The sequence below is a fragment of the Rhinolophus ferrumequinum genome, chromosome 23 (assembly GCF_004115265.2).
Source record: "Rhinolophus ferrumequinum isolate MPI-CBG mRhiFer1 chromosome 23, mRhiFer1_v1.p, whole genome shotgun sequence".
Classification (NCBI taxonomy): domain Eukaryota; kingdom Metazoa; phylum Chordata; class Mammalia; order Chiroptera; family Rhinolophidae; genus Rhinolophus; species Rhinolophus ferrumequinum.
In genome coordinates, this window is record NC_046306.1 from 13949539 (window position 1) to 15102971 (window position 1153433).

The window sequence follows — 1153433 nt, forward strand, 5'->3', positions numbered from 1 at the left end:
AAGCCAGTGGACCAAGGTCACAGCGCTGTATCCTGTGTGCTGGAAACGGGATTCAAACCGTTGTTGTTTCATACTGTAAATGCGCCTGGCAAATGATTCACTGGTTGTAGCAAATATTACTGGTGAAACTACTACTGCAGAAGCTCTGTTATTAACTCCTCTCTGCTCCTCCCCAAACATAACAAATGTGCATGCGTAATACACTTCAGGAGTGCGGTTATTGTTCAGCCAATACTCACTTCCCACACACCTTCCTGGGAGCTGTGCAGCTCTTTGCCTTGGTGACGCTGAGCTTGGCCATGTGGGCTGAGTGGTGTGTGGAAAATAAGCAGGACTTGAAGCCAACGGAGGCTGGAATGCCATGCATTCAGAGGGGGGCTGCTTCCTGCTGAGGAGCGTCAAATGAGCACTGTCTGGGGAGTCCACAGGCCAGGAAGCAGTGTAGCATCAGGCCCCAGACCATGGGTTCTGGAACTGGCTGTCTGGATCCCGTCCCAGCTTGTCAGCTCTGTGACCTTGAGGACGTTCTTTCATTTTGCTGAGGCTCAACTATACAGTGGGCAAAATGACGGTATCTACCTCATTTGGCTGGTGAGACAATCCATGAAAGGTGCTGTAGCAGCTGTACGAGGGTCCGTATGCTATTCTCTGGATCGTTTTGTCACGTGCAGTTTTGCCGGTGGTTCCCGTACCCGCCCATGACCTCCTTCCTGCCTCGAACACCTGCCATTCCCTCTGCCCAGGAGCTTCTCTGGGCACAGGAGGGTGCACAGGCCCCATTCCGCCGGGAGTTAAGGTCAGGAGTGAGGGTGGAGTTGGTGGAGAAACCTCACAGTCAGTGGAATCAGTCTTAAGTGTGTAACATAGAGTTTCCCAAAGTGTCCCCAGTAAGGAATGAGTCCCCGTTGCCTTCAGAGGTGTCAGAGGTGAACTACTTATTAATGCATGTTTCACTGGCTTTCCTCCCTTCTGGGTCTCTTTTCCTCACTCTCTTACCCCGCTTCCTGGGATCACCTCCCAAATAAACTACCTGCACCCAAGTCCTTGACTCAGGGTCTGCTTTGGGGGAGCCCAACCGAGACAGGGACTTAGTGCAAAGCCTGGCTAAATTTCGCAAGTGCTCAGCAAGCAGACCTTCCTCTTGGGCTATTACTTCTACTGCCGCCCTGGCTCTGCGGCATCCCTGTGACGTCCAGGGGATGTCCTGTCCCCTCTCTTCTCTGGGCCCAGCTTTGGAGAGCAGGAGCTCTGGCTATGAGCTGGAGGGTAGCTGGCCAAGAGCAGCACCCCCTTCCCTGTTTGGCTTCAGCGTCTGCTCACCAAATAGTTCCCGAAATCTCAGGGAGCTCAGCCAGCATTGGCAAGAGTGAGTCTCTCCTGCTGGGCACAGCTCAGGCCTGGGAGTAAGAGAATCTTCTAGCTGGGAAGGTGGCTAAGCCTCAGTTTCCATCTCTGTACAATAGGGTTGTGTCTTACTCTGTTTGGGCTACTGTAACAAAATACCATGGACTGGGTGGCTTAGGAACAACAGATATTTCTTTCTCACAGTTCTGGAGGCTGAAAGTCCAAGGTTAGGGTGCCTGCATGGTCTGGGTTCTGTGACCTTCTGGGTCACAGACTGCCAACTTCTTGCTGTGTCCTGACCTGGTGGAAGGGGGTGGTAATGGATCTCTGTGGGGTCTCCTAAGAGCACTGCTCCAATTCATGAGGGTTCCACCCCCATGATCTAACACCTCCCAAAGGCTGCACCTCCTAATCCCTTCACAAGTGGGGATTAGGCTTCAACATATGAATTTGGGGGGTTGCAGAAAACATTCAGACAATAGCAGTTGTGGAGATGATTAAAGGAGGCAATGCCTATGAAGTGTTTAGTGCAGTGCCTGGCACAGAGGGAAGACCCCAAAAATGGTGGCCAGAGATTTTTCTCTAGACCAATTTCTCACTGCACACCTGAAAAACCGAGGCTCAGAGAGGGATTCATCAGAGCTTTTGAACATACAGTCCCACCTGCCAGGGGCTGTAGGTGGGTGCAGTGGAAGGGTCTGGGTAGGCCCCTAATGACAGCAAGCCTCCTTGTGAAATTTCTGGCAGTGGCAGCCTCTATTCATCAAATATTTATCAGACCCATCAGTGTGCCCACATCAGTGTGCAAAGGGAGAAACGACGCACATCTGGACCGGAGGAAGCGCATGGCCAAACACTGGCCAGGTAAGCAAGTGATCCTGCACCACAGAGTATGTGCCGTGTGAAGGATGTTTCAGGACGGTGGGGGAAGCCGATTGGGGACTCTTCAAATTAAAAGTCTCTGCCCCCTCTTTTTGATAGCGAAATAATCCTATTAACCATCTACAGTGCTTGATGCTCACTCTGAGGCAGGTGCAATTTTAAACAGTTTACACGAACTTACTCAGTTGATCCTGTATTGGTATGGACCCTGTAAGCATAAACTATTATTATTATTATCCCCATTTTACAGATAAGAAACGGAGTCCCAGAGAGGTCATGGAGCTTGCCCAGCGTCGCACAGTTAGTAAGTGGTTGGACTAGGATTTGAACCTGGACAGAGGCCTGGCTTTTAATTACACCGTGCCCCACCCCACACTCACAGTGACACGGGGGACCTGTCCTTCCAGGGGTCCCTCTGGGGAATTTTTGTGCAACTTTAGTTAGTGATGCTGAGGTTCATTGTAGCCTTGTGGCTCCCTCTTGTGCTCTGATAAGTTGCAAGTTCTGGGTTTGGGTTGAATTCACTGGGAAACTTGAGTCAGCTGGATGTGCAAGCACAACTGGACAGAGCTCAGTCTTGGCTTCCCCGGGACTCCATCCTCGCTCCTCAATGTGAGAATTTATCGTGGACAATTTCCCGGGACATTACTGACCACCCAGCCATTTCCATCCTACAGATGGAGGGCTTTGAACGTTTGCAGGGTCACAGATTGTGGTAGACACTGCTTTGGTGGCCTGCCAAGGTTCCTTTACTTACTCATCTCCCAGCTGCTGTGAGCGTTGGTTGCTAATGCCTCACAGCTGCCGCCTTCTTGGGGTGGGTGTATTTAGCAAATAAAAACATTTTATTTTATCTGGCAACTCCACCTCTTCTCAAAGGACTGCCTTTGATTGACAGGAGCAGCCTACAGCCATTGTCGGACAGATATGGGGCTCCAAAAGCTGACCCTATGCCATAGAATGGGGACAACTCTGTGGCACAGTTTATGGTCCAGAGTCCCCCCACATGGATCAGGCCAGGGCTATGCATGACCCGAGATCCCATCTTTGTTGGGCCCTTTCCCTTCTCTCTCCTTACGAGTTTACCCTGGGAGCTCTTGCTCGATCCTGAATCCTTGTCTCAGGCTCTTTGCTAGGGAACCCCGATTCCCCTGAGAACATGACAGAAGCTCTCCCTGAAAGAAGCACAGAGGCACCTACACACCAACACTGGCAGTGATTTTTTTTTTGTTTAAAGATTTTATTGGGGAAGGGGAACAGGATTTTATTGGGGAACAGTGTGTACTTCCAGGACTTTTTTCCAAGTCAAGTTGTTGTCCTTTCAGTCTTAGTTGTGGAGGACGCAGCTCAGCTCCAGGTCCACTTGCTGTTGCTAGTTGCAGGGGGCGCAGCCCACAATCCCTTGCGAGACTAGAGGAGTTGAACCGGCAACCTTGTGGTTGAGAGCCCATTGGCCCATGTGGGAATCGAACCGGCAGCCTTCGGAGTTAGGAGCACGGAGCTCTAATCGCCTGAGCCACTGGGCCGGCCCTGGCAGTGATTTTTGAGATTAACCTTGAAGGGAGCCCCTCATTTCACCCTGTGTTTCCCAGACCTTGTTTGTCTCACCTTCTCAGAGCTGATAGCCAGTGACTGGCAGCCACTGGGATGGGATGAGGGTTAGCAGGAAGTCAGCACTGTAAATTACGAGCAGTTTTTTTTTTTTAGCCCATGTAATTTCCGTTATTTGCCGAAAGGCTATGTGGAAATCAAAACACGCCAGTGAGAGGTGGTTGTCAGCTGAATCTCCTGATAAGAAATAATAGTTGAAAGGACATGAAAGAAACACAAGTTTGATCGAGTCATCTCCCTCTTTAAAACCATTCAAAGGCTTTCTACTGCCCTCCTGATAAAGACCAAAGTTCTTGACAATGTCTCAAGGCCCTCCATGGATGGGTCTCAAGCCCCCAACCATGCCAGTTTCATTAAAAATTACTCTCGCATTTGATCTCCATGCTGCAGCCACACTCATCTCTTTCAGTATTTCCCACTAATTATATTCCTTCCTGCCCCAGGGTCTTTGCACGTATCACTTCCTTTCCCTGGGTTATTCTTCCTAGACTTTTTGTTCCTCTATTAGTCAATTGCTTGTTTAGAGACGTTCTTCCTGACTTCCCCAGATTATATCAATGCATTCTACTCCACATCATATAAATCTTGTATTTCTCCTTCATGTTTGTACCTATTACTGTGTAATACATTACCCCAAATTTAGCAGCATAAAACAACAAACATTTGCTATCTCACAGTGTTTTTGGGCCGGGCCTATGGGAACGGCTCGGCTGTGTGGTTTTGGCTCAGGGGTCTCTCATGAGGTTGTTCGTCAGGCTATTGACCAAGGCTGCAGTCATCTGAAGGCTCGATTGGAGATGGAGCCTCTGCTTCCAAGATCACTCCCGTGGTTTCTGGAAGGCTTCAGTTTTTTACTAAATGGTATCCCCCAATCCCATCGGCTTCCTGAGCACCCTCACAGCATGGCAATTGGCTTCCATCAGAGCAGTGATGAGAGAGAGAGAGGCAGAGAGAGAGAGAGAGAGAGACAGAGAGAGAGAGAATGAACCTAAAATGGGGGCCCCAGTCTTTGTGTAATCTAGTATTAGAAATGACATCCCATCACTTCCGTTCCCTAGAAGTGAGTCACTAAGTCCAGCCCACATGCAAAGGAAGGGGAAGTAAATTGCACCTTTTAAAAACATCACAGAATTTGTGGACATATCTTTAAAACCTCCCCAGTCACTTCTCCCAGCTGCAGTTTTACCTTTTTTGTGTGTGATTACTTGATTAATATCCATCTAGGCTGCACGAGTCAAAAAAGAGTCTCTTTCCCCCCTTTTTCTCACCATTGTATCCCAATACCCAACATATAGTTGGCACTGAATAAATATTTAGGTAATAAATGAATGAGCTTATTTATTATATTTTTGTCAGTAGAGTTTAAGAGAAATCTTTGGCAAAGAAGTCATGACCGATTTTTAGTAGAACATCATCGAACCTTTGGTATACACATGAAAATTCTGGCAGCTGGCCTTTCAATTTCTGTTTGAGGGTGAGGCATAGAGTATAGAGTCCATGTGTTTTTCTTCACTTTGCAAACATTCACTGAGCACTTACTATGTGCTAGAAAGAGTTCCCAGTACTGAGGTTGCAGAGATTAATGGTGTTATAAATTAAGACATCCCTGTGTTAAAGCAGCACAAAGGCTTCTGAATAATCTTCAAACACAAAGACAATAGGCATCTGTATTAGAAACGGATCCCTTGATACTGAGTTTGCAGAAGCTGTTTTATCAGCCTAGCATGTCGCCCAAGCAAAGTGCAGTATTTACATTTAATTCCAAAGTGGTTGTGCCAACATCTGTCCTCTGGTTTTCCTACTTTTGGTCACTGTTTGCAAATAAACGTATAAACGGTTTTGTCTAAGGAGCTGGAGGAAGACGGAAAGAGAGTGGCATTATATGTGACCAGTGGGGATCTCAGACTCTTTAATCCTCAGAAACAGTCAGCTAAGGTCGCAGGGGCATTCATGGAGAGCGAGGATAATGTGAAGAAATGGAATTGGGAAAAATGGAATAGCAGCAAAAATAGGCTTAGGCTGAAATGAGTACAGTGTGGGAACCAGCCTGGCGGCTCAGGAGACTTCAGTGCCACTCCTGCTCTGCGACAGGGCGCCCTACGCTCCTTTTCCTGGGCCTCTGTGTCCTTGCTTAGAAAACACGTGCATTGGATCAAGCCAGAGGTTTTCATACCTGTTTTCTGTTAGCATCTCTCTATACTATAACCCAACACCCAGGTATGTAGAACAGGTAAGATGCAAATGTCTCTTAGAGGATAAAGAGGAGGGGCTATAGCCCGTGCTGTGGGTGCCTCCATTTTCCCTTGCTCTTAAAATTTCAGTTCCATTCCACTGAATTCCAATTGCTACCACATGCTTTTTTGCTCTTTCTTTTTTGCCCGAAGGTTTGCTCTGGCTTCCAGAATCCATTTTGCCACCTACCTGCAGACTGGAGGTACTGGGGAATTAACAGCCCCACAAGCAGCCCTCAACCAATGGCTGATGGGAGCTCGGGTACTGACACCTCAGTTCCCTTGCGCCTTGGGTGGGCTATCCCCAGGCATGTGATCTAGGCTGACTCCCAGAGTTCCCCGGGTGCCCACAGTGGTAACTGCACTGCGAACTCACCCTTTATTAGCTGCCTCTCCTTCCCTTTCTCACTTAGTCCTCACTCCCCGATGGGTGATCCCTGGAATTACCTCCTAAATACTACAGGACTTGCGCTTAAATCTTTGTCTCAGAATCAACTTCTGGAGGGGGAACCAAACTAAGAGAGGAGCTCAGAGCAGGAAAAAACTCTCCCTCCTCCCTTCCTTACCTCCTGGGACGCCTCTGCTGAGCTCCTACGCCCCAGAGCCGTTTGCAAACCACTGGACTTGAAAAAAATAAATCTCTGTTTCTCTGTTTCTTATGGCTGTGATATTAAAAAACGTGTACACATTTTTGCTTTAGCAGAAAGTGGTGTATTAAAAGCAACTTCAGCGTTTTAAGTGACAAGAACCAGGAAGTTCTTTATAACCCCAAAGTCAAATTATGCTTCGACTTTGTGGAAGGATTGCTATGAGGTGGCTTTCTCCTTTGCTCACTGGCTTTATGGAGTGAGGAAATGACTCTGTGCCAATTGGCAGACACACTGGCCCCAAATAGGTTAAGGACAATGAAACTTGAATGGTTGCTGGATTGATATCGGCACCCCCACTCCGTTTTGATTGGTCATTCCCTTTCTGACTGTTTTTTCATCCTTCATGTGGAGGAGAAAGGAAGAAAATCAGAGCTTTAGTGGTACTTCTCCTCCACAGCTGGGGCGGGAGAACAACAAGCACCAAGTACAGTGCTCACTGTGGCATCCCGCTCAAGTCCTCTTGTCCTTACCACTTCCAGGAACGGCGGCCTGACCTCCAGCTGTCTGCACTTGTATTTCATTGCCTGCTGGCACTCTGGCCCCTTCCAGGGACATCACACTCCTGGAGCAGCCTTCAAGCACAGATTGATGGGTGTTGGGGTACAAATACCCCAGCTCCCTTGTCCCTGCGGTAGGAAAACTCAGGTGTATGTGCTACGCCATTTGCCAGGGGTCCCCTGGAATCAGGCTTCCGTCGCGCACAGGGGTAACGTGTTTGGTAACACATCCTGCGTGAGCTGCCTTCCCTCCCCTGCCTCCCTTCTCCACTCCTCTACAGGTATTCTCCCGGACCTCCCAAGTAAGTTCCAGCTGCGCAAATCTTGTCTCACAGAGTTTGCTTCTGAAATAACTCAAACTGAAAGAAAAGTCTCCCAGACAAGCGCCGGGCAGTGTCTGGTTACCCCTTATTTGTCCCCCAGAGCCTATTCTGTAGGTCACGGTATCAGCTGGTGAGAGGAAGTTCATGGGCGCTGTTGAGGGTCTTTGGGGTAGGGCCCAGGCTGGGTGAGAGCTGCCCCGAGAGATTTGGGGTACAGGTTAAAGACCATGTGTCTTTGCTCCTTGCCTACCTCTTCCTGGGTCAGACCGGCACCTGCTGCTTAAATCCTACCCCTTAGGTGGCTCCCGTGGCCCTCAGGTCATCTGTGGTCTCTGCCACCACTTCTATTCTTCCTTTTATGCTGCAGCAATAAAAAGCTACTTGGAGACCCCCACGCCTCGTTTCCTCAGTCCTTTCGTGCCTGCTGACTTTGGTTTACTGCTCCCGCTGCCTATACTGCCATTCCATACCTTTTCCTTAGCAAAATCTTCAAAACCTTATTCATCCTTTAAGATCCAGTCGAAAGGTTACCTCCTCCAGGAAGCCTTGAAAATCCAGGCAGTGTCTTATTCAAAGGGCCTGGCCCATGGCATTTGCTGGATGTAGGCTGGATTCCCCAGAAGCGGATCCTGAGATGGCGATTTGTTTGCAAGTGATTTATTCAGGAACTGCTCGCAGGAAGACACCAGTAAGGTGGCGGGGAACCAGTGCCAGGGAGATATCAACGCCGGCATATGTGTGCACACACGGAAATGGCTCCAGGAGCCCAAAGCCAGTTTTCCAGAGGGTCGCAGATACGGCTGCCAGAGGCAAAGGCTAGAGGAAGATCCTGGAAACAGGACTGAGAGGATCAAGCTGACCACCAAGAGCGTCCACTAGAGGGCTCCCCACATGCCTGATGAGTGAACTGAACTGTGGCAGGGCGGGCATCCCCTTGCGTGGCTCCTGAAACCCAGCAAATCTCAGACCCAGCTCATCCTGTGGCCCATAAGCCACTCCCTCCCCACTCCCATTCTTCCTGTGATCTCTGGGTGCTGGGCTCCAATATATCCTCTTCCTCTAGGGTCACCTTTGGCCTTAGATCCCACCCTCTTAGGCCACCCTTCATAAGTTCACCCAATTCTTTAAATTTTCTTTTCAAAATCTTTTTCAAAGTCATTCCCTTCATTCCATTCTCATTAGCTCGCTACTCCATCCTTAGAGCCTAGTACAGCCCTTGGATATATTTATTGAATGAATGAATGAATGAAAGATGGACCAATGTGCAAAAGGAAGTCCAACCTCCCAAGCCTAGTGTGCAAATGTTCCAGGAGCTCACCTCACCCTCTGTCTTAGATCTTAGGAACTCCTAAATACACATTCTGCTTATGGCAAAACAAACCACTCATTCTACTGCGACAGAATTCACGTGTTCTGACTCTCTTACCTTTGCTCTGCTCTTCTTCACACCTAAAAATCCCAATTTCTCATGTCTACCTGCAAAAATCCTGCTCATTTTCTAAGGCTCAGCTCCCCAGATTTCTTTGAACTGGTGACATTTAGTTTGCTCCTCTCCTAAAAAATTTTTTCTGGCGTTGACATCTTTAAAAGGTGGTGGACTCCTCCATGTCAAGAATTGTATGTGTGGTTGCCATTAGCTACTCACAGAATATTTTGGGTTTCTCCCTGTTGTGGGCATATAGTACGACTGTGTTTTCCTTTGTTCTCTATGCCTCTAACATTTTACTCCCTCCTTCCCTCTTCTCTCTCTTTCTTGAAACTTAGTTCTATCTATTGGTTAAGCAAGAAAAGCTTGTATGAGAAGCAGGAAGAAACCAGCCACATGATTTTTAACTTCTTTAAGGTATGGATAAAGAACAGAAAACCTTGCCCTAAGAAAAACAAATTTGTATTTTGAAAACATTAATCTTCCAGCCAGCAGAGGCAGTTTTGATCAGATCTTCTATTCTTCAATTTCTCACCTTCTATATCTCAAATATCACCCCCAAAGCAAAAGGGATAAGCTTTTCTAATGACAAAATAAATCTAATATTAAATATTTGCGTCTTGCTTGTCTCGCTTTCTGGGGTTATTTCCTACTATAAATGGTCCAGGATCTTTGAAATGTCTTTAAGAAAAAAAAATTTTTTTCCATCCGTGCCCGCAACGAATGAATCATACAGACAATTTGCTACAATGGACTTTTCTTTTTGTGCGAAGGCAAGAAATCCTGAGTGAGGAAGCTCAGACTTCACCAACCTCCTGGTTCTGAAATTACTCATCCAGACATGAAACAAAATTGAAAAATCAGAGAGATCTACTTTGAAAGAAAAAGAACGGTGGATGGCCAGGAAACCAAGTAAGTACTCATCTTGCTTTTGTGCTATTGGATGAAGATGCTTGGATCAAAAGAGGACTTGGAAATGTCAAGGAATTGACAGGCAGGGCTAAAAGATGCTGGCAAAGTGTTTATCAAAAAAAAAAAAAAAAAGAAAAGAAACAAAAGCGTCCGTCTGGGTGTCAGCCCCAGCACTCAGCCCGGGGGCCTCACGTAGCCCCTCTTGCCATAACAAACTCATTGACAGGAGCTGTCATCGACTCTGCCTTATCTGCCGTGTGCTACTAAGAGGGTGCCTTCCAAGTGCATCCCACGTAAATTGAGGTTTGCTTCCTGACCTGGGAGATCAATTCTCTGTCAAAGAGAGCTGGCTGATGGATCACCATGTGGCTGCCCCTGCATTGAAAATCACATCAAATACCTTCCCAAACACACTTCTGTGTTACGCTGGATCTCCAAAGACGAGGGTCTAGATGAATCCATAGAGCTCACCAAGCAGCGTGCCGCACGAAGCCGATTAATTGAGGCTGGTGCTCCGCGCAGAAGAAGACACGGTTAAGGCTTGCCGGTAACGCAGGTTTTGGAGCCCAGGGGCTGGGTTCGAGCCAGGAGCTTCCGCTTACCAGCTCTGGGACTTCGGGAGAGTTATTCAACCTCTCTGTTTCAGTTTTCTCTGCTGCCAAATAAGGATGGCGACACGGTACCGCCCACCTCCCAGGGCTGTATCCTATTCTGTGTCCCTCAGGAGCAGACCCTGACACATGGATTTAAGAGGAAGAAATGAATTGGGAGGTGGAGGTAGAGGAAGGGTAAAGGGAGACTGGAAAGAGAACGGCCAATCAACAGTGAGTTACTGAGCATGTCACCACTGTCAGTGACGCACTGAACCCCTCCGGGGAGCCTGGGAAACTGGGACCATGCACCACAGAGACAAAAAACGCACCCGAGGGATGAAGGAGTTGGTGTATTCATTCACCAACCCCTGTCTGTCCTTTGCTGAGGGCATCTCTTGTGTGGGAGCGTGTGTGTGTGTGTGTGTGTGTGTGTGTGTGCGCGTGTGCAGGAGGGGTGTTGATTCCCTGACACTGCTGGCTGGCCCTGCTAGCTGGAAAGTGGGTTTTGTCCGGAAGAGAACACCCTCCGGTGAGGCAGTGCACGCGCTGGCAGCCAGAAGTCAGACCGTGCACACTGAAGAAGCGAGGGTGCAGGGGTGCATGCAGGGTGACGACCGACTATTTTGAAGAGTAAACGAGTTAATTATTGTGACACACTTAGCAAAATCTGCAGCACAGAGTAAGCACTCCTCAAAGAGCTTGATTAGTGCAGAAGCTAGACTGCTGCTCTTTTGGATGACTTCTTATCCTAGGATGGATTTCCTGTATTTTTGTTTTTCGTTTTTCCCTTTGGGGACAATAAACCATCACGCGGAGCTTGGTTATAACAGTGGCCGAAGGCAGTGCAGGTTTTCCTGGGGATGACCACATACACGTGAAGTGGGTTTACAGAGGGAGCTGTCTCAATCGGATGGAATAGCATTATGTTCTGGTGACATGTGTGTGACAAACACCTGCCTATCCGTGAGAGGAGCCGGTGTGTGACCAGCACCACGTTCAATACTGGAGGTCACAACCTAGCTCTGCCACGCTGCACTGAAAAATATGCCCGGAATCTGTGATTTACCAGGAATTAACACCCGTCTAATCTCTTTCCTCCAGCGGGTGGGCGGGCACTGTGAACTCATTGCAGACAGACGCTGGGCTGGATTTTCGTCACCACTGTATTCATAGCACCTAGTACAGGACACAGTGCAAAGAGGGGACGATCAATGGATGAATGAACAAATCAACAAATGGATCCCATAATGATGTTTGCAGATTGACCTTCATTGGAAATACTGGCTTCCTCTCTTGCCCTTGTACTCAGCTCCTTGAAGCTTTTCTTGCTCTCCTGTGTCTGAAATAATTGCGGGGTATTGGCGGCACCTCCAAAAGAACAAATTGAAAGCTCATTGTCAACTCTCCCAAGATGGATGGAAAATTTACCATGAGAGAAACATTATGGGATTGCCAACACTTACTGGACTGAAAGTCGGGGTGAGTGTTGACAGCTGTCCTGGAGGAGAGGCAATGACTCCCTGAGGAAAGCCAACAGGCCCACATAAGGCTTGTGCTTGGGGAGATGGTCCCAACACTGTGTCTGCAAAGAGGGCATATACAGAGGCGTGGGGCATGAGTGACCATGTCAGTAAAAGTGGACAATATCTCTGCTTCTAGAATATTCTGACGTTATCATCCAAACAGACCCATTAGTGGGCTCCCGTTTAAGCAACACATCCTTGCCCTAGCAAATCCTTGAAGGCAGATCCTGTGTCTCCAGAGTTCCTCCGCCAGGGCCACAGGTATATGTGAGGTGCTCAAAGAATGCGCAGTGAGTGGGGGTGACTTTTTCCAGCCGAAAGCAGGTATTTATTTAGGGACACACCCATCTTCTTGACATGTCTTTCCTTACACGAATCTACCCCACACAGGTGTCCGACTGTTTTCCCAGCCCCAAATCTGATCAAAGCCCTTCCATACTCATAAACTTTCCCTGGGTTTTCAGTGTACCCCCCACCAAAATTTCAGTGGTATCTATACTTAAAAAAAAGTTCCATATTGTTATAGAATGTCAGCACTTGACAGAGGCCCCAAGACTCTATTGCTTTCCCCCCACTCATTTTACAGAGTTCTGATAAGGGGGAGGGCAGTAGCCAAGGATGCATTGGTCGGGGTGGCAGCAGGCATAGAACCCAGGTCTCATAAGGCCCAGTCCAGGGGTCTGACCTCTGAGCACTGCAGAGCCCCAAAAATGCAACTACAAAGTCACAGAGAGCAGCCTTCTGTTTGAAGGCAGCTGGATTCTCCCCTCCCCTTGTCATGGTAACCATTTCCATACTCCTTTATCCCTCTTTGGCCTCTGATCCATGGGTTAGATAATTAATCAGGCTTTTGAATAATTAAAATGATTAAAAAACGCCTTTGTGCGAAAATTGCTCCAGTAATTAACTGACTTATCGCGAGACTGATTCGGCAGACTGGAATACTTTTCCAACAGATAAGAGGTATTTTCACTTGTGGCTTCTGGATTCGGATGTTGAGGAAGGAGTGTTTGTTGTGTTAGCCCGTCCCTTTGAAGAATAGCACCAATCGATTCCACAATCTCCACAGAACCTCCTCTCATTCGTAGAGGGAGATTTCCTAATGCGATACCGCGTATTCGTTCTTTGCTTTCAGAGCCTGCTGCAAATATGATCATTAATTAAAATATTGGACTGATTATTCAAACCAGATTCTGCACTTGGTCCTTGCTGAGGCTCATTTCCAAATTTGACCGACACCCACTTTTCAGTAAAAAGCTCGCTGGGAACAAAGTGAGTGGCAGCTTTTGCTTTTCTCGCCTGGTCCTTCCTGAGCCAGTCAACACCTGGTGCTGAGCCCTAAGATGTCACCTTCTGACCTGGAGCCCCACCACTTCTTGGTCATACTTCCCAATGGGTGTTTTGAAACCCAGATCCAGGATGCTCAAGACTGACAACTTCCTGCTGGATTTAGAGAAATCCGCTTTAAAGAAATCCGGTGGACATTTCCAGGAAGTCCAATGCAACAGAGGGACCCACTCCCCAATGGGGCCCCTGAAACCCCTCATGACCAGGGACAGAGCTCATCACAATACTCCGGGGAGGGAATCGTAATGCAGGTGTCATGAAGTGGGGGTGAAGTTCATTGGATTGTGTAAGGGAGACATTATTTTATAGTGCTCTGAACTCAGACAAGCTCCAAGTTGTTTGCCCAGACTCCTCTTTCTACTGGCTTCCAGCTAGATTTGGCCAAACAGGAGGAATAGACTAGAGGCTGCTGGTTGGGGGCGGGGAAGGGGACGCAAGGAATTTCTTCTCCTCTCTCTGCTTTGGGTGATTTCTCCAGCAGCCCTCCTCAACGTCTCAGCTACCCCTGGACACCTCTGTCCTACTTCCAGCTTCCAGGCATTACCCCATGCCTATGCGGCACCCCTCCTTTTTTATTTATTTATTTATTTAATTTTAAGAGAAGTAAGCCTTTATTTCTTTGTTTCACAAATAAAGCTGTCTGTGCTTGTCTTTGTCCCTCCCTCTTAAGGCTGGAAGTAGCTTCTTGCTCTGATGTATTTCTGAGTTCCCTTCTGATCCCTTTTTGGGCTGTCAGCTCCCTCATTGCTTGTATAGCCAATTTCCTGAACTCAATTCCCTCGGTGGTAAATACTTGCAGCAGTTTCTGTGTTTCTGGTTAAATGTTGACTGACTAACCAGTGTTTCATAGGTAAGCCAATGCCTGTCCTCTTTGCCTTAAGGGAACTGTCCCTTACAACGTAGCGATTCTGGACTCATGCAGGAGTCAACAGGGAAGAAAAGTAGTTACCAGCTCCTGAGATTTTACTGTATGCCCGGCACTGAGCTCGGCGCTTTGTTTTTGTTATAGAATCCATGAGGTAGAAATGATGAGCTCCATTTTGCAGATGAGAAAGTGGAGACACAAACAACTGAAGTAATTTTATCCCACTAAGGTCTATTTTCTTTACATGGACATTCACATTCATTCAAAACCAGCTGCTGCTTTACATAAGAAAGGGACCCCTACGGGGTAAACGGAGACTCAGGGTTAGGAGGACCAGAAAGGAGATGAGGAATGACAAAAGGCACATCTATATGCTATTTGGTGACATGGTCCAGAAGCTTAACCTGCTGTTCCCAGTTAGGAGTGTAAAAATGACTAAAGAGTGTGCCCTGTACATGAGGTACAGAGATTGCTGGTGACAGTGATTCAAGTCAAGTTCTTAGTGCTAATTGCACACACGTTCTGCTAAAGGTAGTAAATAGGAATCATTCACGTATCCTTAGAGACCACGGCACAATTCAGTATTCATAGCAAATATATCACTGAGCTTCATAAGAGAATCATTTTAAAACAAAGCTTGGTCAGCTGTTTAATAATTTACTGATAGTGACAGCAGGGAGAATATCTAATAACCAGTGAGACTGGCTTTCAAATGGAAAATAAATTCATGTTAGAAGAGTTATAGGAGGAGAAAAAAGGGAAGGAGGGGAAAGCATTATTAGCCGTGAGGAAATACTTAACATTTGCCAATTCCTGATTTTTTTTTTGACTCCTATCAGAATGGAGAAACCTGATTATTGGGTGGTTGCAAAATTCCACGCGTTTATATTTTTAAACATTCATGAGGCCTTAATGTTCTTCTCACAGGAAACAATTATACAGAGGTCCAGGATCTGAAAGCAGGGCCTCTAACCCCAAATGAGCACTGGGGTACACCCACCTTTGTTAATCTGGGGAATTTTGGGGGGCTACATGGTCTCTGTTATCATCTCTCTGTTTTTCCTGGCGTAGGTAAGGCCTGAGAAATTTGGAAAGCAAAGCCTCAAAGAAGCAAAACCAACCCAAACTGTAACTGCATATTCTCCTGCTCTGGGGAGACCTAGCCCAGAACTTATTACAGGGATCTGGCTTCCGGGTAAACGGAAGTTATTTATTTTTGTTTACTAGCAAAGCTCTATTGAAATGTCTATAAACTGGAAAGGGTTTCGAGGTGGTCAGCCTTGAAGTTTCCTGCTAATTCTAATATTCTTGGTGTGTGGCTGGGGAGCCCCTATTACAGGAGATATTGAGAGGAAAGCAAAACCTGAAACCACTGTCAATCACCAAACCTCCTTGTGCCTCAGTTTCCTCACCTGTACAGGGGGGGATAATAAGAGAATTGTAAGGTGGATCATATGTCTGAAGCTCTTTGCTGCATGTCTAGCTCACAGTAAACTCAGGTTCAAACGTGTCAGAAAGGCAGAGGCAAAACCAAAGGGAAAAACCTCCTAGATGATCCATCTTTAAGCTTCCGACGCAGACAGTGATGAACAGTGTTTTTGGGTAAAGCAGCATCTCGGCCTCCCTGCCATTCAGTCCCCTCCCCAGAACACAGGGCCCACTCTGTCCTCTAACCAATCCCTACATTTGCCACTCTGGTGACAGCCTTCCAGATAAGACAGATGATGTCTGTGTTCCCAGGTGGTATTTTCTATGGTTTTACATTCCGAGATCGTACTCTCCATTCTTCACGTTCATTTCAACAAACCCACTCTCATCCTGCCTTGAGGTATTAGCATTTTTTTTTTTAGCTTGTAGAAATAATGATTTATCAACGTTTTCGTTGATGTGAGAATGGCTTGGATAAACGTGTGCAGTCTGGCCTGTCACGTCTGTGAACACTCTCTGTGTGTTCGGGCGTCCTCTGCCGCCATCCTGCTTGGTTCCAGGAGGGGTGAAGGAGATTCTGGGGGCTGAAGTTTGCTGCCATCACGTCGGGTGAAATGTCTTTCTGTGCAGTAGAGTGAAATATTTTTAAAACAGATGTCGTTCTCTGAAATTGAATTAGTATTTATTTCACTGGATTGGCTAAGGATTAGCTGGCTGGTTGAGAACGTGTTTTGGGATAACACTCATAGTTTGGTACAGAGGAAGGGGAGGCTGTGTAAAAATCAGAGGGTCTGCGTGGGTGTGATTGGATGGGCTGTTGGATGAGACGGGGAGTAGGGAAGTAGAGGGCAGACCCTAGGTAAGTGGTTAGATCTGTAGATCATGTATTAAAGGGGTGTATGAACATTTTGATTCAAAAGTGAGGTGTTACCTGACTGCCCGAGATACTTTGGAAAAATACTCCTTCCCCACTCCACGTGTTCTTTAACAGGGCTGTCCGTTATGTGGCCATCTCCAATACGGAGGGGTGGACAAATGACTAAGGCTGGCCAATTCATGTACCGCTCCCCCCACCACCTCCCTGGCCAAACTGATTGTTTCAGGACATGGAATGTGACCCTAATCAGCCAATCAGTGTCTCTTCACTAAAGTTTGGCAAGGGTGTCGCAGAAGGCCTCATTTTTTTTTTTTTTTAACTGAGGGTACTATCAGCTATGAGACCTATAGACGCAGCTGTCATTATTCAATTTCCCTGACGACCGACTAAGAGAAGCACAACTGAGATATGGAGAGAGGGAGAGACAGAACGAATGGCAATTGAGTACCTGGATCTAGCTTTGCCTGAAGGTACGCATGAAATGCTCAGCTAAATAAGCCACTGGATTCCTCTTTTCACTTCAGTTTGTTTGAGTTGGATGTCTGTCATTGGTAAGAAAAAGAGTCTTGCCTAAAATACAATGTGTGTACATGTTCCAGGCTCAGTGTTTATCTCTAAGCCCTTACAGGTGTCAGAGACACAACAACGGTCAGGATGCAGACCTGATCTCAGTAGGCTCAGAGTTGTCCCTGGAGGCTCTCAATTTCCCTTGTTCCTGACATCGGCCACTCACAACCTTGCATATGCCTAAGAATCACCTGTGTGCAAGTGAAAAAATCAGACTCCTGAGCCTCAGTATCTAGAGATTCTGATTCAGTTGCATGCAAAATGAACGAACACCCTGAATGATTCTGGAGTGGCTGAGTCCCATGGATCCATGTTGAGAATACTGTCCACGTGTCCTGTTGGAATGTTCAGACTCCATCACATCTCTGAGCACTTCCCTAGCTGTTCCAGCTACCTGGAATGCCCTTCTTTCCTTCTCTACTTGGAGAGGACTCTTAGAAAGGCAGGTGGGACCCAGCCAGTGAGGAGAGTCTTGTTGGCCACGTTAAGAGTTTTGGAATTTATTCTGAGGGCACCAGGGCATTTGTGAAGGGTTTTTAAGCAGGCCAGTGACAAGGCTGCCACATGATGGTCTTCCCGAACACGACTTCTGGCTGTTGTGTGTAGGGCGGGGTTGGGAGTAATAAGACTGAAGGCAGAGAGGAGCTGAAGTTTGAGCTGAGCTCACTGCAGGAGGATGTGGAAAGCAACAGGTTCACCCTATGTCAGATTGGTGAGTCCACCTTTTGCCTGAGACCCTCCTGCATCTGGGTCCAGAGTTAGGGACAAGGAGAGTGGCTGAGAATCCTGGGGGAACTTCATGCTCAGAAAAAGCCCATGTCCAACTCCAGGACACCGGGCTGCCATGAGAACAGTGGCTTTTCTCCTGCTTCATTAGAGAACCACTTTGCTGGAAGCAAAAAGTAAAGGCTGGGGCCATATCTCAAAATCAGGTTTGATGATCATTATTCAAACCCTGACACTAACACCAGCCTGTCGCTGGTGTGCTCGTGACCCTTCAGTGTGGGCTGACGGGGCTCCTGTGGATGGGGTCACGTTATCCCCACTGCTCAGCATGACGCTGGGTACCAGTTAGAGACACAAACATCCATGGAGGGTGCTTGGCACGTATCACTTAGTTGTGTGTGTGTGTGTGTGTGTGTGTGTGCATAATTAAAAGAAACAGCTGTTTGGCAGAGCCCACTTAGGCAGGGCAAGATGCTGGCCGTCTCAGGCACCGAGGTCTGCTTGCCAATAGTCTGGGACATGTGCTGGGGTTCTGGGCCCACGGACGAAGCAGCTGGCTTGCCATGCCGTGTTGTGGTCCAGGTGTCTCTGATGGCTGGCCTGCAGTCAGGATGGGGTGGGGTGGTGGTAATGTCAGGAATCTAAGGCTTGAACGTAGAAAAGAAAGGAAAGGACCTCTGGAGTGGGCCAGGCCTTGCTCTAGTAGGTGTTCTCACATCCATTAACTCACTTAATTCCCGCTCAGCTCAATGAAGTAGGAATAATCACCCCCAGTTCACAGACGGGGAAACATTTGGAGAGGGAGAGTAACGTGTTCATGGTCACCTGGGTGGTCAATGGAAGTGGGGGGAATACGGGTAGGTGCAAAGCCTCACCCGGAAGAGGGGTTGCCAAAATGTAGCATGTTTTAGAAGAGGACAGAGGTTGGGGGTCTGAAAATCACACAAGAAGAGGCCAGGGAAGGGTGTGAGGAACAGAGAACGCCTACCAACAGCCACACCAGTCACCTGGAAGTGTGTCCGGGCTCTGTCTTCGTGTCCCCAGAGACAGGCGCCAACTTTGACGGGAGGAAATTACAGAGTGGCAGCAATGGTCCAGCACCAGGGAAGTCTTTCTAACCCCAAGGGCCTCAACCTGAAAACAATTCCTTCATCAAGTCCCACTTATGGACAAAGCAATATCATTGAATAATGCATGTTTTTACAGAACAAAATGGTTGGCTCATGAGGTTACACTTGAAAAATACTTGTGGTTTCTAAGTTGCATTTGGGTTATTTATAATCATGTGTCTTGACAGACAGCATTAATGCATATTAATATTCTTGCCATAAAAACATTATTCAAGCCAGAACGACCGGCTCCGAACGAGACCAGGGTGTGTGCAGAAGCCACTCTGCTAATGAAAGGTTAACTTGTATTTTTGAATTATTGATGGTTGCTTGTTACTAATTTTTTTTCTCCCTCAGAAAGGAGGAAATAATTAATGAAGAGATCATTGCCAATGTGTCTGACATCTATTAATGGTTTCATCTTGCAACCAGATTAAAAGAGACAGCTGGTCCCTGAATTTATGTGTGGAGACAGCTCCAAATGTGCTGACAACTCCGTGGGAGGGCGGGGCTGCCAGGCAGGGGGGCTGGGCATGGGCACAGGCGGCTGGTGAGAGGTCCTCTCCCGGCTGGCACGGCCTCCTCCAAGGGCTCTCAAAGGCTTTGCTGCAGAGGAGCCAGGCAACGAATAGGCTATCAGTCTCCTGACATCTTTCCAAACTCTCCTGTTCCCACGGGAGCCCATTAGCACCTTCACTGTGCCAGCCACTCGTTGGCAGTGCCTCCGTAGGTGTTTTAGATCAGTGGTTTTCAACTTGAACCTGTGTCAGAATCCCCTGGGAGGCTGGTGAAAACACAAATTCCTGGGTCCCACCTCCAGCATTTCTGATTCAGCAGGTCAGGGGTGGAGCCTGCTCATTTGCATTTCTAACATGTTCCCAGGTGATGCTGATGCGGCTTGTCCAAGGTCCACACTTGGGGAATCAGTTTTAGGCCAGTGATTGTCAGACTGAGAGACAGTCTCTAAAGGAGGGGCCAAGCAAACCTGTTCTGTCAAGGGCAGGACAGGAAATATTTTCAGCATTGTGGGCCAGATGGACTGTGTCACAATAACTCACCTCTCTCTGCCTGTGTAGTGCAGAGAGCAGCCACAGGCAATATGTGAACAAATATGCAGAATGTGTTCCAATAAAACTTTATGAAAACAGGAGGTGGTCGTTTGCTGACCTCTGCGTCAGAGCCGCATTGTCTACTGGAAAAATCAGCCATAGGCAGTCTTGAGCAGCGCCATCTGATAGAATTTTCTGTGATGTTGCAAATGTCCTATATCTGGTCCCTAGCTGTGCTGCCCAATATGGCAGCCACGAGCCACACGTGGCTACTGAACACTTGACATGTGGTTAGTGTGACTAAAAATGGAATTTCTAAATTTTGAATTTAAATGGCTAGTGGCGCCCTGCCTTGCCCCATTGGAAGGCTGACTATCCCCGGGGGCAGGGGAGGGGCTGGGGAGATGGAGGCCATCTCTGCATCCCTTGGTCCTTTTCCTCCCTTCTCTTTGTCCACTCTTCCCCACCAGATTGTAAGCTCCATGAGGTCAAAGACTACATCTATTGTCAAGCTGCCATCCCTGGCACATGGCAGACAGCCAGCTCGCTTGTTGAAAGGATGCTCCAAGTTTCAGGCTTCCCCCAAAACTGTGCTTGAATTAAGAAATCTGCAACTGAAATATCTGAACACTCCTGTCTTGGCCCCCCCCAGAGCTGGAAGGGGAGCCACTGTGCAGACAGGGAAACTGAGGCCCAGAGAGGTCTTGCCAAAGGTCCCACGGGGTTAAGAGCAGTCATCCTCAGAACAAGAGGCCGCCTTCTTGAGCAGAATTAAAAGGGGCTATGCCATCCTGCCCAGCCATCACAAAGCTCAAACCAGGCCCCAGCCCCCTTGCTCCAGTACTGACCTTGAGCCCAGTCCTGAGCCAGGGACGAACATGTAGGCAAGTGCCCCCAGCCCTCCAGGCTGATGTGGGGCAGACGGGAAAGCAGTTCTTTTCTAGTCAGCACTGGGCTCTCGTGAAGGAGGGTGGGAGATGCTGCTGTCACTCTCCCCTCCCCTGAGACACCAGTTCAGAGGGGGCCTGGCTTGAGGCATCTGTGGCCTGAGCCAGCCCTCTCGCTCCTGTGTTAAGTGCCCAAGTGCCCTCTGAGAACTCAGGCTTGTGGAACAGACCAAAGAGAGAAACCACATCCCTACAGTGTGAAAAACATCACCACAGCAGCCAGCCCAGGGGGCCTTGGCAACAGGCCTTGGACAGGAAATGCCTCTCAGCCAGTTTGAGGACCAGTGTCAGTTTACCAGGGAGATGATGCAGGGAAGGACATTCCAGGCAGAGGGAACAGCAGGTGCTAAAGCTCAGTGGTGTGACTGTGTGCCAGAGCACTGTTGGACAGCAGGTGAGAGCATGTGCTCCTGAAGAAATAGCGGGAGCCAGTTCCTGGGTATGGAGAGCAGCTGGGAAAGTGTAGAGGGCCAAGGTTCACCCTGGGCAGGTACAGCCTGGTGCTGAGGTCTGGCACTGGTCCTGCTCCCCCAGCTCGGTTACCTTTGACACGGAGCCTTTTGTCAGGGCCACATGAATCCCAATCAGACCTGGGAGCTTTGCGGGCAGTGATATAACATATAGTATAATGAGAAGGCACAGGAGGCTGCACTTCATCTGAAGTTGTGATGAAAACTGCTATTTTATACTTTTTCAGAAAGCTCGAGTCAGGCAATGAATAGGAGCCAAAGGGAGCCGGACAAGTTAGAAGTGTGACACCAGCTCCTTAGTGGCTTAGAAACCTCCAGCTCCCCTGGGTTGGCCCCTGGGATCGGCCATGCCTAGGGTCACAGGTCATCGGCCTAGGTCAAGCCTTGGGTGAGGGTTAGGGAACAGCCCGCAGTTTACCTCTGAGCAGAAGGGATTTCCCCATTCCAAATGTCCCAAGGGCCATTCATCTCTGCCTCCCCAGAGACTAGCACAGAGTACGGCACAGGGTTGAGTGCTCTGTAAATATCTGTAGAATTATTAAGAATCTCTGAGGCAGCGTGTGCAAGGTCCCACTCGCAGCCCCCACCACCCCACCTGTGGAATCCCACTCTCCCCAGGCAGGGGTCTGGGAAGCAGGACTTTGAGAAAACTCCCTGTTCTTTTGTGTGGGACACACTGTTTAGTCCAACAGGCTAGCCCAAGTCCTTCATCTTTTGAAATCGGTGGTGGCGGTGGTGTTGGGGAGCCAGATAGGGGTGGAAGCATGTGCCTAGGATTACAAGTGCACGGTGGGGGCAATTAATGGGTCTCCATTTAAGGGAACTGTTCCACTCCACCTAGTGGGAACTGGGGGACAGAGGCCCTGTGTTCTCTGCCATAGCAACTCCACCCAGAGCCTGAGGCTCCCCACTGCTGGAAACCTTGGCCATGCCTGACTTTCCTATTTCTCCCCCAAAGTCCGTCCAATCCAATCCTTGGAATCCCAACAAGGGTGGGGGTGGGGAGGCCCTGTGCTGAAACAGAAGGAGCGGGGCTTTGGCCAGGTTCACAAGTGTGGATCCCTTGGGCACTGCCCCCAGCCAGAACCCAAGTGGCACCGGGTCTCCTCCAGGAGATTTCTGCTCCCAGGAGAGCAGAGTTCCAGCCTGTGGGCAGCAAGGGAGAGCTCTGACTCTGATCTACGGTTTTTCAACCCCAACCAGGTCTTTGTTCAGACCGGGAAGAAAAGGGAGAAAGCTACACGGTTCTGTCTCCCGAGAAAGGGAAGAGGGGAAGGCAGCAAGAGAAAGGAGGATGCCTCTTGCTGTCTTTGCCCTTCCAGAGTGGGGGTGGGGACAAGGGAAAGATGTAGGTGACTAAGAGGGGTGCCTGGGCGGCTGATGAGGTGTGTTGGGGGGATGAGAGCAGCGTGGTCAGCTATGCGCCCAGAAGAGTGTGTGTGAGCACGCGCTCGCGCGCGCGCGGGCGCGCGCGTGGTGTGTGTGTGTGTGTGTGTGGTGGTGGGGGTGTCGACTCTTAGACGAAATTCTCATCTCCGGACATGCCTGAGACCCTCTCCCGCAGACGCCTGCCCCAGTTTTGTACCGACGCCCCTCCCCTTCCCCCATTCACCGGCCCCCACCCCGCCCCATCCCTAGTTAAGACAGCTGTCCCTCTCTCACTCCCCCCACTCACCTGTTCTCCCACTCGAGTTCAAACGGTTGCTCCCTCTCTCCCTCCTCCCCCACCTCCCCTGGTACCTGCGCCCAAGCTGGGCAGACGATGCTTAGCTGCGTGGCGCGGCGCGAAGACGCGAGGACCCTGTGGGGCTTGTGGGTGCGGGGGGGATGTGTGTAGGCGCGTGACTGTGCGAGCGGCCCCGAGCCGGCCAGTCCCGCTGAGGGTGCGCGGGGGAGCCCGCGGGTGGCAGCCGCGGGCGTGTGCCAGGCGCGGGCGTGCGCTCGAGGGTGTGTGTGCTGCCAAGGCGGAGCGCCCCGGCGGGCGACGGCAGCGGCGGCGGCGGCGTTAGGACTCCGGGGACACCGCCCTCCGCCCCCTCGTCCCGCCCCCGCCCAGCCTCGCTTCTCAGTTCGCGCGGCGCCTCGGCTTCGAGCGCAGCTGCGCCGGCTCCAGGAGCCCAGCGGAGCCAGCCCGGCGCCCGGGGCGCGCACAGCCCGCGGCGGCGCCGGCGATGCGGGGCCGTCCCGCGCCCGCCCCAGTCCCCGCCCGGGCCCCCACGGGAAGGGGCTGAGCCGCCTGCCGCCGCCCGGATGGCGAGCCTTGCCGCGCTCGCCCTCACCCTGCTCCTGAGGCTTCAGCTGCCGCTGCTGCCCGGCGCTCGGGCGCAGAGCGCCGCAGGTGAGTGCGCCCGCCGGCTCCCCGCTCCTTCTTGGGGCGCTCGGGCACCCGCCGCGGGGCCGTCGGAGGAGAAAGTTGTGCGGGCTCGCGGGCTCGCGGGTCCCGGTGGCCGGAGCCCGGGTCGCTGCCTCCAGACGCCTGCAGCTGCGTCCAGGCGCGCCCGGGCCACCACCGTGCCCGGCCCCTCGCGTCCCGCGACAGCCCGCGTTTGCCGAAGTTCTCTCCGCTCTACTTTCCCGCCGCCCCCCGGGCTGGAGTAACTTTCCGCGGTTGTTGCGAATATTTTTACTTGCTGCCTCCCACTTGTCGGAATCTGTCACTTGAGTGTTTGGGGCGGCGAGATGAGAAGAGAAGCGGCAGCGACGCCCGGGCTGGAGCGTTCGCGCCGGCTGCTTCTCCGGCAGCGCGCGCTTTTCCTGGTCGCCAGCAGGCCGAGGCTGCCAGGGCAGTGGCTTTTCTTTTCTCTCGGGAGATACAGGAAGCTCCAGACTTGCGCTAACCACGCTGCGCCCCTAAGCTTGACCTTAAGCAAGCTGCTGATAGCCCCCGTGGGGGGGTGTTTGTGTTAACGAGTGAGACAGCAATACCTCCTCCCTACCCCGTGGTTTTCATCCGGAGCAAACAGGCACCTCTGTTAAGGCCCTTCACGTGGAGTGGCTTTGACCTGTGAGGATGTCTGCTCTTGAAAAGTTTGGGGGACTCATATTTGGGGTTGACCATGGGGAGGAAGTGAGCAGGGGCAGTTTCCAGTATGTGGGCTATGTTGCTGATGGTAAGATGGTATGCACAAGAAACTCCCAAATTCGAGGGCTTACACATCACCAAACTCCACCGCAGGCAGCTTCCAGTAGCAAAACCCCCAAAAGCAGTGGAGGGAAGGAGAGAAGGAAGGAAGGAAGGAAGTGGTGCAGGTATGCTTCCAAATTCAAAATCACCTTGAAGTTTCTTAGCACCAGTTGGCTTTGGTGTGACCACACTGAGCAGAGGATGCTGGGATCACAGGGTCAGGCTGCGATAAACAAGTGGAACTTAGGAAAGGCTCCTTTTGGGTTGTTGAGTACCAGCGTTGTCCATATATTGAGAGAGAGAGAGAGAGAGAGAGAGAGAGAGAGAGAGAGAGAGAGAGAGAGAGAGAGAGAGAGAGAGAAAGGAGGAAAGGAAAGGAGCTTTGGGGGAGTGTAACCTCTTTAAACAGGCTGCTTCTGAGGTTAAGGACCGCTGGAGTGGCATTATATTGGAAATGCACTGGGGTCTCCCTTGCTCCAACCCAAAATAGGAACTGAATATGGGACTTCTGTGAAGGGACAGCCTGTTCCCGTGGCTGAGAAGTTAGGCGACTAGGACACTTCTTTTGAGGTGTGTGAAGCTGAAAGGTCGGATTAGCAAGGGAGAGTAGAGGGACAACCACGACACCCTTCTAAATATGGAGTAGAAGTCTTGTTTTCCCCGTTTAGCATCTATATTAGGTGTGCTAGGGAGGGGACAGAAGGAGGATGTTCTGGCAGTCCCGGGGACCCTGGCATAATTCGTGACTTAATTTTACTATCTTCCAACGCCTGGCAGACCTGCCACACACGTTAATAGTACTCGTGTTCCCGCGACAAAAACGGTATAAAAATATTCCGCCACGGGTCTCAAACCGTTCTTGGGTAGCATGCGGTAAAACCGTACCGACTTGGGAACCTGTCTGATGCTAAAAGCACGCTAGTTCAGGATGCTCCCGCCAGGTGGCGGTCTCTCACAACTGTTAAAATGCAAATCTAGTTGCTTTCATCTCAGGAATAGAACTTTTCAATTTTTAAATGAGTAATGTGTTTATTCAGCAGCCTTTTGTTAAAACATTTAGAGAAGTGTGAGGAGCACGCACCTTTTCTTTGTTTGCTCTTTGGAACACATAGGGAAGAAAAGCAATCCTGGAGTACAGTTTGGGAAGAAATCTACTGTTAAGTCTCCATATGTTTCTTTTGGTTCCACCTGAGCTGAGAGGCTTTTGCAAACCTACTACTTGCTATATACTCAGCAAGTGACTGCGTTTGTTCCACGGGCTCCTTAAACGAGGGGAATTAGCTTGTGTTGGAGATTTGGTGCACCCTAAGCCTCACTCATTTGTAAAAATGGGGATTTTATGTATATACCTATTCTCGCCTTTCTGGTTTAATGCTAACTAGACCATTTAAGTTAGTTTATGTTTTTCGGAATTCCTTCATGGACATCTGCATTTGTAGGTGCAGGCATGCTGCAAATGTTGACTTTAAAATGGACTTATCTTCTTAGTTTTTTCCTAAATGTAGAAATTGTTGGAATTCAAATCTAGTATAAGTATGACAATAGCTCGATTTCCTTTGAAGTGTCTTATTTAAAACTTTTGGCAAGTTTGGGTAAATAATACCTTTTAAAATTCAGTGATGTGCTCTCCATTTACTTGTAATCAGATGATTCCCAGTCTGGAAAGCAATTTCAAATTCGTAAGCTTACATCTAGTACACAGTTAGGGTGATATGTTTTGCTGTAACATGTTGGTTCCGATGTTCAGAAGTCAGTGGTGTAAGCTTGTTATCAAAAGGCAATTTCCTTTTCCTTAGTCTGAGATGTGTTTTCATGAGCCAGATGATTTTTGTAAGGAATGATAGTAAAAAAGCATTTAAAATCAGCCTGTTAAGAGTATGGCAAAATATGATTTGGGATTGGGGAAGCAGGGGGACAGCTAAACAAATGGATAAGGGGACATTGGTCCATTTCCTAGTGGGTTTTAGCATCTGTACATTGAGAGCAAAAATGGATCTTAAAGGGGGCTGCCTTGAGATTGCAATTGTTAGTGATGTAGTTATTTAGCTTGCTAATCATTGCCAGATACCTCTGTGGAACTGTCAGCAGTACAGTCAAATTTTACTTTCTGTCCTGGATGGTTTGATTTGTCTCCTAAAAAAAGAACAATTATTGTGTAAATCTGGCTTGGATTCTGTTTCAGCAATGATTGCAAACACCTTCAGAGTGAAAGCAGACCATCTTCTCAGGTTACAACCAATCTTTCTCCCCCACTTAATTTCTTCTTGCTTACCCCCTGCCCAGCTCCTGCAGGCTCCACGCTGCCAGTTGAGAGGAGGCATCCGCTGTAGTAGTGTAACTGTCACCTTTCAGAGCCATGATCACAGGGTATTACAGCATTGTTCTTTTAAGCACAGGATACTCCCATGACTCTCTGACAGTGTGTTGCTGTGGAAACAAGAGCAATGCCACGTAGGCGGTGGGCCCTTGATAAATATTTATTGATGATGATGATGAAGAGATCGCAGAGCTGCGTGGCAACCATGGTGAGAGACAGGGGAGTTTAACTCGGGAGGCAGCGTGATTTAGAGAAATGAGGAGGAGCTTTGGAGTCTGAAGTTCTCAATTTGAATCCCGCCACTGCCTCTTTCTAGCTATGCCAGCTTGGGCAAGTCTTTTCCCTTCTTGGATCCCCATCTGTAAAGAGAGGATAATTATAGCTTCCACACTGGGTTTTGTGAAGACTAAATTAGGTGATAGATGCAGAGTGAGTAGGAGACTGGTACGGAGCAGGACTTTATCCGACAGGGAGCCTGTCCACTACTTACCTTGACATTGGTGTTTGTACCCAGGCCATGGGTACATGGATGCTGAACTCAGTGATGAATTGCCAATTAGATGGCTGGATTTGGGTGATGATAATTTAGTTTTTCTTTTTTCTTTTTTGGAAGCTTGATTCTGTGCAGTCACTTTTAGAAAGAGATTTAAAATGAAATTTTCTAACAGGTGACGCCAATACATGTGGCCACTTGAGGGTTAAGGAAGGAGATGTTTTGTTTTAAGTACATTTTACCTTTCTACATGGGAACTGAGAAAAAAAACCCAAATGGTTACACATTGTAACGGGAAAGTATTTGGGTGTATTCTCTCTCTCCTCCTACCACCCTTGCTTGCCTCAGGGCTCGGTCCACTGCTTCATTTCCTCCCTTACCTAGATATCAAGTGCGTGGCCCTCTGTGACAGTCAGGGGAAAGATGCTTTGTGTACTTGATAAACCAGCCCAGTATAAGTAAACGTATAGAGGGTTGTGGCGTTCCAATAAGTAAAGAAAAAAGCAAGGAGATTATTGAAAATAAACCGTGTCCGACACGTGTAATAACATTTGCAAGCACATTACAGAATTGGGGCTAGGAGGCAACACCATGTGGATATTAGAAAGCAGTCAGAGTGTCTCACGAAATCTTATAAGATGGAGTCTAATGAGTTTGGAAAGGAAAAAAAGCTATGGATTTTTTTATGGCTTAATAACATTCAGGCACAATCAAAGGGGCAGTGGTCATCACTAGTATTGTATCCAGGTGGGCCCGGGTGACCCGTTGGGGTCATTGATTCAGAATTCGGTGTGGGCTTTCTGTGGACACTTTCATTTGCCTGGAAAAGGGAGAAATGAACATGATAATGCCATTTATTTATTATCTATTCGTAAGAGTTCCAGGTGCTAAGGAAGATACAGAGGGACCCAGTGAGGATTCTAGGAATAGATCCCAAGGGGCCTATAAGAAGTCAACTGTGAAAAATGACAATGTGTCAGAAAGGCAGAGTGGTGAAAGAGTAAAGATCCATTGAGAAATGGTGATCATTTGGCCTGTTTTATCCCAAAATGTCAGCGTTATTTCACTTGGCCCATCCTGGGTATTTACACAGACAATGAGTGCTCAGAAGCCTCATCAGGCTGGTGGGTAACTAATAAATTGACATGAGTCCACAGTGTTATAGACTTTGTTTTTCCCCACACTGGAGTCAGACTGCTGTCTGACACATACACTTTCACTGGTGCATGAGTGGCATAGATATAAAGTCTTTCCAATCTCTTGCACATTCAGCTTAAAATTTTTATTTGATGCTGGAGGGAATGAAAAAATGGTGATGTCACTTTGGTAAGCAGTTTGGCAGTTTCTTTAAAAAGGTAAACGTATACGTGCCCTAGGATGCAGCAGTTTCACTTCTAGGAAGGTACCCAACAGAAATTAAAAACATATGTGTCCACACAAACACACATGCGTGAAATGTTCAAAGCAGCCATTATTCATTATAGCCGCCCCAAACTGGAAACAGTCCAAGTGATCTTCAACTGGTGAATCCATCCAATGGACACGACTAGCAATAAAAAGGAATGAACTCTTCATATATGCTACACCATGGATGAACTTCAAAAAACATTATGCTAAGCAAAAGAAGCCAGATGCAGAAGGCTACATATTATATGGAATATTCAGAAAAGGCCAAGCTATAGAGATAGAAAGCAGAGCAGTGGTTGCCTGGGGCTGGGCATGGGAGCAGAGATTGAGAGAGAAAATATTTTGGAGCAATGGAATGATTGGAAAACTGGAAAGTGGGGATGGCTGTGTAACTAAATAAATCCTAGCTCGCAGCTTGTGTGTCCTTGGTTTGTTACTTCACTGTTCTGAAACCCTATTTCTGCATCTGTAAAGTGGGCGCACCAATGCTAAGGTATTTGTGAGAGCCAGAGAGAACTCCCGTAAGTTGTGCACCTTGCTTCCTGGAACAAAACAGGCACCCAGTAAATGGCATTACTGTAATATTATGTATCGCTTGCCCGTTTCCAAGATAGTTTGTTGCATGAGTTATTTGCAAGGCATTATTTTTAGTTGTTTCTTTCCCCTCTCTTTCTTTTAGGCTCTTTAGTCTGTGAATTAAATCAATGAGCTAACATTTCATCCCACTCATCAGTTTGGCAAAAATGAAAAAAAGTAAGACTATTAAGTTTTGACAAGGATCTGAGCAATTAGCTGGCTTTGTTCATTTTTTTTAATTTTTAGGATTTTTATTAAAATATAGCTAACATATAGTATTATATTAGTTTGAGGGGTATACCATAGTTATTCCACATTTATATACCTAAAGAAGTGACCACCATAAGTCCAGCAACCATCTAATACCGTACCAGGCTATCACTATTTTATTGACTATATTCCCTGCGCTATATGTTACATCTCCATGATTCATTTGTTTTATACCTCGAAATTTGGGCCTCTTATTCCCCTTCACCTTTGTAAATTTTTGAATTACAGTTTACATTCAGTATTATTTTATGTTAATTTCAGGTATATGGAATAGTGGTTAGACATTCATATAATTTAAGAAGTGATCCCCCTGACTAGTACCCACCTGGCACTATATATAGTTATTACAATATTATTAACTATATTTCCTATGCTTTAGTTTATATTCCCGTGACTATTTTGTAATGATTAGTTTGTACTTCTTAATCCCTTCACCTTTTTCATCCTGCCCCCAATCCCCCTACCATCTATTACCCCAACAAATCTAGTACCCATCTGATACCACACGTAGTTATTACAGTATTACTGACTACATTCCTTATGCTGTACCCTGCCCCCCAGGACTGCTGTGTGACAGCTGATTGGTACTTATTATTCCCTTCCTCCTTTTCAGCTACCCCAACCCCCCTCCAAATCTGGCAACCATCAAAATGTTCTCTGTATCTATGAGTTTGTTTCTGTTTCATTTGTTTGTTTATTTTGTTCTTTAGATTCCACTTATAAGTGAAATCGTATGACATTTGTCTTTCACTGTCTGACTTACTCTACTCAGCACAGTACCCTGTAGGCCCATCCATGTGGTTGCAGAGGGCAAGGTTTCATTCTTTTTTATGGCCGAGTACTATTCCATTGTCTACATGTACCATCTCCTCTTTATCCATTCAGGGCTACCCGGGCTGCCTTCATATCTTGGCCATTGTAAATAATACTGCAGTGGACATATGGATGCACAGGTCCCCTCAAAGTAGCGTTTTGGATTTCTTTGGATAAATACCCAGAAGTGGGGATTACTGTGTCCTTCTTTGTCTCTTGTTCATCTTCTTTGTTTTAAAGTCTATTTTGTCTGTTATAAGTATGGCTAACACAGCTTTTTCTTTGCTTGTTTGTTTCCATTTTCATGAAATATCTTTTCCCTTCTCTTTACTTTCAGTCTGTGTGTGTCTTTTAATCTGAAATGAGTCTCTTGGAGGCAGCATATGTATAGGTCTTGTTTTCTTATCCATTCAACCACCCTATCTTTTGATTGGAGTATTTAATCCATTGACATTGAAAGTGATTGTTGACAGATATTAGGTTGGTGCAAAAGTAATTACAGTTTAAAAGGTTAAAAATAATTGCAAAAACTGCAGTTACTTTTGCACCAACCTAATATATAGTCATTGACATTTTATTTTTCATATTTTTGATCTTTTTTTTTTTTTCCATCTTAAAGAAGTCCCTCTAAGATTTCTTGTAATGCTGGTTTGGTGGTGATTAACTCCCTTAGCGTTTTCTTGTCTTTATCTGTCCTTCAATTCTAAATGATAGCTTTGCTGGGCAGAATAATCTTGGTTGTAGGTCCTTACTTTTCATCACTTTGTATATTTCATGCCAATTTCTCTGGCCTGCAAAGTTTTTGTTGAGAAATCCGCTGATTGTCTTATGGGAGCTCCCTTGTAGGTAACTAACTGCTTTTCTCTTGCTGCTTTTAAGAGTCTTTCTTTGTCTTTAACTTTCGGCATTTTAACTATGATGTGTCTGGGTGTGGGCCTCTTTGGGTTCATCTTGTTTGGGACTCTCTGTGCTTCCTGGGCTTGAATATCCATTTTCTTCTCGAGGTTAGGGAAGTTTTCCATCATTATTTCTTCAAATAGGTTTTCAATTCCTTCCTTTCTCTCTTCTCCTTCTGGTACCCCTATGATGCGAATGTTTGTATGCTTGATGTCCCAGAGGCTCCTTAAACTGTCCTCATTTTTTTCGATTCTTTTTTCTTTTTGCTGTTCTGTTTGGGTGTTTTCTGCTACCTTATCTTCTAAATCGGTCGTTCATTACTCTGCTTCATCTAATCTACTGTTGATTCCCTGTAATGTATTCTTCATTTTCATTATTGTATTCTTTATTTCTGACTGGTTCTTTATTATGTTTTCTATCTCCAATTTTGTTTCCTATCTCTTTGTTGAAGTTCTCCCGGAGATCACTGAGGATCCTTATAACCAGTGTTTGGAGCTCTGCCTGGTAGATTGCTTGTCTCCATAGTTTTTAGTTGTTTTTCTGGAGCTTTGTTCTTTCATTTGGGACATGTTTCTTTGTTTCCCCATTTTGGCTGCCTCTTTGTGTTTGTTTCTCTGTGTTAGGTAGGGCTGCTTTGTCTCCTGGTCTTTAGTAGAGTGACTTTATGTAGTGGGTGTCCTATGGTGCCTAGTAGTACAGTCTCCCTGGTCACCTGAGTTGGGTAATCCAGGTGTGTCTCTTGTGTGGGTTGTGTGTGCCCTCCTATTGTAGGTGAGCCTTAGTTCCTGTTTGTACATCAATGGGAGGGATTGATCCTTGGGCTGATTGGTTGTGAGGACTGGCTGTGACTACATGGAGGTGTTGTTGTGCAGGAGCTGACCCCATGGAATAGGATTTGTTTTAGCAGGGCTCTGGTGCCTGCCCCATCTGCCCTTTGGGTGTGTCATCCTTAGAGGTGGCTGGGTGATGCTCCGGCTCAATCCTAACCTGGGCACTGGGTGTGCCAGCCCCAGAGCCTCCTGGAAGGGAACCGTCTGAAGGCCAAGTTCAGCTGTAGTCTTTGCCCTGCCTGGGGTCACCTGGCATGAGCCATAAAGTAATCCAGCGATGGCCGCCATCCATGCTGTGCTTGGAGGTGTCTTGAGAGGCCAAGCTGCAAACCAAGGCCAGCTGTCACTGGTGCTGGGCTTAGGGCGGCTCAGCCAGAGGTACAGGACACACCGAAGCTGCTTATTTGGATTTTGTGAACCTTTGAGAGATTTTAGGAAAATTCGTAGCATGGGCCAAGATAGGACATTTATACAGAAAAGCCACTGGAAGCAGCTTGGGTGGGCCCAAATGTTTGGTGGGGTGGGATCTCAGGGAATCAGGGCTAATGAACAGTGTTATCCAGGTTGATGGAGACTCAGATATGGCGTCTGCCTGAGTTCACATGCCAGGATGGGGGAGGGCTCAACAAAGAAACAGTGGCTTCCACCCACTCCTCCGTCTGGGAGAAAGTTGCCCCTCGAACCCTTCTTCTGAAGCCAGAAAATTCAGTTCCTTCTTGTATGTCCCTGGTGCCTTGCGAGCTGCTGCCCCAGTCCTAGAGGTCAGAGCAAGTGAATCTGTCAGCAAGTAAGTTTGTGTGTGGTCTGTTTAAGCGGAGCACCTAGGACTGCAGCTGCCCTCCATCTCATTCAGCCATAATTTCCGCTGGTTTTCACAGCCAGAAGTTATGGGAACTTTTCTTCCTGGCACTGAAACCTTGGGTTGGGTGCCTAGTATGGGGCTGGAACCCCTTGCTCCTTATGGAGGGGAGCCCTCCACAGCTGAGATATCTCTCCCGCTATTTAATGGTCACACACAGGGACCAGCCTGTTCTGCATCTCTGCCCCTCCTACTAGTCTTGACGTGGTTTCTTCTGTATGTCCTTAGTTGTAGGACTTCTGTTCAGCTAGACTTCAGGTGACTGTCAATGATGGTTGTTCTGTAGTTTAGTTGTAATTTTGGTGTGGTTATGAGAGGAGGTAAGTACAGTGTTTACCTGTTCTGCCATCCTGACTGGAAATCTCTGTTCATTGTTGAATGGTAGATATTGAAGCAGCTATTTTTGAATGCTAAAATGGCAGTGTCTATTAAAATTGAGGACATGAATACCTTACGCCTGGTGTGTTTCAGTAGGGTATGGGTTGGTGGGCGGAGAGACTAGACCATTCATTCATTTTCTTTCTCATTAAGCCACGCATGTAAACATTTAGCAGAAGAGAAGAAGCTCCCCAGCTCAGGAGCAGATGCAACATGTTTATGGCCCCTTAGTTTACAAGTAGGATGAATAGCTGCCAGAGGTGAGAAAAGAACACTCCCTACCTGGGTTTTTTCTACCTTTATGGGGGGTTTCCATCCACAACACAGAAGAACTTCACAATGGTAATCCATGTGCTGTTTTTAATAAGATGTTTCCTAACCTCAAGCTTTCTCAGCATGATGAGGCTTATCTCATCCAACTGAGGACAGTGCTGTCACCCACATTCCCAGCTCCAGCTTCCGAGGACCCTGGAAAGCCTGTGTCCTTTCAAATCACTCCAACTTTGCTTTACTCCCCTTTTATCCCAGTGGTTCTGAAACCAACCATGAGATCAGAGACCCATTTTTCTTGGTCCTCCCATGACTCATGGGGGGTGTTTATATATTCATCCTTATATGTTTGTCCTGCACTTGTCTCTGTGGAACCAAGCATGAAGTAATGGGTTCACGTCAGCAAGGAGAACTTTTTAAAGAGCATTTAATGTTTGATCATCATAAACGAGTGGCCTTGGAAGGTCTGGACTTGCTTTAACTGACTATAATTATGGCTTATTTTTGCTGCTCAAATGATCACAGGTTGGTGAAGCCAGCTCCTTTTTTTTAACCACTATCAGACATCTTTGAGAGTGTCCTTATTTTTCTGTGACAACAATGATCTTCAGGCTCACCTCTAGTTTTTTTTCCTCCCAAACATGTAGTCAGTTACTTTCTTTTTTTTTTTAAAGAGCCCTGATCCCTTTTTGTGGAGAGATCAGAATCTGAGATGCACATTATGGTGTTTTATTTGAACACTGAACGAGAACAGAATAAAACAGGGACTGCTGGTAATGTCAGTGACAGAAAAAGAAAGATAATTTAAACAGAATGCATTTATGACCATTTATCTCTGATTTTTTAAAGTTGATCTGAGCATGAGAACTTATTCATCTGATTAAAAATAATTTTGACATTGTCATACTTATGTGCTTAAATTGGAGTATAGCCTAGAAGTTGGTGTCACTATTTCTTTTTTCCCAAAGCATCTTGGAATTGGCCCCTAAGTGCATGGGTCCAGATGAGTCTCATCTGTCAGTGTTTCTTGGGCACCAACTTTCTGAAAAGAAAAAAGAAACAAAATCCTAGTCTCACTCTAAGAGAGCTGTGTTAGTTGTCTATTACTAGGTAACAAGTTCTCTCCCACAAATGTAGTGGCTTTGTTTTCTCACCATTTCTCTGGGTCAGGAATCTGGGGTGTGGCAGTAGCTGTGTTTTCTGGCTATGAATGGCTCACAGGAGACAATCAAGGTGTCAGCTGAGGCTGTGGCTGACTCCACTTGAATGGGGAAGGGTCTGCTTCCAAGGTCACTCACATGGCTGTTGGGAGGATTCATGAGCTGTTGGCTAGAGGTTGCCCTGGGTTCCTTGTCACATGGGCCCCTCCATCACAACGTGGTAGCTGGCTGCATCAGAGTGAGCAGCTGAAAGGGCAGGAGAGAGTGGGAGAAAGACAGAAGTCAGTCTTTCGTAACTAAAGTGTGGAAGTGACATCCCCTCCTGTTTGCCATATTCTATTTGTCAGAAGGAAGTCACTAGGTCCAGCCACACTCAATGGGAGGGAATCATACAAGGGGTTGAATACCAGGAAGGAGGGATCTCTGGGAACCATTTCAGGAGCTGCCTACCACAGGAACCTCAAATAATAGACAAGCAGAGGAAACATTGTATCTTGGAGAAAAATGCCAATGTAACTTTTAAAGTGTGTTCAAATCTTTTAATTCTTTTTATTATTTTGGGTACGAGTGTCAATACAGTGTCAAGTTTTCACTCTTTAAAGGCCTTTGAAAAGAGAGATGTATTGTCTCAGAATTGACTTGGTCCAAATCTTAAAGTTAATTAGGAGTGTCAGAAAGGAAAGATGAATTAAGAGAAAGACCCATCAGAAAACTTTTTAAACTTTATTCTAAAATTTGAAGGACTCTAGTAGTTTTATAAGACGGTAAAACTTTCACACTAGTACCTAGTTTCCACAAGAACCGATTTATAAAAAACACCAATAGGGGTGGTCGGATGGCTCAGTTGGTTAGAGCGTGAGCTCTGAGCAACACGGTTGCCAGTTCGATTCCCACATTGGCCAGTGAGCTGCGCCCTCCACAACTAGTAGATTGAAGACAATGAGCTGCTGCTGAGCTTCCGGAGGGGTGGCTGGATGGCTCAGTTGGTTAGAGCAGAGCGTGAGCTCTCAACAAGGTTGCTGGTTCAATTCCCTCCATGGGATGGTGGGCTGCGCCCCCTGCAACTAAAGATTGAAAACGGCGACTGGATTTGGAGCTGAGCTGTACCCTCCACAACTAGATTAAAGGACAACAACTTGGAGCTGATGGGCCCTGGAGAAACACACTGTCTCACAATATTCCCCAATCAAAATTTTTAAAAAAGCCAAAAAAAAAAAAATCCAAACCAAACAAAAACACCAATAGATTAGGGCTATAATTTAATTTAGCTGGCATTTAATATTTTCATTACATTTAGACATCCCAGTTTTAAAAATTAATACTTATTTTAGACCTTTGTTGACCAATTTCCAGAGGGTGCTTAATTGTCACATAAAACTAAGATTGAGGATTTAATAAGTTACAGTGATTAGAAGTTTTAATGTAAATATACAGATTATTATATGGATCAAAATATGTCCTGCCTGTACTCTTAGTTTCAATTGCTGTCACAATAGTACAGTCATTTACAGTTTTTTTTTTCAGGGTGGGGCCCACGAGATCTGCCAGTAAAGGATGGTTTTGTCAAAATCCAAATGGGTGGACCAGACATTGGACTTCCTGGTGGGGACCCACTTCAGAAATTGACCTGTTTTCACGGATTACCTATTTGCTCTGGGGGTGTGATGGTCGTCATGATGGTGCCCAAAGTCCCCAGTTGTGCTTACCTAGGCATTATCTGAATTTAGGACCTATTTATGATGGTCCCAACCCTAGGCCCTTTTGGAGTCATTTCCATGAGGTGACACTGGGGAAGGAGGAGCCAAGACACCTTGAGCTGGCCCTTCATCTGCCCTGGGGAAGTGTTGGTTTGGTCTCCACTTTTAGGGGCGTGGATTTTTGAGCAGTTTCTTATTTATTAACTGTCATCTTCAGTCCTGCTGGGTCAGACTGTGCAAGGTTGGGTGCCAGGCACGGGGGGGGGGCATTATTTCCTAGATCAGGGCTGCTGTAGGTGGTTGTGTGGAAACTGCACGCATAGGACTGGGTCAAGGACCTCAGCCCGCTCTGCTGCACCTGATTGAATTCAAAGCCATTTCCTTGTCCAGTCCCTCGCCTACTTCTAGATCCTGAGCTCCTGATCTTTTCACTATTGTTTTTTTTTTCTTTTATTCAGTGAATCTTTCCTCTGCTGAATATTATCCATTTACCATCACTTCATCTTTTGCATTATTTTTTCACCTTTTGTTAAAGCACATGTGTATTGGGGCTGTGGGGCGGGGGGAGTGGTTTTCGGCTCAGAAACCAAGTTTCTAAGCTGAGATTCTAACCTGTCCCAAAGCAGGGGTGGGGTGGGGGCGGGATGGGAGGAGTGGTCAGCTGTTTTCAGAAGCCTCTTCCCTGTGCCTCAGCTGCCCCAGTTTACGATGGTTATCTTGCTCTAAACAAAATTGTCTGGAACAAAGCAGAGGCCCGCTGTCTGACAGTTTGGGTTGCATTATCTTGAGACCATTTACATTAGGTCTTTTGAAGAACTATGGAACCTCCTGGAAAAGAGGAAGGTTATAGTTGTCAATGATTATGATGCTCAGCTGAAACATGCAGACTCTTGAGTTTAACCCAAGTACTATACCGCCCCTGCTTCAAACAGAAGTTTACAAAACGTTTTTTGGGGGTATATTTATCAATGCAAGAGTGTGTGTGTTCCAAGTAAAACGTTTCTGGGACTTGACCTTCTGAACACCATTTTTGGTGGAGGAGTGCAATTAATCTGAACAAATCCCAGAGTTGGAAGGTCACTATTGTCTGTAAAAGATGTACACATATGTTAAAACAGAATGTCTTAGTTTAATTTGGGACCCTTTTCCTTATTGGTCCTTCTTTGGTGAAGATCGAAGAAAGTCAGAGCTTTCTTGCTTTTATAATCTTGACCTCTTTTGACATAAAAAAACATGTGGCATACATTTCAACTCATTTGTGTGCAAAAGCATATTGTTATTATTTTTACCTGAGAAGTGGCTCAGCGAGCACTGAAGCATTTCTTAGTTCCATTCTCATTTCCTGTCATCTCCAAAACCTCAGCAGCTATCATTTGTCCCTGGACGCTTGCTGACCACCTGTTCCACCTGGAGCTCTAGGGGCCCTTGGTACCTCCCCCATTCCAGGTTATCCTTTCAGATGTCTAATTTGGGGGCATCCTTTTGTGACGCATAGATTTTGAGTCAAACCTCAGACATTTCCTTCTTTTGGGGTTTCAACCTTCTTTGGAGAGACTTAGTCCGAGCCACTGTTTTGGCTCATGTAGAAGATCCCGGGAGTTATGTTATGGGCTCCTTGCCCTTGGATCAGCCGTCTTTTATTATATGTTAGGTCCAAATGGTTGGAAGGAGAAGAGCAGCAGATGAATTCCACTGGACTCAGCTCCCCCCACAAAAATCCTCATGGTTCAGGCACGTTTTACTCATGCATTTGATCCCTGATGAAAGTCTGGCCATGATGGGGAGCTCTTCCTGCCTCTCCCACTTATGGCACCAGCGGCAGAGTTTCTCATGGGCTACAGATGATCTGGCAGAGACCTCGTATGTGCTCCCAAACTTCCATGAATGCCTGGTTTATTTAGCTACAGATGCGGGACATCATGGAAGTCAGGTGATCACACACAGAACAAGCATATGTGGTACGTCTTGGCCTGATCCGTTGTGGTTTCTTGTTCCCTAATGGGGTGCATAGTTGCTAGTGTTATCTTCAACACTGGCAGAATCCTGCTTGTACGCAGAGGTAGTCCACATTTTTGCTATGCCTCTGCCCTTGTGTGTCAGCATCTTGGAAGATCTTATACTAAAAATTTGAGCATCGATTAAGGAATATTTATAAATGTTAGGCTCTTCTGGTTCATGAACCAAAAATAGCATCTGCGAGACCACGTCTTCTGTAGGAAGCAAAAAGAGTCGATTTTATGCATATAACAATCAAATATGTATTAATAATCAAACCGCGTATGTTTGTTAGTATAAAAAGCAGAATGGAAGTCTACACACCTTAGAAAAGGTTTGGGGAGACGTGGGACTGGGATGGTAGATAAAGGACTATTTTATTTTACCCGTAATAGTCTATTTCATTTGAAAAGGGGAACGTACTTGAAGAAAATTTGTTAAAATTAGTTGATAATTCTTGATAGAGAAGAATACAGTTGTTAATTACACTTCTCTTTGTAATATATCTGCATTTAAGTTATTTCCTTAAAAAGGAAAATTCTTGGAGTTTAAGGTTTGTTAGTAAAGTACAAATGATAGAGATTTTAAACATATGTACTGTTTTCTTCAGTCATTCTTTTGAAACAAATTTAGGTCTTATTCTCTATAGGAAAATCTTCTTTCAAAGTCTGTAATGATGATTTCTATGGGGGATTCTAAGATCCCTGCATCTGGTTCGAAGGAGAGAAGTAGAGAATTATGTCACAGGTGCAGGGACGCATTTGAGCCTGAGTGATTGGGGCCCTGAGGGAGGGGGCCTTATTAGCCAGTTTTCATCCCCTTCTTACATCCCCTTCTCTCTCCCGGGGCCTCCCTGGAGAAATTGCAGAGATTCCATGATGGGACAGCGTTTGGCTCTGGGTTTTCTTGAGGCCCCCAAAAGGCACATTTCAGACAGGGAAATAATGTTGCGCAATCTTTTCAATGTTTGGAGATTCTGTGAACCTGGGGAAAGTTTTCCCACCCGTGAAATGACTTCTGTGCTTCTTAAGGACTGGAGTTCTAGTCTCTGACTTTAGGACTTGATTTTTTTTTCCTCCCTGAAAATCAAATCATTTGAGATCTTTGATGAGGTTGAATATATTAAAAACCTACCCTTTTCTGATTAATTAGTTTTGTTATTTGACACCGTCCATAGTTTGCTTGTTCAAAAGGCAGACGTTGTGAAATTCCCGGGTCTAGGAGATGAAACAAATAGAATCTGTTTCCAGGATTGTTCCTTTCAAACAGTGGCTCTGTGTAGCACTGTCCAGGTTAGACTATGCCAGGAAGACTTTTCATACTCCTGGGATGAAGATTTCTAAACCCCAAAGAGTGTACTGAGGAGGAGATGTGGCTCCTGTTGGAATGGAAAGCAGAAAACACAGGGTGACAAGTCATTTGGCGAAATGATGGATGAGAGGGGAATCATAATAGGGAACCAGATTCAAAAGTTATGAACATCACAGGTGCTCCTGGGTATATCTGCAGAACATGAAGGATGCAGACTGAACACCAGGGGAATAAATACTGGAGAGAAAATGACTACCAAACAGCAAACATTAACACTATTGTGTACTTTACATACTTGTCATGAGCCAGACATGTTTCAAAGCTAATGGTCACTTTGCTAATGGTCACTTATAGAGTCTTCACCACAGTCCTGTGATTTGGGTACACTTATCAAAAACGAGGACCGGAGTGGTTAAGTAGCAAGTGGCTAGGGAGTGGTAGAGCCAAGCAATTGAGGCTGGAACCTGTTCTTAGCCACAACTTTCTGCTCTCTCTGTAGCTTACCTTGTGCCGGGTATTGTGCTAAATTCATCCTTAGGGGAAACATTGAGGTCCCCTAATGTTTGAAATTCCTGGGTTGAAAGCCTTCCTTCAGAATTTTCAATGAGCATTCCTTTGGGGGAGTTGTAAGACTTCATTGAATCCTCATAATGATCCTGTAAAACAGGCGTGACAATCGCATATACGAGATGAGAGAATTGGTTTTATGGAGGTGCAAGGTCTTGGTCACAGCCACACTTGTAACTCTCTCATGTCCGAGTCCAGGTTCTAAACCACCATGTGATGTGGAATGTTAGGAGGTGTGAGAGAGAGAGGGGCTCTTTTCTTAGAAAATGCCCCATCGCCCTCCCAAATAAGTCTTAGCAATCGATCCCAGTCTTATAAGAGGGCGGTTCCTACTGGAGGACCATCACTGGTCCTGGAACGCAAGTGGAGCCTCTAGATGTCGCAGTCACTGATTCCATCTTGGGGGCCCGGCAGCGGAAAGTGCTCTGAGGAACTCAGATGGGAAGAGGGGATTCATCTCAGACTGCGATCTTTGGAGCTCTGGGGCTCCAGAAAACACAGCATTGTAAGAAGCCACCTTTTTGTCTGGACACATTGAGTTCATTTAACCCGCAGGATATCCCCCCTGTGTGTTTAAGAGAGGTGGTTATTATTCCAGTTTTACAAAGGAGAGCCTGAAGCCTAAGCCTGTACGTAGGACTGCCTTTGAATGTGTAGGTTGCATCAGGCATTGACCATCACAGATTTTGCTGCAAATATGGGGCCCTGTGTAATTTTATCTCTGATCTTCCAGAGGCACCAAATGCCTGCCCATGGACTTTTTCATTGTGTGCCCTGCAATAAAGAATGTGTAAATCCCCTCTTCAGTTTCTGCTCTCATGACTGCAGGTTTTTGAGCTTGGTCCCTGATATGACCTTTGGTAGTCCCTGGCTGTTTGTCTCGTGCACTCAGGTCTGGGGCAGCTGGACCTAGTATCTGCTCTGTCATGAAGGAAACCACAGTGGTTAAAAGTACAGGCTCTCCTCTCAGACTGTGTGTGTTCAAGTCAGTGCTGCGCTCTTTATAACGTGTTACCTTGAGCAAGTTATTTGAGTCATCTGAGCCTCGATTTTTATCATCTATGAAATGAGGCTAATAATAGTAACTTGCCTGTAGGGGGGTTGTGAGAAATCAATGAGGTGATGTATGTGAACTGCTTAGCCTGGGGCCAGGCTCATGGAAAGTGTCCGATAAATGCTAGTCTTCTTGGTGGTGGTGCTGTTGCTGGAGTTGTATTGCCTGAGCTCAGTGAAGTGCAAGAGATCATGGCTAGGGTGAGCAGTTGTCCGGTTTGTCTAGGACGGAGGTGTTTTCCAGGATGTGGTAGCTTTAGTGCTACAACCAGGAGTGTACCAGGCAAATCAGGTCACTCTAATTCCCATCACAGGCCACGAAGCTCTTTCAGAATGTTCTCATTGCATATGCTGTGCAGGTTCCTGCAAGCTGCATATATAATTCATATTCATGTAGCAAAAAAGATTATCTGATATTTGATTTGCATTTTATAGATGTTACTATAGGAAGAAATAGACAGCGTTTGTCAAATTTCTGAAAATATCACCACTAGAGGAGCTGTCTGGACTCTGATGGTGTTTCTCTCTGGAGAGAAAACAGAATTCAACTCTTTTAAATGTGTTAAGAGACTTTAGAAGGGACTGTTTCTGGGGTGGGGTTGGGTTAAGGGAACCCACTAGGGATGCTGAGACACCTAGAGACTAGGAAAAGTGGGAGGCCATTAGCACCCTTTATTTTGCAAAGGTGGAAAGGGAGGGGATTGTTTTCATGGAGCCTTTCTGTACTGCTCTGAATTCAAGGAAGCTTGACTCCTTTGCCTTCAGGTTTCTGATTATGTTCCGCAGAAGGGAAGCCCTGGCAGGAGATTATAAGGCAGGAGGAGAGGGGTTGGGTATTTATCCTCCTCTCTTCCTACCTCACTGCTGTTTGGTATGGCTTCCTCCATGGCAACTGTTCTCAAATTGAGGTCCCTGGACCGGCTCATCAGCATCACTTGGGAACTTTCTACAAGCAAATTCTCGGAACCCACCCTAGACCTACTGACTCATAAGCTCTGGGGGTGGGGCCCAGCAATCTGTGCTCTTGACAAGCCCTCCGGGTGACTTGGAAGCATGTGAAAATTTGAGAACCGTTGGTCTCGAGAGCAAAGATACACCATTAATCCCATGAGGGGCCTTGGGCCAGGGAAGTCCATTCTCTGGCTCGGAGGTCAGCTTCAATCTTTGCCAAACGAGAGGGAGCTTTGCTATCTCTATGCATAACACGCGATCCTCTTACGTAGCCTCTTTCTTTATTTATGTGTTTATTTTCGGACTCTTTTCTACTAGAATTTAAGCTCTATGGTGGCCCGGGACTTTGCTCTATTCTCTGATTTCGTGGGCCCAACACAATTCCTACACATAGTACTCACTTAATGTTGGCGAATGAATGCATAGTAAGTGATTTCTGCGATCATTTCCAGCAATGTTAGTCTTGATTTGAAGAGTCTGTGTTCTCTTATATAATAATGGCTGGTTTACCTTAAATCGGTCCATCTGAAATCGCAACACACAATTCTATTTTTTTTTTCTTTTTTTTTAAAGGAAAATAATAATTGGTGAGTTAGGAAAGAATACCGAAAGCCACCCCTCATGTGTCAGGGACCAAGGCGCATGCAGTGTGTCACATGTCATCCCACTTCATCTTCATAAAGTCTCTGTGAAATTGGATCATTGTAAAGAAATGCAATCTTAGTGAGGTTACGCGGTGACATACCCAAAGTCACACAGCTATTAACTGGCCAAACCCAGGTTTCAGTCAAGCTGTGTTCACTTCCAGGACAGTATTGGTTCGGTTTCAAAGCTATGCAAGATTCGGAAGAATCTACTGAATTGCGAAGATTGAGTATATCGTAAAAAGAATAGTTTGCCTTGAGATATATTTTATTTTGAGTCATTCAACATGTTGGGAAGAGAATAGGCATTGAAGTCAGAGAGGTCCGACTTGAAATCCACACTTTTGCCACTTACTAGCTGTGTGTCCTTTCTGAGCCTAGATTGCCCATCTGTCCATGGGGAAAATTCTGCCAGGGGGTGGGGAGGTGGGAGGGGAAGGCTTGTGACCTTTTGAGATGATGCATCTAAAATACCTGTCAAATGATAATAGCAGTGATGGTTTCTGAGGATTTTTGGAGCATTGATGATTCATATATGAATCACATTCCATCCCAATTCAGTGTGTGGATTTTAGAGTTTGTCGCTCTTCTTTAGGAAAAACTGATAATGCGGCTTGAACTCACAACAGCCCCAGGAGATATTTTCATTCCCATTAGGACTAGCTATGGGGTCAGACTGGCTGGGATCCCTAATCATCCTGCGCGCTCCCTGTATGTCTTTGGGCAAATTACTTAATGTCTCTGAGGCTCAAACTTCTTTATTAGAAAATAGGGGATGATAGTGCCCGGCTCGTGGACGGTTATGAGCGTCACGTGAGATAACACATGTCAAGCGGTGAATAAATAGTGTGGAGATTATTACCATCGTTCCATGGGAATTTCCTCGCGTATCAAAGACGTCCGTGGCCTCTTTGCTGTTGCATATTTCATACGCAGGCACACATCTATGCATATGGGTGCGGTCCTACGTAGAAACAGTAAATTGGTACTATACACCAAACATTGTGTAAAAACTCCTTTTTTCCCTCCCGAATCCTACTAGTTCAAAGGCTTGCCTTCTAGTGTGCTGTAAAGAACCTGGAAAGACGCTAAAGAGCCTCTGGGCTACCAATTGCATGTGAACCCACACAAAGCTCTCGTCCTCTCTCCAAGGGAGCGCCCCCAGACTCTCATCCGGTGGCCTGTAGCTCTTACTTGACATGCACTTTTCACAAGTTTGTATTTGATTTCTAAACTCAGATGGTTTAGAAGGAAGGAGGCTGGCTGCTCCAGGATGGTTTGTGTGCAGTGGTGGTAAATAGAGGGTGTGATTCTAGAAAAGAGAACAAGAAGAAGCAGCCGTGAGAGCTCAATAAACTCAGGAGCCAGAGCTGCACACTCCTCGGTCGGCTTCACTGAAGATGTGATGGCAGACAGGACGATTATGATTTTTTTTTTCTTCAGGAGGAAAAAAGAGGTGTGGGTTCTCAGGATAACAACTGATCTTTTTACAGATAATCTTGAGTTATAAAAAAAGTCTAAATTGTTTTCTTTCATCCCAATGATTCTGTTTTTATAATGCTTTATACAGTATTTTCAGACATATCATTCCATTTTAATCCTTGCTCTTAATAAGTGCTACCATCCTTTTGCAGATAGACAGGAAGCTGAATCTTAGATGTATGAAAGGACCAACCCAAGGCCACACAGGTACGCAGGGTGAGGGCGAGGCCTGAAACCCACTTTTTAGATTTTGCACCTGGGGTGTGCACTGTGGCCCCATTCGATCACGTAAGAGGGAGAGGAAGTTTGTGGAACATTTTTAAAGGCTTTGTAGACACAACTCTTCAAGTGTCAGCTATGGTGTTTAGCATGATGCTTTCAGCCTAATGAACCCTGGATTTAAGTATTTGGAGTAGGTAGTAAATGGAATTAAAGAGCAAACCGTAGCTATCTGGAAAGCTCTGTGATCATAAAGGCAAGTTGTCTTAGGAGCAGCTTGAATGAAGGCAGAGTGAAGGGGGATGTACAGGCAGGAGGAAATGCACAAAGGGGGCTATAGTTACAAAAGGGGAGACAGCAGAGAGCCTGGAATGGCATTTAGAGGACAGTCGTGAGACAGGACACTTGGCGTTTCCTTGGAGGAGTATGCTTCTTTTCTCCTTTCTGTGACTCCTTTGATGTTTCTTCACCTAACTCTTCTGGGGGAGCAGGTTTACAGCCTAAGGCTCTTTGTTAAAAATAACTTTTATTTGCCAAGAGAAATTCAGATTAGCATGGGAAAAAGATTGCTATGGAGTAGAGACTTTGATAACAAATAATGACACAATAACCACTGAAGGATACCCGGCCTCTGGCATCCTCAGGTGCCAGGCCTCTCCAGACGGTCTGGGGTGGCCGTGGCTCAGAGCCGTGTAACTGCAGTCCTGGTGTGAGGCAGGCCAGGCTGGCCGCTGTGACCCCTTCCTCCTAGGTGCAGAGATGGCTGTGCCATGGTTTGATTTTCTCCTTTGTCCCGTGTATCAAAGAGGAAGATTTGGCAAATGACATCCCTTATTGAGATGGGTTTAATGTAGTGTGTCTTTGAAGGAAATCAATGTCTAATCTTTTCTTTTACATTTGTGAAAGCTTAGCATAATGCAGTTAGAGGTGTGCAGAGAGCTGACCGCATATGGCTTTCGGATTAGGACGACTTGAGAAATTCAAATTGAAGTGGACCCCATGTTAGTTAACCATTGCTGCCTAAAACACTACCACAAAGTTAGCCATTTAAAAAACACCGACTAAACCACTTAAGCCAATGAAGACAGTGTTAGTTATCTCACAGTTTCTGTGGGTCTGGCATCTGGGCACAGCTGAGCTGGGTCCTTTGGCTCAGGGTCTCAGGCAGTGTCGGCCAGGGCGGGGGTCGCATCTGAAGGCTTGACTGGGGAAGGGTCTGTTTCCAAGCTCACGTGACTGCTGTCTGCATTCAGTTTCTTGCAGGCAGCTGGACTTACTTCCTAGTGGCTTTCGTCCAAAGGCCACTCTCAGTGTCTTGTCACATGGGCCTTTCCAACACAGTGTCTTGCTGCATCTCCCCAGCAAGGGAGAGAGTCTGCTAGCAAGACAGAAGCCACAGTCTTACTTATCTAATCACTGAAATGACATTACAACTAAAGACACTCACGAAAGAGGACTTCCAGAACTGCTTCAGAAAGTGGCAAAAATGGTGGGATAAGTCTGTTCAAAGCGAGGCGGGGAGTATTTTGAGGGGGACTAACGGCAATGTGTCTTTTACTGTAATAAATTTTTAAAAATTTAAACATTCACCATATTTTATGATCACACCTCATAGAATTTAGTATATTCTTTAGTATATATACTTTAGTATATTCTGGTTGGTTACAAGCTAGCCACTAGTCTAGCCTACACTCAAGGGGAGGCAATTACATAGGGGCAAGAGTACTGAGAAGGTGAGGGTTGTTGGGGCGATCGCGGAGTCTGCCTGCCACAGACCCACGTCTCAAAATCCTCCCTCGTTTTGTATTCTTCAGAGCCACGTCACAAAGGCTTTTTGCTTCTATGAGTATGGGAGAGGTTGAGATTTAACTAAGAGACTGAAAGAGAGGGGTGGAAAATTCTGGTTGGATTTGACCTGGTTACCTGTTTACCTGGATTGACCTATCAGGCGTCTTACAGAGGGCTTGCAATATGCGATTTCCTTTCACCCTCGCTATAACCCTGAGAAGTAAGCAGATGAGGGAGCCAAGATTTAGAAACAAACTTGAATCTTGTCGGAGCTCACAAGGATCCAGAGCCCTTGAATTTTTAAGAGGTCAGAAGGCTTCAAGAATAAAGGCTTTGTTGGGGCTGACAGACATGGGGGCCCTTCCACTCTGTGGGGGCCAGAGTTCGCTGGAGCTGGGTCGCTGGGCCAAGCCGAATGTCAAAATGCCAAATACGGTCTATGAGCAGATATGAAGGTCAGGCTAGGCGCCAGAGGGGAAGTCAGGATTTGGAAAGGGTGGCCAGAGAAACGCGACAAAGCCTAAAAGGACCAAGTCTCTGGACAACTTTTCCTTTCATATAAGCTAGAATGCCACCCTCCCAACCCCCCCGTGTTGAATTTGGACTTCATGAAACCATTGAAGCCACTGTACTCTGATATCTGCCAACTACGAGGCCAGTTTTTCTCTCCTGCCCCCTTTGTCTGCACAGCCATGCTTGAATTTTTTTCCCACTTTTCTCCTATATTATAAAAACGAGCGGCAAATGGAAATATGAAAATGCCAATACTCAGGGCGATACCTTTGAGGCAACGATGGAGCCTGATAAATGTACAGACAGTGTTGACTCTTTTAGCTTCAACTTGTTCCTGGTCACATGATTTCAATTGTGACAGGAAATAAAATGAAAGAACCTGCATAAACTGCTGGAAATGTTCCCTCAAACATTGTGTCTCAAAGGCCATGTTCGGTGATGGAGGAAAATGGGGAAATCTTTAAAACTATGGATTGAGAATCAAATTACAGAGAAAAAAAAAAAACCACCATCAGTGATTCTAATACAGAGAGAAATGAACAGATCCATAGAGCTTTCGGGCGGGAGATGGTTTGCTCCAGACTCTTTAATTACAAACAGGATGATGCTCAGCTTCCTATTGACACATTTTGTTCACGAAAGTTGATGACACCATCAGAATTGCTCCACAACTGCCAAAGTAACTTTTTAAAAACATAAATCAGACCGTGTCCCTTTTCTCTTTCAAATCGCTCCACTTGCACTTAGAATAAATAAAGCCCCAATCCAGACTACTGCTTCTTGCCTGTAAGATCCAGCTGCTGATCATGTCTTGCATTCCCTCTCCCACCGTACTCCCGCCATTCCTTGACCGAGTGTACCCCAGGGTCCGCAGACCTCCTCTCGCTGGCCAAAGCTGGCCTGCCGCCTGTTTTTGTGTGGCCCACGAATGCAGAGTGGTTTTTACATCTTTAAATGGTTGATAACAAATCTGAAGCAGAATCATCTTTTCTAAGACATGAAGATTGTATGACACTCAAGTTTCAGTGTCCATAAAAAAGTTATTTTGGAGCACAGCCTTTGTCCATCGTTCATTTGCCTGTTTTCAATGGCAGCTTTCACACCGCCATGACCGAGTTGATTGCAGTAGTTCCCCCTTATCCGAGGTTTTGTTTTCCACGGGTTTTAGTTGCCTGCGGTGAACCGCCGTCTGAAACTATGAAAAGGAAAATTCTAGAAATAAACAATTTATGAGTTGTAAGTTGCGTGCCGTTCTGAGTAGTTCCGATGAGATCTCGTGCCATCCTGCTCCTTCCCACTGTGGATGTGACTCATCCCTTTGTCTAGCGTGTCATACCCAGGCTGTAGACGTTCCCTGTCTGTTAGTCACTTAGTCGCCGTCTCCATTAGCAGATCAGCTCTCATGGTATCGCGGTGCTTGTGTTCAAGGCACCCTTATTTTACTGAATGGCCCTAAAGCCCTTCATATAACCTTTATTACAGTATATTGTTATAATTGCTGTACTTAATTATTATCGTTGTTAATCTCTTACTGTGCCTAATTTATCAATTAAACTTGATCACAGGTATGTGTAAGAAAAAACAGTATATATAGGGTTCGGTACTTCCCAAGGTTTCAGGTACCCACGGGGGTCTTGGACCATCTCCCCTGCATTTGCAATGGAAACTCTATGCCCTGCAAGGGCTAAACTAAGTGCTCTTTGGCCCTTTACAGAAAAGGTTTGCTGACTCCTGCTCTAGCCACATTGGCTGCCTTTTCCCTTCTCGAGCAGTGAAAACCTGCGTCTACCTCAGGGCCTTTGCACTTGCTGTTCTTTCTAGTTGGGATGCTTCTTGTTTTCAACCTCTGCTCAAATATCAGTCCTTCACTTTCTGTCCACATTAGCTGGACTATGTTGCTATATTAAGAGCATCAACTATTTCAAAGCATTTATTTATTGACTTACTAGTTTGTTTTTCCCACTTGAGTGTAAGCTCTTGGAGGGAGCAATTCCATCTTGGTCACCCCCTCGGAAGCGCCTGGCACATCCCGGGTGCTCTATCCATGTTTGACGACAGACTGCATGAATGAATGGAAAGCAGTGCTGAATCTCCAGCTCCATCCTCTGCCACGTCTGTGCCAATACGTCCTTCGTACAAAATGTCATTTGCAGTAAGCTGAGATAATTGGAATTTAAGATAAGACATCCCAAAATTTAATTTCTTGTTTGTAATTTGATTTATTTTGTAATATTTCAAATGATTATGAATAATCAGGTGTACATTGTATCACACTGAAGGAGTACGGAAATGGAACATTTACACCATAATTAAGATTTCATCATTTTTAAACTCTCTTCCCACAGACGCCCTCCTCTGTTTCACTATTAAAGCATGTAAAGGATCTATATATTCCCAGTTTCAAACTTTCAACTTGCGACTAATTTTGAGGAACACGTTTTCTAAAACAGAAGCTGTAGAATGGATGGGTTTCTCTCTCCTTCTTCTCTCCCCCTCTTTACACACACACACAGGATGTACAGGTGAGATAGCTATGCTCTGGGTGGACATCCTCCATGGCTCCCCGCCCCCACTCCCTCCACAGGACACCAGGCCAGTGCAGGAGCCACAGAACCATCCAAATAACATGTAAGAACTAGCTACTGCCTTACACATCCAGCTTGTTCTTCGTCTCCTGCTGACAAAGCATGGAGCATGCAAAAAGCAAACATTTTGCTGAAGGATGAGCGTGATTAGTGTTGTAGAGGTGAATGTCAAGAAGCTATCACTCCGTCCATCTCAGGGTTGACCATAGATGTTTATTTTGGAAACTGAAAAGCTGCTCAGAGGCTGCGAAGCTGCTTATTTCATGGTAAATCTTAGTAGGCACAGCTGCAGTTTCTGGCACGGCATGCATGCTGCTGGTGAAGGTGGGTCCCTGCTCTCCCGAGCCAGTTCTCTGGTCCTGCAGTGTTGGCCGAGGTCCCTCTCTGGGTCACACACTGAAACTAACACCAGCAGGGTAGACACGAAGGACCATTCCTGTCCTCAAGGAGCTCACTCTCTGATTTGGGGAAACAGATGGGCGTGTTGGCAGTTGCCATACAGGGACAGGAGATGTAAGACACGGCTGCAAGGGACAGCCTAGGAGACAGCTCACTTGGCTGGAGCCAGGGATGGTTTCTGGCAGACAATGATACCTGGCTATAGAGTAATGAGCCAGGAGAGGGAACAACCGAGCTGCCTGGGTTGAGCCAGTGCCCAGCAGGTCATGGTGAAAAGCCAAGCCCTTTGGTGTGTAGGAGCTGCGGGGGGGCCGAGCTGGTGTGGTGTGAGGGGAGGAGAGGAGGTAGAAGCAGCCCTACGACCTGATCTGAAGGCTTGACTCCTTGTTGTCTCCGTAAGCAAGGACCATGGAGACCTCTGTCTGCAGGGAGGTGATGTTTTATTTGCCTGAGATCACTGACATTGTCTGGGCATTACTACTCTGGTGACCCAGAGTAGGGCGACAGCACAGAATTCCTTTGCTTCTGCAGAAAGCTGTGACTCTTCTTGCTTTTTGTGTATTTGGTAGGAGAGCGAGGGCTTAAGAGTCAGACACTGGCTTTGGCACTACAGTGTTTCTGACCCTGGGAAGTTACTTAGTCTAGCTCTGCCTCAGTTACATTATCTGTTAAAAGGGCATAATTATAAAACCCACCTCATCGGGTTGTTCTGAGAATCAAGTCAGTTAACACATCTAGGTAGAAAGCACCTAGTAAGCACCCACTCAGTGCTACCTATTATGATTAGTGTTATTTAATTTATTGCTGTCTCAATCCAGCAAATGATATGTTGTGAAAAGTTTAAGTGTTGCCATCAAGTGTCAGTTATACAATAAAGCTGAGTAACAGGTAGCAGTTTCAGGTGTGGTTTTGGTTTGTTTTATTGAATAAGCCCCAGTACGTGTACCCTGCTTGTTTCATTACATCTCCCAGCTTCCTGCCCTCCCGTTTCGAATGCAGGAATCACCGTATTAAGCATAGTAATGGAGCAGTAATAATCCACCAAGTCTATGTAAATAAGGAACAGCTGTGCAATATTTATGACCCATAAAACACAGTTATACTCTGAAATGTTGTTCTAATCCCAAGTAGGTCATTGTGATGGAGCCATGATAAGAAGGTTCTCCTGGGGCCCTCTGCTCTGTTGGCTGAGGTCTGTGCCAGCCAGCCCAGATGGGAACGGGCAGTGCCACATGGCGAAAATTAGGCCCCTGAGGGTTTTTTGCCCATCAGAGCAAAAAAAATGAGTTGTCTTTTTGCAGGAAAAATGGGGTAAAGGTTTTTTTTTTCCCTTTTCTTTCTTTTTTCTTTTTCTTTTTTCTTTTTCTTTTTTCTTTTTCTTTCTTTCTTTCTTTTTCTTTTTCTTTTTTTTTTTTTAAGAACAGTCAGGTTTTAGTTGTATGCATGGGTTTGGACACTCCCTGGACTGTGCCGGGGAAATTTGAAGTCCCAGCTTGGTTTCCCGACAGTTGTGTTGCATGTGTTACCAGTATTGCTTGGGTGTCCAGGAAACTCTGAGTCAAATTTGCAGTCCCATCAATTTTAGTCATTATCTAAGATGTCACAATGGGTGATTTTTCCCTTTGGTCTTGATTATCTTCCATTTATTCTGGTTGCCTTGCTTATATTCTCGTTGGATGGTATGCGTTTTTATAAGCTAACATTTAAATGCTTTAATGAACACGTCAGGGTAACATTAGGTCTTTCTCCTTTTTGTCATTTGAGATGTTCTTATAGTCTGCAAACTCATTTAGGTGATTGGATAAGAAAAAGGCAAGCAGAGAGAGAGATCTACTGTGTGCCCAAGTCAAGTTCCGTTTTTTGCATACAGTGTATACAGGGCCCTGCGGATTTTTTCTAAAAAAGGTCAAACGAGCGGGGGCAATATGTAAATGAATGGATGTGGCTGTAAATAAAACTTTATTTACAAAAACAGGCAGCTGGCCCACAGGCTGTGATTTTCTGATCCCTGCACTAGTATAACATACATCTGAAAATTACGTTCTCAAACTTGTTGCAACTATGTGGCTAACCTTTTTTGATACCAGAGGGATTATTCATTATGAATTTGTACCTACTGGACACACAGTTAACCAAGTTTACTATTTGGAAGTGCTGAAAAGGCTGCATGAAAAAGTTAGAAAACCTGAACTTTTCGCCAACAATTGATTCATGGCTCTTGCATCACGACAATGCACCAGCTCACACGGCACTGTCTGTGAGGGAGCTTTTAGCCAGTAAACAAATCACTGTATTGGAGCACCCTCCCTACTCATCGGATCTGGCCCCCAATGACTAGTCCACCCCGAAGATAAAGGAAATATTGAAAGGAAGACATTTTGATGACATTCAGGACATCAAGGGTAATACGACGACAGCTCTGATGGCCATTCCAGAAAAAGAGTTCCAAAATTGCTTTGAAGGGTGGACTAGGCGCTGGCATTGGTGCATAGCTTCCCAAGGGGAGGACTTTGAAGGTGACCGTAGTGATATTCAGCCATGAGGTTTGCAGCACTTTTTCTAGGATGAGTTTGCGAACTTAATTGTCAGACCCCGTGAGTGTGTGTGTGTGTGTGTGTGTGTGTGTGTGTGTGTATAGAAAATTCACTGGTCACTAAGTGCCCATCTTGACAAACTGTCATCACAAGATGATGCTCCCAGGAGACTACCCTGGAGGCTAGGAAGGAGAACAGGACCAGGGTCTTAAAGTTCCCACATACCACTTACCATGTATTACCTCTCCTTCTGTCTGGAGTTAACCAGTGGCTTCCAAACACAGTGAATGCATTCTGTAGTACATTAAATCCTGCATATGAAAACACCATAGATTTAAAAAAAATTATTCTCAAGAGGCTGACTTGATACCTGAGTAAGCATGGGCTTATTATACCCAGCTTTCCTGTTGACGGGCTTTGTCACCATGATCAAATTATGGATGTGCCCTTTGAGTTTCAGTTTTTACCTGTAAAATGGGGGTATTAATGCATGTGTCATGCGCTGTATGAAAAATCAATCAGATGCTATACTCAAGGTCCTTTGTACAGTTCTGTGTACAGAACCCACCTAATTTTACGTTTTCCATCATTGAATTGCTTTATCCGTGTTGGCAAGCGCGTCACTGGGTGCAGCAGGGTACCACTCTTTGGGACTGTTGTTCACTGAAAATAGAGAGCAATTATCCATCAACTGGACTTATTTTTGTGTCGGTAACCAACTCTGGTCAGCCTCAAGTGTGGTTAACTTCTTTCAGATGTATTCTGGCTGTTGGATGCCTCCGTGAGGCCTCCGTGGGCGTTTGGTTTTCCCAGAACGCTGAACAAATAGCCGTTGTGGGGGTTTCCTGGCACAGAGACCTCCCTGCTCGTTTGTATGCTGGTGGCTTCTCGCTCACACATGAGCACTTGTGTCCAGGGCCCAAGTCTGGCTCTGCTATATGGGCTGGCGGGTTGCACGGGGCAGGCCTGCTTCCTGCAGGGCCCTTTAAAGATTGGGCTCTCTTGGGGGAGGGGTGGGCACAGGGGTTGTCTACTTTTTGGGTCAACTTGCCAATGTCTGTCAGCATCACAGCAGCCTCCACACCACATGGCTGAATGCCATCAGGTTACCAATGAGCCCTCTTCACCAGTGTGCTTTGGCGATGGGGTGCGGCCACAACCGAAGTTACACACACCTCGGGGCCATGAATCGCCCTCGTTACTCTCAAAGCACCTCCACTTCCTCCATCCAGAAAGGAATATTTAGGGAGAACATTATCAAGTACGTTACGGGGAGAGAGAGCTCTCATCCAGAGAGCAATGCCATAAAACCAAAAATGCCCTTTCCGGAAGGGCCTGCGCGGCCAGCGAGGAAGCCGGCTTTTCCCTTTATGTGCAAAAGGTATAATGGGGAGGAAAAGAAAGAAAGGAAACTGAAATTCGACATGCCAGGCATCGTGCCAGGGGCACTTACAAACATTATCTTCTGAAATCCTCAAGCCAACTCCGAGGGGTATCGCTCCCCCCATTTTATAGATGAAAAACTGAGGCTCAGACCAAGCCAAGTTGGGTGGCTTGGTCCAGTGGCTGGTGGCAAAGCCGTATAATGCTAATGGTGTGGCAGATGCCAGTGTGTGCCCCGCCCACATATTTGGGCCTTCCCACTGTGTGACTGGCCCTCTTCACACATGTGGAAGCCTGAGGGTCCAGGCTGCTGATTTCTGAAGAGTGAGAAATCAATTTACATTTCAAAGGGAGTTAAGCAGTTTTGAGAAATACCTCTCCTGCGGGAGAGTATTAATGGCTTCAGCGCTTTGGTGTTTCCTTCCCCCCAAAACCTGAGAGTGTAGAAGGTGATATCTTCTCACCTGGAAGGAACTTGCTGCACTTCTCTTCCAGGGGGAGAGATACGTAGAGCGATCTCCAGAAGTTTCTCCACAAGCCACCTAATTTTGAAAGGCTTACATCACTCCCTCATCTCTGTGGGAGTGAGGTGGGTTAGGGCATCTGGGTCTTGAAGTAGGAATAGGAGTTGGCCATTGTGAAGGGCAGGGGAATCAGAGGTGTGTGAACTAAGCCAAGATGCAGAATTCTGAGTCAGCACGGCAGATTCGGGGAGCACTCTAAGCCGGTGAGGCTGGCAAGAGGATGGCAAGGGAGTGTGGTGAGAAAAGAGGCGGGGCCTCCTTGTCCAGCCCTATGCTAGCAGGTGACACCAGGTGACACCGAGGACAACGGGGAGCCACTGACTGGTTCTGAGTAGGAGAGTGACGTAGTTCAATGTGCTTCTTAAAACAGTTATTGTCACACTTGTTAAAAGGGTGAATGAAAAAGGACAAGCCCAGAATCAGGGATATAAATGAGGAGAGTCTGGACTCGTTTCAGATTGAGGCTTGTAGATTTGAGGTAAAAGCTGCTCTGTGTGTGTGCATGTGTGTGTGTTAGTGGGCGCACGCATGCACGTGCGTATTATGATAATTGATAAGAAAATGGATGTGATGTTACTTCATGACTGAGCAGGTCAGGAGGGAAAGGTACAGTGTAGGATACCTCCCAACGATCCTTAATGCAGGATGTAGATGTTAGCGGGAGCCCTTTCTGTTGATGCCTGTTCAGCAATACTTCTCTCTCTCCTCCTAATTGTATCTAGGTTTTTATTCTCTTTTCCTAGGAATGGATCTCTCTCCCAACAACCCTATTCCCACCCCCAATCTGTGGGCTGGTCTTAGCCAGTCTTGGTTAATCCAACTTTCCTAGCCACAGTGATTGGCCTAGGCGTGGGCTCTTGGACCAGTTAGCTCAGGCATTTCCTCAGGCACAGCAATTGGTGCATCAGCGGGCATGTGACCCTATCTGGGCCAATGAGGCGACCAAGCGGAAGCCGGCCCTCCCTCTGCCTTCAGATGTAATGTTTACTGTGGTTCTGCGAAGTTAAGGGCTTTCATTTAGATGCCCTAAGGCTAAATTTCAGGCCATTTGATTCTGCTGTTGCTTCTCAATGCATTATTTGTCTATACGTGTTTGTTTTTAACAGTTTTAACCTGAAGGCAAAGAATTAATCTTTATACAGTCACACACAGTTGTATACTTTTTTATTTGGGGAAAAAACAGGTAAAATACAAAAATGCAATTCATCCATAATTCTGTTTATCTGAATTATGTAAAATCAGAAGGTGGAAGTTTCTATCTCCTTAACCCCACTGGCTTTTCCACTTTAGCACATGCTGGGGTAATTATTATTTTTTATTTGATGTATATCCTTTCTGACTTTTTCCTCTGGCGTACAAATACATCTATATACAAACACACACGTACTTTCTAAACAATGTTTCAGTCGTGCTATATAACACATTGGTCTCCAATCTCAAGATACTTAGTTTCAATCTCAAAATACTTAGCTTCATGGCGAGGAATGGTCCAGAAGGATGATTTTCTCTGTGTCTTCAACATGCCTTTGCTACAGGGTTTCTTCTGTCATATCTGATGGCAGCTGGCTTCTCCATATACTCTGAGCGTGTTCACGTATTTGCCACCCAGTAAATGCTCCTTGTCTTAGAACAATGAAGTATCTGGATTTAAACAATTCTGAGCCCTCCCCTAAGTTCTCTTGGCCAGTACCTAACAGCGTTCGAGGGAAAGAAGTTGCCGACAAGAACTGGAGGAAGGGTAAAAATGCAAAACGATTTTTTTTTTTTAGCAAGAAATCAGGGAAGTGTTTGAGTAGTACAATCTCCATTTCAAGTTTTGGAATTGAATGCCAAGTGTAGAATGTTAAATGGGACATTTCCAGAGCTTGGGAGAAGTTTGATATATAGTATGTAATTAAGAGGCTGAGCAGACTGCCATTTTTTTATATCCTCTCTTTGTCAGTTGTGCAGATTTGATTTCAAATATGATTTTTGAGGTTACAAGGGTAATTGATTGTATGGTCGCTTCCGGGAAATATCATTCACCTGAGTGACATTCTCTAAATTGACAGACCCAGAGAAAGAGTGGGTAAAGGGGATAGACAAGACACTATAAAATTATTCACTTAACAAATACTTGTGAGGCACCTACTATGTGCTACGGACCTTGCTGCTCGGATTGGGGGGTACAGTGGGGATGGCAGGGCATTGGAAGGACCTTGCCTAGTCTAGCAGGAGACAGAGAGGGCAAAAGTATAGGCTAAGCTACGTTGGGGGTCAGATCAGGACCAGATACCCGACTCGGCTCCCTCACTTGAGTGGGATTGACTCATATATTTTATTTTTCTTGTCCAGGTATAGATTACTTGAAACAAGTAAGACTAACTCACTTAAGAAAACAAAGCTACTAGAGATAAAAGGAGAAGCAAAATGGTGTCTCTCTGTGATCCTTCCACATAGAATCAGCACTTTAATATTCTGGTAAATTTCCTTTCAGTCGTGTGTGTGTGTGTGTGTGTGTGTGTGTGTGTGTGTGTGTGTGTGTTTTACTCTTAAAATGTAAACTTAGTCTTTGAGCCTGTGGTTAAACTCGAACATGGCATAGAGGCTTTTCCTGAACAGTTCCTGAATTTGATGGAACTGTTCTTTCCATGATGAGGGAGGTATCCAGAATGAGATGTTGAAAGCTTCATCCAGATGTCACTGTAAAAAGCAGCGTCAACTCCTTTATACTGTTGCTGACTCGAAAACGTGTCTGGCTCCCTCAGGTGGGTTTGCTGAGTTTGTCCTCCATCTTCAGGTGAGTTGGGAGCGGTGTCTCTTCCTCTCACTTCTCTTCTAGTTCTTGATTCCTTAATGCTCATGCACCTATGGATTGGATGGAGTGTATACAGTTGGCCCTTGAGCAATGCAGAATTGGGGGTGTTGACCCCCCCATGCAGTTAAAATTCTGCATATGACCTTGGACTCCCCCAAAACTTAACTAATAGCTGACTGTTGATGGGAGCCATTACTGGTAATAGAAGTAGTCGGTTGACACGTATTTGTGTGTTATATGTATTATAGACTGGATTTTTGTGATAAAGTAAGCTACAAAAAAGAAAATGTTCAGACAAATTGTAGGAGAAAACACATTCACCATATTTATTGAAAAAATTAATGTATAAGTGAACTCGCGCTGTTCAAGGGTCAACTATATTTAAGGAATTAGACAAGTAAGAGTACGCGGGTGTGGTACGTTTTCAGATCTGGAGTCAGAGTGGCTGGATTCAGTTCCGTGGTCTCAGAGTTACTAAAACGTTCTGAGACTCAGTTTTCTCATCAGCAGAGTTTTCTTTCTTGCATTCTTTATTAGTTCTCCTCGTTAGACGCCTTCTGTTCCTATGCCATGGATAAGAGGCTGTGCCATTTTTTACCCCACTGGGGCTAAAAGATTAGGCACACATTCATGGATGTTTAGCTGGATCATCTTCAGGACATCTCAGACCAGCTATGGTCTGTCCAAGTCCCTTCTCACACATGAGGTTCAACATAGAGGCAGACCATGCCTGCCTTCATCTCTAAGAAGGCAGAATATTCCACCGTAATCATTTTCTTCTAGAGTTCCTTCTCTCCCTGGGGCTGAGTGAGCTGCAGGCAGTTGAAGACCATTCGTGGGGGTCAGGACAGCACTTGTGAATATGGCTTCTGGGAAGAGCAATGCCGGCCCCACACGTAGGAGGCTCCAGCAGATACAGCATAGCATTCGCTGGGGATGTAGACGACAATCCTTTACTGGCTACTTTTGTGTTATCTGGAAATCCACTTGAGAGTCTCCAAGTTTTTGTGTCCCAGTGGGTACCTTAGCTTATGCAAATAATGACCCCCGTGGAGGTCAGCTGACAGGGTGATGTCGACTGGAGGGCAACAGCCCTGGGATCCAGCCAGCCGTTGCTGTGGAGCATCTTGGGCTCAGTCTTGCCCATGCTTCCATTTTCAAGAGAATGTCTAAGTCCAACCTTTTTGTGAAAAATCTCCTGATTTTAAATGTTGGCTCCTTTTTAAACAGAAGATACTTTATTGGGTGAATCCAGCAGAGCCTAAGTGTGGGTTCATTAGTTGGATTAGGATAACCTAGAAATTCCCTTCCAGTCTTTACAGTTGAGAATCCTACACTCGCCCCCCACGTCTTCTGCCTCTACATTGCCAGGGGGTTCACACAGTCCTCCCCTGGACCTTTCGCATTTCTCCCCCTACGTTGAATGAGTCCAGGTTGTTGTCATTTTACTTCCAAAGATGTGAGGCCAAGTGAACCCAGGGTTATAGATGCTGTGCAGTGTTCTTGCAAATTAAAATACAACGGCTGTGGCAGGAGGGTTATGATGCTGTCACAGCAAGAACCCCCTACCTACGCTCGAGGCATGTCCTGACATGAACTCATTGAATCTTCTCATTTCACAGGGCGCAAGGTCGGATGACCTCCTCTTTACCTGAAACTCGGTGAGGTTTGATCATTTGTTCAAGGATGCACAGCTGGTAGGGTACAGAGCCGGCTTTCCTGTCCATCTTTAGCACTCTGGAGTGGGTTGTCATTTCCCTCGGCCTCAGGCCATCCCAAGTACCTCCCTGGGCCATGCTGTGCACATAGTAGGCCCTTTACAATCGCCTTTCTTGGTAATGATCGTGTTGGGCTGGCTTTTCGCCAATGGGTAGGCTTAGCCTAGTAGAAGCAGTTTTTCAAGGCATATAATGAGCCTTTTTAAATCTGAATTTTCATGACCAAGTTTATTTTGTTGAAATATAAAAGAAAGGCAAATATTTACTAATTTTTACTTCATTAAAGTGTAATGCACAGAGGCATATTTTTAGAAATGATAAATCACTTCCTTCACAGGGGGTTCTTGGGGAGAAAGAAATGTACCTCATTTAAAAATTATATACTATTCTATAATTGCACAAATCAAATATGTGTATTATTTGTAATTACGTTGGTAATAGATGTAATTACATGAGAAAACAATTAAAGCCAACTGCATTTCAGGCAAACATGAATCAGTACTTTTTTCCCCTTCCCCCAGTTACTCTGCAGCATTAATATGTCTCGCAGAAGTAAGGATATCACACAGACATTAAAAAAAAAAGAAAGAAAAATCCCTGACCTACCTCAGGCACTTTAAAGATTTCTTGAGCAGACGAAACTGATGTTTTGCAATCTCTTAGGTAAGAGTGACACCCATCTTATCTCCTCACTTCTGCTGCCTGATTTTTGGCCGTATGAAAAGTAGCAGGCAGCACATTTTGGAGGCACGCTAACGCCATCCCACTGCTGCACCTGAGCCTCCAGGGGTTCTGCTGTGGGTAATTTCTTCCTGAAAAAAAAACAAAAAAAACAACTTGCACATTGTTTAGTCCTTCTACAAAAAGTAGCCGGGTTGGTTGTGATCCATTGTTTGGGAATGCACATTGTTTTAAGAACCCCAGGAACACAATTTAAGTCTCTGATCTCACGTAGCATTCATTACTCATTGAACCATTCATGCATCCGACAATTATAAAGTGCCTACTGTGTGTATCAGTTGCCGTGTTCGACGCTGGGGTTACGGAGATGAAATATCCAATTTCTGTTCCACGTAGATATAGTTTGGTCTGGTGGGTGGAAGACACATAAACAAGTGCGACAGGGTGTGGAACATGCTGAGAGCCCCATAACAAGAATCAAGGGACTCTGGGGAAGAGGTGTCTAGAGGTTCACACAGGGTGCTGATGGGTTTGGAAGGAACCGAGAAACTGTTGGGAGGGATACCTCTTGCCCCAGGAATGGGGTGGTGAGAAGAATGCCTTCTAGGCAGGGGTGATCACGGATGTGCTAGGGTAGTGAGGTGTGAAAGGTCAAGATACCTTCGAAGAACTGCCAGTTCTGTAGAGGTGAGAGTGTAGGTCAGCTGTGAGGCTGTGATGGGAGATGAGGTTAAACTTGGAGGCAGGTCACACTTCTCAGCCTGGAGGTATGCAAATGTCAGTGATCTGCCTGTAGGTCCCATTCATGTACTTTTTGTCAGACCTTCTCTGCAGCTACCACAGACAGAGCCCTTGCTTTGCTCAAGGAAATCTTCTCTGGAATTAAACTCTTGGGTTACGGAGTTATTCATGGTGTCTAATCCATGGGAGCGACCCAGACGGGCTGAATGGTGCTTGTGCTTACTGCCAAGGGTGAGTGCTGAGTCCTGAGGTCTGGCTTTGGCTTTGATTCTGCTTTCATCTGAAGGTCCGTTGGAGGTCTGGTCACAAAGAGAAGTAGAGGGATGCTGCTGCTCTTGCAGATGTGTTTTGTAGACAGGGTAGCAGCTTTGGGCTCTGCAGCTGCTTAGTGGAGAAGGGAGACTCTTAGGAATATACAGAGAAACATAATGCAAAGTGGTCTTGCTCCCTGCTCGTCCTGTCTTCCTTCACTTTTTCATCAAATTCTCCTCTATAGACTTCAAATGTTAGCAAACAAGAGCCCTTGGAGTGCGTTATTGTATCCTGCCTCGGTTGGACAGGATGTAAATATCACTTAATTCCTTCGTGTGTCCAGCAGACATTTATGGAGCACCAAGCTCTGTGCACGGCTTCCATCTTTGCCCTTAAGAAGTCCCGGTCTCATGGGATGGTCAAATCCATTGTCGAGGGATTTCTGACTGAGGGTAAGAGGGTATGATGCCAATGATGCCGATGATGGTGGCTGGCACTTACTGAATTTCTATTTTGCAGCAAGGTTTATCCTTATGTCTGTTCTGTGAGGGGGCTACTAATGGCTCCCATTTTGCTGGTGAGGAAACGGAGGCATGGGGGTTTCTGGTAAGTGGAGTGACCAGAGTTCACACCCAGGGTGGTTACTGAGCTTCTAGCTGGTGGGCACAGAGGAGGATGTGGTCAGTTTTATCTAGGGGCACCAGGAAAGGTTTCTCAGAGCTGGTGCCCCTTCACTGGGTCCTGAAGGTGGAGAAATGTCCAGAGGGGTGACATGGGCAGAGTGTGCTTAGCTCGAGTAAAACTGGGACGAGTGTTTCCGGTGGAAGACGGTGGGGAATGAGATTGGAGTCAGAGAGGTTCTGCTGGGCTGCTCTGGGAGGAGCCTGGGTGCTGGCCAAGGATGCTGTGTCTTCCTGTTAGAGGATTTCGGGTGACTTGTGAACCCAATTTATTCCTACTGACAGCGGAGGGCATCTCTGAGTCCTGTATCGAATCATTTGTGAAGCAGGTTCAGTAGGGCAGGTCCAGGGGGCTTTGTAGAAGCATACACAATTTGGGGGTTTCTCTTTAAGAAAAAGAATACAGCATTTTAAATACAAAATCAGGTACAGGGCCTTGAAAGGGATGTATGCAAGCGAGGGGCCTTATTAGTGTCGTGTTAAATCTACCTGTGGACAGTCATTCATTGACATTGTGGTTATTTCTGCACCAGTGCGGAAAAACAGTGGTTCATGGGTTTTTTTTTTTTTTTTTTTCATCTGTCCAGATCACCTGAGGAATCTTTATTTTGTTATGATGACCCTCAAGTTTGGAGGATGGCCTAACCATCCTTTCCAAGATGTCTCCTGGGATTGGCCAATGGTGTCTCCTCTGAACACAGGTTCATCATATGCATTCACCTATGGCCTCCTTGTACATCTATTTTTTTCACTGCACAAGGTCTAGAGATGGTAGATATTTGGGACATAATTCCCAGAGTGTTCCTGCCTTGCTAAATTTCAGTTTGTGTGTCTTCCGTCAAATATTTGGCTTCGCTGGGGCTGGTTGGCATATTGTGTTAGCTCACAGTGATTTATTGTCTCAGTGTCATCCATTCAATACAGAGAGGTAATATTTAGTGTGTCAGTGGGGATTATGTTGTAATCTCAAGAAAAATAGAGCAAGCTGGGTGGAGGAAAAAAATCCAGGGAGAAGAACCACGCAGTTATTAAAATAGACTTTTCTAATATATGTTCTTTTGCTGCGAGTTACATCTACAACTTCATTTCTCATCAAAAAGTCTCAAAGAACCAATTGCCAGAAGTTCTTATCCCTCCTTGCAGCTGAATATTTGGGGGTATTTTAAAGTGATGTCATAAAATAGATTGAAAATGAGGTCCTATAAATGATCTTTAATCAACAGGCTCTGTTGCTTTATGGAAGAGAAAACAGTGAACAAAAGACTATGATTTTAATTCAAGGAAAGAGAGCTATTTATTTTAAGTATTTCTGCAGAGTGGCAAAAGTAATTTATTCAGTTATAATTAGACACATTGTAAAATGAACGATTGTGAAGAGAGTGATTCTTGCTGGCTTCTGCGAGCTGGGGAAGGCTCTTCTGTGCGATTCTCTGCTATCTGGCCAGAGATCCTGGTGCCAGAAACTAATCTGTGAACCAGGGCAGAACCAGAGAAAAATGGAAGCTGAAGTGGATCCTATTCCCTTTTTCATCCTGAAAATCGGTTTTCCTTCCTTCTGTCTTGATAAGTAACTTCTGCAGCAAGTAATTAAATTGGGGAATTGCTTGTGTATGAGATGGAGGAGACCTGGTTTGACCGTAGGCTAATGGAAAAAAATCTTGAGGTGAGAAAATCTCAAGGGGAAATTATATGTGCATCTATAGTGAACTGTGGCAACTTAGAAAAACACTATGTTATTTGGGCTGCATTAATAGAAGAATAGGGAACAGACCACTGGAGGTGATTCATAGGTGGAAATTCTTGCTTTTTTTCCCAGCAGGTGTTTCTAGAGGGTTTCTTATGTGTCAGGGCCAGGGAGACATTGGTGAACAACACAGACATGTTTCCTTGGAAATCAGAGACTATATGGAAGGAGGAGGATAAATGGCCAGTGAATTATAAGGCAGCAAGAGAAAGCACGAGAGGAGAAGGCTAGCACAATGTGTAGAAGCCGGGGTTAGGGTTAAGGCAGAGGACACAGTCTTTGCATTGGTTCAGAGGGGAGCCAGCATGGCCCTTTGGGGGAACAAAATATTCAGTGTGGTTGGAGCACAGAGTTGGAAGATGCTATAGAATAAAGGTGAGAGCAAAGAGGTGAACAGGCAAACCCTTCAGAGAAACGCAGGTCATGGGGGCAAATTATGACTGTCTCCCTAGGTGAAAGGGAGCCATGAATGACTTTGAAGTGGTGATGTGTTGTGACCAACTTTGCTTTTTAAAAACATCACTTTCACTTCTATGCCAGTAAAATGGATGGAGAGGGCAAGATGGCAGGAGGGAGATGAGTTAGGAAACATCTTTGAGAAAGATGCTGGTGGCCGTAACTGGAGTCATGGCAGTGAGGATGGAGGGGATTAGGTGGATGGACTTGAGAACCAGTTAAGAGAGAGGCTCGACAGACAGGTGAGTGTCTGGATGTTTGAGGAAGGAGTCAGGGTTGATGCCCTGTTGGGAACTGGTTAGAATCCATCTTCCAGTGTAGAGTGTTTGGGTGTGTGGGGACAAGATCAGAAGCTCCGATTTGTGTGCATTACGAGTGTGAGTGCCCGTGGGGTATTGCAGTGGGGGTGTCTGGTAAGCAGTTGAGTATTTGAATGTGAAGTTTGGAGAGAGGCTGGAATTTTAGATCTTGGAATCATTGGCACATAGATGGTCCTTGAATCCTTGGAGTGATGGACACCTGTGCAGTGAGGGAAGCCGAGGGCTGCAACACCACATGGGTGCATTGGAGATATGGTTCCCCATCCTGGATCCTTGCTCTGTGTAGCTGTGGATGGCAGAACTACAGCCCCAAAGTTCCAGCAGGCAGATTATCACTTGACAGTAGGTATTTAATCATTTAAATATGATTATAAATGCCTAATATGCATGGGTTCCTTGTAAAGTGGTGAGTTTCCTGCTGTCAGATGTATTCAAGCAAAACTCCATGACCACTTGCCCACGATCCTATAGAAGGAATTCCTGCATTAGGTGGGATTGTTGCGTAAGTGACTTCTAGATACCACCCTGGTCTGATTGCTCCAGTCAGCCAAATTGCCATTTTGGATGGAGGTGCCTATATCCAGATCCTTACGTACAGTTTGCAGTTTGTCTGCCACCTTTTGTGATCACTTCCTTCTCAAGTCTTCGTGGTTTCCATAGTCATCACATCTGCCATTCTCTGTCCTGGAACCCCTATTCCTTTCCCCTCAGTCTCTCCATGGAGCCTGACACCTGGACAAATTCAGCTCTTTTTCTTCTCTCCCTTTTATCAGGTGGTTGGATGCTGCTGGAGGAAAATTGCTCAAATTTTAAAAACGTGGCCCCTATAAATATATGGTACCCATCTGGGCCTGCAGGTTGGCTTTGTAGCTTTTCCCTGTCCCTGGTCAGCTTTCCTCTGTTCTCCTCAGTAGCCTGCTACGTCTTTGTCCAGGCCAGGCAGACTTCCCCTGTGTATCTTTTCCCTGGGCTGATTTGCTTTGTATTCTTTCACTGTATCTTTTCACTTCATAGTTGTGAAAGATGACTACATGCAGATTTCTGTGAGTCTTCTGCCAAACCACTGAACCCAGAGGTGGTTTTGGGGTACCCTGAGACACCTTCCCACCAGCGTGTATACCAGGTCTGACAATTAAGTTCGCAAAATTGTTGCACCGATGTTACTAACCTTTTTTTGATATCAGGGATTATTCACTATAAATTTTTACCAACTGGACAAACAGTTAACCAAGTTTACTATTTGGAAGTGCTGAAAAGGCTGCGTGAAAAAGTTAGACGACCTGAACTTTTCACCAACAATTCATGGCTCTTGCATCACGACAATGCACCAGCTCACACAGCACTGTCTGTGAGGGAGTTTTTAGCCAGTAAACAAATAACTGTATTGGAACACCTTCCCTCCTCACCTGAGCTGGCCCCCAGTGACTTCTTTCTTTACCCAAAGATAAAGGAAATATTGAAAGGAAGACATTTTCATGCCATTCAGGACATCAAGGGTAATATGACGACAGCTGTGATGGCCATTCCAGAAAAAGAGTTCCAAAAGTGCTTTGAAAGGTGGACTAGGCGCGGGAGTCGGTGCATAGCTTCTCAGGAGGAGTTCTTAGAAGGTGACCATAGTGATATTCAGCAGTGAGGTAGGTAGCACGTTTTCTAGGATGAGTTCGCAAACTTAATTGTCCCACCATATATATGCTCAGCTAATTCACGTGTCTCCTTTGACCCCAGGTCTTCCCCAGCCCCTGTCCTGCAGCCTTTAATGACGCTGACCAGTGGCTCCTTTTCCTCCGGCTTCTTTCACACGGGGGACTCAGGCAGCTCCTTTCCAGCTTTCTCTGTGGGCTTGTTCTCTCCATTGAAGTCGACTGGGGTTCTGTCCTAGGTTAGCTTCTACCTCTCTGCTCTGAACTGCCCGTGGTTCTCAGTGGGCTGAGATGGCAACATTGTACGGGGAACCTGTACAAGTTGTAAGTGCCCGGTTCCTGCCCTGGGAGGCAGAGCAGACTTTCTAGGGAGAGGAGCCTGCCCAAAGCTTCCCAAGGTGTCTGGGCCAGATTTCACCCCTCAGTTGAGAGCTGTCACTCTCTGGGACCTCAGCCACACACAACTCATTGACATGACAGGACCCCCCCAAATCTGTATCTCCAGCCGAGTCTCCTCTTTTGGTAGTTGGGCCCAAGCCAGAACAGGCCCTGCCAGCTTTTCTCCATCCCCATCACTGCCACCTGTGACCAGGCTAGCATCTCTTGGACCACCCCACTAGCACCCCGTTCTCTTACAGTGGCCACAGCGACCTTTGTACAGCAGTGTACTCATGTCACCGCTGTGTAAAGCTCTTGAACGTCTCCTTGGTGCTCTCACACTGGGCCTGGCATTTGGTGGGCACTTGGCAGGTTTTCGTTGAATGAATGAGTGGATGCCTGAATGTGTAAGTGTTAGATTTTATTCAAGAGCCGAATTAGCAACCCTGGGAGCCTTTTAGGCAGATAAAGAGCCAGAGCTGAGATTTAGAGCCAGTGAGCTGTGTTGAATTTATATTTGATCAATTTGCTGGAGACTCAGGAAAGTCGGAAGGAGGAGGGCGCGGGGTAGCAGAAGGGGCACCACCGCCTTTGTCTAAGAGTCTTAGGAAGAGCAAGGGCAGGGCATGGTTGCAAATAACGCACAGTGAGTGGAAGGGGTCTTCAGATCCCACTGGAACCCTGTGGTACCCCACAAGACCCCCTTTTGATTGGGAGAAGAGGAGCTATTGCTAAGGCAGGGTCTCCCCGAAGGTGCGGTGATCCTCCCTGGTTGGAATCCAGCTCTGCTGCGTGCTGGCTCCTGGACAAGTGCTCTGTGCCTCAGTTTACTTATTTGTAAAGTGAAGCTCCTGAGGCCCATCTCCAGGGGGCAATCATGGGGGTTATTGAGAAAATGTGTGTAATCATTCATAAAAGCTAGGGGCAAAATGGTGGTGGTGCGGTGGAAGCAGCAACGGTCGCATCGGCCATTGTGATCAACCCTAAGGCCCCAGCGGGCAGGCACCGTACCTGCCACATGTCAACCCTGCTCCTCCCGCCCCTCATGGAGACCCTGGCACACACTAGGTACGCAGTGAAAGTCACGGAGTGCACATTTAGGGTCTGAAAGCTGATTATTTAATGTAGGTCGGTTGACTGGCAATATCTGCGACATGCTTGATGTTCAACAAATTGTGGCTATTGCTCTTGTTACCTACGTGGAAATATAAAAGTGGTTGTGATGGGGGGATGGGGGATTTCCTTTTATAGTGAGCAAGCAGCGTGATTCCTTCAGGCCTGTAGTGGAACCACCTATATTCTCGGGCCTTTCTTTCATTGGGTAGGGCTGTTTTCCTGACAAGGGCTTGCCTGGGGACTCACTGTCCTTTGGAAAGAGGGAATGTTTAGTGCAGGGCCAAGACCACTTCCAGGGAGAGCAACCAGTTCTGCCCTCTTCACAATGTCACGTCCTGACTGGGGTGCCGCCCTGTGCTCTGTGGCCAAACACTTGTCCCGTGTCCCTTGAAGGCCAGCTGACAGCCTTGGCCTTCCTTCAATCCCTCTGCTCACATCTGTCGTTTTTATTTGAGTACTCAAGTCCTTTTCGAAATTCGGACTTGATTCACTGTTTTAAGGTCTTCTCTATGCAACACTGGGCACTTCAGGTGCCTGGGCCACAGGCACAAGGTTGTTTCATTTGAATCCTCCCAGCAATTCTTTACATTGTTTCTGCCATCCCTCTTGGGGATGGGGAAGGAAGAGAGGGCATGTGGAACTGAAATAACCTGCTTTGGGAGCCAAGGGGAAGCTGGAGTTTTCTGTACCCCATGTCCAGTGTTCTTTCTTCTTAGCCATGGTCACCTTGAGGAAAGCCCTTCAGAGAACTGGCACCTCTGGATCAAGGGTACCTGCGTGCTAACTTGTAGGATAACTTGGGGTGGCTAAATGGATACCTAACTGTTGACATTGGAGGTCTCTTCGGGGGTTGCCTTACGTGGATCTTGTTTCAAGAAACTGTTCTAGGAATAAAGTCAGTGTAGGTGAAAGCAGCTTTACATTGTTAAGCGTTATACTAGTAGCATTTCAACTTGATGAGTTTATAAGCCGTTGATGTGGTCAGTTGTAAAAATGGCTGTCAATTCCCTCCCCTCCCTGCATTTGTGCCCTTTCAGTGAGACATTGTGGCTCCTCTCCACCTTCTGAATCTGGGCTTGGTCATATGACTCGTTTTGACCAATGGGACAGTAGTAAATGTGACATGGGCTGAGAGTTGAAAAGTCCTTGTGTGTGTTCTCTTGGGCTCCTGGGGTCCCTGCTGCTGTCTCTATGTGAGGAAGGCCATTCTGGCCTGCTGGATGATGACACATACGTGACCCATTTGTCCCCATCACCCCAGCAGATAACCAACTAATCCTACAAGCAGAGCCCCCAAGCTGAGCAACAGCAGATCAGAAGTGCATGATTGAATCTAGCTTAGATCAGCAGAACTGCGTAGCTGCCGCTAGATCAAAGTACTCGCCCATGGATTCATGAGGTAAATAAATGGTGGTTTTTTTGAAGCCACTAAATTTTGGAGGTAGTTTCGACACAAGAAAATCTCACTGATAGAGTTGAATTTAAATAGCTAGTGAATTCTTTTTATTAACCAAAGGATTTAAGAAACTGGATTTATTTCTTAAATTACAAACAGATTTATTACCAGATTTCTTAAGAGTTAACTCTTCATCGGGGCTTATCAACCTGGCATTTGTACTAAGATTTTCCAGAACACATGTGGCTCATGAGTGTGGCTTTCCAGGTTTGAAGAGAGTCTTTGGCTTGAACGTGAGTCCGAATATGTGGCCTCACCAGATACCAGGATTAGTAGTGTCTGAGAATTCATGATCCAGGAAGGAAGAAATTTAGCCAGAAATGTTATCCTGAGCACAGCTCCGGCAGTGGGGAGTAATTGACTGAAAACTATAAACTGCTTGGATTCAGCATTGTAAAAGATAATTTCACACACGGTGGCTCTGTAAGGGTATTAAGCCTCAAAAAGTAAACTGGATTAAGAAGGCCTACTGAATATGAAACGTTGAATAAGGGCATTAATAACCAAAAGGTGGATGAAATTGAGGAACGACAGACTCAGAGAAAAACAGATGAAGTGGAATAGGATGAGTTCCAATTTAGCTCTAATATTAATAGTCTGCAATCAGAAGATCTCATCCCATGGTGTTAAAAAAAAATCCCAACAAATCTTCACACACACACACACCAGTGAAGACTTGCTAACTCTTGTCCATTTAAAAGGAATTCCACTTCTAAGAATTCTACCTGATGCAGTGTGTGTGAGTGTGTGTGTATGTGTGTGTGAAGTGTGATGTGTGGGAAATGTGTGGACTAGGATATTTATTGCAGCTTTCCTTATGCTTGCAAAAGATGGACATGATGTAAGTATTCATCCTGTGAAGTACTATTAAAGAGAAAGAACATGATTTCTAAGCACTAATATGGAAGGGTATCTAAGATTTACCAATTGAATAAAGCAAAGTATAGAACTTTGTCTAGTGGCTTTTCAGTTTGTAACAACAGGGTACACACAAAGCGCACACACACATATATTTGTACACACATAGATGTATGATGCCAGAAGGAAATACAAGTGCGCTAATGGCCTAGGAGAGGGAGCTGGCTGGCCCATCGTCATGGGTAGGAGGGAGATTTTATTAGACACTCTTCTATATTTACTTTTCAGTATTTCTGGGTTATCTTTACAAAAGGTTCTACAATGTGTTTAAAATACAGTAGTCCCCCCTTCTCCATGGAGGATGTGTTCCAAGACCCCCAGTGGATGCCTGAAACTGTGGATAGTACCAAACCCTATATATACATATATATATATATATATATATATATATATATACACACACACACTATGTTTTTCCTATACATACATACTTATGATAGACTTTAATTTATAAATTAGGCACAGTAAGAGATTAACAACAATAAATAACAAGATAGAACAATTATAGCAGTATACTGTAATAAAAGTTGTGTCAATGATAACCTATCTGATAACCAAGACGGTGAGTAAGTGGGGTCACGTACACAGCGTGGAGATGCTAGACGTTCAGATGATTCACGTCCTGGGCAGGACAGGGGTGGATGGAGCAGGGTGTCGCGAGATTTCATCACGCTACTCAGGACGGCGTCAATTTAAACCATATGAATTGTTTATTTCTGGAATTTTCCATTTAACATTTTCAGACTGGGGTCTGAGTGCGGGGAACTGAAATGGGGGAAAAGCGAAACCACGGGTGAGGGAGGGCTACCATGTTGTTTCTGTTCCATGTTAAGCCCGTTGGAGGCTTTCGTGTCCTCATCCTGCTATGAGGTGATGGTCCTGATTCCCAGAGAAGGAGGAGGAAATACCCGCGTGGCAGAAGAGTTGGCAGCACCTGCTTTGGAATTGTGTCTGGGTTCTAGGCCTGGTGTCTCCACTTTCCAACTTGGCCACCTTGGAGGCTTTGCACATGGTTTCCTCATCAGTGAGCCCGGAGAGGGAGACTGTGGACCTCCCTCCTGGGAACCGTCAAGGAATGAAGCACATAGCTCTATATGTCTGGTTTGGTTCCAGGGCTCCGCTCTCTGCTGCCTCCTGTCACCACGTGGAAACCGAGTGGGCTGCCACGGGGGCAGGGCGGGGTGGTAGTGGAGAGGGGCTGGGAATTCTTCTGGAATGATTCCAGAGCTTCTCAACAGTGCCTTGACTCAGCACTCACTACGGCAGGCATCGTGCTTGGAACTCGCCGTGCATTGCGTCATTGAATCCTCCCAACTGTTAGCCACCTTTATTTTATTGTGGAGGAGCCATAGGCTCAGAGAAATTCAATAACTCCAGGTCACTCAGCTGGTGAAGGCTGTAGATAGACTTGATGCAGTCAGCCTGACCTCAGAAACCATGCTTTTTCTTATGAATTAGAAAAACTCTCACTTTCGGCATGTCTCATGGCTCTTGGTCTTTCCCATGCTGTGGAGTTGAGAGGCTCTCTTTTGTGATAGCCTGAGTTTAATATCCCAGAACTACTCTATGGAGGCCATAATACACGTGAAACTCAGTGTGTGTGTGTGTGTGTATGTGTGTAGTACTGGGGTGGGTGGGTCTGTATTACCATCTTCATTAATCCACCTGAAGTGAGGGTGAGCAGTATGTTAATGGAATTGGAGACTGCTGATAATTCAGGCCATTTGGTAGTCCAAGAAAGAATACCGTATTTTGCTGTGTATAATGTGTACCCATGTTTTTGGCCCAAGGGGAAAAAAAAATCTTTCGTTTTAAGTTTTTAATTCAAAATTTTATTTGTTTACATTTAGGTACTTGTTTTTTTGTATTATGAAGGAATTTAGCATTTATTTTTAAACATATTATGGTACAAGTAATTTTATGTAACAAATAATTACAAAACACAAGAACAGATACAACGGTACAAGAAATTTTATGTACTGGTAACACATTTACTATATTTAGGCATCATAGAAAGCCAAGAACTCTTCATTGTTGCAAGTTCATTGTAAGTTCCACAAAACTGGTGATCGTATTCCAGGGTAGTATTTTGCATACGATATCATTCTTGATTTCTAGAGTTACACATCAGCATAAATAAAAGAATTAGAAACATTTATATAGATATGGAATTAGTACTACTACCCATGTATAATGCGCCTCCTTATTTTTCCCTCACAAATTTGGGCAAAAAAGTGAGCATTATACACTGCAAAATATGGTCGATGTTTTCAGAAGGCCAGAAATAGGGAAAAGGGAGGGCAACACGATCGAATCATTTTCTTCAACAATTATTTATTGAGCACTTACTATGTACCAGGCCTTCTTCTAGGCACTCGGGATACAGTGTTGAAGGCAGTCTTTGTCTTTCTGGGCTTCTCCTTACAGGGGGAGGGAGTGTCTGTGCAGGTGGAGGTGATTGTGGGAAGGTTGAAGATAGAAAAGGAACTGAAATTTAGGCCAGATACTGCAGAAGGAATCATCACATTGGGAGCTCTGGCACACTGTTGATTATTTGTACTGAAGTCAGGCTGCCACCACTCAGGTGAGCCGAAGCAACAGGTGATTAAATAGCAAATAATTTATATTTGGCATTGAATAGCAGAAGAGCAAAACCTTTGCTACCCAAAACCTTTGGGGCAGGAGTCTAGCTTAATAGCTGGGTTTTCCACTTGGATATGGATTTAACCAACCTGATTATTTAAAAAAACTTTAGTTTAAATATTTGCTTGGCAGGGAAAATAGCATTGTCTGTTTAGAGAGAAACCTTTCTGAAATTTATTCCATGTGACTCGGTCTTCTGAAACAGGGGAAATCAAGCAGAATTCAGATGACCAAGGTCAGTATCAGGACACACACACACACACACACACACACACACACACTCTCACACTCACACACCTGTGAACTTGATTTAATGGGATTGTGAGGTATCTTTGCCCCTCTACTCAATGGCTCCCTGATTTTTGTAATTTTTGCGATTTTGTGTTTGCTTTGAATAGTCTTTTTATTTCTTTTCTTGCCCGTATTATGTCTTTCCATTGTAATCCTTTTATTCTTTATTAGTGTTTGTTTGTTTACATTGAATAATATGTGTATGTTCATGTGGATAGCTTTAAAAACTTGGGAGATAGGAAAGAAGAGAATTATTACCTGCCCTTCCACCATTTAGAGACCATTAATGTAAATATTTTGACTCACATCCTCTCTGAGTATCTCTGTGTCTTTGTTTTATATCATAGTGCAGCCACACAGTGTACATAATACCTGGTGATCTGGTTTTCTTTTTCCACCTAATATCATGAATATTGGTCAAAATTGTGTTTCTGCAGTATTACTTTATGTGTACATGTGTTTTTGTAAAACAACTTTTCATCAGAAATGTTCCAACATATTAAGTAATACCATGTACTTACTAATCAGCTTCAACAGTTGTCACCATTTTGCCATTCCAATGACACCTCATCCCACTCCCCATAGTTTATTTAAAAACAAAAACCCCAGACCTATCACTTCACTTGCAAATTCTTTGGAAGATATATCTAACACAGTAGTTCTAAACTGGGCGCAATTTTGCCCTACAGGGGACATGTGTCAGTGTCTGGAGACAGTTTTGGTTGTCACAGCTGCGGGTGGTGGTGGTCGCTATTGGCATGTAGCAGAGAGGCCAGGGGTGCTGCTACGTATCCTATAATGCACAGGACAGAATTATCTGGCCCCAAATTTCAACAGTGCTGAGGCTAAGAAACCCCAGTCTAACCGATCGGGACGTCAAAAATTATAAAAGCAAAATTCTATTAACACTGATGATCTAATAACACTGATGACAATTCTTTAATATCACAAAAATTTCTTTCACTTCTCAATTTTGAAAAATAGGTAGCTAGTTTGAATCAGTACCCTGAAAGGTCTTTTAATTTCTTTCAATCCATGATTGTTCCCCTTCGCTTTTCTTCATGGCATTTACTTGTTGAAGACTCTGGGTCATTTTTTTTCTCTTTTGTTTTGATTTTCCCATAGACTGGATTTGGCTGACTGCACCTTTATGGTGTTTTGTATCTTGTTCCTCTATTCCCCCATTTCCTATAAATTGAAGTTCAGATTGATCAGTCAGTTTAGGTGGTGTCAGCCCGATTTATCCATGATGAATTTCCCCATCAATCTTTTGCCTAACACGTTGGTTTTCAAACTGTGGTCCCTTAACTGGCAGCACCATCATCACCTGGGAACCTGTGAGAAATGCGAATTCTTATGTCCCATTCCACATCTAATGGATCAGAAACTCTGGGGATAGGACCTAACAATTTGTATTTTTCCAAGCTCTCCAGGAGTATTAGGGTTCTCCAGAGAAATGGAACACATACATATATTTATCTATATCTATCTCTGTATCTATTTATCTATCTATATGAGATATGGATTGATTGATTTGTGATAAGGGCTTGGCTTATGCGATTAGGGAGCTGGCAAGTCCAAAATCTGCAGAGTAGGCTGACAGGCTTGAGACCCAGAGAGAGCTGATGCCACAGTCCTACTCCAAGAGCTGGTGTTGCAGATGAAGCCCAAAGACAGTTTGCTATAGAACCAGGAAGAGCAGATACTAAGAATTCCTCTTGCTCGGGGGAGGGGGGCAGGTCAGTCTTTCCTTCTATGCAGGCCTTCAGCGGATTGGAGGAGGCCCTGCCACATCATGGAGTCAGTCTGCTTAACTCCGCCTACGGCTGTGTAACGTTAACCTCATCCAAAAACACCCTTTGAGGAATCCCCCGAATAATGTTTGATCAACTGTCTGAGCACCCTGTGGCCAATAGTTGATACAGAAAATTCACCATCCCACCAAGTGATTCTGACGCCTACTAGAGTTTGAGAACCACTGCCCTAATGCTTTTAACAGCCATTGATGGACATCGTCTAGAGCAGGGCTGTCCAAACTTTTTTCAACGGTTTTCACCAAGGGCCATATGTGGTAAAACACACAAACAGCCGGGCCACTCACTCGAGGTGAAGTACGTGTTGCCTCACCTGGTTTATTTAAGTAAACTAAAAATCTTTTTGGAATTTGCTGCGGGCCAATTAAAAACGGCTTGCGGGCCGCAGTTGGCTCGCGGGCCGCAGTTTGGACACCCCTGGTCTAGATCACTTATTTCATTAGTTATTGCAAAATGGTGAATTTCTACTTCTTTTGTTCCTTTTGCATTTATTAACTGTAACTTTTGTATGAAGAATTCTTCCTCATTAAGTCTTTGCTTACCCCGAAATATAGTCTCTACAGGAAAGACAGGATAAATGCTTGATTTATTCCCTTTATTATTTCTTTTTCTTATTGAGGCATAACTTACACCTGCTAACATGCACAAATCTTCACTGTACAGCTCAGTGAATGTTACATATGCGTGCACCCATGCAGCCACCATTCAGACCGAGATATAAAACATTTCCAGAATTACCTCTTGCCCCCCTGCCAGTTGATGCCCATTCCTCCTTTTCCAGGGTAAACAGTTGTATGTAAACCATATTTATGCCATCTCTTTTGCACAGTTTGTTTTTTATGTAATCAAAATAGTAATTTGGTTTATTCACAGTTTCTGGACTTGGTTTCATGTTAAAAACTATATTTTCAAGGTGATAAAATACCTTTTCCTCTAGCTTTTAGTATACTGGGGGTGCCAAAAAAATGTATACAAGTGGACACTTTGGTCAGTGTTGCTCAAGCAGTAGTTCCCTGTAATCAGAAGTGTCTGGATGCTGATGGTAACCACTGTGAGTACCTCTTGTAATTGCAGAAGTCAAACGTGACTTGTATTCATCTTTTGTTATCGGTATATATTAAGTATTATAACTTTAATACAGTTTTCCTTTCTTAAAATGTGCATACATTTTTTTGGCACCCTCTGTATGTATTCTTTTGATCTAAGTTTTTTAAATGACTAGCCAGTTGTCCTAACATCATTTATTGAATCCTTCCTATATTCCCTTTACTGACTTGAAATGTCTCTTTTATCTTATATTAAATTTCCATATAAACTTGCATCGATGTCTGGATATTCTGTTCTATTTCTTTGTCTCTTCCTGCACTAAAGCATTATAATATATTTTACTATTTGGCAGGCCAAGTCACCTCAAATTCTTAAAGTAATTACATTTTTAGACTTTTTTCCTCCTTATTCTTGCAGAGTTCATTCTTCCAGATGAATTTTGGAGTCATGTTGTTAAGGTTCATAAATTGGGATTTTTGATTGGAATTACCTCTACAATATCACAAAATTGGATATTACAATGTATCTGAGAACAACACATTCAGTGGATTCAGTAGTTCTTTTTGTCCTCCAGTAAAACCCTCCAGGGTTTTGTAAGTTTTTGTAAAATTCATTCCTACTATTTGTTTTATTTTATTTTTTTGAGAAGTATCTTTTTTTTCATTTTTATATAGTTATTCTTGGTGTAAAAAACTATTGATTTTCTTAGTGTTTTTAAATTCAGTCCTCTTACTGATATCTCTTCTTTTTTTGTTTGCTTTTCAATTGATTCTTTTGGATTTTTCAAGTATACAGTTAGCTACAAATAAAGATGATTTTACTGTCTCTTTTCCAATTTATATTATTTATTTTGTTCTTTTCTACTTGCATCGAGTAGCCCTTCGAGTACTAAGTAGCAGTTAAGTAGCAGTGGTGATAATGGACATCCTTGTTTTTCCCTTTCTCTGATGGGAACAGTTCCAGGGTTTTTTCTTAAGTACTCTGCTGATTATTTTGTGCTGTGATGGTGGTGGTGGTGGTTGTGTGTGTATGTGTGTGTATGAATTTTTCATTGAGTTAAGCAAGAATTCTGTTTTAATTTATAAAGGTTCTTTATTTTCTTATTAATTCAGGCATAAGCGAGGCATTTGATTAAACACTTTTTTGGTGTCTATTGAGTTAACCACAAGATGTTTGCTTTTTAATGTATTAACATGGTGATTATTTTTAATAGGCTCTGTTCTTGGGATGAACTCTATTAGGACATAGTGTGTTATTTTCAAAAATGCTTTTCTAGTTTATGTTTGCTAAGTACTTAATTAGGATTTTTGTTTATGTTCATAAGTTAGATTGATTTCAAGTCCTTTTTTCTGGTCTTTGCCAAATTCTGTTATTAGTATTATGCTAGCTTTATTTAAAAAAATAAAAGGTTGTCTAAATAAATTACTTCTGTGTCCATCTAGGCCTAAATGAATGTTTTTTTGAGGGATAATTCTTTGACAAGAGAGAGGGTATTTTTATTTACAAAAATGAATCATTTTTTTAAAAAACTTTAATTTGGTTAAGAGAAGTGGTTTTAATTTCCTGTCAAGTTAGTTTAAAAAATTATTATAGAAACAATGCATAATCATTACGGAACAATTTGAAAATTCCAAAAAGTTAAAAGAATATAAAAGTCATTGTAGTAATGTCTGTAACATACTGGTGAAAAGCAGGGCTACCTGGGAATAAGCATAATAAATGGAAGTGGGGATAGAAGTGTTATTTCCAATTCTGGCCTGAACAAGAAGGTAAAGCATGATGAACAGATTTCTGAAATTTTCTTTTGGATCCTCCAGTAGATTATTTTCAGAAGTGGGTATCTCCAAGTTCTCTTCATGCTGTTCTCTCTCTCTCTCTCTCTCTCTCTCTCTCTCTCTCTCTCTCTCTGCAATGTGTGAAAAGTTCTGTGTTTTGCTTTGTTCTCTTTGCTCTTTTGTGAACAGGATGTGATATGTTCAGACAGAAGTCGTGTTTATTGGGAAACAGGAAGGGGCAGCTGTATTATCCAGGTGTGTGGTAGTTAAATATTTTCTTCCATCTTGTGGCTATCAGATAGGGCCATAGGTTTGACTTTTAAAAATTCCTTTTGCATTGGTTCCAGGCTTTTAAAAAATTTCTGCCCCTACCTGATGTTTTTTATTCTAGGTGTGGAGGATGGGGTCAGGGGGAGGACACTATATTCTAGTGTTTTCCACCTTCCCCCCAATAGCTGTATAGTTTTCTGGGCTTCCCATTTTCTCTGGATCAATGAAATAAAACTCTTAGGATCCTGTAAACCCATGTGGTTCAGTTTCTGAAGGGCATCGTGTTCTAGGAATACAAAGATAATTTAAAGGGCATTTAATTACTTACATCTATTAAAGACTATTAATGAGAATCCAAATACATATTTTACAACTTTCTTTTCTCTTTTTTCTCCTGCCCTCGTCTCACTTGTGAAATGTTTGTAACAGATCATTTTAACTTTTTGGCCTACATTCTTTTCTTGTGTCTCCTGCCTATTTCTCTTTTTCGGTGATCTCGATTCTGTGTCACGGAATCCCTAAAAATGAACTCTTTGGAGTGAGTAAGGGGAAGTGGAGGTAGAGGAGAAGCTAAGCAGCTGAAGGTAGCTCACTGTGGGTAAGAAGGAGAAGGGAGGAAGTTGACAAAGAATCAGTCCCTTTTGTCCCATCAGAGTAGAAAAATTATGGGGTTAGAAACGGCACATGAGGCGGGGCTCAGCTAGCTCACATTAGAAGAAGGTGTAGCCCCTTGTGGCGAAGTGTGTGGAGAGAGGGGGATTTCAGGCCCCTTGCGCCTTGGCAAAGCACGCTATGGAGAATCACGAGGAGCGACCCTGACCGAGGACTCGTACTCTACAGTACCTCCTCACACAGGGAGGGTTAGATAGAGCCTGTTGGAGAGGCTGGCGAAGCCAGCACCTTCCACCACTGTCCCTTGGCTAGAGTCAGGGTCTAACTCTAGGTTCAAACATTTCCTGAACTAACTTATGAATGATGTGGTAGGCTCAGGGCGAGGTGGGAGTGAATAAAACAAGTAAACAAGCAGGGTCTTCATGGAGACCCTTGTGGAGCTTATAGCTTTGTAGGGCTGATGCTCAGAAAGCATAATGCTGTGTTTGCCTGAAAATAAGACCTAACCGGACAATCAGCACTAATGCGGCTTTTGGAGAAAAAATTAGTGTAAGACCTGGTCTTATATTATGTTAGATAAGACCGGGTCTTATGTTATAGTAAAATAAGACCCGGTCTTATATTATATTATGTTAGATAAGACCGGGTCTTATAGTAAAATAAGGCCGGGTCTTATATTAATTTTTGCTCCAAAAGACGCATTAGAGCTGATTGTCCAGCTAGGTCTTATTTTCGGGGAAACACGGTACTATATATGCACACACATATGAGATCTGACAATTAAGTTTGCAAACTCATCCTAGAAAAAGTGCTACATACCTCATTGCTGGATATCACTACAGTCACCTTCCAAGTACTCCCCTTGGTAAGCTGTGCACTGATGCCAGCTCCTAGTCCACCCTGCAAAGCAATTTTGGAAATCTTTTTCTGGAATGGCCATCAGAGCTCTAGTTGTATTACCCTTGATATCCTGAATGTCACCAAGATATCTTCCTTTCAATATTTCCTTTATCTTTGGGTAAAGAAAGTCATTGGGGGCCGGATCAGGTGAGTAGGGAGGGTGTTCCAATCCAGTTATTTGTTTACTGGCTCTAAACTCCCTCACAGACAGTGCCGTGTGAGCTGGTGCATTGTCGTGATACAAGAGCCATGAATTGTTGGCGAAAAGGAAAACCCTTCCTACTATTGTTCCATGGCAGTTGTCAGCATGAAACATTTAGCAATACCTTGAAGTATCCTGGTTTGCAGCTGTGGGAAAATCAGTCAATCCAAGTGAGACTCATGGAAACCAAGTGAGAGGTGGAGGTTAGCTCAATTCTGGCATGCAAAGAACGGCCTTCACCTGCCATCAGAAACAGAGCAAGGCCCCAGGCTCTCTCTTAGCTCAGACAGGAGACCGACCATGGGGATATTCTCTATGGAATGCCAAGCTGGTGGATGTGTCCATGAACCCCCGGCTTGGATGCTTTAACCTGTTTCCAGACCTAGGTTGACCACAGGAAGCTACATCTACATTGGCTTGCGCCGCAGTGTCATGGCCTGGCCTGTCTGCTGCATCACCCCTTCTGGCTGCAGTAGCATGGCTAGGGGATGACCAAGGAGCAGGGTAGGAGCGACATGCCCTCCAGGCTTTTTTGACTTTTCCTCGTGCCAGCAAGTACATCAGAGTGTCCTGGCTATATTTTGTGATTCGCCTTTTTTGAGATTGCCATGTTTTTTTCATCTAGGGTTAAGGAGGGAGAAATAGGCCATATCCGTAAGTAATTCTGCCCCATAGGTATTTCACCTTTGCCATATTTCATTTCTTATTATGTTGAGAAGGAAGAATGAAAATCATCATCATAGGTCATTTCTTGTTCGTGCAGAATCCAATATAGACGTTGCTGGTTGGGTGGCTCTCCTGGGCAGCCCTCCTTTAAGTGGTGATACTGGGGCCTGGCTCAGAAGCTGCATTCCGTGAATGGCTCCTCCCACTAGTAAGCACCACTGCTGTGTGTCGTATTCCTACTCTTCCTGCTACTACTATTACTGTTTCAAGAGGGCTCCGTCTCCTATTGAGAGTGAAGGAGATATTGGGGATGGCTGGAGGGGTTGTCATTCTCAGAACAAAAATTTATTGTTCAGTGTTTAAATAATATAGTGATTCTAAAATCTGTGCTCTGACTTTTGTAACATTTTTCCATAGTGCCTGGAAGTGTTGGCACCTCTGTTGAAAAGGCATAGCCTGAGGAAAGGACAGCATTCAGGTGAAATCTTTTCCTTTCTTGCGTGAACTCTTCCCCTGAAGGTAATCAAGAGAGAGCAACATAGGGATGGTTAAGTCATACATGACTACACCGGTGGGCAAGCTCGTTTTACAAACATAACAACATTTCCTTGTCTTCATATTTGGTCAGATTTGACCAAATCTTTAGCTACTTTCTTTTCATCTTCAAGGAACACATACATAGTGACTAGGTACACAGTTTTCTGTTGTTTACATTCCTTTGACAAACCTTTTCCCAAATGCCTTTCATTTTTAAAATCAATTACTTTATCCAGAATGCTTCCCTAACCTAGTTCATTAAATTACCATCTTTCTTTGGCTTTCCTTTTCAACAACATAATTTGCTTTTAATAATTAATACAAAGGAATTCCAAATGTAATCACTGAGCTCACTTAAAAAGCTCTCTAATCAATTACCAGAATCGGGGGGTTTGCGACAGAGGTCTCTTCGAAGGTTTCAGAATTCCCTTTACCAAGCTTTGTTCCAACAGAAGCCCAATTTATAATGCATTCTCTTATAGTTGGCCAGGCCTATGAAGACAAAGAATGGCTTTCAGACGAACAGTGATCCACACAATTGCCTTAAGATTCTTTCAGAGTAAAAAGAATGCTAATGTTTAGTGCATAGAAATTAAAATGGACATTTTGCGCAAGCCCAGTCTAGAGTCAATCATGGTGGATGCCGACGGTAGGCACTGTGTCCCGTCCAGTTGCAGAGCGTTCTGTTCATCTTCGCCATATTTTCTGACTTAGAGCATCTCTTATAGACATGGTGGAAGGAGGCACTTAGTAAGAAGGATTTCTGTTCTCAGTGCTAAATGAGGCCAGCATTGCTGTGTAAGTTTGGCCATTCATCCACCCGTTCCATGTGGGAGGTAGAAGAGGGCAGAATTGGCATCAGGTATTTCTGAATTCGAATCCCAAATCTAACTTAGTTTCTGATTTTGAGCAAGTTAACTTCTCTTTGAACCCTTCTTTATCATTTCCTTATACATAAAATTAGGGTAATAACTTAGCTTATACATTTGTTTCTCTTCGTAGCATTTATGACCTTCTAACGCACGGTGTTGGCTCATGAATTTCAAATCTTTATCTCTAAGAGTCAATTGATGTGGAGTCCAGTTTAATTTGCTTACTGATGTTGATTATTATTTATTGTTCATTGCACCTTATCCTTACTCTCCAGGATGGCAGGTATCTTTAGTTCTTTCCATGATGTACAATGGTGCCTGGCACACAGTAGGCACTCAATCATTAAATGTTGGATAGGTGCATGCATCAATGATTGTCTCTATTACCCACACATTGTGCAACATTTCTTTGAGTTGGGTTTTTTGAGGTTTTCTTTCCAGGTGATTTATCTTCTGCATTATGTTTTGTGTGATTGCTCATTATGTCTAATCTCAACACAGCCTGACTGATGAGTGCACCGGGGTCCAAATGCATGGCCAGGGGAAGCCAGCCTGGGATTAATCCCTGGCCTCTGTTACTCCTTGGAAGATACAAAGCCTGCGTGGAGATGGTGCCAGATTGTTGTGTGTGCAGAATCTAATTTATAGTCGTCCAGGGTCTCCTGAGAAGAATGTGCGTTTATATCATTACTAAAACAGTAATTGATTATAAAGCTCGGTTGTGAAATTTACCATTATTGAATTACTCGATGTTAGCTCATAAATTTCAAATCTTTATTTCCAAAAGTCAATTGATATTCAGCCCAATAAATATTTAATTTAGATATAATAATGGTGTTAGAGCAAAATTAAATTCTCATTTGGAAAATAAAGAATGACCTGGATGGGATCGGGAAAGGTGACTTGGCAGGATCAGCAGAGAAAACTATTGGTCTGATTCAGTTCCTTCTCCTTAATTAGCAGAGACTTTTCATACATGGCTTTCTTCTATTTCATTTTCTCTGAAACAGTTCTCTTATTTGGAGGAAATAGAAGTCTTTGATGTATGTGTAGGACTTTATAGTTCATAAAGCATATCTGAACTAATAATATTTGTACCTCACAAAAGCCTTTGAAGCAATTATGTCACATGTTTTTCTTTCTATTTGACAGATAGGGAAACTGAGGTAGAGAGAACTGAAGTGACTTGCTTAGGACATACTTTGAGAGAGGATGGGAAAACTGAGTCCAGTGGTCATTCAACTGGCTCATAGTGCCTATAACATCTGTGTACTACCATGTTTCCCCGAAAATAATACTCAGTGCAACCATCAGCTTTAATGCGTCTTTTGGAGCAAAAATTAATGTAAGACCTGGTATTATATTATATTGTATTATACCCGGTATTATATTATACCCAGTATTATATTATATTATATTATATTATATTATATTATATTATATTATATTATATTATATTATGTTATATTCCTGGTATTATATTATATTATATCATACCTGGTATTATATTAAATTACATTATATAAGACCCGATCTTATATTAAAATAAGACCTAGTCTTATATTAATTTTTGCTCGAAAAGACGCATTAGAGCTGATGGTCTGGCTAGGTCCTATTTTTGGGGAAACATGTTAGTCAAGATTAAATTCAGCTGCATAAAAGGGAAGCCTCAAAATAACTGTGGCTTAAGTAACACCAAAGTTGTTTTCCCCTTCTTGTAAAAGCTGTGTCAGAGGAGGTGATCTAACTGGTCTAGTGGAACTACAAAGTTGGAAGGGGTCTAGGCTCCTTCCAATTTACCCTTCTACCATTCACGTGATTTGTGGCCCCGAACCTCCTGGTCCAAGGTGGCTGCTTGGGTTCCAGCCATTGCATGTGAAATAGCAGGATGGAGGAAGGGATAGAAAAGAGCATATTCCCTCTCTTTTAGGAATACTCCCTGGAAGGTCTTTTTGCTTGTATCTTATTGTTCAGAACTTAATCATATGGTTATGGCACAATGCAAGGGAGGTTGAAAAATAGTCTTTCGTCTGTGCAACATAGTGCTTGGTTAAAAACTGGGGTGCTGTTACTGAAGTAGAAAGGGAAGAATAGATTTGAGGGGACCACTGACAGTTTGTACCACAGCATGCATTCTAAAAGACCTAGCACAAAAAAAAAAATAAATAAAAAAAAATAAAAGACCTAGCACAGAGAGTGCACCACGCAGGGACATGAGCGTGTTTGCCTGAATACAGTCAGTCAGGACTGTCCAGCGACCAGCTCCATCCTGGGTCCTGGAGGCCCTGGATATGCAATGGCTTCATCGCCTGGGAGCAATGTGCAACCAGGAAACAGTTTCACTCTTTCCTTGTGTTGATTTCTCTGTATTGATTAAAAGAAGGTGGGGGAATCTGTGAAGTCGTTTGCTCCCTCCGTGTCTGTGGACAGATGTTTCTAGAACAGAGCACTTTGTTACCCTTCTCTTGGCCCTCATCCGGTCAGACGGATCACAGGGTTCACTCATGTTAGCCTGCAGCAGCCTGCGAGCCATGGCTTTCTGTGCCAGCACGGAGGGCCAAGCGGGAATGGGAACCTTTCAATACTCATTTACATGTCTGTTGTCTGCCAGGCACTGGGCCAAGGTCTGTGGATACGGAGAAAAGAAAGACACATTGCCACTTCTAGAACAGTGGTTCTCAAAGTGTGACACCACTGGCGTCACCTGGGAACTTGTTAGAAATGCAAAACTTCAGGCCCTCCCCCAAACCTACTGAATTCGGAACTCTGAGGGGGTGACCCAGCAGTCTGTTTTCATCAGCTTCCAGGGGATTCTGAGACCGGCTGTTTGAAAACTATCAGAATCTTACAATGATGAGAACTAGCTTGATGATCAAGAGCACAGTTTTTGGAGCCCCCAGTCTGGGTTTGAATTATGGTTCAATCACTTAGTAGCTGTGTAGTGTTAGGCAAGTTAGTCACCCTCTCTGAACCTCAGTTTCTGTATCTGTAAAAGGGGGTTGTAGCACGGTCGTCATGGAATATGTGAAGGATTTATTTGAGATGACAAAGTACTTAGCACATAGTAAGTGCTTGGTAAATGACAGCTCTCTTTATTTTTCTAGCTTCTCTATGGATGCCGTTATTAGTATGAAATCAAAGAGTTCAAGGAAATTCATATTTAAGTACCAGAGTAAAAAATGAAATTGAAAGTCAAATTTAAATGTTTTTTTCCTAAACGTCTACCAGTTTTAATTTTCCCTGCCCCCCCCTTCCTGCTTGGCATGGATAAATCATGAATTACTTCTAAAAAATAAAGCAATGTGGTTAAGAGTCTTGAAGAGGTATTTTACCAGAGAGGATATAGACACCCAGCATATGCTAAGATGCCGAGTCTCTTTAGTCATCCAGAAATGCAAATAAAACTACAATAAAATCTCACCACACGCTCACCAGACTCATTAAATGATAAAGACGTCCTGCCAGATTTGGTGAGGATGTCAAGCAACTGGAATTCTCATACCATGCTACTGGAAGTAAAACTGTGGTAGATCCAATAAAGCTAAATATATGCATAATTTATGAGGCACCGTTTCACTTTTAGATGTATACCTGACTGAAATGGGTAAACATATTTACTCTTAGACATGTACGTGAATGGTCTCACCATCATTGTTTGCGAGAACCAAGGAAGACTGGAAAAAAACCAAACGCCCTTAGCATAGATAAATTGTGATACATGTATGCAAAGGAATACTATCCAGCAAAGATAATGAACTACTTCATGCCACAGAGTGAATGAATCTCAGTCAACTTTGTGTCAGAGAAGCCAGATACAGGTGATAAAACAGTGTATGATCTAATTAAAGTATTTCAGGAACAGGCAAAAATTAATCTATGGTGTTAGAAGTCAAGACAGTAATCGTTAGCGGGCGAGGGGGTTTTGGCTGGGAAGAGGCAGGAAGGGTGCTTCTGGGAGGTTGGTAATATTTTATTGCTTGATCTGGATGGCAGTTATCTAAGGGTGTTTGTGAAAATTTATTAAGCAGTCTACCTATGATGTGTATACTTTTTGGATGTATGTTTACGTCAATACAAAAATTTACTTACAATATCTACACAAAATGTTTATAGTAAAACAAAAAGCATGATTAAGGCAGGTGATAGGACTGGCACGAGTTAGAAGAATGTCAACCATTTTCACATATCTTTGACTCCCATTTCTGTACAACTGAATAAAACAAGGATAACCAACACACACACACACACACACACACACACACACACACACACACACACACAATATCTTCCTCTAGTATAGAAGGAGGTAATCAATTTACAAGAAACCTGTTTTTAAAATCTGGATCTGAAAGCGGTAGGTGAAGGAAACATCCCCTTGTCATCGTGGCAAGAATATTCTTTAGATATTGAATGTGTTTGTGATGTTCATTATTTTCTCAGTATGACTCCTGTGGTGGGTGTTGAAAGCGTCGTTACTATTCCTAGTTTAAGAATGAGGCTACTGAGCCGAAGAGAGTTTAAGTGACTTGTCCTGGGTCATTCAGCTCCTAAGTGGCCTTGCTGGGGACTCAAGCCTGGTCTGGTACCTGATTTCCGGATGTTGTTATTAAATGGCGTCTCTTCTTAAGTACTTGGGAAAAACTCCTCACTCACGGCTTACCTCTCAGGCAATGTGGAAAACCACACAGAACCCATTTGACGCATTGCAAATGGCACTGGGATAGCATGCATAATATTAGGGGTAAGGTGTTTTTTGTTTGTTTTAACCAATAACCCTAGAAAGGGTGAATGTTGAAACAAGAAGGTTTCTTTTTGTTCAGCAGAACTGGATTCATGTATATCCGTGCTCTTGGAGGGTAGTTTCGAACATTCGAAGGACCACTGCGTCAGCCTTTTAAAGATTAGAGATATAAACCAGGGTAAATGTTGCAGCTTGTTGTTAAGGACTGTGCATTGTAGTCCCCTGGAATTCAGAGGATGGAATGGTTGCTTTTTTAGATTTTCATTTACGTATGACTTACCCATAAGAAAAGACATAAAACAGAACAATGGAAGAGAGAATAGAAAATAATTAGGGATACATTTCTTTTAAAAACCACATTCATCTGATTATGAGTCAAACATCAGAAAAAGGAGAGAATCATACGATTTCACTGATGTGGTATATAAACCAAAAACAACAAAAGAACAAGACAAACAAATGAGAAACAAAAATTCATAGACACAGACAATAGTTTGGTGGTTACCAGAGGGTAAAGGGGGTGGGGGTGGGAGATGAGGGTAAAGGGGATCAAATATATGGTGATGGAAGGAGAACTGACTCCGGGTGGTGAACACACAATGGGATTTATAGATGATGTAATACAGATTGTACACCTGAAATCTATGTAATTTTACTAACAACTGTCACCCCAATAAATTAAAAAAACAAACAACAATTACAAAAAAATAAATATAAATTTAGCTTACTGAAAAAAAAAGTCAGATATATATCTTGAATAAAGATTGGCAAAACCAAAAACGGTCAACGAATAGAAGAAAATGACCTGCTATCCTCAAACCAGGGAGAGCCAAATGATCATAAACAGTTTCAATGTTTCTTTTCAGAGATCTTATATGTCTAATATACATGCTAAAACAATAAAGCGTTAGCCACCTTGTTGCTTTCTAGTTATTTTTTCACTTAGCATTATTGTGAACATTTTCCAACATTGTTACATATTCTTATAAACATTATTTTCAATAGCTGCATCATAATTTGTTCAACCTTCCCTTTCATATTAGACAGTTAGATTGTTTCCAATTTTGAAGTATTGTAAAAAGGGCTTTAATGAACACCTTACTCATAAATTTGTGTTCATCACTGATGATTTCCCGAGAATAAAAGTGGCATTTTCTGATCATTCTTTATAACCATTTAGTCTCAGGATGCATAATAGCAGCACCTATTGTGATGCTGGAAAAATCACTGAAACAGAATTAACAGAAATTGGTTGGAATCCCGGCTTTACCACATACTAGCTGTGTAATCTTGGCTGGGTCACAAAGCTCAGTGAAATGGGAATACGGTTTTCCATCTTATCAACCTATAAGGAGGATTAAATGAGTATGTAGGTTGTTTGGGAGCTTTGCTTAAGTCAGACTCTGCCAAAGAATGACCTAAATTGTCTTTGTCTTTTTGGAGATATTGACCAATTTGGTAGAATTTTAGCCAAATATGTTCTCATGCTTTTAGATCAGGGACCAACAAAGTATGATGCATGAGCCAAAGGCATTTCACTTCCAGTTTTTGTGAATAAAGTTTTATTGGAACGCAGCCCTGCTCATTCATGTATGTATAGTCTGGAGGCTTTCACGCTACAGTGGCAGAGCTAAAAATATTTATTATCTGGCCCTTTACAGAAAAACTTTACTGAATTCTGACCAACCACAAAATATTTCTGAAGTCATGAAAGATAAGTGCATTGTACTTCTAAAATCAACATTTTTTTTCTGTGATAAAGGATAGACCCAAGCTATTCTGTTTCCCCGAAAATAAGACCTAGCCAGACCATCAGCTCTAATGCATCTTTTGGAGCAAAAATTAATATAAGACCCGGTATTATATTATGTTATGTTATATTGTATTATAGACCTGGTCTTATAGTAAAATAAGACTGGGTTTTATATTAATTTTTGCTCCAAAAGATGCATTAGAGCTGATGGTCCGGGTAGGTCTTATTTTCGGGGAAACATGGTAGGTATGGCTGAGCTGACTCTGTGAATGTAAGTGCTACATTGTTACAAAAGGAACAAGAAGATTTGGGCCTCTAACTTTGATGACACACACATCTTTTAAACTTTCCTGGGAAAAAGCCAGGGTACCCTCAGATGAGACTGGGGTGATTTTTATCAATGTAGCCTGTGTTTTAGAGCAAAACCTGGCACTGCCCAACTTGAAGCTTTATCGGGAATATTTTGGAAGCATTCTTCATAAGAGCGCAGGATGGACCCTGTGCTCTTGCCACTAAAATGACCTCTTTTTTTGAATTGGTCCTGGGTCGGAATGCCTTGGACTCGGCTCACAGAATGTCCGAGAGTTTCTGTCTCCCTGTCCCTTTGGTGTGTGGATGGGGTTTGAGCTTGGCAACGTGGCTCGGTTCGTGGGACTGGCCCTCGGCTGTTTTTCCCACCTTCTATTCAGAATCCTTTTGACTGTGTCATACTGCTTCCAAAATATTTCAAAAATGAAGTTTGATTCATTTGATTGGAATATGAAATATGATGGGAGCAAGGCTTCAGAGATCCTGTTGTCTATCTAGACTTGGATTTGTCGGGAGGCAGCAAAGTGTGGTGAGTTTTGGTGTTAGGCAGACTTTGGTTTGTGTATGTTATTACTCCTCTCTGGTTGTGTGACCTTGTGCCAATGAAAAACCAGTATCAGCACAGTGCCAGATACTGTTATGGAATAATGCCGGCATTAACTCCTGATGGTGGGAGTTTGGGATAAACAGTCCATAAATACACATGACTCTAGAGGTATGTAAGAACAGCCCTCTCCTTTCCATGTAAGAGTTCACATGCTAGACTGGATTTTTTTCATCCCTCCCTCTATCCATAGGACTTTGTACTTCCTCCCAGTAGGGATCTAGCTCCTTCCCACCTGCTGAGGTTGGCATCATCCATATGACTTCCTTAAGCCTATAAAGTACAGGTGGAAATGTCTGTGCCCAAGCCCCAAGAAGCACCCCATATTTCTGTTTGCCTCATTTGTGTTCAGTCATTGCCATCAGAAGGACATGGGTGGCTGGTCCAAAGAGGGTGAGAGTCATATGGAACAGACCTAGACTTAACCAGAAGCCCCCCTGAGCCACACCCAGGCCCTCAGACAGGCTACAGACGTGTGAGAACAGAGGAATGGTTTATGCTTTAAGCCACTGAGTTTGGGGCCAATATTTTGGTGGCAAGAGCTATCTGATACGGCCATGTTTCAGCTCACAAGGAAGCCACAGTTGGTGGCTAATCAACAGTGGCATATATTAGTTCCATGCCACCTGTTGGAAACATAGACCCAAACAAAAATATATGTGCTACCCTTAGGAGCCCACAAACTTGAGTGGAAAAAGAAAGAGATAATTATGGTAAAGCTGGAAAGCAGTTGTGATGGGAGTAAGTAGTGAGCCCAATGAACTACCAGGACACAGAGGGGTAATTTGACCTAGGTTGAGGGCTCATCAGGTAGGGCTTCCTGGAGGAGATCACATGGGAGCTAAAAAGCATTAAGTAGACATTACGTGAGTAAATAAGGCAGGTGGTGCAAACATGATTTATTATCACCCAGGCAAGTCTGGTAAATAACTGCTAGGCTTTGGGACAGTCCTATTAGGTCATCAATTTTACAATATTAATATTAACAACATTTAATGAACATGGTCTAATGCAAAGCCTCGAGTGTTTTGCTAGCCTCATCTCATTTAATCCCCCACCACCTGTGTGTTCTGGCTCATAATCATTAGTGATTGGCCCCGTGGGTGTCTGGGAGCCACTGGTTCTGTAGGGGTGTTGGAACTCATGGTGCTAGAGGGTTGATGCTGTAATTGACGCGCTTTGATTGCGTTGAGTCAGCTGCTGAATGTTGTTAAATGGAAAAGCTGTTTTTTGTACCTTCGTTTGGACAACTTGGTAGATTCTTATGGGATGCTGATAAGGCCAAAGTCATGAGTTCAGTCCCCTGCAAGGATCAATTAGATTCACCGTTTGGAACTCATTACTCAAAGGTAAGGTTTCCAACTAGTACCCAGGGTTGGTAGGGACAGAAGATGGATTGCAGGATTTCGTGGAGGGTACACCCCTGATGACGACAGCTGCAGTTTGCTGAGTTTGCAGGGCTCTGCTAGGGGATTTTCAAAAGACTGTTAGGCTCCTGTTTTGTAGATGAGCAAAAATGATTGTCGCGTGCCCAAGGCTATTTGACTGCTTGTAATAGAGCAACGGCTGAGCCTGTCGGGACCCAAAGGCTGTGTGCTGTTTGTGAGTCACTCAAGGGAAGAGTTTCTCATCCTTGGCTTACCTTGGAAATTGAATTGACATTTTGGGCCGGGCAGTCGTTTGTTACGAGGGGCTATCTTATGCTTCGTGGGATCCCTGACTTCTACCCACTAGATTATAGTAGGAGCTCTTCCTTCCCCAGTTATGACAACCCAGCGTCCCCTTGGGGACAGAAACGCCCGTAATTGAGACTCATGCTCTATGGATCGTGGGAAGACCTTGGCCTCTAGTTTCAGGGCTACACCAGGTTTCATCCATCTGCTTGTACCCTCTGTTTTCTGGGCGTTTCTCAACTCCTGCTTGGTCTTCTAGGGCAGGGATATTGGAATTGGGCATCTCTTCCCAAGAAGTGTCCAACCATCCTGCTCTGGACTCTGGCTGCAGGGGTGAATAATTGGGGAAAGCAGATATAAGAGAGCGAGTAATCCTGAGAGGAGAGGACTACCAATTTGCCAGCTTTGCACACATCTATACATGCAATGAGACGGTGCCGACAACCTGCTGAGCATAGCGCCTGGCATGTGGGTCGTGCTTAATGAATGCTGGCTATCATTACTGCTATTACTAATACTCCTTATAATTATGACTCTTTTTTTCTGGTAAAATAAATAAATAAATAACTAGTTTCCAGAACACACTCCCCCAGGCTTCCCGCTCCATTAATATTCAACTTACTTATTTAAATTTAATTTTTTCAAGGTCCCATGTTTAATTTTTTAAAAACCTAGTGAATTATTAGCATTTTAATGAATAATGACATTTAATAAATGATAACACTAGTGAGGACTCAAAATGTAAGCCATTTAACACCCCACCTATGTTTTCTCAAAAAAAAAAACCCCAAAATAACAACAACAACAAAACAGAACAAAAAAATAGCTACAAGAAATTCTGCACTGTGGCCAAATGTTCTCTGTAATTTGAGCTTCTGGCTTTTTAAAAAAATTGCTGTTGTCAGTGGAATAATGGCCTTCAGTGTACCCAAATCTATATATTTTATAGAGAGAAGTGCCCAGCGAGAGTTAATTTTACTTAGAAATAGCATCATGTACTGTGTACCAGGAATTGTTCTGAGGGCTTTAGAAGTATTAGTTCATTTAATCCTCATAACAACCCTATGAAATAGGTACTATTATTGTGCCCATTTTCTTGCATGAGTAAACTGAGGCACAGAGAGGGTCAATGACTTGCCCAAAGGCACGTCTCTAGTACCATGTTTCCCCGAAAATAAGACCTAGCCAGGTCATCAGCTCTAATATGTCTTTCGGAGCAAAAATTAATATAAGACTCGGTATTATATTATATTATATTATATTGTAAGACCCAGCGTTATATTAAAATAAGACCGGCTCTTATATTAATTTTTGCTCCAAAAGATGCATTAGAGCTGATGGTCTGGCTAGGCCTTATTTTTGGGGAAACATGGTAAGTACAGAGCTGGGGTTCAAAGCCAGGCAGTTTGGCTCTAGAATCCATTTTCTTAACCATTATGTGTATTGCATCTTCATATACTAAGGAGGAGAGATGGGAGTGATGTCGGAAATGAGGTTTTTAGATATTAGGGGAAGCTAATGAATCTGCCGCTTCCTCCCTCAGCTGTTTCTCTAGGTATTTCTCAACAGTGATACTAACGGCAAAACAGGTTGACCTCACATTGGGTCTTGGAGAAGTAGAGAGAGTGGCACACTGACAATAATCTAATCCCTTATATTTTATAGGAAAGAATAAAAATGCCTCTGTATAAACACATTTCTTTTATGTGGAGGGTGTGTGTTTGTGTGTGTGTGTGTGTGTGTGTGTGTGTGTGATGTATAGCTTGGCGTGTATAGGCCTTTACGTTAATATGTGCATGTAAACTTCTGATGTACCAGTGGTACAAAAAATGTATACACATGACTTGTGTTCATCTTTTGTTATTGGTATATATTGAGTATTACAATTGTATTAGGTTGGTGCAAAAGTAATTGTGCTTTAAAAGGTTAAAAATAATTGCAAAAACCGCAATTACTTTTGGCACCAACCTAATAGTTTTTCTTTTTCTTAAAATGTGTATACATTTTTTTTGGCACCCTCATATAGAAATACAGATCATAAAGAACATGCATGCAAAATATCATTGGATATTTTTATATTTTACTGTAGTGGTTATAGGAACACGGCTATACAGACATGAAATGTGATCACACGTGTGTTGTTTCTTAAGCAAGAAGTTCCGGAATGCTGTGTGTTGCATCAGTTATGAAAATTCCATTCCTATAGGTGTCTCCCTCCCTCCCCTATCCAACCCCACCAGGAACTCCAAGACGTCAGTCTTTCCACTGGATGCTTTAAGTCCGCACGTGAGTTTTGTCTCTTCTTTGAGAACGACAGCAGAAGGACAGAGTTCTTTCAAAGACAGAAGGGTTAACCATCTTGGCCAAAGAGCTGACCCAGGATACCATTTCTGGGCTTTCCGATGGTGACAGTTTTAAATGCTGTCACACAGAGATGGGGAAAGAGTGGAACATTTAATCAAAATGTTATCAAATTAGAAACCAAGCAGGATCCAATGTGAACTCTGCTATAAATAACTTATGAAAACTGAAAAGATGTTTCTGTTAGCAAATTTAAAATAATCATTAGAACCCTTCAACAGATTGCTGCTAATTAGGTTGAGAATTAAACGGCTTTGTATGAGTGTGGAGTTAATTAATAGGTCATTACTTTTTTAATAAGCCAGATTCGTTTGGAAACAGAAGAGAGACAGCAAAGTTTATCATGGAGGAGATGTTAGATTGGGATTATTTCTCCTTCCCTTGATGAGAGAAGGAGTTTAATTAAAGGAGGAGACACATTTGTATCATGAATGACTTGCATCCAGTACCCCAACATAAGGACAGCAGCAACTGTCCTTATTTTCAAAGCCTCCCTGGGCCACATGGGGTTAATAAAAGTTGTGCCTGAATCTCCCTACTCAACTTGTGAATTTCAATTCACTTACGAAATAATCCTTTTTGAAGCTGTACAGATTTATTGAAACTAGTAGAACTTCCTCCTACTCCGTATTGATTTTACTTTCATTCGAGATGCTCTAGGATCTTACTTGGAAAGCAATCCCCCACTTTCCTGCCTGCCTTCCTTTCGTTTCACTCCTATCCTTTTTTCCCCCTGCACATCCTCAGATTTCATTATTTCTTCATCTCGTTTTCTGACCTTTAGATGCCCTTTATATTACATAACATGGAACAGGATGGAGTGGAAAGAAAGGAACAGTTTCTGATTGTTAAGGCAGGTACATTCTCATTATCCCATATGGAAATTTTCTGTCCCCCGGTTTGCAAGCATAGAGGAGCCCCATTTCTACATTGCAGTCTCCCGTCAATGGTTCTCGGCACCTTTGGGAGCTGGGTAGATTGAATTTGTCTTTCAGGGTGAGTACGTGTTTGTTAAAGTGTAGCTTACACTTGTTCCCACCATTTTGCCTTCGAGCCAATCAAATAAAAATCACCCTCAGATTTGAAAGAGATGTTCAATGTCACCTGGTCATATGCTACGAGAACGCTCGGTCCTCTGTTATCTGGGTGGGTCTAGTTTTTGCTAAATCAGTCGATATGATTTGGGTTCCTTTGTTGCATCTTCATCTACTACATATGAGGCCATGTTTCCATTCATGTAGGTTGGAGACTTCCCACCTGGAGTGGGAGAGGGGACAGAAGAGAATATCTTTTTCAGGGCCATGTTAAATGTCTTGCCTGGGATGACACGATGTCCCTCTTGGCACTGGGCTGTGGCATGCGAATGGGTTTTCATTTTTTAAACAGGTGCTGTGGCTGACTACGCAGCATGCAAGTCTGATAACTAGGAGCTCATTTTAAGAGCTGTTGGCCCACTCCAGGAATAATTAGCCGACCTGCTTCTCCAAAGGTGATTAATTCTCAGAGTAATCCATTGTACACATTTTTCTCGAGATCAGTTTGTTCCTTTCCTTTCCAGATGAGGACGTGAGCTCTCCAGCTCTCTGCTTTTGAGGTCTCACTCCTCACTGGATTATTGTCTCTTCTTTAAACAGTTCTGTTCTTGCAAACAGATCACAGAGTCCAGATCTAGCTAGGAGAGAACTAAAAGAGGTGGATATATAGATCTCTAGCAAAGAACTAAGGAAGTCCCATTGTGGGAGTCAAACAGTATTATTGTGAACAGGGACTCACTCCTCTGCACCCAGACGACACGGAGGGTCTGTTGCCTGCTAGCTTCTGGTCCCCACCTGCCTCACCGGCTGCTTTTCTACCCCTCACCATTGACTCACTCCATCTGATCTATGACTCGTGCTTCCCAGCCCTTCTCAGCCTCCCTTTCTTTTCTTCTAGCTGTTCCCAACATCATAGGTTCGTCATCAATATTTGATGGGTTTGTTGTTGTTGGGTAAGTGTGGGTGTCTCCTGTGTTACCTGAATGTCTTCCCTCCCACTCGTATTGGACTTGATTTGGGTGACCCTACCCAGTCGATGGGGTGGGGCTTGAGTGTCTGGGGTCAGTGCAGGATTGGTGCACCTTTCCTGGATGCCAGGGGGTGTGGGGTCAGGAAAGAGGCCCGCTGTCACTGTAGGCAGGTGTCTCTGGCTCGCCGCTCCGTTCGTCTTCCTCTCCACTGCTCCCAGCACCACCCAAAGCACTCTCAGCTCTCACCCCCAGGTGTCTACACAGGTTTCCTATTTTACCTCCTTCCCTCTTTTCTTGCTGCTTCAAAAATCCATTTCCTGAGAGAGGCCAGAGTAATTTTTAGTAAATGTTTTATTAAAATATGCCATAGATACAGAAAGGGACGTGTACCATGAATGTGTACCTTGATGAATTCTCATAAAGGCAGCCAGCCATATAAACAGCACCCTGATGAAGAAGTAGGATATTATCAACACTCTCTGTGCTCCAGTCTATCCCTTCCCTGTCCCTATTCCCCTCAAAGGTAACCACTGTCCTAACTCAGGGGCAATTTTTAGAATCATCAACCAGATTTCATCACTTTCCTACTTAAAACTCTCCAATAGCTTCCCATTGCTCCTGAACTAAAAGTTAAACGTTTTACTGTTTTGTATTAAACCCTTGCACTCATTTCCAACTCATCTCCCTCCTCTCCCCTCGCCTTCTCTATTATCCAGACCCACTGGTCACCCTTTAACTGCTTAGAACATGCCAAGTTCCTTTGCAATCGCAGGACCTTTGCACATGCTGAACTCTCTGCCTGGAACGCTGTTTCTCCAAATCCCTTTCCCCCTTCATGTCTTAGCTTAAAATGCCACCACCTCAGTGAGGTCTTCCTTGGCCACCAGACCCCAACTGGCCTTTCTCATCGAGTACCCCTCTGTCATGTCTCCTGTTTTTTCCTATATTGGCTAATCGCCACCTATAATAAATTGTTTTTTTATTTTTTTGCTTGTTACTTGTCTTTTCCACTTGAACATCTGCTCAAGTGAATAGAGGGACCATGTCTGCCATATCTTCTGCTCCTCGTACAGTAGGTGCTAAATAAATATTGGATGAAAAAATGAACACAAAGTAGACGGAGTAGGAATGTCCAACCTTGAGGGACCGAAGGCAGGGAGTGAAGTCCTGTCCCACCGCGAAGAGCTCAGAGGTGAGATCACGCTGATTGCCTGGGCCTGGTGGCACGCGTGGTTCCTGAGCCCCGGAAGTATTTGAGACCTTTGTGTCTGGCGAGTTTTGAATGGCACTTTCCAACTGAGTAACCAGCAAGAGGACTGGGCCCCAAAACCACTTTGTTGGGTGGCCCCAGTCTGCTGTGTCTCCTCCTCTTCTCTACATGAAGTCTGGTCCCTTCCCCATGCTGTCCTGGTGTTGTCATTCATCTGACCACAGCCCCTGCATCGTGACATGGTTTCCTCCCCATTGCTGCATGGTGTGCTGGAGAGTAAGAAAAACAGCAGAGAAAGGGAAAGAGAAAGAAAATAGGATAACTCAGGAAGGTCTTAATTTCTTCGCCAGCCTCTCAGGTATGGCCATCCAATCAGTGTGGGGGCAGTGGGGGGCTGGTCCAGGAGTTTAAGTGACTTTATCCTAGATCAGTGCCAGAGGCGATGCATTTGGCTAATGCATTTTTTATTACTCTAAAATAGAGACTTAAAGAAGATAAGGTTATTTGCATTTTTTTTAAAGGCTTTTTAAATTTCAGACCTTAAAAATTCTGTTTGATTGTCCTGTTGCATGGCTCAGAGCGGTGATTCTAGCAGCCTTAAAATGGTGTGTCTGGTAAGATGTTTATTTTGTTTTTCACATTGTTGGCTTCAAGAACATTTTTTCCCCCTCTCCCTCTGCAATGCTGTGGAATTTGTAGTGCAGGTTTTTGAAGAGGGCCTCATAAGCAGATAAGGGCGAATCTGATAGAAGACACTTTGAGAGGGCAGATTATTTATCTGTCCTCAAGCCCCTACCCTAAATCTGTCTCTCAAGTCACATGTTTTGGTTATTGCTGTATAACAAACAAATCCTCCCAAATTTAGTGAGTTAATAGCAGTGTAGTATTATTTCTCACGGTGCTGTGGGTTGCCTGGATTCAGCGGGGAGTTTCCTTGTTCAGGTCTTTTATGAGACTGGGGACAGATGACGTCGGGACTGGAGTCATGCAAAGGCTCACCTGGGCTGGATGTCCAAGATGGCTCCCTCACGTGATTGGCAGTTCATGCTGGACATCAGTTGTGAACTCAGCTTGAGACTCTCAATGACCTGCAAGTAGCTTCTCTGTGTGGCTCCAATGTGGTGACTGAGACACTAGTGTCCCCAGAGGTAGGAAACACAAGATGCTAGGCAAGTAAAGAGCTACGCCTGGAGCCAGCACAACATGATTTCTGCCATATTTTATTGGTCAAAGTCCCCTGCCCTGCCAGGATTCAAGGGGTGGACATACAGATGCTCGCTCCTGGTGGGGCAGTGTCGAGGTCACATTGCAAAAGAACACGAGGCATGGGAGATATTGTTGCAGCAGCCATCTTTGGAGAAACAGTCTGCCACACTTTCTCTCCCATTTTTTCAGCGTTCCCAGCCTGTAGTTATTCCAAAAGGCAGTGTGCTTCTGGGAATGATCCCATGGATGGAGCAATTGCCCAACATTAATTACTACTGACCTCTGGCCTGTCGAAGGTATCATGTAAACAAATATAAAAGATGTCAGAGTAAGATGCCATTTCTTTTCATACTATGTTCAGAGCCTTCAATTGTTTTTCTGAAGTCCTGTAACCAACGTGTAGGAACCGAGTTCCTGAAGATCCTTCCTATACTTCTTGCATTTAATAACCCTCGTGAATAAACCTGTTTTAATTTCTGCTGGCGTCGTGTAATTGCGATATTGATCCTTTGAGTTGAGAACAAAATACCTGTTAATGCAGCTGACTCCATCTTCCTGTCGAGACATTAACCAGGAAACCTGAACTTGGTGTTAAATGACTGTTGCCTTTTTTTTTTTTTCCTGGTACATCATTTATTCCAACTTTTGAAAAACCCTAATGGAAGATGGTGTCTTGTCTTTTATTTTATTCTTTTAAACGGAGGACATGAAATTCTTCAAGTTGTATTGCCATGTTAGTTTTCAGGAGAGATTAGTCAAGCGAATTGGTAAATGCATATTTCCTTTTCTTCTTTCCTTGGCCGCCTTTTCTTTTAGCAAACTTTTCTAAAGGTGATGAATGGCTAGGAAGACGAACTGTCCACCCCCTGCAGACGAGCTGTCTCCCACACACCCCTGGCTGCATAACAATCTGAGACTATTTTTCCCCCTCACTTGACTCTGGTCGAAGGTTTTGAGTCCGTTTTCCTTGACAATTCTTTAAACCAGTCTGCCCCCTTTCCCCCTTGTATGTGGAAACAGAAATCGAAAAGTTAAAATAAAATTTAAGAAAATATATTTTTGAATTTAATTTTAATTTTCACTTTCCTCACACATGTACCTTTCTACACTGGGGTGGAGGAATGTTCTCCCTTTATCTTCTTTTTTGATGTTTTCTGAACTTTTGGACTCAGAAGCATGGAGCTAGAAGGGATCTTGGGAGAACCTTGACGTTATTGATGAGACCCAGAGAGAGTCAGTGGTTTGCTCAGGGCAGCCCAGCAGTTTGGCGGCTGTCAGGCTTGGCCTGGTGCCCCAGACAGCTATTGTGAGATGTTACCTTGTCTCTTGTCTGTGCTGGGGCCGTTTGCTTATCCAGGCCCGTTCTGTCTGAAGCAGCCTCTCCAGGGACCTGCCTCCTCTCCCTGGGCCTGTCACATCCTTGTGAATGAGGGGCCTTAGTGTGTCCAGTCCAGTGCACTGGATGTTGGAAACTACCATCTGGCATGTGGAAGAATGACTTCGTTTGAGGCTTGACCTTCTCAGCCACCCAAGAGTGGAACACTTTCCACCAAAGGTCAGAGGAGAAGGGAACAGCTGTCATTGAAATCCTGCCATGAGCCACGGTTATACGCTATCTTCTTAAATATTTATTTTCACATTCCCCCTTTGCATTACTGAAGGGATGCAAACATGGAGAATTGGGTGTAACAAAGTCCATAAGAAAGGGCAGAGAAGAGAAAGAACTACTGATGGAGTCAGTTAAATTATTGGCCCTCTTAACAGGGGTGGGGTGGGTGGGGGGGTGGAGTGGGGGAGGGGTGGGAGGGAGGGAGATGAAACTGGAAGCATCCGACTCCATCTATGTAGACAAATGGCATTAACGTCCTGTTTGTCCGAGTCAGAGGAGGGCTTGTGAAAGCTCGGATTGTTGGGCCCTCCACCCAGGGTTCTTGATTCAATAGGCTTGAGATGACCCAGCATTTGCATTACTGACCTCAAGCCCCCTTACCTCTGGCTGTGACCAGACAGACCCTCGCTTCCTCTGGTCAGCCGGCCATGTTTTCAGACCTCAGCCAGCTGGACGAGAGCTACGTTTCTTTTGTAATGCTGATTTTATTTATTGTTAGAGGGCCTTGGAAATAAGGGTCCCCTTTGGTATTTTGCACTTCGGAATGGCCAGGTACTTGAAAATAGTATTCCACGTGAGAAACAATTACAGGATGATTTGAAATAGGATATAATTAAGAGCACAGCAGCCACCACACTTTATTGGCCATCTGCTGTGTGCATTACGTGCATTATCTATTTAATACCCAGGACAACCTTGCAAGGTAGCTGTTGTGATGTTACCCACGTTTTACAGATGAGGAAATGAATTCTGCGAAGAGTCTGCCTTGGTGAGTTATGGAGCGGAGATGAGACTCTGTCCGTCTTCTGCCGGGTTATGCTTTTCAGTGACAATATGCAACCGTTTTAGAAATGCAGAAAGTAAGGACATCCCCAGTGTAGATGGCAGCAGCAACAATAGCAGGTCCCATCTAGTGAGTGCCTGCTCTCTGTCCAAAACTGTGCTACCCATTTTGCAGAGCTCACCATGTTTAAGCCATGTCACTCACTCCCCCTGCGAGGAGGGTACCTATTATTTCTGTTTTGCAGAGGGACATGGTAGCTAAGGGAGGTTAAATAGCTGGCCTGAAGTTATAGTTGCTAAGTGGCAGAGTCAGGGTGGGGTGTAGCAGGTTTCATAGCCTGGCATCTTAGCTGTTCTGTTGACTAGCTGGATCACGCATATGCCAAGATTTTTGCCCGCCACCTCAGGGAGTGGTGGTATAGCTGGTGGCCCCGGGGGTTTGGGAAGCAGAATAAGTTTGGGGGCAGAGATGAGTTCCACTGACATGGTGAGGAAACTTAAGGAAATTCACCAAAGTCTTGAGGAAGACCCTCCTGTGTCCAGGGCCGGGAGCTGTGTTCAAGGTGATGGCGGAAAGGGGCAAGAGTCCTAATGCTGGCATTTTAAGAGCTTTATTCTGTGACCCAGGACGAGCCATTGAAACAGTAGGTCTTAGAAGTGACTTCAAAATGACCATCATCTTTCTTTATTTCTGTTACCTCACTACAGAGCAGCGGAGATGAAGATAACCTTTGGAATTTATGAAAAGTGCCTGGAAAGTCATGGAGTGCAATTACATGCAACACATGCGCTGTTTAAAGCCTCGGCGCTCCATGTCTTGCTCTGTGATGTTTGTTTTCCACAGATGGGAGATGAGAGATAGAAGTTAAATTCTTATTGTGGTGGACCTTACTTCCTAAGAGGAGTTGAAAATGAATCCAGAATAGGCTTTTCATCATCATATCGATGTTTCTCAAGCTTTTTCCCCCATTATCACTCTTCTAAAGAGCCTTTTTAGTGTTTTTCTTTTTTTTTTTTTCCTACTAATCCCTCCTCTTCATGAAATTACATGCAATAAGATTCTGTCAGGTAGGGTTGAGCTCGGGAGGGCCATAAACCCTTGTAAAATATCAAAGATTATTTGGCTCCGAACAATTTTGGCTCTTTTGGGTGTGATGCTGCCCCCATTGAGGGTTCAGGGTTTATGTAAAGTTTTGTAAAGTCAAAGAATGGAGTGTCTGAGTTGGGGTCTCTGGCGGGGGTGGAAATCCTGCTTTCCCAGGGCTGTATTTAGCCCTTTGCTTTCCTCTCAAAAGGCTCTCAGCAAGGTCTCTAAAATTTGCCTCTTGCAGCAGCACATGTTTTGGGGAAAGAGATTTGTCCCAACCAGGGTGTCTTTATCAAGAGTGTAGGTTGCTGCTGTACCTATACACCTGGGGTGTTTAACCTCACAGGACCTGCTGTCCGACCTAAAGTTTCCACCAGTGGTTTTGGAGGAAAGTGGGGCCTGGTGGGGGAGAGCCATGGGACCAGATGCTGCTCTCTGCATTGGCTGGTGGGCCCCGTGACAGGAGACCAGTGTTGATCACCATGAGTAGGGACAGGGAATGGGCGAGGCTTTGGGGGGGATGCATGAAGTTATGGAGTTGACGGTTTGCCAAACTGGCACCGGTGGGCTAGGGATGGTAGTACATACGGGCCACTTGGTGGTGGAAACTGGCATTTTTATCTCTGGTCTTTTCCTTCTCCCAGTCACTCCTCAGCTTCTCTCCTCCTTCCCTCTAGATTTGCCTTCCCATCGGTTCTGTTCTTCCTCTGCCTTCATTCCTTCTTTCTGTATTATTTTCCTAGTTTTCTCTCTGTGTCTCAGTTTAGGGTCTCCCCAAAGCGTACCTCGAGACAAGGATGTGAGTGCAAGTGGTTTATTCTAGAAATGATCCCAGGAAGCACCCGGTAGAGAGCGGGGTTGTGAGACGGGGAAGTGTGGAAAGCCCACAAAGAGTGGGTTCACGAGTGGGTTCCTGCTGTGGGCAACTGGAGTGCAGTCCTGCTGGGGACCCTCTGAGAGACGGTGTGAGACACCCCATAACGACCCCCCAGGGACGTGGAAGCTGGGCTGTTTCTCTACCAACTGTCACTTCTGGCCTGCTCTGCCCCCATGGCCAGAAAATGCCCTCACGCCAAGATGCAGGCTGCCACTGGTGTAGACAGGAGGTGTCTGCAGGCAGTGACTTTTGGGGAGCATCAAAGAGATGTGGGAGCATCAAAGGAACTGACACTGTCTTTTCTCTCTCTGACTCTATACATCTTAACATTAAAATGAAGTAAATATTTTGTTGGATTTATTGAAAATGCACTTACATCTGCTATTCCCAATGTAAAAATTAGGTCAGCTGAATATTTCATTTCCCAACATTAGATATACACATTTAAAAAATTATCTGGAGCGTGTGTGTGTGTGTCAGTGACCTCCAATGAAAAGCTAGTCTCCTTCCAAATTGAAGTACATTAGTTATATAATTGGAGACGTCCAGCCCACAACGTAGATTCCTTTTCCTTTCCTGAGAATTGCCCCTATTGTTTTGTCCTCGTCTACTTGTGTGTCTCTCTTCCCCATCAGGTTGTGACCTCTGCCACGGCAGAGCCTGGGATAAGATAAGAACCCTGCCCATCTCTGACCTTCACTGAGGGCCAGGGATGAAAGAGACATTTGTGATGGCTTTGGGATGAAAACTGGGGCTATGCAGCCCTGAGGCTGGGGAGAAGCTTCAGGTTTTATTTCAAGGGCTGTTTTGATGATGCTTGAACTTGCCTCTTTTTAATTCATGGACAGATTCGGGTGTTGCCGTACACTGACCCAGTGCAGTGGTTTTACATTCTGTCCATATTCTTCAGTTTCTAAAGGGGGCTTGTCCTTGCACAGGTAAGCCTCTCTCTGTGTAATACACATAGTCCTACCTTCCAGGATCAATACAACTCACGTGTAGATGGTGATTGCATCCCTACTGTGTGTGGGGCCTGTGGGAGCTTCCAGAGAAGACACACTGTGGGTTTTGCACTCAAGGTGCCCCCAAGGCTTGCAGAAGGGAAGTCCTAAGACCGGAAGTAATGACCCGGTGAGGAAAAATTAAGTGCGGTGGGGACACCGAGATAGGGGGCATCTCCCGTGGCTGCTGCTGGCTGGCAGAGAGGGTCTTGATGAAGAACTGTTTGAGTTGGGCCAGGTAGGATTGGATGTGCAAACATGAGAATGAGACTTTCAGACAAAAGCAGAGGCCCAGAGGTGCTGGGGCCAGGGTGGGACTGGGAAACACCATTTGTGAAGGGGAAAGTTGGGAGTCAGGGATGGAAAACTAGGTTTGGGCAAAGTGTGGATGGCTTGGATGGGGTGGAGATAGCTGGGGATGCAAGTTGTCCTATCACCCAACCTTCAGGAAACAAGCCCAGGGCAGGGAGGAAAAGGCCACGAGGAACATCAGACTAGGGCAGGCAGACAAATATGTGGGTCCATCCCTTCTCCCAGCTTGCTGTGTGTCCTTCATAAAATTGCTTCCCCTCTCTGACCCATCATATCTCCTTCATCTGTGGCTAACAGGACACCTTTCCTGACCTACTGGCCACACTGGGTGTCGTGACATTCAAAGCAGATGGTGGGTCTGGCATTATCTGGTGAGCTGTAAGATTCCACATACAGGAAGTCATTACTATTTTTTTGGATCTGGGGTATAGAGGATCGATTTAATTATATGCCCCTGCTCATGCTGTAAAGATTTATCATTATTATTATGGAGAAATGGCCAAGTAGCAAGACTGCTGTCTTCCTGCCTTCACCGAGGACAGACAGACATCGCATGAAAGAGAGGTTTGTGCTGTCTGATTTGGGACCTTTTGCAAGGCTGGTATAAATCCTGCATGTGCCAGAGTCCAGCCCAGCTGGGGACACTGCAGGGCTGACTACTAGTGGGTGGTAAGAGAAATATATCTGTCGGATGCATATAGCCAGTTCACACGACAGGCAGGCCACGGGCAGGTGAGGGGAGTCAAAATCTGAAACCATTTAAAAGTTTCTGAAAGCCGCATGTGCAATTACAGTGTCTAATGTGCTCTAAAGCCAGGGGCCCAGAGTGCGAGTACTTAAAACATGGCCTCTGTGGGCCATTGCTGTGCTTGGCATTTATCCTAGAAGTCTTTTTTTCCCTTAAACATATAATTTGGTTTGCTTCAAGCTAAGGAATCAACTTCCAGCTCTATTGAGTCTATTCTTTATCCTTGTAAGGACTCATCATTCCATAAAGTTAGGGACAAATGCTGAGGCTTCAGGTCAGTCTTTGAAGACCCTCACCCCACAGGATAGAAGAGCCCTAAAAATGGGGGAAAGTCACCTTTTTTGAAGAGTGGCCTGACAGACCATGGAGAGCTTCTATTTAACAAATCCTTATGGAGTACCTATGAAGCGGGGAAATAGTCTAGGGAATCTATTCGTACGAATTTGTGTGACCTTTAAATGATCCTATGAAGTAGGTGCATTTATCCCCATTTTACAGATGAGGAAACTGAGGCAGAGTGGTTGACTAATGCGGCCAAGGTTTTCCACAGGAGACTAGAACCGAGGGAGTTTGGCTCCAGGGTCTTTGTTGTTACTCATTATGCTGTACTGCCTCTCTGTGGCTTTCAGCAAAGGGAGTCTTAACGGCAAATAAAATATTTGATTTTGGTAACCATGGGTCTGTGATAAAGTTCCAAATCTCAGTGTCCTCAGGCCCCCTGGGGCTTCTTTCCATCATCAGGGGTGAGTGGCCTGGTTGACTGGCACCCTGCCCAGGATTCAGGAAGGACCTTGGCCTTCCTCACGGGGCTGGCCGGGGTAGGGGTCGCAGATGGAGGACCTTGGGGGTCATCCTCAGGAGCTTTCTGGCTCACCTTGCACACACAGCCTGGGCAGCACTGTCTCTGCGTCTTACATGTGTATTAACATGAGCTGGTTTTCATGTAAGAAGAGAAATTTGGGGGCTGTCAAAGCCACACAGAAGACACTTAGGGTCACAGACAGTCCCGTGCGTTTTGCTCTAAGGAGCTGTGACTGGGGTTCGGCCATCTTGTCACTGTCTGTTGGTGTCCCTGAGCGATCATTCCCTTGCCTTCTGGGCTTAGGTGTCACCCTCTTCGAAATGAATGTGGGAAAAAGAATCCTTGTGTCCCTTCTGACTCTCAAATTCCGAGAGTCAGGAGAGTGAAGTGTTTACCATTCCAGGGAGCCCAGCTGCCTGGGTTTAAATCCCGTCACCATCCGTGACCAACTGTGTACATTGGGCAAGTTATTCAGTCTCTCTGTGGTTCCACTTCCCCTACTGCAAATGGAACCGTCATGGCATCTTGTCATAGAATTGCCACAAGGATGGAAAGAGTGAACAGTGCCTGGCGAAGAGTGGGTGACTTGCGTTAGCTCTTTTTAGTGTCGTGGCCGTTAATTTTGCTTTCCTACACCATCAGCTTTGTAGTCTTCATGGCTGCCTCAGTGACTCTGCAAGGTCCATGTGACTGTACCCCATTTTCTGAGCCAGGAAAGACAGCTTAGGTGACCTGCCTGAGGTTGCACAGCCCGTAAGCCGCAGAACTGGGATAGGAGCCGGCCTTTCTCTGACCCCACAGCCCAGGCCCTCTTCGCTGCCTCCGGCTTCCCTTTCAGTTGTGCCCCTTCGTGGCTCCCTTACAAGGACTTGCTCGGAACCAGGGCGCCGAGGCCCGTGTGTGGCAGAAGCACGTCCTCGCAGAGACCAGTGCTCGTCAGTAACTTGGAGGAAGCTGGTTTGTCCGCTGTTCTGAGCGCTCCTCTGCAGATGGGTTTATGGTTGCCAAGGCCTCCTGGTGCTTGGGCCAACGGCTTTGGCTTTCCAATTTAATCTCCTTCAAAGGTACCTGGGCCTTCATTCTGGCCAACGCCTGCCTGTGTGCTGGGTGGAGGGGAGCTGTGAACCCACACCGGCTGATTTACGCCATCTGGAAGGAGAGCCCGGGGCCTCCGGTCTCTGCAGACAGCAGCCTCCTGCCCTTGTCCCTGCCCTGGGAATGGGGGCCTCCTCTGGTCCTCACATACAAGCAGAGCCTTGACGAGCTGGCCTGCGCTGCTGATGCACCGGATTCCAGCCCTGTCCAGTGGCCCCTGGGGGCTGTGAGGGATTGTCTGGCGTTCTCTGTCCATCTGCAAGGGCCCTTGTTAGTATTCCGGGCAAGCAGAGCTGTGAATGGGAGAGCCGGCTAGGCTGAGAGCTGGCCAGGAGTGGAGGAGGCTCTTCTGTCTGGAGTCCCGGGGGGAGGGATCGGGAGCAGGCCTCCTGCCTGAGGACTGGGCCCCAGTTATCCTGAGGCTCTTCCCCGGGAGCCCACTCCTCGGGGACGTTTCTGTGCTGTCACAGCCCTTCCTCACCTAAGGAAGGAGTGGCCTGGATCACCTAAGGAAGGAGTTTACAAACCTTGCAGTCCTGATAGTGGCAAGAAGAGAAAGCACGTGATCTGATCCCCTGTCTGCAGTCAAGTGGTGGGGAGACGGGAGGGGAGAGAGAGGGACAGAGAGTGACAGCTGGAGGCTGGGAGGGTATTTGGGGGTGGGGGTGGGGGTGGAGGCGGCCCACGGACACATTCAGACCCCACAGGGCCTCCTGGCCTTTGTGCCCAGGAACGGGAAGGCTGGGGGCCTTGGGCCTTGTGTGACCACAGGTACTGAATTCTAATCCCGTGCAGCTATGAGCTCTGACAGTGACTTAACCTCTGCTCTTCTCCGTTCTCAGCTGTAAAGCTGAAAAGTAGCAACGGTGACTTCCCTTTCAGTGCTGGTGGGAGAGATTACTCATGGCAGGGTAGAAGTACGAGGTGTCACTGGGTGTAAGACAGCTCGATCACAGGCCAGCCGGCCAGTGGGCATGGGACTGGAGCCTCAGGTGTGGCGGCCACTCCCCTGTTGGAATGGGCTCTGTGCCTCCCGAGGAGAGGCAGCTGGTGTGAACACTCTCCCCAGGACCCCCAGTGGGAGTGGGACGTAATCTCCAAATGCAGAGAGGTATCTGGGCCTGTCAGCACTGTACCCTGAGCTCCAGGGACCCCACGCTGCTGGCCGTGCTCCCACCCCGCATCCCTTTCTGGTAACACCTTCCATCCTTAACTCCTGACCATCCCTCAAAGTGTGGCTTCAGCAGCTTCCCCTTCTAGAAGGTTCCCCTATGATCTGCTCTCATCCTCCTCCATGCTTGGTGCACACTTCTGTTATCCCTTTCTTTCACAGCTGGGCACACTGCCTGTCTGTCATATTCATTTGACAAACATGTGTTAAGCGCTTATTATGTGCAGATACTGTTCTAAATGCTGGAGAGGCAACCATGAACTGGGCGAAGACCTCAGGCAATAAATGGATAAATATGCAAAAGAAACAGGGTTGTGGTGATTCTCTGAAGGAGAGGAACTGGATGAGGGAGAATGAGGGCGACAGGGATCATTTTGGATGTGGTGTTTGGGGAAGGCTTCCCTGAGGAAATGGTATTTAGTCTGAATCCTGAAGGAAGAGAAGGAGGAAGCCTCGCAAAGAGCCCAGAGAACAGCATGCCAGGAATGGGGAACAGCAAGCACAGAGGCCCTGGGGTGGGAGGATAGCTTGGTGTGTTCACAGAACAGAGGGAAAGATCATCATGACTGGTGCGTAATGGCATCAGCAGAGAGTGGGATGGGGACCAGATCACCTGGCCCTCGCAGACCATGGCCAGGAGTTTAGATTTCGTTCCTTAAGTGCCATGGGAAGCCATAGGCGTGTTGAAGCAGGGAAGTTATATGTGCTGATGTAACTTCCTAAGGACCAGCTGGCTGCTCTCTGGAAAATAGATGAGAGGGACATGAGTGAAATTGGGTGACCGGTCCCAAACTGATTTAAAATACTGACCTGTCATGTGTGTGCATGTTTGTGTGTGTGGGGGTGTGAGTGTGCCTGTGTGCATGCCCCTGTCTTCATCTTGTTGAATTCTGCTAACTGGATTTTCTAAGATTCTTTTCTCTTTGGTGAAAAATAATCTCTATTAGGGAAATCTCTACAAGTTATTGGGAGATTTGGAAGTAGTGGGTAGAAACAGCCCAGGGTACCTGAAAACTTTATTGAATGTTAGAAGACTTTCAAAAATATGCAAACTGTAAAGCTGAAGTACACTTTTGAGCATTTAGGACCCACCTGCCCTGATATCTGAACAGAGATTTGCATATTTTGTGAGTTGGAGTTTAGTCTTTATAATAAGCATAAAGCAAAAGGGTCCTGCCCACCAAACTCTCTTCATAGATATTGCACTTTCCTTCACTTGGGTTTTCTTTTAATGTTTGTTGTGTTTGTGTTTTATAAGTAACACAGGCTCATGATGTAAAAATTAAAAAGAGAGGACGTAAGAATGTTCCTTGGATTTCTGTCAACTGAGCACAAACACTATTAGCACTTGCTGTGTTGCTATCCCTTCTTTTCTTGTGTATAGGCTTATGTTTTATGTACAGTATAATCACTGTGTGTGTGTGTGTGTAAAATTTTGTAAGCTGGTTACAAAACATTGTAAAGTATTGACTCATTGTATTAGTCAGGTTGGGTTAGGTTCGGCTGCAGTAACAAGTGCTCCCCAAGTCTCAGTGGCTTTAAACAACAGAAGTTTATTTCTCTTTCACTCTCACGTCTGTTAAGGTGGATTGGAGCCTCTGTGCTGGGTCCTCTTTACTTGGCAACTCTTCAGAAATGGAACAAGGGTTATCTGCAATGTTATTGTTCTCTATAGCAGGTGGAAAGAACGCTCTGGAGTACCTCAAATCAGCATTTAAATGTCCGGAATGGAAGTGGGATATCACTTTCACTTCAGTTCATCGGCCAGAACTAACCACATGGTCCCACTCCACCACAAAGCGGCCAAAGAGTGCGATTCCATTGTATGTTGTGAAAGCCAAGAACCAAAAATATTTCATGAGCAGTGCTAATGTCTATATACTGTTTGTGTCTCTCATTGACACAGTCGTTATTACAAAATATTACACGCACATGGAAAATATGGTTCTAAATAATACACTGTGGATTTCTCCTTTTCTGCTGCCATGTCTGGCAAGCCTCCTGCTCAGTCATTCCGATGTATATACACACCTGGACCTGCCAGGCCTCTGGGGCAGCCCTTGACTCATGGGGGATGCATTGACTCATGGGGGATGGAAGCCAGTGGGTACACATTCCCGTCTTCCTTCCCCAGGCAGATAATTCTCAGAGGGTCCCTAGTGGGGTGGAGTCTGGGTTGTTCCAGCTGTGATCAGCTCTATACTATACCTTTGGATTGACCTTCCCTCCTCTGTTCCACTCTTTCCAGTTCTCCATAGCTGTCACCCCGGATGACTTCCCAAAAGAAACTACCTCCTCACATGCCTGTCTTATGCTTTGTGTTTTTGGAAAACCTCGGTAAGGGAGGCATGCATGGAACTGTAGCTCCAGGCACCAAGGTCGGGTGAATTTGTGATTGCTAGCATCGTGGCATGTCACATTTTGACTATGTTGGAATCTGACTTTCTTGTACAGATTTTTGTTTGCTAATTGTCCTTCATTTTTCTTGGGGGAGGAGGAAGCAGATGCCTTCTTCACTGCAACACTAATACATCCCCGCTAGTCATACTCTGGGAAGTGCTCTAATCCATTGTGCTCTGCCTTCCTCGGGGGCCTGCCGCTCTGCCACCTTCTGGGTTTTTCTTTCTTGCTCTCCCAGAATTCTCGATCTTCTTTTTTCTCATTTCCTTTTAATTTTGTTTTACTATATTTCCAATTAGCTTTTTGTAAGTGGATAGCTATGTGGAAAACTTTTTGTTCTTTAGGGCCGAAAACAATTTTTTTTTTAACCTTCATACTGAGAGAGGTGTGTGTATGTGTGACTCTAGAAATTTAGAGTCAAAATAATTTTCTCCTTGACATTTTAAAGCATGTTCAGTTGTCCTCTACTATTCAGCATTGCTAATTAGCTCAATACATGAAATTCTCATTCCTTTATGGGTAGTCTGTTTTGTTTTGTTCACATACCGTCTTTCCTGACATACATGCTCCCGGAAGATTTTAGAATGTTTTCTTTATGATCTTTTTCATTAATCCTATTTGGCCATTTTAATCTTATTTCTTTCTTCAATTCTGTAAAATGAATTTTTAATTTTTTTGTGGCTTATTCTCTTCTCTTCTTATTTTCTTTATTATTTCTCTAGGAATTCCTAGTCGACGGATATCTACTTCATGGAATGGACTTTCATGTTTCTTACTTTGTCCTTCATTTTCCAAATATTTATCTCTTTGCTTTAATTTCTGAGAGAATTTCTTACATTTTTCTTTCAGTTTTTCTATTAATTTTTTTTGGTTTGTTTTAGTAGGTATGTCCTTAATTTTCATAAACTCATTTCCTTTGGTTCTTTTTTTTTTTTAAATAGCCACCTGTTTTTTCTTGTTTAATGTGTATATATTTTTCGATATCTTGAAACATATTATTAGGGCTTCTTTGAAAGTTTTTGTCTGTTTCTGGGGTATATATATTTCGCTTGGAGTGAATTTTGTTGGTTCAGCTCACTCCTTTCGTTGTTATTGCTTTTCTCCCCCAAGTGTTTGATGACTTGGGTGGTTCATTCTAGAACTGCAGGACTGGGGTGATTGATACAGATAGCTGCAGTGTTGTCGGTTATCTGCTACCAAGTACTTGGGCAGCTGAGTTGATTGGCAGGCTTCCCTTGGACATCTGGGGAAGAAAAGCAGACAAGTTGTACCACCCTGTTCCCCTCATGCTTAGCCAAAGAGGAACATCTTCTGGGCTTATAATACACACACTAGATGCGTATGCACCTTCTTGGAAGATTGTTAAGTGTCCTTAGAGATTATATCTCCTGTTTCAGCCTGGAAAAACTCATTTGCTGTTCGTGGGGGAAGAGTGAAGGGTGATACGTGGGTAGATCGGTGGAGGCCCACATAGGCAGCCTTCCTGCAGACAGTTTTCCCCCGTTCTTCCCTTGGCTCCCACTCCTGGTATCCGTGTCTACGCGTACTGGGGCTTCCATGATGGAAACAGCCTCTCCCTCCTTATTATTCTAGCTCCTTCTTCCCCCGCCATGACCCCCAGTTCTGCTATCAGCACTGTCACCCTGTCTTCTCTTTTTCATAAATTCACCACAAGTTCACGGTGCTTTTATGGCAACCTTCTATTTGTACTTATTTGCTGTAATATCGTGGGTTTTGGGGAGAGGTGAGGAGGTGAACACGTATCTTCAGCTGGCCTTCGCTGTAATGATTGAAAACCCTGCAGATTTATGTTAGTAATGCCTGGTTGTTGGCTGTGTAACTTTTTTCTGATTTTCTCCTCTCAAACCTTGAGGATCGTCTTTATGTATGACACTTTGAAACGACTTGTGATTATTTTGGGGGGACTGATTGCCAGAAATGGAATAAGGTTAAATGTTCTGCTAAAGAGAATAGTTCACATTCTCACTGTACCACCTACTAGTGGTGGTTTTGAGCAAGTTGCTCGGCATCTCTGAGCTTTATTTCTTCATTTATTAGTTGGGGATAATAATATTCTTATCTCCTAGGATTGGGTGCATGGATTAAAATCAGTAATTAAAGTAATGCATATTTTATGGTATTTATTCCTTAATGTGCTTTCAATTAATAGCACCTATTATTATGATTACAATTATCCACTATTTAATCCTCATAATGGGGGTCGTTATTAACTCTATTTTATGGATGAGAAAAACCAGACTTAGGGAATTTGTCACTTTCTCAAACCGTACTCTCATTGTCCTGCCCACCTACTTGCATATGAGGGAGAGAAAGGATTATTTTAGAATCTAGACCAATTCCGAGTGAGATATTCTTTCTCTAGGTTATTATTCAGAGATGAAAGTTTTGTCAGGTGTGATGTTTGGCAAATCCTCGAAACCCACTGGGACCAAGCTAGATGCCTGGACCTTGGGCATGGGCGTAGCCATGTGTGCCCAAAAGGGGTGGGCAGAGTACATGCCTGATTTGAACACCTTGGGCATCAAGCTGTGTCTGGGTGATCCTGCTCGCGAGTCTTTATAAGGTGGTAAGGCCAGGGCTAGAGGGCCAAAAGGAGGAATTGAAACTCGGCACCATGTCGACTCAGAGTCTGTGCTTTCTGGCTGAAGCATTCCTTGCGATGAGCCTGGTGTAGTCACCAGAGGGCACTCAGCAAATATGCAGGTGCAGGGGTGAGTGTGCGATGATGGAAATGACGACTCCAGAATCAGACATTCTGTTGTTTCGGTGGAAGGGAAGCTTCTGGCTGCCTGGACCGGGAACCTCAGCCCTTCTCTCTGGTAACCTGGGAAGGACACACCAAGGAACCATCTGAACAAGCTCCTCCCGGCTGTCATTTATCAGAGGACACATTTCCCTTCCAGAGTTACCTGGGGTTCCTGATCAATCATTCAAAAAAAAAAAAAAAAAAAAGGAAAAAAAAATGCTGCCTTGTCCACAGCATTTTTGGAAGTTCCACTTTTGGAAATGTTTTCAAGACTAGTTGTACACACACACTCACACACACACACACACACACACCAAGACAAAGTAAAATAATGTGTCATTTCTTGGGAAATTTGCCTGGTGGGATTGTCTTATTTTTGAACTAGAATGGTATTATCCAGGTTGACTGCTGATCGTATTGCAGTTCAGGTGAGTTTAACTACTAGAATTTTTGTCCCTCCTGTGCTGGAGTCACCAAGTTCCATAGGCCAGAGTTTGTGTTCTGGAGTGAAAGCTCATGGGTTAGAGTTTGCTTTTTGAAAACATGGCCCTGCTGTCAAACAGTGAAGGTTTTTCCCACCTTTAATATACGAAGAAGAAGGTTGCTCAGGAGACCCCCTGAAAAGGAGTTTCAGACTTGTGAACAATGACAAAGAGCCTGGCCTGAGGCCACCAGCCCACATTTGGATGGCCCAGTTCTACTTTAGTTAAAAAAAAACCCCAAAATCAATGCAACAACATAGATACCTCTGAAAGATTATACTACCGTGTTTCCCCGAAAATAACACCTAGCCGGACAATCAGCTTTAATGTGTCTTTTGGAGCAAAAATTAATATAAGACCCGGTATTATATTATATTATATTAGACTTGGTCCTATATTTTATTAAAATAAAACCTGGTCTTACATTAATTTTTGCTCCAAAAGACACATTAGAGCTCATTGTCCGGCTAGTTCTTATTTTTTGGGAAACACGGTACGTAAAAGAAGTCAGACTCAAAAGCTATGTACTGTATGATTCCATTTATATGACATTCTGGAAAAGACAAAACTATTGGAACAGAAATTAGATGCATTTCTAATCTAATTTCTAATTGCCAGGGACTGGGGGCAGGGGCAGGGGCTCACTATAAAGGGGCATGAAGGAATTTTAGGGGGATGACGAAAATATTCTATCTTGTGGTAGTGGTACGTACACCTTTGCATAAGTTTGTCAAAACTCACACAACTATACATCTATAAAGGGTGAATTTTGCTATATGCAATAAACATGGAATAAATTCAAATAGAACCACTGACATTCCTTAATAGGCACATCTATACCTAGTTCTGGCGGCATTTACCTACATTTACTGTTAGAGGAGCAATTCTTTTTAGCTTCGAACAGAAGGATTAGTAAGCTCTAAGCCTGCTGGGTTTTATTGAATAACTTTGTATGGATGTGACAACCTGGAGTCATGGTTCTTATTCAGCAATTTAAAATGTTTCCAGGCTTTCTGAATCCTCAAAGGAAGATTATGTTTAGAATGGTTTTAAGGTTTGAATGTACTTTATTATTATTATCATTATTTTTTTTGGTCTTTTGAAAATTAGCAACTCATGGTTAGTGGCTTGGATGACTCCTATTACTGAGTGCAAATTATTCTTCAGGCCAAAAACACGGTCCCCTCTAGTTGAAGGTTTTACTTTGGCTCTTGATGTTGAAGTCAGTTCTGGAATTATTCAATAAAGTATGAGCTTTAGCATCAAATGGTGGCAATATGATGGGCAGTTAAATGATTCTTTTGTCAAATGCTATATTCCCAAAAGGATATAGGGACTTGTAAGTGCCATGTCACGGTGTAGAATAAACATGGCACTGGTGATATTTTTAGGGGAGAGGGTGTGGTGAGCTTCTTGTTTTGGACAAGTTGAATTAGAGTTCCCTTGCCTGGCTGTGTTTGGACTTACGGTTGCCTAAGGCATCCATGGAAAGCAGGGTAGCTGGTATGGGTGTTTGGAGGGAAGCAAGAAATTTGATGGTGATCAGGAATGAAGAGCAGGGGAAAAGCATTTGAGAGTAAAACTGGGTGTAGGGAAGGGGAGCTCTTCCGTTGGTCTAGTCCCTTCGATACTTGTCTCAGGGCATCTTGTCATTCTGGGACCTCTGGGTTCCATAATCAACTGACACCCCAAACCCACAGGTGGTGATTATTTCCTAGAAATGTCTTTCATCTCACAGCTAGAAAAATAAGGTTCCTTTTCCAAATTCCTACAGACCCTCTGTGTTTGTCCCTTAGAATTTTTAGTGCTTTCATGTACTTTGAAAAGTACATGTTTATTATTAGATGGTAAATTCAAGGGGAGGTAGCAAGGTGCCTTACGCATCGTTGGTGCTCAGTTACTATTTGTTGGATGAATGACTTCAGCAAGATTTCTAGTTTATATGTTAGCCAAGTGACATTTACAATTATGTATGATGTGGTGGCCTTTGGGATCAGTAGTGAACACAAAACTACTTGAATACCACATGTCCTGTAGAGTTTGGGGTAAGAGCCAACGGTGGATGGGGAGAGCCGGGTCAATCACAGGATGGCTGTAAAGGAATGAGATGTTTGAGTAGCCAAGGTCCGAGTGTCCTGGTGCTGATGCAGAAAGCACTATGTGGTGGGTGGCGACAACACTGTGCCTCCAGGCCTCCTGGCGACTGGAGAGAGGGCCATGGAAGCTCTGCAGTTCTCCGGACATGAATACAAACAACAGCGACTGGAACTCACTCTGGAGACAAGAGGCAGAATTCAACATCTAACTGTCATGGTTCGGGAACGTTAAGGTAGAAAACATAAGGTTACAGTAGCTCTGTAAAACACCTCAGGTAACTTAATATTTTATAAAAATTAAATTTTTTTTACGATAAAAGTAAAGACCTGTCCTTTATTAAAAAGAAAGCTACAGGAAGGTAGAAAGAAGAAACACTCATAATCTTATCATCTGAAGGTAGCCATATTTACTATTTTGGTACTTCTTTCCCATATTTTTTTGCTCTTCCCCTCCCCCCCGCTTAACTTTTGTTAGGACATAGGACATAGACACAATTTTCATGTATTCATATAAGTGTCTATTTTTTCTGATTATGAAAACAATAAATGTACCTACTCCCATAAGTATTTAAAAAGACATATGTGTACTAGGAAGTGTTGGAAAGGGTGTGGAGAAACTGGAACCCTCATACTTGGCTGGTGGGTATGTAAAATGGTAGGGCCACTTTACAGTCCAGCAGTTTCTTAGAAAAGGTAAACATAAATTTATCATATGGCTGATCAATTCCACTCCTAGGTACCTATCCAAGAGAAAAAAAAAAAAAACTCTGTCCACAGAAAGACTTGTATGAAGATGTTCATGAGAACATTGCTCAGAATTGGAAAAACAACAAAAAAAAGAAAGAATTCAAATGTCCAGAAACTGGGAAATGGATGAAGCAAATGTGGCACATCCTTATAATACAATACAGCTCAGCAATAAAATGAAGGGCTGATACATGCAACGGCATGGATGAACCACAGACATTATGCTAAGTGTAAAAGCCAGACAGAAAAGACCACATGTCAAATGATTACATTCATATGAAATGGTCAGAAAACAGCAAATGAGTGGAGGCAGCCAGTAGATAAATGGTTATTTGGGGCTGCAATTGGGAACAGGGTTTTACTGGAAAGAGGCATGAGGGATATTTTGGGGGAAATATTTAAAACTGTAGTGTGGTGATGGTAGCGTAACTCTGTAAACATCATACTCATTGAATCATACACTTAAAACAGGTGAATTTCATGGCATATAAATTATACCTCAATAAAGCTGTTAAATAAGAATATTCATAGAAGCGCTGTTTGTAACTGCCCTACCAAAATTAATAATAAACAATGAGAAGAATTCTGGTTCTAGTTAATGTGATAAACAAAGCACGGTGTGCTCATGGTACTGGATATGCCAGAAGAAAACAGCGGCAGGGATTCCATAACCAAACTGGAATGAAATCTCCAGACACTGCCAACACAAGAAATGAAGTGTGTGTGAGTATGTGTGAAAGAGCAGAGGGAGGGGAAAGCAGTACTGTGGGCAGGACACAATCGTGGGTAATCTTTAGATATTAAGAGGCAAAAAACAAGTGTAAATATGGGTCTTGTTTCATAAGTTAGGGACAACCAAGAAAATAATAAAAATATATTGTATAACTTTCAAACTAGCAGTAGGAAAAAAATAGAGAAAACTGGATTGATTCAGCAAGAGATGGGAAACTGGAAAGAAAACAGCACAGTAAATAGAAAACACAACATAGGATGAAGAAATCAATCCTACAATATCAGTGATTGCAGTGTAAATGGGTTAATCTCACTGGTTAAGACACAGGAACTCTTAGACTGATTTACAAAAAATATCCAGCAATATGTAGTTTTAAGGGAGTCACATAAACAAAAGCACAGAGCAAGGTTGAAAATACAGGGATAAAAATGGCCTTCCAAGAAAATGACCAAAATAACAACAGGCTAGCAATTTCAGTATCAGATGAAGTAGAATTTAAGGTGAACAACATGAAAAGAGATGAAATTTAAGGTGAACAACATGAAAAGAGATGAAAAGTGATGATTTATTCTGGAAATGCCTCAATCCCACAATATTCCAAGAAGACATAATCATCATGAACAAATATAACCAACAGCCTCAAACTATATAAAGAAATAATTGGCAGAATTATAGTAATACAATAGCTAAATCTATCATTGCAGATAGGAATTTTAATATACTTTTCTTGGAAACAGATCAAACAGACAAAAATAAACAAGACTATAAAAGATTTGGACAACATGATTAATAAGCTTGGACCCAGAAAACACTAAATGCATGTTATTTTGAGAACACGTGGAATTTTCACAAACATGGATCATACTATAGACCAGAAAGTCAGGATGAGATTTCTAAGAATTGACGTCATTCAGACCATATTCTCTGACCCAATGAAGCCAGAAAGATTAAAATAACAAAGTAAGGTAAAATTCAATAAAAGAGAGATTGAAAAAAATAGCGACGATTCTAAAAACCAAATATTAGTTCTTTGGAAAGATTAGGAATATGGACAAGTTTCTCGTGAGACTCGTCAAGGATTAAAAGACAGAAGGTACTTGTAAAATAACTACAGATATAGAAGCAACTTAGATATCAAAAGTGAATGGAATGAACAACTGTACACAAATAAATGTGAAATGCTCTATGAAATGAATAGGTTCATGGGAAAAATATGAGATTACAAAGTTGGCCAGTTGATAAATGGAAAACTAGAATAGGACAATTACTGTTGAAGAAATTGAAATAGTGGTGAATAGTGTCTCCTCCCCAAACCGTAGGCTCACACAGTTTTGTATGGATAGATAGTCCCTGCCTTGTACATGTTCCAGAGACTTCTAAAAAGGGGGCAGCTGCTCTTGTTGCTTTCTGAAGCTTAATACCAAATTTATATCTTCAATATCAAAAGTGAATGAAGATAGCATCAGAAAAGAGAAATTACAAGTCAGTTTCAGTTAAAATCTGAGATAAAATGTTAACATTCAAAATCCAGCATCATATTAGAAAATCATATGTGGTTGGATTTATCTCTGGAAGTGCAAGGATATTGTATCAGGATAACATTAGCTGCTCTAACAAATAAATTCCTTTATCCATAGAGGTTTATTTCTTGCTCACCAAGTGGTACAGTGGTTGGCAGGTGGCTCATGTGGAGATTCAAGGAGGCAGAGTCCCAAGAGAGACTGTGGAGAATCCCTTTGTAAGAGCTCTGGGCCTGTAAGTGATACATAGCATTTCTGCTCATGTTCTATTGATGAGAACTAGTCCCATGGCCACACCTACATACTGGTAAGTGTAGTTCCAGGCTGGGCAGCCATCTCCCAGTGACAAAGTCCCACTGTAGAAGGAGAAGTACTAATTTTTTTTTTTTATTTTGATGGGACAGATAATGTCTGCTACAGATTTAACCTCAGAAAACTTATCAATATAAATCATTACATTAACAGATCAAAAGAGAATAACAGCGTGTTGATCTCAAACGATGTAGAAAAGACAGCTGTTGATGATAAAAGCCCAGAGAAAAATAGGGATAGATGGTATAGCCATCAACTTTTGCTAGATTATGCTGCAGTAACAAACAACCCCAAAATGTCAGTGGCGTATAACAACAAAGGTTGATTTCCGGTTCAGATTATATATTGGCTGTGCATTGGTTATATCTTTGCTCTCTGTATTCTTCATTCTGGAACACCAGCTGGGGGAGCAGCCGCTATGTGGGATGTGGTGATCCAGTAACAGAGGGAAAGCTGTGGAAGCACCACATGATGGTTCCAAGTGTCACCAGGAATGTGGCATATGTCACCTCCTTTCACAATCCTTTGGCCAAAGAAAGTCACATGGCCAAGCCTAATGTCAATGTGATGAGATCTATAGTTTGTCCAAAGGAAGAGGCCTTGTGGAGATGGGCCTGGTAGAGAGAGGCAGCAAAGAATTGGGAATAACAATACAATCAGTATATAGAAAGGAAAGCCCTTAACCTGATAAAGGCTTTCCTCCCAAAGCCTATTGCAAACATTAAACTTAATAGATAAATTTTAGAAGCATTCTTTTTCAAGATTAGGAAAAAGTAAGGATACCCATGATTATTGCTACTACATACTAAACAGGGTTTTGGGTAATGCAGTAAAAACAGATAAAAAGAAAGACATAAGAATTGGAAGGAAAGACAAATTATCATTATTTGCATATATAATAATATCATCTACTTCAAGAAAAAAAATAATTAGCAGTCCAGCCACCAAGAGGAGTGAGTTCAGTAAGTTTGTTAGATAATATAAACATACAAATGTCAGTAGTTTTCCTCTGTACCACAATAATAAATTCAGAAAATATGATAGAAGATCACATTCACAAAAGCAACAACAACTATAGTGTATCTAAGAATTAATCTGCTTAAAGAGCATGAGATTTACCTGGAGAAACTCTAACGGGAATGAAAAAAAGCCTCAATAAGTGGAGAGATATACTGTGTTTATTGATGGAAGGAAACTTAATATTGTGAAGATGTCATTCATTTCAAGTTAATTTATAAACTTAATGTCGATAGAGTAACATCACAGCATTTCCAGAAGCGGTTGATCAAACAGATCTTCCCATTTGTCTGGAAGGAAAAATACTCCTTATAGCTAACTAAAGGGAAAGAACAGAAAATGGGAGGATTTGTCCTCCTATCTCAAATGTGAGTGTAGCATCTGAGAGCTGGTTTTTTGGACATTCTAGTGAATGATTCCAAGTGACATTCTAGTTCTCTGATTTCCAAGTCTGCTTCACTTCTGAGAAATTTATCTTGCACAGTGAATGATACCCTACTCTCTAAGCATGAATTGAATGTTTACTTTGGGCCAGGCATTGGGAAATAAAGAGGAGTAAGGTTTGGACTCTGCACGCCAGGAATTCACAGTTCAGGAGGCAAGATGGAGCTCACGTGCTACTTAGCACAATTGGTTCTAGACCGCTGATGAGATGGGAGGGAGAGGACGGGGAGAGAAGGAAGCCGTGAGCAAGAAGCTAGAGATGGCAGTATACTTAAGGAGAGACGCTTAATTTCTAAGTGTACAGAAATAACACAAAGTGGAAAATGGGCCCAGAGCAGAACCTCACAACACTCTGCAATGATGGAAATAGGATGTGGGGGAAGCAAAGTGGCGTGTGTATTTATGTGTGTCTGGTACTCTCAGCAGGACGGTGAGAGAGCTACCAGTGAGAAGAGCAGCTTTCTTTCGATCGTTTGGAAGCATAGTTTATTTCCCAGTTGTTGGCTCTGCCTTTTCTCTGCCACTCAAACTTTATTGGGAAATGGATTCTCTTGCCAAAAGAGTGTGATTAATATTGCAACTGGCTGTGGGCTTAACAACAGATTGATGGTTATATTTTTAAAGGGGCAGCCTACTTACAGTTTATGTCGCCGTGGTGTGTTGCGTTTATCATTCCTAAGTGGAAGGGGCCTGTTTAAGTTAGGTTTTCATTCTTTTTCACATGGCATTTGTTGTTCACTGCCCACTCCCCCGCCACCTAGCATTTGTTCTTTGATTTTAGAGAGCGAATGTGCGTGCAACAGGAGCCATCAGACCACATTTTATGTGTGGGTAGCAGTGTCTGCAAGTAATGCGGTGAACTGTTCACGGTTTCCTCGGTGCTAGAGATGAGATGGGAATATATTAGAGACAAAGGCCGCACCAAGATCTACGTCCATTTCCTCATCTTCATAGGCCCCCACACTCATTAGTCAGGGCCTTCCCAGGGGAAAGTTTCAGGCAAATTGGCTCCCTGACCCAGTCCACAGACTGGGGAGCGCTAAAACCAGATGCTGAACCTGTTAATTCATGATGACATATATAACTGTGAGGAAGACTACACATCTCATTCATTCATTCATTCATTCGTTCATTCAACAAAGATTATTGAGCATTTACTACATGCTTCAGGTAAGCTAAGAAGACACAGTGAGCAGTAATTAAGCAAAAGGATAGGGCTTGTGAGTGGGGAGGAGCAGTCCAGGAAGAGAGAACAGTGTGGGTAAAGGCCCTGAGGTCCGCTCCACTGCCTTTTACCTACATTCTCACTTCCTCGGGTTTCTCAACACCAACAGCTAACATGGGCAAGAATGGTGGTTGGTGAGTGTGGACCCATCAAAAGGAATACTGGCAGGTGGAATCCTTCAGTATGTTTGTTTCTCTTCTGCATCAGCTCAGGGATGATTGGGAAAGGTAATCGGAGTGGGTGAGTTTGAGATCACATGCGTGGATTGGGCCTGGCCTCCTCCACTTTAGTTGGAGCTCAGACTTCCTGATGTCTTCCGGACTTTCTCAAAGCTGAACTCTTAGTTTCAGCAAGAGGCACATTTCGTCTCATTCTCCTTGACTTTAAATGCAAGCCAAAAGAAAGAAACAAACAAAAAACACTTTTAGTTTCAGCAAGGGGCACGTTTAGGGAGTTGAGCTGAAATGAATATCATGAGCAGTCTTGGGTGGGTATTTACAATGAAATTTTGATCCACACCATCAGATTCAGGTCGCCTGGACCATCAGCATACACATCGTATGGCAAACGGTGTGGGAAGGACTTGGGCTCTGTCATCTCTGCTGGGGTTGAACTTCTGTCTGAATCATTTCATGAGCCATGTAGCCATTCTCCTGCCTGACAAGTGGGGTAAATGATAACACATGCCTTCTTGTTGAGAAGATTAAATGAGATAATGCATATAAAGCCTTTGGAACTACTCCCCAGAATAAGCATTTTGTGGTGTTCCATGTGATTACTATTACTATTTCTCACGCCTTTTCTTCATTCAGAAAAGTTTCACTGAACCTTACCATTCATTGAGTGGAGATGGTATCAAAAGGTGGGCTGGAACTGGATCTCGCTGGCCCTGGTAGGCATGCTCTGCATTCTGAACCTCATCCGCAGGCAGTGGGAATCCAGCCCATGTTTTCCAAGTAGCAGTCGGTGGGATCCCATTTGTGGGGACTCAGGAAGGAGGACTGAAGTCCCTCTGGGAGGCTGGTTGGAAATCCAGCAGATGCACATAAAGGGCCTGAGTGAAGGCTGTGGCTTGAGGAGGAAAGGAGAGGAAAGGATGGTGTTTAGAATTGCTTAGAAGGTATGGTCTTTGGAGACTCACCTGAAGTTGTGGGAGGCAAAGGAAAGAGAGGAGTCAAAGCTGTCCCCAGGGCTTGTATCTCAGGTGACCAGGTTGGCGATGTCCTGGAGTGAAAGGAGGAGAGTGTGTGGAGGCGGTGGTGAGGGGCGCTGTGGGGTTTTGCCTGCTCTTTGTCTCAGCTAGCAGGTAACTCCAGCGGTCTGCGGTTGGAACGTATCCCGTGGGATCTTTTTGGGGGGACCTGAAAGACTTTTGAGAATGTACTCTCTCTCCTCCAATTAAGGCTCACAAAGCCTATCTACAGTAAAAGGTCAACTGAAGACCCCATCAAAGTAAAAAGCAGGCTCATTAGTGTTCTTCTTCTATTCTGAGAGTGTTTTTTTTTTGTGTGTGTGTTTCATTTGGCTTGCATTTAAAATCAAGGAGACTGAGATGAAATCCTATTAAACATCGCATGGTACCATTTTATTTTAATTTCCTGTTGTGCATAGTTAAGACTTATGCTATCCCAGATGAATCAGAGAATGTAATGACAGACTCCAGGAATCTTAGAACTGGACCCTGGGAATTGTGAGGAAACTGAAAAGGTAGGGGTTTTCTTGGGAAAAATGAAAGGAAAAGACATGCACAGAAGAAAAAGGCATTGTCTGCCCACCCAACAGGAGAAAGAATTTAGTTACACTGTTGTCACTGGTGGGTTAACAATAAACACCCTCAGCTATTGGCTTTTCCCAGTTATAATAGTGGAAATGATTTTTAAATAGGGGATTTAAGATCCCTAACAGACATGGATGTTTAGAAAACTTGCTGAGATGAAATGAAGCCTCTGGCCAGAGGTTCTTCAACTCTGTAATAAAACATGGGATTCGGGAGTTCTGATGAGTGTCAAGGGGGTTTCAACTTTCTGAGTCCCGGGGACTCACATTTCTTGCTTTTCAAGTGAGCATAAAGCTCTCATTGCTGCCTGATGCAAAGGCTTGCGAAGTTCTATCAGTATGCACACCGGGTCTCTGCAAGCAGTTTAGATTCTGTATTTATTTTTCTTCCACATTTGATGACATGCTTCCATCTCAGGTTTTAATTTACTGTCAGGTCTTCCTTGGGTCTATGCAGATTTTGCCCGCAGTGTGGTTGTAGGTTAGTCAGAGGAATGGCCCACGTGGCCTGGCCACAGTCAGGGAGGATTTATTCTGATTTCACCTTTAAATTGAGAAGTTCAGGTAAGACGAGAATGATTTCCAGTTGGGCAGCATGTTTCGCTTGGAAGGCTGTTGGGCACATCTGCCCGGGGATCCCAGCTTTATCATAGAGGTGCAGCAACCTGTGGGATGAAAATGTTTATGAGAGCATAGCCTGACAGCATAATGAATTGCAGTACAGTGGTACCTGGGTTTTCAAACATCTCCGTTGATGAACATTTCAGTTTACGAACGCCATAAATTTTATGGATCTATGGTATCGTTAGATAGTAAAATTCATGCTAAATTTGCAGTTTTAGGGGTTGATTTTAAAGGTCTGGAATGGGTTAATCCATTTTGTGTTACTTTCTGTGGGGAAACCATACCTCGGTTTTCGAATGTTTCCGAACTCGAACGATCTTCCGGAACGGATTATGTTTGAAAACCGAGGTACCACTGTAGAAGAAATGCAACCAGACGTCCTGCCTTTGCGATTGTACCTATGCTGCCTTCCGGTCCTCTGCTGAGCTCCCGACACGTCTGGTTGTGTGTCTCCACAGAAGAGCACTCTTCCTGGTGCCAGACAGATCAGGAATGACAGAGCGGGCCTAAATGTACTGGAAACGTGCCATCCAAGGGTACTTTCTAAAATATGTGTGTTCTTTCAGCTTAGAGATGCTCATACTTTGGTGAAGTGTCCCAGGAGGGCTTGTAGTTCTTAAAGCTTTCTTTTAATTAGACAGTGGTCTTATGATGCTGATACATCGCTGCTGTTTAGTGCTTAAAAAGCAGGACAATGGCTGGGAGAAAAACAAAAGAACTGTTCATTAAGGGTTGCGTGTTTACCGCCTGTATCCATGCGAAGCTTTCTCAAGAGGCTCAGTGCCGGGAATGAGACTGAGAGAAAGCTCTGGGAAGAAGGGTTCAGAGTGAGATGTGCGTGCTTTCAAAGTTGAAGCCGGCACATCCTTTCTGGAAAGCTCTGGCTCTGTGGGCAGAACCTTGAGAGTGAGGGCATATTGCCTCCAAAATGTGGCTGGAGAGTAGAAGGAAGAATGCTGTTTTGCCATTTTCTTTTTTTGTTTCTGACAGCCTGGTGTTTGACCCATGCACCCAAACACTTAGCTACTTGCTTATGTGGAAGCCTAGCATTGCAAATCCTCCTTAGAATCCTCGTCCAACCCTCTCACTTTACAAATGGAGAAACTAAGCTCTAGAAAGTTCTGAGAGTGACTTCACTCAGGTTCTGTGGGATTGTGGGAAGACGACTGACTTTCGGGCCAGACAGGGGCTCTCTGCCTCGGAATAAACGTGTGACTTTGAGCAAGAACCTAAACACAAGTTTGAATGCATTCACGAACTTTATGAGGCTCTGCTGAGGATTACAGCAGGCTCGTTCCATGTTATTTTCTTTCCTGCAGAGTGGAGTTAAATGATGGACGTGTGGCACTTGGGAGGTCCAGTATGTGGACTGCCAACTAGTAGATCAGTTTCCTTTTCCCTGCGTTAATGACTCAGATGGCTGGGGGATCCAAACCGTAGGGAAATGTTATGTTTTACATTGGAAAACAACATATGGTCATTAATAGACCTTATTAAATTTTGTTTAGTTTTTGCTTTTATTTAGCCGTCTAATATCAAGCAATTCTTTAAGGGTGTGTTGGCAGGGTTTTATTAAAAGGATTGGCTAAGTCAATTATATTATAGTCATCTATCTACTGCAGAGTTTCTAAACCTTTTTTTCATGACTCTCCCCTTCAGGAATCTTTTAGACATTTTCCCCCTAATTGCCACTCCTCCATAAAATTTTAATGCCACAGACACACTATATGTTTATATCTGTTCTTTATGCATAAAAATAATAAGATATTTTTGCCACCCCTCCCCCATTTGAGAATGCATGAAACAGGGCAACAGTCCAGAATAGTCCGCAGGCAACGTTACCAAGTTCTTATTCTCACTGGAATAAAGAAGAGACACATGCAAACAGTTTTGAATAATATAAGAAAATGTTATACTAAGCGGGAGTAAATGAGAAAAATGGACACAAAGTATGATCTACAACATAATATATCCATTGTATAGTCAACATTAAAACAATGGAAATCTATGTTGAGTAGGTATCCTTAGGTAGCTGATTTTATTTTCTCCTTCACTATGCTATTCTGCATTTCCCCCTGGTATTTCTACGTGAAGCATGGATTCCCTTTACAATAAGACAACTATTATCCTGCAAAGTAAGCAAGTGCTATTTGTTCATGCCCTTTTTGTGGACCTGAAAGGACCTTAGCTGATGGCAAAAAGGCTGCCTGGCGTCTAAGGCCTGGTGTCTTTTTGAACACACAGATGGTCTTTTATTCCTCTTGACTTCTTCAAATCTGTTCTGCCTTGATCTTATGGCAAGGGACCACACCTGGACCATTTTTTGAGCTTGGTGGAAACTTAAAAGGATGTGGGCTTAAGAAGATACAAATTCCAGAATGAAGTACTAATTAAGTTCTTGGACACAAATCACTTCACACACTCCACTTAGAGGATTTGTTTAATTGACTGAAGAAATAGTTTGAAGGGGAAGAGCATTTCTTTTCATTAGTGTTCAAATGAAGTGCAAATTATAGAACTTGGGCTCCATATTTCCTAAAGATAGAAGCTTTAGAGAAAGGACGGAAAATTAGGAACGGAACTTAGTTTAAAATCAGAAACAAATGCAGTTTGGGTAGGAAAGTTCGGGCAATTTTCTACATGGGTAATTTGAGAGCAGCCAGCTAGTGCTGGGGTGGAATTGACTATTTTTTTTCCCCCCAGAGCTCAGGTTTGCAGCTGGATTTTAGTTTCTGTTGTTTTATTTCATATTCAGCTTGATTCTTTAATAAAAACTGTCTCTGGCTTAGGACACAAGGTGAATGTGTGGACCATGTGTCAGAGGCCTACAAACCTACTTTGAGGAATTGGATGTTAAGTGAGTAAAGATGGCACCTGCAATTACATGGACTGGGGTAAAATTACAAGGGTTATTGATCGGCAGGCTTCGGAGCTTAGAATGCCTCCCCGGTGAATCAGCAACTGATTTCTCCAGCATATGACATCCTTGCACGGTGATGGCCAATGCATCGCTATCATGTCTATAAGGTCATTATATTTGTTGCAGGCATTATTTCTTGGGTTTTTAATTGCCTGAATTTTGCCTCTGAGTCTCGGAAATGTTGGCGAGTTTCAACAGTCAGGTTTGGTTCTGTTCACCTTAGTTCAATAGGAATAGACGAGTGCCAGCTCTGTGCCAGGCTGTGAGGAGACAGAGGTGAGAAAGGCAAGCCCTGATCTCAAGGAGCCTATGACAGTCCAGAGAGCTAGATCAGCTGTCCAGACTGGCCCTCACAGACCAGGCCAGTGTGCAAGCGATAGGCCAGGTGTAAACCAATGGAGATCCATGGCGACCGTTTCAATGGGTCAGCAGCCCTTCCGGGACAAGCTATTTGCTTCCCCATAGGAAAGAAGCAATTTTCAAGAGGAGCAGGAAAGAACAATTTTTTTTTTTTTTAAATGTGAACTTTTCTATTCTAGGCGGGTTCCCTGGAAGCAGAAACTGAGATGGGGGCCCATGTGAGAGTAATTTAATTGAGGGTATCCTCTGAGGCTATGGTTCTCAAGCTCTAGCACACATAAGATCACCAGGATGGCTTGCTTACACACAAATTCCTGGGCCCCATCCTCAGGGTTTCTGATTCATAAAGTCTCCAGGGAGCTTGAGATCTGCATATCGAACAAGTTCTCAAGAGATGCTGATTTGTGGTCAGGGGACCATGCTTTGAGATTCACTGCTCTAAGGGGAATGGAGGTCAAGGAAGAGGACCGGGAGGAGTAGGAGCTAAGTAAAGATGTCACCTTGGCTGATGTCCCCAGCTTCAGTCTGACCCCACAGAGGGGGGTATCCTCAGCATGAACTGCACCAAACTTGGTCCCACCTTGAGACAAGGTTGGCAGGCCTTTTGTCTCCCTACAGCTTTCTGTTCGTTCGTCATTGGCCACTGCTCCGTGGTGGAAGTGGATGGCCCCTGTTTGGGTGAGGGCAATTCTTTAGAGAAGGGGAACCTGGGAGACATTCCCATCTGGGGAAGGGTCACCTCTTGGTGAAGAAGATCTGGAAAGTTCAGCAGCAGTATCCATTGCCTCTCTCAAGTGTGAAGCTTTGTGAACAGATTCTGATGTCGAGAACAACACAACACAAAACAAAACACCAAAGAAACTAGGCAGGGCCATGAAAACATGCCTGTATGTCATATTTGGCTCACCAACTGATGTTGGTCACTTCTGGGCGAAAAGTTTTTCTAAAACCTTTTCTAAGAAGGCATGTGCTGGGGTTGGTGGATTTCTTCCGAACAACTACGTGAAGTTAGCTTGAAGTGTGTGCCTTAGCAGACCACAATGAGCTTGGTTCTATAGAACATTTTCCCTGGCAAAAGAGGATGCTTTTCCAACTGATATTGTACAAGTCACAGGAAGGCTGTCCAAAGTCTCCCAAACTGGAGGAACCATTATGCAGGCTGTCATACATGACTAACCCATTATTACGGCCCCAGAGAAGCTGAGGGACTCCCACGTCATTTCTGGGGAGCCCATTTCATACCTGAATAGCTCTTATTTAAAAAAGTCAGCCGGATGGTCATTACAAACTTGCCTTTGCTAAAAGACACCTCAGTGCTTCGCCTTAAGCTCCTCCCCCCGCCCCAATAAAGGCCCTTCCCTGTCATACCAGAAATAATTCTTCCTCCTCCATGGTGCTTACCCTCTTTAGTTAATATTATAAAGGAGAGATCAAGGGTGAATAAATAGAATGCTTATATTATTTATTATAGCCCTTTTTGGATTCCCACTTATGGTAATAATAGCAAGTAAAATTCATTCTGTTTCTAAGGAATCAATTTGCTATAATTTGCTGCACGCCAAATGTCATCATTTTGAAGTTAATGTAATATTGTAGAGGATTTGTTGCTGCAGATAGAAGCAGTTATAACACTGTCCAGTTGGCAGCCACTGATGCCAGAAGGCCCTGGGTAGCGGTAACATCAATATAAAGTATACCAGCTGGACTGGCGTGTTCCCCGAGGGGTCCTGGGGTACCGTTGTTAGAGACAGCCTATGCGTGGGAGTGAGCTCCGCCGTGGACCTGGCGCCATCGTTGGGACCAAGTATGTGTTGGGGGCTGACTTTGCCATCCGTCCACATATAAGACTGAGGGTCAGGGGAGGGCAGAGCTCGCCGCTTTGGACAATGTATCTGTACTTCCTTCCTTGTTAGGACGGAGTAATATGCCATTGTGTGTATAGACCACCATTTGTTTATCCAGTCATCCTTTGATGGACATTTCAGCTATTTCCACTTTCTGGCTGTTGTGACTAGTTCTACTATGAGCCTGTGTGCACATGTATTTGTTTCAGGATAGATTGACAATGTATTTCTGTGGAACTCAATTTTATGACTTAAAATATTTCTGTGAAGGATCAGATAGTAAATATTTTAGGTTTTTATGGGCCATAGGGTCGCGGTCACAACTATTCAACTCTGCGGTTACAGCACAAAAGTAGCCATAGACAATATGTAAACAAATGGGCTTGGCTGTGGGCCAATACAACTTTATTTATAAAGAGAGAGGGGCCAGAATATGGCTCAGGGGTTGCGATTTTTTCTGACATCTGGTGTAGAACAAAATGAAGCCCCTCTCCCTACAATTCAAACCATTCCTGATTGTGCAAAGAGTTCCTAACTTTGCACCACTCTTTGTTATGTCCCATAGTTCAGAGGAAACAGGGTAGGTGTGACCATAGCGATGCAGGGTGGAAAATGGGGCAGGTTGGTTGGAGAAGAGATAAGTGTCATTTGGTTGGAATACAAAGGAGAACCCCTAGAAATAACCCTGGGGACCAAACTCTTGTCTCACAGCCCGTGAGGGCTTGAATGTCAGGGTGCTAAATTCTTATGAATTGTGTGTGTCTGCTGTTCTTCAGGCAAAACGTGGGCTTCCGAGCTCTCTCCGCTTTAGAAAATGGTATGGAGCTATTCTCACGCCAATGTCAGAGAAACGCTTATCCTTGGAAGCGTTTCCTGGAGCCTCTGCAGGGTTCTTGAGTTAATCTCATTTTACAAGATGGAAGGAAAGAAGTTCATCGTCTGGAACGTACCCTTTAAAAGAGTTGTAATTCACAGAGCTTGTGGAGAAGCGCTCCTGCAGGTGACAGGAAGGACTCCGGGGAAAAATAAAGAAACATTTATGGAAGAAGACTGAGCTGAGTCCTTCTTGCATGAGCGGGAAGCCATCTGGGTTACACAGACTGTAGTGGGTGTGTGTCTCGTCATCCTTGTGCCTCATACAAGTACCTGCCACGGGTACAGTTGATGTAATTTTGGGAGGGGAGACTTAGGAAGAGCAAACGCCAGGGTGGGAAACATGGTTTCCAGAAGCCTTTTGTCTGAGAGAATACTGCGGCTAGGAGCTGTTTTCTTTAAGGCCCAGACGTGGGCCGCCATAGGGGTCTACACAGGGCTGACATGGTAGACGGGGAGTGATAGAATCAGGGGGCAGAGACCCGGTCCTGGATTTCTTGCTGGCTCTATGTGCAACTTGCAGATTGTTTTATCTCTCTGGACAGCTCCATTTCCCCATTTGTAAAGTGAGAGGTCCCCTACTCTGAGCCCTTTGGGTGTCTGTGAAACTATGAGTCTGCTTGTCCCAAGCAGCATGAATCCATGAGGCAACACAAGCCTGGTTTCCTCGTAGGACCTTCCTGGCCCAGGTTATGCACACAGGAATGCTCCTATCTTGTGTGAAGTCCCACCGCCATCAGCCTCAGGTTGCAGACATCATCCTGGGTGCTTGTGCAAAGGTAACATTTCTCCATTGCATAGCTCTGGGAAATTTCATTTTTCTGTCAACAGATCTTTGGATCAGGTCCTTGCAAGCTGGCTAATTTGCCTTCTGGGAGACATTTTCTTCCCCCACCGGATCATATACAACTATGTGATTACTAAAATCCATTTTTCCTTTCCTTTTTTGCCAAGAATACATTCCTAGACCACCTCGTTGTCAGATGTGGGCCTGTATTGAGTTCTGGCCAGTGGAATGGGAGTGGCTAAGGTGATGTGTGGATACCGCTTTTGGGCCTGGCCCATAAATCCCTACCACAAGGGATTTTTGTTCTCTTCCCTTGTCTGCAGAAGACTAAGGCTGTCGGGTTTGGTGGAACTACGGGAACCTGGGTCCATGAATCCATGCGGGACAGTTGCATGAAGTGCCAAGAAAACGTTCATTGTTTTAAGCTACCAAAATGTGGAGGTTCTTTGGTGCAGCAGCCGGCCTGTGCTGACGAGGGCACCTACTGTGTGCTTGGGGCTGGGGATGCATACGCAAAGGAGGTGGTTCCTTCCTTTGGAGATGCCTCCAGTCTAGAACATGGCTCTTCAGGAGCGTGGCTTGGAGGAAGTTTTGGTCATGGGTACAAGGACCATCTTTAGCAATGAGGACAAACCATGTCAGTACGACAGCAAAGGGCCAGTGTGAAGACAGAAGAGGGCCAGGATAATAGATGCTGGTTTCCAGAACCATGACTGAGTCTAGAAATAACCTATTGTATTTTCTCAACCGAGCACCAGGCTTTTCCTGCCTATTGGATCCTGACACTTCCCCATTAACCTTTTCTTTGGGAGACAGTGGAAAAAGCTGTGCTGAGAGCCTCATGATAGGGAGGTGGTGTGTAATTGAAGTGTTACCGGAGGCAGCCGGAGACATGTGGGCTTCCTGTTTGGCACCGGCCAGCTCCTGTCAACTCTTGACTTCTTCCGGAAGACTCACTTGAGCTTGAGGAAAGGATGAGATGCCTGTAGACACTCCAGAGCTTGAAGCAGCAGCTCTCAGGATGACTTATGGAGGGAGGTGATCAAGAAACATTTGTCCTGGAGAAGCTTGATGTTGGATCCTTTTGTTGACGTATTTCAATTTGAAATCATTTAATGGAGGTTTTGAGGGGATAACTATACTGGAGATGGGTGTGTTAGTCAGGACAGTCTAACTCTTGTAACAAACAACTTCAACATTTCATTGTCTTAAATATAATAAAAATTTGTTTCATTCACAACATCCAGTGTGGATCGACAGAGGAGCTGTGTTCCACACAGTCATTCAGGGCTCAAGATGTTTCCATCCTGTGGCTTTGCCATCCTCTAGGTCCACTGAATTCTTTCTATTCTAGTGGTGGATGGGAAATGAGAGTGTGTAGAATGTTGTGGGAGGTTTTTACGGGCCAAGCCTCAGAATTGCCATTCTTATTTTTATCTATATTCCACTAGCCAGAATTCGGTTACATGGCTGCATTTAAGTGCCTAACTTCAAGGGATCCTGGGAAATGTGGTCTCACTATGTTCCCAGGAAGAAGAGGAAATGGGGTAGAATGAACAGGTAGAAGTCTCTGCCATAGGAGGGAAGTCATTTTTAAGAAAAGTTGTTTGGACCTCTTGAAAAGCTTTTTTTTTTTTTTTTTTTTTTAAAGTTTATTGGGGTGACAATTGTTAGTAAAATTACATAGATTTCAGGTGAACAATTCTGTAATACATCATCTATAAATCCCACTGTGTGTTCACCACCCAGAGTCAGTTCTCCTTCCATCACCATATATTTGATCCCCTTTACCCTCATCTCCCACCCCCCACCCCCCTTACCCCCTGGTAATCACTAAACTATTGTCTGTGTCTATGAGTTCTTGTTTCTCATTTGTTTGTCTTGTTCTTTTGTTGTTTTTGGTTTGTATACCACATATCAGTGAAATCATATGGTTCTCTGCTTTTTCTGTCTGACTTATTTCGCTGAGCATTATATTCTCAAGATCCGTCCGTGTTGTCACAAATGGTCCTATTTCATCTTTTCTTACCGCCGAAATAAGTCAGATAGTATTCCATTGTGTATATATACCACAACTTCTTTATCCACTCATCTATTGAAGGACATTTTGGTTGTTTCCATGTCTTGGCTACCGTATACAAAGCTGCAATGAACATTGGAGCACACATGTCTTTATGGATAAATGTTTTCAGATGAAAAGCTGTTTTTCACGGATAAATGCAAGGAAAGCCAAATCATAAAACAAAACTATCACACTGTTAGCCAAGTTTATTTCCTGAAGAGTCCAAGTAGAACTGAGCTAGTGAGTCTTTATTCCCTGGGGCTCTCGTACTGTTCGGACCTGATGCAGGCTGAGGATGGAGTGTAATGCCTGAGAACTTACTTGCAAAGCTTCCTCTTGGGTTAAAGGTTCTATTTCAGTAGTTCTTGTCTAGGTCATAACTGCTTCCTTCTTTCTCTGGAGCCTTCCATAGGTCGTTAGAAGGCCTTGCGTTCCCCAGCTTTCGTTATGAAATAGTAGCATGAAGGGCTTTCTGAACAAAGGGAGACAGCTCCTAACCTTGACTGGATCTGTCTTAAGACTGAGAGCACGCTGGGGATGAAATCAGCATAGCATTTAGCAATAGAAGTTGGCTCTTGGGTTGGCTAAAAGTGAGATGAGGATGTTCCCCATTTAAAGGATGGCTAGAAGCATTTACTGAAAGATGGGTTGACTGACACCTTTCCAACTTTGAGCCCTTTGCTGCATGATGTCTTTCATTCACTTCACATCGAATCACCCTTCACTGCTAAGTCTTCTACAACCTCACACTGAGATTTTCACTTCTAACAAGAATCTGGAAACTTTCTAAGTCACCGTTGCTCCAGCTCCAGAGAAATTATTTGTAAACCTAAATAGAACTGAACATTTTTGTGCGAGGTGATTTTCTAACTGTGGAAGGAGGTGGCCAAAAAACAAGGAGGTGTGCTCACAGATTTCACCTTTAAAAACCACCCAAACTGGATGCTATCCATTTGAAATTTGCCATGCTGTGATGTCTTATCCCTAGAGAAAGACACTCAGGAAAAAACTAATACAAAGGGATTATAGAGTCCAGAATTCCTTTTTTTTTTTTCCCTAATAACCTTATTAGAGAAATTGTACCCTGGATAACAATATAGTCGGAAACTCCCCATGGAGTTCCTTAGACTGAAAACCTGATTCCTTGGAAAGAAAATGGTAACTATCAGCAGCGGTGAGGTTTGAATTAATCTAAGATGCCATGGCCCATATTCATATGTAAACATGAATTCTTTAATCTACATATATTTGGTATTCGTTCTTGATTATCTCTCCCAGTGTAACATTCAAATGATTGCACACCATGAAAGAGTGTGTGTTGGTTTTCAGTGAGAGCTAATGGCAAGGAACATTTAGCAGTTTGAGATCAACCCAGCAAAGTAGAGAGTGGAAGCTGTTATTCAGATGATTATTTCTCATTATTATTAATTAACAGTAATAATGGAAGGTCCTGTTTATTGAAGGCCTACTTTTCCCCCAGGTGTTTGGCATGCATTGTCTCTAACCTGGACAACAGCCTGAAAACGAGGCTCAGTTCTATTAGGTTGCTTGCCCGAGGTCACCAGCCAGGAAGAGACACAGTGAGATTCAAAGCAAGGGCTATTCCAAAGGCTTTCCTTTGTTTGTGCATAAAAAGACATCAGCTTTAGTCACATTTCCATGCCAATCCAATGCACACTTTTTAAGTGTGCAGTTCGAATTTTGGCAAATGTACAGACCCGTGTAACCACCGCTTGGCTCAAGGTGTAGAGATTTTCATCATCTAGAAATTTCCTTCATGTCCCTTGGCAATCCCACCTCTCACCTGCAGCCCCAGGCAACCAATGACCTGATTCGGGTCACTATAGATTAGATTCGTCTTTTCTAGAACTTCATAGAAATGGAATCCTACAGTATCAATTCTTTTATGTTCTCCTCCTTTTGTTTATAGTAACATTTTAAAGCTGCACTCATGTCATGTTGTGTATCAGCCATTTGTTCATCCAAGGCTCCCCTGCCAAGCTTTCCGTCCAGCTCCTGTTCTGTATGTATTGGGCAAGAGTTGTTCTTCCTGAGATGTGGCTGTTCCTTTACGGTGAAGGGTGGGACAGAGATGCGGAGATCAGCTTTGTAGAGGGGATTGTGTGGGATCTGAAAAGATGGGGGTGAACGGTACCTTGAAGTCCAGCTAGCTCATCTGTAAAATGGGGATGATGGTAGAATCCTTTATGGATTTATTGTGAGAGCTAAAGGAATGAAAGCATGTGGCATCGAGAGCAGTGCTGGCCATATAGTAACTGCTCAATAGATTTAGCACTTGCTGTGTTCCAAAGAGACGGCGTGAGCTCAAGACGGCAGGTGGCACTTCACAGCAGCAGAACTGCCCAGAGCCCGTTAGTTGAGTTGGAGCATCCAGGACACATCCCCAGCAGATGCCATCTGGCGGCCCACTTGGGCTCATGGTCCAAGGAGATTTTGAAGAGCTGCATGTGACTAGTACAGTGAAGGACTTAAAGATGCTCAACTGTAGACAGAGAAAGTTTGATGGTTAAGACTTCTGAGCTCTGTCATGAGAAAGAAGTGGGCAGAGGTCATCCACCTGGCCCCTTGGGTGGGAGTGTCAGGGACCAGGATTCAGGAATGGAGAAAGAATGTCATTCTACAGTTCGGTGGGTGGTCCCTGGAGGAGAAAGAATGGGAATGTTCATTTTGATCTCAGAATTCCATGAACGTATATGGATTCCGTAGTGTAAGCACGTGCTGTGTTAGGTTCTTTCACTGACTTACTCTCTCTCTCTCTCTCTCTCTCTCTCTCTCTCTCTCTCTCTCCTCTCTCGCTCGCTCGCTCTCACTCTCTTTATAGTTGTCTAACTATTAAGCAATGTAGCTGTTATCTAGATATTTATATCTTATAATTAAAAAACCGTTGAGGTATGATTTACATATTCTGTAAAATACATAGATCTTAAGTGCATGGTTTAGAAGGTTTTGACCGTTGCATACACTTCTATAAAACCTACAACCTCACCAAGGGACAGAATATTGCATCACCACAGAGAGTTCCCTGGTGCCCTTTTGCACTCAGCAGCCCCCATCCCAAGCCATAATTAATGTGATTTCTCTCAGATACGTGTTGTCCGTCTAGAACCTCAGATGAGTGGAATCATACAGTGTGCACTGTTTTGTGTTTGGCTTCTCAGGAGAAGATAGAAGTTCTTGTTAAGAGCTGGATGCATGCTGGGCACTGTGCTGGCGGCATGTGTATTGATTGTTTCATTGGACCTTCACAGTAACCTTGCAAAATATGTGTTATTGCTCCAGTCTTGCAGATGAGGATGCTGACGTTCAGAGAAATTAAATAACTTGCCCACGGTCACATAGATGAAAAGTGGCAGAGCCCAAATTCAAATGTGGATGTGTTGGCTACACAAGCTTTGTGGTTTCTGTAATATGACCTAGTTTTTCTCAGTCTGGTGTATTGCGTTGTACATTATATTATGTTGTATTGCAAACTGCAGCACCTTCTTTCTCAAAAGATAAAAAGAATCACTGATCACAGTCTGATAATTGGAGCATGGCGAGCTGTGGAGCACGATTTCTCTTGGTTATTTCTAACGTACATCTCTTCGCTGACCATTGTGTTGTTTTCCGTGAGCTATTTATCACTTAATGATTGTTCACATTACAATGCCATTCCTGAGCAAAGACCTGGGTCTATGGAGTCGTCTTGTTCGTATCTGGAATCTGTTTTTTCAACATCACTCTCTGTGTTGGGGCAGATTTTCTTTCTTCCTCCATTCTCCCTTCCCTCCCGTCTCCTCCCCTTCTCCTTTCCCCACCTCTCTCTTTTTTACCCTCCTTCCCTCTCTGCCTCTCTCCATCCTTCTCTCTCTCTGTCTCCTTCTTCCTCTCTCTCTGTTCCTTGCTCTGCCTCGGTCGACCTCTCTGTCACCGTCTCTTTCTCCTGCCCTTGCTCTTACTCTGCCACTTTGCTTCATGCTTTTGCTCTTTCCCCCCCCGCCCCCTCTCTCGTACACTATTTCCTAAGATAAAGCAACTACCAGAAAGCTGAGCTGTTGAGAGACATAGGGAGCCATGGAAAGGCCGTCGCGCCCCCCAGAAGCCCTGATGTTTTTGCTCCCACCTCGCCACCCTTCTGTACCTTGTGCTCTCTGCACACCATTGCTTCGCTGCAAAACATGGGGACTCATTTCTTTCTTGCCTGTTGCTTCATTCATTTGTTCACACAACAGACATTTACTGAGTGTTTTCTTTGCAGCGGATGCTGGGTTAGGCATTCAGTAGGGAATAAGACAGATGTGATCTCTGACATTTATATTCTAGGCGGGAGACAGAGACGAAACAGATAATCATCCAATTAATTGTGAGAGTCCTATAACTAACGAACTAGCTCCTAAATTCTCTCCAGTTATCACACTCACGTTGTCACAAGGCCGATTTCCTGACTCAGAACTTCGTGGGTCAGGGCCTACGCTATCACTTAAAAAAAAAAAAAAAGTTAACGCTTTACTTGGAAACAGTTCAAGATGTGCAAGAAGTTGCAAAAATAGTATAGAGAGTTCCCTGTACCCTTTATCCAGGTTTCCCCCAAAGTAGTTGTCCAAACCAGGAAACTCGCTGTTAACTCATGGATAGACTTCATTCAGACTTTACCAGTTTTGACATGCATTTTCTCCTCCTCCTTTTCTTTGGGTGTAGAGTTCTGTAAAATTTTGTCGTGTGTAGACTCACGTGACCATTCCTACAAGCAGGAAGCAGAACTATTTCATCGCCACAGAGAAGTTCCCTTGTGGTACTTACATCTTAAATAGTCACACTATTCCCCCTCCCCTAACCCATGGCAACTACTAATGTCATTATACGTTTGTATTTTAACAGTGTCATAGAAATGGAATCAGACAATACGTAACCTTTGAGATTGGATTTTTCCTGCAACATAATAGAGAGCCATCAAAGTTGGTGCGTGTATCAATAGTTGGTTTTGTCATCACTTTTAAGATAAAAGGAATCAGGTGTAGGATACTCGAGGAAGAAATTCCTTTGTGAAATTTCTTTGTTTTCAAGGCTAACCTCTATTAAGGTTCCCCACCCCCCTTTCAGAGATCTGGAGAAATTAATCTATTTGAGTCTGAGTAGAAAGTTGGCAACCTGATAGATTATTATTTTTAATTATTTGATTTGTAAATGTGTTGCCAGTGTTGTAAAAAAGATATATATTTTTTTATGGGCCCTAGGTTTTCCTTTGGGCTTTATGTATTTGAGAAGCTCCCTTCCACTATAAAATGTTTCTTTTATTTGTTAGGTTAAAGCTGGTGCTATGACAAGCAAACCCCAAACATTTAGTAGCTTCACACTGTAACATTTTATATCTCACTCCAACCACAGCGCATGCGTGTATGCCTCATCTTTAAGAGACTTTGTTCCATAAGGTAATTTAGAGACCTAGGTCTCTTCTATTCGGTAGCTCTGCTATCTCCTAGGCCCTTAATGTCCCCTGGATCCAGCCGTAAGATCGAGGCAGAGCATGGAGGAGCACCAGATTGCAGGTTTGCATAGTTCACGCCTGGAAATGGCATCGTACGTGGCTTCCATACCTATTTCATTGGCTAGAATGCATTTCTATGGCTGGACTCAGCTGGGAGGGGGTGGAATGTGAGGGGGTGGACGCCCAGGAGGATGCAGTTCCTGGGGGCAGCCACATGCCAGAGGCACCAGTATCCTGCGGAAGAGGGAAACAAGAGTTCTTTGGTGGATGGCTGCCTCTGCCTCCGTCCCGCTTAACAACCACATTTCAGGTAAACAGGATCGATGGCAGCTTACCGGATGGGGCTCCAAGAGTTCAAGTTCTAGATTTGACTCTTCTCCTGTGACCAAGGCAAATCATCTGCCCTCTCTGCATGTCAGTTTCCATATCTACCAATAGTGGGTTCAGAGAGATAATACCCAACATTCCTCTCTAACATTTAATGGTTTTCTATTGTGCTCGATGTATTGATCTCTGACACATTGAAAAAAAATCTCTCTGAGATCTCTGCTGAAAGTAGGATCAGTAAATCTGGGCTGCTCTGTTAAACCAACCCCACATTTATCGTTACCCATTCATCTTTAACCTGGAGGCTGAGGGAAACATCAGAAACCCTGGGACCACACAGCACAGCTGCTGTGGAAACGGGAGGGTTTTGACAGGTTAGTCAGGAGAGCCATAAATTCAGCTCCTGATAAATAATTTACTTCGAGGACTGGGAACCTGGTCTCACTATTCTTGCCCAGCTTGCTGCCTGAGAAATACAAGCAGTTCTGGTCATGCCAGGAAGGAAAGGAAAGTAAAATTTATCCTCTTTGGTGCGTGACTGCCTGTCCTTGGTGCTCCCACCACCATTTCAGAGGAAGCCACGGATTTCTGTTTGCTAGAGCAGTGAGCACCTCACACTTCTGGTTCGCCTGCCTCTGCTCAACCCACAATCATCAGTGGCGCTGCCAGAGTCCTAAGAAAGACTTGATATTAGTGAGCATTGTGCTGATTGCTACTGTATGTACATTGGGTGAAAGCGGAGGAAGAGATAAAGCAAAAATGCCTCCTCAACAATTCTCTTCTCCCTTAATTGATAAGACCTGAGGGAGGTCTGGCCAAACTGGTGTGTTTCCAAGTCAGATTTCATTTTGGGCTTTACGTTTCTTTTCTTTCATGTCTCTGAAGTTGCTTGTCTACATGCCTGGGGAACAGCCACTCGGCAACACATTTAGTTCTCTGTTGTCTGGGTTTTCAGGGGTCCATGAAATGTGGATGTTCATTAAGATTACTGAGCCTCATCATTTTTAATGTTAGGCCCAGGGTAATATTTAATGAGGCTGAAAAGTATATTAATAAAATTGCTTGTAGTAATTAGCAGGAAATTATAATGGTAGGGTGATGGGGGAGATTTTAGAAATCAGTTAGGAGTGATCAAGACCAATCTGGAATGTCAGTACTTATTATTTTTTGCTTTCAATCATCGTGAACTACACCTTTGCATTTTTATCTTGGAAAAGAAAGTCTTTGATTGGGCTCATGCATATTGCTGTTATTTCATGTTGTTTTATTCTCTACTGAGTGTCGTAGAGTTAGAGCGAGCTGGGTCTTTGGAATGATTTGTGTACCATTGTGTCGCCCCCTAGAGACAAATGGGATCCCTATTATTTCTGCCTTTATGGCATCTTACCTGGAGAGGGGGACCCACACGTCAGAGTCCAGATGGGTTTCTCCAAACATGAGATGAGAACAGGAGACATCAGTGGGGCTCACCAACCCAGAAAATATAAATAAAGGCAAAAAGCCAAAAGCTCAGAGATGTGGGAGGTACGTTAAGCTCAAGGTCCTAACACCTTTGTAACGTCTCCAGATTTGACTCCTGTACTAACCCTCCTCCATCAGGGCCGATTTTGTTTAACAAATGGGTTTGGAGGCAAAACTTCTAAGATGAACAAGATTTTAGGAAGGAAGGACTTCCCTGGTTAGGGCTTGAGCTGGGGTAGGTTGAGGGTTTCCTTGCTGCTATTAACTATGGTCTTTTATTTTATTCCTACTGAGACTGGGGGAATCTGGGAAACTCACCTAAAGAGGAGAGGAAAACCCGTATCTGAGACAACGTTATTTGTCGATAAATAAAATAGGTGCCTAAATTATTGACATTATGTATTAATTCCCTCTTTCTCCCTTCTTCCTCTCTTCCTGCAACACATTTTCATTGAGAACCTCCTATATACAAAGCAGGCTGGGTGTTAGTTCCTGGGACTATATAGCAGTGCGTAGATACCACTGTTGTCTTTCAGAGGTTCGTCCAGCTTTGGCCAACGAATAGTCCTCTAATGTGGGGACATAAAGGTTGTGAGGACATTGGATAGCTCAGTGTCTGAGGAGGAGTGGGAAGATGGACTGATATTTCTGGGCAACTCTCGGAAAGGCAGGGGCAGGCATTCCAGGTAGCGGGGAACGCGCAGAGGCGGGACCAGAAATGTGTGAGAGTGCAGGACCCAGGGAACCTCGCACAGCCGGGTAATGATGGGTCCTCGGGTGTCTGCTGTGTGAATGGTGGGTGATGGGCCTGGGAGTTTGTTTGTGATGCCGCGAGGGTTGCTTTCATCTGATTGGTGGTGGAAATGTGGCTGATGGGTTTTGATTTGTGTTCAGAGAGACTGCTCTGTCTGGCAGCTGGGGCCTGGGATGGGTCGGAGGGGAAACCCCAGGGTCCAGGACCAAGGAGGAGGCTGTGACCGTAATCCAGGATGGTGACGGCATCAAGAGCTGTGTCCCTGCGCTGGAATGGAGGGGTGGGTGTGGAACATTGAGGATGGGTGAACGCTGGAGTTGACGGAGAAGGGACACAGGAAGATAACTTCCAGGCCGAAAGGAAATAGATAGAAATGGAATCATATAATATGTGGTCTTTTGTGACTCGTTCCTTTCCCTTACCGGAATGTTTTCAAGGTTCATCCATGTTGTGGCGTGTATCATTCCTTTTTATGGCCGAATAATGTTCCATCATATGGATAAATCACATTTTGTTTATCCATTCATCCGCTGATGGACCTTTGGGTTGTTTCCACCTTTAGACTATTGCAAATGGTGGTGGTATGAGCATTTCACATACAAGTTTTTGTTTGAACACCTGTTTTCAATTTGGGGCTGTATACACCTAGGAGTGGAACTGATGGGTTATATGGTAATTCTATGTTTAACTTATTGAGGAACCACCAGAATAGGCAAATCTATAGCAAGAAAGTATATTAGTGGTTGCTTAGGATTGGGGGAATTGGGGGGAGTTGGAGGGTGATAGCTAAAGGGAGTACAGGGTTTCTCTCTGTGGTGATGAAAATGTTGTCAAATTAACTAAAATGATGATTGCCCATATCTGCAAATACACTAAAAGCCGTTGAATGGTACACTTTACATTGGTGAATGAGATGGTATGTGAATTATATCTTCATACATCTGTTTTTCTAAAAAAGGAACTAGATAGAATGACCTCACCCTATTTGAAATTCCCCACAGGGCATTAATGAACTTGTAGGTGCCCACTGCAGTTCAAAATTATGCATTTATTTGTACATGTGTTTGTGGTACAGCAGATTGAATGCTCCAGGAAGGCAGGGCACACCTAGCTTTGTGCCCTGTCTCCAGCCACTTGCATGGTGCTCGACACCCACTAAATATCTAGTGAACATCTGTGACGTCAATGAATGAACTGAGTGTGTAGTCCAGGGTTCTGGTTTATTATACACAGCACATGATGACGGTGGGCAGGTTCCCTGGGATTTGGTAACGTGTTCCTTTGTTCATTTATGCTGCGTTTTGAATCATTACCCCTGCTGTGTTTCTGTGTTTCCTGCCAAGTCGATCACTATAAAGCTGGTGGCACTACCGTGTGCCAGTAAGGGAGTCTGGGCTGCCAAAGCCTGGGCTGTCCATCAGGACATTGGGGGGCCCCTGATGGGGACCCAGGACTCTGCTATCACGTGTGCTCCGTTCAGTTCACCTCTTATTATTTTGTTTACGTGAGACCACCAGTCCAAGTATCAAAAGTAGTTCCAGTTCCAAAAGTGGTCATTCATTCATATTTATTCTTTAAAACCAAAAATCAAAATTACTTTTAAATGTTTAGTTTTTACAAAAAGTTTGTTACATTTTCAAGTCCAATGTTTTTGGATAGCTTTTTGTTCTCCTGGAGGCACATAGTTCCAACTTGATGAAAAAAAGCCATTAGTGAATTAAGATAGGTAGGTAGATAGACAGATGATATATTTTATTTATATATGTCTATATAAATGTATGTCTCTATCAATATATATCTTTATCAATATATACATTTTTCTTTAGTTCTTTTAAAGTTTTATGAATTTTAAAGTAAAATATTATCTTTGATAAATTTTTTTCCTAGAGAGATATGACAGCCGTTTAATCAGATTTGCTTGAAAAATTGCATTTGAAACGCAGACACTTGATTTATAAAAAAACATTTTTGTAGATATTTTTTTCTTTGATAGTTTTAGAGTGGTTGGAAGAAGCACAGTGATCAAGATGTGGGACAACTTTCTGGAAGAGGTGGATTCAAGCAGAATTTTGAGAAACTAAGAGAGATGATTTGGCTAAATATTTTTGTCTTACTCTTACAACTGAGTGATTTAGTTAGTCTATTAAGAATATCTTGGGACGGCCGGATGGCTCAGTTGGTTAGAGTGCGAGCTCTGAACAACAGGTTTGCCAGTTCGATTACCACATGGGCCCATGAACTGCGTCCTCCACAACTAGACTGAAGACAACGAGCTGCCCCTGAGCTTTTGGAGGGGCGGCCGGATGGCTCAGTTGGTTAGAGCGCGAGCTCTCAAAAACAAGGTTGCCTGTTCGATTCCTATGTGGGATGGTGGGCTGCGGCCCCTGCAACTAGTCATTGAAAATGGTGACTGGACTGGGAGCCGAGTTCTGTGCCCTCCACAACTAGATTGAAGGACAACGACTTGGAGCTGATGGGCCCTGGAGAAACACCCTGTTCCCCAATATTCCCCAATAAAATTTATTTTTAAAATAATCTTGATGGCAGTTTAGGCTTCTACATATATTTTGTAGTTATTACTGATTCTCAAATGCCATCCATATCTCCCTAGACAAGAGACCTGCAAGTCAAGGAAGGGAAGGAGAATTCATTGAAGTGCACAGTGTGCAATGCTTTGCCACTTAATTGGATCTCATTTAACCCTTGTAGCAAACTTGCTGACCATGCTTTCGACAGGACTCTATTGCAAATGTCACACACTCAATTCAAATTGGAGTTAAGAAAGGTAATATTGTTGGTTTGTCTATCGAGGAAGACTAGATCCAGGAACTTAAGGACCATCACTAGGACATGCAGACATTTTTTCCGCCTCTCTCCACTTCTTCATGTCTTCATTCTATTATACTTTTCCTTTCTCTCTGTTGAGATCTTTCTCTAGAAGTTTCCATACATGCTGTGTCACTTGTACAGTTTGTCATCCCAGAGAAGAGGGCTACTCTTTCCTGAGAGTTTCATAAAAGTGCCCTGAGAGGATTCAGATTGAGAGAAGTTGGGTCATTTTCTTACCACTGAAGCTCTTAATGCAGCGAGGGGATGGGATGTGCTTTGATTGGCCAAGCCTGAGGCCTGTGCTCCTGCCAGTGATTGGAACAGAGGGAAGGACTTAGGCCCATCTCTATCATATGCGATGAGTTCTCCATAGGAGACAGGGATTCTGTTACCAGAAGGAGTGAATGCAGAGTTTGCTATGCAGACCAACATTTTGGTTATAAGAGTCCTGTGATTCCCATGTTACAGGTGAGGCTCAGAGAAGCGGAGTGGCCAGCCCAAGGTTACTCAGCTGTGAAGATCTAGACCTAGGGTCAATGCTTAAGCCTATCGGTGTCAAAGGTCAAGCACCTCACCATTACTCGTTTTCGGTAATGGGTTTGGACCCAGTGATATGAGCAGAAATCTGCTGGCACTGGGCTGGACCTGTCAGTGGGCAGACGTGCAGTGAACAAGGGGACCATTTACATATGGCCCAGGAATGCCCTGCCAGGGTGACTGTGACCTCGCTCAGCCCTGGCTGGTGAGCCAGACCTTCGTGCCCACAGTTCCCTCTTCCTGAGACTCCTTTCCCATCTTCTTCTCCAGTTGAAAGTCTACCTAAACTTTGCCATGTGACTCAGTACCATTCTTGCCCGTGGTCTTTCTTATTACCGTCGTGTCCCTTGAAGGCAGAGCCTGTGCTCCTTTCCTTCCCCTGTTCTGGATGGGGCGATGCAATGCCTGCCACGGCGGAAGGACTGAAGGACCCAGCCCTGCCAGGAGCTGCTTGTAACTGGGCGTGGTGCTTTGCAACTCAGGGGCTGCACTGAGGACGCTTGGGCTCAGCTTTCCTGCTCTCCCCCTCACCAGCCTCTCTTTCCTCACCTGTCTGTACAGTGGGCATCATAAAAGCTGGAGAGGATGGGTGGACATGACCCATGGAAAAAGCTCAGCAGAAAGCCAGGGGCACATCAGTAACTCAGTAAATATTAGTGATCGTTGTTTTTCCCAGCCGCTGGCTCAGGGAGATTCCATGGCTAGTCTAAACTCATACAACCAGCGGCAAAGCAGGTCCTTGAACCCAGCCTCTCTAGCTCTTGTCTCATTCGGGAGAAAGGAGTGCGAGTTCACAGGCCTTATGATGCTACCTAAGGCATATTCAGACCCAAAGGAAGGTGCCAGTTTCCTCCAGGAGAGCAAGGCTTACTTGTCAGAGAGATTTTTCCCTGAAACACAGGTAGGAATACGTAGGATGTGAGAATGAAAAGCCTCGTGTCAGAGGTATAATTTAGAGTTTCAACACAGAGCTAGTCTGGCCTTGATTGCTTGTGACCCTGACGGCTCTAGAGGGAATTCGCTGGTACGTGAGGCGCTTGCTGTGCAAAGCTTTAGGTTTTTCCAGTGTCTGAGATATTTGGATGCATGGTGAGCATCAGGCTACAAAGTTTACACTACTGTTTATACTCCTGTTACCAACCTCGTACCTCTTGGGAAATACGTACACTGAAAAGAGTTTTTTAGACATTGAAATAGAGAGATGGGTTTGTGTTTTGAAGTTTTAAGGTATTTGTGTGTGTGTGTGTGTGTGTGTATGTATATATGAGGTCTGCACTTAAGTTCCAAACTCATCCTAGATTAAGTGCTACATACGTCATTGCTGAATATCAGTACGGTCACCTTCGAAGTCCTCCCCTTGGGAAGCTATGCACCGACACCAGCGCCTAGTCCACTCTTCAAAGCAATTTTGGAACTCTTTTTCTGGAATAGCCATCAGAGCTGTTGTTGTATTACCCTTGATGTCCTGAATGTCATCAAACTGTCTTCCTTTCAATATTTCCTTTATCTTCAGGTAAAGAAAAAAGTCACTGGGGGCCAGTTCACGTGAGTAGAGAGGGTTTTACAATACAGTTATTTGTTTACTGGCTAAAACTCCCTCACAGACAGTGCCATAGGAGCTGGTGCATTGCTGTGATGCAAGAGCCATGAATTGTTGGCGAAAAGTTCAGGTCATCTAACTGTTTTACGCAGCCTTTTCAGCACTTTCAAATAGTCAACTTTGTTAACTGTCCAGTTGGTACAAATTCATAATGAATAATCCCTCTGGTGTCAAAAAAGGTTAGCAACATCAAGTTCATGAATTTAATTGTCATACCTCCTATGTACGTATGTATGTAAGTTTCTCTACTTTTGCCAGGCCTTCAATGAATCCAAGAGATCATAAATTAGATATATTAATTGACTCTTCTTTTTCCAAAGAATATTAATCTCTTTTCATTGTAAGACTGACAGGATGCTGCAACTCTGAGTATTTTGGATGTTAATCCCCACACTCTGCTCTGGAACCGTGTGGCTCTCGATCTGGGATGGTGGGTGCTGAGAGGTGACTGGTTGTCTTTTCTCATGTTCCTGGGCTCAAGGGGATGACAGGAAGCGCACAGGGTGACAGCCTCCGAAGCAGAGCTGGCTGTTGAATATTTAAGCCTGTTCCATTCTCGTGTTTCGCCATCACATATCAGTGTTGACGGCCGCCTCTGACACTCCCGTTGCTGTCTGGAGTCAGCCTGGTGTCACCGGAGAGCAGCAAGGGGCAGGTGTGTTACTTATGATGGGAGGATGGTGGCCGGGCAGAGGTGAGCAGGTACCTTAGTGAGGGTCACTTTCAGAAAGACTGCTGGTGGTCAACACCTCTGTCCCCTCCGGTGTCACAGATGGCACAGGGCATCTCGGCATGTCACCAACTTTGTCATTTTGTTGATTATCTTTGCCTCTCAGTTGTGGAGCAGATGGCCAAAATACATTAGGAATTCACCATCACCAGGCGAATAAAAGGAGAAACATTTTTTCTGGGAGATATTTGAAAAACGATGGCTAATATTCCTGGATGCCCCTATGGACATGGGCAATACCTGTTATTTCCACCTTTTTAGCATCTCTCAAATGTTTGCTGTACCTTCCATGGCCATCGCGTGGGGTTGAGCCATCATCCTCTTAGACCTGCCCAGACACCTGTCAAACTGCCTTGCAGGTGGGCTCCCTGCGTCCTCGCTCTGCGTCCAAATCCCAGCTGAGCTGCCATAAAAAAGGCTGTCTCAAAGATTCCACCACTGGCTGTGCCACTTTGGTGCTCAAACCCTTGCCTGGCTGTCCATGACCCACCTTTAGCCTGCACGAACGTGTTTTCGTGATTGATTGATTGGCTCCTGCCAGCTGGGGCTCCTGGATCATCCGCCCACCTGCTGCTGGCCCAGCCTCTTCTGCACACGTACGCTTCCCTAGCAGGACCCATTCTCTCAGGCTATCCCCTCCCCACGTTGTTCCCGCTGTCTGAGGTCTCCTCTCTCTCTGACCCCAGCCCATCTGGCTAGCAACTCCTAGGCGTTCTTTACCTCCTTCTGGGATTGCATCCTCTCATCTCCTTTGCTTCCAGGCCGAGCCCCGTACCTGCCTGTGTCTCTTTCATGTTGCTTTTTGCAAACCAGAGTCTCTTTCACGTTGCCTTTTGCAAACAATTCGTGCAGCTGATTCTTTGTCTGTTTTGCCCACTACACACAGTGAGTTCCCAGCAGGGAGGGGCTGTGCCTCATTCATCTTTCACCCCTGAGACAAGGAAGCAGTGTGTCATGAAGGTAATGAGACAGTTGTGGGATCCAGTTCCACTTAATCTGTGTGCTTTGGGTCATTTGTATCTTTTCTCAGCGGTTCTGTAGTGGAGACCAAACAGTCACTTGTTTATGGAGTAACTGTGGGGATTAATTGACATAATTGTGGAACTGTCTTGGCACAGAATAAGTGAGCTAAATAAATGTCAGATGGTGTCGTCATCATCATCATCATCGTGATTATTATTAGGTTCTGGAAAAATCCAAATACTCCATAAGCTCTTGAGGAATAGAAGGACTAAATGGCGTTAACAAATGAACATTAGTTTTCTCATGTCTCTTTTTCTCTCTGAACTTTATTTTCCTTTCCCCCAAGAGTGACTGTTTCTCAGACGTTAGTAAAACACTTTACTTGCTTAAGCGACTGAAGAACACTTAGAATAGAGCCATTTTGCCAAGAAGCTAATAGCTAAAGTCAGGATTCACCTCCCTGCTGGTTGAGTGACACCCCATTTTCCCCTCTAAAAGAACTAAATGGCTTATATTTCTTTTTTTAAATTAAAGTGAATGAAAATGAATTTCACAACTCCCTTGGAGATGCCTGGAGACACACTGGGATGTCAAATAAAAAAAGTTGGGAATTGCTGAGCTCAAGCACAGCACTCGTGGGTTCCCAAGAAAAATGAAACACGAGAAGCATCCAGTGGAGGAAGGAAAACAGCTAAATTGTGGGGCACAGATATGGGGGAGGAGGGAGGAGAAGAGAAGGGAAGGGACGGCTGTATTGGAAAGAAACTGTTGAGTGACTAATCTTTAACTTCCATGCAAAGGAGCAGTTAGAGACGCGCTGAATAATTGCCCAAGAATTATTCCTGGCCGCCCTATAAATGATTCCTCACTATGCAAAAATATTGAGAGCAGAAGGGAAATGATTGTTTTGAGCTCAGAGATTTCTCAGTTCTCTGACTTTGCTAACGAGATTTGAGCCCATTATCCCGTCTCACTGTGAGCCTTTGTCAATAGCAGAACTTGTATCTCCTGAGGGATTGTCTACTGAGTTCATTTCAGTTTAACAAGTGTTTATTGAAATCCCAGGATGTGTCTAGGGCGGAGACGGAACCATGCGGCATGCCGGGGTTTGCGATGACTGGTTCCTTGGACCCCAGGGGCTTCCTGGTGAGATGAGGGGAAACCATTGGAGAATCACATGTTGCTAGACCCCCACCCCAGCCCCACCTCAGCCCTGGTGCCCGAGCCGTGCCCTCCCAGGGATCAGTAGCCTTTTTAGGCCTTCTGGTGGGATGGACGAAGCAGGTCAACCGGCCTGGGCCCCTGAATGCTGCTCCCTGTGTTCTCACCACCCCAGCCTTTCTTGTTGCCAACTCAGTGATCGTCTTACATCATAAAACAGAATGTGTCATACTGTTGGGTCTACATTGCACCTGGCTTCCTTTTGCCTCTGGAATAAAATCCCAACTCATTAGTGTGGTCCCAGAGTCGCTCCATGACTTGGTCCCTGCCAACCTCTCACTCTTGTTCTCCCCCATTTCTGGGTCTTTGCACGCACTCTTTCCTCTCTTTGGAATACCATGAACTCTGCATGGTGTGATCCCTCTGAGCTCCCAGGGTTTGGCTTATATGACATCTCTTAGCCATAGACTCTAGTCACAACCCCCCCCTCCACTCCCCTCCTGAACCCAGTCTCTCTTTGTCACCTGTAATTGTTATTGTAATTATTTTCTTACTCTTGTCTTTCTTCACCTATGAGATTGTGAGCCTAAGAGGGAAGGACGCTTCTTTGTCTTATTCGCTTCTTGCTCCCAGTACCTGGCACACAGTAGGTGCTCAATAAACTGTACCGGACCTGCCTACTCTGGCTGAGTCAGTAGCAAATAGCACTAATGAAATAAAAAGAAGGAGACAATTTTAGGGGCAAGAGGTATTATGGAAGGAGTGCTGCCTCAGGAGACCGGGGCCAAATCCTCTGGCCCCTTGGGACCCTGTCTCTAAAAGAAATTAAGCTTAAGGAGCCTCCCTCTTGGCTCTCAAAATTCACCAAGTGTAAAAGTTCCGAGACAGAACAATTTATGGATTGACAGCTCGTTGGCCCGAGCCTGCCCCAGAAATGTTTCCATGAAGACACACTGCTTACCACCTGCCTGTCTCACATGGACGTTTTCAGGCTTAATTCGAGGCTGTTACCCCTTCTTAAGTAGTCACACACCAGACACGCCAAATAACCTTAGCACTGAGTACTGGGGTAGGAGAGTGGAATAGCAATTTGATTTCAGGTCGTGAAATGCCGAAGGCCTCTTCCCCACAGTTGTTCACTTCTTTGTTTTAACAAGGGAAGTGAGCTCTGTATGAGGTTTCAGTAATGTTTTATTGAGTCGTCTACACTGGCTTGGAAGCTGTGGGAAGTACTGTTGACAAAGGCTCCCCACCACTTAGAGCGATTGTTAAGAATACCAGGCCGAACATTTTACACACCCTGCTGCACTGAATCCTTGCAACCACTCTGCGGGGTACATTCCATCGTCATCTGAGTTTTACAAGTGGCGAAGCCCAGATTTGCAGAGGCTTCCTCCGTTGCAAGGCCACCCATGGGGAGGTGGCAGGATTCGCATCTGGGTCTGTGATTCCAGTGCTGACCACTTTTGGAAGAAGGAATTGTTGGATGGGTGTCTGCTCCTGAGGCATTTATGACATACTGATCACAGTAGGAGTGACCCGCTGGAAAGAATTAGCGGCTCTGCAGCCCACTCTCTGCACTGCTCACGTCTTCCTCTCTGGAGTGGAAGACCACAGCCTTCCCAGGCCCGTTGCCTTGATCTGCACTGCTACCTCCAGCCTGCAAGGGCCACCCTACCTCCAAAGTCTGCAGGTGTCACTCTGGACAACGGCTCTCCAGTCTGCCCTGCCTTCTTTCCTCTCTCAGCCCCTGCCTACCTGCGTTGGGCTCCCTGGATGGATTTGCTTTTTGGTCTGCCAGGACCAGAGGCTGTGCTGGGCCCCAAATTCTGCTTCTCCCTTATAACACTCTGGCTCTGGGGGCTCCTGCTGCTTCCCGGGGTCCTGCTTCAACCCCCTTGCACCACTTGAGCCACAGTGGTGCCATCTCTTAGGCATTTCTGTTGGGCACCCATTGAAACGGCCCCCTGAGATCTCCTTACCCAGCATCAAAAGAAGCTAGACTTGAGCACATGAGCCATTCTCAGCCCTGGAATTAGGGGAGGAAGGAAGAGGGAAGAAGTGCTAGTCCTAAAACTTGAGAAGCTCTGAGCCTGACCCATCTTACCCACTTCCCAGCTCTGTGATGTGAAAGTGCTTTATAAAAATCACATTCTTTGTGTCATTCGGGCCACTAACTCACTGGGTGCCTCTGGGAAGGTCATGTTTCTGCCTCGACCTCAGTTTACCCATTGTTAAGTGGGAAGGCTGGACTAGATTAATTTCACAAGTCTGTGGCCTGGGATCTCAGTGACTGTTCCTTGGCCTGTCCTTGAACTTTCACACACTCTCATGTAAAGGAACCTAGTGGTAAAAATAAACAAACAAATCAATTCAGTTCAAGTTAATTAAAAAAAAATAAATAAAGGAACCTAGAGGTTAGGGTCATGGACTTTTCAGGCAGGGAGACTTGAGACGGGGTTGGCTGCCCGTAGGCTGTGTGACCTTGGGCAAGCCAGTTAACGTTGCTGAACCTTCATTTCTCCATTTGTAAAATAGGGTCAACACTAGACCTTTCCTCAAAGGGGCCATTTGTTAGGATTGAATAGAACAATGCAGGCAATGTAGTTAGTCTGTGTCTAAGACACAATAAAACCTGAGTAAATATTGACCATTATTCCTTCTTTTTTCTTCTTGCCCTAATTCCTGACCCTCTCCCCATTTCTTTCTCTGGACATAGAGCCCTTCACTCTTCCATCTGTGGCCTTGTGGATTGCAAGTAATCAACTCATCAAACAAGTGTGCCAGTGCCTCTCGAGGCCCAAAGGCCGGTGACTATTGCTGGCCTCTCGGACCTCTGGCAGACACCGTGACCTTGGAATCGGCACCAATCCCAATTAATAGCTGGCAGGCCTGGCTGTGGCTGGAGAAGGCTCCCCTGTCATTGGGACCAGAGTCCTAGAGGTTAGAGGTACATGGGTTGATCTCATCTAGCACTTACAGGATGGTCGTGCCCCTTCCACGTGATTCTGATGGGCCACATGGGACCAAGTGCCACTGCCCGGTAGACTTGGCTTCAGAATACTTGGCACTGATGGTTATGTTAGTTTGCTGAGGTTGCTGTAAGAGGCCACACTGAGTGGCATAAATGACAGAAATGTATTGTCTCACAGTTCTGGAGTCTAGCAGCCCACCATTAGGGCGTTCGTTGGCGGAGCTTTGTTCCTTCGGAAGGGCTCTCTCCTAGCTTTCTGGTTGTTTGCTGGTAATCTTTGGTATTCCTTGCCTTGTAGAAGTATCACTCGATCTCTGCCTTCCTGCTCACGTGGTGTTCTCCCTGTGTGTGTAGGTCTCTGTGACCGCCTGTCCCTTTTTAGAAGGATATCAGTTACATTGGATTACGACCCACCGTCATTGCCTCATTTTACCTGATGTCTCTGTAAAGACCCTATCTCCAAATAAGGCCCCTTCCTAAGGTACTGGGGGATAGGACTCCCGCATGTCTTTTTTGTGGGTGACACATTCAACCCATAACAATGATCAGTCGTTCCACATATGGGTAGTAACATCTTTGGGATACAGACAAAATAGAGGGAGAGCCCAGCAAAGGCAGGGCATAAAACTCCCCATTTAGATGCTCTGATAGGACAGCAGCTCAGATCGGAAGGAGGAAGGGAGAGGCTGGGGGAAGGGAGAGGCTGGGGGAAGGGTTCCACTGGGGCTTGGAACACGTGACACAGTGCAGGTGTGGGCGGCCGGTAGGGTGGCTGGCTGGGTGGGTGAGAGAACTCCCTCCCCACGGCCTTGGCCTGTGGCAGTGTTCCTTGTGTGGTCATTCTTGTACTTGACTGAGAAAACAGGCAGATTTGGTTCTCTGTTCTGAGATGGCTGGGGGTTCTCAAACTTCTGTTTGTGAAAGATTCTAAGATCACCAACTGCGTCTCTTCCTGAGGCGGAGATTTGCCGGGATGGAGACCTTTCAACTTAGGCCACTTTCTTTTTCCCTCCTGCAGCCTGGGATCTGCTGTCCCCGGGAGCCCATTTTTCATTTCCAGGGCCGAGCTAACTGTGGGCCCTGGGCAGGACAGGTTTGGCTTTAGGAGCTGATGTGTCGTATCTAAGTGTGCTGCCTGGTTAATAAATTCCCCCCCTGATTACTGGATGACGAGACATTTTAAACCACAGCCTAATGGGCTGTGTGGTACCTCTGCATTCTGAATTTGCTGTGGGAGTTGACCTTGAATGCACAATGTGCCTACAACCACCCTCCTGGCCGCCCACACCTGCATTGTGTCACTTGTTCCAAGCCCCAGTGGTCCAAGCCTCTCCCTTCCTCCTTCCGATCTGAGCTGCTGTCCTATCAGAGCATCTAAATGGGGAGTTTTATGCCTAGCCTTTGCTGGGCTCTCCCTCTATTTTGTCTGTTGAGGAATGTCTCTACAAAGAGGGGAAAGGAGGGGAAACTAGCCCTTAATGAGCACCTACTGTGCGCCAGGCTTCTAACATGTTTTGTCTCATTTATTTACTCCTTACCACAGTTCTATGGAACAATTATTGTACAAATGAGGAGAATGAGGCAACTGAGGCACTGGGAGGTTAAAGGACTTGCTGGAGGTAAGACTCTGGTACGTAACAGAGCTAGAATTTGAACTTAGGCATGACTGACTGCAAAAATCTGTTTTTCTTTTTCTAGTGAATAACAAACATTTGGACAAGGGGTTGGCAGTCATTTTCCATAAAGGGCCAGGTAGTAAACATTTTAGGCTTTGTGGGATATGTGGTTTCTGTCAGCATGAAAACAGCCATTAATAATGCACAAACACATACGAGGTCTGACAGTTAAGTTTGTGAACTTGTTGCAGTGATGTTGCTAAACTTTTTTGATATCAGAGGGATTATTCATTATGAATTTGTACCAACTGGACAAACAGTTAACCAAGTTGACTATTTGGAAGTGCTGACAGGCTGCGTGACAAAGTTAGACGACCTGAACTTTTCGCCAATTCATGGCTCTTGCATCACGACAATGCACCAGCTCACACGGCACTGTCTGTGAGGGAGTTTTTAGCCAGTAAACAAATAACTGTATTGGAACACCCTCCCTACTCACCTGACCTGGCCTCCAATGACTTCTTTCTTTACCTGAAGAGAAAGGAAATATTGAAAAGAAGACATTTTGATGCCATTCAGGACATCAAGTGTAATATGACGACAGCTCTGGTGGCCATTCCAGAAAAAGAGTTCCAAAATTACTTTGAAGGGTGGACTAGGTGCTGGCATCGGTGCATAGCTTCCCAAAGGTGACCATAGTGATATTCAGCAATGAGGTATGTAGCACTTTTTCTAGGATGAATTCGTGAACTTGTCAGACCTCATAAGCCTAGCTCTGTTCCAACAAAGCTTTATTTGTAAAAACAGCCAGTGGGCCATAGTTAGCCTTTGGGCTGCACTATGCTGATCCTTGCTGTGGAATAGCTGGGATGACAGTAAATACTGCCTTGGCCCAAGTAACCATGAGACAGCCAGCTTTACTTTCCAGAATGAAAACGATTTTCTTAGAAGAGGTAAGTCTTGTGCAAAGATCTAAGGAGGCCAAAGGAGACAGGTGACACATTGCTGTCATCCCTCCAGGGTGACTACATGTTGCTCCCTTTGGGGAAACAGAGACGACTTGTCCCTGTGGTCTAAACAGGAGGCTGATGGTATAGGTGGAGTTAAACAGAAAGAGCAATATTAGCATAACTTTCCGCTCTGTTGTCACCTTCATAAATTTTGAAAAGTCAATTATAAAGCTAATCATAGCAACATTTAAGAACATTATATTTTAAAAGAAACCTTGTAGTCACTGAATTAATATCACACAGGCAACACACAAGGAGACAGCAGAGTGCAGTGCGTAAGACTATGGCTTTGTAACCCGAAAGATCTGGGTTCAAATCCTAGACTGGCAACACAGTACTAGCTGCCTGCTCCTGAGCGGGTCATTTAAGCCGTGAGTCTGGGTTTCCTCAAGTGTAAAGGAGTTAGAGTGAGGTTCTCATGCTCTCACACACATTAGAATCACCTGGAGGGCTTGTGAAAGCAACGACGGCTGGGTGTGATGCCCAGAGCTTCTGATTCAGTAGGTCTGAGCTGGAGCCAAGAAGTCGCATTTCTATGTCAGCCATCTTGTGATTAGGACGTACATTTGACTAAGGCCATGAGGCAGTTGGTTACCTGGTATTTATATGTGTGGACAGGTAAATGTACACGTGTGGGCGTGGGCACTTATCTATAAGGCTGTGAGCTTCTTAAGAACATGGCCGAGGTGTTACACATTTTTTTCCTCCTGCAGGATCTAGCATAGTGTCTGACGCTTAGAAGATACCACCTCAATGTCTTTGAATGAATCAATAAATAGAAATTCTACTTACAACATTTATTACAATCATATATTAGTGTATAACATATCATCTTATTAAAATTTTAACAGACAAGAAAAAAACTACACAAGAATTTGCATTTCTAACAAGGTCCCAGGTGATGCTGATGCTGCTGCCCCAGGACCAGACTTTGAGAACCGCTGGGTAAGAGGATGCGAAGTGTTGCAGGTTGTTTCCCAAAAGATGGAAGTTGTGGGATGAAGATAAGTGGAATCGGGAAGCAGGTAATTCCCACAAGTAGCGGGCATGGAGACTCCTTCAGCTTTTGAGGTAAAGTGAAACCACACATGGCTACCTGGAGGTGGCCCTGGCCAGGTTTTGCTCCTAATAGTTTGATGACAGAAGCTTCTGGGAGAGGGAGAGGGAGAAGCTTCAGAGGGAGAGGACATGTGAGTATGAGAATCCTTCTTTAGGACCACAGTCAGTAAGGGAGATATTTTACTCCCTGCAGAACTAGCCTCATGGGTTGAGGTAGCGTGCCAGTAATATAGGTTTAAAGTTCTTTGTAGAACGCGGCTGGCATATGGTAGGCATCCAAGAAGTATTACTGATTGTTATTTTGTGTATTGTAAAAAAATATATTGGGGCCAGCCTGATGGTTCAGGCGGTTAGAGCTCCATGCTCCTAACTCCGAAGGCTGCCGGTTCGATTCCCACATGGGCCAGTGGGCTCTCAACCACAAGGTTGCCAGTTCAACTCCTTGAGTCCCGCAAGGGATGGTGGGCTCTGTCCCCTGCAACTAAGATTGAACATGGCACCTTGAGCTGAGCTGCCTCCCGGATGGCTCAGTTGGTTGGAGAACGGGCTCTCAACCACAAGGTTGCCAGTTCAATTTATTGAGTCCCGCAAGGGATGGTGGGCTGCGCCCCCTGCAACTAGCAATGGCAACTGGACCTGGAGCTGAGCTGCACCCTCCACAACTAAGACTGAAAGGACAACAACTTGAAGCTGAACGGCACCCTCCACAAGTAAGATTGAAAGGACAACAACCTGACTTGGAAAAAAGGCCTGGAAGTACACACTGTTCCCCAATAAAGTCCTGTTACCCCCAAAAAAGGCCTGGACGTACACACTGTTCCCCAATAAAGTCCTGTTCCCCTTCCCCAATAAAATCTTTAAAAAAAAAATAAAAAAATATATATATGGTTTCAGACGTGTACATAGTGAAAGGTCCTCTCTTTTTTCTCCCCAGTTCTGTTCTCTGTTGGTAACTACCATTGACCGTTTGGGTGTATCTTTCTGGCATTTTCTGTATTGGTACTGATCATACATAATTCTAAATAATGACAAACAGCCAGCTAAAAGAGTCAGCATTTTAATGCTCCCTTCCCAGCACTGTTTATCATCAGTCTTTTTGACCTTTTTATTGCATAGATGAAAAAAATACTTTTAATTAGCATTCATTTAGTTATTAGTGAGGCAGAAAAATATTTTAAAATGTTTATTTATTTTCTCTTCCTGTGACTTAGCTGGTTATACCCTTCACACATTTTTTCTTTCAGGGGGTTTTCTTCTTTTTCATTTTGTAAGTGATCTATGGCTATCAGAAATAGTCGTTCTTTATCATCTATGCAACATTATTTGTTCCCTCAGATGGTTGTTTTGTTTTTACTTGGTAATGGATTTTTATACTCTTTTTGTCACACAGAGGTTTTTTTATTGTTTGTTTTCTTAATTTTTATGTGGTGAAATTTATCAGTATTTTGTCGCTTTTTGGTTTCATGTCACCATCGGAGAGGCTTTCCTTGCTCTCATAAAAGAGATTTTTTTTCCTGGTACCCTTGTTGTTTCTTCTTCCTTTCCTCTCTTCTTTATTTTGTCATTTCAGTCTCTAATATATCAGGCACTTATTGTGATGTAAGGGGTGAGGGAGAGAGCTTGCTTTATTGTTATTTTATTCTGAGATGACTGCTAGTTGTCTCAATATCCTTTATTGAATAATCTATGTATTTCCTACTTATAGGAAATGCAACCTGAATATTATTTCCATGCATTTTTGGGTCTAATTAGCTTCTATTTATTTGTCTTTCTATTTATACAATGGTACCATCGTGCTGTATTACTGTAGCTAGGATATGTTTTAATATCAGAGAGGATTATTCTCCCTTGACTCTAAAATTTCAAGTTTCCCAGGCATTTTTGCATGTTTATTCCTCTGGAAAATTTTTAGAAGGATTTTGTCAAATGCTCTCTAAAAGATCCTGCTTGGAGTTTGGTTTGCTCTGCACTGGATTTATAGATTAATTTAGAGACCACAGACATTTTTACAACATTCAGTCCGCTTATCTAAGTGCAAGTTTTGCTATTTACTCAAATCCTTTGTGTTACGTGCCTCAGTAGGGTTTTACAGTTACATTTTTTAGGTCTTGCACATTTCTTGTTTATTCCTACATCTTTCTTTCTTTGTATATGGGATAAATGTTTCTGTTATGTTTTCTGATTGGTTATTGCTGGTATAAATATATTTATAGCCATATACTTTATATCTGGCTTCCATACTAAAAATCTCTTCTCAGTCCTAATAATTTTCAGTTATACCCTTGGGTTTTAGGGTAGACAATAATATCATCTACAAATAATGGTACTTCTATCTACTCCCTTTTAAAGCTTATTAACTCTTGCTTATAATTTTTGTTTGCTTGTGCTAGAAATTCCAGAATGAGGTTAGATAATAGTGATAATAGCAGATACCCTTTTTCTTTTTCCTGATTCAGTTACAACACTTCTAGAGTTTTATTAAATATGATTACTGTTTTTCAAGATACATGTTCTTTGTCATTTTAAGGAACCAGCATTCCATTACTAAGAGTAGTTGTTGTTGTTGTTGTTTACTACCAGTAATAAATATTGGGATCATCTGTGGTTTTTACCCCACTGACCTATTATTTTTACAAATTGTATGACTGCACTTCCAAATAGGAAATCATTATTGTAATTAACTTTAATTGGTTATGGTTTATTATTCCTTTAATATAGTACTGGATTTGATTTGATAGCATTTTATACAGCTTCATAATCCCTGATCTGAAACCCTTTGGGTGAAATGTATTTCATATTTTATTAGATTTTAAGAAGGTAATATGATGCATATACTGTAAGTGTTATGTAATAACCCCAGTGGAGTCTGGGGAAGTACCCCTTAATCAGGCACATTAATATTTATGCAGCCAAATATCTGAATGCAAGGCTAAGTCAGATAAATAAATGATAGAAATAGTCTCAAGTGAGGTGTGGCTGCAAAAGAAGTTTAGGTCAATTTTCTTCTGTCTTAGGACGGTACCATGTTTCCCCGAAAATAAGACCTAGCCAGACCATCAGCTCTAATGCATCTTTTGGAGCAAACATTAATATAAGACCCAGTATTATATTATGTTATGTTATGTTATATTATATTATATTATATTATATTATATTATATTATATTATATTATATTATACCTGGTATTATATTATATTATGCCCAGTCTTATATTAAAATAAGACCGGGTCTTAGATATTACTTTTTGCTCCAAAAGATGTATTAGAGCTGATGGTCCGGCTAAGTCTTATCTTCGGGGAAACACGGTACTAGCCGACCCTGAGACAAGGGTTCATGTAAGGGGGATTGAATAGAAAGTGTTTCCAGGAAAAACGGATTGACCAATGCATAATATGTGAGCAGGAAGGGAAAGAAGGAAACCAGCAAAATCCCAGGGAGGATGACTGGCTTCTTTGGAACAAGGGAGCTGGAGTGTTTATGCCCTTGTACTCCTCAGCCTTCGGTGTGCCTATGAATGGATGAGGGTTCTGAGGGAGGGCAGGGGGCTTTGACAGCACAGGTCACTGCCACCAAATGAGGAAAAAACACCTCCACACAAAACAGGTGTCAGAGCCTTTTCACTTTCAGAATTCTGGATGAGAGGTTGTGGAGGTGTGTCTGATTTTGGCCTTACGATCCCAACATGAAACTGTTTTGTCACTTCCTTTGTCACTCCAGTCAAGGTTGGTAGCAGGGTTTTACTCGCTGCTTAAATTGCACAGGGAGCCTTTCTTCCTTGTTCTGGACTGTGGTGGAGTTTATAAAGCACCACAATCATCAGTCCTCTGAAGGTTTTCCAGAACCAGCCTGTAAAAGCCACCTATCCCAGCACACAGTTTTTGAAGGCAATTTGAGTTTTAAAATAAGGGTCATTGATTTAATCAAACTAGTTCTTGACTTTATATTTTCCTGAATAATAGTGCCTTTCATTGAGATGTAGTTTTCTTGCACAGCTTCAGAGTCGTCGCTCGTAAAATTTGTGTGTGTTTCATAACACACCATAAATGCAATCACTTATCTGTTCTCCTTTACCATGAGTTAAGGTAAAGCAAAGATTTTGTCTAGTTCATTGTTGTATGACCAATTCTTGACACTTAATACGTGCTCAATGAATATTTGCTGAATGAATCAATGAATGTGGCATATTCACTTTCTCAATTGTTAATTTTGTATATTTATCTTTTTCCTTCTTGCTAAAGCTTCATCTATATTCTAGTCTTTTGAAAAGAACCAGATATTACATTTATCAATCGTATCATTAAATATTTTTTCTAATTCATTTAATGCTTCTTTTAGCTTATTAATTCGTCTGTCTTTTTTTATGCTTATAAGTTGATTGTTCAGTTCATTTATTTTCATTCTTACTTCATAGGAAAATTCAAGATATGCATTTTCATTTGAATATAGCTTTGGGTTCATCCTGAAATGATAGTTATTTCTTTTCTGTTTTTCTAATTAGTCTGTAATTATATTTTACTTCCTCTTTAATATAATGGTTTGGCATATATTAAAGTTTTTGAGTGGTTGAGTTTTAAAATATTTTATCTCATAACTAACTTCAAATTTTGTTTCATTATCATCATAGACTATGACCTCTATGATTTAATCTTTGGAATTTATTTTTATGTTTAGTTTTTGTAAATTCTTACAAACAAAATTGATTCTTGTCTTCTATCCCTGCCACACACCCACAAAACTTTAGGAGAAATTTGAGAAGAGTTATTCCTCCCACCAAAATTGAATACTGTGGATTAGGTTGCATTTATTTAATTATTATGTGTGGGTCCTTTTTGCAAATTTTGTTTTCTGGAGGCGGCAATGTAAAAATGAAGTCCCATGTGATCCGCTTAGCCAGCTCATTCAATTTTATAATACAAGTTATAGCGTAACATATAATAATGTTATTTTTCCTTTGCTAACTTTGGAGGAATCATTTCAGGAGGAGTTTTCTTTTCAGGTTCCATTTGCCTTTGTTCTTGGGGTTAAGCCCGTCAGTGGATGTTGGAGCAGACTCACTGGAACCCAGAGAAAAGGGAATTACTGGCGTTTAATTGCTGGTCCAGGGGTAGTGCCCAGCGTACATTTACGGTGCTGAGCAGACCTTTTCCATCCTCAGCGTTCAGACATGAGCATGGAGATTACTTCTTTAAGTTATGGTGATGCTATGTAAATTTTCAATAAATATGCCTTATCTGTAATTTCCCTCGCCTAGGCGACCCGCTGTGAGTGTGGAACAGAGAGATTTGACACAGGAGAGCAATTAACCTTGTTCAGTGGACTCCCAATTCAGTTTTCTTAAATTGTTATGAGGTTCTTTGTGCTTAATCATTGGGCTTCAACATCCAGGCACACCTAAGGATGTATCAGCCTCAGCAGTGAACTTTAATTATCTAGTTTTTGAACACAAAGTTCTCTCCTTCCTTCCACAAAGTGTCATGGAACACCTACAAAGTTCAGAGGCAAAAAGGATGAATCAGACAGAAGCTTTTCCCTCTAAGACAGGGGCCAGGAAATTACAGCGTCGTGGCCACATCCATCCCTGTAGCCATATCCTGCTTATCACCTGCTTTTGTAAATAAAGTTTTATTAGAACAAAGCCACACCCATTCTTTTGCGTATTGTCTCTCTTTTGTGCTACAGTGACAGAGTTGAGCAATTGCTAGAGACCAGATGGCCTACAAATTCTAAAATATTTACTGTCTGGTCCTTTACAGAAACAGTTTGCTGACCCCTGATGTAGGCAGTGAGATAACAAACCCCCAGACATGCTATTATTCCTTGACACTCCACGTGGTGTGGGCTGGACCATTTCTTGGGTGGTTTTGAGGCAGGAGGTATTCTTGTTGCCTCTGGAATTCTGCTCACAGGGTGGTACACTGGAACAGCCTGCTTTGGTCTGGACAGCAGAGGGGCAGGGTCACGCTGGGGGGGCCTGGTCCCACTTCCCACGTGCCTCAGGGCTGGACTTGGGTGCCCAATTTCAGCCAACCACAGAATGATACTTTGCTTTCTTTAGTCTCTGTTAATATTTGCAAAATGCTTAGAAGAGTGCTTGGCACAAAGAAAATGCTATGTCAGTGTTTGTAAATAGTGAAAGCCTTTGAGGCCCATGGGGTGTGTGGTAGAAACCAGTGGCAGCTTCGTGTGCCCCGGGTTTGGCCAGACTTGTGGGATCTCTTCCAGCAAACCCGGCCTGTACCAGCCGACTTAGCCTCCTTTGGTGGCAAGTGAGGTTTGGTGAGATGATGAGCTACCAGCCCTCCCTCCTCTTCCTCCTAACCCTCTCTTTCAGCTATGGGGCTGGGTCTGCATGCCTCTTATAGCTGGATGACCTTGAACAATAACACTGGTAACGGTCACAATAACAACAGGAATAATGAGTGTCGTTATTACGAGTAGCTGTCGTTCATTGAGACGTGGTGTGTGTTACTCTGCCTACATCAGAGGCTGGCGTGCAGGCAAAATCCCACCCATTGCCTGTTTTTGTATATAATGTTTTATTGGAGCACAGCCATGTGTTGCCTATGGTGCTTTTGTGCTGTCCGGGCAGAGCTGAGTAGTTTGGACAGAGACCATATAGCATGCGAAGACTGCAGTAGTTACTATGAGGCTCTTTCCAGGGAAAGTTTATCAACCTCTGGCCTCTCTTATCTCATGTAATCCACCTGTCCCCCTCTGTGAGGTGGTATTGCCCGTGTTACAGATAGGAGTAGGTGGTGCAGAGGTCACATGGCTTGCCCACAGAGCAGAAATCAGCGTCCTCATCCCTAAGATGGGGATAAGAGTTACTTCTCCTTTCCAGGTTGCTCAGAATTGTGAGTATGGAGGCATTCTTGGAGTGGAGTGGCACAGGCAGAAGGGAGGGACGTGGGGGATCAGAAGTGTGGAGATACCCGGCCCCTGTTTAGCCATTGTCTCATGCTGTGACTTTTGTCCATGTTGGCACAGTGAGTGGGCCAGATTGGGGCACCTGTCAGGCCCTTCCAGTTCTGATGGGCTGGAGTTCCAAGCTGGGGTACCAGGGCCAGGGGATGCCTGTGCTCTGGAAAGAGGTTCAGCAAAGCAGAGGCAGATCTAACGACGGTGTGGGGGGGTGCCTTATGCGGTCTGTGGTGTGGGGGGCACACTCATAGGCCTTGCCTAGAATCTCAGCTTTCTTCTAGCCCGTGAGGCTGGGGATCTGCTCCCGACCTCCTGTGAACCTCAGTTTCATTCTTCGTAAAACAGAGAAGAAAATATGAAAGCCATCTTTCCTTTCGGTGACATTCTGCAGGTACCGGGCGAGGTTAACCCTTCATACAAGGAGGGTGCCCTGAAAGCTCTCTGCTGACTCATAGGGAGGTGGTACTGAGGTGTCGAGTGGGTGGGGCTGAAGGCGCAGTGGCCCGGTGGTGAGTCTGTGGGGCTACCCTCAAGTCCTGCTCAGGGGGCCTGCAGGCCAGGTGGTGGCCTCTATGTTCTTGCTCCAACACCTGGATCTCAGCCACCAGGGAAAACTTCTGGAGCCCAGGAGGGGAATGGAGACGCCCTCCCTGTGCCTTCTCTTCTTTTGTCTGCTGCATCTGCCGAGCTCTGCGTAGACATGGTGGTAAAATTACCTTATTAATCTTTTGTAAATACGACCATGAAAGAAGGGGATTTTGCATTCACTCATCTTTTCATTATTATGGTAATAGCTTTCAATTTATAACTAATTAATGTTGCTCCTTCCTCACCTGGCCTTTATTATGAGAGGCCTGGGAGGAATCCGGGAGTGGATGCATGGCAGGTGGGAGCCTGTGTGCAGATGCTGGAGCAGCTCCCTGTGGAAGCTTCTGGGTGTGATCCCCCAATGGCTTCCTTTATGGGTCCTGATGGTGTAGAGGCCTGTTCCCGTCCACCTGAAGGCCGGGGCTCAGGCTTGGCTGTTCAGCTCTCAGGAGGAGATTGGCACCCGGAGGGAGGAGGCAGCCAGGACATGGAAGCATCTGGAAGGTACCCCTTGAGAGAACCAGGAGAAAGTCCTGGAGACATTTCAAAGGGAAAAGGGAAAGCTCAAGGAGTCATAACTCTTGTCTTCAAAATGTCTGTCACATGGACCTGGTACTGGTTCTATGAGTCCCCAGTGAGAGACCCAAGAAAACCACAGAGGGCCGTGGTTACAAAGAGGCAAATTTGGACACACTGTGTGAAATGTGCCCACTGTTGTGACATTCATAGGTAGTATCAGAAAATAGAGCTGTATTCCTTGGGAGGTCTCAGGTGCCGCCCTACACATCCACGCACACACTCTATTAGAGACATTTAAGTGAATTCAGGTTTAAAGACACAAAAGGCTTAGCATGAATATTATAGATGGAAACTTAGGCCAGAGAACCTCCAAGGTCCTGGGATTCTGTACCACACATCACACGTTTGTGTTTGGGAGAAAGTGACTAGAAAAGGAGTCGGCCATCTGGCTGCAGCTATTTTACTATTATTGTGGAATAAAGACCTCAGTCTTTACTGGCACTCAGTCTCCTCAAGTGTGAGAAGGCTTGAAAGCATAGGAGGAAAGGGGAGAAAATTCGGTAATGACATGCACAGATCCTCTTTGATCTCAGGCGCGATTCAGAGCACAGGCCCTCCAGCTCTGCAGGGAGCTCAGATAAGAGATTACAATTTCCCTGTGGACTTTTCTGGAACTACAGAGTCATTAGCTTTCCCTGTTTATCAAGTCACAATAAATAGGTACAAAAATGGTTTCCCTTTTCCCTTCTGGATTAATTATATACACCCCCTCATCCCCCACCCCTGACCCTGGAGTCATTAGATTTATTTGCCATATATATATATATATATATATATATATATTTTAATGAAAAGATTTGGGACAGTGGGTGAGGGGCATGGAGACAATTTAGAACATCCTTGGGGCAGTGTTGATTACTCCAAAGCCCCTTTTCAACACAATTCAATAGAGTGTTCTGCAATGGTGGAAATGTTCTATATCTGACCTACCCAGTGTGGTACCGCTTTGGCCACTGAGCACTTAATGTGTGAACAGTGCAACTGAGGAACTGAATTTTCAGTTTTATTTAATGCTGCATTGACGGGGATCCAGGAGAAAAGAACAAGACTCTGGTTTGGCTCCATACAGGTCATGTGATCTCAGGCGAGGCTCTACTTTCGGAGCCTTAGTTTTCTCAAGTGTAAAGTGGGAGTAATAATAGTTGTGACGCATGTCATAGGGCCTGGCACATGGTCAGTATCCATGCCCATAGTCTGTTCTCATGCACACAGTCAGTATTCATGTGGTAGTGATGTATGTCATAGGGCTTGGGACATAGTCAGTACTCATGCATATAGTCAGTACGCCTGCACATAGTCAGTACTCATGCACATAGTCAGTACTCATGCACATAGTCTGTTCTCATGCACAGTCAGTACTCAGGCATTAGTGTTGTATGTCATAGGGCCTGGCACATAGTCAGTACTCATGCACATAGTCTGTTCTCATGCACAGTCAGTACTCAGGCATTAGTGTTGTATGTCATAGGGCCTGGCATATAGTTAGTACTCATACATGGTGCCTGTGATTATTACTGATTATTGCTCCCTACATCTCAGGCCACCTGTTGTCCACTCTTCACTGAGCCGAGTTTTGCTCCCCTCCAAGCCAAACTCAGCCTTGGTGAGGGCAGAGAAGAGGACCTTGGTGGTTGGGGAGTGGCGTTGCCTGGTGCAGAGACTGACTGGATTTCAGAGTCCTGCAGCTCAGACCCCAGGTTTGAGAAGCCATGACAAGCACTAGAGGCCTTCCCCAGACAGATTCCCATGGATCATCCCTTTGATCGATCTGCCCTGCCTTTGTACTGATATGTTCAGGTCCTTGCAAGATAAACACCAATGTGTGTGGGGAGAATGTAGACAGCTGAGGCTGACACAGCTGAAGTTGCACTTCAGTCTAATTTTGCGGTCCTTGGACAGATAACGTTACCTCTCTGACCTTCAACTTTCTTGTTTATAATAATAGAACCTACTACAAAGAGTTGTGTGAGGATTAAATGATATAATGCAAGTACATCATTTAGCACAATGCCTGGCCCACAGTAAGTGCTCAGTGAAGGTTATTTGTTGTTGTCCTCTGTGATGGTGTATAGTGGATGCTGGCCTCTGCCCCCCAATTGCCTCTTCAGGACCCAGGCACTCGCTCCCCCGCTGCTGAGAGCATTTGCCGCTGATAGCTCATAGCGAGTCCCTTCCCCATAATGGCGCTCTGTGGAAGGGAGGTACCTTCCCAAGATCACACCCCTTTCCTGTGACGGCCCTTATGCAATTTGTATCTATAGGACTGCTTGATGTGAGCGTACAAGGGTCTGATACCCTTACCTTCACTCAGGACAACCCTCATGGGCCCTCCCCCTGGATGATGAGCTGCGGACTCTGTTGTGACTGCATAGCAGACTTTTCCCTCTGCCCCGTCCTGCTTCCTTTATTTATTCCTTTAGGGTGATGGTCTCAAGAGCACTCCCCATTAGACCTCCAGCGTGCAAGTTGCTTCTGAGTCTGTTTCCCAGGGAAGCTGATCTAAGATGGAGTATGTGTTCCCTCTTCCTCCGTTTAAGATTTGTGGTTCTAAATGTTCTAGTCTCATTTTGCCCAGAGGGAACTCCTCCATTCTTTCTGACTCCAAAACCCAACCACACCCCCTGCTGAACACTGCCTCCAAGGGCTGGAAGACTGCTTCACTTCCCTGCTTGAAATGCTCCATTTGTTCCTCCATCACTCCAAGGTTAAGTCCTCCTTGGACTTAACCTCCTTGGATCTCCTTGGCGTGGTCTTCCAGGTTCTTTCCAACCTAACTCAGTGGATCTTTCTAGAATCATTTTATCTAACTCCTCATCTTTCCATCCTAAGCGCCATCCTCACTGAATGACAGAGGTATGTTCATGTTGTTATGTACATGTGCCATTTTCTCTGCCTAAAATGTCCTTTCCCCATTTTCTGTTATTGGAATGCCGCTTCCTGTCTTCTTTGCCAGGAAAACCCCCAGTCTTCCTCTCAAATTCAGCTCCTATGTCAAGGTCATTTAGTTAACCTTGTTCATTTATGGAGCCTTATGTAAGCTCAGTGTCTTTATAAAGTGCTCCGTCTCCCCAGGTAGACTAGGTAGAGATCGAAGCCTCCTCCCCAAGCTCCTGATGCGTCTTGTTACAACACTTGCCACCGTGTATCAATATATATTTGTGTAGCATCACGGGCTCCCGTCACGTATGTCTCTTATTTGCATTTCCTGTCCAACCCAGTGCCTGCCACATAGTAGGTGCTCAATTCACAAAAAGTCCTCAATTCATAGTAGGTGCTTGATAAATAGTAGGGGAGGAAAAAAAGAGAAAAGGGAAGAAGGCATTTTAGTTAGGATATGCTAGGTTTCGGTTCGGTAATAAATAATCCCCAATAATAAAAGACCCCCAAATCTCAGTAAACTGCCGCACAACAGTTCCTTTTCCTCCGTGCTGCATAGCCATCAAGGGCTGGCTATGGTTCTACACTCCGTGGCCTTTAATCTGCTATTCAGGCCAGGGGAACAGCTTCTACCTGGGAAATAGGTGATCTGTGTCACACAGAAAAGTCTGCCATGGATAACCGTGAGCTGGGTCTTAAGCTTTACCTGGAAATGACATGTGGCTGTCCACATGTAATGGGCCAAAGCAAGTCACATCACCGTTCCTGAGTGCAGTAGGATGAGGGTGTATCATGTATTAGGAAAGATGCCAGAAACCAAATGGCCAGGCCTCCTCCCACTGGGGCAGGGCTGTCTAATCTTTCTCCGGGAGAAGCACCCCAAGTCACTTGGACAGGCCTAACATCACTGGGGTGGCATGAGGTAAACCTGAAGCAGTAAGTATTTTGAGCAATAATATGAAATATAATAGGTGGAAAAGGAGAACACAGGGTATGCCAAACTCATTGCCCAAAGTTCTTTCGGAGTCGGTTTGCAGAATGCCTGGCCATTGAAGGTAGGAGAATGAAGTGCTTACGTGGTGCATCTGATTCGTTTCTGGAAGCTGTCATTCTTGGGTATGATGCCAGTCTCTCCGGCTGACGCTCGTGATGAAAGCTGAAGCACTTCCAGTAGTGGCTGCCAGTGGGGGTCTGTATGCATGACTTAACGGTATCTCAGCAGCAGCTGGTGGACCATGGAGACATTGATGGATGGCTGCTCCATGTAATTTCCGGGCCTGCGACTTCTTTGGAGCTGTCTGGGCCCAACAGCATGACTACTGTACCATCATGGTTCGGAAAAATGCCTTTTAAAAGACTTGTTTCAGTCCGTCACAGGATGGAATAAATTGTGAGAGGAGCTGAGAATCCTGGCAAGACAGACCTCATGGTTTGAAGATGGAAATCAAAGCTTGCATCTCTCCGGGCAGCTGAGAAGAGGAGGCACTGATGGATGACTGCCCCACTTTATTTTGTCCTGCTCTAACCTGAAGATGCATGGCTTTGTTGGGGGGGGTGGTGGGGAGAATCAAAGGTTCATGTGCAGAGAAATGCCTATGAAAAGCCTGCTGTCACGTGTTCCTCACTCTCGGGACCCGCTCGTACCATCCACTGCCTCCCTCTTGTTCCATTTCACTTGTTCCCACTGGCCTGGCCCCGACTGCAGTTCTCATCTTGCTCTCAGATTTGGCATTTACCAGAGATTTTCTCAGGCTTAGCCCTTGCTGCTTGTAAGGCATTTAGATCAGATCTGATTCACTCTGCCATCAGCCCTTAGGGATCTGGACCTCGCCTGAGGCTCTAGGATGCTCAGGCTGAAGGAGGTGGCACTCAGCTCCTCCTTTGGTGGCCCAGGACCTCTCGCTGGCACTTTAGCCTTAGGGATACTTCATGACCCCAGCTTGTCTCCCCTGAAATATTAGACCTCTGGAGGGTAGGGCCTTGGTGCTAATATCATTTGAAAAAGGGATTGATTTTTATAACATTCAACTTCTTTTAGGATTAAGATAAACCGTGAATGTGGACAATGCAAGATGGTAGAGGCTTCTAGAGCTACATTGAATAAGAGGGTATTTGCTTATTACAGTTTAGGGAAGTTTTTTTTTTTTCCCCAGAGAAATAATTGCTGTGCATCAAATTCAAAGGGCAAAGCAAAGGCAAATGGGGAAATACAAGAAGAAGTGGCTGTGTCCTACGGCATCTGAAAGGACCTGAGGTCAGTTGTGTGGAGAAAGGACAGTGGCTCATGCCTAAATTCATGCATGGTGGCCATAGGGCATGACCTCTGTTAGGTTTCATGGGTGTTGCAGGAACAGGTATGATCATTGTTTAAGGACATAAGCGATGACTCTTGGTGCTTCAGGATTCGATTCTTGCTTCCTTTTTATGGTCTTCATTCGGAAAATTCTGGCCTGTGTCAGGAAAGGGCCTGGCACTCGCCTTTGAACGGGGACATCACTGTTTCTTAAAGAGATGGGCACTATTGGGATGGAACTGATGATGGGCCTGAGAGCCATTGTTTGGAAGTTCAGGAAGGGAGCAGACCTGGGCTCTGAGATTTATTCCGGAAAGTATCTTCTCCCTCACCTCTTGACTAGAGAAATTGGCAACCTGAATGCTATTAGGGCTGTGCAGACAATATAAATGTTATGGATGTAGTTAGTGTATTACTTTGCTAAGGCTGCCAGAACAAAATACCGCAGACTGGATGGCTTGACTTAAACAACAAGTTTATTATATTTCTAATAGTTCTGGAGGATTGAAGTCTAAGATCAACATATGGCAGCTTTGGTGTCTTCGGACGCCTCTGTCCTTGGCTTGCAGACGGACACCATCTTCCTGCTGTGTCTTCACGTGGTCTTTCCTCTGTTCACACACTCCTGGTGTCTCTTCTTGTATCCAAATTTCCTCTCTTTGTAAGAAGACCAGTCAGATTGGATTGGGGACCACCCTAATGACCTTATTTTTAACATAGTCTCCTCTTTAAAGGCCCTTTCTCCAAATACGGTCACACTCAGAAGTCCTGGGGAGTTCGGGGCTCAACGTGTGAATGTTGAGGGGCACAGTTCAGCCCATAACAGTTAGGCAGTGCAGACCTGTACTCTGGAGGACTGAAACACCCAACTGGAGTGATACTCGTTCTCCTGGGTAGGCACCTGCTGTGTACAGCTTTCTTTCCATTGTTGGCATCCCTCCCAGAAGGGCAGCAGAGAGCCCTTCCAAGGAGGGTGCCCAGCATGGTGAGAGGACTGGGATCCAAGCCAAAGGAGGGGATGGTGAAGTGCTGGGGGTGGGTCACCTTGAGGAGAGAAGACAGGAGAGGACTTGGTAGTTGCCAGAAGAATTTTGACAGGCTGTCGTGAGAAAGTTCTGTGCGTTCTTGAAAGATATTCTGGAGCTGATAGGTGAAAGTCCTGGAAAGCAAATCTCAACTCAACATAAGAAGTGACCCTTTGAATGGTCAGACAGCTCTAACAGTTTGATGGAATGTTCCAGAAGAGAGGAAGCTCTTGGGCACAGGATGTATTTAGGCAAGAGGCTGGAGGAACCCATAGTGGGGTTTTGCATAACGGATTCCTGTCTTACCTGAGGAATGAGGCCAGATGTTGTGAAGGTGTTTCCCAACCCTGGGATCCTATCCATTTCCAAGTGCTTTGTAACAGTTAAGTACCATGCAAGCCAAAAGTGTTGCTATGATTTCACCATCAGTGTACAAGGATGTGCTACTTTCTGAGAATTAAGTTGCCTGGCTTACGGATACAATAGTTGTATTTTCTGGTTTACAAATTGCATTCAAATAGTCATTAGGAGGCTGTGGGTGGGCGCGCATATGCGAGCCAAATGAGATTTATCTCTATCACTTCTTACTCTCACTCAGCAAATGTGAATAAAGTATCTCATACGTGTCAGGCGTGGGGAGTTACGGATGTACTCCACTGGGCACCCACTGTCTGGTGGGAGAACAGGTCCGCCCGTAAGTGAGGTGTCTGTGGATACAGGGCCCAAGACAGGTTCTGGGGTCACAGAAAGTTCTGGCCTGTGTTTGTGGCAGTCAGGGAAGGTGTTGGAGAGGTGGTGTTTGAGTCGTATTTTAAAGAGTTGTTAAACTGTCACGCTGGAAAGGAAGAGCATGAGAACAGCATGCATAAAGGGTCAGAGACGAGGAGGCCTGTGTAAAGTTCTGGGTACCCGGGGCAGCCCGGTGAGGCTGCAGAGTGGGTCCTCCTGGGGCAGGGCTGGGAACGGAAGCTGGAGCCGTCGTCAGGTGTGGGTTGTGACGAGCCTTGGAGGTGCTGGCCTGAGAATCGGCAGATTTTCCGAGAAGGGCGTCATTCCCAGCTTTGGGATCTGACCCTGGACACCGGGCAGGACGGCATTTCTATGAATATCCACCCTTTGATTATTAATGCCACTCCACTTACGCATTTGCAGGTGCACATTTGATTCACATGGGAATGTTTTGGAGGCCTTGTTTACCACCTCTACTCATAATACTAAATAGTAACGGTGCTGTGATGGGGTACCAAGCCCCGCTGTAAACATTATCCATCTATGAACATACTATCTCATCGCGCCCTCATGACAACCCTGTAAGGTCAGCACTAATATTGCCCTATCGTGCAGAGAGTGACGTGCCCACGTTCGCCTGTGGCAGAGCCCAGCTTTATTCCCAAGGACTGAGGTCTGTGTCATAACCATCATGCACACTCTCCCTGCACCATGATGCGGGAAAGACTGTGGCTTGGAGGACTTGCTGGTTCCTTGGAGCTGCATCCGCTGACAGGGAGCAGAGCCAAGGTGCCAAGTGATCCAGGGGCGTCAAGCATCCCTGGGAGCAAAATGTGAAGCAAAACCACCTGAATTTACCAGAATGTTTGTCTCTTGGGGGAAGCTCTGCAAGGCGGGAAGGGACACTTTGATAAGACATATGGGGTAGAGAGTGAGGCCAGGGGGTGATCTCAAAGAAGAAAAAAATCAGCCTTTAAGGCTACCTTTTAAGGAGAAGGGTCGGGACATCCGCAGGCTCTGCTGCAGAGTGAGGGATGTGGGTTGGGCTGGAGCTGAAGAGCACTGGAGAGGAGGGGAAGGGAAGGGAGGGCAGGGGAGGGCACCTGTGGCCACTAGGTCATTGCTCAGGCAATTCTCTGTCTCTCCTCTAAATACATGTTGACAACTATTCAAGGAAAGTTGGTATGAAGGGGTGCCAAGCAACTAGCGGACTGTGGTGCACACGTGTCAGTTCCTCTCAGGAAGGCAGGCAATGCTACTGGGAAGTAAAATGGACTTTCTGGGGCTGCTGTGAGCAGGAGAGCAGGCCAGTGTAGGCAGCCTCTTTGGCCCCCAGAGGGGACGGGCACTTGGCTTTCCTCCACGTGGCTAGGCTGTAGACCTGGAGCCTCCTCCCTGCAGGAAGCAGCTTGGGCTGTGTGCTGCACCCTTGCTGGGCCCATGGCATGTCTCCATCTGGTGCATGCAGCCAACTGGGAACCTTGCTGCAGGTCATCAAGGGCGTGATGCAAAATCGCTCAGTTACTCGAGTAACCGAAGCTGAGAAGCTGACCCTGTTTGGGCTGCCTGCTCACTTCGGAGATGTAGGGAAATCTTCCGACAGGGCGGGGACTGGTCCTGCAGACTCAGGGTTGTGGCGAGCTCAGTCTTCATCAGGCACAGAAGTGGCTCAGGATGAGGCTGTGGCCGCCAAGGTCAAAGTGTCACTTCTCCTTTCAGAGGGGACAGGCTGCGAGGTTGCTGGGACCCACCCTTTGCTGGGAGGTGCCATCTTGCCTTGGCTGGGCATCCTTAGTACCCTTGGGCGTTACATTTAAGTAATACCCACATGGGTCCAGTGTAGCCACGCTGCCAACTGTTCGAGAGCAGGCCTCAGCGAGGCTGAAGTCAGGCTCTGGAACTGCGCACCCCCGGCTTCTCTGGCCTGTTCTTGCTCCTTCTCACCCAGCTCTGATATCCACCCCATTGGGGTTTGATGCCATGTGACACTTTGGGGAGACCATAGAAGGCAATAACTACAAGGCTTATGTGCCTTCCTTGTATTGGAGGACTCTTGTGAAAATCTCCCTTCCATGCAAATATTAGGTCCATTGCTGCCAAATGCAAAACTTTCCAAGCTCATATGCCACTCACTCCATCATTAAGGCATGGTAGAATTCACAAAGTTTATTCCCCAAAATTATCTCACAAGATAGACTCTGCTAGTTGCTTACCCAATATCTGTTCTTCCCCGATTCCTCACTAAAAAATCCAGAATTTGTTGGATAATGTGTCGAGCTTAAAAGGTACATTCCCAGCTATCTTTGCAGAATCAGTGACCATATGACACAGCTCTGGCCAACAAGATGGAAGAAGAAGCTGCTGGCTGAGGCTTCCAAGAGAGATGCCTAAAAGGGCAGCCATGTCAGCCCGTTTACCCGCCCTCTGTTCTTTGCTGTGCTCCTTCCTGCTGATGGGGACAGGGGCACCTTCCTGGAGGTGGAGCGGTCACCTGTGACAAAGAAGAAACCATGAGGATAAGAGCATTGCAGAGATCTCAGCCCCACAACCTTAAGCCTTTGAGTCAAACCAGCAGCTGTTTTTTATTTTTCTATACCTCTTTATTATGTGAGAAAAACAAAACCCTGATTATTTCAGCCACGTTATTTGGTTTCTCTTACAGCTGAGTGCAGTTGGTAAGGTGTATACCTAGGAGCACTGCTTCTCATGTCTGAATCCCTGAATTGTCTGTGTTTTCTCTGTTAGGCAGCGTGTGGGGACAGAGTCCCAGAGAGCAGTTTCCAGGCTCTCGGCTTCACGTGGAAAGGTGCTGGCTTGGGTAGTAGATGGCCATCAGCTGTGACTAGTTGGCCATCAGCTGTAACCAGTTAGCCATTAGCTGCTAATAGAACTGCCGTGGCTACACTAGCAAGCGCGGATTGCAGTTAGCAAGGGGGGTTGGTTGTCAGAGAAGCGGACGCAGAGTGCGGATCGTGTGGCTTCTGCTTCCTGTGTCTCCAACCCAGCCGCCAGCGAGACGATAGTGGTATGACGCCCCTACCTATGGCTCCGTGGGTGTTCCTTTTTGGCCTCACCATGTCCTGCGTTCTTGTGTGGGGAGCGGGACCAGAGACCCCGCATGACACAGAGGTTTGAAAGGACTCTGGTCGGGATCAGCTAGAACCCCTAAGACCCCTTCTGCCCCTCAACATGTCCTTCTTACATCCAGGAGGGCCAAAGTCAAACAGACCAGGGAGACTGATCACCTGGCCCTGGTCCCCTACCCTACTGGGAGTAGGACCTACTCCATTAGACAGAATCCAAATCCATTCTTGGATTTCAAGTGCTGGGTGGCCTCTGACGTGAGCGTTAGGCAAAATGAGCAGGTTCTGGCCTTTGAGAGAGGGACCTGAACCTGAGAGAAAAGTGCAGAACTTGCGTGACAGTGGCAGCTCCTCCAACAAACTGAGCTAAGGTATATTTAAGGAGGCCCCTCCTTAGGCCCTCTCCTTGCAGCCTCTCAGATCTGGACTTGGCAAAGACGAGGTGTGTCTGAGAGGAGTGTTTCCTCTCTGTTGGCGTATGTCATCAAGATCTCATCATTTCCTCTGAAGAGATATTTACTGTGTGTTCTTGATTTAAATAGTACTCCCGGTAATCAGTAGTACTCTGGTTGCTGCGCAGGATCCTGGAATTTGGTTTGGTCAGTGACCTCGGTCATGGCCAGTGTTGGAATGAGCATGGGCTGGACTGCCCAACGGACCTGGGTTCAAATCCCGCCTCTGTCACTTAACCTTGAGGGGGTACCTAAGGTTCTTCAGAAAGTAGACATAGTCATGTTTAATAGGACCTTTATGACGATGGGAGAGATGGAGGCTTAAAAGCACAAATCACGAAGTCAGCATTCGATACATAAATAGCAGATCATTCTAGCTTTGGTTCTCAAAATGTGCCATGGGTCCTTGAAAAATCATAAAACATAATGAGGTGTCATTTAATGACAAGTAAGTGTGTGCCACCTGGCTCCCCTATGAGAGAACAGTGTCTCACACTCTCAGCACACGTAGGGCAGGCTGCTGTCAGTGATGAGGGGTTTGGCGGGCATGGAGGCGTTCAGAGGGGACATCGTGCTGTCTGTGTTCACAACTGCCCTATTTCAAATCACGGTTGCTGACTGCTGTTTTGTGATAGAAATGTCTTCTGTTAATATAGAAATAATAGGCACTCATTGTACAAATGTAAATAGTACGATGATGCCCGAAGGGAATAGTAAGTTCTGTAATTCCTCCCGCCCCCGTGCAGGTTTATCTCTGTACTTCCAGTCCTCTTCCTGTGCATATAAATACACACCCATTCACACATAAACAGACATGCATATTCTTATAAGAAGTCATCCTATCTACAGTGTCTTACATTTTTTTCTTTTGAATACCTTTCCCCAATAGTTCATATTGATCTGTCTCATTGTTTTATGGGCTGTGTTGTGCTCCGTTGCCGGGATGTAGTGTAATTTACACTGTACCCAGGTGTAAGACATTTAGAATGTTCTCATTTTTTATTTGCTCTTTCAAACAGTGTGGTGATGGATAACCTGGTACCCATTATCTATGTATTTCGGTAGGATAAATTCCCGAGTCGAAATAACCGGTCAAAAATAATGTGCGTTTGGAAATTTGATAAATGTTGGCAAATTTCTCAACAGGGGGTTGTAGCAATGTCCATTCTCACCAATTCTGTAGGGGTTCCCAGCTTTTAAAACTTGGTAACAATGGGTATTTAATCTTTGCAAATCCGATGATTGATACATGATTTCTCATAGTTTTAATGGAAATTTTGAATACTCGTGAGGTGTCCCCCCCCCACTTTTCTTGTTTATTTGCCTTGTGTAAGTACTTTTCTGTAAATTGCTTTGTCAAGTCCTTCATTCAGATTTTCTTTGGGGTTAATAGACTTCTTTGTTGATTGACAGGTACTCTTCACATTTTAAGGATATTAAGCTTTTGTCAGATAGATTGCAGATGTTTCCTCCATTTTCCGTTTGTTTTTCAATCTAGTTTATGGTATCTTTTTCAATATAAAACCCTTTCCTTCCTTCCTTTATGAAATCAGTTAGCCTTTCCCTGTGTGAGTCTCAAGTCACAACACACTCTAAGTGGTCTTCCCATCCTTCAGATCAGAGATGCACTCCTGTGTTTTCCCCCAGACATTTTTTGTTTACATTTTTTTGCATTAAATTTTTTAATCCATTTGTAACTTATTCTGAGTGTGGTGTGGTCTGAGGATCTCATTTTATTTTTTCCAAATCATTCCGCTACTTGGGAATGTTGTTTTCTGAAGAAGAGTGATCATGGAACCACTGGGCTGCCTTTACTTCTTAGTCCAAGAGGTGTGTGAGAGGAATCTGTCCCTTTAAATTGACACGATGGTAGAAGGAGAGGTTGCTGGACTGAGAGTTTGGTGTCCTAAGTTTGAATCAGGCTGTGAGCCCTCGGACAAGTGACTCAACCTCTCTGAACTGCCGTTGCAAAAATAATGATACTGGGGGTGGAGCGTAGGATTAAACACAGAACAGGACAGCTCCTGGCACATCCAGAGATGTTGGGCCAATCCTCTCTGCTTCGCTTTTTTAATTGCTGTCCTGAGAGAGCCATGTGGAGACTGAATTGCCCTGTCCTGGGGAATCTGGGTCCTCCCCAGTCTCAGTGCCTCCATTCCTGCCAACAGGCTTCCTCTGCTAGGCTTTGCCCGCCCCCCCCGGCCCCCCACCATGCTCCTGTCCTCTCTCCATGCTGTGGGACTCTGGTGTCAGCCAGCTGTCTGCTCAGCTTCCTCTGGGACATGAGGCATTTATTGCTCACGATGGGTCTGGTAGGAGTCCTGGCAGATGGCAGTGGATCTGGGGGTCTGAGGCAGGAAGGATGGAGTTTGGAGCTTTTCCCTCCTCGTCCTGCTTTCCTGCCAGGAGGAATCCTGTCTGTCCTTCCTTTGTACTCTTGGCAGTGCTCAGGCTTGATGGGTTGGCCACAGATGCAGGCCAGATGAGGAGAGACTCAAAGGGTGACAAGAAAGGGAGAGAGAGAGAAACTCAGAGCCCCAAGGAAAAAAGGAGACTCAGAGAGATCCAGGGAAGAAAGGCTGACTCACAGGTCCAAATACATGTCAGAGGAGGGAGAAAGCCAGTCAGAGACAGAGACAGGCTAAGGTGGGCAAAAGGAGGAGAGGAAGGAAGAGGGAGGGGAGAGGGGTACACACAGGGGAAAAGAGAGAGGGAGAGCCGGAAAGAGAAATGCAGAACAGGACCCTAGAAAGGGGACAGCATCCGAACAGAAGCATTCCTCTCCAGTGTAAAATTTAATGGGATACCAAAAAAGTCAGTAAACAGCATAAATAATATTTTAATGCACTATTTGTAAAAAGTCAAAGTGGCAAACTCTAGCCCTCAGGCCCACCACCAGTTCTTGGAAATAAAGTTTTGGAGAAGGGGTGGGTTAGGGTGACGTGAGGGCGTGGTGGGACAAGTGCAGGGTCCGATCCCATCTTTATGTAATTTTTTGATTCTTTGTCCCTCTTGGGATTTGTTTTTGCCTCAACTTTGATTTTTAAAAATATTAACATGGAAATGATATTTATTTTGATTACTGAGTTTATTGGCATCGCCTTAAATTTGTGCGTGATGACCTCACCCTCGTCTCAGCCCTGAAAGGAAGAAATGAAGAAAGGAAAATACATTGGGTGAAGGGGGAAAGAGTGTGAGAGCCTGATGGAAAGAGAGAAAAAGAGAAATATAAGAGGAGATAGGTGCAGAGAGATCTCAAGTGGGAAGAGAAAAATAGGAGACAGAGAATGAAAGAGGAGGGAGGGAGAAGCAGTAAGAGAAGTGAGAGAACTGGGGGAGGAGCCAGGCGGGGCAGCTGATTTAGGCAGAGGGAAAGGGAAGGAGAGGCCACCAATCCAGAGAGAAAAGGAGGGAGGCAGGTGGGAGACAGAGGGAGTTGAAAGAAGGAGAGGGTGTGAGGGCCCAGGAGCAAGGTGGGAAGAGGCTGGGGAGAGACAGTGAGAACCTGTCTCAAGGCAGAGGCTGATGGCAGAGCAAGAAAAGTCCTCCTGGGCAGCGAAACCTGCCAGCCTGTGGCTCACAGTGCCGGAGGTTTCAGAGGGAGAAAGGAAAGCTGTGAGTACAGCTGTCCCAATGTTGGGCCAGGCGAGCCCTCTTCCCCATCCCTTGGACACTTAGCTGATCTGCGGACCCCCTTGGACAGGAGCTAAACGTGAAGGAGGCAGGGGGCTGTCGGGTCTGAAGATCATCAGAAACAACAGGGACACTTTGAACTTGGAGCTGGGCTCGAGCTGTCAGATTCCGGAAGACGGGATGTCTCCCAGTGCTCGTGCGGGATGACTTCTTTTTGAGGGGAGTATTTAGTGTACATTGATTTATTCTGTGAATCTTTCTGATTTGAATATAATTCCCTACGCCTGTTCCTGTGTCCTATATTTATGTCTCCGAAGAAATCTACCGATAGGTGACTTACAGGAGTTGCAAAGCTGGGGGAGTTAATACAATGATTGTCCCGTTACAGGTGAGAAAAGTAACCCCTGGAAGAAGTGACATGACTTGCACAGAGTCACTTGAAAGTGGCAGAGCCTGGAGTCCAGCCCAGGAAGTCTGATCCCAAAGCCTCTCAGTCAATTCTTATTCAGGGTTGGAGGTCTGCCAGGCTGTAGCATGTGCCATATGCCAAGGAAAGCAAGCCAGAGAGGACTTCAGTTCAGGAGACTCAAGATTATGGCCGTCCCCATCCCAATCTCCATCTCTGTCCTTACATGCCCCCTTTGAGATCTTTTTGATTTGTATCTTTGCCTTCCTGCAGACCTCGACCATAGGAAATTGGCTACTGGTTATTCACTGAGTTATAGCGTTCATACAATACTGTTTGCCCCTCCCTGATTTATTTCTGCTCCAAGGAAACGCAAAGAGAATAGAGGTAACACCGTTGAACACGTACTCAGTTCAGCTACATAAATTTGATGTAAAAGATAGAAATTATCAGTCTATTTTGCAGATGTAGAAAGTGAGGCTAGAAGAGTGTAATTTGCAGTCAGTGAGAGGGTGAGAGGCAGGGTGGGGATTTGAACTCAGGTCTGTGTGGTTCTGCATCCGGGGTTGACTTCCCTCTACCTGTTTGTCTCCAAAGAACCAAGCTCTACTGGGCCTTCATGTACACGTTCCAAGGTCATGCTCCGTGTGGCATCCAGTGCTCCTGTGGTAGTATCAGAGTGGGATCAGCTGAGGACAAGTTATACAGGTTATAAAAGAAGAAGAGTGTGGTCCCATCATCGTTCCCTCACTGAGTAGGACGGAGTCGACTGCAGAGATTTTTGAACCATCAAAGTCTCAGAACATGGAACGTGATCCTTTTCCTTTCCAAGACCTTATGGCCCATAATTTGTGAGCAAATGCTTTAAAATGCCTAGCGAGGCCCCTACTTCCGTATCCCCTGTACTATTTGACATGCAAAGTGTCATATTCAAAAGCAAATTAGTCTGAAACGAATCCGTTTTCTTGCCCCTTTTTATTTCCAAAATCCAGATTTAGAATTTAGGTTCATGAATATGCACAAACTGCTCAGTTAAGCCGTTTGGATTTCTCTGTAAACAGGGGTTACAAAGACGTTTTGAATTTTCATGGCAGATTTGGAGTAGTGTATACATTCGGGCCATTATCACATAATACATAAATAAGCCCCTGAAACTCAGTGTTGATGATGCCCGGAATGTTGATTTTTCACTCTCCTCATCTCATCCTGTGGGTACGTGGCTTTGGTTTCAGAAGTCACAGGAGGCCTGACGGTGGCGGAAAAAGAATGCTTTGCCCGTTGGTGTCCATTTGGTGGGCATATGCCAGCATTAACCCCGAGGGGACTGAAACCTCAGCTTGGCTTGTGAAGCTGGACTTGGAAAAACAGCCCGTTTATTAAATCTTCCACTAAACGGTGACAGTTGTAGGCATCCGTGGCTCAGAGTGTCTGCCAAATGAGCTGGAAGTGTGGGCTTATCTTGTTATATGCAGATAACAGAGCAACAGAACTTGTAGAGGAAGCTTCCAGACGTCAGAGTGAGCGGCCGGGAGGAGTGAGGACAAGGAAGTGCCACACAGAAACTGGGTCCTCAGGGAAAAGTCCTTTTCCCAAAACGAGGGACACAATGCATTTTTCCCATGAGGCCCTGTGGCACTAGGCTTTGAAAATGATCCCTTCATCGGGTTGTGGAGGGACGGAAATGTGTCCAGCTCGTCACAAAAGAAACAACACTAAGTAGTCTGTATGGAGCATTTTCTGTAGTAGCCTTATGTTCATTATCTTATTTAATCCCCGCAACAATTCCTGGAGATAGTTGCTGTTTTTAGTCTCCTGTCCCAGCTAAGGACAATGAGTGCTTAAGGAACTTGCCCGAGATCACAAAGCCATGGAGAACTCGAACTCAGATCCCACATCTCAAGCACCTTCTTCTTGCCTCTCCGTCTACCCCAGGGCTAGCGCAGTGCAGGGCATTTGAGTAGGTGCTTAGAAATGGTGGTTCAGTGCCTGAACCAGGGAGTGAAAGCCACACACCACCCCCGTCTCCGCTCCAGGCCCTGCTTACTCTGTGATATCTCACTGCATTGATGTGTGTCTTCCCAGAGAGGCTACAGCTCCAAAAGGGAAGGGCCTGTGAGCAGGCTGGCCCCCTCCCAGATATGTATGTACCCTCACCCTGCTCTACGCTTTCTCTTAGCTCTTACAGCGCCTGCTTATTTGTTTACTCTTCACCTGCATGCAGATTCAAGATTCTGACTTATTCATTGTTTTATGTATCTCCAGGGTCTAGCATAGCTTCTGGGCACGCAGGAGGTAGCAGATTTTATATTTTCTTGCACTAGCTGGTTTGGGGGTTGCTTGTTGTGAATAAAATGCATTAATGGTAGCAGAAATCATTTCAAAGCATTCTTTGTTTTGGGGGAGAATTCCATTATTTCATGCATAGATCTCTTATGCGTAGCCATACTGTGTTAGGTCAGATTCTCTAGAACATGCAGTCTCAAGGGGGGGTGATAGCACCTCTACGAGGGCAAAATGGTTTATTGGAGAGAGAAATGCTTTTCATCTTTTCATGTAAAAAACACAAATATACATATAGTACATAAACAGATATGCTACCGGTATATCTGCAGTATTGAAATGTCTTGGGGGTGATTAGGGAAAGCATGTCTAAAAAGGCTCCTGGGGGTGTAGTAATGGAAGAAGGTTGGGAAACAGTGTTCTCTCTACATACAGAGTCCTAGATGGATTCACGTGAAAGTCATTTATTGAGGGAACACTCAGGAGAAGAATGAAGGGAACGGGACAGGGCAGGGGAAGAAAGTGAAGCCAGGAGCTGCTCTTAGCTGGAGACCAGCCTCAGCCTGATCCCACGGGTCCGGAGCATGAATTGTTTCCACCTTGAGGCAAGTGGCCTTGTGTATCCCCGGTCATTCAGCCATTGGCCACTGGCTGTGAGTAACCTCCCAGATAGCCACGGTTGGCCAAGGAGCATTTTCTGGAGAAACTGCAGCTGTGAGCCTTGTGGAGCCAACCTCACAGTGGCTGGGGGGCTGGAGTCCACCAGCTCAGTCAAGGGGATCTGGGCGACGGCACCCGCGTCCTCTACAGCACAAAACCTTTCTCCAGCGGCTTTGGAGAAGTTCTCTGATTTCCTCTAACTTTTTCTTTTTTTTGTGGTAAACCATACATGACAAAATTCACCATTTTGTCCATTTTTACATCGCAATTCCGTGGCACTCACACTGTGGTGTAACCATCACCACCATCCATCTCCAGAACTGTTCTTATCACCTCAACCTGCAATGTTGTACCCACTGAACAGCTCCCCGTGGCTTCCTCCTCCAGCCCCTGGCAACCACCATTCTACTGTCTGTGTCTGTGAGTCTGACGACTCTAGGTACCTCACGTAAATGGAATCACACAGTAGTTGTCCTTTTGTGACTGGCTTGCCTGAGTACCGTAGTGTGTTTAAGGTTCATTCATGCTGTACCTTGTGTCAGAATTTTCTCTCTGTCGAAGGCTACGTGATATTCCATTGCATGGATAGACCACATTTTGTTTGTCCACTCATCTATCCATGGGCACTTGGGTTGCTCCCGCCTTTGCTTTTGTGAATGTGCTGCTGTGAACATGGGTGTGCAAATATCTGTTTGCTGTCTCTGATTTTATGCTCAGATGCCTGGGTGTCTTGGGGAGGGTACAATGGGAGGCTCTAGTTTAGCGCTGCAGCCTCGCCCCAGGCATAGACCTCAACCTCTCGTTGGTGTCTTCGGTGGTGGAGCCCAGTGGCTTCAGCAGAGGTGGGGGGGCCGTCTTGTATTTGGACGGGAAAGAGTCTTCTGTTTTGGAGGATTAGCATCTTTGGGAAGTATTTGTAGAAAGGGAGTAGATGTTTAAATTCCATTTTATAAAAAATTACAAGAGGAGAAAACTCAAAGGGGTGATGTTTTGGAAGCATTTTACCTTTTTATTCAGCAGACAGGACAGACCCTGGCCATTTGGGGTGTGGCTTGGGGGTGTTTTCTCAGGAGGCTGCGCTTGACTCTCCAGCCCCTTTCATTCTCCATTGATGACAACAGAGTGTGTGGGAACATAGGCTCATCAGAACGTTTTGATGAATGAATAAGTGAATTAATGAATCCAAGAGTATATGGGAAGTGAGTCTGTCCTGGATTTGAGCCAACAGCCTTGCAGCATACTCATTTGCTTTCTGAGTAAGAAAAGGACATCTGCCTAAGGGATAAGCAGAAGGGTGATCCGTGTTTCTTTAATTCCCTAAGCCTGGGGAGAGGGCAGCCTCCAGCTCTAGGGACGCCTGCCTTGCTTTTTGGCTTCTGTCCTGACACACCTGAGGACAATGGAACAGTATGCTTACCTGTTGCCTCTCTCTCAGGGGACTTACGAGTATGAAGCCAAGTACAATAAGGTCTTCCTAGCTCTTTAATCTCTTAGGAAGGAAGGAATTTTATGGGGTCATCATATGCTGTCCTTGATACGTGAAAAACCTGCTTGGTACTCATGGTTAGTGGGGGCATTAATTTTGAAGAGTGTGTTTTGTTCTTTTTTTTCTTCCTTACAATCAGTGAATGTTTGCAACTCCGTGTTCCTAACTGATGCAAGATATTTGAAAATAAAGTTTGATGATGATGATGGCGATTGTTGATAATGACATTGTCAGTCAACATACATTGAGTGTTACTAAGTGTGCGACTGTGCGAAATGAAACCCAACCGTCCTGACACTGTAAGGCCGGTACAATAGTTGTACCAATTGCATAGATGGGAAAACTGAGGTCCAAAGAGGTTATAATTTGCTCGACGTCACACAGCTGGTGAGGGGTAGAGGTTTATAGACATGGGTGCAATGAAGCTCCCAGTAAGAACACCCTAATGGTGAACCTAACCAATCGTAAAGGAAGGGAGTAGATTTCCGAGGGCTTGTGATGAAGAAAGACCTTTTTATAGGGTGCCATCTGAGTGAGCCTTGAAGGTGTAGAAGGATTTTAGGGGGTGGGAATATAGAGAAGGGCCTTCTAGTACAGGTGTTGAGGTGAGATACGGAGGGTCTATTTGGGATTCAGACGTGGCTGGACGTTTAGCTTATGTTAGTACGGGGGGGATGGTTGGCAGGGGTGGGGGTTCGCAATCGTGGGTGGTATGAAGATGATAAATATAGAAAGTGTGATTGGGGTTAAATGATGGAGAGTTTGAATGCTGTGTATCTTCCTCCACTGGGACCACAGGCAGGTATTTTAGAAATGGTGTCTGGAATTAGGAGGGTAAGCCTGTGGTCATGAAGTGAGACAATGACTACCTTTGATGGAGGTTAACCAAACCCTCTCATGGGCCCTCACTTGCAAGAGGAAGAAATCAGCAAGCTCATCAGTCACCAATTAGTAGTTTAAGGTGACCGAACTTGTACTGGTGGCCTTTGGAGTGAAGAGCCCTAGAAACCAAGCACTGATAAGACATGGCAGAGTTTTTGTCAGTGGAACGGGAGAGGACCATGGCCTCTTGCAGGAGGATGAGGGGTTTGAGCCGGGCCTTTGCAGAAGGTCTCATTGGAATGCCAGAGGGACGAGCCCTGAGCATTCCAGGTGTGACACAGGGCACCGTGCGTTGGTTTCCTAGGGCTGCCTTAACAAACTACCACATAATGGGTGACTTACAGCAACAGAAAAGTGTATGCTGTCACAGTTCTGGAGGCTGGAAGTCTGAAATCAAGGTGTTGGTAGACTAGGTCCCTTCTGGAAGCTCTGAGGAAGAATCTGTTTCATACCTCTCTTAACTTCAAACAGTTGCTGGCAATCCCTGGCGTATCTTGGCATTCCTTGGCTTTTAGACACATGGCTCCAATCTGTGCTTCTGTGGTCACATGGCTGTCTTTTCCATGTGTGTCTTTGTCTCTCTTTTCCTTTCTTAAAAGGATACCCGTCACTGGATTAGGGCCCACTTTAATCCAGTATGATCTCATCTTAACTAGTTATATCTTCAAAGACCTTACTTCCAAATAAAGTCACATTCCGAGGTTTGGGGGGACAGTCATTCCTGGAGGACACTGTTCAACCCATGAGCAGAAGCCAGAGTAGGATGTACAGTGTGGTTTGGGCGATTCATTCAACAGGAGCACTCAACAAGGCGAGAAAGGAGATTCTGCTGGAATAAAATAACAAGGGACCCGACTCCCTTGGGTCTGAATGTCTCACCAATGATTATCAGCTGTACACAAGCTGGGAGCTTGGCGTCTGCGAGCTTCGGCAGGGAGGGACTTGAGCATGGAAGATGGGCTGACGAGGGGGACAACTTGTGGCAGAGAACCCGGGTGGGTCAGCGTGGAAAGAGTGCATGAGCAAGATCACTTCAGTCTGAACGAGGCTGGAGGTCGTGGGCTGTGAAGGAAGCAAGGATGTGTGGACGTTTTTGAAGGAAGACACACCAGGCTTTGGTGACGGGTGGAGTGTGGCAAGGAATGAGAAGGAGCTTTTCACCTGGGGTGGCTAGAATACGAACTAGGAAGAGCTGTTGTGGTGGGAAAGATGACGAGTTTGGCCTTGGAGGTGTTGAGTTAGTGCTCCCTCTGGGGGGGCAGATCGGAGATACCTCTGGGGCAGCTGAAAATCTGGTCTGCAGCTGGGAGGTGCTTTTCCTCTTGGCTCCGCTTGAGTAAACTTTAAGTAAAGGATGCTGACGGGTGAGGAGCCCCTGCTCTCACAGGGGGTCAGATGATCAGAATTTATGTAAATGCAGCCACCGTCACAAATGCCAGTGAATGGAATGAGTCAAGGGTGCCTGAGAGACAAAGATGGCCAAAGGATCTTTCTAAAACACCAATCTGAGCATGTCACTTCCTTGCCTCCCTTCGAGGGGATGGTCCCCTTGTGCTCTCAGGTTAACGTCTAACTCCTTCGCTTATGCGCGAGGTTCCTTGAGGCCTGGACCGCATTTTATAGCATCTTCTCATCCCTTCCTCAGGAACTGCCTCTCGGAACCTGTACAGTTTGAAGAACACATGATGTCCCCCTCACTCTGGATTCTGTACCTGCAGAATCCTCTTTCCTGGAACCTACTCTCTGACCCTCTCTCTGCTGTCCTTCGACAGCCTAGGTCAGCATCATGGCCTGGAACACTCTGGGCTAAACGTGTCTCTTGACGGGCTCTTTCCCCAACAACCTGTAGGTTCCTCAAGGACAAGGGCTACTTCTTGGGCACCTCTGTGTCCCCAGCTTCTCTCACAGGGCAGGGCACAGGGTATGCAAGGATCAGTGAGTGAGTGAATGAATGGCTAGATAGAGAGATGAAATGCTATGTTTAGTACGTTTTCGGGGGCAGCTCTTCTCAAGTTTTTTGGGATTTTTTTTGAGGAAACATTGGAGATGCTGGAGAAGAAGATATTCAGTGACCTTGAGGTCGTCTCCACCCTCCCCTTTGCCTCTTGCTCTGCCTGGCCATTAGCTGCCCACAGCTCCTGCCATTTCTCACCAAGACTCTCTTCAGAGTCATTAGCTCAACCACAAGATGCTCCTGGGCCACCATGTGCTGGTGAAACATGAGGACGACCAGAATGTTCTTAGCAGGAAGCTCTTGACGTGCGACCTCAGGTGGAAGGCCCCAGACTGTCACCTGACAGGTGCCTGAGTGACCAGAGTAGCTTTGTGTTCATTCTCACAGAGCACTGGGGGTGGGCAGGGATGGGTGGCACGGACGGTCAAGAGAGACCTCAGTCTTTGCGTCTTTGTTTGAATTTAGCCACATGTTGACCCCCTGATTTCACAGAGACTGTGGTGGCCATCTCTCAGTCTATAAGAAGAGTGATTCCTTAAGTCTTAAGACTTTGACAAAGCTCTTACCTCAGCATTCTATCTAAGGAACAAAAATCTACTAATGTTGGTTGAGCACTTACCATGTGCCAGGCACTGGACTACGTCAGCACTTTTACTTGGATCATCTTATTTTATACTTGTGGCAGGTTCTATTTCTTTACCCATTTTACAGTCAAGGAAACTGAGGCAAAGAGAGTTATAACTTGGCCAAGGTGACACAGCTGGTAAGTACAGATAATGCCCGAAGTATCAACTACTGTGCTGAATACTTTTCTAAGCCTAAAGACTCAGAACTTTTCAAATTGGGCCGAGGTATGATTCTGACTGCTTTTTAAACAGAAAATTTGATCGTGGTTTTAAAATTACTGGATGTGCCATGATGACAAAATAGGAAGCACTTACAGGAACTCTTGGGTTCGTGGGCTTGGATTTGAAGTGGTCTCAAGGTCCACAGAGTTCTGTCCAGGCATTTTCCCTCCTTGGTTTAAATTGGGCCATTCTGTTGGATTCAGTTGGAAAAGCAAAATCCATAATGAGAAATATTAGTGTTTCTAGATCTTTATCTAAGTCATAACATTTGGTATAGTGGCTTTAATTTACATATCAAAGTTATGAACGTGAAATGATAAATAACTCATGAAGCCAAAAAATGGCCGAAGATGGAAGCATAATAAGATCTGATGCTGCATGTATTTAAAGCCGGAAGCCAATATTTCCATTCTGAGAACCGTTAAAATCAAATATGTGTTTTTATTTCCAAGTGAAAAGTCGGAACCAAAAAATACTTCTTGAGGTTTTCTTGTTCCCTCTGAACCCTTTAAATTGTCAAAGGAAGAACAGAACTGCTTAGTTGACAGACAGCTTTCACTTGCACTCTGCTGGGCACTTTATTTTCTACTTAAGTGATAATGTTTCACATCTTGTTTAACCTTTTGATTAACTCTGTGATCTCTCCCAGAACTGCAATCTGCTCTTTTTGGACTTCTCTTGACGCTGCTCTTGATTTCATATTATTCCGATTGCTATGATTGTTCCGGGAAAGGCTCATCTGGGTTCAATTCATGCTGATGTAGGAAGGATTTGTCCCCCTGAATCAGAATGAGATACTATTTTTATGACCTCTTAGGAGCTTCACACGTACTGTGGTCTACAGGTTTCTGGGCAGACTCGGACTTGCCGAACCACACCTTGCCTCACAGCTTTGCTTAGAAGCTCAATTTTAATCAGCTTATCGTCAGTGTCTGCTTCTGTGCCGACTGCTAGACATCTCAGCAAAGGCACGTCTCTCTCCCCGGGGGGGGGGCCTCTTGTGAGGGGTGCTGGTGGATTACTTAAAGTCAGTGACCTCCAGAAACAAAAATAATTTAATTTAGTTCATTTTGAGAGACATGTAAACTGATGATTTCACTCATCTGATTTTATTATATTAATGGAAGGAAACAAAAACTGTTTAATAAATGCTCCTCATTATTTTCATATTATGGCTAATAAAGGAGAAAAAGGCAGCCCTGGGGAGGATAAGGGTGACGAAGATGTCAAGTTCAAAGGAAAGCTGAGCATGAAACATATAAGCAAGGAGAGCTACAGATGGAGAAACCAGAGCACGGCGAAGGGATAGTCCAGAGCAGATAGTAAAAGGTGCAGGCAGACACAGGACTCAGAATTGGAGAATGTTGTGCCTTTCCATAATATTTGAGGTGAAAGAGCCCGTATTAATGATTTTTTCCTTGGGTTTTGGGAATCAGAATAAATTATCAAATGCTATTACCATGCTTTCCAGGCTGATAGAATCTCATACAAGTTTAACTAGAGCAATCTTCTTTGATTGGGTAAGCCATTCTGCTTTATTGTTAAATATATTTGAAAATAAAAGCTTCCTTTCCCATGAGGCCTAAAGGTGAATTTCAGGGAGGAGTGACCTTTTTCACAATTTTTTAAAAATAATGTTTGCTTTGTGTTTCTGTTTTAAAAATCTTCTTGCTCAGTGTCAAAAATTAGAAATACGTAGAATTGGAAAAATGTAAGAAACACGGAAGAAAATAAAATCATGACTCGTATTTTGGACTATTTCCTTCCTCTGTTTTATGTATAGAATTGTATGCTCTGTTTTCATAAATTTAGGGTTCAGTGGTGCATTAAGTGTCTTACTCTAACCTTTTTAAAATTCACCACATTACTTTATACTTTATAGTTGACTATTCCATTTCACATATTAACTTATTAAAATATTTGCCTCTTGTTGGGCATGTAGGTTGTTTCCAACTTCTGCTATTAGAAAAATGTTATAATGAAAATCTTTGGATATCAATCTTTATGTACTTCTGCATATTTCTGATTGAGTCCCAGAAATAGGAAAAGAGAATCAAAAATATTTCTTTTAAACGCGTTTAAGGTTCTTGGCTGCAATTTTCAAAATTGTGTTCACATTCATTTATTCATTTAACAGCATTTGAATGCTCTCAGCCTGGGAGGTTCTGAGCTAGGTTGCTGGGAATTCAGTGAGGAGCAAAATAGACACAGAGTTTGCTTTCTGGCACATGCATTCCAATAGAGGAAGCACATAGTTAATAAGTAAATCAATAATTAATTTTAAAAATTACAGCCGATTTCATTTTTCCAAACAAAACAAAACAAAACCAAACCCCAAACTGTGGTAAGTGTAAAGAGACAGGCAGGGAGTTGTAATATCTAATAACAGGAGGGCTGATTAGTGGATACTGAATGAGGAGATGATATTTAAGTGGAGAGCTAAAGAGTGAGAAAAACCTGCTCTGTAAAGCACGGGGAAAGGAACATTCCAGGTGGTGGAAAACATCGCATGTACCGGCTCTGAAGGGGAATAGACCTCAGAATGTTCTGGGAGTTGTTAGAAGGTGTGTGTGACCAGAGCCTAAGATGTGAGAGGAAGGATGAACGACATGGGGTTGGAGAGTGGGCGGTGGGTCTCCATCACACGGGGCTCTGCAGGCCATTATTGTCAGGAGTTTGCATTTTTTTGGGAAGAGCACTGAGAAGCCCGCGATGGGATAGCTGGGATTTCACTAACATTGAAAATAAAAGAGCCTGGCTGCGGTGTGACTGGATGGATGCCCAACAGGCGACGTGAGTGTCACAGGACCCATGAAGAAGGCTCTGTGTGTGTCAGTGTTGTTCTGAGGACTGTTGGACTCAGCTCCACAGCCTTGGACATCACTTTCGGAGAGCTGTGAGTGACATTTTATCCCTAAACCTGTGTCTGTTGTACATACAGGACCGAACCCTCACATACGAGTAAGTTATTTCATTGTTATTTAAAATGTATTAAGGTTCCGATTGCCTCTGAGTCTTAGCTTTGGATCTGAAATGCTGCAAAATAAATGAAATAACTCAAAACTACAGTTCATTCTATTGATAGGATAAAAGAAATACATGTTTCTATATATAAACATAGAATGAGATCAAGAAATGTTATTTGACATTTTTATTCCGTTTTTCTGTTGGTGGACATTTAGGTTGTTCTCACCATTGTAAACAAGGCTTCATACGTGTAGGTCTATTTTCTGTGGATATATTCTGTTAAAAAGGATGCCTTTAAAACATTATTTAACCAGATTAAATGCCAGCACAATTGTGTACCAGTTTAAACTCCATCAGTGATGTATAGAGGTATCCATTTGCTGACATTCTTGTCAATCCAGAATATTAATGTCTTTTTAATCTATGCCCGTGGGTTAGTTGGGTGAATATGTTAATGGGTACTTTTTTGATAATTTATTAGTTAGATCATCTCTACTTATAGGAAGTTACTTTGTTTTGTTCACTGAACCTAGAACAGAACTTGGAGCAGTGCCTGGAGAAGAGTGGATGCTCATTTAATGCTTGTGGGTTGAATGAAATAGACATGGACCTATTTATTGGCCATTTGGCTTTCTTTTGTGAATTGGTTAATATCCTTCTTCCATTGTTTGTTGGAGCGGTTGTCTTTTTCTGGTAAGCTGTAGTCGCTTTTTATGCATTATAGGTAATAACCCATTGTCAGACACTTCAAATACATTTTCTGAGTTAGTCGTTTCTCTTTAAATGTGGTTTGTAATTTTAGTGAGTTTTGCAATGAGTTTTAAAACTTTTATGAAGTATTTTAACCATTGCCTTGATCGTTTCTGACTTGGAAACCCTGCTCAGAAAAGCTTTTCCTAGCCTAGAATTATATTTTTTAAATATAAATTCACTCATATTTTTCTTTTCTGTGACTAGATTTAGTAATAAATCATTGTCCCATTTCTGGAATAAACTTCACTTGTTTGTTGTATTAATTTCGGCGTTTTTCAATTTTTTAATGAATTGATTTCTGCTTTTATCTTGATTATGCCATTTTTCCTCCTTCCCTCAACTTTTTATTTTCTAGCTTCTTGAGTTGATTTCCTAAGTAACTAATTGATTTTATTTCTTGTTCAGTTATTAAAGTATTTAAGGCTATGAAATTTACTTTTAGTTCACTTTGGCCACTTTCCATGCATTTTGATATGTGTTGGTTTTATTATTGCTAGTCTCTAAAATTCTGTAATTGCTATTTTGGTTTTATTTTTGACCCAGAAATTATTTCCGAGCTGTTGGAATAATTATTTTGTTCTACTTTTGAAATTAATTTCTAGTTTATTATAGTGTGAGTGGAGAATACAATCTATTATTAATTTCATTCTCGGCATTTAATAGGATTTTCTTGGTTGTTTAATATTGGTTGATTTTATAACTATTTAGTGGGCATGAGAAAAGGCACTGAATTCTTTTATTTGCAGTATACAAAGTATGAATAAAGCTTTTACATTGACTTAATAATGTTAATCAAATCCCCTACTTAATGCTTAGCTTCCTGATTAGCTGGTGTTACTTTCTTTCGTCCCCCACTTTGTATTTTTGACAGTTTTTTTCTTTATAATGTTTGGAGCTAGGTTATTCAGACCATGAATATTTTGACAGTTATATTTTTTATTGTGGATTATGCCATTTGTCAATTTTAAAATGACCTTTTTTGGTCAAAGTTAATACTAGTTCCCTCACTGAATTCAACCTAATCATCTGTAAATACAGTAATCTCTGCTTTCACTTTCTCTGAATTTTTTTCTAGCATATTTTTGTCTTTATGTTTTTTGTATGGCATATTTTCCATCTTTGAGTTGCTACTTTAGTCTTCGCCATGCCAAACATCATACATTTGTGTTTATTGGTTTTTGGATTCATTTTTAGGATCTCTTACTGGTGGATTCACCCCATCTGTACTTCTGGTTTTAAGTGATAGCTTTGCCTTTAAATCTGTTTCCTGTTTGTTATGAGTTTTCATCTTTGCCACAAGTAAGATGTATAACTTCTGGTTTCTAACTACAGGTCACATTACCACAATTATTTAGACGAAACTCTATTTTTGAATTTCATCAAGAATTTAAAATACTTTCGTATCCCTCCTTGCTCATTTTTGAGATCTATATTTTGATGGGCTTTTGGTTATTGAGAGCGTGGCTTCGAGTTGTGTTTTTCAGCAGTGGTGCATTAGCATCAGCCTTCTTGAGTCCTTGTATATTTGAGACTGTCATGATCTTCATCTTCGTCTCTGCGTTTTCTGCTTTCCCCTCCTTCTCATTTCTACGTTGTGACTTTTCTCCGTTTTTTCCTCCTTCATTCTCTCCCTTCTCCATTCTCACGCGAATTAGTGGTCGGCTGGGTGTAAAAGAACACCTTCTCCCTCTTATCTCTGTGGATAACGCTCCGTTGTCGCCTGGCATCTAGCATGCTAAGGAAAAGGCTTCCTTTTGTTCCTTTGTGTGGCACTGACTTTGGTCTACATGCTTGTGCAATTCTGTCTTCATCCTCGATATGCTAGGATTTAACCGAGATATGTTTCCATGCTGGTCATTTTTCAATAAGTTTTTTCCTGATATCTGTGAGTTCTGCAATAGTCATAGTCAGATTTTAATATCATGAATTTTTCTTCAGTCATATCACTGCATATAGTTTCTATTTTGCGTGCTCGGTTTTCTTTTGGGTGCCCCCGTTGTTCTAGATGCCTGGTGTTTATCTTTCCCATCTGTCTTGTTTCCCTGATTGCTTTTATGGATCTACCAAGTACTTCTGCACGTTACATCCTTGATGATCTCAGGCTTGTGGTTTTCCTTGTTGACTTGGTTCTTTATGCTGTTTTGAATTCTACGGTGGATTTAATTGTTTCTTTGACTTGTTTTCTTAGCTCTGTCACGCCACCTGATTGTCTTATGATTTCACATTTGAGATTTGGATTTCTTATTTCCATAATTTTTCAATATCTTTGAGAGTTCAAACCATCACTTTTACATATTTTTCTGTCTTCTGGAGTAAATGTTCATAAGAAATATGCTTTTAGAGATGGATACTTAGAAGTCATTGAAAAATTTCATCTACTTATTTTTTTTGTTTCACTGTGAAAGGGTTGCATGAGTTTCTCCCCCACCTTTTCCTACCTTTTATACACATTTTGAATCCGGAGTATGTATTTTCAGGTTTCCTATTTACCCCCAATTGGTCTGGTTGATTTTCCTTTGATATGCAGCTTGCTTCCTAGGCACCATCTAGGGAGGAGGATTCTGTCTGAGGTTTATATTCTGTTTTGAGTTGTTTAGCTCTTTGTGAGACTAGGTGAATAGAAGGAGCTGGGTCTGTGGTTTACGACCACTGAGGAGTTTTGCCTTTGCCGGCCTTAAGGAATATTTCCTTTGTTTACCCTCTCACCTCCCCTTTCTTCCCTCCTGTCATTATTTTATCACATCTTGAAGCCACTGATTTGAGGACACGTCCTGTCTCACTGTGGGATGAGATTCCAAATTGCTCTCTGTCCCACAACTCCTCAGAATTTAGCCATATTGTTAAGTAATTCCCTTGAAAAACAAACAAACAGAGGAACAAACAAAAAAACACTGAAATAGTTATGGCTTCTATGCGATGTAGGCTCAGAAGCCTTTTACGCCCTACCCTCACCCCGCCACAATTTGCCCCACGACAAATTGAATTTTACAAATAAAAATTCAATTACAAAAGTAATGCATTCTCACTGTATAAATCTCTGCAAGTCTTTGAAAATACCCAAAGAGGAAAACAAAAACTCTTTATGATCTCATCATATGGTTTACATTTTGACACATACTTTTAATCTTCTTATCTATGTGTCTATATTAATATAATATAGACGATCTACATGCTGTATGAAAATCTTTTTTTACTTAGCAATGTATTGTGGAAATTTTCCCATGTGCCTAAGTATTCTTTTTCATCATTGATTTTAATTGCTGTATAGTACTTTTATTTTCCTCAGGCATATCTGTATTTCTTAGTTGACTATAAAGAGATGGGATGTATAGTAAGTAAACCAAGGTAAACATGGGGGGGGCGGTACAAAATGTATTCAGGTATAAACTTGAAATACGTTTAGAATTGATTTATTATTGGAAATGGTTGGGGAAATAGTGGATAGCTGTAATATCTCTCCCTGCACACACTCACACTCATGTAGACACAAATATGCCCATCAGTGGGGTGTGGAGGTGGATTATACCCCAGGTGTCAGGACCCCCAAGATGAGTCTAGGCTCCTCTCATCCCAGCCATGTGACTAGGGGCAAGTCACTTGTCCTCTTAGCTTTATTTCCTGAACTGGAAAATGGGGGGTGGTAAGACCTGCCCTTGCCTACTTTACAGAGCTATTTTATGCCTAAATAAAATCGAAATGAGGAAATGTGCATTGCTTATTGAATGAATAATTCCATATGCTGCAGAGGGACAGTCTTGGTGGCAAAAGTCCATTTGATCCCACTAACATTTAGAAAGCCTACTATGTTCAGAGGCCAGTACAGGTATTCAATAGAAGAGGCACCATCCTATGCTGAAATGGCCTTGTTATGAATGTTTCATTTTTCTCCAGTCAGTGGTCTTCTGCGTGACAGCTCCAGCTTCTTCTCGTCACTTCAATATGATTAATTCATTCATCATGTTAGACTGATTTAATTATTATGTTGTTTTTGTTTACTTAATTTGCATATCCATTGCCATGGTGCTGCATATCTCAGCTTACCACAATATTATATAAGACCCGGTCTTATTTTACTATAAGCCCGGGTCTTATATTAATGTTTGCTCCAAAAGACGCATTAGAGCTGATTGTCCGGCTAGGTCTTATTTTCGGGGAAACACGGTAAGAAAGATTGTGATGCTGGTGCACGTTCCAGTGGTTTCCCTGGGACAAAAACTTTCTGGTAATTGAATACTTAGGTGCTGGATGCAAAGCTAGAATGATTTTTTTTCCTGACCCGAAGTTCAACCTATTCCTTCCTGTTTTAGTCCAGGGAGACAGCTAGTAGTGAATTATGTATTCTCATCTATCTTCTGGTCAGTGTTTGCATATTTCACTTTTCCATAGAGAGGACAGATGTTCCCTCAAGAAACCGTCTCTCAAACTCTTAGTGGTTGACTTAAAGGAAAAGAAAGAAGGCTAATCGCTGTTCCCTTACCTGTTGTCTTCTGATTCTCTTTTTGCAATCCACACTCTAGTGCAGAGGCCCCAAAGAGGCATTGCCCATTATTCCAGTAAATCCTTGGACACTGGATTTCCTTACCTTCCTGATCATCAGTGTAACATGAAGTGAGACTGAGGGCTTCATTCCTGGTCAGGATCCTTACTATCTTGACTGTAGCCTCATGAACAATCCTACAGTGGAACCAGCTCATTAAGCTGCTTCTGAATTCCTGACCAAAAGAAACTATAACATGGTGAATGTTCATTGCCTCAAGCTGCTGAGATTTGAGGTGCCTTGTTCCGCGGCCATCAATAACCAGTACGACATGCAGTTCTCATTGGCCAGTAACCTTTGTAGGCTCTAACCTCTTCCCGTGTCTCTGTGTCCCCTTTCTCAGCCCTTTTTGTCCATTTGTCCTTTAAGGACACTTCTCAAAACATTACTGGGCACTCCAAAATTCCCATCATTGATCACAAGTTTACTTCTTTAAAAAAGTTTAAATTTCTCTCTCATGTTGGCTTTGTCAAGATAGGCCTCATCTTTTATAAACACATTCAAACGTTTCACTACACAAAGGCTATAGCTTCTCTATGAGAAATTCTGCTGTTCTTCTAGGCCAGCTGGCCCAAATGGTAACCGATGTAAACAGTACCAGTGGTCCCCGCATTGCAGCCTCTGAGGCTTAGAGAACGGGAGTGATTCAGTCAGTCATTCAGTTAGGAAGTAACAGAACGGGGTTTCATCTGGCTCCAGAAACTGTCTCTACCGAATGCTTCCGAATCCTCTCATACATTTGCATTGAAGTTTTTCTAACAGCCGGAGTGTATGTGGGCTCCTTCGGGAGCCTGGGGCATGGCCCCCGTAGCCTGCCTCAAGCAGTACATTTCTTTCAAGTTTCATGTTTTAACTTAAAAAATTCATGTGAATTTTTAATTCTCATGAATATATTCATGTTGGTTTTAACTTAATATTATGTTAGTCAGGCCAGTCTCAGTCCTACTGCAATAACAAATAAACTCCAAGATCTCAGTAGCTTTCTTGGTTGGGGAAAATACCCAGCATCCAGTAGTCTTTCCAAGTATGAGACAGCCTATGTACCCAACAGTTGTATTGTCCCACATTCCAATAGCCCACGTTTTGGATTCCTTAATTTGTCTCTTAATTTTGGGACAGGAAAGGAAAGAAAAAATCTTAGTGGCTTAATATGGATACACACAAAGGTGATTTCTCATTCAAATCACATTTCAGGTGTGGGTTCTATGGCTCCTCCAAGTGGCGACTCTGAGGTCCTTTTTTACCTTGTGACAATGACTCATGGCCCCTGCCTGAGGTGAGCATGGAAAGAGAAGAAAGTGTGGAGCAGTATTTGGCTGTTTTAAGGCCAGGCTTGGAAGTGGTCTACAACCCATTCAGCTGACTGGAAGCCAGTCTCATGGTCCTGATGGAACTGTAAGAGAGGAAGGGATTGAGGAAGTCATGTATGCCCAGGTAGAGTTCATTTAAACAGGATGTGACAAATATCTCGCATTGCTGCTGCTACACATATTTAAAATTACTATCAAAAGAATAACATCAAAAAACTTTTCTACTATTGCCATTACTTAATGGGTGAGACCGTGTTGCTTTGAAACTGTCACTTGGAAAATTATGTTGAGCAAGAAAGCTGACAGTGCGTTTGTGTTCTGTGTTCAGGCAATTTCTCTTCTATTTGTGTCACACGATCTCAACAGGCCTTAGTTATATAAATTGGTTATTTCACTGTGTTACAAGTGGTGTCAGGGCAATCACCAAACAGACAGTTTCCGAATGCTGCCAAGCAAGCAGGTGGTGCGATGCAATGTTTTAAACTCATGTTGGTAGGTTTTAGTGAAGACAAATCAGGTCGCTAACATCAAATCGTTTTGTTTACCGTCTCAGGGAAAGGCTAGTCAAAGGAGTTTGCGAGAAATGAAAGAGAACCAAGAATATTTTCTTTATTACTAGTAAGTTTAATTTTATCCGTATGTAAACAAATGAAAAGTCACACAAGTGACCTCAAAGCCAGAAATAGCCCAGCCAAGCTATTCCCAAATTCTTGATCCATAGAGACCATGAGATAATAAATGATTATTGGGTTTTAAACCACTAATTTTGAGATGATATGTTACACTGCAACAGCTAATTGGAATAATTAGTTCCCTCTAATCAACTCTTAACCATCCAGTGCTCCAACTTCCTGTTTTTGGCTCAGCCGTATTGCGACTTGTCATTAAAACACTAAAACACTTTGTCTTGATTGCTGGACAAAGACGGTAAGATTCTTTTCTGCTCCCTATCGTCCTGGGTGGCAGGACGAGAAGGGTGTACAGGGCAGCTGGCTTCCTCAGATCCTAGTTTGGTTTTCAGTCTGGGTTTCCTGCTTTCCCCCATCTTTCCAGGGAGGGGCACTGATGAGTGGATCCAGGCTACAGGGATGTCACGTATCTTCAGCCAGCAACTTGTCTGACATCATTGGCGGAGGAGCTCTTTATGTGTGGGCTGAATGTAATCCTCTTGTGCAGACCTAAAATTCTTTCCTTCATGACCTCATGCTTGATGGGTCACACAAACTTGCTCGGGACGGTTCTCCAAAGGTTTACTAGTGCAGGGGATGGCAAACTATGACCTGGAGACCAAATAGGACACACATTTTTTTGTTGTTTTTATTATCACTGATTTATGTTTATCTCTTAAACACTCATGATAAATGTTCAATAAATTTTAAGCGAAACTGTGCCACATATGTTCCTTTAAGTAAATAGAAAACCAGGAAAGAAGTTGTTGGTTATTCTCATCCCAACATGAAAAAAATATGTCCTAGGATTGATTACAAGTTTCTTGGCCCATATTTGGACAAGAGTTTAAGATGCTAGCACTCCTAAGAACTTGTTGTGGGCTGGGATTATTTGAATCTGGTTGTAAAGCCTTCCCGTGGGACTTTTCACTCTCTTAAATGAAACGTATCGCTGGGATCCCGATGTTGAGACAAATAGGTTTGCAACAAGGAAATCAGATATATGTGTATATATTTACATACATAAATGTATATGTACTTAAATGTATTTAAATTGTTTTATCCTGGTAAGATATACATAACATAAATTTACAAACTTAACCATTTTTAAGTATGTAATACAGTGGCATTAAGTAACCATTACCACTTACTATTCATTTCCAGAATTTTTTCATCATCCTGAAAGAAACTCTATACCCATTTAAACACCAACTCTCCATTTCATTCTCCCTCTAGCCCCTGGGACCACCATTCTACTTTCTGTCTCTATGAATTTGCCTATTTTAGGTACTTGCATAAGTAGAATCACCCAGTATTTCAGATAGCCTATTTTTTTTTTTTTAAGTAAAGAACATTTTAGTGGAACACAGCCATGTGTATTCGTTTGTGTATTGTCATGGCTGCTTTTGCACTTCAACAGCAGGGGTAAGAAGTTGTCATAGATACTATATGGTTGGCAAAGCCCCAGACATGTATTATCTAAGTGCTTTGCAGAAAAAGTTTGCAGACTCCTGAACTCCATCGAGGGTGGCTGACCTCTATGATTATTTCATTAGCCTGGGAACGGAACCTCTTTTCCAGCCCAGTGAGGGTGGATTTTTACAGCGTAAAAGTACCTAAGACCTTTAACTCTGCGTGATCAAATTCCTACTCTGTTTTCAACCTCCCTCGTGTTTGTTAAAAGACTGCAAACCGTGTCAGAGTTCTGCCTGGTTTCTCTCCTGCGTGTGTTTCTCTCCACAAGGTCTCAATGACCTGGAAAGTTCTTCTGCCACCCCTGAATTTACTAATTTAATACCCTTTGTTTCTGCTAGATCATCTTTATTCTTTTCCCTTCTATATAGCAGAAACCCGTTCTGATCAATATTGCCCAGTACACAGTTGTTTCGTAGTTATGAAACAATATCGGTTGAAACAAATTTTCCTGTGTGAGCTCCCTTTTTCATGAAGGTGAGTAATGGATTAGTTCTCCTCATTTAGATTTTGACCTTTCTTGGTGTTACCATTTTATCCCCTCTATAAAGAAAAACAATACTTGGACCTAAAGATCTAAAACTCTGACAGTATCTGTGTTTTCAAAGTCATTTCTCATTTGACTATGCATTTGTTCAAAACGGCAATTCAGATGACCATCCGCTTTATTGTTCTAAGATGTAATATCTTACCATCCTGTTGAACATACTTGTTGTTGAGAGGTGGTGTCTGTGAATGAAGCAGAAATTTCTAGAACACCAGGTTTATTGGGGCTTTGAGTAACCCTATAGCTCTGTGCTGTTTTGTTATTGATTTGGGCCCATTTGTGTGTAAGTTCACACATTAAAAAAAAAAAATCAATCAGTTTGCCTTCCTCAAACAAAACAAACCCAAATCCCATGTACCAGGTGATTTTTCTATCACTCATTTATCAATTAACGTCTTTATAAATATCAACACTATAAATATACTGAACAAAACCTCAGTGAGCTATCTCATGTCTCAGTCAGCGGTTGGCAAACCTTTCTCTGAAGGGCCAGCGAGTAAATATATTTCCCAATAAAACTTTATTTACAAAAACAGACACAGGTCATAGTTTGTCAACCCGTGTTCTAAATGTCTTCTAAAGGTGCGTATTGTTTTTAAGACCTCTTTAAAGAAGTGCTGGCTTCATAGGTGTTAGGTGCTTTGTGCATAAGTATCACAACACTTGGGCACCGTTTTCGTTTCTCTAATAGCCCATAAGAACCAATCCATAATGTCCAAGTGTCTTAAGTGCATCCCACGCTTTGTCCTGTGACCTCTGCTGCTTCTGTTCATTCAACAGCCCCCTGAGGCCTCATGTTGTGGGAAGCCCAAGGGTCCACATGGTTGTAGCATGACTTTCTATGCTGTGAAGTTTTGCTGTGCATCTCGTTAATATCCAAATTTTCAGTGGTTTCAAGTTCACATCTTACAGTTTCCATTCTCAGTCACCAATTTTTCCAATCGAAAAGATACTTAAGGGAAGTACAGTGTTTCCCCGAAAATAAGACTTAACTGGACAATCAGATCTAATGCTTCTTTTGGAGCAAAAATTAATATTAAGACTTGGTATTATATTATATTATACCTGGTCTTATAGTAAAATAAGACCGAGTCTTGTATTAATTTTTGCTCCAAAAGATGCATTAAAGCTGATTGTCTGGCTAGGTCTTATTTTCGGGAAACATGGTAAATGAAGAGTGAGAGCGAAATGACAAAATACAGAAATGGTGCACTCTTCTGTTAAGGACGTCAGGTACGGAGGAGGGAGTGACTGGGGAAGAGGAATCAAGTGTTTGTGAATGAAAATGTCAAGTGGTAAGAATTTGAGCAGATATGCGGGAGCCAGTGGAGTTTTGTGTTGGAAGAAACCAGTCCTTGTTTCTAGGGGCGGCACCCCCCCTGCCCCAGTTCCAGCTGATGGTTCGTCCGTCTCACTGGGAAAGCTGACTCCCAGCTCACCCGTTCTGATTCGGAAGGGCGCTGACCATGTGAGGCCTGAGCACTCTGAAAAAAGACTGAGTGGACACCCCTGGGTCCCCCCGAACCACACCAATGCCAAGTTTTTTCATCTTTTACTGCCCACACATGTTTCTGGATTTGTGTGTTTTCATGAAGAATCATACTAGTGCAAGGAAATTGGTGGAATTCTGCTAATTGTGTTTGCACACTTGTGCAAACTATTTCAGAGTTGGGTATAATATGAAAAGGGTCTCTGACTTGGCATCAGACTGTTGAAAGTTCAAACCCGGCTCTCCTCTATGCAACCCACGTGACTCTGAGCAACTATACAGACCTATCTTTTCTATTCTGTAAAATGGGGACAATAATGTCCATCTCAGGGCATCCGCCCAGCCTTTCACTAATTCATTTACACAGTGGGTGTTGAGTACCTACTGTGTGTCAGACATTGTGTGATGGTATCCTGAGGCCATATGACATGCTACGGGCATGGACTTACTGTCTAGTAGATGTTACAAGGATGAGGGATGAAGTATGTTATGTCCCTCGGATGCCGTAGGTACTTCGTCTGGGGTAGCTGTTACTATTCCATCATCATGCTCACTGCCATTGGCAATCTCAGGTCACAGGGTACACCGTTCCTTTGCAGGTGGTTGCCCTCATGCCTAGCATGTCCCACCCATTGACCCTTTGGCCCTGTGTCATGACTCAGTTCTCATCGCTGCTCCGGTGTTTGACCCGATCACAGGCTCTACCAGGAGGCTCTTATTTCTCTGCAGCCACTGCCTCTCCCAGTTTATTGCCTGGGCAAAGCATCTAATAAAAAGTCAATGGCTCTGCTGGTCCTTCGTGAGTGTGTGCTTCCCTGCTGCTGGGGACATATAATTTCATTGACCGTCGTGAACCTCTCGGTCCCTGTGTGACATGAGGCAGAACTGCTTGCGGAACATGGCGGCTGGGAAGCCTGGACTTGACCCAAGTCAGAGTGTGGGAAGCCTCGACCGTCTCTCCCACTCAAGACCCTGTCCCTGAGAGAGCAGCCCCGTGGACCACAGAGCCACATCCCTTTATTTGCGTGTCACCAATTTCACTAAGAGCAACAGAAGCATAGAGCCTGTGCCGTGAAAATGGCCCGAAATATATTGTGGATGGGAAGGCGGACTCAATGTTTTCAGGCCTCACTCCTTGGTTTTATAGATGAGGTGAGAGAAGGACCCTCAACCATTTTTTTCTTTTGATAATATTTATGGAGCATTTATCCCGAGCCCAGCACTCTGGGGACACAGTGGCAAGCAGGACAGACAGGCTATGGTAGCCAGTCTCCAAGATGGCCTGCAAGTACCCCTGCCTCCTGGTCTTCACACCCTTGTGTAGTCCCCTCCTGAACTGTACTTGGCCTGGTGTGACGGATGGAATTTGGCAGAAGTGATGATGTGTCACTTCCAAGATTAGCTGATAGTAAAAGATACTGCAGCTTGCATGTTGGTCTCCTGCCATGTTGTGGGCAGTTCTGTGACAACGTCCTGTGACCTATAGCCAACAGCCACGTGAGTGAGCGTGGAAAAGCAGTTCCCGCCCTAGTCGAGCTTTCAGATGATTGCTGCCTTCAGCTGTTACAGACTTAATAAGTGCCATGAAAGGCAAGATGGGCAACAATGAGAGATTAGAAGTACTGCTGTGGCGTTTGTGTGTCTATATAGGTGTGTGCATGTGTTCATGTATACAGAGGGTGTCAAGAAAAATGTCTACACATTTTAAGATAGGAAAAAACTGTCTTAAAATTACGCTGATGGTCACCACTTTGAGCACCTCTTGTAACTGCGGAAGTCAAACGCGACTTGTATTCATCTTTTGTTATCGGTATGTATTGAGTATTACACTTTCAGTAGAGTTTTTTCGTTTCTTAAAATGTGTATGCCTTTTTTTGGCACCCTCTGTGTGTGTGTGTGTGTGTGTGTGTGTGTATTTAGGGAGTGTCAGGAAGATGCCTTTGATGAAGTGCAGTTTACGGTGACTCCTGAAGGATATGGTGGAGTTCGCCTGAGGAAATAGTAGGGGCAGACCCCACCGTAGGTATGTTCGAGGAACTGAAGAAAGGGCAGGGAGCTGGAGCATGACAGATGTGGCAGAGTATTTCGCCGGAGGAGGCTGGAGAGGTGAGCAGCGGCCAAGCTCCACTGGCGTTGGAGGCCAGGGTGAGGAGTTGGGATTTTGACACCTAGGCCAGTTCTGTCCAATAGAACTTTCTGTGGGAAGGCAGTATTTTACATCTCTGTAGTCCAGGAGGGTAGCTACTCACCACACTCAGAAGTTACCACTTTGCACTTGAAATGTGGCCAGTGCAACTGAGGCACTGAATGTTTCCCTTTATTTAATGTCATTGGATTTAAATTTAAATAGGCACATGTGGCAGGTGGCAGCGATATGTGTAGAAAGTGTAGACGGACTCCGGGGAAAGTTTCCGGTGGGGTAGTGACCCAAGTTGATAGGAGTCTGTAGGAAGATCCTACTGGCTGCTGTGGGGAGAATGGCTCAAAGGTGGACAGGGGGAGGCAGGGAGGAGGATTATGCAATGGTCCAGGTGAGAGATGGTAGCTGCCCCACCAGCGACGCTCGGTTCTGTGGTCTCTTGTGCCCTCTCGTGGCCCCAGAATCACGAGAGGTTTGGAGACACTAAAGCTGGGGTGTCAGTGCAGGATCGTTCCCACCTGGTCCAGCCTGATGCAGGGGCTTGGTGTCCAAGACAACCATTTCTTAGATGGCGGCAGAGGACGGGTGTGTCCCCAGCTCCTGGCTGTCACACAAGTCCATATTGCACAGTTCCCTTTCCAAGGCTCAAGAATAGCTATGTATCTGCACAGTCCTACGGCGCAGGTTATTGACTGCCTGTGCTTTAGTTTCTTCATCTGCAAAATGGGATATTAATATTATCTACTTTTAGGGCTCTCCTGAGCTTCAAAGGAGAGAGATCTGTTTAAACCACTTACCGCAATGAGTGGTACATGATAGATTGATAACTATTTGCTGTTGTTTGCTTTCTCATCATCAACATCGTCTCTGAGCTAGGACTGTGTAGCTCCCTCTGCTAAGTGCACCTGACCTCACGTGAGCCTTAAGTCTAGATGGGACCTGATCCAGAAACCGTCTCTTGACCTGTTACTAAGGGGAATCCGGGACTGGATTCCTTCGGCTATTGCAGAGGGGAACCAGTGCCCCCGCATGAGCTCAGGTGGACGGAGGCACCAGAACATTCTGGTGCACTTTCATTACATGCTGGTTGTTGTCCTGAAATGGCAGGTAGAAGTCCCAGGAAGCTGTTGGGCTTTGGGAACAGCGGGTAATCCTTAGTGACTCCCAGAAAAGCCAGGAATATTCCCCAGGTCTGTGCCCTCATAGCCCGTGGCACTCTGGAAGTACTTCTGCCAGACAAGGAAATCTGGCTCGAGTGTCCTCTTGTCTCCTGTGGCCTCAGGAAAGCTGCATGTGTACCATGAACTCGTAGTTTCAGATAGTGTCAGATCTTCATGGTCATGTCAAGTATTGGTTGACTATCATATTAATACAGTATCTTTTTTCCTTTCTATTCAGTTCATGGGAGTGAATGGTTTCCACAGATGAATGAAATAATCACCAGGAAGCTCAGCCTTGCTGTACTATTGTATTACTTTGATTTCTCTGTTATCTCGCCTTTCGAGGCACCTGTAGTTCACAGAGGTATGTTTAGACCTTGGGTCCTACTTCTCTCACCCTCATTCACATGGCTTTAGTCTCGCTGGCCACGTGGCTGTTTCTTGAGTGAGGAGACGTGCCCAGCCTTGGGGCTTTTGCACTGGCTGTTCTGGATACTTACAGCACCCTTCACATCCTTCCCCCAGAGATCTGCGGGGCTCACCCTCTCACCTCCTTCTTTGTTCAATGTCAGCTTCTCAATGAGGCCAATTCTGACCACTCTGTTTTCAATGATGGCCTCCCTTTACCTTGATCCACTTCACTCTCTTCCTCGTAGTGTTCACCACCTTTGTTCTCTGTCATTTACTTTGGAAAATCATAGTATTTATTTTTAATTTAAGTATAGTTGATGTACAGTATTATATTAGTTTCATGTGTACGACATGGTGATTCAACACTTATATCTTACCATGGGATCACGACAATAAGTCTAGGGACCATCTGTCACTGTACAGAGTTGTTCGGATATTACGGACTATATTCCTTAGGTTACACACTACATCCTCGTGACTTCTATTTATTTTATAACTGGAAGGTTGTGCTTCTTATTCCCCTTCACCATTTTCCCCCATTTCCCCCATTTTTATTTCCTCTCTGTATCTATTAGTTTGTTTGTCGTATCTATGAGTCTATTTCTGTTTTGTTTCTTAGATTCCACATATAAGTGAAATCATATGGTATTTGTCTTTCTCTTTCTGACTTATTTCACTTAGCATAATGCCGGCTAGGTCCATCCCTGTTGTTGCAAATGACAAAATTTCATTATTTTGTATTTGAGTAGTATTCCATCAGGTACGTATATACCACATATTCTTTATCCATTCATCTATCAATAGATACCTAGGTTGCTTTCATACCTTGGCTATTGTAAATAATGCTGCAATGTAGGGGTGCATATATCCTTTTGCATTAGTGTTTTAATTTTTTTTAAAACTAAGTACTCAGAAGTGAGATTGCTGGATGATATTGTAGTTCTAATTTTAATGTTTTGAGAAACTTCCATGTTGTTTTCCATAGTGGCTGCACCAGTTTACAATCCTACCAACAGTGCATGAGGGCCCCTTTTCTTTACATCCTCGCCGACACTTGTTGTTTTGAATATTTGTTGTTTTTGATCCGTCTCTCCCCACGAAAAGGTAAGTTCTACAAAGGTAGGGATCTTGGTTCTATTTTGTTCACTGCTGTATCCCCATTTTCTAAGCCAGTGAGTGCTTGGCATGCATAGAGTGGTTCAGCCATTAAAATGTTGAATAAAGAAGCTTCCAGGCTCTGTAGCCCCATTCAGTATCAACTTTCATTCCAGTCTTTCAAGATTCAATCTGCTCTGGCTCCCCATTGGATCATTCACTTGACCTTCATGTCGTTACGTCCTTCATTCCTCCTTCCTAAATTCCCCACTGTCTTACTCTTCTCTTTCCCACCCAACTAATACACCGGTGGGTGCTGCAGGCCCCCCAAGGCGCCTGAAGCCTCCTGCCAACCTCTCATTCGCACTTGTTGCTCCTGGCCTTGTACTGTTCACTCCTTCAACTACTGACGATTCTTAGCTCTTGAGTCCTTCTTGAATGCTTCATGCTTACGCGTGGTATCGCGCAAGGAGAAAGGACTTTAGTGTCAGACAAACTGATTCTGCTTCACTACTTATGGAGTAGATCAAGTTTAAAAAAACATCTATTTGCTTATCTCTAAAAAATGAATAATGATACCTACCTAGGAAGTTATTGTGAGAACTAAATAAGATAACGTGCATGAAAGCACTTAGTAGGTGCTCAGGAAAATTTGTTGAGTGACTTTTGAGTGAGCTTGGCATCATGGGGTGGGGGTAGGTAACTGCACTGTTAACTAAAAATATTTGATTCCAGTGTGCTGATTTTGGAGTGAGAGACTTTTTGTTCCACATTAGAATAATGAGAAAGCTCTTCTATTTATTGGAATCCTTCTACCAAAAAAGGTGAGCTGTATGTGTCAGGGATGGGGTCTTTTTACAAGCTGCTGTGTGATAGACAAGAGTAGGGGCCTTTCAACTGGTGTGTTCAGAGCTTTTTCTGTCTCTCTTTACATAGCCTGTCAGTTCCAGTCTTTTCTTGGCTTCTGGATGACTTTCGTGGCATTTGAGTAGTCACTTCTTTGTGAATTGAGAAGGGGTGTGTGTGGAGTTGCACATTATACACACACACACTTGTACACAGGTGTTGCACGCAAATGTATCCATGCCTGCTTGTACACGGGGAGCTGTGTGTGTTTGTGCGTGTGTAGATAAATACGTTTGTTCACATACATGCATACGGTATGGGTGAGTACATGTATCTTTATTTGCATGTACGGGGTTGTGGGGGAACTTGGTGCTTTCCTGCAGACAAAACAGAGATGAGTGTGGCAGAGCCCAGGCAGAGCCAGTCCTGGGGACTGAGATCAAAGTGGAGTTGTCTGAGTGGGAGAATGGGGAGATGGGGTTGAGGAGAGCAGAGTGCGTATAGCTTGGAGAAGTCTCTCTGACAGCGGAGCAGGCAGCCTGGGGGAGCTTCACCTTGGTGGTGCCTGGACTCCCACTGTGGCTCTGCCCTTCGTTGCTCTGTGAACTTGGGAAGTTGCTCAACCTCCTGGGGTTGATAAAGGGATTAAACAACACGAAGATGTAAATAGAGTGCTTAGGGCAGAGGAAAATCACTCAGACAACACCAGGTCTTCTTTCTCAACTCACCTTTATTGCTCTTTCCAACCCTGAGACTCCATGGCTTTTGGTACCCAGCATGGCTCTGATGGGCGACAAAGTGGCCTGAATTTAACCTAATGAAACATAAGAGCCTCCTTTTGGGCTCCATGAAATAAACAACACAGTATGCAGAGGACCAGAGAACTTGAAATATGCAAGAAAAGAAGAGACAACGCCTCTGGAGCTAAGTGACCTCAACACCAAGGAGTCATCAGAGACACCTGGAGCCCGAGCCTGTGAAAACAAGTTGGGTTCAGCTCAGCACTGACCGCTGCGGGACTACTCTGGCTGGCTGGGTGTGTGACCTTGGGCAGGCCACCTCACGCTTCTGGGGCATGTGGGGTAGGGATTGTATCTTCCTCATGGGTTATGGGAAGTTAGAAAGTAAATCCACACAGTGCCTGGCACAAAGGAAGTAGTACCTCTGGTCATCAGGTCCCTGACCTCTGACCTCCACAACTCAGAGCAATGATGACAACGTGCAGCATGTCCTCGGGAGGGTGGGTGTGAGAGAGGTTGGAAGGGATGGAGGTTGTTCATGCCGCGGAAGCCAAGCAGGGAAGATGGCCTTACCTCTGTAGCTCCCACCATTCTTCCCCTGGTCATTAGGCTCCATCTACACTGGCTGCTGTCTGACTTCCCAAAGGCTCTTGCTGCCTCAGGGCCTTTTCACAGGTCTTTTTGCCTGAAACGTTTTTTTTTTTTTTCCAGTTTGTGAACGTCTGGCTTCTTTGCACCCCTAGATCTTATTTCAGAGAGGCCTTCCCTGATCGTCCAGGCTAGGTGGGTGCTCATGGTCCCCGACTCAGAGATCCTTTGCCAAGCAAGCATTGTGCTTGTTTCCTTCATAACATTTATCACCTGATGTAATCATGTTGCTTACTTGCTTACTCCCTTATACTCTACCTCCCACACCAGACTGTGAGCTCTGTGAAGACAGTCGGATAGCTTTTCAGTTACTGCTGTCTCTCCATCACCGAGCCCTGTGCCTGCCTCATATTGATGCTGAGGTGATACGAATATTTGGATGCTGATTGTCCAAGGGTAGGAACTCCAGGGTGGCCTCTCTGGGTCAGTCTAAGGACAGTGTTTCGGTTCTGCGAAGACTGAGCGTCTCTTCACTGAGGTGTTGGAGCCTGAAGCAGGGCATCCACATACGGCTGCTGCTAGATAAGGTCGTTAGGAAATCTACATCTCCCTGCAGAAGAGTTTAGGGCCTTGGTGACATCTGCCTCCTGGAGCTGCTTCTTGTGAGTCTAATTCTGTCCTCTGGAGCTGCAGGGAATTGTAAGAACACCAGTGGCAGATGGCACTGCCCTGTCTGACTGGGCAGGTGACTCCTAACTACTGCCAAAAGCCATCCATAAGAAAAGGGAAAAAGAATCAAATGAATACAAATTTAATATCTGATAGTATCAGTTAGTCTTTGCTGTGTAACAAATGATCCCGTAATTTAGTGGCTTAAAACAAGAGCTGTATTATTTAGTTTATGATTCTGTGGGTCAGGTAGGCGGTTGTTGTGGTCTGGACTGCTTGTTTGGTCTCTGCCGAGCTCTCTCATGTGTCTGAAATGGCCCACTTCTTGTTTCTCCTCCCTGTAGATTTCTCGGGCAGAATAGCTTTGGTTCATTCTTATGATGCTCACAGGGTTCCCACTGCAACAAGAAGGCAAGCCGCAATGCACAGGTACCTTTAAAAGCTTTTGTTGGCAACAAAGCAATTCAAATGGCCAAGTCCACAGTCATAGTGGGAGGGGATGACCCAAGGGTATGGTTACAGTGAGGTAAATCCTGCAAACAGTTTCCCATTCTGCTTTCTGGCAGGTAGTCACACACATGATTTGATTCATTCCTGGAAGGATCTCATTCCTCGTTAAAATAAAGAATTTTATTGTTTTTCAGGGATAGGAACTCCCAGGGAAGTAGAAGGAGGTGCATTGCCACAGTTGGAACCAAGTGAAAATTGCACTAGACAAAGTTAAATAGACAAGGGAGACATTGTTCAAGATTATTGCAAGAGGGACGACTGAACTTGACTCTATTGAGCAAAGGGTGGGATTATCTTTAAGAGCTGCAGTAGGGGAGTTCTTGGGCTCTCTGTGTTTGCTAATTGGTCTCACCAAAGGAAAGTCAGCTTTCTCATGTCTTCTCGATGGGAGGGAGTTTTATAATGTGGAGCAAGGTGCCTCCGGAAGTTAGGCTCCTCCCCTCCCACAGAGACTGGGAGGCAGGGACACTTTCTTCCTTAAAGGTTACATTTCCAGATGGTTCCTAGGTCCTGGAGAATGACATTTTGTTTCTTGGGTTGCAAAACTGGTAAGAGGCTGGCAGAAGATTTACACACATTTCAAAGAGGCAGAGAAAGAATTTGCAATTAAGAGTTTTCTCAAGTACATGCTCTTAAGAAAAGGGAGGTGAGGTCTCTATAGTCAGGGAGAAACCTGCACAAAGTTTAGTGAAATCCGAGGTAAGGTTAGGACCACCTGGGTCAAAACCGAGATTTGAACTTGGGACCATCCGATTCCACGCAATTCAAAAAGTGACCACGCAGAATCCAGGCTGCAGTTTAGAAGGTAAATCCATCCTTTAGAGGCAGCGTGGGCAGCTTTTGAAGACGTTTTCTTCTTATTTGAATAAGAGAATACACTTAACACATCGATGGCTCCTATAAAATTGCGGGAGCAGCATATAGAGAAACTCAATCTTAAAATAAGCTGTCAAATTCAAATCTACAATGTCAGAGCCCAAAGGGCTTGTGAATACAAGGTAATTTATTCCCCTGGCTGCACAGGTGGGAGGCGAGGTCTCTCCCGAGGTCACAGAGTGTACACGAGGGTCAGACTGGAGACTGTAGCCAGGGCGCTGGACTTCCAATTCCCAACGCTAAGTTCTTTGGTGCCCCATCTTCTAAGGCTTTGCACTAGCAGCTTCTTCTGTTTTTTTTTTTTTTTTTTTTTTAACTTTTCTTTTTAAAGGCTCACTGGCAGCTACTGCTCCAAGGCAGAAAATGTATTCATTTAAATGACTTCGTTTGGAAATAGAAGCTTGAATAATGATGTTACCATTTATAATTGCTCTGATTAACCACACCACGTTTTGCAGTTTAGAATAAAAAAAGCCTCATTCCTTTTGTGATGTGAATTTTAATTGGTTTCTCTCAGGAAGACCCCTCCAGGCACACTTGTCTGTTCCCCAGCTCCTGGAACCTCAGAAAGACCACTCTAGGGCCTACCTGTGTGCCCCCTGGGTTCTCTGGGGGAGATTTGGGGCTGGGTACAGGACAGGTATTCAGGGAATGCCTGGCTGGTTTGAGATTTGGGGACAGAAGCAACCTGCTTCCACAATGGACCGAAGTTTCATCTTTTGGGGGTAGATCACACACAGCATTAGGGGCCCTGCAAGGCCCAGACTGAAGACCTGGAATAAGGGAGGTTTCTAAGGGTGTTTGATGCTCACTGTAGTTGTCATCCCTGAGATTACAAAGGGGGCAGGGTCATCCATAATTTATCTGCCAGTGAATGTATCTTTTTAGATGGATTTTTTTTTTTTTTACCTGAAGGATATTTTCAGTTATTTTTCTATTCTTGTTTGACATTTTACCCACATGAGATAAGAATCAGCAGAGTGCAGTGGAAAAGGCAAGAGTTTAAAAGGAAGTATAGATGAATAGTTATTTATTCAAGAGGAGCAAGGGCTTCCCAAGAAACAAGCTATAAGGGAAAAGAATGATCAATTTGGTTACATCAAAATCACAAACATTTATAGGTAAAAATAAAATGACAAAAAACGTAGAAGACAGATTACCTGGGGAAATATTTACAACATATGCGATTCACAATGGTCAGATCTCCTTAATATGTAAAGAACATTATTAATCAACAAAAGTTCAGTGTTTTGGTCGGAAAAGAAGAAAAGGATGTGAATACACAATTCATGGATAAAAAATTTCCACAGTCCTTAAAAGTCTGAAAAAGAATCAGCTTCATTTGTAGTTACTGAAAGATAAATTAATAAAGAATGGAGTTACCATTTTTCTCTATTTCCATTGACAATATTTTTTTTTAATTAAAATTTATTGGGGTGACAATAATAAGTAAAATTACATAGGTTTCAAGTGTACAATTCTATAATACCTCATCTGTATATCACACTGTGTGTTCACCACCCAGTCAGTTCTCCTTCTACCAACCCCTATGTTTGACCCCATTTATCCTCATCTACCACCCCCTTCTCCCCTTACCCTCTGGTAACCACTAAACTAGTGTCTGTGTCCATGAGTTTTTGTTTCTTTATTTGTTTGTCTTGTTCCTTTGTTGCTTACAGTTTTATATCCCACATATCACTGAAATCATATGGTTCTTGACTTTTTCTGCATTGACAACAATTTAAACAATGATATTGGTGAGGATGAGGTGGTGTGGTTGTCAAAAGAGTATAAATTTGTGCAATCTTTCTGTAAAACAATTGGATATATGGTTTGAGAACCTTAAACTATACATATAGTTTAGTTTATGTATATGCATCTTTAACCTTATAATTCCATACCCAGGAATTTGTTATTTTTAGAGAAATAATTAGAGATGTACTTAAAAGATAATGTAAAGGGGTTTTTATTGGCACATTATTTGGGATGGAGAAAACTGAGGAAAACAAATTTAAATGTCCAGTAACAGAGTAGCTAAAATGATTATGTAGCTTTCATGTGATGGAATTATCTGCAGTCATAAAAAAACAATAGTTTCAAGTACTATTGAATACCATGTGGAAAGTCTCACAGTCTCACACGATGTTTAGTTTAAAAAGGAGTAAACTAACCTTTATATACAATCTATTAGTGATTTTATTTAAATTATATAGAAACATACATAAAATGAACCAAAGTGTTGGCAAGTCTTATCTTTGAGTGGTAGATTATGTGTAATTCTTAATTTCTTCTTTAAATGAACTTCCAAACTATTTTTTTATATTTGGTAGACAAGTGTTTCTTTTTATTTTTTAATTTTTTAAATTTTTTTGTTAGTTTCAGGTGTACAAAGCGACATTAACCACCCTCACCAAGTGATAACCCCTCTTCCCCAAGCTACTACCCCTCTGACATCTTATATAGCTGTTACAGTTCCACTGACTATCTTCCTTATGCCATACTCCACCTCCCGTGACCATGTATATATATCTTTTAAAAATGTAAGAACCTAATAAATGATATGAACACAAAACACTAAAATAAAAACAGAATGAGAAAGAATCAAGAAGTTTGGGATAGATGAGACTGGGTTTAAATCTGAGCTTTGTATTAATATTTTGTAGCTGATTGACTTTGTCAATGTTTTTGAAACTTTTTCCCTATCTGTAAAATGAAGGTAAATGTCGCTCTGTACAAGGTTGTTCTAAGGGCTAATTCAGTATACAAGCAAAGATTGTGGCACTGAATAGACTCTGAGTACATGTGAATTAGTGTCTTCCGTTCTCTCTGTTGATCTGCCTGGCATTTTGGATTTGGAACCCAGGGTTTGGATTGGTTTTTGAATACTTTGTGTTTGTTTCGAGTGTTTTCTAATTATTTCCCCACAGCCACTTGTTCCATTTTCCCAAAAGAGGATGAAATCAGAATGGTTATCTAAGTCTTGACATTGCTGTGATTGAAAATTTCAACCGGCATGTTCCGATTGTAGCATGCTGGGTGATGGACTCTTAGATTTCTTCCCTCTTTCTCTTGTTAGTTCAACGGAGTATCCTAAAATTGTAATTCCCAGGGGTGGCAAAGGTGTGACGAAATAGTTATTTGCATACCATGTTCATGGACACAGAAACTCATGAATTCTGGAAAAATATATCAAAAGCTTTTGAGCATCTTCATATCTTTTGATTCAGTAATCCCATGTTTAGGAAATATTATCTTAAGATAATGAACAGATACATACCATAATTTATCTACAATTCAGTCCAGCCCTGTGTCCTTTTTAGGATCAAAGGGCATGAGGTATAAAGATGCTCGCTTGTGTTCATGAAACCCAGGGAGTAAGGACTCCTTTGCAGGAGGCCCCAGGCAGGTCTGCCTAGATGATGACGATGTGCAAGGCTCCCAATACCAGGCACAGTTCTCTCGATCCTTGTAGTCTGCATGAAAGAGGCCATGTGGGGAAATGCAAAGAGTCTGATAACTGGCATCAGCAAATAGAGATTTGCATCGCTACATTGATAGGTGACTGACTTGTGACATGGAGCAAGGTGCCTTCTCTCTCTGTGTCTATTTCATCCTCTGTAAAATGGGTATGCTAATGTTAGTCTTGTAGGGGTTTCACGTGCAAGGGAGGAGAGACTACATGCAATGTAGGGCAGGAAAGACGAAGTGCTTTATGATCCTGTCTAAGCCATTTCACTTTTTTGGTGAATTGGACTGATAATTGTGGGTATATTAGTTAGCCTTCTGCGTTGATTCTCTTCGGCTCCCTGGGTAACAGCTAGGCTGCCAGATTCCTGACCCTTTGTAGTCCCCAGAAGCAGTGTTGGCTAGATCTTTGGCCAGCTCCCCTCGAAACTGGGGGTGGGTATGGGGATGGGGGCAATTCTGTCTTGTTTCCTTAAACATCCTAATGCCAGGAAGGCACTTTAGGACAGATGCTTTTGCAGAAAATGTTTTTACAAAATAAGTTTACAAATACTAGACAAATTGAATTTTAAAATAAAAATTTGCTGAATGAGAAGGTTTTGTTAAAGAATAATATGTACTACTATACAGAGTTTGGAAAATATAGAAAAGTAGAAACACTAGGAAAACAAGGTTGCAGATGGTTTCTGACCACCCCGAGATAACCGTTGTTAGTATTTCCATGTATTTCCTTTTAGGATTGTCGGTGCAATTTCATATAATTGAAATCATGCTAAATATATGGTTTTGCATCTTCCCTTTTTTCCATTTGGCCATATGATGTGCACTTTCCTCCTGTTATTAAACACGCTTTCTAAAAAAAGGCTTCAAATACCTGGATGTTATTCCATTCAGTGGATGTTAGATAGACAGTTATTCATTTCATTTATTTTCCAATCAGTGGAAAACAACATTGTTTTCCATATCTGATATGTTCTGTCTCTTATCTTTTATGTCTATATCAGATATTCCTCAAATTATTTCCTTGTTCAGAATGTCTAGGTTCAGGGCTGGCAGAATCACACCTTCTTCCAAAGTCTGTAATGACTCATGGTTAAATCCTTAATGCATTCTTGCTACTTTTTAACTGTTATGTTGTCTATAATTTCCATTGGAAATCAAGATGTTGCCGCCGCTCTGAGGAGGAATCGTGCTTCAGAAAGTGAAGAGAATGGTTACATTTCTGATTTGGAGTGAATGCTGATGGCAAATAGAAAATGGCCATGTGGAGCAGTGCTGGGAATAGCTTTTGCTTTAATTTTTGTTAAGAACGGAGAATAATGAAAAAAATGAGGGGCGTGTTCCATGTTGTGGATAATGTGAATGCATTCGAAATTGAACAGATTTTTCTCTTCTCTGTCTCTAGCCTTAGTGGAACTTGTACTAATTTTCTGGAGTTGTTCACCCAGCGCTTGCGATTGCTTTTAGCGGAAACGATCTCATTTCGGGAGCCTGTGAAGAGGAAAAGGAAATGTGTTCTCGTGACTGAGAGTCAGTATAGAGTGAAAGAAGCTGCAGAGAGCTCCGTGAATGTCTGTGGGTGTGGAATTGTGTATGTGAGAGAGTGTGTGTCAGGGTGCAGTGCGTTTACAGAGAGAATTAAGTCTGAGAGGGGAGGAGAAGGTGGGAAATAACGACAGAGCCGTGTGCAACTCCTGCTTGAGTAAATGTAAAGATGTGTCCTGGGGCTCACAAGTTTTGGGGTATGACATGGTTTTTTTACCTGTCGTTGGTTAGAAAATAGCTAGAGGTCTTGGTTGACGGGGAGTGCAGGGTGACCTGATGTATGCAGGGCAGAGGGTTGGGAAGTGGAGACCAGAGATGTTAGTTGACTTTGTCAAGGCTGCACAGTGCAGTTCAGATCAATATCTGCTTCACTGCAAAGCTTCTCATCATTGCACCCCACCCCGTGGCACCGGTTCAGCTGGGCTACAATCTGCTGCTCGTTGGAGGCACATAGGTTGCTAGTGGTGAGGTGCTGCTGCTATCGAAGGGCAGACAGCCCTCAAGGGTGCTCTGTGCTCGCAACTGCAGCCCAGGATGGATGTGGTTTTTGTTTTCCACATCCGCCACCCTCTCCCCAAAAAACTCTCGGAGAGAAATGGGACTGCAGAGCTGGGAATCACGTCCTGATTAGCACTTCACTCTTGCACCTGTCAGGTGAGGTGGATCATTACCTGGAAATTATACGCAGTTTTCTGTTTCAAAAAAAAAAAAAAATTCTGGTAAATAACCCCAAACAGAATTTATCCATTTATACCTGGGACAGATGTAGGAGCACACTTTGTTTTCTTGTTGTACAAATTCAGAACTGGAAACCTACCCTTTGCGGCTTCAAGCCTGTTTTTTGGTTTGTTGTTTTGCAAGATAAAGATGTTTATCCCTGTTTCTTTAGTTAATTCAACACATTTTGAAGTACCTGCTATTTACAGTTACCATTCCAGGCAAGTGTGTGTGTGTGTGTGTGTGTGTGTGTGTGTGTGTAGGACCCTGTAGGAAGAGAGTATACAGTTTAGAGAAGAGGGAGGCAATGCATTAGTGATTAGATAATTGCAGATAATAAGTGCAGGGAAGAACACAACAGGGCAATATGAGAGAGAGTGATGAGGAGGTGGGGCAGGTATTGTGCCCAGTCTCTGAGGAGGTGATATTTGAGCTGACATTTGAGGCCGAAATGTCAAGAGTAACCTGCCACATGATGAGCTTGGAGAATCGAGTTTTTTGTTAAGTTTTTGTTTTTTTCCCCAAAACTTGTTTCGTCTTTGTCTTCCCCATATCAAGATGGTGCCACTGTCCACTCAGGTGCTCAAATGGAAAAATCTAGGCGTTATCTCCGATTCCTCATGTCCTTTTCTCCCCCTCACTCTCTTATCTCCACCCCTGAAAGATATTTCCAGCTTGCCACTTCTCTGCCTCCAGTTCTCCTCATCTCTGGACCACTATAATAGCTTCCGGACTAATCTTCCTGCGTCCACTCTTAACCTCTTCCTGTACCTTGTAATTATTCCCCACCCAGCAGTTCAGGTGTGAGGACCAATGCAGTAGCTACCAGCCATGCGTAGGTGTTTAAATGTAAATTATTAAAATAGAATAAAATTAAAAATTCAGTTTCCCAGTCACACCAGCCACATTTCAGGTGCTCAATAGCCAGTGGCTGTTGCATTTGCCCATCTAGGAAGTTCTTTTGGATAAGCCCAAGTTGGAGTAATCTTTCCAAAAGGGACACCAGATCACGACACGCCCTTCTTGAAAGCTCAAATGGTTTCATGAATCATCGGGCATAAAATCCAACCTCTTTATTCTGACTTACAGAGTCCCATATGGTCTGACCCCATCCTACCTGTCCAACCTCAGCTCACTCTTCTCCCCTCTTTGATCACCATTTTGAGCCGTACCCAGACTTCCTATTTTGATAATAGAACAAAAAGGGCCTGTTCAGTCTTTGGGGCCTGTACAAGAGTTCCCTCAGCATGGAATGCCCTGCCTTCCCTCCCACAACCCAAACAAATTCTTTGTATCAGTGGCTCCTTCTTGCTATTTAGATCTCAAAATAAATATCATCCTGTCCAGAGGCTTTCCTTGACTCTCCAATCTGAAGAAGCCGTCCAGTTACTGTCATATAACCAAGTTAAATTGTCTTGGTACTGCCTGATGTTTTGCTCACTCATTTATTGCTGAATCATCCATTGCATGTCTCAGCCTACTATGTAGTGTGTGAGCTCCCAAATGGCAAAGGGCTTGTCTGTCTGGTTCAAGGCACTATTCCCAGTGCCTAGAACAATGCCTGACTTATAGTAGATGCTCAACTAATGTTTGTTTTAGGAATGAATAAATGAATGCATCATCATCACAGAGAAGCGGGACTGCTGCTAGCCTGTATGGCTCTTCCGTATGAATGAGAAAAAGGTGCCTTTGGTCTGTCTGGCCTTGTATAGTGAATATCCTACATGACTGAGCCTGGGAGCCCTGGGAAGGGGGTGATCCTTCCAGACAAGGGGACTAGCAAATGCAGAGAAGCTGAGGCAGGACTATGTTTGATGTGTCTGAGAAAAAAGAAAGAGAAAAAGGACTATCGTTTGCAAAAGGAAGCATAGAATGAAAAAAGTCGGGAGAGATGGGTAGGGGGCAGGTCACAGGGGGTACAGAAAGGTGTGATGAGGAAATTATATTTCATTCCAAGCACAGTAGGAAGCCGCTGGAGAACTTTATGCAGGGGAGAGGCATCAGATTTACGATTTATTTATTCTTCAGGTTTTATGTCTTTGCCTTTATGGATAAATCTGTTTTTAATATTTTTCTCAGGTATATGATTTGGGGAAACTTGCAGTTTCGACACTAAGTTCTTCCAGGGGGTGGGGACTTGCTTCTCTGAAGACTGAGAAATCCTCAGTGTTTTCAGATGCAGCAATTAGGTTCCAAACACACCTTGAGTCTTCTTTGGCATGCTTTCTGGCAGGCACTGCTGCTAATTTTGAAGGATCAAATCTTTAGCTTCTTCCTAAAGGTGACAGAGAGAGGCACAGAGTAAAACTAATTAGGAAAAATCCCTAGTAGTTGATTGTGGCTATTTGTTAGAGTTTTGAAATGCAAATAATTTGCACAGCTCTTCCTTTGAAGTGGGAACACCTATCCAGCCTGGTGTTTGGTCTTAGAATTAATCTGCCTGCGAACAGGAAACTGTGACCTCCATGCAGACACACGTGAGCACAGCTTGAAGGTATAACTTGCTCTTGTCTCAATTTCTTCTCTCGAGAACAAAGGAAAAATGCATCCAGTTCTTCCAAACGTATTATTTACCATATTCTCTCAATTCTAAGATGCTATAAAGAAAAAGACATTGGACTTTCTGGGAACAGAAACATAAACATTATATTAAAAGTATACATAAATGACAAGAAGGACTCCGATTTCAAAGAAATTAAAATGTGAAGCAATGTCTCTCTCTCTCTCTCTCTCTCTCTCTCTCTCTCTCTCTCTCTCTCTCTCTCTCTCTCTCTCTCTCTCTCAAGTCTTGTTATATTCTAATCACTTTACAGACTCACTTAATTCTCATGGCAACTCTCGAGGTAGGCACTATTATTATCCCCATGTTCCAGATAAAGAAACTGAGAAAAAGAGACGTTAAGTAACTTGTCCAAGGTCACACAGCCATAAGGTAGCTGAGCCAGAATTTGAACACAGCAGTCTGGCTCCAGGATCTGACTTAATCTCTGTAGTATGAGAAAATGTGATCATTTGGTACGGGCTGACCATCAGCAAATCGATAGGTGTCTTTCTTTCTTTGATCCTCAAGTATGGATCCTGACCTTCCACAGGTACTCATAGTTACCCATCTATGACTGATGCTGTCATTCCACTTGACTCTGGATTTGAAACACAGGTCTCTATCCAAGATTTGTTTTAAGAAAGCCTTTTAATTATGGTCCTGCTTCTCTGGGAATTGTCTCGCACCTCAAATGTCTGAGAAGGCAAATCCTGTGTTCTTGTTTAAGAGCAAGCAGGGAGTGGACTGCTGGGCTGAGAGCCTCTGGAAAAGGCGTCTATGGAAGGTGACAGAGCCCAGTGGTTAACCACGCCAGCTCTGGAGCGAGATTGCCGGGTCCAAACTCACCTTTGCTGCTTCTGGGCTGTGTTAACCTACCCGAGCCTGTTTCTCATCCCTAAAATGGGTTGAACAAGTTCTCAATCCCTTATCTGCAGCCTTTGGGGCCAAAAGTGTTTCTGAATTCCGATTTACTTTTTAGGAAGGCAATGTAGTACATATGCTGTAGAACAGATTATACCCTCCCCCCCACCGCAGGGTCTGAGGCAGCACCCCCAAATCAAGCATGTTGATATTTTTGCCGCAAAAAGTATGGTTATTAACCCTAAGAAGGAGGTGTAAAGACTACAAATAAGTCCACATCAGTTTAACTCAGGTCTCAGCACCAGATGCATTTGCACCAAACTTATGAAAACATCTTTTGGTTTCCAAAGCTTTTGAGAATTCAGAATTCGGAGATCCACATTTGTGGGTCTGTACCTGCTTCATAAGGTGATTGATTGTAAGGTGGACATGACAGTAAAGTGCTTAACTCAGCACATTGCATACTCCACAATGAAGTGTTCAATAATATTATCTGTTACTGTGTATATTTTCAGTCACCCGTTGTTGGGTAAGGTGAGCCCAGCCTGGCCGAGAGCCTGGTGGTCCTGGCTGGCTTCGGAACACCTTATAGCTGGGCCTCTGCTGGATCGTGAGGTTCTGGTCCAGAGACCAGCAGATCCAGAGACCTCTGATCTTAGAAGCCAGGTCCATCCTCTGACTTACACCAGCATTTCAGCGGGCTTCTGGTTGTTCCGCTCAAGAAAGAAGGAAATAAATCAGAGGGATGTCCTCCCAGTCCACCCCTAGGTAGAGTCATCCTTCTGCTGACTCTTTTCTTTCTTTCTTTTTTTTTATGGCTGTAAGATGAGGGGGAAATTGAGAACAACAACAACCCAAAGAGCGTTTTCCTTTAGGCAAGCATACGTGTGACACTCCATTAACGATAAGTGACATCTTCTTCCATCTAGCGGGAATCAACACAATATTCACATTAACCAGTCGTCGACGGCGCCAGAAGCGGATGATGACTTGTCAGTTTCCATCCTATCAGTCATTTTCAGGCAAATAGTGTGTGTCTCTGGGTACCACCCGGACTCAGGCAAATGTTCACAGCACCACTCATTTGTCTGTAAGTGCTTGTGGGGGAATCTGTGGCTTAGAGCAGACACAGGTAGGTCCCAGGCAGAAAGAGCACAGGCTGGATAGATGGACAGACCTAGGTGCCTGGATTCTGACCTGCCACTCACTGGCTGTGAGGCGTCGGCTCATGTCCAGAAGCCCTGTGAGCCTCGGCTTCCTTCCTTGTGAATAGAGATAATAGTATTCCTTTACCAGGTCATTGAGAGGAGTAAATGGCTTGGAGCGTATGAAAATGATTTATAAACTGGAAAGCTCCAGGAAATGCCAGTCCTGTTATGATATATTTATCTTCAATCAATTTTTGATTGGCTGCCTAGAGTTCATCTGTGAAACTCTCAGCTATCTGTCTTGTGTCCCAGCACTCCTCTTTCAACAAGTTGTCCATTTGCTAGTTCATTTGGTACTTTGCCAGTTCATGCATTCAGATGCACTCCCATGTGTGCCGGGTACTAAGATAGGCTCCAGACACTGAGGACATGAGGTGAGAGAGCTCGTTTCAGGTGGGGATAGCAGTTAAGGTGGAGGGAAGGGCTAAATGACGTTCTCATAAAGGAGATGACATTTGAGCAGAGTCTAAAAGGTATTACCCTGTCACGCAGCGTAAATAGCATGTGACAGTCTCCCCTGTTCAGGGGACTGGATGCAGGGGTCATTCCTGGATGGAGAAGAGACTGTTCAGGGCGTTTGTCATGGCAGATAGAAAGTGCAAGAGGCGAGGTGGGGCCAGATGATGCGAATCCTCACACATCATACTGAGCGTCCTCTTTTCCCAGTGTCCACGACTGGGTTGCCAGCCATGGACTGAACATGTGAGTTTGAGGTAGGAGAGTGTCAGTGTTTGGTGTGAGTTGTTGGAAGTTCTTCCTGACATCTGACAGAGGTGAGGGTTGGTGTGGAGAGGGCAAGGCTGAAGGCAGGGAGACGAGTGAGGAGACTGCTGCAGTGGTCTGCATGACAGTCTAGGGGGGCAGGGAATAGCATGGAGCCCTTGGGAATACCTCGCAGAGGCTGCGAGGGTCTTCAGGTGCCAGTGAACTGGATTGGTCATTGTCTGGATTCCTAGGGCTGCTGTCACAAGTGTGGGATCAAAGCAATGGAACTTTATTGTCTTACAGTTCTGGAGGCCAGCATCTGACCACAAGATGTCACCGGGGCTGCACTCCCTATGAAGGCTGTAGAGGACAATCTGTCCCTTGTCTGGTTGCTTCTGGCAGCTCTTGGCCTTCATCGTGGCAGGAGCACAGCAGCCTCTGCCTCGTCTCCACCTGGTCGTCTTTTCCTCTTCGGTTTCTTATAAAGACATTCGTCCTCTGAGTTAGGGCCCACCTGGGTAATTCAGGACAATCTCCTCTCATGATCCTTAAATTAATCACATCTACATATGTACATATAATTAATTAATTTGAGCTTACTTTCCACATGAGGTCACATTCACAGTTTTGGGGGCCACCATTCTACCCACTACAGCTACTGAATGGATGGGGACGCTTCTGCGCTTGGGGTCCTCTTAAATTGTTGTGGAAGGGCCAGGCTTTTGCACAATGTTCCAGCCAACTTGTACAAATGCGTAGTCTGCGGAGTGTCGTGTCATCTCCTCACAGTGCCGTTCCAGTATCTGAGGAGTAGATCACGCCAGACCAACTGCCTCTCTGAAAGGAGGCATCGTAAAGACACAACAGCAAACAGAAGTTAAAGCAGGGGGACCTTCAGAAATAAAGTAGAAATTCAAGTGACTCTTACCAGCGGAGAGTCTCATTTTCTCTGACAGTTCCACAGATGCATTGGAACAGCCTCTCGCGCAAAATGTGTTTTCTGAAGGCAATCCTCCCCGAATTTTATAAACTTTTCTCCGCCTGATGAGCATGTACAGCGGAATGAGCGATCGCCTCGCTCTGTTTTTGGTTTTTCTCCTTGTTTGCGCCCAGTTGCTGTTAATAATGTTGGCAGAACGGTGTCTCGGGGAAATCAGTGCCATTTGTATGTGGTTCAGATGTGGCCACTGCTGACGCCCAAGTGAAGGAGCACCCATGCTCCCAAACCCGCTGTCCTGTTCATTTGGCAAATGCTCCCAGAACATGTGCTATATATTGGGCAGTGCTTCCTGTGGCAGATACGGGGATAAACTAGACGCAGTCCCTGCTCCTGCTTGCAGTCTTACACGAAAAATGGATACACGCACGGCCATGAAACGGTGTATGCGCTGTGATAAGACAGCCCAAGAGAATGAGGGAGCACAGAGGACAGATGGCGTTCCACAAAAGGAGAACTAGAAGGATCCAATAAGTATCCGAAATATTACCAGCCTCATTAGGTTTCGGGCATGCTACTTAAGATGAGGTGGCCTTTTCATCTGCCGAACTAGGCAAGATAAAATAAAAGTGGCATACTACTCAGTGTTGGCAAGCCATGTTAGGAAATTCGTGGTCTCGTACCCTAGAGGTGGAAATGTGAACTGGTACAAGCTTTCTGGCAAGCAATTGCATGGAAGATTCAAAAGATCCAAAAAGGCAAATCTGTTCAGATGTCCCTTGTTTTCTGTGACATTCCCAGTCTCCGTAGTTCCCCCATCCTCTTGGCTATTTCCATCATGGCACTTGCCACATAGGATTGAAATGACCTGTTTGGATTTCTTTCTACATCACTGGACTGAGACCAGGGCTTCTGTTTCTCCAGTGCTTAGTTAGTAACATGCTTTTCTGAACATTAGCCTTGTAATATCTCTACCATCAAGTGCCTTCTAAATTTTAAAATTGTAGAATTTTCCTAGATATTCTTGCGTATTTATTTTTATAGACCAATTTGAGGATTTTTGTCAGCACCCCCACCACTCCCCTTCTCCAAATTAAATTGGCATGTTGTTTGAGATCTCGTAAATGTATGAATTTAAAGACTCAACATCTTTCCTATATTGAGTTTTTCCATCTACGAGCATGATGTGGTTCTATTTGTTCAAGTTTTATTTAAGTTCAGTAGTATTTTTACGAATATTGAGTCGTTCTGGTTAAAATTAAGTGGTTTTTTTAAACAGTGGTATGCTGATTATTAAATTTTTAGAACTTCTGTGAGGTGGTAGCTAAACATAGGCGTTCTTTAGACTTAAATTATATAAACTGATGACTATAAATTGTATTAAGAAAGGTAAAAATACTCAAAACTCATGGTGTCCTAAATATTTTACTGTGTTTTATTATTAATTATCTGTGCTCTTGGAATTATTTCTGTCTGTTGTGGATCTGTAAGGCAGAAATAGTGTATATGGTATCCCAGTGCACGTCTCTTACCAGTCCTATGTTCAGTGGTACCACGTTGGTCATTTGACCTTGGTCATGGTGGGGATATTTAAACCACAGAAATCAGCAGATGCTATCAATCGGGGCTTTCCCCTCTGGAGAACCAGTTGTTAAACACTTACAAGAACACAATAGGCGAGTGCTTATTTATATCATTATGTATGTTATATGTGTGTGTGTGTGTATGTGTGTGCGCATGCGTGTGTATTTTTATATGCGTATGTGTAGTGAATGGGATGTCTTCTTCCCCAGCTTTCTAGTTTCTTGTTGGCTGATGATGTTCTACGATAAAGCTACGAGTGTATTCATTTACTTACATGCTGAATATCTTACTGAATTTTAGTGTGAGATACAGTAATTTTCCTGTTGATTACCTTGGCTTTCCTAAGTAGATAATCACTTTCAAATAATGCTAATTAAACTATTTTACTAAGAATTTAAATCAAGGAAGGATATTTATTCTAATCAAATATCTTTTAGCATCTATTGATGTATTCATATGATTTTTAATTTAAAATATATTTCTCCTTGGATTAAATATATTAATTGATTTATTAATGCTGAAATATCCTTGTATTTCTGGAATGAAATTTACTTGGTCATGGGATGTTACTTTTTTCATATATGATAAGATTTGGTTTCTTTTTTTAAATTTTTATTTATACATATGATGTTAGTTTATAGTTTTATAACTTTTGCGATTTGGGTCAGATTTTGGTCTGATTATGACAGAAGTGTTTGTAAAATGAATAATGGTGTGTTCCATATTTTTCTTTGCTTTATTTAAATGTCAGTAGTTAAATATTGCTTAGCCTTTGATCTCATGATCAGGTAACACAGCTTATAAAATATTTAAAAATGATATGTTGACGTTATTTTGTGGCATTATTTTGTTATTTTTAAAATCATTTTAAAATACTCAAAACAGTGAAAATAATTCTCAGGAAGAAAAGTTATATATGAGGTCAGACAATTAAGTTCGTGAACTTTGTTGCAACGATGTTGCTAACCTTTTTTGATATCAGAGGCATTATTCATTATGAATTTGTACCAACTGGACAAACAGTTAACCAAGTTTACTATTTGGAAGTGCTGAAAAGGCTGCGTGTAAAAGTTAGACGACCTGAACTTTTCGCCAACAATTCATGGCTCTTGCATCACGACAATGCACCAGCTCACACGGCACTGTCTGTGAGGGAGTTTTTAGCCAGTAAACAAATCACTGTATTGGAACACCCTCCCTACTCACCTGATCTGGCCCCCAATGACTTCTTTCTTTACCTTAAGATAAAGGAAATATTGAAAGGAAGACATTTTGATGACATTCAGGACATCAAGGGTAATATGATGACAGTTCTGATGGTCATTCTAGGAAAGGAGTTCCAAAATTGCTTTGAAGGGTGGACTAGGTGCTGGCATCGGTGCATAGCTTCCCAAGGGGAGTACTTGGATGGTGACCGTAGTGATATTCAGCAGTGAGGTATGTAGCACTTTTTCTAGGATGAGTTTGTGAACTTAATTGTCAGACCTCATATGTCTTTTAAATCAACGTTATTAATTACATTAGTTTATGGCTTCTTCATTTTTCTTTAAATTTTCCCTTTTTGATTGGCCAGACTCAGGGAGGTATATTAAATTGCCTTACTATCATGTTTCTGTTGATTTCTTGATTTCTGACAGTTTGCTTTAATATATTTCAGTGCACTGTTACTTGCTGCAGAAAAATGTCATGATAGTTAATATTTCTTTGTGAATTATACCTTCTATCAATATAAAATGATTTTCTTTGTACTATTTAATGCCTTCTCTCTGAATTCCGCTTTGATATAGATAAAGTACACTTGCAATTTTTTTCCATTGACAGTTGCCTACTAAGCCTACCTAGTTTTTCACCTTTAATCTTTTTAAAAAATCTAATTGCTTAAGACTGTATCATATGGAAGATATTTGGTTATACTTGATTTTTGACTCAGTCTGTGAGTCAGTGTCTTTTACTAGGGAAGTTGAGGCCATTTATACTGAATGTCATAACTGCTATATTTTTTCCCCTGAATTTCATCATCTATACTTAATGCTTTCTATATCTTCTGTTTGTTTTTAGATTTTTCTTGCTCCCTACCTCCCTTTCTTTTTAACCCTAATACAGCACACAGGCTAAGAATGGCTTTTACATTTTTAAATGGTTGCAAAATGAAACAAAACAATGGAGTATGTGACAATAACTGTATATGGTTCCGAAGCCTAAAATACTATTTGGTCCTTACACGAAGAGTTTGCCAATTCCTCACGTAATTACTAGGGATTTGTATTACATCCTGCTTTTAGTTTTGCTATTGGATTCGTGTAGCTGTGTTAAACACATATCTAAATTTAACTTTTCCTAAAACTTATTTTTAATGACCTTCAAATTACAAGATATTTTATTGTCTTCCCCTGTGTAGGATAGGGCAAAGGGTGCAGTTTTATAAATCCTTGCTAAACCTCAATTCATTTTCTCAGTTGTTGAGGGTGTAGTATGGGATTTTTATCCATGTTTCTAATGCAATCATTGTTATTTAAAATCATGTGTCTGTACATATTTCTTAGAACTCTTAATGACATTTATATTGTTTATAAATGTATTTATATCAGTTTTAAGGAAAATCCCCTATTTAGTTTGTTTTGGTGCTCACGGCCGGGACTTTAAAAATCTCACGACCCCATTCTTCATTGAAAAAAATTACCCTCGCTTCATTTGGGTATTTCTGTTAGAATATTCCTGAGGAGTTAGTTGGCAGATGGAGGGGGTGGATGGTGGTGTCCCTTCATGTACTTTCTGCATCCTTTTACATTTGTAAATATCTTTCTGCATCTTCCACACAAGAACAAAGAGTGCTTTAAACTCTTATACTTAATCATTAGCTTTTGCAGTCTAGTATTGTAGAGGAGAAGTCTGAGATCATTTAATTATATATACACATACATATATATATATATTTATATATATAAGTTTTTCTTCTTTGATGCTTGAAAATTTATATTTCAGGATGTTTAGGACATTCAGACAGCTCGTTTTTTTTTTAAAATATGATCTGACCTGTTTTTAAGGAATTCTCATTATCCATATACCTCTCATGTCTTTCATTTCTAATTTTCTTTCTGGTCATTTTATTATTGAGACATTTCTGTGTGTACAGGTACCTATACTAACAGGTTTACCCCAAATGTCTAAGTTTCAGTACCCTTTGAGCTTTTTCTTATGGTGATTCTACATTCATTGTCACATTCTGCATTAGTACTTCAGCTAATGGTAGGGAGTACCAACATTGGCAGTTATCACTGTGTTTTCCCAAAAATAAGACCCAGCCAGACCATCAGCTCTCATGTGTCTTTTGGAACAAAAATGGATATAAGACCTGGTCTTATTTTACTATAATATAAGATCGGATCTTTAATAATAATAATATAATATAATATAATGTGATATAATATAATATAAAATGTAATGTAATGTAATATAATACAATATAATGCTGGGTCTTATTTTACTATAAGACCCGGTCTTATATAACATAATATAATATAATATAAGACCGGGTCATATATTAATTTTTCTTCCAAAAGACACATTAGAGCTGATTGGCTAGGTCTTATTTTTGGGGAAACATGGTATAGGTATAAGATCTAGAAGCGGAGAGTTAATTCTGCACCTCTGTTTCTCTTTTCAGCAAAGCACCTGTGTTAGTTTTTTATTGCGGCTGTAACCTATTCCCACAGACATAGTAACTTAAAATAGCACCAATTTATTATCTTACAGCTTGGAAGTCCTAAAGTCAAGGTGTCGGCAGGGCTGGTTCCTTCTGGAGGCTCCAGGGGAGAATTCATTTCCTTCCCTTTTCAGCTTCTAGAGACCCCCTGCGTCCTTGGCTCCTGGCCCCGCATCATTCCAACCTGGGCTTCTGTCATCTCCTTTCCTTCTCTGACTCTCCTGCCTCTCTCTCCTACTTCTAAGGGCCCTTGTGATTGCGTGGAACCCAACAGATAATCCAAGAGAATCCCCCATCTCAAGATCCTTAACTTAATTATATCTACACAGTCCCTTTTGCCATGTAAGATAATATATACAGGTTCCAAGCATTAGGATGTGGACGTTTTGGGGGGCCCTTATTGAGCCCACTGCAGTACCCTTTCCTGAGGCAGGCAGGGCCCCCTTCTCTTAGGTTTCCGTTAGAAGGCACTTGAATGGCTAGTTTTTCTCTCCTGTGTCCCATCCCACTTTAGATCTTTGCTCATTTCTAGGAAGGGTGGATGCATGCTGTGCTCTTTCGTTTTTATTCCAGGACACCCATTCTACTTCCTGTAGCCAAAGGTAACTATAACCTTTCTTGTTAGGCATTTACTTCTTTCTTTTCCTCATTCAGCCGGCACCCGATTGTACACAGTAACTGAAACATTCATCATTTCTGAGCAAGGATACCGTAATATGGAGGTTTGCTGTCAACCGGGGATAAAATCAGGTTTTATGTTCCTATAGAACCAACACACACCGTAACGATCTTCATCACCTACTTCTTCTCTGTTTCTGGAAAGTTTTATTCTGCATCTTACTGCTTCAGGATTGCGTGGCCTTGGCGCTGCTCTTTAAACCTTGTACATACGTTCGAATTCGGTTGTCAACTATTGAATTTCAAAACATTATTTAATTACGTATTTAGTTTTTTCTAATCTTTTAACTAGATCCCTTTTTATGTGTTTATCTCATTTAAAACAAAAAAAACCCTGCTGTTTTCAGAGAAACTAGGTTTTCTTGAATTTATGGAGAACAGAAAGCAGATAGTCTGAAATTTAATTGCATTTCACGCAATAAATCATTTTACAACATTTTTTTCCCTGCATACTTTATTCTTTCTGGTTTAATTTACAAAATATATTGCTAGGCCCATATTGGTTATATTTTTGTTTTGTACTCATTTGTAAATGGGGACAGTTCTACCTGTCCTGGTGCGTTCTTCAAAAATAGGGAACCGAATTATTTGAGGCGCTGTTAGCTGTCTGCTCAGATGCCATTGGAGACATTGTGTTACCCTGGCAGCTGCTGCTTGTGTCATTGTATCCCCTACTGCTTGTTTAAAGGATTGTGTGTGTGTGTGCGCAAGCACACATTAGTGCGGGAAAGAGGGGGATTGGTGACAGGTACAGTCTGATGACATACCTGCCTGCAGAGGCGATACTTCTATTGACGAATTGAGATATTTTACTAACCTCTAGCAAAATATACATGTGACCTGATTGGTGACTATCTGAGTATATTCTGGTAGGTCATAAGTGGGCTGGGTGGCCCAGGTGCAGAGGTGCTCTTTGTCACCTGGGGAGAGGCACTCTTTATTAGAGGAGGGTGGGAGGGACTCAGTGCTGGGGATTGGGCCAGCCCTTTGAGGTGAGAGTGGCGCTATCCCAGGTGTCAGGGCACGGAATGGGACAGGCTGGAGAGGTCCCAGAGTGAGCTCTCCATGGAAGATCGAGTACTGTTCATTGTCAGCTACTCCAATTTTCTGTATCGTGTGCTTGTTCCATTTTGGATTCCCTCTCAGGACTCAGGAAATCTTTCTGAAAGTTCCAGCCAGTGTCAGCCAGTCACGGAGCCAATGAGTCTGGGCTTTGCAGGGAGAGCAGGGCCCTCTGGATGGAGGTGTTCATGGATACTAGAAATGAGGAGGGTCCAAGCAAATGGTGAAAGTCAGCCTGACACTCAAGTTCTTTGGTTTTTTTTCTTTGAGGGGGTTTGTTTGTTTTTTCCAGTTGTCCCATTTGGGCTCAGTTCTTAGGGGATTTGGTTTTGTAACATGGTACAGGCCAATCACTGTGTCTCTCTGTTTCCTCATCTGTACAATGGAGATAATAACAACTCCTACTTCCCTGGGGTGTTGTGTGGATTAAATGAGATGATTCTTTTCTGTGCTCAACCAAATCTTTTTATTTTTCTCGAATGAGAGATACTCTGCTTAATTTAGTATTATCACTTAGTTCAGTGTTATTTCTTTTGGTCATCACTGCTACTATAACTTTATTATGATAATTATTACTATTATTACTAAAATTTAGCAAGGACTTACATAGCATTTTCTATGAACCAGGTATATATCAACTCATCTAATCCTCACGAGAACCCAGTGAAGTTGGCACTATTTCATCCCCATTTTACAGATTAGAAAACTGTGGCATAGTTTAAGAAACCTGCTCAAAGATACCTCACAAATAAGTTCAAACCCAGGTAGTCTGACTTCAGTTCTCTCTTAATCATGAGGTTTACCATGAAGTTAGGGTGTTGGGTGCAATTCAGTCACATACGGTAAAATAATAGTTGGGGAATGGTAAAAGATACAAGATGGAAAAAGATACTGGGTGAACTAAGAAATCTCATTTAAGACAAAAAGTGGGATAGCTTTGCATTTCTGTGATGATTGATGACCTCGAGCATCTTTTCATGTACCTGTTGGCCATTTGTATATCTTCTTTGGAGAAATGTCTATTCAAGTGTTTTGCCCATTTTTTTTTTTATCAGATTGTTTGGTCTTTTGCTATTAAATTGTAGGAGTTCTTTATATATTTTAGATATTAGTATCTTATCAAATATATCGTTTGCAAATATTCTCTCCCATCCTGTGGGTTGCTTTTTCAGAACTCTGTTAATTGTTTTCTTTCACATGCAGAAGATTTTAGTTTGATGTGGTCTCACTTATCTTATTTTGCTTTTTGTTGTTTGTGCTTTTGGTGTGATGTCCAAGAAATCATCACAATCCCTAATGTCATGGAGCTTTTTCCCTATGTTGTCTTCTAGGAGTTTTACATTCTAAGTCTTAGGTTTAAATCTTCAAATCTGATTTTTGCATATTACATAAGACAAGGATCCAATTTCATTCTTTGGCCCGTGGATATCCAGTTTTCCCAGCACCATTTGTTGAAGAGACTATCCTTTCCCCATTTAGATACCACCTCACACCCATTAGGATGGCAATTATCAAAAAAAAGATGAGTGTTGACAGGATGTAGAGAAATTGGAATCTTTGCACACTGTTGGAGGGAATAGAAAATGGTTAAGCTGCTAGGGAAAACAATATGATGGTTCCTCAAAAAATTAAAAATAGAATTACCATCTGATCCAGCAATCCCACTTCTGGGTATTTAACCAAAAGAATTGAAATCAGGCTTTCAAAGAGATACAGTCATGCCCATGTTCACCGCAGCAGTATTCACAATAGCCACGGTATGAAAACAACCAAAATATCCACTGATAGATAAATGGATAAAGAAAAGGTGGTGTATACATACAGTGGAATACTATTCAGCCTTAAAGAGAAGGAAATCCTACCATATGCGACATGGTTGAACACAGAAGACATTATGCAAAATGGAATAAACCAATCGGAGGAAGACAAATTCTGTATGATTACACTGTGTGAAATACCTAAAATAGTCAAATTTACAGAAAAAGAGATCAGACTGGTGGTTGCGGGGGGTGGGGGTGGGGGGGGCCTGAGGGGTAGGGAGAATAAGGAGTTGCTATTCAACAGATACAATGTTTCAATTACAGGAGATGAGTGAGTTCTAGAGATCTGCGGTCACACGCTGCCCGATAGTTTGCAACACTGTATCGTACAGTTAGATTTTGTTAAGAGGGTAGGTGTCATGGTAAGTGCTCTTCACCCCCTCGCCCCGCCCCGCCCCCCCCAGTAGGAATAGTAAGAGAATTCAGGAGGTGGAGATTATATCATATTATTATCGTTAATCAATGTATATTGATTTTCCAGGCAAATACTGGCTGATATTAAGGTTGCAGAGGCAGAGTTGCCACCTTGAAGAAGTGTTTCTTTCTCGGGAGGAGGTTTACAAGCTAACTGCCAGGGGAAGACAGCTTGCATGGGGGTGATGGGTGACAGTATCCCAGTGTGCTTAGAACAGCCCTGCTTTGTGTCTATTGTTCCCCAGCATAATTATTAGTAACAGTCGTTTTCTCTCTCAAAAGGTACAGATGATAAATTATATATTCACCGTAGTAATGGGGTGGGGGAGGTGCAGGGAACAATGTGGAAGTGAGAAAAATGTTTTCGTCAGATGTTCGGAGAGGTTGGTGAGGCCACTTCCTTTTTCTTTTTTTTAACTAAAGTTTATTGGGGTGACAATGGTTAGTAAAGTTACATAGGTTTCAGGTGTACAATTCTGTAGTACATCATCTATCTACCACATTGTGTGTTCACCGCCCAGTCAGTTCTCCTTCCATCACCATGTATTTGACCCCGTTTACCCTCATCTACGACCACCCCTCCGCCTTACCCTCTGGTAACCACTGAACTATTGTCTGTGTCTATGAGTTTTTGTTTCTTTGTCTTGTTGCTTTGTTGCTTTCAGTTTTATATCCCACATATCAGTGAAATCATATGGTTCTTGACTTTTTCTGTGTGATTTATTTTGCTTAGCATAATAATCTCAAGATCCATCCACGTTGTTGCAAATGGAACTATTTCATCTTTTCTTATGGCAGAATAATATTCCATTGTGTATATATACCACATCGTCTTTATCCAATGATCTATCGAAGGACACTTTGGTTGTTTCCATGTCTTGGATCCTGAATAGCAAAAGCAATCCTAAGAAAAAAGAATAATGCTGGAGGTATCATACTCCCTGACTTTAGCTTGTACTACAGGGCAACAATAATCAAAACAGCGTAGTATTGGCAGAAAAACAGACACAAACCAGTGGAATAGAACTGAAAGCCCAGAAATAAACCCACATAAATATGGACAGGTAATTTTTGACAAAGGAACCAAAAATATACAATGGAGAAAAGGCAGCCTCTTCGATAAATGATGGTGGGAGAATTGGAAAGCCACGTGCAAAAGAATGAAACTAGACTGTTATCTCTCTCCATGTACCAAAATTAACTGAAAAATGGATCAAAGACCTAAACATAAGACCTGAAGCAATAAACTGCATAGAAGAAAGCATCAGTACTAAACTTATGGACCTTGGGTTCAAAGAAGATTTTATGAAGTTGACCTCAAAGGCAAGGGAAGTAAAAGCTGAAATAAATGAATGGGACTATATCAAACTAAAAATCTTCTGCACAATAAAAGAAACCATCGACAAAATACAGAAGCAACCAACCGAATGGGAGAAGACAGAGGCCACTTCCTTTCCTGGGCATCAGGTTCCTGTCTGCAAATGAGTTGGTTCAACCAACCATTGTCTGTGTTTCTTTCTGTCTTTTTATTCCCAGCTTGCCTAGATTCACACAACAAACATTTTGGGGGGACACACACCCCTGAAAGGGTGATGTATAATTTGCTGGTATACAGCCTGTCTGTAGTACCAGCTCTTTCTGCTGAACTCTTTCTGGGTCCCCTTGCTTGACGGATTACCTTCAATGAGGTGTCATTTAAGAGCAGGTGATGTGGAGGTGGCAAGTATTGGGCCAAAAGTACAAAATATTAACTGATAAAAAAATAATTAATTAAAGCCAAATTAAAGCAGACAGCCTGGGCAAGGCACTCCTGGAATACTGGGACAGTCTCAATTACCAGCTTTCCTCCAGGCTTATTATGGGTAATTGGGAGGTATTAGCCTCCAATGGATGAGATGAATACAAAAATTAATTAATGGAAAAGGAAATTAAATGTGAGTGTGTTAAAATTTCCCAGAGATGGGTACATTACCCCAGAACTGTCAGTGCTAGAAAGTTTATTAATGAAAAATCTTCACAAGTGACAACGTCTTACATGCTCAACTGACATTCGAGACTCCCTTTCCATGCCCAACCTTACCTGGCATCATTTGTCTCCATTAGGTAGCATCTGATGTCAGCTCAGGCTGCGAGAACCAAGGGAAAGTCTTAGCGGGGAAGAATCAGAAGTTTTCATTATTCCCTAGGAGAAAAAGTGCATTCTGGCCTCCCTCCCCTGCAGCTTCGCTCAGACAGAAAAGGGTAAACAAAGACTGAGTCTTTCTGGTCGCTACAAAAGAAGTAGAATATCAAATGGACGTGGAGCCTGATATTAAAAACAAATTTACTTTTCCTACAGCTGTGTGAAAAATTAACTTCCTTTCACATCCAGGAGGCCTGTTTTTATAAATGTGTCTGAGCAAGTGACGTTGGCGGGGGCCCCTGATTCTGTCGGCTCGCCCCGCGCCCCTCGCTCTGCCTCCCCTGTGCTTCTGGGAACAGCAACCTGTCCTTTGCGTGATTCATTGTTCTGTTCTATTGATCTGTAGTTAATCACTTCTGGGTTTCGATTTTTCTCCCTTGAAATGAGCCGGGGTGTGTAGGCATGCTCAGGGGGGTTCAGGACTCTGCTCTAGATGCTTCCGGAAGTGTAGTTTGCACCAAAGTCACTTAGGAGCTTAAGGTATGTGGATTCCACGGTCACATCCCCAAAGGAGGTTGCTCGTTTAGCTCTGGGGTGTGGTCCAGGACTCTCCGTTTTCAGTGGGTGGTTTAGAGACAGGTGTCTTGGGCACTGGGATTTTTGGTGAGTCGAATGCTTTTGCCCCTTTTAATTCAAAGACACTGTCGACTGAATGTTTGCGTCTGCCCCCGCCCCGCCGTCCAAACCTATGTTGAATCCTCACGTTCAATGTGATGGTGTTTGGAGGAGGGACCTTGGGGAAATGATTTGGTCACCGTTGTGAATGAGAGCAGTCCCCTTATAAAGGAGGCCCCAGAGAAATCATGTGGTTTGGATTTGCTTTCTTTCCCTCCGCTGCTGGGCTCTTTGGGGTTGACTTGGTCTAGTTTCCTTTGTAGATTCTGCAGAGGATGAAGTAGAATTGAAAAGAGGGAAGCTGGTAGAGTAGCGACCCGTTTCCGTCATGCGCTGGAAGGGCATGGAAATGTCTACAGAGGCACTACTTATTCAACCCAAGATTTCTATAAAGTACACATGGGAACCCACCCGCTCATTAGGGGCCTGCAGTGAGTACTCTTGTATCCATTTTACTATGAGAAAGGAGAGCCTCAGAGAGGTTCACTGCCTACCCAAGGTCACACAGCGAAGTGCTGGCAGATCTGTTTCCCAACCCTTTCTTCTACATGACTTCTACATGACTCTCAGGATAGTCATGTAGCCCAAATGGAATAGCACATGTAAGAACGTAATGAGGCAGCTGGGGTGCGTTTTGTTGTTTTTCTTCTCTACCTGCGCTGTGGCTACACAAAGAGACAAAAAGGTTTTGATGGAGCGTGGCACGCGTGAATTGACTTGGCTTCTGCTGCCTCATGACTCTGGCTGCGTGGAAGTTCCAGTTTAGTGGTGGTTCCAAGTGGGATAGATGGGCCCAGGCTCCTGGAAAGGTTTCACTGGTCAAGGAGGGTGATGTGATGTGTGGCCTCAGCTGCCTGTGGCGCAGGCTTGTGGCAGGCAGCTGGCTGAAGCCTTGGGAGAGGAGAGGTGTAGGTTGGACATCGAGTGACTGGTGACCCAGCTCTGCCATGACTTTGAGTCCTCTGTCTTCACCTTCTGCCTGCTCTTTAACCCTGACAGCTTCTGGTGGTCCCCGTGGCTCAGAGCCTGGGGGCTGGAATCTAAAATGGAGGTTTGGGGTCTTCAAAACCATTTTCTTGGCCAGGCTCTATATCTGGCCCTTTCACGTACTTCATCTCATTTATTCCTCACAACAACTCTAGGCGGTAGGTGTGAGTATCCGCAATGTACAGCTGAGGAAATTGAACCTCACGTGGCATGTCAGTGGGCGAACTGAGGTTTAGACTCAGGGCTATGGGACTCAGTCAGTCATCACAGCCTGCTGATACCTCTTGAATGTACTCCTGCCTCCCTGTACCCACTGCATTATCCTAGGCTAAGCTACCATCCACTGGCCCCTGGACCATGGTAACACACTATGCACTCCTCTCCCTGAATGGCACTCCATTTCCTACTCCAAAGATATTGAAACCTTAGCTCCTCAAGGAGTGAGACTTTCTCTCAAACATCCACTGCTGAGTCACCAGGGCTTAGCATCGTGCCTGGCACATGGCAGGTGCTCACAAATGTTGGGAATGAATAAATAGATGGATGGCTAGATCTGTATTTTAGAAAAATTATCCTGGTGGGTGGGATTTGCCCATCCATCCATCCATCCATCCATCCATCCATCTATCCTTCCATCCATCACTCATCTATCATCATCCATCCATCCATCCACCCATCTATCCTTCCAGCCATCACTCGCTATCATCATCCAGCATCCAGCCATCCCCCATCCATCCATCCATCCATCCATCCATCCATCATCCATCCATCCATCCATCCATCCATCCATCCATCCATCCATCCCCCATCCATCCATCCATCATCTATCCATTCCATCCATCCATCCATTCCATCCATCCATCCATCCCCCATCCATCCATCCATCCATCCATCCATCCATCCATCCGTCCATCACTCATCTATCATCATCCATCCATCCATCCATCCATCCTTCCATCCATCCATCCATCACTCATCTATTATCATCCATCCATCCATCCATTCCATCCATCCATCCATCCTTTATCCCCTCATTTACCTATCTCTTTATTCCTGTCTACCTAATCAGTCATTTATCAGTGCAGGAAAAAGGCAAACACATTTAGTGCTGTTAGGTCGACTCAAATAGGTATTATGCAGGGCTCTTTGATGAAGAAAACATATTTCTTTTTAAAGAGTGAATCAAGATAAAAGAAGGCACTTTTCATGAGTTAATATGTGTCTCAAAATTTGGACCTTCATCTGAAATATTAAACTACAACCTGTGCCATTTCTAATTTTCTTCATAGATGATCACAGACAGCCTGAGTAATTTAAATACAAACTAGGTTCTAATTCCTTGCCTGTTAGAAAGCCACTTGCATTTCGAGGTGCCAAATAGAGATTGCAGACATATTAATATTTAAGAGCTTGGAGCCTACGCTAAGTTATAGGCATGTAAAACAAGTACCCACCTACAGAGCAGATTTTTATAACGTCCAGCTATGGGGCTGTAGAGTCTCATCTACAGGTCCCCTGGCCACCATCCCGGGTGCCCCCTGGAATACCAGGGAACCCAGTTCTGCCTCTGAAGTTGGGGTTTGGAGCTATTGGCACTGCCAAGCGATGCTGGGTCTCCCACGCTGCTTCCACAGACTTCTGCCTGTGGTCATAGCTAACAAAGGCAGCTAGGCGAGGAGGGACGAGATTACCAGTGCCGGAGACTCATAAATATGAGATGAGACGGCTGGGATGGAAATGAAAGTTGAGATGCTCAAAAATAAAGCGTGAAAGAGTCCTGGCCCTGTATAAGAACAGGATTGATCTCTGTACGCTGACAGAATGTACGATTTGCCTTCGCTTTACTACAGTGCTTCTGTTTCTATAGAAACCACCAATTTTATAGACAGCTCGGCTCTGTGAGAAGGCGCGGGGAGTTCAGTTTGAAGCCAAGTACCGTCAAGGCACCGCACTCCCAACCCTGGGGAGAGGGGCTTTCTTCCTTGCTAGCTAACTAGCTCTCCTGGGGATAGTTAATGATTATCAGGCATGGAACCTGTCGCTATTATTATAATAACCCTTGCAGTACTTCTTGCCTTCCATGGAGCCCCCCAAAAGCATGGCTCGGCTAGTGCTATGGCTCGTAGAGCCTTCTCATGGAGGGCAGTGGGGCACAGCCTTGTTCCTTTCTTCCATTCGTCTGTTCGTCAGATACATACTGATGTCTTAGTGCCGAGCCCCAGAGGAGTCCATGCTACGGTACGGGAGACAGATGGGCAAATCGATCACTTCATTTCCGTTCTATGAGAGAGGTTTTTCTGGCCAGGGTTCCCTCCGTGAGAAGGGCCTGGAGTTGGGTGGATCGCAGGGATGGTTTAGCAAAGAGAAGCAATACCTGAATGGTTCAGTTATGTTTGCTGCATAACAAGCTACCCCCAAACCTAGTAGTATCAAGCAACAACTGTTTTATATGACTGTGATCCTGTGGGTAGGAAATTAGGGCAGTGGAAAAATTTATCTCTGCTCCATAATGGCTGGGGCCGCCACTATGATGGCTCAGAGGCTCAGGATGGCTGGGGGGCTCAGAAGCATTCCTGTATTTTGAGTATTGGTTCTTCTCCAGATGGTCTCTGCTGGGGCTGGAATAATGTCCAAGAGTGGCTCTTCTACGCACATGTGTAGCACCTGGCTGGGATCGCTCGGACCACTAGGGGCGAGTTGGCATCACGCTCTCTCTGCAGTAGCTTGGGCTTCCTGATAGCATGGAATTTTCAGGGTTGATCAACTTCTTTTATGGCAGTGGATGCCGCAAGGCTTATTATGACCCAGCCTCAGCAGTTCCAAAGCATCACTCCCACTGCTTCCATTGGGCAAAACCAATCACCAAGGCTAGAGCAGATGTAAGGGGCGGGGAGGAACCTGTCCTACCTCTCAGTGGGGGAATGGCAGGCATGTTGGGGGGGGAAGGAATTGAGGGCAGATGCCTCGGAGATGAGCTTCCCCCCCCAAAGCTTCCTGGGTCTGTTTTCAGGATTGGGGTGGGGCCCTAATGGACAGGAAGTCAGTGTTGTAACGGGGTTGGGTTCTTCAAGCACAGCTGGATCAAGGGTCTCACACGAGGTCATTAGTTCCTGGTCTCTCTCTCTCATCTTTTCACTTTGCTTTTTTTTTTTTTTTTTTTAATGAATTGGCGGAACTCCTTTCTAGGCGTGATTTCCTCTTAAAGAGATGAGATGGCCACATCCTTACAACTCAAAACTTCGTGGGAAAAGAGAACTGTCCATCACCAACCTTTCAAAGCCTCAGCCAGCCTTGCACTGGCTCGTGTTGGGTCACATGACCATCCCTGATCCATTCAGTTTGGCCGGGGGCACGTGGGATTCTCATTGGCTGAACCTGACTTAAGTGCCCACACCTGTACCACCTGTACCAGGGTGGGTCGGGGAGGGGGCGCTCTTCAGAAGATGATTCAGACGTTGGAGACAAACGATGAATAGATAGGGGGCAGCCGGAACAGTGCTGCCCACTCCAGGTGGTGATTGAGGTCTAGGGAATAAAGGAGGTGGTCCAGGAAGAGAGTGTTAATGAATGAGAATGGGGCCTAGGACAGGGCTCCTAGGAGCATCTGAGGGTTGGGCTAAGAAAGGAGACACTATAAAGAAGGCGGAGATGGAGTCCCTGGGGAGGTGGGGGTGGGGGGAAACAACAGTACGTAGCTTTCTAGAAACCACAGGAAGGATGCATTTCAGGATGAAGGGATTGGTCAGCATCGGGAATACCTTGCAGAAATCAAGTGAGAGTCACTTATTCATTCAACAGACATATACTGAGCACCTACTGTGTGCCAGGCACTATGCCAGGACTGGGGATACAAAAGCCAACAAAACAGACAAAATTCTCTGCCCTCAAGGGTCTTACATCAAGGACCACCCAGATAAGAAGGAAGGGTGGTCACTAGATTCAGTGACACGGTGGACACTTGCTGGTGACCTTGGTGAGAACAGTTTCGATGGAGCTCTGAGGTGAAAGAGCAGAATGTGCTGGGTTGAAGAGTGAGCAGAAGGCGAGATGATGAGAAAGGTAAGTGAAGATGACTCTTGCAATAAGCTTGTCATCAAGGGAAGTGCAGAAAAGGATCGAGGGCTGCAGTGAATGGGACATTGGGCAACGTTTTTAGTTTATTTATTTGTAATATGAGAGAGTGGTTCTCCCTTTCTGTGCATATGTTACTTATTCTTCTGCATTCAAATATTGTAATATTGTGTGTGGTCTGGTCCCCTGGAGAAGACCTCTCTGCTTGTCTGTTTGCCTGAAGGAGATGCCGGTCGGCCCTTGGAGGGAGACAGGTAATACTAGAATTTTCCCTGCCCCAATGAGAAGGGCAGGGGCGTCCTGCCATTCTGAGAGAAGAGGAAGACACCCCCGTGCCACCTCCCTCTCGTCCCACCTCCCTTGAGTGCCTCTGCTGCCAGGCAGTGGGGCAGCACTACAGCCCCCACAGGGAGGATGTGTTTTAACAAGCTCGAGTCTCTCCATCCTAAACAAAACCCAGTAAATAATCTGACCTCCCTGTGAGTGAGTCTGCATTCTTGATTCTAAATTGCTTCTTCTCCCCCATGGTGACAGCAGCTTGTGAATGGTGAATTTGTCAGACCCCAGGTCGTGTGGGGGCGGGGGCCGGGATAATGTGGATAATTGGCCCCTGGATAATTGAGAGTTGATTGTAATTAACCTAATTTCGGAAGCACGGTACAAGATCCCATACCTATAATTCTCAGGCAACCCAGTCAGAAACCTCTTTATAGCTGCTCTCTTTTCACCTGACTTGAAATCAGTGGTTCTCAACCAAGGTCCAGTTTGCTCCCCAGGTGACATTTGACAAAGTCTGGAGGCACTTTTGGCTGTCATGACTGGGGCGGGGCGCTACTGGTACCTGGTGGGTCGAGGCCAGGATGCTGTTTAACATCCTGCAACGCACAGGGCTGTCCGCCAGGGCAACGACGACCTGCTCGAAATGTCAGCAGTGCCTGGACTGAGAAACCCTGCTGCCTTTTGTGTCGGGGGGATATGGCCATGATACTGGGTGATGAAAGAAAGGACGACATGGTGCAAGAACTATATAAATATGCGCTGCACATGATTCTGAGACTTCTGCTTGAAGGCAATGGATGGTCAGGACAGGGGCCAGTTTTGGCCAGAGAATTCAATGGTTACATTTACAGTCACAACTCAGGGCCCTTGTCTGAGGAACGGATAATGTTGTGACCCTGGGTCGTGGGTGTGACATTCTCCGCTGATGCCCCAGTTGGGTCAGATCACAGTCTGTCCTCCTCGCAGCTAAAATACAGCAAAATTGGAACTCTCAGGGTTGCTTAGTTGGCGGATTGCTGGGTTTTGTTGTCTTCAGCAAAAGCATAAAGGCACATACATATTAACATTTTCCATTCTCTTTATGAGCACCGGACCTCCCAGGGCCAGGCAGGGCTGGACTCTGTTGTCCCTAAGTGATCTGGCCCTGCCACCTGCTGTGGCACTCCCCTGGGTGATATGTTGGGTGGGATGTGTTTTCCCCGACAGGGCTCCTGCAGAAGGAGAAGGTTTTGCAGGTGAATGTGACTCTGGTTCTCCCACTTCTTAGCGGGTCTGGGGTCTGGGTAGCCTGAGAGACCAGTTGTCAGCTCTGTATTCTCTGTCAGTGCCCCTCCCCCAAGGCTGTGATCTCTCTAACTGGCAAGTGGTAAAACCCCCGTGGAAATACTGACCCACGCTACAGGTGTGCATGGATCTCCAGAACATTATGCTAAGTGAAAGAAGCCGGACACAACGGTCACATATTCTTTGATTCCGTGTATGTGAAATAGCCAGAAAAGGCAAATCCATAAAGACAGAAAGCGGATTAGTGGTTGCCAGGGAGGAGTAGGGAATGGGGAGTGAGTGCACATGGGTAGAGCGTTCTTCTCTGGGGGGGATGAAATGGTTTGGAACTAGATGGAGGTGGTCATTGCACAACATTGTGAATGTACTAAAAAATGCCATTCTCTAATGCGTCATCTACACTTGAAACTGATGCAATTTCGCTAACCATTGTCACCCCAATACATTTTAACTAAAAAAAAAAAAAAGGCCACTGAATTGTACATTTTTAAATGATTAATTTTATGTTACGTGAATTTCTCCTCAATTACAGGAAAAAATGACCTGATGGATAGAGAGGTTCAGCTGGCCCATCTCCAGATCGCAGAGCCCTGGGCCCAACACGGGGTGTGGGGACCAGATGGACACCAGGGGAGAGGCCCTCCATCAGGCAGCCGGCCCTTAGGAGGCCCTGATGGGAGAGGCCCTGCCCCGTTGGACACGGGAAGCAGCGAGCATCTGTCAGGGTTTCGTGTCTCTCGTGTTCCCTTGGAAGTGATAAATGAAGCTTTGCATCTGCTTCACGGCAGATTAGTTCTGGGAGAGGCAGCAGACGCTCTGGCAGACACATTTAAGTTCTCCTTGGTAGCAGCTTCTCCTGGAGGATACAAAATAGAGCTCAAAGGGGAGCAATCTGCCAGCGGCCACTACAGGCCAAGGTGGCCAGCAGATGTGGGGGTGCAGAAAACAGACCTTTCTACTTACCCCCTGCTCCCTCGTGCTGCCCTGGGAGGGTTGGGGGGAAGGTGTATGACACTTACGCTTAGTCCCAGATCCAAGGTAAACTATCTACTAATGGTGGTTAGTGGTAACAAAAGTCAAACGGCTATCATTTATTTGCTGTGTGACCTTAGACAGATTATTTAACCTCTCTGTGCTCCAGTTTCCTTATCTGCAAAATGGTGATGATAATGCCTATCCCACAGGAACCTGTGAGGCTTAGATGAGCATGTATAAATATATGTACCTATATTTATATATAGTACATACTGTGTTTCCCCGAAAATAAGACCTCGCCGGACTGTCAGCTCTAATGCATCTTTTGGAGCAAAAATTAATATAAAACCCAGCCTTATATTATATTATACCTGGTATTATATTATATTATACTCAATCTTTTATTAAAATAAGACTGAGTCTTATATTAATTTTGCTCCAAAAGAGGCATTAGAACTGATGGTCCAGCTAGGTCTTATTTTTGGGGAAGCACTGTAGTTAACATATAAATAATTTAACAATACATTTATAATGTTATAATAATCATGATATAAATATCAAAATAACAAAATCTGTAGTTGTATATAATATAAATACTATATATAATATGTAATGTCTATTATATGTAATATGATACAGAGACGCATAGCTTCTTCTACACCATGTGGCCCGCAAGTGATGCTAGTGAATATTCATTTCATCTGTAAAATGGTGGAGTAGGTTCATTCATTCATTCCTCCTGGAGTTTATTGAACTCCGATTGTGTGCCAGGCACGGACTAAGCAGTGACTCAGATTAGCAAATCCTCCGCCTTCATGAAGCTCATCTGCCAGCAGAGAGATAAAATAAGACATCAAAGACAAACATAACTGCAAATTATAGTAAATACTGTGACTGAAAACAAGCGAGTAAGTGTTTAAGGTGGAAGATAGCTGAATGCGCACTTTCTATATGGTCGTTGGGAAAGGCTTCTCTAAGGAGATGCTATTAAACTGAGACCTGGCCGAAGAGAAAGCGCTGGTCATGTGGAAAGTGGGGAGCTTTCCAGGTGGAGGGCACAGCAGGTGCAAAGGCTCTGAGGTGGGAGAGAGCGTGGCCTGTTCAAGGAGCTGGACGGAGACTAGTGCAGCCCAGGGTGGCGTGCAAAGCAGGGGCTCCAGAAAAGTTTGGAGAAGCGGATGGACGTGATCTGCGCTTAGGGCCTTGTACGTCTTTTCCAGGCACGTAGATTCTATTCTAAGTTTAAAGTGAATCCAATACAGGGCAGTAGAGTGGCTGGATTTCTGTCTTAGGAAGGTCACTTTGCTGTTGTGAGGGAGATTGGTTGGGGGAGCTTTGTGAGAGGAGAAGGAAGAGCAGCTTGCAAGTTCTTGCATTTGTCCTCATGTGAGAATCAACACTTGCTTTTGTTGTCTGCTTGGGAAGACAGAACATTCTGGCAGAAGCTCCTATGGCTTCTCCAGCTCCAGGATCTTAAACTGGTATCGTCTCTGCTCTCCCATTTTTGCTTTTTAGAAATCTTCATGACTCAATAGGGGGAAAGTGGGCGCAGGGGTGCGGAAGGTGGTTTTGGAGGTGGACGGGACCCACATCCTCCCCGGGCTCCTTATTTCGACTGCTGTCTTCACCCATAAGTTCACTTTAATGAATGATGTTTAAACTCATGACCAGACTCTCCCGGAGTCGTGGGGGCTTAAATAATTTCAGGGAGGTTTTGTTGTGTTAGAAATACGTCACGAGGTTAGTTGGGTGGCTTCCGGTCCTTTATGGAGGAGGAAGGGAATGGAGCGGATGCAGCAGCAAGGAAAGTGGGAGATTCTGGCCAGGGTGGAGGTTGTGCTTTCTATTTTGTTGGCCTGATTTGCATCAGTCCAGAGAACTGAAGCCACGGGGCAGCAGTAGGGGGGCCGTGCAGAGTGTTGCTGTCCCTGGCCCCTGGGAGAGGACGAGTAAGTCAGCTGCTGGGTGTTCAGTGGGTAGCACTTCTCATTAGGCCAGGCTGCTCCATGCCTGCTGAGCTCCACGTATTGGGCAAAAGTTTTTTATCTGCAGGCTGTGCCTGTCCAGCCACAAACAGGTCCCCAAAAAGGGCCGGCGTTAGAGCAGTGGGGTCAGTTCCAGCAGCTGATGATTTCTGGTCTCACTGCTCTGGGCTGATATCCACTGGGTGTCTGGGGACTTCTTGGGACCCTTTCTACACTGACATTTTCCTAACCTCAATCTTTTTGGCAGTGGCCACCACTGGGCTTGTGCCTGCTTGTCCTTGTAATGGGGCCTTGGCTGAGCCGTGAAGCCCTGTTGAAAGACCTCTTTCTCCCTCAAGTCCTATCGAGTTTTGGTCTAAATAAATGGATGATTGACATCGATGCCCCAGAAAAACTTCAAATGACAATAAGTCACAAGCCATTTTCATGAAGCGTGGAAGTGCTAAATATTAAAATCTGTGGATGCCAAGGCCAGTTGGTAGAGTTGAATATGCAATTAATGTAAGCCTTTCCAGGACTTGATGGACGCCTGACCACCGTAAGAAAGTAATAATAGGCTTTTTCTAAGCATGTCTTCTATGCCAATGAGTACCAAAATGTTACGTGCATGTTATCTCTTGGAATACTCTGTGAACTGCATGAGGATGGTATCTTTAATATCCTTTTTGGGGATAAAATAACTGAGACTTAGAAGAGTTGGCCACTGGCTACAGGTAATTTAGCCACCGCTAGGGGTGGTACTACCTACAAAGATGCAAGAGAGAACCAGAAAGGGCCCCTGCTCTCCTTTCATCCTCAGTCTAGTGCAAAGAGGCAGACTTTAGACAAATACCCAGACGTCTACAAAAATGATAAAGGTAATGAAAGTGAAGTCCAGTAAGAGGGCGAGGTGGGGTTCCTAGCCAATTTGTGTTTTGGATGTCATTGGTCATGGGAGACTTCCATAGGGAAAAGTCGTTTAAGCCTAAGTACATCCCCCATTCGGAAATACCGTACTTGGATTCTGCCATCAGTTTGCACATGTTCTTCTCTGGGAGCTACAACTGGAGTGGGTGGATAGATGACCTGTCTTCTTGCGTGCTGGACGTCCCATCCTCCTCTTGCCTATTTTGTCCCTCTTGTTCCTTGCCGGCCAGAGTGGACGTGTCACGCCCATTTCTATTTGCAGAATGTCTTTGGGCTGAGTATCTGCAAATGCTTCATGATACCTTTGGGATCAGGTCTCGATCAGTTGACTTCTCTCAGGACAGTGGCTTCTCTTGGAGTGAAAGGGTGGTCTGCCTTTCACTCCAATCACAGCCACCGTTTTGTTTCTGGAGCCTGAGTGTTCTTCCCCCTGGGCTCAGCCTTTTACTCCTGCCCCCATGCCTTGGAGAGTGTTGTGTTTTGCTATTTTTGGTGTGAAGAATGACTTCTCAGTTGCAATGTGCAATGTATGGCCTCTTCCATGACACTCCCTGGGTTGTGCCTCTTAATGTTCCAAGTACAGGGGCCACTGAAGGCAAGGCTATCTGAGCATGTCATGTCCAATATCATAGAGCCTCCCCTTTATAATAACTGTATGGGTTTTCTGACTTCAGCATAATTTTCTGCTTGGAGAATGTTCCCAGTTTATTAACAGTTCCTTTCCTAACCTCAGAAGTTCATGGCCAAGCAGGTTATGTGACAGTAGCCTGTGAATTTTAAGCCCCATATCTCTCTTTCTAGTCTCTCAGGGAGTGACATCATCAAAGGATGTTTTCGGAAGATTGATATGGGGCTCAGAGGACTGGAGGGCACAGACGTGAAGCGTGGAGACTGGTTCAGAAGCCACAGCAGTCAAACTAGGTCAGGAGTTGTGGGAATGAAAGGACGGATTGGATGTGAATGACACCGAGTGGGAAATTTGGCAGGACTTCAGGACTCATGGAATCTATGTATCGAAAAGTATGTAAGGAAGAGGCAAGATGATTGCAGTGTTTTGCTACTATTAGGTGGGTGCAAAAGTGATTGTGGTTTTTGCGATTATTTTTAACCTTTTAAACTGCAATTCCTTTTGCACCAACCTAATTCCAAGTACCTTTCATAGAAAAGGAGAGTCTCTGGTAGGGGTGAGCCACCATGCAAAGTCCTTGGCAGGATGACATCATTCAGATTGACAGTGACTTTTGAATTTTTTGAATCATCGTCTTATTTTCCCCACGAGAAAACTGAGGCTCTGCAAGGTTAAGCTGTACCCATCTAAGCGGGCTCTGCATCACTTTTCTGAACGTTTATTTTGGTGAGGGCCAGGCTTACCTAGAAATACTGATAACGTTTGTGGGATTTAAAGAAGCCAAACTAGAACCCATCAACAGAAATTCTATTTTTGTGGTGAAGTGTACCCATCTTCAGTAGGAAATACAAGCATAGGGTGGAGTCTTCATTTTCTGAGCATCCCTGTAGCCCTCTGGACTCTTCCCTAGGGGATGCACATCAGGTTCTGGTACCTTGGTGTGTGAGCTAAGCATGTGCTTGTCCTTTTACCTGAGGGCAGGCATCGTATGTTTTCCCGTATCTTACATGCCTCACACACTGGAGGTGCTCAGACGGATGTGTGAACAGTCTTCCTTTCCCCCTTGAACTTCATCTCTGATTTCCATATCTATCCCATGTTTATGGACTTGTTTTGCTCACTCATCTTGCTTTCCTGGTCATTCCAGCCCATCACTTTTTCGCTGTCTCTTCATGTCCTCTTGCCTTGATTATGGCTCTGAATATATCCCATTTCCCCAGTAAGCTTGTGATCTCGTGGATAAGGTTAAAGGCTTCCGTCTGACCATTGTGCATGGTAACCGGCAGGATACCTTGGGTCCAAAGCTGGTACAATCTAACCCACAAAGCACGCATTTTAGAGGTAGAGGAACCTAGATTCAAATTTGGCTCCACTATTTCGTCAACAGGTGATCGTGGGCAAGATACTTTAATGACTTTGAACTCACTGGTAGACCTTAAGGAATAATAAGAACTGTCTCCTGGAAAGACGATATTTTTAAGAGTAAGTCAAATAATTATATTTTAAAGTCCTGGCACTGTGACGGACTCACAGTAGACACTTACTAACTAAATGCTAGTATATTCTTACGCATTACCTTTTAGAAAGTGACAGAGACGTGGTGTTGAGAAGGGAGATAATATACTTCACGTTCATGTCTCTGTCCAAGTGCTCTCTGAATGGATAAGAAAATAGGCTTGAGTTTTTGTTGGCAGATAGATTAAGGCAAGATGAATTTCCCCCTGCCCAACACTCTGTCAGACTACCACTCTACCCTGCCTTTTTTCTTCAGAGCCCTTATTCCTACAGAAATGTTATTATTTATTAATGATGCTATTTATTCGCTTATTTATTACCTTTCTCTCTTGCTAGAACATAAGCCTTTTGAAAGCCAGAACCTTGCCCAAGTCACTGTCATGGCCCGGCCTGTTAGCTTGGAATACAGCTCAGAGTAGGTGGCAAGTGAATATTTGATGAGTGAATAAAAGGATTCTGTTCAGTTTGATTAAACAAACACTGTTGCAGCACCAACTTTGGGCCAGGTACTGAGGCAGACATTGGATACAGAGATTAAATAGGTACACTCCATCGCTTGGATATACCGTAAGCTGAAGGCTCCATCTTTTCCGGCTTCTGAGCCAGTGTTGGTAGAATCATGGGCTGAAAGAGCAACACCTGGAATGAAAGTCTTTTGTATTCAGAGTCACAGTCTAGTTTGGAATTGTCTCCCCACCCTCACCCGGGGTTAGCCTAGGCCACTGTGCCTGGCAGGAGAAATAGACAGCCCATGGAAATTGACAAGACGTTTAATCATTTGCCACCAGAGTGCTCTTAGCATTGCCAGTTGGGGAAAATCACTTCATAACAGGCCTGACCCATGCAAATGTATGAGAGCTGGATGGTACATCTCCTCTTTCTATGGGTTATACAGAAACCAGCGACGGTGAAGGGGGCAAGTGAGTTGATAAAAGCATCTCTGGAGAACAAGTACTAAATGGCTTCTTTATTGCTCACCTCTCAAGGAACCTTCTGTTTAAGCTGCTGGCAGTAAGTGCAGGTTAGATCTGCAAAGTTATTATAAATGCCGTTCTGAAGACGAAGAACTTTATTTTTTAATTGGTTTCTTTTCTTTCTCTCCCCCCCCGACCCCAAACTACTAATGCAATAGGAAGAATGAAAATTTGTAATTTTTTAAGACACAGGAACTATTGAGAGAGAGAACAAAGAGGCTATTGAAACACTATAGACTTTCGATAAAACCCCAAACATGCAGAACCCCCTTACCTCCTTTCATTGCACAGTGGAGCCCTCTCTATGGAGCATGGGGGGAGGGGAGTCAGGCAGGAAATAAATACCCCGCACAACATGTTATTGACTGAGAAATGGGCTGTGGGAAAGAGAAAGGGAAGGGCTGTTCCTGACATGGGAAAATGCAGAGAGCCTGAGAGTTCCTGCTGAACTCTTTTTCTTCCCCAGACCCTTTCTCTGATCCTTCTCTCATATGCTGCGAATTTAAGGCCTAACCACTTTATGATTGGGGCTTAAAAAAAGTCAGTTAATGTTTTATACAGCTTTTCTTAGAGGGGACTGTGATGGAGTGGAAAGAATCATGAAGAACCAAGTTCAGATTCTAGCTGTGCTAGGGTAAGGAGGAGATTTGTGCTTCAATGGAGAACTTTGATTGTCTAGACTCTAGGGGACACCCCTCTGGGTTACCCGATTTTGCTTTTGAGGAACCTATTTTATAATCTGTGAGTTGTAGATAACAGATAGTGCACATTCTTTCAAGTTCCACTGACCCATGAGAGCATTTTATATCTGTACGAGAGTCATGATTTTACCATTGTTTGAAAATTATGTTTTAACACGCGTAACGGAGATGTACTCTCAGAGTGGCTGAACCTCTTTGAGCCTCGATGTCCTGATCTACAGAATGGGAATAACGATAAAGAGTGAAAACATCACAGATCTTACCAAGGGCTCTCCCATTCTTTGTCCCATGTAGTTCTGATAGCTGAATAATATTTAGCAATTACTTTTTAGCTATTAGGCATGGTGAGTGGGATAATGTGTACGAAATCACCTTTATCAAGTGTGATTCATAAAGTGTGATCCAGATTGGAGCTGCTGCTGATTCCATCGGCATCAAAGGAAAATTGAAGAGTTGCGCTGAAAGCTTGCAATTTGAATGGGAGAGGAAATTCTCTCTGGCGGCTGCAGAAGGCAGACTGGGGTCAATGGATAAACCTGTGGGATACAATTCTGGCTGATAATAACGGGGTGGGGGGTGGATTTCTAATGACTTGTTAGGATGACGCTAACAAGGACCCTGGGCTACCTCCTAGGGTCCGGAGGTTTCTACCACTGGAAGCACACAGGCGAACACTGGGTTGCTCATGGTAATTGCAGTACTAAAGAGAGTCCCAAGCTTGGCCCCCGTTTCTGAGATGCTGAATGTAGAGAAATGCAGACACACGTGGGAAACACGAGTGCAGCCCCCTGCTGGGGAACCTGAGAGCCACAGCCTGACCCTCCTTAGAGCCCTGTAAGCCCATGCCTGGGCATACGTGTGGATAACATGAGCAGGGCTTGGGATAGCACCTGGCACACAATAAAGGCGCGTCGAATGCTAGCTGTAAGTAATCTGTCTTTTTGGAGGAGTTTTCTCATTTACTGACCCAGGAAGACATTAGGATTTTCTGTGGCAACATGATTGATCTGCATACATGATAGGAAAAGCCGGCCATCTCACCATGCAGGTTCAGGTTGCTGGCTACCGCGTGTGGCTTCTGAGGGGTTGGCTGGCTATTTGCAGGTCAAGTGAGGAAACCGAGGCCAAGTATACTACAAGGTCTGACAATTAAGTTCACGAACTTGTTGCAACACTGTTGCTAAACTTTTTTGGTATCAGAGTGATTATTCATTGTGAATTTGTACCAACTGGACAAACAGTTCACCAGGTTTACTATTTGGTGGAGGTGCTGAAAAGGCTGCATGGAAAAAGTAGACGACCTGAACGTTTTGCCAACAATTCATGGCTCTTGCGTCACGACAATGCACCAGCTCACAGGGCACTGTCTATGAGGGAGTTTTGAGCCAGTAAACAAATAACTGTATCGGAACACCCTCCCTACTCACATGATCTGGCCCCCAGTGACTTCTTTCTTTACCCAAAGATAAAGGAAATACTGAAAGGAAGACATTTTGATGACATTCAGGACATCAAGGGTAATACAATGACAGCTCTGATGGCCATTCCAGAAAAAGAGTTCCACAATTGCTTTGAAGGGTGGACTAGGCGCTGGCGTCAGTGCATAGCTTCCCAAGGGGAGTACTTGGAAGGTGACCATAGTGATATTCAGCAATGAGGTATGGAGCACGTTTTGTAGGATGAGTTCGCGAACTTAGTTGTCTGACCTCGTATGTGAACCCTTCCGGATTGCCCATACTGAGCTGAGACTCACTCTCAGGGGCTCTGCCTCTAAGTCCTGGGGTCTTCTTGGTTTCCTGTCACATCCAGCACTGAGCTCCTGACCTTCACTTCTAAACTCGCTCTTTCCTCCAGCTTCGACTCCATACTTTATGGGGTCAAAACCTTGACGCTGTCGCTGATTTCTTTTCTGTCACACCCTACAGTCAGCACATCAGCAAATCCTCGGCTGTGCCTTCAAAATCTATTTGGAGTCCAACCTAGTCATCATCTGCTCTCTTCTGGGTTAGAGCGGCAGCTCCCTAATGGACCTTTCTGCCCTCGCCCCCTACTAACATTTGGTTCCACCCACTCGTCAGAGGAGACCTGTTAAGCTGTGAGACATTTTGTGTCACGCCTCTGTCTCAAGCCCCCCATCTCATTCAGCATGAAAGCCAAGTTCTTACAAATGCCACGCAGCTGTACATGCTCTGCCCTTCACGCTTCTCTTCCCTCATTCCTACTGCTCTCTCTTAACCTCTTTCACTTCTGGCCCTGGAGCTCCTCTGACTTTTATACTCTGCCTCACCACCTTTGCACCTGCAGTTTCGGTCTGGAACGCTCTTCTCCAGGTGGCTTGCTCCCTGATCTTCTTCAGGATTTCGCTCCAGTGTCCCCCTCTCATTGGGGCCTCTCCTATGTGGTGCTTATTTCAACCTGTGCCTCTCACCCGTTCTCCAGCACCCCGTTCCCTGCTTTATTTTCTCCATAGCAGTTAGCACCATCCAACACATTCGTTACCTCGTTTACTGTCTTTCTCCTTCCATTAGAACATGTGTTCCACGAGGGCAGGGATTGTTGTGTGTTTGTTCACTTACTGTTTGGAACCGTGCTTGGCACTCATGAAATATTTTTTGAAAAATTAATGAGTGAGTTTCCCAAAGGCTCTTATGTGCCAGGCCTTACACAAGAGGCTCTGATGATACGTTCCTAGGGTTTCCTCGGGCGTTTCTATGGCAGGTAGTTTTTGACATGATTCGCAATAATTCCCATCTCTTACTTGTGCTCATACCCTTGTGTGATCTCTTCTCTTTAAGTGTGGGCTGGACCTAGAGACTTGCTTCTGAAGAATAAAATATGGCAAACATGGAATGCCACTTCTTAGATTGGGTTACAAAAGACTGTAACTTCCATCTTTATAGCACTCTCTTTTTGCTGGCACTTTCTCCTGCCCTTTCACTTACTCCAACGAAGCAAACTGACACGTTGTGAGGTACTTTATAGAGAGGCCCACAAGGTAAGGGACAGAGCACCCTCCAGACAATGGCTTGTAAATAATAGAGCCTGCCGTCTGACAGCCCATGAGAGACTGAATCCTGCTAGCAACCACGTAACTGAGCTTAGAAGCAGGCCCTTCCCAGGTCAGCCTTCAGATGAGATCACAGCCTGAGCCAACATCTGACTGCAGCCTGATGAGATGCTGAAACCAAGGACGCAGCTAAGCTGTGCCCTGGATTCCAGATCCACCGAACTGTGAGATAGGAAATGGGTATTATTTTGCACTGCTGAGTTTTAGGATAATTTGTTACATGGCAGTGGATAGCTGATACACTTATGTTGTTTTGTTTGCCCACTTCCAACACTGGCATCTGACACACCTTCCGGAACAGCAAACTGTCTGAGACCCTATTAGCGATGCCCTAATAAGATGAGTAAGTTCTCAGTACCTTTGGACACTGCCCAGGGCTTGTTCGATAACACTGAGGTGTGTCATTGCCCGGAAGGCCGTCTGGTATTTATAGGAAGCTGAAAGGTAGGCACGGGGGAAAAATGAGTTCCAGACGGTTGCCCTTATTTTCAGCTAGAATCATATTCTCTGAAAGATTGTGCAGGATATTAAGCTCATAGGGAATTCGCCGTGCTTGCATGGCTCACTGGGCTTGTATTGTGGTGGAGAAAAATCTTGTCGGGTTGGAAAGACGACAGTCACATCTCCTCAGCTGGTTGGTGATAGAGGCTCGAGGACAGGCCGAAGACAAAGCGGCATTCTTCTTCTCACTTGAAGCCAATGAGTTACATTTTAAAGGAAATCGACAGAAAGAGGTACATTCACAGAAACATTGTGAGGCTTATCTCATTGGCGGCCCAAGCTGCTAGACGAAACTGAACACTTTGAGATAAGCATTTGGAAACTCAAAGAGCCATCTTGTCTGTCATTTGTAATGGCTAAAAACTTGGAGGAAAATAGAGTCTCACATGAAAAGGTTTGGGGGCGGTAAGTTTAATCTGTCAATCAGTCAGTCGACCAACAGGTACTGCATGTCTGTTTTGTGGCTGGAACCATGCTCAATGATGGAAAAATACAGTTAAATAAGACACCATCCCTGTTATAGGGAGTTCATGGAATAGTGGTGTGCAATACAGGTGAACATGGAAAAATCACAATGCAGTGAAATGAGGGGTCGGTCTCTGTGGGAGGCCAAAGAGAGAGCAATTGGTCCAACCCACCGGCAACAGGAAAGGAAAAAGAAAGGTTTTTCTGAGCAGGCAGATAAATTGGGTTGCTAAGTGACTATCTACTGGAGCAGAGGACATTCTAGGTTGAAGGACCAGCCTGTGCAAAGGCCCAGAGGTATGAGTCAGCTCGGCTGGTGGGTGAATGGAAAAGTTTATCCAGATGTATGTGTGCGAGGCAGGAGTAAGGCTGCAGGGATGGGTGAAGCTGCTCTGGGAAGGCCTTGAGGGTCAGGCCAAAGCTCAGAGTCTGTTCTGAATGCAACGTGAGCCCAGGTAGGGTCCCAAAAGGGGAGACCTAGTCAGATTTGGGGTTTGGAAGGGCTACTCTGAGGTCCCATTTGGTGGGGAGGTTGGAAGAGGTGAGCACGGGGTGAGATAGATCAGTGAGAGCAGAGATGAGGACACCTGTTAATATGTCACTCGGAACCAGGCTGACTGTTCCCCGTTCTGGTGTTTCCTCCTTTGGGATTAACTGCAGCCATGTCCAGGTGGCAGCTGACGCTGACAGGGAGGAAAGGCAGGCGAAGGTGTCATTTCAGGAATCACCTAGGTGTCTAGGGCAGACACAGGTTTTCAAGGTCCTTCTCAAAGAGCAGACTGAAGGCTCAGCTGGAGCCTGGGCTGACGCTGGGCTGACCGACTGTTCTGGTTTGCCAGAATGTGGGACTTTTCGTGCTAACACCAGGAGTGTCCTGGGCAACGCGGGAGGCGTTGGTCACCTGAGTCAGCAAGGTGACGCTGACCAGACTGTCCAAGGTGGGCAGCATAGCTTCCCTCCCTTTTTGGCCCCTCACCTCCCTTCTCACCCCGACCTTGATACCACCCCTTTCTAAATTCTTTGTGTTCCGTCTCCGTCTCCTGACCGCTTGGCTGCAGATGTGCACTGGATACCTTCTAAAGGCCCTGGACCTTCACCTCAGCTGCAGCCGGGCCCCGAGCTACGTGTCCAGACCAGGCACACGCCCCACTGGGAGGTGCTGGCTGCTTTATTGGAGCTGCCCCTAGACCAGGACTCTCACGTGGGGAGCCCAGATCTCCCCCAGGCTTGGTTCGAGCCCTGGGCGTGGGTTCCAGCCTCCATCTTTGGCACCTCGGGAAGTGGGCCTTGCCCTTCTGCAGCCCCAGGTGCCTTCAAGGCCATGGGTTCTCAGAGCCACCCGTGGTAGTGGTTGCCTCTCTGCCTTGGGTTTCTCGGTGTCTGAGAGGATGGACCTGGTAAGACTTGTGCCCAAGCCAGACCTGTGAGTACCAATGACGGGAGCAGGAGGCGGCTGTGGTCTTACACAGTCCTTCCCAGGCCGCATGTGAGAACTGGGATGAATGCAGTCAGGGAAAATGTCGACAGGATGAGTTTTTAGTGCCGTACAGCTAAAAGGCAAACCATGGATGAGACCTTCGCCCCTTGTGTTGCAAGGCCAGGGCTCACCCGTACAGCGTGTTGTGTGCCCCCTGCTCAATAGCTGTGCTCCTGCCATGTCCATGTCCGTCTTCCAGGTCTAAGTTAAACACGTCGGTCCTTCCACAAATATTTATGGAGCGTCTACGCTGTGTTCTCCCAGCTCATGCCCTCCTGGTGTGGGAGGTCTCCTCGCCCGGCACTTATCAGTGAGGCTGCTCCCTCCCCGTCTCCAGGAACCTGTGCACTGCCTGTTCTGCCCCTTCTGTAGGAAGGTTCTCCACCGTTCTGAGCAGGGCAGTCTCCTTGCACTCTCTCCACACAGGTTCCCCCGCTTTCTTGAGGTAGCTTGATCATCCCTCAACTTTTAGGAAGCAGCGACTCTCACCTCTTGGAATGTGCATGTCTTAGTCACCTCAGGTGCCATAACAAAATGCCAGACTGGGGGTGGGGGTCATGGGGGGGGTGGGGCTTAGACAACAGACAATTATTTTCTCACAGTTCTGGAAGCTGGAAGTCCCAGATCGAGGTCAGACAGGGTGGATTTCTGGTGAGGGCTCTCTTCCTGACTTGCAGACGGCCACCTTCTCTCTGTGTCCTCACATGGCAGAGTGGGGTGTGTGTGTGTATGTGTGTGTGTTGGGGGTGGCGATTGCGTACTCTTTGATGTCCCTTTTTATAAGGACATTAATCCTATTGGGTGAGGACCCCACAGCACTGTCCACTGCTGGTTGGAGAGCTTGGCACCCTGAGTGAACACACTACCAGGGTTGTTGATGGTAGGCTAAGGTGGTGGGGGGTGAAGTAGGCTGGTCCAAACAGCATAAAGATGAGGACATTGAAAAAAGAGCTGCTATATTCTAGATACCAAGCACAACTGTTATCATAAGCTCAGCTCATCTATTTGGCAGCTATATACCATGCACCTTCCTCGAAGGTACATTTTGTGGTCACAGTGCAAACTTTGTTTCCTAGTAGAGAAGACAAGTCTTAGGAATTGTCTATGAGGGTGGAGGAATTGGGGCAGACAGCCAAGGACTGTCCTGGAACCCATCATGTTGTTGGTGCTCTCAGGGGAGTTTGTGGAATGAATGATGTGTGGCTGAATGCCCAGGGGCACATTGCTCGTTCTTCTAGGATAAACCGATTGTTGGCAGATGGGCAGGCTTCTGGCTTCTTGGGGAAGACTTCATAAAATGACAGAAGAATTGGGCTCGTGTCTTCTAGAATGCAGACCTGCAGTGCTGGTGATCTGGCCCCTCCCAGCCGATGATGAAGTTGGTCCCAGGAGGCAGCCCTGGGAAGGCAGCGGGGGTTTTCCATTGCAGTGAGGCGGAAGGCTGGTGTCGCTGGTGGTGGGTGCTCCAAAGGCAGAGCTCATCTTCCTCACCTCATCGAGGATCATACCAGCCTTTTTCCTGATTCATCAGAAACACATCGGGAGAGGTTATGCTTAAACTTTTCCCAGGTGACTGCTTTCTGGAGTGGGTACCAAGCAGGCCCATGGCAGAAGCCTAAAGCCAGGCTCCCTAATTTGGGGGCCGTCTGCAGTCAGATCGGGCACTGATACGGGGACACAGAACAGGGCGTGAGTTACATGGCCATCCCAATGCCCATTTACTAATCAGTAGTGGAGGAGACATTCCAAGTACTTAACGAATTGTTTGCTAACCCTTTGCCATGGCAACCGTGCATCCTTGAGCGGGCATGCAGAAAGGGGTTCTTGAGGTACTTTCTCTGACACATGCTGGCTGGGCCTGAGAACACTTGTATTCCTAACATCAGACCAAATGTTCTCTTGCGGACCTGACTTAAGCAGGAAAATTGTCCCTGTCATCTTGGCTCTGTGAGAATCCTTTGGGAAATGTTTGCCCGACGCAGGATTTGGGCCCAGTCAAGTCTAAGCTGAGTTTCTCCTACCCTAACCTCTCTAGCTCCTTTTAATAGTTTTTAAATTTTTGATTGAAAAAAACGTTAAGCTTATATGCAGTGCATATTTTCTGGAGGGAATATAGAGAAAAATGAAAACGCACACAGAAGAAGTAAAACTCATCCATAAGAACAAAGGTGATTAATGTTCTATTTGGTGCCCTTTCTTCCTGTCTCTTTTTAGTATTCATATTTATGCGTTTGTATATTGTAAACACAATTGGAATAATTATGTGTGTGACAGTTTATTTCATGTCCTGTTTTATTACCTAACGTTTCCTCATAAAAGCGTCCCCGCACTTTGGGTTATTTGGAACTCTAAGTTATTGATAACGGCATACGCTTCAACTGCATGAGTTTACAAGTTATTTAACTTTGTTTCTGAACACTTCTGAATTCCCCTGCATTTGTATAAATAACACTTTAGTGTGTATCCTTGCCTGCAAGTCATAAAATATCTTCCTAGGAGAGAATTACTCTATCTAGATCTAAAGATGTTAAAAATGACACATGTGCCCAAACTTCCTTCTGGAAATGTTGTAGCAACTGAGACGCCCACCAGCAGTAACTCTTTCGCTGCCATCTTGCCAAATGGATGGGCAAAGCTAAAACGAGGACAGTGATACATTCTGTTCTCTTGGCTGTTTTGTTATGCGAGTATTTCCAGCTTGGCGTTATCCAGTCACTGGCAGGGATGGTGTTAGATAGGAGAAGAATTAAAGATATGACTGAGAAGGTCAGTCCGTGGGGGAGGAACGTCTGTTTGTTGTGTGTTGAAGCGACCAGGGATGGATTTTTGTGTTGAGTGGCAGTACGTGCCCTGGATAGTTGTGCAATGGGCGATGTTTCTCACTTGGAGAAGAGAAGGTGGTAGGGATGGGTGGAGGCCCCAATACCTGAAACATAGGCGTTACTGCCCGAGAGGAAGCCTCGAAGCCACTGTCTCTTAGCTGTCTCTTATCTGGCTGACGGCCATTGCTCTGACACCGGCTTCCTGTCCAGCCAACCTCTTCTTGGCCCCCCTGGGCAGCTGTCCCCACATCCCTGCCCTACCCACACCCCTACCCACTAGAAACACTATGGCAGGACATCTCCACAGCCTCTGCTATGACCATCCATGTTGTCACTTTCCCAGGACCTATGCCAGACACACACATTCTGTGGTATGAGGACAGGTGCCCCCCTGAGATTCCCTCCTCCCCTTGCCTGAGCCTTTTAGTGCACCCCACAGCTCACAGCTGCAGGTGTCGGGGCTCCCCAGACAGCTGCAGTCATCTGTGTCGTGTCGGGCTGTGTCCCCCCTTCCCCTTGCTCTGCCCCTCTCTGGGCATCTCTGAGGGCCGCCTTGCCGGGAGCAGCTGTTGGTTCAGATTTTCATCAGGACTTTCATAATTAAAACTCGAAGCTCTTCAGACATTTGCGTTCCATTACATTGAAGGAGCAGCTGTTTACATTTGGGGCAGGGAACCAGAGCCTTGTGTAGTGAGCTGGTGTTTAGATTAATCAGGTCTGTAGATTCACTCATGATCCAGATAGAGTCTTTGGGAAAGCCACCCCCCGACCGCCCTCTGTGTCACCCCCAATCCCGTGTATGTGATCAACTTCTGTGTGCTGTGCTGCTTATGGCGAATAGTGTGTGAGTTGGAGCCAGATGGATGGGTTCAGAACCCAGCTCTGCCCTTTATCAGTTGTGTGACCTTGAGCAGGTTACTTAACCTCTCTGTAGAAAGTGAGAATTGCTGGCATTTGTCATAGATGGTTTGAGGATCCAGTGAAATAACGTGCAGAGTCCTGAGCACAGCATACGTGCCTAATTAGTGCTTTTTTTATATTATTAGAATTTTATTTAAAGTCCCTGACAGCTCCGTCCACCATATCTTACCCCATTTACAGAAGAGGAACTTGAGGCTTGTGGGGTACTGGGCTTTGGTGTGCCTGACTGAAGACACGTGTCCATCACGTCACGTGCCTGGCTCCCTCTCCCTCTTCTTCCCATGCCACCTTTGTACCTTTTGTTCCTTGCCTCAATTCAGGAGGCGGTGGCTTCAGCTCTGGGACTTGCCAAACCCTCGCCCATTCTTGGGGGCAAGGAAGAAGCCCGGGATGAGTACCGTTTCTTCCTTCTTTGTTGACCTCAGGGTTTCCTACCCTCTCTCCCTGCAGACATGCAGGCATTTCAACAGCAACCTTTAAACACCATTAAACACCCATGTTTTACCTTCCCGGGCCATTGGGACCTTGAATGAGTGTGTGTATGCGCGCGCGCACACACACACACACACACACACACACACACACACACACACACACACACACACACACACCAGGGAAACATCCCTTCCCTGGGATTCACAGTCTATGGCCTGGAGCAGGAATTAAAATAACACCCACCTCGACTGGTTGTTGCATCAGTAATAATAGTGTAGCGTTGCCGGCATCTGCCATCCTTTCCTGAGAGCACGTTGTAAGCCTGGCTGCCACCCTGCGGGGGCTTGACATACATTATTTAACTCCATTCCCACAACAGTCCTGCAGGTAAGTATGATTTTCTCTGTATTGCAGATGAAGAAATGAGACATGAAGGGGTTAGAAACAGGCCCCGGGACACATGGGGAGCAAGATTGAGGCTGGAGTTTTAGCTTGGCTATAGAGACCCCAGAGCCTATGCTCCTTGCACGGGTTCTGACGCACCTGGTGAATTCTCCCTCAGGGATGTCATCCCGTTGGGGTGTACAGCCAGAGAGTCCAGACCCAAGTTTCTCTGCAAAGTGCTTCCAGGGGGACATTTCTATCCTGCATGAAACATGTTTTATTTGGTCCCTTCTTGGATGCTGTGAGCTCCTTAAAACCGCCAGGCGCAGTGGGGTGAATTGCAGTAAGAGTTGCTTTGAAACAATATTTGTTCTTTGCTACCTGAACCTGATGGTTCCGGAGAGGAGCCAGGAGTCGAATCCAGCTGCCACAGCCCATTGCTGGCAGCGGTGACCTGAGGAAGAGCAGCACCCATGGATCCAGGCACATCCAGAAAGTGAGGAGAGAAGGCGTAGGGGGAACCTGGGGGCCGTGAGTCATCACCAGGGAACATGGCTCAGGCTTGGTCAGGGAGGGAAGGCAGGCCAGAAGTGGTCCCTCGGGTGGGTATGGACTCCAAATCACAGATACCACAGAGTCTGAAGGATGCACATGACCTTCTGGAGGTCAGGCTCACAGGCTGGCCCGGTCCGCTGGGCAGCCCGAGGGATCACTGGGTGATACGCTTGGCCAGACTTCCTGACCCTCAACCCTACACGTTACCATGAGAGGAGACAGCCCCTCGAAAAGACCTTGGGGGTGGGGCCTAGCCACTCTGAGATGCCTCTGGAGGAATCTTGGGGCCAAGTGACTGAAGGCCTGACACAGAGCTGAGGCTTCGGGATACCAGGATGTCTGATGTTGGGAATCTATAAAGGGACTCTAGAAATGACGAGCACCTGGTCCTCACATGCAGTTGACAGCCCCTCACAGATATTTGGGAGTCTTGGGAGTTAGGCTTCCTTTCCTTAACTGCTCTGTTTTCCTAAGGCCGGTGGTCCTTAAAGTGGGGCCCCTGGAGCAGTGGCAGCTGCACCTGAGAGCTTGTTAGAAATGCTCATTCTCAGGCCCCACCCCAAACCTACTGAATCAGAAACCAAAGCAATCTGTGTGATTCTCCAGGGGATTCTGAATCACCCTCGAGTCTGCAAACCACTGCCTTAGGCCAGTGACCCGCCACAACATGGCATGTTACCGTGGGTCTTCATGACATTTTATGGGTGGTGTATGGACAGGGCACTGAAGAGCATTGAAGTACCTCGAGTAAACTCTTTTACTAGCCCTCCTCTGCGAGCAGAACCTCTCAGTTTTGGGGTGCCTGTAATGCTCTGCCCTTCTAACACTCATGCCAGTTTTTATCTAGGAGGAAGCAGGTCTCAGGGGCAGAACCCCAGGTAAGCAACAGTATCTAGCCAATATTTATTTCCTTTTTTTTGGTTGTTATTTGGGCTTTTAGCTTCATGATGTGTTTATGGCAAATGATAATGGGTTTTCCTTTTTTGGTAGTGATAGGGAGTTTCTTTTTAAGAAAATTTAAGTCGAGAAAAAGTGAGTTATTTAACAAAATGTTAACTTAATAGTCGTGCAGTTAGTACTAGGATGTGTCAAAGCTTGTGCCGGAGGCATGGGAGTTTTTAAGAGGAATTCCTAGAAGCCAACACTGCTGCAGAGAGTGGGTTTGTGGACCCGGGAATGCCCTCTGGGGTTGAACCTAATCATCTGTTGCATTTCTCCATGTCAGAGGGTGCTTTTCTTTTCTGAAAGGCAGTGCCATGTGGCTGCAGTGATTCTGCAGTATTAGGGACAAGGGACCATCTGTATTGGATTCACCATAGAGGGTCTTTTACAATATGGGTGCTGGGTCCCATCCCTGAGCTACTGAGTAAGAATCCTGGAGCACAACCCGGGGATCTGCATTTAGTAAACTCCCAGGACATACATGTGACCAACAGAGTTTGCAAACCACAGGTGAGGTTATAAAAGCATAATCCTGCAACTTGTGTTCAAGTCTCCACTCAGACTCGCCAACTCACCGAATCTCTTGGACCCCATTTCCTTATCTGTAAAGTGAGGTTAGCAGCAATCATTTCTTTGGAATTGTGGTGCAGCTCAGGCTGTTTACCAGCTGTCATGTTCCCCGTCCATGTTAGACTTTTTGTGTGAGCTCAGCTTTCTTCACCTTGAGGATGAAATTCAAAGCTATTTCATTTACACTTAAACCATTATGACAAAGAGATAGAAATAGGGTTTAGCACCAGGATTAGGGCCCTGGTCCAGGTTTGTATGGTGTTTAGGGCAACTTTGGGCTCCTCTCACCAATTTTGCTCCTTATAAAAAGGTCAGGCAATTAAGTTTGCAAACACATTGCAATGGTGTTGCTAACCTTTTTTGATATCAGAGGGATTATTCATTATGAATTTGTACCAACTGGACAAACAGTTAACCAAGTTTACTATTTGGAAGTGCTGAAAAGGCTGCGTGAGAAAGTTAGACGACCTGAACTTTTCGCCATCAATTCATGGCTCTTGCATCACGACAATGCACCAGCTCACACAGCACTGTCTGTGAGGGAGTTTTTAGCCAGGAAACAAATAACTGTATTGGAACACCCTCCCTACTCACCTGATCTGGCCCCCAGTGACTTCTTTCTTTACCCAAAGATAAAAGAAATATTGAAAGGAAGACATTTTGATGACATTTAGGACATCAAGGGTAATACGACGGCAGCTCTGATGGCCATTCCAGAAAAAGAGTTCCAACATTGCTTTGAAGAGTGGACTAGGCACTGGCATCGGTGCAGAGCTTCCCAAGGGGAGGACTTAGATGGTGACCGTAGTGATATTCAGCAATGAGGTATGTAGCACTTCTTCTGGGATGAGTTCGTGAACTTAATTGTCCGACCTTGTAGGTGCATTTTAGAACATCAAGTATTTTTTGCTCCTGAGTGTGGCCTCAGGTGCTGGTATACGCTGCTAATTAGACCGTGGCTGCTTCCATTACCAGAATGGAAGGCTGTTTTACATGCATATGCCACGGCCTTCCTCCGCTAGCTGTGTGCTGTTTTAACCCCAGAGATCTTCCAGGGCTTTGCAGCACAGGCTGTAATTAAAAAAAAAAAAAAAAAAAAAGGAAGGGTAATTTCCATTACGTGTTGTTAATGGAAATTCTTGTGCGAGTCTATAGCATGCATCTGACTGTACCTTCCAGCTTGAAATGGGCCGGGTATTGATGACATTGGGAACTGCCAGCCCAAGGAAATCTGGGTGTCCCTCAGCCTGTGAAGTGTCCTCTGGCCCAGCAGTGCAAACGGGGTCTGGGGGACGGGTGCTTGGTACCAGGGCTTCTGGCTCTTTACGTCCTCATTATGTGAACTTGTTACATCATCTATCCTCTCCAGGCTGCAGTTTTCTCAAAGACAAAATGGGGATAATTATGAACTTGCCTTCTAGGGCAATTATGAAGATGGACTGAGAAGAGACATGTGAAAAGTGTGTTGTCACCTAGACGGTGATGTGCGGGTGTTGTCTGCCCATCTGTCACTTGGAAAGTTACGTGCAGGCATTTTCTGTCTGTCAGGAAGACTTAATTCAGTTTAATCACCATGGTCTTGCACATTTAGGGACTTTGCATGTCATTTTGCTTGAGGATGACAAATTCATGGACTATAAGCCCAGCCTGATTTACAGGCATGAATTCTCCTGAGTACATGGTGTTCTGTGAACATTGCTTTGGCATGCCTTTAGACAGGGTCTGTGTTCTTTGGTTTGTTGAACTTTCTGCCCCTCTGGGTTGCCCCACCTGTGGCTTTGCTCATTTATAGTAGCTGGGGACCCAGAGATCCCTGGACGTGACCTTTAAGTTCTTGATTTCCAGGGATGGTTCCCAGGTGTAGTGGAAGAACAAGCTGTCTGTATGACTGGCCATGCTGCAGCCATGATTGGGTACCATTTGAGTGGTGATGAAGCGAGGGAGGAGTATTATTGAATGTCGCCTGTATACCAGCATCAGATGTAGGGACCTTCCCAAAATAGCCATGAGTAAGGTGTTGGGAACCAGGGGGTGGGACACCAACACAGGTGGAGGTAGGAGGGGTGGTCAGGAACGGTTTTCCCTGAGGAAGCCTTGATACTTGAAAGACATTTCCAAGGGTGAGGAGACAGCAGGGAAGGGTGGTCCAGGCTTCCACTGTCTGCCAAGATAAAGACATGAAGGCTTTAAATGGTGCCGTGTGTTTGAGTGACTCTGTTAAGTGAGGCTGAGATGTCAATCATGACGTGGGAGGTGGGGGCAGGAGAGGGGACTGTCCTCTCCAAGGCTGTCATCCTGGACGTAGCAGTTGGTGTTCCTGCAGGAAAACAGAATTCTACTCACAAGTGTGTAACTGAAGAGAATTTCATGAAGCTGCTTCCGGAGGTGCAGACAAGGCTGAGGGAAACCACAAAGGGGTGCTGAGGACCAGGGGGAGGCTCACAGGAACAGGTTTGGAGGCAGGTGGTCACGTAGGCTTGACATGTCCATTGGGTATCTGTGTGGCTATGTCAGTTAGGCACTGAGATACCCAAGTGTAAGACTCCAGGGGCCATCTCTGGAATAAAGATGGAAAATGGGGGTAGTCTGTGTGTAGATGCTATTTGAAGTCAGAGGCTTGGGTTGAGATACTTGAGGAAGTAGAGGGAAGAGAAGAAATGTAAGGACTGAGCCCTGAGCACTCAACACCTGGAGGTGAAGAAGAGGGGGCGAGTCCAGCCTAGAGGCTGAGAAACAGTGAGGGGGGTGGGGGACGATAACCAGAGAGAAAGGCACCTGGAATCCTAACTGCTGATAGGGCCAGTGGAATGAGGTCTGAGACGTGACCTTCCGATTCAGCGACATGGAGGCCAAGGGTGGCCTTCGGGAGTGTGGTTTCACGGTCCTGGTGGCAGCAAGAGCCTGGCTGGAGTGGGTGCCTGATACAATGGCTAGAGATCAGACCCAGTGACTGCAGAGGGCACTTTGCAGTTTGTCTTGTTCTAAAGGGATGCAAAGAGACAGTGCACATGTACACCTTTACACGCCTCCTATAGTTTTTTTTATTTTGAAAGGAAGAAAGTAATCAAGAAAATTTGGAAAATGGAGAAGAGGAAATTAATACCCTAGACCCACCTTTCTTGTACCATCACTGATAGACTGTTTTAATTTTCAGACCCCAACCCTCACCATATTTATAATTTTTTTAGCCACTTGTAATGTCAGTGCCGGATCATTTTGATCTTGCTTTTCTCGCTTAACATTTCATCACCCGCGTTTTTCCATGCTGTCTCTTTGCCACAGTAACCTCTGTAGTTAAAATTTGCGTGATCTCATTAGGGCCCGTTCCCAACCTCCATATTTCCTGCGGAGTCTGAAACTAATGCAGGGGATGAAGAAAATGTCTGTAAATATTTTGTTGTTGCGCAAACACAAGCACTCTTAAATCCAGTTTAATGATTGCTCAGTATAATTAAACACTCTTGGTCTTACTTGTTACCCACTTCTCCGCACTGATTACTGCCCTGATAGGAAAGGAAAGATTCAAATGTGCCTTGCAGGTTCTTTTTTCTTTCTTTCCCTTCTTCTTTCACAGCTGTGAGAGGAGACATCCGAAGGAAAGAATCTGATTCGCCTTTGTGTGTTTTTAATAGTCTTTTGCTTGGGATAACGTTCTCTAATCTTTTCGTGTGTGTGTGTGTGTGTGTGTGTGTGTGTGTGTGTGTGAGAGAGAGAGACAGAGACAGAGAGACAGAGACAGAGAGACAGAGAGACCATGACTTCCTTCTCCCCCTTTTAAAAGAAAGCATTGAGATATTACTTTCAGACTATAAAACTTAAGTGTGCAGTGTAGTGCAATTTGGTCACTGTACACAGTCATGTAGCCGTCCTCCCATCAGGATACAGAATCATTCCCCCACCCTCAAGAGTCTCCTCCTCCCTCTTTGCTTCCTGTCTTCTCACCCCCCACACCCTTTCGCCCCAACTCCTGACCTCAGGTAACCACTTATCTGCTTTTTGGTTCTAAGAGTTTTTTTACTTCTACAATTTTACATAAAAGGAATCATATGGTATACAGTCTTTTGTACACAGTCTTTTACAGTTGACTTTTTCACTTAGTCCCCTGTTTGTGAGATCCATCCATCTTGGTGCGTGTATTAATATTTCATGCTGAGCCGTCTTCCACAGTAAGGCTCTCCCATGCTGTGTGAAGCCATTCACTTCCTTTCTGTTCCCTGTCTGGCTCACTCACTTTATTCACCCTTAAATTGCGAGGGACAGGAACAACCGGCGCTTCCTTTAATATGTTTTTGATCACCGAGGATAATGAGAAAGCTGAGGGCCCACCTGTGCCTGTACTCGTTGCCACACTCACGTTCTGTGATGACCATAAATTGTAGCACAGCACACTGGAATCCTAGGTGGGCACTGGGTTCTGAAGTCAACACATAAATCGGGAATTGCAGATGTCACAGTCACCCTTGGAAAAATCCCTGAAGGCACCTGTGATAAAGAATGTTTGGTTGAGTAATTCTTATGCACACTGCAGTTTAAGATCCTTTGAACTAGACTAAAGGGAAGAACAGAAAGAAAATAACTATGCAGATGACGGGAGCAAGGGGGGACGCAGTCTGCTTTAGTGGGTGGGCCTTCTGAGGTCTTCCTGCTCTATTGTCCTATCGTCTCTTTTGTAACTTTAATTCAAAGGATTTTTTTAATGTATTCATTTTTTTTCTTTTTCTTTTTTGGTAATTGGGATTTAATGAGATCATATTTGCAAAAACAATTAGCCCAGGGTTGGGCATATAGAGTATGCCACAAAATATTTCATGGATTTGAATCTACCTCTTGCCAGATCTGAATCTCATATGACCCCTTGTTTTTGGAAAAGTTGTTCAGAACTGGGCCACCTGATTTTAGTCTTGTCCAGCTGCCAACTCTGTACCTGCCCGCAGACCAGCCATTCCTCTTGTGCCATGGAGTGTTGGTCCCTTAATCCTATTATCCTATGTGTGTATTCAGTGTTCAGTCCTCAGACGTCCAGGCTCTGTGAGTCACTGAAGGGGACAAAAGCACATTTGCTCTCCTGCTGCCCAAAGCCCCCAGCAGTTGTGTTTCTTAAGTCACGTGCTGTGTAAATTCCCAGCTGCTTGGCACATCAGAAGGTGTCGCTTAATGTCTTCTTTGGGAGGCGGGGTAGCACTGAAGGGGCCACAGAGACAGTGGGTGCCCCTGCAGCTTACAGAGAACACTTCTCCAGAAGTGTTTTGCGTTTTATACGTAGGAGAGGAACCAGCTTTCCTTTGCGTGCTTTGTCTCCTGGTGTCAGCTCTCAATCCCTGAGATACGGGAGCAGCTGCCTTGTGAACTTGGCTTTAGATTTTAGGGAGTTGTAGGAGTTGTGCCACGTGAGCGAAGAGGGCCTCTCCTGGTGTTCAGGAGTGGCAAGAAAAAGCAGAAGAGGGAGACAGTTGAGACGTTGAGGGCACCAACCTTCTCCTTGCCCTTTTCCCCTGGAAGTCTGACGGAGGGAGTACACACACACAACCTGGAAGCAAGGAGCAGCCCTTTTAGTCCCAGCAGCCATTTTAACCCCTGATCGGAGCATGTCTGATACACTGCATTTAAGTCTCACGGGAAAGTTAGGTTTCATCTTCCTCCCTCCTGAAAATTGCAAGTGGGACAGTCGTATGGAAAGAGTTTATCAAGGGGACGGGGGCGGTCGGGGTAGAGAACTATTGTGGTGGGAGAGCTGGTTGTGGTGGGTGGGGAGCACGTGGCCTGATCCATTAACTGCGGAGGCAATGTGTTTCTCTGTGGTCAGCCAATCCTGGGAAGGGGCCTGTGGGCAGGAGAGAAGCCTAACGTTGCTTAAGTCAAGTTAGTGGGGGATTTTGTCCAGATTTGGTAACGGTGACAAACACTTCAGCGGATCATTTCTGAGACATAGAATGTGCATTTTGGCGGTGGGGGTGGGGGTGGGGTGGGGAGAATCTGTGTCTGGCCTGGTCACAGGTAAACAGAATGGGCACCCCAAATCTTGTCTAAGCCATATGGGGAAGGGTGGCCACAGAGCGTGGGGGTTTCTTAATCCTCGTTCTTTTCCAGGAACACAGGGCTCAATAAAGTTCAGCATTGTCACCAGCAAGCTCTGTCCTGAGTCGCCACTCACCTTGTTACCAAGCAAGGGCTCACTGCCTGACGTGTGTCAAAGCCAATATATGGCACTGGCTTTTGAGAAAAGACAAAGCTTTACTGCAAAGTTGACCGGCAAGGAGACAGGAGACAAGGCTGAAATCTGTCTCCCAGATTGAGGGTTTGGGTGGAATTAAAGCAGTTTCAGCAGTGGATCTTCCTAGACAACAGACCCTTCACTTCTGAAAGGGTTCCAGCGTTCAGGTTCCGGTCGTGCCCCAGTCCTTTGGTTCCATGGAGCAGGGGAGGAACTTTGGTTCCGGTTGCGATTTGCAACATTTTCTCCTCTGAACATGCTTTGGCTGCATGATTTGCAGTTTTGTTCTGTTGTTTCTGAGGAACAACCCAGTGTCTTGTAAGACACAGGAGAGGGCCAGCTGGAGCTGGTTCTGCAGTTACAACCCTGTTGCATGCATGCGTGGGCTGGCTTACTTCTCATTACTGGTCTCCTGGGTAAAGAGAATGGTACTGGACCCTGCCCAAGTGGACTTACTGTACCTGAGCCTGGAAGTGGGAGGTGAAAGAGCAGGTCCAAGGACTTGGCAGCTGAGCTCAGGTGGGCAAAGAGGTTGTGGAAGCAGAGAGATGCACCTCTGAGACACCGTGACTCTGCCCACTGGTAGAATGTAGAATGTAGCCCGAGGAATGGCAGTCTTTACCAATCAAATGAGCAGTTCCTCCACCCTTAGGGTGGAAAATGTTCTCTAGGAAGATGGAGGATGACGGAGGTAACCATTCCCACCAACCCCCTCCAACCAGCTTCAAACACAGCTCCATTCTTCACTAGCTGCATGACTTCTGCAGGCAGTTTCCTTTTCAATAAAATGGGAATAACGGCACCTACCTCACCTCGCAAGCTCCTATAAGCACATGGGAGTTTCCTTCCATTCTGGATTGAAGGGAAGGCAGGGAGCAAAGTGACTTCACTGGCTCATTGTTTAACTTTTCAAAGATCTTCCTTTGGTAACAAGTCAGCCCTAGGAGGGAAATGGCCTTGAAAAACAACAGCAATTTGTCTTCTGCAGTAAGCTGCAGACACAGAAGGACACAGAAGGAGTATTCCTAAGTCAGCTGCCTCCACTGCTGAAACATTGTGGCGATTCACGAACACATCAACACCTCGGCACTGCTTGGAGCAAACAGCCCCGGTGAATCCGGCCCCCAGCCTGCGGATGCACCCATGTCACCTCGCTGGGCAGCCTGCCTGGTCCAGGGAGTAGCAAGCAGCCAGCCCTCAGACGCCAGCCCTTGTGCAGGTGAAAGGCAGCTTGCAGAGAGCCTTCACACTCAGAGGTGTGCAGTCGGGGAAGAGACCAGCCAGTCTTCCCTGCAGCTGGGCCAGGCCTGAGATCTGAGTTCTGGTTCCCAGAGGCTGAGCATGTCCTGCTGTGGAGCGGCCTCTCCGCGGTGCCATCAACTTTTTAATAGAAGCTCAGAATTCGAAGCACATTGTACATTGCAGTTGAACTCTCAGAGAGGCTCTAAAATGGCAAAGGCTGTCATCCTGGGAGCGATTTCCTCTTTGCTCTGACTACAAGACATTAAGGAAGACATTAGCATAACCATTCCAGTTGGATGGGCCAAAGTTTGGGCTGCCTCTGTTTCCTTAATTGCATCTCTCTTTTTTCCTCTTTATCTCTTGGTTTATTAAGTCATTGGATACACATTCATGAAATAGGCCACCTAGAGAGGGCTAGGGTTTGGATAATTGGAGTCGGAAAGGGTGCCCTAAAGCCATATTTTCCAGGCCCCTGCCTCACACAAATTTGGTGCTGTGTTTGTTTTATTAACTGTATGTTTTGTACGGCCTCAAACATGTACCAAAGGGGTACACAGAATAGCATAATGGACCCTCATCACCTGGCATCAACAATTACCACGTCACAGCCAATTTAGTCTCACCCCATAACTTATCCACTTACGCCTCATGTATTACTAATATATGTCTTCATTATTACCCAATTCCCTCATGCTGCCCTTTGTTGTCAAACCCTTCCTTCACCTTCAACTGCTGGTAACCACTGACCTGTCTGTGCTTCCTATGGTTTTGACTTTTCCAGAATGTCAGAAAAATGGAACCATGTATTATGTAGCTTTATGAATCTAGCTTCTTTCAGTTAACATAAAACCTGTGATACTTGTATGTGCTGTTGCGTGTATCAGTAGTTTGTTCTTTTTTATTGCTAAGTAGTATTTCATGTTTGGTTTTTGAACTGGATTCTAAGGATTTAAAGACCCGTGGGACACAGCTAGCATTGTCTTTATGGGTGATGCATCCAAGTTGTGTGCAGAGGGCCCGGCTTTGAGGAAGAGGGGATCTGAACTCAGGTGGCTGATCACCCCCAGCCTTCCCTGAAATGAACTGATGTGACAAAAGATTGTGCCAGTCTGGGAACTGGAAAGGTGCCATTCCTTTTGCCCCCCACTCAGCGTCGTTTCTAGGAGACACAGTGATGGGATTAGATTGAAGAGGTTCATCCAGGGATGATCCACAAATCCCTTTCCTGAGAAAGCAAAAACAATCCTGGTTGTGAAATTTGTCAAGGGAGAATATAGGACGTTTTCACAAATGAAGATGGATGCAAACCATCCAAACAAAACAACAAAACAAACACAAATCTACTCCAGTGGTATGTTAAGGGGATAATAATATAGCATTATACAACACAGTTTATCCTAGAAATGTAGGGAAAATACAACATTAGGAAATTTAATAACATATGTCACATTGATAAATTAAACTAGAACAACCATATGATAAGTTCAATAGTCTCAAAAAGACCTGTGATAAAATCCAACACCTGTTCTGGTTTAAAAGTTAACAAGGAACCCAACACACCAAATGTTTTAGTCAGCTAGCAATTGAGAGAAGAGTCCTGATAATTCTAAAAACAAAAACAAAACTAAAAAAACCCCGCAAAACCCTGTTCTAAATATAAGGCTACTGTCTTCATGTGCTATGAAAAATTAGAAACATTGACATTAAAGCCGATATTAAGACTAAATTGTCTGATACCCTCATCATTTGACATGAAAAGGGTAAACAATGGCCGGTGTAGGTTGAATTGTGTTTTCCAACAGAACACATGTTGAAGTCCTAACCCGCAGTACCTGGGAATGCTACCTTATTTGAAAACAGGATCTTTGAAGATTTAACCTAAGGACGATGAGGTCATTAGGGTGGACCCTAATCCATTATGGCTGGTGTCCGTATAAAAAGGGGAAATTTCAACATAGAAATAGACATGCTCAGAGAGAAGAGAATATGAAGAGACAGAGGGAGAACGCTGTGTGAAGCTGAAGGCAAAGATTGGAGTAATGTGTCTACAAGCCAAAAGATTTCTAGCAAAACACCGGAAGTTGGAGAGAGGCATGGAAGGCGTTCTTTCTCTGAGCCCTCAGAAGGAACCAAGCCTCCCGCCCCGTTGATTCCTGACTTCCAGCCCCCAGAACTGTGACACAATACATTTCTGTTGTTTAAGCCACCCAGTTGTGCTACTTTGTTATAGCAGCCCTAGGGAAAACACTTGAGTGCTCACCTGATGTATCAGGCATTGGTCTCAGCACCTTATATCTATGAACTCATTTTAATTTTCACAACAATTTTATGAGGAAGAGATTATTTTTATCGATGTTTTATCAATGAAGAAACCAAGGCACAGAGACATCAGCAAACTTTCCCAAAGTCGTCTAGCTAGTAAGCGATTGGGCAGTGATTTCAAACTCAATCTGCTTCCTGAACAAATCCCTAACATTACCACTAATTGTGCCATATTCAGATTCATAATAATCACAGCATGTTGGTACTGATATATTTAGGTACATAGATCAATGGAACAGATAGAAAGCTCAGAAATAAGCCATGCATATGTGAGCATTTAACATATGGTGGTTATCAAGGAATAATGGATTATTCAATGGTGCTGGAACAATCATGGAAGTATTTTAAAAAGTAAAATAGAGTTATATTTATATGTCACATCATACATTAAAATTATTTCTACATGAATTAAAGATTTAAATCTATTCATAATTTAACAAGAGAATCAAAAGCCAGTGGAGGTGAATATTTATTTCTTCGACAGTATCAAATACCAGAGTATCAGATATTCTCTGTTGGCAATTCTGCCAGACTGGGAAATGATTTACAGATTTTATTTTATACTCAACAAGGTCCATTGGGCAAAAATAATTCAGAGGTTAAAATACACCAAAAAACTGTTTATAACTAAAAATATTGAAAATGAGCTAATGTCCTGAACATATTAAGAGCACTTACAGGTTAGTGTGGATAAACAGCCTGATCATTAAATGAGTGAAGGGTGTGAACAGTTTACAAATGAAGAAATGCTAATGGCCCGCTGAACTTACGAAAAAAGATTCAACCTCACCTAGTATTCAAATAACTTTCAGTTGAAACAGTGGGCCTCTGCATTTTACCAATTAAATTGACAATATTAAAAACAGTGAGACTTAGCCCTGGTAAGGATGCAAAGCAAGGAGCAACCCTTCATGTTTCACATAATGTTGCTTGGAACACCTTTCAGGAAGTCAGTTTGACTATATGTGTCTATAAAATTACGCATGCCCTTTGACTCTGGAAATTCAACTTTCAGAAAATTATCCTAAGGAAAGAAATGTACATATGGCCTAAGGTTGAACTCCTTGCTTTATAAATAGTAAATTATGAAACCCAGAAAAGGGATTTGGTTTAGTAAATTATGGGCATAGAGAATGGCCATCATGAAGATTAGGTTTTAAAAGAACGTTTAGGGACAGAATATGCCTGATATAGTATTACACTGTAAAAGCAGGTTGCAAAGTATTATAGTTCACTCTGGTTCCAGTTTTTTTAAAGAAAATAAATGTATGTGTCTATCCATGGGAAAAGAAAAATCTCAAAATCCATAGATCACAATAGGAAGAATAGTGACTCTTGGAGAGGTAAGATTAGAGGAGATTGTGTTCTTTTTCCAAATTATTTGCAGTCCAAGTATACTATTTTTTTGCAATTAGAATAAAACTACGTAATAAACCTGATTAGACTTATGTATAACTCTATGCAGGGTGCTCCAATAACCTTTCAGAGGTTAATTACACTCCAAAAATGCCATGTTGTCAAATGCATTGGTGCTAGTGAGAATTGTAAATATTTGTGACTTTAGGGTAACCAGAATAGGTACTAGTTAATATGAATCAACAGTGATAATTAGTTAAAATGTGTGTTGTTAAATTATGAATGCATTTTATAGGTACTATACTAATAACAATAATAGCTAATAGATATTTAGCTCTTAGAATGTGCCAAACTTTTCTCTAGATTCTACATGTTGATTGTTTTATTCAATTCCCCTAAGAAATTCTTTGAGGATGTGTGTGTGTGTGTGTGTGTGTGTGTGTGTGTGTGTGTCTGTGTGTGTATACCAAGATTCACAAATACGTAAGATAAATATGTTAGATTAGATTTTTATTCTTTTTGGACAGGTACCATAATTTAAGGAAATGCTTTTTTCTGAGTAATTTCACTGAAGATGTTGTGTCCTGTTATCCGCTCCACCTCAACTCCATCCTTATTTTGTGTGGCAGCCTCTTAGGATGCTCTCATGGGTACCAAGGCTCTATGGAGTGAACAGAGTTCTCCTGAGCTCCAGGGAGCAGACTGGGCATGTTGCTCTCGGCGATCTGCCGGGTTTGATCCTGGAGCAAATTGTAGACTCCCTGGGGAGTAGATGGAATGAATTCCCTTTAAGCCCAGACTCCACCAATGTCATTTCTCCTAAGTTTTCAAAAAGAACTAGGCAACAGAGGTTCCCTGTCGTACATAACTTTTTATTATTTCCAAAATAACTAGGAAATGATAAAAAGAGACTATGAAAAGGGCCATGAACTCTGCCATCAAACATATTGCCGCTTCCCAACAAATTCCTGGTGCACGGATGTTGCCAGCCAGGGACATAGCGCTCTGTGTCTTAAGGCCTGGAGGAGCCTCCCTGGGCCGTTGGGAAACTGCTGAGCGAAATCTCTGGGAAAGCTCATAGGAGGAGATCAGGGTAATTCTAGTGAATCTGAATCAAAACCGTTTCAGACTCCCACGTGTGCAGCGGGAGCCTAGGTGGTTCTTGGAGATGGTGGGCTGGGATGTGCCCGTGATGTGGCCTGGGGCTTCTTGTGAAAAATAAGTTCAGCTGAACAACCTGCAGGAATTGAAGGGGGTAAGGCAACCAGATTTATAGTATCGGCTTAAAGGTGCAAAGTGTGATTTGAGGTGTGGAGGGAGCTGCAAGGGAGAAAAGGAGAGAAGAAGAATGGGAAAATTAACGAGAGTCTGTAATAACGATTGGCTCCAGCATGTTTTAGCAAACCGGGCAAATGTCTGAATTATAGTATTTTGCTAGAGCTGGCAACGATAGCAATGTTTTCTAGCACAGTTGTTGAATGTTTTTCTCCCCAAGGTAAAATCCAAAATGTTTGTGTGAAAGTAACGGAATGTTCCGAATGTTCCTGCGTGTTATCTTGCCCCCCAAGGTCCAGCCAGTTTCCTGCCTGAGGTTCTGGTGTTAAGTTAGGGAGGTGAGTCGTGCAGCTGTTCAGGGGCTGCGCAGGTTTGTAAATGATTGGCAGGTGTCAGACGCCTCCATCAGAAGTGTGGCAGGGCTGCACGTAAGGATATTATTGATCACTCCTGGAGCCAGGTACTGTGCCACGCCCCTCCCAGCGTCCTGTGAGGGAGTTTCAGGGCCCTTCACCTGCGAAGCTACTGCAGGGTCTCTCACTGTCCCATCACCCTTCCAAGGCCCTGGCAAAATGTTCCTGTAGTCATATAGTTTATAAAATTGTCAAACGTAAGACAATTTTAACCACAGTTAATTAAGACTGCTGTATGATTCTCGTCAAGCTTTCCCTTCATCATAGATTAGTTATTGTTTGGACGGGGAGAGATTGGAGGTGCGGCTTTTGATGCAGACATGGGTATTTTAGGGATCTAGATTATGTGGAAGTTGAAATTTAGCTTGGGTTAATGGGATTATACATATGTGTTTTATATGTAGTATATATGTGATGTATACTACATATAATGTATAAATACTATGTATACTATGCATACATGTACTATAGTATATCTATATACATGCAAACATCGTATATACGAGTATACACATATAGAATTATTTCATATATATTTTTTTCTTGTATATAGTTAAACCATGATTAACTGCCCCGGTGCAGAAATGACTTACAGAAACACAAATAATGTCATTAAATCCAAGATTATTTAGGAAGACTTGGTACACAAACACATTTATAATGCCCTGAACTAGTACAGACTACACATGAAAGAAATTTGATAGTGGTTTCCCCAAATTTGACCACAATCCCAAAGTTTACATGACACTGTATAAATAATGACTTGTGAACTTGGAAGAAACTGAAAAAAATTATTAATAATAAATACATTTCAGTCAACGTCATGGAGGGGATATTGGAGTTTCTAGTCGCCATAAAAAATGAGAACTGCAAAATTATTGCCATGAAGAGGTAATCAAGAACATGCAGCCAGGAAGGGAGGGGAAAATATTATCAGAAAGATAATACAAGTTCTTTTTCTGGATTACGCAATGTTTGTGGTACTTGTAGGATGTTTGAAATCTGTCATTTGTAGTGATTTTGGTTTTTGTTTCAAATAGTCTTCTTTCTAAGTTGGCAGTCTTTTCCCTAATAAATATCCCCTCCCCAAACTGTTTAAGCTCCAAGCCCCACAACACTGAGAACTGCTCCTGGGGGTGATATTGTTATCTTCCTACAGATGAGGAAATTGAAACTCCAGAGGTTAAGTGGCTTGCCCAAGGTCATGTGGTCATGGGCTGGGCTCCCAGATGCGCGTCACCCATAGGTTGTGCTGCCTTCCCAGTGGGTTGTGGGTGGGATGCATTTTTGCTTCTCTTTGCATTAGTGGAGTTGCAGCTGCCCAAGACCAAAGCCCTGGAAGATGCGAGAGGGCCCTCTGCTGCCAGCTCTTCGCAGGCTTTTAGGGGAAGTGTTCCTACTTTTGCTGGTAGTACGTGAGAACTTCTCTTTCACCTGGATTCAGGTGAGTCAGCTCTTGGAGGAAAGTGGGACAATCCTCACAACTGCTTTTGGTTTGGTGGCTGCTGTTGGTCCTCCCCTGAAAAATCAGGTTGCCATTTCTCACTCCTTTCACTCTGCCTCCAGCTCTTACCTGGGGGTCATTTTGGAGGCCTACCAGATGAGAGAAGATCCTAGGGGAGAATGGGTTAGAGGAGAAACAACAACAAACCAATATGGCCTCAAAATGCTGTTGATGGAAGGGGCAAAAGGGAACCCCAGTCAGGCATCCTTCATCTTTCCATAGCTCTCCCCTCCCACAACCCCTGACGTGCCAACTGGCAGATGCCACTTGGATTTCCCAGAATTTCATCCACTTCCTTTCACACTGTGCAGCTCTCTCAAGAACGAGTTGTGTGGTATATAATTCCTGACTTTTTGGGTGGGCCCAAGCTGTCTTGTATACTCTAAGTCAATGAGGAAAAAAAAAGTGGCACTCTAGTTTAAATGTTTATGGTTTCTTCGCTACTCTTTCTTCCTTTTGTTCGTCTCTGTCATTATTGAGGTCAGAGGGTTTGATAAATCTACATTTATGCCACCGTCTTTCTCACTAATGCTGGTTTTGATTCTGATTTTTTGCGTTTGACTTTCCCTGAAATCTTTTATTAACCCATAGATCTGTCATCCAGTTCTGTTGTCTTTGCATCTTGTATTGGCTTTTATTTGTAGCTTTCACATGTCACATAAGGCTGGGTGTCTTTGCAACCGAATGAGGATGCTGAATGTTTTGTAAACCATTCTTCAGGTTCTTGTAGTAGATCATTTTAAGAGGTCTTCTCTTTAAGAATTTTTGCAATGATTACTTTTGCTTTTACCTTTGTAGTCGTATTTTTAGTCATAATAATTTTTATTTTCTTTTCCTAAAGATTTTGTTTTCTGACTACAGATACGAGATGTCAAGGATGAGAGACTCTGAGTGCCTAAAACACGTCTTATTCATTAGAGGGCCAATGACATGCTTTTCTACTTGAGACACTATGTATTTCTGAATTGGGGGATTGACAGTGTGGAAAGAATACCGGGTCTACCTAGTTAATTCCAGGCAAATGCAGCTCACCATGTTTGCCCCACATTACAAGGGTGTCACCAGGGTGGTCTGCCACTTGCATTTTTAAATCCATTGCAGTTTCTTCCAGATGCTGGTGATAGTTTCATTGTGAGTTCTTGTTTTCATTGCCATTGGAAACGTTCACCTTGTCCAGTGTTTTCATAGGCATGGCAGTGAGATTCTGAGACAGGCTGTCGGGAGCTTTCAGCCAGTTGCATTGCAGACAGAACGTGACTTGGCCAAGGTCACGCAGCCAGCTGGTGGCTGAGCCAAGTCTATAATGCAGGGCTCCTTTCTCCCAGGCAAATCCTCAATCTTCAAGACCACCTGCTGCTCTTGTCCTGTCAGGGCTGAGCTATGATGTGATTTAGCAAGTGGTGGCTTTGTTAGAAGTTCATTTCTGTTCCAAAGAGTTGTAGCCTGAGGTAGCGTCGTGCTGGCAGGGGTTGCACTCACAGGATCTTATACGTTGGGCCTTTGCAGATCAAAAAAAAAAAAAAAAAAAAAAAGTGCATGGAGCTGGAAGTTGCTGAGTGCTTGTTCCAAAGATGAAAAACATGTTTATGTGTCCTGGCCCTGAATTAATTCCCAGCATTGGAGAGTGGGAGGGAGGTGAGAGCTCTTAGAGGTCCTAGGTCTGCTTTTGTGCTTAGAAATCTTAGTGACTCCTCTGCTATCTCTTTTTGAAATGTCTATCCAAGGCCACTTCCTTCCTTATTAGGACAGTGCCCACTTTCCATTTGTGGGACCTCCTTCTTGGTGAGGTTTACCCCTCCAGGGAACCAGTGTCAGCACTTGAGAGGAAGAGCAGATAGGCTAAATGATTTAACAGGGTGACCTGCTAGCAGAGCTCTCATTGCAGCTACCCAAGTCACCACCACTGTCCCTGAGACTTGAAAACCCGCTGAATCCACTGCTCCTTTGGGGTCGACCCAGTCCTGGCATCCAGGTGATTTGAGCGTTAGCTGAGTTGAGGCTCCTTTATGTTCTGTCCTTAAAAACCCTGCATTCCACATTTAATGCGCATTTAACAGGCCACGGTCAGTGAAGCCCAGCTGGTGACCACAGACAGACTTGCCAAAGCTTAAGTGTTTTGAGGAAGCTTCTTAATGTCAATTATACTTATGACAATACTCAAATCTCAGGTAATATTTTATCTACACAGTTACGAGTTTGGTGACTTATATAGCACTGGATGTCATTATTGAGTTTAATTGACTCAATGCTAGTTTTTACTTTGTGTAATTAAACGTTAATATATTTAGAAACACTGAGTACATCAACCAGTACCTGTCCCCTAGTCCTAAAAGATTCTCAGGCTTCTGTGTGCACGGCATTGTGTGACAGAGAGATGATGGCCTTTGGGGAAAGGAAACAGAGTCATAATCCAATCCCCACAGCTGGGGAATTTGGACTGCATCTTTGTCTCGTTGGAGTCTCAGTTCTTCATCTTTCAAAGGAGAATGAGGGATTCGTGGATCGTAAGTGGTGGTTACGATTAAGCGGAATGGCTGAGCTGACGCCTGGCAAAGATTAACTGCTCAATAAGGGTCACTTTTTATATGCACCTCAGGGATTTGTTTATCAAATGCCTACCACAAGTCATTTGAGTCCTTAGGGTGTGTGACGAGCCCAGGTGGGCACCTTACCTGCTTTAGTTCTCTCCATGTTTTCGTTGTCAGGCCCCCAGAGTAGATCGTGAGCTCCATGGTGGAGGGGGACATAGCTGTTAATCTCTGCTTTATCTCAGGTAACTAGAATAATGTCTGACTCACAGTACATACTCATATAGGATTAATGAACGACATTTAAGCATCGGTTGAATTGATTCAAAGATGATAATTAGGCAGAGTGAGAATTGCCAAACTGGAGGAGTTTATTGGTTTCTCATGCAACAGACATTATGATACAGTTGACAGGGCTTGTGCTTTGGGGTCAAATAGAAAGTAGTTCTATTCCTGACTCTGCCCTTTACCTGCTGTGTCACCTTGAGGAACTTATTTAACCCTTCCGAGCCTTAGGTTCCAACCTTGCAAAATCGTGCATTGAATCCAAAAGAACAAGTCTCAGGGCTGCTCTGAGGGGAAATAAGGTCGTGCTTGTAAAGTGCCTGGCACTGAAATGTCCAGTTGTAGAGTGGGTGCCGAAGGCTGATTTTTCCCACGGTGGAACTCCGGAAAGCTTTAAATGGCCTCAAGGTGTTCTCTCCAAGGGATTTTTGATGATTCCAAAGTGATAATTACAAAAGTCGCTTCTCGCTGGGCCAGGCGGAAGCAGATAGCTATGGTCTCTCCTGAGGTTCTCTAAAGCCAGGTCACTAATGGAGCCGAGGTCTGGAGTGGGGTCAGAGGGAGCCACATGTGGACCACGTGACTGCACATGACCTTGAACCACCAAGGACAGTGAGTGGAGACCCAGGAAGATGACCTTGCTGGCGAGGCCTGTCGACCGAGGCTCAGGAGGTGTGAATGCTTCGATGTTTCTCTGAAAAAATTATATGTTAAAAATGATTCATTTAAAAAAAAAAAATGATTCACTTTTGGTCGAAGAGGTTTTTAGAAAGCCAGCTTTTCCTATAGCAGTAGCAACATCACTGGTCATGTAGAGGGTATGGCCTAGTGACTGAGAATGTGGTGTTTGGAGTAGGAGCGATTTGGTTCAAATCCCAACCCAGCCAATTCCTAGCTGTGAGATTTGGGGCAAGTTATTTAACCAATTCTCACTTTTGTCACACATAAAGAGTGGATAGTAATAGTACCCATCCCCTGGGGCTTTTTGAGGAATAAATGAGAAAATCCATGGACATGGCTTAGCACAGTGCACAGCACGTCTTAAGCACTCAATAAATGCTAGCTGCTGTCATCATTGTTCCCATTTTACAGATGAGGAAATGGATGCCCAGAGATTTCTCTGATCCAACTGAGGCCACAATGAACGTGCCAGAACCAAGATGTGCATCATCTTCTGATGCCACATCTTGCCCTCCTGACACTTGACCACACTCCACTTCATTCATTCATTCATTCATTCATTCATTCATTCATTCATTCATTCATTCATGGGACATTGAGTTTCCTTCCAGCTCTCAGGCATCAAAGTGCCAGGCTCTTTGTTAAGTCCTGATGCTTCAGTGTCAGAGAAAATGGACACCCACTTCCTGTCCTGGGGGACTCAGGCTGGTGGGGGGAAGACTGAAAATAAATATGAGTAAATAAACATGAGTAAAAAATGAGTAAATAAACAATTTCAGAGTTACTAACGTGTGTGAGCAACGAGCTCCTTTGAGCAGAGAAGCAAGGGGGTGCGACAGAGAATTGGAGAAAGGAAGAGGCTTTTTCCCAGGGACTGTTCAGAGAGGCTTCTCTGAGAAGGCGGCCTGGGTTTTTGGTGTGGAAGTTGCCCAGCCACGTGACACCACATGAAACACTAGTGCAAGAACATTCCAGGCACTGGGAACAGCAAAGACCCTGAGGCCATCAAGAGCTTGCCTTGGGCTTCGGAGGCCTTCGGAAGATGATACAAGTCTTGCCAGAAGTCTGTGTAAAGCCCATTTTTCTGCATAGAGGAAACCTCTGCTCACCTTTTCCCAATAGATCTAAAATTTCTCTGAGATGGGTTATGACCTGTGGCCATCTCTTTCTTTCATTGTTTCCTCAAAAAAAAAAAGAAAAAAGAAAAAAGAAAAAAGACATTGCCGTTGTCTGAGAAAAGATGAAAGATGCTATTCTGGCTTCTGAGTGGGCAGAGCTCTGGCTGGCGTCCAGGAGAGCTGGGTCGTGTCCCAGCTCTGCACCCCTTTCTTTGCAGCCTTGTGCTTTTTATGCCTGTATCCCCCACCTACAAAATTAGGAGCGGGGCCAGATGATGCCTTCCCTCTGTAAATGTGGGGGAGCAGTGGAATCCCTGAATCTGCTCCTGGACTGTTTTTGCGAAATGAAGACTTTCTGGGTCGGGTGGGGCTGCTTTTCAGGCCGGGAGCCTCTCCAGCTGGACTCCAAATTGAGCCATCTCCACTTCTAACTGAAGGTGACAGCTCTCTCCCCTACCCCCCATCCTCTCCTTGGCGTGATGAAGCTGAGGGCTGACCCTACACAAGGCTTCCTCCTTTGCTTTTTCCTTCTGGTCACAGAGCTTGGCAGCATCTGTGTGTTGCCTAGGGCAGAGATGCCTGCTGTATTCCACGCTTGCTCTCTCGGGTCTGCATGCCAAACGGTGCCTGGGAGGGCTGGGACAGGTGACAAGACAGAAATCTGCCAGCAACACCCCACTGTGTCCTCTTCTTGTACGACGTCCAGACTGAGGACCATGGCAGACCACGTGGAGAAGCTGGTCTCCACAGAGCTTCTATTTCCAGAGGACACCTGACCCTCCTTTATCCCAGCAAATGTAGCCAGGTAACATGGTGACGGACACAGTTACTGTCTCATTGGGTGTTAGAAATAGAAGTGCCCTTCAAGGTTTAACGTATTGCCCTCTGGTATTGGCCTGAGAGGTTAGGTGAGTTGCCCAAGGTCACAGCAGTAAGTGGTGAATGAAGCTGGGATTTGTAGTGCAGATCCATAGCTTATCACAGTAACCACTGCTGGTCCACAGAGGCTATGATGGACCAACTCAGTTCCTTTAAAGTCTTTGGTTTGTTTTTGACATAATGCAATTCAACACATATAATATCTTTAATATCATATAAAATAATATAATATAAAAAAGATTTAATATCATATAAATCTTTCCCATTTCTGATTCATATCTTGGGATGAAATAGTAACTTAACAAATACTTATTTGGCATCTACTATGTGCCAGGCAGTGTTCTAAATCTTTACAAATATAAAATTTGCCCAATCTTCATAACAACCCCAAGAGATGGGCACTATTATTATCCTTGTTTTACGGATATGAAAATTGAGGCGCGCAGAGGTTGAATCACGGCCAAACTCACACAGTTAAAAAACATTGGAGCCGGGTTGCTGGTTCGACAAAGTCTAAACTTTTAACCCCTGTGGATGCTAGTCTCGCTGGCCAAAGAGCATATCTGTCACCCTCTCTGGGCATGCCCAAGGGCCACTCATCTCGTTGAACTTTCTAGGTTGCAGATGGAAAACCCGGAGCCTGGGAAGGGCCTGAGCGTGTTGGATCAGGTTCCAGCATGTCGCCGTTTGCCGTCCCCGTCCCCGTTAGCGCTGTCTTTCCCCGTTTCCCCCCGCGCTGCCTTGGAAGTCGGAACACGTCTCTGGTCTGGAAGACGCCCAGGAGCAAGTTCATTATTCTCCCTTGAAGTCTCGTCGCTAACTTCCACCTTTGTTGTTGTTCATTCCTGGATTTATTATAATGGACCAAATTAACCCGAGTTGCCTCACAGAGTCTCTGGGAGAAAGAACCAAGAGAACAGATCAGACACTGTTTCTCTGGTCCTTGGGGGATGCCCAAGCCGTCAGAGAGACATCACCTTCCTTATAATAAATTCACTGTTCAAAGAGCTTTAAAACATTTCTCCCCCCCCTATTAGGACTATTGTTTCTATCTGTTGAGTCCATGAGTGTTTGACATTGGATGACTTTATAAAACATTCGACTAATTGGATTTCTTAAAGCAAATAAATCAAACACTAATTGGTACGTGCCCCGCCATTATTTTTGCTTACTGAAGTAGATATAATGGTGTGAAGGCCTTCTTATCATATTTGTGCTCTTATTTAAATACCCCCCCTGGCATACACTTCTGCAAATTCAATTAGATGTTCAAAAAAGGAATTCAATTTATGCAGGACTGGTTTACATTCATTCCGGGGGCTACATTCGCCTGCCTGCCTATGATAGGCTGCTCACGCTGGATAAGCCCCACCCACATGTGGCCCTGCCTTCAAAGCATTCGTAGGCGTGAGGGTGGAATCGCGAGGATTTGGGGGTGGGAGTACTTTCTCATTAGAATGTGTGTCCACAGAGCACGGCTGGCTTCACGGGCATGTGACTTGGGCAGCCACACAGGGCCTGGCAATTGGAAAGGTCCCAGGCTCTGCTAAGAGGTCATCTTGCAATTCTTACTGTTTTTTTTTTTTTTTTTTTTTTAAGCCAGAGGCTCTGCATTGTAGTTTTTCACTGGGCCCCACAAATTTCGTAGCTGAAATCGGACCTGGTTCTCAGATCTTCCGGCTCTGCCCCTGACTGATGTGTGGTGTTGGTTCTGTCATCGCACTCCGGCCTTGGCGTCTCCATCAGTGAATTGGGAGTCCTACGCCTTAGCCAGGAAGAACACAGGCTGTGATGCAGGGGAAGTGGTTATTGAAATCCAGGGAGCTGTTTGGCTTCCCGCAATCCCTTACCCTGTGGGTCAGGAGTGGGAGACATGGTCCCCCTCCATTTCCCAAAGGAAGGAAAGAACGTACTACAACTGGGAAATGCGAAGGAGGGCTCGAAAGCACAGGACGGCCAACACTCACATGGCGAAACAAGGTACTTTTCTGGAGCTGTGTTAATATTGGACATTTTTACGGCGTCAAAGCAAAGAGCAGCAGCCTGCAGCCTGCGGGTCAATTCTGGACATTCATTGGTTTTTACTCAGCGCGTAAAGGAAGAATGGTTTTTACATCTTTAAATGGTTAGACAAATCAAAAGAAGAATACAGTTTTATGACATGTGAACCTCCTATGCAATTCCGAGTGCAGTGTCAGTAAAGCAGGCTTTACTAGAACACAAGTCTGCCCATATCTCCTGTGCTACCCTGGCGTGGCTGCATTGTAGTGACCAGACTAAGGGGTCCACTGGTGTGGGCAGATTCTCACTTGGTCCCCCAAGATTCCTAACCCCCCGTGTTTACATCCTGCGTAATCCCCATCTCTTGGGGGGGTGGGACTGTGAATACGATAGCTTTCACTCTCAGCGTTTACGTTTAGCACAGTGACAAAGGGGACGGAATTTTGCAGATATAATTAAGATCCCAAATCAGTTGACTTTAGTTAATTAAAAAGCAGATAGATGGTCTTGGATGGGCCTGACTGAAACAGATAAGCCCGTACAAAGGACTGCACCCTGCCCAAAGGAAGAGGTTTGAGACAGGAGAAGGCCGATGGCAAGAGCTGTGGTGGCTGCTGGGAGCTGAGAGTGGCGCCTGGATGACAGCCAGCTAGGGAGCAGGGACGTCACTCCTATATATATGAGGGACTGAATTCCGCCAAACACTGTGTGAGCTCGAAAGAGAACCCATGCTCCAGAAAGAAATGCAGTTCCCCAAAACCTTGACTTAGGCTGTGTGAGGCCCTGAGAACCCAACCCAGCCTTGTCTGGACCTCTGACCTGCAGCGACTATGAGATTATATATGGGTGTTGTCATAAGCCCCGACATTTGTCGTAATTTATTGAGTAGCAATAGAAAACCAGGATACCTGCAAGGTAAAAATATTTACTCCCTGACCCCTTATGGAAAATGTTTGCCAAAAAAACACTACAAACCACTTCTAGCACATCACTTTTCCCTCTAACCATTTTTTAGTCCTGGTATGTCTTGAGTCTGTGTGAATAGCTCCCAGGTGTGAGCTCCCTACACATCGGGGATGACTATGTAAGGTCTGACTCCCCCCATTCCATGCACCTCCCCGCCTTCCTGCCCAACGGGGAGCCCCCACCTCCATTTCCTCTCTTCCCCACCAAGGGACTGAGCCTATCCCCCTACCTTGACCTCTAGGACTGCAGACAGGTATTTTGGACCCAGTCAGTGATTTGGGGGCAGAGGGCGCACAGGCTGGCTCGATGCCATTCTCAAGGGTTTAGGGGAGGGGCTACACGGCCAACCATGTCACTTAACCAGAACTTCCCTTCAAGGTCAAGGTTGCCTTCCCAGTTCTTTGCCATGGTGGAACGAGTTAGAATGTAGACTGAGTTATGTTGGTTTAAAGTCTCACTTTGCCACTTGTGATTTGTGTGATCTTACACTAATTCTTTAACCTTTTTATGCCTCAGTTTCTTTACCTCTAAAATGGGGGAATAATGGTCGTACCGATCTCATGGGACGATTGTGATAATTAAATGAGCTAATATCGGGAAACGCTCAGCATGGTGCTGACATATAGTTCGTCCCCTGGCATCGAGAGCTGGCTATCACTGTTCCGTCACTTAGCTCTAGCTGGGACTTGTGTCTGCTCAATAGCTTTCTGTCTCCGTCTCTTTGACCTTGCACCGTGATTATCTGACCCCACCGGCATCCCTGCTCAAGCCCTGCTCACAGGTTAATCCTGAGTCGTCAATGTGGCCAATACTCGGATTTGTCCTCTAATGGCTCTTTGACTTGCACGTGTCTCACCTCATTTTTCTCTTTCCTTGGTGGCCAGATGGTTTCTCCTTGGTTCATCATTTAATTTCCCTTCACTCTTGGGGTCCAGACTTTCCATCTGTACTGGGCCTTTGCAGGATCACCATAAATACTCTTAAAAGGTCCAGCCTGAGCCCTGAGCCGCAGATTCTCATCCTGCCACAAGGCCTCCACCGGCTTCAACCCAACCCCCGAGCAGAGCCCAATGGAAGGTAGACGAGAGCCCCCTCTGTGGGCTCCAGCCTGGCTCCTGTACATGATACAGGAGCATTTTCAATGTCTTCAGCCCTTCAGTGAAGAGGAAAGGACAAGCACCTACTATGGGCTAGACTCTGTGTAGAGAGATGAGTGTGGCACCTCTTTTCTTTCATGGAGCTTTGGAGCTTAGAGGTGGAGGACACAGTCCTGTGGGCTCACCCCCCTCCCTCCAGGCCCCCAGTGCTAGGGGCACCATCAGACACCATGAGGAGGAGACTGAGGGGTACCAGGGCTTTCAGTGCCAACTATAGATGCCGGGGACGGGGTGTCCCTATGAATCCTCATCATGGAAGATCACCTTGGCTTTGGGTCATGGTGGTCAAAATTAGGAGATCTGCCAGACTGGTACTGGCCCTGTGGAGCGACTGAAGGCAGATTTCCACATTTTGGGGGGATATTTTGTCCCGTTTTTTTTCTCTTCACTTTGCCCCAACGCTGGATATTACAGGCACAGCTTTTTTCTCTGGAAGTAGCAAGATGAGACTCGAGTCTGTGAACGTACTGTGTTCTAAGAGGGGCAGGGTTGGAGCGATGGAAAGTGGGCAGGCTTTGGTACCACACAGCCTGGGGGTACTGTCTTGGCTCTGCTGCTTCCTGATGGTTAGTTTACCTCTCGGAGCTCATGATACTGTGTCTGTAAAATGGGTACAGTCAAAATGGCAGGGCCTGTGGTGAGAGTTACATGTTCAGCTGTTGATAAAAGGAGGTGCCATTATTATATTTTAAAATGAAGTTTATTGGGGTGATATTAGTTAGTGACATTCTATAAGTCCAGGTGTGCAGTTCTATAATACATCATCTATATATAACATTGTGTGATGATCACCCAAAGTCTAGTCTCCTGTCACTATGCATTTGACCCCCTTCACCCTCTACGTCCTCCCTCCACCCCCTTCCCCTCTGCTAACCACCCTACTGTTGTTTGTGTATATGAGTTTGTTTTTTGTTTGATTTGCTTGTTGCTTTTTGTTTCATATCCCACATGTGTGAAATCATACGGTTCTTATCTTTTTCTGTCTATTTCACTTAGCATATTCTTAAGATCCATCCATGTTGTTGCAAATGGCAATATTTCATCTTTTTTTTTTATGGCTGAGAGGTGTCACTATTTGTATTGCTGCCTGTGATGTCATTCTATGTCCCCCGAGATCTCTAGCTGGGCATGTCCCTTATAGCTCTGATGACAAGTTTCCATGTGTAAAATGGGCAGAGCAATGCTTCTCTCTCAGAGCAGGGGTTGGCAAACTGTAGCCCCTGGGTAAAATCTAGCCCGCTGACTGTTTTTATAAATAAAGTTTTATTGACACACAGCCACATCAATTTGTTTGCCGGTTATCTATGACGGCTTTTATGCTGCAATGGCAGAGTTGAGTTGTTGTGACAGAAACTGTGTGGCTGCAAGGCTGAAAATATGTATCATCAGGCCCTTTGCAGGAAAAGTATGTTGACCCCTGTTTTGGAGAGTGGTGGTGTTAGAACTTCACATACATGTATAAATACATACTCACCTCGCTCAAGTATGGTGCCTGGCATATAGCAGAAGCCCAACAAATCTTTAGTTCCTCTTCTGTACTTAATTCTGTTCAAGAATACCCAGGATAATATCAGAAATCCAGAGGCAGACACATTTATATTTTTATTGAATTCTCTTCCTCTCTCATTTTCAAAAGAAGAGCTCATGTTGGAAAAAAATTCTGATTGGCACTATAAACTTTATTTATGCTTTAATGTATCCTAAAGTATGTATCCTGCACTATTTTTACTTCCCTTACAGATGCTGATATGCTATATACATTACCAAACCCAAATGGATTTTCAAAATCCAATTTCCTTGCTACAATTTTCCATTTCTCTGTTGACTTTTTATGCTTGACTCGCATCACAGCATCTGGGGCCTTTGGCACATTTTGACTTCAGCCTGTCCAGGGAAACAGCTCCTCTGTCCGGATGCAGGGAGGGAGTGCTGTGTCCTTGGCCTGGCCACACTGCCCTCTCTTCCCTCAATTGTGTGGGTCTTCCCCAAACCAGAACCTGGGCTCTGGAGGCTGAGCCCAATTCCTGCAGTGGGGGAAGGTTTAGGGGAGGGTTTTGATTGTGGTGGGGATGATGTCAGTTCAGTAGGACTGCTTACTCTTTAGAAGCGAGTGAAGTGAGCAACCAAACAGAGTCTTGGGGATCTCTCCCACCGTAAGTCTTCTGCAAGCAGCCTGCCACAGGCACCTACAGAGATGGCCAGGAGCCTCTTCTGTCAGATGTTATGGCCCCAAAGAATTGCACCAAGGCAGATAAACATAATTTTTGAAAAAGCAAAAAGAACTATAGTGAGACTCAGATTCATGGGTTTGAACTATGCTCTGAGTCCAGGGACAGCTGGTCTTTTCTTTCTTCTCGTCCCTTCTGTGACTCAGTCATTGGTGCTTGGGCTCGTGGCATGGCTCTGTGTCTCTGTGGCTCCTGACAGTTACCAGTGCTTTCTGAGTCTCTGCGGTCCTTAACTCTACCTGTGGAAGGTTCCTTAGTGATACCTTGTCCAGTGTCTCGCCTTGTACACCGGAAAATGAAGGCCCAGAATGAGGAAAGGATGTGAGCGAGAGGTGCTGTACCCAGCTGGCAGTGCAGGTTGCTCTCAGCGCGTGTCATCTTTGGTTCCTAGTCACTCTCTTTCAGCCTGTTGGTTGAAAAGAAGAAATTTCAGGGGGGATTACTTAAAAAATCCTTATTGACTATATGTTCTCTCCTGAATAGTCTTTAAAGCTTCTCTGCGGGTCAAGCCAGACCAACAGGGAGCCGACCCCCAGGCTGCATCATCTCGGTCCCCACTGAATTGCTTTCCCATTGAGTTGTATATTTGGGTGATACTCTCAATTTATATTGAGAATGATTGTGAGAAATGGTCTCATGAAATTGAGACTTGTATGGATGTTGTGTCAGATATTGTTCATTATGGGATTTATTTCCCAGTACCCCTGTAGAGAAGTTCTTGTGTGATCCAAGCACCTGGAATGGTTGTAGTTTTCCTGAGCAGTTGGGCTTTTATTGTGTGAACATAGAGTGTCCGGTATCCGGACAGATTTTCTTTTATCTCTTGGCCAGCAGAAGCTCGGAGCCAAACGTGTCACCACCTTTTAGCAGGTGGACATGTAGGGAATCGCAGCACAGACGTGCAGCTCTCCGCTTTTGTCCTGGTTTTCTTTTTTTCTCCTGTTCTCAATTTGCTTTTCGCCATCGTGCTGTATTTCCGGCTTCTATGGTTTTTGGGCCCCTGTGGCTAGACTGGAGATGATCGTGGGTAGGTGGGTGACCATTTCCTCAGCGTCCTCGGAATGGAGTCGGTGTTAGTCATCAACCCAGAGCAGAGGGATGCTTCAGTGACCACTTAAAGCTACCTCGCTTTGCCGGGAGCCCAGGAGCTCCGTGGAAAAAATCATGACCCATGTGTGACCCCTGGGGTTTGGACATATATATGTGACACAGTACAGGGTGGGAGCCTGTTTCTAGAAACTCTTCTGTAGGGAGGGTCACTGAGGTCCCCCTAAGGGATGGCAAATTCTGGAAGAGTTTCTATCCTTTGGACCTGACTGTCCCCCCCAAATTAGCTCAAAATAGAGTGTGAAGCTGCTTTTGACTTCCCTCTAAGCCAGCTTCTCAAAGAGGGAAAGAGAGAACTGTGGTCTGAAAGTAAGAACTGGGTCCCTGGAGCCCCAGACCTGCAGCTCTGGGAGGGAGCAGCAGGGCTCTGCAGGTGGAGGCCGCAAGATGCCCAGGGAGTGACTGAAGAGGAGCTGGGTCCCTACCCCTCAGAGCGCTGGGACCTGGCAGCTGTCCCCTCAGGGGTCGCTGAGCAGGCTGCCCACCACTGGCCTGAGGCAGGGAGGTGAGGCGTGGACGGCTCACCCAGGAGACTGGGGCAAATTGTTAATGTGATTTATAAGCTGAGCCGCCCGGAGGTGTAACTGGGAGCCCTCCTACATCTTGTCTAGAAGAAGGTAGGGGACTGGTTTAGTTAGACGATTAACTAAAATTTATCAATATTTTCTTCTTTGAGCTTCAACACATCTGTATGAAAGTGTTTTGTTTTGTTGTTGCAACATGCATTAGTGTATTGTTGTGTGGCTGCCTTTCCTTATCCTCTGCAAACTTTACGAGGGTCAGAATCAGATCTGTCAATTCCGTGCCCCTGCACAGAGCCTGTAAACAAGATATTTGTTCAATATTCCGAGAATAAGCAAGGGAATGGATTCATTCAAACAGGAGAGACTGAACCACCGTGGGCTCTATCTTTCTGACCCCCTCTTACGACCTTATAAACGAAAGGTTGGTCCTGGGTTTGGGGGAGTGCAGTCTCTTTCTGGCCTGTTCGAAAAAGTGTGTGATCTGTGGTGAGGTTGCGATGGATTTAAGCCTGGCTCCAACACCTCCTTTTGTGTGGTGACCTGAACAGGTCACCTAACTCCTCAATACATCGCTTACCTGATATTTAAAGTAGGGATAAAAATCTGCCTCACAAAAATGTGAGAATTAAGTGAGAGCCAATGAGATGGATTATGTAGCCAGTACCTAGTGTATTGCCTGAAAGGGAGCAGATGCTCAAGAGAGCACGTTTGTTGTATTAGTCAGAATGCGTCAGCTCTGCTGTGGTAACAACTAGCCCCTACGACGTCAGTGGTGTAAAACAGGAAACGGTGTTTTGCTCCTGAAAAGTTGAATGCCGATCGATATTCCCGATGAGGTGATTCTCAGGGTGGCTGTTCTCCAATGAGTGTCTCAGGGATCTAGACATCACTCTTCCCTCGATGCCACCACTTTCAACTACAGCTCTGAAGGTCCTCACAGCCTGGGCAGGTGAGAAGGGTTGCTTGTAAGGGATTATTTTTATGGGTTAGTCCTGCAAGGGGTGGGTATCGCTTCGTTACATATTTCCAGGGATGATCACGTGGTCTTCCCCGATACAGGGTAGCCTGGACACATGGTGTTCTTGTGTGCACTGGAGAAAAGACCCAAACAGTTGGCGGTCCACATAGCATTGTCTGGGCCACACGGTCACTAGCCCTGGAGGCTGGTGATCTCAGCTTAGGATTGTCAGTCAGCTCTTCCAACGAACTCTTGAGATATGCGGGCTCTCCTTGCTTATCACTTCCAGCACATTAGAATCTGTTGTCAATGCCGTTGACCTCATTCATTTGTTTCCCACAGCCTGGGCTCCAGTGAGGTGATGGCACTTTTGGAAAACGAGGTTGGCCCTCTGAGAGCCCCAGAAGTGCTGCTGCTACTGGTTTCTAAATTTCAAATGTAGTGTTTCATGTTTTTACATCTGGGGCATTCACTCTGCTGTTCTGGTGAAAGGAGGGTTATAAAGTGATTTGGGGTGTGTCGTCGGGAATTTGTCAGACAGGCAATGTGGGGAAGGAGCTTTCTTTCTAGGTGGAAGTGACAAGTACGAGACGTGAAAGAGCAGGTTGAGGTGTGGGAGTGGTATGGGCTCAAGGTTGCTTGAGTAGAGCTTGGCTGTGTCAGGCATTCCCTTAACATTTATTGGTGCATTCGTTCAACAGATATTTATTAGGTCACTACTGTGTGCCAGAACTTGTCCCACTTTCCTGTCTAATGGAAGCTGGTTGATTGTCTCCCTCTTTGCCTTTCAAAGGTCATCCTTCTCCGTTACATCTGGGACGGTCTCCTCTGTCACCTGCTCCTGACATTTCACCTTGTCTCCTGGGCCTTCCATCCTCGTCTGTTGACCTGTGTCAATCCACAGTGCTCATGGCCCTTCTTCCCTCAGTTCCCCAAAGCACCAGCGACACATGGCTGTCGCGTGTAGCCAGCTGTCACGGAGGAGTGGGGTGTAGTGGGGGGACATTACAGCATAGGACAGGGAACCGTTTCCAATTCATGGTCAGAAAGACTTTCTGGCCCATTCCAACTTAGAAGGCCTCTTACCTACCCCAGCTGCAGCCTTCAGAGTACATAATGCTGTGTGCTATTGAAAGCATAATTCCTTAGTAATTTACTTGCTGACTGTCTGTGTGTCTGACTGACGAGCGATATCGTGCCTCTTTGGGAAACCACCATATAGCTAAGGCCTAGTACTCTGCCAAGTGCCCAATTAAATAGTTGTTGGATTATTGAATGAATAAACAAGAACAAACAGGTATTGTAGTTCCTACCCATGCATCAACCACTTTGCACCACAGGAAATTTCTCACCAGCCGTTACTTACTGTAGGTGTCTGCTTTTCATGGGGTTTCTCAGACCTCTCTCTCACTCTCTGCCTTCTCTCTCAAGCTGTCTACATAAAACACCCCACATTTCTGTTTCTTTTAGTGCCAAGAAATGTAATAGTCAACTCACTTCCCAACCCCGGTAGTACCAAAAAAAGTCCATCTCTCCTTCTCCCAGTCCGAGAATCACTGAGGTACTAACACACCAACTCTTCTGGGTTCCCATACACAGCAGGAGAGGACGGTGGAGAAAGCTTTCACATCACAGGTTTTCTTCAGTGGTGCTGTGACCATATTCTGTATCGAATCTGTCAACAGGACTTCTACCCCCACTATACAGCAGAAATCCCGGTGTGGCGTGCAGAGAAGGAATTTGTCCTCCGCTGCTGATGGAAATGATGGTTATGTTACATGAGACTAGTGGGGACTGGTTTCTGTACATTGAGCAGAACCATCTTTGGACGTGTGAGGGGGACCCAATGGGTGTTTATAGGAGGGCGATGGTGATGTGATGAGATCTGAACATCCAGGAGATAAGAAAGAGACAGTGGAAAAGATGGACCGGGGTGTGAAACTGGGGTCTGGGAGACCAGTCAGGAGGCTGCTGCATAGCGCAGCTCAGGTGTGGCCTCCTGCATCTGTGCATCCTGCCAGTTCACCTGGAATGCCCTTCGCCCTGCTCTGTGCCCATGGAGACGCTCGCATCCTTTGCAGCCATGGTCACTTCTCCCCCTCCAGGAGATCATGGGCTCCTGTTTGTAAGGAGCATTTCCAATGACCCAGAGGGGCTTACAGCCCACAGCGTATGGTCAGTAAGTTCTTGGCAAAATTGAATTGACGCAGCTCCTTGTAAAATGGTGGGTGGCTTGGACTTTAAAGGGAGAAGCTTTAAACACTATCAGCATTGACTTTATTACCTGCCAGGTGCACGATTGCCTAGGTCTTCACATATTTGATTTTTACTTTAGGAAAATGATTTTTCAAAAATTGCTCTGATGGGGAAGGAGGTGGCTATTGAGAACCTGTTCTACGCCAGTTACTTTTCATATGTTATTCCATTTAGTCCCCGTGACATTTCTGGCAGGTGGGTCTTTCCCTCCACCTAACAGGTGAAGAAAGTGGTGTGCACACGACACAGATGGCTGATGCCTCTGGCCCCAGCTGACACAGCTTTGCAAAGCTGAGATCTGTGTCTCGTTTTGCTGGACTCCGAAGCTGGTGTTCCCTGCAGCCTGAGGGCATCTCTCCCTGTTGCAGGAAGCATTTACAGAAGCATGCCCTGGCATTCATTTTTCCTGCTTAGAATGAGACGCTGCTGTTTACTTTCTCAGGAAGGAAGATTGAAATCAATGTAACTAGCCTTATTAACTTTTTTAAATAGGGGGGCCCGCAGATGCCAGCGCCTTTCCAGAGAGCACCAAAGCAAATATAAAAATCCAATTTGCTTGCTTTTTTTTTTTTTTTTTTTTTTTAATCTTCTTCAGAGTTTAAAATTCAAAGCTGTAAATGAAGAGCCGATGAGACAGGGGTAACGAACCAAGCCCCAGACACGAGGTTGTATTTACCCATATCTCTTTTGTCTGCAGGCGGCTGTTCCTTTGATGAGCACTACAGCAACTGTGGTTATAGTGTGGCCCTGGGGACCAATGGGTTCACCTGGGAGCAGATTAACACATGGGAGAAACCAATGCTGGACCCAGCGGTGCCCACAGGTAGGTGACCCACTGTGCTTGGGGCTGGGATGGGGATGGCATCTCTTATGAGGACTCATGGGAAGAACTTTCTTGTCGGTGGAGCTGTTTGAGAGGGCAATCAATAACTTTGTTGGTAGTAAGTTCCCCATCCCTGGAGGCATGCAAGCCACAACTGAATGAACTCTTAAGAATGTGGTAGAAGTCAGATGTCTCCTCAATTCAGGAACCTTTAGGATTTCTTTTAGCATTGAAATTCTAAAGTTTAGCTACAAGTAGGGCATCGATGAATTTTGCTTGGGAACCTGATAATAGTGGAATTTTAGGGGAAGAAAGAGCTGACTAATTTGAGGTTATTTAGTTTCTTTTTAGGCCACATAGACACAGACACACAGACGCAGCTTGTATATTTGCAGGGAGACTTCCACAGTCAGAATATTCCTCATAAAGTTAATGTCCAGACATCCTGAATGCCAGGCTGAAGCTTCACCAATGGGGCTGAAGGCATACTGTGTACTCTTGCTGGATACCTGCATGAGACAGGCACTATGAAAGTCACATCTGATGTACTATTGTAGGGGAGGTACACCTGGAAGAGGTATATTCAGGCAGAACACATTTAAGGTGGGGTACGCCTGGGTAAGTTGAGTCTTGAAGAGGCTAGCTGAAGCCATGAGCCAGGAAGAGTTGCAATTCTGGGGATAGTAAGATCACCTCTTTGGATAATATGATCCCTGGTACAGTCGTCAGGACAATTGGCTGTCGGAGAAGGGAGAACATCCTCTATGTTTCCTTCCCAACCGAGCGCTCTCTCTAACCCACACACTGTCCTGGGTTTTTACTAACCCCTTCTTGTACTCAGGCTCCTTTGTCAGCTCATTCTGGCCGTTGGAGTTCTTCAGGCTCTTCTATACTCTTTCCATGTGTCTTACGGTAGTTAGGGTTCTCCAGAGGAGCAGAACCAATAGGATATGCACGTACATGTAGGAGGACACTTATAGGATTTGGCTCCCACGGTTATGGAGAAGCCCCAGGATCTGACCAAGCTGGCGGACCAGGAGAGCTGGTGATGTAATTCAGTCTGAGACTGAAGGCCTGAGAATTGGGGGGCCTGTTGGCGTGAGCCCTGATCTGAGTCTGAAAGCCGGAGAACCAGGGCAGCCGGAGAAGCCAGTGTCAGAGGGCAGAAGACGTCCTAGCTCAAGAACAGAGAGAATTTGCACTTCCTTTGCCTTTTTGTTCGATCTGGGCCCTCAAGGAACTGGATGATGCGCACGCACCCTGGGGAAGGCTACCAGCTTTACTGAGTTCACCAGTTCAATGCTAATCTCTTCTGGAAACACTCTCACAGATACACCCAGAATTAAGGTTTTGCCAGCTGTTCGGGCGTCCCTTTGCCCAGTCAAGTTGACACATAAAATCAGCCATCACACCATGGACAACGCAACCACTCCGATGGCTTCAGTTGCCATCAGATATCTCTTATGAACTCTAGACCTACACGGCCCACTGTGCCATGTCTTCTCAGCTGATTCCGGGGAGAGGGATTTTCCAGGATGTCGCTAAGCCGAAGACGTTCAGAGGATGTTCAGAGCCGTCCAGGGGAGGTCATGGTCTTTGTGGCCTCGTTGGCTTTAAGTTTGGCTCCAAAGCAGAAGGCTACTGGAACCTTTTCCTCTACCCAATTCTCCTGTATTTTGGGCTTTGCATCTCAGCTTAAACATCACTTCCTCAGGGTAGTACTCCCGAGATACCCCAGCCTGGGTCACTTCTCTCTGTAAATGTTTCCCGTCGTGCCCTGCACTTTTCCTCAGTGACACATACCACAGCTGTCGCTACTGGTTCAATGTATGTCTGACCCCCAGGTGAGAAGCCCCATGTGACTGGGGACCGTGGCGATCTTGTTCACAGCTTTTATCTTCAGTGCTCAATATAAGACCGTACACAGTATGGACTAAACAACGTTTGGTTAGATGGATGCATGGATGGATGGATTTTTCACATATTTTCTTAAAGAAGAAATGAATGATAAACATTATTAAATGCCTTTGGGCCCTCTATTGACTGATCACACATTTCTGAGTCTTCGTTGCCATCCTTCCATTTTACAGATCGGAAAAACCAAGGTTCCAAGGAGCTGATTGACATTGCTGCGTTTCCCACCATGCGACTCTCTCTCCCCCCAAAGGGACAACTCTGGCTTCTAATCTTAATTTTCTCAGCCCCTCATAACAGCAGAGTGTCATTTCACAAATATTGGACTGTGCTAATACAATCTTCTGAGCTTTTCTAAATAGAGGCATTTGATAATGATCACTGAAATTATTCTGTCATGATGTGCTTGTGGATTTCGGCGGCTCTGCGTGCTTCTTAGGCAGAGAGGCTTGAATGTGAATTTGGATTAGGCGAAATTGTTTGTTTTTCTCATAGGCAAAGCCTGAAATCTTACTTTGCTTTCTCTAAAAGCAGCCTTTTGAAAATCCTTTTGAAAATCCTACTTTGAGTCTGTTTATTCAGATGTTCCACAACCTTTTACCGATCTCCTTCTGTGTGGCACGCTCTGTGTTAGACTCTGGGAAAATCAGACCATGTTATTTTGGCATTTAATCCTTCTGGGGGCTTCTCCTGACACATAAGATGAAATGTGAATTCCTTGCCATGGACTATAAGGTCCTGTATGATCTAGTATCTTCTTGAATCCTTTTTTTTTTTCTCTCCCCAAATACTCCAGACACACTGGTTATTTTTTTTAGTTCCTTAGACATGTCAGATTCCTTCCTGCCACAGGACCTTTGCACCTGCTGTTCCCTTTCACTGGAAGATTTCTCCACTCTTCACTTGGCCAATTTCTTCAGGTCTCAGCTCAAACAACTCTTCCTCAGGAAATTGCTCCTCATTGGTCTACGAGTATCTAGAGAAAGACTCCCTTATTGTTCTTCGTCATATCATCCTGTTCTTTGCTTTCAAAGTCTTCATCGTGGACATGTTCACAGGCCAGCTTATTCTAAACCTGTGCCATGGCCGAGTGACTCTGAGGTCTTAATCCCTCTGCGTCAGTTTTCTCATCTTTAACGTGGGAACCAGTTAAATGTGATGATGGCTGTGTGAGTGTGGAAGTACCTACACATAACAGGGCTCAATCAGGGCTGGTTCCCCGAAGTTCTTTTCTGGTTCTGACACTCTGAGTCTTTCTTAGAACTTTGCCCCCTCCTTCAAAGTCACCTGACGCCAGATGCTGCTTTACACAGGGGAACCTTCCAGCAGGAGGTCTGCCATGCGTCCCTGACAAGCCCAGAGAAGCTTTTCAATACCCAGCGTACCTTCCACCCCGTGGGCTGAACACTTCCTCACTCTTGGCTCTGTCAGTTCACCTCTTCACACAGCGATTGTCTCACTCTTTTCCTCGTCCGTCTCTGTGGGAAATGGGCCTGGGCTTCAGATCTGGTTTCCTCCACCTCATTTTTTGTTACAGAGAAACGTGGTTATGACACCCATAGGCCTGCCCTCCAGACCTCTATCTTGTCCGTGGAACTAACTGCAGCTATCCCTCGTTCCCAGCTCTGCCTTCCTCAGCCTCAGCATGAGTTTTTACATGTCCACTCAGGAGGGCCCACCCAGGAGGGTCTCTGGGGACTGAAGGGTGGTAAACGAAAGTGCTGTAAGTGCCCTTTTAAAAAGGCTGAAGTCAGAGGCAATAGGGCACGGGAGGTTTCCTTCTAATGCTTGTAGGACATTAGTATTTTAAGTGTCGAAATGAAGTCGGGTTGAACCTCAGGCTGAAAACCCAGGCGCACAATAAATATTGCATTTACGTCAATTTGAATCTGACCCTGAGTGTCCAGATATTGAATTTTAGTCATTATGGGGGCTCCCCCTTCCCTAAGGGGTCTACAAATGTCCTGGGGACTTTCGCACGCCATTGTGGTCTCCTCTGAGAAGCCCGCTGTCACATTCCTTGAGGTCCTTTTGAATCTAATCATTCTGCTGCCTCTTTCCGAGGTTTGGAGCCCCTGTCTCAGGTCCCGCCAGCCCAGGTGCATCACCCAGCATCCCTCTGGGGCCTGCCCCCTCCCTAAGTGCTGCCACCGAGCAGGATGGGACCAGGAGACCCATCTCTTTCCCTCCCAGTGTAGGGGAACTTCTCCACTCACCTTCTTAGCCCTCAAAGACACATGTGTCTGATCCCAGCCCCTCTGGGACCCGCCACATAATCTTGTCACTTAGAAAAAAAAAGGGGTAGCTTCTTTCCATCCTGGACACATTTCTAGAGCAGAGAAAGACAATCTTAGTTACTGGATTGGAAGGAGCAGGTATTGGGGAGAATCTAGGAACAATAGACCCACAGGCATACACAGATACAGACAGGAGTATTTCAACCCACCCGGCTGCCGTGGAAGCAGACAGTCTCCAGGCACGTCCTGGGCTCTCTCTTCATGCCACTGAGCCCTTGGCTGTGTGTTCCTGCTGTGCTCAATTGCTGATCCTCGGAGAGCTGGGGTCTGTTACGGATTGAATTGTGCTCTGCAAGAAGATACGTTGAAGCCCTAATCCCGGCTCCTGTGAATATGACCTTATGTGGAAACAGGGTGTTTACAGATGTCGTCGAGTTAAGATGATGTCCTGTTGGTCACCCTGGGCCCTCCACCTGATATGACTGATGGAAGAGAAGAGATACACAGACACACAGAGTAGGTCATGGAAAGACATAGGCAGAGGTTGGCACAAGGCGTCTTCAAGCCAAGGAAGGCCAAGGATCGCCAGCAAACACCAGAAGCTGGAAGAGGCAAGGGAGAATTGTTCCTAGAGCATTGGAAGGGAATGTGTCCCTGTCAACAGCTGGATTTCAGACTCTAGACTCCACACTCTGAAAGGATGAGGTTCCCTTGTGGTAAGCCACCCAGTTAGTGGTAATTTGTTACGGCAGCCCTAGGAAACTATCACTGTGTCGATCACACGTCGGTCCTCTGCCTGTGTCACCTTTTCTATGTTAGAACACACTCAAGAGCACTATAAGTACCGGAGCCATTGCTTTCTTTTAGGAGAACTGGCATGTACTGCGTGTTCATTCTCACCAAGAATTGGGGTAGGCATTTTCCTATGCATTTCATCCTGTGATTTCAGAGACGGTGTGTCCTCTTTGTTTTTGAGAAAACCAAACCCCAGAGAGGTAAACTTACTGGTCCACAGTCATGTAAGTTATATACGAAAGAGGAACCAGGCTTCAACTCCAGGATAGAGAAATAAATATATATTGTATACATGGTACCACCATCAACTAAACGTCTTTTAAAACTATTTCCATTTATGTTCATAATTTATGATAGCAAAAAGAATGCACATTTATTGTAGAGAGGATGAACAGTACAGACAGTTATAAAAAAAAACAAAATAAAAGTCACGTGTGCACACAAACTTAGATAAATATCTATTTTTCCACTTAACACTATTTGTAAGCATTTCTCCATGTCATTAAATGTTCCTCAAAAGCATGCTTTCTAAAGGTTTCATAGTTTTCCATTACAATGACTATTCCACAATTTATTTAACTACCCGTATTGTTGTATATTTAAATTCCTTCCAGTTACTCCTAAATCACATTGTAGCGAGTGTTATTGTACATATATCTCTGTGTTCATCTCCAATAGAAGTGATAAAATTTGTTTTCATATATATACATATGTATTTCTGCACTCCCTTGTGTACCCAATGCAGAATGGTTATGTATTATTTTGGAGATCTGGAGAAAAGAATATCATCCTCATGTCAAATGTGGAATCCAGGAAATCTGCCCATGAGTTGATGTTGGGAAAATGCTTTGTGAATTCTGAGGCCTAAAACAGGTTGGGCACCGGTGATAGCCCCGAGTGTGCCACACTCTAGTTCTCTGCATGCTGGATGGAGACCTGGGGATCGGCAAGAATTATGTTCAGGATAGCAATCAACCAGAGCTGTCCACGCACTGACCAATCAAGGTGGACGTCACTGTAAAGAGCAGAATGGGCTTTGCCGAGCGGACTGGTGGCACAACAAGGCTCTTCCTGGTTTGTGTACTGAACTATTAATAGTTTCGGTTTTCCTTGTAGGCAGGAACACCATTTTATTTACATCTGTAATCCTAGTCCCTGGACTTAGAAGGTAGCAATGAATGTTCGTTAAATGAAATGCCCTTATTCATAATTGAACTTTCTCATGCTACGGCCCCAGCATCCGTCTCCAGCCTCAGCTCCCTCTTCTGTTCTCTTTCCTACCCCCTTCTATGGAATCATGCAAGAGACGCCTTTGTGCTTTTGTTTTGGGAGTCCAGCCTCCAACCCTGCTTCCTGATTTCTGGAATCTCCCATTATGTGGAATCTTGGTGGAATGAGGAGCTCTCTGGAAGGAGAAGGGGCCAGAAATTCAGCACTCCCTGCAGTCTGGGTGTGGCTGGCCGTGGACCTGGGTGAAGCCAGTTGGACCTTCCTGCCCAGGACTTGCCACCTGGGAAGCATGAGCCAGCAGCCAGAGGCTGTGTCACAGCGTGTCCAGTGGTGGGGCTGATGCCTGGGCCACAAGAGCTTGTACTAAACGAGGTTGCTTACTGTGTGCTTCTTAGTTCCCTACACGTGACAGAGTTTTTGCTTGATTTTTAAGCCCGGTCCTCCTACTTCCTGTTCATGATGAGCCTTCCGATATTCTTCCATTGACAAGTTGGTCATGGTTGATTTCTTTTGTTTTCAGCCCTAACCCCTGAAGGCCACACTGTCATGCTTTGCACTAGGCTGACCCCTCTGGCTAAAAGGCACCTCCTGTCCACTTTCTCCTATGTTCAAGTTCTGCACAGATGTCACCTCCTCAGCAGGCCTTCCCGGACTCTTTCCCACAGCATCCGCCTTTCCTCTCTGCTTCTGTGGCTGAGTTTATGACAACGTTTTCTCTGCTTCCACGCTGGGGCTGTGAGGTACTCAAGGCCACACATGGGCTGCCGCTCACTGCTGAATTCCCTGTACCCTGCATGTGGCTTGGAACAGGGCAGGTCGTCCATCGATGGATGAAATTATCATTAGGGCGATGAGTGTTGGGGACGTCAGGAGAAAAGTGATGTCAAGAAAATGTGGGGAGAACCCTGGAGAGGCCGCTGCTTTCTTGGGCATTTTCACTGTGCCGGGGACATGGGTGGCTTTCATACGTCCAGCGCCACATCTCAGCTCGATGAGACTGTGGTCAGGAGAGGCCATTTGGTCCAGGGCTTGGCTGGTCCGGGCTCCTCTGCTCTAGAGTTGATCCTTAGGGCAAATACAAGGACAGCGGGGATTACTTCTGCCTTTTTCCTGGGGCCTGGCACATCCTCACACATGTGTAGATCTGCTTGTGAGCTACGTAAGAGGCTCCCCCTGGGGAAAACGCGTCGCATCCCAAAACTGACCTCCTGTTTCTGCAATGGGATGCTTGCTTTAAAGTGATCTGGAAGTATGGGCCTGTGAGCACACTTCGTCACTCCTGATATTATTATTGATTGGCTGAAAGCTATAATTTCTTATGTTTCCCTTTAGCTCCTGTTGAGTCAGTGATAAAATGGTAACATTTTTCTTCCCTCTTGAATGATAAAATGTTATATATTCATTCTGAAAGAGTCTGTGCATGCAAGTTAACTCTCTCCGGCCCCATCAGACTGATGTGTGTGGGGGAGAGAGAGAGAGAGGGAGAAGGAGAGAAGAAGGAGGAGAGGGGACAGAGAGAGAATATATGTGTGTGGTAATAGTAACAATAATAGTAAGGACGGATATTTATGTGGTGCTTCTTATATGGCAGTATTCTCCTAAATGCTTTAAATACATGTATATTATTTAATCCTTACAACAGTAGTCCTCTGATACAGATATAAGTATCCGCCTGTTACACATTGGGGAACAATTGGACGACTTGCCTGAGGTCAGGGTTGTCCTATGGTGGAGCCAGGACTTGGCTGCAGGAAGTCTGGGGCCAGACTCTGTGCCTTTGGCCACCTCCCTCTCGTGCCTCCTAAGAATGCAGATGATGGACAGGGTCGTTGTGCCCGGACTTGTGTCACTGGTCTCTCTTCACACCACTGTTCAGATTTAGTGTTCAGCTTCCAGGGCTGCACGGTACTCTACTGGGGGGAGGTGCCGTGGTTTATTTAGCGCACACCCAAGCAATGGCAGTGGGGGAAGAAAAGAGAAAAGGCAAAATGTACCCCATGGGCCTAAGCAAAAGGCAAGATTTTTGTCTCCAAACAGCTCTCGGAAATGTTCTTACAAAGCCTCGCAGATAATGGGAGATGGTCTTTCTCGTGTACTTTGAACTCCAAAATTAATCGGGGAAAATACATTAGCCTGCAGTGACCCCAATCAGTGCTCGTTTGGGATGTTTACAACGATAACAGAATTGATAGGGGGAAAAAGACGAGGAAATTGAAGACAAGCTTAGTATTATTCTGGAGGATATGACCAAATAATGGTGAGCGATACAGGTGGCTTGGAAAAGCAACAGAGGATCTTTGCGGTCAGATCAGAACATGCACGTGTCAGATAAATGGGAAAACGTGTCCGTTCTAATACCCACACGTCTGTTGTCTTGAAGTTCAGTTTGCTGTGACATGAAACCTGGATTTAAAAAGTATTTTATACAAATGGTGTAATTGGGATAATGGTGAGGCGGCGTCGGCCCCCCGTTGGGGGTGGGGAGGGAGACTTCTCTGAATGCTTGTCTCAGCTCTGCCACTAACCTGAGACGTTGAGTAGGTGAGCCACCGTTCTCTGTGCTTCCTGCTGCACCCTTGTCTGTGAAATGGGTCTAAAAGGAAGGGGCCCCGGGTTCCAGGCCTACCTTCGCTATGAACATACTCTGTGATCTCGGGCCGAGTGCCACCCTTCCCCGGGCCTCACTTACATGCTGTATGACTCAGCATTCTTTGCTTTGTAATGTGTGATGTAAGAAGAAAAGGATACATTTTCAAAGGTAGGAGTTAAGTCACCTTCACCCAATAAAACATCTCCGAAAATTCCTGTGGTCTCAGCCCCTCATCTCTGTCTGTCTGTCAGTCATGGCAGCTGCTTCTGATTCCCCGACAGGGGAATTTGTCTTCACAAGTGTGTGGGAAGGGGGCGCAGGGTCCCGGGATGCCAGGAGAGATCCCCAGCATAGGGGAGCACCTGTGACTCAAATCTGAGGTTTTACATGGTCTCCCCTACCCAACTCAGATTCTTTCGGGCAAAACCACCTCTCGGTGTTACTCTTTCCATGAGGGTCTTGCCACTGACCCATCTACTGCTTTTATCTTACTTACGAAATGAGTTTAACAAATCTGTGAGCTTTTAGGGCTGGGCCCTGCCGACCCGTTAGAACATCGCTCGTTACTTCATGAGTGTTGTAACCGAAAGTCTAGACATCGCTGTGGGCTTAGCTTCTGTTTTCAAGGGGACGTAAACTTTGCACAGAGTGATCCCCGAACACAGGGCTAGGCCACGCTGCTCCACTCTCGTTTCTAGCTCATCACAGAGCTGTACTTGGATGTACCCTTCTACAAGGGTGTGAACCTGAAAATCAGCGTCCTGCAGTGTAGACTCAAGGAAGTAGGTCTCCTCAGGAGTCCCAGCTGCAGTAAGCGCTTTGCATTTACAAACTTTTAAGATCGTGCTGAGTTCTTTTCTGACAACACCACTGCAGGACCTCGGACTTTGCCAGAGTTCAAGCACTGCCACATGGCACCATGGGCAAAGCTCAGGGTTTCCTGTCACATGTGTCCAGGTTTGAGCCCTGACTTTGACGTTCACTGACCTGTCACCATGTATGACTGAGGACCACTCTGACCCTCAGTCTCTTCTTCTGTGAAGTGGGAATAGGAGTGCATGTCTGCCTCACCCTGTTCCTGTAAAAAGCTGTCTCGATAGTGGAGGTGAATGTGATTTGGGAGCTCAGTGTCTCTGTATGGGTTAGCTGTTGCCACTATTATTCTGACCTTGATGAGTAGCTGGGCCCAAGCTTCCTGTTGCAAAGAAATGTGTTGCTCTCAACTAAAAAGGCCACCCCCTACTTACTCACCCAGCCCCTCTGAGGGCAGATTAGAACTGTTGTGGCTGTAAACCCAGCCGATATAGGCTGTAATATAGTAAATGATCACTTGTTTTGCAGTCTTGACGAGAAAAATAAATGCAATTATGCTCATGAATGTTGAAAAATGAAGCAGAGCCATGCGGATCGGCATATTTGAGGTGCTTTTCCAAATGAAAAGCTGTGTACAATGAATGCTAATGGCCTCCCTCCTTCACACTCCCTGGCATATGGTGTGATGTGATCATTCTGAATTAAGGGAGCAGCTGGGCCAAGTGCCCCAGACACAGGAGAGGTGGCTTTGAAGGGCCCCCACAGTAGGAGACCCAACATGCAGACCCCAATTTCTTCTTTTGGCTGAGGACGCAGAAGAGACCCAGTTTCCTACAGCAGGAACCTGAGTGAGCTCAGTGATGCTTCTCTGCTCATGAACCCTGCCGTGCATTCCCCAGGCCTCCTGTTATTCTGCCCCGCAAACATTCCCTGAGCACCTACTGTGTGCAGGCATGATGCTGGTAGCGGTAGAGATGAATCTCGTGTGCCCTGCCCTTCTCAGTCACTCTCCACTGTCACCGAGGCCTGACCTTGTCCTGTGCCTGCCAACACAGTGGCCACCAGTCACACGGTGCTCTGGAGCCCTTGAAATGAGGCCAGTCCAAATGGAGATGTGCTTTAAACGTAAAATGTACACCACATCTCAAAAACGTATGAGTGTGTGTATATATATAATCTTATTAATTTTTATATTATTTAATGTGGAAAATGTAGTCTTTTAGATAAATTGGATTAAATAAAATACGTGGAAATAAATTTCACTGATTTCTATGTACATTTTTAAATATGGCTACTGGAACATGTAAAACTACAAACATGTGGCTTGCACCAGTATTTCTATTGGACATCACTGATCCAGCCGCTGCCAACCCCACCTCGCTGGTGGTCCTTCTGTCAGGTCTCCAACTGCACCAGGCGTTTTCATACTTTAGGGCCTTTGTATTACTTGTTATTCTCCTTTTCCAGAAGGCTCTTCCCCAGCTCTTTTTTAATGTAAATGTCACCTATTGTGAGAAATATTATTCTCCGACCGTCCTATTTAAATACACCCCTCACCCCCATTATTCTTCAACAAAACACTCTTTCCTAGTCACTGTTGTAATCTTTAGGTATTTTATTTGTTTATGTATCTGTTTCTTCTAAGAGAACATTAGGGCAGAGAGCTTGCCTGTTTTGTTTTTATTTTCTGTTCTAATCTTCGTGCCTACCACAGCAGCTGACACAAAGTAGGTACTCAATGTTTTTTTTGTTTTTTTTTTGTTTTTTTTTTATCGTAACTGAATGTATAAAGGTTTAAATGTCACAAGGGAGAAAAATATTTTGAGCATTTTGAGATGTTGAAAAGACATTTGAAAATAGTCGTGGGTCCTAATTTATCAGTCAGTTAAGGAAGGTCTAGGTGAGACACATATGACACATACAGGGTTTCAATGGAGAGAGTTTGATGAAATAGAGGTGGGATCAAGATTAAGGGAATTAATACGGGACAGCGAAGCACCCAGAGGCTGGCAACAGTGCTGAGCTGTTACTGCCCCAACAACTGCAGGGCAATGGGAGGGAATGGTGTTACAAGACCGCCTGACAGACTACGGGGAGCACGGCACTGCCAAACCTTATTCCTTTCACCCTTTGGTATTCTGCCGGTATCTGCCATCGGTACACTCAGAGCAGAGGGCACGGGAGGCTGGAAGGTGCCGACCACAGAGGTCAGACTCTCAGAGAACAGAGCAGGGAGGGAATGGGTGTGGATTGGGTATGGTGAGCACAGAGAGTAACTGTCAACCTGCGAAGGCACGGAAAACTATTTTCTCAATGTGCTAGAATGTGTCCATTTCAAACCAACATCCAGTATCTTAAAAATATGATACTCATGATCGCTAAAATTAATTGACATTCATTTAGGGATTTCTAGTAACAGAATCGGAAATTTAATTATGGGAAAGGAAGAGGTAAAGTTATTTGCAGAGGCTATTGTTATCTACCAAAACTCCAAAGAAATGAATGAAAAACTATTTGAAGACATTAATAGAGTCCATAAGGTGATTAGTTAGGGAATAAATATACAAAATCAACGATTTCCTAAATCCCAGCAATAACCAGTTAGAAATGTAATATAAAAGGATTCATTTTATCAAAGAAACAGAAATATAAAAGGCTGAGGAATTAACTCAAGAGGTGATATGAAGGACCTTTCGAAGGGAGCTATAAAGCAAAACTAAGAAAATAAATAAGTAAGTGGATCTGATTTCCAGATGGGAAGACTGGATATTTTTAAAGCCTGTCAATTTAATTTAAAATATACACATATGATGCAAATTACAATAGATGTTTATAAACAATGTTACAAAATCATTTTAAAGTTTACCTGGAAAAATAAATGGGCACAGATCATGAAGCAGATATTGAAAGAGAATAATGGAGGAAGACTTCTAAGTTTTAGAAATATATCTTGGAATTCAAAGAGTCCAAACAGCATACATGGGAATTCAAGAAGAGATAAATAGATCAATAGAACAAAATATGTCTCTAAAAGAGGTGTGTGTGTGTGTGTGTGTGTGTGTGTGTGTGTGTGTGTGTTTTAGATAAATTTAACATTTCCAATTGGTGAGATAAGTCAAGATGAAATTGCAATGATAACCCACCAGGGAAAGGTGTAGGCCAGTTGAGGCCTACTTACTTCACACTTATTCCAAAACATATTTCAGGTAAATGTAGTAACTTCCAGTTAAATGTAAAAATCTGAAAGCATCTAAGGCATGTAATGCATACAAAAATATTTAAATTATCTTTGGGAGTAGGACAGTTTTCCGATGTTACCATTCAAGGTAGAAGCAATAAAGAAAAAAAAATTTATATATTTGTCCATAAATACCATAAACAAGATGCAAAGATTCACAGCGAACTGAACTCTGATATTTGCTATAACAAATGATTACTATCATGAATAACAAAAGAGCTCTTACAAATCAATAACAGAAAGACAAATGATCTAGTAGACGTTCAGTGTGGGTGAGACTTCTGAGAAGCAGGCATTGGTGCATTGCTGGAATGAGTGTAAGTTGGTACGGTATTTAGGGAAGACAATTTAATATCTGTCAGAGACATAAAGTGTGCATATCTTTCATCAGGAATTTTATTTTTGGAGCTATTCGGAGGAAATAATTAGAGATAAGTGGAATGTGAAAAATTCTGGGTGTGTGGCCGATGATGTGACACTCGCTCTCCCGAAGTATCCATTCATAGTACATGAAGATAAATCAATGTCACAGGGTAGCTTTGAGAGTTACTGGGATGACTGGTCTGGGAAAGCCTTGGAGCTATGGACCTTTAGGGAAACGGTGTATATTTGTGATTAATTTGGGTCTGTCTCATTTTGCTGCCTTCCTCTCCTACTGCAAACCCCTTGGGTACCATCTACTGGGGCAGCTTCTCCCACCATTTCACCTCAAGAAGGAACAGGGAAGAGAAAGCCCTGAATCATTGCTGAAGTGAAGCAGGGTCACTCTGAGGCTAGCTGCCCAGTTTGGCTCCGCCAGCATTTAGTCAGCGCCAACCAAGGACAGGACAGGATTGTGCCCAAAGTTAGGGTAACACAGGCTCACACCCACACCAAACATCAGTTCGGTAGGGTCCTCTGATCTCTCTTCTTGACTAGGCCTTGCCCTTGCCCCTGTATCTTCAAACTCCTGTCCTCATCCTGTCTTTGGCCTGCCTCGCCCTGTTTTAGCAAGAATCCTGCCAAGTGAGAACAGCTAGAATCCCCCTAGAATCTGGTCATCCTGGCTTGCCTTCAGCAAGAATTCGGTTAAGACAGTTCAGCAAGATTCCCCCCTATTGTTGATGCTCCCTCTTAATAATTTTCTATCCACTGACACCCTTACTCCACTCCTTGGCTATAAATCTCCAGTTGTCTTTTCTGTATTCAGAGTTGAACCTAATCTCTCTCCCCGTTGCAGTACCTCTATTGCAATAGTGTTGAGTAAATTCTTCCTTACCGTTGTAACAAGTGTCCAAGTAATTTTTTCTTTAACAGTGGTTACCGTGGCGAGTGACTCTCAGTGTGGCCAAAGGGAGCTTTAGGTTAAATGGGTAGACAGAGAGGCAAAGGCGTGATCAGCTGTATGGTAGAGGAGCATTAATTCAACAAATATGTATTGAGAACCTGTATTATATCAGACTTTGGGGGTTACAACCGTGTACAAGCTACTCCAGCTCCTGCCTTTATGAAGTCTGGTGAGACAGGCAGAAGATAACAACAAACATAAACAGAAAAAGCATAGAAGGACCAGGTTCCTCATCCCTGGGATTGTGGAGGAAATGGGGAGTTTCCAGGTGAATAGAAAAGCTTCCTGCAGGAGATGACATCTAAGCCGGGTCTCCAGTGAGTTGAACTATTGCTTGTGGGTTGCAGGTGTCTGCACGTTCAGAGCCTTGTAAGCACATTTGTGAATAAGGATGGTGTTGAGTGAATGAGGAGGTGGCCCACAGTGTGTGTGGACAGTGGGAAGGAAGATGGCTGAGGTTTCCAGAGGCAGCCCAGCTGAGAAGAGACACAGACGGGGCGATTATCCTAACAGGATTTCACAAAGACCACTTAACAGTCGCTGAGCCCAGGGAAAAAAAAATAGTTATGAGCTGAGGGTGGAGAAATAGCCAAGAATCTCGCAACTCTGCAAAAGCTTGGAGAGAAAAGCTGACAGCCAACAGACAGAACAAGATGAGGCTTGCAAAAAAAGGTTAAAAGAATAGACAGGGGGAGAAAAGTACACTAAGAGATATGGACGGAAGTGGAAGCACATTAATATAACTTGGGAACGTGCATTAAGATAATTCCGGCCCTAAAGAGGATTAGAACCAGGACTCATTCATGACAGCACTTCACATTGTTGGGGAACTGTTAGAATGAGGTGTGGGCAGTGGAAGGTCAGAATTAGCTTGAAAGAAAGCATGTGTGAATGTAAAACGCCAGCGGCAGAAATGGGACCGCTAGTCCTCACCCCTCCTCTTTAGAGATGGGGCAACCGAGATCCAGAGAAACAAAGTGACTTATCCAAAGTCACTCAACATAGAAAGTGCTAGAGCTAAGAAATTGGAACCTCGTCAGTTGCTAGGGGGAATGCACAGTGGTGCAGCTGCTGTTGAAAACAGTTTAGTTGTGCCTCAAAAAATTGATCGTCAAGTTACTACGTGACCCAGCAATTCCACTTCTAGGCATATGCCCCAAAAATATGAAAACAGGTAATCAGATGTGATCCACGGTGGGTCTTCTGGCTATTAATCCAATGCTCTTTTTATCGTCTCCCAGCTGCTGCTTCCATCTTCCATTCTCTCTTCCTCTCCTCCCCATTCCTTCCCTCCCTCCCTCTTCTTTCGTACTTATATATACAGGAGAGAGTTAAGTTTTAAGTTGTAGTAGCTCTTCCACTTACTAAATATATGTCCTTGGTTTCCCTGTCTGGTCATTGATTGGGACTAGATGATGGTCCTTCCAGCCTGATAGTATGTGCATTTCCCCACATTTTGCCAGCACATCCTCAGCAACTGCGGAGCTGGTATTGATGAGGGAGGGGCAGTCCTCTCTGAAATGTGGAAACCTGGGAGGCTGTCCTGAAGCTGATGCAGTCCAGACTGGAAACAATCGTCCTGTCCTCTCACCTTTTAATTACTTGTCTCAGAGAGTTCATAGTCTCTTTCATTTCCCGAGGATTACAAAGCAGTTGTCTCTTTATGTTTTCTAGAGCAACTCTTCTTCGAGAGTGAGGTGTTTTTTGTTTTGTTTTTTAAACTATAATATCTTTACACATCAAAACTACCTGGGAATAGAGGTGGCGACTTATTCATTTAAGTTTTATGCTGTTTCTTTTTTTATTTGATGACATATATATATGTGTGTGTGTGTGTGTGTGTGTGTGTGTGTGTGTGTATACACACACACACACACATATATATGTTATATATATATATATATATATATATATATATATATATATATATATATAGTCGATTACATGATGGTGTTATTTGATCCAAATTGTGAATTTTCTTTTGCTACTGTCCCTGTTTATTTGGGCACGGTTTGACTCCTCCCCTGATGGGACAGGAAATCAGTGGGGACTTGCAAAACGTCATTGGGAGTCTTGTCTCTAGTCTCTAAGTTTATCCAAAGCCTTACACTACGTCCATTTCGGCCAAGTTAGTAATGGATCCTGTTTCTGCAGGGGGATTCCCCTAAAGCTTCTATTTGCTTATGAGTCAACCTTTCATGAGAGGTCTTTGTGTTTCATGGACTTTGTTTTTGGTTTTTTCTAGGCTCATTCATTGTCTTTCTTTGCCCATTTGAGCCCTTGTATGAGACTAACTGGCTTCTGCCCAACAGGCAAGTCTTGGGAGGGCATTAGGGAAGGATGTAAATCTATAGTGTGGGAAACAAACTCCAGTCCAATGGGATGGTTTACAGCTGTTCTGTGGTTTGGCAATGTTTTCCAGTTCCCTCCCTTCAAATTGGGAGCTGTCAATTGAGCTTTTCTGTCTACCCAAAAGTTTTTTCCTTCCACCAATATTACTCCATTTAGAAGTGGAAGATGGGCATGGATTTTTTTCCCTTTCATTTTGATCCTAGGTGATACTTAAAATCCATGGTGTGACGTTAGAGCTCTTTCTGTGTTTCAGTATTACTAGTACATTATTTTATTTTATTTTTTATTTTTTCACTTTTTTTTTTTTTTCATTTCAGTCAACTTTGGAGATAGAGGGTCTGTGAAATGGTAGTCAAACCACCATATTTTCTGGAAGACCTGGCATTCTCACCATTCTACCATGCTGTGTGATTGTAAATATATTCTTGCACAGCCAGTATAACAGAGTTTTATTGGAAAAGGTCTTCAATGACCATATTCACTGAAATGGCCTATTTATATGTCAAGTACATTATTGGATGTGTGTTGCTGAAAGAATAGAACAGCAACAAACAAAAGTCCCATTTCCGCGCTGCTCGAAGATACTGCAGCACCTCCCCTGGTCCCTACTCCAAGTGTTTATGTCACAGAAGGTCTCAGTGGTGAGTGCCTTTTAACCAGGCAGTGGGATTCGGTTTTCAGAAGGTAATTTCCTTGTTTTCATTTCAAGATCCCAATTTTATTGAAGGTGCTGCTGCGGTTGCTCATACTGAAATAACTGATTTAATTTAATTTAATTTGCTTTCTTGCAAAGAAGGCGCTCTCTGGCCCAGCTGCTGCTCTGGGCAGAGAGGGAGCAAGCAGGCTTGGAGATAAGCTCTGAACTTTATCAGCTCTCTCCAAAGTTTATGCTAATGAGCAATGCTTAGAGATTTCAGAAACTTTTTCCCAGTGATTGCTTTAATTGCCGTGCTACTTCCTAAGCAAGATGAGTCTCTCGCTGAGGCACTGTGAGGAAGGAGAGGGTTGGAGTGGATGTGGGATCATTTCTTCTGGCTGGTCTGTTTCCTTGCTTCAAGGTGCCATGCCTGTGATGGGTACAAGACACGCTTTGGGTGGTAGCATTAGGAAGGGTCTCGTCCATCCATGCTGTCACTGTACCTAAGGAAGCTTTGGGGTGTGAATTCTGAAGGGTCAGGCACGGAAGGGTTAGGTGATCCCCAGTTAAACCCTGGTTGTACCTAACTAGTTTGTTTCCTTAGTTGAGTTGTTCACGCTTGCTGAGTCTTGGCTTTCTTATGCCATTTGTGAGACAGTAAGTGCCTCAAGGATAGAATGTGCATCAGTCTTGTCTGTATTCTTAGTACCGAGCAGGGTACCTGCCAGTGGGTAGGCTTGATCGTATTTACCAAATGAATGAATACTTCAATGTATGATTGAATGAAAGGAAACAAATGGATACTTAGGGAAGGAAAGGTGGAATACCACCATTGTGTCTCCAGACACAGACTCACTCTCCAGACAAACACTAGGTGTAAGGGGATTCAAAATCATGCTGTGACAAAGGGATTGTGAGCAGTGACGGGGTAGCACACCTCCCCAGTTCTACTCCCTATGGTTTGATTTGGGAGGTTAGAAAGGATTTGCTGTCACTTATCTATACATGTACATGATTGAGAAAAGGAGGGACAGAATCATCCTGTTTTTCTACTTAGTCCTGCCCAGATTTACTCAGCCACAGGTTCAGTCTACTCAGATCTATGACTCAGCTTAGCTATGTTTTAGGAAACTGTCCCTCAAGATGGTGGGAATTGATGTCAGCCTGCTGGTCCAATCCTGGCTTGCAGTCATTCTGGGGAAAGCCTGAACTATAATCTCCCTTAATATGAAACTGTTTTACTCGGTTTTTATATGAGGCTTTGGCTTTGGTATCCTTGACTAATTATAAGTCTGTGGTTCCTGGATAGGACCAAAGACTCACAGCCAAGCCACATGAGTCAGGAGACACTGTTAATGCTGAACTCACCTTGATAGACCAAAGGATGCTTGAGATTTAAATTTCTTTGCTCTTACCCTGAAATGCAGCAAAGCTGTTGCTGGTTCCCCCATCTTCCGGGATCTGGCTCTTAGCATCCCCGTTTCCTTGTACCTTGACTCGAACATCTATGCTGTCCAGTTCTACTACCAGCTTTAGCTCCTCACATGTCCTGGCAGCCTGCGTGGAACCTGCATGTGTCATATTCCCTTGGTCAGTCAGATTGGACTTGTTTCCATTGCCTGGGGAGAGTCCATCTTCCCAACGGACTTCCCCAGTGCTACCAGCTTCCTAGTATTTCTTCCCCACTTAGTCATGTTGAACTATTCATCTGAGCCTCATGAACTAGAAGACTATAGATGCTAGGACACATGTTGACAGGTCAGGTGAGAGGTTATGTGACGTGGAGGAGGCATCTGAAAGGCCCTGGTGGGACAGGGACCCTGGGTGAAGGATATACGTCCAGAATAAGACAATGGAGAAAAATCCTCAAACCAATGGAAAACTGCTGTGGCTCGAAAATCAAAGGATAGAACCCTCTGAACAAGCGTGATTAGTATTCTGAAGAATGTAATCAAAAGCATCCAAGAAAAAAAATCCACTGGCATTAGCACGAGGCGTCAGGAGACAGACACAAAATAAATTTCAAAAAAAAATTATCTTTTTCCTATGAGCAATTTTTGAGTTGTAATATATAGAACAAAGAAAACCCCAATCATAATAGGACAGAATATTTTTAAAAGCTTTGGACTCAGGATGAGGATAAAAAATGCAGGACCTACCTGAAGGCGTTAAAACATGGAGGCACATCAAAGAAGACTTGATTGTTTGCAAAAGTACCATGTTTCTGAATGGAGAAATTTAATCATGGAAATATGTCACTTCTCCCCCAAAGTGATTTTACATTTATGTTTTTTCAATCAAAATCCTTAAGGAATTGCTGTTTAGTACTTGACAAAAATTATTCTAAGGTTTATATAGAAGCTTACACCCATAAGAATAGCAAAAAAAAAATAATGTTTTAAAGATAAAAGGGAGATTTACAACACAACAAGTTATAAAGGGTTGTAAAAATAATTTAACACCACAAACAATTTAGTTTAGGGGCTGGTGAAATAAGTATAATTGGAAGAGAACAGAAAGTAAAATAATAAGATTTGAGTATATGTAGATATTTATTACATGATAATAGTGGATTTCAGATCAGCGGGGGAAAGAATAGATTATGTAATTAATGCTGCTAGGAAAATTGGCTATTTAGGGGGAAAGTTAGATCATTAACTCAGTTCATATAAAAATAAAAATAGATTGCTAGTGTGGTAAATGAAGAAAAGAAAACAGTGTGGTTGAATTTTATATGGTGTTTGAGTGAGAATGATATTTCAAAGGCCAAAATCAAGAATAGAAATTATAATGAGTGGTTGATATTACATATACCAGTATACATTGATATTATATATGAGACAATGAATGTTAAAGGTATCACAATGAAAATAAAATACCCCATTTTTCTATTTCCCGGTTCCGCAAAGCTCCTCCAGAGAACTCTCATCCTCACTGCGTCCGATTTGTCTCTGCTCAGTCTCTGCTGGAGTCATTCACTCCAAGCCCCTGACGTCACTCCACTCCTTTCCCCCCAAAGTCCAGCAGAACCGTTCTAGTCAATGTCTCCGGTGGTCGCCATATTGCTAAATACTGTGGTTCTCCTGGGCTCAACCTGTCAGCAGCATTCAGTCCAGTCAGTCGCTCTTTTTTCCTTGAAACTTGTTCATCGTTCGGCTTCTACACTACTACACTCTCTTCATGGTCCTCCTATGGCATTGGTTTCTCTTATTCTCCTTTGCTGGTGTCGGGTCCTTTTACAGCGGAGTGACCCTTGGACATTCTCTCTTCTCTAGCTACACAGACTCCTTCGGTGCTCTCATCCAGCTCTGTGGCTTCAAGACCACCTGTAGGCTGATGACTCCTAATTTTTTATCTCCAGCTCAGGCCTTTCCCAAGTTCTAGCGTGGTATATGCAGCTGCCAACAAGATAGGTTCATCTGGTTGTCTGGTTGGCTTCTCCAATTAGGCAAGAACCCCAACCCATGCCTCCCATGGTCTCCATAAAGTGTGGGGGGGAACTATCAATATCAGTATCAAATAATACAAGTACAAATACAAATGAAATACCATGGCGGACCAGGCAAATCTGGTTCGCAGGCTGTTTGTATCAATAAAGTTTATTGAAACATAGCCACACCCATTGATTTACATATTGTCTGCTTTTTTCGCTAGAGTGGTAGAGTTCAGTAGTTGTAGCAGTGACAGTATGATCTACAAAGCTGATAATATTTTCTATCAGGTTCTTTACAGAAAACATTTGCTGACTCCTGCTTTGTTGTGTGGACAGCAAGAACTTGAGTGGAAACAATGTCAGATAAACAGAAAGCATCTTGTTCTCAGTGGTTGAGTGGCCATAGATATTGTCCCAACTGGGACACTTCTGAGAGTGAAAGGGATACCCCAGGCAGACAGGGAGGTATTGTAAGTATAATTACCTATAATGGATCTTTGAGAATTAGATTGGAAAAGGAGAAATGCAAGACAGTTCTAATTAGAGTAAGATTAGTTAATAAAATTAGGTAAGAATAATAGAAATCAGCACAAAGTCCTCTGACAGCAGGGGGAGCATTATGACCCTTAATATATCCTTAGATACTTTAGCCAATCAAGTAATTATTTTCAATCCCAGACAGAATGCTATTTATTATGCAACATAATGGCAGAGACAAAAACTCGAGTACTTCTTAAGCTGTGCAAGGGACAGAATAGAAGATGTAAGACAAGAACAAAATGCTCCACTCTAATGAGTGAATACGAAGAACATTAGAAGACTAGTAACTTAGATGTTTGAAATCATGGAGCATGGCCGGCAGGAAGGAACAGCTATAATTAAGAGCGCATCTAAGGAAGTGGCAGAAAACTGTGTTTTGTTAGTTCGACTTAGCAACAAATCAGCTACTGAGGGCTCTAATGATGACCAAACAGTGCAAGTGCTTGAGGGGAATGAGATTCAGTAATGAGCTTATTTTTTCCATCTGTGAGCTTCACATGTGATGGCAGAAAGGGCGTTGGGAGGTAGGTGGGTCCCTGGGATGCTCTGTGAGGACATCTGATCCTGCATCACTTCTGCATGGTCAGTCCAGTCAGGGATGCTCCGAGGTGAGCTCCTGGAGAACAGATAAGTCCATGGGCATCCTCCTTGCCATATGGGGAATAAGGACCAGGCCGCAGGCTACGTGTTACACCCATAGCTAGCCTCATGAAAGAACATGTAGGTGCCTTCATGGGTGACACCGCAGGGCAGTGCGTATGTAGCAATTGAACATAAAGGGCTTTGCGTTCCCACTGCCAGGGAGAGGCTGAAAGGTTTGCCTGGGGAAGAGAAATCGTAACACTAGATGGTGGCACTCCGCCTCCTAAACAGAAGCACAATCCGCCATGCCTGTGGGTCCAGACCTTGCCAGATGAGCCACAGGCTATCTCATGGTAGCGAATGCCTTTTCAGCTTGGGCCTGACCATCCTTGGTTATTCCAGGGAGGATCTTAGAATGACGGAGTTGGGGAGTTTCTTAGGAATCCACTGGTCCAGTGTGTTTCGACTTGAGGATCTGGGAACCTGGGAAGGAGAAGTGATACTCCTGGAATCGGTTTTCGTATCTCAAGATGCTTGTGTGGCAATGTGTGCCTAAGCTATGCAGGTTCCAAGAAATCTCAAGTACTTTGGGTTAGGGTTCAAATAGACCCGACCCAGTGAGTAAGGCTGGTGATTTCATGTTGCTCAGGAACCCTGCGGGGGACAAGGGACAGTTATGTGTTGCTTTGGTTAAGAGAAAATGGAGGAGGACGTCATTTTTACTTCAGAAATTCCGTTTATACAGTAAACAAGTCTTTCAAAACATGGGGTCCAGGGAGAAGTACACTCAGAGGGAAGGTTGAGAACCACTTGTCCAGTCCATTGTATCGCCTGCATCCCTGTTTTTAGTTGATGATAAAACTTAGACCCAGAAAGAAGGGAGACAGGTCACATAGCCCAAGTTGCCGGAAGCAGAAACAGCAGGATTTGTCAGCTCCGTCTGAAATGTCAAGGGAAGACATGGGAAACGCTAACTCAGGCACCTGGAGGCCTGGAGCTGCATGTAGGACTGAAGAGCTAACATTCATTGAGGACCTACTGTGTGTGAGGTGCTGTTTTAGGAGATTCACACACATCGTCTCATTTAATCCTCAGAGCGATCCTGTGAGAGAGGGATCAGATGAGGAAAACCGCGCTCAGGGAGTCTAAGTGAGTTGCCCAAGGTGATATAGGAAGTAAACAATGGAGCTGGGGGTCAGTGGCCCCACAGCCGACGTTCTGCCCACTGCTCTGTCTTACCTGGGAGCATGTGCCTCTCGCCGTTTGGGCTGACCCAGGGGCGTGTGAGGCAAAGGTCCGAGAGGTGCTCTGCAGGAGAAGCCACTGACGTGCCGCAGAGGCGTCTGGTCTGTGTCAGCGCTCCCCAGAAGCAGCAAGTGCCCGACTCTCCATAAATATTGGATTCATTGATTTGATTTATTGGATTGTCACCCCAAGGAGCCCTTTTGCGGCAGAGAGAGAGTCGATGTTCTGTGGAACTCTGAACTCAGATTTATAGAGCAAGTGGCGGAGGCTTGGAAGGGACCTGGTTGTGATTTAAGAGAAGGTACGACTCTGTTAATTAGAGGCATGGACTTCTCTCGTTCACTTAACAAGTTCCACTGACCCAGGAAAAGGCAAGAGCTGGTTTGGCTGTCAGAAGGACCCCTGCCTCTTGCCCCAAGCCATGTGTCTAAACCCTAGGCATTCTGAAGGGGAACTTGGTAGGTCAACTTGGCATTCAAGGGAGGGCCTGGGAGAGCTGTGCCACCCAGAGGTGGCCTGCCCATTGTCAAGAAGGTCACCCAATAGTGCAGCTACAAGCCTGTGAGAGACATTGATGACTATGGCATCTGGTTGTAAGTCCCCATTTAGTCTTCCGGTGACTAGGGCTGGACCTGCGTATCCTAGGCGATGGTAATGACATGGTAGAACAACATGTCATGTGTACTGAGTGCTTACTCCCTGAGCACTTATGTGCTGTGCTGGCGTCCTCCATGTGACCTTCTCATCCATTCTCTGCCCTCCTCCACCCTGCTCACTGCCCTGGGATGCTGACCTCTAGGGAGCACATCAATGCCCTTTGGCTTTCGTGTGGCCAGAGACTGGAAGGAGGGACAGAAGACGGTGTGGTCTGGGTACTTACTCCCTGATGCCTCCCTGTGCAGTCAACCAAGGACAGCCATGTCCCTTGGCTGAAGGTCCCTGCTTCTCTCCAGGAGGCCTACTCCCCACTGTTCTCTTTTGTTGAATTCCAGTATCTATGCCCTCCCCTCATCCCTCTGATCCCCAAGGGTGATGACAGTTGTCCTGCTCTTGCGCTGCCTTTACTGTAAATAATCCCTTTATTATCTTCTGTATTCTCCTCATTTGAAGATGCCAGGTATGACCCTGGTTGATACCTATGCAATATCTAATTTGATCTTTATCAAAACTGGGAGAGAAAGAGACTATTTTTATCGTCACCCCTGTTTTTAAACGAGAAAACTCAGGCAAGGAATGGTCCTGTCATTTTCTCCAGAGTCACATTATTTGTAAGGGGTGGAGACAGAATTTGAATCCTGGCCGTCCAAATTTTTCCCCACTACACGAGGGTACCTAGTTCCATTGCCTCTCTGCTAAGAAGACCTAAGACACAGGAGAAAAAAGGAAACAAAAAAATAAAAGAAGCAGGTTGTGGAGCTCTATAGGAACCTGTCACCCAATCCATATCCTTATTTTGACTCTCAGGGCTCAAAGAGGATAGGAATGAATGATCGAGCCCCATGGGGGCTCAGAGCTACTGAGGGACATGCCAAAAGAGCCCGAAAGAGGCAATTTCCCAGAGTCCTGAGCTTTTTTAACCCCTTTGGTAAAACTAAAATTTTATCCCTGGTGCGTTTGAGGCTCAGCAAATGTCTGTAGCCTTCACCCTGGCTTCATACTAAGCGAGAGTGGTGCCTCTTACGCCCCCTAGAGGCCAAGAGATGTGAGGCGCTTGCTGTGGTTATCTTGACTGTGAAAGGAGAGGAGCCCCAGCCTCCCAGACTTGGGGAACATCTGGTGAGGACACGCCCAGCCCCAGTCCCTCCCTGCATAGCTTTGTGTTTTGGAAGCATTTGCCCCAAGCCTGACATCTGCTTCTGTGATGCATTTTGCTGTGCTCTCCTCGGAGGGGGCGGTCACCACAAGGTGTTTCATTAGGTGTCTTAATAAGCCTTGTAACTGCAGCCTGGCCCGCCTCTCCCCTGTGGAGCTGCTTTCTATATGAGGCAGGGAAGGGTGGATGGTTCAGACATAATTTGCATTGGCAGCAGGAGTATTATTTTTGCATTATAAAGCACAGTGGGTGACCTTATCAGCAACGGGAGAAGGGAGCAGGAGGCAGGCAAGTCATGATTCTGGGTGACATACAGAGGCTGGTGTGCCTGGGGGTGATGGGAAAGTGTTAACTTCAGGTGCTCAGCTCCCCTGTAGACCCCAAAGAGGTCTGTCTTTATAGAGAGACACACCTGGATGCAGCATAAGCAGGTAAGGTTATGTCATGACGGAGGGCAAGGATTGTGTGTGCTGTTTGGGGGCACCCCTGGTTTGAACCCTGAACTCTGGTCCAGCTGGAGGTTTGATTCGTCTCCTGCCCGGTTCTTCCCCATCCTTGTTTCCTCAGACATTTGGGGCTGTCCCTGATTTCGTGAGGTGTTCTGGGATAATCTAGCTCACCCTTGAGCATGTACGTCATGCTTGTCTATTTCCCTAGACCAGACTGCAGAGTTACGTGCATACAAGTACTTGCCTTGGATTCCCACATCCAGTCCGTATCCTGGAAGCATCCTGACACACCCTTCACCAGACTTTGGTCCATGTCATGCAGTAAATGGGTCATGCGGCCTGTGAAGATGCACCTGCCTCCCACACCCTGTGCAGAGGCTGTTTGTTCTCGACAAGGAGAGTCTGGGCTAACAAACTTCATAAAGCGGCTTAGTAGGTATTTGGCAGGGACCCCGAGTCAGATTTTTCGCAGGCCACGTTGAGACACACACGCATAGACACATACACACTCACACTTCAGTTTATGATCGGATGGGAAATAGACTTATATAAAATCATAAACCATCAGACATGGAGAGGACAACCTTGGACGATGAACCAGCACAGTCCTCCCATTTTACAGATGATGCAGCTGAGATCCAGAGGGGAAATGACTTGTCCAGTGCCACACAATTAGTTAGTCCTTTGCACTTTCCCCAGGCTGGGCCCCTTCCTACTAAAGTGATCACGGGACTAAAAAAAAAAAAAAAAAAAAAAAAAAAATCCCAGACAGAAACAATATGCGCCTTGGAGTAAGGCACTTACTTGACAGCTATGATGACCTTGCAGATACTCACGTGCTCAGGCAGCGGAGGGGCTCCTTGTTGAGCAGGGTCTGGGTCCTTTGTCCTCAGGCAGTACCTCGCCCTCACCAGGGGCCTTTCATCCTCCCCTGCATATTAACAGGGAATTGGAAGTGAATGTGATGCTCCAAGGTCAAGCACAGCACCTCTTCACAGAGGGCTGGATGTCAGAGACCCCACACTGAACACTTTATTCACACACCAGCAGAAAGTACTGGGAGAAAGTGCCTGGATGGGGAGGCTAAGAGGGGAGTCATGGATAGGCAGGCAGGGACCCTGGGGACCTCCACAGTGACAACTTGTCAAATCCCAATACTCCTATCACCTAGCATGGGGTCTGACCAAAAGAAGGGCTCAGACTGATGAATGAATGAATGAATGAATGAATGAATGCTAGAGCAGTATTAAGCTGGCTCTTGTTGGCGGTACCAAAGGACTGTATTTTGGTGAATTGGGAGAGGGCACAGGGGGTAGGAAGGGAAGTAGTAGCAGCCCTACATAGCCTGTTTTCAAAGGAGGGAGGGAGTGGTCAGATAGATCCCCTCCAGGAGTCCCAATCAGGGCACCTGCAGGTAACAAGTTGGTATTCTGACAAAGAGTGTTCTGGACCAGAAGGAAAAAGTGAATCACTGGCATTTCTGAAATCCTTGGTCCTGGGAACATGTGTATACCCAGAAGTCATCTTGTAGAAAGGACCTCTTAATTCAAATGGTAAAGTGGGCCACTGTGGTGGCAGGAGCATTGCCATCAGGCTTGTCTCTGAAGATCAGCTAGTAAGAGTTCTCATTTTCCCCTTTTTGAATTTTACAGACTTCCTGAACCTATGTATTTTTTTCATTGAAGATTTTTTAAAAATACTATTACTGTTACTATTATGACTGCTACATAACTGCCAAAGCTACTTCCTGTGTTTCTTGTGAAAATGAAGTGAAAAAATGAATTTGAAGTGCGTAGCCCAGTGCCTGGTCCGCAGCTGGCCCTTGGGAAAAGGGCGTCCCCTCCCTCAGGCTCATTTGGATAAGTGTTGTTCCCAGCATGTATATTTCACTTGACTGTTCTGTTTTGAAATTCAATGTTTTTCCTCATTATCTTCTATCGTTCTGACACATTTGATGCAGGTTATTGATCTTGCCGTTTTCTTGGCTGAGTTTCTGAGGTTTTACACACAGAGACACTCGCACACATGATTTGTTCCTTTCTAGTTACAGAGTTTTCTTCCTAAGGAAGGAGCTGTCCTCTCTGAAGTCACCATAGTGTGATGATAGAAGGCCAGGTCTTCACCCATTATTTCACTCTGAAAAGAAGGTGACGTCCAGGCTGAAGCACAGAGATGGCTTTGGTCCAATTCAGGAGCCCAGCAGGCTCACTCCCCTCCTGAGAACCAAAGCTGCTGCGTGGGCACGTCCCTTTCTCTGTACACCTCAGGGAGCGCTCTGCCCCCCAGTCCATTCCCTCTCCTCCTCAAGGACCCGTTACAGCTGCCACATCCTTTACATTTCTCGTCTTTGGATTCAGGCCACCAGAGGTTGTCACCCTTGCCAGCTTGCTTTGGAGAAATGACAACTTGAGATGCTACCATCTGCCACATTTACCTGAATTCCCTCCAATTCTGGAGTCTCTGCTTCCAAAAAGAAGTAATTCCTTCGGCTGATTTCTGACAGGTCCCTGGTTGTGGCAGCTGCTGCAGCAGAGGCCATGGTGGGAGCGGCCAAGCCATGGGGCTACGAGGCCCCGAGTCCCTGGGGTTGCTGCAGAGCTGTACTGATCTTGTGATTCGTCAGCACACGGAGGCAGCGTGCCGGGCGCAATGTGCACTCTGTAATTGCTTATTTACCTCCCGCCTGTGGTTGTCTATCGGAAGCTATCAATAGCTGCAGTTTATTTTCCAAATCTCCTTAGGGAACCAAAGTTTATCTGACGCGGGAAGAATCCTTTAATCGCGGAGGAGATTTTAAGCCCGAAGCTCCTTTGGAGGGAATGTAATCCACATGCTTAGCAGGTGGAGAATTTGAGATCGAGGAAGTGAATTCACTTATCCAAGGTCACACTAGGTCAGACTAGATGGGGTTCTCCTAACCCTGGCCCTGTAGGGCTCAACTCTCTTATAGGAGTGGCTCGTGTTTTTGCAGACACTGGGCTCTTTTCCCATTTGTATGTCTTCTGGAGTTTGGGAAATGTTCTCAGTGCGACCCCCAGGGAAGCCACTTTCACCTGAAGAGGGAGACCTGCAAATCCATGCATGGCTGCTTTTTGTGAGACCCGGATGCTGTTGGAGAATACGGGAGTTTTTCCGATTCTGAGGATTTGTCTGAATCAGTCTTGTTGTAACTGTGATTGGTGCCAAATCCTAGGAGATGTGGAATGAAGCTAATTTAACACAATCACTGTGATGATTAGAGTGAACGTGGCTTCTGTACATGCTGAGACCTTGGCTTGGGGCTGATGAAGTGGGGAGCAGGGGATGCCGGGACACGCAGCCACTTATCATGCGGAAGTCCAGGCCTTCAGGCCAAATTACTGTGTTAAGGAGGGTGGCAAACTTTGGCCTGAGCTGGATTAAAGCCTTTTTTTCTTTCTCAGATTCACAAGTATTTAATACTCTGAAGCTGCCATTCTGCAAGGTAGCTGCGCAGATATTCTCTCTTATAATATTCAACAAGCGCTCGTGAACTAGATTCAAGTCCAGTTCTTTTATGCATCGCCTAGAAACCCAAGAAACTATGCAAATGGAAAGTGTTTTTTAAGTTTACCCCTAAATTCATTTGGCTGCCAAATCTGACCCAAACGGATGTGAGACTACTTATGGTCTTTATTTATCTCACATTGTATGCGTTTTCATATGCTTCCTTGTGGAAATATTTATGTGTGTGGGCACAAATGATCGCCCCAGGTCCCACTGGGGATGTTATGTGTGCCTACATTATCTTTCGAAAAGCCTGAACCATTTTGAATGCTGATGTGGTTCTTGTCCTGAAGGTATGGATCAGGGATGAGGGCATAGGTGGCAATCTGCATTTTAAAATTAAGGAGACAGAGCCTCCGAGAGGTTAAGTGATTTGCCCAAGGACACTTCGCTCATGAATAGCACAGCTCTAGGTCCAAACAATGCAGATTGTGAAGGGGCTTTGACTCATTAGTGGGTGAGGTTTCCCCTCTGAGCCACGATGCTCCCCGATGTTGAGCAGGTGCAGGCCAGCTGATGATGGGATGTCTGCTTTGGGGTCAGGCCCCAGCTAGCAGTGGGGTTTGTGGGAGTGGGTACAGCCTACCTTTCATGGAGAGAGGCCACAGGGAGCTTAGCGGGTGGTCGGTAGCCTCTCCAAGCAGCCTGGGGGTTGGGGGCCCAGAGGCCAAGGTCAAACGGACCCAGGGAAAAAGGCTTTGATCAAAGAGCACAGATGCCTCTATGGCCATTAAGGAGAAAGTCAGAAGCTCTGTGGACAGGAAGGCCACTGGGGAGCCCCCAAATATGTGAAATACTGGGACTCTGATTAGCAACCCCTGCTGTGAGCATGGAGTTCAGACAGGCAGAGACCACATGGCAGAACTGAGGGGGCCATAGGAGCCTGAACAGATACTCATTGTTAAGGGTTGAATTATGTCTCCTGCTTCCCATAAAAAGAAATATGTTAAAGTCCTGGCCCCCAGTAATCAGAATGTGACCTTGTTTGGAAGGAGGGTGCTTGCAGATATAATTAATTGAGTCCTACTTATGGAGGTGAGCTCCAATATGACCGATGTCCTAATTAGAAAGTGACCAGGAGAAGACACAGACACACAGGGAGAACAGCATGTGACCATGAAGGCAGAGAGTAGTGTGATGCAGCCGGCAGCCAAAGAACACCAAGGATTGCCGGCAAAGCACCGGAAGCTGGGAAGAGGCAAGGAAGGATCCTTCCGTACAGGTTTCAGAGGGAGCCTGGCCCTGCCCACACCTTGATTTTGGACTTCTACTTCCCAGAACTGTGAGAGAGTACATCTCTGTCATTCTAAGTCACCCAGTTTGTGGTACTTTGTGATGGCCACCCTCTCAAACCCGTAAACCCATGTGCTTCACTAGGCAATGGTTCTCAGCTTTGGCTGACATTTGCACCTTCTGGGGCTCTTTTGCAAAGTCCCGATGCCCAGGCTGCACCCCAGTCCAATTTCATTAGAATTGCTGGGGGTGGGACCTGGGATTTTAGAGCTCCGCAGGTGATTTCAAAATGTATCCACATTTGAGAACCACAGCCCAGAGTACCTGCTCCTTCAGGATCCTGTCCAGTTCCTGTAATAACTGAGCACGGGGGAGTCTGAATTTGGCTTCCATCTGACGCTCAGGACCATGTCACACCTGTCACAGGATTTCCTGGGCCACTCTCCTTAATCTGCCTTTTTCTTTTCACTCCTCAGCTTCCAGTCAGCAGGGTTCAGGGAAATAGCTGCTTCTCACTATGTGTAATACATGTAGAACAGTTTCTGGCACACAGTGAGTGCTTTCTACGAGGTTGTTGGTAGGATTTCTCCCTCCACCTTTATAAAAACCCTTTCTTAATCCTCAATTCCTGGAAGGTGATCCCAGAGTGGTAAGATTTTATTGTCCTGGCTCAGAGGACCACGTTTCTCGTTATGTTTTACTTTCTTTTAATGAAAGCTTTTTTTTATTTTTTTCCAATTTGCCTGAGAGCTAGATCATATGAAGGATGTGAAGGGCACCCTTTTTTCTTTCTTTTTTTTTTTTTTTTGAGAATGATCCCAGAGTAAGTGCAGTTGAGCTTCAGAGTGACATTGAGTTGGCTTATCACTCCAAGATTAAACATACCCCGGGATTAGAATCCTGCCTGAGGTGGGAAGGGCCCATGGGGATCAGGGAGGCTGCGTGGAATGCAAGCCCCAAGGAGGCATGCAGGAGACCGCCTCCCAGCATCTACCCAGCAGGTGCCCCCCAAGTTTTAGGCCTGGAGGGCATAGGGAGGAATCAAGCTTAGGCCTGGCCTCCAGGAGGCTCAGTACCGGGTTGGGGCACGGAGACAGACATTTATATTAGCCAGTGCTGTGCAGTGTGACACAGGATACACGAGGCCCATGCCCTGGACCAATCTGGAGACCAGAGATATGGGAGCTGCAAGTGCCGTTGGTCCAGCCCAAAGCATGTGGCAATCCTACACCCCCCAAGCGGGCTCCCCAGAGGTGCCTAGAAGAATGAGGGATGATGAATGCCAGGTAGGTAGCTGACACTGGGTACTGCACCGGGCACTGGTGAAAAAGTGGGAAAAGAAGGTTGGCACCCAATTGTGTGGGACCTCGAATTCCCTGCTGAGGAGGTCCATGCCCTCCCAGAGCAATGGACAGCCAGCGCAGGTTCAAAATCAGAGAAAAAGTGTGATTGATTTTTGCATTCCATCCGTCTGATTCTCTCCCCCGTGACTGCTCACTGGTCAAAGCCACTGGCCCATTAGTTTGAGCCCAGCTGTTCCCATGATAATGACGGCCATGGAGCTTCACGGTCGTCATCTAGCCCCTTTGATGTAGGCCCATGCAAGGAAGGGAGCCATTTCTGGTCCTCTGGTCTTCAATGTGTCACTGACTGAGGGACGATGTCTCCACTTTTGTCCCTAGCTTTGCAGACCCCAGCTGCAGTCTGCTAGTGCAGTCTGAGCTCCTGATGAAAAGGGCACAGAGAGGGGCAAGGACTCATACTGTGGTGTCACCTTGGGCAGCACACTGGCGTTTTATTTGTAGTCTCATTTCATCTAACCATTTAAACGAGAGCCTGCTACTCCCAAGTTGCCATCCTGATTGGAAAATGTATTTAGTTGTCCTTTCGCTTCCCTGGGAGGACAGATGTACCATCTATCCAGGTAACAAATGAGACCAAGAGTCACCTCTTACTCCTCCCTTCCCTCAGTCCCCAGTCCTGTCCAATTTTCCTCCTCAGTATCCTTTAGTTCTGTTCTCCTCTCTCCTTTGCCACCAGCATGCCATCATCTCTCTTTCAGGCTTTTTTTTACTCTATTCTATATGAGATGTGATCAACAGATACAGTGAACGTTTAAGTTAAAAAAAATTATTACAGTAAAAGACACATTGCCATTAATCCCTCTCAAAATACTCTCCCTCGCTTTGAACAAACTTACCCCATCATTCCTGCCACTTTCTGAAGCAGTTTTGAAAGTCCTCTTTCCTGAGGGTCTTTACTTCATCCTCCATCATGAAAACGCTCCGTGTCACACATCACTTCTGGTATGGCAATTTTTGTCAAATAAAAACATTATGGTGTGTCCTCATCCACCTTATTCACCGGATCTGGCACCATGTGACTTCTAGCTCTTCCCCAAAGTCAAAATGAAAGGAAAACATTTTGAATCAATTCATGACATTGAGGCAGCCACGACAGCGCAACTAAAGACTCACAAAAGAGGACTTCCAGAACTGCTTCAGAAAGTAGCAAGAATGATGGGATAAGTGTGTTCAAAGCAAGGGGGAGTATTTTGAGGGGGATTAATGGCAATGTGTCTTTTACTGTAATACATTTTTATTTAAACGTTCACCGTATTGTTTGATCATACCTCATACATAGCAGCTGGAGAGAGCTTAAAACCCAACTCTGACCATATCACTTCTGTGCCTAACAGCCTTCATGGCTTTCCATTGCTCTAGAATAAAATCCAGATTTCTCAACATGCATCAGAGCCCTGGGTCACCTAGAGCCTCTCCCCTCCACTCCCCCACCCCCCGTCCCTCCCGCCAATTCATCCTCACCTGGACATACTCATTCTCCAGCTCCAGTGACCTCTTTCAGTGCCTTGAATGTGCGGCATGTTCTGCCCTGCCCCAGGACTTTTGCACATGCTGCTTCCTCAACTGGGAACATTCTTTCTCCTCCTTCTGCCTGGAACTCTCCCACCTCTGTCCCATTCTTTAGCCCTCAACTCAAATGTTAACCTCTGGGGTCGGGCCCCAAGGATGACAGGCTCTGTCAAGTGATCTTTTTCCTTTGTGGCATATACCCCACTTTGCAACTGTAAGTATATATATATTGGAATGGTTATTAATGAAGATTTATCTCCTGTCCTTTCCCCTCTGCTGAATCATTTTCCTGACTCTTATATTCCAGTGCCTGGCACACAGTGGGAACTGAATAAATATCTGTTGAATGGATTAATGGCTGGTGAATGACTGTGAAAAACTGAGACTCGGTGATATTAAATAACTTGCCCCAACTCATGCAGCTAGCATGTGGCAAAGCTGGGACTAACATCCAGCCCTTTCAACTTTATGTTTTTTCTGTTACCCCACCTGGTGGTAACTTCTGAGGGTCTTCAGTCCCAGGCTCTCACCTGGACAGAAGGGATTTCATGTCATCTTCTGCAGAAGCTTGGGGGCTGTCCAGTCATAATCACTGTTGCATGGGTGGCGACTTAGAGGCTTCTCCATGGAACATCCTGATTCTGCTCTATCCTAACCTCTTACCTGCTAGAGATTGTCTTGGAGGATTTGCTGATTTATTGACAAGGATGTCGGTGTAAAGAGTCACATCACTCCATCTCCTTTAGAAAGTGGTTTTTAAAAGACAGGAGACTTGGGCAATCCCAGGAAAAAAGAAAAAAGTCCTCCAGCAAAAACAATTATGCTGTCGTGTTCTGAACTGGATTTGCCTTCTTGAGGCAACATCCTAGAAAGTCAAGAGACATGAGAGGGAGTCACCAGTCTCTCCAGGTGGGGATGAAGGGTGGAACCTCACAGTTTATTCTGACGCTTAACAAATATTAATTGAATTCCTATTTGTGGCCAGGCATGGCAATAAGTTCTGAGCATCCAGCTCTGGATGACTTCATATCCCTGCATCAATAAACGATGTACATTGAGTTAGTGGCCATGCTGTGAGGGAGATAAATCAGTTGCCATGGGAAGCGTGGTAAGTCTGCCTACAGGGGGCCTGCTGGAGCCAGGGCTCTGGGATGTGTCAGTCCCTGACCCTTGGTGGCAGGCATGTGCAGTGCCCTTGGTCAGCATGAAGAGGAGTGTGAGAGCTTAAGACAGGTAGACAATGACAGGTGTCACCCTGCATAGGATGGCAAGCCCTCAAGGTGTGGCTGAGGTTGGTGGGTCCCAGACACTTGCTTTCCCAGCTGACGATAAATGTGCATATGAGAACCAAGTGGGAGAATGTCCAGGCGCAGAGGCTGTGGGCAGTTCCAGACAGCGGGGTGCTGGGCATAGTCTCAGTGGGTCTGGGGGTCCTCTGGATGTGTCTTTGTGAGTTCCACTCTCTGGTGGCATCATGAATGGGAGCTGACTGCTGGCTCTCCCCAGCCCCTCTATGACTGTGGGACACCCATGTCCTTGCTTTGGGCCTTGGTTTCCCCATCTGTCATGTGGCCAGGAGGAGAGAGAGCACTGGTGACCATTCACCCTCAGGATGTGCATGTCTCTGAGGCAGCTGCCAGGGTGACCTCACACTGCCTGGGTCCGAGTCCCAGCTTTCGTGCTTCTATGCTGAATGACATGGGACAAGTTGCTTAGTTTTTCTGTGCTTCGGTTTCTTTATTTTTAATATGGGGAGGTAATACTTCTGAACACGTAATTTGTGAGGATTAAATGAAAATAAACTTAAAATGCCTGGCACAGTGCCACAGACATAGCAAGTGCTAAATAAACTTTAGCTATTGTTGTATAATTCTGTGCTAGCCATTTTGCATATGAAGTGGGCCTTTTAAAAGTTAAATTTAAAAATTCAACTGACAATAACATTGTCCTAGTTTTATAGATGAGAAATCTGCCAACAGGTATCTAAATGAGTGCCAGAAAGTAAGTGGTTGATGAGGGATTCAAACCTGGATTGTTTTGTTCCACCGTCTGGCTCATCTCCTCCTGTTTCCTTGCTTTTCCTGACTCCAGGGTTCTAGAAACCAGATGTTGGCCCATTTCCAGATCTTACAGTTCACAAACTTGAGTATCTCTCAAGACTTCATCTTTCTTTTTCATATTTAAATGCTCTCCTTGGCTCTGAATCGCTAAGCTTGCAAAGAGTCCTGGGGATCAGACTGATCTGGGAGGGCTTTGCAGGAAATAGGCATGTCGGGGTTTGCTGTTTATTTAACAGCTGGGAGTGCACAAACCCGGAAGAGACACTGAAGTCCCAGCAGCCATTTATAATTGATTTGGGGAACCTGTCTCCTGGGAGGTGGGCAATTGAAAGGAGATGTAAAACTTCCAGGAACATATGGCGGAGCATGGAATGTCTGGTGTGCAAACATGCCTGGCCCTGAATTGACTGGGCAGAAGAGTGTTCCTTGCCTCCAGTTTGAGCAGTGGGAGGCTTTGGGTGACTTGTTCCTGGCAGGTCCCTTGGTTATATAGCTTCTTAGAGTCAAATTCTGGAGCTAGAGAGAGTTGGCTGATTCCAAGCCTTCATAGTAGACTATAGATGGGAAAACAAACCTGGGGGGCCAAGTGGAGAGGTTCATGCAGTCTGAACCCTGCTGTGTGCCAGGTACCCTGAAAACCACTTCCCAACATGCTAACTCAGAAACGTTTATTCTGTACCCTGAAATTCCCAGTTTTTAAAATGTAGAATTACTTCTTAATAAGACCTAGATTTTTATTATGTTTCACCTGATTAAGGAAGAAGTATTTTTTGCTCTTGAGCCCATTTTCTCTTTCTCTCTGTCTCTCTTGTTTCCCTGTCTGTCTGTCTGTCTCTGTTTCTCTCTCTTGTCTCTTTCAGTGACTTCTTCTGATTATTGAGATAGAAATTTCAGGAAATTCAGGGAATCGTGAAGAACAAAATGATAATTACCTATGAACCCAATAATCAGAGATGATCATTATTAATATTCTGCTATCATTCCTTCTAGTTATCTGTTCTTTTTCTTTTTTAAATGAAAAACTATGTTCTTGTTTAGAACAGTTTTAAAAATAATACATTCTACAAGGCTTACAGCGAAAAGCAGCAGCCCCTCCCCCCTGATTTTCTGTTCCCTAAGGGAACCAGCTTCACCTCTTTTAGCTGCTGTGTTCCCCCTTGTTTTCAACACTGCATTTCTAAGTAACATGCAAATTCCGCTATTTCTTATTTATTTCATTGGCTTATTATCTATTGACTTGTCTGGAAGCTTTCTTAAACTTCCTTTCCACCACACATGTTCACACATCCCAGCAAGCTTCTCTTTTCCATGTTCCAAATATCATCGTATGGAAGGAACTCAGTTTTCAGGCTTGGTCTTATTTTAACTTTATTGATATTATTTGTGCCTGGGAGATGTAGTATGTTGTGATTACATTCTTTTTCTCATTTCTCCTGTTAGAGTTTACAGTTGATTATTTGGTTTTCTTTTAATCACTAAGTTTTTCTAACTCTTCTCCCAGAAGAGTTGATTTCATCTCGTTATGTTGAAACTCATCAGGTTATCTATTGGTTTCATTCTTTTCTCCCCTTGTTAGCATGTCTGGAGCCCTCTAACTTCCTGGTTTTATCTGGCTTGCTTATTCTCTAGACCCTAGGCACAGCCCAGGTCAATCCTGGGACTTCCTGCTATCTCTCTCTTTTTTCTAGGTCCCACGAGTTCTTCTTTTTGTGTTTTATGTCCTCATTCTGTTAGAGAACATATCTAGGATTCTGAGAAAGGCCTCAGGAAAGCAAAAATTTTTTAAATATCTTGCATGGCTGACAATCATTTTATTCTATCTTGACATTTGATTGATAGTTTGGCTGGGTATAGAATTCTAGTAGGATATAATTTTTCCTGAGAATTAATTTTTTTTAATTGACATGCAGTAAAATTCACTCTTTTTGAAATATAGTTCTCTTGGTTTTGACAAATGCATAGAATCATGTATCCATTACCTTCGTACATACAGAACACATCCATCCCTCCAAAAATCTTATCTCATATTGACCCTTTGTACTCAACCTTTTCCTTTTCTTCTCCCTGACTCTGGCAACCACTGGTACGTTTTCTGTCATCATGGTTGTTCCTCGTTCAAAATGCTAATAAGTGGAATCCTATAGTATATAGCTTTTTGAGTCTGACTTCTTTCACTTAGCATTAAGCATCTGAGAGTCATCCATATTGTGATGTGTATCACTAGTTCATTCTTTTATCTCTGAATAGCATTCCATTGCAGAAATTTATGACAGTTGTGTATCTATTTGACACTTGAATGTATTTGCATTGTTTCCAGTTTTTGGTGATCATGAATAAAACCGTTACAAATATTGGCACATAGATATTTGTATCAATGTACATTTTTATTTCTTTTTGGTAAATACTAGGAGTGGGATTTCTGTATTATATGATGTTTTTATTTAACTTTATAGGAAACTGTCAATCTGTTTTCCAAAATGACTGTGTCATTTGCATACTCAAGAGCAATGTGTGAGGGTTCAATTTGCCCCACATCCTCACCAGGACTAGGTATTACCTGTTTTTTTTTTTTAAATTAATTTTAGCCATTTTAATGAGTGTGTAGTGATATCCTATTGTGGTTTTAATTTTCATTCTCTTTTAAAACCACGTGATCTTGAGCACCTTTTCATATGCTTATTTGTTTTCTGTATATCTTCTTTTGTGAGGTGTTTATTCAAATCTTTTGCCCATTAAAAAAAAATTGGGTTGTTTGGCATTTTAATATTGATCTTTGAGAGTTTTATGTATATTCTGAACATAATCATTTTGTCAGATATGTGATTTTTAAATATTTTTTTCTGGCTTATGACTTGTCTTAGCATGCTCTTATCAATATCTTTTACAGAGCAAAAGTTTTTAATTTTGATGAAGTACAAATTATCAAAATTTTATTTTATGCGCGTTGTTTTGGTGTCACGTCTAAGAATTCTTAGCCTAACTCAAGGTCATGAAGATTTTTTTCCTGATTTAGGGTTTTACATTTAAGTTTATGCTCCATTTTGAGTTAACTTTTGTATCTGGTGAGAGGTATGGGCTACACTTCTTTTTTGCGTATGAATGTCTAATCATTCCATCACTGTTTGTCAAAAACACTCCCTTTTCTCTATTAAACACTTAATTATCTTTGTACTTTGTCAGCCCCTCAGATTTTTTTTTTCTCTATATAGATCTTAGAGTCTTTTTAAACCCCAGTGTTTTGAGGATTTCATAATGCTTTGGAGTAGATATTTTTTATTCATACCACAGGGCTACTGGGTTGCCATTCCAATCTACAACATTATTATCTTCAGTTCTAGGGATTTTTCTGATACGATTTCTTGAATAGTATACTCTCAGTTTTCTTTTGTGCTTTTGTTGTTTTCTTTTTGACAAATCCTATTCGCCAGCTTTTGGATCTCGTAGGCTAATCCTCTAATTTTCTTATCCTTTTGCTTCTCTTTCTTTTGTTTTGTTCTACTTCCTGAACAATTTTTCTCAGCTTCATCTTCTAAACCATCTTTTATAATTTCTATCTCAGTTTTCATATTTTTAACATCTGAGAGTTTGCTTTCAGTTGTCTGAATACTCCTTTTTTATGGCCTTCTATTCTTGGATGAAATATCTTCTCTGTAAGTTTCTTAAAATGGTTTTTGAATTGTCTTTTGTTTTCTGTCTGTCTTTTCTCCTCATGTTTTAGTCCTTTTGTTCATGTTAGAAGTTTCCTTGAATGCTGGCAATTGTTGGCTGGCTGTGCATATTTAAGAGTGGGGAACTGAAATCTTGAGTGTGTGTATTAGGTAGGAGGGGGTTTGTTTCCCAATGTTGACTGTACAGAGGAAAGACAGTAAACTGGCTTTTTCGTTGGTGACCATTGGAATATTGACCCTTAAGTTCATTTCTTCTTCATTTGGTCAGTTTCCTCAAAGATAAATCCTCTGATCTTCTGAAAGGATGGGTGATGCATGTAAAGCTGACTGCTAGTGTTTGCAGAGCTAAGTGCGGGATGCTTTCTCCACTCAGCGCGTTGGTTTCCCTGGATACCCTTGGTTTTGTATGGCACATTACCCATCATCAGCAGGTCATGAAATTCTAAAATCCAGATCCTCTGTGCTTCATCAATTACCATTTGTCCAACCATTTTTCTTCTTCCATAATGTTGTTGACATCTCTCAATTGCTGTAATTTCCTTTCCCATTCTCTTGGCACTTGTGGTTTTATGTCTTTTTAATTCCTACAATGTCATTTTGGTGAGAATTAGGAAGAAAAGGGAAGTTAATGCACGTATTTAATCTATTATGTTAAACACAAGTTCACCTCAAGTCTTTTTTTTCTATAAATAGAGATTAGTACACACACACACACACACAAGCACACACATTTGCTAAATATATAAATTTTATTTTACAAAATTTGGAAACAAGCTATAAGTATTATTAGATAGCTTTTTTTATCATTTAAAATTATATCATTGGCATTTTTCTGTTAATTGAATATTTGTAATGACTGAACTTTTATATCAACTAAATTATATCGTATTACTGTATTATTATTTATTTAATCATGTCCTTACTATTGGGTGTGAAGTTGCTTCCAATTTTTCACTATTACAAATAGCACTGTTGTGACATTTTTCATGTAAATCTTAGAATTTCTAGTTATTTCTTCTAGATTGGAATTGTCTATTTGGTGATGTGGACCTTTGAATGTGATATATGATTCATATTGTGGCATGTGATGCACAATGAGATACTGTGATACATATTGTAAAATTGCCCTTCTGAAAATCTTTGTGCCAACTTTAATCCAAGCACTGAGTGATGATTCACTAAACCTTTGCTAATATTAGAATTATCACTGTTTTTAAATCTTTATTAATTTGATAAGAGGAAATGACCCTGCACATATTGATTAGGATTTTCTTTATTCTGCAGTTGAACATATTTTATATGTTTTGTCCTTTGTGAATTACCTGCTCACGAACAATTTTATATTTTTCATACATGTTTATAGGATATTTTATGGAATAAGTTTACCTGCTATTTATATTAAAATACATTTTCCAGTTTTTATTTGCTTTCAGAACTTTTGATGTCTCTTAAGAATAAGTTTACTTTTTATTTGTCAATTATAGAAAACTTCAATCATCTTTTGCTTTGGGGCTTCAAAAGTTATATCCCCATTCCCCAAATGCAATAATTATTCTCGTATATTTTTTTCTAGATCTTGAATGATTTGATTTTTTAAATTTTTTCCATATTCACCTCTTTATTGTTTATATTTATGTTTAATTAATTAACTACTTAATTCATTAATTTTTGATTTATTGTGTGGATAGGACTCTAAGCCTGTAGTTTTCTAAATAGTTAACCAGTGTTTCAGGACCATGAATTTAGAGTCTAAACTTTCTCCACTGATTTGAAGTAGAAACTTTCTCATCAAACACAGTCTCTTGTAGAGTCTATTGTTTGTGTCATTAGTTTACCTGTTTTTATGTCAGGAAAACACTCTTAATTATTATAGCTTTATCAGGTATTTAATAGTTGATGGGACATCCCCTTCTCTTTACAATTTACTAAAAGAAGAATGTGGCTCTTTGTATTTCCTTTTAGATGACCTCTAGAATTACTTAATCGAATTCCAAAATACTCTTGGGTTTTATTAGAATTGAAAATATTGTGCAAATTATTTTTTTGTGAGAATTTTCATTTTGGCTTTATTGAGGTTTCAGATTTGGAATCATTACATGTGTCTTCACTTTTTCATGATTCTTTTATATCCCCAGTAAAATTTTATGGCTTTCTTCATCTGGGCCTCACACATTTCAGTTTAAGTTGATTCCTAGGTATTTGCTACTATTGTGATTTAATTTATTTCCTCTTAGAGATTCCAAGTGGTTTTTGCTGCTACATAGGAAAGCTGTTGTGTTTTATCTAGTTTTTTAACCACTCACCTTACTAAATTCTTAATTAGTCCTGCAGATTTTTGAGTTGACACTTTGGGTTTTCTAGGTATTCAATCATCTCATCAGGCAAATAATAGTAATTTTATCTCTTACTTTTTATCATATATTCCTTTCTTCTTCCTTCACTTCCTCCTTCTCTCCCTCCCTTTTAAATTTCATTTCTTAGAACTTGCAAATGAGTGTTGAATAATATTGGTATAACCTTGTTTCATTCCTAAATTTATTGGAAATAACTTCAATGTTTTAATCTTACATGTAATGTTGTCTTTTAGTTTCAGACAGGCACTCTGTTATTTAAAGGAAGCATTCTTCCATGTATAGAATACTGACTTTTTAAAAGCCAAAAATGTTGAAAAGATTTCACCCAAAGCCTCTTCAGCAACAATAAAGATTGTTTTTTTCACGTTCATCCTGCTAGAATGATAACATATAAATGTATGTCACATTTTGAAACAATCTTTCCATTCCTGGAATAAGCATATTGCCCTTGAACATACACATATTTCTTTTTCCTATAGTGATTAAGTATGATTAATTCAGGGAGCAATATTTGTGTACATATTTATAGGTGAGATTGTTCTTTTGTGTTTTTTTTTTAATTTAATTTTCAAAACATTTTAAAAGGTTTGTTAAGCCAAAAATAAACATGGTTTAGATATCAAGTAGCTCGGAAGGGCTCATATTGAAAAGCCACCATATGGTGTTTGGTTCTTCTGCCTCCCAGATCTCACTCTCACGGGCGTCCATTTCTATTTTTATTTCTTCTAGTAGTTATGTCTACATGTGTAAAGACTTTGCTTAAAGTACTTTTCTTGACTTATTAACTTAAGGCATTATCTACTGGTTTTCTGTTAAGTAAAATAAGGGCTTGCCCTTTTAAATCATTCTCTGCCTACCATTATAGATTTTAGTTTTCATGCCTTCTCCTGGTAATCTTTGTCAATTCAGAAAACATGCTTAAACTTCCATGTCTTGTTCTGGCTTCATCAGTAAGATGTGGGGTAAGATGTGGGGGCCATTGGTGCTGTCCCCTTTTCCCATCTTGGCTCCCTCTTTTCCATCTCTTAGCCTTGTTTTTACTCTTTTGTGGCCAAGGTTGGTAATTTTTAGATTTTTTTCTATAACTGTTCTTGCCTTTCATGATTGTCAGTTGCATGATTACAAACGTTAAACGCCCATAAATAGCACTTATATTATGTCAACCATGTACGTTGTTTCACTGCAAAGTCAAGCAGTATGCTGGGGTCATATTTTGCTAGACTTGGGCACATCTTCTGTATCTCTCAAAGGAGAATGCTCCTAGCTTCAAGGTTGAATGGATTCTCTTTTGTTTATATTCCACTATTAACCCTTCCTCTTCTAAGAGCAACCTTACTCACTTCCACAACCACCTATCCTACTGTTCAAATCGTTGCTAGATGCTCCTTATGACGATTATCTGAGATGTCCTCTCACAATTAGTATCAATGGCTTCAGCCTAACAGGGAATGTTTTGTTTTGTTTTGTTTTGTTTTCACCAGCACCGAGCCTGGAAGTTTATTTGCTTCTAGACACATTTTAAGAGGTTCACATAAGTCTGGTATTAAAATGAAGTGGAAGACAGCACAAAAATTTAATACATATTTCCGGTCAAAACAGGACTACATTCTCATATGACTTCCTAAGAAAGAGTATATGGGAAATGAAATTTTTGAGGCCCTACATGACTCAAATATCTGGGTCAGATTTCACTGATAGTTTTGCTGGGTATACAATTTTTAGAGGAAAGCCGTTTTTTCCTTTGAAATTTGAGATTATGGTGACATTTCTTTCTGGGTTCCAAAGTGGTTGATAAGAAATCCTGTCAACTGAGGGCGCTGCTTGTTCTTGTTGCTTTTAAATGTAAACATTTTTAAAAATCATGTATAATTTCAAAGGGGCCCTAGGAGGTAACCTAGGAGGTAACCTAGGTGTCAATGGTTAGTTTACTATTTTGGACTGCAAATATTTATTAAATTTTGTACTGTTTCATTTGGTCTTCATATCAAGCACATGAAAACCTCCTAGAAAGTGTTTACAAGACAAGAACTTATAGTTTTGGGTCTATCAGAAAAATTATTTCTCATTAGGCTGAAGCGAATGGTACAAAGTTAATTTGCTACCTGGTTTTCTCTGCCATATATATCAAAGTCTCTCTGTTTTCCATCATGGTTTTTGGCCTTTGCTTCCTCCCTTGGTGTTGGCAATCCCTTTAACATCAGGTTAAAACTCATCTCTCCACTCAGCCATCTGACCAACCCTAAACCCCTCCAGGCCAGTGCTTTACTCTGACTCTGCCCTTTGCCCCAGGGCTGTGTTTGAACACAGGAAGACAAAACAGTGGGCCCAACATTCTTTAGCTTCTGTAAATGGATGTTGTGTGTCTGCTTGTTCTTTACTCAGATATAAATGCATTCATGAGTGCCCCTTCCAAAGAGCCTATTACAAAAACATCGGTGAGTAGTATAGATTTTATAAATATTCCGTGTGTGAGATGAAGTGTACACTTCAGAGGAAACAACAGAAAATTAGTATTGAACTGTGTATTTTTCAATGTCCATTCTCATCTGTACTTCTACTGATTTTATTTACTCTTCCAAATAAGTAAAAAACATTTCTTCTCACATGTAAGGGTTATTCTCAAGAAGAATTCTTTGAATAACGTGCTTTCCATCAGATGACAGATAATAGAATCCTTGTGCCGCTCCTGATGAAGCATGGTATTAAAGATGATAGCATGGTATTTGTTTCCATATGTATTAAATCATGGGCTACGTGATTCCTAGGATTCCTTTAAGTGCTAACATTTTATAATCCTGTGAATGAGATAACTAAACTCATTTCCATAGAGTGATAATAGCTCATTCATTCACAAATACATTTATTGAAAACTTACTCTTCATATAATATTTGAGAGCTTACAAAGCAATTTGCGTATTTTATCTAATTTAGTACTCCTAAAAAATCCATGAGTTCAGTATCATAAGTATTTCAACTTACATATGGAAAATGTGACTCAGATGTTCAGGTTAAGATCACTGACAGGAATTGTATTACAGAATTCCTCTTGCCTGATACCTGCTGAAATGAGGAAACAAAAATACAAAAAAATAACAATAAATAAAATTCACTCCAACGTCTATACAAAGTAAAGGGAATAATCAAATGCAATAAACTTTAAAAGCTGGTAAATTAGGAAAGAAACAGAAAATGCTGTTGTGATGTAGAGATAGAGCTGGACTTCTCTTTCCCCACCCACCAGAAAGCATACCCTGGGATTTCTCACTAATATTGAAACATCTGGAGGAAGACAAATTGAATGGGTAATATTACCCTTTCCTTGTGGGACTAAGGAATAAGAAAAATGGCCTGGATTGAGGGGTGGGAGTAGAGACAAGTGAAAGGAGAAAGGTTGTAGAGGTGGTTAACCTTCTCTGATGGTGGCAAAAGCTTCAGGACTACACACTGGATTGGAGAAGTCATATAAAAGAGAATACTTCTTCATAGGAAGAGACAATACCTGCAAAGAGGTGCAGAGAATCTGGTTATAGGATATTTCTCAAAATCTAGGAAGAAGAAATAAATCTCCAGTATTCTAACCGTGACTAAACGTCACCTTAGCTGAGCTCTCTCCTTCCTGCCACTGTTCCATTAGGTAACAGAAACCTAACAGAACAAAGAATACTCAATCTTCAAACTTCAGCTTCAAGGGGAAAACAAACTGTTCCCTGCTATGGTGGGAAGAGAGTCAGGTGTCACCTATGCTATATATCACAGCAAATAGAATGTCAAGGCAGAGCCACCCAAGCAGAGCAAGGAGAGAAATGGCATGGCAACATCAGAGCATACCAAAAAAAAAAAAAAAAAAAAAAAAAAAAAAAAGAAGAAGAAAGCAAGCAAACAAGTAGGTGGCTATAGCTTGCAACAGCAATACTTCCAACAAAGAAAGAAGTATTAAGGAGCAGAACTATATCATTCACAATTGCTTTACTCAAGAGAATAACGTGATATGAACGTGAAGTCAATAAGGTAAGAAACAGTTCAAAGATGAGGTGATAAATTAATAGAATGAAATGAGTAGTAACAAAAGGAAGTAAGTTGAGGCCCAAAATAGCATTCATGGGATAAAAGAGCCCACAGGACACAGCTGAAACAAACAGACAAACAAAGCCCACAGGTAGACTAGGAACGGCAAAAATGAAACAAAACAAAGGCAACATAGAATATATACTGATGGGAACAAGAAAAGAGTCTTGATGAGCTCATTAATGCAGATGAAAGAGAGAGATGAAAGTCAAGGAAAGATTAATATAAAGATAGCTAAAAGGGAAAAGAAGATTTATTCAAAGATAGATATAGATATGTAGACATGTATATATATGACATGATTTATTCAACTGTATAACATAATATAGCTTAGTTTAATATAATAAAAAGAACAAATCCTTTTCGAGTTGGCTATGCATGAGGCAGTGTTTTAATAGGTTTACATGTAATTAATTTTTCACAACAAGAGTATGAGGTCAATGCTAGTAGTATTTCCAGTTTATAGATGAGGCAATTAAGGCACAGTTAGTAACTTGCCCAGCTTCACACCCTTAGTATATATAGCAGAGCTGTGACTCAAAAGATCAGAATTATGCTATTCTGCCTCTGAAAAGAAAAAATTCCTGAAGTGAATAAAGAACTAAATTTGCAGTTCAAAATACAATGTATTGTAAGCAGGGGTACCATTTACCTTCCACCAGCAATGCATAAGGGTTCCAATTTTTCCACATCTCCCTAACACTTATTATTATCTGTTTTTTTATTATTATTATAGTATTTCACTAATGATATAGATCTATAGTGGGCAACTTTCTAGAGACAAAAAGTAGGTTAGAGGACTAGCGGTTACCAGATTGGGAGAAGAGAGAATGGGATGTTAATGCTTAGCGATGACAGAATTTCTCTTTAGGGTGATGAAAAAGTTTTGGAAATGGATAGTGGTGATGGTTGCACAATATTGTGAGTATAATTAATGCCACTGAACTATACACTTAAAATGGTTAAAATGCCAAATTTTATAGTATATATCTTGCCACAATAAAATAATAATAAACGAGGTAATATGTTCCAGGAAAATTTGGTACAGAATGCTGAACACCAAGACCTATCCTAGTTAAGCTATTCCCTTCAGATAAAGAAAGAAATTATGTAGATTTCCAGACACAAGAACATCCTTTACAAGGAAAAGAATAAATATCAGGCTGCTTTCCAACTTATGTATAGCAACATTTGGTTGTGGAACACCATGGAATACTGTCCAATAGACTTAATGGAAAGAAAGCCTAGCTCAAGAATATCACAGATATAAAGCTAACAAGCATAAACGTACTCCGAATAAATATAACTTCAATGAGATCTTGAAAAAATATTGAATCACAAAATCCAACTCATTAAGCGTGAATAAAAATAAAAGATTCACGAATACAGAACTCAGGGTATAAGGATTGAGGATGAGTAGTGACTCCATATAAATACAGAACTAACAGTAAACAACTCGGGCAATTACAGTTATAGATCAGGATGTGAAGATTGTAAACCAGGGCAGCATAACAGCAGCCGCCAACAATTAAAGCTGGGAAATCCGGAGCTAGGGAGAGGGGAAGTGGAGAGGAAGTGTGAGAGTACCAGTGCCATCTCTTACAGCATGGAGTCATTAAAGAGTGTTGCAAATTAAATAGTTAAAAAGACAACATAATTACTCCAAATTCTTTATGTTTTCTTTACAATCTGTATTCTTAACCTCAAAGGGATCTTTCGGCAAATCTCTGATGGTGAGGAAACATCTGAAGGCTTAGATTTCCTACAATTTTCTTTTTTCTTCTGTTAAATACAAGTACAAATAAAGATAGTATGTAAAAATGTTAAAATAGCATATAATATTTTATCGCACATGTGATAGTATTTATTTCTACCTGTTCTCCTGTCCATCCAACTACCTGTCATCCATCCTGTTGTCTCTGTGTGTGAAAATATTTACAGTGACGTTTGCCATGTGTTAACGACAGCTGTTTCTGGGTGGTGAGACTTGGGATGCTTGTTAACTGGGATCTCTGTATTCTTTTCATTTCTTGAATTCTTCAAAATGAATGTCATTTTCACAATAACAATAAAGTGATCTTTCTTTAAAAATGAAAAGGCAGAGCAAATATGTCATAATGTTAACAGTGGGTAAACCTGGGTAGTGGAGCTAGAGGTGTTTGTTATTTTATTCTTTGTAAGTTTCTCTATTTTCTGATACTTTTAACTTATTAAAATTTAGAAAGCATAAAAGAAAAAAAAATAAGGTGTAGAGGAGCTTGTCCTAAGTTACATAGCTAGAAAGTGGCGGAGCCATCAGTCTAGCCTTCATGCTAGAGCACAGGGAATTATGGGACAGGATGGGTCTGACGTGGGCAGGAGCAGGAAACAACCTTTAAAAACCTCTGTGGATAGAAGTGATCCTTGCGGAATCTGATTTTCGCCTTGTGGGTGGTGGGCACTATTTCGGTCAGGTGCTATTTCAGTTGTTGAGTTGGTTACTTGTCATAAATCTAATGCCCAACCTTTTCTAGAAATTCTAAAACCACAGGCTATGAGAGCTTGAAGGTTTCTGGAAGTCATTCCATCCACCCTGTACATTTAAGAGATGAGGGGCTGTAGGCACCAGACGCTATTTCTTGCAACCATCGGTTTTAGAACTGCAAAATACGTTTGAGGCAGTCTGGTGCCATCCTGAATGTGAACTGGGATTCATGCTTTGTGTTAACTCTGCAGGAAGTAAGTCATACATTCTGACCAGTCCCAGGAGACCCCTCTGTGGCCACGGGGTGGGTACCTGATTCAGACTCAACAGATATTTAATTCATACTTTCCCTGTGCCCGTAATTGTGACAGTGAGAGATCTGGGAGGCAGAAGAGCTGGGAAAGCCCCAAGTCTCCAGCAGCTGAGAGCATGTGTACGGATGTCGGCAGCCGGCAGACATAGGTTCGTGCCTGTTTGTTGAGCACCCGCTTTGGGACCTTAGGCAGCCAAAACTATGGGCACTAACTTTCCTGTGATCTCCATACCTAGGGATTTCTTAAAGAGGACTTCCCTGATTACCATTCCCCAGCCTTCCAATGGTTGTCCAAAAAGGTCTTAGTCATATGAAAGCTCTACCTGATTGAAATATCCAGAGTGGATTCAGTTTTTCTGATGGAGCCTTGTTAGAGAACATTGATCTTTGTGAAATTAATAGTCTATCACGGCTCGGTTCTTCTTAAAAACATGGATGACGAACGCCTTAGCCTGACCATCCAGGACTTGACTTGGTCCTTCACCCTGGCCCACAGGTCCCCAGACACCAGTCAGACCCGGTAGTTAAGGATTCTGGAACGCAACTGTGCCACATCTGCTGGTCTTTCCTCACTCTGTGCCATCTGCCCAAGATGACGGTTCTCTTTCTCCACCTGGAATGTTCCTACGTGACATTTTAAGAACCAACACAAATATTCTTTCCGAGCCTCCCAGACAGAGTGATTTGCTCCTCCTTTGTATCCCCAGACCCATTGTTGCCGTGGCGTTCTCTGGAAAGCAGAATCAGAGACAGAGTTTGTTAGGATGTTTATTAGGAAGTGTCCCTGGGACTAGCAACGGGGGTAGGAGGAGCGGGCAGAGCGAGAAACTGAGCCGCAGACCTGATGACATCCCGGCCACGCCCACTGGGATGGGGCTCCAGGGCTGAAATGGCCCATCCCAGGCTGCAGGGGGCAGGAACAGCTGCACCTTTACCCTCCTGCCTCCATCAGTCATGGGACGCTTGGCACCCTGGCGGGGCAGGCCTTGGGTGAGGATTTCTCTGCAGCTGAGACAGTTCCTGCAGGGGCTGACGTCTGAAGGCTGTGTGTCGAAGTATCCTAGCCGCTGGAGCAACAAGACCGTCCTTACCGAGAATCCGGGCAGAGGATCTGCCACGGAGTCCGCTCAACTCATCTGGACCATGAGGTCCTCGAGGGAACATCATGTTTATTATTCAGCTCTGTCTCCCTGGTACTCTGTACATCGTGCTTGCTCAGGGCATGTCTGATGGATCCAGGAAGGCGTAAACGGAACAGTGGATGAATGGACGGTGATGGAGAGGATTGAAGCCCAAGCAAAGAGAAATTCTGTAAAGGAGTTAAGAAGTTTAGCCCATATCTGTCATCTGTGCTTTTGTCTCTGGGTCCTGACATATCATTTTTGATCGAGATGGAAAAAGCAGGGCATGACGGGCGTGCGTAGGTGGTGAAGGACAAACTCAGACAATCCCGAGAAGTGGATAAAGAATTGGGTCCCGTGGTGTAGATGCTTGACCATGGCACTGGACACCTGAAGCTGAAGCTGAATAATATTGTATGTCAACTATCATTTAAAATATATATAGTCACGGGATATGGAGTACAGCATAGGGAACAGAATCAATGGAATTGTAAGAGATCTGTACGATGTCAGAGGAGCAATAGATTGGGGCGGGGGATTATCACTTTGTGAGGGGTGAAATGTCTAACCATCGCATTGTTTTGTACACCCAAAACTAATAAAATAAAATGAAAAAGAATTGGGTCCCGGCATTTGGAGTGAGATGGTTTGCACCACAGAGAGGATGGAGCTCCGCAACTCTCTGCAGATACTGAAGGTCCAGGAAGGAAATAAACCTGAACATCCTTTGGGAAGCCAGCCTCCTGCAGCTTCCATAAAAATTCTCATGAGGACAGCTCCCAAGGCCAAGGCCACAGAAAGGAAGACAGGCACCCCTTTGACAGGATCTAGGAGAAATGTCTGCCAACTCTAAAACTAATTGGAATGGGTAGGAAGAATGTTAAGTCGGCCACCTCTGCTATGCCCCCAACGAAAGTGAGACGTGGCTTTCATCCTTTCCTGTCCCTCGAGCAGAATACCAAGGTCAGTGCCAACTTGACATGGGACAGACATCCCTTTACAGCAAGAATAGGACTTTGCGAAGCACTTACTTCGATTGTTCTCCTCCCACCCTTTCTTTTCACATCTCCCGGGAGGCTGAAACTCATAAATGCAACAAGGCAAAAAATAGCAGGGAAATTGCGGTGGCACATTGCGTCTCGGAAGGGGTAGTTTTCACAAGTACGAGGGCTGTCGGTGGGCTGGGAGGAAAGTTTCTGTGAATGGTGGTTTTCCATCTTTTCACAGTGTCAGAACCAGACCGTTAGCGTAAGAGATGATCCAAACACCATCCTCCTGAATCTAATCATAGTTAATGATTAGAATAGCTAACATCTATTGACAGCCTAGTATTTGCTGGTACTCTTCTAAGTCAGGGGTCTGTGAACTACAGCCCGTGCACTGCCTTGGCCACCTGTTTTTTGTAAAGTTTTATTGGGACACAGCCTCATTCATTCGTTTACCTACAATCTATGGCTGCTGCTGCGCTCCAGCATTAGAGTTGAATAATTGCGACAAAGACCATAGAGCCTACACAGCCTAAAATACTGATGAAAGGACCCTGTTCTGAGCCATTACAGGTTTTAGCTCTGTTCATCCCCATGACGATCCTATGAGGATGATATTCTTATCATCCACATTTTTCGGATTGGGAAACAAAGACATGTGGAGTCTAAGTGATTTGCTCAACGATGCACTGTAGGACATGGCAGAGCTGGGGTTTGACGTCGGGCAGTCTGACTCTAGAGCTTGCATCTTCATTCTATGCTGCGGTCTCAAGTACGAATGCACAGGATAAAATAATCTTGGGTTTGTGAGGAATTAGGGCATGAAGTGTGCCTGTCTACCTGCTTCCCAGGTGTGTATCCAAGAAGAGGATCTGACAGACAAGGGACCAGCCTGCTGTCCGTGTTCTATTAGCAAAGTGTGAGAAGCACGGGGCAATGGTATTTAGAAGGGAATAGGCTGAGACTCAAGAAATTTAGTTGCACCCTCATGATCCGTACGATAAAACTGGTGCAGTATTAGAAATGCACGGGCTCAGAAAATATACCATTCATAGCATCTTCTTGGGGAAATAATCACCGGAAAGGTACTTGGGAGCATCAAATGATGAGCTGAAAAATCAAGAACTCAAAATGAGGACATCCTGGGGTAAAAGGGCTAGTGACCATCCCTGGGAGGGTGGAGGGACATCTATAGAAGCACTATTCAACTTGTTACAAAGCTCTCACGGAGAAGTTTCGTCTCAGCAAACTGTCTCTGATTAAGTATCTTGACTGTTTTGATCCCAGCTGTATTCCCGGGGCTGACGACAGTGCCTGGTGAATAACAAGTACGCAAGGTACGTGTGTTGTAGAACAAGCTGGTGGCAGCAGTGAGCCGGTAGCCCCTGGAAGGGATGTTCGCGTCTTCCCCAACGGCACCTGGTGTAGCTTCAGTGCAAACAAGTCCACTATAAACCGTAAGCCCTCATTAAGCCTCTCCTTCAAGAAGAGTTCCCCCACCACAGTCGCAAGACCAATTAAAGCCCACAGCTCCGGCGAAAGCACTAACACATGCCGGGGAATGTGGCCCCAAGGAGACACCTTACGATGTTCCTGGGGTTGTCTTTCTACGGTGGGGGATTTTCTCCCCTCCCTCCCACTCTTCTGTTTTTCCCCAGGTATCACTTTACAATGAAAACCGATTCATACTACATGACATCTCCAGATTTGATGTTTAGTCATCTCTCTAGAAATTCTCCTGAGTGACTGCCTTAGACACTTCCTTCGAGGAACGAACACAGAAGGGCTCTAGGAAGCTTGTTATGGTTTGAGTTGTATCTGCCATCAAATCCGTAGGATAAAGTCCTGACCCCCAGTCCCTTTGACTGTGACCTTGTTTGGGAATAGGGCTATTGCAGATGTAATCGGTTAAGATAAGGAAGGCCATCCTGGAGTCGGTGGGGGCCCTCATCCAAGATGGCTGGTGTCTTTCTACAAAGGAGAAATTTGGAGACAGACACATGTGCCGGGAGAATGCCATGTGAATTTAAAAGCAGAGATCGGGGTGATACATATACAAACCAAGGAATGCGAAAGATGGCTAGCAAACCACCAGACGCTCAGGGAGAGGCATGGAACAGATTGTCCCCTACAGTCCTCAGAAGGAACCATTTCTCCTGACACCTTGATCTTGAGCTCAGACTTGTAGCTTTCAGGACAGGGAGACAATTACTTTCTGTTGTCTGAGCACTCAGTTTGTAGAACTGTGTTCCACCAGCCCTAGCACATGAATACAAACCTCACTGCCTGCTTAGCAGCTTTGGGGCCATAGCTCCCGTCACGTGATTGTTTCATCTCATTCTGCTTTGTCTTTCCATCTGTGTCCAGGTCCCACCGTGGAGCTCAGGTGGAGCTGACAGGGTCATTCTCTTTGGTGGCGTGGAGTGTAGAATCCATTGGGCTGAATGGGGCTGGACAGCAGCAGAAGGAAGGGTGACCATGGGGAGAGGCATGGCATTTGCATGGTGGTCAAGGTGTCCAAAGTCCAAAGTGGATTTTGGTAGAAAAAGTGGGACAGGGAAGGAGACTGGGGCTGAGTATTGAGAGAAATGTAAGACTGAAATAGAAAATTGTATATGCAGTAGACAGGATTAGAAACAGGTTGAGAAGCGAAAGATGAGAGGGAAGAGTAAGCAGATTGGGATGAAGGCCATGAAGAAGGCTGGGGCTGGGGGGAGGGGGGTTCAGGGACTTGATTTCCAGAGGCCCCGCCTGACAGCCATGGGTCATCCTGGTGGCTTCAAGTACTCAAGTACTCTATGTCTATTTCTGTGAGTCAACGTTTCTCTCTGAGTGTCCTCCTCTTCCTGCTTCTGACATGCACAGGCAGCTGTGGTCACCTCCCAGGGCAGTGCATGCCGCTGCCAAGCTGGCTCACAAGGGGTGGTGCTCCGGAAGTGGGAGTAGGAAGGCAGTTTCCTGCGAGGTGGTGTAGGGCAGTGTTCAAGAGCATAGGCTCTGGACCCGTGTTGCAGTGTTGTGACCCCAGGTGACCTGTCCCTTCTCAGAGAATGTGGGGAGCGTCCAGTGGACAAGAGCTGGCATATTTTCCCTAGGATATCATGGTCCCCCCAAGTGGTCTGAGGCCCTGGGAACCTGTTTGTGAGGAAAATGGTTCTCCAACTTGAGTGTGCGTTAGCACCCCCTGGAGGGCTTGTGGAAGCACAGTGGCTGGACCCCACCCCAGAGTTTCTGATTCAGTAGAATTTGGTTTTCGATCAGGGGCTCAGGTGATGCTATGCAAGTGGCCTGGGGACCACATTTGGAGGACCCCTGGCAAAGAGAGATGTTGCTTGGGGTAAATTGTGGAGAACCATGGCTTCCTGATACCTCCCGGGGTCATTGCATGTGTGGGAGGTGACACTGGGACCTGCTTTTGCCTGCTGGCTTGTTGGGCTGACTATCTCACTATGATAGTCAGAAACGCACAAGAGAGTTCAGGGCTGCTGCTGCCACTGCCATGTCCATAGATGTTACGATGTTCCAGGCACTATGCTAAGCCCTTACCACATACAAACATATTTAGTTCTCAGAACAAACCCACGAGGCAGGTACTACTATAACCATCATCACTCTCATTTTACAGATGAAGACACTGTGGCTCAGAGAGGTTAAGTAACTTATCTAAGGTCACACAGCTGGTAGCTACCCGAGCTGGGATTTGATCTGGCAATCTAAATCCAGAGTCTCTGTTCTTATCCTACATCATTCCGCTGAGCCTTCAGGAGAAAGGAGGCAAGAAATGACCCTGGTGATGTCGGCCAAGTTATTTGGCCTCTCTTTGCTCTCTTCTCAACTCAGAAAAAGGAAATAGCTTTCCCTATCTTAGATGAAAGAGATACCTTTATGTTAAAAAAAAAAAAAGTGCTGTCAGGATTAATTGGATAACAGCTGTCAAATTCTTGTAGCTCCTTAGAGGATGGTTAAAAGAGGAGGAATAATTATTGTGCTATCTTCTATGCAGACCCTAGTACATTTCAGGGAGTCAATAAGTGTCTAATGATATTCTTGGTAATTGGCAATGATTGAAGGAGGACTGCTCACGTCAGAGGAGAGGCCCTTGTTGAGGTTGGGCAGCAGAGAGCTGCCCATTTGGTGGTCAGTGGCTATCCTGCCCCTGGGAAACTTCCCCTGTGGGTTAGTTAGCGTCCTTACTGTCCCTGGCCGGAGAGAGGGGGCAGCACCGCTTGTTGATCAGCCCGCGCTTAGGGACCCTGGCCTATCTGTGTTGGCAATGAGACACCAGCTAGTCCAGTGATTCTCAAAGTGTAGCCCATGGATCAGCTGCATCAGTTTCATTTAGAAACTTGTTAGAAGTGCAAATTCTCAGACCCCACCCCAGACCTATCAGGGATGGGATCCAGCAGTCTTTCAAAAAGCTTTTTAAGTGATTCTGATGCGTGCTACAATTTGGGAACCACTGTGTTAGAGGGAACTAGCACTCACCTTAGAGTTGGACACACCTCAGTGTGAAACCTGGCATGGCCACCATCTGGCTGTGTGACTCAGGGCAAGTTGCTATACCTCTCTGTGTATCAAGTTCCTCATCTATAAAACAAAGCGGGGAGGTTAGAGAGGTGGTCTGTGAGGTATTTCTTCAATTCCTCCACATGCCAGTGCCTGTCTTCTTGGCTTTGAAATAGGCTGTTTCATCCGCTAGGAACATTTTCTCAGCTTCCTCTTTACCTGGCTGACACCTGTATAACCCAAGGCCTCAGTGTAGACTTTCTTTGCTCCAGCAAGTTATTTTTTTTTCTTTCTTTCTTTTTATTCTTCCTCCCCCAAATCCAGTCTGGGTTACATACCTCTCCATTTACACGCCCTGTCATAGAATGTCTCATATCCTGGTAACTGCCTTTTACTTGTTTGTACTCTCCACAAGGGCAAACACTCTGCCGTGCGGACTGCTGTTTCTCTAGAGTGTTGGGCACATAGTAGGTGTGCAAGTAATACTTGAGGTTAGACTCGATTTCATTCAGTTTATACAATGCTTGGTTCTAGCGGATTTTGTGAGCAAACCGGTAGAGGTCTGAGCTTTCATGCTTGGAGCCACATGGGGAAACTGAGGCATGGAGGTGCTGACTATTCTGGGGAGGCAGTGGGAAGGAGAACAAGTGGAGAAAGTGAGTCCTGGTGGCTGAGGATTTGAGGGGAGAAGGCTGTGGAATTGAGGTACGGACCATGTTTAGCACATCTCTACAGAGGGGCCCATCTGATATCGGCATTAGACAGGGTGATACCCTCACCTCCAACAACCACAATATAGGCTGCTGATGACGAATGAAATAATGTCATGGCATCTCAGCAGCACTCACCTAAGAGGGCTATCCTAGCATCACCAGGCACCAGGGCAGGCATTTCTCAAAGCTTAGTGTAGCTTTCCATAGTGTAGCTCTCACCATATATATATATGCTGCCAAAACAATTATACACATTTTAAGAAAGGAGATAACTATTAAAATTGTAATACTCAATATATACCGATAACAAAAGATGAATACAAGTCACGTTTGACTTCTGCAGTTACAAGAGGTGCTCAGAGTGGTGACCATCAACGTCCAGACACTTCTGATTATGGCGAACTACTGCTTGAGCAACGTTGATCAAAGTGTCTACTTATATACATTTTTTTGGCATCCCCCGGTATATATAATATTTATTCATTTACTATGAACAGGGTTAAGGGCCCTTTTGAGAAATACATGGACACCCCCTCCAGGAAAAAAGCACAACACAAATCTGTCCCACTGTTGACCTCTTCACTCAGTGGGTACATGGTTGGGTTACTTGCAGAGTTAAGACCCAGTTGTTATGGGGAAGATAAAGGTGTCAGGTGAAGGGAAGGTAGATTTTAATACCTCCAAGCCCTGGTATTTTAAAGCTTGGGGAATAATAGCAGTGACCCAATTTAGTGATGTGAAGGCAAGACAGCACTATTTTAACAGGCTTAGTCATCTCTTTGTTTTGCCTTCCCCCCCCACCCCCAATTCCAAGTGTGTCTTTTCCCATTGCAAATATATGAGGGAATAATCCAGTATTTTTCATGAAGCAGAGCAAACATGCTATATATAAGACACAGTTGAACATTCTGTGAGTGTAATTGGAGCATAAGTGTAACTAATCAAAATATTATCATGCCAACGGATGTGTGAAGAGTTTGGAGATTCAAAAAAAAAAATGTATATATGTATATATATTTTAGTTCCATGTCATTTCAATTTAGAGATTTAGAGCTACAGAAGCAAAGGGCTCAGCCCAATGAATGTCAAGAACAATTTGGGGTCTGAAAATGTTCCTGGCAAGCCTTGTTATTCTCTTTACTCTTAATATGGCAGCAGCTTGATGATTGATTTCATTTATGTTCTTTCCTCCCACTGTTTGTCTCTTTTCCTAACTGCACCAGTTCCCCAGGGCCAGGCCAGCCCAACCCAGGGAGTGTGTGATCATGCCTTGCCGCCAAATACAATATGCCTACTTGTGATGGGGAGCCTCAGAGCGAAATGATGATTAGAATCTTCTGGGTTTGAATTTTGGCTCTGTTCCTAGCTGTGTGGCCTTGGGAAAGTTACCTAACCTCTCTGTGCCTCCGTTTTCTCATTTGTAAGAGAAGAATGATAATAGCGACTACCTCACAGGGTTAAAATTAGAATGAAATGAATGAATATGGGTCAAATGTGACAGTATGTGTTTGCTGTGTTGCTGTTATCAACGAGCAGGTGTGACTAATGAGGGAAAGGAACACTACGGACACACAAAAATTACTGTGTTTCTCCAGGAACAAGACCCCAAGAAAAAGGTCTCTCCTCCTTCACCCTTTCTCCAGAAGGAGCCTAGGTAGAAAATTCAAGCCAATCCTGGCATCTCACTCACCACTAACTGTGACTATGAAGTCTGGGAACCATAGACGTCTCCAGCTGGAGGAACTGTAGAAGCTCTACCTGTCCAGCGATTTTACAGGTGAAGAAACAGAGGATTCCTTACTCCCAAGGCACCACATGATTACACCTGGTGCACATGACCTGCCCTTCAGTTCTGTCTTGAGCTTGCCAAAATTGTTTTGATCTTTCCCACGTCAAACAGCAGTGGGAACACGGCCTTCCGTTTCACTCCTTATGCAGCAGAATTCTCATTGCATTGTGTTGGGCTCCATTGTTTTTCATTCAATACGGTGTTTCCCCCAAAATAAGACTGGGACTTATACTGTATTTCCCGGAAAATAAGACGGAGTCTTATATTAATTTTTGCTCCAAAAGATGTATTAGGGATCATGTTCAGGGCATGTCTTATTTTCTCATGTACAACAATCTACATTTATTCGAATACAGTCATGTCATCTTCGGAAACATCGTCATAACATACCAAATGCGTCTGTCTGGCTGACGATCTTAACTGGGGCTTATTTTGGGGGTAGGTCTTATTTTCGGGGAAACATGGTAGCATTTATTTTTTTCCTCCTGGGATGTTGAGATATTACACGGAGATGTTGGGGGAAGTGAGTTATGAAGTTATAAACGGGGAGAACACAGGTCCCACTGTGCCCTACAACGTTTTACCTGGGTCTGTTTTTATCTCGAGATTATTGTGAGGGTGAAAAGGAGGAGAATGTCTTGTGAAATTTTTTGATTTTGCTTGGGGAGTGAAGGCGATGAGAAGTGGCTAAGGGGTTGTACATGGTTTAGATTTTATTCTGCTTGTCTCTGTCATCTCTTCCCTCTCCTCTCCTTCCTCTCTGCTCAGTGTTCCTTTCCTCGCCTGTATTTCATTTCTCAGGCTTCACCTGCTCCCTTTTCCTGTCTTCTTTCCTCGCCTCCTTCTATCTTCTCTCCCTTGGTCCCTCCTCTCCTCATCTTCCTTTGTGTCTATTCTTTTGCTTTCTCTTTCTTTCCTTCCTTCTTCCTCCCTTCCTTCTCTTTTCTCTCTCCGTCTTTCTCTCTTCCTTTTTCTTTTCCTCTTTTCAGGCATCGGGAAGGACTGTAGGCAGCCCAGGAACCTGGCCGGCCCAGGGAGAATAGGCCCACGCATAGAGCCTCTTCCAGCACCACCTTCCAATCCAATCACCTGGGTTTAATTCTACTTTTAAAACGACATTATCCACACCCACATGGATGATCAGATAGCTGTTTATGGGAGAATCGCCTTAACACATTTGCATATGGAATACTTCAACCCCAACTTATTGGTCTGAATGAATGATTACAGAAATAGTTACTTATTATTCACACAGACTGACTCGGACAGAATGTTCACTGTGTTTAGTTCCTTTGAAACTTCAGGATGTATTTTCCTTGTTTTAAATAGCTATTATGTATCCATTAAACTGTAATTAATCCCTCCCGCCCGCCCCATTTTCTGGTTTATTAGAGAAGGAACAAATTTCTTTGCTTTTTCGTGACACCTGATAATTAGATCGCTTTTATTGATAACATGGCTAATGTTGAATGATATGTTTGCTAGTCTGGCTATTGGTAAATTGTTATATTTATATGATTAACTGAATGGTTATTAGTTTTCATGATACTGGTAAACCTCTGTGCCTCTCTTCCACATATATTTTCTTACTTTATGGTGCATTGTGTCTTTTGACATTTTTATGCCCCCTGCCCTTTTATTGTGACTGGACAGCTAAACATTATCTTTCTGGACTTTAAAATTAGGCCTTGTCCAGAATAGCTATAACAGAGGTATGTATATGGTCAGCGATGCAGAAATAACTGTTCTGTGGGTATTAGTGAAAGTCACCAAGAGTAACTGGTGTTTAACTAGTCTAGCGAAGGACCACACCTGGCCTGGGCAGTGTGGGTTTCATCACCTGAGAAAAACGCAGAAGTGCGAGAGTCTGGAGTGTGTATTAGTTTCCTATTGCTGCTGTAACACATTATCACAAACTTAGTGGCTGAAAATAGCACACATTTTTTTAGTCTTACAGTTCTGGAGGTCAGAAGTCCTAAATAGGTCACACAGGGCCAAAGTCAAGGTTTCAGGAGGGCTGTGGTCCTTTCTGCAGCTCTAGGGGAGACTCTGTTTTCTTGCCTTTTCTAGCTTTTAGAGGCCTCCTGAATTTCTTGGTTCATGGCTCCCGTCTCTCTCTCCGAAGCCAGCAGCGTAGCATCTTCAAATCCCTCTCTGATTCTGCTTCTCTTGTCCAGAATCATCTCCCCGTCTCATCTGATTATCAACCATAATTCCATCTGCAACCTTAATCCCCTCTGCCCTGTAGGTGACATATTCACAGGTTCCACAGGTTAGGTTGGGGACATCTTCAAGCCATTATTCTGCTTACCATGGAGTGAATAAGGACTGTGTAGGCAGAAGACGTTCCCTCTCTCTTCTTCAGCGTTCCTTGACTTAAAACAGGAATAGCCCGGTACCACCTCACTGGGATGCTAAAATACGGTACTGAGTTCTCAGTAAACATTAACAACATTACATCTGTTGTGAATTGCGTCAGGCCCACTGTCATCTGTAGCTGGCTCTTTATTATGAAATTAACATTTATTGAATCAAGTCCAGTGTTTCATTTAATATTCAGTGAAAACAGGCAAACAACAACAACAAAAAACCCTGATGTGTAGCTTTCATTAACCCATTTTATAGATGAGCACATTAAGGGCACAGAGCGTTTTACTGACTTGTTCAAAGTCACACAACTAAGAAATAACAGAAATAGGACTGAAACCCAGTTTTCTTGATTGCAAACCAAGCCTTATTCTATGCCACTACAGCTGCCTTGGCTTCAGGCAGCTTTTGGGTCCCTGCTGCCATCTACTCCCTTCACGTAGGTCCTGGCACTGGAAGTTGGCGGGGCCACCTGTCTGCAGGGACGGCTCTGAGCTCTAGGAGCTCCGGGCGCTCAGCTGCCAGGCGCCGGAGCACCCTCATGTAATCTTAATGAACAATGTGCAAAGCCATTAAAAACTCAATTTGGGCTTTCTTTTTACTGCCAATGTGAGGAAGTGCAGTCGTGAGGTGCTCATGTGTAAACACAATAGCTGCCATCTGCTACGGAGAAGCGGTTTGCCTCCAAAAAGGGGATCTGGGTTGCAGACACATCAATAATGGGGCGCTTATCAAGGCATTATTATGCACGAAGGGGGAAAAATGCAAAATTTATGGCCAGCCAGAGAGTACTTCCTGGTTTAATTCAACAGTTTTCAGTGCTATGTATAATAACTATGAGAAACTAATGCTGTTTTATGTTCCTTATCACGTCAGTGGATTTGGGAGGGGGGGAAATGTATTTACAGTCTTCCTCTTTCTTGTTTCTGACTGATCTTGGCGTAATGACTGGCTCATTTTTGATCTCCAGGAAACTGACAGACCCAGGGTGATATTAATTAAGCTAACCTGTTGATCAAAGAGGGCCCCACAGAGTTGCTGATATACGAGGGCTTCACTCCTGAACAATCTCTAAAGCGACAGACCTATGCTCAACCCAGAGATATGGCTTCTTCCTGTCTGGAGGCCATGGTTAGATCTCTGGGGGCTGGGCTAGATGGGGAAGGGGTCACAGGTGGCTGGGTCCCCCCCTCCTATGCGACGCTACACTTGCTGGATGCTACGGCTTCCTGCCGTTGTGCCTTTACACATGCTGTTTCTTCTATTGGAAATGCCCTCCCAAATTACCACCAGGCACACACACAAGCAGGGGATCCCAACGGGGAGAGGGCAGAGGCTCACCCATTCTGATGTGTGGAGTTCAGCTATGGAGCCCCTCGTGTCTATTTGTATCTGCTGATGTATACCAACCTGACGTGGCTGAGGATGTTCCTGGGGAAAGAAGTGTTGGGAGAGACAGAAGTGAGCCCTGTGCCGCAGGACACAACAATAGACAGGTGTGTCCTGCACACTGGCGGTGGGGTGGGTGGAGGTGTTGCCGGGAGTGACTGCAAGGCCATGGATGGGGGAGAACATCCATCACAAAGGATGATGCCAAGTAGAATTCAGCGCTGAAAGGTAGGGGGTCAGCTGCTGAGTATGCCCCCTTGATGGAGGAGGAAGAAACACCATGGGAGTTTGCACACAGAGCTGGCTTTTGAACCTTGTTGACTTTGGGGTCAAAGCAGTTCTGTCGTATGTCCCCCGAGTGTGTCCCAGAGCAGACAGACACTCACAAGGACGTGCCCAATCATTGGGACACCATCGCTGAGGTCAAGGGCATATGAGGGATCTGTGCCTGCAAGTGCAGTGGGAGCAATGGCGTTGCCATCTTTAATTACTCGTAAGGTGCCCTGGGACTTTGGAGGATACACAGGCAGTATTGCTGGGAGCTGGAGTTCCTGCAGGTGCAGGTGGGGGCTTAGAGCTGCTCAGATCCCACTGTCAGGGATCATAAAATGCTCATTGGCTCGTGAGGTTTCACTTCTATTCATTATTCAAATTCTGTCTCCGCTTAGCCCAATCCTGGAAGATGTCCGTCTACCCTGGTTGAGTGCACCGCCCCTGCCCCGTGTCTTGTATTCGTGGCCGTGTGCCACTCCAGTGAGGCCACATTTGCTGCTCGGTCCACTGATGGCTGCATTTGCATCTTGGAGACACCTTCCTCCACAGCTGCTGCCCCCCTCTACACAGTCCGTGATTCACTGAGCCCTGGTTCATTTAGTTACTAGCTTCCGGTTCAGAAGTTGTGGTTGGGGGCACCTGCATGGTGGAGCCCAGGTGGTGTGGCTGAGTCTCAGCTGCAGAGGTGGCCGGGAAAGAGGGCATCTGGCCTTTTCCATTTCCATAGAGGAAGATGGGCTGTGCTTCAAAAATTGGGGAGTTCCCCAAGCACAGGAAGGGGATTCACATATTGAGTGGCCAAACCATGGTGCAAATGCCTACTCTAGGTCATTACTCTGATTAACTTGGAGGGTGGCCTGAGAGCGAGCAGCCGCCATGGTTGGTGGGATTTGAGGAGTAATGTGTGACCGTGATGGTTACATTGGCCAGCAGTCCTGATACGTTTCCACCGCTGAAAGGTGGACCTGCCCCAGGCCTGGCCCCAAATCTTCTTTTTTTCTGTCCAGATTGGGAGTCAAATAATCTGACCCCACATTTTGCTTTTTAAACCATGCTCTCCTTTGAACACTCAGGTGAGTGTACCCTTTCTTCCTTTGGGGGTAGGCTGGGTGGTCAGCCATCAATTAAAAAAATATATATATATATTTTTTTCAGTTATCTGGTCTGCCTGTCTGAACCTTGCACCAAAACACATACCTTTCTGTCTAGTCTAAGGGCCCGAGTGTGCATATTAAGTTTCACAAATTGACATGAGGCGCCAGTGTGGTGGTGGTGTGACCATCTTCTGTGACCTTGACCCATCCCAACTCTGGCCCACTTAGGACACAGATTTTCTTTAGGAAGGTCCAAGATGTTCCTTTTTTCCTCCTCCAGGACTCATTCTTAAGAGTCCATTCTTTTTATCCTCTCCTGTTTTTCTGCTTCTTTTTACCCAGGGTCACTGCTCTTAACGATGTCGCTATTTGGAGCGTCCTACAGCTTTGCTTGGTCACTACCATTACTCACCTCCCTAAATAAAGGAACGTGTAGGAAGTAGGGGCTCTATGGGGGCGCCAAAACAGTAACGACAATCCTACGTGCGGAAATAAACGTCTGAATTTGAATGGCTTAATAACCCCGTGACAGGTTATTCCTTGTTTACTAAAGGTCTGAAATGAGTGTTCCTAGTAGGTGGGTGACCTTTCTCATGGTCGTGGTTGTTGAGGGAATCGAGCTCCTTTTGTTGAGGCTCTGCTGTCACGTAGGCTCTTGGAAGCCTGTGCTTGCAGCTGGTGGGTGGGAAGGCAGTGGAGTGGTGATCCTCACACCTCAATGTGCATACGTCATCCCACCCGAGGATCTTGATAAAAAGTAGATTCTGTTTCATTAGGTCTGGGGTGGGACCTGAGGTTCTGCATTTCTTATAGGCTCCCAGGTGGTGCTGAGGCTGCTGGTCCAAGGACCATCTTTTGAGAGAGACGATAAAGGAAGATAGACAGTGGGGGTCGGGGACGGGGAGGGTGGAGAGAGGCAGCTTTTATGGACCGTGCCTGGAAGTGGCACATTTCGTACTTAGGCCCCAGTGGCTAGAACCCAGGTGCATGTCCCCCACACCATAAAAGGAAGTTGGGGAACGTAGTCCAGCTATGTGCTCAGAATAAAGAGGACAGCTGTTGATCAGCCAGAAGCTTCGGCTCCGTGGAGAGTCGATGGAGGGCCAAGCACTCCAACCAGCTCTGCCATCAGGGAAAGGCAGCACCCTCTGTCAACAGTCATGGGGTCGACACAATGGATAGTATGTCTGGATTGAAGGGAGTGGATGGATGGTACATGGTGCCACCTCCTCAGTGAGCCTTGCCTCACCACTGAAGCTAGGATGTACAGAAGGGGGAACCTGAGCTGGTAGCTCGACTCTCTGTGATGTGGACTCGTACACAGCCTGGTGTGAACGGGCAGGAGGACAGGAACCAAAATGTCCATGGGGCATCATGGATTCTGGGTGGAGAGAGCCAGGCACTGCTTGCTTCTCAGGCTGCCTTCCCTACCTGTAGGTGTGCCAGTCCTCTGTGGCAGGGGCAGGCACCTGAGCTCTGTGGGGCTCGTGGGTCATCACTCATCTGTCCCAGGGGAACCTCCTGGAACCCTGTGAGATGTAGGCCAGCAGGCAGATATCGGTATGGATGCTAGCTCAGCCTTCACTCTGTGCCTCAGTTTCCCACTGCAGTGGTTTCTTCCTTGCTGCCTCACTGGGAGGCTGTGATGACTAGTGATAACAGCCAACAAGGGACATCTGCCCACTGACGCTGTGTTACTGCCAAGCCATAAACTAGGAAATGTTACTCTCTTGGAAACAAGATGGGGGAAGATGTCACCTTTACTCCGCTTTCAAGTGACTCCCACTCCAGGAGGTGGGTGAGTTTTCTGATTGGTGGGATGGCGGAAGTCTGATAGCCACTGGTCCAAGTTGCTGTCCTTGTCACCTTGCTTCTTGGTGGCATATTTTGGGGATGAGCCCACCCAATCGCCCTAAGTGGTCTTCCCTTAAAGATAGCTCTGGCCGTAGGGGTCTGGGTGGAGACAGAAGGAGGGAGTCCGTGACCATGCAGCTGCTCTGCGTGCTGGTTCAGGGAAGAAAATGCAGGAAACCTAATTTGGCCTCAAGTCCAAGTTACTTTCTCGAATCCAGCTTTGGGAATAATAGAGTGGAGCTTTTGAACGCTACCTCTCTCCTGTGCCTATTTTTAAATTCATTCGGATCTCAGAGGAGATGGGCTTTGAATGACGAGTACCTTCTAGAAGCCCAACAAGATACAGATTTCTCAGCAAGTGTTAGCTGGCAGCTGCTAGGCTTTTTGGTACCAAAGGTGAAAGAATGAGGCAACTTACAGCTATCGTGGCTCGTCTTGGTGGAGGGTAAATCGTCTTAAGGTTTCATTCTGAATTGAAGATATTAGTGGGTAAAATTAGATTTCAAAGCAACAGTGGTTTTGTAGGTGGGAATATTCCTTCCAGAATCATCTGAGTTTATCGACTATGTTTTATGATGCAATTTATTTCATAGAATCAGAGGACTTTCAGTCACAGAGCGCAGCCCTCACAGCCGGTCATGACATTTTCCTAGACGTCTCAATTTGTCCAGGCTCTGTTTAGCCACCTGCAGTGATAGGGGACTCACTTAGTCTCCGGCAGTCAATCCCATTTTGCATCAGCTCGACTTGTCAAGGGTTTTTAGAGCTGAAGTGTGCCTTTTGGTGGTTTCTTTCACAAGTCTGCCCTCTCGGTCACCTTTATCAATGTAGCTATTGCCACAATAATGCTGCCTCACAAAGCAGGAGGAAACTCAGGGGTGAACAACACTAAGTGTTTTTCGCACGCTCACGATCTGAGCATCGAGTGTGGTTCTACTGATGTAGGTTGGGCGTGGGGGCCGCTTGGCTGTGCTCCTAGCTGCGTGGGTGGCATAGCGTGGTGCTTCACTGCTCAGTTCTCTTCCACGTGGGTCTGCTCTGGATCCCACGCTGAAAGGGGCAGCAGCTACCTGGGGTGTAGCCTTCTCACGAAAGGTGGCAGTAGTACAAGAGGGCAAGCCCAGGGAGGCTCGCCGGCTTCAAGCCTCTGCTTGAATCTTTCTGTTAGCATCCTGTTGACCAAAGCAACTGCAGTCCAAAGTCACAGGATGGGGACACCACAAAGCCAGAGGCCAAGGGCATAGATCCAGGGCGTCGCGAAGAATTAGAAACAGCCATTTAACCGGTCAGAGCAACTCCAGGAGGCTCACTTCCTTCCTAGGAGACAGCCTCGCTAAGCCTTGAGAAGAGTAGTCATGTTTTCTGCAAATAGTAACAACAGCGTCAACTTTGAGGTCGGAGAGAATCTGGGTATCATCCCTCCCTGTCTGAGTGGCCCAGGGCAAGTCCCTCAATCTTTACATAAAATGAAAATTCTCTGTCTCCCAGAGTCACTCTGCAGATCGCATGGAATAAGGTATAAATAAGACGCTGGCATCACACTGGCGTTCCTTAAGTGCTTAGTCTTACCCACCATTTCGGGCTGAATATCTTCCAGTGGCTTCTCACATTTTTTCAGGGTCTTCCTTGCTTACTTGAATCTATTCTACTTTTTCTCTGCCCTCCTCTGATATATTCCCTGCACCGAATGCAAGGCTCCAGGTGGAATGTACTGGGACGATGACATCTCCCGTATTGTTGAGGTTCTCTTTTCCCTGAGACGGCCCACGCTTGCGTGAGGTTATAGTTCCCCTCATTTCACCCATGGAGGTTGCAGCTTAATTAAATTCCTGGGTTTTTGTTCAATGCTTCCTTCAGGAACTGTCGGACGTCATGTTCCTTCTGTAAATGTTTGTAGCCTGTCTGCTTTGTAGAAATACATCGTACGTGTTACCATCTCTTCGTTCTTAAAACTGCCTTGTTGAATAGGTATTTTTTTGTTTATCCCCCACTATTCTCTACTTAGTTGCAGAAGAGGGTACTCAGGTGGAGAGAGGAGATGGGCTTTCCACAGGATCACACAGACCCTCCCGGAGTGACTTGATTTCTAGCCACCGTGTGTATGGGTATGACTGATTTTCAGCAGGATTTTCCTTTCTCTCTCCTTGTCCACTCCCCGCCCCCTTTGTGGATCGCCAGGATCCTTCATGATGGTGAACAGCTCCGGCAGGGCCTCTGGCCAGAAGGCCCACCTTCTCCTGCCCACCCTGAAGGAGAATGACACCCACTGCATCGATTTCCATTACTACTTCTCCAGCCGCGACAGGTCCAGCCCCGGAGCCTTGAATGTCTATGTGAAGGTGAATGGCGGGCCCCAAGGGAACCCCGTCTGGAATGTGTCTGGGGTCGTCACCGAGGGCTGGGTGAAGGCAGAGCTTGCCATCAGCACCTTCTGGCCACATTTCTACCAGGTATGATGTTTTACCATGGTTTGATGTTTTTTTTTTTAAATCTATATACCTCTTGTCTGCCTAGAGTTGTTGAGAAAGGACTTCATTTACTCACTCACTCACTCATTCAGGTCGTGTTTTCTGAGCTTCTCCTCCTAGCCAGGCCCTGGGGATAAGGGACCATCCAGCCAGCCCCCGCCTCCCTGGAACTCAGGATCTGGAGGAGGAGACGGATATATAAATAAACAATTACTGTATAGCGGGGTGCATGTGGGCTCCCCAGGATGCCGGAGGGACACAGACCTGAAGCCTTTTATAAAATAATTCAAGAGGGAGATACTATCATCTGAAGAGGAAGATTCACCCGTTTTACAGGTGAAAAAGTTGAGGTTCAGAGAGAGGAGATGACTCGTCAAAGATCACCCCTTTGAAGAGGTATTTGGGGGAAAGGCAACCAGCGTGGCTTCTAAGAGGAGATGACAGATAGCCTGAGTCTCGAAGGGTGAATAAATAATTACTGAAAAGGGAAGACAGAGGCATTTGAGTTGGCAGGGATACGGCAGGCCAGGCTGAAGGAGTGACGGAGAGATTTAGGCAAAGTTTGGAATCTCTAAGTCAATTAGGGGTAGGTTGCAAAAGGAGCTAAGAATGTAGGGGCATGTAGATCCTGGGGGCTTTCAATGGAGGCTAAGGAGATTCCATTTATTCTCTAGTCTAGAGCAGTGCTACTCAAACTGTGGTGACAGACAGGTTCCCCCCGCGACTCACTGTGGACTGATACTTCTATAAATGGCAATAAAAGTGTCAAAGCAATGCCACATTGCTGTAGCAGTTTCTAGACACCTCTCTCACTTTCCCTACGTATCTCATTGTGGACTGCTGACATCCAGGCACAGGCTGGCACCAGCCCACTGAGAGTGCTTGGAAGACACAACTCTGGTTCATCTTGGCCTGGGGCTGTTGAAAGTTGTTTTTTAAAAAACAACATTATTAAGGTACAATCTACATATCATCAAATCCACTTATTTTAAGTGTGAGATCCAATGATCTTTTAGTAAAGCTACTGATTTGTGCAATCATCATCATAAACCAATTTTAGCATATTTTCATCACCCCAGTAAAATTCCTTTGTGGTTAATCCCCATGCCCACTGTTGAAAAACTGTAAGTAAGAAGGTGCCGTAGTCAGATCTGCACTTTGGAGAAATTTCTTTGGAGTCTGGAGCAGAAGACAGACCTGAGGGTGGCAAGGTTAGTGGCCGGGAGCTTCTTACACATCCTTCCGTTCAACATCCATGGTATATATGGTCCTTTGAGATGCATCAGGAAAGCAGCCACAGACAATATGTAAATGAATGGATGTAGCTGTGTTCCAATAAAACTTTATGGACAGAAACAAGGGGCGGGCCAGAGTTGAGCTCCAGGCCATAGCTTGCCGAACTCTGATATAGGTGATAGAGATGAGTTCCAGAGATGGACAATGAAGTCCAAAAGCACACAGCAAGTCACTGGCAAAGCTGGGACCAGAACCAGACGCCCCCATCCCAAGACTCTCCCGCTGTATGGCTGAGAGTCTCCCCCTGTATGGCTATAAATGCCAAGTGTCTCTATAACCATGGATACCTCCAGGAAGGCCTTTGGATTCCAATTAGAAATCCCTTCCCGAGGGCCTGATGCAAATGGGAACAGGATGAGACCACAGATACAAGTATAAGGCAGGGTAAGTGATCCAAGAGAGGGACAGTCCTGCTGTTGGCCATACACTTTGATGGGGAGTAGGGAGACAAATGCTATTTCTTGGACATTCCCAGGTCCCAGCTCTTTGGTGAGCATGCTGCCTCTTGTTTATCTGTATAGTAACCACTGTGTGGGGTTTCTACAGGTCCTGTGTTCCAGAGGAGGGGATATTATTGGTACATTGAGGTCTAGGTCCTCTGGCTCCAAGTTCAGTTTCCCACCTGTACGGAAAATAGCTTGTTCTGAGAACCTTCTGCTCATTACCTGTGAAATGTTCTCGTCGTTTTGAATCCCAGTTCTCTCATTCATAAAGAGCAGGGGGCAGTGGGTCCAAGGAAGGTTCGTCTGTGGGTTCAATGCGATGGCATATACCAGGGGTGCCAAAAGAATGCATACACATGACTTGTATTCATTGTTCATTCTTTGTATACAGGGCGTATTACAATTTTAATACAGTTTTTTTCCTTTCTTAAAATGTGTATACGTTTTTTGGGGGGCACCTTCTGTATATGACACCATGTCAGGCTGTCAGCGGGCCTCAGTAATTGTTGGGAGGAAGGAAGAAGAGAGGGAAGAACAGAAAATGAGGAAGGAGGAAGGAGGCCTTTGTGTTTTTGTTTTTTTTTTTTTTTTTTTTTTTAAGGAATACCCCGTGTGGTCGAGTTGTCCTCAGTGAGCTCAGAGCAGGCCCTGAGCCTCATCTGGGGGAATTTTCTGATTTCCAACTTATTCGCGACTACAGCACCATTATTACATGACATTACATTTCCTCTGCTCTGAGCTTTGTGGTGACAAAGCCAAGAGTGCGCTGAGAGCAGCAGCTTTAAAGAGATGTGTGTCACACACACACACGCACACACACACACACACACACACACACGTTTGGGGGAGAGAAGAAGGGACATATCAGGAGATTCAAGGACACTCGCGAAATGGATTTTAAATTTCACCAGACCCCAGGCTCTGGTCCTGCATGTATGAATCCGTGGACTAAATACAATTTTGGTCTTCAGCGGAGCTGGTCTTTGGGTCCTGGTGGCTTATGTATTCATTTATTAAAGTCATATTTCACAGTCCTAAAATTGACTTTTAGCTCCATAATAAACAGGGAAATTTTATCTTTCTTATTAGGGGCTTCCTGGTACCAGGCTTTCAGCAGGGCCTGGGATGAGAATGTCCCTCTGCCTCCCCCACCGGCCATCTCGCAGGAGAGCAGGGGCTTATCAAATGCCGCTACGGCGGCTGCCTCTTTCCAGGCGATGGTCATTCTGTTTCATGTTTTTCATGATTCTGAACTTTTCCATCCCAAGATTTTAAAAAATAAGAGGGCTCTGAAATGAGTTTTGCAGCCACTCGCTCACTGTTTTCTATCACCTGCCTACGTGAAATTACCTTTGCTTCAGCACTTGTAATTGCGCTGTAGACCCTTGCCATTGGGGACTCCCCTGACTTTGATTCAACTGGACTTGCAGTCCTTTCTCAGGAATTCCTCTGGCATTGAGCATTCTGTAGGGTTGGTAACGCCATGCACAATGCAGGAGGGCACAGGACAGGGAGAAGGTCATTCTCCCACCCTTCAAACTCCACCCCGTGTCCTGTCCCGTCCGCCCACCCCTCTCTGCTGCTCAGCACCAAACCCTCCACCTTGTCTTCTGCAGGCCTCCTGGGCTGGTGTGGGACAGTGTCTCTCCTGATTTCACCCTAAGCAGTCCCTCCCCATGAAAATATATAGGGTCCTCTTCTTAAGAGGAGTTCTGGTGAGCCCACATTTTTCTATCTCTTCTCTTTGGAGAAAATATTTGTAGCCCTCTGAAATTTTTGCCCTACCAATTCTCTGTTGAAGGACTACAAAAGGTAAGGCTCACATGCCAGGTCCCTGACATAGCCACACCCTCCCCCCAAACACACAGACAACGAGGGTGACGCATCTCTGAGCCTCTCTTGAGAAATTACTTCCTGGCTTTGCCCAGCAGCTCACGCTCAGGAAGATGTTTGTGTCTTTCCATGCAAGGTCCCTCCCTCCAACTCCAGGATGCCCCCCGGTTCCATGCACTGGAACAAGTGCAGTTGGCAGTAGGTCTACATGGCGGCCTTGGGGTTGAAGAATGTCCTGCCAAGAAGTTGGGATTCCCAGCTGAGGCCTTCTGTTCCAGTCCCTGAACCCCGGGGCCCCAGCTCCATACACTGGCACAGGGAATCACTGGCATGAAGGCCTGCTTCCTGCCTGCCCTGTTCCCTGTGAACAGGCAGCGTTAGAGGAGCCTCCGCAATTCTTTACTCGCTCCTCTGCCTCTTCTCCCAGCCCTGGCTGATTCCTCAAGGGCCTTGTTTTGAGTTTCCTTGTGAGGATGCTTGGTTTGCAAATGACCATTCTCCCTCTCTTTAGAACACCTGAACAGGTCCCTCGATCGTAGAGAGTCCTGGTATCACTTTGTCCCCTGTGGCATCTGTCCTCAGGACCTGGAGCTGGCTAGGTACTGGGGCGGGGTCTTCCTGGCCAAAGACCCCATGCCAGCAGCACGTTGATGGGGTGATCCCTCCACCTGAGGCTGCAGGTGTCTTCTGGGGAACCTTCCGACCTGAACATGGGATCTGATGATCCATATTCCTCAGAATTTTGTTGGCTGAGAACCTGGCCCAAGGGGTTGAGCTGCAGCTGTTTCATATAAGAACCATATGAGAACCTGAACCATATGAGACGGAGCTCTATTTTGCTTTTCTGTTTGCATGGTCTCCCTTCTTTCACATCAGCGGTGAGAATTTGGGGGGACCCTCCCATCTCTCCTGGTGACTGAACATCTCTGGTAATGTTGCTTCTCTGTGAGCTGCCCCTGCAGTGTCTTTCTGCCACCAAACCTGATTTCTTTGATTGTGTCCCATGCCACTCTGCCCCGTGGCTTCTTACAAAAGCTTCTCAAGGCCTGACTTGCATTTGAAGGTCCTATCACATGGTCAGAAACTTGAACCACGAACCCTAGTAATGATTTGTATTGCAAGATTTCTATTCAGGGTTTTAAGTATGCAATGTAGCTAAGGGGGTGTTTGGAGCTTTGGGGCTCTATGTGATTTCTAGAGGGTGACCCTGCCAACTTTCCCCTGGTACCCATTGCTTCTCTGTGACAGGCCTGCCATCTCCTAATTCAGTGGCACATTCTAGCCACCATTTGAGATCTCCCTTTCTGGTGCCTGGTGTTGGGGTCCCCAGGGTTGGCCCTTGTTTCTGGAAACAGGCAGCTGGCCCAGGAATTTGGATGTGGGCCTGAGTATTGACCCCATTGCATGAGTTCAGTGTTCAGGGAACCTGCCTCAGCTGGTGAGTCCAGGTAGGCCCTTGAAGATCAAAGGCCATCCATGGTGGACCTTCGTTCTTTTTATTTCCTTTTTGAAGAAGAATAGTGTACTCCCTGGCTCTCCTTCTGATACACCCAGCCTCGTGTCTGCATTATTGACCTTCCACTCATCAGGCATTGACGGGCCTATTTCATGGCAGCTGGCATGACTTTTTGTTTTAAATCTGATTCTGGCGTGGCATGCCAAGGACTGGACCCTCTTGGCTCCTGCACATTGTATGAGCGTTCTGCTCTGAGCAATCTGGTGGTGATGAGAGGATCTTCCCAGTTCTGCTTTATTCTCAGCTGCATCCAGAGCCTGCCCGTTGGTGGAAACATACTGTAGACCCTACTTCCAGTGTCCTGTGAGACTGGAGCCTTCATCAAGCGTTCTGTGGGCTGTCATGGTTTCTTCTCTACGCTTCCATACTCTCTCTGCACCACCTTCTCCACCTGCCTTGGCTCCTGCAACCACATGTGCCTCTGTTTCCATGTCACTCCACGTGGACCCAAAGCCCAGCCTCTACCCATTTCTACCAGTCATGACTCACAAGAAAGAGTCTGTTGAGTGTAGGAACTTCAGTGGAAACTTGGGGAAGACGTTCCAGGGGATGGTCACATGAACATTCCATTGTTTCTCCCTCTCCCCAGATCTGCCTCCATTCCCTGCATTTTCCCTCCCTCTCCCTAGAGAAAGAGCAATAGTACTAGTAACACGTCAGTATCTTAAACATGTGTATTGTAAACACTTTCGAATTATTAACTCATTTAATGGGAAACCAGAACATTCTTCCCTTTGTTTCTTACTCTCCCATGTTTGAGAAAACTGTCTCACCTACCCCGTGCTTTACAAAAACATTCCCCGAATTCTGACAAATGAAAGCTACTCTGTCTCATTATAGAGTTCTTATTTCTGCAAAGGAAAGGAGAGAGAACAGTGAACAAATGTATGTTCCACTGTCACGCATCCATTCTCCCATGATGAGCCTTGTGTTCATTCATGGAATATTTATGAGTAATTATGATATAGATTGGATACTGGGTGGTGATGTGAGAAACAGTCAAAGTGTTAGAAGAATTTCATTAAGTTAAACTTTGATTAACTGGGAAACAAGTCAGAATTCTGCTTACCCAGGTGTTTTGGTTAAATGAGAGTTGGGATGCTTTTCATCCAAGTTCAGTACTGGGCATGGCCGTGAACCAGGAGACCGGGGCCTCAGGCATCAGTGCACGTCTCACTCCCTTTCTGGTGTTTTTTCTTTTCTTTTTTTTTTTTTGAATATGTACAATAGACTTTTTTTTAACTCGTTAATTAATGAAGAAACCAGTAAGATGATAAAATCAGCTCAAAGGAAGGTTTCAAAGAGCACACACATATGTTAGCCATGAAAAATACTCAAATAAATTTTCGAACAGGCACAAAACGGGTTGTTATCCATAGACAATAATCAACTGCATCTTTATTTTTCTTAAAACTATGGAATGCTTCATAAATTTGCGTGTCATCCTTGTTCAGGGGCCATGCTAATCTTCTCTGTATTGTTCTATTTTTAGTCTACGTGCTGCCGAAGCGAGCACCTTTCTGAGATTTTTTGTAATTCAGCTGGTCCCACCTCTTATGGCTGTTGAGAGGCTAGATCAAGGTGACATGATAAATGGTCACTATTGTGGTCCACTTTATGATTGTGGTCCTGTTTGTCTTTATTATTTTTATCATGATGCAATTTTAGTTGATGAGGTGTCCCTCCTGGTCAACATCAGTCCTTCTACTGGTGTCCCAGTTGTCTCCTGCCCACTTTAGAATCTTGTTTCATCAGTTCTCACCCCTTATATTTTGTGCTATTTCCCTGATTCATTCCCCTCTACTTAAAATCATATTTTAATTTCTACCGTTAAAAAAAAAACCCCGAAAAAACAAAAAAACCCAACCTCTATTGAGCTTTTAGAGCCTTGGGCCCTAGCCCTCTTCTCTGAACTATCTACTTTGTCTTCCAAGGTGACCTCGTCTGGTTCTGTAGCTTTAAATGACATTTCGATGCTGAAGCGACCACGTTTTCAACTCTGGTTCCTAAATCACCCATGAGCTCCAGAAACATAATGCCAGCTTCCCACTCAGCATATCCATTAAGATGTTTAATTGCCGTCTCAAACTTGACATGGCCAAAAGGAACCTGGACAGAGCCCGTGTGCTCCCCCTGCCCCTTCCCCCTGACACGCTCTCTCTGTCATATTCCCTCTGTCAGTAAAGGACTCAGCCCAGAAGCTCAAGCCCCAAACTGGAGAGTCTTCCCTGAGACTTCTCTTGCCTCTACTCTTCCCCTATTAATCCAACAGCAATTCTTTTCATCTCTACCTTTGGAAGATCTCTCATACCATCAACATCTTTATTCTCCGTAGCCACCCCCCTCATCAAAGCCGTCCTCAGCTTTTGATTGGTTGACTGCAGTCGCCAGCTGCTAGGTCTATTTTTCATTCTTGCTCAGCTGCCCACCTCCCAGTCATTTTCCACAGAACAGCCAGAACAGTCTTTTTAGGATATATGATGAGATTAAGTCACTTCCCTGCTTTTAATCTTTCAGTGTCTTAGAAGAAAATTCAAGCTCCCTACTATGCTTTCTAAGGCCCCATGTCACCTGACTGCCCAACACTCCAGCCTTGCACTGTGCCTCTCTCGCTCAGTCACTATTTCCCAGCCTCCTTCTTGTGTTCCCAGATTATCTCTGAGCTCTTTCCTGCCTCATGGCCTTTGCACTCGCCTCCACCTCTTCTTAGACTGGCCAATTTCATCCTTCTGGTCTCATCTTAATCATGACCTCCGTAAAGTTCTCTCCAGATCACTCTAAGTAAAATAGACCCTCTTCATAGTTACTCTTAATCACAACATCCTATTTATTTCCTTCATTATGCCAATCACAAAATGAGTTTAATTTTACATATTTATTTGTTTAATTTCCATTTCCGTTCACTAGAAGGTGAAGTTCATCAGAGCTAGGACCTTAATCGTCTTTTTCACTTTTATTGCCCTAGCACGTGTCTCAATTTTGATACAGAGGAGGGTCTCTTTAAATGCTGAATGAACAAATGAGTGAATGAATGTATGAATGAATGAATGAATGAATACACTGTTCCTGTTCCCAATGGGTTCAGAGTTTAGGGAATAAAATGACTCATGAAGAAGCTATTGCTGTATGGTGTGATAGGTGCTATAGTGGCACTAATTATGCAGTGGGACATGATATAGTGATAACATAACATAAAGGGAGATATCAATATGTATGTACCATAAAGCATTTAGTTTTTATTGTAAGTATAAAATAGCTTATTTTTACTCCAGAAAATTTGGAAAATCCAGAAAAGTATAAAGAAGAAAATACTTATCTACCATACCCTGATGTCATTTAAAAAAATTGCATTCATAAATTATTACCACTCCTACTTCATCTGTTGTGAAATGCCTGTTGAGGTCACTTGCCAGTTTTTCTTTTGGGTAGTTTATTTATTTTGTTACGTCTCAAGAATTCTTTATGCAAAACAGGTTGTTTACGTTTTCACTGATATACGTATTAGCAGATATTGTTCTCAACTTGCCATTTGACTTTTAATTTTGTTTCAGACTTTTGTTAACATACAAAACATACTTTGACATTATAGTTATTAAGAAGGTATTGTATATTTGAGAAATACATAATATTTCAATTTTAAGAAATTGACTTTTAAGCTTTTGCCGTTCATTTCTAGCTTTACTGAATTTGGTTAGAAAATGTACAGATCTAAACCCATACAGGTTTTCCTCTATGAGGAATTTATTGAAGTTACACTTTAGCCTATTATATGATCTTTGTGTAAATAATGCATGAGCATTTGAACAGAAATTCCATTCCTGATATTCATTAACATATGTTTAATAATTGCATTATTATTTAATTTATATATATACTTGATAGATGTATTTTTTTTTCTGTTTGGTCAGAATCTAAAACATGGGTTAGATAAATATAAACCGGTTTTATTTAAAATATAACTATTGTTTGTTTTTTCCCATCATTTTCTCCTTTTAAATCTATCAACTCCTGCATTTTTTTTAAATGACCATTTTAGTCCAGTTAATGGTTTCTGTTTTCCTTTTGGCTTAAATTCTACTTTGATGCTTTAACATTATTTTTATAACAACCGTTTTCTTTTTATTTGCATGTCCCTATTATTTCCCTTTGTTCAAGTTCTTATTCTTAAGGTTACTGAGTCATTCTGTTGTAGGTGTTTATTTTATAGCATACAATTAGACTTTTTCTATTGAAACAGTCTGAGAGCGTTCCCTATTTTAACCTATTTATATTTATTGTAACAAGTATTTTTTCTTACTTTTGTCATTTTCATTACACAATTGGAATGCTTTTATGCTATTTATTTTAAAATGTGTTTTCTTCCCCCTCCCCTATGGACTTTGCTTTTGGTTTCCTTTGAATTATTAAAAATATAATTAGATCTGTGATTCTTTATAGAAAGGTCTTCTGTTGACTGTCTCCTTTGCAGGATCAGGCAGCTATCACACTTTTATTTCTACACAATTTTGTTTGTTAACTCTCTCTCTGAAAGACCCTGTTATCTTATTAAACCCCTCTTCCGAAGTGGTGGTCATGCTGGTGTCAGCTGCATTATGTTTGGTGTAACTGTCATCCCCAAGTCACTTTACATAATTCCCAGGCAGCCATATGTTGTCTTAGAGACAGATCTTACCACCCGAGGAAGCTGTCTCTTCAAAGCCATCACCGCCCTCTCCACCAGTCCCCTGCTCACTTGTTATGACTGTTAGAGCTCCGGGCTCCGCTGAGACCACTGACCTCTGAATCCACTAATCTGGAGTGACCACGTCGGTCACCAAGATTCCGCACAGAGGTTTTCCTGTTGGTCTCATCACCCACCTTACATTCCATCTACAGGCTTGAACTAAGGAATAAAAGACAGGAGGGAGAGGGTCCATGTTGTAGGCTGTCCAGGTGCTAAAGATGAAAAGCAGTAGCGATTTGCACCAGGGCAGTGGCTCTGAGATTCATCTGGTTTGAGCCTACAAAACGGCTGCTCCACATGGTTCAACCTAATAGCCGAGTTTGAAAGACATGGGCAGATTTGAGAAATACTAAGACAGAATCAGAATCAAAAGGAAAATAAATGTGAGGAGCAAGGCAGCAGGAGAAGCCCAGACAGATGCCCAAATCCCGATCTCCAATGACTTGGTGGGTCAGAGTGCAACTCACCGAGGTCCGTGTTTTAGGAAGGATGGCCCACTGGGCACTGAGGGAGACAGTTTTGAAAGGGAAGCCACTCAGATCCGTCACATACAGAGTACGTTGGGGAATCTAGGTGATATCTAGGTGGAAAATTCAGAACTGTGAGCTGGATAAGTGAGGCTGGTGTTCAGATGAAAGGTCTAGAGGAGTGGAGAGCTGGGTTTGCGGATTATCAGGGAATTGGCAGCCACGTAAGGAAGAAGGTGTGCAAAGAAACCAAAAGAAGACAAATGGGTAGAGGAGGCCCACATTTGAAGGCTGCATGTAGGAGAAGATGCACTTACAAAGAAGAATGGTAGAATAGTCCCAGATTTATGAAAAAAGTCATGAGAATGAAGTATCACCTGAGTCTAAATAGAAGATAGACCCATAAGGGGAGACGCATCAACAGGGATAATTGTAAAAAAAAAAAAGTCAAGTATTAATAATTATTATAGCACAATAAACATGTATTGAGATCCTACCACGAGCCCCACATTGTTCTAAGTAGTGTATTCACTCTTTAATCTGAAAAGTGACCGAATGAGGTAGCCACTATGATCACAGATGAGGAAACCAAGGCACAGAGCAGTAAGGTAGCTTGCCCAACGTCACACACTAGTTTGTTAGTGGTACAGGCAGGACTGGAACCCAGGCATTCTGATCCAGAGCCCAAAGTACACTAACTTCCTTTTTAAAGCAAGATACAAATGAAATATGTCTATTGGGTTTAACAATTAAGAGGTTATTGGTGTCTGCCATGAGAGCAGTTTGAAGGAGGGGTGGTGTTGGGGGCAGAGTCCAGATTACGGTGGGTTGAAGTTTTGCAATGGGAAGTAAGGAAGCGTTGAGAGTGAGTGTAAATAAAACTGCTGAGAATTGTAAATGTAATTGAAACAATTGTACTGTAGTAGAGAAGACCCTGCTGTCCAAGTGTAGCTTTTAAAGAGTAAGTGAAGCCCAAGCATTTACGTAGGTCAAAGTCAGGGATCAAAGGAAGGCTTTGGAGATGCACCATAAAGAGAGAGAGTTGAGATGAACCAAGCGGCTGGAAAATGCAGTCAAGGTAGGGGTCAACAGTGCCAGTATGTCTCGTACAGAGGAGGCGATGATTTGTGTGTAGTGATTGAATCTATGTGGATCAGGTTGATGGGTAAGAGTTAGAAATCAGTCCTTCTCTTGTCCTCTTGCCTCTTGAAGATGTGATGTGGGTATCTGCTGGGCTCGGGTAGGTGATGTGGAAAAGGAAACATTTGCCTGGGTTACAGGAGTGGAGAAGGCCGTGTTGCAGTAGGCTTGCCAACGTTAAAATGAGTGTGCAGAAGAATTTGGGCTTTCGGTGAGAATGGTGTGGGCGATTAGTCAAGGTGCAGGGGCTACCCCAGCTTTGTTGAGAATACAGGAAGGTCCAGGCAGATGTAGAGATCCCAGAAAAGTGGAGGTCCAGGGTACATAAGAGCCTGAGGAGCAGCTTTAAGAGGAGTGGATTGGGAGACGAATGTGGGGTTGGAGGCTGTGCCAAAATATAGGAAGATGGAATTTCCAGTTTCTGGCGTGGAGAAGGACAAGTATGAGTCTGTGGTTGAAGCTGAGAGGAAGATAAGGCCATTCGAATTAGGGAGGTCAAGCGGTGGATCATGTCCACCGAGATAGTCACATCTCCTAGATGGAGGTAGAGGTTGGGTGACAAAGAAAGCTGTTAACTGAGTCATCAAATCTTTACTGAAATAGCAGTTTGGGTGGGAGTCAGAATAGAGAATTAAAAAAATTTGTTGCCCTTGGATTCCCAGATACCGATAGTGGTGCATGGGGCTTATTTTCAAGAGGTGTTATTAAGAAATTAAATATTCCTTAGGGATGTAGAATCAAATCAGGATAAACCCTCTTTGGCTTATGGTAGCTTCCAAGGTAAGCTTCTCCTGCACGCTTCACAAGAAAGTTGGAATATTAGGAAGTTATTCCACTCCGTGCTTCACTTGAAAAAATGAGAACGGTACATATTAGGGTCTCCAGGCCATGTTTGGGTTGTTTTCCCCGCATCCAAGCGTTATTTCTGAAATCCATTAAAAATGTTCCGTGTGGCTGATTCTCCCTTTTGCTAGTCACTGGAGTGTGACCTTTCTACCTTGTTTTGAAAATCCAAGTCGATTGCCAGGATAGCATCCTCGCCTAACAGAAGGCCTTTTTGGGTGGTTCTGAGGGGAAGCAGAAGCATAAAGGGAACATAAAGGGTTTTGGAGCTGGGCAGGTTCCTATGATGAGTGCCTACAACCACTTCTGTGACATTGACTCCCACCCTGTGTGTTGCAGGTGATATTTGAATCCGTCTCTTTGAAAGGTCACCCCGGCTACATCGCTGTGGACGAGGTCCGGGTCCTCGCTCATCCATGCAGTAAGTCCGTCCCCTTCTCCTCACACAGCCTCGCTCCATGCCAGACTGGGTAGCTTGGAGGCTGCAACCCCCCCTGTTCATTCAGCTCACACACCTCTCTCACTCTCTTGGTGTTTTAAATCCTTGGAAAGTGCTTACATGCTCGGTGCCATCAGTCCTGAATAAATCCATAATTTTGCCAGCCCGATCAACAGGCAGCACCTACAGGAATTTGCGGAGAGTGGCAAAACATCTTCTTTTGAATCTCTGTCCGTTATTAAGGGAGTCTAAAGTCCTGATTGTTTATTAGTGGGATTCAGACCACTAAAGTGGAAGAATTAGAGGGCTTTGGGTAGAATCTCGGGCAATTGTCTTAAAAAAGAACACCACCAAAACACTGAGCAAATTAGCACACTGTTCACTCACCGGGAAAACTACCCCAAAGCTATTAATTTTTTAAAAGTAATTTTAAATACCCTCATCAGCGCCATGTAGGCATAGGGAGTGATGTCTCACAGTGGTTAGTGTTTAGGGTGCAGTGTCAAGAGTCCTCAACAGCATACCACCCCTCCGTGCCCGTCCAATTTCCCCTTGAACTTCTCTCTTTGCTGTGGTTTGTCTAAGATATTTGAGCAAGGAGCTGTGGTTCCCAGGTTCACCAAATCTCAGATGGGGCAAGTCCTGGGTGCAGGTTGTGGAGGTGGCATCATATCTAGGGACATTTGGTGGGGGAACTAGTCAAAGGGATGTGCATGGCGATTATGATACCCCTAGGAGGGCTAGTTAGGATGCCAGCCCCCTTAGTCTGTTAGTGTTCTGCGGACTGGAGATTCTAATTAGTTTCTTGGCAGCCACCTGGTGCCGGGCAAGTCCTACCAGGGCTCTCTCTACTCCCTCCTTTTAGCCATGAGTCATGCTATTGGCTGTCGTGCAGTTTGCTGTCCCTCAAGAGAGGGCGTGTGCTCTGTCCTCATATGCCTTTCCATCTTCCCATTTGGGGGCTATTCTCATTTCCGTCCAATCCATGTTGCTTTAATTGAAATGACTCTTCCCACTTCTGCGGCAATGAGTTTGTCAGAGGCTTGAACATCACTTCCTTCCCCTGGCACTAGAAAGCCACAGTGGGACTCATTGTCTTAGAGCACCTTCTCTGGAGGAAATTGGGACACGTTCTAAGGGGTTTTGGCAAGACGGTATTTGAGATAAGTGTGTTTGGTGTCTGTGCGAGAGAACCCTCCTTTCCAGAAATCAGCCAGCATCTCAGGAATGAGATTCTGCTAGACCCTCCTGTACTCTTTGTGGCTTAAGTTCCCTGCCCTCTGAATTACTGCCCAAGTCTGTGGGATTTTCTCAAATGGGTCTGTCCATTCAATTATGTCTGGCACATGTCTCTGCTGAACCAGACCTCATGTGACGAGGGTCCAGAAATGCCCCCTGACCCCTATTGAGGGTTTGGGTAGTAGATCTGCAGGCACCCGATTCCTCCTCACCAGGATTAGGGCTTCTCCGCCCTCAGTTCCTAGGAATCACCATCAGCTGCCCATTAGAGAATGACCTTTGACCTCAGACTGGGCAGCAGTGTTGGGACATGTTTGTTCTCCCTGTTGTCCACTTACCCCCACACACTGTACCCTGCCCAGCCCTCGGTGTTGAGGCCGTCTCTCTGAAACAAGTCTTAGTCTTCCCTTCCCCCAGCTCTACACACATCCTGCCCTCAGAAAGGACGCTCATCTTTGCTGCGTGCAGCCACGTTCCTGCGTCTTAGCCTGAGCTTGATGCTTGCACTTGCTCGTTCTAGTGGGTGATGTTGGCCTTTTCCCAGGAGAGTCTGGCTTGGCTCGCTCTCCCAAGACCCCAGAACTCTGTGCTCCAATGAGAAGTTTTACTTCTACCATGAGGCTCAACCTCGCACTTGCCTCTTGTCCCAGCCGCAACCACCTTCAAGGTAAAAGCTCTGCCTTGACTCCACGCACTGTCCGTGGTTTGCCGTTGCAGCCACGTGCTTCCTTCTCTAGAAATCTCCTGGGGAGAGGGTCCTCTAGAGGGCATGGGGATGCCTTCCCACCCTCAGAGTCCCACGGGTCCTTTTGGAACCTTCTCCCAAGCCCTGCACGCCTCCCGCTGAGGACTGTGCATCACGTGGTTGTGGAATTGCTGCGAGCCAGTTACCCAGCAAATGGGCCATGGGATGTAACGCAGGAATGTGTGACCTGGCTGTGTTCCTGCATAATGTGCTTCGGCTGAGTTCAACCTCGATGCTTAGGCGGCTTAAGCTTAAACTTCCCAGAAATCAAAATGTGAGGACCCTGTGACAGTGGCTGGAATTGGAGAACTTCCATTTAGCTGTATGTGTAGATCCTGGCAGTGCATACACTCCTCAGAGACCTGGCTGCAGCTCATGAGTTGTGTGGAGTTGGGCAGGGCCTAACAAAGGCTCCTTCCAAGGACCTGGCTCAGTCCGTGTCCCGTCGTGGTGTTTATCCATCCTTTCTCTCAACAAGGGAACTTTTGAGGATCGGCTACGTATCAAGAATTCCTGCTGGACACAGGGCAGGTTAGGTCCTTGTTTCCATGGTGTGTACTTAGCCGAGGGACAGAGGGAGGAAAGACAGTAACTAAGTAATATTAACTAAGTCACTAATGTAAACTAGTGATAAGTGCTATGAATATAATAAATGTGAGTGACTGGCATATAGGAAGTCTCCTTAGCGTGGTCAGGGGACATGTCTTTGGAGATGTCATCTGAGCTGAGCCTGAGTCCTGGGAAGGAGTTCACTGCACAGTGATTTGGGGGAGGGAGGGGGCATCCTAGGCAGAGGAGACAGCAAGTGCAGAGGGTTTGCAGTGGGAGTCAGCCTGATAGTGAGAGAGTATCCTGGGCACCAGGGGTGCGGGGGGAATGGTCTGAGCGAACACCGAGTGGGGAGGGAAGCCGGGGCCTGTCCGAGCCAGGGCCCTGAGAGCCATCCTGAGCTCCTGAGCAGTTTAGATTTTAATCTAAGTGTGTGCGGGGGACGGGCCCTGGAGGGATTTATGCTGGGGATTGATATGATCTCATTTAATTTAATTGATCTCATTTAATTGGCTGCTCTGTGGAGAATGAGTTGAAAGGGAATAGAGAAGAAGTCAGAAGATCTATTAAGAAGAGAGTTCTGGAGTCATGGAAGACTGTGGACCAGGACCTGGCCCAGGGTGGTGGACAGACATCCATTCATCATTCAACCAGTCTTCACTGAGCAGGATCTCTGTACCAGGCACTGTTCTGGGCTTATGGGGGTACAGAGTCCTTCTCAGCTCTCATGGGCCTCCACTGCAGTGAAAGAGACTGAAAATGAAGCAGATGGTCAGGTACTTCTGTGGTCTGTAACAGATGGGATATTAGGTTGCTAAGGCTGCCATAACAAAATAGCACAGTCTGGGGGGCTTACACAGCAATGTGTTTCCTCAGAGTTCTGGAGGCCGGAAGTCCAAGATGAAGATGACAGGTTTGCTTTCTTCCATGGCCTCTCTCCTTTGCTTGTGGGTGGCTGTGCTTCTCTCTTTGTCATCACACGGTCTTTCCTGTGTGCACGCGTGACCCTGATGTATCTTTGTGCTTCCAAATTTTCTCTTCTCATGAGGACACCAGTCAGATTGGACTAGAGCCCATCTGAACGGCCTGGTTTTAACTTCATTACTTCCTTTGAAGGCCCTATCACATGTAATCACAGTCTGAGGTAGCAAGCGTTACGGCTTCAACAGGGGACTTTTAAGGTTACACGTGACAAATGGTGAGCAGTGCTATGAAAAAACACGTAGCAGAGAGAGAGGTGGTCAGATGAGAGATAAATGTAGGAGGTAGAGTCAACTGGTTCTGTGTGACAGGTTAGATTGGGAGCAAGAGGCATCAAGCATGGTGCACTCCCAGGTTTCTGGCTTAAGCCACTGGGCGTGTAAGCGGAGGCGATACGAATGTGGGGAGAGGTGAGTACGAGCGCTTCCTTCCGAGGTACTAACCGTACCTGGTGCCTAGGAGATGCTCATGGGACCATACAACCTGCTACTGACTTCCAAACTGGCCTGTGGACTCAGTGTCTTTTCCCGAATGCCAGCCTTAGTATTAATGCATTTATGACTTCACGCATAGATTGTTAAAAAATTAACTACATTGCGACATATGCATCCACTTTATGTCCTTAGGCCTTTTAATTCTCCACTTCTGTCCTCCAAACCATTTTTTTCTATTAACACATGGTCAGTGTTTATCAATAAGTGATGGCACTAAATTTTCCAAAAGTTCCAGGGGGGCTCATGCCTCATTTGCAATTGTATTCTTGATGGATTTGAGCTGATGTAGGGGTTTTAAAAGCTTGCCTGGCAGCTTCCAAAACAGTGACCAAAAGATAGGCTTAATACTCAAAGGAATTATTTTCTCTTACAAACGGAAACCTCTCGACTATATTTTATAGCCCATTTAACATTTTTGTGTTACTCTAAAAGTATTTTAACCATAGTTACCCTCCACTGTTGTTTCTCTGTGTTAGCTATTAGCAGGGCCACTGCAGTTATAACCATATACGAGAAATGTCAGCATCATTTTTCACTTGGTTTCAAAGTTTCTAGCACCTAAGTTGACTTTTAGAATTAAAAAAAATTTTTTTTTCTTTTTCATCACAACCTTGTGGGGCTATGTCACTGAACTCACGGAGTGTCTGCAACACGTTTCTAATGTATGTACTGCGCTTTCTCCGCAATTGTGTGGCTTCCTACTGAGCGCTGTCAAGTTTAAAGAGCGAGATAAAGGGCACAATAATATGTCTTCAGATGCTGCAGTGACATCTGCAGGAGTTTAAATGTCACCAGTCTCAAGACATTTTGCCCCAAATGCACAGCAGTTTTCTGTTAACTCCATTCAGGGGAATCCCATTTTTGGGGTGCTGGCTTTCAGTGGAGAGTGAGTGTGGAATACTTAAAACCACAAGCTGGTGGCTGGTCTGGGCCTCAAGGTCAACTGTGTTTGGCTGAAGGTTGTTGCGTTGATGCTGGTGGGAAAATTTCTTTCCCAGAGCTGTAGATGCTGGAGAAAATGACAGTTCAGAAAGCACAAGGCTCAGGAGTAGACTGGAGTTGGGGGGAAGGGAGGAGCTTCAGAGAGGCCAGGAGCTCAGAGAAGTGGACCACACAGGTCCCCAACATAAGGAGAAGATCCAGAGAGGGATATTTGTCATGAGCTGGGGATGAGACCAGGGCTCAAAAAGCAGAGACCATCAGTGTTTCATATGATGAATATTAACACCAGAGGCCATTACGTCTCTAAATTCTCTACCACTGAACCTAGAAGGGAGAGAAAAAGAGGGATTGGAGCTAAAAGAATCAAGGCAAGAAGTCTGCTGCTGAGAAGAAGGGGAGGCTCCGAAGAAAGCAAGGCCATCCATCCAGAGAAGATCCATTTTTAACTGCATGAATCCCAGAGGTTAAGCCATTTGCTCAGTGTCCCCCAAGGGGAAGGGGAGGTGTCCATTTGTAAAACCCAACACTAAACCTCCCAACGTTGCAGCTAAGACGCTACCCTCCCTCCCGGCATGGAGTAGATCTCCTTTCCCCCTTTAAACCTGTGGCATAAATGGACTTACAAGGTTCACAGTATTCCCACTTGAAGAATTGACTTGAACTGATAGTTCCAAAAATAACTTTACAAATTATACAGGAGAGCAAAGAGGAAACAATTTCAGACAATCAAAGCCGCTTGACATTTGTCAGATTGACTAGATGCAAAGAATCTTCAACTCTAAGAAGCCCACAAGGAGACTTCCCTGGGCTTCGGACGGTGGATGCTGCTTGAGCTGTGAGGTCCTGAAGGCAGCATGAGGGGGTCTCTGAGCTGTCGTTATTTGTTTAAAAACCTGACTAGAAGGTGCCTGTTTTTGCATGGCGAGTCTGCCTAATCACATCAAGGTTCTTGGCTTTTGCTGAAACGTACCAGTGGTGACATGGTTCCGCAGACCAGACACTTGGGAGGGTGAAGGCTTTGGGGACAAATGGTCAGGAAAGGGATCACTTGCGATAAAACATTCAGAAGCAATGAGGGAGCCTGGAGGGTTAGGACAGCCTTGCAGCGAGCCCTGTCTTTGGACCCTGGGGTCCAGGTGATCCCATTGACCTCTCATTGCCCAGGAAGCAAGAGAAGGTGCTAGTCTGGGGCTAAAGTGGTTCTGCTCTGAACTCTATTTCTGTCATTAATGATGTGTAGCTTTCGACACATTAAACGTGGTGAGCCTTGGCTACCGCTTTCCTAAAAGAGAAGTAATAATAGTGTCTGCTTTATAAGAATGTTATGAAGTTAAATTAGATGAAACATCTGAAGCATTTATCACAGTGCCCGGCATTGTAGGAGTTTTCGATAAATGGCATTATTGTTATTATTTGTCTTTCTGGATATTTGACTCCCTCTGGAAAGCTGGCCAAAGGCCTTGTTGAACTTCCTGGATTCTCTAAACAACCCGCCATTTGATTCCATCCTGGGGGCAATTCCATGCCCAGGTCATCACTGATTTGGTTGACGTGATAGGGACCCTTCGCACTTTTGTGCCTCAGTGAAGAAACACATTATTCTCGATATGGGTCATCAAGCCACTCCTCTCTGAAGAGCTCACATAGGTGAGGACCTGTCTCCACAAATGAGGAAAGAAATGAACCCAAATTATCCAACATAAAACACATGTTTAATTCTAGAATTGATTGCTTATGGACTCTGTGCCTTGCCTTTGAAAGTCCTTTCTTCTATTATGCCACGTCTCCAGAGTTCATGTCCCATCAACCTCCCGTCTTTAGGAGAAACCATCGCTCAGAGTGAAAAGTGTAGACTTTGAACACTTCTCGAATTTCCTGTGCCTCAGTTCACTCACTGTGAAACAGAGATAACAATACGACTCCCAGCTGCATTGGGTTAAATGGGTTATGCTGTAGACACTGCATGTGACACCAATCACATAGTCCGCACTAAGTGAATGAAACCTTTTATACCCCTTCACTGTTCTCCCCCTTTCACCCTCATCATCTTCATTACCAAGGCCAGGTATGAAGGTCTCAGGCCCAAAGGTGCTTCCCTTCAGCTTTCTTCTTTCTGCTCACTCGGGCTACCGGGAGGAATCCTTTATGGTGAATACCGTATGTCCCTCAATTTCTTCTTCCAATCATGGCAGTATTGCCCAGCAGCTAATAATAAGGATTTTGAGGTTCTCAGAGACGTGGATTCATGTCTTGGCTCCCCCACTTTCTGGCTGTCTGACCATGTCAAACTCTATAACCCCTCAGATCCTTAATTTTCTGACCTGTGAAATGGGGATACCTCCCATCTCATGGATTTCTGTGAAGTTTAGGCAAGAAGATGAGTGTAAAGCTCTTAGCACAGTACCTGGCTCATAGTACGTGATCGATCAGCGGCAGCTCTTCACCAAGTCAGGCCACTTCCCAAGTACAAGCTCCACTGAGCCCGGGGCCCCTCTTGAGCTGCCATCTGTCCACAGGGAAGTGGTGCAGGCTATTGAATTCTGTCCTCATGTGCTCTTTGGTTTCTCTTTTAGGAAAGGCACCTCACTTTCTGCGGCTCCAAAACGTCGAGGTGAACGTGGGACAGAATGCCACGTTTCAGTGTATTGCTGGCGGGAAGTGGTCTCAGCATGACAAACTTTGGCTCCAGGTAAGAATGAGAGAGGACTCCGTCACATCTGCGTTAGTAAGGGAAGAAAGTGTGTGCAGTGATGAAGGGCTTGGTGGATAAGGGGAAGGGATATTTTTGAAGTACCTCTACTCCTTGGATGATGCTCTGCCTCCGTGATCGTGTTAAATCTAAACTCTAATTCTGTCATGTAGGCATCAGTATACCCATTTTACAAATGGAGAAACTGAGACCACAGACATAAAAGTGCCAGACTGCTGTCCAATAAACCTTTCCAAACTGCTGTCCAATAAACTTTGTCCTTTCAGCCCCAATTCCCAGGGTAGAGGCAAAGTGGATATTTTTTATTCTGGGTACATTTGCGTTTCCATATGACATTTAAAATCACTTTGTCAATTTGTACAAAAAAGCCCAGGGGATTTTGATGGGGACTGATTATATTGAATCTATAGATCACTCTGGGCAAAACTGACATCTTAGCATTAACGAGTCTGCTGACCATGACATGGTATGTTTCTTCCCTTATTTAAGATCATCAGTAATTTTACTCAGCAATTTTCAGTGTACAGGTCTTACACATCTTTTGTTAGACTTATCCCTAAGTATCTCCTAGTTTTTATGCTATTAAAAAAAGGCATTTAAAAAATGTCAATTTCTGATTTCTTATTACTAGTATAGAAATACAATTGACTTTCATGCCTTGAGTTTTGTATCCTGCAACCTGATATACTTACTATGACTATTTACATTGAAATTAATTAAAATAAAATTCAAAATTCAGGTGCCCAGTTGCACACGCATCTAATTGCTACTGTGCCGGACAAATGCAGATAGAGACTATTTCTGACATTGCAGCATAATGTCACTTGGTTCAAGGGAACAGGGATATTGGTTGAAAGAAGCTGACCAGTCACCCCCACCCTCATCTATTAAAAGATTTCTATCATTTCTTCTGGCTGACATAGTTTGGATGTTGCTTCCTGACCCATACCCAGCACACTTTGATGGGAGTTCATAGGATCACTTCTCTTCTTGCATTTGAGCCTGTTTCCTGCTGTTGGAAAATCCCTGGGGCAGAGAGGGCACATCTGGGGGCTGGCAGTTGCTCCTTGCTCCTTCGCAGTGTGGTAGAATGAAAATAACATTCATGCCTGCCTCCTGCTTCCGGGGCTGCCCACAGACCACAAGCGAGCACAGTAAACGTCCACGTGTCACTCAAGTATTAAGTAGTGTTTTGTGGTCTCTTCATTATAATCAGTATAAAAGTGCAGTATTAAATGCGTCATTTGACCTTTCAATGGCATTGCCTCAGTTGAGTCACGAGACTGAGACAGGACAATCATAATACTTTCAGTACTTTTGGTTGCCCAATTATTTTACGATCGTTATTGCTGCCGATCTGCGCCCCACGCCGTAAACCTTGGATCTATCAGTGGAAGGATGTTAAAGCAGAATGTAATCGATGTTTTGGAGAAAATACATGGAAACACATGGTATGGAGCTTTGCCCCATCTTATTTATTTATCTACTTTTCAATGTAAACCAAATCTTATTTCGTGGAATGCTTTTCAGGTGGCTTACAATGGGGACATAAAACATGACAAGATAGTCTAAATTAAAAGTGAGGCAGCGCCAGATAGGAGGAAAAGAACATGCTGGAAGTGGTAATCACGCTGAAACGCTGTTCTTCCATGTCTGCTGCTTACGTACGAGGCCACAGCAGCGGAGCTGCCAACAGAATAAAGGGAACTTGTCAGATAGACAGTTCACAGTGTCTGTGAGATAAACACAAACCAATTGCTTGGGAAAAATTCTAACTGTTGTTCACACAGGCCAGACAGGAATTGCTCCCAGGAGTCCTCATAAAGAAACAGCATGTGCTGTAAGGAAAGCGGTCTCCACTGCAGTCTTATTGAGGGCACGTGAGAGAGTTTCATAGGCTTGTTCCACATAATAATGCTTGGTGTAAAAGCAATTTGGGGAGGTGGCTGATGACAGAGGGGGTGGGGTGGGCAATACGATAGGGCAGAGGTCCCTCGCTCTCTGCTGATGCATCTGCTTCCTGGGATACTTTAAATGTATATCGTGAGTGAACAGATTCAATAACAATTTCTTCTAGGAAACAAACCCCCAACAGATTGTCTCCCTCATCTATATTTCAGGAACTATTGGAAGGTAGACAGTTTACACTAGGCGCTCGGGCAAATGCCTGCTTGGCTAGTTAAGTCCAGACTTAGATTCAACAGTATCGTTGGGAGGAGGTGAACATCTTTTCTACAAAATACGAGGCGTCTGTCATGACACCTGTTACCCAGGAGACAACTGCAGCCCTGATCTGAGGCTGCCTAAGGTTGCGGCGGATTTCTTAAGAGATATTGCTTTTGTTCTGTCCCTGTGCCTAGAGGAGCAGCCTGCAGACTCGTCAACGTTCTGTTCCATTTAACAGGGCTGGGGCGACTTAGCCTGGGGATTTCCAAAGGAATTGAAATAGACACATCAAGAGCAAGAGTCTCCCTAAGACACCTACAGCAGGGCTAACTTTCAACAATGCTATTTCCTGCTGTCGCTTCCAAGATAAGCTGAGGAATCACTAAGTCACCAAAGCTAGACGTGTTTTATCCACCAGTTGCAAGTCAAAGAAATAAAGACGGCGACTTTGTTTCCAGAAGAGTATGTCCGTGGCCCTTCTTTCTGGCAGTGGTTAGGGAACAGTTGGTGGGCTCATAGTCTGAGATAAACCCTAGCCTGTGTTGCAGAGAATGTTTGCTTTCCTTTCTAGAGAGTGGGATTCTGTAGCCTGCTTATCCTTAAGTGCTTTCTGATCATCAGTTAATAAGTTAAACAGGAAGACCAGGCCATACCCCTGTTTTGCACTCTCCTAGAAGCTTTATATGCTCTTTAGAAAAATCCCATATGCTGGGACCAGCTTTAATTACAGTGCAAGTTCTACATCAGATTCAATGGACAGGATCTATGCTGAAATATGTATACCTGAGCCTCAGACAATTCTCATCCTTCAGGAAAAGGCTGATAAAGGCTAATAAAAGTTATAAGCAAGCTCATCTTTTTCTGGGATTATGTTCCTTGAGGTGAAGAATATAATGCGTGGTGTATGGTGGAAGATCTGTGGCTCCATTCATAACTTGCTTCTTTCTCATGTGACACATTAGCCTGCAGAATGCAAACTTGTAATTTTTTAAGCATTTTTTTCAAGCAAATAGATGGCGTGCGTTCTGAGTGGAATGTCTAATCTGCAGTGTCGGGGGCCCTTTAAATAAAGAAAAAAAAAGAACAATACTTAGGGCACAACTAGGTGTAATTGTACGGACAGAATTAGCAGTGTAGCACAGTGAAAATGTATATGTGGGCACGTTTCCTGCAAGATCATTTGTCAATAGATATCTAAAACCTTAAATGTGCACATTCTTCCAATAGGTAATTTTACTGCTGGGAATTTGCTTAAGAGAATCACCAAAGACAGGAAAAACATTATCTGTAAATGTGTGCAACAGAATGAAAACCTGAAAGCATCCTAAATGTCCAGCAAAAGGGACTGATAAAGTAAATGCTGGAATGGAGTCATCCAATATCAGGGTACAGAAGTATATTTCATGACATTTTCACTATATGTATTTAAGTGACAAGAGCAAGTAATGAAACAATGTGTTAAACATATTAATTTTGATGAACAAGCAAATAGATACAAGAAATCCCTTCCTTATCCACAGTTTCGCTTTCCATGGTTTTATTTACCCACGGTCCATGGTAGTCTGAATATGTTGAATGGAAAATTCCAGAAATAAACCATTCATTCATTTTAAATTGTGCCCTGTGCTGAGTAGATCTCGTGCTGTCCTGCTGTGTCCAGCCCAGGATATGAATCCCCCCTTTGTCTGGCATGTCCACACTGTACACACTACCTGCCCATTCGTCACTTAGTAGCTGTCGCAGTTATCAGATTGAGTGTCATGGGCTCACAGTTCAAGTCGCCCTTAGTTGACTTCACAATGGCCTCAAAGCTCCAAAGAGTGATGCTGGCCATTCGGAGACGCCAAAGGGAAGCCGTAAGGTGCCTCCTTTCAGTGAAAAGGTAGGTGTGTATGAAAAAACATAGTATACATAGGGTCAGTACTCTCTGCAGTTTCAGGCATCCATGGGGGGGTCCTGGAACGTATTCCCTGTGGATAAGGGGGGACTACTATATACACATATGTACATACATATTTATATACACAAATATCTGCATGCCTACATACACACACACACGTAACACTATGAAACATATTAAGACACACTCATTGATTGTGATGGTAGCGTATGTATGCTTTTATTTTCATCTCAAATTTTTCTGTTTCATCTAAATACACTAAAATGAATACAAACAGAAAAAAATGCTATTATTAAAAGGAGAAAAATGGCCACTTTTTCCTTGATAACAGAATATTCTAAGGATGGTAGGAAACTCTGGCAGAGCCTTGAGGTAGCTAATTCCTCGTGGGGGCAGCTTCACCCTGGGGTTTTCCCACACCCTCATCATCACCGTCAGATAGTCCTTCATGTGTTACCTGGTCTTTACAGAAATCTGTGGCCCGGAGGGGGCCACGCTGCACTTCTTTGGGGCCCCAGATCAGGCCCTGTGAGCCCCACTGCAGGGCTGATTTCTGGGCCTCCTTACAAAGGGTTGGCTCCACCAGGATATCTGTACAACAAATAACATTTGAAGAGTCTCAGAAATGAGGCTGTGTCCAAATGCTCTGCACAGATCTCAGCAGGGGCAGCGTATGTGTTTAGACAAATCACAGGCGTTGGACAGGTTGCAGACCCTAATCTGGCAGGAAAAGGCTCCTGCCTTGTGAGTGTATCAGCTCGACAGCAGCTACACCAGGGCTGAGGAGATAAGCAGACACGTCAATCCTTGCGGAAGCCAATTCTTCCGGTAAACCTGTTTTCTTGCTCCCCGCAGGGCTACCGCTGGCTCCCAGGGCTGCGTGTTCTGTAGCCAGCTCCTCCTCCTGCATCTGTAGTGGGTGTCTCTTGCATGGGGGACTTCTGTTGCAAACCTAGTGGCTACACCATAACTACACAATAATGATAAATTAATGACAAGACTCATAAACACTGATGTTTATTGAGTGGTTATGCATGTGATGCATTTAATTCTCGTAACCAGTCTTTTAGATTGATATTATTTATAGCCCGTCTTCTAGAGGAGGGAACAGAGCCTTCAAGGGGTAAATGAGTGGCGTAGGTCAGAGTCACACAGGTCATGAGTGGTGGAGTCCAGGTCCGAACATCAATCTGTGTCTTATTCTGAAGTCCTGGACTCATCCATCCATGCTCACCTCGTGGACCTGTCACCTTGTGTCACCACTCCATCCTTTCATTCCATACAGATGGCTTTTTATTTTGTAAAAAGTCGTTTATTTAGTACGTATTTAGCACAGCTTTAATTTGCACTGTACTAGATACTTACATCGATCTGAGTTTATCAAGTCTACAAAAATCAATGAAATAAAAATACCCTTGGAATATTTTTCAAGTTGCTCCCCTCTAGTTGCCTTCTTACTCGTCTTCTCCTTTCTTAGCCACATAACTTACATGCAACGTCGACACTTGCGGTACGACGTTCTTCAACTCCCACCTCTTCCTGGAAGTGGCTTTTGTGAAGGTCGCCAGTGTTTCCTTTATTGTTAAAGTCAAAGGTGCATGTGATTATCGGTCCTTATATTTGACTCTGTTTTCAGCATTTGATGATGCTGATTGCTCCCCCCTCCCTCCCTTGAAAATCTCCCTGCCCTCTTGATTCAATGAAATCATCTGTCAACACTCTGAGGGGCCTGAGAATTCACCTTATTTGTAAGATAATGAGTTCGGTTGCCAGTTTCATAGAGGCTGGCGGAAGATGTGAGTCTCCTGGGCCAGAGACACAGGACTTTGTTATTCTTGGCAGGCAGCATGAGCTTCATGATTGCAACAGTTCCCCTTGTCCCCCACTCCCCAAGTACGCTGGGGATGATGTGGGGCGGATGCAGTAGGTGGGGTCTGCATACAGTAGCTGTGGGGACAGAGTCCCAGAGAGCAGTTTCCAGGCTCTCGGCCTCACGTGGAAAGGTACTGGCTCGGTATTAGAAAGCCATCAGCTGTAATCAGATGGCCATCCACTGTTACTGGTTAGCCACTAGCCACTAATATAACTGCTGTGGCAATGCTGGTAAGGAGAGTTGGTTGGTTGGTTGGCTGGCAGGCAGGCAGAGAAGCGGACAGCGGATTGCGGATCGTGTAGCTCCTGCTTCTTGTGTCTCCAACCCAGCCAACAGCGAGAGTGTAGTGGTATAACTCCCCTATCTATGGCTCCGTAGGTGTTCCTTTTTGGCCTCACCATATCCTGTGTTCTTGTGCGGGGAGCGGGACCAGAGTCCTCGTATGACAGTAGGTCTGTGTCATAGCTGAGGGACCCCATGCTTAGGAAACCCCAATCTTTTATTAGTATCTTTATTGAGACATAATTTACAACCATAAAGTTTAGTAAGTCTACAATGGGATGGTTTTTAGTGTATCTACAGAGCCGTCCTTCTTTTCACCTGGAGGTACCCCCGGTTAAAACACAGCTCCTTTAGGGCAACCTGGGGGACGCACATCCGACTAAGCTTTGGATCCACACAGGTGGCATTCTCTCAAATGCATCTCCCTCTGATGCCTCTTCCTGTTCCCTCATTCTGTGAAGCTCTCCTCTGAGGACCCCTCGCCAACTCTGACCTGGAAATTTCTCCTCACACACAGCATCCTCATTCTCCTGTCCTTCATCCTGTCCTTTCTCATACCTTTTCATCACTGTCTTCCCTCAGCCTATCCTCAGTTTACATGCTTCAGATTTTGATTCCAGCTCATCCTGGCCCCAGCGCAAAAGAGCTGGGAGAAAGAGCCCCGAGCAAGGCACATCTGCTTCTTGCCCTCATGGAGTCTATCTTCTGGCCGTGAGACAGACATTAAGCCACTAATCACAGAGTTAAATATTTCCTTAAAAATGTGGTCAGGCTACCAGGGTCTGCTGAGTAGGGAGAGTGGAGAGGATTGTGTCAGATAAGTGCTTTTGGAAAAAGTGCCCTTTGAGCAGAGTTCTGTGAGATGAACTGGAACTAGTTCAAGGGAGACTGTGCCATGACAGGAGATGACATGTGGGCAGGCCCTTCACCACCTGCTCATCCTCTGCTCAGGGCAATGTCTCCCTGGGGGGCTTATGCCAGGACCCTCCAGACTCTGCAGGAACTCCAAACCCAGAAATCAAGCCCAAATGAACAGTCAGCCGAGCGTGCTGTGGGCCCTTGGGAGGGCTTCAGCATGGCCAATCAAAATGATTTATGTCCACTTCTATTTCATTTAACTTTTAATAAAGAATAATCAAAGGCTATTCTTCAGAGACTGCCAAAGAGGTACTAATGTGGTCTTAAATGAATCAATGGGCCAGATTTTAACCAGTTTCTAAATGTCATGCCATTGCAAAAGGATGATTACAAGTGAAAAGAATATTCATGACGAAGGAACTGTGGGGATTTCACCTAAATATGTCCTAGCCAGGAGATTTCTGGAGCAATCAGAACAATCTTCAGCTGAAAAGGCTGGGCCTTATTTCACTTTTACTTTTTTTTCTTCTTTTTTTTAAATGCCAGAAGCTCAGACCAGTACATGGAAGGCTTCCAGGACCCTGCATTAGAATATCTCCTGTAAAACAGGCATAATGTCTGTTGCACACAGTTCCCTCTCATTAAAGACCGTAATGTTTCCACTTCTGCTGATTATAAATCAATTACAAGCTTGCATGCACTCTCTGAAATAACGACAGCCATTTTTGCAGGCTCTGTCTTATCTCTTTGTGGAGGGAATAATGTCATGACACACAAGAGCAGAGCGGATGGGGAATTGCGAAATGGCGAGGCTATTACAGATACCTTGATAGCTAATCGGGTACTATGAACACAGCAGCTTCTCCACGGCATCAGGTGCTTCTCTTGTTTCTCTCTCTAAATGGTTCCTGAAGATAGAGAGGTCTTGTGTGTGAGTGGTGGAAGGATGCCCATGTTGATGGGTCCGAAACGTTCAGCTGTGGGTATTTGCGACCCCGGCTTTTGCAAAGAGTGTGTACTCTCCAACTAAGGCAATTTCGTCCACCTAAAACAAAACACGCTAAGGGAAGGTGGAATTCAAGGTGTTTCAAAAGAGAGAGGCAAGCAGATTCAAGGGGAGCAAGAAAAAAACGGAGATTTCAAAGGAACGATTGCCATGATGAGACATATGTGATTATAAAATAGGATTAAGCAGGACCACTGATTCAGCTAAAAAATGCCTTTGTTCAATGTAGAATATGTGGGACCCTGGAGGGATGAATCGGAAAAAGATTCACCTTCTGGGCAGATGAAGCCCCATGGGCATGTAGCTTGACAAGCAGACAGAGCCTTTGAGCAAAGAAAACAGATAACCTTCATCCAAGCGGATGCAGTCAGCCTGAGTCAGGATTCATGGCTTTACCAGTGGAGCATGGGCTGGATTCGGGTGCCACCCCTGGTCCATGGCTGGGCATCTTTGTAGAGTGACCAATTGCTGAGCCTCAGGACGTGGCCTGGATTGAAGGAATGCTTCCATTCGTGTGTTCTGGTATGATTCAGCCCCTTGCTTTCCATTGAGTGATTTAAGATGACTTTAGCCTTCAAGGCTTGGAGACCCTGGACACGGCCAGCAGCGTCGGAACTTGTTAGAAAGTCCAATGATTCACCTGCTGGATCACCCTCGAGGTGAATCCCTTGCATGCTAACGTTTGAGAGCCACTGCTTTAGACTGATGGAACTGGGTTAAGAAAACCTCACCTGAGCCTAATCGCAGACTGGATATACCATCCCTCAATAATATATCCTGAGAGTCTGTTAGCCAAGAATGTAGGAAAATGCTTTGCCTGTCCTTACATATATATTTCTGACTTAGAGACCCTCGAAGTTTCCAGAAAGCTAGGCATCGGGGCCTTTATCAGAATTTTTCCACCTGTTTTCTATGGAGCACTCATTTTCGGCAAGATGGCATTTCATGTTCCACCCTCTCACACAGTCATAGGGTAACTATGCGCTGTCACATACTGGGTGGCAGCTGGGTCATGTGATTGAGGCCTCAGTCTCTGGAATCAGATTACCTGGGTCCCAGCCATAACTCAGTCACTCAGCAAAGTCTTATAAGGATTGCAGTGCCTCCTGCGGTTCTTAGAACAGCAGCATTGGCAGTACCTGGGAGCTGGCCGAAATGAAGAATTTCAGGTTCCACTTCGGATTCACTGAACGGCAATCCGCATTTTTAATGTGTGGTTTGCATGCACATAGGATTATGATTCTAAGGCGTGTCCCTGGGCCTCTTTCTGCCTCAGTTTCCTCATTTGCAAAATAGGAATATTAATAGGACCTATCTCCTCCATGATCACGCATCAGAATCACTAAGACGATTTCTTAAACAAAAATGGCCTGGGCTCCACCCCACGAGTTCCTGATTCATTAGTCTAGGGTGGGGCGAGAATTTGCATTTCTAACAAGTTCCCAGGGGGTGCTAATATAGAACGTCTGGGGACTACAGTTGGAGAAACACTGTTCTAGATCATTCTAAGAGCATCGCTCTCTTTCCACACCAACCTTGTTTTTCTCTATGAAACATGCTATTTCAATACTCGAGTGTATGTTTTACCCTTTTTGCTATCTTGTTGGAATCTTAACCCAGCCTGTAAATTCCTTTGGGCAGAAATTATACTTTCCACACTTCACACTCTCTCATTTTGTTAAATAATGTTTTGTTAAATATTGAGTACATTTCCAGTGTGATTAATAATAGAATAAGGAAAGGGAAAGAAAAACTCAGACTGCCAACCCCAATAAACAACATCTACAGATGGATATCAGCCCTGGAATTTTCTTAAAAATTTACATTTCTGACAAGTTTCCAGGAGATCCTTATACTGCTGGCCCAGGAACCACCCTTTGAGAAGCACCTTCATGGGGGTTTTAAAAGGATTAAATGAATTCTATCATGTAAGCACGTCATCCATGTCGTGGTTCTCTCTAGATTTTCCCAGGACTTTTACTTCTCTTCACTGTGCTGCTTCTCTTTCCTAGCAGGCTAGCATTTGCCGCCCGGTGCGTTTGCACGGCACCTGACGTCTTGGTTGGGAAGTTGCACTCCACACCTTGTCTCTGGGCTGTGGTCCATTTTAGCTCCTGGCGTATCCCCGGCCCCACCCCTCCCTGTCCACTCAAACCTGCTCAGATGTCTGTGGGCCTGGATTTCTGAGTTTTTTCCTGCTTAATGAAACCTCCCCCTTGTTTTCTCCCCTTGCATTTTCTCTTCTACCCCTGTCTGGGGCTGAGACAGTGGCTGGGACCTGTGCTTCTTAAACATTCACTCAGCTTTAATCCCCTCTCTATGTTGCCACAGCATACTGGCATTTTAGCCTCTCGCCATCGCTGATCTTCTAAAATCCCTTCTAATCTCTGTTCCTGGGTTCCTGGGTTCCTGCTCATCTGCCTTGACCTTCAGCACCTACTTGCCCTTTCGTCTGCGCTCATCTCTCTGAACGTAACCTTCATTTCTCCTTGCCCTTGGTCCGTCACAGTGTTGTTTCCTATCAGGGCTCTGGGCCCTCTTGCTTGGCCCTGTCCTGCTCTTGCCTGCTCCCAATATGACAAGTGTGATTATCAAAAGGCCTATTTTCCAGAGACTTTATAAGACAACCTGCAATTTCCTATCTTTCGATGGGAGAAAGCCTGGTGGTTCGAGAGAAAAACAAAACAAAAAAAAATGTGAATTGTTCAGGGGATGCACTTAATCCTCTTTGGTTTTGCTAGAATCTAACATCATTAAGAAGAAAAGTAAATAATAGTGGAGGACACATCAAAACAAAATGGAAACTAAATGTGAAAAATGAATGTTTTGCACTTAAGCAGTGCTTTGCTCTTTGTGTTCGTTTCTTATTGCTGATGTAACAAATTATACAAACTTAGTTTAAAATAACACAAGTTTATTACCGTATAGTTGTGGAGATAAGAAGCCAGAAATGGGTCTTCCTGGGCTAAAATCCAGGTGTCGGCAGGGCTGCATTCCTTCTGGAGGCTCTAGGGGAGGATGCATTTCCTTACCTTTCCCAGCTTCTGGAGGCACCTGCACTCCTTGGCTCATGGCCGCTTCCTCTGTCTTCAAGCCATCAATCATGTCACTCTGACCTCTGCTTCTGTCACCACATCTTCTCTAACTCTGACCCCTCTGCCTCCCTCTTTCACATCTAAGGTCCCTTGTGATTACATCGGGTCCACCTGGATAAGCCAGGCTTTTGCAACATCCTTAACTTAATCACATCTTCAAAGTCCCTTTGGCCAGGTAAGGTGACATATTCACAGGTTCCAGGGATTAGGATGTGCACATCTTTGGGGGCCCTTATCCTGCTTACCCCACTTTTCATGACTAAGTTCATGGTTAATTTGGAGAGTTCTGCTAACACCAGAATATGCCTTCAGGTGCTAAATATTTCATGCTTTCTCATTTATTCATCTCAATAATTCCATCAAGTGGACACTATGGTAGGGTCAATTCCATTGTAAACATGAGGAAACTATAGCTCAGAGAACTGAAATCACCTGTCAAGTTTGCACAAATTGAACATCTGATTGTGTGTTTTATTGTCAGGGCCTATCCTGTCTTTCTCTAGCTCCATCCCTGTCCTATTACAAGTATCTAAATACCTGTAACCTCCTGGGAGCTCATCTGTGACCACTGGGGGACCAGCCATATCCAGAAGATACTTTAGATTTGGAATCAGTTGCAGATGAGGAGTTTTATATCAGATTGGTTTATTTATTTATTTTGGGTACATTATTTTTGCTGTCTGGATTTTTAAAAATACTTTTTTATCCTTAACATTCAATATTTTTATGAACATGTACCTCAATTATTGTGGTTTTCATAAATTTTACCAATTAGATGGTGGGCCATTTCAATCTGAAGATTTTGGTCTTCCTTTAGTACAGGAAAGTGACCTAATATATCTTGGGATAAGGCTTCTGTTCCCTTCCTTCAGCTCTCTTCCTTAGGATACCAATTACTTCTATGGTAGTTAGTTGTCTGGCCTCTGTTTTATCAATTTGTCTTTCTCCAATTCCTCTTATCTTTGCTTTCTTGTTCTCTGGGTTATATTTTACAAGCCTGTCTTCCAGGTCACTGATTTTCTGCAGTGTTGGTTCCGTTACTAATCAACTTGTAATGCCATTTGGAATTCTGCAGATGACATTGTTATAATTTTTCCCTTAGCTTATTTTCTTTCTTTGTACTTTCTCTTATCCACTCACCTGTTAGCTCTTCTTTCTTACAGCCCGTATGTTGATTTCACTCTTGGTCTCTCCTTTTTTTATCCCTGGAATTTCTTGGCTGTTCAAAGCATTGGATGTCTGAGGAAAAGCGTTGTGTGTCACAAGCTGTTTGGTTGGGACATATGCAGTTTTGCTTATTCCCGTTTACTTTCTACAACATCCCTCCACCCTGTCTTTGCTTGCTTGCTTATTCATTCATTCATTCATTCATTCACTCACTTTTGTCCTCAGCTAAGAAATTGGTGGCAAATAGGTGGATCCTGGTCACAACCGTTACCCACATTCTCCCACATCTGGGAATGGAGGTACTTGAGGAGGTGCGTGATGGAGGAGGAGTTCGCCCCACTTTAGAGCAACACACATGGTGTTTTCAGGATGGGATCTGAAGCTGGATGCCCTGCCTTAAAAACCCAGCTCTGCCACTTCCAAGCTGTGCAAGCTTGGGCCAGCCATTTCACTTCTCTGAGAGTCAGCTTCCTCCTTTATACAATGCCGGTAATAAGTGCGCTCACCTTATGGAGTTCTGTGAGGAATTAATGAGAAGGCATGGAAGACACTTAGCCCATAGTACTTAGTCACTATTAGCTTAACAAAGAAATAAAAGATAAACGTGTTTATGATGTTCTAAATAAATCAGATTAGAAGACACCCACCCCTTCGTCACTCATCACTCACTGAACCGTCCCTACCACGGTAGCCCTGCGGGGCTTTGCTCTCCAGTGGGGAAAGTGGGCTTCTTCGGCGACTCCATCTCTTCTGAGGCTTTCCCAATCATTCAGCCAGTTCTTCCTCAAATCAGGGCACATTCCTGGCATTTGCCAGAATTTCCTCTACTTCCTGTTCACACTATTTTGGGAAGGGGAACCGTGTTCGGCGTCTGGTCAGTTGTCAGAGTTTGGTTCAAGTTTTACCGTGAAGCAGGTGGTTGGCAGTTTCAACTCTAATGACGCCCCCGCCCCTTTCTATTTCCTTGCATTGGTTTTTGTCTGGTTATGTTGCTTAGTTTCTGGAATGGGAGGGAGTTTTGACTGCCTCTCACAATGCCATGGCTTTTAAAAAAACATCAGCTATTTTATTAGTTTCAAGTATAAAAGCAGTACACGGTGGAGGTGGAAAGTTCAGAGAATGCCAAAAAGTAAAGAGAAGAAAACCATCACCTGCAATCTCCCTGTCCGGTCTGGAGAAAGTCCGCTGGGGGCCCTGGTTACCCTGCGGTTCTTTTTGGCTTCCTGCTCACTGCCCTGCCCCGCTGTCCCACCTCATTCGCTTGGTACAGCTGAGCACTTTGGCTCCACCTGCTCTTGTGCTCCAGTCCTGGCTCGTCCCTGAGGGAGGCGATGGAAGATGACGTGGATGAGTGTTGGTCACTCATGTGGTGGAACTGGTCACTTTTTGCAGGAAGCAGTGAAGACTGCATCTCGGAAGACTCAGGACATGGGGAAACTCATAAATCACAAGGTTTCCCGAAATACAACCAGGCAGTTAAAATGCTCAATTTGACTTTTGGGAAAAATTAAATTAAAGCAGGTAGCGAGGAGAGAATTTTAGTGAAAAGAATGCTTGGCTTGAAGTTGGAAGACCTGAATAAGGGACTTACTTGCTCTGCGTGTTTACTTAACCTCATTGACACGTGAATTTTTCTAAGAGCTGCAATAATATGCACCTCACATAAGGCTGTAAGGATTAAAAAGGAGATCCAGGGATTGGCACATAGTGGGTGCTTAGTAAATATTTCTTCAAACTGCATCCTTATCTGTGTGCCTTACAGTTACCATAACTTGTGCTGTGAAAGTGTCTTATTTAAAATCAGAGTATCACCCCTCAAATTCAGGATGGTAAAGACAAAAATGCTTGTGCCTTTACCTTGATTCTGGAAATGTTTATCATGTCACGAGGTTCCTGGACACGGTGCTGGAGGTGCAGAGAGCGAAGTGCTGCCCTCAGGGAGCTCACAGTCTACAGTGGGAAACACGTGTAGGCCAAAATGCGTGGGAAGTTTGCACTATTCAGAGAGAGTGAATAGCTTCCAGAAGGTGGTGTGACCATTGGGGAACTTCCCCCAGATGAGCTGAACTGGGTTTTTAAGGGAGAGGGAGACAGGAGATGCCAGGCAGAGGAAGGAGCATAGACCCAGGAGGGGAGGTGCTGGAAAGCCCCCACTCACACTCAGACCGATCTGAGGTCAGATCGGTCCCTGGTGGGGTGAGACTCAGAGCCTGGACACCAGCATGGGGCCGGGGGGCCAGGCTGTTTATGATCACTTCATAGGCGGGGTTTTCATTAATCTATCTGAGTCTGTCTTTGGGGGAACCCTTTGTGGGTTCTGCTTCAGAAATGAAGGAAAACGGGAGGAAGGTTAAGGGGCTAAACGCTAAGCCCCAAATGCATGTTGACCAAGGAACCAAGGTGTTTAGAAGCAGCCTGTGCCCTGTCTTCTTACCACCAGGCATCCACCTTCTTGAATCAGCTCACCAGCAAAGCTTAGTCTTGAATCAGTTCACTCCCAGAAACCAGCCATGGAAACGCCTTATCATGGAAAATCATGGGTCTCAGGGGTGTGCGGGGGGGTGGAGCTTCTGTGCTTGGGGTCACCCAGGGGCATATGATGATATGATTTCTCCTCTCCCTCCCTTCCTCTGTCCTGTAGCAATGGAACGGCAGGGACACGGCCCTCATGGTCACCCGCGTGGTCAACCACAGGCGCTTCTCGGCCACGGTCAGCGTGGCGGACACTGCCCAGCGGAGTGTAAGCAAGTACCGCTGTGTGATTCGGTCCGACGGTGGCTCCGGTGTGTCCAACTATGCCGAGCTGATCGTGAAAGGTGAGTGCTACCACGGAGCCTCTCTCCACCTGGTTGATTCTAAGGGGTTTCCTTGGCTCCATCCTTGCAAATGGGGGGAGGGGAGGAGTTAAGGGGCCTTTTCTCAGCTGCCGCCCCTGCTCCTCTCGTTTAGGAGAATGAGACACAATTTCCAGCCCCGCACTCCCACACCCTGCAAAACAAGAGACGTTATTGAAAATCATGCCATATTGCATTGTAATTCAAAGTTGGGTCTTACATACAGGATTCATATATGAAAGTCTGTAGGCTATATAACAAAGAAGACATCTCCAAATTTGGCTTTATTTTGCATTTAAAGTTAGAATGAACCAATGTTCTTGTGTTTTGGTGGCATTCTGTTGCAGTGTTCAGAGAGTACAGTTGTTTCTGAAGGATTGTTTTTTTTTTAATTGAAAACATGGTATAATGACAATATTTTGGAAGGACTTTTGAAATAACCCCCTGCCCCCCACCCCACTGGCCTTGATTCAGTTCTTTTTGATTTTCTGGTTCTTGTTCACCTTGATGTATTTTGATATGCTTTCCATTGAAATATGGACCTTCTTTCCTTTTGTGCTTCTTTTAAGGAGCTGGGTATCCCATTTACTCTTGACAGTCTATGTAATCTTTGTTATAATGTTTAATGGTTGTATACTATTTCATCAAGTGAATCATCCAGTTTTTAAAAATCTCCCTCCTTGTGGTCATTTAGGTAATTCCAGATGTTTTTGTTTTTGTTTTATCTTTCCTTTGTGGGAGCAACAATTAACACCTCAATGGAGTTCTTCCGAAGAGAACATTTTTATTCTATTGAACCAGATTATTCCCTTGGATAAATTCCCCAGGGATAGAAGTGGGAGGCCAAAGAATATGAGCATCTTTATGGATTTTTCTTTGTGTTGCAATATTGCTTTTGCAAAAAAAATTGATTTGACAGTTTACACTGGCAACTGCAGCATGTCAGTGTACTCATTTTCCAGTGTTATGTTCACCAATTAAAATTTTAATACAGCATAATTTAGTGGATGAAATAATGAAGCTGTTCCTCTTATGCTAACTGTAGAATGGTACCTGGTGTGTTTGAAGGTGAAAATGTGGATCGACCCGCCAGAAAGCTCCTTGGTCCAAATATGGGTTGGTGTGAAATTCTTGACCTCTGTTTGATGGCCCCCATGGAACCGGTCGCCTGGCCTGGACCAGACTGGGGTTTGCAGTCCGGGATTCTCTCTTCTGGGCTGTTCTGACTCTCGATGGATATTCAGATGGCTGACCATTTGTCATCATTCAGGTCTCAGCTTGACTGTCATCAGATCCCCCATCCGCTGGCCCCGTATTCTGCAGGTGACATTCTATCACATCACCTTGTCTCTTTTTCTAGTGGCACTATCGCACTTCAAAATTATATTTTCCCTTTATTTGTGTATTTGGTGATTTTCGATCTCTTCCTTTAGGATGTAAGCTCTGTGAAATGAGGGGCATTTTCTGTTTGATTCACGGTTCACAGGAAGCCCCTCAGGCTTGGTGGGATGCCTGGCACAAGTGCTGACCACGCCGAACCCTACGAAATCGCCAGTGTTTGGCTGTTTTGACCTGTACAATCAGTCATTTCATAAGGCTCACCCTTAAAATATTTGTTGAATGATGGATGAGTGAATGGATTATTGGTCTCAGCAGGAATTTATTTCATCACCATTATCCATGAATGCTTAGGCTGAAGATCCACAAATTAGGCAGACATGAACAAAACAACTAAGAGAAAAAAAATCATCTTTAAAAATCATTTACATTGTGTGCCCTTAATATATAAAAGAAACCATCATTTTGATTGCTTTAGGCTCCTATCTTTTTTTTTTCTCTTTGGCGCCCTAGGCTTGATTTGTGTGACAAGTGGCCTTTGCAGGCCTTTCAGGTACTCCATGAATATGTAATTTCCTGAGCTGTCCCCTTTGAAACACTCATTATACCTCCTTTATGGTGGCCTCCCACACTGGACTGGAAGCCCCACGAGAGAATGGACTGTGTTATGCTTTCCACGGTCTTGTGAGCACGTTGCATGAGCCTGGCACAGAGTTGGTCATGAAAGAATAGGGCGCATGACTACGGGAGCTAGTGTGGCATTCTGAAATTGTCACATCAGACAGATGGAACCAGGAAATTCGTGTTTTTTCTTTCCTTATGTCCCCAGTTGTGGGGGAGGAGGTCTTGGAAAGCTAAGTGCAGAGGCCTGTGGGACAGAGGATGTGTGTTCCGTGGTGAGGCATTGTTGCCTTTGTTTGGAGGGGTGGCCGGAGTTCTCTGGGATGTGATGCATCCTTTGCTGTCTGTGTGGCCGGGGCCAGAGTTCAGCCTGGAGGGAGCAGTGCACCGGCCAGGTTTGCAGGTGTGGTCCAGGCACCACCACTGCTCTGAATCCCCTCACTGCAGCCTCTGCTGCTCTGTTGTAAGGAAGGGGCTAGGTGGCGTCCTTCAGAGTCTTTTCCTCAGGCGGTGATGGCGGGTTGACGCTCCCTGTAACCTGGTGCCATTTTATTACCCCTTGATGAAATCCTTTATGGGACACCACTGGTTTTAGTGCCCTTTTCTTTCCCCTGTTGCATTGTATTTCCTATTTTACATGCAGTCGGGGGTAAGCTAGAAGCTGGGCCCTTGAATATAGAAGCGCCTTCACGTGGGCGATCTCAGCTCGTCCTAACTGTGGCTGTGCACTTTAGTCGTGTTTTCACTCATTTTACAGCAGCGGGAACAGCTCCAACCAGGTGGGGAAACAGAGAATGGTCCTAAGGGGCAGAGCTGAGGTGAGACCAGGGCTGGCTCATGCTATTCATGCCGCACCTGGAGGGTCTGAGTGTTGTGGCCTTGCTGGCACCTGGTGTCAGGATGTCAGGAACAGGGTGGAAAGGGTCCAGACAGCAGGCAAGGTGACGGGAGTCCCTGGATCTGTCACTTACTTGCCCTTTTAACTCATGCTCCCCACCTCTCTAGAATAAATTCGTGACTTCTAGGTTGCTGGAGAACTAAATTGAACACACACACACACACACACACACACACACACACACCCCTAAAGAGCTAGTAGTATCCAGACTAAACAAGACCATGAAAGTCAGGGGTTGCCCAGAAGCAGCAGTGACCCTAAGGCTGTCACCCTGGAGTGTGTGACCGGGAACCCATTCGAAGGTAGCAAACCAGCACATTTTGGAGAAAGTGTCTTATGAAGAATGACTCACTCACCTCTAGCGCCCCTTGCCCCGGCTGAGCCAGGATGCTTGAATACTTTAATACTAAAGTGTTTGTATTTGCTAAAAGAAAGGGAAAATAAAAAGTCTTCCTTTTTTTCAGGAAAGGGAGAAAATCTGAGGAAAAAAACCCCAAATATTCTCAGGGGCTAAGTGCTCTCTCAGGGCATGGGGTTGCTCCCTGGACTGAATTTCCTCTTCCTGGTTTACACGTCACACAGATGAGGTGGGCTGAGAGGTGGGAAGCGGATACTGGGGTGTCACAGAAAGAAAACCACGCCTGGAAGCCTTTTTTCCAGGTTTCCTCTGTTGAGTTCCAACTCAGAGACAGGAAATATCTCTGGAGCTGGAATGCCCAGGTTTGAATCCTGGTGCCATGTTGGCCCAGCTCTGTAATCATGAACATCAACCTCTCTCAGCTTCAGCCTGCTCGTCTGGGAACGGGGCTGTAGGACCCCTTCCCTCAGAGGGGTGTGTGTGTCCTGAGGACTATTGGAGACAGTGGCTGTAGGAGTTCTTAGAACAGTGCCTGGCCCACTGCCCTATGCGTGTCTGTTCAATAAAATAAATAACCTGCCAATGTGAGTAGGATTTCCCAGGTAAAGAAGTTTAAGGTTGTGAAGGGCTGGGTGGGAAGGTGGGGACAGATCACTTGACCTAGATGCCGATTTAATTGCTATGCATGTGGCCTCGACGAAATCATCTAAGGCCTCCTCTGCAAAGTGGGGACCAGTACTCTCTCCCCAGTCATACGATGAGCATAAGGAAAGGGAGAGAGGATATGTAAAAGTGGGGGCCAACATGTGGGCTTGGGAACATTTGGGTGATGGGGTCCACCTGGTCCCCAGTCTGTCTGGTATCATTCATTCAGAACTCAGGCCACGCTGGGGTTGGGAAGTCACTGGGCCTCTCAGGGTGGGAGGGTGCCAGGAGCTAGTGGCTCCTCTGACGGCGTTCACAGCAGGTGCTTCCACTGGGCAAAGCAGTGGAGGCCCAGGCTGGGTCTCCGTCTTTCCCTAAACAGGCATGTTTATGGCTGGCTTGGTCACGGCTAATGTGCTATCTTGGGATGGTGAGCGTCAGTGCTTCCGAAGATGCCATCTAATTGGAGTGTAGGTAATATCCAATTCTCGGGCGACGCACAGATCAAAATGAAAGCAAATTGGAGTTACTTAATTCTGAGGAGCTGTTTATTGAGTTGTGACAATGTACCTGGGTATACATTAGATTACTCTGTAATTAGGATTTCGCTCAATTGACAATCGGGTCCTTTGACCTACCTTTTCCAGACCAGTGCTTGTAAGTGCACTTATTCTCTTCCAGTTTCTGGGTTTCCTACTGTCTTTGCTTTCGAGGTGTTTTAACTTATTCCAAGGACGTAGGTATCTTCACCCCAAGTTATGCAGATGTGGTCCTAATGAAAATTCGCTAACATAAAAAAAAAGAAAAATTGTTGTTTGTCGTGATTTTTAAATCCTGTCTTTCAGCTCCATTTAACAACCTACCCTGGGCTCAGAACCCTCTTGTTAATATGCAGATTAGTGCCCAGAAGAAGTATAATCCTGGTGCTGAGAGTCAGATGTTCTGATTTAAGTAACACTAGGAGTTCCTGTCAAGGTAGCTTAGTAGGTTCAAGGGTAGGGATTTGGGATGTAAACACACCAGAGTTGCAATCTCATGTGGGGCCCCAGCTGTTTGTTTGACTTCAGGCAAACCATGCATTCACTCTGGGCCTCAGTTTCCTCATCTGTTCAATGGGGTGAATGTATCTAATTGGATCCTTATAAGAGGGAGACAGTGTATGTGTAATCCCAGTACAAAGCGGATACCCACACAGTTACACCCGTAACGACCAATAATCATATTTTACTATCATATTAAGGGATATTTCCCAAATACATTGTCCATTTGTTCCTTGTGCTGCTTAAAGGAATGTCATAAGCTGTACTCCAGAGATTTACATTTAGTCATCTTAAGGTCTCTCTCTTCTCCCCTGAAATGGGATGCATAGACGTCATCAAATGCAGCCCGTGGGTCCAAACCCGTTTCAGAAATGCTTCATTTATGTTTCGTTGTCTTTCTTTCTTAACATTTTGTTCCAGTATTTAAATGCCTCTTGAAGTTGTGTCACGTCGGGCCTGCACGCTGGGAGGGCAGCGGTAGAGAAGCTTGGCTGTTGTGTTGTGGGGTGCGTGCCCCACAGCTGGCCACTGTCCACAGCTGGCCCATGCTGCTTACATTACTAGTCTAGTTCCTACAGGCATTTGAGTTTACAGCCACTAGTTTAGCGATGGCCTGGCTGGAGTAGCTTACTCATCCCCGTGTTCATTTGTATCATAGTTTATTGGGCCCCAGCTATGTGTCGGGTAGCGTGATAAGCTTATGGTCTAGCGGAAAGAATCATACACACCTATAATGCATGGCCATCTAGTTTGTGTCAGGCCTCTACTACATTACCTGACTAATGCTATCAATAACCCTATGATATATGTGCTGTTAGCATCCCCCTTGGACAAATGAGGGAATGGAGGCTCAGAGAGGTGAGGTAACTTTCCCGAGGTCACACAGCTTATGCATGGCAGAGCTAGGATTTAAACCCAGAACTGCCTGTGCCTCAGACCATGCTCTTTCTTGTACCACATTTCTTACAAAATCCATCACGGGAGGCCCTGTAATCGGATGTGAGCTGAGGAAATACAGAGGGTGGAATAAGTAATGCAGCTTGGAGACGTCTCAGAAGGCTTCTAAGAGTTGTCACATCCCATCTGGATGCCTGGGTTAGATTTGAGATGTTGGAGTCTGTGAATGTTGGCAGGGGGACATTTGCACAGTGTTTGTACAAGAGTAGAGTTGGGACTTTCTTCTGTAGGAGTCGGGGGGCTCTGATGGACCCCTTCTATGGTCCATGACAGCACTGCGCACACACTCTTGAAGCTGGACCTCTGCATCCATCTGTTCTCTTCCTTGGTCCTTCTTGTGCCCAGTGCAAAGCCATTGTCAGGCAGGTGGCTATGGTGAAAGGCACAGCCTGGGTTTGGAAGAGGAGTGAAGATCAAAGGCATATGGTATAGGGACCCCCAGAAGCGGACTTGACAGGGATTTAAGTGCAAGAGGTTTATTTGGGATCTAGCGAGGTGACATAGGGGGAAGGACAGTTCATAGATGGGAATTTTCAAGCAAGTGACCATGGTGGGCCGCTGGAGCTCAGTCCTAATAAGGAACCTGAGATTCAGTGCAGACTCCTGAGACATGAGGGAGTTGGGGTATTTGTACGCTCACCCCCGCCAGTTATTGTTGAGAGCTGCCCCTGGGACGTTCATTTCCTGACACATCTGGCTTGTTGCACAAGACAGAGGGGGAACTCCTGGGGCTTTGGACAAAACGCACAGCCATCGAGGCTCGGGTATGACAGGTGGAAGTTGGCCTGCACTCACTGAAATAATAAGGTCTGAGAGGTGGAAGTGGGATACAGAAGCTTCTGCTGCAGGGATCCTGCAGCACCTGCAGCCTTCTGAGGGAACCAAGCTGGCTGCTGCCTCATCAGTGGGAACAGCCAGGGAGGGTAGCGGAGGGAGAAGAGGCACAGCCAGGAACCACTCTGAGCATTTGGCCTGGATAGCCGCTGGAGTGCTGTGAAGGCTGCCTTCAGGACAGCACTTGGAGCTTCCATTCCTGTTCTCTGCCAGCCCTCAGAGGCAAAGAGAAGCTGGGGGGCTGTATCGTGCAGCGGTCAGAGAGCGGGCTTGGGTAAGAGAGCCTGGGCTGGAATCTGGCTTCTGCCCTGTAAGCTCTTCTCCCTAAGTCTACCTAGAACCCTACCTCTCTCCACTACTTGTACTGTCCAGGTGTTGGCAAACCTTTCCAGTACAAGGCACAATAGTCAGTATTTTCAGCTTTGTGTCGCAGCTACTGAACTCTGCTGTTGTAGTAAAAGCAGCCATAGAAAAAAATATAAATGAATGTGTGGCTGTGTGCCAATAAAACTTTATTTACAGAAACAGGCAGAGGGCTGGATTTGGCTCCTGGGCCAGGCTGCGATCACTGCATTGGACTTAACCTGCATCCTCCTCCCATTTCAATTGGATGTCTATCCCAGCTTCCTCCCTGCTCCACTCCTGCCCCACTAAGTTCTATTTTTTTTTACATATATTTTTTATTTTGTCAATTTCCGTTGACATACAATATTATATTAGTGTTAGGCATACAACATCGTGATTAGGTATTTATATAACTTACGAAGTGATCCTCCTGACTAGTCTAGTATCCACCTGGCACCATACATAGTTATTACCATATTATTGACTGTATTCCATATGCCATACTTTACAGTCCCCGTGACTATTTCGTAACTGCCAATTTGTAGCTCCTAATCCCTTCACCTTTCTCGCCCATCCCCCCACACCCTTCCCTTCTAGCAAACATCAGTTTGCTCTCTGTATCTGTGAGTCTATTTCTGTTCTGTTTGTTCATTTATTTTGGTTTTTAGATTCCACGTATAAGTGATGTCATATGTTATTTGTCTTTCTTTGTGTGACTTATTTCACTCAGCATAATACACCCCCTATGTCCATCCATTTTGTTGTAAATGACAAGATTTCATTCTTTCATATTCCATTGTATGTATGTACCACTTCTTCTTTATCCATTCATCTATTAATCCTTAGGTTGCTTCCACATCTTGGCTATTGTAAATAATGCTGCAGTGAACATATGGATGTACATGTCTTTTGGGGTTAGTGTTTTGGGTTTTGTCTGGTATAAGTATTGCTACGCAAGCTTTTTCTTTTTTTTTTCTTTCTTTTTCATGAAAAATCTTTTTCCATCCCTTTACTTTCAGTCTCTGTGTGTCTTTCGATCTGAAGTGAGTCTCTTGTAGGCAGCATATATAAAGGTCTCGTTTTCTTATCCATTCAGCCACCCTGTCTTTTTTTACATATATATACATATATGTATTTTAATTATAGTTGACATTCAATATTCAAAGCATTCTTCTTTTTTTTTAAGATTTTATTGGGGAAGGGGAACGGGACTTTATTGGGGAACAGTGTGTACTTCCAGGATTTTTTTCCAAGTCAAGTTGTTGTCCTTTCAATCTTTGTTGTGGAGGGCGCAGCTCAGCTCCAGGTCCAGTTGCCATTGCTAGTTGCAGGGGGCACAGCCCACCATCCCTTGCGGGAGTCGAACCGGCAACCTTGTGGTTGAGAGGATGCACTCCAACCAACTGAGCCATCCAGGAGGCAGCTCAGCTCAAGGTGCCGTGTTCAATCTTAGTTGTGGGACTCGAAGAGTTGAACTGGCAACCTTGTGGTTGAGAGCCCACTGGCCCATGTGGGAATCGAACCAGCAGCCTTCGGAGTTAGGAGCACGGAGCTCTAACCGCCTGAGCCACCGGGCCGGGCCGGCCCCCCACCCTATGTCTTTTGATTGGAACATTTAATCCATTTACATTGAAAGTAGTTGAAAGCTATGTAGTTATTGCCTTTTTATCATTTATATTTTTGATCTTCTATTTTACTTTTTTTTCTTATAAAAGTCCCTGTAACATTTTCTGTAATACTGGTGTGGTTTCAATGAACTCCTTTAGCTTTTTCTTGTCTGGGACACTGTGGTCTATTCTTGATGGAGCATCTTGAACGATCATTTGAAAACAAGTTAAATCATGGCATTTTCTTGCTCAGAATTCTCCAGGAGCTGCCATCACACTCAGAATAAAATCCAAACTTTTTAACATGGTCTCTCAATCGGCCCCTCTCTGTCTCTTTGATTCCTGATGACAACTCCCTCCCCATATTTGTCCTTTTATTCTCTTCTCTAGCCACACTGGTCTGTTTCTTTTTCCTTGAGCCACGCCAAGATAGTTCTGACCTCAGGACTTTTGCACTTGCTGTTCTTTCTTTGCCTGAAATTCTTTTCTCCCAGATAATGATGTGGCTCATTTGTTTTGCTCACTCTGGTTTCTGCTCAGACATCAGGCTCCTGAGAGAGCATCCCCTAACCACCTTATCTAAAATAGCACCCAACCCTGCTTCTTATATCAGCACCATCATCCTGTACTTTGGTTTTCTTCCTAGCTCTTATCACTACCTGGCATCATCAACTAGGTCTGTATATTACACAAGCTCCTGAAGGAAGACGCGTCATAGGTGTTATTTCCTGTTGGACTCACAACACCTAGGACAAGAGCTGACATATAGAAGATGCCTAAACATTTGCTATATCCGCCGGACAGTTCACGAATCTTTATTTCACAGCCTGCAGGCACTTCAGACTCCTCACCATGTCTGGCTTTCCTATGGTTTTCATGATTGTTTTAGCTCTAGGTTTTCCTCCTACTTCTGAGCAGGTTTCGTCTCCTTTATGGGCACCTCTTTGTCTTTTCCTTTTAGTATTTTTTTCTTCATGATTTTCTTCCTAGGTGTGGAAGCTGTAAGCTTTGTAATTCCCTGGGTCCTCCCTGTGGCCTTCTTTGGTCCTGCTCTGGTTGCAGTTGCGAAGTCTCAGTGGACCTGTTGTCACCATGCTACTCATCCAGTCTACCAGGTGGTCATGCTGATGGTCATTTTGAAACCTCTGGGCCTTCTTTAATGCCTGTCAAGGGAAGGCTAGCCCCTTGGTGAGCCCTCCCGACTCTCCCCCGAGTCCTGCCCATTAGAGTAAGTCTGCTTCAGCCTGTGTCTAAAATTTTAACACCTTTTCATGCCAGACTTAACCCACCTACTCCCCCCACTCCACGTGTGACGTTGGCTTTCCTGGAAGATACTATTTCAGAGAAACCTCAGCATCTTCATCTTCTCCGCAGGCTTCATTCTCTGTAGGAAAATATCCTGATGCTCAGGTTCTGATTTTTTGTCTTTCTTCACTCAGAACTTTTCTGAATGGGTTGCATCATTTTTCTTTTTCTTTTTTTACCCTGGCTGCTATTGGCAAGCACACACAGATTGCAGATCAGAGATCTTGGGTTCAAATCCTCATTATAAACTGGAAAAATAGTGCAACTCCTCTAGATTTGGAAGAGGGGCCATGGATAGGTCCAGCCTTGGTAAATAAAGTGCTGTCCCTATTTTCATGCTTGTCTTCTCCCGTCTCCATCATCCCCACATTTGCCAGCTGCCCAGTCTTAGCCCTTGAATCCCGTGCTCTTAGATAACGTCACCACTGGCTTTTCATAGGAAGAGAAAAATGACAGATGGGAGGAAAGTGGGAAAGTTAACTAGAACATATGTGGGGGTAGGCGACCCAGGAGATACATATGTATGTTGTTTTCTATACAGGCCCGAAGACCAGCTTCGTTTTGAAAAGGCATAAATATAGATAAATAAAACCTGACAAGTATTGATTTCCTTGAATTATTTTGACTGCTGCATCAGCTGCATGCTGATGTGTTGCCTCAACGCTATAAACGCATTTGGAAATTAAATCAAATGGCAATTGCATTAAATCCTCATTCACTTGGAACATGACCCTTCTGTGTTCAAATGGAAGAATTATCTGGGGTACAGAGTGAATTCTAAGGTCTGTGGTTAGCTAACATTTGTAGACCATTTGCTGCACACCAGACATTGCGCTGGAGATGTCACGTGAGATTCTATTTGGTCACCTCTGCTCCCATGTTTCAGCTGAAGCCTGCTTACTCGGCCTCCTTAGAGTCTCACTGTCCAAGGTTTTCCCTCTTCCTACTGTAATTGAGGGCTTTTTTTTTCGGGCCCTCCTACTACTAGTTTCCCAGAATGCTCTATCCTGTGGCAGATACACATGGAATGATGCTTCCAAGGACCTAAGTTTCAGGCTCAGTTAAACTCGGTTAAACCGTGGGCCCCACATTGGGAAGGAAGCTCCAGGTCTTTGTCTCTGTTCCCTCACGGGAGCCTGATTCACCTCGGGAATATTACAGCTGTGCCTACACCCGTGGTCCTTAACAGAGGGTGAGTTTGTCCCCAGGGGGACCTTTGGCAATGTCTGCAGACATTTTTAATGGTCACACCTGGGAGGAGAGTGCGGACATGTAGTGCGTGGAGGGCAGAGATGGTGCTGCAGTTCCTCTAGGGCACAGGACGGCTTCCAGCACTAAGAGTTATCCAACCCCAGACACCCACTGTGCTGAGTAAGGCTGAAAACCTCTGACCCCGACCTCTTCCCACTGGAGGAATCTTTATCTCTGATGCTCTAGTGTTCCTCTATAATCCTGGGGGGTTTTCTGGCCTGGAGCAGGGGCTGGGGGAGAGATATGGGAGAAAGAAGGTAGATCTAGTTATGTGGCTGTGAAGGAGTGAGTAAGCTTCTCTGGGCCCCAGTCTCTGTCTGGAAAACTGACATTCGACGTGCGGTTTACTCTAACTTGTGGCTCTGGCCCTCCCCTTCTCGTTTTCCTACTAAATACCCTTGCAGACCCAGTAAAAGGAAAATGCAGTACTGAGAATGTGAGAAACTCCTGCTACCTCTCAGGCCAATAAAGCTGCTCCACGTCTGCCAGACACAGGAGCCTCCCCTTCCACTAAGTGGAGTTGTGATTCAGAAGCAGCTGCCTAACCAGGGACTACATTTCCCAGCCTGCCTTGTTCTCAGGAGGTCCATATGGTTTGTTCTAGTCCAAGGAAGGTGAGCAGAAGTGCTTCATGTCCTTTCAGAGCCCAAGTGTTTAAAAAGTAGATAGGTATTCTCCACATTCTCTTTTCCCTCTTTAGTTGGCTACATGTAGACAACTCTTAAGTCTAGAAGATGGCAGAGTCAAAATATTGAATAATCCTGGGTCCCTGAGTCACCTTGTAGAGAAAAATTGCCTGCTAAGCAGGCCTGATATTTAAACAATAGTACACTATTATCCTGTTAAGCTACTATGCCTTGGGGTTTCCTACAGCAGCTAGCATTTTACTAATTAATATGAGTTGGATCAAGAAAAGTCATTAGCAAGTTCCCCAGGCTTAACCTCTTCAACCAAAGCTTTCCAGCCTACCTCAAAAGACAAGAGAAGATAGTTCTTCCCTCTCCCATTGGTATTAGGCTCAAAGTTCCAAGTTTTGTACAGTCTGAAATCTGGACAATCATCCTTCTTGTCAGGTGTAGTTATTTTTTTAAAAGTTTAAAAAATGTCTCTCCCAACCCGTGTGAATTGACATAGAGTCTACAAATTCCACAACAACATGTGAGGGCAAAAATTGTGTATATGTGGTGAGGAAAGGGGTTGGGATGGCCTTGGCTCTGGCCCATGAAGCTCAGGAACTATGGGAGCTCAGGTGGAGTCTGGCCAGATGTGACAACTTGGAAACCCAGTCCAGAAGGGAGGGTTTCGCATTAGGAGCCCAAGGACGGGTGATGCCTCTGCCAGGTGTACCAAGGTTTAGGGCTCCGGCCATATGTGAGAGAACGTGAGAGCAGAATAGCTGAGTAGGAGTTGGGCTGGGCTTCTGGTCCCAGGAGAACCTAATGCATGAAGTAGGATGTCCAGGTGAACAGTCCGAGTCAACCCAGCTCGCTGTGAATCTGTCCTCATGCCGAGACTCCCCCAACAGACCACCTCTTCAACTCCAGTCAGTTCCCTACCTGTGGAGCCCAATGGCTCCAGCTATGAGATAGGGTGAAAGCACTTTGCATTTTGACAACAAGCACCACCAGTCACTGAGACATGATCCTCATGAAGGAATCACAACGCCACCATTAAACATAAAAGCAAGAGCAATTAGCAGGAGAGGTTTAACTGAAGAGAAAGGTAGCCTCCACTTTCCTCCTAATTTGGTGTGAATGACAATTTTCCTGGGCCTCAACTTCCCTGTTTGTTGAAAGAGACGACTGTATTACACAAGTGGATTTCTAACTGATTCTTCCCTTCTGCAGGAGAACATCTTCCTAAAATAGTATGAAAAACAAAATGTCTCAGCTCTGCAGAATTGTGGGGCTCCTAGAATAGTACAAAGTCTCTATTTCCCCACCACCTGGGCAGGTAGACTTCTTTGCATCTTTAAAGTTTTTGTTTTTTAAATATATATGATCTTCCTCCTCTTTCATGCTGTCCTACACCGTAGTAGAAAATGGTGGGTTTAGGATTTGGTCTCTTCTCTTCACTGAAATGCGTGTGCACCAGCTTTTCCTTCACAGAGTAGCAGGCCTGTTGCTTTGATATGTGTATCCAGAGGCAAATGTGACTCACTTACAGCCCAATAGATGGAAGTCTTCCTTTCGGATGGAACTCGGCCTGGTGGGAGGCGGCAGGCAGCTATTGGCAGAGAGTCCTGATTGTCTGTTCTCAGTGAGGGAAAATCTCCTGTTTGAGTTAATCAGCCGCAAAACATGTTCTGTGACTTGCTTGTTTAATCTCTCACACACGTGAGTGGGGAGCTGCTGGACCCCCCGGTGAGGCCCACCAGGGTGATTTGCTGTGTCTTTTGCTGTGTCTTTGCAAGTCCTTGAACCTGCCTTCCCTAGGGGAGGTGAGGAGGCTGCACTGGAGAAGCAGGCAGCACTGGGCCTGCTCCTGCTTCTGCCCACTTATTGCTGTTAAATTAAACCCTGGGAGTGATGGATCCTCAGTGTCTCTGTCTGTAAAAGGGAAAGAATGATGTTACTTGCCTCACATCTTCTGCGTAAAATCATGTATGAAAATTATAGAGAGGGGTCCTACTTCGTACTAGCAGGGAAAGTTCTGAGATTCAGGTGACAATTTTATTTGGTCCCTGTACCATTTAGCTTTCCCCCTGGGTAGGCAGGAAGGTTAGACTTCCCAGACTCCTGCATCCAGGTGGGGCCAGAGGAATGTGTACCAAAGTGATACATACCCCTTCCAGGCCAGGTCTATAAAGCATCTCCCATGTGCGAGCCCGCTGTCTTTCCCCCTCCTGCTGTGACATTGGAGCCCATGTGTTGAGGCAGGTGGCTTCTCCAGATAGAAGCCTGAGTCCCTGACTAGGTGTGGAGCCCAGCGCCACCCCTCCCCACATATAACCTGGGTCTGTGACGTGAATGAACAGTAGCTGAACCACCCATGGCTAATCCACCTCATGCAGGTGGGGCAGGTGGCGTAGAGACCTCCTCCTACAGTTTTCTCCTGTATGGAATGACACCCACAGCATCAGGACAGTGCCACAGTCCTCCCTTGGCATGTTGTGGAGCCCAGCAGTGATCAGAAGGGGGTTTTCTGTATCTGGCTTTATAGCAAGGGGAGCTAGCTGATTCCTTCCGCCCCGTGTTGTCGGGACTGACTGCAGAAGGCTACCCCTTCTCTTGGGCTTTGCTGCCCCAGGCACAGCTGTGCTCATCCTCCCTCCATGACTTTTCTTTTCAGGGCACTGAGCTGACCACCCCTTTTGCCCATCACCTTTCTTTCCCTAGTTAAACTAATGCAGTCCATTAATGAACCAAGCAAGCTTGCAGGCCTAGGGACAAAGGTGACTCTTCCAGATATGTTTGCATGTCTCTACTGCATCCTAGACTCTTTGATATTATTCCTTGACTTCTGCAGTGAGCAGAGACGAGGGCAACTGCCCAACGCCCTCCTCCCAGGCCTTGACCCTGACCTGGAAGTTTGCTGAGTATGGGCTGGGTCCCACTGCCTGTGCCTCTGTGGTCCCATCTTTATAGCCACAGCCCCAAGCTAAGCTCCCTTATCCAGCCATGACTGTAGGATTCCCCTGTGTCATCAGTGGGATGCCCTATTGTTTCCAAAAGCCACAGAAAAGCAGCTCATACAAATATCTATGCTCACTGTCTTTGCACAAGAGGGCCCATGCCGGCAATTTTGGGGGGCTGGATCAGAGAAGAACTCCCTTAATCCCAAATATATCTGCAACTAGGATACCAACAGAAGTTATTCTGCCCTTTGAGATTTTGGTAAAATGAGCTCTCTTTCAAATTTTTGCACATTCCTAGGGGCTCATGTTACGATCATTTTTAACTTTATCTGGTTTCCATTCCCACTGACTTTTGATCTCAGTTACCTCTCACTGTTTACACCTTCTCGCTGCTCTCCAGCATCCAGATTTGGAACTCCGTCTTATTTCCTTCATTTTTCTTCATACGTTCACACACACACACACACACACACACACACACACACGTTCTTCGTGGTGTAGCAGACTTTTGGGGATTCACAGCAAGGGACGGGGTTTATAGCCCGGAATGTGAATTCCCCCAAATGGAATATGAGGTTATGAGGTGTGTGCTCTGCAGTGCTCTGTGGCCACCCCATCAGGAAGCTCTTGGTGGCTGCTGCCTCTCGCCAAGGGTCCTGCCCCGTTGCTCTGGCTTCCTCAGAAGCGCTGAGGCAGAGTCGTCTGCGGGTAGACAGTTGCCTTGCGACCGTTTGCATAGCTCGTTTCTGCCAGCCCCACTGGCCTGTTCTTCCCCCACTGGCTTTGGACTAATTCCCTCTGGCAAATGTATGAGTCCCCCTTGCCTTTCTGTTGCACCTCAGAAGCAGGGCTCCTTTCACCGCCCGGGGGGACCCCCCCCCGGGTCTCTGTCCTTGACACGTACCTGGGTCTGGATTGCTCTGCAGCTCACAGCCTGCCCACACCCTCTCTCTCATCCTGCCAGGGCTGTGTGGTTATTGGCATCGTCAGGGGCAGGAGGGCTCAGCGAGATGGTGATGGGGAGCGTTCTCAGCCTGGCCCCTCTCTGGTCAGTGGCAGCAACCCACCTCTCACTGGAAACCGCCCCAGAGGGAGGTGTTGCCACGTGCCCCTGGGCTGCCCAGGCATGGGGCCGCCTCTGTGCAGAGTCCCAAGTCAAGGTTTGACTGGGGGACCCAGGGCTCTGTCTCCTCTCTGCATTTCCTGTTCTGCTTCCTCCTTGATGGTATTCTCACACATAGTCTTGGGGAGCGTTGGGGGCTTGAGGGGCTGGCAGCTCCGTATTCACACCTTCTGGTTTAACTGAGCGTCAGTTCCAGGAAAGGTTTCTGGTCATCCCTGCCTGAGTTGATAACCAGTACTGGACCAGCCATTCTGCCCAGCGGCATGTGGAAGGACCCAACTCTGGGGCCAATGGGGCAGAGAGTGAGCGTCCAGGCCTTGGAGAAGATGCAGAGTGGGCCGGCAGCCCTGCCCTTAGAGGGGCGTTCTGGGCAGACAAACCAGCCGGGTACAGGCGGGGTTTCCCGGGCATAAGCCCCGCCCTGGGGTTTCTGCAGTGGACAGGGGAGGGGGTCAAGCAGATCAAGATGTAGGATGGCAGGTAGGTTGTGGTCTACAGTCTGGGCTCCCTGGTTTCAGGCTTAAATAACAATGGTGTACTTACATTTCTTCTTTGCTTTGTTTAAAGAATTTCACAGTGATGCAAGACCCTTTTAGAACCAGCTGTGTTCAGAACTAAATTATGTATGTGTATGTCCCTCTCTGTCCAGCCCCTCTCGGTCTCTCTCGCTCTCGGCCTCTGTGCTCCTGCTTCCTGACTCCCTCTCGCACCCCCTCGCCATCCTCTCTCCCTTTGTCAACGTCTGCCCAGCCCTGCCCATCATCTTCTCTCGCCATCTTCCCTGTGCATCAGACGGTCACCGACAGGTAACTCAGCTCCCTCTGCCCTGCTTGTCTGTGTCCTCTGGTAGGGTCCTTTGTTCTTCCTGGAAAACACCGTTCCTCCTTCTCTTCTCCACCCTCCCTCCCCACCCCTGTTCTCCCTTGCTTGTCACTCTCTCTAACTCCACCCTCTCCATCTCTCTCTTTCTTTACTTACGAATGCGTTGTGAAACACAAGTGTTTGGGGTGACCGCAGCCTGGTTCACACCAATGGAGTTGTTCATAGTGGCTCCCCGGATTCTGATACCCAGGGTGCCAGGGCGAGGCTGCACATGTGTGTGGCATTAGCATGTGAGCCTTCTCTGAGCAAGGGCAGCAAGCAATTAGCACCACTGGCTGCTTTGTTAAACCAGTATAGAAACATATACCTGGGCGGTGCTGTCTCACTCTCCAAATGCCCCTATTCATTGATTCATCAATGAGGCAAATGTTTATTGAACACATACTGTGTCCCAGAAATCTTCTAGGTATGAGGGATAAACCGAAGAGCCATATGGGGACAGGACTTCTGTTATTAATGTTTTCAAGCATCCGTTCTAGTGGAGGAGAAAAGAAGGAACTGAGTAACAAGTGAGATCACGCAGAGACGATCACAAGTGGTGCCTAAGTTTGTAAATAGTGAGTGCTCTGCTGGTATATATCCTTTGACCCCAAAGCAAGCCACAGGATGACTTGTATTCAGACCCAAGCTCTGCCACTTCCACCTCTGTGACCTGGGCCACGCCACTGCACCTCTGCCAGTCTGTTGTCCCATGTACAAAGTGAGCAAAATTGAGGTTGACCTCTCAGGTTGGTTGTGAAGTGGGAGTGAGAAAGTGTAGCCAGAACAGGAGCTGGCAGCTCCGTATACTCGGGGCTGACATCAGCCCTCTGTTGGCCCTAGTCTGCAAGGTGCAGTGAATGCAATTGGTGTAGTTCAACTTGCCAACCCCAATGCTACTAACCATACAAATTCAGTCTACTATTGTACTCATGTCCTCGTGCTGCCATAACATGACCACAAACTGGATGGCTTCAAATAACAGGAATTTGTTCTTTCATAGTTCTGGACGCCAGAGGTCCAAAATCAGTGTCCGCAGGGTTGGTTCCTTCTAAACTCTCGGGGGGAGAATCCATTCCATGCTTCTTTTCTGGTGGTTGCTGGTGATTCTTGATGTTCCCTGGCTTGTAGACATACTCACTCCAGTCTCTGTTTTCATCATCAAATGACCTTCGTGTACACTTGCATGTGTGCTTGTGTGTGTGTGTGTCTAAATGTTTCTCTTTTGTCCATCCAGTCATTGGATGAGGACCCACCTAACTCCATTATGACCTCATCATAGCTTGGTCACATCTGCAAAGACCCTATTTCCAAATAAGGCCATGTTCACAGGTACCTGTATGTCAGGACTTGAGCATATTTTTCTGGGAGGCACAATGGAACTCAACACCTCCATATGTTTTCTAGATGTGAAACCTCCCCTCCAGTGCCTCCTGAATTATTCATCTGTGTCTTTGCTTCTGCAGAAGTCAGACACCTTTTATGATTAAACAGAGGTGCGTGTCTTCTCGGGTGTAAGCAGGGCCACAGACTGTGAAAGCAGACAAGACTCTGTAAGGCTGTAGCTGAGAAACTGCAGCTGGTTTTTCACCTCCCTTCCACCATCTCTCAGGGTTTGTCTCTTCTCCTCTTTCACATCTTTTCTATGTCCTACTCTCAGGTCCAAGCCTAGCCCCTCTCCCCGCCAGTGGCTCCATTGGAGGCCTCCTTCACAAATTAGACCCTGTGCCACTCCAGACGCAGCTCTTATGAACCCCTTCTGTGTACTCCCTTCCTGGACCACACCACCGATTATGGTCCCACCACTGGCTCATGACATCACTACTCACACGAACTATTGATGTGCCCGGTTCCTGGCCTCCTAATTCCACTTTGCCAACCCTTGTCATCTGAGGTGACCACTCTAAACTGTATGCCTTTTGCAGATATGTCAATTTCATTGGACTGTGGGCTCCATGAGGACAGGCACGGGATCCATTCTTGCTCATCCTGTGTCCCTAGTGGCACGTTGTAGGCACTCAGTGGACATTTGCTGCATAAATGCCCTAATGACAAGACTTAGTAGCTCTCTGTTGTTTACTGCCTTTTTGGGAGGATAGGAACAGCTCTTTGCAATCTCATCCAGACCTTTACACTGCACTCAGCCTGGAAACCAGCCAGAATTGTTCCAGTTAGCCTCTATGCTTTTGCACATACCGTTCCCTTTCCCTGGAATAGCCTTCCCTACTTTGTCAACACTTTCATAGCTTAGCCCAAGCATTTCCCCTCCAGGGAAGCCTTCCCTGGCAGCCTTCCTCAGCATTGAAAGTTACATTCAGTGCCCCCAAATCTCTAGCCACCTAGCAGGAACCCCGGCTAGACTGTAATGTCTTTGAAAGTATGGGCTGTGTTCAACTCATCTCATCATTCCCTGGATCCCTGTTTATAGGAGCAATGCTGGTAGTGGCTACTAGCATGATTTTAAGTAATTTTGTTAACGCGTGCAAAATGATGAAGACGACCCAAATAACCGATAATTATGATTTCCATTTTCTAGGTGAGGAATCAGAGACTCAGAGATTCAGTGGCTAAGGACTAGAGTGGAGTCTCAGAGCTAGAGTGGAGTTGGTCGGAGAAGGGGCCCCAAGTTCTCTCCCAGAAAGCACATACTCAGGCACACTGGAGAGCAAATGCTGGGGTGCACGCGGCCCCCACAGAGACACAGGAGGCTCAGGGGGAGGCCTGGCTCCTGGCCTTGGTGACTGGCTCCTTGTGGTGAGTGTAGGCACCAGGCACTGTAGCCACTCTCTTTCTCGTGATTCCCAGGAGATGTCTGTTCTCATTGCTCTTTTCAAGTGTCGTTCTTGCAGTTCAACGTGTGGGGGAACATAGTGTTTGTAGCAACTGCTAATGACAGGGCTACTGAAAAAGACTGTCTATTTTTGGAGGTAAGCTTCGGCCTAAAAGAAATAAAAATAAACCTTGAGAGATTTTTTTTTTTAAAGGAAAATATATAGAAAAAAATTAGTTCCATTTCAACCTGCTCTTCTTCTAATGAGGGTTGAATGGGAATTTAATCTAGGACCGGAGGTCAGGGGCCTGGGCTTAAGCCCTGGCCCTGCCATGAGCTTGCTTTTCCATGGGATGTCACCTTCTCCAGTTCCTGCTGGTCCCGAGGACAGCTACAAGGTCAGAACTATCCTGGCTGTAGCCTCTTCCCTCTCTTCTTCCCTCTCCACCGCTGGCCCCATCACCATTCTTAGAGCCTGTCTGGACTGGGCATGAGAGGCTAAGCTTTCCTGGGGTCACTCTCAAGGAGCCATCCCCAGATTCTGCCTCATTGGCTTCAGCTTGATTTGAGCGTCAGTGAATCAACAGCAAAATGCCACTACCAATAATGGCATTGATACGAATATTGATCCTAGCTAACATATTCTGAGAGGTTACCATGTGCCACGCACCTCTAGAAGATTGTATGCTGCTCATGTTTACTTTTCCTCATCCCACCTCATGGGCAGAATGTGCTTCCCAATTGACTTTGATAGAATACCATTGACTTTGAGCTTGGCCATTTGACTCGCTTTGACCAATAGAATGTGGGCAGAAGCAACAATGTGCCAGTTCTAAGAAGAGGTGCCTCCTGTTTCCTATGAAATAAAAATGTGTGTGTTGATAAGCCCAAACAGCCCTCCAATGGCTGCAAGGGCAGGAGATGGAGTGACTGCAAAAGTCTTGTATTGATTGCAAGAAGCCGCTGAAGGGAGAGTTCAGAATACCTTGGCCCCGGCAAGGTGCTAATGAGCTCCCCAGCCAGCTACAGCTCGACCTACATCTGCCCAGCAAAAGACCCAGGGCTGTCGTGAAAGAGGGCACCAGCAGGTATAGGTGATGAGGCAATTAAGAAAACTGAGCCTTGTCGTGGACTCATCCCAGCTCCCCCGCCTAAGTCTGTTTCTTTTCCTTTTATCTCCATGAGGCAAAGCAAAGAGCCAGGCATGCCCTGGGAATTCCTTCCCTGTGTCATGTTCTTACCTGTTTGCTTGTCTAAATGAGCCCGTTTTTCAGATGAGAGTGAACCCTCCTCCTCTAAAGGGACCTTAAATCCAAGGATTTGCCTTGTCTTCTCTCCCTGTGGTCCTCGCCACGCTTCTGGCTTCCTGAGGCTGCGTCACCCTGTTCCCGCGGGAATGTCAGGATACGCACATCATCTGAAGGTCAGATGGCTACATTTTGTATCTGGGGAGCGAGTTGTTGGAAAGCAGATGTGTGCTATCACATTGAACGGGCACCTTTACTTCTGCAAGAAGTCGCATCATGGTGTTTTCATGCTGAGGAGGTTTCCCAAGAGGTCAACTTTTCTGTTTATCCATCCTAAGATTGGTACCTTGTCTGCTGTGCAAATTGTGAGTGCTAAAGTGTGTCTTCAGCATAGAAGCAACAAGGTGCAGACCAGGAAACAGATGCAGGGATCTTTTAGAGCTTATGACAATATGAATGTCTACATTTCTGTTTTTCTCCTTGGATTTAAAAAAATATATATATCGCTCTATTTGTCTTGCTTTCCAATGATATGCTTCACTAGCACATGTTTAAATTCTGGACCCTGAAGCAAATATCTCGTCTGTGAGCCCTTGAGAATCCGACTTACAAGGAAAAGAAACCTGAGTTCTAATCTCAACAGCAATGTCAAGAAACCTGCGAAATCCCTGAACATTAAACCGTACGATCTCTCATCTTTCAGTGTCTTACCTCCGCCATTCTTCTCACCCCTTTACCTTTCTCTCATACCGTCACATTTCAAAGCTCAGTATAAATGTCACCTTTTCTATGAAGACTTTTTCAACCTCCCCAACCTCCTTAGCTCTTTTGAACATATCTATTTGAAATATTTGTTGTTGGTTGGTTAATTTACTTACTCAAGTATTTATTGAATGGCTACTATATGCCCAGGCACCGTTGTAGGCATCAGGGATACAGGGGTTGATCAAACTGAAAAAGCATATATTATAGACCAGCCCTGTCCAACAGAACTTTCTGTGACGATGGAAATCTATACCGGTGCTGTCTGCTCTCTGTCACTCAATAGCCACGTGTGGCTACCGAGTACTTGCCATGTGGCTATTGTGACTCAGGAACCGAGTTTTACATGTTATTTAGTTTTAATTTAAATAGCCCCACATGGTTAGTGGCTACCCTATTGGACAACACCATTCTACACACAGAGATAAACTTTGAAAGAGTTAATAAATCCGTATATTATTACCAATTGTGGAGCATGTTGGAATCAAATAGAGTATAATGACAGAGAACAAGTGGAGAGACCCATTTTGGTAAGTGAACAAGAAGGGCTTCTTGGAGGAAGTGACGTTTAGAGCTAAGACCTAGAGGGTGAGAAGATGTCAGCCATTTGAGGAGTAAGAAGATTTTTTAGGGAAAAGCACCAGTGAGTAGGGAACACTAGAGGCAGGAAGGAACGTGGCATGTTGGAGCAATCGAAGGTGTTGAGAGTGGCTGGAATGGAGTGGGTGAATTGTGGGAGTGGAGGCTGAAGGGGGGGTCGGGTCAGATCATTCAAGGTGTTAGAGGTGATGGGGGAGTGGAGGCGGCTTGTTGGAAGTCCTCCCATCAGGGAAGAAATAGCAGGACCCTGGCCATTAGCTCAGTACTTCCGCACCATGCTGCCCACGCAGTGTGGGCTCCCCACCTTCCCACGCCACGCCTGCCTGGTGGTGAGCCTCATCTACATTCTGTCTCCATCCCTGTCTCTGGCCTGAGTTACTCAGGCCTGTCTGACTGACGTAGCGGCTGTACCTGGGTGGTGCACGTCGGGCGGAGGGGCCTGTGTTTGTCTCTGTGAAAGAGAAGTACTGCCATCTCTACGGGAGCCATCTTTTCTGATCATGCCTGCTTGGTAGTTAAGATTCCGGGAGCATTTAGCACAAGGAGGAATTGCTGTAATGACAAGTGGATCCTTCTCTAACCTCTACTTAATTGGATGAAGTGACAGCACCAGCGAAGACTCAAATAAGATTTGGTGCAATTAGACTGTGTTGAACGTCTGGTGCCAGAACCACTGTGGAAATGTTGCAGCTGGTTCACGGAAGCCTGGAAGAATCTGGCTGGGCAGGAGGACCAGGTGAAGGTGTGTACGTCCTGCTCCTCCTCCCATCCTCCCTGTGAATTCTGTGAATCTTCCCTCTAGAAGTTTTCCTGAAGGCAGTGGTGGGAGGCACTGAGGCAGAGGAAGTGGCTTAGATTGGGTTCTCTGGCAACAAAATCTGAGACAAAGAGTTGGGTGCAGAAGGTTTATCTGGGAAAATTCTACTGAAGGGCTCCTGTAAGGGAGTGAGGAAGGCAAGACAGGGCAGAGGGCAAGCTGACGCGTGACGTGGTGACGACGGAAGGTGTAGGGCTCAGGCAGTGAGAGAATCCTGGAGCTTAGATTGCCCTTGAGAGTTGTCCCAAATCAAGGCTGGAGGACCAGGCCTTTGTATTCCCACATCAACCAGACATTGGCCATGTCTCCATTCCCCCAGCCGACATAGCCTCGGGTAGGGCAGTTCCCAGGAGGAATGAAACTGTGAGCAATTGGTGTTTGACGTTCCCTGCTCTGGGGGAGGGCACAGCTGCCTCCTCATCAGCGGAATACTATAGTGGCCACTACCAGGTCAGCTAGAATCCACAACCTGCGGTCCTGGCAATTCCTGGTCTCCCTCAGATGTTGACTCCAAGGGACTCCCATGTGTTGAGCTACCCAGCTACTCTTTTCTAGTTCTCTCCTTTGTCCTCTACCTGCTCTGGGTGAAATGGAGCAAGTCCTTTAACTACCTGGAAACCAGCTTCCCCTGTTATCTCTGTGGTACTTGCTCCTGACGCCTCCACTGGCCTCCAGGGCTCCTCTCTTACTGCTTTCTGCTCTTCTTCCTTGTGGCTGGTCAACTGTGTTTGAAGGTGTCTTCTCAGTGCACTTGCCATGCCCACCGCGATTCTTCCCTGTTGGTGGTCTCATTCTGCACGCCCAATTGTCATCGTCATCAGAGCAGCCTGGTGTGATGGTGACACGTGCGGGCCCCAGGTCACATGGACCAGAACGAGGCTCCCCATCTCCTCTGCCACTTTCCAGATGAGTGACACTGGGGAAGTCAGGTTTTCTCTTTGTCAACATGGGGGACACAGACATGGATGTACGGGTTTCGTGTCATATTTTTATAATTTTGAAGCTTTCCCATCCGTACAATTGGGATATGCCTACCTGCATTGTAGAGTTGTGGGGATTAGGGATTGCACGATGGGCCCACAGCACAGCCCCTGGCATATGGTAGGGGTTGTCGTTCTTATAGCCTCCGTTGAAATCCGTGTTCAACTCAGCCTGGCCCAGGGCAACCCAGGCCAAACCTCAGAGCCAAGTTCGATCCCAGATGCTGGAATGACCACCTGAGTGTAGCAGAAAGTCTTGAAAAGAGAGGAGGTCACTGTGGTGAAACAGGCTGTCCACAATGTGGGTGTAGGGTCTCCAGCAAGTCTAAAACCACTCCCCAAGAGATCTGATACCTCACAGTCAAGGGCCACATAGCATTCATTCCTGGTTTACTCCCCTCCTCCACCTGTACCGTCCTCCCACCCAGCCTTCTCCTTATGCAGCGGCAGCCTCAACGTCTGCGTGGGACAAGGGGCTGTGAGAGCAGTGTTTTCCCAGTCCCACAGCTCTGGCTCAGCATAGGCGTCTGTCTGTCCTTGCAGGCAGTGCAAGCCAAAGTAAAAATCCCACATCCCAGTCCGTTGTTGGACACACAGCAGGACTCCACAGGCAAATGGAAAACAAAAGGCTTGATCACTGTTGATTTTCTTTAATTTTCATTGTGCCTCTTTTCTTTTTACCCTTGATTGCAAGGGATAGAAAAGTTCCTCTCTGTACCCCCTCCCCTTGCAGCTGTTAGTGTAAATAGCATCCGCTAGACCCCACCCCCCATCCCAAGCTCAGAAAGCCGAGAAATGAGCACAAATGGGAACAATGGAAGCATTTTTAGTTCAGGGTGAGAGCCTCATTTTGCCAAACCTGCAGTCTTTTGCTTGGCTCCCGAGCTTTCTTTGAATGCCAGCCACAGCTTCTGGGCACAGAGTGGTTTTTGTTGTTGTCATTGTTTGGCTTCCTTATTTTTAATTGAAGACAAACTGGCGACTTTGGAGCCCCTCTGTGGACAGGTAGTTCTGTGGGTCTAGTCATCCCGTTTCTAGGGAGGGGAGATCTACTTGTTAAGTGGTTTAGAGTTCAGTTGTTTTCATGTGCTTTATTTAGTCCTTTTGTCTTGTATATTTCTTCATTCATCAAACACATTTGTGTACCTGCGAATTGCTTGCATTTTGCCGGTGGCTAGGATAGAGAGTTACATTAGACAATTTTCCTGACCTGAAAGATGCTGAGAGCCTGGCTGGGGAGACGTGCGTGTAAAGCATTGATTGCAATGAAGGGTGGCCAACATCCCATTTAGAAAGCCGTCACTGGTAATGCTTGGGCCTGCTGTTCTCGTCCCTCAGCCCAGGTGTCCATTTTACAACATACTGCCTGTGTGATCTTGGGTCAGATCCCTTTCTGTGTCTGTTTCCTCATCACGTACGATGTGGGAATTGATCGAATTCACCTCCAAAGGTTATGAGGGTTACGTGAGGTAATGTACCTGTCATGTGTGGTGCAGTTCCCAGTGTGGAGTGAACTGTTAGTGACTGTCCACTGCTGTCCTTGCTCTTGTGGAGTAAGGGGGCTCAGGCTGGGGCTCCAGAGACTGGGGTTCAAAATTTGGCCTCATCAATGAAGAATTCAACCTGTGACAATTCGCCTAACTTCTTCTCCCTTGCAAAGCGGTGATGTAATTTAACTCACAAGTCAGGCAGTGCTACTCCAAGAGGGCTCCTGGACCAGCAGCATCAGTGTTGCTGGAAGCGTATTGAAATGGAAATTCTCAGGCCCCACCCCAGACCTATGGAGTCAGAATCTGGAGTAGGGTGTACGAATCTAAGTTTTAAATATCTTCCAGGGGATTATAATGTGTGCTAAAATCTGAGAAGCACTGGGTTAGACATCAGGGGGGAAAGTTGCCCAGCAAACAATCTGCCCAAATATTGATGATTGATAAAGGTACTTATAGCTCTTCTTGCAACGAGAGCAAAAGTAACAGGTGATGAGTAAGAATGCAGTGTGCTCCACTGGAAGGTTTCATTTGAGCTAGCGCTAGGAAGATGATTAGGGATTTTAGAGAAGGAAGGTCATCCTGGATGGGGGCACAGTGCAAGCAAAAGCACAGTAGTGTTTGGAGGATGGTACGAAACTTGGTGCTACTCAGACACAAAATTCAAGGAGAGGGGTGGCTGAAGACACAGCAGTCGTAGAGCTAGATAGCCTGATAGAGCTAGATCATAAGGGTCTGCTTTGACCGGCCAATGACTTTGAGTTTGATCAATTGAAAGGGACAATTGAAAGGCTCTACACAGAAGCATCAACATGAAATTGGTTGTAAGATGAGTCACGGAGGCTGCAGGGGGGCCGCAGGAAGACCCAGTGGGTCAGGGCAAACAGTGGTCCCTGGAATCTTTAGGAGAAACTTTGTACTGCAATTGAACATGAACTGGTAGACCAATTGTCCTTTTCTTACTTGTTCTTCCATCTGGTTTCTTGCCGATATTTCCTGAATACCTGCAGTGGCTCTAGGCATTCCAGGATACACACTTAGGTAAAGCAACTTCCTTACTCAACCACGGTCTCCAGCCTCCTGAGAAACATGACGGGTGTGATGATTAGACACTGAGAAGGAACAGGAGCCAACGTGTACAGAACACCTGGCACGCTGTAGATGCTATTGTTCCCGTAGTCGCTGCTCGTTCTGATTGCCTGGTGACATTCTGGGTCTCCCAAATGTAGTCTCACTTAGTCCTCACAGTGACCCATTTTATAGCTGAAGACGCTTCACTCAGCGGTGTCACGTGTGTCAGGATGAAAAGGAATAGATATGAAAGACGACGGCAGATCTGGGGAAGACGTTTCTTTTCTTGCACTAGAACACGCAGGTTTCAGGACAAAGCTGGAAGGGCAGGAAGGAGACAGGCACAAGGCTATGGGAGGTCCCGGACTAAGGAGGCCTCATTTTGTTCTGTCAGCGGCAGGGCAGTCTTTCAAAGGTGTTAAAAAGGCAGGTGAATGTCAGAGCTGGTGAAAAGTGAGGTCTGAGGAGGTAATGTTTTATGAGAGTCTCTGACGTTCATAGCTTTTCTCCTTCTTTGCCTGATTCTCCTAAGAGCTGTGTCTGTGTCAAAATCTTAGCAGGATGAGTGAAGCGCCGAAGCTCTTCTATTCTCTCACTACCCCCTCCCCCCAAATCCCATTTGTAACAGCTCATCAGTCCCTGAAGCATCGTGATGGCAGCCACTGAGGGAGGGAACATGGGCTGCACTTGTGTGTCCTGAAAGTGGAAGGCAGGAGGGGGCCAAGAAGAGAGATGGAGATGGGGGCGCCCTGCCCTGTGTGGTGGGTTCTTGACGTGTCCCCGCTCATGTACTCCTCTTGACCTGGGGACTAGGCATTGCCCTTATTTTGCAAACAGGAAAGTGAAGCTCAGAAAGGCAGAGGACCCTGATCCGGGTGACACAGATGCCAGTTGGCTGGACCAGCCCCTTTTGCCAAAGGGCCTGGGAATCCTGGTTTCGTGTGTTGCCCTGTGTAGGTGGCATTGTTCTAGTAACACCTCGGCGGCAAGAGCCAGTCTTGATGACAAGCAGGCTTCCAGCCACTCCATGGCTTTAGGGCCCCGTGGGGGAGAATAATGCCCCCACCACCCCAAGATGCCTACATCCCAATCCCCAGAACATGTGAGGCTATTCCCTGGAAAGCTTGAAGGGACTTTGCAGATGTGGTAAGTGAAGTATTTTCCAGATGGGGAGATTACACTGGACCTGATATAATCATGAGGTCCTTATATATAAGAGGGAGGTAGGGAAGTCATAGAGGAGGAGACGTGACAATGGGAGCAAAGAGAGAGGGAGAGAGAGAGGGAGGAAGGGAGGAAGAGGAAGAGAGAGAGAGATGGATTTAAAAATATGTACAATTGTATAATGCAGATTATGAACAAATGCAGAGAACAATGAAAAGGAATACTTAGCCCCTTCTTGCCATGAATCCAGGAGTTAGGACCCTGACTCACTATTAAAAGCGGAAGCACACTGTAGGCATCAGGACGTAGAGAAGGATCGGTATGTCCTTCAATTTGGACATCTTGTGAAGTGATATACGGATCTACGTGATGGAAAATGGTGCTAGTGGCTTGAAGATGGAGGAAGAGGAGGAAGAAGACAGAAGCCAAGATATGCAGGTGCCCTCCAGAATCTGGAAATAGCAAGGGAACAGAATCTCCCCTGGAGCTGCCAAAGAAGTACTGTCCTGCTAACCCCTTGCTTTTTGGACTGGTCCCATCCAGAACTGTAAGGTAATACATCCATTGTGTTTTAAGCTACTATGGTTACAAATGGGACCATTTTCACAGGAGCAACGAGAAAGTAATACAGATTCCCATGGCTTGTAAGGCAGGTATCAGTGCACCCTGCTTTTGCATTCAAAGACAAGGCCGAATGTTTATAACCTTAGCCACGCTTCTCTTCTCTGAGCCTCACTTTTTCCATCTGTAAAATGGGCGAGGGGGTTAATCCTCATTGTGTAAGTTTGTGGTTATGTCATCCTCACTGGGAGCTGGAGGACAGGACCGTGGACAGTTACACTTGGTAAGAGAAACCAAGTGTACACTGGCTGCTTTGGGGCTGGGCAGGACCAGGTTGAAGTCCCCATTTCCTGGAGTGACCCCTTTTCCTCTCTGCACCTCAGTGCCCTCGTGTAAGACAGAGACAGTAAGACAATGGTTCCTTCTTGTAAGACTAGTGAGGATTTAACGATAAAAATAGTAGCAAGAAGAAGATAGCATTGATTGAGCACTTATATATTAGGCATTGACCTAAATGCTTTATATGTTTTCACTTAATACTCCCGGTAAGTGTCTGAGATAAGAACTACTATTGACCTTTGATGGACATATAAAGATACTGAGGCTCAGAGAGGTCTTGACTTGCTAAAGTCACTCACGTAACAAATGTCAAAGGCCGGATTTGAACTCAGGCCCTCTGCATGTGACAGACATGCTTTCCATCCACTAATGTTTACCACCTTCTATGATAGCTTTACAAAATTGTTGAAATTTTCCATAGGCTCAAGGACCATCTGGTGTGTATTGAGACTGTCTCTGAGGTATTAGTTTTTACATATCTATGCTATCCAATATGGCAACTACTGGCCATATGTGGCTCTTTAAATTCAACTTTAAATTAATTAAAATTAAATAAAAATAAAAATTTCAGTTTCTTTGTCTGCGTGTGCTGCACGCGCATAGTGGCAACCGCATGGGACTTTGTAGATATAGAACAGCTCTGCTGTAGCAAAGAGTTCTGTCAGACAGCACTGCTGTGGATGATGGGAGAGTAGCCCTGACTTTGGCCAGAGAGTAGACAGGCTGACCCAGGGCACCCTGAGACTCTTAGAAGGGACAGAGAGGAGGAGTCCAGCCCAGCTAGGATGGAGAAAATGGAATTCACCGGCGTTTCTTTTGGGAGGGAGTTCCTTGAGCAGCCGATTTCGAGTTGGAGCAGAAGTCTCACGGAGTCTCAATGTCATGTTGAAAGCAAGGCAAGGGACTGTGTCAAGGAGGGAGAGGGTCAAATGTGAATGTCCACGGCACTGAGCAACCTGGAGGCCTTTGGTGACTTAAGCCAGTTCTTCTGGTGTTCTGGCCCCGGCGGGAAGTGGCGGCAGGCTGGGAAGTGTCGGGGACCAGATAGGTGCTCCCTGTGTGGTTTTTTATTGACTGAGTGAAGTGGGTCGGCCTGATGGATGGATGGAAGGAGATGTCTGTGAAATTAGGAGATGGCATTGAGGGATGCACCTGTGTGTGTGAAAAGGTGTGTGTGTGAAAAGGTGTGTGTGTGTGTGCGTGTGTGCGCGTGCACGTGGATGCTTGCACAGAGCAGTAAGAGGCCCCCGGGAACAGACCGAGCCCCTGACTACGCAGCTGGCTCAGGATAGGAATGAGATGGGAGCCCCGCTGCTCTGATATCTGCCCAGGATCCCGCAGATCCTACAGGCCTTCCACCCTCACACCTGAAACTGAACTGACTGCCTGCTCCCCAGTCCTGCTTCTTTGTGCCCTTCTCTTAACATTGCTGTCCACTGCCAGCCCAGTGCTCCCTCCGGCCACCCATGCCTGGTCCGTCACCACATCCCACCAGCACACTTTCCCGAGTGTTCCTGCACCGTCCCCCACACTTCCATCTGCCTCACTGCTGGGGCCCGAGTGACGTCAACGCCCTCCTGTCATCCAGGTCACCTGAGCCATCCTTTAGTCCCGCCTCTCACTGAACCATCTCAGGTCCAGCCCTCCATCACATGCTTCTCTTAACATTCTCTGGATCCCTGCCTGGCGGGGACTTCCTGCTGCCTTTAAGATACATTTCAAAGTCCCGAATCCAACTTCAACCAGCCGTTGTCAACTCATCTCCAAACACCCCGTCCCTGTCCAGGCCCAGATAACTTTTGTGGTTGGAATTGCCCTGAAAATGCAGACTGCCCATCTTTGTGCTGCTCAAGCCTTGTTCATATGTCTTTGGAAGTCGCTGCCCGTGTAGAGGTCACACTTAGTTCTGTCCCCGCAGTCCACTTCACACTCCTGTCATGTGACATGTGTCACAGTTTGTCAGCTGTGTTTTGACTTGCGTGTCCTCTCACACAAATGGACTGGGAGCTCAGCAGCCAGGACAGGGCTTGACGCCACAGAGGGCTCTCAAGCTAGCTTACTAAAGTTCATCTGGGTTACCCAACCCCAACTCCGATAAGAAGGTCTCTAAGTGTGTCAGTTAGAGACAGTGATTCTGGACCAGCAGCATCACCTGGGAACGTGCACAAATTCTTGACCCCCACCCCAAACGTACTGCATCAGTAAGTTTGAAGATGGGCTCAGCAATCTATAGTTTTAACAAGCCCTCCAGGAGATTCTGTTACGCACGTTGGAGATCCACTGACTTAGGGTAGATGCCATAGCAAATCCAAAAATATCTAATGATTAAAACAGGAGAGAGGTTTGCACTTTACTTATGAAACGTCTGACATGGGTGACTCTCCGCCAAGTGGTGACTCAGGGACCGAGGCTCTTTGTGTTTTTTGTCCACCAGGTGGCTTCTATGGTCACTGTGCTCTTCTACGTTAAATGTTTGAAGGGAGATGTTTGTGTCCTGCTGTGATTGTGGTTTTTATTTGTTTTGGTGGACCCATCCTGAAGGTGGCACACATTTGCACTCACTTTCCATTGGCTAGATGTCAGCTGCATGGCCACACCTATCTGCAAGGGAGGCTGGGAGTGTCACCCACCTTGTGCCGAGGAAGAAAGGGGCACAGGCTTGTGAACTGTGAGATAGATGGTCTCTGCCAAGGGAGACGGTCTTTATTCATTTATGAAAGGACAACTGAGTCTCTACCTGGTGCCATGCCCAGGGCTCGTCTGTGGTGGTGTGACAGTGGAGGCCCCTCGGTCAGTGGGTTAGATCACTCACTGCAGACAGCATGGTGGGGAGAGACCCCTATAAAGCATGAGTAGGAGCCAGACAGGTGAATAGAAGCACATTACTCATTTGAACTCATTTGCAGTGCAGGGGTCATTTGTAGTGGGGTTAGGGTGCAAAAGGGCTCCTCTTTATTGTTGGTTCTTTTACCACTTTATGGCATTTTTAACATTAAGTAATACTTACGGATGAGGGAGTCAGTGCTCAGGGAGGTTACGTGGCTTGTCCAGGTTGCATAGCTAGTTAGCTGCAGAAGGAGGAGTTGGATGGAAGGCTTATGACCCTAACGGGCTTGGATTTTCATCAGTACCTTCATATCCACATCAGACTGCATCCTTCTAGATGTTTCTTCTCCAGATCAGCCTGAGGATCAGCACTCAGAGCCAGAAGGAAGCCGCTGAGGCCATGTTGCCCCTTTGGGCATTCTATTAATGCTTCAGAATTTCTACTTTACAGCTGGCATCGTGGGTGTGCTTGCCCGTGCAGCGGCCATATGTCAGCCTCCCTCTGGGGTGTCTTCTTGCCCAGGGAGATGCTCTCAGCCTTCTCCAGGGTGCTGGGCATTCTGCATTTACCACACCAGCTCCACGGCCCCTTCTCGCTGCTATACTTTGAATATGTGGAAATTTAAGCAGCCGCAGCTCGAGTCTAGACCGCTGCTCTTCTGACTCCAGATGTGGTCCATTCATTGGTCGGTGGCCGTGGATCTGTGGACACCAGACAAGTCACCCACAGATGTTCTTCCAATAACACACCCATCTGGGATCTCTCTAAGTGCTAAATCAGACCCAATCCAAGTTGTGTTGGGAAGCACACTTCGTTTTGGGTGAAATTAGATTAAAGGGATTTTTGAAAAGTTAGGCTGGATTTTAGGAAGATGCCCGTTTCCATGGAAAACAGTTTTCTCCTAAATGTAAAACAAACACACAAATAAACAAATAAATGAAGTCTTTTCTTGATATTTTTGTTAAAAAAATAAAATCAGAGTTTTCAATATTTCTGCCATCTGTTCCCTATTATTTCTGAAACTTTGTGTTGAGTATCTGGGGGTGGGAGAGACTCAAAGGACCATCAGAATTGTTTTAAGTAATTAAATCTGATACAATTTTTAAATTTTTACCTAATCTCTGGGTGATTTGATTAGAGTCAGCCAGATGTAAAAATGCCTGTGACAAATTATTCTGTGCCTGGATGACATGCGATTTTGACAAACTATCTTGAAGATGGCTGCTAAGTTTGGGATCTGGGGATTTGACAGTGCAGGAGGGCCACTCTGTACTCAGAAAAGCTTGGAGAAAATCCAGCATAACTTTGGTTGTAAGAATGAATTGTGCTTATTCTAGAAGGGGCTGTATTTTGATCACGAGGCAAGAAAGACCCACAGATAAGGTCTCTCTCTCTGTGGGCACATATGTCTGGGTAACATCTGAGCATTAGTCAACCTTTTCTTTCTCTTGACCTTTTTCCTTTTGCGAAAGTTCTTATTTCAAGACCTAACTCATTGAACTCTGTAATTCCCACAACCAGTTTGCACATCTTTGACACCCATCTAACCACAGTGCTCAATAATTACTTGCTTGTATACATGTCTCTTGGTTCACTGCTGGCTCTGGCACTTACAATCATGTGACCTTGGACTAATCACTGAACTTTTCAGGCCTCGGTGTTCACATATGTAAAATGGGAATAGTGAGTTTTACCTCCCAGTCCTGCTAAAAGATAAACACATTTATCATGCTTCTAAAGCCCACAGTTTGGTACATAGGAAGTGTTCAATATATGCTAACTTCCCGTTCCTTCCTTATTGGACATCCTGGAAGAATGTAATCTCCTCAAGGGTAAGAACTATTTTTTATTCCCATTAAGTCACATGGTAGGCATTTGGTATGTGTTTATCAGGTGTGAGTGAGCAAATGAATGAATGAGTGATAAGTGAAGCTTGTTATTTCCTGCCACGTGGCTAAGACCTGCACTGATTTCCCCAAAGATGGGGTTCCTGCCCACAGGCAGTGAGTTCTCTGTGGAAGCCTGGGTAAGGAGGACCCCTTTCATTGAAGCGATGACTGCTTCTTCATCAGATGTGTTTATCTCCACACCTGTCCTCGTCCCATGTCAGAGCAGCAGGTGTTCCCGGTGGTGGGGGGTGGGCTATTTTTCCTGCTTCCTCTCTGGGATATCCAGTGACTTTCCCCTGCTGGCTTTTTCTGCTTGATTGGCCTGTGAATTTATCCTGTCACCTCCATCCTGAGCAATAATACCTTGCTTGATTCGCACATGCAAGGATCGTGGTGATTATAGGTAGTATAGCCTCTCACTTTTGCTAAACAATTTATATGCATTATCTCATGTATTTCCTACAATATCCTTTAATGCAGGTGCTATAATATTCCCCCTTTAGAGCTGAAGACAGTGAGGCTCAGAGAGGATCAATAAATTGCCCAAGGACGGGAGCTACAGAGCTACATCCTTGCCTTCCAGCCAAGCTTTTTTGAGAGAACTGTCTCACTTCATTGGCCACACGTCTTGGCATCCCGTTAGGACTGGGCTTCCAGAACGGATGTCTCTTGGTTTCCTTCCTATTTCTACAGCTGAATCTTTTCCGTCCTGGTCATGAGTTCCTGTTTCTGTGCCTTTCCCTTACAGGTAGGTTCCCCAACATGCGACTCACAGACCCTTTCATGCTCCGTGTTCTCTCTGTGAGTGATTTCATCCAGTCTCATTATTTTAATTATGACCAGGGATGTTGATAACTCCCACACCGATATCTCTTGCTTGGACAGTTCTACTGAACTCCCAATTAACTCGCTGCCGGAGATGTTCCTGTGGATCGCCACAGGCACCTTCAGTTCAAGATGTTCTTCCTGAATTTTTGATTTCTGCTAATGGCCCTACCATTCATTTCATCACGAAGGCCAGAAAGAAACGGGAGACTCATGTTAGAGTCCTTCCTTTTTCTCAGTCCTTCTCCCACCCCATCCACACATCTAATCCATCAACATGGGCCAGCCAATTTATCACCTGAATACTTCTTGACCGTATCTCTTCCCTACCATCATTCTTATCCCTGCATCAACTCTGTCAGTTCTCAAGTGGATTCTCGCAGTGCTTTTTATTTGGGGGGAGGAGACTTTTATTTTGGAGCATAACATAAATGCAGAAAAGGCACAAATAATAACTGCATGAGAGTATAAACACCCTGATCCAGACAGAGTGTAACCAGCACCACAGACACCTCCCTCGTACCCCTTTGAGTCGTTGAGTCCCCACCCCGGAACTGTTCTACAATAACTACTGGAGTAGTTTTTCCTATTTTTGAATTTTATACAAATAGTATCCTAAAGTATGTATGCTTTGTCTTATTTCTTCCAGTTAAAATCATATCTGTGGGTCTTACCTATGTGTGGGTAGCAATCATTCTTGAATAGCATTTCCTTATACGAATATATTAAAATGTGTCCATTCTATTGCTGGCAGACATCTTCTTTTTTTTTTTAAGTCTCAACCATAACGAGTCATGCTACCATGAATATTTTGTAGGTGTTTTTTGGTATATTGGGCTCCATCTCTTGGAGACAGGACAAGAAGTGGAATTTTTTTTGGGTTAAATACATACTGCCAGACAGTATTCTAATGTGACAACTTGGCGTTGTCAGTCTTTTAACATCAGCTGTTTGGCAGGTATATGGTGATAGCTCATAGTGATTTTTAACTTGCATTTTCCTGATGAATAATGAGAACCTTTAAATGAAGGTGAGACCTAATTGAGCAGCTTTACACATATATTTCTTGGCAGTTTAGACAGCCTCTTTTGGAAGTTGCCTGTTCAAGTATTTTACCTTAAAAAAAATTGAGTTGTGCCTTATTGATTTGTACGAGTTCTTTATATTTATTGACTGAATCCTTGGAGATATATATATATATATATATATATATATATATATATATATATATATATCATAAATGTTCTCTCCCATTCTATGGCTTGCCTTTTCACTTAATTGTGTATGTTGATGAATACAAGGTATTAATTTTTTTTTCATCTCTATATTTCTTTTTTTTAAAATTTATTGGGGTGATAATTGTTAGTAAAATTACATAGATTTCAGGTGTACAATTCTGTATTACATCATCTGTAAATCCCATTGTGTGTTCACCACCCAGAGTCAGTTCTCCTTCCATCACCATATATTTGATCCCCCTTACCCTACAAGGTATTAATTTTAATGAAGTCCAATTATCAAACTTTTCATTTGTTTATTTTTTTTGCCACGTTTAAGGAATACTTGTGTTCCACAACATCAAAAAATTACTGTCCTATGTTATCTTTTAGAAGCTGTATTATGCTACCTTTCACATGTAGGTCTATGTAAACCATCTACAATTGATTTTTATAAGGTATTATATAAAGATAGGGTTTGGTTTATCCATATGGATATCAGTTGACTCAGTACCATCCTTATAAAGATCATCTTCCCCTAATTTTTTACTGTTGAACCTTTGTAATTTATCACGTGTCTGTAAATGTATGGGTCTATTTCTGGATTCTCTGTCCCTTTCGGTTGCTCTATCATTATTTAGCTATTTCATTGTCCTGATTCCTGTAGCTTTATCAAAAGTCTTGAAATTAATCCTACAACTCGACTTTTTGTATTTAAAAAAACAACAAACAGAAATTATTTATTTGTTGACATGTCTGTGGGTTAGCTGGAGGCCAGCTGATCTAGAATAGCTCTATTCAAGCTTTGGGTCTGAACAGCTCAGATCTCTGCTCTGGTTTTATTCTGGGACCCAGAATGGAAACAGCAGCTATCCAAATGGAGGATTCTTATGGCAGTGATGGAAGTGCAACAAGGAACACCCCACTATACAAGCACTTAAAAAATAGGCTTTTTTTTTAGAGCAGTTTTAGGTTCACAGCAAAATCGAATGGGAAGAACCAGAGCTCCCATGTAACCCTGCTCCTGTACATTCTCTTGTTGACCAAGATTGTTTTAACTATTCTAGGTTCTTTGCATTTCCATAAAAATTTTACCATCAATACATTAATTAAGAAAACGAAAATCTTTTGGAATTTTGACCAAAGTTTGCATTGAGTCTCTAGAGCAATTTTGGGAGAATTTACCACTTAATAAAATTCAGTCTTCCAATCTATGACTATGGAATATCTCTTAATTGTTTTTAATTTTTTTTTGTTTCTCAGCAATATTTTAAAGATGTTTTTCTTTATTTTTGGTTTTCATTTTTTTTTGTGTGACATTACTTTTTCAAATACTTTTTCTGTCCATTATCTCAGCTTTACCTCTCTGAGATGTCAAATATACATATGTTAGACCACTTAATATTATTTCACAGGTTACTGAGTCTCTTTATTTTTTAATAATTTTGTTTCTCTGTTGTTTGGATTTTTCTTTATGTGTTTTCATGTTTAATGATACTTTCTTCTACAGTGTCTGAACTCTTGCTAAGCCCAGAGTAAACTTTCCATTTTCTATATGTTATTTTTTTAAAAAAAAAAACATTGCTTCCCATTCCTCTGCTGTGATTTCCTGTTTGTTCTCCCATTCTGTCCAAATTTTCTTTAAAACCTTCAATGTATTTATAATACTAATTTTAAAGTTCACATCTGCAGATTCTAATATCTGAATAATCTTGGGGTTTGTTCTTTTGACTGTGTGTGTGTGTGTGTGTGTGTGTGTGTGTGTGCGTGTGTGTGCTTCCTTTTTCTTCATGTAAGAACTGTGGCTAATATGCTGTAGGTCGTCTGGGTTATGTCAATTTGCTTTAAATGGTATTGAATTTTATCCTGGAAGGCAGTTCGATTACTGGCATGTCCTCCTGAAACTGTCAAGATCGTTTATTCTTTGTAAGAATGGATCTGTTTTGGTTTTGTCAGTCATCTTGGTGTGTGGTCCTTACTTTCAGATGTGATACTCACTAGGTGACCGTTTTTTCTGAGGTATCAACTGAATCTCCACTGCAGCAGGACTGGGGTTCGAATATCTCCCAGCCCTGTACAACCTCTGGTATTTCTGTTAAACTCTCAGCCCTGCATCAAATACTCTCTTTCAGACCTTACAGCGTTGTGCCTTGCGTATGTTCAGGCAAGCAATCATCCCAAGACTGGCAGTGAATTGCCACATGTCCCCTCTGAGGCCCTGCCTTACAAATTCCAGCTACTTCAGTAGCCCCCAAACACCCATTCTGCCTCCTCAATTCAGTGAGACTCCACCTCCCTGTGTTTGGGTCTAGAAACCACCCTCAGGGAACTCACTGGTTCATCTTGGCTGTTGTCAGATGACAGTAGAGTGAGAAAGCACATGTGAGGCGATGGGTCCAAAGGTCCCTGCAGGATGTGGTCTAGCCTTTGCTCTATCCCATGTGATTCTTAGAACTCTAGAAAGATAAAGCTTGGAGGAACGTGACCTGAGGCATCACTACCTGTTCCATAGCCCTGTTGAACCAGTGGGGAAACCGGGGCCCTAAGAGGGTAAGGGACTTTTCCAACAGCCTCATGAGGAATTAGAACTCTGTCTAGAACCCAGTATGGCTCATTCCTTTCAATGGCTCCTTTCTCTTATACTTTCTTCAAAGTGGAAAAGAAAATATTAAAGGAATCTAAGTGTTACATTTTAGGTGCATAGTGAAATAGTGAAATCTCTGAAGAACAGGGGCAGATAGCAAGGCAGATGATACAATGTATATTGGGAGGAGTGAAGAGAGAGATTTTGTTCATGGGAGATCTTTGGGTGCTGGGCTCCAGGAAGAAGATATGTGAAATTCTTCAGAATCTTCCGAATATGCGCTCAAGATTGTTTTTGATTTTCTTTCAACACTTGGCTGGCAGCAGTTAAAAAACAAAACAAAACAAAATTGTAATGTTATTCCTAATGTATTTTTTGGAGGTAATGTATTTAAATAGTTGAAAATCAAAAGACCAAAAACAACATACAGTTAACCCTCGAAAAACATGGGTTTGAACTGTGCAGGTCTACTTATACGTGGATGTTTTTCAATAAGAACTGTAAATTCATTTTTCTTATGATTTTCTTAGTAACATTTTCTTTTCCGTAGCTTACTTTATTGTAAGAATATAGTACATAATACATATAAGATACAAAATACTTATTAACCTACTGTTTATGTTAGGCTTCTGGTCAAAAGTCGGCTATTAGTAGTTAAGTTTTTGGGGAGTCAAAAGTTACATGCAGATTTTTGACTGTGTGGGGGTTGGCACCCTTAACCCCGGTGTTGCTTCAAGGGTTAATTGTTGTACATTGAAATTTTGTCCTTCTTCTTCTTATCCAGCTACACGTTTCTCTTCCCTGGAGATAATCAGTTTTACTGTTTTCTTGTGTCTCTTTCCAGAGGTGTTTTATGTATAGATTAATCAAATTCCCATCCCATTGTCTGCTTTCTCTTACATAAATTGTAACATATTACACAAGCTCTTTTGAGTTTTACTTTTCTCCCCATTTAATGTATCTTGGCTATCTTTCTGTATTTGGAGAGAACGAGTTTCTTCTTCCGAATAATAGCTCCAGGGTGTTCCATTGTATGGATGAACCATCATTTATTTATTAACTGGTTCCTACGGTTGAGTATTTGGACTGCTTTCAGTCTTTCGCTATCTAACAATATTGCAAGGAATAACCTTGTGCAAATGTTGTTTCACTGCGCTAGCATATCTTTAGTATAGTTTCCTAGGCCTGGGTTTGCTGAACATTTTTAACTCTGATAGATATTGCCAAATTATTCTACATAGGGGTTGTACCAATTTACCTGCCTGCCAGCAATAGGTGAGAGTTGGCATCAGTATTGATTGTCGTATTTTCAAACTGGAAATCATCTTATATATCACCTTTTCTATTTTCCTGCGCTATGGATAGAGAATCTGGGGTTCGGAGATACAACCAAGATCATGCTGATTGTCAGTTGCAGAGGTTGACCTGAATCATAGCACCCTAACTCCTCAGCCTGAGGGTCTACAGAACCCCGGGATGCCCGGATTTGCACTGTCCATGTCAGAGCATGTCGGCTCACTTACATCCTCAGCTCGTTAGAGAAGTACACAGAACCTGACACAGTACCCACAGCGCTCTGTAGGGGCTTCTCTTCTGGGCTGCAGTGTGATGTTTGCTTTTCTTGAAATGAGGGTTAATGTACCCACCGGCAAGCTAGCTGTGACCTAAACATAACTAAGGTGACATCCAGGCTGGGCAGAGCTCATAATTAGACCCTGTGAGACTTGGTGAAAGGGGCCGTGTTGGCACCTGGGAATGGGAGCCTCTTCAGGGAACAAAAGAGATGCCATTTGAGATTCTTTATCGAATGACATCCCTATTTCAGTCAAAATGTCCGTGTACTTGGCATCTCCCCCATTGCCTCTGACTCATTAGTCCGGGTAGAGAGAGGCATACAATGCTTCTTATTCTGAAGTGGGAAACTTGTCAACATCCTCTGCTCCCACTTGAACACAATGTCAGATTATTCACGCATGAAGGAACAAAGGAAAGTTTGCACAGTGGAGGAGAGACGTGGGTTCTAAATCGTGGCCGCCTGAACTTGAGTCTCCGTCCTACCATTAGGACGTAGTAATTCTGTGAATGTCAGCCAACCATTTAATCTCTCAGCCTCGTTTTCCCCACTGGTGAAAGGGGAATGGTAACATTAATCCGACTAGATAGGGTGCAGTTGGTAATGCTGCCTACGAACCCAGCCCAGAATGCCAGAGGCTGAAAACAAGGGTTATGTTTTGTTGACATGATTTGGCCATTAGAGGTTGGGTGCGGCTTTATTTTACACTTCTTTTTTTTTTTTCTTCCTGAGACCCAGGATGGTAGAGCAGCTACCATCTGGAATTTTGTGGGTGATGGTGACCAAGAGGAAAAGGGAATGTGAGAGACTGATCGCTGTCTCTAAAAATTTCTGTCTGAAATGATGTGTCTTTTTTTAAATTGATTTTTTAAAATTAAAATTTATTGGGGTGACAATGGTTAGTAAAATGACATAGATTTCAAGTGTACAAATCTGTAATTCATCATCTATATATCACATTGTGTGTTCACCACCCTGAGTCAGTTCTTCCATCACCATATATTTGACCCCATTTATCCTCTCCTACCATCCCCCCTACCCCCCTTACCCTCTGGTAACCACTAAACTGTTGTCTGTGTCTATAAGTTCTTGTTTCTTTATTTGTTGTCTTGTTCCTTTGTTGCTTTCAGTTTTATATCGCACGTATCAGTGAAGTCACATGGTTCTTGACTTTTTCTATCTGACTTATTTTGCTTAGCATAAAATCTCAAGCTCCATCCATGTTGTCCCAAATGGCAGTACTTCATCTTTTCTTGTGGCAGACTGGTATTCCATTGTGTATATATACCACAACTTCTTTATCCATTCATCTGTCGAAGGGCACTTTGGTTGTTTCCATGTCTTGGCCACTGTAAATAAAGTTGTAATGAACATCGGAGAACATGTATCTTTATGGATAAATGTTTTCAGATTTTTGGGGTAGATACCCAGGAAAGGGATTACTGGGTGATATGGTAATTCTATTCGTAATTTTTTGAGGGACCTCCACACTGTGTTCCATAGCACCAGTTTGCATTCCCACCAACAGTATATGAGGGTTCCTTTTTCTCCACAGCCTCTCCAACACTTGTTACTATTTGTCTTGTTGATGACGGCCATTCTAACCTGTGTGAATGGTTTTGATTTGCATTTCTTTGATGATTAGTGACGGTCAACATCTTCTCCTATGTCTATTGGCCATCTGTATCCTCAAAAGGACATGTCTTTTCACTTGCATTTTAATCATCAAAGCAAGCCCATGTGCCTCGGAGTTTACATGAGCCGAGCCGGTGGTGTTAGGGCGGTCAGTCACCTGAGGCCACTGCTGGTCTTCATACCTCCTCGTCCTCTTGTCCTGTACTTGCTGCCTGTTCTCTCTCTCTGCTTCTATGGATAGAAGCTAGTGTCCTGTCTTTGGGCTTGACCTTTGGCAGGGCAGTTCTCCTTGCTAAAATCCTGACAACATCCCTACAGAGGTAGGTGTGGATAGTGACACCCTGTTTTTCAGGTTATAAAACTGAAACTCCCAGAGCCTAAGTGTCTTCCTCAAGGCACACAGCTAATACTTAGGAAAGCAGGCAAGTATTATTTATTGAGCAGTTATTATCCTGATATCTTCATTCTGATAGGGTACTGAGGCCACCGGACATGAAGCAATTGGTTCAACGACACTTAGGAAGGCAGCGATGGAGAGATTTTTAAGGTCAAACAGAGAAATAGTGAGTGAGTCACTCCCCTAAGGAAAAAGGACTTTGTAAGTATGGAAAGTGTAGAGAACACCAACCACCTTTGCCCTTTGTTCCAGATCACAATTTTAGCCCAAAGGACATGATGTATACATTTGTTCCCCAGGGGCAGGGAGGTGAATGGCTGCAGGGAGGGCTTGTGTGGAAATTCCAGAGAAAAGAGTCATTTGTGATGTGATGCTATATTTAATCTAACTGGTGGAATTTTATGAAACCTCAGCTCTTACACTGCCTTTCAAGTAGCTTCGAATCTTGGGAGACTGCTCACTGTAAGACCATATACTGCTCTGTTCAGTGTGGGCTGGTGGCAAGAAAAATCTTGTTCTTTTATCATTTCTTAAATTCTTAAAATGATATCAGAAGACTGAAGACAACCTTGAACCTACAGTCTTGTCATCCTAGCACATCCAAATTCTCTGATGTTTTTTCCCACCCTTGTATGCCAGGGGTGCCAAAAAAAAAGGTACACACATTTTAAGAAAGGAAAAAACTGTAAATATCACACTGATGGCAACCAGTTGGAATATCTCTTACAATTGCAGAAGTCAGATGACTTGTTATCAGTGTCAGCTTTTGTTATCGGTGTATATTGAGTATTATAATTGTAATACAGTTTTTTCCTTTCTTAAAATGCGTATCCATTTTTTGGGGGCCCCCTCTGTATATGTATGTTTGGCAACGATGCCATTGGAAGAAAGTACCATTTTTATTTCACGTATTTTTAAGTTAATGTTACATTACACACATTTTGTGTGTTTCTTTATGGCCTCTGACATATTTATATTTAACAATTTTAGACAGAATGTGCCTATCTGTGTTGGCTTCCTATTGCTGCATAACAGATTACCACAAACTCAGCGGCCAGAGACAACAAATGATTATCTCAGAGTCCTGTAGGTCAGAAGCCCAGGTGCAGTGTGGCTGGAATCTCCGTTCAGGGCATCACAACGCTGAAATCAGGGTGTTCGCCAGGCTGAATTCTAGCCTGGGGGCACTGGGGAAGAATCTGCCTCCATGCTCATTCTTGTTCAAATTCTGTTCCTTGTGATTGCACAAATGATGTCCCCATCTTTGCCTGCTGTCAGCCGGGGTCCACGCTCAGCTTGCAGAGGCCACCCACAGTCTTTGGCACAAGCACCCCTCCATCTTCAAGGCCAGCAATGGAGCCTCTTCCTTGAAGCATCAGAACCCTCTGGCACTTCAAATCTCCTTCACCAGGAAGAGCCCCACATCTTTTAAGGGCTCCCTGATTAGGTCAGGTTGATAACCTCCTTTTCTTAGAATCAAGTGTGCATATAACATAACCTACTCACAGCCAAAGGATTGACTGGTCACACACGGCAAGAACACCAGGGAACATGAGCGTAGATGACATTTTAGAGTCCTGTCTATGGCACTGCCTTTTGTCACAATTGCATTTGGAAAGCACTGAAGACTGGGTGTGATAAACCAACAGCAACTTATTCTCACATAGTCCTGGAGCTAGAAGTCTGAAATCAAGGTGTTGGCAGGGCCAGTGCTCCCGCTGATACCTGAGGAATGCTTCATTGCCTTTTCCTGGCTTCTGGGGGTGTGCTGGTGATCTTTCAATTCCGTGGTTGTAGATACACCACTCCAGTCCTCCATCTTCAAAGGGTGTTCTCCCTGTGCCAGTGTGTCTTCCCATGGCTGTCTTCTTACAAAGACCCATTTTCATCAGGGCCCACTCTACTCCACTATGACCTCCTCTGCACTAATTAAATCTGGAATGGCCCTGTTGCCAAATAAGGCAAACTTCTGAGGTACCGGGGGTTATGACTTCAAAATATCCAACCAACAATATTCTTCGTTGTATTTTTAAGCTGTTCCAAGATTCTGTGTGCTAGCTTATCTTGTAATGATCATTGTTGACCATGTAAGCGTTTCATTCTTCATTGTTTCCTTATGGTAAAGTTGTTGGAATGAGATCGCTGTAAAGAAATTCTTTCCAATAGAGGAAGAAGGAACGCAATTTCTTAAAATGATGGCTGTGTGTCAGCTGCTGGGGTGGATATTGCCTCTATGTTTTTAATTGTATCTTCAGGACAAAGTTCCCAAATAGTAGCAGCATTACATAGATGAAGAAACTCTAGTGCAGAAAGAAACTTGCTCAAATGTACACATCTAGTGTGTCTGTCAGTCAAGACCCAGCAAGAAAAACACAACTCTAGATATTTCAAACAGAAGGAATTTAATGTAGGGAGTTGATTAGAAGGATGAACCAACTTGGAGATTAAAACCATGACCGGAAGCTCGTACCACCCCTAAGCTGGTTGGTCAAAAGATGGAGATAGTGTGATTCGAGTCCAGGGTTCAGAGGTACTGGAAAGAAGCTGGAACTATGATGGAAATTTGAGCAGATCTGGAGATTCCACAGGATCCCTTGCCTGAGTCAGAGAGAGATACTTACATATACACAGACTCTGGATTTTCCCTTCCTCTTACACTCAGTGCACCTAACTGATCGTATCAGAAGCCAGCTGACAACAAGAGCTTGAGATACCTATTCCTACGTCCCCACCGCCTCCCACCCAACCTCTCGCCCATTATACAGAGCACAGTGACCACAAGGAATCGATGGCCCTGAGGACAACTGGTCTAGGATCATCCTGGGTCATAATGGTAAGAGTAACGTTAATAAAATAGTCATATTAATAGCAAAATTGTCCTATGTGCTTATTATTACTATGTGCCAGACACAGTAGAAGTTCTCAGCTTAAGTTTTCTCATTTAGTCCTCATACTCCTAAGAACTCCCTGAAGTAGGTCCGACTACAGCTCCTATCTACAGTTGGGTAAACTGAGGCCCAGAGAGGTTAAATACCTTGCCTGAAATCATACAGCTGAAAGGTGAGTCGGGGCTCATGTCTAATTCTATATGACTTCTCAACCATTGTTCAGACACTAAAGACATTGAATTAAAATATTTATGTATTTATTCCAATATATAACTGAAGGCAGGACAGGTAGCAGGTGAAATTGTAAACATCAGACTTGGTTTCCAGAACACCCTTTGGCAAGGAACTCATGAGTGGACGAGGCTGCCCGTGAACTTGGAGCAACTACCACCTGACACCATTTTCCTGCAGCCACAGTTTATTCCCTGGTTGTTTTCCAGTCCTGAGTCCTCCAAGTGTCTAAGCAGCTTGGAAGAGTGAGTAGACATTACAGAAGCCAGGGTTGCCGTGAGGATGGCATTAAGTAAGATAAGAAATGAGGACGTGCTTTGTAAATCAAAGGATACCCTGAAGATGGCAAGTGACACTGTTATAACAGACCCAAGCCTGCATTTTCAGAGGGGCTTTGATTTGCACATTATTATTTTTGACTCTTCCTTGGAATATGATTTGCAATATGGCAGTAATTGAATACGAAGGTCATTTGGTTCAACTGAACCCAGTGGATGGAGCTTCTATTCGGTGTCATCCCCTTCACTGGGCATTGTCCATCGCTGCCCTTCAAAGAGCTTTGCTGTCTGGTGAGGAAGGGTCACAGAGCGGCAAACATAATTACAGTTCGGTGTGGTGGGTGCTACGATCAGTGTATGTGCAGCATATGGAAGTGGGAAGTGACGGAGAGGAGGGAGGATGTATTTACTCTGTCTGGAGTCAGAGAAGGCTTCCCAAACGAGTTTTCCAGGAGAATCAGAGGGCAGGGGCTTTCCCAGTGACGGGATCTGGGTGTAGAAGGCTTGAAGGCCTGGAGCGATCTTGAGTGCGCCAGGGTACAAGGTCAGATGAGGGTAGTGGAGGAGGACTCAGCCACAGGCCAGGGTCACAGAGAACATTCTGTATCAGGCTACGGAAGTGGAATACCTTTTTGAGGTGTCAGTGCCTGCAGCTAAAGGCTACCAGGAACATACCTGTAGCGGAACAAGTGTGCTTTATGACTCATGCTGAGGGGGAATACTCAGCCTGGAGAGCCATGGGACATCTCAGTGAGAAGGTGGTAGAAAAGACAAATTATAGGAGTTGGGCTTTGGCTGATGATCTGCAAAGGGACCAAGGAAGTGGGGATTTGCTCTAGACTGAAAACTGTCAGGAAGTGGAGATAATTCTGTCATTGGGTATTTGAATAAATTTAATCCAGATGGCAGTGATTCTAGAGCACAGCTAAAGCTGTAACTGTAGAGATGGAATAGCCACTCGTAGGAGCCAGGATTGGGGGACGTGTGGTATTTTGTGCTTTGCACCGTGACCTTGTTTTTGTCTTCCTTGAAAAAACATTATAGCGTGATCTTGTACTGTCTCACTTCATCATGATCCCACAGTGACCTGGCTTGATGTTGTTGTTCTGTGAGACACGAAAACACTCAAAACTGCTCAAAGAATCACTGTCAGAGCAAGCCTGTAAGTATGCAGTCAGCAGTGTGGAGGACAGACACTCTGATATTCAAGGTTCAGCAAGCCTTAGATGGAGAGTGGGCGTGTCCTGCTATGGGTGGAGTGAGCTGTGATTGGTGGATGCAGACTGTGATGGGCGGATGTGGGAGAATTGAATCTAAGTAGAAGTGACAAGTGTGAGGTGAGTAGACAGGAAGTGCTGAGATTAGAGGCTGGTTAGGGTTGAGGTTAATCTCTGTGATGGGAGGCTGACACACATATCCATTTTGTCTTTGCTGCTTAATAGTGGCCTTGGGCATCTCGCTCTGAATCTCAGTGTTCATGTCTATGAAATGGGGAGAAAAAATAATCGGTTCTAGTTGTCCCACAAGGCCTCTGGCACTCAGACACCTCCAAAGCTTGTGACCAAAATGTCCCTGACTCCTCAAATCCTTCCCTGTGGACCCTGCATTTTCTGGCCTTGCTCGGCCTCGATCTTTCTTTACACAACTTCAGGGCCCTGAATTCACCGTGGTCAATTCTGGGGTAACAGTGGGATTTGCAATTCTCTACCCAAACCCCAGATCAACTTGTTCCTCCTGGGGCATCACTTCTCCCCACTGACTGAGTTCTGTGAAGGTCAGCGAATTGTAGAGACACATGAAGGGTAGTCTCTGTGCCAGGACTGAAAGGGGCCCTCCAGTTACATGCACCGTGACAGTTTCTGAGTACCATCACTACACAGCCCACAGTAGTGCCCATCATTACTGACTAATCCGACATTGTGTGGGTTACTAACGCCTACCGTTACATCAGTAACCTTTCCTGCCTCTCTCCAATTCTGGTTTGGATAATTTACCTTGCAGCTCCAGGATTTTCTCCAGCATGAGCAGGGATGACTCACATTATTGCCCTAAAACCCCATGGAAATGGATCGCCACTGTCTTCCTTCCCAGTGTGATAAATCTGATTATAACTTGCGGATGGCCACTGGTGGCTGTGCAGCGGGTTGAAATGCACTGAAAGATTCATTCAACTAAACCGAAGTTGTCAGGTGGATTGCCAGAGGGAATTCTTGTTGCAGACACAAGTTGTGTTATGTCTGCTGTAGTCTTGTGGCGGCTTTCAAATGGCTCTTAGGAAATACATCCATTAATCAGTATGGACCTCCCCCACTCGCTCCGCTCGGCTCCGGGCTCCTTGGAGGCTCAGTGTATGTCTTAGTTCCTTACCTGTCTCACAGTGACTGGCATTACATGCCCTTGATAATGGATTCTTTTTTAAATTTTTTTACTTTAACATTACATTCTTTCCAAAAATTAAATCACCAGTTACCATGGATGGAAATGTCCTGAGAAAGCACCTAGTCCAGCCCGTAGACGAGGGTCCCGAAGCCCAGAGCGGGGCAGTGCTATCTCCCAGGTGACACAGCCAGAGCCAGTGAGAGAGGTGGACCTGGACCCAGGCGTCTGCCTCCCAGCCCAGGGCTCCGAAGGTCCTTTGTGCTTTTCTCCGCAGCTCTTGGCAATAAAGGATGGGACAAATTCCATCTGGGCTTCATTCTACTATTTTACAGTCTCTTCTGAGTAATAAGGTTGGCTTGTTTAATAAGTTCAGCGTCAAAGTAGGTCAGGGATTTTATTTCTGCGCATGGGCCATTAGCATTCTTAAGTGAGAACGCATTTTTTTTTTCACTGAGAAAAATATCCGCTGTGTCGATGAGATGTTCTGCTTCTGCCCATTTCCTAAGCTGCGTCAGATCCTTTTATACCACAAAGCCTCTGTGAGGGGGGCCTCCCAGCCTCCAGGCTTCTCAGCGGGGCTGAGGCTTGATGGGAGGACAGGGAGGGAACCTAGTGCTCTGCTGGGACCCCAGGAGCTGCCACATGTGCAGCCCAGGGCTAGGAGGGCAGGTGACTTCCGCAGCTTCTCTGGCTGCTGATCACATTGAAATGAGGTTTATGCGTTTCATTTTGTCAGGGCGGATTCTCTGAAAACACCCCAAATGCTAGTTTAGGGAGGTTTGAGCACTGTGTCACGGAATCTGTCAAATCTCCTGTGATGTCAATGCCTTCCTGGGTCCTTCACCCTGTGGCCAAGCTGGTGGCAAAGGAGTGAGGGCCTGGACATGGCTGCCCTTGTCAAGGAGAAGGACCCCTGCCTGGGCGGGAAGCTGGGGAGAGGGAGAAGGGCGACATGACACCTCATCCATTTAGGGCTGCTTCTGAGGATACCATCCATGTTATATTTTTAGCAATGACCTGAATTGTTTTGTGGGCTTGCTCCTTCGTCACTTGCCTCTAGCCTAAATGGGGCTGGTAACACAATGAGCGAAAAATGGTCTCTATTCAAAATCCCCGTGTAACGTACCATGCTTGGCACAGTGAGCGGTGCAAGCATGATTGGCCACTGTCCCCACCTTGTAATGCCTCTGCTTAGAGGACACAGGCACAGGTATAAATGAGCAAAACCATGCAGAGCACGGCTGGGGCAATAGGGGGCTGCCAAAGCCTCTGGGCAGCATTGTCTGCACATCGATCTTTTCTGTGTCTCCTTCATGATTTCTTTGCCGTATGTGTTCTCTTATTTGTTTAGTATTTGTGCTTTCAAACAGAAACATACCTTCCTTGATCTTTCGGTGTAATCCCTACAATGAAAGGAAATCTGATGGGTTTCTATTATTAAGCTAAAGTACATCTTCAACTATTAACAGTAGTTTCTAAATAAGTGCCCACTGGTGTGCACCTGATTTAATTGCGTGTCCCACACTCTGGAACACATCAGGGAGGCGGGTGAAATGTTAACTGTATCCTTATCCAGCTATTTTAGCAAGTGCATGATGAGCATATTTTATACGTGATTCAGTGTATATACGTGGGGGTGTCTCAGTGCACAAGGATTCTGTGGGGGTGTAGAGTAAGAGGTGACATATGGGCCCTGGGGACTGTCCTTTGTACTGCTCTTTAGGTTGTTTGCCAAGGAAACCCCATGAGATTTGGGTTTCTTCACTGCCTAGGCTTTCGTGCATTGCCACTATGGAATTGTGAGCTGGTTATTAGGTTAATCTGCACAGGTTGTCTTAAGCATTAGAACTTTCCCTGTATAACCAAGTCAAGAGGAGACAGACAGATGAGGAAGGCCATTCATTCATTCATTCATTCATTCACTCATATGTTCATTCACTGCTACCTCAGAGCTGGAATTAGAGACGTAGACTTCCATACAGCATTACTAACTAAAGAGCAGAGTGGTTGGGTAATGACCCAGAAGCCATGCCTATAGGAAGTGTTCAGGAAGTATTTTGATGAAAGAATGAATGATACAGCCCAGTGGTGCTCAAACTTGGCTGCACGTTGGAAAAATAATGGGGAGTTTAAAAAAAAAATACTCATTTTAGGTGTCACCTCCAGAGATTTGTATTGAATTGGTAAGCGTTGAGCACTAAACGTCAGGAGCTTTATAACTTCTCCACATGATGTCAGCTAAGTTTGAGAGCTACTGTGTAAGCACTAAAGATGGTTTTTAAAGAGTGGGTAGCTTCACACAAAGGATCTGTAGTAGAAACGGTACTTGGCACTGTGTAGGGAATGTACTCGCAGGGGCCCAGGCTGCTTGCCATTCCCGTGTGAGTACAATTCAACCCTCTCAAAGGGCTCCTGTGACCAGTGAGCCCTGCCGAGTTTTAATAGCGACCTTCCCATTTCTTCCAGGGGCTCAGTGTATGCTTCTGGGTTGCGAAGGAACTGGTTACATTTGAGTTGACCCTGAGACTCCCACCTGTTCCCAAGTCAGCTTTCGGGGCAGAATATTGAAAGTTTGGTGTCATTCTTGAGAACATCCTATCTGTGGGGAAACCTCAAGGAACACATAACCCAAGTTACATTTCCTTTCCTTTAGGGGAATCAAAGGCAGGAGAGGAAATTCATGGGGCAATTTGAAGAGGCCATAAAGGCCTCCAAGCCGTGAAGAACTTGGTAGAAACGATGGCATTAGAGATCAATGCCTTTTGGAAAAAATGTTAATGCCTTGGGAAAATTGCTGCATTAAGCCTTTTTGTCCTTTGGTAAACGTGGCTTTAATCAGATCGCTTTTCTAATTAAGATCTAGATGAGGTTTTAGGCAAGATTTTTTTTTTAAACTTTGTTATTACTTATATGTGTTTTTCATCAATGAGGAATGATAGCAATTTCACCGGACCATCAACGTGCCCTGTTGAATAGGCCAAGGTATATCTCGGAAGCAGGGCGCACTTTCAAATTCACTTCTCATTTTATTGCACATACGACTACAAAGGTGAGTTTTAAACATTTTCCTCCATTTCATACCACCCTGTCAAGACATAAAGAGACTGCTATTAGGGCTAACTTTTATTAGTAAATGGTATTTCACCTGCTAGGACATTTGTGTGCATAGAACCTTGGTGTGGACCACCCCGTTCGGCTCTACAGTTGTGTCCATCTTGTGTTCCCATCCATGCAAACATCCGTCCATACTTTATTGATGTCTTATTCACCAGTTATTTTCATTTGAAGTATTTTGCAAATGAATGCCTTCATGGGTACCACTATCCTATAGTATGCTGAAGAAATCTATAAAATGGCCAGATGTTAATTCCCTGATTTGCTTACCACTGCAAACAAAACACTGGGCTTACCAAGCGTTCAAGGACATTTTTAAGAGCATTAAAATGTCTCCTGTGAGGGCATTGTTCAATGAGTAGGAGGCGTCCTTTTATTTTTATCTCAAGTAGATTCAGCCACGCCTTCCCCAGTCTGTTGTCTAGTTGTGAGCTTCACCTTCAAAGGAGATTCTGGAGCTAATCTTAAAGGAAGCTTCAAGCATGGTGTGTGTGTGTGTGTGTGTGTGTGTGTGTGTGTGTGTGTGTACACATTTGATTGTGACTCTGTCATATTAACTTCATGCAAAGACTTTTCTCTTTTTAGTTACGGATAAGTGTGTTGGTATTCCTTCAGATGGTTAGTTTGGAATATATGTGGTGTATTAGTTATCTATGATGAGATAAGAAAAAGACCCCCAAATCTATAGAGGCGTAAACCAACAAGCATTTATTATCTCACAGGCATGGTTAGGAATCCTGGTGCAGCCTGACTGGCTTGGCGTCTCTCACAGGCTGCAGGCATCTTAAGGCTTGACCGAGAGAGGAACTGCCTCCCAATTCACTCATGGCTATTGGGAGTCTTTGGAAGATCCTTTTCAGAGATGACTTGCGTGACAGTTGGCCTAGCCTCCTTAGCTGTTGGCTAAAGATATCATTTCTTTGCAATGTGTGCCTTTCCTTAAGACAACCCTCAACAGGACAGGGAGAGACGGGGGAGGGGAGAGAAAGAGAGAAAGAGAAAGAGGGAGAAAAGAGAAGGGAGTGGGACAGAGCGAGGGGAAGAAGAAAGGGGAGAAGAAGGAGGGGAGGGCAAGGGAGAAGGGGAGAGGGAGTAAGGAGAGAGAAGAGGGAGAAGGAAATAAACGAGAGAGAGAGAGAGAGAGAGAGAGAGAGAGAGAGAGAGAGAGAGAGAGAGAAACACACAGAGACAAAGAGAAAAACGGTCATCTTTTGGTAATCTAATCTCAGAAGTACCATCATCACATTACTTTTGCCATATTCTGTTAGAGGGGAGTCAAGAGTCTAGCCCAGTCTCAGAGGGCCAGCGTTAGACACAAGTGTAGGTACCACGAGGAGTGAATCACTGGGACCATTTTAGGGACTGCCCACAGCAATTGGGGGCTTTAAACATCACCACAAAAGTGACGGTCATTTGTGGCGATTGTTCAGGATTTTCTTGTGCAAGAGCTATTGAGTTTTGCTCTTTGCAGCTCTACGATAATAAAAGTAACACATTAAACCGGTATCTCTACCTTACACTTCCTGACGGACCGCTGCTTAATAATGAGTCCCTGGCTGAATTTGGGGTAGCGCTCCTCTCTTCTTCCCTGTCAAGTTCAGTGAAGGGATTATGAAGGATAATGCCATGTTGGATACGTGCCTCCCAGGTTGTGTGTATATTTGGAATTACGCTGTTTCACATCTTTGTTTTTTAAACACTTTTGAGCATCTACTTCCCATTTCCCATTTTTAAGCAACTATCCATCATCCTGATTGAAAACATAATTTAAAAAATATACTCCTAAAAAATAAATGAAGAGTGCCTCTGAAACTTACACAACAAAATAGATATATTTTTCAGCATTTCTGTGTTATTGAGAATGTCTCTATGGCAGGAAACAGAACTCTGTCAGCTGAATGATTGAACACAATTTTGTCAGGAATCTGAACTGATTTGTGAGCACTGACAGATTTGAGTAGAGTCAAAAGTAAAAAATTAACACAGACTGGACATCAAAAGCATGATTTGTAACTGGAAAAACTGATAAATTGAACCTTATTAAAATAAAACTTTTGCTCTGTGAAAGCTCAGATGAAGAAAATGAAGAGACAAGCTACAGAACAGGAGAAAATATTTGCAAACCACGTATATGGCAAAGGACTAGTACCTCAAATATATAAAGAATTCTTAAAACTCAACAGCAAAACAATAATCATCATCATCATCATCATCATCCAACAATTCAATTAGAACATGTACAAAAGTTATGAACAGACATTTCACTGAAGAGGCTATACAGATGGCAAATAAGCACAGGAAAACATGTTCAATATCATTAGCTATTAGGGTGGTATAAATTAAAACCACAATGAGATACCACTATATACCTTTCAGAATGGCTAAAAAAAGAAAAAAAAGTGGTAACACCAAATGCTGGTAAGGATGTAGAGAAACTGGATCACTCACTCATGGTGGTCGGGGTGTAAAATTGTATAGCCACTCTGGAAAGCAGTTTGGCAGTTTCAAATTCCATATGACCTAGCAATATCACTCTTGGACATTCATTCCAGAGAAAGAAAAACAGATTGACACAAAAACCTGTGCAATCATGATTGTTCATAGCAACCTTATTTGTAGTAGCTAAAAACTGGAAACAGCCCAGATGTGCTTCACCAGGTGAATGGTTAAACAAACTGCAGTACATTATAACGTGAACCATCACTCGGCAACACAAAGGAGTGGACTATATTTAAAACCACCTGGTTGTATCTTCAGGGAATTATACTGAGTAAAAAAAAGCCAATCCCCAAAGACCATATATTGTCATCTTTTAAATGTCAAAATTTTAGAAATGTACTGTGCACCTTCCATTTGTACGGTGATGTAAGTCAATTATTTCTCAATAAAACTTGGAAAAAAACAAAAACAAAAGAGATGGAGAATGGATTAGAGGTTCCCAGGGGTTAAGGCTGGGTGGGGGAATGAGGAGGGAGGTGAATGTGATTATTGCAGAGCCACACGAGGGGTCTGTGTAGTGGTGGAAATGTTCTGTGTCTTGACTGTACCAATGGCAATATCCTGGGTGTGGTATTGTAGGAAAGTTTTACACAAACTTGTCATTGGGGAAGCTGGGTAAGGATACACAGGATCTCTCCATTATTTCTTGCAACTAGTGCAAATCTATAATTCTATCCAAATAAAAAGTTTCATTTAAAAGAATTAACATTGATGTTAAAAGTGATAAATTGAGTTCTCCACCCCAGCTGGTGGGCCCTTTCTGGGCAGTCCCTCTCCTTTTCTGGAGTAGAGAGTTGTGTTGGAGACCTCTCGTACTGCTGGGTTTCCCAGTATAATCCTACTACTAATTCTTGCAGTCCCTCTCTACTCATCAAAATATTCTTCACTCCCAGATTTAAGGGAAAAAAATCAGATTGGCTGACGGCAGAACAGGATTGTTTTGAGTTTGCTTTGACTCATTTGTTCAACAAATATTCAGGAAGCATTTATTATGTGCCAAGGATCAAGACAAGTGCCAAGAATAAGATGATGAGAAACATAGAAGTGGCTTTTGTCCTCATGGTGCTTACAGTCTAGTAGGGAAGACCAGCATAAATAATCACAAAATACGCGTATAAGTGCTATAAAGAAGAATGTCTAAGAGCATAGGGAAAAATCAGGGTGGGCTTCCTGGAGGAAGTGATGCTTGAGCTGAGATATGAAGAGTAAACTAGGTGAAGAGGGAGGAAGAGGAAACAGTGTGTGCAAAGGACTGAGGTTGAAAGTAGCACAACACATTAGGGATATTTGAAAATGAACCTGCATGTCTGGAACCTAGTCAGTGAGAGACTGGCAATGGCAGGAGACAAGGCTGAACAAGTAGAAAGGGGCAACACCATTCATGGTGTCCGAGGCCATAGAATGGAATGTAGTTGTTATTTTAGGAAGATCGATTGGGCTTCAGGGAGGAGAGTGGATCTGAAGAGAGAGTAAGTAGCTGCAAGGGTGAGAAGGCTATGCATAGTGTACAAATGAATGATTTAAAACTCTTTTTCTTTTTGTTACTTGAAATCTAACATACTGTACAGTAAAGAACATTGGCTTTACTATATGTAACTATGTTAAACTCACTTTTTGATTTTCATAATAATCGGAGATTCCCTGGGATTTTCTACATACACAATCAGGTAGTCTGTGAATAATGAAAGCTTTCGTACTTCCTTTCCAATCCTTCTATCTTTTATTTCTTTTTCTTGACTCATTGCACTGGCGAGGACATCTAGTAGAGTTGGGAAAATGAGAGGGAGAACATTCTGGAATTTACCATTGATTATGGTGTTCAAGTTATGTTTTAGATGCCTGTTATCAGAGGGAAGAACTTGCCTTGTGTTCCTAGCTTGCTAAGAGTTTTATCATGAATAGATATTGACTGTCATCAAATGCTTCTTTGACATCTCTTGAGATTATTACATGATTTTTATTTTAGTCTGTCAATATGATGAGTTATACTGATTAATTTTGTAATATTAAACCAGTCTTATAGTCCTGGAATAAACCCAACTTGGTCATGATCAAGTATTCGTTGTATATATTACTGGACTTGGTTTGCTAATATAATGTGTAGGATTTTTATCTCTTATGTTTATGAGAGAGATGGGTCTGAAAGTTTCTTGTCTTGTGATACCCTTGTAAGGTTTTGGCGTGACAGCTATGTTGGGCTTGTAAAATTAATTTGGAAGAATTTCTTCTCTTGTGTTCTATGAAACGATCTGTGTAAAACAGTATTTCCTTGAAACGATCCGTGTAACACAGTATTTCCTTGAAACCTTTTATCCATGTGAAAATTCAAGCTTACTTTATCTTATCTCTTGAAGCGGAATTTTGTCCCAGGAAGATGTTTTATCTAAAACTCTGTCACTTTGTAGATTCCTTCAGTAGTAGCAATATGGCTCTGTTCCCACTGCCTGTATTTAGGAAGTGCGTGATTAAGATGTTAGAAGTTTCTAGGACAGTGCCTGAAATGTGATAACCACGTGATGTGATTTGCCTTCTGCAGTGCCCTCATATTCTCTGCCTGCCACAGAAGTACCCAGCTGCACGGGCCTGTGATGGGCACCAACCTGAAGCCATTCATGCTGTTCTCAGAGCCCAGTGCCTGCCTGAATCAGAACTGTGGCGTCGGGGAATGGGGACCGTGGTCTGTGTCCTAGGCGACCTAGTAGTGTTCTGTTGTTTCAGGGTCCTTTCCCAAAGAGCTATTTAGGCTCGTAACTCTCTCACAGTGGACGTGGCAGAGCCCAGAGATAGCCTTACGGGGACCAGGGGGATTTGGAACAGGTTCATTTTTCAGTTCCTTTACATAAAGGGGCAATCATCTCTGAAACTCTCCCCAGAAACTGAGCAAGCTGTTATGGATAAGCTTCTTCATCCATCTGGACACCCTTTCCTGACACTTCTGAGGAAGTCAATACTTCTCGTCACTTCTAGCCATTTCAGCAGCTTACCGACTAATTATGCATCCCCCCCCCCTGCTCATAGGGATATGCCTGGGAGAAAAATTTGCAAAATAACAATATCTCCAAAGCCGCAGCCCCCTTCATTCTCTCTCTCACTATGGCTGGTAGCGTAGCAACTGGTGAAGCTGCCTGGACTCAGGTTACCCTGAATTGCTGATTTCTCCCCTCCCTCCCACCGCCCCCCTTTTCTTCTACTCTAGTTGTTCTCAGACATATTCTGTTAAGACGGCTGCCATGTTTTCCCCCTGGTGCTTGTTGAGTGTGAGTTAACCGTCCCAGTGGGGGATTAGTGGCTTCCTCATGCGTAAAGCTGAAATTGATTTCATCACATTTGCTACATGAGCCCAAGAAGCCGGCGTGCTCAGATGCTTAGAGTGGAGATCACAGGAAGCTTGAGAAGCTGGGTTGAATGGCCCATTAATGGAGAGGGTGACAGGGTGGGGAGAAGGGCCAGAGCGAAAAGCCAAGGAGGATGGGAGCAGGGACTACCTCGCGTGTATATAGGGCCTGTCATGTGCCAGTCATGCGTTCCTGGTCTTCACAAGGATCCAGTGAGAGATGATCCATTCCCCTGGTTTTGCCCATGAGGAATCTGAGGCTCAGGGGAATTATGTAACTTGCCCAAAGTCACACAATGAAGTGATGGAGGTTATACGCCAAACTCGATCTATCTGACCCAGTGATCTTGCACTGTCCAATACACCACACTGCCCTTTGTAAGTGACAATAAATATGAAATGAAAACAGGTAGAGTGTAGAGTATTGGACGTGGCAGGGAGAAGGCGGTGTAGTGCATGGGGCTGCTGGGCAGGGAAATGGAAGTAGACACCCACTCGTATGGACCGTAGGCATCGTGGATGGAGGGCAGAGGAAGGCTGTGGCTTCACAGGCGTGCACAGGCCCAGGACGCCTCCACCCTGTTGAATCCTAGCTTTATGCTGACACTGGCCCCATCTCCCTTACTGCTTACATCCAATCAAGGAGCGAATTCCGTCCAGTCTCCTTGACCTGTGTCTGGTCCCTCTGATTCTGCCTCTCCAGACCCATGGCCATGACTTTGGTCCAGACCTCCATGATCTCCCCTCAGTGATGGACGGGACTTCCCTTGGACGTAAGTCTCTCTCCTTCAGACCCTTTCTCCACCCTGCCCGCAGAGTTGTCCTGAAAGAACACGTGCCTGTGTCACACCACTGCTTACAAAGCCTCAGGATGAAGCCCAGGCTCCTCAGGGAGACCCTTCCTGACCTGGTCCCTGTCAACCCCTCTGATTGCCTTTTTGCCGTTTGCCCCAGGCTCCTCTCTGTTTCAGCAGAATGTGCCAATTCTGAATGACCCAGTCTCTTCTCACCTCTGCAAAGGCTCCCTCCTCCCCAGGTGCCTGCTAGACTCTCCTCTCCTTTCATGATGCCTTGATTTGATTTCTCCAGGAAGCCTTCCCTCATGTCCTTCATCAGATCTCCTCCTTACTTTAGTTTCCCAGGGCTGCTGTAATGAATCACGACCAATTTGGTGGCTTAAAACAACACACATTTATTATCTTACAGATATGGAGGTCAAAAGTCCAAACGGGTTTGGCAGGGCTGTATTTCTTCTGGCTCTAGGAGAAAATCTGTTCCCTTGCCTTTTGCAGTTTCCAGAGCCCACTGGCATTGCTTGCTCCCGGCTCCTTCCTCTGTGTTCACAACCGGCAGTGCAGCACCTCTCAAGCCCTCTCTGACTGGTCCTTCTGCTGCCCTCTTGCACTTATAAGGACCCTTGTGATTACACTGTGCCCATGTGGATATTCCAGGATACTCTTACCACTCAAGATCCTTAACTGTATCACGTTTTCAAAGTACCTTTTGCCATGTTAAAGTTCTGGGGGTTCGGGTGTGGACACCTCTTGGGGGCCTTTGTTCTGTGCACCACACACCTCTGTGTCCACAGGACCCGGGGCCTGTCACTGTCTAGCCGTGACTCTGCAGCTTATTGATTTCTGCATCTGTTCTACTCCCTCGTCTGGTCGGTTCCTCTAGCGGAAAGACAGCTATTTGCTTTGACTCACTATCCTCTGCACGTAGCATCAGCCCTCATACTAATGTGTTGAACGAAAGACCTCACTCTGGCTCCCATCTACCTGCCTCCCTCTGGCTAACCGGGCTGCTGAGAACATTGTCACAATCCAGTACATCACCTCAGATCACAAGCCAGAGCCAGACAGCCTGGGCGTCCCAGCGCCACCACGTGCTGGCTACATGATCTTGGGCAAGTTTCTTAGTTTCCTCACATGCAAAATGAAGGTAATTATAATATTTTCCTGTATCCGTCAGGGTCTGGGAAGGAAACCCCAAACCACAGTAGGTATTTGAAACACAGTTTTTGTTGAAGGGAATTACTCAGCGTGGGCAGATTGCCAGAGCAAACATGAGGCACGAAGGTAGCAGGAATCACAGAAAGCATTTACCATGCCTGGGGCTGGGGTGACACGGGGGAACAGGCGCGGGTCTGGAGGAGGGGCCCTGGGGGGCAGATGCTGGGCCCTCTGCAGAGGGAGGCCCCACACATGGTACTGCATCTGGACGGGGGCCAGGCTTAACGTCTGCAAGTACCTCTGCAGAAGTGCTATGAGGGCCCCAAGAAATTAAAGCCTGAAGCTGTGTCTGTTGCTGCCGCGATGCTGAAAGGACCTTGAAACAGGAAGAGAGCATCTTCTTCCTCCTTCCAGCTTTCTAGTTTCCATATAGAGCCTCCCATTGGTAGGACTGAATGGAAGCTGGCAAAAGGAGGCCCGAAGTGTGGTTTCTGGAGCTCCAGCCCCAGAATCCCAGAGCCAGTTTTAATAACTAGCACATTTCTCTAGTTTCCTCACCTGTGAGGTGGATACTACAGTAGTACTTACCTCATGGTGTGAGGTGAGGAATACATGAGTTCCTATACGGAAATCCCAGAATAGAGCCTGGCATGTGGCTAGCACTGAGGGAGGGTTACTTGCCCCATGGTAATAATAATAGCTCCCCCGTCATGTGGATGTACAGACTCTGGGACTGTACATCTCTGGGACTCAGAGACCCAAACTGGCGAAGTAGTGAGATCTTTCTGCCCAGGTCTTTGCAGCCAGGCTTGTGGGCAGAGGTGGGGCCAGGGAGGCAAAGCCATGGACCTGTGCTGTTCTAGAACAAGAACCTCCTGCAGCATGACCTCTGCTTCTGAAGGCTTAGAGTCCTGGCTCCCCTAGGCCCCTCTCTGCGGGAGATGGATCCTTGATTCCTACCTTCTCAGGATTCTTGATTAGTAGGCAAGGGGAGAAAAGCTCTTCTAGAGAGATGACTCTGCTCTTCATTTGAAGAGCAATCTTGCCAATGCCGAGGTGTGGGCGAAAGAGGAACCGGCAACAGACAGAGTATGGCAGATCACGAAATCTCGCCTGGTGCTAAGTTGTTATGGAATTGTGCATTTTTAAATTACTTTGGTGGTTGCAACATGATAGTGCTACGTAGACTGAGGCTGAGCGCTTACGTGCATTTGCTTGTGGAAGAGCTGGCAGGAGTCCACCCTGACACGGCTGTGGTCCCTCTTTGTCCAGACGCAGGAAGGGGGATCACTTTCATGGGATCTTTGCATCTCTCTACGGGGGCACAAGTGGGGGCCCAGCTAAGTCTCCTTCTGACTGCTGACCAGCCCAATGGCTACTGGTGGGAAGGATGGAGATAAGGATAGCTAACTCAGTGCCTGTGTTACGCGCTGAGGCTCTTCTAAGGGTATCGAATGTAATACCTTACTTAATCTTCATTGCAACCCTCGTTTTACAGATCAGGAAACTGAGGCACAGAGAGGTTAAGCAACTTGCCCTGGTTTTCATGGTATCTTTGTTTGGCTTTCTCCAAAACAGACCCCGAGACAAGGATTTGCAAGTACTTCACTCAGAAGTCGTAGGGAACATAGGTGGAGGAGGGGACATGAGACAGGAAATGAAAGAAGGCTCCCAAAGTGAGCAGTAATGAGCTGGTAGGTCTGGGGGGTATCTGATGCTCAGTCCCATTAGAAAACCTGCAAAATACTGTGTACACCAAACCCATTGTGTCACCGAGAGCCAAGAAAACTGTGTGTTTATGCACCCACTTCCATCCCTCACTGGGAGAGAATTGTTCCTGGGAGTAGTAACACCCTGGCATGGCCAGTCTGCCTTACGAAGGGGCCATCACACGCTGGTGGTGATAGAAAGCCACCAGGAAAGCATAGGTAGGTGTTGGATGTAGGGAGTCATTGGCGGTGTTAACCGCTGAAACTGCAAGTGACCTCCAGGATGAGTCAGGGGAATATAGGCTGGTGCCACCAGCATCTGCTGAATACGGCTAAAAAGTAGCTGAGCTGGGATTCAAATTTCAGCTTGAACTACTATCCTTTGTATGAGACAGATTAAAATATGATGAGGATGATAGAGGAATGGAAACCATGCCATAGGAAAAAAATTGCTTAGAATCCTAAGAACTAGCAATATTTATGCCAGAGAAGTGAAGAGTAAGTGTTCACAGCCAGTGTCCTCAGGCAAGGACTGCCAGACTGGGAGGGGGAAACTCCAGGAGCGCTGTGACTCCACGATCAAACTCACCAGACAGCAGGCCCTGTGCTAGGATCTGGGGCCATAAGCACAAGAGGCTTGGTCTGTGCCCTTGAGACATATCCACGTCAGGTAACCTGTATATAGTGTGCAAGTTCTGTGATGAATTGTGCCCAGGGAACGCTGCGGAGGTCCTGTCGACCTGCTGATACCTGATCCAAGTCTCCTTTACCAGGCTGGTGCACCCATCCCCTGCGTGTGTCTAGTGTTGGCTGATAAAGGCTCATAGCTTCCCCTTGTACTTGGTTGAATATTGTTCTCACAGAATTCATCTTCTTCCGGGAACCTCAGAATGCCACTATATTTGGAAATAGGAAGGGTCTTTGCAGATGTAATTTATTATGTTAAAATGAGGTCATACTGGCATGGCATGGGTACTAATCTGATATGATTGGAGCTCTTATAAGAAGAAGGCAATTTGGACAAATAGACAGTCATACAGGGGAGAAGGACTTATGAAGACAGAGGCAGATTGGAGTGATGCATCTAGAAGCTAAGGAAGGTAGACTGCCAGTAAGCACCAGAGGCCAGAAGAGGCAAGGAAGGATTCTTTCTTAGTGCCTTTGGAGAGTGCGTGTCCCCACTGACACCTTGATTTCAGATCTCTTGTCTCTAGAACTGTGAAGCAATACATTTCGGTTGCTCTAAGCCACCCAGTTTGTGATACCTAGCTACAGAAGTCCTGGGAAACTAATTCACCCTCCTCAGGATAACTGTCCTTGGCCACATGAGAGCTGCTTGGCTGAGAGGCAATGCCTACATCCCTAGAACAGCCCACATCCAATTAATGACACAGGCGTACAAAAGGCAGACCCCGTTACCCCAATGAGGGACCATGAGGTGGTGCATTTTGTCCTCCAGAATACTCATAGAACCTAATCTGTAGCCAAAACTACACCATCATTTGGCTTCTTGATCCTTCCCCTATCCTGCCTCCTACTAAGGACTGTTCTCCAAACAATCACTGGCACAGAATCCTTGTCTCAAGCTCTGCTTCTTGGGACCCTGGGCTAAGACACTCACGGAGCACAGAGACACAGCCTTGAGGGGAGAGTACCCAGAGAAGAGCTAATTCTTGAAGGACAAGAAAAGGTGAGTCACCTGGAGGAAGGGAAGAGTTATCCAGCTGAGAGAACAACACAAGCAAGAGCAGTACTTCTGCATCACTTGTGTGTGAAGTTGTAGGGTGAGGGAAGCTTAATGGCCAGGTAACCTGCAGAGGTAGAGACAGGCCAGCTCTCGGAGGCTTGGTGTGCCATCCTTGTGGACAGCAGATGGCGGAAGACCTCTGGTCTGTATTTCCAAGTGCTTTCTCACTATTAAAACCCATCACCAACTGTGTGGACAACAGAGAGTGTGTTCCTTATCTGTGGAGGTCTTCAAGCGAAGTCATAGCTACATATTGGGACCTCTGCATTGGGCAGGTAGACCCCAGTGACTTCCCACGCTCTTCCACATCTCTGACTCTATGCGTCGATGATCGTTACTGCTGCTGGGCTAATAAAGTCCTGGCTAGTTACCAGATCTGGCTTCCCCTTCTCACCAAAACCACTTCTCTGTGACCTTGGATAAATCATTTCATCTTCCTTCCTCTCATACGGGTCACATGAGACGGTATGATGGAGTGATTATGAGCACTGCTCTGGAATCTTCCCAAGTTCAAATCCTTCTCTTACCAGCTTTATAATCATGAGCCATTAACCTCTCTAAGCTTCAAGTTTCTGTTGAGAAATCAGCTGGCAATCTTCTGGGAGCTCCCTTATAAATTACTAGTTGCCTTTCTTTTGCTGTGTTTAGGATTCTCTCTCTGTCTTAACCTTTGCCATTTTAATTAGGATGTGTCGGTGTGGACCTGGTTAGGTAAATCTTGTCTGGGACTCTGCACTTCCTGGGCTTGTATGTCTATTTCCTTTGCCAGGTTAGGAAAGTTTTCAGTCATTATTTCTTCAAATAGGTTCTCAATCCCTTGCTTTCTCTCTTCTCCTCCTGGTACCCCATGATGTGAATGTTGTTATGCTTGATTGTTATGCTAGAGGTTTCTTAAACTCTCCTACTTTTTTCGAATTCTTTTTTCTTTTTGCTGTTCTGATTGAGTGTTTTCTGCTACTCTGCTACCTTCTCCTTCAAATCACTGATTCGATCCCCTGCTTCATCTAGTCTGCTGGTGATTCCTTCTAGAACATTCTTCATTTTAGTTATTTTATTCTTCACTTCTGTTTTTTTTTTTTTGTTTCGGTTTGGGTTTTGTTTGTTTGTTTGTTTGTTTGTTTGTTTGTTTGTTTGTTTTACTAGTGTCTATGTCCTTTTTTTATGCTTGCTATCTCTTTGTTGAAGTTTTCACTAAGTTCTGTTTGGGAAGTTCTGTTTCACTAAGTTCACTAACTCTGTCTCTGGTAGGTTGCTTGCCTCCATTTTGTTTAATTCTTTTTCTGGAATTATCAGCTGTTCTTGCATTTGGGACATATTGCTTTGTTCCCGCATGTTGGCTGCCTCTCTGTGTTCGTTTTTATGTGTTAGGTAGATCGCTACATCCCCCTGTCTTGGCCGGGTGGCCTTCTGTAGTAGGTGCCCTGTGGGGCCCTGGCACAGTCTCCCTGGTCACTTTCTCCAGGTGCTCCAGGAGTGTCCCTTGTGTGGGTTTTTTTGTGCCTGCCTGTTATAGTTGTGCCTTGATTGCTTTGGGCACATCAGTGGGTGGATTGGCTATGGGGTTTGGCCATATCTATAGCTTATGGGCTGCTATGGTGGGAGCTCATCCGTCTGGATAGGATTCACCCCAGTGGGCTCTGGAGTCTGTTGAGACTGCCCTTTGTGTGTGCCACTTGTAGGGCTAATTGGGCGGTGCTCTGCTGTAGTCTGAAGCCCACCTCCATGTACGTTCATTCTGGGACCTCTTGGGACGGTCTTCAGTGCAGCCCCAAGTCACCCACTGCCTGGGACTGGCCAGGAGTATAGGAGCTACAAAGCTATCTGTGGTTGTTCGCTGCCTGTGCCAAAGTTGGAGGTATGCAGTAGAGGACACACTGCAAACTGAGGACAGCTACCACCCGTACCGGGCCTGGGGTGGCTTTGCAAAAAGTCAGGACACTTCGAGACCTGCTGCCACCTGCCGGCTTCTCTAAGTTTCAGCCACTGATAAAGCCTCGGGTAGTACATGAGTTGGGTGAGGGAGCTTCTCAGAGAGTCTCTAGAGTGGGAAGAGTTGTGGTCACCAGGTTAATGTAGATTCTGGTTTGGTGCCAGTGCTGAGTCTGGAGCTATTCAGCAAAAGTCTCAGAGCACACTGAGGCCAGTCGCCGCCAGCCTGGGACCCCTGGACTCTTGATAGTTTTTCAAGAAAGAGTGTAATGTGGGACTAGCTGCTCTCAAGAAAGTGCCTCCAGCGTGGGGAGAGTTGGGGTGGGTGGGTTCTCAGGGAGTTAGCAGCAGGGGAGCTCTCCAGGCCAATCAGATTCAGATTTGGCTGTGTGGGGGGAGGGCTGCACATATTACAGATGGCGGCGGCCTGCTGAGAACCTCCTCACAGGGAAATGGCAACAGTCTTCCAACCCTGCCCTGAAGCCACGTACCTCCGTCTGCCCCCTGTGTGCCTCTGATGCTTCTTGAGTCACTGTCCCTCTTCCAGAGCCCAGGGTGAGTGCCTGGGGGTGAGAAAGTTTATGCAGGGTTTGTTTAAGGGGATGTCTGGGTTTCCCGCAGCCTTTTCTCCCACCTGGATGGTCAGAATCCCCACTGTTTTGTCACAATCACATGTTGTGGGTTCCTCTTCCCAGCACCAGTACTCTAGTCTGGGGAGGCTGGTGTGGAATTGGGGTCCCTTGCTCCTCTGAAGGGAACCTTCATGACCAAAATATCCCTCCTGATTCTTCACCACCACACAGAGGTTTGGGGCCAGCCCGTTCCGCGTGTCCACCCCTCCTCCCAGTCTCAGCATGGCTTCTTTTATCCTTAGTTATAAAACCTCTGTTCAACCAGACTTCAGATGGTTCTCCAGTTTGGTGGTTCTATAACTTAGGTGTAATTTTAATGTGTTCATGGAAGGAAGCAGGCACAGTGTTTATCTACTCTACCATCTTGGATCTCCTCAAAGTCTATGTCTGTCTTTTAATAGGTGTAACTAGGTGGGATTCTTCTGTTGTTCATTTTAATTTAGTTAAAATTAAACTTCTGCACCTATTGAAAGCCTTCTGATGGAGGGAGAAACTATCCCAGAGAAATGTTTCATGTCTATTTTAAAAATGATTGCCAAAGCAAGGGTTAAGCGTTCATCGTGCAATTGCTTGATTTTAAGCATACACCTAATCTGAATACCATTGAGAAGAGAGGCATGAAGTTCTATCTCTTTTTACAGTTTGAGTCATGTCTCCAGTTCAGTCTGGCATGAGGCGATGCTTCTCTTCTAGACCCTTGTCTGAGAAAGAAGAGTCTTGTGGTGGTAATCTTCCCATAGGACTGATCCATTTACTGTCTCAGTTCCTCGATCCTAGAAGTCATAATTTCGATTCATCCCAAGGGAGACTGGGGTGTATCTTCACATAATTTTTTTATAAAGGAAGGGCAAGTAGACAGTATGTTTCCTACCTTCTTCAGAATATGGAAGTGTCTTTCTATTGGCTTTGCAAAGGTACCCTAATTTAGCTGGCTATGAAATTCTGGGGGTAGGAAACATTCTCTGAAAACCTCGTGTGTGTACGATACCATCGTGGTTGGGAGTGTGGACCCCTAGTAAGGCGGCCTCAGCCCCAATCCTGGCTCTTTGAATTGCTAACTGTTTGACTCTGGGCAAGTTACTTAATCTGTATCTCTTTCTTATTTTCAGAAAAATGGGAATCATAAATAACATCTACCCCTAGAGTTGCTGTGAAGATTAAATGAGTTAATATTTTAAGGCACTAAGAACAGTGACAGGTACATAAAAATTTGTAGTGCGTATTAGCTGCCACTGCTGTCATTTGTGTTATTACTGTTACCATCATCTTCACTATCATATCCCAGTGTTTCAAATGGAAAGGATGAAGCCTGAGAACAAATTTTCTTAGTCTTTTTGTGTTCGTGGAGATCTGTTTTTTGTCTAGATCCTTATGGGAATTTTTCTTTCGTCTTGTATTTCAAAATGTTGCCAGTATGTGCTTAACTTTGAGTCTTGTCATTGATTTTGTCTGGAACCCACAGCGCTCTTCGTAGTCTGCAAACTCAGGGTTTCATTTATTTCAAAGACATTTTTTCGGAATGTGTTTGATTACTGTTCTGTTCCAGTTCTTTGATATCTCTTCCCCAAACACTTACAGTTCTTAGCTTGGATGTCCATTAACAATTCTCTGTATCATTCTCCTTCTTGCTTTTGTTCTTTTCTTTATTGCCACCCCAACCTCTTATTTTGGGAAAACTTAAATATTTTCTTTACCCGTTTAAATAAAACATCAAATGTTTATTGAACATTGACTACATGTCAGACGAGGTCACAAAGACTAATTCCAGTAAGCACCTACTGGTGGATTGGATACTGCCCAGTGAGCTCTTTGTATCTGTGGGTTCCATATCCACGGATCCAACCAACTGTGGAAGAAAAATATGTTTTTAAAATGTTTTGTTGTTGCTGACGTGTACCATGTAGTTAGGCTTAAGATGGTTGCCTCTGTACTGAACGTGTATAGAGAGTTTTTCTTTGCCATTCTTCTCTCCACATTAGACTGTACCAACTATTTACGTCACATTCACATTGTATTAGGTACGGTAAATAATCTAGAGATGATTTAAAGTATACGAGGAGATATGCATAGGTTTATATGCAAAGATGACGCCATTTTATATAAGGGACTTGAGCATCTGTGGATTTTGGTATCCGTGAGATCTCCTAGAATCAATCTCCTGCAGACTGAGGGATGAATGTACCTAATTATATCTTCTGCTCAGGGACCTCACGGGCCCATACCAGCGAAGAATGAGAAGGTGACGTCTACGAGTATGTCTGACGACTGACAGTCAGGGTAGAGGGAGTAGACATATCCACAGACAATCCCTACAGCCTTTGGTAGAAAATCTAGATACCTTTGTAATTTGAATTGTAAAACAACCTTTCATTCTAAAGGTGAAAAAAAATTGAGAGTCACAAAGATCGAGTGGTCTGTCCGGGGTCACCCAGGTGGCTTGTGGGGGAAGCCAGGGCAAAAAAAAAAGAGTCAGGCCCGGGCCCCAAGCTAGTTTCCTTTCTCTTTTTTGATCCTCAATCCATTATTTTATGCAACAGTGTTGCACGCCAATCAGCAGAACATCTAATCAGCATGATGCTTTTGAACGTCTACTTTGTGCCAAGGCCTGTGGGCCACACAGCTGAGTAGTGTTTTTTTGCACAAAGCAGAACTGAGAAAGAAAAATGGGCATCATTTGGTTAAAAGTGAAAGGAAAGGCATTCCAGTTGGGAGAAATAGCGTGTGCAAAAGTGTGGAAATGGGAATGACAAAATAGTATGTGGACATGTGCGTGTGTGGGACTGTGGAGTGGGGTGGGGGCATTCCCATCGACCCTGGTGGGGCAGTAAGTAAATAGCAGTGCAATTAGAAAGGTGGTGAGGTAGGGCGAGGGGGCTGGTAGACAGTGTGTTGAAGGCCAGTTATATTCACCTTAAACGTGCCAGAGCCCACTTTTCATCTTAGTAACATTCCATTTTTTTATCCCCCCAAAATGTTTGATTTCTGTCTGGAGCGGACAATACATAAGCGCGAAGCTTGTTCTCTGGCTATTTGAAGCACTTTTGCTCTCTGTAGGCATTTCTGGGAGTCAAACTGTTACAAGAGCTCACAACAGGGAAAAGAAAAAATTGGTCTGGAGATTGCAGCCTGAGGACGAGGCAGAATTACATTAAGGGGTCCCCTCACCACCTACATGTGGAAGGAGAGCCTTGGCAAGCCAGAGGCAATTGCTGCCCAGGCCTCCTGGATGGCTCCAGGAGTCTTGTTCTCCAAGTGCTTGGATGCCTGGCTGGAGGGGGACCCGTACCCTCTCTCCACTCAGCTCCCTGAAGGCCAGACTTCCTCCCTCTTGCTTTGGTTCCAAGTCTTGTGAGCAGAAAATGCTATCAAATGTCAAACAATGACTCCTGACATTGCAGGATTCATGGTGTGGGGTCAGGTAGAGGGGTGGGAGTGGGGGTGTTGGCTGTTTCATATGTAAAAAGGCTCATGAATGAGAACTGTGCTTGCCTGTACAACCTCTTGTTAAGAAAACTGGTAGCAATTCAAGCATCTGATGATGCTGATAGAATCATTTAGAGAGAAATGGTACAGGATTAAAGGCTCATTTCCTTCTAATGTTCCGGGGTTCAGTTCCAATAAGACTTAGTGGCATTTTCCCCACCCGCTGGGTCACAGACAAGCCATGTTTTTGTTTGTTTTCCTTAGTCTTTTTTTGAAGGTATCATTTACATACAGCAAAATAACTGTATTTTAAGTGAACAGCTTGATGAATCTTACACAACTCTAGACAAAATACAGAAATTTTTATCACTCCAGAAAAGTTTTCTCATGCCCCCTTCCAAGCAATCACCCCACCGGAGGTAACACTTTTCTGATTATTATTATTATTATTAATTTTATCATCCAAATCAATATGTAGTACCTTTCAGCACCCCAGAAAATTCTCTCATCCCTCTTCCTGGCCAGTACCTGCTCCCATAGGTAACTGTAATTCTAACTTTTGTTACCTGTTCTTTTCGTACAAATAGAACCATCAGGCATTCTCTTTCTCTCTTGTTTTGCACAACGTGATTTTCTTCTGAGATCCATCCGGGTGGTGTGAGCTGTGGTTTGCTCCCTTTTCCTTGCTGTGTAGTATCCTGCTGTGTGGATGTGCGTCAGTTGGTGGATCCGTAGCACCCACTAGGCCTGGTTTGTCCTCTGATTTCCTTTCCTCAACCCCTTCTGAATCAACCTCTTTCTCTCCTTACGCCTCTGTACTCAGTCCTTGGGTGAAAGGTAGAATGGCAACCAGGACTGAGTCTGCTTTGCTCACTGCTGTGTCTTTAGCACCTGGGACAGAGTGTGACATATAGCAGGTACTCAGGGTTTGTATAGTGAATGAATGAACAAGAGTTCAGAGCACATAGTTTTCATTGTTTTCCCGTCTGGCCCTGTGTGGTACTTCTGCAAGCAAATCAGAACTACAGGATCCTAGGACAATTGCTTTGCTCCCAGACTTACGTGAATTTTTGGCCCCACAGATCCCACTCATGCTCTCTCTGTAAGAGCTTTCCTAACCTCTAGACCAGATTAGGTCCCTTTACAGGCCTCATAACTCTGTCACCCTCTTCTTGACCCTCATTTCACTTTATTGTCATTGCTGCTTTCCTTGGCTGCCTGGCTCTCTGATTCCATGGGCACCGATAGCCTGGCTTTCGTTTCACCACGAAATTCCACACTCAGCACTCTGTCTGGCACATGAGAAGCGCAGAGTACATACTAGATGGGGTTTCTTTCACAGGGAGGTTCTGTCTGCCAGGTTGTTCATCTCAAGACCCCAGCAATTAGGCAAAGCCCTTCAGGAAGAGAAAAATAGACTTGAAAGCGTAGCTTCTGCTGAGGACCGGATGTCTGTGACTCACCCAAATTCATACGCTGCAGCTCTCACCCTCAATGTGATGGTATTCGGTGGTGGAGCCTTTGGGAGGTGACTAGGTTTCGATGCAGTCACGTGCAGAGCCCCCGTTATGGGGTCAATGCCCTCAGGTGAAGCGGAAGAGACTGGAGATCTCTTTCTCTCCCCCTGCAAGGATACAGCAAAAAGATGGCAGTCTGTGAACCCAGAAGAGGAGTCTCACCAGAAACTGAATTGGTGTGTGTGCACTTTGATCTCGGCCTCCCGGCCTCCAGAACTGTGACAAATAAATGTCTGGTTATTTAAGCAACCCAATCAGTGGTATTTTGTTACAGCAACGTAAGCTATTCAGACAGCCTCTGTGGAAGGTTTCTACTTAGGATGTAACATTTCGTGGGCAGGGTCATGTCTTTACCTATTTTAGCCCCAATGTTACATCCATGAACATGTTGGGTGGGTCACGGTCACGGGAACCTAGATGTTTACGCGGCGTTGCCCTGCGGAAATCCTCGCATGTGTATTTTCACCCGCATGTTTGGGAACCTGGGAGCCTGGAGGTACTAGATCTGTGACCCCTACACCAAGTTCCCTTCCCTTACGTGGTGGTCCTCCCCGCCTCTCCTCCCCTGCAACAAAGGGTGTTCAGGGTCCCGGAGAAGTGTACGTAAACCATTCTGGGCAGGTGGTCTGTCTGTCTTTCATTCTCCACATAGACGCTTCAGGGCTTCATGCATGGGCATTCCAAGAGTCTCTGAATTCCTGAAATGGTGTGTAAAACTCTAGGGAACTTGTTTTTGTGCATTACCCCGGGAAGAGAGTCTGGAATTTCTGACCAGATTTTCATTAGGGCCTATGTAAACCCAAAAGTTAAAACTACTGGTGTCAGGCTCCTTTGATGATCCTTCTAGTTAATTACCGAAACATCTCAAGTGAAAGAGGAAAGAGAGCCGGGCAGGAACGCTCCCTGAACCCTGAGTTCTAATACCCCACCCCCACCTCCTTCTAGCACCACAGGTCCTGAGTCTTCCCTAGGCCTCGGTTTCCTTTCTGATGACTCTCGTGGTCGGATTCTATGATCTCATAGATTCCTTGCACTGTCTAGCTGAAAAGTTCATCTCACACAGAAAGGAGAGCTGACACAAATAAACATAGTCTTTCCGTGCGTTTCAGAAAAGGTGGTGCCTACCAAAAAGATTATATTGTGTTTTATCCCAGCTTCTCTCTCTTTGAACCACTAGTCCACGTGACATGTAAAGAATGTCAATTATAATCAGTGGATTACAAAACAAACAAACAAACAAAAAACAAGACAAATCAATAACCCGATGGCCTCCTGGTGCCAGATACAGGAAACACTGGGATAATTTCATGCTTTATTCTTGAGGGGACACAAGGAGAGATAACTGTCTTGGCGCGTCAGCCCCTGAACGTGCGAACCAGTAAGTCATTGGAGATGGAGACACGTGTATTCTCGAGGGGATGTTTGTTACTGTACTTGCAGCAACCATCAGAAATATGTGAAAAGAGACGAAACCTTTGGAAAGATTAATACTTCATTTTCTTTCTGGTGGTCAGCAATTTACTGCTAATGCTTGAAACAGGAGAGCAAAAACCATGGTGGCAAGTCGATGGAAGACGGCTTTATGTGGCCACTTGCTCAAGCCCCAAAGTATTGCAGTCAGCTGTTCCTAATTCTGTCCAGGGCCAGTCTGTGAATCATCATAGTAAGGAATTGGGCAGAGTCATCACAGAACTACAACATGTCACCCTTGGGGCCTCATTGGAGACTGATGAGAACTCTGGAGAGTTGATAATGGTGAACAAAGGGTCTATATATTTAAAATGCACAAAGGATGCGCCCAGAAATGATCTGCCTGCCAACTTAACTTCTCTACCTGGAACACATTATCCAAAAATCAATTTGCAAACACCTTTGAGATAACAGGGCCTTGAGTAATAACCTCCATGGCTTTGTAAAGCAAAGCATCTGGCTTGACTAAGCGGTTTAATTTTCTTCTCTGACCAAATGGCAGGCTATAATAGAAGCAATCCAAAGGTGTTCCTTCAGATTTTCTTTGAGTCACACGGAAAAAGTATTGTCCACCTCTGTTTCATGGCAATTATTCTAGTTCTGGAGAGTCTTTGTTGCTAGGTAATTAATGAGAAAGAAAACAGTGAATGAGTTTTACCTATCCCGAAGTTCTCACCTGAGTTCCAGACTGAAACTCATACCTGCCTCACTCACCTGAATAGCCCAGAGGTCCTGCAAACGTTCTTGAACCCATCAATACTGTACTCCATGCCCAAATGCCTCCCCCACCCTCCACTTCCTAGTCTGCTCCAAGAATCAGTAACTTGTTCATATCCCTTAACAGATAATCTCATTCCTGGCAGTGGGTCCTAAGAACATATGAGACAAGCAGGACTGGAGTCGTTTGCACAAAGATGTTCATTGCAGCATTATTTACCATAGCAAAACCTGGGCCAACTCATGTGCCCAACAGCTGGGGAATAGTTAGTGTGATCATCCGATGGGTTGTCTAGTAACTCTTAAAGACAATGATGGTAAAATCCATGTAGTATGTAAGTAAACCCCTTAGGATGCAATAAGTGAGGGAAAAACAAATCTGTAGCGTGTCTGTGTGTTACTGGAACCCCATGAAAAAGATTTAGTATGTGAATGGAAATTGGAATGGAACATATAGAAGTAACAAAAGGCTGTTGTTATATTGGGTGATAGGGAAGGAGACATGCACTGTCTTCTCATTTTCTTTATTGTTGTTTTACTGCTATTTTTTGCAATGAATAAAAAGAACACATATATCTACTTCTATTTTGAGAAAATGGGCATCGAGAGGCAAGCAACCTTCCCAGGGGAGAGTTATGGGTTCCATCCTGCGCTGTGATCTTGGTTAGGTGACCTGGTCACTTGGTTCTCAATTTTTATCCATCAATATAGAGATGATAATGTCCCAAGAGTTACACAAAGTAATGCATGTGAGATTTCTTGGCAAATAGGAAGTACAGAGTAAATGTTGGTTTCTGCAGCTTTGCCGGTGGGCTAAGGATTCCCACAGAGAGGCCACCATAAAGGCTTGTTGAAATCCTGGTCTGTTTAGCTGAAGACACAGAACTTAATAGAGGAGAGGTGGCAACAGGTAACGAAATATAATTGGACATGACTCTTCCCTTGACCCTTGATTCCCACGGGGGTTGTTGTGGCCAGTGACACTGCCTGCTGGAGGAAGCTGCTAGAATTGAGGAAGAAGCTGAATGCTCCCTGTGCCCCCATCCTTTTGCTACTTAGGCTGAAATCACTGTTTGGGAGAACTTCCACTAACAATCTGTGCGTTCCTATGAAAGAAATGTTTGTAACCTCAGACTCCCCTGGGTTTTGAACCAAACTCCACTTCAGTAAAGGCAGATTCTCGTTTGAGGATAAAAAGCAGAATATTAACCCAGTCACCTTTGCTGTGTTCTGGAAAAACCATTCCCTCACAATTGCCTCCTTTCTTTCCTTTCTTTAAAGGAAAGAAATGTGGTAGGTGTTGCATAGAGTTACTGAAGAGATATTGAGTCAAGTATTTACATACAAAAATGTGAAAATTATTCTAAGACATGAATAGGGTTAAAAAAGGAACCTGGGCTATGTTGTTATGGCTCTGTTTGGAATTCCGTCTCTTTTCCTCACCTACTTGGATTCTGCTCTGTGAACCACTGGGGTCTTATGTCCCTTTGTGCTTGTCTGTCTTTCAGAGCCCCCCACACCCATCGCCCCCCCAGAGCTGCTGGCAGTGGGGGCCACATACCTGTGGATCAAGCCCAACGCCAACTCCATCATTGGGGATGGCCCCATCATCCTGAAGGAGGTGGAATATCGCACCACCACAGGCACCTGGGCCGAGACCCACATCGTCGACTCTCCCAACTATAAGCTGTGGCACCTGGACCCTGACGTGGAGTATGAGATACGGGTTCTTCTCACAAGACCAGGAGAGGGGGGCACAGGACCACCAGGGCCTCCGCTCACCACCAGGACCAAGTGTGCAGGTAAGCGCCTCCTTCCATTTGGACAGGCTGGGCAGTTGCTATGAGTGACCCTCTTGTTGGCTTTCTGGGACAGTCATTCCCAAACTCCTTTGATGTGAGTGTGCATCCTGTTTTGGAGTAACAGTCAGGGTCCTGGGCTAGCCTTAGAGGACCTCCTGGCTCTGGTGGCACGTCTGCAGACCTCGCAGCGCTGAGCGTTTTGGAGACTGCCTGACTCTAGCTGTGTCTGGAAGAGGTCTTGGTTCTGACAGTGTTTCCAGTGGATCTTGGTTTTCTCTCTCCAAGCGCTCCCGTGCCATTGGTCTGCTTGAGGCGCCCTTGTGTTGACAGGATCTCCGAGGGCTCTGGGTTTTGTGTGTCTGAGGGCTTCTGGCTCTGTGCCCCCGAAGGTCTCATTTGGACTTATCTCTGAGTGCTTCTGGTTCCTGTTGTATACCTAAGGCGTTTCTGATTTTAACTGTGTCCTTGAGGGTCCCTGGGTTGGGTCTGTGACCCTAATGAGTTCTTTGTTTTGACAGCTCATTTACTTGAGGGTTCCTCATTCTAGTGCTGTCTTTGAGGGGCTCCTGGTACCAACTACATCTTGAGTGCCTCCTGGCTCTGAAAGTGTCTCTCAGTAGATTCTGGAACTGCTTAGTCACTATGAGCCTCTTGATTTTGTATCTCTTGGGGGCTCCTGGCTCCTACCTATGAGTCTGGATTGGGGCTCTCCCTCCAGGGGTCCCCTTCGTTGTATATCCCTACGAGCTCCTGGCTCAGTGTTTCCAGGGGGCCCCTGACTCCAACTGTTTCTCTCAGGTTCCTGCATGCTGCTTAAGACTTTGCTGGCTGGGACTGTGTCTGCGAGAGCTATTTGGATCCAGCTGTATCCCTGAGGACTCTGGGATTCTGTGGTGTGGCTAATAAGGGGTATTATCTGAGAGTGTGTCTCTAACTGTATCCCCGAGATGTTCCAACTCTGAATGCAACTCAAGAAATTTAAAGAAGCCAGTGTTCATTTTGTTTTCGCACACCACATGACGTATTTATATTATCTCACTTTGTCCCCCTCTAAGTAATTGTTTGATATAAGTATTTTTATCTCATATATATGTGAATGGAGACTCAATATTTTAAAACTCTTTGTCCAAAGGCATAGAATTGGCCATTGGCACAGTCAGGATTTGCTCATGACTCTGACGCCCTTGATCATTGGGCACACCTTGAGAAAGGTATGTGCCATCTGTGTGGTACATAGAGCTGGGGGTGTTTCAGTGGGAAGCATCAGCATGGGTTGCTGGCTTCTCAGGGAAAAGGAGTCACTGACGGCTCCTGGGTGGGGAGAGAAAGACCCATCAGCATGGCGGCCGCCATGAAACAAACAGCAAAGTAAAATATAGTCAGTTCCGTTATGATGTGACATATGTATCCCTAAAAATCACTGCACTGTGCAAATTATGCAATAAAACTACTGGGCTTGTGGTATACAATACTCACACTTCATCCCTGACACATAAAAAATGAAAGGAGCCTAGTAAAAATGGTGTCCTAATTTTACACCCGTTAATCGCTAAGATATGCATAAATACTGCAATATATACGGGGTGTTACCTTGAAAAATCCCGAAGTTTGCTTGTGGAAGTGGGCATCCGAAAAGTTGCAGCCTGTAAGCATCTGTGAAGTGGTGACGGGAGGCTGTCTGAAAATGAGGGGAAGTTGCACCACCAGGTGTGGATGGAGGTAACATCCTCAGGGAACTGAGGGAGCAGGTAGGGGTTTGAGGTGGGTGTGCTGTATGTATGCCTACGTGGCTCAGGTCAGCTGGCTGCAGTTTCTGCTTCACTCACGTTTCTCCATACACAGTCACACCCAGCACATGTGAGATTCGTGTTATGCTCAAATCATTCCCTAACCTGTCAATCATGATGCAACATACGCACGTCATCAAGACAAGCGTCAGAGAGGAATTGACTGCAACCATTCTGAAGTATCCCCATCGTGTATCTCACCAGCGTGGAACCCAAAGTTTGTACTTCGTTGCTTGGGAGTATTCTTTGGAAAGTTATCGAGCCACTGTGATAAATGGAGATGCCATTTTCTTGATTATTTTCAAAACTGGGCCTTTGGTAAAATTCCTCATTGAAACCTGAATTATGAAGCTTACCACTTTAAAAGGACATGAGGATATGTTATTAAATCAGGTAATACCTTATCTCAGCTTTGCAATTCAATATCCATCCATGAAAATAATTGATTTGATCCCACCAATGAGACTTTCCTCTTTCCACAGGGTACATCTAAGGGTTTCCAGGGTTTTTGATTTTTATAAATGATTTTCAAAGTACTGTAGCAGCCCCCATGGACTTATTGCTGATGATCATATAATACATTTTGAAATTCAATCGCAAGATGATCATCTCAATAAAAATTTATAATCTATTGAAAATTGTCGCCACAACTATGTAATGGATTTTTCATGTTGAAAGCACAATTGTCTGACTATCACTATAAAAATTATGAGTTGAATGTTGTTTGTGGCTTTATATTTTTAAAAATGTTGGTGTTTAAGTTAGTTATGACTAAAATCTTCAATAACCCACATTTTACAAACTGCGTCATCAAAAAGATCATCTTCTTTCCCACAATGCCACTGGTGGTAGAATGTTCTTTTCCTCATGATTAGTTTTTAAGAGAATTCCAGGATTGAGAGCGATTTGTGGATGCTGTGTATTGGGTTGGGAGTCCGAGTCCCCTCTCCCTATTCTATTATCGCACTGAGAAGGTACTCCTTCTTTTACAAAACAGAAAATAAGAAAGTGTGGAGTATGGAAAGGATAATGTCTGCCCAGAGGAATTTACAGGCTGGGTTAAGATTCCAACAAAACAGCAAAAAGGGTGAAACATAAACGCAAAGTCGAGTATTCATGGAGAAAAACAAAGTTGGGATGGAAAGGGCAGTGTTCTTAGAATGATCTAGAACAATGCATCTGAAAGTGTGGTCCTTGGACCAGCAGTGTGAGCATCACCTGGGAACTTGTCAAAGGAAAGATTCTCAGGCCCCACCCCCTGACTTAATGACTCAGAAATTCTGGGGCGGGGGGCAGAAATCTATGCTGTAAGGAGCCCTCTGAGTGATGGTAATGCCCACCCACCTTCAAGAACCACTGATATACTGTGACATAGCAACATGCCACTTTGATGTCATGCCCATTATTTTGCTTGGTCCTTGAGGCAGCTCTGAGAGGTAGATGGGAGGAAAATTCAGGCTCAACATCATCAGACCAAAGTCACAAATCAATTAAGTACTAAGAGGTAAGTCTCTTGGCCTAAGGAAGTCCCCAGTAGTTGAAGTCCCCCGTAGTTGAAGTTTCCTCTGCATGTGTCCACTTGAGGGTGTGACTGAGTAGTAGGGAGGCTGGTCACTCTGGAGACCAACTGAGAATGAATGCCTGCCATGCACTGCAGCAATAGTCCATTTCGTCAAACATTTACTGAATCCCTTCCATGTGCCAAGCTCTGTGCTAGGCACTGGTGGCAGAGGCTCACAGCAGGAAGCTACAGGCTTAGGTATAGCTCCGGAAGATGCCAGAGGGCCAGTTCACAAGGGCAGGTGAGGATGTATCATGGTTCTGCCAGGTCTGACAGGCCACTGACCAGGTAGACCACTGGGGCATTGGCAGCAGAGTCCAACCCTTAAAGGGTGGAGACTGTCAGTAAGAGTTGGCTACAGGGAAGCATCCTAACCCATAGTCTGGAGTTCAGAGGAAGACTTTTAGCCAGTGAAGCCAGAGTCTGGACAGATTGTCAGCTAGGAATCTGGGAATATGGAGATGAGAGAAGCGACACAAAGATAACACTCCCAGGCGTCTGCTTGGGATGACTGAGGTGGAGCCATTTTCTGAACTGGAAAACACAAAAGGTGATTTAGGGGCAAGGGAGTGCGTTCAGGTGTGGACGTGTTGTGTGTGAAGTGAAGATGCATAGCAGAGGATGGCATAGGTAAATCTGGGGCTCAGGAGAGACCAGCAGGTTACCTCTCCCTCTTCCATGAGCACTACCTGATTGCACCTGGATTTTAGAATCAAAGGGACTTCTTAGTACCGATGAAAGCAATCTAATTCTCTTTCTTCGTGCTGTTCTCTTGAGGTGCCCCATTCATTTACTTTCTTCATTCATCATTTTGTTCCTTTTGCTCCATTTAATCATTCACCATCCTTCCTGAGATACCAGCCTGGGGAGCAAATGCAATAATGTACTTCAAAGTGCTTCGAAAAGCTCAAAATGCTCTTTAGATGCTTATAATGAAACAAATCATTATTTGTTGCTGCTGTTGTTATGCATGTTATGGCTATGAACCATCGTACCCAAATAGGAAGTCTTACTTGTCCATTTTTCTGGACTTCCTGGCATCTGGAAGGGTGCACCGTGTTCTTTGGTTGTTCATCAGTCAATGAGAAATCTCATTTCAGTACATGAGGGTCGTGCTGCAGTTACGGACTCGCAGGGGTTTCCTTATCTAGAACAGTGGGTACTTTCCTCGGGCACATCCCCAACAGCAGACATCCAGTGACACGAGTTGGGCCTCGGAGGGTTGCCTGGTGCCCACTCAACCTCACCTTGAATGCTGTCTCTGATGGGAAGTTCCCATTCTCCCGTGGCAGACCACTTCCCTGCTGGGCATCCTGGGTGGTTATTCTCTACCCAGTGTTAGCCTGGTTGTCATAAAACCTCTAGATGGGGTTCTACGTAGGAACAGACTATCCATTAGCTTCAAAAGAGGTGGAGCAGCACATAGGCTGACAGCATCAATTGTCTGGCGTCCGCAGGGAGAACCAAGGGCAGTGGCATTGAGAATGGGGGCCAAGGTTAGTGACTGGGGAAGGCAGGTGAGATAAGAGGTGCGGACACCACACTAGCCCAGCTTGTCCCTGCAGATCTTCTGCGGATACCACTTTGAATGGCCTGGGCACTTGCTTGTTAATGTCCTAAAATATCACCCAGCATCACACAGAAGCAACTGTCTCCCATTGTAACCCAAATCTGTCTCTATACAATACTCACTTATGGATCTGGTTTTACTCTCAGTGGACACTTTCCTTCTTATCTCCAAAACAGATCTTCAGCAACCTAAAGTTGTCTCCCTTAATCTCCAGAAATCTCATCCCCTAAAGCCCTGCTTTAGCCAGACGGTGGGCAGCACTCTTCCCATCATAGTTATGGGATCACCAATCAACAGTCCAGCAAGCTAAGTGATTGTACATCTTCCCACGATTGCTTTCCCCTGGAAATTACGGGCCCCGTGGCCTGGGAACCCACTTCATTGTGATCTCGCAGAGTTCCAGGCTCTCCAAATGAAAAGTGTCTTTGTATAGCTAGAAACATGACAGACACTGCTGATTTGGAGGGCCCTCTTCCTATTCCCTCCACCTGAGGGTTGATTGCACATTATATGCTATTTACATATTTATGGATTTCCACTTGAAGTGATACACGCCTACCGTTCTCTTTTCTCCAGGGGGATAAGAAAAGAGAGATTCAAATCTCTGGACTCGATGAAGTGAGAGTAGTCATTAGAATTTAGTGAAAAGAATAGAGGCTCTAGCGCCGAAAAGAATCTGGTTTTTATCTCAAGCTGGCGCTTGCTAGCTGGATGACAGCATACCTGTCTGTGCCTCAGCTTCTTTCCTCCCATTGATGAAGGGTTACAGTACTGGTGATGCTTTAGTGCGACACATTGTATGCCTGGCCGAGAACCCAGAACATAGAAGCCCCTTGATGAACATTATTTAGGGATAAATCTCAGGGCTGGAGAGAGGGTGTCAGAACCTGAACTGGGTCCCCTCACGGTGGGGTGATGGCCCCCGTCATAAAGAATGCCTCTAGTTGCTACTCTACTTTCTCAGGCAGTGGTGGATTAGCTCAGATACTCTGATCACTGCAGGGACGATGGGGCATGAATGGCTGTGCAGGTGTTCTGGAGTCCTTGATGTGTGGCTCTGGGGCCCAGAGGTGGCTGCAGTGGTACCTGATCATCGAGGAGGGAGTGGGGGTGAATGGGAATTGTCCTTTTTCTGATTCTGTCTCTAGTCCCAAGTAAGAGAGAGAAGTGTGTTCTCCAGACCCTTCTCTCTTCTGCGAGGCGAAGGCTAGAGAGGACCTGTCCTTGCAAACAGGGAGTGGAAGTGTGTCCTGACCCTCTGTGGTGAGCACCCTCAGGCGGGTGCTGAGTTTTCAGTCTACCTTAAAGTTCTAGGGCAGAGAGGAGGCACAGAAAGAGCAAAAGAGGCACTGAAGTTCTAGAAAATAGAACAAAGGCACGTAATGAGTCTTGTGAGGCTTCCCCCCCCACCATTTCTATAAGCCTCAGTTTCACAGTCTGCACAGTGGGGGTAGCATAACTTGGCCTAACTCTTAGGGCTCTGAATTCTTAGGGCAGGATAGTGGCAGGAGCACAGACCTCTAACTCCCACCTCTGTCCTGCCATAATCCTGGTGGGATGGTCCATAAATCTTAGGGAAACACAGCAAGCGTAGCCAGTAGCAGTTGAATCACCATCCCACCCAGAATCAAAGCAATAGCTGAAGACCAGCAGAGAAATGTGTGACAGTGTGAGAATCTAGGGAAGGAGGGGTGGGTCTTCATGCAAGCCACACCATGCTCAAAGGGTCACTGACGCCAGGACTGGGCAGGTGAGCCACTGAGGACAGACTGTGACCACCACTTCCTCAAGAGGATGTGGATTTGGGACAGTGGCTATTCTTACTCTTCCCCTCTGCTCAGCTTTCTATGCTGCCTCTGTGCTTCCTTCCTCCCCTGGGCGTAGGGCCATGGAGGAGAGAGGAAGGGATGAAGAAGGAGGAAAGCCTGCTCTCACCACACTCGGCTGCGGAGCTGCTGCATGAGCCAAGCCTGTGCTAGGTCATCAGATACCGTCTCCCTTCTCACAGATCCTCTCGCCATCCTCCCACTACACACACAGTGTCTACAGGTGGTTCTTGGAGCAGCCCTCACATATTCAAGGGGAGGAGATAAGATCTAACCCTTCTCTCCTTCCACTTACAGCCCACCCCCTAGAGTCTTAACCCACACAGCCTCCTTATTGTGTGTGTGTTGACTGTGGTGTTGGAGTGAAGAGTAACGTTCCCATAGGCACCTCTTAGCAACCTCTGGAAGTGTCTTAGCTGCCCTCTAGAACACAGCTCACTCTTCTTGGTTTTGTAGCCATAGGTCAAATTCCAAAGCAACAAGAAAAGCCCTAATGAATATCCTGTTACTCTTAGGTATATCCCATGCTCCCTAGGACTACCTGGAAAAAATAGGACCACCTGGAAGGTGGAAATACAATAATTCAACAAACATACCCAGGTGGATATCCCCCCCAGTCTCTTCTAATTTTGAAGGTTGAGATTTGAAGAAAAAGTGAAACCACAGGGAGATATTCATGATAATAAGAGCTGTGTTTGTTTAACAATCTGGCTGGATTTTTTAAAATAGCCCCCAAATATATTAAAATTAGAGGTCAGTCATTCCTATAGCTCTGGAAATCTTGAGGTACCAACAGAAGGAGAAAGGATGATGATAGTAAAGAAATCAGTGACTCCCCATTTTGAGTATCTACAATACATAAGATCCACAGTGTTGAGTTTAAGTATTTTATGTATAATTCTCACAGCAACCTAGTGGGGTAGGTATAATTTTCCCCACTGACTTTCTGGAAAGTAAGTGACTCACCCACGACCATATATCTGCCCAAGTGGCTCAGGTGGGAATTGAACCTTTAATTATATAGCTACAAAGCTCAAGCTCTTTCTAATGTGACCCCTAGTATCCAACATCATTGTGAAAGCATAAGGTACCATGACCCAGTTGGGTTCATTCCAGAAATGCACGACTGAAAAACGTTGAATATTAGAAAAACTATTGGTATAATAGCTTGTATCAGTAGGTCAAAAGAGAAAATCCATCTGACCCTCTCCAGAGAGGCTGAAAAGTAATTTGAAAAAATTCAGACTTTATTACTGATCAGAATTCTTAGTAAGCTAGGAATAGCAAGGCACTTTCTTATTTCTAGCAGAAAATGTTCTTATAGCTCTAAAGCCTTAAGAGAATAAACTAAACAAACAAAACAAACAAACAAACAGACAAAACACCTTATGAGAACTACTAAGAGATTTCAGTATTATGGTCTGACTCAAAGCAAATACACAAAAATCAATAGCCATCTGCCAATAATAACCAATATAAAAATATAAAAAGAGTCCTATTCTCAAATGCAATTAAAATATGCATACTTAGGAGTAAACTACAAAATGTGCCAAATCTATATGAAAACACATACACCTACAAACCTTTGAGGAAAATAAAACGACCTGAATAAATGGAGAGATATATCGTATTGCTGGATTAGCAAATTTAATATTGCAAAGATATCAATTCTCCTCAAATTAAATTATGGGTTTAATACAATTGCAATCAAAATCCTAATGGGATTCTTTTTGGAAATTGACAAAGTGATTTCGAAATTGATCAGCAAGAATATGCAGGAGAAAGTAGTGAAGAGCACGTTGAAAAAGCGGTGGTGCTAGCGGGGATTTCTCTGTGCAATATCGACATTTATTATAGCTAGAACAAAGCCTAGAAAATAATCTAGTATATAGTGAAACTGGCTTTTTAAGTTTATGTGACTGGAGGATTGCTTAACAAATAGTACATGTGTAATTGGCTAATAATTTGGAAAAAATAGAATGAATTGCATGTATATCATGATATGCTAAATCAATTCTGGACCAATTAAGAAGTTAATTTAAAAGCTGGATAAAGCAAGAACCAGAAGAAAATATTATTTTTGTATTGGGAGGGTCTTTCAGTTAATTAAAAGCAAACAAATAGACCATTAGGTCAGAGTTTATGGATTTTACTACATAAAAAAGGGCAGAAGAAGAAGAAAAACCGTCTATACTATATTTGAACAAAATTCCAAAAGCAAATGGGTAAACTGGGTATGGGAAAATATGTGACAAAACTGAGAACAAGGAAATCATCACACATATAAAGAGCTCCAGCAAGTTAATAAAAAAAGCATAAAAGGTATAAGTTGGTAATTGCAAAACAAAATATGAATGGTGGAAAAAAATTAAGTGTCACAAATAATCAAATCGATGCATTTTTAACCTATAAAATTACCAAAATAGATCCATTTTTAATTGCTATAATAATAACCAGCATTGGCAAAGAGCAAAGCAGGCTTTTACAGGCATTTCTGCATGTGGATTAACTGGCACAGTACATTTGCTTGCTAATTTTTTTCTAGTAACAAAATAATCAGAGCTGCTTAAAAAGAGCTGTATACATAGAGGCCATCACTGCATTATTTATAAGGGCAAAAACTTGGAAATCACTTAAATGCACCAACACTAGGAGAATAGTGAAGTAAATTTTATGCATACACACAGTGGAAATCTATGCTGGTATTGCAAACCATGTTTTCATCGAATATCTAATGGCATGGGTCAATGTTCATGCTGTAATAAGTAAAAAAAAAAAAAGAAAAAAAATCTGCTTACACAACCACATATGTAAATTATGTCCCAATTTTTGGAAATACAAATGCACAGCCCATATAGAGGCTGGGGCCAATTTATCTGTTGGAGCTATAAAGTGTCAACCAGAGTCCCTCATTCCAGATCCTGCCCCAAGATGTCTGGAGATTCCCACGAGAGCACCTGTGACCCCCATTCCCTGCCTGCCCTGAATCCTGGCACATCACTGTTGCTCTGCGATGTCCTACCTGGACCAAATGTGGAACGGGGCCCCTCCCCACCGCCCTCCTAAAGCTGAACAAACACAAGGCAGTTTCCTGTAGCTGCTGAACGTCTCCTGATGTTTGACGGGACACCGGCCAGGGACTATATTGCCATGCTGCCCAGCAAACTATTCGAATTCCTTCCATCCGTCTACAGACTTAAAAGTACTTTCAATGGTCAGGGGTTTTTCCACTTTTCCTCTAGCCTCTCCCTGCCCCGCAAATCACCCACAGGTGCTGCATAGTCTTCTCATTGCCAGAGCACTTCATCTTTCCCCGTATCAATTCCCAACTTCAGGCCCCTCTTTGCACATGTTTTGCATGGAGGTGAACGTGTATAGGGGTTCTGGGGAGGGTATCTAATGCTGAGATCAAAGCTTTTATTTTAATGGGAACAACCCTTCCTTTAAAAATGTATTTTAATTTATTTGCATTCAGTATATGCATAGACACACACACCATATATATGGTATAGATTTATATGCATATGTATGCATATAAATATAAATATATGCATATGAATCTATACCACATATGTGGTATATGTGGTATAGACATGGTATATATATAATGAGATTATGGGTCACTGTAAATGTTTTCTCTTTGTTTTGCTGTGCTGTATAACATTTATATAACTTAAAAGTCGGTTTCCCCCTTAGAATCAAATGTGAATGTGAAAGATTGTTATAAATTGTAAAGCACTCTATAAATGTGGGAGGTTATTTTTTTATTATATTTAGTGAATCATTGACATTCTAGGAAAGTACAGAAATAGTTGCACGTTTGCTGAGCCCTGGGCTGCAAACCACCCATTAGGTTGTGTACAAATGCAGCAAGGGGCAGTCAAATGAGGGGTTTGCCTCTAGCCCCATCTGAGTTTGAATCCAGGTTCTATCGTTAGGATGCTGGATAGCTTTGGGCAATTTGCTGAACCTCTCTGAACCAGTTTCCTCATCTGTTAAATGGGGATAACACTGCTCACCTCATTAAGTAGAAATAAGGGTCATTAATAATGATGGCTAATAATGCCCTGACTCTGCTTGCGATCCCCTGAGGAAGGGGATGTATGTCTCATCATCGCCATCACTACCCAGGCTTAGAGAGGTGAAGTATTTCATTCCACATCACAAAGCTTAGGAAGCGGCTGAGTTTAGAGCCCATCGAGTCTGACTCTAGTCCCTGCTTTTAACCCACCTGGTGATAGACCTGTTAAGTCCCCAGCATAATGCCCAGAACCCAGTAGGTGCTTAGTAAATGGGAGCTTTCGGCAGGTTAACACCCTAGAGACTTTCCCTCTCCCTACCCAGGTCCTCCTCATCAGTAAATGCCCCTGTCTTCCCTGCGGTGGGTCCAAGGCAATGGAGAGCTACTTGCTGTGTTTCCAAAGGGGTCCAGGAGGGCCCACTATTTCAAGGGCTGGGCATGCAGACTCAGCCAAAACTCTGTCGGAGCTAGAGGAATCCCAGGGTCTGTTGCCCATCACTGGCCATTTGGGAACGTAGAGACCCCGCTCTGCTGGGAAGAATGGAGAGTTGCTCAGAGCAGCGAGCACAAACCTGGCTTGAGGACCTGACTGTGCAAGCCACACATGAGGGCAGCCAGAGTGTCTGTCGTGCGGGGTGTCAGGCGGGGTCTGTGGGGTCTCTGTTCCCGCTCCCCACACAAGAACGCAGGACATGGTGAGGCCAAAAAGGAACACCCACGGAGCCATAGGTAGGGGAGTCATACCACTATACTCTCACTGGCGGCTGGGTTGGAGACACAGGAACCAGGAGCAACACAATTCTCAACCCTCACTGTGCCGCTTGCAGACTCAGCCACCATCTTCTTGCTAGCTCCCCCCTTTTCTGCTAACGTAGCCACAGCAGTTATATTAGTGGCCAATGGCTCACTGGTTACAGCTGACGGCCAACTAGCCACAGCTGATGGCCATTTGATCACAGTCGATGACAATTTACTACCTGAGCCAGCACCTTTCTATGTGAGGCTGAGAGCCTGGAAACTGCTTTTTGGGGCTCTGTCCCCACAGTGTCAGTCATGGTTTCTCAATCATCATTGGCTGGACTCATGGTCATTCTGAAATTCGTGAGGGGCACTGTGGCAGGAGCTGGGGGGATGGGGTATATGGGGACCCAGCAGGGAGTGCATGTCCACCCGTCATTGCCATATCGACTTCCCTGGCTGGCGATGTCTTGAGTCATTAGAAGCTTGTAACTCTTCCCAGCTGGGCTCAGGGCTGAAAGCAACTACAGCTGCTACCGTTACTGTCATGGCTCTGCTGTCTTCTCTTCCGTCCTCTTCATCTTCATAATTGAGAAAAATAGAGTAATAGCGACACCTAAGCAAATTTTTGAAAATAGAAAATATATCCTGTATACCAATTAATGTGTTTTTTTGCTAGTGCATATTCCGTTTCATCTTTGACCCCATTTTTATTACGTAATTATGCCTTATGTGCCATTTATAGGCCCCACCTGTCACCCAACACCATAAAGTAAACATTTTACAGGTTCTTAAGGAGTTTTCAACATTGTTTTAATGGCCCCATAGTGTCTCATAGAGTCTAATGACAAAGATACAGTTATTTACTAAATGATTCCTGTATTGTTGGATATTTGGGTGTTGCCAAAATGTTGCCATCTTCCTGCCTGTAGCCTTCTGTTTGAATTATTTTTTAGACTAAATTTCAAGGAGGGAGGTATTAAAAGGTAGAGACATCCTTATGGCTTCTGCAGCATTTCACAGATGGCTTCCAATGAAATAATTATGCTATTTTCTAATGATGTGAGTACTTTCGGTGTAACCTTGACAGAATTGTGCACTGCGAATTTTTTTTTTAAATTTTGCCCATGCCATAGCCATCAAATGATGTTTCAAGTCTATTTTAATTCATGTCTGCCTGTAACCTCCACTTTTTCATTCTTCTTCACCTTGCTCAGATGTGCCAGCCATTCTAGTTTTTTTTTTTTCCCCTGTTCCTCAAAAACACTGTTGCGGAGCTCTTTTCTGCCTCAGGGTCTTTGCTCAAGCTGTTTCCTCTCCCTAGGACTCTCCCCCCACTCACACCCTCCCCCAGTTAACTTACCGTCATCCTTTACATGTCCCTTTAAAAGTCACTTCACAGACAGAACTTGCTTGACACCCTGATCTAAATTAGTCTACTTTTCACTCCCATTTTTAACCACTTACAACACCGCTCACAGAACTTATCCTAATGTGTAATCATCTAATTATTTGTGTGTCTATTTATTTATTGCATGCCTCTTTCATTAGCCTATGTACTCTTCGAGGACAGTACCCTTATTTGTTTCCGCCACTAGTGCCTGGCATCAGGCTTGGCATATAGTAGGCGCTCAATAAATAGGTGTTGAATGCATGAATGTTGTAAAGATGTGTGTGTGTACTGCAGAAAATTTAGAAAATCAGAAAAATACACTGAGAAAAATGTAAGAGCCAGCACAGTATCACTCAGTGATAACAACTGTTACCTAGTTTTTTGTGTTTTGTAATAGTGTCATGTTTTATATTTAACTCATTAATCAAATGGGTTTATTTTGGTCTTTGGTCAATGATGAGGTTTCAAGTTGGTTTACAACTATTTAACCTATTATCCCAGCACCATTGGTGGAATAAGCTTAGAGTGCCCCAAACAACGGGATTGGGGAGGAAGGAGGAGAAGTCTTTAGGGAGAGAGAAGGGAAGGAAACTGGTAGCCTGACCCAAAGAAACTTCACAAAAGAAAGCCTATCAGAGCGCTAATTGTGACTCCCCTGCCTGACCTGACCTGATGTCAGGACAGACACCCAGAGGCGCTTAGGGAAACTCATTTTGGGAGGAAGGCTCTAGCCGGGTCCCAGTGGCTGGCACCATTTGCATTTGCAAATCTTTGACAGTATTATCTTTCTAAAGCCTTTTATAAACATTATCTCTATGGATCCTCACCATGGTTCTGAAACTCACGAGGTTAGTCACCTCCATTTTACAATGGGGGGCACTGAAGCTCTCAGGAGTTAAGTGATCTCTTCCCGAAATCCCAAATCTCCAGATATCTGTGAAATAACTTCTCCCTCCCCCAGCCTCTTCCAATTCCTACCCTCCGGCCACTGTAGGAGGTTTCCGTGTGCTGTGAATCGTGGGTCAACCGGATGGCTCAGGGGCAAGGAGAGGGCGATGGGGGAAATAAGGCAGGAGTTGAATGTTTTTGTTTGTTTGTTTGTTTTATGTGAAGGGTAAGCAGCAAATCCATTTAAACTTTGCCCAGACTCTTTTATATAGGATGTTGTGTGAATGACACACAAGAAAATTGAGCCCAGTGGAATGTCTGCAAAAAGGAAAGAAGTCAGTAGTATGGTCCTTAATTGCCTTTACAGTCGGTATGTACACTTGACCATTGCACCCACCCCAAAGCCTTTGATCAAAGCCGCGGCAGTGTAGACATTTCAAGGCATCTCCTAGGCAGTAAAGGGCCACCCCAGTGTCTGGAGCTGCACTAGAGTCTAAATCTACTGAGTCCAGAGCCTTGTGCATTTCGCCTGGGTGTCTGGCGTATCCAGAGGACTGAAGAATGGATGCGTATGCATCATTTGGGTGTGGCTAGCAAAGTAATGATCTTCTGTATCATGGGGCATTTAGGATTCAGAATAAGCGGATAGTGGGGCACCTGTAATATGCCACACAAAACATCTCAAGAACATGACACTTGATTCCAGCTACGTATGTACAGAGACACTGGATGGAAGGTATTACCTAGGGGAGTGCTGGCTCTCTGGGGATGAGCTATGACACCTGCCCTATGAGCAGGCTGGTGATGCTGACCGAGGTGATGGCCGACAAATTTGCAGAGACTCTGGTGCCTGGAGTACATGGTGAGAAAGTTAAGGATGGTATTGAAATTTTAATGGCATTCTGTCGTCATGAAAGAAATATCTTTTCATTATTTTTATTTTGGAAGATACAGAAAAGCACTAAAAAATGTCAAAATCACCCACAAATCACCACTCAGATAGAACTGTTCCAAATTTTGGTATAACTAACTCTTCCCATTAGGGTTTTATTATTATTTTTTAATTTAGTGCAGACATGTACCTCTCTCTCTCCTTGGACCATCTGGAGCCAACATGTATACATGTTGCTCGGTAACTAATTTCTTTAATAGTGTATGATGGATATGTTCCCATGTACTTATGTTTTCTTTACATCCATAAACACAAATATGTACTGAATAATTCTATGGGCCAGGCATGGAACTTGGTGTTAAGTATGCAGCACGATACATAAAATAGACATGATCTTGTTTTTCATGGATCCTGAGGACTCGTGGGAGGGAGGCATACATTACATTTAATGTGGATACAGAAATATAGTCAGTCCTCATAATTTGCAGACTCTGTATTTGCAAATTCACCTACTCACGGAAATGTATTCGTCACACCAAAAGCAGTACTCAAGAATGCCACAGTCATGCCCAGGCATGCGCAGAATGGTGGAAAATTGGAAATGCCGAATGCACACATTCCCAGCTCAGGTCGGACAAAGTGACACTGCTTTTTTGTTTCAGGGCTCCTACTGTAAACAGATATCCTTTTCGGGGGTCTATTTAGTGCCATGTTTTTCCCATTTTTGTGCTTTCTGTTGGTGATTTTGCTGTTTAAAATGGCTCCCAACGGTAGTGCTGAAATGCTGCCTGGCGTCCCTGCGTGCTAAAGGGCTGTGATGGTGCTTACAGAGAAAATGCATGTGTTAGGGAAGCTTTGTTCAGGCATGAGTCATAGTGCTGTTGGCTGTGATTTCTAGGTTAATAAATTAACACTGTGTATTAAGTCAGGTGTCTTAAAACAAAAATAAAACAAGGTTATGTATTGACTGGTGGACAAAAATATCGTATCACAGGCTCCCAGGAACCTAAGCTCGTACTTTTCTCTGGAGCAATGGTTCAGTATTTGCTAATTTAGTGCAACTTTATAGAACATAAATATTACAACTAGTGAGAACCAACTATACATTTATACAAATCAGTAAGGTGAGGGATGGTGAGGGATGGAAACATACGTTTGGGTTCTTTGGCTCTAGATACCCCTTAATCCTGTTAAAAGATAACTTTCGAGAAAAGGTGAAATCATAGCTCTTAGATAGATATACAAATGAACATGAATTTATTTAATTCATTTATGAGGAACCTGGTGAGGAATCACAACCAGTACAAAGGAAAAGCCAAAACTCAGAGACATTTATAGATCAGGAATATTGACATGACTATGCAAATAGAGGCAAAACTGGCTCCCCACCCCCTTTGGGAGGGGAAGAGATTGTCCTTCGCTCAGATAGAACCATTTGCATGTCAATAGACAAAATTATTCTGCATCGCTGTCAGTTATCTACAACTTTCAGAGTTGTGAATTTGCTCCCACAGAATCAGAATCAGATAACAAGGAAGCGTGTGCCATAGCCAGTTCATAGTTTTTCCATCCCAGATTTCCCCCCTCACAGCCATGGTAATAAATGTGATCAACCTAGATAGAGTGTGTGGAGACAAGAGAAGCAAACCCTGAGGAAGGCCATCCACGTGAGGCTTGGTTGCAAAGGCAGAACCTGCGAGGGAGACTGTGAAGAAACAGCTAGAGAGGCCGGAGGAAAGTGTGCCGCCTTCAGACCGACAGCACGGCTGAGGATGGAGAAAGTTGTCAACTGTCTGGAGTTTGAGTAAGATGTGCTCTAACAGGATCCCCTTGAATTTGGTATCCTGGCAGGCACTGGCAACTTCACATGAATAGCTCTTGAGGGGTACAAACAGGCAGAAGCCAGAGGGGCATAGGGTAGGTGAAACAGGGGTGACAAAGTGGAAATGTTGTTTTCATTAAAGTCTTGATATGCTCTTTGATGGACATACCATTGATTTTACCCTAACTTGGATTTGTGGATTTTTAGGTCTTTTCAAATGAAAAAAAGATGGTAATTAATGTCCTCATAGATGGGAATCTATGTGCACATATCTAACATTTCTTTTTCTAGAAAGATTCCTGGAAATATTGCTGCTGGGTCAGCAGGCTATTTCAAGGCATTGAGACCGTTCCTCAAAACTTGGACCAACATGCACCCCTCCCTCCACTGTGGAGGGACACCTTTGTTTATTGGGCTATGCTCATCTACTGCTATTACAAGTCGACATTATCTCTTATTCGTCTCCTTATCCCTGAGACAATAGCTCTACAAACAAGTGGCGTGGTGTTTGGAGCTGATAATCAATGGCTTTTATTTCTTATCACGACTTCCAAGCCACAGCCCCCTGTTTGGAAAGGAGTCGGTTCTCTCCCTCGTTGGTACTAACACATGTCAAATATTTGCAGGTGCTTATCTTTCTTTAGGCTTGGCTTAGGCGGGCTCTGAATTTTCAGCATCTGACATTTTCCCTGCCGTATGCATTCCTCGATCTTCCTTAGGGCGGTCCTGTCTTTCCGCAGCTTTTCATCCTCGTAAGGCATGGCCGTTCCTCCCTATGCTAGAAAGGTCCCATCTTACCTGGGCCAAGAGAGGGGATGACCACCTTTCCCGGCCTGAGGGCCGCATCGTCAGCTCTGTTTTTCACATCAAAAACTCTGTCCAGTGCAGGTATACTGAGGACTTGTTTCTAGGATCTTATGCCCACTGTTTCTCATCTCTGATTTCTACACTCGCCGGCATTTTTTTTGAGCTGTGTCCTCTGCCCAATGCTCTCTTCATGACACATGACACTCCCTCGCCGTCGTACCTGTTCTGTGGCTTTGACAAAATATACACCCATTTCCATCTCTCTTCTGGGCTCCAGGTCTATGCACCTAACTGATTTTCCTAACTGTCTTACATCCTCCTCAACCAAAAATAGCCTGCCTCTATTTGATAAACAGCAGCCTGCCTACCAGTTCAGAAACCTGGAGTCATTTGGGATTCTCTCTTCTCTCTCTGATTCTCACATCGTAGCATCCACAAAACTATGCATTTTCCCTGCATCTCCCTACGTTCTGTCTGCCCCTTCATTCCCAGTTTTACTCTCCCAGTCACATACATGATCTGCGGATTCTTTGCTGCCATAATTCATTGAAGTCCCATGTTTGTTTTTACACCCGTTACCAACTTTTGTCTTACCAGGTCTCTGAGACCTGGTAAATTTCTAAGGCGTATTATTATTTTCCTTTCCAGTAGACTATACTGTATTTCTAAATGTAATTTCATTTTGCTACTTCTGTATCACTTTTGGTCCATATCAGTGGATCCTCTCAGGGTGACAGGGACATCTACAGACGCTATTGCCATTAGGATCAAATACAAGATGACATCGTTGGATCCATGGGGTTGTCATGCTGAAGCAATAGTCTCATGATGACTACAGGAATGAATGAATTGAAATGCATAAGACATTAGTACAGTACGATGTTGTCTGTACATCTTTCTTCAGGGCCAACGATAGTGATACATTTGCCCTGATATTTGTGGGCTTTTGGAAGCAACGGGCTATTGTGGGAAGAGGATGACTTTCTAAATTCTAACTCTCATCTCACTGCTCCCCAGCTGTGCGACCGTGGGCAAGTTATTAAACTTCTCTGAAACTTCATTTCCTCGGCTATAAATTCAGAGTAACAGTGGTCCTCTCCTTGGGCTGTTGTGAGGCTCGGATGAGCGGATGTGTATAAAGAGTCATTCAGAGTACCCAGAACATAATAGGTATCCAGGAAAAGAGGTGATTTGGGGCTCTGGTGTTGGCTGGGTGTGTGGGACCGAGCGCAGTCTGTGAAGACACACACTCCTTTGGTTGCCCAAACCCCATCTCCATAGAAACCCTCTACTCTGAATGACTTTATGTCCCAGTGAGCATGGCCCAAGGGGGAGAGCAGCACTGGCTGTTTGGTGTGGACTGGTCTTATCTGTGGCCAGTGCTATTTCCTTGTCGCACCGCAGCTTTCAGCGACTTCTTCCCTAAGGCCCCTGCCTCCTGCCTGCCTGGACTGTGTTTGGCTCCTCCATCCTTACACTCACGGTGCTGAGAAGGCCCTCATCACGTCTCCCCTGGACCCACCTGGCAGCCCTCTCTTTCCTGAACTCTCCCCTCCATGTCCTCACCACTTTCCATGTTCCATGAGACAACCAGGATGACCATTTCAACACAAATCTGGCCCTATTTCTTCCCTGCTTTACGTCATTGCTCTGGCCCCCTATTGTGCTGACAGAGGTGTCCCTACCCTCCCTGCCATTCAAGGCCCTTCCCAAGCTTTTGCAACCTCCCCTGCCCTTCCCTCCTCCCTTTCCTGGCTCCTTTTCATCATTAGACACTGTGGCCAGGAGATGTCAGGGCTCGTAGACATGTTTGAAGACCTGGAAAAGCAATTTACTGCCTCAAAAATATGAAAGGAAAACTGTATTGAAGCTAATCAACATTGAATTCTGTATCTGTGAAACATATAGGCCTGCCTATGTTATGTATATGTTTGTTTTGTTTTTCAAATGTATGGTTCAAAATTTCATTACATTTCATTACAGTTGCCGATAAACTATAGGTTCGATTTCCTGACCGATCAAGAATTCCCCAAGGAACCAAGTGATTGGTGAAGCCATAGGCAATGATAAATTATTAAGTTAGTGGGGGCCAAACATTATTGATAGTCGTAGCTGCGTCTTGCCATGTGTTTGCACCTGCTGGTTATAGGACCATCCACCTTTTTCTTTTTCCTGTCACTCAATCCTGTGATATGCGACGCTGCCCTCAATGGGCTGAAAGCCCAGCGAGGCTGAGACAGTGCTAGTCTATTACCCGCTGGGTCCCAGCGCAGAGCACAAGACTACACACGATGCAGCCAGCCTCTCAATGCTATCAGGTCTGGGAGCACTGGTTGGCCCTGGGAACTTATCCTGGAGAAAGGGAATGCTGGAGGAAGGCCTTTTATGGGGTGCTCAGGGCGGGGCTTGAGGGTTGCCAGACCCGTTCAGATCATTCCATCACATGTACCCCATGTGAACAGAGGGGCACACTGCTCAGGAACTCTGCACTAAGTGATGAGGGACAAAGATGGGGGAGGTGACACCCAGGGGAGGGCTCAGCCTTGGCAAGAGATCAGGCCCTTGACTTTGCCTGCCATCAGATGCTGCACAGGCATCAACGTCCTGCAGCAGAGAAGGAAGGGATATCGCATGAGCACTGGTGCTGAGAGCCCCGAGTGTCGGTTCCTGGGGCCTTGGGAATCGTGAGTGCTGGGGAGGCTGAGGTTCCCAGAGGGAAGCAGGACATGAGCCCCAGTGGCAGGTGGGAGCATGACCAGATCTATCCTGTGAGCCACAGTGGCTGTCACCGGACACAGGCCGTCCATCACTGACCACACCTGTTCTGTTCACTGCTCTTTAGCAAATTCCTCAAAGGCGGGGGTCACCGTGTCGTCCAAGCTTTGGTCCCCTCGTGCCCCACACAGCCTGGCACTGAACGAGTGCTCAGGGAAGATCTCTTGGGTTAATAAGGGGCAAAGCAGTCCATCCATGCAAAGGGCGGTGTGGAAGCAGAGCAGGTAAGTCCCATGAAGGAGTCTTTCCAGGCATCCTGATTTCATAATGAAGGTCTCACGGGCCATTTTTGTTTAGAAATAGGATTAGAATAGAAGAGAAACAGACTAGATGGCGGGTATTTTACCAAATTCTCTAATTAACATTACGAGCAATTGGAGAGGTAATGTCATGTCATTCTTATAGATGAGCAAGAAGCTCCGAGAAGGAAGTCGCTCGTCCACTCATGAGCTCCTGAGTGCTAGATCCAAGCTCTGAACCCTGGATGAAGCCTCTGGCCTGTCCCTGCGCTGCAATGTCACTTCACTTGAATAGCTTCACTAATACCCTGGGAAAGGAGTCTGCTCTTTGGAGCAGAGAAACCTCACTGGGCTTGCCCCTGCCTCTTAATGATTTTAAGAGTTAATTGTCTCTTAATGATGTGGCTTCATCTCTTTGGGCCTCCACTTTCTCATCTGTGATATGAGTGTAAAATATGACTACCACATAGGATCGGAACAAGAACTAAATGGATAACATAGAAGATACACAGATGTTAACTGATTCTGGTGTTAGAAATCAAGTTATAGTATGCCCATATTTTGTACATCTGACTTTGGCAAGCAGTGAGGTTTGGGCACGCTCAATAATTCCTATTTGATCAAATTTAATATTTTTCTGTTGTCGCATGCAGTGTCATCCCTCTCACTCTTCCTCTCTGTAAAGGTATTTACCCTATTCTCTCATAATGAAAACACACCAGACTCACTTTCTTTATCAAAATGCTTTTTGCTTGCAGAACTCTTTATAATCTAACACCGACCACATATACGAGCTATTTAGTTGAACATGTAAAAGGACCCATTAGCCTTTAGTTTGTTTGGGGACCTCTCTGGGAAGCTTCACCAGCCAAATGGAGGTCTGCACACTTTTCCAAGAATTTGAGTGTTACGGGGTTTCTTAATTGTGTTTTCTCGCTGCGCACGTGGCCCGATTTCATTTGCTTTGTACCCTTGTCATTCTGTGCCACAGTGGCAGAGATGAATTTTTTTCTCCATGGTAGTTGTTTTCCTAAGAAGGAAAAAATATGGGGAGGAAATTGGTTTTTCTCTTCTGCCTTATCTTTGCATAAGTATTCTCAGGGATCTCAGAGCAGCGTAGGAGACGACCTCTGCTTTATTGTTGCTGCAGAGCCAAGACAAAAACGCGAGCAGCAGAGGATAAAAACAACCCTGGCCTCTGTGACTGTGTCTCCTGGAACTGTCAAGGTGATGGTTGGAATGAATCCACTGGTCAATTCCAATTCAGTCCAACTCCTGATTTGACACAGCTCCCACCCCTGCAGCTGATTGACCAATTGTTTTTCATGATTGATGGAGGTGACAGAATTATTTTTGAAACTGAGGCTGATTTTCATGATCTTGATGAGCCTGGGGGGATGGAGGGCTGTGTGTGTGTGTGTGTGTGTGTGTGTGAGAGAGAGAGAGAGAGAGAGAGAGAGAGAGAGAGAGAGAGAGAGAGAGAGATTGGAGAAGGGAGGGAAAAATAATACCTTATAATGGCTACTGGCAGTGACTTCTGTGACAACCTCAATTGTTCAGAAAATATGCTGTTAGGAAAGCAGCAGACAGGGAGTTTGGTGGAAAACTCTGGATCCCTAGACCTGGTTCTACTGTTTACTTGGGCAAGTTTCTCAACTCCTCTGTGCTTCTTTATCACCTGTAGAACAAAAAGAGCCAGGTGGAAGGGACTGCTAGTTGCCTAATCAATATTTGTTTTCACTTTCTTCCCTGTTGGAATCTGATTTTACTCTGGTAGTGATGTGACCAGATAAAAGACTACATTTCCCAGCCCCACTTGCAGCTAGGTGTGGCCACGTGGCCACATTCTGCCCAGTGATAGAGAAGTAGAGTTGTAGGCAGGACTTCTGGGAAAGCTCTTTCTAAGGGGGCAACAGTTAGTGAGGGCCCCGTACTGCCCTGCTCTTCTTCCCCGCCCCGCCTGAGTAATGTAGACGTGAGGCAATGAAGACTTCCCGGCCTCCAGCAGCTGGAGCAAGGCTCGGCTTGGCGCTGTACTGTAGACTCTTGAATACTATGCAAACGCAAAGAGGTCCTCTAACTGCAGCTGGACTGTGTCTCCAAACTTCAGAGGGAAGTCGAGGGGTGTATCTGCCCTCAAGGAGCAAGCACTTTGTGCAGTAAATGAAGTTCGCACCTAAGGGCTCGTCAAAGACCAGCACATAATCCCAAGAGACTGGGGAGTTATTACCTTAACCAGTAACTGAATCTTTTTGACTCCAAAGAATGAGATTCGTGTCTTCATCCAAGGCTCCCGAGAGCTTGCTTGCCCCTTTCACCGTGGAGAACACCCGGAGACGTCAGCAGTCTGAAACCCGGAACAGGACCTGCACGAGAACCAGCTCAGCGTCAGGAGTTTGCACTTCCGGTCTCCAGACTGTGAGAAGTCGTTGTTGTTCCTAAGCCACCTGTCTATGGCATTTTGTTATAGCAGCTCAAATGGACTAAGAGAGTCAGACATGGTGAGTATATAAAGTGGGTGATTCTGAAGACGAATCGCCCAGTTACGGTGAACAAGGGAGTGGAGTGTTCTGGGTGGCCAGCGAGGCTTGTGTCCACGTCCAGGGCTAGGGCCTTGCCTCACGCCAGGAGGCACCACTTACGTGGACGTCAGTGCGAATGGTGTGCCCTGGAGTTCCCGGATACATGGCCCAAGACACTCAGAGGACCTCTGCACGGGTTCCAGATGGCAGCTGCAGGGGCCTCCTGGAGCTGCCTTTTATCTCCCTCGGGGCACAAGGCAACCCTTTCAGGTGGGCAGCTTCTCACCTAAGGACAGAATCTGCTGTTTCTTTTCACTTTAGCAGCTGCCTCCCTACCAAGTTGATTAAGCAATCAATTTAATAAGACCCAAAAGATGGCTGATGCTGACTGTAGTCCTGGGAGGTCTTCCCTGTCTGCCTGGCTTGGTCTGCTGGGCATCAGGAGGAGCCTTAGAGAGCAGAAAGAGTGGTGTAGGACAAAGACATACCACTCCAACACCCCCTTATCTATTCATGAAGTACTTTCACCAAGGATCCCCTCATCGAGCGCTTACTGGGCCATCTTGTCTCTGGATGCATCTGTCTTCAGTATGGCTGCCTGCAAACCAGCAAATTAAACAACATGCCCCAGATCTCTGGGTCAGGCACAGGGGCTTTGGATGAGCGTTGTACAAACCCCAGATAACCTCAGGGTGAGCTCCTTCCACAGAGCATGAGGGGAGAGTGTTCTCAGCTAGACTCGGAGGAAACCGGTGTTCCTGGATGCCATGTTGTGTGGGGCCAGACATTTCCTGTGAGACTTACCTCAGAGGAGAAATTCCTACCTTTGTTATTACTTAATGATTTCTTTTTACTCTGACCACTTTAGATGTGATTTGCAGCCTCTTGTGATGAAAACAGAAGTCTCGATGGTCAGATGTTTTTCCTGATCCTGAAACTTGAGCGGGACTGGCCACAAGAGCTTTAGTTTAACGAGCATCGACCAGTCTCACCGTCACCGTCCTTGGCAGTGGGTTCACGTCCTCCACTCTCATTTCTCCTGTCCTTGCCTCTCAGAGGGGCCGAGGGTGGAATGTTAAAGTGCGGAGTCTGCAGGGGTGGGGTCATGGTCCTGAGAGCTAAGATACAGGTGGGCAGCATCCTGGACATCTGGCTTATTCTACAGCCCAGACTCAGGGGAACTTGCAAATTGAATGGTTTCATCTATTAGCTGTCGCAGCTGGACTTCTGGGCAAGGCTGAGTGGTTGAGAAATCGAGCCTGAATTCTGCAGTAGGAACGAGTCAGGAGGAGTTCTGGGCTATTGGCTGGGCCCCAGGGGTAGAGCATGAGAAGGGGCCATTCATTTATTCATTCATGCATGCATGCATGCATGCATGCATGCATTCCGTATTTGTTGAATGAGCTCTGTGACAACACTGTGGTGGGGACTGAAGATTTAAGGGAGAACCTGACATTCTCCTCTGTGACTTAGTAGCTCACCGACTTTGTCACAAGATAGACAAAGGTGTGGCCCAGCAGATTCAATACCAAGGTCTAAGTAACTTTCATAGATTGGGTTCCTTAGAGGCAGAGCCTGAAGTAGCGACACAGGCACAGTGATTGATTGAAGGAGGAACCTGTAAGGGAGGGAGGGAGGGAAGAAGACTTGGAAATAGGAGGGGCAGAATAAGAATGTGAGCAGGACACGTTAGCCTTGATCTGATCCACAGATTCGAGGCTCTAGAGCAGTGCCGTCCAATGGAACGTTCTGAGAGGACGGAATGTTCTGTATCTGTGCTGTGCAACAGCAGGGCCACCAGCCGCTGTGGCCCCTGAGGCCTTGAAACGTGGTTGGTGTGGCTGAGGAACTGAAACATTAAATTGATTTAACTTCGATTAATTCAAATTTAGCTACTCAGACATAACCAGTGGCTACCATATTGGACAGCGCAACTTGAGAGCAGGGGTCGGCACACTTCTTCTGTAAAGGGCCAGGAAGTAAATACTTTAGGTTTTGTGGACCAGATGGCCTGTGTTGCAGTTTTTCCGCTGCAGTTGTAGCAGAAAAGCAGCCATAGACAACCTCGAAAGGAACGGGTGTGGCTGTGTGCCAGTAACTATTTACGAAAACAAGTGGCAAGCTGGATTTGGCCCGAGAGCTGTAGAACACACTGCAGAGTTGTCCCCTCCACAGCACCCAGCAAGGGGCCAGCCTTACGTATCCTATGCCCATCTGCCATTGGTGTCGGTCCCCTGGGGAAAGGATTGTACTTTCTGGGCAAGGCAACTCCATTTTCCAGAGTGGGTTAGGCGTGATGGTGGGGTGCTGTGATCCCTTAGGCACCTGCCTTCATGGTCATTAAGGAAGGTGTGGTGGCCCGGTAAGGGGACTGCAGGAGGCACAGTACAGAGGTTACTACAACAATTACCAAGTTTTATTGTGTGCTCACTATGTGCTAGGCCCAGTGTTAGGTATTTCACATGGATTCTGTTAACTTAGTTCTCAAAGTAACCCTATGGGGAATGTAATGCAAGTATCTTTAATACATTCCTGTAAAATTTGTTGTTTACCATCACTGTAATTTTGTTCACTTAGTTACCAGTTAGCTACAAGGTATATTCTCTCTCTCTTTCTCTCTCTCTCGCTCTCTGTCACACACACACACAACACACACACACACACACACACACACACACACTTTATCTGAAATATAGGTATGAGGTCACCACGTGGCAGTCATGTACGTCTTCCTTCCAGGTAGCTTTGCTCTACTTCCAGAGATCCCAGTGACCTGATCTTTCTTTGCGCTAGCTGCCTCTACTTACTCTGCCTCACTGAGGTATTTTTCAGCTCAGCTTTCCTCCTTGTTAGGAAATCCACTCCTCCATGTCTTATTTAGGTTTCCCTTAAAAATAGATCCTGACTTGGGTGCAGGTAGTGTCCTTGGGAGGTGATATCAGAAAGCACGGGGAAGGAGATGGGGAAGGGAATGAATGCAAGAAAGGGTGTTTAACGGGCGGGTTACTGGATGGGTCACCATTGTGGCCGGCTGAGGTTTATCCCACTGGAGACGCTGCTGGACACGTAGCTTAGAAAGTTAGAATATTTATCCACCCACTCCCATCTCACACTGAATGAGCGTTGCTCCTGGAGGAGTAACTTCCCAATGCTTTTACACCACCCAAGGTCCAGAATGTTCCCTCAGAGTGAACCTTTTCTCCTTCAGGCAGAGACCCATGAAGTAGGCTGCTTGTGACCTCTGGGCTACGGGTAGAGTCCTGGTTGCATCTTGTCTTACTCACCTTTCTCGATTTACTAGTAGTTCTCATTTTGCTGATGGTTTTCTTTGCTGTGCGGACGCTTGTTAGTTTGATGTTGTCCCACTTGTTTATGTTTGCTTTTGTTGCCTTTGCTGTTTCAGTCAGACCCAAAAATCATCATGAAGACCAATGTCAAGGAGCTTACCATTTAGGTTTTCTTCTAGGAGTTTTATGGCTTCATATCTTACATTCAAGTCTTTAAATCCATTAAAGCTTTGAATGTAAGATTTTTGTGCATGCTGTAAAATAATTGTCTAGATTCATTCTTTTGCATGTGTCTGTCCTGTTTTCCCAACACCATTTATCGAAGAGTCTGTCTTCACTCCATTGTATATTCTTGCCTCCTTTGTCATAAATTGACTATATATGCGTGGGTTTATTTCTGGGCTCTTTATTTCTGTTCCATTGATCTGTGCGTCTGCTTTTATGCCCATACCATACTGTTTTGATTACTATTAGTGTTCTCCGGTTACGGGCTTTTTCCGTTTAAGGGATTTGTTTTCTGCAGTGCCATGGACTCCGCTTGGTGATTTGCATGCTCAGGGAGAAGTCACAGACTCATTAACTTGGGGCAAAGACATGAGGGAAGCACTACATGAGCCTCAGGTCTTACTTCTGATTGACCTAACAAGGTTCTGAACTTCGCTAGGTCTCAAGGTCCTCTTCTGTGTGAAGGAGTCATGGCAAGGCTTTTGCTAGACCTGAGAGGAGGTAATGGATGAGCCCATACTTACCACTCCGTGAAGCACATAGGGATGTCAGTTATTGATTAAGGACTAAGTGCTGTGATTAAGGCAGCATAAATGAACTAGTAATCATTATCCTGGGCCTTTATTTTAATATGTATGCAGCTGGAGCTCCCGACTCAGCCTGCCTCCTAGCCAGCCCTGCCTGCTCTCCCGGCCAGGCTCTGGGGGTCCACTGAAGACCACTTTGCTGAGTCTCTGGACTCAGAGAGCTCAGAGCCAGAGGGGCTCTACATGTCTCTACTCCATCCCACTGCTCCTGTCCCTGTCCCTGCACCCAGATACACCTAGCATAGGTAAGAGTCTGAGCTGGTCTACAGAGTCTGATCTAAACCAGAGAGAGGAACTTGCACATGGACAAACAGAAAACCTGTGCTCTCCTCTGGGAACGAGTGGACCAGTGCCCTAAGTCTTGGAGGATGTAGTGACAAATTGGTGGGGGATTTGAGTGCTGTATTCAGTTGTTTCACCTCTGGGGCTCATTGCAGGGTTTGAAGCAGAGAGTGTCATGTTCCAATGTGCATTTGGGGTCTATTCTCTGGTCTGAGATGTTGCGTGGATTAGAAAGGCTGCAGGACCCAAGAAGAGGCTGTTACAAAGGTGTATGAGAGCTGACAGTTACGTTGCTAACCTTTTTTGATATCAGAGGGATTATTCATTATGCATTTATACCACCTAGACAAACAGTTAACCGAGTTGACTATTTGGAGTTCTGAAAAGGCTGCGTGAAAAAGTTAAATGACCTGAAATTTTCACCAATAATTCATGGCTCTTGCATCACAACAATGCACCAGCTCACACGGCACTGTCTGTGAGGGAGTTTTTAGCCAGTAAACAAATAACTGTATTGGAACATCCTCCTTACTCACCTGACCTGGCCCCCAGTGACTTCATTCTTTACCCGAAGAGAAAGGAAATATTGAAAGGAAGACATTTTGATGACATTCAGGACATCAAGGGTAATACTACGAAAGCTCTGATGGCTATTCCAGAAAAAAGAGTTCCAAAATTGCTTTGAAGGGTGGACTAAGCACTGGTGTCAGTGCATAGCTTCCCAAGGGGAGTACTTCAAAGGTGACCGTAGTGATATTCAGCAATGAGGTATGTAGCACTTTTTCTAGGATGAGTTTGCAAAGTTAATTGTCCAGCCTCATAGATGGAGACGATGAGGTCTGGGTGAAAATATGGCTGTGAATATTTTTAACTTGCTTAGCCCAATGGAGTTTTACTGAGAGGAGCCAGGAGTACGGGGTCAGGACCCTGGCCAGTTGCCTTGGGCCTCCGCCAGCCCCTCATACATCCAGAGTTTGAAGAGTACTGCATCATAAAGCACCCTGAAGAGCCCTCCCCATCCCCCACCACTCCACCCCTTAATTGTTGGATCTTGTGTCCTTAGAAGGCTTCCTTCCCTGAACATGTGTCCCAAACCCAGAGGGCCGTGTCAAAGAATGAGATGCAGCCACAGCTCAGGAGGGCAGACAGCCCTGGATTCACAATCCCTGGCCTGGCCAGAGGGGACCCACTCTTCTTTCTGTGTTCTCTGCAAAAGGCTTGGTAAAATGCAGCTTCCCCATTGGAGCCTAGTCCTACAGAATGCTCTGGGGATGATAGAGAGCTGGCTGAGGGCAGGAATGTGGCTGCCATGAACGCAGTCAGCCAGCAGGGCGTCTCAGGCCCTGGGGTCCTGGTGCAGATTTTAATTCCCTGTTTCACCACTGAGAAACTGGGACTAAGGAAGTGCCCACTTCCCTACAGCTGGTGGTAAAACAAAACAGAGGCCTCAACTTGTAGTTTAACCAGTGACTACCTGTGCTCCTTGTTCTGTTATGTCTTGGTTTGTTTAAAAAATGTCAGTGCCATTGTCATGCTGGGAATAGAATACCTGGAAGAAGAGAAAGTTACCAGGTGACCAAACACTGGTTCTTTGTAGAAGTCACGTCAGAACTTGGGCATTTTTCTGAACTGGTTCAAATTTTAAAGTTCAGTTTGTCCTGTTGAAGACATTAATGGCTGAAAGAAATCATTGGGAAGGTAATTTAACATTTCCATGTTTGAATTATAAACATCTATCTGAAGACTTATAATTAAGCTGCCATGGCAATCTTTGTTACAAGAGATTTTTTCTTCTCCTGGACTTTATTTAAATGTTAAATAAACTCCGCTATTTTCATTCTTTAATAATTTGTGGGTATTTCATATATATCTTCTTTCTGTTGTATGAGAAAATAGTTTATCAACAGAGTAGAAAACTTAAATCCAACCTATGTATTATTAAGGATTTTTTTTAATCGGTAAGAAAATGCGACTAAAATGCAAGCAAACAAATGTTTAGACAAAGAATAAACCCTATAACTATCCATAGTAAAATAATTTTCAGTGGTGTTTATTCCATTCTGTCACTTGTGGCCTTGGGTATGTATTTTATTTACTTATACTCATGTTTAGGTGTGTACTATTTTGTATCTTGTTTTTTAAAAAGGCAAGTTGTAAGTAAGAGGGAGATAACTGAAAATCCATTGGTGGGTCTACCTTTACGGTTGATTATCATGACGCCGAGTCTTACATTCCACCCCAAGACCCGGGATGGGATCAGTTTCCCCACAGTGCCTGTGGAGCCAAAGGAAGTATGGGTATTACACAAAAAGCACATGTCCCCATTTGCACCTGTTTTAGGTTTGAGCTACTCATGCTGAGCAGATGTGCAGACCCAATGGATGGACATCCTAGAGCAGAATTTGATGAACTCTCCTAGTCTGTCCAATTTATTTTACCCGTATGTCCCATTTTCCCTCCTTCAACTGGGAACCAGCTCATCTGATGACAAGTCCGTGGCTTGGCTGTCTGACTGTGTACTGGAATGTGTTTCTCTGTGGACCAGGGATATTCTGGTAAACAGGCCCCCTGACAAAACAGCAGCCTTTATCTGTAGTGTTTGCCAATTTCTTTGGTGTAAATATTCCTACTGCGGCTGATTTTAAGCCATCATGTAAAGTCACTGAATGTGGGGTTTGGGAAGAGATGTGCACAGTCGACTCTTGTGAGTGGATACAATTCAACCTCCTTTCTGTCTAACAACTTTTGTGATGTGATGCGCATTCTTATTTGTAGATTGTTTTCGAGATGCAGGTTTGGTTTTAAAACCTTATGCCTTTACCCCATTGGCTTTTTCAACGTGGAGCCTGGCTTTTTTGCAGTTGCTCTTTCCTCAGGTCATTTATTCCATCAGTCATTCATCCTTTCATTTAACAAACATGTTTTGGGTGATGCTTACGTATCAGCGATTTACTTGCCTGTGCACTGGGGACATAGCAACGGACCAAACAAAGTTCATGTTCTTAGAAGAGAAAGACTATTAGAAAATAAATATTGTTTTTCCAGGTGAAAGCGATGTGAAAAAATTAAACCATGGAAGGGGATAGAAAGTGATGAGGAGGCGACCGTGGCTGGAGAAGGGACAATTTTAGATAGGATGCTTATGGAAGGTCTCTTTCAATAGGGAACCGAATGCAACGGGGTAGCAAGTCATTTGAAGATTTGTGGGAAGAGCATTTTGATTTAAGGGGACGGCAATTGCAAAGGATGTGAGGTGGGAAATAACTTGGCATGTTTAAGGAACAGCAGAAGGACAATGAGCTTGGAGTGGAGTCAGAGACGGGAAGAGCAGCAGGAGATGATGCCAGGAAGGTCGCCAGGACCCAGACCATGGAGAGCCTCGTAGGCCATTGTTAGCACCGTGGATTTTAAGCCCAATGAGAAGAGAGCAGGGGTGGATCCCTCTGGCTTCCGGTAGAACACCTAGGCCAGTGATTCCCAAAGGGTAGCCCCCAGACCACCAGTATAATTTGTGGTTACAAATAACCACCTGGGAACTTGTTAGAAATGCCCATTCATGTGCCCCACTCTGAACTTACTGAATCAGAAACTCTGAGAGTGGAATCCAGCCGTCTGGGCTTTAACAAACCATCATGCACATGCGTGCTAGAGACTACAGCTAGGTGCTCTCTGTTCTATCCCTCCCAAGTCAGGGCCACCATCTTCCCTGAAGGTTAAAGCGTTACTTTTTATCCTGCGTGTCAATACTGTTAGGTTCCGGAAAGAATTAAGAGAGTCCCCACACTGACATTTTCACAGGCCATCGGGTCTGCACGTCCGGGGATGGGTGCTGGGACTCCCACAATTCCCAACATTGATCTCCATATTAAAATCCTTCCTGTGCCTTCTGAAAGCCAGGGGTGATTGCATCCCTCTCTTCACCAATCGTTTGCTTCTCCCTCTGACAGTTTTATCAAGTATACCCCCACGTTGATAATTTTTCTGTAAGATGTTTCCCTCCATCTGTTTGAAATGTAGCAGAAAGAACAGTTTGCAGCACAGCATAAAGGTTATATAATTTATATGTCACTGGTCTGAATTGTTTCATGGTACTGAATCTAAATCATATTAATCGTGGCTCAGTCTTTACCCACCTAAGACTTTTGCCTTCCCTTGAAATTATAAAAGAATGCCCGGGCTGAGGCAACGTCTATGTGGCCACAATAAACTGAAGACCCGCAGCCCTTCCCCAGGATTTCTTGGTTGTATGTGTGAGGGAAACCGAGTTCAGGGTTAATGTGGCCTAATATTATTCGAATCGTCACTCAACTCTATTATCTTCACAAGTACCAATTTTTAGGGACATATTCAACATTAACTCAAGGACTTTCCTTAAAAGCCAAAGGAAGAATCCTCACAGCCTAGTGCTTAATAATTAATTTTTATGGGTATTATATAACTGAATTGTGTACAAGTCCTTAAGAATTCAATGTGGACACTCAGCCTGCAGAATCCATGGTGATGATCCCAGCTGACAATTCACAGTTATTATTCATCAGGTGTTTTGAGGGCCATTTGGATTTTGTTCTAACTAGATCTAGAGTTCAGTATCCATTGTCTAAAAGTTGGATTCTTATCTGATCTTAAAACAAAAAGAAAAACCAAAGCAACACCCAAGACTCCCAGACAGAGAAGTTATTAATTTGATGTGTAATTCCAGAATCCTAGCATTTCCAAAAATAAGAATTATTACTGTGATGTTTGTTCAAATGTAATCACCCAGGCATATTTCTAAACATATCTGTTATTCTTATTACAAGCAATTCTAGCAACACAAATAATAACAATTTTTCAAGGATTGTAAGTTCGTATAATTGCACATCAGAGGAAAATATGAATATCAAAGCCTCGTAAACGTTGAGATGCAGCACATTGTTCTCTGTTTTACTTTTCAATTCCTTGTTCATGAATTTCAACTTAAAATATATCCATTTTTCTTCAAGTTTTCCTTTTGTTCATAGATTTCAGGAGTAAAATTAACCATGACATGGAATTTACAGTACTTCTTCATATCGAAATTCTCTACGCTATCAAGTGGTTATTTCAAATTTTATTTACATAGTTATCGTCTCTCATCTGGGGACACATGCATCTATGTATTTTCAGTAGACTTCTATGTGTAACTTCCTAAAATTTATTATCATCCATTCCTTCACACTAAGGATTTTTCTCGCTCGGTAATGGTGCTTGGGGTGAGAGTCTCATCACGCCATCATGCCTAAGTGAAGGAGACTCAGCAGAAAAGCTCGCTTCCGTGGTACCACTCGCTGTGACAGGCAACACTTCGGTCTCTCAGAGAGTGTGTGTGGTGTTGAACTCCACACGTGGTTGTTTCCATAGTCCTGAGGTCGTGAATACTGACCCACGAACAGCACTCCTGCTAGCTACCAGGGGTGAATTCACGCAGACCTGCGTGGCATATGCGTCCTGATCTCTAGCACCCTTTGTTTTCATGCCACCTGCCCAACAAGTATTTCTATTTCTTTCCCCGTATGCAGACATGTACACAAAGATTTGTGGGGATATAATGTAGGTTTTCAAATTAAAGTTCATTGAGTGAGTTAAGTGTTGAAAACTGAGGAATGTTCCCAATTGCCTTTACACTCTGAATCACGCAACACCAGAGCAGAGACTCTGTGAATGAATGATTACCATGCTGCCTGGAACGCGTTCTGCTGCTTGATGGGGACCTGAAGTCATGCCTGATTGTGACAGTCCCTCCCATGGGTGGAGGGTAGTGTATGGCTTTTCCCTCTCCCCACGTCACCCCCCCAGTCTTGGGTGATGTGTTAGTTTCTTATTCCTGCTGTTAACAAATTATCACACATTTCAGTGGCTTAAAACAGCACTTGTTATTTTGTGGTTACAAAGGATCCTTTGACCTTTTGGAGGTCAGAAATCTGAATTGTGTTTCATGGGGCTAAACTTGAGGTGCTGACCAGGCTCTTCTCCCTCTAGACACCCTAGAGGAGAATTCATTCCCTGGCCTTTTCCAGTTTCTGGAGGCCACCTGCCTCCCTTGGCTCAGAGCCCCTTCCTCCACCTTCAAAGCCAGCAGTCAAGCATCTTCAAATCTGGCTCAGACTAACTCTCCTACCTCCCTTGTTCCGTGACAAAGACCCTTCTGGTTACATTGGCCCCACCCAGCTAATTGAGGATAATAGCTCCATTTCAAGATCCTTATCGTGTCTGCAAAGTTTTGTTGTTGTTTGTCATGTAAGGTAACATATGCACAGGTGCTTGGAAATAGGATGTGGACATCTTTGGGTGGGGGCATTATTGCGCCTCTGACAGCTGGGTCTGTGTATAGCTGTGAAATCCAGTGCCAAAAGCATCTCCCCCGTCTCCCCGCTGTAGTGCCGGTGCTCAGCAATGGCTGTTTTGAATCATGCCTGGGTCCCCACGTCCTTTGGATTCTTGGTCTATGGCTCGGCCGGGTACCTTATCATGATTCCTGCCCAGTTCTGGATTCTAGCCTCTCCCTGTTGTGTAGAGCTAATGTGTCAACCTGAAGTCCCTGTTTGCTTCATAAGCTGCTTGCTTTGTGTGAGGGGGATCTTTGCACTCCAAGTACCAAGTGAAACATCCCGTGGCCCCAGAAAAATCTAACTCTACATGAAGAACACCCAGAACATACCCCTCACGCCCGGCCACATTAGAAAACACTTTCAAACAAGCAATAGTAAGGGCATCAGGACAGCAAAAGCTATTTGAAACTCAGTTCCATTGTGTGGAAATTTCCATTTCCATTCAGCCACATCTTCCCCTATTTTCTTCTGTCTTCCAAGGTACTCGGTAGCACCCACCTACATGGGTGTGTGCATAAGATACTTTAGATCTCTCCTTAGAATGTCATAATTGCTTTAACTTCTAGTTTTACCTAGCACACCATAAATGCACTGAAGGAATGTATGCATTCTTTGACAACTATGGTTGTATTTCCTTTATTTAGAAACAAATATAATTACTTAAACCGGAGAAGACAGAACTAGTTTTGCAGCAGAGTCAAAACATGCATCAGCTCTCATTTCTGTCATTATTTCACCAGGAAAAACAAAAGTTTTCTCACTAATGAAGAGGATCCTAGACAGTGGTTGGAAACTTACCGAGTAATACATGTCAGTTCTGCTCTCAAGACCGTAAACCTAGCCTGGCCAGCTCACCCAAGGTGTTTGGGAGTCACATAGTCGAAGCTCACATGCTTCCATTGCATGGCACAAGGATCTGGGTTTGAATCTTTAACTCTTCTACTTTCTTGCTAAATGTTATTGGGAAAGACCATGGGGCTATAAACTTTTTCCGTAAAGAGCCAGGTCGTAAATGTTTTAGCCTTTGCAGACCACATGGTCTCTGTTGTAATTACTCAACCCTTCTAAAATTGTAGCATACACAAACAGTGGGCATGGTAGTGTTCCAGTTAAACCTGATTTACAAAAATTGGTTGGATTTGCCTCATGGGCCATATTTTGCTGACTCTTGGGGAAGGTACTCAACCTCTTCAATTTTTGATGGTGGTAATGAATATTAAGAGATGATTTCTAGAGTGTTGTTAAAACTTAATGAGATAATATATATTAAGTGCTTAGAATAGGACTTGGCACAAAATACATGTTCAATATATCTTTAGATAGACAGGGGATGGATGGATGGATGGATGGATGGGAGGGAAAGATCGAGAGAGGGAGACAGGAAAGAAGAAAGACAAAGAGGGAGGAACTAGCCATGTTGAAACTAAGTATATGGAAGAATAATTTGCCAATTTCCAGGAGAGAGTTCTTAGCTATAGGGATAATGGACTGACTGGAGCTAATTAAGCAGGTGACTCATGTCTTATCATATGGAGCAGAGCGACAGGTAAGCTATGGAAGCTGTGCTACCACAATTAAAAAAAAGTGGCTAGTCCTTTTTTTACTGTCATGTTCTCTACTCCACTCAGGAGCTCTTTGTGTGTGTGAATTAGAGGCAGCCCACCTTCCCTCAGCTCCTGCATAACGTCCCTCCATGAATCCAGGAAGATGATTAAAATGTCAGGGGTGGAGGCCTCAGGAGTTGTCTGCGTTCTGGGCCCATTGCACCCCCATCTGCCTTTCTTCTCCATGCTGGGTGTCTTGCTGATGTTCAGATTGTTTGGGAGCGGTGATGTCTCTGAGGGTTTTTAGGTCTGTTTCTGCCAATGACTGACCTGTCCTCTCACGGTCCCCTCAGGCAATCTGGAGGGATGGTATTTTGCTTACACAGTATACTTGTGCCCAAGAAAAGACAAACCTTTCTAATACTTGAGCAAATGACATAATGCCCCCCATTTATTATTAATCACCCTTGAAAACCAGTCAAAGAAAGTCAGATTGGAACGTCTGACTTGAATTTTTTGTCTCTGAAAGAGACTGTCCCAGCTTGCAACTAACATGTTAGGGAAGACATTTAAAAAAAAAAAAAAAAAAAAAAGGCAAAACTCAGAAAACAAAACTACCCCACAGCAGTGAACATAGACCTGAAAATTACAACTTTTTCTCCAACAACAGGAGGTGGAATTCTTTTATTGAATATCTATATATTTTAAAACTTCTAGTTTGTGAATAGTAAGAATGTGCCTCAGAGAAATTAAGGATCTTCTCCAGGGCCACAGAGTGATGAAGGGCTCAGCTAGACCTGTAATTACTGGACTTTCAGCTCCAGAACTCAAATCCTTTCCCATACACACTGGTCCCTTCCATCTTATTACGATTTAATGGGCCTCCCGGTTATTTGTAGGGCCGTGTGTCAGTGTTCATCTTTTTTACCCTCATCTTTTTTACCCAACAAGAAATGCTCAGCAGTTCTTGTTAAAGAGAATTCGAGAACTGACTCTGTCTCCATTTGACTTTGGCTGCCGGGCAGCTTCCAGTCAAGTCTGAAACTTGACTGTGGTCCTGTGGAGAACCGTTTGGTCAGTCCAGATGTGTCCTTGTTGCCATGGCAGTCATAGCCTTCTTAATGCCAGCCCTGCTCCTTTCCCCTTATTTACATTATTCTTCTCTCATGTTCTTCCTGTAGGCTGTCTCACATCCTTTGTGGAACGTGGTGCTGAATACGTGAATGAACAATTAGCTAAATACCAAACGTGTTATGCATGGACCACTAATCATCTTTAATTAACTCTGATGTGCGCCTCTTGTCACATTTCTCTCCCCTCTGAAATCTGAGTTATTGAACATTCAGAACTCAGTGAGTTGGGCGTACAGACTCGGAAGAGTGTGTGCATTTTGCACAGTTCTCTCCAGGTGCTATTTCGTCCCGGCCTTTTATTAGATGTGACTTTTTAAAATTATCAGTTTTTGCAATAGTTTAAACACCTTGACGAATGCATTGGGCTACTTGCAATATTAATAACTCATGTGTTCTAACCTTATGTTCCTGATAAAGGAATTCTCTGCTGTTTAAGGCTCCAGGATGAATAATGGCTGAGTGTTTCTATTGTCCTCTTAAAATGGAGATTACTATATGTTGAATCACAACAGAACTACTTTTTTATAGGCTGTGAATAGCATAAAGGCCCATCATGTTATTCCAGGCACTGCCAAGTGAATGGTTAATGGTGAGCCAATTATTATAAATAATGCCTTGTTTCCTTTTGTCCCCTGTGCCGATTTCACCGAGCAGGATTCTATGAAAGGCTGGGAGATTAAATTAAAGGAGACACTGTTAATTCCAGCACCTAGGACAGTGCCTAGTACTTGTCATGACTCCGTCCTAGGCATCTAGGCAAATCAAAATCTGAGCTCAGCAGGGATTTTTTTTTTTTTCTTTTCCTTCACTCTCCATTGGCTGTGATAAGGGTTGCCATCATTTCTCACTCAGGTCCATTCATAGAGCTGGGTCAAAAAGAGCTCAGGGCCCTTTGCTGAGCTCCTTGGAGCCCAGATCAGATGGGTGAGCGGAATGCTGCTTGGTGAGCCTGGTTATGGGGGAACCAAAGGAGGGAGGAAACAGAGAGGAGGATTCTAGCAGAGCAAGCAGGGCTGACGTTAGTCTGAGGGAGGGGGCAAGGCTGAGTGTGGCGTGAATCTAGCATTCCGAATCCAGGAGGATCAGAGGCCTGCTGCCATGCGGTGTGGAGTTGGCTAGGATGAGGGGTCCAGGAGAAACACCGGGATGAGGTGAGTGGGCCAGAGGTCCTGCTGGGGAACGTGTGGACACATACTCTGCAAAACTTCTGATAACTCAAAGACTCCAGCATATCGCAGCCATGTGTCCCAGGCCTCTCATGGGCTCATGGAATCAGCAACAAGTTCTTTCACCATCTCCTCCCATTATATTGCGTTTAACCTTGAAGAAGTTCAACCACTCTCTTCTCGGGGACTCAGTTTCCTTGTTTGCAAAGTGAAGGTGTCGGACCACATGTTCTCTAAGATCCATGCCTTGGTTCACGTTTCTGTGTGATTAACAATGATGTGAGGCAGTGTCCTATAAAAGAAGTTGTCTTTGTGTAGACTGACATGCATCTTGCAGCCATGAGCCTTTATGTCGCTAGTCTTGTTTTCATTTTGACATCTGTTGCTCTGCATTGACTTCTTTTTAATTCCCAGCTACTAGTGATTATAATTCCATCCAGCAGTGGAATCAAGGACCACGCTGAGTGGGCAGTCGGAAGCACAATTTCGTATGGATGCCTCACTTAAATGTGTACGTCTAAATAGAAAAAGTGAAAAGCACTCAGAGCTAGCATTATGCAATTTGATGACATAGCCATGATTTTCACTGCATGGTCTCCATATGCCAGAGCGCTGGTGGAGGAAGAATATATTTTCTAGGGTAGAGGCATATTCAAATTTAATTCATGGCAAGGAGTGTCCTGTTCTTTAAGATACAGACATACAGAAAAAGTAGCAAGGAATCAAGGGAGTTTGGATTTGAAAGTACTTTTCCAAGAAGTATCAAGTTATTGCGCTGTCTCTTAGCCCTTGCGTCACCTCTGCTTTTCTTTACTCTGCCAAGAGGATCTTTGCCCTCCAGAGTCCATATCAGCTGGTTACTCTGTCTAGCACCTGCTGGCTGTTTTCTTTCATGATTGTCACTGGGTGTGGACCATTGGGGGGTGGGGTATAATAGTGGGGAGGCATGTGGACATCTGGAATTCCAGAGAAGGAAGTAGACTGGAAATATGGACTTGAGCACCAGCATAGAGTTAGTCGTTGAATTCGCAGTAATGGATGAGACCATAAGGGGGAGGAGAAAGATCTAGTGTACGACACCAATATAAAAATTGAACATATGGGCAGGGGACGAGGGGCCAGCCAAGTAATTGAAGGAGCACCGGGCAGCAGTGGGATCTCTCAGAAGCCAAGGAATTGCATGTTTAAAGGAGAGCGGGCCATTGGAGCCCCACACTTGCTGAGTGGTCCCTTGAGAAAAGGACTGAAAGAAACCCGTGACTTTAGCAGCGAGGGGTCTATGGCAGGAGAATTTCCAATATGCAGGTGAGGGCAGATGGAATGAGTTGAGGACAAGAAAAATAGAGATACTTTTATTTCACTCGCTCACTAAATGCACGGACGAGGTGGAGGAAAGGGTGTAGACAGTCATCTGAGAGAGAGATGGAGGTGAGAGCTTTCGCTGGTTATAGCAGGCAAGATTTAGGCAAGTTTAAATGCTGATAGGAGGAAGGCAGTAGAGAGAGGGAGGTCGAAGATAGAAGTGAAAGGGGCAACTGATGTGGATAAAGCCCCCGAGGAGGCTGGAAGACAGGGGAGGGGTCCTGAGCCCAGGAGGAGGAGTGTCCCTTACGTTATGACAGAGCGGAAAGGGGAAGGAAGGATGCAAGGAAAGGCTTCAGAGCAGGGTTCTCAGAATAGATAATCCTTTGCAATGGCCTCTTATTGCTTCTATGAAGTAGATGGTAAAATCATCCCCTAAAGTTGGGGAGATAGAGAAAGACTCAGGAGCACGGTGAACGTTTGTAAAAGCAGCAGTGGGGAACAGGAGGGGAAAGTGACCCGCGAGCTGGGGACGCCATCCATCAGTTTCGGGGCGGCGTGTGCTTTTCTGGAGCAGAGCTCAGCAGACTAGTCGGGGCATGGTTGGTTGGGTTGACAGAAGGAGTCACGGGCTGCGTTGTGTACCCGCAGGTTCGTATGTTGAAATCCTGAGCCCCAGGATATCAGACTAAGGCCTTATTTGGAAATAGGAACTTTGTGGATGTAATTCAGATGGCGTCATTAGGGCTCTAATTCAACATTACTGGTCTCCTTATAAAAAGGGGGAATTTAGACACTTTCACACAAGGAGAACACCATGTGAAGATGGGACGGCATTGGGTGATGCTTCTCCAAGCCAAGGAACACCAAAGATTGCCAGCAAACCACCAGAAGCAGCGAGAGTCAGGGAACAGATTCTCTCACAGCCCTCAGAAGGAACCAACTCTGCAGATTCCTTGATCTTGGTTTTCTGACCTCCAGAATAGTGGAAGCAATGCATTTCTGTTGTTTAAAACACCCAGTCCATAGTTCTTTGTTCTGACAGCTCAACAAATGAATACCCATGGGGTAGGGTTATTTATTATGTATGTATGTATGTATGTATGTATGTATGTATGTATGTATGTATGTATTTATCCTTCGTTTCACCTTCAATTGGTTGTGAAGGACTTAAGGTCAACAGTTTGTGATAAAGAGATAGCTCAAGGACTCCAAGGTGGGTAAGGAAAGAAGATAAAACAGAAGAGGGCAAATAGAAAAAGGAAAAGACAGATGGATTTGGTGTAGACATGTACTTACTGTTCAGCTCCTACAGTCTACGTTTGAGTAGGTCCTATGGTCTCAGTTTCTTGGAAAATCTCAACCCTGTTTAGAATTTTCCAGTAAAGGTTAATCTTAGCCTCCGGGTTCTTGCTAAGGTGATCACTGTGTCACACCTCAAATTAGAAGTGCGACTTAGATCATAGCCAAGGTATTTGCAAATACGCATTTCTTGTTAGGCCTCCGCTTACATTTACATCCAATCACCACAGATTCTGTGTGTTCTCAGAGGGACTTGCAAGTTGTCTGAGCTCTGTGAGTCTTCAAAGGGCTGTGTGACTAGTGTGGATTTAATGGGCTGTCTGCCCCGTGATTCAGCATTTCCTGGGGTCCAGCCCTTGAAGAATTTCCTCATTAGCTTCCAGAGACAGCTTTTTAATGAATAAAATAAGGGGGAAAGTGGGTTGTGGTTTCAAAAGCCACTGTGATTAAAATCATACGGACAGCAGCTGTTCGGTGTGGTGTCACCCAGTGTGAATGAAGAAGCACTCACTGTCAGAAAGCCATTGGGCTGTAAATTCTGTTTACTGTACAACTGGCCGCTTTCTGCAGAGTTGAAAGTTTTCGGAAGAGGACGAGAACGGACTGCACTGAGCAAAACCGATTTAAGGAAAAAAATCTTGTTTTGAAAAACAACTTTTTCCTTCACGGAAGAAAATGTGGGAAATATATGAAAATAAATATCTTTGTGAAATCTCTTGAGTTTTATCATTTGGAGTGTTTATATCCATCTGGTCTTCCCCCGCCCCATGCACAGATATACATGCCTATATTTACTACCTTGGAATCATACAGAGTAATAGAAACATACAGTAACAGAGTTTTGAAACTTGGTAGTTAACATTACATCCTGACCGTATGCCCATACCACAGAAACATTATTTCAGCGACACGCCATGTCCCCTTACTCTACTTTATTTAACGAATCCCTTCTTTCTGGAAATTTAGGTTGCTTCTTGATTTTTGCTATGACAGGTGATTCAGTGTACATGGTTTTGAAGCTCAGAGTTTCTGGGGATTGCCTTAGAATGTGGTGAAGATCAGCCGGGGGTCTAGAGGGGTTTTGATTATTGAGCCCCCCCCCAGCTAACTCCTTTGAGCTCTAAATTCGGGATACCTTAGGAGGAGGCACTGCCTGATTTTCACTTGCACAAGCTAAGGAGGGATTTAACACAAACAACAAAGCACTTGGAGATGGCTGCACAGAAAATGGGTTTAAGTGAAGAGTGTGATTGTGTATATAATCAAATGGAGGGAGGAGGTCCCCAGAAGCTGCATTTCTTCCTCTCTGACGAGTTAAGGCCATGACTCACAGGAGAAGTGGGTTGTGATGGGGTAGTTTTTCTTTTTCTTTTTCCTCCATCCTCTTGGATTCCTCATGATGGAAAATTCATAAACTGTTCTCAGTGACAGTTGTGCAAAATGAAAAGCTCTGTGAATGTGTTGAGAATAGATTATCCTGACTGCTGTTAAGCGTTTGACAAATTGGGAGTTGTGTCATACATCAGAGAACAATGGAAGGAGAGTGAGGAACGATGGGCACCACATAAATACAACACACCTGCCGGCTCCCCGGCCTCATTTATCTTCCTGTGTGGGGGGGGCAGACTGGGGGGAAACGGGGGGCTGGTGGGCAGGCCCCTGTCTCCATGACGCTCTGTGGTGCATGCCACCACCAAGGTCCCACCCTAGTGGGTGATCTAGGAGGAACTAGGTTTTTAGAGTCAGGGTCATTATAGTTTCTTCAATTAAAGGAAGATTTTCCATGAGTCTGATGGGGGGGTCCCCGACGCCACTAATGGTCCAGCCAAGAGTCTCAGGTGGTCCAGTAGGTCCAGTAGGAAAGGGCACTGAGCTACCAGCAGCCCAGTGGAGCTGGAGCTGGAAATCCTGGCCGTCTGGGTTCCCACCCACCCTCAGAAGAAGGAATAAAGACAGCCAGCAGAGGATGGTCACTCTCAGGGCTCAAGTGAGGAAGGAGAGTTTGGAGAGAATGTTCACTTGCTTCCAGTAGTGAATATCTCAGCAATGAGTCCCATTTGAAACTCAAAGAGAAACCTGCAGAAATGGGTGTGGGGTGGCATAGCTGGCTTGAGAGGGTGGGCCGGACTCCAGGACAGTGGGAGAAATGTCAGGCAGACCTGGCAGTGCTCTTCACTCCCCTTTGTCAGTGATTCAACCTTTGGCAGGTAAGTGAAATGCCTTCTTGGAGGCTCAGGTCAGTGATCTGTGAAATGGGATGGCAGTACCTGCTGTCATTGCATGTTGTGAAGACTGAATGACATACTATAAGGAAAGTGCCTGTACACCTACTAGAATGGCTCTGATCATAGAGACAGATAATAACAAGTGTTGGTGAGGATGTGGAGAAATGGGAACCTTCGTACACTGCTGGTATAAATTTAAAATGGTGCAGCTGCTTTGGAGAATAGTTTGAGAGCTCCGAAAAAAATTAAATGTAGAGTTACTGTATGACCCAGCCATTCCACTCCTAAGTATACAAGGTCTGATAATTGTGTTCACAAACTTGTTGCAACCATGTTGCTAACCTTTTTTGATATCAGAGGGATTATTCATTATGAATTTGTACCAACTGGACAAACAGTTAACCAAGTTGACTATTTGGAAGTGCTGAAAAGGCTGCGTAAAAAAGTGAGACGACCTGAACTTTTCGCCAACAATTCATGGCTCTTGCATCACAAAAATGCACCAGCTCACACGGCACTATTTGTGAGGGAGTTTTGAGCCAGTAAACAAATCACTGTATTGGAACACCCTCCCTACTCACCTGATCTGGCCCCCAATGACTTCTTTCTCTCCATGAAGATAAAGGAAATATTGAAAGAAAGACATTTTGATGACATTCAGGACACCAAGAGTAATACAATGACAGCTCTGATGGCCAGTCCAGAAAAAAGATCCAAAATTGCTTTGCAGGGTGGACTAGGCGCTGGCGTCGGTGCATAACTTCCCAAGGGGAGTACTTGGAAGGTGACGTAGTGATATTCAGCAATGAGGTATGTGGCACTTTTTCTAGGATGAGTTCGCGAACTTAATTGTCCGACCTTGACTACCTAAGAGAAGGGAGCATACATCCGTGAATAGTGTGAAGATGCATGTCCATAGCAGGATTATTCCCACTCGCCCCGAAGTGGAAATGGCCCACGTCACCCATCGTGACGGATGCATGAATGAATAAAATGCGGTATATCTCATATCTATATGAGGCACTGTTATTCGGCAACATAGAAGAATGAAATTCTGATACACGCTGCAACATGGAGGAACCTTGAAAACAAGCTAAGTGAATAAAGTGAGTCACCAAGTCGCTGTAGTATGTGACTCCATTTATATGAAATGTCCGGAGTAGGCAAATCTATAGAGACAGAAAGTAGATGAGTGGTTGCCTGGGGCCGGGGAAGTCAGGGGGGATTGGAAGGTGGTTGCAACACGTACGGGGTTTCTTTGTGGAGAGAGGAAATGTTCTCAAACTGTGATGATGGTTGCACAGCTCTGTGAATATGCTAGTTTATTGACTTGTACACTTTAAGTAGGTGAATTGTGTAGTATGTTAATTATATCTCAGTAAAGGTGTGATTCCCTTCTCCTCCAAATAAAAGAATCAGAAGGAAAAAAGTGCCTAATGTATGGCAGGTAACTTATTTCAACAAGAGTAAGCCCTGTTCTGCCTCACAGATCAGTTTGGAAAATGTTGGCAGGGCCTTAGTTCTCCACTTTTTCAAGTTCAAGTCTTCATATTCCACTCCTTACACCATCTGCTCTCCAAAAAGAGTCATGTAAGTCCCAAGTGCTCAGCAGTACCGCTCCCTTTGTGGGCTCATTGTGTTCCAGAAAATCTGGGGTGGGAGCTGAAACCCCCGTTTCCGTCCATGGGACTCCTTCCTCGCACTTCCAGGTGCGTCCATATTGAGTCTGTGTCGATTTATCTGCATTTATTTATCTGTTTATTTATCTGCGTCTATACTGAGTCTGCAAATACCACCTTGCAGAAGAATCTGTTGGGAAAAAAGGCTGTTGTTCTGGAGAAAGAAGTTCTTCCCGCTGTCTAACTCCGGTCTTCCTGCTGTAATTGAAGTCAGCTTCCCACAGCCCGTCTGAATCCTGGCATCTGTTGAGGCTTGGTTGCCTGGCGTCAAATGGAATAAGTGCCTCTTTGGAGAACAGCTCCTGGAGGCCACTGCACATTTGTCACATGTCAGTGGGATCTGCATATGGATGTGAAATGTATATTTAAAAATGTGCACACACTCAGCTGCACCTGCATCCTGCTCTGAATGTGTTTATCCAATTGCCCATCACAGACCCTCCCTGGGGGGGCGGGCCGACCCCCTCACCTTTGCCTGCCAACCCACAGCACCCCCGTTTGTAAACACCCCCTGGCCTGCCCCTCCTTTCCCATCTCCCTAGAGGGAGGACGTCTGGAAGGTTTTGCTTTGCAGTGGGTTACCCAGCTCTAAAGATGGATTCCCTACCTTGATAGGAAGGAACGGGCATCCTCAGCTTCCATAGCAACCAGCAGCCGAGGAGCAGAGTGAGCACTGGATTGGGAGTCTCCTTTTTGAACACTGGCTGCTTCACTTAGCAGCCGTGTGACAGAGGGTATAGCAAATGACCTCTCTCAGTCTCGGTTTCCTCATCGATAAAATAAAGGCTTGGACCTAGGTCCCTCACGGACCCTAAATTTGGAGTACTCCTTTCTCTTTTGCTTCAAGGGAGTAAGAATGGCGTAATCCAGAGTGCTGGAATATTCTGAATTGCCTCCCCCACTGAGACTGGGGGCTGGCCTCTGAGACCGTGGCACTCAAACCCAATTCTAAAGTCCTGTACCAAACCCTGACCTCTTTCCCTGCGGCGGTTTTAAAACATGGCTCCAAATTTTTAGGCATTTCTCCCACTCAGACTAGAGTCTGTGCTTCCTTTGCTGGAATCTGAGCTGGCCTGTGACTGTTTCTTCCCCTGAAGAAAAGAAGGAGTGATGTGACTTCTGAGGGGGGTGTCTTGGGACACTGTTCCTTCCGAAGGTGCTGTTTCTCACAACTCGCTGTCTGTACAGTAAGAGCGCCAAACCACGTGGAGAGGCCACATGTCTGTGCCCCAGGTGCCAGTCCAGCTGAGCTGACCTTCAGCCAGCCCAGCACAGCCTAGCCCAGCACCAGACACGTGGCTGAGAGGTCTTATTGGAAGTGTATTCCTCCGGATCCACCTGCTCTAGCCCTCGGCCATCCAAACATCTGGTCTTCCTGGCCAATATCCCAGACCTTGTAAAGCTGAGCAAGCCATCTCTGCTACCTCCTGCCCAAATCTCTGATACACAGAATCCATGAGCACAATGAATTATTCTATGTTATCATGTGTTGGAATGTTTGCCATCGTTGTGCCTCCCTCCCCCCAAAAAAAGTTTGTATGTTAAAGCTCTGCCCCCCAATGTGATGGTATTTGGAAGTGGGACCTTTGAGAGGTAATTAGGTCATGAGGGTGGGACCCCCATGATGGTATTAGTGCCCTTATAAGAAGAGATACCAGAGCGCTTTCTCTCTTTTTCCCTCCCTCCTTCACTCCCTCCGTCTCTCCCATGCACTGAAGAAAGCCTGTGTGAGCACACAGTGAGCAGGTGGCTTCTGAAAGCCAGGAACAGAGCCCTCACCAGAACCCAACCATGCGGGCACCCTGATCTCAGACCTCCAGCCTCCACAACCATGAGAAAATAAATGTCTGTTGTTGAAGCCACCTCGCCTATGGTATGTTGGGTAGCAGCCCGAGCTGACTAAGACAGCTATGCAGCAGTAGAAAACTGGAATATACCCAGTCTGAGCCCTGACATTTGCTACCTGGTACCTTGGTCACCATGAGTATGGTCTACAAAGTGTGAACTGGTCACTGCACATACACTCCCAGGAGAGAAATCTTAGTGTCATCTGCTTATAGATGTGAGACGTCTTTGCTCTCTTCACAAGAGGCCACTATGAGGAATTCTTTCTAGGACAAGAGTTGGACTATGTGTGTTTTTGTGAATGTGTGTGCACATGTGCGTGTGTGTGCACACATGCACACGCGTGTGGGTGTCCAGCAGGGGTGGTGTGGGGAGAAGCTCAGGAGCAAAGACACAGAGCTCTCTGGGAACCCTGAAGCCTCAGCCCCTTCTCCCTTCCCCAGCCTGTGCTGTGTGAACAACCCAGCACTGTTTATCCCCAGGCTTTCTCCTTCCTCCTGCCCTGCAACAAATCGAAGCTATTATCCAAGGACAATGGGGGGACTGTGGTCCTTTTCATTCTGCAACAGAGAGGCAAAGCGGACAGCACGGGTATTTATCTCACTCTCTGGCTTTCCAGAGGCCTCATATTCATTAATAAATTAATCCTTCCTAACAACAGTTCCTTTATTAGGAACACACATAATGTGTGTTCCTCAGAAAAGGGGACTGAAGCAGCAGCCAAGGCTGCTGGTGACACATGGGACTCACCAGGTGGGGCCATTGAGGACCCACTCATTCCAGGGGCAGATGAGGCCACGTAAGGCCACATGCATAATTTGGGACTTGGAGCTGGCGGGGGGGGGGGGGTCTGCCCTCTGGGTATCCCTTGGACAGGCAGCTTTACTGCTCTGAGTCTCAGTTTCTTTGTCAGGGTAGAGATATTAATCTCACCAGGGCACAGAGTTTTCGTGATGTGTGGGTGGTATGTGAAGATGCTCTGCAAACTGTCACACATCACACTCATGTTCATTGTCATTGCTTCTGGGTCCCAGCGAAGATGCTATAATTAGCCACAGTTGCAGGAAGGCTCAGCAGCTGCATCGAGGATGGGGGTCAGCAGGGCAGAGCGAGGACCCCTCGATACCCAGGGTCAGGATGATGCTGAAGACCCTGCAGCAAAAGCAAGCACTCACAGACTCCGCCCCCCTCCCCACTCGAGTTCCCCTCTCCCTGCACCCCCAGCTGTATGTAACCTGCTGGCCCCTGACACCCCCACCTCCAGCTCCCTCCTCATGCTCACTGCCCTCCTGTGTTGGCACTTTCAGTCTTCCTCCGTTCATTTTATTTTTGGGTGTTCAGGAAGTGTTTTATTACTGCTCCAAGTGTAAATGCTGTCATTGATGAGCGATAGAAACATCCACACTGACAGTGGCCTCCTACGTAGCCCTGCTCAGCTTCCGAATCTTGGTTTTGGAAAACGTACCAGTGTGTTTCTGTCCAGTCATCCCATCCCACCCATGGTTGGTGGCTCCGTTGTCACCTCTGATTCCAAGATCTGGGTTTAATATAGTAGATGCTCTTCAGAACTGCTTTTTCTGTTGTTGTGGTAAAATGCACAGGATATAAAATTTACTATATTAACCATTTTTAAATGTACAGTAGTGTTAAGTACATTTCCATTATTGTGCAGCCAACCTCCAGAACTCTTTTCATCTTGCAAGACAAACTCTATACCCAGTAAACAACAACTCCCTATTCCCTCCTCCCCCAACCGCTGGCAACAACCATTCTTCTTTTTGCCTCTATGGACTACTCTTAGTACCGCCTATAAATGGAATCATACAGTATTTGTCCCTTTGTGACTGGCTTATTTCACTTAACAAAAATATCCTCAAGGTATATCCATATTGTGACACGTGTCAGAATTTCCTTCCTTTTTAACGCTGAATAATATCCCACTCTCTGGCTAGGCCACATTTGCCTACCAATTCATCCACCTATGGTCACGTGGGTTCTACGTGTTAGCTATTGTGAATAACGCTGCTACACTCACGGGTATACTCAGAACCGCTTCTGATTCGGAATGAGTGGCGCCACCTAATGGAAACAGTGGCAACTGGCGATGGCGCTCTCCGCAATGGACCCTCATTAGGTAGAAAACGCAGAAGGAACTCCAGTGTAACATTTAAATGACCTTGCACAGAAAACAAGTTGATCTCATTGGGTGTGAGAGCAGAAAGCCTCTGTGTTGTGCTGTCAGTGGCCCTTCACTTTAACAGTGTTTCTCAATCTTTTAAAAATTATTGGCACCGCCCTCTGCCCAGGAGCACGTTTGGACATTTTTTTCTGACTCTCATGAATGTTTACATGCTGTTCTGTGTGTCTATACTTTATGTATAGAAAAAGTAAGATTTCTTTTCACCCCCAGGAATGAACTTGAACCCCCTTGAGAACGTTCTTATGCCCACTGAGAACACGTGCTTCCAACAGATGGATTTACACTGAGGTTCTGAAATGAAGCAGCCACTTTGCGTTTCTTCAGAAGTTCTGTTACTCCCATCTACTCTTTTCCTCTTTGTTCCAGTTTATTCAGATGCAGTTGATCTAAGAGCAGTGATCTAGGGACCTCCCACCCACGGCTGTCCACTATGGTATTCACTGGCTACATGTGGCTACTCAAATTTCAGTTCAAGTTAAACAAAAGTAAAAATTTAGTCTCAGTTGCGCTAGACACATCTCAAGGGCTCGGTATTGTCGCGAGGCTAGTGGTGAGAGCATGGCACAGCACCGGTCTAGAAAATGCCCATCATCACAGGTAGTTCTGTTGGGCCACATTGAACAGGTGGCCCATAAACTTACCGATGGGAATGACCACAGATTCCCTGACATTACAGGTGTTGGAGCAGCCCAGACACCACTGGGGGACCATCCTCTCCTGAGATGCTTTAACTTTCTCTATAACAAAATCACCATACATCCTGTGAATGTTGCTATTTTCCCTTCACTGTATCGACCGGGCATCTAAAATCAGACAGACCGAGTAGGGACCCCAGTTTGAACGCTATTTCTTAATCTTGGGCAAGTTCCTTAGCTTCCTTGCACCTCAGTTTTATCACTTGTAAAATGGGGATCAGGCTGTCTGTATCACAGGCGTGTCATGTCTCTGTTGCATGTGGAGTTCAGAGAGAGAATGCGTGTGAACATATTTTATCAACCAAAAGGCATTATCTGAACGGCATCCGTCATTTCCCGGGGGCCTGGCACAGGGCAGGGGCTGAGCAAATGTAGGCTGAATTAGGGATGGTTGTTTTCTGTGCTGAAATCTGTAAGCAGGCAGCAAGGCTGCAGCCTCCGTGTTTTTCCAGTCCTGATTGTCTTGCCCTCAAATGTGCTGTGCTAGGTTATCACCCTGCAAAGACACATCCCTATGACATCAGTCCTGATAGTTAGGTGTACGTGTGTGCATGTCTCCCTGTGAGATTGGGTCCAGGAGAACTGGTCTGTTTATTACTAGGTGGAAGGGGTCCCCTAGGGAAGTAGAGGTATAGGAGGTGAGGTCACATACAGAGGCAGGGAAAGTCAGGCAGCAGAGAAGGGCCCAGGGGTGCATAGTGTGGCCAAAGCCAGCACTACTCAAACTTCTTGTGCACAAGACTCACAGAGGAGCCTGTTAAATCTATAGAATCAGACTCTCTGGGGCCAAGGCCCCAGAACCTGCGTGATGAGCATGCTTTCTAGGTGATTCTGTGCATCCTGGTAGCTGAGAACCACTGATCTAGGGACTGAGGTGGGAGGTTCTGAGCTCCTGTGACACTGGGGAGACCCCCTTTCCTGGTACGCACACTCCTCCCCAGGGCAGTGGCCCAGTGGCTGGTTTGTGTGTGGGGAAGGCAGTCTTGGCCCACATTCTTCTTTATGCCAGTTTCTGAAAGCCTCAACCCTTTAAGTCCGTCTTTCACAACTTTGCCAGGAACACCCTTGGCTCCAAGCGCTGAGCATATTTGGATAAGATAGTGAGACATTTGCAAAAATTGAGGTTGAGAATCGATGGCTGGGGCTGAGGCATTAGCTCAGCCATGATCACTCATGTGGCCTTTGCCCTTTCTGCGGGGATTCTGAAAAATGAGTAAATTAACACCAGCCGGGAGTGTCAAGGGCCTGCAGACCCGCAGCTTCTGTCATGCAGGGGCTGATGAGCATACCTGGGCCTGGGAGGTCAGTGTCACCAGCTTCCACCTGGACTTTGAATCCCCAAGCAAGGTCAAACAGTGCCCCACTACAGGCTGTGTCCCGAACTCAGGCCTGGCCAGAGATGGATTCAGCCATGGGACTGGAATCTGACCACGTAGCCCGTCTCCATCCAGGGCCGGTATTAGTGGAGTGTTTTCTTTCCTTTTCCTTTCTTTTTTTCTTTTCTTTTCTTTTCCAGCTTTATTGAGACATAGTTGACAAATGGAATTATAATATATTTAAAATGTGCAGTATAAAAAAATAAAATAAGAGGTGCACAATGACGATTTGATATGTGTATACATTGTGAAAGGATTCCCTCCGTCTTCTTAATATATCTATCACCTCACATATTTACATATATGTGTGTGTATGTGTATATACACACACACACACACACACATATATATATATATATAATGGGTGTATGTATTGTTTAATGGGTATATATATATATATATATATATATATATATATTTGGAATGCTTAAGTTCTACTCTCTTAGAAAATCTCAGTAACACAATACAGTGTTATGAACTGTAGCCACCATGTTATATGTAAGGTCCTCAGAACATGTTCATTTTATAACTAAGAGTTTTCTTATTTCCCTCATTCCCCCAACCACTGTTCTACTCTCTGTTTCTATGAGTCTGACTTTTTATTTTGTGTCAGATTCTACATATCAGTGAAATCACTCAGTATTTGTCTTCCTTTGTTTGGCTTCTTTCACTTAGCATAATGCCTTCCAGGTTCACCCATGCTGTTGCAAATGGCAGGATTTTCTTCGTTTTTAAGGCAGAATAGTATTCAGTTACACACACACACACACACACACACACACACCCCTCATTTTCTTCATTCATTTGTCCGTTGACAGACACTTAGGTTTTTCTATAGCCTGACTATTGTGAATGATGCTGCAGTGAACATGGGAGTACTGATATTTCTTCAAGGCGGTGATTTCATTTCTTTGGCTATATACCAGGAGTGGGCTTGGTGGATCATCAGGTGGTTCTATTTTTAATTTCTTCAGGAACTCCCGTACTGTTTTCCATAGTGGCGGCACTAGTTCACATTCCCAGCAGCAGGGCACAAGGGTTCCCTTTCTTCCACATCCTCACCAACCCTTGTTATTTCTTCTCTGTTGGGTAGTCGCCATTCTGATAGGTATGAGGTGATATCTCACGTGGTTTTGACCTGTATTTCCTTGATGGTTAGTGACGTTGGGCGCCTTTTCATCTACCAGTTGGGCATTTGTGTGTCTTTGAAAAAAATGTCTGTTCAAGTCCTTTGCCCATCTTTTTATGGGGTTGTTTGGTTTTTTTGCTGTTGAGTTGTAGGTGTTCGTGCGTGGATGCTTAATGGACTCTGTGGGCCTTTCTGTGGCCTGCCCTTGCATGAGCCTCAGCTCCTGTATCACTCAGGCCCCACGTCACTCCATGAGTCCTACTCCCACCCTGCCTGCTCCGACCAACAGAGGCTCTGAGATGCTCCTTCTTCCTTGGCCTTGACCGCATCCAGTTGGCCGGGTGTCCCACCGCCTACGTCAGACACCTCTGCTGACAATGTCCACACTATGGACAACACAAATCTCCTGGCCTAGGTTTCTTCTCACCACCCACCAGGCCTCAGGACGGACCTAGGGCCACGGGCCAGGCCCCCATGCTGTGCCACACGCCAGGGCAATGCAGGCTGTGGCAGGAAGGGCATGATGCAGTTATGGAACTCAGTGCCTTCCACGTGGACGTATGGGGAGAGCTTTTGTCAAAGAAAGCCAGCTCAGATGAGCAGTCCTGGGAGAAGGAGAAGGGCGAGGCACTTTGGGCCCTTCCATCCTCCTCCTCACCCCCTTTTGCTTCTCAAAAGCATTTCTTCAGGAGCTGGTACATTCTGGAATGCATATGACGTCTGACAGTTTAAGTTCATGAACTCATCCTAGAAAAAGTGCTACACACCTCACTGCTGAATATCAGTACGGTCATCTTTGAAGTACTCCCCTTGGGAAGCTATGCACTGATGCCAATGCCTAGTCCACCCTTCAAAGCAATGTTGGAACTCTTTTTTTGGAATGGCCACCAGAGCTGTCATTGCATTACCTTTGATGTCCTGAATATCATCAAAATGTCTTCCTTTCAATATTTCCTTTATCTTCAGGTAAAAAAAAGAAGTCTTTGGGGCCAGATTAGGTGAGTAGGGAGGGTGTTCCAATACACTTATTTGTTTACTGACTCAGAACTCCCTCACAGACAGTGCCATGTGAGGTGGTGCATTGTTGTGATGCAAGAGCCATGAATTGTTGGGGAACAGTTCAGGTCGTCTAACTTTTTGATGCAGCCTTTTCAGCACTTCCGAAGAGTAAACTTGGTTAACTGTTTGTCCAGTTGGTACAAATTCATAATGAATAATCCCTCTGGTATCAAAAAAAGGTTAGTAACATCGTTGCAACAAGTTCGTGGACTTAACTGTGAGACGTTGTACGTCCTGAGGCATCATCAGGGAGCCTGGACGTCGTGACCTTTAAGAGCTCTTGTGACTCTGAGCATATAAGACCATTTATACTGTGTATATGGTGCAGAGACAAGACATTTTGCCAACCAAGTGACTGGAGGGGGGGCACAGGCAGAGCAGACCGTGTAGATGGAAAAAAGGAGAAGGTCCAGGAAGACGATGGACTCGAGTGATGACACCAGCTAAGGAAGATCACAAGGAGAGGGGAGTTAGACTTAAGTGTTTTTTGTTTTTCTTTTGTTTTATTCTGTTTTTTACTCAGTGTGTCTAATTTGTCTGCAGCAACCTTGCTGTATGGGTGCTCTTGTGCCCTTTTTGCAGCCGCGAAGATTTGGTGTTCATGAGTCATGTAGGGAACAGAGACTGGCCTGGCTTTCAGGACCTTAGGAGGGCTTATTGGCCCTACAGAGTGCCTGCACCAAGAGGGCTTGTGGCTCGGGCATCTCTGCCTAGCTCCCTAGTGGATGGAAGCACAAGACAAATGTGAGAAGGAGAGAACCGCCTTCTAGCATATTCTGTTACATCCTCTCCATTCACCACCATAGCCATCCATATATGCTGGGATGCAAAGAACATCATCAAGAGAAAAAAGAAAAAGATACCTGCTATTGAGGCATTGTCCTGGGATATAATTGACTCTGTTTTCTTTATCAGCTAAAAGCTATAGTTTCATGAGCTCCTGAGGATCCAGACAAATCTGATTCCTCGTCTCCAGAGGGGTCTCCTGGCCCCTCCAGCTGAGACCCAATATCAGTAATCCAGATGAATCTCAACATTTCACAGGCCCCGTGTCTTAGCAGAGATAACGGGGAAGGCAAAATAGTGTACAACCTGTGGGTTCTCAACAGATGACTGTTTAAAAGACCAGGAAAGGCAGAGACAGGAGAAAAATGGGGGGGAGATATTAAGTAGAACACTGTTGACTCATGGCTCTCCAACTCCAGCGAGAAGCCCTGATTTGGCCCCATGAGCTCCTAAAGCCACCTGCAGTGCAGGTGGTGCTTGTGATGGACAGCTAAGAACTGCTCGTGTCTTCTCATTTGTCTTACTTTTCCATTTATTTATATGCGAATCCTTTATTGTCTCATTTGTTTCTACACAAATGTTTTTACACTAAGACCAAGAAAGCAGGAAAGAGATGTTGGCTCTGCGGCAGTTGTTGAATCTGGAATTCCCTAAGGAACCCTGGGTTGAGCAGAGCTGGACGTCCATGGAGGAAGGCGTCGGAAAGGTGGGTGGAGAGTGGTTACTGACTGGTGACGCCAATTTCCTCTCTCCTAGGTATCTTGGGAAACTCATCTTAGGGAGATGAGCCAGAAATGTCATTCTTTTCCACATACTGAGTGACGGTTTGAAATCTAACATTTATCACAATCTCCAGGTGTCACCTCCACAGGTATCCCCCTTGTCTCTCTTTTAGCCATTCCCCACTTACCCAGAATGAACTCTGAGAACATAAATCAGATCATGTCACTCCGCTGCTGAAAATCCCCTGAGCATTTAGAATGTTTCCTATTCCATTTAGAATAAATTTCAAAGTCCTTGCTTATTGTGGCCTGCAAGTCCCAGGGTGATCTAGCACCCCCCTTCCCCACCCCCCACCACCACACACACACACACACACACACACACACACACACACACACACACACACAGATACCTCTCAAAACTCATCTCTTCTTCTTTGCCCCACCATGTACTATGCTCAAGCCATGCTGGCCTTGTTTCTTTCCTTGGAACTCTTTGAGTTTGTTCTGCCTGTATGCTGTTGTTGTTTTTCTCGGTCTGGAATGTTCTCCCCCCTCCAGATCTTCACTGGGCTGGATGGTGCTTCTCATTTTGGTCTCAGCTCAGTATCATCTCCCAGACCAGTAGAAACATTCTCTCCCTCCACCCTCCCCATTCATTACCATCTCTCTCGTATATCCTGTTTAATTTCTTCATTACACTGATCTCTCTCCGACATTGTGTGTGTGTCGTTTGTGTATTTGCTTTTTACTCTTCTGCCATCCCTCACTAGACGGTGAGCTCCATGAGCACAAGAATGTCTCCAGCACCCCAGGCAATGCCTGGCACATGGTTGGTACTCAGTAAAGAGTTGTTGGGGAAATGCATGGCTGAATGGACAGTAAATGAAGGGGTGCTCTGTCCCCCAGCTCTGCCTTGGGATCTTCCATATTCAGAGCATGCAGGATATATATATGGTGTTTTTTATCTTAAATGTTTGCCAAGGTACCAGGCATGCATGTTGCACCTTAAGATGTTGAGGCTTAAAGAGGTTGTTTATTCGATCTGCCCACAATCACACAAGTAATCTCGGACAACCAGGACTGGAGACAAGTCCTAGCTGATTGGAAAGTTCCTGGCTCTATCATTATCTAATATCGGATGTTGATTAATGAGTGGCTGGGAAGGCTGCTTGGGAGAGGCGCATAAGGAATTCTAGGAGAAAAGACTAGCACAGTGGTTACCATATCTACTGGGACCTTACTGCCTGAGTCCCGAGCCTGGCTATACTCCTTTCTAACTATGTGACCTGCCAAATGTCTTAACCTCTCTGTGACTTGGTTCCCCCATCTGTAAAATGGACATATTAATAGCACCGTTTCTGGCACAAGGGAGCACTGTCTAATAAGTGTTTACTGCTCTTATTACTGCTGTCCTCTTCCTGTAGCTCACCTTGCACATTGGCATTCTGGAGAATAACCTGCCAGCACAAAGGTCTCTTTGTGAACCCCAGTCCCTCTCTCGCTTTCTCTCTCAACCTGCAGAAGATTTTAGAAGGAGTTTCTCTGTGACATGTGACTTTAGAGGAAGCGTAATGTGAAGCCTGTCATGTAGCAAAGGAACATAAACTTTAAAAGTGGAGACGGAAATGGATGTGTCCGTGACACAGAGTATTGGGAAAAGCCACCCATTACATTACATTTCTGCGCAAGAAAAGAACTGCAAGCAAATTGGGAATGAACGATGGTGGGTGGCAAAGACATCAAGAAGCAGAGCCAGTAATGAAGCACGGGGCCCCCTGATATTTCTAGCATCAAGGAAAGGGTGGTGTTAGTATTCTTTTTATAAATGGTCGCAAGGTATTTTTGTTGTTGTTGCTTCTTATTCACAACTGGTGTAGCTGATGTTCTCGGAGCAGCACTCTAGCTGGCCCGACAGCTGGTCTAGTGGCTGGAAATCTGTAGTTACAGAAAGGTAGTTCCAGAGAGGTCCTTGGGAACCATTTCACCTAAATGTGCTTATTTACAAATGAGAAAACTAAAGCCATGATGGGAACGGACACTTATGTATTCATTAATTCAGCAATGATTTATTGAGCAAGCTTGCAAGGCCCCAAGTTTGGTGCTGGAGAAAATCAAGAAGGTTCTCTCTTTCAGAATAAAACATACTCGGTTAACTCTTACAAAGAACTGTTTAATGGAGACAAACATGCAAAGAGCTCAGGGCTGAGAATCAAGACTCACAAGTCTTGAGTTCCAATACGAACTACCACTTTTTATCTGAACTGGAGTGATTTACTGAGCTTTAGTTCCTCATCTATAATCTGGGGAAGGTGGCCTATGAATCATCTTAGGATTTTATGAGCACCCACATAATTATAACACGTGCTGATGCTTGATGGCCTATAAAGCCATTTGTAGATGATGCTTTTGGTGCTGGTAGAATTATAATTTGCAAGCAGGGGATTGTAGCCACTGGAGTAATATAATGGGAAAATGAAAGAGGCTCTTGTGGAGGGTAGAGGGCAGATGGCATGTTGGGGGCGGAGCAGAGAAGAGCCACACGTGTCCCCAAGACTTTATTCTAAGGAGGTTGTCCTTTGTGCTATTTGGACTAAATGGGAAAGGATTCCATTATGGGGGATAGCTCATTCAAAGCCAGGCAGCAACTACTACTCGCTAGTATCTGACCATGTGACGAGCGTGAGGATGGAACATACTGAACCCGGGCATAGCCATTTGAGAGCTCAGAGTTTTGCAGGAGACACAGAATCATAAATGTAAAGATACAATGTAGTGTCTTGACAGGGCTCAGGACAGAAGGACCCCCAAACCCACCTTGTTGGGAATGGGTTGAAGGCTTCCCAGGACAGATGATGACCCAGCTGGGTCCTGAAGGCTACAGAGGGCTTGACTAGTTGGGTTACACCCAGAAGGGAAGTCAAGGAGGGCAGAACAGCACAAAGACAGAATGATGTGGCAAGGTTAGGAAATTGGCTGAGGCTCCAAGGAGAGACCTGAAATATAGGTGGGCGTGGTGGTAGGAACCATTTTGCAAATAATTTGAGTGCCAGGCAGAACCTGAGCTGGGCAAGGGGATGGTGTTTGTGGGAGCCATCTAGCTCGGTGGCATCTGGTTAGGATCCTTCAATTACAAATGTAATTGACAGTCAGAGTCAATCTTCTCCCCATTGTAGCCTGTGTTGGAAGTCACCGTTACTTTGTGAAATGTGCAGCCAATTCTGCAGGAAAGGTTTTCAGAATGGGGATGCAGACAGCACACATCATTGTGAAAAGGCAGATGGAGAGCACCCACACACCAGCAGGGAGCCAAGCACACGAGAATCTTCCCAGGGAGCAGAATAGTAGGACCGCACTTCCACAAGAAGTCACTCGGCTTGTGCAGTGCCCGATACTGTAATCCAACACTCCCACTGCACTATCGTCTCTCAAGGCTCCAGGAAGTAATGGAATTCTAAGGCAGGGGGCATTTCATCTCGAAGGAAGGCTAGATGGATTTTACTCATAAAACATGCTAAGCTCCTTTGGTTTGCAGAATCAGCCATATATCTGTGACAGCTGGGAGAGTGACATAAGAAGCCCATGGACCTCAAACACTGTGTGTCCAAACCTGAACTTGTCATTTTTCTCTCTCAAATACGTTTGCCCCCTTATTTGGGCCAACATCACCACCGAGTTGTCTGAGTCTGAGCCTAGAAGGTGCCCTCAATACTTCCCTGCCTTGAAGCCCCAGCCTCATAGACCCCAAATTCTGCCCCTTCTACTTCCTGTGTATCTACCTTGCTGTTGCCTCAGTGCCAGGTCCTCAGGGCCGTGTTTGCTCCCATGACTCCCTTCTCCACCACTTCTAATCCGATGACTTTTGTAACCCCCGACTCAAGCTTGGATGGCTCCCTGGGTCTGCCAGTATTTTCTTCATTCATTTATTTAGCAACCCTAGAGTACCCTCTGTGTAGCAGGCCCTGTCATAGGCCGTGGAGGGACAGAGGACAGCAAGACGAGACACTGCCATCAGTGCGCTCATAGTCTGATGGGGGAGGCAGCATAGGAAAGGGCAGTGGTAAGCCACCAAGAGGATTCTGTGTTCTGTGCTGTGTGGCTCGGAAGGTGGAGGCAAGCCCTGGCCAGGGACCAGGGGAGAAGTGAGAGGACCTTTTGGCTTATTCTTTTACCTGCCTGTAGTTCCTCTTCTACACTTGAAAAAACAGAAGGGTTTTATTTGAAATACCTATAAAAATAATGTTTATGTTATATTGAAAATGCAGAAAACAGAGCCAAATAGAAGCTTAAGTTTCCTCATTGTCTCAACCTCTATCTAGCTACTATTAAAATTTTGTGTTTTTCCTAACAAATTTCCTTCTGCACATTTATATTTCATAAAACTGGAGATGCCTTTGGGTATACTGTTTGTACACAGCTCTTTTTATTAACAGATACCGTAGCATTTGTAAAAGGACCTCTGTTGTTCTTTCTTGTCATAAAAGGAAAACATAGCTATTTCAAACAATTTTACAAGATGAAAACTACATGTAAAACAAAGATCACCTGCTACTCCCATACCTGGAGATAGCTCCTACTAACACCTGTGTGTACGAGTGTCAGACAAGTTCACGAACTCATCCTAGAAAAAGTGCTGAATACCTGACTGCTGAATATCACTACAGTCACCTTTGAAGTACTCCCCTTGGGAAGCTGTGCACCGACGCCAGTGTCTAGTCCACCCTTCAAAGCAATTTTGGAACTCTTTTTCTGGAATGGCCATCAGAGCTGTCGTCATATTACCCTTGATGTCCTGAATGTCATCAAAACGACTTCCTTTCAATATTTCCTTTATCTTTGGGTAAAGAAAGTTGTCATTGGGGGCCAGCTCAGGTGAGTAGGGAGGGTGTTCCGATACAGTTATTTGTTTACTGGCTAAAAACTCCCTCACAGACAGTGCCGTGTGAGCTGGTGCATTGTTGTGATGCAAGAGCCATGAATGGTTGGCGAAAAGTTCAGGTCGTCTAACTTTTTCACGCAGCCTTTTCAGCACTTCCAAATAATGAACTTGGTTAACTGTTTGTCCATTTGGTACAAATTCATAATGAATAATTCCTCTGATACCAAAAAAGGTTAGCAACAGCAGTGCAACACGCTCACAAACTTAATTGTCAAACTTAATTGTATGTTCTTTCAGAATTTTACGTTCAGATGCCCAGTTAGGTGTAAATGCAAATATAAGAGGGTTGTCAAAAAAATGTGTAAAATACACACTTTGGTCAACGCTGCTCAAGCAGTAGTTCGCCATAACCAGAAGTGTCTCGACACTGATGGTAACCACTTTGAACACCTCTTGTAATTGCAGAAGTCAAACGTGACTTGTATTCATCTTTTGTTATCGGTATATATTGAGTATTACAATTGTAATAGTTTTCCTTTCTTAAAATGTGTATACATTTTTTGGCACCCTCTGTAGCTATAGGTGTAGGTGGTCTCAATCTTTAACCTGATTTTCTACTTAATACATTATAGCTCTCTTCTTATTTAAATATATTTTGATCACGTGTGTCTTTTTTTTTACATCTATAGAATATGACTATATGATACATCTATGTGACTAAGTTAATCAAAAGGGAGGTTACCTTGAGTGATATTCCTTATAGATATATCATAAATTATATAACTAATATCCTATTTATTGATATTCAGGTTGCTTCTGGATTTTCATGTCATACAGCAGAATGATAAAAAGATTTGTATGAGCATATATGTGCTCTTGTCCATTTATTTCCTTAGGATAAAGTTTTAGAAGTGAAATTGCTATGACAAAAATTGTGAGCATTTTATACTTGGGGCCATATATGTGGGTGGCAGAATTATTAGTTGACCTTTGTTGATGACCTAGGTCTTTGTATAATGAGCTCCCCTCGAGTGTGAGCGAGTGAGACCTGTCATTGCTTCTGACCAATAGATTGTGGCAAAGGTGATGGGATGTCACTTCTGTGATTATGTTACCTTACAGGGCAAAAATGAGTGGGTTTTGTAGATATAATTACAATGTCTAATCAGTTGACTTTAAGTTCACCAAAAGGCAGATAACCATGAGTGAGCCTGACCCAATCAGGTGAGCACTTTAAGAGACGGTCTGGAAATCAGAGACTATCTGGCCTCGAAGAAGCAAGCCACCATGAGCCTACAGCTGCAATGAAATGAATTCTGCCCCTAATCTCATGAGCTTGGAAGAGGACCCCAAGTCTCCGATGAGATCCAGTGCTAGGTGACGCCTTATTCAGCCTTGGGAGACCCTGAGTAGAGAGCTCAGCTAAGCCCTGCCTGGATTGCTGACCCACCAAAACTCTGAGATAATAAGTGTGTGCTGTTTAGCTGATACATTTTTGATTTATTATAGAGCAATAAACAGCTAATACAATATAGGAGAGCTGCCTCCGATAAATCATACACAAACCAGTATGAAAGCTTCCAATTCCACGGGGTGTTGGCCAAACTTTTATTTTTATTTATTTTATTTTATTTATTTATTTATTTTGCACTATGTAATTATTTTTAATGTCGAGTGTATAATACGAGGGCCAGAGCTTTCTCCCAGACTCAAGCTTATAAATTTTCAATTGGTTTGTGCGGCCAGGAGGGATATTTCTTGTTGTCTAGTTTGGTTTCTGGGAAGATTTCATTCCAGTCCTCAATGGCCATCTGATTGAATGGAATTATGTTCTTCATCTTCTCCAGCTCTTTCTCGTACTGCTCAATCCTAGTCTTCGACAGAGACAAACACTCAGCACAACTTTTCAAATCTTTTTCGTCTGCATCTCCCAGGCTACTGTGTTTATCCTCTGGGACAGGAAACTTCAGCACATTAAACTTCTTGGCAAAGTCATCTACCAAGCCGGCCTTCACAACACTGGCCTTGAATAAGCCCAGGTGGTAGCAAGTGGATTCTCAGGTAGAGTGGCCAACCTGGAGGTGAGGGTCTCATTCCAGGGTTTCAGGGAGTTAACAATGGCCTTCTGGTTTCAGGGTATGATTTCCCCCAAAGCCACCCAGTCAACGGCTTTTAGAGCAAGTTTTCGCCCAGCCATCTTGAGCTCCTTCACCGACCCTGGTGGCCCAAGTTCACAGCAGCCTGGCCAACCGTGTAAATCTCTGCCACTCAAAGAGGTTAAGAAAAACTTAATTTGTGGCCCTCAATTACAAGTGAGGTTGCACGTTTTCCATATTTTTACTTCCTTTTAAATATCATTTTTAGTGTATCCTCTCCTTAGTCATATGGTTTAGTAATCATATCCTTTGCCTATTTTTGAATTTTTCTTATTGGTTTGTGAGAGCTCTTTATATAAGTGGAGGGCAGGAAAGAGACAAATATAGGTATTGTTTTATCTGTTACAGATCTTGCAAGTACCTTTTTTTCTCCAGCTTGGCTATTTTTTTATTTTTTTTTTCCATTTCAAATGTTGTTTATGGTATTTGGTGAGGATGGATATGGGTGTTTTCTCATTCTGTTGAGTTTTACAAAGGCCACTCTGGTAGTCTGTGTGGAAGATGGATTGACAGTAAGAGACCAGTGCAGAGGCAATTGCATTAGTCCAGGTGAGCTAATGGAGATGAAGCCTGACCTACATTAGGTATTACCGGGATGGAAAAGGGGGAATCTGAGCCCAGAGACATTTTAGAAATAGACTTGGCAGCGGTTGGTGTTCTGGAACTGGCTTTTTACTAAATGAGAAATGGAGATTTAGAGGTGAAGCATGTGATGTGTAGTCCTGCTTGCATCAGTAGGTACTGAGATCACGGAGGAAGTTGCTCCCACGTAGAACTGTACCTCCAGAGGGCCTGGGACTAGCAACCCCCTGAGAGCAAGCAGTGCGCATATCCTGTGATCCCAGCCTTATCTTCATTTCCAGTGGCTAGATGAATGCATCATTCCTGGAGGTTCTTCTTCCCTCCCGAAGAGACAGAGGTTCCTTCCTTGTGTTTTCTTTAAACCTCCCTCACCAGACCGACCTCTGGTTTTGAAGCTGAGCAGATGGGCAGGGGTGTTTGCTCAAACAAGGATCCATCTGGACATGCCTGGTACAGGATAAATTTCCCCTTCAATAGCCTGGGCAGTCTTGTCTCCGGGTAGGGGTGGCAGTGAGCAGGTGGAGAAGTGTTCAGCGAACTCCAGTGAGACGTTAGACATCACTTGAAAGTCGTTAGCACGATCAGAGAAGGTAGCCTGTTCTGTTCCTAGACTCTAGTAGATTCCTCAAACCATCGGAAATGAAGAAATGGTGGCCACAGTCTGTAGCGGCAGAAATGAAGACCTGTCCTATAGAAGGTTGACACATGCTTGGGGTCTCCCACTAGTGGGCGTAGGGGGGAGACACCACAGTAACAAAGCTGAGGTCCTGAAAGCCTTCTGGCCCTGCTGAGCTCAGTATGAGTCATTCAAAACTCTCTTGGTCCCTTGTTTTGTTTAGTGCAGAGTTTGTCAACTGGGGGCCATTTTGCTTCTATTCAGGGGACATTTGACAACATCTGGGGACGTTTTTGGTTGTCACAACAGGAAGAGTGTTTCTGGCATCCGGTGGGTAGAGGCCAGGGGTACTTCCAAGCCATACCTCCTACGGTGCCTGGGGCAGTTCCCACGACAAAGAATGATCTGTCCCGAAATATCAATAGGGCTGAGGATGGGAAACCCTGGTTGAGTAGGAACAAGAGGACTGGGGTGAATTAATGATTGTCCAAGTCAGAGATGTGTCTGTGAATCACTGAACGCCCGGATCCTTTACTCTTTCCCTGGGGTCTCTGCTGGGAGCTGCTGGGCCTCCTTCGTGCTGATGGGAGCGAGGACTCAGCACCCTTCGCTCTCCCCCAGAGTTCTGGCCACAAGCAACACGGCTCGTCCTAAAGCTGGAGAGGAGAGAGCAACAAGCCAATCCATTGGTGAAGTCCAGCAGGATCTTTCCTCTCAGTCCCCAAGTCTGACCTTTATAAACATTCACTACCACATCTTGCACCAACCCACAGGAGGACTGACATCAGCTTTGATTCTGGTGATCCATTCACTTTGCCCAGAGTGAAGCACGGTGTCTACCAGCTGCAGTTATCCACGGGCAGAGGGAGGAAGAAGGAGGTTGGATTTTTGAAATGCGGAGAGTGGTTAAATATTTGATGTGGCTTAGCATGAGCTGGGCATTCTATAGGTGACAGTCAGAACAGATTATTTGGATTCTCAACTCCTGGGACAGTGGTCTGCTAAAGCAGTCCAGAGAAAAGGTGAAACTGAAATAAAGTAGCATTAAATGCTATCTACATCTCTCGAGCGTCATCTGAATTTTCTGTAGGTACAGACAGGCACATCCTTGAATAGCGTCATTTCGTTCAACTTCATTTCATTATAAGGTTGATGAGAGGGGGAAGAAAACGTCAATTCCTGGCCAGGGCCACTGTCCATGTGGAGCTGGCATGGTCCCCCACGTGTGCGTGGTTTTCCTTGGAGACTCCGGTTTCCTCCCATACCTGAGAGAGGTGCATGTGAGGTTAATTAGTGTGTCTACACTGTCCCTGTCTGAGTGAGTGTGGGTGTGTGTGATGCGCCCTGAGATGGAAGGGTTCCTGAGCTGCTTGCACCCTGAGCTGCTGGCAGGCTCTGGCCACTGTGACCCTGACCTGGAATAACCGGGTTGGAAAATCATTATCTTACTTGATTTGATTTGTCTTTCTTAAATGTATGTATACCTCACCATTATTTACTGTCTAATATTAGAAGTGTTTGGGGTATTTATTTAGAAGTTTGGTGATGTTTTGGTGACCAGAAATATGCCTTAGGAGCTTAACTCTTGTTTCTATCGTTTAGCCTAGAGTAAAACTGGTTTTCTGATACGTCATTCCATCTTTTCTCTCGAAGTCACAGTTTCTAAGAACCTATCGACGATGTTCAGTGAGGACTTACTATGTACAGATGTTAAGAGTTACTTTAAAGATCGACTCCAGATGGAACAAGATTTCCCTTTCTTTCTTTCTTCTTGATGTCTATTGATAGTAGCTGCATTCTTTTTGTCCCGAGACAGAGAGAGAACAGACATTACAAAGAATAAACATGGGCCCTAAATCGTCACTCATAAAGGGTATCGATGCCTGTGTTCTGTTTCCATGAATCAATTTTAAGAAGGAAACATTTTTCGTGTGTTTCAAGTCTGTCTCAGAAATGGTTTCGGTGGGGCAGAATCTGGATGGACAGCGGCAAATGGGATTTGCATGGATGCAGCGTAGTCTCCAGCCACCAATCCCCAGAGACTTCTCATCCTCGTCATCCTTAAGCTCACTTGGCAGGAGCTGCCTCTTGTCTCTGTCCCCGCCCCTTCTCATCTGGTGTCCTGATACTCCTGCTTTGGCTGTTATGACTGTTTGTCTGATGGCTTCTTCTCTGAGACCTCTCCCCGCTGCCATGCAACTCCTGTCTCTGTTACGGCAATTTCATCAACACCCAAGACTTCAACCAACTGACTCCACAGATAACTTCTAAATCCATGTCTCCAAGCCTCAGTCTCTTTCCTGAACCATAGCCCTCCCGGTCAATGAGGTAAACACACATTTATGGGGCTAAACTCATTCTCTCCCACTATCTTCCACTTCTGGCAAAGGACCCTATGACTTATCTTACCCTGTTAGGTCAGGAAACAGTCTCAGGTTAGCTTACAATGCGATCCTTCGTTGTACTGCTGAGGAGTTGACTGGATCCTTCTTGCCATCGTGCTGCCATTATGCATAGCAGGGTGGACATCTGTTGTCGTTATCACCTTAACGTGAGTCCACGCAGCAAACTGTCCACTCCTCTATGAGAGCTTAAGTTTGCCGGCAAACAGGGAAGCAGCCCCTTCCTCCAAATGGCGTTTTCACAGATTAGATGAGCTGCCCAGCTCTGCCTAAGTGGCAGTAAGTCAGCTATGTGACATCACACATGTGTGACCCACTACATGGCACAGCATCTAACACAACTATTAGGAAGATAAAATAGAAGATGAAATAATGTGTTAGACAATGACCTGGAGGGTGGACAGGGCAGGCTTCTATGGGGACGTGACATAGGAGGTGGTGTCTGAATGGTGAGCAGAACCTGCCTTCCCAATAATCAGAGGGGAGTTTCAACCTGGAGGCTATCAGAGGCGTAGGTGAGGAAGGTGTGCAGTGGATGGCGTCCTCCAGGAGGGACCAGGTAGGCAACTTTTTAGGACCTTGCCTTTCTGATGATTCTGACATCTCATGATCATTCCTGTACCTCCTCTGAGACCCGGGTTGGGCCAAGATTCACGAACTAGAAGCTACATTTCAGTTTCTGCCTCTGCCTTTCCGTATTACATAGTCGAGGACTCTATCGCTCTTTGGTTTGATCCATTAATGACCTAATCGTCCTTGTAGTCTTCCCACGGCTGAGTTTTTTCACATGCAGGAGACTCACCAACCGTTCCACTACACTGAAAACGGAGGAAACACTTGGGGATATTCCTCAGTGTCATTTGTCTTTGCAAAGATTCAGAAAATGCCTAGAAGCTGCCTTTCAAATCCTGGATTGAAAGTGGCAGGGGCTGGAGGCATGGTGAGGCCGCGTCTTCAGAGGCTTGTGATGGAAACCAGGGAGCCACTGCTGACTGGCAGGCACCCCAAAGGTGAGGTCTGTCAGGTTGGCACAGGAAGCAAAGTCCGGGGAGACGGACGGGATATTCGCCGTGAGTCGCTTGCTGTCTTCTAAGCATCATGCATCTCCTCGTCCTTTTTCTCCACCTTGCGCTGAAAATGCTTGATCTATTTAATACCTCGCTGGCTTGAGGGAGGAGCGAGACACAAAAGCCCAGCTTTGATGGCTCCGTGTCGCTCTGCCTGAAGTCACGGGAGTGTGGCCTGTGACCAGGTGCAGCGCAGTGTGCCCCAGGGTGCACTTGGATTGTGTCCTTGTGTGTCTTTGGCAACATGTGCTCGTTATGTATGCAATGTGGCTTAAAGGCAGGAAACAAAGAACAAGAAGAAATGGCCTCTCTCTGGGCAGAGACAGGCAAGTGGACGTTGCTTATGAGGCCAGTCAGGGCCTCGCCGGCACGTTTGGCATGATGGAATCCCTAGCGAGGTAACCACAACCACAATTGTGGTGGCCGCCGGAGCTAAATAGGCAGCTTGGGGTATACCCTATTTGCGCACACTTTGCTTTTTATATACATTACTCCCGTTGAAGCCCTCAAATCCCTCTGAAAGCCATTGCCATTGTTCCCATTTTCCTAATGAGAAAACTAAGGTTCAGCAAGATGTAGCCAGGATCTAAAGTTTGGAGAAGGGAGCCTAGGGCTAGTGGAACAAGATGAAATCCATAAAGCAATGCCACATTTTAGCTGTGTTCCTGCTTCTGGGGCTTGTTTTCATGTAATGTCACCATATTACCTTGCAAACAGGTGGAGTTTTTCCAGGGAACGCACGCGTGCGCGCGCACACACACACACACACACACACACACACACACACACACACATCCCTATTTGTTTCTGTCCTAGGTCACATGATGACTCAGGACTAAACTAGAACTTCCATCTTAGTCCAAACTTCTATAAACTTCATCCTCCAGTGCGTCTTTTTAAACATCTGCTCGGTTCCAGGTCCTGTGATGGATGCAGGAAGCTACAGAAATCTTAGGATTGCTAAGGAGAAGCTGCGGTTTTCAGATTGATGTTGTACCCATATTCAACCTTGACAGGAGTCTTTGTTTTTAAACTTAGCTTAATCCCCACCCCAGCATTACATAATATTTTTGTTATTTAGTTGGATTTATTTATCTGTCTCTTAGGGTTTCTGGATTTTGCATAAAGAAATAGAAATGCTTTAGATAGCCCAAGGTTTCAAAGAAATGCACATGCATTTTCTTCTAGGATTTCAAAGGATTCATTTTTGTGTTTAAATTTTGATTGATTTGATCTTAGTATATGGTGTGCAATATGATACATTTCTAGAAAGGTCCATCTTTGGGAGGCTACTTTTAATATATACTAAATCCCTGTGGCATTTGGATCTGTTTCTGGACTTTCTGATGTTTCATTGGTTATTGGTCTGTTGATATGACAATTATTGAGGTTCTAATTATTAATATATTAATTTTGAGATTTTACAGTGTATTTAAAAATTGGGTGGATTTCCCATAGTTTTTTTTCTTTCTAGTCTTGCTACTTAATGTTTCCTAAACCCCTTAGAATGAATTAAAACCTCTGTCTCCTTCATCTAATTGGCACCATCTCATTCTCAAGATTCAGTTAAAAAAAAAGCCCTCTCCTCCGGGAAGCCTTCCCTGATGTCCTCAGGCTTTATCATGTTCCCCAATCCTGGTTGTTCCCAGTGTGCCCGCATGTGCCTCTGTCACCTGCTCATATGGTACAGGCTTGCTATTGGCTAATTTTCTAATTTTCTATGTCCCCCGCTGGGCCATGCTCTCCTTGAGGGCAACACAGAGTCAGCTTCACTATTGCATCTTTTAGCAGAGAGCATAGTGCCCAGCACATAGTAGGTACCTGCTCCAGTGATCTATGGCTGCATCGTAGACCACCTGAAACTTAAGAACATAACAATGCTTTATTTTTCATTATCTCTCATTGTTTTGGTCAACTGTGCCTGGGCTCAGCTAGGTGGCTCTACTTTTGGGGTCCCTCATGTGATTACTCCAGAGAATGGCTGGAGCTGGAGCCAGGTTTAAGGCTTCTTCACTCACAGGTCTGGTAGTTCATGCTGGCTATCCACTGGGGGCCTCAGCTGGCGCTGTTGGCTGGAACATCACGGCCTTTCCCTGTGGCCTGGGCTTCCTCACAGTGTGATGGCTGGGCTCCCAGAGCATGAAAGCCTGGCGGAAGCCATCTTGCCTTTACAGCTTAGCCTCAGGAGTCACACTAAAGCACGCCCACCATGCTTTCTTGATTGAAGCCGTCTTGAAGGTCCACCCCATTTCAAGAGGAGGGGACATAAACCCCACCTCTTGATGGGGAGTGGCAAATTGTAGAAGATCTGAAATAAACCATGTCGTAATGGCCATCTTTGGAAAATATAATCTGCTCCAGTGCTCAATACATATCTGTCACATTTTGTAAATGCATGAGTCATGATCATTGGGATGGTTGCATTCTGAGGCCAACCTTGAACCAGGACTTCTGACCAATCAGCAAAAAGCAGGTGCCTGAAGCGAAGTGCTCCCTGCCCACCCCAGGTTGGATGAAAGCCAAGTTGCTGGGCTCTCAGGGGACTTCTCCCCTTTAGGGAGCAGTTTCAGGAGCTGCATGAGGATGTGTGCAGTCTGGTCGGTAAAGCATGAGATACGACAATTATTGAGGTTTCAATTATTCAGTTTTAATCGAGTTCTTGATCGTAAACTTCTTGTCTCCCATTCACAGTACTGTGTTATTAGTTTGTTTTCCCTTCTCTACTTCTGAAGTAAGTGCTTTGAACAAGACGGATGTAGGAGACATGAGACACTAAGTATTTCTGCCGAAATGTGGGGTTTCTGCTCCCATGGAAGGTGCTGTGTTTATGACTGGTCCCCAAATTGGAGAAGTGAACTTGCTTCTTGAACAATCGAGTTTATCTTTTTTGCTCTCAGAGGCACCTCTCATTAATAGGGAAAGCTAAGAAGGTTTTGAGGAATTGTCCTCTTGGATTCTGCTGGATAAAGGTACCTCGGGCCATGTATGAGCAATGCAAGCGGTCAGATGAGAGAACTCCCCTGTGCCTAGTGAGGGCCTTGCTGGGTTGTGACCAGTCTGACGGACAGTGAATGCCTGGTGCTGGGTGGGTGGAGGGGAGATTATCACTGCTGTTCATGTCTCAATGACAGCATTTAACTGTCCAGTACAAGGTTCTGCCCCGTGAGGGGACCCATTTGTAGGAGGGCAGTCTCCATTAGACCGAGGCTGCCTTCAATGAATGTGGCAGAATATAGGTGCTCGATCCAAACGTGTGGGCGGCTGAAATCCTCGTTCTGCCATTTGCCAGCGCTGCAGCCTGGAGCACGCTGCCTCACTTCTCGGTGCCTCACTTGTCCCATCTCAGCAGCAGGGATTTTAGTAGTACCTACTTTTAGATGTTGTTGTGAGGATTTAAGAAGTGCTTACCATGATGCCCGGCACTTAATAAATACTCGGTAAATGTTAGCTATTATTTTCACTGTTGCCGTTATTGTTTTTGCTGTCCTCATTACTCAGACACTGCTCTCCCCAGACCTGTAGACCTGCAAACCATATAATTTTAAAATTTCTACGAGGCACAGGGAAATAGGTGACATTAGTTCTAGTGATATATGGTATTTAACCCAATGTATCCAAAATGTTACTATTTCAGTGTATAATCAATATAAAATGATTGATATATTTTACTTGCCTTTTTTCAAACTAAGTCTTTGTTCGGTCTTCGAAATACGCTGTGTTCCTTACGGCACATCTCAATCGGGACTGGCCACATTTCACGGGCTTGATAGCTCTGCATGGCTGGCGACCCCTGCCCCCTTGCCCAGCATGGCTCCGAGGGGCTGCCCCATAAATTCAGCTGCAGCTGACAAGATGCCCTATAAGAACAAGGATATGAATTTTTATTGAGCACCTACTATATGCCAGGCACTTTACATGTACCGTGTCATTTACTCCTCACAACCATTTTGTCGGCAGGTATTTTACTGATGGATTCCTCAGGGTCAGAGAACTCATTTAACCAAAGTCACCACACAGAGGCAGAAGGTGAAATCCGGCCTATGAGATGGAGGCTCCTTCCCCATGGTGAGGCAGCAACGAGAGGCTCGATTTTAATGGTAGTGAGGCAGGAGTGCTGCTTAGAGCTGAGGCCGGGCTCACACACAACAATGTGCACACATGTCTCAAGACTCCTTTGTGACCACGTTTGAAGAGAGCTGGCTGGGCTGAGTCATGACCAGGCTGAGAGCTGAGTCTGAGCTCAAGGTCAGCGCTCAGGATAAATATGGGACTCGGGGCTATGTCTGTGACCTGGATCATGACCCCGTGTGAGGTCAGTCTGTGCAGGGGTCAGAGTTGAGTGTATGCCCGGACTCAGGACTCGATCTGTGGCTGGGTCAACGTTTAATCTGAGGCTGAGGTCAGGGCTCTGCTTTGAGTTAAGCTCTAAGTTCATTTTATATCCAAGGAGCAGAGGGGTACATGCAGCAAACTCACCAGGGTCCACACCTTTATGGTTGATCCTGGGGATCAGACCACATGCTTGGCAATGACTTTGGAAATGCCAGGACCTTGTTCTTCTTCTGCCTTTTGGGAGGAGCAAGTGACCAGGTAGCTGCCTGGAGAACAAGACTCATGCTTGTTTGGAGGTGCAGCTGCAGTGAGGGTGAGGGTTTTAGTAAGAGTAGTATCTTTCTTGGGGGATATTAGGAGCACACAGCCACCAGATGCATCTACCATGTGAGCCTGGATGGGACCAGGATCCCTGGAACAAGATTCCAGGAGCCTAGTTGCACAGGGCAATCTCAGTGAGGCCGCATTTATAGCGCAGGCAGAACTTATGGGGACTCGGCCAGTGGGGCTGGACCATGAGTGGGTCAGAGCATTCAGGAAGCCCAAGACTCAGCATGCCACTTGCTCTGAGGACTGGACTCAGCACAGGGCACCTCCAGCAGGGGCCTGGAAGGTTCTGTTTGTTAGAACAAGTCAAATGTCAGGCCGTGGGCCACAAGGAGTCCCCTCTGGCACAGGTTAAATAAGTGATAATAGAACCATCCATTGAAATATTATGCAGCCGTAGAAATGAATGAAAAACAATTTTCAAGTAAATCATTAGGAAAAAAGCAATTTGAGAACAAGATGTATTATAGGCTGTCTTTTGTGTAGGAAAATGTGGAAATAAAAATGTAAATGTGAAGGTCCAAGGATGTATGAGATACTAATAAAAGGCGTTATTCTCTAGAGGTTGTCAAGAAGGGTCTTCTTCACAAGAACCAGAGCTCGGTTCAGGGCCAAGCTGTGGGGTCTTGGATGGCTTCTGGCCACTCCAAGAACTGGTGCTTCTGCCCAGACTGGAGGGGAGGGCAAAGGTCTTCATTGCTGCCCCCACCCCCGTCCTACACACACACACACACACACACACACACACACACACATCTCGAGGTCCTTGTGTGGCAGGAAGAGTCAAGTGGAGGAGCCCACCTTTGGGAGCCAGGTGACCTCCTAGAAGCAATTTCCTTGTGGTTTCCTCTCCCACAACAGGATAGAAATGTGCTTTGTGCACCTGACCATAAACGGCTTGCTTATTAGTTTGCACTGAAATCAAGATGATTTTGTAAGAAACCCAAAGCCGTGGAAAGTGATAAAACTAAACATCTAAACGGTGTCGATATTTCCTCTGGGGCACAAAAGGTTTGTTCGTGTTGTAGCTGCGAAAGGTCTGAAGCAAACTGTTTTGAAAAACTATTGTGCATTCATAATGCACGTTAGGGGCGCTTATGTTTTTGTTTGATAGATACATATTTCATGAGAAAAACATTGAACGTGTATTTAATCAGGATTTGTAGGGAATCATTGGTAATCCTTTTATGTTTCTTTATATTTCTAGATTATAAATTTGCTTCACTGCACATACCACAAAATGATTAAACAACTAAAACGATTGGCAGTGGGACTGAACTGAGTATCAGCAAACGTTATATGTGTGTGTGGTTGTGTGTGTTCATGTGTTGTGTATGTGTGTATTACCATATGTTATAGATGTGTTTAGAAGTGTCATTTTAATGGAGGACGGATATATTGTTCAATAAACTGTGTTGGAACACTTGGCAGTTATTTGGGGAAAAATAAGTATATCGTCACACCGAACTCCCCCCCAAAACAAAAATCTCCACAGATTACTATTGTTAAATAGTAATCACAAATATTAAAACTGAAATCATAAAGCAATGTGAACACTGTGTAGGTAAATTGTGTAGGAAATAATTTCATAGCTCCCTGCCTTAGTGTCTTCCTCTATGCAATGAGATAATAACAGTGTCTATTTTATAGGATTGCTGTGGGGATTAAATGAGTAATATATGTAAAGCCTTTAGAAGAGTTCGTGGCATGTGGTAAGTGCAATATAGATGTTAACTATTATGACTGTTGCTGAATGTGATATCAAATAGAGGAACTAAAATAAAACAATAGATGTGATTACATAAAATTTTGGAATTACTGAATGTCAAAAAAACAGCATACACAAAATAGAATGCAAATGACACATTAATATTCAACCTAGATGACAGAAAACAAAGGTAAATAGTCTGTATGTTTAGTTATTTCAAATCAGTAAGAGAAGAGACTTCTCAGAGGAAACATGAAGCTGGTCTTCAATTGGCCAATCATAAAAGAAGACATTTGTGTTAATTGATTCTTGCAACAAATATTTATCGTGTCCCTGCTATACACTGGACTGCCTGAGATGCTGGTACAGCAGGGAGCAAAACTAAGCCCCTGCTTTCAAGGAATTTACATCCCAGTGGCCAATAAGTATATGAACAAGAAATCACAGTTCATAAAGAATCAAAAAAATGCAAAGTGGAACCAGGAACGTTTTTTGTCATGTACCCAGATAGCAAATATTTTTGAGTGATTTTATCATATGTCACCTATGATGCCAGGAAATTAGCACTCATATCTTTCTAATGGAGCAAAAAGCAGTTCAGTGCAATCTGTAGGGCGTTCTGTCAATAGTGCTAAAAGATTTTAAATAGCGTGATTCTTGCAACTCAACAGTGACTTATAGGGAATTATTTTGAGGAATAATCAGAAATGTATAGAATGATTTCTATAACAAGAAATGCATTCGAGAAATACTTACAGGAGCCGGCCCAGTGACTCAGGCAGTTAGAGCTCCATGCTCCTAACTCAGAAGGCTGCCGGTTCGATTCCCACATGGGCTCTCAACCACAAGGTTGCCAGTTCAATTCCTCGAGTCCCGCAAGGGATGGTGGGCTCCGCCCCCTGCAATTAAGATTGAATATGGCACCTTGAGCTGAGCTGCCTCCCGGATGGCTCAGTTGGTTGGAGCGCGTCCTCTCAACCACAAGGTTGCCGGTTAGACTCCCACAAGGGATGGTGGGCTGTGCCCTCTGCAACTAGCAACGGCAACTGGACCTGGAGCTGAGCTGCGCCCTCCACAACTAAGACTGAAAGGACAACAGCTTGACTTGGAAAAAAGTCCTGGAAGTACACACTGTTCCCCAATAAAGTCCTGTTCCCCTTCCCCAATAAAATATTTTTAAAAAAGAAAAAAAAAGAAATATTTACAAGAAATGTGTGCATTCATTGAGTAATTCATATGTTTACAAATATCTGTTGATCACTATTACTACATGCCGGGCACTGTTCTAGGTCTTGGGGATACAGCAGTGATAAAAGCAGAGGCAGTTCCTGTTCTTGGGGAGTTTACACTGTAGTATATGCATTGTTTTGTGGGATGGGGTATAGACAGACAACAAACAACACCCACACGCACGTATGTATAGAGCCAGTTCAAAGATACATCTCTATCTCTGCAATGAGAGGTGCAGGCCCCACCCCTGAGCCCGGGGGTCCCCAGCCTTTTTGAGGACTTGGAGCAGGAAGGCAGAGTGGGAAAGATGTGGAGGGAAATAAGAGAAACCAGGAGGAGGGCAGGACCAAGGTTTGGGAAGGGAGAGAGGGAATGTCCTACTATCTCGATCCTAGGATGAGTGGCCTCGAGCCAGCAAGATGCTGGGAGGTGAGCGCCTTGCCCAGGAAGGCACAGGGAGCACTGTCAGATGGAAGCAGAGGCTGCGGTGGCTTAGTCCAGCTCCTGGGCCCGGCTCAGGTCACAGTGAGCCCAACGCCTACACACTCACTATCCGCATGGCTTCGCTGTGCTAGAGCTGGGGGGAAAGGCCAGGGGATGGCACCTGTCGGTCTGGAGAAAAGAAAGCTTTCTGGGCTTGAGTGGACCCAAGTCAGATACGTGGCCTTGATTTCATTTTTAAAATATGAGGTCAGACAACTAAGTTCGCAAACTTGTTGCAACAATGGTGCTAACCTTTTTTGATATGAGCGGGATTATTTATTATGAATTTGTACCAACTGGACAAACAGTTAACCAAGTTTACTCTTCGGAAGTGCTGAAAAGGCTGCTTGAAAAAGTTAGACGACCTGAACTTTTCGCCAATTCATGGCTGTTGCATCACGACAATGCACCAGCTCACACGGCACTGTCTGGGAGGGAGTTTTGAGCCAGTAAACCCATAACTGTATTGGAACACCCTCCCTACTCACCTGATCTGGCCCCCAATGACTTCTTTCTTTACCTGAAGATAAAGGAAATATTGAAAGGAAGACATTTTGATGACATTCAGGACATCAAGGGTAATATGACGACAGCTGTGATGGCCATTCCAGAAAAAGAGTTCCAAAATTGCTTTGAAGGGTGGTCTAGCTTCCCAAGGGAAGTACTTGGATGGTGGCCGTAGTGATATTCAGCAATGAGGTACATAGCACTTTTTCTAGAATGAGTCCGCAAACTTAATTATCAGACCTTGTATATCTATATATCTGTATGTATACCTATATAATGTCAGATTGTAAAATACATATAGTATTTCAGATTGTGAAAGTACTATGAATAAAAATAAAGCAAGAAAAGGAAGAGAAGGGTGTCTCCCAGTTCCCCAAGGGTGCAGAGATGAAGGAAAAATAGAATCCCTATTTTGAGATGTGGTATCACGTGGACCTCTCTGACTGACTGATATTTGTGCAAACACCTACATGAAGTGGAAGACCATGCCATGCTGACATCAGGGGGAAGAGCAGCTGCACAAAGAGGACGGCGAGTGCAAATGTCCTGAGGTAGAAGGAGCATGCTCGGTACGTTCAGGGAGGAATAGGGAGGCCAGTGTGGCTGGAACAGGGTGAGCCAGGGGAAGATCAAAGAGCAGATGAGAGAGCAAGATCACATAGAGATCTGTGGGCCGTTGTGATGATTGTGAGAGTGTCAAGAAGACTGGCTGATGCTTAAAACAGTCGCCATTTATCTAATAGCTCATGATTTTGTGGGTCAGGAATATGGGCAGGGCTCAGCAGGGAGATTCTTCCACACCATTTAGCATTGGTAGACAGCTGTCTCTCAGGTATTCAGCTGGAGGATCAGCTGGTCTGCAGGGACCAGGATGGTTTCACTTACATTGGCACCTTGGTAGGGATAATTGGTAGTCCTGGCTCAGCTGCACTGGTCAACCAGAGCACCTATGAACTATCCAGCCTGGTGGTTTATAGATAATTGGACTTGTTGAACACAGCTTGTGGCTCCCAGAGTGTCTCAAAAGACAGAATACAGAAGTGGAAGTCTTATAGATATAGGCACTGTGTCACTTTTCCTGAGCCCTGATGACCAGGTAGTCATAGAAACAGTCTGGATTCAGCAGAAGAGAATAGACCTCACCTGTCAATGGGAGGAATAGAACTGGAACCACATTTAATCTACCATATAGAGGAAGAGCGAAAGGACTCAAAGGACCACGTTTATTTAAAATTGTGACAATGTGGAAATCACCAAAATGTTCAAGTGAGAAAAATGGCTGAATATATTTTACATTCATATATTTGTCAACCATTAAATTGTATATTCAGAGAATATTGACAGATGAGGGAAGATAATGCAGATGTGCCTGTGTGTGTGTGTGTGTGTGTGTGTGTGTGTGTGTGTGGTGCGGGTGCATGTGTGTGTGTGTGTGTGGTGCGGGTGCATGTATATGCTTGTGTGCCCATGTACACACTTTCTGAAAAGCTCTCTGGTAGGAGTGGGTCATGGTTTAGCCATGACAGGGGCCCAATGTTTCACCAGCCTATTTCAGTTGCAAACAGGGAGACTCGAAGTCCTTTTGCATGGCCATTTGGGCAGAATTCTCCTGAATGTGGACTCCTTTAAAATCTGCCCACAGACAGTTAGTCAGAGACCATGCCGTTGAGGACATAAGCAGGCCATTGCTCAGATGACTCTGAGTAGACAGGATGCCATTGTCAGGCCCCTAAACCCAGTGTGCATTTGATTTTAAAACACTTTTCCTGAAGCTGTATTCAGAGACTACCGAGTCTCTAAGAGAAGGTTTCCATTGTCATGGTCAGGTTTAGGATCATCTCTGTAGACCTGTTGGTCCGTGGCAGTTGCAGAAAGTTTTATCATTCATTCATCCATATGGTCAACATGCCCTATGTTTAAAGGTGCCAAGGCGAGGTAAGGAAAAGGAAGCTGAGTGGCCAGACAGTGTACTAAGCCCGTGGCTGTAGAGATGAATGAGACGGGTTCTTTGTCCAAGATGAGTTTGCTGCAGGTCGAAAGCTGTCATCTCTGTTTCTCGGCTTGGCCTAGGACCAGCACATCCTCGTAACCCTGCGAATACTTGGATGAGTGAACGAATGAACGAACGGGACAGCCATTTTGTGAGGATGGGCAGTCAAATGTATAACTCACATCAGGATTCTGAAAATGAAATCTGGAATGTTCCATAGGCTTCACATCTGTCTGTATGTCTAGGTCTTTGAGCAAGCTAGCATTCCTAACTCTTCCCAGCAATTTTTAGGGATCTGTGTGCAAATTTTAAAAAGATAACACCTCTTGGTGAACAATTTGCAAAAGATGCCCCTCCCTCTGGACTAACCCAATCTATGGTGGTGATAGCGGCTCTTAGACTAATTTAATTCCAGCCCCACTGACCCCCTTGAGCTGTGGCTTTGTGCATTGCACAACCATGAGTGGTAGCCCAGGTGCCTTGGGTCCTTCCAGGTCATTTTTGTGACCAGCTCTGATCCTGTTCCTGCGCATATGAATCTGGACAATATGTTCCAGCCTGTGAATCCATCTCCAGACAGATTCCTCAGGGCTCTGTCTGGTTGACGCCGGGTTTGAGGCTCATTCTCTGTTTTGTACCCTGGGAGTCTGCAGGACTCCACACCAAGCCTGCAGGAGCCTCTCCAACCCCAAGGAAAGGGGCCTGCAGGCAGGGCCAAGACAGCTGCCCTCTTCCTCCCTTCTCTCTGCAGAACAGACCAGATTCAGATACGTCTATGGGGACTGGGGATGGAGGGCTGAGCTGACACTCTCCCAGCAAAGCCACTACCAATATTGTCGTCACTTAGTTCTTAGCATGTAACCTTGAGTGCTGAGTTCAATAGGGAGAATCAAAGCCACGGGATTCCAGTCCCTTTGTTGTTTCTCTGCACTGTTGTGCATTCATTTCAATATTCCTTTAGAGCAGCATTCAAGTTGTTTATTGATTTGGGCTGCAAATGGCCAGGTAATGCTCTAGGCAGGAGCCCAGATGGCAGTAAGAATTCCACCACACCTCTCATCAACACCGGTCAACCTCTGACTTATTTCCAGGTACAGTGACAGTCTTAAGCATCATTGCATTTAGATATCCTTTTGTTTGTTTGTTTTTTTCCATTTAATGGAAATACAATTTACCTTGCACAAGAGTTTCTTTCATAGTCTCCTTGCAAATTTGATTTCCTCCTCTGTGCACACGCTTTTGTTAAGGTTGCATATCCAGCCCCTCCTGCTGAGAATTGGGGATGGGGTAGTGGGGAAAGATGACGGTGTGGTGTGATTTAGCAATATTCTCCTGCAACTTTGGGCCTTTTTCTTCTGCAGTCACCAATTAGAGGGACCATGCCACTTAATAAATATTTGGTGAGCACGTAGTAGGTGTCAGCCACTGTTGTAGGTGGTGGGGATAGTTCGGTAAACAAAATAGACAAATCCCTGCTTTCCTGGTGCTTGCGTTCTCGAGAGAGAGACGGAAAATAACCAATAAGCACAATGAATGAATCAACTTCATGGTATACTAGAAGGTAGTAAGTACTTTAAGGAAAAGTGCAGTAGAGTAAGGGAGTGTGGGGATGCCTGCCCTAGAACAGCTTTGTAATGTTAAAGAGAGTGGTTCATCTCAGCTTCATTGAGGAGGTGAGATATTGAGAGATTTGAAGGAGGTGAGAAAGATTTAGACAAATGGATCTTGAAGGCTGGGGCAGACGGGGAAAACTTTCTAGTAAAGGGACAGCCAGTGCAAAGTCCCTGAGGCAGGAAAGTGCTTCCTGTGTTCACAGAGCAGCAAGGAGGCCAGGGGGCCTGGAGCTGAGTGTGGGAGCGGGGGAGAGTGGGAGGAGATGCAAGCAGGGAGGTAACTGGAGACTGGATGGCTCCAGGCCCTGAAGGCCATTCTAAGCATTTAGGCTTTTGCTTTGCAAGAAACGGGGAGCTGTTGAAGGGTTTTAAAAGGAAGAGTACGATGCTTTGTTTGCATGTCAAAAGGATCACTCAGGCTCCAGAGTTGAGAATAGACTGCAAGACTATTGCAAATCCAGGATAGAGAAGATGGTAGCATCTGTATGGGGAGAGCTGGAGGAAATGATTGGGTTTCAGACATATTGTGAAGATCCAGCCCACAGGTTTGCTCTTGCTCGTGGGTGGGTGGCAGAAGTGAGAGAAAGCAAAGAGACAGGCAGGCGAGAAACAGAGGGGAGGGGTCGGCCTGGGCTATGGCGAGGGAGGACTTGCTGCCGGCTGAGGTGGGGGAGAATGTGTGCAGAGTGGGCTCATTCGGGGAGACCAGCAGCTCAGTTGGGGACATGTTAAGTGTGAAATGTCCCCTGGGTATCTGTTAGACAACATGCGGACGTGGAAAGGGCGCCTTTGGAGTCCAACAGGCCTTCACTGAAATCACATCTCCACCACTGGTTGGTTCTGTGACCTTCAGAAACGTACAAACATCTCCGAGTCTCAGATTTTGGAGACACATCTCCTAAACTGTGGATCATTCTGTCCATGTATCCTGCACTGGAGACTGAGCTGACGATGAAATAAATAACAGAGTGGGTGTGTCATGGAAGCCAAGTGAGCTGTAGAGATGAGTCTCTGCTTGTTATGTTTCCAGAGAGACCAGGGATCGAGTCCCGTCTCCACTCCTAGACTCTCCAGTAACTCACTTCCCCCACTCTGGGCCTCAGTTTCCCATCTCTAAAGTGAGAGTTGACGTGAAGAATGTCCCAGGTCCGTGTTGCCATTCAGGTGGCGTGGGTGTGAAGACCTCAGGGTTAGAGGGGTTCTGCCTTCCAGCTTGCTAGTGTCCTTCCCGTGTCATACTGGGAATTCACACATGGGTGTGCATGCATGTACACACACACGCACACACACACACACAGAGCCCAGCCCAGTCCGGCAGGTTTTCTCGTGTTTGGACACATCCCATTTCCCTGGGCCTGCCGGTGACTGCCTCTGGCCAATCCCTTTTTCATTTGAGGCGCACAGAGCGCTGTGCTGTTGATCTCCTTCCTCTCTGGCCCACAGTCTGGCAGCCTGGCCCTTCCTGGTGGCCACACCAGACGGAGAGAGCAGCCCAGGCAGCCACTGTTAGCCCAGTGAAACCACCATCGCTGCCAAAGTGAACCTTCCACCCCTTTGCAGCAGTTTCAATGAGAGAGGAGGTAAGCGTCACGAATCTGGAACACCATTTTATGTCCACCGAAACGTGCCCACATCAGGAAACAACTGCATACCTGGCTCTCGCTCCCTGTCCCCTCTGCCCCTCCCCTGGGGCACCTGCACCACCACCTGGGTGGTCCCTTCAGGCTGCCTCCTTCCATGTCTCCCATTAGCCTTATTCATTCACTTCCTGAGGGCAGGTGACCATGATTGGCACCTGGACAGCCTTTTTTGGGGAATGAATCACCTTCAAGTTAGTTGATATCCTTGCAAACCACCTTATACTTCTGTGATCCCATTTTGCCAAGGGTCTGATGTTTCCTGTTCTGTCCTGTCCTAACAACTGTTGGTGTGAAGCTGACTTTCCTAGCTTTCTTAGTTTTTCACTGTCTCTATATTCATCCTCTTTCTTGGTGTTGGCCTGTTTTTCTTCAGACTATGTTTGTAAACTACTACTAGTTTCTAAACTCCCACTGGACCCGAACAGTCTACTATACTTTATTGTCGGTTTTATTCTTCCTCATTTTACCCCTTAGCCTCACCCCGACCATGCGTTTGCCATCGCATTTACCAGACTCTGTCAAAATAGCCGGTCTTCCCCCACCAGACTGTAAGGCAAGAATTGGGTGTTGGCCATCTCTGTGGGTGCAGTGGCCCATTCAGGGGCAGAAACCCATGGGAGCTCAGGGGACATTTGTAGAATGAAGGAATGGATGAAATAATTAATAAATTAATAATCATACAGAGGAAAAGATGATCATGAATTCACTTAAGCCCTTCCCCGGGAAAACATGGAAACATGTTAATGCCTTTGTGTCTCTCCAAACCTTAGTCCATCTTACAAAGCACAAAAAGTTCTGGTAGCCAGGTTACTTTCCCGACTGGGAAATAACCTCCTGGGTCAGGAAAACACAGCAGCTCACACCAGGAGGGCATAAAGCCATCCTGACCAGGCATGCAGAGCCACGGGAGGCCATGCCACAGCGTCTTCTGATCCCTGGGGAAGGATGACCCACTGGATATTCTCTGACTTCCATCCTTCTGTCCTGGGAGGGTTAACTGACTGACTGACTGCTGCACCATCAGTCAGCAGGTGCTTCCTGAGTGGAGCACGGGCTTCGGATCAGCTGCTGTGCTGCAAGGAATGCCTGCATCGCTGACCACAGAGCTCCCTTCCAGATGCTGATTTAGCAGACAAGCAAACAGAGGGTCCAGAGGAGGCACTAGACACCAGCCCAGGACATAGGGAAGGCTGCCCAGACAAAGTGATGTCTGAAGTGGGAAGAGTCAAAGTGAGGACACAAAGGGGCCCAGTGTGATGGAGAGACCCATGAGTCCCAGCCCGGCCGGGGTGGGGGAGAGATCACCGAATGCCCCAAAAGGCGCTTACACTGGCTGGATTCTGGGGTGTGAAGGGTGGTGGGATGACGGGGAGCTGATTTCCAGAGGGACCGGTCGGCCAGTTAGGAGTGTAGACCTCACTGTGACGGCAACAGGGAGCCCTGATGAGTAGTAAGCAGAGAAGGGATGTGGTCGAAGCTGCATCTTAGGGTGCTCACTCTGCCTGCTGGGGGGAGGACTGTAGAGGACAGAAGTAAAATCAGAATGTTCAAGGAGGCAGCTGTCGTAGGTGTCCAGGCGAGAGAGTAGGTGTCTGCACTAGCGGGGCAGGTAAGGGGGCCGACAGCAATGGGCCGATTCAAGAGGGTTTTTAAAGGTCAAGTGTGCAGGCCTTGCCCACTTGTTAGACAGGGGTTGGCAAACAGTCACCTATGGACCATACCTGGTAGTGCCTGCTTTGTGAAGTTTTACTGGAACACATTCACACAGTGGCAGAGCTGAGTAGTTATGACAGAGACCGTCTGGCCTACAATGTTCCCTACCTGGTTCTTCAGAGAAAATATTTGTCAGTGCGTGAGTTAGATGCGAGGCCCTGAGAGGAGAGGAAGGATCTGAGTGTAAGCCTGGGTTTTGTATGTTGGTGCCTGTTGTTGAGATGGGAACCCAGGATGTGGAAAAGGGACGTCTTAGTCCTTTCAGCCTTGCTTCAGCCATGCTTCTTCACTGGGTCCTCACTTTGCCTGGCTCTTCCCAGCCTCCTCCCCAGGAAAATTGGGCCCTGTCTTTCCTATTCTGTCTAGCTGGCACTCAGCTGGGATTTGACTGTTCTTTCAAAGTCATGACCTTGGTTTCATCTGACCATAGGATGACCTGCTGTGCCCATCCAACTGGACCAAAGGACTGAGCCGCTGGGCCAAGGTCCACCTTCCTGGGTCTTCCCATGCATGTGCCCCCTTCTGGTCGGGTGCAGGCGTTCTCCCAGCCTGGCCAGGCAGTCCCTATTCCCTTGCCTCCCCCGAGCCCACCCCAGTAGCCTGTCTGCCCATCTGAGCCTGTGCCTGTGAAGCAGGAGTCACCTGGGATGCTGCCTGGTTCACTGTCCCCCTACCCCCGGCACCGCCTCCAGCTATGGTAACCTTCAGGGACATGGGCTGTGACTGCCTTTCTCTAAGGCAGGTCACCTTTGGTGGGTGTATTAATCCACTTTTCTCCTCGTCAAAGTGACATTTTCATGATGCCCAAAGTTATTAAATGGCATCTTTGGGCACCCACTTTTTAACCAAAGTGGAGTGGGCTGGAAAATGTCAATAGTGATAATGCATGGTTATGTCCCCAGTATCCTTTTGATTGAACACGTGATGGAAATGGTGCAAACTGCACAGCGCTTTGCAAGGAATTGCCAGTGAAAGAATTTGTTCAGACTTTCCTGTTTTTCACTGTAAGCTCCGAGTCTCTCAAATAAAATACCGGCTGCCATAGCCCTCCACCTGACTAGGGAATGTCAGAGACTCAGCCTGTGGAGTCCATCAGAGGCTGACTCTACAGCCCCAAGCCCACCTCTGCAGGCTCCAGGCTTCCCCGGCTTCTACTGCACTCAGTCAGAGGGATGGGAGGAATTTGTGCTGGTCTATTCTGAGACCACTGTGCTGATAACGGGCTGTTTTCCCCACCCCCACCCTCACCCCAAGCAGGAGGGCCTGCCCTGGTAACTGTGTAGACAGAGGCTTGAATGGAAGGGAGGGAGGGAGGGAAGGAAGGAGGAAGAGAGGGAGGGAGGGAGGGAGAGGGAGAGAGAGAAAAGAGAGACAAGAAAAGAAAAGAAAAGAAAAGAAAAGAAAAGAAAAGAAAAGAAAAGAAAAGAAAAGAAAAGAGAGAAAAGAAAGAGAAGGGTTTGGTGAAGTCGGAATGTAGACCCGTGAGGTGCAGTCACCTGGTAAATGCCCCAATCCACACCTGGTCTACAGGCTAGAATGTCTCCCTGAGGCTGAGACTGACAGATTCTGACTTGCTTCCCACCACAATGCTGTCAAATACCTGCTCTTTGTTCAGACGCCTCTCTGGGCTGGCAGCTCCTGTCCTTGTCCCAGAAAAGCCCCTTTCTGCCAAGGAAGGCTGTTTCATCCAGACCATCACAGGCAGGGTACCAGAGGGACTCATTCCACCAGTGGACGGCCACCCCCCAGTGGCCGGGGTGCTTGCCTGGCCCAGGGCAAGCTGGGTTTCTACTGCCAGGCTCATTCCTCTCATCCCCCCACCCCTACATCCGGGCCGGACTCCTTAGCTAGGTGCTTCCTCTTCTTCCAGCTCGTGTGGCTGGAAGCCCCAGTCCCCTCCTTCAGGATGGGTTTCATCCATCAGGACGGTGCCTTGTTTCTTATTTCCATTTTCTTGTGGGCACCTTGCCCAGCGGACCTCCTACATCCTGTTGCCCAGCTCCGACAACATTAATGAATTGTTAATTAAATAATTCATTCTTTGCTTTGACAAGCACTTGTTGAGCAAAGATGCTGGACACTGGAGATACACTGCCAAATGAGACCCGGGGGGGCCCTGCCGTCGTGGAGCTTCTAGTCTAACGAGGGAGACATCGTTTTAAAAGACTAAGTACAGACTTTATTCATATAAAAACTTAATCTCCACTGTTAGAAGTAGACGTTGCCTTGGGAGGGGCGGGGTTAGTGCTTACTGCAAGGGCCATGTGTGTGGGTGGGGGGCGTGGGTGGATGCCCTCGGATGCCCTCGGATGCACGAAATGTTCTGTTTCTTGACCTCGGTACTGTTGACACAGGTGTGTTCATTTGTGAAAATTCATAGCGATGCTGTGTGTTGTTTCTGTGTGGATATTAAACTTCGATTGGATTAAATAACTAATTAAAAAGTTAATTAAAATCATAGCAAGTCAATGAAGGAGGAGAGCAGGGTATGAGCAGTGGACCTTGTCTGGATGTCAAGGGGGCTTTGCTGGGAAAGTGGCATTTTGTCCACGCTCTGAAGGACCAGGGGGCTCGTCTAGGATAAAGGGGGAAAGTGGGGAGGATGTTCCAGCAGAGGAGCCAGCATGTGCAAAAGCCCTGAGGTAGGCAGGAGCAGAGCTGTTAGCAGCATCTGGGGTGGGAGCCTCGTGGCCACAGCAGAGGAAGCCAGGGCTCAGGGGCGCCTGTGGGGGCGTGAGGCCAGAGGGCGGCCAGAAGAGACATGGCCTGGGGTCAGGGAAGGAGCCGTGGCAGTCATTGAAAGGGGGCAAGCAGGGGAGCGCTTGTTGTTCTCACACATGTTCTAATGAATCACTCTTGCTCCTGCGCTGCCAAGAAGAGAAGCAGGGAGAGCAGCAAAGGAGCTGGGCATTCTTCTTCTTCTGAGGGGAGGAAGGGGAAGAGAGGGCGGCCTGGACAACGGTGTTGGCAGCTGAGATGGAAAGAATTGAGTGACCTTCCCAGGGCTTGGGGTCCCCTTTCTGGAGCATTTATCAAGCATGTCCCACAGCCTCTAGGAAAGCAGTTAGGGAACATCTTTCAAAAGCTTTCAAAACAGGCACCCCCTCTGACCCAGAAATTCCACTTCTGCAAATGTGTCCTAATAGGAATCTGAACCATATGAACAGTTTGATCGACAAGGGTGTTTCTAATAGTTATCTGTTGCCGCTGTAACAAATGACCACAAACAACACAGACTTATCACTTTGCAGCTCTGGAGGTCACAGGTTTGAATTGGATCCCATCAGGCTAAAATCAAGGTGTCAGCAGAAATGCATCCTTCAGAGGGCTCTAGGGGAAAACCAGTGTCCTTGCCTTTCCCACCGTCTGGAGGTTTCCTGCTTTCCTTGGCTTGTGGCCTTATTCTCCGTCTTCAAAGCCTGCAGTGTTGCATCATCAAACCCTTCCCTCCCTCTTCCCTCTCCCTCCTCCTCACCTTTTCCCTCTTCCCCTATCTTTTTAATTCTCTCCACCTCCCTCTGGACTCTATCTTTCATTTATAAAGACCCTTGTGATTACATTTGGTCCATCTGGATAATCCAGGCTAATCTCTCCATCTCAAAATCCTTAATTTAATCACCCAATTAACTTAACGACCTTAATCTGCAAAATCCCTTTGGCATGTAGAAGCGTTCACAGGATTGGAGGAATTAAGACATGGATGTAAACACTTGGGGTGGGGGGCATTGTTCTTTTACCACAGTGACCATCCCAGCATTGTTATAATGAGGAAAGGTTAGAAACAACCTGAGTGTCGCATAGAAGACAACGGTTCATGTCTTCCTCCCCATCCCTTCTGCCATGATTAAAATGTTCGTGAAGGACTGCTTACAGCATAGTCCCTGCAGAGGCTGTCCTATTCAGCAGAAATTGTGCAAATTTGAACAAGCCTTATGTCTTAAACGAAAAATTTAACTTCCATGGCTGAAAGTCTTTGTAAAAGGAAGGGTTTATTAGGCGATTGCTAGCAAAAAAAGAAAAAAGAAAAAAGACTGGTCTTGAGGCATGGAGTCTAAACCACCAGCTGCATGGCTAAATAGCAGAAAATATGCCCATCGTCCCGGAGTTCTGCAAACATCTTTATACATCAGAGAGATGGGAGAAAGATGTAAGCCGTTCTGAAAGGATTTACGTTAGCTATAGACAAAGCAGATGGGAGAAGGTGAAACGGGGCTAGTTCTGGGGTAGGCACAGCGGGGTCCCCAAGGAAGCAGTGTCCGTGGACTTGCTGGGGGGCGGCAGATTGAAAAGTTCCTGTGTAAATAAGAAGTGGAGGCCCCTGGGGTCCTGTGTGGCCTGCTAGTCTCTCTTTTGGATAATCTGGGAAATAGACACCTGGAAATTAATCCTGGACTCCACCAGTTATCTAGGAATGTGAGCAGTGTTTTGTCAGAGCGGGCCCACAGCTATTAGCAGGCCAACTGTTCTCTTTTGCTCACTCTCTGGCTGCTGCAATTTTAATTTTGAACATCTTGGAGTTTTTCTCTTGTCAGATGATTTGCATAATGTGTAAAAGATGTTTAATTATTAACAAATAGGACTGCAAGGAAATAACGGTCCTCATTTGTTATACCTGGTCATTGAATCATGTGTGCGTTTATGTTGGTTTCTAAATGCCTGCATTTCCCTAATTTTTCTGTAATAAACACATTGATTTTTTTTTAAAAAAAAAATCTATCTGCACTGGGAAAGAAAGAAAGAAGGAAGGAAGGGAAAAAGGAAGGAAGGGAGGGAAGGAAAGAGGGAGGGAAAGAAGGAGGGAAGGAAGAAAGGAAGCCACCCAGCCTGGCACGGGCATAACTTGGAAAGAACGAGGAGAGGTTCTAAAGACTCTCTGGACCCAAAGCGACGGTTCCCCTGAAGCTCTGAGGAGTCCTACCTCCCCATTCACCTGCTGGGGTGAAGCGGTTAGGCATCTGTCACTGGGTGGGGGTGGGGGTGAGCGTGATAGACCAAGCACGCTGTTGGCTCTGCTTCCCCACTGGAGATGATGATGTCCCTTAGTTGTATGGTCCAGTTGCTACCCAAAGCTCACAGGTGTGGTGGAGACCTGCAGTCAGAGCTCCCAGATGACAGGTTACACCCCCAGCACCTGCCACCTCACTTAGAGGTTCCAGGCATGGATGGCCGAGCAGTAGGTACCCGTGGACACCTCGAGAATGCTGCATCGTTGGTAAACAGCGCCTCAGCTCCATGGAGGTTCATTTTCATGTGCAGTTACAGCTGCTTATTAGTAACCCACCTCGTTACTTGGTTTGTAAGGGAAATGAAAATTTGTGTTCTTGAACTAAAATTACTTCATTAGTAGAGCTTTCAGACGATCCAGTTCATTATTCTGTTAAATGTCTTGGCTGCCTCACCAACACCAATGCTCAGACACCTTAAAAAGTTACCACTGGATATGGACAAAGAGCGGCGATCTCCCCAATTTTTGTAAAGGGCATTTTGTTACACATCCGAAGCATGGTCTTGAATTAGTTGTAATTTTCAGTAACTTTTTCTTGCATTAATCTAACTACAGAATTACTGTCAGGTTGTATTTTTCTTCTTGTGTCGTCTCTGCATTGTTACGATTCTGATCATTCCGTCCACATCCGATTTTAATGTATCACCAAGTTCATTGCCAGTTAGAAAGTGAGACAGGGAAGAATAGATACACTGTGAGGTCTTTCACCTTGCCTGTTCAAGTTATTGGCCAGAAAAGTTTGGGAACCACTGAGATAGATGACTAACTCACGCAGTAGGAGGTACGGAGTACGATGACACATAATGTGAATTTCTTTGGAAAATCTTTGGTGACATTTCCTGGAAGTATCTAAATGTCGGAGTCAGTGGTGTATTAATTATGAGCCTCTCACCTTGGTCGTTAAGCAACAAAGGCCCATCAGGCAGTGCATTTGTGGGCTATTAGAGCTGTGTTTGGTGGAGTCAGAAACTTGCAGCTGAAGACAAGTAGTTTTCAGGACCTGAGAAATGCATGAATCACCTGGAGCTCCTCTACCTGCTGGATGTGGCTGCTTATTTGAAATGACATTTGCACTTCAAAGGGAGGACTATCTGTGCTTGCTGAGCGAGCACCAAAGTCAAGGACAGTTACTCAGCAAGGACTAGCAGGGTTTCTGGGTGTAATATCTTGACTCAGTAAAGCATCTGCCCAAGGGTCACCTTTGTGCTTCCTTCAGGAGGTACAGATGGAAGAGATGCCCCCCAAACACTTGACAACACATGCTGGATGTCCTGCCAAGTGCAAATGAGTCTTTCAAAGGAGGACTGGAGACAGTGGGAAGCAGTAGAAACATATCAGTTTGAGTACAGACAGCTCTGCATTTAAATACTAGCGTCTGCCCTTACTGGGACATGTTGGGCAAGTGACCTAATCTTGCTGATCTTCAGGTTCCTCTTCTGTGAAATGGGCATGTGAACTTATATTAGTTAGTTATTCCTATGTGAGAATTCAAGCACAAAATAACAGTGGCATCTAACAATGAGCAATTTTTTACTGGAGCTTTTTAAAACTTATTTTTTAATTACAGTTGACATACAACATTATATTAGTTTCAGGGGTACAGCATAGGGAATATAGTCAATAAAACTGTAATAACTGCATGTGGTGTCAGATCGGTACTAGCCTTCCTGGTGTGATCACTTCGTAAGATATGTAAGTGTCTCATCACACTGAGCATTTACTTAGCTCATGTATGTGCAGGTCGGATGACCCCAGCTGTGTTTGTTTCCACATCTGCAGGTTGACTGGGGGTCAGCTAGTCTAGCTGGCTGAGATGGCCCTGTTTTTTGATGGAGTTCTGTGGGTCTGCATCCATTCTTGTGCCCCCATTTCTTTTCTAGGGACCAGTGAGCTACTCAGGGCTCGTCTTCTCAGTGTGAAGGCAGAGTCATAGAGGGTGGGTGGGAACATTCAAGGCCTCTGAGGAATAGTGTCAAAACTGGCCCACCATCACTTCCGCCTATTCTATCAGCCAAATGAAGTCACAAGGCCAAGCCCAAACGCCATGCCATTCCTTCAGTGGGAAGAACTCGAACGTCCCTGGGCAAAGAGCACTGATAGAGGGAGGGCAAACATTTTAAGCCAATAGAGCAGTCTACCACATAATTCTTTCCTACAACAGCTATTTTGTTTGTTTGTTTGTTTGTTTGTTTGTTTGTTTTGGGTTTGGACATGTTTTCTGTGTGCTGGACACACAGTGCTGAATAAGGCACCTTCGTACAATTTAGAGATTAGTGAGCATGTCAGACATTAGGCAGATAATCACGTACATGTACAACAATTAATTAATGGCAGTTCATAAATATTACAAGAGGGAAGTAAGGGATGCTATTAGCGACTTCTAATACGGGACCCTCAGGTAACGACTTGAGCAGCGTACCTGGCGCGTGGTTGCCATTCAGGAAAGCTGGGCCACTGTGTACAGCTGTGCAGCCCCGAGGTGGGGCTGGATGCACGCTCTGCTCCCCAAGCTTTGCATGCTGGGATGGGGCAGTGAGGGAGCCCTGCCCTACAGGGGCGTGTCCTCCCTCCCATCCCCAAACGTCTCCCCAAGTTCATGGTGCAGGCTTTGTAGAAAGTGCACCGTGGGCAGGTATCTCGTGTCTTCTAACAGCCTAAGCTGGGATTGAGAGTCTGAATGGGCTGCCGAACCATCTTGTGCCCCACTTTCCCAGACATCTGATAGTATGGGGGTGGGTGGGGGCGAGGGGGCCTGTGAGAAGGAGAAGGGGGTGTCTGTCGGGGAGACACGAGAGATGGGGATTAGGAGAGGCTCTGAGTAATGGTCGCTGGATCTTGGTCGCTGTCTTCCAAGGGGACTTTGTAAGAACTTGAGTATGAGTCATGCTAACTCAAGGCCCAGGAGAAGGTGTGAAGGAACACCAGGAGGCCTGAAGAGAACACACTGCCGTTTGGCATCGTGACGCTCTACCTCCGGGGCCCAGTGGGCAGAAGCCGGCTGAAGGGGGTTGGTAGATAGGGTGCGACCTTACCCATTTGGCTGATATTCATGAGACAGCATCAATCATTAGGTGGTTTCTTTAGGGCCTTCCTAAGGTGCTGTCATTCACAAGATTTCCTGTGACTTTGGTCATTTCATGCTTTTAACCAGCAACTCTTTATTGAGCACCTGTTGTATACAAGACTGTGATGTGCATTTAGATGCAAAGACGAACAAGGCAGGGGCTGTCCCTGCCCTCAAGTGGCTTGAGTCTGTTGGGGAAGGAGGCAGGGGATAGCCAATTTCCTGGTGAATTGCTTATGAATACGTAGCTACCTTGTATATCTGAGGCTCCCTTTTCTCATGTCTGAAGGTAGAATAGAAATAATCTCCTCCTGAGGTCGTCGTAAGGGTTTGATGAGCTATGCTGGGTAAAAGGCTTAGCACCGTCCCCACCTCTTATTCTCAGACGATTCCAGGACACTTGAAGGATTCTGGGTTTGGCAGCTCCGACAGCACTCTCTAGGTTGGGGGGGGCACCGCTGACCCCAAGCCTTCGTTTCAACACCTGGACTTCAGTTGACGGCAGTTTGTTTGACTTCTAGCATTCGGCTTTTATTTGAGGTCCAACCCAGAGGGGCATGGAAGAAATTGGATTTATTTTTATGACAGTTCCTAGTGGAGATACTAGTGGCGATCAATCATATGTCAGGATGCTGTTTTGAAAGGAAGCGGGTTATCGGTAGACTTTGGAGACCAAGCTCCACTTACAGAGCGAGCAGTGGTAAACACATCACTTATTCCCTCCCTCTCTCTCTCTCTCTCTCTCGTTCTCTCTTGCAATTTTCTCACCTGTAAAGTGGAGGATAATAATACCAACCTCAGAAGGTTCTGCTGCGATTCAATGAACTAAAAGGAGCGAAAGCCCCCGGCACACGCTTGCCTGGGCCCCCAGCAGGCACTCAGGGATTTGGAAGCTCCTACCTTGAATGTCGTTGGATGTCCATGGGATTGACTATTGAAGCCATTGTGCCACACTGGCAGCCATTAGACAGTCACAGGAATGGGACCCCATATCCTGTATCAGTGCAGACACTGTAGGCCCCCAGAAAAATATATCACAACCATAAAGCAGGCCTGGTGTTCAATCAACGCTTTGCAGCTGATAAACCATCCCCTACGTGTGTGCAGTACTTGGGAGTTAATGAAGCGATGTGACTCTGGTTGACGTAGTAAATGTTCACAGCAAATCGGTGAGGTGGGCATTGACGCCCTGGACAAATAGCTCTGAGGACCACAAGGGATCCCGGAAGTGTGGAGGAGACAGGCTCCTGACTCAAGCAGGACTTGGCTGGTTTGGGACATGGGCAGGTCTCGTAGGTGCTTCTCTTGAGGGTGAGAGAAGAAGGAAGTGTAGAGTGAAAGGCACCTCACCCCCCAGGGACCCCAGAAAGCTTCTTAGTGGAGAATGTGTCAAGCCAGAGTCTTGAAATGTGAGCAGGTGTTTTGTAGGTGAAGAGGACTGTACCAGTGAGGGTAGGCCAGGCTGCAGGAACAAATAGACCCACACATACAAGGGCTTCATACGCTTGAAGGTTCTCATGATTGTTATTTTGTAATAAACGTTTCATTTGGGGACATTTCTAGACTTATAGAAAAGTTGCAAAGATGGTGTAGAGAATTCTCCTCTCCACCCAGTGTCCCCACAGGTTGACGTCTCCCACTTCCATGGTGCGGGTGTCAAAACTAAGACATTTACAGTGGTCGGGTACTAGTAAGGAAACCCCAGATTTTGTTTGGATTTCACCAGTTGTTTCTTCTCAGGTGCTTTTTCGGTGCCAGGATCCAATCCAGGATACCACGTTGCACTGAGTGACGTTTACTTTTTTTCTTTCTTTCTTAGTTTCAGGTGTCCAAAGCAACCAAACAGTTAGACTGAAATACAGTATGGGGAATATAATCAACATGTTGCAAAGTGACGTTTGCTTTGTGCTCCCTCCACACAGGTAGACGAGGTGAACAGCGTTCTGCTCAGTCATCTAGGTAGACAGAGGGCCTGAGATCCTCAGCACGTGGCTCCTTAGGTGTCCTGGTCGTCTCCACCCCAGCAAAGCTGCAAGGGGGCAGGAGCATGGAGGGTGCACGTGAGCTGCTTGAAGGCTTAGTGACGTCCCGTCCATTCCTTTTGTTCGTGTTTTATTGGTGAAAACTAGTCTTAAGATTCTGTACCTCTGCTGTGAACCTAAAACTGCTTTAACATAATTAAAGTCTATTAAAAAAAAAAACACACAAAACTAGTCTTGAGGCTACTCGTATCCAAAATGGGGGTGGGAAATCTATTCTCTAGCTGAGTAGCTGGTTCCCAGCTACAGCTGTACGCCATGGAATGGGGGAATGAATTTGGTGGCGAGCTAGTTGTCAATGCCACAGGAGGATATTGAAGTGTATTTGAAGCAGAAAAAATTGCACTAATAAAAGAGAGAAAGGGCAAGTACTGTTCTTGCCATTTTCTAGGCCAGAAGGTGACAGGACGGAACCCAGCCGGCAGAGCGTGTATGCAGTGCTGCAGGAACACAACCCCACGTCCACCTTGCCACCCACAGCTGCCTGTGCTCACTCCCTGATCCAGAGGCCCTCGGACCCGCAGGCTGACTGTCCAGAGGTGCCCCAGAGATGAGTTTCCATCTCATGCATTTCTGTAAGGGCATTTTGTCTGAAGTCCTTTAGCTGTTTTCCTCCTCCATGTAGGAGGAAAGCTTTCCCCCAAATTCCTTCATTCTCCCTAAAAAGAGCAAGCGATGAGAGAGCAGACAGAGGCACTGTAACGGCCCTAAATAGACTCGCCTTTCCCACCAGGTTCCGGGCTGTATCCATGCCCAGAGGCTCAGTCAGCGCTGAGCACAGTGGGGATGGTTGTGCATTCGAGACAGTGTCTGCCTGTCGTCTCACGTGTGATGCTGGTGTCTGTTTATTTCTGGCTGGATGGAATATAATTGCTCCCTGGGCTGACAGGGACAAATGGTGGTGTGGGGAGTACACTCCTCTGAGAGATGAGGGGGTGGGCATATGCTCCTAGACTGACAAAAACAAGCCCCGTCAGAAAGCAACGGGGGGTTTGCTTCTCAGCTTGAGGCCTCAGAGGCACAGAGTGAGTTCCAGGCGGGTGGGCTCTGAGCAGCTTCAGGAGCTGGTGTCTATCTGTTTGGGTGGGAGAGGCACCTCGGGATGTTCCAGATATGCGCCCCCCGCCCCACCTTGACATTGGGGCCCCAGGACGCAAGTGGTAGCTTGATCCACATTAGAGGACTCGTTCCTCAGTGTGGCCATCAACATGGAAATGGCTTCATGGGCTTTTCCTCCCTTACTTGAAAAACAATACATGTCCTTTGGAAAGAATTCAGGCCATGCGGAAAAGTGAAAGCAGAAAGCGAAGTTGACCTCAAATGCTTCTAGCCAGAGTTAACCACGTGGGAGTTTTGCCGTTTCTGTTTCCTTATGTGAAAGAGACTGGCTCACCGGTGGGTATGCAGCCAGGTCGCCCCTTTCAGCCCCCTTTGTAGTTAGGGGTGCCATGCGGTTACGTTTTAGCCAGAGGTCTATGGGCACAAAATAAGTGCGCCACCTCCAGACCTGGCCCTTAAAAAGCCTCCACACCCATTGTCTCTTCCCTCTTCTGACGGCCAGATGCAGAAAACCTGGTGGAGGATTTGAGGGTTCTGGGGGGCAGTGGAGTCCCTGACAGATGGAGGCTGGGCTCTTCTATTACTAAGTGAGGCAGGGCCTCCTGCAGGAAGTTCCTCCTTCCGGTACGACCAACTAATACACCTCGGCCTCCTGCAGACCCATATCGGACCACAGTAGGAGAAAGAATAAATCAATCTTTCTGTGTTCAGTGTCAGGTGACCGATGTTAGCCCACTTCGAATAAAACACCTTCCAGACACTTGCTATGGGCCCCTGCGTGCATGTGCTCACACACCCACATCTGAAATAACAGAGTGCTCCCTTTATGTTTTGCAACCTGGTTTAGTCTCTCACCAATGGTGTAAACACCTGTCCATGGTACATATATATTTCCCCAATCACTTTAAGGTCTGCGTATTATTCCATTATGCGGAGGTACCACAATTTATTTGACTACGTCTCTATTTCTGGACATTTAGGTCACTTACAGCTTTTAAATTTTATAAGCACTTCTGTTTTGAACAAGCTGGTACAGATCTTTATGCACGTTTCCAGCTATTTCCGTAGGACATATTCCTAGAAATTGAATTACTCGACTGTATTTAAATGGTTTTTGCTCATCATAGGATTATCTTCTTGGAAAAGAGGCATTGATTTTATAATTCCATCAAGAGTCTATGAGAGATCCAATTTCCCCAAACCATCAACTGCCTGAATACTAAGCTGATAAGTGCAAAATAATAGCTTGTTTTAATATGTTGTTCTTTGTTTATTGATCGTTTTGAGCAACTTTTTCATGTTTATTGGACCTTTACATTGCCAATTGCCTCTTCTTCCTGCATTATTTTCCGTTGGGGCTTTGCGTATTTCTTATTATTTTGTAAGAGCTCTTTGCATATTAAGGATAATATATCACTAATATGTCTTTCAATTTTATTTAGTGTTAAATATATTTATATTCTTTAAATTCTTCTTTAGAGAAGTTTTAAGTGTTATTTCAGTCTTTCTTCCCTGTTTTTAGCATTATTATACTTTTGGGGAACTAAGGTCAGACTATAAAAATATTCCCTAGATTTTCTAGCATTTTAATGATATCTTTTTCTCAATGCCTTTAATCTTTCTAGAATGTATTTCCATACAGAGGTGATGTAGTCATCTGGCTTGAATTTACTCTAAAGGCCAGGAAGGGATCTAGAACCAGGCATGCTCAAAGCACTAAGAGAGGCTTGGGATGGCTGGCCTGTATCCCTGGAGCAGAATGTGTAGTCCTGAGGCTGCCGAGATCGTCAGGCCCAGGTTATAAGGTTGATGGACGTGGTTTACAACATGCTGATGCCAGCTGCCTGTGGGACACCCAGATATGCTGGTGGGGAACTCAGGTGTAGGATGAAATTGAGGCTCACATCTCTGAGACTGGACCTTGAAATGGACTCAAGAGAAGTGAATGCAATGTCCACAAACACTGCTGTGGAAGAATGTTCGGAATAGCTGTATTCATAATAGCCCCAAACTGGAAACAACCCAAGTGGCCATCAGCAGGAGAGTGGATAAACAAATTGTGATACTATAGCTGTACAATGGAATACTACCTAGGAATAGAAAGGGACAAATTATTGGCACACTCGAGAATGTGGATTCATCTCAAAACCTTTATGTTGAACAGAGCGAGACACAAAAGAGTACATACTACACAATTGCTGTTATGTGATGTCCAAGAATAGAGAGAACTACTCCAATGCTGACGAAAGTCAGAATAGTGCTTCCCAATGGGGATGTGGTTTTACCCGGGATGGGGAACAAGGGTACTTCCAGGGGATGGCAATACATGTTCTCTGTATCAGTTTGGGTGGCAGTTTTGTGGACTTAGACATATATAGAAATTCATAAAGTTGTACACTTAAGATTTGTATCTTTTACTGAGTACAAATTATAGCTCAAAAGAAAAAAAAAACCTGGAAACAGACAAAAATGTTCAACCTCATTTTACAACTGAAGCGCAGAGGGGTGATGTGATTTGCTGGGCATTGATGCTTCATAACACGGCTGCCCAATTTCAAGGCTGGAGCCCAGTGATACAATTGTGATTTCCTCAAGCACCTATAGGATGGAGATGCAGGCCTAGGATCCAGCCCCCGAGAGGACCCCAGGGGGACCCACAGCCAGCATCAGCACCACAGTCAAAGAGGCCGCAGTCCCAACAGAAATCTAGCATGTAATTGGGGAAACTGAGGCAAGGACAGCATGTGGACATGAGTTGTAAGACATGCATATTGGGGTTGGGGAGCAGCGTTCTCCTGATCTCCCCACTCCCACGGCACATCTAGCTTGGCAAAGGCAGGTCTCATGATGACATGTGGGGACCATCATTCTAACCTCACCCCTTAAGTCCATGAGAAACGAGTTCTGGCAAGAAACAAGCAGAAGCACATACAGTTATAGAACTGGAGTAGCCATGCAAGCATTTAACTGTGCTCTAGAAGAACTTCATACCTGGTTTCACTGGTTCACACCTGGGGGTCATGCGTGCCAAGTTTTGTCTTAAGATGTCCCCATGGCATGCATGGAACAACAGGACTGCCTTGTAAATACGAAAGACTCATTGATGACACTTGCCGTCCTGGAGCAAATCAGACCCGATGTCCCTTCCTGCTGCCTGCTGGGGTCCCAGCCCAGCCTCCAGCTCTCAGCCCGAGTCCTTTGCAGGGCCTTAGAATCATGGGCAGTGACTGCAGACCCATGCTTTCCTCTTGAGTTTGCAGCCGGAGGCCGGTACCTCTTCACAGAACTCTCTAAGGAAACTAGCACACACATTTACTGATTCAAGAGCAGTTCACCTCTCAGGTTATATTTCCGAGGAAGAAAAAGCAATTGTTACAGCCCTTAAATGAAGGCAAAGGCAGACCTCATTTAGGAGCGATTGCTGCATCCTGGGGACCAGCCACATTTGCTGTCAGCTCCGGGTTAACCACAGGGTGCTAGTGCCAATTTGGAAGCCCGCTAGACCTTTGGGTGCCCAGGAGGAAATTGCCCACAGTTGTGAAGAGTCATTACAAAATGACGCGGGAGAGTGGGAGGGGGCAGCGTGCCTGTGTTCTGCTTCCACTGAGGAGGAAGCCGGGAGAGAGGCTTTCACTGAAGCCCCGGGGATTTCAGTCAGACGCCTAGAAACCCTCCTGGGGGGGGGGGTGTCCCACATGTCAGGGCCCTGGTCCCTGCCCTCCAGAAGCTGGGGGACACAGCGTACCCTCAGATGCTCACAAGGAGATCCAGGTTGAGTGCATGTACGCTGATATGCCCACGTCTCGGGGACCCGGGTACATGAGGATGGCATGCTCAGTGGATTGGCACAGGGTGTTCAATGAAGAGCTGTGTACAAAGACGAAAGCAGTGCTTCCCAACTGGGAGCAGTTGTACCTCGCAGTACGTGTGCATTGGCCGGAGATGTTTTGGGTCGTGTTTTGGTCACAACTTAGGGATGGTGCAACTGTCACATAGTGAATGATGACCAGGCGCGCTGTGAAATACCCAACAATGCACAAGACAGCCCCCACCACGAGGAGTTCCTCAACTCAAAATGCCAGTGGAACTGACATTCCCTGCTCTAGAAGAAGGTAGCCACTGTCCAAACCGTGAAGAAGCAGGGAGAGAATGACTGCCCCAACTTCTGCATCATCCTGTCCTCTAGTCTCCTGCCTGCATCTCCTATTGGCTGAACCCAACAAGAACCCTGTGGAGCAACCTATAGGAATTAAGTTCACTCAATGCTCGTTGTTGATGCCAATGTCTATTATAAGGCAAGAGGGCCAACGTCAGAAAGCAGGGGGACCAGACACAACCCACAGCTCCAGGTGAGCCCCCGTCGTCCTCAGACAGCAAGACAGGTATTCAGCATCCCTGTGCTGTCCTCTGTTTGACCTTTACTTCTGCTGATGCTCTTTCAGAGTTTGCTGTCAGGATGAGGGTTGGCCTTGAGGGTGGGAACTTTATCTGGATTTGGGGAACAGAGAGTGTGCAGGATGGCAGGAGAGAGCTCCGAAATGTTGCTGAAACGTCTCATGTGGCTTTTCATACGGTTCAAAAACTTCTCACCTCCCACCCGGCTTGGATGAGAAAGTAAGAATTAAGGAGCAGCAACATTTTTCTAGCACAATGAACTTTAAAAACGGAATTGCTGTGCAAAGCAATGACTGATATTTCACTAAACAGGCCAAGTACAATTGCATTATGGTTCGCTCAGCTTTGACATTTCTTTGCATTTAGAACAGCATCAGCAAGGATGTTTAGAGACCAATTGTTCTCCCTTCTCAGCGCCCAGTTTCTTCAAGTCAGGGGTCAAAGGGCATCAATGCCAGGGACTGTAATGTCAGGCCATGCTTTCCAGCCTCTAGGTATCAGTCCATTCTCTTCCTGGTTACATACCACCCTCCCTCAGTAATACCTGCATGCCTTGAGATAGCGTGAGAAAGAAAAGAAGCATACAAAACTCTGACAATTAAGTTCGCAAACTCATCCTAGAAAAAGTGCTACATACCTCGTTGCTGAATATCACCATGGTCACCTTCCAAGTACTCCCCTTGGGAAGCTATGCACCGATGCCAGCACCTAGTCCACACTTCAAAGCAATTTTGGAACTCTTTTTCTGGAATAGCCATCAGAGCTGTCATCCTATTACCCTTGATGTCCTGAATGTCATCAAAATGTCTTCCTTTCAATATTTCCTTACTCTTTGGATAAAGAAAGAAGTCACTGGGGGCCAGATCAGATGAGTACGGAAGGCGTTCCAATACAGTTATTTGTTTACTGGCTAAAAACTGCCTCCCAGACAGTGCCGTGTGAGTTGGTGCATTATCGTGATGCAAGAGCCATGAATTGTTGGCGAAAAGTTCAGGTCGTCTAACTTTTTCACGCAGCCTTTTCAGCACTTCCAAATAGTCAACTTGGTTAATTGTTTGTCCAATTGGTACAAATCCATAATGAATAATCCCTCTGACATCAAAAAAGGTTAGCTACATCATTGCAACAAGTTTGTGAACTTAATTGTTAGACCTCATATACTGGAAATCTATTAAATGAATGTATTTTAAAAAAGAAAAAACGGATGGCATGGGGGCAAGGAAACATAAAGCTTTGTTGCTCAACTAGTGAGTGCCAGGCCCTCTGCTAAGTGCTTACACAAGTTATCTCTCTTGCTAGAACCAGAATCTTCCTCCATACGCCCTCATTTCCCTATAGCTGTGGCCTCTGGGCTCAGGAAAGGAAGGTGGTGAAGACAACATCCAGGTAGGCTTGGAGATTCTCAGGGGATGTGTGTAGTTTGGAATCCCGGCACACATCACAAAGTAGGCAATGTGACATTGAACAGTAAGTCCTCCTCCAAAGGTACCAATTTGCAAAATCGATGTAGCTTAAGTTCCCTTCCATACTAGAATAATTTTCCCAATCCCTCTGACTTTGTATCCCGATGCCAGCTAGCTTCTCCTCAGCCACAAGCTGGCACTGGATGTGTCCAGAAGAATGGACATGCTCTATTGTGGTTATATCAAGCCATAACTAATAAGGACAGTCACTCCCATCGAGTAATGATAAAGGTATGAGTCAATCCATGAGGGTGAGGTAGATTTCACATTAGTAGGCCCCCCGTTCCCTTTGGGAATCCACTGAGTGTGTTAGTCATTACTGCCTGAGTTGGCTTCTTAGCTACCATCTTCCCAGGAGCTGTTGGCATGGATCCCAGCCCCACCCCTCTGTGCCATGTGAGTCCATTTCCCTCTTTATGGGTTTGTCAAACCAACAGTGACAGTACTAACCACCTTTCCATTCATTTAACTGAAAGGATATTTGTCTCTGTAATGTCTGAATGTGTCGGCCGTGGACAAGGTCTTGTGGGTGAGGTGAACGGCTATTCCAGCCTCCCTGAGAACCCTTGCCTAGGCATTCCAGGATCAGCAGTGGTCTCTGGGGCTTATCCAGGTAGAGGAAATTAGGTGAGGCAGACATTACTAGTTCTTCTCTATGACAACTCAACCATTTTCATTGCATGGCTTTTCATTTCTTTTTTTAACAACTTTGCACAACTAAAAGCTACTGCTCAAAATGACCCTTCTATGCCCTAGCCATTGATTGTCTCGATCCATTTGCTCTTCCAATCGCCAGGAAACAGAACGGAGTAGTGAGACCAGCTAATGGTTTGACCTCTGGTCAGAGGTTGTCTGGGGCTGGCTGCCTGAGACTGGTGTCAGGAGAGCTGGAGTTGTGCATTGGCAGAGAGATGGAGACTCTAGGGGAATACCGCATCCCTACTGCCTCTCTCTGGCTATGCGACCTCCCTGTGATCTGGCGAACTGTTTTGCTGGTTTCAGAGATGCCCTTTACAGAGCAACAGCTAAGGGCAGGGTAGCCATTCTGTTCATTCGAAAAGAAACAGTGCCCAGCATTTGTGGGTTTTGTCTGGAGAGCAGGGACTGACTCCTGACTTGTTCCTTGCTGTATTCCCAGAGTCTAGCACAATAACTGATGTTTAGTGGACACTCAATTTACAGTTGAATAAATGAATGAATCAATGAGTGAGTTCTGGGGAGAATACTCAGTACAAACCTTTGAAGTCATGGCTTAAGACCATGCAGCTTTTCCATGGAGGAGCTGAGCTGCCAACCTGACTTCCCCCATCTCTGTCACACGAGGTTTCTACCTGTGTTTACAGGATGCTGGTCTCTCCCAATTGGGAAAAGGTCCAGCTTCTTTAAACAAAGCACAGTGAACAATGTGTTTGGTGGGCAATAGCCATAGTTCTGTATCTTCATGGAAACCTACCCAGAGAACAAAGCTCCATGGTGCCCACAGGTTCTGTCTGGGGTGAGAAAAATCCTTGGTGCTAATCCTGCTCTTCTAAGTGATGAGACCTTCTGAGAGTTATTTCATATTGTTTCAATTCCCTCATCTATATTATAGGAACAGCAAACCAACTCAAATCATTGTAATGAGGCTGGAATAATCAAACATACAAATTCTGGTGATGTAGTGACATTCGTGGATTCAGAAAAGCAGGGTTTGTGCCCCCAACATCCATCCACTCCTACATGATTGTAAAGAAATTGCTAAGCTCCGAGCCTTAGCTTTCTACTCCGTCAATGGGAGGTAATGATAATCACAATCCTGCCTTGTCTCGTAGGCTTATTGCAAGATTCGAGTGAGACGGAAACGATGAAAAGATGGAAGAATTCGGCTGCAGACTTGGTCACACTTGCCTTCAGTTGCATGGGGGCAAGTGTGACCAAGTCTGCAGCCGAATTCTTCCAGATCCTCCAGGAGAGGACCATGTGCCTCAAGTAACTTGGGGCTGGTTTGACTGTTAGGGGTCTCTTGCTTTAGGATCCCACATAGAGAGATAGGATATACAGTTGACCAGGATGGAGAACCATTGTGACAATGTGACTTCTGTCATCTGAGCCAGGTAGGTCCCCTGCCTGAGAGGATAGTGTGAACAAACCTAGAGAGAAGGGTTTGCAATACAGTCTTTGTGACTTAATAGATGTGTGACTTGAGAGAATTACATCACTTCTCTGGGCTTCAGTTTTATCATCTTACCTTCTTCCAGTCCTTGCTTAATGGCCCCTTTTCAAAAGGGTTTTTGTTTTGGTTTGGTTTTTTGTTTCTTTAATATTAACTGACTTTATTGTAGTAACAACAAAAAGATGTCACTGGCTTTACACAACAAACATTTTTTTCTTTCTCACATTACCCATAGATGCCGCCTCATTCTAGAACCCAGGCAGAAGGGCCAGCCCTTGCTGGGACATTAGTTTTCATGGTGGAAGTTAGAAAGAGGAAACTGAGCTAAATACATAAGTACATTCAAAGTTTCCTATTGGGTGGGGTATGTATCACATCTGCTCACTTTTCATTGGCCGAAATGAGTCACCTGACAAGCTTCATAACTTGGGTCAGAGAAGTATGTATGCTCTGCCTGCAGAAAAGGAGTACAAGTCACATGGCAGGAGCGGGACATATAATCACCTTAGAGGGGAGGAAGTAGTAGATTCTGAACAATAACACAACCTACCACGACCTCCCCGACTATCCTATTTAAAGTTGCAATTGTTCCCAACGCCAGCATGCCTACCCTGATCTGTTTTATTTTTGTTTTATCATGCTCTATCATTATTTTGTATAATTTACTTAGTTTTTTAAATGTCTGTCTATCTGTATCTGATAGAATGTCACTCTAGAATGTCAGCTTCATGAGGGCAGGAGTTTTTATCTGTGTTTCCCCAGATGTATCCTCAGAGCCTGGGACAGTAGCATGAATACTTGGAACTGATTAATTACTCGATCTGTTGTGTGAAGATGACAATGGATAATGTGTGCCAGGTGCCTCTTGGAGCATTGAGCTCTCCCTCCCAGGCTGAGCATGTCCTGCACCTGGATTAGATTTGCATCTGTCCCCAAGTGCTCTAGTTGCAGGAGAGGTATTCTGAAGGTCACACCTGAGAGCTTGTCTGTCCATCAGCCCCCACAGTCTTGTCTGCTTACAAGTACTTACCTCCCTCTGTAGTGGAAGTATTAGCATAAGCTCTTGGGACAGACAGCCCTCACTCCAGGAAACAACGCTTTACTGAAAACAGGCTTAAAAGTCAGATGTCCAGTGTTAAAATAGCTGATGGAGGATTTTTTTTTTCTTTTTCTGTTTTTGGTAGGAAGTGCGGAGGCCTGTTTCAAGAAATCTAAAACTAATTGTAGTCCTCACACTACCCTCACCTTTAACATAAAAGCATCAGTGTTCTATTTCCTGCCTTCACTATATCTTAATTTTGTTCTTTTCATTGACAATTGAGTACAGATTTGACCAGTTAAAGTTCAATGAGCATCCAATTGAGGCTAAAATTTACCACGTCCGATGATGCATCATGATTCCCACCATTGTCTCTCAGGTTTATGGCACTGCGCTTGTGATCAAAAATGCCAGTGCTTCCGTAAGCATTCTGTTTTTACAGAAGAGTAAAGAATGACAATGTCGAAAAGAGATTTCAAATATTCAGTTCATCCAAATCTATTTCCTGTTTATCTACTTAGGGCTTGTTACTCTAGTAGGCAGTTGGAACCTGGTGATGAGCAGTGAAAACAAGCTCCGTCCCCTCATGGAGTTTGCAAACCCTTTGGGGAACTAATTGCATCAATAATACCGTGCAAAGGAATGATGCAGTCATTTGAACTGGCGGATGGAAAAAGTTGCCATCACGCGATAGCTCTATTTCATAAAATCTAATTTGTGAATGCACCAAGCTTAAGTTTTGCTGAGAAAAGGTTTCTGAAAGATGTCCCTGAATAGTATACCAGAAGGAGAATTATTCAAAGTTGAACACACGAAACTCAAAGACAGTGTGCAATTGTGAATTCTTTTCTTTTCTTCCAAGATCTTTTTCTGTCTGAAAATGCCACAAGAATTTGCTTACCTTTGATCAGGTGAGCTCCAGGATCAAGGAATGCCCAGGCCTGCTCCTTCTACCCCTTTCTGTGGCTCTTGATGCTATTTTCTATTCTGTTGCCCAGCCAGAAACCTTCACATGGTCCTAGATTCTGCCTTCTACTCACCCCATGTCCACATATTGACTCAGGCCCATCAGTTCCACCTGAAATGCCTCCTGTGTCCACAGCTACCCCTCTAGCCCATTGCTGCCATGCTTAGTGGAAAGCACTCGGCTCCATCCTGGAATATTAGAGCAACCTTCCTGCTTGAGGTATCAATGTTTGCACTCCACAAGCTGGAGATCCAGGAAAGCTGTATAGTTCCAGTCTGAAGACCCACAGGTTTGAGACCTAGGAAGAGCCGATGCTTCAGTGTCAGTTCGCGGGCAGGATAAAAACCAGTGTCTCACCTTGAAGACAGTCAGGCAGAAGGAATTCCTTCTCATTCAGAGCAAGATCAGTCTTTATCTTCTATTCAATCCTTCAACTGATTGGATGAGGCCCACCCACATTAAGGAGGGCAATCTGCTTTGCTCAGTCTATCAATTTAAATGTTAATCTCACCCCAAAACATCCTCACAGAAATACCTAGTATAATTTTTCCAAAGTATTGTAAGCAGGGAAGTGATATGATGTGACTTGTGTTTGAAAACTCATCCTGACTCCTGTGGGGAGAATGAATTGGTGAAGATGAACAGCGTAGAAGTGGGGAGGCCAGTGAAGAAGCTTCTGCAGAGATGGTAGTGAATTTTAATTCGAGTGCTAGGAGTGCAGATGAAGACATGTTTCGTGGATTCCAAAGATTTTTAGGACGTGGCCTTTGGTTGGCTGTGGCAGGTAAAATGGAAGACAGAATCAAAGGTGGCTCTAGATTTTCCACCTCGGGAACCGAGAGGCTAATGGTGGCCAGCAGTGAGATCAAAGCGCCAGAGGTGTACATTTTGGGGAGAAGCTGGGGGGCCCATTCTGGGACACATGCCAGCAAGATGCCCAAGTAGAGATGGAAAGCGGTCAAAACGCGACTGTAGGTGAAGAGCTCAAAGAAGAGGTCTGGACTAAAGACACCGCGTTGTGAGTGAGGTTGCCTTACTTTTAGTGGGTACTTTCCCTGTGCCAGGCTCTAGCCCAGAACCTTGCTATGGATTATCTCATTGTGTCCCCACAATAATCCTAGGAGGTAGGCATAGTTATTGCCCCATTTTATGGGTGAAGACACTGAGGCACAGAGAGGTTAAATCAACAGTTGAAGGTCACAGTAAGTGCAGAGGAGAATATTGAGGCCAGATCGCCCATCTCCCACGCTCTTGCGTGAGACCACTATGTTTTCTTCTCACTAGCATGAGCACTTTAATAGAGTGGGTCTCAAACATTAATTGTGCATGATAGTCTCCTGGAGCCTCATTAAAATACAGATTTCTGGGCCCCCTCCTCCAGAGTTTCTGATTCAGTAGATCTGGAGTGGGGCCCAAGAATTTGTATTTCTAACAAGTTCCCTGGTGATGCCGGTCCGTGGGCTTTGCTTTAAGAAGCACTGGTAATGAGAATGAATAGGAAGAGGTCTAAGGAATGCGAACATTTAATGAGAAGTTACAGGAGGAGTAACAAGGAAAGGGCGCTGGTGGTAATTGGCTTGGGAAGTAGAATGTTTCGGGAGAGAAAGGGCCAGATACGTACAGGCGGCTGGAGTAATAGGGGCGCTCAGGACCAAAGCGTGTACGTTGAGTTCAGTGACAAAGGCCGTTGGTGACTTGGCGAGTTCATTAGGACTTAGGGATCAAATGCAGAGTGGTATGGGTTTGGGTCACAATGGGATGCGGTGAGGAAATGCAAATAAGGTCAAGGAACTATTTTGGGAAGGTATGTTATTTGCACTAGTTTATTATTGAATTTTTATGTTATTTCCAATTTCCAGTGTTATACCCTCTTAGAGAACATTACTGTACATGCATCAACACATACACATTATTCTTTCAGATAAATTCCTAGTAGAGTTTCTGAGTGAAAAATTGTTCACATATTTGAGGTTTTAGCTATAGCTATAGAACATACAGGGCGAATCTGACCTCTAAAATTGACCGTGCCACTAGTCAGGGGAGTTCTTTATCATCCTGCCCCCTCACCAATACATGGACTTATTTTTCATTTTAATCTATAACAATATCATATGTCAAAAATCTCATTGTTTTAATTTTCAATTCTTTGATACTTGAAGTAGAACAGTTTTTCATGTTTGCCGACTACTTGTATTTCTTCTTTTGTAACTTACAAATTCACTTCCCTCACACATTTTTCTTTGGAGACACTCATCTTTTTTTCTTATTGATTTGTAAGACAACTTCATGTAGTAACAGCATCAATCTTGGTTGGTTCTATTTTTGGAAAATGTTTTCCCATTTAGACATGTACTTTTGAATGTGTTAATGGTCTTTGGTAATGAGAAAATATTACCTTTTATGTGATGAAATTTATCCATTTTTAATGGTTTTGTCTTTGCAAGCTTCTTGAGCAAACAAATTTCATAAACATTTACCTAAATTGTGGTGTCATCTTTTGTTTGCCTTTGTACTATACTGAGAGTTTTCATGCCATCTGGCATTTATTTGGGGGCAAGGTTGGATATTTTTCATATATTTAACCAATTATGTCAATATTATGGAATAATTAAACAATTGTTCTGCTGCTTTGAAATGCCACCTTTAGAGTTTGAATTTTTATTTATATTCGTGTTTGCTTCTAGAGATTCTGTTCTGTTTTTTATATGCTTCTTTTGTAGCTACAGCCATCACTGTTCCCCGTTAGGGTTGAGGAGATATTGTTCTCTCCTAGGGTGTCTGAAATTTCTCAAGAAGCTGGTTTGAAAGTTATCATTCTTTTCTCATATTTTTCCATATGGTCTCATGTTCAGTATGAATCCAGTAAAGACCATGATGTCGTTAGCTGTTACAGGGTTCCCCATATTTATTCCCTTAATCATTTCCATGAGGAAGCAGATACTCTACTGAAAAGAATGGTCTAGAGATTCGAAAAGTATTAGGCATGGCAGTGCTGGAGTTCTAGATTTGTATTGATATATAAGGGGCATCCCCTTCATGTATAAGTGGTAATGACGGTTTGAGACCCATCAGATTACCTAGTGCTGCCAAATAACAGACATGGATGAAGAATGGGACCTTGGGAAACCCAACAAGTCCTTACTGAGAGGGCCAGGAAAACAAAAAGGACTCAAAGATATGGGTATAGAAGTCAGAACAATGTTCATCTAGGAAAACCAGGGCAAGAGAGGGTTTCTAGAAGGCAGAGCTCGGCAACCAGATCTCATTGAAAAAGTAAAGCAATGGAGTGTTTCTTCAAAGCATTCGTGGAGTGGACTGTGGGTCAACAAGTTAGAAATTGCCAGTGCATAACTTGAGCTCAGAGATTCAAACTTCTTTTTGTCACTTAATGCAGACAAGTACACAAAAAGCTAGTTTGTTACACTAGATAAGCATTGACTAACACGTTTTGCATAAGGGGAAAATGCACTTAGTCAAACAAACAAACAAAAATCTCTGTTTAGCCATCCATTTCAAATTTTTATAGAAAATTGTGTAGGCAGAATCAATTATGCCTGGGCAAATTTAGACTAATTAATGGGTTGACTAAGATAATTATTGAAATTTGTCTATGGATGAAAAGAGGAAAGATGAACCATTTAAATTGCTTTTTGTGTGTGCCTGATGACTATTTGTAAAAGAATGAGCCCACTGGGAAGTGTATGAAATGGGAGTGGCCCAGCTCTTTGCAGCTTATGATGATAGGGAACCGAGGCAGATGTTTTAAATCAATACACCAGAGCCAATGCCTTAAAAAGGCTGATATGCATAAATACGTATAACATATACCTTTTCTAGAGAGAGATATATAATTTATTGAAGGTCCACAATGTGCGAGAATTCTTCCAGATGTTTCATGTATGTTATTTTCTCTCCTCTATGCAAAATAACCCCATACAGAAAGTATCATCAGCCCCAATTTACAAATGAGGCTCCTGAAACGTAGAGAGGTTAAGTAGGTTACCAAATGACACACCTGGTAAGGGAGCTCAGGCCCCATGAGCACCGTCTCTTCAAAAATCACTCCCTGGGTGGTAATTCACTTGTAACAGTGAGGAGGCCATTGCTCAAATGAGATTAGGACGCACTGAGAAATGCCTTCAAAACCAACTGTTTGACTTAAACGGGGTGTCATGCTTTTTTCCTTCCAGTGACACCACAATTTTGGAAAATATTTTCTGGCCGTTCTTTTTTCATTCCACAGAAATTGCTTGGGCAATTTCTAAAAATGTGACCTCCCTGTCATGGAGGAAGCTTGGTTCCACGTTGAAGCAGTTCCAAAGTGGAATGTCCCAGATGCTGGGGGCGGAGGGGGCCCCCTCTGAACCCGTCTGAGTTTGTGCCTAGACAAGAGACCGCAGAGTTCAACAGGGAGTGGCGCAGCTTTGTATCAGGAAGACAGCTGGCTCTGCCATTTCCTGGCTGTGTGACCTTGGGCAGGCCATCTGTTCTTGTGATTTCATTAATAGAAACCCAACTCAAAAAAACCTAAACCAAAAGAATAACTTGATGGCTCCCGTCATGAAGAAGTTTAGGGGTAAGATTCGCCTTAATGTCTCTCTTCTAATTTCCTCCCTCTTCCTCTCCCCTCTTCCTATTCTCACTCACATCATTGCTTTTCTCTTCGTTGTCTTCATTTGCCATGGGACTCCCTTCAAGGCCTGGAGATATCTCAGGTCTTTCATAACAGTCTCTTACTGCCATTGATGAAATCACATACGAACCATCTCATATGTCAAGAAAGTGGGGACAATGATCAGCACCCCACCAGGATAACACAGAGGAGAGTGACAATTCACCAAAGCAAGGAGTGTACAGAAATCAAAACAATAGATAATTATTCACTATGGAACCATCATTTCTTCATCTACAAATGAGTTTGAGATTTATCTTGTAAGCTAGGCTGTGAGTGTAAAGGATAATAAACGGGGAGTGCCTGGTACATATTAGTTATTCCATAAATGGCTCCCATGAATTTTGAATTTTGAGTCAGCCCACAGTCTCCCCCAAATCACAAAATCTCAAAGCACTCACAGTTCATGCCCGTTTTAAATGTGAAACAGTCTAGTAGTCTGTGTAAGCGCTTTGTGCTAAGTTCAAAATTATTCATTCAGTGAATTCATCGAGATAGGTTTTAGATAAAAATGAGTCAGGGTAGGTCTCTGCTCTTCAGAGTGTCCTGACCTAGCGCCACGATTTTCCCCGGTGGTGGTGAGGGGTCCTAGGTATGTCTGACCAATGGGAGAGAAGACCGTGCGTCACCGCTAGATGTTGGTAGTTGTACGTAATGTAAGCTTTACAACCTTTCCCTCCCATTCTGCAGCTGTGGCGAGGGGCTGCTACTGAGAAAATGTCTTTACAGAAGTTCTAGGAAGATGAATGTATAGGTGCCTCTTCATATGGATAGTTGTACAATATTTGTTCAATATTTATTTTGTTCAGGTGAGCTGAAACTGATTTCCTTTTCACCTCTAGTGCAGGTATTGAGTTAATCATACGCCTTCGTTCATGATGTCTAATCACATTCGTCTGCAAAAGACCCCTCTCATTTTATTTATTTAGTCACTGCCTTGTATCCCCCCTGCCCCTCTTCCATTTCCATCCCCCACCCCCACTGTCTTTTTAATGCATTTAATTTACATTCCTTTGTGTTCTGGAAAAAAAATGCACTCTATTATTTTGAGTATTTTAAAGGTACACAAATGAATCATTTTATAACTCATTCTATTTCACTGTTGTTGTTGTTTTCATTCAGCACTATATTTTTTTAAGTTCCTTGCACATCGCACCCATTATTTCTAACCCTTGTGTTCTATTCCACACTTTTCTTATCCATTCCCCCAGACTGAGTGCTTTGGTCGCCTCCAAATCATCCCTACCACGTATGACATCCTGCTATACTTTCACTCCTAGCGCTCTGTGAGTAATTCTTTGGACTATAAATCAGGGTTGAGATTCCTGGATCCTAGGTTATATTAGTTGCACCGAGAACTGAAGATTGTTTTCCAAAATCATTGCACCAGTCTACACGCCCAGAGTTGCGGTTGAGTTCCCATAGCCCCACAACTCTGCCCTTACTCAGCGCTATGTAGCTTTCTTATATTTTTGCCAGCCTATTAAGCGCACATAACAGTACATTGTTTTAATTTCCATTTCCCTAATTACTAATGCGTTTGAGCATTAATCCAATGCTTGTTAATGTTTTCTTTTCTCTTTTATATTATTATCTATTCATATAACTTCAAAACACTACCTGTTTTTGAAGGAAGGATTCCTGTCTTTTCTATTAAAGTTTCACGAGGTGTATTTGTATTCTGGATATTATTCGGTTGTCAATTTTAGACATTGCAAGTATCTTTTTCCAATCTGTGTATTGTTTTTAATGAACATAAATTCATAATTTTTATATAATAAAAGTCCTCAATTCTTTGCATCGTGAAATGTACCTTTAAACTTTTAAGAAGTCTTCCACCCTTAGATCTCAAAGATATTCTCCTATATTTTCTTCTATTAACTTAATTGTTTTACTTTTCGTGATTTGGTGTTTGATCCCTTTTCAAATCCACCTTTGTGTGTTATGTTTTATTTTTCCCTGGGGGGGGGCAGTATTTTCAGCATATCTATTAACCTGTCCATTGCTTATTCATTGATGTGCTATTTAACCTTTATCATGTAATGCATTTTCACATTTTCAATGGTCTATCTCAGAGCTTACTGTCCAATTCCACTATAACTATGTCTTTTTAATGTGTCTCCAGTATTGGATAGGGCCAGCGCTTATGCTTCACCTTAGCTATTCATGGACTTTCATTCTCTCTCATAAAACTGAATCTGTTTCTCTAGTTCTTAAAAGAAACCAATTAGAATTTTTATGAAATTGCATTGAGTTTATTGATTAATTTAATGAAAAAACTGGCATGGTTGTTATATATCATTTCATCTATTCAAGAACATGGAATGTCTGGATTTGTTCAATTTTTCCATCTCCATTATTAGATTTTTAAAATTTGTCTTCAGATAGGTCTTCTGAGTTCTTGCTTCATACTTAGGTATATAATAGCTTTCATTGCAGTAGTGTATGGTCTTTTTGATTACGTTTTTAGTTAGTTATTGATGGTGTTGAAAAATGCTATTGATTTTTCTGAGTTGTTGTATCTGGCTACCTAGTAAAGCTTTTATTGATTCAAATAATTTTTTATTGTGTTACATTTTCTGTATATATGATTGTATTATCTGCAAATAATAACAATTATGTCTCTTCCCGTCTAATATTTACAGCTCAGTCTGTTCCTTTCTTCTTTCTTTGATAAACAGAACGAGTGATAGTGGGTATTTTGTCTTGTTCCCAATTTTAATAGGAATGCTTCTAAAGTTTCTCAAGAATGTACACTATTTATTGTAGGTTTTAGGTATATAACCGTTACCAAGTTAAGAATATTATCTTTTATTTCGAGTTCTCTTAGACTTTTTATTTATAAATAGAAGATAAGTTTTATCAGTTGGTTTTTTTTTTCCTGTCATTTAGGATAATTTTATGATTTTTTTCCTCAAGTCTATTAATAATGTGATTTCCCCCCCGAGATCTACCTGCTTTTTCTATTAATTAAAATCATATAACTACTTTCTTATGTATAAAATAAAGGACCTATTACCTGATATGAATGTAAAGTCTTTACATATTTTTAATTCTTTAACTTTACAGTGTTTCTGCTACATATACATGGAGACATTAAGTCACTCACATTAATTAATGAAAGGAATAACATGTCAATATAAGTACATAGTTTCATTCAAAATTAATTTTCATGTTTCTTCGTTTCCATGTCAGCAAAATATTTTCCACTTTTCTGAACTTCTTACTTACTCTACAGCATCGAAGATGGCATATTGAAAAGTTTTAAGTTAATTTACTATTTTGTAGTTTTCTAAATAAGTAATACATTTCTAAAGCTCAAAATGGAAAAGGCACAAAAGGGTATATAATAGAAAGTAACTTTCCCTCCAGTCTGTCCCTCAGCTGCCTAGTTCCCTTCCCTGCTGTTAATCAATATGCTGAGTTCATTAAGTATAGAAATATTTATCCATATGTAAGTAAGTATGCACATATAACCTTCCAACACCTGTTTTGTTTAAAAAAGATATTAATAGACCTACTGTTTAGCACCTTGCTTTATTCACTAATCAATATAGTTTAGAAATAATTCAGTTACATAAAGACCTTTTTCTGATGGCTGTATAATAGTTCATAATATGGATGTAACTTAATAAATTAGCAGTCCCCTACTAGTAGATATATTATAAGTAGTTTACAATCATTTGTTGTTGTAAACATTATTTCATGTATATGTGAATATATTAGTAGTTAAATTCTTAGGAGTGGCATTGTTGGTGCCCAGGTGGTTGCAGATGTAATTTTCATAAATTTGCCAAAATATCTTTTGCGTAGAGATTGTGTAATGTTGCAGTTTTTGCAAAAATATTTAAGAGCAGTTGTTTTCTCTGCATTCTCACCAACGAAGTATATAATACACATTTTTTCACTTTTCCAATATATGTGAAAATTGTATGTGTAAATTAATTTGAGCATCTTTTCAAAGGTTTGAGTCATTTATGTTTTTCTTTCCTGGGAACAATCTCCTATGCCCATTTTTCTATTTGGTGGTTGTTCCTTAATTTGTTGATTTGTAGAAGTTCTTTCTGGATTAGGAGAACTATGAGTTATCATTTATTCCAATTTAAAGTCTGGTGGCTTTGCTTTATGGTGATTTCAGCCATGCAGATTATCTTTTATTTTTATGTAACGGATTTATCAATCCTTCCTCTTTGGCTTCTGGATTTTGTGTCATACTCAGCCCTCCCCAGCTCCAACTTTATAAATAAACAAAAGTCTCTCTTATTACTCTTTCATATTTGGCATTATACTTTCGATTCTTTGATCCATTTGAAGTTTACCTTTGTGTGAAGTATGGATCCAATTGCATTTCTTCCCTAAGCATTATTTACTAAATAATTTATCTCTTTTCCCACTGATTTCTATTCTACCTTCATAGTCTAAACCCATGCTGTATTTTCATCTATTTCTCTACTTTTGAGTGTATTCCTTCTGTCCTCTAGTATACCAGAATCATAGAACTTTATTTACAGAAACTTTAAATATGCATTAATATCCTGGAGAGCTGATCTACCTCCCCACTCCTTTTCTCTCCCCATAATGCACCTCTTCTGCAGAGTTGTCTGATATCGTTAGTTGTTCATTTTTCACATGAAATGTAGATCACCTTCTTGGTGTTTTTATTGGGATCCCATTAAATTTGAATTAACCTAGGGAGTGTTGACATCACATTGTGCAATTTTCTTTCTGTTTAATTTATACCGAACTTATATGTGTGCACGTCAAATTTTTCTTCAGTGTCTGTTAGGAATTTAGGAATGAGTGTAGGCTTCAGGCCCCTTCTCATCCAGGAGCAAGCACTTCTCGCCTGCTTATGATTGTGTTAGTCCCATATTTCTAAATTGGCAACTTTTGTTGATACTCGCCATTTTTCCACTTTACCATTATCTATTAATTTCTCTCTGAAGAAAATGATTTAGCTCTCTCTGCCCCACCCCCCACAACTAACACACACGGACACATCCTTCCCACCGCCTTCCTCATCCTTCCAATAAAGTTATATCCTAATTTTGGTTAGATCAACATTCAGTGTTTACAATATTTTACTTTGTAAATGCCATTCAGAACTGAGCCATGCAGTAAATGATGATTATTTTCTCTTCCTGCACAACCATTATGTTTTCCCTGAAGCTAATATTTGCCTTGTTTATGGTTTGTTTGCTTCATTTTTATGTTTTTATCACTAATTCAGCCCAAACTCTTTGCCAGTTATCTAAAGATATTCAGTTGCTTCAGTTACGTTTTCAATTTCATCCTCGTGCAGAAAGTTTTCCCAGAGCCTCTGGCCTTTTCTGCTTGGGTGTTTTGCCCTGGTACTCAGCTGTCATCTGGGTCTTCCTTCACCAGAGACCCAGGGGTTCTCTGTGCTTCACTCCCTTGTCAGTGCTCCCACTGCCCCTGACTCCCTTTTTCTTGACTTACTGCCTCCTCTTGGAGGAGCACTTCCTTCAGCAGCTTCCTAAGGAAGTGTATCCAGGTGGTGTGACAGTTAAGTTCGTGAACTTTGTTGCAACGATGTTGCTAACCTTTTTTTGACATCAGAGGAATTATTCATTATGAATTTGTACCAACCAGACAAATACCTACCCAAGTTTACTATTTGGAAGTGCTGAAAAGGCTGCGTGAAAAAGTTAGACGACCTGAACTTTTCACCAACAATGCATGGCTCTTGCATCACGACAATGCATCGGCTCACATGGCACTGTCTGTGAGGGGGTTTTCAGCCAGGAAACAAATAAGTGTATCGGAACACCTTCCCTACTCACCTGATCTGGCCCCCAATGACTTCTTTCTTTACCTGAAGATAAAGGAAATACTGAAAGGAAGACATTTTGATGACATTCAGGACATCAAGGGTAATACAATGACAGCTCTGATGGCCATTCCAGAAAAAGAGTTCCAAAATTGCTTCGAACGGTGGACTAGGTGCTGGCATCGGTGCATAGCTTCCCAAGGGGAGTACTTCGAAGGTGACCATAGTGATATTCAGCAAGGAGGTGTGTAGCACTTTTTCTAGGATGAGTTCACAAACTTAATTGTCTGACCTTCATATGTGAAGACCTTCCATAGTCAACCTTTACACTCAACTAGCGATTTGACTGGAAATAATTTTCTTCACTACTTTGAAGGCATTGTTCCATTACATTCCAGCCCCCAAGGTTGCTTTCCAGAAGACTAAAACCATTCTGATTCCTAGTATGACCTTCTCCCCACTCCCTGCCCAAACATGTTGGATGCTACCAATGTCTCATAATTCTACAATTTCACAATTATGTGCCTGAATGTGAATCAGTTTTTATTCATTTTTGTTTGGGTACATGGTGGGCTATTTTGCTCTGACAATACCCATCCTTTACTTTTAGGCAATTTTCTTGAACTGTTTTGCCTATTATCCCTTCCCTTCATTTTCTCGGCTTTCTTTTTCTGGAACTTTATTATTTAGATGTTGGAACTGCTGGATCAGTCCTCTAATACTTCTGTTTTTTTATTTTTATTTTCTAACTCTTTGGCTTTTTTGCTTTGCTTTTCAAGAGATATTGTCAGTTTCATCTTCTAATTCTTTTATTGAGTTTTTAATATATACTACTATATTTTTAACTTCCAAGAGCTCTTTATTGTTTTTCTGAATGTTCCTTTTCTTCTAACATTTTGTTCACAGTTTTGCAATATATCCTCTTAGCTCTCTGAGGATATTAATAATAGTTGTTGTGCTGGTGGTGGTTGTTTTTAAGTTGCCTTCACCCTGGCTAGTCCATTGCCTCCAAATAGCTTTGTTCTGCTTATTTGTTTTGATCTCTGGCTCTCATGTTTGATGCTTCCCCCTACTATCTGTATCTGGTGAGAAGTAGGACAAATCTGGAGGAGGTCAATTAGAGAGGAATTAAGGAAATAGATACAGTGGCGTTGATCACTGATTTAATCAGAAGGAGCTGAAGAGAGGGATGGTGATTCTCTAGCTTTTAGATTCACTGAGATCAGAAATACACAGGAACAACAGATTTAGGAGGAAACTGTATAGTGTGGGAAATGCTGAGTTTGGGTTTTCTGTGGCTTATGGCTTTTTTTTCACCTGGTAAAAGGTTTGGCAAGTATAACCAACTCTGTGTGTGGTGTTTTCCCATAATTCCCTGGCAAGGCAATGTGCACATTCGCTAAATCCACACCCTGAAGCCCAAACCACAGTAAGTGGGCACCCAGCCCCATGCCTCGCCTGGAGGTACAGAAGCAATCGATCAGCAGATTCAGAGCGTTACTGAATGCCAAGCACTGTAATTAGGATACAGCAAGGAGAACGGCATAGTTCTCCTTGGAGCCTGAGCCCCCATTGCCAGTGGAGACTGGTTCAATAATGGTGGTCAAAAGAAGTTGGTACAGATCACGGTAAAATACCAAATGAGGAGAATTAAGATAACCCCATGGATTGGTGACATTTGGATGTTGTGTTGGAAAGTGAATAGGAGTTTACCAAAATGCAATGAAGATTCAGAAAGAGAAGGAGGATAATTCACAGAGAGCAAGCGGCCTGAATAACAGAATGAAGTACAAAAGGGTCTGATGGAGGTAGGGGTGCAGGAAGAGGTTCTGTGCAGCAGGAGACAGGCCACTGGAAGTGACAGACTGCTATCAGTGAAGTAGCCCCACTGAATTGTTAGCAATATCTCTGTCTTTGTCTAATACCCAGTGTATTCACGATTCACGAGAGGAATAAATGAGAATAGCAAGATGTCCCAATGGAGGCCAGTTGTCTCACTCTGAGCAATAATGTTCCTGAAGATGGCACAGGTTAGTCCCCATGTGACTTGATGTGAAATATTTTTTTTGCGTGGCCAATTAATTCTGCTAATCACATTAGTGACAATTAGCAAGATGCTCCTCTGATTAGGGGCCTATGGTCAAGAGGCTCTTACACACTTGCGTTTGCTGAAAAATACGTCCCCTCTGTGCAGAGCCTGTTAATTTCTGCCAACAGGGAACATGGGAGTTAGCCCAAAAGGACCAACTCCTTTCTCTCTCCATCCACTTAAAAAAAGGGAGACAAAAAGATGCTCAGTTGATATTGCCCAGATTTCACAGAAGGCTGGGAGAAGGAACCTGGATGCATGCATGTCCTCTTAGACATCTCAGGACACATCACTTGGGAAGGCAGTGGAGCGTGGGGCGCTCAAGCTAGACAGCCCTGCCTTGAACCCTGGCTTCAGAATTTACTAGCTCTGAAATTTCAAGCACGCTTTTATGTTGTCGCATTTGTTTCTTCAATCTCTGTGCGTAACATTTTTCATCTGTAAAACGAGGATTGTAATAGAACCCATTTCATTAGGAATATTGTGAGAATTGCATGTGTCAAAGGCTTTAAATGTTAGAATGAGGCCTGGCCCATACTTAATGCTCAGTTGCTGTTTTCATTATTCCTATCGACTCAGGAATCAAAATATTGACTTCAGGGAGAAGCAAAATATGTGGATCAGCCCGCCACCCCGGTGGTGAACTTTAGGTGATGCAAATCTAGTTGTTCAGATGTGTTCCCGACTTGGTTTCAGACGTCAGTGAAGAGTAAGCCATTACCCATGAGTCCAAGCATGGCGGGTGGCATTGTACACGTGTGTTGGCCTTGTCTCCTTTTCTCACTGGACTCTGATGCAGTGACAACAGGGGGAACACCGGTCTTACCCCTGCTGCATGCCCAATAGCTAGTCTGGGGCCTGGGAGGAGGGCGGTGCTCAGCAGGCTTGTTGAATGAACGAAGAGATGGGAAGAGAACTGAATCTGGAGGTGAGCAGACGGTTTTCAGTCCTGAGTCTGTTCCTTACTAACTGCGCAAGTAGCCTGAGCTGAACCTCACTTGCATCAGCAGCAAAATGAAGATGATTGTTCCTATTTCAGTTAAAAGACTAACGATGGCGTATAAAAATGTACTGATTAGAGGAGATATATATAGTTATTAACTGATTATTTTATTATGAGGGGAATGAATGCTCAGTGTTACCACCTAATACAATTATTACTGTAATCATTTTTGTCTTTGTCAGTACATACATCATATGTGAATATATAAAATATATACAGTACACAAAAAATATTAAAAATTAAGACAGATCAGATAATACTAAGGCCATGTGGACCCACAACCCTCCCCCACTGGTTCGTAGGTCCCCGCTTATCAGAGTAAGGGGCCTAATCCAGTGCACCTTCTACATGTGTATCTGTAAAACCTATAGTCATATTTGAGTTTTTTTAACGTAAGTGGTATTTGTTTGTATTCTAGAACTTACTTTTTGTTCATCTGTCTCTCCTTCTTGGAGATCATTCCATACCTTATTCAGTCATTGATACATCAATAGACATTGAGGTTGGCTATAATATTTTGCCATTACCAAAGTAAACGCTTTACTGACCCTGCCCTACCCTGCTTTTGGGGGCACGGAGAGATTCCCTTGGGCAGCTCTATAGAAGTACTGTTTTGGATTTTCCTAGGTCTTGCCAAATTGCTCCCTAAGTGTCTCTGTCAGTTGCTGCTTTCACCAGTGGCGTCAGAGTGTTTATTCCCACCCCCCACCCCCACCATCTTTATCAACACTCGATATTTCAGGAATATTTTCCTTCCTGCCAATCTGATGGGCTCAGAATGGTATCGCTTCTGCCCAGCTAATTGGGAAGCTGAGCACCTTCTCGTGCTTTGTGATAGATGCTTCGTGCGTGTCTCCATTTGATCTTCAGACGACCCAGTGAGTGAACTGTTACTATCTTCGTTTTACACATGCGTAACCAAAGGCCCTGAACAGTCATCACGTCTCCCATAGCCCACACGGTTCATACTGGAAAAATGTTCACACACGGGAGCATGCATGTCTCCTGCCAGCTGTGCTAGGGCCACGTAAAGAAGGGTGAGAAGCTGAAAGGAGAATAAAAATCATTGGTAAGAATATTCGAGCTGGGTAGCCTTACGTTCAAACGTAGAGTTCCCAAGTTGCCAGCTGTCTACCGTTGGGTGAATTGTGTAATCTCTTGGAAATACCAGTTTTAACTTCTGTAAAATCAGACTAAGATTTATCTCATGGGACTGCTGTAAGGATTAAAAGATAATGTCTAGGACATAGGCAGCTTTTGAGAAACACAAGCTGTTCTTTTCCTTTGGGGGGAAAAAAAACCATATGTCCGGCTCATGTGAAGCTGTTGCTTATAAAATGGTTAAATGTTGACACACTTGGGTCCCTGCCCCTACCAGAGCTCTTCTGCCTGCTGGGACATTTCTTTTTGCCTTAAACCCAGTCCAGGAAGTTACTCTTTCCTCTGTGAGAAATTGTGAGGAATAACTAGACTGGCTAATCTTAGTCATCATAACCTCCTGTTAGGAGAGAAGGGAGAGGTCTGTACGCCCAGCTTAGAGATGGAGCCACTGAGACCCAGGGTATTGAGTGATTTACGACAGTCTCTGCTGTCTGTGTGGGGCCCCTGATCTGCTCCAGCTAGTCCAGCCTTGGAGTGGACACTTAGTCTCCGGCTTCCAGCCTTTTCTGAATCAAGCCCACTTCAAAACTTGCCCTACCCCGGGCGCCCCAAAAAGATGTCCTCAGTGTCTTTATGCAGGGCCCCATCACTGCCAGAACTTTCTCAGGAGTTGACTGCCTAGTCCCATTAGTCCTTCACTCTAATTTGGTTCCTTCCTCAGGCCACGTGCCGCTTTTCTCCCCCAAAGTTTAGCACGTATGCCAAGACACTCACATTTGCATTAAGCATTTACTATGTGCCAGGGACTTTGTAAATAGCTCTTTATTTACTAGCTGTGTGGTTTTGGGTAGGCTCATTAATCTCCTTTTTCCTCTGTTTTCCTAGCTGCACAATGGGATTAACAATAGGGCTCACCTCACCTGGGTAGTGGAAGATTCGATGAAATAGTGCACATCAGGTACTTAGCACAGCACTGGATGTATCATGGGCACTCGACAAACAATGACCATTATTGATATGCTCCTTCCATCGCCACATCACCTTTAGTTTTAGGTATGATGGTTAGCCCCATTTTACAGAGGAAGCAATTGAGGCAGAGTGATCACATGGCAGCCAGTAACTCAAGGAACAGGTGTCTACTCCAGGTCTGGAGGATAAAGCAGCTGAACAGTGAGAACAAGCATGGCTTTCAGCACCTAAGTCACTAGTGATGATGTTGGTTAAGATTTGGCCAGTATTGTTTGGGTGTGGTCTCTAGCACCCAGCTCTAATGCATCTTGATGTCTTTGTCATGTAAGATGCTGTCCTTGTGAAAGTACACACACAGTCTCTGCTGGTATGTGTTAACCAAGGACTCAGAAGGACTGTCCGGGCTGGACATTGATGTAGTGAGAGCTCCCAAGGAGGGCACAATATGGACAGGGGCAGGCTCAAATGCTGGAAGCTTCTAGGTAACACAGCATGCCTGATTTCTTTCCCTGACCTTTGCGATCACTGGCCAGAAGGGAGGGAATGCAGACCGCTATATACCCACCTTGTATTTCTCAGGTGGGTCTGACCCACCCTCTCCCTACCTGTGCCCTTCACCCAGGTGACCCTGTCTGCCCTCAGAGCTCCATGTGGATCTTTATGGAAACTATACATGTGGTCAAAGAGGGCATTCACCTAGAAGGAGCGTCCACGGGGTTGGCAGCGTGCGTCAGAAGGTGGCCAAGCTTCTAGTATTTGCTCAGAGGAGAGGAGGCAGCTACCACTCATGGGACATCTCAGTGCTACATCCTGTGCACCTTCACCTCATTCACCCACAGGAAAGCCACTGCCCTCAGATTACACCTGGGGTCGAGGCTGATGGAGAACCCGTGCTTGCCCACATATAAGCAGGGAAACTGGGACCATGAAAGCAAATACATACAAAGCATTCTCCATGACCCAGATACTCTTAAGGCACTATATGTATGAAGGCATTTATCCTTCACAATAAGCCCTTGAGGTAGGCGCTATTATAATCATACCCATTTTACAGATGAGGTAATAGAGGCACAAAGCAGTGAACTGCCGAAGGTTACATAGCTAGGAATGGCAGAGCCAACCTATGACCCAGCCTCCCTTGTCTTAATTGTGGTGCTCACCTGTATACCAGGCAGAAGCACACCCGAAACCAGATACGCCACCTGTCATGTCCCAGCCCCAACCTATGCCTGGTTCAGGTGATGACCGACTCAAAGACATCAGGTGCCTTGTCAGCTCCCTCTGTGGCTTCAAAAAAGAAGACCCAGGGTTGGGAGCTGGCAGTACACCCACGTTTGATTACCCAGTTCTGCAAAGGAACACTGAGTTTATGGAATAGGCCAGCCCGAATTCCTCTACTTGATTTTCTGGAATCAAATTAGGCTGGTGAATAGGCCAGTGGCGTTTTCATCAATTTCTCAGCCTTCCTTTGGAACTGAGCCTGATTTCTTTAGCCTCCCACAACGCTGCCTGCTGTTTACTGAGCAAACCAGCTCCCGGAACCAACCCCACTTTAGAAATGCATCAGGGCCTCGCGGTGGAGGGAAGATTACCGGTATTAGAGGCCATTTAGGCTCATTTAAAATCGAGATGTTTTCTGAGCAAGCAATTAATCCAGCTGCATTAAGGAGAGCGGCTGGGGCTCCCACACCTCTCCTGTGTTAAGAGGGGGGATTGGGAGGCTTCCATTAAATGACTTTGTAGCTAGCTCTGGGGCTCAGCAGGGCTTCTTTTCTATGGGGGCATGTTCGGGGCCTCTCTCCCCGGAGCTATAGGTGTGCTTTGGGAAGGAGGAGAAGTCCGTGTTGAAAGGATTGGGTTTGTACCTGGAGCCCATGCCTCCAGAGTCTCAGGTCAGAAGTTGCGGGGATGGTCTCAGGTCTAGCGGAGATGGTCTGGGGCCCGAGGCAGCAAATGCACTTCCTCAGGGCCCTCTCCTCCATTTAAGATGGAGCTGGACACACCAGGATGTAGCCCTTTGCAAGAAGGATGTGAATAGATCCCTGAAGGACTCTAGATTTATGTCATTTGCCGAAACCTTACTATGTATTGAGTATGTGTGCACCCTTATATTAGCCTCAGAAACAATCCTATCATGGAGGGGCTACAGAATGGAAACTGAGGCACAAATAAGTTAATGAACTTGGGACTTGAACCCATGAACCCTTGGTAGCTGACATTGCACCCCCACCTATCCATTTCCTCTATGGGTCTGTATCCACGAGGCTCGGTATCCATCTCAAGCATGAAACAGGCAGAAGGTCTCACAGCACGGCCCCTCTCTTTCTTGCAGCTTTGCCTATCCCCAAAGCAAGGTATGCACCCCGCAACTCTCTCTCCCTTTGTCGCCCTGCAGTGAAATTGTTCCCTGGCCATCTATGTCACCAAGCTCCCAGGAGGAGAAGGGTGCCGTCATGCCCATCTTTCTAGCTCCAGCCTCTGGCAGAGACACAGAAGCACTGCAACTCAGCCCATGCAAGCTTGGCCGACTCTCTTCCCTTTTCTGTATCTCAGTTTCTCTTTCAGTAAAATTAGAGGGTTGGACTCCATGCTGATGTCTGGGGTGGTCGCCATATCCAATGTGCGATGAAGCTGTGCAGACACAGGAGTGTTGGCGGATAGAAAACATCTATCCAAAGTACAAACTGCCTCGTCTTCGTGTGCGGGTATACGCCCCGGGTCACAGGGAATCCTCGCTTCTGCAGCCAGTCTCTTACATATGGTATCATTCTTGAGCATCTACCCGTAGTCTGGATTCCACTGACAGCTGCTTATTCCCATGGTTGGCTGGCCTCCAAAAGGAACGTGACAGGAGCAGAGATCAAGAGGACATTGTAACCAAGAGGCACGCAGGACACAGTTACTAAATTCGTGCTTGAGGACGGCTGTTGACTTTCTTATGAATGTCCCCACAGTGAGTCACGCACATCTAGCCCAAAGGACAAATGATTACCCATAAGATGGTCAGCCATTCACACCGGCCGCCCTTCTTTCCCAATTTCTGGTGATGCCCTTCTGACTGCTTATAATCCCTTTTAGCAAAGTAGGTAGACGATCCTGTGTCCAACCCCACCCGTCAGTCAGCTTTCAATTTTCTATTATCTTTGTACACTCCTTGCAAAATGCTAATAGGTTACAGAACACCTTAGCCTAGCTTAGACAGAGAAAGTTTTACCCCTGGAAAAAAACACTGTTGGCACTTAAGCATATATATATATATATATATATATATATATATATATATATATATATATATATATTCAAACCCATCGTATCGGCACACTTTATTTATTTATTTATGTATTTATTTATTATTCGTTTCAGGTGTACAAAGCAACATAATAGACATTCACACCCCTCACAAAGTGATAGATAACCCCCTCCCCCAAGCTACTGCCCCCCTGACATCCTATACAGCTGTTACGGTACCATTGTCTATCTTCCTTATGCTACATATACTCCACCTCCTATGGCCTTATAGTTACTTATAACTTACAGGTAACTATAAGTTGCCTATAGTTACTTATAGTTGGCATACAATATTATTCTGCTTCAGCTTCAGTTGTACAGTGTCCTGAGCACACGTCTACACAGTCTATGATGTGATCCCCTTGGTAAGCCCAGTGCCCATCTGGTACCCTACATCATCTGTACAAAATTGCTGATTATGTTCCCCATACTGGATCTCATAGCCGCATGACTATATTATGTCTACTGATTTCCTCCTTCTAATCCCTTCACCACCTCCCCTCCCCCTCTGCCTCCCATCTAGCAACCATGGATGGACCTTGAGAATATTACTCTTAAGTGAAATAAGTCAGACTGAGAAAGACAAGTACCATATGATCTCACTTACATGTGGACTCTAAAGAACAGAATCAATGAGCAAACAAAACAGAAATAGACTCAGAGATATAGAAAAGAGAAACTTCAGCATATATTAATGCCTCCCTAACTTTCAGATTTTCAGTTACCACCTTTTCTAGATTCTAACATGGTACTTCCAAATCACAGGTGGGTCAAATCCACGTGCTACCGACAGATGGCAGTAGGATCATTTTAGTCTTAGTTAAGTGGTTTGCTTCTCTCTCTATCCCGCGTTTCCCCGTGATTTGTGTTGGGCTTGAAGGCGTGGGGTGCAGTGCTGGGCACTGCGCCGTTGGGAAGATCCTCTAGGGCCACGTTTCTCCCAGTGTGTTTCAGGGGTCATGGGTATCCAATTTATCTTGTGTTCTTGTTTAAAAAGGAAGAACTTGGGCCCTACCCCAGGCCAACCGAATCGGAAGCAGTCCTCATGGATGCTTGACTTGTGTTACTTGAAAGGCTGAATCCCACCCTCCATTGCCTTTCCAGATGAGCTCTGCTGACAGCTTGGGGTGATGATTAAATCTCCAGTGGGTCAAAAAGAAGTTTTGGTCCACAGAAGCAGCGGCCCTCGGGAGGGCACAGGCCCTCTAACACACATGAAGGGGAGGACGAGACAACAGTGTGCTCAGGGCTTCCCTTTCCCACATTGGCCTGGTTAACTCCTCTTCCCCCCATACCTCACCCCGAAAGTCACCTTCTCTTCAGAGCCCTCCCTGCGATCGCCAGGCAAAGCTAATTGCTTTCTTGTCAATGCTCGCATAGCAGTTTATATCTACATCAACTGTAACATTTAATGTGTTATGTGACGACCTGTGTCTTCCTCTCCTACGAGGCTCTACATTCCTTATGGGGGGCGCCATGTTACACAGTACCTGGCTTGCAGCATGCATACGGTCTTCAGGAGTGGATGGCTGGATGAGTTAGAGAGGGTTCACAGGAGTGCTTGGTTGGTCCCCACATTCCGTAAAAGAAGGTGATCCTAAGACATGTGGTCTTCCTTCAAAATTATTTATCTGGTCTTGCTTCAGTGGACCATTTCTGGTTTCTCATTGACTCTGTGGAAACTGCCTCATCAGCCTATGTACAAGCCCTTTCTTTTCTCAAGGGGGATGAAATCAATTACTAGCTAGAAGCCATCAGCAAGCACACAGCCTTATAAACTCATCCAGTATCAACATAGCTGACTCTAACAAAGAAGTGTGATTCGCTTGTGGACTGTGAAGGCTTCTAGCCAACATCAGGTAAAGAAATGGAAGGACAAGAAAACCAGGGCCACGTGGGGAGGGGGTAAGGAGCTCAGAAAACCCATCTCACAGCAGCTCAGGTACTGATATTTCGATCCAAAGTCCTTTCCTTGCCCAAATGAAAAAGCTGTGTACTCATCTTTGGACTCTAACAAGCTGCTCAGGAGACAAGGCGACTTCTTCACAATTTTAAATTTTACTTTGAGCAGGGCACCTAGAGCATCTTTCCAAAGTTGGTGATAACTACGGTCAATGACAGGTCCGGCCTTCTCTCACTCTTCCCTCCACAGCTGTGGCAGTTCTGATGTCACAGCTGTCAGCTCATTTGATATTGGCCGTCTCTGGGCACCCTCTGCCATGCCATTCACCAAGGCTTCTCAACCTCAACTTGACCTTTCTTACCTTGGCCGGACAGATCCTTTAGCTAATGTTCTTTTGGGGGTTCTGCCCTTCCTCTTTTGAATCAGCAATTATATTCCATAAGCCTTTACTGAGGACCGGCAAAGTGCCATGAATTCTAGACACTGTCTAATGCCATCTTACAGGTGAGGACACTGGATCAGGATTAGATACTGAAACTAGAGCAAATAAATTTAGAATGAAAAAGGTCAGTCTTTTTCACATAGAGGGTTATACACTTATATAACTTCTTCTACAAGAGCTAGGCCTGGCAGGAAGCATACAAGGATTCAAAAAGACAGTTGTGACAAACTGATGAGTGACAGGACCATAAATGGATAGTGGCCGGATTTTATGGTTAAAAAAAAAAAAAAATAGGGCACAATGCCGACAGGTGAGATGTACTTTCTAAGAGCTAGAGCCCAATTATTTAAAAAAAATGAGACTATCCTGGAAAATTCCAGGCTATATGGCCCCAGTTCTGTAATGTTTACATCGAGCCATCTAACTGTAACCATAAAATGCAATTGATTTTATATCTTTATGTTTATACTTTATACTTTATGTTTAAAACTGTGAGGAATCAAATAATAAATTGGTTTTAATGACTTTTCAGAGTTGTCATATAATCGTAATAAGGGCTATTTATAGCATTGGTCATCCTGAGGATGAAACATGGAGTTATATGTAATGTACATATGATTTCTCTGAGACCCAGAGCCAAGACATCAGGCCAGGGGCATCAGATGTGGTAAGGCAGACAAAAAAGTTCTTGGTTCCAGGAAAGTGGAGCTGTTGTCTTTGACACAAAATGTTTAATCATTTATTTGTTCATTCATCTAGTACACACTTATTGGATATCTACTATATGCCAGGCATTGTGAGGGGTATTGGGCATAGAGTACGGAACATAAATAAAGACAACGTGATGCTACTAGGCTGTGCATAGCTGAGTTGTTTGGCCTGTGTTGAGATCTATGAAGCCTACCCAAACAAATGAAATTTGGGCTGAGTTCTGAAGGGAGAGTAGGTATGAAAAGGCAAAATGGAAGGGAAAGATACTCTAGGCAAAAGGAACTAAATATGCAAAGGCTCCAGGGCTGGAGGAAGCCTGCCACATTCCAGTAACAACAGGGAGTCCAGTCAACTAATGGTTCAAAATCACAGGGATGGGGGGTGGGGGGGCCAACAGAACCAGATCTGGGCCTCCTAGAGCATGTTAAGGGTTTTACCTCTAACCTAAGAATGAAGGGGAACCTCTGAAGGATTTTAAGCAAGAGAGGGACATACTTTTACATTTCAAAATATACTATAGTCTACTAGCTAGGACTTGAAATTCATTTTTCCATAGAAACAACTTAATAAATGGCAGTTCTGTGAAGGCAGAATAATGCTATTAGCACAATGTATCCAGCTAAACAGCCTATTGAAACGCTGGCCTTGGTCGCCAACTACCATTTATAACTTGGTTTCTACAAGAAAATGCATTCCAGATCCCAGACAACCTAATTACAAATGGCATTTTTTTGGGGGGACAGCCTATAATCTACTTAGCTTTGTGAAAAGCCTCCAACATTTTCCATATCAAAGGTTGTTAAGAAAGGTGAGTAACAGACTTTTGATGTTTGAGATGGCAGAGCAAAGATCCTTGTGCTTGCCCCTTCTGCTCTCAGAAATTACCCCTCCATAAAAAAGAAATATCAGAAGAAAAGGCAATGCCAGTGCTGTGGTAAAATTAGGGAGACTATATCACGCTGGACAGTGTCTATGAGAAAGGCTGGAGTGCGCAGGTCAAGGATGCTGAGAAGACCTCCGTGGCTGTGGCCCTCAAACAATGTCAGCAGGACAGCTTCTGAGCCTGCTGGTGTAACCTACGGAGCAAAACCAATGATCCCCTCTAGGTCAGTGTCAGGAATAGAATACATAGGAGTGGGACCATCCCGGGATACAGCTTGGTACCATAGAGAAGCAATGAAGGAATAACTGAATACAGAATCAAGAAGGCAGTCTGTAAGAGCATCAGGAGAGCAGAGACTGAACCTTGAGACATTGACCTTTGCTAGCTAAAATGATTAATGTACACACCCAACACTTTGCACCGTAAGGAATTTTACTATGAATAAGAGAGCATTCCTGTTAGCTTAGAACATGGCTATGCCCCACTTCCAATAAAACGTTCTGCAAATACGTAGCTAATGCATGTAAAACTCAACTCAATCAAAGATTGGCAATAACACTCATTTAGAAAAGGAACCAGTATGGATTCTACACAAAGGTAATACAATAAAATTGAGGAAAGGAATGGGGAGAAGACAAGTAAACACACACACACACACAGACACACACACACACACACACACACACACTGCTAGAAAACATATTGCCACAGATAAAATTAGAGTTGGAACCAAATGTCACCATTAATTTAAAAAGAAATTTAAGCAATTACCTCTTTATACCAAAACTCAGGACAGAGGAAGACCAAGCAAGGCATAAAGCATGATCTTGCTTATATTAGGAATGAGGTCGTAGAGCAAAATAAAACCATTACAGAAATGAAGTCGCCTTATGTGAAGCATTAAAAAGGAAAATGAGCAGTCCTAAATATATTGAAGAGCATGAATAACAGTGAGGAAAACAAAATGGAAATCAACAAAACATTAAAAAGCATTAGAGAGAAAACAACATGGAAGAGGAAAGAGATCCAATATACCCATAATTGGTAGCACCAAAGGAGAAAACTGAAGCAATATAATATATATATATATATATATATATATATATATATATATATATATATATATATATATATATAAATCAAAGGTAGAAAACAAGAATATGGTCCATAAATCAAAGAAGACTTCAATATAAAGAATGAAAGATCACACTATGTTCCAGGAAACCATTATCTAGAATATTCAAAACAAAGATATATGAAATTAAAATCAATTGCTTTAAATTCTAAAGAAAGAGCCATTTGTTGTTACAAGCAAACATTTCAAGTAGTAGACTATAAATGGAAAGAAAAGGTTTATACACAGAAACATTAAATGCTCAATGACAGTAAGATAATATCTTTAAATGTTTCAGAGGAAGAAAGTTTGATCCTCAAAATCTGTAACCAGCCAAACTTTCATTTACATGTAAATGCAAGAGACAGACATTATTGAACACACAATTCCAGGAGCACAGTCCCCATTAGCATATCTTGTTAAATTATTGGAGAAAAAACTTCAGCAAACAACAGAAAAATGGATTCAATGTTCTCTGGCCTTTTTGCTGTAACTTCTTCACTCAAAAAGCCCACACTCTTGCCATTAAAATTACAGAAATGGAAATGTGGTAATTACCCAACTGACTTCCACTATGGCCAATATTGAAAATAAGGTGTTCTTTAAAAATCCTATCTGAACAATTACCTGTTTGTTTTACAAGTGTGCTTTTAAGTGAGTAATCGTGCTTGTATAATTAAAGGAAATATTCAGGGACAAAAGTGAAAAGAGAGCCAAGAACAGAGTAATAAGTGAATGTGAAGCACTGCTCGCCCTGGGGGAATTTCCTAGTTCGAAACACAAACCAACCAACCTAGAGCCTGAGTTTTAATAGCCACAGGAAGAGTCAGAAGTTAGGCCCCATCTTCATTAAAGCTTGAAATGGTATATGAACATTTGAGATGATATATACCTTCAGTGAACAGCCAAATCAAGGGAAGAAAAAAAACCATTTAAAGCATTTGAAAAATGGAAGATGGGATAATAGATCAAGAAAGTACCCAATGTCGATAAAGCATAGTATTTGAAAAAATCAAATATAATTTAAATATAAAACTACAAATCAGTGGTCATATTATGAAGGAAATGAAACATACATAAGAGGGGAATTAATTAATGACTTGGAAGATAGAAATGAATAAATTACTCAAAATGTATACAGGAAGACAAAAAGGGCAACCATGAAAGAGGAGTGAAGACACGTGAAACTAGGATGAGAGTCTCACAGATATATTCTATAACTAGAGTCCGGGGAAAGGGGCAATATTCAAAGAGATATGCTAAGGACTTTCTAGAACTGATGGAAGATCATTCTCAGTTTCAAGACGCCCACTAATCCCAAGCAGGATGAATTATTTATTTTATTTTTTTAAGAATAAAAAGACATCGAGACTTATGATAGAAAATTTCAGAGCACCAAAATAGTCTGCATGAAGGCTGGAAAGATATGCAGATAACCTTACCATGGAATGACCAACCACAAGCAGGTTTCTCAAGAGCAGAAATGGAAGCTAGGAAACACACAGAAAATCTGTAAAATGCAGACGGAGGGAGAGAAAAAATAAACCTTGAATTGCATACATAATAAAATTGGAATATAGGAAAGTCAAAAAGTTTTAGTTCAGGAAAGAAAAATCAGTCACCTTAGAAGAAAGGCCTAATATGCAAGAAAGAAAGATGAACAAAGAAATTGGTAAACAGAATAGGAAATCCAAATAAACATTGGCTGTATGAAAAACAGTAATACTCAAGTTGGTGTGCACATATGTAGAAAACATGATAGAACTAAACTATTGAGTGATAATATGTAAAGTATGGGGGGTAGTTGATTGATACAAAGTGTTCTGACATCCTTGGATTATTTGGGAAATGAGGTCTTGAAAATATTTAGACTTTAAATGAAATAAGTATAATAAAATTTTAACTAAAAGATATAGATTAAGATCCAAAAAACAGTAGAAAGAAAATTATATTAAAGAGAGGATAAAAAATCATTTAGAATTTTAGGACATAGTAAAATACAAAATAAGATAAAGGACTAATACCATATTTATCAGCGACCATAATATGTGTCTGTTGTAGGACTAAACTCATCAGGTAGGAGACCAGTGTCAGATTAAGTCGTTTAGAAAAGAACTGAAAAAGCAACATGCTGGAAAATGATACCAGTGACTTAGTTTTTGAATTCTCCCAAATCCCTTCACACAAACAGACAAAGAAACTCAAATAGCAAGACAAAAACCCATGGATAATAGCTGCAACAATACCTAGGTGACAAGCTATGCTCATGAATTACAAATTACCAGTGGGAAGGATATAGTCAAATAAAATTTCTGGACTTCAAAAGAAGAATAATTTCTTGTGCTTCCTGGCAAAAACAAAAACAAACAACAAACAGCAAACAAAGAATTATTATCAGACTGACAACTACAAAACTTGCATAGTACCAAGAGAGGAAGGAGAAGAAAGCAACGAGGCATCACATGGATCTCAAAATCAAAAATAGCCAATAGGTATCCACTGGAAAGCTTAAAAATCAAATTGAGAATTGTAGCTGAAAACGGAGCCATCTTTCACACTCCAGTGGTCAATGAAATTGAGGGGTCAACAAAGTGTGAAGCGTCTGAAGCAGATTGGACTCTGTGAACCCTCAAAAGTAACCAGCTCGAGCTCCCTCCCAGGAATAAGTACTAGAATTACGAAACAAAATTGAGCAACACAGAGACAGAAAATAGTGACAAGAAATTGAAGGTCCTGAGAAAAGAGTGTGAGAACAACAGAACTGGGGAATCTCAGAAAGTACAGGCCATCATATTTTAGAACATTATACAAAAACAGCAAAAGGGAGAGCTCTGTAGAGTTAGAAATTAAATTTTAAACTACATACTCATCTAAATGTTTGGGAAAACTAATTTCACATAAAAGAGAGGACCGAAAATGACCGGAATTAGAGCACATACAAGGTAGTGTCAAGGGAAAGAATAGCATCCCTCCAGACAATAAAAGCCTGCCAGATAATGTGGCTACAAGTCAGAGAAAAACGAGTACACACTATTTCAAAACATGCGAAAGACAGTAAGAAAATGCTATGAGACATGAATGAACATTAAAAATCTGAATTAGAAAAACCCCGGATGAGGTCATAGGACTCAGGAATAATCAGAAATTTAGGAAAATGTATTTCAGAAGTGGAGACTAAACTAGAAGCAACCCAAGAGTGAATTAACACAACAGATTGTGCCTGCAGAAAAAAAATAGATCAAAGAGGAACCTTTTACAAAGGAAAGTTACCTGGATTAAACAGAAAATGAAAAGTTAGAAGACAGGTTAGGATCATCATAGCTATAGCAGAGTCCCCAAAAAAAGAAATCCAAAAATTACAATTCAAAGAATACTGAAATAAGTTTTTCAAGAAACAACTGAAAATTACTTCCTGGAATGGCCCACACTGAGGCATATTTCAGTTTTTTGGTTTTTCGTTTGTTTGTTTTTTTACTTAAAGAAAAAAGCAAAACTTCTGTGCTTCCAGGTAAAATGACTAAGTCATATACGAAGGAAAGACAATCCGAATATTATCAGACTTATACTTTTTGACAGCAATGTTTTGTACCAGAAGAAAATGGAGCAATATATTTATGATAATCAAGTAAAGAAAATGTGAACCAAACACTTACATACAGCCAGACTGACTTTCAAGCGGAGAGACTGCAGACAAATTTCTATCAACTTGAAAGAATTGGGAAATATTGTTCTTCTGGTTTCTTCCTAAAGAATCTACTCCAGAATAAGCTGAAGTCAACCAACATGACTAGAGAGACATCAACATAAGGGCTGTTGGTGAACATGAAATAAATATTTACTTGTATGGGAAAAGTATAATATTAAATGGGTATATGCTTTATGTATATTCAGCACAATTATTAAAGATTCAGAGATATCGGAAGAGGATATGTGAGAAAATTGTACTGTTTCAATAATCAAATTAGTGGAGTTAGTACTGGTCTCATTACTGTTATCCTGAGAGCGTTAAGTCTGCAATATTTAAAAAGCACATGAGGATTATACAATGTTCTAATTCTAGAGTAGAATTAGAGAACCAGGATTCTTGGTGAAGAAAAGCAATACAGATGTAAGATAAGGGAGATAAAGTAAAAACCTTGTAGTCTTGATTTTGAATCAGAAGTGTTATTATGAGTTCAAGAGATATTTTAGCTCAACTTCATGTGAAATGACTGGAATATGTAAGGGAAGCATGAGCACTGTTGGATTAGGATCAGAGGTATCAGAATGAACTGATAAGACAGATAGATAGATGGATGATTGATTGGTAGATAGATAGATAGATAGATAGATAGATAGATAGATAGATAGATAGATAGATAGATAGATGATACAGACACAGATGTGTGTGTGCACATGGCTTACTATACATACAGGTATTTCCAAGCTCTGTCTGCTGAGAAGACCTGAAGCAATGATACCCCCAGTAACAGTGAATACAGCTAACACCCACATCTTGGTTTCTAAATATCGTTCTCCAAAGAAAGGAGCCAGGTCTCCTTAGACAGGAGTTGATTTCAGAGCTGGAGCAGAGAAAATAGAAGATGAAACCAGAACAATGATCCCGTGTTTTAACAGATAAATTGCACTGGGGAGGTGGGATGAAGGGGGCATATGGGGACTACTAGAGACTAAGGCATATCTTTTAATATAAGCAACAAACAAAATCAGAGAAAAACACACTAAACTGTGGTGTTTGGGGATGAATCTGGGGAGTATAAAGCTATAAATAACAGCAGAGAGCGATTATCATAAAAGTCAGGACACTGGTTACTGTTGTGGGAAAAGAAAGAGGGTTTGTGACTGAGACAGGGTTTCTGGGTGACTAGCACATTTTATTTGTTGATTGAGTCAAGGGTATTTGCTTCATAAACATTTATTTCGCTCTATATTTGTTTTATTCAGGTTTCTCTGTACTACATTTTACAATAAAACATATTTATTTTATTTTTTAAGCGATACACTCTTTAAGATACACGTCCCAACCATAAGGTAAAGAGACTGGAAGGAAAGAGATGAGAAAATGAACACAATTTTTTTTTTTAAATAGAGTAAGCTATTATGGGCAAAAACTAACCAAAAGAAAGGCAAAGTCATTATAGTAATAGCAGACAAAACAGATCTTCTGCAAAGCAGCATTATTAAGAGGAAACTATGATGATGAAAGATAAATTCACTAGCCAGATAATAATTCTAAATCTGTATTGACCAAATAAAGCAGCTTAAAACATAGGAAACAAAACTTGATTATACTAAAAAGGAAATGTTTAAATGTACCACCATAGTGGAAGATTTTATACACTTCTCAGTAATTGATAAATCAAGCCCATAAGCCATTAATGAGGCTTAGGAAAGATTAGAATAACAAAATTAATAAGCTGTAACAGAAATATAAAGAGTCTTTCATTTGGAAATGATATACATATTCTTTTCAAGTACATATGGAAAATGTATATTAAATAAGAATGCAACAAATTTTAAAATATGAATGCAAACCCACATATTTAGGGATCTTGAGAGAGAGAGATGAAGATTGAAAAGGAGGGAGGGAAGAAAAGAGAGGATAGAGAGATCTACAACTAAAAATATAACCCTACATAAATGTAGATACATAAATAGTTTTTTTGAAATTCCAAGTAGCTATTCACAGATTAACAATGAAATTATATTAACATATACTCACCTACTATAAATACAATTGCTGCAAATATTTGTATACAGGTTTTTGTGCAAACTGTGTTCGTGCAGAAACTTGGCATATGAATGTTCATTACGGCTTGATTCATAACAGCCCCAAACTGAAAACAACCCAGATGTCCCTCAATGGATGAATGGTTAAACACATTGTGGTGGCTGCAGACCACGGAACACTACACAGCAATAAAAGAAAATGAACTATCGATACATACAACAACCGGGATAAATCTCCAGAGAATTGGGCTGAGTGAAAAATTCCAGTCCCCAAAGGTTACACATTATATGATTCTATACATCTAACATTCTTGAAACAGCAAAATTTTTTAAAAATGGAGAACGTATTAGTGGCTGCCAGGATTAAGAAGGGGATGAGGATAGGAGGGAGTGAGTTTTGCTACAAAAGGGTAGCATGCGGTACCCTTACTTGTGATGGCAGTATCCTGTATCTTACCTGTATCCATGCCAGTCACCTGGTGTGATATTGTATGGCTGCTTTGCAAGATGTTAACTTGGGGTGGGGCTGGAGAAAGGGTACCTGGGATCTTTCTTATTTCTTACACTTTCTTATTTCTATACAAGTTGGAGGTATATAAACCTCCAATTATCTCAAAATTTTAAAATGTAATAGAACATACATTTAACGCTGTCAATGAAAGCGTGTTGGGATACAGTGAAAGGGAGGTTTGTAGTCTTTAATCCTTACTTTTCAAAAGGCTGAAAATTAGTAAGCTAGTCTTTCAAGCTACTAAGTGAGAAAAAGAAACTATTAAACAAAAAGAAAATAAAAGAATGGGGATAATGAGCATAAGGAGAAAAATTAATGAAACAGAAAAAAATACCATAAAGGTGAACTCAATCAAAAGGAAGAAACACACACACACACACACACACACACACACACACAGAGTGTTAAGGGAAACGATGCTTAATGTACAGATATGGCAGAATATAAAATATAAGAGAATATTATGGATAACCTTATTCCAATAAATTTGGAAACTTAGATGAAATGGACATTTTACAAGAGAAATAAAACACTAAGTTTAACTCAAAATGAAGTACCTAGACAGCATTAGTTGTGACCATTAAAGAAATCTAGACATCGAAAACACAAAACAAAATAGTAGAAATACACCCAGCATAAAGGTACAAAATTATCCAGGAAACAACCAAAGTGTTCCAATTAAATTTCTTTTTTTTCATCTAGCTACAGCTGTTTAGAGGAGCCCATTTAAAACCTAAGATTATAGAAAGCTTGAAGATAATGTGTGGACAAAGGTATACATTAGGAATCACTACTTGAAAGAAAGTTTATGGTTAGATACAACCGTTATATATTGACAAATGTTGGATTTATCTTAAAGGCATAACCTCTTCTGAGTATGCCGCTACTAATGTGGCTTTAAAATGTAAAGCAAATGTTGTTGGAACTACAGGAGGACGTGAGGAACAGACAATGTCAGCATGCCCTCTCTCTCAGCAAGTGACATTTTAATCTGAATAAAAGTGTTAGTGTGCAGATTTGATTAACACAATTACGAAGTACTACTATTCTTTCCAAGCATTCATAGGAATTTATTAAATACAAATAGCCACCTATTTATTGGGCATGACTCAATTCTCAACTCGGTATCACACCGAGTACATTCTTGGATGATAAATCAAAGATGATAAAGTATGATGATAAAGTAATTAACAAGCAATCAATCAAGGTTACTTTATGGGAAGCATCTATATGGGAACTTAAATCCCCACTGAATTACTCAGGAGTCAAACTAGAAATCACAATGAAAACTGGAAAATATTTAGAACTGTATGTTGATTGAAATATTACTTAAGTGCATGCAATGCAGTTAAAGCAGAACTTCGGGAGAAATTTAAGCAATAAAATGTGTATATTAACAAAGACTTAAAGGTGAAATTTAGTGGGCTAAGCATCCCACTTCAAAGTTAGAATAATCAAAGAATATAGAAAGGAGGAAATAGAGTAAAAGCAGAAATTAATTGAACAGAGTACAAATGTGAGATAGAAAAGATTGACAAAGTGGAAGTTAGTTCTCTAATAAAAGCTGACAATAATTGATAACCTCTGCCAAGATTAAGTGAGAAAAAATAGAAGACATAGATAAACCATATTACATGTGAAAAAGAAAACAATGATAAATACATCAGTCATAAAAGAATATTCTAAGCTTTGAGCTAATTAATCTAAAAAACTAGGTGAAATTAACATGTTTTTAAAAAATTATAAAACTGAAAAAAAATAGAAAATCTAAATAGTCCTGAAAATCTGAATAATCTACTTTATAATCAGTAGTTAATAATCTCCCCACAAAGAAAATATCAGGTCCAAATGGATTAACAGGCAAGTTTTACCAAACTTTCAAGGAACAGGAAATCTAATCTTACCTAAAATCTTAGAAGAGAAATAGCGAAACTTTCCTCACTGATTTAACATAGCAAATAGAAACCTTATGCCCAAAGTAAATACGTACCACATGAAAAAAGATATTATAGCTTAATTCTCTCATGAAAATTTAGCAAAAAATTGTTAGAACCAGCCATATAGAAAAATAACATGATGACTACGGTGAGTTTATTTTCAGAATGGTAGCTTATTATGGATAAAATATTAAAGTAAATATAAGAATTTACCAAGCTTCCTGTAAATAAGAAATATTAAAATGTTAAGAACAGGTTGTATTCTGACTGGAATTCTTATATACTGCAAGTGAATCATAAATTGCTACAACCACTCTGGAAAACCAAAATCATATGGCAGGATCTACTAAAGCTAAACATATGTGGAACCAGCAATACTACTACTGGGAAGGAATTAACAGAAATGAGAGCATAAGTATGCAAAAAGACATGCTCGAAAATGTTCTTGGCAGCCATATCCCCCAAACTGGAAACTACTTAAAAATCTATCAACATTAGGAGGTATAAATTGTAGTCTATTTACACAACATAAATCTATACAGAAAAGAGAATGAGCAAATGGTAACCACACTCAACATGGATGTATCTCACAAAAACATAATATTGAGGAGAAAAAGAAATAGCTAGACATAAAAGACATTCTGTACGATTGCGTGTAAGTGTCAAAAAGATGCAAAACAGATCTATAGTAAAAAAAAATGTCAGCATAGTGGTCATCTTTGTATGAGGCAGTCACCAGTTGGGGGTCAGATCTCATTTATAGCGATATTTTGAATCTTTTTTTTTTTATTGGGGTGACAATTGTTAGTAAAATTACATAGATTTCAGGTGTACAATTCTGTATTACATCATCTGTAAATCCCATTGTGTGTTCACCACCCAGAGTCAGTTCTCCTTCCATCACCATATATTTGATCCCCCTTACCCTCAGGATATTTTGAATCTTGATCTTGGTGCTGATTACATGGGAGTGTGCTCTTTGAAAATTCATAATGATGTACACCTATGACTTGTGCACTTTCCTATACATTACACTTCAATTAAAAGCTTATAAAAATCAGCTGCATTTCTATACCCCAGATGCAAACAGAAAAAGTATTTAAAAATGGTAGATACAATAAAATAATAACTTTCTAGGACCGAACAATATTTGTACATGATTCCTTATGAGAAAATCATAACATTCTACTGAAAGACATTAAACATGACCTAAATAGAGAGATACGAGTATATTATTGGGTAAAAAGACTCAATATATTTAAAATGTCACTTCTTTCCAAAGTAATATATAGATTCAATGGCAATTAAAATAAAAATCCCTAGAAAACTTGACAAGTGGATTCTCTAATATATACAGTAGAGGATATCCAAAAGAAGAAAATCATGGAAGGTGTCGCCATCCTCTTGATGAAGGCATACTATGAGTTATAGAAATTAAGAGTTTGATATTGATACAGAGATAGATAAATGGAAAAGAATAGAAAGTCCAGAAAGAGGCCTATATACATAGAGAGCTGTTTGTAACTGATAGTGAAAAATATCCAATATATAACAGTGGGCTAATTGATTATCCACATGGAAAAACTGATCTGAATATTCACTCTCACCAAGCACAGCATCAATCTGTGATGAATTAAGGACTCTCACAGAGAAAGGAAACCTTCATATTTTAAGAAAAATATAGAGAAAATACTATATCACTGTGGGTTAGAGAAAGATTTCTGAAAGAGTATGCAAATAATAATGTTGATAAATTCAAATCTATATGTTGGTGCAAAAGTAATGCGGTTAAAAGGTTAAAAATAATTGTAAACACTGTAATTACTGTTGCACCAACCTAATGTTAAAATGTTGAATTTTCATTCCTCGAAAGACACCCCAAATGAATTAAAAAGATGAGCCACTCGCTGCGAGAAAATGTTTGCAACATACAAGGACTAGACAACAACAAATAAGTGTCTAGGATATAATGAATCAATAAAATAAAGGCATTTCAACAGAAAAGAAAAAAAACATGAACACAGAATAGACATTTCATAAAGCAAGAATGAGCACAAAGAATTGAAAAAGTTGCTCAGTTGTATTAAAATCATAGAAATAGATATTAAATGTACTTGGTGATATGATTTCACATCCTTCGTGTAAAAAAATGTTACAAAATTTGACATTGCACATGAGCAAGGGTGGTGGAGTGATACCTGGCACACCACAGAAGCAGGGATAAACTTGTAAACCCACCTTAAATTTTTGAAAATAAAATTTGGCATTTTATTTAAAGCTAAAAATGGGTATATCCTCCATCCTGGCAATTCCATTCTGAACTGGCTAACCTAGGACAAACTCTCCCTAAAGTATTTCATGGATTATACGCAGATTATCTTTAGTAGATTGGTTGGCAAAAGCTAAAACTTGGAAACAATCCAAATGGCCCATCAGTAGTAAATTGATAAATCAGTTGTGATCTTTACACTCAATAGGATATTATACAACAGTGAAAATGAAAAAAACGATAGCTACAATATCGAAGCGGGTAAGTTCCAAACATATTATTGAGAGAGAAATGCAAATTACAGGGGAATGCGTTTATTGTGATTCCATTGATATAAAGGTAAAAAAATTCATTTTGCATATTTATGTGTATAAGCAGTTGAAGGATTAGTACAAAATTTGGAATAGTGTTTGCCTCAGTTTGTAGAAAAATATGTAAATTAGGGGAGGAAAACAAAGAATGCTTTAGAGGTGTTAATAATGTTCTTTCTTAAGCTCTTGATGACGGGTGTTCTTTCTGTTATTATTATTATTATTTAAACTTTACCTATTGCGTATATGTCCCAGCATGTGGAAATTTAAATGAATAATAATGAGAGAATCCTCTCACACACCTCTCAGGTGAAAGGAGAAATCAATACTAAAATTACAGGCTACCTAGAAAATGACAATAAAAACAATATATTATCAAAACTGACGGGATATAGCCAAAGTGCACTCACGGGCTTGACTTATGCTTCTTCATGCTTAATATGTGTGAATTAAGGACCTAACTCGATACATTTGAATTTTTTTCAACAAAATAAATGAAAGGAAGTAGAATGAAAATGTCCAGAAATTAGTAAAATAAGAAAAAAATCAATGGTTTCTTCAAGGGCCTAAGGAATAATTGGCACAATAATTGATTTATACCTAGAAAATACCCCCAAAATCAATAGAAAACGCAGTAACAACAAACAGCATAATTAAAAGAATGACATAGATCTAAGAATACTAATACATAAAAAAAATCAAAATGCAGAACAACGTATACAATTAGCTTCCATTTGTGTTAAAATCCAAAAATTTCAAACTATGTAAAAACAGTCTGTCAGTTTCTTAAGTTAGACATAGACCACCATATGACCTAGTAGCCCAACTCCTGGGATTTATCCTAGAAAAATGAAAAATTATATTTACACAAAAACATGTACACAAATGTTTATAGCAACTTAATTCATAATGATTAAAACTGGTGGTATTCGACAAATTGTGGTATATCTATACATCAGAATATTATACAACAATGAAAAGGAACAAACTACTGATACACACAACAACTGGGTAAATTTCAAAGGCATTAGCTGAGTGAAAGAAAACAATCTCAAAGGGTTACATATCGTATGATTCCATGTATGGGACCTTCTCAGAAAAACAAAACTATAGTAATAGAGAAGTGACCAGTGGCTGCCAGAGGTTAGGGATTCAGGGGTGGGGGTGGATAAGGACATTGTGACTGTGAAGGGAGAATACAAGAGAATTTTGGGGGGATGATGAAACTGCTCTATATCCTGATAGCAGTAGTGGATACATGATATATATATATATATTCATAGAATTATAACCCAGCAAAAGAAGTATTTTTGCATGATCATTTAAAAACAGTATATGTATAAAATACATATATATGCTTAAATACAGAATATCTTCGGGAGGTTGCACCCAAAAATGCAAAGAGTAGTTGCCTCCAAGGAAAGAAACAGGGCAGAGGGCTCAGCTCAGGAGAGGGGAGGCATGGAGCTTTTTCTTGTTTACCCTTTGCACCTCCTGAAGTGCATAGTATGTTCAGTATGATATGCAAGCTTCATATGGTAATGTACACACTATCCAAAATTAAATTTTGTTCTAAGTTAAAGAACGGAGTTTACTACGGAATGGGGGTGCTTTTCTGTCATTGGCAGCACCTTGGCCAACGCTGAGGAAACCAGAGGCAGATCTGCAAAGCCACTGGATGTAGAACTTCTAGAGAGAAATATACCTCACTATGACATTGGTCTCTAAAAAATAAGCTCTTTCTCAGTTTTTGACAATTTGTCACCAGACTAATGGCAGTAATAGTCAAATTGCGAGTCTCCAATCCGAACCTCCAGGTATATTTTTGCAGTCCCCAGTTAAAGGGCTACCCCAGGAATAATTGTCTCAGATTATTGACTGAGAACTAATACATTTCAGTCTCCCACTTGTTGAGCATCATTTGTCAACAAAACCACGACGGATGAGTTCCCTCTGAATAAGACATAAGTCTTTGTCCTAGCACCATTCAGATTTCTCTTCGCCTGAGTGTTTGAGTTCAACTTCCCCTAGACTTCAAACTGTTCTTGTCTCATGCTTGGCTCTGCATGATGATTCTGTTGTATCAAGACCTTTATTATTATGTATTATTATTTGCAGAGCAAGCAAGGTCTTTATTCGTGCTTTAATTTATTAATGCTTATTAAACTCTGAATTTTTGTCAGTGCTCTAGCTGAGGAATGGGGCTTTCTTCTCATTCATTCTGTAGAAGAAATACAGGGGTATGGGTTCCCCAATGCTTGCAGGACCCCACAGCTCTCTTACTTACAGTCTTGATTTGTCTTGATTCTCTTGCTAGCTGCCCCTGGGTTCTGCCCCTTTGTCTTGATTGCTTGCCCAAGGAGATAATGGGAAAGGTTGTTTTGCTACATCCTTTTGGGTTGGAAAATAACTTTCTTTGGGGGGATCTGAGCTCCTGTATGCTCAGCATAACTCTCCTCACATGACCAATAAACACCCTTACTCCTACTCTTATATCTGTATGCTGGAAGCTTCTTCTCCTTCCCCTTCCGCTTCCCCTTCTAGTTTTTGTTCTTGTTTTGTTGTTACCACTTTATAGGGCATGAATTCATACACATGAAAGGTAAAACTGCAGATGAATTTTAACCCAACAAAGTTCCAGGAATACATTTCAATGGAAACAATCCAGGTTATTGAAGGAGAATCTGGGCTACAAGCTGCTATTTGTAGGGAAGGAAGGGCCCCAGTCACACGCCTTGCTGCAAACTGACCGGCACTGCAGTAGTCATACACGCTAGTCAGGGGAGTGGGTATTGGAACCAGACAGTGTGAACCTAGACTTCCACAAGTGATGGTGTCTGTGCACTCGGCATTCCATGTGACTGGAAGGTCCTTGTCTCTCGGACATGATATACTCTAACTGGAAACAGACAGCCTCCCTCCTTGGCTCAGCACTGTGCTGTGTATTTTCACGTTCTCAAATTCTTGGCTTTCAGGGCAACCCAATTTTAGAGATGGAGCTCAGATGGTGAGGTGGCATGTCCAGCCGCAAGGAGAGGAGCTAGATTTCTTACTCCACAGCCCGTGTTCTTTCTCTGTTCAGAGCTGTCTCTGTGATCAGAGGGCCCTGGGGCTGCTGGATCAGGAGAGATTAAAACTACCAAGACCCTCTCCGCAGCCCCTGAAGGAGCAGTTGAAAACCACAGTGTGAACAGTACTGGTTATCCTCAGAGAGACTTCTCTAAGTGGATGCTCAGTACACGTTTGCCAAATAAATGAGTGCTGATAGCGTTTTTCCATCCCTTCCGTTTATGCCATGGCAGGTACAGCCTCATTTTACAGAGAAGGTGGCGAAGGTTCACAGTGACCTGCCCTTAACAATATCATTAGAGAAACCACACTTTTTTTTTCTTTTTTTTTTTTTAATTCTGAGCTATTCAGCAGAGGGAGATGCAGTGAGTATAAATAAAGGTCAATTCTAGATCAGGCACTGAGCAATGAGTCTATGGAACAACTTACACCACAAGGCAGTTAGACTAGAAAACATAAATGAAGGCAAAGGGTGTTTGGATAACACGTGAGGGGCAGCTGTTAAACGTATAACAACCGAAGTGTGCAGTCCAGAAGCCAGATCTAAGTGAAAACGGGCTTATGGGACCAATAACAACAGCAGTAACAAGTCACCTGTTTAAAGCACAGACCCTAGAGGCAGACTGGGTTATAATTCCAACTCTACCACTTAATAACTGTGAAACTGCGGGCAGGTTGCTTAACCTGTCTGTGCCTTAGTTTACTCATCTATAAGCTAGGGTCGCCAAAATACCTATGTTGGTAAGGTTGCATGGAAGATTAAATGAGTTAATCTTTTAAATCACTTCGAACAGTTCCTGGTGTATAGCAAAGGCTGTGTAAGTGCTTGTTAAGTAAATTACTTTCCAAGCGTCTTTGTGTTTCTTCCCAGCAACTTCCTTAGGAATACTGGTGTGCCATTTTGCAGATTTGGAAATTCAGCGCAGGGAGTCACACGACTAACCTCCCTCACCTGGCTGGAATTCAAACCCTGTGTGCACCTGCACCGAAGCCTGCCTCTTCCCCCATCCCCGTCTCTTCCTCCATGACACTTTCATTAGAATCCACACCCTAGAATATATACCTTCCCTTCCCCTATTCGGGTACTACGAGGAGAAAACCAAACAAAAATAGCGTTTTGAGTGTTCTACGTCAGTCTTGCTTTTTTCTTTTGACCTAAAAGCCACATTTAAAAGGGAAACAGAAAGATACTAATACAACATACACAGACACACACACACATACACACACACACACACAGACACACACACACACACACACACACACACAGACACACACATACACACAAAGGGTAATTACTGATTTTATTAAAAACATCTATCACAGAACCACATAACCATGGTTATTTCAGGCCTGGGAAAACAATGCACACTGTTAAGCCATCTGATGATTAAAGATAAAAGCATGATTAAATATGTTAATGAAAGTGCCAGGCTCCATCACGACACTGTCCACCCATTGGTCTCGGAGAGGTCGGGCTCCCTCTGTGACCCCTTTGTGAACTTTCTCTTCACCGGGCTTTCTAGAAGGTAGTTATTTTGTGTAAAAAAACAAACAAACAAACAAACAAAATCCTCAGGTAATGAAATTCTGTCTGATCCCAGGGCCTAGCTGGCTACCCGGGGCCTCCTGCCCTCTGGCTGCTGTCGTAGTCCATTTTCATTCTCTTCTTAGTGGAATTGGAAAGCAGGCCCCTGGCATTCTCCTTCCAATTTTCTCTATTCTCGGGTCTGGAGGGAAGGGGATGAAATGCAGGAAGGAGGGAAATAGTATTTGTCAAGGCTCAGCCATTGGCCAGACATTGCACTGGGCACATCCTGTACTGAGACATGAGTTGTAGTTTATCCGATCTTTACCCTTATCGCCATCTTGTTTTAACAGAGGAGACCAAGACTTAGAGAAGTTATATAACTTGGTGGGGTGATAATTAGTGAAGGTTTCAAATAATTTTGGCATGTGATAGGATTACCCTTCTCTGCCATCTTGGGTTAAGTGTAGCCGTGTGAGTGTAAGTGACACATATGTCTCCTCTCAGAGGAAGCTTGAAGAGGTACGAATCACCCTATGCTCCTCTTCTGGACCCTTCATTAGTTTGGGTCCACATATAACTAGGATGTGCAGAGCCCCCTTCTCCCCTGCCCATGCATCTGTAGCACGAGTGAGAAATGAAGCTGCCATTTTCAACCCACTAAGCCATGAGTCTTGTTTTTCCTACAGCATAAACTGACCTGGCCTAATCGATACACATGACAAGGTCTCACAATGTGGGTGGATCTGGGATTTGAATGCAATTCTGTCTTCTTTCAAAGACCTTGCTCTTTCTACTGCTCAAACTTTTTAAGGAGACACAGTCAGACCCAAGGTCCAGGAGAACAGTCTCCTACACTTGCCTCCCCATGTGAGGGCAAGGAAGTAGCACAGACACAGCCCCTGGTCAGAGGCTTTCCATGGGCCCATCGAGGAGCCTAGCGAGGGAAAGTGCAGGACTCAGAACCTCAAGGTCAGATTGAAATGTAGTGATTCATTCTGTAACCTTGCACTAAAATCACCTCGTCTCAGATTTTCAAATATATATTGGGAATAACATCACCAACTATTCAAAGTCCCTGCCCTCCAGAGTGCCCTGACACTAAAAGAGTTCCTCGTTTTTTTGTAAGTCGGGGGAGATATATTTAGGGGTTACACAACATATTGTGCAATATTGTTCACTACCTTGAGTAGTAAAATATTCCAGAAATACCTGGAACTGAGTGGCGATAATCTGGGACTTAAACAGAGACGGAAGGAAGGAGAAGAAGGTAGGAGGAAAGGATTCTGGGAATAGATTCAACTGGAAGGTGTCAGTATCTCCATAAGGAATTAGGGTTAATAAATAAAGCCCCATAAGAATTAGGTCAATATATGTAAATACACACACACACACACACATACATACATATATCCCCCAGGGGTGCCAAAAAATGTATTATGTATACACGTGACTTGTATTCATCTTTTGTTATTGGTATATATTGAGTATTACAATTTCTATACAGTTTTTTCCTTTCTTAAAATGTACATACATTTTTTTTGGCACCCTTTGTATATATAAGGTGTGATCAAAACATATGGTAAATGTTTAAATTTAAAAAAATTATTACAGTAAAAGATACATTGCCATTATTCCCCCTTAAAATACTCCCCCTTGCTTCATACACACTTATCCCATCATTCTTGCCACTTTCTGAAGCAGTTCTGGAAAGTCCTCTTTTGTGAGTGTCTTTAGTTGCACTGTCGTAGCTGCCTCCATGTCCTGAATTGATTCAAAATGTTTTTCTTTCATGGTCACTGACTTTGGGGAAGAGCCAGAAGTCACCCGGTGCCAGATCCGGTGAATAAGGTGGATGAGGACACACCATAATGTGTTTAATTTGACAGAAATTGCCGTACCAGAAGTGATATGTGACACAGAGCCTTTCTGTTGTGATCACAAAATACGGTGAATGCGACTGTTGAGTGCCATCCAACAGAAAGGCAGGAATCTTCAATATGGGAAGCAGCACGTGGAACCTTAGTAACAGTATGTGACAAGTTTCAACTTGTTCAGTGCACTCAGTCGGGCGTGAGCTACGTACAATTGAGTGTGCCATAAATCATCCTCCATCATGACAACACTCCATGTCACACATCGCTTCTGGTACATGGCAATTTCTGTCAAATAAAAATATTATGGTGTATTCTCATTTGCCTTATTCACCAGACCTGGCACTGTACGACTTCTGGCTCTTCCCCAAAGTCAAAATGATTCAGGACATGGAGGCAGCCACAACAGCACAACTAAAGATACTCATGAAAGACGACTTCCAGAACTGTTTCAGAAAGCGGCAAGAACGGTGGGATAGGTGTGTTCGAAGCAAGGGAGAGTATTTTGAGGGAGATTAATGGCAATGTGTCTTTTACTATAATAATTTTTTTTTAAACATTCATCGTATCTTTTGATAACACCTCGTATATTGGCCTGAAAGAGATAGAGTTCTTGGCCTGCTCTAAGAACAGCAAGGAAGTTGGTGTGAAGAGTGCATGAGAAGAGTGCCTGGAAATGATATCAGACACATATCTCTCTGTAACTGACAGACCAAGCAGTCGAATAATAAAGAAATAAAATATTTGAATGACCCAATAAGACTGACCCAGTTGAAAAATACAAAATGCTGCATCTAAAGATTAAAGAATATACATTCTTCTCAAGAACACATAAAACAGTTGTAAAACTTGGTCATCAGTCAATAAAACAAGTTTCAAAACCCTTGATTCAATATCATACAAATTATATCCTCTGACTACAATGAAATTAAGTTAGAAATAAATAGCAAAAATATAACTTTATAGAAACCTATATATTTGGAATGTAAAAACACAATATAGAGGTCATTGAAGATATAATAAAGGAAATTGTGTAAACCACTTAGAATTGAATAATAGTGATTAATACAAACAGCACTCATGGCATGTGGCTAAATCCATACCTTGAGGGAACTTTATAGCTTTAAAGTGCTTATAGTAATAAAGAATATCCAAATATTTAATGATTTAGGCATCCATCTTAAGAAGATAAGAAAAGAACACTAGATTAAAACTAAGGGTAATAGAAGGAAAGAAATAATAAATATTAAAGTAGACATTAATTAAATAAGAAGGGAGAGCTACAACAGAATACATCAAGAAAGAACAAAACTCTAAAAACATGTAAAAAACACACCAAATTCCCGCTTTTTCTCTCAAAAGAAAAAGTCGACATAAGTACACAATATTAGGAATAAAAGAGGATACTTAAAAAATACAGCTGATATTAAAATAAGAAATACAGTTGAAAGATTGGCAATAATCAAACATCCTGAATTATCAAGTTTTGGCAACTAATTAAAGCAGCAACTTTTTAACAGTTCTCATGTGAATGTAATTTACTACAACCACTTCAGTAAACAATTTGCCATTATCTATTAAATTGAAGGTGTGCATCACATAATATCCAGTAATTTCTCTCACTGATATAGTCTAGACTAGCGAAACTCTTGCATATGTACCTCCCGAGATATATATGTGAACACGCACAGCAGTTTTGCCCACAACAGCTAAAAAATGTGGGACCAGCCTAAACATCTACATCAGGAGAACTGATGAGTAAATTTTAATTTGTATCCATTTATGTAGTCTCATCTTATAGGACAGTGAAAATGAGTGAACCAACAGAAAAATGAGTCACCCAATATGAATATGAATGACTGACACAAACATGATGTTTGAAGGTAAAGAAGAATACATATAATATCCTTTCTTTTATATATACTTCAAAAAATGCAAAACTAAACAATATCTGTGTGTGTGTGTGTGTGTGTGTGTGTGTGTGTGTGTACATATGTGAATAAATTCCGGAGAGTGGTTACCTCCCAGAGACAGGAGATAGAGGGAAGAGGGTACAATGGGGAGGTTCACAAGTGGATTTTAAATATGTTGATATTGTTCTGTTTCTTAAGGGTGGTGTTGCATACACAGAAATGAAGTGTATTATTCTTCTCTACATACACATTTTAAATGCTCTATTTATATATGAAATAATTCCTATTAAAATACTTTGGGTGAATGAATATCGTCAGTAACGTTTTCTCAGTAACTGAAACTAAGACAAAACATATCATTTCTTTGAAAAATAAAACTTCCAAAACTGACTCAAGATTAGAAAACCTGAATTTTTAAAAAATCAAATCAATAGTTGGAAATCTTCTTTCAATGAAACTGCCAAACCCAAATTGTTTTACAAGCAAATTCAACCAAACATTCAAGGAGAAGATAATTTTACTCCTTCCTTCTTCTCTACTTCCCTTCCTATCTCTCTTTTTCCCTTGATACTAAAACCACGCTAGGATAAAAAATAAATAAAAAGGGAAATTAAAGCCTAATGTTACCTATAAGTCGGAATAAAATTCAGTCACACATGTTTAAAAATACCTAGTTGTATAAATTGGAACAACCACTTTAAAAACTGACGGTATAGTTGTCCCTCTATGTCTGTAGGTCCTGTATCTGCGGTTTCAACCAACCACAGATCAAAACTATTTTTTAAGTGTTACATTGTTGTTAACACATACATGTAGTTAAGCTTAAGATGGTTGCCTCTGACCTGAACACATACAGACCTTTTCATCTTGTCATTATTCTCTAAAGAATAGAGTTTAACAACTATTAACATATTATTTACATTGTATTAGGTATTATTAGTACCGTATTTTGCCATGTATAAAGTGCACTTTTTTGCCCAAATTTGTGAGGGAAAAATAAGGATGTGCCTTATACATGGTTAGTACTAATCCTGTACCTATATAAATGTTTCAATTCTTTTATTTATGGTTATGAGTTAAAAGTATAACTCTAGATAGTATCAATAACGATATCCGTATGCAAAATAATACCCTGGAACACGACAATCAGTTTTGTTGCACTTATGACAAACTGGCAATGACTAAGAGTTCTTGGCCTTCTATGATGCGTAGTAAATATCATAAATTTGTTACTGGTACAGAAAATTTCTTGTACCTTGTATCTGTTCTTGTGTTTTGTAACTATTTGTTACAGAAACTTTCTTGTACCATAATATGTTAAAAAATAAATGCTAGAATTCCTTTATACAAAAAACAAGTTCCTAAATATAACACACAGAAATTTGAATTAAAACATTAAAACAAAAGATACCCTGAAAGTTTGGGCCAAAAATGTGGGTGTGCATTATACACGGGAATACATTATACATGGCAAAATATGGTCATTTAGAGTAATTTAAAGTATGCAGGAGGATGTATGGAGTTTATATGCAAATACTATGCCATTTTATAGAAAATAACATTCTTAATTTGAGAAGGGCATCTTCAAAACTCAGCCAATAAGCATCATAATAAATGATGACAATTTCAAAACATTACCTGTAAAACCAAGAAAAACTGAGGATGTGTAGAGTTTATATGCAAATACTACGCCATTTTGTATAAGAGATTTGGACATACACATTTTGGTATATATCAATTAAAAGTTTAAATTTAAAAAGTAAAAAGAGTAAATAAATGAAAGCAAAGTTGGATTTACTGAGAAAATGCACGGGCTGTCTAACATTCAAAAATATGGTAATGTAATTACCACAGTAATTAATCCAAATAGAAGACTTCAAAGACTGAATAGATGCATAAAATCATTTGGTAAAATTAAAAACCTTTAGATAATAAACTTTAAAAAAACTCTCATAAGTCTAGGAATAGAAATAGCTTTCTAAATTTGATAAGGGGCATCTTTAAAAATCAGACAATAAGCAACCATCATAAATGACGAAACATTACCTTAAGCCAAGAAAAAGTGAGGAAGGAATTCACCAGCACTATTTCTATTTAATGTGATTTTAGAGGCAGAGAACTTTTTTTGTTGTTGTTTTAATTTACTGGAAAGAAGCCAAAAAAAAAAAAAAATTACCACTCACATGTAACATGATTGTCTAGAGAAAAAAAAATTACAATGTCAATTAACAAACTTGTAAACCTTGAGAAAATTATAAATAGTAAACTACTGTATCAAAGTTGTTAGATATCAAATCAGTATAAAAGTCACTTATATTTTATATAACAATGAGATAATTTAATTTAAAAGTAACATTTCTTGGAAGTCAGAACGGTGACTCTGGAGGGGTAGTGAGCAGAAGGGCACACAGAAGTTATGTCTTATTTCTTGACCTGTGTCTGATTTGTGAATGTGCAGTTTATGAAAATTCAATGTGTACTTCTGTGTATGTATTTTATACTGAAATGAAAGTTCGAAAATGCCATTTACGGTAGCAGCAAAAAAGAAAGGTACGACAAAACAACTAAAAAATGTGTAAGAACATTATAACATTTATACTAAGAAAAAATGTTAAAGGCCTAGGGAAATGAAGAAATATACCATGTGAGTGGGTGAAAAGACTCAAATCACAAACATAACTAAACATCAATAAATCTCAATATTGATAGAGTATTGAACAAACTGTGGTATAGCCATAAGTGGAACACTGTGTAGCGGAGAAAATGAATGACCTCGGAGCGCCATGTATCAGCATGAATGGATCTAACTAAAATGATAGAAGCTGAAGAAACCTACGTATGTAATATCAATAATATCGTTTTTAGACCTGCAAATCGATACTTTGTAATCCTTGCATGCATATATGTGGAAAGGAAGCATAAACACCTGCATAGAATGCTAAACCCTAAATTCAGTGTCTATGGTAGTAGGTTTGGGGGTGTTTATTATGTTTGAACTTGTGCTTTGCCGTATGTCTTTCATGCCTCACCATAAAATTCTTGTTAGAACTAAGTTACGTCATCCTGGTGGCAACTCTGAAAGAGGCTCTGCTCATATTTCTCAGAAAAACCTCTTGTGCATGATCTGTGTGCCTTTTGACAGTTGCCAGACCATGGTTTTATTTTCCCTTCTCCTTGTTGATTCTTTGGGCATAAAGGGCAAGATGACCTGTGTAAGGACATGCAAAGTAAGGAGAAAAGATGGAGGGGTGGCTGTTCCAATTGCCTGTGCTTCCTGCTCTTTCCAGAAGCTGAGTAGATGCCCTGGGGTAGGAAATAGGAATGTGCAAAGGCAGAAGGCACTGCCTTGTAAACTAGAGAACAGAGGCTAGAGGTCTGGGTTCCCAGGAAAAGTGCTGGACCTGCCACAAACATACCCAATGACATAGGACAGCTTGAATAAATGAAATATGGCATGGAGAATCGAGCATTTTCCTGGATTATTTTTTTGCTATTGAGTTTAAATAGGTCACATTTCTGAGTGTCATTTTCCTCATCTGTAAGAGGGAAAGTTAGACCTCCCGATCTTTAAGTTGTTTCCTGTTCTGACGGTTTGAGTCTAACACTCAGGAACCTTCGATTCCAGTGGGAGAGATAAGAAACGCACACAAATAATTAGAGTATTAGGATGACAAAGCCCAGTGTCCCATGAGAAGTGCAAACACTCTTGGGAGACCAGAAGTGGAAGAACTCCTTGTTCCTAAGGAAGTTTTCTAGGAAGTAATGATGCTAAATTAAACCTTTTTTTTTTTTTTTCTAATTAGAGAAGTAATTTTTGCTCATTATAAGAATTTCGGAAATCACAGAAGATTGGAGGCAGAGAAAAACATTCATTCCATATATCCATCCATCCATTTATCCATCCGCCCATCCGTTTATTCATCCAAATAATTTGACTACCTATTGTATGCCAAGTATTATTCTAAGCACTAAGGAAATAGCAGAAAAACACATGTGCAAAGTGCTTGCTCTCGTGCAATTCATTTTTCAGGCTGGCCTGGGGAAATCAGGCAAGTAAACAATGCCATAAATAAATGAATGACATAATCTCTGCAAGTGACAAGTGCCAAGAAAATAAAGAAGATGGATGTGATAGTGACAGGTGGTTGGGGAGGGGGGTAGTATTTTTGACTGAGGTCATAGAGGGCTTTTTTGATGACACATCACTCATGAACTCACCACTCAGAGTTAACCATTAATATCTGGCGGGTCCCCTTCCTGGGTGTACTTTCTTTCATAGGTCCTTGCTCACCCACCATCCTTCCTCCTCCACCCCGCCTTATTAAAGACTCTCTTTCACAGCCCCAGCTTCATTACTCTTTATAACTAGGATCTCCCAGTGCATTGTTATAACATTTGCAGTGAGAAAACTTGTTTCCCTAATTTGGAAAGAGATCAATAAAAACAAATTAAAATAGAGGATTAGAGGTGTCTTTTTGCAACATTGTTTTTCTAAGAACAAAAGATGTAGTGATCTCATCATTATTTCTCCAGAGGTCTCTAACCATAATATAAAGCCATTTAGTGAAGCTTAACATGGTAATAACTCACTGATTTTCTCTCATTACTCCAGGGAACCGTAGGGAGGGAGAAAAAGCAGGTAGATAAAAGGGTCGGGATGAGTGAGAAAAGCCCACTTCTTCACGTATAAAAGAAACTGTAAGTTGCATCTGGCTTAGCAGTCTATTTTAGGATGGGAGTTTTCTGGAGAAAACAGGAAAGGATGTAAGGGGGTGCGGGTACCTCCCTAGAAAATGGGGAGTTGAGACGAAGCGGGTGGTGAATAGGAAGAAAGGACCTAATAGTGTAAAAGAGCCTTGAACCAGGGCTGAGTGCTGTGTTTAGTAGGAGTGGATTAGCACTTTTGGAAAATCAAAAGAAGATGCTGCACAGATGGCCAACAGACATATGAAAAGATACTCAACATCACAACATCAGAGGAAGGCCGATTAAAACCACAATGAGATCCCCCCTCGCTCCTGTCAGTATGGCCATCATCAACAAATCAAAGAGCAAGTGTGGGCGAGAAGGTGGAAAAAAAGGGAATCCTCGTGGGATTGCAAATTGGTGCAGCCACTATAGAAAATCATGTGGAGGTTATTCAAAAAATTGAAAATACAACTATCATACGACCCAGCAATTCCACTTCTGGGTATTTATCTGAAGAAATCCAAACACTAATTGGAAAAGATACATGCACCCCTATGCTCACCTAATAGTGCTATTTACAATAGGCAATACATAGAAGCGACTGATATGCTCATCAATAGAAGATCGGATAAAGAAGATGTGTTAGCTATATATAATGGAATATTACTTAGCCATAACAAATGAAATCTTACCATTTGCGACAACATGGATGAGCCTAGAAGGTATTACACTGAGTGAAGTAAGTCAGACTGAGAGAGACAAACCATATGATCTCACTGACATGTGGAATCTAAAGAACAAAACAAACAAAACAGAAACAGACTCATAGATACAGAGAACAAACTGATGGTTACCAGACGAGAGGGGGGTTAGAGAGTTGGGTGAAAAAGGTGAAGGGATTAAGAAGTACAAATTGGTAGTTACAAAGTTGTCACAGGGATGTAAAGTATGGTATAGAGAATATAGTCAATAATATGGTAATAAGTATGTCTAGTGCCAGGTGGGTCCCAGACTAGTCAAGGCGATCAAGTCATAAATTATATAAATGTCTAACCACTATGTTGTATACTAAAACTAATATAAAATAATATTGAGTGTCAACTATAATTGAGAAAGATATAATAATAATAATAATAAAATAATAATAATAGAAAGAGGATGTTGTGCTTCAGATTCCAAACAATTGGAAGGGACAATGCCATCAAGTAAACGAAGCAGACGCGTCGCCAGGGTCACCCAGAGGACTATAGGGTAGATGTGTCTAGGAAGCACACTCCTTCCTCCGTCTCAAGGCTCTTGTGGGACTACATGAAATGTCTGTAAAATCCCTAGTTCAGCGTGGAAGATTAAGATGTAGCGTCTGGATTAGGAGTATAGACCCTGGCATCATTACCACTGAATTCGTACTGTTAGCTGGGGACCTCTCTGAGCCCTTGTTTCCTGAGATGAGGTCATGCACCTGCAGCGCTAAGCACAGAACCGAGCACTTACATAGCAAGAGCTCAATAGATGTTAACTCAGGCAATGATAATGACGGAGAATTTCTTAACCTGAAAATGAACCCTCAGAGTTCTCCAAACCCCCTGGTTTTGCAAATGAACAAACTGTCCTAGACCAGAGTTATTAAAAGCATGGACTTAGTAGACAAATCTGCACTTCAGTGTCAGCTCTGCCATTTGCTGGGTGCATGACGTGGTCACTTTGCTTCTAGACCCTCGGTTTCCTCATCTGTAAAATGGGGACATTGAGACTTATAATTGTGAAAAATAAATGTGATAGAAGCAAATCGCTTAGCCAAGAGCTCGGCACACAGAATTTAAAATTTTACATGAAATGGATAAGCGTTCACAAATTATGGTTGTTGTGACAATCATTATTCAAGTAGAAGCAAGTTAATGACCAAACTAGGATAGCAATCTATGTAAACAGAATATCAAGTAGACAAAAAAGAACAGAGATGTTGAACATTCAAAAAATATAATTCATAAATTTAAGCTTATTAATATATATTGAAAAATTAATATGAAATAATTTTAATACATAGAACTCTACACCTAAACAGAGAAAACACATTGTTTGAGCACACACAAAGTAGTCACAAAAGCAGAACAGGTTTTAGGCCATAAAAGAAGCCCAATTAAATTCTAAAGAATCTGTATTACACAGACCATGTTTCCCAACAGCAATACAATGAAATTAGAAATTAATAACTAAAGGGCACCTTTAAAAGTCTCATGAACTTGACAATTAAATAACATATTACTAAATAACACCTGGATTAAAAAGGAAATCATAAAGAAATCATGAAGTGAATGATAATGAAAGCAAAGTATGTCTATATCGTAAAACAGAGCTAAAACAATACTTATAGGAAAACCTGGAGCTCGAAGTTCATTTACTAGGAAACAAAAGTTAAAAACAATTGAGTTGGATATACAGATGGCAAAAATCACATGAAAAGATGTTCAACATCATTAGCCATTAGGGAAATGCAAATTACAGCCAGGAGACATCACTACACACCTACCTGAATGGCTAATGTAAAAAAAATAATGATAGCACCAAATGTTGGTGTGAAAGAATCTGGATCTCTCAAACACTACTTGTGGGAATATAAAATAGTCCAGTCACTTTGAAAAATAGTTTATCAGTTTATTTTAAAACTAAAAATGAGCTTACCGTATGACCCAGCATTTACACTCTTAGACATTTATCCCAGAGAAATGAAAACTAATGTTTACACAGAAACTAATCCATGAATGTTAATTGCAGATTTGTTCATAATAACCCCTGTGAGGTGGTGATTTATAGGAAGAAATATATAGTTGGTCTTTGTCCCTGTTTCTGGCACAGAGCTCCTAAAAACCTTGGAATCTCCTTAGTAGTAAGAGGGATAAAGCTGTCTTTTGTTATGTGAATTTGGTCACTTGGGTGCACCCAAGGATGGGGGCTGGTTGCCCGGAGAACCAACCATGTGGTTAGAGGGTTGGAACTTTCAGTCTCATCCAGAAACCTCAGGAGAAGGGAGAGAGGCTGGAGATAGAGATCAAAGGCCAATGGACAGTGATTTAATTAGTGATGCCTGTGTAACGAAGCCCCCCCAAAACCCCAAAAGGAACGGGTTTGGGGAGCTTCCAGGTAGGTGAACACTGGAGGTGCTGGGAGGATGGTGCACCTGGAAAGGGCCAGAAGCTCCACTCCCTTCCCCATGCCTTGCCCCGGGCATCCGTTCCATCTGGCTGCTCCTAACTTGTATCCTTTTTAATGTCATTTACTACATTAGTTAACTAAGGGATAAAAATCAAACGATTATCTCAATCAGTGAGACAAGGCATTTGATGAAATTTGCCGCCAATTTATGATGACATGAAACACAATTAGAAATATAGAAGAGGGAAACACTTTAAATTAAATTTATTGGGGTAACATTGGTTAATAACATATAAGTTTCAGGTGTGCAAGTCTATAATACATCATCTGTATATTGCACTGTGTGCTCACCACCCAAAGTCCCCCAAATCTAGTCTTCTTCCGTCACCATATATTTGATGCCCCTTACCTTCTTCATCTTCCCCCCAGCTCCCTTCCCCTCTGGTAACCACCATACTTTCATCTGTGTCTATGAGTTTGTTTGTTTATTTTGTTTGTTCCTTTATTGCTTTCTGTTTTATATCCCACATATGAGTGAAATCATATGGTTCTTGTCCTTTTATGTCTGACTTATTTCACTCAGCGTGATAGTCTCAAGATCCATTCATGTTGTTGCAAATGGCAATATTTCATCCTTTTTATGGCTTTGCAGTATTCCATTGTACATATGTACCACATCTTCTTTATCCAGTCATTCATCACAGGACACTTAGGTTGTTTCCATGTCTTGGCTACTGTGAATGATGCTTCAGTGAACATAGGGGTACATATATCTTTACAAATAAATGTCTTCAATTTTTCAGGTAGATACCCAGGAGAGGAATTTGCTGGGACATATGATAGCTCCATTCTTAATTTTTTGAGGAACCCCCATACTGTTTTCCATAGTGGCTATACCAATTTACTTTCCCACCAGCAGTGAACGAGGGTTCCTTTTGAGAGAAACTTATAAAAATTGCCATAGATTATAAGCCAAAATACCACAGCAATTATATTTAATATAGAAAATTTAGATGCATTCCTTTCAAGCAGATAATAATTCCGTCTATCACAACTACTATATAACAATGCTGGAGTTGTTGGTCCACACTTTAAGGAAATAAAAAGAAATTAGACACATAAGGATGGAAAGGAAGAAATAAACTCATTGTAGATAATATGATAATCCTCTTGGAAATGAAAAAAACACTTGTGAGAAATAATAAAAAAGTTCAATAAGGTTGCCAGATACAAGATCAACTTACAAAAATCAATAGCAAACCTCTATACCAGCAATAATGAACTAGAAAATCGAATGTAAAAGAATTGCAATACATATTTTAAAATATTTAGGATTTAGCTAGTCCAAGAATATATCAAATCTCAATGGAGAAAACTTCACAACTAATAGAAGACTTAAAGGAAGAACTGGATACATGGAGAAACAATCCATGCTCGTGGATGGGATGATACTATCACACAAGTGAAAATTCTCCCCAAATGTATCTATACATTTAATGCCCTGTCAATAAAAATTCCTGTTGGATTTTTAAGGAATAAAAATAACTTTCTCTAAAGTGTACATAGAGGAATAGTTACATAGTTACATAAAGTCAATAGTTAGCAAGCAACTTTGGGGGTGGGAGGATTAAAAAAAAAAGAGGACTTGTCCTACAAGATATAAATATGTTATACATACTGTAAAGCCATAATTATAAAAATAGTTTGGTACTCATGCTATAGCAGGCAAATGAACCAACAGAACAGAATTGAGAGCGCAGAAATCAACCCCTGTACATATAGAAAATTCAAGTATGATAAAGTTGGCTCTACAGATCGACTGGACAAACTATTTAGTAAATGTTTTTGAGGAGAACATTTTCACTATGTGGAAGAAAATAAAACTGAATCCCAACCTAATACTTCATACCAAGGTAGTTGACTCCAGAAGACCTAAGATACCAGTGTGAAAGATAAATCTATAAAATTAGAAAATAATAGTGAAGGATGACTTTGTAACCTGGCATTGGGCAAGGACTTCTTAAACAAAATTGTACGTCTTTCACGGGGAGCCTGAGAGGGAAATGATGGCAGTGTCTCATCCTAGAGTACCACATAGCAGCAAGCAGCAAGACGTTTCTTGTGTGTATACAGCAGCATGGATGGAGCTTAAAAACAGTACTGAGTGAAGAAAGTATAAAAACAGAACAGGAAGACATAATACCATTTGACCTAAATAAAAAAAAAATGCACATATAACAGTATATATTTTCTAAGAACCCAAAATAAACATTGGAATGGCTGCCTATATAATACAGGAGTGGGGAATGGGAGAAAAGGAGACAAAGACACAAGTAAGGATGGATGTAGTCAGGATAGGCTAAGTATGTTCAAGTAACAGTCCCCAAATCTCAGTGGCTCAACCATAACAGAAGTTTCTCTGTTGGGTTGGCAGGATGACTACGTCCTCAAGATTTCAGGGACCCAGAATGAGGAAGGCTTCATTGCAATAAAACTTCACAACCTCTGCAGCAGGGAAAAGTAAAAATGACCAATCACAAATGGGCTTGAAAGCTACCCCGAAAGATCTCTCCTTACCTACCATTGGGCAAAGCAAGTCTCATGGCCATGCCTAATTTCAAAGGATCTGAAGTGCAACTTGACCATGTCTGGAACAAGGGGAAAATTTGAGAACAGATGTTGTATCTACCATGGGGAGAATTTTTTTTTTTTTTTTAAATAACAAACCACCATTTTAAAATGTGGTTGATTTCATTGCACCAAAACCAAAGGATTTTTATTTGTCACAGACCACCATGAACAGAATTAACAGAAAAAAACAGCCTAGACTATACCAAGAATTCCTACAAATGAATAGGTCATTAAGCAAAGGATCGGGGCTGGGAGTTTACAAAGATGAAAATCCAAAAGGCTAATGAATATATGAAAAACTTATCAAACTCATTAGTATTAGAGAAATGTAAATTAAAATAGCAATGGGAAAAATACTTTGTACCCATCAGATTGACAATTTTTTTTTTAATTGGATAATGCTGGGTGTTTCCATGGACTGAGTCCGTGGGACTCTTCACACACAGCTAGGAGTTTGGGTGCAGCTGTTGTGGAAGCAATCTGGGAGTACGTTTGAGTTAAGTTTACACATGCGCTGTATAAGTGAGTACTTCTGCTCCTAGGACTATAGTCCCCAAAGAAATTCACATAAATCTAGAAGGGGGTGTCCCTGAGGAGGTCGACTGCAGCACAATTTCTGTAGAGATGAGTTGGAAACAAACTGCTTGTCCATCAGTGGGAAATAGATGGATAAATTATGGAGGACGTACACCATGGAACCCCCTGCAATGGTTGGGAGTAATGGACCAAGAGCACACAGCAGCTTGGGTAGATGCCAGAAACAGAATGCAGAGTGACGAAAAGGTAAAGGAGCTAGAAGACATTCCAATGTACATAATAATATGCGTACAAACTAAACAATTGCTTGCCTTTTACAAGAATTCATTCCAGCAAAGGAACATATGTGAAACATATGTGTGTCTATCAAGGAAAGGCAATGAGAGTGAAAAGTGTCGATAAAAAATATAGAAATAAGCAGAATAGTACTTAAGGGTCGTATTAGTTTCCTATTGCTGCTGCAACTAATCAACACCAACATAGTGAGTTAAAAAGACACAAACTTATTATTCTGGAGGACAGAAATCTCAAATAGGTCTGCAGGGCTGTGTTCCTTCTGGAGGCTCTAGGGAGAATCTGTTTTCTTGCCTTTTCCAGATTCTAGAGGCTGCCGATATTCCTTAGCTCATGGCCCCTTCCTCCATCTTCAAAGCCAGCAGGATAACTAGCATTGTCTCTCCTCCTCTCTGACTTCCTGCTTCTCTCTTACAAGGACCCTTGTGAGGAGGACATCAAGCCCTCCCAGGTAATCCATGATAATCATCCTTAACTTAATTTCAAGACCCTTAATCACATCCACAATGTTTTTTGCCACATAAAATAACATAGTCCCAGGTCCTAGGTGTTAGGATGTGGACATCTTGGGGGTGGGAATTATTTTGCCGATTGCGATTTGATTTGAGTCAGACGGTAATAGCGTATGTGGAGGGGTGTGGTCTGAGCCAGCATTTGGGAGGTGAGGACCCGAATGACTTACCTGACCAGTTTGGTTCGTGGATCAGAAAGTTTCTATGGAGATTGAGAAGGACGTTGAATGCCAAGGTCCTTTCTCCAAGTCTATCTGCCCCTCTTTCACAGAGACAAATTACATAATAGTCCAACTAGAGATAGCGCAGACAACTGCCTACACCTTTTGGTCACAGCAGAATCTTCTGGCTCCCCAGAGACCTGACTCAAAGCCAGACTTTCCTTCCTGCAGGGGACTAAGTCTGTATTATATAAAAAACTGCTGGCTGGTCATATTCACCAAAACAAACTCATATGGATCCGTGATAGTTTGGGTTAGCATTCAGCACATATTCAGCCCCCCACCCCCACTTCCCCGCTGTGGGAAGAGTGGCCCCACTGATGTTGGACTTGCTCAGGTGACTTGCTTTGACCAATGTGACGTTAGTGGACCTGATGTGAGGGAGGCCTCAAGACCTCTTGCATTGGTTGACTTGCCCCTGGTGCGTCTGGCATGGAAAGCACATGCCCTTAGAGATGAGCCCTGGAGTAAACATACATGGAGCAGACCTGAGCACAGTGCACAGCCTGAAGCCAAACCTGGCTGAGCCAAGCCTAGAGCAGACCAGCAGGTGCAAAAGCTCATGAATCAATGCCTGTGTTTATAAACCAGTGACTCGGGGAGCAGTGCGTTATGTAGCAATATCCCGCCTAATACGATATGAGCGCACGTAATCTCTTTTCCACCTAACAAGAATCATAGGCGATAGGTATCGTTAATTCCACTTTACATATTATGAATCTGGCTCAAGATGGGTAAAATGATTCATTCGAGGTCACACAGTTCGTTCATGCTTTTTGGTGGACAGGAAAGAGAACGTGTGAAAACGTCTGGCACAGGAGCAGCACTCTTCGTGGATGGAGGGGAGATGAAAGTGGGAAGGGCTGGTGACTGATGGCACTGAAGGGAAAAGTCACGCTTTGCAGGGGCAGCCTCAGTGGGGTTAGTCAAGGTTGAAAGTCAAGGAGAAGGGTGGTGATCTCTTCACAGTTCTGATATGAAGGATTGTCATTTGGTTTCTCATGGAAGAGCCAGTGCTAGAACTGTGTCTCACAAGGTCATGACCAGGGGCCACCCTCTGTTAGAGGGGTCAGCCAGGAAAAACTTTTAGTCCATCATCTTTGCTGAGCGGTGCTCAGCAAGGCCAGACAATCAGAGGGTCAATGGGTCTTCTAGCTCCAGTTCTGCTGTTCTACCCCTTCCACTCGTGTCTTCTTGGTGTGGTGCCGCGAGGTGCCTGGAATAGACAGTTTTCGCTTGGTCACGTGCCCTTTCTCATTGCCTAGGTAAGTCCCAAGTGAGACTCGGCAAAGAATAAGCCCCCTTTAACTGACAGTGGTTTTTGTTTGAAATGTTTCCTTCAATTTAATGATACTCTTGTACACTTCAAAGAATAAAGCTTTGGACATCATAAAAAAGCTTGGTAGGCATTTCTGGGGCTGCTGACACAGCAGGGCTCTTCAAGGTCCAGCAGTCCTGAATAGTGTCTATAGATTAATGCGATTCCTTGGGAGATCAAGGATGTCCTGGGGTGTGGTGGGGGGGGGGGGGGGTCTCAGTTATGAGCTGCCTCAGCTTTGGAAAGCCCCAGATCTGAATATAAAAAGCTGAACTCTCCTACTGAAAGGGAAGTTCATAGTTCTGGGAGAGGGGCTATTAGAATCCAATCAGGAGGTAATACTTCCCGTTGTTTGTTTTACATATTCTGGAAATAATTCGATGTATACATGGCTTCTCATCAGCCTCACAGTGATGGCAAATTAGCTTCACTGAAGACTGTTTCCTAATTCCAGTGCCCATATTGTTCACAGCCGGTGTTTCCCAAGGAGAAGTGAAGTGTTCGGAATGTTAAATACCTCACCTGGGCCCAGCACTAGGTGGCTTTTGACCATCAGAGATATTTCAGGTTTTATTATTTCTCCAGCCTTTGTCTTTTTTTTTTTAATAGACAAGGAGACTTGCCATGAATTAAATGCGAATTGAAGTGAAGCCCAGAAGATGTTATGGCCTCTCCGTCTCTTCCCCACTCCCTCCCCGTCCCTGAACCGTTCCTTTTTCTGAAAGCTGAAACCATGTAATTTAGAAATTCTCTCTTTCCAACCTGATTTCCTCTGCCACAAAAAAAAAAATAATAATTTTTAAACATTCTAAAGCCTTTATTTCCATGCTGCCATCTTGTTCCTGTGTCCATTTACTTTTTCCTGGCACTTGAGCAATTGCTGTGACAGGAGGTACAGCTCAGCTCAGCTGCAAACCAAGTGGCTGCTTCTGGATGGGGCGGAGTGGGAAGAGCCAGGGCTGAGTCAGAGGGGGGAAGCAGAGTGTGGCCAGCCAGGGCCTCAGATCTGTGGCCAGGGCGTACCCAGGCAGAAAGGAGCTCTGGGAGAGGAAGGATGGGGACGCAAGATGTTCGTGAGGTTCAGGCAGTTGGGTCCTGCATTCATCAAAGTCTAGTTCAGAGATAAATCACACCACTTATTCCCACAGAGAGGCTTGCCTAGAAAGAATGGTTAACAAGCGTGGTTCTCAAACTGTGTCGAGGCAGCCCAGGACCCCACGGTGAACTCACAAAAGCGCCACGTGGGGGCATTTACATTTTTAACTTTAAATTATCAGGAAACACACAGTGTCATTTGTCAGACACCCGTACAAACTACTAAGTAGAGGTGCTCCACAGTTTCAACATTAGATTGGGCTATATTGATTTCAATGGCACTATATCTCTGCAAAGCTGGGCTTCTGGTAGTTGCTGTGATGAATAGCAAGTATTATATGAAAATCATTGTGGAGCCGGCAACAGGAGTGGAGTGTCTACTGTGAAATCCAGTCTGAGAAGTTGTTCAGTGCTCAACAGATGCGTGCATCCCATTCGTGAGTAACCGTGCTCATTTAAGAATAAAAGGAAAAGGTTTTTCCTTTGATTTATGTGCTCTGTTTTCTTAAACCACTATGAAGTTGCTGGGATATAAATGCTGATTACGTTGTTTGGTCTAATTCATAAATGAAACTTTTAGGTATTTCTTTGGTTAGGAACTCTGTGGAAAAACTGACCCAAACACCAAGGGCACCTTGAAGAGGGGAAGTTTGGAAACCTCTTGTTAACTGTATAGAAAGAATCGGCTGGGAAACTGAAAAGGTAAAAAGAAAACGTGAAGGTGTCATGCCAGTGCAGCAAACTCTGGGAAACAGATACTGCTAAGGCTGGAGAGAACCAAGAGGGCAGGCTGGAATTATAAACATTTCAAAGAATGGAAGAGGGAGTGTTTTGTGGCTGATGCTGCTGTCTCTGAGTGTTGAAGAGACTTTAAGTGTTGAAGAAACTGCAAGTTAGGTCCAACTGTTGTGACAGAATGGACTTCGTGAGAGAGAAAACAGGGTGGTGGAGTGATGCCCACAGGGACAGTAGTCCCTTGTTCCTCCTCCAGCCTCGCAGCCTCCCTCTGTCGCCCCCTATTGGCAGGAGTATCATGAAACCAGGCGGTGGAAGAGAAATGTGGTTGGTTTGAGCCACAGCTGTTTTTAACACTATGCCCCCAGCACCCAGCCTGCTACCTCACAGATGCTCAATAAATACTTCAGGAAAAGAGTAAGAACTTTAGTGTAAATAGAGAGGAAAGATCAGGAGAGATCAGGGAGCTGGTGGCAGGACCTGAAATCAAAGAAGTAAAATTTTAGGCACAAGCCCCCTTGAGGCCCCCAATTGCCCTTCCCTGTTTGATTTTTCTCTAGCTTGATTTTTTCTCTAGTCACTTATTGTCTTCCGACATGTTATATAATCTGATTTGTTTCATATATTATTTAATCTGCCCCCGCCACACACACACACACACACACACACACACACACAAACACACACACCAGAACATAAGCCCCTTAGGGCAGAGAGAATTTTTGTCTGTTTGGGCCGCTTACATCTTGTACAGTGCCTGCACATGCCAGGAACTCAAAAATATTTATTAAAAGGTGGAATTCTTCTAGTGTTTTACCTTTGGCAAGGAATACACATGTCACCCTGTTAGAACTGCCTTAGTTGTTATTTTTCACTTACTTCTGACCATTATAATGTGTAACCCCCAGACTGGCCTAACCCATCGCTGTGTCGGGTGTGAACGTGTGGTGGAAGGCAGGGCCTTGCCATCTCCATGGGCTGCCCACCCACTCCTGCATCAGAATCTTGGTGGCTATTGGCTCCTTTACTCTTGCCTCTTGGACTGGGACTAGGCTGCCTTGTTTGCCTGCAGTTTAACCTTCCCGCTCCCTCATCTCCCTGCCCCGTTCCTCCACACCTTGCCCCTTCATCTGATCAAATCCTATCTACCCTTTGTTCAAGGCCCCTTCCTCCAAGACCACCTTCTCAGCCTCTAGACTCCACATTCCATTGTTGGGGAGTTACTCTCACATATTTAACAGTGGAATGTTATGGTTGAGTTTGCGGTGAAGCCATAACCCAGTGCTGCCAGTCTTTCGGTTAAGCCCACACTGGTCAGGAATGATCCCCTGGTATTCCAGTCAAGAGGCAACTCTGCCTTGCCCAGCGGCTTCTGATGCCATATCTTGAACAACTTTGATTTTGCTGATGTAGCACCTGAAATACCAGAAATTGGTTGTGGTGGTTGAAACCCGGGACCTGTTGCCCTAGCATAATAATAAATATTGTAAGTTGACTCTAATTGGTGAAATTGATGGTATTCAAAGTTTGGGTTGGCCAGATTTTGTAAAGCACTTTCCAGACATACGTACTGAAGAAGAACACAGGAAGACCTCCGGCTTTGACCTGAGGGGTCGTGTTCAAACCTTGATTCCTGAACAGCCCCGTGTCACCCATTGGATGAGGGTGCTTCCTGGTTGTCTGATGTGACCATAAGGTAATCAGTTTTGCCCCTAGAACAGGAGTCGGCAAACTGCAGCCCATGGCCTTGGCTGCCAGTTTTCGTAAAGCAGCTTTTATTGAAACACAGCCGTGCTCCTCTGGGTACATACTATCTACGTCTGCCTTTGCACTGCAACAGTAGAGCTGAGAAGGTGCAACAGGACTGTCTGACCTGAAAAGCTTAAGATATTTACTATCTAGCCCTTTGCCAAATATATATATCAATTCCTACCTGAGAATACTGTCGGGACTGCCTTCAATGACCCTTTTATGAAGATAGGAATCAGATCCCCTAAAAGGACAGATTGCTGAGATTTCTTGAGCTCTATGGAATGAGTTGTTTGACCTGTTTTGTAACTGCTTGCTAATAAACAGTTGTGTAATAGATGCTCAACTGTGTGGGAGAATTTGGCCTGAGACTTGCTTTTACTATAACCTAATAATGTAGCGGTGGGGGAATCATTAACCTTACTCACCTCACATTTTGCTGGTGGCTTCCGGTTTCTATGAGACACAACATAAGAGTTGTGCGTGAGTCATGATTAAATTGGCTCAGATGAGTTTCCAACGTGAGGCTGTGTCTTTCTGTCATGTGCTGCCTGGAAACCCAGCACTTCTGCGTCCTCATCAGGCGTCCTCATTACATCCTTCACAATGGCCCTGTCTGCATGCCCCTGAGAGCCTGAGTGGTAGGAAAGCATGAGGTGTCTCTCTCATTCACCTGTATCTCTAATGCCTGTCCCATCTCAGAGGTCCAGGACATGTTTGTGGAAAGGAAGGAATAGAGACAGCAAGAGCTGAACATGCGTTAATGGAAGCTTGCTGACTCCAAATTTGAGTTAGTTAAAAGAATGACCCCAGCAGTCAACTAGATTGCGAGCCAGGCCATGGCTCCACAGTGACCCACAAGACCCCTATTGCTTCTCAATGGCTCCCCTGCCTGCCTCCCTTCTGGAGGTGGTGGCTGTATTGCAGGGAATATATTAATAGCTGTGCCAAGTACTATCCAGGGGCTTGGTGGACACTATCTCCTTAATTCACCTCGCAGCATTGAAAGGGACAGAGGATCATTCATGCTTTACATGTGGGAAAAAGGAGACATGGATGCAGATGGGAGAAGCGCTTTAGGTCCAGGTGATAACAGAGCCAGTGTTCTTTTCCCCGGGTCGTGATGCTTCCATGTCGTTTTCATTAGTGAGTGAGCAAATGGGCATGTGAATAAATTACCTTATCTATGACATTGCTACAAGAGGGTGACAACAGGGTCACCTTCTCACAAGGTAACATGTTCCGGCTTTGGATGGTTCTAGCTGTCGGGATAGGTGGTACCCAGTGACCCTGGATTGTGAGAGTACCAGCATCGCCAGATGAAGCCTCTGAACTCCTGTCCTTGCCACCTCCATAAGATGTTCATAGTTCTGTTCCACACATTCCTTCCACCAGAAAGCTGAAATAAATTAGAGGAGGTGTTGGAAAGTGAGCAAGAGGGTGAGTTTGAATGATACTGGAAAGAAGATGGATTTTAATTTTGTTCCTTTTACCTTTTTTTTTTTCCCCTTCATGTATCATTTCCATGCCAAAATTGCGAATTAATGGTCACATCGAACTATCTGTCAATGTATTACTGCTCCTCCAGTATCAAATTATGTTGGCAATAATGTTTCCAGCTGCCTAGGACTCCATTGCAATTTAATTTGAAAGGAACTCAAATTGCATCTCCAAATGGATAAAAAATTAATTTTACATACAAGCTATCCACCTCCACATTTTCAGCCCCATGCCCCAAATTATCTCAATTTAGGTTCAACTTTGAACAGTACATATGTTACAGCCAGCTCCACATACAAAGATGAATACATAGAGAATTCATGCATTGGAAATCTGCTTTGCTGTTCTTTTTAATAAGATGTTCTGTCTTGATTAAGGTCATTAAGAGATTCTACAGCTATTGCCTTTGACAGCAGGGACTGAGGCTGGATCCATATAGAACAAAAAGACTCGAATTCTGACTTCACCACATGGTTACCCTTCGCAACTGGAGTGTAGAAAGAGCCCCGATGTCCCCCCTTACTTATAGCTTTTCCTCTGCGGTATATTAGGAATTTAATTCTGGTTTGGTTGTCAGTCATCCCCTACTTCCAATATTTACTCATTCTTAAATTTATTTATGAAGCAGCTATATGTTGTAATTATAAAAATGAAGAGACCAAGGGTCTCTCAAGTTAGCACGGAGGTGAACATGAGACAAACATAGAAACCTGCAATTTGATCAAAGCAATGGAAGCAGTGGGCTAAGGTGTTAAAGAAAATGGATGATGGAGGCATTTGCTCTGCCTGGGCGAGGAAGGCTTTTGGAGACAATTATAAGGAAAGGGTGGCGTTAGAGCCAGGCCTTAAATATATTGAATAGGGATTTGCCCAGTGGCATCTCAGGCAGAAGGAAGATGATGGGCGAAAGCGTGGAGCTATGAAAGGATTCAGGAGGCAATACTTTGCTTTAGGAATGTCGGGCGCGAGGAGTGAGCAGTGGAAAATGAGGGAAGGAATTTGGAGGTAGGAGGGTGCAAGTTGCAGACTGGGTTCAGGTCCTGGGTTGAAAATGGTACTTCAGAAGGAAATGGCGCTTTCCCTGGAAAGGGGAGAAGCAATCGGAGGTTAAGAGGACCAGCCTGCCTTCAGAGGCAGCTGTAAGAATGAAGAGGCTTCTGAAGACGTGAGTCGGTTGATCTCACACAGACACAGACAGACACAGACAGACACACACATGCACACACACACACACTCACACACACACGTCTGTTCCTACCATATGCAGGAACACAAATGAGTCTGGGGCGAGAATAGACCCACAGGCCTGGGGCCCCTTTCCTTCTCCTTTCACCTGCCTCCATTACTCACACAAGGCTTCCTGCACATGTATCTGGAGGGTTTAGGCCTCAGGTCCAAGCTCTGTCTGTTTGCCCCAAACAGCCGTCCTTTGGTCACCCCTTGGGCTTATGGGTGCACACGTGTGGAGTACAGTCTGATGTTGGAAGGGCAGACCAAGGGCAGAGGTTTGAACCCATCTTGGAAGTGAGTTTGAAGCCCCTGGGGCAGGGAATTCTGGAGTGTCAGGTAGCTGACACCTGTCTGGAAGGGGGAGCACAGGGCAGGGGGTCACCCGGGCCCACTGACTCTTGCTCCAGGAGGAGGACGCAGCCTGAAGAGGGCCTGGACGTGCTCCCCTTAACACACAGAGCTCAGGACAAAGCCCCCCAAGTCTAAGGGCACAGAGAAAGGCTCCCAGAGGCTGAGCCAATTTGATTTTCCATCAGAGGAGGATTTTCTAGCTTCCCACACAAGCCACACTCTCTTCCCACTGTTTGCCATCTCAGTGGCCCGTAGACTGTCACGCAAGAAGGTCCTATGGACGAGGCCTTACCTGGAGGCCAAAACCATGGGCTTTAGCCTTGGACATATTTACACAGGGGGAGTAAATTCAACAAAACCAATCTCTACTGCACACACGGGGCTACGGCAGCAATTTCCAATTTGTTGCACCACCCCAAACGTAAAGCGGACGTTCTCTCTGCTGTAGGCAATGACTAGAGCAGAAGCTGGGGTTGGCGGCTAAGGCTTTTGTTTTTGTTTATTTTGGGGGTGGGGGTGGGGGGGCTGAGACTGAAAGCATGAATGCTTCCGTCACACATACTGAAGACGCGTTCCATGGTGCCGGACATTCTCTTGCTTGAATGCAAAAATAGATATGTTCACCCTAAAGACTCAGTGACGTGCTGGAGGGGACCGAACAGGGCCTGTGGCGTCAGGGGTTGGCGCTCAGTTCCCAAGAACAGATCACCATCTGTTCTCTCAGTTTAGCCAACAGGAACAGGCCCCTTGGCAGACCCTGCACCATGTGGTGGGCTTGCTGGACGAGTAGAATGTGGTCCCTTGCATCCAGGGAGGAGTGATGACTAAAGGAACACACAGTTCCTAGAAAGCGTGACAAATGCTGAGTGGGCTGGACAGCTGTGCCAAGTGCCGGGGGAGCCCCAAGCTGGGGACTTGGCTGCGTGGCCCTGGGTAAGTCACATCCCTTCATCGATCTCAATTCCCTATGCCGGAGAGCTGTTTTAGCCTCCAAGGGCATAGCCCAGTGTTACTGCTTAATAAATAACCACTGTCTTTCCCTTTCTGAGTGGGAGTTCTCGAACTTGTAATACGCTTGCTGCTGCGTGTCGCTAACCCGTAGGTGCAGCAGACGCCTTCTTGCCTTTTGTGAGTGAACTGAGATTTCCTCGAGCCTCTTAATTTCCATAGCACGGAGAACCCCCAAAATCATCTCTCAAGATGTCCCAAACACACAGACATCTTTTCCGAGTCCCCTTTGCCTCTGGTCCCTGGGTTCCCATGTGCTATCTTATTTGGCCCAAACGAGTCATGCAAACCTCAGCCCTTCCTAGAATCCACAGGAAATCCAGTCCCAGCAAACTATTTTGTGGTATTTTGAGGACCTTGTTGGAGATCTAGGCGTCACACAGAGAACAGTCACATTGGGCTCCCCCCAACCTCCTGCCATCTCGTTCATCCCCATCTCCTAGTCAATCCCAGCACCGAGTGAACTCGTTCTTCTCCTCCTCCAAAGGCTGAGCACCTCTGACCCCAGGGCCCTGGAAATGTAGCTTCTACTCCAAACAAGCTTCTTAAGGCATTTCTCCAAGAAAGGCCATTCTCTCTAAGAGGAAAGCCCACTGTTAGGCAGAGGCCATTTCTCTCTTTCTTTACAGTTCATTATATCCTCATTAACAGCCCTCTGAGATTAGTGCAATAATTTTTTTTGCTTTATAGATGAGGAAGTGGAGGCTGAACGATGAAATGCCCTTCCCCAAGGTCACACAGCTTGTGAGCGTCAGAGTCTGGCTTCGAGCTGTGCTTTGTCCGGCTCCACTGTCCCTGGGACCTGTCTGATGACAGTCAGTCACACATGCTTCAGAGGGAACAAGTGACTTTTCCTGTGCCCTGACCTTCCAGCTCTGGGACGGAGTCTCTTTGCTCTGTGGTTGTCTTGTAACACCGCTTGCCCTCTGTGAAAAGGCACCCCTGCCTGCTCCTTCCTTTAAGAAAAGCAGAAAGGTATTTATGTGCACACCTGCACAGGTGAGCTCCGGGGAGAATTCTGTAGTAGCTGGAGACCAGGTGAAAAGACTGGCGAATGGTCAGACTCAAATGTGACTAGGTCCCCACATCACCCTCTCCAACGGGCCCAGGCTTCTGAAGATCAAGCCACTTCTGGGCTTTCTCACAACCTTCTCCCCAGGTCTCCCCAGGTCCAGAGGATTGTGACATGCCTCATGTTCACGTCCTTCCCCTGGTCTCTGTCCCTTGTGGTGTGGCAGTACAGAGCAAACACAGAAATGCTGGACCCTTGTGGACTTCAAATCTCACTGTGTGGCTCTCACAGGACTTTGCTTCCCTCTAGGATGAGGCTTTTCTCACAGGTTGGGGTGAGATGGACAAAATAGGGCATCCATTCCACTGGTACTTATTGAGGTCCTCCTTTGTGTGTCCCTGGGCTGGGCACTGCCAGGGGGTGAGCAGAGAGCAGCCTGTGCTCAAAGAGCTTATGTCCTCGTGGGCAGGGACAATTTCTAACATGCTGTCACCGCGGCAAATGATTAACACATGAGGAAACAGTCAACAAGAGGAGACAGCAAACGCCACTGACCTCTGCCCAGGGGCTCAGAGGGGAAGTCTTCACAGACGAGGCAAAGTGAACAGGGACTGAAAGCAGGAGAGGGATTGCTAGACACCAGCGGGAGGGGGAATGCAGGCAGCAGAGTGGAGGACGGACCATAGGGAGACTGGATCCCCTTTCCCTGATGCACGCACAGCGTCCGTACCGGAGCTTTGCACACCCCTCTCTGCTCAGGCAGCTCTTCTTACTTTGCACACTAGGTGTGGAGCCAGACACAAGTTCAAAACCCCACTTTGCCACTTGCTAGTCTTGCTACTCTATACAGTTCCTGGACCTCTCTGGGCCTCATTTTATTCATCTGTAGAGAGGGGCTGGCAGGCCCTCCCTTAAAGGGTCACAAGATGATACAGACGATGGAAGCCAGCACTGCGGCTGGTGGCTATCAGTGGTGTTTTGTTTTTATCGTTTCACGTGTGCTTTAAAGGCACATTGGAGATCCTCAAAATTATACTTAACATGGGCTGTGGTGCATCTTAAGATGTTTGACAGAATGGGTTCTTAGCCTTGGATTTGAAAGGGGCTTAAATGCTCCTTTTCCCGCTCTGTAACGAGAAGAGGCGGGAGACCAGGAGGGTGAGCACCCTTTTGGGGCCCGGTGGCGTCAGCTCGGAAGGAACCCCAGAGGCAGAGTGCTGAGGAGGTTCTGAGCAGGCATGGATGACCTCCCTGCCAGGAGAGTTCTGTCATCTGGATGGACAAGGCGGTTCCAGCTGGAGGGCTGCTGGGACTTCTCGGCACGTCTTAGGAAGCAGCTTTCTCGCTGTCCCCCTGCTTGCACATTTGTCCTCATGCCATTGTGAGTTGTTAAATCAAGCAACAGTAGCAGCCACACCAGATCATAACCCTCGCCCCTCCCGATACCCCCCCCCCGCCCCCGCCAGCTGTGGGGACCTCACTTTTCACCTTCTGCTCCACACGGGGCTCAATACCATGGACCCTCAGCAGCAACTCGTTCAATGTCACAGTTTCAAAGTCACCCATTTGCTTCTGGAATGTTGGCTCTCCTGTACACAAAGGACCTGGGAGCATGAATAATTGGGCTGTACCAGTGACCGTGAACTCCTCAGTTGATCTGGGGCTAGGCTGCCCACTGTCCCCAGCAGCGTGTGAGCAGGTCTGGGCTGGCTTGCCAGGTTGCCTGACAATTCTGGGTATCCTTCTCGTGTGTGTGTGTGTGTGTGTGTGTGTGTGTGTGTGTGTGTGTGTGTTTGGTAAGGCTCTGACACAAGTTGCAGGACATTTTCTCCCCAAGGACAGATCAGGGAACTCAGCTAGTCACAAGACCCACTGCCCTTCTTATTGCTGCCTTGGCACAGAGGCAGTCTTACCCCTGTGCTTTGAGGGGACTGGAGAGATGGTAGAATCCATCATTTTGCATAAGGATGCTACCCAGCACTGCCACTTATAAGGCGTTCAAAACAGATACAGCAGGTGAAGTCTTTGTATTATTTTTATGACTAGTCCGACTACTGCAAAAGAAAAACTACCACGTACGGAGTGCTTATTAAGTTCCAGGTGCAATTCTAACTGCTTTGCAAAGAACATCGCACTAATTCCCCCTTTCCCTCCCAATGAAGGTAACTGCTATTATTATCATCATTTTACAAATAAAATTAAAAATGGACCCAAAGAGATTATATAACTTGGTAAAGTCTTGCGGGTAGTACAGGGGAAAAGGGGGGAGATATACTGATTTAATCTCTAGCTGGTGCTTCACTACTCCCAGCTAAGAGAATCTGACACGAAAATGTATGGGGATGCCGACCACAGAAGAAGTGATGCTTTTATTGTAATAAATGCCTAACCCTTATAGAATGAGCTTTACACGTGGGGATTGGAAAAAAACAACAACATTCATTGGTTATAATCTGTTTCATACAAAAACATCTATTTAATTTATGTAAATGATAAACAGAATATTCATAACAAAGTCACACACAGCCAATGTTACCTACGGGGTTCTGGGAGCATGTGGGAGACAGCATTTATGGTAACAATGCACGATCAGACCTGCTTTTAGAATGGTGGCCCTGGAGGGGCCTGTTTGGAAAAGAGTGGAGAGGAGAAGAAGAAGGCTTGAGGGCTGTCAGAGGAGCCTAGGAAATGATGAGTTATGTTGTGAATGAAAGGAGGGGACATTCCAAGGCCTAGGCACGGGCCACGTGACCACGTGAATAGACTGGGTGTTGTGTGTCAAGGAGGCTGATTTATTTCCAGCCTGTGCATCCCAGTGCCATTAACTGAGGAAAGGGGGCTGATTTCCCAAGGGGAGACGATGTGGCCCGATTCAGCGAAAGGAGGCAAGTTGAGACTCCGGCAGCCTTCTAAATTACTACATCCCCAAAGTGGTGTGTGTGCTGTTGGTGGTACCCAAGGTGGTCTTCGGTGGTCCCCTGATAAACCTCTAAGGATATAACAATTCCCTGTTTATTTTAGTGGCTAACATGTATTTGTGGCAAGGGATTCCCTTTATTTTTTTTTTTTAATTTATTGGGGTGACAATTGTTAGTAAAATTACATAGATTTCAGGTGTACAGTTCTGTATTACATCATCTATAAATCCCATTGTGTGTTCACCACCCAGAGTCAGTTCTCCTTCCATTCCCTTTCTATAGCTCTGTTTTCTTTTGGATGCATGTATTTAAGTAAGAAAAAGGAGTCTGATTGACAGAAACATGTTAGATGATCCTCTGTGTGGCTGACACCAGGAAGCCGTGGCTGAATAGCCGAGATAAGTCTGAAGAGCCGTTCCCCACCCTTCTCACGGGACACCCACCTCCACCTTCCTGACTGGCTCCTCTTGTCTCGCGTGCGTGTCTTGCAGACCCGGTGCACGGCCCACAGAACGTGGAGATTGTGGACATCCGCGCCCGGCAGCTGACCCTGCAGTGGGAGCCCTTCGGCTACGCGGTGACCCGCTGCCACAGCTACAACCTCACGGTGCAGTACCAGTACGTGTTCAACCAGCAGCAGTACGAGGCTGAGGAGGTCATTCAGACCTCCTCCCACTACACCCTGAGGGGCCTGCGCCCCTTCATGACCATCCGGCTGCGCCTGCTGCTGTCCAACCCCGAGGGCCGGATGGAGAGCGAGGAGCTGGTGGTACAGACAGAGGAGGACGGTGAGTGGGGGAAACGCTTCCTCGGGAGTGGGGAATGTCGGTCCTGCTCATAGGGCCACGCCTGTCAGTTAGGAGGGTCTTGGTATTTCCTGCTTCTTGAATCTCCCCCTCCGCGTCTGTCTCGTTTCCCAGGTCTTCAGTGCAGGCTATCCATTGCACAACTCCAGGGGGCGCTGTTCCCGTAGACACAGCAGCTCTTCCACAGACATGCACTCAAGTTTGACCTTTCTGTATCCCACCCCTCTTCTCACTTTATACCACCTTTGATGACCAACATTTAACCACTTTGATACCTCCCAAAACAGAATCTGCATATCGTATTGCTTAAGCATGTTGAGTTTGGGAGTCAGACAACTCTGGATTCTCTAAGGATTAAAATCAGAAAAGCTCTTTATCTGTATAAAGAGCTTAGCACACCCATTGGATGCACCCAACCAAATACTCACTTGGAAGTCCCACAAGCATCTCAACCCCAAAGTCTCCAAAAATGAACCAATCTCCTCTTGTATCCTGACTTCTCTGTATGCCTCACCTCAGTGAACTGCATCCAGTAAGTCCAGATAAAGACCCAAAGTCAGCTTAGGTGCCTCATTTTCTCCTTCCCCACTTCTACTCCCACAAGGTTCTGTTGAGTCTGCTGCCTGCATCGCACCTTCCAGCATGCCTCTTAACTCGAGACTCCATGACTCTAGAGTCACGTGTGCTTCCGAGAACACATCGCTTTTCCCACCCCTCTGTCCTTCCCCATGCCGTTTCTCTGGCTGGGGACAACCTCTCCCTCCATGTTTGCAGGACAAGCTCTGTTAATCTTTCAAGTCTTTGCTCACATGCTACTTTCTCCAGGAAGCTCTCCCTGACTGCCAGAAGCCGACTTGGGTGTTCCTTCCCAGGCTTTCATTGCGTGTTGCCTCTAACTCTACCACAGCGGTTACCTTACTCGTGGGAGGACAGAACTTCTCCATTCTAGGACTTACCTAGGAAACATCTCTCCACGGCCATAGCTATTCCACTTTTCCCTCCAGCCAACCTGCCTGTGGCCCTGTGGGGGGTCTTTAGTTAGTTCCCTGGCATCAGACTCTGAGATGTAGATTTGTGTGCAAGTGATGGATTAAGGAAATTTTCCCACAATAGATTAAAAACAAAATTAAAGAAACAGAAACTTTTTCCAGCAGAGACTGGGAAGGGAGTGGGGGAAACAGGATAGGGAAGGGGAGGAAGCTGAGGTTCAGCTTCAGGCCAAGTCCAGCAAAGGGGGGCCTGCGACCTGGGCTTGCAGAAGAGCTCTCAGAGAAGCTTAGGCATCACTCTTCTTCCAAATCAGGGAAGGGAGCTGTCGGCCAGTGGTTAGGGCTGGGATGGAGAGGGAGGATTGGGACGTTAATCCTTAGGAATGTTGGACTCTCTGCCCATGCAGGCAAGGTCCAGGGGTACAAAATGGTCTACAGGGATCTGAAGGGATCTGGGCAGAGTGCTGTCATGTCAGCTGCATGAAGCAAATACGCCCACTTGACTCAGATTTGCCTTAGATCCTCAAGACAGAACTTCTAACGTGGCGATCCTGTCTAGTTCTCTTGTTTCACATGAGCAAGTCCCAGGACCCGATTGATGGTCCCTGGTGGGATCCAGATCCACATCCTCAGGTGCAAAGCCCCATAAGGACATAGAGCAAAAATGCCAGCCTCTTCTCACCCTGTCCCCTGATTCTTATTTCCCCCAAGTCCAATCCTAGACTGGAAGTTTTACATAACCTACCTCCATGCCTAACCCTTCCTAACCCCCTTTAAATTCATCCTTGCAGCGACTCTCTTTGCATCCCCTGCAGACTATACTCCTAGGTGGCAGCAGCACTGAGAAGCCACTTCTGTCACCTCAGCGCCCCACCTTCCTGCCTTACAATGAACCTCAAGTCGTTGGTGGGCACAGCTCTCCCCCTGGACCAGATTCTCCAGCTGATCTAAGTGGTCTGCTCCCTGTGAATCTATTCCTATGCAACTTCTAACACGGCGGGTTGGGCATCTCATCTCAGCTTCATTCTGTAGCCCAGGAGCTGTGACCCTGGGTTTCGCTTCTGATAAAGCTTCCAGACCTTTCCCTGGATCTGGCTCATTGTTTCAAAAACGTACAGCCCTTTCCTCCAGCAGATAGAATAAATAATGCACTGTTTGAGAAGGCAGACGCTGGAGCCAAATACACCTGGGACAAGTTGCTTAACCTCTCAGTGCCTTGGTTTCCTCCATGATAAAATGGAGATAAAAATAGTGCCTGCCTTATAGATTATTGTGCTCCTTAAAGGGGGTGGAATGTAAAGAAATTGGAATAATACCCAGCAGACTATCACTTTTCAATAAATGTAGCTGCCACATTTGCACTAAATCACAGGGGGAAAAAATTACTGGCAAAGGATCCACTGGCACAAGCAACCCAGAAACCATACACCTGCCCTAGGAAACCTCTCCGGAGCTCTAGCTGTCTTCTCCAACTGTCTGTAGAAAATCTGACATAGACTTTCAAGGAATGGCAGTGTCAAGTCAAGAAGGGTGTTTTAGTGACAAGTGGCCATGGGTTGTCCACAAGTGGCGGGGAGGAGCCACTGTTGAAAACCAACATGAGTAATCAGGACTCAGGAGATGAATGGTAGGGTTTGGCTCAGAAGCAACTCAGGATTTTTGTTGCAGGATGCCCTGCCCACCTTGGGCTGCTTTTCGACAATTACCTACATGTAACAGCAAATCCTGGTCCCACCTTTAAGCCGTGCCTCAACCTCTCCCTTTCTCCTTCTTGTCACTGGGAGAAAAAAGAAATCACAAAGCCTTTATTAAAACAACGTGAGAGCAGCAGTACTTTGAAATTAAGTTTTAATTAAGCTCCATTAATAACACATCAATTCCTACTCTACTGGGATGAGTGGACATCATCATATTAAAAACACCAACATACGAGACACCAGGTTCTCAGTTTTGTCGCTACCCTGAGGCCCCACTTTCGGAATGACTGAGCTGAAGGAAGGTCTCAGAAGGGCACAGGCCCCCTCTGTGTGCCAGGAATAGGTCCCATTCCTCCTAAAGGGTGGGGCGGGCACCATTTCTGTCGGCTGGGAACTCTTTCACCTCAAAGCCAAGCTAAGGCTGGAGCTGGGCTCTCGTCCATTAAATGAACCTCCCTCTGCAACCAAAGAACACCCTGTGGCACTGTGCTGACTGGACTCACGCTGCTTTCGTCCGTGCTACAAACTTGTCTTCTGCGGAATTTGTAGAATTTGTCATTTCAGTACCCCAGTGCCTTTGAGGGCCTGGGAAGGAATCTGTCCACTGCAGGCGAGAGAAGCTCATGACCACGGACCCCCGTTGCTTCACCTGAGAAGCTGCTGTTGGTTAGAAACGAAATGGGTTCTTTATGTTTCCCCTTTCCACAGATGTCTCATTCAAAACCACAGCTCATTTATTTAGTGGTTACTTCTCCACCTTTCTCCAGATGATAGCCAAGACTGTGAAATGGAATATATGAGGCCTTGAAAGTCAGAAACGACGTTGATGATGGTCTCATTTGGGCTGCCATTTACTGAGTGCCCGCTGTGCCAGGCACCAATCGGCGTGCTATATGCAATGAGTCGTACCCAAGATTTCATTTTGAAATGTGTCAAAGCTATAGAAAAATCGAAACAATAGTGCAAAAAAGACCTATCAACCCTTCACCTAGAATCAACATTTTGTTAACACTTTGCTACATTTGCTTATCCATATATATGAAAGATACACATGGAATGGAAATATCATATCTAAAAATACATAATCATTTTAACTATTTAAAAAGAAATTGCAGAAATCACGACAACTGACCTCTGAACTCTTCCGTGTACATGACCTAAGGATAAGGACATTTTCTTACATATCCATAGCACTATAGAACATCTGAGAAATGCAGCATTCACTTTAAAATCACCAAGTAGACAATCCACGTTCATGTTTCCAATAATATGAAACCTGATTTTATGTGACAAACCAGATTACAAGACATTTTTGGCAAAAATGCTACCTGGGTTGATGATGTGTATTTCTTACTGTACCATGTCAAGAGGTACCTCATGTAAGGGGTCTCCTGTCCAGATGCTGCTGCATTTGGTCACGTAGTAAGATGGGGAGCACCCCGTCCCGCCACTGTAAATGTAATGCCCTTTTCCCTCTGTAATTCAACTGATCTTGCAGTGATAGTTCAGGTTCTACCAGTATCCTTTTCCCCTAGAACTTTTCACCCAGTGGTTTTAGCACTCCTTGATCACATAACAAAAAGGTGAATTGCAGTCTCTCCCTCTGCACGTATTAACATTTTCCTCTATAGAAGAGCTTTTCTCTCCTCATCCCCGTCCCAAGTTTAAGCATCCCTATTGACTCAGAGATCATTTTGACTCAATGTATTAATATCCAGTGTTATTTACAATTCTTTCCAATGCTCAAATTGTCTCATAGATGGCTAGTGGGAGTCTCTTCAAATTGGCTCCTAGGCCCTTTGGACATGTTCTCATTAGTCTTCCTTGCTTCTGGCAGAACATAGTACTCTAGGCTGTCCTTGGAATGTCTCCGCCCCACACCTGAAGTCCACCACGTATCTAATGATTTGGGGTTGCTTTCAGTGGGGAGTGGTATGTTGGCACTAAGATATACAACTTCGGTGTGCTCAGAGGGGTGTTATCGCCTCGAGACTCTTCCAGTAGGGAGAGCTGGGGAGTATAATTTATCTGTTTTAAATCATGAGCTCATGCTGATTCAAATTTAACACCTCAGGAATCTTCTGCACTTGTCCTCATTCCATACATATATCTTCCTTCTCCCACAGTGAGAACCCCGGTTCCCAACATCCACATTCTTTTTTCATTGCTCCATTTTACAGTACATAAAAAATAGTTTCAGAATTACAATACCAATTCTTCTAACCAACAAGAAAGGTACTAAGGTTAAAGATTTTCTTTTCAGTTTTTCTCTCCTTAGGCAGTCAAAAGACTGTATTCAAAGGTTCAATGTTTTGGGGTTTTTTTTTCCTGTATGGTTTTATTATCAATTTGATTCTCAATTAGGTTCATTTGTTTCAATTTTAAGGTTTGCTTTCCCCCCTTCCTTTTTTATTTAGTGTCATTATTTTTAACATCCATCAAAACAGTTGCATGGTTCAAAAGTCAAAACTAAATAAAAAGAGGCACACAGAGAAGCATTGCCACCATCTAGCTCTTTCCTGTCCACACTGTTCCTATCCACACCTGAAAGGTAACCATTTCTATTCATTCTGGACATATCTTTCCTATAGTTCATCTTGCAAAAAAGTTAAAACTATTTTTCTTTCTCTTATGTTTTATATAGAAGATAGCATAATAGATATAGTCTTCATCTTGTGCTTTTGTTCACTTAATGTATCTTGGAAATCACCCCATGATGGCTTGTAGACACTTGTGTCATTCCTTTGTAGAACTGGATGGGATTTCACTATGCGGGTCTACCATGGTTTATTCAAGCAGGGTCCCATGGATACTTCGGTTGTTCCCATTATTTGCTATGACAAATAACACGGTAGCAAATACCCTTGTGCACATGTTGTTTGGTATTTGTGGAGATGTACTGTTTCCCCAAAAATAAGACCTAGCTGGACAATCAGCTCTAATGCGTCTTTTGGAGCAAAAATTAATATAAGACCCGTTCTTATATTACTTATATTATCTTTATCTTATATTACTATAAGACTGGGTATTATATTATATTATATTATAAAGACTCAGTCTTACATTATAGTAAAATAAGACTGGGTCTTATATTAATTTTAGATCCAAAAGACACATTGGAGCTAACTGTCTGGCTAGGTCTTATTTTCAGGAGAAATTCATAGAAGTGGAACTACTGGGGTCAAAAGGTAAATGCATATGAAGTTTCATTAGCTGTTGACATAATTCTCCATAGACGTATCATTCTACATTTTCATCAGCAATGTCGATTCATTTAATGTTAACTCCAAATGTGAACAAGGAAACAGTATTAGTTTTCTATTTTACAATAAGGAAATTTAGGCTCTCATATCATTTATAATAATTATATAAAAATCTGTGATTAATAATATAATATGTAATCTATACACATGCAGAGGGTGCCAAGAAAATGTACACACATTTTAAGAAAGAAAAAAAAACTGTATTAAAATTGTAATACTCAGTGTATACCGATAACAAAAGTTGGACACAAGTCATGTGTATACCATTTTTTGGCAACCCCAGTTGCCATATTATATTGATATATAATATGATTGATCGCATACAATACATACATTATTTCATTTAATACAATATAGTAAATGTACTTTAATTGTAGGGAAGACTGGCATATCTCAGGAAGGAGCACCTGTGTTTTATACGCATTGCTAAGAAGCGTTTCTCAGGTTTCTCAGCGTTTCTCATCTGGTTTCTCAGGTGACAGGAGGCTAGAGGAGGCTGCATGTTGCTAGGGACAGGTACAGATGTAGTAACACGATGCAGTACATAAAATCAGGAAAAGAGAAAAGTGAGAAGAAAAATATAAAAGGCAGTAACAGCAAAACAACAAGTAACGCAGTCCCGAGTCATTTAGTAGACAGGCAAAAAGCTACGCACACCTTAGTCAGTCCTGAAGGCAGCGCTTATTAAGAGCTCAGTACATTTTTGATGTTTACACAGATGACCTTGAGATACTAGAAAAGGCAGCAAAATGCAGCTATGGTTTTCAGATGCTCAGTAGGAGTTTGGCATTGTGCTGCTTTTCTGCATTCGTATAATTGCCAAACACTGGGATGCAGGCGCCGTTGATACAACTGCGTGGAAGAGAAATCTGAGGCTCAGTGTGGTTATGGCAGCTGACCACGGTTACCAAGTAACAAGTGGCAGAGCCGATAAATAGATCTCAAAATCTTAATCATGATTTTTTTCCCTGACCATCTAATATATAATCCTATACCTGGCCAAAACCTCCCTAACACTCTCTTTGCTTTATTTTTCCTATAGTACTTACCATCATCTGAAAGTGTGTGTGTGTGTGTGTGTGTGTGTGTGTGTGTGTACATATATATTGTCTGCCAGGCACATAGTAGGTGCTCATTAACCATTTGTGGAATGAATGAATGTCTGACATCAAAGCGCACACCTCTTTCATGCTAGCAGAGGTCCTGTTTATATACACTGTTTCATAAGGGGAGGCTATGGAGAATGTATTTTATCTGTACTCGTACTGGCTTGCTAGAGCTGATCACTAGCCTCTCTTTCTACCTCTGCATTCCATGATACCACATTCTTTGCTTGAAATTGGCCACGGTGGGGATATTTACACCATGTAAATGGGCAAACATTGGTGTTTTGATTTTCCTGGAAAGCCATTTGTGAAACATTTACTAACACACCACTGTAGAGATATACACACCACTTAAAAAGATATATTTGACATCTTACGAGGTAAAAATGTATCCAGAAAAGTTATCTTTCCTCCAACAACACTGCAAAATACAAGGAAATTGAAATGATCTAAATCTATCTTGTCTCCGTGAGACTCACGTACAGTCTTATGTAATGGTGGCCTCCGAAGCATTTTCAATTTATTTTGATTTTTCTGAAGTTGGTTCTGAGTTTGTTTACAATGAACCAACTAACCAACAAATATGGCCTGTATAATGAAAAACAAACAAACAAACAAAAAACCTAGACACGAATAAGCAGGAAGGGAAACTTCTATTGAATGAGCAGGCTCTGTGCTTTTACATAAGCTGAATTGTTATTCCTCACCACTGCCCTCAAAGTTCATCCTCATTAGTCCCACTTCTCAGATATGAAAATGGAGGGAGAGAGAGGAGAGGATAAGCTGGGAGAGGAGAGGAAAAAACTTCCCTTGATTACACTCTGTATTCCTTTATGTTGAAATGAAAATTTCCCTTAAATTACCACCTGACTTTAGGCAGAAGAAAACATCTGGTTTAATTGCAGTGAATTTACATGAACCCACTGACAAGAAGCACAGTTAAAATTAGCAATTTTAGTGTGCTTTTTTTTTTTTGAAGAGAATGAAATTATAAAGTAATTAACCTTTGTTGTAGAACTCTGTCAAAAGGATGGAAAGTTCCATGCTGTTAGATAGAAGAAGAAATGAAATTGTGGAAAGGGAATATGTGGATTCATTAAAGAATTATAAAGGGAAAAAAGAAAAGAAGGGTAAAGCAACCACAGAATTAGAAGACAAACGAGGAATCTTTATCCACGAAATCTTTTTACAATGAGAGAGAGGAGGGTGGGGGAAAGACCCTACTGGATCAAAAGAAAGTAAGTCTGCTTCATTTAAAAGAACATCTTGACCTATGGAGTGGTGTGGCAAAAGGAGCCTTGGCCGGGAGCTCAGACATTTTGGTTTTGCCATCTTGGTGTGACTGCCTTTCAGCCTTTCTGAATCCCTGTGTTTACCAGGTGATGGGAGAAAGGGGTGAATTCAGAAAATACTTTGGAGACAGAAGGATCTAAGCTACATCCAGGTTCCATTCACTACTTCATTATGCAACCTTGTTTAAATTAGTTGTATTGTGTACACTTTAATGTCCTTATCTGTAAAATGGGGATGATAATACCACAAGCCTTTTTAAGGTGTGCTGCACAAAAGTCTATATGTAAGGCACCTAACTTACTCTCTGTGTTAAGTGGTCTGTGGACAATATCAGACATGGCAGATAGCTTTTTTATCAAGGGTATATAACTAGGAAAAACCAAACCAGTGACTGTGCAAAATTTTTGTTAGCCATGGGCAAGGGACCATTTTAAAATAACCTGTAATACCTCTGTAATCTAGATTTCAAACATCTCACTCTGATCACAGAAATGAATGGGTGTGGCAGTGTTCCAATAAACTTATTTACCAAACAAGCAGCTGATTACATTTGGCTGCAGGTGTAGTTTCCTAACCATTGATCCACACTCATTCCCTGTAATTATGTCCTCCAATCTCTTGACTTTAAACTCCATCCATATGCTAATGACTTCCCTCAAACGGTAGCTCTCTCCTGTCCTCTGAAGTCATTGATCCAACCACCTGTTCCACCGAACCACCTGGATTGCTAATGGCCTCTGGAATTCAACGCGTCCGGAGCTGAACTCCTGACCATCCTTCACCCACCACCAAACTCATTCTACCCCCAGTCTTCTCCATTTCAGTTAATGGCAACTCCGTTTTATTAGTGGCTTGAGTCAAAAACATTGATTCTGCCCTTTTATCACATCCATGGCCCTGATCGCGCAACTCCAGAGAACACCCTTCACTCTGTTTTCACTGTGATTGGCACCCTCTTGCTTCGTGCAAGGCAGCAGCCCTGCTCATCCCGTCCACCAGCATCTTCTCTTGGCTCATCCTTCAATGTATAGCAAGACCGTGACCATTTCTTACAGCCTCTACTGTTAGCTCTTTGGTCCCAGCCACTGTGTTCTCCAACCTGGATTATTGCCTCAGTCTCCTAAATGGTCTTTCAGCTTCAGGCCTGGCCCCTGCAACTCTTCTCAACTCAGGAGCCAGAGTGATATTGTTAAACCAGGGGGCAAATGACATCATTTAGGTGGAGACCTAAATGGGGGAAAAAAGGACTGTGCTGTGAATTCGTTTGAAAGGCCCCTCCTCCACTCCTGGGGCACGAGAAGGTAATACCCTCAAACTCTGACTGACCAGGGATAGAGGCAAGGGGTGGGCGGTGTGGAGCTGATAGATGGGCGAGACTGTGGGCCTCTTTATATGCCAGCCCACAGAGCAGAGGCTAGCTCTCACTCCAAGCCTGCAGATGAATAAATAAGGAAATGAAAAGTAAGAAAAGGAGAGACATTTAATGAAAGGCTCTCTTTAGGAAGAGACACTCCAGCTAAAGAAAGGGGTAGTGCTCCAGGTACCTTCAGGTTACTTCCCCGAAACATCAAAATAAAAAGGCCTCTCTCCAAAAAGCTTCCTGCTGCAGGTTAGTTCCCTTCCCTAACCTGCCTCTTTCCAGCACCTCCTTATCTGGCCCAGTAATCAATGAGTAAGTACATCTAAATTATTTCCTTTCCCTCTGGGTTACCAATAGTTAAAATGGTCTCATATAATCACTAGTAGAACATCTTGACCTACCAAACTAGACCGTCCCACACCGCCTCTTATAAGGTTGCATAAAGATAGGTTACTGGACAGATGAAAACATACTTTCATTCTTATTAAAGGGGACTAATCTGATAATGCAAAGCAAATGTCCCCTAAGATTTATAGCAAGAACCAAGATTTAAAAATAGAACAAAACGCGGGTGCACGTTCTCAACAGAACAGATAAATAGATGCTGGCAGAGAACGTGTTCATGGAATGAAAGTTAATATAAAGAGGTTAGTTCTCCCAGAATGATCTTTGTAACAGAGTCTAGCACTATTTATTATATTTATTATTTTTATTTAATAACAAACCCTATAGTACTTAGGGATGTATGTTTAAGGAATAAAAACTGTAAAGAAAAGCAAGGTCATGGTCATTATGAAGTTAAGAAAGTGGTTACCTTTGGAGGATATAAATTTGACTGTTAAATTAATGAGATGTATATTTGTTTTATACACTTGTGTAGTGGTTATTTCACAATAAAAAGGATGAAATGAGGATACTAAATATCCTTTTATACCAATAAATTTGACATTTATGGGATATGGAAAAAGTACTAGCAAAATATAAATTTACAAACTTGACTAAAAGAAAAAAAAATGTATGTAATCTTACAACAAATAGAGAAATAGAATCAGTAGTTTGGAACTCTTCCACCAAAGAAAACACCAGTTCCACATTGTTTTACAAGTGCAATCAGACAAATACTCAGTGTACTGGTAATCCCAATCTTACCTGTAAACATTCAGAGAGTAGAAACAGAAGAAACACCCCTCATTTTAGGACACCAGTGTGACCTTGATATCTGAACCAGACAGGCTTTGATTATGAGGGAAAAAAAGGGAAATTCAATGCATATGCCCCAAACAAAATATTAGCAAACAATCCAGCCCTGTGTACAACTAGGAAGAAAATTGGTTTATTTCAGGAAATCAATGTTGCTTCAGCGCTAGTAAATCCATTCATCTAATTCCCTGCATTAACAAAGTAAGAGAGGGACAAAAGCATATCATTACTACAACAGATATGGAAAAAGCATCCGTTAAAGCTCAGTATGATTTAAAAAGAAAATACCCTTGTACACCAGGAATAAAAAAATATATGTAGTTACCCTGATAATGGGTAACTATAAGAAACCACAAACCCCATACTTGAGGGGGAAATAATAAAATCATTTTCTTAAACATTGGAAAACACAGATGCTTCTCATCCTCATCAGTAAATATTGTATTGGTGGCTCTGGTGGAAGACAAGGAAATTAAGTGAAGAGTTAAAAGACTGGAAAAAAACAAAACTATTATTAACTGCAGATGCTATGATTCTTTACATAGATAACCCAAAGAAATTTGCACACAAATTATTAGAATTAACAATAGAATATAACATCTTTGACAAAGAAATCAACATTAAAAAATCAACTATATTTCAATTTAGCTAAGCACTAAAACCGGGTGTGTAGTATTTTTTAAGATGCTATTTAAATAACAACAATAAACCTAACAAAATATTTTAATATGTATAGTATGTAGAAATCTATAAAGCAAGGAAAGACTTAAAGACCTAAATAAGAGATATACCATGTTTATGGATGGGAAAACCCATTATTATAAAGATATAATATATAAAGACATAAATTAACTCCCAATTGATCTATGATGCATGTAATTCCACTACAAAAATCAGACACTTTGCAAATTTACAAGCTCATGCTAAAATTTGTGTGAAAGTTTCAAAGGCAAGAATAGCTAAGACAGTTCTGAACAAGAAGTACAGAGTTGTAGGCCTTGCGCTACCAAATAGTGAGACGTACAGATCTTTCTTAATTAAGAAGACACAATATCAACACAAGGATAGTCTAATAGAACAACTGAACTAAATAGAGAGAACCTAGAAATAGACCCGTACATATGTGGAAATGTGATGGAAGGTGTCATGCAGGGCGTCATGCAGGGTCTCTGGTTCCGCTCCCCACATAGGAACGCAGGATATGGTGAGGCCAAAAAGGAACACCCATGGAGCCATAGATAGGGGAGTCATACCACTATAGTCTCGCTGGTGGCTGGGTTGGAGACACAGGAAGCAGAAGCCACACTATTCGCAACCCGCCATCCACTTGTCTCTGCCAACCAACCTCACTTGCTAGCTACACTCTGCCGTGCTAACTGCAATCCGCTCTTGCTAGCTCAGCCACCATCTTCTTGCTAGCCCCCATTTTCTGCTAGCCTAGCCACAGCAGTTATATTAGTGGCCAATGGCTCACTGGTTACAGCTGACGGCCAACTAGCCACAGCTGATGGCCATCCAATCACAGTTGACGGCCATTTACTGCCCGAGTGAGCACCTTTCCACGTGAGGCCGAGAGCCTGGAAACTGCACTCCTGGCTCTGTCCCCACACTAGGTTTTAGAACAGTGCCACTCCAAATGTGATACAAGAACTAGCACTGATTCATGAAAACACTTTCTGGTTCACGACAAGATAATTACAGCAATAGAGGTTACGTTTTTAAAAATGAGGAGCTTGCGTTTTCTGTTTTGAATTTCACTTTTACTATTTAATTTTACTTCCTATTATTTTTTTTGGGGGGGTGTATATATTTTATGACAGTATCAGTCCACAGTTGGTTTGGAAATAATAATAATAATAGCAGCTCTAGGGGTTCAGAAATTGAATTCAAGAAGTATTGATAGGACATGTCTCAGAGTTAACCCAGCTGAGTTGTGAGGACACTGGGATATTCATCCATCAACTTCCTGTCTTCCATTGTTTGAGGGATGTTTTGGGGGCATTAATTCTCTGGCACCCCTTGCTTGCCCAGTGTAGAGACCAAGTTTGTTTTTCAGGTAGAGTAGCCAGTGTTTCGCCGTAAGCCTTAGTGTGTGGCCAAGGAGCCAACAGCACCTGCTAATAAGTCTGTCCTTTTCCCCCAGCTTTATTGAGGTATATATATTGTATACTTATAAATATTGTGTGTGTGTGTATAATATAAAATTGTGTGTATATATATATATATATATGACGTACAACATCGTGATTTAATACACATAACACTGTGAAATGATTACCATAATCAAGTTATTGCTCTTCCTTTCTCCCATACAAAAAAAGAAAAACTCTGATACATTGATCTTTATCCAAGGGTAACATCAAGCGACAGGGAAGACACAAACCAAGAGAAGATTTTTAGAACACATATAACCAACAAAAGGATCCAATATTAAGGAACAATAACAAGAATATGCAAAGAACCTCAAAAAAGAAAAATCAGTAAGAGAAAGACTGTGAAGCTTAATGGGCACAAACCTCATTTGAATTGGATTTGGGAGGGTCTGTAGTGGGCGCTGTCATGCCCTACGTGTATCGTGGTCCGAACCGGAAGGACTTGCTGTTTGAAATACCTCTGCCAACTTCCGGTTCTCCTCTATAAAAGTGTTTCCTCTTCTTTGTTTCCCTGAACTTGCGCATGGTTCGCCATTAGACCACATGTGCCAAACTGCAAATCTTTGTTGTTCCATTTTGCTGGAGAAATATCTGGCTATCTATGTGTTTAGGGGCAACAGTTCCCAGATAAATTAAAATGTGAGATTTAAAAAGAAAAACATGGGAATGAGTAGTAAAATAAAGAGAAGAAGATACAGATGACTGCTTGTCTGATCTGGGGTGAGAACGAGAATTTACTTTAAACTGGAACAAAAAGGGGAGATGGTGGGGGACTAGTGCTATAGCTTGGTGTTCAACGTCATAGTCTCCACCAGACAGACTCTTCTTAATGAGGAGTATCTGCATCTGTCTGTTTGGCTCAGTTTCTACCTCTTAAAGCTCCTCCAAATTCCTGATGAAACTTCTCCTCCACTACACTTTTGGTAGATGGTTTCCCCGTCTCTTCTCAAGAAAATAGGGGCTGCAGGACACCTGAACCCCTCCCTCTCAAAGCGTCTGCACATTTTTTCCCTTTCTCTTATCTCACAGAGAGCAAAGGGCTTTCTTTCCACCCACCAATGCTCCTGCCTTTGCAGGACCCTACCAACGTCAATGATTTCCTCTCTCTCTCCCTTTCCATTTTGGAGTTTTTCCTGGTTGCCTTTAATTGTGCCATAACCTTTCCCATCTTTGAGAGGAGGGCACCACTCTTGCCCTCACAAAGCTGTCCACCGCACTCAGCACCCACCTTCGCCACCTGTGCCCTAGTAACTTCTGCTTATCCATGGACTCTAACTTATTTTCCAGTTCTTATCCTGACTTGCCAGGCTAGATTTTCTCTGCTTGTTATAATTCTCGCAACACCTTGTGCCTTTACCTCAAAGTCCTGATAAAAATTTTTTAAAAATTAATTATGGTACTCGCTTCGGCAGCACGTGCACTAAAAAAAAAAATTAATTATGAGTGTATTTATTAAATGTCTGTTTCCCTTTCCAGGGTACAGGCTTTATCAAGGCTTTGACTGTCTCTTTCTTTGTCACTGGCACATGCCTAGTGAGCACCCCAGTCCCTTGGTCATACTAAATAACCAATAAATATTTCTGGAAAATGGATAAGGAAAAGCCATAAGAGATTTTTTTTTTAATTAAAGTTTATTGGGGTGACAATGGTCAGTAATGTTACATAGATTTCAGGTGTAATACATCATCTATAAATCCATAAATCCCATTGTGTGTTCACCACCCAGAGTCAGTTCTCCTCCATCACCATATATTTGATCCCCTTTACCCTCATCTAGCCATAAGAGATTTGACTACTTAGAAGCTTCTATATACCTAAAAGATTTAAAAAGCAAATGACAAAAGGACAAAAAATATTTGTAACCTATGTAAAAAAGAAAAGCTTATGTTCTTATAAACAGAGTATAATTACAAGCTCATAAAACAATGATGAACAAAAATGAAGAGCCATCCAGGAAAATGAGCTCAGGGCACAGAGAGCATGCTCATAAAAGATTCTATGGAAATGGCCAATTAAACTCAAAAACAAATCTGTACTTTCCAGTATTCTAAAAAAAGTGCACTCATTTTTTTTTAAATAGTCAGTGGTGGCAAAGGTTGGGAATAGGCATATTCTTCTTTTGGAGATCCCAGAATGGTACATGCTTTCCAGAAGGCAATCTGTTAATATGTGTCAGAAGCCTTAAAAATAAAATAGTTCATTTACTTTGGCTCAGTAAATTGATTTCCAAAAATTTATCTTAGGGACATCAGCAGCGTTTCATGCAAATACTTGTTTATAAGAATGCTCATTGCAGTGTTGCTTACAAAGAATGTAAGCCAACTTCCAGGCCCAATAATAAAGGATTGGTGACTCTAATGGGGCCTATTCTGCTCTAAGCAGTCATTAAAATACATGGCCCCAAAGAACATTGAAGAATTTTTTTTTTTAAGTCTGTGATTTGTTTAGTGGTAAAAGAAGGTCACAAAACAATATGCACAGTAGGAGTTAAATTTTTAAAAAATAAAATGTATATAGACATTGGCGTAAAAATATCTCCAGTTACAGGGATTCTGAGTGATTTTGTTCCTTTTAAATCTTTTTGTATATTCTTAATATTCAACACATTTTGTGTATCATGTCCATAATGAGAAAAACGAACTGTATTTTAATTTAACAATAGAGAACTAATTGCCACATATAGCCGAGGCTGTATCTAGAGAGGCATAGCATGATAAATACGAGTATATGCTTTGAAGCTCACACACAGGTGTTCAGGTTCCTCTCTACAACTTCAGAGCCATATGACCTTGAGCAAGTTATTTAATTCTCTTAGCCTCAGTTCCCTTATCAGCACAAAAGGGGTAGTACATACTGAGCAGAGCTGTTTTGTGGCTTAAATGAAATAATGTATGTAAAATTCTGATCAAAGCATAAGCACTTCGTAAAAGGACCTGCTTTTATAATACCAAAATATAAATAGATACAGTAATGATTTACATGAATTCATGATGCTGTAGGAGGTTATAACTGGAAGTTTGGGGATTGATTTATTTTTGGTTCAGCATCTTCCAGACTGTCATAATGATGGTGGAATCCAGCAGGAAGACTGACCTAGGTCCAAAAGCAGCCCAGGAAAGGTTTCGCTCATTAGGGCAAAATGCTAGCATAGGTCATCTAATCGCCTATTCATCCAACCAGCAAATGGTTGTTAAGCTTCTACTGTGTTCCAGACATTGGAGACATAGCAGCAAGACAAACTAACTGCCTTGTTTTAGTGAGGCGAGCTTCTTCTAATGGGATTGAGGTTTCAAGGCACATAGTTCCTGTTGGATCCAACTGAGGAGGCACTTCCTATAGTCGGAGAAAACTTGGAAGGGTTAGGGAAGTGAGAGTGAAGGTTACTTTGCATTCCTCAAATACCAGACCCAAGGCCAGAGTCTGACTCCAGAACTCATCTGCTGGTAGGGCCAGGGCAGAGCAATGTCCTTCCTACACTGGTCAAGTTTAGTTCAAGACCAGACTTGCTCAGTCGGCAGATAAAAAGCCGTCAGCCTTCCAAGAGAGGGATGAAGAAACCATGGCCCGTGGGTCCACTCTAGCCCTTTGCCGGTTTTTTAGAAGTAAAGTTTTGTTGGAATGCAGTCACACCCATTCATTTATGGGTTGTCTATAGCTGTTTCTGTGCCCTAAGTGCAACGTTGAGTCATTACAACAGGGACTTCATGTCCCACAAAGCCTAAAGCATTTCTTATCTGACCCTTTACAGAAAAGCTTTGCCGACTCCTGTTCTAGGTTAATGGGGCCGGGGACATGACATGGAAGGAGACAGCAAGTTCCTAACTTTTCCCCTCTGTAGTTCCAGGAGCTGTTCCTCTAGAGTCCATCCAAGGGGGGCCCTTTGAGGAGAAGATCTACATCCAGTGGAAACCTCCCAATGAGACCAATGGGGTCATCACCCTGTATGAGGTAAGGAGGCCCCTTTTGCCATATCGCTTGTGGTTTTATTCAGTTGACTTCAGCCTGAAGTTGGTGAATACCTACTGTGTGCAGATCTCCACTGAGGGCATGAAGGTGAGTGCGACACAACTTACCAAAAGGTTCCTGACTATACAGTAGGAAGAAAACACAGAGGCATCCAGTTGAGCTGTCTTGATAGCCCAGTGATGAAGAAAATTGGACATACTGTGCATTGAAGGGAAGCAAAGGAGTCAGGACTCAAGGAGTCAGGTTGTCCTGGCATAGTCAAGAAGACCCAGGCCTGGCCAATACTAGCTATAGTTCATGTGGAAAACCATAACACTCAATACTCACTGATGCCCATCCTACCCATGAGTCCCTAGGGTTCCAAAGAACCCCAGTGCCATTCTCTACCCTGGAGGTACATGATTCCAGAGCTTTAACATGGCTCTGTGGCCAAGGCTTATTTGATTGTCTTCCAGGTGATGGTGTCCCAGTATTAGGGCTGTACCATATCAGAGATGGAGCAGAACCTCCTGAGGCAGAAACACACCCATAAGCCAACACAATTTGGCTTCCTGAAAACTTTCAAAATTAAAACAAATTGTATAGAAATCCATCGCAAAACAAGAAACAAACAAACAAACAAACAAAAAACTTCAATAAGGCTGATATAGCTAAATTCTAGTATGAGGACAGAAACAAGACTGACTGGCCTCCTAAGCCTTATATTCTGAGGCAGCAGGAGACTGTGACACTGGGTACAATGGAAAACACAGCAATGCAGGAGTCCGTGGAAGTGGGCTGGAAAGATGGAGCCTAGTAGCTCTACCAGTCTCAAGTGACCTTGGGCAGGTTCTTTCTCTCCTAAGCTTCAGTTCCTCATCTGTAAAATAAGGGTGGTAGTTGCTGCCCCAAGGTTTCTCTAGAGAGGCTGAGGAAGGTAAGGTCCCAAGCATCCTCAGGCTGAAACACCCGGAGTGCTCATGCAGAAAGGGACATCCATTGAGAGTGTGCTCCGGGAAGAATTCCCCCATCACAAAAGACGATGAGCTCTGGGGAGGGCAGTCCAGGAGTACTGGATGAGGGAGAAATATTCAAGATGAATCTGATGGACGCAAAAGGTCTCTGGAGAGACCTGGATGGTCCTCAGAGCTCATTGAGGGAGGAGAAAACTACCCATCATGTACAGGGTGGCTTGAGAAAAATACCTTCAGAAAATGCCTTATCTCACTAACTCCAGCAAGCCTCAGAAGAAGAGCTGTTTAACATCTGCACCTTGGGCCACATGGTTGGGAGAAGCTTCCTTCCTGTGGTTGGGGATGCTGCTAGCAGAGGGGGGATTCTCATATCAATACACCTTGCCCAGGACGTGTTCAGTGCCTCATTGGTGGAGAGGGACTGGAAACTCCACTGAAACGAAACCTAGTCATTTCAAAGCTACATGCTGTTCTTTGTAAAGCAGAGACCACAGTGTTTCTCTCTCTCTCTCTCTCTCTCTCTCTCTCTCTCTCTCTCTCTCTCTCTCTCTCTCTCTCTCTCTCTCTCTTTCACACATACACATACACACAACATAGAGATCTATTGTGTATGGCAACCTGCTCTTTGTAAAGCGGAGGGAAAAGACACAGGACTTAGAGGTTGACTTGCTCAAGATTTTTGGAATTCACATTCAACGTTTTCAAAGGTTTAGGGGACCAACATATAGTGCTTTCCCATCTTTCGTTCACATCATTTCGTACAAGACATAATTTCAAAAATGTAGAAAGAATATTATTTCAGAATAAAAGGCAGACCTTCAAATTAAATAAGTTTAGCTTTATGAATAACTCATGACAATCTTTTTTGTTCTCATTTTGCTTTGAACTGAGGATAAGCTTGTCATGAAAAGGCCCTGGTCCTTGTACCTACCTGCACTTGGAAAGCGCTGGTCTAGGCTACATTGCAGGTAGGGTCATATGTCTGCCCAGACTACTTCCTGGGGAGCCATATACTTCTTTCTCTAATAGGATTGTGCACTGGGCTGAGCTGGGCATTCCTTGGTTGTCATTCCATGATAAGAAGAAAGAAATAGATGGAGAGAGAACAATGGTGCACACACAACAGTGAGTGCAACAGCTGTTTGAGCAATGGCTCCCTGAAGTTGAGGCACACTCTCTAGAGCTCTGGGCACAAAGGTGGGCACAGATTGGGACAAGGCACCCTGCTTCTCACTCCTATATGAACCCAATACCTGGTGGGTTTTCAAAGGCCAGCTGCTAGGATTGTTGGCATTTCCATGATGGACTCTACTGGAAACAGTTATCATGAGACACCTTCAAGTACTTCCTTGGCTGCTACTTGGGCTGTGGTTATGGAGAACCATATCTAGAAGTCTGTAGCTGTGTGACTTATTTGTGAGATGTGAGGTTCTCTTCTTGGATGATGCTATGGAGGGAGCTAAGGAGGTCGTGGGCTTAGTCCATTGTATTTCGAGCATAAACGTGCCTGTGACCGTGTGCATCACAAGCTAGTGAAGCCTCAGAAAGTAAGACTTGACTTTTGGGGTCATGCAGCCTAGTTCTGAATCCCAGGTCTGCCCCTTACTTGCTGCTTAACTAACCTTGGGTTCATTACGTAACCCATGTAACTCGTTTATATTTATGTAGAAACATACATATAGGTTTAGTACTGTGTTTGGCATTTAGAAATTTCACTAATACATGTTAGCTCTTATCAATACATAAAAATGAGACAATTGGGGCTCAGAGAGGCAAAGTGAAAAGACCAAGGTCACACAGCGGGGATGACAAAGTCGTGGGTCCTGAATTCAAGTGCAGATGTCTTGCTCCTTACTCGGTGTGGTCCATGGACCAGCAGCTTGTGCAGAATCTGGGAGCTGGTTAGAAACACAGCATCTCAGGCCCCACCAGACCTCCTGAACCAGAGTCTCGAGGTTAACAAGATGCCTGGGTGTTGCACATGGGCATTGAAGTTTGAGAAGTACTTCTCCAGTTCACAGTACTCTTTAGAAAGTTTTGACAATTGATAAAATAAATATATATCCTCCAAAGCAGAGAGATGGAGAGTCACCTCCACACTGGGCTCAACATAATCCTGCTCCAGTGAGCAGGAGACCTTGCTTTTAAAGACATTTATATGAGAGTATGTGTTGATGAGGCAATTTCCAAATTTAATTAGATGAAACCAATTTGATTTTTTAAATGAGGTTCTGGTTGTAATTTCTAGAGAGAAATCCATAAATTACAAATCACCCTCTCTGGCCTCAAAAAGTATATTTTGTGACAAAGAAAAATAGGAGAACACAAATGGAAGAGAAGTTCAGGATTGTCTGTACCTTTCCATGTACAGCCTTGGACTCAGGAAAGTCCAAAGCCAAAGAGGAGGAGTGGTGCGTAAAGGAGGGTTATGACTGTGTAATGTTGTAAAGATTGCCAAACACTGCAGGTCCAAGTACTATATACGTTCAGATTAAATTTTCTTCCCCCTGAGTCCAAGTCATAACCGTTGGGTCCATCCTTAGACAGTGCTGCCCCCACCCCCCCACACCCACACACACACAAATCTGAGTGGCTTTGCTTATGTCTCATGCTGTCTCTGGGCTTCAGTCCCCTCTTTGTAACACAAAGGTGTCAGGCTATTCCAGGCTTCAACTAGGTGAGAATCAAGAGGAAAAAATTTTTTTACGGCAAACTCACAGAATGAATGGTTTATACCTCATTTTGGAATTGCTCAGCTGTTGAAACCTTGCCTTGCGGCCAGAGCCTTCGAAGGCACAGCAGTGATGACACTTGAAGAAAAACAGCTCGTGCAAAGGCTCTGGGGTAGGAATGACTGGTATGTTTCGCAAATAGGAAGCTGCGTGAGCACCGAGGACCGTGGTGAGACCGTGGGCAGGTGGGGTCAGGTTATGCAGGGCTTCTGGAGTTTGTGCTTTATCCTGAGAGGAATTAAAAGCCCTAAGATTTTAAGCAGAGGAATGAAGGAATCAGATTTCCATTCTTAAAAAAGTCACTTTGCTGTTGTGTGGCTAATGGGCTCTGGGGGCACAAATATCTTAAGGACATCTGGAAAAATGTGCCAGGAGGCGAGGACATTGCACATGAGGGCTCGCTTTTTATGGGAAGAACTTGTACCCAGGTGGCGATGTGAAAACTCTGTCATACCAGCCTCTTTCCTGCTGCTATCCTGGATTCGGAATTAGACCATGGCCTCAGGTCTTCAGGAACCTGGACTTGAGTGGGAGTTGCACAGAGCACTTGTGTGATCGCAGGTTGACAGACAGTGCAGCGTTAGGTGATGTCGAAGGCCTCGTGTCCACAAACTAGCAGGTCAACATCAGACGTGCAGAATCTCAGGCTCTAGCCCAGACCCACTGAATCAGAGCCCGTATTTTAACAAGGTCCCCAGGTGGTCCGTGTGCACATTGAAATGTGAGAAGCACTGGTCTAAGAGACATTTTAAAATTTCATAGTCTGACTCTGGAAAGCTCTGCTTGATCGAATCACTGCAGTCCTTGGATGAATAATGGAGCCATTGAATGAACTGAGTAATGTCTGCTCACAGGGGGTCCAAAGAGCTGAGTAGTTTCACCAGGAATGTGGAAATCAGGCCATTCCCATCCACTCTCCCAGAGCCCGGCTTGGGTTTGAATGAGATATCCGGGGCTCTTCAACCAGGGCCTGTGTGTGAAGAGGGTTGGTGGGGCTTCTCCCTTTCTGCCTGTGCTTTTGGGAACAACCCAGCTCACCAAAAACAGACCATCAACACTGCAGACAGGCACTTACAGCCCGGGTGAGGTCATGGGAGAAACATTCCAGCCAAACCGTTGTTTAAAAACGCCTCAATAAAATCATTCACAGACAAGCTGTTCAGAGTTCATGAAAAGCAGTAATCAATATGTGTCTCAATTCAATTAATTGGTCTCGTTTCTGTCCAAAAATAAAAATCACGCAGTGAGAGGGAACTGGGCCAGAAGATGTTACACCAGCAATGGGGTTAACGGAGTGTGAAAATATTTAAAATTCAGACACGGGAAGATTTCCTGTAAGCTTTTCTGTTTAGCAGTCAGACTCACTAAGTTTCTAATTACAGCGTATACATCTGAGAAGCTTAAAGGGAAGGAGAGGACCCTAATGAGGCAGGAATGGGTGTCTTGATTATGCTGGAGTTGATTGACATTTATCTTGCAAGCTATTCTAGGCGCCTGGCATTGCGAGTTAAAGAAAACACAGACTTAGCTTCAATAAAACAAGCGGCATCCCTACGTGGGAGTGCTTTTGAAAGGTAGGATGAGGTCGGAAGGTTGTCAATATGTTTCCAGCATACAGATGGTGTGTGAGTGTATTGCAGAAGTGCTTTGCAAGAAGGCTGGGCGCGTGTTCTGAGACAGGAGTTCTGCCGGGACTGGAGCAGGCGCAAACTGATGGAGAGACCAGCAGCGGGCATGAGCTCGTGAGCAAGTGCTCAGAGAGGCCCGTAGGAGGTGCTGGCTCCATTTGGATGTCCACGCACACTTTCCTCCTATCCTTTGATTTGGCCACTATGTCCACTCAAGAGCTCACCGACCCCGGACACCCTCTTGCTCTGGTCCACGGAGGAGCAGTGGGGAGGATGGGAGGTGGTCGTCATGGGCCGGAGGTAGTATAGGCAGGAAATCACTCAGCCAGCCCTAAGCAAGAATTTGCATAATTCAAACTGGGTCTATATTAATTAGAATACACAATACACATAATGCAGGCGGCTACCGGGTATAGCTTGAGCCAGACTGGTAACTAGGATAGAAGCTCTTGTTTGTTTTGAATTGTTTAATCCAGAAGTGTGGGAATCATCCCTTCCCTTCCACCCCCTGCCATACATCTAAGGCTCTAGAAAGTTCGATTTCCTTTTCCTGCCAAAATAGATACAGGTTTAGTGACAAGGCCCCACCTCCATCACCACCCTATTCTGAGCACTTGCCTGATGCCTGGGCCATTTGAGGCCCTCCCTGCCCGTCTCCCACCAACATTTTCCCTATTGCACTTCTCCACACTACAGCCAGACGGAACGTCTTAAAGATAAATCCAGTTGTGTTACTTCCCTGTTTTGGCTTCATCTGAACTGTAGGGTTCTGAGTGACCTGGCCCCTGACTGCCTCTCTAACTTCCTCTCCTGCCTTTCTTCCCATTGCTTTCTAGGTACCAGCCCTTCTAGCCTTCTAGCATTTTCTCAAGCTCATCCAGTTTTTTGCAGCTCATGTGACTGTGAATGTCCTTCCTTCTGCCTATAAGACTTTTCACCTTATTCTACACTTCTTTGTTGGTGTCCTTTTGTAGTATCCAGTCCCCTACTGGACTTTTAGCCCCTAAGTGCATGGTCCGTGGGATGACTATTTTGCATGTCGACTTAGCTGGGCCCTGGTGCCCAGATATGAGGCTCAACATTATTCTGGATGTTCCTATGATGGTGTTTTAGATGAGATTAACATTTAAGTGGACTTTGAATAAAGCAGATTGACCTCGATATGGTGGGGAGGCTTCGTCCCATCAGTTGAATGTCTGAATAGACCAAAAGACTGAGTTCCCCTGAGCAAGGGGGAATTCTGCTGGCAGGTAACCCTCAGACTTGAACTGTCACATTAGCTCTTCTCTGCATCTCCAGCCTGAGAGCCTTTTGTCTTGAACTTAATACTGGCCATATTTGGTTTTGCTTTTTGGTGTATCTTCGGGATGCAAGAGAGTAAGCTGCACATGTGTATGCTAAATAAATATTCCTTGGGTGAATGTGTGTGAATTTGTGCTTTATCCTAACAAGGAGTAATGGTGAAGGTTTTGTCTGGCTAATTTAATGGTTCTCAAGTGTGGCTTAAGGTTGGAATCATACCTTGAGAGCCCCCAAAGTATAGATTAATAAATAGGTAGGTAGATACATAAATGGATGGATGGATGGATGGATGGATACCTGGACCTCACTGCAGTCCAAATAAATCAGAATCCCTGGGGAGAGAGGTTCAGTCTATATAGGTTTTTGTTTTAATTTCCTGGGGGAATTCTAATGTACATCCAGGTTTGGGAAGTGCACGGTGTAAAATGAATTCAGTCAATCTACTCTAATATGTTATCCTAGCCAAGTACCCACTAAATAAACAGTCTTGACCCTATCTTGACTCTCACTCTGTCAGAATCCAAATCTATCTGATGTTACACTATAGTCAGCTGGCTCAGGCACAGGTGGGTGCCAATTTTTTAAGGCTCAAATTCAAGAAGCATTGGCCTTTTTTCCTCAAGGTTGCTAAACAAACAGTTTGTGGGTAATTGAAGACACACAGGGCCATATCATTCTGTCAATATCCCTTTGTACCTTGCTAATGACATCTTGCCACTCCGATGCTGGAGCCCACCACAGACCTTACCTTATAAATCTTTATCTCTCTCCTGTATAGAAGTTGGTTCTCTTGTTTATTTGTGAGATTAGAAAAGACATATGCACACACGAAACTTCCTAGATTTGCGCAGAAGCCTACATCTTAAGAGTCAGGGCCCTGAGATGTCCAGGAGCCATTTTTTCCTACCCCACAGCCCATCCATAGAATGTTTCTCTTCCAGAGACCTGAAAAATGTGGGCATCCTTGGGTAGATGCCATACACAGGTCTGCTGGGCTGACAGGTAAGCTGACAGGTGTTTCAATAGAAATGGCTCCAGTTGAAAAGAGTGATTTCTGGCACTCAGAGTCTGGAAGGACAGGAAGTTGTGTTCTGAAGTGAGTAAGTTGCATTTATGTAAGTGGGGCCATTAGAGCTGCCTGTCATCCACTTGTGAAGCATAGATATTTGTGATGGAACCAGGTAACGACATGACAGTAGGAATCAAAGGATGCATACGGCTTGTTACCTAAAGAACAACAAATCATGTTTTCCTGGCAATGAGAAGGTTTTCACACTACAATAATTCAGTTCAGGAACTGAAGGAAAACAGTAGAGGTTGCTACACAGACAATACTCCTGCAAGGTGCACTTGTTTGTGTGTGTGTGTGTGTGTGTGTGTGTAAGCATGCATGTTGTGAGTTTATGTAGTTGTACCTTGGCATGCATATACACATATGTATTTCTTTGTCCACATGTGTGTGAAGCCTTCACCCACATTCTCAACTGCACCCTCAGAAGTGCTGTATTTCTTTGGAGAATTAACTAGAGGAGGTATCGGAGACACGAGGCTATATCTCTTTGGTCCTGGGCTCGAGGAACCCGGTCACCTCGTATCCATGACATACAAATGTCCCGAGAGAAGCTCCCTGTTATTTCAATAGGCTCCTAGCTGTGTCGCATGAGCTTCTGTCATAATTCCTCTCTAGAACTGTTGCTAAAGGAAAATTTTGCATTTAAAACAACTATCCACAGGTTAAATTTAATCCTATGTATTTACCGTTGTGGAGGGAAGAAAAGGTAGTTTTGCATCTGGCACAGTGTGGGCTCTCCTTCACCTTATTTACATGGGAGGGAAAGTGCGTTTTGATGCACTGGGCACCCTCTGTAGCAGCGCGCCTGCACACCCAGCCACATGGCCATAGATGGAACCCGCTCTTTGGCTGCATGGTCCTTTCAATAAACCGTGCCCAGAGGCGGTGTTTAAGCTGCCAAGCAGCTCTTTAAACATCGTGAGTTGTTCTCCTTTCATCTCAGATGTTTTACCTGAGCAACACACTCCTATTGGAATCCCACCTGGACCGGGCATACGGCACGTTATCCGCTGCTTTTAACAGGCCGGCTCTACTGTATCTGCTTTGGTTAGAACTGTTCTTTGTTTGGGACCCAAATGAAGGGTGATTGCAAGCGTTCCTGTATCATCAAGGACGTTTGGGCCTTCATTCTGAAGTCTTTGGATGCTGGAATTCAAATTTGTGATTCAGAAGTTATGCCTTCATTGACCTCAGGAGATGGCAGGTGGATTTCCTCCCCTCACCCTGAGCCAATGGTCCTTCTTCTCTGACTCCCTCAAATTCATACCTAATTATAGGGCTTTGGCCTACATCATTATAGACTGAATGCATGCATTCATATATACCTACATGCATCCCCATGCATGCATATATGCATGTGTGCACACATATGTACATGAATACATACATTCCACATCTTCTTCAGAACTCTTCAAAATATATGTCGTAAGAATCGTCATTGCTTTTTTGGTCTCTCTTTTCTATCATGCATATTTTTAGCATACGTGTATCATTACAAGTCAAAGAGTGAATTGTGCAATTAGGAAATTTATTTTTGACTTTTGATTTGCCACAGCCAAGTAATGTGTTTGAGTGAATCCTTTTCCCTACCTGGGCCTTGGTTTCTACATCTATGGCCTGGGAGAACAGGACCCAGTAGACTCAAAGGATCCCTATTGCTCTGACCTGCCACTCAGGTGCCCAAAATTGAATTAATCTTACTCCTAGTTTCCTCATGGTCTGTCCCCGACCTTCTTTTGTACTTATTCATTATTTCATCTTTGTAATAACACACCAGCTCTCAGGACCACCGGCACTTTGACAATATCTTATATCTGCTTAGTAGGAGCCCCTCTCATCCCAAGCCCCTGACTCCTCCCGCCATCCTGAATCTTGTATACAATTCTTTTTTATATAGTTTTACTACTTGTATTCACTCCTTAGCAGTGTATTGTTTTGTTTTGCTAGTCTTTTAACTTCAACAAAGGATTGTAAGTGGTATGTAATCTTTTGGAACATTTTAATTCCATATTATGTGCCAACAGTCATCCCTGTTGATGAGTGCAGCTGGAGTGCCTTTCTCTTCACTGCTGTATAATATTCCAGTGTGTGAAGATATTGCAACACAGTTATCCGTTAGCCTTTGATAAGCTTTGGGGTTGCTTCCAGGATATGGCCTTTATCTACAGCGATGATAAAAGCTTCCTTGTACATCTCTCCTATTACAGATGTGCAAAATATTCTCTTGAGTTTATATCCAGACACTAGGTCATATGGTCAATGAATGTTCAACGTTAGCAAAAAAAAAAAAAAAGAAAGAAAAGAAAAGAAAAAAAAGCCAAGCTACTTTCCAAGCTAGTCTCAGCTATGGACACTAATGCTTGCAAAGTATAAGAGTTCCTAGGATTCTAAATCCTCTCCAATATTTGGTATTGTCAGTTCTCTAAGTTTTGACTAGTGAAACAGGTATAAACGGGCATCTCCTTGTTGTCTTGCTTTGTATTCCCTCAGTCATTAATAAGGTTGAATATACCGTTGTATATTTGTTCCTCATTTATATTTCCTTTTCTGTGAGATGTCTATTCATGACTTTTGCCTGTGTTTCTACTGGATTATCTGTCCTCTTATTGATATGTAGTAGTTCTTTGTACATTTTTGATACTGTTTTGTCAGTTACATATGTTACTTGCCGTCTTTATTTCCTGGGAGATATCTTTTGATAACAAAATCCCTCAATTATAATGTAGTCGATTTTATCAGTCTTTGCTTATCTAGTTAGCACATTCTGTGTCCTCAAGCTCTTCCCTAAAGCAAGGTAAGAATGATGATTTCCTATATTTCTACCAAAAGTATAGTTTTGCTGTCTAAGTCCTTGATCTATCTGCAGTTAATATTTATGTATAGTATGAGATGGGGTGCAAAATTCATTTCTTTTCTCTCTATGGATAAATACTTTTCCCAGGTCCTTCAGAACAGTCCCCCTTTTTCCTTGACCTACCCGGCTGCAGCTGACATACACCAACACTCCTTAAGTGCACTCATTTGTTTCTGAGCTCCCTCTCCCACTGGCCACCATGTCTCACAGCCACACACAGGCATAATTATTCTCGTTCCCCGTTATCCTGATCTCTAGCACAGCAGATTCCCTCCTCCTCATCCTTCTTCAGAGATATCTTGGTTATCTCACCCTAGGCTCTTTCACTTTAGAATCTACTTATCAAATGTAATGAAAATCCCTGTTGTCGTTTTGATTAGAACTGCATTAAACACATAGACCAACACATGGAACAGCTGACAACTTTACACTATTCAATCTCTCTATTTACTAACATTTTCTTTAATGTCTCCCAAAGTTTTATTACCTTACGTATAGAGATATTGCATTTTGCATACGCGTAGCATCCAAACTGCTAACTTAGGTCCGAAAGACCTTGCATCTTGCATTCTCTTTGTCTCTCTAGTCTCCATGGCCTTCTTTGTGTCCTTCAACATGCCGAGTTCCCTCCTGCTTCAGGCTCACTGCACGTGGACATCTTAGTTACCAGAAAGCTGTTCCACCTCCTGCTCCACAGACAGCTCATTCTTATACTACCGGGGTCAACCTGCGTGCTGCCTCCTCAGAAAGGTCCTTCCTAACCGTCATAAAGGAGGACTCCACCCATTCACCATGATTCTCTATCACTGTTGCCATTTCCCGGATAACATGTATGACAACTACGAATTTTTATATTTTTATTTGTAGGTGTGTCTCCTTGTATTGTAGGTGCCACGAAAGCAGGGCCCACATATGTATCACTCACCATTGGAGAAGCCAGTGCTTACACAGTGTCGGGAAAACAGTAGGCACTCCATATGCATATATATTTTTAAATAAATGAAGCTCGGAGAGTTTCTCTTTGATGGCTGAGGCACAGTGGTAGTCAGGAGTAACATTTGGTTTCAGTTAGCCCACAGATAGGACCATATAAAATCGGAGCATTGTGTCCCCAGTCCTATGTAATCTAGAACAGTCTACCATGATCAGTTCATTTACATTTAACTCATAGAACCCAGCTGCTAATAGGTGAACTTGTCAGGGTGAGGGATCTTTTTTACACCTACATCCCATGCCCCTAAAACAGCACTTAGCATACCGTAGGTACTCAGTAAATATTTGTTTAATGAATCAGCCTTGATTCCAAACTTGAATCAATATTAAGGCAACAGCTGTAATAGCTAGCTACATATCTACTTCTGTAGGATTGCTTGATTTAAAAAATAATAATTTATTCTTTGTGAATGTTAGTGATATGACGACAACATGGCATGGTATTTGGAAGATTAGGAGTGGAAAGCAACCCCTGTCCCACTCCCTCATATACCAACCATTTCACATGGGTTTTTTTTCCCCTAGTCATTGTGCACTTATAGCATTTTTTGCATGAGTGTGACCACGTTGCAAAATCTGAGTTTCCATTAAGTCAAACATTTCCTCGTTTCGATATAGTCTACTTAACTATCCCATTTAATGGATCTCTGATCCCTGAGCTCATAGGCCATAATTGACTTTCCAATCATTCTATTTTGCAGTGCATTGATTGATTTTCCTAGATGTAAGACAGAATTTTTTAGGGAATGATAAGAGTGACCTAGATCTCTTTAAACAACTAGTTAGCAAAGTTTGAACTTCTGCTTTCCTTTTCCTTCTCAATAGACGTGTCAATAGCAAGCAGAGGCATTCACGTGCTTTCCATCGATTATAGAACTGTGCTCCAAATAACAGCTCTCTCTGTTCAACAGGAATGGATCTAAGGGAGGGGAGTAGAACAAAATGTGCACATTTGGATGGAAATCTATAAACCCAAAATTAGAAGTGGCGGTCATATTTTCCCCCTAGTTTTAAAATTTAGGTCTCAGTTTGCTTATTTCTTCACACATACAGATAAATACGGGGCATGTGTGTACCCCATTCCTCCCTAACACCAATCCCATGACTGATCAATAATCAGGGCACGTTCTTCCATTGAACTCTGACGTGGCCTCAGAATCCTTCTCATAGCGCACTAGGTGTTCATTTCCACTTGAGTGGAATGGGATAGCATTTAGGATGAAGTCTGTGTGCCACCCCAGCCTGTTTTCAGAACACTGATATGGGGATGGGTGAAGCTTTGTACTCACTCATCAGTTTGTCTGATAAAAGCTGTCTTTACAGTCATTTCTTGGTCTTTTGTTCTTTCTGCGCTCTGAGCATATTTCAATTTCAAATATTTTTCACGATAGTTAACTCTTCATGAACTCTGTTGCAATGCTTGCAGGGACCTCAGCATTATGGGCCAATAAGAAGATAAAACAGCTGCTGGCGAAACTTTGCAGACACGCTTGCCTTACTGGGCAGCTGAGTGTCCAGTTGCCAGTAGCTTAAAGCAAGGTTCCGATATGTCCATATCAGAGTTGATCCCACCTCATGGCTGAACTCAACATAGCAAGTCAAGGTGTTGGACATGAAGACAGATAGCAGGCTTAGGTTCCTGGGGATCAGTCTATTTGCAACCGTACCCGAGGCAGCGTGTGGAGGTGCACAGAAAATGTGAAGACGCTACGCAAACACATTCGGTTTGGCAGCTTCCCAGGAAGGACTGTGCTAGGCACACTGGCATCTGTGATTTTCCCCACGTCCCTGAGTGTCAGCTGAAGTTGTTGCTATAACCTTGGCTCCCGGTGAAGCTTGGCCTTCAAAAGACCTATGGAGATTATGTCTAGGGAGATGTGGGGAAGGTGGGATCTGAGAACAGCCTTGGCAGCGCCCTGTGCTCCAACTGTCTTGTCTCTTGACAAGATGCACTTCTGCTCCCCCTGGAGCCCTTGGGAACAGGTCCCATGAGCCAAGGCCTAGGAGATTAGTCTTCCCGTCCCCAGCATCAGCCTTGTTGTCACCAGAGATGCTTAACTGCTCACTTTGCCCTTTCCTACCTTCTGTGTACATGTGCTGTCTGCAATTCTGGAAGGCAGTTCTTTTCAATGACTGCGCTATCACTTGGATCAAGGGACCAGTGTGTAGAGGCCTCCCTGAGGAAGATACCAAGTGAGAGAGTCTACACTAGCACAGCTGTCTCATCCAGAGAGTTCTCACGACTCTGACCAAAACACAGAGCCACAGGAAGACAGGAGAAGGTGTAGAGGACGGTACTGGACCTTTTCTTAAGGATCTCACATAAATTTACCATCTCGGTGCACTTATCACCAACTCATGCGTTCGGTAATGTTCGACTTCCCCAGCCAATTTTTATAACACCATTACAGAAAGTCTGGATATAAAAGACATTGCCTGTAATCTCTTCCCTTAGCACAATTATTTTGCCTTGTATTTTATCTTGTTAATATGCATACTTCTTTTACCTACCTATAATTACATAAAATTGTCTATTGCAAATTCTTCATTAGGCATTTTATCACAATCATGATGCTTTTATAGCACCGTGGAAACAGCTTATCTTTCTTAATGGCTGCATAATTGTCCACTGAGTGTACATATACCCTAATTTACTTACCATTCCCCTATTGTTTTTCCATATTCCTGATAACATGGTAATGAACCTCACGCGTATGGTGGTGTTATGTGTTGGTGGCAAGAACATGGCCTTTAGGTCAGATTGACCTGGATTCAAATCCCAGGTCTCACAAGACCTGGATGGAAGACTTCGGGGCGAATTCACCTCTCTGAAATTGTTATCTTATGTCTTAAAATTTTTTTAAAAAATGCATGTAAGAGGAGCTATATTCAAGCCTACAATGTAGGAATATTAAAAGAATTAGATATACAGTAAGTCCTCACTTAACATCATTGATAGCGTCTGTGACGTTAAGCAAAATATATATATAACAAAACCATTCTTATCATAGGCTCAATGATATAAGCAAGAGTTCAGTTCCTGTGGCATCTCATCAACATTGTAACAAAATGACATTCAGCAAAACTGGGTTATTTGAGGACCTACTGTGTGCTGCGGTCATAGCTACCTAGTAGCACTCCAATGTCATGGTGGTTTCACTTTCTCCTCTATTGGGTGCATTTCTATTTTAGACATTCCCCCACATGAAATTACAGGGTTGAATAGAATGAACATTTTTGTAACTCTTGATGCGTGTGGCCGAATCATTCTGCAAATGACTTCACCAGTGTGAGCGTGTGTTTGGAGTCTTGTGTTGAGCATTTATGCCCATCAGTGTGTCTGGGGAGCAGGCCTTTGGCAGCCCACCAGGGATGTATGTCAGCTCTCCTGGTACCCTCAGAGCAGGCTGACGTGTGAAGAGCTCATCACACATGTTGCCAGATCCATTTGCACTCACCAAGGCCATGCCAGAAACACCCTTGCCTCATCAACCCAATGGTCCCTTCCTCTCCCCGTCACCCTTAAGTAGCAAGTGGAGTGCCTGGCCTCAAAAACTCTCCCAGAAGGACCCCATCAGAACTCTCAACAGGAGGACTCAAAATGAGGTTCCTGGAGGCTGTACCACCCACTCACTCAGATCTCTCCCAGTCACGCCCTCCCGTGGCCTCAATGAGCTCATCTGCGTAGCAATGTCAAAATGGGCAGGAATCCCTATAAACAACCATGGCAGTTTATGAAGTTGCACATTTTGAAATCAGTGATTCTCTTTAAATAAAAAGGGAAACCTATCCTGGGCCATGGGATGATGACTTCTAGAATCAACGTGTAGGCAGGAATGTCCAGTGACCACGTTCAGTCTACGGTTTCCATCCCAGTGGAGCAAGCCCAGCCCCCAAGTGGTGGTTCGTGGCGCCCAGGTGGCACTTCTCCAGCTGGAGCCCAGGGAACCCTGAGGCCTGGCATGTCCACATGTTTTCTTTGGGGATGTACAAGTGGTTCATCTTGGGAAACACTGAAAGGATGAAAAGCCTTTTTCTTTCCTCCTCAACTGCCTTGGTACTTTCTTAACCTTAATAAATTCTTGCTATGTAGTAAGTGCTTAATAGACAGTTCTAGAAAGGAAGTACAAGGAAAAAGGGGGGCAGGAGGGAAAGCAGACTTGACCATCCAAATCGGCTGCTTTCAAACCTGTCTGAGCTTTCAAACCCTGGAGTTCTGCAAAGACAGGGAGGTCGGGGTCCTCCTCAAAGCTATCGAATCAGAAACATCAGGGAAGGCCAGGCTATACTTATAATTAGAGCCCAGAGAAGCCTCTTGATTTGAGAGCCACTGGGGGGAATGTCTGTACTGCCATCCACCCCCCTACCTTGGCCCTGGTTGGGGGTCTTACCTTCTCTAAGCCTCCAGAACCTGCTAGATCTCCCTGCCCTCGGTCATCTTTCTCCAAGATGCGCCGCCCACAGCAGCCATCAGAGTAACTGATCAAACACACAGGCCCAGCAAAGCGCACCATCAACAATCTGACCCACAAAGCATAGTGTGGGCTGTTCAGTGTGGCACCCGGCATGTTCCCTGACCCCCACGACCTCTTCGTCTCCTTTCTGGATGTCTCCTGCTTCTATCTCAACGTTCCAGCAGCAGCACCAAACTGTCTATTGGCAGCTGCTTTCAGAAGCTGCTGTTTAACTCTGTACTTCTGGGTATGTTGATGCTTTGCCTTCAAGCCCCCTCTCTCTTACCCACTTCCTGTTGTCTGGGGTAATGCCTGCTTCTCAGCCGTCTTAGTAGTCATCTCTTTTCAGAATTTCCTCTCACCTCTTCCAAGTGGTCAATATTCTGGAGTATGTTGTCAATGCATTACAGTGTGCGCGTGTGTGCGTGCGTGTGTGCAGGTGTGTGTGCGTGTGTGCGCGTGTGTGCATGTGTGTGCGTGTGTGCGCACGCGTGTGTGCGTTTGTGTGTGCGCGCGTGTGTGCATGTGAGTGTGCGTGTGTGTGCGCGTGTGTGTGTGCATGTGCGTGTGTGTTTGTGTGTGTGTGTGTGTGAGACTACACCAGATCTCAAGGCAAGGACTCTGCCTTATTTACCAGTGTTTCCTCAATATCTAGAACAGTGCCTATACATAATGGATGCTCAACGGATGTTTCACAAATGCATGACTTTATTTGGCTTTCCTTTTCCCTCCAAGGGACTTATCCAATTTTAGCTGGAGCAGTCAGTTACCTAACATCAAAGAAAGGTGAAACAGGAAAAGTATCACACATTTGCTTTTGCCCAGTTCTTTTCTAGTTCTTGTCTTTTTACCTAAATCCACCCTCTTTCACACACACATATCACAGACATGAACACACACACTCTTCGGATTCTTACCAGAACCATCTCCCTGTGTAATATCTTGATCCATCCTAGATTCCCTCCTGCATTCTTGTCCTGGGAATAAAGATATTCCTAAGGGCTGTTTTATATTTGTGTCCTCACCTGAAAAAAAAAATCCCTGTAGCTGCAATGGCAAAGTCTATTTCGCCATGGCCAGGAGCGCGGCAATTTGCTGTAATTGAGCTACACGTGGTATGGTCTGATGGATGCCACGTCGTCCCATAGACGTGAATCCAGTGACACCAGTTAATCATGCCAGGACTTCAGTCGCATGTGTAAATGAGAAAATCATCCCCAGTTAGGCCCTGAGTAGGTCATCTTGCCTTCTAGTTAAGGCTATTGCGACCCAGAATTCTCCCTCTCCCACCTGCAGATTCCGTCAGACCAGTATCACTCTGGTGGAGAATGAGAGGGAGGTATGAGCCGTCAGTTACTAACCCTGGTGTTTTCTGTCAGGGGCTCAAGAATCCATTGGTGGGAAACATATATCCTGACCTATAAGAATCCTAGGGTGGCAACGCCCTTCGTATAACTTTCAAAGCTGCAATCCTGGCTTTGTTAAGTTTCTATCAGGAAACAGAGTATTTGTTTGTACAGAGAAAGTGCACCTGAGATATCAGATTCCAGCTAAGGAAAGCAAGGTTTACTTTGCTGAGGTTTGGAAAAGCCCGAGCATCCAAAGTCACTGATACAGCAGCAACAAATATGTTTTCTGGAGCAAAAAGCCACTTTGAGATTGGTCCTTCCGCATCTTGGTAACATTTTGTGCATTCGGCAGATGCCAAATGAAGAGAGACCCATCGGGGACAGTTAAGTTGGAGTTTAGCACAAACTTTACATTTGTTATAAAAAATTAGTTGTTTGTGTTTATAAAATGTAATAATAGTAACAGAAAACAATTTTAATTACTCATAATCTCACATTTTTCTTTTTCCGTGTTTTCTTCTAGTCTCTGTCTATATATGCATGTGAAATTTTTATATTGTTGTGATTAGTGCATCTCTACAATTTTAAATGCTTTTTTCCTCCCTTAAAAGTGTCTCAGAATTACAACATTATGAGCATTTTAATGACTGCATAATGTGCCATCAAGTGGCACTACCACGATTTATTTCACCACCCCACATGACAGTCAGTCTCCAATATTTCTCCATTATACATGAAGCTTCAATGAACATCTTCATGCATTTGCTCTTTCTATCTTTACATTATTTCCTTTCGATAAATTTCCAGAATTAGGATGCTGATGTCAAGAACATAGGCACGTGGCGTTCTTCTGGGTTTATACTGCCCCCTGGAGTGGTGCTTCTCATCCACCAACACTCTGGTCAAGAGGGCTGGAAGCAGAAAGTCCTCAGCTGGAAGGAAGTCGAGGCCAGCACAGGCCTGGCACTGAGCGAACCCCAAAGGTTAGGGGTGTGGTAGAAGGTACAGTGCACTGTGGACCACGTGACAAAGAGAGATCCAGTCTGACCTTGTCACCGCCCCTGCATGATAGTGTGTCATTCTTTGGGGCCTGATACCTGGCCGGAAATTGGGGAGAATAATGATGACTCTGGCCACTTGGTAACCCAGTCATTGCCTGTGATGGGGAGAGGAAGAGCCTGGTGTGAAAGTATCTGGCATGAAATGGGCTCATCTCTGATTTCCTTCACTCTCTGCTCCTCTCGCAAAAAAACACACACACACACAATCCATCAGCCGTCTTCTCAGTCCTGCCTCCACCACGTTTCTAAAATCTGTCTGCGTCTCTTCCTTCACTCTGCCCACCCTAGCTGTGACCACCAGCGTCTCTTTCTCTGACTGCACTAATAGCCTAGCTCTTCTCCTGGCTTCCACGCTTGGTCCACGCCCACCCTATTCCATTCGTCATGGAGCAACCAGAGTGGTGTTTTGAAAATGCCAGTTTATTCATGTCACTCTCCTGCCTGAAACCCATCCAAGGAAATGATGGTGGCATCAGCAAGCCAGCACACCCCGAAAGCCCTCCAAGACCTCCCCCTGACACATAATTTATTTGGATCCTTATTGAAAACACACCATCAACAACTTGACCAAACCCAGGTGAGCCTGGACAGCACCCAAGAGCTTCTGTCCCTCCTTTGTGAACACAGTGGGGTAGACCCTGGTGTCCCACACAGTTGAATCAAGTTCTTGATCACAGGATACCTTCTGGACATTAAATGTGGGTTCCCCTTTGGTTTTGAATGATGAAGGGACCAGAAACCTGGCTCAATGATGGTGCACTAGTTTCTTTGTGCTGCTGTAACAAATGGTTGCATACTGGTTGTCTTAAAACACGAGAGATTTCTTTTCCTCACAGTTCTAGAGGCCAGAAGTTTAAAGTCAGGATGGTGGCAGGGTTGGTTCCTTCTGGAGGCTCTGAGGGAGAATCTACCCCACACTTTTCTCCTAGCTTCTGGTGGTTGCCGAGAATCCTTAGCAATCTGTGGCATCCGTTGGCTTGGGCATCTATTAACTCCAATTTCTGCCTCAGTCTTTACACGGCCTTCTTCCCTCTGCGTCTCAGTTCTCCCTCTGCCTTTCTCCAATAAAGATACCTGTCATCTGTATAGGACCCGCCCTAATCCAGAATGATCTCATCTCAAAATCCTTGTGTTAATTACATCTGCAAAGACCCTTTTTCCTAAGAAGGTCACATGTTCCAGGTGGACGTATCTTTTGGGGGCTTACCAATCAACCCACTACAGACGGCAACTCTTTTTGAGAAAATGTGGGATGGAGGAGCTGTCTGGAAACACCGTATGTAGATGCCTCTAGAAGAGGAAAGAAGAGGGCAGCTCATTGTTCCAGGAAAATGGGATATAATCAGACCCTGCACTTTTTGAGGGTTCTCACAGGGGTCTACCTGAGTCCAAGGAGAATCAGAAAATACAGGGTCCACCTCCACCAGACACCTTGGCTAACTCTGACCCAACTCTGGATGAGCTAGGGCAGGGTTGGATGGTTCAAGTTCAGCAAACAAGCAGCAGTGAAGTCCTCGCTGGAGGAGGACTCACTTCTCTAATCGAGGTGCAAGAACTGCCCTCGGGGTCACTTCAGCCCTCCCCAAGTGCCTCCTCCACAGCTGCTCCCCTGGGAGTCAGTAACACCCAGCCCCCACTCCAGGCAGCATTCCCCCAAATGTCCCCAAATGTCATAAAGTTCTGGAGGTCCTGGACACATGCCAAAGTCTGGAGGCTGGTTCCAGAATCAAGCACGTGGTCAGTTTGGGGTCCTAATCCTGGGTCTAATCCAGGCTCTTATACTTTTCATTTCTGTCACTTTAGAACCATTCCTTCCAATTATTTTTTTTTTAAAAAAGAAAGAAACCCAAAAAACAATGTGAGCCATGGATGTAAGATAACATTCTCTAGTAGCCACATTTAAAAAACGAAAAAGAAACAGGAAATTTTCATTTTAATAATGCATTTACTTAATCTAGTATACATCCAAAACAGTATCATTTTAACAGGTAAGTAATATAAAAATATTGAGATATTTTACACTCTTTTCTCACACTTAGATTTTGAAATACAGTGTGTATTTTCCATTTACAGCGCAGTTCAGTCTATACTAACTAGATTTCAAGTGCTCAATTGCCAAATTTCAGTTTCCTCACTTGTACAGTGGGAATACGAATGCCTGTTCTATATCTCTGTGAGGACAAATGATTTTAGGGGTGAGAATTCCTGGAACATTGTAGAGGATTAATAAATGTCAAGTTTCCTCACCTCCCTACTAGTCATCCATTCTGAGTATGTGGGCATGAGTTAATGTTTGCCTCCATATATAAATGAACGTTTCAAACAAAGTAGATATTAGCTTGTCTATTACTTATGCTGTATTATTTTTCTCCAGCTGTTTTTTTTTTGTTTGTTTGTTTCTTTTTTTTTCATTTTATCCCTAAAACGTCTCGGAAGATTACACTCTGTGCTGGGTTGAAGTGCGTCCCCTCCAAAAAAGATGAGTTAAAGTCCTAATCTTCAGTTACCTGTGAATGTGACTTTATTTGGAAATAGGGTCTTTGCAGATATAATTAAGTTAAAATGAGGTCCTACTGGATTAAGGGGGCCTAATCCAATGACTGTTGTCCTTGTAAGAAAAGGGAAATTTGGACACAGAGACAGACATACAGGGAGAATGCCATGTGACCATGGAGGCCGAGATTGGAGTGATGTGTCTGCAAGTCGAGGAATGCCCAGGATGGTTGGCAACCATCAGAAGGATCCTCGCATAGGGCCTTCTGAGAGAGCATGGCCCTGCCCACATCTTCATTTCAGAGTTCTAGGGTCCAGAACTGTCAGTAAACAAATATCTGTTGTGGAAACCACCCAGTTTATGGTAATTTGTTGCAGCAGCCCAAGGAAACTAATACGTTCTCCACTAACTGTTTCCACTTCTCTCCCTCCCATTCAGTCCTCCACTCTCTGCCTCCATCACTCATTCATATTGGGCTGCTGGAGTTCATCCTGACCTTTACATTCCGAGATGCAATAGCCTGAAAGCCTGTGGCCCCAGGGAGCTCTGTCCCTGGTCTAGATGCAGGACTAGGAAAGCTGGTCCGTCTCCAAGATTCTGAGCTCCGTGTAACCTCCAGGAACAGCGAGCATCTCTAGAACTCAGGGTGCTGGTCTGCACAAGCCGAGGCTTTCTTCTGGAAACATACCAGAGAAACTGGGGAATCCCCAGAAACAGGGAAATCCCCAAAGACTTAAGGGATGATTTTGCAGTCAAGCTGAGCCTTGCAGAATGACCAGGTGGTTTGTTTGCTTACAAACCGGAGAAGGGATAAAGGGGCAGCCCTTTATTTTGTGTTTGCAAGGGAAAAAAAACAACAGGGGATGTCTAGGAAATAAGGAGGGATCTTCACAACCAACAGCACAGGTAGGTGTTTGGGGGATGGGAGTGGGGCGTGGGGCAGGGTTAAATACAAGAAGGCCAGATCCTGGAAGGTCTGAGACACGCTATTACCTGGGGGTTGTGCCATACCCAGTGACTGGTTAAGATTTACTAGGAATTTGCCAGTAGGAACTTGAACTTCATTCAGAAACACAAGGCTCCATACTGTAATAGGAGATGCTCAATTCTCCTCCAGGATGAAGTTTGGCAGAGTTTCTAGATAGGGCCCTTTACTTGGTGTTATTTTGCCACCCTTTCTCCATCTGTTGCTTCTGTGGCACCCTGGGGTACATTGTAGGCTTTGGTGACCTTTTTGGTGTCTGGTTTACTAGAGCGCAAACATCATTGCCTCCCTAAGATTCTAAATGAAAGAAAGAAGAAACACTCCCACAATCCCACAGCCCCCAAAATCAAACTGTTGAAGTCCTTGCCCACATCTAGGAAGAATTTTTTCAGAGTTATTAGTATTATATTGCAGATATGATCTGATAACACACTTTCTTCTACTTAGTGTTATGGTTTTCCTCATGTTGCTAGTCTTTATCATCTTGAATTCAGTGACTATGTAATATTTCATCAAGTTGATGGATCCTAATTGACTTACCCATTCCCCTATTATTGGGCACTGTTACTCTCATGCAAGTAACATTATTATCTCTATAACCATCAGATCAAAAGCTGACAAAGCAGACAGCTCTAGTCAGCCATGAATTATGCATTGGGTCCGGTTGCAAGCAACTTCTTCTTTTTAACTTGGGGGTAGCAAATAGAAAGCCAGTGTGTTCTGGGGGTTGGGGAGGAGCTGACAGACTTGGTGAATGAGAGGGGATTTTTCAAAGATAAATATTGGGATTTGACGAGCTTGTGAAGTATATTAGTTTTCTATAACAAATTACCCCAAACTTGGTGGCTTAAAAACAGCAGAAATTTATTTTCTCACAGTTCTGGGGCCCAGAAGTCCAAAATCCAGGTGTTGACAGGGTTTGTTCTTCCTGGCGGCTCTGAGCAAGAATCTGCTCCATGCCTCTCTCCGAGCTTCTGGGGGCTGCCCAAGATCCTTGGGGTTCCTTGGCTTGCGGCTGCGTTGTTCCAGTCTCTGCTTCCATCTCGCAGGGCCTTCTCCTCTGTGTGTCTTCTAACCCTCTCTCCTTTGATAAGGACTCTTGTCATTGGGTTTTCGGCCCACTCTAACCCAGGATGATCTCATCTCAAAATCCTTGACTTCATAACATCTGCAAAGACTGTTTCCAAATGAGGGCACACAGAGTCCAGCTTCCTGGTTGGCCTCGCTTTTAGGGATCACCATTCAACCCACTACAGGAAGCGAAGGCATTTAAATTCATGAACGCCATTATTAACTGTAGGCTCTTGTTACGTACATGTCACTCTATGATCTCTCGTCTGACCCAACAGTATGTTAGGAATACTTTTTCTTATCAGTATACTGTACAGAGATCTCCTATGTCCATTTCTATTGACTGCTGAGTACTGCGTAGCATGTAGTTCACTATACAGACATGTATCACATTTTTCTTAAGCATGTGAATTAATAATGTTGCACTGTTATAAATAACTGTGAAGATGAACATACTTGTGCATACATCACTACCACAGATGCAGTTTGCCCAAGGTATCTAATTAGTCATTCTTAACACCTTTAATCAAATGTCTTTTCTCCACAGACTTAAAGTAATTATAATTATATGTATATATAATTGTTTTAAGTCTGTAGAGAAAAGGCATTTGATTAATGTACATATACGTCTATATTATATGTGTGTGTTTGTGTACACTAACATTTATTGAACATTTATGCAATGTTAGATGTCAGGCTTTATGGTAGCATTTTTATACATTGCTTCATTATAACAAAAACTTCTGAGGTAGTTACTATTGTTATCTTGTTTTTCATACAGTACATAGAAGAATGCTTTCTAGAAAGGCTAAGCAACTTGCCTGTGGTTCCATAGCTGGAAGAGGCAGAGCTGGGTTTTGAACCTATGACACAACCATCAACCACTAAGCTCTACTGTTGCTCTTTACACTGAAGTTTATGTGTATATGTATACACAGAATATATATATATTCTGTTTTATTTTTGCAGCCTATCCTATTGGATTGCCTGTTGTTTATTCTGCACTATTACCATATGGCTTTTGTACTTTTACAACACATTACTAATATCTCATAGATCTATTCCCCTTCTCTTTTTCAAAAACTTCCCGAACACTCTCACCTATTTATTTTTCCAGATAACTGATAGAGAATTTTATTAATTGATTTTGTACCTGGGTTGAATTTATTTATTAATTCAGGAAGAATTGATACCTTTACAATATTGGATTTCTGATCTAACATCTAGTTATGACTCCATGAAATCTTTTATATGTCTCAATAGCATTTCATAGCTTTATTCATACAGGTACTTAACATTTCTGGTTAAGCTTGTTTCTAGACTTTTTTTTCCCTGATAACTTCTATGTATAGGATTTTTCTTGCATTACATTTTCAAACTGATCATAACCTCATTACATTTTCTGTTTGTTGTACATTGTGAAGCTATTGGCTTTTTAATATTAATTTTGTAACTAGCCGCATGAGTACATTTTATTCTAATATGTTTTTCAGCTGATTCACCAAGGCTGACTTGCAAATAATCATCATTTTTACTTCCATTTTAACAACTGGCTTACTTTTTATTTCAACCTCTTGTTTAATTGCTTTGGCAATTATGTCTGGAGTAGAGAAAGGACGTGCTCACCTTGTTCTGAATCTAATGGAAAAGCTTGGATTATTTCAACATTAAACACAAAAATTTGGATTTGAGGTACCTTTCTCCTTTCTCATGTTAAAAAAAAACAGCCATTTATTTCCATTTCACCAAGCTTTTTATCAGGAAAGGATGTGGAACTTCTTTAAAAGCCTGGTAGGTAACTATTTGACATTTATGCAGCAAGTATTTATTGAGTACTTCTAAGTACTACTGGAGGCAGTAAACAAAGTCCTCACCCTCATGGAGAGTGATGGTGGTGGGCTGGAGGGGAGGTGACATTTCAAGGAATATTGTCCCTCAAGGTTACTTGGAGGAGGTGCCATTTCCGCAGAGATCTGAATTCAATGTGGGGTGAGCTGTGTGAGATCTGGGGAAAGATACCAAACTATGGTGTCAGAACTGATCTGGTGATCTTCTCTTTGACTTCTTATGTTACAATGAATGAAGGCACATTTCCTAATATTGAATCCTCTTGTACAGCCAAAGTCAATCGCATTTCATCACATTGTAGAGTTATTTTAATGGACTGCTATGTTGACAGTATTTCATGGAGAATTTTTGCATCCATATTTATAAGTAAGCTTGGCCTGGGGTTTTTAAATCTATCTTTGCTTTGTCTGTTAGAGTAGCCCCCCAACAGGAATCCTTCAGTTGTCTTTTCTTTTTCTGTGGCCTAGTACCATTTCATTGATATAAGAATTACGTTTCTTAAAGGACTGAAAATATTCTCTCATAAAACTAAATGTTCTGGTGGTTGGGGAGAGAAGAGGAGGGGAACCACAGGTTACTTGGACATTGTTTATTTTACGGTTATTGATTTATTTAGGGTTTCTTTTCTTTTTAGTCAAATATGTTAGTTTCTGATTACTTGGAAATGCATCTAGATTTTCAGATAGAATAGTGGTAGGGCTGGGAAAAACATTGTGCCAATATCATTTTAATTTTATCTTTGTCCATGATTATTTGATTATAAATAATTTTGTGTATTAATTTAATTAAGGGCTTTTTTAAGTATTATCTACATATAATAAAAATCATCATTTGCAGCAGGATAATTTAATTAATTTTGACAAATTTGTACAATTGTGTAATCACTAATACTATGGAGATGTAGAATATTTTCCTAACCCCAAAAGGTTCCCTATGCTCCTTTTCCTCTCTTTCCTCAGGCCCTGGAAACACTGATCTGCTTTTTGTCCCAATCGTTTTGCTATTTCCAGAATGTCATATAAATAGAATCCCACAGGATGTAGCTTTTTGAGTTCGTTTCTTCCATGAAGCGTAATGCTTTCAAGGTTTATTCATGTCATTGCATGAGTCAGTAGTTTGTTTCTTTTGGATTCCAGTCTCGTTGAGATATAATTGACATATAAGATGGTATTAATTTAAGGTACACCACATAACGATTCCATTTATGTATATATTGCAAAATGATCAGCACAGTACGATTAGTGAACATTCATTACATTTGTTTCCTATTTGCTGAGTAATATTCCACTGCAAGAATATACCACAGTTTATCCATTCACGGATGGCAACTTAGGCTGTTTCCAGTGTTGCCTACTGTGAATGAAACGTCTATCAATATTTGCGTACAAGTCTTTCAATAATCATGTATTTGTATTTCTCTTGGGTGAGTATCCAGGATTGGTTGTGACAGGTCGTATGTAAAGTATTTGCTTAATGTTATAAGAAACCAATGTGGCTTTTATGTTTTCCAAAGCGACTGTACATCTTGCATTCCCAGCAGAAGCATATTAAGAGTCCCAGTCATTCCATATCCTCATCCGGCCTTTGCATTGTCTTCTGTGCCCCCTTCTTTGGCCATACCAATAGGTGAGTGGGTGAAGTCTGAGATCTCATTATGGTTTTATATTTTAAATCAGTGGTGATCAGGAAACACATTCTCTATGATTGCAGTTCCTTTATATTTGCCAAATCTTGTCTTTTATAGCTCAGTATACCAGGTCTCACAATTGAGTTCACGAACTTGTTTTAATGACGTTGCTAACCTTTTTTTGATATCAGAGAGATTACTTGTTATGAATTTGTACCAACTGGACAAACAGTTAACCACGTTTACTCTTTGGAAGTGCTGGAAAGGCTGCATGAAAAAGTTAGATGACTTGGACTTTTTGCCAACAACTCATGGCTCTTGCATCACGACAATGCACCAGCTCACACGGCACTGTCTGGGAGGGAGTTTTTAGTCAGTAAACAAATAACTGTACTGGAACACCCTCCCTACTCACCTCATCTGGCCCCCAATGACTTCTTTCTTTACCTGAAGAGAAAGGAAATATTGAAAGGAAGACATTTTGATGACATTCAGGACATCAAGGGTAATACGATGACAGCTCTGATGGCCATTCCAGAAAAAGAGTTCCAAAATTGCTTTGAAAGGTGGACTAAGTGCTGGCATCGGTACATAATTTCCCAAGGGGAGTACTTCGAAGGTGACCCTAGTGATATTCAGCAATGAGGTACGTAGCACTTTTTCTAGGATGAGTTCGCGAACTTAATTGTCTGATCTCATATGATCTGTTGTGATGAATATGTCAGATGCACATAGAAAAAATACCTATTTTGCTGTTAGGTATAATGCGCTATAAATGCTAATTTCATCAAGTTGGCTTATAGTTTTGCTCAGCTTATTCTCTCGTCTTAATGAATTTCTGCCTTCTGTCTATCAATTACTGGTGGAGGAGTCTTAAAGTTTCCAACTGTAATTGTTGATTTGTGCATTTCTCTCTTTAGTTCTGTAAACTTGCTGTCCGTATTTTTGTGTTGGGTGTATTTTTGTTTTGTTTTATGTAGCTCTGTTGTTAGGTAACTTTTAATATGTTTTTATTTTCTATTTTTTATTGATTTTATTAGCTGTTGATTTGTCAATTCTATTATTGATTTTTAAAAGATTTTTATTAAACTATAGCTAACATACAATATTATATTAGTTTCAAGTATACACCATAGTTAGTGAACATTTATAGACCTAAAGAAGTGATCACCATGATGAGTCCAGCACCCATCTGACACTGTACCAGGCGATCACAATGTTATTGACGATATTCCCCATGCTGTACGTTACATCCCCATGGCTTATTTGTTTTATACCTGGAAATTTGAACCTCTTATTCTCTTTAACCTTTCCCCCTTTGAATTACAGTTGACATTAAATATTATTTTATATTAATTTCAGGTGTACAGCATAGTGGTTAGACATTTATGTAATTTAGGTAGTGATGCCCCTGACTGGTCTAGTCCCCACCTGGCACTACACATAGTTCTTACCATATCATTGACTATATTCCCTATGCTTTACATCCCCTGACTACTTTGTAACAACCAATTTGTACTTCGTAATCCCTTCCCCTTTTGCACCTACCCCAACCCCCCTCTCATCTGGCAATCATCAAAATGTTCTCTGTATCTATGTGTGTGTTTCTGTTTTGTATGTTTGTTTATTTTATTCTTTATATTCCACATATAAGTGAAATCACATTGCATCTGTCTTTCTCTGTCTGACATACTCCACTCAGCACAATACCCTCCAGGTCCATCCATGCTGCCACAGATGGCAAGAACCCATTCCCTTCCCTGGCCGAGCAATATTCCATTGTACATATGTACCACCTCCTCTTTATCCATTCTTCCATCGCCAGACACCAAGGCTGCCTCCACATCTTGGCCATTGTAAACAATGCTGCAATGAACATATGGATGCACATGTCCCCTCTTTGCTTTCCAACGAAGTAGATTTTAAATATATCTTTTGAATCTACTGTTTTCTTACTTTCTACTTTATTAATTCCTCCTTCTTAACTCAAATATTCATGTTGTGGGTTGTTGTATTTTTTTTTTAATTAAATGCCTTCAAAAATTTATTTTCACTGTTTCTGTATGTAGAAAAACAATGAAATATTCAGCTTTGGCAGCATTCCCTACGTTTTTGTATGAAGCGTAACAGTTATTGCTCTTTTCTAAAATTTCTGGAACAAACCGTGGTTTTGGTTTTTTCTTTTAATTAAATTGTGATTAGATTTTAAATTTTTTTTCAAATGGTTTGGGTTTTTGTTTCTTTGTTCCTACTTTTATAGTGTCTTTCTAAATTTATTGAGTTGCCAGAGACTGTAGTCTGCTCTGTTTTTAGAATTAAATAAGTTTTCTTTTAAACCTAGTAGGTGGTGTGAAAGTAGTCATAGACAATAGGTACTAAATATGTGTGTCCATATTCCAATAAAACTTTACTTACAAAAACAGACGGGAGGCTGTGTTTGGGCCATGGGTTTGCCAAACCCTGTCCTGACAGGAATAATAAAACACTAGCTTGCATTATCTTAGTTTTCTTATATTTCCTTCCGAAACTAAATCAAAAAACAATACAGTCACAAATTATTTGAGGCTGCTTCTTGTTTCAAATATTTTGCCTTTCAACCTATTGGTACTTTTATAACACAGAAATTGTTAGTTCACCAATTTATATAAATACTATATTCAATTTAACATTGTTCCTGTTTTTTTGTTTTGTTTTGTTTTGTTTTGTATTACAACAACTACATTGCAGGACAACAGCAACTTAGATTTAATGGATCTATCAGTTATCATCTTTTTCCCTATAATTTCATTACTGTATTGCAAGACAAATTGGTCTATTATCAGATTTAACTCTCTGCTCACCCATGTATACGCAGCATATACTGTTCTATTTAAAAAATTCAGGCTGAGTTTAACAAAACAGATTCCATTTCCTATCTAAGGGAGGAGTTAGTGTTTTTGGAGACATCATTCTTGATATATGTTGCAGGTTCTCTAAATATAATTCCTAATTTTGTCGCCAGAGAATAGTTAGTTTTTCCTGAAGTTTATCGAGAAAACTTCATGATACCGATAACAAAGCTTCTTCAAATGAAATACATTTATATGTTTCACTGAATTAAAAGTCAACGTTTGTCACTTATTACGTACTCATATAAAGATGGATGCACCCTGGAAATCCTATTCTGTTCCACTGAATTATTATATGTTTCTGGGGCGATAATATACTATTTTATTTATGGTGACTTTATTATAAAGAGAAATGGTGGTTCCTCCTTTATATCATTCGTTTTTGTTTTTGTTTCCATTTTTAGATTAACACCGTGCAGTATTTGTCTTTCTCTGTCTGGCTTATTTCACTTAGCATAATTTTTTAATCATTTTATTGTTGTTGTTGCTGTTGTTGTTGTTGAGTTCTATGAGTTCTTTATGTATTTTGGATAATAACCCCTTTATCAGACGTATTACTTGCAAATATCTTTTCCCATTGGGTTGGTTGCCTTTTTGTTTTGTTGATGGATTCCTTTGCTGTGCAGAACCTTTTTAGTTTGATGTAGACCCACTGATTTATTTTTGTTTCTCTTGCCATTAGAGTCAAATTTACAAAACGTTACTAAGACCGATGTCAAGAAACTTAATGCCTATATTTTCTTCCATGTATTTTATTGTTTCAGGTGTTACACTCAAATCTTTAATCCATTTTGAGTTCATTTTTATGTGTGATATAAGATAGTGGTCTGGTTTCATTCTTTCACATGTGGCTGTCCAGTTTTCTTAACACAATTTATTGAAGAGATTTTTCTTTCTCTATTGTACATTCTTGACTCCTTTATCACAAATTAGTTGTCCATATATATGTGGGTTTATTTCTGGGCTCTCGGTTCTGTTCCATTGGTCTGTGTATCTGTTTTTCTACCAATACCATATTGTTTTGATTACTAGAGCTTTGTGATATTGTTTGAAATCAGGTAGTGTGATACCTCCAGCTTTGTTCCTCTTTCTCAGGATTGCTTTGGCTACTTGGGGTCTTTTGTGGTTCCATGCAAATTTTAGGATTTTTTTGTTCTATTTCTGTGGAAAATGTCGTTGGGATTTTGATAGGTATTGCACTGAATCTAGATTCCTTTAGGTAATATGGATGTTTTAACAATGTTAGTTCTTCCATACCATGAGCACAGACTATCTTTCCATTTCTTTGTGTTTTCAATTTCTTTTAACAACATTTTGTAGTTTTCAATGTACAGGTGTTTCACTCCTTTGGTACCTTTATTTCTAGTTATTAAATTAATTAATTAATTAATTAATTAATTAATTAATTTATTTATTTGCAATTTTTAAATGGGATTGTATTCTTCATTTTTTTCCTGATCATTGTTAAAGTATCAAAACACAATAAATTTTTGTATATTGATTTTTGTATACTGAAACTTTACTGTATTCATTTATTATTTCTAATAGTTTTTTGGTGGAATCTTTAGGGTTTTGCATACGTGAAATCATGTCATCTGCAAATAATGGCAGTTTTATTTCTTCCTTTCCAATTGAGATACCTTTTATTTATTTTTCTGACCTAATTGTTGTGGCTAAGACTTCCAATATTTTGTTGAATAAAAGTGTTAAGAGTGGGCATCCTTGTCTTGTTCCTGATCTTAGAGGAAAAGCTTTTAATTTTTTCTTATCGAATAGGACATTAGCTGTGGCTTTTGTCATATATGACCTTTATTATGTTGAGGTACTTTCCTTCTATACCCATGTTATTGATAGTTTTTATCATAAATGGATGTTATCAGTTTTAGTATCTTCTCTTTTATTTCTAATTTTTTTGAGTCTTCTGTCTTTTTTTCTTAGTTTGTCGAACTAAAAGTTTGTCATTTTGTTTATCTTTTCAAAAACCCTTTCTTAGCTTTACTGATTTTTTTCTATTGTCTTTCTAGTCTCTATTTCTTGGTTTCTTACACATATAGTCTCCCATATAAACTTTAAAATAATTTGGTAGTCAATTTTATGAATTAAAGTCATAAAGATTCTGAATGAAATTATATTCCATTAACGTATTGTTTTGGGAAGGACTGACATATTTACTATATTGAGTTTTCTCATTCATACATCTAGTATGTCTTTCAGTTATTCAGGACATGCTTTTATATCTTTAGTAAAGTATAATGTTTATTTGCTTTATAAAAATGTAAGTCCAGAATCATTCTTGTCATATGTATTCTTATTTGTCTCATATTATTGTAGTCTCATTTATGAATAGTATTTACTTATATTGATTTTTATGTATTTAGATCAGTTCTAGCCAAATTAGCAACGCCTGTATAAATTACAATCGTTTTTAAAATAGTCTCTCAAGCTTTCTAAGTTTACTGTGACATCTTCTGCAGATAGATTCAATTTTGTTCTTTCTTTTTCAGTATTTTTCCTGAGTATTTCATTCCCTGGCTAAGTGCATTGGCTTAAACCACCAAAACAATATTAAATAGAAATGGAGAGGATGGCCATGTTTGTCTTATTCTTGATTTTAAAGGAAATGGCTTCGGTTTTTTACCCTTTAATATGAGGTTTCCTGAGGTTTTTAAAGAGCCTTTGTTATATTTTAAGTAGTGCCCATCAATTCCTATTTTAGTTCAAGTTTTCATTAGGATGTTTACTGGATTTTATCAAATGTATCTTGGCATATATATCAATGAAAACTCCCTCTGTGACAAGTGCCAGGAAGTTTTAACTCACATTTGCTTAAGCAAAAAGTGAATACATTGGCTTTTGTAACTGAAAATGCTCAGGATAAAGCCAACTTGAGGCCAGCTTCATATAAGGGCCAAAATTGTGTCACCACGATCTGGTATCTCTTACAGAATCCCCCCCTGTGGCCACACAATGGGCTGCAGCAACTCCTAAACTCATGCATTTAGCTTCAAATCCAGGAATGGCAGAAGTGATAGGTGTTCTTAGGGTTCCAGAAAATATCTTATTTCCTCTCACTGGCTTTGGGAGGGCCATAGATTTGCTCCTGAATCAGAGAATCATTATAACCAGGGTAATGTAATGTGCTGATTGGCTCTGCCATAGAGTACAAGCTCCACCCTTGAGCTGGGTAGAGCCCCATCCAATACTCATTGGCTGAGAGGAGAGGAGCAGGTGCATCCCCAGAGGAAAGTTTTGGTTGCAGTTACCAGAATAAAAGAAAACAAATACTGGATGCCCCAATAACAGATGTCTCTTCCACATCTCTTGATTTAACCATATGGCTTTTCCCATTAATTTCTGGTTATAATACATTGGCTTGATATATTTGCTGGTGATGAGCCATCCTTGGCATAATCCTTGTTTAGTCATGGTTTATCCTTTGGATGCACTGGTTGATTCCACTTGTTTAAAATGTTCCATCTGTATTCATAAGCAAATGGATCACTGGATTTATTTTTTGCATCATTTGTACTCTGTTTTGGCATTAAGATTATGTTTGATACAAAATAAGAATGGGGAAGTTTTCTTTATTTTTATGTGGACTGAAATAATTTAACTATCACTGGAATGATCTTTCTTAAAAGGCTAGATTTTAAAAAATCATCTGGAAAAGGGACCTAGACCTAATATGATTTTTGTAACAAACGTTTAAATAACTTTCTTAAACCCTTCCATGGTTTTCTACTCCTTGATTGAATTTAATTTTTTTCCCCTAGAAATATCATCACTCTCTAGATTTTAAAATGTATTGCTATAGAGTTATACATAATAATCTCTTTAAAATTATAAATGCATTTAGTCTCTTTTCTGTTTATGGTTACGTAACCTTTCTTTTTTTCTAGTATTTTATATTATATTTTCTTTACCTTTATTTGCTTCACCAAATGTGCCCAGTTTTCAAAGGATCAGCTTTAGTTTTTATGTTTTTTTCCTTTTTTATGTTGTTATTTTTCAGCCCTCATATTCTCCTAATTTCATTTAGTTTATTTTGTTACTTTTTTCTAGTTTGTAAAGTTTAAATTATTGGGTCACTTTACACCGAGTATAGTTTTAGCTGCTGCTACATGATTTGTTATGAAATAGTGCCCCTCTGTCTCCCTCTCTCTCTCTCTCTCTCTCTCTCTCTCTCTCTCTCTCTCTCTCTCTCTCTCTCTCTCATTCATTACTTTCTAGATCGTTTATAATTTCCATTTGGATCTCCTGTTTGATCTAGCGTCTGGGTATTTAAGATAAAGTTACTTAACTTCTAAGGAATTAAGATTTTCATTTTAATTGGATGAGATTATGATTAGAACTGTAAAAAATTGCTCCTTTAATAGAATTTATTATGGTTTTCTTTTTAGCCAATATATATATATATATATATATATATATATATATATATATATATGTATATATGTATGTGTGTGTATATATATATATGTATATATATATATATATGTATATATCTCATGGACATAAGAATGTGCATTCAAAGGACTTTAAGTTCTTTAAATGCACAAGTGTACCACATGATACATTTATGTTTGCATGTGTGTATACATATATGAGTATATATATATATGATTTTATTAATATGTACATTCATGTATACTTTTATATTTTATTTATCAAATTCTGAAAAAATATATTAAAATGTCATATTTTAGTTGTGTTTACCACATTCTGTTTAAGTTTTCAGGAATTTTTTGTTTGACTTCTGTGTCATTTATGACCGTTATACTTTATATTTTTCACGGTGTCAATTTCAAGTGTTTTTTTCAAACCTTTACATTTGAGGTGTTTGTGTCACTTGTAATTTTTCAAGTGAATAAAATGCTAGGTCTAGATAATTTCTTATGTGTGATTTAGAAAAACCTCCTGGTTTTACTAATGGGGAAACCAAGGCCAAGAAAGGAGAGGAACCTTGTTCAAAGTCGCAAAGTGCATTCGGTAGATCTGGCCTCTTTCTACCGTACCACAGCCTCCGAGTGCTCGGTAGTCCTGTTGCTTCTATATAAAAGCACAAGAATAGATGATCTGATACAGGTGAGAAATGAAAATAATGACATATATATAAAATCACATATATATAGTACATATAATATTAATATATGTGATATATGATAAATATATAGTTCCTGGCCTGAGAAGGATAAATGCATGAATGTTGAAGAGTGTGTGGGTATGAGATCTTCTTTACTCAGTCATTCAGGAACCCAGGTTCTTTCTCTTTGGTGTCGCCATCATCCCCTGGGGCATTCAAATCATCTGTAGGACCTGGCTGACCTACAAGGGGACAGAGAAAGGATGGATTGCATGTGGGCTTTCACGAGCCAAGCCGAGAACTGACATACATCCCTTCTACCCACTTTCCATAGCCAGAGCTCAGACATGGTCACAGCTAAGTCTGTAACTTTGTCTAGCCATGGGGCCAGGAGAAGAATGGAGTCTGGTGACCATCTCGCTAGCCTCTACCACATCTTGTTGATCTGATGATCAGAATAAGGTTCTAAAATGAGTCTGGAGAACTAAGCTGTTTTGGGAAAGTAAGACAAAAGCCCAGAGGGCATAAAGGGTAAGAACGTGGACTCTCCTACAAAGGAGACAAAAGAACCCTATAGTTCCCTAGGTACAAATGGATCAGGGTAGCTCCCTACAGTGTGAGAATATGTCACCTGTCCCAAAGAGGCTGGTTTGAATGTGGCCGGGCCAGAAGGTAAACAGCATCGGTACTGGGAAAGAATGAGGTGAGGGCAGGGGCGTGATGGTGAGCGGGCTGAGACAGATAGGTCTGGAGCTTCAGAGACTTTTCTATAGGACTGTGTTTATGGATCCAGTTACTGGATAGGGTAAGCTTGTCCCGAGACATCACTTAAGACATTTGGACAATAAAACAAATCACACACACACACAAACAGAATGCAAAATTGTATATCGAGGATGACTGAAGCTACGTAAAGATAAATAGGAAAAAAGAAAACTGTGGGGAGAGACGCATGAAAATAGTTAGAGAGCTATCTTGGATAATGGGACCGATGCCTTTTTTTTGGGGGGGGGGGAAATACATAGAAGGAAAAAAATTTTTTTAAAAAAAAGGCTTGGTTCTAATTATGCAAGACAGTACTCTAAATATTTTCATGCAGACCCTGCAAATTCTTCAAGATTAAATGCCTCATAATCTATACTATGCATTGTTATCTCTTTTGCTTTGTTAGAAACCAGAATGTTGAGTCTCTTTTTCTCTCCCCACCCCGATCTCTCTCTCCATATCATTGGATGTAGGTCATTGGGTCAGACTCAATCCCATTCAGAACTGGCTTAATGCTATTACTGACTTTCCCCTTTTTCACTGCTCTATCTTCCATGAGCAAATAAGGCAACTTTCTGAGAAGGAGCATGCAAATTTCTTTGCATTTCTCACAAATATGTTGCTTGTATGCTTGCCTCCATCCTCTTGGGCCCAATTATCTGAAAGTAGACCCTCATCTGTTTTAGCCTAGGCTTAGTTGGTTGTAAATAATAGAAATCTACTCCACCTGGCTTAATCAAGAGAGGAAGATTTGCTGGAAAGGTACAGAGATAACTCCTAAATCTCAAGTCAGTGAGGCTTAGGGAACCAAGACCCACGACAGAAACTGAGGCAGCCACTGTCAGTCTCTCTCCATCTTTCCCTCCCTCTCTTTTCACAGTCCCTCTGCTTTCTCTACACACACCTGCTTCATTCTCTCTAGTAATCACCTTCCTCTCTTCTCCCCTACTCCTTCACTGACAGAATGTGTCATTCTAGCCCCTTCCAGCAGTTCTTAGCTTGATTAGAACCAGAGGGACCCAACTACAAATTCTCAGGACTAAGGATTTGATGGATAGGCCAGGTGTTCACCAACTGTGACCAGTAGGTTGGGTAGAAGGCTCTGGATAACAAAGATACCCCTGCTGCCCAGCCAATCAATAGGAACGGTTATGAAATATTTTAAATATGATCTAAAAGGTAACACTGAGACAGTTCCAGTGGCTTTCGGCCTGTTCCAATGAATCTGCCTCTGCTGTCTGGCGATCAGGCTGACTGATAGCGATAAAGTCTGGGATTGAACATCCTTTAGTTAAGCCACTGTTGGGCACATGCCTTATTGCATGTGATCCTTACAACACAACCAACCCCATTCCATAGCATCAGGCTCGGGGCCTGGAGAGAACGATGAGGTTCTGACAGACTGATGTCATCTGTAGAGATGGCACTGGAATCCAGCTCTGGCTCAGTCCAGCCTTCTTCCAGTACTCCGTGGCGGCCTCTGTGCTCTTCCATGTGTGAGTGTGTGTGTATGTGTGTGTGTGTGTGTTTCCTCATCTGTAACACAGAGGTTAGAAAATAATACTTGTATTTTCCTTACAGGCTTGTTATTACAGTGAGATGAATCAGGTAGAAACATTTTGAAAACTGTAAAATACAATATAAATATTGTTATTATCATCACTTTATCCACTTACCTAGCTCCCTACCACCCTGAAATCAAGCATCGACTCGATTTGTCAGGACACTCCTCGCATGTTGTTTTGTTAGGAGATACTCAGAAGGAGTGGTAGGCAGAGCGGGTGGCACAGAGACTAAATCGATAAGCTTCTGACATACGAAGCCTGCAAAACATTAAGATGTTAACCCTGATAGAGTTGGTGTTTTTTTAATAAAGGATTTTCATTTTCATCATCTTGACATTTTCAGTTATTCCTAAGTGAAATAGGAATGATCAAAACTGCTTCTGCTTCTGTATTTCTGTCCTAGTGAAAAGTAGACCCACCATCCACAAACCAGAAACCTGGAGGCACCGTCTTCCTCAAACCCCACATCCAATCAGCCACCAAATCTCTCTTCCCTCAGTCTGGCCTCATCCCTGTAAACCCAATCACGCCTGGCTCCAACTACTTCCTTTAACTCATCCTCAAAGGTGGCTATAAACCTTCTGGGCTGTGCATTTGGTCACGTTGCTCGACCCGCTCAGAACCAAGCCCAAGCAGGGACCTTCCTCTCTCTTTTCACACCTGAACACATCAGAGTGCCTAGTGCCCTGCGTGCACCTTGAGCTTCTACTTCCAGCCTTGATAAATACAATTCTTTCTGCAAAGATGCTCCTTCATCCTCTCTCAGTACTGTACAGACTTCCTTATCCAGCAAGCTGTGGCTCCTTGAGGGTGTCTCTCCTGGCCCACTCAGAGAGGGATAGTCCCCTCCTCATCTGGACTTCCCTGGGATCCCCAATTTTGCAAATATCTTTACATTGTTCCTTCTCACAACACACAACAGTGATTTAAATCATTTCCTCTCCAGACATGAGCTCCTTGAGGGCAGAAATTATAATAGCCATAGTTGTATACCCAGGACCTAGCACGGGGCTTGGCAAAAGATGTGTTATCACAAAGAAAAATATTGGAATAAATGAATCAATCAATCAATCAACAGTGACCATCAAGAGTCCTTGTTCTGTAGAGGAAAAGAAGCCAGGTAGGAGCCCCATACGATTCTAGCAATGATGCCCTGAATCAGACACTAGGAGAGGTTTGCCTTCAAAGTCAATGGTTGGTTTTACTCTACATTGCTATCTCTGTAATGAAGAGAAAAACATAACCCAGCTTTGGAAATGTGCATAACTCTGAATCAGGTAAAAGATAACATGAGGTATCTTAGGACCACGTCAAATGTTGATGTGGACAGTACAGATGGGTGCGTTCCAAAGTGGACTGAGGTCTTCCTGGAATGACCATCTGGATTCAAATGTTAATGCTGAATCTAATTTGTTGCTAAGGCAACCAAGTTACAGGCCACCTTCAATTTGCAAAAGGTGATGTTGCCAAAGTCATTTCATAAGACAGATACTCGAAAAACACACGACATTTTTCGGGATGAAAAGTGAAGTACATGATGGCTAGAACCTACAGAATTATATTTAGCCCATCTTGTTGCAGTCCTTCTGCAAAATGAGTCGGTAAATACACGTTCCCCACATCATAGCAACAACCTCAAAGTAATCTGGCTGCACACCCGAGAGCTAGGGGAAAAGCAATCTCTCTCCAGTATTTCCCAAGACTAGTCTGAGCCCACAGGATAGCCTGTATTTAGTCTAGAGATTCCAAAACCTGGTCCAAAATCTGGATTTCCTGGGAAGGATTTATTAAAAGATTCATTGGTTCCACTTCAGACCCATCCCATTAAAATCAGCATATTTAATGGGCTCCAGGGACATACACATATTTTTAACGCCGCCCCCACCTTCCCAGGTGCTGTTTGTGAACTGCTACCCAGACTTCTTGGTGAGCACTGCCATGTTTTTCCTTCACCGCCTTGACACTAAGGGTTTGTTACCATTGCCCAAGGTCAGAGCTGTATGCATAGTTATGTGGTGGTACCATAGTTCCTACTGCCAAAGGATAGTCTTGGATATTCTTGGAAGGCACTGACACTCAAGCCGTCGTGACATTTGGAGCAGCCCTGCTGATGTGTACAGGGACAAGCTCTTCTGTCCCTGACTGCTAAAGGAGAATGGCTATAAAATACAATATAAATATTGTTATTATCTAACACTGAGCTCTAACACTGAGACCAATGATGTCACATTATCAATACCATGGGAACCCATTTGAAAATAACAAAAATAGCTTCTTTTCTCTCCTGTCCTTCTTATCCCAGGACTCAGGCATGAGTGTAAGACACCATATCGTACTCAGGGTATCTCCTCCCCAGACACTACTCCATGATTGTGGATATTACGTCATCGTCGTGATTGTCTTTTCTCTTATTAATAAGCTACGATAATAATCCCACTTTGCTTTTGGTGCTTAACAAAGCATCTCACCAGTCCCCAGAAAGTCCCAGACAGCTAAATCCAAAGATGAACCTAAATTGGGTTCAAAAGAGGCCTATTGAGAAGCCCTATTGAGTTTGGAGAAAATTGAGTAATTTGTTATAGTTCATCTCTGAGATTGCTTAGTGTCATAATAATTCCCAGTGAATCGCACCTCCCAATGCCCAGACCCCTTTGTAATGTGGCATTGCCACACTGGGAACAGAAAGAAGTAGAATCCAGTTTCTCCCCTGCCTGAAATCTGTGCTGACCTTGTGAATTGACTTGACCCATAGAATATGATAGAAGTGATGATGAACAAGTCTGAAAGTTAGGTCTTCAAAGGACTTTGCCCTCTTGGCCCCTGAGGCCACCATTCTGTGAAGAAGCCCAGTCTGGTTTTCTGGAAATTGATAAATCAAATGAGAACCAGAGTGTCCTAACCAATAGTTGGCACAAACTGCCAGACATGTCAGTGAGGCCATCTTGGAATCTCCAGCACCAGCTGAGCCTTTGGGTGACTGATTGACACCACATGAGTGACCCCAATCTAGTCCATCAGAAAAACTGTCCAGATTGCTAACTCAGAACTATGACAAATAATAAATCATTGATGTTTTAGGTGACTAAATATTGGGGTACCGATAGACATCTGATTCAGCACTATGTATTTAGACAAAAAAATACATATAAGTTCAATTGAAAAGTATCACACATACTATCTCTGTGCAGGGGTAATTGTTATTAAAATTTATATCCTTCCAGAATTTTAATATACAAAGTGCTTTTGTTCTTGTTGATGCACAATTGGAATTCCACTGAGCATGCTATTTTGTAGCCTGCATTTTTCATGTAATAATGCACTCATCATTTTCATATCTCATAAATAATCTTTTACATCATTCTAATGGTTATATAATACTCCGTCTCTAAGATGTGCATAATTTATTTAACCAGCTCTTGTTGCTGGATATTTTTTCACTGTCATAATCAATTCTGTGATTGAAATCCTTGCACGTAAGTCTTCCCACACATAAATGATCATTTTGTTGGAGAATTGTGGGTATTATTGCTTAAGTATTTTTGCCAATATAATAAAAAAGGAAGAATATCTCACTATTTTAATTTTCTTCCATTTTACTAACCATGAGGTTAATCAGATTTGTGCATGTCTGCAGGCTGTTTCTATTTACCTATTGCTTTATTAAGGAATGGCCCTTTCATGTATACAAACGTATTTTTTTATACAATTTGTCACACACACACACACACACACACACACACACACACACACACACACACCTGTAGGCAATGTACCACAGAACATGGGCCTTTATACTACATAAAACTGGGTGCCACCACCTTGGTACTTTCAAGTTGTCTAACACATACAGTAATTTAACTACATTTTCCAAACCTCAGTTTCTTCCTATATAAAATGGAGGTAACTAGTGATTTTGATGAGATATGAAAGTGCTCAACAAAATGCCTGGTACAGTGTTCATTCAATATTGTCTTTTATATATACTAATTTTACAAAATCAGGACCATATGTATGTAACTTTTTGCAATCAATTAACAATATATTTTTTTGTGTTTCAATTAACAATATATTTTCATTCATTCATTCAACTAATAATTAAATATGCACTGTGAGTCCAGCACTGTCCTAGGCACTAAAATAGTAGTGAAAAACCAGAATTCCTCCTCTGTGGCACTTACGTTCTCATGGAGAGAGGCACATAACTAATAGTCAGTTAAATTTAGAGTACACTAGATTGTGGTAAAGCTATAGGAAAAACTAAGGCGGGTTCAAAGCATCGGGTCTAGTAGGTGTCTGCATGGGAGGACTTTGTTATTTTAAATGTGATAAGGGAAGATCTGGCTTCAAAGATGGCCGTTGAGCAGAGACCAGATGGAAGGCAAATGTCCATCTGAAGGACAGAGAGTGTTCCAGGCAAATTAACAGCAAGGACAAAGGGTCTTTTGGGAGAACATGGCTGGTACATTCCAAGAATAATAAAACTAGTACAGTTAGAACAAGTGAGTGAGGGAACGAGTGGAAGAAATATTTGATTTTTGAATCAAATATTTGAAATTGGAATCAAATTACCTACAAGCCTCGTACCCATTTTTTCTGTCCCCACTTGGTCTGCTTTGCTGAGAATAAATTGAAGAGCAAGGGTAGAGGTAGGAGTACTGACTAGGAGACAATTACTAGGAAATAATGCGGGTGAAAGATGATGGTGTCTGAGACCAGCGTAGGGTGAAGTGATGGGAAGTGGTAGAATTCCAGATCTATTTTGAAGGTAAAGCCAGTAACAAATTAGATTTCGGATGGGAGAGGAAGAAAGGAATCAGATATGATTCCAAATGTTTTCCACTGAGTAAACAAAAGGGTGGAGTTGCCATTAATTGAGATGGGAAAGACAATGGAAGGAGCAGGTTTCAGGGAAAAGGTTTGGGTCTAGATTTAAGACATGTTAAGTTTCAGATTTGTGTTAGATATTTTGGGTCATATCTCAAGTAGGCAATTGGATAGACCAGACTGAAGTTCAGGGAAGTCCAGGGTGGAAATGTTCACAGGAGAGTCAGCCTACAGATGGAATTCACAGCTGTGAAACATAGGGTATTTGTGTAGATAGAACATAGGGTATTTGTGTAGATAGAATAGCGACACCTTGGAACTGAGCTTTGGGATAGTTGGATTTTGGAGGTGGAAAATTTGAGGCAGAATAATAAAATGAGACTGAGAAGAATCGGCCAATGAGATAGCAGATCCAACAGCAATCAGGGTCCAGGAAGTCAACTGAAAAAAGTATTTCAAGGAGAGTGTGAAGAACTGTGTGAAATGCTGTTGATGGTTCAGGTAAAATAAGGACTAAGAATTGACCATTGGATTCAGCTACCTGGAGGTCATTGATGACTTAATATGAGAAGTTTCTATGGGATGGTGGACACGGAAGTCTGTTTACAGGGAGTCCCTGGGAGAACAGGAGGAGAGGACTAGTGGGATAGAATGAGTGCAAAGGGGGACAGAGACATGAGATGATAGCTGGAGCTACTCTTTGGTCAAAGGAAAGAGTTTTGTGTATTTTTTTTAATTGGGAGAAATGTTAGAGGTGATGAGAATGATCCAATGGAAAGGGGAGGAATTAATCCTGACGAGGCAGACACTGCTGTTGGAATGTCTTTTGCAAGTGAGAAGACATGAGGTCTTACACACATGGAGGTGGCCTTACATACGGCTTAGATTGCTTGTTCCTCCAAATGGGAGAGGAGGCAGAGTGTGTGGAGATGAGGCAGTTGACATATGCCACAGTGAGAGCCATGGAACTTCTATTTTCTTCAGGAAATATCAGTTAAGAATGAGGAGTAAATGGAGGTGTTGGAGGTTTGAAGAGACTATCAAGTAGAAAATGGTTTGGGAATTTAAGAAAGTGGCTAGAATAAGAAATGTCGAAGGGGTGCCAGGACTTACTAAGGTATCACTTGAAGTTAGTGGACAGGAGTTATAATGAGACTATGTTTCAGTTTTTCTCACAGTTGTTCAGCAGACTCAGAGTAGGTGAGAAGTTAGACTTCATCAGAGTTAATATTTTGACAAGTGACTTTAATGAAGAAAAAAGAGACAAGACTATTTTCCACTATCAGTACATTTATATCATAATTCTAAAGGTTTCAGAGGATTCTATAAAATAGACTCAACCTATTTAGCCAATTGCCTAATATTGGGCGTTTAGTTTATGTAGTTATTCATCATTATGAATAGTGGTTCAACGAATTCCCCTCTATATCAATCTTTGTTCATATTTTCAGGGTGTTTTTTTTTTTTTTTAAATAGTGAACAAACAGGATAATAATCAGAATACCTTTGGCTGTAAGTAACAGACGAGTCCACTCAAAATGTCTTAAACAATGTGGAAAATATATTACATCATATAACACATCTTCTGATATCCTTTGGAGTTGCTTGATTCATCATTTTAAAAACACCATCACTGAGATGTTTTTGCTCTGTTAACTCGAGCGTGCCAGCTTTGTTCCTCGGGCAGGCTGTCCGCATAGTCAGAAAACAGCTCACGTGATCTCACGAATCACATGTGGGCATGACAATATCCCTTCCTACTAGTCTCTTTTTACAGGGGAGCAAATGTTCCCAGAAGCCCGATGTGAGCTTCGACAATTTCATTGACTAGAACTCGGTCACATGCCCACACATACACCAAACACTAGTGCAGAAAATAGAGTTATCAAGATTGGCTGAGATTATTCAGTGTTCATCCCTGAGACGGGCATAAGGTCCCCTTTGCTGAGTTATGGCCTTAATAGAGAAGGACAGATACCCAATCAGAACGGAAGAAAGAGGGAAGCGAAGGAGATGGATATGACGTAGGCAAGTGTGTCTTCTCCTAAGAAGATACACATCTTTATGGTTTTTGAAGGTATATTATCAAATTTCCTACCAACCTCATACCCATTTTTTCTGTCCTCATTCCAACTTTGACTAGTTTAATTTTTTTCTTAAAATGACTTATAACATCTCCGAAGACTTGGTACATTCTTGCCTTCCTGCTTATTCATCTGGAGGCATCCTGCTCCACTGGGCACCCCAAAGGCTGTATTCACAGCCGTCGTCTTCCCTGAATCTTCATGTGGGATTCGGTTGATATCTACCTCCCTTTACTTACGTGGTACTTAGAATACAGTCAGTTCTGATGTAATGTGACTAATGCATTCTTAAAAATCACCAAGTGATGCAAAATTCAACAATAAAAACCACAGGGATTACAGGAAAATTGGGGTTAGGGGCATAACACCCCAAAACTTTATTCGTAACAAAGAAATAGGAACCTAGTAAAAATGGTAGCACAGTTTTATACATGGTGAACTATTGTGACATACAAATACTACCATACATATGGCACTTTCCCTTGAAAAAGACTTGAATTTTGCATGTGGAACTGGGCCTCAGGTTGAAGTTTGTAAGTTATTGTGAAGTCGTGAAAGGAAGGTTATCTAAAATCAAAGGGAACATGGCAACACCAGATGTGGCTGGTACCATGCAGTGTACTGAGGGAGCAGGCAGACGTTTGGGCACGTGTATATGCATTTTGTGTATTCCGACATGATTCGGCTCATTTGGGTGCAATTTTCTGCATCACCTAGTGTTTCTCTTATATGAAATGACACATAATCCAACACTTGGATTATGCTCAAATTATTCCCGAGCATACAAGTTTGCATTTTCAAAACAAGTGTTACAGCAGAAGTGACTTTACAGTTTGCCATCTGTGTGCCTTTCCATCCTGTTCCATCTACATCCCACCTCATGGAAGTTCTTCAAGGTTCTGGCAAATGGATGCTATCCCTTCTGAGGTGCCATGGCCCATTGTTATATATTGTGAGGCCCCGAATCTCTGGAGGATGGAGAGAACTAAGCAGCTATGATTATGTTGCGGTCTTTTCTAGAAACCAAATCCAGTTCTGTTTAATTCCGTAGCCCCTTGCTTCCTCTTATGGCAAGTGAACTGTGGGTCACTGCAAAATGGCAGTTACTTTTTTAAAAGGTAAATATGTGGGTTAAGGTAAGAAAACTAAAGTGGATTTTTTTTTTTTTGAGAAAGCATCAGAAGAAAGATTTGTAAAGTAAACATACGCCACCGTAAGAAAATGTGAAACTCTATTTTCTTATGAAAAACATATTATTTTACTTCCCCCCCCCTTTTCTTGATACACGCTAATAGCCCCCTTACCTTTCAGGTTCTTAGTTGACTCACAGCTAGAACAGAGGGCGGGAACAAAGATTTCATGCAAGGTCTGAGGAAAGGCAGGGGCAGAAATGTTTGTTGGTGTTAGAAGTGAATGAGCTTAAGTAAGATCGTCTCCGTTGGAATTAGCTAAAATAGAAGCAACACATGCAGGGACATGTGGACACTGTTAGAAACAAATTAACCCTGAGGGTGGTGAGGTGGTACCAGGTGTCAGAGTGGGATAGAACCACTCGAGAGAGGTCGTTGGGCAGGTGGGCAGAGCAGGACATAGAGCGGTGGTGAGGGCAGTGCGCCCCACTCTGACAGGAAGAGAAATAACCCAGGAAAGCCCTTGGCCATCTGTTGTTGACACATGTAGGACGTCAGACAATTAGAAGACTTCTATTGAGGAGATCCTAAACTGTACTATCAATGATTGACATGTTTATGCTCAGCATCTTAAAGAAAAAGAAATCCAATGATATTGAATTGCATGACAGGGCATTGAAATCTGTTTTCAACATGCATCACTTGTTCAGGGATAGCCAGGAACAAGACCTATCAGGTTTCTTCTACTTTACTGAATCAAACAAAATATCTCGACTTCCATCAGCTCATCTACCCCCAATCATCTTTTCATTCCCCTCCGCCCATCCTTTAGAATCTTAAAAGAACAGGAGGCTGAGCCATTTACTCCAGGAAGGTCCAAGTTGGCCTCTGGTCTTTGGTCCCTCTGTGTTGCCTCTGAGATGTGAGGTGACCTGACCCAAGGTTCCCTGGCACCTTTGCTGGTGGTGTCCACTCCAACCTCACCAAACTTAGCAATCAGGATATTGAGCGGGGCTCTGATTCCTGAGACTGCTGAGCTTGGTGCTCAGAGTGTCTCCATCCTAACATCAGATCATGTCTGTGTCTTTGCACTCAGGTAATCTTGCTCCAGCCTTCTGGGTGTCGACCCTTGTGTCAGGGTCAAGCCACACACTTGTCCTGTTCCTTCTGCAGCACAAAATTCTCCTCCCTCTCTGTGAAGTATAGTTAAGGGGTATTAAATAGAAACTTTAAATTCCTCCCTGGGTCAAGAAAGCTCAGAACTCATATGCAAAAGGACAATTGCTTTTCATTCTTTTCCCTCCCCCAAACCCAATACCTCTTAATTTATCCATAAGATACCCCTCTACGTATTGTTCAATTTATTCCTAATTGTGACCCTTAAAAGTGGGTATTGGTCTTATTTTAAAAGCAATGGAAAGAGCTAAGTAAGTTTCTCAGGACCAATTATAATGCAGGAGTACATTTAAATAAGTTTTCACTCTCAGACCCGACTCTGCCACACAATTTCTTACTCTTACATGGCAACTCCTTGCTCAGTACTTGAGACAGCCCCAGCTCTTGGTTAATCTTTTTCACTCCATGTGAAACAACAAACATCAATTATCTCGCACCATTTATGAGGTTCAGGAATCTGAAAGCGACTGAGCTGAGTGGTTCTGGTCAGGGTGTCATGAGGTTGCAGTCAGATGTCAGCTGGGGCTGCCCCCTCTGAAGGCTTGACTGACGCTGGAGGGTCTGCTTCCACGATGGTGCACTCCCACGACTCAGGAGGCCTCAGTTCCTTACAATATGGCCCTCTTTCCACGCCATGGCAGGTGGCCTCCACCAGCGTGAGTGATGCAAGCAAGAAGGAGAATCGCAGTGTAGTTTATGACCTAGCCTCGGAGGTGGGAGGGCACTGCACCTGGGTATGAACACCAGGACAGAGGGGTCACAGGGGGCCAGCTTGGAAGTTGGCTTTGGTTCATTTTAGTACCGTGGGTGAAAAATGATTCCTAGTTTATATTTTTTTTTTGGTTAATCAATCACTTAGTCAACCCATTTGTATTTCCCATTCATTTTTCCAACTGAAGTAGTGGACATGTGGATAATTTCAGAGGCACAACCCACCAGTTAATCGCATGGCATCTTTCACTGGGCGTTGGTTCATTCATCAACTCTTTATTGATCACCTACCATGTGCTCTAGGTACTGCATAGCTGCCTGGATACAATGAAAAGGAAAATAGATGCTGTCTCCACCCTTATAGAGTTGTCAGTTGACTAGGGCAGAAAGGTGTTAGATGAATAATCACACAAGTTGATATATCACAGCAAAATGTGAGGCCTGCTATGAAACAAGAATTTCAGTTGCTATGAAAACTGAAGCGAGTGGATCTAATTTAGTTTGAAAATCAGAGACAGCCCTATAGCAGGGTTTCTCAACCTCAGGACCGTTGACGTTTTGGATGGCTGTCCTGTGCATTGTAGGATGTCAGCAGTGTCCCTGGTCTTTATCTACTAGATGCCCTCCACCTCTCCCTAAATTGAAAACCAAAAATGTCTCCAGATATTTCCAAATGTCTCCTGGGACAAAATCTTCCTCAGTTAAAAACCACTGCCCTATAGGAAGTTTCCAAATGGAAAGTCATAAGAGGGAGGGGGCATTTCAGGAACAGGAAAGAGGGTGTTAGAGAGATTTTTATTGTTGATAGGTATTTCCAAATAATAAAACAAACAAAAATCACAAAAAACAAACAAACAAAAAAAACACCCAGTTACCTGACTCTAGTTCTCAAGCTTAAATTCAGCTCCGACTCTTGCCTGCATGACTTGTTGGTGCCCCTTTAAACAGAAATTCACACTCTGTAGCTGGGCTGCTGGTGTTGAATAAGGTGTCTCCATATAATTGCCAAGGAAAAAACATGTCTGGCCTAAAGCTGCCTTCCAAAATGTATTTTAACTTATTGAATCTCGGGGCTGGCTAAAGTTGTTTAGCCTTCAGCCTATTGGTTTATATCACTGCCCAAAGCAGGGTCTTATCACTCAGAAATACATGGCCTCACTTTTATTGGAAAGATATTTATAAGAGCTACTTATAAATGCTGCCCCCTATATACATTCTATATGAATGTATTTAGTGTGTATACAGAATAAGTAACCAGGCAGGGTATAAAGTCAGAAACCAAGACTTCCCTAATTTCAGTTTTGAACAGATAAGAATTAGCTGGTGTTCCCAGAATCCTGAAACCCTGAATGAAAAGGGAACTTAGAGACTCTTAGGAAAAAAGCATGGTTTTTGGAATGCCTATATTTCTGGGTCAATTTTGGCCTCAGGTTTTATGATGTAGGACATGTAAGATAGTTTCAATTTCCTCATATGTAATGAAGATAATAATTCTTACCTTACAGGGTTGTTAGGAAGATATGTAAGATCCCAGCAATGTCTGGCATTCAATAGATGGCCAATAAATGAAATGTCTCTCTTTCCTTTAGATTATCCAGTTCCTCTCAATCATCCCCGAGAGACAGTCCCTTGGAATTCTGGGAGCTAGCCTGTTCTTAGCCCCTCCCTCCCCCTCTACACCCAGAGATCATCAAATTCCCTCACTTTTATCTCCATGTTTTACTTAGGCCACCATCATTTCTTTTTTGGACGCTTGCGATGATTTTCCCGTTCGACAACGATAGCCACAGTGAAAATCTAACCATGTCACTGCCCCCTTATTACTGCCTTTTATTAGCTCCAAAAGCTCCAAAATGGGTTCGTTCAGGCTCCAAAATGGGGTTCTGGCTCATCTCCCCAGCCTTATTTCTTTTAGGCCCTTCCTTCCATCCTGTGCTCTAGCAACGCCAAACTTCTGGTAGAATCCTACCTCACATCTCTATGCTGTTCTAGATGTTTCCTTGGATGGATATTCCGCTCTCTCCCACCCTCGTCCACCCATCAGACCCATCAGACCTAAAGGAGTAACCACACACCAGAGCATCCTGTCGCTTCCTACTTGCCTCCTCCCCACTCCATCACCTCTATGGGTGGACACAACCTTGTACACATTTCTACTCTGATGACTGTTATCCCTCATTGACTTAAGTATTTGTTTATGGGTCTGTCCTCTGCACTGGAGAGTGAATTACTAGAAAGCAAGAATCGTATCCTATGAATCCTTGTGTTCTCAGCTATTATCACTGACCCTGTACTGGTCCATGTTCCATAAGCATTTGATGAATGAATCCACCTTTATCTTGAATCCCCACAGTAATGGGAATTCACAGTATTGCCAGGCAGCAAGCTGATTTTGATCATATGCCCTATGTCACACTGGGATCAATAAATCTTCCATCTTTATTGTCATATCTACCTCTCTACCCCCTCCAGCCATTGATCCTACTTAGAAAGAAAACATAATTTGATTTGATTACTAGAATGCAACCAACATTGTGGAACAACAGAATTTTCTCTTCTTGGAAAATTCTCTCATGATTCCTAGTGTGACATGGTGTCCTGGTCGCACACCACCTTAGCTCCCTGATTGGGATCTGTGTGGGTCACCAGTGTCATGTGTAGAGCTAAACCCAAGAAGCACGATGGATGCTGACAACATGGAAGACTTTTGTCCTAAACGTAATATTCTAGTAAGAAGAGGGTAAAATAAAATATGTTTGCATCCATTCCTATAGTTTTCTATGATAGGAGGAATAGTAGCTAACATAACTGAGTTCTCACCACATACCAAATACGGTAGGAGCAAAAGCCTGAGACTCGTTATTCTCTCTGTAGCTCCTGAACTCAACAATTTCACCATCCTCCTGACCTCTCAGATAGACTGGTTGTCTAGTGAGGCACGGCTTCAAGGTTGCCAGCAGGGTGGTTCCAAACAAAAGGGTTGGGCTTTGTCTATCTTTGTTGAGCAGCACCCTGCTGCCGACCTGACAGGAAGAAAATTGCATGAGGCCACGGTGTGCCAGTCTCTTGAGCTACAGATTATAGCATCGAGCCAAGGCACCAAGGAAGCCAGAATGCCCAACCTTAAAATCACTGCCGAATGCATCATTCAGGGTCACTGAGATCAGTGACTCCATATTCCATTTCTTCTTTGGTGCTCCTTTGGTTTTCAGAATGGCTCCCGTTTCAGGTGTCCTGGGCTCTGCTGAAATTGCTAATGTTTTAAACCACCCACCTTGATGTGATCATCCTTATAACCACTCACATGTGTTGAGCATATTTTAGATACCGGGAATTGCATTTACCTCTTCACATGCATAACTTTGCCTAGTCCTTCCAACAACCCCACAAGCAGACACATTTTTCCGTGAAGGAAACTGTGGTTCGGAGAGCTTAATTGACTTGTTTCAAAATCCAGGGCTGTTATTTAGCAGGCAAGTTGCGATTGGAACCCAGACATAACTCCAGTGCTCAGACTCCTCAACTTCAGGCCATCCTGCCTTCTGAATCAGTTTATTCTCATACTAAAGGGATGGGGAAGAGCCCATGAGCAATATGCAGCTGGAAGCCAGGACCAAGGGAAATCTTCCAGAACAGTGCGTTGGACCATTTATGCACAGCATGAATGGGGACAAGACAACTGGAATAGCAGTGACTGTCCTGTAAGATTTCATCTGGGTGCCATGCCAGCACCCTCTGGCACCTTCTATACCCACCCTGTTACCCCAGTTGTCCCTTTACCCCACCTTGTTCTTTTTCTGTGTAATTTATTGACATATTTTGTTGTTGTTCTGCCTTATACCCCCTTTGCAACCTCTTCCTGAGGTCTAGAAGCATCAGTTGGTCCAAGCATTTTGTCCTCTCACCTTTAACCCCAGACATATTCACATCCTGCCTCCCTTCTTTTCCTGCACAGACCTGGCACCCATTTCCATGACACTCTTCACCTGGCCCAAGCAAACTGTCCTTCTGAAGTCTGTTCCTTATATTCCAGTTCTAAGGACCACAAGGAACCACGAGAGTCATTGCCAAGTGTTGCACAAGGATCCAGAAGTATTCTGGCAATGGTGTACCCAGGCAGGAGGCAGTGTGGGTGTCTGGAGTCAGAAACATGTGGATGCCTTAAAACAATCGCTAATCCAAGGAAACGAGCCTTTCTCCTAGTCACAACGTCTCCCTGAACCCCAGCCCCCAGCAAAGGCCAGCTCAGCCCCAGAGTCCATCAGCAGCTCAATTTTATCACAGTATCCTCTATAGATGCCATTTTATGTGCTATTAAACAGAACAATGAAGCTCACCAGAAAAGTCATCTGCAATAACAGCCCATTAAAAGCTTTCCTTAATATGGAACTTTCTAATTAATGTAAATGGGGTGCAAAGCTTGGAAAGCCACGTTGATTCTAATGTTCAGAAAGCAGGTAAAATTAGGAAAGGGTCTTATTTTTCATTAGCAATCTATTAGGGAATCTAATGAAATCTTTATGGCTCGGATATATTACCAAAATGTTGCAATTGCTTTGTCTCCTGCCTCATTTCTCTGCCACCTTTCTCTATAAATATTGCTATGCTATGCATCAGATTTGGGGAAATAGAATGTTGCATGGATTTTGTGTCCAAGTGCTCTCGGGTTCTCAGAGTGTTGGAGGTAGAAGGGAGCATACTAGATTAACCTTGATTCTCAACTGTCTAAGTTGGAAACTGAGCCCGAAAGGGCACTGATGACTGATGTAGTTATTTACTTCTTTCTCTCTCCCTCCTTTTTTCCCTTCTATTCTTCCTTTGTTCCTCACCCCTTCTCCTTCCTCACTCCCTCCCTTCCTCTCACTCTCTCTGAAATATTTATTGATCATTCTATTAGTCAGGTTAGGTTAGGCTACACTATAATAACAAACAAACCCCCACATCTCTAAAGATTAAACATCGAACATCAAAAGTCTACCTCTCACCTGTACTCTATGTCCATTGTGGTCCGACAGGGAGCAGTGTCACTGCTCAGGGAGCCAGGCTGATGGAGTAGCCCCCATGCTGCTTCAGCATGCCAGAGGGAAAAGAGAGAGTGGCTAGTCAGGCTCTGGATCTTAACGCATCTTCCTGGGTATTATGGGTCATTTCTACTCACTTTTCATTGACCAAAGTAAGTCATTGGGCCATGCCTAACTTCAAAGAGATCATGGAAGTGTATCCTACCTGAATCCCACAGGCCCTCCCATGAGCCAATTGACATGATAATCTAGGATATCAGAGTGAATGGGAAACAGGCTCAGCCCTCACAGAACTCAGAGTCCAGTGGGAGAACCAGAAAACGAACTCAAGACAGAGCATAAGTGGTGTGTGAGGCGACAGCAGGAGCCCCAGGGCTGAGTGGGCTCCTCCTCTCTCCACTTTGCCGACCTCCTGGGGCTTTGCAGCAGCTGTTGTATAACCATCTTCCTCTTTCCTATGGGGGTCCAATATCCAGGGGGGAAACATGCTCTGATCCAGTTCCCCAAGGACCCATCCTCAGTTTCACAGACTCACAATCCAGGGGCTCATGAGACCAACCAGCCAAGCAGACCTGTGGCTCAGGAACATGAGGAGCCCGAGGAGGGAAGGGCCAGGTTCCAAAGCAGCATGGTGGGTGTGAGCTAAACCTGATCCCTTCAGAGTCAGTGCCTGCTGCATCTCAGTGCCAGGAAGTCAGTCCTTTCAGAGGACAGGGCTCTGTCACCTGGGGGATGTAACAGAGTGATGTAGAGCAGGGATCCAGATTCCACAGGGAGCTGGAGAGTGGGACGGGGAAACCGAGGTGGGAACCCATCAGAGGGCAACACTGAAGTCTAAGGTCTTCCTCAATCAGCTTGCAGTAGCAGTTTGGCCCCAAAACAATCTGCTGAAGTGGAGCTTAAGTTCTTAGAGGACTACTCACCACACACACCTTACAGGTGTTGGGCAGCATTGGCTCTGGAACTCAGGGGAGCAAGTGAAGAAACCTCAGGAAGTGAAGAGAGCCCTTGGCGTTGGTGCATGTGCTGGGGGATAACCAGGCATCGTACATGTTATGTCCCTCGGCACCAGGCCTTTTAAAAGCCCAGACAGAATGTGCTGGCTGGCTTTGTAATCATGTCCCAATCAGCTTTACAGAGTTGTGAAATTGATTATCCCGCTCGTCTCACACGGGCTTTGGAGCAAGGCAGAGGGGCACCTTAATTCTTTGTTGAACTCTACACACTGATTCGAGGAGACTTGAGCTGTTCCATGCATCCCCAAGAGGAAGGGAGTTCAAATTACCTTGAAATTACAATTTAGGGGCATCAAGCCTTGACCAGTCTATTTCATTTTCCCAATCATCCAGCAAGGGCCAAGGCCAAGAAAGGAGGTACCGGGCATATTAACTCCTCTTTAGGAACTTGAAGAAGAGGTAGAGTGAAAAAGCAAGCTCCAGGTGCTTTACGCAAGCTCAGAAGACCCTGGGAATGCTGAGAGAGTCTGGGAAGCATGGCTCTGGACACTCCAAATTTGGGTCCAATAGTTCTAGGTCTCCCCACAAGATGGTGTGATTGGGGTGTCACAGTCAAGCGAGTTATACCAACATACTCGCACTAGTTTTTCTTCATTTTTGTGTTCTGTCTTGATGAAATATTTGGGATTTTTATATGGCTGCAGGGAAAGAAATAGAATTTTGCCATGCATTTCAACAGCCTCGGCATTAAGGGCACTTTTCCTGCAATAAAGGGGCCTGACCTGGGTCTTGAGCAATGAGCAGGAATTGGTCAGTTGGAGAACACTGGGAAGTCCATTACAGAGAGAGGACCAAGGCCCAGCGGCACTTCACTAGAACAAGAAGAGTGAGGGAGGGAATGGTAGACAGGAGACTAGGAAGGTCTGGCCCACTAAAGAGATTAGAGTCCGAAGGCCGAGGTAAAGGCATGTACATTCAGTGTGAAATGTGGGATTCCAAGTGGAAAGACGGAGGTGCGGATGGCACAGCAGAAGCACGAAGTGTGGAATGGTCACCTTGGGGACTTGCTAGAGCAGGTTGGTTTAGTGTCACACCTGTGAACTCATGTCTGGAATTCACAAGACATTTCTTTTTCCTCTAAGATACTTAGATAATTATTAGGTGATGATTGTCCTACTACAGTGGTTGATAGGTAGTGAGTGCTTATTATACATCAGGACTATTCCGAGAGTTTTGTATGAGTTATTTAGCATTGTCACAATCTTACAAGGTGAATACCATTAGTATCCACAGGGGACAGATGAGGGAATTGAGTCTCAAGGAGTTCATTAGTTTGCAGAAGGTCACAGAGTCGGTACCTGCTGGGATTAAGGTCCAAACACAGGCAGCCTGAGCCTAGAGCCCATGTCGGAATCACGGTACTATGATACGTCCTGTGATCTTAAGAAAATAGAGCTCATCCTTTCCTTCCTTCATTCAACAGATAGTCACCGAGTACGGCTATGCAACAGGCTTTGTGTGAGGGGCTGAGCAGACAGGGTTGAGCAAGAGGGCAAGTTACAGTCTCACGTGGAGCATACAGTCTAGTTGGAGACAGAAAATCAGGGAACAATTCATGACAAAGAGAATATCAGGTTGCAAAACAACAAAAAAGTAAAAGAGGGCATCAGGAGAAGAACATGCCAGAGTTTAAAAGGATCGTCAATGCCAGATAAGGAAATGAAGCCAAGAAAAGGAGAGTGATCTGCTGAGAGTCATACAGGAAATTGGTGTCAGGGTTGAGAAAAGAATCCAAAACTCCTAACAAATTCAATAGCTGTTTATCTGGTGCCGACTCTATGCCTCCTACTGTTCCAGGCACCAGAACGAGATGGCCGCAATCCCTCATGGATCATGCATTCTTTTCCCCCATGGTTCTTCTGCCTGCCTGAGCACCTGAAACGTTTCCATATATACTTCATTTCATCGGTTGTTGGTTCTACTAAAAGACGACCTCCACCTTTATTTCTCCTATGTTCCGATCATGGCAGGTAAATCTGAACAAGAGTATTTCCTTCTTTGCACAGCCTAGATCCCCCTTCCATGAGCAGAAAACTGGGGGAAATAAAGGTAAAGGGCTTATGTCTTTCTCCAACTTCCTAAAGAGGGAAAATCTTCACGGTTGTGTAAAATGAGATTATTTCTACCCTGCCACACCATGCCTTTGGGGCAATCAAAAAAAAAAAAAAAAAAAGAGATGATTACATTTTTTGAATAGGGGAACAGAAAAAGGGAAAAATCCAGAAGAGCAAAGTGACATTGACTAATATTGAAAGATTTCCCCTCATGTGTATAATGACTCTTCTTTCCTTCTCTTCTGCTCAGCCAAAGCAAGGCGGGTGGTAGGCTCTGGCTAAGCCTACAGCTTCCCAAATGCCCTGCTGAGATCCCGCAGGCCTGAGACTCCATAGTGCAGGCTGTCAAAGCAGAAAAAAAAGGGGGTGGGGATTTCCCCAGGTATTATATAATTCCTACTGTCCTGGTGCAATGCGGCATTGTAGACCTGGCATAGTGGAGTCTGTTTCAGGAGCATTCTTTGGATATAGGGTAATTCATACCTAGTCTCTAAGAGCCTGGCCCCTTCCCCTACATCCTGAACTCTCCATTTTGGTTTTCTTTTTTTTTCCTGTTTCTGTTTTGTGTGTTTATTTTGTTTTTTAGATGCCACATATAAGCGAAATCTAATTGCATCTGTCTTTCTCTGTCTGACATACTCTACTCAGCACAATACCCTCCAGGTCCATCCATGCCGCCACAGATGGCGAGAACCCATTCCCTTCCCTGGCCGAGAAATATTTCACTGTATGTATGGCCCACCTCCTCTTTATCCATTCTTTTATCAGTGGACACCCAGGCTGCCTCCACATCTTGGCCATTGTAAACAATGCTGCAGTGAACATATGGATACACACGTCCTCTCGAAATAGTGTTTTGGGTTTCTTCGGATAAATATCAGGAAGTAGGATTACCTTTCCCTTCGTTGTCTCCTATCATAGCCTGTGTTTTAAAGTCTCTTTTGTCTAGTATAAGTATTGCTACCCCAGCTTCTTTGTTTGTTTGTTGGTTTGCATTTTCATTAAATAACTTTTTCCATCCCATTACTTTCAGTCTGTGTGTGTCTTTCAATCTGAAGTGAGTCTTTTGTAGACAACATATGTAAGGGTTTTGTTTTCTTATCCAGTTAGCCACCCTGTTTTTGATTGGAGTATTTAATCCACTTACATTGAAAGCCATTGTTGATAGATAGGTAGTTATTGCCATTTTATTATTCATATTTTTTATCTTTTTTTTTTTTTTTCCCAATCTTAAAGAAATCCGTCTAACATTCCTTGTAGTACTGGTTTGGTGTTGGTAATTCCTTTAGCTTTTTCTTGTCTGGGAGGCTTTTATCTGTCCTTTGATGTTAAATGATAGCTTTGCTGGGCAGAGTAATCTTGGTTGTCGGTCCTTGTTTTTCATGACATTGAGTATTTTGTGCCAGTCCTTTCTGGCCTACGAAGTTTCTGTTGAGAAATCTGCTGAAAGTCTTAGGAGAGGTCTGTTATAGGTAACTAACTGCCTTTCTCTTGCTGCTTTTAGGATTCTCTCTTTGTCTTTAACCTTTGGCATTTTAATTACGATGTGTCTTGGTTTTGGCCTGTTTGGGTTCATCTTGTTTGGGACCCTGTGCACTTTCTGGGGTTGTATGTCTATTTCCTTTGCCAGGTTAGGGCAGTTTTCAGTCATTATTTCTTTAAATATGTTCTCAATCCCTTGCTTTCTCTCTTCTCCTTCTGGTACTCCTATGATGCGAATGTTGTTATGCTTGATGTTGTCCCAGAGGTCTCTTAAACTGTCCTCATTTTTCTTGGATTCTTTTTTTCTTTTTGCTGTTCTGATTGGGTGTTTTCTGCTACCTTGTCTTCCAAATCGTTGATTTGATCCTCTGCTTCATCTGGTCTTCTGGTGATTCCTTCTAGTGCATTATTCATTTCAGTTACTACATTCTTCACTTCTCACTGGTTCTTTTTTATGGTTTTTATGTCCTTTTTTATGCTTGCTATCTCTTTGTTGGAGTTCTCACTGAGCTCCTTGAACATCCTTATAACCATTATTTTGAACTCTGTATCTCATAGGTTGCTTTCCTCCATTTTGTTTAGTTCTTTTTCTGGAGTTTTCTCCCGTACTTTCATTTGGGATGTATTTCTTTGTTTCCTCATTTTGGCTGCCTCTCCTTTTGTTTTTATGTATTAGGTAGGGCTGCTTCTATCTCCCTGTGTTTCTGGGTGACCTTAAGTAGTAGGTGTCCAATGAGGCCTAGTGGCACAGCCTCCCTAGTCATCTGAGCTGGGTGCTCCAGGAGTGTCCCTTGTGTGGGTTGTGTGTGCCCTCCTTTTATATTTGAGCCTTGATTGCTATTGGCATATCACTGAGTGGTATTGACCCTCAGGCTGACTGGCTGTGGGGTTTTGCCATATCCACAGCTTATGGTGTGGGGAGCTTACCCCACAGAGCAGGGTTCACTTCAGCAGGGTCTGGTGCTTGTTGAGACTGCCCTTTGTGTGTGCTGCTTGTGGGGCTAAGTGGGTGGTGCTCTGCTGTGGTCTGAAGCCAACCTCCAAGTATGTTCATTCTGGGGCCTCTTGGGAGGGACTTCAGTACAGGCCCAGGTGAGTAACCACCTATGACTAGCCAGGGACTACCTGGCCGTGCTGGGAGCCGTGGATACCTGCCACCAGTACTAGGTCTGGGGTAGCTCCACAAAAAGCCAGGCCACTCCAAGGCCTGCTGCCACCTGCTGGCTCCCATAAGGTCCAACAGCTATCTTGATAAAGCCTCCTGTGCTATGCAAGTTGTGTGAGGCAGGGTCCCAGTGAGTCAGCAGGGTGGAGCAGCAGAGTTCACCAGACCAATCAGATTCAGATTTGGCCTGTGGGGGTGGGCTCAACACAGGAAAGATGGCGCCTACCTGCTGGCTGCGTGAGAAGAGGGCTCCACACAGGGGAAATGGGGACTGTCCCTGCAGTTGTTGCCCCAAAGTTACACAACTCAGTCTCTCCCCATATGTCTCCAATGCCCCCAGAGTTACTGTCCTTCTGCTGGAGCATAGGGTGAGTGCCTGTGCGGGCCCATTAAAAGGATGTCTGAGTTTCCCACAGCCTTCTGTCCCACCCAGAATGTTGGACTCCCCACTGTTTTTTATAGCCAGAAATTGTGGGGGCTCCTCTTCCCAGCACCAGTACTCCAGGCTAGGGAGCCTGGTGTGGGGCTCAGATCCCTCACTCTTTCATGGGGAACCTCTGTGGTCAAGATATCTCTCCTGATTTTCAACTGCCACACGGAGGTTTGGGGTCACCCCGTTTTTTGTCTGTGCCCCTCTTACCAGTCTTGACATGGTTTCTACTTTATATCCTTAGTTATAAAACTTCTCTTCAGCTAGACTTCAGATGGTTCTCTAGTTTGATTGTTCTATTATTGTAATTTTGATGTGTTCATGAGATGAGGCAAGCACAGCATTTATATACTCCACCATCTTGGATTTCCTGACCTCTCCTTTGTATATACTAACTCATTTAATCTTTACAAGCCAACTGAAACATAGTTGCTCTGATGCAAAGAAACTGAGGCGCAGAAACAGTAAACAACTTTCCCAGGGTCACACAACTGATAAGCAGAAGCCTTGTAATTCAGGCAGTTTGGCTTGAGTCTGAATCCTTAAGCAGTGAGATATACCACATCTGCCCCTCCTTCTATTTGGCTCCCCCACACACACTGCTGCCGACACTGTCAGCACCTGCTCTCAGCGGGACCCCTAGTACTTCTGTATTATTAGTTATGATGGTACTATTTTTACTGCCACTACTCTACTGATGCTGCTGCAGGATTTGTGATACTATCACTGCCGGTTCTGCCTGTATTATTATTATTGTAAATAATAGCACGACTGCTACCACTTCCCACTGGCTTCCTCCTTCTCCTCCTCCACTTCTTCCTCCCTCTCCTCTAGCCCCCCCTGCCACGATATTTATTGCCCGAGTCCTAGACCTTCTGCCATGCCTTCTACAGGCATGATTTACAGATGGGCGTCGAGGCTTAGAGCTCTGTAATGCCTCACGTATAGTCATGTGGCTGACAAGGAGCAGCGCAGGATTTGGGGTTTAGGTGGTTTATTTCAAACCCAGTGGTACTTTCAAACTGGTACAAAGAAATGGCAGCTGCGCCTATTCGTCCTTAGAACCTTTCTATGCCAAGGATGGTCCATGGATCACCTGGGAATGTATTAGAAATGCAGAATCTCAGGTTCTACCCCAGGTTTACTGAATCAGAGTCTGGGTTGGTTGTACGTTAAAGCTTGAAAAGCCCTGACAATGCCCACCGGTCCATCGCGACCTTTAATCCTTATAATCCCATAGGACATAGCGCAGATGGTGCTGTTCCCTCTTGGGTCGGGCAAGTGGTTCAGAACCATGAGTGTGAACAGCAAGTTAGTACAGTAACTTCCTTTCTGTGGGACTCAAAATAAAGAGGTTGTGAGAGGCAAGGCTCAAAAGGGAATCATCAGGATCCGGCCAGACAGGTGACAGAGGTGAATCTGGATTTGTAGCCTTTGTACATGAACTTCCAAAAGAATATTTGCTGACATTATAACTTGGTGTGGGGGGGTGCGTGTGTGTGTGTGTGCATGCATGCACCTGTATGTGTGTGTACGTGTGTGTGTGTTGTGGAGCATAGGGTGGCACAGTAGACCAGCACCGGCCCAGAGGGATGATGGCTTGGGCATCTCTTCCCCTACAAACGCGAGACTTGAGTTCCGTGGTGGGCACCCTGCCTGAGGATTTCCGGTGTTAGCGCGTGCCATGAGCCCACTTGGGCTCAGACAGATCGCCTCGGCTCTCTGCCCCTTATGCGTGCAACCCCACCCTGTGCCAGGCTGCTGTCACTCATGAGTGTTTCTGGGGACGGCCGTTCAAGCACAGGTGAGGGATGTTTACCATGAGTGCCCTTGGAAGCTGTCTTTCTGTGCATGGGGAAAGGAGGGGCTTTGCTGAGAAGGAATCACAGTGGTAAGAATGGCATTTGTCCAACTTATCAAAGGAAGGAGGTAATTACAGAACGAGCTCAGAGACGAGCATCTGACAGCGTCACTCCCCCTCTTGCTATTTATCTTTTCTTTACACAGGTTCAAACTATCACCACTGTGTTCTTTCCTTTAAAAAGGAAAATAGGATAATGTCACTCTATGGTTTAATTCTGGAGTTGGCTTCCCACTGCTTCTGTCATAAAGCCTGAAGACATTCAAGGTCCTTTATTATCTGACCCCGAGTCACCTCGCCAGCTCGTCTTCCCCACCATATATAGTGCACTGCACAGAATGTCACCATCCCCCCAAATCCTCAGGCTTTTGTGATTTGGGATTTTTCCTCAGGCTCTTCCTCCTGTCTGGAATTCTTTATCCCAATCTTCCCAGAATTTTCTTGCTCCCATTTCATGTCATAAGTGATGCCCGTGTCTGTACAACACAAAACCCTTGCAGCTCCTAAAACATCCCTTTCTGAAAGGGTGAGCGTTACGGTTTGCTATGAGCTTCTCCCAAAGAGGCCACCATGTCAGCAACCAAGCTCACTGGGCGTGTGCGCTTCAGACAGGCAGGCAGCTAGACTGTCTGGTGAAGGAAATGCAGCAAAAAACAAAATCTACCCAATGGAGCCATTGGTCACTGTCACAGCGTGCAGCCAGCTGTGGCTTGGAAAGGAGACATTTTGGAGAAGTTCTCCTGGGGAAACAGCATTCGTTAATACGGGGCTTATCAGAGTACGGTAAGGGTTAGTCCGTGAGGGAGATTCTTCCCTGATGACATTTCGAAGACACTTTTGCACTGCATCCACTTAAAATGTCTCCCCTTGTGCTCCGGGAACCCTGGATTGCTGTTTCTCCCCTGCAGGGTGTGAGCCTTTCCATCTTCCATATGGCAGCCTGTGCTGCACAGTTTTCTAGTGTAATTGGGGAAGCAATTTTCCCCATCCACTGTGATAGTTTGCTGTTGACAAAATCCAGTTCTTTGGGTTCTGGAACTTTTTAAATTTGTAAGCTTTCCCATTTTTTGCCTCCCTAGAATTTTGCCATCTTTATACCCTCAGAGGCTGTTCTGTTTGTTGCCGCTGTTGTTTGTTTTTGTTTAATTCTAAGGGCTCGTATCGTGATAGGAATGTTAACAGAAGTGCTCTGAGCAAGCACTGCCTTCCTCGTGTCTGACGTTCAGGGGTCTGTCCTCTTGCACCGCGAAATGTGAAGTTGGCTGTGAATCGTTCTCTAGGCCGTCATCCTGATTTTCTGTATAGCACCAGCCACTCACCTCTTTTTGAAATTGTGTTTATGTATCCGTTTACTGGGTTATCACCTGCCTGCCGCCGCCCACCCCCCCCCCCCCCCCCCCCCCCCCCCCGGGTTACACTTAACCTTGGTGAGGTCAGGGATGGTGACTGGCTCCCCTGCAGCTCCAGACACATGGCAGGTCCTCAGTAAATGGTTGTGGATATTATACATGATTTTTCCCTTCCAGTAAGAACCTTCTTTCTTTCCTGGGTTACACATACATTGCTTTTCCCCTTCATAAATTGATGTTGAATTTTTGTCAAACACATTTTGAAACCCTTTGGGATGAATTTCGGCCTATGGATAAGATTAATTACATGAGGGGAGTCTTCATAATCTTTGCATTTCTGGAACAGATCCTACTTGGTAGTGGTATATTTCTCTTTAAAAAGCGACAGCCTGGTCTGTAAGTTTGTTTTTGGTTTGGGTTTCAGGTTTTGTTTTGTTATGGTTCTGCTCTCCATGTCAGGCTCTGGTGTTACTAACGTCCTGTATGAGGCTTCCATCCAGGAGATCAGCCCCCCGGATTGATTTATCACCCCACCAGCAATGCAGGAAACTGCCCGTTTACTTTCTGGCTGGCAAAGAAGCCATGTGAGACACAAGACTTAAGTCATCAGTGCTTAGATCCTGAGTCACAAAGATGTTGGCAAATGCTCGTGTCACGTGGATGGTCTTATTCCTTCACCATCCAGGGGTGCAATCCTGCCCCGACCCCCATCTGCCCTTTCCCACCTGTGGCTCAAACTCTGCCCTCCAGGGCTGCTATTTTGTACACATAACACTAGAGGGCGCCACCCACATGGCGACAGCATGAAGAATGCTTCATAGAGTTGTGGCAAATGGTCCTGGTCCTTTCAGAGTCGTCATGGCACACTGCACTTGGGCAGGGAAGGCTTGTGGGAGGAAATGACAATAGAGTTGAGAAGTAAAGGAAGAGAAGACATTAACCAAACACAGGATGTAAAAGCATGCTGTGCAGAGGAAACAGAATGGCCACAAGCCTTCTGGTGGGAGAGGTAGGACCAGTACCGGGTACAGGGAGAAGGCTAGTGTGGTCTGAGTGCAAGATCAAAGGGTCATGCGGTCATTGAGAGGGCATGGGAATGACAGCGGGGACCGGACCGTGCAGGATCTGTGGGCCCCAGTGTAGATAGTTGTTGTAGTCTAAGATCAAAGAAAAACCGTGGAAGGACTTGAAAGGTTTCACAATAATAATGGCAGATGCATGTATTGAGTCCTTAATATGGCCCAGGCACTGTTCTAAGTGTTATCTCAATCATTTCCTCACTCAGACCTATGAGACGGGGACTTCATTATCCCCATTTAACAGATGAGGAAATCAAGGTACCAAGCAGTAAAGCAACTTGTCCAAAATCTCCCAGGCAGAGCACATGGTCTAAACTCCTGCAAGAAGCTGTCTCCTAGTATTGAGAAGGAGTCAGGAGAGGCTGGTATTGTTTTATGTACAGCAGGAGAGAACCAGCCCGTCTCCGGAGGGAGTGTCCTCCCCTCCATGTGGACATGGCTGTGTCCTGGTGGTGTGCCCGTGTGTACATGTGACCCAAGGGGAAGACTTCACACCTGACACAGGTGCTGGCTTCCCGTTGCTGGCCCTTACCTGGAGGTGTACCCAAGCACGGTGACAAGGCAGAGAAGTCCTTATCAGCCACCACAGCTGCTTCCTGGGCCATTCCCCCCCACCCCGGGAGTTACATGGCAGTGAAAGGAAGGCATCAACATTCAGCTCTGCTTCCTGGACAAGCTGTGCTGCCTTGGGGAGCACCAGGTGCCCATTTGAATTAACGCGGTTTGGAGTCTGCACTTCGGGGGAATCTGTGGGTGCAGGACTTGGGGTGGGGAAGAATGGGCCATGGACCCAGATTGAAGAGGGGATGTAGAGGCAGCTGCTGAACTCGGGGAGCCGGTGTCTTTTGCCTGTTTGCTGAGGAAAGAGCAAGGAATGGATTGAAGATCCAAATGAGGTGATTATGTAAATGAGATGTTCACATCAGGGAAATGCACTTTTTCAGAAATAAAAGAACCTCACAATAGCTCCGATAGCTAGTAAGTGGCAGAGCACATGGTCAGGTAATCCTGGGCAGTGGATGAAAAATGATTTGGTGTCGTGGACATACAATAGTAATAAGTCAAATACCCAGGTTTTACTCTTTCTTTCCCTTCTCCATCGTCTCTGCTTTCTGCTTCCTCTGGTTTGTCTGCCCCATCCTCCTTTGTGATCACCGACTTTTCTCTTGGCATGGCTGTCCGTGTCCCTGCCACCTACTCAAAGGCTATGCGTCTTCGGCCAGCAGTGGGACTAAGACTGGTCCCCAGCGCCTCTGGGCTTTTATGCTCCAACTCCCCCTTTTGGCTTAGCACAGCCTCTGTCCTCTGAGCCATCGCAGGCAAGTGGCAGGTGTGTCCATGGCACCATGGGCTTCATTGACTCGGAAATGGCAACTTGGGTTCAGAGAATGGGGAAAGTAGCTTTCAACGCACAAATTTAAGATAGAAGAGCACTGGATGCCATTAAAACTCTCCTGGGGCCCCCAGATTTGGAGACATATAGCGCACCCCTCCTCGAAGGGTCCCATTTGTTGTTGGCACCCTCTCACACTTCCTGAATTCCTTCTTTGGAGGCAAAATCTTGGGCTCCTGGCTTTTTTATCATGGCAGGAAAGAGCCAGACTCAGAGAGGCAGTGACTGACGGTGAGGCAGCCCAGGCTGGGCGGTTGAGTCCCCTGTTACTCCCTCGGAGGCTAACAGTGAACCCACAGTACGGCAAGAAGACAAGCAGCCATTCTAGGCAGGTCTCTGTGCGAGAATTTCTATATTTGTATTCAGAGCACTTCAAAGTGTATTTCAATTGCTGTTACTTTAGCAAATGTCTTTCATGCAAATTTTGGTATTTTTCAATGAAGAAGCCTTCATCCGAATCAATGGAATGATTCTTTCCACCGCCCACGTGAAACACCCAGTGCCTTTTAGTTGCATACCTTCCTTGCACATGCTAAAGACAGGGTCTCTGAGTTGCTTTCTAAACGTTCGAAGGATCTGTGAGCTCTGCGTCTCGATGGGAGGCTGGAATTCCTGGAGTAGACCTCATCAACCGTTTGTGTTACTTTACATATTAGCCCAGCAGTAGAACTTGTCTCTGAAGCTCGGCTGGGCCCCCAGCCCTAATCCGTCTAGTTGAAGAGCAGTGGGTTGCAAGATCTCAGGCTTCCTGAGAGGCTAAAACTAACGGCGGCGACTGATATCAAGGCTCTGGGGTCACCGGCCTGTGACATATGCAGACCAGCTCCACACTCCGGAGGTCCAGCTTGGGGGCAGCCATGCTGGGTGCACAGGGTCATCTTCCTAGACCCTGTGCAATATCCTGGATTTGTGTTCACTTTTCCTGCCCAGGGCCTGGTCCGTGTCTGTTCTTCCCGGATTCACCCCCAGCAGGGGCCCTCAAAGGAAGCCTTTGAGGTGGGGGGTTGTTGCCTTGGGCAGCTGACACGGAAGAAGCTCCAAAGGCGGGGCTCTGCAGCAGCCTGCGGATGCAGGGACATGGAAGTGCGACCTGTGCCCCAACCTGCTCTCCCAGAGCCTTGGCAGAGGAGTCCCAGGAGGTCATGGGCCCCTGCATCTGGGGCCTGAGTTGGAACAGTCACCCATCACCTCTATGGACAAAAAGTCCAGTCCTAGCCAGTCCTCGTGACCAGGTCTTTCTCAGGGGCTGATGCTCAGTCTGCTGCTGCTTATGACGCACGGTGGCCCCCATTCCATCCAGATCAGAAGCCTACATGGTAGTACAAGGACTCACAGGGTCTGTACAAGCCTGTTCAATCCCTCACCCCATCTCCACCTTCCCTCCTTTGCTCACTGATCTCAAGCCACACTGGCCTCCTGGCTGTTCCTCTAATCACCCAGACAGGATCCCAATTGGGGGCCTGTTTTCAAGCTATTCTCTCTGCCTGGAAAGCTCTTCTCTTCGATATTCACTTAGCTAATCCCCTCTCCTGTGCACAATCCTTGCTCAGATCTCATTCTCAATTAGTCCTGCCCGACCGGATTCATATCGCAACCTGCATCACTCTCGCCCCGCGCTCCTGGACTACTCCTTTGTTGGTTTTTCTTTCTTTTCTGTGGCACTTATCATTTCCTAACACCCTAAATAACTGACATCTTTTATTATGTTGCTTTGTTTTGTTATTTATAATTGCCTCCCCTCCTTTTACTGCCTTGGCAACTAGAAGATAAACTCCAGGAGGGCAGGGAGTTTTATTGGTTGTCTCACTGATATAACCCGAGTGCCTAAAATAATGGCGACTTTATCTTTCTGGTCAATAAATAATTGTTGACTCAGTTGAATGAGTCTGTGGTTTACCGAGCATATTCTCAAAGACCTTCTCCATTGTGGCAAATGCAGGACTGACTGACCTACTTGATATCCTATTAAGTTCTAGGCAGTTCCAAGTATGCTTATACACATGGACACATTTCCACTTCACAACGAGACTTTTCTCTTGATGATGAAACTGAGTCTTGTTGACGGTCACCCAGCTGCTAAACACCACGGCTGGAAAGGAGCCCCGGGACCCGTCATCAAATCCACAGTTAAGTCTTGCAGACTCAAAGTCCGTCCTTGTGTTCTCTTTGAATCTTTACTCATAAGATTCAAAAACAATTTCTTTCCATTCTGAACCTCCTCTTAAGTACTAGGTAGGGGAGGATTTATAGCTATAAAGAAACACAAGAATCTGAGAAGTATACTTCACTATGAAGCAAAAAAAAAAAAAAAAAAAAGATAGAAAAGCGAGAAGAAAGACCAAAATCCCAATGCCAATTTCCGATCCAGTTTGCAGCCAGGCTTCTCCCGACAGTAGGTACCTAATGAAGTGAGGCTCGGGAAGGCCAGGCAATCAGACCGTTCGCTATGTCCTGGGTTTTACTCTGCCATCCCCAGCTTAGGACACCGAGTCGTTTCTTTGCAATAAGCCCCACGCCTGTGCACCGTGTAGAGTCCATGGAATTGCAGGACGAGCTGAGCGGGGAAGCCAGCCGTGGCTGACTCTAGCACCACAGGGCTCACAGCTCTGCCCAGAGGCAGAACCACAGAGTGAGGAAGAGGAACCAAGGTCCCGTCTCCACAGATGTTCTCTGATAACCCCCAGTATTGCTTCTAAGGGTCATGTCTTACTCAGATGTGACAGAAAGAGGAACGTGACGGAGGTGGCAGAGTTGTCAGCAAGTTAAAGCTCCTTGGGAACTACAGATGCAGAGATGGGTCCTATTAGCCACTACGAAGTGGGATGGGAAGAGAAGAAGTTACCAGAATCTCTGAGGATCTGGGGCATCAAATCTGTATCTTCATCCACATATAGCGTAGACTCTTAAAAAGGGGAGGAACCACCTTAGTCCACAGTTAGCAACCTCTTGATTCTGGGGTACACAGTGGAGGTGGGGGTAGGGGTGAGGGATTGGAACATGTGGCCAGAGTCTCTGCAGAGATAATAAGCCTGGGACCATCCCACTGCCAGTGGCACCCCGGGGAGGGAAGAGATGCCTGGTCCAGGTGTCAGGAGACCTGGGCTGCCCCGCAAGGCTGCCCTCTAGCTTTTCAGCATCAACTCAATATCCAGTAGGGGAAGGAAGGCATTGAAGCTGTGGTCCACAAGGTCCTGCTATGGCCAGGTGAAAGACAGTGCCCCTGGTCTCTCCCTGTCACGGCTTGGTGAAGTCCCCCAAGGCAGGAGAGAGGACATGGGCTACATAGCTGTTTCCCCTGGAACTGTCTGCAGGCTGAGGAGGGGACCTACCTCCTGGGCCATCTGTAATGTGGGAGGGAACCACGTGTTGGAAGCACTAGCTCAACTCAGTTATTCGCATCAGTGCCACACTCGACACGGCTAGATGCTTCCCTGCAGGCACTGCTCTGTCCGCTCATGACTCCTCATTTTAACAGATAAGAACCAAAGGCTCAGGGCTGTTATGGCTTGTTCCAGACTATGCCTTCTTAGCACAAGTGCTGTTGCCCACAAGAGGTGAAAACTGGTTCTTGGCGGGGAGTGGGGATGGGGGCGTGGATGAAAAAAGTCATCCTCTTCTAATGCATACTATTCATAAAGTGCATAAAAAGCTGTACAGATATGGGTCAAGCCCATATACAGATATACAACATACCTGCAGGATTAAAATTTCATAGGGGAAATTAAGGGGGGAAAATGTCCAAGTAGATTTCTTAAGAGGTGATGATAAAAAGTAAAGATTCCGAAACCCGTGTCTAGGCCAGCATTGTCTGTCCCCCAGTTACACGGGGCTGTTGAGCGCTTGAAATGTGGTTAGTCCGAATCAAGCTGTGTAGAAAGTGTGAAATACATACTAGAGTTCTAACCCTTAGTAGGAAAACCTGAATGTAAAATATCTCATTAATTATTCCGTGTTGAAATAATAACATTGCAGATATCTTGGGTCAAACAAAACATATTATTACAATTAGTTTAATAAGATACTTTAAATTTTTTCTCAATATGCTTTTATGTTTCTTTTTATTGTTATGAATGTGGCTCATAGAAAATATAAAATTATAAATGTGCCTCACATTTTATTTCTAGTGGGCAAGGCTGCTCCAGTCGTCCACTTACTGTGTGACTTCAGGCATGCCTCTTAACCTCTCTGAGCCTGTGTTTCTCTTGAGTGCTTTGCAAATGAAGGTGCTCCCTGCAGCTGTGAGGTGCCATTCTGGACCCAGTGGAGGGCCTGTGGTCCTGGCAGATACAGGGGTGTGGGCTTCCTGATGACCTAGTTCACCAGAAATGACAGTTCCCTAAATAGCAGTGTCACCTGCTGTGTGTCTGCTTCTGGGGAAATGCCACATGCTCAAGATTAGAAAAAGAGAGAGCTTCTACCCTGAGACCAGCAGAATGGAGTGTTAGAATAAATGACCATTTTATCCAAGAACGGAGAAAAACAAAAGCTTTCATTTCTTGGGGCGGGGGGTTGGGGGAGGAGATACAACCAAAAAATTAACTCCACAAAGCCTGCCCCCAATAATAGGGGTGAATAAAACATCTTGCAAATGTGCTCTGCTGGGTTGAATTGATGGTCTGGTCTCCAATATACCCATCCTTTTATTCCTTTCCCAATGCCTAATTTAAGAGGGGAGGCATGAATTCTATTTTAATTGCATGAGAAAAATGCTGAAAGAAAGAAAAAGGCAACAAAGTGAAACTTGACACTTCAGCCTTCGCTGACCAGAATGTGTGATTATGTCAGCAATGGATTTCTCCTCAGAAAGGCCTATAGAATCTGCCCCCTCCCTTCTGAACAAGGAGGCAGGAAGTTCCAAGCTGGAAAGAGATACCCTCTGGGGTGCATGCGAAGTGCAGTCCTGAGGCAAGCCCCCTGATCCCCCTCCACTCTCCAAATTTACTTCTACCCCAGTTCTCCTTAACTTTGGTTTCCATATCCCCAATTCTCTCACCAGGAGTTCTCCTCATTCTTCCAAACTCTAGGTATGTCCTCTCACCCCAGCTAATCCCTCAATAAACAAGTTTCTTGCAGGAGAGTTTCTGGTCTCTCAGTCCCGGGTCACTAGACTGGCCACTCTTCATGATGACGGCAGGGCACGGAGGTTAAGCAGGTGAATTCTAGATTCACACAGCCTGGGTTCCAAGTCTGGCTCTGCTGTGAGAACTGTAAGAACTCTGGGAAATTACTTATTCTTTCTAAGCCTCAGTTTCCTCATCCGTAAAATGGGGATAAAAAGGTACTAGCCTCGTAAACTTGTAATGAGTAATGATTGAAAGTGCTTGGCTTGGCTCTAGGCAGACATTGAGTGGCAATAAGTATGAACTCATATTATTATCATTGTAAAGAACTTCTATAAGGTGGTGGAAAGCAGAGGGTTGAGCCTTTGGCTTCTGACCTGTGGTTGCACAATTCCAGATTAGCCAATCAATGTGAGTTAGCACACACTTTTTTTTTTGTCCTCCTTTAAAGAAATATTTAGTTTAAAAATAATTTTAGATGTACATAAAAGTTGCAAAATTAGTATAGCCTTCCCATATACCTATCACCCAGCTTTTCCTAATGTTCGCATCATATGTGACTTTAGTAAAATGATTAAAAGCAAGAAATTAAGGGATTAATATTATAAACTACAGTGTGATGAATACAGACCTTATCTGAATTTCACTTGATTTCCTACTAATGTCCTTTTTCAATTTACGATTCAATTAAGGATCCTGCATTGCACTTACTTCTATCTTCCTTAATCTGAGACAGCTCCTTAGTTTTTCTTTGTCTTTTACGTCCTTGGCACTTTTGAAGAGTACTGGTCTATTTAGGTCTATTCTGATGTTTTGTAGACTGTCCTTTAATTTAGGTTATGCATTTTTGGCAAAAATACCACACAAGAGATATGCCTTTCTCAGAGCATCTTATTAGAGGTGCCTGATGTCCATATTTCACATTACTGGAGTTGCTAATTTGACCACTTGGTTAAGAAAGTAACGTGCATTTATTGAGCATCTACTATGTTTCTTCTTTCAAATACAAAAGTGAAAAGAATGTTACCCACGCTGTCAGGAAATTCTCAAGTCTAATGGACAAACAGTGTGCTAGTTATCACTGCTGTATAAGAAGCCACCCCAAAATTTAGTAGCAGAAAGCAACAATTTCATTAGGCTTCAGATTCTGTGGTTCAGGAATTTGAAAGGGCATAGCAAGGATGGCTTGTTTTCACCCCACAACGTCTAGGGACTCAGCTAAGAAGTGTCAAATGGCCAGGAGTGACTAGACAGCCGCGAACCTGAATCATCTGAAGGCTTGCTAACACTTACCATTCTGGTGCCTGGACAGGCACGACTGAAAGCCTGGATGCAGCTGAGGCTATCAACCAGAGCATCTCACATGGCCTCTTCATGTGCCCTGTGGTTCCTCACAGCATGGCGGCCCTGGGGGCTGGACTTCTTACGCAGCATCTTGGATGCTGTAGACACTAGTGCCCCCTTGTGGACAAGCCAAAAGCTGCACTGTCTTTTATAATAGGACCCAGTTTCAGAAGTCACAGTGCAGCATTTCCTCTACACTCTTGCTCAAAGCAGTCACAAGTCCTCCTAGACTCACAAAGGGGACATAAGCTCTACCTCTTGATGGGAGGAATGTCAAAGGATTTGTGACCACTTTTAAAAACTACCAAAAATGGGAAAGCACTGAAGGGTCTTTCTGCTTTTACAAGTTTGGGCACTCAGACCCAAGAAGACAAGAGCTTCACCAACTAGGCCCACATTCCTTATTACATACATAGTGCCAGTTACATACATAGTGCCAGATAGGCATGGACTCCGCTGCCAGGGATGCTTGCCACATCTTTCCTGGGGTTGACAGGCCCAGACAGACCCACTAAAAAGCTTTGTGGTCTGATGGTTGCAGGCACCCACCGCCAATCCTCCCCCTGGCAACTGGTCCCACGTGGACGTGCGTAGAGGGCAGGTGACAGGGCAGGGTGGGAAATGCTGGATTTGGGCATCAGAATGACTTCATGGCAAACCCAGCTGTACCACATTCTGAGTTGGTTACATTTTCATTCCTAATCCTCATTTATTCAGTAAACCTCGTTGACTCCTACTCTGTGCCAAGCTTGGGAGCTGGCAGTTATAGCGATGAATAAATAGAATGCAGGCTTTACCCTGAGTGAAGGATTTCCCCGGGGCTGTCTCTGCCAGAAAGGCCACTGGTAGGGGCTGCAAGGTTCCAGGGAACAGGCTCAAGGGATTACTCAACTTCTCTCGCATCTCCATGCCCACAGCCAACGGGAGAGGAATTGGTCACGCAACTTAGCAATTTAACCAGGTTAAACTCAGCAGAACAGAAATCAGCTGAGTGTGAAGTTGGAAAGCAAGCAGCTTACATTTAAAAACCCAAGAAATATTGCAATGCCGACTAAAAGCAATTGGGAATATCACTAGACAGACTCATTAAGCAAGAAAGTTTCTGTGAAAATAACAAAATCATAGCACCCAGGACACCCCAGCATGAGATTAAAAGCTGAAAGGAGGTTTAAACTTCATATTATTAAGCTGCATTATGACAGTTTAGCAACGGAGAGCTTAGAGCCATCAGAGTGGATGGTGGCCCTGTTATGGGACTCTGACTGCGTCTTTGAAATTCAGAGCAGTTTGAAAGAGTGAAATTGTCAGAATATCCCTCCCATGTGGGGCAAGGGAGGGGAGAGGAGACTGAGAAGTGGCCCAGTGGTAAGGATTGAAGGGCTGAGGTGCTGGTTGGAGGAGCGTATATTGACAAAAGACACTCCCTGAGTCGGTCTGGGAGCTGAGGGGCAGGGTGGCGATTTAGGGAAGAGAGTGGGGCACACATGGTAAGCGCTCAATAAATGTTAATTCTGTTATTATCACCTACTGGCCGACCTTGCAGTTCTGGTTGCTGGATAGTGAATACTAATGACCCTGGGCCAGCTGCATTCTGAGCTTGCTTTTTCCTAGTGTTTGATCCCAGAGCCACCAGGAAACCAGCTGAAGTCAGAGAACAGGGTATTGACTGGAAATCAGCAAAAACCATGTTGGGCAAACAAGCCGACTTCCCTTCTGAAATGCCTCTTTGATCTATGGCGACCCAAGACTAACACAAGCTCCCTGCGGGGCGGTGTAGCAGAACTGCCATGCTGGCAACTGTGGGCACGGTTCCCTGTGCCGGCAGCGCTGGGCAAGGAGTGATGCCGAGGCAACCTGGCACGGCAAACCAAGCCCACAATCTGGGCCTCTGACCCTGGAGCTCGGCTTTGGGAACCAAGAAGTCTGGCAGGCCCTGCCATGCAGCATTTCCCACCCTGCCCTGTCACCTGCCCTCTACGCACGTCCACGTGGGACCAGTTGCCAGGGGGAGGATTGGTGGTGGGTACCTGCAATCATCAGACCACAAAGCTTTTTAGTGGGTCTATCTGGGTGGGCCTGTCGCCCTCAGAAAAGACTTGGTAAACATCACTGGCAGCAGAGTACATGCCCAACTGGTACATGGTTGACACTCAATTACGTTATATATTTAATAATGAACGAAGCTCTTGTCCTCTTAGGTCTGAGTTCCCAAACCTGTAAAAGCAGAAACACCCTTCAGTGCTTTCCCATTTTGGGTAGTTCGCTGCTCCATCCAGCTATTAGTAGAGCACGTTGGCTGGTCAGGTTGCAAAATGTATCCTAGTCACTCAACTCTTTGGAAGCAGTGTGTCCGGGCTTCAATACCGGCTCTCCAAGGCTAAAATCCACTGGTTTTCCCTCTGACTCTTCTCATTCCTGAATGTCAGCATCATCAGAAGGATCAGGCTAGTGGACACTCACAGCTCTTCTCTGATGGTTTTCAGCCTTAGAAGGCTCATCCGCCCTCAGGCCCGGTGCCATGAGTTGGCTCTTATTCGTACATTTCTAGGACCCTCATCCTTCACTAGCCAGGCTTCCATAGCTCTCACATCTACTTCCTTCTCTCCATCCCCTCAGCTTCCGGTCTGAACCAGGCCTGCTTTGTTACCAACCATCTGGGTGAGAACCAGACCTTCCGAGGGGATTCTATTCTTCCAGTCAGTTTAATCCTCCATCCACTTGCCAGAGAATGTGCTTCTCCAAATACAACGTGCATGAGAGTCACCTGAAGAACTTGTTAAAACCCTGGGTCCTGGACCCTCACCGCAGACATTTTCATCGGTAGGTCTGGGATGGACACTTGAATCTACAGCTCTAACAAGCTCCCAGGTGATGCTGGTACTCTCTTGTCCACAGACCACAATTTCAGTGACACTGTTCTTAAATTCATAATGATTCCGCATCTCTCTTGGTAACCTACCCTCCCCTTTAATGGTTCTATATTATATTACCCTCAAATCTATTAATAAGAACTTGAGTATTCACATAAAGGCTTCCATGACCTGACCTCAAAGTCGGGTTCCCAGTACGGTTGCTTAGTTTGTGCACTGCACAAAGACACACCGCCAAAGGGATGAAATCAGCTCAACACTGGGCTGTATCTGTTGGGAGGAATATGACTAGGCATGAGGAGGACATATCGTTTTCTTCTCACAAAGGCACTCTCAGCTCACTGAAGTGCAGGTCCTGGGATTGAGGGGAGGACCGTATCTGCCTGGTGAAGTGCCTTTTCCTGGTTTGTACAAAAGCATTACGGAAAGCTGTAGTCATCCTGCCCAAGTGCCTGTCCCCGGCCTCCTCTTCCTTCTCTCTCATGTCTCCCATCACTCCCTCACAGCCTTCTCCCACTCCCTTCATCTAGTTAACACCTTCACACTCCCAGGGAAGACTTCTGGGCCCAGCAGCCTTCTTTATGGTATGCTCCCCAGACCCACTTTGCCTCCTCCAGAGCAGAAACCCTACTGTGCCTTTGGTACTCATTCCTGTGGTCACCCCTGACCCCTCGCTGGACCGTGCGTTTCTGATGGCTCCCCAGTGCTTAGCACACGGCCAAGTCAAGAGCGCAATGAGTCTCTGTTGTCGATTCTGTTCTGCAGCCACAGAGACCTCCCAAGTGCCCGAGTCCAGCATGCCCCTTTTTGTTGTTGTTTCGTGAATGCTTGATTTTGCAATAATTCTAAGTTTACAGAAAAGTTACAAAGATAATACAGAGCATTCTCTGCCCTTCACACAACTTCCTCAAATGCTAACGTCTTACATCGCCATATTTGTCAAAACTGAGAATTCACGGTTGTGCGTTGCTATTGGGACTAAACTCCAGAATGTTTTTCAGATTTCCTAAGTTTTCTTTTTCCTGCTGGTGTCCTTTTCTCCCTTCTAGGTTCCTACGTAGCAGGTAGGTGTCGTGTCTCCTTATTCTCCATTCTCTAAGCATTTTTCAGTTTTTCCTTGTCTTTATGACCTTGACATTTTTTAAGAGAGTGCTGAGCAGTACTCTGTCTGGGTTTGTCTGATGTGTTCTCGTTACTGCCCTGAGATTCTGAAGGAACAGACTGCAGATGGCATGGACCCTTCTCACATCATACCGGGGGGCCTTGATCGCCATCTGACTTATCATTGGCAAGGTTGACCTTAACCCCTTGGGTGAGGTGGTGTCTGCCAGGCCTGTGCACTTTAAAGCTGTGATTTTCCCCCTGTTCATTTAAAGTGAATCACTAAGTCCAGCCCCCACTCAGGGAGAGAGGAATTAGGCTCTGCCTCCTGAAAGGAGGGGTGTCAAAGAATTTGGGATTTTGTGGTGAAACCACAACAGTAGCTAGTAAATCGTGGAGGAGGGGAAGAATAATGCCACGGGAACATTCTTTCTCCTGCGTTTCACCCACCAACTTTAGCATCCTTCAAAGAATTCTGCCTGCAGTTGTTATCATTGCGGTGTTCCAATGGTCAGTTTCTCGTTCCTTCTATCATGCCATTTTTGGGTCAGCTTTCCTTGGCACACGCCACATTTCACAGTTCTTCTCCTTAATTCCCTTCATGCTTTAGGGCCCAGCTCCAGCATTCTCTACCCTGGATGCCCAATCGAATCTCCTGGAGAACTTTCAAAACGTACCAATGGCCAGGCCTTTGTATCCAGAGCACCTGATTCAGTTAGTCTGAGATGGAGGGCAGGCATTGGTATTTTTAAAAAGTCCCCAGGGCATTCTATGCTCTGGAGTCCAGGCTGAGGAACATTGGCCCAGCCCAACACTCGGGCAGCTTCCTTGGGAAGCTGTCCTCACTCTCTCTGACAGAACCAGTTACTCCCAGATCAGTGTTCCCAAAGAACTCGGTTCCCTGCAATATCCACTGCAATATGTTCTCTTTGTCCCCAAAATTAGGAACTGGGTTTTCTTCATTGATGTTTCCCCGGAGCCCAGAGCAGAGTCTGGCACAGAGTGGGTTCTCAGTGAGCATTTGCTGATGGAGAGAATGATTCCATCTTAATAGAAGCAAAAGCACTAGCTGTCTGTGCACAAAAGTGGCAAGTCCCTGCACATTCTCGCTGGCTCAACAGTGCTGGAAACGCCAGGAACAGCAATACGCGTGTCAGTTATAATCATTTTTTCTGCTGTTATTACAGTCCTCAGCTCTCTAGGAAACACAAGGGCCCCGTGGCCAAGAAGTCACTGGCATGTGCATTGCAGCCATCTGTTTTTTCTCACTGTTCTTCAGAAGGAATGTGTCCCCATGTTATTTTTAAATTGCCAGGAAACCAAAGAGTCAACACTATCCTTTTAACAAGAGATTACCTTGAACTGGTCTCCTTTTGTACTTTTGCCTTGGAGGTCACCAAGATGGCAATGCCCGTTGTTGTAAACCCCTTTGAAAGTGGGTCCACAGAAAAGGGGAAGTACATGTTTTAACGAGTTTTGAGTTGAAACAAAAGTAAAATGAATTTGACCTTTTATTCAATGAACTGACCATGGGTGTCTACTTTACCTGCAGTCTTTTTAAAACTCCGCCACGTTGAGACCTCCAGAATATAAGCTGGAAGCCATTTGGAGAAAGTCAAGAGCAGCTGAGGTGGATTACTTTGGGTGCTGTTCCTCTCTCCCCAAAGGATTTGGGATAAAGACACCATGGGTATAGTAGCAAGAGGAAAGGTGCTCAGCGATAGAGGACACTTCTGGAGGGTCAAGCTGTCAGTGAGCAGGTGTGACCCAGTTTATACCATCACCTGACAAGTGATGCTGGTGTGGGATTCCTCAGTACAGGTCATCTATTTGGGAGTGAGCTCTTCGACCAGCTCTGTGGTCCTGCCAGGGCATCTCTGTGCTCCAATAGACGTATCCAACCTCTTGTCACATCATGGTGGCCACTGTGGTGAAGTTGACACGGCGGAGAACACTTCGTGAGCTGTGTGTTACCGTCTCTTCTTCCAGCATGCTGCCAGATCACGCACGTAGCTGCTCTCAGCCCTGCTCACACTTTGAGCATGTCACCTCTTTTGGCCTCAGTTTCATCACTTTTTTTTTTTTTTTTTTTGAGGATTAAAAGAGGAAAATTTTTCACGTGAGCCCGCTCTCACCGTGCCTGGCAAATAGTGCGTGCTCCAAAATGGAGTTTTTGTCACGATTGCATCTTCTGACCACCGGCTTCTGAGTCCTGGTCACCTCCTTCCTCTGTACTTGACCTCACATCTTCCCTTCACCCCCAGGCACCGTCTCTTCCTCAGGACCTGAATCTTATCAGCTGCTCTATCTGAACGTGGAGTTTCTGGGTCTCACCCCGTACTGAGCCCAGAGCCTGGACCAGCACATGGGTCAATCTACGCGTGTTCAAGAAACAATCAAGTCCTTCCCGATGGGGCTCTTCAAAGGAAATAATTTCCTCTGCTGCTGCCTTTCTTGCCCCTCCTCTTCAGCTCCGGGGAGAAGGGCTGCTGGTCCATTGCTGGTCCATTGCTGATGGAGCCCTGACGCAAAGGCTAGAGCCACTCTGGAGCCTCTCTCCTGAACAAGGGGGTTGCTTTCCCAGAGTAAAGAAGCTGGAGGTCACTCTGCAATGTAAATCAAGACAGAAATTGAAATTAAAATGATATTTAGCCCCCAAAGAACCCGAGGCTCGGAGTGGTTAAGCAAATTGCTCAAGGCACACAGCTAGTTTGATCATCCACTTCTTCATGGAACGGGAAGAAAGGTGGAACAAAACCCAGATGAGAACCTTGTCCTCTTGGAGCTTAAAATCTAGTACAGGGGTCAGGAGACTTTCTATACAGGGCCAGAGAGTGACTGTTTTAGACTGTGTGGGCCATAGGCTCTCTGTCACAACTAAGTTCTGCTGTCCTAGTGTATAAGCAGCCATGGACAATACAGAAATGAATGGCATGACTGTGTTCCAATCAAGTTTTATTTACAAAAACAGATGATGGGCCAAATTGGGCTCTCAGGCTTTAGTTTTTCAACCCCTGGGCTTTTGGAAAAGGGACTCAGGAATGAAATAGTTGCATGGCTAAATGTAAAATGTGTGGTTCAAAGAGGAGAGATAGGATTCTGAGGACATAAGACAGGAGGGCATGGGAGTGCAAGCAGGTGCTCGTGAGCAGGGGCACTGTTCAGTGAGATCTAAGGATGAGGAGTCCAGACGAGGTGAAGGGAGGAAGAACCTGTTCTGAGCCAACAGAATAGCTCTCGCAAAGGTCCTGTGGCAAAAAGGACCATGGTTCTGTTTAGACACTGTAATAAGGCCTAGAATACAAGAAGGAGGGCACACGGGGCCAGCTCATGCAGTGGGCTGATGAAGACCGTAGGATAAGAATTTGGCCTTAATCCCAAGAGCTGTGGGAAGCCGTTGCTCTTTTGAGGCTAAGGTGTGATGTCATTGGATTCTCATTTTGAAGTCCTCACTCTGGCATCTGACTGGGACTTCCACTGACAGAGACCACAAGAGGCCCAGTGGTCTAGATCTCTTGGTTGCAGCCAGAGCCCCCAACCCCTGGCACCCAGGGTCGATATGTACCTCTGCACCCATTCCCCCACGAACTTTTTTCTGTTTGCCGTTCTAACAACTCTCCCTCTTTCTCCGCTTCCAACAAACAGAGAGGCACATTGCATTATGCATTCTATGGCCACAGCTCTAGCCCATTCTGTTTTTCTCACCTTCCTTCTCTCCCGCCCCAGTCCGATCCCCCCCAAGTTGTGGGTTCGTAAAACTTGCAAGTTAAATTTTTCAAAGACTGTTTCTGACAACGCAGTGGGGATTAGATTTGGTGAAGCCCTTCATAAAAAATTGAAGACACGCTATATTAACATGCATTGATTTATTCATAGTGTTTCATTACAAGTAAGTGAGAATTCTGTAATACCAGGAAAGGTTAGGAGAGCTGGAGAGCACGGTATATTATATTGACAGCTCGGTGGAAATTGAGTTGCTTCTGGATTGAATTTGGAGCGCAGAAAAGGAACTGGCTAGTAAATAAGGCATGAGTTTTACCTCCCAGTGCCGGTATATCAATGTAGTTGCCACCAGCCCAGACAGGAGGACTGGGAAGGAATTTCAAGAAGATGCCTGTGCATGTCTTCTCCGCTGGTGGACGGGGTTTGCTGCCACAGGCAGAGCTCTCTGAACCTGTACCTTCTCTGCCACTAGGGAAACCTGGAATCGGGCTGCAGGCTGAATACTCAACACCCCCCACTGCTCACCACTGGCCTTTTCTCAGCTTTCACAAGCCTTTTCCCACCCCGGGTCTTTGCGCAGGCGGCGCCCTCTACCCAGAAGCTGGAACACGTTTTCCTCTGCTCTGAATCCCCATGATTCTTGGTATTAATTCAGTTCTCCCCTAAGGTGCCTCCCTGAGCACTTGGTCTTCGTTTGGTGTTTCTCGGAAGCACAGCCCGAGACAAAGATTCGAATATGAGCAGGTAATTGAGAAGTTTAGGACACACTAAGGAGTAAGGAAGAGAAAGGAGGGTGGCCAGTCCTGGGTGTGTTTTCCAGCCAGCCATCTTTGGAGGCAGGTGGGGCAGCATCCCTGAGGGAAAGCCCCTGGGGTGCTGCAGCAGTGAGAGGAGCCTGGGAAATGTATACATCAGCTCCCATGGGACCACTCACTGGGGGTGTGAATTACCGACTCTTCCTGCCAGCACCCATGCAGAAAGCCCTCAAGCAAAGAGAGGCAGGTGTTTGCAGGCCTGCCTCTGAGAACAGCTAGAGTGGGCAAGGGTGACCGGTGGGAGCTGTGACCAGGCCCACCAGGGGCCTGCAGGAAGGGTGCCCCTGCCCAGGCTCTGCTTGCAAAATGCCCAGATCCTTCAGCTCCATACAGTTCTCCGGGGCTTACACTGCGCCGGGCAGCCTGGCCTCTGCCATGTGGCCTCAATTGCTACACTGCTACTGCTTAATAACAGGAGAGAGGAGTGACCTCTTTCTCCAAAATGTTTGGTGCCTTTGCCAAAAACAGCAAACTGCTTGTGTTTAAAGTAGATTTGGTGTGTTCCCTTTTCTGTGCCTGGGTTTGGCTTTCCTGTCAGGCATGAGACACCCTTGAGGGAAGACGAAGTGATGTAAAGTGTCTGTGTAGTCGATCTTCCTCACTCTAGAAGAGAAGACCCTGGAGGACAGGGCCTCACTCGCATCCATTCATGCGGGGGGCCCCAGCTGCACACAGTGTGCGTGCTAGCAGACAGCAGTCTGCCAGGCAACGTTTGTGAAGCAGCACCAAGGGAATGAAGGAATGTGCTCTTCAGTTAACGAAATGTATCTCCAGGTTGGGCAGTACGGCAGAGAATAAAAAGCACTAGTTTTAGAGCCTAAGGGACCCGGGGTCAGTCCTGCATCCATGGTAGAATACTGAATAACCATGAGAGTACATGATCTACAGCTACACGTGACAGCCCACATCAATCTCACAGGCGTAATGCTGAGTGAAACAAAGCCAGACCCTAGAGAGCACTCCCTGTAGGACTCCATTATAGAAAGTTCGAAACCAAGCAGAACTGCTGTTGGAAGTCAGGATAGAAGGTATCCTTGCTCGGGGAGGCAGGTAAGGATTGGGGGGGGGGGGACAGGAGGGGAAAATTTGGGGTCTGGCAATATTCTCTGTCTTGATTGGGCGCTGGTTGTATGACTGTGTCCAGTTCGTAAAAATTCATCGAGCTGTATAGTTTTCTTATGTGTATAGTTTTCTGTATGTGTGTTATATTCTAATAAGACATTTCTAATAGAACAAACTTGATAAAAGAAATAAACAAAAAAGCCTGTATTGGCCACTTAAAAGTGTTAAACACCTGTTTAATTTAGAAACGTGGTATTCAGGGTGCAATCCATGAGGAACAGTGCCAGGATGCCAACTGTTGTGTTAGTTTCACAGCAGGGTGAGTGCGGAAATTGAGAGTGAGCACCTAGAAGCTTCTATAGTGCCTTGACATTGTTGTGACACACAAGTGTGCATGTCTCCTCGCACACAGTGGGCATGTCTCCTCGCACACAGAGTATAGACCAGTTTGGTTATTGCTAAACTCACATGATGAGTCACCTGTGATGTGGGCTTTGGATGATTACGAGTCTGCAGTTGTTTGGGAAACTCCAAACTGGGCCTTCACCGTAGATATTGCGAAAAGTGCTGATGTAATGCAAGTTGTTTCCAGTCGAGCCTCAGTGTCTCCATCTTTAAAATGAGGATAAATATCCAGATGCCCCCGAGGTGTGGGGGAAGACAAGATACTGCATGAGGAAGCACCCGACAGCACCATGTAAAGTAGGGGACCGATGAGCTGCATTTTTAACTAGCCTTCCAACCTTCCAAATCATTCTTAACGGGAAGCTGCTCTCAGCTACTGCTCTATAGCTGCACTGTCAAATGTGGTCACCGCCAGCCACCTGGGGCTACTGTCCTTTTGAAACGTAGCTGGTCCAAATGGAGGCATGCTGTAAGGGCAAAGGACGTACGAGGTGTCTGAGACTTACAGAGTATATTTATTCATGTTCTGAAAATATGAATATAAAAAGACTAACTCTTTATGTTGATTACAGGTTGAAATGATACCATATTGGATATGTTGGGTTCGACAAGATATATTTTTGAAATTAATTTTACTTTTTCACTATTTTTTCCTTTAAATGTGACCGCGAGATAATTGAAAAGCCTGTATGCACCTTGCGTTCTCTTTCTGTCGGACAGCAATGATACGCTAAAGCACCAGCAGTGGGGTGTAGGAGGCTGGGATGACGAGTAAAGGGGACAAGAACAGCAGGACTGGCTGACCACACTCGTATGCCTGCTCCTTTCCTCCTCTCGCGTCCCCTCAGAGGAGCTCCATCCAGTTTCCTGGGTGAGGTATTTATTGGTTTGTTTGCTGCCTTGTTGTGCAGATCAGCTACAAGGCTGTCGGCTCGCTGGACCCGAGTGCCGACCTCTCCAGCCAGAGGGGGAAAGTGTTCAAGCTCCGGAATGAAACCCATCACCTGTTTGTGGGTCTCTACCCAGGGACCACCTACTCCTTCACCATCAAAGCCAGCACAGCGAAGGGCTTTGGGCCCCCCGTCACCACTAGGATCGCCACCAAAATTTCAGGTATCACTCTTCGAAAGGGAAAAGGAAGAAACGTGTTGCTTTTTCTTTTTCTCCCCCTCCTCCTAATTTTCCTGGGCATGAAAAAGGCCAGAATCCACTGTCACCGTGTGGTATGGATCAATCAGGATGCTGCATGTGTTTCCATTTTAGTCTCATGAAGAAAACCTGATCCCTGAGCTTCCTAAAGTATAAAACCTATCTTAATTAGACTATACCAGAGAAAATGCTGAGTCATTCACCAAATAATGGGCCACACAGTTGCATTGAATAGTATTAAATATTTTCCTTTTTCATACAGATTGGCTTGTAAAACGTGATTTATTTTCAGGAATATTCCTTTTGGCGGTGCAGGGCACAGCAGAGGTTCTCATGAAATGTCTGATGAATGAATGAATGAATGAATGAATGAATGAATGAATGAATGGCGGTCTAGGATTTCACCTGCCATCACCAGTAGGGCCCCCTCCACCATCAGACAGCATCAAAGCAGAATTACCTCAGAGCCCTTTTTTGCAAATTACTTTTTTTTTTTCCAGAATACCTATGCAATTCTGGTCTGCATACATACATATTTTGCATAAGAGACCCATGCTGTTTTTGTAGCTTATTGTTTTCACTTATCTTTATACCATAAGCGTTTTCCATGTTGCTACATCGCTTTCATCATAATGTTCTGTCAAATGGATGGACGTAATTTAATTAAACATTCCCCTGTGGTTGGATATATTTGGTGCCTCTATGATTGTATAAAATAACGCTTCAGTAAACATGTTACAGAAGAAAATGTAATTCGTTGCTTTGGATTATAACTTTAGGATTAATTCCAGAAATTGGAATACTGAATTAAAGGGGCGGTGGATTGTAATCGCTCTTAATCCAAACGGCTAAATTACCCTCCCGAGGGATTAGATTTACTTGCACTCCTATCATTTGGGTATGAGACAGGGAGAGTCTCACGAGGAAAAAAAAGAAAGATAAGAGGAATTACTTCATCACTGCTGTAATTTACATTTTAAACGTGTTTAACAAGGTTGACCGCTTTCACATCTGTGTTAAGTACTTATACTTCCTACACTTACCGGTTTATTCGGTTGGAACTTTTTGATTCATGAGGGTTACTGGCCACATCGCTGCACCCTTTCCCCAGACTCTTCTCTACCCTGAAGGCACCCACGGGCAGGTTGGCAGTCAGAGCCTCCTCTGCTGAAATCCCATGGGAAGCCGCGTGACTGTCATCTAACCCTTTGCCAACTGTCGTCCCTCCAGTCACCCTGAGTGTCCTGAAGGATGGCATCAAGGGGAAGTGGTGAGTGGGGTTGGGGACCTGTGCTAAGCTCCACCCTCTCTCTGTTCTCTACCCAGCTCCGTCGATGCCCGAATATGACACAGACACCCCACTGAACGAAACGGACACGACCATCACGGTGATGCTGAAGCCTGCTCAGTCCCGGGGAGCCCCTGTCAGGTGAGGAGGGTTCTTCCCCTGCACTTTGCAGTTTTCCTTTTCCGTACCACACATACCTCCCGTTGAACCATGTCACCATCAACGCCGTGGGCAGGACTGGCCAGAACAGGGTCAGCAGTCCAAGCCCAGTTTCAATGGGGCCACTCTCCCCACAGTGGGGTATTAGGGCTGGTTCAGAGGGAACATGCTGATGCGGAGAGAGCTGGGAGAGAACTTTCTGGAACACCTTGACAGTAAATTTATTTAGTGAGTTGAAGGCCTGAGGTCTCCTGGCCAGATCACCTTCCTGTGTCTGACAGATGGACAGACTCACTGAATTCTAAAAACAACCTGCTCAGAGATTATGAATGGGGCAAGACCTCACTGAGAGGGCCTTAGTGTGCGAGAGTCCCGCAGAAGGACTTGCAGTCAGAGCCAGACCACTGATTTTCCCATGAGTCTGCTGAAGGTCAGGAGCATGCCGATGGCTCCGGCAGGGAAAGCATCTCAGCAGCTAAGCTACCCCACTGCAAATCCACGGGCTCATGGCTGTCAGAAGGAGGGGATCTCTTTTAAACAAGCTACACTTTGCACCAGGGCAGCAACTCTCATGTTGACTGCTGGCTTTGCTCAGAGATCAAGGGACCACAGTTCCTTAGAAATAAAGCCGAGTGTTGGGTGGAACCACTCTCACAGGGGCTCAGTTCAGTCCAACAAGCATTGAGTACCTTATGTGCCCAGAATGGGGAAGCGCACGGGGGATAAAAATGATTGATTGAATATTTATTTCTTGGATATCGAATATTTATTGAGCATTCATTCTGTACATGGGAACTGTTTAACTCATGTTCTAAACAAAGTCAAACTCTAGTTGGGGAGACAGAAACCGAAAACATAATGACAGTACAGCGCGTACTTGTGGAGCTAGGCATAGGTCATTACGAGAGCTCGGAGGAGAGAATTCCCAGCAGAGGTGACACTATATCTTTATATGGCAGAGGTGAGCTATATCTTTAATGTTGTGTAAGCTTTCGCCAGAGCGGTAAGAGGGTCCCACATGAGAGAAGGCAGGGAGGAGAGAAGCAGCCTGCTCTCCTGGGAGCAGTCAGGAGTGGTTACGTTTGCTTTAGCATAACAGTTAAGGCAGCGGTGGTGGGGTGAGAATGGGGGCCGTGTTTGAGATGCTCAGGCTTATCTGAGGGTCCATGAGGAGCCACTGGATAGCACCGTGCAGTGGCACTTTTATTATACTGGGGGCTGGGACACCAGTCAAGAAGGAGGCTATTGAGATGGTCCGGTTACCTGTTTTCCAACCTGGATCCAACTCTACCCAGAAATTAGAGACAATGGAGCAGATAGAGTCAACTGCCAGCAATTTGGAAGTTCCCCTCAATTCTAAGGACTTTGATCAATGTCCTATCCTAAGTCGACTGAATCTTGCAACAGGTGTGTGTAGTATTTATGGGGCACGTGCACTGAGAACTTTTACCTTCTTCTGCGCATAGGTTGTTCCAGGACTGTCCTAACTGATGAGCCAAAGCAGATAGTGGCTTTTACGTGAAATAAATAGTTATTGAGCTACTTCTTTTATTCCTGTTACTCTCGTGCAACATTGTCACTTAATCCTCTCTATATACTGAGATATTATCATCTTAACGTCAGGTGAAGAAACTGAGGCTCAGAAATTCCCAATAGCTCACAGACAAGAAGGAGGAAAGCTGCATTTGAATGCAGGTCCTCCAGATGCCAAATCACGTGTTTCTTTTTGGCCACCGATGCCTTCCTCCCTTTCGAAGCACTTAACCTCTTCCGTACAACTGCATTCGTCATGTTTCAAAATCTTAGGAAGCTTTCCAGATGGCAAAGGATGGCCCAGGAAAGAGAAACAGCGTACCCAATGTTACACGACGAGTTAGCAGCTGACCCAGGATCATAGGCCAGATCGTACCCAAGCTTAAGATAGTAGACCCAGGTCGCCTCTTTCATTACTGAAAACGTGCAAAACTATCGGCAAAGCCACCTGATCAGCTTGCTTCCTTCCTCTTCAAATTTCCAAAACTTTGCAAGCCCCTGATTCCATGGTGGGGAGGGAAGTACTTTTCTTTTTCCTTAAGATCCCCTAACGTCTTTCCAGGACAAGGTTTCAGAAAATATTATATATATATATATATATATATATATATATATATATATATATATATATATATATGTATGTATGTATATATATATATATATGTATTTCTCAGTATTATACATATAGTATAATATATATAATATATATATAATATAAGATTGCGAAATAAGCAATCTGAGTCCTGCCCGGTGGCAACATAAAGTTAATTTTGGTACAGAGGACCAGGGCCCCATCCTCAGGATGAATCAGAATACGTGTCTGTGAGCCTCCGAAAACTCGTGAAAGCCAGCTGAACACCGATGAAGTAGTTATCACCCCGTTTTACTGGGCAACAACTGTGTTCCAAGCATTTAACCTCCATGAACCTGTGAGTAGCATTATGTTTCTGTTAGAAGTGAGGAAACCAAAGTCCAATCGCAGAGTCCGTACTGATGAAACCAGGCCTCACATCCAGGCCCGCCTGAGTCCAAAGACCCGCAAAGGGGTCCTGCGAGCAGCCCAGACCAATGTTCTTGGTGGAGCGTTTTTGGTTTCTGCAGAGGGAAGCCCCTCGCACTTTCCCTTGGAGCCTACATCGTCTTAGTTTGCACATCTATTTAACAAGCTCATGCGTCCTCAGATACTGCACATTAGGAGATGGGAATGGACATGCCCCAGCAGCAGTGACAAATGACCAGCAAAAAGCAGGACCGCTACAAAACTGACACAGGGACTCAAGAAATAAGAGGGCTACTACATGTTATAGTCCATGTAGCCCCTCGCAGACGTGGTTATTTATTCATCGTTCCTGACTCACCCCCAAAAACGTAGCATTAGGTTCCATGGCTTCAAGTTAAAAGAGCCTGCTGGCTCCCGTTTAATGAGCAAGGACCTGTTCTGTGCCTGTCCCTGTACAAAAGCTATCTGTAGCTTCACGACATTGCAATAGCAATCTCCCCATTTTGCAGATACAGAAACTGAGATAAACAGACACTGAGTGAGATGACCCAGGCCCCGAGGCAAGAAAGTGGGGCAGGCAGAATTTGGACCCCGGTCAGCTGACCCTAAGCCAACGTTCATTCTGCTGTGCCACACCACCTCCCTCGCAGAAAGTTGTGCATGATATATTTCGGTGACATTTCCATGGGGAAAAAATTTAAATAAATGTCACTGCTCAAAGGGGCCATGCTTGGTGGCTCAAAATGTCTGGCTGCTTTTCTTCCCAAAGCTCTGGATCACTGAGGGTGGGTACACGCTCGGTTTCTGCAGGTATTTTCAGACTGTTGCTTGGATGTTTGCCAAGAAGGAGAAGAGACTAACCAAGGCCACCTACCCAGACTTTCAGGACAGCCTGCAATGACTGCAGTGGCAATATCACAATAGGTTTCAGTTACCTTGACCCTTTTTCACCTTGAACTTGGGGCATTAGGATGCCCATGTGTGAGGCACTTGTCCCAATAGGTCATTCAACAAATATTTACTGAGCACATGCTATGTCTCAGGAACTGAGCTAAGCAGGATATAGCGGGAAACAAGATGGACACATTCCTGTCCTCTTGAGGTTTATCATCCACCAGGTGTGCCTGTGCATGGGGCAGGGAGATGGGGCACTAAGCAAGGAAGCAAACAAGGTGATGAAACTGGCAAAACAAGACAGTATGAAGCCAGTAGGGACAGGAGCTGTACTGACTGAGAGAGGAGTAGACTGGCTGGAGAGACGAGCACAGGTGGCGGACCGTGTGGCTTCCTGCAGGTTGGAGGGCGCGGGAGCATTAAGGAAACAACAAAGGCATACTAGGACCCCAGAACACAAAGAGCGCACTAGACACTTGGGTCGAGGAGGTCTGCAATCATATGTTATAGGTGATAGTTGCTTTCATTGCATTGTCTCATCTGATTGTCATTTACCCTGTGAGCAGGCTGGAGCTGAAGTCTAAGATGCTACGTGATTGGCCCGAGGTCACGGAGCTCGTTAGCTGTAGAGCCCTGGCTTCCTGCCTCTGAGTTCCTTGCTTCCCCGGGAGGTTCTGAGTTCCCCAGGCCTGGGATGTCGGGATGGCTGGAAGACCTTTTGGTGAGGATACTGTGGATTGAGCCTCTATCCACTAGGCAGTGAGAGGTAGGCAAGACGACTTCTCGGGGGTCCTTCAGCTCTGGGTTGTGTGAGCCTAGCCTGGAACTTGAGAACACAACCTGTCTCTCTCTGAGTGGAGAGTTCGTCTGTCCTCAAACAGGCTCAATGAGCAGAGCCTCAGCCTCCAGGCCCTGCCCAGGTAGGCTGTTCCTCTTCTGCCAGCCGTGCTGTGTCCCTGGCTCAGCCAAACTCTAGCCCCGGCTCTGCCGCTTGCTGCCCATTTGAAGCCCCATGGCTCTGACTCTGTCTGGCAGAATGGAGCTTGCGGGGAGGTGAGGCGGGGAGGTGAGGCGGGGAGAAAGGGAGGATTGCTTGTGGGACCCCTCATCTCTCCAGCCAAACCACGGCGGCAGCGTGGCCTATTTTTCTAATACTCCACAATAGAGATTTATTGCTTTTGCATTGCTTTCCCAGGCCTTCAAAGATTTATTGGTTTTTAAGTGACAGAATCCGAGAATTGCTTAAAAGATCAATCAAATAGTGACTAGAATCTAATATTCAGCTCTGACTTGAACACGCCAAGCCTTCTTGCCCCACGCCCCGCCTGTCACGCTGATGTATCTGTAGTCACCTTCGTCAGAAAGTAACTTGGCCATGAATTAATCAGGCATAATGCCGTCCCTGAAGTGAGGCTGGGGGCAGAGCCCCGGGGTCTCTGGCAGACCCTCCTCTGGATTCCCAGCAGGCTTCCTTGGAGATGTCCTTCTCCGTCCCGACTCTCTCCTCCCTGTCCACTCAGCATGACTCAGCGTTGGGATTAGCCGCTTCTCCTTCCCTCTGCCATGCTCCACCCACCCTGCTCACCTAACCTGCCGTGGCAGTTTGCTGCTTTGCCTGGCATCCGTTTCTCTTCCTTCAGTCTACCCCCCACCAACCTGCTGTAATGGTCCTTCGGAAGCACAAATTGGATCACGTTAACTTTCCTGCTTAGAATTCTTAAATGGGTCACTGGCTTCCTACTGCATTTAAGTTCAAGCTGCTTAGCATGGAATTTAAGGCCCAGCAGAATCTGGCCCTAACCTGTTGCCGGTTTTATTTCCTTTCACTCTGCCCCCTTACCAGGTTTCACTCAAGTGCCCTGTGTGTCTTCATCATTCCTCCGGAGCTTTTTTTAGGAATTGTGTTATCCAATTGTTGTGTGTTTTTCTCTGGTTTCGTTTCTTGCATTCTCCTCACTAATTCTCCTCACTAGCCTGTGAGCTCCAAGAAATCAGGAGGCTTGACACTAATGGATCCCCTTTCCTGGGGATAGTGTCTGGCATTGAGCAGGTACTTAAAAAAAAAAAAAAAGTAAGTTAGTCTGTTTTGCACACCTGGTAGATGCCAGGTGCTGGGAGCTAGAGATGCACCTAGCATGCCCGCCCTCATCTATAAGAGCCTGCCCAATAGAACTTCCTGCCATGATGAAAATGTCCTATCCCTGTGCTGTCAGATATAGTCACCATGAACTACATGTGGCTATGGAGCACTTGAAATCTGACTTGTGAGACTGAGGAATTGATTTTTTAATTTAAATGTAAAGGGCCACATATGGCGAGTGGCCATCATTGTAGACAGTGCACGTCTGTTCGAAAGACATTCAGCAAAAGAACAAACGCCGGTGAACCTGTGTGTTTGGTCAGAGGATCCTATGAGAGTTCAGTGTGGAGGCTTCATCGTCAGCCCGGTGGGCTCGGTGTGGGCAGGGCCTCCTGGATGCAGTGTTGTCTGACCTGAGACCTGCCGGATGGTGGGAGGCGGGGGCGTTGCTTTGTCATGAAGGGAAGAGTGTGACCCAGGAGGAGCAGCACAGGCAGGAGCCAAGGCAGAGAAGGGGCATAGTTGTTCAGGGGCCCACAGTGGGCTGTGGCAGAGAGATGAGAGAGGCGAAGACACAGACAGGGGCCACGAAAGGAAGGTCTTCACGCTGGGTTTGGACTTTGTCCTGACGGGTGTGGGGAACATTGGGCAGCAGATGCCCAATTTCTTGTCCTTTTCTGGGTGGTCAGGACTCTGTAGGCCATTGTCTCTGCAGAACAGGACATTCTCCAGCTCTCCAATATCCAGGTCACATCTGCTGCAGCCAGGACAGTTTCCCATCCTGCAGCAGGTTCACGCGTTCCCCCGGCTCCCACTCTGCTCTGGCCCCTCCTCTGTCAGGGACTTGTATTTTCCGCCCCTACCCGCCTCTGGCCTCCTTGGGGACAGGGACTGGGTCCCAGAGTTGGCTTCCCCCTCAGACCTACGATCTCTTAGGCTCTTCCTGCCACAGCTGACTTTCCAGTTCAGTACAAGGGAACAAAAGAGTCTTCTGGAATCAGCTCCAACCTTATGCAGTTGACTCCCTGCATGAACTTAATTTAATTAAATTACCTTAATTTCTCTGATCCTCAAGCTGCTTGTTGGTAACATAGGAATTCCCGTGTCACAGATTGTTTGGAAGATCAAATAAGCTAACATGTGTAAAGTGAAAAGGGTAGTTGTTTAACTTGCTCCTTGGGTTGGCCAAGCTCTTGGACAGGAGTGGCCACTGCACGAGTGGCCGTGGGATGGATGATTGTCTGAGCCCTGCCATAGGCGGAGGCCTGGTTGCTGGGTCTCCCCTCACATGGAAGATCTGCATGCAAGGTGCCGGCAAGCGCGTGACAGGTCAGGGAACATGTGGTTATCTTCAAGGATGTCACAAAACCCTCAGAACCATATTACCGTCAAAAGGGATCTCTGGTTTGCTCACCTTTCCCAAACACCAAATCAAGCAGACAGGGCGAGTGTGTCTCAACTACTGAAGGGGCTAAGAGTAGTGCCCTTGATTTTGAGGAGAGGCTGCTTTATGGTGTGAGATCAAAGCAAAGCAGATCCAAAGCGCCCTTGGGAAGGAGTGTGGGGACCCTCATGAGCTCCCTGAACTGACACCTCCTAAATCCTGGGGACCAGAGTGGGTACATGGAGTCAAACCAAGCAGGAGAGGTGAGACCAGATCCTAGGAGATGAGTCAGCCTTATCTGTTCACTCATTCATTTGTTTATCTTATTAACTGAGTCAGTAAATATCTAATTTGAATTTGAGCAAACAATCGTATGGGAGACACTGCGCTGAGCACTGGAAATCCAGAAATGAGCAAAACAGACCCACATGCAGCTGACATCCTCATGCCAGAGATAGCTCTGTACAAATGGTGCCATGGACACTAATGGCAGACTGTTCATAGCTGTAACCGATACTTCCTTGGACCCATGGCTCCGCAGTATCCCACCTCTGATTTCAGCTGCGGCTCTGCTGGACAGTTCCACGTGCAGGGCCACATCCTGCCTCCAGCACCAGCACCCACCCTTTTATCTGCTTCTTTGTCATAATGCTTTCTCCAAAGCCCCGTGGATCTTGTTTAGTCTGAGCAGGCAGGTACAACTCAGAAAGGCAAAGTACATAAAGCCACAGGAGCCAGGTTCAGCCGCTGGGGAGTGGGAATAGCAGCGTCTGTGCCCTGCCTCTGGACCTTCAGATGGACCATTTGGAGGCACACGCCACACAGTTGCTCGTGTATCCCCATTAGGAGTGAACCCCGGTTTCCCACAATGAGAGCCAGCTCACCAATGTACAGTTTATCTGTTTTTCTTCCTTCTATGTCTCACTCTTTCCCAGAAGAGGGGGATCAGACCCAGACAGGGGAATCAGAAGATGAAGCCAGAGAAACTGAAAGGAGGCCAGCAGAACAGCAGTGGGGAGACCATGCAAGGGAGGGTGGCACAAGATGACACTGGGTGAAAGGACCGGATAACACAGGCTTTGTTTTTGCTGTAGTAAAGATTTTTATACTAAAAGCAATGAGGAGTCAAAAAAAAGGGAGGGAGGTTAAGCAAACGAACAATATGATCTATTTTTTTAAAAGGGTCTTTCTGGCATCGGTGTGGAGAACAGATTGGAGAGGACAGAGGGGTTCAGAGAGACCAGTTGGGAGACAGGTATGGTTGTCTGCCTGAGAAATGAAGGGGGTCCCGGTCAGAATAGCTGTGATGATGGGGTTTAGGAACCAACTGGGCAAGGACAGGGTGGGAACTGATGTGCGGTCCAGGCGAGTGCTGGAGACCTCTGAGGGGCCTCCTCTGAGGTCAGTTAGGATGTGTGGACTGCTCTCATAGATCGCTTGAGCCCTGCTGCATAGAGGGTGCAGCTCCGGCTTGTCGGGCCAGGCGTATGACAGACTAAATACTAGAAGACAGTGTAACGTGGTGAACGGCTTCCACGGTCATTGCAAGTTCTGTTCACTCCCTGATGAGAACCCACCATCCCTTTGCATTTGGCAGGGGCAGTTGGTTAACACTGTAGATTCTGAAATACACAGTGATTAGTACAAAGTGGAGGTCCAGACAACTTTATTGGGAAGAAAGAATAAACTTTATTGGGAAGAAAAGGCAATGATTGCCAAATTTCTTCCAGGATTCCTTTAATAACTGGGAAGCCCAGAGTGGGAGCTCAGGAGACGATCACAGAAGGTATTGCTGGCCCGTGGAGCTGCAGTGAGCAAAACTGGCATGATTACCACCCGATTCTCGGACACCACCATATGATGGTGTCCAAGGGGGACGGGGAAATGAAAATGTAGAGGATGTATTAACATGGGGCAGCCTGAGGAGTTCGTGAGTCCCTGTCCACGGTGGGAGATGAGAAACTACAATTCCATTTAGACGTACTGTCTCTAAACATCATTTGTCTTGCTTAGTTCCCACCTCTCTGGGACACTTTTGCTGGGGCCTGAAGATGAAGAGTGTAATGTGTCCCACGTTGGTGTGGGGGGATGGCAAGAGGCCCTTCCATAGAAACTGCAAGACTTAGCTCTGCCAATAGTATCACTTGTAGCCAAGTCTAAAAGCGTGCTGGGACTTCATCACAGCAGGTTGGAAAAGAGGAAGAGCCAGCTAGACAGAGAAACAATCAGAAGTAAGGAATAATGGGACAAATGCTCCTGTAGACCTATTCCCTCTGGGGCTGTCCCACAGTCTAAATATGATGACTAAGGAGACATGTAACTGTGATTAAAGGGACATGTAAATACCACCAGGGAAACTACTCCAGGACACGGGGTCTGTTTGGTGAGTGTTTCACAGAGCTGTGATCAGAAAGATTATCCAGGAAAACAAAAGTGAAGAAAGGTGACACCCAAATAATTTAGGTGGGTCTGCATTCACTTCAGCTCATCCTAACTGCATTACACATCTCCTTGTATCAGTGCCCCAAACAACCCAGCTGACCACATGTTGGCTCTGGTGTTGAAGGATTCTGGATTACATTCCTTAGGCTCAAACCCAGGAAGAAAAGCAGGTGTTTCGGGAAGAACATTTTAAATGGAGCAGGAGCAGTTGCTGGAACATGAAGAACGAAGGAGTGTTCTATTTTGGACCGTCTGCCATCTGGAGAGATGGAGACGGAGACTGTTACTGGCACGAGGAAAAGGAGCGTGTGGTCGTCATGTTCACCTCCTACCACAGGGACTATTTAAATTCTAAAAGGCTGGAGTGCTGGGGAGGCATCAGAGCAGGGGTTGAAGATTTGGAAGGAACATTCAGGTGGTGTTTGAAGCCTAGGAGGAGGGAATGACCTTATCCAGGGAACGTGTATACAAGATGAGATGCGGAACAAGACAGAGCTCTGTGAAACTCCAACGAAGCACACTGATGAAGAGGGCCAGAGAGATAGAAGGAAAACTGAGGCAGAGGTAACACAGGAAGAAGGAATGGTTTTACAAAAGAAAGATGGCCAACATTGTGCAGTTTCATTTTCTCTCAGGGCTCTAAGCAGCTCTTACAGTAGAAAAGAAGAAAGACACACAAGTTGACACAGGACCACGGGAAAAGGAAGACAATGATATCAGCCAAAGTGCTTGAACATGGACCATTTAGTCCAGGCTTGATTTTAAAAGCCAGTCTGAAGGGAGATGTCCAGATAACAGAGATACTGAGGGCCAGGTGACCTCAATGCTGTTGAAGACTATGTAGAGGGTACAAAGTAGGGAGAGGCTGGAAAGACAAGAAGTGGTATTCAGAGAGTAAGATGATCAAAGGTAAGGTTTCAGTAATGAAACCCCACTGTGGGGTAGTAGGGCTGTCAGTGACTGTGTTGGCAGGGATTGTGGATGGGTGGTAATGGATTCAAGGGGAAGGCCATTGAAGCCACCTACTTCAAGGAACACAGAGGCCCGGCTATGATGGATGGAAGGGCAGTATAAGTAGATGTAGTTCTCATAATGCTAATTCTCTCACATTGGGGAACTCGTGAAATCCTTTGCAAGAGCAGCAGTGACTCTGCAAATTGCCTTCTCCTGGGTCTCACTTTTTCGCCAACTTTTTTCCGGCTGACTTTTACTTCTCACACTGTTCTGGGCCCTGGGACAGTTTGCATCACTGCTTTTGTCTCAGATCTTGCCCAGCTAATAACCAATGGCTCTCAGTCTCTGTGTCTGCAACCACCCAAAGGTCAGACTTTCAAGTTGGCCTCCATCAAGTGCCTTTCTATAGCCTCCTCTATTGATGTTCTTCTGAGCCAGTGCCTGGCTCAGTGCCATGTGAGAATCCAGCGAGGTTTGCTCTCATCCAAAAAGCATTTTGCACAATGCTCGCTCCAGCTGCCTGCGGCTGCTCAGAGGGTTGCCTCCTCTTGGCAGCGGTGAGAGAGGTGATCCTGAAAGCCCTGGCTTTTTAGTAGGAAAAGAACAATTTGAAGTTCTCTGCCACTAGGCAGAAGAAATGGGTCCTTAACCCCTTTTCAGAATCCAACACATCCTTTTCTAGCCTGGCTACAGCTGCTTGGGGTTTGCTGTTTAGTGCATTTCCACCTGGTCGTAGGCTCACTAAGCAGTTTGTAAAGGTTAGACATGTATAAAGTAAGTATTGATGGCCAGGGCCAGGGCTAGCAGCCTCCGTAACACAAGAAGGATTCAAGGGCAAGATTGTAGACCTACACGGTCCAGTACTGTAGCCAGAGCTGCATGCTGCATGGACTATTTAAATGTAAATGAATTCGAATGGAATTAAACTAAAACTTCAGTTCATTAGTTGCGCTGTGCACATTTCAAGTACTCAGTGGCCACATGTGGCTCGTGGCTGCTGTATTGTAAACCATTCCCACCATCACAGAAGACTCTGTTTTACAGCCATTGTGCTAGACCCTAGGAGGGCTGGTAAAAAGTGGTCAAGGCCGATCTTTGGTGTCACAGAGGCTGTCCATGTAGGCATTTGAAGACGCAGGTAAAGGCCAGTCCTGCCCTGAGAAATAAGAAATGTAATGGGGGCTGAGACCCAGGCATTAAGTGTAAGACCCAAAAGCCAGAGCGGGCCCTGTGGCTGGGCTGCCCTACTGCTGAGACCCCTCCCCTTCTGCACCGGACTTCCCACATTTTACTGCATCACCCTCGCTGGGGACAAAGTCTGGGAAATGGTTTAACCCCAGGGTTTTCCAACCTTAGTGACTATCAGAATCACCTGGACAGCCAGTAAATATATTGATTCCTGCCTGTCCCCCGGGGACCTGGTCTGAGAAGCTGCCTTTTTAAAGACAGTGATGAGCCTGCTGGTCTTGAACCACAACCCGAGTCCTTCTGGCTTAGGCTGTCAGTGGTCTTGGGTGTGGAGCAGGAGCCTGTACAGGGAACCAAGTATCTCTCCCGTGGTGCCAATAAGTACGTGTTCACAAGACGTGGGGAACAATTGTTTTGCATTTAACTGCAGAATTGCTCCTGTTGTTTTCACAGCCTTTGGAACTCTCGTGTCTCTTTTGGGGTATGTTTCAGCAGGAGGATAATCCATTTTAGCCCGTAAGACCTGAACTAGGCTCTCTACCAGTCTATTTCTCTATCCCTGTGGGGGCTGAAAACACACCCCTAGTTCCTTACAATGATGACAATGACTAGTGTCTGAAATAATCCAGACACTGTGGCGTGCTGATAGCATACCTGAATATATCACATCTGTGCAGATATGGGGCTTAGGTAGAAGATGGATATGTGGTGAGACTGAGTGTAAGGATTGGAAGAGATCTGTATTCTTTCGTGGAAGGCTAGAGTAGCCTGGGAGAAACGACTCCATTTCCAACTTTCACTCTATAAAAAGTTCTGTATTTCTTAGATCAGACAAAATATACTGAGTGCCGCAAGATGGGCACGTCACTCAGCTGGGTTGGAATCTGTATGCATTGTCCCCCCGGGGCCAGTTTTGATTACGTTCTTTTTGCCTGTTATTGCAGTCAGCAAATCTGAATTTACTATTGTGGGGAGAGCAGGAAGAAGGGGGGGGTGGGAAATGAAGGTTTTTAACCTTCAGAAAGTTCAGAGGTTCAGTCTGAATAAGCACAGAAACTTTCAGTGTGCCTCTGGATTCCTTGAATTTGCAGAACTGCTCAGAATCCCAAGAGGGATTGCACGTAGGATTCAGGGCCTGCTTTGTAGCTCAAAGGCGGAGCAGACATTATGAGAGAGGAGCAGAATTAGAGTAAGTGGGAAGAGAAATCAGTGTTTAAAAAAAAAAAAATAAGGAGTTTGGTCCCAATCCAGGCTAACTTTCAGCCTATTGTTCAGTTTCTTTACTTCAAAGCCATCTGCTTCCCACGGCTCTCAGATAATGTCTCCCCCGCCAGGACACCCTGTTCCTGCTTAATTGAAATTAGTTTCCAAGAATAGTTGTCCAAAGCAGTTTCTAAACGGCGGGAAGGTTTTGAAAGTCATACTAGGAGTTGAAGCTTTGGGATGCAGATGTCTACACGGGAGCCAGATGTTCAAAGGCATCACGGGGTCTTCCACAGCCTTCACATTTCCAAAGCCAGGAGTTCTCTCACTGGCCTCTGCAACTCACAAATGGCTCCTTGGAAACTGGCACCATCTCTCCTTTGGGGACCTGTACTACCGCAACTATGCAGGGAAACAGTCGCTTTCCCATCAGGTTTAGAGCAATGTGTTTCCAAGGCTTAATTATACCACAGGTATATAAATTACAGAAACATGTTAATGCTCCCACGATTAAAATTATAGAGTGCCTAATTGAAAAAGCATAAACTGAATTGAAGAGTTCCTAATTATAGTTTGCTTTGAGGTGTTAATTTCCTCCATAGCGAATGCATAATTTCTTGGAACCTACAAAGGTGGCCTCTTGCATCAGCACGTAGGCTGCAGGCGGAAGGGATAAGGTCGTCATCTTTCAGTTCAGGAAGTTGACAAGAGAGGCTTGGTTCAGTGGGACAGCCTTGAATGGGAGCTTGGGAAGGAGATGGAGCTGGTAAAGATGCCCCCCCAGTGTTCCACCTGGTGGGTCAAGAACAAGGAGAGATGAGGAACCCTTAAAAAACTTTTTTCACCTGCTTTTCTCTTCCTTCTCCAAAGTCTCAACTTTTATCCCCATTGGTTTTGGTAAATTCTGTGCCTGTAAGACAGTGGTTCTCCATGTTCGATCTGGGAATTCATGAGAAACGTAGATGCTCAGGCCGTACCCCCTGACCTGCTGTCTCAGGAACTCTGAGAGTGGAAAGTCCCAGCAGTCTCTGCTTTCACAAGGTCTCCAGGAGATTCTGATGTATGTAGAGGTTGAGAAGCACGGTTCTAAGAAGTGGGTTATGGACACCCAAAGTCACATCCAGAGATCCAGAGGGACTGGCTTGCCCTGCTCATGTTATCTTTGAGAGCTGTAGGCCGTGTCTGTAGGTTCTGATGGAGAGAGACTCAAATGTATCTGGTGTCCATTTTTTTTCATAGTTGTCATATAGTTTTCATGAGTATCTTTGCTGGTAAATGGGTTTTCTAAGCATTGTAGAAAGCACTGGAGGCTGAGCCACCGCCGAGAAGGACTTTCAGGTGAGTCGTGACTTTGCTTACACTGAGGCTGACTGCAGAATGGGGGGGGCTCCTAAGTATCTGTAGTAAGTGCTGTCAATGGCATAGATCATTAGTACGTGTTCTTCCTCAATAGTGATGGGAAGTCTCACTATGAAAGGCCATACCTCAAAAAGCAGCTCCCCTCGCATAGGGACCCATGCATCTGTGAGGCCTCCATTAGGGATTCTGGAGGCCAGAGGAAGTTGCCCTGAGACACACTATGTCTCCATCTCCTCTGTTCAGACACCTTGGTTTTCTCAGGTTTCTGTTTCCAAGTCTAAACACATCCGGGTGTGTGTGTGTGTGTGTGTGTGTGTGTTAGGTTATAGCCAATCCATAGCCATCTGAAACACTACACGTATGTTCTTGGTTTATAGCATTCCATCAAGTGTTTTGCATAATTCTTAACCATTACCATATTGTTGAAAATTTGGGTCATATCCAGTTATTGGTTGTTACAAATAATCCAGTAATAAACATATTTATTCATGGATTTCTTTGGGTATTGTATCTTTAAATAGGAAAAAAATCCCCAGGAGTGGAATTACTGAAATGAATAAAATGGAACTAAAATGTATTGAGTGCCTACTTTTATTTGCCAAGCACTGACAGCCAATTCATATATATTAACCTTTCTCATTCTTTAATTAAAAAAAAAAAATCACAAAGTAACCAGTGCCCGTAGTTGGGAAATCAAACAGTCAAAGTCAGGGAATGCCCTGCTTCGCCTTTTTCAACCCCCCAGGCCTGTGCCCCAGAGGCAACTGTATTTTAATTCTTTGCCATTTCTTCTGGGAACTGGCAATGTTACTACATAACGTGCTGTTTTAAAGTTATTGATTACAGACATTATCTACTTACTTCTTACTATTACAGATGAAGGTTTGGCTGTCTTAAATTATCCAGTCCTCCCTGCCATCTTCCCCATGTAGTTATACCAATATTTTTAGTTGAATAAATACACAATAGCTAATTTTATCATTCTAGAAAAGCAGGTAACTTCAGTGCCAAGTGGTATACTATTTTTATTATAGTACTGTGTAATTAACACAAAGCTTACTGTGTGCTGGACACTACTTTAAGTCTTATATATATTAACGCAGTTAATTCTCATCAAAACTCTGTCAGGTAAGAACAAGTCATCCCTATTTTAAGATGGGGAAACTGAAATGTTAAGTAACTTGCCCAAGATCAAGTAGTAGCTGATGTGGGATTTGAACGTAGCAGTCTGGCTCCAGAGTCTGAACTCTTAACCACTATGTCCTACTGCCTTTGATTGCTCCTCATATCTTTTACAGTTGTCTTTTTTTTTCTTCAATTTGTCATACAATGTACAATTATTCTATTTTATTCGGGCAATATTTTTACCATACTACTCCTATGTTTTTTCCTCCCATAGAGTTCTATCATTTCAGTTTTACCATTTAATACTTTTTTTTTTCATTTTCTTTCTCTATTTTTGGTCTTTTTCTCCTGTTTTCTAGAAAAATACCAAGCCTTATATAGCATTTGTTTAAAATTTCAGCAATCCCAATTTTCCCTTTTATAAACTATTTGCTATTCTCTGATTTTTTTTTTCTTCTCACAGCATCACTTGTTTCTAGAAGCAATCATCTCTCGAACTTTTCTGAGGATATTATTTTGATTTGGGGGTAGAGAGAGAGGCTTGCTGACTCTTGCATTATCTCTATTTCCTCTGGAGTCATTTTCGTCCCATTTGAATTAGCTCTTTCATGTTGGAGCATTTCTCACCTTACCAGTGGGCCTCGGGTAGTTAATGTTTAAAAGTAAAGTGTTGTAAACATTGACTGGAAGTGCTGTGTTTGGGGTGGGGGTTGGGGGGCGGGTGGGAGGGAGTGAAAGCAAACTCTCCAGAGATGAAACCTATCTCCTGCCTGTGGGGTAGGGAGTAGACACATCGCAGCCCATGTTCGAGAGTTTGATGACTTTGATCAACATCCCTATTGATCAACACCCCTATTTTCAGCCCTACATTTAACTTCTGCACTCTCCATACCTTACTGCTCGCAGATCAGTGTCTTGTTTGAGATCCACTGGGCAAATCAAGTCCTCGTATTCACGTCTTTACAATTTGGGTTTCTTTATCGTGCCATACCAGAGTCCTCTCCTCTGACCATTTTCAGTCTTCCAGAATTTTGTTGAAACCTCTCATCCACTAATGGCCCTTTTCCTGTTCTCTTTTTCCTTATGGATTTATATGCTTTTTTTTTTTTTTTTTAATCTTTTACTGTCATTTTAGTGGGAGCTCATGAGAGACAAGAGATAAATGGAGCGCATTAAATCTTCCACTTTTAACTAGAAATTCACTTACATTATTATCTAAGCCAGTTCTCACAATAATCATTTATGGAGACATTATTATTGTCTTCAGATTTTCAAACACCACTTTAATATTTAAAGGGAGGTCACACAGCTAAGAAGGTTCAAAGCCAAAATTCAAATTTAATGCAGATTTTAGAATCTATGCACTTTCTACTCCTAGGTCATAAAGGTGTTTATGGATCTTGAAAATCATTGCCAAATTATTTCCCCAGTTTGATGAATCAATTTGTAATGCTAGAGGGATTATATAATTCTACCAGTGTCATGACAACATCACTGAGATTGCATGTTATAATGTATTTGCTGAGCACTGACAGCCAATTCGTATATGCATTTACTTTGATAATTTGATGGGTTTTACCTGGGAGGGTATTACCATTTTGATTTGCATTTCTTGGCTTATTGGCAAGGCAGATTTTTTTCCATGTGTTTTTATACTATTGACATTTCTTTTCTGTGAGTTGTCTTTTAACATCATTTTTCCATTTACCAATGTCAGTGGTTCTCAACCAGAGTTAAATCGTCCCCCCAAGATAATGCCTGGAAATATTTTTGGTTGTTACAACTTGGAAATGAGGGCTGCTGCTGGCATCTAGTTAGTGTGTAGAGGCCAGAAGTCCTAATAAACATCCTACAAGGTATGGGACAGACCCACAACAAAGCTCATCCAGCCAAAATGGCCGTAGTGCCAAGACTTATGAATTAAGAGAAGCCCTAACTTACAAGTTATCTTGATTGCCATTATTTATTTATTTATTTATTTATTTATTTTTAAAATGTGTGATTACATCAAATGTTCTTAATCTTTTTGGTCACAAGACCCCTTACATTGTTAAAAAATATGAAGGTCCCAAAAAGCTTTTGTTCCTGTGGGTTTTGTCTATCAATATTTGCAGTATTAGAAATTAAAGCTGCATTTAGAAAATATTGTAATTCATTTAAAATAATATTAAGCCCATTATATATTAATATAAATAACATATTTATGTTTCCCAAAACAATGAAATTAGGGGGAAGAGGTGCATTGTTTCACATTTTTGCAAATATTTTTAATGTTTGGCTTAATAGAATATAATTGGATTCTCATATCTGTATCTGCATTTCATCTGTTGTCATGAATTCGTTTCATTGAAATATGTAAAGGAAATCCATCCTTACACAGATATGTAATTAGAAAAAAGAGGGAGTATTTTAGTAGCCTTTTAATGTAATTGTGGATATTCTTCTTTTGATATTACACCAAAACTCAGAGAATAGTAGTTTTCTAAAGTTTAGTTGCAATGAAACCATATTAGTGATTTTTAAATATCCTGTTACATTAATATCTATCAGTTATGTTGCACTTTGAATGGATATTTTATCCTTGATTTTATAACAGTATGCGTTGGTCATTTGAAAAAATTCACTGAATTATAAAAATCTTCCAAATGTTGACATATTTTATTATATAATATCAAACCATCACATGTGCTAATATCACCAGAAATGTCATCAATAAAGTTTTTAAGTATTGGTAACCTATGAAATTTGCGGTGACAGGTAAGTTTTCCAAATGCTAATTTTCACTTGAAAGCTCAATTATGAACAAATACTCTTTTCTTAAAGTGACAGATAAACTCCATTTATTTTGGAGAAAATGTTTACCAAATATCTAATGTGAATAACCACAAAAAAAATGGTGCTTCATTAAGAACGTTGGCTAGTTTAGCATACAATTCAACCAGAAATAGAAATGTCTTTCATTAAGAAACCATAGTACTTCAATAATAGGACACGTGATTTATGCATACTTCCCTTTGTGTCACGTGGGTATTAAAAAGACATGGATTCAAGGGTTGAAATGAACATTCTTACTGCCTCATCAAGGACATTCTGAAGTAAAACTAGCATTTTGGGGGTTTTCTTTGTGAGTTGTTATATGGTGGAGAAGAATACAGTAAGTATAGTTGGGTACCACAACCTTGGTTCATGCTAAGGCTCCAGAAGTTTTACCCACTATTGCACTGTGTTTGCACTCAGTGCAAATATCAACACGTGAAAAAAGGCAAATACAGTCTTAGCATACTGTTGAAATCGTTTTGATGTTGCAGAATCAATGAAAGGGTTTGGGGGACCCCCAGGGGTTCATAGACCACACTTTAAGAATTGCTAGATTAGATGATGATCCCGTATCCAAGGATCTGAGTCACACCACTAATTCAGGGCAGGGCTTCCACAAGAGGAGTTCTGAAATTTGGTGTAAATAAGAATATCTTGGTGAGCTTGTTCAAACATCTTATTCCAGCCCCACAGCCAAAGAGTCATAGTGGGGCTCCGGAATTCAGGGGTGATCCTGTTGTCAGGTGGAGACCTGACATGTACAGCTCATTGCATTGCTGCAAGTAACCTCATCTTTGTTTACATTTTCCCATAAGAGGAAATGTTTTGATTGGTGGTGCTATAATTCTTCTATCGCATTTATTTGTCCTCTCTGGCACTAATATGCCAGTTAATTATGATTAATTTATGGTTAATTAATAATCATTCCATTTACCTTTTTAGAGCGGTAGTAGAGCTTTTTGAGGCTAATTGAATTCAGATGGTCTTACAAAGAAGCACTCAGAGCATTTTCACTGGACACTTTCCTTTCCTTAAGCAAATGTCTTTGTTGCATCTAGAGACATCCAACGCACCCTATTGATTACTCTTTTAAAAACAGTTGCTGTAGCATCTTCCTCTGTAAAAGCATCACTATGAGTTTTAATCGCAAAGTTTGGAGCCTGAATTCCGGTTGAAGCTAGCCTTGTTCAACTTTTTTTTTTTTCCTTTGCTCCTCTCACAACATAAGATGACTTTAGAAAACAACAATGACATTTCAACTGAGAACTTGGCAGGAGGGCAAAGGGGTTGCTTCCCAGGACTTCTGAGGAAGAAGGCAATATTGGGAAGCCTGAGGTGAGGGAAACAGCCTGGCTCTCCACTGAGGGACATTCAAATGCTTTAGAATGTTTATTGAAAAACAAGGACAACAACAAAACCAGGAAGAGTTTCAATTGGTTAAAGTGTTCTATTTCACTTTATTGCTCTTTTCAAAATTTAATGTGCAAATGAATTAACCTGAGATATTTTAAAATACAGATTCTGATTCAGATGGGGCCTGAGATTCTGCGTTTCCCACACATTCCTAGGTGATGAGGGTGCTGCTGGTTTATGGACCACTGAGTAGCGAGACCCTCCAGCATTCGGTCTCTCCTAGCTCTTGTAGACTGGCTCCATTGGCTCTGAACACTCTTTATTACTTCAGTCTTCTACATTGTTTTAAAGTTACTGTTTAAATTAGCTGTTAACTAATAGAGCTCTTGGTCAGTAGTCGTTGTAAACTGAGTCAACTCTCCATACATTATTATTGTATTTTTGATTGTTTGAAATGACAGCATTCAACATGAACTTGGAAAATCCCATTTCTGAAATTACAGAGGGGTGAGCTAGACATTCAAAAGTCAACATTACTCAGTAAGTTACAAGTGCCGTGTCACCTATGTGCAGAAATCCATCCACCAGTTGAAAACATGATCCTACAGCTAGTTGTAACATAGTACATTAAATAATCATTTTTTAAATATTTTCACACTCTTAATTGTCTTTGATCCTCATCACAAAGCTGAGGTCGTTAATATAAGTAAAACTTTATTTTATCATTTTATTTTACATAAAGTGTAATTTAGATTCATCACAAAGATAATATATGCTTATGTAGAAAGTGTAAAAAGTAAAAAAGGGAAAAGACATCTATAAGTCTATCATAAAATATTAACATTTGGGGTGGGTACTCTTTTCTATTTTCTTCAATAAATTAAAAAATTAGGTTTAACATACATTTGACCCTCCCTTGTAATCTTGTATTCCACTTTTGCCATATATCATAAGAGCTGTCGTCATTTTAATGATGTGCTCATTCTTTTATTTCTCCACACAGTTAGCAGATTTCCTCCCTACCATTTATTGAATAGTCCTTGATGTCCTGCTGACTTGTGATGCTTCCTATGTGTGTGTTTGTGTGTATCCCACTATATCCTTGGTTTGCCGTTAGGTCTGTCTCTACTGTTCACTGTATCTGCACCACCCAGTTTAATTATAGCTTTACAAAACATGTTAATATCCACTCCTCCTAAGGATGCTTGTGTGCCAGTTGTTCTTAGCTCTTTTCACCCACTTATGTTCCCCGGTGAATTTTAAAATCACTTTATTGTGGTCCCTAAATAATCCCCCATGGAATTGATTTAAATTGTATTAAAACTCTTATTTCATCTCAAATGGTTACATTAACATGAGCTTTTCCACACCAAAAGAGGGCAAGCCTATCCATGTATTCATTCGGGCCTTTACTATTTCTCAGGAACACTATGCCGATTTCTTCAAGTGGCTGACAACCATAGCTACCTCATTAAAATTGTTTCTAGCTAATATCAAGCTTGTGGTATCTTGTGCTATCTTTTCCCCATTATGTTTGCTAACTTGATTTTATTGGTATTTAGGAAAACTGAGTGTGTGTGTGTGTGTGTGTGTGTGTGTGTGTTTTACACATTCGATTTGCTTAAACCTCCTGTGAGTTTCTTTAATTAAATTTTATTATCTTGGTTTACTAGTCTAATAATCACATCATCTGTGAATAATGATAATTTTGTGTCCTGTTTTCCAGCTGCAATAACTCTTACTTTGGTTTTATGTTTTGTTGCATTAGGTAGTGCTCTCTGGAAAATGTTTGTTGCCAAGTAATGTTGACAGTTGACCGTTGGGTGCTACTACCAACCTCAAAGACTAGCTCTCCAGTGAATTTCTCCTATGTGTGATGTTAGTTGTCCCTTTGAAATAGATACTTTAAAACATGAGAAGGAAAAATATCTCTGTTCTTCCATTTATCTTTGCGACTCTTAAAAATAGAAATGGATGTTAAATGTTACCAAATGCCTTTTTGGCATCTATTTGTACCATCATATTGTTTCCTACTTGGGCTTATTCATGTGTTATTTTCCCAGATTTTGTATTACTAAATCTATCTTGTATACCTGAGGTAAATGACCTGCTTATGGGGCACCAATTCAATAGTATATTAGAGGAATAATTCTCAACAGTTTCAGCTACTTTTCCTCTTTTTCTGTCCTATGTAATTGTTTATCTAGCACGGGAATTATCAATTGTTGAAAGATTGAAAGAACTCATTGGAAAAGCCATCTGGCTCCAGTGTTGTTTATTCTAATTTTCTTTTTATGGAATGCTTAATTAATTTATTGTCATTCTTTTTTGTTTAATAACAAAGGCTTCTCATATTCTGAAAATAGGTTTGGTCCTCTCCCATAAGCATTAAACATCATTGTTCTCAGCAAAACAGTTTGTAAAGAGAATGAAATGGTGGTTTTGATTTCGTATCTGATGTGAGAGTTACTTAGAAAGGTTCTTATTCTCCCCAGTTGATCGTTTTTATTTGTTTAGAATTTTGGTTTAATAATTGCTAGTTCTCTCTCATTATATAGAGAGAGTAGAATGTATGCCGTTACTGATACAGAGGCTGTATTGATTTTTGTGTTTGCTCCTTGTCATTTTTATCCTCCATGCTAAACAGGATGTCTAGAACAGGACCCATTAAAATATTGCTTCCTTAGATGTCAATTTCTGGGAGTAACTTTTCTAATTTGTTGTTTTATTTTTTATTCTTGGATTCAGACATTTCAAATTTATACATAGACACACATCGTTTTTCTTTTATCTTTGGTGAGTCGCTCTGTTGTTAAAGCTTAAAAAGATGTTTTCCACTCGAGATTGCTTTTTTTTTTATTTATTTATTTCAAACCTACAGGATGTTGCAAGAATGGCACAATAAACATTCACAGATAGTTCCTTCCAGATTCACCAGTTATAAACACTTTTGTCGTATTTACTTTCTCTTTTTTCTTCTCTCTCAAATGGTTGCTAGGTTTGTTGTAGTAATCACGACACTTTAAAACCTCTAGTTTACATCTCCTAAGAACAAGGCCAGTCTCCTACATACTTGTAGTCACGGTATAATCATCACTCTCAAGAAATGTAAAATTGGTATAATACCAGTATCTAATATATAGCTCATATTCAAATCTCCGTACTTGTCCCAATTAATTGTCCTTTAAGGCTTTTTAAAATCCAATCCAGGATCCAATCAGGGATCACACATTGCATTTGATTGGGTACCTGAAATTTTTCAATAAATAAATTAAATTTTTAAACCATTAGACTATAATGTGGTTTATCATATGTGGCGAGGTCTTAAATTTATCTTTTTTCCTCCTAATTTTGGAATTTTTCCAATACTATTTATTGATAAAATTTTATCTTTTCCATTGATTTGTGTTACTTCTATTTGTATGTAAAATTCACACACACACACACACACACACACACACACACACATCTATCCCATTTTCTTTTAATCATACTGCAGTATCCATGATTTAATTATTTTAATTTCATGATAAGCTTTAATATCCAGGATTGGTTTTTAAAATTCATTCCTTTCTTTTAAAAAAAAGTTCTTGATTGTATTTTCTACTTTAAACAAAACTGAAAAACAAAATTATTGGAATTTCTGAATTAAGGTCACCCACATCTTTCGGGTTCCCAAATGTCACCTAGCTGCCCTCATATTTTGTACAATTTGCTTTTTCCCAAAGAAAACCCATCAATTTGGCAAGAATTGACATCTTTACAGTATGTGATGCTTTCAGCCAGGACATCAGCACTTCTATGTATCCATCTTCAGTTCAGAGCAATTGTTTAACCCCTGCTCTGCCAAGCTCTGTGCTACAAACAGGAGAGATTCTTTTATATCTCTCAGTAGAGGGTTTTTTCTTCCCATGTCAGTCCCATACACTTCTTATTTGTATTATCCTTTGCTGTTTTTAAAGGACTCTATTCTAACAGGATTTTCCCATTACCTCTTCCAGCTTGTTTCTCATGGTGTACAGTTTATTTATCTCTATCTTCTATCAAACCACTTTACTGAATTCTTTTATTAATTTTAAAAGTCTTTCAGTTGATTCTCTTCGATATATTAGGTCACAGTCATATTATCTACAAATGATGATAAATTGCTTTCCTCTCTAAAATGTATCTTTCTTCTGTGTTGTGTCTTATTGCATTGGCCTAAATTATCCCATTTTTAGATGCAAGTTCTAGGGGTAAAGTGACTTGCTCAGCATGTCAGAGCTAGTGAGTGCGATCCAGAACTAAAACCTCAACCTTGTTTTTCAGTTCAGTGTTGCTTTAGAAAAGGTCACCAACTCAAGGTCATCTATCCAAATATCCACTAACTAGCCCCATATTTGTCCATCTATCTAGTTGCTTTTTCCCCAAGGGAGGTTGACATTTACAGTGCTTATAGTCCTCTTTTAAAAGGACTCAATCCTTTAAGTGCACACACACACGCACACACACGCTCACACACACACACTGCATGATGATGATAAATGATTTGGAGAAAACTTCATCATGGAAGTGTAATAGGCTATGTTGGGATTGGGGTTGCTATTCTAAATGCACTGGTCCGGTAAGACTTCACTGGCAGAGGTGAAGAACAGGCCTTCCCAGGGTGGTGTATATCTGAGTAAGAGCCCCTCAGGCATAGAGGGTAGCAAATGCACAGGCCTTGAGATAGGACCATGCTTAGGAAACAACAACCAGGCCACTGTACCTGCAGAAGAGGTGATATCGGATAGTGCATCAGAAAGGGCCTTGAAGACATTGGAAAGATGTTGCCTTTTACACTAAGTAAGGTGGTGCCACACAGGGGCTGTGAGCACAGGAGTATCAGGACCTGAGTCATGTTTCTAAAGGGTCACTCTAGCCACTGCTTTGAGAATAGACTGTTGGCGGCAAGAGTGGAAGCAGGGAGACCAGTGGGAGGCTGTTGCAATATTTAATTAAAATATGATGGGGGCTTGGCCAGGGTGGTAGCTGTGGAGGTGATGGAAGCAGTCAGATTCTGGATATATGAGTATATTAAAATTAGAACCACACGAGTTGCTTACATGTGATATTGTGAATAAGAGAGGACTCTATATGGGAAGAAAATATACAAGCTGTGTCTCAACCCATTTAAAGTAAGTTAAACTTACTTTAAATATCGAAAAGGAGGATCAGAAGCTCTAGCCATCATCAGATGGCTGTCTGGTTTCTCCTTATAAGGTTTCTTCAGCTTTCATCTGAAAATAAGTAAAACTTAATTTGAATTCTTCGTTTGAAATTTTATGGTTCCTTTACACAATATATATTTCTTCTTCTCAGCTCTACTCAAAATCCACTCTTGTTAAATTTATCAAGTGCAATTCAATCACAAGAGAAGGGTCCAAATGGAAAACAAGGCAAATCTCTGTTGTCTAATTTGATAATAATGCATGCAGCGATTGTGTCGGCTCCAGACAACTTTTATAGAGCACTTTACTCTATACTCAGCACCTCCGAAACATATTTCTCATTCTATCCTCACACTGTCCTGTAAGCACTCCTTTTCTCGATATCCTTCCCTGGCCGAGTTCTTTTTTTTTGCCCTCATCTCTTTGGACTGTGGTAAACAGTTAATATCTGTCTTCCCCATCTCAGTTTTGAGCTCCTGGTGCCAGAGGCCATGCTGCATTCAACTTTGCACCTGCTACACTCTAACCACCCAATAAATAGCTGATGAATAAGTGAGTAAGTACATGAAAGACAGACAGAGGGGGCAGTAGGTCACACAGCTAGTCAGAGGCCAAGCAAAGAAGCACATGCACGTACACTGACTAAATTAAACGGCAAATGTGTACCTCTCCCCATTTCCTTGCCTTCTCCGAGGGCTACTGTGACTAGGCAAATAGTGAATGAAAACAGGAATTCCCAGAGCCTTGGAAGAAAGGTTGGCTAACTGAGACATACCATTGTAAATTTCAGCTGCATCGTTCTGACTGACCTTTAAAGGGGTGGATGCTATTGCAATGCTAGGTTCTGTTGGGGATTACAAAGCTTACACTTGTTTCTTAGCCTGTCTTGTACAGTAACACCAAAGGTTTATCGTAGCATTTTTGCATTAAAATGTGTGCACAGTTGAATGCAAAAGCACAGACTTTTGAAGGGAAAAAGAATATCCAAGATTATTCAGTCCATTTCCTTCATTTCTTTAATGACTTTATTGAGATACAATTTACATACCATAAAGTTCACCCATTTGAAGGGCACAACTCAATAATTTTCAGTAAATGTGTAAGGCTGTGCTGTGATCACCACAATCCCATTTTAGAACATTTCCGTGATGCCGTAAAACACCCTGTGCCCAAGTGCAGCGGTCCTGTTCCCACCTCCAGTCCTAGGCAATCACTAATCTGATTGTTGTCGCTATAGAAATGACCTTTTCTTGACATTTCATATGAATGGAATCATGCAATGTATAGTGTTTTGCATCTGGCTTCTCTCATTTAGCATAATGTTTTTCAGCATCATCCATTTTGTAGAATATATCAGTAGTTTGTTTCTTTCATGGCTGAGTATTTATTTATACACACACACACACACACACACACACACCCCACATGTTATTTATTTGTTCACCAATGAATTGAAATTCAAATTGTTGTAATAATTTGGCTATTGTGAGTAATGCTGTTATTAACATTTGTATGCAAGTTTTGTGTAGACATATATGATTTTTTCATTTCTCTTGAGTAGAAGCCTAGGAATGGAATGGCTGGGTAAAAGGTAGTTTTATGTTTCTTTTTAAGGAACTACCAGACTATTTTCCAAAGTGACTGAACCATTTTATGTCCCCACAGCAATGTATGCTGGTTCCAGTTTTTCCAGATCCTTGCCAACACTTGCTATTGTCTGTCTTTTTACTGATAGCCATTTTAGTGCATGTGCATGGTAGTTTCTCCTTGCAGTGTTAATTCACATTTTCCTACTGACTAATGAGCTTGGCCATCATTTCACAAGCTTATTAGTCACTTGTATTTCATCTTTGGTGAAATGTCAAATCAAATCTTTGGCAAATTTTTAAATTTGATTGTTTGTCTTATTATTATTGAGTTGCAATGGGTCACTATGTATGTTGGATACGTCTTATCAATACATATGATTTGCAACTATTTTCTCTCAATATGTAGCTTGGCTTTTCATTTGCCGAATGGTGTCTCTTGAAGCCTAATTTTAAAAAAAACATCTAATGACATTGAACTTATCACATTTTCCCCCATTAATGGATCCTGCTTTTGGTGTCGTATCTATATACCTTTTCCTAATCCAATATCATGAAGATTTTTCTTCTATCTTTTCTCCCAGAAGTTTTATAGCTTTATATTTATACATTTACAGTTTTATGAACTCTTGCATTTAGGGCTATGATCTATTTTCTGTTAGTTCTTTTGTTAGTATAAATTTAAGTTTAGATTTTCACATGTGGATATTCAATTGACCCAGCATCATTTGCTTAAAAGATGAACCTTTTACCATCAAATTGTCTTTGCATCTGCCAAGAACCAATTAATTATAATGTAGTGGTTTATTTCTGGACTCTTAATTATCTTTCATTGATCTATATGTCTGTGCTACCGTGTTTCCCCCAAAATAAGACCTAACTGGAAAATAAGCCCTAGCATGATTTTTCAGGATGACATCCTCTGAACATAAGCCCTAATGCGTCTTTTGGAGCAAAACTTAATATAAGACCCGGTCTTATTTTCAGGGAAACATGGTATGTCTATCTGTATTGATTTTCATAAGTTGTGAAATCACTATCAGCCCACCAACTTTGTTCTTATTTTTTAAATTGTTTTACCTATTATGGATCCTTGCACTTCTATATACATTTCAATGTTAGCTTGTTAGATTTTGCCAGAAGTATCCTGGAATTCTGATAGAGGTTGCATTAAGCCCATAGATAAATTTGATGAGACTTGCCATCTTAACAATATTGACTATTCCAATCCATAAACAAAGAATGTCTCTCCATTTAAATAATCTTAAATTTCTTCCATGTTTTTTACTTTTCATTGTTCAAATATGTCAATCCTTTTGCTTAGATTTATTTCTAAGTACTCTTTTTGATACTATTGTGAATGGGATTATTTACTTAATTTCATTTTCAGATTGCTCCTTGCTAATGATAAAAATATAATTGATTTTTGAATATTGATTTTATATCCTGTGACCTTGTTGAAATTGAAAATGTGGTGTATATATAGACAGTGGAGTGTTATTCAGACTTAAAAAAAAAGATGGAAATCGTGCCATTTGCAAAAACATGGATGAACCTGAAGGATGTCATGCTAAGTGAAATAAGTCAGACACAGAAAAGCAAATACTGTATGATCTCATTTATAGTTGGAATCTAAAGAAAAGTCGGACTCAAAAAGCAGAGACTAGAATGGTGGTTGTGAGAGGCTAAAGGGTAGATGAAATGGGGAGATGTTGGTCCAAGAGCTATGCAGGACGACTAAGTTTTGGAGATCTGTATAATATTGCATTTTATACTTGAAATTTGTTAAGAGCATAGATTTTAAGCATTCCCACCTCACACAATGGTAGCTATGTAAGGTGATGGATGTGTTAGTTGGCTAAATTGTGGCAATCATTTTACAATGCATACATAAAGCATCACATGGTATGCCTTAAATATACACAATTTTTATTTGTTAATTATACCTCAATAATGCTGGAAAAGCCAACCCATAGAAAATAGACTCATGGAAACAGAAAGCAGATTGGTGGTCAGAGGGTACAGAACTTATGAACCTTGTGTTTAATTTATGTGTGTCATATTTACTATCATATATCAATCTACCAGATTAGCAAATAAAATTGAGAAATTTTTAAATATTTATTAATTGAAAAACTTTTAAATAAAAGTTATTTTTATTTAAAATAATAGTGGCAAACCTATTGCATGGTAACAGAAAGTATTTGTATGAAAACAATTATTTTCCAAAACAAAAATGATTTAGCGAGAAATATAGCATTGTTTTACATTTTTGATAATCTTTAACACCTGGTGGACTCGAAGTTTGCTAGACTCCATATCTGCTTCTGCATTCAAACTATTACGTTATGTTGTTAGATTGAAGTCAATAAAGAGAATTCAACCTCGGACAGTTTTGAAGTCCTGTAACTTTTAAAGAACTCCACAGTACACTTGTGAGACGCCGAAAGTACAGAAGACAAATAATATCTTAGTGTTATTCTGAGATTAGTTTTGATCTCACAGATCACCTCACCACGTCTCAGGGATGCTGGGTGGGCTTCTGCTCCCCACCCTGGGCCATCGTGCCTTCTCCCATCATGGCTTCCCCCATCGTGCCTTCCCCCAACGTGGCTTCCCCCTTCGTGGCTTCCCCCATCACATACAGATGCCTGCCTTGCACTGCCCTATCTATTAGCTCAGGACTGAATTGTTTGGGAAGCAGCTGGAACAGCACAGACATCTTGAACTCTATTTATGAGTACTGAGGTTGCTTGTGGTATTGATGAGGGAATTCTGGTGATTTTGTGTGGATTCTGTGAGAGAGTAGAGGAGTACACAATATTGGTGTTGGAAATAAGGGTTCTCATGGTAAGAAGAAGGAGAGACAAATATGGAATGGGGAAGGTGAGGAAGAGTCGTGTGTTAGTGATATTGGTGATATCAGTATGAACAATCAGTATGAATTTTTGATGTTTAAAAAATACATTTCTTCATTTTGTCCAATACAAGGGCACAGAAGCCATGGCACCACAGGAGCAATGAGCTTACTGGGTACCCAGATCTTGCTTTCTACCAGGATTACCATCCTGGTAAAGAGGGCACAGGTGAGGCCCTTGTGGTGCCAGCAAGCAAAGGTGTGCTCGATGGCCAATGGGACCACCCAAGTATGTGGGAGCTGCCTGGAGGGATGCCCACTGGATTTACACAATTTTTATTTTACAATTACTTAGCTATTTCAGATTCGTACGTATTTATCAATTCTGTGTACCTGTGGCTCTTGTACAACTATAAAAGTAAAACAAATTTTCCAAATAAACAATATCATAATAATAGAAAAAACCAAAACGGTGGTGGAAAAGGCACGGTGACTGGTGGCACCTCACCATTTGCCTCAGCTACATAGGGTGGAAACAAAGGCTGAAACTACCTTGTTTAACTGGACCTCTGCTCTTATGCAAGTTTCATGAGGTTATTGGTCACAACTGCCCTGTAGGGGACACTGTCGGTGCCCACTCAGACCCCTCCATACCCCACTTCCTGGAGTGTGCCCATCCCCCAACTTCTATGTGTTTTGAATCAAATGGCTCTCAGCTGTGACCTTCTTTGAAGGTTTGCCATTAGTCTACCAGAGCCACCTTTTCCATCCCACTCACGGAATTGGGAGTGCCTGGGAGTTTATGGCTCTGCAGTAGAGTCCATAACCAATACTGATTGGTCCTGAAGGCCCAAAAGCCCTTGGCTTGAGATGAGACAAACTCTGGAGTACAATTCCCCTACTGGTTTCCTTGTTCCCCTACTGGATTCTCCTGAGTCCACTTCCTTCACACATCATTGGCATGGAAACTTGGCTCAGGGTCTGTTTCTGGAAGAACTTGAGGTAAAACAAGCCTGTTTCTGGGAGAACGTGAGCACACATGTGCTCTTCTGAAGTCAGGCAGTCTTCAGCTGTTTGCTGCAGCACACTCTGTCATCCGATGTCGGCATTCTGAATGGGGACAGCCTTTCCCGAGATCTAGAAAATGGGCCAGGATGTGTCAATGGAGATGGATGGATAGCTCTGATAAGTCCCTGATCCCTCTCAGAGAAGCGTGAGCTCAAGAATCAGAGGTAGCAGGAGGGCCTGTCTGCAGGGCTCTTTAAAGCCGGAGGAATTCCTGCAAGTTTTGCTCGTAAAGGCATCTGAGGCACTGCCCTCTACGGATTGGGGGTCTTGGGACCAGAGGAGAGTATTCTTGTCTCGGGAGACACTGAAACTAAAAGGTGGAAGTTGCAGGCAAGCCTGAGTCTGAACAGTTGGGGAGAAGAGAGGTGGGGGTGAATCACGACAGCAAAGAGGACGAGCATTGGACACTGAAAGTGAGCTTCAGTGAGGGCACAAAGTCCAAGGAGAGGAAAGAAGGTACCAACTCCTTGATGTTGCATGGTTAGGTGGGGCTGCAGCATAGTTTTCAGGGTCCCACAAGATAAGACACTGAAAATAAGTTACGCAGAAAATAGGGTCATAAATGTCTATCTTATCATTGGGAGAAATAGAGGAGGTGTCACAGGAGGCGAAAATGTGTGAGTAAAAGCTCTTGTGAAGTGAGCATTTTAAATTATTCTTCTCTCACACTAGCAGGATTTTTCTGCTAAAGAAAAAAAAACCCTTTCCCTTAGAAATAACCCTGAATAGTTTATTGCAACCACTTCTTTTGCACTAGAGATATGACTGTTGGAGGGTTGATCTCATTTAGGTATGATTTTTGTCATTACCAACAAGCTGAAAAGAGATTTGCTAAGTATATATTTCTAGAGAATGATGATGAGATAAAGTTACTTCAAGAAACAAAAATAATACCCACTTTCAAGGTTTTTCCCACAGCCCTTCCTAAAGTATGTGTGTCAGGGTGAGGAAAATAGCAGCACCTGCACGTGCCATTTCTTCTCTTCTCCTCCTTAATCTCTGAGAGAGGCTGGATCCACTGACAAAAAGATTTGTATGACAAAATGGTTCATGGCTTTCTGGCTGTAATTGCAAATTTGCCTCTGAACGGACAAGCTGCAAACTCAGTGGCTGTACTTTGGCACATTAATCCCAATTGTATGTGACCCATATGTTGACAACACAATTGAACTCCCCCAAAATCCTTTGCTGTTCTTTGTGATTTCCGTTGAGCTGGGTGGGATAGAGCTAAGCAGCTTAGGCTGCCAAATAAAAACTGCTCAGAAGGCCCTTTGTGCGTTGCGTTGGCTTATGGAAAAAGAAGGAAGGCAGAGAAAAAAGAAAGGGTAGTGAACTATGAATAAAAAGTCTGGGTTTCCTCTTTAACTGCAGCTTGACACTCATGAGGCAATCCACCTGAAAAGTAGTGCTTTCTTCTGAAAGGTAGACTGCAAGCCCCATGCCAGGATGAGGAGTTTCGATTTTGTCCTTCAGATAATGGAGAGCCTATGAAAGTGTTTGAAGAGGGACAGTATTACATTATTAGGAAGATCAATGGCTGGACTGGTTAGTTGATCAGATAAATTAGAGGCAAAAAGATCAGTTGAGTCCAGGTGAGATGCGAGGAAGTGCAGAACCTTAATATTGTGAGTGAGAGGAGGGAAAAGATGGAGAAGCGGGAGGAAAGTACTGATGGTAAGCCAACCGGGCTTGTTGATTAGAGGTGCAGAGTAAGAACGAAGGGGGTGGAGATGGAGGATGAGCCCCACATCCAACATCTGGGCCCTTGATGGGCAGCGCTACCCTTTGCTAAGGAAGAAACGCAGGAGGAGCAGGCAGGTTTGTAGGGCTTGGGACTGAGTTGCACTTTGGCTGTATCCGATGTGAGCTGGCTTGGGGACATCTGCATGGGGGCAGATCTCTACAAAGCAGTGGAGTTAGAAGTCTGAAGTCCAGGAGGGAGGTTTCGTTGTAGACAGAAGTGATGTTGATGACTAACCAGTGCATCCCTCCAGATGGTTGTTCATCTGCCTCTTTTATGTCCTGTCCAGTGTTTATCAGCTGGTGGTCAAGGAGGAGAGACTGCAGAAGTCACGGAGGGCAGCTGACATCATTGAGTGTTTCGCGGTGCCCGTGAGCTACAGGAACGCCTCCAACCTCGAGTCCCTGCACTACTTCGCTGCTGAATTGAAGCCCGCCAACCTGCCTGTCACACAGCCTTTTACGGTGGGTGACAATAAGACCTACAATGGCTACTGGAACCCTCCTCTTTCGCCTCTGAAGAGCTACAGCATCTACTTCCAGGCACTCAGCAAAGCCAATGGAGTAAGTATGGCCACACAGAGGCCATTTCTTGCCTCTTTTGTATTTTTCCCTTTCTCAAATGACACGTTGACAAGCTAAGGTCCATGGACCAAATCCAGCCTCATACCTTTTTATTATTTGTTTGTAAACAGGGTGCTTTGTTTTTACTACGGTAATGCCTTTTCTTTCTTTTTTATTTTTTTATCCAGTCCTATTCCCTCATTTCTTCAGAGCAGAGAACTGAGGCTCCAAAAGGAAACGTGGCTTAGCCAAGAAGGTCACCTAGCTAGTAAAAGTAGAACTAGGACTAGGACAGCAGCCTCCTGCCTTTTGTTCTAAGGCTCCTTTCACCATACAATGGCCTTTGAGTGCAGACCCATGTTCTGCTCACGGAGTTTGCAATGAAACCATCCTTCACAAATCATGGGCTCCCAGGGGATTGTGCCATTTACGTAGCCTATGGCTGTTTTGGTGCTGCAACAGAACAGTTAAGTAGTTAACACAGAGATTCTATGCCCCGTAAAGCCTACAATGTTTGTTATACGGCCTTTTACAGAAAAAGTTTGCAGACCCTGGTATTATGGTAAAAAAAAAAAAAAAAAGGTGTTTCACTTGGGCAAATCACGTGGCCCATCCCAGTCTTGATTTCCTGTCTATACAATAATACCCATCAATTTGATATCTGTGAATGTACCAAGCATATTTTAATGGTAATCAGTGAATACTAGCTCCTTTATCGTTACCGTTAGTCACATTAGAAAATGTTGTTCTCCCAAAGACGAGGTAACCGTTTTTTGTGTCATACCTTTTATGTCAACCTTTTTTTGACATATTTCATTGGTCAAGGAGGCGTGCCTGTCATAACATCACAAAATCACAAGGCTGGAAAGGATCTGAAAGGTCATCCAATACCACCCTTCCTCCTCGTACACACAAAACAGAGCTTCAATCAACATTATAATATCACACTTAACTGGTGTTAGTGTTTATTCTTGAATACCTCCAATGACAGAGAACTCATTTCTTTATGTGGAAACTTTGTGGATCTTTTCAGGCGGCTGTGGCTCTACGAAAGCTTTTTCATTGAGCTGACTTAAATATATCTTTTATTGTACCGTGTACCCATTGTCCTCAGTCCATACCCTCAGGGCCCAAAAGAATCAATGCTATCACTTTCTCAGGTGGTATTTTTTTTCAGTTATGTAAGATCTTTTCTATCATCCGCTTCCCCTCTACACAAACACACCCATCTGGTCTTATGTTCTGCAAACTAAATATCTTTAGTTCCTCTTATGACACAAGTTGTTTTTCTTTTTCCATCTAAGATGCTTTTGTGGACATACTCCCGGTTTCCATATTTCATTAACAAATATATAGTGGACACAGATATATGTAGGCCCCTATAGTTCATATCACAGTTCTATAGTAGGTGCCATCCAAGAGCTTATATAAAGGGAGTGTGGTATGTGCCATGTTTCACATACCTGTGTATCTGGAAAAGCAAGACGCTCAATGGAGAAGGGAAAGCTGAGACAAAAGCAAGATGTGCTGAAGTATGTGGAGAATAGCCTGTGCAGGCTCTGGTGGCCAAGACAGAGCGTTTAGTCTGTTAGTGGCAGTCATTACCTTGCAAGAAACCTGGTTTGAGGAGCTAATTAACATTTAAAATGTCCACAGACCCATTTAAATTCCACATTGGTATTTCAGTTCTGCATTTATTATTGGTTCAAGCAACACTCCTCACAGAGAATATAAAACTACATAGAGAAGCTCCCAGCCTGTCTTCCACCTGTCCATCTGGTCTTCCCTCTGCATGAAACACTGACGTACTGAGGAGGAAGACATAACGATGGGAAGAAGCATCTAGGGATCCATCTTGTTCTTGGTTCTCTGCATCCCCTACTGGCCGGCTTCCTGGTTCAGCACAGCTATGAGAAGGTGTGGCTCTCCCTGCTCTTGGCAACCTATCAAGAGGGTTTCCATGCCGTTGGGTTTCCATGCTGTGAATAAGAGTCATAGCTACACTCAGTTCGCACTCTATCACATTCCTCCCAAGAGGCTCATAAACACCCAGCAAGAGATCGAGGCTATAGAATCGAAATAACTGAAAGATGGACTCCGGGAGGACTGTGGTCGGCCCTGAGCAGACAAGCAGGTGAGGCAGGAGGGCTGCTAGAGATTTTGCTCCTCAAACGTCACACGACAGACCCCCTCCTTCTCATGACATGGGGTTTTGCCATGGAAAATAAAGTCACCGCACTCCGAAGCTATCTCATCTAGGAAACAGTTTCTACTTCAGCTTCCAAGATGAGCAAGGCCACTAATTAGTAATGCCTTCGATCCCACACCGTGAGTACTCCCATTTTGGAACTAAGATTTGCAGTAATGAATCACAACCAGGAATGGAATTGGACGGGTGCTTAGGCCAGGTGTCTTGAGGGTGTATACAGTTGGCCTCAGAGGAACACAGAGGGAAAGCTGTGGGCCCTGGGCACTCAGAGTGTTGTAGTGTTCTAGCAAGAGAAATACTACCCATTGCTTCAAACTACTGTATTTAGTATTAGTTTTACTGAAAAGAAAGAGTTGGGTGAAAGGGTCAGAGGAGATCAAAAGCTATTCTCCGTCTAACAAATCGGTGCCGGGCCCCACCTAGATTTCTCCACATCAAAAAGGGCAGCACACAGTGCAGTGAAGCCTGGAGGATTTCTGAGGAGAAAACGTTATAACCCACAAATTCCTTACCAGCCGAGTTGTTGTTCTTGTGCAAATACATCAGAAATATTCTCAGTATCCAGGGGCTCCCACATGGCCTGCTTCTAATGAATCATTCAAAGAGCAATTGGCCAAGCAATGAATCAAAATAAAGAAATCAAGACGAGAGAAATATGGAATAAAATGACCCATAGTGAGCATGGCAACTAATTAAACACAGTGTAGAGCTAAATAGTTGTTCTAAATATGTAACAAAATAGAAGGTTAATATAAAAACTCATTATTTCAAGAGAAGATATATAATGTGAAAATTGACAATTGAGATCTGGGTCTATAATTCACTATTATGTCAACAAAATCTGAGAGAGTTGGAGGGTTGATGGGTGTAAATAAAAATCTGCTAATTTTTCCACTTTAGACAGAATGGAACAAATACTGCTATTTTATTTTTGATGCTGAGAATTTTTTTTTTAAGTATAGTTTGTAAACACAAAGGCAGCCTTCCAAACTGTAATTGAAAATCCAGGAAACAACAATCTACAAAGAAAAGGGGGAGAAACAAAGGAAACTATATAAGTAAATGTAAAACTCAGCAACTATAACACAATCCAAAAGCACTAGATTTGATTTTTTTTTTTTTTTAAGTGGTGCTTTGCTCCTCTCATGAAAGGGGGAAAATATATCTTGGGTCAAGTAAAAATCAGGATTCAGCAAACCCATGTCCCTGAAAGATTAAAAACAAAGGATGAAACAAAGTTGTATTAAACTAAAACAAGTTAAAGGAAAGCATAATGGTCATTTGTTACAAGATAGTTGTGGTCCAGATTGAATAATTGACTATTAATCAATTTCATTGCTCCCAGCCCTATGTGCAAATTTCAGTCACAGGTAAGAGAATTTTAGGGTCCAGATATTATTCTGTGGATATTAAGGATGATTAATTAATTAAGTAAACATCTATCAAGCACATACTATATGTAAAAAAAGAAAAGAAAAGAAAAGAAAAGTTACTTCTAAGTGCTGGGAATAAAACAGTAAGCCAAAAAGACGAAAAAACCTGACGTTCCCCCCAAGTCACTGTGTCTCCCCGGAGCCGAGGGTGAGTGCATGGGCCCTTTAAGAGGACACCCCAATAAATTAAAAATAAATTAATAAAAATAAATAAATAAATAAATAAATAAATAAATAATAAATAAATAAATAAAAGAGGACATCTGGGTTGCCCGCAGCCTTCTGTACCACCCGGAAGGTCAGAATCCCCACTGTTTTTCACAGCCAGATGTTGTGGGGCTCCTCTTCCTGGCACCAGAACTCCTGGCTGGGGATCCTGGGGTGGGCCTGGGGTCCCACGCTCCTCCATGGGGAACCTCCCTGGCCGAGGTATCCTTCCTGATTCTCAACCACCACATGGAGGTTCGGGGCCAGCTGGTTTGCATCTACATCCCTCTTACCAGTCTTTATGCGGCTACTCCTTTAGATCTTTAGTTGTAAAACTTCTGCTCAGCTAGACTTCAGATGGTTCTCCAGGTTTATAATTGAGTTGTAATTTTGATGTGTTCATGGGATGAGGCCAGCACAGCATTTATCTACTCCGCCATCTTGGATTGTTCTTCTCTGTCACCATTGGTTTTGGATACAACGATGTTATAGATTTATAGTACTTTGGAGTTGGATGGATTTTGAAGTGTCATCTAGTCTAGACCAGAAGCCAACAAGAAATCTCCAATGAAGCATTCTTGGTAGGTCATTAGAGAGCCTCAGCTTGACCACTGCAATTCTCTAGATGAAAAGAGACTTGATTCTTTGGGGAGCCGGTAAAATTATTAGAACTTTCTTCCTTCTATAAAGCCAAATTCTGTCTCCTTAACTCTGTCCTCTTGAGCACTTGTATTGATTTGAACAACTCAAATCTTTTTTTTTTTTTTCCCACGTCAGCCTTTTGAAGAAAATATAACAGAACCAACTACCATGCCTGGCCATCCAGGCCATTTCTCATTGATGTTTGACGTGCAGTTACTTCTGTTTCTCATGTGGCATGATTTCTGTATTTCTTTAATCCTATGTATTCTGTTCTGTCATAGACAGACTGCTTTTTTCCAACGCCTCCTTAAAAGGGAGTACCCAGAACCTAGCATTGTTCTCCAGATACAGTTATACCTGCTCCATTGTAACTACCCTTTTTCTCTTGACTATTTCCTAAGACGTTATTTCCAAGATATTTTTCTCACTGTAGGGCCTTCATTCAAGCTGCTATTATTATTGTTATTATTATTTTACCTGAATCTCTCTTTTCTTCATTCCATGCAGAACTTGTCCCTTCTCATTTTTCAGACCTCACCATTCATAGCATGTCTCTGGGAACTTCCCAACCGTATCCAAGAGTCGTCACACCAGTATGCACTTGCTGCTAACCTGTTCATTTTCTTTATAACACTGGCATATTTTTAATTGCACTTGTTTTGTGCAGTGCGTGCCGCCCTTGTTAGACTGAGTTCCAGGAGGTAGGAACTCTTGTTTTGTTTGCTGCTGTATCGTCCGTACTGAGTACAATATTTAGCACATAATAGATCCTCAGTAATCATTTTATGAATGAATGAATGAATGAATGTACAAACTGTTTCTTGTCGTCTCTGAATCTCAGTTTCCTCACTTACAAAATTGAAATAGCAATGCATGCTTCACACAATCATTTTGAGAATCAAAGGAGAAAACATCTTGAATACTGAAAGGCACCAAGTAAGTGTGAATAATCTGAATTTCCATTCAATGTAGCATGAGAGATGTGGTTCTGAGCTATTTCCACCACAGACAGATGAGCCCTAAAGGACTTTGCTACCGTCACAGTAGTAAGACTTTTCCCCAGCTGTCTCATTTCCCAAACTCCAAGCTTCTGGGCAGCCTTGATTTCCTCCACCTTCTCCAAGTGGTGCCCAGAGTAGCTGTCTCAGTTGTAAACAGCGGGTGGATGCAGTTTTGTATTGTTTCTCTCCCTCTCTTCCCAGAATGAGGTCTGCTGAATCTACTGTTCTCTGCATCCCACCACCATTAGCCATGATTGTGAAGTTGAAAGGACCATAATTAACGGTTGGATGCAAAACAAGTGTGGCAAATTCACATAAATATCCATCAGCAGCCATCTTTTGTGGGGCGATGCAGTTGTGTGTTTCCTATTTATGCAGAGAGGAAACTCTTTCCTGGCCATATCCTTTCTACGATGTGGGGACACATTTAACCTGGACGATGCCTCTGCCAAATGGTGAGCTAAATAGGAGCAGAGGGAAGTGGAAGGGCAATTGTACTCGTTCTCCCACGGCCTCTTCCAGCTCCCGAACTCAATTGCCTCTTGAGAGCAGTTGGCAGCCAGATGCTATTTTGAATGGGTCGTCATGTTTGTAGTGTAATCACATTCTAATAGTCAGGATAATCTAAGTAGAGCTGGGTGAGGGAAAATTTCCGTGTCTCTGAATGATTTGGAAGAAACTATATTTAGTTGTGTCCAAGCACTGTTAAAAAAAAATGTTTGCACATGGATGGGTAGCACGGTGGGATGGAAAGAACTGAGAGTCGGACGTCATGCAGACTTGGCTTTGAATTAATGGCTATTCCCAGCTATGTGAACTTAAGCTAGTTACTTAACATTTCAACATGCATAATACGATTAATGATAAACCTCCCCCAAGTTTGAGGAGAGTAAATGAGACAATGCGTATAAGGTAACTGTCACAGTTATTGTGATATGTGTTCTCTTTTCCCTTTTGCTGTTTTCCTAAGGGAGGGGCGAGTTGGAGCATTCTTACCTGGCATATCCCAATTTGTCCAGTAGACTCCACAGGCAGCGCATATCTTTCTAACTCTGGAGGACTGCACGTCTATGCCACAGCTCTTGACTGCCTTGACTCACTTGCTTTATAACCCCACCCCATGTTTTATTCTTCCTAGTTTAACTTTTCATACACGCTTTCAAGCCTGACATCCATTCCTGTTGAATCTTTTGGCATAAATGATCTTGTCTTTTGGGCATGATCGTGTCCCTCCCAAACCGCATTTCTTGATTCTCTTTTTAGTTCAGTCACTGTTCACACGTCACATGAGAAAAGCTCAGATGGATCATGGAATGGGAAGATGTGGGAGATCCAAGTTCCAATGGCTTAGAGCTAGGACCACACAGTAGATAGATCTCGTGGCTTGGGTCTTAGATATTCCATCAGGGAGTTTATAAGAAAACTCCTGTATTGGTTAGGATAAAACAAAATCGTGCTATAGAAACAAACCACCATGAAATCTCAGTGTATTACCAGAAAAAAAAAATGAGTATTTTTCACTCCGTCTACATGTCCAGAATGAATCAGCAGAAGGGCTGTGCTTATCATAGTCGCTCGGAAACTCAGGCTGAGGGAAAGTCCATTTTGACACGTGCTTCCCAAATCAACAAGGTAGAGAAAAAGTGGCAAACAGGGCACTGGTTCTAAAACGTTTCCACACAAAATGATAACAGTGTACTTGTCCATGCTTTGGCCGAGGCTGGCACTGTAGCCATGCTTAACTTAAAAAAAAAAAAAAAATGAGGCAGCGCATTCCAGCTACGTGTCTACAAGGAGAACTGGGATTTGTGAGAACTTCATAATGACCACCACGCTTCGCCATTACACACGAAGCTTCCCCTTCAAATTCTCACAATACCCAGACTCATTCTGGAAGCACCTGTGTAGTTCCTATCACAGATCCCGAGAACACTCTGTCATTGAGCACCTGCTGGATCCCAGACAGGAAGCCAGGTGCCTTCCACCATACTACCTCTTGATGGGTCTCACAGACAAAGTGACAAAGTCCATTTAAATCGGTGGATGGATGGACTGCCAGAAGCACTCTGGAATCTGATCATCTCAGTCGCTTCATACTGAAGGAGGGATTTCAGTACCAGCTTTCTCTCTTTATTTCCGTGGAGATATGGCAAAGAAGTATCTTGTATTCCCTGTGACACTGTCCCACCTTGAAAGACAGTGGTTCTCCCAAGCCTACCATGCAGTGTAGTTGAGAGGCCTCAGAAAACCTTCCCTCTCTCCCACCCATCCGTGGCTGAGCCAAGGTCACAGAAAATTGTGAACCAGAGGCCTACATATAGCCTTTTCCTGACTTGTTGCCACAGTCCTATTATAGGAACATATTTCTGGGTGTATTAGCTCTGGAGCAGCCCAGTTGAAGTAGAAAGGAGTGACATGGACATTTGGAATCCAGGGTTATCATCACAACCTTTCTAATACCACTTCGGAAAGTCTTGGCGTGGTAAATGCGCCCTCCCAGTTTTTGTCTGGGCTCATTCCACGCCCCACTAACCTGTCCAGGACTCGTCCCAGCCCACAGTGGGTTCTGTCTCCTGGGAATCACCCAGCCCCTTGGGTACATCACCTACCTCCAGGCCTCCAAGCCACCATTTGAGCCTGATCACCGGATCTGGAAAGCTCTGAACTTCTGTTGAAGCCCTGTTGAGTCTCAAACTTCTCTTTCCAGTGAGAGAGAAATTCCCAGAGTGTCATCTTGTATAAATACCAAGATGAGCTCTCCCGGGGTGTTAATTTATTTTTTCACCCGCGTACAATTCCTACAGATTTTATCATCATGGTATGAGACCTGAGGGACCAAGAACATTTTCCTTTCAATGCAAATATGCTTTAAACTCATTTGGAGAAGGAAATGAAGGTTCCACAAAGGTTGACAGCTGATAATCTTGTCAGCCTGGGTCCGGGCCGTCAGTGCTCCTGACTCCAGTCCCAAAAAGGCTCATGGAAACAGCACCCAAAGTTGCCTTAATGCAGGGTTTCTGCCTCCATCAGACCCCTTCCAAACAGTCTCCACAAAGTCCAGCGCCTTTGCCCCCCAAATGCTGAAAAAGTGGGGAAACATCTGTCTTTGGAAACTGGATCCATATGGTTAAAAACTGGCTCTGCCGTTTTTCAGCTACATGAGCTGAATAGTGGCCTCCGAAACTTCAGTTGCCCCGTCTGTCAAATGAGGATGAGATGTACCCTCCCAGGTTCACTGGGACCTTTTGAAGAGTAAACAATAGGTGTGATTACCCTTTGCACATTCCTAAGCACCTTTCAAATGCTGTTCCAAACATAAATATGGGTATGTGTGCAAATTCAGCATATATAGATATATCTCCTACACACAGGTATTTTAGCATGTGTGTGTGTGTGTGTGTGTGTAGTGAAGTGTGGAGGTGGAGGTGCACGAAGGAAAGAACAAGCAAATCAGTGGGGCCATAAGCTGTTTTAACCTACTGATCGATTTGAATAGACGGTGGACAGGATGCAGGAGGAAGTCATCAGGGAGGAGAAACAAAACCCGTGGCATCCCGAGGATGCAGAGACACCAGCTGACACGCTGGACACCCTGAGGAGAGAGAGAAAGGAAGACGTAAGAGAAAGGTTGGGAATGTTGTGCTTGCCGAAACCGAAGAGGACGAGTGAGACAGTTCATCTGACGCCCCCGCCTGAAGGCTGAATTTTGGTCAAGTGCCATCTTTTACATCATAGCTCTCAACTTTGCATACTCAAACGCAGTTCGCAGTTGAGAGGAGAGTCCAATAAACCAAACTGGCAAGAAACTGGTGGACATAGTAGGCAACGAACGATCTTTTAAAATCATTTCTTCCCTCCAAAAACATCCCAAAACCTTTCCTATCTCAGATGTCTGGGTTGCCCAAGACACCTCACCTTCTATGTCCAGTTGTCACCAAGTCCTACTACACCCTAAACTTCTCTCCAATCCATATACTTGCCTCATTTCAAGGGCCACCATCCTAGTTCTGAATACCATCGTCTCTTGCCTGAGAAACCTCAGCCGCCCCTTAATTGGTCTCACCAAATCCACTCTTACTTGCCGTAAAACTACTCTCCAACCACAGCAAGTGTAAATTGATATTATATGTATCTGCATTTAATAGACGAGTCAGCAAAGACTCAGTAAGGCCATAATTTACGGGAGCACATTCCAGAAGCAAGAGACTGAGCTGGGGTTGAACTCGGACGTGTGCAAATACCAGTAGGCCGTCCTGTGCAATAGTGCCATGCTTCAGGCTGAGTCATAACAGAGTGGAATCTGCCCCGACCGAAACCAGCAGGAGTTCCTAAAAGAATCCAGATCCTCCCCATATGCACATTTTTCTCCTTCTCCCACCAGACCTGGCCAGCCTCAATCGTGAAACACCTGCTGGCCCTGCCATTAACATCAACAAATAATGAGGCCCCGTAGTAGTAACAATTATCATAACAAATTGCACTTTGATTACATCCGTCACCTGAGAGTTTCCAAGACTTTACAAACATCAATTAGTAATTACAGCTCCCAGGATTGCTCACAGAGACCAGGGATCATGAAGGTCAGGGAAGAGCTGTGCAGGGAGGTAGGCAGGGCAGCTTTGGCTTAGGTTGTTCCGGACCTGGGAGTCACCAGTTGCTGGTAGAAAGGCTAAGCCTCTCTCCATGAGGTTCAGAGGAACCCCACGTCCGCCATCCCAATTAGGAAATGATTTGTACGGCTCTTCTGTTGCCTCAAAGCCCTGGTGCTGTGGAAAGGGAAGCACGAAATGTAGTGTTGGAAGGGAGCTTAGTGATGGCGCCGTGCCCTCCTTTTGGCAGAAAAAGAAACTAAAGCCCAGAGTGAGGAAGTGATTTGCCCAAGGTCCGAGCCACAACTTGTACTTCGTCTCCCACACCCTCTCCACATTTGTTTACTCTGCAAAATGGTGCCATCATTGGCCATCCTCTCTTCTGTAAGGAAGTGATGATGGTGGTGATGATGATGGTGATGCTAAAAATCCAACAGTGATAGATGAAGGGCTTGCTCCGAGTCAGTGAGGGGATGCCCAGATAAATAAGGTATAATTCTTGCCCTCACGGAACCCACAATCCAGTGGAAAAGACAGTTAGGAAAACAAATGTGTGCAATGAACTAACAGGAATGACATCGATGCAATACTCAGTGTACAGCTGGAAGCCTGGAGGGGAGGGCGTCAGGAGGTGCTTAGAAAAAGTCGCATAGAAACAGTGACATTTGAGCATTGAAAGATGAGTATTTCTCATACAGAAAATAGGGCGGAGTCACGACATGTCCTGCAAAGGGAGCACCTGGGCAGAGTCCGAAAGGTTGGCAATTCCATGATGCATTTGGAGAGACTTGGTGAGGTTGGTTCTGGGATAAAGAGAGGCCAGAGAGACAGAGCAGGTAATGAGGGGAAGGCCTTGCACAGCGTGGATAAAACCTTGGAATTCATTCAGTTGAAGACAGGGAAAATGATCTTGTCAATAATCCCACTATCGATTTGTTATAATAATAAAACCAGTCCTGTATACATCTTTGTATCTTTCAGGCACTTGGACACTCAAAATTTTGTTCAACCCAGTGAGATGTACAGAGGATATTGCAACCATGCCTCCATTAATTTTGAAATGCTAAATGTCATTTAGCATTTCAAAATTATTTCCAGAGATCTGAAAATTAGTCTCATTTTGTTTTTAATTTCTTCTTTTTCAATGGTTATTTCCCTCTTGTCATTTCTTATATTGGTGCTTCCTTTCTTTTTCCTTTGTTTCTATTATTTTTATCTTCTCTACTTAAATAAGTTCTGCTTTTGCTTTTATGATTCCCTTTTGTGTGTGTTTTTTGGATCATTTATTTTTGTTCCTTTTCTAGATTTTTGTGCTGGAAATTCAGTTAATTTTTTTCATTCTTTCCTTTTACAAATATACTTTCATCTAGTCACTGCTTTAAATGTTTTTCATAGATTCTGATATGTACTTTTTATTATATTTTGTTTTAAAATATTTAAATTTTTGTTCATAACTTCTCCCTTCACCAGGAAGTTGGTCAAAAAAATTAATTTGTAAATTTCCAGTTAAAAGGACCTGTTTGGTTTTTTAATACTCTTAATAATTTCTTGTTTTATTACATTGTAAACATATATTTCTTATAATATTTCTGCTTTATGGGACACGGTAATACTTAATTTACTAATACATAGTCAATTTTTGTGAATGTTTCATAAGCTCGTAAGAAGTTTTTTCTCTATTATCAGGCTGTAGGGTTTGATACATATCATTATCTGCTTAATTATTTTAGCACTTATGTCCTTCCTATTTTTTTGCCACTTGATTTGTCTTACACTGCCAGTAGCCTCATATTATTTTTGCATCTACTATAGTTTCTAATTTATAATGGAGAATATTGTGGGGTTTGGTTCATACCAGTAGATATTCATAGCTGTTATATTTCTTATTAATTGTGGGAGTGGGCATTAAAAAGTGTCCTTTGTTATGTTTAATGCTTTTTGAATTGCATTTTACTCTCTCTGATATCAGATTCACTACTACTGCTTTTGCTTTCCATTTGACATTTCTAGATTCTCCCATTCCTTTATTGATGCTTTTCTGAATTACTCTGTTTTCAGTGTGACCTTTATGTATAGCAGAAAGTGAGGTCTTGCTTCATGAGACAGTTTGAACTCTTTTTCATTTAATTATATGAGTTAAACCCATTCACATTTGTTGACATGACTGATATGTTTGATCTCAACTTTGTCATATATTCTTTATATCATAATTTATTACATTAATTTTGTAATACTTGCTGGGGTGTTTTCCTGACTCTTTTATTTTAATATTTCTTTGTTATTTAGAAAGTTTTGTATTTTCGACCTCATAGTTATCTTTGTCCTTATCCTTTTTAATACATTTAATCCTCTCTTATTTAACCTTTTCCTATCTGGTTTATCAACTGTTTCCCAGCATTATCGAGGTATAATTAACAAATAAAAATTATATGCATTTAAGTTATACGATGTGACGTTTTGAGATACGTATACATTGTGAAATGATTGCCGTGATCCCGCTAATTAACATGTCTATATAGTTATCACATAATTGTCATTGTGTACATTAAGAGCGCTTAGGATATAGTCTCTTAGCAACCTCAAAGTATAAAATACAATATTCATACAGATCTCCAGAATGTGTGCAGCCTGCATAATTCTTGGACCAGCATCTCCCCATTTCTTCTACCCTCCAGCCTCTGACAACCACCATTTTACTCTCTATTTCTATGAGTTCAAATGTTTTAGATTCCACGTATAGGAGAGATCATGCGTCCTTTGTTTTCTGTGTATGACTTGTTTCCCTTAGCATAATATCCACCAGGTTCATCCATGTTGTTGCAAATGGCAGGATATCCTTCTTTTTCAAGGCTCAGTCATAGTCCATTGTCTCTATGTTCCACATGTTCTTTTCCCTGCTGCCGGCTACCCCAGACCATTCAGCCATGCTAATCCTTTCAGGGTTCTGGCTGGGACAAGGAGCGGTCCTCTTGGGCAGCATCTTGCGTAGCTGGGTTAGCCGGGAACTCACTATACTCTCACTTTCCCCTTTGGGAAAAGTTTTGAGCTGAGGGTGTCTCTCTTGGTGCTGAGCTGTGCCACCTGGGGGACAGGTGACATGAGTACATTGAAATTATTCTTCTTACCCTCTTCAAAGCATCTATTCTTAGACATTTTGCTTCACTGGGTTGCTGGGATCTCTCTGCTGGATTTCTGAGCTCCCACAAAAGGGCTGTAATCCATGGGAGGTTATCAAAATTATGTTTCTTTGGGAAGATAATTACCAAAGACTCTTACTCTGCCATCTTGCAGACATCATTGGTTTCTCACTTTTTGATGGTATCCATTCATTTTCACTTATTGCCTATACTACAATCATTGAACTTACTCTACACTCCTCTTTCCCTATTTCTTCTCTGTATCATTTTTACTTCCATTATTTCTATATTGTCAGAAATTATACCATTTATATTTTCTACTTTCAACCATGTCCCTACCTTATTTTAGCTTCTAGATTTACAATTAAATATATTAAATGCTTACCATCAGTCCTTTTGCAGAAATTTCCTCAGTCATTTTTTTGTTGAATGAAGCTTATCCGACTCTGGTATAGTCCTCAAAAAAGACTTGTGAGTAGAGTATTCTCTGAGTTATTGAATGTTGATAGTTATTTTTCTATCGCTTTGATATTTCAAAGACACTTGGCTAACTATAAAATCCTGGGTTCATAATTTCTTTCTTTGAGTTTCCTGAAAATACTAACTCATATTTTCTGGCTTTATATGTTGCTTTGGAGACACCATGTTTCTCCAAAACATAAGACCTAGCCGGACCACCAGCTCTAATGCATCTATTGGGAGTGAAAATTAATATAAGACCCAGTTTTATATTATATTATAGAGCCAATCTTATATTATATTAAAATAAGACTAGGTCTTATTTTGAGGGAAACATGGCATTTCATGACAGCCTAATTCTCTTGCTCTTATTAATTATTTGATCTTTTTGCCTGGAGGCCTTGAGAACTTTTTTTTTTTTAATAATTTTACTAGGATCTTAGAATTGATCTTTCAGGTTTTTAGGTCCTTTCAATATGTAGGCTCAGATTGTCTTGTGATTCCAGAAATTTTCCTTGGATTATTGTTATAAATCTTTCCCTATCCAACTGTTTAATCTGTTTTCTCAGGGATCTGAAGTATCCTATTTTGGATCTCCTTTGTCTTTCCTTTATGTCACTTTTTTCACCGACCCTTTTTACCTTGCCTTTTATCTCATATTCATTTTCTTGATTATTTTCTCTTTCTTCAGTGCCCATTGTTAAAATTTTCCTTTGGACACCTTACAATTTAATCTTCATTTCTGAAGAGCCTTTTATTTTCCTGAATTCAACCCCCCCCCCGCCCTTTTTTGCTGATTTTTTAAAATACATTTCAGTTTTTAATCTTTACATTGCTTACTCAAAATTGTTGAGGAAATTTAATTCAATTTAGAGTATTGTCTTACAGTTGTCTTCTGTTGGTAATTGTTATTTCAAGGGGGTAGATTTTATCAGTTGGAATGTTTTGATTTTTATTTCGTTCTCTTCATATAGTTGCTCTTTTGGCTCCTTCCATTTATTCATTTTATAAATTTAATGCGGCTTACAGTATCCCTAGTTCATTATCTATCTACACAGGTGATATATACCTGTGTGCAGACTTGCAAGTCGGGAGTGGGATGTGGGATGTGGGTGAAGTTAAAATGATGGGGAAATGAAATTGTATTGTACTATGGAGATAGAACAGAAAATGCAAAATGTTTCTCTTTTCCCCAAAGCCTATACAATCTAAGCACAAAGAAAGTCCTCATTTCCTGTTTATTGAACTGTTTGGGGACTTCGGGCATATGCACACTGGTCAGACTTCGCATATGATAAAATGCAGACTTTCCAGCATGTTCCTGAATGGCATGCTTTGCTAACAGTTCAGTCACCCAGAAGGTCAAGAGAGTGACTTAGGACTTCGTTATTCTGTACCTATTTCTAACTAACAAAGACCAATTGGTTATGGAATTAAAGGTGTCAGAAACTTGGGAGAAAGTGTACCTGTCAGTATCACATTTGTGAGAGCCAGCAAGAGTTACGCAGTCAGACACGCACTCTAGATTATAGGAAACAGATTTTACTAAGATGCGGGGTGGAGGACATGGTGTTAGGAAATGGCTCAATTTCATGCATCAGCTGTGGAATTCTAAGAAGAATTAGAAAGTGTTCACACATGACCCAAGGAGAAGAAGAAGTAGTAGAATACACCAATGTGGTTACCCAGGATTCCCTTTGACGTGACACAGTTTGAAGAGAACATTCCCACGGAAGCCAGATTAGTGACGTAGAGGGAGGATGAAGGCGACGTCTGAGGTTCTGGGAATGTCGTGTGTTTTGATCAGGGTGCTGGTCGGAGGTGTGTATTTCCACTGTGAAAAACTCAGCAAAGGATATAGAAGTTTATGATACTTGTCTACCTATATGTTATACTTCAAATTAATTGTGCAACAGTTTTTAAGAGTTAGTATATTTCCTTCAGGTCTTATTTTTTTAAATGCTTAGATTTGCATGTTAGATGTAATAAAAATTACACTTTGCTTTCCTCATTTATTTTCTTACGTGTACTATTCCATGTTATTACATGGGCCTTATCGCCATTTCTGTTAACTGTTTTATAATATTCCACTGTGATAGACAGACCACAACTTTCTTTATCCTGCTTGTAGGGCTAGACGTATATGTGGCTCTTCATTGTGTCACGTTTATAAAGAACACCGGAACCAACATCTTTAAGTATAAAGGTTTTTCTACACTTAAGGGTATTCCCTGAGAATAGATTCTTAGATGAAATGAGATTAGATTGACTGTCTTTAAAGTCCAGATACACATTTATAAATTACCCCCAATGGTGCTGTCCTCATCAAACACTTGCCCACTGCTAAATTCAACAGTCACACGCAGAATTGGCATGTTTCCTAATATAGTATTTGCAAAATCTTTTTTCTTTGTATTAGCATAAAGTTGGAGAGCCATCTGACCAGCTCTAGTCTCTTGGCACCTCTTCTATTCTACACAATTTCTCAGTGATAATCATTGGGATTCTTGGGGGCGTCATACTTTCTTTAACCATCTCAGGCTTCAGATCATTGACCATTTAAACCAACGAGCAAAAATGGAAGCCAATGGATTTGAAGAACTTTGCTCTTTCTCCAAACATGAAAACAAAACAAAAACTAGTTTGCTAGCTTTTATAATCATTTTAAAGTTTTAACTCATTTGTGTCCTAAGGTTGTTTTTTGTGTGTGTGTGTGGTTTTTTTTTTTTTTTTTTGCATCACATTTAGAGAGCTCTACTTTATTTTTCTACCTTTTTCTCAGTCTTTTTTCCTTCTTTCCATCTTCTGAATATGTTCTTTGAAAAAAACCAAAAATCTTTTTCCTTGAAATATAGTATACTTCAAATATATGAACACTTCAAATGAAGACTTTATATGTTTGAACCGTAATGTGCCATTTTTAAAAATATTTCTGCAGTTCCCATTTTATGAACTAAAACAATTACTTACTTTAAAAAGGAATGCTTTTGGCATACAAAATAGAAAGAAAAGAAAACACTTGTTCCTAAGAACAAGTCATGTCAACCCAACCTTGTTTTTCTTAAGAAACTTCTTGGGCTGATAGATTAGGGAAATGCAATAGACAGAGTGTCATTACCTGAAGTGAATTTGACCCTATTCTCAAGCTATTTTTGTGGGAAAATACAACAGTAGCACCTGCGTATATAAGCAATTGAGGAGATGTGTAAGTATGTGTAAGTAGTTAGATAAACCAACCAAAGATTCTGATGAACAGAGATGAATGCCGGCGCGGAAGGAGGGTTCTAGTACCTACCACAGACCTCTGTCATTGCATTTTCCAGGTTACTACTTATATTCATTATCTGGGTGAAGTTCGAGAATAATTACATCCAAAAACTCGCAGGTGGTGAAGAATTATCATGACAGGCTGTAGTAATCGCATGAGTCAAAGAAGATGGAAGTCAATAGTGGTATATATGACTCTGTAGTTGGGTCCCAGAAATACAACCACATTTATATATGTAGAAGCGGGCAGATGTTTTTTTTTGATGGAAGGTTGATAACACGTTGATTATGATCAATGAAAACCTGGGATGTTGGCTATGTGAACAGTAAGTTCAGTATAAGAAAGGAAAATAGAAAATAATGACGATCTAAGTAATCATATATTGACAAGACCACATGGGGACTTTTGCTTAATGTTCTAGTCCCTTCTCATTAAGAGGGACAACTGGAGGGTATCCTAGGATGAGTAGCTAGGATGGTTCAAAGGCCTTGAATTCTTACCATATGAGGAATTGTTGAAGAATAAGAATGTTAGTGGACCTGAAAACCATCTTCCAATATCCATACATCTTTCCTACACAAGCAAGGGCAGACTGTCTGTGGTCCGAGGAACAGAATCAAGACCACTGGGGAGTCATACTTAGGCTTCATAGAAGTGATCATTTCTGGCATTCAAAGAAGTGCATAAAAACTCTGCTGTAGACATTACAATTTCTTCTCTACGTCTGAATGCCTGGAGGGCTCCATTTCTTCACGGGCTCCCACCCCATGTTAGGCATGGCCATATGACTGGTTTTAGCCAATGAAGCCTGAGTCAAAGCAAAAGTGTTGCTTCTCATACAGAGCATGGAAGTTTAGACTCTTCAGCACTCTTTTCTCCTGTCGCAGTAAACACTGACGACTTGTGTTAAAATGGAGACACCAACCTTGGTCTATGAGTGACTACAATGACGAGAGTGTCCCCAACGACCACACTACACCCGCCGCTCCCAGACCCAGCCACACACCTACATTAGACATGTAGTTTGGGTGGAAAATAAATCCTTGCTGTTTGTAATCACTGAAGTTCATAGGTTTTATTACCTTTACATAGCCTTTTCTATCCTAACGTAAGTACCTTCAAGATGCAACAGTTGCTCCTGAGTGAGCATTAGCAAGACAACCACTGGATTCTTGATACTCACACATATCGAATTCTTGGCCTTTGATTTTCATTGCTGCGCTACAAATTCAGACTACTGCAGGGAGCATAACTTAGTCATCTGGAATTTGCCACTTGTTCCTCCTGGGAGACGATCCTACAAAAATAGGCTAAGCTGAGTCTCTTCCCAAGCATACTCTTCTATAACTCGCCTGCACGCCCAGCAATGCCACAAACGTATGGATCCCGTCCACTTGGGGAAGAGCCAACAATAACTCGATAAGTTATTCACTTCACTCAGCAAAAATTCTATCGCCACCCAAACATACACATGCAACGTTATCCATGAAAACTGTGAGGTCCACTAGAGAGCTCAGGGCTAGAGTGACTTTTGAACATGAACTCTGCGATTTGATTCTTGCACATTCATATTGACGGGGCTATTGCCAAGGGTCTGTTTCAGTCCATATAGATGCATTGTTTACCTATAACAAAGTTTCCCCAGGATGCCTTTGGTACCATCTGCTAACCCAGGCAACTGACTGAAGCACACTGCATGCTAAAATGTAGCCATTTAGTGTTTTTGCTAAAGTCGTTCTGTGCTGGGCAGTATCTGATATGTTTATGAAGTGGTTCTGTCTGGGGAAGAAGCTTATGAAGTGATGGGAGCCAGGAAGTGAAAGGAACAAAGTATGTACCTAGCCTCAAAAGAAATGAAGAAATAGAATTAAAAGGTTGTTCTAATGGGGGGGGGGGAATGAAAAGGACAAGTTTAAAATTATAATTAAAAATACATAGCCATATGTATACACACACACACACACACACAAACATATATGTATGTATTTTTCTTTATATAACAAACCAAACCCACAACTAATTAACTGGAGCTTCACTTTTGTTGTTTACAGGAGACCAAAATCAACTGTGTTCGTCTGGCTACGAAAGGTACGTTGGCATGTTCTTGTCTGTCTTCAGCCAATCTTTAGCCATTTAAGTATTTCTCCCTCTAGCCGCACAGGGAGATTTAGGCCACAATGACTAAAAATTACAAGAATTGTTATTTTCATTGGAGTCATTTGCATCTAGGTGTTAATATATACCCAACTGTGTATATACTAATAACACAGTGCCTAAATCATGGCAAGAACTCAAAACATAGTAGTTGAATCAATGGATGGATGGATGGATGGATGGACGGACGGACGGGTGAAAGGATGGTTGGATGGCTGGGTGGACTGGTACATTAATCAGTGGTGAATATAAATTTACTCAAATTTTCTTCTGCTATATATTTTCATTGTATTTGGGTCTATGTTTATGTTGTTATTTTTTAAAGCACGTCTGTTAAATCTATCTTCTAGGTTTCATACTTTACGAAATTGATGCATGGCTTTTAAAAATGAGGTGATTAGTGTTGGTGCCTTTCATAACAAGAAAAGAAACACTGCTTTGTTTTGTAGTTGGCATTTCCAAACCTTATACCCAAAACTAAGGCAATATTGTTCAGGCTCATCACTTTTTGTTTTCCTAATTGTAATTGAATTGCCTGGCTCTGTCAATTGGTACATGTTTCTGTTTATTACTCTTTAAAAAAAAAATCAATGAATGGTTTGTTATCATTTAACCTATTACAAGGTTGAATGGTTAGAAATCAGGTTTATCTTTTTGTTATAGATTTGATATTTTCACAGCTATCCTTCCCAGATTGCCACACTAAAATCGGGCAATTCTATTTCTATTCCCTGCATTTATCGACAGCATACATAGTTCTATAGGTTGCTTCCACAGAGAAGACAATTATAAATATACGTATAAATATAGTCAAACAATGACCCAAGTATAAATATACATGTGTGAATATAATACACATGCACACACATACAGAGGAAAATTCACAATATATGGGGGAAGGGAAGAAAGATAGGGAGAGAGAGAGAGACAGAGACAGAGACAGAGGGAGAGAGAAGGGAGAAAAATATCTGTGGTTATTTGACAAAATATCCACCAAGATCTACCATTCATGACTTTTGTAACTTTGAACAAAATCAGATCGCTATGTAAGCAGAACAGGGAAAGTGCAGGAGAAAGAAGACAGAGAACTAGGGGCTCCCTGTGATAAGAACTCACCCTGATTTCACATAAGCCACGAGAGGTCGGCATGTCCCTAACTTGTTGCCTCTCAGGAACTCAGGCTACTGGACAGAAAGAGAGAAAATACTCTTTGTGAGGCCAGGAAAATGGCTGGCCTGCAAACAAAAGTGATACAAATCACAAACCAGCCTTGAAAGACTTTGCCATTGGAGAAAACAGATAATCTGGAAGGAAGAACAGCATCCACTGGACAGCACTGAAGCACTAGACAGCAAGCAGGGCGTCTGCAACATCCTACTTACGCAGGCAGCTGGGAGAGGGAAGGAAACTGACCGAAAACCTTCAGCGTCACGGTGCCCCTTGGCTCTCCTCTTGCTTTTGACCTCTAGACAAGGGAGGGGTGGGTGCAGTAGCTGTGCCTTCCGTGGGGTAGGTGGGATTCTAAGGACACCCTCTGAGACATAAGCCGCGCCTACAGAGTAGTTTGTTGGACCGGATTTCCTGAACTGAGACTTGGGAACATGTGACTGGACAAGCAGCCGGTACATCCAAGAACTTGGAGAGAGAATGTCTAAAACTGTACTGTCTTGGGAAGTGCAGGACGCACCGTACTCCCACCCCGAGCCATGCCTTGCTTCCTCAGACTTGCACTGCTGATCTGCAGGAGAATTGCAGTGGTCTTTAAAGAACTAGAGCAGAAGCGCTCCCTGCCTCTTCTTGGCATAAGGATTTCTCCTCTGGTTTGACCTTTGGGTCTCAGTCTTCCTTTAGTGGAGTATGCACACCTGTAAGGTGTGTGTGGGGAAAGGATAGGAGCACGTGAATGAGTATGTGCCCCGCTGGCCAAGCCCTGGCAGGGCTCGGAGGAGTCAGGAGTCAGAGGCGGATGCTAAGCAACCACATCCTCAGTTTCCGGTTCATTGAGAGCTGTCACTTCAGCCCAGAGAAGCACAGCTCTAGCAGCACTTGGGGATGGGGCAGAGGGCTGGGTCATGCAGAATGCCAGTCTGCGGGGAGTTCTCCCTGCTTCGCACCACATCCCCTAAGAGGGCACTCGGTGACTGCAGAGAAAAGGCAACGGGAAGGAAACCTGTGTTAGGTTAGTGTCTGGTCTGCACTACCCTTGGACCTTACCCTTGGACCATCCAGGACCGATCAAAGGCAAACTCCATCTAAATCCATGCACTGGCCATGAGGACTTCGTATCAAGAGTCGGAGGCCAGGAATCAATATTTGACCTCTCCCTTTCCTGAATCAAATTTCCTTCTCTGTTGATTTGCTGAAAATAGCATTCCTTTGCAGAGGAAACTATGACACGGGGAATCGCGCCGGCATCGAGTCTATGTAAAGTTCCGGGGGCAGATTCCATGAGCCATCTGTGTCCCTCCCAGTTGCTCCACTGCTCTGTCATTGCGACACCTTGCTCCCATGTCTGCCAGCGAGACGTGATCACATGTGCAGCTTGAGGCCAGGGCTCTGGTGATAAAACAACTTGCTGAGGTCCTGTCCCCAACCCCCATGACTCCAGGCAGTGTCTGTGGTCAGCTGTGTGAGTCCCGCAGACCTGGAGTGCTGCCCCTCGGCATGGGACAGCCTTCTGACCTGACCCCAAGCTCAGCGCATCTTCTGTTAGACACCACACCTGGCTCCAGGCTGGGACTCTAACCCTTGTCTGTCTACAGTGTCACTGTTAGTCACCCAAGCTCTAATGTAGTGCTGCCCAGTTTGGAGGGCTGCAAAGCAATGGACTTGTGTTTGTTTTCTGTGGCTGCTATACCAAAGTACCACCGATTGAGTGGCTTAAACAACAAAACTTCTTGTCTCACAGTTCTGGAGGCTGGGAGTCTGAGATCGAGGTGTCCGGCAGGGCTGGTTTCTTTGAGGGCTGTGAGGGAGGATCTGTCCCCACATCCTGCTGGTTTGCAGGCCATCTTTGGCTTTCCTGGGCTTGTAGAACTATCACCCCAATCTCTGCTTCATCATCACATAACATTCTCCACGTGCACATCTCTGCGTCCAGATTTATCCTTTTGATAAGAACATCAGTCACATTGGATTGGGACCCCCCTACTCCAGTATGACCTCATCCTAACTTACTAATTACCATGTTTCCCTGAAAATAAGACGTAGCCGGACAATCAGCTCTAATGCGTCTTTTGGAGCAAAAATTAACATATGACCCGGTCTTATATTATGTTAAATAAGACCCGGTCTTTTATAGTAAAATAAGACAGGGTCTTAGATTAATTTGGGCTCCAAAAGACACATTAGAGCTGATTGTCCGGCTAGGCCTTATTTTCGGGGAAACACGGTATATCTGCAAGGACCCTATTACCAAATCAGGTCACATGCTGAGGTCCTGGGGGTTAGGACTTCCTCTGAGTTGGGCCGAGGGGGCCCAGTTCACCCGTAACAGGACGCCCGCAGTTAGGGGCAGTACCCCTGCGGTTCCGACTAGAGCCTCTGACTGCTCGCCATTCCCCGTGTGGTCACAATAGCTCTTACGGGTGTGTAAGGCGCAGGGACCAGCCCCACCAGAGGGGGCCAGGAGGTGGGCTGCGGTCCAGACTTGGCTCTTGTTCCCTTCAGAAGCTGAGTGAGGTGTTCTCAAGCAGAGGAACTGCAGGTTCTGTCAAAGGAACAGAGGGCCGTCTCTGTACCCCACGTGCTGGGTCTGTGGTGGCAGGGCCCTTCTCAGGCCCTGCGTGTTGGCAGAGCATCACACGCGGACCCAATCACAGTTCTGTGGCCAGAGCCCGCTGCGCCTCCCCGGGCGGGTACCGGCACCGCCCTGTGAGAGGAGCTCTGAGGAGGAGTGGCTTGGCCTTAGACACTCATGTCCCAGTCACATTTTGCCACGGCAAGAAGATCCTGGCACACGGTTGGTACTCAAACAACAATGCCTGCTGAAGTGAGGAAACACATTTGGAGTGAGCAGCTCACCGCAGCAAGGCTCCGAGATCTCGAAGGTCTCACTTGGTCTTCGTGAAACTCAGAGGCACCCTGCTGAAAGAGATCTCCATCTCCCCATTTGTAGAACCTATTGGAACATACCAGCTGCCAGTGGTTTGCTGATAAACCTGCTCCTTGGAAAAGAAAAGCCCTTATTGGTCTTTTCCATCTCCAGGGCGTAAATATCCCTGCTACGTCCAGTAGTTAAACAACCGGCTGGCAAAAAAAGTCCCAAATGTTTAACCACTGGCTGTAGCTGGTGCAAGTCAGCTGCAGGACACTGAAATCTCTCCTTTCCTACCCCCCACGCACCCCAGTCTGAGGATCAAATTATATCGCAAACATAGAAGTGTTTTATTTCCTACAAAATGTTTTGGAAAAAAATTATTGTCGGTGACTGTTATTTCCTCCATGTGATCAGCTCACTCACTGAGCGTGTATGAGCCGGGCGTCTTGGACAGAACTGGGGGTTTCGTGGTGACCCCGCAGGCAGGGTTCCTGTCCTCAAGAAGCTCACAGCCTAGTGTGGACACAGACTTCCTGTGCAGGATTTTCACAGATAGTGGTGGAGTCGTGATGGTGAGCGGTGCTTCCAAAAAGAAGTGCAATATGCTGAATGGGGACTGAAGGAGCAAGGGTGCCCAAGCCCCAGGTGATGGTGGCGTGTGTGTTCCTGGGTCAGCATCCAGGGCCCGGCTCCCCTGGGACTCGTGCAGCACAGAAGACTTTGTGCCGCCCTGTCCCATCGCCATCCCTTCTCCACTACCACTAGGGATTGCGTGGTACCCAGGGCAAGTGTGGGATGTGAGACGCTAGCGACTCAGGACTTCAAACTGGGAGAGAAGCCACAGGGCGGTTCAGGCCCCACGCAGAGAACTAAGTCTCCTGTGTTTACAGAGGATCTGGCAGGTGGATCCACATAGCACTAGGGGGCGATGTTTCTTTCTAGAGCCCAGGTAGAGCCTCCACTAGAAGGCGGGCCTTAGGGGACTGGGGGATGGGAGTTTGGTGTTTGCTAGAAGGAGAGTTAATCTAGGATCCTCATCCCAAAAGCCTTGAGGGCAGTCTTTCTTATTGATGGGAGCTGTGGTCACTGACCCAGACTCACATTCTTCTTTACCTTGTTCCTCAGCCAGAGCTCCACTGTTATTAGCTTGGACTGGAGATTTAGAGGAATCAGAACGTGAGTGCAACCATTGTGGGGGAGTGGGGTTTATCAAAGGGCAGATGAAGAGGCATGGCAGCTGTTTTAGGACAGACCCACCACAGCAGAGCCACAGGCAGGGACTTGGTGCGTGTGCTGTGTTGAGGGAAGGCTCCCGGAAGCAATCTGTATGCAGACGAGGGAAGTGGGATGGGGAATGAGAAGATGCTGAGCAAGAATCTATTCTCAGGTGAAGTCAAACCCAGGCTAGATCCAGGATAGAATGTCACTTTCTCCAGCGTTGTTTTGCTTTGAGACAGGAAGATCGGGGTTTCTACCTCTTCCCCCATGACAGTCAGTCCTAGGCACTTCCCCAGGCCCCTACCCTGGATCTCTTGGGGGAAATGGCCCCCTTGAGCCTTGCACAAGCTCTAGGGAAAGTCTCAGGTATAAGCCCTCAGCCTCCACACGCACAGCAACTGGGGGATGGCACACCAACCTGAAAGGGGGATCTGGGAGTGGTACCAAAAGCATACACCGCAGGGCTTTATTATATAGAAGATGTATTTCATCACCTGGTGGAGATATAGCAAAGAGCTAATGGGATTGCCTCGAATTCAAGAGCTAAAAAGAAAAATTTTAAAGCCCTTTGCTTGGCGCACTCTAGCTCTGGGAACCCGCCCAGAGCTATAGAGAGAAAAGTGCAGACAATGGGTAAACAAACATTAAGTTTTGGTTTGGAAACAGAAAACTATTATTCCGACTTTGAAGGGAGGGCAGTAGAAAGTCAGGGAGCAAAAAATAAATCAATTTTAAAAGTAGGTTTTGTTCTTGTGGTTAAAACAGGAACTGTGAGAAAAGGCATGCATTTAGATCCGTTAAATAATATTGACATTTGGAAGAAGTAGCATGGACTCAATTTAGGGACCGGATTGAAGATGTAAGCTGAACATGCTCCAAAGTGACCTCTGGGGAAACGGATCATGTGAAAATTTAGACTTCCCCGATGCTGAAGTTCAAGTGGAAGATAAAAGAACCTTTCCCGTGGCAGATGATCACCCCATCTAGTGGAAGGTGCCCCAGGCTGCAGCCGCTGAAGGAGGTACCCAGCTATCTCAGTTCATGCTCTCTGGCTGGGACACAGCAGGCCAAGGGGAAAATGGTTTCTGGTCTAGAGGCGCAGCTCTAGAACCATACTGGTCAGCTCCTCTTCCGGAAACGAAGACCCAGTTCCATCCAAGTCCCTTTACCCACTACTCTCCTGTCTAATTCTTCTCCCTGCCTCCCTCCACACACCTGTCCATTCACTTTGCTACTTTTCCTTACCCACAGGCCCTACTTCCGCAGCAGTTGCCTACATGGTCTGGCTATGTCCCACCCTCCAGCCTTATCCGGGCTTTATCCTCGTATTCACCAGACTCCAGCACACTGGGCTTCGTTCAGTTCTTCCAGACACATCAAGCTCCTTCCAACCTCAGGCACTTGGCTCTTCCTGTCTCCTCTGCCTGAAAGTATCTGGCCACCATCTGTATCTGCTTAACAGATACATATCTTTCAAACTGTAGCCTAAATTCCGCTTCTTCTTAAACACCATCCTGACCTCCAGTCTAATATATATCCCCAACATTCTCCACTCTCATTATACCCTGTAGTTTTTTTTCGTAGCGTTCACTGTGACCCGAATATACGGGGGGGGGGGTGCTCAAAAAACGTATACAAGTGGATACTTTGGTCAATGCTGCTCAAGCAGTAGTTCGCCGTAATCAGAAGTGTCTGGACACTGATGGTAACCACTCTGAGCACCTCTTGTAATTGCAGAAGTCAAACGTGACTTGTATTCATCTTTTGTTATTGGTATAAATTGAGTATTACAATTATAATACAGTTTTCCTTTCTTAATTTATGTATACATTTTTTGGCACCCTATGTATGTATGTTTTTATTTGCTTACGTATTTAATATCTGTCTTCTAACTAGATTCTAAGTGAAATAAGTGAAAGGGTTGTGCCTATTTTGAGCACTGCTGTGTCCCCAGATCCTAGCGCACTTTGGTGCTTGATAAAATATGTTGAATGAACAAATGGGTAAATGAATTAATGGTTCAATTGATTAATCAGTCAATGGATAGATGGATGGCTAACATGTCATTCTTCCATGGTTTCATTGTTTTCAGACATAAGCTACTTGTCAGAACATTCTCTTGGAAGACAGGAGTGAAAGGGATAGAGGTGGGGATTCACCACGTGACCTACAATCCCCCAATAACGAAAAGGCCAGCCAGGCTCTGCTTGAGTACCTGCTGTGACAGGGACCTCACTCTTCCCCCAGGGAGTGCCTTGGGCCATTGGACAGTTCAGTCAGAGGGAGCCTCAATATATGAGTCCAGATTGGCTCCCTAGTATTTCTGCCATTGTCTTTGAGGTCACATAGGTCCTGCCTGCCTTTTCTCCTTCCAGAAAATAAAATCTGCTTCCTCTGACTTACTCCCCCTACTCCAGGTAGAGTCAAGCAGGTACTTGCTTATCTGTTCTCTTCCCTTTGGAGCCCTCTCTGGGCGCCAGCAAGCAGCAGCAGTCCCATTTCTGGTGCCAGCCTTCTAGGGGACGCAGCTGGCCCCGCAGACTCCCACTGGGTGCACCCAAGTGGCAGTTAGAAAAATCAGCTTTGATTTGATTTGCAAACTGAGCGGAGTCATTGAAACAAAATAAATCCAGAAACCCGTAAAGCCATTTGCAGTTACTTTGCAGAAGACAGCCACAGTTTTAATCTAGTAAACGCTCTCTAACGATCCCATTCAAACAACCTCTCAGAGTCAGTGCTGAAAGCTGAACTCCAGAATAATGAAGCATGAGATAAGCGGCCATTGTCACCAATAGTTCTGTGCTGCCCGGTGGTCATGACGGACTGAAACTATTGTCCCAGCAGCAACAGGCAAGAGGCGTGGGTGATGGTCTTTTTGTAAACGTGGCGTCTTTTTATAATGGGTAAGCCTGAGGTAGAGCATTGCATCTAGCATTTTCTCTCCTCTCTCCATAATGATTTTTCACCCCTGCAGGGACTGGCAGGGATAGTAAATAGCCATTCCCTCTGTGAGGTGCCCTCATTTTGCAGATGCGAAGACTGGGTGTCCAAGGTTTCCTTATCCACAAGAATAATATGCCACGGGTGGTTTGAGAAGCCAGGACAGATACAGGAATTGTGTGCTATCAGGTAGGAAATGTCCATTGTCTGCCCTGCCCTCCCCCATTGATCTAATGCTATATGGAAAGTTCTGTTATATAAAGTTTCCTTGAGTGGTCACATGGAATAGTGGGGAATCAGAGACACCGGGACTAAAATCCCACATGCAAAACTTAACTGATTGACCTTGGAAAAGTCACGGCCTCTGATCTATCACTTCCCTTGTAAGCCTGAGATCTTGAGTTGTTTCTCCTGATTGTTTGAGATAATGCACGTGAAATGTCAAGAACATAATAGATGATAAACAACTTGAGCTTCCTTCCTTCCTTCCTTCTTTCCTTCCTTCCTTCCTTCCTTCTTTCTTTCCTTCCTTTCTTCCTTCCTTCTCTGATATGAGACCTGACCATGGTCTAAGAGCACACGTACTCTCTCTGCTGTTCTCTACGGAAGAAAGCCAAAGCCTGGACTCTGGTTACTTCTCATCAGGCATTTCTCAAGCAGACTCATTCTAGATTCAAAGTGTAGAAACTGAGAGGGGACAGGAAAAATGCTGGCCTCAGCTTTCAGCATTTAACCTTTTTCATCTCTAACTTGTGTTTAGATGAGATCCTACAGAGCAATAATGTATTTTTATTGACTGAGTAAATAGGATTTTGTTCATCCACTTGCTAGCAGTTGACTATGGCACTTTTCCTTTTCTTATCATCTGCCCAGCAATTTGGGGATGGACCCAGGACCACAGGATGCCCGAATCTTGCCATAGCAGCTGGAGTAGGAGCAGACTATAGTGAGCCAGTCTACTGGAAAACTCTTAGTTGTTGTTCAGCCCTCAGAAATCCTGCCAGAATTTCAGAGGAGGAAGCCCAGGGTGTATGTTTGAGAATTTAGGGGAGGGTAGTGCTATTACTCCTTAGCCAAGCCCAAGGAGATGAATTTTCTATGCTGGGGGTTCTCTGAATTATACTTGAGTGTAACAAGATCTCCTTGGCCCATGACCCCATTTGTTCTCACCCAACGGTGAGAGCAATTTTAGGACCAGTTATTGGTCCTAAAATGCCAGTGTAATACTATGGATTCTCCTGAAGATGTTGTGACAAGATGGAAGAAGAGGATTAACCATAAGCAGACGATAAAATAACCTACACATTTAACTACTCCAATGCTTTAATATTTGTATTGCTACAAAGCTCATACATCACTCTAGTCTACGTATATCCTTCCTCCACCCCCGACTCTGTAGATTTGCTCAAACGGCTACCCTCCCCCGGCACATACATACACCTTTTGTACGCTCCGCTCAGGAAGACAAAGCTGGTGTGATAGAGTCCAGGAAAACAGAAGCCAAGATCAATTATTTTCCTTCAAGCATGTCCCTGGGGAGTCCCAATTCATCCCGGTAAACTAGAAATAAGAATTATCTGCTCACAACCTGAGACACCTGAGTTGACGTTAGCGCAAATATTTTGTTCCAAAACAGTTACATCTAACAAAAGGAATAGGAGACCTTTTTAAATCAGGGGTCAAGAAAGGAGAAAAATTGGGGGAGGCTGGAGGCAAGCGTTACAAATGAAGAGCATAAAGCTGCATTTGAGCTTTCATTGATGGAGTTTCAATGTTGTATTGAAGTTGGGGAAGAAAGGGGGTTAGCAAATATCAGCCGCTTAATGCCAGTGCCAGGGCTGTGTATGTCGACATGAGTTTACAGTAGGATGATAGAAGTAAAGCCTGGCACATATTATGCACTAAATAAATAGTGGTCATCATTATTACCCTTACTCAAAAAAATGAAGCAGTGTAGGCTGAGAAGGGTTAAATAAAGCGTTCAGGTTCCCTCAGAATTATAGCTCAGATCTAATTCCAAAGCTCACGGCATTTCCATGGCACCATTTTGAATCTTGCCAATATCATAGACTGAGTGAGATTCTATTGGCCGCTATGACGGTCCCTTGTCTTCTATTTGTTAACTGCTTCCTATGACTCTTTTCCAGTAATCGTTGATAATAGAATCTGTAGGGTGTATGGCTTCTTGGCCTGTCTTCAGTGTTGTCCAGCTAAGTCCTGGCATCTGGAGCAGAAACCTCAAGGAGCCCTCAGCTTCCTTCCCTTCCACAACATATTGAAGCTAATAAACCAAGAAATTAGATTGTGTTCAAGGTTATCTGCTCCACTGCCATCTTTAGCCCATCAGCATCTCTGTATATTTAACATGCATTGCTTTAGAAGGGAAAAAAATCAGAAAGGAAGTCTGAGGTACTCAGCATACCTCCTTTTTCTTTGCATGGTCCCAATGTTTTCATTAATGGCTGACATATGTACATATGAACAGTGCCTGGAAACTGTGAAGAGAGAAGGGTCATGAATCCTCCAGTGGGAAAAAAAAACACACAAAAACATATGGTGGGGGGACCAGATTATAGGGGAGATAACAAGATACCTCCACCTTTTCTCCCATTGGATTAGTCAGGATAGGCTAGGCTTTGCTGCAACGACAAATTAATATCCAAATCTCAGTAGTTTAATGCCACAAAGATGTAGTTGTTGTTATGCCATCTAGAATAGATGTGGCCTCACAAAACCTCACAGCAGGGGAAGGGGAAGTATGGAGGTGGTAACCTGGAAGTTAAATACCTCATGTCGCAATGACTCATGTCAGTTACACTTACACGGCCTTGATGAGACTCAGACTCTTCCATATGCCTAAGAAGAAGAGATGGGCCAGGAACTGGTAAACAGTAGTCATCTCTCATGTGAAATATATGAGTACTTTTCCTATTTCTACTTCTCTTTGTGTCCTGTGAGACCTGTGATCCATCACTTACCTTGTGCTTCTCCCTCCACTATGAAAACCCATCCCAGCACCTGTCCAGCTACACCTCTGTTCATACCCCTCTTAGCTGAGCATTCCTGCCAAGCAGGGTTGTAGCCCTCGATTGATGGTGGGTAGGATCATCAGGGCCTGCCAATTGAACTGAGGCTTTAATTGTTTTCTATTTCATCTTTAGAAGAATTTCATGAGATACTTATTATTAGCCCCATTGTATAGGTAGAGAAATTAAAATTCAAAAATGGATGTAATTTTCCAAGTGGCACAGCTAGTAGGTAAAAAATAGTAAATCAGAATTCCATCTATTTAGTTAGTTTCCAATAAATATTTATTGAGCGCCACTTAGTATTGCTCTGCAGTCCCTTGATGAAGAACTTCATTTTTGGATGTGGGCGCTCTCTGATGCTAGGTTGGAAAAGGTACTTAATTCTGTGTCTCAGTTTCCCCAACTATAAAACGATGACAATAACACCACTGCCTACATGGAGCTAATGTAAGAGTTTAATGAACTAGTGCATATATAAACTGTTTAGTGCAATGCCTGGCTTATAATAAGCACTCAACAAGTAGTAGGTAGTGAGAGAGCAACAAACATATAAATTATATCACTACAATACAATTCCGTCTATGATCCTCAAGGTAAATTACCATATTGAACAAGGTTGGAGAATAAAGCAGGGACAGCTTCTGAGCTGAGGAAGCAGCCTGTGCAAACCACTGGAGGCAAGACAACATGCCGCTGGACGTGAATGGGGCAAGGCAAGGAACAATGGCTGGACTGCCAATGGGACCAAAGGCGTAATCAAGCAAGGCCAGGACACCAGGGATTCTGCGTAGCCCCGTGGCATATATGTGAACATTGTCCTGAGGTGGTGGGACCCCTTAGAGGTGCTTAAGCAGACTGCCTTTGTCAAGAGGGCCCCCCTGCTTACAGCTTAGAAAATGATCAGAGCAGGGGTTCTAGAAAGACAAGGCTGGGAGGGCAGGTAGGATGCTGTTGGAACGAGCCAGGTGGAAACCTGTGCGTCATCTCTCCTCTCCAGCCTCCTCTTTCCTTTTCTGACATGCAAGGCCAACAGTTCTTGTTTTGCCGACCTGAAAAGGTTACGGGGAAAATCAATAAAAATCGCCACTTAGAATGAGGGTTGCAAACTTTTCTGTAAAGGACCACATAGTAAATATTTTTCAGCTTCGCAGACCATATGGTCTCTCTCAAAACGACTCAACTTCGTGCTTACAGCACAAAAGCAGCCATAGATAATACATATAAAATGAGCATAGTTGTGTTCTGATACAATTTATTTATGGACACTGAAATTTGAATTTTATATCATTTTCCTGTGTCACAAAATATCACTCTTCTCCCCACCCCCACCCCCCAACCATCTAAAAATGTAAAAACCATTCTTAGCTCATGGCCACAGAGAAAACAGTGAGTGGGAGGCCGGATTTGTCCCAAAAGCTGACCTCTCACTGAGAATGTGCTTTGAAAATGGCAACATTCCCCACCTTTAAGGAAGGAGTATTACGATTAGTGTTGACCAAAATTTATTGTTGGTTAAACTTCATAGCATTTCACGGCTCTTGGTCAAGATTGTCATGTATGTAAATTTTTGTAATTCCGTATGTCCTGTTTACTAGTTGGTCTGGAATGCCCTACCTCTCTCTCCGTTTTACAGAAGAACTTTATGCAGTTTGGTTGATGAATCATTAGAGAAACAAGCAGTCTTTTACCAGCATAGGACACCTTCCCGCCCTCTGTATCATTTTCTTTAGAGAGGGAAGTGGTGGGTTTGAAAAGGCAGGAATATTATTCAGACAAACCAAACGGGCAGAGGCAGGGTTTGAATCCTGCCTCTGCCACTTACTAGTTCAATGACCTTGAGTAAGTCATGTGAATTCTCTAACTCATCACTTCTTCATTTGTTCATTCATTTCTTCAACAAATATTCACTGAGTACCTACAACGTACAAGACCACAGCGGCACACTAGGAAATGAGACTCTAGTCTGCCTTCAAGATTACAGAATTGAGGGGCAGGCAGAAACGTGTAATATGGTGAGGTTATTTATTTCTGTGAGAGGGGTGTTATGGGAAGACAGACAAGGGCCATCTGTCCCTCACATGGTGAGACACTAAAGACTCCCTAGAGAGAAGGTGTTCTAAGCTGACATCTGAAGAGTGAGCAGTCAGTTGTTGGCCTGGTAAAGATGCAGGCACGGGGGCGGGGGTGGGGGGTGTTCCACACAAAGGGACAAGTCTAGGTCAGGCCTGCAGACAAGAAGGGAGGGGGACTGTTGATGATGAAAAGGAGTCTATTGTGCCTGGGGAACAACCCAGCGTGGCTGTGGGGGTGAAGAGAAGATGAAGGAGCAGGCAGAAGGCTCATCCTCGAGGGCCTGTGAGCTGGGTCAAGGGGTTTGACGTTTAGATTGAGAACAACGGGGCCACTCACGCAATTCAGCTGAAAGGTGGAGAGTAGGTTTAAGGGGAGCAAGACTGGAGGCGGGAAGACCAGCTGGGGGCTGTTTCAATCATCCAAGGGCAACATGACGGTTGCTTGAACTAAATGGAAATGAAACTGGAGAGAATGGGGACGCTACACGGGTTTTTCTGGAGTGGAACTGATATGGCATGCTGAGTGATTAGAAGTGCGAGTTCAGTAAAAAAGAATGACTCCAGGTTTCTAACCTGAGCCGCTGCTTGGGTGGTAGGCACTGGTTACCAAAAAAGGAAAATGTGGTAGGGAAGACGTTTGGGTGGAAAGATGATGGTTCATTTATAATAATACTGACCTTTCTGGGTTATTGTGTGACTTAGAAACATTGTACGTGAGGTACCTGGCAGAGTACCTGGCATGTCGTGGGTGCTTGATAAAGGGTGACTCTTTGTTTCATTTTTAGAAATCTGTTTCAGGCCCTGTTTTGTTCGAACATTATGTTCTTTTGCTGTTTAGCGTGAGCTCTTCAGAGCCACAAGAATTGCAGTTTTGTTCACCATACCGCACGTTTTCATGTGTGTTTCTTTCTCTCCTTCTCTTCTGCATGCTGCCTGGGGACTGGCTTCCTTGTGGTCAGCACCAATGGGCAGCGCCCAGGTGACCCTGGGGACTCCACTCTGCTTCCTCACCACAGGTGATCACCAGAGCCCAGGGCGGGTGGGAGGGGAGTGAGAGTGACCTGCGCTCAGCAGGTCCTCCAGGCCAGGTGCACCATAGAGGAACTGGCAGCCCCTCTACCCCACCCACCCATCCAGCTATCCATCCATCCATCCATCCATCCATCCATCCATCCATCCATTCATCCATCCATCCACCCACCCACCTATACATTCACCCAGCCATCCCGCCATCCATTCATCTATCCAGTCATCCATTTTACTAATGCTTACAGAGTACCTACTATGTGCCAGGCACTGTTCTGAGGGATACAATGATGAGCCAAAGAAGACATGTTGCTATGCTTTCTGGGAGGGAAAAGAGCCATTAGTCAAAAAACTACACAAATAAATGTACAACTGCCACTGTGAGTGGTGCTACAAAGGAGAGGTGTGTGGAGTTCAAAATAAACAAACACACCTGGAACTAAACAAGTGCTTCCCAGGACAAGTTACAACTGAGCTGTGATCTAAGGTTGGGGAAAAAGTTGACCTAGAAAGTCTGTGCTTAAAAAAATGAGTAAATCCAGCTATGATCCGAGGTCTACCATTAGTCCCGGACAAGTCCTTCAAATGTGATGATCCCTGCTTCTCTTATCTCTTAAGTAGGAATAATAATAGCTATCCCTTACCATTTGCTTATATACTCTGCACATGCAGAGTCTTCTGGAGTTGTATTCTGAGACAAAACAAGGTAAAGGACATAAAAAAGGCTGGTATGGGAGTGCCCAGTCTAGAGTGGGTATCTCTTTGAAGAAACTACCAGCCACTTCTCTCAAATACCTTGTAGTTTAATCTCATTTCACATACCGTGTTTCCCCGAAAATAAGACCTAGCCAGACCATCAACTCTAATTCGTCATTTGGAGCAAAAATTAATATAAGATCCAGTCTTATTTTACTATAAGACCAGGTATATAATATAATATAATATAATATAATATAATATAATATAATATAATATAATATAATATAATATAATATAATATAATATAATGCTGGGTCTCATATTAATTTTTCCTCCAAAAGACGCATTAGAGCTGATGGGCCGGCTAGGTCTTATTTTTGAGGAAACAGGGTAAACATCTGACACTCTTCAAAGAATGGGATTCAGAGCCCATCTGTGGCAGAGATTGAAGCCCATCAAGGACCCCTTGAGACAAAAGAGACCCTGCTGACCTAGAATTCTCTACTGGAGGGGCCCTTTCTGGTCAGTGGGAAGTAACTTGGAGATTTCAAATATTTGGCTGTCACCTCTCTCAAAGTTGTTGCTTAGACAATGTCCTGCTCTCTACCACTCCTTGGCTGGTCAGTTTATTATGACGAGAAAGGGTTTGCCTCAGGCAGGGATGGCATGAGTCCAGCCGTCTGATACCCTCACAGTCCACTTCTGTCCACCCCCTTTCCCACAGCATTGCTGTGAGTGAATGTCTTAGGCTGGCTTCCCTGGACATACCGTCTGAGATGGGGACTCTTGTGTGAATTTTTCGTTGAGGCGTATTCTCAGAAGGAAGACAGTGAGGGGAGCAGAATAAGGCAGCGGAGGAATCTGAAGGAGGATGTGGAGACCTGTGTCAGCTGAGCCCACAGGGGCCTCTGGAGTATGGATTATATGAGATGTGATCAAACAGTACAGTGAATGTGTAAATAAAAAAAATTATTACAGTAAAAGGCACATTACCATTAATCCCCCTCAAACTACTCCTCATTTCGAACACACTTATCCCATCATTCTTGCCACTTTCTGAAGCCGGTCTGGAAGTCCTCTTTCGTGAGTGTCTTTAGTTACTCTGTTGTGGCGGCTTCCATGTCCTGAATCATTTTGACTTTGGGGAAGAGCCAGAAGTCGCATGGTACCAGATCTGGTGAATACGGTGGATGAGGACACACCATAATGTTTTTGTTTGACAGAAATTGTCGTATACCAGAAGTGACACAGAGCATAGATGATCATTTACGGCACACTTTAAAACACACCTGCTCTCAACCGTAGCTCACACCCACTGACTGCACTGAACAAGTGGAAACTTGTCACACACTGTTACTAAGGTTGGACACACCGCTTTCCATATTGAAGATCCCTGCCTTTTCATTGGATGGTACTCTGCAACAGCATTCACTGTACTTCTTTTTATCACACCTCATATGGCAGAGTTGTTCCCCCTCAGAGGCAAGGGGGCTAGCATTTGTGCCACTGTGTTAGTTAGTTATTGGCTATAGGCTGCCATGGGAGTACATACCTTCCTGGAAAGGCGACTCCCCTCTGCCTGATGGCACTTCTGCGGGAAAAGAGGTACCTGTGAGCTGATAGCAGCCAGCACCCACAGCAGCTGGAGAGTAGGTGCATCAGCCCAGTAAAGGAGATCTGGGCACAGCCCCAACGGTATTCACTACAGACAAGTTTTGTCCCTGCCATCGATCCCCATAACCCAATGTGTCACATACCTACACCTCAGGAATGTCATGTTAGTCACTCCCTAGTTATAGGACCTTAAGCAAGTTGCATGGCCTTATTTCACCTTCCCAACTAGTTTTCACACTTACTTCAGAGTCATATTGAAGGATGCATTAGGTACTCAGAGTTGATGGTGCATCATATCACCAACTTACTCTCAAATAGTCAAGGGGGAATAAAAAGATTACATTGGGTAGGTGACCCTAGAGTGTCCTGCTCAGTAGCAGCACATAGTAGGCCTTCACCAAATGCCAGCCCCCTACCTCACACTATCACAGGACCACCAGTCTCTTCCTCACCCCAAGGGACACAGGAGTTGCAGAGGGGTGCATGGTGACAGTGGCAGGGAAGTGACTCCACCATTGTGCTCACACCCAATTTATTGAGAAGCATTGCTTCTCCCGGAGTCTTCCTGCTGGGCCGTTGTTCTCTGGGCTCCATTCAAGTGGAGCAGCCGGATAACATTTTCTTTAAATAGAGCCAATCCCATATCAGGCACATTTGATCTTACGTCTTGCCTTCTAAGGCGTCTGAATGTTCCTCCCCTGACAGGTTTATTTCACTGTGTCCCATTTATTTCCGCACGTTCCTCAGCCTCGTTTGATGGGTGAGGTGCCTGCGAGTGTTTCTCTTGGAGCAGGCCGTCCCTTTCCGAGTGTGTTTTGTTAACACTCATCCCCTGGTGGCCATAATGGCTGGCGTAAATTATAACTGCCCAGATCTGAGGGATGGCGATATTAGACTGTAAGCGCGAGCAGCCTCTTTTCGTATCAGCCCCAACTCGGAGAACGGTAGAACCACGTTATAGAGCAGGGACAGGCTGACATTCGGAGTGAGTTGAGGCTGAGTGCCACTCTCAGCTCTGCCCCTTTCTGGCCTGTTGATCCTGGTCACGTTATGTCTCTTGGCTTCTCTCTCTTCATCTGGGGAAGTGGGATGATAATACCCAGAGCCGCAGGTAGCCGTGAGAACTCAGTGTGATAACAGCTTTAACTTCTTTGTTCAGCTAACCTCCAACTAGCTCTTCAGATCTCTGACTTACTGACCTGTCCTTCAAGAAATTCATGCCCTAGGGCCTGGTTTCTCAACCTCAGCTCTAGTGACATTTGGGGACAGCTAATTCTTGGGGGCGGGGGGAAGGGCTGTCCTGTACCTTGTAGGATGCTTAGCAGCGTCCCTAGCCTCTACCTATTAGATGCCAGAAGTGCTTCATCCCCCAATTGACACAACCAAATATATCTCCAGACATGTCCAAATGTCCCCTGCGGGACAAAAGCACCCATTCTTGAAAACCAGAGCTGCACTGTTCTGGAAGTTTTGCGTGCATCCATCTACAACTCCTGTTCAGTAGCAATAGAATTTCAGCTGTGTATGTCATTTTAAATTTTTTGAGTCACATTCAAAAAGTAAAAAGTAACAGGTGAGATTAATTGTAATATATTTTATTTAACCCAATGTATATAAGATACTATCATTATAGCATGTAATCACTTTTTTCAAATTACTAATGAAAGATATTTTACACTCTCTTTTTGCACTAAGTTTTTGAAATCTGGTATGACTTTTCCATGTACAGCACTTCTCAATTCACATGCTAAATTTTAAACAGTTACAATGAAATATAATCCTCAAAAGATAAACACTGTGTTTATCAAGTAAACATACTTTACACGGCTTCAGTTTTTAAATTTACATTAGTTGAAATCAAATAAACTTTAAAATTCAGCTCCTCAGTCACACATTTCAGCCTCTCAGGAACTAAGTGTGGCTTAGTGCAGATCAGAGGTGAAAAAAAAAAAATGTCTTGCCCATCTCTGTGCCTAATTAGTGAACAGAAGTGTACATGCACAGAGTAGAGACTCAGTAAATGTCTCGTTCCCTTTGTTCCCTTTTGTCTCTGCTCCCACGGGACATTTGACAATATCTGGAAATGTATTTTGTTGTCACAAGCGGGTGTGAGGGGTTACTAGCATCTAGTGGGTCCAGGCCAGGGATGCTTCCATTGAAAAAATAAGGTGAAACCACTTATGGCCAGGGTTGGGTGTTTTTCTATAGTGGGTTGACTTGAGACTGCAGAGGACAAATGACTAGTTATTTAACATTTCACCTGAAGGACTCTGTCCAACCCCAGACCCACCACCACAGAGAGAGCGCCGCTTCTCTGCCCCCTGCAGTAACTCAGCCAGTCCTCCAGGGGGCGATCTGGGATGCTGGGCCCAATAGGAGGCTAGCAGTGGTCTGTCTCCAGTGGATGCACAGCCAGCCAGCCCTGCTCTGGCCTGGACCTGTGGGGCATCACTGTCTTGGTCACGCCTAGTGTCCAGAATTGGTGGAGCCCAAACTCTATACTTTAAAACTGGGACACTTGGGCAAATTAATCAGTCTTTCTGAGCCTCCGTTTCCTCCTCTATGAAATAATACGGACAAGTCCTTGCATTGCCAGGCTCGATCGTGGCAAGGGCCATCAGAGAAAATGGATGTATTTCTAGCATGGCTCCTGGGTGTCAGATACAACTCCCCTCTGTTGTTCCTTTCTGTCCTGTGCATTTCATGTTAAAATTCTGTATTGTTATTTTCCTGGCAATGTTTTAAGTCAGGGACAGGATTCAGGCCATAATATACTCTCTGAGATGTCTTTGCAATTAACTGCCTCTAAAGCAACTTTCCCAGAGATGTCTTATAAATCCTGGAACCACGTAGAAAGAGTTTGAGCCATTGGGAGAAGGCTGTGCAGCCCAAAGTGGATGGGGAAGCAGCAGGGCAGCCGCCAGAGGGCCCACAGGGTGCCGCTGGCCCTGCAGGCTTGGACACCCTGGGGTCTCAGCAACTCTCCCAGGGAGGTCACACCCCCTGGCAAGGGTGGATGGAGGGTTGGAGAACAGGAACTGGAGGCAGAAGGATAAGATAAAAGTCCCTGGAAAAGACTTAAACCCACTATGCAGGGACTATGCTTTTTGGAGAGAGAGGGAAGATCTGCAAGGAGAGCACAGCCTGGCTGGCTGGCTGCAGTCACCAGGGATGTCCACCAAGATGATGAAAAGAACAATAAAACATCACATACGCATTACATACTTCCTGCATCACATGGAATGTGCTAAGGGTTTGACATTATTGCACTGAAACTTCTCAACAACTCTATAACATCGGAGGCCATTATCATTCTAATTTTTACAGATGAGGAAATTAAGGCTCCAATGATTGAAAATCACACATCTCAGAATTAATGAGCTCAGGATTTGAATCCAGGTCTCTCTGGCCAGTCTCTACACTTACCTGCCATGCCCTTAGTCCCATGGCCAACATTCGTGAGCACCTATTATGTGCCAAGAACTGAGAAATGCCACGGTACAGTGGTTCAGGACTGGGCATCAAAGCCACATACTATACTAGCTATGGGACTTTGAGTCACAGAGAGATTACGTAAATTGCCCCATTTCCTTGGTGGCAAAATGAAGATGCGAATAATGGTTAAGAGGAATAAGTGAGTGAGGTAGTACACTTTCGGTACTTAGTCTTGTGCTGTCATCGTTATTGTCCTACACCCGTTTTACAGATGAAGAAACTGAGGTCCACAGAGGAGGCAGGCGGGCAAGCTAGCCAGTGGTGAGATTCAGGCAGGTGGCTGGGCCAGAACCATGGTTCCTGAGAAACATGGGAGATGGGGGCAAGAGATAAGAAACCAGCAAGGCCTCAGGCCTGGAAAAATGCCAAGCAGAATTCACAACCAGGGTTCATTAGAGAATGGGGATACAAAGTAGGAGGCAGGCCACAGCAGCATGGCAACCCCAGCTGCTATAATGGCAAGAGCAGGATGGAGAGCTGAGACAACACGTGCTAAGGTCCCTTGGCATCCTCCAGGGCCCCTTGACCAACACCTTTGTTGGTCTCAGAGCCAAGGTTAGGGCTGTGCCTGCAGTTTAGGACAGAAAGGCAGCCAGGTGGTCACTGCAGAGGACCTCCTATGTCTTCCGTTTAGCTTCTCACCTGGCTGCAGACGGAGCAAGGAAGGAGGCTAGTACTCAAGTCAAGTGTGCAGAATGCCGCTTTGTCAATCGTCTTACAATAGGGGTCCACAGCTTGAGAGACACAAGCCTACGGGTTCATCGTTCTGGCTGCCAGTTTCTGTTAGCCGTCTCCTGACTGAATCAATAGACTTACTGCAGGAGGGAAAGGCATCCTTCTGGGGTGCCACATCCCCTGTGGGAGTTCTCCAGTAGCAGGTGAATGTTCATGCTTCCTACGGAACAAGCATCTAGGCAAGGAGCATATATAGCTGAGGCGCTCACTACACCTTTTGCTCTCTTGGGTTGTTCTCCTTAGACCAAGGAGAAACTCTTCTCCTTGCCATTCAACTCAGATTCGGGAACCCAATGTCATCCTTGACCTGTCTCGCTTCCCATCTTCAATGTCCACTTAGCCATTAATTGGACCAATATTACCTTCGGAATCTTCCTTGAGTCTCTCCCTTGTTTCTCACTGCTGCTACTCATGTTTGAGATTCATAGAGTCCTGCTCAGATAAGTGTGACAGTTTCCAGACGGCTCTCCCTATTGTCACACCAGTCTCCTTCCAGCGTATACTTCACTGAAACCAGAGTGATTATCCAAAATTAAGTCTGATCTTGGTTAAAATGCTCCCAAGGCTCCCCTTGTGCTTTGGGATACTTAGGCTGAATCAAAGGCTCTTCACTCTCCAGCCGCTGTTCCTTCTCCAGATCCCCAACTTTATTTCCTCCTTGGTGTCCTGTGTCACACTCACACCAATTATGTGAGGGGGACCTGCCTTCCCACATGCACCTCCTTTTGCTGGATGCTGTCCCTCCACGGTCTACTCATCCTCTAGGATCAAGTTCAGACAGTGTCAGCTCTGCAAAGCCTTCCCACAGCCCCATTGTCTCGTGCTGCACCTACAGGAGACAATTAACTGGCCGGGCCAGTAGGCACAGAGGACCCGCCACCCGGCACACATTCACATCATAAGCACATTATCTCGGAGCTGTTTGGTTTCTGTCACCTCCTCTTACCCGGAGCCCAGCATACCGACAGTGGTCATTCGCCTGGTTCTGCGCAGGAGCAGACTAGTAAATGAGGGGATGGCTAAGAGTGACAGAGCAGATGCCCAGCCTGGTCTGCTCTGCCTCCACCCCGTGATGGTTCCTGCACCTCAGAGGCTCACCTTCTACTGTTTTGTTAAGCTGACTGTGAGTGCCTGAGCCCTGGTCTTCAATTCAGTATTGAATTCCATGCAGCGCCACCTGCCACGCTTCCTAGAGACTGATTCTCTGAGGCCTTTGAATGGGGTCCCCCACATCTGCTGGTTCAGCCTTGCTGAGCCCAGCGCCCAGCCGGGGCTCGCATGGTGCTGGCCCAGGAGAGGTCAGGCTGGGAGCATCACAGGGAAGATCTCTCCCACACTCTGGGTGTGACAGTGTAGCAAGAACAGATGCTTCAAGCTCTCTAGATCTTAGTTTTTGCTTCTATCATCTCTGGCTTGCAGCAGAGCTGCTTTTCCATCCACCCTTTCGGGAGGGGGATAGATCAGCTTTTAGTGTAGAACACATCTATTCAATGGCTCTGCTTCCAAAAGCCAAGGGGCAAAGGCTAGAAACAAGAAAACGTGTTTGTGGTGGATTTGGCTGGCGTCTCAGCAATCCATTGCCGCTCCCGCTGCTGGTTGTATTATCCTCGCTCAGTTTCGTTGCACTAATCTGAATTTCGTGTCGTATATTTACTGGCTGTTCCCTCTGATCCCGCTCATGCTTCCACTTAGCCTTGCTATACATTTCTCCCTCCCTCCCATGTACCTTCTCTCCTTTCCAGGCGTGCTCATGCTTGCTGCAAACTGCATGTTTCAGAGGCAAGATCTGGACAAAGCTGCCCCAGCTGGGCCAATCTTTGCCTCTCCTCCCGCTTTTGCCCCATTGAGTCAGGTAATGCCGTCACCCCTTAGGGTATCAGTTTGGCTCGAGTTGTTTGGAAAGAATTGAATTATGTTTCTTAGTAAGAGCCTTAGGGACACCTCGGCCCCTGTGCACCCTGCTGCTCTGTTCAGACAAATAAAGCCAGGACACGCTGTCCTTCTAGAAGCCTGTTCCGCTCAGCCTGGGACCAGGCTGAGTGTCCCATCCCTCTTCCAGTGTGCTCTCCATTTGGCCCCGACCCCTATTAGCATTTGATTTTCCGTAACCTCCCTCCCATGTGCAGCCCATTCTCAGGCTGTTTAGACCGTGACCCGGCTTAAGCTGGTATGATGGGTTGAATGGTGTCTCCAGCAAGGGATAGGTTCAAGTCCTAACCCCCAGTTCCTATGGACTGAACGTGACCTTCTTTAGAGAGAAGGTCCTTGCAGATGTCATTAGTTAAGATGAAGTCATGAGGGTGGACTGTAATCCAATATGGTTGTTGCCCTTACAAGGAGAGGAAAACATCATGGGAAGGCAGAGACTGGAATGATCCATCTATAAGCCAAAGAACACCAAGGATTGCCAGCAAACACCAGCAGCTAGGGAAAGGTGAGGAAGGATTCTGCCCAGCCTCAGAGGATGCCTGACCCTGCTGACACCTTAATTTCGGACCCCCAGTCTCCAAATTTCAGTTGCTTTAAGCCACCCAGTTTGTGGTAATTTGCTTCAACGAGGAAACTGATACACTCGGAAATGCACCAATCCTGAGCACTGGGTAACGGACAGGAGTCCACCCTCAAGAGCTGTGCCTGTCGGTGCACAGACCTCAAGGAGACCAAGGCCAAGTGCTACCGTCTCAGAGGAGCTTTTTGGACCACCTTGCCTCCCCGTGGGGTCTCCTTGTTGGCCGGATCCTACGTTTGGCTCAGGACTGGTCTCCACTCTACGGCTCTGACGCTCCCCTTTTTGGTTCTGCTTCCTGCCTTGGATTAGTCTTGGCCTCTGCTGCTGGTCACGCCCTGGCCTTGGCCTCTGGCTCACCAACTGGGCTGGCGCAACATGTTCTCAGAGTTCTGGCATTGTTTGACCTGTAGACCACCCCTGGTCGGCTTTCGTGCTCGTCTCTACACTGACTACGCCTGAGAAGGTGTCGCCAGTTCCACCGCTGCCCCAGGACTGCTGTGACACCCCAGAGAGAATGATAGTCTGCTCAGGGCAGCCGTGCATTCTGTCATACTGGCTGCCTGAGAAAGTCTAAAGGGCCTACTATCACTGCCGCAGGGCTTCCAAAAGAGTGTGTGTTCTCCTCTCTTACATCTGCTCTTCAGACTAAACCCTTAATCCCCAACGCAGGCCGTGGGTGCTCCTCTCCGCCGCAGTTAAGCAGCTTTCAGTTCCCTGGGCTCCTGGCTCAACACACAGATTTCTGGAAGCAAGGAGCCAGTCCTGCTGGCACTGAGCTGACTTAGCCTCTTCATCCTCATCAGCAGGCCGTCTGGTCTGGACTCCATGGAGCCAGGGGAGGAGCAATGGGAGGAGGCCACTGGCCAGTCTCAGGGATGCCCTGAGTGTGTCCCACACCACGGATGACATGAGGAAATCAAGTGTGTAGCCTAGTTTTGCCTAAGCAGAGTCATGCATGCCCTTCTCTGTACCCACCTGTGTAGTAGCAGCCGTTGTGCTGGGCTTTGATTGCCAGCTTGCACACTTCTCCTTCCCACTATGTAGTGAGCTCCCAGACAGCAAGTGTGCTTCTTAATTACCTCACAACCCACAGCTGCAGTATCCTCCATCGTCACTATCATCCCAGCGTCACTCACATGAGGCAACGTCCAGGACTTGTCCTCTGAGGCCAAGGGTTGAGTTGGTGCCAATGAGGCCAAGGTACTGGGTCTAGTCCATTTCAAGATCACTTAGCTTTGTTCGGTTCTATGGCCATGGGCTAAATTTTACTTCTGGCCAAAGTCCAAGCACAGCTCTAGGCATAGGTCGACCCCCACCGTGGGTGCGGAGTGACCAAGAGGACATTCCCAAATTCCAGCCACCGGCTGGCTGCTGATCCCTCCTTCCAATTCGACCCCTCCCCCTGTCATGCCCTGGTCTCCAACCTTAACTGTGGCCTGACACCTAAACCAGTCTACCAAGTGCACCCACCTCTGGTTTCTTAGGCAGTGTCACACCCAGCTGTAGCCATAGCATACAGTCTAGCGCGGTCACCGATTAGGGTCCTGGTACTCATGCTAAAGGTCTTCCCTGGACACAGAGGAAGCAGTTGAGACGCTGGGAAAATATACAGGGATTCTCAGCCCACCACTGATGCAGCCCTTGAAAGGACATGCTTTCCGAGGGATGTGTCAACAATGACAGTGCCTGGCATGAATCGGTCACGACGACTCTTAAATAAGTCTGTTTTGCTAAATTCCAAACGCATTACGATTTTTTAGAATAAAGGAGTTTTCTTGCACCCGGAAGCGATTCACCCTCAGGCTCTTATATAGTCATCTTTTCTGCTGTGGGTAACACAACTGAATGAGAACTTGACCTACACAGAGCGTTTGCTGTGCTAAACAAGGTCCACCTGGAAACACAGCTTCAGGAGATGCATGGGACTACGCAGAATCAGCATTTGAGGAACAATTTATTTGAGTGGCTGGAGTGCTTTCAAACAATCAATTAAGCTATTCCTATCTTATGGGGCACTAACCTCCATTTAAGGCTGAAAAAGAGGGCAACCTCTGTCAGCAATATTTAGCAGTTTTGGTTGCATAGTCTGTGATGAAGCCTATTCCAGCCTCTTAGGGCTGGCTAAGTAATATTGAGGGAATCTGGGATATTATAAATCTGTATCTTCTTTACACTTAACTCAGTACTTCTTAAATGGTTTTCCACAGCAAGGGTAGAGCTATCTTTGAAAAACTTGTGGCTCTGTAGTGGTTTCCAGCTACTTGACATTGACTCTAAGTTAAATCTTGACTAAAAGCAATTACTGTCATATGATGAATTGAGGCAATTTATTTATTACTTGAGAAATATCCTAGGTGATGTCACTTAGAAGAATGATGGAATAATCCTTCTCACATACTGCATTATCAACCAGATCTAGTGATGGGGGCATCTTCTGAGCTGTGGGGGAGGTAGCCAACAATTTAAAAAAAATTACTCATCGTGAGATCAAAGAAAGAATATTGGAAATAAAGCAGAAAAGAGTTGCCTAAACTTCAGCAAGACTTGTCTCCCTATGGAATTATATGGGATGCTTTGGCTGCCAAATATCAAGAAAGGTGTTATAGAGAAAGCCCAGAGATTAATAGTAAAACGAAATGTAATGTATTAAAGGCTTGGAGATGGTGGTTGATATTCAAGGAAAGTGAAAAGGAAGAGGGAACTTAAGTTTAAAAGGTCAAGTGTAAATATCATTTGAGCAAAGTCTGTATAATTTGGCCCATATAACAGGATTCACATGACATGTTCATCAATTCCTCAGATCTTAGAATATCATATACTGGTGAGAGGACATGAGGGGAGATAATCTTCAAGAAAGCGGGTATAAAATGGAACTGCGGGATACAGCAGGTGGCAAACTGAGCAGGGACAGGCATAAATACAAAGATGTCTTAATCTGACCGGTCAAGATCAGGGTCTAGACCGCTTAAACACTAGTCTGCTTTTTTCTTCCAGATATTTGAGGAAAGACAACCAGATTTCTCTGCTGAACAATCTCTCTCCCTGTTTATTGGAGAGGTGGTTTAAAGAGGAGTGGTTTAAAGAGAATAAACTCTGCCAGACTGGCAGTGTTCAAATTCCATCTCTACCATTTACTACGGTTACTTTATGTCTCTGAGCCTCAGTTTCCCCATCTCTGAAATGAGCATACTTATAGAACTTGTTTCATAGCATTGTAGTGAGGATTCAGAGACATTCAGAAGGGCTTAACATGGCAGCCTGGCTTGTAGTCAGATCTGCCAATATATGTTAACTCTTTATTGTTAATAATATTACTGTTTCACATGTGGTCAGGTATCCCGACTCTTCTAGAGAGAGCCTAGTTTAACATCTGACTGTCCTGAAAGCCATCACAATGTCTCCATCTTGGCCTTCACTTCGCTCATTTTAAGACACAGTGCTGGACATTCCTCCCGATTTACAAATCCAGATACCTCTCAAAAGTGGCAACAAGGTGAACCTAGCATCACTTGTTCATAGAAAGCCCACGCTGGCCCCTGGGCCATTTGGCTTCACATCCATCCTTGTCTCTTCCCCTGCTGTGCTGGGCTATGCAGGTGTCCACTGCAGGCTGTGTTTCCTGGGCCCCATGTCAAGTGGTATCTGGGTTTGGCCAATAAGAGACATGCATTGAGGAAGGAGAAGGCTTTCCCCTTCTGGCCTCTGGCCACTCCACGCCTCCAGTTCTCTAGGGGGTCTGGCATCTGTTGGGTGACTCTGACCTCTGGCCTCTTATGTCCTCACCACTGCCCTTTATCTTTCTGGTTGGGCTGGGTAATCGTTCTGGTTGTTAAGCTCTGGGTTGCCTCACCATCCTCTCCTGACCCCTGTGTACCAATTCTCTAGTAAATTTGCTCCAGTTTAAGTGTTTGGAGCAGTTTCCCTTTTCCTGGTTGGATGACGACTGATCAGGAGCCTGTGCTGGTTTCTGGTGATTATTCCATTCGTTAGTAAATGGTAATGGAAGAAAAAAAAATCGAATTTAATCATCCAGTCTATATATTTCTTCCTGTATCAACATCACATTCATGTAAAATATCTGGAATCCACCTTTTTCCATCAGAAAAACAAAAAGAAAAGTCAGCAACAGCATTTGTTTCTCCCCAGGCTTCTCGTACCCCTCCTGTTCGTTACAATTTCAGTCCTCAAAGACTGCCAAAGTAGTTCATGATCACAATTACAAATGCTAATGCCTTGGGATGCAATTTGTAAAGTCTGGAGGCTTTAATCTAATGAATCCAGATGCTTACCTACCAACTATTTTCCTATCTGGACTTCAGTTCCATCTTAAAAATAGCCTACCATTCTGAGAATTCACTTCCAGTGAAATCAAGAAGAAATATGGTGCCTACCTGACTTTAAAAGAGCCGGAAAGTTGCCCAGCTTCCTCATGTTTTCCCTGTTGCCTTCTCTTGGCAAACCCTTCCATAATCAGAGATGCCTGCAATGCTTAAAACGTTCACTGCCATAGAGGGAGCCGCTCAGAGGCAGGATTTCAGAGGTTCTCTCTACTGGACGCTGGATGCGTGCAACGCATGAGAAAAGGCACAGAAACTTTTCAACAAAAGAAGACATTACGTAGCTGGGCTGAGGTGAACTGCCCGGTGGTAAGACTGGGGAATAATATGCCTTTGGATAACTAAGAGGTGACTCGTGTCTTGTAAAGACTTCTGCTTTTAGGAATCGAGTCCCCAAGAGCTGGTTTGCTTTCCTTACCATCAGCAGTGATTACCAGCATGGGTTATGCATCCCCTGGGATTTACCTGGTTTTATAATTGCAATTAGATGTTCGTTATCTGCAACTTCTATTTTTGGTCCATGTCTTTACAGGGGAATTCTCTGAGGTAAATCTATGGAATTGGGCCTCTCGCCAGCGAGAACACTTTGAAAATGAATCATTAATCCCTGGTTGCCAAATTATGTAACTGCTGCCATTAAGTTATCCAGATGTAAGCCAGATACAGGCCTTGCCTATAGAAGGAAAGTTCAGTGAATCGCTCTGGGGGCTCTGCCTGCCTTCATCCTAAGGATCGGATGAACTCAGGCAGCAGGTTGCAAGGAAGTATCACCCCAGTGCCCACTGAGCACCCACAGTTTATAGACCCCAAAAGCGCTGCTGTCACTGTCGAACCAGTTCCAAGGTCATGCCATTTTTATGCCACATGTATGAGCAGTTCCTCAGGGTTTATCAAGCCCTTTTCACTTCTGCTATGACATTTGACCTTCAGAGAAATCCCTGCGAACTTGGCATTTCCTCCCTATTTTACAAATGAGGATATCAGATCACATGGCGGTCACCTGCTTTGATCAAGGTCACACAATGAGTTAGCGACGGAGCCCCAATGCAAGCTTACGTATTTCTGATTTGAAACCCATTGCTCTTGACTGATCTCGTAACAGCGTAATATCTCAACCGCAAAAGCGATATTAGAGGTCATGTGGTCTCTTCTGCTTGAGACTACACTGGAACACACTGAGTGCCCGGGCAGCACCTTTCATTGTTGGTGACACATTTTCCTGCTTTTGTGGGTAACTTGGGGGTTGAGGGGATATACCCCATGGGGGTCCCACAGCTCTAAGGATGATAGGGAGATTTTTCCTCACCCAGAGCATGGGCATCAAAGAAATCAAGAGATGCTGGGCTGAGGGGGGGTGGGGTCATTAGCAGAGAAGAAAGGTCTGTATTCCACGAAAGTGAGATATCGAAGGCGTGGTGAAGCATCCTGGAAGCCCAGGAGGCGAGACCAGGTGGAGAGAGAGTAGGCAGGTAAAGGGAAAACTAACTCTGAGAGGGGACTTGGGAACCAAGACTGCTCTATGTTCCCCTCTGTGTCATATGCAGCATTGCAAAGGGGCTCGGCGGTGCTTCAGCCGAATGGCACTTTCGCATTAAATCCTTGTGTTGGCCCCAAATCTATCTCTGTCACTTCTACCCATTGGCATAAGCTCTGACCTTTGAAATTAAAGGGACCAAACCTACCCCCATCTTTCACAATGGTCCTTCAACTTTTCGAAGACAAGAATTAAGTCTCATCTGAATCTTCTCTTCTCTAAGCTGAAAAATCCTGATTCTGACTTCTACTCCTCTAAAGTCAGTGATCTCTAGATTTTAACGTACTCTTGAATCACCTAGAGACCTTGTTAAAATGATGATTCAGCAGACCCAGGGTGGGGCCTGAGACTCTGCATTTGTAATAAGTTCTCCAGGTGATGCTGGCGCTTCTGGTCACTGGACACTCTGAGTGGCAAAGCTCTTGGCCTGTCTTTATCCTGGAGGTCCCTGTCAGAGAGTGGGGTCCACAGCTGGACAAGCCTCATCAGAGTGGTGTGACTAATGCAGAGTAGAGCCAAGCAGTATTGCCTTTGTTGGGTCCCAGGAGTCCTCAGGGAATATAAAGCGGAACGGTTGTTTGGTAGCATTGAAGGAGGCAGCAGGGGAACAGAACGTGGTGACTGGGTCTTACGTACGGAGTGACTATTGAGAGAGGATGGACTACAAGAGACCAAGAGCCATCATACCTTGAGTACCCGGTTCCCACGTGTAAGAGTGGACAGGTAGTACACTGAAAGCCAGATATGGGCTCTGAGCTGCAGCTAGGAGAGGGCTAGGTTCTATGCCACAAAAGCTGTTGTGGAAAGAGTCAAAGACGGGGGCAGCAGCTGCTGCTTTGAGAGGACTGGCTCAGCCTTTGGGGGTGCTCAGTGCTCAAAGGGCACAGCTGGCTGGGGTATAATGTCGGGCGTGCAGCTTCATGCCAGAGACACTAGTCTCTGTCAGCGCAGTTCACAAGATTGTTTTTGATGACTACAACACACAGCGGACTCAAGGAGATCCTTGAAGCTACTCCAGTTGGAGAAATCTCCCACCTGGTGTCTAGTTGCCAATTCGGATTTCCTTGGACTTGTCTCAGGTGGGTTCCCAGTGGAGAGCAGAGATGAAGAGGATACATTCAAGTCCCGCCTCTTCTCTCTGTTCTCAGACTCCCAGTCCTTACTTAGCAGAGAGAAGACACAGAGCCAGGGCCAGAGGCACAGCTTTTTAGGGACTGGGGCCTGATACTAAGTTGCCTCTCATGAAAAGGGTGGGCTTACGGCAGAAATAATGCAGCTACCATGTTACGCAACGGTTTCTAGTTCTGCCTCTCTGAAGAGTCCCCTTGGCTATCAGGCCAGTGAGTCTGATGGCTAACTTTCTATGGGGATCCAGCGCTGGCATTTCCTTGACTATCACTCCATTAAAGACAGTTCATTGTAGTGATAAGGGAGTGAGCCCTGCACACAGAATCCCAGCTCTGAAACTCACTAGTTATATGGCCTTGGACAGACTGACGTCACCCTTTTGTGACTTTTCCTAATCTATACAGAAGGGAAAATAAAACTCGCACCTACTGTGTCCAGGTTTACGATTAAATGACTTAATATATGAAAAGTGCTTAGGACATCACATGGCAGCCAGTAATGGATCAGTACATTTAAGCTACATTTTAAAAACGTGGTAGTGATTGAGCTTCTGTTTGAGGAGGAGCTCAGTGCCTCCCTCAGAAGACCGGTCATATTGCTAGGAGTCCCCATCATTCGCCAGCCCCTACGTGCTTCCCGAACTAAGTGCTTCCTATCACAGGTTTTCATCTGCTGTGCTGAGCACTTATGATGTGATCCCCATGGACACCCTCCTGACTCTACAACGAGACCAGGACTGGCTGATGCTCTGTCTCTGTCCCTCTTATGTTCCCCTCAGGTAGAGCAGCCACATGTGAATCCTGCCTGGCCTTTGGTTCAGAGCCGTTTCTCTGTACCTGTAACACCTTTTGAACACTGTTGACACACTTCCTTTATGAACAGAGGCACAAATCCTCAGCAGCTAGAGAATATGCCCTTGAAAGGATGCTGAAGCAGAAATTGGATTTGCCATGTCCCGGGGCATGGTCACGTCCCTGTATCTGGAGTCTAGCTGGACCAGCCAAGCATGGCTTCTAATAACTTCACTATATAGAGTCTGTGATTTCAGCTCTGATGCCAGTTGGCTGAACTCATTGAATTTGTCTAAACCGCTGGGCTGTGGCCTTTCAGAGGGCCTCTCGGAATGTCCTCTCTGATGCTCCTCTGTGACCCTCAAATATGTCCCATCCTTGGTTCATGGTCACCACTGCAGGTGCTTCTGTTTGGAAATGTCTTGGAATTTATTTGGGACAGTTTTCATATACTCTTCTAGGAGCAGCATTTGACACAGTGGATTACTCCTTCCTTCTTCAAACACTCTCTTCTCTTGGCTTCAGGGCACGTTACTCACCTGGGATCTTTTCTTACCTCTCTGGCCACTCCTTCGCTGTCTCTTATGCAGGCCGATTCCTCTGCTCACTCACTAAATACTGCAGACCCTCAAGTCTCTGCCTAAGCCCGCTTCTCCTTCCACTCTTCGTTCTCCCCGTGTGACTGCATCAACCCCCATACTTCAGGTACCATCTACGTGCATCTGGCTCACACATTTTTACCTCCAGCTTAGATCTCTTGTTAGAGCTGCATTATTAAGTGCCTCCTTTTCTAGAGTCTCTCTCCAGCTCCGATTTCCGCAAATATACACATTTTTCCTATAAACTATTCTTTTTCAATTGTTTCTTGAACCCAGAAACAGCTCCGTCATCCACCTTGCTATGAAAACCAAAGTCTTGCAATTATCCTCAGTCGCTTTTTCTTCCTTACTCCCCACATCCAATCCATCAACAGGTTTTATTTATGTCTGTTTCAGGTAATTATCTCTTCTATTGCATCTTTCTATCTCCTCTATTAGCCGAGTCTAGCCAGCAACTATCATCTCCCACCCGCATACCTGCAAAATTCCTCTCTCTAGTCCACTTTGGCTCCACAATGAAGCTGGAATGATGAGTTGGAAATACAAATCTGACCACATCATTGCCCCACGAACAACGATTAAATGGCTTTCTATGTTTCTTGGGGTAAAGAACACAAACTCTAATCATGGCCTATAATGTCCTGTGTGGACGGGGCCCTGCTGCCCTCTCCAGCTTCTCACTCATCATGCTCTCCTTGTTTTCTCATTACACTATGTTTCTTTCATTTCTTGAATGCACCATGCTCCTTGCCCCATCACTCAGCCAGTGCTGTTTTTTCTGCTGCTCCCCTGTGTTCCTCTTATGCTCTGTACTTGGTTATATAGCCTGTCCTCCTTTGGAGCTCACCCCACTGGCCACTTCCTCCCAGAAGCTATTCATTTCCCTATTATGCACTTTGCAAGTGTCATGCATCTCTTAGTTCTGACCCTTAATAGAGTTGAAAGCTTGCTATTATTAACTCTTGGTTCGTTACTCCTATCTTCTGAGCCCCACCCACCACTACCTGTAGGCTCTTTCAGGGCCAGAACTGTGCCTGTGTTGCTCACCACTGTTGTATCAAGTGCCTGGCACATAGTGGGTGCTTGTGATTATTTATTGAAGGGACCAACTGTGAATCTCATTAGACCAGGCGAATAACAGTGTTCCTGGGCTATTAGCATCCTTTCCAGGGCTCCTTTGCTTTTGCAACCCCAGTCTCAGGAACAGGACCTCATAGTAGGCAATAAGTAAAGTTTAGCTACAGCAGTGAATGCTCCAGAGTCACACTTCCTTCAAATCCAAACAAAAAGACTGACATTATCAAGGAAACAGCGTTATGAGGTGCTCAGCCTCCTTTACACTTGGCCATGTCGTGTCTTGTGGACTAGACATACCTCAGAAATCTTGTCTCCAAACTGGGACAGCAGAGCTATGCGGGGCTACCTGGAACCAGCCCCCACTCTGGCATGTGAGCCCAGCCCCGCCAAAGAGGCCGTTAGCTAACTCCTCCAGGAATTCTCTGGACCATGGATAGGCAGCGCCTGCTCAGGCTTGGGATTTGATGCTCTGCTTTTGCCTTTAGCTGGTGAGGGGAGCTGAATAAAATCCCTCATCCATGAGTCCTTCCAAAAGAAGGCTCCTCTGACCCCACTGATAGCGTAGTTTGGCAGACAGCCCATGGGTGCTCAGTAGCAAATTAACGAACGAAGCAAATAACTGTGGTTCGCTTGCCTTTATGTCATTCAATAATCATCTGTTAACCGACAATTACAAGAAAGGAGACCTGTGCTAGAGACTGGCGTTAGAGAGATGAGTAGGACACACTCCCTGTTCTTGAAGACTTGCCATCCTCACCAGGGAGACTTGACTAAGTAAACCCAGCGCGTCTTAGTTACAAGAGAGTCTGGGAAAGACTCTCTTAAGCGAGAAGAGGGGGTGCTTCACTGTGCTGGAGGGCTGGTCTTAACCATCAGTGAGTTTGGGGAATCAGCATCATAGCTCAGGGGCATTCACACCCCTTCAACTCAGCTGAGTGCTGTGAACACATGGCTGAAAAAGGAGAAACTCAGTTTGGTTCCTAGAGAACAAATGTGTGTGGGCAGTGATGCCATCCCTTCAGCGAAGTACTGAACATCACGAACATGAAGGGAACACCTATTATGAGCCAGACTCTGGGCTAACATGAGGAAACAAAGATAAAGGAGGCATAACCTCACACCTGAGGAGCTTGCAGACCCCTGGAGGAGACAGATGGGAAAACAACTAGCGAATGGCATGGTACACGGAGGTATGTGGGAAGCGTTACAGAGAGTTCTTAGAATTTAGAGAAAAGGGAGGAATTCTCAGGGACACAAGAACAATTCTCAGGCAACCAGAGAAGGTATGGTCGTTGAGGATGGATGGGTTGTTGAGAATGTGGCAAAAAAGTAGGAATGGGTCAGGAAGAGGATTCTTTGGCTTTGAGCTGCCTCACGTAATCATGGAACCATTGGGAATATGAAGAGCAGCAGGAGAGATTCACTCCGGGTGCTGGACCACGCTCCAGAAGTATTCACACAGGTGTTTGGAACGAGGAGTTGCTTCTGATCCCTGGCACACTGCAGCACAGGCAGGCTTAGGCATTCTTTGGCTGCTTACTTTTCCTTATGACATTAGCAAACATCATTGTTTTGGGTCAGGGGACTGAAGGACCAGGGGACTTGAAAGTTGAATGCAAGGTTTCTGACTATTGAGGTCTAGACTTAAGGTCAGAAAAACCTATGGACTCTTGGGCCTGCCCTTCATCAGCCATCTTGCCTTGAGCAAGTTCCCTGGGTTTTCTCATCTATAAAATGGGAAAAATCATTTCTACTTTTTGGAATGTGTGTGAGGCCTGACCAAGATGGATCCATAAAACGGCCTGGCACGGGGCTGAGGATCTAGTAAGTGCCCAGTTCCCTGCCTTCCTCTATCTGGATTTGAGTCCACATGTTAGCATCTGGCAGAGTATGTAGCATCTGCATTAAAGTCAAAAAATGGAGTTAGTTGGATATAAGCATTTTTTGAACCCAAGGCAATTTCCCTTTAATACACGAAATTTCTACCCCAACATTTGTTTCATATAAGGTACAAAACAAACACTTTATGTTTTTATTTTTAAAAGGGGGGGGTCAAATACATGGTGACAGGAGACTTATCTTTAGGTGGTGAGCACACAATGGAATATACAGACGTCATATTATCAGGTTGTACACCTGAGATTTACGTGATGCTATTAACCAATGTTACCCCAGTACATGTAATTTAAAAGATCCAGTGGCTTTCATTGTTATTGCCTCAGCATAAAGCTGGGGGTTTTTTTTCACCATTTACCTGAAAGACTAACGTAGGGTTTGGAATAATTTCATGGCCCGAAGAATCTAACTGTAGTTCCATAGTTTGATCCTAGGGATACAGCAGCATGAGGGATAAGATTCTGCCGTTGATCTTAGCGGAAGATAAGAATGTCCCAACACAGCCGTTGTGTAACCTTGGACACCTCAGTTTCCCTGACTCTCCATTTCTTCATAGGCAAAAAAATAAATAGATAAAAATAAAAAGGAATACAATAGCAATGCCAACCGCACAGGGAGTAATCCTCAGAAGGATTAAGGGGGACAATGTGTGTCATACTCATCGCACAGTGCCTGGCACATAATGAACAATAAATACCAGCTGTTGTCACTGTGATTATTATCTCGTCAGGTGTGTGAGCCTCCTCAACATCTGTGTCCTTCTCCTTCCCCTCCCAGGCGCCTCCACCCAGAATTCTAACACTGTGGAGCCAGAGAAGCAGGTGGACAACACCGTGAAGATGGCCGGAGTGATCGCCGGCCTCCTCATGTTCATCATCATTCTCCTGGGCGTGATGCTCAGCATCAAAAGGAGGTGAGTCGGGGTTGCTGCCCCGCAGACTGTGCCAACCCCCGGTGGCCCCAGCACTGCCACGTGCCAAGGCCGTGCTCTGTTGATCCCTTCTAAGCAAGCACCGCCTGCTGATTGTGCAGGTCCTGAAATATGTGGGCCAGTTGTGGCTGATTGTGTTTGGTGACTGAAGGGTAGGTGCTGCCTGCTTGGTGAGTGACCCTGAGACGGTCAGTTTCTTATGGGGCCAGGGATCCCTATGGTTGGGCCACCTTGAGGCGCCATGGGATTCCTTGTGTCATGAAATGAGTCTTCTCAGATTTAACTGCTCTGCTATGATGGGTCACGTGATCAAGATAAATGGAGAGCCCCGGAGACACAGATGAGCCCAGGAAGGTAGATGCAGGAAAGCGATGCTTCATCCTTCTCACTACACGGCCATCTTCTGTTTATCAGACATTGACAAGACTTGAGGATAACACAAGGGAGGTGCAGAGAGGGAAAGGAAATACCATCATGGAAAGTTGATATCCATCATGAGCGTCGGCTGTCACTGTCCCTACAGTGTGCTGGTTATTCCTCTAAACAGAGTCCTACTGCCCACCTCTGCGTAGCCCGTGGACTAGTGCCAGAATTACATGCCTACCACTCTCCTCCCTGTCTTCTCAATTTCAACTCCATGGTCCCAACCTTGTTCTCCATCTTCCCACTCCCTCAATCTGCCAGAGCAAACAACCTTCATTTACCTACCTTATAGTAATACGTGCTGCAATGTTCCCTATCCCCAATTTAAAGAGACTTTCATATTATTAAACAAACTACGTAATACCTCATCCTGAATCTCTGGGTTTGGTTACCCACAGAGGTCAGGACAAGCCCAATAACGAGGACCAGGGACTTGCTTCCATCTGTACAACAAAAAGTACTCGTGACATGTGTTCCTCACCCAAACAAAGGGATAGGATGCACCAAGGACAAATTCCAACCTCCAACTAAGGGGTCACATGACTATCAATGCAGGAAGTTAAAAAATAATAGTAATATCCCCATTTACCGCCAGCAGTGCGTCAGAAACACTGGGGTTCCCACTATACATGCAGTGAGCCGTCTATTAGCCATTTTGGCACCAGAATGTCCTTGTGTCTCTCATGGTTCTGTTCTGACACAGTCAGTCCCCCCTCTGGCTAAGATATCTTGTTGGTAGGACCTTGTCCTTTCTTCACATCTTTTGTCTAACAGGATCATTTCTTTCCTCAGACTCCCAGAAGAATGAAGAGTTAAGGTTCTCAACCAGTTGCTGGTTTTCTGGTTGGAGAGGCTGGGGGAAGGGAAAGTACTGTGTTAATATTTGGGACCAAGAGCCCCCACAGGGTTAATTAAGGACAGTGTTGCATTTTCACATCATTAGCCTCATCCATAAAATGGGGCCATATTGAATGTCTCAGTGACAAGTCAGCTGCTATTAGATGAGGTTGAACATGGGCTTTGATTTTTCTGGGGACAGTAAGCACTTTGCACATATAAGATCATTCTCATGTTTCTTAGACTTGCAGACACATTGGTGGCAGAGGTGAGTTTCGGATTGTCTCCCTGGAAAAAGTAACCAATTTAATAGAATTGCATTCCTCTTGGATAGAGCTGAAATGTTCTCATTCTTTGCCACTGATTTGTAAGTCAGATATGCTCTTCCAATTTTGCTCTTTCTAAAGCCTGGCTTAACCCACGTCATCATCGACTGTGAGCTTGTGAAGAAATTTCACTTCCTTCTCAACAGCTATTTCTGAAATGTGTGACTTTTGGGGAGAGAGGAAAGGACATTATGCTTCCAGGGTGGGAGCAAGTATAAAGTGAGTCCTTTGTATGTTTTTAACCGTTTCTGCACGTCTTTATCTTTTACTTCGATCAAAATTATCCATCAGACCCAACCAACGTGTATCACATGACCACCATTTCTCCTCAAGAGGCAAAAGTCAAGTGTTGGAGCAGTGGGCAGAGGTTTGGATTTTGCTAATCAGTGTTTACATATGTAGTATCCTTTGGAGAAAATACAACATTTTGCTGAACTAGTTGTAGTAAGAATGTACAGATGGGTATAGGGGAAGGAAAGGGAAAGAAAGAAGACAAGAGGAAAGGAGAGGAGAGGAGAAAGGGAAAGGAGGAGTAGAAGAGAAACTGAGCACAGGCCTGCACTCTTTCCACTGACCTACAATGTCTTCTCATGTCTAGAGATGCCCAAAAGCCAGTGAAGGCTTTGATGGGCTCCTTCACCTCTGATGGGGAAAACTTCTTTGGTTGACTGAGTTTATCACTAACTTACTGCTGACCGTTAGAACGCTGTGCACAGCTACCTGAAAGGAAGTTCTATTAAAGGAAAAGAAACCCCTAACTAGTAAGCAAATCATCACAACTCAGGATGCTAGTGTCAGAATCTCTTCAGTCCCATCACGATCCAGAGTTAGTTCCTGGATCCAGGAGCTCTCAGAAGCCAAACACCAGCGACATCCTCTCCACTGGCTTGAGCTGGGCCCTCTCCCTAATCTCTGGGGACATGGGCATGGTGGTTCCCTGTTTTCTCTGCTCCTAGTGGATCCAACTGATTCAAAGTCTTCACCAAAGCTATGGCCAAATGTTCCCAGGACACATAAGATGTCCTAGCTTCTTCCCCTGGAGGCGTCATCGTCATTGGCAATTGGCCTTCGTTGTCACTCTCCAAAGAGATTTTTTTTCTCTTGCTATTAGGTGTTTCCTTTTGTGATGCTGAACTAGAAAGCAAACAGAGAATGGGCTAGAGGTCCAGAGGACCAAGAGAAGGGCTTAATGAAAGAAGCTAAATCAATTTACATGCAGAAGACCAGGGTAAAAAGAGAGAGGAGGGAAGAGAGAGACAAAACATCAAATAAAACCTGACTGACGTTTTGTCGTTGTTCCTTGGTGGTTTTGTAATGGGCGGAGGGGATGTTGAGAAGTGAACGGTGGCAGAAAGGGATGTGAGATGTTGGCGGGTGACTCAAACGAGGTTCCCTTAGAAGCTGCAAAAGATGGGAGTTAACGATTAGAATTATTTTTGCATGCCTCTGGCTGTTTGGCCTGGGCGTCTTTGAATGTGGGACCTTACAGAGTCCGAATTACATGGAGATACAAAGGGTGAGTGTCTCCATGTGGATGAGTGTGTGGATGAATAGCTCTGAGGATCGCTGGGTGAATAGATTGTTAAGTGTGGGGAGGAATCGATGGTTGGATGGAGGGATGGATGGATGGAGGGATGGATGGATGGGTAGAAGGATGGATAGGTGGTGGGTTTATGCAGTAGATGCATGGGTAGGTGATTCAAATGGATGGTTAAATACACAGCTTAGTCTTGTTTAAATAGTATGGAACAAAAAAGGGAAGCTGTGCCTCAAGTCAATCTTGTCAGCCAGCTGAAAAGTAGATTCACAATATGTGATTTATTAAGTTTGGGGTTTTGTGTGTGTGTGTGTGTGTTTTTTTTTTTTTTTTCCAAGCACAGCTGTCTTCCTGCTCAGGAGTTTTTGATCTCAGGCAATCTGTTACTTGCAATATCTCTGTATCCTTGTAAATTTAGACCTTCAGTAAATCTTCTTCAGGCCTTAGAGAAAACACACATGTATACTATCTTTTGGTCACAGAATTAAAGAACTATAATCCTTGCCCTGGAAGACTTTGCAATTTAATTGGGAAAAGGTACTCATTTAATAAAAGCTTGTCAGTTGCCGTCATTCTGGAGTTATTTGCCTTGAAGCTGGGTCAGGATAGCACTGGCTTTTGGTAACAAACAGGCTCACTCAGAAAAATCTGCTTGGAAGTGGTGGTTTGAATGTTACGGAAGCGTGTTGTCATGAGGAGGTAGCCCAGGCAGAGGTGAATCCTGAAGGGCAAGAGCAGAAAAGCCAGAGGCTACAGAGCATAGAGTGCAGCGTGGAGCCCAAGCGTGCAGCCTGGGGCTGCTCACTGTGGAAACCCTTGCAATTGGTCCCCAAATACACAAAACCGTAGACCTAGTGAAGAGTGACCTCTGAGAGCCTCAGCTGCCTCAAGTAAAAGTAAGAATAATGCCTTCTCCGTGAGGTTGTGGGTAGGGTTAAAAGAGATAAACATGTGACATCTCCATGTCTGGCTCGCTGTATTGGTCCACACGCATCTGTTTCTTCTCCTCTCAAAGGTCGCACAGGCTGGTGGTCGAGAACATGAGCTTGAGGGCCCTGGCACTATCAAACCCAGTGACTGACTAAGTGATTTTAGGGAAGACACTTAGCCTTTTTTCATCTCCGTGGTTCCTCATCCATAAAGTGGGGGTATAACAATACCTGTCTGTCAGGGTGGTGGTGAGGAATGCATGAGTTTATTCCTGGTAAGAGCCGAGAACAGTGCCTAACGATGTAGTAAGCGCTAGACGAGTATTTGTTCTGATGTTATTAGGATTTTGATATTCCTAACAAGGTGAGCACTTTGCTCCCGGTCACCAGAGTAAGCAGCAGCACACCTTGTGTTTGTGGGTGACGTGGGGGCATAAACTCCTCTTCCCTGAGCCCAACTGTATTTCAGATGTTTAGATGAATGTAATCTAATATTAATTTAGATTAATATCATTTACTTATACTATTTTTATATGTCATATGTAATTTGACTATAATTTAGATTTATATAATCCGATGTTAATACCCACAGTGACTCTTGGGAATAGGGAATTAATGCCCCCAACCTTGAGATGGAGAAAATGAGACTCCGAAATAGTTAGTGACTTGCTCTTCAGTTAACAAGCGCTGGTCCTGGGATGCGAAGGAATGCCATATTTACACTCTTCAAAGCTCTTTAAGCTGGCAGTTATCCATGCCATTCACTCTGTCCCTGGATCAGGAAACAGGTCCAGGAGAAAGAATCCACTTGCCCAAGATGTCACAGTGAGCAAGGGAAAGAGCTGGGATCAGAATGCTGGCCTCTTGCATCTCAGCCCAGTGTTTTTGACAATATGGAGAACGCATGTGTCTATACGTCTTCATTGAAGGCATCCTGAGCTCTCTGTTCTTGAAGAATCACATTTCCGGGCCCTGGACCACAGAACGAGGAATGAAGAAGAGGAATGGTCTCTTTACAATGCCAGCCTGTATCTTTGTCTTCATGCAGTCTTAGGGCCTATTTATTCTCTTCATATGGTCTCTCCAACATGGCAACCTCCAGATACTTGGACATCTTACCTAGAGTGTTCTAAGCGAGAGTTGCAAAGACCTGGACACTGATGCAAAGCTTCTTTTTTGAAAGTCCCAAAATGTAACACCTGTCAGATAGGGCCAGCCGTGGTTCAATGTGGGAGAGCATTACACCTTGGCATGAGTTTGGGGAAGTGTGGATCATTAGGGCGCCATCTTGGATGCTAGCTTACATGATTTCCTTGCTGTTGGCATGACCTTACTAACCAGACTCTGGTGTGGTTTGAACTGGAACAGAGAAGATAGAAGTCCTTATGGTTTTCCTTAGATCATAGGAGCACTGCCCTGTAGAAGAGTGGTACACCAGTTCTAGAAGGCCACAGAAATCTGATCCAAGATGAAACAGTCATATTTATAATGAAGCTAATTTCAGTTAACCATGAGAAGTAACTTTCAAACAACTAAAACAGCCAACGTGAGATGTGGCTTCCTCTGTGAGTTTCTCCATCATAGGAGACATCGTTCTCATTTTTTCTACCACTGACATTGTCTGATTCTCAGCAAAGATGACTAGCAGAGAAACGTGCATCTCCTTGAGCTGAGGGATACTGAAATACTATGTGTATTTCTAAGAATCAAGATTTTATATAAATCTAATTCTTGTCTATTTGTCTTTTCTTTCCCCCCCTTTTTGGACATTTCCTTCATCTGACTGCCCATCAATATATAGAAGAAATGCTTATTCCTACTCCTATTACTTGTAAGTATCGACCCGGGGTTAACTTTGCTTTGTGCCCTGTAAGGGAAACTGTAGCATGCATTTCCTGCTCCAACCCAGTGTCTGTTGGGTCCTCATACTCACTTCTGTCTAAATCATCTGTAGCCCCAAAGTTTTTATTTTGCATAGACGTTTTCCATTTGAAAATGAACTGTTATTGTTCGTGTCTGTTACGTTTCTGCCATTTTGGATTTTTCCCCCCTGTTTTTGGAGATGTGAAGGGCTATTTCTCCTTTGTCAGTATAATTTTCTAGTTAGAAATTCCCAAATTCCAGTGAGAGATCAAACATGCCTCCTGCAAGACTTGCTTACATAACACAGAATCACAGATCTCAGTAACCTTCAGAGTCCATTTCATGTCCACTTGGAGAACAGGTAGCCCTAGGGGCCCAACGGTTTGAAAGAAATTCCGTGGCTGTTTCTACTGTTTCAGAAAATCTACAGGGCATCATGACTTTATCTGGAAACAGCTTCACAGTGACATCCAAGGTCTTTGCTTTGGGATGGAATTATCTCCGTTTGGTTTCAGCATTAGTCATCTCATGCTATCCGTGGTAGTTATCGATGGTTGGTAGTTATAGATGGCTAATTGCCTGTCCATTTTTTATTGCACTTTCTAAATGAATGACGATGATTTTTCTCATTATTAAACCAGATATTTTCAAAACATGAGGGTAAAAGAGGAAAAACTCCATAAATAAATCCTCGGTAATGAAGTTAGAAAATCACTGAATTAGTCCCATTTTCCTAATACACATTTTCCATATTTTATAACTGAGGTCCAAAGAGGTACGTGAAATCATATATGCAGTTACCAAAAGAGAGGGATCAAACTTCAGAATGCCTGGCTCCTGGTAAACTCCATTGTCCATCATTCCATGTTGTGCTCGACCCCTGGGAACCCCAGCCTTGTGAGAGGGGCCCTGTCTGTCAGTGATCATCTGCTGAAGCCTTCACAGATGAAGATAGAGCTAGCAAAAGTCTCCCCCATCCCCTCTGCTCAGTGCTTATGTCCACAGGTCAATAGGCCCACGTGATGAGCAAATAAGATTCTGATACCACTACCCTCGTGTTATACAGAAACCACTGAACCCCACCACCAACACTAGAAGTACTTGCTTCATTTGTTCATTCATTCGTTGGACAAACATGCACTGAACATGCACGTTGTGTTCCAGACCCTGGTTGCGGAGATGACCAGGACTTTGAGCCTTACGCCAACAGTGCTCAAGCCTACCCGAGAGACTGGCATAAAATCAGATACTTGAAATGTGATGGAGAGGTGTCTATATGTACTGTGGTTTAAGAGCACTTAGCTGCTTGACTAGTTGTTTTAATGGGGCAACAGGTAGTTATTAGTGTTTTTAGAAACAGATTTTACCCAAAGAAATAAGAATTCTGAGCAGAGGGAAGAGCATCTGTAAAGGAATAGAAGCAGAAACCAATGTGGGGTTTTGTTGTGGTGGTGAAAAAAGAATGAGCCTTAGAAATCATGCAGCTCTGGGTTCAAGCCCCATCTCCATCACTCACCAGTTATGCAGCTTTGAACAAATGTCTGAAGTCTTTGAGCCTCATTTCTCTTCGCTCTAAAATAGTGGCAATGTGCGTGACTCAGAGATACCCTGAAGAGGGAATGACACAATTTTGTAAAGTGTTGATCACAAAGTTGGCACTCATGAAATGTTACTTTTCTTTCTTTCCCCTTTCAGAAACCATAAAGGGTTAGGGCACTAGTGGTGGCCCCTGGGATCTCCTTGGTCTTCCAGGGGTTTTTATGGCACCATAAGAACCACCCAGTAAGTGTGGGCATGGAATGACCCATCACAACCTGTGGGCACCTCATCCCCTCAGTCTGTTAGCCAGTGTACATAGCATGGTCTTTAGATGCCCACTTTATACCACGTGTTGTGCTGGGTAGTCTGATGAACTCAAACATGGACAGTGTGGGAGTGTAGGAGACAGGTACCCAGGTACTTTGCACTTCAAGGTACAGTGATAAACAAGGGCCTTTCAACTGGTGCAAACTTGGAGTCTAGGTCATAGAACCTGGAGTGTGACACTCATGCCAGCCAGCAACTGACCGTGGTTAAAGATTCAAAGGAAGAGAAGACCTGGCAAAGCAGCCAGAAAAGTAGGATGAGAAATGCTAGAAGCACAAGAGAAGGCCATGCAGAAGCGGGAATTGGCAGTCGCAGAGATGCTGAAGAGAGACGGCCATGGAGGGTGTGGGCACGGCCTTGACATTTGGCCATCAGTAGTCACTTGTGCAGGGTGTCGGGTAGGGTTGGCAAAGGAAGCCAGCCTGTCTGGAGCCCAAGAAGAATACTTCTTTTTAACCACTGGTGCCTAAACAGTGGAGAAACATGACATTAGCCACTTGGAGGGCCAAAAAGTCCTGGGCGCATGCAGGTCAAGTTGAGGAATCTGTGAGAAGGAAGATGCTGAAGATGGTGGCTGTGGAAGGGAAGGCCCAAAGGCAAAGTGTCTGGGGACAGGAGCAGCCTAGGAGGGGAGAAGGGTCAGGGCTGGTGAGACCATAGGATTGAGATGCGTGTGGATGGAGAAGAGAAATGATGACCTTCGTGATCTCAATTCAAAAACCCCACTCCGCCAAGTCTTCGGTATAGACCCTGAGTGGGTGCTTTAAATGCTCTCTGTTCAAAGTGTGGTCCATAGACCAGAAGCGTTAGCATCGCCCAGGAACTTGCTGGAACTGCAGTCCCTGGGCTCCCAGCTCGGACCTTCTGCGTCAGAACCTGCATTGTAACAAGATCCTCGGTGACTCATGTGCGCGTTAAAATTTCAGAAGCACTGACTTAACCAGAGTCTCAGCTGTCTCATCTATAAAGCAGGTAAAATAATACCCTCCTCACAGGAGTTAGGGGCCACTTGGTCCCTTTGAATGCCCCCAAAATTGTCCATGAGAAAGAGCTTCCAACATGCTTTGGCTGAACCATCTCTTCCATAAAATCACGTTTATTCATTCAACAAATATTTGTGGAGTACCCACGGAATTGCCAGGCACTGATCAATGGACGAACAAAAATCCTTGCCCACGTGGAGCTTTTCAATGGAGTAGGTAGAAAATAACATATAGAAGAAAAGTAAGTAGTATAGATGTTATGTAATGGCCAAGAGAGCTAAGGAGAAAATAGACAAACCAGGGAAAGAGGATATAAAGTGTCAGGTAGGAGCAGGAGAATTTGTTTTTCAAACAAAGAGACCCTCAAGGGCTCCCCCATTGAAAGGTCCCATACACAAGAGCAGGGGGCTATACACTTTTTCTGTAAGGAGACAGCAGTAAATATTTTGGGCTTTGCAGGCTCATATGGTCTCTGTTGCACCTACTCAACTCGGGCATAACACAAAAGCATCCGTAAACAATGTACATGAATGAGCATGGGTGTGTTCCCATACAATTTATCTTAAACAATCAGACAGTGGGCCAGGCACATGCTGAGGGCCAATCCCTGCCCTAGACTTTTGAGATAGAGAGAGGATGGGGTTCAAGACTCATCCTGTTTTATTGAGCTCCTACTATACGCTGCACCTTACGTTTGCCATTGCAGACACAAAGGTGAAGGAAGTGTACCTGAACCAGCCTAGAAAGAGGAGGAAGTTGAAAAGAATTTACCTGTTGGTAGCTACCTACGTCGGGCTCCTCTAAAGCTTACAAGCCCTGTGAGATACAGGCTATTGTGTTGAGTTTATTTAGATGTTAAGACTGAGGTTTGAGGACTTGTTTACATCCCACGGCCAGGAGGTGGCAGGGCTAGGGTATGAACCCAGGGCCACATACCCCCAAGTCCTACTCATGCTTTTTACCAAACTCTGTTCTTCAGGGGGTGGGGGGATTCCTGCCTGGGCCATGTGCTTGGTGAGCCCTTGGCCAGGCTGCAGGGGAGCCAGGATTCAAATGCAAATCTGTAGAGCTTCCATTTGGTGCACCTTTCTAGGGACAGGAAGTAGTTGTAATTCCTGGCTAGCAAGGAGGCCCTTGGGATAATCCGGTCGTTGCTGTCCAGGGAATTTGCCACATGGTCATAGTCGAAAGCAATGAGCTGCCAGATCAGAGGTAGCCAAGGGGTTAGAGTGAGGGGTGACCAAAGAGTGCCAGTGACCAGAATAAAAAGAGCTACAGATAGAAGGATCTGGGGATCCTAGGACACAGGATTGTCTAGAAGGGGGTCCTTCATTGTCCAGTACATACACACACACACACACACACACACACACACGCACACAATGAGAATAATGTGGCTTTGGTGTCAGGCCTAGATGACAATTCTAGGTCTGCTTCTCCCATCAGATTGTTCTGACCTTGGACAATCAAGGAACCACTCTGAGCCTCAGTTTCTTCAGCTGCAAAATAGTGATACCGCTAGTGACTTTCCAGCATTTTCATGAGGGGTGATGACAGAGTGTATATGCAGTGTGGCTGACAGAAAGTCGGTATGTTACAAATAGTACCGGTTACCTATTCTTTACATTCTGAGCTGACAGAAATGCTCCTCTAGAATTCTTTCTTGGCCTTTTTATAGTAAAGCAGCACCAACAAATTCTGTGTCTGCTTTTTAAAAGGATATTAAGTGTTGACATGTGTTCACAGGTTAATTTACCTCAAGGTGTGTGATGGGCACAGTAATTGTTTCAAACAGAGACATTTTAGTGCAGCCGTTCTTCTGAAAGCACTGAGATGCTTACCAAGCATTCTGGCAGAGAGAGCGCTTAACTGTTTCACTTAGCCTTGGACGAATGCCTGTGCGAGTGTCACAGAGCCGGAAAACAGTGACATGAACTGCTGCCTGTCTGCAGATACTCTGGGACTCTTAGGCTTTCCCCCTCCTTCTCCCTCTCTCCCCGTTCCAGCATATTCAAATCCCGCATCTATTCTCCAAGGTTCAGATCAAATACTGGCTCCTACAGGAAGTCTTCCCTGATTGTCTCCACCTGCGGGAATGGCCTTTTCTCCCAACTCTCACTGCAGTTACTTTGTTGTCATAGGCGGGACCGTAAGTGTCTTAAGGATGTTTCTAGTTCATTGGGGTGTTCCCCATGGTCTCCCTAACATGCACCATGGACTCCTAGTAAATGTGTGTGGAATGAATGAAAGAACAAGATGAAATTAAAAGACATAACAGTGAACATTAATAGGGAGGTGAGCTGTTCTTCAAAAGAAAACAAATAGCTACGATTTTCCTTGCTTCTGTGGCTTGAAGGCAACCTTTGCTCCTGTTAGAATCAGTGACCTGGAAAAGCCGCTCAGCTTTTTCTGAGTCTCAGTTTCCTACTATGTAAAGTGACGATTAAAAAAATAAAATGCATATCTCACAGAGATCTTGCAAGGATTGAATGAGATAATGTTTGGAAACTGCCTAGAACATAGTAGGTCCTCAACAAAAGTAAGAAACTGCCCCCTTTTCTCAAATGCACACACCTTTTTGCATCACAGGCGGTTGCAAATCGAATATCATTGCCTCGGTACATTTAAAGAAGAATTTAAAATGATTACATTGCGAGAAACTCAAAAAACATTTTATGTAATTTATCAGTCACTTCAAATAAAAATGAAGAAAAAATAGGCATAGAAGGAAACCTTTTCAAAATGAGAAGTATCAATTCCCAGAAGCTAACAGCAAACATGTTGACAGGTGACAATCTAAGGCACAACCATTAAGGCACGTCAGAGATGGCGGCCATACACTGCCATTCAGCCAAGCGGAAGACCTGACTGAGAATTCTGATTCCGGGGCCCCACCCCCAGATCTGCCCAGTCCCTTTGAAAGTGTGGCCTGGGAATCTGCATTCTAACATACAGCTCAGATGATTATTTTGCATGCTGACTTTGAGAACAACTTGTCTCCTGACATCCTCGCATCACCCCGATTCAACTGTCCCTTTCTCAGGGTTGCACCCTGGCACCTGCAGCGCCCTCTTTCTGGCTTGCCTATGTACCTTCTGTGCCTGGAACATTCCAGTATCTGTAAAAAGGGAAAATTGGTATTCTCTTATGTAGTCGGTCCTCCCCAACTCCCACAGACCGTGTCCCTAGTCCCCGGGTGCATGTTTTTGGTGTTGCCGTCACCTTTCATGCATTCACCGATTAACTCATTCGCTCATGAACCGTTCTCAGGTTATACTGCCCTTGGTGTGTTTGCCCAGCTCTCTCCATATCGACTAGGACTGTAGCTTCCTCATTCATCATTTCCCAATGACTAGCATGGAGCCCAGAACAAATCAGGCATCATAAGATTGTGCTGACTACCTGAGTGAATACACACAGGTTGGTGTAGGTGCGAGATTGATCCCCCCCCCATTTTGTTTCGGCTCCCATTGAGTTGTATTACTTCATTCTCTAGAAGTTAGTTCATATCCATTTTCATTTATTTTGGCATATGATGATGGCGGGCTTTCAGATCACCTGTTTTGTAGTTTTATATTGGTTGTAGGTTTCTCAGTGTTGTACTTGCACGTCACAATTATAAATGTATAAAATTAATGAATGCTGCTGCAACAAGATAGATATAAATGCACCGGGTACATCATGTATACAGATTTGTACAGATTTGGAGAGGGATTGTGACTAAATGGATGCTTTATTGTTTACTCTATTGAATTAAAGTCTGAACCCATCAGTCATGAATACCAAACAGAGCAAATCTGTAAGCCAGAATCTGTCACCTTAATCAGGGAAAATACAAATGAGCCTTTCCCCTCCAAAGTTGGCAGAAGATGTGTATGCTTCAGTTCTAAGTTTATACCGTGTTTTAACACCAACCAGGTATTAAGGGTTTCTTGAGGCTTAGAAAGGTCTGTCTGTGATTCTAAGTGCTTCAATTCTGAAAACGCATTTGAACTTTGTCAAGGAGGTATAAAAGAGTGTGCGGATGTCTTTGCTGAAAGAGAGGGGTGACCTACGGAAATGTGGTTGGGAAAGAGAAGTTCCTGGGGAGGACACTGTGATGTACCACTCACATCCCCGGTCGAGATTGAAGGTTACTCCCCCAGTTGCCAGAATTGCTGCTGGCAGACGATTCTTCGTCCTTCAGAGCTTTCTCCCCCAAGGTCATCCAGTAGCTGGCCCACACAGGGGTGTAAAAGTCACCCCTGCTCCAGAGCGTCCCATGGCGTTGGCTCAAGCTATCACTGCAACTATGTCACCATTCAGCTTCCCCTTCTGCCTACTCTTTCCCCTTCCCTTCCTTCCCCTTCCCTCCCCTTCCTTTTCCTTCTGGAAGCTCCTCCTAATTCATCTCCCCCACGTCAATCTCTGTCTTAGAGTCTAATTCTCAGGGGATGCAACTCATGACATTCCCTTTAGCTTTTCTTCAGTTTGGCCATGGGAGACACGTGGATGTGAGCACGTGGTATGGCCCTCCCCGTACGTCAGTGCCTGTGGATACTTTGTATCCCAGCTAATTGGAGTTGCTACTTTATTGCCCACTGATGAAAAGTAAACTCTAAAAAGTCCTTCCTTGGGCAGTCATTCCTTCATAAGCATTTGTTTCTCAGCCATGCCCCTGCTGGGCACAAGGGCTGTACACACCTTCACACAGAGCTCTTGCCTGGGGGAGCTTATGGGGTTATCACAGGAGAGACTGTAGGAAGATCCTTTTGCTGAACCAGCCAGAGGAGAGAACCAGGTTTCCAAGTGCCCAGCCACGGTGCCCCGTAGCAGTGTGTGCCCAGGGTAAGAACCGGTTTAATTCTGAAGGCACTGGCCTTCAGCAAGCAGCCCCAAAGTGGGAATGACTCTTGCAGCTAGGGGTGTAGCAAAGACAGGATTCTGAAGTACACCAACTGGAAAATGCCTTTCTAAGTGTTTCAGCATAGTGCTTTTAATGGAAAGGAGTGCTTTAGTTAAGTTCCACGATGATGAGATTATACTGATTGCATCTTGTTTGCATGTACTGTTTTATCTCTTCCAAAGTGCTTCCCCACCTATTACCTAGTTGTCTAGTTGGGCTGGGAGATACTTCAGCAGATATTATTACGTAGATGACTGGTGCAGGAAAGAACCCTGGGCATTCTGGCCCCGCAGTTTTCCTTTAGTCACTTCACTCCATCTCCATTTCAGTTGCTCATCTCTAAAATGGGGGTCATAACAGTCCATTTTAGAAGAGAATGACAGTCTTTCATACATGAGTATTTACTGAGCAATCGCTTTGTGCTAAGCCCTGGGCTAGGTATTAAGAATTTAGAAAGAAATACCCTTCTTTCCAGGAGCTCACAGCTTACAAGCAACTTGGACGTGTTACCAAATAGTTATCAAATCATGTTATGAATACATGAAAGAGAAACCGGGATGACATGACAAAATGAGGAAGTCACTGACTCTGCTTTGAGGAGAGATACCAAGGGCTAAAGGGCCTGCTGGGCTGCTGCGTATGGGGCAGAGGCAAGATGTTTGCCTCTAGAAATGACACATTCACCCGCTTTTCCTTTTGGCTTCACTATTTAAAATTCTCTCTCTCTCTCTCTCTCTCTCTCTCTCTCTCTCTCTCTCTCTCTCTCTCTCTCTCTCTCTCTCTCGGCGCTGAATCCCACTTTCACTACCTAATAGCTATGCATCCTAAGCTCTCTGGGTTTCAATTTCCAATCTGAAAAAAGGGAACGATAGTGCTCAATTCATGGGATTATCTTAAGACATTAAATCATACATTGTATGTGCCAAGGGCATTGTCATTCATTGAACGGTAGAGCTGAGCTAGAACACAGCAACGGTTGGGTGTGTCAGGGGAGGCGGGGTGATAGAAGTTGTGGTTACCAAACTGAGTTACATGGAAGGAGAATTTGTCCAACAGAATGAAGTAGGACAACCGAGATGGTGGTTCTTCAACTTGACACATTTTCTTCTCTGGACTAATCGGGTAGGACACCCCTCCTCCTGGCATCTACCCCTACTGAGATCAAGGAGAGGGATCAGGGTTCATAACTGATTCTGGCCAGAAGTAGACAATGTCATTTTAACACAAGAAGACTTTGTAGACCAGTGGGTAGAAAAAAGACTGGGGTAGAAGGTGTAAGGACTACCGTGGTTACCTCTACATATAGGGGATGGGGGATAGGCTTGTCTTTTGTGATACGGCTGCCAAATCCTGCCTTAAAAGAGGAATTGTTCTCAGAATGCAGAACAGTCCCGTTGAGAATACCCTCCTGGGAACAGAGCTCAGAGGAGTTAGTGTATGGTTTGGGGAGGGTGGCCAAACAAAGAGGGGATCACAAGCCACAACCTATAAAGCAAGACTGGGGAACTGATTTCATTGGTCCCCAGATGATGCGTAGACATTTTACGGTTCCCATGTTCTTCTAATCTGAAACCATGGTTGAGAACCACCCATCTGGGAGGGCTCGAGAAGCCAGAGTCATGCAATCCAATCATTTGGAAGATTAATAAGGGTCTCGGTCTGGCCACTTAACCTGGAAACTCAATCGAGAATTTGGTCCCCCAGGATCATCCAATAGACGTGGCTTTGGTTATGATGATGGAACCCAAGTTTGGAGGGCAGAGTCTAGAGAAGAGAGAATGCCATCTGATGGCACCATTTCCTTCTTTTAAATATTGAAGGAGACAATCTTTATGCTGTTTATAGATGTGTACATACCACTTAATGCATAGCAAAAGTGCCCCAGGCTCATGTTTACACAGTATTTAATTTCTCACAATCACTCCCTCTCATGGTGTTGGTGCACCATGGGGAGTAAAGACCCCTCAGCCATGATCAGTCCTCTGAGAAATATTTGTACATAAGCACTGTCTTCATCAGTGAGACCTCAAGAAGCCCAACACTTCCATTTATGAAATCTCCTTTGTAGCAGAATAAAAGAGCATTAGCTGAGCCTCTTTCTGGAGTACCTTTTCATTCCAATGACTTTGAACCACCGTGCAGAATATCCTAAGAGGGTGGAAATTTGGGTACACTACAACCACCCATGTTTTTTAAGTGGAAGAACTGCAAGATCAGTGCAATTGATACCCTGTATTTAATGGGAGATTTTATTTTTGTAAAGAGTGGAAATATGGTTTTGTTCAGGTTATAAACCACATTGGCCCTCAAGAATAAGGAAGCCTTGTTTTGTTTTGGAAAACAGCTAGCGACACTACATTTTTAGAAATGGAGAAAAGCTAAGATCATCTATATTTTACCTTATTCTTTCTTCCCTGTGTTATTTATGATTTGGACATCTACTGCCAAGGAGACAACTTCTGGTGGAAAATCTAAGCTCCGATATGGTTGATATGGCATTTTATACTATGCTTCTGTCTTACCTTTGCTTTGCACAGCAAAACTACCATGAAAGTGTGGGATCTAAGGTTTTTCCAGGCGGTCCATGGCTGAACCTGAGTGTGTGCCCCCTTTATAACTGTGCAGGGGTTTTCCAGCCTCCTAGGCTGGGAGCAATTTGCTCAATAAATTATACTTTTGTCATCTCATCTCCCACTTCTTACTGATATTAAACTCTGCTTTCCCCTTAGCTCTGAATGGTGAGGAAACTAGTACTCAATGGTGAGGAAACTAGTACTCAATGGTGAGGAAACTAGTACTCAATGGTGAGAAAACTAGTACTCAATACCTGGAAGCAGTATGTCCTGTAATAAAAAGAGCAGAACTACTGCATGTGGGTTTAAATCCTGGACTCCGCCATTTTTTAACCTAACTTTTCCAAGCCTCTTTTTCCTCATCTGTAAAAAAGGGACAGTCATACTAAATTTGGATGGTTGCTCTGGGGATTTTCCAGGATTTCATAAAATAGTGCAATGCATGGATAACATCTGGTTCTATGTCTGGTGCACAGTAGGTGCTCGGTACAGTGGTAGCTACTATTATGGTTTGTATTTTATAGTATATAGCTTTATATTTTATAGTATTATGTCTACTTGTATTCTGCAGTTTTTAAAGTGCTTTCATACAGATATCTCATGAAATCTTCAAGTCGCTCCAGTGAGGAAGTGTCATTTTAACGTAAGGAAATGAAGGCTCACCAAACTGACCAGGGGCACAGGCTACATGAAAAACAAAATCCGTGGAACAGAGTTGCCAGTTACTGGTGCTGAGTTCTTATCAAGGGTTGGGAAGTGGATGTGACAAGGATTCTGAGGGAAGCTACTTTTCCAGGTAGCAAGACTGATAAGAATGACAGCCTGTAAGACCATGTAGAATATGCAATAAAGAAGGTTCAAAGTAGGTCCCTACCTGAAAGTTTATAACCATTGCTCCAAATTGTAATGGGGGGCGGGGGTGGGAGACCTGTACCAACACTTTATTCCTTTAAATACACCCACTGCTGAGATAGGATAAGACTCAAACAGGAACAAAGATCTTTTTACAATTATATGAAATTTTATAATATTCATTGGAGTCAATAAGGACAAAGATTGAAGAAAGGGTAGGGCTGGCATGGCTCTTTAAAACAGGCCTCTTGAGTCCCACTTCTAATTTTATAGAGTAACTCTTGTCCCTTAACATATTTTTGTTTATGATGTCTTATAAATAGCGTTGTGCCACGGAGGGGATTTCATTCACATTCAGCCACACCAGACACAGAGAAATTGCTGTCAGGAAAGGTACCCAGATGATTGTGACATTAAACATGACCACAGGGGTAAACGTTCATTTTCTGGACAGTTGAGGTTTGGAGCACTCCCCCATCCCCCAACTTCTCGTTTTAAAAATAAGCATACAGTGGCATTTTAGAACCAGCTTGCAAGGAACCCTGCCAGGTTTTGATTGGGCGTGCATTGAATCTGTAGATCAATTTGGTGAGAATCGACATTAATATTGAGTCCTCTGGCCTAGAAACATGCTGTGTCTCTTCATTTGCATGGGTCTGCTTTGATTTCTTTCCTTGTCCCCTTATAATTTTCTGCATGCAGGTCTCATGCATGTTTTGGGGGATTTATACCTGAATGTTTCATTGTCTTCATGCTGTTTTAAATGGTACTTTTTTCATATTTTAAATGTCCATTGTTAATATTGATTGATACTGATTTTTGTATATTAGAAAATAAACAAATGTACATGGAACGAAAAAAAAAAATACTGCAAGAAAAGAGAGGTCTCACCTGGAGAGATAGTTACTGACTTCACATACAAAGGGCTGTTGGAGGAAAGATGGTTTAGGTTGACTACCCCAGGCCAGGTGCTTAACAAAATGCCTAAGATGGGCTCAAAAATGTGAGTTCCCATCTGTCTTGCCTTCTTATATTCTGCGGTGCTCTCCAAGCCAGGCTGTGTTCCGTGAGTGGAGGTTACGGAACTTCGAACGGTGTGGTAGTGAAGATGTTAAGACTTGCTCTGAGGCAGGCCTGGGTTTGGATCTTGGCTCTCTCATGGCCTAGCTGTGTGGTCTTGAGCATAGCTCTCACCCTTTTCTAGTCTTCAGTGTCCTACACTGTAAAGTTGGGATGATGCAAGATAAGGTTAGACTGACCAGAGCCCAATGCCTGGCACCTAGCAAATGAGCGTTAGCTATCCTTGTTGTTGCTTGTGTTATTGTTTTTAAATGACAAGGAGGAAAATATAAGGGAAACATAAAGAAGGACTTTCTAACAATACTTGTCTAACAATAGAACAAGGTGAATGTGAGGTAGGGAGCCTCCCATCACAGGAGAATGGACCACTCCTCATCTAGGATGCCAGGAGGGCAATCAGGCTTCCCTGAAAGATGCCCTCAGTGTTGAGAATTTCCTCCCATAGCATTAGAAGCAAGTGACAGCCATGCCAAGTCTCCCCGCTCACCTAAGACACTTGACCCACAAACGTAAAGAACTTGAAGCAGTAGACAGAAATGGTATCCGTGAAAAAACAAACACAGACCAGACTTATCTATCAGCTGCAGTTTATGATTGCACATTAAATTCAATTGCTTTCTTTAGGAGGCTGGTGTTGAGACCCGTCATCTCTAGCCCAGTGCCATCCATTCGAGCTTTCCCCAGGAGTGCAGACAGACCAGCCGCCTTCCTAGCATACACTAATTAATTTATCTCATGCTTGTGATTTTACGGCACTTAAGTGCTGGAGCATTTCTGTTTATTCTTCTCCCTGCAAAGCACCTCATGTTACATAAAGACCATGAATCTCCATTGCAAAAGCTGTCTGTCTTGGGCTAGGGAACAGACCGCCAGCTACCTGTTGTCTCGCTGACACTGTCTCTTACAGCCAAAGTAACACATCCATTAATTTATCCTTAATGACATTTTGACATTCCAATCAGTTCATCAGATGTTCCTTATGCAAGACTTCTCCCACACGGCAGGGCCAGGGCGCCAGGCCACTCTTGATGCATAATGCATGAGACCAGTGCACCGCTGAGTAGCCTCTGACAGACAGACACGTCTGCTACTCACAGACAGCGTGTTTCTAACAGCCCCGGCTCCCCAGTGATCCACACCAATGCCTTCCTAGACAGTTTGCTCTGCACTTCCAGCTTCCTGTGCTTGGGAGAAGCTGGTCAGTGCAAAAGGAAGTGTCCTGGTTCAAAAATATACATGGAACAGTGTTATTTGGGGGTAAAAGAAGAGTGCATTAAACGCCCACCGTACTCAAAGGATTTTAAAGAAGCTTTCATTGGATAAAGAAGATGTGGTACATAGATACAGTGGAATACTCCTCAGCCATAAGAAGAGACGAAACACTGCCATTTACAACAACATGAATGGATCTTGAGATTATTATGCTAAGTAAAATAAGTTAGGCAGAAAAAGTCAAGAACCATTTGATTTCTTTTTTTTTTTTTAATTAAAGTGTATTGGGGTGACAATTGTTAGTGAAGTCACATAGGGTTTCAGGTGTACAATTCTGTATCACATCATCTATAAATCCCATTGTGTGTTCACCACCCGGAGTCAGTTCTCCTTCCATCACCCTATGTTTGATTCCTTTTACCCTCATCTCCCACCTCCCTCCCCGCTTACTAACCCCCCTCTGCTAACCACTAAATTATTGTCTATGTATGTCTGTTTTTGTTTCTTCGTTTGTTTGTCTTGTTCCTTTGTTGTTTTCAGCTTCATATCCCACATGTCAGTGAAGTCATATGGTTCTCTATTTTTGCTATCTGACTTATTTCGCTTAGCATAATAATCTCAAGATCCATCCATGTTGTCTCAAATGGCACTATTTCATCTTTTCTTATGGCAGAATAGTATTCCATTATGTATATATACCACATCTTCTTTATCCAATCATCTACCGAAGGACACTGGTTGTTTCTATGTCTTGGCCTTATAAGAAAATCTGCAATGAACATTGGAGCACATATGTCTTTATGGATAAATGTTTTCAGATTTTTTGGGTGGATACCCAGGAGAGCGATTGCTGGATTGTATGGTAATTCTATTCTTAATTTGTTTGAGGAACCTCCACACTGCCTTCCATAGCGGCTGCACCAGTCTGCATTTCCACCCACAGTGTATGAGGGTTACTTTTTCTCCACAGCCTCTCCAACACTTGTTACTATTTGTTTTGTTGATTTGATTTCACTCATGTGTGAGACATAAAGCTGAAAGCAACAAATGAACAAGGCGAACAAACACTCACAGACACAGACAACAGTAACTGGTTATCAGAGGGGAAAGGGGATTGGAGGGGAGGTAGAAAAGGGTAGAAAATATATGGTGACAGAAGATTTTACTTGGGGTGGTGAACACGCAGTGCAATGTCCAGATGGAATTGTATGCTTGAACCCTATATAATTTTATTAACTGATGTCACCCCAATAAATTTAATAAAATTAAAAATAGTAAAGAAGCTTTAATTCCACTGATTCAGGTAGAAGAAGGACCAATGACTAACCTAACATTTTGAATTTCGTTACTCTACTACTACTTAAAAATAATGATCGCAAAGACATTCTGATAACAATAGCTATGAAAGAAGAAAAGAAAATTATCCTTAATACCTTCAATCTAACACCTCAGCATAGATATACTTTCTTATAGTGGTAATCACAATGTAGACATAATTTTATTTGCTAAGGTTCTTTTTTTTTTAAGTTACTGTAATCCAGTTAGCATTTTTCCATGTTGTTACATAGTTTTCATTTTTAATGGCACTCCATCATTTTAATAGCTGCGTAATATTCTATCCAGGGGATGCACTATAATTTACTGAACCGGTCCCCTATTGTTAGACATTTATGAGGCTGTAAGTGATCATTTGCTCTTCAAGAAAAGGAGCAGAGCAGGCTGAGGGAGAGAGCAGGGCTCTGCAGGCTGAAGATCAGGGCTCAAATCCCACCTGGTCCCTTTACCTGTTTTATGAATTTAAAATTAAACTTTCTGGGCCTGGGAGCCCTCATCTATAAAACAGAAGAAATTGTCACCACCTTATAGTGTTGCTGTAGGATTACAGATGTTTTCAAGGTAGCAAGCATATGGTAGTATCGATTAAATGTTAATGATTCATTCATATGTAGAAACCAGTGGTTCTCGACCAGGGACAGTTCTGTCCCCCACTCCCACCCGGGCACATTAGGCAATGTCCAGAGACGTTTGTTATCGTCACAGCTGGGAGTGGGGGTAGCTACTAGCACCTGGGGGTAGAAGTCAAGGATGTTGCTAAACATCCTACAGTACACAGGACAGCCCCACACAGCAAAAATGATCCCACCAAATTGTCAATGGTACCAAGGTTGAGAAAGCCCCGGAAGAAATGAAGCTATGTTTTCCTGTGTTATCTACATAACACATGCGTATTTCCTTTTTTATTATTATTGCGTTAGTATAATGCCCCAGGAAAATGGGAATCCTAGATCAAAGGGTATGTTATGCCCATTGGCAGTTTTAGGAGGAGGGTAGGGTGGGAGATGGGAATGAGGTTAGAAGTGACTAATGGAGGAAAGATAGCAGATAAATGGTGTGTGTTCCCTGAGGAGACGGGAGACGACATGCCATAGATCACGACTTCTCAAAGTGTAGTCCCAGTCTCTCCTAGGAACTTGGAAATGCAAATTTCCAGGCCCTACCTCAGACTTCCCCAATTAGAAACTGTGTGGGTGGTACCCAACAATGCCCGCTTTACCACGCTGGCTAGGTGGTTCTGATGTACCCTTGAGAATCACTGCCATTGCTCCATCTTCAGAAAAAGGCCAACTTGTAGAATAGTCAGTCGGACCTGCACAAATATGGACACTCGGTACAGAAATAGATTCAAGTGTCAAGTCTGAGTCCTGGGGCTGCTCATATATGATAAAGGAATTGAAAGTGTCATTCATTCATTCAGTCAGTCAGTCAGTCAATAAACATTTTTAAAGCTTTTACGACATTGTGCCAAGTGCTGAACTAGGTTCCAGAGGAAAGACAAATATGAATTAATGTATATTATGTAAGTTCATATAATGAAGGGTGAGGAGAGCGGGCAAGCAAATGACCAGGATGTCAGACAGAAGAAAGGTGTGTCCTACAAGGAAGACCTCAGAGAAGGCCAAGGGCAGCCTCAGCTCAGAGGGGAAGGTCCCCTGTGGGGAGTTGTACTCCAGGCGGGACTGCCTGGAGAGCTGATGAGTCCCTGTCGCTAGGGTTGGGAAATCGGGAGCCGGCTATCCACTTGCTGGGGCTGTTGCAAGGGGCCTTCTGGCTAGGATAAGAGAACAACTTGGAAGAGCCCAATGGCCCTTCCAGTTCAGAGAATCCGAGCGTCTGTAACCTGTAATGACCTGGAACTGACGTTCGAAGCATGGCTGGGAGAAACGTATCTGCCCAAGTTTCTGGCCTGGTCATACAAGCAAGGTATGGACAGAATAACAGGGGCCTCAGTTCCCTGGAATGCTCGTCTGAGGGAGCAGATCAAACAAAATTAAAGTAAAACGTTTAAGTTTTAAGGAAAAAACATTTAAGGAAAAGCAGGCAGATTGTCAGGACAAAGAAGGGACAGAGAAAGAACTAGCAATTGCTGAGTGTCTACTCTCTGCCAAAGATCGTGCTGGGGCATTACTGTTTATTATTTCTAATCATCAGAATAGCTCTGTGAACTAGGGCCTATTAATTACCATTTTACAGATGAGGACAGTGAGTCTTGGTGTCATAGACATGGAGACATGATCACAATTACGCAGCTGGTTTGAACCAGGCTAGTCTGGGGGCCAGAGTCCATTGTATTTCCACAGCACCAAGAACAGAGAGCTCTTCGCTTAGCCCAGGGGTTCAGAGCTCGATGACCTAACAGCATTCGGGGCAGCTCCCACTGTCTGAACTATAGATTCTGTCCTCCCTTTCCTAGGAGGCATTTACTCCCTCCTCAGTGACTGTTATTTAACAAACAGAGAGCTTACTTGGTAGGTGACAGATCCTGTTGTAAGAACTTTACCATTTATAAATCAGTATCTACTGCAGATGCTTGTGAGAATTCACTGTGATTATTCCTATTTCACAGATGAGGAAACTGAGTTACAAAGAGGCTAAGTAATTGGCCACATAGCTAGTAAATGGTAGAAGCAGGATTCAAACCTAGGCAGTCTGGCTCCAGGGCCCATGCTGTTCCCACTAGGTTCTGCCTCAGGATCCAAGGGGTGATGTGGTCACATGCCCAGAGGGAGGAGGGCCCTGCATCTGTCTGAGGCGTTCTGCTGTGCTGGTTCCCCTGCCAGCCTCAGAGGATGGTCAGACTGGGTCTGTCTCCGTCCTTAGAGAAAAGAGCGTGATACATAGGAGAGCCCATCCAGGCAAAGAAGAGAGAGAGGCAGCCACAGGCAGAAGAGAGAAAGACAGACAGACAGAAAGAGGCCCAGACATGGAGAGCACGGTGGCAGAGAAATGGACGTGACGGAGGCAGTGGTTGAGGTCCCTTGGCTTTTCAAATCGTAGTAAGAGCTGCTGCTGTTGCTCCTATAACTTTGCCATTCTGGTGGAAGCACAGAGAAGCTCCAAGAGCAATGGGGGTAGGAAAGGAAGGGCCCACCAATATGGTCCAGAATCGGTGCCCAGGAGAGGTAACGAGGCAGGCAGGACGCGCATGGCTGAAGGATGTGAGTGGGTGTGAGCGTGAGCTTGCGGCCGTCATGTGTCTATGCATGTGTGTGCACGTGTGTGTGAACATGTGTTTGCCTGGAGAAGAAGGGAGCCAGTGGAGACAGGGGTAGACATGTGTGGGTCCTTGGCTGAACTTGACGTAGCAAGGAATCTTAGAGAACATGCAGAAGCCTGACTGCCTGAGTTGGAATCCCAGCTCTACCTCGTAAAGCCTGGATGACTTTGGGTGAATTGTTTCAACTCGCTCGCTTCCTCACTCTTTGATCTCATCAAGTTGAGATTTCATTTCAATCTCGTAGCGTTATTAGGAGAGTTAACGAAGTTATTACACCGTGTTTACACAAGCCTTGGGTAGTGCCCGGCATGACATAGCGCTCTATAAGTGTTTACTACATAGATGAAATAAATTTAGGATTGACTGCTTCGTGGTCACGTTGGTTTCCTTAGGGCTGGCACCACAAAGCTCCACAAGCTAGATGGCTAAAACAGCCAAGTTCATTCTCTCACGTTCTGGAGGGTGGATATCTGAAATCAAGGTGTCAGCAGGGCCAGGCTCCTTCTGAGACTCTGGGTGGAACCCTTCCTTGCCTCTTCATACGAGTCGTTTCTGGTGGTGGTTCTGGCTCCTTGGCATTCCTCATCTTGCAGCTGCCTCACGCCCATCTCTGCCTTTGTTTGTCGTCACACGGACTTCTCCCTGTGTGTCTCTATCCAAATTACCCTCTTCTTACATTGGGTGAGGGCCCACTCTAATTACCTCAGCTTAACTAGATTACATCTGTAAAGACCCGATTTCCCAATAATGCCACATTCCATTCACAGAGGTTAGGACACATCTTTTAGGAGGACACAGTTCAGCCCGTAGCAGTCGTTGAAAATGCATCAGTTCTTGCCGTGGCAAGATGCCAGTTTCCCCCTGTGATGAAATCAATACTCAGAGAGGTGAAAGGGTGTGTCCATGGTAGCTCCGTGAATTATTTGGAGACCTGAGGCTGGCACCCGGGCATCCTACCTCCCGGTCCTTCATTCACTCATAAAACATGGTAGGGACTCTTCACTATTCAGACCAGCTGAAGAGCGGGTTCTCGACATGAGGCTCCTGGAACTTGAGCAGGCATTAGAATCGCCTGGAGGGCTTCGTAATCACCTGGAGTTTCTGACTCAGTAGGTCAGCGGCGGGGCCAGAGAAATTGCATGTCTCACCCGTTCCCAGGGGAAGCTGACGCTGCTGGTTCAGAGACCACACTTTGGAGAGCACTGTTTTGCATCGGTGGCGCTCCAGCTTGGTGCACCTTATACTCACCAGGAGAGCTTCTAAAACCCCAGGTGCCCGGGCTGCACACCCGACCAATTAAATCAGAATCTCATCAGTAATTTCGAAAGGTCCCCCCTATGACTTGTGCAGCCGAGGTTGAGAAACACGCTCTGGTACATCGAGGAATGTTTTTTAGAGAAAAGCCTTTCTTCAGAGCATCTGCTTCCAAGGATTCGTATGTGACACATAATGAGGTCATCTCGGCTAACGTGGCTGTGTCCTGTGTTTAAAAGGTGATCATACCAGAGAGCATTTCCTGAGTGCCTACCACGCAGCACGCACTGGGAACGATGCGTGGCTGGCCACTTACCGTTGGATCTCCACAGCCGTCTCCCAGGGGGCACTGCTGGTACCTGGGTTTGCCAGGAGGAAACTCACATGCAGAGGGGTAGTAACGTGCAAGAGCTCACACAGCTAGTCTGAGATGGAGCCAGGTTTCCGTGCCAGGCTGTCTGGCACCAAAGCCAGTGTGTCAACTGCTATGCCACCCTGCCTCCTGACATATGAGAACGCGGCGTGTTCTCCTAACAAACCCTGCACATGTCCATATCCTCTTTGACCCTATTATTGACTCTGATGTGCTGTAGCCCGCCACAGCCTCATTTATAGTACCTCTGAATTAGTGGGGTTCGGATTAATGAGGTTTCACTGCCTTCATCAGGGATGAGAATCACGTGTCCCATGGACTGAATTTGCACTTCTGATTTTATCCCAAAAAGAGAGGTGGAGGAAAGTTGGAGTCCTGAGCTGGCAGGCAGAAAGCTGGGCTGGGGCCTGTGGCTTCCACTAATGTGTCGTGTGCCTTGGCTCAGCCCTTCTTCTGTCCAGGCCTCCGTTTCTTCTTCTGTACAATGAGAGGATGGCGCAGTCCCCTTCCATTTCTGGTGTGTGATCTAGTCATGGAAGCACAGCCGCATCCTAGCTGGAAGAGTATATAATACCAGCTTTTAACAGGAGCAGAGTCTCAGCTGCGTGTTTTCTTGTGCATCTCCTATGGGCTGACATGTTTCTCTGGCTCCAGGATCCCCATCGTCATGTGGTCCCAGGACAGTCTGTCTGGCGATGCAAACAGAGGATGCAAACAGGGGAAGGAGCCCTCTGGTGGGGGCGGGGGAGGGGGAGAATGCCTGATCAGTGTCTCCCGGGAGAGTGGGCATGGCTCTTCACATCCAGGGAAGAGCCCTAGGTGGAACCCCCAAGACTCTCCCCCAGTGGGCTGGGGCCTCCTGTTCTCAGCCCAGAATAGATTCAAAGGTTTTGCAGAAGCCACATGCTGGAATCCCCTACCGCCTCTTTTCCAGGTGGTTTCTCAGTCTCTGCTTGAACTCCTCCAATGAGGGGGAACTCTTTACTTCCAAAACCCGATACAGGGCGGGGGTCATGTCTGGCTCTTCACATCATAACCTCCTTCCTTCTAGCAGCCACCGGTACAAAGCAGGTGCTCGTTAAATATTTTCCAACAACTTAATGAGCAAAGAGAAAGAAACTAGTAAGATTGAGGGGGAGACAAAGACTTCTAAAAATAGGGGGCGTTTGAGTTGGGCCTTCAAAGGTGAAGAGAAGGTTTCCAAGGAGAAAAAAATGAGAAGTGCAATTCAGGCATTAGGCACTTCCAAAAGAGACCCATGGGGTTTTACTTTGCTAAAAATTTCTTCCTTTTGTCAAGCCAGCCTGGTACTAATTCTGGCCCCTGGGACCACACAGAGCCGGACATCGGATGTGGGACGAGAGCATTCCTGGATATTCCCTCTGCATGAGAAATACCCCTGTTTGTCTCAGACACTCCTCCTCTCCTAGCACGATTTCAGGAACCTTCACTGCCCTGCCGTCAGCCTCTCCCTTGAGCCAGTCCCCTTGCCACTCTCCCTTATAAAGACTGGTGCTCAGAATAAATCACAGGACTCATAGGCCATCATGGGTACTTCCCCTGCCACCTACCCTCGTTCAGCTAACAAGCAAAGGTCGGAGAAACCTCAGTGATCCATTAGAAGAAAGAATGCCAGCCAAGAGCTGCGGCCACATCACATTGTCCCCACCTGTCAGAAGCAGTGTACTTCTGACTGCTATGTCTTAAAACATTCTTCAGCTCTAGAAATGAACCTGCAGAGGCAGAGCTTTTTGCCAGCGTTTGGTACCCCCTGCTGGTGAAATTGGGTGACCCAATTGGCAAGAATCTCAGAACAAGGAGAAAAAGAAAATTCCAAGTTTGTAGAGTCACAGGTATTTAAGTCTTGAAGGATCTGAGGATTCCATGAGTTATGTGACCATCCCATGTATTATGTGACTATTTTATGAGTTTTTTTTTTTTTAATTCTACAGCTAGGGCTATTCTGTGGGTTCTGAGGGGGGGAAATCTCTGACTTTTCCATTCCATTAATTTTTCAAACATCCCAAGAGTTCTGTGACAGTAAGGAAATGCTAAGTTGTTAGCCAGAAATATTCATAAGTATAAATAGTCCAGGTCACAAAATAATTTCATGCAGGTTTTTCTTCCTCTTTCCTTGGATATGTCTTTCTTGAAAGTGGTTATAATTTGCAGTCAGAGCAGGAGGACAAAATCTTTTCTACACTCCAAATTGTAGAGTTTTAAATATAAATTTGTACAATGAATTTATTGAGCACCGGCTAGGTGCCAGACACTAAGCAAGAAATTGGAGGAGGTGCAAGAAGTCAAAAGCCCTTCATTCAAGAGGTTCTTGCCCTAGTGGGTGGGAGAATTGAATCACTGCAATTGGACCAGTCAAGTGCTTAGCTGACATGGCAATGAAGCCTTTCCTGGTCTCCTGACAGGGCGCAAGCCAACTATTAGCTCTCTCATAGCTCCACATATTTCTCCTTCTTGGCTTTTATCACCTTTGTGATTTTATATTTATTCTGCCTTACATTAAGCTGTTTAGTGCCTATCTTTGCTATTAGTCTCTGTATTCTGTGAAGATCAAGGTCATGTCTGGTTTTTGTCACTAGAATCTTCTTACATCTAGCAGACGTTGGCACATGTAGGTGCTCAATAAATTTTTTTTTTTTTGTATGTGGAAAAAAAACCTCATTCATTTCTCAAGTTCAATAAATATTTGTTCAATGGGTGAGTCAACCAAGAAGAGAAAACCACAAATCTGTCAAGAGGAAACCTCGAGAAGATGTGACATTGGAATGCTACTGAGCCTTGAAGGATGAAGAGGGGGTGGCCAGTGGAGAAGAATGGGGGCATATTGAGGATTATAGAGTATTGAGGAATGGTAGCAGGAGGAAGATGAGGTAGTTGGTGTTTCCTAAGAGGAGATATGTGTGGAAGATAAGCCTGAGTTGAAGCCTGGAGCCGTAGTCTGATGGTCTCATATGCCCTTCTCACAGGTTTGCATTTCCCCTTCTCTGAAGGAAAAAAGGGCGGGTGCGGGGGGGACTCAATTAACCTTTATGTCTATAGGAATGAATATGATTTTTCTGTGTTACTGAGAGGGTATTTTTTTAAAAAATACGTACTTACATTTTGAATTCTGACAGAATATAAAGATAGATCACCAAACTGGTTTTTTTGTTTGTTTTATTTTTCTATATCCCCTCCATTTCCACTTTGTAGCTGTGTTTACCTATTGCTCAAACACCTGTCTATACACTTTTAAATTATTGTACAGCATCATTTTCCCCATGAACACGTTGTGTCAACCATGGACTAAGTACTGGGAATATCATGTCAGTTTTGACAACTCAGTTAGTTGTCCAATGTTTAAATACATGTTTTGGAGAGGCTCGATTTTTTCACATTTTTAATGCAGGTATTCGGAGCTGCCCAGACATTCCTGTAAAATGCCATTTTTCATAAAGGCAGTGAGGCTTTTATTATTATTATTATTATCCTTTTGGAAACCAATGATTTGTGCCAAACACAACTCTCTCCATATTATTTTACCCTGAATGGAATGAGATTGGTTAGGAGTTCTGCCCCTGAGGAAATATCAAAGTCTCCAATACATACTCATGTACAGTTTTAAAGTTTACTCTCTTATCAGATTTCCTTTTATTTTCTGCTGGGGCCATGTGAGCAGAGCAGGAATAGAAGCAAAGGATCTGCTGTATATCTTTTCAAATTTATCATTAAGAAGGTCACATATACATTTTTAAACATTTTCCTTTTTGATAATAAATGAGGAATAAAACTTTGAAATGTCATCAGAATTACTCACTTTTCTTTCATTGACATTCCTCCCTCCCTGTCTGATTGCTTGCTGATGGTGAGAAAAGTCACAACTGATCCAAGGCTTCATTTCTTGTTGTTTTCCTGTTTGCCTGGAATAGTTTCACTAGTGGAACCATATGCTAGGGGCCAAAGCATTATAATCAAAAGATGCATTCCTATTCCTGGGTACCCTGCTTTCCCCAGGCCAATGGGGGTTGGGGGCGTAGGAGAATTCCACTTTAGGCAGCATTTGTATTCAAATCGTGGCCAACTGAGGGAGGTAAAGTCTCTTTCTTCTTAGTGGGGATTTCCTGGATCCATATTCACTCTCTATCCTTCTCCACTCTGCACTCTCCTTCCATAGCTAGATCTATATGGACTCCATGTCTGGGTTCAGCTAAGGAGAGCCAGTGTAGCGGATCAGAGGGAGAGGAGAGGATGTCGTCAGGGCATTTATGCCTCTGGTTCCCTCCTTGTGAAGTCACCCAGCATTGGGTGGCTCCTTCAAGAGAAGGCCACTTCTGCGCAAGTGGCCTCCTCTTCAGGGCTCTGTCTTTTTGGGTTCTGGGTATTATTTCCTCCACTTCCCTGCTGGATACACGGGTGGTAAACAGCTCTCCGGTCACTATAATCATACTTCGGGTTCCCTTACACCCTTCTCACCTTTGTCAGTTGTCCTTTTATGCATGAATTCTTCTTAGATTATCCTCATTTGAATGTGCCATCTGCCATTCTTTCGTGCATTCTCCACCTAGATCAAGGGCCCCATGTGAAGGAGGGTATTATCACACAATCAAACCAGAATTGATCCTAGATGAAGTCCTCCAAAATACTTCTAAGTCTGGGTTCATCCTTTCATTTAATACCTATGACAGGGGGATCATTAGCTCCTAAAACTGCCTATCTCATGATCAAGTGAGCTCAACTTGGAAAATTATTTCCTACATGGCACTACGTTTGACCTCTCTGGGACATCTGTTCTTTCTGTGTTGAGACACCAAGATTGACTGGGGAGCCAAGTCCTGTGAAAAATGTAGCAAGAGACCTGGACAAATTTACCCTCAATATATTTAGTGTGCAACCCATAGCCTTTCATATCCTAGGAATATAGTAACTATATTTAGATGCGTAAATATTGGGGAAAGTCAGAGAGACCATATTGGGCTTTCATACTTATTTGAAGAACTGTCATATGCAAGAGGGATTAGTCATATTTTTATATCTCGTATGGTGATCTAAGACAAATCAGTTGAAATTGAAGGGAAGTAGATTTCAAAGCCATATGAAGAAGGACTTTTTAACCCTTCAGCTCCCTGATGAGGTATCAAACTCTCCATCACTTGATATAATCCAGGGATTGCATAGTGGGGCTGTGGGAGGAAGATTCAGGCATTGGAATATAGTTGGACCAGTAGTGATGATATGAAAACAGAATAGAAGCTGCCACGTGTTGAGTGTTCACTTTGTGCCAGCCACTGTACTCCGTGTGTTTCATACGTTATCTCATTGAATCCTCACAACCCTCGGAGGTTGGTTCTGTTATTTGCCATCATATACAGAGGAAGAGTTCAGAGCTTAAAGAGGTTTAGGAATTTGCCCTGGGTCATGTAACCCACAGGTGGTGGAGGTAAGATATGAACCCAGATCTCCTGCTGCCACAACTGATGGCTTTAACCTCCAATGGACAGTGCCCGAATAACCTGGAGAATCTGATGGTCAAGCACAGGCCCAGACCCTAAACCCAGGCCTCTGTGTTTCGTTTTGTTTTTATTTTTAGCTCTCCAAATAATTCTAATTTACACCAGCGTTTGGAAACTACTGCTCTAAACTGGTATTATTATAAATGCCCACTGGTTCTGAGGGTCTATCATTCCTATGGGAATAGCTATGCCTCAAATTCAACTTGAACTTTTCTCCTTTTGAGCTGCAAGACTCACTAACTTCCACCCTCACCCACCACCCACCACCAGCCCTTACTTGAATCTACCATTGTTTGGTGGGTTATTTCATGAGCTTAGTCCCTGGAAAAGGCCAGACTCCTTTTAAATTTCATTCAGAGCCATGGGAACAGAAAGATCAATCAGGCCTCTCCTTTCCTTTGACAGGAGAGTGGGGGAAGCATCGTGCAAGTCTCGTTGATTTCCCATTCTAAGCTCAACTAACGAGCGCACCCATAGTTTGGGGTGAGGCAGGATGAGTCTCCTGTTTCTGAGTAAATGGAAGCCACTGATGGTTTCGGGAGGACTTAGGTTTATCCCACCTTGACACTGGAGTACGCACCTTGACTCTGTTTCTGGAGACTGAGCCAGGTTTGGGGCTGGAGGATGACAAGTGGGAAAGGAGCACGATCTGATCTTCCCAATGTTTGAATGCAACTGGCACCGTCTGACTGTGATTTTTCCCCTTGCACATGTCCCAAAGGAAGCTGGCCAAGAAACAGAAGGAGACACAGAGTGGAGCCCAGAGGGAGATGAGACCCGTGGCCTCGGCGGACAAGCCCACCACCAAGCTCAGTGCCAGCCACAACGATGAAGGCTTCTCCTCCAGCTCTCAGGACGTTAACGGATTTAGTAAGTTGAACCTTGAGGAAGGGCCATCTGTGGTCCAGCTTTACCCTGGTACCTCTGCTGTGCAGCCCTCACAGTGGTCAGGTGCTGTAGCGTGTGGCGTTAGGATGCTTCCCCAGGATGGTCCAGGATGACGGTTCTCCCTGACAAACACTTGGGGCTATCCATCCCGAGGTGAAAAGGAGAATTGAAGAATCTACCTTAAAGCAGATGGAAATGGGAGCAGGCCAGTTTAACTGCTTGTAGACATAAATGGAGACAGGTGAAAACTAATAATAGTGAAAAAGGAGAAGGAGGGCATGGTGATGCCCTGAAGGAGAAAAACATGCCATCTTGAATTGAGTGTCTTACAGTTTTCAAAACCGTGTTTCACATAAACCACGTAAGGTAGATGAGGCGTGGATTATTGCTGTCTCCTTTTTGAATGCTTAGGAAAGTGAGGCTCAGTGAAACAACTTCTCCAAAGTCCCATGGCTGATGAATAACCCATTCAGACCTGGAAGCCATGCGTCCCAAGCCTCGGCCAGTTCCGAGCTGTAGCCAGTGTTCCAGTGGCACTCAGTCAAGAGCACCTGAGCCCTCCTGCAGAGTTAATGAAGGTTCTCGAGCCAACAGAAGTGACTAAGATTTTAGGGTTGACCTGCATCCAAAGGACAACCACCAAACTGGTGACCTAAAGTTACCTTGGCAATCCCACTCTAGAGAGCTGACTTATTCTTATCTTTCTGTAAATTAGTTCTTTTCCTGGGTTTAATAGCTAGATTTCCCAGCCTCTACCCCACATTAGGGGATGCAGGAAATCTAAAGGAATGGGAGCAAGGACAAATGATCTTCACACACTGTCAGTGGCAAATGGAAGAAACCATATTTTATAAAAATCACTTTATTGGGATCAGTTTGGGATGATGGGGACCTATGAGAGGATGAAGAAAGGAAGGAAGCAAATACTTACTGACCAGCTTGCTCCTCACCACAGCCAGTGTTAGTATTACCATTTTATAGGCAAGGTACCCAAGCCATAGTGTGTTTGGCTGACCTTCCCAGAGTTCCACCTGATGGATCCAGGACCTAAGGGTAACTCAGACCTGTGATCCTAACCTCCAGCACAGAACCAACCCATCTGAGGCGGTTTTCAAAATATACGTATCTGGGCCCCACACCTTACCCACTAAATCAAAGTCTCCCGAGGGAAGAGGGGTAGGAAGATGACAAAGGGTAGGGTGGGGTGTGGATTTTGTAAAAGCCACTCTGGGTTCTTATGGGAACACTGGTTAAGAACGCTGAACTTCAAGGGAGGCAATGGCTCTTTCAAGTATTGACGTGCTGCCTTGGGAAACAGAGCTTACTTTAAACCTATAAAAATGTTGGGAAAAAATAGTAAAGTGAATACTCATATACCCTTTACCTTGATTCACCAATTGTTCACATTTGTGATATTTTCACTTCCTCTCTCTCTATATATATATACACACACACTCACACACACACACAATGGTTCAGAAATATATATATTTATATATTAATAAATATAATTTATATATTTATAAATATAATTTTCATATATTTATAAATATATAATATAGTATACATAGTTATATATATTATAGTACATATAACTATATATACTATATTATATATTTATATATGAATATACATATATATATTTCTGAACCATTTAAAATTAAGTTGCAGACATCGTTACACTCTACTTCCAGAGAATTCAGCATGTTTTCTTAAAACTAGGACAGCTCTTCAACATAACCACAATAAAATTACCTTACCTGAGAAATGTCACCTTATCTCAATATCTAATATACCAACCTATAGTTGAATTGCCTTAATGGCCCTAAAATGTTTATTATTGTTATTGTTATTATTTTAATCCAGGATCCAATCAACGTGCTCACACCGTATTTGATCATCATGTCTCTTTATCACCTTTCATCTAGAACAGCCCTCCCACCTTTATTTTATCTTTCAGGATGCTGACATCTTCAGAAAGTTTAGGCTGGTTGTCCCATAGAGTGTTCCACAATCCAGATTTACCTGGTTTTTTCCATCATGGTTACATTCAGGTTAAATGCGTTGGCAAAAGTACGATGTAGGTGCGGTCGTGTTCTTCTGTTTGTATCATAGCGATAGACACATGCTATCGTTTTGCCTGTTATGGACGATGCTAAGTCTGAGTGCCTCTTAAGGCTGAGTAACAGCTTTTAAAGACAAAGCCTCATGGTACATACTAATTATTTTCAGGCGCAAATATTTAACTTCCTTTTTTCTCAGAGGACATAGCAAGTTTGCAGTCTGCCTCACCACAAAGCCAGTCCTTTTTCCATCCTCAACTCAGCTGAGTGGCTGGGATGCATACACTCCCTAAGGACCAGGAGAGGCAGAAAAGGGGTTGATGAGGAAATGGGCTTGGTGTGTCCTTAAAGAAAGGCCCATCCTGAGCACCTCAGCCTCTGGCTGTATTAACTGGTCGTTGACCTCCTGCTTTTGGCCTAGGGGCAAGAAAGTTGATTAGCAAGTCTAGCTGACCAGGGGTTATCCTTGCACCCCAAATCTTTCCTGCACAGGCCAGCCTTCTTTGCATTTGTAAAAATGTCCCAGAGGACTCTGAATGCCAAAAAGATTATGGTCAAAGATGCATGACAATCATTGTGACCTCAAAGTTGTAGGTATTTGATCTTAAGCTTTCCGATCTGAAGTGAAAACCTGGGTCCTACCGATTTCTTGGATTTCAAGGGCAAACGTCACCACCATTTTCCCCGTGGGCTCAAACTTAGACCCTTAAAGGGAAAGCACCCAAGACTGAGGTAGATTAGCCAGCCAGAGAGGAACAGGAAACATGTCATATGGAATCTAATTAGATGTTTTAAAGTCCAGAGACAGTGTTTCCAAATGATTGATACATATATGTGTTTTATATATATATATATGCACACACAGACATATACATGTATACACATATAATACATGTCTATATGTCTATATGTATATAGACATATACGTATATTTATTATAATGATATTGTTTTTAAAAAGAAAAATTTTGATGTTGCACTCAATTATTAAGACATTTTGCATTTGTTTGAGTCAATCAATATTTTAGGATTCCTGTGCATCTAGTTTTCTCAGGTTACAGCCACAAACATGCCCTGGGGATTCTTTTGAATGCCCTGGAATGCATCAGGTACCTTTTACAATGCCTTGTGGAACCACTGGAATAAGATTTGAGGAAGAAAAAAAAAATGTAAGTAGTGCTTACTCTAGAGATGTAGAAATTGCTTCTGAAATCACCCTGATGTCTGTAAAATTGAATCTATTTTTGAGGCATTAGGGAAGGGACTGTCTGGTTTCTGCATCAGTGTGTTTAGGAGGTCCTGAGATTATTTGCAAATGTTGCAGAAGCACTGAGAAAGGCAGAGCACAAAACTAGATGTCACATTGGAAAAGATTACAGAAGCACGTGCCCTGAGCAATTATGTCATTATTGACCAGGACGGCCCTGGCAGATTCAAACTCTGCGTCTCCCTGCAGAGGTTTATTTTCTGGGCTTTTCTATTCCAAGTCACTGCTAAATTCTGCAATATCCATTCAATCAAGCCTCCCAATTTTGGGTTAGGAACGGTGACCTTCAGGTGGCAAGAGTGATGAGGCTTTGTCGTCTGGGTCATTGTTTTCAAAGGCTTTGACATTCTTGAAACAAGGAGTGCATGTCACATTTCAAGGACAAACAATGTGCACTGTTTTCAGTTTAAAGAAGGGGTGGCTTTAATTAAGTATTCTGATTTTGATCTTCTTGTTCTGTGTACCTGATTGTTATTATTTTATTTTTTTCTGAGATCTTTTCACTCCCTGCAATCATTTTCTGGGTCTTTCTTTTTATATCCATGCTTCAATCTTCTTCTTTATATCTTTTATTCATAGTGTCATCTTTTCCTTGTTCGTTTTCAGTCCAAGTCAAAATGCTTCAAAACCCATCCCTGTTGAATTCCTATGATATGGGCCTTGGTTGTTCGCCCTTCCCATAATGGCGTTTGATAGACTCACTTGCCCATTGGGTACCATTAGTTAAGGCCGTCTCCACTTTCATGCTTCTATTCTATTGAAGGGTTCCATGTCTGGTGGGTGAAGGCGATCCATCTCTAATGAGCATCAGGCACGGAGCCTGTAAGCTCTTTGCTAAGAAAGGAAGCAGGCACGGTGAAAGCCTTGGAGGTCAGATTCAATGGCCGTTTTCTGAGTTCTTAGTGCGTGCCAGTCCCTGTGCCCTGAGTCTTGGGCACAGTTTGGGGGAGGGCGTAATTATGAAAATAGATAAAAGGGGCATCTTTTCACAAATAATAAATCTTTCTACTTATAAGTTCTCCATAGTTTACAAAAGTCCTTTTGCAAAACACTGGAGCCATAGATCCTTATTCCTGCACTACGAGATAGCTAGTAGATTTATTATTAGCCTCATTCTAGAGATGGGGAAACTGAGGTTCAGAGAGACTCCATTCCCCAAATGACACAGACATTTGCACAGTCATGATAAGGATCCTTTTCTCCAGACATCAGTTAGGTTTTACCCACCTACTTCTGCAAAGAATTTGGGAAAATATCCAATAAAAGTACCTATAATAAAATATAAGAGAAATAAATAATCGGGATCAGGAAAACATACACAAATATAGTAAGAAAATCAAGGCCAGGTTATAATAAAATGTAATTCTATTAGGTTAAAAATTAATCTACATGGGTAGGCTGGTAACTTTCAAATTCCAGTGTGGCTCTGAGCTTCCTAGTAGCAAAAGAGGAAAATAACTTTTATTGGCACCTACTATGTGCTTGAGCTTATGCTTTATGTAAATCACATTCTTAAGCCTTCTAGAAAACCTATAAATTCATGTTATTCCCATTTTGTAAATGAGGAAACTTAGTTTCAGAGAGCTGAAGTAAAGAAGCCCAGTCGCACACATAGAGTAGGGATGGGATTGAAAGCGCAATGGTCCTATCTGATTCTGAAACCCACGTTCCCTCTCCTGTTCCATCAGTGGTAGCCCCCCACTTACTGGTCTCATGGAGCGAGGCCACTGAGACTGGAAGAGAGGTTAGCTCTACTTCTCTCCCGATGGTCAGCCAGCTTTTCTACCACGTGGGCCAAAGCTGCTACTACAGCTGTGTCCTGCATGGAGGCCTGGGGCCAGGCACTGGCCTGCAGCTGATCGGATTCCCATAAGTTGCCAGGCTCTGGGATAAGCATGTTCAAACATGGCGTCTTAGTCCATCCTCACAGTAACCCCGTACAGTTGGTATGTTTATGAAACCAATTTTACAGTTGAGGAAACTGGTACTCTGAGATAGTACAAGACCTTTCTTGAGTCACATGACGAATAGATAGTGAGGTCTAGACCCCAAACCAGATGTCCTACTTTCAAAACCAAGTGTCTTTGTCTTTCCTCTAACCTTTAGCTTTCTCTCCACCACAAAGCCGGGTGAAGGAGAAGAAGGAGATCGAGGTGAATAGCCTTGCTGGCTGGGAGGACAGTACCTCCTCTTGGTTGCTCTGTCCACTTCAGAGCCCGAAACTCCTGTGGCAGGAAGTCAGCTGCCCAGAGGATACTCTCAGGCAGGATCTATGGGAACTGTCCCGCCAGAAGCTTCTTAGGGACTGTAGACCGAATGTCCCATCCTCAGGCATTCCTGAGCTGGACCAAGCCTTGGATGGATAGATAGAAACAGAGATGAGCATGGAATGGCCCCTGCCCACAGAGAACTTGAAGCCTGGTGAAGGAGACAGATGGTCCAGCAGTGGGCATCTTTGCACAGCCCAACGGGGGCTGCAGTAGCAGTCTGCAAAAAGAGCCACAGGCCCCTCCCCTGCCTTTGTACCTCCAATGTGACCCAAAATATACCTGGTAGGCAGCACGCAATAGCCTCGGGAGATATTTGCTGCTGATGAGGAGGTTGGGCCCTGAAGCCTGTTATCCTCTCCGTCTTTCAGCCCACAGACCTCATAAAAGGCTTTTCTTGGGGGCAAATCAGGAAATGTACATGCTCAGTACCCCACCGGGTGGTTTAGCAGAGATGGGGCGGGCAGAGGGAAGCACCTGGCAAACTTTTAACCTGATTATTTTGGGAACATGTTATATAACTAAAGCAATTCAAATGAGCAAGACAGATCCTGACTTTAAAAATGTAGTGAGGATTGGCTGTGGTTATAGTAACCTCAGGAAGACCCCTTAACCCTTTCAGGAGGATGGTGAGCCAGCCAGAGAAGTGGGTCTCTGGAACAATTGGCCTGACCATGGCCTTTCTCGAGGAAACTATGGACTTGATAACATGTGAAGTTAAGGATTGCTAATGATACCTTCGCTTTGTTTAGTAGCTTCTCGGGGGCAGTCATTGTGTTAGGTACTATTCATGCAGTATCTACGAGGTTGGTGCAAAAGTAATGGCGGTTTTTGCAGTTATTTTTAACCTTTTAAACTGCAATTACTTTTGCAGCAACCTGATATAATCCTCAAAACACTGCAACCAGGTAGGAATTACTATCCTGATGTCATACATAAGGAAACCCAAGCTCAGTGAAGTTAAATTACATTTCTGCTGGCCCATCTTTGCAATACCCCAATTTGACTTTCCCCTCTTTTGCTTAAAAGCTTTCAGTGGCTCCTTGCTGCCCCTGGGGTAAAGGCAAAAATCCTAAAAATGAATTACTGGGCCCTTCATGGTTGCTGACCCGTATGTACTCTGACGGTTGTCCAATTATGTGGCCTATCTGATTCTGAGATTTGTTTGAATGTATGAATGAATGAACAAATGAAGGAATGAGATGCTGTAGTTCCAAGCCCATATCTGGTTCTGACTCTTCTGGTAATGAATTCTGTCTTCTTTTAAGCTGAAGTCTGCCCTCTGTAACTTCCATCCGTTCCCCTGTTTTTGCACAGGAGCATGTATTGTTGGTTAGCACCCATATGCTGGCCCTTGTCTGCCCTCTGGTGTCACACAGGGTAATGAAATCAGTCCTTCTCTTCCTGCATCTCCCACCGTTTCCCCAACTCTTGGACTGCTGGCCACCTACGTGCCCTGCAAGTCCTTCCCTCTGGCTAAGCAGCACCTACGTCAGCCATCAGCCTTCTTCCGGACGCATGTCTGTTGTCCAATCTGCTCAAAATCTTGATTGGAACCTCTGTCTCTATTTGGTTCATGTCCTTGGAGTGTGTGGTTTCCAAGACAAATGTGACCCTCTACGCTGGGCCGAATTACCTGAAGGGCAGAGAGCAGCCTTCACCCTCACGCTGAATTCCAAACCTGGGTTCAGAGCATACTGCTCATGTTTGAACGGACCTCCAAGTGTCTGTCACATATCTGCCTAATGCAGCACTCCTAGCTTCCAACGAGGGCTGCCTCATTCAGCCTAGGGGAAGATGAATTTGGGGACCCAAGGAGAGGACTTTATATTTCCTCCAAGCTGTATCTTCTTGTCAGCTTTGACCCTGTTATCCCAGCCTACTGAGATCTTTTTGATTTCTGACTACTTCAGCCAATGAGCTCACTTAATCCTCCCAGTTTGGGGTCTCAAAATGTAATAATTATTAATATTCATAATACCAGTTATCATCTATTGAGCATTAATTATGAGTCCATTTCCAGCTGAGAGTTTTATATGCATTATCTTATCTCACTGGTATGTTGGGAGGATTAAGGAAGTTTTAGGTTATCCCTGATGATTGATAGACGAGGAAACTGAGGTTTAAACAGTAAGCAACTTGCCTAAGTCTTCCTAGCTTTAAATAGCAGAGCTGGAACTTAAACCCAGGTCCGTCTGACACCCCTAAGCCCGCAGGCAAGACCACTCCACTCCACTGCCCTCGGTAAGATACATGTTATCATTCCCTTTTTATGGAGAAGAAACTGAAGTCCACAGACATTGACACCTTTGCTCAAAGGCACAGTTCTCAAAACATGGTCCCCAAACCAGCAGATCAGCATCGCCTGGCAGCTTTTTGGAAGCACATTTTTTGGACCCCACCCCAGGCCTACTGAACCCCAAACTCACTGTTTTTAACAAGTTGCCCAAGTGATGCTGACACACGTTCACATTTGAGAATCACTAGCTCAGGATAAAGCCCAGGACTGTCAGACTCCAAAGCCCTGTCCTTCATGTGCTAAGCTGTCTCTAACAGTAGAGACCCAGGCAGGCACACAGGGAGAGAAAGGCTCTAACCTCCCTCCTTGTCTGGGGGGGGATGCATCAGGAAGACATTGCCACTGGAGGTGTTGGACCCGAAGGCTGTGTGTAGCTGTGAGGGTCCCCAAGCCTGGAAGTCCCCTCTCAGCTGTCTCTGGAACTTTCTTTCCTTTTGTCTGAACAGCAAACATCCTAAAAGTCAGAATGGAAGAAGTGGAAATTTACAAAGCAAAGCAATCATGAGTCACACAGTGAAACCAAGAGCTCGACAGAACATCGTGAAGATAAATTTTTTAAAATGCACAAAGTTCTCTTTGCGAGGACAATTATATTTTCTGGTTGCTCCTAAATTAAATTGAATCTAGGAGCAGAATTGAATGTTACAAGCTGTCTCCCTCCAGTTTTACTGAATATTTTACAGAGATTATTGAATATTTTTGCAATCATCCAGTTGGCTGACAGGTTAAAGGACACACTTAGTAAGTTCCTGGCAACCCAGAGTTGCATGGAATTGTTTATTCCTGGGAAGTGCAAAATGGAGATTTAAGTGGCCTTGAGAAAGTAAACAAATTTGTCCATCACAAACACTAAGGAGTTAAATTACGACAAGTTTCAGAGGAAGATATTAGACTCAAAAAGGGATATAATAGATAATCAAAATTAAAAATTACCGTAAGTACCGTTTGATTCAACCTCTTCATCTTAAAGATAAAGAATCGAGTCACAGAACGTTTTCTCAAGATCATTCATTGAATCCTGAGCAGAACCTGGACTAGAATTAGGGGCTATGGCCACCCTAGTCCTTGCCTTATGGTCTCCTTCAGGAGAATGAAGTATAGTCAATAATGGTTTGTCTTCTAATATTTTCTGTAGACCCCCCAATCCAATTTCTGCACCATCAGAACCTTCTCTAATTGAATTATACTTTTCATCTCCCAGTTATGGGAGTAGCTGAGATGTTCCTTTAAATATTCATTGAATGCCGACTGTATGCCAAGAGTGTAGGGATTGTAAAGATAAATAAGACACGGTGTCTGCCTTCGGGGATATTACTGTCCTCCAAGAGGAGACTTGTAAGTGGATTCGTTTCAATAAATGTGATAAGAGGTAGAGAAAAGGCATGTATAGTGCCCCAGAAACACTGATCATAGGCTCAGCGAGTGATTGATTCTGCCTAAGTGAGTTAGACAGTATTATCTAAGGAAATGGATTTTGATTTGGAGGAAGTGCAAGATGAAGATTGTCCCAGGTATAAGGGACAAAGGCTTGGAGGTGTAAGGGACATGATGGGCTCCAAGAAGGGGGCTTGGTGTAAAAAGTGCTCTGTTTTGAGCACATATGGCTAGTGATATGGCTGGAACCCTCGCTGAAACCTGCCAGAGGAGGGACTTACATTTGAAGCCTACTCAAATTTATCTTCCAGGATTGGCAACCTATTTGGAGACAAGTGTGATCCCAGTGTTAGGTGCCTTTCCACGTTGTTGGAACCCGGCCTCATATTCTCTTTGATTTGTATAGATTCCGTTTTGCATGGGAGATAAGTAGAGACAGCATTTTATCAGCCATAGTACCTTGACTCTGTGAGCTGGCCCAGCCAGTTCCTCTCAATACCCTTTCAAAGAGACCTCAGTAAAGCTACAAAGCGAAAGGGGCTTTTGATAATTTATGCCAGGCGACTGTATCTTGAGAACAAAATAGAATCGTTCTGTAGACCTCACAGGTGGTCCTGAATTACAACAGGGCACTTAGAAAGTGCTTGCTGAAGTAATCAGGGATAAAGAAGGGATGTTGAAAATGTGAATACGTAGTTGCTAAGTAGCAGAATCAACGGAGCTTCAAGACCAATTTTTTTTTTATTTCTCAGCTCAAAGCTACAGCCTTGATAAATTGAAAACACAGATAATAATTCTACTAGCTAACATTTTGTGAGTAATTACTGGACAAAGTACTTTGCATGCATCGTTTCGTTTCATATTCTCAACAACTCTATCAGGAAATAGAGGGGCAGGTTCAGGAAAGTGAGGCTCAGAGAACTTAAGTAACTTGCTCAGGGGCGCACAACTGCCAAGAGACCAAACCCGGGTTTGAACCAGTGTTTATATGGTTGACTTATTAGCGGCCCATCCTTCTTGAAACACTTTTCTTTGCTTGCCTTCTACTCTCCTGGTCTTCCTTCTTCCTCCCAAGCCATTTCCTCTCTTGCTTCTTTATTGGTTCCTCCTCTTGTTTCCGACCTCTAACCATCGAAGCATCCCAGAGCTTAGTCCAGAATCTTCTATTTTCTGCTTCTACTCAGTCTAAGTGGGTGGTGATGACATTAATTGAGACAATGAGCACAGGAAAAAGCCCGATTTGGAGTAGAAGAGGGCGAGTTGATCTAGACAGGTGAAGTTTGAGGTACTGTTGAGTCACTGAAGAGACGTCAAGTAGGCGGTTGAATATGTGGGCCTGGAGCTCAGCAGAGAAGTCTGGCCTGGGGATATGAATGTTTGCTACATTGTGTATACAAGAGGATTGGAGACTTTGCCGTGAATAAGGAAACCAAGGCACATCACAATGAAAGACATTGCCTAGGATCACTCAGCAAGTTAATGGGAGAGCCAGGATTTGAAACAGGATTTACATGGAGGAGGGCCTATGGAAAAGCAATCAATTAAAGCTGAGGGCAAAATGGGGGACTGTAAAAGGAGCTGTGTGACTGGTCCAAGTGCGGAAACTTCTGGTCAACCACCTGGACCCCGAGATGGAACTCAGAGTGTGTAAAGGAGTTAATGGATTAGGTGGCGTCGTGGTTCTCCACTCAGCCTGGACTATGGTTGGATCTCAGTATTCAAAGCAGAATTTTCTGATTCAAAGTAGAAATCTCAAAGACCCTGAAGTCTGATGGATATGTTAGTGGTTGGGAATGGATCTATGTACCGTAGAAAGTCCATGATGGAGTCCTAGGGTTGAGTCTATGACCAAAGTTGAGGAGCCCACCTAAAGGTCTTGCCCGGGTGGAAGGTTGTCCCGCTGCCCACAGACATAGGCAGCAGGTACAAGACAGCAGTAGAGGGTTGGAAAGGGACTACCTTTAAAAAGTAGCATTTGAGGAAGTGGAAGGAAACATGAGAGGGCTAGAGACTGGCAAAGTCCCTCTGTCCCCTGCATCGTCATCCACATCATTCGTTGGGTGGCCTCCTGCATATTTCAGAAGGAGGGCGTCATGATATATAGTTACCCAGGCCGACTTTTGGGGGGAAGCTCCTGAGTGGGTTGAGAGAATGCCCCACACCACACCTAACACATCTCTAACCCAAGCCTCCCTCTAGAGTGCACAGATGTCAAGCGAAGAGATCCCCCAACCAAAACACTAAGTGTTGGGGACACACACAAGAAAATGGCCATTCTACCTTCAAGAAACCCATGATATGCCAGTGAACACAGACAACAGGGCTATGACCTGATAGAGTAGAGAGAGAGAGAGAGAGAGACGTTGGTAAGAGAGTGGTGTCTGAGGAGCGGAAGCTGCCCTGGCCCGTTAACCATGTGATTCCTCTCCCTTCAGGGTATTTACTTTTCACCTCACCAGCCATGGCTGAGTTGACTGCTGAATTTACGGAGGCTAAATGAAAACACAAATTCAATTTCTTGGCACTAAAACAGGAGATGTGTTAGACATAACAGTAAAGATACATTCAGCATGGGTACAATATGGATTAATCTTGACATGTTCTTTTCCCTTACGCTCCGTATCCAATTCAACCCCAAGTTTTGATTATTCGACACCTTCAATACACCGAGAACCCACCCACATTCACTGCCTCCATCCTTGCCCAAGTTACCAGCATCTCTTACCTCAGTAAGATCCATAGTCCCTGAATAATCCTTTTATTCATTCTTGTTATTCTCTAGTCCATGTTCTTCTTAACAGCTAGGGAGATCTATTCAAGGTGAATCCGAACGTATTGCCTCATCCATCTCTGGCTTCAAACAATTCTATGGCTTCTGATTGTTCTTAAGCTTCAAATCATTCTGACATTACTTATAGGTCTTGCCCTACCATCCTCTCCCAGGCTCTCACGTCTCACTGCCCCTTTCTCTTTGAGCTCCAGCCACTCTGCTTCTTCTCTCAGTGCTTCACCTTTTCCACACTCCTTCTGCCACAGGGCTTTTGTTTTTACTATTGCTATATCCTGAGTATGGTGGGCAAGCTACAGCCCACTCTCTGTTTTTGTAAATAAAGTTTTGTTGCAACACAGCCATGTGTATTCGTTTCATAATTGTCTATATATAGCCTCTTCTGTGCTGTGTCAGGAGACCTGAGTAATTGCTACAGAGACCTTCTAGTCCACACAGCCTAAAATATTTACTCTCTAGCCCTTAACAGAAATGTTTTCCAACTCTTCATCTAGAGTACTGGCTATACCCACATGCTTTCCCTGATGAACTCCTTTAGATCTCAACTCATGGATTTCTTTCATTCGTGACCCTTTTCTCCACAGAGCAGTTTGGATTTCTTTGTTAGGTGCTTTCATAGCATTTCGTTCCCTTTTCATCTCAGCACTGAGCTTATCTTCTAAATGGGTTTGTTTAAGGTCCAACCCTCTGACAGAGGGCAAGCTCCAAGAGGGAAGGGCCGTTTATGTTTTGCTTACTACTGTATCCCCAGCATATTGCACGATGTGTAGCACAGGATGCCCCAAAATTCTTATTTAGTTGGGTGCCTAGATGGACGGATGTATAGACAGGACTCAAGCATAGCAATACTATATACTGAGTCAGAATAAAAAGAAGTATTTAGAAAGCCTCGTACAGCTAACACTATATACTGTCATCTTGTTTTCTGCACCCAGAATTGAGTGCAGACAGAAAAAGGAATAAAAGAATGGTTTTTTGCCAGTCAGTCGATATCCAGATTTTAGCATGTCTCCTACCCCTGCTACCATCTCCTAGTCTGCCAACACTGAAGAGAATTTTACAAGCTCCTTTTTATGGTTCCTGCAAAACTGGGAACTGCGGTTCAAAATATCCTCAAGCATTCAACCATTGACTGGTCTGGGAATATGGTACAGTCGTTCCTCCAGTTATAGGAAAAGTAAAGGATAGAAGCTGATGGTCTTCAGACTCAAGTGGACTGCTGTCTACTTCTACCAGTGGAACACACAGGAAAAATAGCAAATACAGGAAACAGATGTAACAACAGATATTGGTTCACCATTGGCTGGATGGCCTCACAAGTAGCCATGGGAACATCTGGGAAAGCCCTGGGAGATAGTGGGCTCCTGTTACATGGTCCAACCTATGTGGTCATGGAAATCTGGCTTCCCCATACCACCTGTCCAAGGAATTGAGATGTTTCTGTAGTTATTCATACCTGCTCACTAAGTAAAAAGGAAGGGTTTGGACCATGTTGGTTTACTATGTGAGAAGAAGCCAAGATGAGCTGATAGAATATCAGATGGAAATAGAAATATGCTTCCATTTGGAAATGGAAATGCTTCAAGATGATGAAGGAAAACATCATGGAAGAGTTGATTTTTAAAGGATGAGTGGTCAGAGTTTGTTGAGGCAAAACGTTATTTCTCTTTGTTTTGTTATAACATACCATGTCAACACTTAATGGCATGAAACAACAACCACTATATATTGCTCCCAATTCTGTGGACCAAGAGTTTGGGCAGGGCACAGCAGGGATATCTTGTCTCTGTATGAAAACAAGAAGACTCAACTGGAGTGACTTGAGTAGCTGGAAATAACTGGGACCGTTCTCCAAGGGCCATATGTCTGGGGCTTCAGTTTTTCCTCAAGTGGCATCTGCTAAGGATGGAATACCCAAATGGCTCCTTTATTTGCCCATCTGACCCCTTGGTTGAAATAAGTAGAACATATGGAGCTGGCTGGCATTGCCCTCTCTCTGTGCATCTAACTTAGGCTTCCTTGTAGCAAGTCTTTGTGGTAGTCAGACTTCTTGCATGGTGGCTAACTTCCTCCAAAGTAAGTGTTCCAAGAAAGCCAGGAGGAATGCCAGTCTTCATAAAAACTGGGTCCAGAACTGGCCAGCATTCCTTCTGCTGCCTGTCATTATTAAAAGCAGACACATGCCAGCCTGAGAGTGGAGAAGCAGGCTCTACCTCTCAGTAGGGGAAAGGGTACATGCTTATAGGAAGGGAAGGAATTAATGGTAGCCATCTTGGAGGCAAACGACCACACTGTTCTAAAAGAAGACAACACATGTACAAAGGCACAGAGATGTGAGCAAATCTACTTGGCTAATACAATGAAGAATAAATAGGAAGATTTTTCAAATCTTCATGTTCCACTTTGATTGGAGTGATAACTCTATTACTAACACATAGTTCGCCGGGGTCTCTAAAGAGTTTCAGAGTCTAGAAAGACCGCTTGCTATCTTGTACAATTCCTTGTGAGTGTAAATTTAGTCCATAAAAAACAGAGCCCAAAAGACATCAATCATGTTAACTTCTCTCTAGGGCTTGAGAGAGTATGTGGGGGACAGAGAAAGGTGGCCTTTTGGTCTCTGTCCAGGATGGTGATCTTCCTTCTGGTCAGAGTGACCCTGACCCTTTTCTCAGGAATTTCCTTCCCTTGGACTTGTAATCATAAGTGTTTTGCCCTCCCTGGAGTATTTGGAGTATTAGCTCCATGGGGTCAGTAGTGGGAGACGAACCTGGAAAGATAGTTGAGGACGGTGTCCTAAAGGGTCTTGAGAGTTAGAGATGTATTGAGATGTAACTAGAGAGTTAGAAATGTATTGTTTTCTGCAAGGAGCTAACACAGATTTCAAGAAGTGGAGGGTCAGGGTTGAGTCCAACTTTAGAACGATCGTCCTAGTAGCAGTGAGGAGAATGTTTTGTAGTGGGAGTTAATAAGGTGAATAAAAAACTAAGTATTGTTTCTGCATGTATGAGATTCAAGGAAAGTGACAGCCCAAAATGCCGGTGCATGTGGACATTGTATCTTACACATACATCCACACTCACGCTCACACATACACACGTACCTGGCTAGAGAATTAACAGTCACTACAACCCAGTTGGTGTGAACAGCTGTTTGTAATGAAGCAGGTGGTAGAGGGAGGATACTCTCAACAGCATTCCCTTCTTGGAACTGTTGTTAAGTCCGGAAGTATTGATCCCACCTCCCTGCTTGCTCCATATTTTCTTGATCAGTCAATATTTTGATGGTTTGATGCCTGGAAATATTTGGACATGTTTGATTTTTTTTTTTAAATGACTGTCCTTATTCAGTTAATGTCTCATTGGACCAGTTCAGTTTTTCCAAGGTGAAAACCCCTTTTATCTTCAGGGGCTTTGATGTAGGTTAGATGAAATTCCCTCTGATCTACAGATGTGACAGAGGCTCAGAAACTAAGGGAGTCATTCCAAACTAGCAGAGTCACTTCTGCTTCTGCTGCAGGGAAGACCCATGTGGTCCTCTACTGAGTCTTCAGCCAGCTGTGCCCTAGCAAATACATGCCCTTGCAAATCTGGTCCCTGGGCACTGTCGTGTTAATATCCATTCTTATTCTGTTCCATCACTCTTCTTTCAAACTGATCCATCAGCAGAGGTTTACCAAATAATTCAATGTCACTACTATGCTTTACTTACAAAATAGCTACTTGCCTAGTCTTTTCTGCAATGTGAAAATGCAAATCTCACCATGCCTATGCCCAAGTAAAAGCCTGTCACTGGCTCCTCAGGATGAAGTTAAAATGCATCACACGGCCTCTGAGGCTTAGAATGATCTAAATCCTGTGCACACCTTTGGTCTCATCTTTGGCCACTCTCTGGGTTACTCAGGATAGTCCAGTCATTATTGACTTTCTCTTTAGTCTTTGAAAACGCTAAGTATTTTCCAACAGCATGGCTTCCACAATTCTGTTCCCTCTTCCCGGAACATTCTTTCTCTCTATCATTGTTGATCCCCTATTTATCCTTCATAACTATGATGAACCGTCACCTTTTGAGGGCTTTCTAGTCTCCAATCTAAATAGTGACCTTTTTTTTTTTTCTAATAGCACTATGTTTTGGTCCCTCATAGCAGGCATCACAAGTATCATGTGTGAAAATGTTTATTCGCGTAAGAGTTTTTTGGTTCATGTCTGCCTTATTCACTAGACTGTAAGCTCCAAAGGGCAGAGACCACTTCTGTTTAGGCTACGGCTATATCTCTGGAGACCAGTATGGTGCTTGTCATATGATAGATGCTTGATCAGTGTTCGTTGAATGAACCGTTTTGTTAATTTTGTGTTCAAGATGGAGCACAATGATTCACTTTTAACAATTCTTTATTTAACCAATGGTTCTTGTGCTCTGCCCTACAAACAAGGACGGGCAGGCTTGGAGGTGACGGGCATGACTCTTAGGGTTTGATCCCCTGGTGGAAGTGGGGAGACCAGGGAGGAGAGCATTGCACTAGTCTGGGAGAGAGATAGCGGGTGCACTTTGAAACTTTATTTCTTAGGAAGTTTTACTCTTGGTGTCTTTGTCCCAGGTGTTCATTCTAAACTCTTCATCATCAAATATTGTCTTCCTTGGACTGCAGCCTTCAGGGCAGGCCTAGAACACAGAAGGAACACTCTTTAGAACTGCTTTGTGGCCCCTGCTGCCACTACCCTCATGACCTGCCCTCTCTCCCCCAGTGGGCTCTATGCTTCCTGTGTTTTTCCTTCCCCACCCCCCACCCCTTCTGTTTACCTCCCGACCCCCACTGCTTACCCTTCTCCAGCTGTATTCTCTTGTGTATTTTCCCACTGTCTGGGAAAATATGAAAAGTCAGCCTGCCATGATGTATTAAGGCATGCCTCATTGTCTTTCAAGAGGAAAGCAGAGTAAGCTAACATTTATTGAACCCTAATTATGTACCAGAGACCATGCAGCATGTTGTACATATGTTACATTCTTTAACCGTTACAACCTATGAAGTGACAATAAGTAGTAGTATTCGGCTTCTTTCACAAGTATAGAGATTGGGGCTCAAAGAGATTAAGTAACTTGCTCAAGGTCACATACCGTGTTTCCCCAAAAATAAGACCAGGTCTTATATTAAGTTTTGCTCCAAAAGACGCATTAGGGCTTATGTTCAGGGGGTGTCATCCTGAAAAATCATGTGAGGGCTTATTTTCCAGTTAGGTCTTATTTTTGGGGAAACACGGTAGCTAGTAAGTGGTAGACCTGGGCTTCAAACCTAATCTTTCTCTTGAGTATGATCTTACTACTATAATCTATTCCCTCCCAAATAACGTGAGATATGCAGATACTTCTGAGGCCACTGGGGGGATGGCATTCTTTGATGGCAATGTCTTCAAATCCCAGGTTATAGACTGTTCCTTACTCCATCTGTTTCTAAGATTGCAATACTCTCTTCACCGGTTAGAGCTTAACAAGCTTCCGAGCCCTGCTGCTAGTCACTCATTCAGTAATGTTTAGTCAGCACCTACTATGTGCTAGACATGTTATATTGCTCTCATGCTACGTCAGTGAATAAAGCAGAAAAAAGTTCCCTGTCTTCATAGAGCTTACATGGTAATGGTGGTAGGGAGTGGAAGAGAGACAGGAAATAAATAATGGACAATAAAAGATAAAGATAAGAAAATTATATAATACGGAAAATGATAAGTGCCATGAGAAAAATGGAGCAGGTAAGTGGGGGTGGAAGTAGTAAGTGGGGGACGATTGCAGTATCACAGAAGATGAAATTGGACCAAAGACTTGAAAAAGATAAGATGTGTGAGCCATGTCAGAAGAATACTCTTTTTGCTAGAGACTCCCAGGCAAGACTGTGTCTGATATGTCCAAGGAAAAGCAAGGAAGTCAAGACCCCGTTCCAGCTGTAAAGATCCAGAGAACAAGGTTTTAATGATGAAAAGTCTGCACTATTCTTTGTTGGACAGGACTTGGAAGTCCAAACCAGTGGACCTCATGAGAAGTATAGACTTCTCTGAATCCAGAACCTTCCAGAAGACATCATTGTAAATGAGGTTAATTCCAGATGCTTCCTAAGGTCAACAAAGACCCTTGTACGTATGAGGGCTGAGTCCATAGCCATCCTAGCCTTCTGAAGCAGAGGGCAAACCCTACAACCTTCGGTCTCCTTGACTAGGAGAAAACACACGTCCATCTATAGACATCTCTCCTGAAGCCACCAATTTCAGGATCTCCCCGGGGTGCTGATTCTGGCCTTCCTTAGCACAGAAAGGTCCGGCATTGAATCCTGCCTCCACTTTCCCATTTCTGGGCTCTGCTCTGACTCCACGCTGACTTGTACAGAACGATTCTAAGTCCTCATTTAGGTGAACCGTCCATGCCAGGGCGATGGTAGTTTCCCTGCCCCAGCCCCAGAATCTAGTATATTTTCCCCACTCAGACTTATTCACTTGGTCCCTGCTTGGCCAGGAGCCCAGTATAATGTCATTAAAGATGTTCGCTGGCACAGTCACTTCTGTCATTGTTTTCGAAGAGCAGTGTTTCTTTCTCAACTGATCCCAGACGGGTGAGTGTTTAGTCACCATGACAAGCCATTTATATAGCATGAAAATTTATTAGTCCAGTGTTGAGCAAATGTATCACACTTTTTTACTTAGCAGAATCACTTAATTGGTGTTTTATTACTGGAATCGACTGTCAATTATGTGGCTAATTCATTTACTTAGGGAATGAATTTTTTATCTGGGGAAAGCTGTTCAAAGTGCATTGTTAACTCTTTAATGATTAAAGATTATTGTCAATGGCAATTTATGTTATAAGGAAAATCATATCATTTATTTCCCTTGAAGTATTGGATGTTGGAAAAATCTTTGGAAAAGGGTAGAGAGGGTAGTTTAGAACCTTTATGAATTAAAGACCTTTCGTTAACTGAATGGTTCAGAACACTTGGCAAAGTTAAGTAAAATTAGCTGGAGGGTTTTCACTGTACCCCTTGGAATAAATTATTGTAATATAATCGTATACATGTATATGGCTGTAATGTCTATACATGCTCTTTCATTGACATTATTTCTTTGGATTCTCACAGAAACATTGGGGAGTGACACTGGGTTTGTGGTTGCCAGTCTCTAAGATGGCCCCAAGAATCCCTGCCTCCTTTTTCACATCCTTATGTAATCCCTTCCCTTCAATGCAGGCTGGATCTACTGACTAACTTCTAGTGAATAGGATGTGACACAGTATTGGGATGTAACTTTCAGTATGAGGCTGGAAGAAGACCATGGCTTCCATCTCGGGTGCTCACGCTCTCATGTACTTGCTCTGTGGGAAGCCAGCTCCGATGTCGGGGGTTACCCCTTGGAGAGGTCCACTGGGCAGGGAATGGAGGGAGGATGGACTCCAGCCAATAGCCAGCAAGGCACTGAGGCCCTTCCGCCAATCACCCAAGAGAAACTTAATTTTCCAACAATCACATGAATGAACTTGGAGTCAGTTTCACTTCCAGTTGAGTCTTCAGATTTGAACATCATCATGTGTGATAGCTCGAGGGCAACCTCGTGACAGCTCTTCAGCCAGGGATGCTGACCCACAGAAACTGTGACACAGTAGAGGTTTATTATTTTAAATTGCTAAGTTTGGGGATGGTTTCTTATGGAGCAATAGATAACTGATAGATGGCCTAGCAAGTGAGATGTTATAACAATTTACCCAAAGCCTTTTGGTTAATAAGTGGTAGGGCCAGGATTTAACCTTGGTTTTCGTGATGCATTTCAATAGACAAATCTTTAGAGGTCCTTAAAGCTTTGACGTCCCACAAGTGCAACTATTCAGAATCTGTTTCTCTGTGACAGTAAACGGCCTTGTGACCTGCACACCTTCATTACCACTGGGATTCTGGAGAAGCTGGTGAGCAGGCTTGTAGGTCTGGTGGTCTTTACTATGTTTCCATCAGGAATTGAATCAAAATGCCTTTTTCTGGCCCCCAGTCCCTGCCCCATTCCCCCATTGAATGATTTTAACAGTAGTTTCCAAACATGATTGACCCAAAACTAAAACTCCTGGGTCCAGGGTGTGGAGCCATGGAATGTATATTTCATATGATCTCTGAGTGACTCTTGTACCAGGGTTTGGTCTCCGCTATATTAAACAAAGTACGTTGGCATTTCAGCGATCACCTGCTATAATTCAGCAGCTTAGGGTCTGCCAGGCTAACCCGTGATGTGCACGCATTGCTTCATTAGTTCTTACGAGAGTATTAAGTATCTCTTCTTCCCAGAGTAAAGGCCATGTGCTTTAGTGGCTTGAAATTTTCTGTTTAGTTGATTTTGAACAACACTAAAGCTGTACTACCTCCATCATTCATGAAGAGCAGAAATAACAATGTTCACTTTTTTCTTTTTTTTTTAATGAGCAACTCTAGGACCATTAACAAATTGCATTTCTTAACTGGAAACTCCCTTAGACACCATCTAATCTCTTGCTATTCAAAGTGAAGGCCCCTGGACCTTCTGCATTAGCATCACCTGGGAGAGTTTGTCACAAATGCAAGTTCTCAGGCCACATGCCAGACCCACTGCATCAGAATCTGCGTTTTAAATGATCTCCTGATACTGCATGTTAAAGTTTGAGAAGTAGTGGTCTAATCCCATGCCCCAATTTTAAAGTTGAGATCCACAAAAGTAATCGTATGAGACAATTTAGTGGCTAAACCAGGCTGAAAACTCAGGTCTTGTAACTCCAATACTGTGTTATTTCCACTTTTTTATGTTCTGTTGTCTTTGTGGTTTATTATTCCACAATCTCCACTTAAGTATCCAGGGCATAGTTTGAAACTATGAGAGAGCAGGCATTTATCCGCCCGATACAATTGCAAATTCATTTCAAACAGCTGTTGCACATTTAAATTTCCTCTCCCAGACAAATTTAGTCATTTCATCTTCTCTTTCTTACACATCAACGGAAGACAAAGTCATCTGTCGGACTGAAGATTATACAACCTGTCAAAATTGAATTTCTCTAGTTTAGCAAAGTATTACTCTGCAACTATTTTGTATACCTCTGTCTTATTATGATTTTGATGAATGAGAGAGAGAAAATAAGACAAGCTGTGTTTTCAGTGTGAGGCGTTATTTAAGGTTTTTTTTCCTTCCATCACACATCTTCCTAGGAGGGTGTGGGTCTTGGAGTGGAGTGATACCTACACAATACAAAATGCTGGGCTGGTTGTATTTAGTGTACGCATGCCCCTGACGCCAATGAGCAACTCTACATCATGTTCAGCCCACGCTGAGGTCTCCAGTGAAGCCGTGACAACCTTCCGTCTGAGAGAAGCACATTGGATCTGGTATAACTGAACTCACCAGGAGCCCAACTGGGAATGAAATGCGTTTTCAGTAGATGGGGCTTCTCGCTCCCTACACCCACCAAGGCTGGTGGAACTGAGTCAGGAAATGAAGGTCTTGCTACTCTCACCGTAGAAATAAGAACGTATGCGAGATGGACCTTGGAAACAGGCAGGCATCATTTCTGGCAGCAAGAGAGGATGGAATTCGGAGGGACAGGTGCCCTGACCAAACAAACAGAGCTGGGGGACCTGTCTTCGTGGAGCTTATAGTCTGGTGAAGAATGCAGACGTCGCATAATTTCACTGGTAATTATCCATTCCCTGTTGTCATTCACGGAGCTGACGTAGATGTCCAAAAAGATACATTGTGCTTCGTGAAGATGATTTTGTTAGGATGGTACGCTCAGATGCGGGTAGGAGCAGACAGGATGTCTTCGAGCATTCATCAAAGCGAGTAGATTTTTTTTTAGGCAGCACCCATCTGCTCACCACCTAGATTTACCATCGACATTGGACTCCATTTACTTTATCACCTGTTTCCTGTCATCCCTCCCTCAATCCATCTTGATTTTTTTACACATTGCCAAGGAAGTTCCAGACGTCAGTGCACCTCCCTTTCCCCCAATGCTGCCCTTTGCATATCAGTAATGCAGACTCGATGTTCCGGGTTTATTTTTCCTTTGAGGTAAAATTTATATACAAATAAATGCACAAACCTTAAGCTTTCCATTCCAGGAGTTCAACAATTGCATACGCTCGTGGAGCCCAAACCTTAGTCCCTCATGCCAATTCCAGTCAAACGTTCCACCCAGTAGGTAACCACTGTTCTGATGTGTTTTCCCTGCCGTAGATCAGTTTGTCTATTCTAGTAAAGGAAGTGACTTTTGAGCTGAGTTCTGAAGGATGGATAGGAGTCCAATTGGCCTTGGAAGGTTGGAGGAAGGTCAACAATTCCAGGAGAATAGTCCATGTGTGCAGATTCTCAGATGGGAATGAAACTTACACGGCTATGTTCTAGTGAGCAAAGGATAGAGAGACACAAGAGGAGGCAGGTGAAAGAAGTGGGAGCTGGACCGGGCATAGCCTTGAAGTCGTATTAAAGATCAGGAACATAGCCGAAGGGCAGTGGACAGCCAAAAAATGGCTTCAGCAAGGAGCTGCCATGCTCAGCTTTGAACTTCTAAAAAATTCTCATGCCTCACTGTGTTTCAGAGAGGTTAAATAACTTGCCCAAAGTCACACAGCCAGACAGTGGTGGTGTCAGGTTTTTCTCTCACGTCAATTGGTGTTCAAAGTCGATACATGTTTGACCACTTCCCGGTTGTGAGGGAAATATGATGGGAGTTTCTCAGTCTTTCTAACTGGAATCATTTCTTGCCTTACTATATCAGATTCATCAACCACACCAGAACTTTCAAGGTGGAAGACTGCCCCCGTTGCTAACAATCCCAGCCAACTTGGGTTCACTTTGAACATAAGTTCATCATCTGTAGCCCAGATTTTCCTTTAAGCAATGGTTTTGGGGTGGAGGTGGGTGAGTCAACCAATGAGCTCTACCAATACCCAGTTTCATTTATTTGTATTTATACTGGTTGTAGCCCTGCCAAACACAGAAAGGACGTGCAGGAGCCATGACTGACGGTTCTTGTGTTTGCAGGCTCAGATCCTTCTTCATGCAATCTCAATCTTGCTCTTTGCACAAACTTACCCTCTCAAAAGCCACCCAGGATCACTCTTTTTCATGCTTATAAGAATATCGAAACTGTATGATTTACTTTATTATTTCTGCTTCAAATAACTTACTAACCAAAATATGTTCTTCTAAGTTCTTTTGAATATTCTAATTATATTAACATGCACAGCCATAAACAGAACTTTTACTAATAATAACCTCACAATAATATTAATCTTTCCAACACTGAGTAACCTTACCATTTCTTCTTCCTTTAATATACTTCATCCTCATTTGATAAGTAATACAACTCCCCAGGAATCCATTTCTTCCCAGCCAATATCTGTACCACACTTTATCAATAGTTTACAGAATTGTTTAGGCACATTTTTCATTGTCTAGATATGGAATATTTTTCTACTCATCCAAGTTCAGATCAGTTACTTGTGAACGTACGTGCCTCTGAAAATACAAATGATTGGCGAATAGGTGATAATTATTATTATTTTTCTTTCTTTTTTTTTTTTTTTAAGTATGCAACCATGGTTTATTACTGATACTTTCTCAGGGAAGAGAATGGGCCTAGCTGAGGTGGGAGAGAGGCATAGGCTCCCGGTATTAGTGAGAGATGGAGAGAGAGAAAGAGAAAGAGAGAGCCGAATAGGCAATCATTAAACACTAGACCTAGATATTACAAGGAAGGGCTGTGTATCCAGGGAGCTAAAACTTTTTAGAAGTCCAGAGTTACATCGCTTGCCTTTTGTGGTTCAACCATGTAGTCCCAGGACCCCATACACATGCCCCTCAGCTTTATTCTCTGACTTCCTAGTTCGATCACTAAGTGGTTAAGACCCAGGAGCATCTTGTTGTCGCCACAGGCCTATTGCTTCCGACACACCCAATGAGCTTCATTTTCGTTTCGATTGAATCAGGTTTACAAAAACCTGTGCTTTGGGCCGGCCAGGTGGCTCAGGCTGTTAGAGCTCCGTGCTCCTAACTCCAAAGGCTGCCGGTTCGATTCCCACATGGGCCAGTGGGCTCTCAACCACAAGGTTGCCAGTTCAATTCCTCGAGTCCCATAAGGGAGGGATGGTGGGCAGCGCCCCCTGCAACTAAGATTGAACTGGGCACCTTGAGCTGAGCTGCCGCTGAGCTCCCAGATGGCTCAGTTGGTTGGAGCGTGTCCTCTCAACCACAAGGTTGCCGGTTCAACTCCTGCAAGGGATGGTGGGCTGTGTCCCCTGCAACTAGCAACGGGACCTGGAGCTGAGCTGCGCCCTCCACAACTAGGACTGAAAAGGACAACAACTTGAAGCTGAACGGCACCCTCCACAACTAAGATTGAAAGGACAACAACTTGACTTGGAAAAAAGTCCTGGAAGTACACACTGTTCCCCAATAAAGTCCTGTTCCCTTCCCCAATAAAAAAATCTTAAAAAAAAAAAAAAAAGCACCAGTTTCTTTAAAAAAAAAAAAAAAAAAAAAGCAAAGAAACCTGTGCTTTGAAGCTCTGCTGTCAGCACTTCTGCTGTCTTGTTTTCTCATTCATTTTTATGAAACTGTAAGACTCCCCCCAGGAAAAAAAAATGGTTTCCAAGGTTTTTTTTAAAAAAAAAAATAGGGAAATCTTTTTTTTTAAATGGTCATACCTAAACTATATCCTATTTTATAAAAACAGAGATTTTAAAACACACACACACCCATTTAGCTCTGCTTGGAGCAGAGGTGATGGAAAATCCATGTGCGTGCACAATACCCGTCATGGGAGTGCAATTTCTCTGGTCCATAGACGAGACTAATCAGAGGTCTCCCTTCCCCTCTAGAGCACATGGGTGAAATTTTCACTTTATAATTGAACCAAAAGTGAAAATAATGACCCAAGCACTGGTCACTAAAACAAGTAGAGACTGAAGGCTTTGAACTCGTGGTATGAGTGACAAAAGGAAGGCCATCCCCTGAATGGTACCGTCTAACACTGAGCAGTACACAGCACGTACGGCCACATGGGGTGGACCCCTGGATTATAGGAGTGTCAGGGAAAATGGGGCCCCAGTTTGTGGGACTCTGGCAGACTTTAGGGTTACCACGAGAGACATTTCTCATTATTGCTAGTCACCCGGGGTTCAGTAAACAGCCCTCAGCCTACAGACTGAACCTCAAAGGCTGCTGGTGTTTGGTCACACGAAGTATCCTTGTGCTGGAACTGCTTCTGCACATGACTGTGGGGGGTGGCCACAGAAATTTACCTACATTGTATAAAAGTAAACACACACACGTGCATGTAGGACGGGTGAGATCTGAATAAGGTCGGGAACGTATCAATGTCCGTTTCCTGCTTATGACTTTGTGCTAGAGTTATTCAAGACGTTAACATTAAGGAAAACTGGGTGAAGGGTATATGGAACCTCTCAATGTTCTTTCTTCGGACCGCATGTGAATCTGCGATTATCTCACAATAGAACGTCTTTGTTTAATAAAGAAATAAAAAGTAAAAGTGGGTGCTGGGCTGATCTGTAACTTCTGACACGAGCTGCACTCAGCAGAGTCTTCAGATGTGTCTCATACTTTTCCTGGTCCATCTACTCACTCGCCCATCTAAGCATGTGATCAAAGTGTCCTGCCAATTGCTAGCAACTGTGAAGTGGTCTGTTTGTGTCTTTCTTTGTCTGAATCATTTTTGTCTGATTTATTGGTGTTTTCAAAAGAAAGAGCTAGCGTTGGCTTTTCTTCGCTGTGACACCTTTAACTTCTATTGTGTTCTATGAACGTCTGCCCTTATATTTATTTACTTACTTTCTGCTTTCAATGACTATATTTTTCATCTCTAAAAGTTAAATTTGTATTGTTCAAATCTACCCATCCTCTTCCCATGATGGGTTGCGTTATTGCTGTGGTTCATAGGCCTTCCGTTTTCTCTTTAATCAATCCGAATGTATTTATTTTATAGTCTCTTTGATTGTTTTATTACTTGCAATTTGGGGAGGCATATTTCTCTGTGTATCATGTCTCCTGATTCTCCCTCATGGGTACAAGCTTCCTCACATAGCATGTCATTCTTCTTCTTTTTTTTAAATCTGTGAATATAGACATGTCATTCTTTATATTTTATTTTTCCACTATGAGTTCATCTTCAGCGGAGGCAGTTTTGTTTTGCAGGAATTAATGTGTCTTGAATTATACAAATACCTCTATAACGTGGTTTTTCATTTGTTTGTCAGGACAGGAGGGTTTTCAGTGATGTTACACAGGTTTTGTATGTTGGCTTCTATGTTTGCAGGTTGTCTGTCACACCCGTAGCGTACATGTGGACCCCAGACCCACATGTGGTAGAGGTCCAGTGTTTCCTTACCTCCGTATGAAAGCTATACAGCCTTCTTTTTATTCTACTAATTGATATCTTTAACTTAAACACACACACACACACACACACACACACACACACACACAGACACTTACACAGATATGCATATACACAGTTGAAATTAGATCCTTTAAGAACAAGATGAATATATGTTGACTGTCCATTATGAAAGGTGAAAAGGTTGATACACTTTTTAAAAATTTATTTATTTTGTTTAATTTTTCAATTACAGTTGACATTCAGTATTATATTAGTTTCTGGTGTACAAGATAGTGATTAGACATTTATATAACTTACGAAGTGATTGTCCCGATAAGTCTAGTGCCCATCTGACACCATACCGAGTTATCACAATATTGTTGACTATCTTCCCTATGCTGTACTTAACCTCCCATGACTTTTTGTAACTGGCGATTGTATTTCTGAAGCCCTTTGCCTTTTCCCCCATGTTCCCAGCCCCCTCCCACCTGGCAACCAGAAGTTGATGTATTTTTACTTTTAGCAATGTATCAGTCAACCATTTCCTTGTTTTTGTTGGTAAAATTTTGTATTTTAGGAAAGAATTTTTGTAGTAGTTTCTTTTTTACATAGTTTCTCTGTAAGAATTACTTTTTTTGCTATTCATTCTGTTTTGATTCGTATTTGTTTTGGTTTTTATGCTCATGTCTATGTTGAACTGATTTTGGTACTTAACAAATCAGTTCCTTTATAAAATGATTGCCTCCAATCTTGCAGGTTTTTTGTTTGTTTGTTTGTTTGTTTTACTTCTCCACCTCCCCAAGCCGCTGGAAAAGAATCAGAATCAGAGCCAGTGTGGTTTCTGAATCTTTGTATCTTTCTGTAGAAAGAGAATGTCTTTCTGTAGCCTCACGATTGAAAAACAACTGTATCAGTGTATCGTTTTGGGGTTACAGAATTTTCCTCTCAATAATTTTGTTACATTGCTTTCTGGAGTTTAAATTTGGGCAACAGAAAATATGGTTAGCACTGTCTTTTATAGATTTCTTTCCAGCCTAAATGTTTATCTATGCATTTCCACATCAATAATATTTAAATAATTGTATCAGGAGATCTGTTCTATTTTTAAGTTGTACTTGGAGAGAACTCTTCGCATTTGAAGATTTAGGTGTTTATTCTGCCAACGAGCTGTTTCCACATCGTATCCCTTATTACTTCTTCCATTTGTTAGGTTCTCTTCTTTAGTACCACAAATTGTCTGTCTTTTATATGTCTGTTTTCTTTTCTCTGAAAATGTCTTTTTGGTGCCTTCACACATGAACACCCACGAGCAGATTATAGATACAGAGGAAAGAGAAGTCTCATTGTTATACCCTTGCATTTCCTTTTTTGTTTTTTCGTTATTTTTTTCAGTTACAGTTGACATTCAATATTATTTCATGTTAGTTTCATAAAACTCGTTTCAGGTGTACAGCATAGTGGTTAGACATTTATGCTGTAGTAAAAAGCAACTCCAAACACCTCCGTGGCCTAAAACAACAGAGGTTATTTTCTGCTCACGCTGTGTGTACATTGTGGGTCAGCTTTAGTTCTCCCTTTAGGGCTCAGGCCAAGAGAGTGGCCACAGTCTGGAACATGGCCAATTCCTGGGCCAGAAAGTAATTCCTTTTGCGTTTACTCTCGTATATGGTGTAAGAAGATAGTCCAGTTTCTTTTATTTTTTGCATGTATCTGTCTAGTTTTCCCAACACCATTTCTTGAATAGACTGTCTTTACCCCACTGTTTATTCTTGCCTCCTTTGTCATAGATTAAATGACCATATGGGTGTGGGTTAATTTCTGGGTTTTCTATTCTGTTCCATTGATCTATGTGTCTGTTTTTAGGCCAATACCATGCTGTTTTGATTACTATAGTTTTGTAGTATAGGTATCAGATAGCCTGATACCTCCAGTTTTGTTATTCTTTCTCAAGATTGCTGTGGCTATTCAGGGTCCTTTGTGGTTCCATATAAATTTTAAGATTATTTGTTCCAGTTCTGTGAAAAATTGCCACCCAGTGCAGGTCTACCCTTGCATTTTCACCACCAAGTTCTCAAAGTAATTCTCCACAAGTTTCTGCCTGCTGCTTCTTCTCATTCCAGATTCCAATGTCCATTTAAATTCTACTGTTGCATTTTTGTTTCCTCACAGTCTCCCCTTGCCTGACCCTGCAAGCTCTTTTTTTTTTAGTTGCTTCTTAACTTGATCCATGTTTTGAAAAATCTGTTGTCTCATTATTTAATCTTTCCCTTCCTTTATTCTTCCATATTCTCTAAAATGCATTTCTGTTTTCTGTTGTGTAGATTAAGATACCAGTAACAGAGAAAACAAAATTAAATCTGCTTAAACTATAAGTTGATGTATTATCTCACAAAACCAGAAATCAAGAGTTAGAGCAGATTCCAGGGTTGGCAGAATGAGACGCCCAAGAATGTCACTAAGGACCTAAGCTCTTTCAAGTTCTCAACTTTGCCATCTCAGGTGGCATTGCCCTCACCCTGGATCCCCTCATAGATGCAAGATTGCTTTAGCAGTTCTGAGCATCAAATCCACATATGGTAATACCCAGTAGGAGAGAAGGACCATTGGGATATCCTTCGGAGCAGTAAGATCTTTCCCAAGAACAATTTAATAGAACTCCCCTCCTAGCTCGTTGAAAGTTTCTGAAAATTTGTCAAAAGGGTTAGGAACACTGATTGCCTTAAGGATCTCAGAATTTGCTCCTAGATCTAGGAATAGGGTCATCCTCCTGAGACACATGGGGAATGTGTGGGCACCCAAAGTAATGTAAGTATTCTGCCAGAAAGGAAGAAGGTAGGGGATGGCAGTTGGGTAAATAGCCAATACTGACGGCTTTTTTTTTTTCCTTTTGAAAACTGGATTTTTCTCTGCATCCAAGAGTGTCATTTTCCTTATTTTGAACATGGTGGATTTTTCTAAGACCCATGGTGTTTTGTTTCTGTCCTTAACTTTAAAAGAGAAGAGATCTCTCCAGGACTGTTATCTGCCATAAACAGAGCAGGCAGATCCTCACTGTTGCCCTCACCATCTAAATGGTTGGAATCCTTTTCTTGTGGTTTGAGAAGGTGGAGCAATGGATGTTCACAGCTCCCATACCTCTGCAGATTGTCTGACGCCATCTGGCCATCTGATATGAGTGTTGGGGAAGAAGGAATTCATGCTCTCTCCACAATGGGGAGGATTGATTTATCAGAAGGAATAAATGAATCCAGAAGTCACCTTTCCCATTTTGGGATACAAAAGTCTTTATCCACTCTCTTTTGTCATTGCCATGCCAGAGACCCCAGTGAAAGGGATTGAGGGGGATAAAGGGCTTCGAGATGCCGCACATACACACACACCCCTCCATATTTGATTGAGTAGGGTCTTTGATTCTGAGCCCAGGAAAGGAAATAGGAAAAGATGAAGCATTTCTTGTCTATCCTTCAGGCCAGTGTTACCTCAAGTTACAAACTATGCCAGTGTCCATTGCCAGTTATATAATATCCATTTCAATGACGCAGTAGAATGGCCTTCTCTTTACTCTTGGTTTTACAAGTTCAGCTCTATACGTTTGGTCAGACTTAAGAAAGAGAAGGTAACTCCATCTGCCGTTACAATGAGTGAGAGCAGAACCTTGAGTGGAGATGAGATGGGAGGTGTGAATCTACTGTTTCTTGGGGCTCACAAATCTACACACCTATCCTAGTGTAAATCTAGAATTCAGACATTTAGAACAGATACTTCTTACAATATGGCTCCTAAACACAAGCCAACTCCTGGATCAGATGCTTCAGCAAAGGCATTGCAATCTCTTCCAAGTCTAGAGGGGAGATTGCCTATGTCGAATCAGGTGAAAGATGATTTTATACCACTTCAGAGATTTTTAAGGAATTTGGACAAAACAAAGCCTTCTTCATCTTCATGCACATATCAAGTGTGATACTGAGATAGTTAGTGGTTATTCCTCCCACATTCTGACAACTAGGTTAGTTGACAGACTTAGATTCCGGTGCTCTTACAAGGTTATGTTGTTGAGGCTTTATTGGTATTTGGGGAAGGAGGGAAGAGGAGGTATTATTGCCTGCTATTCAGGTGCCATCTTGAGGCTTCTTCCAATGGAATCCCACTTAACCCTTGCAACACCTTCCTTAAATGATAATGCTAACTGCCGTTATCATCATCATCGCCACCTCTGTTGCCAACTACAACTAAAGATCTTAGGCTCTAAGTAACTTATCTGAAGTCCCATGGTTTAAATCGAAGTTCATATTAGAATCCAAGTTTTGTCTTCCGATTCTGTGCTTCGATACTAATCCCTGCTGTTGCCACAGACCCCACTGTGTTTGCCCTAATGAAATCTCCACTCTGAGCAGATAACCCGCCTCCTCCCCACCTCAAACCTTCTCTCCTTTCTGACACTCTTCCCTTTTAGTTAGAAGTCTCTAAATATTTACCCATCCCCTCTTTAGGCTCTTCTGCCCTAAAGGGCGCCTAGATTTAAGAGAGATGATAATAGATGAAATAAACAACAGATGCTGGTGCCAGAAACTACAGGAATTTGATTGGCTAGTTAAGAAATTTTGTCTTGACTCTGTGAAGGCTTTTGCAAAGAACGACCTGATCAAAGCTGTGTAAAAAGAACTATGAAAACAGAGCCACTAGGAACCTGATGGACTAGTCGTATCATGGGGACCTGAACTAGGGTAACAGCAGCAAGGATGGAATGAAATGGATGGCTATGGAGTGTGTCGGGAAGGAAAGAAGAGAGAAAGGCTAAAAGACTCCCCAGATGCCCTCGCCAGTCTGTGAATTCTCCTGTGTCCAACAGGATATCTTGTACAACATCAGAACAACTGTTGTTTCTCCACTACTGACCAGATACCAGGCGTTGTATGAGTGCTTACCATGCGTCATCTCTTTGAATCCTCACTACACTTCTTTTCCCTATTTTATAGATGAAGACGCCGAGGATCACTTGGCCACATTAGTCACTTGGCCAAGATCACACAGCCCATAACTGGTGGATTAAGGAGACCAGCCCCATTCCGTGTGAGACCCAGACTTACAGCATTTCTCAGGGTGTGAATTGTGCTCCTCTCGTGGGACACGGGCAGGCCTTTTCTTAAGCAGCTATATAAACATTTTAGCGCGCACTAAGACCAAACGTGTCACACCCATGGTTTTATGTTTCACTCTCCTTCGTGAGGAGATAAAGTAAAACATCTATATGGCTGAAAGTTGATTTAAAGAAAAAAATTGAAGACATAATTCTATAGATCTGCGTTATTCAATATACACGCAGCGATTTAAATTGAAATCAAGCTAAAGAAAAAAGTCAGTTTCTTAGTCACATTAGCCGCATTTCAAGGGCCTGGTGGCCATGGGTGGCTAGGGGCCTCCATATTGAACAGGGCAAGCGTAGAATACATCTGTCCTCGTATGTCATTCAATCAGGCCGTGAGGTGCTAGAGCTATCTTCTGCTAGATCAATATCTTTTTAGAGCTTGCTCTAGCTCTAAGTTAACTCTCGTTAGAACTTGATCTGGCTCTAGGTAAGTCTGTGTGCACCTGTGCTGTCCAATGCAGTAGCCGGTAGTCACATGGGGTGTCGAGCCCTGGAAAGATGGTTGGTCTGCACGGAAATGCACATTGGACTTCAAAGCCTTAGTATGAATACAAAACACACCATTAACGATGCTATCCTGACGATAGGTTGAAATGTTATTTTGATGCATTGGGTGAAGTAAAATGTCTTGTTGACATTAATTTTGCTTGTTTGTTTTTCCCTCAGTTAATGCTGCTACAAGAAAGCTTTTAAATTACATCCGTGGCTTGCGATTTAGTTCCACCGGACCTCTCTGCCCTACAGTGTCACTCCAGAGTGTTCTCCCTTTCCCTCTCTCCTTCTTTCTCCAGATGGGTGCTGCCAAAGACAGTAGCCCCATGTACTATTTAACTTACATTAATGAAAGTGAAAATGGAAAATTCAGTTCCTTGGCCACATTTCTAACGCTCAGTAGCCACATGTGGGTCGGGGCGACCACATTGCACAGCGCGGATGGAGACCACTTCCATCACTGCGGGAAGTTCTATCGGACAGTGCTGATACAGGTTGTACATAAGGATGGCAAAACCCACGGAGGTGGGGCCTACAGCGTAGGACACGTTTCCATGGTGCCTAACTGCAGCACGTCACCTAGGTGCCTGTGCCTTCCCACCTTTGTTAGACTTGTTTATGCACATCTTATCTTATCTCGTCTTCTCTCCTGTAAGGGCTTCGGTGCGCTTATCTCCTTCGGAACACACTTTCCTCCACCCTCCGGTATGTGCATGGTGTCTAAACCGTGCTTTGTATAATAGAGGTACTCAGTAAATATTTGCTCACCAGTTGGAGTGGCAATTCCTAGCGAGTAATTGAAAATAGGTGGCTGAAGCAGGAGGGGAGTCTGCAATGGCTGGGAACAGGGGGATAAAAAAGAAAGAGAAGGTCAAGGCCAGATACCCAAGGAAGAAGGAAGAGGGACTGGTAGAGAGACAGAAAAGGGGAAACAGAGGGACAGTGGGACCCTGGGATCTCATACACGTCGCCAAAATCCCTCTGCCTGCCCCACTGGCCCCTCACCAGCAGTGACAAGAGTTATTGCAAGAAAATTCACAGGCTTCAGCAACAGCTATCGAAAAAGTGCAGAAGGAACCCAAAACATTATTATGTGATAAATAAACATGCAAGACCCATAAACACGAAGTTGAAATGGCATGAACATGAAGGGTCTGGTGAGGAGAAAAATGAAAAATGTTCTCTCCCTGGGCCAGCTGGTTTGAGTTACATTTTATGAGCAGCGTGTGAATTCCAGCGTCTTTGTTGAATTAGTGGCAGAATCACACATTAGTTTAAAGGCTCCCTCTCGAATAGGAACTTCATAACGCTTTTTAATTGGGGCTGATAAAAACATAGCATTACTTGCAGGTTCCTGAGAGAAGTGAGTTGTGAAATTGGGTTTTCATTAAACCTAATGATGGAAAATTAAGTATAGTACGTCTGGTGAAATGGGGTGTGATAAAAGGCATCGCTTCTGCGTTATCAGAGGTTAATAAGGGAATAGGTGAAGCAAGATACATTGGAAGAAGGCGTCCAACTAGTTGAATTAATAAACCTTGAAAATCCCTTGGTTCCAAGTCTTCAAAACGTCATTAGCACCACCACTGACATTATTACAAATGTTGCAGCAACACAAGTTGTTCAATTCCAAACGCATTTATTTTCCATTCCAGTGTTGGTTTTGCTGACACCGAGTTTACAGTCTGTCTAGCAATGTGTTTAGGGAAAATATTCATATTGGGAGCGATTCGGTTTTGCAGACATTTGACATCACACAGAAATTGCCAGGCGCCCATTCCTAAGAAGCCTGTCTCTGCCAGGCAGCCCGTGCCTCGGGTCCTTGGGGAGACCCTGGGTCTCTGAAGAAATCTGTCCCCAAATGTGATGGTGGCTTAGCCAGGACACATTCACCAGGCTCCAGCTCATCCTTCCCTGGGAATCACACAGTGCAGCCAGTACTGCTTTCTTCTCCATCCCCCACCCCACCACACGATCCCTCGCAGGAGCACTGGTCTCAGGAAGCACGCATGACATCTACAAGAAATAGTGTGAGTCTTTAAAGAAAAGGATTCTGCTTAAAACTCCCCAACGGCTCTCCCCACCGCCTCCCCCGGCTTGAAGGTTCTTACACATTCACGGCCTTTCCAGACCGACCTCTCACCATCTCTTATAGCTTTGCCCGCATCCCTTTTCCTCCCACCACCTTCACTCCCTTTCAACCTCCTTGCTTTCACCTAAATGCGCTTGCTGTCTCCGGCTCCCGTTCTTGTGAGTCAGATGGTTCTTCTTGTCTGTTTTGCCTACCAGGCCATCTAAGCCTTGAGGGTGGAACCTATTTCACTTTGTGCACGACCACTGCCTACCAGAGCCCCTGGCAGAGAGAGTTCTCGATAAATCTAACTCCTGATCACAAGGGTGCGATGGAGAAGGGGAGCCCCCGCCCCCCACATTTGCCAAGCGCTACGTTTAAGCAATTCCAGTGAGGATGTGTTACCTGTTCCTTAAAATCCCTGGAGAAAACGTTATCAGTGTTTTCGTGTGCAGTCAGACAGGTTGTGCTAACATCTCACCTAGGCCCTTCTGCCATGTGCATAAAGCCGTACACTCTAGATCAGGGGTGTCCAAACTGCGGCCCGCGGGCCAACTGCGGCTTGCAATCCATTTTTTATTGGCCCGCAGCAAATTCCAAAAATACATTTAGTTTACTTAAATAAACCAGGTGAGGCAATACGTACTTCACCTCGAGTGAGTGGCCCGGCTGTTTGTGTGTTTTACCGCATGTGGCCCTTGGTGAAAACCGTTGAAAAAAGTTTGGACAGCCCTGCTCTAGATCATGACATGGGCAATTCTTTCCTTACCAGGAGCAGTTTTTCTCATGCTGTCACATAGGAGGTAAGTTCACTTTCACATACAGAATCAATGTCTGGTGGACTGTGGTGACATGAGAGACAACCAAGCTGAAGGAAACATGGATTTTTGAAAAGACACGTTGCAAAAAGTCAGGAATATATGCTCAGCCTCCCAGGGACTGAGTCCAGCCTGGGCCTAGTGGGCTCCGCATGGGTGCTGTGCTGTGCCTGAATGTGTCTGGGTGAGACGCATGGAATCTGGCTGTTCTCGTCTCGTGCATGCCACAAACGGAAGGTCCAGGGCCTAGACTGTCCATGTCTTCGGGAGGAAGTTGAGCAGACCAAGCCCAGATAGTTCTGGGAAAGATGAGCTGTCTGTGAAAGACCAACAAGGAGTGCCAGCACGGAGGTGGTAGGACAAGAAAGTGGTCTTACTCTTCCCAGGGGAGCAGAGGCATCAGTTTCCAGGGTGGCCAAACTAATGAAGGGCGTTAAAGCAAATCAGTGGGTATAAAGATTATTATCGGGAGAATATCAATCTTATATCAAGGAGAGATTTGTGAAGATGTGTCACAGGACCCAGGCATGGGAGAAGTAGCTGGCAGAACTGGAGGAGGAATTCGGGCTTTCCTACTTGCAAGCTGGGTTCAGTGACACCCCCAGACCAAGAGTGTTAAGTGGTAGGGACATTAAACAGTAGGCAGCAGGTGGTCACTGATGCAGAGCCCATAGCTGGAGAGAGTGGATGAGAGGGTCAAGGTCACTGCCATCAGCTGGGGGTCCAACACTGGTTCCAGTTTGCCCATGGACAACCCAAAGGAAACAAACTAGTAGACAAACCAGGTCACAGGGATGCAAGCAGCTGGCCTAAAAGCATACATGTGGCTCTGATCTCCAGGGACCTGAGGCTCTCCTCACCTGCAGGCAGGCACTGGAGACTATTTCCAGGTACTCTCTTTCCTAAATGGGAGGGTACTCCCGATGTCCAGCCTGTCTGGCTTCTTAGTGGTTCTGATATTGGCCAGGATTGGCCAAGACCACCCTGACGAGGCTCGAGGAAGGACTGAGAGAGGCTGGGGGTGACAGCCAACCTGGGCTTTGTCTCTACTCCCTCAACATACACCCTTGACATAGAATGAACCAAGGGTTATTGTTTTCATTGGTCGGTTGGTTGTTTTGATTTTTAAATCTACCACGAAGGCCATGCCAGGGAAGCAGTGTGTCTCTCTTTCCTCATCCGTTCAATCCTGAGTTAGCTGCTTCTGCCCTCCCTCTGGTCCAGGGCGGGGGAGTCATGGAGGCCAGAGGACAAAACTCCATAGGTGATGATCTGTTCTGCTGCCTTCTCTCTGAAGCAGATGGCAGTCGTGGAGAGCTGTCCCAGCCCACTCTCACGATCCAGACTCACCCCTACCGGGCCTGCGACCCCGTGGAGATGAGCTATCCTCGCGACCAGTTCCAGCCGGCCATCCGGGTGGCCGACCTCCTGCAACACATCACCCAGATGAAGAGAGGCCAGGGCTACGGGTTCAAGGAGGAGTACGAGGTAAGAGACCAGCGAAACTTCCTGATGGGTGCAAAGGCTTATGGGTGCTCAAGCTTTGCTACTCAACGTATGGTCCCCAGGCCAGCAGCATCAGTGTCACCTGGGAGCATGTTGCAAAGGCACCATCTCAGGTCCCACCCAGACCTACTGAGTCAGTTACCTGCATTTGAACCAGATCCTGGGTGATTTGTGCACCCTTTACATTTGAGAAGGCACCATCTAAAAGGTTCTGATATTTCCTTTTTACCCTCCTCCTTCTCTCCTGCTCTCTCTCTCTCTTCCTTTCATAACCCAGTTATCTCCAAACTTTCTATGCTTTGGAGTCCCAGCTCCCTTCAGTAAGAAGCTAGACTGGCTTAAACCCCACGCCACAGGTTGTAGGAACGCCAGCAGATCTCTCCCACCAGTGATTCTGGGAGGCTTGCTTGCTCTTGTGTCATTACCATGCATCTGTTTTGTTCTCAGCCCCAAGTCAGTACCTCATCTCCAGCGACTGCTGTCGCCCCCCCCGCCCCCCCCACCATCTCCTCACCTCTGCATCAGATATCCTTTCCTCCCTCCCCAAAGCACCTCTCACACGAGTGGCGGTTGACAACATGAGGTTTGGGGAATAACTGAGACCTTGCAGCAAAGTACAGGAGGCGCCTGAATACCCGTCGTCCTAAGGTTCTGGTCTCCCCACAGGTCTCTACATCCATTGCCCTTCCCAAAAGTTCTTTTCCAGCGTCCTCAAAACTTCCTTTTTTTATTTTTATTTTTCCAGCAGCCAGGAAAAGACCTCCCACTCTCCCCTCCCTTTACTATGCAGAACAATTTCGCTTTCTTTGTCTCACTCCATGGGTTTCAGACTTTGCCCATTAGGCCTCACCTTTTACAAACAAACAAAAGTGAAATAGAACAGAAGAGAAAACTCTTTAAGATGTTGTCTTACTGCCCCAGACGGACTCTGCCACCCTCCTCACATAGCTTGGAATCCAGCTGCAGCCAGCCTTGACGATTTTCTTGTTTCACTTTTCCTTTCCCCTCTCTCCCTCTCCCTTCCTTCCTCCCCAAAATATCTGTGGAGCCATCTACTGCGTGCCAGGCTCTGAGTGATATGAACTACTTTTTCTGTGGCTTGTTTTTTTTTTCTTTTCCACACGTAGCCTCTGCCCCAAATATGCTCGGTTCAGTTTTACTGTGTACAGTGAAAACACACTGACGCAGACGGTCCACATTTGGAATTCTCAATAATGCAGACTAGGTTTATTTCTCAGGCTATATTCTGAGAAAGAGCTTACGAAGCAATTATTTCAGAAGCTAAGTGAGGTCATAAAATTGTGCTAAACTCGGGGTCCAGACAGCTGGATTCCTGTACAACAAACTGTTGGATGGTAGCATATCATTTTGCTACCTGAGTTTTAAAATTGTTTTCTTCGTTGAGTGAAGAGTTTGGATAAGGAGATTTCTAAGGGCCAGTCTGGTCTTAAAACTTTATGAGAGTGTAAAACATGGTGTCATGGGGCATGTTTGACACATTTACGAGAACAAAAACATTTATGTCAATGGAGGTGAGTGATTACCAGCTCAGGAGAACCAGCAGTTAATTTCAAATTTGGTTTAAGTAAAACAGCATTTTTTCATATGCTCAGTCTACTAATTTAGGGAAGGTATTGGGGTAAGAATTGAAGGAGATACTCATCACCTCCCATACCTGGGCCTTATTTCCTAGGGGGGGTTGGCTGAATGATTCCAACCCCTTAAAGTGTGTATGTGCATATGCTTATGCATACCTACATAGATGTTTGTGGAGCGAAGTCAAGAGAGGGTGTGTTGTTTGTTAAGGCATATTCAATATCATGATGGTTTAATATGTCAGTCATAATATTTAATTATAAAAACACAAATACATTTGGCTACTTTGGTACAATTTGCTTTCTGAATGAGATCTCTTTTAAAAGCATCCATCCCTGTGTGATTGATTTAAACAAAAAAAAAGTGCCTTTTTGCATTTTCCAGACTTTCTTTTCTTTCTCTCTTTCTCTCTCTCTCTCTCTCTCTCTCTCTCTCTCTCTCTCTCTCTCTCTCTCTCTTTCTTTCTTTTAATAAACAACAAAAATATATTTCCCACAGTTCTAGAAGCAGGGAAGTCCAAGATCAAGGCTTCAGCAGATTCAGTGTCTGGTGAGAGCCTGCTTCCTGGTTCATAGACACCCATCTTCTCTCTGTGTCCTCACCTGGTGGAAAGAACGAGGGATCTCTGTGGGATCGCTTTTATAAGGGCACTAATTCCATTCATGAGGCTCCACCCTCAGGACCTCAGCACCTCCCAAAGGCCCCACCTACTAACACCATTACATTAGGGATTAAGTTTCAACATATAAATTTTAGGGGGACACAATCATACAGACAAATATTCAGTCTCTAGCACTCTTCCATAACTATAAGACAATGGTAAAGGTGAGGAATTTGAACATTGATACAATGTTTCTTTGTTTGTTTGTTTGCTTGCTTTCCAAACTTCCTGGCATGGAAATGAACTGCTTTTATAATGAGGAAGGAAATTACACACGTTGTTCCATTATTTGGACCTCAACCAGAAATATCACTAACTAGACTAGCCTTGACCTCAATTAGTTCAAATTATATTCATCAGTTAGCTGGAATGCTTAGTTTCTTGTTAACAGCATTTCCTGATTAACTGGAGGTTAATTGGAAAGCGTTACTTAATAGGAGTCTTTCCACAATGTGCTAGTTCACTTTCTTAGACTATAGCTGGTTATTGCTTTGATCATCAAAGCTCCTGTGATGTCTGAAGTCTACCTACTGAGCATAAGAGTCACAGATCCATCCTGTAAAACGTAAGACTCCTGGGTCTCCAAGCTTACTCTCAGACCAACATGCTGTGTGCTCTGTTTCTTGCCTGTCATGCCCCTACCCCGTCAGATTTTTCATATAAATGAGTGGGTTTGACAAGTTGACATATAAGGGACCTCTCAGTTATAGCAAGTGGTGTCTTCTAAAGTTCCATTCAGTGGTACAGTCACTTACAAAGTTGTTCATTAAATTTTTACTGAGTATTTACTATTTCCAAGCGTGTTCTAGATATTTTAGACATGACACTGAACCACAGGGATAAAGATCCGTGCCCTCGTGAAGCTTGTGTTCTACCAGGGAAAACAGGAAATAAGCAATAGGCTTAAAAATAATTAAGTTATTTTACAATCACTTACTTAATGTACTATGTTAGTACACCATGGACTATGCTAAGGAAAAATACCATTTGCTGTGTGACAAACTACCTCAAATCTTAGGGACATAAAACAACCAATTTTTTTTATGCTCGCTGAGGGCACGGCAGGGATAGTCCGTGATCCATGGTGTATGTCTCAAGCCTTGACTGGAAGGCTCTAAGGGTGGGGGCTAAAAGCATCTGAACGTGTCATTCACATGTCTAGTAATGGATGCAGGCTGTCAGCTGGGATCTCAACGGGATTGTCAGCTGGAACACCTACAGGTGGCCTGGGCTTCTCCACAGTATGGTAGCCTCAGGAGAATTGGACTTCTCACATGGTAGTTCATAGCTTCAAAGGTGAGCCTCCTAGCTAACAAGGTGGAAAGCGCATCGCCCTTGTGACCTAGATTTGGACGTCACACAACATCCTACCTCCCACCATCTAGTGGTTCTAAGCAAGTACTAATTGCCTGTGTTCTAGGGAAGGTAAATTAGATTCCATCTCCTGATGGAAGGAGGGACCACTGCAAGAGTCTAAAGGAGAACGCAGAGCAGGAGATATTAGCAAATACAGTTTTGGGATGATACAATCTTGCGCAAGTCCCATGGGAAAAGAAAGTACAGCAACGAAGGGAGATGGTGCATTCCAGGGACATGAGGTGAAGAAGGCTCCAGTATTAAGTGGAGCAGAAGGACAGGTCTTAATTGGGAGGTGAGCTTTGAGCAGAGACATGGTGGAAGGTATCTGGAGAAAGAGAGTTCCAGATCAAGGGAACAATATATCTGGCATGTACAAGGAGGCCAGGGGTGGCATTAGTGAGCAAGGAGTAAAAGTATTAGAAGACACTAGAGAAATAAAAGAGGCGGGGAGGGGAGCTGACCATACTGTGCCTTCTAAACCATTATAAGGACTTTGGCTTTTACTCTGAATGAAATGGAAAGTGTGGGGACAGAACCAGGAGTGCAGTTTCCAGGCTCTCAGCCTCACGTGAAAAGGTGCTGGCTCGGGTAGTAGATGGCCATCAGCTGTGACTAGTTGGCCATCGGCTGTTACCAGTTAGCCATTAGCCACTGATAAAGCTGCCGTGGCTAAGCTAGCGTGGTGGTGGTGTGTGGCGTGGCGTGGCGCGGCGCGGCGGAGTGTGGATTGTGGATTGCAGAGAGGCGGATTGCAGTTAGCAAGTGAGATTGGTTGGCAAAGACAAGTGGATGGCTGGCTGCGGATCGTGTGGCTCCTGCCTCCTGTGTCTCCAACCCAGCCGCCAGTGAGACTATAGTGGTATGATGCCCCTACCTATGGCTCCGGGGGTGTTCTTTTTTGGCCTCACCATATCCTGCGTTCTTATGCGGGGAGCGGGACTAGAGACCCCGCATGACACCCTGCATGACAAAAGCCACGGCAGAGTTTTGAGAAGACAAGTGATAATTATCTGATGTTGTTTTGGAAGACTCATTCTAGCTAATATGTTGAGACTAGACATAAGAAGGCAAGAGTAAAATCAGGGAGACCAGGTAAGAGGCCACAGCAGGAATCCAGGTGAGAGACAGAGGTGACTCAAGCCAGGGTGTGGCAGGGGAGGTGGTGAGAAGTGGTTGGATTCTAAATATATTTTAAACATAGAGCCCACAGGATTTTCTAACACATTAGGTGTGGCATGTGAGAAAAAGCACTTCAAGGTGACTCTAAGCCACTGGAAGGATGGAGTTGCCACCCACGGAGATGAGGAAGCTGTAGGGAGGGCAGATACGGGGCAATGGGGCAATTGTGAGTTTCATTTTGAGCTGAGTTTGAGATGTCCATTAGGCACCTTAGTAGAGATGGAAAGTGGGTAGTTGGATATATGAGTCTGGAATTTGGTCAAAGCCTCATTGACATATAGATGCTAGTAAACCCACAAGCCTGTTCAAAGTCACCAAGCAAATGAGCATAGAAAGAGACAAGGACCAAGGACTGAACTTCGAGGAACTTCAACTAAGACGTTGGGGCACTTTCCATAGACCAGGCATTGTACGAGGCTCTAAGAAGTAGGGAGATGAGATGGACAGAGCCCTTGCATTCTGAGGAACCTAGAACCTGTTCTTACAGACAGGATAGAAACTGATCATTTCAATATCTTGGCAAAATGTCACAAGAGAGACATGTCCTTGGGGGTAGGGTGCATTAAGCCTGGCCTGAGAAGAGATGGCCAGTGGCTTTCTGGGAGACACAAAGCCCAAACCGAAGCTTCAGACATGGAAGAACCAAATAAAAGCAGGGAAGGTTGTTCTAGGCAGACGGACTAGAACAAGCTGTGGCATGGAGGTGGGCACAGGAAGTTGAGTTACTAGAACCAGAAGTAGTTTGGTACATAAACTATGGGGGAGGGGGTGGCATGGGGCTGAAATGGTTAGTAGGAGTAGGCTTGGGGTGGGGGCAACGGGATATGTGTCAGGCTAAGAAATTTGGATTTTATTCGAGGGGCTAAGGGGAGACATTGAAAGGAGCAGGATTTTTTAAGCTGGATTTGCATTTTAGATGTAACTATCTGGCATTGATCAGAGCAGAGAGAGCAGAGGCAGGTATGTGGCTGGGACAATAATTCAAGGAAAAAAAGACGGAATTGCCTGAACCAGGAGACTGGGCCCAGAGCCCAGACAAGCCCACACACATTATCTTATGAAGAGCCATAAAATCAGCTCGTTCTCTTTGACCTGAAAAACTTGAGTCTCTCACTATATATTTTAAGCTCAGTGACTTGAAGTCATGTATGGATCATTACATTCTGAAGTGAGAGTCAAAATGCCTGGATTCAAATCCTGTCTCTTTCATTACGTATCTGGGTGACCTTGGGGAGGTCACTCCCCCTTTGGGAGCCTCCATTTACATATTTATGCAATGAGGGTGAGGGAGTTGGTCAAAAAAACGATCCAAAGAGCACTTCTGTTCATGATATTTTGAGTGTCTATGTAGGAACCAGTATGTAGCCCAGCTGGCTCTCCCTCCTACCAATAGTCGCACTGGACCCACTTTTCTGGGGCTACCATCCCCGTAGTTACATCTCAAGTCCTAGCAGCTCTGATTGACCAGGGTCCTTGGACTCCTAAGAACTCAAGGAAGCCTAATTAACTGCACCTGCCATGCAGATTTGACTCTTAGAGGTATTTAGACCTGGCCGAGTATTAGAATTACCTGGAGGAAGTTATAAAAACACCAGTGCCCAAGCCATCCTTTGGACCAATTAAACCAGATTCCCTGGGGGATGGGATCCAGCGATCTGTATTGTCTAATCTCTCCAGGTGGCTACAATGTGCTTTTAAGGTTGAGAGACACTGGTCTACAAAGATCCACAGAGTTCCCAGTGGATGACCTGCTTGTGCCCACAGACCCATCACCATACCAGCTGTACTTGTACTTGCTGCTGGTCACATCTGATGCCCACGGAAGTATATGATGGCTGCAGAAACCCACCCTGCCTACAGAACACAGCCACATGACAGTCGGGAGGCTTCTGCATGGGATCTTGGATGGTGGAGCCTTCCTTCCTCTCCTTCCCCCAGCCCCAATTCTCCCACCTGCCCCGAAATGAAAACCCTAAGCGTGCCAGCCAACGTGAACAGAAGGTGGTCGGAAGGTGTGACTCTAACCATCCTCATGCTCAGAAGACAAGCAGGTTTGGGGAGGAGAAGGAACACAAAGAGCTGGAGAGAAGGAAGTGCAATCCAGGCCGTCTGTCAGCCTCATGGGTGGGACAAGTCCAGTAGGGTAACCAGAAGGTATATGCTTAGTACAGTTCCATTAAGACTATTAAGCAACAAGGAACAGCCGGGTGGAGTGTGCTGCAGCCTCGTGAAGAGCAAACATTTGTTCATTGTCCAGCTCGGGGTGGACATGCTGTGTACATGGCTTTGTGGGGAGAGGCCAGTGTTTCCATCTTCCTCTCAGCCATCTGTGGGTGATGGTGGTGGGCAGGCAGCCTCCTCGTGGCGTGTCACCACGGAGATGGATGCGTCAGGCCACCCCAGGTGCCCTCTCCTCTGCCCAGAGCTACCTCCAGAGGCAGAGTAGACCTTCTGCTTCTCCCACAACTTTTTCTCTCCTCAGTTGGTAACAAGGTCACAGAACACCCCACTGCAGGGGACCCCAGAGAGAGTCTGGTCCAGCTCCCCAATCTGCAGGTGAGAGTGATTCTGGTTAAAGGCATAGGGACTTCGTGGCAGATGCCCAAATCATGAAAGGGTAAACCATGGTTGTCCCCCAACTCTGGGAACTCATAATGACCACAGCAGGAAAACTTGGACTCCACCTTCTCATTTCCCTCCACTCCCCATGGACAGTAAGGAGAAATGGGCCATTTCCAGGGGGGTGGCCAAAAGACATCAGCAACCCAGGTGGTTTCAGACTTGGAAGGTTTTCCAGCAGGAGAGTTCATGTAGGAGAGACTGTTAACTCAGTCTTTTCCTCTGAGTGTATTTGTGTTTTTCCACTTAGAATTCTCTTTGTAACCCAGCAAAACAGGATTTTCGGTGTTTAATACAGGAACCCTCCCCAACCAAGCGGGCAACTTTCAGGTGGCACCGTAGAAAAATCCCTTGACTGAGAGTCAAGACCTGGTTTTCAATCTGCTCCCACATGCTGGATGGTCTCGGACAGGACTCTTCCATCTCTGGGTCCCTGATTCATCTTCTGTGAAATGTCTGGCTGCATAGCATGGACCCCTGACAGTATAGGTTTCTTCTTCATTTGGCTAGAAATAATTATTGAGTACCTACTGTGTCCCTTGTACGGTTTGGGGGCACTGGAGATAGTTAGAAAGCTAAATAAAGAAAAGAAAGACCCTACTGTAAAGGGAGCTGGTAGTCTTACCACACCATGAGATTACATAACAGAACTCAGGTTAAAAAGCTTTGTAGACACGTGAGTGAGGGAGGTCCAGGGTGTACATGGGTGTTGGTGGTGGTGTTTGTTTTTGCTTCCGTCAGTTATTGCTGCCAAGATCAATCAGAAGCTTTGCAAAAGATGAGACACTGAATTGAAAAAAAGTAGAAGGCTGGATAGAGGAAAAACACGTGTTCAGAGGCTTAGACACATAAAAGAATTGAAATGTTGCAAGCAGGGAAACCAAGATGCCTGCCTATGAAAAGAGAAATTAAAGCGCAACTAGTTGTGGAGACACATAGGAATTTTATACTCCTTGCGCAATTTTCCTGAGCAGAATTAACAAGGTAATAGGTACAGCCCTGAACAGACCTCCTCTTAACTCTTAGCTGATTTCAAGGTTAGGGAAGAGCTGTTGACCCAGAGACAGCCACCGAGAAACTCTTGCATGAACTGGAGACAATGTATGGAGGGGACCAGAAGTCTGTAGCTTGGAAGTGCATGCAGGGGTCCCCCAGATCATAGGCTCAGAGCTGGGAGGAACACAGTTAACCCTGTGTGAGCTTCCCCATAAAACTTTAGGCTTCTAAAAGGTAGGTATGAGGTCTTACTCATCTTCTCTGAAGCATCAGTGAAATAGTTATATAAATACTAAATACTAATTTAACACAATTGCAACTTGCTGGTGAAAAACTTTGTGATTAAGATAGTTCCATACAGGGGGGGAAAAAAGAAGCCAGTATTTCTTTCAAGAAGACACCACCACCAAAAGACCCTCACATCCGTGGGCAGGCTCTATAGGTACTCCAAGGATCTGCCTTTACATTTTACGCTGAGTCTTCCCCCAGGTAGTTGCTGTTTTTAGTCTACCTTACTGCCCAAGACTGTGGTTCTCAAACTGCGATATGTGTCGGTGTCAGCTGGAGAATTAGTAAAGAACATTAAGACGTGGGCTTATGGACGTGGGTAGGACCCAGATCACTGCCTTGTACCAAATTCCCTAGGAAATTTGGAACCTGATCACAAAGTTTGAGAACCAATGGCCTAAACTTGGTCATTTAAAATTGTGTAGCTTTTAATAAGCCCTTTTCCAGGGTGCTTTGTGACTCTACATGCAGACACGCACTCAATTATTCTGCCTTGATCAAAGATCCTGTCACAGACAAATACCTACATCTTGCTGCAATCTGATTTTCTACTTAGCTTCCCCAGCAGAACTCATCCATTACCTTCTATTTAGTGACATGGTACACACTAATATTTGCTCTCTTGATGCCACTCTCAGTAGACGCCATTAGTCATCCTCTCCCGTCTTCTCCATCCACATTTATAATCCTTAAGGCATGTGCTTTTCAGCACAGAAGGAGGCATCTGTTGAAAGTTTGGCCTCTGCCACGTCCCCCACTAACTCATACAGCACCTTAGAGTGAAATAGCAAAAGGTATACCTGTCTCAAGATACAACATGACAGTAACCTCCCAAAAAATGTTCATAATATATACAGAAATCTGTCATGACTACCAGAGGCATGGTTCTCCCTTAGATCTGATGCTCTTGTGTTATACACAACCTTGTGTTATACAGCCATCCACGGTGGTCCTTGCCGTCTCCCAGCCAACCATGGTCTCCACGAAACAGGGGTTTCCTGAATCCGTGGACCCCAATTGAGACCAGACCTTAGGCACTTCCAACAGGCTCATGAAACTCTTTCTCACTCCCTGAATACTACGTCTTACCTCTACCTAAGGTGAGCAACTTGTCCCAGTTTTCCCAGGATAGTCCCAGTTTTAAAACAAAAGTCCTGTATTCCGGGAGCCCCTTGGATCCAAGACAAACCAAAATGGATGTTGCCGGGAGCCCCCTCCTTTGGTCTTGTGACAATAAACTGAGGGAAGTGGAGAGTGAATTCTAGAAGGCTCAATATCATATTCTTGGCAAAGAGTGGGATGGAAGCGCCTCTGAACACCTACTATGCACCAAGCATTATGCGAGGTGCCTACAGACGTTATCTCGGGTCATCTCTGTTCATCCCAGAACTTGGCGGGGGATATTGTTTTCTTCGTTTACATACTGTAAAATTCATTTGGGGGAGGGAGATATACAGCTGTATGACTTTTAACAAATGCATAGAGTCCTGTAAACTCCAACACAATCAGGATATATGAGAATTCCATCAGCCAAAACTTCCCCCCGTGCTGCCTGTGTGTAGGCCAACCCTTCCCCCACCCCTAACCGGAAGGGTGTGTTATTGACTTAGTTTTCAGAGAAGTCAGTTGGAATGGTAAAATGATTTGCAGTAAACATATTCACTCTGTCTGCCTTTTGCAAAGCCCTGCCTTGTCCTCGACTCTGACACACAGTTAATGGGCAAGAGGTATTTTTTGACAAGACAAATGGACGAAAGACCCAGGTAAAAATGGCGCCTCCTTGGTGAAGACTGACACCTTCCCGGCTCCAGGCGAGTCCGGTGGTGGGCAGGGGCGCAGGGAAATCATGGCAGCCTGGACTGATCGTGGAGGAGGCAGACCCTTGGCTGTGCCCTGCAGCATCAGCCAGGAACTGCCTGGTCAGCGTTCCCTGGGCCTGGTTTTGCTGCACCCCAGGGCATATCATATCCAATTAGCTCCAGGGATACAGTCAAGCCAGCGAGAGTCAGGGGGGGGGGGCAGCATACCTGACAGAATCCACTGAGGATAGTGGGTGAACAGGTAAATTAGAAGAACCAGGATGCCCTCCGCCTTGGATTGGAGGTGAGCTGCTCTTGGAAGCTCTGTGGTCTGATGAGACGTCACACTATTTCGGTTATAACCCAAAGAATCTTAAGTGCAAAGAAAAGTGAGGGTCCAAAGAGGGGTAGCAAACTTCAGAGAGGATCCTCCTATCTCAGTAGAGCCAGACCAATAGGTAGGAGAAGGAACTGGCCAAGCAGGCATCAGGGGCAATTCTCAGTTCCAGCAGGAAATTAAAGCACTAAGTGGGGAAACTGAGGTAGGTTGCACAGTCCTGGGGACTGACTCAGCACAGGCAGGCATAAAAAGCCTCTGGTTGTAGTCATGTAACCACATGGGGGCGCCAGTGGGGAGCCCCCACTGGCGCCGGGGTGCCTGAGCTCTGTGGCCAGGAGGGTGGATAGATGGGTGGGTGGGTGTCTTGCAACCACAGGGAGGGTTAGTCTGGGGCCGGCCCCACGTGACAGTGTTATCGTGAAGTCTGTGAAGCCTGTCAACAAGGATGAAAGGAGGGTTCGAGAGACAAGAGCTCTCAGTCACTTGTTATGATGCTGACACTGACTCGGCTTCCCTGTCTCAAAGAATGTCCAGAGCGGCCCCACTGACTTAGAATAAAACTCACACTCGTGGTTGTGGCCCCCAACATGTCCCCTGAGCGCCACCCCGCCACACTCACATAATGTCGTTCTCTCGCTCTGACTCTCTCTGCTCTGTAGAGTTTCTCTTCAAGTTCTAGGACATACCAAGCTCACTCCATCTCAGGGCCTCAGCTCGTGCTGTCCCTCGGCCTGGAACCTGCTTTCCCCTGCTCTTGCCATGGCCGGATTCTGCTCATCCCTTAGTTTTCAGCTCAGATCTGTCGACGAGAGATCCGTGGGAACACAGCTGGAGTGCAGCGACCTGGGTTAGGAACATCTCAGGAAGAGGACGTGTGAAGGGACTCACAGGATGCAGGCTGTGCTGGTGGCGTGGGGCTTTGTTCTGGGTTGGACACCAGTAGGAAGCAGTATGGTTGGGACCTTAATAAAGCTGAACTAGAAGGAAGATAGAAGCGAAAGCTGTGACTAGCAAAGAAGCAGCCGTCACGCATCATAGCCAGGATGCGGGAGGGGGGAGGTATTTCGACTTGTGTGGGGGTTTTCTTTGGCTTAGACAAAGTTCATATTTTTGTTTAAATCTGACTACGGAATGGTCATGTTTCTGTCTTGCTCCGTCCTGATCGCAGAGGACCCTTGTGTGGGGTTGGCATTCTGTGAAATGGTTTGTGTGCAACAGGAGAACGCCAAGGTCCAGGTGTGAGGGGCCACGCCAGCTCCCAGAAGTCAGGGGCTGCTTTTGTCCTTCTCGGATGTCACCTTTTCAAAGAGTCCTGCCCCGTTCACCCTTTCTAAAGCAGTCCCTTGTCTCCAGCCTCTGTGTATCCCAACACCCTGTTTATTGCCTTCATAGCACTCGTTATAAACAGTTGTCTTGTTTCTTTCTTTAGTGTCTACACTTCCCCACAACGAGGACACAGAGTTCAGGGGATGATTGTCTGCCATGTCTCGTGCTATTATTTCTAGGACCTAGCGCAGTGCCCAGCACCCGGTGGCCACTGTGGAAGGAAGGGAGGGAGAGAGGAAAGGCAGACTCATTTAGTGCATATTATTATTCACCAGGTCGTTTCCTGTATCTGGACCTCACTTTACTGACCTGTAAAATGAGGCAATCATTTTCTCAAAAGAGCCTTCCAGATCTGACTTTTGAGGATTCTGTGAACACCTCAGCTCAGACCTCCAGGGATGAGGACGTCCCCAAATGGATGTTTTAGGACAATAACAACAAAAAGATTGCCTTAGGAAAGCAGCCCTGTGGAAGAGTAGGAAACGTTACCACACTCAGAGAAGAATGTGACAACAGAGCTCAACACGGAGGAGAAAGGAATGAGAAAAGGGAAGCGGAGACTGATAACGGGGGGATATAATAAGATGGCAATTTGGGGTTTCAAAGGAATGTGATTAGATGCTAATGACTGCCACCATTCCTGGTCAATCTACTGTAACTAGCCACTAATGTAAAAATAATGCCCCTCGGCTGGCTCCCTTTGAAGACAGAGATGAGTCTCTCTTTCATACTTTGACCCCCTCAGACTTTTTTCCCTTCAGGAGATTATTCCCTGTTAGGTTGCAACTCCCTAAAAAGGGAAATAGATGTGTGATCAAAGTCTGCCAATTAGGGGGTCATTATCACTCACCCCTGGGCTGGCAGCTCTGTTAGGCCGATCCCCGTCTGCTTCTGTCTGTCTGCACAGCCCCCGGCTTATGCCCGTCAGTGCCCACCAGGGGGAGACAGAGACGCCCAGGGCTGTGGCAGGCAAGGAAGGGCCTGCTTGGCTTCCCACGGAAAGGTGGCATTCATCACACCTGCTTCGTTTAGTTTATGATTTTCCAAAAGGAGCACGGCCTAGATGTTGAGAGGCCTCCCAACCTGTGCTCTGTAAGGACTCTGGGGTGGACAGGGACCTTCCTCAAATCTCTGCGGTGTCACAGTACAAAGGGTGCATGTTTATTATGTGGGGCCCCATGGAGCAGGGCAAAGGCAAAGTACATGGAGGCAGAGTAAACAAACATCTATCCAGAGGGTCCGTCCAAAAGTGTGACAGGAAATTTTGTGGGGTAGTGAGCTCTCTGTCACTGAGGGTATCCAAGTAGCACATGCTATGGATCAGCTTAGCAGCTGCCTAAAAGGCCACTGTGGATGGGAACACAACCAGATGATTTTCTTTTTCATTTTTTCAGTTTATGTATGTATGTAGGTAGGTAGGTATGAAGGTAGGTATTATTTTTTTTAAAGGTTTTTACTAAAATATAGCTAACATACAATATTATGTTAGTTTCAGGTATACACAATGTTGTTTATCATTTGTTTACCTAAAGAAATGATCACCATGATAAGTCCAGCAACCATCTGACACTGTACCAGGCCATCACACTATTATTGACGATATTCCCCATGCTGTACGTTACATCCCCATGGCTTATTTGTTTTATACCTGGACATTTGAACCTCTTGTTCCCCTTCACCTTTCTCCCCACCCCCCCCCCTCCACTTTCTTTAAATTTTTCAATTACAGTTGACATTCAATATTATTTTATATCAATTTCAGGGACACAGCATAGTGGTTAGACATTTATATAATTTAAGAAGTGATCCCCCTGACTAGTCTGGTACCCACCTGGCACTGTACATACTTACTACCATATTATTAACTATATTCTCCATGCTGTGCTTTACATCCCACGACTATGTTGTCACTACCAATTTGTACTTCTTAATGCCTTCACCTTTTTCACCCTGCCCCCCAACCCCCTCCCATCTATCACCCCAATAAATCGACTTCCCATCTGACACCATACATAGTTATTACAATATTATTGACTAGGTTCCTCGTGCTGTACCCGACAGCCCAGGACTGCTGTGTAACAACCAATTTGCACTCCTTAATCCCTTCCCCTTTTTCACCCACACTCTGAACACTCCTCCCACCTGGCAACCATCGACATGTTCTCTGAATCTATGAGTGTGTTTCTGTTTTGTTTGTTTATTTTGTTCTTCAGATTCCACATATACGTGAAATCACATTGCATCTGTCTTTCTCTGTCTGACACACCACTCAGCACAATACCCTCCGGGTCCATCCATGCTGCCCAGATGGCAAGAACCCGTTCCCTTCCTTGGCCAAACCATATTCCATTGTACTTATGCACCACCTCTCTTTATCCATTCATCCATCGACAGACACCCAGGCTGCCTCCACAGCTTGACCACTGTAAACAATGCTGCAGTGAACATATGGATGCACACGTCACCTCAGGTAGCATTTTGGGTTTCTTTGGATAAACACCCTGAAGTGGAAATACTGGATCCTTCTTGGTCACTTGTTATAGGCTTTTTTTTTTAATGTCTATTTTGTCTGGTGTACGTATTGCTACCACAGCTTTTTTGTTTGTTTGTTTTTTTCTGTTTTCATGAAATAACTTTTTGTATCCCTTAACTTTCAGTCTGTGTGTGTCTTTCAATCTGAAGTGAGTCTCTTGTAGACGGCATATGTAAGGGTCTTGTTTTCTTATCCATTCAGCCACCCTATCTTTTGATTGAGCATTTAATCCATTTACATTGAAAGTAATTGTTGATAGATATGTAGTTATTGCCATTTATTATTCACATATGTATTCTAATATATATATATATATATATGGTCTTTTGTCTGAAAGCAGTCCCTCTAAGATTCCTTGTAATTCTGGTTTGGTGGTAATGAACTCCTTTAGCTTTTTCTTGTCTGGGAAGCTCTTTATCTGTCCTTCAATTCTAAATAATAGCTTTGCTGGATAGAGTAAACTTGGCTGTAGGTCCTTGCTTTTCATCACTTTGAATATTTCCTGTCAATCCCTTCTGACCTGCAAAGTTTCTGTTGAGATTATCTAATAGTCTTACGGGAGCTCCCTTGTAGGTAACTAACTGCTTTTCTTTTGCTGCTTTTAAGATTCTCCCTTTGTCTTTAACCGTTGGCATTTTAAGCCCAGGATTTTCTCCTTCTGTACGTACCGAAGCCACCTCACCCACTAATTTATTCATCCATCTCTCTATCTACTCATTTATTCAAAAGGGGTGATTCAAGCACATATAAAGTATAAAATCAGTATTGGGTTCTGGAGGTAGAGACATAAATAAGATACAACTCTTTCCTGGGAGTAGCTCATGACCAAGTTGGAAGACAAGACATTCAAAGTGTTAGATGTAGAGGAGTCCATCTAATAATAGAAGTGACTGACTAGCTGGGGATGCCACGGGGGTGGTGGGAGGGTGAGTGGGGAAGGTTTCACAACAGAGAAGATGCTTGAACTGGGTTTTGAAGGATATGTAGGAGTTTACCAGGTAGACTCAGGTGGAAGAGAATTTCAGGTAGAGAGTACAGCATGTATGAAATCAGTCTCAGAAGTTTGAAACACCTGAAGTTGTCTGTAGCATTGCCTTTAGTTCCTTATCATTGGAATATTAACATAAGGGCAAGAAAGGAGGCTGCATGGGCATGTGGGGTGAAGCCATTAGGACCTTGTATTAAAGACTTTAGAATTTATCCTGAGGACAATGGCAAGGGAAGTAACTGGGTCCTATTCACATTTTAGAAAGATCTCTCTGGTTACAGTGGAGAATGGATTGGAGGGGACAAATCCAAAGCCAGAGAAACCAGTGAGGAGACTCGTGGGAAAGTATTTCTCCAGGTAAATTCACTATTTGCAAGAAGCATGGCTGCCCATTAGAATCTCTCAGGGAGCTTAAAACCCGGCTGATGCCTGTGTCCCATCCCCAGAGAGCCTGATTTAATTGGTCTGGGGTAGGGCTATGGGAGTTTTAAAGTTTCCTCAGATGATTCTAATGTGCAGCCATAACAAAACCTTAAGTGAACTGTAACCTGAACCCTGGCACATAGTAGGTACTCAACAGACTTTTTTTTTTTTTTTTTGTCCCCAAAAAAAATTAGTATGAAAACATTCGGAGTGCCCTGTTCTTAGCTTCACACCACTTTGGGGTGGATATAATTAGATGGACAGTTGGCTTTTATCACAGAGGGTTTCAGGTAGAAAATCCACCCCGAAAATATCAGCTTAAACACTGAGAAGTCCAGTGCTACCACTGAGACAAGCACAGCCCACCCTTGCAAGAGCCAAGAACACATAGACCTGGTAAGTTGCCTGAAGCTGCTAGACCTACCTGGCTGGGGTAGGAGGATGAGACCAGGGTCCGGAAGCAGAGTTCTATGAGCTACATGCAAAAGCGAGACACATTTGCGGTCTGCAGATGGCCTGTGCTGGTGGCAAGAGGGAGGCAGGGGGATGGTCATTTATAATGAGGAGCAAGAAGAGAAGGAGGAAGAGAAGGAAGAGGAAGAGAAGAAGGAGAGACAAGCCCTCTATTTGTAAAAGGAGCACTTTCCTGGGCCTCCGAGCGCCTGTATGTCATACCTGAGGCAGAATGTGCCTTGTAAAACATAAATCAGATCAGAGAACTCCCCTGCTCAAAACACTCCGATGGTTTCCCCTCACACTTAAAACGACACCCAACTGGTTACCAGTGACTGCAACACCTCATCTAATCTGAAATCTCCCAGCTTCTCCAGATGCTTCTAAAACTACTGTCTCCTCCTTGAATGTGCTCATTTTATCACCATCTTTACATCTACTGTGCCCTCCACCTGGAAAGCGCTTGCTACATTTCTTGGTATGTGTGGCTTTTTCACATCGTTAAGGAATTAGCTTACATGTTACCTTTTTAGAGAAGCTCTCCCAGACTGTAACCTGAAATAATTCTCATCGTCTATCACTGTCCCTTTGCCCTGCTTTATTTTTCTTCATAGCACTTTCCACTATCTAAAATCATTATATATGCTTTCGTGTTCATTTTCTACATCTCCCAGTCGACTAGAAGTTCAAGGTGGACTTTATCTATTTCTCTGTTTCCTGAGTACTTAGAAGAGTGCCAGACACACATTAGGGAGTCGATGAATATCTGCCGAGTGAATGAATGCATGAATGAATGAACTAATGACTCCCCTACGGGACCAGATTTGGGCTCATGATACACAGAAGACATCGATAGCATTTGACCAATGAAGGAGTAGGTAGGGCCACGGTGGGACGTGGCTATGTTCCCTCCAGGCCCCATCCAAGGACACTCAGCCCTTTGTGCTAAGTGACATATCACAGCGGATGTCATGTCCTCTGCTGGCTCATCTTAACCTGGACAGAGCACCTGTCTCAGACCATTCTTACCACTCTGTCCTTTCTTTCTAGGCCTTACCGGAGGGACAGACAGCTTCGTGGGACACAGCTAAAGAGGATGAAAACCGCAACAAGAACCGATATGGAAACATCATATCCTGTAAGTACCTTCTTGGGGTGCGCCAGGCTTCGGGGAAAAGAGGAAACAAAGCTCTTACTGTTATATTATTTACCTAGAATTTGTTATCAAACAATCCTTGATGTTTCCAACTTCAGGTCGATATCGCAAGCTGGGAGCTTTATTTCCCCATAATACCCAGCCTGGATGACAAAACATGGGGGGCACAGGCACAGGGGGCAGGTGGGGAGCTGGGTCCAAGCAGAGTAGATCCGGGAAGCCTCTGAAAGCTGCGTCTTACCTGGCATGGCCCACCCAAGAATTCCTCAGGTCGGGGAGGAAGCCCAGCCAAAAGGAACCCTTCTGCATTCCCAGCAGACCCTCTAACACAGTGAACCACCTCGGCAGTGTCTGGGGTCGGGGGGGGGGAAGGTCCAGCCCATGAGGGAGGCGCTGAGGACCCTCTAGGCAAGAGAATAATGCAACGCCAGGAAGGCAGAAGTTCTGGCCTAAGCCTAAAGGGTTAGGAAACGGCCAGCGCAGGGCTCAGAGGAGCCCAAGGCTACTTGGTCACACCAGAGGCAGGGTTTGAGGCATCACGACTTCTGCCAGACCCCACTGCTAGTGGGGCAGAGGCTCTAAGGTGAGACCCTGCCACTCAGGGCCTGCATGGGCACAGGCGTTGGGTGGCACGGAGCCTGTCGGAGGAAAGCAGGTTTTGTGCAGCGCTAGGGACCGTCATGGAAGGAGGGTGCCTTTTGCTCAGCAAGGAGCATTGGCAGCCCTGATGGCAGCCCGATGTGTGCTTTAATGAGGGCAGTGCTACAGACGGACCCATCTGCAGTCAAAGCGCCTGAGCTTCTATCCCAGCTGTGGGGCCCTGGGCACGTTACCTGAACTCTCGAAGCTCCCCTTTCCTCACCTTTAAAATGATGGAACTAGTAAAGATAGGATCATTGCAAAAAGATACCTAAAACCCTTGGCCCAATGTCTGACACTGTTACTTCTCTTAGCCATAGAGTTCACTTTCTCAGAGTCACTGAGAAGCAGTGTGGATATCTCAGTCCACCATGTTTTAACCAGAACTCACTGAATGTACATGTGAGGTCATGAAATAAGCCAGGCTGGGGAGGGAGGCACGATCAGATGTCCCTTTTGGAAAGGTCTCTAAGATAGCTGACTGGGAGGGTGGGTTAGATTGGGAGAGGCTCAAGGCAGGGGGACCAGTCAGGAGGCTACTGCCGTGGTCCCAGCAAGGGGTCATCTGGCCTGAACAAAGCCACTAATAATACTGGTGTGTGACGGGTACACAATGTTGAGTTCTGGGGTGACGGAGCGAAAGAGAGTGCCATATAACTAAATACCGTGCAAAGGTCACACACGTATTGTCACTGCCCAATATTCATGAGTATAGCATTCAAAGCATTGTGATTCAGACTAGACAACGTTACGTCATGCGAAATGCTGAGCACATGTTCTCATTAGAACAGGAGTCAACAACACACTTTGTCTGCCGCAGTGCAGCCAACCTGCACCTTGGGACATCTCACCAGTTGGGTGAATAACATTCCTTGGTCTCAGCTCTCAGAGTAACCCAGTTCAGCCAAAAAAAAAAAAAAAAGAAGAAGAAGAAAAACAACAACAAAAAGATCGTGAATAACAAATTATTTCTAGCACTGCTCAGTGTTTTGTTTTGTTTAACTGTCTAGACATTGCCTAAGGAAAAGCATGAAGGAAGAAAGCCTAAGATATACAGGCAGTTTGTAAAGAAAGAAAGAGGCAGACGTTTCAGCTTAGCCATTTCCTGTGCTGATTCAGAAATGAGCTATGAATGGTCGACTAATCAGAAAACATTTATGATTTGTCTCTCGGAAGAGAGTAACGCAGACAGCAAGATTTCTTGCAAGGGAAGTGTTGGAAAGAGATGTTCAAGCCATCAGGAAATGTGTCTTAAGACGATGACGTGTGTGCCTCCTCTACGTCCTGTGCTGGACTCTGGGACCCTCGGTCTCATTCCAGATGTTCCCATTCTGCTGGCTGCTTGCCCTGACCATGCTCTGCTCGAGGACTGTTCCTTAAAATATCTGGTCACTTGTCTCTTCCCCCCATCAGATTGTAAGTTCAGATAGGTCACTAAAGTATAGGCTGTGAGACCTGTGTAATCACGCTAAGCCTTAGTCTTCACTCTGTAAAATGGGCAGGATGATATCTTCCTCCTGGAGCTGCTGTACAGATAAGAACAAATAAATGACTAGAGCACAGTGAAGAGGCCCTGCCTCCCTGAGAGACAGGGCTATCCAGGCCGGGCCAGGTGTCCGGGCCAAAGCCTGTGGAGGCTGAGCGTGAGAAGCCAAGCCAAAATATATGTCTCTCTAGACCCTACTGCTCACCTCTGCTCTCAGCACCTTTGCCCAAGCTATCAGTCATCGTCTCTCACCTGGCCTCTGGCCAGCCTCCTTTCTGGTTGCTCCACAGCTTTCTTGGCTCCCGACTTTCTACCTAACTGATGGCTGACAGAAGCTGGAGGGCCCGCCTCAAAACAAGAATTGGATCACATCATCTTCCTACTGAAGACCCTTCAAATGGCTTCTCTTCATTCTTAAACATGCCTTACCCACAGTCTCTCAGCCGCCTCTCCAGTCTCGTTTCCCACTGTGTCCTCTCCATAATGCCCTCCCCAGTTAAGCCACACTGGCCTTTTTTCAGTCCCTCGAGCTTTCCATGCCTATCCATGCCACAGGACCTTTGCACATTCTGATCTCTCAAAATGCCCTTCCCTGCTCTCTTTGTTCTATAAATTCTATGCTTTCTTTAGGTTCTTAGTTCAATCATCACTTCCTCAGGGAATTCTGGCCTTTTGAATTTGGTCGTGATCCCATGACTAAGAGCATAATGTGTCTTCTTAGCCCTCGTCATCATTATGATTTGAGAGGCATTTGCGTGACTGTTGACTGCCTACCTCTCTCACCTGCTCTGTGACAGCAGGACCCTGACTGTCTTGTACTTCTATGTCCCCGAACGTGGCATATGGTTGGTGCTTAGTAAATAGGAACTGAATGTTGGGAAGCATGGACTCGCTGCAAGTTCCCGAAGGATTTCAGCCATGGGTCTCTCCCTTCTGGCTTCCCAAACAAAACAGAGAACACGCAGACAGGATGGAGGAAGGAAGGCTGGCTCAAGGTGTCACTTGGAACAATGTCCCAGTAATGTCTTCCAATAAGGCAGAGGATACTGAAAAGAGCGGAGAGATGGGACACAGCGGGGAGAGAGGAATAAGAACCGTCCTCTCCCCTCGGAGAGCTGCAGCTGAGAAGGCAGGATTCCAGGCCACAACGAGGAACAACAATGAGGGGATTGGAACTCCATCACTGGGGCTGCAGAAGATGCTGTCAGCATCCCACTCACGCCCTGTGTCCTCACCGCCTCCCTGTGTGGTACCACCAGCTGGCAGTACCAGCCTCCAGGGCCAGGACAAGGAGAAGATGGGCAAGGCACCCAGCATGCAACATTCAAGGAGATGCCCCCCTCTCAGCTGTTGACCCTGCATTTGCATGACCCTAAGATCGAGCACCTTTTAAAAATGTGTGCCCAAGGCGCCTCACTGGATTCGCTCTCATCCCGTCCTACCTGCGTCTCTTTGCCTGAGGACTTGCTCCAAAGCTGGGCCAGGGTGCTGTGCCCAGAGCTCCTCACCCTCCCACTTCGGTGGCGGTGGGGACGTGGGGGAGGGTTTCTACACCTTCTCCAGAGTTCCCACTGGGAGGAGGCTGCAATGGCCCACAAGAGTGATGGACTTGAAACCTCACCCTTTCTGGGCTGCCTTCTCTTGGCTGTCTCCCTCGCCCCTTTTCCCACGGGTCCCCCCTTCTCCTCCTATTATCTACTTACATCTACTTCTGGGGAAACCCAGACGGAGGCAGAGGAAGTTCTAACACCTGTTGACATCACCCAGATGGGCTTCAATAAACCTGAATCTACTTTCTAACTGAAGGGGCAATAATTCTGCCACAAATCGGGGCTGAAGCAGGTTTGTGCTCAGTACTGAGACAGTTCCAAGGTAACCAGTGGATGCAAAAGCAGTATAAGATCTATACAGGGGAACCAAGAAAGAAGACAAAGTCCTGGAATTGAAATGAGAAAGGTAAAAGAGAAACAGCCCCGAGGACTGGAAAGGGTACCTGCCCTTCCACGTGTTCCTTCCCAAGGCGAAGTCTGCCCTGTCTCAATAAATAGAAATATTCTCGGCATGAGAAGAACACCGGCTGTGATTAGCATCCTAAGGAACCCGGAGTACTGAGAGGCTGGAGTGGAGGACGAAGGCCCCGGCCAGGGAGAACAGAGAAGATTAAAGAAGAGAGGGAGGGAGGGCACTGCCTGCCAATGAGCAATGAAAGAGGAACCTTGGCTAAAGAAGCCCTTTCTTCCAGATGATTCTGTGTAGAATTTAGTAGTAGAGACAGTGGGGTTTCCCGAGACTGGAAATGGAAAGGAAGTGAAAGGGAAGGAAAATGAATGGGGAAAACAAAACAAAGAGTTCTTTGCTTTCAAGCAGCTCTGGGCAGAGACTGCGAACAAGGGGAAATTGCAAAAATACCAAAGCATTCCCCATGTGGAAGTTCTAGAGGGGGCTTTTTAGAGCGGCAGGAGGAAATTACACTGAGGGAAGGAAGTGATCTCGGGGGTTGCAGAGTTTACAGAATATGGCTCCCCCTCTGGGATCAGGCAGGGTCCCAGCAGGAAACAGATGGGCACCTCAAATAGGGGGGATTTCAGGAGAATTTATCAAGTGAATTTTTTTTTATAAAAGGGTGAGTCAGCTGTAGGGAGACTATAAGGACTGGTGGTATTACCCTGGGGCTAATACCACCCTTAGGCCACACAGGATGCCGTAGGGAGAGGTTACCAGGACGTGGAGAAAGATGACCTAATTGGAGGTGTGACATGTAGTGGTGTTGCAAGGAGCCCATGGTGACCCCAACAAAGAGAGCGGAAGGAATAAGGTCCTCGATCACACTCTCTTCTTTTTGTCCAATCTTCTACCTATGCTTTCCATTGGCTAAACCCAACTGGAAGCCAGAGGGCAAGGAAATCTGCAGACCTCGTCCACGGGTTCTCAAAGTGTGCTCCCTGCAGCAGCAGCTGCAGCATCACGTGGGAGTCTGTTAGAAATGCTCATTCTTGCCCAGCCCAAAGCTACTGAAGCAAAATCTGCAGGTGGGGTCCAGCCACCTGTGTTTCTCAAAGCTCTCCAGGTGACGCTGATGCACGCTTAATTTTGAGAAACCCCAATCTTGTCCACAGAGATCAGCCCCTGGATTAGAAACCAGGTACAGAAAGCTGGGGGTGGTCTGAAGGGCCAGCAAGAGACCTGGTCCATTTCCTAAGACTTCTTCTCCCCTAACCTAAGACGAGCCCCTGGGCTCAGGTGTACTGGAGGATTGGACCCTCGTGCTCGTCTCAGTTCTGCCCTTTACCTCATTCATGACTTTCAGCAAGATCACTTCGTCTCTCTGGCCCTCAGTTTCTCTCCTCTCGTTGCAAAGAGGACAAATTAAGATGGATGAATATTGACTCTGAATCTGGTGTGCAGGTTTTTAAACCTAGTGCGACTTAGCCTGGGCTCTCTGAGTTCACAGACAAGGAGAGACCGTCCAGAGATCCAGAACCTGACCTGAGATCACTCAGTGAGTCTGCAGGACAGCGACGACCAGAGCTCTGGGCTCGTGCCCCCTCCCCAGGGGCCCCTCTGTGCCCCTCCGTGCTCTTAGGGGATAACGTGGCAAGGACTCTGACCTCAGAACAGAAGGCAGACTGGGCTGAGGCTGTCCTGACTTCCAGGGAAGAACGTGGGTTCGAAACAAACCCAGAGGCTTTTTGCTCACAGATTTCTCTGCTGATTTCTGGGGTGACAAAATGGGTGCTTCGTTCAGAGCTCCCAGCTCGTGGCCTCCATTCTTCTGTCAGTCTCTGAGCGGGGCTTTGCCTGGGCCCCACAGACAGATCCTGGGGCAGAGGATCTCCAGAGCCCTTGGTCATCAGGGGACCTGTTCCGACCAGTGGAGTCTTCTCTGCCTGCTTACAGGGCAGGCCAGGACTGACGGGAAATTCAGTGTCCCCAGGAGCAGCCGTCACCGATGACTACAAGTACCCCAGGTCCCTCTCCCTGAGGCGGAATAGCTTGGACATGCATGTCCCTCACTGTCCCCCCGAGCTCCCTAACAGGATTCAGCCCCGTTGTCTATAGTGGTGGGACCCTGCTTGATGACGTACCACACCCTTTACTGTCTTCCTTCTTGTCTCCATCTCACTTCCCATTCTCCCCGTGTTTCCTGGGGTCACCGCTCCAATCCTCTCCTTGCACTCAAGTCCTGTCTCAGACTCTGCTTCTGAAGCAATGCAAACAAGAAGCCTTCTCTTTCTTCAGAAAGTTCCCTCGGTGGGGTGTGGGCCGGGCAGTCTGCTTAGGATGAAACAATCACTCATCAGACGGGACTCTGCCCTTCGAACTCCTCTCAGTGCTCTGCCCCTCGCCTTCCGCCAAAGGTTTCATCTGTGGGGCGCTGCAGAGGGGAGCTGCCCCACCTCAGTCAGCATGGAATTGCCAGAACCAGGAGGGGCACAGAATGGAGGGCTGTTTCCCTCTCGTACCCAAGCCACCCTCTCTCTTGATAGTGGCAATTCAATCAAGATTGAATGTGCAGACCTTTAGCTTCAATGAGGTACCCAGGCGGTCCCGGCAGAATTACCTGCTTCCTCCCTCTCCACTCGTGCAAGATGACGGTATTAACATTTCCAGTTCTTCCATAAAATGATTTTTTTCAGCCCCACAATTCATTGTAATGAGTCAAATCTCTTTCCTCTGAAAAATCACACTTTTTCTTTACCCTCCTCAGTGCCCAGAAGACAGGAAGAAAGAATATCACATATCCAAATGATAGCGTCTCCTCAGCCCCACCTGTTTGGAGTGATTCTCTCTTTAAATGGATGTGACTTGAGAAGCGTGACTTATTGGGCTACCTTTGATGATGGGGGAAGGGAAGAGGAGCTGTGATTTGTTTTGAGAGGTGGAACTGTGCAAAGGAGGAAACGGAGCACTCTCCTCTGGGTGGGCATGGGGACACAAAGGATGGGACAGTGTTGGAGTCAGAACTGGCCTGGGAGGCTGTGGAGGCCACAGGTCTTGGGGTTCTAGAAAGGCTAGGGACCCCATCACACACTCTATAAGGAAGCTTCTCCTGAGTTGTTAGACTTCTTGGAGCCTTGACTTTCTCATCCATAAAATGGGGTGATGATACACACCTCACAGGGTTACTGTGAGAATCAAATGACCTACTGGATGTTGTAGGTCATTTGAGGCATCCTTCAGGCCTCTAGAAGAGTACCTGGCACGTCTTACACACTCCACACAGGCTAATTCCCATACCTTACCACCTAACACCAGGTGCATCTCTAGTCTTATAGCCCAGTTCCCGTAGGTCTTTTGGTCTTTCCGAAGACAAATGGAAGTGAATAGTCAGGACACTTCTATGCTAAGTAACTGAAGACTGGTCTGAACATTAGAACCTGAGTGTGATTAGAATCTCCTGGGGGCCTTGTTAAAATGCAGATTGCTGGGCCCCACCCTGGAGTTTATGATTCAGCCTGTCTGGGTGGAGACTCAAGTATTTGCATTTCTAACCAGTTCCCAGATGTTGCTGATGCCATTGGTGAAACGGCTATTATTTTGAAAACCACTGGTCTAGAATAACTATAAAATTGAATTGAATACATTTATGTTGATTTCTTACAACACCCAGCTGCTTTTGTATCTTACCTCTTTTACTCCTTGCAACAGTCTGCTAAGGTAGATATGATTTTGGTGTTATAGTTTGGTAAATTGAGGCTCAGGGAAGGTAAGAAACTTGCCCCAGGTAATATGGTTAGTGTGTGGCCGACCTCAGGTCTGCCTCCAGAGCCCACCCAATCCTTGACCTCTCTGCTGCTGAAGGCAAGAATTGGCGGCCAATCTTGAGACACGACTTGCTGGGTCTTCAGATGGGGTGAGGAGTCCACTCTGAGAAGAGGAAGAATTTGAGCACAGGATCCAGGCAGCCTTGTGTAGAGGGAAAAGCCATGGGTCCCAGGACAGGTTACCCAAATCAACTGTATGGCTGTAAGCAAGGGGCCTGCCCCTTTCTGTTTCTCAGCCTTTCAGGCTTAAATATGAACTCATTTACTGAACAGATAATGATTGAGCACCTGCTATGCGCCACACACTGTAGAGGAATTCAATAAATGGGGTGCCCTTCCTTAGATAGGGTATAAAGGGAAGCCAAAGGTTAATCAGTTATGGAAATGCAACTGCTGTAAAAACTCGGAAGACAGCTACAGGGAGCTATCGGAGTCCGGGATGGAGAGATCACACGGGACCTCCTGTGGAAGGAACACTGAGCTGAGGGTTGAAGAATGAGATGTCGCCAGCCTATGGGGTTTGGGGTGTTCCTTTACACGTTCCAAGGCCCTGAGGTCAGAGCAGACATCGTGCGCGTGAGCAACCGAAAGAAGGGCACAGGGAGCAGGGCATGAGGCTGGACAGGGAGGTGGATCCCACACCATCAGCTCAGGCAAGGCATTGTGGGATCTGGTAAGGCTTTATTCTCTGTCAGCGGTGCCCTGGAGCTCATTCCTACCAGCTTGCAAGAACAGATTGTTCAATTGTCAGGAATTTTGTGAGCTAGTCGATGCCATGTTGGTAGCTTGAAATCAGTCAGAGTGGGAGTATTTATACCACAGAAATCAGCAGACGTTACAGGTCAGGGCCTTGTTTCCTCCAGAGAGCTGTTTGTTAAACATTTGCCAACATATCACTGGTGTTTGTCCTAAAACGACAAGGAACAGATTGATTGCAGGGGGGGTGATGTTTCTGCTGTGTTTGAGGGGCCCTTTGGGTCGCCATGTCTGTGTAGTCTCTCTTCCTTCTCCCGGCTGCCAACGGTTCTCTCCTCCCCACCAGCCCCTGAGAGCCAGGTGGAGTCAGGCTCCCGCACCTCCCTCTTACCTCACTGTTGAGGAGTTTGCTTCTCCTCTACATGACTCTTCTCGATTCTTCTTGTCTTGAATATCAAACGAGGAGTTCCAATTGAGCTGTTTTTCAAGCTTGCAAAATGTAGATAGAGCATAATGAATGTTCTGGGCTGCTTCTAAATTACCTTGTATAAACGTCACGCCGCCCGCAGCCCCATCCCGCTCCATGTGCGTGTGCATAAACACAATTTTTATCCATCTAATTACATAAAGTTAGACGAGGAAGGGGACACAGAATAATATTAGCATCTCCCAGAAGGAATAAATAAACCATGAGGACAGTCTTCGCAATGCCTTTCCGACAAACCCATGGCTGGATTCCGCCCTTTAACGAGGCACACACACAGCTCTGCCTTTGCACAAAGGGAGGTCTATGTCTGGGAAGAAGGGCAAATAGGGAGTACTGAGTTTCTAAGCATCTCGGCCTATACCTTACCTCCTGCTTCACATCCAGCCAACACCCCCCCCCGCCCCGTTTATTAAGCACCTGCTATGTACCCAGCACTGCTCTAGCATTTGTTAGAATTTTAGGTTTACAGAAAAATGGAGCAGAACGTACAGCGTTCCCATATGCTCTGTTCCCATACACCTCCAGTTTCTCCTATTATTTACATCTTGAATCGGTGTGATACGTTTGGTGTAACTGATGAGCCAATGTTAATCCATTAGTATTAGTTGAAGTCCATATTTTACAGAGTTCACTCGTCGTGCTGTACAGTTCTTTGGTATTTACAAATGTCTAATGTCATGTATCCACCATTATGGCATCATACATGATACTTGCACTGCCCTAAAAATGCCATGCTTCACCTATTCCTCCCTCCCTCCAAGTCTCTGGCAACCCCTGATCTTTTTACTGTCTCCATAGTTTTGCCTTTTCCAGAAAGCCATCGAGTTAGAATTATACACGACGAAACCTTTTGAGACGCGTTCTTCACTTAGCAGTACACATTTAAGTTTCCTCCGGGTCTTTTCATGGCTTGACAATTCATTTCTTGATATCATTGAATAATATTCCATTGTCCAGATGTTCATCCGTTCACCCATGGAAAGACGCCTTGGTTTTGGTAATTGTGAATAAAACTGCTATAAGCATTCTCATGCAGGTTTTTGTGTGGACGTAAGTTTTCAACTCCTTTGGATAAATACCAGAGATAGCAATTGCTGGACCATTTGATGAAAATATGTTGGGTTTGGGAAGAAACTGTCTTCCGAAGTGGCTGTACCGTTTTATATTCCCACCAGCAACGAATGAGAGTTCCCGTTGCTCCACGTCCTCTCCAGCATTTGGTGTTGTCAGTGTTCTGGATGTGGGCCGTTCTAGTAGGTGTGTAGTGGTGTCTCGTTGTTTTAATTTGCAATCCCCCATGACATATGACGTTGAACACTTTTTATATGCTTATTTGCCACTTGTATACCTTTTTTGGTAAGGTATCTGTTCAGATCTTTTGCCCATTTTTTAATTGGGTCATTTGTTTCCTTATTGTTGAGTTTTAAGAGTATATTTGTACCTTGTGGATGCATGTCCTTTATCAGATATGTCTTTTATTTATTTATTTATTTATTTATTTATTTATTTATTTATTTATTTATTGGGAAACAGTGTGTTTCTCCAGGACCCGTCAGTCGTTGTCCTTTAATCTAGTAGTGAAGGGCGCAGCGCAGCTCCAAGTCCAGTCGCCATTTTCAATCTTAGTTGCTGGGGGCGCAGCCCCACCATCCCATGCGGGAATTGAACCGGCAACCTTGTTGTGGAGAGCTCACGCTCTAACCAACTGAGCCATCCGGCTGCGCCTATCAGATATGTCTTCTGCAAGTATATTTTCCAAGTCTGTGGCTTGTCTTTTCATTCTCTTGAAAGTATGAATGTCCTCAGACTTTCTATGCCTGAGTTTCCTCATTTAATCCTCCCAATAGTCTGTGAGCACTGACCCTCCCCTCCCCGTTTTTGGTAAGGAACCAAAGGCTAAGAGAGACCAATTGACTTTACCAAGCGATGGAGCTAAGATGTGAACCCAGCTCTGACCCTCAGCCGCAAACCTCACATCACCAGAGTATCCTACTTGGCACAGGCTAGCTCATGTAGGAATGAATCTTGGTCATTTCACACTAAAATAGCCTTTCACAGTCTCAGAAAACAGAGTCTGTATTTGGATGCCCTGCAGAGTCCAGCATGATTACGCGCATTGAACTGCCGTAACATGGCGTGGAGAGACCGCTGTATTCTAATCCCTGCCTACCTCCTCTGTCGGTTCTCCCGTTGCTAATCCCTTCATACTCTGTTTCTAAGACAGGAAACTTTTTAGATCACCCAATGTGCTTGTTTTCTCAGGATCTCTGCCTTCACTCTTGCCATGTCCTCCCACGGAAAGGCCCTTCCTCATTGTCCACTGGTCAAGCTTTACTTTTAATTCCTCATTCACACATCACGCCCCACACCCTCCCTTCTCCACTTTGTCGACCTTGGAGTTCCACTTCTATATACAGTCTGCCTCCCTCACAACACTGACAAACACCTTAAGTACGAGTGTCACTTTGATAACATGTTCTTAGTCCCTTCAACAAGGCTGCACATAGTAGGTGCTCAGTAAATGTGTTCCTAGTAAATGAACGAAGAGGAGATATTGGCAAACACCATCTCCTCTGGGGGTCAGACGCACCTTTCATCTTTAAAACTATTTAACTAAAAGAAATGTTTGTTTCATTGTGTTCTGTTTTCAGTGATTTTTGCTTTCAGATTTTAAATTCCATTGTATATTAAAGAAAATTACCTTTCAACGTTTTAAACCAGAATCTCTGTTCCCAGTGCTATAGACCTGGGAGCAGGCATAACTCAATAAATACAAGGGATTTTTGAATCGATAAGTCATTAGTGAGACCAATGCATGAAAACGCAATATGCATTTTCACTTTTTTAAGGCTTACACGTTTTATAAGCACTGGTGACAAGGTCTGAACTCAGAGCTGGGCCTTGCTGAACCCCTGCTGGGTGGAATGTCCCCGAGGAAGTTCCACTATCTGGGGCTGTGATACTGCATGAGCTGGGGACTAACCATTTGCACAGATGCCAGGAGTAGTTAGTACCTATGAGATTCTAGAAGCCCAGGGACAGCACATTGTGTGGACGGAACAGGGGTTCATGGTCAGACAGAGCTGAGATAGAATCCCAGTTGCGTAATTATAGGCTGGGTAACATGGGAAACTTGCTTAACCTCTCTGAGCTCCAGTTTCTTCATCTGTGAAATGAAAATAATAATAATAATAATACAATATTATGGTATTTTTATAATAACCTATAGAGTTCTTTGGGGGGAATAAATGATGGAGTAAGATAATGTATGTAAAGTCTCTGGTACTTACCATGAACTCCAGAAAGGAGTTCAAACTCCTCCCCCACTCCCTCACCCACCCAAATGGGTGACTTAGACAACCCACCTACTCCCTCTAGTTGCTTCTGCTGAAACTCTTCCCTATGATGAGTTTAAAAAGTGTCATCCAGTGTATCTCAGAGTCTAGCACAGTGTCTGGCACATGGCAGATGCTCAATGAATAATTTTTAATTAATTAATTAATCCATGGCTATGGGGGGGGGGGTATTCTGTCCACTCCTGGACCTGTTTGCCCATCCTGAGACCCATTCCTTGCCTTCTCCTGCTCACCTTTCCCTCACAGGGGACTGACCCCCATAGGTTGCATTTCTTAGTCTCTCATCAGCTGGCTTCTGGCTGGGTTTGGCCAATGACATGCACCTGGGAGACTGGAGGGCGGGACAGAGGAAGAGGCAGGGCTATTTGTCCCCCTCAGTCCCAATCACTGGCTCCTTTAGCAGCCAGGTGGCTTCTCTTTTTGTCCAGCTCCACCCAAGAGGCTCACTGCAGCTCCAGTGCCCACGGGTAGCCCCAGCCCCTGAGCTCTGGAACTCAGCCTCCTCCCTCGATCCCATATCCCTGGGGAGGTCGGGTCTCTGTGCTGGTCTTTACCTCTGAGTTATTTCACCTTCTTCTATTTGGCTTCTCAGCTCTTCCATCACCCAGGTAACCACTTCTCTGTTGTTAATTCCTTCTGCTGTGGACACTTGAAGTGGTTTCTGATATTTGCTTAGACCGTTCTTTGGAAGCTCGAGTGCCTGGACCCAGAGTCAGAAAAAGAAGAAAACCCCACTCTTCCAAGCTCTACCCTCCACTGGCCATGTGGCCAGTCAGTCCTTGGGTACCTCAGTTTCCTCGTTTGTAACAAGGGCTGACAGCACCCAGCCTGCTTCTCTCACAGGATCATTGTAAGAGTCTACGGTGGCGATCCATTCATACGATCACTGAGTACCTGCCACATGTGGAGGTGCAGTGGGTAGAGCAGGGAACACAACAGTTAGTGTCCCTGTTCTCAGGGCGTTCCAGTTAGTAGTAGTGAATGTGCATATAAACTGTAAAGTGCTGCGTAAGTCTAGCCGACTAAGATAACCCCAGCTCCTTGACCCCTGGCAACCCTTGGGGATGCTCAAAGCTCTCCAGCCCACTTGCTTGGAGCCCCAGCCCTGCCCTAGCAGAAGGTGGACTGGCCAGTGGATGCAGTGACATGTGTACAGTGACCCGGGCAGGGAGCTGAGCCCCGCCTCCCAACCAGACCCAGCGGGGGTGTTTTCTTTGCATGTGTCTATTCATGTCGGAGCTCATGTTAATTAATTGTAAAGGATTAGCCTGATTCTTCTGCTGCGCTAGTTTTTTGTAAAATAGTTTTTATGTGGTGTTATTGAAGTAAGCGTGCCATCGACCAAGCCTGCAAATCTTGTTTATGCCTAGATTGTGTTTGAAATGGTATTCTCTGTAACACGATTTTTAGTTATTGATGACCTCTTTTGTAATGATTTAGTCAGCTTCACTTGAATGATAGTATTGATAACAGCATGTGGCCAACAATCTATTTGAAACAATACTCCAAGAAGCAAAAGAAAAGCAATTTGTGCCCATGTGGAAAATAGGTAAATTTGCGGTTTTCAAGCAGGCATGAAAATAGAGCATATTAATCCCAATTCAACAAACCTCGCTTCCTGAGTGTTTCCATATAGTCTCTTTTACATGGTCTTATGGAGAAAGTTTTCCCATCCCATTAAGACTTAAAATCATTAAGACTTAAAGAAGCAGGTGACTCACCTAGGTAGGGAATGACAAAGCCAGAATCAGGGGGCAGGTGGAAAAAAGAGAAGTACACTCATGTCCTTTTTAAGGCATAGCAATCTCCCTGAGCCTCAACTTCCTCATCTGCAAATGAGGATAAGTGATGAGGGCGGTGCTGGGGTGAGATGAGAGGGGGTACCAAAGTAGCATGATGCTTGGTGTGCAGTAATTAATAAATGGTTGCGCTAAAGGAGAGCAGGGCTGGCGCCTCCCCCGAACGCCCCTTCTCACCCATCCCCTTGTTTGCTGTTCTCTCTGCAGATGACCATTCCCGGGTGAGGCTGCTGGTGTTGGATGGAGACCCACACTCTGACTACATCAACGCCAACTACATTGACGTGAGTCGGGCCCTCGTGGGGCTGGGCAGCCCGGGGCTGGGGTTGGCTCATGACCTAGGGCTGTCCCACAGCCTTTCCCCAGAAGGTGGCCTCGCCGGCACACGTGCAGAGCTGTCTGGCTCCTTCCTGATTTGTATAATTAGTGTAACCCAAGTGAATCATCCAGTTAAAGCTGCATCCTCTTTCAGGCTGGCTGGAGTAGCCTGCTCTGCAGGAGACCCAGGACACATGCCAGTCGTGTGTATTCACCCACTAATTCATTTGTGTATGGATCTGTTTATCCATCCATTTGTTCATTTGAAGGTACAGCCATTTAGGCGACAAAAATGTAAACGTGCCTACTGTTTGTTGGATGCGATGGGAACCACGACGCTAAAAATGCCATGGTCCTACCTACCCTCTAAAACTTAAGCAGGAGGATGAGCTGTGCACATCCGTAATTCCAGGGCAAACTAGGAAGTGATTAAGTGTCATCAGTTCAGAGAAAATGCTACAGAGATTCAGAGATGAGGGGGGGAAAATGGCTTCTTCCATCAGGAATGCAAAAATGTGATATGAACCAAAGCTCCAAGCGCTGGTAGAATTTAAAATCAAAGAGGGGGAAGACGGGACTCTGGTTAGAACAGCACAGCTGAGATGTAGCAGCTGGAAGCTAAGATATGTGACAGGTCAGTGTGAGTACATAACGAGAATAATGGAAAATGTGGCTGGAGCTAGATCATTGGTTGATGATCAAACTTAGGACGCCGGACTTTATCCTGTAGGCAAGAAAAGGCGATTGAATGGTTTTGATTAAAGAGCTGAGCTTTGGGATGACTTATGTATCACCAGAGATAAGAGAGACCGGAGGGAAGAGAGTCTGGGATTAGGACACCCAGCTAGGAAAGGGGCTGCTTCAGTATTCCAGACACCATCAAGAAAGGGGCTAATTACAACGGGGATCAAGATGGGTGCCCATGGACGTGGGAAAGTTTACAAAGGGAGAGCGTGGCCCCTGCGGCCTGGTGGACATGCCAGCAGGACTGATGCAAGCCAGGCTTCTCCGGACCTCCGCTAGGAGCCCAGAGACCTTGACGAATGGCCGAGAGATCCGCCTTGGCATCTCTGACTCTCAAGTGTTTTTACAGACAAGCTGTAAAGTGCAGTGACATGCTCTTGAATTCCCCATAATCTAGGCTGAACCAGATGATTCGGCCATTCAACAAGCATTTATTGAGCCTTGTATTGGTTATTTGCCTGTTTGCCCTCAGATCTATTCCTTGTCCTTCCCCATTCTGCTTTGTGTTGCTGGTATGAGTGTGCGTGCGTGCGTGTGTGTGTATGAGTATGTTTGTGTCTCTGTGTGAGAATGTGTGTCTGTGTGTGTCTGTGTGTATGAGTGTGTCTGGGTGTGTCTCTGTGTGTATGTGTGTGTGAGTGTGTGTGTCTGGGTGTGTATGTGAGTACATATGTGTGAGTGTGTGTGTCAGTGTGTGTATGAGTGTGTGTTTCTGTGTGTATGAGTGTGTGACTATGTGTAGATGTATGAGTGTGTGTGTGAGTGTGTGTGTGAGTGTAAGACTGTATGAGTGTATCTATGTGAGTGTTTATGTGTCTGTGTGTGTGTCTATGTGAGTGTGTGTATGTATATGAGTGCGTGTGTCTGTGAGTGTGTATGAGTATGTGTGTCTGTGTGTGAGGGTGTGTGTGTGGTACAGGAAGGAGAGCAAACTGACCCTTTCAAGTGAGGCGCTAATGGGAGATTGGAAGGTGAAAGAAAGGAGAACCAGCGTATTTCGCCTCCTCTCTTGCTTCCTTGGGCAGCCGCTCCAGAAGTGGCTGCCTCCAGCGTCTGTCAAGCAGGCCCACCAGAGTGCTAGCCTCTGCCAGGCAGCCCCAGCTCTTGGGCTCTGGTAGCTTCTCTGTCTCTCATTATCTGCTAGTTGTAGGGTTGGTCACATTCTCCTGCTGTTGCGGATTTCTCGGTTGCCCTGCTGTTCCTTGTTTGGCATTTCAGCTCCTCTGTCACCTGTGTAAGCAACTCCTGATACTGAATTCCCTCTGTCTGAAACATGGAGCAGTTTTTAGTTCCCTGCCTGGACCCTGGCTATCAAAGGGCCTACATGTGGTCAGAAACTGGGGATGGAGCTTCAGTTTCAGTCAAGATAGGCACAGTCTCTGCCATCTCGGCCCTTCAGGAATGTTCACAAGCAGATGGACAGTTCTGAACACCTGTCTCCAGCCTGGAGAAAGCACTCTGAACATACACCCATCATACCTTCAGCGTTTCCCTCATGTATTAGTATTCATTTCACAAACACTGCGCAAATCCTCCTTACTGTGCTGGAAATACAGACCTCACAAAGGACTCAAGTCTGGGGAGGGAGGCAGATTAGGAAAGAGACCCTCACTGAGCAGGGGCTAGAGGGAAAAGGAGACTCAAAGCCTCAAGAGGGCGTTGAGGTAGTCTGTGAAGGCTTCCTGGAGGAGGTGATACAGTGCTGCCTCAGCCAATGAATAAGAGTCAGCCATGCAAGAAATGTTGATAGTAACCTAAGAAGTATTGACCACCTCTCATATACCAGCATTACCTTCACTAGTATCACAACCTCACAAAGCAAGTGCTAGAACTTCCCATTTCCAGGTGAGTAAGCTGAGGCTCATATAACTTATCCAGGATCACACTGCTAGGCGGTGAGAGAGGAGGGAGCAGCAGTCTGAATCAGGGGTGCCTCCCCCACCATGCTCTGCTGGCTTTAATAATAATAGTAAAGCAATGACAACAGCCCGTAACTCTAAGGGAGTCGCTCTTGAGCCCTACGATGGGTGGTTTGAAATGAGCCTGTTTATCCAGACCTCTCAATAGCCCTCCGAGGTAGGCAATCACAGCCATTTTCCAGATAGAGAGGTTGAGATTTAAAGAGATTGCAAAGCTCGTCTAAGGCCACGCAGCTGGTCAGCGGCAGAACCAGGAGACGAAGCAGACCCACGTGACGCCTAATCCACGTTTCTTCCTCCTGGGGGGGTGCCCCCCCACCCACTCCCAGGCACCACTGTGGGCACTGGGCCAGCATGTGCTGGACCAGATTGAGTGGGTTCCTTCCATTTCCCTTTGGCCTCGTCTACCACTGAATGGATGTGTCAGCCCTGCGGCCATGGCCCCCGTGGGGTCGGCTGGCCCAACTTGCCGTATCTGGCCTTTGTCATCTGATAACCTCCAGCAAAAGTTAGTTTTCTAGATAGACACTCAATCCAAAGTTGAGCGAGCATCTGAATGCAGAACCAAGACGTGCTGTGGTATTTCATAGGCAACAAACGAGATTCCTGGAAATGCAAGTGAGTCTCGGCAGTGTCAATAGCAACAACGCCTGCCCTTTCTGCCAGGTTCTATCATTACAGGGCACCCTGCAAGCCAGCAGGAAAAGAGACCAGAAGTCAAGGTTCTTTATAGGGCATTATAGGGCATCCTGCAAGCCAGCAGGAAAAGAGACCAGAAATCAAGGTTCTTTATAGGGCATTATAGGGCATCCTGCAAGCCAGCAGGAAAAGAGACCAGAAGTCAAGGTTAGGAGCCTTGCTCAAGGTCATATAGCTAGAATCCAGTTCTCTGCCCACCTTGGACACACCACTACCTTCTCCCTCTCGCTTTAAGGAGTAGATTATGCCGAGCGGCCCAACAGCCTCTGCTAGAGGCTGCCTTCATGTGTGATGCTTAATACGTGTTGGATCTCAGTGGTTACGGTCCAAGGGCTCACAAGACCCGAGTTATGAATTCAGTCCTTGTAGGGCCTGTGGAATCCGGGCATTTCAGCTTACTAGCTTTATGAGCTTGGGTAAATTATTTACTCGTTCTGATATCTGTAAGCTGGGATAATAATGCCACCCCAGAAGCATTTGATAAGTGATGTAAAGTATCTATGTGTCAGGGCCTCCCTGGGAAGCAGTGAGTAACTCAAAGGAAGTAACCCAGGAGAGGTTAACAAGGGTGGAAGCAGATTAAGGGCAACCAACAGGATGGGAACAGGGTCGGGTGCAGTGTACCCAGGCTAGCAACAGCAGGGAGCTCCGGGCCTGGAGAGGGAGCGAGTAGCTGTAAGGAGAGCTGTAGCTCCCTTGATAGGAGCTGTAGCCTTTGATAGAGAGTCAAGGCCAATCCACGGTGACCGGATAGGGAGGGACGTAAAAGAACATACACCCCCAAGCTCCTCAGGGCCTCTGAGCTCCTGCTTCTGTTCCCCATGGACCAACACCAACTAGAAGCCGGAAGGCATGGACGTTGGTGGTGTGATCCATACAGGTCAGCCTCCACGGCACAGAGCAGAGCTTGGAAGGGAAGAGTGGGGACAGGGAGGGACAGAGAACACAGCAAGTGCCAGCGTCCTCCAGCACAGAGTTCCCAATATAGGGTGGAGGGTAGGAGAATCGCCTACTATCTACTCCAGCAAAGGTAGAGTCCCTGGGGTTTCAATGGGGATTCCTGGGAAGTCAGTGCTCGGGCCAGCTATCTGCTCCTCAGCCCTTTGTCCTGGCCTCCACCCCAGCTGAAACCCTCCCAGCTCTCTAAAGAACTCCCCGTCCACCGTAGGACCATTTATCCACAACTGGACCTGGACAATCCATTAAAACGACTCCGTGTGGATAATGAGCTGGATGGGGCCCGCCCTGTCTGTGCCTCCAGCGGCCGTGGTTCCGCTACCGTCTGAACCACCCCGCTGGCAGGTTTGTCTGCGCACCCGAGAATGTATTGGCCACTTGAATCTGTTATAAATTACCAGTCTGGAAATAAATATCGTATCTGGGTCCCCAGTAAATAACAGATGCATGAGTGCCGAGTGAGATAAATGCGTTCTGGATGCAAACCTCTTTCCCATTGCTCACGGACAGATGGAGGCAGGCGCAGGGCTGGTTGGCAGTCGAGCTGCGTGCTGGATAGGTGGGACTTAAATGAACTCAGAGTTCTTTTCAGGTTAGGAAGTTTTCTGTCCAGCTGCGGGCAAATCCCCAGAGGAGCCCCAATTGAGCAGTTCATTTCCTTTTATCACTATGGCTGAGGAGTGTCGTTCATGGTTAGAATGTTTTCTCTGCGGAGACTGTATGGGTTGTTGGAGGCCAGAGAGAGTCTCTTTACTCAGATGCAGCATGGGGCAGGCATGCAGCATGCATGCATGCGTTCGATATGTATTAATCAAGGCTGGTGGCCCAGGCAGACTTCACTGGGCATAGCCCTGCCTGTTGGAACTCCCGCTCAACTGGGGACATAGACAGTTAGCATGTAAATAAGCAAAGAATGGTATGCCATTTGTGCACTGAAAAAAGTAAACCAGAGAAAGCAGAAAGAGGCTGACAGGTGGTCAGGGAAGGGCTGTCTGGGGAGGTGACTGACAGCAGAGCAGAAGTCTGGATGGAGGGAGAGTGCAAGCCGCTCGGTGATCTGGGGACAGACCCAGCAGGCACAGGCAATGGCCAGTGCTAAGACCTCTAGACAGAAACATGATCGCTGTTTCTGAAGAAGAGCAAGACAGCCAGTGAGCCATGGGGAGAGTGGTAGTAAAACTGAGACTATTGCTGAAAGGATGAAATGGGAAGAACAGAGATGTCGAGAGGCGAGTCAGCCACCACAACTTCAGAGAACACTTCTCTGGCCTCCTTGGCAGAGGCGGCTCCCCATGGGAGCTCCACAAACCTTCCCCATCTTCCCTTCTCCCGGTTTGTTGATGTCTGTAAGTTGCTCAGAAGCGGAGCCCACATCCATCGGGGTCACTTTTGTATTTCCCGTGCCTTGTGCATAAAAGGAAGTACTCAGTTTATACCTGCTGAGTGAATATTGAATGATTGAGCGAACAAATGAATGTCCTCTAACCCCACAACTGCAATGTGAATTTCTTGCTCAGAATTTCATCCCGTTGACTTCCAAGCACACGAGAATCTTCCAAATCAATTTCCTCCAGAGGGGCTCTGGTCTTCTAACCCATGCATTAAGGGAGTACCTCAGTCTCACCTCAAAGACATATTCATGCCTGAATGCCACCAACCAGCCTTTGCTGAAAATTGCCCCCAGCTCTGGGTGCCCTGTCCCATGGCCCAGAAAGAGAAAAGCACAAAAAACTCAGGGTGATACATGTTGTAAGTGTGTTGACTGGGCATATAGAAAGTCCTGCTAAGTCCTTCCTGCGCTCAGCAGGAAGGAGGTCTCTTTTGAAGTGCAGTGTGGGAAGCTGGGACATAGGGTACATGTGTTTGTGGGCTGGGATGGAGAGGGACAACTGGAAGTGAGGCTGGAGATGAGAATGGAGATGGATGACTAGTCCCGAGCTACGGCGTTTGGACATTACTATGCCGGCAATGGGGAGCCATTGCAGGCTTTTATGTGGGGGAATACCGTAACCAGATGTGCATGGGAAGGTCACTCTGGCAGGAAGGAGGTGGGCTATGGGACCAGACTGAAGGCAGGGAGGCCGGCAAGAGGCTGGTGCCGTGGCCCAGGTTAGGGAGGACGAACGCTGTGAGAAGTGATGATGGGATGACAGAAGAGGGTGGACTTAACAGACCGCATCTTTCCACACTCTCAGTACTATTTTCTGTTCCCAAACCTCCTCAAGAAAACTCCCAGAGTCTCATTGTTCCTGTGAGCCTGGGAAAGCCTATCCATCTTGACTTGGATGAACAGGTAGCTCTTCAGACCTCTCCCCTTCCTTCCTACCTCCCAGGTTTCAGCAATGCTGTAATGTAAATCCTATTATCCCCTATTTCACAGCAAAAAGTCAGTTGAGGCAGAAGGTTGAGTAACTTGCCCCAGACCTCACAGCCTGTAAGGGACACAGCCAGGATTACAAACCCAGGAAGTGAGGTCCAGAGTCTGCACATAACCACCAGGCCAGGCTGCCTTTCTACTTGGTCTCTCAACAAGCTTGTTTCTTGGCCCTGGGCTCTTGAGTTTCACACTGTACCAGGCTCCACGGAAAATTTTTTTAAAGCTTAAGAGGCACTGTTTGTCCTCAAGAAGCTGACAGCCTAAGAAGATAGCAATATTCAAACAAAGTGCTTAGGGGGAGCTGTTGATTCCTAGTGGTTACTCCAACAGTTCTGGTCATAATATTGGCCTTGGGGGTACCAACAGTCCACCCAAGCATGACTGTAGTCCACCCAGTAATTAGAAGGTACTAACTAAATATTTATGGAGCAAGTGGAAAACTGAGGTAAAGACATGCACAGGGGACTCAGAAACTCGTCTCTGAATCAGAACCAGAACTTCCGAGATGCGATGTCTATTTCACCATTCACCATACAGATGGCACTTCTGGCTTAGTTCCCAAAGAAGGGGTCCTTGAGGCAGCTCGTGCACCTCAACAGTGCAGAAAGACTGATCACCAACGCTTACAGCAAAAATTGGCATTCTTTAAAGTATAGGACTTATTTACTCCTGAGATGGTTAACCATGGAGGAAAGTAGATTTCAGGACTGTCAAGAACCTCTCTACCAACAAGCTCCATAATTGGTATCTCTGTTTTATTGTTTTGTTTTTTAATTTATCCATCCATCCATCCATTCATTTATTCATTCAATAAATGCTGGTTACGTTCAATGTTATGTATACGATAGGCAGATCTGTCTCCAAAACTTGAACTCCTACCCAGTATGATATACTTCCTCTCTGTAACAAGAAAAGGGACCTTCCATGTGTGCCCTGCCCGCAGAAGAGAAGGTTGTCTACAGCCTCTTCACCAGTAATGAGGATTGGGGGGCAACAGAGTAAGCCCACACCAGAGCCCAGCGGGGCCTATTAGAGCCTTCTGAAACGTACACGGAAATCAGAAACTGGCTGATTCTCTGAATCAGAAAGTGGCTTTATCAGTCTCTAGGTCACACCTACAGGGTCTCTCCCCGATGGACGGGACTTCAATTCCAAGCCCACCCAGTGTCACAGAGAGGCAGTATAGCATCCATCCCAATATTCTTTTTCTAAGTGTCACTAATGCAAGGAGCCAACAATGCAATTATTTTCTTCTCTCGGGTACCCTACAGGGCCTGGAGCTGTGTTCTCAATACAGTCATGGCTCAGGAAAGACTTTTTGGTGGTTGATGTCCCACAGAAGCCCAAAAATTCCTTCTCTACCTCTTTCTGGGTGCACAAGCATGAATGACACCCACCCAGTTTTTGCTCCCAGTCCTCTGGCTCCAAGACGAGCCTGTATGGGCCCCTTACAATTATAGTTACATAGTAATAGCTAACATTTAGTGACTTACTAGGCACTTTGTATGCATTACCTTATTTAATGTTGGCCCCTTCTCTGGGAAATGTCTAATGCTATTCTCATTTTGCCTGTGAAGACGTCAGGTCTTGGAAACGTTCAATACTGATATTGCGCTGTTTGCAAGGTTTCACTGTGCTTTTCTCTGTTATCCAGGGTTACCACCGACCTCGGCACTACATTGCAACTCAAGGTCAGTCCCTCCTTTTCCTCTGCATGGCCTTTGCCCTTCACTGAAGGAAAAGTATGAGCTTCATGCCTCTTTGCCAGCAAAGAAGTTGCATAGGAGTAGGGCTGGAGAGCCTCCAGAGGTCTTAACACTGTTCCTTGATTTAGGAAGGAAGAAGGCGATGAGGGAGAGAGAAAGGAGGTGTCGTTAGGAAATGGTCAGGCTGGACAGACAGACCAAAAGCATCAGCTTCAGGCGTGTGCCATTGATACCCACCATCCAGAAAAGGAGCTGATGGTGCTTTATCTTGATGGCTGCATGCCCAGAAGAGAGAAGCTGCCAGCTGTCCTAGAAAGCAACTTGGCAGTACGTTATCAAAAGACTGAAAAATGATCATACTTCTCAAACCTTCCAGGAGGAACGCCTATGGATAATTATACATTTTTGGACAAAGAGTATAAAGATACTCTTCACACTGTTATCTATAGTAGGGAAAAAGTGAAAACTCCTAAGTGCCCAACCATTGATAGTTTGGTTCAAGTGTGATACTTCCTTATTGTGGAAAATTATGCAGCTATGAAAAACATGCTTGGTAAGAATTTTTAAGGGCCTGGGAACCATATAATGGATACGACGCTTGTTATAGTAAATACATACACATATATGTATATGTATATTTATAGTCAGAAAAACAGTACTCAAATTTTTAGATCACACATACATATTACTCTTATAATTTTAAAAATGATGAAGGCCCAGGATGTTGAAATTGGGATTTCCAAGGAAATCGCTTTAGATGTGCAGATCCTATCCCCCATTCCTTTTTTATTTTCCCCCGCTTTCTGCATGAGCCCAGATGAATGCTTTTAGCATTGGACAAGCTCAAAACCAGGCATCTTCTATTTGTGCTCTCAGCCTCTGGCTCCCGGCTCTCAGCTCTCTGCCCTCCCAGCCTCCCTACCCCAATTTCCTTCCTTTCTCTCATTGAGTGTCTGAAACCCGATTGAAACTCCCTTAATGAAAACTCCCTGAAGCTATATTTTTAACCCACAATGTAGTCCAGATAACGTGATGAGTCAGGGTGAAAGTGGGGCTCCTGGTGCAAAGGGTCTGAGCAGGAGGACAAGCGAGGAAAGAAGAGAAGCTGCCAACATTTTCCGTGGATGCTGCCGACCTTGCAAGCCTGGAACGTGGTGTTCACATCCGTACTCTGACCTCCTATGCCTCAGGCCTCGGTCTCAGCTACTTGGGTGTCCCAATAGGATCCTCTGGCCTCACTCTTACTCACCCATGGGGAGCCGTGACCGACCAACCAGAAGGACCAGCCTCGCGGCTGCTTCCTGGCACTGCCAGTCTTTGATCCCGTCGCCTTCTCTGTTGGCAGGTCCAATGCAGGAGACCGTAAAGGACTTTTGGAGGATGATCTGGCAGGAGAATTCAGCCAGCATCGTCATGGTCACAAACCTCGTGGAGGTGGGCCGGGTAAGCCCCTCCTGCAGTCCCCTGGATGGGGGGTGCTGGCGTTGCACTTCTGAGCATGTCTTACTCCGTGGACTGTGTCGAGTGCCTCCTGTTCAATAGCTTACTCTCATCGTCATGTACGAGGGAGAAATCCTCACTCCTGTTTTATACTCGAGGATGTCCTTTCCCTCCAAGCCCCCCTCATGCCTTTTCCACCCTTCCTCTCCATTGACGATCATCTCATAGTTTGAGGAAATGAAAGCCATCAGACGTGAACTCTGCCATCTTCACACCACAAAGCTGCCATCCTACTTCTGTCTATAACCATCTTCTCATTCTTCTCCTCTATTATCAGGTTGAACCGTTAAAAAAAAAAAAAAATGGCTGCTTTTGTGGACCCCAGATGGTAGAATATTGGCCATTTCTTGTGGCTCAGCCTAATACTATGGAAGAAGTGACTCTTGCCCTTTCAAAGGCAATTCTAGTACCTTGAATCACAGATCCTGCTCAAGAATTTTCTCATCCTCCTACCCCCACAACTCGAAAAATAATTCTCTTTCTCGTGGCTAGATGTTTGCATACAAACAGCCTGAGTACGTTCCCCCTCAAAAATATAAAACAGGCAAACAAAAATGATTCTCTTGTCCCTACTTTTCTGCCAAACGCGAAAGACTCACACACAGGTTCGGTGTCTTCACTCCCGTTCCCTTCTGCCCACCCCAACGTAGCTCCTCCCTCCATCCCACCCATAGTGCCGCTGTCAACCTCACTGACATCCTTCGTGTTGGCAAATCCAACAGCCACTTCCCTCTTCTCATTGTATTCAACCTCTCCGCAGCATTTGACCTTTGCTCCCTGACCTCTAAACCTCCATCTTCTTCAGGGTTCAGGCCTTGGTCTCCCGCTCTGCTCTCTCGACTCCCTCCTATGTGGTCCTCAGCGACCCCTAGGGCTTAGAAACGGGACTGCTATTCCCAGCTTGCTGTTGCCCACTTGGTAAACGGTGGCATGTGGGTGGGGGGGTGGGCTGCTGGGTGTCCAGGCAGGGCGCACACACACACTGGAATTAAGAGAGCCCCTCTACGCATGAGCTAACTAAAGAGTGGGCAGGGAAGTTTTGTTTTGGCAAGAGCCAGATACCCCATTAATATAGTGTCCTAGCCTCCAAGACCATGGGAAAGGGAGAATCTGGGCTGTGAGTCATAAACCAGGAAAGGGCCGTGGACATCTCATGGCCTAATAGGAATTTAGGGCCAGGAGAGACTTTATCCTCAAGCTCACTCTTATCTAGTACATTCCCCACTTTTACAGATGAGGAAACAGACCAAGAGAGTACAATAACTACCCTGAAGTCTCCCAGCCAGAACCTGGGCATAATCTCCAATCGACTTGACTCTCATTTTCGTGTGTGTGGTTCCTCCACTCAGGACCATTCCCCAGGGACAGAGGACCAGGCTCTGGCTACTGTGGACAAAATGCCAGCCCAGGATTTAAGAATTCAGGGGCAAATTCCAGCCTCTTCTATAACATATCCCACATTGGTGACAGGTTCCCTTGATGGATGGATCGTGAATATAATTTGGATATGGGGAGGGGACAGGATTGCAATCTTTTAAGGGAACTGTTGCTAGGAGCCAAGCACTGTGCCTGATCCTGCTGTGTATTACTTGGTTTTATCTCACAACGATTGTACGAGAGAGTGTTCCTGGTCATTATTCAGATGCCCTGCCTTTGTATCCTGGCCATCCCTTCGTAACAGTTGACTTTGGGCAATTTTCCTTCTGGTTCCTCATCTGTAAAACGGGGATCATAATACTATTGACCTCCTATGGTTGTAGTGATAAGGAATTAAAAGAATACACATATTCGTAAAAAGACATAGACAGCTGTGTTAGACGTAGTACACAGTTAGTACGCATCAGCTATTATCGTTTATAAAAGCTGAGGCGCAGAGAGGTTTTGGCACTTTCTGGAAGTTGCACAGCTGCTGAGTGTTAGAACCAAGCAATGCATCCATTTGCCTCCAAAGCCTGTTGTGCTCTACCAGCGTTTCCCTAAGTGGGTTCCATGGGATGCTAGTCTGCGGGATGTTTAGTGAGAAGAGGGTTCCATGGTTAAATACGTTTGGGAAATGCTGTGTACTCTTTTCCCCTGTTGGAGAGTCAAAAACCACACGAGCATTAGCACATTAAACCAGCCGAGTAGTCCTATAGCAGAGTGGCCTGTTTAACTTTGTTGAACCCAGCATTTCCCAAGCTCATTTGACCACAAAACCTTTTTTTGTTTGTTTTTTTGTTTCTTGTTTTTTACCTAACACCTATTAGCACCCAGCGGAACACACTGTGGGAAATGCCACTCTAGGCCGCGCGGCGTCCCCCGGAATGGTAATGCTTTTGTTCTTTTAAGGGGCAAACGATGATCTCTTTTTCCTCCTGTGGAGTATGACGTAGAGTCACATGTGGGAATGGCTTGTTGGTAGCGTCGGCACCCACCGCCCGGGCAGAGAGCAGTGGCACACTTCCCTCTGAGCCCAGCACCTTCCATCTTTTCCCCAACTAAGAGCCTTTCTCCTTCCAGCCCCCGATGACCAGCTCTTAATAGTAATGTCCTTCTCCCGACCACTTCTGCTTTCACCCCCTCACTACTTCCCACCTTTGATTCCTCATCTCTGCTCAGCTGATAACACTCAGATGCCCCAGCCTGATACACCATTCAGCCAAAGGTAGAACACTGGCCGCGTGACCTTGGATGAGTCACCAAACCTCCAAAGGGGAGGATGATTTTCATCTGTAAATTGGGGATAGCACCACCTGCCTACCTCACCTAGATCTATTTGATCCCCTAGTGTGATGATGGATTTGGAAATGTTAAGGAGCTCTGCAAAAGAAGGTACTACCGTTATTCCTAATGGCTCCAGTTCCTCTGGGAGTGAGCCTGGCCTGTGCACTTGGCCGATCCCTGGCCAGCTGAGAACCCCTTGGACTGGGATTCCACCAAAGTCACCCTTGGGTTGATTTGACCGGGAAGGCCAGAGGCGGCGGCTGCACCCACTCAGCCAGCCACCTGCTCATCCCTCCTCATCTCCATTCCTCCTCACAGGTGAAGTGTGTGCGGTACTGGCCGGACGACACTGAGGTCTACGGAGACATTAAAGTCACCCTGATTGAAACAGAGCCCCTGGCAGAATACGTCATACGCACCTTCACGGTCCAGAAGGTAAGCTTCCCTGGCGCTGTGGGCAGCCTGTCCACCAGGCACACCGGCTTGCTTGTTCACGCAGGACATGCAGTGGGCGAGGGTTGGCTCTGTGCCTGTCCTGTGTGTGGCACCAGAGACAGATCTGCCATTGAGTTAGATGTGGTTCCGGCTCGAAAGAGTCCCACCTCCAGTGGGAGGGATGGAATAATGACGCCTGGTGATAAAAGCCATGAAAGAACATGCCACGAGTGGAGACAGGAAGATGAGGTGGTCAGGGAGGGCCTCCTGGAGGAGGAGGCATTTAGGCAGCCGGTGAAGGAGAAGAAGGAGCTGGCCACGGGAAGAGCATGAGGAATACCATCCCAGGCAGAGGGAAAGAAACATGCAGCATCAAAGGGGAAGAAGATTCTGGCATGTTCTAGACCTGTGCTTCTCCACTGGGGGTGCTTTTGTCCCATAGGGGACCGTTGCCAAAGCCCGCAGATATTTTTAGTTGTACCGACGGGCATCTAAAGGGTGGAGGCCGCAGATGCTAACAAACAGCCTGCAATGCACAGGGTGGCCCAGCGCCTACAACAAAGAATTATCCAGCCCAAAATGTCAATAATGTCGGGGCTGAGAAACGCTGGTCTGGGCATTGAAAGGAGGCCCGGGTAGCAGGAGCCTGAGAGCAAGAATGCGATTGCAAATTATTATCATCCTTATAATTTAATTATTACAGAACCATTGTTACGCTATCACTACGATTATGATAGCTGACATTTATTGACATTTACTAAACGAGGTGCCTTTCTAAATGCTTTGCATACATGAACTCATTTAATATCCCCAACCACCTCTTGAGGTTAGATACTATTATTACTCCCATTTTACAGACGATAAACATTAGGCACAGAGCGTTGATGGTGGTTGTCCAAAGTTGCCCAGCTGCAAAGTGGCTGAACCAGGATTCACACACCAGCGCCTGACTCAGAGCTCATTGTCACTTCCACTGCACCACAGGTGCCATGTTCTAAAAGCAACAGCGTTAAGGGACCAAGGAACCAGAGGCCTGAGGGCATAGACGCACTGGGGAATTTGCTGCTTTGAGAGCTGTGCCGCTGAGGTTTGACAAGGCCTTGTGAGGGCCAAAGCTGGCGCACACACGCGTGGCTGTGGGTCATGTTTGCTCCCACGCCCCTGTGCTCCTAAGGGCCTCCATGTGCAGACTCAGGTGAAGAGCCGGAAGGGGAGGGCACCCCTCCACTGCGAGGAGGAAAACAACAGGTCCATCCATGTGGTCTTAGGTCGGTTCCTCGGAAGCAGAGCCTGAGACAAGGATTCGGGTACATGTGGGGTACCAAAGAACAACTCCCAAGAGAAACTTATAAGGGAGAGAGGGAAGCAGAAGAGGGGAGGGTAAGTCTAGCCTAGGCCTGATTCACGGAGGCCTCCGGAGCATAAGCCACGCCATAGATTTGGCCCCCTTGCCTCAGTCAGGCACGGAGGGGTAACCTTCAGGGTGGGCTGGCTCCTATCAGCTGAGGACACTTCTCCAGAACAGGGGCCTCTGTGAATTACTGGCAGGCCACACTCCTGCAGCTGCCAGGAATGAGATGGGTGACTGGGGACGTGGCAGCCCACATGGCACCCAGACCCTAAACATCAGGAGGCTTTGGAAAATTGCAGCCAGCCCAGCAAGTTGAGGAGTCATAGTCCTTTCTCAGATTATCTTCTTGTTTTTCTTTCATATAATCACAAGGGGAGATGTTACCCTTGGGAAGACATCCTTGAAAGACCCCTGTCCAACCCGGGGTCTCAGAGAATTAACTCAACTTAGCCAGCCTCTTCTCCCAAGTACGCAGGCAAACGCTCAGCAAACGCTACCTGGGTTATGAGCTCAAAATCAGTTCCTGAGCTGGGGACCCAGAAATAATAAACAGGAAGCAGTGTCTGCCCTTGAAGAGAGCACAGTCCCATTAGGGAGGGAGGACCCTCGATAAATAGTCACAGCACCGGCGGTGAGGGCTCGAACAAGGGCTTCCCGAGGCTGAGTTGATTCAGAGGATGGAGTGAAAAACTCCAAGTATTCTTGAAACCTTCCTCCTACTTCAGCTGGTCCACCGGGCCCTTGTTCACTCCCACCTGGACGCTGCTGCAGCCCGCTGATGCGGCTCTCTGCCTCTCGTCCTGCCGTGTCTTAGTTTGGGTTTCTGAGAAGCTGAGCCTGAGGCGGGGCTTTGGGTCCCCTCGATGACATGTTGAGGGACAACTCTGAGGAGAAGGGGAGGAAGGGAGGCAGAACAGAGCACAGGAAGGAGCTGAGCAACGGTGTGGTCTCAGCCTGATCCCACCGGGAGCTCTGGGGCATGGATTGCACCACAGAGTTGATCCCACCTTGAGGCAAGAGGCGTTTTGGACACTCATTAGGATAACTCATCATCCTGGTTTGCCCAGGACCATCCTGGATTTAGCACTGAAGGTCCCACGTCCTGAGAAACCCTCCATCCTGGGCAGACTGACAAAGCCAGTTGGTCACTCTAACACTCCTCTCAGTCACTGCATGCCAGCTGCCCACCCACCCCCACCCCAGGGGACCTGGCCCCTGTTGGGCTGAGAGCATTCTCTAAAGAAGGGGGTAACTGTGAGCTGTTTGCACCCAAGACTCAGAGTAGCTGGGGGTAGAGGGTGCACTGGCCCAGGAAATGGGATCTGGGTGGGCACCAGTAGTGTCCTCTACACAGCCCCAAACCCACCCACCCAAATCCACCCACATAGCAGCCGGCATGATCTGCCTGCAATGCAAGCCTCCTGCACAGCCCCTTCTATGCAGCCGTCTAGGCCACCTCCCCGTAGCTCCCCGGTGCCTCTGGGAGGAAGTCCCAAGGCCTGACAGTGGAATTCAAGGCCTTCCAGGATCCATCACCTGCCCAGCCTCCATCCCCAACCCTGCTGTCCGGCCTCGCCAGTCTTCACTTTCCTCTGGAGATGCCCCAGGTTGTTGGTGATTCTGTGCTCGTATCATGCCGAGTCCTGACCCCCGCTTCACTTGTGCTGCCTCTCTAACGAGGATCTCCTCTATCTCTTCAATTGGGTCACCCTCAGCGTACCAGAGTGATTAGGTGTGCAGGCCTTGGAGCCAGACAGCCAGGGTTCCGATTGCAGCTTCACAACTTACTACTTCTGTGACCTCGGGCACGTTACTTAACCTCGCTTGGCCTCAATTTCCTCATCCATGAAAAGGAGATAACAACATGAGGCTTCGTACAAGGATTCTGTGAATGAATACACTGACGTGTTCAGAGAGTGGCAAGTACATAATCTATGCGTAATAAATGTTAGCCATTATTTTCACTATGAGTATGTTTCAAGACTCAGGTCAGGCATCACCTCCTCCAGGAAGTCTTCTCTGTTTTCTCCTCTCCCCAGACGGGGTGTGCTGACCCTCCTTCATGCCCCTTCGTAGAATTATCCATTTAGGAGCCTCCCTCCCCAACGAGACCATGAGCTGTTCGAAAGCTAGAGACTGTGGTTTTTATTTTCACCTTCCGCGGGACTAACACAAGGCTGGGCACAGATAACCCTCCGTGAATATTCTTTAACTGAAAGAACGGACAATCGTACATGCTTCCTATTCAGTGCTCTCCAAATGCCTCCAGGAGATTGCTAACTAGGAGAAAGTAGGTAGAAGCAAAGGCTCCGAGGTGTGACCCCACCCGGCCTAGAGGGTGTCTGTGAGGGGTGGTGAGAGGGGAAGGGGAACCAACAGAGCTCTGGGCCCCACCACCGCCATCAGGCAGAGAAGCGCTGCTTTTATGTGTTCCATAGCTTACACTTCTAAATAAGAATCTAATTAATAAAGAAGTCTGATCAATTATTTTTACTTGAAAGCCATGGAGGCTATCATAGACAGGATTGGAAAACTGAAACGACACCAGACCTCAGTCACCTCAAGGCCTGGTAGTCCACTGGAAAGGATTTGAACTTGATGTTTACGGTCAACAGTTCTGCTGCATACGAGTTCCATGAAACACTTGGGCAAACACTGTGGGTGTTAGGATGCTCCCTTGGGGATTCAGAATATACATTAGCACTGTAAAGGCTCTGAGAAGTCCTGCAGTAAATCAGTCACTTTCACTGTATCTACTTCCCAAGTTCCCAGAGGTAACACATCACAGAATCCCTCTGAGTGGTAACACCTGTTAACCCTCTGAGAGGCTTGTGCTCCCCGAGAGGAGGGAGGCTGATTCCTCAGTGCAGCAGCCCTGGCTCCCTGTGGGTGCTGGGTGGGGTATGTGGGGGCAACAGCTGGAGGAACAGAGGCCCATTCTCTCCTCAGAAAGGCTACCACGAGATCCGGGAGCTTCGCCTCTTCCACTTCACCAGCTGGCCTGACCACGGCGTCCCCTGCTATGCCACTGGCCTCCTGGGCTTCGTCCGCCAGGTGAAGTTCCTCAACCCCCCCGAAGCTGGGCCCATAGTGGTCCACTGCAGGTAAGTGAAAGCCCCCCCACCCTAAACAAGGGAGACTCTACAGCTCTGCTCTCGGGGAGGGAGATCCCATCTTGCCCTGTGGCCTTTGGTTTTTTCCTGTCGACTCCCCTGCCTGTATCCGCTACCCCAACCCTCTAATGAGACCTGGGTCCCCAGGTCTAACAAGAAGAACAGTATGAGTAGCAATAGCAGTCCTTACCGCTGTTGCCGTGAAATAGTCAGTCCCCCTGGGGAGGAGGGCTTGGCACTGACAGTGTACTACGTGTGTACTTTACCCATGTTATTTCATTTACTTCTCACCAATCTTGAGAGGTGGGCATCATTATCATTCCCATTTTACAGCCAAGAACGCTGAGGTGCTGAGAAGGTCCACACTATGCCCAGGTCATACAGGTGTACAGTGGCGGAGCTGGGATGTCTAGCATGCTTTTCTCCAGACACTCGCCCTCAGCTCCTTGACATGGCAACGGGGTGCCTTGGCGAAAGCGTGCTTCTCTTCAGTCCTATTAGTTTAGAAATCAATTTCTGGCCTGCAGGGTCCTTAATAGAGAGTACATGGACAGAGTCAGGTTTCACCTTGTTGTGGAGAAGAGATATTTTCAACTTTGACCTAGAACGTCTCGTTGGGAATCGATGGGCACATCTCTGATCCTCCTAAATGGAGATGAAGTATCATATCAAGGGCACGAAGAATCAGAGGGATGGACGTCCAGACCTGAAGGCCACTAGCGTGCGCCCCCACCCCTCCTTCCCAATGCCTGTCGTTTCCACTGTGACCTGGGGCCAGCCCATGCAGGTTATCCCAGCCCTGGCCTGGCAGAGCCACGTCAGTCACGGTTTTGAGTGAAGTCAAGGAGACTCTAGAAACTGTAGATGCATCAGAGCCAGCCCTTTCTCACACGGCATCCATTTTCCCTTCCCACAATGTCGAGGTGAGAATTACAAAGCCCATTTCACAGATGAGGCAATTGAGGATTCAGAGGGAGGTGATAACCATCATATCCCCTGGGCTCTCTAAGCATTTTGCATATATTCTCTGCTTCCCACCTCATGACAACCCAAGGACGATAGCATGTTAGTCCCCAAGTCCTGTGTCCCAAACAGCAGCCAGAGCAGGGGTAAGGGAGAAAGGGAGACCACGGCAAACAGCAGGCCCTCCTTGCAGGACACCTGCATGTCCTATCTCCACAGCAAGTCACCTTCATGCATGTGAGCAGAGTGGCACCCAGTCCTGAGGCTCTTTGAGGCTTGAACGGGTTGGCTAACATATACTGGTGCCTAAGAGAATTCTGGACATATTGTAAGCACTTAAAAATATCACTATTCTCTACCTCTTAACACCTGCTCCCTCTCCAGACTGCTGATTCTTCAGGACGGGAACCATGTATTACCTTCGTACGCCCACTCCCAATCCCGGTCTCTAATGCATAATAGGTGCTCAATAAATGCTTGTTGAATACAAGTACCAGCTATTTATTGAGGAATTGCTCTGTAGCCAGGCACAGGGCGAAGCGATTTACATACATTATGCTTTTTCAACATACTTTCACACAATTTACATGTGTCATGCTGTTGATGGTTGGGTCTATTTACTGTCATCGGCCTCGCCTTATGGATGAGGGTATCGAAACCCAGAGCAGTCGAGTCATTTACCCAAGGTCACGTCGCTCGTAAGTGATAGAACAAGGATTGGATCCCAGGGGTCTGACCGCAAGTGGCATGAGCTTTACTGCTGTGTAAACCACAGCTCGATCCTCACGACAACCCTGCGGGGAGGTGTGTTACACGTGGAAGACAGCTGCGGCTCACGGGCGCCAGGCAGCTTGTCCACTGGCGGTGGATCCAAGATTCAAAATCGAGTCAAGATAGTTCTTTCCCCTAAAACAGGTCGAGAGATTTCAGAGAAGACATGGATGAGTGGCTTTTAGCCCCCAAGGCCCCAGCCAGCTGGGTCCCTTCTAGGGGTCTGGATTAGTGGGGGCGATGGAGTACTCTGGGGCAAATCCAAGTCAGACTTAATTCAAATCATGGAATTGTACCATAGGTGAAGACTCCTTCCCATGGGTTTACTTTCCAGATCACCAAGGATGGATTTCCAGGGATTTGCTTTCCAGGTCATTGTTGGGGATGGTCCCCATTGGCCTGTCCTCCTGGGATTTATGGTCAGCCAGTATGGCTTTCCTGCCTGTCACATCCCTCTTCCTCTTGGCAGTTCCTTTCATTTCCACATTGTCACACAAAGACACCTGTGTCCATGAGGGAAACAAGATGTGAAAATGCAGCTGAGATAGGCGTGCCTCCCTGGCAGTCTGGCCTTCACTTCCAAAACTATGTATGCATAGAAGGCAAATATTCTGTTTGTCTCTAGCTCACAACCTTGATGTTGGAACCCAGCGCTGAGCTGGGAATGGCCGGCCCTGATCCATGGGGTCTCCCAGGATTCCTTTGCCATTTTTGTACTTGGTCTGAGATTTGCCTCAGGAAGCCTCCAGCGATTAGAATTGAGTATGAATCTGGAGGCTTGGTACTGGAGCAGAGTCTCGGGACTGTCAGCTGTTTGAGTTTATTAATGGTCCTGCCTCGTGATCCTGGAAAACCAGGTGCAAGTGGAACCAAACCGAGGGCGTGGGGCATGGGACTCAGGACTCACTCTCTGCATTTGCAACAGCTCCAGGGATCTAGTTTCTGCCATCTCACTCACCTCGTCTCTACTCTGTCTTGTCTCTCCTTCTTTGCTTCCATCTATCAACCTGTTTACTGAAGAAGAAAAAAAGAGAGAGAAAAAGGGAAGGAAGGGGGAGGAAAGACATCTCCAGCGTGCCAGGCATCGTACTGGGCATCTTATAAGCTGATTATCCATCAAATGAGGAAACAGCGTGCATACATATTATTTGAGCAGGCATTACGTGCTCTGACTGTTATTAAGAGAGGAAGTGTAAGAGCACAGACTCGGGAGCCAGACTGCCTGGGTAACAGTTCTAGCTCCACCACTACCCAGCTGTGTGACCTCAGGCAAAGTAAGCGCTCTGTGCCTCAGTTTTCTCACCTGTGAAATGGGTGGAAAAAATGAATAGGTAACTTTGGTGAAGCCCATAGAACAATGTCTGGCACTTTGTAAGTGTTAAATGAGTGTTTGCTAAATGCGTACAACAGAAATAAGCTATTCCTGATAAAATAGCCCTAGAGGCAAGCATTACTCTCCAATTTTACAAGAGAGAGAAGTGAGGCTCTAAGAGAAGTCACTTGCTCAGGGTCTCCCGGCAGCGTGGAGATTCAGGCTATTCCGTGTGAGTTCTTCGGGGCCCTTGGGGACAGGGCTAAATGTGAGGGGCCCCTGCACGGCTGGCCCCACCCCAGCATCCCTACCGCAGACCCCTGGCCTTCCTTCCAGTGCTGGAGCCGGGAGGACTGGCTGCTTCATCGCCATCGATACCATGCTCGACATGGCCGAGAACGAAGGGGTGGTGGACATCTTCAACTGTGTGCGTGAGCTCCGGGCTCAGAGGGTCAACCTGGTGCAGACAGAGGTGAGTCCTGGGGGACTGAGCTGGCCAGCCTCCTGCAGCCTTGGCCAAGAAGCAGAGTAGTACAGAGACCCCTGGCTGCTGGCATTCTATAGAAGGGGACCTGGGTGTGGGGGACATGGCAGGGAGTGAATGTGTGACCTGCTGTGGTGAGGCCATCGTAGGAGCTAGGATGCCCCTGCCAACCCTTAGGTCCCCCAGTGCAGGGACTTCCAGCAATGAGGAATGGTAGTGAGTTCCCCGTCTCCGAGGGCATCCAAGCAGGGACTGAATGGCAATATTCAGGTAGTCTTTGAATGGTATGCCTGCCTTGGGTGAAAGAGAAGAGACAGATAAGGAAGGATTGGCATTTATCGAATGCCTCCTCTGTGCTACGCAGTGCTTCAGTCACTGCAGGAATGGCTTAACATTGAAGTTACTGAGTTCTTGAGCTGGGGATTGGAAGACAGGGAGAACACACAGCCCCTTCTCTTAAGGGAGAGGTAGGCCTTCAGGTACTTCTCTTTCTGTTCAGAGAGCCCAAGACCCGAGGGACATGGGAGGGGTTCGTCTTTATTGTTGAACACCTACTATGTGCCAGGCATCATGCTAGGTTCTTTGTATTCAGAGTATTATTTTTACTCCCCCTGACAACCCTATGGGGTAAATCCTATTAGTACCCCCATTTTACAGATGAAGAAAGTGAGAAATTGTGTCCCCAAAGCCTCACATAGCCAGACAAGGGTAGAACGTGTGACCCCAAGGGCCATGCTCTGTCCTCTGAACCATACCCTCTAGCTACACAGCCTTTGCTGCCTGTCCTACGCCTCGAAGCCACGGTTTGTTATTCCTGTAACCAGCCTGTCTTCTGGTTCTAGTAAGGCTGCAGGGGCCCAGGCAGTCCGCTAGGGCAGATAAGAGCCTCTCTCATCGTCAGTCTTGCAAAGGGAAACAAATCACCCACAGCTTTAGGCATGGCCAGTCACTGATGGCTCTGCGAGGATGCCCCCACTTACAGGCTTGTGCACATAGGACCCTGCTCTGTGCTCTGAGCCAGCTCCCACCGGCCAGTGTTCAGGCTGCTGAAGCTGAGAAGCTGCTTTATCTGTTCCCAGCTTCCTGCATGCAGAAGGCAGGCTCGCTGGCTGGCACTGGACACTGTGATCCTTGCTCTCTGGTGGGGGCGGGGGGAGGGAACAGATATTCAAATAGATGCCTCTGCAGAAGCATTTTGTAGAAAAAGACGGGGCCAAGTTCTGCAGGAAGACAGGCACCCAGCAAGCGTGCGCTAAGGGCCTGGAAGTAACAGCCTGGTGACTTTAGAGAAGACCGTCCAGAGGGAATGACACGTTGAAGACGTAGGAAAGCGGGGACGGTGTCCAGGAGAAGAGAACAGCAGGTGCAAAGAACTGAGATGGCAGAGGGGGTGGCCCATGTTTTTGGAGCAGACAGACCCTGACACAAGGAGATGGGGATATGTGGTTTATTTGGGAAGTGAGCCCAAGACACACTGTCCCTAATCATGCACAAGGGACGAAACTCTCCGTAGCTCAGGCAATCACTAATAAACATGGCAACCTGGCCCTGCAGCTTTTAGGATAGAGAGCGGTGGTGCTGCAACATACGTCATGCCCGTTCTTCACAGCCGCGGGCTTCAACGTGGACACCAACCCCCAGGCCACTTTTCTTGCCTGGTACCCTATTCCCTCTCCCCTTGGCGCTGCAGGAGCAGTACGTGTTCGTGCACGACGCCATCCTGGAAGCGTGCCTCTGCGGCAACACCGCCATCCCCGTGTGCGAGTTCCGCTCTCTCTACTACAATATCAGCAGGCTGGACCCCCAGACTAACTCCAGCCAAATCAAAGACGAATTTCAGGTATGAGAACAGCCCAGGCTCAGTGAGCCAGCCAAATTCAGGGGCCCTGAGCACACGCGTGAGGTTTTCTTTGTGAGAACTGATATGTCTGTGCGCGTCCAGTGTCCGCAGCGATAGACACTGCGCGGGGGATTCCGGAACCCAAAAATGAACAGCCAGGAGCAACTATGGACCCACCACTCGGTGATGCTGACACTTGTTTTTAACTATGACTATGCTTTTGAACAGAGGTCTCCTTTAGTTCTAGTCCAGGTTGTGGATGGAGACGAGTGTATACACACAGGTAGAATTTTATGCTCCTCTGTCCCTGAAGGGACTCGGGTTTTCTCAATGTTTCTGTACTGTTGGAGTGTATCCTAAAGCTTCATGACACCAAGTGGGGTCTGGAGAATGGCAACATCGGCTTCCGCTGTGAGCCTGCTAGAAATGCAGAATCTTGGGCCCGACCCACACCTAATGAATGGGAGCCTACAATTTAATAAGATCTTTGGGCGATTTGCCTGCTCCTTCAAGTTTGAAACACCACCCTAGAGCACAGTTTAGGGGTAGCAGATCTGCACCTCGGAGCCCATGTGGTCAGAATAGGGGCATTTTCGGTCTGGAGGCCTGGACGTGAATCACTGAGTAAGGCAAAGCCAGCGTCCGGCCCATTGTCCCGAAGTCCGTGCCAGGGTCATGTCTGGGCGGCAGGAGGTGAGGACAGGCAGGAGGAACAAGGACGCTCCAGGACTTGAGGGGCAGATGCTGAGCCCGCGGTTCCATGGGCCGATACCCCCGCCAGGCCAACGCCCGAGTGCTCCTTCCAAGAGATAGAGCTTATTGATTCGGAGTGGAGACTGAAGGCTGAGCTGAGGGGAGGCCGGAGAACTCAGACCCCTGGTGGTCGCACAAAGCATCTGGTGTATGGGCTGGGGCAGCTCAGCTTTGGCCCCACACTTACTCTGCAGAACACAAGCCCTGATGTTTTCCAGATTTACTGGAGCTCGCTGCCTTGGGGTTTCTCACCCATGCTGAGCAGCTCATCCAAGCAGCTCCTGCATTCTCAAATAGCTTGCTCTCTGAGAGGCGTGCTGGTAAAATCATTTTCCTCATTCGATGACACTTCAAGTGATGTTTAACACTCATTAGGAGCCCCAGCTCCCATTCCCCACCTTCCGACCTCCTGGCTGAGAGGAGCCGCTCAGCTCAGGTGGTTGGCAGGTGTTGGGAGCCCGTGTCTGCGTCTGTGTGCGCACGTGCTGCCCCTGAAGTCTTGGCATCGTGGCAGTGTCACACAGCCGCTGAGAGAGGCTCTCAGCTCACAGCGTCTGGAGCAGCCAGCAGACAACAGAACATGACGACAGAAAAGGAACCAGTCCTGGGGAAGGCCCTGGGGGAACCAGCCTGAAGGATGGAGATGGGGGTTAGGGAGTTTGCACATGCCTCTTTTCGGGGCAACCGTCTGAGCTGTGTCTGTCTATCCACCTTTGCGCCCACAGACCCTCAACATCGTGACACCCCGTGTCCGGCCCGAGGACTGCAGCATCGGGCTCCTGCCCCGGAACCACGATAAGAATCGAAGCATGGATGTCCTGCCTCTGGACCGCTGCCTCCCCTTCCTCATCTCGGTGGACGGAGAATCCAGCAACTACATCAACGCAGCGCTGATGGACGTAAGCTGAGCCCCGCCAGGGAGCGCTCCTGCTGCCAGTCCCGGCCAAAGCCTCTCCCCAAGGTGGAGGCAGCTGGGCCCCAGGACCCAGACCACCCTCTTTGGCCCGCCTCTCCTTGCTTTCGATCTTGCTGGCCCCAAGGGCCTGTGCTTCCCTGATGGCTCTTGTCCAAACCTATATACAAGCGGTGCTCGTGGCTCTTTTGCTCCCGTAAACCAAAAGCTTCACTGGCTCCCATGACATCATGGCGTGGCTACAGGCCTGTCCAATACCTGCTTCTGCTGCCGGCAGAGCCGCTCTCAGCCTGGAGTTCAGCTCAGGGAACATTCCACATGCCCCGCCTTGGCCTGTCCTGGGAACACACGACGGTGACAACCTCGGGTCTGCCCTCCAGGGGCTCCCTGGCAGGTTCCCTGTGCAGAGGCGAGCACCTAGTAGGTGCTCCATAGATGGTTATTGGATGTGTGGTGGGAGGCAGCAAAAGGAGCCTGACTGTTCTGTTGGGGGCACCACCTCCTGCTTTCTCACCATCAGGTCCCAAAAGGGCACCTCCAACCTGCTTTGGGATGAGGGGCTTACGTCCCTGCCCCAGTGGGTTCATGCTCCTGACTCGTATGATTCGCCCCTGGGTCCTCCAGCCACTTCCAGTTATAGTCCCTCTACTTCTGGGAGGTAAAGATGTTGTAGCAGGAAGGAACCATAGGTCAGCTAGTCTCATCTTTGTACTTTTCAGGAAAAAAAAAAAAAAGAAGAAATAGAGGCCAGAGAAGGAAAGAGACTTGCTGAAGGCCACCCAGAGAGCTAGTGGCAAAGCCGGAGCCCAGGACACCTGGCCCACACTCTAGAATTCATTCCCCTGGGCCTCTGCACTGTTTACTCCATCCAGTAAGACTCAGACACCTTGCCTCCCAGTAGCCAGGATGGAGAACACTGTTGCCTGATGGGGGATGAGCCCTCCAGGTCCCCCGCCCCACGCATGCGTGAGGTCACCTCCATCCAGCCTGTGTGGACCGTCCATCTCACCCAGAACAGGCAGGAACATGGGGGCGCTCTCTTCTGGGGTCAAGACCCACTACTTCTCTGAGCCTCCTGAAACTTCGCTTCCAAGACGCGAGGTGACAGGGGGTCAGTGCCTACGTCAGCTCTGTAGGACCTGCCCTGGCCTCTGTCCATGGGATGCCCAAGTCCTCCATGGAAACCCTGGCTCTGTGTCCAGAAGCAGGGGTCTTGTCCTGGTCAGATGATATGGCTGGATGTGGAGGGAAGACCTCTGGCTTTAGCTTAGAGCTTTCCAAGGTCAAGGAGTATATGTATGTGTGCGTGTGTGTGGTAAGAAATGGGGCCTGAGGCTGTACGCACACTTCCAAGTCCCTCCTAGCTTTGTCGGCCACTTGTCCCAACTCCCCTCACGCCCCCACCCCCGCCTTCTTCAGCGAAGCAAGGGTCAAACGTGCTCCTGGACTCCACTTCGTAGGCTCGATGCTGCCTGGAGTCCAGTGCCTTCTGCCAAGCTCTCAGGCTGATGGTATTCTCTATGTCCACAGGGCATTTCTCCTGTGAGCCATCATGTGGGCCTTTGCCTTTCTTACCAAAAAAAAAAAAAAGTCCTTATCTGTATTCCAGCTCAGTCTGTGCATTATCTGGTAACCATAGCAGCTCTGCTCCCAGCAGAAAAATATGAAGTCCTGTGGGTTAATTTTTAATGTTTCCTTGGTAAAGGATGATGTTATCCCTGAAATGGATTGCCGGCTGATCCCCGAAACCCGGCAGGAGCACGGATCTCGAACATATTTTCAGATAAGGCTTTGTCAGGCATGCTGGCCTAATAGCGCATTTATCACAGAGACGGAGGGAAAGGAAGAAAACCAACATTCCCTGGGAGTTGGGCATCACGTCGGGCGCCGGACTTCTGCTGGCTGGTCCCGCATTTGGCTACGACCATCCCCATTTTCCGGATGAGGTCCTGAGTGTCAGAGTATTTCCCTGACTATCTCCAGGTCAACTCGCTCAGAAATGGTGGAGTCAGGGGTCTGAACCCCAAGTCTTTTGACACTGAAAGCCTGGACTCCTTTCTGTAGCTGAAAATGGCTCAACGACCTGCTGTCTGCAACTAGAGTTTGGCTTTTGGGGAAACTAAATATTTTGCCCTCCCCGACCATTCAGCAGAGCAGAAGACCCTTGGAAGACAGGACGCCCTAGTGTATAGGCACATCCACAGTTGAAAGGCTTTTTTTTTCTTTTTCTTTTTCTTTTTTTTTTTTTGCCGCCAGGGCACTGAGAGATCACAGAATGGACGGATGCTTTGGGTGAGCTATTGGCAGGCTCTTTTGCCAGGGTTTTCGCCTGGCTTGGATGGGTGAGCTTCTCTCCCTTCCCCATCTTTCTGCCGACTTGTGACTCTACTGAAAACAGCTGGGACTCCCACAGGAACCATCTCCCAAGAAAACCTGTAGTGAACGTGGACTATTTCTCAGGTTCCACAAACCACTCATGAAGCCAGAAGCTCCCCAATCTTTCCAAACGCCTTCTCACAGGGGACTGTAATAAATAGGGCCCAGCCAAAGCTTCAGATGTAGTCCAGACACACAGGCCATCTTCTCTGGACCTCAATTTCCCCATCTGCAATATGGGACTGAATTTATTTGTTTGTTAGCTAGACCTGTACTAGGTGTTAAGTGTGTCCATGCCCAAGATGAAGAACCAAATCAGGGATGTGTCTGCCCTGGCCGTGGGCTCCGAGCTTGGTTCTTGCTTGCTGGACTGTTCACATGCAAATCTTATTCAACCTATATGACACCATCTCTTGGGAGTTCTGATTCCCATTTTCCAGAGGAAGAACCTGAGATTTGGAGAGCTCTAGTAACTTGCCAACACTTAGCACTGAAAAAAAGAAAAAGTCACTTTGCCAGTGATGCTTGAATGAATGACTGGATGAATGAATGATTGGCTGAATGAATGGATGGATGACTTATAATGTGCACGTGGCAGAGCTGGGTTTGAACCCGGGTCTGCCTGACTCTAAAACCTAGGCACCTTTCTCTGCCCCATTGGGCACAGTGCCCATCTCCTGCCGGGCCAGCTCAGCCCTCCTTCTACCCCTGGGGCAGGAGTGAGCCTCCGGCTGTATTAGCCCCTTCAGGAGGCTCTCTGCCTCAGGCTAAGCCGATCCCTCTTGCAGCATTGTGGGCACGGGGACACAAGATACTCGTTTTATCCCAAGAGGAGCCTTGGCCAGCAGAGCAGCAAATCTGCCTTCAGAATCTTTCATTTCATATTGTAATTATGATTATTTGCTGAGCTCCAAGACATAAATAATTTATTTGGATAATCCCCATCCGAGTGACACTTTCCTAATGAAATGTCTTAGTTTGGAGGAGAATGAGTTCATTACAAGAAGGGCCCCTTTGCCGCCAGGGCACCCAGAGATAACAGAACAGCCAGGTGCTCTGTGTAATCTGTTTGGCAGCTCGGGGCCACTGGCAGCCATCCGCGCTCATCAGCCTCAGAACATTGCTGATGGATGTATATTTTACGAAGCCTGTGTCGTTCCTTTGTCAGAGCCACAAGCAGCCCGCCGCCTTCGTGGTCACGCAACACCCTCTACCCAACACTGTGGCAGACTTCTGGAGGCTGGTGTTCGATTATAACTGCTCGTCCGTGGTGATGCTGAATGAGATGGACACTGCCCAGGTAGGACGAGGCCCGGCCACTGCCCTAGATGCCCAGATACGTTAGGGCAGCCGTGCCCTAGAGTTGGAGGCAGAGCCCTGAGAGCCAACACCGTGCTGCCTCTGCCCAGTCGAGCTGCTGTCTGACAGGCACTGTGGCTGTGAGCAACAAGCAAGCCCATTCGGTTCCCAGCAAAAGCCAGGCATGTCCTGCTGGCCCTGTCACTCTCTGTATCCCAGCAGTGACTTGCTGGGGAGCTTTGTCTGGCCCCCCAGAACCCAGGGCCAGACTCCGTTGCTCCATTCCCCAGGCACTCGTTAGGGCCTTACTCCAAATCATGCAGAGCTCGCAGCGCCTCCCCCAGTTCTGAGTGTCTCCAGCCTGGCCACGCCCACCCGCCCTGCCCCCTCCACGATGCATTCTGCTGGAACCTCGGACCCTTTGTCCACTGACCACCACACCAAGCCCTAGCTTTGTCACAGGCAACCCTTGTGTCCAGCAGGCTTCATGCCTTAGCCCCTCTGGGTCTGACAGCCCCAAGCATCACGTGCCTCCAGCACACCCCTATACTCAGGACACAGGACACGCGTCATGGGACAGCTCCTGGCGCCCACATCCCAGTGGCAGGGCAGCCATTCCTGGATGGAGGAGGGGAGAATGGCCTTTCAGGTGTTTTAAAAGCAGTCCTTTCACTGTCGTGAAGGAAGCTCACAGTAACTCAGCGCACTTCTGTGTGAGTGCCAGCCTGGTGTGGGAATAAAATAAAAACGGATCTGAGCTGTAGTCTCAGCCCTCCAGGAGCGCACAATCTGGCTACAGAGACAGATGAGCAAATTGTCCCAACCTCGCGTGGCAGTGCCATAATAGAGGTCAGCAGTGAAGTGCTGTGCTGGCGGGGAACAGGGAGCAATTAATTCTGCCCGGAGGGTGAGGGAAGACTGCAAAAAGAAGGTGACGTTGGCCTTGAAGAAGGCAGCAGAGATTTGGTGTGTGGGAGATGAGTAGCTGGGAAAAGATGTTCCAAGCAGAGGGAACAGCAGGGGCAAAGGCAGCGTGGGGTGAATGCATGCAGGCTTGTCTGCAGAACAGCTCGGGGTGTAGTGTGGCAGGGGCTCGGGGTGTCAGCAGGAGAGGGTGGTGACACTGGAAAATGCATCAGGGCCCAGCTTGCACACGGCTGCCCATGCCAGGCTAAGGAGCTTGGGCCCTGGCCTGCAGCGTGGTAAGTGGTTATTTTTTGTATTAAAAAAAAAAAAAAGATTTTTATTTTGTACACGGAATCCTTTCTTCAAATAAAAGTTTTCATGCAAGCGCAATCTATGAAGCAGGTAGGATTGAGAGCTGCTGGTGTTAAAGTGGGGGGTGGGGGCCTGGAGCTCCACCCACCTGGTCTTTTGGCGCCTCCTGGTACCCCTCAGAGAGTCTGCCGTTCTGGGTCCCTTCGTGGAACCTCTGGGGTTCCTAGGAGCACAGTTGGAGAATAGTTGCTGTACAGGGAGGAGTGGTGTGGAAGAGGTCAAGCAGTGGTGTGGCAGAGGTCCTGTTTGAAAGCTGAGTCTGGGGACTAGTGAGGAGGGAAAGCGGGAGGAAAAACCTGGAAACTAAGAGATTGGGGAAGAGAATGCTGCACCCGTGCACAAAATAAAAGGGTGATCGGAACTGAAGAGGGGGCCAGGAGGCGAAAGAATTGGGGTTGGATGTGTAAAGTCCACAGGTTTAATGAGAGGATATGAGACATAAATGGCAGGGAGAATTCGTGGACGGTGGCAGGGGTTCCGGTCTGGGCAACCAGGCGTCTGGGGCAGCGACTGGCCAAGATGGGGAGCAGGGGGAGGAGCGGGAGAGGAAGCAGGACGGTTGGGGAGGCCGAGAGAGGAGCAGGTCATGGAAGGCGAAACTGAATGCGCCTTGAGTGCACATGTGAGAGACGTGCGGGACTGGTGACGCTCACTCATTCAGCCGCATCTGTGGAGCATCTGCCATTTGTCAGCAGCATCTCTGAGTGCGTGGCCTGCATCAGGACAGAGAAAGCAAACCAGAAAACTCCCATCTCTCCTGCCCCTTCTGTTCTAAAGCAGGGAAGCCAGTCAACAACACACACTGTATAATGTCCTTTGATGATATGTTAGGAGGTGACGAGTGCCTGGAAAAAGAAAAAGAAGAGGGCAGGGTAATGAGGGTTAGAAGGCTGGTTTGGGGCCTGGGATGCAGCTGTAACTGCACGATCGAGGTGGGCCCAACGGGAAGGTCAGCGCAGGTTTGGAGGAGATGAGAGAACGAGACATGTGACCATCTCAGGAAGGAGCGTGCCAGGCTGAGGGGACAGCCCACACCACGGCCTCACAGTGGGCACTGCCTGGCCCTTTGGAGGAACACGCTGGAGGCCACTGAGACTGGAGAAGAGCGAGTTTGGGGACAGCAGCAGAAGGTGACACAGAAACACAGCAGAACCAGGTCATGGAGAAGCCTTGTTGGGGTTGGGGGGAGAGGTCATAGGAAGAACTCTGGGTTTTACTCGGACTGACCTGTGGAGTCATTGACAGGTTTTGAGGAGAGGAGTGACTTGAAAAGCTGCTGTGTTAATAGACCGTTGATACTAAGAGTGGAAACAGAGAGAATAGAGAGGAGGCTCGGGCAGGAATCCATGTGACAGGTGTCGGTGGCTTGAACCTAGGTGGTGACGATGGATTGGATTCTAGATATGTAAGGACCCAACAAAACATCCTGACTGATATTTTGAATATGGAAAGTGAGAGGAAAAAGGATGACTCCAAGGATTGGGGCCCAAACAACAGCCGATTGGAATCTGAGATAACCATGAAATTAAGTGGATTTCCATAAAATAAAGCCCCCACCCAACCCACCCCAGAGTTCCTGAGTCAGAAGGCATCACCACCCTGTTCCTTTTCCTGAAAAAGTGAACTTTGCTCATAAGCCCAGGAGTGAAGTAGAACCAAGGAAAGCCTGTTTGCTGTTCCCTTTTCCCAACATCCCCCTTTTTTTTTTTTTTTTTTTTGCAAAACCAGAGCTCAGGCAAAGAAGAGGATTTTCAAAGAACCTCACTTTGGGACATTTAGAGAAGCAAGGGTCAAGGTCATTGGCTGTGGCTTCCCCTTTCAGGGTGGTTCCGGGTGAATGAAGATCTTTCAGCCCCAACGTCAGAACAGGCTTTGAGAACTGATTCTCTAAATGCAAAAGTATCAGGCTTAGAAGTACCCTGAGGTTGGCTGCCATATGCAGCTGGCACACGTCCCCTGAAATCAGCAGATGAATAGAGCACTTACTGATGTAAATATCATCACCACAACAGCTGGGCGCCTTGTGAAAATAAACAATGACACAGCCTGAGCAGCAGAAAAGCCACCCTCAGCACCTGGAGGGGCGGTTCTTTGAAGTGGCATCAGCATTTGTCTGCCTGTGAGCCCGTGCCAAGGCTGCCCACCGCTTCTGCCAGCCCAGCCACAGACAGTTCAGCCTTAGGTCCCCGGCTCCTTGGTTGCTCCCAAGAGGACCAATGCCACATCCTAGGGTTGGACTCGTAAGGGCTCGTGTTAGGGGTTGTAGCTGGGCTACCCGTAAGCTACAGCAAAATAAGTTTGAGGTGTGGACACGCAATCTCAGAGTGCTTTATTTCCTTGCACTGCTGGCCAGATCTGCCTGTCCCTGCACAGAGCCCTGCGCTACTTCCTCCGTCAGCCATCCCCAGCCACCAATACTCTTCCACTGCTCCGAAGTGGCTGCTGTCCAAAGATAATTACGAGCAGTGGCAGCTCAAGATAAAGACTCTCAAAGCAACTACATTCAACCTCAGAGATTTTCCGAGCTCTGTGGGATTCCAAAGGCCTGTGGCCAGATTAGAGGGGCAAAATCCTACAGCCACAACATCCGGCAAATGACACTGGGGTGTCTGATGAGCACACCGGAAAGAACCTTTTCAATCACACCCAATAGCGTTGACAAGACCTCTTCCCTCTTTGTGGCGTCTGTGGCTAGACCAGAGTCCGTGGGGAGTAGACAACAGAAAGAAGCCCTCTTCATGGTCATGCCACACCTCTCCTATTGCGCAGAGAGCTCAGGAGACCCTCTAGGCCAGCGACCGGCTGTGGCTGTGTGGTGGCTGACTCATGGCCCCACCTCCCACTGAAAGATCTCCACATCCAACCCTGCAACCTCGGAATGTGTGATCTCACCTGGTCAAAGGGACTTTGCAGATGGGATGAAGTTAAGGATCTTGAAATGTGAGATTGTCCTGGGTTCTCCAGGTGGACCCCGCATGAGGGTCCTTATAAGAGGAAAAGAGGAGGCTCAGCGTCAGGGGAAGGCCGTGTGACAACGGAAGCGAAAATGGGAGCATTCTCCAAACACCTTTGGTATTTCCCCTCTTCCCTCCACGGACCCACTATTTTGAAAGCTTTTATTTCCCAAAACGTATTGACCAAATTAATAATTAAGTTAGTTTTCTTGTATTGTTTCCATAAACGAAACTTCCCCAGGGAACTTCCGATCTGCAGGCCGTAGGCAGAGCTCATACATGAGCTGCTCTAATTCTAGCCCAAAGCCGGAGACGCCGCGTCCTCCACTCCAGGACAATAGCGTGATCCCCTTTGGGTTTTAGACTTTGGAGATAGTTCATTGGCCCGTCCTGCCAGCTGTGTCAACCCCACTTTGGACCCAGGTTCCCCTGGATTTGGAGGCCAGGAGGCTGAGGCCCAGGCCAGGGATGGATCTGTCCAAAGTCTCACAGCCCATCACTGACTCAGGCTGAGGGCCCCCTGCCAGGGATGGTGAAGACTTCTGCTGCCGTTTAAACAACAGGAATTCCAGGGTCCAGTGCCTGATAAGCACCGGCTTGCTGGTACCTGGGTATATGGAGCAGGAAGGACTGTCCCTTTCGTTTAAAAGCTGAGTCACCCAGTTCTGAGGCTCCCACCATGAAAACTGTGAGAGTTTAGGTGATGCAAAGCCGGGTAGAAAGGTGAGGGAGCATGGGACCAAGAAAGATGCATTCCCACGGAGCTTCTGGAAGTGAGAGAGGCAAGTTTGTCATCCTCCCAGGAGAAGAGGGGAGGTGATGTTTCAGAGATGTCTTTTCCTGTCATTGTGCCTGCAGGGTAAATAGCAAGCACTGATATCCCCATTTTTATCTCGGCTTGTGAAAACACCGCCTAACATGCTAGCAAAATATACAGTCTGCGTGTCTCTACAAGCCTCAGGTCTGACTTTGCAAGGGGCTGTGTTTCTGTCTCTTCCCTCCCTGGAACAGTGGAGGTAAGAATAGAATAAGAAGTCTGGGGTCGAGGGATCTGAGTTCAAGTTCTAGTCTTGCCGCATACTTTCTCTGTTGCCTTAAGCCAGTTTCTTGTCCACGTCTCAATGTTATCATCTGTTAAATTTGTGTAACCATGCTGCCAGCCAAGTTCACTCTATCTATGAAGATTTAAATAAAAATGGGCTCTGTTTCCTATGCTGCATCCTGTGGGAAAGTCCATTGTCCACCCCCAAGATTTCCAGGAATTCCAAGGGAGTCAGTCCTGTTTTCATTCCCCAGGTGCAGCTCAGGCTTCACTGGGGGCAACGTGGGTTTCGTACCCCAGAAATGCCTCTGACTGAAGAGTGAACATCACACATCCTTGTCCTTAAACCCCACCAAGCCTCCTCACCCCTGGAGGGCGGCAGCACAGCCACCCACCCTGTTGGCCAAACCACTTTTTTCCTCTCTCTACCTTTTCTCCCACTCCTCCCTTCTCACCTCTTTCACCCTCTCCCCCCAATTTTTCCTTTCCTAAGTTGCATAACTCAGCTGTCTCTTTAATACCTCTTTCTAAAACCTGCCCTGAGTCTTTGCCTTCCACCCACCCTACTTTCCTGCGTAGTCTCCCCTAAACTCCCACCCTCCCTTTCCGGAAACGAACTCTGATGCAGCTGCCATACGAGGTCGGACAATTAAGTTCAGAAACTCATCCTAGAAAAAGTGCCACATACCTCATTGCTGAATATCACTATGGTCACCTTCGAAGTGCTCCCCTTGGGAAGCTATGCACCGACGCCAGTGCCTAGTCCACCCTTCAAAGCAATGTTGGAACTTTTTTCCTGGAATGGCTATCAGAGCTGTCGTCATATTACCCTTGATGTCCTGAATGTCATCAAAATGTCTTCCTTTCAATATTTCCTTTATCTTCGGGTAAAGAAAGGAGTCATTGGGGGCCAGATCATGTGAGTAGGGAGGCTGTTCCAATACAGTTATTTGTTGACTGGCTAAAATCTCCCTCCCAGACAGTGCCCTGTGAGCTGGTGCATTGTCGTGATGCAAGAGCCATGAATTGGCGAAAAGTTCAGGTCGTCTAACTTTTTCACGCAGCCTTTTCAGCACTTCCAAATAGTAAACCTGGTTAACTGTTTGTCCAGTTGGTACAAATTCATAATGAATAGTCCCTCTGATATCAAAAAAAGGTTAGCAACATCGTTGCCACAAGTTCGCGAACTTAATTGTCACACCTTGTACATAAGTAAGTTTCTACCCACTCCATGGAGATTGCACTATTCACCTCACGTGGCTGCGGGGAGGCCGGATGGAGGAGGGGGACGGGAATGTGCTGTGATTACGGCCCGTGTGCCTTTCCGTCCCTGCCCCTCGCTTTGCCATCTTTGCTTCCCCACCATCTGTCTTCCTTCACTGCCCACAGTATCAAAGGCAATTATATGTTTTTGGCTCTTTATCGAATCTATGTAAAGGAATTTTATAATCACTGATCTGAATTTTAAAACTAATTCAAGTGACTCTTTTATATTTTTCTCTTAAAAATACTAATTCACTCCATCTTTGGGTTACCTGGGATGGTTCCCCGCCACCCCCAACCATGAATCACAGGGACCTTGATAAGTAGTAGCGTCCTGAATTTCTGAAGTTTTTCCATTTTATCAAAGCATTATTTAATTAACAAAAGGCATAACTAAGGTGCACTGAACTATGCTTTAGAATTGTTTATTCCCAAAATAGGCCATATGCTAGTTTTCTTTCAACTCATCAGAGCATGTTTATTCCAGCGACTAACAAGCTTTCCGATTCTGTCAGCAAAAAATGTTTAACGGAGGCGCTACCTTTGTGTTTGTTATATTCCACGTGTGAACTTGCACCCCCGAAGGACATCTTTTCATGGCCCAAACAGCAATGGAGATCACTTGGTAGAACAATGTATGGCAGCTGTTCCAGGGCTGGCCACACGGGCTTCACGCCTTTCCGTTGGTTTAACTCGTGCTGAAGTAACAAAAGCCGCTCAGCTTTTCTGGAAGAAACACGGCCATTTCTAAATCAGCAGCAGCAACTGGACTGGCTTCCCTCCCAGGAGTGGCCATGAGCACTGCCTGTGTGTGTCTGCAGTGCTGAAACCACTTTAGGCGGGCAACACCACCCCTCTCCAGACTGTCGGTTAAGTAGGGAGAGTCCTCGGGTATGAGGTGGGAAGAGGCTGTTGGTCCAGGTTCTAGGCGAAAGGATTTGAATCAATTCTTGGAGACAGCCATTACTTAAATGTTCCATCTAAGGAAGAAAATGCCCACGTTGCATTGAGTGAACGTGTGGCCCCAGGTCAGCTGGGTCCTCATAGTTTCAGAGAATCACATGGGCTTCCTTGAACCCCTCATTCCCAGCATCTTAAGAAACCGTCAGCCCCCACCTTCAAGATTTCTATAAACTGCTGATGCTTGCGTGTTAATGGTCTGGCCCCTCAGACCCCATTTGTGGTCTCTGGTCCATTTCTCAGTCACCCAGGGAGCAAAGCTCAGTTCCTTGCTGGTTTGCACAAGAAATCCATGCACCCTGAGCATTCTCTGTGGTAGTATAAATTTACTCACTATTTAGGAGGTTAGGAAGGGGGTTGCATGGCACATTGATTCACCTTTCACGGTTCCACCACACTCCCAACCTTCCTCTTTCATCCCCTGGGTCTCTCTCAAGAACACCCCACAGGTCTCTCTCCTTTGACTTTCGACGTGCAGAACAGTGTCTGACTATCCAGGATTCCACCCGCCCCCCCACTGCTCCCCCAAGCTGGCGGGTCGGGAATTTTCACAACGAGGGCCGTCCTTTGAGTACTATTCTAAGGAGAAAGTTTCATAAGAGCTACTGAGTGGAGAAAAACAACCACTTCACTTTATCCGTCCTGTTTGAGTGACCCTCCGCCCCACGTTGCGTAATAATCACAGCTCACATTGCCTGAGTACTCACTAGGCGTGCACATCCTGTGCTACACAGACCCATTATGAGTCTCAGCCACTCCTAACTGAACTCGGAGAAGCTAAAAGATTTGGGCAAGTCACTCAGCTAGAAAGTGACAGAGCTGGGATTTGAACCCAGGGCACTTCAGACAGAAGCCCCACGACCTGCAGCCAGAATGGCGGTGGCCATGGAGGCACAACCCCAGCGTCTGGACACCAGGACCACAGAGGACATTTGTTGTTAATGAGAATCACTTCTGAGCCCCAAAGGGTCACTGAGAACAGAACACTTGGTGTCTCCCCCTTCCTCCTCTTGTTCCCCATCGGTAGATTACGTGTGACGCCCCGGGCTATGGGGAGACCCTGACGATCCTTGGCAGCTCAAACACCATACGTGCCCACACATCACCCAGCTGAATGTCACTCACACCACTGCTGATGCAGTCTCACAAGTTAGGGAACATGAATGAAGGCATGGCTCCGATTCAGGTTTCTGTGGACCCTGCACACTTCCGCAGCCCTCTGGGCATTATGGGAGAGTGACCTGGAAAACCAGATGTGGAGAAGTGTCCCAAATACAGGAGTCCTGTTTGAGGCATAGTAGAACCTATCAGCTTGAGAAATGGGTCTGAAATCTTATTGAAAGAGACAAACCATTCCGCATTCTCTCCAGACTAGAAATATTGGGGGTAATAGACCTTCCCTGCTGCCTCGGACCCGTGCACCGCGTGTTAGGATCAAATTCAATGCAGGCAATAAAGGCGATTCTTGTGTTTTTTACTGGGCAGTTCTGATGAATTCTGATTTCTTGGGCCAGCCCCAGACTTAGCTGCACCAGTCCTTCATCACTGGAAAGGGTGCGAGGCAGAGGAGCCAATGGCAAAGAGACATGAAGTTTACACTGTGAGTTTGTCGTTACCGCACAGCTCAGTAGATGCTGTCCAGCCGCGGAGGCCCCTGTGACCAGCCGCAACCTGCCTCCCCGGCCCCATACACACACACCTTAATATGCTCAAGTAACCCCCAATGGAGATGCCAGGAAAGCAAGCACCATTGCATTATGAATCTTGACCTTGCACATCTTTGCTTTTTAAAACGGGTGGCAAGACGAATCCTTCAACTTCGTGCTGAGTATTATCGTTGTTATTGCTGCTGAGACTGATAGGTTCAATAATACTATGAACTGCTGGGAGTTAGTGGGTGCTCACTCCATGCCTGGCACTGTGCTAAGTGCTTTGTTCACATGCATTAGGTCCTTTATCCCGAGAACAAGCTGACGGGACAGGGCCGGGCACACGTTCTCTGCGAAGAACCAGGCAGGAAATAGTTTAGGTTTTGCAGACCACGTGGTCTCTGTCACAACTACTCAGCTCTGCAGTGTGTGTAGCTTGAAAGCAACCACAGACAATCTGTAAACGAGTACGTAGAGCGATATTTCAATAAAACTGTACTTACAAAATCAGGCGCCAGCCAGGTTTGGCCTGTGGGCAAACAGTGTGGGCAGTGTTATCCCTAGGCCGGAATTCAGGTTCCACAGGTGGGAGACGTGTGCTTTTCTCTCTCCTATGTCCTCCCTCCTCCTGGCTTTTCATTCTGGTTCTAGCTCTGGAGGAAAGATAGAATAAAAGACATTTAGGCATATAACTGCCCAGGGTGAGTTGGCTGTTCTCTTTCAACAAAATTGACGGCGATCATGTTCGTGAAAATCCTGCACCAGTGGCTCTGAGGAGGCCACCGGCCGGGTTTCCACGGGTCACCTCAGACAATCTAACTCCTTGTCTGCAAGCTCAGCATAGGCTCTGGCAGGCCCCACTGATGAGAGATTCGATCCCAAGCTGCTCTCAGAAGCCTCGGTGGGTCTTTGTGAATCTCAGCTCCATCCTCTGTGTAACCAACCCCCAGATTGGGGGTCTTTCTAATACATGGCCTCTTTGTCCATGCTGAGGTGGGCCCTGGTAAGCCTGAAGACCCAATCTTAGCACTCCTCTGTGCCCCAGCTCTGGGGCCTGTAACCTGGACGGCGTCCGTCTCCATGCCCCTTGGGAACCAGGAATTTGTCAAGGTTTGCTCTGCCCCTCTCTGAGCCACAGCGCCTGCCACCGACCTCAGTATTCTTTCTCCAACTCATCACTTAGTGGTCCAACAGTTACAAGGGGATAAAGTATCTGTCTCTCCTTCTTGGTGACACTAGAAACCTAAGGAACAGTTTGTGACCTTAAGCCAGGGTTTCCTAATCTCTGCATTATTGATATTTGGGGCCAGGTTACTCTTGAGATGGGGGTATACTTACCTTGGAGAATGTCTAGCAGCATCCTGGCCTCTACTCGCTAGATGCCCATAGCCACCCCCAGGTGTGGTGATCGAAAATGTCTCCAGACATAGCCAAATGTCCCCTGGGTGACAAAACAACCTCTGGCTAAGAACCATTGTGTTAGGGGCAACCACTGCCTCTGCTCTCAGCTGTAGGTTCTAATTCCCAATTCCAGAATACTAGGAAAGATCACGGACAAGATCTCAGAACACCGTGTTACATTACCTTTGGGTGCAGAGTAAGCATAATTGTCCCCATTGTACACATGAGAAAGCTGAGGCCTGGGTCACACAGCTAGTGAGCAGCAGAGCCTGGATTTCCACCCAAGCCTGTCTGATGCCAAAGCTTGTATGTAGTTTAAAACTGCTCATGATCTGATCATGAAATGAACATTGTGAAGGTTTTCCTGGAATGGGGAAGAGTTTGCCATGATTTGCATTAGTGAAAAGAAAACTAGAGATTGTACCTACCCTTCCCTCAGAGTGTTCTATCAAACCCTGACAGCAGCACTTCCAGGTAAATATTATTCTCCCCATTATATAGATGAGGAAACTGAGATCCAGCAAGTCTAACAAATGGTGTGAAATCAGCATAGCAAAGAATTCTAAGCCCCATGTTTCTGTGTTCACAGCTTTGGCTTTTCAACAACCAAAAAAAAAGGGGGGGAGGGGGGTGGCTGATCCCCAATGGGGAAGCTAAGTTTTAATTTCCTACACAATAGCCAGTGTGTTCTGCAGGCAGTAAGAAAGGCTCAGTGACAGATGAGACCAACGCCCCCCCATTCTTCCTGTGACTTCTGTCCTTGCCCCAGCTCTGTATGCAGTACTGGCCTGAGAAGACCTCCGGGTGCTATGGGCCCATCCAAGTGGAGTTCGTCTCTGCAGACATTGACGAGGACATCATTCACAGAATATTCCGCATCTGTAACATGGCTCGGGTAAGTGGACGGCCCCCACTGCTTCCCATGCCCCTCCTCCCCGCAAAACAGATGGAGGCTGCCGGGAGAGGAGGCTGCATGCCAGCCAAGAGTCTGTGCTCTGCTCTCCCGATAATCTCGTCCTTGGTGGGTGAGGCCTTTGCCGATTCCGGCTCCAGACCCAGCAATGGCTCCAAAACACAGAGCTGCACAAGGCAACATCCAGCCTGCCATCTGCCTGTTTCCTGACACACTTGCTGCCCTGTAGACCAAACTTCTTAGAAATTAGCGCTTTCCCACCATGTCACACTGTTTTGGTGTGAGTTGATGCAGCTTTTGATTGGATCCATTAAGCCTCAGGCTAGAGCCTGGGAACAACACCAAGATGAAAAACAATTAGTTGCTTCCATGAAATTCACTGGCTGAGTGGAGGAGAATTGGGTGGGAGGGAGCAGAATTGTTCACTAAAGTGACTGTGGTCTTTCCTGGGGGCCCAGGGTGAACACAACTCATTCCCTGCCCTCAGAGTTCGCTATCCACTGGGAAAATGAGATCCGTTCTGCCACGTAAACCTTGGGGAGAGAGATGTGGATTCTGCCTGGTAGTGTCAGGGAAGGCTTTTCCTGGAGAAAGGGATATTTGAGTTGGGTTTTGAAGACTGAGTAGGTGTTTTCCAGGTCAAGAGAAGGTTCAGGGCAGTCATGACAGGAGAATCAGCATGCACGGAAGTGCAGACATGAGTAAGAGTCTGTGACTCTCCCCATGGTGCCATGGCTTAGATCTCATTCAGTGTGTCTCCCACACAGCGCTGCGGCCCCCAGAGTGTCTGGAGGGCTTGCATCCCCAAGCACCCCCCCACTGCACAGCACTAACAGCCTCTCTGTTCTCAGCCCCAGGATGGGTACCGTATAGTCCAGCACCTCCAGTACATTGGCTGGCCGGCCTACCGGGACACGCCCCCCTCCAAGCGCTCTCTGCTCAAAGTGGTCCGCCGGCTGGAGAAGTGGCAGGAGCAGTACGACGGGAGGGAGGGACGCACAGTGGTCCACTGCCTGTGAGTACCACGGCGGGGTCTCCAGGGCCACAGGGTGGTGGGTGGACGGACACTCCCGAGGATGCTGCCAGCCACAAACACCAGTCCCAGGCATGCCTGGTCACACCGCACCTCCACATCCGTGCAAGGCAAAATGGAGTGGATTCAAGGAATTACAATCCTTTCATGGACTGGGGTTGCCAGTGTGTTGCCCTGAACTAACGTCATAGGACATAGTGACTGACGCAAAACCAGGTGGCCTTTCCACAAATATGGGGCAGGGCAGAATGCTCCCCAGTGATCCCTAGAGAGAGATAAGCCCCAGCCTCTAACAGGAGGTGTGATGTGTCCTGCCAGTCACAAGGAAGTTCAGCATGAAGTGGATTCCACTGACAAGATCCTTCTGCAATATTTCCTGAAGAAGAAAAAGAAGAAAGGGGAATGCATAGATTAAGGTAGCTCAATGCCAGACAATTTAAATGAACCGCCTCATTCCCTCTGTGAGGTCGGCATTGTCATGTTGTAGTGGAAAAACGAAGCCCCGGACAGGGTAAGGGATCAGGCCGTGAAGAGAGCAGCTTTGATTTGAATCCACTGGCCTCCAGGCTAATGTGCTGTCCACTAACCCACACTGCCTCTGAGCAAACCCAAGGGCTCCTCTGCCATGTCTGCCTGCGGGGGCATCTCTTACTATGGGCGTAGTGGGAACTCAGGGACATGGAGAGCCTGGGGGAAGGCACTGCCCTGAGGGGCTGCTCAATGGACGTGAAGGGCCCTGGGAACCCTTTTTCCCAGTGCACAGGGCGCGCAGACTGGCTGTGTTTATACTTCCATTTCTGGGTGAAGTGGAACCTTCACCTCCCGTCTTACAACAGGCATAGCTGGGGCACAGAGATCAGCAGTCAAAATGACCCTGATGTCATCCTGCAGGGTGGAGGTCAGGACCCTTTCAGGACTGTGGCTGACAAACTGTTATCAAGGAAATCGCTTACTTTTGTGAGCCTCAGTTTCCTCATCTGTCCAATGGGTGTGTTGAATTAGGTCATCTTAAGACCCTCTGGTGCTTTGAAATATTTAGAAAATAAACACCATTTATCTACCAACATATAGACCCACAATATCATGGTAGCAAATATGCAAATGTTCTAGATGTCATTACTTCAAAGAGTACGCGTCAGAGTCGGCCACAGGGATATAAAGGGGCCACAGAGGAGGAGTCTACAGAGACCTCGGGCCCAAAACAAACCAGTAGCATAAAAACCAGTGTGGGACATTTGATTCAGAATCATTCGCTTTGCTTCTGAGAGTGTTAAAATGATTTGGGGAGACATGATTGAGAGGGCCTCCCTCTTTTAAAATGTTATGTTAAAGGAACATTGAACCATGGCCTTCCTTCCTTCCGAATAAATATCTGTGGAGCCAGTGGAGACATTGCTAACACCTTACTGAACTCAGAATTAAGCCTGTTCAAAACTAGTTTATTGTTCCCCCTCTTTCAAATTGGTGGTGCACGCACATATCCGAAAAATCGGAGAGCTTAAAGAGAGGTGAGAGAGAGACAGAGAGAGAGAGAGAGAGAGAAAGAGCTACCTTAAGGGCCACCACCTGTAGCAATCCTCCCTTCCCAAAGGACACAAAGTGCAGACTGGAGTCCAGGGGGATGTTATGAGGTGTTCTGATCACATTGACAGGTGACATCAGCCACGTCGAACTGGCTCAGTCCACATCCCAGAAACTGGCACCTGGCTCCCTGCTAGCTAACCCCTGCTTTCTCCAGTTCCCTCCCACATACTCAGGTGGCCCCACCGTTGGCACAGAACCACACCTATCCTTTCAAGGTCTCACTGTGTCCACCCACCTCTTCCTCTTGCACTCTGCTGTTCTTATTCCAGAAAAAAAGACAAAAACAGAACACTCTTTCCTGGGGGTCCCTTCCTACTCTTTCCCAGGTGGTTGGATTTTAGCCTGCTCTTTTGCAGGCGTACCTTTTTATCCGTTCTCCCCCAGCCAAGGTGACCAGCAGTCTGAACCAAAGGAAAGCATAGGGACTTTGGCATCCTTGGGAACCAGAGACACCAAAAAAATGACACTGAAAGGCAGGCAATGGCTAGTGAGTGGAAAGCAACTGTCTGTACTTGAAACATCTGGTCACTGGATGTCCTGTAGATAAAACATCTGGCAGACTCCGTGAGTGCCTTCGTTTCCGTCCAGATGTTCTTTAGACACAGACCATTACGTGAAATCATTAGTTGCTCTTGGCAACATGCCCGGGAGTTCTGAATCAGGCAGGTTCCTACAGGGACTTTCTATAAAGAGTTGGAGGGTGTTTCCATGAAGATGACTTATGGGGCATCAGAAAGAAGCAGTGACAGAGAGCTGACCCTGCCAAGAGCCCTCTATCCCTACTCTCCTGATCTGTAGGGTCTTGCTTCAACCAGGGGGTACAAAGAGAGACCTTGTCACTTCAGATACAGCATCTCTGACCCACTCCCGCCTCTGCCCACGAACCCTAGGCTAGCAGCGATGACTCTGGTACGGCTATCCTTCGTGGGTAGGAAGAATTGGGAGGGAAATCACACACAACCGTCCACCGTCTTCATTGGATGTGTAGGGGGCCCCAGAGCATCCTTTGGGACAAGGATGCAGGCACCCCATGAACACAGACACACTGTCTGTCTGGCCTGAAGGTTTGGGTCAGTGCTGCACGGGTGACTACAACAAGCTCATAGAACCAAGGAAGCATCAAGCTAACTGAACTCTCAAAGCTCATCTAGTCCAACGCCTCCGTTATATGAATGGGAAGCTTACGGCTCAGACACAGAAAGTGACTCACCCAAGGTTAAAGCCGCTTCATGGCACAGATGGGCCTCCAACAGTCATGGCTCAGGCGAAGGCTTTCGCCGTTGCCTTACCTTGTATTTGCCACTCCCCACCACTGCTGCTGTGGCTTTAGGATCAGCAGGTGCCCGGGGCGGGGGTGAGGTGGTCCCCAGGAATCTGACTCACCTCTTTACTCTGTGTTTAGAAATGGGGGAGGCCGCAGCGGAACCTTCTGCGCCATCTGCAGTGTGTGCGAGATGATCCAGCAGCAAAACATCATCGATGTATTCCACATCGTGAAAACGCTGCGGAACAACAAGTCCAACATGGTGGAGACCCTGGTGAGTGTCCCAAGAACTCTTCTCCGTCAGCCAGGGGATGACCCTACTCCCTGGGCCTGAAGAAAACAGCCCCTGATCGTAAACACACTCAACGGCTGGGTGCTTACTGAGTACCTACAGGCTACACCTTCTGCACCCACTGCTCTCTGCTCTGCTTCCCTCCCTCCCAACCTCACCCACTTCTCTTTCCTGCAGGCCAGTCCAGCTATTAATCCGGGTAGTTGTCGTAACCCCACTTCGTTTTACTTTCTGCCCATTCTTTAGGAAAGATCACTCATTCAGGCTTAGGGGAAAGGATTCCGGATTAGTAGCGTGTGGACTATGTTTTCAATGTAGTCCAGCCTTAATATAATTTATGTTTACAGTATGAAGTGTTGGTCTAGGATACTGTGGAGAAAAGGATGGAAAGAGACCGGGCAGGCAGAGCCCCAGAGGATAGGATAAGACCCACTGCAGTGATGGAGACAGACCACGCACGAGGAATTTTAACATCAGTCCCTCAAGCTACTCTAAGCGTGGTCCTACCCAAAGTCCGGTCCATGGACCAGCAGCCTCAGCGTCATGTGGGAGCTGTGGTACAAATGCCGAGTCTTGAGCCCCACCCCAGACCTCCCGAGCTGGCATCTGCGTGGATCATTCTGAGTTGACTGTTAGCACAGATGTAGATAAAGTGTTCTCCAAAATCTCTGTCTCTAAACGAAACGCATTTTCCCTCTCCTTTTGATTTCTCTCTGGTCCCCCCTTCTCCCTCCCTGCCTCTCCTCCTCGCAGGAACAGTATAAATTCGTATACGAGGTGGCACTGGAATATCTAAGCTCCTTTTAGCCTGATGGGCTGGGGAACCTGCCAGAGTCCCGAGGCTGTGCAGCCAAGCCCCCTTTTCTGTGGATGGCAGTCACTGGGCTCAGAAGCTAAGACGCGGCACCCTGCCCACCTCCAAGGAGAAGACTGGTGGTCCCACATTCCGCGGTGGGCTCTGCACCTTCTGAGGGGTCCCCTGGAGCTGTGGGAGCTGCGGCTCTGAAAGACCCAGGCTTCCCTTCCATACCCAAGCAGCTGCAGCCACGCGCCCACGCAGACGTGCACCCATAACAAGGTGCCGGATTTCTTGGTTCCCCAACCTCTTGCTTTTGCTCTTTTCAAGTGTGTGAACCTCACGGCCAGCTGACTGCAGGTGCTGGGAGTGGCCAGCTCGGCAGCACCTCCCCTACTGCTCCTTGGAAGTGGGGGTGTATATCTTCTCCTCCACGCTGTTGTGGAAATCATTGGGTCCTGGGGGTCCCTGCTCTGCTGCCCCCTGCAGTGACTTCTAGCACCAGACACCTGGATCATGTGACCTGAGGATGCTCCCAGACCACCGTGGTGGCCCCATCCTGCCACCCAGCCTGCATGGGGCGTGGCCCGTAACCATCTGCACCCCTCCCCCAGCCTGGCCAGCCTGCTGTGTCTACAGCACTCTTGGATAAAGGTTGTCTATGCTTTTCTGTGGTCAGCGGGGTGGGGTGGAACTGTAGGGAACTGGCTGTTCTTCCTTGTCTTTGTGAAAAGGGACCACTGCCCTGAGGCAGAGCTCTCTCTGATTCTGTGTCCCTTGGCTGGCGTTTCCTTTGGGAGGCATGAACAGGGTAAGATTTAATTATTTTCCCAAATATATATTAAAAGAAACTTTCTTTCTGGGGGAGGGGGCAGGGACAGTGTAAAATCTTAGTCTCTTATGTCAAGGGAAAAAAAAACAAAACGCGGGGAAGGAAGTTTGGATGTAGCTATAAGACAAATCTCTGGGGCCTGTAATCTTCCCTGACAAAGTCCTTAAAAGGTCCCACCCTAACATAGCACATCCACTGAGCAAGGGAGACGGGCTAGTCTGCAGATGGTCCCTTTGGTTTCTGGGGAAACAGCACTGAGCATAATCTTGAAGCTCCACATGGAAACTCCTAGAGAAACCCAGCTGCCATCTTGAAAAAGGCCACTTGTGCTTTGGCTTAAAATAGGCCGTGAGTATCACACCTGAGAGACTAGGGTCTTGCCCAAAGTGTGGGTGAGTCAGTGACAGGAAAACATTTGTTGAGCTTCCCCTTTGTACTAGGTGTGGCACATTCCCTGTGACGCTCACAGGGTCTGACAGCCCCCCAGGGAGAGCTGTTAACCTTGCATCACCTCTGTGTGACAACTGAGGAAACTGGGGCATCCTCCTGAGTGGTGAAATTGTGGGTCCCCAAAATGGCGGATAATGGTGATGAGACTTATTTTCCTTTATCCTTTTCCCGCCAAGCCATTATTTTATGGAGGGAAAAATAAGGCCAGAGACTTCTGAGCAGAGAACGTCACAAATGGAAATTTAATTCTTTCTTTCTGATGCCAGTTCTTCTGGGAAGCCCAGAATTGCGGATATATTTTAGTACCTCATGCCCAGCTGCCCAGGAAAGCTAGTCTCATCTAATCTCTTAGTCAGTGAAAACAATTCCCTGTTCCCTCAGGCTCAGAGGTCTGCCAGCCAGGGCCACTCTCTCTTCCTTGGTCTCTAGTAGGTGCTTGGGCATACTATGTGACAGCCTTGGGGTAGCCTGGGATAGGCAGCTCCGTCTTGGGCTAGCCCTAGACAGGGCATGAAGAGCACAGAATCCAATACGGCACCATGTTCTCCCACCAGAACTCACTGTGTGTTGGGTGGGGACTGAACCCCGTACAGCACACGAGTGTTCTAGGAGCCTAAGAGCAAGAGAGACTGCCTAGGGCGTCCTGGAGGAGGCGACATACATCCCAGCTGGCTGTCAACAGGCAGAAAAAGGAAGAAAGGAAATTCAGGTCAAGGAATCAGCATGTGCAGAGGCCAAGGAGTGAAAAATCCTTGGAGTGGGGGCGCAGTATGGTGGGAGATCAGCCCACTTAGAGCATAGCATGGCGGGAGGAGGGTAGGAGATGAGCCAGGGTGAGGGAGATGAGTACCAGCCATGAACACAGACTCGGCCCCGGGCCACAAGGAACTTTTGAATGTTGTGCTCAGCTCAGTGTCGGAGACGGCTGGCTCCCTCTCGGGCCAGGGGGCTGCCTCTTTTCCTTCATCACACACTGTGAAAACATTCCCTTAAGCGTGTACTCTTTAATATCACATCTATTTGTCTGTCTGCTCATTATTTTGTTGCTGGAACAAAATATGCAGTGGATGCTGAGATTCTACTTTTGTGAGAAACGGGGTTCTCTGCTGTACCACAGAGCAGGCTGACCAACCCGGAGCCCACGAGGGGACATGAAAGGAGCCCACAGGAGCTGCTCCCATTGCATGGGCTCTGGAGCTGTCTGCAGGTCCAGGGACACCAGACTCGATCAAGGAAGGACTGTCATTTTGGAGGTTCAAAAGGAAGCATCTCAAACCAAAGGAAGGCAAAGGAGCCCCACAGACCCCCTCTTCTCCTTCCACAGGCCCCTCCCCGGGTGTGCGCGGGTCCCCAGGCTCCAGCCTGCTGCTCCAGCCGGCCTCTCCCCCAGCCTTCAAAGAGCCTACAGCATAGCAAGTCACCCTGTTAGACGCTCTTTTCTCAGCTCTTGGTTCATCCATACAGCATGGAAGGGGGCAGGGGCGGGGCTACATAACACAAATCCTAGGATCTGTTCTGCTCCGGAACGGGGAAATTGGCTGGCAGATAAAAAACGGCAGTGGTGTCTATCAGTTCAAATGGTAGGAACTGAACATGTGACTTCAGGGAGAAGGAAAATTATCAAAACTCGGGCTATGGTAACCCAGGGACCGGTGATGGTCCCCCCAGCTCGTCCCCTCATTTCCTCACAACCACATTTCCAGAAGGCAGAGCAGCGAACAGGTCTCAGGCCAGCGTACACAGGAAGAAACTGAGGTTTATGGACGGGGATGCCTTCCCCAAGCTCCCACGGGGCAAGGGTGTGGCAGGAGTTGGATGAGACGGAGCACAGGGGCCCAAGAATTTGGACTTGATCCCTTCCCTTGGAAATCCCCTGAGCAAATGCCACCTCCCCCAAGGGATCGTCCCAGCTTACAGGTGGGCTCACCTTTCACTGTACGGAGGAGAACAGTGTTACTGCTCTCTGAGTCTCCATCCGGGGGCCAGCCTCTCGTCTCTGGGGTGCCAACGAGGGCGCCCTCACTTAGTCCAGGTCCTCACGGTTCTCACCTCCTAGTTAGAGACCCCGTTTGGAGAAAACGTAAGATAGCAGCCGTCCCCACCTGTATGTTTAAGGCCTAGATAGCTTTAGGATACATCTCAGATGTACCCCAACGTTGGGTCCTCTCACTCTTTCTGGTGTGAAGATTTTGGTTCCCCCAGGGGCCTCTGACTCTCTAGATGGTGAGCACAAGCCTCCCTCTGTGGGGACGGAAGGGACCAGCTTGTTCTTAGGCTGGCCCTCTCTCTGGGTGTGGCCTGAGCAACGGGCTGTCAGATCTGAGCTGTCACATGGGACTAGCAGACCCTGTGCTGGGGACTCTAACATGTGAGCTCGCTGAGTTCTTTCAATATTCCTAAGAAGTGTTTGTGATTTGTCACCATTTTACAGATGAGGAAACTGAGGTTCAGGGGAGGTAAATCATTTATTCGTCCACAGTTCCACAGCTAGTGAAGGGGGAAACAGGATTTAAACTGGTTCTTTTGACTTCAAAGACAATGGTTTTCTACCACTGTGTCTCAGATTTTCCCCTGGGACTACCCGTAACAGCAAAAACTAGGGTAAAACAGAGGCTCTTGTAAAGCCCAAAGCAGACCACCGTAAGCTTAAAATTCCTTCACAGTTTCATGTGTTACTTGAACAATTCATGCAATATTTTCATGCCACTCTAATTTAGCCTGATTTGTTTTCATATGACTGTACAAATATTTTTAACCACATGTACCCCATCCCTCATGTGGCTTTGGTCCCCTCAACTCATGATGATGGACCCCAGGGAATGATGAGTCTGAGAGGTACGGTGCCTGGCCCACCTGCTTCCTCCTGAGGCCAATTCCAGGCTCAGGCTCAAGTCCAGCTCACCTTCCCCGAGGCAGCTCCTTTGTTGGGGATACCCTGACCTCACTGTTCATGGGTTAATCTCAACTCAAGGCTCCTCCAGATGGATGCTGGAAGGAAACCGCTGCCATATACAAGAATGGTGAGCACAGGCCCATCGGGCGTGGCAAAGGCTAAGCCCATAAAACCCAAAAGGGAAAGGAGAAGATGGACATGGCCCTACTCTGCAGATTCCTAAATGCTGGGCCTATTAGAAGCTAGTGCCCTTTGTCCGGGGGGAGTCACATGGTTGCTAACGTGGGCACATCTGTGGACACGCTTCCTACGAGGGGCTGTGGTCTGGAAGGCTCCTCACTTCAACTACACATACTTACTGGGTTCCTACAACCTGCCGGGCCCTGGACGGGGAGCTTCCAGGAAGCACAGGTTACTACGGTCCAGCTCAGCCATTGGTGGGCATGGGGTTGTAATGGAAAGAGCTCAGTCTTCAGTTCTAATCCCAGCCCCACCATTGCTTGGCTATAGACTGTTGGGCCAACCAGTTAATGGGACAAGATGTGAAAAGAGGCCAAGTGGAAGAGGATGAGTTGGAAAGCTTCAGGCAGGAAAACAGGAAGGCCAAAAAGCTGGGACCCAAAAGGAATTCTCAGAACCAAGGATGCATATGAATGACGGGGCAAAGTGGTCACTTCTATGACACAGCAGGACAGGGGATGGAGAGGGCCCGGCCAGAACCCCTTGGAGCAAGGATGTGGCTTTACAATAAGTGTCAGCGTCTTAGAGCAAAGATGACCATTTTCCCTCTGACCCATCATGTTCAGTCTTCGTCTGTTCCCTTTGCGAAGCTAGCTCCGGCTGTGTGTCCTCACCAGGACCCACATTTCCTCAGCTCTGGGGTGAATCCCTGTTGTGTGCATTGAGGGGTCAGCCTAGCAAGGCGGCTGCAGACAGCAGAAGTGAGTCCCAGGGAGGCACCCAGCACTTATGTTGCCTCTGCAGGAGTAACTGCCCAACCCAGATCCAGGGACACTGAAGGAGACGGATAGTTCTCCTGTACCTCACAGCCTTAGAACAGAATGAAGAAAGCCACCCTCCCTTAGCCTGCATCGGGTCACTTCTGGGCTGGACAGACAAGCCATCAGCACCAAGCGGAGTCAGGAGAAATGCCATGGAAAACGTGGGTGAACCCAAGGGTAAGATGAGCAGGAGGCTAATCCGAAACCATAAGGATAACAGACAGTGTTGGCCAAGTTCCCTGGGAACAAATGGTCAGCCCATGCTGCGGGGCGGGTCAGGAGATGGGACACGCGTCACCTAGATGGCGATTACATCTCAAAGCCCTGACTGGCCTTCCCCCATCATCCAACTCGTCTGAGCTCCTTCTCAGCCAATGATGCCAGCTCCAAATCACAGCCAAATCAAACAGGGAGACAGGCAAAGTGAATCCAGCTAGAGGGGACCCGCTGAGACGCAGTCGTTCTCCCAGTTCCCATGCAATGGTTCCAGGTTAGAGGTTTTCCATGTTTACATAACTGGAAGTGATAAAACGCAGGCCCTGGGCTTCCCCCACCAGAGATCTGCCTTTGAGGTCATATACTGTCTGAACAGCAGGGAGAGAAGTTGGTGGCAGAGGATGGAAGGGGCTCCAGTGTCCTCTGACACATTTCAGGGTCACGGACATGATCCTCAGAAGCACAGCAGAGAGGTCTAAGCCATATCTGAGCTCATGAGCAAACTCGCCTAGTTTATTGGTAACGAGAGATAGGCTTTTGCATGGCACTGGCTGTACAACTGTCTCGTAGAGACCAAGACCATCTCTTGGATGCCTCCTGCCTACTTCCAGAAGAGGCAGCAGAAGCTCATCAAAGGGGCCACATTCACCCCCTGAAATCCCCCCACAAGTGTTACGGCCCCAAGAGGAGGCGTCAGCACCCATAGCAGTAGACCCCAGGCCTTGCATCCTAGTTATCTAAGAGGTTGGCAGATACAGCCCCATTGGGGCTGATACAGGGATGTGGGAAGATTCAGGATGGCAGAGGGTCCACAGGAAGCGCTGTTGGGGCTGGGTTACCATGGAACGTCCTTTTGGATCTGAGAGCTGCTCCACGTGGTGGGATTTGAACCCTTGGCTGGGATGTTCAAAGAATGAGAGTCTGGGGGCCTTAGGGTGTTGGAGAGAAAGGCATTTGTATGACAGCCTGGAGCTCAGCGTAATCAGTGGAACTCATGGCTTCTTGGTGAGTGGGTCTTATATTTGGGGGAGGAAGGGGAATGTGAAGTAACCTGTCAAAATTGCAAAACTGAGTCCCTGTATCCATACTTCAGTGCCTTTGGGCTTGTGAGTACAAATCAGTGGGCCTCCTATGTGACGGGCCAACAGACAGTGCCGCCATGCCCCTATTTCTCCCACGGAAGACTAATGATACAAGGTATTCCTTGGGCCAAAGCCCCAGAGGGCAAAGTGGTGTCATCCCAGCTCCAACCGGTCTTCTGAAGGGTCGGACACAACACTAGTGCCCATATCCTCCACGGGTCTGCAGGTTGTTAGACAAATTCAAGCACAGTTTTCCGGTCCCAGGTCTCTCCTATGAGTGGAACTAGGACCAATGGGTGCAACTTAATAGCTTAATTAAGGAAGAGGAACTTGCTGCCCATCTCAGCAGCGGTCCAGCAGAAGCCAGACATCTCTCTAAATGGAAACAGAAGCGTTGCTGAGATGGCCTTCAGGTTTCTTCCACCCTAGGTGGGAGAGAGCTTGTGGAGTTGGGATCACGTTCGAACTCCCTCGCTCCCGCAGAGCAGAGCCAAGCAGGTTGTACTCGGAACAGTCCCCTGTTCCCCTGCCCAGTCTCCCCACCACGCAGGCCATGCTGCTCTGGCTACGTCGGGGGCTCATCCAGGCTGGTTATCACCAAACAGCCCGGAGAGAACAGCTGCTTTTCCATAAAGCCAATGTCCACCAACAGCTCTCATTAGACCAGGCATAATTCGCACCCACTGGCCCACCGGGCTGTCAGTGACAGCCAGGACCAGTTAAGGTCCAAGCAGAACCAGAGCAGGGCTCTGCTTGCCGTCAACAGTATCTCCAGAGGTTAATTCCACCCCCAGTCCCCGTTCGAGGCCTGTTGGAGCAGATTGCACAGCAAAAGCACAGTGACAGTTGGCACAGGATTATCACGTTCCCACTATTATCCATTTCATTGCCAGGTGGATCCTGGGCTAGCCCAGGTTAATCCAGGCGAACCCGTATTAACGATCAGACTCAAAAGCACTTTTCTACCTTCTCTTTTCACCCTACATCCTGTTACCCAATGAAAAGCAAAGGCTCGGGGCTTCTACCATTGCCTTGATTACAGGACACCATCCAAGCCCTCTAGGGGTTCCCGCTCAACTCCACGGAGACTGATATTGTCACACCCACTGGGCACATGACATTGCATGAGACCAAAGTCTCCACACTGTTTGCAGCTTCCTTGTGAACCCCAATGGCCTGCACTTGTACAGTTTGGGTGTTTGATAGATAAAGCACGTATGAGAAGAGAAAACAAAATAAATCAACTTTTTGAAAAAAGCCAGCACTGTGCTGTCAATGTTCTCTCTCTTTTTTTTTTTTTTCCTTCTCCTTTCCAATTCTAGCTTAAGAAAGCAGAAGGTAAATAATGTCAGGTCAATGAATATCAGATATATTTTTTGACTGTACATTACAGTGAAGTGTAATCTTTTTACACCTGCAAGTCCATCTTATTTATTCTTGTAAATGTTCACTGACAATGTTTGTAATATGGCTGTGTTGAAAATCTATACAATAAAGCTGTGACCCTGAGATTCATGTTTTCCTAAGATATTCGCACTGGTGTCTTTCTGAGGTTGGCGGGGGTGGTGAGGTGACTACAAGTGAGAGAAGGGGGAGGAGAAAAACCTATTATTGACTAGATCTCTTTATGTTCATTTAATCCTCACATCGGCGACACAGGGAATGTGTATTATGCCCCCTTGGCAGATGAGAAAGTTGAGGTCCATAAACATGAAGGGATTTTCCATGATTGCACATTGCACTCGTAAAAGGGTGGAGTCTAAAACAGTTCTCCTCCAGTGTGGTCCACAGAGCACTGCCATCCGAATCACTTGGGAAGTCCGCCAAACACACATATTTGTAAGCCCCTGCAGAATCACAATTTCAGGATCTGCATAGTAACAAGGTGCCTGGACATGTCAGTTAGCTATTGCTGCGTAATATGCCATCGGAACACTCAGTGACTTGAAACAACAGTCCCTCATGGAGGTCAGCTGGGGCTTGACCGATCCAGGCTGAGCTTGGCACCTCTCAGGTGGCCCACTTGTGTGGTGGCTACAGGCTGTACTCTGGGCCAGGCTGGCCTGGGACACCTGGACTGGTGCAGCTCTGCTCCACGTGTCTCTCAGTCTCGTCCTGGGCCAGGAAGCTAGCCTAGCTACACGCTTCTCACGGTGATGGCAGGAGCAGGAGAGAGAAAGTCCCATCCTGAAAGTCATTGCGAGTCATGTCTGCGACATCCCATTGGATAAAGCTTGTTGCACGACACACTTAGAATCAAGGGGCAGGAAGATATATTCCACCTGTTGACACAGACCCTGCTTCTCAATGTCCCAGTAAATGCTGAGGTTAGGTACCGAACCAGTGGTGCCAGAGGCAGCCTTTAACCCTCTCATCTCAGAATGTGGTCCACAGATCAACTACATCAGTTCCCCTGAGAAACTTGTAAATATGTGGAATCTGATTCTGTAGCTCGAGGATGGGTCCCGGGAATCTGCATGCTTACCTAGTGCCCCAGGTGATGGTAATACATGCTGCTATCCATCACGATAATACATTCAGGTGCCCTCACAGTGAGGGACACCAACCCCTGTGTGCCCCAACCCTGGAGACTGACCAGCGTGGCACAACTCTCTTTCCATGTCAGACCTGAGCCAGGCGTAGGTTTGCAGAATCCGGGGTGTTATGCAGCCTGACCATCGCACAGCTCTCCTCTCTGAGTGCCTCTGAGGTAGAGGCTTTTACCCCTGACAATTACCAGATATCTGAGTTGTTGGTTGAACTCGGAGCCTGGCTTTGAGAGTCATCCGAGCCAGTAAGAAGATTAAAATCTCCTCCTGAATAATGAGGATCCCTCTACATGCCTAGATAGAAGGTGAAGTCATCCCTCGATGGGGTGAGTGAGGCAGGACCAAGAAGTCACCCCCATGACCGTGACTGATTCCATCTCATCCTACTTCCCTCTACGACACGTACAAATAACACAGTAAAAGCTGGAAACTTGGCCACCACGCCATTGAGTGAATCTGGGAGGAGTTTCCTCTGATTATGAGCCACAAGGAGCTACAATGAGAATCATGATCCGTGGTTCATGCTGAATCATGCTTTGCCACCTAGAAGATGTAAAGAAAATCAAGTGTTCCCGGCTTCCATCCAGATGGTCTGCACTCACTCAGAAAATTGGTCCATCGTCCGTTTCTATCTCCTGGGAGATGGGATGGCATGAAGAAAAACCTGTATGGGAGGGAGAATGGCAGGGAGGAACGTGTAGAAACGCATGCTGAGGATCTCAGCTTTCATTGCCCCCATCTGTTCGGGGGGCCCCAGAGAGAGGTAGCAGGAGGTGGGAGTACATTGTCAGCTGAATATGTACAAGACCAAGGAAAGCAGATGCTTATTGTACCACTGTGACTATTCTTAACCTTTTCTCTCTTCCATAGCCATGCTGACCACCCCCAGGCAGGCTTCGGCAGGTCTCACGCAGGTGCCTCCCCACAGACAGGCCCTACACCTCTCGTTTCCTGCCCCCTGATTTCGGATGTTGTGCTCTGAGCTGCCCACAGGAACTCACTCAACACGCATATGTGTGCCACACGAACTGTGAAAGTTAACCCCCCCATGGGGCAACTTTGGACCAATAGGAGCCTGGAGCTTGTAGACAAATGCTTCCTCTTTTCTTCCCTCCAAAGGCAGTTCTGAGCTATGTTTCATGTAACTTTTCAAATGGTCCCAGAACAAGCAAACAGACCCTTGTACAAACAGCCAACTCCATAACACACGTTGTATTGCCTCTCCCTCCCTCCTTCTCTGACTTACACCCTTTCCCCTCCTTGTTTCCTGGAATCATATTTCCAATAAAACATTGTCACAGGCTTTGCATTTAAGGGAACACTGGCTGGGAAACAGGGTGTAAGCTGTGCATAATCCCCCATCTTCCAGCTGTGAAACTGAGATGGAACCCTGCCAAGACACGTAGAGGGCTGCCAGCTGTCCAGTTAAGCTTTTGATCCACAGACAAAAATGACTTGGTGTAAAGTGATTCGTGTGGAAAAGGCTATACTCACGTCCTAGGCTCATCCTAAGTGTCGATGTGAATTTGCTGCTCAGATTTCAGAACGGGAGTCCCACCATCTCATATTTTCACTGCAAATAGCAAGCCTGCCCAATAAACAGAAAGAGGGACTCTAAGTGGCCCCACAGGCCCTACTGTGAGCACTCACACCACAGGCAGGTAGCCAGTGCAACGGGGGAGTATCTGGATCGGGAACCCAGGCCCACAAAATCGGGAGCCTGCAGCAAGACTTACTCTCAGCCTGCCCTTGGCAGGACATGATTCCTGAAGAACGGTGTAGGCAGCCAGCTCCTCAGGGGGAAAATGTGCCAGGAAAAGATACGGGGCAGGGGTGTTCCAGCCAACACTAATTGCAGACACGAAGCTCTTCAGGGCTGACGAAGCTCGCTGTGCTGAGGGCCCCGGCTCTGGCTAAGCCCCTTGCCCCCACAGGCTGTCGGATTTCTGAACTGGCAGAGAAAAATAGCAGCAAATCTCAGTTTCCTTCCCCTCCTCTCTTCTTCCCTGCACTGTGCTCTCTGGCAGCTCCTAGCTCTGAGCAAGCTCAGAACTCCCTGTGTAAGAATGAACAAACAGGACAACATCACCAGACACATGAAAAGATGCAGAAGTTCAAAGCAGAGGCTCACTCTGAGGAATCAGAGCAAGTCCCTGCCCATGAAATCAAGTCCCTGTCAGGAAAAGGAAGGTATTTTACAACCAATACAAGTACAGAAAAACACTAGATTTGATAACTGACTCCAAGAACTTTTTTGTGACTGTTGTATCCAACAAAACAAATGGCTGACAACTCTAATCAAGATAAAACATAAATACTCAAAATTAGGAAAACAAAAAGGGATATAATCGTGAATAAGGACATTATACAGCATTCTAAAAGGCTATTATGAATGGCTCAGGCTTGTAAATGTTTAAATATTGATCAAGTAGGTGATTTCAGAAATGTATGAATATTCCCAAAATTGTCTTAAGGAATAGAAAACCCAAGTAGACCAATTATCAGAGAAAAAACAATTTTAAGTTGTTGATTCTTCCCTAAAAGATATAAGCACAGACAGTTTTATGAGTGAACTTGATCAAACTTCCAAACAAAGAAAATTCTTCTGCTATATGTATTATTCCAGAACAATGCAAATAAGGGAAAGCTTCCCAATTCATATTATAAGTAATATTAAGCTGAAATAGCACAGATACCAAATCTGAAAGAGTGTACACACACCTAAAGCCTGTAGAGCAGTCACATTTATAAATGCAAAGATTTTACTAAATATTAATTACGATTACATTCAGCTGTTTTTTTAAAAATGATACACCATTTCCAAGAAGCCTATATGCCAGGAATTCAAGAATAGTTCAATATTAGGAAGTCTACAGGTAATAGGATAGAGAACTATAATCGTCTTCATAAGTACGGAAAAAGCACTTGACCAAATTTAATGTCAATTTCTGATGAAATACAATAGCCTGAGTAAGCTAGTAATTGTAGAATGCTTTATTAGCATAAGACGTTAAAATAATGAGTAGTAGGTGTTACCGGAATTCACGTACATCTACTTCTCCGTTCCATCCAGGCACAGAGAGGTTGTGTGACAAGTCCTAGATGATAAGCTTGAGCAGAAATCATGTGTATCAATCCTAGGCTGAAGTAGTTAATAGCTGGTGGAGAGACTCCACCGCATTTTCTTTCCCCGCCTCATCAGGCAAGAAGGTGCTGTATTCCAGATGGTGCAGCCACAGGCTGGGGGAGCCTCCATTATCCTGGGTCACTGAATCACCACATGGAGAACAGTTGCCCCTGTGTGTTTCCTGGCCCTACAGAACTTTGTGGTGCTTAGCCAACAAGCGTCTGGAGTCCTATATTACTACAGAATGCCTAATGTAAATAACCAGTGTATTAAATAACAGAGAAAAATTAGTGTATTTCCATTCAAGTCGTGGATGCCTACATCATTGCTATTATTTAATATTTGGGGCTGCCAATTCAGCGAATGCACTGAGGCAAGAAAAAAGGTCAAACTTCCAAACAAAGAAAATTCTTGTGCTATATGTATTAGTCTAGAACAATGCAAATAAGGGAAAGCTTCCCTTTGTTACCATTGTTGTGTGATAAAGTAGCCCCAAACAATCATTTTAATTTTGTTCATGATTCTGTGGGACAGGAATTCAGGGAGAGGTCATCTGGCCAGTTCTTGCTTAGGGTCTCTCCTGTGTTTACAGTCAGATGTAGGCTAGGGCTGCAGTCATCTTTAAGTCCTGACTGGCCTGGCTGTCCTGGATGGGTGACACACATGGCTGCTGTGGATGGTGGCTGTTAGCTGGAAGGTCAGTTGGTGTGACCCCCCTCCAGCATGGGGCTCTCAGGGTAGTCAGACTCATTACCTGGCTCTGGCCTTCACCCAGAGTGAGTATCCAAGAGATTCTGGCAGAAACTTAGTGAGCTCTTCTGAGCTGGCCTCCTGAGCTACAAGGCATTATTTCTGTTGGATTCTACGGATGATAAGGGTCCAGTAAAGTCAGCCCTGATTCAAGAAGAGAAGACACAGACTCATCCTCTATAAAAAGAGTGTCAGAGAACTTGCCGACGTTTTCAAATTGCCAGAATTACTTTGTAAATGAAGATTCAAAATTATTATAATCAATGACAGATGCTTTGAACCCCCAACGCGTTCAAAGTAAGAAGGATATTCAGTAAAGGTACAGGTTATAAAATAAGTATGAAAATAAATGGTTTCCCTATTCATACTTGTAAAATGAACTGATGAATTAATTTATTCATAAATATAGCACCAATTATATGTTAGAAAACATAAATGATAAAGATTGTGTTCACAACAGCAGCACAAAATATTAAAAAACCTACAACCTAGGCATAAACTTAAGAAATGTGCAGGACTCGCATTAAAGAAAACAAACCACAGAACTCTATCTCAGGACATAAAAAAGACAAGAATAAATAAAGAAATGCAGCAGATGGGAAGAATGACTATAGTTAAAATGCCTATTCTAGCAAAATTTAAAGAATAAATTTAATTCAGCTTCAGTAAAAATCCATATGAGTCTTTTAACATTATAGGTAACTTGAAAAAATCATATGCAAGTTTATCTGAAAAAAATTAACACAAGAATAACCGAACAATTTTCAAATGAGCTACAGTAATTAAAATTATGTGGTACTAATGCAGAAATACAATCTGATCAATTCCTTGGGATTTCTTGTCACACTAGATATTAGAAAGATAAGCTTCACATCTGTTCAGATACCATTTGAACACAACTGGTTTGATATTATCAAGTATCCATTGATCGAAGGCAAGAAAAAATGGAAGGGAAAACTTGTTTCTTACAAGTCACCAAAGCAGAGTTTTTGTTCCTTTGGGTTTAGTTCAATTCAATGCATTTTATTGTATCCAGGACATCCATTTATATTAGTATCTAAGACTGAAAGTATTCACATTATTCCTTTGCTTCATTTTTAAATACACAAATAATACACAAATACATTCTACTGATAAAATAATCAGAGCATTGCCGATAAAGTTAGGCCCTCTTTGGCCACCATCCCCAACCCCCAACCCTTCCCCAATAGAAATGGAAAATTCTTTGGTCCATCTTACTACTCAGGGTCCTTTCACCTCTCTACGCAACCAGGAGAGCGAATAGGCTCCAAGGCACTACTCCAAGGACTCAAATTGAGGAAAAGAAATGGCTTTACCTCGTTGAGAATGTCCCGAGGCCCATTTGGGGACGGAAGTAAGCAGAGAAGGACCAACTTTAATGTGTTGACCTCTGGACTGAAAGGATAGGTAAAGCTTCCCCGGGATTTATGCCATATTCCACCATTCAGCTCCATCAGGTTCTGTGCAAAAAGAGGCTGGGTTTGGAATTTTCCTCAGAGGTGAATACATCTATCCCTTTGAGTGGCCTAGGAGAGCACTTGGCCATCACTAATGGCTCCAAGTAGGGATACCCAGACAGCTCTGGCATCCAGCTCCCCAGAGACGACTCATTCTGCCCTGGGTTGTGGAATAAATGTCAGCTAAAACATCCTCAGAGAGGTACCATATGTCCAGCCAGACTGTGGGTGCCTTCAGAGGGGAAATGTGCTAAGGCAGCACATGTCCTGCTTGTCAGAACCAGAAAGACAAAGTGTCCCGGTCACAAAAGCCAAACAGAGACGCGTGATATATACAGAAAGGGAAATGTTGGCCGGTTTTCCTTTCCCTCCACCACTGGAAAAACAAGAGACCTGCAACCATGCATACAACGAGATGAATACACTAAATTCTAGGTCTCTTGAAAAAATTAATATTAAAACCTACCTTTTAAGCCAATTCATCAGGATTTACGCCTTTGCAATCCCAACCAGATAAGTCCAGGAGGAATGCCTGTCTCTGAGGAGCGTACTCCCAGAGTCTAAAGAAGCAGGCCTTGTTACTGGAAAAGTCGTAATTCACCAGGCTTTTCACCTTGACTCTCACCAGCCCAGCTTGACTGGTACAGTCATGCGTTGCTTGCCAGTTCCTGAAGCAGGGGAAGGAGACTGTAGGTTTTTTAACAGTGGAGTGAGAATTGCTGGAGAATCAGCCGAGCAGAGAAAATTCCCAGAAACAGTGGTGTAGGCCACAGGCGAAAGGAGGGCCTGTGAGCCCAGGCCCTTCTGCAAGAAAAAGGAGTGGGAGGGGCTCTATCTGGGGCTGTGCAAGAGAGCAGGTCAGGTATGGGATCAGGGGGTGAGACATTTGTGTGAAAGAAATAACCGTTCCTAGAGGTCCTGGGGACAGGGGGAGGATCCAATGGGCACGATTCTGGGCATACTGGCATTATGGTTTCAAGTCTGCAAGCTGAAGCCATCCCTCCGCAGAGACACACCCGCAAGCTGCCCAGAAATGCATCTGTGAACCTTTAGAGAGATGGATCTAGAGCAGAGACTCCCAGCCCTGAGGCTTCAAGAGCTTTCCCCGGATCCAAACTCCTACTTTGCAGGGGGAAAGAGCTTCTATTCTTTTCAGATTTTAGTATTCTCAACCAGCCCACATGACTTTCTATGTTCTGACAAATGCAGTTGACCTCCCAGCTGACTCCATTCAAAAAAATCACAGTACACTCCTCTTTGCTGGGCTTCTGCTTAACACTTCCCACAAAAGGAAGGGAGTTAAGGGGTCTACCCTGCAAGAGGCCTCTTCAGGCCTGCCCACGAGGGAGGGTGCCTGGGGACTGGGCAGTGCCCCCCATCTGCAGGTGCTTTCGGGGAAAGGTCAGCCCCATCTGACTCTTCCCCAACATTGGGCTGGGGTACCTCCCTGAATAGGACCTCGGTCGGCCATCCCCCCTGGGTTGCGGCTTGCTACTGGCATGGCTTGTTTGTCTTCAAAAGGCAAAGTTACGAGTGTCAGAGACTGCGGGATTAAAAACATCGAGCAACCTTGCATCGGGCCTGCAGGAAATGGCAGTAGCGACACCTTTCAAACACCTCAAGCGTGCCACTGCAGGAACAGAATCAAAGCCCTGGGGAGGCGGAACCAGGGATCCCATAAGTATCCCACAGTGAGATTTTTGAAAGAATTAAAAGACTCATCCAGAAGGTGGCTACAGAAATAGCTGAAATGGGAAGAACCGGGGCCTCTAGACTTCCCAGATGTTAATAGGGTTTCTCACTCCTACTGTCCCTGCCAAACGACTTCTTATTGGTTGTTGTAAAGGTAAAACAAAATTAATGGAAAACATAAATGAATAAGTAGTGATAAAATTTTAAATTGAGAGTAAAGTAAGAAACAATAAACAGGAATAAAACACAAGATTCCAATAAGAGGATTAAACTACCAACACATAAAAAGAAAAAAAATGAGGCTCCTTTAAAAGTGACATTATTTTTATATTTAACAAAACTTACATATACTAGCAGAGACCGTGGTGGTCACCAAAGAGCTCCTGCATTTGCCAGACTCCTTTGTAATTATATGGGGCCCACGTGACTAATTCTGGCCAAGAAACTCTGAGGGGAGACCATCCTACGTCACTTCCGGCCTGGGCTGTTTGAGAGACTCTGGAAACCACGTGTTAAGAGGCTTCATAATATGGAGGAATCTGGATCACTGAGGCCAACATGTTACTCGGCCCCCATCACACTCAGCATGAGTGAAAACAAACCTTTGTTGGGTGAAGCCAGTGAGATTTGGGGTTTATTTGTTACTACGGCATATCTTGATAACAAGAGAGTTTATCATTAGCTCACTTAATTCTCCTTGAAATCTCACAATATAGGCAATCACTATTATCCCCATTAAGAGGAAAGAGGCAGAGACAAGTACAGGAACTTTTTTCAGGTCTCATATTTGCTAAGGGGGCAGTCCTGGGATTCAAATCTAGGCAGTCTGTGTTCTTAACCACCGTGCCAGGCTGGCTGTCACAAGTAGAGGCATCTTAAAGTAAAATGCAAGAACTTCACAACCATGCACATTCTTCTACAGAGTTTGGGGATGTGGAGACCGGGCAGTCCTAGAAAGGCAAGCTAAGCGCTAACCCCTTCTTCCCCTCCCCATGGGATAAACCTGACAATCCCCATGGGATAAAACAGAGGGAGCTTGGACCCATGGAGGTCAATTCTAAACTCCAGTCTTTCTAATTGGGCCTCCTCTTTTTGAATTTCCAGCCCCATCTAGTAGCAAGACCCTCACACTCAAGAGTCAGGAAACCTGAATTCTAGTTCTAAGTCCACCCGTAAAACATTGTATGATTTGAGCAATTGCCAAAGGTCTCTTTGGGCCTCAGTCGCTGCATCTGAAGTTTGGGGATAATTATTTCCATCTCATCAGATTGTGGAAAGTTCAAACCAAACAATACATGTAATGATGCTTTGGGAAACTGCAAAAAGCTTTGCAAATGTAAGTTATACTTTAACTAGACTGTTAGAATGAAGGAGACAGGAAGGGCCTCCAAGATGAGATCTCCCATTTTACGTATGGGAAAACTGAGGTCTCGGTTAATTGCCCAAGAATAAAAAGGATTACTGGAATTATGGATGTTATCTAATACAACAATAATGATCATAACAAAGTGTAAATGAAACAACCAAGGACTAGGACTCCAGGCCTTTAGCTACCCGGGCATCACTTTTCTTATGTTTAGAAGAGGCAAGTTTCCGCTTCCTTCTTTGGGTGGCCCAGGTTGCAGTTCTGAGGCCAAGGCAACAGAAAGAAGAGGCAATACAATGCCGAGGCGGAGGGACTCTGAACCAGACACACCTCAGGTCTGAGCCTGTGGCAGTCCCTGGGTCTCCTTTTTCTCATTGCCTTGTAGTGTTACTGGAACTATGACGTCCAATCAAATGAAATTGCCATTTCTGTGTCAAAATGGCCAGATACCACCATTTCATATGGTTCAACCTAATAAAACCTGGTGCTCTGTGTCAAGTACTCCCAGTGCTTCTCCCCATTCTTGGACCCGACCCTGATGCTTACACTACCTTCATACAGCTCACACTCCTTTTTTCCTTAGGGTGACCATTTCCCACGAAGTTCCTCAGTCTTTATGCAAAGAGACTCCCCACGGGCAATTCTCCAAACCTGCTTAGAAACACCAACACCATCATACCAGAGGCTGCCAGGCTGAGCACCTTTCCTTCTTCCCTTCGTCTTCCTGCAGCCACACACAGCCCTGTGAGGAAGGCAGAGCAGGGGACAGCCCTGTGTAGTGGGAAGGCCCAGCAAGTCAGGAAACTAGGGCTCTGCCGCTGCCTCACTGTGTGGCTTGGGGCAACCTCACGTCCTTCTCTGGCCCTCAGAGTCTTCACCCAGAAATGAGGCTACTGAACGAGATCAGCCGCTCAGACTCCTCGCTGGGCAGCCGTCTCCTGGAGAGCTTTTACGAAATGCAGATGCCAAGCCTTCCTCCAGGGATTCGTTTTTAATAGGTTTGGGCATCATATCTTTTAAATCCTCCTCACGAGACCATCATGCGTAGCTGGGTTGAAAACCACTTGACTGAATGATCCAAAGGGCCTCTGATTGTCACATTTACTGAATCTCTGAAGATACATCAGAATCCGTGTGAGGTTCCAGGATTGAGGACAACAAAGGGACAGAAGCTCCTGGAAACAGGTCTGAGGCCTCATTAGACTTTGGGAGCCGGTCTGCCGAGCCCCAGTTTCCGGCCCCCCACTGTTAGAAGGATGCCTGGGCCCCATCTGGGCCCAGTTGGAAGGCCATTTCGTTTGGAGAAAGATTTCCTCTAGGTGCTTCTCAGAGGCCTCCTTCACTGAGCCAGGGAACTGAGGCTTTCCATTTTAATTAGCAAATTCGTGTCGCTGCTGCTGGAAATGAGCCTCTGTTCCCATTTCCTTTACAGACGCTGTCAGCTGAGATGGTGAGGGAGGACGGTGGGAAGGTAGCTTGGGAGCTGTTATCTGATGCAATTTCTGGGCTGGTGGGGGGCTGAAAAGATGTGAGCGCAGCTGAGATTGCAAGGAAGCAAATCATACACTTAAGGAAACGTCTGCATGGCTTCAGGACACGGTGACTCGAGTCAGAGCTTCTTTGTGGAACCGCACACATTGGTGCTCTGAGGACAACGGAATGGTTGAGGCTCACCCAGGCTCCAGGGGCCCAGGGGATGGGTGTGCCACATCTTGAATTAAGAGAACCTTATTTAGGAGAAAACACACCCACACACACACTTTTAACAAAATACCTGTAGATGGAGAGAAATAGAAGATGGTATTTGTCTAATGCAAATTTTATACGCCCGGGAACTCTCTGAACTAGAAAGAGGGTTCATGGGTCACCCAGTCAGTCCCTGATGCATTGGAGGGAGGTGGCCTTCCTGAGGTATCACGGATCCCAGGAAGCCCCTGTCCCCGCTGCTCTGCAGGAGGGAGAGGCTGTCCATGTGACATCTGTGTAATCAGCCCATTTTCTAGAACCAGCCCTAGCCGCTCTATCACAAGTTTCCCTAGTTGTTCAAGTTTTCCAAAACTGAGGGAAATCTGGATGTAGGTGAGAACTATAAGAAGGTAGGGGGTAATTAGGAGAAATGCCCTTAAAGAATTAGCCAGATCGATAAAAGGATTATTTGCAGATATCTTAGAGTTCATTTAATCAAGCCCGACTCAGGGAAAGGAAGGGGAGGCAGCTGCGGACCAGAGTCCACAGGCTGTGGCTCACAAAACCCACTGGATGTGGCCTCACCTCTGCACAGTTGCTTCCCCAACCCTGTGATCCAGCCACACTGTTACCTGCACCACCCATGGGCACCATCCTGGTACCCGACCTCACGTCCACCAAGCTCCTGCTAAAATACTCCGAGTCCAGTTCCTTTGCAGTCCTCTACTTTCGTCAGGTGCCCAGTCACCTCGGTAAGCAGGACAGGTTTTCAAGGCTCAGCCCACTCACTCCTCCAGTGTTTGTTGAATACCCACATAGAGTAAACAAAATCGTCATCGTGTGAGGGAGGCAGATAAGCAATGATTTGATCACACAAATGCATGTAAAACCATGTCAAGGATAAGTATTTGGAAAGAGACGTCTACGGGGCTAGGAGGACGTAGGAGAAGGACCAGTGCACAGACGTGGGAAGGCTTCCCAGAGGAAGGGATGATGGAGGTGAGACCTTACTCATCAGAGGGAGATGAGCATGGGTGGGGAGAGGTCATTTGGGAAGTCCCGAAGGAACCTTTCCAGGAAGTCTTCTGGTGACCTTATGTGTAGGACAGTCCCTGTTTATGCTCGCTGTTCAGGGTTTAGCATTTGTCCCACAGGTAACCTGAATGATAAACTGTACGGTCACCCTCTGAATGATGCTCTTCTCACACTTTGTCACTGGCTCCATGTCACTGTCTGCATGCAAAGGCACATGTGCACGCACACACACACACACACAAACACATACCACATCCACTCATATCACACAGGACTGTGCATCATTCTCGGGGCCCAGAATCCAGTCCGTTTCATCCTTTCATGCCCCACACAGAACAGCACTGGCACACTGGCATATGGGAGGTGTTTGGCGAATGTCGTTTGAATAAGCGCACGAGTGATGCTGGGATTAAGCCTCTAGAGATTCCCATACCTCCTACCTCCTCCACCGCACCTCAGGTGTCTATTTCTTCTGCCTCCGTGAGGCTCTAAAGCATATTTGCTGCATATTTTGAGTTTGTGCGAGGGCGAAGGGATCTGAAATACATATTTTCCACAGCCTGACTTGGCCCCAGAAGTTGACAAAAGCGGCATCTCATTAGAGGCCAGCTGAATAGAAATTATAGGCTTGTTCTCCGAGTATGGACTATGAGAGCACTTCATAAGACAATTACTGCTAAATATCTGAACAGAAACACCCTCACTGGCTGCTAAAAGCCCATCTCAGGTCAAACCAACCTACATTCCTCTCAATACAATTAGAACTTCAATAAAAATGAGAGAAACAACAAGCTTCCAAGAACACCAAGACCTCCAAGGGACAATACACCACACTGTTGGAGGACTATGAGAGGGGGCGGGAGAGGGCGGAATATTCTGGAAGGCAGCATAAAGCATGTGGAGCACAAACCCACCCAGGCTTTGACCAGGAACAATCAGCTACCCTCCCACACAGGAGAGTAAACATGGGTGAACATGGATCGCCGGCCCCCTCAAGATTTACTCTCCCACTTTTCCACCCTTTCTGGTTCCACTGAGGACCACGAAGAGGCATGTGCTCTGGGCCAGTTTGGACTTCCAGGGCTTCACAAACACAGCTCCTCCTGCTCCAGACACTCTTTTTCTTCCTGCACCTCTTTCTCTATGATGCCTTCCCATTTTCCCCAGCCCCCAGAGGTCATCTTTTTCTCTAAGCCCTGGTACCATCTCCAGGCATCATACAAGGAACACGCACATGTCCAGGGGAAGACGAGGGAGTGACAGTGCTTGCCAGGGCCGGCTGCACTGCCCACTCCCAGGGGGTGCCACTCACATCGTGGTTTCTGTAAATGTGCCCCCATATCTCAGGCATTCAAATGTGCTCTTCAAAACACAAATACTCTGCTAGTCTGGCGGCCTGAGCTCTGGCAGGTCTGTCCCCTCTCTCTCACCTTCTCCTCTCGACAGGAATCCAGTCTCTCCAATATCCATATTCCCAGCCCTGACACACTTAGCAAAAGAGGAAATCGCCAAAAGAATGAATACATGTAAAACAAGAACGGGAAGAGAAGATAAACCAAGCTCTTGACCCCCATGAAAGAGGAGATATCACAAAAAAATGGGGAGAAAACTTTCCAAAGGTTTGAGTGATGTTTGGAAATGCTCTTCTATTTGTTTCATGGAAAAATAAAAGGTGACCAGAAGGTGGGAATGCTGGCGTCTCACCTGTCCATCCATGTAAGCACACCTTCTCATTGAAATACTCAGAACAAGCGATGTCACTCAGGTCACCAGAATCTTCTTTAAAACAATTCCTTTTCCACAGTGTAGGTCTCTTGGAAAATGGAGAGGCAAACCATACCATTTTTCCAGGTGCCAGAGCTCTGCCAATCTATGCCCCTCACTGCCCAGTTGTCCCCAAGATGGATGGTACAGCCACTATCTTGAAGGACACCTATCTGCATGTCCTCTTACCCACCTTTCCTCAGGTAAACTCATCTGGACACTGGTGAAGAGTCAAGTAGGTCTTCTCTAAATGGACAGGAATGCTTATTCCCTGAGGAGAGAGGGGACGGAGGTAGGTAGTGGGGGAGGGGAGATGGAGTAGTGCACACTTCTAATTGCCTTGCTGTCTTAGACCAGACAAGGGGCCCCCTTAGACCCCAGTATCTCCACAGGCACCACCACAGAAAGAGGATTCCAGAGAGCACCGTTTAAAGACAACCAATCAGAATAAGCCTTGAGGACCCCCTCCAGCTGTGACATTCTGTGAGTTTAACATGGAAAAATATTCAGCTAAAATCGCTGGCATGGTTAGGTAGCACATTAGCAATTCCTTTTTATGAAATTACTGTCTCTCTGAAGTGCAAAATATCTTTCCGCTTTGGAATTCTGATTCATTCCTAAGATGGGCTGATCTTTAAATCTAACAGTAGCGCTCACCCCAAAACCAATTCTACAAAAAAGGGGTCTTTCTGACCAGACTATTCCCCCACCGACCCTCACCCCAATGAGCAGAGAATACTGGAGTGAGAAGATATGACAATACACTGGACTCCTACTAAGCTCCTTGCCCATCTCATTCAAAGTCATGGCGCCTGGTTGCCTGGGAACGGACCGATAATGATGGAGATTAACGGTGTGGGTCATGAGAAGGACCACCCAGGATGCCCACCGACATTTAAAGCCTCTTTGTGTCAATGGAGCTCAAGGAAATAGATCTGTGTGGTTAAGTGACCTTCACTGTGTTTCTTGATCAGAGAGTGGCCCCTGACCCTGGGCCCCGACCGACTCCTGATGCAGCCCAGACTCCTGTCCAAACTGATGTCTAACTATGATAAAAGACGAATCCTTCCTCCTCGCAGGAACTCATAAACGTATTCCCTTGGCCACGTCAATCACAGCAAAGATATGATGATGGCTGACTCGGCTCTTTTTCTTAGATGCCAGAACAGGAGCTGGCTCCAAATAGGTGTGCAATAAATGCTCATTGAATACAGGAAGGAAAAAGTAAGTGAATGAATGAGTGAGTGAATGGGTTCAAGTTGCAAATGGCTCAGTCTACTCTTCAACTAATAGGTTGATTATTCTGAGATCTGGGGCCAAGGAGGTGGGTCTGTTTTTAAGGTAATCGTCTCTCATATCCACTCTGGGCAGCTCCACGCTCTTCTCCATGTGACTTATTGGTATTCCTGCCACCGGTCTTAACTGTGCAGTGGGCAGTTCCTGCTGAGCTAAATGGCAGACGCTTGAAAACTACTGAGGAGAGAACAGCTCCCATTGTCTGCACCCATTGATGTCCACAGCTGAGCTCATCACACCTCTGGTATTCCAGGGAGAGTCCCCAGAAGTCCCCAAATGAACCGGTGGAAACAGAAGGAGTCCTGGTCTGAGAGGTAGACTGGAGTTCTGCCCCCAGCTTTGCGTCTGATGTAACTGCATTGCTGTCATTGTCTCCAAAGTAAAAAGATGACCTGTACTGCACTTTTAGTTACACTTGATAAGAAACCATGAAATTTTAAAAAATACAGACTTATGGGTCCCACTCCAGAGCCACTAAGGAAGACCCTCTGGATACGCGACCTGGAATCTGGACATTTAGCAGGCACTCAATAAACGATTGCAACCAATATAATTATTCTCAGGGCCCAAGCTCTAATTCAGGGGTTAGTAAACTATGGTCAGCAAGCCAAATCCAGCCCACTGCTTATTTTTGTAAATAAAGTTTTATTGGAACACAGCCACGCCTTGTCAATTACGTATTGTCGATGGCTGCTTTCAAGCTACATGGCAGAGCTGAGCAGTTGCAATGAAGACCACATGAGCCACAAAACCTAAAATATTTGCTATCTGACCCTTTACAAAAAAGGTAGCTAACTGCTACTGTAATTTACAGGTGCCTCCAGCAAGTAACTAGAATGAGGTGTTTGACACTGGCCCAGGTTTTTCAGTAGAAAGAAGCATGTTACTCCTGACCACTGTATAAGGAAAAAGCAGGGGAGCTCCAGGCTGCAGGAGGCGTGAGGGTGACTTGTACGGAGCGTGCCTTGGTCTGTAATGTGGCACTGCCAGGTGGCAGAGGAAGAGCACCTGCAGATGAGAACGGGAGGCTCCGGTGACTTTGATGCCCATCTGAGAATGGAGTTCCAGGTCTCATCAACCTGTGTCTTGGTGAGGTGGGTGCAGAGGGTGTACACAGGGATGAGTTTAGCAATTCGGTTTTATATTCCTACACCCTTTGCCCCTCTGTTCAAGGCTCACCTAATGGACTAAAGAAGGGGCGGGAGGAGAGAGAGGAAAGGGAGAAGCAGTCTGGAGGCAGCTCTTCAAAACTCCAAATTCTCCAACACACAAAAATAAGCAGGTGGAAGAGGCGTAACTGGAACCAGGCATTGCTGGGAAGCACAGGATGTCTGAGGGGAAAAGAGGCCACCCAGGCCAACCGTGGCCGCAGCCACCTGCCTTGGCAGTCACTGTCTGGGGCCTGAGAAAGCAGGTCTAAGGTAAATTCACCAACTGCCCTGAGCTCAGAAGTAGACAGGGCCCAGCAGAATCCACTCAGAGCGCAAGGGGCCCCCGGCCTGACAAGTCCCAGAACGCCTGTCTGAACGTGCCTGAGCCCAGGCTGTCCCAGGCTCCAGGCCTTCCTGCTGAAACTGTCCATGCCAGGCCTGGCTTCTGCGTGTCCTTCCATCCCCACTGGGCATGCCACCCCAAAGGCCGGGAAGCAAACTGCAGTCGGTGATAAGAGTTTAGGCAAATTTGCATTACTTAAAAATGACGTATGAAGTACAGCATAGGGAATATAGCCAATAATATTGTAATAACTATGTATGGTGCCAGGTGGGTACTAGACTAAATCAGGGGGGTCACTTCTTAAATTATATAAATGCTGAAACACCTGAAACTAATACAAAATAATATTGAGTGTCAACTCAATGTCTAACTATGAAAATTAAAAAAAAAAAATTAAAAAAAAAATTGAAAATTAAAAAAATAAAAGAAACGAAAACTTCAAATGCACACACACATCAATCAATGTAATCTGTTCAGTTGGCAAATGGAATGAGCGCTCAGGGAAATTCGAGATCAAACAGATCCTCCAGGAGCTAAGCAATCAGGAAGTTCTGTTGGAAACAGCCGCCTGTGCCAGAAAATTTGGGAAACGTGGTCTCCCACAAACGGAAGACACCAGGTCACTTAGACTTGAGAACAACTCTCTACAGTTTTATACTAGTCCCAGGGAAAACTGTGACTTAATTTTGATGTGGTGTCAAGATATATTTTAAGTTCATTTGTACATTCACACCAAGTGACAGGCTAATATGGAAATCCAGAATGTGATCTCAGTATTTTGTACAGCTCCATTTCTTGCTGCCCTCTCCTCTGCTCCCCAAAATCAGAAGTAGGTTTACCACTAGTCCCCATAAGGGCCTGACACCCACACTGACTGCTAGTCGCAGCCTGTCCCTTGCCCCTCAGGGGGACATGCCTGGGTTTTGTAGGCATCTATTGTCACAATAACCCACTGATGGAGGCTTGGACAGTGGTGGCTGAAGACTAGACCCCTCGAACAAGACAGGAGCAAATTCTCACAATTCTTTTCCTTCCCTGTCTCACTTCCCCATTTCCCTGTGGTGCTTTCTGGGACCACCACCCAAATAAACGACTGCATCCACCCATCCCTTGTCTGAGAGTCTACTCCCACAGACACTCAACTAAGACAGAGGGGCTGGGTCCTCCTCCCACTCCTGCCCCCTGGTACAGACCACCAAATGAGTCTGCTGACTCCTTCTGCTGTTTTCAGGGCTCGGGGAAGGACTGGGCCCACTTTTGTTACTCTGGCCAGAATGAGTGACAAGCGGTGTCTCTCAGTGGGTCTCCTTGGTGGTGCTGAGATAAGATCAGAGCATCTCAGCATCTTGTAGATAATCTCTAGGCCTCTCCTGTGTAATGCATTTACAGCAGCTACAGGAGCTATCTTCCTCCCATTTAGTTCTCAGCAGGTGGCACTGATGCTGGCTTTTCTCCTCCTGGTTGAGCCAATGTTTCTCATCAGGGAGTGCTACTTTCATAAATTTGTGTTTTGGGACGACACAGTTCCTGGCCTTAGTTTTGACATGTCAGTAATAGCCAGTGGGTCCCTCTCAGGGGCACAGTGACGCAGTCATGGGCACAGCAGCGCCTGAAACTCCTCTAGACAGGCCAAGCCGAGCGATCAGGGAATGTCACTCCTCGCTCTCCTCCCTCACTCAGGACAGGACCTTCTCCTCCTGCGCCGGTGGGTGCTCCTGCGGATGTACCTATAGGCCTCCTTGTGGAATCAAAGCTTTGCTACCACTCACACCTTGAGACAGATCCCTTCACAAAGAATATCTACTGGGCTGCTCTGTGTGAGGCACTGTGCTAAGTGATGGGGATACAGAAAAGAGTTTGGTGAGGCGAATGCCCCTGGGATCACATGGTCTGAGGGGGGAGGCAGCCCAACACACATAGAGTACAGAGCTCAGCCCTCGGGAACAGGGTGGTTGACAGCGGCCTCAGAGCCAGACTTCCTGAGTTCAAAGCCAGGCTCTGCCCCTTACAAGGTTCATGATGCTGGGCAAGCTACCTTACCTTTCTGTGCTTTAGCCCTTGAACCTGAAAATGGGGCCATGCATGTAAATGGGGGTATGTAGCCACTTAAAACAGTGACTGGCCAACAGTAATCATTTGTAAATGTACGTACCCTTTGGAGAAGGGCAAGTGCCCGAGACAAGCAGAATGATCCCGGTAGCAGCTCTGCTTAGATGCAAGAAACAGCATCCTCCAGAGACCAGGCAAGGGGAGGTGTCCTCCGCTCAGAGGGCAGCTGCTAAATTCAGCGACTGCAAAGGGACCTCAGTAAGGTCCACAAATTGGTAGTGAAAAGAGGGTATGGAGGCTCTGCGTGCAAGCAGCCCTGGAGTTCTCAGAAATATTTCGAGAGGGGCCCTGGGAAAATCTAAAATGGCTGGTTGGTGGGCAGACAGGGGCTCCGAGCATTCCTGTGGGTGGAGGCGCAATGAGGCTGCCTGTCTGCAGGGTGGTGGAGCGACCCTGAGGTGTCTCTGAGTTATGACGATGAACTGGAGGAAGCACGATTAAAAAAAAAAAAGGAGGTGGGGAAGTATCGAAATAGATAATTCTCCCAAATTTAGTTAAAATTTTGGATTTCTGGGGCACACAAAAATGTGCTTACTCCATGTTGGGGCCCAGAAATCTGCATTTCTGCAAACCCCCCATTGGGCTTTGCAGAGTTTCCAACACAGTCTGAAAGCCATTGTCCTAGGAATGGGGGAATTTTGTCATTTTTGTTTTTGCGGCTGCAGATAGGCTCTGGCGGCTGGAGTTTTTTTGTTGCTATTGCTGTTTTGTTTTGAAGTTTTATTTTTACAGACGTCGCTTCAGATTCCCTTTAAGAAGTCTGTTTACGAAACTTGCCTTCAGCCTGGCAGAAGTTATTAAGGTGCTAACATGGTTTTTATGATTTTAATTAGAAACAGGCAGTGGGGCCCATGTAAATAAAACTCTCCTTTTGACTTGGCACTAAAGGCCCGTATTCCCCAAAAAGGAGGCCAGAAGACATAGGAAGGGCCTTCTAGAAGGGTAGGGAACCAGGATTTGCTGAGCATCTACTTCAATACACATGGTCACGTTTGTACCTTGTGAGGTGGGTCTCGTCATCCTGTGATTGGTTCACGTAAGTTTAGGGTCTAATTCCAAGCCACAGAATGAGTGACCATTCCAGTTATATTTTGTTGCGTGAAAAAAAATTACCCTAAACCTTAGTGGCTTAAAACAATTATCATATTGGGGCCGGCCCGGTGGCTCAAGCGGTTGGAGCTCCATGCTCCTAACTCCGAAGACTGCCGGTTCGATTCCCACATGGGCCAGTGGGCTCTCAACCACAAGGTTGCCAGTTCAACTCCTCGAGTCCCGCAAGGGATGGTGGGCTCCGCCCCCTGCAACTAAGATTGAACATAGCACCTTGAGCTGAGCTGCTGCTGAACTCCCGGATGGCGCAGTTCAGTTGTGTTTTGGGATGACACAGTTGGCTGGAGCCTCTCCCACAGTGGCTGGAGCGTGGGCTCTCAACCACAAGGCAAGGTTGCCTGTTCGACTCCCACAAGGGACGGTGGACTGCACGCCCTGCAACTAGCAACAGCAACTGGACCTGGAGCTGAGCTGCACCCTCCACAACTAAGACTGAAAGGACAACAACTTGAAGTTGAACGGCACCCTCCACAACTAGATTGAAAGGACAACAACTTGACTTGGAAAAAGTCCTGGAAGTACACACTGTTCCCCAATAAAGTCCTGTTCCCCTTCCCCAATAAAAATCTCTAAAAAAAGAAAAAATACAGAATGCTCAAATATTGCATGGGACATGTTTAAAAAAACAATTATTATATTATACTCATGGACTCTGTGTCAGGAATGACATAAGGCAGAGCGAGGGTGGTTTATCTGTACCCCTCCATGTCTGGGGCTTTAGCTAGAAAGACTAAAAGGCTGGGGGTGACTCAGTGGCTAGAGGCTGATGTCATCTGGAGACATCTGACTCAGGTCTGGTGGCTGACGCAGGCTGTTGGTCAGGATCTCAACTGGGACAGTGACCCAGAATACCTGCCTGTGGCCTCGCCATGTGTCCTAAGCTTTGTCATTACATGGCAGCTTCAGTATTGTTATGTGGTGGTTCAGGGCACAAAATGTAAGTGGCCCAAAAGAACCAGAAGGAAGCTTATGATGTACCCTTAGAAGTCCCAGAGTATCACTTCTGTCCTGCTCTGTGGGTCATCCGGTCACTAAGGTGAACCCACATTCAAGGAGAGGGGACACAGACCCCACTTTCAATGGGAAGGCCATCAGGGAACAGGCAGGCAGGGTCTGAGCCTGCATCTGGGCTCCTCTCCAGGTTCAGGAAGAACTGAGGTTTCCATAAAAAAAAAACATCCTATCTAAGTTTCATTATGAAATGTACTAGTTAGGGGTTCACCCGGGGCCTTTTCTCGCCTCCCTCAGGGCCTAGAATAAATGCCCCTCCGGCCCTGCCCAGCCTCTGAGCTGCTGGAGAGAGGAGAGGAGCTAGGGATCAGTCAGAACTCTGAGCCTCAGCCTATGAAACCGAGTGAGCCGACCAGAGAGTCTGACTCCTGTCGCTTTCTTCCCTGTGCCAGGACAGCAGGGACCAAAAGCCCTGACCCCCTCTCCAGCTCCACCCCCTCTTCTGCAGGGCAGAGCCTGAGCTGCTGAACGTCTGCACTGGGAGACCAGGGCTAGGAAGGCGGTGCTGGGTAACAGGGAAACAGTGGATACAGAGTGGGCCAGCCCTGCTCCCCTCAGTACCGAAAGGTCATGGCCATGGGTTTTTGGGTGGACCACAAGGACCCAATGTTACCCAGGAAAGGTGACTAATAAATTTCACAGGAGAATTCATTCAGTGTAGCTGTTTAGTTTTTGTCCCCAATTACAGGCTCTTGTCCTTGTTCAGAACTAAAGGCTGTGACCATCCCATGGGGCTAGACTCATATTCTCCAAGCTTATCAGAAGCTAAGGCACACACGTGAATGTCAACATTGAAACTCACATGAGAAGTGCAATGGCAAAAGCAGCCATTATCTATCCATAGAGCGTCTACAATGGAGGCCATTTCATTACCAGACAGTTGTCATGTGACCATGGGCTCAATGCAAGTGGAGCTGGGCATGTGATCAGGATGTGTGACAAGCTGGACAGAGAGGATCCGATGGTCTGTTTCCCAAGGAGGCGCTTATCTCAGGAGCAGACGAGCTCTCTGACAGCCCAGGCAGCAATCCCCTGGGGGGAGAGGGGACATGTCCTCAGCCAGCTTAGCCTCCAGGGACCCTGGGTGCTAGGACTGGGGCTATTCCTAGCCCACCCTCTCCCACCCACTTAATGACAGTTTTCTTTAGACATGGCAGTGTCACCCAGTGGACTGTACCAAAGATCTTTCTCCACTTCTGGTCTAAATGACATTATGTACTTAAGACAATCTCACAAACAACTGCAGGGCTCTCTTAACCATAGCAAGTTACTTTTTTCACAAGAATCCTCCACTTCTCCCGTGGAGAAGCTTGGCAGGGCTGATGCAAGATTAAATCACATGGCACAGTGCAGTATTTGCTCACGGAAGGTGACTCACAGCGAACGGTAATTCTATGGGATACATGAGCGAGGGTACCAGGGATCCCAGCTCATCTCGGGGAAGGGTGGGTCCTCGCTGCCTTGGTGGCCCCAGAGGTGATGAGTCCCTTAGGCATGTTTCTGTGGCTGCAGGCAGAGCCAGGAATCCGGGGTGCACCACCGCCCCCTCCCCCCACCCCCAACACACCCACCCACTTTCATGTGACAACCTCTTCAGTGTGTACACATAACCAGCAGTGTTCTTCCTCGGCCTAACAAAACAAATTGATCATGAGTCAATACAGGTCCTAATTACAGGCTCTGCCCTGGAAGATTGATGGTTAAAGATGAAGAGGGAAGAACAGGCCCTTGACGGGAGCCTGTAATGAGGTGTCACCGGTCCCCACTGTAAGTCGTTTATAAACATGGCCTCACATCTGCGGCTGTCAGCATCCCCACCAGAGCTTAATGAGCTGCTCCTTCTTGCCCCCAGGTTAACGTCAAAAGCTGATCATGTTTTCTGCTGCAAGAGGCACTGCCTGATGGTTGGTGAGTTTCATTTGCAAATGTCCCCATTCACTCAGGAAATGCATTTCCCCAAAACGCCTGGCAGGGATATGCATTGATTTTTCATATCTGAGCCTCTTGACCTCTGGGAAGGGCCATTGCTAACGTCCCCATGGAAGCTTCTTCTCTTAGCTTGGGTGGATCCAGGAGAAGAGTGTCAGCCAGGCCTGGAGTTTGGAGTTTGGCTTCTGGACTGAGTGGTTAAGAGGAAGACTTAGCATCCAACTATTCAGGCTTGAATCCTGGCTCTACTATTCAAAAGCCATGTGAGCTCTCTAACTCTCAGTTTTCTCACCCGTAAATTGGGAATAATAGTGGATAAAAGAAGGCCTTTCCACCTGGAGCAGCACTGAGGGCTGTGCTTCAGCACACTGGCTCAAACCAGCTGAATCTGATAAATAGCTATGAACTTGGAGCGACCCAGGACAGGAGACCCTCCAGAGACCTAAGTGAAGACTCTTGATAAATATACAGTGAGACTTATTTAACTGGCCAGGTACGAACCAATGGACTCATTTCGTCCAATCCAGGGAGCAAACTAGAATTCTTAATTAGCATGATGATAACAAACCTTCCTTTCCTAACACATAAAATTCCCTGACAATTGTCCCTTCGGGGAGCCACTTGGTGAATTTCCTCCCCAGCATGTCTTCCCTTGGCTGGTAAATAAGTAAATTCGGTGCTCACTCTTCCAATCACTGTGGTGATCTCTGTCTTTCCTTTAACATCACTTCCTTCATTAACAGTACTCTCCATGGTAGGCGGAATAATGTCCACCCATCCCCCAAAAAAAGTCCATGTCCTATTCCTCAGGATCTGTGAACATGTCAGGTTACCTGGCAAAGGAGAATTAAGGCTGCAGATGGAATTGAGCTTGCTAATCAGCTGGCCTTAAGATAAATAGAGTATCCTGGATGATCAGGGTGGACCCAATGTAAGCATAAACATCTTTAAAAGGAGAAGAGGGAGGCAGGAGAAAACCGGAGAGATGGCAGCAAAAGGACTCAGCTGACATTGCTGGCTTTGAAGATGAAAGGGGCCACGAGCCAAGAAACACAGGTGATGTCTAGAAGCTGAAAAAGCAAGGAAATGGATTCTCCTATAGAGCTTCCAGAAAAGAAGACAGCCCTCCCAACACCTTAATTTTAGCCCAGTGAGACCCATGTCTGACTTCTGACCTCCAGAATTGCAGAACGATAAATTTGTGTTATTTTAAGCCACTATGATTTTGGTGATTTATCACAGAAGCCACAGGAAATGAACACAAGTACCTCCCTCATTGGGTTTTTGGTGAGTTCTTACAAGTAAAGTGCTTAGACGCATGTCTGACCTATCATAAGCATTCAATTACTATTATTATGATTACGATTATAATACTATCAATCTCTTCATTATAGAGCTTCTTGCACCCTCCGTCCCTTTGACCATTCCCACAACTCAACCCCAGCCAACAGAGTTAGAGGAAGAAGGACGGACCTTTCCTGGGCACTTCCTGTGACCGGGCATTGTGCTGGTCACAGGCTCTATGTTCGGCACTGGGCACGTGCCCTCCCCATGGCTGAGTGCCTGGAACCACCTTCACTGGAAAACCAGACCAAGTCTGCGCTACAATGATTGTAAGATCCCAGCTACAAATCAATAGTCATTTGGGGCATCTGAGCAAATGTCATCAGTTACCATCACCAAACCCTTCTCTAAATACAACCACGAAGCATTCTTCCATCTGGCATTTTCACATCATCATCTGCCAGGGGAGCTGAGCTGTCCTCAGAGCCCAAACTGAGCAGGACTCTGCCTCATCCTAGCTCCCAAGCTCTTGGCTTATCCCCGTCTCAGAACCAACCACCCCCTATTGCCCTTATTTGTCTGCCTTCTCATTTGACTGTGACCTCCTCGGGGACCGGGACAGTGCCTAGTTCTGGCATGTGGGTCTCAGCAAGTCTTTGTTGCATGCAGGAGGGGTCACATTACAAATCAATTTTATTTGTTTCTTTAAAAAGCAGGTGCTCTCCATAGCAATACTTAGATTAACAGGTTGGGTCTTTTCCAATGTTAGGGTCAGGACCAGGGTGAGGCAAGAGAAGCACCTAGGGTGCAAAATTTAAGGAGGTACTTATTCTCCAGGGCTGACCCGGTACTTGTACAAACCCATGAGTGAGCACCTCTTAAAATTTTGTACCCTAGGTATCCCAGCCCTGTTCACTGCAGTCAGATATTGTTTCACCAGCAACCATTACTGGGGCTTGAAGCAAATCTCATGAAATTTCTTAACGGTAAATACCTCAATTGTCCAGCATCCACTGGAAGATTAATTTAGCTTGTGTGTTGGTAAGGATTATGCGAGGTTATGCTGTGATAACAAACTAATCCTGAAATCTCAGGGGCTTAATATCGCAGCTGTTTCTTTCTCACTCACATTCCATGTTCACAGTGGCTCTGTCAGGGGGCTCTGCTCCACACAGCCACTCAGGGAGCCAGGATGATGGCGCCTCTGCCATCTTGTAGCTGCACCACCTGGAACACGTGGCCTCCTCAGCTGCCACAGAAAAGGAAGAGAAGAACATGGAGAACTCACCCCTGTTTTTCTATACTTTGGCCTAGAACCAACACAATTTATTTCTATTTATCGCCCATTAGCTACACATCATTACACGTATCACCTAATTGCAAGGGAATTGGGAGATCGACTGACTCTTCCTATGTGTCCAGCAGGAGGAACAGGGGAAAAGATTGTCTACTTGAAAAATATAATTAAGGTCTCTGCCTAAATTGAGCTTGTAGCCTAGAGCAGTGATTTTCGTACTTTAGGATGCAAGGCATTAATAGGGCCTTTGTTAAAAATTCAAATTCTTTATCCCTTTCTCCCAAGGCTCTGATTTGGTAAGTCTTAGAAAAACCTAGGCATTTTTAGTTTTTTGCACATTCACCAGGAAATTTAGATGCAGGTGGTATGTGGAGCATAATCTGGAAATAATATCTAGTGACTGGGTCCAGCCAGACAAGCCATTCCCACCTAGCAGCTGGGCCCTGCCGGTGCCACATGTGGCCTGACCCCTGAGTATTCTCTGAGGTCACATGCCTCCACATGGATCTCCAAATGCCTGTGAGTTTTGGTAACCTTCCTGAAGGTACAGGCTGAATGGGCTGGTCTAAAAGGGGGTGAGCATGCTGTCACTGCAGGAGATTCTCAGTGGATAAATATGCTACGACACGGGACATCTGTTACAGAGACAACTGTAGCCCTGGGGCCACCCAGCCCCAGGAGGTACCTGATACCACACCATGAGCATTTCTGCAAGTCAGAAGGGCGGTGGCACAGGACAGAGCCAATTCTGCAGCATAGGCTTATGTGATTTGGGAAAGAATCCAGAACTGAGCAGAGCTGAGGACACTGACTGACTCACTGTAGAGCTGGTCAGTGAGGGGGGCCCGATTTGGGGGCAACATAGGAAGAAACATTTAACTTCTCAGCCCCTGGTACGAGAGCTCATTCAGGATGGGCACCGTGGGGGTTGAAGTAAGACACGATACCAGGAATTCAGGTATAGAATAGAATAGATAGATAGATAGATGATAGCTAGATGATAGATAGATAGATAGACAGGTAGATAAATAAATAGATACGGATGATAACTAGATAGATGATAGCTAAATGATGATGATAGATAGATATTCTTCTGAGTTAGAAAAAAAAAAAAAGGGAAGAGGAAGAAGGAGCCGGGCTGAGGGATGCCTGAGGGAAGGGTGATTAGAAAGACAATCCTAGTAAGCCTGTACGCTAAAGAAGGGTTTATTACATGGTTTGCTTCATGGGTGCAACGAAACCACACCCAGGGCCTCACCGCCAGTAAAATCTCCATTGCTTACTAGTGTTTGGCAGAGTGGGTTTTCTTTTTATGCAGGAGGGCCGAGTCCTGTGTCAGAGTGTAAAGCAAAGGGCAGTGAGTCATTCTCCCTGCTTCGTTCTAGGTCACTCTGCAGTGGAGAGGCTCTGGGCCCTCCAAACTGCTGGACCTGCATAAGCAGAGGAAGAGGCAATAACGCACGGAGAGGCCGTGAAGCAGCACCCGTGCCTGGCAGGACAGACAGTGACAGCGATGACCAGCAGAAGACTGCCTGTGAAGACAGCAACATCTCCTGGAAGTGGGCTTCATGCTAAATGCTGATAAGACAGCACCTGGGAGCTGCTGAAATACTTGGGGCAGGGTGCACTGACAGGGCTCAGAGCTAGGGCGTACACGGGAAGGAACGGAGAGCCAGGGTAACGGGGATTATGTCACTAACCTAAACAGTTGGTCATGAGAGTAAGTGTAGCAGTAATCCCATGTTTCCCCGAAAATAAGACCTAGCCAGACAATCAGCTCTAATGCGCCTTTTGGAGCAAAAATTAATAAAAGACCAGGTCTTATTTTACTATAAGACTTATGTAATATAATATAAGACCGGGTCTTATATTAATTTTTGCTCCAAAAGATGCATTAGAGCTGATTGTCTGGCTAGGTCTTATTTTTAGGGAAACACGGTAACAAGAATAACAACAGTAGCTAACACTTATGTAGACCTACTATGTGCAGGTCTTGCTTATTCACTTATCTAGCCCCACAACAAATCACGATTTAGGTAGACTGTTGCCCCCATTGTATGAGAAAATTGAAATGAGAAAGAACAGGTTGCTCAAGGTTATACTGCCTGTAATGGCAGAGCCATGATTTGAATTTAGGCAGCAGGCTTTCAAAGTTCATGTTCTAAACCACTGCTCTCTAATATGGGTAAAAGTGCTTTATTAAATAAATTTCAAAGTGCTGAACAATGCAATGTATCACTAGACTCCTGAATGTCTAGACGAGACATTAAAACAGGCAAGCAAAAACCAACCCAACAATTAAGGACTTTCTGGGAGGCAGAAAAAATTGTGACTTCAGATACTCCCACTTAACCTGTGACCTTCCCCAGGTGGGCAAACACCTTCACCATGCCCAACATCTCAGCCTCGTTTCACGATAACAATTGCTGTTTCAGGCGCTTCTCTTTGGCAGATCAAACAAAAACAAAAACCAATCAATCCTTAGGAGCAGCTGTGAACCAGATCAAACATCATTTATACCCGGAAAGTCACAGAACTGGGCGGCGAAGACACAACGGAAGAACAGAGGATCACTACTGGGTTGGGCTTTTCCAGCAGCCACACAATCCGTGAACAGCAGACAGTCTTGGTTACAGGGGCAAAGCGAGCCCAGACCAATAGAGAGGTCGCCAGGAGATGCCAAAAGAACTAAGGGTTGAGTCTTGGGAGCTGAGCACCCTGTGTGAGCACAGCCGGAAACGTGGGCAGCAGCCCCAGGCAGTCAGCCAGATCTGCAGAGCCCCCTTCACTGGAAAGCCCCTCCCCCAGGCATAAAGACTCCACCCAGCGTCTGGAACACGGCACGGAAGGCATCTCCTCCAGTGACTCTAGGCCCAAAGATCACAGCAATTGCTGACACTGTAGCCACCATAAGACCTCCTGGAGGTAATCAAGTGTCTCTGCAACTCTGCCACTCGAAGTGGCATGGGGACATCCGCTGCAGGGTGTGGGGAAGGCTTTCCTGATTTCCGTGTCTGCATTTCATCTCAGTGGATGTATTTATGTCAGATCTTGATCATCACACTTTCCTACAACTTAGGCGGTTTGCCTTCCCAACACACTAAATACATGTTATTGCTAAGATACTGACTTCTCAATTTGCACGGTTTTGCACTCATTTCTTAAAACAGCGTGCCAAGGTTTCGATGTGGACCGCAAGCCAGCCCTGATGGTTCCTATCCGGACTGTGAGGGAAACAAACGGCATTCCTAGGAGCATCCCGAGAGACGCTCGGCTCTCTGCGGTCGTCTCCCAGACGGGATCTCTCCTTCTTGGTCAGTAAATGGGAGGAACCACAGAGAAAGCCACGGATAAGCAGACCCCAAGCCAGTCCGCCCAAACGGGAAAAGACCTCAGCAGTCCCCCGCTCATTCTCCATGTCTGTGAGACCCAGGACAAAGGTGTCCTGTGGGATCACCCAAGGCTGGCGGCTGGCGGCTGCACCTGCTCACACAGCCTTGTCTGTGACTCCGCCGGAAGGGGGCTCTTGTGGCACCTTCCCCTTTTAGAATGAAGCACTTGGAACTGGACCGGGACAGCAAGGAATCTCCCTGAGGCTGTGCCCTGCGAAGCAAAGGAAACCACTAGGCAGACCGATCCCAGGAAACCAAGTCTCTGTAGTTAGACAATCCCTCAGTCATCCTTCTGCACCCTCAAACATGGTACGACTTGATATCAGGGTGACAGAAGGAGGAGAGAGAGGATCAGGCAGGAGTCTGCTCTGGAAGAGCTTTTGCAAACTCAGAGAGCCATGGAAGTGCCCTCCTAAGGGCCGCCCGTGGCTCCCTCTCTCTCGCCACCCAAACCCTCCACCACTTGCTAATGCTGAAGTGTCAGGTGGGGATTCCTACCCTGGACCCCGAGGCTCTCTACGTTTGCCTAAGCTTACTCACCTTCCTGCTGCACCTTGCCTAGCTCACCTACCTCCGTGCACTTGCCCTCACGCAAATGCCTTTCCATCCCTATTACCCACCCTTGCAGACCCCACTCAGTCCCCATCTTCTCCAGTTCCCTCCCACACTCCCTGAGCTGGACTCACTCTTGCATTTCTACATCTCACCTGCTACTTCCTCTCGTTTCCTCTTCATACACTTATAAGAGCAACCTGTATTCCAAGCCAGGTTCCCCCATCCCCACGGGAGTTGTGAGCCACTTTACCTCTCTGAGCCTGTTTCCTCATTTATAAAATGAAGACTATAATGGCTGCCTTCTGAATCGTGGGGAGAGGAAAGCGTATCACATCTATAATTCACCTATCACGGAGCCTGGCATACAAAAGTCGCTCACTGAGTGTCAGTGAACTACTATTCTGTAGGGTTTAAGAGGGATGGGTTCTGGGTTCGACTATCTGGATTCATATCCTGGTTCTAGAACTTTCTAGTTGTGTGACCTTGGACAAGCTCCATAGCTTCAGTTTCCTCCTCCATAAAATGGGGCTGATGATAGTAACCCCACGGTTGTGAAAACTATTTAAGATTATACAAGAGCCTGGCACAGCAAGCTCTCAGTAAACCCCGTGGGTTTTATTGAAGATCTTGCTGCCCCGGTGAGATCCTCTTGGTACCCAGCTCACACATTCCCTTGTCCTATCCCAGAGGTCAGAGGTCGTGTACAGACAGTTTCCGTGTGCACTGATGGCCCCAGGGCAGAGCTGGGACTTAACAGCCTCAATCACTGTGGAACAGGAGTTTGGTGGATGAATTCCCCAGCTTCCTCGCCCCCTTGGAACAATCTGAGTTACGTTCCACACCACGTCTCAGAAAGCTCCAGTGGGCTTGAGCCCCCGATACCCACAGCCCTAACCTGCTCGTCCCTGACTTGCCCCTGAGGCACAGTGTGTCCTGTCAGCCCCTCCCATAGAAACTACTTGCACCCAAACCTTGGTCTCAAGGTCTACTTTGTCGGGGGGACAAACTAAGGCAGGAGGCAACGTGAACTTTCCACTGCAATCTGGTGCGGTCAGTCCTGTGATGGAGAGAGCGTGGAACTAAGGGCTTCATTCCAGTTTAAGGGCTGTATAGAAACAACCAGTTCCGGGAGCTCCCACTGGAAATGGCTACAGCCATACCCCAAGCCCCAGCATTCTCTACTGAGGGCCTATTTGGTGCCAGGCACTCCGCTAAGCGCTAGTAATACTACCCAGCTCCTATCCTCCCAAACTCGCCAACCTGGGGGAAGTGGCAAACCCTTGTGACTCAATGTGCTCCGTGCTGTAGCAGGGATCTGCTCAGGGACCATGGTGTGGGGGCAAGGTCAGAAACAGGACAGGCAAGAGGCGGCCTGGGGGGGCAGAGAAGCACTGGCTGGGCTGCGGGAAGTGAGGGCGCTAGGCTGGGGTCTCTGTGTTTCCATCTGTTAGAGCCATTCCGGGGATGACAAATCCCCACAGTGAGGCCTGGTCAGAAGCCCTGGCTTTCGGGCTGGTACTGAGCTATATTTGGGGCACAGCCTAGAATTTAGAGTGTCATGGGCCTGAATTCCAGCCCTGGCTCAGCCTCTTGCTACCTGTCACTTTATCTCTCCGTCATACTTTGTAACTTGGAGTCAACAGCGTTTACCTCTCCTGGCTGTTAGGTAGCTTCGGTAAAATAAATTCTGTCAACACACAGTGATGGGGGCACAGTGGTTAGTTGGAGGACATACCTGAGGGAGCCGTGGGCATGGGGGGAAATGCTGAATGAAATTTGGAAGGTGGACCTAGCTGATCTCAAACACAGGCTTCTTGAGAGATGCATTTGGGATGGAGGCTTGTGGTGGCATCTGGGTGGTGGGGACTCTACTTTCTCCCCAAACACTGCTGTGGAATCCGAGGTCACTGCCACTCAGTGAACCCCTACCCCTGAGCCAGCTCCAGAGAAACGCCATCAGTCCTAAAGCTCTGACTAGGCTGGGATTCAGGGACCCGGGGATGGGCTAAGGGGACATGTGACCACAGATTCGGAATGGAGAGCAGTATCAGTGTAAAAGTTCCAGAAGGAGCTGAGACCCACAGTGAACCTCATTACATTCACTCCACAGGTCTTTTGTTTGTTTGTTTGTTTGTTTGCTTGCTTGCTTATTTTTGTAACATTTTTTTTAAACTCATTATCTTTTTTTTCTTTTAATTGGGGAACAGTGTGTACTTCCAGGCCTGTTTTCCAAGTCAAGTTGTTGTCCTTTCAATCTTAGTTGTGGAGGGTGCTGTTCAGCTTCAAGTTGTTGTCCTTTCAGTCTTAGTTGTGGAGGGCGCAGCTCAGCTCCAGGTCCAGTTGCCGTTGCTAGTTGCAGGGGGCACAGCCCACCATCCCTTGCGGGACTCGGTCACTCCACGGTTTTGATACAATAAGTGAAAACCAACCAGAAGCAGCCTTCTCAAATAACTGAAACTTCTCATAGAATTTTTCACCAGAGCAAACGATCACCTCGTATAGAACCATCTAATTTATCTAAAGTAATCTTTCCTCTCTACACACACATAGCTGGGCAGGGGTGGGGAGGGGTGGGTGTTGGGGCAGAAGCCGTGGGGATTAGCCCCTACGTAAGTGTTGAGATGGTCTCTTTTCCTGGCAGCCCCCTAAGCCATCACTCTGGTGAGGACCCTACATGAAGAATCTGATCACAAGGACGTCCAGAGCCTCTGCCCAGAGACTCAATCGTCAAATATTAGGAAAGCAAGAGAGCGCATGGCCCCCTGCTGTGACAGGTAGTGTCACTGAGCTGTGTGAGCTTTTATCCTCAGTAAATCCTACCATGTCAGTGTATATGCCAACTGTACTCCTACCCATCTAGCTGTAGGCTCTCCACGTATGTGCAAATTAGGCACCCTAGTGTGGTAGGCAGCGCTGACAGGGCCCCAGTGATCTCTGGTATTTGTTCGCTGATATTTACATCCTTGTGCAATCCCCTCCCCTTGCGTGTACAATGGATCTTGTAACTTGCTTTTAATGCCTAGAATATGGCAAAGTGATGGGATTCACCTCTGAATTTTAGTTACAAAAGACTATGTCTGTCTCTCTCTTTCTCTTTCTCTCTCTCTCTCTCTCACTTGCACCCTTTTGCTGGCTTTTGTGTACCTGCCCTGATGAAGCAAGCTGGAGATTTCCACATGGCAAGGAACTGCGGGGGGACTCCAGTCAACAGCCAGCAGGGAACCGAGGGCATCAGTCCAGTGGTCTTCAAAGGGGTGAATCCTGCCAACAACCACGTGAGCTGGGAAGTAGGCCCTACCCCAGTCAATCCCTTGGATGAGACTGCCGCGTCGGCCAACACTACACTGCAGCCTTAAGAGGCCCTAAAGCAAAGAACCCTATTGGGTTGTGCACAGATCCCTGACCCACAGAAACTGCGAGATAATAAAGGTGTACTGTTTTAAGCCGCTAGGCTTGGGGGTCAATTGCTCTGCAGCGGTAGATAACGAGGACAACTCGCATAGTGATTCTGATACCTATGTAGACATAGGTAGCTCTTTTTGTTGCTACTAATAATGTGTTGGGACCATAATTAGGACTTAGAGTCAGGATTCACACACGTAATCATTCTACAGTCAGCAACAGGGCAAATGCAAGACCAAGAAAATGAATGGAGTGAGTCTCCCTGTCCATTTCCTGCACATTGAGCTGCTTTCCTGGACCCTACACCAGCCTGGGACTCTATGGCCTGTTAACCATCATTGGGAACCAACAGTCTCTCTGATGATGGGTGTCTCCCCTTAGAATAAATTTGTCTGCCCAAGAGCTCCTTCCTCTGCCTGTTCTCTTCCAGGTGACTGAATGGAGAAACACTCTTCTTGAAGGGTGTCGTAGGGTGACCATTACTTTCCTGGCCATATTGCTTTTCCCCACCTCATGGTCCGTCCTGCAAAAATCCTGTCCCGACCTGTGCCTTTCTCTTTCTTCGTGAGTCTGTGTCTCTTTCTTTCATTTTTCTCTTTCTCGCTCTCTCTTTCCCCAGGTCTACTCTGCTGAGTCAAATTTCAGTATGGCAAAGAAGCCAGAACATTCCGTCCCTTAGTGTAGTGGTGACATACAAGGACTTGGGACCAGACTGCGTGGGTTAGAAGCCCAGGCCTGCCATGTACTAGATGTGTGACCTTGGGCAAGTTATTTGATTTCTCTGTTCCTCATTTTTCTCATCTGTAAAGTCATGATAATAACAGTGTTCATATCTCATAGTGTTGTAAAGATTATGAAATACTTAAAATAGTGTCAGACACATCGCGTTACAAAGATGCTTGCTGAATGAATGAATGATCCTGTCAAAGGATGTGCCAGCATAAAATTAATAATTACTGTCTCTTATCCTTATTTAGTGCTGAATTATGTACAAAATGCTTTCATATACAGACTCCCCCTTCTTCATAACAACACTGCAAGGAGGTAGTATTTATTATTATCCAATTTTACAGATAATTGAAGTATAAAGAGGTTAAATGTCTTGTCCAATGTCACACAGAGAGGAGTGACAGAGCTAAGAGGAGGCCCCAGTTCCCAGACCCCAATTACTCTCCGCCATGCAGGAAAGCTGACACTCCACCCTAATGCCTGTCATCATTCTCAAGTCGCTGCATTTCTTATTCTCTCATAAGGGTAAATCAACAATTAAATGAGCCTCGTGAGGTCCATGTTGATAGAGTCAGCTCACAGTAACATCTTTTTCAGTCCGTTGATTAGTTACAGAAACCTTGGGCTGCCTATGAGAGCTGGGGGTGCAGGTGATTCTTTGCCACCGTGAACCAGCTCAGGCGTGGGACCCAGAAGGCTCTATAACGGTTCCGGTTAGATCCACACCTACCCATCTTGAAATCCTTTGCTGCTATTATGTATCAGTTTCTCGTATTTCCTTTTTATGATGGCTCTGCTAAGAAATGTGGCCAAATCGGTTTGTCACCTGCAAAAATGAGGAGCTAGACTTTGCTCCCACCTTCAGGGAAAGGATTGTTTCTTATCTAACCCTGAATTCCCAGCCTGACTGGTGCCTGGTGATTACGTGCTCTGAAGATCTCCTGATGAATTATCTTTAAAGTCCTGCCCTGCTCCAGCATGTAAAAACACTGACAGCAAAGACAGACAGAAAAATAAAATGATTTTAAAAAGATACGGTAACTCAAATGAGTACAGCTATCTGAGGCCACTCATATAGGCTTAAATGTCTCCGCAGATTCTGAGTGTACCGGTGAATTTGTGACTTGGTCAACAAATGTCCATGGCAATGACCCTGAGTCACCCAGAGATACTCGTGGTTCAGTATTGTTAAGGAGGCATTGCCAGTATTGTGCGATTCACCATATTAGGGAACCCCCATACTGAAGATATGATCTGTTGAAGACTATATCTGGTGACCAATAAAACCACAATAAATTCAACTCAACTGACACTCTTTGGTATCTACTATGCATCAGATGCTGTGTGAATTCTGGTTCTCTGAGAAACAGACACCAAGGTGGGGTGAGATTTGCACGACATTCTGATGGGGAAATGTGTACGAAAGATAAAAGGAGCACGAGTAGTTGGGGAGAGCCCTCAGACAGATACAAATCTGATACCCATGGAAGAGGGAAGGCAGGATAGGGAAGGAAGGGCTGAGGTCACATGCATTTCTAAGATAGTGGCAGCCAGGATGATGGAGGGAACCCAAGCAAAGGACGCCCCTTCGAGGAGCTCCATATTGAGCAAGAACGGTATGGCTCTAGTATTCCTGTAGTATTTAGTCTTGGGGGACAAGCAGTCCAGGGGAAGCTTGGCCTTAGCCTGAGTGCCAGGGAGACTCTGAAGGCACAGCAAGGAGGCTGCCAGTCACCCTGCGATAGGCTCTCTTGAAGACAGTGGCCCACATACATGGTAGCCATAGACACTCTTCTAAGTTCCAGAGGTACAGACCTGCATAAAATCCAGTACTTTCCTTCGGAGAACTTTCTTTCTCTTAAAGGAAGAAGGTCGTGAGCAATGGGGAAAAGAAGAGGAGGGACACATATAGTAGAGAAGAATAAGACATTAACTTATTTGGGCAAACAATGGTGCCTCAGAGAACTCATCAGAGAAGACAGGATCACCGGTCAACGTGTTCAGGCCTTTTAGCTGAAATGAGGTGTCAGGAGCTAGATGACTAGATGGACTGCCCTATGGGAAAGAACAGGCTTTAAGAATCAAACTGCCTCGATCTGTGAAGACGTAGCCTCTAAGGGGTCCCAATCAGAGTGCACAAACTCATAAATGGATCACAGAAGGTGGATGTGAATTTTCTTATCTAATCCCACAACCAAGGAACAAGGAGAGAGTGTTTTAGAGCAGATGAAAAAGAGCCCCCTTTACACCGAGGGTTGCCACCTTTTACAGCTAATCAAAAAGATGTGAAGATGCTACAGCAATGCCCCAGTCATCTGACCCTACCAGCAGAGGAATTTTTCCATGCATATAAAATTTCCATATGACAGGATGTATTTCTTTTAAGGAAAACTTAAAAAAAAAATCATATTGGAGAGAAATCTTTCTGAAATGAATGGACCAATACTCTGCCTTCCTAAGCACCATTTAAATTCTTCCAGGTGACTCGGATGAGCTTGCTACAAGCATGAATGACTACGCTCAGATATAGTGATACCCTCCCATCCAATAACGTGTGGAGAACTATTTGCTCCTACACCAAATGGCTCCAAATATTTCATTTCCGAAATTGCCCCCTCCACTATCAAGTAATCAATGAATCCTTCTTCCTGCTTTCAAAGAATTTACTTACAGGAAATGTAGACACACTATCCCTTCTAACTCATTGCTTCTAATCGCCTCTGGGATGGAAAACCTGATAACCGTTCTCATCGAAATTACATTTAATGTGAGAGTCAGAGTGCTCCAAAGGAAGAACTGAGGTTCTCTTCTATGATTGAGCCATTAGAAGTCCGTGAATTCGATGACATCTAATTCTGCGACAAACATGAGTTTGCATGTGTCTTTTGATGGTGGAGGGAGGGGTATTCTAGACAACTGAGCTTGCTGAGCAAGTGACAGCTGGATAAATGAGATCCTAGATGGTCTCACCATGATGGACAGTTAAGGGAAACTAGGATATTCAGGACATCGCTGTCCTATAAATGTTCCTGGGCTCCCCCGTTGCAAGAGAATAACTGGTACACAGATGTGAGGACAACTTCTCCAGTGTTTATGCTCATGGGTTTTTCTCCCTCGGGTGAAAAGTGTGCATACGTAACTAATATTTTTCTTATGTCTCTCCTAACCATGCTTGAAGCTTGAAAGGTAAAACCTGGCTTCATTTCTACTCGAAGTTGGTGTTCAGTCAACCCTTGCTAAAAAGAGTTCTGTGGAGCAGGAACAGCCACGGCCTGGTCCAGCATTCCGAGTGTGTGGATTTATTATGAAGCTCACGAAAACACCGCTGCCTGCTCTCCCAAGGACATCAGTGTTTGGAAATGGATGAAAGAGCAAAGATGTCTGCAGTTCCAACTGTGTGGCAGGCACTGAGCTAAATGTCTTAATATCCATTACTTCATTTTAAAGATGAGTGAACGGAAGCTCAGAGAAATTAGTGGAATTGCCCAAGGCCGTGCAGCTGGTCATGAACGGGGCTGAAGCGAGAATCCACTTTTCTTACTTCAAGTCTGATGCTCTTTCCTTTCCATGCAGTATCCTAAGGAACCTGGAAATCCCGTCTCCCACACAGAAGCAGACTGGCTGGAAGGAGAGCATTGGCAGCTCCACGGGCACTTTCTTCCAGACCAGACGTCTGACTTCATCCTCATTGCATTGCCAGTTGTCAGCTCTGAGTCCTGCTCCTCACGCTTGTTCTGTTGGAAGAGCGTGTCCCACTACAATTACCAACTCAAGACCAGACCCCTCCTACCTGGGCTTTCTCATTTTCCCCCATTTCCAGTTCACCCTTTCTGACCCAACCCAGAAAACCTACTCACAACCCTACAGATGGTTTGTACTTCGTCTGCGTTCTACACCTTCCCTTTGGGATGTCTCTGTCTCAGTAAGAAGACACACCTCCCTCTCCTCTGTGCATCTCGGCTTCTGCCTCCTTCAGATCCCTCATCTTCTGTGGTTAAACCCAGCTTCTGTGGGAATAACTGGTTAAACCCAGCTTCTGTGGGAATAACTGGTTAAACCCAGCTAACTCGCTAGCTCCATAGTGCTTGGGAAAAAACATAGACCCTGCAGTCAGGAAGAACCGGGTTGCAGTCCTAATATGACCAGCAACTAGTTGTCTGATAGGCGAGTCACTTTTATTAACCTGTTTCTTTAACTATAAAATCAAGATTTCAACACACCTTGCCCAGCTACAGCGGAAGCAATGCCGTATGGTCTGGTTGAGTGCTTGACCTTGGGAGACAAACTGCAAGAGCTGAATCCTGGTGATATCACCTTCAGCCAGTTATGGAGTTGCTCTAACGCCTCAATTTGCTCATCTGCAAAGTGGGCTGATACTTGTACCCATAGGAGTCGTGAGGACCACAACATAAGACAATATATGTAAACCCCTAGCAGAGTATCTGCATGTCGCTCAACAAGTGTTAGTTGTTAGTGTGGTTATTATTTATCACCTAACCCTCCAGGTGAAGGGGAAAACAGCACTGCACTGACGCTCGCATATAGGCTCGAGAGACATCGTTATTTAATATTAGGAGCTTTGCAAACAGCCCGATGGCAGGTTAGTAGCTTGAAATCAGCCGTGATGTAAGTATTTCACTACAGAAATCAACAAATGCCACATATGGGAGTGGGGAATTGGTTTTAGGTTTGTTTGGTTATTTTCAAAGAAAAATATTTACCAGCACGCCATTACCTTGAACTGTGCCTGAACACAGTAGATTGCGTGTGTGTGTGTGTGTGTGTGTGTGTGTGTGTGTGTGTGATTTGAATTATACTAAGACTCTTCTCAGGTCCCACCCTCCCACAGTTCCTGCCACATCCATTCCTTCCCCACGTCCCGCCTGCCCGTGGTAAAGCGGCCCAGCCCCCGGTTCCCCTCACTAATGGAGGGGCGCCATCTAGTGGCGGAAATAATAATACAGTCTCTCTGATGTCTTCGCTACAACAGGGATCAATACAAACTGCCGCCTGGAAGCCAAATCAGGCCCTCTGCCTGATACTGTAAATAAAGCTTTATTGGAACACAGCCACACCCCATTCGTTTACAAATTCTCTGTGGCTGTTCTTTCACTACAATGGCAGAGATGAGTCGTTGTAACAGACAGTATGACCTGCAAAGTCTGAACTATTTACTCTCTGTCCCTTTACAGAAGTCAGCTGAGCCCAACCTCCAGTCCAGTCGGGTAAGCTGCTTCCTTTACACTGACCCACCACGTTCATAGACCTCAGTGCTCAAATTACTGGCTCCACGGCATTGATTTCCTATTGTCGTACACATAAGTCATTTCCAATATTCCTATCACAATCAGTACTGTAGTGAGTCGGTTGTCACTTCATCGTAAAAAATGTGGTGTCCTGAAGGGAAAGAGCGCATGCTGCCACCAGAAGAAAAGGCACTCAGACCCTCTCCTGCTCACAGCCTGTGGGATTTGAGGCAAAGTACTTAAGGTTTCCTGAATCTCTGCTCTTTCATCTGTTAAGTGGAACTAACAGTATTATTTACCTCTCCAGTTTGTTGTGGAAAGCAAATGAGAACATTTATTAACTAACCTTTCACAAGCCACAAAACGCAAGTTCAGTAATGTTGGTTTTATTACCTGTATAGCTGAGGGAGGAATATATGACTTTCCCCATTGATCATCGAGGACTCTGTGGAGAACACAAGTTCTTGTTTTGAATGTGCTCCTAAAGGCATTTCCAACATCCCTGGTCTGGTCCCTAAGTCCCACCTGTTCCCTTAGAAAATGAGCTTAGAACCCAGGCTTGGGTTGCAGGTAAGAAGCAAAGGGCCCTGGGGGCTGGAGGCAGAGGATGGAGGTCCAAGTGCCAGATGCGGGACACTATGGAATAGAGGTTCTCGGCCCCACAGTCTCTTAAGGTCTGAGCCTGAGAAGAGAGGTCTCACTGCTAAAAAGGAAACAGCTCTTGGGGCTCTTTCCTCAGCCCTGCAGAGGAGACACCTCTGGCGAATGCACTCAGGAGGAGAGCTGAGAAGCAAAGTCCCCACCCATGAAGGTGGAGACATGACCCTCAGGGATGTGGCCTGCTTCTCCTCTGGCCTCAAGCAAGCCCGTGGGCCAGCTGCTCCCCAATACCACCTCTGGGGAGGCTGTCCCCCAAAGGATGGGGTTTCCTTCTCTTTCTGCCGATATCTTAGGCATCTCCTCGTTCCTTTGTCCTTGCTCCCCCTATCCCCAACACACACACCTGGCTTATAAAAGGGACATCAGATGCCCACCATAGCAGACATCGTAAGTGGACCCCAATAGCCCTTTGACACAGCCTGTTCCCATGCACACAAACCTGAAGATTTCCAAGTGATGCTGCTTGCTTGGCCCTCTGAACAGGCTGGAAGTGTGAGCTCATGTGTCCCACCCCCAGCAGCATCCTTCAACCAGTGACTGATGGCAGTGGGTGGATAAACACCCCAACTCCTTTGCCCCTCAGGTAAAATAACTGAGGAATGTTGGACTCTCTCTCCCAGAAGTTTCCCAAAGGATTGAGTCCCAGTTGCCCACAGCACTAACCTACTCTATATCTTGCCTTTATCGGCGGCTTCCCATTTTCCCCACTCTTGCACTGGTGCGGCCTGGGATCACCACCCAAATAAATTACTAGCACTCACTTTCTTATCTCCAGGTCTTCTTCTAGGGTATCCAATCTAGGACATCCAGTTATGGCCACCTACTTTGTGCCAGACTCTCTGCCGAGTAACTAATAACGCAAAGAAGGGAAACTCCTTAGCGTGAGTCTGTAAGGCTCAGCACGGTCTGGCTTCTGCCTGCCTTTATTACCTCACTTCCAACCACTCCCCCATTCGCTCACTTTTGTTCAGCCATATGAGTACCCCTTCAGTTCCCCCAACATGCCAAGCTCTTTCTGGCCACAGGCCCTTTGCACATGCTGTTTTCTCTGCTTGGGACACCCTACCTTACCCCTTTGCTCAGATGACTTTTCAGCCTTCAGGTCTTACCTAAACTGTCACATTTCCAGAGAAGTATTTTCTAATCACCTTACTTAAGTAAGACCCTCCCTTTATCCTCATTATTCTATCTTAATATCGTATTCACTTGCTGGTATAATAGCATTCATCAAAATTTGTAATTATGAGCTTCATTGCTTGTTTGGACTGGGCAGGGATGATATCTGCTTTATTTACTCTCGTATCACTAGTGCCAATCAGAGTACCTAGCACAAATTAGGCACTTGAGATATATATATATATATATAACAGTTGGATCAATGAATAGATGAAGGTCAGAGCTGAAACTTTTTGTCTTCCGTTATCCCTACTTGTGTACCCACCTACCTTGCCCTCACCAAACACTCATATGCATTACTCTAATCTTCTTAGGAATATTAGCATGTGTTTTCCTCTCTGTGCCCCTGAACAACTGTAAATCAATTAACCACAGTCTATTTGTTGAGGGGACAAATAGAAGGAGAAAGATGAATAATTCAGAAGTCCACAGCCCTGTATCTGCCTTTAGTGTCAGTCTATGACCGTGGAATAGGAAACGTCTTCCGAGGCTCAGTTTCATCGTCTGTACAACGAGCTAAATAATTCTGCCTCAATACCACGAAGCAGATGTTGTGTGTGAATGGGCCTTACAAACTGCAAAGCACCCTACAGAAATCTTACTGAATTCCCTTGTGAGTTTTTGTGAATAGCCACACCAATCCCTTGCTTTCAACATGGCACATAGCAAAATGTTTTAAGCCCTGAGAGTTTGCTTACAGTTGCTAACAGTTCCCCCGCATAGTTCACATTCCCACGTTGCCCTTAAGGCAGAAAGCCAGAACAGAAGCGTCCTGAACCAAATAAGGCCTGTCAGACATGCACCTTTAATGGACTACAGCTGGATTCACTAAGCCAGGTTCGTGGTGGGTTGTTTCAGGACCCTGGACAGCTCCGGGACCCACAGCAGTACCTAGAAGGGGCCCCAGAAAAACGTCACCATCCAACATAGGATGAGATCTCGGGGAGCCTTGCTTAATGGGATCTGTCAATGGAAGGTCAGTACGGGTATCAGAGATGGTAGTTGACCTTGGTTTTGTATGCAATGAATCCAGGAAAGACCAAGGTTTGAGTGAAGAAAGGGTGGGAAATCTAAAAAGGTACATGAATCTTAAATTGTGTCAACTTCTCTCTCACTCATCTGAGAGATGAATTCTAGAACACAGGAGCACATCAATTGGTGTCAGGGAGGATTCAATAGCCTCCTGAAAGTGGGATTCATAGAATTCTCTTTTAAGAATCAGAATCAGGGGGCCGGCCTGGTGGCTCAGGCAGTTGGAGCTCCGTGCTCCTGGCTCCAAGGGCTGCCGGTTCGATTCCCACGTGGGCTGGTGGGCTCTCAACCACAAGGTTGCCAGTTCAATTCCTCGAGTCCCACAAGAGATGGTGGCCAGCGCCCCCTGCAACTAAGATTGAACACAGCACCTTGAGCTGAGCTGCCGCTGAGCTCCCGAATGGCTCAGTTGGTTGGAGCGCGTCCTCTCAACCACAAGGTTGCCAGTTCAATTCCTTGACTCCTGCAAGGGATGGTGGGCTGTGCCCCCTGCAACTAGTAGTGGCAGCTGGACCTGGAGCTGAGCTGCGCCCTCCACAACTAAGACTGAAAGGACGACAGCTTGAAGCTGAACAGCACCGTCCACAACTAAGATTGAAGGGACAGCAACTTGACTTGGGAAAAAGGTCCTGGAAGTGCGCACTGTTCCCCAATAAAGTCCTGTTCCCCTTCCCCAATAAAATCTTAAAAAAGAATCAGAATCAGGAGGAAACGTATGGCCTTTGATGACCAATAATGTTGGATTGGAATCTCACCTTCACACTTCACTAGCTATCTGATTGGGGCAATCTGTTCAACCTCTGAACTCAGTTTCCCCTTCTACACACTGAAGGTAATAATATTTGTATTATTGAACCACTGTCCTCAATTGAACACCCTTTCCCTGCATTTATACCCTGGCCATGACCTCATCACAGGTCGACTATATTTCCCTGCCCTTTGCTTTTATATTGCCCATGTGACTCTTTTGGCCAATGATATATGAATGGAAGTGCCATCAACATGGGATGAAAACATTCTAGCTAGCTGACTGATGACCAGAGGAGGACAGAGATACATGGACCCGTGCTACATCAGCTAACCCACAGAATTGCAATGAAAAGCAAAGCTATCCCAGCCAAGTTCAGCTTGAACGAGTCACGCTCCAGACAATCCACAGACATGTAAGTGATAGTAAACTGCTGTGTTAAGACACTGAGTTATGGGGTGGCTTGTCACACAGCAATAGCTAACAGATGCAATAGCCAATAACACCCACCTCTCAAGTTTGTCATACAAATTGCATTAGACAATATATGTAGGCTCCTAGTACAGTGTCTGACACACATAAGAAGCCCAGTACACCGAGGCTCTTTCTTCCTCTACTCCAGTGTGACGTCTGTCTGGTGGCTGGCTTCTACATTTATCCTGATGCTCCCAGCTTCTGCTTAGGAGACATCCCCAATGACTTTAAAGGGAAGAATGTTTTCCTTCCCAATTTCATTTGCCTGGTGCCAATTAAATCAAATTTATGGAATTTACTCTGGTTGGTAATTATCCTGGGAAATAAATTTATTTTCAACTGTTTAGGAAGCCACTGCACCCTCCTTCTCCACCTCCCCAAATTTGCTGGCTTTGGGGGGGAATTTTGACTGTAAAGCCTCCATTGCGAGGGAAAGAAGCTAATGCATTATTTATTTTCTTTGTGTTTGTATTTATTAAGACAGATAAGGGATTTCAGGCTATTCAAATTTCTTACTAAAGGGGAGAGAAGTGTCAAGGACTTGTTCTCTCAGGCCACTATCACTTCACTATGACCAAGGTGAAACTGAAGTTACTTATATCACTAAGCCCTAAGAGGTCCCTCCAACGCCACGTGGCTCATTAGTCTTGTTTATGTTTTTGTTTTTTTATGTGTTTATTCTTTCACACATGAGCTCTACAGGTAGACTGCCTCGATTCAAAAACTCTCTGCCAATTGCCAGATGTGTGATCTTGGGTAAGGTACTTAATCCCTATAAGACTCAGTTTCCTTGTCTATAAAATGGGAATAATAATAGTGGCCACCTCATACAGTTATGGGGTCAAAATGAGACAGGGCACGTCAAGGCGTAACAAAGGCTTACTCCACATTTCCTGTGGGCTTCCAGTGAGGATACAGGAATGAACAAGATATTCCCCATGTATAGGGGAAGGCCACAGTCCTGACAGACACAGAAAAGTGAATCAGGCTAAGCACAGAGGGCTGTGGGGACAAAGAGAGCCCACCCAACCCAGCTGAGGAAATGAGAAGTCAAGGAGGGCTTCCTGAAAGACGTGACATTTAAACTGAGTTTTGCAGGGTGGCCTGGTTTTTAGTCTTTATTTGTCCTGACCCCTGCCCACAAGCCCACAGCCCCTGGAGCCCCACGTGGTTCCATATGTCCCCAGATGGAATGAGAGAGGTACAGAAGGGCCTAGAAAGAAAGACAATTAACTCACATTCATTAAACCCCTAAAATGAGTCATACATTTTCACATAACTTTTCTCACTTGATCCTAACAAACTGGCAAAGTAGCTTCAGTGACTTCACTCTACGTGTGAGGAACTTGAGCCCCAGAGAGGTTGACTTACCCAGAGTCACAAAACGAACAGACGGCTGATGGAGGTTTCAAGCCCAAACTTCTCAACCCTAGTCCGTTTCATCTTTGTGGCACACCTTAGAACATTCTGAAAGGAAAAGAGAACCAGTTATTGGGTTGCTAAAGAAGGAAAGGCCAGATTTCCCAATGCATTTCCTCTTACTTACATTTCTTCAATGCAGTTAATACATAATTGTTAAATTAATCAAAATCTAAAAATCAGAAATAAAACTTTAACATTCCCGGAGATCATTGGTACTCCCTTTATTTAGAGTTCCTGATTCCCTTACCCCTCCAAAAACAAACCAACAAAAACAAACAAAAACAAACAAAAAACGACCTTCTGCAATCCCATACACAGTTTAGCACTGTTATTGTTTGGGTTACAATTTCTTTGTAATTCTGAGAGGATGAAAATATGAACTGTCTATTGGGTTCTAATTTCTTTGTAACTCTGAGAGGATGAAAATACGAACTGTCCACTTCCTCTGCCTTTAATTTCAGAATAGAAAACACAAAATTCTAAAGATACAACATGGATGGAAGTGTATTTAAATTGTGACAAATTAAGATAGAGAAAAGGAAAGAAAAGGAGTGAAACAGGAAGGAAATTTTACAGGGCAAAAAAAAAAAGGAAGAAACTGAAAGAGGGGAGAGAAGAAACAGACAGACAGGCTGGCCCTGGGTGAAAAAGAAGAGATCCAGAGAAAGAGACAAATGCAAGGTAATAAAAAGTGGGAGGGTTGCAGAAGGAAGGAAAGGTGGTGGTGAGAATGAAAGAGGGGACAGAAGACTCTAGACTCGAGAGGCTCACCAAGCAATGAAGCAAGATGGAGCATGAAGTTGCACTTGGCTTTCAAAATGCTTTCACCTGTTTCCTCCTCCTTTGACATATTGATAGCCAAGTAACATTATTTTCGGTTCTTCTACCCCTCTGTTCTTTAAAGGACCTTTACACAGCAGTACATCCTACAAGGAAGAACATTATTCTCGAGACTGATGTAAACATACTCTGAGAACTGGATGAAATAAAATACAGAGCCAGAGTTTCCCCGGTTTACTGATTTGGGGCATTGTTAGAAAATCATTTCACCGTGTATTCGAGATGCTTCCATGAAGATCAAGGCAATGACCCATGTCTCCGGAGGCCCCTTTTTAAGCTCTATGACATTGAAAACAACTTCAGCACAATCAGTTCTTAGGTCAGAAAGAGACTGAAGTGAAACCGAGCAGACATCAATTGATTTTTCTGAAATCCAGCAGGTTTTCCTGGTGAACTGAGATAACCGGTCATACTAGCTGATAGAGCTACAGCTCTACACTGAGTTTCTCCTTAGGCATTTTTTTCTCCTGAAGCTCAGGCTCCTGCAGCCCTCTGTGAAATATAAGCAGAAGGAACTGTTGGAGGCCAGAGAAGATAAATAATCTGGTCTGACACCTCCGACTGTGGTCTGGGTGGCCACTGGGGCTTAACTGGCCAGAACCAGTTCTGGATCCTTCAGACTTAAAGGGCCAGGGCATGAAAGCTTGAGAGAAGTTTTCCTGTGCTTTCAAGTCCCTCTGACTCCTTCCCCCTACCCCTGAGGCAGTCTATCCAGGCCAGCCTGAGATGCTAAGAAGAGAAGGTCAGGAGTGGCAAAGGCCTGGAATCTTCCTTACTGTCCAGAGACCCTCCCTGACCTGAGTAAGGAGGGCCTAAGGTGTGTGTGTACTGAGTTCCTACTTTGAACCACAGGACCACCAATAGCTAGGCTGTGGTCAAAGCGGAGAAAACCCTTAGGTCATGCCCCTACATTTTGTCACCAAAACAAACAAACAAATCGAATAAGCCATATATTAATGCAATATCATAAAAATGAATGCTATGCCAAAAATACATCAAATAAATAGTGGAAGTCCCCCTGTTATCCACCACTCCCATCCGTTTCTTTTGCCCAGAAGTAACTATTAATCAGAGTCAGGTGTGTGTGGCCTTCTAGACCTCTCTTTAATTCATTTGCCTGCATGTCCATATACAGACGAAGAGTTTCAGGATGATTCATTTAGGTAAATAGGACTCTACTATATATACAATCCTCTCACTTGCTTTTGGTATTCAACAATGCATCTTTCCATGTTTCCTCCTATTTTCACGTCAGTACCTAAAGTCCCCTTTCATTATCTTTATTTGCGACAATAGTTTGATAGCTCATTAAATGGTTTCCAGTTTTTCACTATTACAAGCAATAAACACTCCTAGTCTATATATATCTACACAAGCAGTTCAGTATTTCTGCAGAATAAACAGATATCTTGAATGGGGAATTGTTTAGGTGAGTTTCCATATAGGGAAACTGAGGCCCAGAAAGGGGAAGAGTTTCTTTTCTTTTCTATTTTTTTTTTAAGGAGGGCGCAGCTCACAGTGGCCCATGCGGGGATTGAACCGACAACCTTGGTGTTATTAGCATCATGCTCTAACCACTGAGCTACTCGGCCACCCCGGGGAAGATTTTCTGGAGGTAACATAAAACATGAGTAGCAAAACTGGGACGAGACGGTAGGCCCCCAAGCGCCAGGCCAGGCTCCCCCATGACACCATCCTCACCAGCACTGTGAACTTGGACGTGGCCAGTCTACTCCCAGAGTCGATGGGATTTCAGACTCTATGCTGAGCAGACAGGAACAAAAGTTCAAAGGCAAAGGGAAGGATGGTAATCCCATCAACGGGGGAAAAGGCTGTGGTGGCCAGAGGTACCCAGCAGAGGACAGAGGAAGGAACATTGAGCTCAGAACTTAAATCCTTCAGTTCCTGTTCTGGCTCCCCTCTCCTCCACCTGGGTCATTCCATATGACTGAGCCTCTGTTTCTTCCACCATAAAACAGACTTCATTACTGTCTGCCAGGCTTCTCGTGAAGGCTGAGCCAAGTGCTCTACTGACCATGCTTGAGCTCTCGCTGTGTGCCTGGGACTCTGCTAAGTCCTTTTCCTGAATCACTTTATTTGACCCTCACGACAACTCTATAAGGTCGATCCCATTTTTGTCCCCATTAAACAGATGAGGAAACTGAGGCACAGAGTAAGTCTTGGCCCAAGGTCACCCAGCTAACACATGACAGGCCCAGGAGCTGAAGCCAGGCAGCCTGGTTCCAGAGCTCAAACTCCTGGCCCTACAAAAGGCACCTGTTGGTGCCCCAGCACGGACATGAAATCCCCGGAACAGGACAGACATGGCTCTGAAGGTGCAAGGCCCCGGAGTAGGGACCAAGCCAACCAAGCCCCAGCTGGGATGTGCTAGAGCCAGGCCACCGCCAGCCCTGACGCTTAGACTCGGGTTCTACAGCCTGACCCCGATGCCGCGGCCTCTCACCATTGCTGTTCCGCAACATAATTAACCCACCCCACTGGGGCCACCAGTACCTGGGGCTGGCAGGGCCCTAATGGAAGCACGCTGGCCATAATTGCCTCCATCCATCACCCTAGCCCATGGAAGGGGACAGAGTCTGGCTGGAGATTTAAACAAGCTGTTTCTTCGCAGAAACAAGGGCCACTGACACAGCCTCCCCTGCTGGGAGTTCACACAGGCAATGTGGACCAAAGCTTTCAGGCCACAGAAGAAGGGGAGAGAGTAGGAGGGAATGGAAGAGGGAGAGAAGAAGCAGAGGGAGAGAGAGAAAAAGACAAGGAAAACAGATACAGAAAGATGGTCAGCTTGGTAGGAGAGAGAGAATGGCATTGTGCCAGGAAAATGTTTCTCAAACTGAACTCTGAATCCATTTGGGGATAGAGACAGAGACAGGGACAGAGATAGAGACAGAGACAGAGAGAAACAAAGAGAGACAGAGAGAGACAGAGATAGCGATAGACTGAGAGATACATATATGTGTATGTACTACATGTATGTTTATATATATAACATGGACGTATATATACATATATCTAGGTTTTCATTTTGATGATACCTTAAAAAGTAAATACAATCACACCCAGAATTATTCGGCCCACAACTCCTGAACAGATTACTGCCATCCAATTTAACTGCCCAGCTCTCTGCCCACCCCTCCACCAGTCTGTGAAACAGGGAAGACACTTCCCTTTCCAGGTTAATGTGAACTCTGAGTAGCACAATGTATATAAAGTGTCCAGTACATGCTCATGAAATAGCAGCCATGGTTACTATTTCTGTTTACAAGCTACTCATACGGACTGCTTCTCTGCGCAGCCTTGGGAAAGTGTATTTAGAGGAAGTGATATCTGAGCTGGGCTTTGAAGAATGAGAAGTTCACCAGGTCACCAAGGAAGGGAGCCGGCTGTCCAAGGAGAAGGGAGGAGATCTTTGAAACGGGAACAGCCAGGTGTGCTCAGCAACGGCTGGAATGTCGAGAGTAAGAGAAGGGTGTTGGGAGATGAGGCCAAAAAAGTCAGCAGGAAGCAGAATCAGGAGCTCTGGCTTTGGGGCATTGGCTGTGGGAGCCAGGGGCCTTCTCTGCGCCCCACGTTCCCAAGCCCAGAAAGTTCTCCAAGCTCACCACAGACTGTAGCAGGTCAGGGGGTTTCCATGGCACACCAAGAGAAAGGCATTAAGGGGTAGCAGTATTTCTTTCGGGAGTTTCAGTCACTATAGGCAGGAGCTAAGTTGTACAATATCTATTTTACCCAGAACACATGGGGCAGCCCCCTCCCTCCCTGCCCCCATGCCACCCCTGCCCCAACCCCCACACACACAGCCATGGAAGTCTGATGAAACAGGCATTTAGGCGGTGCTTGCAGTATCGAGAGACAAACAGCTCAAAACAGCTCAAAACAGCTGGCTGAGCATCATCGTGCAAAACCAAAGTGACGAAGACGGCTTGCTGTGTTTCACCAAGACCCATGTTCTTCTCTTCTTCCAGAGGATACGACGAGATTACATGGTTCAGCTCCCCTTGCAACAAAGTGTAGCCACAGGTAGTGGACACTAGGACATATCCGTGCTTGGCCCCAGCTCTCCGGATTCCATGGGCCATTTCCACACGTCCATCACTCTTTCGGAAAGGTCCAAAGCCAAGGGGTTGCCCCCACAACTTTCTTTTGAGCCTTGTCCTTGGATGATGGAGGCCAGTACTTACAGAAAAGCCAGCCATGGATAGGAGTTCACATGCCTGTAGGCAGCCCTCAGCCAGGTACTGAACACCTAGACCCCTTAGTTGAGGCGGGACCTACTCTAAGGTGAAATTCACACTCCAGAGCTCCCCACGGGATCACGCCAACTTTGGGGACTTTGTCTGAAATTACACCCATACTGGCCCTCTTCCCCTTCCCAGCCCTGCCTGCTTCTTTCCTGGATTCTCCTGGGAGCACTTCCTAAAGAAATCACCTGTACATGCATCGCGGTCTCAGGGCTTGCTTCTGGGGAACCAGCCCAAGACGCTGTGTGACTGAGTGCCAGCCAGCCAGATGGGAGACGATGTGCCACGTCCTGGCCTCACATAACAACCCACCTGTCCACCTCCATGCTCTTTTCCCTTCAGGCTAATAGGAATAGAAATGGAAGACACTTCCATTTCCACCTTGGAATACACTTATTGATGATGGCAGAACCTCCAACAGCCTGGATCCTGAATTCCTGCATGGAAGAAAAATAGGTGCCAACCAGAAACACTACACTGGACTGTGAGACAGAAACTTTTACTGTGCTAAGCCAGTAAAATGTTTGTATATATTTGTGATGGCAGTCACCCACACTAAAATGAACAATGACTTTATTGTAGCCTCAGTAAAATCTAAAACAGATGAAAAGCAAGAGTTGAGTAAACTATTCACACCTCTCAGGTTGGGCCTTCAGGGAGCCCCCACAAGCTGGGCTTCTGAGCTGGGGACACCTGTTGCAAAATGTTGGGATTTAAGGTCTCTTCTATCAAGACCAGAATTCCCAGAAGACAGCTCTGCATAAACCCCCAAAGACCTGGGATTCTGTTGAAAGATGACCCTTCACAAACCAACTCACCCAGCGCCCGTATAATAAGGACCAAAGCTATTATTAATAGAGAATTATTCACAGGGGTCTGTTCTCCCTCTGGATTCCAAAGGGGCAAAGTTCTTGCTTTCTGAGAAGATCTCTAGGATTACCTTTGTTGTAGAGAATCTGGATAATTGGCCAGCAAGAGAAAATGTCAATAGAAGTCAGAGAGGGTAAAACAATAACCGTGTAAAAAAAAAGAACCAAGACAGTATTGCTGGAAGATAAGAAAGAGAAACAGAGACGTCATTGTGAGCTGGGTATTAGAGAGAGTTTAAGAGTTAGGAGGTGAACATAACTTCATCTGGGGGGGGGGATGATAATAAAAATAGTGATCTGGAGAGAGGAAATTTTGTGTTTTCTCTGCAATAAGGATGTCCTCCAATTTGGCATCTCTTTAAGAGACTAACCACAGACCTGAAATTCTCATAATTAATTTTTAGTTCCTGGACTGCTGCCGGACATGTCACACCACACAAAACTGGTATGTTTGGCAGCCTGGGATATATTGGATGATGGTATTTCTACTTTCAGGGGTCTCCAGGATTTTGTAGCAGAGTCTAGGATACTTTTCATCTCTCCATTCCCATGATTTAAGGTGCATTTAGCCTAACCCCAACAAATTTCTTTAATCTCTACCATGAAAATTAACCACCATATTTGCCTGTGCCTCTAGCACTTAGTTTCATTATCCCCTAGTCAAGTTAACTGATGACATGTTTGATTTTTCAACTTGATTGTACAATCTTTCAGAATGGGTACCATCATTTTCTTCTCATAGCATCTCTCTTGCACTCAATAAATGTAAAGATTTCTGTCTTGATTATCACTCTCTCCCTAGCACCTTCAAGATTATCTGATTGATGGTAGATACTTGGTAAATGTTTGTTGAATGAATGAACGAAACAAACAATCCATCATAGCCATCAAAATTGAGTTGATAACAATCACAGTGTCCAAGTAAAGCAGGTCTACACATGGCTGCCTGGCTGCTCAGGTGTTCCTGCTACTATTCACCTTCGCAATCAAATTTTACCCTGGGCTTACAGGTGGGACAAATCTTAGATACAACCAACCTCCGCTGAGAAAGACAAATATTAGGAAATGAAGCCAGAGCCTCACCTACTTCTTAGATTGCTAGAAATCTGTATCTTTGGTCCATAAAATATACTCTCCTTGCTTTGTGTAAGGGGTAAAACATGGGCCCTGGAATCATACATATCCACTCCTCTGGTTACCAGTCAGGAAGCTTTGGTCGAGTTATGCAACATCACTTGACCAAAGCTTAAAGAAACCTCAGTTCCCTCAACAGTAAAATGAGTGTGACAACCTTACAGAAAGATTGTGACAATTAGAGGTAATCTATGTAAACTCCACACCCAGTGTAGGTAAGTGGCACATAGCGGTAAGTACAAGAATCTTTGTCTCCTTCCTGGCAGATGGCACACACACAAATGGAGACAGAAAAAAGAAACCATTCTGATATTTTGGGGATGATACACAGAGGACAGAGCTATAGGTTTTCCGTGTCCTTCAAGTTCATCCACAGAAAGAACAGGGCCATGCACAAACTCCAGGACCCAAATTAAGTTTCCTCAGCAGCTCAACTCCTTCACGAGTTAGTGTCGAGACACAGTATTGACAAGGGGAAGAGGTACAAGATTGATTCTTTTATGCTGCAAACCTGATTATCCCTTCTGACAAGGATGAAATGATAGCTCTGTCCATTTATCTTAATTGGACAATTTTCCATAGTGATTCAATTTGTAACAGAAAAGAAACACTATTTCTATTTTTATTTTTCCAAGGGACTGATGAAAGAAATTTACATAGCTAATGAAGGCCCTTTTATGAAAACAGAGAAAGGACCAGACTTTATTTTTGGAAATTTCCTTCCAATCGAAATGTTGCTTATAAACGTCCAGTTCTGAAATGACCACCTCCCAGGGGGCTGGCTAATCACATAGTCCAAATGCTATGGCAACAATCTCTTGAGAAAGATCCATACACACTCAGGTGATCTTACGCCCAAGTGAAGCATATATTTGTTACTCTAAAAAGAATTTGGTGTGTTAAAATTATGTGGTGTGTCAAAATAGATTCTTCTCTCAATGATATTTAATTTTTTTTTACTCTCTTTCATAATATTGAAATAGTTTGACTATGAGACCTAACTGCTTAAAAACACAAGTTTACTCATAGCGTTTACAGCCCTTCGTACAGACTCACATTCAAAGGTCTGAATTCTCTTAGAAACGCCTCATTTATGTTAGAAAATAGAAGAAAGGGCCTGCATCAATAAAGCAGATGATTTTAATTCAGAACTACTCTTGAATTAAATTATTTGTATATTTCTGAAAGAAAATAATTCTGGGACCAGAATGACCTGGATAATTACCTTCATTATTTAAGCCATCCTACTAAATCTGGCCCAAATTATTGGTCTTTGAGAGCTGTTGAAGGAGGCATTTCAGAAAATCAAAACACTCAGGTTATTTAATAACATTTTTTTCCACTGGATTCACAGGTTCACATGATGGAAAAGGTCAAGGACTTATTTAGAGAACCAACAATATCTTAGACCTAGAACAGACCTCCTGCTCAATGTTTCTATGGAATCTTACATCTTCAAAAAAAAAAAATACTTGCAAGAACAGTTTATCTTTTCATCCCAACAATCACCGTGTGAAACACGGACCATAATCTCCATGTTTACAGATGAGAAAACGGAGGTTCAGAGAGGGAAATGTTTTGTTCAAGGTCGCACCACAAATAAGTGCAAACTGGGCCTGGACCGCAGACCTCACTCCCCATCCAGAAGTCTTCTTACTGTACCATAGCTAAATCTAGATGTCTCTGAGGATTGAGTTGAGAACCAGTGGTCCCAAGGAGACATAAATAACCCTCTTGCTAGTGTGTTTTTTCATTTTATCTGGGCATATAGTGTCCAGGCATTGCAAAGTGCTGAGAATATTGGACGAGAAAGGAGCTTGTCATCTAGTCATGTCTCTAACGTGGGCAAGAAGCTGTGTGAGTCTGGACCTCAGTTTCCCTATTTTACAGACTTGGTGGTTTCTTTCTTTCTCTCTCTCTTTCTCTCTTTCCTTAACTTGATGATTTCCAAGGTCCTTTAAATTTCTGATTTTCACAATCTGAGCTTCTACTATGTGCTGTAGGTGATGCAGAGGAACAAAGAGATACTTATGACCTAACAGCCCGTGACATAATGAAGCAAAGGCTAAATCAAGGTGGAAAGCATGAAAATAGAAAAGAAAGGCGGATCTTGAAGGGCTTGGAGGCACAGGATGGGCGGGATTTGGCGAGCAGTGCCTATTTCAGGTAAAGGAAATGACATTAGCAACTATCTTAGCAACAGCCTCTGCAGCAGGTGGGCTCTCAGCAGCAGGTGGGCTCTCAGCAGCAGGTGGGCTCTCAGCAGCAGGTGGGCTCTCAGCAGCAAGTCCCAAGAACCCAACTCAAACCAGCTCAAAAGAAAAATAAGAAGGTGGCGGTGGGGGGGGGAGCACTCTGCAGGAAGGATAGCTGCTGAGACACAGTCTTGAAGACACAGGACAAAGCCAGAAATGGGGACGTGGCCACCAGAATTTCTGCCTCTGCTTCTTTTGGTGTGCTCCATTCAGAAAGGCTTTCTCCATATAATAGGCAGGACAGCCGCTGGAAAATCCTGTATCAGTTTCAAAAATGTGTGCTCCAAGGAAAATAGAATGAACTTGTTCTCCAACTTGGAAAAATCTAGAGACAAATGATGATTATGGGATTATCTGAGTCTGGGCTACACATCCACCAGTGTGGGGACAGGAATATGGGGGTTCCTGTGATTCTCATCAGAATCACATGGGCTAAGATAGGAGTTCCCCAAAGTAAGCAGGAGATGCCTGCGGGGACAGAGCCAGGAGTGCAGTTTCCAGGCTCTCGGCCTCACGTGGAAAGGTGCTGGCTCAGGTAGTAAATGGCCATCAACTGTGATTGGATGGCCATCAGCTGTGGCTAGTTGGCCGTCAGCTGTAACCAGTGAGCCATTGGCCACTAATATAACTGCTGTGGCTACACTAGGAGAAAATGGGGGCTAGCAAGGGGATTGTGGATTGTGGATTGCAGAGGCGGATGCCACCAGAGAGAATATAGTGGTATGACTCCCCTGTCTATGGCTCCGTGGATGTTCCTTTTTGGCCTCACCATATCCTGCGTTCCTATGTGGGGAGCGGGACCAGAGACCCCGCATGACACTCTGCATGACAACGCCACATCAAGAAAAAAGGGAAACAGATTCCTGGCAGATAAATAGCCGTATCTAATATAGTGCTTCACATCTGTCAACCCTGTTGTACAGATAAGAAAGCTGAGGCTCACGCCAAGCAGCCTGTCTGTTAAGAGAGAGACAAAGCCAAACCAGAACCCAGCTGCAACTGGTCAAGTCTGTCCAGAGCTGTTGTGATTCTCTTCTCTGATTTAAAAAGCAACACAGGCAAATATGTTTTCTAGAGTATGGACAGCATTTCAAAGAATAAGGACAAATTAAAAATTACCATCACTAAGAAATAATCACTGTCAAAATGTGGGCGTGTTTTGTTCTAGGCTCTTTCTCTATGTATCTATGGCACGTATTTGGCACGTGCCATTCTATCATTCATCGTCTTGGCTAATCCACAAAGTGCATCCCAGGACCAGGTCTGCAGTAAGATCTGCCCAGATTCTCTTCCAGACCAGACTGCCCATTACCTCACTGCTGCCAGTAGCTCACAGCTGCCCCCAGCTGAGATGTTTCAGAGGTTTCGCCCTGTCAGGGCACCAGTAGCCAGACTGACTACAATTGAGTTATCAAAGCTCGGTTCCCCTGCTTCAAGGCACAAAATCTCTAGGGTCCCGTTGATGCTCCAGCTTCCTGTGGAATCAGGTAGAAGCTAGACTTCAGTTGAAAGGGCATCTTTGGCTTCTTTCTCTCCCCTGTCCTGCTTTTCCATCTTCTTAGAAGTGTCCTTCAACTTATCATTTGCACAGAAATTCTCATCTCAGGTCTTGCTTGTAAAGAATCCAATAGAAGGTCATGACTGAGAAAGTTTTAACTGCGCTAAGGCATGGGTTCTAATCACCTGCTCTTTAAAGATGGATGAGCCATTTAACTGCCAGCCAAACCCAGCCAACCACCAGCAGTCACATCTTAACATGGTTTTGTGATTTTCAGTTCCTTTTCACCCTTGCAATAACTCTTAGGAAGTGCTAAGAGCTGTGTTTCCTGGTTTAAAAAGCCAATTACTTTATGCATTTCTATAGTCGTGTATTTATAGAATCATTAAGGCTCTGAAGAAAAACATGCATTATTCAGTTCAATTTTAACGCATTTTATGGGAGGAAAGTATATGCTGGAGCAGAAGTCTTAATTTAAGGAATCATGAAGAATTTGGACTTATTGATTATCATATTCCCTCCATTCTAAGATATACAATTTAAAGTTTTTAAAAGTCTTAGAATCAATGAATATATTTAGTCAATGTTTTTTTTTTCTCCCACCCCACTCCCCTGAAAACCTATTAAATATTTTCTTTTTCTTCATTCACATGAATTCTAGAATCACCTCATTGGTTTCTAAGACATTGCCCCCCATGAATAAGACTTACAATAAAATTAGCTTAAACCTATAAATTAATATGACACAAAAAGACATCTTTGTAACACTGAGTGTTCTCAACTAATAACATGGTATGCCTCCCTATTTACACAAGTTTTCGTTTATTTCTCCCAGTTGATCACTCTCATTTTCTCCAGGTATATCCTGTACGATTGTTACTAAAGTTACTATTTTATATTTGCATTGCTAATAGGAATCTGAGTTGTTTTCCATTATATTTTCTAACTGGTAATGTTAAAGCTATTTTTAATATTTCTTAAAATATTTGATTATCTTATAGATCTATCTGATTAGCACTATTAGCATTTCAGTTGATCGTTTAGGGTAAGCTGTACAGAGAATTGTACCACTTGCAAATAAAGATAATGTCTCCTTTTTTCCATTGTTATACATTTTATGTCTGATCTATGATCTATGTCTTATTACATTCACTAGAACTTCTATACAATGTTTAAATAGAGATAAAAGAAATCATTAAAAATGACGCTGGTATTTCACCACTAAGCATGAAATTGAGTGCTTAATACAGGTATTTTTCAGCATATTATATAAAGTGAGTCTACCCTAAGTAATTAAAGAAATTCCATCAATAATGGGGTTGAGTATTACCAAATGTAACTTTGGCATTTATTAACTCAGACTCAGAATGAGGTGCAGAAAATACTTTCCCATCCTGGAGTAGGTTGGACTTAAGAGTTGCAAAGCTGCCTTAGGTCTGATCTTGGCCTTGATCAGTTGATCTAACCCCTCCCTGCTTCAGTTTCTTTAGCTATAAAATGATGCTAATCCTAACTTAGAAGGTTCTGGGATCACTAATTAATCTAGTTTGTGTGGAGTGTCTAACACACTGATGATCCCAGGATAGATGTTCAATTACCTGGCATTTCCAAAGTAAATCCTGCTTGGTCACGGCACATCATTCACTTAATACACGAATAGATTCAATTTGCCATCATTTTATTTAGAATTGCTGCATCCATCTTTGTCACCGTGGGCCAAATAGAAACATATTTTCTCTTTGTATCACTTGGAAGATAGCTAGCTATGCCTTAAAAGTTAGAAGGGATACACTTAAATTATTTTTATATTGACATGTAACATACATGCAGAAAATTGCATGAAGGGATGCATTTGTAAATCTGTTTGGACCCAACATGCTTGATGGCTTATTTCTCATTTCTGCTTAATGCCAATGGCCATTATGTATTGGCACTTATGGTAGGCCAGTGCTGTGCTAAACATTTCATGTGCATCATTTAATATGATGGTCACAAAATCACCATGAGGGGAAAATTACTCTCCCCATTTTATGGATGAGGAAAATGAGGCTGAAAGAGGTGAGTACCATGCCCATGGTTACATAGTAACTGATAAAATAAGGCTGAATCTAAAATAAATCCTCTATGCGCTAAGCAATGGTGTCTTGATTGAAATGAAAAAAATCTCAATTGATCTAATTCTTTGTTCATTTTTGGTAATTCATATTTGCTCTCAAAATCATGCACTTCTCACCAAATTTCAAACATATTAGAATTAAGCTGTCTACAATATTTTCTTAGAATATATAATCTCTCCGCTACCTGCTTAGTTCTTTTTTTAGTTCAGTCCTAGTTTAATGCATTTGGGCTAGCTTTCTCTTTTTTTAATTTATAATTGCCAGAAGTTTATTTATTCTATGGTCATTTTGAAAAGCCAGCTCTTGAGTTTATCAATTTTATTTTTTCCCATTTTCTAATTAATTTCTGATTTTTATCATTACTATTTCTTTCTCCCTGGTTTCTTTGAATTAGTTTCGAGTGTCTTTATTTTAATGCTTCATTCCTTTTAATTCTATCTTGTTTACATTGAAAATATTAGGACATAACTTTCCTTTAAACATGCATTTGGTCATTTTCCACAAGTCTTTAAATACAAGGTTCTCATTTTCCTAATTTTAAAATAATACACAATTGTAGTTTTGATGTTTTCTTGGACGTAAAAGATACGGAAGATACTTTTTCAAGGGTTTTGAATTTTTCATTGACATTTTTTATACTAATTTTAATTTTATTTCATTCTTACAAAGGCTTTAACCAGAACTATTGCTGACATTCAGAGTGTCACTTTTCTTTGTAAACTAGTATAGGTAAATGCTCCATGAACAATGAAGAATATCTTTTTCTATCCATTTGCAAAATAAAAAATGTGATCCAAATCCATGAAATGAAAATCAATATTATTAATCATCCATTTTCTTTTCTGTTTTTTTTTTTTTTTTTTTAATGCCAAAGGCCATGTGATGTTCTTCTTATTTTTATTTTGTTTTTGGGTTTTGAGTTGTGATGTGTTTGGAGGTTTCATTTTTCTGGTCTGTTTGTTTATTGCCCCAATATCTGAAGGACACAATATATGCCAATCAACTGTGATTCTGGATCACGTAGAAAGGGGCTTAACTGGCACTCTCTAAATATCAGGGATACGTGTGTGAGAGGACTAAAAGGATTTCTCAGAGACTCTGATATGATCTTTTGGACGTTTCATAGCATTCTTGTTGAGAATCACTGAGATAAATTTACATTAGTGTCAGCATTCTTGTGACTTTTCCCTTTTATCAATATAAAATGAGTCCCTCTATCTTAAGTGCATTTGCCTCGCACCATATATGTTTCCTGATATTGTGACCTCTAGACTTAGTTTTATTTTTAACACTTTTTTTCTCTCCTATTTAGGTGAAGCTTTGACAAATAGCTGTACACGTCATTGGCTTCTGGTGTGTTTTGAACCAAATCTGAGAAGAACTGTCTTTCAATAGGCGAATTTAACCTAGATCCATTCCTTGTCACTACTGATGTTTGGCCTTCACAAATAACTGACTCGTTTGACTTCTACCAGTCAAGTCAGCCTTTGACTTCATCGGCTTTTTGTTATACAATACTTCACGTTTTATAAGCCAGTCCTGCACGTGTTTGCCCTCAGGTCCATTGCTTCCTCTTCCCCTGCTTTGCTTTGTATGACAGAGGGGCTGAGCCCTACAGACTGAGTGTCCCAGGTTTCCCCATCAGCTGGCTTCAGGCTAGGTGTGGCCGGCAGGAGTCATTGGCAGAAGAAGCAGGAAGAAGTCAGGGTATTTCTCCCTCCCTTCTGACCTGGCTGCACACCTTCTGTAACTCTAACTCCTGCCGGACAGGACCCCGGTGGGTCCAGTTTCCACTCGGTGACCCCCCTGTCCCTGGGCTCAATTACACCACTGGCCCTCATCATCCCTACAGCCCAGAATCTCCATTCTCTGTCCTCCATGTCCCCTCCTCTTGTATACTTGTCCTATTTCTCTTGGCTTTTCCTCTGCATCCAGAGAGAGCGTCTTAACTTTGCCATCCTTGACACCATGTCCATGTGCTGCAGGGTTATTTCTCTTCTATACAGCGTCTAATGCAAATGCAAGGTTTATGCTATTGCATTTTATATTTCTTTACAATCTTTATTTCAGATGATCTTGGCTTTCATTTTGGCAACGCTTTTAATCTTACCATTTCATCTGTTGTTTCTTGGATCTCAGAGTTCAAATTTATTGAGAACGCAAAGAAGACTCATCCGAGTAAATGCTCTTATTTATTTTTCCATATTTTTCAAAGAGTTGCTTTTCTTTTGAGTCTAATATTCCCCCCTTCTTATGTCCCAGAACATTTTCGAAGTTCTCTTGTTTGTTTTTCTTATGATTCAGAATTGATGAAGGAGAATTCTGTTCAGGTGTGCTGCCACTAAACAATCTGGATGGATCTTCTTTGGTCTTTATTATTGATATTAAACATGTGATGACTATTAGAATCCACATCCAGACCTTAAGCTAAGGATTGATTAATATGCACAGACTTGAAATTCCTGGTGGCTTCATGTCTCTGTTGGACCAAAACAGGTTCTCTGACTTCCCTACCTGGCTTTCTGGGGATTTATTTTCAGGGATAACTTTACACGGCCTTTTCTCTTTGTGAAAAGCACTAACCAGAGTGCACCCGTCTCATAGACCTAGCTCTATTCCTTCATCTTCCTGACTTCACAGTCTGGCTTACAAAGCCCCCTACTGGTTCTCTTCTGCCACCATCCCTTCCTTTTTCTAATTTCTGGGGAACTATAGTCCCACGATGTGTAAATACAGAAAGGTGATAACAGGGGGTGTTGGAAGCTAAATGGCAAAATAAAAATGGGATGAGGCAGGGCCCGTGGTAATAGGAGAAGGAGGGTAAGTGTAGTTTCCAGAGTAAGAATGAGGCTCTTAGGGCAGATATTATGGACTAGAATGTAAACCGAGAACTAAGGAGAAGAAAAAGGAGCAGAAACCAGCGAACAAGACTACTGTTCCTAAGTAGCATGAAATGTGCACAGACAGCTGTATTTCAAAAACAGAGCCAGGATGGATGTGACCCCTTGGCAAATGTTTATTAATTTTAGACAACCAAAATTAATTATGGAAAGGAACATAACCTTCAGTTTTTCATCCCTCTGCCAGAAAGCCCCCCCAAAATGTTATGTAAAAGTTATCCTATACTTAACTGCCAAAAAAGAAACAACTCGGTGGGTAGGATTTGAAATTGCCGATATGTCACTTCAAGACCCAGACCTCACTTGTCCATGACCTTGGACAACTCCCTTTTCTGACCTCAGTTTTCCTTAGCTGGAAAACGAGAATAATACCTATGTCCGGGGGCCATGTAGGGGACTGAGTCACATATAAAGTATGGAGCACCCCAGAATCATTCAGTAAAGGTTCGTTTTCATCCTCCTCCATCTGGCAGCTTCATGAGCCTAATGACAGTGAAGGCGGGCTGCTTACTTAAGTGGGACGAAGCAGTTCTGGCGAGCGGACGTGCATTCTCGATTTCATTATGTGCCGGAAGACAGAAATGAACAGTCCTGCGGATGGTCACCCAGCCCTCGCAGCCAGCCGCCTTTCTGCTGAGGGATTTACATTCTGCGTGATTAGGCCGGAAATGGACAGGAAGCTTTATTGTGCTAGGTTGACAGGCCATGGAGGAGTAAATTGATAAAGACGCCTGGGTCAGCAGCAAGCTGGGTGGTTCCTGATTTACAGAAACACATCGAATTCCATTACTCAGCCCCTTTCTTCCTGCTCCCATCTCCCCAGCCCCTCCTACTAGACCTTCCTCTACCCCTTCTTGCCAACCGGTGGCTTATTTATGGGAAGGAAGAGGATTTACTGAGAAAGATGAGGCATCAGCCAGACCCACAGCAAGTAAATTCCCAGAGACGCAACGTCGGATCATTTGACTTGAATACAACAAACATCCGCTGAACTCTCTTTGCCCCATGCGGGGAAGTCAGGGATGAGGAGGGCACATAGGTGAGAACCAGTCCCAGCAACTTGGGCACTTAACCCTTCTGAGCTTCAGTGACCTCCTCAGAAAACCATGGGGACAATGCCAGTTCCTGTCTCACAGACAATAAATGCTCAATGAAAAGTAGCAATTATCCTCAGTGCTGTCCACCCAGGTTCCCAGACTGCAAACTCTGGCCTCTTCCTTCAGACATCTGACCACACTAAGGATCCGGATGCCAGATTTGCAGAAAATATCCCACCCTTCTCAGGACAACTGTGCTCTTCTCTAGATTATTGCTTCAGAGAAGGAAAGGGATATGGGAGGGAGAGGTAGGGCTCTAACATTCACTGAACAACTCCTTTTGGTCAGGCAAGATGTTAGTCATTTCACACCATTCCACTGAAAGTTGAGCCCCCCACTTTCAATCTCACCCTTTCTTTCAATCCTCCACACCAGCCAATATATATTTCTCAAACACGAGCCTGGTCTTATTGCGGCTTGAATTAAAATCTTCAAGAGCTTCTTATGAGCTGCCATATGAAGGTGAGAGTCCTTAAGTGGCAGCGAAGAATCTTCATGATCTGGTCCCAGGTGAATAGCCACTCCCCACCACCGACTCCACCGTCCCCCTGGATTGCTTATATTCCAAGCAGCCAGCTCTCACCTCCTCCATGCTTTTGTTCATGCAGATTTTCATCGATACTGCGATGAGTGTACATATTAATTTGGGAAGGACTGACGTCTTTAGCTATTGATTGACCCTTCCCATTCAGGACGGCAATACGTCTCTCCATTGATTCTGGCCATTCTTCACGGCCGTCAGTAAATCTCTGTAATTACCTTCATATAAATCTGGCCTATTTCTAGTTAATCCCAAAGAGTTTTATCTTTTGTGTCACTGCTGCTATTATGAATGGGGTCCTTCTATACATCCCATTTTCTAATTACCTGTTTCTGATCGATAGGAATGCTATTTTTTCATCATGTTCATCTTGTATCCAGTTACCGACTACATGTATTAGCATCAACTGCTTTTAGCTGAATCTCTTGAATTTTCTAAAAAAAAAAAAAAAACAAAACAAAAAAACCCAGCCATGTCATCTATAAATCATAACTTTTTCAGTTTAAACAATTATGGTGAATTTATCATAAGGATATGGAGGCACTCAGAAAACCCAGGGCTCAGGAACCAGTAGAATCACAGTTTCAAATGCCATGAGAATTCTGTTTCTCCATCTGTCCCTTTCAACCTAAATTCAACACTATTATGTTAACTTATTTTTGTGTGGATTAAAGTATACAATCCTATCCTTATTTGTTTACTTCAATTAGTTTATACATCAATTCAAAAGATCTGTATGTTATAAAAATACACATATCCACATACTCAACTAAGGATTACTTTTGAAAGACATGTTTTTCAAAATAGTCTGAAAATTCCAATATAAAACAAATTTGTTTTTTCATTCAAATTCATGAGATGGATAGAGGTTGATGCGTGTAGTTGTGGTCTATTCCTTTTTCTTTTATTTTTAAAAATAACGTACAGGAAAATCGAATCTTTCTTTAATACATGTACAGTTCTAAGAGTTTCAACACGTGTATAGATTTGCATAACTACCACCACAGTCGGGATGCAAAACAATTCCAAACAATTCTTTTGTGCTGCCCCATTTTAGTCGATGCCCCGTCCCGTCTCCAATCCCTGACAACCTCTGATCTGGCCTCCATCGCTATAATTTTGCCTTTTCCAAAATGTCATATCAATCCAGTCATATAAATCATGTCATTTTGGATCTTCCTCTCTAATGTTTATATTTCTTTCTCTCTCTCTCTCTCTCTCTTTTTTTTTTCTTCTCTTACTGCTTTGGCTAGGACGCCATTGGTTTCTATCAGTTTATTTGCACTTCTCCACCCAGACCTTGAGATTCTAAAGAGTGGGGATGGTGTCTCCTTCAGCACCTAACCCAATTCTTGGTCAATGTAGGTGATCGTTACATGTTTGTGGAATACATAAAGACAGAACTGTCGCTGGATGGGCTTCCTGGGGGGCCACCATGCAAGCTTCCCGTGACACCAAAAACCCTTCTCCAAGAAAGGAGTAATTTGTGGTGCCAACCTGGCTCATAGGCCTGGAAAGAAGTCCCCAGGCCCATTTTCATGTATTAAACTTGTCGAGACACAAAGGAAAATCCCACCTATTATATGCTCACTGTGCCACATAGAACCGTCAGCCTCTAATTAGAATTAATTAGCTAATGGGGGTTTCACATTTGGAAGACAAGAAGCTCTGCCTGTGTGCTCACTTGGAGTTAATTATCATGGAAACTTGTTTCAACAGAGAAACTAGCTCAAAGCACTGAGGTACCACTTCCCATGCAGGCTCCAGGAAGTAACCAGTATGATGCTGGCTAACAACCAATAGGGCTGTCTCATGTTATGTCAAGATTTGAGGAAAAAAGAACTCATGGCTCTCCAGGGAGTTTTATTAATGATTCCCTCACAGGAGGACTTCTGTGGAGAATTCCGTACATTCTGGCCTTCCCGGAACAGGAGTTCCAAGTTCAAGAGGCAACCGGAAATAAAATTAGGAGGGGCTGGGTGTGGAACCAGATGCCGCCATTAAGGGAGGCAGCAGATACAAGGCACCTCAACCATTGCCCATTGGATGAGGGTCTCTAACCAAAAGACATACCCCCCACTCCTAGACTGGGTGGGATGATCACTTCTTGTACTTGTCAAAAAAAAAGGGGGGGGATATAACAACCTTCTTGTCTTGAGAGAAAGAGCTTTGCTCTATTTCACACAGAAGAACACCCTGTGTATTAGGACTTCATCACCTGATACATAGACGCTCTTCTGGTGGTGGCCTCCCATAATGTGTGGGTTTCTTCCGCTTGTTTCATGGCCATTAATGGACCTGGATTCATGTACGTGTGCAGGCCATGGCTGGAGCAGGGATCAGTGTTCACCCTGGTGCAGGCTGGGCAGCATGCAGCTTGCATTTCCACAGCCGTGACAAGTCCCACTTCATCATTCCTGTAAAATGCCCCTGCATCTTGCTCATTGGTTAGTCAGGGCTGGTAATGTATTTGGTCCCTTAACAGATAGGGTGCGGATCGGCCCATGATGGACTAAATGGCAACAATTTCAGAATCAAGGATTTACTTCTACCCTAACCTCAGCGCCTCAGAAAAATAATATTAAAAAGATAAATAAAAATATTAAATAATTTTTAAAAATCAGGTTCTCTATTGACCAGATTTAGGTCAAAGTGAACTGTTTAATAAAAAAAAGGAGGCGGCGGGGGGCCTCATTTTTTTTCTTTTGTCTCACAGCAAATCTATTTCTTTCCCTTCGGATGGGTCCTTCCTAATCTGGATTGATTTAAATTGGAGCTAAATCTGCAGGTAGGGGTCCCAGGGGAAAATGAAAGCATACAGATCAATATGCATTGAAATCGTCTGCATATGGTGTTAAAATGCAGATCCTGAATCCGTAGGTCTGGGGTGGGGTCTGGGGTTCTATGTTTCTAAAGAGCTCTGAGGTGATGGCATGCAGTAGCCCACACTTTGAGTAACAATGTGTATTAGTTTCCCATTGTTGCTGTAACAAATCACCACAAATTTAGTAACTTAAAACAACACCAATGTATCTTCCTCTGTCTACGGAGGTCAGAAGTCTGAAAACGGGCCTTAGAGGGCTAAGATCAAGGTGTTGACCGGCTCCATTCCTTCTTGAGGATCCAGGAGAGAATCTCTCCTTTGCCTTTTCCAGATCCGAGAGACTGCCCCCATTCCTTGGTTCATGGCCCCTTCCACCACTCCAACGTCTGCTTCCATCATCACATCATCTTCTCTGTACCTGATCTCCTTGCCTCTCTCTTATAAAGACCCTTGTGATTACATTGGCCCATGTGGATAATCCAGGAAAATACTCTCATCTCAAGATCTTTAACATAATCACAGCTGCAAACTCCCTTTTGCCAAGTAGGGTAACATATTCACAGATTCTAGGGATTGGGCCATGGACATCTTGGGGAGGGTGTGTCAGTTTTCTGTCTACCACACAGGGATTAATGAACCTGGAGAAAATGGTAAAGGGTTTAGGCGGTGATCTAGGTAGCTAGTGTTTGGAATTGGGTTGGGGTCACACATCACCAGGGTCTGCAAAGACACAACACTTGGAGTTCCTATTATTTGGGCAGGTGAGTGGACAGGCCATGATAGCTGTCAGGGAGTCTGAGAGAAGGTACTGGAGTTCTGGGTTAAAATTAACAAGACTTCAGGAACTGCAAGAGAGCTCAGGCAAGGGCCTGGAACAGACCAACTCTAGAAGTGATGGGAGACTTAACTGGTCCACTCCAAGTGTCGAGGACAGAGAATCGAAAAAGTTCTTGGCTTCTTTCTTTCCCTCACTACGGAACTCCCAGCGGAAGCTGCTTCTCTGGACCTCAATGTGACTAGCAAAGAGGAACTGGCTGGCAAAGTGTAAATGACAGGGGCCCTGAGGGAAAGCGACTGTATTGGCTCAGAGTTCCTAATGGCCAAGAAGAGGTTGGACGCACACCCTGGAACTTAAAGGAGTTTTCAGCAAGTCCAGACGAAGATTGGCATAAGCTGTGACAGAGAAGACGGGCAGCTCTCCGAGCACCAGTTCTGAGCACGTGTGACCCCAGGGGGAGAGGTAGAACATATGCACAGGGATCTCCCCAGGAGACTTGTGTTTCTAAAGGTCAGGCAAAGATGGAAACTTGACATGTCACCAAGGGGTGCTGGGTACAAGCGTGACACTGACTGCTAAAAATGGATGGGGAAGCTACACTCCCAAAGAGCTGGGCGTTAAAAATGGTTCAGAACAAAATAGGCTCTCTTGGTTTTGTTTAGAAGAACAAGAAGATCAAGCAAGGGAGGTTGGGGCTTGGGGCTTGTGCTGGATGTTCTTCCTTTACCCATGCCTAACTCTCTACCTTTCTCTGCTCTGCTCTGAATCCCCAGAGAAGAACCCCATGGGCTCTGTGGCCAACTTCTTTCGCTGTCTGGTGTTTGGCTGGGCTTGACCAGTGGGAGATGCAGGCAGGAAGTAGAAGGGTGGAATTAAAGAAAAGTCAAGGTATTTACTTTCCTGCTGCCTCCCTGCTGGACCACAGTGGCCCTGGGTGCATTCCCCTCCTCAAGGCCACTGCTCCTGTCACATCGCGCTCCCCTAATGTTACAGCTCTCTCTCGGGTTCTGATAACTGATCCCACTCCCTACCCTTCAGATCTGGGAACAACAGCTTCAGATCTAGAACGGTACCCTTGGTCTTCTCCTCATTTCCCACGTCCCTGAGTGGGGGTATCCCTCTGCTCATCAATGAACTCCTCTAGCCGGACCACATAGCCCACGGATTAAAGGCCATTAAATGAGATAATACATGTGACATCGCTTTAAAACCATAAAGGGTCACACAGATGGGGCGGGTTATTTGCTAAAGACCTTGGGTGTTTCACCATCTCCTGCCTGTTTCCTCTAACTTGACCTACCCCTTCCTTAAACTCTCTTCAATTATCCCTCTGAGTGTGCTCCCCCCTCCACACCCCAGCACAGCACTTCAAACCTGCCTTGTTCCCTATCCATTAAGCTGTCCTTTTCTTACCCTACTATCACCTCCCATTCTCCTCCTCCAACGCGCTCATGCTCTCTGATGCTCCCCTCCCCCACCATTCCTGCAGTTGCTTCTCTGGGTGCTACGTTCATGCCCTAATATGTCTGCAAACCGGGACTTATTCAAAAGGAAACAAGTTATACTCAAAGCCTGAAAAAAATTCCCCAGTTAGAGGAATTAACAAAGTCTAACTTCTTTCTGGAAAACTAGTTGGCCTGGAGCAGATTCAACCCTCATCATCTTGAGTGGGGTGGGGGAAAGCCGGGGTCTAAGGGTGGTGGGGGCTGCTCAGATACAGTCCTACTTCCTTGATAAAGTATCTCCATAGCCTTTCGTAAGTCACTTCCCCTCTCTGAGTCTCAGTTTCCTCAACCGTAGAATGCAGGTGTTGGATCGGGGGATGACTCAAGTTCTCCCAATTTTATAATGCCATTTTGTTAAGGTCCTGTTCTGTTTGGGTGGCTGGGGCACAATGAACTCCAATTATCTATCAGCAACATTATCCTAAAAGAGTCCGAGAACCCAACCGTCATGCCAACCTCTGAAACGAAAGCTCTAGCTCCTGGATGTACTTCATCATTTCCTCCCAAAATAGCTCGTCCTCCTGTATGGGTCTTGATGAGCTCCATCCACCCAGTAACCCAAGCCGGAAACCTAGGGATCACCGAGATTCTCTGAGTCCTCACTCTCGCTCAGCCCCCACAGCGGATGAATCACCAAGTCTCGTTCAGTCTAACTATACACAATCTCTCAGGTCTTAACCTTCTTCTCCAGCCCACTGCCCCATGTCAGGCTCCTATCAATGCTCTCAGATTTTTGGAACTGCCTCCTATCTCATTTCCTGACTCTAGGTGTTATGCATACCTCCCTCTAATACCAGCTGCCACCGTTAAAATCCCCAAAACACAAAACTTATGTTCAATACTCTCTACCTTCTCAAAAAAATGTCACTGGGTCCCTGTCTAGAAAATAAGATCCAAACTTAGAACACAACTTCTGAAGCTCTTGGGGATCTGAAACCCTGCCTGTGTCTCGGTCAGAGACTCCAAATTGATTAATGAGGATAACACGGCTTCTAACCGCTGGCTTTTGGACTACGTGCTCTGCAAGAACAGTACACGGAATATCTCAAGTCTCAGCTCAGGGAAGTCATCCTGGCTGCAGATGTCTCCAACCACTCCTTGACTTCCAGAAATTTAGGACTATGTTGAATTCTGATGTGTCCTCTCACTTCCAGCACCCATGCACCCCAAAACTCAAATTAGAGATGTTCCATCATGGACAGGGAAAATCCAGGTCCCTTTCAAAAGGACTGAGAAAATGCAGAATGATGTGGGGGCAGCCAACCTAAAGCAATTAGCTAAGAAAAAAAGAACAAACCATTGTGCAAACACACAACCATTTAGTTTCAGGCAGACTTCGGTCAAGATACCAAAAACTAGGAGAGGAAATTGAATCCTTTTTTTTTTTTTCCCTTTCTTTTCTCCCAGTTCATTCTAATTCTCTTTGAAAATTAGGCTTCCTTATGGTTAATATTGGGTCTCTGAAGCATTAGGAATCTGCAGCTTTAACTCATTAATATCCATTAACAGGAAAGGCTCATAATAGTAACCCGTCCCATCTGTGTGGCCCTTTATGGTTTTAAAGCGATGTCATATGAATTATCTCATTTAACTGCCTTTAATCTGTGGGATACGGGATCCAGCCAGTGGAGTTCATTGATGAGCAGAGGGATATTCCCACTCAGGGACACAGGAAAAGATGAGAAGCCCAAGGGGTGCCTGAGAGGTAATGAGGAGATGAGGAGGGTAAATCAGGTAAGTGCCCGGCTCTGAATTCCAAAGTACATGTAAAAAGAAATGTTGCCAGTGCTTCTTCTAAGGGAAGAAAGGAACAGGAACCGATTTAACAGAGGGCTGCCTAGACAGGTCTGGCTTTCATGAGCAGATAAGAGTTAACTTAGAATTAGCATATCAGAGTGTGGCCCATCAAAGACTGGACTTGGTTTCTTTTGCAGTAATGAACGTGCTTGAAAAACCACGCACTCACTGGCTGGATAAATACCACTAGTGCCCTTGCCCTTTATTTTCTCCATAAGCCAAGAGTGACATTCCTGCTTGTACAGCATGGACACGGACGGACGGACACACACACACACTCACACACACATGGTGTCATGTAATGAGGAAGTTAAAAGCACATTGTGGAATCACAATGACCTGCTCAGCTCCTTTGAAACCCCTTCCATTTGAAAGTCACACCAGCTCTCGAAGCTTGAGTTTCCTCATCTGGAAACATGGTAATATTCCTTACTTCATAATGTGAAAAATTAAGTCAAATAATCCAAGTAATGATGTGACATGTAGCATACCCGCATACCCTCACCCCGAAGGTTTACTGTTCCTATTATTATTTAAAGACCAAGCACTTGCTCGCCTATGCCAGTGGACTTCCAGCTCCCTGGAAGCACGGTGACCAGAGCTGATGTCTGTATCAGACTCTGTGTCCAGTGCAGGACAAGCCTGTAGCACTGCTGCAAGGTTTAGCTGGGTCACTGCAAGTCCTATGACAGAAGTGTCCTGCACATAGTAAGTGTGCAATTGCCAGTGGCTCTTATTACTATGGTCAGTTAAGTTAGTATGTATGGCCTTGGCAATTTTCTAAACTCATGGAAATGCTCCTCCAGACTTGGGGACCCCAAGGTCCAGGGAGGCCCACAGTAGTTCATGCAGTAGGGTAACGAGTGGTCTGGGGAAGGGGTTCCCCAGCTGGCTCTACCTCCTTCCCACTGTATTATTCCAGGCAGCTCACTGTGGCTCTTCTTGGGTCTCGAGCCTGCTGGCTTTCAGGCTGGAACTACACCATCGGCTCTCCTGGGTCTCCAGCTTGCCGACGGCAGGGCTTGGGACTCGTCAGCCTCCATAAGCACATGAGCCAATTCCTTCTAATAAATCTATGAGTCCTATTGGTTCTGTTTCTCTGTAGAACCCTGAGTCATCACCCCAATCTACAAGCAGAGTAGAATTATCCCATGGATGGTTCCCATCCTGGGTGGCAGATGTCACAGTTCATCAATGCCTCTTGAGAGGCAGCCTGCTGACCCAGTCCCAGGCTGTGGATGCTCTTGAGGTCTTGGCTCAATCCATGCCAAGACTTCCCAGGAAGGGAAGTTCTCTGGACCCGTGGCCCTCAAAGGCCCAGCAGCACCAGCATCACCTGGGAACTTACTAGAAATGCAAATTCTCAGACTCACCTGAGATGCCCTGGAGGTGGAGCCCAGCAGTCTGTGTTTTGACCAGCCCTCCAGGTAATTCTGATGCATGCTCAAGTTTGAGAACCACAGCTCTATAAAGCTTGGCGATGGGGAGAGGAGCCATATCCACTGAACTGAGGCAGCTGGAGCAATGGAATTCAGGTCTGGGTTCCGATTCTGATGCTACTATTCACTCTCCGTGGGACTTGAAGCAAATGAGTTAACCTCTGCAAGCCTGCGTTTCCTCATCTTCAAATAGATGTAACAATGTATGGCCTGCCAGGTACTCCCAGTTCCTCAGGGATTACAATACATCCCAGGGTGACTATGATGAGTTAACAGGTACAAAGTAATGACCTGGACCGTGCACAGAGTTCCAGCTCTCACATACTTGCTTTCCCTCTCCCTCTAGCCAAATAACTGTCTTCATATTTCCCTGAAAATGCCCTAATTCTTTCTCATCTTTGCAGTTTGCTCATGCTGTTCGCTTTATGTTGGTGCTTCTCCAACTTGAATATGGCCTATGAATTTCCTGGCTAGCATATTAAAATGCAGATTCTGGTTCCTTAGGTCTGATGTGGGAACTGAATTCCGCATTTCTCACGAACTTCCAAGTACTGCCCATGCTTCTGGTCCATGGACTATACTTTGAATAGTAAGGGTCTAGCCAAGATGGCCAGCTCCCAATTTCCACCTGATAAAGGCCTGCTCACCTTTCACTGGCCAGCTCTAATGTTACAACTTCCACCAAGACACTGAAAACACATTAAAGTAGGAGTTGGAGGGAAGAAAGGTTGGGGCAGAAAGAGCCCTTAGGGGAGAGGACATGTCAATATTCCTGGCATGAGGTGGGCAGTGCTCCAACTAAAAAGATGGCAGAAGGAAACAGCTGGGGGAGGACATGACTGAGAAATTAGAGCAAAGATCTTGGGCTTATTGACCAAAGAGTTGTAGAGACTCCTTGTAGAGAACCAGCTTGAACAGATGATACCCACTAAGTCAGAGAATAACGGAGGAGCAGCTAAGCAGGGAAGGAAGCGTGTAATCAACTTGGGGGGACACACTGGGTTGAGGGTGTAGCTCATCCAACTGGGAATGTCCAGGGGGCATTTGGATATTTGGGGTCGGAGCTCAGCAAAGAGGTCTGTGCTAAAGGCTGCAGTGTGGAGGTCACCTACATGCAAAAGTAGTCATACATGTGGCTAAGATTGTTCAGAGGAGGGTGGAGAAGGTACCAGAACTATGTGGGACGTAGGGTGCATCTCCATGTGGCTGTTATATCTCAACCCCCTGGAATAGTCTGTTCTTTACACCCATCTCTCCCCAACCTGGGGGTTCTATGGAGCTGGAGATCAGGAAAGGGGCTTAGCTGTCTGCTAGGTGGGGAAAAACATGAGGATTTTGGAAGCAGGGTTTGAATTTCAGCTCTGCCACCTACTAGCTGTGTGACTTCAAGCATGCTGACTCAGCTCTCAGAGTATCCATTTTGTTATCTGTAAAAACGAGAGCAATAATACGTATATGCCCCGCTGGATAGTTGGAGACTCAATATGATATGTGTATGTTTAGGATGTGCTTTCTGGCAGGTGTCCTGGACACGTGAGCTCCCCTCTCCCTTCCATCCCCACTGCTGCCCCAAGGCCAAGAATTAAATGGTTTTTGGTGGTGACACTCTTGGGTAGTGGCCTTTTTCCAATCTGCCTCCTCTAACCCATACTCCACGGGGCCTGCGACATATGTGACATATCCACAGCAGCGGTTCCTTTCACCATCTTTCTGTGTCTCACCAAAGGGCAGAGTCCCATGTACCTCTCTTCTTTCCTGACCCCATCCCCATGCCTGACCCTTTAAACGACAGCTGCCCACATCCCTAAATGCTATATCTCATCTTAAATATCTGTTGAACAAATACATTGACATATGACAAATCCCAGGCTCAGAGATGTCAAGAAACTTGCCCAAGACAACACAACTGCCTTAAACCCAAAGTCACATAGTTGAGTATAAAAATCCATGCAGTTTTCATTTTTCTGTGACATCTGAACTTATTTTCACTTGAGTAAGACTTCTGCTGTATTTTTTATTTTTTATTTTGCTTCTCTCAAGCCAAAGTTTGTGGTCTGCAAATGGACCCAAATGGCTTCTGCATTTGCCAAGGTCATTCCCTGTCTATCCAAGGGGAGAGATCGGTCCAGGCACCACTGTGTGTAGATTCTGCCTCCTGTAATGTTGCTGTGGGGGAAGATTTCCTTGGGGTACAGGGGACCTCAGAGGGCAAGTCTATTGTTCCTGGCTTTCCAATGCCCCTTGCTAATGCACTAACTGCCTCCAGAAGAGGAAGCTCTAGTCAAAATGGTTGACACCGCATTATGCTCCTGAGAACTAGAAAGCAATTCAAAGTGACACGGAAAAAAAACAGATGATGTTAGGAAATAAATAGAGCAGCTCCATCCCTCAAGTTTTCAAGTGGGTTTCCCAGGAGGGGGTAAACAGCACGGTCTGTCTGTCTTCCCCACCTTTCTTGTTGTCCCCTCCTACTCTGAAGCTGAGCTGGGACATCAGACGCTGAAGCACCATGATTACAGCTGCGCTCTCCTAAGATCTACTGGGCTTTCTTGGTTCCAGAAATAATTGCATGCCCCTGGTATCAGATCTCTCGTTCCTAAAACCTTTCATTAAACAAGAAGACAGAGCATCCTCCTCAGGGCTCAGGGTTCAAGCTTAACAGCATTCAACCAAAGCTGCAGTTCACAACTGGGAGGCAGGGACGGGGTGTTTGCGTATTAATAATGCACCCGCGCTAATTACCGGCTGCCACAAGATCAGGACACGCACCCGGCCACTTTGCTCCCTACTACGCACTGCTTTTCATCCTGAAGCTGCACAGATGAATTTGCAAACGCCTAGGCAGTCTTGCCGAGATGCGAAGCAAGCAGTCTGCAGATCCGCACACCAACTTCATACAGAGCCTGTAATTACATGTGCGTGTGGTGATTCGATTTACGGTCATCGTTCCCACGAGGCTGTGAACTTCATGAGGAACAGGGCTGCTACCTGTTTGTGTGCGTGTGTTTCACAGGAGGCAGTCAGCATTTACAGCATGAAAAACAAATGAAAGTTGCAGAAAGGGTGGAACTTCTTTTCCAACCTGTCTCTTTATTCTGCCACAAGGCATGCTGGCAGCCAGCGGGGAGGAGGCTGGAAGCTGAGTCGTGGGAGCTCCACCAGCCATAGCGATCTGGCCCCCGTGAGGCTCAGCTGCCAAAATCAGATGGTCTGAAGGGGGCCGTGAACCATCTCTCCCTAAGGGAATTCTCTCCCTAAGGGAATGTGATGACGGTCCCAGAGTCATTAGATTTGTCTCCTTGTAACAAGTGCTGGGATCGAGTGGTTCAATGATCAGAACCACTGTGTGGGCACTGGATGAACATGGTTTTGTGCTAACATCGTGCACCGCCGCTCATACCACCTGCCTTTGCCCACATGAGGGAACTCCATCCATGTCCCATGAGCAGCACTGAGGGTTACACCCACGTGAATCATCCTCTAGCCCAGGGGCGTCCACGCTGCGGCCCGCGGGCCAACTGCGGCCCGTGATCCACTGTTAACTGGCCCGCAGCAAATTCCAAAAATACATTTAGTTTTCTTAAATAAACCAGGCGAGGCAATACGTACTTCACCTCGAGTGGGTGGCCCGGCTGTTTGCGTATTTTACCGCATACGGCCCTTGGTGAAAAACGTTGAGAAAAGTTTGGACACCCCTGCTCTAGCCCAACCAAAATCACATTTGACCCTGAGCTGGAGCCAATCAACGCTTGACTCATAACACCTCTCCGTACCAGGGGCTCTCCCTTCCCAGAGAGCAGCCTGTGTGACCTTGAAGTGGAATCGAAATTGGAGCAGAAGAGGGGCTTGGACGTACCAAGCAGGAGGAAGCTTTCGCCCGTGTTGCCGGGCGCCCTCCTCATGACCCCGCACCCTAACCCACGTCAGGGCAGGACTCCCCACTGCCAGCACCACTGCCAACACGGCAGTTCTTTGCCTGGGGGCTTCCTCCTACTACCAACACTCATTGTGCCGATCTCAGTGGCAGGCCAGGGGGTGCCAGGAAATTAATACCTCCTCACCCTACTTCCCCACTGCACCCCCAAAGTAGCCTTCAACTAACAACATCAGGATTGATGTGTAAATACCCAAGTTCTCTCACCCCTCAGGTGGGACAATTCTGAGGTGTGTTCCACCCTGCCTCCTGGAAACTCCCCAGTGAGTCAAACTCCAGCTACCACAGGTTGGATAACACACCTTCTATTGGCCGCCTTTGCTGCCCTGTTTCGCTTTCCTCCTCCCCCTCCAGTGCTTCATGGGATCAACTCTCAAATAAACTACTTACACTTGAATCTTTGCCTCAGGTTCTCTTTCTGGGGAAGCCTGAACTAATACAGGACTGTACATGTAAAGACCAGGAGTTTGGAGAATGCCAAATGGTGTTTGGTAGAGCTGGGCCAGAACACAGGTGAGAACAAGAGCACTGAGACAGGAGAGGTTGGCTGCGAGCAACCCTGGGTGCCCTCCTACACCAGGCTGAGGAGTCTGGTTTCACGGAAGGACCATCACCATCTGTTACCTGGGGAACAGTGCTGTAGACATCCATGCGAGAAGGGCTCTAGAGGCCAGCAGGGACCCAATGTCACCTAATCCTGCCCCATCCTGTATGTGAAGCCCTTCTGCAGCCTCCCATGTCTTCTCACATGCTCCCAGTAGATCAAGAGCTCACTCTCTGGCCAGGCTGCTCATATCAGCCAGGTCTGACTACTATTAACTAACTTCTAGAAAGTTCTAGAAATAGCCCCCTTGTTTTTTAGAAAGACTTAGTTGTTCTCCTATATGAAAGTCCTTCAACATATAAACTATGTTTTCTCCCTGACTCTTCTCCAGGCTCAGTCTCTCTAGTTCCTTCCACTGTTCTCATGGAACAAGGTCATTTGTCCCTGCTCCAACCCAGGCCTTGCCCCCTTCATGTACTCTATAAACTCCCAACTTTGGGAATAATTTTCCAGGTGTGACCCAACCCGCCCAGAGGTGCTTCCTCCCTGACCCACAGAAAACTATTGACTAAAACCACTTTCGGTCCCCCATTCATTCATTCATTACTTATATACTTATTGCATACTTAACATGTGCTATGCCCTGTTCTAGATGCTGGGTATGGAGTCATACATTAAAAAAATAATCTCTGCTATTACGGAGTTTGTAATCTAGAGCAGGAACCAGTGAGCTACTCCAAATCTGGCCTGTTTCCTGTTCTTGGGAGTACAGTTTTACTGGAACAGAGCTAGGCCTATTTGTTTGTATGCGAATGGTCTGTTTTCATACTATAACAACAAAGTTGAATAGCTATAACTGTGACTGCATGGCCCACAAAGCTGGAAATGTTGACGATCTGTCCCTTTACAGAAAAAGCCCCCTGACCCCATTCTAGGGTGCTTACTAGGATGCTAACACTGACGATACAGCAACGAAGAGACCAAGTCCCTGTTCTCAGAGCTTGTGTTCTAGAAGCCCAGCTGCGTACCAGACAATGTTGGGGACACTGGGAATTCTGCAGTGAGCAGTCAAAAAATCTTCCCTCATGGAATATTCTAGAGGGCCTATCGTGTGCCAAGCTCTGTGCATGGTACAGGTACAGGGGAAAACCAGACTGATAAAATCCTCGCCCCTGTGGCCTTCCCAGTCCAGTTGGGATAAGGCAATAAACAAATAGACAGTTGCCAATGGTAATAAATGCTACAGAAAAAGTAAGCAGGGACTGGATGTCCGTGCGTGGATGGATGGCCGTCGTGTATTCCCTAATCTGCTCCTTGTGCAGTTGTTTTGGGTACAAATGAACGCCCTGGTATGGATATACTCTTGTTAAATTCCACCTGACTAGGATGGACTTTTGGTCCCCAGCTATTAAGATGTGAAGAGGAACAAAGTAAAAGCTGCTGGTCCCATCAACCACGTAGGCATGGACCCCACGGGATCAGCCTGACCCCCAAGCCCCAGGGAGATGGTGCCCACAGATGCCCAACACACCCTGTGTATCTCTTTATCTCCTCCTTTCAAAAGCAGAATGGCTACATGGGTGTGTGTCTAACACTTTAAAGCGATCTTTACTGCTTCGTTTAACTAAAGTATCTTTCCACACACACAAGTTCTCCTTCTCAAGCATTCCTTCCAATTACCCTTCTCCTTTTACAGAGTGTTGTGTGGAACTCACAGGAGTAAGCTCATGGTGAGCAAGAGCCCCCGGGGGGAGCAGGGGAAATAAGGCCTGCTATTAGGGGGCTCAATGAAGCAGCAGCTTCTATACATTCCCGGTAGGGGGGAGAAACAGCCCAGAAACTGCACACACTGGGCCAGACGCTGCGCCGTAGGACCTGGCCCTGAGACGGCTTTCTAAGTTCAGGAAACAGCATCAACATTGAAGGGGATAGGGAGGCTCTACCCAGAAGGCTGGAAGGTACCAGAAACTTCCACTTACTCTGTGGATTGAAGCACATCCAGCTGATCTACCAGGACCTGATTTCCTTGTGCATGTTTTGAGTTCATTCAACAAATATGCAGGAAGTGCCAACTACGGGTGTTGGAGGAGTGAATGTGTGCCAAGCAGTTAGAAAGGTGTCTGGAACATAGCATGCGGAACCAATGCTTGGTTCCTGTGATTATTATGATACTCAGGGACCAGCCTCCATTTATTCATTCATTCATTCATTCATTCATTCATTCAATTCATTCATTCATTCATTCATGCATTCAGTCTGCAGCAGACATTGGCCAATGGTCAATGATGTCCCAGACAGATGGAGAAACAGAGAGGAATGGGTGAGGATGGATGCAACTTGTCAAGGAAGGAGATGCAGGGCAAGAGGGGTGAAGGGTTGCTGGCTTGCCTTCTTAGAAGTATGATGTTGCCATTCACTGAGACAAGAAACCAAGGAAAGACCTGTGCCCCAGGGGTAGGTCATGAGTTGGGTGGGAGCATGCTAAGTAGAGTTACCTGCGGATATCCCAGTAGACATGTTCACTGGGTGGTGGGGATATGAGCCTGGGTCTCCGAGAGAAGCCTGGAGAGCGAGCTCAGTCCCAGGTTGGCTGTGAGCCTGCTTGAGGGTCTCCTCCCACAGATCTCGCCTGATACCCAGAGACCAGAGGGAGGTTATTGGGGTCCTAGAGGTCTTAGCACAGGCTAGCTTTCCGTGTCTTATTGAATTGAAAACCAAGGGCAGTGATTAGCCTCGGGCCTCAGCCCAAGAAGCCGGTCAGACCCATCTGATAGGTCACAGTTTGTTTATATATATAAATAAACACATTTTATATATTTATATATATGTAGGTGTGTGTGTGTGTGTGTGTGTGTGTGTGTGTGTGTGTGTGTGTGTGTGTGTAATGTCCTAGCAGTCTGAAACATCACTGACACTCAGCCAAAGTTTACTGGAACAGTGAGTGATTGAATGAATGAATAAATCAGTAAATGAAGGTTGGTGCCCAGGTGTCACAATAATCACAGCAACCAAGTACTGATTCAGTATATACTATGTTCCATGCGCTGTTCTTACTGTTTGGCATAAATTAACTCTCTAGATATAGATATATTGTGGGTGCCAAAAATATGTATACACATTTTAAGGGATGTTATCTATGCTCAGACAGCAGTTCACCATAATCAGAAGTGTCTGGACCCTGATGGTAACCACTTTGAGCACCTCTTGTAATTGCAGAAGTCAAACGTGACTTGTATTCATCTTTTGTTATCAGTATATATTGAGTATTACAATTAATACAGTTTTTTTCCTTTCTTAAAATGTGTATACTTATTTTGGCACCCTCTGTAGATACAGATACAGAGATAGATAGATAGATAGATAGATAGATAGATAGATAGATAGATAGATAGATAGATAGATAGATAGATAGATAGATATCTCCAATGTACCGTGTAGCCAGGCTATGTTCCAAGTGCTGTACAAATATTAACGCATATCCTCATTGCAACCCTATGATTAGGTAATCCTATTGAATTTTGCAGACACGGAAAATGAGACAGAGAGGCTAAGTAACTTGCTTAAGGCCTCACAGCTATTAAGTGACAAATTTGGACTTCAAAGCCAGGCAGTACGGCTCCAGGGTCCCTGTTCTTCCCAGCACCAGAGCAGCTCCTGGAGAGATGCCCCGACCCCCATGCCTAGAGCCGGCTGGGCTCAGAGGAGGTGTGTATTCTGCCTATGTGCCCCTCTCCTCAGACAGAAACCTGGCCCCACTTCCAGCTTTTGCTCCCTTCCTTCCTGCTCACATGTTGGGACGAAGACCAATCCCAGAGCTCCAGCCCAGCAGCACAGATTGGAGTCTTGGTGGCAGGATGTTGGCTCCTCCAGCGTTATTTATTAGCTGTCTTTTAAAATAGACTTTTCTCTATATCTCTGAGACTGTTTCTGATTAGTTTGTTCATTTATTCTATTCTTTACATTCCACATATAAGTGAGATCATATGGTATTTGTCTTTCTCCGTCTGATTTACTTCACTTAGCATATTGTTCTCCAGGTCTATCCATATCGTTGCAAATGGTAAGATTTCTTTCTTCTTTATGGCTGCATAATACTCCATTGTATAAATGTACCGCAGTTTCTTGATCCAGTCGTCTACCGATGGGCATTTCAGTTGTTTCCATGTCTTGGCTATTGTGAATAGCACTACAATAAACATAGAGGTGCATAAATTTTTTTGAATTAGTGTTTTGGATTTCTCTGGATAGATACCTAGGAGTGGAATTGCTGGGTTCTAAGGTAATTCCATTTCCAGTTTTTTGAGATACCTCCATGCTGTTTTCCATAGTGGCTGCACCAATCTGCAATCCCACCAAAGGTGCACGAGGGATCCCTTTTCTCCACATTCTCGCCAGCACTTGTTGCTTGTTGATTTATTAATGATGGCCATTTTGACTGGGGTGAGGTGGTATCTCATTGTGGTTTTCATTTGCATTTCTCTAATGATCAGTGAGGTTGAGCATTTTTTCATATGTCTGTTTGCCATCTGTATGTCCTCTTTAGAAAAATGTCTCTTCATGTCCTCTGCCCATTTTTTAACTGGGTTGTTTGCTTTTTGGTGTTGAGTTGAATTTTTTGGTGTTGAGTTTTTTATAAATTTTGGATATTAATCCCTTATCCGATATATCATTGAGAAATATCTTCTCCCGTTCAGTAGGATATCTTTTTGTTTTATTGATGGTTTCCTCTGCTGTGAAAAAACTTTTTAGTTTGATGTGATCTAAAGGGAGCTAGATGAGAGAGAGGTGGGGATGAGGGAGAAGGGGAGGGGATTAGAAAACACAACCGGTAACCACCAGATTGTCACGGGGATACGGCAGACAGTGTGGGGAATAGAATCAATAATGTTGTAAAGATTTTGGAGGGTATCCGACAAAAATCGGATACCACTTCATGGGCAGTGTAGACGCCTGACCACTGCAGTGTACACCTGAAGCTGAAGCTGAATAACAATGAATGTCAACTATAATTTAATGTATATATATTCACAGGATGTGGAGTACAGCATAGGAATAGAGTCAGTGGTACTGTAACAGCTATATACGATGTCAGAGGGGTAGTAGATTGGGGGAGAGGGGTTACCACTTTGTGAGGGGTATAAATGTTTTGTACACCTGAAACTAATAATAAAAAAATAGATTTTTCTATTTCAAACAGTTCCGCTTACCACTTGCTGCTCATTTTTTCAGCACAGCCAGCATGTTCCCTTCACCGTAATATGCTGCTTCAAATATCACAGCCGTGCTGACTTTCTGTGAGACAGCATAGCAGTCTTTTGAGAGAGAGTTTTCTTTCTCTCTTTTAATTATGCCATTTTCCAGCTGGCCTTTTTCTTTTTGAAAGGTAAGCCTCAGATTACTGATTGTTCAACCGTTCATTGCACCGTTTTGATCGCACTTATCAGACGGAGGCAGGAAGAATCTTTGGATGACCATAAAGTTCTATCCTCTTCCTTTGCAAAGGAAACAACCGTGTCTCAGAGAGGGAGCAGGGCTCATCTGAGATCACACAGCCAGTGAGTAGGTGAGCTCGAGGCAAAATGTGAACCAGTCAACACTGCATTGTGGGGATTTAATAATGGGAGTAATAACAGTTCATATTTATCACATCACTAAAGTTCTCACAGCACAAACTTTAGTTCTCATATCTGGACCTCCTGTCCTCTCCGGGTTCATTTGTTTGTTCATCTCACCTAAAGAGAAAGGACCCTCTTTTCCCAAAGCCAGCTGTCCACTCGACCCACATCTGTAATGCTATGTGCTCTCATCCTGTAAGAATCACGTGTCCACAATGACATTTGAGGCTCATCGAAAGGCAATAAGCAACTATTTGAGATCCTCGTGTCAATTCTGGAGTCACTCAGGGCTCACGCTGCAGCCCAGACTCCTCCCTCTCCCTAGACACCTCCTTTACCTCCTCCTACGGGTGACCGTGTTTCCCCTGGAGATGGCAGGAGGGGACGGGGCTTCCCCCACCAAACAATGAAGTGTCTTCAGTAGAGACTCAGCACTGCTAAACGTCAACACTGGAAAACCCATAGAAAGTATTTCACCCCATCCTCCCATTTTACAGATTGGGAAGCTGAGGCCCAGAGAAGAAAAGGGACTCACCCAAGATCACACTGCTTTGAGATAAGAAACACGTGCCTGCTCCAGTTGTCTTCTTATCCCCTATATTCTAGATATCCAACATCAGCCCTGGCTACCTGCTGCCTTGTGGGTGGCTTGCCTTATTGTCTTGCTACACAAATATTAATCCATGGAAAATAACAATAAAATTGTAAGGCAGCAGCAACTCATTCACCTCACCCTTCCATTATTGAGCTCCATGGTGCTCAATCCTGGCTGCCCATCAGAAACCCCTGTGGCACTGTGTAGAGATTCAGATTCCCAGGCCCCACCATGGGCAGAAGGGATAAAAGTCCTGGGAAGTGGGGCCTTGGCATCTATGTTTTCCCAAAGCTGCACAGGAGACTTGACTCGGCAGCCAGGGATGGCTAAAGCTCATCCACCTTTAGCCAAAGTGGCCAAGAATCACATCAGCAGGTTTGCATCACTGTGGTTGAAATGCAGTATAACTAATTAATTTTTGAACTTTAAAAGCTTGATTCAAATACAATCAAAATATGAAGCTGACAGAGTGTCCAAGATTACTGACCCAAGGAGCTCTTTCTGAGTCACACCCAATGCCGGAGGGCAAGCCTGAACCATCTCCATCATCCCTTCTGGCAAAAAAGAATACATCAGACCACATACCTCTGAAGTTAATAATGTGCCTTGAAATGAATGTTCAGGTGCTTAAAGGACCATTTTCTTTTCATGTTGCAAATTAAGGAAAATGAGTGGTAAATAATAAAATTTATAGATAAAAATTAATCTTCACCCTCCCACGAGGAGGGAATTCTCTCTAGTTCCCTCATTATCTCTAGTTCTCCCTCATCAAATCCAATCTGTCTTCAGGTCAAGTCTGGAGCCTAAGTCTGAAAGTCAGAGTCCTTTCGAAGGGCAAAGTTCATGAAGAAGGTAGAAAGGTACCTTTTTTCTACCTTCCTACTCCCTGCCACACCTTTGCAAATGTCTCTCTATTAAAGTGTCCTTAAATTACCCCATCTGAGCATGACATCTCATTCCTATCAGGACTCTTACTGATATCCTTGGACTTTCGGTTGCACCATTTCTGATCCTCAGATAACCAACCTGAAGGAAATGCATAAAGTAAAACAGAGTCCTTATGGGTCTCAGAATAACCATCCTCTGAACCTCGTCCCCCACTTACCCAGACATTCACCTTCGCTGCATGGCTGAGGGGAGACAAGCCTGCAGGGAACCACGGAGCAACTTGAAATTGATGATTCAACAGAAAATGCACTGCCTGCCTGCCTGATGAGAGAGGGGACAGGGTAGGGGCGGGCATTTCATCCTAAAGCTGAGGGGGATAATAAAAATCAATGCGTTTTCCAGGTGTTTTAAGAAATACAAGGCAATAAATGTTTGGATTACCCCTGAAATGAAAAGGGGCACCTGTTCTGCTACAGTAGGAGCAAAAGAAAGGCAGAAATTAGCGTGGGCTGAGGGTTGAATGCTGTTCTGGCTCCGTATTGTACTCACACCTTTCAAATTCATCACCTGCTCCTGATTCAAACATCAGCCCAACCCCATTGAGGAGTAACTATAATTATGCCCATTTGGAGAATGAGAGGAATGGTGTTTGCAGTGGTTAAGACCCCCCCAAGACCCTCCCAAGATCCCACAAGCTAGGAGACAATGCAGCCACATTTTGATCCAGGCCCTTCTAATCCCAAGTGGAGAGAGATGTTTTCCACGGTGGAGACAGAGCTCTGCTAGGGTACAGTGGAGCACTGCTAGGCACAGCACTGGGTGGGGAGGTAGAGAGTGGGTCCAGAGGAGCAAAGAGAAGAAACCCACCCTCCCAGTGTCATGGAGAGGCAAAAACTATAGCAAGATCCAGAGTCAGGCTGATGGCGCAGGTGTTAAATTTGGGATTCCCAACCCAGGCAGTCATGGGGAGCCCCTGAGATGAGATCTGCCAGCCAAGACACCCCTTTCAAGGGCTCAGGGCTCACTCTGTGGTTATAGCCTCAACTGTCTTAAAGATTCAGTTCTCTGACTGACCAGCACCTGATACCTGCCCCTTCTGCCATCCTTGCTGCCTTCAGAGAACACAGTGGTAACAACTAGAGGTTTTGACTTACGTTGAAATCTTGGCTCCATCTCTCACCCATTGTGTGATCCAGAACAAGTAAGTGAACCTCTGCCAGGGAGGGCAGGAAAGTTCTTTCGTCTGAGTCTTAAAAGGTAAGTAGGAATTGTCCAGGTGAACACAGGAAGGATAGGGCATTGCAGGCAGAGGAAAGAGCATATGCAAAAGCAAGACACATAAAAGAGTCCAGAGTATGCGGGGAGATAAGACTGGAATGTCCATCGAGGCTGTAGATGTCACCATGCTTTATTCTTCCTCCAAAGCTGAAATCTTAGAACAACTGATGGTACCGCACACCCATCTGCTTTCTTCCTCCAGACACCAGGGCCAGCCATTTCTGCCTTAGAACATTTTTTAGCTTTGTCCATGACTCTGGTCCCCACTGCCACGACTGCCATTGAGGGTCATCCATCCCTGGCCTCTTTGCCAAGCCCTTATTGTTACAAGAGCCAGGTTTCCCTGCCTCCTGCTTCTCTTCACCCCAACCTGTTCATTCTTAATGACCCCCCCCCCCATTTCTGAGCCAGTTTTGGAGAGTCCACCAAGCCAATGGTGACCCATGGAGGATAACACTTGCTTGAGCTAGAACCCAGAGAGTCCACCAAACAATGAGTTAAAAAGGAAGTTAAAGTGCAAAGACCAGAGAATCAAGGAGCAAGACTACAAGACTAACAAAAGAGGCAGGGTTCATGCATTCATCCACCAATACCACAGACCACTTATTCTGTGCCCGTCTCCACGCTGGATGCAGGGCATAAGGCACACAAAGGAGACCCAGACCCTGCCATCTCTGCCCTCACGGAGCATGGAAGAGACAGCTATTAATCAAATAAATACATAAATAATATAAAATTACCAACTGTGATAAACACAATGAAGAAAACTTGAACGGGAGCTCTGCATGCTTACAATGGTGATGAAAGCAGTCAAGGAAGACTTCCAAGGAGGGGACATTTGAGCTGAGATTTGAAGCGTGGGGTAATAGGTGAGGGGTGAGGAGAATGAATAGGTCCATTTATTAGTTAAGAGAATTAGCCTAGGAGTGATGTTACCTGGATCTGAATCATGTCCCCACCAATACTTAATTTGGTGAAATTTATTTCATCCTTGCATATCTTGGTTGCTTTGTCTGTAAAATGGAGGTAGTAACTGTATTTACCTTAGAGATTTGCTGTAAGGATTTAAGAAGACAAAGCATTTACAGTAACTAGCACAGTACAGAGGAAGAACTCAGTAAATGGCAGGAATACCAGTAATAGTTACTGTGGTGATGGTGGTGGTGATTGCAATGATGCTGCTGAGGATGATGATAATGGTGATGGTGGTGGTGGTGGTGGTGATGGTGGTGGTGGTGGTGGTGGTGGTGGTGGTGGCGGTGGCGGCAGCAGCGGTGGAGGCGGTGGTGTGGTGGTGGTGGTTGTGGTGCTGATAGTGGTGGCGGCGGCGGCAGTGGCGGCGGCGGTGGTGGTGGTGGTGGTGGTGATGGTGGTGATGGTGGTGGTGGTGGTGGCGGTGGTGGCGGTGGTGGCGGTGGTGATGGTGATGGTGGTGATGGTGGTGGTGGTGGTGGTGGTGGTGATGGTGGTGATGGTGGTGGTGGTGGTGGTGGTGGTGGTGGTGGCAGTGGTGATGATGGTGATGGTGGTGGTGGTGATGATGGTGATGGTGGTGGTGGTGATGGTGGTGGTGGTGGTGGTGGTGGTGGTGATGGTGGTGATGGTGGTGGTGGTGGTGGTGGTGATGGTGGTGGTGGTGGTGGTGGTGGTGGTGGTGATGGTGGTGATGGTGGTGGTGGTGGTGGTGGTGGTGGTGGTGGTGATAGTGATAAGGTAATGGCTATGATGATCATAATACTGATGATGGTCATTATGAGAATGATAGTGATGATGATGGTAATGACATTGACGATGATGATGACTTCTGCATTCACAGCAATAAGAACAGCATACGCAAATGCCCTCAGGTTGAAGGCAGCATGGCAGGCACGCAGGATAGGAGGTATAAGGAGAGGAGCCAGTCGTGTCTCTTAAGACAGACAGGGCCAGGCTTTGCAAATGACAAGTTATAGACTCTGAACCCCAAGTTTCCTCCAAATATAATCAAAGAGCTCTAAAAAGGAACTAAGAGTGTGCTATTACAGTGATGACTCAGAATAAGTTAAAATTGATTGAGTTCCCTGCCTTAAAAGGTCTTGCCTATATGCCAACAGTATCGCCAGGGGAACCAGCATTAACTGAGTGCCTACTGTGTGCTGGACTATTATTCATGTGTTATTCCATTCGATCCTCATGACACTTACTAGCTGGCAGGTATCATGCCGAGCACTGATAAGACGTTGGTAAGCAGGATGAAGATATTATCCCCATTTTATGTAAAGGAAAATAAACAAAGCATGGAAAGCTTAAGGAATTACTCAAGTCACACAGCTAATAAAGACAGGGTTCCAACCCAGGACCAAAGTTTAAGGCCTTTTTTCTATGTACCACAATGCCTCTTGGCACTTAGGCAGAGGACTGTAGACTTACAGGCACAGACTTGCAGGACCAGGTCACAATCCATAAAGGGGCTCTCTCCTGCTTCATCCCTGGAGTGGGGGCAGCTCCTCAGATGCCAGCAGAATTCACAGGCAGTCCAGTGATCTGTAATTTGTAGTCACTGTTTTATCAGAAATGACAAGAGGGGAAGAGGATGTAAATGTTCACGGATGATACGTGCTTTATATACATAACTTCACAGAAGCTCATCTCATTCCTTACTCAGGTATTACTACCTCCTATTTACAGAATGAAAGAACTAAGACTCAGGGTGGTGGCAAAACTTGTCCTAGGTCACACAATGGGGGGTGCCATATTTAAATCAAGTACTGCTAGACTCCAAAGCCTAGGCTCGTTAGTCCACACTATCCCCCAACTATGTTCTTTTGTGTGGCACAATTTACACACTTATACACACACACACACGTACATGCACACGACCAAACACAGGGATGGACACTTCAATAGATTTTACCTCAAATCTAAATGGATAAAAATATGTACAAATTCATAGGGCTTTTAAAGATGCCCCACCTCTGAGATCAGAGGAGAAGAATGGAGTGCTCCATTGGTTATTTATTTCATATATAGTGTCCTCAGCTCCTCCAGGAACTGAAGTTACTACAAATGCCCAGGCCAGGGGCTGAGCAGGGATGCTAGGAACACGTCCAGGCCCGTGAGTGATGTATTACCGCACGTGCCCTTTTGAAGTCAATGGTTAAAAGTGAGTTACAACGTGGACTCTGTCCCTTACTAGCTATGACCTGAGGAATTCATTTAACTTTTCTATGCTTCAGTTTCACCATCTGGGAAATGGGAATAACAGTGATACCACCTATTTAACTTAGTCAGCTATTGCTGTGATGACACTAAGTAATAAATAACCCCAAAAACTCAGTGGTTTACCACAAGCATTTATTTCTCACTCACAAGCCTGTAAGTTGACTGGCCTCAGGCTACAGGTTGAGTTCAGGTCTTTTTCATTTTAGGATGAAGAGAAGCTTGTGTCTGGAGTGTGATCTTCCAATAGCCAAAATCAATCATGTGGCCAGATCTAAAAAGTCTGATGTGGGGAACTATATTCCACACACAGGGAAGACATGGAAAGAACAGGGCGGTATTCCAGTTACCATTGGTGTATAAGAATTTACTCCAAAACTTAGCCCAAACCAGCCACTTTATTTCACTCGTGACTTTATTGGTCAGGGATTTGGGAAGGGCTCAGCTGAGCAGCTCTACTTGGACTCCCTCCTGTGGTTGTAGACAGGGAGTAGCTGGGGCTGCAGTCGCCTAAAGGCTCGACTGGGCTGGAAGTCCAAGATGGCTCGTTCACATGGCTGGCACTTAACGCTGGAAGTCAGCTGGGCAAAGAGCCCACATGTGCCCTGCCAAGCATGGCCATCTCAGGGTAGCTGGACTTCCCTCAGGGTGAGTGTATGAATAATATGTGTAAAGTGCTTAGCACAGAGTGTGGCACAGAGCACTTAATTAATGGCAGCCATTAATTTCTGCCCATTTCACTGGGCAGAAATTCCAGGTGACCCGCCTGTCTTGCTTATTAACTCAGTCATGCTAGCTGGACCACCTTGAGGCCAACAAGCTAGAAGATAGTGATGGGGCTCCCACTCCCAGCTCACCAGCAATGTGCCCATGGCTGTGCCAGGCAGTTTCCATCCAAGACCTCATTTACTCTCCACAAAGAGCTTGTGAGGCAGTGCCATTACTGTTATCCATATAGTCTGAAACTCTCACATCCACCCATCACTCTTTTAAGTGTAAATATGCTGCTGTGGTTGTACTTGGGAGAGCAGTCAGGCATCCCATCTCTCTGTCCCTCATGTCTCCTCCCTGGTTTAATGGTCTGTCCCACCAGAAAGCCCACGCAACATGCTCCTCCCTGTGTCACAGCACTAATCCCACTATATGTCACTCCGGTCCCATGCTCGTATCCCTGGGAGCTCCCTGAAGACAAGTACCCTGTCTGATCTATTTCTAGACCCTGTGCCCAGGGCAGGGTCTGAGGAAGAACATGGACGTCTCCCATTTGTTCCCCCAGGTCCACTCACCATCCTTCTCTATCTGTATGGACCACAAACAAACACAGGCTCCCTTGACCTTTGCTTCTGGGAGAATTTGACCAGCACGGGAGTCGTAGCAGGGGGTCAGAGGAAAGGAGGGAAGTGCAGTCAGGATATTTATTCCTCTAGCTCTCTCTCTCTCTGCAAGGTTGCTTTCTCTCCATGACTCCTTCTGCCCAGGCTCCAACATCTGGTACTTCCTCCTGCCCCCTCCCTCTGCGCAGGGTGCACTGCTACTACCCCTTATGATTTCCCTACACCTTACCTCCACCTTTGTAAATAGCCCTTTTAGTAATTCCTTCTGGAATTGGCTTAATTCAAGTGTGCTGTCTGCATCTCTTTGACCCTGAGTGGCACAGAGGTGCTCAGGGGACAGTTACCAGACACATGTTCCCAGCTCTGAGATCTATGGCCATGGACTCTCCTGGTCTCACAGGCCCAGCTGGAAGACCCAGGATGCTGCGGAGGGTGTGGCCAGTTCTGCCTGTCCTTGAGTGTTTAAACTGATGGATCACCTCCCAGCTGGCGCTGTCAAGCTTCCATCCAGGACTTCATTTAGGGAGACAGCCATCTCTCTCCTGACATATCAGTGACAGAGAGGCTTTCAATTAGAGCCATCAGGGGACTCCAATGCCTGATACATCGCACTAGTGACGGTGAAGTAAGTAGGTCCTGCAGTGCCCTGAGGCTCGACAGCTGGCCTCCCACCCTCTCCTCCTCCCACAAGGCTGGACAAGTACAGCGAACCCTCTCCAGGCCCACAGCCAGCTGAATGCTGGTTCCCCACCTAGAGGAAACCTTGCCAAGTCCCCTGGCGGGGACTGTGACCTGCCCCACGTCTGCTTACAGGCATGGCCACACCCTCATGCCTCTGCTCAAATCCCTTCAATGGCTCCCACTCACCCGAACGCCCAGTGCTACCTGCGCCCTGCCTGCGCTCCCCCACCCCTGCCCCAGACCAAGTCAGGGTCTCCTGTTTTACACTCCCAAAGCACCCTGGACTCTCCTTCCTAGCTCTTATCCTCACATTTGTAATTAATCAGTCACTTGTATAATTACCTACATTCTATTCTCCGTCACAGTGCTCCTGGGAAAACCTAAGTGAGATCATGAAGCCTAATCTAGTCACTGTGCAGCTCCAACCGCCAGCTGGCTTCATTTTTGACTAAGCAAACGCCCATCTTCAGCGGCCCACAAGACCCTACACAATCGGGCCACCGTGACCCCATTTCCCTCCTTCTCTTTCACTCTGCTCCAGCCATTCTAGCTTCCCTTCAGTGCTTTGAACACCCCAAACAGGCCCCTGCCTGGGGCCATTGCACGTGCTCTGTCCCTTTGCCTAGAATATTGCTGTCAAGACAGCCTCATAAATAACCCACCCCACCCCTCCCTGTTTTCTCTTTTAAAAGATTCACCATTCCCGGGACTTAGGCAAAGACACAGGACACAGGGGTTTGTTGGGGTCTTTTTTTTTAGAAGCAAGTGCATAGTAATTTTATAGAAGAAAACAGTAGGCAAACGTCACAGCCATTGTGATCCCTGGTTTTCCAGGGCAGGGGTACCGCTGGTATGCTGCCCTTTTTTCTGGTTCTTTCTTGGGTCATGTGACCACTGCTCTGGAAGGGAGGAGCAGAAGGTTCTCAAATCAGTTTCAGTCTCTGAGGTGCCCTTTTACCTCTAATTGCAAATCACACATTGAATTTTCTGTTTGGTTGGTTTTTAAATAATCTGTTGTGGCAAAATTCACATAACATAAAATTAACCATTTCAAAGTGAACAATTCAGTGGCCTTTCGTAAATTCACAATGTTGAGCAACCACCACCTCTATCTAGTTCCAAAACGTTTCCATCACTCCAAAATAGAACCTCTCCTTCATTACACAGCTTCTCCTCTATTCTCCCCTTCCCCCAATTCTTATATGTAGGCCTTTTAGGTGGTTGACCCATTTTGAGCCAATTTTTTCCTATAGTATGAGTTTGTAGTCTCACTTCATTCTTTTGCGTGTAGATGTCAGTTGTCCCAGCACCATTTGTTAAAGGTGAAGAGTCACTTCCCCACTGAACAGACTAGGCATCCTTGACAAAAATCAACTGGCCATAGATATATGGGCTTATTTCCAGACTCTCAATTCTATTCCATTGATGTACATGTCTGTCCTAAGGCAAGGACCTCGCTGTTTTGATTACTTCAGTTCTGTAGCAAGGTTTGAAATTAGAAAGTCTGAGCCCTCCAACTTTGTTCTTTTTCAAGATTGTGTTGGCTTTGGGGGGCCCCTGGCAATTCCATATGAATATGAGGATCAGCTTTTTTATTCCTGCAAAAAAAGGCCATTGGAATTTTGATAGGGTTTGCATTCAATCTGTCGATTGTGTAAGTCTTCCAGTCCATGAACACAGAATGTCTTTCCATTCATTTAGGTCTTTTATTTCTTTCAGCAGTACTCTGTATTTTTCAGGGTACAAGTATTTCACCTCTTTGGTTAAATTTATTGCCAGGTATTTTATTCTTTTGGATGCTAAAACAATTCTAAGTGGAATTGTTTTCCTAGTTTCCTTTTTGGATTTACATGAACATTCTTAAATGCTCCAGGTGGAAGATAATTTGATACAAACTTTCGGAAGATTAGTTTGGTAATATATCTAAAAATACATGTACCTTATGACCCAAACATTCCAAACTTAGGAACGTATTCTAAAAAGATACTAAAACACGAAGATACTTGTACAAAAATGTCCACTCTTGATTGTTTTGATTATTAAAACTTGGAAACAACCTAAATGTCTATCAAAAAGGAACTAGTTAAATAATACATCCATACAAGGGAATACTATTATAGCCATTTATAAAATGATGATGTAGAATAGTTTTATTAAAATGAAAGAATGTTCACAGTAAGTTGTTGAGTTAGTTTTAGTTTAGAAAACAGCATGTGCATCTCACTGATGTAAAATTATTTATTTATATCAATACATGTGTCTCCAAAGATCTGATAATTGGCCAAATGTTAACAGTATTTATCTCTGGTTGGTCACATTAAGAGGTTTTATTAAAGAGATATTTTCAAAACTTTAAAGTAAAGCCATGTTATACTTTTGAGTGAGAGAACTCAATATGCTAAAGATTTATTTCTTTCCTATTCTATAAATTTCAGGCACTCCAAATCAATATAAGGTGGTGTTTGTTTGTTTTTTTTTAAAGATAGTTGACAAAACAACTCTAATGTTTATCTAGAAGAATAAATGTATAATAATAACCAGGAAAATGTTTTAAACAAAAACAAAAAAGAGAGAAAGAGAGGGTTGCCTTACTATATTTTAAATGTATTGTTAAACCACTATGTGATACTAACCCTAGAATATGTTCATTTTGCTAATAACATGGAGTTGGTTCTCAATAAGTATCTGTAGAATGAAAAAATGAACAAATATCTCTAGTGATCAGAGAAAGGCAACTTTGAACTATGACTACCATGTTTCCCCGAAAATAAAATGTAGCTGGATCATCAGCTCTCATGCATCTTTTGGAGCAAAAATTAATATAAGACTCAATCTTATATTGCCTTATATTATATTAAAATAAAACCAGGTCTTTTATTAATTTTTGCTCCAAAAGATGCGTAGAGCTGATGGTCCAGCTACGTCTTATTTTCAGGGAAACATGGTATCAGTGACAAAAAAATTAATAATAATATTTAGTACTGAGGTGGCTGTGTAAAAAAGACACTAAACATCGCTGATGGATGTATAAATTGGTATCATCTTTTTGGTTAGGCAAATTAGTTACATATTTACCTATGAATGTCAATTACAACACTGTTTATAACACATTTGGAATCATTCCGTCCAGCAATAGTTCATCAGTTAAATTAATCATGCCACATCCATACAATGTAATACTATGACGCCATTAAAAATGACAATGTAGATACATATGAGTATACATTTCTTGACATGGAAAGATACACTATTAAGTGAATTTTGTTTAAAAAAATATAGAATTATAATCTTCTACTTAACAAATATTTGTAAAGGGCCCTCTGTTGACCCTGCACTGGTGGGAACTGGAGAGCTAAGCTAGTCAGGGTCCCTATCCCCACGAGGCTTACTGTCTAGTTGTGGGGAAAGATACATACAAAGGCCTGAGTATCCTGGCAGGAAAATGCAGACTGCTGAGGGGTGTCTGACAGGGGACCGAATTTCATGTGAAGTCTTCCTAAGTAAGGATGAGGAAGAGCTGTCCAGGTACAGTGGGGCTGGGGGCGCAGGGGGGAGGCAGAAGAGTGAGCGAAGCTGAGCAGTGTTCTCAGAGGAAGTGGGAGAAGGACGTATGTACAGGCAGGTCAGAAAGGAAGACCTTGGCGAGGAGATTAAGGATTTTGACCTTTATCCAAATACAATGGGAGAAGGCAATGAAAAAATTTAGGCAGGGAGGGATATCATCAGCCTGGTGTTGTCAGAAGACCACTCTGGTTATGTTGTAGAGGAGAGAATGAATGTTCAGAAGCCAATATGATTCTACTTTAAAATATATAATGTGTATTATGTATAGTACATATACTTATGCATGTAATAAATATAGCTATGTGTATTGTATATACTTATATACTATCTGAGTATATACTGATATATATTATATAAACATTTATGCACATTTATACATATATACACCTATGTATGTAATATATGTGTATTATATACACATAAATGTTTTAAACATATATATCAATGTATATTAGATTTATGTCTAGCTATATTATATATATACCTATGTATACAAATACACAACCATGTACATTATATACATACTTCATAGATATATCTACTTAATGTATATTATACTTATATACTCAATCATATTATATATGCCAATGTGTATTATGCATACCTATATATTATGTTATTCATATATACTTAAATGTTTATTTATACACTTAAGAGTATTATACATATAGACCTATATATATGTACCTGTGTGCAATACATGACTGTGTATATTATATATATGTCATTTATATTATGCATAACTTATGTATATTATCTATACCTATACTATGTATACTATACATATACACATATGTGCATCATGCATATATACCTGTGTGTGTGTGTGTGTAATGTATATACCCATGTGTAATATATATGGCATGTGTTTACATATATATGTATGCATGCATGGATACCTACATCAAAATGTCAACAGTGGTTAACTTAGGGTTGTGAAATTATAGGAAACTACTTCTCCCTCTTTTTGCTTTTCTTAATTTTCTACTTCTCTCCCACCCCTGCCAGTGAACAGACATTACTATATGTTTATTTTTAAAAAGAAAGGAGAAATGAAAGACAGTTGGAGGTTGGAGATGGACCCCGTACAGTTCATGCCGCTCTTTGCCAGGACACATCCTCAGCCCTGAACAGGACCCATCTCCTAGAACGACCCCTGGAAGGGCTGCCTGCTGCCTCCAGATCCTTCCCCTGCAGGGCTGCATAACGGGACCCCTGTGTTCTTAAAGGAAAAGTATCCTCCGGCAGCCTGGCTTCCCCAGGAGACAGAGCAGCCCAGAGAGTTTTCGGAGCTAATCAGGGCACCACAGGAGCCGTCGCCTGCAGGGACAGCTGCAACTGTGAGCCAGGGAAAGGGCCCCCCCATGGAGACTGAGTCCAAGTCATGAAACGCAGAGCAGAGGAGCTCACGAGCTTCATATCTAGAGAAGAGAGCAGGACTCCCAAACCCCATGCTCATGGGAGAGCTGAGTTTGGGCTCTTGGGCTTACAAACGGAGCCAGGGGGGTCCCCAAGACCGGACCAGAACAAGGTCCAGTCTCAGGCACAGCCCCAGGCCCTGTGGCTGCCTGGCAACCAGAAGCCCCAGGAAACAAAGAGATTTTGTCCAGGTCTGAGAACAGCAGAATTTTATGTGCATATTTATTGCCCTCCTGGCAATTTTCAAATGCACTGTCAGTAGGACTGCTTCCTGGACACTAAGACTAATCAAAAGCCTGTTCAAAAACGCATTATGCAGGTACCTAACATAACCACATACATTAGTTTCTTATGGTTTTATATTCAATTCAACAAAAATTTATTGAGTACAGGCTCCATGCAAGACAACACACCAGGGGCTGTGGGAGCCCACAGCAGATAATACACAATCCCTGCTTGTCCCCAGCCCTCAGCTGCTCCCGCTCTGGCTGGGGGTGCAGAGCAACTAACACAGACTGCGTGATTCTAATAGAAGGACCACTGTTCTAAGTGCTATAATGAAAGTGCAGACCGCAAGATGGGAAAATGAAAGGAAGTGATTACTTCTGGCTGGGAGATCAAGGATGGTTTAATGTTGATCTAATTGTTTCCTGAGCACCACCTCTATTATCTCATTTCATCCTCACAGCAACCATATGGTATAAGTACTATTATTGGCTCCATTTTACAGATGAGAAAACTGAGGCTCACAGAAGCAAAGTATGATATTAATAGATTGCCCAGTGGCATACAGGCAGTCCAGTCTGACTCCATCACTTGGGCTCTATGGATACCTCGCTAGGGGTGCATATCTTCATACGTAAGGAGCTTTTTCAAAATGTACACGCTCATACCCCACAGCTGATCTACTGGATCAGAGTCTCTGGGGGTGAGTCCCAGACATGTATGTTTTGAAAAAAGCTCTCCAGGAAAATCTGATCATTTTGATTTATACCACACTATGAGAGCTTGAGTGGGATTTCAATGGATGAGGTGTAGAGGAAAAAGCATTCCAGGTGGATCGAACTGCAAAAGTATAGAGCTAGGAAAATGTAGAGCTTCTCTGGGAAACGGTGACTGGGCCCAAAGAGAGGACCAAAGGAAAAGAGAGCCAGTGTCTGCCAGAGCGCTTGGGGCAGCCTACCCTATCACCAGCGCCCTTCCTTGACTGCTCAAACCCTGTTCATGGCTCAGCCACGCCCTCTACTCTATTCGCACAGGCCATGGCTGAGCTTCGGCCTTCATTGAGGAGGAGTATGATCTGCTGGCACCATGGCTGAAAGAAAGCAGCCCCTGTTCAGAGGGAGATGGAGGCCTGTCTGACATTATTGAGCACCTACTAATTGCCAAGACCTGCACTGAGTCCCTTGCATACATTATCTCATTCATCTTTCCTGACGACTCTGAACATTGTATATTGTTATCTGCTTTGTTGAAAAGATAAACAAGGCTCAAAGTGTAATTTGCCCAAGATCACATAGTCCATAAGTGACCTCACCAAGACTCGACCTCACGTCTGTCTGACTTCAGTACTTGTGCTCTTACCTCTGGGATCGAGTGCTTCCAGAAGGTTGTCCAAGGGGCTCAGGTAAGAGGAAGGGGAGGCTGGGTCATGCGAGGAATAGGGATCAATGGAAACTGTTCCTGGGGAAAGATTAATTGTGGCTGTGTAACCAGGGTTCCCTTAAAAGCAGAACCTGAGACAAGAATTTGGGTACACGTGGTTTATTTGGGAGGTGATCTCAGCATGGAGGGGGAAGTGAGACAGAGAAGAGAAGGAAGCCCGTAAAGGGTGCAGGTTACCGCTGTGGGCCACTGGGGCTCAGTCCCACTGGGGAACCTCTGAAAGACTGTGGAGCACACATCAGAGCGGCCCCAGCGAGGTGCAAGGAAGCTGGCGTCTTTTTGTGCCTGCTGGTCGAGGGCTGTTCCCACAGCACTAACTCCTGGCTGGGAGATCAAGGATGGTTTAACTGCCAGCCTGCCCTGTTTGAGGGCTGAACACATTCCCTTGGCCAGAGAACACCTTCAGGCAGAGAAGTTACTGGAAGCCTTTGGAGGCTCTACAGAGGATGCTCTATAGGTGACCTTTAGGGCCGGCTGATGGGATGTAGATGGGAAATGAACAGCCTCTCCTGCAATGGCCATGTTCAATACTTGGCGACTAGAACGAAGCCTCTCTCAAGATATCCTTGTGTAAATCAAACCTAGGACATTAACAGGAACTGGATCAGAAGACCTGAGCAGAGGCAGGTGAGAAGAAGATGGCTCCTGGGCCTGAGGGTCAGAGCCAGAACCTGATCAAACATGTTAAGGTCACGAAAGAAGCAGGTGTGGAGTGGAAGGGGAGCTGGTCAACTGCAGGAGCACAGACCACGGTGTCCCAGAAACACGGTGACAGGGTTTCTCCCCGCCCTGTCCAGGGAAAGGAGTCTGTGCTCAGTGGACTACAAGGACGTCCAGTTCCACTGGCCAGCAGCCCTCCTATGAGATTGTCATATCTCAGCCTGGTGCCCTTAAAGGTCAAGGACTGGCACCCCCGCTCTGAGAGCAGACTCTTCCAGCACATTCCCACGTGAACCTGAGCCCAGGAGGAAAAATGCTGTGATGGTGGTTTCTAACACCAAGGTCATAGTTTAGTATCCGAACCTCGGTCAATGTGAGTCGGCCCAAGCCATGGCCCCGCTCCTCTCACTGAAGTAATAGGCAACCAACTCTGTGTGGCTCAAGTCCAGACCCCAAACTAACGCTTATTCTGAGTGGCCTCACAGGACACAGCCCTCCAGCTCTCCCCGGGCAACACTCCAGATGCAAACAATCCTAGACGAGTATTTTTCTCTACTTACGTTTCCACAGTAAGCAACGAGAGGAGGCTTCAAGGAGATGATGGCTAGGAACCAGGCTACCGTTCTTGTGAACAATCATGAGCCTGAGCCACTCTCTGTTTCTGAACATTTTCCCTAGCCCTGTGTGCGTGCGTGTGTTTGTGTGTGTGAATGTTTATGCATGTACCTACCTGCGTGCATGTGTTTGTGTAAATAGATGTGTGGAAACAGCAAACATGAGCTCGGCAGTTACTTAACAGGCACTATCACTTACTCGTTCTGTGATCATGAGCAAATCATCGCTAACCCATCCAAGACTCAGTTTCCTCATTGGTAAAATGGGTATGCCAGCCGTGCCAACCTCACAGAACAGTGTGGGGGAATAAAAGGAGGTACTGCTTGTGAAGCAGTTTGGCATAAGCCTGAGCGAGTGTGCAGTCAGCGCCAGCACTTGATGGTCTGGGTTATCACGTAAGGGGATTCTGTGTGTACGCTGAGGCCCCTTTGAGATTCCAATGATATCGATCTGTGTATGACTTTTGCTCTGTGTCATGTTTTGGTCACCAATGGGGTCGGTCAAGGGACAGTCTGGCAAACGACCACAACACCAGCATGATGTAATCTGAGGGGGTGGTTGCCAGAAACCAGTGGAAGGAAAGCCCAAGAGGATCCAAGAGCCAGAATGGTGGACAGAGGGATGACCACGTCGGGGAGGAAGGAGTCCCTGGATTCAGTGCACAGGACAACACGTATCAGCCTGTGATGCCAAATTCTCTTTCATACAATGTCACCAGACAGACCATAAGCCTCAGGCCAGCAGCATTCATGGGCACAAAATCCCAGCAAACACAGAACAATTCTTTTCACCGGACTGCAGTTAGAAGGTAGAAGGTAACAAGCCCCCCAAACATATCTAGGAAAGGAGATTTCAGAAGGACGTATCTCCCGCTTACCACATGGGGGGGAGGCTCTGTATTTGGATGTTTATCTCTAGCCTCAGGGTCTAAGATGATTATTCTGATAAACTGGAATGAAGCTTGCAGCAGAAGGGGGAGCCAGCAATAGCCCTGCTGATTTATCACCCTTTTCAACCCAGTTGGGTTCCAAGAGAATAAATCTTGCTTGCCTCTGGCTAGGTACCCGCAATCATGCCATGGACCATGACTTTCATATCCCATTAACTCTGAATTACTCAGTCTGGGGCTGAGCTGAGAGGTAATTTAAAATGGCAAAAGGGGAAAAATGTTCTGATTTAGATCTGATGGAGACTGGATTAAGTCCTCCCATTTTTCAGGGCTTAAATGTGAGCTGTGTAGAGGAGCACCTGCGAGTTGGATTGGATTCCTGGGAAGGACCCGAGCCACAGATTAAATGAAAGAACTTGAGTCAAACACATGTTCCAAAGGTCTGGAGGCTCCGCCTCATACCCAACCATGAGGCAGGTGCAGAGTTTCTCCCGCAAATCAGTCCATTAAAAATCACCATCCTCTGGAGTATGAATTATCACAACACTTTAGAGTCGCAATTTGGCAGCACTTATCAAGTTGGAAAAAAAAAAACATCATGCTCTCTGACCCAGACATTTCACTACAAAAACACTTGGCCGTGTTCAAGGGGGAGTGTACAGGGGATTCATCATTGCCTTATTTGTAACACTGAAAAATCAGAGACAAACAATATGGTCCGTCAACAGTGGATGCCTTCCGCTTTCTTAAGGATGGTATACCATATTATAAGAGAAGAAGCACCCATTAAAGAGAATGAGGTGGAAGGAAGTTTGTGACATATTACAGAGTAAAAACTTAAATTAAAAAAAGCAAAGTGCAAGATAGTTTCATGTAAAGTATGCGCCTTTTTTTTTTTTAACTCTTTTGAGATGAAATTGAAACCACTTTTTTTCCCCCCTCTATCCTCATTGTCTCAATATGTAAGGCATGTTTCTCTATCATCAATCACACAGCCTCTGCAGTTTGAGCCATTTTCAAGATCCCCAAAAATAAAATTCGCATCCAGCTCGACCTGATAGTTTAGTCTCACTGATCAGGACTTTTTGCCAGGACCACTTCTGGTGTCCAGCTAACATGTTTGGACTGCCACAAAGACCACCAGGTCAGGGGGAAGGAAGACAAAGCTTTTCACAGCAGGAATCTGTCTGGTTCTCATCTTTCTAGTGGACACAGAGAGCCACATTGTTGTGGCACGGAATCACCTGCCACAAATGCAGGCGTAGGTTCTCAGGCTTCCCCACACCCGTGGACCTATGCTAGATGAGTATATAGAAGTCAACAGACATGGGATGTTGAAGAGCAGAAAGCCCTTAGCCGGACATTCAAGGCCCGTGGCAATCTGGACCTGCATTAGTCAAGATAGAATAAGATTTGTCACAATAACATAAAACCCCCCAAATTTCAGTGGATTAACATAACTGAGAATTATTTGTTACCCACAAAAAGTCTGGTGCTGATTAGCTGGGTTTCTTCCATGCAGTGACTCAGCAATCCAGGCTGTTACATTCTATAGCTCTGCTGTCTTGACATGTGGCCTCCAATGTCACTGCCACAGGAGACAGGAGACCTGGAGGAGGTGGTGTATGTGTTCCTAACTACCTCAGCCCAGAAGTTACTCTGACCAGTCCATTGGTCAGAATTGTCACATGGCCCCAAGCTAATCCCTAAGGGGAGATGGAAAACAGAGCCCTCTTATGTCCCAGGAAAAAGAAACTGTGCACTTATCACCTTGTCTCCACCCAGGTTCCAATGTACCTTTCCAACTTTACCTCACACATACTTCTTTACTCACCTGTGATGCCCAGTTTCTCCACTGTGATATTCCCCACCAGGGAAGGGAGATCAGACTCCAGCCTCCAGACAGATAGGATACCACCATGCCTAGTTTCCTCTGTGCTTTTGCTAGTGCTACACATTTGCTCATCCATTCATTCAACAAACATTTATTGTGCATTGATAATCTCTAAGTATTGTGCTAAGTCCTGAGGGAATAATAATGAACAAGATAGACCGTCTCAACCCTCATGAAGCTTACAGTCCAGGGGCCATTTCCACTATCTCTCTGCCTTCTAAACCCTATTGGGCTCTGCTCAGCTACCATCCTACCTCTCATCCTCTCTAGCATGTTGGGACAATTAGCTGAGCTAATAATGTGTGGGAAGTTCATTACCCAATACGTGGCACAAGGCAAATACTCAACCAATGTGAGTTGTCAGTAATAGCAGCCACCTTATTTCAGCGGGAAACCTAAGAGGTTGCTCTGTGCATTCCAGAATCTGATACTACTGTTCGACCACACCCCTCCCTTTGGCCTGGATTTCCAACCGCTCTTCCTCACTTACTCAGAGGAGAGGACCCTGTCTGTAAACTTAGATAAGACAGCTAACAAATGTCACAGGGGTTGAAGCAGCTCATGCAGTTCTTGACATTTTTTTCCTTTGGGCCTTGAGAGAAAAATGGTGTTTGTTAATATTAGGAGATCTGAGGCTCCTGGAGGGGGTTCAGGGCCCATACACCAAATACATTTACCCAATGAGTCAAGAATGAAGAATGAAAAGTATTATAAGACCTTGGGGACTCACTTCCCGCAGGTCCCTGCTCACATGTCATTCCCCAGAGAGGCCTTCCCAGACCACCCTGTTTAAAAACACCATCTCCGTCATTCTCTGTTCCTTTACCCTGCTTTATTCTTCCTCAAACCATTCATCAGAACAAGAAACAATAAGCTTGTTCAAGATTTCTGAGCCCCTCCACCTGGCGAGCAAGCGATTGCCATGTCATCGAGGGTACTGACTGGCTCTAATTCTGTGGAGTAGGTTCCTGGACGCCAGAGAATGGCCGGGGTTATCTTCTGCTCCCTCTCTGGTACCTAGCCCAGAGCCTGGAAGCATGCATTGCTCCCTAAAAATATGCTTCGTGACTGAATGAATTTTACAAAACAGGATGGCAGGGAGATCATTAAGAAGTATGCCTCTGCACCTTAACTTTTTAAATCGTATTACACTCCAGGATTTCTGCAGGCACTTGTTTAGAAAAAAAATTAGAGTCATCCAAAATTGGGTTATTCTTCATGGTCGGTTAGTTATTACTGGGAATTTAAAAGCTCTCGTTTGGATAATATTCAGGTCACTTGGAGTCAGTCTCTTCTAAAAGTTGGACCCATGACAGATAAACACCCATGCTGGGCTCCAGGCACAAGAAATAGCAACATGCTTCATTTCCTAGAACATCCAAAGTAAGGACAACTGCTTCCCCCATCCCCTAAATATAGCCTTTCTCCAAACAAAATATTCAATACGTAGTATGAGATTGCATTTGTGTCCCAACATGGGTTTCTGTTAACATACCTCAAGCTGCCTTTAAAAATCAGATAGATTGGTTAGATCCTTTTAAGAAAATGAAGCAAGCAAAGATGCCATTAGTTCTAGAAACCCATCCCATACACACTAGAAACATAGTAATTATTTTTAAGGGCCATTCTTTCTGATGATGCTTGTTATTTCTGGGTATTAGCTCAAACAGCCAGAAATTGGACCCTCTTTAGAAGACGCCCTTAGAATCAGAGATAATATAATTCATCACAAAATTTGCTGGTGGTCTTTCATCTTCCATTCAATTTGCTTGTCAGTTATATATAGGATGACCATATAACTTGCCTCCCAAAAAGACCCTTACAAGGGTGAAAACGGCTCTATTTACATGAAGAATGACTCCAGCACAACAAACTGAGGCTGCAGTCACCCAAGCTTTATATTTGATGAGCGAGGCCCTGAGCCAGACTCTGTAGGGGAAGCCTGCTGAAGTCCTGGGGGGTAAACATGGAGAGAAAAGCTGGAGCTTCATCAGGGATCAGTAAACTTTTTCTTAAAGGGCCAGACAGTAAATATTATATTTAAGCTTTACAGACCAAGAGGCCGAACTGAGGATATAATGTTGGTAGTTATATAATCATTTCAAATGTAACTATTTAAAAATGTAAAAAGGATTCTTAGCAGTTGGCTGGGTTTGGCCTGTGGGCTGAAGTGTGCCCATCTCAAAGATGGAGCATCATACCATGTTTCCCTGAAAATAAGACCTAGCCAGACAATCAGCTCTAATGCGTCATTTGGAGCAAAAAATAATGTAAGACCTGGTCTTATAGTAAAATAAGATCGGGTATTATATTATATTATATTATATTATATTATATTATATTATATTATATTATATTATATTATAGACCCAGTCTTATAGTGAAATAAGACCGGGTATTATATTATATTATATTATATTATATAAGACCGAGTCTTATATATTAATTTTTGCTCCAAAAGACGCATTAGAGCTGATTGTCCGGCTAGGTCTTATTTTCGGGGAAACACAGAGACATTAAATACTAAGCTTGGGTTTAAGTCTATGGCCAGTAGTTTCCAGAACTGTTTTTATTTCAGGAGTAGAAACATGTCCTCAAATGAAAGCATATATGGGAGCCCAATATATATGCAAAACAGATAAAAATGGGTCTGTTGTGTTTGAAATGCGAATGAGAAAAGCAGTGGGACAACCTCTCTCACCAGTCAGCAGCAAGCCCAGAGCCCCCAAAGGGTCCTGCTGCTCACGATTTAAAAACCGCGACAGTCAGTGGGTTGCTGTTAGAGACTCCTGAGGAGCGCGGTAAATGATCGCAGCTGTGTTTTACGACAATCCCTCTGGGCACAGTACGATAGGAAGGCAGACAACCCAGGGCACAGACCAGCGAAGAGGGTCCGGACTGGGAAAGCACAGATGAAGGGATGCTTCAGAGGCAGACATCGGGGACACAGACGTGGGTCTTGGGGGAGACGAAGGCATCCAGGCAGGGCCCGCTTCATGGGTGTGCCACCTGTGGAGTCTCAGAGGCCCCGTGCGCAGAGTGGTCCCACACTCGGTTTAAAGTTCTGGTCTCAAATCTTGAAATTCTTAATATTGTTTCAACCAGGGCCCTGCATTTTCATTTACTCCAAGCCCCACAAATTAGGTAGCAGGTCCTGCATCCAAGATGATCAGAGGAGTCTGAGCACGCGAGTCGGCACCTTCCTCCCACTGCCCTGGCCAGGGATACCTTACGTAGTCCCTGATGTTGAATGCGCTTTATGAAAAGCCTAGGCGCTTTGCAGCTCTGTCTCCCAGTCTTAGATTATCCACTCCCCTCCCCCAGGGTGCTTCACCCCTTCACAAGCACTCAGGAATGCACACCCACCTTCCCTCCACTTCCTGGAAACACCAGGCCCAGCGGATTAGCCCCAACTCCAAATCTCTGAGGTACCAACTCCAGTCAAATGCTCCCCACCTGGTGCCCTGTGGGAACACCACTGACCAGCAGCTGCCTCCCGCTGAAGTGCAGGGCTGTCTGTAGACATGAAATCCTAAGGTTTCATTGGGTTGGGCTCCACCAGGAGAAGGAGCTGAGGCAAGGATTCGGGTATGGGTAGTTTATTTGGGATATGATTGCAAAAAGCCCCAGGAGGCAGTGAGGAAATGAGACAGAGAGGAGGAAACAGCCAATACGGGGTACAGGTTACCGCTGTGGGCAACTGGGATACTCTCTGAAGACTATGAGTACACCTGAGGATTTTCCCCTTGACAGGCAAGCAAGGTAGAATATTTATCACCACCTCCCACACCTCATTGATTGAGTTGCTCCTCGGGTCTCCAGAACCAACAGGGCTTGCTGCACCCCAAGAGCCACTATAAAGGAACAACACAGATTTGGGGAAGAAAATAGACTTTGGGGCACTCCAAGTATAAAAGCCGACCTACCATGATTCCTTTAGCCTGTCATTCAAAACATGTGCCAAAGCTCTACTTGTATGTTCAGCACTATTCTACAAGTTGCAGAAAAAGACCACAGACAGGACTTACAGTCGGGTGCTATCGTTTATAAGGACCGAATCGCAGGAAGGAAACAGAAGTGTTCATTCATCAAAGGCCAGAACCACCTCACCCGAGTTTCTTACCACATCCAACTCGCAGCCTTCCTTTTATATGTGACAATACCCAAGACTCCCTCCAGGATTTTAGGATCAGCAGGGGATGGGGTCTGCAACACACAGAGAAGGGAAAAGAGGTCTGCAGTCATGAGCTAGAACCTTCAAAAGGCCTTAAGAGTAAGAGTGCCAGGGTAAAAGTAACAGTGGCGGCTGTGAGACCACAAAATGACAGTGGCCTAGAGAGAGTCAGGTGTCAGTAGCAGAAATGAAGAAAGTCAAACAGATATGGAAGATAATTTGAAAGCAGAGTTAACCACACACACACAAAAAAACCTTAAGGAGGCACAAAGGATATGTGTTTGAACAACATAATGATCTCTTTGTTACTTGATATTTTTAACTTTTAAAACATGTAACATGACCTTCACACACTGGTGGTGGGATTACAAAACAGTGCAGCCATTTTGGAAAACAGTGCGAAAAAGATTAAGCACAGAATTACCCATAACCCAGCGATCCCACTGCTCATATACCCAAGAGAATTAAAAACACGTGTCCGCCTAAAAACTTGTACACAAATGTTCACAGGAGCATGATTTATGGAAACCACCCAAATGTCTATCAACTAATGAAAGAATAAGTACAATGTGGTGTATCCATACAATGGACTTTATTTGGTAATAAAAAGGAATGAAGTACTGACACATGCTACAACATGGATGAACCTCAAAAACATTATGCTAAGTAAAAAGCCAATCACAAAAAAAAAAAACCCACATATTGTATGATTCCATTTGCATGAAATGTCCCTAATAGGCAAATCTATAGAGTCAGAAAGTAGATTAATAGTTGTCTAGGGCTGGGGGGGAAGTTGGGGGTGGGGAGAATGAGGAGTGACTAATAAAGGATACAGAGATTTTTTTAGGATGGTGAAAACATTCTAAAATTGATTGTGAATATGTGTAACCATTTTAAATGGTTACACCTTTAAAAACATACTAAAAACACTGATTTGTACACTTTTCAGGGGGAATTGTATGGTTTGTGATCTATCTCAATAAAACTCTTACTAAAACTATAACATGAAGTCCTAATATCGATCAAGAAACTGACAATATCACTGCCCTCTTGCAGCTCTCGTTGCAGGGAGGAGAAAGGACAATGAATGGTAAATGCAAAAAAAAAAAATTATACAGTATGTTGTTGTGGAAGGTGATCAGTGTTGTGGGAAAAACAAACAAAAAAACAAAGCAGAGTAAGGAGATAAGGAATAGCTGGGAGAGTCACAGTTTTAAATATGGGGGGGTCAGGATAGAGGTCGTTGAGAAGGTGACATGTGGGCAAAGGATTGAAGGAGTCGGCCACGAGGACATCTGGGGAAAGGGCATTTAAGGTGAAGGGCACAGCCCGTGCAAAGGCCTGGAGGCAGGGCTAAGCAAGAGGAGTGTTGGAGGAATAGCTCCAGTCGAGCTGGAGCAGCTTGAGCGAGGAGGGAAGGAGATCAGAGGGAGGGTGACGAGGTCAGAAAAGAAGCTGGGGTTCTTCTGGGCTCCTGGAGGGCTGAGTTTGACACGTTATGATTGCTCAGACCATATGCACAGCTCCAAAGGGAAGCGGTGTGATTTGATGGGATAAATGACAGCTTGTGTCACCTCCCCTGAGTGGCTCACCCAGCCGGACACCAGGGCTCTTGCCATTCTCCCCTGAGCAGAGGAACCAGGGGACCCAAGCCCACCCAGGCAAAGGAGTGGGGTATATCGTGAGAATCTGCCAAGCTCCAGCCCCAAAACAAGAACGAGAAGTCGGGAAGCAGCAGGCTGATGGGAAACTGCAATTTCATCATCTAATAACCCAGCATGTTTGTGATTTTCAGGTTCCAGTGTTAGTATCACCACGGTCAATTACAGGTCACAAATGATTTCCAAAGCGAGCTGCCCACAGAGGTAGTTGTGCAAATCCATTTTCCACAGCCTTACCACGCCTGGGCTCCTCGGAGCCAGAGTCAGGGAGAGGGGAACCCTGGGGGGTGGGGAATGAAATGGAACCAGCCTGGGGCCCCAGAGGGTGTTTCCACCCAGCTTTGCTACTACCTACTTTGTGATCTTAGCCCGGTCACCTCTATGAGTCTTTTCCTTACACAGATGACTAGACCTGACTTACTACCCCACAGGGAGGGATGTGAGACTCCCATGAAAAGGGGCCGTGGGAAACACCACATCCCAAACCCAACCATGTGCCTGTCCTAAGCAAGCTCTTTCCTGACTTTTCACAGCTTCCTGAGATATAATTTACATATCATAAAATGCACTCATCCTAAATATACAATTTAATGATTTTTAGTGAACCTGTAGAGTTGTACAACCATCACCACAAACGATTTTAGAATATTTCCATCACCCCAAAAAAGATATCTCCAGAGCAATCCTTTGAGGTTAGAGTTCCATGCATAGCAACATGAATGTCCCATAAAAGAGAAAATAGCAATTTACGAGATTGAATAACATGAAATTCCCACTTTGATAGGTTAAAAATGTCCACATATTAGCAATTTCACATCATTTAACCTTTATAAATAAATAAATAAATAAACCATTTACAAACATGGCACTATACGATTACAGTTTGCATATTAGGTCATACTCTGTGTGATTGCCTATGAATTGCCTACGTTATAAATGTATACATTATATTATTACAGAAAATCATTTGTTGGACTTTGTGGGTAATTTAAGGGATGTGCGATTTTTAAAGGGAGGCATTTTGACTCTACCCTTCGACACTGTATTTAGAAGGGAATCTTTGCAGGGACTGCCCACTTCTGAGCCAGCTCAAGCTAGAATCTTCAATTTGCAGTTGAGAAAAATGAAGTTTAGGAAGCTTAGATAACCTAGGCATGCACTACCAACTACACTACACTGTTTCAAGAAATGTGAATAACACTTTATAAATGGAAATGCTGAAACACTTTGTATCTATAGCATAACAGGATGATGCTTGTACTTGATCTTTTATTATTTTGCATGCTTACATTTTTTTTTTTTTTTTGGAAGAGGGTGTGTTAAGGGGACCTCTATCTCCTGCTAGAGTCTAAAATCCATGAGAAGAGATGATAGGTCTTTTCACCTCTGTCTCTTCAGCACTTAGCTGTACAGCTCTTGCCATACAGTATAAGCTCAATAAATATTGAATAAATGGAATAAATTTGATGGGGAAGAAAGATCCTGATTTATATATGTAAACACTCCACCACATACAGAGAGAGAGAGACAGAGACAGAGAGAGAGAGAGAGAGAGAGAGAGAGAGAGAGAGAGAGAGAGAGACAGAGAACCTGGCATCACTGTAGACACCTAAAGTTCCTTTCGGGGGAATGACTGCATGAGCAGGTCAAGAAGGCTTTTACGGCACCTGTGGCTGACCCCCTGTGGGCCACCTCAAGCAGGTCCTCTGCGTTTCCTCCTGCATGGCTGAGCCGCCTTCTCTTTGAGGAGAACACAGGGCAGCCTGCCTTCCAGCAGCAAAATCAGAAGTTTCCAATCCCAAACCTGGGGAGGGAAATGAAGGCCTAGAGAAGGGGCAGGGCAAAGAGCACCACACCTCACCAGGCGTTGGTGGTCTTTGAGGGGTGAGAGGCTGGACCCCCGGCCAGGGAAGGACCAGAGGGAAAGTGCCCAGAGAGGCAGGGACATCAGGTGCTGGCGCTAGTGCAAATGCTCCCTGCTGGGCTTTCCAGGACTTGCAGGCAAGAGAGAGCTGTGCGGATATAGGGAGGGCACTTGAGGTGCAGGAATGGGAGCAGTGCTCGTCCTCACGGACCAGGCTACATATCACAATCCCACAGGGAGAAGATGCTACAAGCCCTCCCTCCCGATCTCTTCCCTGTCTCCCCACAAAGGGAAGAGGTGTCACCACTCTAACTGACCAAAACCTAAGGCATTGATTGAACATGGGTGCTGATGGGCAGGATGACTCTGGCAAGACGAGTGTGGTGTGGGGTTCTCTGCTTCCTGCTTCCAAGTGGGAGGCAGGCCCAGCTGCAACCAGCCTTCTGCATCGGTAGGTGTGAGTTATGGTCTCCATCCGAATAAAGCAACTTTGCATCTCCCATGGGGTGTCCACTTTTAGCACACGCCTTCCCCAGGAAGCCCACCAGGCAGGGAGAAGCGATTGGCATTTCTGGGTTCGTCATTGCACTGCATGGGTTCAACATCACGGCAGAATCTCCAGCCTGGTTAAGATAGCCAACTGTTTGTTCCCAGAAAGATGTACGAAGAAACTTGGCAATCATTCTTGAGCCTAGAGAAGGGTCTGGGAGGATACACACCCAATGGTGAAGCGTAAGCATCTCTGGAGGGTGGGGTGCGTGAAACGGATTGGGGAAGGGGCTTCCACTTTTCACATAAACTTTTGTACTGGTTCCATTTTTTACAATAAGCATGTGACACTTTATAATTAAAAATAACAATAATCAGAGGGGTTAGGAAATGGCATGTAAGACTACAAATCCAAATTTAAAAGTCAGTAACACAACGCCAGGAGTGAACCTTAACGCAGAAACTATGGATGGTGGGGGATGATGTTTTAACTAAAGGTTCAGCAGCTGTCAGAAATGTCCCACTCTGGTGGGGTGTTGATAATGGGGGAGGCTGTGCATTTGGGCGTGCGGGAATATATGGGAAACCTCTGTACCTACCTCTCAATTTAAAAATGTCTCTTTTAAAAACTGAAATCGTTTTTAAAAATTGGTAATCAGCATTATGTCCCAAATAATCATATAGTAATCATGAAAATCATATGCATCCGCCTAGTTGAGAAAACAGGAAGATCCTGAACTTCCTATATGCTGATGATTTGGATTTATTGGCAATGAACCTCACCAGGCCTCAGTTTTCTCATCTGTAAAATGGACATAATAATGCCTGCCTCTCAGATACATGGGCCTCCATGTGACCATGCATGGTCCAGTGTCCCTAAGACATAAAGTGACAGAATGGATGTCTTCATGGTGAGCATTTCTGGCATTGTCTAGGAAACTGACTGGTTTCAATCAGCTGGACTGTTTTTTAAAAACAATACAGCTGTTAGCAACAGCTATTTATTAAACAAATGAAATGCTTCCACAGTCTTCCTACAGTACTAGTTGAGGATACCTACACATAATGCCCAGTGTCTGGCACACAGCATTGCTCTGCACAGAGAAAGCACCCAGTATACCTTCGCTGAATGAGCATTTATTATGGAAGCAGCCCTACTAGAGAGATACCATCCTTTTCACAGATACGAATATTGGGGCTCAAAAAGAAAATGGAAGAACAGCTTTGCTGCTGTCAAAGCCACTTTCAGCCAAACTCTGCCCTGTTTCTATGGATTAAAGGAGAGAAGAGAAGGAGGGAGGCTAGGAGAACTGATGGAGAAGAGAAAGGATAAAGGAAAGAAGCAGCTACCAGAATCCAAGTGATAAGTTCCTACTTGAATTCAGTTGCAGGGGGGGAATATGCCATTTTGGTGGATAAATGTGTGCGCTGCCTACTGTCAAGCAATGAACACTACGTACTTTGTTTCTTTATCTGCCATGGCAACCAGAAAGCTTAGAATCAGATTTATTGCTTGAGTAACAATCAGCCCCACGGTATAGCAGCACCTACTTCTGCTTCCCTCCCGGAGAAGCTGTTTTCTGATTTATGTTTCTCTCTGCCCCATGGAAACACACACACAACCCCAGCCCTAAACCTGAAGCAGCACAGAGGAGTTTTCGCATACTGTATTAATTGTCCCATTCTTTGATTCCTTATATTTCACTAGCCCTACTCTGATCATGGGAATAATATCAACTGTAATTAGGCATCATAAGGATAATGGTTTCATTAAAGCTCCTTTAATGGTCTCGGACATGTACAAGGAAAGGTGTTATACAACATAGTCAAACACTTTATCACCCTGTGATAATTGGAGTTGCTGAATTATAGCAACAGAGCAACCAAAGGTAATTTCCTATTTGGCCAAAGCTGTCTGGCCTCCCCGAGGCCTCCAATTATCATATTTCTTCTTGGAATCAGGTCTCCCTTCCACACAGAAGCTGCTAAGAGCTCCAAGCTATTACAGTGGACCCTAAGCTTGCACGGGAGCCGTGAAGTTCTAATTTTCTCATTATACAATCTCATCTGTCAGCTATTTACTGGTCAGCCAGCCCTGTTCTTTAGTTCAGGTGATAAATAGGCATGAACAGCTTAGCGAGCAGAAAGGCAAATAAACATTTGAAAATGATCAGGCCCTGAGAATCTTCTATCAGATGGTGTCATGGGTCGCAGAAAACTTGAGCAAACCACAGAATGAAACATGAAGAAAAGGCTAAACCAATCTGGCCCTCTTTCACTCAGAATCACAATGGCAGCCACGAGCTATTTCTTCTGCTACACGGCGAATCTCAGACGGCTTTGTAGGCAGCACTGTCAAATTCAACCAAGTAAGTTGATAATAGAACAAGGGCTTCAATTTACTGAGCACCTAGTAGGTGTGCTACAGTGTGGGGAAGCTTTAGAATATATTGACCCATCCGAAATCAGGAGAACAGTTTATATACCATACACATTCACTCATTCATTCATTTTCATTATTGAGATTATAACACTCCTGGCAGGTTATAAGTACTGTAGAAGTGCTAGCTATCAGCTTCTACTCACTCCTGTGAGGGACTCAATGCCTGCTTTGAGCCAAAGTACCAATGTCAACATTAAAGGTGCAACTGTGAATGAGACAGAGACAATCACTGCCCTCGAGTAGCTCCCTGTTAGGGACAGAATGTTTGTGCCCCACCCCACCCCCAAACTCATATGTTGAAGCCTATTCCCCAACGTGACAGAATTCAAAGGTGGAGACTTCGTGAATGGGATTAGTGCCCTTATAATAGAGACTACAAGGAGATCTCTCCCCACTTCCACCATGTGGGGACACAGTATGGAGATGGCTGCCTGTGAACCAGGAAGTGGGACTTCACCAGACACCAAATCTGTCAGCACCTTGATCTTGCATTTCCCACGCCTCCAGAACCGTGAGAAATTAGTGTTTGTTGTCTAAGCCACCCAGTCGATGATATTTTTGTTATAGCAGCCTGAATGGACTAAAACACTTACAGTCTAGTAGGGTATACATACTATATAAATCATCCTACAAATATTGGCATTATTGCCACAGCTATGAATGTAATGAAGGAAAAGTACAGGTGCCCTAAGAAGATAGAACGAGGGACCTTATCTAGTCTTGTGCAGGAGTAGGCGTCAGCAAAAGTCTCCCTGAAGTGGTCTTTAGATTAAGACTTAGAAGTTATCTCGGTGAAGAGATAAGAGGAAGACTATTTCGGAAATAGGGAATGACTTGTATGGAGGATCTTATGAAAGAAGGCGCTTCGTGTAATAAACAAGTAAAGAGATGGTTTGGCTAGAGTTTCATGACCTCTGCTGGGGAGGTGATGAACACAGGACCATGTGGCCCCCTTGGAGAGCAAGGTAAGGGTCTGAATTTTAGCCTCTGAGCAATAGGAAACCATGGAAGGACTTAAACAGGGATTGGCTCTGACTGACCATGATTTGTATGACTTCTGGATGACTGGACAATAGCCAATCCATCCAGCAATGTTTATTTAAAAACTACTATGTGAAAATTGCTTATGCTGTGATGGGAAAAGCGTAAGAAATCTCTCACCACTTACTGAATTGTTTTACAAGAAGTTTGCTCAGAGGATAAGGCTCAGCAGAGAATTGGAGAAGGTTGGAAGATTTGCAACTTAAAATGCTGAGACAAGGGACCCAGGCTTTTTCCTTTTAGAGAGGAGAAAAGGGGGGCAGAGTGCAGGGAGAAACTAACCTTCATGGATCGTCTCTCCTCTGCCAGAAACTGTGCGGGATATTTTATCCACAGATGATCTCATTTGATAATCAAAACACTCAGAAATTAATTTAATTGAAGCTTCTCTGCGCAATCGCCCTCACTGGGTCATCAAACTTTTCCATTTTGACTGCCGAGGCTCAGAGATATTCAAGAAATCGTCCAAACTGAGCTTAAGATGCCAAGCATTGCCTTCCCATGTTCACCTTCTTCTAAGACATTCTAGCACTGCCCGCATCCTTGCTACCACATAGATATGCCCACCCACACATCTCTGCAGCCACAGTTGCTCACCTCCAGCCCCCTAGCCCAGGGCATCCGGCCCCTTAGATAGGATGAGGTGATCAGGCATCCCCCACTGAGAATCTGAACTAAATGAACCAGCGTTTGGGTCAGTTAAGAAATGATAGGAATTCAAAACCCAGGCCTGAACTACTCAGATCTAAGCTGAAGTTGTGGGGAGTGGAAGAGCATTACGGGACAGAAAACCCATCTGCAGAGAGATGCAGGGACTAAAGGCAGTGCAACCTTGTCAGAGACAGAGGGCGTACACTCAGTTTTTAAAATGGTTAATATGGCAAATTTTATGTTATGTATATTTTACCACTATTAAAAATAAAAACTTTTAAAAAGAGTAGGATTATTCATCTATTCATTTACTGGCGGATCACAAGTGCCTAAAACAATGCATGGAACATAAAGGGCATCCAATGCATATTTTGTTAAATGAGTAAATGCCAAAAATTTCTATGAGTTTTTGTTTGTTTGTTTGTTTCCATAGGTATCAAGCGGATAAAACCAGATTGAAGGCACAGAGTTTGAAATTATCTCTCCAACCAAAGAGTAGTCCATCTGGGGAGAGAGTAGATAAGACTCTGAAAAGACTCTAGGAGATACCCTACTCCTTGCTCATTTTAAACAGTGTAGCTTTTTCCTGGTACAGACAGGCAAAATGCGTTACAAATCTGAGTAAAGAAAAAGTGAAAATGCCATAATAAAATTTTTAATTCATGGAGGAAAAAAGACAAAGTTTCTACTGAAAAAAATATACACTGATGCAGATTTTTAAAAAGAAATACTAGAAGCTTTCCCAAGATTTAGGAGAAAAAGACAACAACAAAAATTACGAAACAGAAGATAAAAATGGAGGACAGAAAAATGGGAGTATAGCATACACATCATTTATTCATTGTCAAGGGAGATCAGAACAGAAGCAATAATAAAAAAGAGCCAAAAACTTTCCCAAACTAGAAAAATAATCTATAAGAAGATTATAAGGATATTTACATTTCAGATATTGGATTTCAAACATCAATTGAAAAGCATCAATTGAATTCAAACATCAATTGAATACCTAGACAGATTTGGAAGAGTTTGTGCCAAGAATTTTAGACCTGGAAAAGGTGTCCTCTTTTAATATAGAGGCTATAAGAAAACATTTTCAATAAAGGACTTAGAAAATGTGCCACCATGTATCCTTCTAGAATTAAACAACAACTTGAAATGAACACCAACTGGTCAAGACACGATATAAAGTTAGCAGCTCAACCTTGGGGAAATCAAAGCATTAAAGGACAATGGTGAGTTTTACAACAAGTTGAAAAGAGAAACGTCGAAATGATACCTGCAAATCTGTTCATAAAATAACGCTAATGTCAAAAATCATTCTTAAACAAGAATGCCCTGACACAAGACACTAGATTATATTCATAAAACCCGAGAAGGTGAGAATAAGAGAATAAAAACATGCTCTTAGTGTGTATTAAGTAGAAAACACTCAAAAATATGATTTTATGTTTGGTTGTAAAAATTAGAAAACCATCGGTTAAAAAATGTTTTTGAAAACTTGATTAAAAAAACGACAACTCTAATTAAAATAAATCTTCCAAAATAACATTTAAAAAATGTAAGGTAAATATAATTCTATAGTAAATGATAATATAAAGAAAAACAACAGTGGGGCATAAAAATTAAAAGCATTAAACAAAGCTAAAGAAGTAATATCAAATGGTCTGAACAATAAATGCCAATGTATTAAACTCCACCATTAAAAGAAAAAAAATGCACAAATTAAGTGAAAGACAAAATTCAATTATAGAGTTTTCAAGAGACACAAATGATGTGTCTTTTTTATATTAAACATAAAAAAGGCACATGTGTATTAGGCAAATGCAAATTTTAAAAGGGTTAAGTACAACATTCAGATCAGATAAATTAAATTCAAAGCACAAAACCATATTAAACAGGACAGTAAAGATTGTCATGTATTGATTAAGTCAAAGCTTCATAGTGAAGATTTCCCTGTCATGTCTGTGCCTGTGTGTGTTCTCCCAGAAGAAAATGAGACAAAGGCTGAAGTACAAGGACACATAGGACATTAATTACAAAAATGGACCATATACTGGATGAAAGCAAAAGTCAGCAAATATCCAAGGATTTCAATCATGTAAAGTAAGGTCTCTGACTACAGTGGAATTATGCTTAAAATCTGAAACACATAATAGCAAGAAAATTCCCATACATTTGGAAATTTAAAAAGTAGAAATAGGCTTTTAACAACCCATGGGTCACAGAAGAAATCACCAAAGAAATGAGAAAATATCTTTATTTAAATCATAATAAAAAACTGTCAAAATCTGAGGGATAGAACTAAAGCCAGGCAGATATTAGGGAAAAAATACAGGCCAGAAATCAATGAGCAAAAACTACTATCTCAAAAATTTGGAAAAGGAACAGCAAATTAAACCTGAAAAAAAAAAAAAGTTCAAGGAAGCAAAGTTATTAGCAGAAATTACTGCAACTGAAAAGGTACAGAATGGAATAGAGTGTCTTGAGGTAAAGTTCCTCAAAGCACACAAGGAAATTGCAAACCAAATGGGAAAAAGAGTGGCAAGTTGGACCACATTATAATTAAGAATTGTACTTAGCAAAAAATACCATAAGATTGTGAAAAGGGAAGTCCAGAGAAGTTACAGAAAAACGCATATCTAACAAAGAGCTCATACCCAGAATATTTAAAGAAATCCTATAAATCAATATGAAAAAGAGAATCGACCCAATAGAAAAATGGGCAGGAGATTGAATAGGCGCTGTCCAAAAGAGAAAATCCAAATGGACTCCCGCACCTTAAAAATGTAAAAAGACACTTACTCAACCTTATTAGTCGGCAGAGAAATGCATATTCAAACAAGAAACTACTATATACCCGCTAGAATGACTGAAAATCAAAAGTCTGACCATTCCAAGGTTGGGAAGGATGACTGCGTTGGAAATTTTCCTTCAGTGTTGGGGAGAGTGCATATGGGTATGGCCACTTTGAGACAGTTTGACATGAAAGTTAGAGACATGCAAACACTCTTCCCCAGCAATTTCACTGCTAGCGATGCCTGCTCACGTGCATCAACAAACATACAGAAGAATGTTTATAACAGCATTATTCGTGAAAGGAAGAAACAGGAAACAAGGCATCTAACCCCGTCTCATCACTTATTCATTATCGACTCATTAACTCCGAAGCTGGAGAGACCCATTAACCAAAACAACCCATTAGGAGTCAAATAAGCAAGTAAATGGTAGTATATTCATGTAATAGAATAAACAAATAAAGTGCAGTATAGTCATACAATGAAATAAACAGCAATTGAAATGAGTGAACTACAGCTGTACATCATAAATGAAGCTCACAAACATAAAGTGAAGCCAAATAAGACAGACCGACAAGAATAAGCTACATTATTCCATTTATATGAAGTTCAAAAAACAGGGAAAACTAAACTGTACCGCTTAGGTACACATGTGTAGGTGATAATATTAAAAGGAAAAGCAAGGAGTAATTAGTGGGTACTTAATGGGGGCCAAAAGGAGTAGCAATTGGATAGAGATACAAAGGCAACTTCTGGAATGTTCCAAACCTAGGCCTCAAGAAGCTTTATACACTTCCTCTTACTCTCTTGAAGCCCTGCCATCATCACATGAGCAAGCCGAGACCAGCCTTGTAGAAAATGAGAGAGCACATGAAGAAGACATAAGCCATCCTGGCTGAGGTCACCACTTGATTAACCCTAGTGGTCTGGCCTGGCAGCTGACCACTCTTCCAAGACCAGAAGAATCTCTCTCATCTGAACCCAGTCCCAATTGCCAAACTACAAAACCATGTTGATTTTTTTTAAGGTACTACATTTTGAAGTGGTTTTGTTATGTAGCAAAAGCTAACTGATACACAACACAAGGACCACTATTGATTCAGAATTAGACAAGCTGTAGCCTGAAAATAGGAAGGTCCAGAAGTCTTGTTTGCGTGATTGAATTTTATCATAGGAATGCATATGTTTATTTGTCCTTACATCCTCTGGTTCTTCTTCACTGTTGGCTGTTGTAAACTGTGCTGCAAGCAAAAGTGTAAGGTCAAGTTCAAAGGTGACTCAAAGAGAATGGGAGGCTCCTGCTTGTGCAAATGCAAGGGAAAAGAAGGAGACATTTGGCTTTGTTTCTGTCAGTATTGATAAGTCACTCTTTCATTTTTAGCTTGCAATTACAAAATATACCTGCAGAAATAAAAATAAGTAAATCTTTACATTGACATTTCTGTAAGAAAAATTACTTATTGTGCGTCTGAAACTCTCTAACTCCTAACCTTCTTGTGTCACATTGAAAGCATAGTTTTCATAATACAATCTTTGAAATGCAGTGTTTCTAACAGTATGATTGTTTTATACCAGAGAAGACTGTGAAAAGAAATAGGGAAATGTATATGGGATTTTTCACAATAATGGGTATGTTCTTTTTTACTTATAAAAACAAAGCGTTATGTATTATTCTATGTTAATAAATTTGAAATCCTGAATAAAATAAATTTTGGTAATTTATATTTTCCTAAAGAATATTTCAGAAGTTGGAAAATTCCAGCAAACCATTAATCATGTAAGAAATATTTTTGAAAAAGAGAGAGTGCCTATGTATACTCTTATGAAAAATATCAGAAATCTAATTGAAACCCACCTTGGCACAAAGGGATTTATTGGGAGGATAATGGCGCATCCCATGTAACTATAGGAAGGAAAGGCACTCCCTACAACGAAGTGTTAGGAAGAGTGGCGACCAGATACCGGAGTCATCAGTACTCTGGATCATTCTCAGTCATGTACATTGTTTTTCTCAGAGTATTCAATCATTCTGTCCTCCACATGGCAAGGATCCAGTTCAGCTGTAATTCCTGATTCCTCATCCCAAGACTCCCACAATCAAAAGGTGACTTCCCCTAGACTACATCAAACTAAAAATCTTTTGCACAGCGAAGGAAACCATCAGCAAGACGAAATGGCAATCTGCTGAATGGGAGAAGATATTTGCAAATAATATATCCGATAAGGTGTCAATATCCAAAATATATAAAGGACTTATGCAATTCAGCATCAAAAAAAAAAAAAAACAATGCACTTTAAAAATGGGCAGAGGATCTGAACAGACAGTTCTCCGAAGAAGACATACAGATGGCCAACAGACACATGAAAAGATGCTCACCATCACTAATCATCAGGGAAATGCAAGTCAAAACCACCATGAGGTATCACCTCACACTTGTCAGAATGTCTATTATCAAAAAGACAAACAACAAGCGTAGGCGAGAATGTGGAGAAAAAGGAACCCTCATGCATTGTTGGTGGGATTGTAAACTGGTGTAGCCACTATGGAAAACAGTATAGAGATTCCTCAAAAAATTAAAAATAGAACTACTGTACGATCCAGCAATTCCACTTCTGGCTATTTATCCAAAGAAAATGAAAACAATAATTCAAAAAGATATGTTCACCGCAACATTATTTGCAATAGCCAAGATTATTTACAGAAGCAACCGAGGTATCCATCAATAGATGAACGGATAAAAAAAGATGTGGTGCATGTATACAAACGAATATTACTCAGCCATTTAAAAAAAGAGTGAAATCTTGCCATTTGCAATAACGTGGGTGAACCTAGAGGGTTTTAAGCTACGTGAAATGAGTCAGACAGAGAAAGACAAACACTATATGATTTCACTTATATGTGGAATGTAAAAAGCAAAACAAACGAGCAGACAAAACAAAACAGAAACAGATGCATAAATAGAGAGAACAAACTGATGGTTGCTAGAGGGGAGAGGGTGAAGGGATGGACAGAAAAGGGGAAGGGAATTAAAAACTAAAAACTTCCAGTTATAAAATAAGTCACAGGGAGGTAACGTACAGCATCGGGAATATAGTCAATAATATCGTGTTAACTGTATGGTAACAGATGGTTACTAGACTTACGGTGATCACTTGGTGAGATATCTAAGTGTTGAATCGCTCTGTTGTACACCTGAAACTGATATAATATTGTATGTCAACTATAATTAAAAATAAATGTTTTCAATGTGAAAAAAATAAATAAAATTAGAACCAACTGTGTGTGTGGGGGGGGGGGGAAAGAGGGCCCTCCCCTAGTCACCTAATTCCAAATCAAAAAATCCTAGGAAAGACTCAGTCAGCTATAGCCAGGAGAGCAGATTCCCATAGAACACCTGCAGAGACTGGGAGCCCAGCAGTGTATCCTGGAGTCACTCCTGGGGAAGGGAAAGCTATTCTACAGTTAGAATAAATTATGATGCATGTTAACTTACTGCGGTAATCATTTCACAATATTTGAAAGGCAAGTCATTAAGCCGTGCCCCTCAAACTTATGCAGTGCCGTGTCAGTTATATCTCAATAAAACTGGGCAAAAAAAGAATGAATCACCCCCATGAAAGGAGCAAAATCCAAGCAGTTTTTACTGATAGGTTCTTTTAAATTTTCAACTAGCAGATAATTATTATAAGACATAAGCTCTTCCAGAGCACAGGAAAAAAATAAAAGACCACCACCTCTATTTTTCCAAGTAAGCAGAACAGAATGCCAAAAGTTGAAGGAAAAATGGAAACTTCAGGTCAATTTCACTTATTAGTACAGCTGCAAGATAACCAATGATATACTGTCAAACATAATTTAAATTAAAAAGGTGACAAACATGAGAGACAGTCTATTCAGGAGCACAGTAAGGATTTTCAGTATTGTTTAACATTATCCTAGAAGTGCTGGTAATGGGAGAAAAAAGAGAAAGAAAAAGAGGGGAGAGAGAAGGAAGAGAGGGAGGAGTAAAGGAAGAAAGAATAATATTGAAAAATACACAAAATTATAGTTATTCCAGATAATGCCAGTTTCTACTTAGACAACCCAAGAGAATCAACTTTGAATTATCAGAATAAAACAGTTCATTACATTTTGTGGTTATAAAACAAATACGAAAAACAAGTAGCTTTCCATATAAATCATAACTGGTAAGAAAACAGAGGAACTAATCCCATTCACAATTGGAACAAAAATATGAAATATATAAGAATAAATTTAATTAGCAACAAGTAAGACTTTATGAAGAAAATGTCAAAACTTTACTGAAGCCATGGGAAGGGAAAAAAATCCTTCCTCCCACAGAAGAGAGAACGATCGAATGATCCTGATGTAAGAATCATATAAAAATATAAATGATTCCAAATCAATTATAAATTTCAAGCAATTGATAAAGTTCTAAGGACTATATTCTGAAGTCTAACTGCTAGAATACACAACTGAAAGAAGCACCCAAAATGTGGGAAAAGAGGAAATACTGGAAGAATGGGAGATGGGAAACTGCCAAAAGGTAAAACATTATATACAGTTTTAATTATAAAACCGCTTGGCTTTATGCAAGATTAAACAGACAGATCAATGAACACAATAAAAAGCCTTAGATATAAATGTTTAGTTATGATAATGGCAGCATTTTAAATCAATAGGAAAAGGCTATATTCAATAAGTGTTGCTCAAATTATTTAACTATTTGAAAAGGAAAAAGAGAATACTGCCTGGACCATCCACAAGCCAAAATAAATCCCAGATGTATTAAAGACTTTTAGATATAGGAAATGAAACTACTTAAGTAGTAAATAATATATATGTAGAGATTTATATAAGCTTGAGTTCTAAGCAAGCAACCAAAAGAAAAATCAAAGCACCAGTGAAAACTTGATTGATCTAACTATATAAAAATGTAATATTTCAATATGTCAAGAAACACCATGAAGAAAATTGGAAGTCAAATGACAAATGAGAAAAATAATTGCAATGCGCATGCCAGACAAAGGGTTAATATGCTTAATATTTAAAGAACTGTTACAAATTAGCAAAAAGAAGAATGGGGAAGTATAAAATTAAACGCAGTATGTGACCAGAAAATTCATGAAACAAGACAAATCACCACTAAATATATGAAAAAATGTTTGCCTTCCCTAGTAATCAAATCAATGAAAAGTAAAACCATAATTTGACACCATTTCTCATTCAGTGATTTGACCAAAAAAATCTAAAGTCCAGTACTATGCAAAATGTCAGGATATCGACATTCTCAAACTACTGTTGGGATGCAAATCGATATTTTCCAAAAGGAAATTTAGGAATGCATACTAGAGCTTTTAAAATCTTCATACTTCAGTCTCTCTACTTTTGTAATACGTTCGAAACTTTTCAGGCAAAATATTTTTCAAGTTCATATGCTTTTACCTAGTCATTTTACCTCTAAAAATATCCAAAGAATGTACATAAAGATTTATGAAAAGATTATAGATGATGATGATGATAAAGGTAATAAGGTTTTGAGATGAGATGCAAATTTTTGTTTGAAACGCAAGAAACTTCTTTGACCTCTTATATCCACATAATCTGTGACCCCAAATGACTAGATGAAAAAATATGAAAAATTCTACCCAATCAGCAGAGGCCTCCAAGTTTCCAACACTAACACAATCCCAGGCTCTATTTGCATAATAAAATCAGTATTTCATGTTCATTCTCCTTTAATCTTGGAAATCTCTTCTAAAATTTAGCGAACTTGTTGCAACGATGTTGCTAACCTTTTTTGATATCAGAGAGATTATTCATTATGAATTTGTACCAACTGGACAAACAGTTAACCAAGCCTACTATTTGAAAGTACTGAAAAGGCTGCGTGAAAGTTAGACGACCTGAACTTTTTGCCAACTCATGGCTCTTGCATCATGACAATGCACCAGCTCACACAGCACTGTCTTGGAGGGAGTTTTTAGCCAGTAAACAAATAACTGTATTGGAACACCCTCCCTACTCACCTGATCTGGCCCCGAGTGACTTCTTTCTTTCCCCAAAGATAAAGGAAATATTAAAAGGAAGACATTTTGATGACATTCAGGACATCAAGGGTAACATCATGACAGCTCTGATGGCCATTCCAGAAAAAGAGTTCCAAAATTGCTTGAAGAGTGGACTAGGCGCTGGTATCGGTGCATAGCTTCCCAAGGGGAGTACTTCGAAGGTGACCGTAGTGATATTCAGCAATGAGGTATGTGGCACTTTTTCTAGGATGCATTCGCGAACTTAATTGTCAGACTTTCGTATGCCCTCTCTCCCCTAATCCCAGCCCTGGAGAAGCCAGAGGTAGTTAGTTACTAGTCAGGGTGGAGGGGGGTGGGAGAGAGGGAAAGGAGCCAGCCTTGGACCACCTTCTTGTCTGCTACAGGTTTCTACCGGGAACAGGAATAAGCTGGGAGAAAAGAGAAGCTTGAACTTCTCTTCCCCCTTCCTGTAACAAGGATGCTGTGTGTACCCTAATATTAGCCAAGCAGGCACTCTGCCCTGGGATTCTACACCCTGAGCAAGTGATGCAAAGATGCAGACAGAGCTGACAATGTGTCCACTGCACCAGGGGTCTCATCCAGCACCCAGGGCAGCAGGAACCAGCAGCCATGTCCTAACCAGAATGATTCTCTAGCCCCTGCTGCCTAACCGCCTGCTTGCTTCTCAGCCTTCCCAATTCTTTCCATGAGCTACCCAGTATCCTGCCAATAAATTTATTTGCTGCTTAAATTAGCCTTGATTGTTTTCTATTGCTTGCAAATGAAATCACCTCTCTTACATACCCAGCTGTACTATTTTTATCTTTTACTGGCTTCTACCTCGCGATACCACCGTCTTCCAGCAGAAGCAGAGCAACTTGACACAGTCAGCCTCCAGCATAAAGCAGGAGACACACTCATGCCGGGATAGAGACATGGGTTTAAAGAAGGCACTATTTATATCGGTGTGGGCAGGTTGGAGGGAAACTACAAAGGATAGTGCAGTACCCCAGAATTAGTAACGGCGTGGTTGTTACCCTTTCTGGGCTCAAAATGATGAGGGGAGAGAGCAGATATCAGAACTAGAAAGAGAGTCTCATAAAGGGGTCCATCTTGAGAGGAAAGCTAAGTTCCAGCTGAGAGCTTAGCTCGTCAGGAGGAATAACAGCCTGACCACGCTCTCCTCCTTCCCTCCCTATTGATGGGAGGCACCTGGCTAAAGCCAGGAGGCATAGGAACCTACTTATGTGATCCTGAAGTCAGTCTCCTGGAGAAAGAGCAGGGTGGAGAAGAATGAAGAGCAGACATGAGGGGTGGGGAGGCACATGGAAGGCTTTTGGCACAAAACCTATGAGCTGCAGGTGATCCCCACATGCCCACATATTTACCTACCCTGGGTTCCATCACCCAGGTGTTCTCCCAGACAATTTCAGATCAGAACTCCATCAGGACACAAGAACATACTACCAAGGTTTGGGGTACTCTGCCTCGGCTTCCTTCGTCTGTCCCAGAACTGCTTTGCAAAGGCATCTGCTTCTACTTTGTCATCTCAGTGACTTCCTTCTGTCTTTCCCACCCATCACACTTCCATTACTTCTACTGCAGCATGAAGACTCCTGTGCAGAGAGATGAGACTTTTTTGGTGGAGGACAAATCTAGAAGTTACTGTTTCTGCCAAAAAGGCAGGGGCTTTCAAACCACAGTGGGACTCAGAGATAGCCGAGAGACATAAGTCTCAGATGACAGGGCACTCAGATCCAAGAAACAAAACAGAGCAGTGAATCATATGAGCCATTTGCCATTTCTATCAGCAATTGTCAGTAGGCATTATGCTAAGAATATTAGAGGAACACAAGATCCCTTTAAAACAGGATTCAGAAAAAGTCTGTGCTTAAAAATACGAAGTCTGTAAGCAACTGCAGATGGAGAGGCTGCAAGTTCTTTGAAACTACAGAAGTATGAAAGGCATTGATATGGCAAAATGACCCCTACCATCGTGAGATGCAGAAGCACGGAATGAAAACAACTGACCCAAGATTCATGTATTCAACGTTCCACCAATATTTACCAAGCAGTTACTATGATCTAGGTGCTGGGCTGGGATTATAAAAGAAGACAAAAAGAGCTACAACAGAATGTCTGCCCTTAGCTACATCTAATTAAGCCTTTCACCATTTCCCTGGAGAAGAGGATTTGGAAAAATAGCAACAAGGCCTACTGTTTATTGGGAATTTATAAGTACTAGGTATTATACTAAGCGTTTCCTCTTTACACCTCTCTGCAGCCCTAACAGGCAGACAGGAACTATTCTTATCCCCATTTACAGACAAGGTGTACAAGTCCAGTAACTTGTAACAAGTCACACAGAAAGAGATGGGGCAGAAAAATAATTCCAGAACCAGGACCACAGGGTATAGTATTTTATTGGATGTATAACACTTTGCATAATATGAGGTATGTACAGGGTGCTATGGGGACATGGCTTGGGGGACGGGAAGAGAGCAGGAATACCTGCTACACATGGACAATTTTTCAAGGGTTTCAGCTAAAATTTCGGTCTCATTGATTCCCCCTTCTGCAGTGATTTTCATCATTAACTGGTCCTTTGCCATGAGACATGACATTGACAATGCTTTGTCAGAGAATATTGACTCTGGGACATTTAAATCAGTTAATGCATCCATTTCAATTGCCTCAGCTGTCAGGAACACTAAGTTCTCTTGCCAAAGTAAATGCAGAAGCGGGAGCGTGCAGGAAGAAAAGAAGAGTGTGTTTGGAGAAGCACTTATAATTATATATAAAGGTGAAGTATTTATAATTTGTCAAGATAAAAGGACTGATTATCTAAATTTTTTACTGAAAAAAACAATTAGGGAAGTGCCATAGGGACTGTGGATTCAGCATTGCTGGGTTGGCAGCACAACCCCGAGCTATGCACCTTTGAGAAGAGTCCTTAACCTTTCTAAACCTCATAGAGAAAATAATACCGTGGGGTGAAGGCCTCAACTGCTTGCCACTGAACCGACATTCTCTGGTTCCTGTGTAAGACATGCTGACCGGGGCCCATGACATAGAGCGTTCAGTGCTAGGACGCTATTCTGGAACACACCATTCACTTCCACTTCCAGTCGCTGGGTTGTTTACTTTTGCACTGGTTCCAAGCTTAGACCAGTTGCACTTGTTACTGTAATAACAGACTTTAAATATCATATAGGCGTCCATGTGTCTATAAAAACTGAGTTTGAATACTTGGCACGAGGCAAATCACTTTTTTAAACATTCTATAGCATTAGGAGTGAGAGAAAAATAAAATTTTAGAAAGATTCTGCTCTAAGCTTTCTTCACACCTTAAATTTTTACCCACTCCAAAGAAAGCCAAACTAGTTATCATAAAAGATATGGGAACTTAGAGTAAGAAAAAAGAAAGAATGGTGCTCAAGGGAAAGATATTGACCTCACATCGAAAGGCTGGTGGATGTACATACATTTCTATGTTTAAGTTAAAATTAAATGTTTAAGGTGTGATTTCCTGGCTTAATTCACTTTTTCAATTATCTGGCCAGAGATACATTCTACATAAGAGGATTTCTCCTGTACCTACCGCAAAGGGATATAGGGAGAATTAAATGGGAAAAGCTAGGGGTCGAGGCCGGGCACACAGTAAGCGCTCTTTAGAGTGTATTAACAGTCAGACAGACAATAGCAGCTCCCGGGGGATGACCTCAGTAAGCACACAATAAATGCTACTTATTAAAAATGACTAGGGGTAACAGCAGTCTAGTTCTGTCACTAATTAGTGGAACATCCATTAAGTCATTCTGCCTCGTGTCAACAGTAGATGGGGGTATTTGGATTCGAATAAATGATACTCAAACTTGAGCATGCATGCAAAATCACCTGGGGTCCTTGTTCAAAGGCAGGCTCTGATGGAGTAGGTGTGGGTGTGGCCTGAGAGGTTGCCATGGTAACAACCTCCCCGATGCTGCTGAGCCGAGTTCCACACTGAGAGCAGCAAGGACCGAGAATGTAATTCTCAAACTTCACCATGCATCACAATCATGTGGAGGACATGTCCCAACCAATTGTTGGGTTAAAACACAGAAACCCTGAGGGTTCCTAATTCCGTAGGTCTGGGTAGGGCCCAAGAATGGGAATGTCTAACAAGATCTGAGGGGATGCTGCTGGTCCAGAGACCACACTGTGAGAACTGCTGTCTTAGGTGATCTCTAAGCACTCTTACAACTGGAAGCAAAGAGTAGAAATGGTACTTGTCCAGTTTGAGACAAGCAAGGGCTATTGCTGTGTTACAGAAGGAGGAGAGACCAGGCAAGGTCTTGACTTTCCTAGTCACTAATCACCAGCGGCCATACCTGGAATCAGAAAGATAAGCTTGCCCATCTCGCTCTCACTGTCCCTGGTACATCTCACTTCACCTCTGACCTATAATTTCCCCATCACGCAGTGGGGTCTTTCTTCTGCTTCATTTTTACTTTTTCCCCCGTTCCTTCCCTTCCTCCTCAAGAAGCCCACCACAAAAGCTTGCCATGAGGGTGGGAACAGAACGTCTGCTCTCATCCTAGTGTCTTGACAAGCTCCAAGATGCAAACATCACTTAACGTGACAAGCAAACCATAAGTGCAATGCGAAAACACTGTTAGTCTGGTCAAGAGATAATGTGCCCAGAACACTCAGAGTAAATAACAGCCCTTTGTGAATCAGCATTAGCATAATTACTGCACATCAGTAATTGCTGAAATTATGTTCACTGGGATCGTTTGTCATTCCAAGGGAGAGGCTTCTTCCACATATTCTCCCAGCAGGGAGGCAAAGGTGGCTTACCCTCTGGTGTTCGACGCGCAGGAAAACACTAACTACTTCCCAAAGGGCCTCCTGAACATAGACTTCAGATGCCTGCCATCGGCAGGAGGGCCCCAAATTCCTGCCTCCGTACCTTTCTTTCTGCTCTGCCTTTCCTCTAGGATTTCATCCCCTCCTTAGTTCAATGTGTCCAACCTTGCTTGGCCAGCAAGACCTAGTCACATAGTATTAGTAGTAATATAGTAGTCATATAGTCAGTGACACAGTGTAGTAACACAATGTAGAAGGAAGTGTTTTGATTATGACGTACAGCAAGTGCGATGGAAGCTGGATCACCTGTCCAGGTGGGACCTTTGTCAGGTCAGATTCAACCAGGTAGCCGCCACGTGCTATTAAATGCAGGGAAGGGGAGGAGGCCTCCCATGGCTGCAAAGAAGCACGGAGGTGAACTGATGTGAACTGCATCGTGCAGAGTCTAACAGCAGAGAAGGAACCTTCCTAAACCCCAGGACCATGTGGATCTGTGTCATAAATGGAGCTGTACGAGCTGAGTGGAGAGACTGCATGAGTAACATTTAAGCACATTAACACAGACACTAAGTCCCTTAGTCCCGCTTGTCCCTGGCACTAGGATGCCGATGGTGGAACCCAGAAAGGCACAAGCCGCCCAGAAAAGGCTCCAGAAACTCACCAAGGAGAAGAGGAACTGGAGTCATCAAGACAAGCCAATGCACCTTAGCAACTGTGACCAAGGGCTCCAAACTGAATCATGAAGCAAACAGCGGCACGCCATCCCCTCAGACAGAAAGTCACCCTCCTTATTCCTCCTCCTTCTGCATTTCACCTCGCACCAGCACTTAGGCTGCATAAGCACATTTTTGCTCATTGTGTGTGCTGCTATATCCACCGAGTCTGGAAAGGTTGAATTAATGAACTGAATGAATAAATCAGCAGGTCCTGACAGCTCTGTCTCCAAAACAGGTCTTGCCTCTGTCTGCGTTTGTCCATTGCCACTGTCAACATCCTAGCCCAAGCCCTAGCCATTTTTATCCAACTGCATAAGCCCCGGCCAGCGTTTCGGCCTCAACCCTTGTCTATTCCCCCACACCCTCTAGAGCCACGCTCCTTGCAGACACCAGGTAGTTAGTAACCCCCAGATCAGGTGACACATCTGACTGTAATAATCCAGATTCTTCCCAAAGTATAAAACGTCATGCCGGGATTCCGCTTTACTACATCAAGGCTCTACTCCCTTGTTTGCTGTGAGTCAGGCTCGGTATGTACAGGCCGTCTTCTTTGGCCTTTCCAAAACCTGCTCCTGCACAAAGCCCATTCTAATCCCACCCTTTCTGGGAGGCCCTTTATGACAGGCCCTGTCCAAAATGTCTGTGTTGACTGTTGACACAGAACCTTTCTCTGTCCCATACATCTGGCATTTAGCATTTACCACTCAATACCATGGAATGACCTTTTTCACGGGTATCATAAAATTACCAACCCACGTACTGTGCATTTTTAGTCTCAAAGTGGTTTTGTAACTACAAACACATAACAAGCTTGCTTGTCAATCACTGTGACTCATCCCCATTTTAAAAGTGAAACCAAATTCCAGGGAAATTGCTCAGTCATGGAAATAATGAGTGGTAAAGCAGAGATTCAAACCCAGGACTTTAGCCTCCAGCCGCTATAATTTTTCCATATATCAGTTGCCCCATTTGTCTTATGCGTGCCTCCTCCAACTAGGCTTATTTATAGAACCTTCAATGCCTAGTAAAGTGTCATGTGAATAATAGGGATTAATATTTATTGGGAACCCATAACGTTCTCCACATTTCATAAGTGGCTTACACAGGTGATCATTGAATTGTCACAACCCTATAACATGTATCCTATTATTTTCCTAAGGTGCAAGATGAGCCCTCTGAGACTCAGAGAAGTTAAATAACTTTCCCAAGGTCACACAGCAGCAATTAAATAATGGGACCAGGATTTAAATCCAGGCAGTCTGACTCCTGAGCTTATGCATTTAGCCACTATGCCGTGCTACCCCCTTTTCCATTAGGCTCCCAAAGAATATTTGTGGGTTGATTGGCAATACCACAGGCTGTCAAGAGCCAGGAGAAGAACCTTTGTGAGATCAAACATTTACATCATCCATGAAATATCTGTCTTGGAGTGACAGTTGGCAGCTGATAAGGTTTGACATTTTCAAATCAATTTCTATCGATTTCTTTCTCCTGAAGAAAGGACACGAGCTTGACGGATAAAGCCAACATTCGGTGTGCTTGGGGATGGCAGGGAAAGTAGGCCATGAGTTAGCTTTGCGGAGGGTGGCGGGGATGACAGTGGCAGCTGCAGGCTGTCTGTGAGCAAAACCCTTTCTTGGCGGAGTGTTGCTCTGAGGTGTCCCAGCACCGTGGCAGGTAAATTTTGTTGTCCCGTGATGTTTTCTGCTGACAGAGTGGCAGAGGAGTAGAAGCAATAGTATGTGCTTGGGCATGGCCGTGAAGCTGTGAATATTTATGTGATCAACCCATAAAATCCCATTTTAACAAATCCCATTTTGATGGATTTAACAAGTTAATCTAAGCCATTTCCACATCCTGGTGGATGCCTGCACGCGATGAACGGATGGATGGCGTTTCTGTAAATTCTGTTGAGTGAGGAAACCTCTGAAACAGATGGATGCATAAGCCCTTGTTTGTTTGGTAAACATACTATTTTGTGTCTCAGTGCTGTCAACACGTCCTGAGTTTGCATCGCATGCCTGGCCTGGTGCTGTTGGTTTCTAGTGCTGAATGCTCACAGCCACACTGTGAGGTATGATTCCTACCCATCATGTGGGTTTGGGTGACAGCAGTGTCTGAAGCTGGAATGGGCACCTTGACAGGGGAGAGCTCAAAAGTGTGCGTGAGGACATGGAACAGGGCTGAGGCCAGCCTGGCTGGGGATGGAGAACGTGACACCCCCAGGCAGGCCGGCTGGCGTAGGAGCAAGGCTCCTGCCTCCTGCGGCCAGGTGACCTTCTCCGCCTGCTGACCAACCGCTAGGGACAGCTGTTCCCACTGGCTTCTTCCCTGACTTGGGCTCTTGACACAGGTCTCACATTTCATCTAGCAAAGCATTTTAACTTGCTTGATCGCAATTGATCCTTCCCAGAAGTAACTGGACTTTTGTCTCCACTTCATGGGAAATGAAGTGTCGAGAGTTTAAGGGGTTTCGTCACAAACATACGGCTAAGAAGCTCCAGTCTGGTCGAGGATATGAACATAGACCTTTTCATTCCAAACCCTGTGCCACCGCTCCGAAACCTGCTTCTTATCCCTAAGTCCTCTACTCTGGGACGTATTCTGTGGAGTGCTCTATTCCCCAGAGCTGAGGTAGACTGGATTGCTGTTCCCCATCCTTCATTCCCTGCCTGCATCAGAGTCGCACCTCCAAGCCCTTTGCCATTCCTGCAGCGCCAGGCGGAGCGTACTTCCTCATCCATTGATGTGGGGCGTGGCCACGTGACTCTCTTGAGCCAATGGGGTTAACCCAATGGCGATAACGCAACAGGAAGGTACAATTAGGTTTGTAGGGTTTGGCTTTGCCTCTGGCTCTTCTGAGATCCTCCGCGAGAAGAGCATGCCCCAGATATCTACCAGTCCAAGGAGAATGGGGAGACACAGGCATAGACCCAAACCCAACCGTATTAGTTTCCTGTGGCTGCTGTAACACATCACCATGTACTTGTTGGCTTAAGACAACAGAAATTTATTCTCTCACAGTTCTGGAGGTGTGAAGTCCAAAATCACTATGTGGGCAGGAATACGCTCCTTCCAAACGGTCTAGGAGAGAATTCTTCTTGTCTCTTCTAGCTTCTGGTGTCCCTTGGCTTATGGATGTTTCTTTCCGATCTCCGAATCCATCTTCACATCATGTTCTCCACTCTGTCTCCTCCGTGTATCCTTCTTTATCCCGCATGAGGACACACTCTTCGGATTTAGGGCCCAGTATGATCTCTTCCTGATCCTTACCTTAATTGCATCTGCAAAGACCGTATTTTCAAGGAAGGTCAAATTCTGAGGTTCGAGGTGGGCATCAATTCGGGAGAACGCTATTCGTTCCCACTACAGTCTGCTCTCTGTCCCCCATAATTCACATTCATCCAACATGCAAAATACACTCACCCCAAACCAAAATCCCCCAAAGTCTTAACTCATTGCAGCACCAACTCCAAATCCAAAAATTTCATCTAAATATCACCAACTCAAAAAGTTGGGACAAAAAGTCCCAAATCTCATCATCTAAGTCAGGTATCAGTGGTACTCTGGATATGGTCCATCTTGGGGTAAATCCCTCTCCATCTGTGGACCTGTGAGACTAAATATATCAGTTATCTGCTTCCAAAATGCAATAGTGGGACAGGCATAGGATAGATATTCCCATAGGGAGAAAGTGAAAGGAACAAAAGAGTCACTGGTGGTGACCCCAACTGTTGCATCCATGGCAATGGCTCTGCCCTCTATACTATTCAATTCACCATGCCAATCCGTTAGCCTGGAGCCAAGTTCATCTGACCTGCCGAGCTGCAAGCAGCAAAATAAATTGTTGTTATAAGCCACTAAGATTTTTGAGGTTAGTTGTTATACAGCAAAAACTCACAGATATACGATAAAATGGTGACAGAGAGGCCGTCAGGTGATGGCCTCAACAGAAGAGATCTTCATCTCGTCTCCACAAAGACAATAACTTTTGCAAAGATACACTCTGCACCACTGTTATAATATTAATTTTGCCACATCAGATAGGATATTTTGCAACTGCTTTAATTCAACAAATTTCAACTCATCACCTTGATTGAATGTATGTTCACCATGAAACAGGACAGACCACCATGGAGACAGAAGAAATCTGACTCTGCCCTCACAAGTTCACGGTCTAATGGTGGAGACAGATATAAACATGAGTAATAGCAGCCACAGGCCTCAAGAAATAAATTCTATAACAGGACAAAATAGCATCTGGCGGTGGCCTTACAAAGTCAGCATGGCCAAGATAACATTTGAAATGGGCCTTAGAGGTCAGATGGGATTTCCAAAGGCCAAGATGGAACAATAGGAGGAAAAGACAACCTGGGGAAAGAATAATTGAGCAAAGGCCAGAAAGCCATGTTTTAGAATACGTTTTTGCACAATTAGCCAATAGCAATAGTATCCACAACGGAGTGCCAGGAGATAGAATGATGTCATGGAGAGCCTTTGATGCTAGACTCTGGGGTTTGCACAAGACTTGACGGGCAAGGGGGAGCCTCAAAAGGTATGAGAGTGAAGCAGCACTACAGAGTGGGGGGGTGTTGTGCCTGAGGAGATCATCGTGGCTGAGTGCTAGGTGGAAGCATCAAGGACTTCCGGACTGGAGCTGGGGATACCAGCTCAAAGCCTTCTGCAGCTGTCCATCTTGAGAGGTCGAGTATCAGGATCCAGACCACCAGGCACATTAGCAAAGCCTGGGTGCCTGGGGGAGCACTGTGATCAGGGCTGCAGCAGGAATGTCCTGCTGTTCACTCTGATATATGCCCGCCCCCATGCCCCTCTCAGTTCCTCCCCATTCCTGAGCTATTCCTGTTCCTCTTTTTCTGGGGAGCCTGCAGGGTTATTCCTGCCACACTTTCTATCACTCTAGCAAGGCATGAGCAAAAGGCATCCATCCATCTGCTGACTCCACAGAAATTGGTGAGCACCAGATCCAGGGACAGAGGAGGAGGGAAGGAGAAAGGGAGGGAGGGAGAGTTCCTGATTACAATATTTTATCCTCAAGCGTTTGCCACCATTCATCACTTTTGCTAACATGGCAAAAAATGCAGGCTCTTGTCTCCCAAACGACCTAATAAAGCTCCCCCAGAAGTCTGGGATTTGGGGGTGGGCTGGGTTCTCAGGATTATAGGAGCTGAAGGAACCAGATGTAGGAGCCTGGGTCTCTGGAGTACAGTGGGGAAGATGGGTAGGAAGGACGCTGGGAAACCACCACACCCAGGAGGGGACGCCAGCTTCCCTTTATTTTAATAATCATTCAAAGATACAGTATATATTTAAAGCGGGGGGCGGGGGCGTTAGCAGGAACTGCACGCAGGCTTGTAACTACAGCCAGCCCTCCTCAGTCCAGACAGAGGAGCAGCTTCTGCCCAGTGCCCCACTCCAGGCCTAACAATATCTATTCTCCCTCTGCCTTTCCTTGGCCCATCCCCTCCTCCTCACCCCCATGGCACCCTGGCATCTCAGGCCTCATATTTGTGTTCTGTGAGCCAGGAACTACGTCTGATTTGTCTCAGCACCTCCTGCAGCACCTGCCACAGCACACACGCTAAGAAACGCTGTCCGTGATGGACAGCGGAGGCATGCACCCCCATATTTCCTCCCCGGAGGCTGCCCATGACACCAGGGGCCCAGCCTGTGCAGCTATGAGAAAGGACATGCCAGCACCGCCTTGTTCTGGGCCATGTCTCACCAGGCCTGTTGCTCTCTTTCCTGACCTCACGCTACAGCTTTGCTTCGAGCTCCTGGATTTTGAGAGTCCGCACAGCTCCCTGACCAGAGACCTAGCCTCGCGTGTGTCCTCCAGGTGATTTCCTGCTCAAACGGCTCTGAGTGGCCCCTGAGGACTCTGAGGGCCTCCCTGGACCTCAGGGCCCCAACACACACATGTATATTTGCCATGTATTCCCTCACACACCCATACAAGTGTATACGTACCCTGTGCACCCACACACACCAGATATGTGTACACACATGAACTACGCATGTCGTACACTTGTATACACGCTATGCATACCACATATCCACACAAACACCAATGTTTACACACACCATGCACCTGGATACACACCGTATTTACTCCACACATACACCACACATATGTATACACACACATGCATGTCATGCTCACACATGTGTATGTGCACCATGTACACCGTGCACACATGCCATCTGTATATGCATCCCATGTACACTCCACACATCCATGCCACACATATGTATACACATAGCATATATACCCCACACAGGTTACCCTGCCATGTACACCACCCATGTGCACACTCTCAGTCATATGCACACACAGAACAGTCAGTGTGACTATAATTCCTCCAGAGTGGCCAGTTCTGACTCGGCCCAACCAGAGGTGATTGCTTCCTTGGAAGGCCTCGAGAAACTTAATTTCTAATTTCTGTGGCTCTTTTGAAAATAAAACTCAAGACTTTTTTTCCAGCTTTACTGAGGTATAATTGACAAATAAAATTGTAATATATTTAAAGTGTACGATGTGGGCCGGCCCGGTGGCTCAGGCGGTTGGAGCTCCTTGCTCCTAACTCCGAAGGCTGCCGGTTCGACTCCCACATGGGCCCGTGGGCTCTCAACCACAGGGTTACCGGTTGGGCTCGAGTCCCGCGGGGAATGGTGGGCTGCGCCCCCTGCAACTAAGTGCTGAGGCACCTTGAGCTGAGCTGCCTCCCGGATGGCTCAGTTGGTTGGAGCGCGTCCTCTCGGCCACAAGGTTGCCAGTTTGACTCCTGCAGGGGATGGTGGGCTGCGCCCCCTGCAACTAGCAACGGCAACTGGACCTGGAGCTGAGCTGCGCCCTCCACAACTAGCATTGGAGGGACAACAACATGAAGCTGAACTGCACCCTCCACAACTAAGAGTGAAAGGACAACAACTTGACTTGGAAAAAGTCCCGGAGGTACACACTGTTCCCCAGTGAAGTCCTGTTCCCCTTCCCCAATAAAATCTTTATAAAAAAAAAAAAGAAAAAAAAGTGTGATGACTTGAGACACGTATACACTGTGAAATTATTACCACAATCAGGTTCATTAAACATATCCATCACTTCACATAGTTACTTTTCGGGGGGTGGGGGTGGTGAGAATACTCTCCTCACAAATTTCAAGAATACAATACAGTATTAACTATAATCACCATACTGTACATTAGATCCTCAGAGCTAACTCACCTTCTAACTGAAAGTTTATGCCCTTTTACCGATGTCTCCCCATTTCCTCCACCCCTAAGGCCCTGGCAACCACCATTTCACTCTCTGTTTCTATGACTTGGACTTCTTCTTCAATTCCACATATAAATGATAGCACGCTGTATTTGTCTTTCTCTGTCTAGCCGATTTCACTTAGCATAATGCCCTCCAGGTTCATCCATGTTGTCTCAAATGGAAGGATTTCCTTCTTTTGTATGATTGAACAATATTCCATTGTACAAGTATATAGATACCACATTTCCTTTATTCATTCGTCAACAGACCTATTGTTTCCATATATTGGCTGCTGTAAATATGCTGCAATGAACATGGGAGTGCAGATACCTCTTCAAGATAGTGATTTCATTTTCTTCCCTTGGATATGCACGCAGAAGTGGAATTGCTAGATGATATATAGCAGTTCTATTTTTAATTTTTTGGAGGCACCTCCGTACTGGTTCCATGGCTGCACCAATTTACATTCCCACCAACAATACACAAGGATTCCCTTTTCTTTACATCCTCACTAACACGTGTTAACTCTTGTCTTTGTGATAATAAACACCCTAACAAGTCTGAGGGGACATCTCATTAAGGTTTGATTTGCATCTCCCTGATGATTAATGATATTGAACATTTTTTCACAGACCTGTTGGCCATTTGTATGACTTCTCTGGAAAAAATGTCCATTTAGGTCCTTTGCCCATAACTAGGTTATTTGCTTTTTTGCTGTTGGGTTGTAAGAGTTCCTTATATTTTTTTAACATTAATCCCTTATGATGTACATTTTTTGCATTTTTTTTTCCAATTTCATGGGTTGCTTTTTCACTTTGTTGATTGTTTCATATGAAGTGCAGAAACTTTTAAATTTGATGTAGTCCCAACTGTTTATTTTTGCTTTTGGTGCCTTTGTTTTTGGTGTCAAATCCAAAAAATCATCGCCAAGACCAATGTCAAGGAGCTTTTCCCCTCTGTTTTCTTCTAGAAGTTTTATAGTGTTAGGTCTTATGTTTAAGTCTTTAAACCATTTTGAGTTGGTTTTTTTAATGGTGCAAGATAGGGTCCAATTTCATTCCTTTGCATGTGGATATCCAATTTTTCCAGCCATTTATTGATGAGATTATCCTTTCCACATTATGTATTCTTTCTTGGCGACTTTATCAAAAATTAGCTGACCGCATATGCATGGATTTTACTTCTGGGCTCTCTGTTTTGTTCCATTATTCTAAGAGTCTGTTATTCTATTTTTTTATGCCAAAATCATACTGCAGAATCGAAGACGTGTATAAATGTGGGGGCCATATCAGGCCCCAGAGAAGCAGTGGGTCTGCATCTGGCCTTCTTGGACATCTTAAAGGTGGTGGTGAGTAGCAGCCGGAGATGGAGGGTATGCTGAGGAAAGGCACTGGAACCGGCCATTGCAAGAGAACATGGTCCTCTGCTCACCAGGGCTGGGGCTGAACTGCCCAGGAGCTCGCCAAGAAGCCCACACAGATGACAGTTTCCACAGCGCTGATACCAGAACTGGACCCAAGATAACAGTGAGCCCTGGGAGCTAGGCCACAGACACAGGTAAGCCAAGCTCTAGATGCCAACCAACACATATGCGTATATAAGCCCAGGATTGGGGTCCAAGACAGGCTCCAGGTCTTTGTCCCAGACACGGACCAGAGCCCAAGCAATTCTGGAACAAATAAAGATAGTGAAGATGGGGTGGACAGAAATGGGGGCTCACTTTCCAATCAACAAGGGTGGGGTAGACAGAAGGCTGTGGAACGTAGAGGCACAGAGTAGTTTTTCGAGTGGTCATTCATTCATTCAAACAATACTTCTTGAGCTGCTACTCCCTACCAGGCACTAATGATACCATGACAATAGACAAGTTACAGCTGTTATGGAATTTACCCATTTATTATACTTAAAAACTGAGAGAAGAGCTATACCACGAGTTTAATTCTGTCAAGTGGTCTCTCTCACAAGAGTTAATTTCTGAACCTGAAATCCTCTGACATTAACTTTTAGCAGCACCACATATACCGCCCCCAAATTTCCCTCTCACACGCACCCCGTCTCAGACACACTTTTTCCCATCAGCATGTCCATCTTGTTCCTAATTTAGCCCTTAGAATACGCCAGGTTGTCAGTTTGCTATTCCCTAATCCCTTCTCACCACAGCAATTGAAACTGATGAGTACAATATTGCCGAGCTCCTTGCTCCACAATCTATCGTGCTCAGAGACGGGGTGATCTGTCACAGACAGCTTAGGGGACCTCACAGGGCCAGCGCCAAGTAAACAACACCCCGGTCCCCTCCCTGGTCCAGTCTGTTTCAGCAGCACCTGTGCGGTCCTTATACTAGGAGAACACAACCAGCCCCTGCCCCTCCCCCCGCCAAGGACTCACAGTCCAGTGGGAAAGGCCGACCTGATGGCTTATTCAAACAGTGGTGGAGGAAGGAGGCTACCGAAAGTGGCTGGGGAATGGAGGGGCAAGCCAGGGGCATCTTCCGGGAGGAGAGGCTGCCTGAACTGAATCTTGAAGAAAGAGCAGGAGGAAGCGAGTGCCAAAAAGATATGGGAGGAGGAATTATGAAATCAGGGAAAGGGGGAGGTGCGGAGGGGGGACAGCACGTGAGTCAGGACATTATACACAGACCGGCGCTGCGGGGGTCCAGGCCAAACGTGGCAGGAGATGAGGTTGTAAGGGAGCCCGGGGCCAGCCCCTGGAGGACCTTGTCAGCCAAGCTAAAGAGCCAGAGTTGATTCAAGAGCGGATGGAAAGTCACTGAGGAATGTTTTGCGGAGAAGGAGGTCAGTTGCGTGGTTGCTGCAATCATTCTGAGGGAAGGGACGATTTAACCAGGTCACCCGGATGCGATTGTTGGGCTCTTACTGCTGGGACACACCAAATCAGGATGCCTGACGGCACGTCCCACAAACTACCTTTATTTATCAGCTGCCCCTGCTCTTACAGTTTAAGACCCAATGAACAGGATTAAACAACCTCTTTAGAGATGCCAGCCCATGTACCACATGGCTTTATCCATACCCATACCCAGCTTATGTATACTCTTCAACCTTTAAAAGAGAACCACCCAAGATTGAAATCTCAGGCATCATGGCAAAGAACACACCTTTCGAGCAAAGCCTTCTGTTTCATGTTAAACCCCATCACATTGCTTACTGCAGCTTCTTGACATACAGTCCACTCAGATATACACATTGTGTCTGTCCAACTACAGTTTCAGCAGAAAGAAATAAGGTAAGGACATGAGTCTTAGGGAAACCGCCCCACGTTCTAATCCAACCCTGCTGCCGGCCAGCTGTGGAGGTTTGGACTTGCCTGGACTTGGGTTTGGGGTGACAGCTCATCCTGGTTTGCCCAGACCTTTCCAGGGTTTAGCACTGAAAGTCCTGTGCTAATTTCCTGGGAGTCCCCAGGAAATCCCACATCATGGGCAAACCCACTGGTTGACCATCCGACTTCATTTCCCCATTTGTAAAACAAGAGCATAATAACTGCCAACCGGGATGCTGAGAGGATTTGAGGAAGTTTTGTAGAGTCTCCTGCAGTATCGGGAACACACGAAGGAGTCCAAAAAATGTCAGTTCCCTATTTTGCTTTTCTTCTGTTACTCAGTCTTCATGCCCCAGGTTGCAAATAAACACCCCATTTGGTTGGAGCTTACCAAGCACTTCCACGGACGTGATTTCATTTGATTCTCACAACAACCCTGCATGGGAAATAGGGTAGAAATTTTGTGCCCACTTGATAGATGGGGAAATGTGAAGTCAGACAAGCTAAATGGCTGGGTGGGAAACATCCTCTTCCACAACCCTTCAAGTTTCTGCCCAGGCCCTAAAGAAAGAAATGACTACCTTCACTTTTCAGCTCCCTTGAGAGGAGCGATGGCTGATGGGATGGAGAGGGGTGTGACTTTGAGTAGGTCATGCCTCATTCATGGGTGATGTGCCATATGCCCTCCCTTCTGGCAAGGTGTTTATTCTCTCTGTAGAGTTACAGGTTTGTTTGGTAAAAACAAACTTGGTTTTAAGCAAAAGTGACTAAGAAACAGGAAACCCAGTTAGGCCTGGTGGCCAGAGCGACCTTCTCCAACTGCACCTCTCCCAGACAACTCTGAACGGGAATTCTGGGTGCTTGCTCAGTCTTCTTTAAAGCTGGGACCTTGTTTCTAATCTAGTGATTGATCCTTTGCCAGAGAACCCAGAAGCAGGGGAAGAGGGACGAGCAGTGTCATACAGGCCTAACAACTCGATCCCCAAGCCACAACCAACACACCCGATGATTCAGTTCAAGTAGGACTTGAACCCATGGCAACTGCTTCTCCCTGCACCGCCTAGCTGCACTCAGAAACCACACCTGGTAGGAACTCAATCAATTCTTGTTAACAACCTCACACCCGACAAGCAGCTTTGAAAAAGGCTGGTTTAGGCAACAGGATCTGCCTTTTGCTGTTGTTCATTAAGGGTTTAGCAGCGCGGTATCGATTTCCTTGCAGCTGTCTCTGAACTTTAATTCCTGCAGCAGAAAAACAAGACTTTGTCTGCGACATTTCCTGTCCAAGTGGCGGGTAACAACCATTCCTGGGCCGCTGATTTCCCTGGCCCTGCTGTGAACCGCAGGAGGCCGACAACCTGTCCTTTGTCTATTCCAAAGAGTGATTTCTATAGCTGCAGGAGGTCCCTTGCCATGCGAGCTGCGGTCGCACCTCCATCCTAAGTCAGCACTGCCTTCAAACTCCTGCTTTTGGAAACCCAATGACCACCCCCTTCTCCTCACACTGACTTGCAGCCACAGGCTTTCAGAAAGTGTTGTCTTGTATTTATATCATGTTTGTTGCACCCAGGCTCCTCTTAAATGTTAATTCCTAGTGATTGAAAAGGACCTTAATCTCCTCTTGCAAGCATCCCTCTGACATTTTATCCCCTCTACAACATCCCCACCAAGTGGCCATTTTGGCTTTGCTTGAACACTTCTGAGGATAGGAAACTCACCCCCGCCCTAGGAAAGCTACCACCTCTCAGGAAAGCTCTGAAAGGCACAACGCTTCATGATGTGGAATTAAAACCACCTTCCTGAAACATCAGCCTTTCAACTAGATTCTCAGCACATCCCAGTACCCAGAGAGGACAGGGATCTCTTCGCCCACCACTGAGCAGCACCACATCGTCTGGCACACAGTAGGTGCTCAATGCTTATTAAATTAATTGATTGATTAAGGCAGCAGTTGTTGAGTATCTAGCCAGGGTCATGCGTCGTGCTGGAATAACGTGGCACCCTCAGATGGGATCAAGTCCGATCGACATGAAACCCAGCAAGCCAATAGCTTACCTGGTTGTGCTCACTCCAAGTTCCAGACTCTTGACTCTGTGTAATGAATGGTCCACCTGGTCCAGGTAAGCCTGGAGGGGAAACTTGACTCTATAAAGACATCGTTTGCTGAGTATCTAAACCCACGGTGGGATAAGAGCAGAACAGAGCTTGTGTTGCTGAGAGGTAGTGGTATATGTGATGGTTAACAGAGACTCCACCGCCATTCAGTAAGTCTCTCAATACCACTGGATTTCAGTTTCCTCACATGTAATGCAGGGTGAGAATAATACCTCCTAGTGTTGCTGTGAGGATTGAGTTAATATAAGAAATGGACTTGTAGAATACCAACTGTTATTATTATTATTCGCACCACGTACTGCTCCAAAGACACCTGGGAAGACTAGACAGTGGCTTTCCCTGCCAGATTCTGCCCTCATCACGGAAGACCTGGACCAGATCCACAACACCTGTATGGGTGAAGAAGCCAGCTCTAGGGTGCGCCCCTTTGGAGTCCCCCATGTGTTATTCTCTATACTTCCCATCCCAAATAATTTGGTTCAAATTCCTCCTACGGGGCAGGCATTGTACTGTAAGCATCTGTGAATATTTTCTCATATTTATTTCATAAGGTAAGCATTGTTATCCCCATTTTACAGACCAAGAAACTGAGGTTCAGAGAGGTTAAGTAACTTCCCAAGGAGACACAGCTAATCAGTGGCAGAGCTGGGATCCAGTCTTGGAATTGCCTTCTCCAAAGACTGCAATCTCTCCACTATGCTGTGCTTTCTAAAAAATGGGCATCCTTTAAATTGTGAAGAGAGAGGTGGATCTGGCAGGACATGTCCCACCAAAAAAGCAAATTTTTCATAGCCATCAAGAAGGCCATGGGGGAGCCCTGCTCCCGACACATACATCCTGTCTCTGCAGTTAGAACGTATGGAAGTGATGCTGAAGCCCATGACTCTTGAGGCTGGAGTGAATCAAGTGGTCACTGTGTGGCCCCTGGCAGCCTGCCTGGAAGCAGGGCCCAGGGTGACAATGGTGACCCATCCCGCCTCCAGGCCATAACTACCCAATGGTATTGTGAGAATGGAGCTTGGGGTCCCACACTCACCTATCACTAAGCTGCCACATTCAGAGCCCGTCCTGCTTTTGGCCTGCACTCCACACCCCTGTTCTGGAGCTGGCATCCTTAGGCTCCTCATAAAAGCTTAGACTCTCCTTGCTCCTGTCTGTTCTGCCCCTCGTCGCCCCAAAACAAACCTCTGGGGCTCGTTATTTACCTGGACTGCAGCCACTCTGAAAAATGGGTCAGTGACCCTTCTACCTCTACAGATGGGTCCAAAACCAGATTCACCGCTCACCACATACCACCATCACCCACTCTTGCCTCATCCACAAAGCCACATATACCATGTTTCCCTGAAAATAAGACCGAGTCTTATATTAATTTTTGCTCCAAAAGACGCATTAGGGCTTCTATTCAGGGGATGTCATCCTGAAAAATCATGCTAGGGCTTATTTTCTGGTTAGGTCTTATTTTCGGGGAAACATGGTAAGACATGGATGGGAGAACAAAGACAGAGGCAGGAAAACCAGCTGGAAGACTTCTGCAGTTGTCCAGGTGAAAGATGACAATGAACCAGGAAATGGTCAGCAGAGCTGGGGAGGAAGGACCAGCCAAGGTATCACGGTTGTGAGAATGGAATGCAGTGACCAACAGCGTGTAAGTCACAGTAATTGTTGGGACATCTTCTAGAAGATCCTCACAATGATCCTAAAGGCCTGGCATTCCTGCAATTTCTCCTGTTGAATGTGGGCTGGACCTAGCAATTCATTTCTAACAAACAAAATACAGCAAGAATTATGGGGCGTCACTTTGGAGATTAGGTTATAGAGATTCCCTCTTCCGTCTTCCTTGCCTTCTCTTACTTTCTCACTCACTCTGAAGGAAGGCAGGGTATTAGCTGCTCTGACGGAGAGGCCCCCGGGGCGAGGAATTAAAGGAGACCTCTGGTCAATAGTCAGCCAGAAACTAAGTCCTAGCAACCGCCTTGTGAGAGAACTTGGACGTATATTTTCCTGCGGTTGAGTCTAGAGATGTCTGCAGCTCCAGCTGACATTTTGATTGAAGTCTTGCGAGAGACGGAGCCAGAGGACCCCGCTAGGCTGTTCCTGGATCCTTCTCCCAAAGAAACTGAGCTAGTAAATGTTTGTTGTTTTAAGATGCTAAGTTTTGTTACGCAGCCGCAGCCACCGATAACTGATACACACAGGGAAATGAATGGCGTATGGTTTTTCAACACACCAGGAGATTGGAGTGACCAATCAGATGTCCAGGGCGAAGGAGAGAGAGGAGTCCATGCTGGTGCTCACGTTCTTACCACGAGAAGTTACTTCGATGTTGATGGCATTTACCGAGTCTGGGAACCCAACAGTGGAACACATTGTGAATAAAAGAAACCAAAATGAGCTTTGGCCACGTTAAGCGTGAAATGCCTCTGAGCTATGCAAGTGGATGAGTCCAGAAGGCAGTTAGATTTACAACACTGGAGGTCAGAAGAAAAATTTTGGCAGGGGATAACGATTAATAGCCATGAAGCTCTTCCCTCTGCAGCCATTTGGAGTAAGTTGATTTCTTCACTCACATGACAGGTTTTGAAATATTTTGAAAGAGTTCTCATGTCTCCCGTGAGTCTGGCTTAGGCATGTCCACTTCCTTCTACTTTTTCTCAGGCGACTTTGTTCTGAGTGCGCAGCCTGCCTCCGAACACCTCCGATATGAATTTTATTTCAGCTGCTCTACTTATAATGAAATGATTATGGGCAAGTGACTTAATTTTTGATTTCTTATAAATTTCCTTAATCTTCCTGTAAAAGGCAGCCCAAGGGGAGGACACCCTGGCACGTACACAGGAATGGATACAGAAGGGAGCAGCTGGAGCCCGCAGACACTTGCACTCCCTACAGCAAGAGATCTGAAAGGCGCATTCTCGTGGCCACCACACTCCTCGGCTGTTGTTTTATTTTTTTTAATGAACAAAAAATAACAATAATAACGCTTTCCTTTTGTAGCTCCTTCAGAAAGCTACAGAAATTTAAAGGAAAATTCTTACAAAGCTGGTAGAAGAGAATAAGAAAACCCCATCAAAACGGACAGGCAGAGAAGCCCTGGGAACCCTGCCTGACTGTGAAATAACTGAGACGCCTCACTAAATGTGAGCAGCTGTTACAGATAACCTTACACAGGTCATCCCAGGTAATAAAACCTCCCCCTCCCAAAAGTGCAGGAATTAAGAGATTTCAGAGATCAATAAAGCCCGTATCGAAAGCTGGAATTGTTCCCTGGTCATACTTCGGTATTGACGGTAGACATCACATTGGCAATGACTCCAGCCATGAGCAGATTGGGGGCACTGTCTGTCTCTTGCCTATAGTCTCACTGACCAGGCTTTAGTGGTTTCCAGGCAAGGGAGGACCAGCTGGCTACTGTTTCCTGAATGTCAGCTCTGAGTGCTCCCAAGAGCTGAAATGGTAGTAAGAGAGGCAGAGCTGAGCATCTGCCAAGAAGGTCCCTGATGTAGAAAGAACAAGGTGTGGCCGTCACAGTCCTGAGTCCGAATCTCCACTTGGACTCTAGCTTGCTGTGTGATCTTCTTTTGGCAGTTCTTTCTCTGCGCTTCAGTTTTCCTCTCTGCAAGATGGAGCAACAATATTCACCTCACACTGGTTGTTGGAAAGGTTAAATGTATCTGTGAAAGCAACTAGCACAATGCCTGACTCATGTGGGTACATAAGTGTCTGATCATGTCAGAAAGCAGTTATATGCAAGGCAGCATGTGACTAAGGAGTAAGAGGCGAAAGAGAGACATAAAGAAAATACAACCGTGATCCCACCGTCCACTCTTGTGGTAGCCAGCCTCCAGGGGCCCCCCATAGGTCCCCACCCTCCCACATTTACCAGGTTTGTGCTGTGTGACCCATAGAAAGATGATTTCTTACTTCTGAGACTGGGTTCTGGAAAGCTAGGTCTTCTGTTTCAGGCTCTCTCTCTCTCCCTCTCTCTCTCTCTCTCTCTCTCTCTCTCTCTCCCTCCCTCCCTCCCATGGATCACCCGCTCCGGGGGAAGCCAGCTGCCATCCATGAGGGTGCTCAGGCAGCCTATGGACACATCAGCTTGGTGAGGAACTGAAGCCCCTGCCAGCAACCACATGAGTGAGTCTGGAAGACGGTTCTCCAGCTCCAGTGAGCCTCAAGATGGTTGTAACCTTTTGAGAGACTCTGAGCCAACACCACCCAGCTAAGCTATTCCAAGATCCCTGACCCACAAGAAGTATGAGTGGGGTAATTTGCTATGTGGTAGATGGCCTTGTGAAGTGTCTAACGGTCCGGACAGAAAACGAGAGAAGCAAGAGAGAGGGGCAGTGAAACACAAGGTCTGACAATTAAGTTCACGAACTCATCCTAGAAAAAGTGCTACATCCCTCATTGCTGAATATCACTACGGTCACCTTCGAAGCACTCCCCTTGGGAAGCTCTGCACCGATGCCAGTGCCTAGTCCACCCTTCAAAGCAATTTTGGAACTCTTTTTCTAGAATGGCCATCAGAACTGTCATCATATTACTATTGATGTCCTGAATGTCATCAAAATGTCTTCCTTTCAATATTTCCTTTATCTTCGGAGAAAGAAAGAAGTCAGTGGGGGCCAGATCAGGTGAGTAGGGAGGTGGTTCCAATACAGTTATTTGTTGACTGGCTAAAAACTCCCTCACGGACAGTGTCATGTGAGCTGGCGCATTGTCGTGATGCAAGAGCCATGAATTGTTTGTGAAAAGTTCAGGTCGTCTAACTTTTTCATGCAGCCTTTTCAGCACTTCCAAATAGTCAACTTGGTTAAGTGTTTGTCCAGTTGGTACAAATTCATAATGAATAATCCCTCTGATATCAAAAAAAAAGGTTAGCAACATTGTTGCAACAAGTTCGCGAACTTAATTGTCATACCTCATATAGTACTCTGAGCACCAATCTTGATTCTAACACTTACCAACCAAGTAACCTGAAGGCTCAGAGTTACTCTCTGCAAATGATAAAGATAAGAAATCTATGGCATATGTAATAAGAGCCATGAAATATTTCTACATTTTTACTCAAAAGTACTGAGTCTGGAATTCCAAGGTAAGGAAACAATCTGAAATGTGTAAAAACCATTATGCACAAAGATGTCCATCACAGCATCGTCTAATAGTTTTAAAAATGAAGTAATGTGATTGTCCCACAATAGAGAAATAGTTACGAGCATCTTGAGACATGGTACACACTATATCTTATTTAATTGCCACAATAGCCACTTTATCTCCATTGCAGAAATGAGGAACTGAGACTAAGGGGAGTCATTTGTCCAAGATCCCATAACGCCTGATGACGAATCAAATTATAATGACTATTATTGTTAGACCTCACACTTATATAGTATTGACTTCGTGCTAGGCACTGTTCTAAGCGCTTTGCATATAATAAGTCATTTAAATCCTGATTTGCCTGACTCCACAGTGCTCAAAGTTTCATTATAAACAACTGTGTGGGCCAGGCACTGTCAGCATGGACTTTAGCTGCAATACCTTATTCATTTCTAACAATCCTATAAGGTGTGTTATCAGATCCATTTACTCATGAGGAAACGGAGTTTCATAGAGTAAGTTGGGCATTACATTATTTTACCTCATGGGAGGAAAGATTTGAGTGGAATATACTCTTATGTCATACGAGGAGGTAAACAGGAAAAATACAAATGTATTAAACATGAATTAATGTGCTAGATACCACTCTACTAATTGCCGTGGGCACAGATCCCATGGCATAGGATTTAGAGTCTAGCAGGAAAGTCAGTAATAAAGAAACATATATATACATATGTACATATATGCCTCTGTGTGTGTGTGTGTGTGTGTGTGTGTGTGTAGTCAGCAGGTGATTAGTGCAACAAAAGAGAGACAAACAGAAAGGAAAGAGCGTGCTAGGCACGAGACAGAGTTGCCATGGTACAAAGGGTGATCAGAGATGGTTTCTTTCATCAGGTGACATTTGAGCAGAGATCCAAAGGAAGTGAGGGAATGAGCCTCGCAAACTAAAAAAGAGCACTCTGGGCAGAGGGAAACACCAAACGGCAAGGCCCTGAGTTAGGAGCACGCGACTGTATTTGAGGAACAACAAGGACCCTAACAGCCCTAAAATGAAGTGACCTAAAGGGAGAGCAATAGGAAAAGACGGCAGTGGCCCAAATTGTGTAGGCTCTTTGAGGCCACAGCAAGGTGTTGGCTTTTGCTGTAAATGATGTGAGAGCCTGCAGAAGGTTTGGGGCAAAGGAGTGACATGACTGCGCCTTGGGTTGTTTTTTAAAAAAAAAAATCACTCTGGCTGCCATGTTGGGACTAGACAGCAGGCGGACACGGGCTGATGCAGGGAGACCAGTGAAGAGGCTACTCCAGTAATCCAGCGACAGATGCTGGTGGCTTAGATTGGGATGATAGCAGTAGGTGTTAGTGAAAAGTGGTCAGATTCAGAATGTACTTTGAAGGAGAGAAAGCAGGATTTGTTGATGGATTGGATGCAGGGTAGAGAAGAAAGACAGTCAGGACTACTCCAAGGTCACTTACTAAAATGGGGAAGACTGTGGGAGGAGCAGGTTGGGGGAGGACGAAACCATGAGTTGGATTTTGGTCAAGTCACGTTTGAAATGCCTAGTAGACATCTGTGTGGAAATATGAATCGTCAGCTGAAGATAGGAATCTGGAGTTCAAAGAAGAGACCCACGTTGGAATGATCAATTTTGGAGCCATCAGCCTATATTTAAAGCCACCCAGATTTAACGAGACTGGGTGAGATCACGTAAGTAGTGAGTGTAGATAAAGAAAATATCTTCAGGTTGAGACCTGGGCCAGTCCAATCTTTAGAGATCAAAGAGATGAGGCAGAACCAGCAAATGGGGACTAAGAAGGAGCTACCAGGAATGTGGTGTCCTGGAGGGTAAATGAAGAAAGCACTTCGAGGAGGAAAACATGATCAACTGTGTCAGATGTTACTGGGAAGTCAAGTAAGATGATGGCTGAGAACTGGCCATTGGACTTGGGAACAGAGTGACCTTGACAAGAGTTACACTGGTAGAGAGATGGAAACGAAAGCCTAGTAGGATCAGCCTTCAAAGAGAATAAAAGGAGAGAAAGTGAGGTGAGCACGGGTATCCCTCAATCTCAAGCATCTAATGTAGGCACAAATTGGTTCACTGATGTGACTCAGATGGGCACAGAGGCCACTTGCCTCTTCACTGTGGTGACAGAGCCCAGGACAGAGGGGTAGCTTCCCATCAGCAGACATAGAGAGGCTTTTCAGAGTCAGCAAGAAACCAGAGGACAGTGACATACGTACCAGGTACAGCTCCATGCCTGGAGTGGCAGAGAGGACCATGGCAGAGGACAGGAACATGTGATCGTCTAACAGATACACTCAGAGATGCCTCCTCCCCTTTTTTACTTCTTTACAGCAAAGATAACTAATTGTTACAAAGAGATTTTTATACGAGATTTTTCCAAGGAACCAAGGAGAGCAGGGAGCCTAGATGGCCATTCTTAGAAAGGGTCCCCATACCTTATAAGAAACCGGGAGTGTGGGGTGTTGGCCACGGCAAAGCCAGAGACATGTCATCTCTTACTATGGCAGCTCTCGTCACTCATAGTTGTGACCCAAGAAACGGATATACACATGGAAAAACGTAGGTAATTTAATTTAAAGAGGAAAAAAAATCAGTATTGTGATACAGGCAGCATTATTGCTATGTGGAAAAATAAAATTCCAAGAATAAAGACACTACTGAAACTTAGCAAAATGTAAAATAATATCAGTGTTAAAGCAGCTGAATCACAAGTGAGCTCTTATTTTCTCTATTTTGTAACTTGTAGTAAAGTACTTAGACAGCTTTTATAATACAAAAAAAAGAAAGAAAGAAAGAAAGAAAAATGTAAGGGGATAATAATCCAAGCCTTTCTCTGAGAGTCGTTTTGAAGATTATAATAAGGACTAATATCTGAATAGCTCACAAAGTGCTTTTCACATATGTAATCTCATTTAATCTTCACAATCAACATGCCTTCCCTCAACACTTGGCAAAAGCTTTCATTATTTCACTTAGCAAACTGTGCTGCAATGATCTGTTTGTATATCTTCTTCCCACCCTAGGTTGAAAGACCCCAAAGATAAGAGTCATGTCTTTTCACCCTTCTCCTTGAAGACACAGGACATGGTACATGGTACAAGTGCAATAAATATTTGGGAATGGGTGGATAATAGTTGAGCAGATGGATGGATGGATGGATGGATGGATGGATGGATGGATGGATGGATGGATGGAAGGGATCAAGGGAACAGCAGATCACTACTTTAGACATGAGTACGTGACTGTCCCCAAATCACATAGGTATCGTTAATGCCTACAGACTAAGCCACTCACCACGCCCTCCCCTCAAACTAAATATTTTTGAAACCTCATGGTTTGTTAACCGTCTCCATAGCTCACATTCCTGGTATTCTTGGCCAGTCTCTCCTCTTAGCTGTCTCTTCCCATGTTGCTCGGTGCTTCCTCCCCCTGCCCTGATCCCACATTTGCTCTCATCTTACCCAAACCTTTCCACCCAATAAATCAGAACCCTGCAAATCATGAAAAAATGCTGCTACCTCCTCAAATTCTCCTGTTCTGGACTAAAGTAAACGTAGCCCTTGCCTGTGGCCCTGTTTTCCTTTCTCTGGGGAGTTTCCCATTTTCTCTTCATCTTTAGGGCATCTTTGTAGGCTATCTCTGGGTTAGGTATTCTGCTTTGTGCTGTCATAATATCATGGACCAGATCTGCCGGTGTATGATCTCTCTATTTTAGTGGTTACCTTCATGTTATACAGAAGCTGTACACTGAAAGGCAGATTTTCTGTGTAGATGCTTCACTCTTTCCCATATTTGGGAAGATTTTACAATTAGATGTTTGCACAAAACATGACACAACTCAGCATATGCATCAGTACGATTTCAACGGCAAGGGACAGAAAGCCAGCTCAAACTGGCTTAAGTTCAAATACAGGGAATGAAACTCAGGGAGTGGTTCTGGCACGAGATCATCAGGGCTCCACCTTCTTTCTCACGCAGGCTCTTTCTTCGTGGTGGAAAAGACAAGCACTGGCAACCTCAACCCTCTATATCCCTTTGGCCCACGGTCTAAGAGGTCCTCCTCTCCCAGGATTCATCTTAGTCACATAGAAGAGCTCTCACTGACACTGGATTGCGTCACATTTATGATGTCAAGAGCAATGCAGTATTGGGACTGAGAGCCACAAATGGAGCATATGCGTTTGGAACAGTGGTATTGGGCACATGAGTCCTTCAAGATAAAACAACATGCACGCCACATTGAATCCGGGTCTGTATGATCTCCAAACAAGTCATCCATGGACTGCTTACCCACACACCAAATAATCGATCCTTCAACTCTTACATTTGCATCATTTTCCACCTTGCTAAGAATTTGCAACATCTAAATGGAACATGGGAAAGAAGAGAAGTTTGTCCCTTGACCGGAAATTTACATATAAAATTATTAACCATCATTTCCTTTAGGGAGAAAAGTGGGAGAAGGAGAGCTGGTATTAGAAAGGAATTTGATTTTTTTTCTTGTGTATATTTTCAGGTATTGCTTGTTTTTTGTGTTTTTAATTAGTTTCAGGTGTACAAAACAACGTACTAGTTAGACATTTACACCCCTCACAAAGTGATAATCCTCCTCCCCCAATCTATTACCCCTCTGACATCATATACAGCTGTTACAATTCCATTGACTCTATTCCCTATGCTGTACTCCACATCCTGTGACTATACATTAAATTACAGTTGATATTCAGGATTATTCAGCTTCAGCTTTGGGTGTACAGTGCAGTGGTCAGGCATCTACACCGTCCATGAAGTGGTCTCCTTAATAAGACAAGGGTCCATCGCATACCCTCCAAATCTTTATAACATTATTGATTATATTCCCCAAACTGTCTGTCTTATCCCCGTGGCCATCTTGTTGTTACCGATTTGTACTTTCTAATCCCTTCACCATCTCCTTCATCCCCACCCCACCCTCCCATCTAGCAACCCTCAGTTTTTTCTCTATATCTCTGAGACTGTTTCTGATTAGTTTGTTCATTTATACTATTGATTCCACATATAACTGAGATATATGGTATTTGTCTTTCGCCATCTGACATTTAGCATAATGTTCTCTAGGTCCATCCATATCGTTGTAAATGGTAAGATTTCATTCTTCTTTATGGGTGAGTAATACTCCGTTGTATAAATGTACCACAGTTTCTTAATCCAGTCATCTACTAAAAAACAAACAACCCAATTAAAAAATGGGCAGAGGACATGAAGAGACATTTTTCTAAACAGGACATACAGATGGCCAACAGACATATGAAAAAATGCTCAACCTCACTATTCATTAGAGAAATGCAAATAAAAACCACAATGAGATACCACCTCACCCCAGTCAAAATGGCCATCATCAATAAATCAACAAACAAGTGCTGGTGAGGATGTGGAGAAAAGGGATCCCTCGTGCACTGTTGGTGGGATTGCAGATTGGTGCAGCCACTATGGAAATCAGTATGGAGGTATCTCAAAAAACTGGAAATGGAATTACCTTATGACCCAGCAATTCCACTCTTAGGTATCTATTCAGAGAAATCCAAAATGCTAATTTGAAAAAAATATATGCACCTCTATATTTACTGCTCGGTGTTTTTACAACGAGTATGAAGGAAGGAACTGAAAGCCTTCTTAGAAAGGAAAGAGAATAGAGATGCAGGAGCTTGGTTCCAAGAAAAATCGGCAAAAGCAGAGGCAGAAATGAAGCTTCCTGGAGACCTGCTTAGAGCTGCAGGGCCCGGTCCCATGCCCCTTGTTCTTGGGAAAGCTGGCGCAGGCGTGAGGCAAGGAATGGTGACATCTGTGGTCCCTTCACAAGGCTAAAGAGTTGGCATAGAGCTGAGGGAAAACTATTGTTTTTATTAGTGCTGTATTTGCCTACTGTTTAAATCCACACTCCAGTACGTCAGGAATTAATTCGAATGTGGAGATTATATTCACATCCTTGGAATAGTATGCTGATAAATTGAAAATTAAATTGGGTCTAAAATCTGTTTTATCTCTTTCAATAAAATGTCACAGACATTTCAGAAAAATGGGCCAGCATTAAAATAGGAAAACATCAAGTTGGGAATTAATTTTCCCTCCAAATTTGATAATTATTGAATTCCTGTGGATATAAGTTCCGGTTGAATTATCAACCTTGTCTGGACAGAATGAGAACGATTAAAAAAAAAAAATAGCCTACAAGTCAAGATCAGTGAATGATGGTATGCAATGTTGGTATATTTTGGAATGAGAGAAAAGTGAATGATGTATTTGAGTGTCATTAAGGCTGTCATGGGTGAGAAATAAGGTCACTAAATCTGAGAGTGTGCTCATGATTTGGGCGCCAAATCACCACGGAATGTAAAATTAAGAGAGAGAGGCACAGTCTGCCTAATCTATGTGGGGGATCAAATTAGTTTCACCCAGAATGCAATGGCATTTGCTGAGAATGACTATGTTCAAAGATCATCAATACAGTATATTTTAGGATCATGTTTAGTTTGAAAAGAGGATGGATAAATTGAACAAACAGTTTTATGGAGACCACCTGATGCTAAAGAATTTCACACTCATCCGAGTGGATTTCACTTCCTAAAGCGGAGTATTCATCGGTTTTGTCACAGTCCCCCATGGATGTGGGGAACAGAGACAGATAAACAAGTGTTTAACATTCCTGACTAGACCAAACCTTTGTTTTGTGCATTATTTAGGGTGCAGCTGCTCGGAGAGAAAATTACATGCAGCATCTCGCCACCCAAAGAGCAGGAACATGTAATCGGCTAACAGATACACTCAGAGATGCCTCCTCCCCTTTTTTACTTCTTTACAGCAAAGGTAACTAATTGTTACAAAGAGATTTTTATACGAGGTTTTTCCAAGGAACCAAGGAGAGCAGGGGGCATCTCAGAATTAAAGGCAAGGACTAGAGACATTAAACTGATGAGGGCAAGCCAGGTGTTTAAAACAAGGACTACTCTTGGGCAGGACAAAAGGGCCATTTTTTCCTACTCCCCCACTACCTCCACCCCACTTCCAAAACAACTCAAACAGACTTTGGCATTAGTATCTTCAATTGACTGGTTGGATATCCAGTGACATAGCAAACTGACAACTGTTCGGCATCCAGTTTAATCTTTTGTCTCATTACCAGATCCCCTCACCTGTAATCCTCCATGAGCCGATCCTGTAATTAGGTTGTGAAGAACATAATTATATTTTATTATTTGGATGCTAAAGTGTTCATTAGTTTAATTTAATCCTCTTTTAAGATCTATAAATCTGTACCCTGTTTTAGCAGGCAGGTTTTTGTTTTCGTTTTTGTTTAGGGGTGGGAGAGTGGGGAAGTGTTTTGAGCTTCAAAATAACCCAGAGAAAAGAGAAAAACTAGAGTTCTGCTCTCTTTCTATCTCTGAAAAGCCCTGGTCACTAAGATGACTGCAAAGACAATTAATATAATTGAAAGAAGTGGGATGGACGAGGATAGGGATGGCAGACCAACGAGCCTATGCCCACACACCCCATTGAGAAGGATCAGTGGCTCTTTGGCACCAGCTGACTGGTGCCAGGTGGAAATTCAGGCTGAGGGTTACTAGACCTTCCAATATTGTCAAGAGAAGCCGTAAGTCCAGATTTTCAATAACATAGCCCAATATTTAAAGGCTGGCTGAAATTATTTTTATTACACTCTTCATACCACACAAAACATACCTGTCATCCAGAGTTAGCTTGTAGCTCACCAGTTTGGACTCATGATATAATTACAGATAAAAGTCTAGTGGTAAGTCATTTAACGGCCCATACAATGTGGTGGTCATCCTGAGGACAGGCCAATCAGGCCACAGTCCATGGGTCCTGTGCAAACATGAGCCAAGGCCCAGACTTGGTGAGATGGTCCAAAGCCATGTCTTCAGTGCAGACGTGCAGCTCTTGCCATTGGGATGCATGTGCTGTACGTTAATTGGGGCTCGTGCTATTTTAAACGTGTGAATGTTTCTGTTAGAGGCCCCTCACGTAAACCATAGGACATTGCCTTTTGGAAATCATAAACTTTTAATAATCTAATACTATCCGAAAAAAAACAAGTAAAAACTAGATTCTGAATTACTTAGCTATAGAAATTGTTCTATATAAATTGATATAAGTGGGGATGTTGAATTCAAGAACTCCAAAAAAAAAATGCAGAACGGGGCCTCAGTGAAATTACAACCGATAAAACTGTTTAGATTTCAAGGAGTTGGATGTGTCAATTTATTTGTGTAACAAAGTATTTACTGGGTGACTGACATGTACACACACTGTACTAAGAGGTATACATGCATATGTTATGTAATTATTGCCACAACCCTGTGCGCTCCTGAACAGAATCAGAGACAAAAATTTGAGTGCAGGTATTTATTTGAGAGGTGATTGCACGAACACTAGTAGGGAAGTGGAGAAGTGAGGTAGAGAAAGAAAGGAAGTCAGAAAATGTGTATTATCACAAGCAGTTACCACTGTGGGAAATTGGATTTCCACACGACCAGGGAGCTCTGGGATATGGTGTACATTACGCACCTCAGTTAGCCACTCCAGGAGACAAGGGGCTGGGATATTCATACATCTCCCTTTAGTCCCTGCTCTCATTATTAGCTCCTTGGCATTTCCGGCTGCCTGGCTTGTGAGCAGAACAGTCTTTGGCAGCGTGAGGAAGCCCCTGAGGAAAAGAAACACAGGTGCTGGCAATAAAAAGTTAGGTCAACGCACACAAAAATGGTAAGAGCCAAAGAGATACGGGTGGAGCACAGAGTGTCTACTAGCGCCCTTAGGATGCATCCTACCCCACCTTACAAATGAGGAGACATATGGGGTCCACTCTTCAAGTAGAAAAAGCTGGCCGGTATTGCCCCCTTGGAAGCATGCCGGTCAGGAACAGGCAGACAAGACTCCCTCAAGAGACAGGGGTATGGAGGACACAAGTTGTCAGCTGTTGGACAGCCAGAAGAGGAAGGACTCGTCCGTACATTGGTCCCCAGGTTTAAGCATCAACAATGCACCAGCAGGCATCACCATGCAGGGCTTTGATGCAGTGAGGTCTGTGCTCTTTGGGCATCTCCAGAGATGCGACACATCACAACGAGCCGAGACAGGAAAGGAGGAAAATGACAATACCACATGCTACCCAAAAGGACCGGTGTGAAGTACTCATGGAGCTAGCTACCCCCGGAGAGGCTTCATACCGTCTTGGGAAAAAGTACAGGTGTATGTGTCTCCCGAGACTGTGACAATTTTGAGTGACCCAATTCTTATCCATACGTGACAGAAATTAAACATTGAAGGTGCATTGGCTTCCAGAAATACTTTCCCTTCCTCCACTGAAGGTTGTACCAATCATTTAAGATGACGTAGATCAATTACCAAACTATTAAATGTCGGTTAACATCTTTGGAAACTGAACACAAAATGAACCAACTAACACCACCTTGTTATAACCGCACTGTGTACCAAAATTGGGTTTAAATGCTGGGTGAATGTATGGAAATATAATTACCAAGTTATTGCTCTTGCAGAGGTGATTAATAGCCATGTCACGGACTTCTCCACTGTGCTCTTGAATTAGTGAACTGGAATGTTTCTGATGGGTTCTCTTCTCGGTAGCCTTGTTTTGTTCATTATAGTATTTGTGATTACTTCCAACCGGCCTCCCTGTTATGAACCAAATGTTTGTGTCCCCCGATATTCATGGTCTGAAGCCCTAACCCCTGTCGTCACACAGCAGCCTAACCGTTTGTTTCCTTGTACGTGCCCGCAAAGAAAGGAGAGTCTGTAAGATGGATCCTCCTTTCAGGGACTTTGCTAAACCTTTGTGTTTGCACCTTATGCCTCCCTGTTTGGTCCCAGAAAGATGGCTGGTCAGCCAATGACGGGTACGACTTTCCTCGTGGAAAGCAACCTAAGACAGGCGGAGCCAAGTGGGGACCAACAGGGGAACCCACGGGGTTCACAGAGGGGGGCACAGCCCCCCACCATCCCCAGGCTAAGGAAAGCCTCAGCCTCTGTGGCTGCATTCCTTCCCAAACCCTGCAAGGGAAGCGATTCAATGAGGTGCTCTCCATCTATTCATATGCATATAGGTTTTGTCCCTTGGGGAAGTTGAGACTTCCAGTCCAGCTGCCTGCTGGCAAGGCTGATTGGCTTGAATCAGTTTCCTATTATGATGCATGGGATTCACAGATCTGGAGATTGACAAGGTTTATCTCCTTTGCTTCCCCACCTAACTAATAAAAGCTAACGCACAGGCCCGATTAGGTGCCACAGCCCAGACCTTGAGGCTGCTGGTCCTTTGGCCCCCGCTTGCACTCTATTCATGGCTACTGTCTTTTCTTAACCCTGCGCCGCCACCCTCCTCGCTCCCTACAGCCCTACAACAAACCCCAATGTAATGATATTTGGAGGTGGAGCTTTTGGGACGTGGTTAGGTTTAGATAAGGTCAGGAGGGTAGTACCTGCCCTTGTAATGGGTTTAGTGCCCTAATAAGAAGAGGAAGAGAAACGAGAGCTAGCACTCACTCCCTATCTATCTATCTATGTGCCTCTACATGTATGCACCAAGGAAAGGCCATGTGAGTACACAGCAAGAAGGCAGCCATCTATAAGCCAGGGAGAGAGCCCTAAACGAGAACCAAACCTGCCAACACCTTGATGTTGGTCTTCCAGCCTCCAGAACTGTGAGAAATAAATGTCTGTTGTTTAAGCCACCCAGGCTGCGGTATTTGCAGCCTAAGTGACTAAGACAGTCCCCTACTCGATTCTAGAATACTTGGGAATTCGACTGCTATTATTCGCTCTGTATTTCTAGTACAAAGGGAGAGCCTGGCCCATAGTAGGTGCTTGTGAATGAATGAGGGAACCTCCCTTGTGGCTGAACACAATTTTTGTCTTTATTTTGGGATACAATGTAGAACTGAATGATCATATTCAGAAAAGATGAAGTTCAAATCTTGAGTCTACCACTTACTGAGTACAGGATCAAATCACTTGACCTCTTTATTTGTTTTTATTCAGTCATTTTTTTTCACTTCACCTCTTTGAATATCAATTTTCTTAATTGTAAAATGATGCTTATCTTAGCTTGGTTCCTCAAAGTGGACGTTGAGAAAAGGACGTGGATGCAGGTGGTTCTGTGTGGTGGGTGAGGAAGTGGAGAAAGTGACACAGAGAAGGGAGAAAAGCCACGTGAGTGTGTGTTGATGAGCAGGTTATGGCTGTGGGACACCAGAGCAGCTCCTCCCACGGAGGGAGCTCCGAGAAATGGTGAAAACGTGCCCCTAGAATCTTCACACAGGACAGAGGCTGGGGCAGATTATCTGCCGACTCCATTCTCTCACTGGTTGAGGGCTACCCCTGAGGTCTTTAATTCTACTTTCAATTTCTCTCTATCTGCAGTAGAGCAACTTTCGATGGTCCCAGATAAATCCCTCAGGCACCTGAGGTCGAGAGCTGACAGGCTGATCGAAACAGCCGCAGGTGAGTTCAGGTGGGCCAAGGGGAGATGGGGTGAGGTGTCACCCGCACCTGCTATAAGAGCAACATCTATACCACAGAGCCACCCCACAGAGAAACTGGGAGGATTAAATGAGAAAATGTGCATAGAGCACCAACCACAGTACCTGGTCCATGAAAAACCACCTGTCAATTTTTGTGGTGGTGATTGCAGTGATGGTTCTTGTTAAATATGGTGGTGAAAATTGCAACTCCTAGGGATAATACGTGAATTTACAAGTCAGTTCCACAATGCTGCTGCCTGTTCTGAGTCAAGGTGTTTTATAGGTCTACGAATTATAGCAGTGAAGAAAATATGACCACTGCCTCCATGGATCTCACATTCTATATGGGAACAGCCAGACACCAAAGTAAATTTAATTCCTTGCTCTGCCTCACTTTATCTCCTTGGCTGGACTTGATCTTTTTTATGGTATCATGGGAAAAGGAAAGCCAGCAAAGCACACATATTTTATTACTAAACTAAAGTACAAACTACATCATCACCTCCGCAAGATCTTGCATCACCCACATGCCTTAGATGCAACAATCTCTGCTTCTGACTATAACTATGTTTCTTCTAATGTGATTCTTTCTCCTGCTCACCACTATTACCCATCCACAGTGTCTTGGTTTGTGTCCGCCCCAGACGTAGACACTGAGAATATTCCATGGCAAGGAGTTTATTTGGGAGATGATGTCAGGGAACTCCAACAAGAAAGTGGGAAAGTGAGACAGGGAAAAGAAGATGACCGATATAGAGTTTATCACCAAACAGGGATCACTGTGGGCAACTGGATCTTAATGATACTGGGAACTCTGAGTCAGTGGAGAGCACACACCTTAGAGTTACCCCACCTGAAAGATGAGGACTCCTGAGTATTTACTATACCAACTCCCATTGGTGCTCCCATTGGTTGAGGGTTGCTTCCAGAGGGGACTAATTCTCTAGCTCCTCTGGCTTGCTGAACTTGCCAGCAAAGTGGGCTCTGACTGCCAGAGAAAGTCTCTGGCATTTAGAAATGGGGGCACAGAGGAGGCTCAACTGAGAGCTCTTGAGTAGGCACATGTCACACAAAGCCACAGAGAGGAGACTCACTCACAACATAAACTATCTGAGGCCAGGGATTGTGTTTGTTTTCGGCATCATGGATTCCCAGTTCTAAATACATTTTTTGGGCCACTCTAAGCATTCAATAAATACTTTCGGATGGATGGGTGGGTGGGTGGATGGATGAATAGATGGATAGCCTTTACACTGAATCTTAAAGGATGAGTAGAGTTCATGGGACACTCCAGGACAAAGGAACAGCATATTCAAAAGTACAGTGTTAATGCAAAAACATGCTTCCGTGTTGGAAAAGCTATCAGGGCAACCCACGACTGTTTAAAATCTACAGCTGCTTAGAAAGAGTTTCCTTCTATGGAGGCATAATGTGCCTTCCTGTAACTTCCACTCTCTCATCCTATTTTGCCCTTTGAAGCAACAACAACAACAAAATTCAAAATTCTCTTTCATATCACAGTCTTTCAGACACCTGATGACATGCACCCCTGGTTTCTTGTCAGTGCCCCAGACTGAAGAGTTTTACCCAGGTATTATTTAACCATGTGACATTAGATTTGGGGTCCTCAGATCAAGGGTATAGGATATAGTGTTGTGTAGTAACTTTGGTGTCCTCCAGGTCTGGGTTCCAACTTTGACACTTATCACTTGTATAATTTGGGGTAAAGAACTTGTCTTCCCTGAACCATGTTCTCTTCATCTGTAGAATGAAAGTCATAATGCTTATCTCACTGGCAGCGACAGTGGGCATTTAATCAAGTTTATTGTCTTCCATTGAACCTACTGACCTTTTCTCCATTGTGTTGCTGCTAAGCCACATTTCTCTGCCCCACCCCACCCCACCCCACCCCTGCACTTGTGAGCTTTCAATCTAGAACAAGCATGACACCAGAAAAAGACCCATTATCATGCAGGCCACTACATGGAGAATGTAGTCCAAAGGGGCCACTCTGGGTCTCCCTCCCTCCCCTCCAGCAGCTCAGGGTTAAAACAGCCAACCTCACTCCTTCTAAAGCAGGAATAAGTACTGCTCACTTGCTCACTGGCTGAGCAAAGGGACTGATTACCCAAGAAAGGGAAGTGTCACCCACAGGAATCAATACAGATGAGGCTTTGAAAAGGTTGGCTGGCTGCACAGGATTAGGTATTGATCTCGCTTGTTTTCCCAGTTATTGCTCTGTTTGCCACCAGTGGAGGCCACTTCTAATCTCCTCCTAATACCAAACAAGACAAGAGAGCTCAGCCCAGAGCAGACTTGGTACAGACCGGTTGAAGAACGTGAAGGAATGAACATGGGGAAGAGATCCCCCAACGCAGCTTGATTAAATGGAGGTTTAAAACAGAACTAGACACACAGACTGAACCTGGTGTGAAGCCCAGTCCTCATACCTGCCCCATGGAATTCTGTGACGTCCAGAAGAAAATCAGGGGGACGGGGAAAGGCATGGACGTCAATGTCAGTGGAGCCCCCAGGAAGTCCTATGAATGGAAATGTAGGGCATAAAACTAAGGGTCTGGATTAAAACCTATGTCGATATAGTAAGGAAACAATAAGAGAGCATTGTTTTGCCTGCCAAACTGGAAAAGATTTTTTTGAACAATAACATGTTGAGTGATGGCAAGTGTTCAAGGAAATGAAAGGAGTGAATAACTTTTCTGGAAGGCAATTTGACAATACACTTCAAACGCTGTAAAATTCATCATACACTTTGAACCAGTAATTCTACTTCCAGGAATTGATCTGGAAAATGTAATTAAGAGCGTGCACAAGGCTTTGCTACAAGTTCAAAGGCACGTGCCCCTTCTTCAGACACAGACTGGTGGAAGGAAGGCTGGTTGTGAAGCCTGCATGGTGTGGAGCAGCACTGCGATGAAAAGTTCCAGGGTGCTGTGTGCTGCAGGGTCCAGACCTGCTGCAGAGGAAACCACACCAAGGCCAAGAGATCGTTGGCTAGTGAGTCAACACTGGCCACCACTGTGTTAGCAATGTGGAGAAGAGCTCTTCCTGGCCGTAGGGATATTACTTTATAAAAGGGGACACAGACAGTGAAATGGAAAAGTGTACAACCTGTTATAAGAGCGACTGTGGAAAATCAAGGTGGATGGACGCAGAGAACAAGGGGGTTCATTCCACACCATGAGTCAGTCAGTCTCCATCAGGGTATGACTCATGAACGGCGTCTCGAAAATGAGTAGGATTTAGCAAGGGAGACAAATAGCAGAAGACATTCGAAGGTATAAGAAAACATTCACGGAAATGCATGCAGATAGGGAAGAGATGAGAGGGACCCTTGGATCCTTGGGGAGCAGAATATGAGTATAGTAAGATCACAAGGGTCCCTATGAGCCACAGTGGGGCACAATGAGCCAAGATGGGATTCCAACGCATGTAGACATGGAAGCCAAAACAGTGGCTCATGCTTCCCCTCAAAAACAAAGTCCAAGTGCCTTGAACCTTTGACCTAGGTCTTCTTTCTGCCTGGCTACTCATGACATTCCTTCATAAAATAGAAGATATGTAAAAGCTCGAACTCAGAAAATTACTTGTGGAATATCTCTTGCTTCCAGGACCATCTGAGACTGCTCGGATTAGAACACGCCCACTCTTACCCACCTGCTTCACTTCCATCATCCTTGCAGGTATAGGCCCCTCTCCTCTTTGCAGGCCAATATTTTATATGCGATGTAACCACTGAGCCCGTTTATGCTACTGATTATTGTTCCATCCTCTTTAATATCTTCTACAGAAATGTGGTAAGACAACCTTATAGAGAAGTCTGGGAATACAACATACAAGTATGAATGCTTGCAGTTTTCACTGCCCTTTCCTCTGTAGAAAGAAATCGGTCATGGCTACATAAGATTAGTATTCATTCCTGGTTATTTATGCTCATGTAGAATCCGTCCCCAACACCAATATGAGAGTCAGAGCCAGCAGAAAGTAAGATTACAGTTTTCAGTGGGGAAAAAAAAAAAAACCAAAAAAACAATTCTCAGTGGGGAACAAACCAGAATATGTTGTAGTCATCTTTCTTTTTAACTTGTATTTCAGTAATTCAAATCTGCCTTTGGGTAAGATAGGCACATATCTACCAGATACAGAGGGCAAAAAAGAGATAAACATTATCTTATAAACTGATAACATGATTTGTTGTAACATACTAAAAGAACCCTTATTGTACAATTGTCTCTGTGGTGAAATCACTGACAGAAGAAATAACTTAAAATCAACTAATCCCAAGCCAAAACTATTCTTTTGGTAGCTCCTTTCTAATATTATTTCCTAGTAGTCATAATCATTAGAACAAGAGACCACAGTTATTTCCCTTCCTGTGTCCATGTCTTTTATTCAAAATGAATTTGAAAATCTACCAACGAGAGGTAGAGTCTGTCATTTTACTCTTTGAATCTAGGTTGGCCTTATAACTTGCACTGATCAAAAGAATGTGGGAGAGGAACTCAGGTGTTGATGGAATCTATGTGGGAACCTTGACTTCTCTCCCCACTATTAATAAGGAAGCATCCCCCTACCCCTGAGGAGGTGGTATCAGACAAAGTCACCTAAAACAGAGTTAAATAAGACCCAGTCTCATAATACCCAAAATATCCCACTTTCAATAGAAAAGAACCCATCACACCAAAAACCAGACGCTGTCTAGCTAGGTGGAAAAAAAGACAATCAATAGATGTCAACAATGAGATTCCAAAGGCATTAGAATTATCTGATAAGAATGTAAAAGTGACCATCATAAGATGGCTTCAATGAGAAGTTATGAATATACTTGAAACAGATGAAAAAATGGAAGTCTTGGCAAAAAATACAGGAAATTAAAATGAACCAAATGGAGATTTTAAAAGTGAAAATATACAATAACTGAAAATTGTAAAACTCAATAGATGGGCTCAACAGCAAAATAGAAGAGGGGAAAGAATTAGTGAAAGATATAAAAATAGAAAGTACCCGATCTGGACAGAAAAGAGACTAATAAACTGGGGGAGGGGGAGGGGGCGGGATGGAGACTTAGAAACTTTGGGACTATAACAAAATATCTACCATTAATGTTATTTGAATCCAGGAGAGGGAAAAGAGCAGGGCAGAAAAAAAACTACTCAAAGAAATAATAGCTAAAAACTATCCAAATATGGGAAAAATACATAAGTTTACAGATTCAAGAAGCTGAGTGAACCCCCCCAAAATTTGAATAACAATTTGAAATCTAATGATTTTTTATTAATAATGGAAGCTAGAAGGAAGGGGCACAACATTTTTCAAGCACTGAAAGATTTTTGTCCAGTGAAAATATACTTCAAGAATCAAGACTTCACAGATCAAGGAAAACTAAGAATTTCTCACCAGCCGACCTACCCAAAAAGAACAGGTAAAGGACGTTCTATAAATAGAAATGAAATTATAAAAGAGGGACTCTTGGAACTGCAGCAAGGAAGAAAGAATATGGGTAATTACAACAGACATTCTTTCTCCTCTTGAGTTTTCTAATTATGTTTGATGGTTGAAGGAAAAATTATAATAAAATATGAACTGGGGTTCTATGACAAAAACTACAAACCCCTCATGAAGGAAGTCAAAGAAGACTAAAATAAATGGAAAGACATATCATGGTTAGGTTGGAAGACTCAACATAGTAAAGATGTTCATTCTCCCCAAATTGATATACAGGTTTCATACAATTTCTATAAAAATCCCAGCAAGATTTTTTGTGTATATAGACAAGATTATTCTAAAATGTATATGGAAATGCAAATGGTATAATAATTACTACAACAATTTTGAAGAAGACTAAAGTGGATGAATCAATGTACCCTACTATAAGACTCATAATGTAGTTACCGTCATCAAGACAGTGTTGTATAGTTTAGTGGTTACCAGAGGTAAGGGGGTGGGGGGTGGGAGATGAGGATAAGGGGGATCAAATATATGGTGATGGAAGGAGAACTGACTCTTGGTTGTGAGCACACAATGGGATTTATGAATGATGTATTATAGAATTGTACACTTGAAATCTATGTAATTTTACTAACAATTGTCACCCCAATAAATTAAAAAAAAAAAAAGACACTGTTGTATTGTCAGAGGGGTAGACGACTCAGATGAAAGGATCAAACCAAGAACCCAAGAAAACAGACCCACACAAATATACCCAATTGATTTTTGACAAAGTGAAAAAACAATTCGATGGAAGAAAAAGAGCCTTTCAACAAATTATTCTGGTGAAATTGAATATCCATAGGCAAGAGAATAATGAATCTTGACCTAATTCTCACAACTTACGTGAAAATTAATTTCAAATGGAGAAAAGAGTTAAATGTAAAACATAACACTATAAAAATTTTTAGAAAAAAATAGAAGAAAACCTTCAGGATCTACAGGTAGACAGAGTCCTTAGACTGGACATGAAAAGCACAATCTATAAAGGAAAAATTAATAAGTTGGACTTCATCAAAATTGAAAACTTTTGTTCGGTGAAAGACCATTGGAAGAGGATAAAAACACAAGCTATAGGGTGGGAGAAAATATTTGCAAACCACTTATCTGACAGAGGACTAGTCTCTAGAGTATATAAAGAATTCTTTAGAAATCAACAATAAGGAAAAAAAAAAGTAATGCTACTAAAAAATGGGCCAAAGACATGAAGAGACATTTCACATAGAGGATGGGTATATTGATTATTATAAACGCATAAATAGATGCTCAACATTACTAGTCATTAGATTAAAATCACAGATTAAAATCACAGTAAGATGTCATTATACATCTATTGGAATGGCTCAAAAAAAGTTTTTTAAATGGCACCACGAAATTCTGAGGAGGATGGAAAGAAACTGGAACGCTCATACATTGCTGGTGGGAACATAAGATCATCTGGCCACTCTGGAAAATAATTTGGCAGTTTCTTTAAAAAGAAAAAAAACTAAACATGTAAATTTCCATACAACCCAGCAATTACACTCCTGGGCATTTATACAAGAGAAATGAAAACTATGTTCACACAAAAATCTGTATGTAAATGTTTATTCATGATAGCCAAAAAACTAGAAGCAATGCAGATGTCCTCCAATGGGCCTATAGTTAGACAAACAGTGATACATCCATACCATGGAACACGGCTCAGCAGCAGCAGAGAACAAACTAATAATGCATGCAACAAACTGGATGAATCTCCAGAGAATTGCACTGAGTGGGGAAAAAAGCAGGTCCCAAAGGGTTACGTAATTTATGATTCCATTTATATAACATTCTTGAAGTGACAAAATTACAGAAATGGAGAACAGACTTAGTAGTTGCCAGAGATTACAAAAGGGGTAAGGAAAAGAAGGAAGTGCATGTGGTTATAAATCGGATGGATTTTTGCGGTGATGGATATGTCCTATATGTTGACTATATCAATACCAGTATCCCAGTTGCTATACTATAGTTTTGCAAGATATTTCCATTGGAGAAGACTGGGTAAAGTGCACACAGGATCTTTCTGTATTATTTCTTGCAACTCTACGTGACTCTACTATTGTCTCAAAATAAACATTTTCATTTTAAAGAGGTAAAAGAAAAGAATGTGGTAGAACTGTGTCAATTTCAAGTCAAAGTCTCAAGAAACCTTCCCAATTCCTTATTTAGAATCCTACCCAGACACCATGCAAATGAGCCTCGGTTAGCCGGCTGGAGGATGGGAGACCACGTGAAACAAAACAAATCATCCCAACTAAAGCCATCCTAGACCAGTTAGCTCCCAGCCACCCTGGCAGACAAATGCAGACACACAACTGTGCCCAGCAGAGACCAGAAGAAATGCCCAACTGGACCCTGCAGACCTGCAAATCGTGAGCTAAGTAAACGGCTATTGATTTTAGACACTAAAGTAGTGGGGAGTTGGTTGCATAGTAAAAACTAGCTGATACACGTCAACACATTTACATATTTTGAAATCAATTTATCTAGGAAATCTCCCTAGAAAGTTAGTTTGTTTAAAGCTAGATGTTTTGAAACCTTTGATGTTTGAATCAGATATTTAATAGACCACATTTTTTAAAAATTGTCTAGGCTAAAATTCTAAGGGTGGTAGACCCTTGATCCTGCTCCAGGTAGGTGGGATGGCCTTGTATTCAGGCCTGGGTCCTTGATAAGAGCCTCCACGGTCATCATTAGAGGCCATCGTTGCTGCCCCAGCCCAGCCGACAGGCGAAAGAACACAGCTCTGCCCCTAACGAGCTTCATAGAATAGCTGCTTCCCCGATAACTGACCAACTCACTGCCGCTCAGTCCTTGCCAAGAGCGCAGTATTTGTGGAGAGTCTGAAGGCCAGAGCGCCCTTCTGTTCCTCCAGGTACTCGAAGGGCAGTCCTTGAGTTAGGCCCCGTCATCAGAGAAGGAAAGGACCGCACTGTTTTGGCCCACTTGGAATTGCTTTTTATCGAACTGCACTTGGGCATTCAGCCACTTCCCTGTCTATGGGGCTTAAGGAAAAGCCCCGTGAAACCCAATATTGTCTCTGCTGTGGATGACGGGGCTGAGCGCCAGGGCCACAGTGAAAGCCTAGAGCAGAAGGCTTTCTCTCTGCGTCTTGATTATCAGGACGAGCGGTGTAATTCTCCTCAGCAGCTGATTGATGTTTTCTACATGGTCACTGACATGCCTCCCCACTTGTCTGGGCAGCTCTTGAGACTCTTGTCGAACAGTGTGTGGCTCCGATCCGGGCATCATCAGACTCCAGTCCGGGTCCTTCTCGACTACAGGGTCTCTGCCCGCCGTGTACCCTAGAGCTGAGCATGGATCTTCTCAGTTGCCCTGGAGCCTGGCAGAGTTATGAGGAGTCACATGGGTCTATCTTTGTAAATTCAGCCTCGTTCATCACCCAGAAAATCAGCCATGGGCTTCCAGGCTTGGAGGAAGAGGACGGGGGAGCAGGGGACTCTGGCGTGGCTGAAGCTCCTCGATGAATCAGGAGCTACGTATAAGCTATGTATCCTCAAAACTACTCTAAGAGGTAGAAATCATTCTCTGCATCATCCAGATGAGGAAAATGAGGGGTAGAGAAACTGCATCCCTTGGAAATCACACCACTGATCAGCGGCCACGATTCATGCCAGTCCCCGTCGGTAGGTGGCAGGCTTAAAAAGCAAGGAAACAACACAGGAGGCTTGTCGTGTGCAGCCACAAAACGAGATCTCTCCCATCAGAATCTTAGAAGTTTCTATAGAAGCTTTAATGGGGTTCAGTCATTACAGTTCAGATGGTCTCAACAACACATTACTCCCTCAAGGCTGAGTCCTTGAAAACAGCTCCCACTGTGGGACTGGCGGGCAGTGCACAGTCTAAGGACAGGAGAGAGAGGTAGGGAGACTGCAATTGCCCAGGTCCTGCTTGTAGGTCAACCAGGGGTCACATCCTCTTGATGACCTCCTCCAACACTGATGGGCATTGGGAGACAGGTACCCTCGCCCCCTCGTTCCTTGGGTGGGGTAACAATGAGGCGTGTTTTGCACTGGCCCCCCGAGTTCCCTGGCCCATGACAACACAGAGAAATGGATACAGGCAAAGCAGGAAACGAAGGATGCATCAAGCCAGCCTTGGGTCTCCAGATGAGGCAGCTGGATTTACAGCAGGGCCAGGGACCACCACCAGCCACCGCTTCCTGAAGTGGAGGTTTCACCGAGCCTCCTGGCCTGAAGGCAGCAACATTTATGAAGAATTTTCACAGGCCATTATTACCTCTCACCTTCACAACAGCGGTATAGGTAAATGGGAATAGCGTTGTAATCATTCATGCTGTTTTTCACGTAATAGAACTGGGGCACAGCGAGGGCCACATGTGCGCCATCAGAGCAGAACAAGTTCACAGCCCACAGTCTGCTGCTCTGTGTTGCTGGGGACCTATTTGAGGGCTGAAGTCAGCCAGAACCCCATTCTGCCAGGAGTTTCCTTGGCTAAGCTACACTGACCGTTTCTGCTAAGGGAATACTAAGACACTAACGTGGCCTCAGCCAGCTCTGAAGCCCGGTGAGGGCAGTGTCTCAGAAGGAAGGGTTCCTGGTGGCTCAGTTCGGAGCCCAGCTAAAAATGGGGACTCCGCCCCCACCTAAGGAAGTGGAATTTTCCTAACCCATCTCCTAACCTCACCTACTAAATCCCATGTTTTCCACCTCTCTCCCCACCCACCCCCTCTCTGGCTTGGCCCCTCAGCTTCCAGTGGATACTTTCTAACCCCAGAGAGCCAGAGGGATAGCAGAATTCTGGTTCCCATAGCAACACAGCCAGATGCACAAGGCAACAAGTTCCTGCCTTTGTAGTCAGCTCAGTGTAACTGTGGGTGACCACGGCAATTTCAAGTCAGCCTTAGAGGTTAATTGTCCGCCGCTTTTTCTGCACCGAAGCCTGCCCCCAGCATGAAAGAAAGGTAAGGCATCAGCCCAAACCACACCATTAAGCCAGGGCCAGATCCAGTGGTCCTGAGCTTCCCCACTCAAACCAGAGGAGACCAACCTCTGGTTCATTGTCTAATCATCCACCCATGATCGCTGAGCATCTCATAGGTGGCATCTGAGGGTGCGTGGAAACTTCCAGCATTAGTCAGCATGTGCTAATGCACATTACAGCAGGACTGGTACTCTCCCAGTCCTCTCTCAGCCCTGTCCCTGGGTTAAAGGGGACAGGACGAGGCACAGAACGGACAGGAAGGAGAGACACAGACACCAGCTCCAAGGAGGGAGCCAGGGAGGCGGGCCTGGTTGTCAGGAAACATCAGTCCCTGAGGTCAACTCCCAGGTTGGAGGGAGTTCTGACAACCACCTTGGGACCTGCAAGAATCCAGTCCTGACGTCTGTGCAATAAGTAGACACCTCCCTGCCTGAGCGCGCTCACACTTCCTCAAAGGTCTGCCTTATAATGAGGCAGCACTGGAGACGGACAAAGAGGGCCTCTTTGTTGCCCGAGGCCGATTAGAAGACACTTCATGTCTGCAGCTGGCCTGCATGGGGCTCTGGAGACACTGGCTGCTCCACCGCTCTGCAGCGGAAGTCTGCAATGCCTGAAGGTGTGAGGCTCAGAGAGGAGGGTGGCATGGCGCAGCTCCCTGCCTACGCTCAGGGCAGTGCTCACATGTGCCATGGGCATAGACAGGTGATTCACGGCCCGCCCGGGGTCACAGGACAGCTTTCAGCATAATTCTTAATCCATCGTGTTCGGACAACATATTAAAATGTTTACTGTGTGGATAGCACATTCCAACATCCTGATTAGGTCAAGTGGACCAACAAAAGGAGAATAGTAACAGCTACCATTTCATGGAGTGTTTAACATGTGCCAAGTACTGCCTTGGGCATTTTATGCATATTATGTTATCTGATCTTCACCACAACCCTGTGAAGTAGGACTGTATTTTCCAGGCAAGGAAAACAGGTTCAGAAAAGTGAAGTGACTCAGCCAGTGTCACAGAGCCAGTCAGCAGTGCTACTGGAATTTGAACTCAGAACTCTGTGACTCCAAATCTCATCCTGTCAATACTGTCCCATGCCTCCTCAACCCAGAAATAAAGTAAAAAGGCAATTCCAAAGGCAGCAGTCCATGCACGAATCCCCACACAGGGGGTCCATTGGCCTGTCCTGTTGAAGGAGGTGGTGACAGGGCAATGTTGCAAGTTTGCAGTGAAAAGTGACAGGGACCCCCCGAAAACCTCAGGCTCACAGAGGTGGAGTTTCTCTAATGAGAATAAGACCATGGACAGGAAAGTTCAGAATGCAGAGGGAGAGAAGTGTACTGTCATTTTACCCGTCAAATTGAAGCTATGTGTGTAACTTCTATTGGTTCGCACCCCAGGGAGTTTCAGGGTGAAATCTGAAACTGGCCTCTGTACGCTGAGGGCAAGGAGAGACCAAAGAAAGAGGAAGACCACTCCAGATTGGTGTGTGACAGGTTTAATAAGGACACTTCCGTACAAGGTTTGTCTTGTGCAGCAACAAGACAGTAGACTCCCGCACCCATCTGCAGAACCTTAAAAGTTTCTATAGAGTCCTTAATGGGGTTCAGTTATGTACCCTGTCCAGATAGTTTCAACAACACCTCACCTTCGCAAGGCTGCATTCTTGAAACAGCTCTGTCTATGGGAATTGTCTGGGTCCAGCTCACGGGTCAACTGGCAGTCACATCTCCTCAATGACCTCCTCCAATACCACAGAACTCTTCTTCTACCCATGACTGTTATGTGAGCAAAAAATACATACCCAGCAGTACCAGACTTGGGGCCTGGAGTCAGGGCTGGTACCGCTTAGCCCGCACAAGCACAGAGAAATTGGGGTCTGGGCCCACCGTGCCTATGGGGGTAGGGGGTACAGCTTGTCCAGCAAGGCCATAGTGAAATGGGAGAGGACATGGCCCCAAAGTACAGCCAAGAGGCTAGCAAGTCTAGAGGGGACAAGGCAAAAGAGCCAGTCTCCATAGTCAGGGGACTGGTTACATACGCGGAACAGAAAAAAGCAGTAACTAGATTGGACATAATGGAAGCCAAGTTTCTCACTGTTGGAGGGAGAGACAATATGGAAAGGAGGGAGGCTAGCAGTTAGGTTGGAACTGGAGACATCAGTGTGATCTCACGGTTTTTAATACCGTGTTTCCCCAAAAATAAGACCTAGCCGGACAATCAGCTCTAATGCGTCTTTTGGAGCAAAATTAATATAAGACCCGGTCTTATATTATGTTATGTTATATTATATTATATTATATTATATTATATTATATTATATTATATTATATTATATTATATTACATTACATTATACCCGGTCTTATATTATAGTAAAATAAGATCGGGTCTTATATTAATTTTTGCTCCAAAAGATGCATTAGAGCTGATTGTCTGGTTAGGCCTTATTTTGGGGAAACACGGTATATACAAATGAATAGCTAACCAGAATTTAATCATGAAGAAACATCAGACAAATGAGAACATTTGGGAAACATTCCAAGTATCTGGCCTGTACTCCACAAAAATGCCATAGTCATGAAAGAATGGAAAAACTGAGGGACTATTCCAGATTGAAGAGGATTAAAGAGATACAACAACTAAATGCAATGCAGGATACTGGATAAATCCTGGACCAGAAAAATAAAGGTGCTTATAAAGGATGTTTACTGAGGTAACTGGCAAGATTTGAAAGATCTGTGGATTGAATGGTATTTCAGTGTTCATGTCTTTCATAGTTGTACTGAGGTGATGTAAAAGAGTCTCTGTTTGGGTAATATACACACTGAAGTATTTAAAAGTGATGAGCCAGGCTACGGCTTACTCTCAAACGGTTCAGGAAAACTACACAGAAAGATTGAGAGAGACAGATACAGACAGAAAGACAGAGAAAGAATAAGGCAACTGTGACAAAAATGTTAACAATTAGAGAATCTGAGTTAGGAGTCTACAGGAATCCCTTGTTCAAGTCTTACATCTTTTCTATAAATGTAAAATTATAGAAAAATGTAAAAAAGACATTCTATTGTGTGCTATTACATATTGGTTCTATTTGTTACTGCAATCTAGCCTACCCTCATGCATATAGTATTTAACCACTTCTTGCCAAGTGAGAGTTAAAATGTATTGTTAACATAACAAATATTTACTGAGAGCCCTACACGTGCCAGTCACTGTGCTAGGGATATTGGACTGAAGGAGACAAGCATGATCCCATCCCTCAGGGAGCCTTCCAGTGAGATATGGTACCGTGTTTCCCCGAAAATAAGACCAGGTCTTATATTAATTTTTGCTCCAAAAGACGCATTAGGTAGGACTTATGTTCAGGGGATGTCATCCTGAAAAATCATGCGAGGGCTTATTTTCCGGTTAGGTCTTATTTTCAGGGAAACACGGTAGATATTAAACAAATTACATGATTGTTCATTGCAATTATGGTAAGTGCGAGAGGGAAGGCTTTATAGCAGGGTGATCTAGGAAGGGTTTCTCCAGAGAAACGGTATTTAACAGTTAAAGGAAGTTATGCCAGGTAAAAGACATAGATTGCAATCGAAATGGAAGTGCTTAAGTGGTCAATATCCTATCATGATATTTTCAAGGTCCTGGACCTCTCCTAAATAAACTGTTATCTTCTTGTGAAAATGTTCAGAAGTTGTCAATGTGTATTTGAGTTCACCCAAAGATTGCCATTGATTTTTGAATAATTTTCAATTCCCTGATTCTATCCTTGCCACATTATAACATGATTCATCCTGCAACCAGAGAATTCTTTTGCACACATTGATAAGACCGTATCTCTCTCTGCTTAAAACCCTCCAATGACTTCCCATCTGTGCCCATTATCTATTGCCTCAATAATGCTGGATAGCAAAAATAATGTGGCCAGGGCGGCCGGATGGCTCAGTTGGTTAGAGCGCGACCTCTCAATAACAAGGTTACAGTTTGAATTCCCGCATGGGATGGTGGGCTGCGCCCCCTGCAACTAAAGATTGAAAACGGCGACTGGAGTTGGAGCTGAGCTGCGCCCTGCACAACTCGATTGAAGGACAACTACTTGGAGTTAATTGCCTCTGGAGGAACACACTGTTTCCTGATATTCCCCAATCAAAATTTTTAAAAATAAGTAAATAAATAACACAATTTGTGGGCTTCTGCAGATTGGGCTGGGGTCAGCTGATCTTGGTTAGGCTCCTTCAATCTGCCAGGGGGTCAGCTGCACAGTGTTTGACCTAGGGTGGTCTCAGCTTGAATAATTGGATTGCCTCAGCACTTTTCCACAGTTCTCATACTCCAGGCAGGCTAGCCCAGGCAAATGCCCATGGCCAAGGCAGAGGAAAACAGTGAGTAAGCCCATCACGCAAGGGTTTCTTAAGCTTCCACTTGAATCCTATTTGTTAACATACCATTGGTCAAAGCCAGTAATATGGCCAAGTCCAGATTCAGATAGAAAGGTGGTGCTAAGTTTCATGGCAAATGTCATGTATGTAAGGAGTGAAGAATCGGAGCCATTAATACAATCCACCAACCACAACATCTCACATAGAATAAGATCCAAATGCCTCCCCACAGCTTATGTGATCGGGCCCTGTTGACCTCTAAATGTCCTCTGGTTTTATGGATTGCTAATTTTCAGGGTTTAGCATAGAGCCTGGCACATAATAAATGCTCAATAAATGAATGAATGAATGAAACATTCCCTTCTTCCTTTGGTATGTGCTGATTAATTGGGAGTGAATTTGTCTCTAAAAACATTCAACATGGTTGTTTTTTTTTATTACTTTCAGTTTCAATATACATTATAGATACCTCTATACCTCCTCCAAGAAGTCTGGAAACTTTAAAAACGTTTGAGCCATTGTATTTCAGTAACAGATATCATTAGGAATTGGGCTTTGTCTTAAGATACTAATTTGACATCTGCCCCACAATGTTCCTGGAAAGGCAATAGCATGGTGCTGCCTCCTTGAAATAAACACTTCAGGATTAGAGAAGGAAGAGGATCCAGCCTGCAGACAAGTAGGAAAAAGGAGAGATTAGATTTCCCCAAGCCGTGGTTATTACAATGCCTCTAACAGAATGAGTGATTTGGGAGCTAGTTTTCTTCAGGGGTGTTCTGGGCCCGTAGTATGAATCTGCCGAGGAGCCTGCACAGTTGGGCAGTTTGGAGAACTCCTGTACTCCAATATCCTTATTCCGGGAGCATGTTACATAATTACTAAGGCCAGGCTGCTACTTCCACATCTGTGTTTATTAACTCTGTCCCCAGCACGTAGCTCAGTGGGCGGAAAATAAAATCTTTGTGGAGTGAATGAATGATCCAGGTATAAAAATCCATGAAGATAATGGAATGGAATGGAGAGAATATGAAAAATGACAGAAGAGAAATGCCAGGACTTGAAAACTGACTTGATATTAGGACCAAAGTGGGTAATGAAAAGGTCAAAGAGGACTTCCGGGGTCTTTGGACTCTGGGGGCCCAGGAGCCAAACTGACAGAGTTCTTCAGGAGCCAGGAATGGTGAAGCCAATCGTCTTCCACACTCTGGCCCTAATTCCCAGGTCCCCTCACCATTTGTGTGCACACCAGCTTCACTTCCAGGGGCCACGCCTACTTCCTTGTCAGAGGCCTGCCTTCAGGCTTTGTACCCATCCACCTGGTACCTAAAAGCGAACAGCACCCTGATGGGTACGGGGCGGGGGGGGACTATATCGCAGCTCCCTCACCCTCTGGCATAAATCTGAGGTGTGTGTATTTTGAGGTCTCTCCAAGTTTCTCCCCACGGGATTAATCTCCAGTTGCCCACTGTGGTAGCTGGATTAATAATTAATTCATTCTTTAGTTGTTGCCTTTCCTTCCTTAGATTATTTCCCTCCTCATCTACTCAAATTCCTTGCACTTCCCAATAAAATCCTTGCACTCGAATCTCTAGCTCAGAGTAGACTCTGGGAGACCCCACACTACGACAGATGGGTTGTCAGCAAAGCGATTCTAAGACAAGAACTACGCTCCAGCAAGACACACCTTGCAACACACAGGAGAACTGGAGGGGCCCCCTCTGCCCTCTCGCCCACATAACCCAGTGTTTCCCTTTCCCGTTCATCGTGGGCCTCAGCTCGGAGGATTCCCAAGTGCCTCAGATGTGCAGCTTCACTATTTATTTCACAGGATGTAGAATCCATTTTTGTTTTATCTCTTTTCCAGACAGTTGCTTTGTTTTAAAGGACTGCTCTTCCGCCTGTGCATAATTCTTCTCTAAATTAAATTCTCCTCTCAGCCCCGCATAATACACACTGGGCTATCAGCTCATTCCTTTTATATCCTCCCTTGTTCTGTTTATGCAAAGGTTTAATTAACTATGTATTGCTGTGTAGACAACAAGAAAAAGCCCTCCCCACCCCCAGGTGGCTATGGGGCTCAACTCTGTGAGGGAAGAGAAGCAATAGAGTGGGGAGACAAAGGCCAGAAGGGGAGACGAGAGCACGAAGATTCTAATCCTCTCACGACCACTTTCAGTGATTCACCAAATATTCATTAAGTCGCTGCTGTGTGCTTGGCATTGTTCTAGCTGTGGGAGTGGTGAGTCAGCGGGGCACAAGCCCTGCCCTCACAGAGTTTACAGTCTACCAGGGGAAACAGACAGATAGTGTCTTAGCTATCTATTGCTGCATAACAAATTACCCAATACTGGCTCCAAACAACAATAAACATTCTCTCTCATATTTTCAACTCCAATATCTCAAATGGGATCACAAGTGGATCAGGAACTTGGGAGCAGCTTGGCTGGGCAGTTCTGGCGAAAGGTCTCTTGGGAGATTGTAGTGAGGGTCACCTGGCTGAGGTCATCTAAAGGCTTGACTGGGCCAATGGATCCACTTCCGAGATGGCTTACTCACATGGCTGGCCAGTCGGTGCTGGCGTTAGTGGGTGGCCCCAGCTACTCTTCACGTGGACTTCTCTATGGCATGCTGGAAGGTCCCATGGCAAGGCAGCTGGCTTCCCTAAATGGGGCAGAGCTATGCTTTTTATGACATAGCCCTAAAAGTCACACGTCATCATTTCTGCTACACTCTGTTTGTCACAGCCGGCATGTTCCATATTAGTAGAGGCTACACAAAGACACGAATACGGGGAGGTGAGCGTCATGGAGTGCCATCTTGGAGGCTGTCTACCACAATAAGTAAACAAATAAAGAAGGCAATAATTATACATTGTGGCCAGTGACATTAAGAAAATAGAGTCAGATTAATAGTAATGTGGAAGGGACAGCAGGTAACACAGCAAAAGTGATTACAGAAGGCCTCTTTCTATGCATGTAACCCAACAAAAATAATCTAGCCTTTCTAACGCTCATCTATAAAAGGGGGAACAACAGCCGTTCTTAGCTCACAGGGTGGTGTGAGGCTCAAATGGAATCAGAAGTACAAAAGTTCAGTTGTTATTTTGGTTTCTGCTTTTAATCTCTTTGCTTCCAAAAGGCCAATAACCTTAACTGTTGTAGGTGGGTGGCTCCAGTGCTGCCAGCTTCTGAAGGGAAGTTCTAAAAACATTTGGGCAGAAACCAGAACTACTCGTACCCAGCTGAGCTACACAGCCAACAAAGGAGGAGCTGGATTGTCCTCAGCTTCCAGCTGAGAAAACGCATGTGGTTGAAAAATATCTGTCAAGCTCTCTGTCCTGGATGAGGCATAGATATTGGCAGGTGTGATTCATCCCTCAGGAGAAGGACGTCTCTTTCGCCCAGTTGGTGCTGAACAGAGTAAAAGAATTCTAGAATTCACAACTCTGGATGTGAAAGAGAGGCACAGCTGGATTTTGTCATTTTTCCACCTTCGATCCTAGGCAGGGCCTGAGAGGCAGGACCCATTCCTGGAGCTCCCTCTGCTTTATTTTTCCAACCGCTGTACATCTCTGAGCTTCTCTCCCCTCATCAGCAAAGGGAGGCAGTTTGACCATCAACGAAGATAAAAATATGACAGACAGACAGTGGTCAAGAAGGTACAAGAAATGGGCTACAAGTATGTTTTATGGGGCTGAAGGGAGTCGTTTGGCCCTTCTGGGGGGGACAAACTGACAAACGTGGCAATAATTTATAAGCCTTCATAAAAATCATAAGTTTTGAAGGAGCAAGCCCACACAAGGAATTTATCCTCATAAAATAGTTAAAGATGTATAGAAAGTCATATTTTCATAATATATTGTTATATTTTTAAATAAATTTGCAAGATAATATATGTAATATAATCCTACCTTTTTGGAAAAAGATAGACTTTTAATCAACATAGTGGTGAGAGTTCATATTTTAAGCTCGCAGCAGACAATATGGACTATATTTTTTTCAGCACACATCAAAAATTTACAAAAACTAATCACGTTGTAGGTCACAAAGACAGTCTTAATAAATTTCCAAGAATTGTATCATGTCTATATTATACGATAGCAATAGAATTAAACTAGAAATCAACAAAATGCCTACTAAAAAGGAAAATATCATGTGGTGAATTAAAGAACACTCTTCACTGACCCACAGCATACAGAGGAAATCACAAGGGAAATTACAAAATAGTTAGAACTGAGAAGCAGTGGAAACACGGCATACCAATCTTGGAAGGATGGAGCTGAAACAGGACATCCAAGAAAATGTATAATAAATTATCAAAGAAAGAAATGTGGCTTAGATTGTTAACTGTATCTCAGTATCTACTCTCCCTCTTTCCTATAATAATAAAAGCTCTGGTTTCTAGGTAGACACATGGCTGCCTGGAATGAAGACCCTATTTCTCCAACAGTCCCTCCCCAACAGTCAGAATGGCCAGTGGTGAAGTTCTGGCCAATGGACTGTGAACAGAAGTAACGTGCAGATTTCTGATCATGTCCTCAAAGTGACTTCTTGACACTTTTCATCTTCCTGCTGACAAAAACACAGATATGGTGGCAGGAGGTAGACTGTGGTATAATAAATAATTTGTCTGGTCTTTGTCCCAGGTTCCTGGCACAGAGCTTCAACACCCTGGGCATTTCCTGAGTGACAGAAGCATCTCTATTGTGCTAATGAAATGACCGATGGTGGGAACCTAAATAACTTTAGGACGAGGGTTGGTCACCAGAAAAGCCAAGTATGTGATTAGAGAGCTGGGGCTTTCAACTGCCTGACCTCTAGGGAGGGAAGCGGGACTGGATATCGACTTTATTCACATGGCAATGATGTAATCAATCGTGCCGATGTAATGAAACCTTGATAAAAACTCGGGACACCAAAGCTCAGAGAAGCTCCCTGATTGCAGGGCGGGTGCTGCACCTCGACTCCACAGTCACAGGGCATGGAAACTCCGTATTCCGGACCATCCTAGATCTCTCCCTGTGTGTATCCTTCATGACAAAACAGTAATCTACGTTTAGTACTTTCAGTGAGTTCTGTGGATCACTCTAGCAAATTATCAAACCTGAGAGGGGTTGTGGGAACCTCCTGGATTGGTGGCCAATTGGTCAGGAATTCAGGTGGCCTGGGGACCACACTTGCAGCTGGTGTGTGAAGTGGTGGCAGTCTTGTACAGAAATGAGCCCTTACTATGTGGGGTCTGATATTCATTCTTGGGTGGTTAGCCTCAGAATCATACTGCAGTACATCCAATTAAGTAGAAACAAAATAGCGAACAACCAGTTTTCTGAGCTCTCAGGGATTTTCCAGAAATGAGACTTTCGGTGTTAAACCCAGAAAAAATCACCCTATGTTGTGGTCCTTCTAGAGTCATAAGGACGAGGGTAATCCCTTAAGGACTAGTGGAACAGAAAGACTGAAAGCTCCCGAGTCCCTAAGGGTTTCTGGAACAGAACCTCCCCCAGGTAGGCCTGGACAGCCTACCTCCAGTATTTTATATGAGAAATCAACATTTATTATGTTAAAGCCACTATTTCTGTTAAACACAGACACACCTCATTTTGGTAACTTAAAGTGGAGAGATGAATGTAACAGAAACAAACATATACCGAGCATTCGAATACTGGCTGAGTGATGGGCAATGCTATGCAGATACTGCAGGCTGGAAAGTTAGTAACCCCTGTTACACAGGGACTAAATATTTGGAGAAATAGTAATGCTCTGCTTTGGAAGTTCACTGAGGCTATAATGCTAGGGGAATATATATACAGTTGATCCTTCAGCAACGTGGAGGTTAGGGGTTCTAACCCCCCATTCACTCGAAAATCTGTGTGTAACTTTTGACTCCCCCAAAACTTAGTTATCCCTTGGTATCCATAAGGGATTTGTTCTAGGACACTCCCCACCCCCCACATGGATACCAAAATCCATGGATGTTCAAATCCCTCATATAACATGGCATAGATCTATGCATACAGCCAGCCCTCCCTACATGCAGGTTCCCAACTGGGGATCAAAAATGCTGCTTTTGATCCGCAGTTGGTTGAATCCATGAATGTGAAACCCAGGAATACAGAGGGCTAACTGTATTAATTGAAACAAATCCACTTATAAGTGGGCAACTGAATTCAAACCCATGTTGTTCAAGGGTCAACTGTACATATATATAAAACACTGGTCTGAGTTACAGCTTCTTGTGGCTTTCAACAAAATCCTAAAGAAGAGATGTAAATCCAAAATAGAGCTAGCCAGTGTGCTAACAGACATAGAAGAAAATACAGCACTGAAGCACTCTCTGCCTGTGGTTTGCAATCTAAGTTGACCAGCATCTGGTCATTTGGGGCTTTTCCAGACTGAAAATTGCTTCTGTACCCCAAAAATGTAGCTATTAAGAGTGACAGCTCTGGGCCAGCCAGGTGGCTCAGGTGGCTGGAGCGCTGTGCTCACAACACCGAGGTCGCCAGTTCAATTCCCACATGGACCAGTGAGCTGCGTCCTCCACAACTACACTGAGAACAACAGCTTGACTCGGAGTTGGGGTGGGGGGGAAGGAAGGGGGGAAAAAAGTGATAGCTCTGTAGTGCCAGACTTAGCAGGAGATAATACCATGGCCCCAAAACCATATCCACACCTTCTTTTAAAAGATATTTTGCCAGAAAATTGGAGCCAGCTTGGAGGAAATGATTAAATTAATGGAGTTGTCTTTTCCACCCAAATCTCTAGATGCAACTAGTTAGCTGCCACTAAGTTAAGTAAGGCACAGAAGCAAATTTTTAAAAATAACACAAAAATGCTCAGGTTTAAAAGTCTTTTTCTGAGCAAGAGAGCTGACTATGGGTATTGAATTGACTTGACGTGGACCAATAAGAAGTGGGCTCCAAGAGCTTTCCAGTCCACAAGAAGCAGCTACTCTGCAAGGGTAGATGTGGTCAGGAAGGATAATGGACAAGAAAGAACATCCAAAAAGATGATGCCAGGAGACACCAAGGATAATAAAGGAAAGAGTTCCTCGAAGAGAGAGATACAGAAGCTGCTGGATGGGCAATGGCGTCTGATCATTGTTAGGGAGGTGTGTTTCACCTCCTCCTCCGTCCAAATGGGATTTTGTACTGCTGGTTTCCTGTTCCTATTTCATCATTATATACTGGCTATATGAGAGGCAGATAACTTAGCTTGTAGTTTTTCTGTCACTGTACCTTGAGGAACCACACTTAGACCTGGCAGACAGGACTGTGCATTACCCAGAGATCCTAGACTTTGAGTTGGATTCAATAACTACAGGGAGATTTAGAGTTGTCTCCTTTGGTATAGGGATGGTTGGGAAGATGGGTACACATGAATGTTGGAGTAACATTGAGTGGCAGAGACTGCTGGTTGTTCCCAACTATCATTTTCTCCCACAGTAATAGATCCCATGATTTTTAGCTAGACTTACAGATGCTCAGAATAAAAATGAAATATGCCAACTTCCCCTGTGTGGCTAAAATACCGAGTTTTTGCCAATGGGGTATGAGCAGAAGTGATGCATGTAACTGCCAGGTCATATTCAAAGAGGGAATCCTTTCTTATCCCCTTCCTACTCTACGATGGCTGGACCTTAGGCATAGGGATAGATGAATTATCTTGCATCAGGTAGGCAAGAGCAATGCCCTGCAAACAGCAAAATAGAAGGATCCTGAGTCCCTCAGGGTTTTGCAAAACACAAGTACAATGACAGCTCTGGATTTTCTACCTTCTATATTTTCATGTGTGAGAAAAACAAACTTTCATCTTATTTAAGCTACTGTTATTTTCGGTTTCTGTTATATGCAGCCAACTCTTATAAAGCTAAATAATATAAGAAATATTGAGAATAAATTAATTATGTATTCACTTTTAAAGCTAGAAAGAAAACTCGAGAAAGTAGAAGGAAGCAAAAATAAGAGCAAAAATTAATGAAATAGGAAAAAGAAGAAGTTTTGACAAAACTTAACAAAAAGTTTTGACAAAGAACAAGCTGGTTCTCTGAAAATACTCATTATGTAGATAAACTTATTATAGGATTAATTAAGAAAGAA

The 1153433-nt window shown here is 44.6% G+C and overlaps 1 protein-coding gene, 1 long non-coding RNA gene, 1 other non-coding gene and 1 pseudogene across 12 annotated transcripts; 1 reads left to right on the forward strand and 3 right to left on the reverse strand.

Moving 5' to 3' along the window:
* Positions 1-11541: 11541 nt before the first annotated feature.
* Positions 11542-23310, reverse strand: LOC117016063 (uncharacterized). Its single transcript, XR_004421828.1, has 3 exons — positions 23118-23310; positions 11933-12051; positions 11542-11837 (listed from the first exon to the last, which is right to left on the reverse strand). It is a non-coding gene; the product is annotated as an uncharacterized LOC117016063 (long non-coding RNA).
* A 140-nt stretch (positions 23311-23450) lies between these two features.
* Positions 23451-968596, forward strand: PTPRT (protein tyrosine phosphatase receptor type T). 10 transcript variants are annotated; one of them, XM_033094898.1, is made up of 33 exons: positions 23598-23715; positions 289454-289579; positions 355600-355871; positions 368490-368571; positions 376113-376228; positions 391238-391412; positions 464263-464556; positions 635266-635562; positions 652480-652589; positions 733398-733599; positions 734962-735064; positions 767145-767418; positions 786415-786451; positions 800775-800831; positions 822033-822168; positions 828040-828069; positions 853963-854111; positions 890393-890583; positions 908212-908299; positions 922753-922829; positions 931214-931250; positions 932611-932708; positions 935012-935071; positions 935787-935903; positions 940204-940358; positions 943750-943885; positions 945588-945737; positions 947216-947389; positions 950948-951079; positions 962395-962520; positions 963390-963553; positions 966558-966693; positions 967465-968596. In XM_033094898.1, exons 1-33 carry the CDS (start codon positions 23628-23630, stop codon positions 967516-967518), a joined length of 4443 nt encoding a protein of 1480 aa, XP_032950789.1. In that variant the 5' UTR covers positions 23598-23627; the 3' UTR covers positions 967519-968596. The 10 variants fall into 10 exon arrangements, with proteins under 10 accessions (XP_032950793.1, XP_032950796.1, XP_032950789.1 ...); XM_033094899.1 differs by having other exon boundaries at positions 890396-890583; XM_033094902.1 differs by lacking the exon at positions 935012-935071 and having other exon boundaries at positions 23451-23715; positions 967465-967518.
* LOC117016350 (U6 spliceosomal RNA) lies at positions 362387-362493 on the reverse strand. The gene has a single exon (XR_004421876.1). It is a non-coding gene; the product is annotated as a U6 spliceosomal RNA (small nuclear RNA).
* On the reverse strand, positions 524883-525364 carry LOC117015957 (ATP synthase subunit d, mitochondrial-like; annotated as a pseudogene).
* Positions 968597-1153433: the final 184837 nt, after the last annotated feature.

Bases quoted from the DNA above. Each gene is read 5' to 3' on its own strand.
- PTPRT (XM_033094898.1), top strand. From the start codon at position 23,628: ATGGCGAGCCTTGCCGCGCTCGCCCTCACCCTGCTCCTGAGGCTTCAG. The intron at 391,413-464,262 runs GTGAGTGCTACC...TCTGTCTTTCAG, and splicing joins TGCCGAGCTGATCGTGAAAG to AGCCCCCCACACCCATCGCC. The intron at 945,738-947,215 runs GTATGAGAACAG...TTGCGCCCACAG, and splicing joins AAATCAAAGACGAATTTCAG to ACCCTCAACATCGTGACACC.